Source organism: Sciurus vulgaris, assembly GCF_902686455.1.
Source record: "Sciurus vulgaris genome assembly, chromosome: 9".
Classification (NCBI taxonomy): domain Eukaryota; kingdom Metazoa; phylum Chordata; class Mammalia; order Rodentia; family Sciuridae; genus Sciurus; species Sciurus vulgaris.
The window spans coordinates 74,356,431-75,484,897 of record NC_136469.1 but is presented as its reverse complement, the minus strand read 5'-3'; the positions used below and the strand labels follow the sequence as shown (position 1 = coordinate 75,484,897).

Here is a 1,128,467-nt window from a genome sequence, read left to right as displayed (position 1 = left end):
TATTTATTTTGTCAATTTTTTGTGTTGATTCTTTTGTTTCAATTTCATTGATTTCAGCTCTGAGTTTAACTATTTCCTGTCTTCTCCTACTTTTGGTGCTGTTCTGTTCTTCTTTTTCTAGGGCTTTGAGCTGTAGTGTTAGGTCGTTTATTTGTTGAGTTTTACTTCTTTTATTAAATGCGCTCCATGAAATAAATTTCCCTCTAAGTACTGCTTTCATAGTGTCCCAGAGATTTTGATATGATGTTTCTTTGTTCTTATTTACCTCTAAGAATTTTTTAATTTCCTTCCTAATATCTTCTGTTATCCATTCATCATATAATAGCATATTGTTTAATCTCCAGATGTTGGAATAGTTTCTGTGTTTTACTCTTTCATTTATTTCTAACTTCAATCCATTATGATCTGATAGAATTCATGGTAGTGTCTCTATCTTCTTGTATTTGCTAACATTAGCTTTGTGGCATAATATATGGTCTATTTTAGAGAAGGATCCATGTGCTGCTGAGAAGAAAGTGTATTTGCTCTTGGTTGGATGGTATATTCTATAAATGTCCGTTAAGTCTAAATTATTGATTGTGTTATTGAGATCTATGGTTTCTTTGTTCAATTTTTGTCTGGAACATCTGTCCAGTGGTGAGAGAGGTGTGTTAAAATCACCTAGTATTATTGTGTTATGGTCTATTTGGTTTCTGAAATTGAGAAGGATTTGTTTGACATACATGGATGAGCCACTGTTTGGGGCATAGATGCTTATGATTGTTATATCTTGCTGATTTATGCTTCCCTTAAGCAGTATGAAATGACCTTCTTTATCCCTTCTGACTAACTTTGGCTTGAAGTCCACATTATCGGAAATGAGGATGGATACCCCAGCTTTTTTGCTGAGTCCATGTGCATGGTATGTTTTTCCCCATCCTTTCACCTTTAGTCTATGGGTATCTTTTTCTATGAGGTGAGTCTCTTGCAGGCAACATATTGTTGGATCTTTCTTTTTAATCCAATCTGCCAGTCTATGTCTTTTGATTGATGAATTCAGGCCATTAACATTCAGGGTTATTATAAAGATATGATTTGGTTTCCCGGTCATTTGGTTCATTTTTAAAATTTTGTTTATTTATTTGTTTGACACAACTTGTTTCCTCCTTTATTTGACAATTCCTTTAGGATAATTCCTCCCTTTGCTGATTTGCTTCTTTGTTTTTCATCTCTTCCTCATGGAATATTTTGTTGAGAATGTTCTGTAATGCTGGCTTTCTTTTTGTAAATTCTTTTAGCTTTTGTTTATCATGGAAGGATTTTATTTCATCGTCAAATTTGAAGGTAAGTTTTGCTGGGTATAAGATTCTTGGTTGGCATCCATTTTCTTTCAGGGCTTGAAAAATGTTGTTCCAGGACCTTCTAGCTTTTAGGGTCTGGATTGAAAAATCTGCTGATATGCGTATTGGTTTCCCCCTGAATGTAATTTGGTTCTTTTCTCTCACAGCCTTTAAAATTCTGTCTTTATTTTGTATGTTAGGTATTTTCATTATAATGTGCTTGGTGTGGGTCTGTTGTAATTTTGTGTATTTGGAGTCCTATAAGCCTCTTGAACTTGATTTTCCATTTCATTCTTCAGATTTGGGAAATTTTCTGATATTATTTCATTGAATAGATTGTTCATTCCTTTGGTTTGTTTCTCTAAGCCTTCCTCAATCCCAATAATTCTTAAATTTGGCCTTTTCATGATATCCCATAGTTCTTGTAGATTCTGTTCATGATTTCTTACCATCTTCTCTGTTTGTTCAACTTTGTTTTCAAGGTTAAATATTTTGTCTTCAATGTCTGAGGTTCTGTCTTCCAGGTGTTCTGTCCTACTGAATATGCTTTCTATGGAGTTCTTAATTTGGTTTATTGTTTCCTTCATGTCAAGGATTTCTGTTTGGTTTTTTTTCAATATCTCTAACTCTTTATTGAAATGATCTTTTGCTTCCTGTATTTGCTCTTTTAACTGTCGATTGGTGCGATCATTCAATGCTTGCATTTGCTCTCTCATCCCATCATTCAGTGCATGCATTTGCTCTTTCATCTCATCGTTTGCTTCTCTGATCATTTTAATTATGTACATTCTGAACTCCTTTTCTGTCATTTCTTCTGCCATGCTGTCATTGGGTTTTATTGATGTAACATCTAGATTTGTTTGCAGCATTTTCTTTCCTTGTTTTCTCATATTGTTCAGGTATGAGTGGACCGCTGAGATATTGCAGATTTCCTCTATTGACTTACAATGTCCCTGAAGATTTCTATATATATCCCCCCTTAGCCTTCAGTAGGCTGAAGTCTTGGAGGAAGTTGATAATGCGGTGCTCCACAAGGAAGCTGCCTCTCTAGGAGTGGTGGCCTTCAGGTGGGGTATAATCCCTGCTAGTGGGCAGAGGTGCCTCCACTTGTTGACCAATGGTCATCCAAAGGGGACCTAAGCTGCGGGCTGAGGCAAGGCCTGTTTGGGCCTGAGTCTCTGGTTTTACCGTCCTTGTGGGGAAACCTCACCCGGCAGGGAAGTCTCACCCGGTGGGGAGGTCTCGCTGGTCAGTTCCCTCCTAGAGGTTCCCCTCAATTTACAGCTACCGCCTGGGCTGGGCTACCTTCCTCTGCAAAGTTCCCAGGGGCCTGGCCCTACCTCCTGGGCCTGGGATCCTCACCCTTCGCAGATGAATCTCCTTAGGCTGCCCCTCCTCAGAGAATCTGCCCGCAGGCCTGGAACCTTCGCTCCGCCCTAAGCCTGTCTCTGTGCGGCTCTTCTACCAAAAAGCCTCCTAGATCCTGGGACCCTCCTCTGCACCTAATCGCCTGGCTATGCGGCCCCTCTTCTGAGCAGCCACCTGGGGCCCCGTACAATCTCTCTGAGTCCCAGAGACCCGCCACACGCCTCTTCCCTCAGACAGCCCCAGTATTCCGGTGCGATCACTAGGAGTCCAAGAAACTCACTGCGTGCCTCCTCCTCCCACCAACCACCCGTAGCCCTGGGCAATCAATCACTCCGAGTGGAAGTGACCCTCCCCGTTCATCTTCCTTCTCCAGATAACCCCCCGGGTGTTCAGGAGCAGTCGTTCTGAGTGGCTCTGAATCCACGTGACCCGCTGCACGGGTCCTCTGGGCAACCGCCCGGAGCTCTGGTGCGGCCACTCAAGACCAAGCGACCCACCACGCTTCTCCTCCAGGCAGCCCCCCTGTGTTCAAGCGCTGTCACTTTAAGTCCAAACAACTCACCACTCGGCTTCTCCTCTGAGCAGCTGCCTGGAGCGCTAATGCAGTCAGTGCAAGTCCAAAGGACTCGCCACGCTCCTCCTCCTCCTCCTCCTACTCCTCTGGGCAGGCCCCGGTGTTCCGAAGTGGTCTGAGTCCAAACAGCTCGCCACGCAGCCCCTCCTCTGGCAATCGCCTGTAGCTCTGGTGCAGTCACTCTGAATCCAAGCGGCCACGTTCCTCCTCCTCGTCCTCAGGGCAGGCCCCGGTGCTCTGAGTCCACACAGCTCTCCTCGCCACTCCTCTCCTGGGCAGCCGCCGGAGCCCCAGTGGTTGCTCCGAGTCCCAGCGCTGTGCCGAGGGGCCTCCTTTACGGCGCTCCCAGTTGTCCGAGTTCACTGCTCCAGCGGGGGGAGGGGTGTCTCGCCCGCAGCTCTACTTCACAAAGTTCCCTGTGTTCCGGGACCACCGTCCCATCCGGGACGCCTTCCCAACGGGTGAGAGTCACCCGGCTGCTTTGAGTTGATCCCAAGTGTCTCAATATCTCCTCTTTTGAATCCTGAGTCCTGGAGCAACATGAAATGCAGCCACCCTCTAGGCCGCCATCTTGAAACCGAAGGATGCTTTCTTTCACCACTTCTGTTCAACATAGTCCTTGGAACTCTAGTCAGAGCAAAGAGGTAGATGAAAAAAATTAAAGGGATACAAGTAGGAAAAGAAGAACTCTATCACTATTTCTGATGACATAATGCTATATTTAGAGAAGCAAAAAAATTCCACCAGAAAACTTCTAGAACTAATAAATGAATCAGCAAAGTAGCAGAATATAAAATCAATACCCATAAATCAAATGCATTTCTATACACCAGTGATGCATCCACTGCAAGAGAAATAAACTACTCCATTCACAATAGCCTCAGAGAAAAAGAAACCCTTGGGAATCAACCTAACAAAAGAGGTGAAAGACCTCTTCAATGAAAACTGCAAAACACTAAAGAAAGAAATTGAAGAAGATCTTAGAAGATGGAAAGATCTTCCATGCTCTTGGATAGGTAGAATTAATATTGTCAAAATGGCCTTACTACCAAACTATTGTTATTTATTTCCTATTAAAATCCCAATGATATTCTTCATAGAACTAGAAAAAGCAATCATGAAATTCATTTGGAAAAATATGAGACCCAGAATAGTCAAAGCAATCCTTAGCAAGAAGAGTGAAGCAGGAGGAACCACAATACTAGACCTTAAACTATACTACAGAGCAATAGCAACAAAACAGCATGGTATTTTTCACCAAAATAGACATGTAGACTGGTGGTACAGAATAGAAGACACAGAGACAAACCCACACAAATACAGTTATCATCATACTAGACAAAGTCACCAAAAACATATAATGGAGAAAACATAGCCTCTTCAACAAATGGTGCTGCAAAAACTGGAAATCCAAAATTAAATTAAATGAAATTAAACCTCTATCTCTCAGCCTGCACAAAAACCAACTGAATGTGGATCAAAGAGTTAGGCATGAGAACAGAGACCCTGTTCCTAACAGAAGAAAAAGTAGGACCAAATCTCTACCATCTCAGCTTAGTAACTGACTTCCTTAACCAGACTCCTAAAGCACAAGAAGTAAAATCAAGAATCAATAAATGGGATGGACTCTAACTTAAAAGTTTCTTCTCAGCAAAGGAAACAATCAATAACTTGAAGAGAGAGCCTACAGAATGGGAGAAAATCTTTACCACATGCACTTCAGTAAAGCTTTCATCTTCAGGATATATAAAGTACTAAAAAAATTTATAACACCAAAAAAACAAAGTCTCAATCAATAATTGGGCTAAGGAACTGAAAAGGCACTTCACGGAAGAAATACAATCAATCAACAAACATGGAAAAATGTTCATTATCTCTAGCAATTAGAGAAATGTAAATCAAAACTTCTCTAAGATTTCATCTCACTCTAGTCAGAATGGCAATTATCAAGAGCACAAGCAAATAGTAAGTGTTGGCGAGGATGTGGGGAAAAAGTTACACTCATACACTGCTGGTGGGACTGTAAATTGGTGCAAACACCTTGGAAAGTAGTATGGATATTCTTCAGAAAACTTGGAATGGACCTACCATTTGACCCAGTTATCCCACTCCTCAATTTATACCCAAGGGCCTTTAAGTGACACAGCCACATCAATGTTCATAGCAACTCAATTCACAACAGCTTAACCATGGAAACAACCTAGATGCCCTACAATAGATTAATGGATAAAGAAAATGTGGTATATATACATAATGAAATATTATTCAGACTTAAAGAAGGATGAAATAATGGCATTTGTGGGTAAATGAATGGAGTTGGAGAATATTATGGTAAGCAAAATAAGTCAAACCCCCAAAACAAAAGGCTGAATGTTTTCTCTGCTAATCCATAATGGGTAGGGGGTGAAGAATGAAGGAACTTTGGATTGTGCAGAGAAGTGTGAGGGGAGGGGAGGAGGTGTGAAATGGGAAGGATGGTGGAAAGAAAAAAAGAAGAAGAAAGAAACGTGAAGAACTGACCACTTAGTTTTAACATCATCAACACATGATCCATTTCATTTCAATTATGTTCAATTACACTCTTCTCTCCTTTTCCCCCATGGATGCTGAAGCAAATGTCAGATAGCATAGCATTTCATCTGGAAAATTAATTACATTTTGTAAAAAATAAGAACCATTTTAATGTCAGTGTGTCCCTTCAAATTAAAAATCATTTCTCAATCACTAAATATCAATTCATTACCCAAATTTCCCTGATTATCTCAAGAATGTCTGGAGTTGATATCATTTGAATCAGTTCCAAACAAGGTGTACATTGCTTAATATGACTCTTTATATACTTACAAGACACATTAAGACTTACAACAGGTAGTTCTTCCTTCCTGTTTATTTTTGTCCCCTTTTATCTACTTGTTGAAGAAAACAGGTCCTGTGTGTTTGGAATTTCCCGCATCCTTGTTTTAGCTGAATGGGCTCTAGGAGGTGTTATGTAGCTTGTTCCTCTTACCCTCTGGATTTCCCCTAGAAGAAGTTAGGCCTAAAGGCTCCATCAGATTCATGTTTGCTTTTTTGGCAAGAACACTGCATCTGTGGTGCTATGTATTTCCTTTTGAATTCCATCAAAAAGCTCACCACGTCTGGTGGTCTCTTTTCCATGGTGCTGTGATTCTCAGTGGGTTCATTGTAACTGCCTCATCACTCCGTCTTCACCTCATGGCTATAACAGCCATCGCCGATGATTATTGCCTGGACAAGTTAGTTCCTTAGGGTTGTATAAGGGTTATGCTCTAATTTTAGCATTCTGCCTGTACTTTCCAGCTAGAATTTACCAATAAAGGAGAACTTTCTTGAACATAGTATTAGGAAAGGTGGAAATATTTGGTATAGTAAAAGTAAGGCGATTATTTGATTTTTTTCACTTGACCTCATTATCATGTTGAAGAAGTTATTAAACCCTTATGGCTGACTAATGTATCACAAGAGGGTCCATACAAATCAAGGAAGTGACAGAAGACAGAAAATTGGGGATTGAGACACATGAAGATTTCAAGGAATCTCAACCTGTCATTGCACATGTGTTGCAGCTGGTTTGTATGAACGACTTGTTGATACGAGCAGTTTCTCTGCAGGCTAAAAAGACATCTTATTTATAATGGTATGTTTCTACAAAGAAATTTAGTTCTTATTTCTGTCATTTCTGACATTATCAGACCTTGCACGATTGCCTTTAGTCAGACATATGTTCTTAGCTCTAATAAACACACGTGTAATCTCACTCACTGCTCAATCTATTTAATGTCAGCTTTGGTTGTTCATCATGGAAAAAAATCCATTGAATATCTGGCTTCATTTTATATAAATATGTTTGCTGTTTTCGTGACCTATTTCTTGCACTTCAACAAAACCAACCCAATAGTACTGCTTTTAATGAATCATTAAGCACTTATCTCTGGTAGAATAAGTCATATATTTATCTACTGATCTTTTCACTTTGATTCTTATTAGTTATGAAACAGATAACTCATTTTACCCCTCTAGCTTTATCTTCCTTATTAGTTAAATTGGGATCTATAAACATAGTTCAGTGATGTTCTGAAGACTAGAAATGAGAATTTACATGAAATCATCAATCAGAGGGCCTTTCCTATTCATCCTGTTGATTTTTTACTGAGTTCTTTTTTGTTGTAGTGTCCGTGCTAAGTCCAGAGGAAACAGTCAAGGGCTTTGCCCTTAAGAGCTTCAGGTTGATGGAAAAACCAGCATATGATATATTGGCACTTAGTCTATAGGTGTTACACATGACTATGGAATTTGAATATTTATCAATTTGTTCTATGGTTGATTAATTTCTTATTTCTATCAACTTTTTTTAAAATTTATTTTTATTGTAAACAAATGGGATACATGTTGTTTCTGTACATGGAGTAACAGCATACCATTTGCATATTCATAAATTTACATAGAGTAATGATGTTTGATTCATTCCATTATTTTTTTCCTTCCCCCCACCCCTCCCACCTCTCTTTTCCCTCTATACAGTCCCTCCTTCCTCCATTCTTGTCCCACTCCCACCCCCAATTAAGTGTCATTATCCGCTTATCAGTGAGAACATTCCTCTTTTGGATTTTTGAGATTGGCTTATCTCACTTAACATGATATTCTCCAATTTCATCCATTTGCCTGCAAATGCCATGATTTTATTATTCTTTATAGCTGAGTAATATTCCATTGTATATATATATATATACCACAGTTTCTTTATCCATTCATCAATTGAAAGGCATCTAGGTTGGTTCCATAGTCTGGCTATTATGAATTGAGCCGCTATGAACATTGATGTGGCTGTATCTCTGTAGTGTGCTGATTTTAAGTCCTTTGGGTATAGGCCTAGGAGTGGGATAGCTGAGTCAAATGGTAGGTCCATTCCAAGTTTTCTAAGGAATCTCCACACTGCTTTCCAGAGTGGCTGCACTAATTTGCAGTCCCACCAGCAACGTATGAGTGTACCTTTTTCCCCACATCCTCGCCAACACCTATCGTTGCTTGTGTTCTTGATAATCGCCATTCTAATTGGGGTGAGATGGAATCTTAGTGTAGTTTTGATTTGCATTTCTCTTATTACTAAAGATGGTGAACATATTTTCATATATCTGTTGATTGCTTGTACATCTTCTTCTTTGAAGTGTCTGTTTATTTCCTTAGCCCATTTGTTGATTGGGTTATTTGTATTCTTGGTGTAGAGTTTTTTGAGTTCTTTATATATTCTGGAAATTAGTGCTCTATCTGAAGTATGAGAGGCAAAGATATTCTCCCACTCTGTAGGCTCTCTCTTCGCATTGCTGATAGTTTCCTTTGCTGAGAGAAAGCTTTTTAGTTTGAATCTATTCCAGTTGTTGATTCTTGCTTTTATTTCTTGTGCTATGGGAGTCCTGTTAAAGAAGTCTGATCCTAAGCCAACAAGGTGAAGATTTGGACCTACTTTTTCTTCTATAAGATGCAGGGTCTCTGGTCTGATTTCAAGGTCCTTGATCCATTGTGAGTTGAGTTTTGTGTGGGGTGAGAGATAGGGGTTTAGTTTCATTCTGTTGCATATGGATTTCCAGTTTTCCCAGCACCATTTGTTGAAGAGGCTATCTTTTCTCCATTGCATATTTTTGGCACCTTTGTCTAGTATTAGAAAATTGTATTTATTTGGGTTTGTGTCTGTGTCCTCTATTCTGTACCATTGATCTACCTGTCTGTTTTGGTGCCAATACCATGCTGTTTTTGTTACTATTGCTTTGTAGTATAGTTGAAGTTCTGATATTGTGATACCCCCTTGTTTCATTCTTCCTGCTAAGGATTGCTTTATCTATTCTGGGTTTCTTATTCTTCCAGATGAATTTCATGATTGCTTGCTCTATTTTTGTGAGGTACGTCAATTGGAATTGCATTGAATCTGTATAGCACTTTTGGTAGTATGGCCATTTTGACAATATTAATTTTGCCTGTCCAAGAACATGGGAGATCTTTCCATCTTCTAAGGTCTTCCTTAATTTCTTTCTTCAGTGTTTTGTAGTTTTCATTGTAGAGATCTTTTACCTCTTTGGTCAGATTGATACCCAAGTATTTTTTTTTTTTTTGAGGCTATTGCAAATGGAGTTGTTTTCCTCATTTCCCTTTCACCTGTTTCATCGCTCGGGTATAAAAATGCTGTAGATTAATGCGTGTTGATTTTATAGGCTGCTATTTTGCTGAATTCATTGATGAGGTCTAGAAGTTTTCTGGAGGAGGTTTTTGGATCCTCTAAATATAGAGTCATGTCATCTGCAAATAGTGACATCTTAAGTTCCTCTTTTCCTATTCGTATCCCTTTAATTTCTTTGTCTGCCTAATTGCTCTGGCTAGAGTTTTGAGGACAATGTTGAATAGAAGTGGTGAAAGAGACATCCCTGTCTTGTTCCCGTTTTTAAAGGGAATGGTTTCAGTTTTTCTCCATTAAGAATGATGTTGGCCATGGGCTTAGCATAAATAGCCTTTACAATGTTCAGGTATGTTCCAACTATCCCTATTTTTTCTAGTGTTTTCAGCATGAAGGGGTGTTGTATTTTGTCAAATGCTTTTTCTGCGTCAATTGAAATAACCATATGATTCTTATCCTTAAGTCTATTGATATGATGGATTACGTTTATTGATTTACGAATGTTGAACTTGCATTCCAGGAATGAACCCCACTTGATCGTGGTGCACAATTTTCTTAATATGTTTTTGGATACGGTTTGCCAATATTTTGTTAAGGATCTTAGCATCTATATTCATCAAGGATATTGGTCTAAAATTTTCTTTCCTTGATGTGTCTTTTCCTGGTTTGGGTATGAGGGTGATATTAGCTTCATAGGATGAGTTCGGTAGGGTACCCTCCTTTTCTCTTTCCTGGAATACTTTGAGAAGTATTGGAATGAATTCTTCTTTGAAGGTCTTGTAGATCTCGGCTGAGAATCCATCTGGTCCTGGGCTTTTCTTGGATGGTAGATTTTTAATGGCTTCTTCTATTCATTGCTTGATATTGATCTGTTTAAATTGTGTATGTCCTCCTGGTACAGTTTGGGAGGAGCATATGTCTCTAGAAATTTGTCAGTGTCTTCGGTACTTTCTATTTTGTTGGAATACAGATTTTCAAAATAGCTTCTGATTATGTTCTGTATCTCAGTGGTGTCTGTTGTGATATTTCCTTTTGCATCATGTATTTTAGGTATTTGAGTCTTCTCTCTCCTTCTCTTTGTTAGTGTGGCTAAGGGTTTATCTATTATGTTTACTTTCTCAAAGAACCAACTTTTTGTTACGTCAATTTTTTGAATAGTTTCTTTTGTTTCAGTTTCATTGACTTCAGCTCTGATTTTAATTATTTCCTGTCTTCTACTACTTTTGCTTTTATTCTGTTCTTCTTTTTCTAGGGCTTTGAGCTGTAATGTTAGGTCATTTAATTGTTGACTTTTCATTCTTTTCTGGAATGTGCTCCATGCAATGAATTTTCCTCTTAGTACTGCTTTCATAGTGTCCCAGAGATTTTGATATGTTGTATCATCATTCTCATTGACTTCTAAGAATTTTTTAATCTCCTCCCTGATGTTCTTTGTTATCCATGTTTCATTCAATAGCATAATATTTAGTCTCCAAGTGTTGGAGTAATTTCCTTTTTTTACTTTGTCATTGATTTCTACTCTCAGTTCATTATGATGTGATATAACACAAAGCAGTATCTCTATTTTTTTGCATTTCCTACGGGCTGCTTTGTGGCATAACATATGGTCTATTTTTGAGAAGGTTCCATGTGCTGCTGAGAAGAAAGTGTATCCACTCGTTGATGGATGGAATATTCTATATATGTCTATTAAGTCTAGGTTATTGATTGTGTTATTGTGTTCTATGGTTTCTTTGGTTGGATTTTGTTTGGAAGATCTATCTAGTGGCGACAGCAGTGCATTAAAGTCGCCCAGAATTATTGTGTTGTGGTCTATGTGATTCTTGAAATTGAGAAGGATTTGTTTGATGCACAGGGATGCACCATTGTTTGGGGCATAAATATTTACTATTGTTATGTCTTCCTGATTTATGGTACCCTTAAGCAGTATGAAATGTCCTTCTTTATCCCTTCTGACTGACTTTGGCTTGAAGTCCACTTTATCTGATATGAGGCTGGAAATCCCCGCTTTTTTACTGGGTCCATGACGGTGGTAGGTTTTTTCCTATCCTTTCACCTTTAGTCTGTGGATGTCTTTTTCTATGAGATGAGTCTCTTGCAGGCAGCATATTGTTGGGTTTTTCTTCTTAATCCATTCTGCCAGTCTATGTCTTTTGATTGATGAGTTTAGGCCATTAACGTTCAGGGTTATTATTGAGAAATGATTTGTATTCCCAGTCATTTGGCTGATTTTTGGTTTTTAACTTGGCTTGGTTTCTCCTTTGAGTGGTTTTTCTCTAAGGTAGTTCCTCCCTTTGCTGACCTCCATTGTTGTTTTTCATTTCCTCCTCATGGAATATTTTGTTGAGAACATTCTGTAGTGCAGGCTTTCTATTTGTAAATTCTTTTAACTTTCATTTATCATGGAAGGATTTTATTTCATCTTCAAATCTGAAGGTTAGTTTTGCTGGGTATAGGATTCTTGGTTGGCAACCATGTTCTTTCAGAGCTTGAAATATGTTGGTCCAGGCCCTTCTAGCTTTTAGAGTCTGGGTTGAGAAGTCTGCTGCTATCCGTATTGGTCTCCCCCTATATGTAATCTGATGCTTTTCTCTCGCGGCCTTCAAAATCCTATCTTTATTTTGAATGTTAGACATTTTCATTATAATGTGCCTTGGTGTGGATCTGTTGTGATTCTGTGCATTTGGTGTTCTGTAAGCCTCTTGTATTTGATTTTCCATTTCATTCTTCAGGTTTGGGAAATTTTCTGATATTATTTCATTGAATAGGTTGTTCATTCCTTTGGTTTGTATCTCTGTGCCTTCCTCAATCCCAATAATTCTTAAATTTGGTCTTTTCATGATGTCCCATAGTTCTTGGAGATTCTGTTCATGATTTCGTACCATCTTCCCTGTTTGGGCAACTTTATTTTCAAGATTAAATATTTTGTCTTCATTGTCTGAGGTTCTGTCTTCCAAGTGGTCTAGTCTGTTGGTGATGCTTTCCATTGAGTTTTTTATTTGGTTTATTGTCTCCTTCATTTCAAGGATTTCTGTTTGGTTTTTTTTGAGAATCTCTATCTCTTCGTTGAAATGATCTTTTGCTTCCTGCAGGTGCTCTTTCAGCTTATTGGTATTATCATTCTTTGCCTGCATTTGCTCTCTAATCTCATCTTTTGCTTCGCGAATCATCTTAATCATGTATAATCTGAAGTCATTTTCTGACATTTCTTCTACCATACTATTATTGGATTCTATTACTATAGAATCTAGATTTGTTTGGATCATTTTCTTCCCTTGTTTTTTCATGTTGTTCATGTATCTTCCCCTCTAGCGCTCCAGATCTGGGGTATTGCAGATTTCCCCCTATAGGCTTATAGTGGCCCTATAGGTTTCCAAAACCCTTTCTTTAAGGGGAGATCAATATTAGCAGTGCCCAAACCAGACACTATGCAATCCTAGACCAAATAGCCCCTATGGGGACAATAACATCATGTAAATAAGGGAGAAAGCAACTCTGAGGGAACAAGTAAACAGAAGGAAAAGAAAGCAAGAAACGTAAAGAAATAAAAACTGAAATATTTTTTTAAAAAAGAAGAAAAAAGAAAATCTACTGTATAATAGTCATATTGTAATGAAACCTCCCAGTGTTCAGTAGCCCGATGTATGAGAGGTACCTAAGAATGAGCTTCAAGCCTCCAGCAGGCGTTGCAGGATGGGATTTGCTCCACCCAAAGATCGGATCTACGGCTTCCAGGATTATCCAAGATGGCTTCTCTGGCTTCCAAATCTGTTGGCAAATGGGGAGCTGCAGCTCAGGGGTGGACGTGGCCAGCTGGAGGTCCTGGAGACAGGATGCAGTTGGTCCAGCAGGGGTTCTGGAGGTCCGGTGTGTTTGGTGTGGTTGTGAAATCCTGGAGGCCGGGTTCAATCAGTTGGTCTGGGGTCCCGGTGATAGGGTGCAGTCAGTTGGTCTGGGGGTCCTGGCGGCAGGGAGCAGTCAGTTGATGTGAGGGCCCCAGAGGCAGGGAGTGATTGGTCGGGCTGAGGGATCCTGGAGACGGGACTCGGTCAGTCCGGCCAGGGGTCCTACAGGACCTGGCTGTTGTCTCAAAATGGCGGCAGCCACGTGTAATCAAACCTGCAGGTACTGTGACAGTGAACTTCAGGTAGCAGCAGGCAGCTGGTTCTCCACTGGCGGTCTTTGGTCAATCTGCTGGCAGCTGTCGGACAATTGGGAGGTGAACCTCGAGCGTTGGGTGATGGATAGAGGTAAGGCAGGCGATGGACAGGCGAGAGGCAGGCAAATGGCGGATGATAGACGCCTGACAGTGAGCAATCTGCTCTCAAAAAAGGCGTCGATATGCTGGCAGACTGCAGGTCATCACAGGAGACAAATGGGGTAAAGAGCAGGGGATTGATAAGCAGCAAAAACTGCCTCACCGAGAAACAGATATCCTCTCTTCTATCAACTTTTTAGAAGTTATGTTCAGTTCTGTCTCACTGCTCTCTAATTTCACTACACCTGTGCCATTTTGGTCTTCTTTACCAGATTCCAAAGAATAACATAATGCTGAGTTTCACTGGATAACTTCCTAATACAAGTAAAATAATGAAAAATTAAAAAAAAATAATGAAAGAAGAGAATTTCTACTTCATTCATTCACTCATCTATTTATCAAATACTCAGTATGACTAAAATACACAAGATACTTTCTGAGAAGATAGAGATGCTCACACCAATTTGTTTTATAAAGCACCGAAGACAGGTTAATCAGAATTAGACAATGCCTCTTCTGAATTCGACTGCATATTATTGCCTATAAATTGGATCATATATTTGAGATGAAAGCTTTGGATCAATATGTCTGATTTAATAAAGGCTCTAACAACTTGAGAGTGATCATACTTTTAAAGAGTAATTTCCTTTAGAAAATTAGGTAGAACTATAAGAAGGAAATGAATAGGGAATGTGGTCTGCCATGTCTTCCTTGACTATAGTTTTATAAGCAAAGTTGTTTACTGCCCTTCCCACCCCCAGTTCTTGTCCCCATCCTTACCCCTATTTCTTAAATATTTAAGTGTGTGTGTGTGTGTGTGTGTGTGTGTGTGTGTGTGTGTGTGTGTGTGTTTCGGAGAACCGTTGAAGGGATTTGAAAATCTGATTTCTGTTCAAGTGAACAAGTTGAGTTCAGGTTCAGGTCATATCTTTTAATTTAAATTCTTAGCTTTCTTGTAGTTTTTCTTTGTTGATGATGTAGGAGTATGTATTCCTTTATGGACATTCTGGTCCTCTTAAGCTTTTCAATAATTTAGTTACAACTTATTTCCTTTTAACCTTGTCATAACTTTGTCGTAACATTTCTCTTAACTTTTAGGTCCCAAATGTTATGTTGGATCCCTAGTAGACAAAATTCTTTTTGATAGTAGGTAAGACAAAGGAACCTAGAGGAGGAAACAGGAAAGATGTCTGAAGCATTACTAGATTCTAGTTAGTAGTCTGTGTCCTCTATATATGACATCATGGCAGAGGCTGTTAACTGCACCAAATATGTTTCCTTTGCCTCTTAAGCACAGACTGCATCTCTGGCCTGTGTTGTATTTGTGTCTGCTCATGTGACTTGATTGTAAACTTCAGACTGTAATCAGAAGTGATGTGAGGGCGTGCTTGAATGTGTTTTTTTCCTTAATTGTTTTTTCCACTTTTATGTAAGAGGATTATACTTCCAAACCCCATTGATATCAGATCTGGTCAAATGATCTGCTGGACAAATGGAACATGAGTGGATGCAGACTACTTCCTGATGGAAGCTTTAAAAATCATCATGTTGTTCCACCATTATTCTTTCTCTGCCTTCAGATGGAAATAGGGCTACTTCTTCAGTTTGAACCCAGGATGAAGAAGACATTGAATGTGAAATGAGGTGGACACACATGTACATGAAAAGTAAATATCACCGTAAAAAGCTCAGATTTGGTGGTCATTTGTTACTACTGCATAACTAATTTGAATGGTACAAAGGAACAGGCTAGTTCCATCACTATTTACAGACAATTGATGAACTGTTACTATAAATCAGAGGAAAGAGCATGTGTTTTAGAGAGATCTGAGTTGGATTCAGTTTGAATTCTGCAGTTGTGCATAATTGGGCTAGTTATTTAACTATCTTAACCTTGGTTTTAAAAATATGTTAAATGAGGATAAACGTATTGTAAACTTATTTAATTTTCTGTGATGCATCAATGAGGTAACTGCATTAATAGAATTCTTGCTGCTCTAACCAAGAAATGCAAAACTGTATGATTCAAAATTTGTAGAAGTCAATTTCATACTTCACCTTAATGGCAAAATAGATGTTCCTAATCATCAGGTGCATTTCCTCAAAATTGTGACAGGGACCAGGCTCTATCCTTCTGTCTTGTAGTTCTGTTTTCTGTAATACATGGTTTCCCAGGTTAACTGTGGGCCATCTCCAATCCAGTCTCCCTGAGGGCAAAGGAACATGAAGGACCACAAAGGGAGGTTTTTCATGGGTAAGGCATGGAAATGGTACCCATGCTTCCACTCATATTCTTATGATCAGAATCCAGTCACATTATTTATACCCGAGTATAATGTAGGTTGAAAATGCAGTCTGAATACATGTAAAAACTACTGAAAATTTCTGCATGTCAAAATCAGGATTATGAGAGTTCTTGCAAATATATAAAGATAGATTGAGTCTCAGTTTTTCCTCATCTCATCTTAGGTAGTTAAACACTGACAACTTATATTACATATATAGGCCTCCACTAGTTTGTCCATAAAAGAGGATGAGGATCAAGCCTAGGTTATATATGCATAATGAGTTTTAAATGGAGTGAAACGGGCAGATCACAAACACAAAACTGGCATATAGTAAATGGTAACTTTTCTATTAACATTAATAGCAGTAATGATGCTAGAAACATATAATCATCATTGGAAAATAATAAAGCATTGCCAGGGAAAGGTATATTTTCCTCACAGGCACCTTATAGGTGTGAAATAGGAACTATTCTAAATAGCTTCTCTTTTGTAAACCATCGATCCCTAAAGAAACATAGAAAGAGGTTGAAATATGCTTTCTGAAAGACCCAGAGCGAGCTTTTGCTCTCATCTGAGTGTTTTGACACTGCGTAATTTGATAGTAAACAAATTATGTCACATACTTGGCGTGCATGCCTTAATAATTTCTGAAAAGCCACTAGAGGGTGCTACTTTGTAAGGAAAATAAAAGTGCCTCCCTACAGTAGCGATCAGTCTGCAGCCACGACGTCTGATGTCAGGGGCTAGAACCAAGATCTCCACTGTGAGTATCTGGGTGCAATTTATTCATTTATCGTTTGTGTTGGAAGTAAATAGCAATAGTTTAGGTAAGCCACAAAAGTTGATTTAAATAAAATCCTAGTCTTGTCTTTCAGTAAATATTTCTATCAATTCTTTATGGGAAAAGCTGAGACTATATCTTACCAAACAAAATTGTGAGGCTATATGACTTTCTTATGAGAGATAAGCTGGTTTCAGTATGTGTGCTGTGTTTTTACTAGATAGCTGTTGTTTTAAGTTTGGGATAATGATTTTATTCTCTCTTTTGTAGTCTTTATTATAAGGTTTAGTGTAAGGAATATCTTCTTGTATTATTTTTGTCCTCTGAAAAATAATATTTCAGTGATCCAAAGGTCACAAATATATTCAGGTGGGTAAGGTAGAGATAAATTAAGTAGGTGACCTTCATTTTTTGTCACTCTGGATTTAAAAAGAATTATGCCAATAAGAGGTTGTATTAAGTGTCGGCATTAATTATGAAAAACAGCCTGTAGTGTGAAGCTCATATTCAACGGCAAGTGCATCTTGGTGGAGCCAATTACCTAAGGATGAAACATAGATAGAATGGATTTTGTCAAAAGATTCCTGCAGATTAACTATTGTCTTTTCAGCTGACCTCTAGGTAATGATGAAGCTGGAAGAAGATTGTCAGTAGTTAGGTGAGAGAAAGAAATATTAGGGACATTTAAAAAAATCCTAGATCTCTAATAAAAGCACACTATACAAAAACTGGGGTTCTCATGTTTTGATCCTGAGAGACAAGTTAGCATCCAGGGAATTTTTTTTTCCTACTACATATTAGTTCCAAAATATTAGAGTTTGGGTAAAGTGTTTCCAGTTTGTTTTGCATTAAGAAAAGGAACAGCTAAAAAGTTTCAGACAGAATTTAGCTGAAAGAGCCCAAGAGTCAAGTCCTTTGAGTTCCCCAGAGCCAAGGGAAATAATCAATAGTCTGGGGGGAACAGGATGATTAAACCAGAATGCGTTCATGGCACCGCTCGTGTGTGTGTGTGTGTGTGTGTGTGTGTGTGTGTGTGTGTGTGTGTATCACAGGACACATGCTCAAATACGCTTGATTATAACTTTAAGAGGTCATGTCAGTCAGACAAAACCTTTTCATTCTCCTCTTAGCCTACTTTAATTTTTAGTGCTAATCCAGCTTCTTTGACTTGTTTGCATGTTTATCTTTTCAAACTGCTTTTTAGGTTAGAAAGCTATTTGGTGGGAGAGATTCAGGGGCCAGGATATTCTGATACTGTTCAACTCCATACTTCAGCTCCTGTACAGAGAATTTGAGTCTGGTTGTAGCTGAGTGGTACTAAAATTTAGAGAAATAAAATGGAATGGGACTTACTCCTTGTTAATATTAAGTCAAATTTATCTTTTTCTATTATAGAACAGTTGGATGAACTGGTCCACACAGGTGATAAGGAAGGGAGTTATTAAGTCTGGGCTGAGTTTTCACGAAGAAAATACCTGTTCTAATTTTCCCACTGTGTGAAACCATGGATTACAGAAAAGAACATTGAATTAGAAGGAAGGAAAATGTGGGACTCTGGTTCTTTCTTCCATTCCTAGTTGTGGCCAATGGTTTTACTTTGGATAAACCAAGGATATGATTAAGCTTTAGATTTTTTTTTTTTCAATAGGAAAGAATAGCATCTATTTGCTTGCATCAGAGAATTGCTAGGAGTGACATACAGAGATAGTGCCCTTACCTGTAAAAAGCCAATGAAAATTTTGTCATGGTCTCTGTCAATGTTGTCATCAAAATGGGCTTCACGAGATTAACTGGTTGCTACTGGAAAATTCCCTGCTTGATTTCCTATTCCTTGATTTTCTTCAGCCTTGTAATTTCTCATTCTGTCCATTGCTAGTTTGTAAGTGACCATATTGAATGTTTCAGCCTGAGAACACATGCTGAAGTTGTGGTGACGAGGGAGATAGGAAAAGGTAGTTCATTTTCCCAGCAGTGTACAGATCGCCACGGCCGACACCCTGCAACTGTGCTTCTGCTTTTGATTTTTAAGACACATTATATTGTTCATCTCTCAAGTTTAGATCCTTAAATAATTTCACAGAATCCCCCTTATAGACTTAAACCTGAGCGAATGTGAAATTGGAAACCCTGGTCTTAGAACTTTTATTTTCTGCTTATATTTTTTTACATTTGGAAACTTGGGAGAAGCAAAGTTTTTTCCAGGAGCTTCTATGACTCAAATCCTGGATCTACACTTCCCTTTATTACCTCACTGGACTATTATCATTAGGGGGTCCTTTTCTTTTGCCTTATATGTTCTTAAGCAAGACCAATAAATGACAATCTTGGTTTGCCTGCCTAGATTGATGTCTCTTTCTCTCTGTTTGTCTCTGTCTCTATTTCACACACACACTTCAATTTTATCTATCTACCATCTTTATGCAAGATAGATGGAGAACAAAGAGATCAAATATCACCTTTATCCTTTACGATTCATGAGACTAATATTGAAGAATGTACTTAAGGATGTGACAATAATGGGATCCTAATACCAAACAATAGGATCTTCCTGAGTCTACTTGGAACTTTCTTTGTAGGAGGCTGATCCTGTTAAACCTAAATCCATGCTGGAGCCTGTGTACCTTTTCAGGGCAGCTGGTTTCCTCAGGAATGTAGGGAGAAAGGGGTTGAGCTATACCTACCTAGTTCTTCTCCCAAACTCATCAATTCAGTAATAGACTCACTTTTCTAAGGTGAAAAATTTTGGCAAAACTCCATTAGAGAAAATTGAGGGGAGATAAAGAATTATTTCAACCCCCAGCCTCCAAAAATCTTGAGATTTTTACCTTATGGAGCCTAAGCATCAAGTCTGTGGGAAGCAGATTGATGATGTTGTCTTAGAGGTCAAATCTGCCGCCTTCTCTAGCATCCTGAAGCTAGTGTCCTACCACCAATGTCCGATTTTTGGTGGATCTGCCTTGTACCACTGGAAAGAAAAATTCCTTCCCCCTAGACATGTGTAAAAGTCAGTCTAAAATAAAGCTGAAAATTCTCTGCCCTTTCTATTCAAAACCAAAATTATATTGAACTCTTATATTGTCCAAACTTATTAGAGGTTTTGCAATGATATTAAATGATCACATAAAGCTATTCCAATAACATGCCAAAGACTGGAATTTCTGAATTTAAATATAAATCTCTGCCCATTACTAAATTCCTCCACAAAAATTAAAGTGCAAGTTTAAGTTCTTTTGAATGTTACAGTTCAAATGAATGAAAACCCAGACTCAAATTGTTTCACCTTTGTGATTTCAATAAAATTGGTGGAAAAAAAATTATTCTTTCCAATTGCTTATTCTGATCAGTGTCAGTAAGGAGTCGTCCATGGCTGGTGAAAATGGGTTTCCTTGGGCAGCTGCAGCCTAGAGTATTTCTCACAGAATGGGTGCAGTTCCTTCACAACTTCAGAAACTGCATTAAATCAATGCCAAGTTTATGATATGATTGGTTTTTAAAAAGGGGTTTACAGGATTATTATGACATGGGCCCTTCTTCCACCAAAGTTAGAAAACAACTAATCCCTAGCCCTGAGAACAGTTTTGCCAGGAGAAATTATGTTCTCTCACCTGGTATCAATGATGCCAGGAATTCTAGGAGAGATTCAATGACATCTGAGAACAGGGTGGAGAGTGTTGATTTTAAGTCTGATTGAGGTGCCACTCCATCCATGTCAATTTTTCAGAATGGACAATATAAGAACTTAAATTCAATTGGAAGAAACACCTTTAAAGATATTACCTTTGGCATTAGATAATTACCAGATCTTGAGGGAATATCTATTTATGCACATGGTCTCTTCTATATTAGGACAGCTGAGTAATGCTGGTCAAGCTTAGGAATTTGCAAGGGTTTCTACATTCTCATTTGGTAAACCACTCAGCCATGTGTTTTGGGCATCCTGGTGGTGATTTAATGTGGGTTCCGTAGTGACGTGTCTCCCACTGTCTCCCCTGCCATGGTGGTGGATCCATTGCTTTGGCTATAAGGCAACTTAGCTCTAAGAACTCTTACTCCTGGTTACATCCAGTACAGCTGGAAAAACACCCTCAGTGGATTTCTCAACTCAAGATATCTTTGATATTTCTTGAAACTTATTGTCATCGGGAAGTTCACTGAGAATAGGTTATTGTCCTGTGTTCTTCAAGACAGTGTAGCTGACACAAAACATTTATAGCTTGCAGAGACATGTTTGGGTAACCCTAAGATGGCAGCTGGTGTTGAGCCAAGAGGTGGCGCATAATTAGGTTAACATGGCGTGATCTACTTTTGCCTGATTAGTTAATGTCTCCTCTGCGCTAGTGGTCAACAGATATTCCTCATTCTTTCTTGATTGGTACTGAGGGGCATGCTTCAATTGTGCTAATCCTAAGCTGATTGGCTGCCTTAGGTATATAAGACACGCACCTATAGGAAGCCCCTCGAATAAACAGCGCCTCTGATAGATTGCAGAACGCGGAGATTGCAGTTTGTAGAACTTGGGACTAAGCACACACCTCTAGGTCGCAGGTTGTAGGACATAGGCCGCATGCCACAGGCCCCATGCCGCACCTCCAAGAAGCGACCCACCTTTAAGAAGCAGTAGACCTTTGATAAGCGTAGCCTCTCTGAAAGAGTAGCATTCTCTAAAATTAAGCAAAGTCTCTTTTCCTCTAAGCAAAGTCTCTTTTCCTGATAAGCAAAGTCTTTTTTCCTCTCAAAGCCTCTCTTCCTCTAAAACTAAAAGTAAGCAAAGCCTCTTCCTCTGTAAACTAGTGAACAAGCAAACAAGCAAGGAAGCAGCTCAGTAATAGAAGTAGTTCAGTTCCAGTCCACCTCCGATAAATTACTGCAAGATGGTTGCTGCGGGCGGCAACAATAGCATGTGTACTTTAAAGTATTCTTTGGGCTTGAATACCTATATACTTTAAATATAGTGCCTACATACATAGTTTAGAAACATAGCAAAAGCAATAAAAATTGTTTCACCTATTGTTTGCATATAGTGGGCTGTCTGTAGTTATTCTGTAGCTGCCTACTTCTGAGGGTCTCTGGAGCCCATGTGACTTTATTTAAGTCTTGTGAAGCCCAGCTTGTGGAAAATCAGCCTCTCACTGTGTACAAATAGTCACACACCTGTCCCCTAAACTGCAGCTCCCCACCAAATTCAAAACCCCCTACTGACCTATTCCTTTAAAGCCCAGGGTCTAAAGCCGCTGCTTAGGCTGCACTGGTTATAAGCACATCACACAACTGTGAAAGGCAGTTGCAGGGTGCCATATAAGCACCTACGAACCACCAAAGTCAACCCTCAGACCTCACCCATTCTTTTTTAGTATTCAGTGTTATTTTTGCCACCCAAATTGCACTCCATGTCTTTTTCTCAGTGTTCCTGGCTCAAGGCATCATGTTCTAATACTTCTCTGAATTGAACTTCAAGATTGTAGGCAGAAGTACTCTGTGTACTCAAAGAGCTTGTAATAACAGAACTAAGCATCTGCACTCTAGTTAGCTGGATCTTGAGAGCAGAGAGGGCAGAGGGACTGCTGTACTTATGTCCAGCTCTGAAACTCACCTACTTAATTCACTCCGTTTTTGTGCACAAGAAGCTGGAAGTATTTAGGACAGATCTCCTCTCATGGAAAGCAGAGGACTAAAGTTCTAGTCCCCCTTATTAAGACTTGATTATATTTCCCCCCTGTGGTATCCTTTGAACCAGTTTCACTCTCCAAAATGAAAAACACAAACCAAACTGAACAAACGAACACAAGAGACTTATATGTTCTAAGTAACTGAGAAGATTACCAGTGGAATAGCTCAACTCATGCATCAGCAATTTCAATACTGCTGCCAAATTTTTCCCAGGTGCTTTACATATGCTAACTGTGACTGATCTCTTCACACTCTCCACATAAAACCTGGAAATGTTTGGTTAAGTCTCACTTTGTAAAGGTAGCATCAGGAAGATTTTAAGTAATATGAATGATGGTGGGGTGCAACCCTGAATGAATAGGAAAATGATTTATAGCACTCAACGATAAGGGCCATGTAATTACATTAACTTAGGTAACTGAGTAAGCACTTAGTAAACTTGTAAAATACCATGTGAGGGTAAAGTTTTAGCTGTTACATTCTGTGCAAATGGACCACAATTTGAAGTCCACAATTTTCTATAATAGACCTTTGGTAGGAACTTCAAAGTTTTGTTCTCTCTCTGAATGCAGTCCAGACTGTGAAGTGGTGAATGATCTTTCTAAACCTCAGAGTCCAAGTTTACCAACTTAATGAATATTCAAGTGGTACCAGAAGTTGTTTTGGTTCTCTTAAGGTTTAGTGTTAGAAACCAGGAGCTACCTAGATTCTGCATATGAGATGTACACTGCTAGATGTGAGACCCTGACCAAGATGAAAACTTGGCCATAGAAAAAAATAATCTTACAATAGGAACTTTAGATATGAAAGAAAAGAAATATGCATGTTTTGGAACCAAAGAAAAGTTAATCCACTTGTTTGTTTGTTTTCCTTGACTATAATATTAAGAAATCATTTGATGAGTAATAATTAATTTTAAAAAGAAACATTAAATCACCATTTTAAAAAAAATCTCCATTTTTTTCTGTCCTTTTACTTCTACATAAATTTAGTGTACATACATTTTATCTAGAGAATCAACTTGTTATGTTGCCATTTTGTTGAATGTTTAGTTCAGTGATGCATTCTCTTAAGTCTTAATAAAGTACCTTCTCTCAATGAAAAAAAAATTCCTTATGGGACTTACAGTCACTGAATTCTGGTATAGTACAACATGAATTGTTTTAACACAAATGATATTTGAACATGACACAAATTGGAGAGAATCTGTAGGTAAATGCAATAAACTGCAGCCAGCTGAACCCAGCAGCATTGTAATTCACAAGCACACATACATCTCAAATATCTGCCTGTGTAGGCATTTCACTGTGTCCTGAGCCATGCCCACCTATGTCTGGCATTAGAACTTTCAGATAAACTGCTTTCCACCATTTCTTAACTCATAAGCTGCAAGCCTTCTGCAAACTTTGGTTCTTTTTCAAGAAGCAGTGCCATGTCCTTGCAGTGTTTATGTATTTCATAGCCATTTCATGTGTATAAACTGCACTACTATATCTTTTGGCTGTTTTTCTTTTTTAAATGAAATATCTTTAGACAAGGTGACTTGGCAAAATTTCCTGGTTATATTATTAAGTTACCAAAAAAGAAGTCATAGATAGCATAGTATAATCACTTCATGTTCACCTATGAAGAAATAAAATTTATATCTATATATTATCAAATGGATAAAAGGAACAGCTAGAACTGTTGAAATAGTTAACAGGAAAGGAATGTTACAAAGAGAGTTAAACAAGAGGATTTGTATTCAAATTTTATAGTCAGCATATAAACTCAATTTCTGGATCGGGGAGATTATAAATAGTTGTTGAATGATTTGATGGGTTACATAAAAATTAATGGGTTCTATAATTTTAAAACAAAAGTAAGAACTCACAAAGAGACTAAAAGAACTAGAACCCATCTGAAATCTGCCACCTGAAGAAGTGTTATATATACCTGGTGTGGATATGTATTTATAAATCTATATATCACTATTTTAAATTAACAATATGTACGTACATATTTACAGTACACAACATGTTTTGATATAGGTACACATAGTAGTATGGTTAAAATTAATAGAGCTTTTGAGCATTGTGACACTAACCCATTTTCTCCTAAGCCCCGTAATTTTTATTGTGTGATGTTATATAGCACAATAATTTTGAGGAATGCAAATACTGCATTGGAACATAACCGACTGAATTTTAAATTCAGTTTTTCATATTATAGTTTGGACCAATAAGTAATATGATGCTCTATTTCCCCTCTTCCTTGCCCACAAACTTTTTTGATAGTTCTGTTAGTTTATTTGCAAGATCCTGCCAATATGTGCTGGCAAGTTTCTGTGGACAGCAATTTTCTCTACTTTTGCATGAACTATGAAAGATTTCTTGAAGATACACACTTTTGAAATTGGGCAGAAACCTGCAGTAGTCTTTCTCTAGGTTCAGATATGTTAATTGATGCCAGTCATGCATGCCCTGAATTTGAAGGAAGTTTAGGATTTAAAAGGTACCACATATAGTATTCAACAAATATATGTATGTTCATGTATATGTCACATGACATATACATAAGCAAAATATATTTTCCCTAATAATTTTATTTTTGTTTTGTGCACCTGTCTTAGGCTAGGTGAATAATATCACATGTATGATAATATGCCTTTACTATTATCTTTATTGTTGCTTTTTGTCTTTAGAAACCCCTTACCCCACTCATCATGTGCCCTATTCTATGAACAACCACAATGCATAAAACCTAGTTATTGAAAAATATGCTCAATGATGCAGGGAAAATTTACTTGTTCAGAAAAGTTGAGAAGGGATATTGATGTCTATTAACTTCTTTCTATGTGATGGCAAGTGGGCTACTATGTTCACTGATAACTTACTCAATTCTCACAATATCTCCCATAAATTTTATTCCTTCCATTTTAGCAGATGAAGAAACTAAAGCTAATGGAAGGCCATCACCTGTTTCAATTTCAGATGGTGTTAAAGTCATCTGTCAATTTGGTTCCCCTGATAAGTGAACATGAGGATGAGATTAGATTCATGAGAGGCATATAGAGGGAAATGCCTGTGAAAATTAAAGGGGAGGAACGCTGGGCTGAAATCTGGGAAAGGAGATGGAAGGAGGGCTTTGTAGGAAGAACCTGAGACCACATGTAGTTCTTGAAAAGTCTCATTCAGGTTGGTGTCTTGGGAACTTCCAATCAAAAGAAACTTATCAGAGAAGTCCAACTGCACTAGTCATCTTTTTGTTATTACAATATAAAACATGAAGCAACTAACTTATAATTAGTTCACAGTTTAGGGGGTCAAAGTCTAGATTTCATGGCCCCCATTGGTTTGACCTCTGGTGAGGGCAGTAGATAGTAGCATATCAGAATGGGAATCTGTGTGTGGGGGAAAGGGAGAGAAAGAGAGAGAAAGAGAGAGAGAAATGAGGTCCCATAATTCCTTCTAAATGCATACCCCCAATCACCTAATCCCCTAAGGTCCTCTTCTTACACCCTATTTTTCAAAGGTTCTGCTACCTCCCAATAGTACTACTCTTGGGACCAAGCCTTTAATCACTTACAACGGACCCTTTCTCTGGGGGACACTCAGAACACGCTCAAACCATATCACTGACCCATTGCTAGTACCCCTCCATGCTGAGTCATTGGTTAGGTACAGCCCCTAGGAAAGCAGAGACTCTTTGAGCTTCAGGTTAGAGCCAAATGTGGAGCAGCAGGAGGATGCTGATCAACTATGATCTTATGAGCAGGTTTTTTGAAGGGCAATCCAGTCATACAACATGATTACAGTTATAATTCAAGCCAAAATCTGCCTGGGCCTAAATTTCTTTTCTACTTGTATAATATACAGGGTTGGTGGCAGGGGTGGTTTCCTATCAATCAAAATACCTCCTTTAATTACTTCTAAATACAACCTAAGTAAAATTTGTAGATTTGATATGGAACACTGACTTTGTTTTTGGTCTAAATCCCTCCAAAAGAGAAATTTTGTAGCCTCTAGCCTAAGAGTAAGGACAGAAATGGATCACTTTAGAGTCAGGGTGAGGAGAGAGTTAAAACTTTTCTATGGCCAATCTGTACCTTGGACCAATTAACCAGGACATCTCCAGGGAAAGCATTGGCATCAGTATTTTTTAAAGGTTCCCAGATGATTTCAATGCACATCCAAGTTGAGAGTTACTGTTGTAAATGGTATGCCTGAGATAAAAGTATAGATATATCTTTGAGCATTCTTCTAAACATCCAATCTCAGTACCAGTCCAACTCTTATCCACTCCAGGGAGTTAATTATTTCAGGAATGTTCCCAGAGGCCACCAAGCTTAGAAATAATTTTTTTTTTCGTGTGTGTGTGTGTGATAAGACTCCCATATGAGATGTTCCTATACCTAGTTTATATTCGCATTCACATTTCTGCTCTAAGGATATCTTAATTTGAACACATTTGCATGTCTATTAATAAGACAAAAATAAAGATGTAAATTATAACAAGGAAGGACTTCTGGTTCTCTGTCTACAGTGAGTAATGTGGCTTTTGTAAGTATCTAGGACCCTAGGAGCATTGACATATTCCTCCAAAATCTGAAAGGAGATTGGTTAGGAAGAGAGAATATGAATTGAACTAAATAGAGAGTTAAGATTGGGTGTATTTTATTTGTAACCATATTTTTATCTTCAAAAATATCCCTAAAAGTAAGACATTCATTGAAGGACTTTGAAGAAAAGATAAGGTTGACACATAAAAATAGTATATTTAATATTAATATGAGTACTTTGTTCAGAAATCCAAGCTGGTTCATATATTTGCCTTTAGTGTGACTTAAACTTATTAAGTTGGATACATCAAGGAATAGCCTTTGGTACCTGATCTCCGTTGCAGCATTAATTTTTTTGTTGTTGTTATCAAGTAAAAACAAAATAAAATTAAAAAAAACCCCATCAAGATATTTACTAACTTGAAATGGAGGTGGAACAGTGGAAACTACTGGAGACAGGCAATACTGGAGTGCACTATCTAAGAAAAGTGAAAAATGGTTACAAAATTAGCTGAAAATTATTATTAAAAATTGTCAACAAGTGTTGGCAACTCAAAACAAGTACTCCTCCCTGAACAAAGTCTGTTCTAGGTCTAAGTTCTGAACTTCAAATTATTACGCTTTTAAAACTTATTCTTTAATAAAGATCATATTCTGCATTGTATTCTACAAGGAATATTCCCATTTATACTACTGGCCTCTGATATGTGAAATCAGTGACATTTCTTGTTTCCCAAGTTTGCTTGTAAAGGGTCATTGTCCTTCTGTCTTGCACAGGGCACAGTTTGTCTCCAACCTCTGTAATAATGCGTACTCCTGCATTTAAACAACACATTCAAGAAGTGATGGCACAGCAAGTGTCAGGAAAATGCATTAGCAATTGATTGATCTCAATTTTGTAATCCTATCTGAAGACTGGGAGTTTTCACTTGGGTTTACAGTGCAGACAGTGAAATAGGGCAGACAATGATATGTATTATTTTTTGTTTCATGGTTCTTACATGATATTTTCTTGCATTCGAATAACATTTAAAAATTAAAAAGTAGTCTCTATTTTGTAATTTCTTTAGAACTAAAGAACAAATCAAGGAAATAAAACATTGCATCAGTATGATTTAGGAGATATAGATGTTTTGCATTTATTAAAATTCACATTTTTAAAGAAATTGGCTAGATTCTATAATACATGAAATTTAATGAAATAAGATATTCCCTGTCTTTATATCTTTTCTAGCTATTACTCTTTCCATTTCATGATTATTACTGGAGATAATTTTGTTGTGTTGAGTAGGAGACTATTGAAAAGCCACCTGCTCTGTGTGCTAAATATGCTAGGTGTGTCTCTGCTTTTGTAAAGAACTTGAAAGTTACTATAATGGGCCTTATCATTTTCCTTCATTGTACCTGTTTTCCCCTTTATTCATTCCTCTCTCTTCCTTTGCTTGCTTCTAGCATACAGTTCCCCAGGGCAGGAAATGTTTTGTAGAAATGTAGGAAGGAGTCACTAATTATATTTATAGTTCTGTTTCTTCTGTGTTGTCAAAGAGGCTTAAAAGTATTGCTACAGATCAGGTCAAGGATTAGTGGTGAAAGTCTGAAGAAATCAGGGAGATTGATTTGTCCTGCGCTCAAGAAAGTCTGATGAGTATTCTACTGAGAAAAGTAATCGGATTTGGGCTGTCAAAAGGAGATTGGGCAGATTAAACGGTCACCATGTGCAGTGAATTCTGTTCTGTAGAAATGTCCAGACATTTAATTGCTCTTTAGTTGGTAAGCAAAACTGAAAACCTCCTTTTGAGGTGCACAGTTGAGGGTGAAAGAGAAAATTGGGTCTCCATAGATTTAGAGTAGTAAAGCATGAAAATGGAAGAAGGTCAAGATTGGAAGAGCTACCTTACACCTCTATTCCTACTTCTCAAGAGAATGACTTCAGAACACCTTTGGAGAGATATGAAGGCAGAAAAGAATTGGAAATAGTGTTCTGAGTTCTCACGTTATTTCTGTACTAGACCATGGCACGAATAGAACAGACCACGGACCAGCTAGGTTAGAAGAGGGACTGGGTGATAGGGTCTATACAAGCCACTCTTTAAATTTCTTTAGTGATGTCTTAAAAATTTACTTGAGTTATAAATATTTCCAACAAAATATTCTGCTTTTGGTGTTTTTTTCAAACAACATGTAATTCCTGAAATCATATTGATTTTTCACAAAAATAAACTAAAGGAGAACTATCATGTGCTAAGACATAAGACAAGGATACACACATCTACAACACATTCTAAATGGAAATAATTAGTACTGTTAAAATGACCAGCACCATTTTAATATGCACCTATATTTTAATTTTGTGAATCTTATTTAGTAAGCTATTCTTTAGACATACAAAAAGTTAAATAGAATAATATAACAAATGCCCATAAACCCCACACTCAATATTACAAAATGGCAGTATTTCTTCATTTTTGCCTCAGCGGTCTTTTAAGAAATAAGGCACTGTTGTCACTGTTGTGTCCCTGTGTACTGCTTCCCCATCCTGTTTCCTTCTCTTCCTCTTTCCTTAGGATTAAACACCATCTTGCATTTTCTGATTGTCATTATCACATATTACAGAGGTCGCTGCTTCCAGATTCAAGCCCAGAAGGTAGTAGCTTTAGCTCTGCTCACTGCATTTTGCGTTCACAGAAATGATATCAGATGCCTCTTAGGCATTTCAGACGCTTTAGATCTTGTCATCACAACTGATTTGTGGGACCTTTGCCAACCCATTTTAGCCCCAGCCACTGTTTTGTTGACCAACTGTCTTGGGAGACATCAACAATCTTCACACAAGAGCAATCAGAGAGCAAGTCCAGGCACCCTCTCACCTCCTGTGTCACAGTTCCTTGTTGAAGACAGTCAGGTACTGATGTGGTCATAAGCAGGCACAACCTAGAAGTGTGTGTGAGTGGGTATGAGAGAAGTGAAAGATTGTGCAGTAAGGCTTTAGCATGGGAGATGAGAGCCTTCTTTCCTCCATTAAGTGGGGAGTCTTTCGTCTAACATCTCAGAAAATAGTCTTAGGAGATACGTATCAGTCATGCCTAATACCTCAAACTGGATTTTACCTTTATCTCTATCCTTCCTCTTTTTCTGTGTTTCTGCTCCATGGGATTTTATCACTTAATAAAGTACCTGTCTGGTCATAGTTGGGAGGCCAGGTTAAAACAGAGATATTTATCTTGCCACATAAAGCTATCATTGCTACATGTTTGGAGTAAAAGGGGTATACCTCATTGCTTCTCTTCTTGACCCGAAGTCGTTGATTCTATCTTTGCAATTGTTTTCTTGCTAAAAACATCAACATTACTTTTGTGTTCACCATGAATTTTGTAGCATTAGTTATTCATATATGTCCTGTTATATTTAAAAAATATGAGCATATTCTTTTCAGAGAGATATAGAACATAATAGTCAGGTATGGTGGTGGTACATGCCAGTAACCCAAGAAATTCAGGAGGCTGAGGCAGAAGGATGGTAATTTCAAGGTCCTCCTTGGTAATTCGATAAGACCCTGTATCAAAATTCAAATAAATTAAAAAGTGCCAGGGATATAGTGGTAGAACACTCCTGGATTCAGTCCCAAACACCAGGTTATCTATCTATCTGTCTGTCTATCTATCTATCTATCTATCTATCTATCTATCTATCTATCTATCTATCTATCTATCATCTATCTTTTTTATCTATCATCTATCTATCCCATAATTCTTTTTCTAAAATATTATTCCCAAATTCCCAGTACTTGGACAATGTTTCTTATGCTTTGAGTCTATTTCCATCCCTACATATAACTCATTTTGGATTTTTTTCCATATATCTCTCTTTCTTCTAAGATTCTGAATTTTAAGGCAGGAATTGTGTCTCATTCATATTTGCAAATAATACAGTGCCTGGCCCAATTGGCTCTCAGTTAATGAATGTGGAGTATATCTGACATTTGGTGTGTGCATAGATAAACAGACATAAACATTTTGGGTATTTACATACAATTCCCTTGATTTCCTCCCCGAATTCAGAACACTGTCAGAGGATTGTTGGCAGCTCATTGTTGTGTGGCATGTGTGATTCCTGCTGTTGAAAGCAGCTGTTATAGCCAATGTATTCACCAATGTGCTGGTTTGCCTGAAAAAGGGAATACTCTGCAAATAGCATACTTCCAGTAATTCAAGACATAATTCATAATGGGGACTCTGTAATATCATGAGAAAAGTGTCTCATTAGCAATAAAAGCTATTAATGTCAGTCTTCTTAATGAAGGATTGGAATAGCATCCCTAATTAGGCTGGAAAGGGCAAGAATGATGCAATCAACACTGTGGTTGGAAAGTTAGTAAATGACCGAGAAAAGCTGAAATCTAAAATGCCTCTAAAGCTGACAATTTGGGTAATATGAAGGGATAATTTGTATCATTTTATGAGATGGAGAAATAGAAAAAAGAAAGGAAGATGTGTAAGGAAAGTAGATGAGCTTGGATTATGACTGACTTTAATGTTAAATAATTTCCATTCTCTCAAGAATTATTTAATTTATATTGAACACCTATTATTACCAGGCATTGTGGTAAGCTCTGAGCAAGTTATCTCCTTAAAGAACTTGTGTCATCAAGTTTTCAGGTGACTCAAATTCAAGTGGAATAATAATTTTTTGTTATGTCAAATAATATAAAGACATTATCAAATAGGCAACACTGGCATCAAATTAAAGAGATGAAATGTGATAAAAATAAAATTTGTGTAAAAAATGCTTGGTTTCTATTGGTATGTCACCCCTTCTCCCCTCCTCTAAATAAAAAAAATATTCTTAAGCTACATTAATTCACATATACATAGAAACAAGTGTTGTAGAATGTGTCGATAAAATTAAAATCAATAACTGCATAAATTTTTCAATTCACATCTAGGGTACTGTGGCATCAATTCTAGATGCCACATTCTTAGCACTAGATAGTTAACCAGATGAGCTTGATTCTAAGTCACATAAAGAAGCATAAAAGGGTCTAGTCATATTTAGAAGAAACATTAAAGTGTTTGACTTCACTGCCCAATACTAATGTCAGAAGTGAGACCATTTTGATAGCAATACTAAGGAGGGAGATTTGACACATTTTAAGATACAATAATCTAAGAATTAAAATCATCTGTGTGATTGAGAGCTGTTCACACAAATCCGTATGAGAGAAGCAGCAGAAGATGCTCCTGGCAACAGTGGTGGACTTTATTGCTCGCATAAAGTATTAACATTCTAGCAGCCAACCACTTAATTATACTAAATCTGAAAGAAAAAGAAAAGCACAGAGGGTTCGATATATATATAAATATATTTTTACCAACTTGAAAACTAAAAAGAAAGAAGGAGATCCATAAAATGACTGTGTGCTCCAATTCTCTGGGCATTTTTTCTTTTGTTTTCAGTTGTGCTGTGGGATAACATTCTTATAGAGAAGAAAAACAGGAAAAAGATCAATTTATAAGATTGGTTAAAGAAAATGTTGTTATGGTTGCACACAGATAAAAAGGTCATGCTTGAAAATGATCTATCCTAGGATATTAAAAAAGAGCAGAATTCTTTTAATAAGGGTCTGATAGGTGTATACATTTTAACTCTTTGTAGCCCAGTTGAATTTGCAAAGCTAAATAAATATTTGTGAGGGGATACCACTGATGTTTGCAATTCTTCCTATTTAATTCATTTATCTATTCATCCACTTATTCATCAAACAATTAAGAGGCTACTAAGACTAGGAAACAGGGAATATATATAAAAGGTTATGTCTGTGAAATAACAAATTATAGCAAGGGAAACAGGAAGTAGTCAAATGATTGGGCTGCAATGTGATAAGTAATGTATCAGAGCAGGGGTGGCCCTAAGTAAGGATGGTCAACTCTGCGTGGGTTTGAGTGGGCCATACAGAATTGCTCTTGAAAAATAAAATTCAGATGAAGGAGGGCGGGAAGGCTATTTCAGCACGAGGAAGCCATGTGTACAAGTGCACAAAAGTACAGTACACTAAAACCTAAGTGTTTTCAGGATTCTATAAGTAGGTAATTCAATAAAATAAGAGCAGCAGCAACAAAAACGCTTAACAATTATTTTCTGCTGTCTATGAGCACCTACAATATACCTGTCTATGTATACTATACATATTAAGTAACCAAACTGTAACTTTCTGATGTGATTCTAAATGTATGTAGAGGAAATATCTAAGCTAATCCTATTATAAATAGGGATGATGGATGTGAAGATAAAGTTTCTATATCTTACTTGAACTGGTAAAATGATAATATTAGCAAACTGAGATGTTATACATAAATAATATAACACCTAGAACAACTACTAAAAAGGCTATAAGAAAGGTATACTCACAAACACTATGGATAAATCAAAATAGAATTCTAAAATAATGTTCACATAACCAACAGCAAGCTAGGAAAAAGACTACAGAGAAATGAAAAGCAGAGAGCAGTCAACAAGAAGTAAGATGATAGACTTAATTTCTAACATAGTAACAATTATGTTAATTGTAAATGACTTAAATATGCCAATTAGAAAAAAGATATTAGTATAATGGACTTCAAAAAGACTACATAATATATTTTTAATGAGGAACTCTCTTCAGATATTATGATATAGGAAGACTGTAAGAAAAAGGATGAAAAAAGATATATCATGAAAACTTTCAGAAAAATAGGAGTGACTGTACCAAAAGTAGACTTTAGAGGAAGGAAAATGAGAAATCTAGAGAGACATTCTAGTCATTCCTTGGTATTTGTGAGCTTACACTTCAAACACGTGCTCTGGATACCAAAACCCTCAGATGTTTTGATCCCTTATGGAAAATGGCCTAGTATTTGCAGATAACCTATTTTCCCATATCCTTTAAATTATCTTTAGATTACTTTTAATACCTACATTGTAAATGTCTTATTGCATTGCTTAGGGAATAATGAGAAGTTTGTACATATTTAGTAAAGACACTTTACAAAAATTATTTTCAGTCTCCTTTTAGTTGAATCCACAGATGTGGAACCTGCAGACATGAAGGATTGACTGAATATAATGAGAAGAAGGTCAATCCATTAAATCCTAATGGGAGTGTACCAAACAACAGGCATTAAACAAACAAACAAACAAACAAACAAAAAACAAAACAAAACAAAACAAAAAAACAAACGTGAAGCAACCACTGGTAGAACTGAAAGGAGACAGAAAGCTTGTTACTGTAGCTGGTGCCTTTAAGAGCCTTCTCTCAAAAATCGATGGAAAAGACTACAAAGGTCTAGAAGAATTCAACACCATCAACTAGCAGGGTCTAATCGACATGCATATGACACTCCACCCTACAATAGCAAATGTGCTTTCTTTTCAAGTGCCCATAGATCATGTGTTGACAGAGACCATATCCTGAGCTTTGAGACAAATCTCAACAAATTCAAAATTATCGACATCATGCCCAGCATGTTTTCTGACCACAATGGAACAAAATAGAAGTCAGTAACAGAAAGAGAAAAGGAAAATTTCCCAAATGCTCGGAAACTAAACAACATCTAAATAATCCATAGGTCAAAAATAGTCTCAGAGGAATTTAACCAGGCATTGGACGGAAGGAAAATAAAAATGCAGAATATCAACATTTGTGGGACACAGGTAATTTCTGGGGCCTTGCTGATCCTGAAGAGATTGTCCCTCCAAGGACTAGCCAATTCCTAAAATATTATTGGTAAACAACTTGCCTGGGAGTGTGCTTTTCACATGCAAACCAATTCATACCTCAACCACCCCTTCTTTCTCTCACACTCTGTCCACTTGCACTAGTCACCCCAGGGCCAGGGAATCTAGATGATGGCTAGAAAATAACTATGCCCCACAGCTGGCAAAAATCATTAAATCTAGCCACAATTAAGTCTGCTTATATTGACTGACTTGTTTTTTCCTGCCCCTGCTTTTTTTTTGGCGGTGCTGGGGATTGAACCCAGGGCCTTGTGCTTGCCCTCTTGATTACTCACTAACCGTGGTGCTCCCTATCCCTTTTCCCATAGGAAATTTAAGTAACAAACTCTCTTTTCAATGGTCATCTCTGATCTCTTGACCTCCTCATATCTAAACAATAATCAAACCCAAATTTTAAAAAAAGCATCCTAACAGGGTATCACAGAGTGGGCCATGGAACTTGAGATTATGATGTACATTTCATTTAGTTTTCTACATGGGGAGTTTTGTTTAATAAAAGATGGACAGAATGTTTGGGAAGTGTTAACCATGCTGGACTTATCAGAGCCAATCCTGAAGACCTTCATTTAAGGCTTATTGGCATGTACTGGTGACCATATAAAATATTACTGACATTATAAAGTTTCACAGTATATAAAACCTTAACTCATGTGAACCACACAATCTTATGATAATCCTGTTTTATAGTTAATGGAATTGAAGTTCAGGAAGCTTGTGAATTGCTCAAATTCATGCCATTTAAATTTCAGAAATGTGCCTATTCCTAATTTGGTGCTTTGTATACCTTGGTTTATGTTGTTATATTTATAAAAGTAATGATTCTCAAGAAGGAATAGCAAAACAAACAAGCAAACAAAGCCATGCAGGCTCAAAGTTCAAGAATAAATTTCACAAACATGATACTGTTATCAATTTTCATAGTCATTTACCAAAGGGATTCTTAGTATTTTTAATTAAAAAATTTTTGAGGTAATTGTAAATTCATATGGACTCATAATAAATAAAACAGAAATGATCCTAGGTATACCTTATCCACTGTACCCTAATGATGACAACATGCAAAACTGTACTGTAACAGTATTGACATTGAGGCAGGACATTTCATCTTACTTTTCTATTTAATTCTCTCCTTCACATGCTCTTTAACCACTGGCAGTCACTAATCACCTTTATTTCTGTATTTTTTCATTATTTTGAGATCATTTATACAAAGATGTACAGGATGTAATCTTTTGGATTTTTTTTTTCCCATTATGATGTTCTAGAGATTCAATCAGGTCACTGTGTTCATTAGTAGTTTGTTTCTTCTTATTGCTAAGTAGTATGTCATAGTATGGGTATATCACAAACTGTTTAACAATTCTTACCTTAAAGGACAGTTGAGTTGTCTCCAGGTTTTAACTATTACAAATAAAGCTGCTATAAACATTCATATACACTTTTTTTTTTTTTTTTTTTTTTTTGTAAATAGAAGCTTTCAATTTCCTAGGATAAATGCCTGGGAGTACAGTGGTTGAGTTGAATATTTGCTTGCTTAGTTAATATAAGATGGTGCCAAACTGTTTCCAGCGTGGCTATACCATTTTTCATATTTACCAGCAATACATGAGTGATTTGATTTCTCCACATTTTCACCAGTGTTTGACATTGTTACTACTTTTTATTTTAACCATTTTGATAGATACATATTGATGTTCACTGTAGTTTTAATTTGCATTTTCTTAGCGACTAATGATGTTGAACAGGCTTTCATATGCTTATTTGTCATTTGTATATACTCTTAATTGAAATGGACTCTTCAGGTCTTTTGTCTATTTTCTAACTGGATTTTTTTTCTGTTTGTTTTGTGAATCCCTTATATATTTTAGGCACCAGTCTTTTATCAAATATGTGGTTTACAAATGCTTTCTCTTATTCTCTAGTTTGCCTTTTCATTGTCTTCACAGAGATTGTTAGAGAGCGAAAGTTTCTGATTTTGCTGGCATCCAATTTATTGATTTTTCCTTTTATGGAACATGATTTGATGCTCAGAACTTTGCCTAGGAAAGACCCATAGATTTCTCCTATGGTTTTCCTTCAAGTTCTATAGTTTTACATTTCACATTTAAACCCATGATCCATTATGTGATAATTTTTGTACACAGTGTGACACTTAGCTCCAGGTTCATTTATTCACCTTTGTGTCAGGACAACCAACTGGTGGCACCATTTGCTACAATGTGATCTGTCCTCCATTGAATTGCCTTTAAAATTTTGTCAAAATCAATTGGGCATATTTGTATGCATCTATTTCTGGGTGTTGGCAATTTTGACCTTCAGTCTTTTTCTGTTTATTTCTTACACTTATATCCCTGGAATTAAATGAACCTTTCACAGAGAGTAGCAGTTATAAAGACGAACACAAATGAATGTAAATAAAAATATCTACCTTTGGAAAAGATGGATAATTTGTTTTCTATATACTCTTTACTGTTCCTTTTTCCAAATCTTATATAAAATACCTTATACAGACACAGGAGGCCTGTATTTCTTGTTTAATATAGAACATCAATTCTGTCATGAGCTCTGAGTGTTGATCATGAATATTAGACATTAAATTATTCACCACTCTTCCTAGAGAGGTTTCTCATGGGTTCGAGTAATTAATCCTAATGAGCCGCAAATCAGGTGACCTCTAAGGAAAAGAAGGCTTAGAGGTATTTCAGCTTCCCCTCATTGCTATCTAAAGTTACAAGGCCTGCAATGTGCCTTGTATTCTCAACATACATCTTCAAGTTGGAGCATTATCTGAAGAATTTTCATTGAATATGCAAAAATAATACTCTACATGTGCAGATATCTGAAAACCCCACATCAATCCAGATCTTCTTCCTCTCATTCCCAAAGAATGACATGTCTTTGAATTTAAAAATGTCAATATTTCTTAAACCAATTTTGTCGAAAGGTTATTTTCAAATGTTTTTTCCTTAGAGGAGCTAAGCTGTTTCATAAATAGGCAAGGTAGAAAACATGTTTGGACTGGATTGATAAATGACATCATAAACTTTCCTCAGGGACTAATTTTTATCTTTGGTATCTACCAATTAAGTGACCTGAACCTTTTAGCCAAGGAATTTCATGCTCTGACTTTTAATGTTTGCTTGTGCATTGCAGACCATGATCACAGATTTTCATGCTTTTTTCCCTTGTGGTAAATGCTGCACACAAGGAGCAGAAATGTGGATCAACTCCTGCGTGCACTTGCCCCTCCCTTTTAGATAGACAGATGGCACTGTCGGTTGTACATAAATTCCTTCTATTGATCAGTCTAACAAAAGGGTTAAATATGAATGCTGCTACATTTTAAAGACAAACAAATCTAGCAATACAATCTGTTTCCTACGTTTGAATAAAATGCAATACATCTGGGTTAAAAGGTGCCTTTCAAAACTAGCATTGGCTTTTAAGACAATCCTTAGTCTTGTTCATCTCTGATAGGTATCAGTGTTATTTGTTTCAGCTCTTGCATTTGAGAGAGTCACTCAAATAGTCACGGCTTCTCTGAGTCCTGACAGACACTAATAAATCAAATGGTATTGATTGTATGTCTTCAGGGTGCATAATCACAGATTGCTTCTCTTATCCTAAATCATGGGGCTGGTATTTTAAGTAGAGTATTGGATAAACAAGAGTCCAACTGTGAGTGTATGGACAACTTTGCACGTTTTCCCCCACTGCAAGAGAAAAATCCTGAATTTACTTATTTAATAGTCATTTGGGATGGCAGTTTTGCTTATCTCATTAAACAATGATTATCTCCTGTATTCTCCAAGTCAATATTTAGGTTTTTTTCCTGTTACATAGTAAGGAAGGAGAAATATGCTATTACATGATATGTTTGTATACTACTAAACTAGCATTTGAGAGTATAAGACCATTTCTAATTAGAAAAGTGAAAAATCTGAATTTATTAAAGTCTGAGTTCAATTTTAAATTTCTTATAGCAATGTGGCTTTTTTCTGCTTAGCTTGGATTTGAGGTTGTTTGGGTTTTAAGATGAATGCAAATGCAACCATAGTGAGTCAATATAGTTATTTTGTATTTCACATACAAAGCATTTAATTAGAGCAACAATATATTTTTATTGAGTTAAAAGCAGTGTTTATTGGTAGTGGGGAGAGCTATATGCATCAAAAATCATGACATTCTTAAGTGTTGTCTGTGGCTCCATGCTTCCAGTGTGGTCTTGTGGTTGCCTGGATTATTCATCACCTGCTGTGCCCTAGTTCTAGGTTGGTTCAATCCCTGCACCCATACCACCTTCATCAAAATGTCCTGGTTGCATCTTATTTCACCAGTAGGCGTTCCCTCTCCATTATTTCCCGTCTCCAAATTGGTAGCCAGCTCCTGTGATCAAAAGGACGCAAGTCTTTCTAACATTCTTCTGTACCATATATATATATATACATATATATATATATATATGTATATATATATATGTTTTAAGTCACCTTTTAAGAGAAAAACTAAGCCCAAGAGAATGAGACCACATAGGAATTTCAAGTTTGTGGAAGATTCTGTGCTGATGATTCCAGTGTGAATAGTTGTCTGAATAGATTTCATAGGGTTCAATCTACGTATGACTAATGACTGAGTTTATCCCACTTGGTTTTTATTGCAAAACTTAAGATTACAATCACAAAATTAAAAAAAAATAATAAAAATGTTAAATCTATGACACATTTATTTCATTCTGTTTTATAGTTTTAATATAAGTGGGGTAAATATTACAAGTAGAAATGTACATATGATAGATAATATTTTTAATTAGACCCTCTGTTTTGTGGAGTATCCATTAGGGCACTGGTAATTGTTTTTTTAACAAAATCATTTATAAATTCGGAATAGTTTAGTAATTACTTCTATACATTCCCCAATTTTTGAACACTCATTTATTTGTAAATTTAGACAAATTTCTTGAATTTCTATTTGTTGCAGTTTCTTAGTGTAGGAAGCATGGAAATTTTCATGAAGGGAAGAAACCTAGATATTTGATATTTATGAGTTTTTAAAAGGTCCTCAAACAAATGTTACCCAACTACATCTTGTTGAAATGAAAGATGGGCAAAAGCAAGTGTGAGTGCATGTACACGCACACACACACCAGCAACAAGAAAGCACACTCCACTTATGTAGGAACTATCAAAATATATAAATGCATTCTAGTCTCATGTACACCAAATTAGAACAAAGAAAAAAAAATTTAAAAAAAAAGCATCAGGAAAATTTTAGCCTAGACTAGACTACAAAGTCATCAGCTTTCCAAACTCCAATTCCCAAGCTAATCCTTTTGCAGATGCCCCACTTTGCTGCATTGTAGCCTTACTTACAACATCACCTTTAAACAAAAGTCTCTCAGTGTGCGCATCCATCACTCAGCAAGGCAGATGGCAAATTTGCATTTAGCTACACCCTGGAAACCCAAGTTTTGTTTTGGTATCAAGTCAATGATTTCCTATTATTACAGAGTGTGGAGTGCCTATTAACTACAGTGAAGTGTTAACCCGGTTTTAATCATGTTCCCTATTTAGAAAGTTGATTTTATTATCATTGTGTAACATTGTGAAGGATTTCAACTTGATGGATGCTTGTGATTATGATATATAAATTCATTGTTTTCTGATAATGTTATGTGTAATGCAAATCTCCAAGTCTTCAAATGTCATATTTGCTTTCTTCTTGGATTAAAATTCAGACTGAAGACCAAGAAAATATAAATGTCCAAATGCATTTATCATGTACTTTAGAATAAAATTTGGCTAAGAAATATAAAAATATTTCTTGTCTACAAAATTTTCATCTTCCTATAGTTACTGATTTTTTTTTAGTTTTTTTTTTTTTTTTTTTTTTGTGTGTGTGTCTGTGTGCTAATCATGGTTTTCTGGTGATGATTCTTCACTTATGGTAATTTTAGAACTTCCATAGATATCAACAAAGCTATGTTCCAGAGCAAATTGTTTTAGTTCTGCTCACTATTAACAAACAATATTAGTAGTCCTCTATAATAATTTTCTTTTCAGTCCTGGGCATTGAACCCAGGACTTCATGAATGCATGGCAAGCACTCTATTACTGAGCTATGTTCCAGCCCCTGTAGTAATTCCAGTGTTGCTTTGTGTATAGTTGGTTACTGTAAGGCATTAGTCATAAATTGGTGCCCCTTGAACTGCAGACTATTTTATTTTGCCAACTCGTTGTTCTTTATTTTTTTATTCAATTTGTGTGCTTCCATGTGAACATATACATTTCAGTTTTGCTGTAAACCCAAGCAACAAATTTTATATGTAACCTATTTATTTTAAATGCCTATACCTGGCTGACATTTAAATTTGTCACATTGGCTAAGTGATCATAAGAAGGATAAGTGAGAAAAATTGAAATTGGCAAAAAAAAAAAAGACAAACATTGCATGCAAATATGGCTTAGGGGTTGAATCGTTTCTCAGTAGAAATCATTGTGAAGAACAAAAACCATCTATTCTTTGTGAGACGTGCTGGATCTATTCAACTACTATTAGGAAAAGTGATGATGACCCTTAAAATCTTTAATTGTGAGGCTAGATATCAATCTCTCTTAGGGTTTGAATATGAGGTGTTCCCCAAAAGTTCATGTGTGAGACAATGCAATAGTGCTCAGAGGTGAAATGATTAGATTATGAGAGTTGTAAACTAAATGGTAGATTGAGCCACTGATATGGATTAACTGGGCTAACTGTGGACGGGTAGGGTGTGACTGCAGGAGGTAGATCACTGGGGGCATGCCTTTGGGGTTTGTCCCTGGTGAGCTGAGCTCTCTCTGCTTCCTGATTGCCATGTCCTAAGCTGGTTTCTTCCTCCACACCTTTCTGTCATGATGTTCTGCCTCACCTTAGACCCAGAGGAAAGGAGCTATGGCCTGAGACCTCTGAAACTCTAAGTGCCAAATAAAATTTTCTGCCTCAAAACTGTTCTTGTCAGGTCTTTGGTCACGGTGTCACAAATGTTGACTGAAACAACATCAAAGTCGAAAGCTTATCAGCTTCATGTACATTCCCCAAACAGCTAGGAATCTGTAGTAGGAATTAAAAGCAAGCATGACAAAAGTGAGGTGGATGAGATTATTGCTGTAAGTTACTGTCAGTTCTATAGGTTCCAGGCATAGTTGAATCTGTACAACATCAAAGCAGGGAGAGAGACTGCAAGTGTTGATAATGCACTTTCTTAGGAGAGTTCTTCACCCATAAAGATGAAATGGATCTCTTTTGGGGTAATGATGCTGCTAGAATGTATATAATGAGGTGGCAAACAGTATGCAAGATCAGATGTCAAAGCTTTGAAAGACCAGTTCAAACTTCCATCGGACAAATGCAAATTTGGATTGCAAATTTAAATCTCTTTAATTTCAAACAAATTTTCAGGTTAGGATGATTTTATAGTTTTCTGAGTTTGTGTGCAGTGGGATAGAAAAATACCTTCATTCATTGCCATAGCCCTACAAAACCACATATGAAGGCAAAAGTGAATATTCATGACTTAAATCCTAAGAACACTACAGTGATGTTTTGGTGTTAAGATTTGTGTTTAAGCTTCTTTTTCATTTGTAAAATTGTGGCTAAATATACATTTTAGCCATATTTAAATGTACAGTTCTGTAGCATTAAGTATATTTATATTATGGTGTGACCATAACTGCTATCCACCATCAGAACTGTTTCATCTTCCCCACAGAAACTCTGTGCCTCAATATATAATAATTGCTTATTCCTCCATTTCCCCAGCCTCTGGCAACTATTCTTGTACTTTCTGTCTCTATGAATGTGACTATGTCACATAAGTGTAATCATACAATGCTTCTATTATGAGTGGTTTATTTCAGTTAGCACAATATTTTCAAGGTTCAACTCACAGAGCATGTATCAGAATTTCCTTCCTTTTCAAGGCAGAATAATATACCATGGTATGGCTATGTCTTATTTTGCCTATCTATTCATGTGTTGATGAACACTGGGTTGTTTCTAGCTTTCAGTTATTGTGCCATGCTTCTATGAACATGGATGTACAAATATCTCTTTAAGACCCTGCTTCAATTCTTTTGAGTATATTTAATTCCAGAAGTAAAGTGTCCAGGTCATGTGGCAATTCCATTTTTAATTTTTGGAAGGGCAATCATACCATTTTACATAGTGGTATATCATCTCACATTTCTGTCATCAGTGCCCAAGGGTTCTAATTTCTGCACTTCCTTGCCAACACTTACTGTTTTCTGTTTTTTGACCAAAGTCATCCTAATGGGTGTTAGGTGGTGCCTCACTGTCATTTTGATTTGCATTTGCCAAATTATTATGTGATGAACACTTTTTAAGGTGTTTATTAGCTAAATATATATCTTCTTTGGAGAAATGTCTGCTCAAGTCCTTTGTCCATTTTTTGTGGTGGTTTTGTTTTTGAGCTGTAGGAGTTACATATTCTGCATATCAATCCTTTATTAGATACATGATATGCAAATGTTTTCTCCCATTTCATAGGCTGCCTTTTTAGACTGTTGATAATGATCTTTGATAAATAAAAGATTTTAGTTTTGATTAAGTTCACGTATTTTTCTTTTCTTAAATATATTTTTGATGTCTCTCAAGATATTATTGCCAAATATAATGACATAAAGATTCATCCTATGTTTTCTTCTAAGAGGTTTATAGTTATAGTTATCACTTTTAGGTCTTGATTTATTTTGAGTTAATTTTTGTATATAGTATAAGGAAAGTGTTCAATTTCATTTTTTATTTTTGTATGTGGATATTCAATTTCTGCAACATAACTTGCTGAATACTTTTCATTTCTAAAGGAAAATTTTAGTCTATATTATGCCCTGTTGTCAAGTTTAATGTGAAACTATCTTAGTGTACCTGCTACAGGAATTTCTGGATAAACACACAGACACAAACGTACATGTTAATAAACATATAAAACCCCAAGAACTGTGTTTGCATGGGGAAAACATGGCGAACAAGACATCACTGGATGTATAGGCATCACTAAACTTTAGAGAAGACTTTCTGAACATTATAAAGGTTCAGAAATTCATGTGGGGTTAGAGAAAGCAAAGGTAAGCACCTTGCTTTAGTATTATGGTTTACTCTCTATTGTACATTTTTGTAATCATGAGTGAAAACAATTATTTGAGGAATCACAGTATTTTAAAAGCACAATGACAGCAGACCACAGACTGCTATTATAAGATCCCATGTCTATTTACCACCAAGTCTGTAAATCACATTTTATGACTGAGTATGAAATTTACTTGAAATAAACTCATGATAATTTTTCCTTTGTCAGCTTTTATAATAATTTAAGAGTACTTTTATATACCTTTGATTAGAATTTTATTCTGATCATATAATTTAACTATGAATAAATATTTGATAGATTGAATATTGTACAAATATTGTATGAATTTAAACTCCTTCTAGTGAGGAAACTCAGGTGAAATCTAACCAAATTTACTGCTAGTCTGATTTTTTGGGACTAACTGACACTTCTAGACTTAGTCACTAACTTTTTACTCAATTTTATGTGGCTATGAATTTGTAGTTCATAATTAAATATACTCAAAAATGAAGATAATTTAACAGAAAAAATAGCACAGCCATGTGAAAGGGAAGTTTCTCTTCCAACTTTATTGAGTTATGAGCAATATGTTACTGTTTCAAGACATACATTTTGAATCTAATGGACTGAAAAAAATGTTACAAATAAGGAGTGTGATGTATATGTTGCCCTTTATTTAGAGTAAAAATTTGGGAAAAACAGAACAAGAACACATAATTCACAGGTTTGATTCAGGCTTTGTGTCATTTGATCTGTGAATAAAAAAATATCAGGAAAAATATTAATCCAGGGAATCAAACCATTTAATTACAATATTCATTTTAAATATTGTATGAAAAACTCAAACTAACCTAAGAATTCTAGAAATATAGAATAAAAATATTTTGAAGATTCTTCACTGTTGTCTGCTAGTTTCATAGGGTCCTTTTTATTTTCAACTACTTCATTTAAATAACATGTTGATTATTTCCAGCAGCATAGACTATTTAGTTGCTTTTAATAGAACTATTACTTGCCAAGTTTCAGTCACCTTTCTTCATTATTTCTCAACATATTAATGCATATCTGTTCAATAGTTGTTATTTTTGGTTGTTCTTACAAAGGTTTATTGCATTGTAATGGTTTCTCACCAAAATTATAAGTTCATAAACTAAATGTAGTAATAAATCTCCACCAAATTTTAAGCCACCATAAGAGTATGTCTAGCAGGTGGTGTTGATTGATTTATGTAACATCTCTATGCCAGACATTATGTTAACTTCTTGGAATATAAAGGTTGTATTAGTCAATGTGGAATGCTATGACAAAATACCATAGACTGGATGACTTACACAACAGATACTTATTTTCTTACAGTTCTGGGGGGCTGTAAATCTGAAATCAGGATTCCAGCACGGTGGAGTTCAGGAGCTGTTTTCCCACTGACTTGCAGACAGCTGTCTTCTGTTGTACTCGTGTGACTTCCTCAGGGTATGTGCCAGCAGGAAGAGAGGGAAGTCTTAACATTTCTCCATCTTCATACAAGGACACTTATCCCATCATGAAGACACCAGGCTCATGACCTCATCTAAGCCTAATTGCCTTGCAAAGGTCTTCCCTCCAAAAAGCATCGCATTTGGGGGTATGGCTTCAACATATAAATTTTTATTCAGAGAGCACAGATATTCAGTAAATAACATTGGTTAAGAAACTTTAACTTAAGAGATACAGATAAGAAAGCAAACAAAATAGTTTGTAATATGTTTTAGTATTTCTTTTAGAAACTTTAAAAAGAATATCATAAATTTCTTAATGTTTTGGCTGAACTTGTATTCATATTCACACATATTGAAAAGCAAAGAATAATTTTATTTTATTAATTTTATTTTAAAAATTTTGTTTAGTTATACACAAAAGTAGAAAGAATTTTTACATATCATGTATACATGAAGTATAACTTTCAATTTTTATGATTGTACATGATGTGGAGTTACACTAGTCCTTCATAGTATTCAGATATGAACTTAGGCAAGTTGTGTCTGATTCATTCTCTTTCCCATTCTCATTCCACTTCCCTTCTTCCAACTTTACCATGACCAATCTGATGAAACCATCCCCACTATGCCTACTGTGAGTCAGCATCTGCATATCAGAGAGAACATTTGGGCTTTGGGTTTTGGGGATGGGTTTATTTCACTTAGCATGATACTTTCCAGTTCCATCCATTTACTGGCATATGCCATAATTTCATTCTTCTTTATGGCTGAGTAATATTCCATTGTGTATATGTACCACATTTTCTTTATCCATTCATTTGTTGAAGGACACCTAGGTTGGTTCCATAGCTTAGATTTTGTGAATTGAGTTGCTATAAACACTGACATGACCAAGTCATTGTAGTATTCTGATTTTAAATCCTTTGGGTATATGCCAAGTAGTGGGATAACTGGTTCAAATGGTGATTCCATTCCAAGTTTTCTGTGGAATCTCCATACTGCTTTCCAGAGTGACAGCACCAATTTGCAGTCCCACCAGCAATGTATGATTGTACCACCATTTTCCCAACATCCTGACCAACATTTATTGTTACTTGTATTCTTGATAATTGCCATTCTAACTGGAGTGAGATGAAATCTCAGTATAGTTTCAATTTGCATTTCTCTCATTGCTAGTGATATTGAACATTTTTCCTATATTTATTGATTGATCATAATTCTGTAAAGTCCTTGTTCAGTTCCATAGCCTATTTATTGATTGGGTTATTATTATTATTATTATTAATATCTTGCTGTTAAATTGTTTTGTTCTTTGTATATCCTGGAAATTAATGCTGCATCTGATGTGCAGGTGGCCAAGATTTTCTTCCATTCTGTAGGCACTCTGTTCATGTTCTTGATTGTTTTCCTTTGCTGTGAAGATTTCTAGTTTGATACTACTATTGATTCTTGATTTTACTTCTTACACTTTGGAATCTTGTTGAGGAATTCGGTTCCTAAGCCAACATGATGGAGAGTTGGGCCTACTTTTTCTTCTAGTAGATATGGGGTCTCTGGTCTAATGCCTAAGTGCTTGATTCACTTTGAGTTGAGTTTTGTGCAGTGAGAGAGAGTGGAGTCTTATTTCATTTTGTTACATATGGATTTCCAATTTTCCCGGCACTATTTCCCCAGTGTGTGTGTGTTTTTTATTTATTTTTTATTTTTAATTATTTATTTATTTATTTATTTTTTACAGACTGCATTTTGATTCATTGTACACAAATGGGGTACATCTTTTCTATGGTTGTGCACCATGTAGATTCATACCATTTGTGTAATCATACATGTACATAGGGTAATGATGTCTGTCTCATTCCACCATTTTTCATACTGCCCCCCTCATTTCCTTTTGGCACCTTCATTTTATGAGATAACTATCTTTATGTGGGGTTGTCTCTGTGTCTTCTATTCTGTACCATTGGTCTACAAGTCTGTTTTGGTGTCCATACCATGCTGTTGTTATTACGATAGCTCTATAGTATAATTTAAGTTCTGGTATTATGATACCTCCTCCTTCACTCTTCTTGCTAAGGTTTGCTTTGCCTATTCTGGGTCTCTTATTTTTCCAAATTAATTTCATGACTGCTTTATCTATTTCTATGAAGAATGTCATTATAACCTTAAAAGGAATTGCATTAAATTTGTATAGCCCTTTTGACAATATTAATTCTGCCTATTTAAGAACATGGGAGATATTTCCATCTTCTAAGATCTTCTTCAACTTCATGAAGAACAATTTCTGACTTTAAAATATAAAAGTCAAATTTTGTAAGGGAGTTTTTTTTTTTTTTTTTTTTTTCCATTCTTTATGGGATTACACATCTATCACTGATGAAGTTAATTTCTCCCATAGAGCTGTGTTTGGCTACTCATGAAGAGGTCAGAATAAGGTAATTTATTTTATAATATAATACAAAGGTTTTTTTTTTTTTTTTTTAAGTTCTTTAGGACACTGGTTTTAGTTAGTATTGAACATCTTTCCTTTTGTACCTTTCAGGAGTGTAAAGAAAATTGAAATGGAGTATTTAATGCTTTTTATAATTCCCAATAATTGCGTAGTCAGTGCGGGTTCATAATTCACAGAACGAATTGAAGAATAAGTCGAGGGTCAGTTTAAAATTTGGTTTCCTGTAGAATATGTAAAGTTTTCCCTGGATTAACTCTAGGACCCCTCATATAAATGACTAAAGCCAGATAACGTAACAATGAAGGTAAGCATATAACACAACCTCGAGAATACCAGAAAGTAATTCATTACTTGAAGTAGAGGAAATGTTTGAATTCTAAAAATTCAGAGCAATGGAAGAATGAACTAAGTGAGTTTAAATCTTACAACTGAGGGTTTACAACCACATAGACTTCTGGATTATAGCTTTAGAGATTTCTAAGTATCTGGTTGTGCTTCAGAAAAAATTCTGTGATCTTGTCTTATCTCAGTTGCCATTTATGAAATAAAAAAATTACCTGCTGTGTTTACTAAAACACAAAATAAATAATTCAGTCAATTCTTGATCACTAATGTGCTGCTTCTGGGAATTTTCTGTTCTTCTCTTTCATTTTCATTTAATCTATACTTCCCATCTTTTAACAATTGGGCATTTGTTGCTTACTTTATTAGAGTGGTTACTAAAGAAGAAAAATAGATTCTAAACAAGATATCTTTATTTTATGTAGGTTTTTAAAAATTGTCGGTTAAGATTAGAGGTTGTTGGTTGAAGGAATAGTGTTGGGATGCTACCTGGGTTTGCCACAGGCAACATCAGAGGGAATGGACCCAAGTGAGTTGCAGCATGTATGTTAGACGCTGATACTGCATCTTCCAGGAATGATGGCTTTGGCCTCTGTTATTGGTTTAAAAAATTAGTATTCTTTATAACATACCTTTGGCAATAAAACATGACTCAAGAGCTCTACCTTCTTCCCAAACAATGCATTAAATGCCTTAACTCAGACCTTTATCCTTTTAACTTCAATGCTATCATTGTTCAGTGTTTTAATTGTACTGTTTTTTGACTTCCTATAAGTAGCGATTATTATTACTAATGTAGAAGCTAAAATGTATTTAGATTTCCATAGCAACTTCTTTAAGTTCTTGCATCTCAAGCCTTCATTATTTCTTTAGAACTCCTTTTTGCTGAGGTACATACATAGTAGCTATTTCATCAGAGATCTGTGAATGATAAGTACTTCAGACTTGCTATGCAGGAAAATAATTTGATTTTATTTTTCTCTATAAATGATAGTTTAACTGAATTTATAGTATAACACTCTTTTTTTGTCAGCATTTTGAATTGTCTTTTGGTAAGTATTACTTATTGATATTGCTATCAATCTAGTTGACATTCCTTTGTAGATAATTGGTATTTTCTCTCAGATATTTTGTAAGATACTCTGTCTTTGAGGTTCTCCAGCTCATTAGGTGCACATCACATTTGTTTATTCTACTTGGAATTTGGAGTCCTTTTTCAGTCAAAGAAAGACTTCTGTCTTTCTTAATTCAGGAAAATTTCAGTCATTTCTCTAAGTATGTATATATATATATATATATATTTTTTTTTTTTTTTTTTTGGTCATTCTTTATATTTTCTGCATTGGGAATGCCTATCCTACATTTCTTAGAGTAACTGATTCTATTACCCATGTCACTTAGTCTTTCAATATCTCCTATCCATTTTTCCCTCTGTGTGCATATAGATAATTATTTTAAATTCGTTTGAACTCACTAAGTTTTTCTTTAATGATATTTGGTCAACTCTTCTATCTATCCATTGAATTATTTATTTCCATGAACCTGATATCACTTTTAGCATGAAAAACATTTTTTAAAGTCTTTTTTTTTTTTTTTTTCATTTGCCACTCTTTACCTCCCTGGCTTCTATTCCTACCTTTTACAGATGACTAGTTTTTTCAATTTTGGGGTACATATTCCCCCATTGCTTTAGCTGACTTTTTCAAAGAGTTTTATTTTCTCATGATCTTTGTGAGTCAGCCTTCAGGAGAAGCGTCTTTCATGGGAGTCAATGGTATTCGCATTAAGGAAGTTTGCCATTGTTATTGAACTCAGGACAGGCAGATCTTCCCACAGAAAAACCAACATCTGAGAGATGAGTGCTGCAGAGAAACAAAGACTTTTTTTCAGCGACCAAATAATGTAGAAAAAAAAAACAAAAACAACTTTTCAACTCCAGGAGGTTGAGGGGCTACAGATGTAGGATAGGAATAATGAGGAGAAAGAGAGGCTAATAAAGGGGAGGAATATTCATGTCTTTTCTGGGAATAGGAAGAGATGTTCCACAAACTTGGTTGTTAACTTTTTTCATTTCTTACATGGTCTGGTGCTTCTAGTCTAGTCTGACATATATCTTTATCCTAAAAGGGGGGGGGGGGAGAAGTGGTGGGGGGAGTTAGAGAGAGGGGAGAAGTAAGTATGGGTCAAGTTAACTTTATATCAGTTTTTTAACAAAAATATTTCTCAAGTGATCAGCATGTCTACTTGCAGGGCTGAGTACCTCTCCAGTCACCCATCCAACATTGGCAGGCCCAAGTGAAGAAGCAGTGTTACCAGCAAAAGCAGCTTTCAGCGAGGTCCCTGAAGAGTAACCAAGTCAACCATTATCATCATAACCCTCGCCAAAGACACATTATCTACAGCAAAGCCAGTGGGGGAGACTGATAATGTGATGCCAGCCCTGTGACCTCTAAAGTTATTGAATTTTTCAGTCAATTAAGAGAAAGTGAGCAAGAGGGACTATTTAGCTGCGTCTTAGGTAATATTATCAGTTGTTTCAATTTTGCCTCTGCAGAGGCCTCAAATGCCATGTGGACAGGTTCACCCTGATGGCTCACAAACATTTAAAATTCAGTTTCTCAGAAAGACCATCATCTCCTCCACTCCAAACTTGATTGTCTAAGTAATAACAATAACCACCCTCCTGGCTTCTTTCCATTCAGTATTGCATTCCTCCATACTCCTTCTACATGACAATGAGATGAATTTTAAAGTCTTATATTCTTGTGTGTCCCTGTTGAAAACCTCTCAAAAGTCCAAAATCATTTCTATTGTTTATGAAGCTTTCATCTGAATGGATCCTGCTTTTTATCTTCAATTTCATTTTTTATCTTATGCTTTTGACTATGATGTTTTCAATTTTCTATGCAGGGCATATTCTCTGAAGCCTCTGGCCATTTGCATCTTATTCTTTATACTTGAAGCAGTCCTCGCTCACTTTTGATAACTATTCTTATCCTTTAGGTTTTGACTTGAAAGTTAAAGTTAAGTAAGTGGCCCCTTGGTGTCTTACCATCATATATTCTCTACAGCAATGCTGCTTACTGCCTGCCTACCCTCTCTCCTGTAGGCATCATCAGAGCGAAGACTATTCGAATATATTTCACAGTTGTGTCAGTAGATATTAACCCAATAAATACTGACACAACATAGTTCATTATCATTATCATGAAATAGTGGATCAAATGGTGCCTTATTTTCTTGACCATTCAATTTAACAGTTCAATCTTAATATCCCTCTCCCTTGCTTTACTTTTTTATAGAAGAATCATTTCCTAATTATATATATATATATATATATATATATATATATATGTATGTATGTATTTTACTTAATTCATTACCTTTCCCCCTCTACAAGTGTGGAGCTTATGCTGTAGATGATACATAGAAGAAAACCGACAGATCGATTTACAGTTTTACATATCAGTGATTAGAAGAATTCTGTATAACTCCTAGCTTTGCACATTGGTGCCTTCCAAAGAACATGTTCATATCTGGCCCTACATCTTTGTTTCGTGATGCTAGGTGAATTGGCACAGTGAGTGATGAGAACATTTCTGGAAGGCATTCCTGCAATGAGGTAGCTAGCAATAACTCACCCTTACACAGAAATGACTGTAAAGCTCACACGTCCTGCTAAATCTAAACAAAATCTACCCTCAAGTTTCTCCATTATTTTACTCCACTGCAATGCTACCTGACATCAGAGGGAAAATAGTAGAAGGTGTATCAGTCAACTTTGTGTTACTGTAGTGAAATATTTGAGGCAATGAGCTTTTAAAGAGAAAATGCTTATTTTGTTTCTGATTCTGGAGGTTCCAGTCCGAGATTGGGGGTTCCATCATTTTGGATCTCTGGCAAGATTAGGGTCCCCACCATTTTGGATCTCCTCACACATCAGCAGGAGAGTGTGGGGGAACAAAGTGCTTTCATCATGTGCCATGAAGCAGAAAAAGAGTAAGACTGGGATCCCACAATCCCCTTTGAGGGCATGTCCCTAATCACCCGAGGACCTCCCACAAGATTCTACCACCTACCAATAGCAACATCTTGGAGATGAAGACTTTAACACACAGACCTTTGGGGAGCGCTATACATATCCAAACCGTTGAAGAGGCTAAGTTAAGATGGAAAGAGGCAGCATTCTTGCCTAATAGTGGTCAACATTTTTTTTTACTTTGTAAATTTTACAAAATTTATGATCATGTGACTACATTGCTAAGGCCCTTGGTAAGATTTGCACAAGTAAGGGTCCTTAGGCTTAGGTGCATTCATTTCAAGGTAAACCACTGACTGTGAAACTATCCCAGTTGAAGTGGAAATGGCAGGGTTGAGGGCTAGAACTGGTCCAGAGAAATCCATCTATCCCTCCCTTCCATTCCTGAGAAGATGCTAAGAATCCCCTTTATCTCTGAGCACAGTCAAAAACAACTACTATACCATTTTACTTTCCGATATCCTTTCCTTTATACCTTAGGAACTAGATTGTCAGTGAGGCACATTCATTTTTCAAATATGGCCACAAAGCACAATTGCTTTCAGCATAAATGCTTGATTACATTTTTAAGACTAGTTCTGTCATTTATTATCAAAAGGATAATTCAAATCTCTACTCCTGATCTGGTGGAAAATAGCCAGACTTCCAAAATCATTTCAAAACAAAGCAGCAAAGACTCTCTCTTGAAAGAGAAATGCATCAGTGTGGAATGCTACTGTGAAGGCAGAGAAAGGCAGTGTTGTCGGGCTGCGATTATAGATGTATTACCTCCGGCTGCCGAGCCATCAAACCAGGAAGCAGCGATCGGGTTGCACAATTTAAATGCTTGCCCATATGAGCACAATTTGGTAAGCAATGTGGGAAAGTTTCCAGTCATAATCAAGTAATATTATTCTAGAAGAAATGATTTCAAGACTCTGTGTGCAAGCTTTAGGCCTCTTAACACAGAAACTGCGTTCAGATTTAGTGATATCCAGCCTCCTGCTGTAACCTTGTAGGCACACAGAGGAAGGATTCGAAAATCAGTCCTTATCCAAAAATGAAGGGGTTTTTGTAAGTGAATTGTGGTAGGTAGTATGTAGTTTAATTCCTATAAAGAGTATTGTTTCTTTTTTGTTGTTTTAATTTTGAATATAGTATGTAGTCTAATCTTTGTCAAGGTTCATAGAAAATAATGACAAAGCTCAAACACATGGTTAATGTATTTCTTCTTTTTGGTGGTCATCTGTTTATTTATAGGTTGTTTTTAAATCAGTTCTTTATAGTTATACATGAAGTTGAAATTCACAGTGGCATGTTTATATAGGCAGGACAGTTTGGTCAATTTCATTTCATCATTTTTCCCATCCTTTTCCCTCTCCCTTGATTCCTTTCCTCTACTTCACTAATCTCTCTTCATTTTAATGTGAATCTCCTCTCGGCCCCCCGCACACACACTTTTTTTACCCTTGTATAGGTTTAGCTTCAACTTATGAGAAAAAACATTGAACCTTTGACTTTTTGAGCCTGGGTTATATCATTTAGCACGGCATTCTACAGTTTCATCCATTTAGTAGCAAATGCCATAATTTCATTCTTCTTTATGGCTGACTAATACCCCATTGTGTGTATATACCACATTTTCTGTATCCATTCATTTGTTGATGGGTATCTGGGCTGGTTCCATAGTTTGGATATTGTGAATTGCTCTGCTATAAACCTTGATGTGGGTGCATCCCTCTGGTATACTGATTTTAGATCTTTTGGATATATATACTGAGGAATGGGATAACTGGATCATATGATGGCTCCATTTCTAGTTTTTTGAGGAATTTCCATACTGCTTTCCAAAGTGGTTGTACTAATTTGAAGTTCCAGCAAGAAAGTATGAGTATACCTTTTCCCTTACATTCTTGCTAGCATTTATTATTGTTTGTATTCTTGATCATTGCCATTCTGAGATGAAATCTCAATGTAGTTTAAATATGCATTTCCCTGATTGCTAGACATGTTGAATATTTTTTCATATATTTGTTGGCCATTGTATTTCTTCTTTCAAGAAGTGTCCCATTTATTAATTAGGTTATTTGGTGTTTTGTCTTAGGTTTTTTTGAATGTATTTTCTAGATATCAATCCCCTGTCTGAGGAGCAGGTGGAAAAGATCTTCTCCCATTCTGTGGGTTCTGTCTTCACACTCATAATTGTTTTCTTTGCTGTGCAGAAGTTTTTTAATTTGATGCCATCACACGTAATGATTCTTGGTTTTATTTCTTGTACTTTAGGGATCTTGTTAAGGAAGTTGGTGCCTGCACCAATATGTTGGAATATTGACTAAAAGTTGCAGAGTTTCTGGTCTAATTCCTAATTCTTTGATCCACTTTGAGTTGACTTTTGTACAGGGTGAGAGATAGGGATCTACTTTCATTCTTATAGACAATGCATGACTAATTTAAAGAGTATATAAAAGCAAATCTTGTTTTTCATGCCAGACTATGGGGGAAACTAATGAAGTATTTTAAAGAACTTAGAAATTTTAGATTGTTTTCTGAGTCTTAATGAAGTAAAATCCAGATATAATAGATGTAATTATCTGTGAAGAGTAAACCTGTGGCCAAAAGTAAGGGAACAACTAAACCACTGATAAAAGTGAACTGGAGAGAGTAATTTATGAGGAAAGGATGAGAATGGGATTTTACTTTGGGAAAGGAAAATTCAACAATGATTCCATGATCTGTATGGAGAATGTGGTACAGTGATGGACCTTAGACACAGATATAGCACTGTCAAAGGAACTGATGTTGACAGGGGTCATCTTTTACCTTTTAATTTTAACCTTTTCCAAATTAAATTTATGGCATGAGATTGAGTTTTAATTCTCAGTTCTAAAAATTGGTACTGTCAGTCTTCCCTATTTGTCCTTTTACAAAAATAGTTGACTCTCATCTTTTTAACTTTTACACACATTTTAGGATCAACTAATTTTTACAAGCAAATTCTTCTAGGATTTTGACTGGAATTATGTTGAATTTATATTTGAAAGAATCAACATTGTAACAATTTTTAGTTTCCTACTCCATGAACATAGCATATTTCTCTATGTATTTAGGTCTTTAATTTCTCTCAAGAATGTTTTGCAGCTTTCAACGTAGAAGTATACATTTATTAACCTAAGTAGTACATGTTTCAGGATGCTGTTGTAAATAATCTATTTAAATTTAATTTTCCAATATTGATAATTTGTAGAAGTACAATCAAGTTTCATATATCACTTTCTGTCCTGCATCATTGATGATCCATTATTTCTTTCTCTTTCTTTTATTGCGTTGATTAGGACATCCAATAAGTTATTTTGTGAGAATAAAGTGAATATCCTCACCTCATTCCTGAGGTTAGGGTGATGCATTCAGTTTTTAGCCATTAAAAATAATGTAAGTTACAGATTTTGTGTTAGATGTTCTTTATCAGTTGAGATAGTTTGCAACTTTTCCCAGTTCCTTGACAATTTTTTTTTTAATCATGAATGGTGGTTAAATGTGTCAAGAAATCCTTCTGCATTTATTGAGATGATCATAAACATCTTCTCACTTATTCTGTTTGATGAATGAATTTGATGGATTTTCAGGTTAAACCAATTCTTGCTCTATTGTGGTAAACCATACTTGGTCAAAATGCTTGTATATATTTCAGTATATATCTGCAAACATATGTAATTTTCTACTTATGTAAACATAATTATAGAAAATGTTTATATATCACATACATTTGTATATATTGCATATATACACATTTGTATATTTTGCATATACTTTTGTGTACTTTTGGTCTCAATTGCTGGTTTTTATTAAGGGTAGTTTGTGTATGTGTTCATGAGGCATATTAGCTTGTAGTTTTCTTATCCTGTCTTAGTATACCTTTAGTGTTGTTTTCTTCTGGTCTCACAGAATTAGTAAATTTCTCTCCTCTATTATCTTTCAAGAGTATAGGTAAGATTGGATTTTTTTCACCTTAAGTGTGTAATATAATCAGCAGTTGTGTCATCTGAACCTGGTGTGTGTGTGTGTGTGTGTGTGTGTGTGTGTGTGTGTGTGATTACAAATTTAATTACTCTAAAGACAAAAGGCATTTTTAATTTTCTTTTTCTCTTTGTTTTGATAATTTGTATCTTTCAAGGTATTTGTCTATTTCATTTACATAATTGAATTTATTGCTTTTCTTGATTCTTGATCAATCTATCTAGAACTTTATCAATTTAGTAGTCTTTTAAACTTAGCTTTTATTGATTTTCTGTATTGTTTAAAGTTTATCTCTTCAAGTTTTGCTCTTATCTTTGACTTCCTTTCTTTAACTTATTTGGTAATTCTTTTTCTAGCTTCTTAAGGTGGGTTGATAGAAATCAGCAATAATATAAGATCAACATGATATAAGACCTAAGCACATTTCACTCATACTTCATAAATATTTAAAATTGGTATTTTTGTGAAAAACATTTCTAAATCTTTTTTTAAAAAGTTTTCTTTGACATATTAATGATTAAGACGTATATTTCTGTCTTCAGTGAAATTTTTGTCACCAAATAGGATTACAATTTTTTGTAGCAGATTGAGTTGGTGTAGTATATTCTTGGTTATCAAAAACACTTGTATAACTTTGGGATTTTTAATAGGTGAATATTCGAGATGTGTGGAAAAGCATGATATATGCTATTATCTCAGTCACACAAAGTGGGATGTTGTGTCTGTGTAAGCATGGCCTGGAGGGACATGCCCAATTAAGATATTTGTGACTGGGTGACTTTGTTCTTTGCTTGCATTTTTGTCCTTACTGTAATGCATGTATTAACTTTTAAAAAATAAAAGCTATTTCAAAAACCTGAGAAAAAGAAGTATGTTGGTAATTTCCCAATATTTGGATACTTTCTATACATATTTATTTACTGTTTTCCAGCTTAATTTCATTTTCAATGGAGAACATTATTTACATAATTTTTAAACCTTCAAAATCAAATTTTGAGAGAGCAATATTAATATAAACTTAGATTTGCCTATTTCTACCTTTAATTTTATTAGTATAGAGAAATAGATGTATTATGTTTATTATATTTATATTTATTATATTTTTATATTATTTTATTTGTTCTATTATATTTTATATTATATTTATTATATTTTATATTTTATATTTACTTTATACTTGAAATTCTCTTTTTTCTCTTCTTTTTTTGGGTACTGGGGATTGAACTCAGGGGCACTCTACCACTGAGTCAAATCCCCAGCCATATTTTGTACTTTATTTAGAGTCAGGGAGTCAGGGTCTCACTGAGTTGCTTAGGGCCTCCCTGAGTTGCTGAGTCTGGTTTTGAGATCCTCCTGTCTCAGCCTCCTGAGCCACTGGGATTACAGGAATGTACCACCAACCCCAGCCTCTATGTCCTCGTAATTAATTCTTTCATTATCACAAAATATTCTTGTAAGTGGTAACATTTCTAATCTAAAAATATATTTTTACTGATATTAATATAACACTTAAGCTTTCTTAAGACTATTGTTCTGTATTTTACTATTATGTTATTTTAAATTTCCGTATTTTTATATTTCAAGTTTATCTCTTCCTAACAGCATATAAATTTTGTTTTTATCCAATTTAATTTTTAATTTTTTAGCTTATTTCACTTAATATAATCATTGATGTGGGTTTAATTACATTTTCTTGCTATTTCTTTTCCTTTTATTTCAAATGTTCCTTGCTTCTTTTCTTTTTATTCTTTTCCTGCTTTCTTTTGGACTAATAAAGTGTATTTTATTACTCCATTTCATCTCCTCTATATTTTTTAACTTGATCACTTTCCTATTTGTTAATTGGTTGCTTTAAAGATTACAGCATTGATTAAAATTTTTTTTATTTGTTCTAATTTGTTGTGCAGGACAGTAGAATGCATTTATACATTTTGATAGATAAAACATCTATCATTTTTGTAATCTCTCATTTTTCTTATTGTACATATAGCAGGATCACAATCGGTCATGCAGTCATACATGTACATGAGGTAATAATGTCTGTTTCACTCTGCTATCGTTCCTCCCCCAGACCTTTCCCCTCCCTTCACTCCCCTCTACCTAATGTAAAGTAACTCTCTTCTTCCCTAGCACCCCCCATTGTGAATTAGCTTCCACATACAGTGTTGATTTTTATTCAATTACAATCCTATATACCTGTTTTAGTGAAATATGGGAAGTCTTCAGGGGTCAATGTTCATTTACCCAGTCCCCTTTTGTGACTGTTCTCATGCATCTACTTCTAGATGTTACAAATCACTTAATACCTTGTTATTACTGTGATTAAATTGCTACTGACTCATCTTTTAGAGAAAGGAAGAAGTCTGAAGAAAGTCATTCATACCTGTTTTCGACTTTTAATTATAGTGTTCCTCATTCCCTGTGCATTTGTTTTCATCCATTGTCTTTTTTCCAGTCTGAAGAACTGTCTTTAATGCATTTTCTGTGAAGTTCTGCTAGTGATGAATTATTTTTTTTCCTTAAAATATCTTTATTTCATCTTCACTTGGGAAGGATATATTTGTTGAACATAGACTGCCTGGTTGCCATTTTTCTTCCAGTGTTCTGAAGAGATTATTCCATTGTCATCTGACTTGCCTTGCTCCTGATATATAGTCATTGATATGGGTATTATTGTCCCTGTGCGTGTAATGTGTCTTTTTTCTCTGTTGCTTTCAAAAGCTTTCTCTTGTCGTTGGTTTTCAGAAATTTGATTCTTGAATGGCTGGATGTGGTTTTCTTTGTATTTTGCATGAGGTATTTGAGATTTTTGAATCCTTCTATTTATACTTATGACAGATTTGAAAAATGTTTTCCCATTGCATTTTCAATTATTGGTCTTGTCTTAGTCCATTTTTGTGTAAGTAAAATTACATGTTTGTTATTGATATTGATATTTTCCCATAGATCATTGGGTATATTTTTAATTTTTAACATCCTTTTTCATGGTTTTCTAATATTTCTTATTTCTGTATGTAATCAAGAATATCAGTTGAGTCCAAAACATCTGTCTCTCTCTGCCAAAATTCACAGATATGTCTCCTGTTTGTTCAGAGATCAAAATAGAGTTAGACCCCAGAAGATTGTGCTTTTCTTCTCATCTACTTTCCTGGGCTGCAACCTCTTAACTGTTTTCTTTTAATATTCTTTTTAATATTATTAGTGTAAATAAGTGATGGAATAAGGAGTGTCTGAAGAATTTTACACATGCAGAGAGAAACAAAGAAGTGATTAGGACAGCTGCAGAAAACATTGCAGTGAAAAAGAACAATTTCATCCCGTGTTGTCATTGTTATAATTTAAAAAAAAAATCTGGACATAAATCTTTTGTAATCTGGACTCAGTTCTTACTAGTACCAAGTGTTGAAATTCAGCCAGCACATGCTGGGACAATTTCAGTTGCTGAAACCTTGGAAACTTAAATACATAATGGTGTACAGATGCTGCCTCCAAACCCTGTTGCACTTGGGGAACAGAAAGTTCTAGGATTTACCAGCCCTTCATGCTGAGACTCTGCAACTACATTAATCTAGCAATTTAAGAGTTAAAATTTGAGTTGGCAGGGGGACTGCAGGGACCTATTGGATAACACAGTTGGTGTCTTATGCCATACACTCAGATAAATTTTCATTGTTATCAGTGGCTAAATATTTCTAATAGTACCCTAATTGCACTCCCACTGTGATTAGATTTCTAGGTATTCACAGAGTGGTGATGAACTCATTATCTTTCAGTTGATTGAGCTCATTGGAAAACTAGAATAACTACATTTCAGGTGTTTGCAGGGAGAACTGCCTTATTTCTCTACCATTTAATATTCTTGATAGTTGAGAGTACCCATCATCTTAGCCTAGGATTATCTGTTATGAAATCCATCAACTTCTCACTTTAGACACAAAAGTTTATTCCCAAATAAAGCCAGAACATCAAAGAGATCTAGAATGAATTGTTTTGTCCCTTTCATGAATTACCTCTAAGTTGCAATTGGTAGTATACAATTAGTCTGCACTGAAAGATGTTTTGAGAAAAAACACTCAAATTTAACTTGCTATCTTCATCAGAATTTAGGGCAGAAATTCTTTCTAGGGTTTAGTAGAGAGGAGTAGTTTTCATTCTTGACTGTTACTGGTTCGTTTTCATGAAACAAAAACTGTATTGAATGACTAATTGTGTTTCTCTTATTGCTTTAATCTGTAACAATCTCAGAGCCAAAACTGTTTTCTACTTTTAACAAGTGTTCATTCTATCTTTATCTCATTTTGTATTTTAGAAATTCCATGACAAATATCTTTATGAAACTTCTCTTATCATTTTTAAACAAGGATGAGTACAAATGTGTAAATAAATATATAAATAAAACTCAATAAAATTTCCATTAATTTTTTATGTTCATAAAGCTAGAAACTAATAGCTACATTGAAAGAGTAGAAGTCTCATATTCTGTGAAGTTTCATTGTTAGCAGAGGTCTGCATATTGCCTGTTATTGATTCAAAGATGCACATTTATTGTTGATCCCTACATTTTCTACATTTTACAATAGCATCTTGTATTGAATACAGTATTCATATGTGACTGTGGATGATGAGGAAAAAGGAAGAAATCCTGTTTGTTTGTTTTGCAAACTAACTTCATTCTTGCCTGCTCTATTATTCTTCAGAATCTTCACTCCCAGTCCCCCTTCCTTTCTGTTTGGTAAATCTGATGTAATTTTCAAGGCTAAGCACAAGTATTGCTCCTTCCAATTGTTTTCATTGGAAGGGATTCAGTAATTTATTTAACAAATATTCACTCAGTGCTAATAACACATGAGATTTTATTCAAAATACTTGAGAATGCATAGATGAAAAACAACTGCGGCCTTCAAGGTATTAACCAATGTGAATAAGTCGTGTCATATTGAACATCTGATTTGATAACAAAACTCCCTTAAATCTAGAAGTTCATGATAGTATGTGAAGAAGTGAGAAAGCTTATTATTTCATGACTTCATTTTGTTTATCAGAGTTAGTAAGATGGTCCTTCATATGTAATTTCTTCCAAAAAACTTAGATAACATATTTCTTGACCTACTTTCTGATACATTAGAAGTGAAATTAAGTGACTAGCTGGAGATTGACATTTTCTTTAGAATGTATGTGAATTTTTACTTTTTTGTAACAGGGATTGAATCTAGGTATGCTTAACCACTGAGCAACATCCCCAGCCCTTGCCATATTTTATTTAGAGACGGTCTCCCTACGTTGCTTTAGAGTCTTGCTAAGTTGCTGAGACTGGCTTTAAACTCGAGATCCTCCTTCCTCAGCAGAGTCTCTGGGATTATAGGCATGTGCTGATGTACTGGCATCTGGATTCATGATGTTGAACACGATCTTTGGAAAACCTCTTGTACTGTGTAGGTTCTCTTACTAAATTTTATTTAATCTTACTTAGAAGGGCTACAAGTTGTTACACTGAAATTGGGCCCTTGGACTTAGCTTTCCACTGGTGTCTTTATTTAGCTTCTCAATACATGAAAGTAACCCATTAAAATAAACCTAGTTCTCTTGTTTGATAATTGTGTTGCTAAAACAGCAATAGTTATGTGTCTGTTTTTTTCTTGTTAGAAGAAAGTCCTTGAAAACATTTCATTTATGTGGCAGAAAAAGTTTTCTTGAAAGATATTCTTCTACAGTTTTCCTTTCATGAATATTTCCAAGTTTTAGTTATTCCACATACTTTAATGCTACTACCAAGTTTTAGATGATGCTATTTCTCCTCTACTACAGCTCTCAAAGGATAATTCTTCCAAAATGAGAGCTAAGAACCAATTCATAATCCTGGTGCAAGATTTCATCTCCTGGGATGTAGTAATCAAAGCTGTTATCATTTATGGTCTTGCCAGTTTTCCTTCTTTACACTTATTTGTCCATCTGGCATTATACTCCCAAGCTTTTACCATTTATGAATCATTGGCAATATTCTCAATCTTTATGACTCACTAGGAATCTTTGCCAGGGTTCTCAGCATTTAAAAGATATTTTCCTATTTTACCTTCTTTCATTTTAACATGGACAGTTGGCACATATGCCTATTCTCACAGTAATTTCAGAAATAGATGCCAGATTAGTGATTCTTATATTTAAATCATTTACACATGCATTCTTTTGCTCTAAAACCTCACAAATGAAAGTATATTTTATGTCTGTTTTTAACCAGTAAGGATGTGAAATTTAAACAGTGTGAACTTCTCTGGACAAGGCATTAGAATGAAAAAAAAATTTTTTTCTGGTTCTGTGGTAAGATTGTGAATGTTCTTTTCTTTTAGATAAATTGTATTTTCTTAGAATATCTTGAAAAGGATATTTAATAGCTTTAAATGTTATTTTCCTTGTTGCAAATATTTACACCTTGGAGACTTAGAATTCTTTTTAAATTTTATTTTATTGTGGTAAGAACACTTAACATGACCTACCTTCTTAAAATTTTAAGTGCACAATGCATTATTGTCTATAGGTACAATGTTGTACAGCAGATCTCTAGAGCGCATTCATATTACTTAACTGAAACTTTTTAGCTGCTGATTAGTAAATTCCCATTTCCCACTATCCCAGACACTGTCAACAACCATTTTACTCTTGCATTCTTGTATAATATTTAACTATTTTAAAAACTTCTTGTAAGTAGAATCAGGCAGAATTCATCTTTCTGTTATTGGTTTATTTTACTTAGCTTAATGTCCTTAAACTTCACCCATGTTGCAAAATTTCCTTCTTTTTAAAGGATGAATAGTCTTCTATTGTATCCATATACACTTTTTCTTTACCTGTTTATCTGTCATTGGGCATTTCGGCTCTGAACATCTTTGATATTGTGACTAGTATTGCAGTAAATGTAGCAATGCTAATACATCTTTGGGCCCCTAATTCCATTCTTTTGGATAAATATCCAGCAGTGAGATTGCTAGATCATGGGGGAAGTTCTGATAATTTTTTGAGGAACCTGCATTCTGTTTTTCAAAATTGCTGTGCCTTTTTGGGTTCCCACCAATAGCAATCTTCATCCTAACTAACATTTGCCTGCTTTTTTGTTGTTTTGATAATAGCTACTAAGAAGGGTACGGAGTGATATCTCATTGTAGTTTTTATTTGCATGTCCCTGAAGATTAGTGATCTTGAACATCTTTTCATTTATCTGTTTGACTACTTCTGTGTTTTCTTTGGGGAAATATCTATTCATACTAAAATGGCTACTACAGTGAAGTATACTAACACATCTATCATCTTAGTACAAGGTTATTTGATGTGCAAAAGTAATTTTGATAGCAACTAAAATCTACTGCTTACCAAATATTCCTAATACAATTTTATTAACTGCAGTTCTTTTGTTATTCATTCCATCTCTAGACTTGGTTATCCTGTGTATCTACTACTTGATATCTTTTGACCTACATCTTCCCATTTTCTCTCTCCCCACCAAAACCATTTTTGTATTCTCTATCTCTGCATATTTGACCATTTTAGTATTTTTAAAAATTACTTGTATATTGAGATTGTGTAATATTTTTTCTTTCTGGTCTGATTTATTTCACTGAGCACAATGTCCTCCAGATCTAATCCAGATATTGCCATTTTATTAATTGTTTTCTCTCCATTATAAAAAGACAATAAAGAGTGTTTAGGAGGGTGTAAAGTAAAGGGAACCTTAATCCACCATTGGGGAATAAATATTCCCTGTGGGATTTTCACAAATGGCACTATGTTTTGAGTTTATTTTTTTCTATTCCTAGTTTGTTGAGAATTTCATATGAAAACATGTTGAATTTCATCAATGCTTTTTCTTCATCTGTTGTGCTTTATGTTATTCTATATTCTGTTGATATGGTGAACCACATTAACTGGTCTTCACATGTTGAACTGTCCTCACATCCCAGGGATAAAATCCTCTTGTTCCTGATGTGCGATATTTTGAATGTGCTGTTCAATTTTGTTTTGCTAATGTTTTGTGGAGGAATTTTGCATGTATATTCACAAGAGATGTTGGTCTGCTGTTTTTTTGTGGTGCCTTTTTCTGGCTTTGGTGTCTGGTAATGTTGGTCTCAAATGAGTTTGGAAGTGTTTTGTCCTCTTTAATACTTTGGAAGAGCTTGAGCAGAATAGGACTTTATTCTTTAAATGTTTAATAGACTTCATTAGTGAAGGTATCTGGCTCTGGGCTTTTTGATAACTGGCAGATTTTTAATAGCTAATTCAGTCTTTCTGCTTGTATAGACTTCTACTTCTTTATGATTGAGTTTTGGTAGGTTGTATATTTCTAGGAACTTATCCATTCCTTTTAGTTTTTATTCAGTGAGTTGATGTATGTCCAGTGACTTCATAGTAGCCTCTTATGATCCTTTTATATGTATGATATCAGTTGTGATGTTTCCGTTTCATATTTATTAAGACTTTTCTACTTTTTAATAATGTAGTTAAGAGCATGTCAATTTTATTTATCTTCTAAAATTACCCAGTCTTAATTTAGTTAATTTTAAACATTTGTTTCCCTCTTTTCTATTATAGTTTATTTATCCTCTAATCTCTGTTATTATTTTCCTTTGTTAATCTAGGCCTCATTTTTTCTTTATATATGCTGCTTTCTTTTTTTGGCGGGGGTGGGAGGGACCAGGGATTGAACTCAGGGGCACTCAACCACTGAGCCATATCTCCAGCCCTATTTTGTATTTGATTTAGAGACAGGGTCTCACTGGGTCACCTCAGCACCTCACTTTTGCTGAGGCTGGCTTTGAACTTGTGATCCTACTGTGCCTCAGTCACTCGAGTTGCTGGGATTACAGGCCTGTGCCAATGCACCTGGCTCTTTTTTTTTAACATAAGATTTTATTGCAACAAACTTCCCTCTGGGCACTTTTGATCATCTGAATGTCTGTGTTCCCCTTTCACAAATTGATATGTTGAAACCTAATCCCAAGTATGATGGTATTGGGAGATTTGGCATTTGGGAGATAACTGTCATAAGGGTGGAGACCTTATGAATGGGATTAGTGAATCTAAAGTGAATATTTTTATACACAACATAGAGTTCGATCTTATGTTTTTATTCATTCAGCATTTTATATCTTTGGAAAGTTTAAGCCATTTATATTTAAAATTATTATTAATGGGGAAAGACTTGCTATAGCTATTATATTAATTGTTTTCTGTTAGTCTTGTAGCTCTTTTGTATTTTCCTCTCTTAATTTCTTTTTGCATTCTGTTTGTTGTATTGACATGCATTGATTTTTTTCTTTTATTTTGTGTAACTTCTATAGGTTTTCAATTTGTGTGTATCTTGGGGCTTATATAAAATGTCTCATAGTTGTAACTGTCTATTTTAAGGTAGTAACACCTTAAGTTCAATCCAATCGACTATATTTTGTCTCTCCCCCTCCATTTATGTTATGTTGTTGCAACGTATACAATATATTCATATTGTTATCTTTTAACATAATTTTTAGTTATAGCTATTTCTTAGTCTTTTCACTTTTTGTAATAGAATTGAGATAATTGAATTAACTGAATAATTGAAATAACTGAATAATTCAGAAATAGAACTGAATGTACTAACTAACACAGAATTCATTATGCTTACTAACAGAGAATTCTGTATCCTTTACATATTTACCTTAACCAGTGAGTTTCTTATTGTGTTATGCTATTTAGTGTCTTTCCTTTTAACTCAAAGAACTTCCTTTAGCATTTCTTGTAAGGCAGGTCTTACAATGATGACTTGCTCAGATTTTGTCTACGAGTCTTTATTACTCCTTAATTTTCGAAGGGCATTTTTTTCCAGATATACTATTCTTTTAAAAAAGTAAATTTGGCAGTCGTGGAGCGAGTTGGCGGATGAGCCAGGCCACCTACATCTCGGAGGTAGGTGGTCGGCAGCTATCCTGCCCAGCCAACAGGCCAAGGACAGACGTCATAACTGAGTGGCCCCGCCTGACCCCTGCACCTAGCTTGGTGCCATCACTGGTTGGTCGCAGTAGCAGAGCAAGCTGGCGGGCGGGTCAGGCTGCTTGCATCGCAGGGGTAGCAGGCGGGCACCCAACAAGCCTGCCTTGCAGAGCTGGGCGGCGTATAGCGAACCCCCCAACCACCAGGCCAAACACAGACGCCATCACTGAACAACCCCACCCGACCACCACTTCGAGGTTTGTCGCCATCACGGAGTTAGCCAGAGGCTTCTTTATAGGCTGGTGCAGGCAGTTTGAATTACTCCCAAGGGCGTGGCCATCATCACTGGAAGGGCAACTCCCTTCCTGAGACACCTACAGGAGGCTAGAGGACCTTTGACAAGACTCAGGAGCCAAGAAGAGGAAGTACTGAGAGACTCAGGACCAACTCAGAGCCACTGGGGAATATACCCCACCTGAAGGCCACCATCCATAGAAGGCCAGTTTCATAGTGGAGCACCGCATTATCAATTTCCTCCAAGACTTCAGGCTACTGAAGGCTAAGCGGTGAGTTATTGGAAATCTACAGAGACAATATTAGTCAATTGAGGAAATCTGCAATATCCCAGAGTTTCACTATTAGAGGGGTAGATACCTGAACAATATGAGAAAACAAGGGAAGAAATGTCCCAAACAAACCTAGATGGTATAGCAATAAAATCCAATGACAGCATGGCAGAAGAAATGTCAGAAAGGGAGTTCAGAATGTACATAATCAAAATGATCAGGGAAGCAAACGAGGAGATGAAAGAGCAAATGCAGGCAGTGAAGGATGAGATGAAAGGGCAAATGCAGGCATTGAATGATTGCACCAAAAACAGTTAAAAGAGCAAATACAGGAAGCAAAAGATCATTTCAATAAAGAGTTAGAGATATTAAAAAAAAAACAAAACAGAAATCCTTAAATGAAGGAAAAAATAAACCAAATTAAAAACTCCATAGAAAGCATGACCAATAGGATAGAACACCTGGAAGACAGAACCTCAGATATTGAAGACAAAATATTTAATCTTGAAAACAAGGTTGACCAAACAGAGAAGATGGTAAGAAATCATGAACAGAATCTACAAAAACTATGGGATATCATATTAAGAATTGGGATATCAAATGGGATATCAAATTTAAGAATTATTGGGATTGAGGAAGGCTTAGAGAAACAAAACAAAGGAATGAACAATCTATTCAATGAAATAATATCAGAAAATTTACTAAATCTGAAGAATAAAATGGAAAATCAAATACAAGAGGCTTATAGGACTCCAAATACACAAAATTACAATAGACCCACACCAAGGCACATTATAATGAAAATACCTAACATACAAAATAAAGACAGAATTTTAAAGGCTGCAAGAGAAAATAATCAAATTACATTCAGGGGGAAACCAATACGAATATCAGCAGATTTTTCAATCCAGACCCTAAAAGCTAGAAGGTCCTGGAACAACATTTTTCAAGCTCTGAAAGAAAATGGATGCCAACCAAGAATTTTATACCCAGCAAAACTTACCTTCAGATTTGACAATGAAATAAAATCCTTCCATGATAAACAAAAGCCAAAAGAATTTCGAAAAGAAAGCCAGCATTACAGAACATTCTCAGCAAAGTATTCCATGAGAACGAGATGAAAAACAATGATGTAAATCAGCAAAGGGAGGAACTACCTTAAAGGAACAACCAAATAAAGGAGAAATCAAGTGGTGTCAAAAAAATGAGCCAAATGACTGAGAATACAAATCATATCTGAATAATAACCCTGAATTTTAATGGCCTGAACTTATCAATCAAAAGATATAGACTGGCACATTGGATTAAAAAGAAAGATCCAACAAATTGCTGCCTGCAAGAGACGCATCTCATAGAAAGAGATATCCACAGACTAAAGGTGAAAGAATGGAGAAAAACATATCATGCACATGTACACATCAGAAAAGTATCCATCCTCATATCAGGTAATGTGGACTTCAAGCCAAAGTTAGTTAGAAGGGATAAAGAAGGACATTTCATATTGCTTAAGGGAAGTAGAAATCAGCAAAACCTAACAATCATAAATATCTATGACCCAAACATTGGCTCATCCATGTACATCAGACAAATCCTTCTTAATGCCAGAAATCACATAGACCACACACAATAATACTAGGTGATTTTAACACACCTCTCACCACTGGACAGATCCTCCAAACAAAAATTGAACAAAGAAACCATAGATCTAAAAACATAATCAATAATTTAGACTTAATGGACATTTGTGGAATATACCATCCAACAAAGAGCAAACACACTTTCTTCTCAGCAGCACAAGGATGCTTCTCTAAAATAGACCATATATTATGCCACAAAGCTACTGTTAGCAAATACAAGAAGATAGAGATAATACCTTCTATTCTATGAGATCATAATGGATTGAAATACCAGATCTTCAACTCTATTACAAAGCAATAGTAACAAAAACGGCGTGGTATTAGTACCAAAATAGACAGGTAGATCAATGGTACAGAATAGAGGACACGGACACAAACCCAAATAAATACAATTTTCTCATACTAGACAAAGGTGCCAAAAATATGCAATGGAGAAAAGAAAGCCTCTTCAACAAATGGTGCTGGGAAAACTGGAAAATCATATGCAACAGAATGAAATTAAACCCCTATCTCTCACCCTGCATAAAACTCAACTCACAATGGATCAAGGACCTCAGAATCAGACCAGAGACTCTGCATCTGATAGAAGAAAAAGTAGGTCCAAACCTTCAACTTGTTGGCTTAGGAGCAGACTTCCTCAACAGGATTCCCATAGCACAAGAAATAAAAGCAAGAATCAACAACTGGGATAGATTCAAACTAAATAGCTTTCTCTCAGCAAAGGAAACTATCAGTAATGTGAAGAGAGAGCCTACAGAGTGGGAGAATATCTTTGCCACTCATACTTCAGATAGAGCGCTAATATCCAGAATCTATAAGGAACTCAAAAAACTCTGCACCAAGAATACAAATAATCCAATCAACAAATGGGCTAAGGAAATGAACAGACACTTCACAGAAGAAGATGTACAAGCAATCAACAGATATATGAAAAAATGTTCAACATCTCTAGTAATAAGAGAAATGCAAATCAAAACTACCCTAAGATTTCATCTCACCCCAATTAGAATGGTGATTATCAAGAACATAAGCAACAATAGGTGTTGGCGAGGATGTGGGGAGCAAGGTACACTCATACATTGATGGTGGGGTTGAAAATTAGTGCAGCAACTCTGGAAAGCAGTATGGAGATTCCTCAGAAAGCTTGGAATGGAACCACCATTTGACCCAGTTATCCCACTCCTTGGCCGATATCCAAAGGACTTAAAATCAGCATACTACAGAGATACAGCCACATCAATGTTCATAGCTGCTTAATTCACCATAGCCAGGTTGTGGAACCAACCTAGATGCCCTTCAGTTGATGAATGGATAAAGAAACTGTGGCATATATATACAATGGAATATTACTCTGCCACAAAGAATGATTAAATTATGGCATTTGCAGGCAAATGGATGAAATTGGAGGCTATCATGCTAAGTGAGAAAAGCCAATCTCAAAAAACTAAAGGAAGAATGATCTCGCTGATAAGTGGATGAGGACATATAATGGGGGGTTGGAGGGGTGAGCGTTAGGGCTAGGGTTAGGTTTAGGATTAGGGATAAGGAGGGTGGTAAGAATGGAGGAAGGAAGGACTGTGGTAAGAATGGAGGAAGGAAGGACTGTATAGAGGGAAAAGAGGGGTGGAAGGGTAGGGGGAAGGGAAAAAATAACAGAATGAATGAAACAACATTGCCCTATGTAAATCTATGATTTTTAATAAAAAAATGGGAAAAAAAAGAAATAAATGACAGAGTAAAAAACAGAAACTACTCCAACACCTAGAGATTAAATAATATGCTATTGTATTATGAATGGATAACAGAAGATATCAGGAAGGAAATTAAAAAATTCTTAGAGGTAAATGATAACAAGGAAACAACATATCAAAATCTCTGGGACACTATGAAAGCAATTCTTAGAGGAAAATTTATTTCATGGACTGCATTCAATAAAAGAAGGAAAAAAATCACCAAATAAATGACCTAACACTACAGCTCAATGTCCTAGAAAAAGAAGACAGAGCAACACCAAAAGTAGTAGAAGACAGGAAATAGTTCATATCAGAGCTGAAATCAACGAAAGTGAAACAAAAGAAACAATTGAAAAAATTGACAAAATAAATAGTTGGTTCTTTGAAAAAATAAACAAAATTGATAAACCCTTAGCCACACTAACAAAGAGAAAAAGAGAGAAAACCCAAATTACTAAAATTCGGAATGAACAAGGAAATATCACAACAGACACCATTGAAATAAAAAACATAATTAGAAGCTATTTTGAAAATCTATACTCCAACAAAACAGAAAATTTTGAAGACATCAACAGGTTTCTAGAGACATATGAATTGCCTAAACTGAACGAGGAAGACATACACAATTTAAATAGACCAATTTCAAGCAATGAAATAGAAGAGGTCATCAAAAGCCTACCAACAAAGAAAAGTCAGGGACCAGATGGGTTCTCAGCCGAGTTCTACAAAACTTTTAAAGAAGAGCTCATTCCAATACTTCTCAAAGTATTTCATGAAATAGAAGAGGAGGGAACCCCCCCAAACTAATTCTATGAAGCCAATATCACCCTGATACCTAAACCAGACAGAGACACATCGAGGAAAGAAAATTTCAGACCAATATCCTTAATGAACATCAATGCAAAAATTCTCAACAAAATTTTAGCAAATCACATACAAAAATATATTAAAATGATAGTGCACCACAATCAAGTGGGTTTTATCCCAGGGATGCAAAGTTGGTTCAACATCCAGAAATCAATAAATGTCATTCATCATATCAACAGACTTAAAGTTAAGAATCATATGATTATTTCAATAGATGCAGAAAAAGCATTTGATAAAATACAGCATCCCTTCATGCTCAAAACACTAGAAAAAATTGGGGTAGTGGGAACATTCCTTAACATTGTAAAGGCCATCTACGCTAAGCCCATGGTCAATATCATTCTAAATGGTGAAAAACTGAAAGCATTCTTCCTAAAAACTGGAACAAGGCAGGGATGCTCTCTTTCACCACTTCTATTCAACATCGTTCTTGAAACTCTAGCCAGCGCAATTAGACAAACCAAAGAAATTAAAGGGATATGAATTGGAAAAGAAGAGCTCAAACTATCCCTGTTCACTGATGACATGATTATATATTTAGAGGAACCTGGAAATTCCACCAGAAAACTTTTAGAATTCATAAGTGAATTCAGTAAAGTAGCAGATTACAAGATCAATGCTCATAAATCCAATGCATTTTTATACGTGAGTGATGAATCTTCAGAAAGAGAAATTAGGAAAACTACCCCATTCACAATAGCTTCAAAAAAAATAAAATACTTGGAAATCAATCTCACAAAAGAAGTGAAAGACCTCTACAATGAGAACTACAGAACACTTAAGAAAGAAATTAAAGAAAATCTTAGAAGATGGAAAGATCTCCCGTGTTCTTGGATAGGAAGAATTAATATTGTCAAAATGGCCATACGACCTAAAGTGCTATACAGATTCAATGCAATTCCCGTTAAAATCCCAATAATGTATCTTAGAGAATAGAGCAAGCAATCATGAAATTCATCTGGAAGAATAAGAAACCCAGAATAGATAAAGCAATCCTTAGCAGGAAGAGCGAAGCAGGGGGTATCGCAATACTGGACCTTCAACAACTATACTACAAAGCAATAGTAACAAAAACGGCATGGTATTGGCACCAAAATAGACAGGTAGAACAATGGTACAGAATGGTACAGAGGACATGGACACAAACCCAAATAAATACAATTTTCTCATACTAGACAAAGTTGCCAAAAATATGCAATGGAGAAAAGATAGCCTCTTCAACAAATGGTGCTGAGAAAACTGGAAATCCATATGCAACAGAATGAAATTAAACCCCTATCTCTCATCCTGCACAAAACTCAACTCACAATGGATCAAGGACCTTGAAATCAGACCAGAGACCCTGCTTCTTACAGAAGAAAAAGTGGATCCAAATCTTCAACTTGTTGGCTTAGGATCAGACTTCCTTATCAGGACTCCCATAGCACAAGAAATAAAAGCAAGAATCAATAAGTGGGACAGATTCAAACTAAAAATCTTTCTCTCAGCAAAGGAAACTATCAGCAATGCGAAGAGAGAGCCTACAGAGTGGGAGAAAATCTTTACCATTCATACTTCAGATAGAGCACTAATTTCCAGAATCTATAAAGAACTCAAAAAACTCTACACCAAGAATACAAATAATCCAATCAACAAATGGGCTAAGGAAATGAACAGACACTTCACAGAAGAAGATGTACAAGCAATCAACAAACATATGAAAAACTGTTCACCATCTTTAGTGATAAGAGAAATGCAAATCAAAACTACCCTAAGATTCCATCTCACCCCAATTAGAATGGCGATTATCAAGAATACAAGCAACAATAGGTGTTGGCGAGGATGTGGGGAAAAAGGTACACTCATACATTGCTGGTGGGGTTGCAAATTAGTGCAGCCACTCTGGAAAGCAGTGTGGAGATTTCTTAGAAAACTTGGAATGGAATCACCATTTGACCCAGCTATCCGACTCCTTGGCCTACACCCAAAGGACTTAAAATCAGCATACTATAGAGATACAGCCACAACAATGTTCATAGCTGCTAAATTCACAATAGCCAGATTGTGGAACTAAACTAGATGCCCCTCAATTGATCAATGGATAAGGAAACTGTGATTGATATATATATATATATATATATATATATATATATATATATATATATATATATACACCATGGAATAGTACTCATCCATAAAGAATAATAAAATTATGGCATTCGCAGGCAAATGGATGCAGTTGGAGAATATCATGCTAAGTGAGACAAGCCAATCTTAAAAAACCAAAGGAGGAATGATCTCACTGATAAGTGGATGATGGCACATATAAGGGGTGGGAATAGGGCAAGAATGGAGGAAGTAGGGACTCTATAGAGGGATAAGAGGGGCGGGAAGGGTTGCGGGGGAGAAAAAAAAGTAACAGAATGAATCAAAAACTATTACCCTTGGTAAATTTATGTTTGCACAAATGGTATGCCTCTACTTCATATACAAACAGAGAAACAAGATGTATCCCATTTGTTTACAATAAAAATGAATTTAAAATAATAAATTTTATTTTTTAGGACATTTAAAAGTTAAAACAAATTTGAGCAAAAGGTGAAGAGGTTTTCCATGTACCCCCCACCACATGTGCATAGCCTTCCTCATTAGCAACATCCCCCACAGAGTGACACAATTGTCAAAGTTTGAACTTACATTGACACACCATTAGCACCCCAAGTCCCTAATTTACATGAACATTCACTCTTGGTGTTATATATGTATGTTTGTGTTGTGTTTGGATCTAGAAATGTTCCCTAGAAAATTTGTGTTTTTAAAGTCTGATTCCCAATACAGGAAGGTTCAGAAGTGGGGATTTTAGGTAATGATAAAAGCTGTAACCCCATAGGTGGATTAATCCATTTGAAGGATTAATAACTTGAATGGCCTACTAGGTGGTAACTGTAGGCAGGGATGTGTGGCTGGAGGAAGTAGGTCACTGGAAGCATGCCCTTGGGATTATATGTTGCCGGACTGCTCACGTGTGTGTGCTCTCTTTCTCTCTTTACTTCCTGCTTGCCATAAGTTTAGCAGTATTCCCCCACCATCCTCTTCTCCCATGAATTCTGCCTCATCTTGGGCCTAGAGCAAAGGAATCAGCTAACCATGGACTAATGCTCTGAAACCATGAACCCCAAATTAATTTTTCTCCCTCTAGTTTGGTCTTGTCAGATATTTTGGTTACAATGATGAAAAGACAAGAGAGCTATTGCCTAGCAGTTATTTTCTTCCAACACTTTGAATACATTGTTTCATTCCCTTCTGATGTGTAAGATTTCCTCTAAAAAATATGCTGAGAATCTTTGGAGTTTTCCTTGCATGGGACAACTCACTTTGGTTGCTTTCAGAATTCTCTTTTGGCTTTTGTCAGTTTGAATATAATGTGTCTCGTGTGTGGATTTCTTTGGGCACAACTTATTTGTTGAACTTTGGACTTCTTGGATTTGGATGTCTATTTTCTTTTCCAGATTTGGTTGGGAAGTTGTTAGTTTTTTTTTTTTTTTTTTTTTTTTTTTTTTTTTTTTTTTTGGTAATACCTTTCTGGTTTTCCTTCTCCTTCTTCATAATTCACATATTGATCCACTTGATGGTATCCTGTATGTCTCTTATACTTTCCTCATTAACTTTCATTTTTTTTTTTTTTTTTTGCTCCTTGGATGAATTATTTCCAGTGATCTCTCTTTAAGGTCTCTGATGCTTTCTTTGGCTCCTTCTAGTCTGTTGTTTAATCCCTGGTAGTGAATTATTCAGCTCAGTTATTATTTTCTTCAGTTCATGATTTCTGTGTGGTACTTTAAGATATTTTCTATTTCTGTTGAAATTCTCATTTTGTTCATGCATTATTCTCTTGGCTTTGGTGAACAACTTCTTGAGAGTTATTTTGAATTCTCTGTTAAGCAAGTAATATTGTTTTATTAGGATCAATTTAATTTCTGGAGATTTAGCTTGTTCCTTTGTTTGGAACATCTTTGCCTGATTCTTCATTTTTTCTTGATTCTCTGTGTTGGTTTCTGAATACTAGACAAAGTAGCACCTTCTCCCAGCTTCCACTAATTGGCCTCATAAAGGAAAAGATCCTCACCATTCAACCAGGCTAGAGATTCTGGGGACCTCTATGAATTCTTTGTCTCTCCAGGAGGAAGCAGGCGGGTATAGGTTTTGCCTGCTTACTATGTAATGATTCAGGGAAGGAGCTGTGGCATCCACTGTCCCAACTGCCATCTCTATTCTCCCCTTGGTGGAAAGATTCTTTCCTAGCCTCTGACCTGTCAGAGTCCTGAGAACTATGAGACATGCTGGTTATTTAGACTTCTTGACAAGTTGGGCTATCATATGTGCAGTTCAGTTCTTTCTCTCTCCAGTAGGTAGCTGATGCTAGATTTTTCATCTGTTCTCTCAATACTAAGCAGAGAGGAGCCTAAACATGATGTCTACCAGTTGAAGCCACTTTTCTCTATTCTGCCTCAAGCAGCTGGGCTATGCCAGTCCCTTCAGAGCTAGAGACTGGCAAGGCAAAATCCAGTCCTCTGAACACTTTCTCAGAAAAGTTGAGGGCCTACTCCCTTCCTTCCCCTTGGAGAAGATGGGAGGGGTGTGTGTGTGTGTGTGCTTGTTGGGGGGGGGGGTCTATTCTTGATCATATGACTCCAGGATTCTGGAGAGAATATGTCCCAAATATCCCTATTGGATCTGGGATGAGTCTGTTTTTACATTCATCCAGGGTGCATGAACATTTCAGTTAGTTTTTAGATTTCTCACCAAGGGAATTTTTCTGTGAATCGTTGCCTAATTGATGTGTTTGTTGGGGAGAAGAAGCATTTGGGACTTCTTACCTCTCTGTATTCTTTAAGGAATTCTACACATGGAATTTAGTCCCTGAAAAATATTGCTATTGATTAAAAATAATTAAAAGAAGGTTATCTAAGTGCAAGTAAGGATTATGACTAATATGTATTGTTTCAGACATAAGAATATAATATATAATTACTTCACATTGTTTTTGAAGAGAAGTATAAGTGGATAAGCAAAACATTATTACCTTAATTATATGACTAGAGCTCATAACTTCATAAGAAATAATATACTAGTTGCACAAAAATGCTAAAGTTATGAACAAAGAAGTCAGACACACAAAGACATTTAAATTATAATTTGATTAAAAATGTAAGTGTATAACTTGATAGTGATCAAACACCAAATTAAACAATAAAACTTCATATTGTATCAAAATTTGATTAAAAATTTTTAAAAATATGTGATTTTAGCATGATTTTAGAAAATAGTTATATTGAACACTGCTGGTAGAACTATAATTTTATTTTTTCTGGAGGTTAATTTGGCATGGCATCTCAAAAGTGTCACTCTATTTCTAATACTCTATAAATATTATTTCTCAAAATGTATTCTATGTAACCAACTCCTCCAAATTCTTATGTATATTTCTTATATAATAACATGTTAATTGCATGTTATAATTATCAGTGGACATTCAAAATAATAGAGATCTCCATAAATAACATGTAAAACATATTATGTTACAGTTAAGCTACTCCTCCCTTGGTGTTCTCCATTTCAGTTATGGGGGAGTTAACTTGCTTGGGTTAAGTCTTGGGATAATTCTTATATTGTCTCTTTCCTTACTCTCAACGTAGGGTCAATCTCCAAGTCCACTTCTTGATATCCGTAGCTGAGATCCTTTCTTTTGTAACATGGTTTAGGAAAATATCATAATTTAGTAACAAAAACTTCACTAAATTGTATGTGAGAACACCTGAATTCACTGATTACCAGCAATTGTATTTGAGTCAGCTCTTGGAGTATTCTAAATCTCATTTAGTTACAGACATCTTATTGATTTTGCAGAGTTGCTTTGATGGTGGAACAAGATAATAAATGAAAGAATGCTGTATAGCATTATATGTTTCACAAATTGTGTGTCCTGGTTTACACTCACCTGTGGCTACTCAGTGCAAGCTAGAGAGAGCAGTAGACAGAGAGCTAAGTGTTCCAGTGCAGCCATAAACTGCCTTGTGTCTCTGTCTGCAATCAGGAACTGAGATTCATTGCCTCAGTAGAAGAATTTACAGGGAAAAGAGGGAAAGATTCGATATAGAAAATGAATGAAGGGCACAATAGTAACCTCATATAAAACAATAAAGAAGCCATGGTCATTAAACTGGTGAACTGCATCAGAAAGTTAAAGAGAATACTTGTCTACACTACACGTGGTGCACAAATGGGAGTGTCAGATGTTGGCTCAGAGAGAAGAAATACAGGGCAGAAAGGCTGGATATAAACGTCTTTTTTGTTGCTCAACTGGTAAAAAGAATTATCTTCAGGGTTACAAGATTTGTTTTAATGTGAGTGTGGACAATGGGTGATAGCTATTTGTGGAAAATAGCATAGGAGAGACTTCTATATGGGATAAAAACAAGAAAGTGAAAGTTGTATCTAATTTACTTATTTAGTCTCTGAAATAGTTATAATAATGCCTCACAGTGTTTTGATTACTTTGTTATTGTTTAGAGTTGAGTCGTCCTATCAGACCAGTTCTTTAACAACAACCGAAAGATGTATAGCCTTCCTTCTTTTTGTTGGTATATGCTATTCTGATAAAGGTTATTAAAAGGCATTTTGGAATATTTGTTAATAGAGTTTTTGAATTCTGAATCACAGACTATCATTAATTATCTATATTTTTTAAACTGGAAAACTTTAGTCCTATATGGTTTAGTGGGTTCTTTGACTAAATTTATTTAGCAAAAATATATATACTTGGCATTAGTGAATACATATATTGTGATGTTTTCCAGAACTATTTTCACTAAGCTTAGATGAAATGGAGGCTCCAAGCAGAAACACAGTGCTGTTCTCTAAATGTAGTTGTCATATGGCCTAACAAGTTTGATTAGCTCCATTAGCAGGAATGCCCTGTAGGAAGCTTCAGATCAAAAACATTAAAAACCTGGATTGTCAACAAACTCTTAGTCCTCTCTGAGCCTGGTAGCCAATTTAGAAATTGATTGTCTCAAGTAATTGGATTTACTGGGGTTACTGTATCAGTATCATATCAGAACTACGCTTCTTTCTCTTTCGCTGCATGTAACAGAACTTCAGTGCTGACCTTACCATTCTGTTTTGATGGAATATTCTGGATTCCTATTGAAATCATTGCTTGGTAATGAGAAAAAACATTGTAAGGCACTGAATATAGCTAATGAGACTCTTTTACTTTTATTCTGAGCTGAATTAATAAAAAATTCAAGAGAAGGAATAAAACATCTCTGCTCATAGTACCATATTCTGATTCTTATATTGCTTGTATTCCTTAGAAGTCAATGTTTTATAGCTTAATACTCTTTACAGAAGTCAAAAAGAGCCAGATTGAGTTGGTTACATTGCTTTCTATATGCGATTCTTCGGTGAAACTTTCCAGATATTTAACAGATCATAATCTCAGAGTTACAAATGAATTTTAAAGATTACCTTCAAATAAAAGTTGTTTGATTTATAATGTGATCCTCCCCAGATTTAATTAGAGGTTTGCTCTTGGTCTTAATGACAAATCTGAACAAAAACACTTCCCATAATACTAGTGGGTAATAATAACGTTTCTGTGGAGATCCTGAATGCACTTAATTAAGTGAATGTATGTTAATCACCTCGATACTTATAAAAAAGATATACTCATTTATCACTGTCCCCTTTTCCCTAATATTGAGCCAGTTCTGCCTTCATGACAAAGAATCTTTTGTACCACAAATCCACATTCATTTAAATTCCCAAAGCAGTCTTCATTAAGTTATGCTGTCAAAAACCTCTAAATAATTCAAAAGAATTAAATCTATAGATTCCTTTCTTTTGCCTCCTTTATTCATGCTCCTTCCTTCCACTCTCACTTCCTTGAAAGACAGTGGCAGTTTAGTTAAGCATGAATATTCATTTGAAATTCTTATAGCCTTTCTCAATTAGTAGGTTGTGCTGATATAAGTGTTCCCTAATGTCCACAGTTGTAGTGGACGCCATCAATCTGCCACATTGGACAGACTTGACTTACATGAAAGAAAAAGTTGGGCAAAATGTAGTGTACTTGCTTCTCTATGTGCTGAATATCATAACCTAGAGGAGAGAGTTTGAGTTCTTTTTGCTTTCCCTCCAAGTTTTCTGTGTTTTGAATATGTCTGCCATTAAATTCAGGTCTTAGCTCATTTCCACCAGTTTGCTAAATGTCTGTCTCATGATCAATTTGTGTCTCATGTGAGTTGTTTGGCTTGGCATTTCTGCACCTTTTGCACCCACATCCTTTCTCACTATTGACCTCCTTCCTGACTTAGAGGTCCAAGGCAAGTGCCTCATTCTCCAGTGGACATTTCTGCCCACAGAAGACTCAGAGTCCTACCTTTTCTCTGAGTCCCTATAGTATTGAACTGTGCCACTTCTTTGTCATGTGTCATTACTACCTTATGATGTTAGTGCTCTTCTTATCATTTACATTAAGCATCTTCCATGCCAAATCTTCTTCCAGGGTTCCTGTCACAGTGAATTTTCCCACCATCCAAATAAGTGTTCAGGTATATACTTGTGACTCGCCCATCTTCCTCATCAGCTGCCCTCTCCACATGTCTCCTCTGCCATCTCAGTATCTCTATCTTCTATGATTTCTTGACATCTTCAATTCCTTTGCTAAAAGTGTGATCACCTTTAGACTGGATTACTATTAATGGCTTTTTATAACTGGTCAGATTCCAGGATTGCTCACATTTAATCCATTCTTCATCATGTTAACCAGAATATTTATGCCTCATGTGGCACAAATAAGACCATTTTACTTTCTTGCTCAGAACTTTTCAATGGTTCTTAAATGCCATTAAAATAAAGTCCAGATTTCCTAGCATGGCATACAAAATCTTTTATGAAGTAGGGCCCACCCAGCTTTATATCTAGGAATGCTCTAGCTTTCACTCAAAACTCTTGGTATACTGAGCCAAACACGGATATTAATGAAAGTGGAATGAGACTTTTCCTGTTGTTTTAGAATTTCAACTAAAGCCTCAAAGTTGAGTGGTATGTAGTAGATACCCATTACTTCTCAAAGGAGCCGATACATACTTCTAGAGGACTTTTATAGTAGCAAAATGAGCATGTGACTCATTTTCCACAGCTTACCTCTATACTCTACAAGAGAAAATTTCAAAAAATCCAAAGATAATATTTTAGAAAGTAGAATTTCTAGTGTTGGATGGTACTGCGGATGGGACCACATCCTGTTCCTCAAGCTACATGAAGAGTCTTGACAGCATCACTCATGGACATTGGTGGTGTCTGAAAGAGGAGAACCCCAAGCCCACAACCTTTTTGGATATTTACTGTAATAAAGAATTGATACTTGAGCCTGTGCGAAAACTGAAGCTGAGTGTTGAGAGAATTTCTGAGAAAGTTCTTCCCCAGGGATTGAAAACATATGTGAACATGGAGCCTGATAGTTTTTATCCCTCTGGTGAATCTGAAGGGCAATAGGCTGACTTAGGTACCAAGGTAAAAGAAATAAACAAGAGGTGGTAGAAAAAGCAGTTGACAGAACAAGGTCGTGGGAGTTTCCCAGCGGCCAACTGGATGCAATGTAGGGAATGCCCAACTCTGGCAGAGGTGAGAGGGGTCCAGGTACATGATCTGCATGAAGTAGACCCTCTGAGGAAATGAGCTTGGGGAATTTACTAAAGATCAGTTTGTATGGGGAGGTACTGTCTTTTGGAACAAATGTAGTAGAGAGATATCTGCAGAGATCTGTAAAAGTCTCTAAACTACATCCAAGCATTTCATGAAACAGCATTTGAACCTTCTCCATAATGGACAGCAAAATACCTAGCCAGTCAGCCAAGGGAGAATTAGGAGCACACCTGCCACACAGGAAGACCTCTGCCCTGACTTCTAATCTCTCCTCTTCTTATTCCTGACCTTGGAGAAGCCTGAAGGGACAGAGAAAAAAATGAGTAGTAAGAGTTAATAAAAAAACATAGGGACCAACTCCCTCCCTGAGAGGCTTGACCTGGGAAGAGAAGAAACTGGGAATGGGATATAATTAACTCATTTATTTGATGAACACATATCAATCATTTATTTTATACCTCATACTGTTCTAGATTCAGGGAACACAAGAATGAGCAAAACATATCTTTGGCATTTTTTGCCTTATTATCTATAGGTAGAGAGAAATGAATGAAATTTACAGGAAAAAATAAATATGTAGAAAGTGATATGTGCTAAGGAAAGAAAATGAAGTAGGAGAGAAGAAAGGACAAATGGGGAGGGGTAGGGATTACATGTATAAGAGGTGAAAAATGTTTCCCAACAAATAAAAACATCCAGGCTGATAGATCAAATGTAGGGTATGAGGGACAGGGAAGACTAGTGTGACTTTTAGCCTGAACAACTTGAAGGACAAAACTCCTATTAACTGAGAAATGTTCCACTGTAGAAGAAGCACGTTGAGTCAGGTTAATTTTGAGATATCTACTCGACAGCTGAGTGCAGATGTCATGAAGGTGATGAGTTCAAAGGGGAGGTTGGGTCTAGAGCCAGAAACAGGGATGTTTTGAGGCATTTAAAACTAGAAGACTGGATGAAATTCTATTTTTCATTTATATGACCTGGAATTTTTGATATCTGGAAGTAAAATTAATTTTGGATCTGTAAGTGACTGAACAAGGGTGGGATTGGCCCAGGATGACAATAAGAGGCTGGAACCAGAGAGGATCCAATGTAACTAGTTAAATTCAGCCATAGGAGAAAAATTGTATGCTTCCTGTTTGTGCCTCATCAAATGCAGTTCATTCAACAAACCACTTACACCCTAAGTACGCCTTGCTCTCTCTAATCTTCCCACATTTATACATGAATTTCCCCACCTAGATATTTCCCACACTACCTCTGCCTCTCTTTTTGCTTGGAGGGCTAATGTGACTTTTTCCAATGTTCATTTTGCGGGAACATTTCCTTATTCTTTTGTATCAGTTCCCTCCCCATGAGCTCTCCAGTCCTTCCCTCTCATGATAGTGTTTAATTGTTCCTTGTCCTTTTCTAACTAAGTTCTCTGAGAGCAGGGAATCTCTCTTATTAGCTTCTTTATCTATCTGCATAGCAGATACCCAATATTATGGATGTATAATGACTTGTAATTGTAAACAGATATTTCCCTAAGTTTACAATTAACCAAGTTAACAGACATCTTTCTGGTTTATATGCCTCTTTTCCTTCACTTTTCCCAATTATGCTGATGTTCACTTATGTGTCTTCTGACATTACTTTCCTAGGGGTTCTGTGCTGGGTGGTCATTGCATCATTTGGGATTCAATGTAGCTGAATATTATAGAGAACCTAAAATAACAGTTAAATAGTATAGATTTTTATTTTTTCCATTGCAAAATAAGTCCGGAGACAGAGTGCTGGGTAGATTTGGTGGCTATGTGGTCACTAGGGACTCAGACTTTTCTCAATTTTTATTCTTCCATCCTAGCATGGGTCTCTGTCTTCAAAGTCACTTTAGAGTCCTGAAAGCTTTTTGAAGTTTCAGCCATCATGCCCAAATTAGAGATCACAGGAAGAAGAAGAAAAGGAGAAACAATGGGGACTTTTTTTCCAATGGAAACAGCTATCTTTAATCCCTCCCACGAGTCTCTCCTAATGCTTCTGCTTATGTCTAACTGGCCAGAACTCAGTCATATGGCAGTTGCCTGCTCTATGGCAGCTAGGATAAGCTATCTTTCATCCAAAACTGGAGTTAATTATCTTCAGAAATCCTTTTGGCGGCACCTTTCTGGCTTTGCCAGGGGTGAAGTCTTACATCATTTACATTTTTGTCAGTTATTTTACCTCATGGTCTCCTTAAATATGAAATCTCTACCTATTGATTTCCACAAAATGCCACACTTCTCTCTAAACTGCCCTGAACATCCATGCTGACTGCTTTGTTTGTACACAGAGGATTCATTTCATTGTTGGCTTGGCCTCGCTGCTGTGTTCCCACGGCCAGTCTCATTTTCCTTGGAGAGTGAGACAAAGGACAGGCCTTTATTTTGCTTCGTTTCAGTTAAATTCGCCACTTCCTTGTCAGGTTATGAGTTGAAAAATCTAGACTGACTTTGAGACAGTTTGGTACTTCCTGGCTGAAGGATGGGTGGATCTGGGTGTTTCTCACTTGTGCCCCAATATGTGCAGCAGACTGGGACTCAGTGGTGTCAGGTGCTCTGCCTGCTGCTCTGTTTCCTGAGTGAGCCACTTCTTCCTCCCCTGCTGATCCTCTTCTGGCACATTTGACACAGTCCCTTCGGTACTCGCTGCTGGCTTCATGAAGGCATTCTTAACAGTGCAAGCTCCTGATGCTCCACACAGTGCCACATGCAGCCCTGAGTTTATAAAACTTTACTCCAAGACTTGGTAACTATGTTGAATTACCATGTAGACAGTATAAATGTAAACTACATGAAAAACAGGACTTTCCCATTGCCTAAAGAACACCTCTTAAGACACCCAATCTTCCAGAGCATGTCCTCTATTGTTGCTATATGTTAAGTTCTTTCTATATGAGAGTAGAACAAGCACCTTAGTAGAAACCTCTTCATTAAACCAACAGGGGCTAATTTTACTCCCATCAGATTCCAACAGTTTATTTCTCTTTGTTTGAGCTACTTGCAGTAGGGTAACACCCAAGAGAGTATAGAGTCATGTGTGACATTTCAAGTTTCACGGAAGGGTGCAGAGTAGACACTCCAACCTTCTTCACCAGTGTGAATTTATTCTACGGATTGTCATGTGGATAATGGTTCTCTCTCTTCCAGACATGCAACACACACACACACACACACACACACACACACACACACACACCCCTATCAAAGACAAATAGTAAGGTGGTAAACACATTACTGGAGACTTTTGGACTCTGACAAGCTTCACTGTAGGAGGCTGTGTGGAACTTTACCACTGAGGGGGCCAGGGATCATTTTCCATCTGATACAGGGCAGCTGTTTGTTTCAATAGTGAGCAGCATTGGAGGGAATCTAGCTTTGTGCTGCCTGTGCACAGCCATTTGTTTCTTTTGTTAGTTTAATGGAAAACTTATTTGGAAGTGAGGATCTAGGATATAATAAGAAAAATTGATGACTCTTGAAATATGTTGTTGGGGAAAATTTTGTTTTCTCTACAGCTTAGAAAATATCTAGACACTCCAAATGGTAGAGATAGAACTGAATTGATCTTCAGTAGTTTTTCCATCCTATGGATGGGCGTGTAGTGTAGGAGACTATTTTATCCACCCCATGAAACAACTTCCAGATTAAAAAATAAAACTTGATATGTGATTAACCTTTTTTTTTTAAATAGTGTTACTGAACCCAAGTCCACTTTTTTCACCACATAATAGGCCGATTAAGTCAAGAGACAAGGTGTTGAGATAAGAAAGGCAGCTTCATTAGAGTAGTCAGGTAGACAGGAAGATGCAGTCCTCTTGTCACAAAGTCCATCTTAGGTGATTTAAAACATGCAGGTGACTGATGGTTGCTCCCAGACGGGTGTGTGCTTTCTCCCAGTGTGTGGACCAGATCATGCAGATCTGATTCTAATCACCTAAATGTGCTTTTTAGTCCTACAAATCTCAAGAACAAAGTTCGTTATTTCCTCAGACTATTGTTGTCACCAATTAGCTTGCCCACATGTAGTTCCTGACACATTACACAATGTACAAGCTGGGGGCAGGGATAGATGCCCCAGGGTCCTCTCACTGATCATTGAACTCATGATAATGAAAGAAAAAGTTCTCTGCTCAATTTTCCTGGAAGACAAGAATCAGAAGAAGTTAAACAGGGACTCAGTCATGAGATCTGATCTCAATGCTTGACTCCAAAAGGACTTATTTTTAGAGTAGTTTTAGGTTCACAGTAAAATTACATGGAAAGTGCAGAGAATTTTTAAGCATGTCTGTATGACTTTTAAAGTGAAATGTTAATTCCTGCTCTTGCCACAAAATTATAATGGAATTCACTTTGCTATTAGAATTTAGTGCCCTTTAAGTTAACTTACTATTGACCTTTGGGGACAATCATTTTACTGGTACAGAATGACTTAAATGTAACAGTGTTCTCTTCCCCAAATATTGTATATTATTTGCTGACCCATCATGCTGTTTTTGGATTGAAACAATGCACCCATAATGTGAAAGGAGATGGCTTAATTCAAATAAAATCTATTTGATGAGTGAATCAAGTGAAAGTAATTTAGTTATCTGTAAATATCATGACTCAACTTAAATAATTGGGTATGCAATGAATGGGAATATAATGACTCTGCTATTGTGGAAGGCTTTTGTTGCCTGGGTTACTCCAGCAGTACTAACTATAATCTGGATACTCCTTTATTTACCTAAATAATGGTTACTAACTCTGGTATTATAAAATGTTCTTATGCTCATTGGTTTTGAGAAGCTGTCCTGGAGGTTCCATTTATTACTGGGCAGTAAATGTTAGTGCCAAGCTTCTTAGTGGGTTCCAAAGCTTACTCTAAGAGCTTGGAAATTTCCATTCCACCATTTCATTATGCATGGATTGAGAAGTACTCTTTAGGGAACTTTTTTTCATCTAATAGGATAGCAACTTGCATTTTTCAAAAATGCAAACTTGATAATTCTCTTGAGTGTTTGTATGTGTATTTGTGTGGCTGAAGGGAGAAATATTCATGAAAATTAGTTTGTAAAATGTTGAATGATAATTTTTTGTTTGTTTCCCCCTTTAAACTATTTTTTTTAGGTCTTCTTTGATTTTTTTAATTGGTATTTTATACTTTTTGGTATACAAATCTTTTCCATATTGCTTCAGCTTTGCATCATCAGTATTTCATGTGTTTAGTGCTACTACATATAGTTTAATTCACAAATGTGTTATTGCTACAATATAAAAATAAGATTTTTGAATGCTAACTTTGAAATAAGCAAACTTCCTAAACTCATCTATTACCTATGGTAGATTTTGGTAGACTGAGTTTTTTAGATAGACAGTCACAATCTGCATAAGCAGCAAATTTTATTCTTGCATTTCTTTTTTTTTAATTTTAATTAAAAATCATAAATTTACATAGGGTAATGTTGTTTGATTCATTTTGTTATTTTTTCCCTTCCCCCCTCCCCTCCCACCCCTCTTTTCCCTCTATACATTCCTTTCTTCCTCCATTCTTACCACCCTCCTTATCCCTAACCCTAAACCTAACCCTAACCCTAACACTAACCCCTCCTACCCCCCCCATATGTCCTCATCCGCTTATCAGCGAGATCATTCGTCCTTTAGTTTTTTGAGATTGGCTTTTCTCACTTAGCATGATATCCTCCAATTTCATCCATTTGCCTGCGAATGCCATAATTTTGTCATTCCTCATGGCGGAGTAATATTCCATTGTATATATATGCCACAGTTTCTTTATCCATTCATCAACTGAAGGGCATCTGGGTTGGTTCCACAATCTGGCTATAATGATTGAGCAGCTATAAACATTGATGTGGCTGTATCTCTGTAGTATGCTGATTTAAAGTCCTTTGGGTATAGGCCAAGGAGTCGGATAGCTGGGTCAAATGGTGGTTCCATTCCAAGCTTTCTGAGGAATCTCAGAATCTACTGCTTTCCAGAGTGGCTGCACTAGTTTGCAACCCCACCAGCAATGTATGAGTGCACCTTTTCCCCCACATCCTCGCCAACACCTATTGTTGCTTATGTTCTTGATAATCGCCATTCTAATTGGGGTGAGATGGAATCTTAGGGTAGTTTTGATTTGCATTTCTCTTATTACTAGAGATGTTGAACATTTTTTCATATATCTGTTGATTGCTTGTACATGTTCTTCTGTGAAGTCTCTGTTCATTTCCTTAGCCCATTTGTTGATTGGATTATTTGTATTCTTGGTGTAGAGTTTTTTGAGTTCTTTATAGATTCTGGATATTAGCGCTCTATCTGAAGTATGAGTGGAAAAGATATTCTCCTACTCTGTAGGCTCTCTCTTCACATTACTGATAGTTTCCTTTGCTGAGAGAAAGTTTTTTAGTTTGAATCTATCCCAGTGATTGATTCTTGCTTTTATTTCTTATGCTATGGGAGTCCTGTTAAGGAAGTCTGCTCCTGAGCCAACAAGTTGAAGGTTTGGACCTACTTTTTCTTCTGTAAGATGCAGGGTCTCTGGTCTGATTCCGAGGTCCTTGATCCATTGTGAGTTGAGTTTTGTGCAGGGTGAGAGATAGGGGTTTAATTTCATTCTGTTGCATATGGTTTTCCAGTTTTCCCAGCACCATTTGTTGAAGAGGCTATCTTTTCTCCATTGCATATTTTTGGCAACTTTGTCTAGTATGAGAAAATTGTATTTATTTGGGTTTGTGTCCGTGTCCTCTATTCTGTACCATTGATCAACCTGTCTACTTTTGTACCAATACCATGCCGTTTTTGTTACTATTGCTTTGTAATAGAGTTGAAGATCTGGTGTTGCGATACCCCGTGCTTCGCTCTTTCTACTGAGGATTACTTTAGCTATTCTGGGTTTCTTATTCTTCCAGATGAATTTCATAATTGCTTGCTCTATTTCTGTAAGGTACATCATTGGGATTTTAATTGGAATTGCATTGAATCTATATAGCACTTTTGGTAGTATGGCCATTTTGACAATATTAATTCTTCCTATCCATGAACATGGGAGATCTTTCCATCTTCTAAGGTTTTCTTTAATTTCATTCTTTAGTGTTCTGTAGTTCTCATTGTAGAGGTCTTTCACCTCTTTTGTGAGATTGATTCCAAAGTATTTTATTTTTTTCGAAGCTATTGTGAATGGGGTAGTTTTCCTAATTTCTCTTTCTGAAGATTCATCACTCACGTATAAAAATGCATTGGATTTATGAGCATTGATCTTGTAACCTGCTACTTTACTGAATTCACTTATGAGTTCTAAGAGTTTTCTGGTGGAATTTCCAGGTTCCTCTAAATATATAATCATGTCATCAGTGAACAGGGATAGTTTGAGTTCCTCTTTTCCAATTCGTATCCCTTTAATTTCTTTGGTTTATCTAATTGCTCTGGCTAGAGTCTCAAGAACAATGTTGAATAGAAGTGGTGAAAGAGGGCATCCCTGCCTTGTTCCAGTTTTTAGGGGGAATGCTTTCAGTTTTTCACCATTTAGAATGATATTGGCCATGGGCTTAGCGTAGATGGCCTTCACAATGTTAAGGAATGATCCGACTACCCCAATTTTTTCAAGTGTTTTGAGCATGAAGGGATGCTGTTTTTTATTGAATGCTTTTTCTGCATCTATTAAAATAATCATGTGATTCTTAACTTTTAGTCTGTTGATATGGTGAATGACATTTATTGATTTCCAGATGTTGAACCAACCTTGCATCCCTGGGATAAAACCCACTTGATCGTGGTGCACTATCTTTTTAATATATTTTTGTATGTGATTTACTAAAATTTTGTTGAGAATTTTTGAGTTGATGTTCATTAAGGATATTGGTCTGAAATTTTCTTTCCTCGATGTATCTCTGCTGGTTTAGGTATCAGGGTGATATTGGCTTCATAGAATGAGTTTGGGAGGGTTCCCTCCTCTTCTGTTTTATGGAATACTTTGAGAAGTATTGGAATGAGCTCTTCTTTAAAGGTTTTGTAGAACTCAGCTGAGAACCCATCTGGCCCCGGACTTTTCTTTGTTGGTAGGCTTTTGATGACCTCTTCTATTTCATTGCTTGAAATTGATTTATTTAAGTTGTGTATGTCTTCCTCGTTCAGTTTAGGTAATTCATATGTCTCTAGAAACTTGTTGATGTCTTTGAGGTTTTCTGTTTTGTTGGAGTATAGATTTCAAAATAGCTTCTAATTATGTTTTGTATTTCACTCGTGTCTGTTGTGATATTTCCTTGTTCATTCCGAATTTTAGTAATTTGAGTTTTCTCCCTCTTTCTCTTTGCTAGCGTGGCTAAGGGTTTATGAATTTTGTTTATTTTTTCAAAGAACCAACTATTTATTTTTTCAATTTTTTCAATTGTTTCTTTTGTTTCAATTTCGTTGATTTTGGCTCTGATTTTAACTATTTCCTGTCTTCTACTACTTTTGGTGTTGGTCTGCTCTTCTTTTTCTAGGGCTTTGAGCTGTAGTGTTAAGTTATTTATTTGTTGATTTCTACTTCTTTTGTTGAATGCGCCCCATGAAATAAATCTTCCTCTCAGTACTGCTTTCATAGTGTCCCAGAGATTTTGATATGATGTGTCTTTGTTCTCATTTACTTCTAAGAATTTTTTAATTTCCCTCCTGATGTCTTCTGTTATCCATTCATCGTATAATAGTGTATTATTTAATCTCCAAGTATTGGAGAAGTTTCTGTTTTTTATTCTGTCATTTATTTCTAATTTCAGTCCATTATGATCTGATAGAGTACAAGGTAGTATCTCTATCTTCTTGTATTTTCTAACAGTAGCCTTGTGGCATAAAACATGGTCTATTTTAGAGAAGGATCCATGTGCTGCTGAGAAGAAAGTGTATTCGTTCTTTGTTGGATGGTATATTCTATATAAGTCGGTTGAGTCTAAATTGTTGATTGTGTTATTGAGATCTATGGTGTCTTTATTCAATTTTTGTTTGGACGATCTATCCAGCAGTGAGAGAGGTGTGTTAAAATCACCAAGTTTTATTGTGTTGTGGTCTATTTGATTTCTGGAATTGAGAAGGATTTGTTTGACGTACATGGATGAGCCAATGTTCGGGGCATAGATATTCATGATTGTTATGTCTTGCTGATTTACGCTTCCCTTAAGCAATATGTAATGTCCTTCTTTGTCCCTTCTGACTAGTTTTGGCTTGAAGTCCACATTATCTGAAATGAGGATGAATACTCCAGCTTTTTTGCTGTGTCCATGTGCATGGTATGTTTTTTCCCATCCTTTCACCTTTAGTCTATGGGTATCTCTTTCTATGAGATGGGTCTCTTGCAGGCAGCATATTGTTGGATTTTTCTTTTTAATCCAATCTGCCAGTCTATTCTTTTGAGTGATGAGTTCAGGCCATTAACACTCACAGTTATTATTGTGATATGATTTGTATTCCTAGTCATTGGACTCATTTTTGTTTTCTGACATGATTTGGTTTCTCCTTTTTTTGGCTATTCCTTTAGGCTAGTTCCTCCCGTTGCTGATTTACATCATTGTTTTTCATCTCTTCCTCATGGAATATTTTGCTGAGAATGTTCTGTAATGCCGGCTTTCTTTTAGTAAATTCCTTTAGCTTTTGTTTATCATGGAAGGATTTTATCTCATCGTCAAATCTGAAAGTAAATTTTGCTGGGTATAAAATTCTTGGTTGGCATCCATTTTCTTTCAGGGCTTGGTAAATGTTGTTCCAGGCCCTTCTAGCTTTTAGGTTCTGGACTGAAAAATCTGCTGTTATTCTTATTGTTTTCCCCCTGAATGTAATCTGATTCTTTTCTCTCGTGGCCTTTAAAATTCTGTCTTTATTTTGAATGTTAGGTATTTTCATAATAATGTGCCTTGGTGTAGGTCTGTTGTAATTTTGCATATTTGGAGTCTTATAAGCCTCTTGTACTTGGATTTCCATTTCATTCTTCAGATCTGGAAAATTTTCTGATATTATTTCATTGAATAGATTGTTCATTCCTTTGGTTTCTTTCTGTAAGCCTTCCTCAATCCCAATAATTCTTAAATTTGGCCTTTTCATGACATCCCATAATTCTTGTAGATTCTGTTCATGATTTCTTACCATCTTCTCTGTTTGGTCAACCTTGTTTTCAAGATTAAATATTTTGTCTTCAATATCTGAGGTTCTGTCTTCCAGGTGATCTATCCTATTGTTTATGCTTTCTATGGAGTTTTTAACTTGGTTTATTGTTTCCTTCATTTCAAGGATTTCCGTTTGGTTTTTTTTTTCAGTATCTCTAACTCTTTATTGAAATGCTCTTTTGCTTCCCTTATTTGCTCTTTTAACTGTTGATTAGCATGTTCATTTAATGCCTGCATTTGTTCTTTCATCTCCTCATTTGCTTCCCTGATTGTTTTAATTATGTACATTCTGAACTCCCTTTCTGACATTTCTTCTGCTGTGCTGTCATTTGGTTTTATTGATATAGTATCTAGGTTTGTTTCGGACATTTTCTTCCCTTGTTTTCTCATATTGGTCAGATGTCAATGGGACTCTGTGATGTTGTAGATTTCCTCTATTGGCTTATAGTGACCCTGTAGATTTCCAGTGTATCACCTACCAGCCTTCAGTAGCCAGAAGTCTTGGATTAATTTGATAACGCAGTGCTTCCTAAGAACGCTGCCCCTAGCCCACTACTGGTTCCAGGGAGAGAGACCTGGAGAAGTCTCTTGTTGCCCAGCCCTGGTCCCAGAGGCTGGTTGTAGGTTGGAGGTCTCCACTGGCTTGGGGACTTGTGGCTGGCTCTGTGTAGACAGGCTCTCACTGGGCGGTTTGCCCCGAGAAGCTAGCCTAGAGAGGCGCTTCCTGCTGGAGGGGGGCTGGGCTGCTTGGGGAAGTCCCTGGCACCCTGTGCTGGTCACTGAAGCAACCTGCGGGCGGGCCGGAGCTGGCAGCGGGGTGGACTGGAGTTGGCCGGGACGGGCTGGAGCTGGCCGCGCTGCTTCTGTGCAGAAGGGCTCTCGCTGGGGGACCTGTTCCGAGAGGCTGGAGGATCTGTCCCTGTGGGAGGAGCCCACCGCCAGACTGCACAGAGCTGCCTGGGGGAGACGCTATGTGCCCCGTCCTACTCTAATAAGCCACTCGAATCCTGGCCTGCCACCCAGCTGAGCTTCGCTGGGTGGGGGAGACTCATCCCGTGGCTCTATCTTAGTCCGAGTCTCTCAATGCCTCCCCTTCTTGAATCCTGGGTTCTGGGGCGACTGGTGATGCAGTCACCCTCTAGTCCGCCATCTTGGATCACCCCATGGAAAAAGCCTGCAGCTGGAGGGGGACAATGCTGCCTAGAGAGGTCTCTGGCTGCCCAGCCCTGGTCCCAGAAGCTGCTTGCGTGTCGAATGTCTCCGCTGGCTTGGGGACTTGTGGCTGGCTCTGCATCGAGAGGCTCTCACTTGGTGGTCTGCCCTGGGAAGCTAGCCTAGAGAGGCGCTTCCCGCCGGAGGGGGCTTGGCTGCTTCGGGGAGTCCCTGGCGCCCTGTGCTGGTCTCTGAAGCAACCTGCGGGCGGGCCGGAGCTGGCTGTGCTGCTTCTGTGCAGAAGGGCTCTCACTGGGCGGCCTGCTCCGTGAGGCTGGAGGATCTGTTCCTGTGGGCGGAGCCCACTGCCAGACTTCACAGAGCTGCCTGGGGGAGACGCTATCTGCCCTGTCCCACTCTAATAAGCCACTTGAATCCAGGCCTGCCGCCCAGTTGAGCTTCGCTGGGTGGGGGAGACTCACCCCCTGGTTCTATTTTACTCCGAGTCTCTCAATGCCTCCCCTTCTTGAATCCTGGGTTCTGGGGTGACTGGAGATGCAGTCACCCTCTAGTCAGCCATCTTGGATCCCCTTTAAACTATTATGTTAAATTTTTTGTGCCTGATATATAGGTCTAGATATACATAATATGTATATATATATGGTATATATTACATATATATTTTTCTTTTTTCTCAATTTTTCTAAAATTTTATAAAGATTTTTCTTCTTACAGGAAATAAATCTGGACAAAACTGTCAGATAAATATTTTATAAATATTTACTTGGGGTGGAGAATGCTTTTCAAAGTCTAAAAGTTTTTCTGAACTAGGTAGACATGTGCTTTGTATTCCTTCTTCTTATGATTCATTGGCCAGCTCTGCACTGAAGGAGTTTGACCAATACTGTTTTAGGTATGGTTAGATGAAGTGAGGTGTATGTATGGTCAAGTCTCAAAGGTGCTTATAGTCTGATGGGTGGGTAGATTTTTAAATCAACTATCATAGTCCTGTGTAATACAATTTGTTAGAGGCATGATTAGTAAGAACACAGGTCAGATGGGTTCAAGAAGGATTCTAGGAATAGTAAAGAAGGCTGCCTTTGAGCTGAGTTTGGAAACAGTAAATGGGAATTAGCTTGAAATTGGGAAGGAAAAAATGCATTGAGGAGCATCTGAGATAGTGTGTATGTGTAAATAATTTTTACTCTGTTCATGTTGACTAGGGTTAAAAAGAATGTGGAGGAGTAAAGGGAGAAGTCAGAGCAGTGGGTCCCTGGGCATGAAGGGGTTCATGTGTGAGTGAGAGACTCTGAATGCTAAGGTGAAAGTCATAGGGATATACAGAAGGAGTTTTAAGCAGAGAAGAGAAATGATATTCACATTTTAGAACCATCATTTGGGCAATAATTAGTAAAAGAAGTTGGAAGCAGCCCAGACTGAGGGAAAGGCATCTAGTTATGATGGTACTGCAAAATCCGGAGGAAAAGAGATGAGGATTTTAACTTAGGGAAGAAATGGTAGGAGTAGCGGGGAAGAAACAGATTAAAAAGACTTGAAGTTCATGTCTCTAATACATCTCCTGCATTCCTGGTGAACAAGTAGGTCTGTGGTACTAGTATCTCAAATCAGAAATGCAGAGAAAAGATGAGATTTGGGGGGAAAGATTGTGTTTTGTTTTGAATGTGTTCAGATGACAATGGCATGACAATGGCATGTTCATCAAGGAGCATCCACTCCAAACTGAAGTCTGGAGATTCTGAGCCAAAGAAATGGATTTGGGAGTCATCAGTCGCTGTGTGGAAACCAAAGTTGTTGGTGTCAATAAGGAAATAAACCCTCTTGGAAATCTTGACATTTATGAGGTGTGTGCAAGATAGTGAATACTAATGGTCCTCAGCATGTAGTTTTGTCATCTGCATTATCTTTATATACTTATCTCCTAAATGGCTAAGTTCTATATAGTTTCTCCTCATTTTTTATTGTGGTAACACATACATAAGACAAAATTTATCATCCTCACAGGTATTTTTAAGTGTCCAGCTCAGTGATATTAAATGCATTTAAAAGGTGCAAGCATCACCAAAACGCAGATCCCAAACTCTTTTTGTCTTATAAACCTGAAACTATACCCATTAAACAGTGACTTCCCACTGTTTCCCCCACCCTAGCCCTTGGAAACCATTGTTATATCTTCTATTTCTATAATTTTGTCTACTCAAAGTATCTCAAATAAATGGTATCACATGCAATTTTTATATATGTGATTGACTTATTTTTCTCTGAGTGTAATGTTTCCAAGATTCATCTGTGCTGTGGCATGTGTCAGAATTTTTTTCTTTTTAAAAAGCCAATATTTCAGCATGTGTGTGTGTGTGTGTGTGTGTGTGTGTGAGAGAGAGAGAGAGAGAGTGTATGTGTGTGTGTGCTTATCCATTAGTGTACACTTTTAGTTTGTTTTCACTTTTTATTTATTGTGAATAATGTTGCTATGAACATGAAGCCACAAATATCTCTTTAAGGTCTTGCTTTCAGTTCTTTTGGGTATTTACCCAGAAGCTTAAATATTTCTGGGAATTTTATTTTAATTTTCTGAGAAACCACCATACTGTTTTTTACATAATTTTTCATTCCTATCAACATTGTATTAGGATTACAATTCTATAATCCTCACCAGCAATTTTTTTTCTTTTGTTTTTAAATACTAGCCATCCTAATGGTTGTAAGATGGTAGCTCATTATAGTGTTGATTTACCTTTCCTTAATTATTAGTAATGTTGATCATCTTTTCATTTGGTTATTAACTATGTAAAAATATTTTGGGAGAAAAGTTTATTGAAGTCCTCTGCTTGTTTTTGAATCACTTTTTGTTTTGAGTTTTAGGGGTTCCCTATATGTTTTAGAAATTAACCTCTTATCAGATACATGATTTGTAAAATATTTTCTCCCATTCAATGAATTGCTTTTTTACTCTGATAATAAATTTTGATGCCAAATTTTAAATATTTTCATGATGTCCAGTTTGTTTATATTTTTCTTTTTTCGCCTGTGCCTTTAGTGTTAGAGTCAAGAAACCCTAACCAAATACAAAATCATGATGTTTTCAACTTATGTTTTCTTCTGAGAGTTTTACTGCTTTTAGGTTTTACACTGAAGTCTTTAATCCATTTTCATTTAATTTTCGTGTATGGTAATAGGTAAGAGTTCAGCTCCAATCTTTTGCATATGGATGTATAGTTTTCTCAGCACCATTGTTGAAAAGACCATTTTTACCGTTAAAGGTTCTTGATGCCCTTATCAAATATCACTTTACCACACAAGGATGGGTTTATTTCTGGGTGCTTTGCTACTCCCTTGGACTTGATGTCTGTCTTTTTGGTGGTACCATTCTGTTTTGATTACTATAGCTTTGTGTTATGTTTTTAAATCAGAGCGTGTGAATTCTCCAGCTTTGTTCTTCATTTTCATGATTGTTTTGATGATTTCAAGTTTCTTGGCATTCCATATGAATTTTAGCATTCATTTTTCTATTTTTGCAAAGAGTCCCATTGGAGGCTGGGGTTGTAACTCAGTAGTAGAGCACTCAATGGTTGAGCATGTGTGAGCCTCTGGATTTGATTCTCAGCAAATAAAGGTATTGTGTCCAACTGAAAAATATTTTTTAAAAAAGTTCCATTGGAATTTTGATAGGGATTGTGTTGAGATTGCTTTGTGTATTCTGGACATTCGAACGTTAAAATATTAAGTCTTTAAAACCATGAACATAGGTGTGCTTCAATTTATTTAAGTCTTCTTTAACTTCTTTTGTCAATGTTTTTTGGTTTTCATTGTACATATCTTTTACCTCCTTGGTTAATTTAATTCTTAAGTTTTGTTTTTTTCTCCTCTTGCTGAGGATCAAACCCAGGGCCTCATGCAGGCTGAGGAAGTGCTGTGCCACTGACTACAACTACAGACCTATTTCATTCCTTTTGATATTATTATAAGTTGAATTATTTTAATTTACTTTTTAGATTGTTCTGTTAGAGTTTTACGTGTGTATATTTTTTATTTATTTTATTTATTTTTATTTCTACAGACTGCATTTTGATTCATTGTACTCAAATGGGGTACAACTTTTCATTTCAATGGTTGTACATAAGGTAGATTTACACCATTCATGTAATCATACATGTACATAGGGTAATACTGTCTGTCTCAGTCCACTATCTTTCCTTCTCCCATCTCCTCCCAACCCATTTTCTCTACACCATCCAAAATTCCTCCATTCTTCTCTTGACCCCTGTCAGCTCCTCTCATTATGCATCATCATCCACATATCAGAGAAAACATTTGGTCTTTTGTTTTTAGGGCTAAGCTAATTTCGCTTAGCCTGATATTCTCCAACTCCATCCATTTACCAGAAAATGCTATAATTTTATTCTTTATGGCTGTGTAATAGTCCATTGTGTATATATACCAGTTTCTTTATCCATTCATCAATTGAAGGGCATCTATGTTGTTTCCACAATCTAGCTATTGTTAATTGAGCAGCTATGAACACTGATGTTGCTGTTTCACTATCGTATGCTGATTTTAAGTACTTTGGGTATAAACTGAGGAGTGGGATAGCTGGGTCAAATGGTGGTTCCATTGCAAGTTTTCTGAGGAATCTCCATTCTGCTTTCCAGAGTGGCTGCACCAATTTTCAACTCTACCAGCAATGTAAAAGTGTGCCTTTTCCCCCACATCCATGCAGGCATTTATTATTGCTTGTGTTCTTGATAATAATCATTCTCATGTGAGTTAGATGAAATCTTAAGGTGGTTTTAATTTGCATTTCTCTAATTACTAGAAATGATAAGCACTTTCACATGTACTTGTTGATCATCTGTATATATTCTTCTGTAAAGTGTCTGCCCAGTTTCTTAGCCCATATATTGCTTGGGTTCTTTGTATTTTTGTTGTAAAGTTTTTTAAGTTCTTTATAAATTTTGAAGAGTAGTGCTCTGTCCCACTCTGTAGGCTCTCTTTTCACATTATTGATTGTTTCCTTTGCTGAGAAAAAGCTTTTTAGTTTGAATTCATCCCATTTATTGATTCTTGCTTTTATTACTTGTGCTCTGGGGGTCTTGTTAAGGAAGTCTGGTCCTAAGACCCCATGATGAAGATTTGGGCCTACTTTTTCTTCTTTTGGTTAAGGATCTAATTCCTAGATCCTTGATCCATTTTGAGTTGATTTTTGTACAAGGTGAGAGATAGGGGTTTAATTTCATTTTACTGCCTATGGATTTCCAGTTTGGCCAGCACCATTTGTTGAAGAGGCTATCTTTTCTCCATTGTATATTTTTGTCTCATTTGTCTAGTATGAGATAACTGTACCTATGTGGGTTTGTCTCTGTGTATTCTATTCTGTACCATTGGTCTACCTGTCTGTTTTGGTGCCAATACCATGCCGCTTTTGTTACTATTGCTCTATAGAAGAATTTAAGGTCTGGTATTGTGATACCTCTTGCATCACTCTTCCTGCCCAGGATTGCTTTGGCTATTCTGGGATTTTTGTTCTTCCAGATGAATTTCATGAATGCTTTCTCTATTTCATTGGGATGTTAATTGGAATTGCGTTAAATCTGTATAGTGCCTTTGGGAGTATGGTCATTTTGATAATATTAATTCTGCCTGTCCAAGAACACTGGAGATATTTCCATCTTCTAAGGTTTTCTTTAATTTCTTTCTTTAGTGTTCTGTAGTTCTCATTGTAGTCTTCAGTGTTCTGTAGTTTTCTTTCACCTCTTTTGTTTGATTGATTCCTAAGTATTTTATTTTTTTCTTGAGGCTATTGAGAATTGGGTAGTTTTCCTAATTTCTCTTTCAGGGGTTCATCACGGATGTGTACAAATGCATTAGATTTATGCATGTTGATTTTATATCCTGCTATTTTGCTCAATTCATTTACTAGTTCTAGAAGTTTTCTGGTGGAATTTTTTTGCATCCCCTAAAAATAGAATCATATTGTCAGCAAATAGTGATAGCTTGAGTTCTTCTTTTCCTATTCCTATCACTTTAATTTCTTTGGTCTGTCTAATTGCTCTGGCTAGTTTTTCAAGCACTATGTTGAGTAGAAGTGGTGAAGGAGGGCATCCCTGTCTTGTTCCAGTTTTTCTTCATTAAGAATGATGTTGCCCATGGGCTTAGCATAGATAGCCTTTACAATGTTGAAGTATGTTCCTACTATCCCTATTTTTTCTAGTGTTTTAAGCATGAAGGAGTGTTGTATTTTATCAAATCCTTTCTCTGCATCTATTGAAATAACAATATAATTCTTAACCTTACATCTATTGATGTAATGAATTATATTTATTGATTTCTGGATGTTGAACCAAACTTGCATCCCTGGGATGAACCACACTTAATTGCAGTGCACTGTCTTCCTAATAAATTTTTGTATGCAACTTGCCAGAATTTTCTTAAGGATTTTTGTGTCTATGTTCATTAGAGATTTTGGTCTAAAGTTTTCTTTCCTTGATGTGTCTTTGTCTGGTTTTGATATCATAGAGAAACGAGCTTCATAGAAAGAGTTTGGAAGGGTTCCCTCCTTTTCTACGTCATGGAATACTTTGAGGAGTATTGATATAAGTTCCTCTTTGAAGGTCTTGCAGAACTCAGCTGAGAATCTATCTGGTCCTGGGCTTTTCTTGGTTGGTAGGCTTTTGATGGCTTCTTCTATTTTAGTGCTTGAAATTGATCTGTTTAAGTTGTGTATGTCCTCCTAATTCAGTTTGGGAGGATCATATGTCTCTGGAAATTTGTTGACATCTTTGAGATTTTCTATTTTGTTGGAGTATAGATTTTAAAAGTACCTTCTAATTTTGTTATGTATTTCAATGGTGTCTATCGTGATATTTCATCACGAATTTTAGTAATTTGAGTTTTTTCTCTCCTCTGCATTAGAGTGGCTAAGGGTTTATCAATTTTGTTTACTTTTTCAAAGAACCAACTTTTTGTTTTTTCAATTTTTGGAATTGTTTCTTTTGTTTTGATTTCATTGATTTCAACTCTTGATTTTAATTATTTCCTGTCGTCTACTCCTTCTTCTGTTGTTCTGTTCTTCTTTTTCTAGGGTTTAATATATAATGTTAGGTGATTTAGTTGTTGACTTTTTATTCTTTTCTTGAATGTGCTCCATGCAATGGATTTTCCCCTTAGTACTGCTTTCATAGTGCACCAGAGATTTTGATATGTTATATCATTGTTCTCATTTACTGCTAAGAAGTTTTTTTATCTCCTCCCTGATGTTTTTGGTTATCCATGCTTCATTCAATAGCATATTACTTAGTCTCCAGGTTTTGGAGTAGTTTCTCTTTTTTATTTTATCATTGATTTCTAATACCATTCCATTATGATCTGATAGAATACAAGGTAGTATCTATTTTTTGTATTTACTAAGGGCTGCTTTGTGGCATAACATGTGGTCTGTTTTAGAGAAGGATCCACGTGGTGCTGAGAAGAAAGTGTATTTACTCATTGACGGATGGAATTTTCTATATGTCTGTTAAGGCTATGTTATTGAGTTCTATGGGTTCTTTGTTTAATTTTTGTTCGGAAGATCTATCCAGTGGTGACAGTGGTGTATTAAAATCACACACACAGAATTTTTGTGTTGTGGTCTATTTGTTTCCTGGAATTGAGAAGGATTTGTTTGACATACATGGATGTGCCATTGTTTGGAGCATAAATAATTATGATTGTTATGTCTTCCTGATTTATGGCTCCCTTAAGCAGTATAAAATGTCCTTCTTTATCCCTTTTGACTAACTTTGGCTTGAGGTCCACTTTAATTGATATAAGGATGAAAACCCCCACTTTTTTACTCAGTCCGTGTGTGATATTTTTTTCCCATTCTTTCACCTTCAGTCTGTTGACGTCTTTTTCAGTGAGATGAGTCTCTTTAAGGCAGCATATTATTGGGTCTTTCTTTTTAATCCAATCTGGCAGTCTATGTCTTTTGACTGATGAGTTTAGGCCTTTAATTTTCAGGGTTATTATTGAGATATGATTTGTATTCCCAGTCATTTTGGCTTATTTTTGGTTTTTAATTGACTTGTTTTCTCCTTTGATTGACTTTTCCTTTAGTGTAATTCCTTTGCTGACCTACATTGCTGTTTTTCATTTCCTCCTCATGGAATATTTTGCTGAGAATGTTCTGTAGTGCAGGCTTTCTATTTGTAAATTCTTTTAACTTTTGTTTATCATGGAAGGATTTTATTTCTTCTTGAAATCTGAATGTTAGTTTTGCTGGGTAAGATTCTTGGTTGGCACTATGTTCTGTTAGAGCTTGAAATATGTTGTTACAGGCCCTTCTGGCTTTTAGGGTCTGGGTTGAGAAAATCTGGTGATATTTGTATTAGTTTTCTCATATATGTAATCTGATGCTTTTATCTCGCAGCCTTTAAAATTATATCTTTATTTTGGATGTTAGGCATTTTCATTATAATGTGACTGGGTATGGATATGTCATAATTTTGTGCATTTGGATTCCTGTAAGCCTCTTGTAGTTCATTTTCCATTTCATTATTTAGGTCTGGGACATTTTCTGATATTATTTCATTGAATAGGTTGTTCATTCATTTGGTTCGTATCTCTGTGCCTTCCTCAATCTTGATAATTCTGAAGTTTGGTCTTTTCATGATATCCCATAGTTCTTGGAGGTTCCATCCATGATTTCTTACCATTTTCTCTGTGTAGCCATCTTTATTTTCAAGATTAACTATTTTGTTTTCATTGCCTGAGGTTCTGTCTTCCAAGTGATCTAGTCTGTTGGTGATGCTTTCCATTGAGTTTTCTATTTAGTTTATTGTTTCCTTCATTTTAAGGATTTCTGTTTGTTTTTCTTTTCAGAATCTCTGTCTCTTTGTTGAAATGATCTTTTGCTTCCTGAAGTTGCTCTGTTAATCAGTTATTGGAGTGATAGTTTATTGCCTGCATTTGCTCTCTTATCTCAGTCTTTGCTTCGTAAATCACTTTAATTATGTATATTCTGAACTCCTTTTCTGACATTTCTTCTACCACGCTGTCATTGGATTCTATTAATCTAGAACCTTTGTTTGTTTGGAACACTGATTCCTCCCCTGTTTTTTCATGTTGTTCATGTATCTTCCCCTCTAGCAGTGCAGAACTTGATTATTGTAGTTTCCCCCCTATAGCTTATAGTGACCCTGTAGATTTCCAAAACCTCTTCTTTAAGGAGGACATCAATATTAGCAGCACCCAGTACAGACAATGTGCAGTCCTAAACCAAGTGGCCCCCATGAAGGTATTAACAGTATTGTCATAATAAACAGAGAGAATGAGTTCCATTATTATCTACAGTATAACCAATAGATTTGCAATGAGGTCTACAGTTTCTAATTGTGGATAAAGAGAATGGAGAAAGGCATAAGATGTAACTGTTAATGGTATAAGAAAAGAGTGTATAGAAGTACTAGATCATAGGTAGAGCAAAAGCAGAATCTAAGAAAGTTGGTTGTTAGCGTGAGAAAAGGGAGAAAGAGATTCTGAGGCAACAGGTAAACAAAAGGACAATAGAGAGAGTGAGAACTAAAAGAAATAAAAACCTAACAATTTTCAAAACAGTGAAAATAAAATCTACACTATAATAGTCATATACTATTCAAACTCCGAGTCTTTAGTAGCTTGATGCATGAGAGATACCTGACAATGAACTTCCAGTCTCTAGCAGGCATCTCAGGATGGGATTTTCCCCCACCTAAAGATGGCAACTTTAATAATAATGATGGCTGCACTGGCTTCTAAATGTGTTGGCAAATGGGGAGCTGCAGTGCTGGGGCATGGTCGCTGAATCTGTGTGAGGCGTGGCTGGTCAGGCTGTGGGGGTCCTGGATGCAGGGTGCGGTTGGTTGGGCTGGGAGTCCTGCAGGTCCTGGTTATTGTCCCCAAATGGCGGCAGCCATGTGTGACCAAACCTGTGTGTACTGTGTCAATGGAATTCCAGGCAACAGCAGGCAGCAGGAGATACACTGTCAGTCTGTGGGTGGTCTGTAGGCTACCTGCAGAGGACCAGCAAGTGGATCTCGGGCAGTGGGTGAAACGCAGGTGAATGGCAGGTGATGGGCAGGCAAGAGGCAGGCAAATGGGCAAATGGAAGATGATAAGTGACAGTCAGTGAGTGATCTGCACTCAAAAAGTAGGCAATATGCTTGCATAGGGAAGGTGATTGCAGTGAACAAATGGGGGTAAACAGCAGGGGATTGATGAACAGTAAAGACTGCCTCACAGAGAAACAGATTTTCCTCTGCTTGAAACCTGAGTTATGGAGTGACAAGAAATGCAGCCTCCCTCTAGTCTGTCATCTTGGATCCATCTGTATTTTTCATATCTTGCTATTTGTTGAGTTTTTGTTTATATGTTTGAATAATTTTTTATGTAAAAATCTAGTTTTGAAGGAAAAGGTGGAAAGAGGTGGTAGTAAGGAAAGAGAAGAAAGACTGGATGAAAACTGATATTTTTAGAATTGAATATTTCTGAAGCTTTGACACAAAAGGGAATATAAAATAACATACTGGATCCTTTTCCCATAAATGTTGGGATCAAATCTGATTACTTTAGGACTACCCAAAAGTAGTCCAAATAACCTCCATAATCTATTTTGAGCATCATTGTTTCTGAGAGTTTCCATAAATACCCATTTCACAGTGGGCTTTCTGCCTATACTGGGACAATCCTGCATACTTAGGGTACACTTGTAAATGTCTAACTATTCAAAAGCCTTTAGGAATCACACTGAATTTTCAGACTTGCATAGTTATTCATCCAGAGCTTTGGTTATTAAGGAAAAATATATGGTAGAATTCATATGCAAGACATGTGAGAATGTTTACTTAAGAATTTTATACTACCAGGCACCATATATAAGAGTGGTCCTAGTGTACAAGAGAAACGCGTTGAAACAATAAAAACATTAATTTATGAGTCTATCTCAAATATCCCATATTTTCTGCCTTTCCTTAGTCTTTTTAATTTACATAAGTGTTCTTAGCTTTCAGTTAATTCTCTTTTACATTACTTATATATTGCTTTGATGACTCCATGTCCTTAAAGGTGTGCAATCTAACTTATTTCTTGTGAGATTTTTAATCATGTTTACAAGTTGATCCATATTATGCATAATTTAAACCCCTTCCAAAAACCATATTGAATTATTACTTTTCCTCTTCAAATTTTTTTGCTTTTACTAACACTTATAAATAAATTTATAAAACTTTTTTTAGTTCTTTATCTTAGCAAAACTACAAGAAGGAATGATTAGCCATGCTCTGCTAAAATAAGTCTCCTTAATAAGAAGAAATAGTTGAAAAAAAGAAGAGGGTGGCTAATTAAAGTAATGGTCATGTCTTTAAACAAGATAATTGAGAGAAAGCATGCAGAAGGTGGAAATGGTTCAGGGAAAGCATAATCTTGAGACTGGTGATTGGAAAGTGCAATTTACTTTTCCTTCTGAATTTAATTTCATCAGACAGTCTCCTGTGCAAAACCATCCACTGAATTGTCAGCCACCAACTTCATACTTCTCTCTTACTGCGGTGATTTGACTTCCTTTCTATGATTAGCAGATGGAATGCTCATTTAACTAATGAATTAGTATTATGGAAAAATATCATCTAAAGAGTAGAGAGAGGTTTTCAAGATGGCGGCCTAGAGGGTGGCTGCATTTCATGTTGCTCCAGGACTCAGGATTCAAAAGAGGAGATATTGAGACGCTTGGGACCAACTCAAAGCAGCCGGGTGACTCTCACCCCCTGGGGGGGCATCCCGGATGGGACGGGGGTCCCGGAACACAGGAAACTTTGTGAAGTAGAACTGCCGGCGAGACGCCCCTCCCCCCGCTGGAGCAGTGAACTCGGATAGCTGGGAGCGCCGTAAAGGAGGCCGCTTGGCACAGCGCTGGGACTCAGAGCAGCCACTGGGGCTCCGGCGGCTGCCCAGGGGAAGAGTGGCGAGGAGAACTGTGTGGACTCAGGACACCGGGGCCTGCCCTGAGGAGGAGGAGAGGAGCGTGGCCACTTGGATTCGGAGAGACTGCACCAGAGCTACAGGCGGTTGCCAGAGGAGAAGCTGCGCAGCGAGCTGTTTGGAATCAGAACGACACTTCTGAACACCGGGGCCTGCCCTGAGGACGAGGAGAAAGAAGAGGAGCGCGGCCGCTTGGATTCGGGTGACTACACCAGAGCTACAGGCGGTTGCCAGAGAAGGGGCTGCGTGGCGAGCTGTTTGGACTCTGACCACTTCTGAACCCCGGGGCCTGCCCGGAGGAGTAGGAGGAGGAGGAGGAGAAGGAGCGCGGCGGGTCCTTTGGACTCGTAGTGACTGCATTAGCGCTCCAGGCGGCTGCTCAGAGGAGAAGGCGAGTGGTGAGTTGTTTGGTCTTAAAGTGACAGCTCCTGAACACAGGGGGGCTGCCTGGAGAAGCATGGTGGGACGCTTGGTCTTGAGTGGCCGCACCTGAGCTCCGGGCGGTGCCCAGAGGACCCGTGCAGCGGGTCACGTGGATTCACAGCCACTCAGAGAGACTGCTCCTGAACACCCGGGGGGTTATCTGGAGAAGGAGGAGGAACGGGGAGGGTCACTTCGACTAGGAGTGATTGATTGCCCCGGGCTACGGGTGGTTGGTGGGAGGAGGAGGCACGAAGTGAGTTTCTTGGACTCCTAGTGACCGCACCGGCATACTGGGCGGCTGTCTGGAGGAAGAGGCCTGTGGCGGGTCTCTGGGACTCAGAGCGATTGTTCGGGGCCACAGGTGGCTGCTCAGAGGAGGGGCCACGCAGCCAGGCGATTAGGTGCAGAGCAGGGTCCCAGGATCTAGGAGGCTTCTGGGTGGAAGAGCCGCACAGAGATAGGCTTAGGGCGGAGCGAAGGTTCCAGGCCTGTGGGCAAATTCTCTGAGGAGGGGCAGCCTAAGGAGATTCATCTGCGAAGGGTGAGGCTCCCAGGCCCAGGAGGTAGGGCCGGGCCCCTGGAAACTTTGCAGAGGAAGGCAGCCCAGCCCAGGCAGTAGCTGTAAATTGAGGGGAACCTCTAGGAGGAAACTGACCAGCGAGACCTCCCCACTGGGTGAGTCTTCCCTGCCTGGTGAGGTTTCCCCACAAGGACGGTAAAACCAGAGACACAGGCCCAAACAGGCCTTGCCTCAGCCCACTGCGTAGGTCCCCTTTGGATGAGCATTGGTCAACAAGTGGAGGCACCTCTGCCCACTAGCAGGGATTATACCCCACCTGAAGGCCACCACTCCTAGAGAGGCAGCTTCCTTGTGGAGCACCGCATTATCAACTTCCTCCAAGACTTCAGCCTACTGAAGGCTAAGAGGGGATATATATAGAAATCTTCAGGGATATTGTAAATCAACAGATGAAATCTGCAATATCTCAGCGGTCCACTGATATCTGAACAATATGAGAAAACAAGGAAAGAAAATGCTGCAAACAAATCTAGATGTTACATCAATAAAACCCAATGACAGCATGGCAGAAGAAATGACAGAAAAGGAGTTCAGAATGTACATAATTAAAATGATCAGAGAAGCAAACGATGAGATGAAAGAGCAAATGCAAGCATTGAATGATTGCACCAATCGACAGTTAAAAGAGCAAATACAGGAAGCAAAAGATCATTTCAATAAAGAGTTAGAGATATTGAAAAAAAACCAAACAGAAATCCTTGACATGAAGGAAACAATAAACCAAATTAAGAACTCCATAGAAAGCATATCCAATAGGATAGAACACCTGGAAGACAGAACGCCAGACATTGAAGACAAAATATTTAACCTTGAAAACAAAGTTGAACAAACAGAGAAGATGGTAAGAAATCATGAACAGAATCTACAAGAACTATGGGATATCATGAAAAGGCCAAATTTAAGAATTATTGGGATTGAGGAAGGCCTAGAGAAACAAGCCAAAGGAATGAACACCCTATTCAACGAAATAATATCAGAAAATTTCCCAAATCTGAAGAATGAAATGGAAAATCAAGTTCAAGAGACTTACAGGACTCCAAATACACAAAATTACAACAGACCCACACCAAGGCACATTATAATGAAAATACCGAACATACAAAATAAAGACAGAATTTTAAAGGCTGTGAGAGAAAAGAACCAAATTACATTCAGGGGAAAACCAATACGCATATCAGCAGATTTTTCAATCCAGACCCTAAAAGCTAGAAGGGCCTGGAACAACATTTTTCAAGCCCTGAAAGAAAATGGATGCCAACCAAGAATCTTATACCCAGCAAAACTTACCTTCAAATTTGACGATGAAATAAAATCCTTCCATGATAAACAAAAGCTAAAAGAATTTACAAAAAGAAAGCCAGCATTACAGAACATTCTCAGCAAAATATTCCATGAGGAAGAGATGAAAAACAAAGAAGCAAATCAGCAAAGGGAGGAATTATCCTAAAGGAATTGTCAAATAAAGGAGGAAACAAGTTGTGTCAAACAAATAAATAAACAAAATTTTAAAAATGAACCAAATGACCGGGAAACCAAATCATTTCTCTATAATAACCCTGAATGTTAATGGCCTGAATTCATCAATCAAAAGACATAGACTGGCAGACTGGATTAAAAAGAAAGATCCAACAATATGTTGCCTGCAAGAGACTCACCTCATAGAAAAAGATACCCATAGATTAAAGGTGAAAGGATGGGGAAAAACATACCATGCACATGGACTCAGCAAAAAAGCTGGAGTATCCATCCTCATTTCCGATAATGTGGACTTCAAGCCAAAGTTAGTCAGAAGGGATAAAGAAGGTCATTTCATACTGCTTAAGGGAAGCATAAATCAGCAAGATATAACAATCATAAACATCTATGCCCCAAACAGTGGCTCATCTATGTATGTCAAACAAATCCTTCTCAATTTCAGAAACCAAATAGACCACAACACAATAATACTAGGTGATTTTAACACGCCTCTCTCACCACTGGACAGATCTTCCAGACAAAAATTGAACAAAGAAACCATAGATCTCAACAACACAATCAATAATTTAGACTTAACGGACATTTATAGAATATACCATCCAACCAAGAGGGAATACACTTTCTTCTCAGCAGCACATAGATCCTTCTCTAAAATAGACCATATATTATGCCACAAAGCTAATGTTAGCAAATACAAGAAGATAGAGACACTAGCATGTATTCTACCAGATCATAATGGATTGAAGTTAGAAATAAATGAAAGAGTAAAACACAGAAACTATTCCAACATCTGGAGATTAAACAATATGCTATTATATGATGAATGGATAACAGAAGATATTAGGAAGGAAATTAAAAAATTCTTAGAGGTAAATGAGAACAAAGAAACATCATATCAAAATCTGTGGGACACTATGAAAGCAGTACTTAGAGGGAAATTTATTTCATGGAGCGCATTTAATAAAAGAAGTAAAACTCAACAAATAAACAACCTAACACTACAGCTCAAAGCCCTAGAAAAAGAAGAACAGAACAGCACCAAAAGTAGTAGAAGACAGGAAATAGTTAAACTCAGAGCTGAAATCAATGAAATTGAAACAAAAGAAACAATCCAAAAAATTGACAAAATAAATAGTTGGTTCTTCGAAAAAATAAACAAAATTGATAAACCTTTAGCCACACTAACAAAGAGAAGACGAGAGAAAACCCAAATCACTAAAATTCGGAATGAACAAGGAAATATCACAACAGACAGGATTGAAATACAAAACATAATTAGAAGCTATTTTGAAAATCTATACTCCAACAAAATAGAAAATTTCGAAGACATCAACAGGTTTCTAGAGACATATGAATTGCCTAAGCTGAACGAGGAGGACATAAACAATTTAAATAGACCAATTTCAAGTACTGAAATAGAAGAAGTCATCAAAAGCCTACCAACAAAGAAAAGTCCGGGACCAGATGGGTTCTCAGCCGAGTTCTACAAAACCTTTAAAGAAGAGCTCATTCCAATACTTCTCAAAGTATTCCATAAAATAGAAGAGGAGGGAACCCTTCCAAACTCATTCTATGAAGCCAATATCACACTGATACCTAAACCAGACAGAGACTCATCAAGGAAAGAAAATTTCAGACCAATATCCTTAATGAACATCGACACAAAAATTCTCAACAAAATTTTAGCAAATCGCATACAAAAACATATTAAAAAGATAGTGCACCATGATCAAGTGGGTTTCATCCCAGGGATGCAAGGTTGGTTCAACATCAGGAAATCAATAAACGTAATTCACCATATTAATAGACTTAAAGTCAAGAATCACATGATTATTTCAATAGATGCAGAAAAAGCATTTGATAAAATACAGCACCCCTTCATGCTCAAAACACTAGAAAAAATAGGGATAGTGGGAACATTCCTTAACATTGTAAAGGCCATTTATGCTCAGCCCATGGCTAATATCATTCTAAATGGTGAAAAACTGAAAGCATTCCCCCTAAAAACTGGAACAAGGCAGGGATGCCCTCTTTCACCACTTCTATTCAACATCGTTCTTGAGACTCTGGCCAGAGCAATTAGACAAACCATAGAAATTAAAGGGATACGAATTGGAAAAGAAGAACTCAAACTATCCCTGTTCGCTGATGACATGATTATATATTTAGAGGAACCAGGAAATTCCACCAGAAAACTCTTAGAACTCATAAGTGATTTCAGTAAAGTAGCAGGTTACAAGATCAATGCCCATAAATCCAACGCATTTTTATACATAAGTGATGAATCTTCAGAAAGAGAAATTAGGAAAACTACCCCATTCACAATAGCCTCGAAAAAAATAAAATACTTGGGAATCAATCTCACAAAAGAGGTGAAAGACCTCTACAATGAGAACTATACAACACTAAAGAAAGAAATTAAAGAACACCTTAGAAGATGGAAAGATCTTCCATGTTCTTGGATAGGAAGAATTAATATTGTCAAAATGGCCATACTACCTAAAGTGCTATACAAATTCAATGCAATTCCAATTAAAATCCCAATTGTGTACCTTACAGAAATAGAGCAAGCAATTATGAAATTCATCTGGAAGAATAAGAAACTCAGAATAGCTAAAGCAATCCTTAGCAGGAAGAGTGAAACAGGGGGTATTGCAATACCAGATCTTCAACTCTACTACAAAGCAATAGTAACAAAAACGGCATGGTATTGGTACCAAAATAGAAAGGTAGATCAATGGTACAGAATAGAGGACACGGACACAAACCCAAATAAATACAATTTTCTCATACTAGACAAAGGGGCCAAAAATATGCAATGGAGAAAAGATAGCCTCTTCAACAAATGGTGCTGGGAGAATTGGAAATCCATATGCAACAGAATGAAACTAAACCCATATCTCTCACCATGCACGAAACTAAACTCAAAATGGATTAAGGACCTCGGAATCAGACCAGAGACCCTGCAGATTATAGAAGAAAAAGTAGGTCCAAATCTTCACCTTGTTGGTCTAGGACCAGACTTCCTTAACAGGACTCCCATAGCACAAGAAATAAAAGCTAGAATCAACCACTGGGATAGATTCAAACTAAAAAGCTTTCTCTCAGCAAAGGAAACTATCAGCAATGGGAAGAAAGAGCCTACAGAGTGGGAGAATATCTTTGCCAATCATACTTCAGATAGAGCACTAATTTCCAGAATCTATAAAGAACTCAAAAAACTCTACTCCAAGAATTCAAACAGTCCATTCAACAAATGGGCTAAGGAAATGAATAGACACTTCACAGAAGAAGATCTACAAGCAATCAACAAACATATGGAAAAATGTTCAACATCTCTAGTAATAAGAGAAATGCAAATCAAAACCACCCTAAGATTTCATCTCACCCCAATTAGAATGGCGATTATCAAGAATACGAGCAACAACAGGTGTTGGCGAGGATGTGGGGAGAAAGGTACACTCATACACTGCTGGTGGGGCTGCAAATTAGTGCAGCCACTATGGAAAGCAGTGTGGAGATTCTTTAGAAAACTTGGAATGGAACCACCATTTGACCCAGCTATCCCACTCCTTGGCCTATACCCAAAGGACTTAAAATCTGCATACTACAGAAATACAGCCACATCAATGTTCATAGCTGCTCAATTCACAATAGCCAGACTGTGGAACCAACCTAGATGCCCTTCAATTGATGAGTGGATAAAGAAACTGTGGTATATATATACAATGGAATATTACTCAGCCATAAAGAATGACAAAATTATGGCATTTGCAGGCAAATGGATGAAATTGGAGAATATCATGCTAAGTGAGATAAGCCAGTCTCAAAAAGCCAAAGGACGAATGATATCACTAATAAGTGGAGGATGACACACAATGGGGTGGAGGGAATGGTTAGAGTTAGGGTTAGGGAGGGGGGCAAGTATGGAGGAAGGAACTACTGTATAGAGGGTAAAGAGGGGTGGGAGGGGTGGGGGAAGGGAAAAAAATAACAGAATGAATCAAACAACATTGCTCTATGTAAATTTATGATTACACAAATGGTATGCCTTTACGCCATGTACAAACAGAGAAACAACGTGTATCCCATTTGTTTACAATAAAAAAAAAAAAAGAGTAGAGCTCTCCCTTGAGCCCTAATAAGAGATCAATGATGAATGACCATTCAGCACACATCCCAAGTTCTTTTGAATAATTTTTATTAATAGAAATTCAAAGATGTAGAAACAGTACCAAGACTAAGTCTCCCTGCTTCTCATGCATTTTAGAACAAAAAATAGAGATCTAGCAGCATGAAGTATCAGACTCCAAGAGAGGGACCCTGGCTGTGAAGTTAATAAACACCAATTTGGGGGAAAACCAGCCTCTGAGCTGGCCATAGAGGATCAGGGCACCATAGAGGATCAGGTTGTAGCTCTTTGGCCCTGGCCCTGTTTTTCCACATCAGCAGCAGGTTGGAGCACTAGACTGGACATAGATTCCAGCCTCTTGGTGGCAGTTCTGTGCATTGGTGACCCGGAGTCTGACTGATTGGCTCTAGCACTCAGCTTGAGGTGTTTCTTTGTTGTTGTAGATAACTTTCTCTCTGAGCAGTAAGCTTGTAGCAATCAGTCTTGGACAAATAACCCTTCCTCTCTGTCCCTTCCTATTATCTTCTGAAGTACCCAAATAATTATATAGCAGAGAGAAAAGAATTCTAGGAACATCACAGTCCCTTCCATATGGAACTGCGAGTCACAGAGGGACAGGTTTATAAGACAGATGAGACATTATTTTCAAAGAAATTTCATGTTGGTTTAAAGCATTCTTCTTTAAGAAAGTGTTCGTATTTTTTGCTTTGTAACACTAGCTCTTCTAGAGCCCTAGGTATAAGTAAACCCATTTTCTAAGCAATTTAAAGTTTATATATGTAAAGTTATTGGGTATTGATTAAGTGGTAGGCACACAATGGAGGCACTGTCATGCTTACGTTACAGATAATAAAATGGAGACTGAGAAATTAAGTAACTTACCCAAGGTAACATAGATAATAAGTGGTCAAACTAAACTTCAAGCACAAACTGGTATCTTGGATGCAAAGCTTTATAAAGTCATAGCTTGTGAAACTACAAAGCCCATACCTAGATTGTGTTGATTTCGGGGGTGTTACATGACAGTGACTTTTATCTCTTGATCTCTTCCTGAATTCCTATAATATGATATGTTGACCCAGACTTGAAATTCAAATCTATTTCATTTTACACAAAAATCATTACACAAAGAGTTGGTTAATAAATACTGAGGACTTCCTAGGGGAATTAAAGGAGGGGTTTACATAACTGCTACACAAACGACTTTGTTAACATAGCTGTGACCATTAAAAAACACTCACCCTTTATCACTGTGAAGAATTTCTGCCCATTCCAGCCTTACTGAATGTATTGACTTCTTTCTTCTATTTTGTTTTGCCTCTTCATTTTCTACAAATCTCTTGCAGGAGCAAGCAAGCAAGAAAAACTTTTTTCCTTCCTTTTTAATTTTTTTAAATAAAGCAACTTTCCTCTTTCTCTGAAGCTCTCATGGCAGTTAGTCAAGGACCTCATTATCTCTAGCAACCCTTTCCCTTCCACCTCAAAAAACACACTAAAGAGGAATACAAACTTTATTCCCTATATAATCAGTAGATAGAAAACTCAATTAACCATTTTTTGGGGGGCCTGATACCCTATGTCAATCCTCACTCTGCAAAGATATGTATGCTACTCTGCCTGCCAGATTAGAAAGTCCAGGAAGGAGAGGAAGAGACTGGAGAGGGAAGGAAGGGGACTGGGTGCAGAAGAGGCCTTTTTTCCTCTCTTTTAACCTTCATGTTCTGGGGGCTTGCTTTGCATGTGGACTTTTGAAAGGCAAATTGTGAGTTTCTTTTTAGAAATGCCTGTCTTCATTCTCTGTCTTTAAACTCCTTATCTCCACAAGCTTTCCTTCTGCTTTAACTCAGGTAATGACCTAAAAAAAATCAAAAAAATGTGTGGGAGGAGGTAACTCAGGGATCGGGGAACAATGTTAAATGCCTTCCTTTATCTCTCTTATGTGCTACAATTCAAAGAATCATCAAAGAAATGTTTTCTTAAACCAGTTTTGATAAAAGAGAAGGAAGACATAGTTGAAATGTCTATCACTTATATCTTGCCAGCTTCTTTTCCCGAAAAGATGCTTTTTTAAATACTAGGGGAAAAGTTCAGATTACTAATTTATAAAATAAGGACCTTGCTTTGGAGAGTTGTAGAATCCATTTCTTATTTATTATTGAGGATGATGGTCTTAGACTGAATGGTAATTGTTAAATTAGCTGTGCTCATCCTTCACATTCAATGTATTTGTCAGTTTATGGGTTAGTCAGCTGTGTGTTACTGTAACAAAATAACTGAGATAATCATCTTAAAAGAGGAAGAGTTTATTTTGGCTCATGGTTTCAGAGGGCTCTGTTCATGGTTGGTCATCTGCATTGCTTCTGGGCCTGTGGTGAGGCAGTACATCATGGCAGAGAACATGTGGTAGCATAAGCTGCTTACCTTATAGTAGCTGGGAAATAAAAGGGAGAGAAGAAGGGAATAGGACCCCAATAACCCCTTCAAAGGCTAGTGATATAACTTCCTCCCATTAGACCTCTTAAAGTTCCACAACTTCCCAATAGTGACACAGATCTGAGACTAAGCTTTGAGCACATGGGCCTTTGGTAACACTTATGCAAACTATTACAGGTTATAAAGAATTAATTTTGGTTTGGTTGGCTTATTTCCTTTAGAGTAGATTATTAGAGGATGTGCGAAACTTTTTCCTAAAATTTTTTATTCAGCATAATCAGATAATAAGGAATTTGTAGTTCATCATATATAAAATGTGAAATACTGATTGTTTCAGAAATATAACGAGGTTTTAAAAAAACAAATTTCAGTTAATTTCTATAATAAAAAAATCAATTGCTTATTATGCTAGCTCCTGTAGATTCTTAAATAAATAAAAAATGTATTAAACAGTCTTTGTTCACAGGGTATTCAGAACCTGAGGGAAATACACAACTGATCTCATCTGTGTGCACATTGGTACTCAAAAATGCTCAAAGAGCATGAGAACTAAGAGATTCATTTGCACAGTGTAGAGATGAGAAATTGGGGGGTACACTTAGAAAATGGCTAGTAGCTTAGTATGGCTGGAATCTAGTTTATGGTGCGGCTGGTGGTAGGAGATAAGACTGAAAAGGTAAAGCATGGCCTAATTGCTAGATAGGAGGCATAAAATACAATGCTAAACAGTAGGCACTTGAATCCAAAAGTCAGTGTTTCACTAAATACTATGTTTGATAGACTTTGAATTTTCCCCCAAAATATTATGTACAAATAAGTCTGCGAAATGTTGCGTATCTCCTCTCAGGCATTCACAAAACATACTTGTGCATTAAAGGGTGAGAACAATCTTAAAGACCATTTAATCTTGTTTGATCAAGTGTTTCCCAAATATTCTTAACCGCAGAGCCTTTTTTCTTAGGATCTTTATTAAGACGTTGAGAGAAACCTTTGTTTTGTGCAACACAGTTGGGAAAACTTCTTCTTTTGGAAATGGATGTTTAAGCTGCATGATTTTAGATTTACATTTTAGGAAAGAAAAAGAATATAATCTTTCTTTGATTCAGTTGATCCATGTAATTCAAGATCTTTTAGCATGTTGGGGCTGCCATTATTAAAAATAATTATTATTTTTTTGGGTATATTCAGAAGTGTGGATTAATAAATACTTCTGGTTGATAATGTTAAGGATAATAGATTTCAGTATCCCAATATATCAGATTTCTATGGAGTACTTGACCTTATTTATGACAAAATTAATTACCTATGTATCACTGACAAGCTGGTATTACCTAAATAAAAAATAAAAAGTTTCTAGTAATCAGTTTCTTTGATATATTTATTTATTGGAGAAAAAGGAAAAGAATGATTTGCTTAAAGAAATGCAAACAGATTCCATTGTCCTTAAAAGAGAAGACAACCTAGAATAAAGAGGACATTTTGGTAGTTTTTAAACAGATGTTCCTTTTATGTACAGGAAATTGTCTTTTTTGGTGATTTAAGTACTAAGTTTGTTTATTGCTTAAATTTTGTTTTAGTGACATATAAAATGGTTCAATTCTGAGCAAAATAGAAACAGTTCTTAAAATCTCACCTATAAGGTTGGGGGATATAGCTCAGTGGTAGGGTGCTTACTTAGCATGTGAGAGGCCCTGGGTTGCATCCCCAGCACCAAAAAACAAACAAACAACAACAACAAATGCAACCTTATTTGAAGCCTATAAAAAATCTCGCATTTTTAGAATGAACTCTTATACAAAGTCAGGTCAGTATATTATGACATCTAGTATTCTAGTATTCTAATCATTTCTATTTGAACAATAAAACACCAGCACTCCTGTTGAGTAACTATTATACTAGGCTTCATTAGAAGAATAGTATATGATATTGGTAAAAACTACCTAAAACATAGCAGCTACATATAAAAATATCTTCAGATAACATAGCTATAAGGTAATCAGGTCCTCAACCCTAATTTCTAGTACTTACATTTTGGGGAATCTATGGTGCCTTTGGGCATATTCTTATAGGATGGCTCTTTCAACCATTTGGCTGGCTTCTTCCCTTTTCTCAGCTCTTCAAAAGCAGATAATATACCTTGCTGGAATGAGGGTATTCATGAACTGATTCTTAAGGGTAAGTAGGAATGTGTCAAGGGCCCAACGGGGGTAGGTTTGACATATCCTTTGATTGGTGTGCAGGGTGTATATATGTGTATATGAGTTAAATATTGACCTATAAATGTAGGCAGGTCACAATCATGGAGGACTTTGTATATAGTTCTGCAGTGTTTGCCAAGGGCCAGTGGGTTGGGAAAAAAGTGATCTGAATTTTAGATAGATCATTCTGATAGCAGTGTGCAAGATTGATGGTATGGAAAAGTGGAATGAGACTGAAAGCAGGGAAAATTGTTAGTGGACTATAGCGATGTTATGAGCATATATGTTCATTTGTATTTCCCTATATATTGTATAATATTGTATATTTGAAATAAATGCTAACATTTGGAAGATCTATGTAACTTAATAAATCAATGTTTTTGAATGACTAATTTATAATTTTACACAGTCATATGTATTTTCATTTCACTGGTTATTTATGAGCTCCGTGAAGTTCACGTATGAACCTGTTAGTGAAATTCCCTATCTCTGATACTGTGTTTTTAAAAATAAATTTTAACATTTCCACTTGATTTTTTATTATTTCTTTGGTAAATTCCAGGTATTCCTGCATGTCTTCTACCTTTTCACTAGATCGTTTTGTACATTGATCATAGTTATTTTGAACTTCTTATCTGACAGTTCTGGACTTTATCTGGAATATCAAAGACTGGTTCTGTTGTTCAATTTCTATCTTTTTGTTTTAAGTTGTGGTTAAATAGATAACATAGAATTTATTCTCTTAATTCATTTTAAAGTATACAGTACAGTATTTTTAATTCTATGCATGTTATGGTTTGGATGTGAGGTGTTCCCCAAATTGAGACAATGCAAGAAAGTTTAGAAGAGAAATTATTGGGTTATGAGAGCTTTAACTCAATTGGAAAATGAATCATGATTGGAATGAGTGGTAATTGAAGGCAGGTGGGGTGTGGCTTTGGGGTATATGTTTTATATCTGGTGAGTGGAATCTCTGCTTCCTGATCATCATCTGAGCTGCTTCCCTTGTCACACTCTTCTGCCACAGTGTGGTGTTCTGCCTCAGTTAGAACCCTGAGGAATGGGGCCTGTTGTCCATGGACTGAGACTTCTGAAACTGTGAGCCCTCAAATAAACTTTTCCTCCCTTCACACTGTTCTTTGTCAGGTATTCTGGTCACACCAGTGAAAGCTGACTAAAACAAGGCACAATTTTGGACAGCAGTCCTCTAGAAAGTTTTTAACCTGCCTGATGAAAACATTATTGAATAGCAACTTCCCATTTCCTCCTCCCTCAGCCCCTGGCAACTGCTATTCTACTGTGCTTCTATATGTTTGAATACTACAGATGCCTCATGTAAGTGGAATCATACAGAATTTGTTCTTCTCATACTGCCTTATTTCACAGTTTCATTTTGTCCATGTTGTGACATATGATGAAATTTTCTTCTTTATGGTATACTATTACTTTTATTCTTTTCTTTCCTTTCTTTCTTTCTTTTTTTTTTTTTTTTTTGTGGTACTTTGTATATAGTTCTGCAGTGTTTGCCATGAACTTAGGGCTCATGCATGCTAGGCAAGCACTCTACCTCTGAGCTACATCCCCAGCAAAAATTTTCTTCTTTATGGCTGAATAAAATTTCATTATATGCATTATCTTATATTCTTTATTCTTTCATCTGGGATGTTTATACCTCTTGGCTATATTGAGTAATGCTGCAATAAAGATGGAAGTACACATATCTCTTCAACTGATTTTAGTTTCTCTGGGTAAATACACAGAAGTGGGATTGCTGAATCATATGATGAATGTATTTTTAAATTATTGAGGAATATTCATACTACTTTCCACAGAAGATTGCATAATTTTATATTCCCTTAAGAGTACATAAGGTCTTCAATTTTCCTGTAGACTTGCTAACACTCGTTATTTTTCATTTATAAATTTATTTTTATAGTGGTCATCCTAATAGGTGTGAGGTGATACTCATTGTGTTCATTCACATTTCCCTGATGAGCTCTTTTGTATAGAGCAGTTGACCATCTATAAGTCTTTTATTTATTTATTTTTTTTCTTTTAAGAAATGTCTATTCAAGCAGTTTGCATGTTTTTGAAATCTGGTTTCTTCTTCTTCTTCTTCTTCTTCTTCTTCTTCTTCTTCTTCTTCTTCTTCTTCTTCCTCCTCCTCCTCCTCTTCCTCCTCCTCCTCCTCCTCCTCCTCCTCCTCCTCCTCATCATCATCATCATCCTCTTATTGTAATTGAATTATGGGAGTTCCTCATATATTGTGAATATTAACTCATTGGAGGATATATGGTTTGTGTGTATTTTCTCTCAATCTGCAGTTTACCTTTTCACTGTTTTATTTATTTCTTTTGCTGTACAGAAGCTTTTCAGTTTGGCATTATCCCACTTCTCTATTTCTGCTTTAGAATATACTCAGAAGTCACTGACAAGACCAATGTCATGAGGCTTTTCCTGTTTTCTTCTAGGCATTTTATAATTTTGGTTCTTATGTTTATGTTTTTAAACCAGTTTGAGTTGGTGTGTGTGTGTGTGTGTGTGTGTGTGTGTGAGAGTGAGAGAGAGAGAGAGAGAGAGAGAGAGAGAGAGAGAGAGAGAGAGAGAGAGAGGTATAGGAATCTTTTTGTATGTGTATATATAGTATGTGTATATATAGTTTTCCCAGCACCATTCTTTAAAAGACTCTCCTTTTCCCATGGTGTGTTCTTGAAGATTTGTTGACAATATGTGCAAGGACTTATTTCTGGTCTATTCAGTTTACTTTATTAGTCTGTATGTCTGTATTAATGACAGTACCATACTGTATTTATTGCTGTAGACTATAATATGTTTTGAAATCAGAGATTGAATTACCTCTGATTTTGTTCTTTTTCAAGGTTGTTTTGGCTATAAGGGGTCCTTTGTGGTTTCAAAAGAACTTTAGGATTGAATTGTCAAAAATTTCTGTAAAGAAGACCATTGGAATTTTTATAGGGTTTGCATTGAATTTGTAGATTGCTTTGGGAATTTTAATGATATTAAGACTTCCACTTCATAACATGAGATCTCTTTCTGTTTGTGTTTTCTTTAATTTCTTTCAACAATATTTTGTAATTTTCAGTGTACAAGTCTTTTGTCTTTTTAGTTAAGTATATTCATATTTTTAGTTCTGATACTATTATAAATGGATTTTTAAAAATTTTTCAAATTGTTTAGTCTACAAAAACAAGTGATTCTTGTTGATTTTATATTTTGCAACTTCACTTAATTTGTTTATTACTTCCAACAGGTTTCTGGTTTCTGTAGGGTTTTATAACTATAATGGCATGCCATATATAAGCAGATTTAATTTAATTTCTTCTTTTCTGATTAGCTTACTTCTTTATTTTTTAAGTTATTTTATTTTATTTTATAGTAGTTGTATATGGACATAATACCTTAATTTTATTTATTTATTTTTATGTGGTGCTGAGGATTGAACCCAGTACCTCAAAGGTGTAAGGCAAGCATTCTACTACTGAGCTACAACCCCACTGTCCTTATTGCTTTTTCTTGTCTAATTGTTCTAATACTACCAGAACTATGTTGGATAGAAGTGTCAAGAGTGAGCATTTCTACCTTATTCTTGATCTTAGAACAAAACCTTTTAGAATTTCACCATTACATGAGGGAGGACAGCATTAACCACAGGCTTTTCCTATATGACCTTGATTATATTGAGGTAATTATCTTCTATTATTGGTTCATAGAAAGTTTATTCTAAAAAATATTGAATTTTGTTAAATGCTTTTTCTGTCTCTATTGAGATGATCATGTGGTTTTTATTCTTTGTTCTGCTAATATGGTATGTATTGGGGCAGTTTTGGTCACTCCTGCTTTCTTTTGGTAAACATTTGAGTGAAATTTCTTTCTTCTTCTTTTTTTTTTTTTTTTAAACTTTCACTTTCAGTCAATGTGTGCACTTAAACCTAAAGCATCTTGCAGAGAGCATAAAGTTTGGTCTGGTTTTGATTCTCTTTAAAATCCATTCAGTTACTTCATATTTTGAATGAGTTAATCCATTTACATTTAAATGAATTCTTGATAGCAAAGACTTACTCTTTCAGTTTTATAATTGTTTTCTATATGTCTTGTAGTCTTTGTCTGTTTTTCTCTTTTTTTGTATTTCTTTGATTTATTGTAATGACATTTTTATTCCTTTCTAATTGTCATAGTTCACCTAGTACATTCTCTTTGTAGTTACCCTGGGGCTTACATAAAATATACATACATTGATTGCCAGTTTTGGGTTTTCAACAATTTTCATATATCATTTTATCTTGCAAAGACTGCTGAGAAATCAACTGATAGTCTTATAGATATTCCTTGGTATGTCGTGAGTCGCTTTTCTGTTTTTGCTTTTAAAATTCTCTTTTGCTTTAATTTTATAAAATTTGATTATGATGATTTCAGTGTGTGCTTTCAAAGTTTTTATATTTGGGATTCATTTTGATTCTTGAACATGGAAGTCTGTTTCTTCCCTAGGGTTGAGAAGTTTTCATCATTATTTCTTTAAGATTTCTATCTCTTTTTTTCTCTGACATTCCCATAATGCAGATATTTCTCTGTTTGCAGCTATTCTGTAAATCTTTTAATTTTCTTTATACTTTTATTTTTTTCTTATTATTTCCTATTACTGGATAATTTCAAATGTCTAGTCTTCAATTTTGCTGGTTCTTCTATTTGATCAAGCCTGTTGTTAAACTTCTTTAGTAAAATTTTCAGTTCAGTTTTTGCATTATTCAGTTTCAAAATTTGTTTGTTTTTTTCAATATTTTATACCTCTTTGGTTATAATCTCATTTGTTTATGCATAGTTTTTCTTAACTCACTGAACATCTTCATGACAGTGCTTTTAAATATTTTGTCAGGGAATTCTTTTTTTAATTTTCTTTTTTTTTTTTTTAAGTTGTCAATGGATCTTTTCTTTTATTTATTTATATGTGGTGCTGAGTCTCACACCCAGAGCCTTGCACACGCCTTGCACTATTCCACTGAACCACAACTCCAGCCCCAGGGAATTCTTATACTTCATTTTCTTTAGGGTCAGTTTCTGGAGATTTATTTTTTTTCCTGTAATTGGATAATTCCCCCTATTTCATTCCCACTGCAGTATTTTGTTAATATTCATGCATTAAAAACAACAACAAAAACAACAAAAAAACAAGCAACAACAATAACAACAACAACAAAACACTAATCAACTCTCCCACATACAGGAAAATGCGATTTCCAATCAAGTTTGCTAGATATCCTGGATCTTCTGAAATGTTTTTTGTGACTCTTTCCCCTGGACTTGTGGGTGTAAATTTCTTATTAGAGAAATTTGCATTTCTCTTCTTTCTTTCTTCTTCCTCTCTCTCTTTCTTTTATGGGGAGCTCAAGCTCTTTTTCGCGCTGGTGTCTTTTGGTTGCACTGTGAGTCCTCTGAAAGAGCAATAAGTTACCATACTCTTTTTCGTTCTCAGTGACACAAGACATCTAGAATATACTAAATTTCATCTTTTGTTGAGTTAGGTATGACAAAAACCGGTTCCTTGGGCAGCCCATGAAAAATGGCAGTGTTGGATATGTGCTCTACTCTACTCTTGCCCTGCATAGGGAGAACCCACACTGACTTCTGTCTCCTGTACTACAGACCCTCTGGAGGAAGAGGAAAGGACTGTTGAGGGAATGTTATAAATGTTTCTATTGGCTTCATTTCATACTTACCTGGCTACACAAACCTCTTAATAGTTTTTTTTTTTTTAACCAAGAAAACAGAGATAATAACTCTTTGTACAATAAACTTGCAGATACTGTATCACACCTTTTGTGTGCAAACCTAGCATTTACAGGAAAGAGGAAGCTTCAAACCACAATGTCTTCTACAGAAATCCTGCCTGCTGGTACTGTTTGTAAAAATCTTTCTGACAAGAAGTGAATCTTAATTATAGCAAGCATTATGTTTTGGATGTGAGGTATCCTCTCAAAACTCACATGTGAGCAATGCAGGAAGGTTCAGAGGAGAAATGATTGGGTTGTAAGAATTTTAACCCAATTAGTGAATAATCTATGATGGGATTAATTAAAGTGGTAGGGTATGGCTGGAGGAGGTAGGAATTGGGGCATGACTATGGGATATATATTTTGTATCTGGCAAGTGAAGTCTCTTTCTGCTTCCTGATAATGCCAGCTGCTTCCCTCTGCCACACTCTTCCACCATGATGTTCTGCCTTACCTCGAGCCCTGAGGAATGGAGCCGGCCTTCAGTGGACTAAGACCTCTGAAACTGTAAGCCCTCAAATAAACTTTTCCTCCTTTAAAATTGTTCTGGTCAGATCTCTTAGTCACAGCAGTGAAGAAGCTGACTAAAACAGCAAGGGTCTGCTGGTTGCAGCGGGGCGGGGGAGCGGGTCTCTGGCGTGCTTCAAAGTGATCTTGTGATGTTCTTTTGCCCCAGACAACCTCAATCTTATGCAGGGCTTGTATACCTAGATCACAGAGGTGGGGCTTTCTAGCTTTCGTGTCCCTCCTTCCTGTGATAGATAACCACAGCATGGGACCTCCTTCCTGTGATAAGATACCACAGTGTTGGTATCTTATAGGAGTTAGCTTCCTAACCCCAGCAGTAGCAGGCCTCCACTCATTTTTGAGATAGATTCTGCGAAGCAGGATGGTTTCTTGCCTTCCTCAATGAATAGGTATTTTCTTTCTACCTTTTTTCCAATGCAAAGGGTCATTGACTAGGCTGTGAAAGCTATTGTAATTTTGCCTCATTTCCAGCTATTTCATGTTTTTGTTTCTTAGATAAGAAAGGTCCAGGGAAACAGGAAGGTATTTATATCTTTTTTCTCCATCAGCATTTGACCATGCTCTGAAGTCCTATGTCATTGAGGTTGGTTACTTCTGGTCTCCTGCATTGCACTAATCTTTCTGGAGAGTGCCCAGAGGAAGCAAGGAAAAGGTTCACAAGTCAGTGTAAACTGCCCAGCTATTTCAGTCTGACATGGTAGCTCACCCTTGCCCTTAAATCATTAAACATTTAAACCCATTTGATCAGTGACCAGCTCTTATTCCTACTTTCCTCCCACAGGTAAAAAAATACTTTGTGTGTGTGTGTTTTGGAGAGACTAATCTCCATTTAGAATTCAATTTGTCTGGTTGACTTGTGAGTTTAGTTATCTAAAAGGATAAAAGTATTATTTTGTATTTTATCTGAATTTTTATCATTGTTAAGTTGGGAGTAATTTTCTCTCCAGTTTTTTACATTTTGAGACCAGTGGATTTTAATGTAAGAGATCATGAAAAATTATTGATATGATTTCAAGTTGACATTGCAGCTTACTTTTAAGGCCTAGTGTTTGTTCAATATGGAGAATATTCCTTCTCTGTAAAGGCTCTTCAAATACTCTTTCCTTTTCAACTTACTTATCTGTGTGAGGCTGAATTTTCTTCCATGTGCTTCAACAACAACAACAAAACATATCACAACAAATTTAATTAAGCAAACATGAGAACCCAGATGTCTTCTATTAAGCTAGACATCAAAAACATTTGCAAAACAGTAAAACAATGCCCTTCTCATTATTTTTTATTTTGGAAACTGTAGTTTAAATAAATAACTATTTATGTTTGTATAAAATGGGTTCATTATTTTCTAGAAAATTAATATTTAATCAAATAATAAAATAACTGTATTTAAAAATATTTAATAGAATAACAATATTTCAAAATAGTAAAGATTTTGAAATTTTTCTTATTTGAATTTTTCTAATATGGTAAATATATAGATATAAACTACATTAATAATATCTCTTTAGGATTCTCAATATTTTTTAAGAATATTAAGGGTTCTGGGAATAGGAATATTTGAGGACCATTGAAACAGGTAAGTTCAATAGCAGCACACATATTTCCTGAGCTCCTGACTGGAGCTCAGGAAAGAGATATGAGTCAGTGACATCGCTCAGAAGTCAAATGTGCCATGGTTTATAGAGGTGATCATAGGTATGGATAGGGAAAGGGAAGAAACAATCAGGAGAATCCAGCGAGTAGAGTTTGAAGAGATAGGGATGGTCTAACTGCATCAGTAAATGCCTCTGGGAAGAAAATGTCCCTTGGGTCTTCACTGTGACATATTTTGGGTGTGATGAAGTCACAGTCAATAACTCCTCCAAATCCCACAAGCCATTCGATTCTTCCTATACACTATGAAGTTCTCACATCTTAATTTCATTTATCATCCCCCAATGTTAAGTCTACATTTAAGTGAACTAAGTGAACTGATTGAAACACTTCCTAGACATTCAAGCTAATATGTTAAATCAGATTTTTATTCAGGGAAACCAGATTAATACATCTGTTTTCCTAAAAACTCTGAATTTTTACGAACTAGATTTCAGGCAAGAAGAATTGGTATTTTAATTATACATTCCATGAACTATCATTATGCCATTTTTTCAGTGACAATGGAATTATTACTATCTTCAAATTCAATTAGTTTATGGAATCAGTTACCAATTCTGTCTTTTGAGTTTCTGTTTTCATGCCCCAAATGCAAAAAACACTTGCTATAGCCCAGGTGTGAGGGATCTTATATAAATTGGGATTTTTAGGATGAGGAAATTGAAGGTCATATAACTGTTGAAGGTGTTGAGGGAACAAAATCAAGGAAGCTCCTTCTGACAATGTTATGAAGCTTGGAAAGTAAGCATACCAGAATATTATCAGGTCCCTGCTTACAAATCTCAAGCCTCTCCTGCCTCTGGAGAATAATGGCCTCTCCTTTCTCAATTCTCAGTGATTGAAAGGTCTAATTGGAAACATGGAAGAGGATTCTGGCAACGGTGGTTTCCAGCTTTCTCTTTGTGATACAGAGAGAATGTTAGAAGATGGAAGTGGTAAGGCCTAGTTGATCATAAATAGTTTAGTACTGAGCCTGAAGTGCTGGGTCACAGCAGGAGACCTGGTACAGTTCAGAGCCTAAGAAGATATACTAGAGTCAACAGGCAGAGACAGAACATCAGGAAAAAGACCTGGAGAGCATTATGGTTTAAAGACATGACTTCATGTTGAGGTTCAAGCCAGGCAGAAGCAAAACGAGTAACTGAAGCCCTTCAAGATCTACCCCAGTCCCCTCTCTCCCTTCTTAGCTTTCTGGCCTAGTCCAAGCACTCTTGTATGTATGGCTTTTTTAGGTTCCTCCTAAGACTACAGTTTTGCTTCCTTCTGTCTGGGATGCTTTGCTGCCTCTTACCACAAGGCAACCTTCATCTTATTTTGTAGATCTTAGTTCAGAAGACTTGTCAGATATCCTGATACTGTTGTATTTAAAGTGTTCCAAACCCTCTCAACAGGGCTTTTACTTTCCATTGAGCTTCTAACACAATGAACAATTTCCTACTTTGAATTATTTGTTTGGATAAGTTTGCAATTAAATATAAATATAATTAAATATAAATAAATTTACAAAAAAAAAGTCCTCAAGGAAGAAGAGCTGGGAAAGCTACTTTGTTAGCAGACCAGTAGGGGAGATAGTTGAGTCATGTGACTTTCTGGGATCCAATAAATCAGACATTTTTGTACTGATAAAACACAGATGCCCATGTTCATAAGCATAATCTTCCCTTTGTTCATGTCTGTGTATTGGTACTGTATTATTAGTTGGGAGCTTCAGAAGTTTACTGCCATAGTGCCTGTTACACTTGGATACATCAATGACCATATGGTCAAAATTCTTAAATTGCCAATTTGTTTACTAGTTCATCTCACAAATGTTTACATATATCTACTAGCTCTCCAAATTTTCAAGTACTCCATTATCATTGTTGGCTTTGCAGGGTGATTAGATGTGACTACCATTCTGCTTTGATGCTCTTGTCTACCAGTCTATATCATCAAGACTATGGCTTGATATGATAGTTCATCTTATTTACATTCCCTTATGGACACAAACACAAATAAATGCTGTTAACTACTGTATAATTCTTTAAAAATATTCCCTATTTGTTGTCATATATTTATACCATTTAGATTGATGGGAATTTGGTTTATAATATTGCTGGTAGTGAGGGCAGAACTTCCATTTGTGTTACAAACCAAGTGTGTAATGGACTTTTATTATGTGTATTTATTTCTTGAGACATGGTTCCATACATGGTAGAGTCAATCCATTGAATAAAGATTATAATGATAAAGATTATCCTTCTATAGAGACTAGATTCCATTTTTCCTGATTAACTGGATCTCTTTATAGATTATGCTTATTCACAGAATCAGGTTTGTGTGTGTGTATACACACCTACTACTACACACACACACACGCAGTATGATCTAATAAGCTCAATCTTATTTGGTATTATTTCACCTTCATCTTCCTTTGTTTCTCTTCTTAATTCCCGAAGTCAGTGACCAAGTCCTATATATTCTATCTTCACTAAGTTTCCTAGAAAATCCTTTCACATTTGCAGCTCTGTAGTATTAATTAAAGTCCTCTAGATTGTAGAGAACATTCCTCAAGTGTATTTGATGGCAGTTGCTGATACCATGGTTTAAATAAACCTAACAGTCTGGATGGAGAAACTGAGGAAATGGTAGAGACTCACCATGGATTGCAGGCCTTTGCAGTTACTGAGGCTGAGCTATGAGCTGAGGGAAAGCCTAACAGGCATCACAACAAGCTATAGGGTGGTTCTGTTATGTTTTAACAAGTGACTTAACCTGATTGGAAATGTGCCTATATATGTCTTGTACAATCATAAGTAAAATTAGATCTGTGCCTTCCAAGCCTGGTTTCCGATGTCTGTGTTTACTGGGAGACATCACTGTCCTCACCCTCAGTGGGACCCCCGTCCCGAATACCTACGCCAGATGATGTTTTTCATGGATGGTTCCAACAGATTTTAAACTCTTTTCCTCAGTCTGTTTCTATTCTTCGATTTGTAACTGAGCTTCCTCCTCACTGGGTGGGTAATCTGGATGAGTTGCACAGTCTCTCTGAGATTCAGATTACACTTTTGGAAAACAGGCACAATCACATCAGTTTCTTATTGTTGTGAAGATTAAGCGAGTTAGTTTATATAAATGAATAACACCTAGTAACTTCAATAAGTGGAAAGAGAAAGAATTGTCTGTTATAATCTACCTTTCCAGCTGGGATCTTTTTTCATTTTCTCAAATAAAGTCCCTGTGGGAGTGGATCAGACTTTTCGTTATTCCCAAACATGCTCCGTGTTTACCTGCTGACATCCAACTCAGGGTTTAAAGTCCAGCTTAAATGCTACCTGAACCCACAGCCCTCACTAAGTCTAGTATTTGGAAATTTCTTTTTTCTCTGCCTCTCTTAGAGGCAGTCCTTGTCCTTGATATACTCTGTCTGCATTATAGCATTCCAAATGTCCCCTAAGTTGTCTGCAGTATCCTTCTATTACTCACAGAAAATGAGATGCTAGGAGACAAGTGCATTTAAATCCTTCATCCTAAGATCCAATGGATAAAAAGTAGATATCCCCCTTTGCTTTAGGATGGAGAGGTTATTCATTTCTAAGACACAATTCTATGATGACTACTCTTCACCCAACCCTCCCCACCTACCATCATTGCCAGAGGAAACAGCCAGCCTGTTGTCTAGAGCTTTATTTTTCTATATCCAATCTCACCTGTTGCCTCCTTGATATCTCCTAAGCTCTATCTTTCCCCTTACTCCCATTATTCCCACTCACCTGGGAAATCTCTACCAAATGGGGGAATAGCCAAACAATACATAGCACTTTTTATGTATCTGATATCCTCATATTAGGTCTTTCTTTATGGGCAGTACTATCTTTTATTTTATAATTCTTGTTTATTATCAACTTCTTGAGGATATGAACACAGTTACATTTCCCACAGTGCCTCCTTAGTATCTTGCAAATAAAACATGCTAAATAATAAATGCATAGAATCAATTAGGATTATAATTTATATTTTGAAGATATAAAATATTCATTGTGTATAGCATGGAATTGTTTCATTGTTGCTGTTCTATGATTTACATTTTTTTTCCAGTTAAACACTTGGTCTTGACCCAGAACTGTTTGATACAAATACACTTACTTTCTGAACTGTACTTCATATTATTAGCACCAGATAGAAAAAAAAATACCATACCTGATGTAGTCATTTCCTTTCTATTCCCTACTTATTCAGACTGAGATAGGTGGTGACAATCTCATCTGGGAAGGTCATGGGTTGAGGGGTGGAACTATAAGACAGTGGCATAAGGAAAATGTTAGGTGACTTAAAAAGTCCTCTTCATGGGAATCCTGCTGAAGTACCACAGGTAGTTCAAATACTGTCTTTGATTATCCTGTCACTTGTTTTTGCTGCTTTCCTAGTCAAGCTGTATGTACACACTTTTTAGTAACAGAGTAGTTCTCTGGAGGGGCTAACTATGTCAGGTTTCAAATAAGAATTCTTGAAACTTATGCTAATTTTAGCCAGCATTCTAGCTCAACTGTGGTATCTGCAATGACTAATAAGCTAAGTGAAAATCCATCATGAAAAATTAGCTAAGTGAAGTGGCAAGATGATGATAATAATAATAATGAAAACTAACATAGTGCCTAAACAACTTACTGTTTTCATGTTAGCAAGGAAGAAATTTGTTGATAGTTTTCTCAGTTTAAGACAAAATTATGGATTATATTGCATATTTATCTTTTTCTCACAACTGAATTTTGTGTTCTTTCTCAAGCTTCTTTTTTCCTCTGTGTGTGTGTGTGTGTGTGTGCATGCATATGTATGTACACATCCATGCATGTGTTCATTGCTTACCTTGCTAAGGATTTTTGAGAATTTAGGGATTGGGGTTCTTTCAAATAGTTGCATAGCATACAAGTTAAGACTTGCATTCTTGGCTGCATTCTTCACAGATGTAAAGCATTGGGAAATTAAACCATGTTTCTTTGAACTTATAAAGTCCTTTGTGTATTTGTATCTGCATGTACTAGTTAGAACTTGTGGATTTTGTATATATACCCAAGGAAGGGAAACCCTTTAAAAAAGAAAGAAAAGACATATTTGGACTCATTCTCACATAAATAAATTAATAAAAGAGTTTTAAATGTCAACGTTATACATTATGTCACGTATTTTAATTTAGTGTGAAGTTGAGGAGAATAGGCAAAGCATATCCAGTTAAAGGTTTCTGCTTTCAAAAGGGTTTGAGTAATTGGCCCGAGGAGGGCCATGGCTCCAAGTATTGGGAATGATGTCACTAGAGTAAAATCTTTGCTATTTTCATATTTTGGGGGAGTTATAGTCATTATCTCTTTTCCCGAATCTTGGATTCTAAGATGAATTCTTTAGTTGACATCTCAGCTCGCAAATTAAAAGAATGTGGTCAGTTTTCCATTAAGATAGTAGGTATGTTTGGAAAAATAAATGTACCTTAAAGCAGAAGAAACTTATGCTACTCTATATAGTAATCAATATGGTCTTTCACTTTAAAATATGAACCAATTTTGAGTATCACTTTAAAATGTCAATATAAGTATCACTTTATATTTAAGAAATGCAAATGGCACAAAAGGTAATGATCAAGTAAAAAAAAAAAAAAACAGAAGAATGAAACAGGAAGAAACAAAAGTAATCCAGGGAACTGAAAAACAAATAAGCAATAATAAATAAAAAAGTCATTTCTTGATTTATAATTTATATCCTTAGAGAATTTGTAAAGAAATATGTCATGAAGCAGAAACAATGTTTTTAAATATCAATTTTAAAGATTAACAAAATATTCTTGCAATTTAAAAATTATGATTGTCTCTCAAGAGTAACAAATGTCAGTAGACAGTTTTGGAAAATAAAATTAATGAATTATTCAGAATGTAAAAAAAGAGAATATTATGAGAAGTTTAAGAGACAGTAAGCATTAACATGGAAAGTCTTACACACATTCAAAGAGGAAAGAGCAGAGAAAAAGAAATAAGAAGAGAACATTTCTTAGCTCTGAAGAAAGGCCATCTATTTTCAGATTAAAATTATCTACTAAGGTCAATCCTATTGAATGTATTTTAGAAACATAATTCTGTGAAATTCATCAATGAGAAAGATAAAAATTTCTTTAAATTTCTAGACATAAAAAGAATACATACAAATGAATAATAATCAGATTAATATCAAACTATTTATTCATCAATAACATAATATGTTGAGTTCTTAGGGAATATGATTTTGTACCTGAAATTCCACACTAAATCAAACTATCAATCAGAGATAAGAGACAGTAAAGTACAAACATATAGAAAGTCTACTACTAACTTCTTCTGGGGCAGAAGAGGGGGAAATACTTGAGTATTATTCCGGGTGGGGGGGGGGGAGAGAGAGAGAGAGAGAGAGAGAGAGAGAGAGAGAGAGAGGGAGAGAGAGAAGAAGAAGAAGAAGAAGAAGAAGAAGAAGAAGAAGAGGAGGAGGAGGAGGAGGAGGAGGAGGAGGAGGAGGAGGAGGAGGAGGAGGAGGAGGAGGTGGAGGAGGAGGAGTTTGTAGTACAAGGGAGCAAAAGAACTATGGAAAAATATCCCAAGATGAAGGATGTACAGGAAAGTTTAGAATGAATCAACTCAAATTAAAACAGATTAATCAAATAACACTAAAACAGAAGTTTCCTTTAAGAGTAACTTTCAGAAAAACTGGATACAATATTCTCAGTGAATAATATGATTAAAATACCTAAAAGTTTTAAAATATAGTAAATTGAACCAACCTAGATGTCCTTCAACAGCTGAATGGATAAAGAAACTGTGGTATATGTATACAATGGGATATTATTCAGCCATAAAGAATAATATTATGGCATTTGCAAATAAATGGACGGAATTGGAAAATATCATACTAAGTGAAATAAGCCAATCCCCTCCAAGAAAACCAAAGGCTAAATATTTTCCCTGATAAGTGGATGATGATATATAATGGGGGTTGGGGGTTGGTGAGTGAGAGAAGAATGGAGGAATTTTAGATTATGTAGAAGGAAATGAGAGGGAGGGGGGGTATGAAAAATGGTGGAATGAGACAGACATCATTACCCTGTGTATATGAATGGTAAGAATCTACATCATGTACAACCATAGAAATGAAATGATGTACCCCACTTGTGTACAATGAATCAAAATGCAGTCTGTAAAAAATAAATAATTAAAAAAATCTTTGAAACATCAAAAAATATAGTGAATAGAAATATTGCTTGCATTAAGAGAAGAACAAATTGAAATTCAATTTAATAAATACAAGAAAATCGAATCCAAAATAGGAAACAAACAAAAATTGTAGATGATTTCAACATCTAAAAAGTGAAATGAAAGATTTACAGTTAATTACATTACAGTATAATTGTAATGGTGTAAAGTGCTATTTCTTGGTTTCTAACTTTACCATAAGCACTAAATGCAAAGTAGACTTCCAGAATGGGATGCAAGTGTTGTAAACCTTGACAATATTCAGGAGGTAGTGTAGCTGACAGGTGTCGGGAGGTGGAGAGAGGATTGGTGTAGTGGTGTGTATTATGATGTTAACACTAGCTAAAGGTGAAAGAGCAAGAAAGAAGTCAAAGTATGTCAGCTTCTAGGGTTAATCAATGCAAGGACTAAAATTAAAAATGCAGTCAGTACACCTCGTTAATGAAGGAAGGGAGAGGGATAATGGGAGCTGTACATGGGAACTGATCCTTTCTTAGCAAAGTCAGTTGATAACAACATATAGAATAAGTGCATAAATTGATTAACTATGATGGTTAATGTTATGATGGCTGCCCAGATATTTGGTCAAACATTATTCTGGGTGTTTCTGTGAAGGTATCTTTGAATGAGATTAACATTTAAATTAGTAGACTGGAGCAGGTTGCCTTCCCTAATAAGAGTGTACCTTGTCCAATCAATTGAAAGCCAGAAAAAACAAAGAAGGGTCAACCCTCCTCTGAGTAACAGGGAATTCTTATGAGTCATGATCTTTGACTGGGACATTGGCTCTTTCCTTCATTTGGGCTTAAACTGAAACACTGGTTTGTCCTGAGTCTCATGTCTGCTGGCCCTCAGAGTGGAAGTATAAAACATCAGCTCTCCTGGGCCTCCAGCTTCCCAACTCACCTGGCAGCTCTCAGGACTTGTCAGTCTTCACAACTGCATGAAACAACTTCGGACACTAAATCAGTCTGTGTGTATGTGTATGAGTATATATACGCGGTGTGTATGTGTTTGTGTGTGTATTTTTTTCTCCTATTGATTCTGTTTCCCTGGAGAACCCTGCATAATGTACCAAGAAATACGGCTATATGGATATAAACATATTCTTTAGAATCATGGTGATGTTTGAAGATTCAATAACCAAAATGGAAACTTTCTAAAGAATGGGACTCAGAGAAAAGATTTGGGTAGAGAAACTAGAAACTGCTATTATAATTTCTCATCATTATAAATAGCATTACTTTTATAAAAATACGAAAATGCCAAACCTCAAGAAATATATCATTTAAGATTATGAATCTTATTTCTAACTCTTTGAAAGATCTTTTGTTTTAAAAATAATAGCGTGAAATTCATCCTATTTGCATTCTGAATTTGTCATATCATAAAAATACATACACTGTGACTTTGAGAAAAATGCACAATTCAAAGCAGTGAGCTTAAATTTAAAAGACACATGTTTAATTAGATGCTTTAATAAACCTGGACAAATAAACATTTCTAAAGGTGTTAAGTATTCATTTCTCCTAAGTAAATTATCTATTCCATAGATATATAAAGTTTGAATACATTGCTTCTGTTATTGAATCATATTGTAGAGAAATACAATGAAGTAATTGTTATATGTAATTGGAGTGTGGCAAGAGAGTTGATCCCAAGGAAATGCAAATTTCAGGATGTTTTTGCTGTGCCATTAAGTATTATGCATCATAGTTAGCATAGTACTATGGAAAACTTGTACAAAAAGGTCAGTCTGAAACCAGCAGGGGAAACATGAATTAACAACATATAAGTAAGCATTAGACTAGGATGCATCAAAGGAGACTGAAAAATCATAAAAAGGGGCAGTGGACTGTCTATATACATATTTCTCATATGATACTTCTGTAAGGTAGCATTCTGTCCAGAATGACTGCGTTTGACCTTCTAGAGCTCATGAAGAAACTGGGAAAACTAATTCCTTTGTGAATATGGAAGTCTAGAATTGTTAGATTCCTTGTACTACATGTACTACATAATAGCTCATGTTTAGACTTGCCCATGAAAATTGCAAATAATCTGGACAGCTGTCACCCACTTTAGGCACTCCTGAGCCACACAGTGGAGTTCAGTTAAAATAAACAAATAAAACCTTAGAGAAATCTTGGTGTCACTCCAGCCCTTGGAACTTGAATTTATAATACATATAAATACAGGATCAGATCTTCTAAGGAGGAAACACCTCTGAAAGAGTTAATCGTTCATACCTTCTCACTAAATTGACTATTCTGTAGAGGGAGACTGATTTTGAATAAGTTGCTTCTCCTATTAAATTGCATTGTATCTAAGTGCTATAAAGATTCACTTCTATAAATTGATGGCTGTATGGGACCAGGGGAAGTGTAACAATTGTTGTCCCAAGGAGAGGATATCTGTTAAGAATGGTTTACTTTAAACCCAGGACTGACTGGTTAGGAACAAGCAAAATTGCAAATGAAAGGAATTTATTATGACATTGTCTTATACCCTTGACTCTGCCTGACTTAGGTTGCATAAATTCATCCAGTTCCAGCTTGCACACATAATTCTTTTGCTTGCTACATAGCTGATACTACTTAGTTTTCTTGCATCTATCCACAATGCCAATTAGCCATGATCCCAGAGAATCAGGCGTTAGCAAATCTGGCTGTATTCAAAACCATTCTAAAAGAAGCTATTGAATCTATTATAAGCAAAATGATATGATTTTGGGTGAAGAGATTTTTCTAAATATGGACAATAAAAGCAGAATTTTAACTACAAAAGTATGGCATTGAAGAGTCTTCCTAAACATAGCCAACAATTATGTGTGTGATAGATTACAGTCCACTTCACTCATTTATTCCCAAATTTCTTCTGTCAGTGCCTTCTACTTCCTTAACTAAAGTCTTATGCCCTTTCTGATTTTAAAGGATAAAGTGAAATTTGATATGAAAAGAAAACTGTTTGAATAGGCAAGCATGGCAACATTGATTTTGCTTCACTGTGATATATCTGTTCTGGGTAGAACAGTCACATGGTCTAATCAAAATTCATCTTCAAGGCAAGATCCATTGAGAATTTGACAACTATTGTAAAGAAAAATATTGCTTTGCAAATATCACTGTCTCCATCTCCTCTTGCTTTTGCATATTATTTCTTCAATATTCTTAAATCCATCTACATTTAAAATGGATATTTAAGAAGAAACAAAGAAGAAACTAAGAAATTTTAAGAAATGAAAAGAACATTAAACAATAGGTAAATTAGTGTGAAATTTTAGCCAGTGAATCTACGTGAACAAATAAGATTTTTGTCTTGGAACTGTGGTGGTTCCCTGACACCCTCTCCTCCACCTTCTCCTCCTCATTAGCATGACTTCTCATCCAGACAGAAGAATTGGTGACCATCCCTACTCTAGGAGACCAACTTCTTTGATATTCTCTGAATTTTTCTCTTGCCTATCAACCTTTCTTTTCTTTTCTCATTTTTTAAAGCTTATTTTCATGCCATTTATGGTGGAGATGCATAGACCTGAAAACTAAAAATATTTTATTGGCATCAACTAATTAACCATATTAATTAAGCAACTACTGGCAGTTTATTAGTGCCTTCCCCTAAGGCACAGATTCCCAAACTTGAGTTCTGGGTTCATAGTTAACTGTAAAAGTAATATTTTTCATTGAACAGCTTTCTATAATTCAAAGTTTTTAAAATCTGAAATAACCCATTTCTATTATAAAACTGTACAGGCTAACTAAAACATAATTTGTTTTTGGCTGGGGGTACATTAATTCATTGAGGTAAGACAAATTATCTCACATAGCTCAGAAGCTCAGATTATATGTATTTTGGGAATACAATTTTATTGCATATTTAGTCAATAATGTCTTTGCATAATAAAATTGAGAAAATGTATTAATTATTTCCTAGTATAACTTGCCTTGGTAATACCATGATTTAAAATATGAAGTCAGATGTAAAAGGGATAGTAAAAAATAAAAATGTGGATATATAAATATATATATGCTTTATATATAAATATATATAAGCATATATATAAGCTTATATATATATATATATATATATATGCTTTTCAAACACTATTGTATGGAGAGCAAAGTAGGGGATGCTGAACAGAAATCTTTGGATTTTCTCATTCATATTTCAATCAGAACTGCTCCAAATGCATCTGCATTTTCTTACATGCATAGGATATCCATAGTGTTTGGAAACATTTAGCATTTTACGTTTGTAGATTTAAGATGTCCTTGATGACATTGTATTCATTGATGTCTCCAAATTTTGTGAATAACTTGTAGCATTAGGTGTCTGTATAAGTACTGACTAAAGAGATTATTGAGAGGTATGAACACTGGAAACTAAAGTTCTTGTAGAAACTCCAATTTGTCTTTGATTCCCAGAAGCAAGAGCAAGGTTCTGGGTTCTGATTTTCTCTTTTTTAAAAATTTTTTGTTAATTTTAAAATTTTTTCTAATTAGTAGTACATGACAGTAGAATGTATTCATACATTTTGATAGATCTTACATAAATGGAGTGTAATTTCTCACTTTTCTGATTGTACATATTGTACGATCACATCAGTCACACAATCATATATGTACATGAGGTAATAGTGTCTGTTTCACTCTACTATCATGTCTGTTCCTTCTCAAATGTTCATTGGTAAATGGTTTTGCAAAAAGTATTTCTCAAAATCACTGTGGTCAATGAAGATAGAAGGGAGTCAGTGGAATAGAAGAAAGGGATAAAGGGGGAGAGAGGAGGAACTGGAAAAGGGAGGAACTGAGAAACTAAATTGACCAAATTGCTATGTATGTGAATATACTACAGTGAATCTCACCTTTCTGTATATCTATGAAGCAGAAATTTAATAAAACAATAAATAAATAGAAGGAAGACCAGTACAGGAGGGGGAGCAGGGGAGGGAGGAAGAGAAGGCAAGTAGAAGTACTGGGAAGGAAAGGGAGCAAATTATATTCTATGCATGTCTGCATTTGTCAGAATGGACCCCAGTATTAGGTATAACTAAAAAGCACTAATAAAAACTTTTTTAAAAAAGAGAAAAATACACATGTATTGCCAATGAAAATGTGACTTTCTCAACCAAAACTGAAAAAAAAAAAGTCACTATGATCAATTCCAAATGAAAAATATAGATGGAGCTATGGAAAATGTGTAATAATGCAAGTGATTTATTATTTTGAAAAAAGAGAGCTGTGTTTTCAAAGATGCCTACTTCAAATAAAGTATAATCATAGTTCATTAGATGTTGATTGAGAAAACCTGGTTGCTTGTTGAGAGCTGCAGAGTTATGGATGTAATTCCCTACTCCTGTTTTATTTTAGAATAAGAACTGAGACATGGAAATGTAAGCAGATTCCTTCTCTTCAGTAAACTTCTTGTATCTCTGTCTGGTCTTACACTGTTGCCAAGGTATTTCTGTGTGTATCCTTTTTCATTCATAAATAGGGATCGCCTATTAAGGTGATTTTTTAAAATCACATTTCTTTATATGATATGCAACATGGGTAAGAATGCCAAAGCTGAATCCCCTGCTATCTCCTTTTTTTCAGTGTTTTTGAAACAGTAGTTGTTTAATTCATTAAATTCTAAGGTTACTTTAAAAATTAGGAAATACTACTTAAAAGCAATAATGGAAACAAGTCAGTTTCAGAATAGCTGAACTGTCATTCCTAAGTACATGAACATCACCTAGACATCCCCTTTCTTATCTTTTCTGTTTTTTTTTTTTTTTTTTTTTCTCTCTCTCAGTACTGGGGATTGATTTCAGAAGCTCTCTACCACTGAGCTGCATCCCCAGACCTTTTCATAGTTTATTCTGAGACAGGGTTTCTTTAGTTGCCAAGGCTGGGCTCAAACTTGTAATCCTGCTGCCTCAGTCTCCTGAATAATTGAGATTACAATTGTACACCACCATACCTGACTACATCACCTAACTTAAGATTTGAAGTATCTTTAGTTTCCTGTGTGAAAATAAAAATGTTTTGTAGTCTTTCATTTTTGTTAACATTTTTAATTTGGGGAGGTAAATATATTTACAGAGAAGTTATAAAGACAGTTCAGGGTTCCTGTGTACCCATTTTCCTCCAATGTTAATATTTTTATATAATTATGGTATGTTTGTCAAGATTGAACTTAATATCATTACATTACTATAAATTAAACGGGATAATTTATTTAGATTTCCCTAACTGCCTTTAATGTTCTCTTTATTTTTGAGGATTCATCTAAAGATACCACATTGCAGTTATTTGTTGTTTCTTTAGTGTCCTCTCATCTATATGGGTTTGTAGTCTTGTTTCTTAAGACTAACAGTTTTACAGAATACTTGTTAACCTCATTTTAAAAAGCAAACAGAAATCACTGTATTTTTAAAGGTGTAGTACAAAAGTGGGTTTCAACATTCTTCAACAATCTCTAAACTGTAGTTATCAATGATTTCAGATAGAGATACTTCATGTCCAAACTTAATGGATGTTCTAAGCCAAGTACTAGATGATTAATAAATGCTGGGAAACAAGTTAGAAGATTTGAGTTCCATCACTAAAAGCAAGGTAATCTTGAGTATCCCCGAGATAAAATAAGATTCATTTCTTATTAAGCAAAACGTCACAAATTAACTAATTTAAAGATATAAGAACTGATGGGAAAATACTAAGATCTGTAAGGACCTCTAGTGAAATTTATCAAGAACAATATTTAGTTTGTCTATAAGCTTTTTTTTTAAACCAAATATTCAAAGAAGATTTCATTTATATAATTTTATGGATCCAAATTCTTTTGCACTAAGAGAAATGTGTTTTTTTAAAAATTTGTTTTGTGTGTGTGTGTGTTTTGGTGGGTTAATTACTTTATTCTCAGCTATGTTCATTTTTCTTCAGGAATGTTTAATCTTTTTTCACAAATACATAACAGAAGGCTGTTTTCTATTTAAAGTTGTAGAACCCAAGAAATTCTACTCAAATCAAAAAGGAAAAAAAAGTTGTCTCTTGAAAAATAATTATTTGATAATTGTTAAAGTCTATTCACAGAAAATAATGAATTAAAAAGTATCTTATAATACTAATAAAAAGAACTTGCATGTGGAGAGCATCCTGGCCCACACATAATATACTAGAAAGGGAGCTCCATCCGGTGGTCTCCTTCATTCATGGGATGTCTTTAATAAACCTGTTAGGATAGCCAAGTTTTTATTACTATCACTGCCACTCTCTTAAACTATAGTCTGTGAAGCTATGGCATTTTTCACAAAATTGTACACTTGGCAATGGCAGATGGGCAACATTTTTGTTAACATGAAAACCAGTCATTGATTAAGAAACACTCTGTTGGTGATAATGTGGGATTTTCCCTAAACAAAAGGAATGATTTCCTTAATGGGACCAAGGACTGGATAAAATACAGTCCTGGGTCAGTATCATTTAATAGGCCATGTTCACATATGATCCAGAGCAAGAATCAATTCATTTTAACATTAATTAAGATACCAGAGTAACACTGCCCCACATTCTAATAATAACTAAGTTCATATTTCATATTACTTTAATATTGTTCTATGATGGGTATACCTAAAGTTTATATTAGCACATGCAAATTGATAAAAAAGAAGCCTAGGAAATCATGTCTTCAAATATACCGTGTTTTAGGCCCTTAAATTATTTGCTTTCAATTCAGTGGAGTCTAGGTCTGATGACTTTGATTTCCCCCTGGCACAAGCTTTTCTATTAAGGATGGCTATTCACTTTATGTGATTCCTTGTTCATTCTTAGACAAGATAAGGGTTTTATATTCTGTCAATTAATACCCTGTGTAAGAATTTTAACTAAATATTTTCTATCATATCCTGGAATTCTGCAGGACATGTATAGAACAGGATTTACTCACTGAAGTTGGACAAGTACTGGGGCACTTGATAACCTATAGAGGTCACTGATAAGGAAATCCATCTGATACAAAGGTTTCAAGAATCTCTGGTCACAATTCAATTGGCAGTGGGGATTACATGAAGTAGTATATTTTAGCCAGAGGTTCCAGTTCAATCAATCACAGGAAATTTTGTGGACTGGGAGCTCACTTACATTGAAAATTAGTTTAGCAGACAGTTGTATGTAGAAAGTTTGTACTTGGACTTAAAGACCCCAGTTATTAATATATTGGGTAGTAGTTGTTAGCTGGGAACTGACAACAAAGGACTAAGGCAGAAGCAGCTCAGGTATAAGACCTGATTTGCATGGGACACAAATGACAAGAAGTTAGGAACTGACCCAAAAAACCAAAGGCTGAATGTTCTCTCTGGTATGTGGATGCTAACACACAATAAGGGGTGAGGTCAGGGAAGAACAGAAGTTTATTGGATTAGACAAAGGGGAATGAAGGGAAGGGAGAGGGAATGAGAATAGGAAAGATAGTGGAATGAATTGGACATAACTTTCCCATGTTTATATATGAATACACCACCAGTGAAATTCCACATCATGCACAACCACGAGAATGGGAAGTTATACTCCATGTATATCTACTATGTCAAAATGCACTCTACTATCATGTACATCTAAAATTAATAAATAAAAATTATTAAAAGATGAAGTTAGGGATTGAGAAGAAGGTAAGAATCCATTTTTTACATTTCTTGTACATGTATTGGCTCTGGACCTCTGAGAGACAGACATCAAAGTGGGGTTAAAAGTTCAAGGATATTATGAGAAGAAATGACTGAGAGAAAAATGAAGGGCGGGGTTGAGATGCAAAAGTCTGGAATCTGACCCCTGACTGAAGGGAATGGGAGTGAAGGTTGGGTAGAAGCCCCTTAGTTTGCCATACACCCTAGTAAAGATTCTGCAAAACTGTTGAGGAATTCTCAAGCCAGTACTATTACCAAAAGCCTCCTACTCCTCATAAGAGGGGACCTGCCCAGGTATGCGCATGGTATTATCATTGGTTTGGAGTAGGCTTGAAAAGCATGAACTTGGTGTCCATGTAACAATGGATTTCAGAGCAAAACAGGTGGGACTCTTAGTCAGTTAATCTCCCTTTAGGAGGAAAACTAAGAAATGCACTGACCACCCCATGTATTTCATGAAGAATGATTTGATATACAGCCCCAAATCGTAAAATGTTGACTCTGACCTGAATTAGCTTTAGACACTTTGGTTGGAATTGATTCTATAAAGGAGAATCAAGTAATACTGTGAAAAGAGAACGATGTAGAAGAAACAGTTTTTAAATCTGACTGTTATTTAGGGGTGTCAAGAATTTCTGAGTTTTCATTTTCTATATGTATTCAGACAGTTCACAGATTAAATGGGTTTTCTATTTTGAAATGTGTCATCAGTATTATTTAAGAATAAATAAGAGCAAGTTCTTTTCTACCAGTTTTCAACCCAATGGTAATATGTTCTGTTTAGTATTTTTGCATATAATCACTTTTTTCTTGTATCCCTTCATAAGATACTTTCTCTAGATTTGCATTTTTCCATGAAAGCAGACTCAGACTTTTTAAAGTATACAGTGATAGTGAAATACTCCTATTCTGTACAGCAGACTCTTATCAGAAATAGTTTCATGATCACTGTATAACTTAGCAGTGCCTATTAATTCTCACATATTCTGATGGCTACTATAATAAAATATTTGTTATTTAAATCTTAATAAAGACCAGTGTCGAGAGAGGTTTTAATATGATTTGTTTTTAAAAGATATCAACTTTCCTTGACTTGTCACATTTTATCATATTACATGGGAAGAATATTGAAAATGTGTGGTTTCCAAAAATGAAGAAGTGGTCATATTAGCATAATAATACCCAGAACTGGATTGAATAATAATGATAGCAAATGTCTTCTGTTGGCTTTTGATTTACACAGTTGCAGTGTGAAGTTATAAACTGTGTATGGGATGAAGCTTTTTAAAACCCAGGGTTAGGAAAATATGTCATTTTGCATTATGGTTCCCAGTGACACCTGTATTGCTAAATTTATCTTCTTACTTAGTATATTTTCCTGTTTAAAATTTTGTTTCTGCTCCTTTTCAATTTACATAACTTATTCCTTTTCTCTCTCTCTCTCTCTCTCCATTTATTTAAGTACATAATTAAATTCAATAAACCAGTAATGAAGTCTAAAAGTTACCTACCTAGTCCTCAGAAAGATTAATTTCAGGGTTTTGTTGATGAAGTAAGTATCTGCACCTTAGCAGACTGAAAAGAAGGATTGGTTAAGAAGGCACGAAAACCAGTTTTGGTAAGTTTAGTTGATACAGACACCTTACAGAATGTTGTTCTCAAATTGCCTTTATTTTCACATCTTCTCTGTCTCTTGACAATCTTCTCCAAGTCTGGGTAATAATGATTTTCTACCCACACACTTTTTTTTCCTTTTCCCTCAAAAGAGCTCTAAAGATTTATTTTACTTCTAGTCAATTTGGAGAAACAGACTAAGGAGACATATAATAATACAGAAATACATTTTAGAATTTTCCTGAATAGAACAGATACTCAATGAAGATGTTTTAATTTATGCTGTGGAAGCATGAACCCTGGCATGCTAGTCTGTACCTCAGTTTGAATGGTACAAAATTTCTAACAAACAGCTATTAAAATATGTATGAAGTATTGGAAAAGAAGGTGATTTTAACTGTCCATTGTTTGTAGTTTTGCCTGAATGCTACTTATCTCATTTGTGATGCAATTAACTCTGTCATGCGTTTTCCATTTTATCCTTGAATAAGAATAATATCTTTGTTTTCTGATTATAGACAGTGTTCATAAGAGACCCCAATGACAGCATCCTGTCCTGGTTTTGTTCAGTTCTTTACAGACATAAGGCTTTGTTTTTTGTTGAGAAAAATGTGACCTCTTCATTTTTGTTGTCTCTAGAAGGAAATTAGTGGTTGCTTGGCAACCGGTTGCCCATCAGCTTCCTAAAGCAGGAGAAGTTGCCAGGTAAATTAGCTGATATTTTGTTTCAGAAAAGATTGGTCCTATCAAAACATAGTCTTGGCTTGAAAAAAATTTCCCTAGAAGACAAAGAAAATAAGGAAATGACCCGATCTTTTCTCTTATTCTGCTACCAAAATATGGACACTTCTGTTTTTATTAATAAATAGGCCCTGCTCTAATCCACATGAGTGTTCCCTGACCTCCTTCAAGCCCTTGACCTCACTCATTCCTTCTACATTCACAGGATTAGGATATGGAATGATGAACTCTCCTCTAGGACTCAATTCCAGCAACTCTGGTTATTAAATATTTTTGATATGTTTCTGGAAATGACTATGCCATAGAGTTCAATTTTAGTTTTTATCAGAGTAATTGGTAGAACAGATGAAATATGAAACAATAGAAATGATATGAGCCTATGAATAAAGAAACTGTTCTAACTTCATGACTAACTAGCTCAGTGACATTGATATGGTCTATCATGTCAATATCTGGAACACAAAGGATTGAATTGTGTGATATATAGAGTTAAGGTCAGTACAAATATTTTAAATGATTTTAGGTAACAATCTCCATCTTTCAAGTTAAATTCCTTCTTAACTTAGAAAATATGAACTGTTTAGAAAAAATAAAGCTCAAATTGTAGTATGAGTGGGTAGCATAAGAAGCAACAAAATAAACAGACCCTGATAGCAGAGGTAGCATAAACGTTTGAGAGAAAACTTCTGTAGGCAGTAGAATAAAGAGAAAAAAATATGAGTGTTAGTTGTTGTAGACTGTTTTTACTTGGGGAATATGTCACTCTGAGGTGATTTTATTATTTGATTTATTAAGAACAAATTACAAAATTATAAACTTTGTGGATAAAAATTTAATCAAGTGATAGATAGTATAGTAAGTGACTTTCTTCCAGAAGTGTGAGATGCTGTATTTAATGGCTTCTATATCCTATCAAGAAACCTAGAAACAGAATAGTGTATCTTTTCATTATAAATGTTGGAAATTCCCTCTTGATTAATTTACTTAAAGTAGTAGTGATAATAAAGTTATATTTAAAAGACAGGAAGTTTGTAAATTAGCAAAATGAGGAGATGGAGAGCTTCAGGTCTTTGTTTCTCCACGAAAGTCCAGTAACTGGCTGAATCAGCCTTATGGGAGCTATGTCACAGTCAAAAGTCTAGAGCTGCCAAATACAGGTGCAATCAAAAAAAGGTCCTGGACTGGGGATATAGCTCAGTTGGTAGAGTGCTTGCCTTGCAAGCACAAGGCCCTGGGTTCAATCCCCACCACTGCAAAAAAAAAAAAAGGTCCCAACTTCAAAATGGCAGGAAATTCCATGGCATATTAAGTTACTCTTGCTCCACCTATTCCCCAGTGCAGCGTGGTCTTGGTCTGGAGGAGAGAGAAGCCTGGTTCCTAGATCCTTGCCTAAAACAGGAGGAAGCAAAGCAGATTTTATTTGGAAAGTTTTAACATGCCTGGGAATGCCTGAAGGACTGGTAGTTTTGTTGTTGCCAGAAGGAAATTGGCACTGTTTGACTAACTCAGATCTCAAGTGGGGAAGAGCAGCAGGGACACTACAGAACTGCAGACACCCTGAGGCAAAAAATTATAGGTAGACATACACCAAACCATCCAAGTCCCTAAAGAGAAGCTGGGATTATGCTCTTTGGGAAATTAAGACATTCCAGAGTGGTGATGTGCATAAGGAGTTGAGAAATTACATGTGGGTCCAGACAAGAATTCCTACTCAGAAAAAAACTGAGGAGACATCATTCCCTCACCTGGGACTGATCTCTAGGCTCATAGTCAGTCTAGCTAATCAGTGAAGGGTATTCGTCATACAGAATAAGTCTGCAAAGCCAGAGTGATGTGACTGTTTCTTCCAAATGCCCCATTTTCAGCAGCAATAACAACAACAAAAACAATATATCACAAGGTACATAAAGGATCAGAAAAAACACAATTTATTCAAAGAAAAACAAAATAAATTGGCAGAAACTTTCCCTAAGTGACATTGGACTTACTATGCAAAGAATTTAAAATAACCATATTAAATAAACTCAAAGACATTAAAGAAAACTTGGATAAAGAACTAAAAACTAGGAAATTGATATATCAACAAAATTAGAATATTAACAAAGAGAAAGAAACTATAAAAATAAAATTACTGAAAAATACTCTAAGTCAATTGAAAGTTTTACTAGAGGAGTTCAACAGCAGATTTGAGCAGAGAAAAGAAAAGATCTGCAACTCCAGGACAGAACAATTGAAATGCTTCAGTCTGAGGAGGGAGTAGAATGAAGGAAGACTGACGAAAGAAAACAGTCTAAGGAACTTATGTGGCACTATCGAAGTCAACCAAAGTGCACATTGTAGGAGTCAAAGAATGAGATGACAGGAAGAAAAGAGCAGAGATATGATTGAAAATATAATGGTCAAAAACTTGACAAATGCGATGAAGTACACAGAGGCATAAGTCCAAGAAGAAGCTCAAAGAACTCTTGGATGACTCCTAAGAGACCCATATCAAGACACATTATAAACCATTAAAACTTAAAGACAGAATACTAAAACAGCAAGAGAGAAGTAACCTACTAAGTGTAAAGAATCCTCAATAAGATTAACGGTGGATTTCTTATCAGAAAACTTGCATACTATAAGCAGATTTTATATATATATGTATATATATAAATGCTAAAAATGCTAAAAGAAAAAGCCATATCTATCATCTATTTAACATGCTAAAAATGCTAATATATAATTTATTATATATATATGATAAATGTATCCTTTAGAAATGAAGGAGAAATCAAGACATTTCAGGATAAATAAAAGCTTACATGAGAGAGTTCATTACTGCTAGATGTGCCCTATGCAAAATGCTAAAGAGAGTCCTTCAATTGCTGAGAAATCTTTGTTACTGATTCAAACTCATTATTAATCTATCTCTTCAGAATCTTTATATCTTAATGCTTTTGTTTCTTCATGCCTTAGTCTTGGTGGGTTGTACATTTTTAAGAATGTACTTCTTTTAAGTTATCCAATTTATTCGTATAAATTTTTTTATAGTCTCTTAGCATCCTTTGTATTTCTGTGGTATCTTTTGTAGTATCTCTTGCTTCATTTCTGATTTAATATATTTGCATCTATTTTCTTAAGTTTTGCCTATTTTGTTTGTCACTAAAATCACAACTCAATTTGGTTGAATGAATCATTCAGATTGAAATGAAAGGATGCTAGATAGTAACTTGAAGTCATATGAAGATATAAAGGTCTTCAGTAAAAGTAAATCTATGGAAAAATATAAAAACCAGTGTTATTACAATTTTGGTTTATAATAACACTTTTTTCTAACAGAATTTATAAGACAAATGCATAAAAATAATTGTAAATCTATGCTAATGAGCACACAATATGTGAGGATATAATTTCTGACATCAATAATCTGAAGAAAGACAGATGAAGTTTCATAGGAATGATATTTTTCTATTCAATCGAGCTTCAGTTGGTATCAACTAAATTCCGTCTTTTAAACTTTGGAATATTGTATATAATCCCCTTGGTAACCACCAAGAAAATAACTGTAGAATATACATAAAAGGAAATGATAAAGGAATCAAAACTGGTCATGATTCCACCCACATAAGGTAATTTGAATAATAAAATCCATAAGACAAAAGGTAGAATAGTGATTATGAGGGCTTTAGAGGACAGAGCACTATGGCGTTACTGTTTAATGAATGCAGAGCTTCATTTTGAAATGATGAAGTTCTGGAGTTGGTCAGTGGCAATGGTTGCCTACTAATGTGAATATAGTTTATTCAACTATTTTGTGTACTTAAAATGGTTAAAATAGTAAATTTTGTTACTTATGTTTCATTACAATTAAAACAGGAAAAAAGGATACAAAAGACATGAAATGATGAGGGACCTAATTTAAGAGAATTATTTCTTGAATATTTATTATGAGTGCCACTGGGCTGGCTACTTTACATATAAATAGCTCATTAACTCAATTCGATAACTCTATCCCAGTAAACTTATAACTAAATCAAGACACAAAAAGTTAAATATTTAGCTTAAAAATAATGCAGGATAGTGAAAAGCATGGAATTTATGGCTGCGTTGGCCTATGTAAGAACACATTCCCTCTGCAATTTCATAGAAAAGAGAAAGAAATTAAAAGGGAGTATTCAGGAATTTTATGATGAAATATGAGATTAATATACATTATTGGAGTATGTACAAAGTTATAGTATGTCACTAGAAATTCTATATGTATGTGGAATAGTAATTATAAAAATAATGTTCTATAAATAAGGGAAAATGACTTATTAATGGAATTGATTTTACTCAAGGCAACTCTAATTCATTATTTGAACTTAGGGAGTTCATTTCTTACTGTGGCAGAGGATCTCATATACTCACACAAATACATGCTGTCTTTTTCTTCCTGTGTATAGAGCTACATTATATTCCTAGCTTCTCTTTGCAACAAGGAGTTATTATGTGATCGAGTTTCTAACTGATGGACTGTAAAATGTATTGTGTATTTGTCTGACCTCGAAAATCTTTCCAGCAATGTTCTCCATTTCTCTAGCCCTTCAGTTGTTAAGAATAGAGATGATATCTGATGTACTCTTGGAAGTCATCAAAATGGCAGAAGGATAAGGATGTTCTATATGCTCATTTACTTTATATTTCCAATGACTGATATATACATTTCTGTTGTGTTTCTTCCTGTATAAACTTGTGGTCTTTTCTGAATAGGTGTCAGCCTATTCTAACTAACAGTTATTATAATAATATCAATAATAATTGCTAGTATTCTATTTGTTATTAGAGTATATTCTGTGTTCTGTTTATAATCAGAATTAAAAAAAAGGTTAAGATACTGGCAAGGTAGCATAATAGAAGTTTTTAGCAATTATCTCCCTATGGAAACATTCATTCGAATACCTATCAATGCATAAATGCATACATGCACTTGTGAGAGCTAAGGAATCAAAGTGAGAGATTAAAGCACCTGAATGAAGCACAGAAATAATAAAAGATGTATTGAAGAGAATGGGAGTTCCACATTAGCTGCACTATCCCTTCCCTGATCCTATGCAGCACATAGATGGAAATATCTTCTACATGGAATAAGAGAAAGAAGCGAGTACCCAACTTTCTTTGCCAAGAATCTTAGAACCAAGCTGGTCTGAGTGACTCTTGAGACAGACCTTCATGGTCCCAAGTTCCAGACTGAACCTATGGACTCAAAATCTAGGACAGTTCCTGTGAACTTAGACCTTGAGCCTGCTAAAGTGCTAGAGTAGGCCCAGGGACCCAGACTCTAGGCAAACCCCAGCAAACCAACACACCAGACTCACTTCAGTGCCAGGCAGCCCCTGTGGACTCAGGCTTTAGGTTATAATGAACTCCACCAATACTATAGACCACTATAGACCAAGTGGCCTAGTAGGCATATACAGAGCTTTCACTCAACAGCTTAATAGATATTCTTCTCAAGCACATAAGGAACATTCTCCAGGATTAATCACATGGTAGGTCACAAAAAATATTTTAACTTTAGGATGATAAAAATGATACCAATATTTTTTAACTACAATCGAATGAAACTGGAAATTAATAACAGAAAAACAAAAATACTCTCTACACATATAAAAAAATCCAGAAAATAAAATTTTAAAAATATTTGAAAACATATGAGAATAAAAACACAGCATACCAACACACATGGAATGGGGGCTGGGGAGTAGCTCATCGGTAGAGTATTTGTTCAGCATGCACAAAGCTCTGAATTCAATCCCCACACCTCCCTCACACACATACCCCAAGACCAAACACTTATGGAATACAGCAAAAGTATTACTAAAGGGTAAATTTATAGTGGTAAATATCAATATAGAAAAAGATAAAAGATCTCAAACAACTTAACATTGCATCTTAAGGAACTAGAAAAAGAATAGCAAAAGTCCAATGCTGGCAGAAGGAAAGAAAAAAAGAATAAATGGCAGAGCATAAATAAATGAAAAAGAGACTAGTAAAGTAACAGAAAAACAAAAATTGCAGGTTAGTTTTTAGGAAAGCCAAACAAAATGAAGAAATTCTTACTTGTATTAAAAAAAGAAACTTCTCAAATAAAATAAAAAATGAAAGATACTTCAGAAATAAACAAAATGATCTTAGGGCACTATTAGTCTCTTTAGTAAATGGTATTTAAAAACTGATCATTCACATGCAAAAAATGAAATTGGATCCTTATCTTATACCATACATAAGGAATAATTCAAATACATTAAAGACTTAAGCAGGAAACTGTATAACTCTTAGGGGAAAAAATAGATGAGAGGAGCTCCTTGAAACTCCTTGATAATGGCCTTGGCAATGATTTCTTTTATAAAAATCAGACCCAAATCTCATACAACAAAAGCAAAAACAAATAAGTGGTACTATATTTAAACAAAACAACTAAACTACAAAAGGAAATAGTCAATGACATGAAAATAGAATTAATTTCTTTTCTCAGATTGGAGGAAAATATTTGCAAAAATATATCTGATTAGAAGTTCATATCAAAATACAGACAGAAACCGCAAAACTCAATATAAAAGGAAAGAAATAACCTAATTAAATAATGGGCAAAAGACCTGAATATTCAATTTTCCAAAGAAGATACACAAATGGTCAAGAGAAATATAAAAAGATGCTCAACATCACTATTGATCAGGGAAATGCAAATCTACAATGAGATATCAGCTCATACCTATTCAGGTGGCTACTACCAAAAACAGAGAACAAGTATTGGTCAGTGCATGGAGGAAATGAAACCCTTGTGCGTGATTGGTGGGAATGTATGTTGTTTCAACTAGGAAACAATATGGAGATTCCTTTAAAAATTAAAAATAAGACTACCACATGACTCAGCAATTTCTCTGCTAGGTATACCCAAAGGGAGTGAAATAAGCCTCTTGTAGAAACATCTTGTTTATCATGTTCACTGCCACATTATTCACAGTAGCCAAGATATGGAAACAAGCTAAGTGTCCACTGATTGTTTAATTCATAAAGAAATTGTGGTATATATAAAATGAAATATTATTCATCCTTAAAAATGGAAATACTACATTTGTGATGAGTTGGATTAATTAAATAAGCTAGAGGTAGGAAGAAATATGCTGCATGATCTCATGTACATGTGGAATGTTTTAAAAAAAATTCAAGTACATAGGAACCTGGAGTAGAATTGTGGTTACCCACAGTGAGGAGAGGAAATGGGGGCAGTAAGTCAAAAGATATCATAGTTATATAAGATAAGCAAGTCTACAAACTATGTCAGGAGTTGGATATGTTAATTAGCTAGGCTGTAGTGATAATTTCACATATATGAAAATATCATGTCATACATCTTAAATATTGCTGTGTTCTAAATGTGTGTGTTCCTCCAAATTAATATGCTGAAATCTAATCACCAATGTGATCATATCAGGAGGCTGACTCTTTGGAAGGTGATTAACAATTGATTCCCTTATGAATGTGGCACCAAAGATGTGCCTTGTCCTTCCACAATGTGAGATCACAAGTGGAAGGCACCACATCTGAATCAGAAAATGGCCCCTCAGCAGTTTGTTGTGTCTTGATCTTGGATAAATCTGAGTCTCTAGAACTATGAGAAACTGATTGCTGTGTTTCTAAGCTACCCAGCATATTGTACTTTGTTATAGAAGCTAGAATGGAGTAAGGCAAATATGTAAAATTTTTGTTTGTCAATTATGACTCAATAAAACTGGGAAATAAAGAATATCTTTCATTAAAATACAGACATCAAAAACCAAAACTTTGGTTAAAACATTAAAAGTTTTAGCTATGATTATCAAATGGAGATAATAAAGTTCTGAGTTTTGTAAGATAATATAAAATAGGATGAAAATGAAAAAAAAAAAAAAAAACCTAACATGAAAGTCTGTGAGATTGAATTTATCTCTAATTTAATCACTGGGGGGTCAAATCCTTGAAGAGAGGGGCTGTGATTAATTCATTTGTTTTTTCTAGTTCTCAGCAAAGTTTCTTGCACCCAGTGGTCCTTAATAAATGTTTGAATGACTGAATGAAGGAAGGAACTAATGATCTCTTCATGTGACCTTGAACAAAATATTTATTGGTAAAATAAGATTTCTGTTTTTAAAAGTATCCAAATCACCTCAAAATTGTAGTGAGTGTACTGAAAAAATATTATTTTATTTTTAAAACATTTTGCTTAGAGTTAATAACATCTTAAATAAATTTAGAGGGAGTAAAGAAATTGTATGTAATTATATTCATGCTTCTAAATTATAGTGCTGTGTGGATCTGTCACCCCAAGTCTGGACAAATCAATATTTGATCAAAGAGAGTACTCTTTCCTTATGCCATCTTTGTTATAAGATTGAATATTTTTTGTCAAAAATTAGGCTAATTATGTTTTTCTTTACAATGACATTTAATATCTTTGCCTACCTAATAATTTTCAGCTGAGTAGTTTATGATTATGCACGTCAACATACTTTGCATAAAAATTACAAATCAAGATTGATAAACAATAAAATGACTAGTTTTATGCAATGTTTATGGATATAAAGGGACATTTGCTCACTTGTGTATATTCAGTTTGCAAAGCATCTGCCAAAATGTTGTACTAGTTGTACTTTGAATAGACATTAGGTTTTCTAGTTCCACTGAATTTTCTTGTTGAAAGTTTTCATAAGAAGCTAACAGATGCTTAATTTGCTAATCTGTCACAAAGAAAAACAAGCCAGAATTATGAGGGATGGATTCGCCTCTTTTGTTTCATTGCTTTTGAAGTACTGAAAATAAAAACAAACTTGCAGAAGTAAAAACCTACTATAATCATGCATCATGTGGGGATGCATCATTAGTCAATCTCATCTTTGTGGGACCATCATAGAGTGTACTTACATAAATCTAGACGGTGTAGAGCAATCACTCAATAGGGTATCTTGATACAATCATGAGACGTGGTAAGCATGAGATGTAGGAGGCTTTTGCTGGCGTGACAAGACATAGTTTTTTACAGTACACCTTCTTTTTACAGGTAGAAGGAGTACACTCCAAAATATTGATGAAGGTATAGGATAGTAAATATTTAAACCAGTAACATAGTAATTTATTATCATTATGAAGAATTATGAGTTGTACATAATTAAATGCCATATACTTTTGTATGACTGGAAGTCTAGAGGTGTGTTCATCGGTAGACCTACAAAAATGTGAGTGATGTTTTGTGCTGCAATATTACAACAGCTACAGTGTCACTAGGTGATAGGAATTTTTCAATTCCACTATGATCTTATGGGACCACCACTGTATATGTGGTCTTTGGTTGTCTGAAATATCATTAATTGGTACCTGACTGTAATTTGTGAAATTTTGAAGAGGTACTGTTATAGTTTGAATGTGAGGTATCGCCTAAAAGCTCACGAGACAATACAGGAAGGTTCAGAGGAGAAATGATTGGGTTGTAAGAGTCTTAACTGAATCAGTGAATTACTCCCTGATGGAATTAATTGAAGTGGTAGGGTGTGTCTGGAAGGAGTCGCTCATTGGAGGCATGGCTATGGGGTGTACACTTTGTATCTGGAGAGTGGAGTCTCTCCTCTCTTTCTTCTTCCTGATAACATGAGCCACTTCCTTCTGCCATGCTCTTCTGCCATGATGTTCTGCCTCACCTCCAGCCCAGAGGAATGGAGTTGGCCTTCTATGGACCAAGACCTCTGAAACTGAGAGCCCTCAAATAAATCTTTTCCTCCTCTATAATTGTGCTGGTCAGATCATTTAGTCACAGCAGCAAAATAACTGACTAAAACATATGCCCTTTTCAAGAAATTATTTCTTGATCAAGGCAAAAAAGTTAGTTAATAAATTAATGAACGCATTTCTTTTGAGATTACTGGTTTCTTTTAATATATTCAAGTTTTTATACTGATATTTCTGTTTTTCATCACAGTCATTTTCATCTCTAGAAGTTGGAATCAAGTGTCTCTTTATATCTTTCATGTCTCTGAGAGTCAGTTCTTTTTCTAACTTTTTGAACAGATACAATGCAGCAACTTTTATTGTCTTTGTCTACTAATTCTTTCAAATTGTGTAATTTCTAGGTCAGTTTCAATGACTGACTTTTCCCCTACTCATTAGGAATGAAATGTACTTGCTTCTTTACATGCTTCCTAATTTTTTATTGAATGTCATATGTTCTGAATTTTATCTTGTTGGGTGCCAGATATGTTAGTATTTCTAAAGTTGCTGTTGAGTCTTATTGTGGTACACCATGAAGTTTCTTGGAAACAGTATGATCTCGAGTCTTTCTCTTAAGCATTGTTAAGTAGAATTAGAGCTGTACTTGTTCCAGAGCTATTTCTGCCACCACTATTGAGGCAGAATCCTACAAGTACTAGTCTCAGTGTCCTGTGAATTCTAAAGTTTTCTACTTTGGTTGGTGGGACCAGAGTGAATTCAGGCATTTTATCCTCCTAATCTTTCTGGATGTTTCTTTTCCTGGCCTGGGGTAGTTTCATCACATTCTTGGTGAAGATCAGGGACTAAAAGAATTGGGGGGAACTTCCTCAAACTTTAGAATTTCCTATTTTGCAGTTCTCTTCTTCTTTCTTTCTATGTGACTCTGGCTGCCTTGGTCTCCTTGGCCTTACTTTGTCCTACCAGATGTAGGTTCTCCCTGACTGAATCATGACCTATAAAGTTCTTGTTAGACACTAAGATGGGCCATTGTAGGGTTTACTTTGTTTCCTATGTCTTAGGAATCATTGGTTTTCATATTCTGATGTCTAATATCTCAAGTACTACCATTTCATGTATTTTGTTTATTTAAAAAGTTTTCTTTTTCCAAAAAGAATAGTAAAGCTATACCTTGTCCCTCCATTTGTTCTGGAAGAGACAGTTTCTTCTGGTGTTAATGAAAATACTAGAATTAAATTATTTTGGAGAGCATCTTGGAGACACCAAGTAGTGAAAAAGAGCTCTAGACCTGAAGGTAGAAGATCCAGATTCTGAGGATCTGAATTTACTTGTTCCTGAAATCTTTGGCTCATGTGTCATGGGACAAGAGCACAGAAGAGAGGCATTTCATTAATTCTCGTTAGAACCAGCCCTTCAGTGTAACTTTTAAGAAACATAAATCTATTCATGATATTTCTCTGTTTAATTCTCTCAAATGATTCCCATCATAAAAGGGGGGAGGAATGAAGATCTCTAATTTATAACTTGTGACTGAGAGCAGGCTGTGGGTTTGCTGTGCAGGTAGTTGTAGGATTGGCTTGGAGGGGGGGGGGACAAGAAATGAGCAGGACAGTTCTGTGAGAGATGTATCCTAAGACTTGCCTAAAATTTCCCAATCACAAATACTTCCAAAGTAAGTCAAAATGGAAAAAAGTAAGACAAAATGGAAAAAAAAAAATAGCTGCAATTAAGAACTCAGCTGTCAGAAGATTTGCAATTTCAAAGAAATTAAAATTTAATTTTAGAACAATCTCAGATCAGTGTATCACAGACCTTCAGGGTTGCTCTCCAATAGTCCTGGGAAAGATAATTAAAACCACAAAATAATGTCTCCATTATGTTACTTATTTAACGGAGAGAGAGTGTCAAGATCAAGTTCTCCATGAGTGGCTAGGATAACTTCTGAAAAACTCTTCCTAGAGTACATTGGATTTCTGCCAACCAGTTGACACTTCCTAAGACTGATTATAGGTTCACTTTTAAATGAGAAAAGTTTAGCCAACAGACTATCAATGATTATAGATCATTTTCTAATTGCAGAATATTGTACCAGTTGGGGCATTACAAAGAAAAGAGAAATCACAGTCTTGTTTCAACATACATTTTTGGAGGCATAACATATTCATGTGACATATAATGTAGCAAAGTAAGTACTCATATAGCATAGATGGAAATATTTTGTCTGGCTCTAACATAATTAGAAACACGTCATTCCTTCTCACATAATGATTGTATCATTAACAGTTTTCTAGACACAGATGAAGCCAAAAATCTGACTTGTAGAAATCTCAGGTTAGTAAATTCTGAACCCCATAGAATATCAAGTGTAATGAACATGCTTTTTCTCTCTCTTAAAATTGTAGGCAGAATTTAGTCCAAGGGCTAATTTTTCACTATAGGCCTAACCTTCCCATAAAATTTTCATTTATAATATATTCTTCAACTCAGGCCAATATGAATGCAAATTATTTTTATAATGCTTTGGGCTATTGCTATGAAAACATATTTGGAGGATAAATTTAGAGCAATATTAGATTCTGTGGCATTTTTTGCCAATAATGTGACAAATAATAAATATTTGTATGTGGAAGACAAATGTACACATTTGACAATGGTAAAATGTGCTCAGAATATACATTGTAAAATGTGACACAATGAATACAGGGTCTGCTCATTGATCTGATTATGTAAGAGCACATTGCCATTTTAAGGAGCAAGATTTCTAGGTGAAAGGAGCTTCCAATATTCCTTGGTAGTTGGGAGTATCACATGTCCACATACATAATTTGATACTGAAATTTGCTAATAAGTACCAATGGTGATTTCTTAGAGATGCAAAAAAATCTTGCATTTTATTCTAATAATATGATTCTCCATCTAACAAAGAACTTGTCTATGCCTATGGAATGTTAAAACACCTGTATTGTTTTGGTCCTTTAGGAAGGCTGGTGACCTTAAGTCCAAATGTATCCAGTACATAAGACATATAAAGTGTACAGGCCCAAGTTACTGAATATAAAAGAAGTAAGTAAATCTGGATCTGTTTTAACATGAATCCCATATGAAGGGAAATAGTACTCTTTAAAATTAAGCAATGCAAAGTTATGTATTTTAAAAAAATATGGGGGGGATGTACTGGTTCTTTGTACCCTTATCCAATTCTCTTCTGTGGTTTATATTTCAATAGGCTCTTCCTTTCTTAGTAGTAATCTAGCAGCTGCTAGGTTCCTATTAATGAGTTCATTTGGATGCATGCTTTTTCTTCAGTGAACACATTCCAAGCTTATTCTTCATGAAATAAATCTTCTAATTTTACTAGCCTATATTGGTTGTGGTGGTTGCTGATACAACTTCTTGAAATATGCTACCTGACAATTTCAGATTAATACAGATTGAATTGCATGTGATGACATTTGCAGTCAGTTTTCCATTAGCTCATATTTATAATTTTACAATGGTAAGGGAATAGTCCAGCAGGCTCCAAAAAAAATTATGCTTCATTTTAAAACATCCTTGTTAATATTAACAAGACAGATTTTCAAATGGTTCATTAGTACTTCATCTAGAAGCCAGTTCTTTATTTAGGCAGAGTCCTGAAATTATCTGCCTACATAGGTCTTCCCTTGCACCCAGACTGGCTAACTCCTATACTCTTAAGGACTCAATTCAGGCAATCCTGTTCCTGAAGACTTCACTTCTGCTCATGTTCAGGTACAGCTTTTATGCCACTCTGTGGTGTCTTCCTCATAACATAATCTGCCCCCTACCATGATTACCTGTTTACATGTCTGAACAGCATTAGCCATTTAGGAAGCGGATTATTTGGGTACAATGACATGCCTTTCTAATGTAGGGTCCCCCAAATTTGGTTCTGGTAAGCAATTAATAAAAGGTTGCTTAATGAAAATGACAGAATTTTACAAAGTTGTAAGGCTGGTGAGTATCCATGTATTTTTCAATATCAATTAGTTATACTTTTGTTCATTGAATATATTTTAGCAGAATTGGTTGGCAGAAAACCTTTATTCTTAAAAGAGTATTTCTGGCTGGCTGTCATTTAATCACTTTGGATCTTTCTCTCTTTTTTTTTTTTTTTTTTTTTTTTTTACCAAGATAATAATCCCCAAATGATCAGAGTGCCACTTGTCAACACTAATTCTGTAAATTATTTTTGTGGTGTCTCAGTGTGCTCAAATGATCGTGAATGGTTTTCTGGGTCTTAGAAGATTTATAGTCTTGAAGTGATAACTTACAACTTAAAAGCTATGATTTGAAGTATACAAAATCATATTATGAGCTTATATAGAATAGCTACTCCTCAGGAAATCATATGTATATTTATGAGGTTGATATTCTGAAGCTCTGTGTTCCTAATAATAGAACATATAGGATTGAAAATGCTGAATGCAAAATTACAAGTGTGTTTCTATATACCGTTCTAGATGTAGTAATGACCCATTAAACCGAACTAATTTGGTAAGATTGAACCATTAACAGAAAGGGAAGTATCAAGTCTTTCATTTTAAAAAGTGCTGGCTGAGCGGATGTGCTACTTATAACTCTGAGGAATAAGGGAAGAACATTAAATACTTACCATATGCCAGTACTTTACATATATCATCCAATTTAAGCCTTACAATAAGGCTTTTTGCACAAATTGCTAGCCCCATTTTATAACTGAGAAAATTGAACATCAGAGAGATTATGTTTCTTGTTTAAAGTTGCAGTTAATCCCTGCTACTATAAATAAATAAATAAAAACAAAAAACGAGGAAAATGGCATGTTAAAGGCACTCAGCACTCTCTTACCTTATTCCATCCATGACATAGTCCTTTACGAACTTCGGTTAAAGTTTAAAATATAGAGAGGACAAATGCCAGTAGCTAATGACCCCAAGGAGATGCAGATGGGAGTTCCTGAGGATTCACTTGCTGGAAATTCACTCTCTTACCAATGACAGAGAGAAAGTTGCAACACACCTTTTATGGTCACTCCACCGACAAGGATCCCTAGCATAGGCCACTCCTACATTTTTTCAGATAGCACAGTATTGATAAGTCTGGAAAAGTAATCACAGATAGTACCCCTTGTATATTCTGTCTACATCGTATCTGCCTGAACTACCAGTTAGGTCAAGTTAGGTCTACAGAGAATACAGATGTCAACATAGTAAGCACTGAGTCAAAAATCCACCAATCACAGCCTAAGAAGCCATAGGAAAACTACATGAGGTCTATTTGGAATCAAACTTGACACTACCCACCAAATGAAGGTCTCAGGGTTAATGGTCAGGAGAAGGTTGCTCACTAAGAGAAACCTCACATGAAAGTGGGAGAGATATCCATCCTCTTAGGTGTATAAATCTCAACATGAAAAGACAAGATACATGAAAAAATAAGGCAACATAACTCCTCCCAAAGTTTATGACTATAGTAACTGAACCCAAAGATATCAAAATAGATGAAATGCTGGCCAAAGAATTCAAAGATGATACAAAACAAAAAACAAAACAAAAACAAAAACAAAACAAACGAACAAAAAAATCCTGCTGAATAAATTAAGAAAGACAATGCAGGCTATGAAAGAGAAATTCGATAAAGTGAGTTTCTGAAAAACAACCAAATGGAAATCTTGGAAATGAAAAGTCAAAAACTCAGTTGATAATCTTACTAATAGATGAGATCAAGAAGAAAAAAAGAATATTAGGGTTGGAAGACAGAGTAGATGAGCTAGCATATTCAGACAGTAATGATGAAAAAAATTTTAAACGCTCTGAACAGAACATACAAGATCTCTGGGACAACACTTGAAGACCAAACATTCAAATCAGGTTTAGAAGGAGTTGAACATAGACAACTGTAGAAAATCTTTTCCTATTGAACAATATACATTTGAAAAAACAGTGGGTCACTGAAGAAATCATGGGAAAATTTTTAAAAATTCTTAGAATCAAATGAAAATGGAAATAGAACCTAAAGGAATTTAGGAATTTAAGGGAAAGCAGTTATATGAGGGAAGTTTTATAGCTTTCAGTTTTTCAGAAAAACAGAGAGATATCAAATAAATAACCCAATAATGCTTTAAGCCTTTCTTTCTCAAGGTCTTAGCAAAACAAGAGCAAGCTGAACCCAAAATCAGTAGAATGGAAGAAGTAATAAAGATCACAGTAGAGAAAAATGAAATATAATTTTTAAAAATACAAAAGATAAATTAAACAAAAGGATTCTTTGAAAAAATAAACAAAATCAACAAACCATTAGCCAAACTAACCAAAAGAAATAGAGAAGAGGTCCAAGCAAATAAAATTAAAGTTGAAAAGGGGACGATTACAACAGGTACAACTGAAATCCAGAAGATTGCTAAGGAATGTTTTGAAAAATTATATGCCAATAAATTGGAAAATCTGTGGGAAATAAACATGATCTTAGATATATATGATCTACCAAAATTGAACTAAGAGGATATAAAAAAATCTAAAAAAATCAATCACAAGCATTCAGATTGAAGCAGTGATAAAAAATCTTTGAACAAAGAAAATCTCAGGACTGGACAGAGTCACAGCTAAATTTTAATACATTTTTAAAGAAGAACTAATACCAATGCTCCTCAAACTATTCCTTTAAGTAGAGAAGGAAGGAATTGTTCCAAATTCATTCTACAAAGCCAGTATTACCCCCATACCAAATCCTAATAAGGACACAACTGCAACAATAACAACAACAAAAGGAAACTGTGGACTATTATCACTGAAGAATGTGGTTGCAAGATCACTCAATAAAATATTTGCAAATCAAATTCAGCATCACATTAAACAAGTCCATATACCATGATCAAGTGAGTTTCATTCCAGGGATTCAAAGTTAGTTCAACATATGCAAATCAAGGCATGTAATTCAACACATAAGTAGAATCAAGGATACTATCACATGATCATCTCAATAGATGCAGGAAAAGGATCATACCACAACATATTAAAAGGCTATATATGGCAAACCCAGAGCCAAAATCATGCAAAATAGCAAAAAACTGAAAGCATCTACTCTAAAATCAGGAATGAGACAAGTTAGTCCACTCATCACTCTTAGTCAATATAGTACTGAACATTTTAGCCAGATAAATTAGGCAAAAGAAGGAAAGAAAGTGGATACAAATAGGAAAGCAGGAAGTAAAATTGTTCCTGTTGGCAGATAATATGGCAGATAATACCCTATAGAGTCCACCAAAAGTCTCAATATGATAAACAAATTCAGCAAGATAGCAGTATGTAGAATCAATATGCAAATATTGGTAGCTTTCCTGTACAGCAATAATGAAATGAATGAATGGGAAAATAATTATTCACAGTAGCATCAAAAATATACAGAGAAAGGGATTTTATTTTGCTACATGTGGATTTTCAACTTTCCCAGCACCATTTATTGAATAGGCTATCTTTTCTCCAGTGAATGCTTTTTGGCACGTTTGTCTAGTATGAGATAACTGTATTTATGTGGGTTTGCCTCTGTAACTTCTATTCTGTACCATTGGTCTATGTGTCTGTTTTGGTGCCAATACCATGCCATTTTTGTTACTATGGCTCTGTAGTATAGTTTAAGGTCTGATATTGTGACACCTCCTGCTTCACTCTTCAAGCTAAGGATCACTTTGGCTATTCTGGGCTTTATTTTTCCAAATGAATTTCATGACTGCTTTTTCTAGTTCTATGGAAAATGTCATTGAGATTTTAATTGGAATTGCATTAAATCTATAATACAGTTTTGGTAGTGGCCATTTTGACAATATTAATTCTGCGTACGCAGGAGCATGGGAGGTCTTTCCTTCTTCTGATTTTTTTCTGCATAAAACTCAGGTCAAAGTGGATTAAAAACTTAGGCACTAGACCAGAGACCCTGGGACTAACAGAAAAAAATGTAGGCCCAAACCTTCATCAGGCTGGCTTAGGACCTGACTTCCTTAACAAGATTTCTAAAACACAAGAAGTAAAATCAAGAATCAATGAATGGAATTTTATCAAACTAAAAAGCTTCTTCTCAGCAAAGGAAACAATCAATAAGGTGAAGAGAGAGCTTGCAGAATGGGAGAAAATCTTTACCACATGCACCTCAGAGAACATTAATCTCCAGGATATATAAAGAACTCCAAAAATTTAACACCAAAAACCAAATAAGCTTATCAATAAATGGACTTAGGAACTCAGCAGACACTTCACAGAAGAAGAAATACAATTGATCAGCAAATATATGAAAAAATGCTCAACATCTTTAGCAATTAGAGAAATGAAAATCAAGATTTCATCTCATCCCAGTCAGAATGGCAATTATCAAGAATACAAACAACAATAAAGGATGTGGGAAAAAGAGGTACACTCATATATTGCTGGTGGGACTGCTAATTGGTGCAACCACCCTGGAAAGCAGTATGGAGATTGCTCAGAAAACTTGGAATGGACCCACCATTTGACCCAGCTATCCCACTCCTCAGTTATACCCAAAGGACTTAAAATCAGCATATTAAAGTGATACAGCCACATCAATGTTTATAGCAGCTCAATTCACAATAGCTAAACTATGGAATCAACCTAGATGCCCTTCAACAGATGAATGGATAAAGAAACTGCGGTATATATACACAATGAAATATTACTCAGCCATAAAGAAGAATGAAATTATGGTATTTGCTGGTAAATGGATGGATCTGGAAGATATAATGCTAAGTGAAATAGTCAATCCCAAAAAACCAAAGGTCAAATGTTTTATCTGATATGCAGAAACTAATTGACAATGGTGAGGGCACTAGCAAAGAATAGAGTTACTTTAGATTAGGTAGAGGGGAGTGAAGGGAGGGGAGGGGTGTGGGGATAGGAAGGATAGTAGAATGAATCAGACAGTATTATCCCATGTACCCATGTACATATATAACTGTATGACCAGTGGGGTTCCACATAATGTGTAACCAGAAGAATGAAAAATTATAGTTCATTATATATGATGTATCAAAGTACATTCTACTGTCATATATAACTAATTAAAACAAATAAAAATTAAAAAATATACAGAGAAATAAACTAACAAAGGAAAGGAAGGACTCCTAAAATGAAAATTATAAAACACTGAGGAAAGAAATTAAAGACACTAGAAGATGGAAATACATTCCATTTTCATAGATTGGGAGGCTTAATATTGTTAAAAATGGCCACACTACCCAAAGGGTTCTATACATTTACTGCAATCTTCATCAAAGTATTAATGATATTTTTTTACCAGAACTAGCAAAAGAATTCCTAAAATTCACATGGAAGCACAAAATATCCTGAATTACCAATGCAATCCTGAGTAAAAGAGCAATTTTGGAGGCATCAAAATACCCAATTTAAAAATTTTCTACAGGGCTGTGGTTGTAGCTCAGTGGTAAAGTGCTTGCCTAGCATGTGTGAGACACTGGGTTCCAATCTCAGCACCACATATAAATAAATAAAATAAAGATCCATCAATGACCAAAAAAATTTTTAAAATGTACTACAGAAACATTGTAACAAAAAGTAAAATGGTATTGGTATAAAATTGATGCATAGATTAATGGAATAGACTAAAGGACTTAGATAAATAAATCTATGCATCTGTAGCCACTTGATTTTCGATACAGGTGCCCAAAACATACACTGGAGGAAAGATAGCCTCTTCGATAAATGGACTTTCACCTGTGGCAGATTGAAACTAGATCCTTATCTCTTACCCTGTACACAAACCAACTCAAAATGGATCAGAAACATTAATGAAATATCTGACATTTAGAAAGTAGTGGAAGAAAAGATAGGGGAAATATTTCAAGATACAGGTATATGCATTGATTTCCTAAACAGGATTTTAATAGCTTAGGAAATTAAAGCAAGAATCGACAAATGGGATTACATCAAATTAAAAAGCTTCTGTACAGCAAAGCAAACAACCAACACAGAGAAAAGACAACCTACAGAATTGAAGAAATTCTCTTCATCTGATAGAGGATGAACATTCAGAATACATAAAGAACTCAAAAAATTAACACCAAAGAACAAGTAACCCAACCAATACATGTGCAAATGAATTGAACAGACTTTTCTTATAAAAAGAACAAAGTTCAATAAATATATGAAAAAAATGCTCAACATATTTAACCATCAGGGAAATGCAAATCAAAACTACATTGAGATTCCATCTCACTCCAGTCAGAATGGCTATTGTAAGAAAACAAAAAATGATAAATGCTGGTGTGGCATAGCAAAAAAGAAAGCTTTATACGCTATTGTTGGGAATGTAAATTACTGCAGCTACTATGGAAAACAATATGGAAGGTTCACAAAAATCTGAAAATGAAACTGTCATCTTATTCAATTATACCACACCTGGGTTTATAACCGAAGGAAATGAAGGTGGCATCCAAAAAAGACATCTGCTTGCCTGTGTTTATTGTGGCAATATTCACAACAACCATTTTATGGAATCAGCCTAGATGTCCATCGATGGATGAATGGATGAAGAAAATATTTTATATATATATATATATATATATATATATATATATATACTCACACAATGGCCATAAAGAAGAACAAAATTATGCCATTTGCAGGAAAATGGAGGGAACTGGAGATCATCATGTTAAGTAAAGTAAGAGAGATCAGAAAGACAAATATTGCATCTCTTCTGTCATATGCAGAATCTAGAAAAAACATTTGACATGCAAATAGAAGGAAACTATTGAGGAAGAGGAAGGGACCCCAGAGAGGGGAAGAAAGTAAGAGAGTAGAAGGGAGGGTGGATATGATCAAAGTGCATGCATGAATTGTCACAAGGAGCCATGTGCAATGGTCCATGCCTGTAATCTCTGTAGCTCAGGAGGCTGAGGTGGGAGGGCTGCCAAGTTCAAAGCCAGTCTTAGTAACTTAGTGAAGCCTAAAAAACTTATTAAGACCCTGTCTCAAAATAAGAAATAAAAAAGGACTGGGACGTGGCTCAGTGGTTAAGCCATCTGGGTCCAACACCTGGTACCAAAAAAGAAAAAGAAAAAATGCCACAAGGAAATCCATTACACCTCATGATTATAATAAAAGATAAAAATAGAAAAAAAGTTGCAGAGTTAGTGATGAAGACTGGACTTAAAATGAGATATACCTGAGAAAAACTAAGTATGTCTGAAATTCGATATAGTAACCAGCAAGTTTAACCTGTGTACTGTTTTTGTGATTATCTTGTAAAGAAATATATTATTAATAAAAAGAGTTCATAGTTATTACAAAAGGGCTTATACTATTATTATGTTTAAACTTTGATATAGACAGGTTTCTAAAGAATAATTTGCCCACATTTCTTTTATATCCTTTTTTCTTCAATAAAATGACTAATTTAAGCACGGATACTGCTTTTCCTGTGGTGCTTCCACAAAGGTAAATTAATGAGTCTAATTAAGGTTTTCTTAAATATAAGCAGTTTTCTTCCTTCCAGTAGAATTTATCAGGAGATAAAAATCAGGTACAAAAAACATTTGTACCATTTTTCAGTTGGTGTAAATGAATAAAATCGAGAGCAGGAGGTATTTGATTTGAGAATGGACATCTGCTAAACTTTTGGAAGCTTTTTAAATAGGATGCAAAAATACAAAATGACAAAGGAAAATACCTTTCCATACAACATCTGAGGACCCCTGGCAGTGTACATTTTGTTTTTCTATGGAAAACAGTTAATATCTATGCTATGTGTAATGAATGTTTTCACAAGATGCCAAGTGAATATAGACACAACTAGTTCATGATAAAATATAGTTCTAAAGTTATAGATGAAAAAGACAATGTTTCAAATCAACTCATGTTTCCACAGAGCTATGTATGAGGTTGTCACATTAGCATTGATAATTTATACCTTACCACCATTTGTAATTACAATGTTGCTAGTCACCATTTCCTAATCATTTCTGCAAGTGATACATTGATTTATTATGTTAAATAGAATTTTTTAAAAACATTTTTATTAGTTATTGATGGACCTTTATTTTATTTACTTATTTATATGCGATGCTGAGAATCAAACCCAGTGCCTCACACACGCTATGCAAATGCTCTACCACTGAGCCACAACCCCAACCCTCAAACAGAAGCAGTGTTTTGATCTGAGGAAGGGAGCCTTAGTACTAGATCTATGTCTCAGGATTGACTTGAGAAAGGTGATCCCAATGGCTAGCTGCTCTACATTTATAAGCTTTTATTATTTAAAATTTAACTTGTGCATGTGACAACTCCCAAGAGTATGTGGAAAAACAATACCAAGGAGTAACCTTCTTCCTCCCATCATCCCCATCTCCTAGTTCTATTCCCAAGAGACAAACCATTACAATTGAGTCTCTTCCCAGATTTCCTATTTTAAACAAAGGAATTTCTGGAATATTCTGCAATGCATATTTCCCCAAAGGAAACATTTTGTGCACTTTCGTTTTCTATCTTGCACCTTTGGAGTACAGGAAGAATGAAAAATTAAAGTTACCTGGCAATTCTGTCATCACATACTTAATGTGATATGTAAGTTGTTGGCATCTTTGCCCTCTGTGTCCCTAGCTGCCCAAGAACTCCCATAATAGCAGCAGAATGAATGACAGGCCAGATCCTGTGGCATGTGCTTAATTATTAGGCAGCTAACACAAGAAAAGAGCATAAGTCTTTGTGCTTGATGAAGGTTCTGTATATGTATCATTATATTGCCGTTTTACCAGTGAGGTGATTCAAACAGAAAATTCTCTGTATTTGTGTATCTTTTTTACATAGTTTCCATGCCTGTAGAGTGATTGAGGTCCTCTATTACATGAATGGAGAAAATTCTTGTCCTTAGTTTCTCTGTGAAGCAGAGGTCTGCTTCTGCCTTGCCTTTTTAAGTCATGATGGGGCTATATAGTTTAAGGTATAATTCTTATTTTCAAAAATAAAGTTCTACTGTGGTATAATTGACATGCCACATTCTTAAAATTTTAGAGTCCACAGTTTGATAGGTTTTGACATAAGTATATACTGTGACATCATTACCACAATCAATATAACAGATGAACAAAGCTGTTACCTCAAAAGTGTTCCCATGCCCTTTGTCATCTCTTTCTTCATCCTTCCCCAGCTTTAAACAGTCATTCACTAATCCATTTTCTGCCACTATCAATTAGTTGGCTTGTATTTAAAATTTTATATTAATGGAATCACACAGTATATGTATTTTTTTCATCTGAATTCTTTCACTTGGCATAATTATTTCAAGATTCATCCACACATGTATTCATTGTTATATATACATATAATATATATTACATATATAATACATATATATTAATATATATAATATACACACATACATATACACCTATTTATTGTAAATTGTAATCCATTGCATAAATGTATTACAATTTGTTTATTCTCTCTTGGGACATCTGAATTAGTTCCAATTGGGGACTCCTGAAAATAAAGATTGAGTGAACGTCCCTGTTTGAGTCTGCATGGATGTGTGCTTTTCTTTTTTCTTGGTTAAATACTGAGCAGGAGGATAGGTAAGTCATATGGTAGGTGTATATTTAACTTTTTAAAGGAACCACCAAATTTTTTTTGAAGTGGTCATACCATTTTACTTTCCACCAACAATGTATGAGAGTTCTGGTTCTATAACACTATGCCAACCTTAGATGTGATCAGTGTTTTAAATTTTAACTATTTAAATAGGTGTATAGTGATAGTTCATTATTTTAAATTTGCTTTTCTCTAATGAGTCACTAAGTTGAATATCCTTTCTTGTGTTTTTCATTTGAAGCTTTTAGTAAAATGTCTGTTCAAACTATTGTTCTACTTTAAAATAGATTATTTTCTTATTATTGAGTTTTGAGAATTTTTTAATACATTCTAGATATAAGTCTTCAGTCAGGTATTTGATTGGATCATAGTTTTCCCAGTCTCTGACTATCTTTTAATTTTCTTTACAGTGTATTTTAAAGAACAGACATTCTTAATTTTGATGAAGTCCAATTTGTACATTCTAAGAGTTTTATAGATTATGCTACTTGTATCACAAACTACACATATTTAAAGTATATAGTTGAAGAAGTTTTGAAATAGGTATACACTGACACCATCACTACAATCAATATAATTAAGATATCTGTTAATTACCAGAATATACCATATCCATTACATCTAAAAGTGTTCCTATGCCTAACTCAAGGTCATAAATATATTATCTCTTATATTTTCTTTTCAAAGTTTTATAATTTCAGAGTTTATATACATAACACATTCTGAATTAATTTTGTACATTTATGTTTATGATACATTTTGATCAGTTTTCTGTTTTATTGGTAATGGTACCCTATTTTGATTACTTTGTCTTGACAATTATTACTGTAGGTCCTCCAGTTTAATTCTTCTTTTCTAAAGTTGCTTTGGCTATTTTAAATTCTTTGCATTTATATTTGAATTTAGAATCAGATTGTCAGTCTCTCCAGAAAGGTATCCCATAATTTTGATTGGGATTGCATGGAAACTACAGAAAAACTTGGAGAAATGTTACATTAATATTGAGTCATTTATTCCATGAATATGGCACCATTTCCCTCGTTTCTCTTAGCACATCTTTAATTTCAGCAATATTTTCTGATTTTCAGTGTACAAGTCTTGTATATCTTTTGTCAGATTTACCTCTAAGTATTTCTTATATTTAATTTGATTGTAAACAAAATTTAAAGAACTTCAATATCTTATTGTCCTTTGCTAGCACATAGATCAATATATTTGGAGAGTGGATTCTTCACCCTTGCTAAACTCATCAATTAGTTCCAGTAGTTTCTTTTAGAATATATAGTATTTTCTACAGGCTTCATATCATCTGCTAATAAGGATAGTGCACCTCTTCCTTTCTATTTTATTGTCTTTTCATTACTTTTCTTGCCTTACTGCACAGCCTAGAACTTTGAATACAAATTTTAGTATAAATGCCTCATTCCAGAACTAATTATGGCAAAATATACGTAGAATAAAATTGACCATTTAAAATGGTATAGTTCAGTGGCATTAAGTACATTCACATTGTTATGCAACTGCCATCATCCAGTTCCAGAATGTTTTGCCTTCCTCCACTGACATTCTGTACCCAGGACACTAACTACTTCACCCCCACTTCCTGACAGTCACAGTTCTACTTTCTATTTCTATACATCTGGTCAGTCTTGGTACCTCATGCAAATAGAGTCATATGATATCTGTCCTTTTGTAACAGGTTCATTCTTCTTGCACAATGTCCTCAAATAATATTCTATTATATGCACACACACACACACACACACACACACACACAGTAGTTCCACAGTACTAATATGGGACTAAATCCAGGACTCCCTGAGAATACCAGAATCCATGAATGCTCAAATTCCTTATATAAAATGGCAGAGTAGGGCTGGGGCTGTAGCTCAGCGGCAGAGTGCTCACCAAGCACGCGTGAGGCACTGATTTTGAACCTCAGCACCACATAAAAATAAATAAATAAGGGTATTGTGTCCATCTACAACTAAAAAGATATTTTTAAATAGTGGCACAGTACGTATTTACCTATGCACATCCTCTTGCTTTCTTTAAATCATCTGAAGGTTACTTATAATACCTGTTGCTACATAAATACCATGTAAATAATATCATATGGTATTGTTTATTGAAAAATGACAAGAAAAAAGTCATACATATTTGGTACAGATATAATTTCTTCCTGAATATATTAACGTGAGGTGGTTGAAAGCAAAGATGCAGAGCCTACAGATAAGAGGGCTGATGGTGCCACATTAGTTTATCTTTCTGTTTTCAGGGACACTTGGGTTGCTTCCACCTTCTGACTATTTGAATAATGTTGCTATGAACACAGATGTGCAAGTATCTCTTTGACACCTTGCTTTGAATTCTTTTGAATATCTACCAGAAATGGAATTGCTCAACTATATATTAATTTTATTTTAAAATTTTTGAGGAATGGCCATAATGACTAAATAATTTCACACTCCCATGGATAGTGTGTAAAGATTTCAATTTCTTTACATTCTCAGTAATACTTTCCTTTGTCTTTTTTAAAAAATAATTGGTGTGAAGTATTATCTCATTGTGATTTTGATTTGCACTTCCCTAATGAATATATGATATTGAGCATCTTTTCCTGAGCTTTTTGGCATTCAACAAAAGACTTTTTAAGGAAATGTCTACTTATTTCCTTTGCCCATTTTTAAAGTCAGGTTGTTTGTTGTTACTGCTGAGTTATAGGAGTTTTTAACATTCTGAATATAAACCTCTTATCAGATACATGACGTGAAACTATTTTGTACCATTTGGTAGGTTGCCTATTCACCTGATCTATTGTGTCCTTCAAAGCATACAAGTTTTTAGTTCTGATATTGTCCAATTTATTTGTTCTTGCTTTTGTTGCCTGTGCTTTTGGTGTAATATCCAAGAAATCATTCTCAAGTTTAATGCCATGAAGCTTTTTCTCTGTTTTCTTCTATGTGGTTATAGTTATGGTTCTTCCATATAAGTATTTGATCAATTTTGAGTTAAGTTCTTTGTACAATGTAAGGTAAGAGTCCAAATTCATTCTTGTGCAAGTGGAAATCCAATTTTCTAAGTACCATATGTCGAAAAAATCATTTGACCATATACACTCAAAGGTTCATTCCTGGTTTCTTTGTTTTATAAAACACTTTTATTTCACCTGTAATTTTAAAAATACATTATCATTCCAGTTTGATACTGCTTTAAAGATTAAAGATGTCATTCCACTCTTTTCTTGCTCACATTGCCTCTGATGAAAATTTTATAGCCATTCTCATTTTTTTATTCTGAACATATTGTATCTTTTTTTTTTTTTTTTGACTACTTTTAATAAGATCGCCTCTGACTTGGGATGATTCTATGCACTGTTTCTTTTTTTTTTTTTTTTTCCAATGGTGTGAAAGCAAAGCAATATACATTTGGTAGAAACTATATTTCAAATTTTGAATTTTAATCTTTTCCCTGGCTAGGCATATGAGATACTCTGTTGCAATTTTGGGCACTAGTGAGTCACACTTCTGTCAGCTGTGAGATCATAAGGGTACAACCAGTATTCTGTAGTGTAGTGTGTCACTACGGTCTGATATTCATTAAGTTAGGTGTATTAAATGCATTGTTCTATTTAATGGTATTTTGAACTTCAGATGAGTTTATTGCAATACAATCTCACAGAAAGTTCAGAAGTGGAAGCACCCGGAAACCACCCCGGACACAGGAACTCACAAAAGAAACTATTAGCAGACAAGCAGACTGCTCTTAAGGGCAAAAGAGAGAGAAAGGGCGAGAGAGTGAGAGAGTGAGAAAGAAAAGAGAGCAAATAGCAGGGGAATTACCCTTAAATAGTGAAAGCCCGCAGGCTAATTGGACCAATAATTGACAAGAAAGTAAATAATCTAGATTATAAAATGGTATGTGAGGAGGGGACAGAATTGGGAGAAATAGCTGCAGCCTTGTTCTTTACAAGAAGCATCTTGTTTTATTTTCTCTATCACTGTTTGATATGCCTCTATATTTGATATATAGCTTTCTTTTTCCCCACCCCTCTCTCTCTTTCTGTATAGTGCCAACAGTTGAAACCAGGCCTTAGGCATGCTAGGCGAGTGCTCTACCATTAAGTTATACCCCTTCTTTTCTTTTCTATTCTTTTTTCTTTTCATTTCTATTCTTTTTTCTTTTATTTTCCTTTTCTTTCTTTCTTTCTTTCTTTCTTTCTTTCTTTCTTTCTTTCTTTCTTTCTTTCTTTCTTTCTTTCTTTCTTTCTTTCTTTCTTCTTTCTTCTTTCGTGTGTGTGATTTGAATTAGTGGAGTTTCTTGAATCTATGGACTTATAAAATTTTCATCAGATTTGGAAATTTTTCATTTATAATTTCCTGAAGTATTTTTTTCTTTCAGCCTGACATTTTTCCTTCAAGTTCTCCAATTATATCTCTATTAGCCTGTTTGAAGTTTTCTCACAGCTTGCTGCTGCTTTGTCCATTTTTCTTTTCAGTCTTCCCCTCCCCCCAATTCTGATTTATTTTGATAGTTTTTTTTTATTGTAAACAAATAGGATACATGTTGTTTCTCTGTTTGTACATGGCGTAAAGGCATACCATTTGTGTAATCATAAATTTACATAGGATAATGTTGTTTGATTCATTCTGTTATTTTTTCCCTTCCCCCCCCACCCCTCCCACCCTTCTTTTCCCTCTATACAGTACTTCATTCCTCCATACTTGCCCCCCTCCCTAACCCTAACTCTAACCCTAATACTAACCCTTCCCTCCCCCCCATTATGTGTCAACCTCCACTTATTAGCGATATCATTCGTCCCTTGTCTTTTTGAGATTGGCTTATCTCACTTAGCATGGTATTCTCCAATTTCATCCATTTGCCTGCAAATGCCATAATTTTATCATTCTTTATGGCTGAGTAATATTCCATTGTGTGTATATATATATATATATATATATATATATATATATATATATATATATACCACAGTTTCTTTATCCACTCATCAATTGAAGGGCATCTAGGTTGGTTCCACAGTCTGGCTATTGTGAATTGAGCAGCTATGAACATTGATGTGGCTGTATCTCTGTAGTATGCTGATTTTAAGTCCTTTGGGTATAGGCCAAGGAGTGGGATAGCCTGGTCAAATGGAGGGTCCGTTCCAAGTTTTCTAAGGAATCTCCACACTGCTTTTCAGAGTGGCTGCACTAATTTGCAGCCCCACCAGCAATGTATGAGTGTACTTTTCTCCCCACATCCTCGCCAACACCTGTTGTTGCTCGTATTCTTGATAATTGCCATTCTAATTGGGGTGAGATGGAATCTTAGGGTGGTTTTGATTTGCATTTCTCTTATTACTAGAGATGTTGAACATTTTTCCATATGTTTGTTGATTGCTTGTACATCTTCTTCCGTGAAGTGTCTATTCATTTCCTTAGCCCATTTGTCGACTGGATTATTTGAATTCTTGGAGTAGAGTTTTTTGAGTTCTTTATAGATTCTGGAGATTAGTGCTCTATCTGAAGTATGATTGGCAAAGATATTCTCCCACTCTGTAGGCTCTTTCTTCACATTGCTGATAGTTTCCTTTGCTGAGAGAAAGCTTTTTAGTTTGAATCTATCCCAGTTATTGATTCTTGCTTTTATTTCTTGTGCTATGGGAGTCCTGTTGAGGAAGTCTGGTCCTAGGCCGACATATTGAAGATCTAGACCTACTTTTTCTTCTATAATCTGCAGGATCTCGGGTCTGATTCTGAGGTCCTTAATCCATTTTGAGTTTAGTTTCGTGCATGGTGAGAGATATGGGTTTAGTTTCATTCTGTTGCATATGGATTTCCAGTTCTCCCAGCACCATTTGTTGAAGAGGCTATCTTTTCTCCATTGCATATTTTTGGCACCTTTGTCTAGTATGAGAAAATTGTATTTATTTGGGTTTGTGTCCGTGTCCTCTATTCTGTACCATTGATCTACCTTTCTATTTTGGTACTAATACCATGCCGTTTTTGTCACTATGGCTTTGTAGTAGAGTTGAAGATCTGGTATTGCAATACCCCCTGTTTCACTCTTCCTGCTAAGGATTGCTTTAGCTATTCTGGGTTTCTTATTCTTCCAGATGAATTTCATAATTGCTTGCTCTATTTCTGCAAGGTACATCATTGGGATTTTAATTGGAATTGCATTGAATTTGTATAGCACTTTAGGTAGTATGGCCATTTTGACAACATTAATTCTTCCTATCCAAGAACATGGAAGATCTTTCCATCTTCTAAGGTGTTCTTTAATTTCTTTCTTTAGTGTTGTATAGTTCTTATTGTCGAGGTCTTTCACCTCTTTTGTGAGATTGATTCCCAAGTATTTTATTTTTTTCGAGGCTATTGTGAATGAGGTAGTTTTCCTGATTTCTCTTTCTGAAGATTCATCACTTATGTATAAAAATGCGTTGGATTTATGGACATTGATCTTGTAACCTGCTACTTTACTGAATTCACTTATGAGTTCTAAGAGTTTTCTGGTGGAATTTCCAGGTTCCTCTAAATATATAATCATGTCATCAGCGAACAGGGATAGTTTGAGTTCTTCTTTTCCAATTCGTATCCCTTTAATTTCTTTGGTTTGTCTAATTGCTCTGGCCAGAGTTTCAAGAACGATGTTGAATAGAAGTGGTGAAAGAGGGCATCCCTGCCTTGTTCCAGTTTTTAGGGGGAATGCTTTCAGTTTTTCACCATTTAGAATGATATTAGCCATGGGCTTAGCGTAAATGGCCTTTACAATGTTAAGGAATGTTCCCACTATCCCTATTTTTTCTAGTGTTTTGAGCATGAAGGGGTGCTGTATTTTATCAAATGCTTTTTCTGCATCTATTGAAATAATCATGTGATTCTTGACTTTAAGTCTATTAATATGGTGAATTACGTTTATTGATTTCCTGATGTTGAAACAACATTGCATCCCTGGGATGAAACCCACTTGATCATGGTGCACTATCTTTTTAATATGTTTTTGTATGCGATTTGCTAAAATTTTGTTGAGAATTTTTGTGTCGATGTTCATTAAGGATATTGGTCTGAAATTTTCTTTCCTTGATGAGTCTCTGTCTGGTTTAGGTATCAGTGTGATATTGGCTTCATCGAATGAATTTGGGAGGGTTCCCTCCTCTTCTATTTTATGGAATACTTTGAGAAGTATTGGAATGAGCTCTTCTTTAAAGGTTTTGTAGAACTCAGCTGAGAACCCTTCTGGCCCCGGACTTTTCTTTGTTGGTAGGCTTTTGATGACTTCTTCTATTTCAGTACTTGAAATTGGTCTATTTAAATTGTGTATGTCCTCCTCGTTCAGTTTAGGCAATTCATATGTCTCTAGAAACCTGTTGATGACTTCGAAATTTTCTATTTTGTTGGAGTACAGATTTTCAAAATAGCTTCTAATTATGTTTTGTCTTTCAATCCTGTCTGTTGTGATATTTCCTTGTTCATTCCGAATTTTAGTGATTTGGGTTTTCTCTCGTCTTCTCTTTGTTAGTGTGGCTAAAGGTTTATCAATTTTGTTTATTTTTTCGAAGAACCAACTATTTATTTTGTCAATTTTTTGTATTGTTTCTTTTGTTTCAGTTTCATTGATTTCAGCTCTGAGTTTAACTATTTCCTGTCTTCTACTACTTTTGGTGCTGGCCTGTTCTTCTTTTTCTAGGGCTTTGAGCTGAAGTGTTAGGTCGTTTATTTGTTGAGTTTTACTTCTTTTATTAAATGCACTCCATGAAATAAATTTCCCTCTAAGTACTGCTTTCATAGTGTCCCAGAGATTTTGATATGATGTTTCTTTGTTCTTATTTATCTCTAAGAATTTTTTAATTTCCTTCCTGATATCTTCTGTTATCCATTCATCATATAATAGCATATTGTTTAATCTCCAGATGTTGGAATAGTTTCTGTGTTTTACTCTTTCATTTATTTCTAACTTCAATCCATTATGATCTGATAGAATACATGGTACTGTCTCTATCTTCTTGTATTTGCTAACATTAGCTTTGTGGCATAATATATGGTCTATTTTAGAGAAGGATCCATGTGCTGCTGAGAAGAAAGTGTATTCACTCTTGGTTGGATTGTATATTCTATAAATGTCCGTTAAGTCTAAATTATTGATTGTGTTATTGAGATCTATGGTTTCTTTGTTCAATTTTTGTCTGGAAGATCTGTCCAGTGGTGAGAGAGGCGTGTTTAAATCACCTAGTATTATTGTGTTATGGTCTATTTGGTTTCTGAAATTGAGAAGGATTTGTTTGACATACATGGATGAGCCACTGTTTGGGGCATAGATGTTTATGATTGCTATATCTTGGTGATTTATGCTTCCCTTAAGCAGTATGAAATGTCCTTCTTTATCCCTTCTGACTAACTTTGGCTTGAAGTCCACATTATCTGAAATGAGGATGGATACTCCAGCGTTTTTGCTGAGTCCATGTGCATGGTATGTTTTTCCCCATCCTTTCACCTTTAGTCTATGGGTATCTTTTTCTATGAGGTGAGTCTCTTGCAGGCAACATATTGTTGGATCTTTCTTTTTAATCCAATCTGCCAGTCTATGTCTTTTGATTGATGAATTCAGGCCATTAACATTCAGGGTTATTATAGAGATGTGATTTGGTTTCCCGGTCATTTGGTTCATTTTTTAAATTTTATTTACTTATTTGTTTGACACAACTTGTTTCCTCCTTTAATTGACAATTCCTTTAGGATAATTCCTCCCTTTGCTGATTTGCTTCTTTGTTTTTCATCTCTTCCTCATGGAATATTTTGCTGAGAATGTTCTGTAATGCTGGCTTTCTTTTTGTAAATTCTTTTAGCTTTTGTTTATCATGGAAGGATTTTATTTCATCGTCAAATTTGAAGGTAAGTTTTGCTGGGTATAAGATTCTTGGTTGGCATCCATTTTCTTTCAGGGCTTGAAAAATGTTGTTCCAGGCCCTTCTAGCTTTTAGGGTCTGGATTGAAAAATCTGCTGATATGCGTATTGGTTTCCCCCTGAATGTAATTTGGTTCTTTTCTCTCACGCCCTTTAAAATTCTGTCTTTATTTTGTATGTTAGGTATTTTCATTATAATGTGCCTTGGTGTGTGGGTCTGTTGTAATTTTGTGTATTTGGAGTCCTATAAGCCTCTTGAACTTGATTTTCCATTTCATTCTTCAGATTTGGGAAATTTTCTGATATTATTTCATTGAATAAATTGTTCATTCCTTTGGTTTGTTTCTCTAGGCCTTCCTCAATCCCAATAATTCTTAAATTTGGCCTTTTCATGATATCCCATAGTTCTTGTAGATTCTGTTCATGATTTCTTACCATCTTCTCTGTTTGTTCAACTTCGTTTTCAAGGTTAAATATTTTGTCTTCAATGTCTGAGCTTCTATCTTCCAGGTGCTCTATCCTACTGGATATGCTTTCTATGGAGTTCTTAATTTGGTTTATTGTTTCCTTCATGTCAAGGACTTCTGTTTGGTTTTTTTTCAATATCTCTAACTCTTTATTGAAATGATCTTTTGCTTCCTATATTTGCTCTTTTAACTGTCGATTGGTGCGATCATTCAATGCCTGCATTTGCTCTTTCATCTAATCATTCAGTGCGTGCATTTGCTCTTTCATCTCATCGTTTGCTTCTCTGATCATTTTAATTATATACATTCTGAACTCCTTTTCTGTCATTTCTTCTGCCATGCTGTCATTGTGTTTTATTGATGTAACATCTAGATTTGTTTGCAGCATTTTCTTTCCTTGTTTAATCATATTGTTCAGGTATCAGTGGACCGCTGAGATATTGCAGATTTCCTCTATTGACTTACAATGTTCCTGAAGATTTCTATATATATCCTCCCTTAGCCTTCAGTAGGCTGAAGTCTTGGAGGAAGTTGATAATGCGGTGCTCCACAAGGAAGCTGCCTCTCTAGGAGTGGTGGCCTTCAGGTGGGGTATAATCCCTGCTCGTGGGCAGAGGTGGCTCCACTTGTTGACCAATGGTCATCTGCGGGCTGAGGCAAGGCCTGTTTGGGCCTGAGTCTCTGGTTTTACCGTCCTTGTGGGGAAACCTGACCCAGCAGGGAAGACTCACCCGGTGAGGAGGTCTCGCTGGTCAGTTCCCTCCTAGAGGTTCCCTTCAATTTACAGCTACTGCCTGGGCTGGACTGCCTTCCTCTGCAAAGTTCCCAGGGGCCCGGCCCAACCTCCTGGGCCTGGGAGCCTCACCCTTTGCAGATGAATCTCCTTAGGCTGCCCCTCCTCAGAGAATCTGCCCGCAGTCCTGGAACCTTCGCTCCGCCTCTAAGCCTGTCTCTGTGTGGCTCTTCCACCCAGAAGCCTCCTAGATCCTGGGACCCTGCTCTGCACCTAATCGCCTGGCTATGCGGCCCCTCCTCTGGGCAGCCACCTGGGGCCCTGAACAATCGCTCTGAGTCCCAGAGACCCGCCACACGCCTCTTCCTCCAGACAGCCACCCAGTATTCCGGTGCGGTCACTAGGAGTCCACGAAACTCACTGCGTGCCTCCTCCTCCCACCAACCACCCGTAGCCCTGGGCAATCAATCACTCCGAGTCGAAGTGACCCTCCCCGTTCCTCCTCCTTCTCCAGATAACCCCCCGGGGTGTTCAGGAGCGGTCGCTCTGAGTGGCTCTGAATCCACGTGACCCGCTGCACGCGTCCTCTGGGCAACCGCCCGTAGCTCTGGTGCGGCCACTTGAGACCAAGCGACCCACCGCGCACTTCCCCTCCAGGCAGCCCCCCTGTGTTCAGGAGCTGTCACTTTAAGTCCAAACAACTCACCACTCGCCTTCTCCTCTGAGCAGCCGCCTGGAGCGCTAATGCAGTCACTGCGAGTCCAAACTCCCTGCCGCGCTCCTCCTCCTCCTCCTCCTCCTCCGGGCAGGCCCCGGTGTTCAGAAGTGGTCTGAGTCCAAACAGCTCGCCACGCAGCCCCTCCTCTGGCAACCGCCTGTAGCTCTGGTATAGCCACTCTGAATCCAAGCGGCCGTGCTCCTCCTCTTCGTCCTCAGGGCAGGCCCCAGTGTTCAGAAGCGGTCGCTTAGAGTCCAAACAGCTCGCCGCAGAGCTTCTCCTCTGGCAACTGCCTGTAGCTCTGGTGCAGTCACTCCGAATCTAAGCGGCCACGCTCCTCCTCCTCCTCCTCAGGGCAGGCCCCGGTGTTCTGAGTCCACACAGCTCTCCTCGCCACTCCTTCCCTGGGCAGCCGCCAGAGCCCCAGTGGTTGCTCCGAGTCCCAGCGCTGTGCCGAGCGGCCTCTTTTACAGCGCTCCCAGTTGTCCGAGTTCACTGCTCCAGCGGGGGGAGGGGTGTCTCGCCGGCAGCTCTACTTCACAAAGTTCCCTGCATTCCGGGACCACCGTCCCATCTGGGACGCCTTCCCAACGGGTGAGAGTCACCCGGCTGCTTTGAGTTGGTCCCAAGTGTCTCAATATCTCCTCTTTTGAATCCTGAGTCCTGGAGCAACATGAAATGCAGCCACCCTCTAGGCCGCCATCTTGAAACCTCCATTTTGATAGTTTTTATTGCTATGTCTTCATAACAATCATTTCTTCACTAAATTCTTATTTTGAAATGTTCAGTTCATTGTTTATCCTACATCTATCTCAGATGTAGTTGTTTTCACCATTGGGAATTTGATTTGTTTCTTTTTTATATCTCTATGCCACTACATTTTTTAAATGAGAAGACTGATACAGAAAGATAAGAAACTTGCTTGAGATTTGGGAGTTATTAAGAAGTGTGGATGCAAATCCAGACATCCTGGATATAGTGACTTCACATTTAATTGTTAGTTTACTCTCATATTTAATAGGCATTATTTTGCCACATTAATCTTTTATTTAGAACCATTCTTGGCATATGGAAAGGACAGAACAATTGTTCATTGTTTTGGTATTGTTGACAACCTGCAGAACTTTCTCAAGATTGAAAATTCAATTCAGATCAGAATTCTTAAAAATTCCCTTGATCCCTCCACAATTTTTCTTAAAGCTTTCCCTAGTCCCCTAGCAACAGTACAGGAAAAAGTTTCCTCGTATGCATTTCCATTCATCTTGTTCCTATTTCTTTAAAAACATTACAAAATTATGCATATGTCTCTGAATGCTGAAAAGAAGGTAAGCTGCACAGTGGGTCAAGTAAAGTTTCAGGGCACAGACAGCTTGCTGATTAGTTCACGGATGGTGTTTAGTTGTTGCTAAAGAAGCACCTCACTAGTGGCCAGCTGGAAGAATAAGTAACCTGACTTCTTACCACAGGAAATGTACCACTGATAGAGGTTGGGAAGTCTTCAGGGGCTAGGTGTGTTTTCATGAGGTTTTTGGTTATGTTGCATAAAGTGGCACAACTCCAGGGGGTGCCCTTCATAGCAATTTTTTTGAACAACAACTCCTTAGAATTATGAAGTCCACAATTCTCACAATGGATATGGCCATCTTTCAGGTGGGTTGTAGATTCAGGTGATCTAAACTTCAGCTCATTTGGAGGTGTGGCCACTAATTCTCCAGCAGGATACATGGAGGTCTGGTGATTCCATGGTAGGCTCAACAGATCCTTCATCTCCTCCAAGCTCAACTGCTTTCTCCCTTCTTGTTTACTGAATCTCTCTTCCTTAGACCATTGGGAATTTTTATTCTGCCTCAAGGACAGGAAATTTAGTTAATTCATTGGTTTTCTTCTTTGCCTCGAGTTCCCTTAGAGGTTGGACTTTTGAAACTTGAAAACATTTACATTCACTACAGTAGTTAATCTTCCTTGAGGCTTGAATGTTAAAAGATCATATTATTCCATTAGTGGAAGGGAGAGTCTGAAATATTAGAAAAGAAAGAATTTACTACTATTTCAAATATATTCATCTCCTTAACTGGACTATGAATTCTGTAACGCTAAGGAGCATGCTTTTATAAACTAAAGGAATGAGTTTGAATACCATACAGGTTTGGTCAAGCTAAACTGTCAAAACTTTGCATTTCTCATTAGTGCCCTATGCCAGAGGAAATTCTGTTCTATTATTCCATGCATTCTGAACACTTTTATTTCTGAAAATGTGTTGTGTACTTGACTGATAATTCATTCCTGTGGCACAGAGGTCATTTATTTCATAAGATTAATATTAGCTTCCCTAATTTTAGAAATGGTTATATTGACTTACCCTTTAGCCTGATTATAACATAGCCATTTATACTGACTCTTATTCAAGCTGAGAATGTATGTCTGAATTCTAAGTACTAGGTAAAAGAATCTTATTCTTTACTGTTAAATTGTCACACTATTCCTGTGCTAAAATTACCTATTTTGTATTTTCAGAGGTGCCTAGGCAATGATATTTAAACACTATTAGAGGTGGTAAATGGAAGTATGAATTTGATATTATATGCTTGGATTTAGTGTTCATACCTAAAATGTGATTTAATGTAAGTAATGTGCAAATTAAGTATGTAAAACTATAATTAATAGCCATCACTTGCTGGCTATAGATAGAAAGCAACACATTAAAAACCTTATTTGCACATATTCTTTTCAATAGTTAAGAAGTTTAGATTCACACTCTGTAGATCTGCATTCTAGTTTTAGTTGTATTACTTCATTTTGTGGTTCTGAGAAAATATTTAAATCCTCCAGTTACCTGTCTTTTTTTTTTTTTTTTTTGTCTTTATAAAGAGTTGATTGAATTTGATCTGTTGTGAGCTTGCAATATTCTATCATTGTCAATTCGGGAAAAAAATCTCCTTCAAAACAAATAAAAATTATCAATTATGCATATAGTTTATCCAGAATGGCAATGTTTGAAAGTATATATAAGATTTATTTTGTTATTTCTGTAAATAGGAATTTCTGAATATACAATAAAGTGCCATCAGGAAGGAATGTTGAAACTGGCTATGTTCGTTTTTGAAATTCTTATATTTTTCTTCCCTATTCACCCTCTAAACCACTTAATTGAAAATGTGGTATGTCACATACTTTAGTATTTAAAATGTGACTTTTTCATTGCAAATGGAGGAAAGGACCGCAATGGTTTTAATGTAAAATCTACTTCCCAGTCTTTTTGTTTTGGAAAGGATGAATTTCATCAGCTACTTTTCTCCTCCTGATAGTGGCTATTGAAGTCCTTTACATTTTATTTAGAAAACAACCTGCCTCTCACACACTGCCACCTGCTGGACGTTTCCTCCTGTATCCCACACTGAATCAGTCTTTGTTCAAACTCCTGGCCTAGCAATTTTCATCAGTTCATTCCTTTCTACTATGGAGACTCACATCTTCAACAAGTGATTTCTGAGAGTTGGAAAACAGTAAGCAGAATTTAAGCCTTTATAGACCTTATTCTTGATAGTAGATTGTGAGTCACACCAAAGAGTCAGAGGGGCCAAATAAGGCCAGTAGATTCCAGAATGTACATCAATATACTCTATCATCTTTAGGATTCCTTCCAGCTCATAAATTTCTCATGTCACAGACATCACTACCCTATGTAAATTTATGATTACATGAATGGTATGAATCTACATTGTGTACAACCATAGAAACGAAATGATGTACCCCATTTGTGTACAATGAATCAAAATACAGTTTGTAAAAAATTAAAAAAAGAATAAGTAATTTAAAAAATTTCTCATTTCATGATGGATTATCAGACACATAATTTTTTATTATTGTTTCTGTTTCCTTGGGCATTAATTTCTGCTAGAATCCTGTGGAATAAATCCATGGGAATTATTTTAAATTGGAATAAACTCTTCTTGGATACCATCTTGGTATCCAAGATATATTGATTCCAATATCTTGGAATCTAATGAGAAAATAATAGAGCATTTGCTACAATATACCCAGAAATGTTCAAGGATTTATTGGACATTTCTTTGAAAACTTCTTGGTTGTCAAATTAAGACAGGCTGTTTTTAATTTCAGTGACTGTTATTTCTCTTGTATAAATGGTATATTATGAATTGTAATGCTTCTAATTGGGATTTTTATAGAACCCTATCTATCATGCCCAACATTGGAAAAATATCATCTTCCTAATCTCCCTGATATTTAGCAACGTATTGGCAGAAAATAAGTCTGAAACCCAGGGAATTTATTTAGGTCAATAATGGGAATGAAAAGAAATCTCAAGCTTTTCAGGCCAGTCTCAGAAATTCATTACACAGATGTGTTTCTTTCTGCACTTTATCATACATTGTTTTATGCAAATTTTGGTTCATACCACGTAAGTTTAAAATTTACACAACTATCATCAAATAGTATACACATTCGTTGAGAATAGCACTGATGCAAATGCCATGGATTTGCTTAGCTCAGGATGCAATATACTTGATGTCTGTCCAGTCATGTTGAAAGACTAATAGATCTGCCTTTGCCTGCCCTTGCCACTGCAGACTGGCCATCTGCTGAGATGGCTTAGGTAATGGGTTTGGTCGTGTTCAGAACTATTATTTCTGCTTGGCTTAGAAATACATTTATGCCAAAGCACAGTGTGTGTGTCTGTTTAAATAATAAGTTTAAATTTTATATTTAACTTCCCAGTAATTTGACTAAAGTCAAGAATGATGTATCTGATTACTTTTAGTAGATGCTAATTAATAAATTGTATTCTCACTAGGAGGGGTATTATTTCTTCTGGGAGAAATAAATGATCCCTTCAATCCCTGACTTGAAGGCTAACTTAATAGAAAGTTCCCAGTCCTTTGTGACGTTCCTGCCAGGCATTCTGCTTTCAGAAAGTGGTACTTTCAGATTAAGTTGAAATATTGGCATGCTGGCTGACAATTGCTACTAATTTCATTTTTAATGGAAAAAAATTAACTAAAACGGGATATTGATTCAATTTTGAAACTATATTTCCTTGGAAGAGGCTTGTCTCATTTATTACAAATTAGAAGCTATTTGGCTGACTGCTACACCTATCAATTTCCTCTCTAAATGTATTCAACAGAATTAATGAAATAAGAATGCTAAATTTCAAGTTTATAATACACTTTTGCCAAGTCATTCAATATAAGTCTTTTATTTGGGGTTTTTATTTTAGTAAGAAATAAAATTTTAAAAAATCTAATACATATCTGAAAATCTCTTAAACTATTATTATGATAACTTTCAATGCTTTCTTTAAAGATATACACATGTGGCTTTCCTCTTAATTTTTCTTTGCATATATGTAATTTATCTTAATACTCAATATTGCTTCAAAATGCAAGAGTTGTAGAAAATATGTAATTCTGTATTCTAACATAAGCTTATTTATTAATCTATAAATGTATTTGTTTTTATAGTAATGATTATGTTTTATCACGTCATAACAAAATACCTGAAATAAGCTAACAATATAAAGAAAAGAGATCTCTCTGGTTCAGTTTTGAAGGCTGACAGTCGAAATACTCTGGCATGGGCTCTTATGAGGGTCTCATGGTAAATGACAGCTCAGAACTAGAGGTAGTGCAGGAAGAAGAATCACGTCTCAAAACATCAAACCAGAGAGTGGCTTCTATTTCAGGTTCAGATTTTTATAACAAATTGATTTTATGAGAACTCACAGGAGACCAGTATACGTTTCTGAGGACAGTATCCCCAGGGACCTAAGGGCTTCCCACCAGGCCTCACCTCTTAAAGTTTCCACACTCTCTCCCACCACTGCATTGGGAACCAAGCTCCCACCAAATGCAAATGTGGAGGTTAAGGGTATCCAAACTATAGCAATAAATACAATGAGTGGAAATTTTTTTTCCCCAGAGATAGCAGCAAAATTCATTTTTGGGGTCTATATTCCTATATTAGAAATAGAACAGGAAACTAGGAATCCAAAAAGAAAGCAAATATGGTATATATGAAATTTGGAGAACTACTTTGGTCTAAAACTTTATTCATTGATCATGTAATGATGTAATGGCATTTTCTTTTCTGGGAACAAAGGGAAATAACAAGACAGGACAATTATTCTTAAGCAAGGTAGACCAATACACACTTACCTATCCTCTGATAGGTTTGCAAATATACATTGAGGAATGATAAATAAGTAAAACCTTTTACAAAGGTCCTTTTTCTAAGGAACCCTTGAAGATTTCTCTTTTGATAAGTATATTCCTCTAATTTGTTTATGAAGAGATTAGATCCTTTGTCTGCAAAAACAATTAAAAGGAAACATAGTGTTATTTCACCAGAGTTCAAGTTCTCATGGATTTTTACCATGATGGAGAATATAATTAATTTTCACTAAGGACCTAAAATCATATACTGGAAAAATAACAGAAAATTGGACATGCTCTTGTTGCCAAGAATGAACTAGATTAAACATGCCCCAATGTAGCTAAATTGTAGTCAGGAAATACACTTTCTGTCACCCAATCCTCAATCTCAAAGCTGGAAATATCAGCTTTAGGGCCCAGAACCACTTTAATGACTGACATTCCCCAAATTTGGGCAAAAAGTTCAAAAGAGCCTGTTTGGTAACTATATTTTTGAATTTACATTTTGTAGAAATTCAGCATATGTGTAATATTTTATCAGTTCTGTTTCTTGATTTGCCCTGGAATTTTCATCTCATTATTTTGCAAATTAAAATGTGGTATCTTCCCTTCCCCCATAGTTCAGAGAAAATAACCTGGAGGTTGAGGACATGAGCGGGTAACAGGAGTTGAGGAACATCTTAGAGGCAAGGGCTGAGGGAAGAGCTTGTCAAGAGGGGATGGACTGTCATGACTAAATGACATGTGAGCTTTTAATTTATTTTGTTTTTAAATAAATTGTGACTTTTTACTGAAGTTTTTGAGTAGGTCTACGATGAATAGCATCCTTCACTTATGTTCTAAAACAGTAGGTGATAATTAAAGTAGTAAAGAGGAGCAGAATATTTCTATTCACTGATAGAGGTCAGATTGAATATGTGGTTTTAGGATTGGGGGCCAAATAAACTTGATAATCCTGAAGTTCAAGAATGGATTAGATATCCTGGCTCAGTGAAAGGAGGAAAAGCCCAGGGTAGACAGAGACATAGGAGGGTCTGAAACCCTGTTCCTCATGAGCAGCCCATTCCCTTGAGAAAGATGGGCAGTGCTTGCCAGGGGTATTATAGTTCAGTCTTCCCTAATCTGCTTGCTTGGAGTAAAGGTTGGTGAGAGGCCAGCCTATGCTGAGGAATGACCTTTCCTTATGGCAACTTGGAGTGGGAAAATATTATCCCTCTCTCAAATCAATTTAGAAAGAAAAGCAGGGTCAGATCATAGGGAACCCCCTGTAAAATAATAAGACTTAAATTTTAAAGGAAAGGATATTTTTAAAGAATTTTGAGAACATAAGAGAAATAGATTGGGTATTGAGAAAGATTATTCTGGAATTATATACTGTAGAGGAAGATCCCTGGGGATGGGGGTTAGTGGAGAGAACAGACTGACTGAAGCAAGTGGGTTATTCAGAAGATTCTGTCCCCACTGTATCTTAGCTAGATTCATGAGTGTCTCAACTCAGATGACTGTGGAAAGATTAAGAAAAGTACCCTATTTGGGCATCCACAAGATAAATGTAGGATCATGGTAATCATAACTCAAGCACTTTTCTTGTTTTAACTTGTTCTCTAGGTCTTCCTACATGTACAGATTTATGTCAAAGTATGACTATTTCTAGGGCTGTTTCAATTCTCTGAATAAAAAATAGTTAAAGAAAGAAAATTATCCATGTACCTCAGAGTACTGTATAAAGGAGTAACTGAAAAGGATCATAATAAAACACATCATCATAACAAATATTTTTAATTCTTATGTTGACAATCATAGAGTGTTGACACTTGAGTTGTCTTGTCATCTGACATGACATTCTTTATATAGAATCCTCAGTTTAATTATTGCCTATTACTACGACACCTGTCAGCAGACATTGATGGGGTCCTCATACTGAAAACATTAAATACAGGCAAATATTTATTTTTTTCCCAGAGAAAGCATTTCAAATGCCATTTTAGTGATTAAAATAGAGAGCCAGGGATTAAGAGATGTGAACCTTAATTGGTTTGTTAATAAGTAGTTACTCTTTTCACAAAACTTTCCATATAAAATTTAAATGCAAACAATGTAGAAGAGGACCAAAGTATAAAGAAAAAAGTATTTAAAATTCACAGCCAAGAAATAACTAAATTTGATATCATTTCAAACATCTTTCTATATATATGCATAGATAGATTTTATAAAAAGTGCTTTTACAGCAGGCATGGTGGTACATGCCTATCATCCCAGGGATTTGGGAAGCTGAAGCAGGAAGATTCAAGGTTCAAGGCCAGCTTCAGCCATTTAGCAAGACTCTATCACAAAATAAAAAACATAAAGGGCTGGGGATGAGATTCAGTGCTTAAGCACCCATGGGTTCAGTTCCCAGTACAAAAAAAGTATGTTTAGAAAAATAAATGGATTATATACACTCACTTTTTAGCATTAAATTTAATATTAGGTACATTTAACAGAAGTAAGTGTCTATGAAACAGAAGAAATTGCTGAATTATCTGAAGCAAGACATCAGATAAATGTCTACCACAAGAGAGATTTAGTTTTTAAATATCTTCCTGAAGCTATAAAACTCCATAAAGTTTAGAGCACCCATTTATTTCTTTGTTCGTCTGTATTTAATAACACTTCCCCACTTTAGACAGTACCAGAAAGGTGAAGAAATCAGATGGCAGGTTCACATGTTGTCCTACTTTCCTGCTTGGGCATATGTGCACCTTGACATTTCTGCCTGAATCCCTCATGATTATTTTTAAACCTTTATATTTTGTTACTTTTCCTAAAGATATCTTTGAGTTACTTGTTTTGCATCAGATTTTTGTATCCTATTTCCTAGGGACTCTTTCTAATTCAGGTAATGGTCCACTTTTATTTCTTGGTACATAGTGAGCCATTTTTGACTCCAGGTTCAATTTTTGAGTTTGGTAATCTTTTCCTCTGTAGTTTGACCACCCACTCCATTACACTTCTTTTATTTTCCACATTGTGAACACCAGTTATCTATCAGAACACTTTATCTCTTTCATATCTATCATCCTCTTAGTAATTGCTATTTTATTTTGTATGTTATCTCTATACTTAGTTGTTTTTTTGTTTTTTCTTTTTGTCCCTCATTGTTGCCTTTCTGTTTCTTTTTGAGCTCCGGCAGCTCTTTTGTTCATCTTAAAAGACATAGACATAGCATACTGTTTGAATTACTTTTTTAATCATATTGAATGATCTGTCTAAATTTTTCATCTGTTTTCTCTGTGACATTTTTTTCAAAGCTTTTATGCATAAGTTCTAGAATAATTCCTTTCTGCTTGTTAACTCACTTCCAGTGAGACCAGTTATCTGCTGAAAAATAACGTGGGAAGGCGTGGCAGCAGGGGATGCTGAAGAGACACAGGCATTGAGGTTTTGTGCTGATCCTCTGACCAAAAGAGGAGCTTGGTTATCTCCCCCACTGTGCATGGAAAGCATGGCTAATATGTCTCTTTTCTGTCTCTTGGTTCCCCTTGTTTGCAGTGATGTCCACATGTTAGATCCTCGAATGTTTCCAAAATGAACTTCTTTTTTGAACTAGTAAAGCCAAAGAAGATGAGATTTTTACATAAATTATTCTTAACTCTCATTTCAAACACACACACACAAACACACATCTGTATCATGTATAGCTCACAAGAATGTAGGGCAGAAGAAATAGTGGCAGTTGAGAGAGAGCCCAACATATTTCCTAATTGCTTTAATATTTATGATTGTGCATTCATCCCAATTGTTGCACACAGGCTGACTGGAAAGTGATGATAATTTGGAAGCTTCTTTCTCCTTTCCAGAGCTTGATTTCTAGCTCTGTGTAACTTGCAGTTAATGAAGTCACACATCGAAGGCCAGCAGTGCCTAGCAACACATTACTCTTAATTCCCAGAGAGCCTCATATTCCCAGAGCAGCCAAGACAAACTAATAATGGTTTGCTTTAGGTTCAGTTTTAACAGGTTGATCTGGAACTTGATTGTTGTCTTAAAGGGAGGAGGAAAAGACAGATCCTAGGATGGCCTGTCACCGCTCTGGAGAGGAAGTTTCCCCTCCTGAATGATCAAGTGACCCTGAATTTTCATGTCAGTCAAAACTGCCTTTAAAAGGAATTTGTCTAGCTAGGTCACATCCCTCTGTTTAACTTTCCTTCCTCTCATTCCACAATTAGCAATTATATTTTGGGGAAATGTGATTAGAAGCAACATGCTATGAGATAAAAAGACTGGATAGAGAGTGGCTTCTCCAGGAAATTGTTACTGACAGCTTCATAAAGTAGAGAAATTTATTTTTGTTTCCTGCCAATCAAAGTAATATGTGCCAGTTGTGGAAAATCTCATCAATACCTGAATGAATCAGGGAGAAAATTGCATTCATCCACTTTCTCACTCTTTTTGGAAATAGCTGCTTTAACATTTTGTTATATTTCTGCTCAGTCTGTTCCTACATGCATGTCTTATACATTGAGATTATACTGTCTGTGCAACTCAATTCTTTTTCACTGAACACTACTTTATCAACATCTTTCCACATTGTATGCTCTTAGGAAACATAATTTGTAATCACTGAGTAACTATCTAAATAAATGAATATATCATAATTTATTCAGTTCCCCTATTGTTGGTATTTATGTTACATCTACTTTTTTTTGCTATTGTAAATAACATTGCAATGAAAAGTTGAGGGGGAGCATAAATATTTGCCTGAGTGTTAGTATTTTTTTTTTCTTAAGGCAGATTTCTGACTTACTGGCTCAAGGAGTATAAATATTTTAAGCATTATGCCAAATATTTATTATTCAGGTTTGACACACGTTTATTTTAACTTTCTAACTTGTCTTTATGATTTAGCATTTGTTATTAGAAGGATTTGTGTGTCTCTAAAATGTCATTAGACTCCCAAGTATAGGGCAGTTCATTAGTACTGTTTAGAGATGTGTGTATCTGCCTGTGTGTGCATGCATATGCATACCTGTGTACGTATGCATGTAATGAGTAAACTAGTGTTTGTATGTCTCTGTGAAGCATTAGTTCTGTGAGGTGTTAAAGCATGTACTGAGGGGCAAAAATGGTTTATGTTCAAATAAATACAGCAGTTACTGGCTTAACTGCTGCTACATTTGCCCTGTCTGCCTATTTATCCAAGGCTAACACCAGCCTGAAAAGAGCATCAGTGAATTGTATCAAACTGGAATAGACTCTCTGACTTAGTTCTTAGAAGCAAATATGCCACAGGACTGGCAACCCAAAATATAGCTCTTTCAAATGGTGAATGCTTTTGGTAGTCTATATGAAGTGCAAGCAAACAAATATTGAATGGCTCGTCTTGCATGGGAAGGCATAGGAGGGAGATAGTTATGTTTGAAGGCTGCTACATCTCTTTCAGGTCAGTGGCCCACTCAAATTAATTGTATCAAATCCCAAGAGCCTAGGAGACCAAACCGAGATCCACAAACTGTCTGTATATATTTTTCATATTCTTTTTCACATACTAGCTTGGAAAGAATCACAATTTCATCAAAAGAAAATTGGAGAAGTTCTTATGTTGAATATACTCTTATTCTTCCTGAAAAGGGAAGATAAATATTTGTTAAATAATTCAATGTAACACCCATTTGTAAAGGTCACCTGAAAATTAATCAGACCTCTGTTTTAATCAGAAACACTTCTTACGTATTTAGAAAACATTTGCATTAGCTACATAAACTAAAAAGTATTCTTCTTGTTTATATTGCTAAAGTAGTTTCTAGGGTTCAAGCATTGGGAAATAACAAGGTGGTTAATAAATGTTTCATAAATAAGGAAAACTATAGTGGAGATAATGGAAAGTTCTCAGATAAAAATTATAGGGAAGGGAATTATGCTCAATCTTTTTTCTTCATGGGATAAGATTTGTTTCTCTTTAATTTCCCCTTTTTATCCTAGTTTGGCATTTTGGAGATATACAGAATAGGTCTAATTCTTCTCCCAGTAATAGCCCTTTATCCATTTGAGAATAGCACCATTATTTCCCAAAGTGCATAGAATCGTCCATTTATATTTGTTCAAAATATTTCTTTAATACCACATACACATACATGTAACATTTGCCAAGTGTATTTGTCCTTACATGCATTTTTTGTAGTTCATAATAATAGACAAATGAGATTGTATTTTATTTTTTATTTTTATTTTGGCAATGCTAGGTATAGAACCCAGGGCCTTGTGTATTCTAGGCAAGCATGCTAACACTGAGCAACAAATGATATTATTGTAGATAATTACCTTGGAAATAATTTTTATGTCTTTTCAATAAATAGGACAACATACATGTATGAACAGATATTTCCACCCATTTTTGTGAGTCAAAAATCCAGGAGTCTGGAATAGATATTCTCCTAAAGGCCCTTCTTTTCTTGATGGCCCTTCCTGAAAACTAACTATTAACCTCCCCATTTCAGTCCTGAGAAATGCATTGACTCACTGAAATTTCTTTTGGAATTTGAAGTCTAGGAGTGCCCAACACTGCTTTTGCCTACGTCGAGTCTACCTGTCTTTATAAATGTCAGAATATGCAGTTTAGAGACATATTGTAAGGTATGCTTCTTCACAAATCATCCCACAGATGTGGACAGTAGTTTCCACAGACTCAGACAAAAACTGCTGCTTATTTTTGTGAAACCCAGTCCAACACTCCTTTCATCCATTCACTATCCTTATTTTATTATACTAAATTCATTAAAAATTCTTCAAACATTTCTGGACTTCATAAGGCTGCAACCAACGCCCAACATTTATTTTGAGGACAGGCAGTGTTTAAAAGAAATGTGATCTTTTAGCAGGTCTTTGAAGTTAAATAATACATGTAAGGCATTGAGTTGTTTTTAAATAATTTATGTTGTAATAATCAGAAGGAAGAAGGTCATCTGAAATCAGAAGTAGAGGTAAATGATAGCTCACACACCTGTGAATCAAAAAATGAGAGATTACTGAGAAAAGATACATTTACATTCTTAAAAATAGCACTTAGAGAATCAATTGTCTTTAGGTCAAATTTATATGATTGCAATTATCATTGTAATCTTACATATGACTCTTAAATGCCAAAAATTAGTTGGGCTAATTATTGATCTCAATTAAAAATTATTCAAGGAGGATTTAGCACTCTTGTATAACATCAATGTTGATTTCCTCACCAACTCTAGGACATATAGTCCTTGATGGTAAGTTAATCCTCCTCAGTCATGGAAACTGTGGAAAGTCCTTAAGATATAGCTTAGCCCCACTACTAGAACTCTGGGAAGTATGGGAAACACAGGGTTGAAAAGAGGTTAGGACTATAGGCCACAGAGCCAAATTGCTTAGTGTCAAAGCCTGGTTCAGTCACTTGATAGGTACCAGTCTTCAGGAAAATAACAGCTTCAATTCATCAATAAAAGAACTAATAATAGTTCCTGTCTTACTGCATTTTGGTATGAGAAATAGATGGATTGATATCTGTTAATCATACAGAGTGTTGCCTATAGTTAGTGTTAAATAGATATTTGTTAAAGAAAATCAAATGAGGGGACCAGGGGATTCTATTCTGTTTGAAAAAGGTTTGAATGTAAATGTGCTGACCTGGCAAAGTGAAAATTAGAAAACCCAGAGGAATTAATAGAATAGTGCTCTGGCCCATGAAGAAAGTTTCTTTTTAGTGCAGTTAGGGAGGCTGGCATATAAAATTAACAGTATCTTGCGATACATATATAAAAGAGCTATACACTTGGTACTGAGAGAAAAAAAAAATGACTAAGCAGAAGTGTTATTGAAGAGACATTTGGGCCTTATGGGATGGTATCTGTTATGAACAAAGAAATGAGGGAAGAATATGTACAAACGGCAGAGGTGCAAAGAACACTGACTGTGAAATGAGGTTTGGTTCAGATTTTAGGGCAGAAAGAGTGATGAAAAATACGGCTGGTAAGTAGAATGGGGTGAGGGTATAATTGTTCATATTTTGTCCTACCAAGGAATTTTGAATTTACCTTGCAGGTAATGGGAAGGTTGAAGGTGCTTTTCAAGAATTTATGTGGAAAGAAATTTCCAGATGTAGAGAATTAATTGATACCTTCCTGTAATTTTTCTCAGTCACTTCAGTTACCCATGCTTGTAATCCATGTTTCATATTTAAACTGCCAAAGAGAAGGATGGGGTGTTTTTTTTTTTGCAAATTGCATTTTATTTATTTATTTATTTATTTATTTATTTTTTCATGGAATGTAACTCTTTAATCTGAGTAACGAACATATGGGAGTTTAGTATATTACTTGCCAGACTTTTGTGTATATTTACAGTTTTGTCTTAATTTAAAATTTGATCACAAACTTTGCATTTTTTGTGGATTTTTTTTTTATTGTAAACAAATGGGATACATGTTTTTTCTCTGTTTGTACATGGTGTAAAGGCATAACATTTGTGTAATCATAAATTTACATAGGGTAATGTTGTTTGATTCATTGTTATTTTTTCCCTTCCCCCCACCCCTCCCAAATTGCATTTTAAAAATATCATTTAAGGTCATTTCACATATTTGCAAATATTGATTTTTTTCTGCCTAAAAATTAAAAAAAGTAATTTTGGCATTTTTTTCTACTTTGAAAAACTATGTTAATTAAATAAGTTCAGATACGTTCAAAGGAAATTATCTACTTTTTTTTCTTTAAAGCACTTACATTTTTTTCCCCAGAAGAAGAAAGCACTGTTTGTCAGATCTCTTACAATTGTCACACAAGAAACATGACTTGTTAGCTCCTTCCTGATGATTGTTATTGTTGTGCTATAACCTGACACTTCTAATTGTCTTTTTTGGTTCTAGTGAACCACGGTCAATAAGAATTCCACAAGTCTCTTGGCCAAGACAAAGTTACAAGTTTGGTTCAAGAGTAGTGAGTTAGACTTTGTTGTTTTTATCCTACCTCCTTTTTTCTAAGTTTTACTAACAGGCAAATTGCCATCTTTTTTGTATCCTAAGTAACTCCTCTTGGTTATGCATTAGAACACACAGCTGTATCTGAGTTCTTTTCTGATCTGTGTCTCTCAATTCACAATACCTATGTGTTCATTTTAAAGCAGTTCTCCAGTTATGCAGAAGTTATAGATCCTGTTAGAAGATGTCACCTATAGTTTATAGAGCAAAAGTTTAAAGGAACTACCTTTTTGAATAATAATGCCATGTATAGATTTCTGTTAATTATGAACTATCAGGGTATCATAATGAATATTGAGCAAATATCTCATGATTTGCATGCAGAATATAAGTTGAAAAATACAAAGGAAATAAAATTGGTGAATTATTCCCTTCCTCCCCCACATTTTTCATTAACTTTTTCAAGGTATAATTACATGCACAATAAAATCTTTTCATTTTAGATTCATAGTTTGGTGAGTTGAAAACGGAATTATTTCAAAATCAACCTACAAATATGTATATCATACTAAAGCATTCTGTTTCATTCCTTTTCAATCATATTCCTATCTTCAACTTTAGGTAATGACTTTCAATCATTACAGACTAAATTTGCCTTTTCCAGAATTTTCTTTTAATGGAAGCATAGGATGCACACTCTTTTGTGTTTATCTTTTTCACTCAGCACACTGGTTTTGCAATTCATCCATATTGTGGAAAATAATAGTTTAGCACAATTTCTTGTTGGGTGGTACATTATGGAAATGCTGAAATTTGTTTAGTGCTTTACCCATTTGTGGAATTTGTGTTATTTCAAATTTACTAGTACAAATAAAGCTGCTATAAGCATGCATACATAATTCTGTGTGTTCCACATGGTTTCATTTTTCTTGGGTGAAATCTAGTGATGCTACATTATCTGATAAGCATTTGTTTAATTTTTTTGTAAGAAACTGCCAAATCATTTTCTAAAGGAGCTATGCCACTTTACATTTCCAACAATGTGTGAGATTTCCTCTTCCATATTCTTCACAATATTTGCAATTATCAATATTTTTAATTTTTATTATGCTAATGTATAGTGATAAATTATAAGGTTTTTGATTTATTTATTTAATGGCAATAATATTGAGCATATTTTCAGATGCTTATTTGTCATTCATGTTTGCCTGTTTTTTAGTTAAGTTGATACACACACATTTATTTTCTGCTAATAATATCAATTATTTTACAATGGTAATCTTAAACTTCTAGGATTAATCCCATTTAGTCACGATTCTATCCTTTTTATTATTACATTTTTGCATATATTTTAAAATATATTTTCATCTGTTTATGATATATAATAATCTGAGGTTATACATTCTTATATCTTTTAGGTTTGTTGCTGTATTAACTCTGACTTTTGAGTTCAGAGTAGCCTATAATCAATGTCTAGTCTAACCTATTATTAAGGCAAAATCCTTCTGAAGTCTCTACTGAATGTCCAATGAGGAGTCTACTATTCGACTAGTCAAAACTCAGATGTCCCTTTGCTGTATGTGAACTCCTGCTCAAATTTTAGCTCCCAAGTTGTCTGCTCTACCCTTCATACCATGACTTTGTATTCAGCAAGAGTGAAGGTGGCTCTTGAGTATTTCTGCAGCTCTTTCTTTTGGAGTACCTTCTTCTCTGGAACTTCACCCTTCAACTTTCAGCTACCCAGCCTGTGGCACTCAGGTCTGTTTTCTAACTCAGTGAGACATCTGTGCTCTGCTTTGGATCCTCCTTCCTGCACCAGGGCTTGGATAATGCCTCCAATAGGACTTTAGGGAGACTGTAGGGATCATCTTATTTATTTCTGTTTTCAGGGACTAGCATCTATGCTTCCTGTGACTAATGTCTGATCATAGTTTTAAAATGTGATTGGTCCAATTTTCAAATTATTTACTGTGAGAGGGTAAACCCTTTCCCTTTCCGCTCTCCTGGTCAGAGGTGGAACTCCTGTGCCCTACTTCTTGTTGTTCAGCATCAATTGAGTTAAGCACAGTATCTGATCCTGTACCCTTTGAGTGGAGTGAATGAAACACTCCGTGAATGAATGAAGTGCTGTTATTCTTTTTTATTTGACTATGTAACATGTCATCTTATTTGAAAGAAGCCATAAGTATGCTTTCATTTATCAATTGGATAGTCACCAACAAGTTTGTCCAAAGATAAGATTTAAAAACATGGCAGGAATCTTCAAAGCAGACTATTTACTTAAAGGTTCACATATTGTTTACAAATGATGAAAGTGTTTCTGGCTCATATTTTTAAACAATTTTAAAAGTATAATACATGTATTTAACCACTGTTTTCTCCAACCTCAGTAACAGTACATGAATAAAAACAAAATAATTCCTAAGTTATTTGAATATATGCAGCATGCTTTTAATAATTTTAACAGTAGGCCTAACTTAGGAATGGAGAAAACCATGGCCAATATACCTTATAGGAAGAGCACAATTTTATTTTATGGGATCAGAATACCAAAGTTTAAACTGACCCAATCAAATGCTATAAAGGTGATATTGATGATAAACATCAGGAAATATATCAGGACATATATTTCACAAGTATGATTTTTGAATCATGATGTGAACTTGTACTCACCAATACTTATTTTGTCCATTACTTTCATGAATATAAAAAATAAATCAGTAATAGAATAATTGCTCAAAGTTAGAGTTTAACCTGTAAATGCCATTACTGAAGCAAGCTAGTTATTTAATTTAGGGAGTCAGACTGTTGACTTTGACCTCTAATCAACAAAGCATATCGAGCAGTCATTTTGTGTGTTCCTGACATTGAGGTATAGTGGGAATATAGTTTGAAAATTATTAATGTGCTTTTCTCTTTTGCCTTTTTGCATATAAGACCTTTGCCCTGGTTTCCCAAAGGTAGACATTGCCTGGGATATTAGGACACATAATGCAGAATACAAAGAGAAAGACTTAGTTAATATTCTGCTCTGACATGAAAAGAAAATTATACTATGTTAGCCTTACACATCTTCTTATAGCTTTGAAAGGGGGTTGTCCAAATTTCTTTATTTCTTCCCTTAGTTTGAAGAACTATTTTCATAGTTTTCTTTGACAATGGAAAAAGACACCCTTCTTCTATGGTAGACATTCTCTAATAGCAGAAGGTATAACATAAGGAATAAAAGAAAGCCCACTTCCTACCTAGTCTAGTCCAGGAATTTGCATGAAGAAGGTTGGAGAGAAAAGAAGTTACTAAAGTATTTAGATGCATGTATGCTAGTTTTGTTTTGGGGCCTTGGTCAGGTTTAAATCAGAGGTTTCATGAATTTAGGGGGCTCACTAAAGTTGGGGCTCTTGACTTAGTATTTATTTGGGTCTCTGGGAGGAGATTACCCACATTAAAGTGGATGGTATACCAGGGATCAGATGGATACATTGAAGTTTACATTCCTTGAGTAGAGAGAATGTATTGCAAAGACAAGGCAATTCCAATAGCACATGCTAGGGTGGACAGATCAATCAGGGTTTGGGTGGAACAAAGGTCTTAGGCTCAGCAAGAGCTGAAAGCAGGCTGAGAGAAACGTGATATGGCTGATGCTTCCTGTGAGGGATTCTAGAACCGAAGGTTGAGTCATTTATTATCAGCTCTATCTAACCTGCAGAAAAGGAGGAGAGCCCATGGTCAACAAAATCCATTGTCTTTAGAATGGAGGACCACAGAGGGCACATATCTGAAAATTCATGAGGAATCATTTCCACCAATGACATGAGGACAGTGATGCCCACTAGGGCATCTGTACTGTACACTCTGTCCCCTGCGCATGAAAATTTCTTAGAGAAGAGGCTCAGAAGGCTGAGACAGGAGGATCTCGAGTTCAAAGCCAACCTCAACAATGGCAAGATGCTAAGCAACTCAGTGAGACCTTGTCTCTAAATAAAATACAAAATAGGGCTGGGGATGTGGCTCAGTGGTCCAGTGCCCCTGAGTTCAATCCCCAGGACCCCCCCAAAAAAAAACCAAAAAAAAAAAAAATCCTTAAAGAAATTAGAGGCATAAAATATGAGACCATGAGAATTTTGCTCCAAAGAAACTGAACCATATTCACACTGGGTTAATCTTTAATCTGGATGGGATAATGAATTTTTTGATCCTCATTTACTGAGGCCCAAACACATGGCTTATCTGAGGTTAGGAGTTAATTAGAATAAAATAAAGAAGTTTCATTTTGTCTGCATGTTTCACTTGAATGAAAATAAATCATTTAAATTAATGATCTAAAAATTAATGTAAATTTTAGACAAATTATCGTGTTTATCTTTCTCTCATTGAAAACAAATTTAAAGTACACAAAATACTATCTTAAGCATGATTTAGTAAATTCATATGAGTGCTATCATTTTTTGCCATCTACCATCTGTTCTCATCTTCCATGCACACCCATGATACCATCACTAATCTTTCAAAGAACTGCTTTTTTTTTTTATTAAACTTACACAGGAAACAGGCTTTTCCAGTTTTTCAATGCATACTAAGCAACAATCAAGTTGGTAGGGGAGAATGAATTTATTCTGCCACCCCTCTACAAGGAGGAACCCAAATGTCTTTAAGATACAGTCTCTGCCCTCAAGTATATCACTTAATCAAGAATAAATTTTGCTATACATGTTGACTAGCATGCCAGGTGTCCTATGATGGGAGATATGTTATTTAGTGGTGGAGTAAATGAATGCCACAGAATTTAACAGGGAGAAGAGAAAAGTGGAACCTGGGAGCACTAAGAAAATGATCATCAAAGATAAAGTTCTGCAAACACCATAATATTATTCTTTATGACTGAATAGTATTCTATTGTGTATACATACCACAGTTCTTTATCCATTCATCTATTGAAGGGCATCTAGGTTGATTCCACAATGAATTTAGCTGCTATAAACATTGATGTGGCTGCATTACTGTAGTATGCTAATTTTAAATCCTTTGGGTATAAACTAAGGACTGGGATAGCTGGGTCAAATGGTGGGGTGGGTCCATTCCAAATTTTCTGAGGATTCTCCACACTGCTTTCCAGAGTGGCTATGCCAATTTGCAACTCCAGCAATGTAAAAGTGTGCCTTTTTTCCACACATCCTTGCCAACATCTATTATTGTTTTTGTTCTTGATAATAGCCATTCTAATTGGAGTAAGATGAAATCTTAGAGTTGTTTTAATTTGCATTTCTCTAATTGCTAGAGATGTTGAACACTTTTTCATATATTTATTAATTGCCTGTATATCTTCCTTTGTAAAGTGTCTGTCCAGTTCCTTGGCCCATTTATTGATTGAGTTCTTTGTATTGGAGAATATCATGCAAAGTAAAATAAGCCAATCCCAGAAAACCAAAGGCCGAATGTTTTCCCTGATAAGTGGGGTGAGGGATGAGAGAAGAATGCAGGAACTTTAGATTACATAGAGGGAAATGGGGGGGGGTATGAAAAATGGTGGAATAAGCAGGCATCATTACCCTATGTACATGTATGAATACAGGAATGATATGAATCTACATCATGTATAACCATAGAAATGAAAAGATGTACCCCATTTGTGTACAATGAATTAAAATGCAGTCTGTAAAAATAAAATAATCATAATCATAATAAAAATTACCCTAAAAAAGAATGAATGAAGAGGTATGATGGAGAAAATAAAAAAGATAAAGTTCTTGAGGTGCACCATGAAAGAAGTTTGGAAAGATGGAGAGGATAAAGGAGGTGATCTCATGAGTGGGCCTCACATTTCCTGGTACACCAGACCCAGTCAAGTACATGCTGTAGAAAATGTGGAGCCATCTATGGTCAAGACCTCAGTCTGACTTACTGTGTGTTCTTCCACGAGAAACTCTAGCTCTTTGAATCCACTTCTTCCCTTCTTTGAAAGTATGGACAATAATACCAAATCATAGCACTTTTGAGGGTTAAATGAAATAACTTAAAAAGGGCTGCATCCATATCAGTTGCACAGCTCAACTATGAAACCTAACTCTGTTTCCTTCCTTTTAATCATCGCCTTTCATCTGGACTCAGCATTTCTTTTACAGATGATTTTGTTCTGGATAGAGTCTTTTCTTTCTGTGATTACCTCATATCACATCTTTTCAATTTCTATTTAAAAATTTGGACAGTGTTATTTAAAACAAATGTTTCTTAAAGGAATCACTGAATCAAAAGTACTTAATTCAACTGCCTCAGATTTAAATAAAAGAAACATTTATCCTTTTTACAAGTTCTGCCTAAAACCCAAAATACCACATGCTATTTTTTGTGAGTGTAATAGTTAAAATTATTGCATATACTAGGGACTTTGCCTTACAGACATACCTTTATTATCATCTGTGAATATGGTTATTGTATAGTGCTGGCTATATTCTATTTTAATTGCATAGTGTATCAGGGAGTTAGACACACAGTAATTTGGTCCAGACTTCTGTCAGGTCAGAGAAACTTGAGCTCAGCTCTTCCAGGGTTTGCTTTACACCTCCCTAGTCCTCAGGTTAAGGTGGAAGTGAGGAGTTATGCACAGATGGAATTAAAAAATTTATTGAGTTCAGATTATAATTAATGAGATGAGGTAACCACTCATAATCAAGTTTTCTACTGGAAATAAAAATCCACCTGCTTTCTAAATACTTGTATGTTAATCCCCAAACTGTAAAAACTTATTTCTTAGGAATTTTGTAGATTTGACATAAAACATGGGAACTTGCCAACAAACACACAGCTAGTTTATAACTAAATATGCTATGTAGCAGGTGGGTTATGGCAAGGAGGGACCAAAACACACACGCGTGCGCGTGCACACGCACACACACACACACACACACACACATCTCACTCACACTTATTTACTTTCTCTCTCTCTCTCTAGAATCTATAGGAAGTGGGGTAGCTAGAAAGAGCAGAAACAGAGTATTGGAATAGTCTTTTCTCTTGTCCTGGTTTTTTAATGCTTGTATCATTCCTGAACAATTAGGGTCTTGCTGAGGTTAGGAAAGATGTTGACTTTTTGATACTTCCTTGCTCTTTTCTACTTATGCTCACAACTCATTATGAGCATAAATTGTGTGTGTACTTTTGTTTAAGGAATTGTTTAAGCATGTCAGGTTCTTCTGGTTCATAAACAAAACTCAGAATTAGCAATCTGAACTGGGTAGAAAGAGGAAGTCAGTGCTTGAATATCTCTGAAAAATATCTCTGCATGTGAATTCCGAATGTCCCAGAATATCTGTTTCTGTTACTAGATACTCACTAAAATCCTACTTTCCTTTTTTTATCGGTATGTCTCTGGGGTTTCCTAGGATAGAAGGGCTGGGAAGAAGGTATAATGCTTCAAGAACCACTAAGAATTTGTCATTTGCCAGTTAGTTAATGTTTTTTGCAATCAATGGCTCTGGGAGGTATAGTCAGACTTTTTGGTTTCTGGGCTTACATAAAGTTTTAGCATTTCACTCTTGGTTATCAGTAAGACTAAGGCCTTATTCCTGGAATGTTTTCAAATTTATCACATGCACGGGTTGGCTGTGTTTTGGTATCAACCCCTAGTTTCAAAGTGCTGGTCTAAAGACGGGGGCCTGTCAGTAACTAGGGTTCTAACAGTTTAAGATAAAATGAGAAAAAATTTGGTCTCCCACATTTATGAGAGCAAATATTTCAATGTCCTTGAAATCCCCAAGTCAGGAAATTATTACCTTATAATATACTAGGACAAATAAACAAAACAATAAAAAGATCCAGTGGTATTTTAACCCACAGTGGCCTAGAAACACCAACGAAAATTCTAATGTCAGCAGATGCTCTCTGTTCTTAGCACAGAGTAAATCTTTAAGTGTTAAATTTATTGACTAGCAACATTGGCCATTTGGAACTAAAAGAATGGTGCAATGTAAATTAGATAATATTTTAGATTATGCTTCTGTAAAAAATAAAGTTATGCTATTGCTAATTACATTTTCAGAAATTATTTAGAAGTTTACCTAGAGGAAGTGAAAGCTAAAACGGGTTTTATAACGAATTAATTGGGAGAGTCAGATAATGTCATCACTGGATGGATCATCAGTTAACAAGCATAACATTTATGCACAATTCTGTCAGCTTTTATATTATTGGTGATTCACTTACTCCATTACATATCAACCTGTGTTTGACTATTAGAGGATGACTGACAGACCTTGACATGCCACTAGACATGACTAATAGTCAGGGAATCTATGATTTTTTTTTTTTTTTTTTTATTTAGAAAAGGCCTGTGATTCTGAGCTTCAAGGATCCAAATGAAGTCCTTTTACTTACTTTGTCAAGACTGTCACACATGTCTAGGCAGCAACCACTGTCTTGTTTTAAAGCCTTTTCAAATAATGCAATTCACCATTAATATATCATTTATCAATGTATTACTCAGTTAAGGTTATTAAATTGGGTGACTTTAATAATGGTATCATAGACCAAGTGGCTTCCTGGGCAGGGAACACACCCTCCACCCCCAGATAACCCTTAGATAACTATTTGACTTGATATATTCTGTCCTTGTAATGACTAATACAAGGTGATACCTGTAGGTAACTGGAGGTTTATGAACAAAAGTTCCTAGGTCTCAAAAAATATAGCAATAAGGACAATAATTATGCCATGTTTACTATGAACTGTTGTATATGTTAGTAACTAAGGACATTGTATATTTCACTTCATAAACATTTTAAAGAGCACATGAGATAACTGCTATTATTTTTATCATCTCCATTTTTCAGATGTGCAAACTGAGGCATAAAAGAGATTAAATTTCCAAAGAGATACTGAGTGGAGGATTCAAGTTGTCTGGCTGTAGAGGACAAAGATTGAATCCTTTGATTGGTTGTGGATGGTAGAAGTGTAACCTTCACATAGAAAGGGTATCATTATATTTGTTTTCTTTTTTAATTTAATTTTATTATTATTTTTAATTTATCTTTTAATTTTTTACAGACTGCATTTTGATCCTTTGTACACAAATGGGGTACATCATTTTGTTTCTATGGTTGTACACAATGTAGATTTATACCATTCATGTAATCATACATGTACATAGGGTAATGATGTCTGTCTCATTCCACCATTTTGCATACCCCCCTCCATCTCATTTCCTTCTACATAATCGAAAGGTCCCCCATTCTTCTCTCACTCCCCACCCTTCCACCCCCATTATATATCATTCTCCACTTATCAAGGAAAACATTTGTTTTTTTTTGATTTTTGGGCTTGGCTTATTTCACTTAGCATGATATTCTTCAATTCCATCCACTTTTTTGCAAATGCTTAACATTATTCTTCTTTATGGTTAGATAGTATTCCATTGTGTATATATACCAGAGTTTCTTTATCCATTCATCTGTTGAAGGGCATCTAGGTTGGTTCCACAATCTAGCTATTGTGAACTGAGCTGCTATAAACATTGATATGGCTGTGTTACTGTAGTTTGCTGATTTTAGATCCTTTGGGTATAAACTGAGGAGTGGGATAACTGGGTCAAAAGGTGGGTCCATTCCAAGTTTTCTGAGGATTCTCCATACTGCTTTCCAGAGTGGCACCAATTTGCAACTCCACCAGCAATGTTTTTACATTACAAGAGTGTGCCTTTTTCCCCACATCCACACCAACATCTATTATTGTTTTTGTTCTTGATAATAGCCATTCTAATTGGAGTAAGATGAAATCTTAGAGTTGTTTTAATTTGCATTTCTCTAATTACTAGAGATGTTGAACACTTTTTTATATATTTGTTAATTTCCTGTGTGTCTTATTCTGTAAAGTGTCTGTCCAGTTCCTTGGCCCATTTATTGATTGGGTTCTTTGTATTTTTGGTGTAAAGTTTTGTAAGTTCTTTATAAATTTTGGAGATAAGTGCTCTATCTGAAGTCTGAAGTGCATGTGGAGAAGATTTTCTCCCACTCTGTAGGCTCTCTCTTCACATTCTTGATTGTATCCTTTGCTGAGAAAAAGCTTTTTAGTTTGAGTCCATCCCATTTATTGATTCTTGCTTTGATTTCCTGTGCCCTAGGAGTCTTGTTGAGGAAGTCTGATCCTAAGCCAACATGATGAAGATTCGGGCCTACTTTGTCTTCTATTAGGTGCAGGGTCTCTATTCTAATTCCTATGTCTTTGATGTTTTGTGCAGGGTGAGAGAGGGAGGTTTAATTTCATTTTACTGCATATGGATTTCCAGTTTTGCCAGCACCATTTGTTGAACAGACTATCTTTTCTCCATTGTATGTTTTTGGCTCCTTTGTCTAGTATGAGGTGACTGTATTTATGGGGTTTTGTCTCTGTGCCTTCTATTCTTGTACCATTGGTCTGTTTGTCAATTTTTCTTTTGTCTGTAGTCGAATCCCTGTATGATCTATTAAAGTACATTACATTCAATGTAGACTTTAGTTAAAGATTTTGGGAGGGACCTAGATTGATAAGAGAACAATGAAAGAGTTGAAAACACAAAGCTTCATTTCTATAAGAAATGAATTTATGAACAGGCATATATAATTATTCTGATACATAATAATTATCATTCCCTGTTTTCATGACTACATGGAGAATTTTCTCCTCACATCAACATCATATTATTCATTAAAGTCTACTTTGATCTTCTTGTATGTTAATTTCCATCAGATTTTATTTTAAATGCAAATTTGTTACTTGGCATTGGATGAAAAAAATCTAAATTAAATAAACTTTTCTAAATTTTTTAAACTTTTAAAATTTAATTTTTAATTTTAAAACAACATAAAAATTTCTGTTCTTGAAAATGTCATTGTGCTTTACTAAAATTACTTGCTAAATTTCATTTATATTATTTAATGTTGATGAAGGAAACCTCTTTATTATTAAAGTTTTTTGCTTCTCATTTTATTTTAAGATTTCAAATATCAATCTCCTGTGGTATTAAGTTGAAGACTAGTCTTTGGATCTCTCTTCATTTATTCCCTGTTTTATCTTTATTGGCTCCTAGAACACAGTGTCTATGGATTTTTCCCCCTATTTTGGGAAATTTATACACATGCATATACACATATATATGTATACAAATATGTTCATATATATAATTTATAAATTTATATTTTATCAATATATAAATATTAGATTTATTTTTAGAATGATCATCAACCTCTGATGAATGTTACAGCTAAATTTAATCCAAACAAAAAAAGTGTTATTTCCTTGTGTGAAATAAGCTTTGTTGTACTATTAGGTTTTTTTCAAAAGTTGTTCAGTGTTCCTTCTGTTCTAGTACTGTAGTTTTCACAACTGTGTTCTGCATGAAAACCAAAATGTTTAATTATAGACTGATAATTATTCCTCTTTCCCCAGGGTAAACATTCCTATCCAATTGCAAGAGAAGATAACCACTTTTAGCAGCTTCATAGCCCTAATGAACTGGAAGTGTTAATTCTACTTTAAAATTCAAGCAATTTATTTCATTTTTGTTAGTTGTATCATCATCAAGAAACTGAGAAATTTTTTTTCTACTAAGTACACAAAAGAAAACAAAGGAAATGTTTAATATTATACCATTTAAGTGGCATGCCTTGTCCCAGAATGTAATTCTCATTTTATTCTTCATTTGAATTTGTGTTATCTGTTCTTTCATTTCTTCTGACAACACTTCAAACCAATGTAATTATTTTAATCTTGGTACAAACAAAACAAAATAAAAATCCCAATTCATTTCAGAGATAATCATCCACCCAAGAAAGTTATGCTCTTCCTTAAACTGCAGTTCTCTGAGAGAAATACCCAGACATTGTCTCTATTTCCAGCTCCTCTTGCATTTACGTTTAAGACATTGGGTCTCACGGATAGCACATCAAGAAAAATAGTTCTGTATTTTCCCATTTTGGTAGTTTGATGCAAATGAGCACAAGCAGGTGTTCTACCATTTCGGAAGCCACGTCTCGGACGTCAGGACCATGAGATGAACCAAAAATTAGCAGAGAAAAATTGAGCAGATGCACATCTTGGATTTGACATGAGGAAGTAGTAAACATTTGTTGTGTTTGAATATTATACTTTTTAACTTAATTTTTGTTGTTAGTTCATACATTTGGAATGTGTTTCAGCTGAAATATGCTATTTAACATCTTGTTGCTCATTCAATTGTCAAATATTTACAGAGAACTTACACCACCCTCTTAACACACATGTGTAAATATATAATATTTACGGAGACTTTGTATGCCAGGCACTGAGGATGTGAGGAAAAGAATGGTCCCAATGACAGGGCACTGCCTCATTCTCCAACGTTCCTCCTTATGGTGAATTTCTGTTTTCCTAGATTTTCATTAAATTTTTATCCATCAACCGCTAATGTTTTTCAAGGGGTTGCTTTCTTATTCTCTGTAATCAATCCTTTTGTTCAATTATTACTGCTATGAATGACTTCCAAATCCATTTCTCTGGTCGTGACCTCTTAACTATGTTCTAAATTTTCAGGTTAAGTATTTACAGGACATCTTCATTTGAATGTCTATCATCATCTCAAGTTCAACTTGAAGGAAATAAAGAGTTATGAGTAATAGCATAACATACAGAAGTTTAATTTGTGATTAAAGTTAAATTTTCCATGGCAAGACAGCTATTGATGAAACAACCACTAAAGTAATTATCCTGTCACTAGACTATGTAGCTTCTATTATTTTTTCTAAAGGGAATTGCAGAATACATGTTGAGTTTAAGTCAAAATAAATTTGTGTGTCTGCTGCACATAAATAAGGTAACAACTGCTACATACTCTATGGAGAGTTGGAGCTACAGCGTTTTGAAGGCTTTTAACCTTTACCTTTATACTGACATGAATTTTTAAAGTACTTCTTCACTAAGGAGACCTTTGTAAAAGTGTTTGCTAACCTGAAACTCTTCCCAGGTTTTTAGTAGATCCAGGGCATGAGAGCACAGGACTTCCTTGAAAGCAATCATGTTCTAGTTTACTGGAAGAGCTGATGATGACCTAGTAATCAGAAGTTCTATCTGCAAGTGAATCTTTTAAGACTGTGTGAAAAGGAAAAACACACTGGAGTCTGAAAGTTGTTACCTCTACTGATGCTGTACTGACATCCTTAGTGATTAGATAGTAGGAGCTGTACTTTAATATCTCTAGCTGTGTTGAACCACATTGATAGAAAAGAGTTAAGTTAATCAAGTTTTGGAGGTTACTTTAGTTGGGGACAAATGTGGAGAGATTATTTTAGGTATAGCAATGAAATATCACCTGAATTAACCTCTGGCTCAGTCCCTGAGAATTAGTAACAGATTGGTAGAGACAAGCAGGATAAGACAAACTAAGAATCAAATGAAAATGGTGTAAGACTTTGTAGTCAGACACATGCCTGCTAGAAACAGAGATGATGCCTCTAGTTTTTATAATTTTGTATATTTAATCCACATAAACATTCTTGAGCATATAGCTCTTTGGAGAACATCAGGGAAGAATCTGGGACTATGGCAATGGTAATGTGACAGGAAGGGCATTTATGGAAAGGAGGACTGGCAGAAAATTGAGAGGCAGGGGATGGTGCTTGGGACAGGCCAAGAAAGGTATGCCCAAGTGTGTTGTTTGAGAAGTTTTCCAGCTGCCTTCATAATTTCTTATTTCTCTCCCTTCTTCCCTCCATCATTTGTTTCTTCCTTCCATTCTTTTATAATTTTTATTGAGTATATATGTGTCAGACATTGTGGCACATTACCAATACACAATCATTGCCTTTATGAGTTTTATACTCTATGATGGGAGTCAGAGATATAACTTATTAATCGATTACAGACCAGTAAAGACAGTGTTATGATAAATATACTCACAGTCATGTGAACACAGAGACAAGACACTAACCTGAATGGAGTATTGGGAGCAAAGCTTCTGATTGCTAAGGCCAAGAAGACCACATGAAGATTGGGGGCAAAAGCAATTCAGTCAATAGCATCAAGTAAATCTACTAGACTAGACTACTAGACTAGAGTGGAGTTGGAACTCAGTGAGTTAATAAAATACCTATTTTGCTGCCACTGGAGAATAATAACTGCTTTCAGAAGCTGAGATCATATATCACTTATTATCATAGAATCATGTCCTGACTAATGCTTATCTACATGGATAAGAAGTGAAGAAGTTAAACTCTTAAATTTGTCCAGACTAGGGGTTTTGTAAGGGAAAAAAGTGCTGAAAGGAGATCTGGTATTGAGAGACTCAGAAATGATAAAATCAGAGGGTTTAGGCTGGAAGGGAAGAAAGTCTGAATCCTGTGAAAGCATTAATTTTCTTTTTCACTACTTTCCCTCATCTAACAGAAAAAAAGAAAAAAACACAAGTAATCCTTCTGCTTTATTTTCACTAATCATCAATTAAATACTGATTATGGGTCAGAGTTAGGTCCTGGGCATGCTAACATGAACACCTAATTATCCTTTTATTAAAATGTTTACAATCTAGTGGAAAGAGACACATATTGAAGCAAATTGTCAAGGAGCTAGAGTCCATCTCTCTGGTTCTGGAGAAGAGGAAACAGATCTTGTGATCAGATCCCTGATCTTGTGATCAAGGAGACAGAGGACCATAGAGGAGGAGGCTATATAGGGAGAGTCTTCATTTTAACCCTTTAACTTTAGAACTAGGGCTGTTCACTTCTTATTTGCTTTCCTTCCCAACACTGTCATTATCTGTGTTTGAATGATTAATCTGCTCACTTGCATTTTATAATTGAGAGTTTGCTACAATTGTATATTTTTGAAGCCTTTTTAGTTTTGAATAATTTTAAATTCATGCAAAAGTTGCAAAGATAATAGAGAGATCCCACATACATTGCTCCTAACTTCTCCAGTGTTAGCATCTAATAACCAAAGTTCATTTCTCAAAACAAAGACATTAGTATTAGTATGATATATTAACTAAACTATAGTTTTTATTTGAATTTCACTAGTTTTGTTACAAATGTTCTTCTCTGTTCCAAGATCCAGTATGGATGTTACATTATATTAGCTGCCGTGTCTCCTTAGTCTTTTCAAAGTATGACAGTTTCATGGTGTTGATATTGCCAGTGGTTAGTGATGAGTTCTTCCTCAAATGTTTAAATTTAAACATGAGAGAAGCACACAGAGGCAAGCATATAGAACAGGTTTTATTTAAGGGTAGTAACACAGACTTCTCCTGGGAGGGAGAAGGGGGCCATGGCTGGTATTCTGGTATCCCAAGAAGTGACAGTGCCCTGCCCCTTTTATAGACTTTTACTTTCTTTTTTCTCCTGCTTGTTCCCTGCTTATCTCTTTCCTTCCTGCCTAAGGGACTAGGCCCAGAACATGCTGGTAGATGGCCAAAAGGACTGATCCAGGCAGGTAGCAGCCCAGGAGGCATTAATTAACAACGCCCTGTATGCAGCATTTTGAGAGGGGTATATAGACAGGTAATCTTGGTAATCAAAGTGCTCTGGGGACATTGACATTCCTATCTCCCAGGGGCAGTCTCCAACTTCCTGGATCCAAACTGGCCTCCATTTTCTCAATTCAACCTGATCATCTATCTACACTAACTCCTGTCTTCAATTCTGGCTTCATTCCCCCCTCTAATTTTAGGGACTCTTACAGCAATAAGAAGGGGCGATGACCGCCTTGCTGCTTTGAGTGAGAGGGGGTGATGTGGGGTGGAGCAAGCAGTTTGGAGTTCCCTTTTAGAAATTGAGTCAGTTGAAGGGTCCATAGTAAAAGTCTGGTTGAGGAAGAACAGGCTGTAAGTCATCTGGGTGTGAGTGCTTCCATGAGAGAGAGAAAAAAAAAGACGTAAGTACTGAAAGGAGTTTAATACAAAATAAATGTTGCACCATCTGGAACATGCCAATGAATACCATGAAGATGATAGAAGTCAATGATTTTTTTTACTTAGGGCTAAATAATCATACTAGCAAACATTGATTAAGCCTGTGTAGGAGGTTAGGAAGATCTGTAGGTCTTAAACTGACTTAAAAACTTCTGACTCTGGAAGTTTCTCTTGAGAGTTATCAGGCACTCCTGCCTAACAGTCTCTTTTGTAGCCTCCAGTATTACTTATTCTTGGGGCTAACACAAGTGTACATCTTAAGTTACATTTAACTATTGCTTCTTCTTTTAAATGCCCAGGAATGTGTTTTGATCTTAACTGTTTTGCTACGTGTTTAAGATCAAGTAGGCTGAATTGACCTTGTTCCTATCTGCTGTTAAGAGTCGGCTGAGTTCACATAGGGGTCATTTTTTTCCCCATTTTTTTATTAAAAATCATAAATTTACATAGGGCAATGTTATTTGATTCATTCTTTTATTTTTTCCCTTTCCCCCACCCATCCCACCCCTCTTTTCCCACTATACAGTCCTTCCTTCCTCCATTCTTACCACCCTCTTTATCCCTAACCCTAAACCTAACCCTAGCCTTAACTCTAACCCCGCCTACCCCCCATTATATGTCCTCATCTGCTTATCAGCGAGATCATTCGTCCTTTAGTTTTTTGAGATTGGCTTATCTCATTTAGCATGATATCCTCCAATTTCATCCATTTGCCTTCAAATGCCATAATTTAATCATTCTTCATGGCAGAGTAATATTCCATTGTGTATGTATATATATATATATATATATATATACACCACAGTTTCTTTATCCATTCATCAACTGAAGGGCATCTAGGATGGTTCCACACTCTGGCTATGGTGAATTGAGCAGCTATGAACATTGATGTGGCTGTATCTCTGTAGTATGCTGATTTTAAGTCCTTTGGGTATAGGCCAAGGAGTGGGATAGCTGGGTCAAATGGTGGTTCCATTCCAAGCTTTCTGAGGAATCTCCATACTGCTTTCCAGAGTGGCTGCACTAATTTGCAACCCCACCAGCAATGTATGAGTGTACCTTTCTCCCCCCATCCTCGCCAACACCTATTGTTGCTTGTGTTCTTGATAATCGCCATTCTAATTGGGGTGAGATGAAATCTTAGGGTAGTTTTGATTTGCATTTCTCTTATTACTAGAGATGTTGAACATTTTTTCATATATCTGTTGATTGCTTGTACATCTTCTTCTGTGAAGTGTCTGTTCATTTCCTTAGCCCATTTGTTGATTGGATTATTTGTATTCTTGGTGTAGAGTTTTTTGAGTTCTTTATAGATTCTGGATATTAGCGCTCTATCTGAAGTATGAGTGGCAAAGATATTTCCCACTCTGCAGGCTCTCTCTTCACATTACTGATAGTTTCCTTTGCTGAGAGAAAGCTATTTAGTTTGAATCTATCCCAGTTGTTGATTCTTGCTTTTATTTCTTGTGCTATGGGAGTCCGCTTAAGGAAGTCTGATCCTAAGCCAACAAGTTGAAGGTTTGGACCTACTTTTTCTTCTATAAGATGCAGGGTCTCTGGTCTGATTCCGAAGTCCTTGATCCATTTTGAGTTGAGTTTTGTACAGGGTGAGAGATAGGGGTTTAATTTCATTCTGTTGCATATGGTTTTCCAGTTTTCCCAGCACCATTTGTTGAAGAGGCTATCTTTTCTCCATTGCATATTTTTGGCACCTTTGTCTAGTATGAGAAAATTGTATTTATTTGGGATTGTGTCCTTGTCCTCTATTCTGTACCATTGATCTACCTTTCTATTTTGGTGCCAATACCATGCCGTTTTTGTTACTATTGCTTTGTAGTATAGTTGAAGATCTGGTATTGCAATACCCCCTGCTTTGCTCTTTCTACTGAGGATTGTTTTAGCTACTCTGGGTTTCTTATTCTTCCAGATGAATTTCATAATTGCTTGCTCTATTTCTGTAAGGTACATCATTGGGATTTTAATTGGAATTGCATTGAATCTATATAGCACTTTTGGTAGTATGGCCATTTTGACAATATTAATTCTTCCTATCCATGAACATGGGAGATCTTTCCATCTTCTAAGGTTTTCTTTAATTTCTTTCTTTAGTGTTTTGTAGTTCTCATTGTAGAGGTCTTTCACCTCTTTTGTGAGATTGATTCTCAAGTATTTAATTTTTTTCGAAGCTATTGTGAATGGGGTAGTTTTCCTAATTTCTCTTTCTGAAGATTCATCACTTATGTATAAAAATGCATTGGATTTATGAGCATTGATCTTGTAACCTGCTACTTTACTGAATTCACTTATGAGTTCTAAGAGTTTTCTGGTGGAATTTCCAGGTTCCTCTAAATATATAATCATGTCAGTGAACAGGGATAGTTTGAGTTCCTCTTTTCCAGTTCGTATCCCTTTAATTTCTTTGGTTTGTCTAATTGCTCTGGCTAGAGTCTCAAGAACAATGTTGAATAGAAGTGGTGAAAGAGGGCATCCCTGCCTTGTTCCAGTTTTTAGGGGGAATGCTTTCAGTTTTTCACCATTTAGAATGATATTGGCCATGGGCTTAGCGTAGATGGCCTTCACAATGTTAAGGAATGATCCCACTACCCCAATTTTTTCTAGTGTTTTGAGCATGAAGGGGTGCTGTATTTTATCGAATGCTTTTTCTGCATCTATTGAAATAATCATGTGATTCTTAACTATTAGTCTGTTGATATGGAGAATGACATTTATTGATTTCCGGTTGTTGAACCAACCTTGCATCCCTGGGATAAAACCCACTTGATCGTGGTGCACTATCTTTTTAATATATTTTTGTATGCAATTTGCTAAAATTTTGTTGAGAATTTTTGAGTTGATGTTCATTAAGGATATTGGTCTGAAATTTTCTTTCCTCGATGTGTCTCTGCTGATTTAGGTATGAGGGTGATATGAGCTTCATAGAATGAGTTTGGGAGGGTTCCCTCCTCTTCCGTTTTATGGAATACTTTGAGAAGTATTGATATGAGCTCTTCTTTAAAGGTTTTGTAGAACTCAGCTGAGAACCCATCTGGTCCCAGACTTTCCTTCGTTGGTAGGCTTTTGATGACTTCTTCTATTTCATTGCTTGAAATTGATTTATTTAAATTGTGTATGTCCTCCTCATTTAGTTTATGTAATTAATATGTCTCTAGAAACTTGTTGATGTCTTCAAGGTTTTCTGTTTTGTTGGAGTATAGATTTTCAAAATAGCTTCTAATTATGTTTTGTATTTCACTCGTGTCTGTTGTGATATTTCCTTGTTCATTCTGAATTTTAGTAATTTGAGTTTTCTCCCTCTCTTTATTAGTGTGGCTAAGGGTTTATCAATTTTGTTTATTTTTTCAAAGAACCAACTATTTATTTTGTTAATTTTTCCGATTGTTTCTTTTGTTTCAATTTCGTTGATTTTGCCTCTGATTTTAACTATTTCCTGTCTTCTACTACTTTTGGTGTTGGTCTGCTCTTCTTTTTCTAGGGCTTTGAGCTGTAATGTTAAGTCGTTTATTTGTTGATTTCTATTTCTTTTGTTGAATGCGCCCCATGAAATAAAATTTCCTCTAAGTACTGCTTTCATAGTGTCCCAGAGATTTTGATACGATGTGTCTTTGTTCTCATTTACTTCTAAGAATTTTTAAATTTCCCTCCTGATGTCTTCTGTTATCCATTCATCGTATAATAGTGCATTATTTAATCTCTAAGTATTGGAGAAGTTTCTGTTTTTTATTCTGTCATTTATTTCTAATTTCAGTCCATTATGATCTGATAGAGTACAAGGTAGTATCTCTACCTTCTTGTATTTGCTAACAGTAGCTTTGTGGCTTAAAACATGGTCTATTTTAGAGAAGGATCCATGTGCTGCTGAGAATAAAGTGTATTCGTTCTTTGTTGGATGGTATATTCTATATAAGTCAGTTAAGTCTAAATTGTTGATTGTGTTATTGAGATGTATGGTTTCTTTATTTAATTTTTTTTAGACGATCTATCCAGCAGTGAGAGAGGTGTGTTAAAATCGCCTAGTATTATTGTGTTGTGGTCTATTTGATTTCTGGAATTGAGAAGGATTTGTTTGACATACATGGATGAGCCAATGTTCAGGGCATAGATATTTATGATTGTTATGTCTTGATGGATTTATGCTTCCCTTAAGCAGTATGTAATGTCCTTCTTTATCCCTTCTGACTAGTTTTGGCTTGAAGTCCACATTATCTGAAATGAGGATGGATACTCCAGCTTTTTTGCTGGGTCCGTGTGCATGATATGTTTTTCCCCATCCTTTCACCTTTAGTCTATGGGTATCTCTTTCTATGAGATGAGTCTCTTGCAGGCAGCATATTGTTGGATTTTTCTTTTTAATCCAATCTGCCAGTCTACTTCTTTTGATTGATGAGTTCAGGCCATTAACATTCACGGTTACTATTGTGATAAGATTTGTATTCCTAGTCATTTGACTCATTTTTGTTTTTTGACATGATTTGGTTTTTCCTTTATTTGGCTATTCCTTTAGGCTAGTTCCTCCCGTTGCTGATTTACATCGTTGTTATTCATCTCTTCCTCATGGAATATTTTGCTGAGAATGTTCCGTAATGCTGGCTTTCTCTTTGTAAATTCCTTTAGCTTTTGTTTATCATGGAAGGATCTTATCTCCTCGTCAAATCTGAAAGTAAGTTTTGCTGGGTATAAAATTCTTGGTTGGCATCCATTTTCTTTCAGGGCTTGGTAAATGTTGCTCCAGGCCTTTCTAGCTTTTAGGGTCTGGATTGAAAAATCTTCTGATATTCTTATTGGTTTCCCCCTGAATGTAATCTGATTCTTTTCTCTCGCGGTCTTTAAAATTCTGTGTTTATTTTGTATGTTATGTATTTTCATAATAATGTGCCTTGGTGTAGGTCTGTTGTAATTTTGTATATTTGGAGTCCTATAAGCCTCTTGTACTTGGATTTCCATTTCATTCTTCAGATTTGGGAAATTTTCTGATATTATTTCATTGCATAGATTGTTCATTCCTTTGGTTTGTTTCTCTAAGCCTTCCTCAATCCCAATTATTCTTAAATTTGGCCTCTTCATGATATCCCATAGTTCTTGTAGATTCTGTTCATGATTTCTTACCATCTTCTCTGTTTGGTCATCTTTGTTTTCAAGATTAAATATTTTGTCTTCAATATCTGAAGTTCTGTCTTCCAGATGTTCTATCCTATTGGTTATGCTTTCTATGGAGTTTTTAACTTGGTTTATTGTTTCCTTCATTTCAAGAATATCTGTTTGGTTTTTTTTCAGTAACTCTAACTCTTTATTGAAATGCTCTTTTGCTTCCTGTATTTGCTCTTTTAACTGTTGATTGGTGCGTTCAGTTAATGCTTGCATTTGTTCTTTCATCTCCTCGTTTGCTTCCCTGATTGTTTTAATTATGTACATTCTGAACTCCCTTTCTGAAATTTCTTCTTCTGTGCTGTCATTGGGTTTTATTGATAGAGTACCTAGGTTTGTTTCACACATTTTCTTCCCTTGTTTTCTCATATTGGTCAGATGTCAATGGGACTCTGTGATATTGTAGATTTCCTCTATTTGCTGATAGTGTCCCTGTAGATTTTCAGTGTATCACCTACCAGCCTTCAGTAGCCTGAAGTCTTGGATTAACTTGATAATGTAGTGCTTCTGAAGAACGCTGCCCCTAGCCTGCTACTGGTTCCAGGGAGAGACCTGGAGAGGCTTCTTGCTGCCCAACCCTGGTCCCAGAAGCTGCTTGCAGTTCGGAGGTCTCCACTGGCTTGGGGACTTGTAGCTGGCTCTGTGTAAACAGGCTCTCACTGGGTGGTCTGCCCCAAGAAGCTAGCCTAAAGAGGTGCTTCCCACTGGAGGGGGCTGGGCTGCTTGGGGAAGTCCCTGGCGCCCTGTGCTGGTCTCTGAAGCAACCTGCAGGTGGGCTGGAGCTGGCAGTGGAGCGGTCCGGAGCTGGCCGCGCCGCTTCTGTGTAGAAAGGCTCTCACTGGGGGGGGCCTGCTTCGCGAGGCTGGAGAATCTGTCCCTGTGGGAGGAGCCCACCGCCAGAGTGCACAGAGCTGCCTGGGGGAGACTCTATCTGCCCTGTCCTACTCTAATAAGCCGCTCGAATCCGGGCCTGCTGCCCAGCTGAGCTTCACTGGGTGGGGGAGACTCACCCCATGGTTCTATTTTAGTCCGAGTCTCTCAATGCCTCCCCTTCTTGAATCCTGGGTTCTGGAGTGACTGGAGATGCAGTCACCCTCTAGTCCGCCATCTTGGATCGCCCCTTGGAAAAAGCCTGTGGCTGGAGGGGGGCAAGGCTGCCTGGAGAGGTCTCTGGCTGCCCAGCCCTGGTCCCAGAAGCTGCTTGCAGCTTGGAGGTCTCTGCTGGCTTGGGGATTTGTGGCTGGCTCTGTGTCGAAAGGCTCTCACTGGGCTGTCTGCCCCAAGAAGCTAGCCTAGAGAGGCACTTCCTGCAGGAGGGGGCTGGGCTGCTTCCACATAGGGGTCATTAGTGGAGAAATTGAGAGCAGCTTCTTAACTCCTTTAGTGCCATTTGCTAGGTAGGGTCTCCTTGAGGAGGTGGCTTCCCTTGGAAGCATCAGGGATGTCTCCCTTTCCCAGTGACCCACCTCTTAGCAGCAGGTTCACTGGTTGGCTTTCCATTCTCCAGTGGCCTCATTAATCTCCTTGATTGGGAGGTCATGTGGCCCAGAGTTGCAAAGCTCCTTAGAAAAGTTCTCTTGTTCCCTGGATTCAGGTTGACTCAGAGGGCAAAATCTGAATATTGGTTTTCTTGGCCCCTTTATTTTAATCTCAATCTTTAAGTCTTGATCTTAAACATTCAACAAGCCAGTCTCACCATTCTTAAAGTAAGAGTACTGGGATTTAACTTCAATGTCTATAACTTTATAGTCATTTACCCTTTTTATTTAATTGGGGTCTGTATTATCCTATCTGCCCTATAGGTAATGGCTTATTATCTCAAATTAATTTAGGTTGTATGCTCTTGAAGTAGTACCTCTGCAAAACATTAACAGTCAACAGTTATAAAGTTTATAAGGAAAATACAAAATGAAATTAATAAGAGTAAAAACACTTAGTTTGTGTAATAGCTATCTTGAATTGTGGCTGAGTTATGTCCCCTTTTTGAAATCATAGTAATCTTTACAACAAAAATCAATCTTTTGAACACAACTTTAAATGACCCAAAGTCTAGCCTACTTTGGAGCCATTCTTACATGTGGTAAGGTGGGACTCTTTACAATCCTAGGTAAAGTGTTCTAGTTCTGAAGCTGATCTTTGCCTCTTTATTAAATATCATTTTACAAAGTTTACATACATTGTATCCTGAGTCTATATGAATGTTAGCTAACACAATATGGCATTACATTTAAAATGTGAATCAAGGAAAGGGTAAGACAGCTTTTAATATTTTTGTGGGAAAAAGTGGCAAAATGCTTTTGTTTTACATTAACCCTTAAATATATCAGGCCCTCATTATCTTTTAAAAATACATTTAAATTTTTTACCTTAGCATAAAAAGTAGCATAAAATTTCATATGTATCTTATTGATAACAAGTCCAGTTATAAAACATTAAATATTATAAATAAATCCCCCAATAAAATTTGTTATCCTTATAAGCCTAAAATTACCATTACAACTTTAGGTTGGAGAATACCAGCTTGATAAAATGCTCTTTTAATCCTTCTACTTTAAAGACTTGAATACCTAGAAGATACGAACACTTTTAATATACAAAGAAGAGGAATAACATCACAATTTCCTTGATTTTTTTATATTAACTAAGTTTAGCTTTTAAAGAAAAATCTAGACTCTGTAGTATAGTACAATACTCTAACAGTTGTTCTTTAACCACAGTTGCACAAAACCTAATTCCTTAAAGACTAGTTGTTCTAAAGAATAAAACTTAACAGACACAATGTCAAGAGTAAATTAATGTTTTAAGAAATCCTTGTCATTTTAACATATAGATTAATATTTGATTTATATCAATATATTAATATTTGACCCTAGTAAAAATCCTTGAATAACTTTAACTGATTATGTTACTTATATACAACCAACTTAGTTGCACATAAATTTTTTAAAGTTTACCCTTTTATTTATTTAGACCTTCTTATCATTTAATTGGACCTTCCTGCTGTTTACTTAGATTCATTACAACTTTACCACATAAAGACTTTTTTTCAACCCAGAAACATTTTTTTTCTGCTGAATATATTTCCATACCTAGAAACTTCTCATTTTTTTAGCTGTTGACTCCTTTAATTTACATTCTGAAACAACCCTTATAAATTTTTTGAATTCAAATTACTCCATTTTAATAACATGAAATACTTTGTTATTTATAGCACTTTAATTGCAATGTAGTTAAAGCTTTTGGAACCTGTTGTATATAGAATTGTGCCTTTTGGGACTTAACTTTAGTAACCTTATTTTCAGTGATGACACGAAGCAATTTTAAAACCTTTTTTTATTTATCAATCTCTGAAAACACCAATAATGTTTAAGTATGTTATCCTATGGAATTCAAGGAGTTAAGAGTATTCGATGTGACATTTCACAGTTAGCATTTTAACTTTGTAAATTAATCAGATGTCTCTAATAAATATTTATGAGTAATCCTGTTGCAGAAGGCTCGGTCCTTGTCCCCAGTGCCAATTCAATTACAAGGCCACGGCTTTGAGAGAAAGGAAAAAGTTTTATTGCTTTGCTGGCAAAGGAGAAACATGCCTGGTCTGCGAAGAGTAGGTGATTGGGAACTGCCTAGGCCAGGAACACTTTCACCTGTGTCTTGCAGAATGGCAGCTGCACTAACTACATTTAAGTAGCCCACAGGTGTCCATTTTTTGCCCTCCAGAAAGAAAGAAAAATACACCTCCAACAGATGTGGGGTGCATGGAGAGAAGTTTACCTCGGTATAGATCTTGCTGGGGCCTCCAAATATGATACTGCCTGTTATTGGTGACAAGTTCTGCTTCCTCAAATGTTTAAGTTTGAAAATGAGAGAAGCACGCCAAGGCAAGCATATAGAGCAGACTTTATTTAAAGGTACTAACAAACTTCTGAGAGGAAGAGGGGGGCCATGTCTGATATTCTGATATCCCAAGAAGTGACAGTGCCCTGCCCCTTTTATAGACTTTTACTTTCTTTTTTCTCCTGCTCTCTCCCTCCTTATCTCTTTCCTTTCTGCATATGTGACTAGGCCCAGAAGATGCTGATAGGTGGCCAAAAGGACTGATCCAGGCAGGTAGCAGCCTAGGAGGCATTAATTAACAACGCCCTGTATGCAGCCTTTTGGGAGGGGTAGTATAGACAGGTAATCTTGGTAATCAAAGTGCTCTGGAGACATTGACATTCCAATTTCCCAGAGGCAGTCTCCAACTTCCCAGTTCCAAACTGGCCTCCATTTTCTCAATCCAACCTGATCATCCATCTATACTAATTGCCTGTCTTTAATTCTAGCTTCAGTCTCATCTTGTTGCCCTTGATACCTTTGAAAAATTGTAGTTATGTCTTAACTGTAAGTTGGAGTTATCCATGACTTTGTTTCCTGATGTTATTTTGCTATCAGTTATAATTAGCTTCAGTTGCATGTAACAGAAAACCGGGAATAAAGCTTGTTAGCAGTTGGGAACTGAAATAATCCTGCACTTTTCAGACCTGCAGGCTTTTACTCTGTGTCTGACTTTTTCACCCTTAACACCATCTTCTATCCTCAAGGTCACTGATATCCAGAATTGCTAGTGAAACTTTAAAGAACAGGAAGGAGGAAGTCGCTGCCTATCACCTTTTCAAGTTCTTTTTTCTGAAAGTCTTACCCAACAAATTATGATCTCATTGACCAGAACATTAGTCACATGGTTGTGCTGATCACAAGGGATTTTGGAAATGATAACCTTTAGCTAAGCTTCTAGTTAATCCAAACAAAATTGGAATTCTCTTTCTAAGGAAAAAGGAAAGAACATTGTATAAGCAATTAGCAGAATCTGCTTCTCCTAGATAAGAATAAATGAGCAGATAGGTTTGGTGAATGTCTGCCTGAAGAAACAGAAAAATGGCTTTTTGGGAGCTCTGGATGAGGAGGGAGACATTTACAGACCTGTGCTTCTGGAGGTGAAAAAGAAACTACTTTTTTGTTTATAATCTAAAGACTTTGACTGAATCTCTAAACTTGTCTTTTTTTTTTTTTTTTTTTTTTTTTTTTTCATTTAGAGTGCTGAATACTTTTGTCTCTGATCCTTTACACACAAATAAGTAGGCAGACTGAGAGGCCAAAGAAATACAGATATTCTTGATTTTAGTCTCCCTTAACATTTTTAAGATGATGCCAAGGCTTCTCCTGAAATTAGGGGTACTCTTGCTGTTGTTTGACTAGCACCTTTGATGGCGGGCAAGCAGGGAGAGCAGGGTGAAAAGAATGAGGATCCCTGTGTGCTGGTGGTTAGGGTTACCTCAGGGGCTAAAGGGTGGCTGGAGTTCTGTGGGAAACAAGATTCTCTGTCAGGTGGTTACCGAGGCCATGACTTATTAAGGAAAAGAAAATATGTGTCTAACGGGAGCTCATATTTTCTTGTGGATTATGAAAGAGTTCTCTGGAAAGACATTTTAAAATCTGGTTTGATTGACCATGAGGAATAATATCTGGGTTTCTACCTATAGCACTTAAGAAAATACATAGACCTACACATGAAGATGATTTTCAAGAAACTTGAAATTGTTGTAATCCCTAAATTACACTTGAATACAATTTTAATTTTCATAATTAGTTTTCAAAGAGTTGGTTAACTTATCCTAGTAATAAAATACTACCAGCCCTAACCTTCCAAATTCTCAAATAACAGTAAATACGGACAATTTTAAGTCTCTAGAGGGAACACATAATCCTATAAGGACAAATAAAAGTCCTGTATCTAATTTGGTAGTTTTGACCAATTGTCCTTGGGGATAAAAGTGAGAATAGAAAAGTCAATTACTTAGGAATAAATAAATGCATATGTGTTTAAGAATTAATTTGATGGTGTAACTAGTTAGTTTCAGTGACTTAACTCATTAGATGTAATTAGAAAATAGTTTTGCTGTCTCCAAAATGGTTAAGAAGTGTTCTGTCAAAATTGTGTTTTCCTCTGGGTTAGCAGGCTTTCCAATGGCATTCTATCTCACTACCACATTCAGTTAAATTTACCTACTAATACAGTCTTATCTTAATTTTGAAATATAGTCATTCATTAAAAAATTCCTATCATATTTAACTCAAAATGCTTCCTGACCTGAGCACAAATGGACATACAGTTCTAGTTCTTGGGATGGAAGAACCTTCCCATACTCACTGCTCTCTTTATTCCCTGTGCATATAAACTTTAGTGGTTTTTTTTTTTTTTTTTTTTTTTTTTGTACTGGGGATCGAACCCAGGGCCTTGTGCTTACAAGGCAAAGTGTTAGGGCAGAGAAGAGATAGAATAAGGTGTTTCCTTATGAGACTATGTATAGAGGGTTGACTGATGGTGAGTTTTCTATTCCATGTTTGTCTGGTAATGATACATTGATGCATCTTTGTCTAATTTTTGTTAGTTCTTCAAGTAGTTCCAGTGGGGGTGAAGCTGTTCTGGATCTGTGGAGTGGTGGCCCCCGTTGGGCTGGAGCATGGGCCATGGCCACCTGAGCCTGCCATGCCATGAGCTGCCTGAGGCAGTGTCAGCCAGGGACCAGGCAAGCTAGGGTATGCCAATATATCAACCTGTGTCTGCCCAGCCTAGCCTGGTGTGGATGCCCACTCTGTATAGCACCACAGCTGGAACCCCTGAGCGTCCACAATCCAGTGATTTCAAATTCCTGCTTCCCAACCACGAGCAAGAAAACTGAATTGGGACAGACCTAAATGGAAGTTCAGGCTCAAGGGTTAACCAATAGTGGTAGTGCTTTTCCAAACCCTGATTAGCATAAATTTGGACCAATAGGGTTGACCCAAGTGCTGTTTTAACCCTGAGACTAGTACACTCAGGGTAACCTGCAATAGGACTCCCTTTTGCCCCTGCAAGAGTTTCGTTTCTATTCTTCACACTTGAATAAATCTTACTCCTTTCACTGTTGTCTTCCATTTCCCTGTGAATCTCATTCTTTGCATTTGTGAGACAAGAATCCAAAAAGAAGTCGACTGTGAGTTGCTAAGGCCTGTTGCACCACAGAAGGGCATGGCCCGCCATTTAGAGCTGCCACACTGGGAGCTGCAACAGGCCACTCAAGGGTAGTGGAGAAGAGTCAGGTTTTGCTGATTGTGACCCTCAGAGCCGATGCCCAATCATCATTACTTGCTGTGATTAGCTGCTAATGCTAAAACAGGCCATGTCAGCTGCAGAGGGCTGTGGTTTACACAGACTCCATCTACCAACAGAAGCAGAAAATCAAATTTCATTTCAAAGTTCAATTTGGGGCAGGGTGTGCATCTCTCATAATTCTGTTTTACACCAGATCCCTTTCATCCAGCCTCCCTCGACCGCATCAATTCACCCAACAGCGTCTTGCTGCAGGAATCCTAATGTCCAGCAGGTGACCCATCCATAGGGTAACTGTACCTGAAGTTGTCTTTGACAAAGAACTCATTGGATGCATGGTGTTATTCATGCCAGAGTGCAGTAGTGTTGTCATCCCTGTGGAATTTGTATTTCTTACTCCCTCTTTCTCTTTTCTCATCCTTTGACCATGTCTCAGAAATTCTATTAGCCTAAATGGTGACTCTAATTGGAAACATTTTTCCTTCTTAAAGGGAAGTAGCAAGATCTCAGGTGCTGTGGTTTAGTTACTAGGTATACTTGAAAAGATCACTTGTGGGACGATGCAAGAAAGTTTAGAGTTGAAATAATTAGGTTATGAGGGCCTTAACCTATTAGGTGTATTAATCCTCTGACAGGGTTTAGCTTGGTGGTAACTGTAGGCAGGTAAGGTGTGGCTGGAGGTTCATCATTGAAGGCGTGTCTTTGGGGTACATATTTTGTTTTCTGTGAGTGAAGCTCTCTCTCTCTCTGCTTCCTGATTGATATCCTGAGCTGTTTCTCTCTGTCACACCCTTGTTCCATGATGTGCTGCATCTCCTGGAGCCCTAAGGAATGGAGCTGGCTCTCTGTAGACTGAGATCTCTGAAACTGTGAGTGTCAAAGAAACTTTTCCTCCCTGAAATTGTCTTTTGTGGGTCTTTTGATCACAGCAGTGAAGAAGCTGACTAAAATGCCAGGTCTCGCACCAGGTCTCTTGTCTTTGGAGCACGGGTCGTACTTCAATCCTCATTTGCAACCTCTGCCAGGAACCCTTGTGCAGGGTACAGTCTCTACGGTCAAACATAGCAGTCCTTAATTTTGGTTCTCTGCTTGCTAGACCAGAAGCTCAACATTCTCAGACAGAAGATGATCCCTCTCACCAATGTCATTGTTGTAAGGACTGTTGGGGTGCCAAAATCCTTACAGTAAGAGATGTTTAATTCCTTGTTCCTGGTACAAGAGAAAACAAGTGAAGGAAAGATGGATGCTCCAAAAACTTTGCATTATGTTTAAAGGCAATCTGCTGCAGATTCTGTCTAATATCACAGATGGCAAAAGTATCTCAACCAGTTAATTTCCCTGGCTACTGAGAGAAGAGGAGTCATGTGACTTCTTTGAAATTGTCCCTGGATCAGTAGTTCTCAACTGGGGGCAATGTTGTTCCTCAAAGGACATTTGACACATTTAGTGGTTACAACTGGGAAGAAGGGGTTATTCCCATTTTCCCTTATTCTAACAAAGACAGAGATGCCTCTAAACATCCTATAATGCAAAGGACAGTTCACAAAACAAAGAATCATATTGCCCCAAATGTCAGCAGTGCTGAGGTTGAGAGGTTGAGCAATTCTTCTCTAGAGTATTGAACACATTGCTTGTGACCTTGAAAGGGTCAGAAATTGACCTGACTCTAATCTCTCACATCAGAGCTATGACTCCAGACAAATCTTTTCCTGAATTTCTTCTATCAAGTGTGATAAAATACCTGTTGTGCTGAGTTTACTTGGTGATAGTGAAAATGAAATGAGATAATAGATACGAATATGCTTTGAAAAAATTTCAAAAGGCCACATTATTTCTGTGGCCTATTTTCTAGTGGGTTGACAATGGTTGGATTGTTCTCTCCTTTATTCCTTTGCCTAACTGTGATAGCAAGCAATCCATTTTAGTCTCTTGCTTAGATGTAGGGTAAATTATTTAAATGTGATGTGTGATTATCTTCACTACTTATTTTTTCTTTCATTCTATTACTTTTCTTATCATCACTTTTTTCTTTTTTTGGTCCATGTTGACATAGTATATTTCTCCATCCCTGAAACAAAGTTAAATTTGGGCTAGTTTGTGAATTAGCAACACCATCTAAAATGCCATCATTTAATCAGAGTCTGAACTAAATCTATATAATTTTGAACTTGATGTAAATTAAACACTCACATTGACTTTGGGAATGCACAATGAATAAGAGTCATTTGATCCAAACACACATTAAATGGTATTAAATATTGTGGAAAAAAATCTATTTATATATGGAAATGTTTCCATAGTCAGATCTGTACCAAAGAAATGCTTAAGATATGTTAATGGGTCTCAATGCAAACTGCTTTTAGTGGTTGGACCCTTATGAAAACACCATGTTACAGTCTTAGAGTGAATCTTTAGCCTGCAAATCTTCATCTTAAGAATTAAGAGATTGGAAGGTAATATTGGAATTATACATAAAAAATGAATATATTATGGATGGAGAAAAACACAATGGTTAAAAGGCTTCTAGTTTGCATTTCTTGAATCCCTGTTCAAAAGGGGCCTGTATGTCTAGATTGGGTCAGGGTGTCCTAAAGTTATATTGGTTGAAACATGTTAGTTCTGAGGAAGGAGGTAGCATAGGTGAAAGAAAACTCCCCATCTTCCACTTGATTCCATGATCACACAGAAATGGCACATTTGGAATTCTAGAAAGTAATCTTAAAGCACACTCTTTTTTCCCTCTTAAGATTGTGCATCCAAGTTATGGTTATGTGCTTCATGTGCTTTCCCTTATTTATAGTACTCCCTAATTTGATTGTCCTTGTAGTAAGCTTTCTAAATTATATATTACTATTCAAACATTTGCTAAATTTGGTGGCATAGATACTGGGAGCACACGTATCTTATACTACTCTTCTTGAATTTGCCAGAAAAAGAAGAGGCAAAATTGCAAGCCACATCTAGTGGGTATATGAGTGTGTAAGCAATTAGAATATAACAAGGGTAGACATCCTTAGTTTTCTTATGCATCCACAAACACTTATGTATCTTTTTTCTTCCACTTCTTTTGGTAAAAGTAATGCATTTTTAACACCCCTTCAAACTACTGCAATTTGAGCAGGGTGGGGTTGAAGAGAGGAGGCAGTAAACTGGCTGGCAAATTTGTAAATTATGACTGGAGCACTTCTTTTAGAACACAGAATGCTGGTATCATGAATCAAACTGAGATATTCTTAATAGGTACATAATCAATCAAGCAATTGCTGAGTTTGCTTTATGGCAGTAGAGGAATAGTTTAACAAAACATTTTCTCCCAAATCACCAGAATTTAAATTGCTATTTAATCCAGAATGACAGTCAGTATTACTGATGAAACATAAGAGCTCTTGCTCACCACAGTGGTGGACAGGACTTTGTAGAATATTATTGCATTGTTCTGGATGGTGCCCTGCCCATTTCTGATGGTCAGTGAGTGTTAAATAATACCAATACTGTCAAGTACTTCTTATTTTTCACCCAAGAACATTTACAATTCTCTGCTTCATGAGCTTTCCAATTCTTCATGCTCAATGATGAGAATGAAAACTAATTACTCTGGGAATGTGAATGTTGTCTTGACAAATCATCCCTCTTCTGTTAAATAATGTTTTACCAGTGAAAGCTGGAGGTCCCTGGACTCTCTTCTGTTGTCCTGGTCTCCTATTCCTCCTACTTTTGCCCAAAGATCTTTTTAGAAATGCCAAAACTGAACGAGGGTAATTGCTTTTAAATTTAGGCCTGGGATTTAGATGTGATTTACTTTAAACCCTTCTTAAGTATGGCATTCGAGTCTACTTGAAATTCCCAATTCTCTATCTCTGTAGTTCAGCCAAAGATGTCGCTTTGATTTCTGATCTGCACATTCCTGGGAGCATGGGGTCTCATTTGTCTGAAAGAGAGAGCTGTAAGCCTGTTTGAAGTTTCTGTTGACTTATGGTTCTTTTTTGACCTTTGCTACTAATAGCCAGCAAAGAATAAAAACAGACATGTCAATCACTGTCTAGGTTTTATAAATTATTGACTGTTTCTTGAAGGATTGTAATGCCTGTTTTATTGGTCTCTTGTACCAGAGAAGGGGATTTATAGAGTGTCGAAAAAAACAAAAATGAAAACCAGGGCTAGCTAGCATCATCCAGATTGGCTGGCAATAAAGTAATTGCAATTAATTACTATCCATTAAATATAAATGAGTAGCAATCACACCAAGGAGAGAATCAAAAGCATTTCAATCCCTAGAACTCTTTTGTCATTATCATATTTAATGCTCCGTAAAGAGTTGAATTGACTAGTTTTCATGCTTTTTATTAAGTTAAACATTTCTCAATGTTTTGGTTCAAATTTTGTAACTTCCAAAGGAGGATTTAATTTACTTACTATGCCTACCTGTTTTCATTCACTCCTCTTTGTGCCCTGAAGATTTTTGGCTCATGGCACACTGCCGTTCTCTCTAACATAATTTCTGCCAAAACCATTACTAAGTTACAACACTCTGGCCTCTCAGTTTCTTCAACTTCTCTCCTCCACTGATTTTCTCCTACGTTCTGGTTTAGACATTCATTCCACTGCCCATTCCACAACCAGAAGTTCTCCAAGTGTGGTCCAATGTATCCTGTTACCCAGGCACTTTCAGGTGGCCACTGGGGTAAAAAACATGGTCACAATACTACTGAGAGTTACTTACCTTTGTCATTCTCATTCTCTCACAAGTGCGCTATGTTTTACAGAAGTGACATACCATGTGATATCACAACAGATTGAGTATAAGAAGCAGATATTAGAAGCTAGCATGTCTTCAATAGACACGTGCAAAAATGTGAAAAATGGTAATCTTTCCACTAACATTATTCTCTTGGAAAACAGTTTTTAAAAATAAAAACTTGGTTATATTAACATTTAATGTATGTATTATTTTAATTGAATTAAACATTTTAAAAACAACTTCTAATACAATAAATAATCAAAAGATGTAATCTACATAAAAACATTTTTCTATCAATATGTTTTAAGAGTATAAAGGGATTCAGAAACTAAAAAGTTAGTAACTGCTGCGTTTGACTAAATTTTTAAAACTGTTATTGTCCCTGAAACACTTTTCTCAGTACTGCATTGCCAGTTTCCATTCTGTACTAGGTCCTTCTCATTGGTATGCAAATATGTTATTATCCAATATCATAAAATACCCAATAAACAAACAAACAAACAAAAAGCTTTCCTGATGACCTAATTCCCCCTCATGAAACTTCCTATTTATTGACATTTTTGGAAGTGTTATCTATGCATATTATCACTCTTTTCTCTTTTTCTGTTTTCTTCTGAACACACTGCCCTTATGAATGTCTCAATGATCTCTATGTTGTTAAAGCCAATAGTCCAACTCTCAGCTGTCATTTTCCTTGAACTGTTGGCAGCATGGAAAGAATTTCTCTATTCAAAATTAAGGGTACTGCACATATCTGGATTTTATCTAATATATCTGAACACCTCTTCTCAGTGGTTTTGTGGTTTCCTTTCCTTCTCTCCATGTTGGAGTACTGTAGGAAGCAGTGATGGGCTTTCTTTCCTGTCTGTGTTCTCTCTCTCTCTCAGTTAGTTCATTTGTTCTTCTGTTTGTTACTGTCAGTTTTATAAGTTAACCTTGGAGATCACATATGGACTCAATACTCATGTCTTCAATTCTTATTATTCATCATAACTTGTACTTATTTTAGGCATTGTTGATGTAGTATGTTGTAAACTCATCTCAAACTTTAGCCTTTGCCATCTCAGTAAGTGACAAATCTGTCTGTCCATATGTCCCAATCAAAACCATTATAACCAATCTTGATATTTTTTCTTTCTTTTCCTTTGAATATCTATCTGATCCGTCAGAATATTCTGGTAGCTCAACCTTATTTAACATGAACAAATAAATGACTACTTCCTACCAATTCCACTCTTACCATGAAAATCAAAACCAACAATGCCTCTCTTTTAAGGGTCATTGGTATAGCCTCCTATCCAGGCTTCCTGTGTCTGAACTTGTCCCTTTCTGTTTCAGTAGAGTAACAAAACCTCTTCTCATTTCAGAGTAAAAGTAGAGTCATTGCATTGACTATAGGTATACTGACCATAAGACCTCCATACTTGGGACACTTTTGAGAATGAAGAGGATCTAAAATAATTAAACAGAAATAACAGCCATAAATATGATTTTTCTTGGGAAAACTTGGATGTATAGTAACTCTTCCAATAGGTCTCTACAGTAACTTTTTCCTGTTTAATTTGTTTACTTTTGTATCACAATTTTTTCTTATAGTTCTTTTAAAATTATCTGTCTCTCCTACTGAATTCTAGTAAGATAAATTTCTTTTTTGCCTTATCCATAATGTTTAAAATGTGGTCAGTAAATAATTGAATGTAAGTTAATGAGATACAATCCCACTAATTCAATTCTACAAAATGTTTATTGAGTGTTTTTCAAAGTACCTATGTGATAAGGGCCTAAATTAAGATACGTATGAAAGTTCTTTAAGGAATTTATGAAATTATCAGGGGGATGCTTTCCATTATTCAATATAAAACTTTTACAAAGACCATTGTAAAAAAGAATTTATTATAGAGCAGACATTGGGATAGTTGCAAGATTCAAGAGACAATAAGGTACACATAATCTCAATCCTGTGGTTTCTGTCTTGTGGGAAAAGTAGACACATCAATACGATGCCGAGTGCAACACCTCTGGAGTAGAATTTATGAGGCTGGGGTACTTGGTATGCCCAGAGTAAGGTGGGGGGAATATCTGTGTAGCTAGTTAAGAGAATATATATTAAGTCTTCACTGGGACAGTCATTAGTCCATGTGCTCTATCTGCAGTAAGTCATAAAATCCTTGTAAAATAAATACAAGGTAGACACTATCATTATTCTCATTTTATAGGACTAAAGCATGGAAGAATGGGGCAAGGTTATGCAAATACTAAAGCATAGAATTTGAATTTGAATCCTGGCAGAGCTGGACTTGGAACTTTTCCATATGACTATGAAGCTTTATTAGCTCATAAAGAGGTTTATCTGAGACAATTCCACTTTATACCTGTAATCCAGACATAATTAATGTAATTCCCTTTTGCACTCCAAAATATGTTTGGTTGAAAACTCATGTGGCTCCTTTACTCATAAAATGTAGCTATTTATATTGTGTTCTCAAGAGAGGGGTTTTTGAGTGAATTTGACTTTCTATCTGTGATTTGCTATTTTTAGAATTGTCATTTTAGTTTGTATTAGGATATTGATAATTAAGACCAAATATGTAATCAGTGTGCAAAGAAAATTTCTGCCATTTGCGTGTATGTGCTGTTGAAGGAGCTCAAAGTGAACAGGGAGCCAGGTAAGGATGAGAGATGAACATCATCCCAGTGATGTAGATGCTAGTATCGGAAAGTGAGATGTCATCAACTAGCTGTCCACAAGATGGATCTGTGAACTCCAAATCTTGTGATTGCATACCGTGTATGTGAAATATTTTCAGCAAAAGCCACAAATAAATTCAAGTAATATATATCTATTCTAAAACATATTTACAGATAGAAATGAAGATGGGTGTGATAGAAAAGAAAATGGATGTGATGAAAATCAAACATAATTAAATTACTTTTTATTTGTGATTGATTGATGGAAAGATTATGGAGAACCCTTTCTTCTTACAGGTATAATAATAATTTAGCGTGAGTAATGCGACTGAGTATTTAAGTATTTTTAAACTATTAGCTTACAGTTTTTCATGCAGAGATTTGAAATCTGGTTCAGTTTATCTGGATACTTGCTTTTATTTTCTGTCATATGCTAAAGAGACACTTCACAAAGATAACCAGATACAAAAGCAAGGGGTGAAGTTTTGGCTGTACTTATCAAATTGTGACTATCATTTTTATCCCAGCTACAAATTGTGCAAATGATTTTCGTTCAAGTTTGGTTAGTAAGTTCCTTGATATTCATGGTTAGGTTTTCTTTCAAATTAACTTGGAATATGTTGCATTTTATATATATGTTTTGCAAACTTAAAACCCACTGCAACCCTCTGGAAAATTCATAAACAGGTTGGAAAATTCTTTGTATGAAGTTCTTTTTAAAATCTTTTTGTTTTAGATTAGATTAGATTTACAGAAATGTTGCGAAGAGAGTTCCCATTTAGCCCACACCCAAACTGTCCTATTGCTAACAACTTGTCCTAGCAAGGCACGTGTCACAACTAACAAACTACTGTCAATACATCTTTATTAACTGTAGCACAATCTTTTTCAGGTTTCCTTGTTTCTTTCCTAATGTCTCTTCTCTCTTACAGGCCAGGGAACTGAATCCTTGTATTTGTTTTAGACTTTCCAGACTAACTGTATGCAGACTTGTCTTGTTTTGATGTCCTTGGAGGAATGACCCAGAGGTTTTAAAGTGTGAAGACATGACAACTTTCACAGATGACTCATATCACATTAAGTTGCTTTTGTAACCTGTGTAGATATAGAAAAATCCAAACCCAGACAGTTTTAACAACTGTCTTCTTATCACTTAAAAATGTAGCTTCTTTAGTATCTGTTATTAAAACTTCATCTTTATGTAGAGTGGACAGATCTTTTTTTCACCATGTGAAACCATGTTTTAAAAATTAAGGCATGTTATTTATACATCTTTATGTAATTCAATATATGTATACAGTGTGTAATGATTGTATCCGAGTAAGAAGCACTTTCACCTCTTCAAACACTAGTCATTCCTTTGTGTTGGGAAACTTTATGTTCTCCTTTTTGAGTTAGTTCAAATAGCTCATAGATGTCAAAACCAATAGCTGATCGACTGTGCTATAGGGATCCAGAACTGATTTCTCCCATCTTACTGTGTCTCGGTGCCCCTTATATAATGTTTTTGCATCCCTCCTGCCCACTGCCATTGTCAGTCTCTAGTAACCATGATTCTACTCCATTCTTCTATGAGATCAATTTTTTTTTCATTTCCACAAATGAGTGAGAATATGTGGTATTTGTCTTTCCATGTCTGGCTTATTTCTCTTACTCTAATGACCTCCAGTTCCATCCATGTTAATACAAGTGACAGGATTTCATTCTTTTGGCACCTGAATAATATTCCACTGTGTGTATATACACCACATTTCCTTAACAAATTCATCAGTTGATGGACAACTTGGTTGATTCCATATCTTGGCTTTGTGGATAGTGATGTAATTAAAAGAGTACAGGTATCTATTTGATATAATATTATAATTTCCTTTAGATATATAAACCTGTAGCAGGATTCTGGGATAATATGGTAGCTCTGATTTTAGTTTTTTAGGCAATTTCCATCCCTTTTGCCGCAGTGTTTGTACTAATTACATTCTTACAACCATTATATAACAGCTCTTCTCTACATACCAGCATTTATTATTTTTCTTCTTTTTGATAATAGCATTGTAAGTGGAGTGAAATACTAACTCATTGAGGTTTTGATTTACATTTATCTTATGATTAGTGATATTGAGAATCTTTTCATGTACTTGTTGGTCATTTTGTCTAGAGAAATGTCTATTCATTTCTTTAGCCCATTTTTAATTAGATTATTGCTATTTGTACTTTTGGGGGTATTAACTCTTTTGAGTTCTTCATGTATTCTGGATATAAGTACTTCATTGAATGAACAGTTTTCAAATATATTTTCTGTAAGTTGTCTCTCTGTTTTTTTTTTTTTTTTTTTTTTTATTGTTTTCTTTGCTGGGAGAAGCTTCATAGTTTGATATAACTTATTTTGTCTATCTTTACTTTTGTGACCTTTGCTTTTGAGGTTCTATCCAAAAAAATCTTTACCTACATCAACAAATTGTCTTTAATGTTTTCTTGTAGCGATTTCATGGTTTCTGGTCTTACATTTAGATCATTGATCTATTTTGAGTTTGCTTTTGTGTGTAGTGACAGGTAGGAAACTAGTTTTATTATTCTGTATATGTATATCCAGTTTTGCCAGCAACATTTATTAAAGATGATGTCCTTACTCCAGTATATGTTCTTGGCACCTTTGTAAAAAGTTATTAGTGAGTTATTCATGCATGAATTTCTGGGTTTCCTAACCTGTTTCATTGGTGCATATGTTGGTGTTTATTCCAGGACCATGTTTTTGTTGTTGTTGTTACAATTTTGAAATATGTTTTGAAATCAGGTATTGTGATACTTCCAGAAATGTTTTTTGTTCAGATTGTTTAGGCTATTCTGGATCCATGTGGTTCCATATGTACGTTTTGATCATTTTTTCAATTGATATGAAGAACATCATTGTATTTTAGTGGAAATTTCATTGAATCTATGGCTGACTTCAGCTAATATGTTTATTTTAATAATATCAGTTCTTCTGTACCATGAACATGGGATAACTTTCCATTCTTTATATCCTGCTTAATTTCTTTCATCAATGTTTTATAATTTTCATTATAGAGACCTTTTACTTCCTTGTTTAAATTCATTTCTAAATAATTTATTTTTTGTGGTTATTGAGGATGAGATTATTTTTCTTGAATTTTTTTAGTAACTTCACTGCTATTATGAAAGAATGCTAGTTTTCTCATAAGTTGATTTTGTATCCTCCAAATTTACTCAATTTTTAAAATTAGCAACAATGTTTAGGTTTTTCTGTGTATTAAGTCATGTCATCTGAAAACATGGATAATTTGACTTCCACTTTTCCAATTTGGATGCCCTTTGTTTCTTTCTTTGCCCAATTGCTCTTGCTAAGACTTCCACTTTTATTCAATATACTACTGGAAGTCTTGGCAAGAGAAATTAGATATGAAAGGATGTGAACCTTATTGAATGCTTTTCCTGCATCTATTGAGATGACTATGTGGATTTTGGCCTTCATTATGTAGATGTGATATATTTATTGATTTTCAAGTGTTAACCTATCCTTACATCACTAGAATAAATCCCATTATATCATGGTGTATTATCTTTTTGATGGGCTTTTGAATTTGGTTTGTTAGTATTTTGTTGAAAATGTTTGTATTTAAGTTCACCAGGGATATTTATCTGATACTGTTTGCTGTTTTCTTGTGTCTTTTTATGGTGTTGCTATCAGGGTAATGTTGACCTCTTAAAAATTTGGAGAGAATTCCGTCTTTAAAAAAAATTTAGAATAGTTTAAGAAGAATCAGAATCAGTTCTTTTAAAAACGTTTGGTAGAACTCAATTGTGAATCTTCAGTTCCTGGACATTTAATTGATAGTAGATTTTCAGTTAGTACTTCATTATCATTACTCATAATTGATCTGTTTATATTTTCTGTTTCTTCTTATTTCAGTTTTGGTAGGTTGTATGTATCTAGGAATTTATCCATTTCTTTCAGGTTTTCTAATTTGGTATCATACAATTGTTCACAATAGTTTCCTATGATCCTTTGTATTTCTGGACTGTCAATTAAAATGTCTTCCTTTTCATCCCTGACTTGGAGTCTTCTCTAATTTTTCTTTAATTTAGCTAAAACTTTGTCAATTTTATTCATTTTTTTAAAAAAATCCTGGTTCTTTCATAAACCTTTTGTATTGATGTTTTAAATTCAATTTATTTATTTCTGCTCTGATTTTTATTGTTTCTTTCCTTCTACTAATTTTGGGTACAATTTTCTCCTATATTTTTAGATCCTGGGGGAAGTGTTAAGGTATATACTTTAAATCTTTCTATTTTTCAATTATGCATATATTGCTGTAACTTGCTTTTTAATACTGCTTTTGATATAAGTGTTGTGTTTTCATTTTCATTTGTTTTAAGATTTTTTAAAATTCTCTTAATTTCTTCAATTATTCATTATTTTTTTAGGAGCATATTGTTCAATTTCTGTGTATTTATATATTTTCAGTTCCTGTAGTTGGTTTTATTCCATTGTGGTCTGAGATAATAAATGATATGTTTCTTGTTTGAATGGGTTATTTGAAAATAACTGTCCTCAAGTTCAATAATTTTTTCTTCTGCTTGATCTAGTCTGTTGTGGAAGTACTTAATTGTATTTTTTGTTTCATTGATTCAAGTTTTCAGCTTCAAGATTTCTGATTGACTTTTTAATGATTTCTACCTCTGCTGACTTTCTTAGTCATATCATGAATTACTTTTTATCATTCTGTTGTATTACCCATTTTATTCTCTTATATCTTGTTGAGTGTTCTTATGATCATTATTTTGAAAAAATTCAGCACTGTATATATTTCCTTCAAGTTGGGATATGTTTCTGGAAAATTATTATGTTCCTTTGGAAGTGTTGTGCTTCCTTGCTTTTGCTTGTTGCTTTTCTCCCTACACTGACATATGCACATCTGGTATAGCAGTTGCTTCTTCTGATTTTATGGAGTGGGCTTTCATAGGCAAATAAATTCTTGTTTAGGTGAGATATAGGGTGTCATTTGGGTAAGTACTTTAGTTTGGGGTTATAGGTAAAGTTAAAACTGTTCCCTACATGTGATTTCTTCAGCTATAACTGATGTTCCAATACTTATGAGTGTCTTAATAGTCTAGTGTAGCAGTACATGAAGTTAGTTTCCAGAATTTATGGTAAACATTAACTTCCAAAGATGCATGTCCTCAGGCTCCACAGAGTCAAGCACCAATTACACTCAGGACTGAATGTGGCAGTCTTGCTCTCAGTGCTGTGGAATGCATAAGGGACTATCCCAATGTCCTGCAGGACAAGTACAGGTGATATTGATGGTTGTAGCAGCCATGGAACATGAAAGAAACTTTCTTAAGTTCCCTTGAGATGTCCATGGGTGATGCCTGGGTTTATGGTACCAGGAGTTCCAGTTTGCTGATCTTCTTCTGGCCCTGTGGGATGATCTTGGGGGATGGTGGGTCTGTGTCATTGGTAACTGTGATCCCAAGGTTGTAGGATGTCAACAGGACTTTCTCTGGATTCTTTTGAGTGAGCACAGGTGACATCAAGGTATTTAGCATCATTAGTCATAGATCATGGGCTACAAAGAATACTTTTCCTGTGTCTATATGGTGAGTGCAGGTAACTTCAGGAGTATGGCACTGGTAGTCACAGTGCCAGAGCTGCAGGAAACAGATTGGACTGAGTGGACAGAATGTGAGTAGTTATTGTTAGTTTTTGAAATGATCATCTGGGTTCCAAGGAACATGTCAGCACATTTGGAAAAATGTGTCTTCTTTTAAGATACATGTACCACTCATACTTAGTTCAACAATTCTTTTAAGATCCTGATTCAGAATGATGTTATTCATTCTGGGTTATGAAATGAATTCTCTTGCTCATTCCCCACATCATTACTAAGGTAAGGGTTATATTGTTTTTAAAGATCTTTTAAAAATGAATTGTATCAATGACCATGACTTCCAGAAACACTTTTTTTTTTGATAGCAGGATTGAACCCAGGGGTGCTTAATCACTGAGACACATCCCCAACTATCTTTTTTTTGTTTGTTTGTTTATTTTAGAGACAGGGTCTCACTAAATTACTTAGGTACCTGCTAAGTGGCTAAGGCTGGCTTTGAACTTGCAATCCTTCTACCTCAGCTTCCAGAGTCACGGGGATTATAGGCCTGTGTCACCGTGCCTGGCTTTCAGTAACATTTTGTATACTTCTAACTTTAATTTCACTGTAATAGCTTGTCCATGAAGTGAATGAATTACAAGTGTAGCACTGTGTATATATTTTTCCTCAAAATTCTTTTATAAGTCTAGTCAAAATAGTTCATTAAAGTCATTTAAAAATTATAAAACTTCCTTCTTAACAATGTATCTTTTATGATGCATTCTTAAATCTGTGGTGAACAAAAGTAGTTTTGTTACATTTTATTTTTAAAACATAATGTAGCAAGTACGTCTGTTAAATGATATCAGAAATATCTGTACTTTTGTTGGGGTCTTTAGCCCCCTTGGTCTTCTTGACTAGCGACAAGGGAAGGGAGCACTCCCCAACAAGGCCAGACCGGGAAAGGTAGAGCCGACTGACAGCCCACACCCAGCCCTCCAGATGGAGGACAATCAGTCAGGGAGACCAGTCACAGCAGGAACTAGTTTACTGAGGAAGTCACACAGCTTTTATGTAGGGTGAAGGCTAGGTGGGAACCCATCAGCTTAAAGGTTCGCAAGGCACGGGGGAGGAGGAAGGTGGTTCACGCAGGTGAGACTCCCGTAGGACTATATGGCAAGCACTAGCTGATCACATTTGCGAAACTATTGTTAACCAATCCCTGATGGAGGTCCGATTTATCATCATTAACTTTTGAAACCACTTTTGAAGCCTGATCTTGCTCACCCACCAGGAAGTAAGGAGTCAGCCTGAGTTAGTTAACGTGTCATGTGTCCCAACATACTTTCATCCAACTTTGTAGAAAAATATCTGACCATTTGTAGATTATTGTCCCAGTAATGGCTTCTTCCAATTTTCATCTACATGTACTGTACATCTTCTGCAAGTACTTCCTCTAGGTATATTTCATCTCCATATTGTGTGTGTTTCAACTGATTTTAACAAGGAAAAGAATAAGGAGGGTTTCCTAGGTTCCATGGAAATTTAATAGTTTTTATTTTATCTTCAAAAGGGAATTTTATGTCTGTCATGAAATTTAATTTTATAAAATTGGAGTAATTTTTAAATCTGACTGAAAAATTATAAATCTGGGTCTTCATGTTCTCAGACTTAGCTTTAATATGTCTTATTAATTATGATTTCATACTATAAAGAATATCTCAAGGCACACTATGTAAGATTTATTATTAATGGTCAATGTAAGGCTGCATTTCATATAAATTTCTTGATAATTTTAAAGATTTATTCTACTTGTTGGGTATGATTATGTCATTAGCACAATTTTTTGTAGTTGATAATGAGCTCACACTAAGGAATGAGAACTATCAGCCTTTCCATTTTCTTGTTTAACTCTTAGGCTTGCATGATTTTTATGTCCAACTTGTTGTGAATTTCACCTGAAAATTTTTGACCCATTTATCCATTTCGTGAAGATGAATTTGGTTAAAATTAGATTATATAATCTAATCAATAAATCCATTTAACTATGCATGTGCATACTGAAGCTTCCCATATTCTGAAAGCAAGACACTACTTTAAGGCTTTGTTGTGGGTTGAATAACAGTCTTCCAAAAGATATATATGTCTACCTCAAACCCCAGAATATGACCTTATTTGGAATATGGATCTTTGTAAATGTCAAGATAAGGATGTCAAGATGAAATAAGTTTGGATTAAGTGAGCCTAAATCTGATGATTTTCTTATAAGAGACAGGAAGGCAGGGAGAGAGAAACAGAGACAGAGACACAGGGAAGAAGGCCATGGAGAGATAGAGATTGAAGTAATGTGATTACAAGGAAAGAAATATACAGAATTGACGGTAGTCATCTAAAATCTGAGCAAGGCAAGAGAGTATTCTTCCTCTGAATTTTCAGAAGTAGTGTGTTCTTGCTGACACCCTAATTTGGGATTTATGGCCTCCAGAACTGTGAAAGAATCAATTTCTGTTGCTATAAGTTACCAATTTTGTAGTAATTTGTTATGACAGATCTGGGAAACTAATATAGGCCCCATTGTCCTCTTGTCTATCCTGTGACTTCCTCACTCTTTTCAGAGAATACTTAAATACTCATGTACACCTGATATATAATGTGAGTGAGGTTAAGGGTGCAAAACCATGCATTATCAGTTATTGAATTAAACTTATGAAAAATCTTCATATTGTGTTGCACGATACCTGGGGAATAGGCACCCACTTTGGAGACTACTAAGTAAAGGCTTTTTTTTAATTTCAAGTTATATCTGTTTGATTGTTTGAACCTCACCTCCAGAGTCTCATCGGGTAATACACTGAGGCCACATAGCAGCAAGTCACCATTTTTTGAAGGGCTCAGAGAATATGATGTGAAGAAGGACATGGGGCCCAACAAGGGGGCTGGGGGTTGCAGAGCAGGGAAAATAGACACTGAAGTTGAATCCTGACCCAGATAGTGGCTCTTTCCTATTCACATAAACCACTAATAGAGTTGTTCACGGCCACACAATATTAATAAGGTGAATAATTTGAAAAATGTTGCCACCTTAGGTACAATATGGCATTGTTGTATTTTAAATGATCATATGAATCAAGTGCTTACTGTAAAATATAAATGTTAATAAAGAAGAGTATAAGATTGTGGTGCCATTATTTGATAATTTCCCCCTACCTCCAAATGTTTGTTTTTAAACTTTGATCTCAGTATATATAGATTTTTGTTTCTTGATTCTATACCCTTACCATTTCATTTAATGAATATTAATATGCTTAGAAACTATTGTGTTGCAGGTTATTAGCATTGCACCAAAATTCATAACAAAGTCCTAACACCTAGTATCTCAGAACTTAAACAATAAATAAATAAAACAGAGATTAAAAAAGGAATCATTTGTACAAGCTCTTATTATCACAAAGTGCTCTTGAGACTTTCTTGGAGATACATCCTCTCAAAGCCCACAGTTGCATTCCTACGCTGTGGAGTGACATGAGTGATACCTGTTTTTCCTCCTTCAGTCAGTGTCTTAGCTCAGCCCTTTCTCAGTCCTTCGGTTTCCCAGAAATCCCTCCTCTGAAGAGTTTGGTTCACCCCTTTTGGGTTCAGACACTTTGAAGACATCTGGCCAGCTCCCTCTCATCTGGTCAATGTGTATATTCACTTTCATCTTCTTAAGTGAAAATGCAGGCCATTTTCAGGACATCCCACTCTTTCTCCCTCTCTCTCCCCCCTCATCTACTACCTCAGACTGATCTAACTTCATGTTAGTACTAATCATACTAAGCCTCAAACTCCAGGGACCGGTCAGGCTATCTAGTATTCATCAAAGTCCTCTCAATTGGCATGGGAGAGGAGGAAAGATGCCCCGGGAATGTGTGTGTGTGGCAGGGGGAGCTCAACTGTACTCTCCAAACTTCAGGTAAATTCTAGCATTTCTGTAACTGGAGGTGAGTTATTCTAATTCTTGAAAAATAGCTTTTCCCATTTCATAGCACTGTCTCATAAGCAATTTAGCAGATTTACTTTGTAGGGGTTTCCTTCTACATTCATTCTCAACCATTATCTTGATTTCAAGATAATCACATTTATCTTTCAGTTAACTTAAAGAATTAAGTTAGGATACAGAAATATTTAATGCATTGATGAAAATCCTAAACCTATTTACTTCTATAAAAACAACTATATATATTTGGGGTACTTCATCTAAAAAGAGCCTTGACAAAAATTGTCAACAGGGCCCTGGTGTGAAGAACACTTTGGATGTGAGGAGAAGATTATCTGGATAGGTAGAGCATATTGAAAACCTAAACCAAGGGAGAAAAATACCAGTGTTGAACTGATCAAAATCAACTTCAGTCACTTGCGATTCTTTGGTTAATGTTAACATTTTCCCCTATTCTAATTAATAAAATATCTGGATTTGTTTAGAGTTAAAGATAAATGCAACATGTAGAGGGTTGGTTGTGGGTTGTGGACTTTGATTTGTTTTTCAAAGTACTATCTCTGGTGTGTTTTCCCAATGAGGTACTTCAGATGTTACTGATTACTTGAGGGAATAAAATAAAACTAACTATATATCACACTGCTCATGCTAAAGGATTTCAAGATAAATGACAGATAATATCAAACTCTCTAAAATTCACTCACCCTTTTGTACAATGGAGTAATTTTACCAAGGTCATATGCACAAAGTAAGAACTAAACTTAATCATTTTTGTAAAGCCTTGATAACAATTTTGGACAGATAGCAGGAACTTAAAAGTAGTTAGTTATTTTTACTACAAGCTGATGTAAACTATGTAGCTCAACAAAAAAAAAAAAAATAGTCTCCATTTTGTTGTCAAACCAATTGATGCAGAGATTTGCTGGTGAGTATTAAGCATGTTGGTGCCCTGCAGATTGTATCAATTAGGTGGCCTGAAGGAAATGACACATGGCTCTGGTTTTGCCAGCTGCTAAGCCAGCAGCATGGATAGGCATTCATCACATACATTCTTTATTCTCGAGTTTTAAAATGTTTTCTTAATCAACTATTTGTCAAGATTTTGTTATACTTTGTCCTTTTGAATCCAGGGAAGCAATTTCCTTCCAACCTTTATCCATGTATGCTGAGAAGTATATATTTCTATCAAAAAGAGGGGGTGGCTGGAGCATACTTTTGTAGGTTATGAATTGTGAACATTGTGCACAGGAAAGTTTGTCACCTTTGTGCAGGAAAGTTGAGAGTTGTCAAGAGACCATTTGAGATTTGATACGGTCCTGTGGCCACTGGATCAAGAGATTCTAGACCAGAACATTAAATTCCGTTCCAGCCCCGTAGGCATATATGATTTAGGGTATTGTTTAAACTCCAAACATACCATTTCAATTTGTTAAATTGTCTCTCTTCCCCTTCATCATTACTATTTCTTGATGTCTTGCCATGTATAACTGGAAATAATGGGAGAAAATTCAGTGTAATGACTTAAAGAAAAACTGTGCCTATTATAAGATGTCGACTATTTAAATGTAAACTGAGAAAGCCAGAATGTGAACATTTGGGCTGTGTGATAATCTTCTCAATATTTGGAAACATTCTAAATGGACTAAGTTGAAAGAAGGAACCTATATTATTACAACTCAATTCACAAACAATGATTGATCTTTCTCTTTTCTAAAACCATAATTTGAGCAAGAAAACATGTTGCCTTAGCTCTTGCCATATCCTTCAAAAATAAGAACAGCTGTTTTGCCAGCAGTGTAGATTCCTTTTTCTATAGTGTTAGTAGCATCAGAAAAAAAATGTTCTTCTGATTTGGAAAGGACCAGCTGCTCTGATGTTTTGGGAATATTCCCATATGTTCTGAATGGGAAAAATGAAATGAAGCCAAACCAAAGATTTTTGACTTCATAAAAGAGACAAAGCTTTTCAAAACTTTCTCAACCAGAAAGTTTATAATTAGAGTATTAATTTCCTGGAGGGAATTTTTGCTTCTTTGTATAATTAAAGGACAAATTTTTTAACCATTCTCTCATAGGATTTTGTTTTGTAGTTGGAATTAATAGTCCAATGAGCCAAAAATAGTTCCCAATGGTTGACTGAAAAGCTAATTTGAGAGCCTCTAGAAATGTATTAAAACATGAATTAGTACTCAAAATCAGAGTCTTGCAGCTCGTCAGAGAAGTATGTGAATATGCTTTACAAATGACTAATTTCATATTTGTATTTAAGCTCACTGGCACTGCTTTGAAGACATCTGTTTTATGAATGTGAACAGTTAAACCATCTTAAAGAACAAACAAACTTCTCTCCCAAGAAACCCCTACTGGGACACTAAATGGCCTATAACTTGTGAATCAGCTGGAAGATGCTAGCTTAGAGCCATGGTTTCTCACATCTGTGGTGATGGTCTGACATTAACCTGTTTAGACTTATAGACTCTTAATTCTTTAAAAAAGAAAAATTACAGTCCTTTTGTTCAGATCTGGACAATTTATACAAAGTAGACTGAGATATGGATCCATATGGGTGGGCATATATGAGATGTTTCCAGAAGGCTAGGCCTGAATCTGACCTACCCACCTGAAAATTGTATATGGTTTTGGACATAAGAAATATGTATGTGCTTTTAAATTTGATGAGTGGTTAAACTGAACTAGTTTTTCTTTTTTTCTTTTTTTTTTTTTTTTGCATTGAAGGAAAAAAACAGCACAGATAATTAGGCTACTGTACATCTTTATTGAGAAAGTAGAAATGAAGGACTTCTGGTTTCTAAGACTCACACATGCTTTCTAAGCTTCGTTTTAAAGCCACAGTGCTCCTGCAGTCTCTTTATCTTCTATAGACTCTCAATTTCCAATTTTGTCATACTTTAATGTCAATTGTTTGTCAATTGTGTCATGAAATGATAGGTATATTAAATATACCTTTGTAAAAATACATACATTTGTGTTAATTAGCTTTTCATTACTGTGAACAGAATATCTGATAAGGGCAACTCAGAGTTGGCTCATGGCTTCATTTGAGGTGGGGGAAGGAAGGAACCAGGAAAAAGATAAAACTTTCCAGGGCATGTACTGAATGATCTATTTCCCCCAAATAGGTCCCACCATCCATAGTCCATTTGGCTATCAATATATTAATTCACTGATGAGATCAGAGTCCCATGAGCCAATCATTGTCTAACAGCCTCACCTCTGGACATTACTGCATTGCCTTCAGTACAGGAGTCTTCTGGGGGATATTCCAGATCCAATCCACAATGACATTCTTCCCCTTTTTTGGGTAATATAGCATAATGGTTAATGATAACAATAATAAGTAATAATGATGCTATCAACTGACACAGAATATTAACTATATTTCATAAACTGGTGGATTACATCATTTTATGTTTTCAGTCATATTTGTAACAGTTATTTTTAAGTACTATCTATTTTTTTAAATGGATCAAGAAAGTATCCCAGATAGATTATCTTGGTTGAGGTTGCATGACTAATAAATGTGAAATCATGATTGGGAACTTGCTTTGCCTAACTCCAAAAGCAAAACCTTTGTTGTTTTTGTTACATTATACTGGTTTCTAGATTAAGACCTCTGTAGGCAAATAGGGAGTAATGTGCCATTTTTATTTCAAAGAGAGTCAAATCTTGAGTATACAAGGTTCATTTTCTTCCTTTGTATACTCATATCTTCTAACTCTTGCCTTTGGTCACAGGAATATAGTTCTCTCATGCTACCACAATCCCTCCCATGCATAAAGTTACTAGGCTATTTATTCTTCAAAGATGGAATATTTTATGATAATTTTATTAAAAAGTATAGAGAAAGTGAGAAAAGCTACACAGAGAGTTAATTATAAATTTCTGAAACCCCATTGTTGTTTTAGGTTTTGGGAGAACTGGGGTTTGGCCTGAAACACTTAATCCTGTCTCTTGGCTGATGTCTTCACATGCGGGTGACACTGAGGAAATGGGTTTGTCTGCAAAACTGAAGCGAGGATGCCACTCCTTGTCACACTCACACAAACCATTGCCTCAACATCAAGCTGAATCTTTGCTGAATCTGATTGTTCAAAATTCAGAAAGCGCTATGTTTGTAAACATTTTCTTAGAGAACAGAGCATGGTTTTTTGTTTTGAGTGCTTCTAAAGCAGTGTGTCAGAAGAATCAAAGGGTGGTATCACTTTAAGAACTAAGTGTTCTGCATCAGGTAGGACCAATCTTTGCATGAATGACACTTGCAGCTTGTCTTTCTTATTAGGGCTTCTCATAGCTAAGAACATCTTGCTGAGAGAAATGTCACATCTGTTGCTACTCTTTGAGGCTACATTAAAAAAAAGATTTTTGTATTCTTGGATAATTAATCCCAAACCATAATCTGGTATGACATACCATGTATGCATGTGTCTGTGTAGCACATGTATATGCTCATATGTCTGTGTATACACATGGATGTGTATGTGTGTGTGTGTGTATGTGTGGATGAGGCTTCTCCTCAGTATACGGACTTTTAAGTCAGCTATATTTTGCAGGTGCAACCAAAGGATCTGACAAGAATCTTTCTAGAAAAGAAAGGGTTTATTTGGAACAAAAGTTCAGAGATCTCAATCCATGTATTTCGGAGATCTCAAAAGCAGGTTACATATATCCAATATATAAAGGCACAGAGTAAATATTTCCATTCCAAAATAAAAAAATAGGAGCATACAAAGAAGGTATGGGACCAAAGCAAGACCTAAATCCAGCTGGACAAACAAGTTTTGTAGCTCCACATCCAGCATCTGGGGTAAATGGCATCCTGATGTTCTCTCCAAGTGGTTTGTGTGGCTCTGCCCTATGGCTTGGTTGGTTGTGGCATATTTGGCCTCTCTGTTGCCTTGTTTATGCTTAATTCTTATATATTTCCTCAGCAGAGATTCCATAGCACTGATATTTCTTAATCTTAGAGGTCTCCACTGCAGCTTTGTCTTCCTTCCCATATCTCCATGCATTGCCCTTTCAGAGGCTGACTGCAGGGACTCCAAACCTGCTACATTTTACCTGGCCTTGGAGGCCTTTCTTTGAAATCTTGATGGACATCTCCATGACTCTGTAACTCAAGAATTCTTCATTCCTGCAGAACCAGCACCACATGGTTGACACCAAAGTCTGCCACCATCTTGAACAATAGCCAAGACTCCAGGGCCCAAGGCTGCAGTAGCTTCAGAGTACCCAAGTGGTGAAACAAGTTCCTTGGGCCCCCTGTGCAAATCTGTCTTCTCAAAAGAATTTTTACTTTATACCCTTGAGCCTAAGATGGGTGTAGTCTTGCCAATTCCTGAGATGCCCTCAAGACATCTTTCCTATTGTCTTTGGGTAAAGTATTTAGCATTTCATTAGTGACTGTAAGTTCTTTAACAACCATGACTTCCTTAGCCCCAGTTTTACTTACACTTTTCTGATCAAGCTGCAAGTTTTAAAAATCTTTCTGATTTACTTTCTACTGCTGATCATCATAAGCAACTTGGCTAAAAGCTGCCCGAAATATTCATGCTACTGCCTGAATATCATGTTGCCTAGAAATTTTTTCACCAGTTTTAAGAAGCTTATCACCTTTAAATTCAGCCTCACAGACAGTGAAAGCACCCAGAAAACCACTCCGGATATGCAGGAACTCATGCAAGAGAGTTTATTAAGAGGACAGGCAGAGTGTCTGCCCATGGTGTGTGTGTGGAATTTTGCAGGCTAATAACAATTTGACCAATGACTGACTAGGAAATTCACAGGCTAACAATCTAGGTTGTAAAATGGAGTGTGTGTGGGGGGGGGGGGGCGGGGGTTTGGGTTGACTCAGAGGACAAAAACCAAATATTGGTTTTCTTGGCCCCTATATTTTAAACTCAATCCCTCAGTTTGATCTTAAATATCCAAAAAGCCAGTCTCACCAGTCATAAAGTAAGAGTACTGGACTTTAACTTCAATGTTTATGACTTTACAGTCATTTACCCCCTTTTCTTTAATTGGGGTCTATATTATCTTATCTATCCTACAGATGATGGCTTATTATCGCTAATTGAGGTAGTTCTTGAAGCAGTACTTCTGTAAAACGTTAATCAGGCAACAATTATAGGGTTTACAAGGAAAATACAAAATGGAATTAACAACAGTAAAACCATATTTAGTTTGTGTAATAGCTATCTCGAATTTTGACTGAGCTATACATTATATCCCCTGTTTGAGATCATAGTAATTTTGCAACCAAAACCAATCCTTTGAATATAACCTTAAATTAGCTGAAGTCTGGCTTATTTTGGAGTCATTGTAATATGCAGTAAGGTGGAAGGCAACGTCTTAGCTCAGGTAAGTTGGGGCTCTTCATAAATCTTAAGTAAAATGTTCTAGTTCTGAAACTGATCTTTGCCTACTCTTTAAATATCATTTTTACAAAGTTTATATATATTGTTTCCTAAGTCTATATGAATGTTAGTTAACACAATATGACACTACATCTAAAACACGAATCAAAGAAAGGCTGAGAGAGTTAAGTTTTCTTTTGTGTGGCAAAGTGGTAAATGCTTTCATGTTTCATGATATTAACATTTAAATAAATCAAGCTCTCATTAACTTTTAGAAATACATTTACATTTTTATCCCAGTGTAGAAGGTATCATAAAATTTTATATATACCCTATTGATAACAGGTCCTGTTATAGAACATTAAATGGTGTAAATAAGTTTCCAGTAAAATTCACTATTCTTATAAGTTTAAAATTATCATTACAGACAATTTTAGTTTGGAGAATAGCAACTTGATAAAATTTCTGCTTTAAAGACTTGTATACCTGGAAGATATGAACATATTTAATATAGAAAGAAAAGTAATAGCACAATTATCTGGGTGGTTTTATATTAACAAAGTTTAGCTTTTAAAGAAAAACTTAGACTTTTCAACACAGTACAAAACTCTAACAGTTGTTGTTTAACCATAATTGTACAAACCCTAATTTTTAAGACTAATTGTTATAAAAATAAAACTTAACAATGTAATGTTAAGAGTAAATACGTGTTTTTAAGAAATCCTTGTCAATTTAATATATGGATTAAACTTTGGTTTCTATCAGTATATTAGTATTTGACCTTAGGGAAAAATCTTATATAACTTTAATTGATTGTCTCACAAATATATAACCAAGTTAGTTACAAACTTGTTGAAATTTGCCCTTTATTTATACATAGACTTTCCATGTATTTCATCACACAAGCACTTTCTTACCCAGAAATATTCTCTCCCTTCTACTAAATATATTTCTGTACCTAGAATGTACCTTGACCCCTTTTTGTTCATATTCTGAAACAATTCTTATGAAGTTTTGCATTTAGATAAACTATTCCATTTTAATAAGATTAAATATTTTGTTACTTATAGTCCTCTGATTGAAACATACTCGAAACTTTTAGATCCCCTTTATATATAGAATTGTACCTGTTAGGACCTAATTTTAATAACCTTGGTTTTTAGTGATGACACAAAGCAATTTTAAACCCTTTTTATTTACCAATCTATGAAAATACTAATAATGTTGAAGTATGTTACCCCACAGAATTTAAGGAGTTAAGAGTACTAGATGTTATTTAAGTTAGCATTTTAACTTTGAAAATTAATCAGATGTCTCTAACAAACACATTTGAGTAATTCCATACATGTCAAATCTACTTTACTTATTTTACTGTAAAAACCAAGATATCAGACAAGTGTATTGAACAGTATTTGCCATCTCTTTTCTGGTGAAGAAAATTCCTAGAAACAATGGATTAGACATTTTATAGACATCAACATTTTATTAGTCTGACCACTTAGAGAGACTTGTGAGTTAAGTAATTTTAAAGACATTTTGTCTTCATTTTTTAACCCAAAATTAAATTGAATCAAGTGAATTAAAGATATCTGGATCCATTTTTTAAATTTTGATTCATAAGCACTCCATATATATCAATTTTGATTTTATGTACATGATATATGGACACATGCACATATATAGACAGACAACATGATATACATATAACACAAAAGCAAAGGCCTTGTAGCTTTTTGCAGGTGAATCTCCATTGCAACATTATAGATGTTTAAAAAAAATGAAACAAACTCTAAAGTTGAATAAAAATAGAACTGATCAGAAAAAACATTAACCTAGGTATGTAGGGTCAAAATTGTGAACTTGGAAAATATAGCATTTAAGAAAAACAAAACAAAGAAAGAATCATAGAAGATAAAATGATAATGGCCATTAATTATTTTAGTAAAATAGCATGAGAGAGAAAGAGAAAGGCAGAGGGAGAGAAGGAGTGAGAGGAGAGAGAGAGAGAGAGAGAGAGAGAGAGATAGAGAGAGAGAGAGAGAGAGAGAGAGAGAGAGAGAGAGAGAGAGAGAAAGAAAGAAAGAGGGAAAGTCTTAAAACCATTTTTCTGTGTTGCAGCCCAGGAAAAGTTTAAAATGGACACTCTTTTTTCTTCAGTCTCAGGTTGGTTCCTCACTGAGCCTGCTGGCTTACATTCCAATGCAGGATTCAGCAAGGCTAGGCAAGGGAAGATACCGAAATTCCTTAATGAAGTTTTCAGGTTGGAGGTAAAGGAGCCTAGCCATTTCTCTATCTGGAAAAGACTGGAGAACGAGAAAGGAACATGGACTCTGATCACTCCCTCTGCACTGGCCACCTCCTGTAGAGGGGCTAGAACATGAGCGTGGGATCACATGGTGGGAGTTGGGTGAGCTGGACCGGGGGTGGTGGTGGTGCAGAAGAAGAAACAGAATGGAGTAAAGGAGATGGAGGATCAGGGGCCTGAGGGGCCTCTGCTGCAGGGGACCGGTATGGGGGTGGTTCATTGTCCAGGACAAAGTCAGAGAAGGAGGAGGGATTAGGAGCGGGAGAAGAAGCCAAAAGGAAGTATTCAGGTTTGCAGGAAGAGCAAAGATCAGGTTGTGCAAAAGAGAGAAAGTTGGAAGATAAGGAATCCCTTTCCATTTGCCTGCTTGCTCACAGAAGTTGTATGCAATTAGGTGGTCATTTTTATTGCTTATCTAAAGGATACTGTGGCCAAATATCATTACACAAGCAAATAAGTTTTGTTGGTTCCAGGCCAGGGGTCAGGTGAAGTGGTTTAAGATTGTCTAGTGGACACTACAGGGGTGAATCTGCCAGAATGGAGGACCAGATCCCATGGTGGAGACTGATAAACAGCAGAGTCAGTGTCCAATGTGTCCCGAGGCCATGGACTAAGTGCTGGAGATAAGGAGGCAGCACAATGGTGGTAGTCATCACCCCTGTCAGTGTGTGCCAGACAAAAGCCAAGAGGGTTGAGGACCTAAATTCAGGATGTTTGTGAGAGAAAGTGAAGAGGAGCCTCAACCCTGAGAGAGAATCTCCACCATAAAGATTTGGGACCCACCTGTCAGATAAGGTCAACTAAGGGGGCCAGCCATAACTGTAAAAGTCATGGTAGGGAGAACCCCCACTCCTCAACCACCTCCAGGGTACCATTTGATCCACAGTCACATCTCAGGTCAGCAGAGGAGTGTTTATGTCAACCTAGGGGAAAACTCACCAATCTGAAGCCAGTGGTGGATATGTAACTGAGCATCCGGGCAAATGGAATGTGAGACCAGTGTCTGGGGGTCTGAGATGTCAGATGGGATTCCACTTGTCTAAGTGACTGTAGAAGAGCCCATCTGAGTCATGGCACCAATGAAAGCACCCAGAAAACCATTCTGGATGTGGGAACTCACGCAGGAGATTTTATTAAGTGGACAGGCAGTGTGTCTGCCTGCAGGGTGAGAGAGACAGAGAATGGTGGGCGAGCTATTCTTAGGTAGTGGACAATCTGACCAATGACTGACAAGAAAGTTTGACAGCTAAGAATCTGGACCAATGGCTGATTAGGAAGTTTGTGGGCTAATAATCTAGGTTGTAAAATGGTGTGTGGGGGTACAGAATAATGGTGGCAACAAAATGACAGATCTGAGGCCAATAGAAAGTCTCAGGCCATGGGAAAGATATTGACAACTTCTTAGCCAGAACATAATATGAATGGTCTTTAATCCAATTTTCAATAGTGTCTGCCTTCTTCTCTGAAATCTCATTAATCTAGTCTTTACTGTTCACAGCCTTATGCCCTATAGGCATTCTGGTCTTCTGACCTCCTACCAGTATCACCCAATAAGCTCTACCTACAACAAGATAAAACTTTCCTTGCTTTCATTGCTACACTTTTTAAGATTCCTTCTACAAATTCCAGAAAGCTCCAAAAGCTTCTGAACCACATGGTCAGGTTACTCACAGCAATGACCTCACTCTCTGTTTTACTCAGGCGTTTATTTTTTTTTATTTTATTTTTTTATCTTTTTTGGTTACTGTGACCAAAAGATTGGACAAGGACATTTGTAGAGGTGGAAAAGTTTATTTGGCACTCACAGTTTCAGACCCAGTCCATAGACAGTCAGTTCCATTGCTCTGGGCTCCAGGTGAGGCAGAACACCATGGCAGAAGAGCATGGTGGAGGAAAACACCTCAGGACATGACACCAGGAAGCAGAGGAGGAAAGATACTACCCATATCATGGACAGAATATATACCCCAAAGGCACACCCTCAACAACCCACCTTCTCCAGCCATACCCAACCTGCCTAAAGTTACCACTCACTTAATCCCTATCAGAGGATTAGTTCACTGATTATATTAAGGTTTTCATAGCCAAATCCTTTCACATCTAAGTTTTCTTGCATTGTCTCACACATGAGCTTTTGGGGTATACCTCATCTAAACCATAACAACTGGAAATGGTACAATGTGTAAAGCTGATATTTTTATCTCAATAGTGAAATAATCTCCATATTTCACTTGAGCTTTTATGTCATTTAAATGCAAATATTTTATATTTTTAAAAATTTGAAATTGCCAGAGTAGGAACTGGTAAAAAGTTAGAAAGAACAAATAGACTCTCTTGCAAGACAGTATGACCCATTTGCATGGCTTCCGTATCAGTCATTATCTAAGGGAGTTTATAATATTAAACTAAGCAGAAGTAAGAGTTTAATATTTTACCTTCTGTGCAACCTAACAAGTTAGACTGCCACAGTTTCATTGATTCTGTGTCTTAGTCAATTCAGGATGCTCTAACAAAAATACTGTAGACTGAATAATTTAGACATCACAGTTCTAGAGGGTGGGAGTTCAAGATCAAGATGCCAGTTGGTTCAGTTTGTAGCAGGGACTCTCCTCTTGATCTGGATACCTTGCTGTATTTTCATATGACAGAAAGACAAAATATTTTTGTTTTCTTCATCCCCTTATAAAATCAATCTTAGTTCATTTGATTGCTGAAATTACAGCATACTACAGCCTGAGTAATTTATAAGAACATTTTATTGGCTTACAGTTCTGGAGGCTGGGAATTCCAAGATTAAGGAGTCAGCTTCTGATGAAGTTTGTCTTGGTGTGTCCTTCAAGGCAGGAAGGAAAAGTGGTGAGAAAAAGATAGAGATGGAGCTTAGCAGCCTCATGCCTTTTATGAGAATCTTTAATCCACTCAGGATAGCCCCTACTCCTAACCCTTTGCATTGGAGATTAAATTTCCACCACATGCTTTTTGGGGCCTTTCAAACAATAGAAGACACTAATTCTACTGGGGCTTAATGAGCATGATCTCATTTTAACTAAATTATCTACCAAGACCCCACCTCCAAATATCATCACATTGAGGATGAGGGTTTCAACATGTGAATTTTGGGAGAACAAACACATTCTTTTTAGAGTGGTGATGGAAGACAAGTGTCTCATGGGTTAGAGACAAAACTCAGCTTATTACTCACTTTATTATACCATCTACCCAGGCAACACATGTAATCAGATAATAAAATTTTCTGTACCATTCCCTGAGCCCCAGTGCCCACATATGACATACACACACAGTGGGTTTAGTAACAGGAGAGAAATCCTGAACTAAGGGATAGGAACCTTTTAAAATGGTCAGTAAGCAAAGCTACCCTCTACTTCAGGGAAAACACTATTTCTATCTTCCAAGACTCTGCAGATATTCTTGAAAATATTGTCTGGAACAAAGAGCAATCAGTGCCTTTGATTTTAAGACATGCAGAAATGCAAGTGACTTATGGCAAATTATTTCTCAAAAGTTTATTTTCCATTTCCTAGTATCTATTTTTTATTTCCTGTCCAATATCCTTGCCATCCTATCACTTGCACTTACTACCAAACATACACAGAGAAAAATGTCCAATATGTTATTTCTATGGTCAGTGTTACTTAGTGGTCAATTTGTATTAACTTTAAACCTAACTGATTATTTGTGCAGAAACTGGTTATTAAAGCTGCCAAAACCAACAATCATGTGAAAACAACCTATGGAAAACATTTTCCCTTAGAACCATGGTTTGAGGATCAAAGAGTAAAGGCTGACCCAGGTAAAAGCCTGCCCAGATGGTCAGGCTCTGGAGACCATAGGACTCAGTTCCAGAACAACAAACTGAGTCCAGAGAGGCAGCTGAGTAACCACAAGGGTGGCAGCTAAAACCATAATCTAAGGAGAAACAATAGCGAAAAAGCCCCTAAAGGACCGAATTCCTGGTTATTTTCTGCTTAGCCTGGCACCTATATTCATTTTCCATTCCTTTGGCTTCTCTCTTTTATGAGTGGTCTGCCTTAGGAACTCCGTTGCTCAGAATTCCTTGCTAGCTGACTACCATTGAGAGGCACCAATAGGATTGAAAGATTGAGGGGAGGGAAAGATAGGAAATTTCTTTCCCATATCCTTCTTGGATCATGCTTCTAACAGCAACTCCCTCCTTCTGTAAGAGCAGCTCCAACTCCTGCTAGCTAGCTCCTCCTCCATGGTTCCAGTTTCTGTTGGATTTCAGTTTTTCAAGGCTAGAGTGATAATGGCTGCCACTGTTGGTGTTGAGTGCCTCAACTTTCCTTAGTGATTCTCTTAACCCTCCTCATACTTCTATGAACTTCTTGTATCTTTCAAGTCCCTTGATATTTTGAGGTGTCCACCCTAGTGTTTTAGTCAGCTTTTTCATGGCTATGACCAAAGGACCTGACAAGAACAATTAGAGGAGGAAGAAAAGTTTATTTGGGTACTCATGGTTTCAGTCCATAGATGGCCAACTCCATTCTTAGGGGCTGGATGTAAGGAAGAACATCATGGCGGAAGCACTTGATGGAGGAAAGTGGCTCAGGACATCGTACCAGGGAGTATAGAGAGAGATCCACTAAACGAGGACAGAATGTACCCCAAAGGCATACCAACTCCCAAGGCCCCTCAGCGACAACTTACCAGCTTTTAGTCACCAGTAAATTCACTGATTGGGTTAAAGCTCTCATAACCCCAAAATTTTGCCTCTCACCCTTCTTGCATGGTCTCACATATGAACTTTTGGGGGATTGGCACATATCTAAGCCATAACACTGAGTCTCAAAGGATCTAGGATAATAATAAATATTATTTATTTTTATGTGTCATTTTAAGCCTGATGCAAACCTATGAAGTTGTAACTGTTACTACCTCTACTAGAGAAATGAGAAAACTATAACACAGGAACTGAGCAATGAGGAAGCAGACTTAAACCCAGATAGCTGGACTCTGAAAACTTCACTCTTATCACCACACTGTAAGACATCCCTTTAACATGGCGATCCACTTTACACTTCTTTGTAAGAAGTTTAGTCATTACAGTCAGAGGCAGAGGCAGGCAGTCTTTTAAGGGGAAGAAGGCAAGAGGAAAATTATAACTGGCAGTCAGGGTTAGTGTGAAATTCCACAAGGTTTTAATATAAGACTGGTCCTATACACAGGCCTAGATTGAATCAGTTTTTTGAGATTAAGTCTCTCTGTGAGAATTCAGGGGTATAGGGACAAAGAGTCAGGTTGTCATTATTATGATGTTGGGGTTTTAAGCTATAAAGTTGTATATCCTTTGTAAATGGATATATTAATCTGAGAAAGGAAAAATAAGCTATTACACACTGAGAGCATTTAGTGCTATTCAAAACTAATTAGAGTGTCAACATATTTTGAAAGAGAGTTGTATATAAGTAAAATGAACTAAATTGAGTCCAACAGAATGAACAAAATAAAAATAGCTTGTACAGCTGGGTGATGATCTGACTTTCAGATGTCTGGCACTATTAACTTTCCAAAACAACAATGAACATGAAAATAATCCAAAACAATAAAAATAGATCAAAACAGATTTGAGATCATTTAATTGTTAAAAGGAAAAGCATTGTCTTATTGACTTATGATTACATAAAACTCAGTTCTGGGTTTGACACCAAAGCCCAGAAGCCCTGGAGAAATCACAGGGTAAATAGTGAAAAGATTGATGAAAGAATATTTTGAAATATCTGTATACTAGTTCATCTCAGAAAGACAACTGGCTGGTCTCATTGCAAATGCCATGTGGCCAGAAGAGAGAGAAGAAAATTAATGAACAGTAGTGAGAGACTGTAATGAGAAGTGACAGCCAGTAACAGTAGGAAGGAGGTAGAAGAAATACCAATTAGATGAACCAAACACCCAGAGATCATTACCGTGCTGGCAAGCATAGCTCAACCTTCCCGACACCTTCCCAGTGTCCTGCTTGAAGTGTTCCAGCCAGCGCAGGGTTTACCTGTGTTTACCAGCAGATTTTACTCCCATCAAAGCCCTCGGCATCGCCACCTTCCTCACTCTGATAAAGCCCTACCTTCATTCTGTCCTGGTATTCTCAGCAGCTGTTCTGGAGAAAAGGTGAAATTTAGAAAATGCTGCTTACAACTTCCTCCTCTTGGAGGTTATCAGTGAACATGTACATCCCCAAAATGCACCAGATGTGAAAGTAAGCAACGCATTTGATTCTGCTTAACTTGGATGTGAAACTAGTTTGACACTGGAATCCTCTTACTTGTGTCTCAGGAATGTCCTCTGGGAAATGCTGTTGTAGTCTGTCTCTCCAGAGCAGACAGAGGTGTATTGTGGAGTTACCTTGCAAGGTCGGGGGGGAGGGGTGGGTTGAAAGAACCGTATAGAGACGGGACTCTAGGAGAAAGAGGAAGTCAACATAAGGTGACTCAGAAGGAAGGAGAGAAGGAAATAAGTGACTGACCTAACTCTCTTCCCTTCCTTTGGTCTTACTGTTGCCTCAACTCCTTGATAATGGCTGCATCACTGAGGGCTAGAGGACAAGTAGTGCCCAGTACAATTCCTGCAGGTCAGCATCCCAGGGTGGGTAAATGGTAGGAGTGACTGTGAGAGGCAAAGAGAAGATATCCAGCATATCACCCTAAATATTCACACTGAAATTTCCTAAAGGCAAAGAACCTGTGAAATTTGCATGAAATTTAAGTAGAGAAGCATAGGGATCTCACCTGGACTCTAAGAATAGAAACATTTTGATGTATACCCCATGATGTTGTTGACCCTTGCTGTGTAACACAACTGGGAAAGGAGAGCTCCTGGCAGACTTTGAATTAAATAAAGCTATCGCCTATCTTTGCTCATGCAAGTAGCTAAATGAGAATCTCAAGTTGTGTTTCATCTGAGTACTATTCAGCAAAAAGATCAGAAAATGAAGCTATATTTTGTTCACTGCCTGCCAAAAAGTACAGAAAGTCACCTGACTGGACTTGCAAAGTAAATAATGATGCTAGAAGATGAGAATACAATGAGTAACCTTCATGCCATAGGCAAATATTTTGGAAAAGAACAATTTGCCACTGTTTAGAAAAGTAGAGTATAACTATGGCTTATGTTTTGAGCGATAAAGTACATATTTTGTCATTCCAGAAAAGCAGTATTTTAGAGTAAACACAAGAGTCTAGAATCAGAAGGACTTGGGTTAATCTTAGTACCCACCTAGCACCCACCTAGATGAGTCTCTACAAACTGTGCTTTCTTTGTCTTTTAAAGAGGGTGTTGCTGTTTTGGTTAAATTATAACTTAATGGGATCTAATGTTTGCTGAACCCTTATTTAATGACAGGCACTGTGCTAAAGATTTTATATGCAGTGTCCCAATAAACCTAGTGAAGTTGTAGTTGTTATTCTAATCATCAAATGAAGATGCCAAGTCATCTGCCCTGGCCTCACACTCACATGTAAACTTTCAGCGTATGGCCTGGTAATGAGTACTTGATAAATGTTTAATGCTGAAGTTATTTATTATGATTATTATTATTATTCTCTACTCTAGAATTAATAGGCAAATTAAGTACCTCTGAAATTCAGCAAATGAGGCTAGCCTGATTTCATACAGGTGGTAATATTATAGGCCCCTGTTGAAATAAAATGTAATGATATTCCTTTAAAAATGCAATTGAAAAATTTTTAAAGGTGACACACTTGTACTTATTTATGGTGATTTAATATAGGAAGTTACAAGGTATGTGTGTGTGTGTGTGTGTGTGTTCTCATCTGTTCTCTAAGTTCTATATCCTTATAAGAGGAATGTTTCCAAAAAAAATAAATACTAGGTCAAATGTTTGACCTTGAAGATGCAGGGATCTTGTTTTGGTGTACTAGGGATTGAACCCAGGTCCTTACACATGCAAGGCAAGTACCACTGAGCTGCATACAAGATCTTTTATTTTATTCTGAGACAGGGTCTTGCTAAGTTAGTGAGGCTGGTCTTGTACCTGTGATCCTTACTGAGCCTTCTGAGTAACTGGGATAACAGAGAAGATGCAGGTTTTAGAGTTCAGGAAAACACTAAAGATCATTTGCTCATTTACTTAGCCATGTACAGTGTTTAAACTGTTATATTCCAGGAAGATCAGAGATTAGGAAAAAATATTACCAACAATTGATCATAGAACTCTTATGTAAACTGTATTCTAGACCAATTTTGCTGCTAAATTTTGTGCATGTAAGTACCCTTAAAAAGAAAAAGAGAACATATTGTTTATTTTACAAGTTCTAGAATGGGTGAAAGTCATCTATGAGGAAAAGACACGAAGAAGCTGTCTGGGTGAGTAACATGTTGTTTCTAGATAGAGGTGTGTGTTATACCTAGGATCTGCTACATAAATTGTAGGACCCGGTGTGAAACAAAAAGGTTGGTTTCTTGTTCAGGAACAAAGTCTTGTTATTAAGACTTTTAAAGTGGTAGTATCAAAGCATTAAACCAAGTGCAGACCCCTTCTAAATGTATCACTTTGTGCAGCTACCCAAGTCACATCTATAAAGCTGGTCCTGGTCACATAGTATGTGCACTTGCCAAGTATTACACTGAATCCTTAAGATCCAGATATAAATTATGTCTCAATTTAAAACTGTAAAATTATGAGTAAAAATTTAAAAAATCAAATATGATAAGAGTAGGATTTGAGGTCTGGGTCTTCAAGTAACCATGCTTTCAATCAGACATTAATTGAATGATGTGTGTGTGTATGTGTGTGTATGTGTGTGTGTGTGTGTGTGTGTGTGTGTGTGCGCACATACATGACCTGGGCTTAGTCCTCATACTCAAGTGGTTTACAGGTGGAGGAGTTTTCTCCTTATGTTAAACTTTTGTTAAAGCAAAGCTTTTATTTTGACTTCCATGCCCAGTTTGTGCTTTGATCTACTCCTTCTAGCTTTATGTTCTTCAGTTTGGCCTCAGCCATCTTGATTATTAGTTTGTTTTTCTACCAAGGCAGAAAGTCCTAAGCCAGAGTTTCCAGGTTCCAAACCTCTGACTACAGCCTCATGTCCCAAAGATAGATGCCCTTGGTCTACTCTAGCTCATCTGGTTGTGAGTCCAAAAGTGCACCTGCTGTCCCCCAGTATCACTTCAATCCTCAGACCCCTGTCCAAATCTAAAAATCAGGTGATAACTTTCAATATTATAGTAATCCTTAGTCTTCATTTTAAGTAATACCTGTTATGCCTAAAATTCTGTTAGAAGTCAAATATGTAAGATGACATAGGAGAAACTAGCCTGTCTCTGGTTGTGAGGAGTATTTCTAGCAGTGCTGTTGGAAGAAAAGGAAAGACAGCATATGAATTTCATGACAATGACATGGTCATAAATCAGATGTGGCTGAAATAATGGGTGTTACTTCTCAACTTCAGCCAGATAGAATAGTGAAATGAGGGTAATAAGATGTCTGCAAGTGGTATTTTTATTGCCAAGGGCCATTTCAATGAAGACTGACAATAAGAAGGGAGGAACAACTAGGAGTCAGTCTGCAACTGTGTCCTTGCAGCCAGTGAATTATCCATTATAATGAGATCCAAAACAGGAATTATGGTTTCTAATTGAATTTTCAAAGTAGGCAAATTAAAAAATTTCTCTTATACAGAAGTTCTATTGGTTTATGATTTCTTGAATTGCAAACTAATTATTTGAGGAAAGGTTTAATCTTTTAAATTCAACAGTTGATTGTAATTTATATTATCTTGCCTATAACTATTTATATAAGTGAAGTTATTCACCAGTTCTGAGTTACCTAAAAGTCAGCAGCCTTATTAGGACTTATTTTGGTAATATTATCTAAATTTTTACTTCCTCTTTGTTTTTTCCATGAAAACTTTTTACTGTCTTTATGACCTGTGGTCTTCAACATCATAGGCCCATCATTGAATCTGAACTACAAAAATCAGCAAATGTTTAAGTATTTGTATAAAAATTGTCTTCTACCAGAGACACTGTTTTTGATGATCATGAATTTATCTTTTTTATGTTCTTAGGTATATAAAATAATTGTTTCAAGAATGATCACTAGTGCGTTAGAATAAAGTATTTATGAAATTATATTATACTTCACAGAAATGGACAAACAAGATTCTGTAGATTGTAATCTTAACTTGTTTCAGTTTGTATAATTTACTTTCTTGGCTATACTTTAGATTCTCAAAGAAATAAGTAGTGTCTTTTTAGCCCTGTTTATCCACAGCACTGCTTAGTGCAATGCCCAAAGAGCCCAAGGCAGCCCTGGATTCAATACACTCATTAAATGAAGGACTAAGTCTTGGAATTGATATTTTATAAGACCTGGGAAATTAATTCATTTTGAGGTTCACAAGGTAAATGTGTTTCACAGTTAATCAATGCTAATTTTGCTTAAACTTTTTAAGAAAGCTCCTAGAAAAGCTGATTGAGATAATTGATTATTTCCACTGCTCTTAAGTACAGCATAGAGAAAATTCTAATTCTTACTGAATTTACTATAAATTGCTATGTTTTCTAGTCTAGAATTTGAGTCTGCTAGACCAGGATGTTTTAGCGAGCATTTAAAGTCTAGCTGGTGAATTTTTGCACTTCATGCAAACCTTCGTAGTGTGGTGTATTCTACAAATGAGGGACAAATATTACCTACTTGATGGGCCACCCTACTGTTATTATTCTTAATCATTGTTCCTGTGAATAAGGGTGTTTTTTTTTTGTTTTTTTGTTTTTTTTTTTTTTTGCAATTACTCTGTTGGCAAAGGCACACCATGAATTTGAATGGTCTTTTTTTTTTTTTTTTTTTCATCAAAAACAGCTCCAGTGATTTCTGTTTGGGATTGTTTCAAGTGGAATTACTCTCTTTGTACGCAAAATAATTATTTAGAGAATTTACTGGTTTGTGATAATGTCATGATAACAGTTGAATCAAAAATTTCACTGGCTAACAGTTTTCTGTGGGCCTACAAAGTTCTTCCCAAATATATCTGAGATTCTTCAAGGATATTTCCATGCACTCCCAAATTAGCTTTCCTTTTTTTTTTTTTTTTTCCATTTGCTGGTTTTGCTACTGCTGCTGCTGAAGACCTGCCATGGATAGTCTCTACACACAGAGACACACTGTCTATTGATTTAGGATTGAAAACACTACTGCCCTCGTTTTTACTACCAAGTCTAGGGATCTGCAGTCACAGGTGCCATCTAATCAGAGGAGCACTTGCATTGCTGTGGTTGTTAGGCAGGGCTATAACACTCCCCTGGGACTGAATAGGGTCTGCTGCCAAAGTGGATAGCCTGGCTGATGGCTCAGGTCACGAGGGTTTTCATTCCTCCTAGTTCTTCCAAAGTGGGCATGGGGTAGACATCTCTCTTTAGAATATGATCAGTTACAGAGATTTCTTAGCAAGGTAAATGAGACCTCAAGGTGTTAAGTAGTGAGATAGCGCCTTTAGTTAGTAACAATGTCCCTTTCCTCTTTAAAGTGTATATAAACCAACCCAGAGTCTAAGTGGAGAGAGATTGCAATTATTAGCTGTGTATCTGGAGTCACACCTCTTTTTGACATTCAAACTGTGTGCAAATTCTTCTCAAATTTGCCATATCCTTTCCTTGAGATTCTCTCTCAAGCCCGTACTTTATTTGAAATTCACTCTGTTAGTTGCTTTTTGCTGGTTCCTTAGTTTGCTAGATATGCTTATAAAATCAGCCCTCCTTATTCATGATTTCTGCAGCCATAGATTCAACCAACCATGGACCAGAAACCACCCATGGACACAGCATAACGACAACTTAAATAGCACTTGTATTAGATATTATAAGGAATTTAGAAATGTTTTAATGTATGTGGGAGGAAGCGCATAGGTTATATGCAAATAGTATACTACTTTATGTAAGGGACTTTGAGCATTTTCAGATTTTGGTATCCATGGGGATTCTGTAATCAATGCCCATGGATATCAAGGGATGAATGACTGTGTATGGTCATATCTAAGCTGTGCCTCAGCACCTGTATAAATCAATATTAAATGTGAAGCATATTTTGCAAAGTTTTCACATAACTCCAAATTCCAATTATAATGATATACTTCTTATCCAGATGGCCTTCAGATGTGATATTTGAGTGTATATACTTGTTGATTCTTAGAAGCTCTCAGTGGACAGATGTAACCAGGTTCCCTCACATAATTTGTATACACTCCTCTGTGAAGATAGAATGGAAGTGAAGGGCACCCTCCCACACACCCTATAGCTAAAAATCATTGTCACTCAAAGAATGTATTCTTAATCTCAAGTTATAAAATAATGTGCTTACCTTGATTTTTCTGAGATTAAAGTGGGTATTCTCAGAGTGAATGTGAGTGACATGAAGAAAAAGAGCCTGGGAAACTGCTGCTTATTGTCTCTGTAGGGTTTTAGTTTATCCTCATTTTATTGTGTTCTCCATTCTGGCTCCTTCAAACATCATGGTTTAATTATACACCCATCAGTTTTCTGAGATCATGTCTCAGGTGGGCTTGTATACTTATCTCATTCAGTTGGAGTGGTTGGCATGAGGCATTTTTGGCCTCTTTTTAAAAAAATCTTTTCTATCATTTTAGAGATTATTGCTATAGCTCTAATGTAGTCCAGTTTTATCTCAGCTTCACTGGTCAGTGCAAAATACCAGCATCTGCTCACAAGAGAAGAGGCCACAGGAGATTGGGCAGTGACCTTCTGAAAGCATAAATATTCTTCAGAATATGCTGATAATGGACACATCTGGTGTTTGAAGCTGTAGCAAAGCAAGAACAAATTTGGATTAGTTGGCATCATGTGGCAATTCCCAAGGTCAATAACAGGTGAGGTGAAATCACAGAATTAGAGAATGTTGGAAATGGAAGGGATCTTCTAAGTCAGTGGCTTTCCAACTTTGTTGACTAAGAAATTTCTTTTATATCCTGGTTCAGTATCCTTCAAGAGTCCTGCAAAGACATATTTGAAACAAAAACTTTGCAGACATACACATAAAACCAATAATATTTACAGTCATATAAGGGAAATACATTCTTTTTCTCCATTTTTTTTCTTGAATCACTGGATTAATTCTATATTCCATGCATGATTGTGACTGGAGGTAGTAAAGCACTGTTCTATATCACTTTGACCAGCATTTAATTCTATGAAGGAATTACATAGTCCTAGTAAGTAAATGAATTTCACAACCACTATGGTTAGCTAGGCCTAGAGTCCAGGAATTCTGATTCTTCCGACTGTGCTCTCTTCTTTGCACCAGTATATAATCAGTGGCCTAGGCCTTGTTTTTTAGTGTTTCTGTTGAATATTGTATATGTTGGGCTGCCTTAGGATTATAACTAATTATTTAGTAATTTTGAATATGAATGGACATTAAGATTCTATTGTCTAGAAAATGATGCACATAAAACCTCTCAGTATGCATGCAAATAGAATAGGCAGAAGCTCCATCATATGAAGAAGTAGTAGTTGGAAACTACTACTAGGAACTAGAATTTAGGATTTCTTGTTCCCTGTTAGAGACAGATTTCCTTGGTTCTTGGTCAGACCTCTCTCCACAATGAATCAAGGTCATGTGTGGCCTTGAGAGGAATGAACTAGGAGACTCTTCTTACATGAGTAACAAAAGGCTTCCTTTTGGACAGGTGCATGGAGTATTCTTGATTCCTAATTGGTATCTTTTAGGAGTTAGTGTCCATCAGGTAACTTCTCTTGGTTAAGTGCTATTCTGACTCTCTCCTTTCCTTCCAGGAGTCAACTGTCTAGCAAGTAGTTTATATTTTTAATTGCTTTCCTAGTGGGTGCCTTGAGTTATAATGAACTTCTGTGGGTACATTTCAACCCAGAGATACATTAAAAAAAAAGTGTTTGTTTAGTTCTGCAAAGTATCGTCATCAGACCATTAGTATGAGGTACTTGGTCTACATATTAGAAAAGCAAAGACCCAAGTCTTAACTACAGTTCAACCATTCTTTATTCAAGGATAAGCATGATTTTCACACCTTTTACAAGTCTTTCTTTTGTGCATACTGACTAAGGATGTAGATGGATACTATGTCTGTTTTGCTCATTGATGTGGTTTGAATATGTGTCCTCCAAAATTCAAATGTTGAAATTTAAAGGCCAATGTGATGCTATTAAGAAGTGTGGTTTTTAAAAGGTGATTAGGACTCCTTTCCTCATAAGTGGGAGTAAGGCTCTTATAAAAGAGGCTTTATGTAGTGTTGGACAGTTTGCCCTCTGTCTTCTGCCATGTGAGAATGGAGCATTCTCCGGAAGATGCAGCAATGAAGCAACATCTTGGAAGCCAAGAACAGCCCTCATCAGACAATTGAACCTGTCCTTGACTTCTCAGCCTCCAGAACTGTAAGGAAATAAATTTCTGATCTTTTTAAATTACTGTTTGGTATCTTGTTGTAGCAGCATAAATAGACTAAGATACTTATCACTCCATCTCTGGGGACGAGTACATAATAGACACCTAAGAATAATTTTCTGCATGAAGAACCTGCCCCCTTGTTATGGTTTAGATATGTGGTGACCCCCCAAAACTCATGTGTTTGACAATGCAGGAATCTTCAGAGGTGAAAAGATTAAGTTAAGAGAGAGATAACCTAATCAGTGGCTTAATCCACTGGTATGGATTAACTGAGTGGTAATTGCAGGCAGGTAGGGTGTGGTGGAGGAGGTAGGTCACTAGGAACATTTATGGAATATATTTTGTCCCTGTTGAGTTAAGCTCTCTCTCTCCCCATCTGCTTCCTTTTTGCCATGTCCTGAATTGCTTTCCTCTGCCATGCCCTTCTGCCTTGATATTCTGTTTCACCTCCAGCCCAGATCTATGGAGACCACTGGTAATTAATTGAGATCTTTGAAACTGTGAGCCCCAAATAAGCTTCCTCTCTTCTACATTGTTCTTGTCAGGTCTTTTGGTCACAGTGACAAATAAAGCTGACTAAAATACCCCTGCTTCATCACCTTCAGTGTCTGAGGCAACTGATAGCCAACTCCTCTCAGTAAAATTTACTGAGAGTGGCTGGACTGTGGAGCCAGGCTGCCTTCACTTTATACCAGTTGTTCAAACTAGAACAAACTGATTAACATCTCTTTGCCTAATCTTACTTGTCTGAATAAAGGGAGATGAAACTACTACCTACCCCTCTTTTGCTTAAGACTGAGTTAATATATAAAAAGTGATTAGGACATCAGAAAAGCAGGAAGAGCTCCCTACAATATGCCATAAAATTGTTGATATGTTCTAGATACATTCTTTTTTCCTTATAATTTAATTTTATTGGATTCATAGGTTAATATATAGCTTGATTTTAATTAGAAAACAATTTAAAAATTTTAACATTATTCAAATCAATGTTTTAAAAATGATCACTTCCTTTCCTCCCATTTCCTCATAAGATGAAAAAAAATGCATTAGAATCACTATTCACCACAATTATAATACTGCTCATAGGTATCCTCAGGCCTGGAGGATAACAGGGAGAAAAACAAAGGAGTTTATTCGTAAGTGAAATGAAAGTATCTGATATTCCCTTTTTATTATACAGTTGCATTAACATTATTACTTATGATTTCTCAGTATTTGAATGTAACCAAAACTGTGATTTTCTTGTAAGTAAGCCAGTATTTTTTTGTTTTGTATTTTATTGAACTAATCAGATATTCAAGAATATTATTTTAAAAAAGTGAAAACAGGCTAGACAAGTTCTTTCATGTTATCTTCTCTATTCCTTAACTACTTTTTCAGGTTATTTTCATAGATGAGGAAACTAAGTGAATGATATTTTAGTGACTTGCTCCAGTTGCAAAGTCTTATAAATGTAAACCTGAATTCAGGCCTGGGAATCTGAGGAACAAGCAGACCATTGCCCCCTCAAAAATACAGCTGCTCTCTTCCCACCTCTCCAGCACTAATGTCACCTCCTTTTTGTGGAGAGAATTGTACTGTTTAAAGAACATTGACAGAATGGTACCAGGACTTGGCTTCTTCTTTTTTTTTTTTTTAATTTTTAATTTTAATTAAAAATCATAAATTTACATAGGGCAATGTTGTTTGATTCATTTTGTTATTTTTTCCCCTTCCCCCTCCCCTTCCACCCCTCTTTTCCCTCTATACATTCCTTTCTTCCTCATTCTTACCACCCTCCTTATCCCTAACCCTAAACCTAACCATAACCCTAACACTAACCCCTCCTACCCCCCACCCCCGTATGTCCTCATCCGCTTATCAGCGAGATCATTCGTCCTTTAGTTTTTTGAGTATGGCTTATCTCACTTAGCATGATACCCTCCAATTTCATCCATTTGCCTGCGAATGCCATAATTTTGTCATTCCTCGTGGCGGAGTAATATTCCATTGTATATATATGCCACAGTTTCTTTATCCATTCATCAACTGAAGGGCATCTGGGTTGGTTCCACAATCTGGCTATAGTGAATTGAGCAGCTATGAACATTGATGTGGCTGTATCTCTGTAGTATGCTGCTTTTAAGTCCTTTGGGTATAGGCCAAGGAGTGGGATAGCTGGGTCAAATGGTGGGTCCATTCCAAGCTTTCTGAGGAATCTCCATACTGCTTTCCAGAGTGGCTGTACTAGTTTGCAACCCCACCAGCAATGTATGACTGTACCTTTTTCCCCACATCCTCGCCAACACCTATTGTTGCTTATGTTCTTGATAATCACCATTCTAATTGGAGTGAGATGAAATCTTAGGGTAGTTTTGATTTGCATTTCTCTTATTACTAGAGATGTTGAACATTTTTTCATATATCTGTTGATTGCTTGTACATCTTCTTCTGTGAAGTGTCTGTTCATTTCCTTTGCCCATTTGTTGAATGGATTATTTGTATTCTTGTTGTAGAGTTTTTTGAGTTCTTTATAGATTCGGGATATTAGCGCTCTATCTGAAGTATGATTGGCAAAGATATTCTCCCACTCTGTAGGCTCTCTCTTCACATTACTGATAGTTACCTTTGCTGAGAGAAAGTTTTTTAGTTTGAATCTATCCCAGTTGTTGATTCTTGCTTTTATTTCTTGGGCTATGGGAGTCCTGTTAAGGAAGTCTGCTCCTAAGCCAACAAGTTGAAGGTTTGGACCTACTTTTTCTTCTATAAGATGCAGGGTCTCTGGTCTGATTCCAAGGTCCTTGATCCATTGTGAGTTGAGTTTTGTGCAGGGTGAGAGATAAGGGTTTAATTTCATTCTGTTGCATATGGTTTTCCAGTTTTCCCAGCACCATTTGTTGAAGAGGCTATCTTTTCTCCATTGCATATTTTTAGCCCCTTTGTCTAGTATGAGAAAATTGTATTTATTTGGGTTTGTGTCCGTGTCCTCTATTCTGTACCATTGATCTACCAGTCTATTTTGGTACAAATACCATGCCATTTTTGTTACTATTGCTTTATAATAGAGTTGAAGATCTGGTATTGCGATACCCCCTGCTTCCCTCTTTCTACTGAGGATTGCTTTAGCTATTCTGGGTTTCTTATTCTTCCAGATGAATTTCATAATTGCTTGCTCTATTTCTGTAAGGTATATCATTGGGATTTTAATTGGAATTGCATTGAATCTATATAGCACTTTTGGTAGTATGGCCATTTTGACAATATTAATTCTTCCTATCCATGAACATGGGAGATCTTTCCATCTTCTAAGGTTTTCTTTAATTTCTTTCTTTAGTGTTCTGTAGTTCTTATTGTAGAGGTCTTTCACCTCTTTTGTGAGATTGATTCCCAAGTATTTTATTTTTTTTGATGCTATTGTGAATGGGGTAGTTTTCCTAATTTCTCTTTCTGAAGATTCATCACTTATGTATAAAAATGCATTGGATTTATGAGCATTGATCTTGTAACCTGCTACTTTACTGAATTCACTTATGAGTTCTAAGAGTTTTCTGGTGGAATTTCCTGGTTCCTCTAAATATATAATCATGTCATCAGCGAACAGGGATAGTTTGAGTTCCTCTTTTCCAATTTGTATCCCTTTAATTTCTTTGGTTTGTCTAATTGCTCTGGCTAGAGTCTCAAGAACAATGTTGAATAGAAGTGGTGAAAGAGGGCATCCCTGCCTTGTTCCAGTTTTTAGGGGGAATGCTTTCAGTTGTTCACCATTTAGAATGATATTGGCCATGGGCTTAGCATAGATGGCCTTCACAATGTTAAGGAATGATCCCACTACCCCAATTTTTTCTAGTGTTTTGAGCATGAAGGGATGCTGTATTTTATTGAATGCTTTTTCTGCATCTATTGAAATAATCATGTGATTCTTAACTTTTAGTCTGTTTATATGGTGAATGACATTTATTGATTTCCAGATGTTGAACCAACCTTGCATCCCTGGGATAAAACCCACTTGATCGTGGTGCACTATCTTTTTAATATATTTTTGTATGCAATTTGCTAAAATTTTGTTGAGAATTTTTGCGTCGATGTTCATTAAGGATATTGGTCTGAAATTTTCTTTTCTCGACGTTTCTCTGTCTGGTTTAGGTATCAGGGTGATATTGGCTTCATAGAATGAGTTTGGGAGGGTTCCCTCCTCTTCTATTTTATGGAATACTTTGAGAAGTATTGGAATGAGCTCTTCTTTAAAGGTTTTGTAGAACTTGGCTGAGAACCCATCTGGTCCCGGACTTTTCTTTGTTGGTAGGCTTTTGATGACCTCTTCTATTTCATTGCTTGAAATCGATTTATTTAAGTTGTGTATATCTTCCTCATTCAGTTTAGGCAATTCATATGTCTCTAGAAACTTGTTGATGTCTTCGAGGTTTTCTGTTTTGTTGGAGTATAGATTTTCAAAATAGCTTCTAATTATGTTTTGTATTTCACTCGTGTCTGTTGTGATATTTCCTTGTTCATTCCGAATTTTAGTAATTTGAGTTTTCTCCCTTTTTCTCTTTCTTAGCGTGGCTAAGGGTTTATCAATTTTGTTTATTTTTTCAAAGAACCAACTATTTATTTTGTTAATTTTTCCGATTGTTTCTTTTGTTTCAATTTCGTTGATTTCAGCTCTGATTTTAACATTTCCTGTCTTCTACTACTTTTGGTGTTGGTCTGCTCTTCTTTTTCTAGGGCTTTGAGCTGTAGTGTTAAGTTGTTTATTTGTTGATTTCTACTTCTTTTGTTGAATGTGCCCCATGAAATAAATCTTCCTCTCAGTACTGCTTTCATAGTGTCCCAGAGATTTTGATATGATGTGTCTTTGTTCTCATTTACTTCTAAGAATTTTTTAATTTCCCTCCTGATGTCTTCTGTTATGCATTCATCGTATAATAGTGTATTATTTAATCTCCAAGTATTGGAGAAGTTTCTGTTTTTTATTCTGTCATTTATTTCTAATTTCAGTCCATTATGATCTGATAGAGTACAAGGTAGTATCTCTATCTTCTTGTATTTGCTAACAGTAGCTTTGTGGCATAAAACATGGTCTATTTTAGAGAAGGATCCATGTGCTGCTGAGAAGAAAGTGTATTCGTTCTTTGTTGGATGGTATATTCTATATAAGTCGGTTAAGTCTAAATTGTTGATTGTGTTATTGAGATCTATGGTTTCTTTATTCAATTTTTGTTTGGACGATCTATCCAGCAGTGAGAGAGGTGTGTTAAAATCGCCTAGTATTATTGTGTTGTGGTCTATTTGATTTCTGGATTTGAGAAGGATTTGTTTGACGTACATGGATGAGCCAATGTTCGGGGCATAGATATTTATGATTGTTATGTCTTGCTGATTTATGCTTCCCTTCAGCAGTATGTAATGTCCTTCTTTATCCCTTCTTACTAGTTTTGGCTTAAAGTCCACATTATCTGAAATGAGGATGGATACTCCAGCTTTTTTGCTGTGTCCGTGTGCATGGTATGTTTTTTCCCATCCTTTCACCTTCAGTCTATGGGTATCTCTTTCTATGAGATGGGTCTCTTGCAGGCAGCATATTGTTGGATTTTTCTTTTTAATCCAATCTGCCAGTCTATGTCTTTTGATTGATGAGTTCAGGCCATTAACATTCACAGTTATTTTTGTGATATGATTTGTATTCCTAGTCATTGGACTCATTTTTGTTTTTTGACATGATTTGGTTTCTCCTTTATTTGGGTATTCCTTTAGGCTAGTTCCTCCCGTTGCTGATTTACATCGTTGTTTTTCATCTCTTCCTCATGGAATATTTTGCTGAGAATGTTCTGTAATGCCGGCCTTCTTTTAGTAAATTCCTTTAGCTTTTGTTTATCGTGGAAGGATTTTATCTCATCGTCAAATCTGAAAGTAAGTTTTGCTGGGTATAAAATTCTTGGTTGGCATCCATTTTCTTTCAGGGCTTGGTAAATGTTGTTCCAGGCCCTTCTAGCTTTTAGGGTCTAGACTGAAAAATCTGCTGATATTCTTATTGGTTTTCCCCTGAATGTAATCTGATTGTTTTCTCTCGCGGCCTTTAAAATTCTGTCTTTATTTTGAATGTTAGGTATTTTCATAATAATGTGCCTTGTTGTAGGTCTGTTGTAATTTTGCATATTTGGAGTCCTATAAGCCTCTTGTACTTGGTTTTCCATTTCATTCTTGAGATTTGGGAAATTTTCTGATATTATTTCATTGAATAGATTGTTCATTCCTTTCGTTTGTTTCTCTAAGCCTTCCTCAATCCCAATTATTCTTAAATTTGGCCTCTTCATGATATCCCATAATTCTTGGAGATTCTGTTCATGATTTCTTACCATCTTCTCTGTTTGGTCAACCTTGTTTTCAAGATTAAATATTTTGTCTTCAATATCTGAAGTTCTGTCTTCCATGTGATCTATCCTATTGTTTATGCTTTCTGTGGCGTTTTTAACTTGGTTTATTGTTTCCTTCATTTCAAGGATTTCCGTTTATTTTTTTTTTCAGTATCTCTAACTCTTTATTGAAATGCTCTTTTGCTTCTGTTATTTGCTCTTTTAACTGTTGATTAGTGCGTTCATTTAATGCCTGCATTTGTTCTTTCATCTCCTTGTTTGCTTCCCTGATTGTTTTAATTATGTACATTCTGAACTCCCTTTCAGACATTTCTTCTGCTGTGCTGTCATTGGGTTTTATTGATATAGTATCTAGGTTTGTTTCGGTCATTTTCTTCCCTTGTTTTCTCATATTGGTCAGATGTCAATGGGACTCTGTGATATTGTAGATTTCCTCTATTTGCTGATAGTGTCCCTGTAGATTTTCAGTGTATCACCTACCAGCCTTCAGTAGCCAGAAGTCTTGGATTAATTTGATAATGCAGTGCTTCCAAAGAATGCTGCCCCTAGCCCGCTACCGGTTCCAGGGAGAGAGACCTGGAGAGGTCTCTTGTTGCACAGCCCTGGTTCCAGAGGCTGGTTGTAGGTTGGAGGTCTCCACTGGCTTGGGGACTTGTAGCTGGCTCTGTGTAGACAGGCTCTCACTGGGTGATTTGCCCCGAGAAGCTAGCCTAGAGAGGCGCTTCCTACTGGAGAGGGGCTGGGCTGCTTGGGGAAGTCCCTGGCACCCTGTGCTGGTCACTGAAGCAACCTGCGGGTGGGCTGTAGCTGGCAGTGGGGTGGGCTGGAGCTGGCTGGGGCAGACCGGAGCTGTCCGTGCTTCTTCTGTGCAGAAGGGCTCTCACTGGGAGGCCTGTTCCTAGAGGCTGGAGGATCTGTCCCTGTGGGCGGAGGCTCTCACTGGGCGGTCTGCCCCGGGAAGCTAGCCTAGAGAGGCTCTTCCCGCCGTAGGGGGCTGGGCTGCTTGGGGGAGTCCCTGGCGCCCTGTGCTGGTCACTGAAGCAACCTGTGGGCTGGCCGGAGCTGGCAGCAGGGCGGCCGGAGCTGGCCGCGCTGCTTCTGTGCAGAAGGGCTCTCACTGGGGGGCCTGTTCCGAGAGGCTGGAGGATCTGTCCCTGTGGGCGGAGCCCACCGCCAGACTGCACCGAGCTGCCTGGGGAGACACTATCTGCCCTGTCCCACTCTACTAAGCCACTCAAATCCGGGCCTGCTGCCCAGCTGAGCTTCGCTGGGTGGGGGAGACTCACCCGTGGTTCTATCTTAGTCCAAGTCTCTCAATGCCTCCCCTTCTTGAATCCTGAGTTCTGGGGCAACTGGGGATGCAGTCACCCTCTAGTCTGCCATCTTGGATCCAGGACTTGGCTTCTTATACACTTTCATTGGCCCAATAGTTATGTACAAGTTGCTATCTGATCTTCCCTGCATGGTATATAAGGAAAATAAAAAAACTACCTATTCATTCCTCTAACCCAGTGTTCCTCAGTCTCAACATCATTGGCATTTGGAGCTAGATGAGTCCTTGTTTTGGGGCTATTCTGTGCATTGCAGGAAGAATGTTCAGTATCATTTCTTCCCTCTACCCAGTAGATGCCACTCACCCTGTGTCACAAACAGAAATGTCTCCAGACATCTCCAGACATGTCCTGGGGAACAAAGCACCGCTAGGTTAATCCTACTCTTGTCTGTTCTATCTTATTCTACCTCCCCACTTTCAACCACTTGTGTCTGACTTCCTGTGTACTGCTTAGCCTCTCCTCCAGCCTTCCATTTAGCTGCAGGGCAAACAAAAGCAGTAGTCCCTTTTAAATCATGTTCTTTTCTGATGCCTGAAATATCAATAGTAGAAGTTAAAGCATAGCCTCAGAGTCTTAAATCCTATGGAAAAAAATGATACAAACATTGAAAATTATAATGGTTTGGATTTGGGGGGGCATACCAGGGATTGAAGGGGGTCCTTGACCACTGAACTGCATTCCCAGCCCTATTTTTTGTATTTTATTTAGATACAGAGTCTCACTGAGTTTCCTAGTGCCTCGCTTTTGCTGAGGCTGGTTTTGAACTCATGATCTTCCTGCCTCAGTCTTCTGAGCTGTTGGGATAACAGGCATGTGCCACTGTACCTGGCATAATGGTTTAGTTTTATCAAATCACTTTTTTATGGCAAGTACCTGATAGAATAAACATGGGGCATGATCATTTATAAATATGATATATAATATATATTTCAACAGATTTTAATATAATGTTTTATATATAGGACATAATAAATATCTGTTGAATTAACAAGCAGACAGATGAAAGAATGAATGTATAATAGGTTACAGAATGAGTAGAAGTGGAGACCAATAATATTTTTCAAAAAATGTTATTGAAAAGCATTGTGGAAATAATTTTACTTTTTTAAACCAAAGAGGAGATCTGGATATATTCAAATTGGTTATGAAGGTAGGAACCAGTGGAGAGGGAGATTTTATTGATTCAGCATGAATTATAGTACTTGAAGGAGTTCAGACCAAACAAAACGGGTAGGAGTGAGATCAGTTTGCCAATTGGGAAGACAATCTTTGAAACAATATTATTTCTGTCCTTTGCTTTTTTCTTTTAGAATTATCTGTTTAGAAAGCAAAATATTTTGTAAATAAAGGCAGGAAAGCTGTAGTCCACAAATTCTTCTCCCTTACTCATGTTAAGCTTGGAATGGCTTGAGTTAAACGGATCTCTTCTCTGCACTTGCCACTTGCAATTAAGGACTATTCAACATCAGACATCAACACCTGCTATTTGTCTTAGTTTTTTTTTTTTTTTTTTTTAAACTTGGCACTATTTTCAAAGGTTCTATTTCTAAATTACAGATTTCCGCTTAGAAAGTACACCCCTAATTTGTAAATGGAAATGGTGTGTAATTGAATTTAAAATGTGAAAGTTGGCTTATGAGTTTGTGTTTAGTTTTCTAAAATTCTGTATATGAAAACAAAACATCTATGGAAAGACTCCCAGTTTCCATGTTCAATGAGGACATGTTGTACTGTTTGCTGAAATTTGGAGATTTGGAAAGCAGTTTATATATTTGTTGATGACCAGCTAAATTTAATCTGTTTGACAAGGATAAGTTAAAAATAACTTGTTTAATAGATCCACTCTGGGAGATAAAATACAAATTAGAAAATGATGAAAACAGGAATAAGTCCTCTCTTCTTTGCCAGTAGAAGAAATGGCTAAACAGATTTTGAATACATTTCCTGGGCCAACACAGTATCAGATTAATAATGCTAACAGCAAAAAGGATGGTCTTTTGTGTTGCTTATAATTGATAAAGCATTTCTAATATTCAAGTGTAGATTGAAAGCTGGGTGCCAGGATGGCAGAGAAAGCGGCCACTATTTTCCTGAAGCCACAGATTTCAAAGTGTTGCAAAATATGAGTTGCCAGTGCCAAGAGGTGAGCTGAATTGGAGATAGCTGCAGTGGCTGCATCCTCTCCCTTCTAGGAGCACCTCAAGAATGCCAGCTCTGAAGCCTGCAATGGCTAGTTGTTTGATACATAATGCATGATTTGCAATGGTTCCTAATTTATAGAATTTCTGTAAGGATGAAATAAGGTAATCCACATAAAGGCTTAGCACAAAGTTTCAGGAAAAGTCCTTGGAAAATGTTAACTATCATTTTTCCTTTTGATTGCTAGAAGCAGAAAATATAAAAAGTTCAAACCATGCAATGGAAGGAAACTTGGGAAAGATTTTTAGCTCTAATTTTTCTTTCAGAAAATCTGACTTAATCAATCTTTCAGATTAAAAAAAACAAGCAAGCAAATAAGCAAACAGTCCAGCAGTTATGATGTAAAATCTTCAAGGATAGACAGATACAGTCTGTCCAGTCATGATCTAAGCTAAGAGTGGGCGACTTTGCCAGCTGCAGGTCATTCTGTCCTCCTGAAATGTGTGGTTCAGGGCTTGTCACTATCTTTGCCCAATGGCTTTGCATCATGATGTCCCTCCTCATACTTCAAAGCACTCTGGGCAGGAGTGGGTCTAGTGCCTAGGAAAGAGAGTGGACAGTGTCTCTGCGACTAGACATAATAACTATGAGAGTGGTGAGAAAAGGACCATCAATAGGGATGAATATTTGGTAACATAATATTATTGGACCTTGATTTAGAGCTGGCAGAGTTCTCCTGGACTTGCATCATGTTCAAAGCTGAGCAGTATAACTTTCAGATGCCAATACATAGAAGAGAGCTGTCCCTCGGGGGCTGATAATTCTGTCAGTCCCTATGGGCAAAGAATGAACTGTGTTCTGCTTTCCTGTCCTGTGTCCAGACAATAGCCAAGTGATGTTGGGAGAGTCACAATCTCACTGGACCTCAGTGTTCTCACCTGTAAAATGAGTGCCTCTGGCTTGGCGGCATCTGAGATTCCATCACAACCATATTTAATGAAATAGGCAATACAGAGGGGAGATGGAGTGGAAATGAGAAAGAAGAAATCTAAAAGTAAAGAAGAATATGGCAACAAGAGAGAGGAAAAAAGCAAAGGCATTGCAGATTAGTAGGAAGAAAGAAAATGCAAGATGAAACAGGAAAATGAAAGTAGTGGTGAACAAGCACTAGACCTACTTCATTGGTCAGTGAAAAAACTGATTTAAGAAAACCAGAAAAGACAATTGTGTTGCAAGTTAGCTTTTCCTTCAAGGTTGTACAAATTTTAGATGTTTGCTGTTAAAGGAAAAGTGAAAGATATGAGACGATTTTAGTAGGAAAATTAAAGTGTGTATGAGGAAGGACATTGGGAGGTTGAGAGAGGAGAGAGTGATGCCAAAGAAGAGGGAATAACAACCCAAAAGTGAGGGGTGAGGCAACCCACCTCTCCTGCACAGCCTGGTTTACCAAGGGCCTTGGCTTCAGTGGCCCCTCTGTGCCAAGTGTTCCCCTCCTCTGCTTAGGCAGTTCCTGTTGTATTTATGCTTAGGAAAATCAAGGTTCTTTTCTCAGAGGATTCCTTAACTGAAGTAAATCTACAGAATTTTGTTCATCCCAATGCAGTCTGGGATTCCCCAGAGCCACTATTTTACATTCACATCTTAACTACAGTATGCCCGAGCCAGAATTCTCAGGAAGAATTAAATGCACATGATGATGGATAAATCTATTACTTAAGGGGGTTTCAATAAGAGATGATTTTATTGTTCCAAAATATCATTATGGAATATGTCAGCCAAAGTCTCTATCTTATCCAACAACAAGAACCACAAATAAATAAAGATAGGAATAGATGTTCAGAAGGAATACAACTGTTAATAGTGAGATGACCTTTACACTATCTCAGGAAGTGAGTTAACTGGAAAATGTCCATTCCTGTGCAGTGCAGGAATCTGTAATCCTGTGGTCACTGATGCTCATCATTCCAATGTACAAACTGCAAATTCCCTAACTTCTACAATCTCAAGCAGTTTTTAGTATGTTTACTTTTATTTTACTTTTTCTAATATTCTGAGACACTGATGGCTAAGGACATTAATCTGTCAATGAAATGCAGCCTTGTTGTAAGTGGCCTGGGTTAGGAAATTGGTCTGAGTGTGAAGATGAACAATGAGAATGACTATTCAGGCCTGGTTTGAAGTTGCTTTCACATTAGTTAACTACTAAAGCAGGTAACAAGTTAGGCAAAGTGTATATGTCAGAAAAGATCAAAAGTGAACAGTGTCCTGATGTCCTGTCCTTTCACAAAGGAGTAGTCAACTTCCAGTGGTCAGTGCTGCTTGACCTGCGCTGTGGGAAGCTCTCATGCTGAAGGAGCTCAGAGTCTGGTTTTTAATACAGCACTATATCCATACCAATGTTTTGTCTCTACTGCATTATTTTTTGTGCCATACTTCTGCACCTGTGATTTTTTTTTAACTTATCACTGGTTAAAGCAGATTTCATCATGATCCAAAATATGTAATGCCCCTAGTGAGAGTTTTCTTAATTTCTATACATATTACATTTTCTGGCAGGTTAATATCTTAAGTGTCCAGCTGACATATATGATTTATTAACTGAATAAAAATTCTTAATAAAAGTCAAAGGAATCATTTTACATTATAATTCAATCACCTAATAGACAAAAGACCTTAGACATATTCCCTTTGCTGAATTATATGCCCCATATAATCTGTGAACAGGTACAAATCTATGGTTGTAGAAGTCATGTATGACCAAAGTTTCTGGAGACCAGGGCAGTAGGGCAGGGCATTCCCTAACAACCCCCTGTACTCTTGTGAGATTCCCTAATCACAATTACTGGCAAAGTACTCTGATAGATTGTGTTGCTGTTCCCAACTTCACACACATGTTGTAATGGCACTATGTACATTTACAGCCTTTGTATTACCTCCCAGTAGAATAGGTGGGGTGTATGTTCCCACCCTGCTGACTTCAAACTTGGTGACGTTTCTTGACTTGGCTGACAAAATTTTAGCAGATGTTACATGAACTGAGGTTCCAAATGCGTTAGCACAGTTAGGTGCGGTTTCTTGTCCTTTTGCCATCTACAGGAGAAGCAAGCACTCTGGGAAGCCAGTGGTTCTGGAACGAGAGAGATGTGGAATCTATCTGAACCTGAACTTGACCCATGGCCTGCAGCAGACACATTCTGGCCAAATGCAAGAGAAATAAGTGTCTGTTTGGGGGAGCTGTTGAGATTTCAGGGTTATATGTTAGACAACATTATCATTACAGATCCCTGCCTAATCTATGAGAACAATATTTTCTTTTCTGAATTCAGTTTACAATGAAGTTTTAAAATTCTCCAGTCCTTTAAATAATAGACACATCTAAAGAGATGTGATAGGTTCTCTGCCTCATCTCAGTAAATATCAAGGTCTTTTTAAGGTAGGAATCTGGTTTTATTTGGAAGCAGTTCCTTGCTGAGTTGTATGGAAAATGCCAGAAAGCTTACTTGAATGGCTCCTCCTTTTCCCCTGCATATACAATTTTCAACGGCATTCTCAGTCCCAAGGTAATGCCTGACATATGGATTTGGAAATACAATATGGGTTCTACTGCTTTAGGTAGGACTATGAATGTAAAAATGTGAAATAACATTTAAAATCCTTTTTCAGCATGTTAAAAGGACAATTTGAAGAGTCTAATACAATTTCTCATTTTTGTGCCCTTTCAGCAGGCATTGTCACAATCTTTAGCCATGACATCAACATATCCTGCCCAACTCAGTACAGGTTCGGTGATAGCCCTGGCAAATGCAGATAGTGTGATAACCACCTCTCGCCTCTGCTAGCAGGTGGGGCTGTAGAGTTAGTTGTGCTTCCGCAGGGTCAATCAGCCATCACTTCATACCAAAGGCTGTCTTCTCACAATCACCTGTTAACTTTCTTGGCCCAGTGATTAAGCTATGTATGTGGAATATGACTACCTACCTGGCACTGGTCAACTTGTTGGACACTCTTTTACACTCCCTAGCTTTTCAAATTCTCTTCGTTCTGGGAATTGGACTCTTTTCTCTGTCTATAGGTGGATATGTCTCACTCTATAAATTTAGCATCTCCAAGCACCTGACCCTTAGCTTCACCCCATGATTGTGTCTGAGGTTCCCAGTGATTCACAAAAAGCTTCCTCACTCCTAACATCAATCTGTTGGCCATAAACTTGCATATCCTATCTTGGAGTACTGATGGCTCCAATCGAAAATTAGTCCTCTCTAGCTCAGTTATCTCCTTTAGGTCATGCCTTTCTTTGTTATTCACCAGTCCAAATTGCTGATATTCCTCCTGATGAATGTTCATAAGTTATGACTTTGTTTCCTGGATCTATTTCTAATCGGACATCTCCTGATGTGTTAGTCTGCAAGGCCTCCAAAACAAAATACCACAAACTTGGTGGTTTATGCATTAGGAATTTATTTACTCACAATCCTACAGACTGAAAGTCCAGGATAAAGGTGTTGCCAGGTTTCTTCTGAGGTCTCTCTGCTTGGCTTTGCATAGCGATGGCTGTCTTCTCTATGTCTGCCCATGGTCATCTGTCTGTGTTGTCTTTGTCTTAATCTCATCTTCTTATAAGGACACTGGTTGTAGTGGATCAGGGCCCAGTCTAATGACCCCATTGTAGTTTAATTACCTGCTTAGAGACTTAATCTCCAAATATAGTCATATTCTGAGATGGCTGGGCTTAAGGCTTCTACATATAAATAGGTAGGACACAGTTAAGTTCATAGCATCACATTTTTCCAAATGAAAATAATTTTCATTTTTCAGTATTTTATTCAATAGAATTTATGTGAAGAAATTTTCTTGAACTTCAAATAGTGGTCATGTGACGTGATTTAATCTTTCATTCATGATGCTGAACAAGGAGAGAATCCCTAATTATTTGGTTTTCTAAAGATGGACTTAGTCCCCTGATTACATATTTTGAAAAATTTTCAGGATTATTATAATTAGATTATCATCACATACCACTAACTAGGCAAAATTGCCCAATAAGTATAATTAAATTATCTAGAGTATTCATTGCTAGGTAATTCCAAAATGGGTAGAGGGGAAGAGTGGTAATAAATAAACTGTGACTAGACGCACAGTCCCTTAGCAACAGCATTATTTAAGAGGAAATCAATGAAAACTTTACCATTCATTTCAAGCTTCTGACATCTCCATGCTGAGTGTGAGTCTTTAGGCCATGAATTCTCTCCTCCCTCACCTGTAAATTTATTCTATCACACCTACTCTTTCATGTTTACTTGGAATCCCACTATTTTACATGCCCCTGTATATCATTCCCTCTATTCCAAATTCTCTGGTTCTTCTCTTCCCAGACTTTGCCCCATCCATTTTTCTTCCATGATCAAGTCTTGCTCATATATTGATTTTGCTACATAAATTATCCACCCAAAATCCAGTGACTTGAAACGATTTATTCAGTTCTTGAATTGGTGGGTGGGGTGGTTTAGGCTGGGTTCAGCTGAGATGCTCTAGTCTCAGATGGGCTTTCTTACAAATACCCAGGGATGGGCTGGGGAAACTACATCCTCATCCCCTTTGCCTTAGCTCATTACCATCTGGTTTCTAGGCTCCACTATAATTCCATAGAAACTGATCCCATTTTGAGCAGAGTTCCCTGCTTGTTAAAACCAGTGGTGGATTTTCATATCTAACCTCACTTGACTGTGCATAACATTTGGTGTTAATTATAGCCACCATTTTCTTGAAACATTTATCTTCTAATGGCTTCCAAGAATTCTTGGCTTCTCTACTTCTTTTTACTTTTCTTATCCCTTAAATACTCGTATTTACCAGGGCTCCATACTCAGAACTTATCCCACTCTGTCCCATTTCCCCAAACAGTTGTCTTCACTCCCATGGTGACAATTGCCAGTCCTACTGACTGAAGCAGAGAGCTGGAGAGTACCGGGCATAGTGTAAGTTCTGTAGTAAGGGCTGATGGAACAGTTATGCCTCATCCCAAATAGTGTACAGAACCATAATTTAGGGGGAAAGCAAGGAGGATAACCTGGGAGAGGAAATGGAAAGGGATCACCCAGAGATGAAGGAAAACCAAAGTATATCTTAAGTGAGAAAATCTGAAATTAGAGAGGAGGGGATGGAGAAGGAGAGAATAGGCAAACAGGGAAGTGGGATTGGGTGAAGGGTGAATGTATTTTCCTCTGATTTAGTTCTGGGCCATCTTTTAGGAAAACAGCTATAAACTCTAGCCCTGCCCAGTGGGGCTCCAGGGGAGGTGGCTATGGGTATTTATGGTGTTTCTTTCATGAGATACCTTGTTATTTTGGTGGATGGACCAAAGACCTGTATTGAACCCACAGTCAGGGGTTGCTCTCACAAAAAACTTGTTTCTACCAGCAGAAGTCCTCATGGCTCTTTCTGACCCAAGTATAGTTTATTCCTATCAAATTACCCACCCTCCAAGAGCACCCTGACCAGGAAGAGAGTTCTGTTTGAACATGTTGGTCAGGTGAGTACAGAGGAGGCACCCCAACAAAACACAGAAAATGACAGAAGCTGTTTGTATCACTAACAGATCCTAGAGAGAAGAGGGTAGCATGGTGCAAAGGGCCAATGGGGCAAAGGGGAGCTGTTTGCATCACACACGTTCAACCAGTGGGTGAAATGTGAGAGACGGATTAGAGAGAGGGAAAGAAAAAGACTGGTGAGCCAAAGCCTTTATGGGGTCCAGAATGTTACTGAAGCAGGTTTCCTCCAGGCAATTCCAATTAGTGAATTTAAAGAGACTTGCATGAGTTCCCTGGGAGGTCATTGTGCCTGAGTGGTGGTCACTGTGGCATATCTGTCTAGTCCATGTATGGTAGTGGGTCAAGGGAGCAAGTCAAGCAGGTTGCATAAAGCTGTCCCACAGGAAGGTGGTGACCAGGAGGCAAGTAGAATAAAGTAGATATTTAGATTGACCACGCTGAGAAACTGGGAAGAAATAGAGAACTAGAGGTTGGGTTAGTGGTGACCAAATACTGTTTCTGGCATGAGAAAGTTCAACTTATATTCAAAATTGATAGTGAAGCGTTTATAAAAACTCCCCACAATGATGTAATGATGTGGACTGCATGTGAATAATGGACAGACTTTGACAGGCTTGGTCTTCATTCTAAGAAGGGCCAGTTTTATTTAAAAGACCAGAGGTATGTTTCTTGAAAACATATTTAGGAAGTACTTAGTATATTCCAAACTCTGTTCAAGTCATTTGAGATAGAGCAGTAATAGAAAAAGGAAAAAAAAAATCTGCCAATGTGAAGTTTATGTTGGGGATGGGGATAGGAACAGAGCATACAAAAGTAGCATAATAAAAATGGGAAAATATCTTAAAGGTGATGACAACTATGGGACAAAAGTGGAAATATGGAAAAAATAGTAAGGGCCGCCAGAGCTCAGGAGTGAGTTAAAATAAGAAGGATGATCAGGATTAGCTTATTAATCAGGCAGCATTTTAACAAAAAAGCAAGATGAATGCCAGGAATATTTTGAAGAAGAGAACCCTAGAGAGAGAAAGGAGCTGATACAAATACCTTGGGCCTAAGACACAAAGGTTGGAAAATTAAACTGCATACAGTATCACTGAGTCAGAGTACCCAGTGGTAACATGCAAAAGGCACCTCAAGTTCCCACATGCCCCCCAAAGGCAAGAGATAAGCTGACAGTGGACTGGTAACCCAGAGAGAGCTCGAGGACAGAAACTGGAGGCCACACTGGTACTATCTTGTTAACCCCAGACCTGGGCCAGGCTGGGATGCAGAGGCAGAGAAGAGAGTCCAGAGTCTGGTGCCACGGCTGGAGGTGAGAGCAGCTATGCCCCAGTGTGATCCTGTCCCCAAATCAAACTTTCCTTCGTAGAGCCAGCATGTCAGGGAGGCTCCTGAGTAACTTAAGCTCCCATAAGAGAGAAGAAGTAAGAGGAGGGGGCTGAATTTAACTATTTTCCCCAGACACTGAATTTTAAACTATAAGGAAACAGTTACCACAAATTGGAAGCATTATGTTTACTTGCTTTTTTATTCTTCAACAAAAATTGCAGCTCATTTGCCAACTTAGATTGAGTTTTATTTTTAGTCACACAAGAAATATAATTGCCATGTGGAATGGTCTGTAGATGAAGAGAAAACAGCAGTTAGTTGAGAAAGTGTTATTTCAATTTTTAATCATTGAAGGTCACACATCAGCTTGTTGACAGGATAGTATTTGTTCATCCATATGCTATTTATCAAATATTTATTGGGTACCTCCCATACATAAACACTCTGTCTTATATTACAAGTGAATTACAAAGCTTTACAAGACGTTAACCTTGTCCTCAAGGGGCTGACACTGTAAAAATTAAAACAAAATTTTTTTTGTTATTGGCAATATGTTAAATAGTCTTTGAAAATTTGTTTCCAAAGGGGCAGAGACAGATTTGAAAGTGAAAGTTATTATTTTTTGAGCAGCTTTAGGCTTAAAGGAAAACTGAGTGAAAAGGAGAGAATTTCCATAATCTCTCTCACCCAAATACCAATTTCTCCTATTATTAACATCTTGCATTAGTGTGGTAGTTTTTTTTTATTTTTAAACAACTGATGAACCAATATCATTACATTATTAAGTCCACAGTTTTAATCAGGTTATTTTTGGCAAATGTATTACAGTTTAATACAGAGTATTTTCTCTGCCCTAAAAATCCCTATGTTCCACCTGTTCATTCCTCCCTTCTTCCAACCCCCTGGCAACCACTGAGCTTTCAAATGCTTCTATAGTTTTGTTTTTTTTAGAAAGTCATATAGTTGGAACCACAGTGTATGTGGTCTTTTCATATTAGCTTATTCCACTTATCAATAGATATTCGTTTCTTCCATGACTCTTTATGACTTTTTTTTATTGCTGAATAATATTCTATTATATGTATGTGCCAGTTTATTTATCCATTCACCTACTGAAGGATATCTTGGTTGCTTTAAATATTATTTAATTTAGTTTTTCTTATGTCCTGTGACTGAATCTTATTTTTTCTCATTTAATTTTGGTTATTTTAGTTGGAAAAGCATTAATGTAATGTTATACTAGAATTAATTTGATTGCAAGTGACAAAACCTCAAGTTGAACTAATTTAAGCAAAATGCTTAATTTACTCTCTAAAGACACAGTGATAATACATGGAGCCTGAAAGCAGTAGCAAAGCTGAGCCTTGGGAAAAAGTAGAACTTATCTCAGGATATCACATCTCAATTGCATGATTGTATACACACACACATACACACACATACACATAAATTTTATATTTTATATATATTATACCCATGCATATGTATCTACCAATCAACTCATCTTTCTTTATATATGTTTACATACGTATATAAATAAATATACTTATAAATGTAACTGCTTCTATTCCACATTGGTGGTTTTGTTTTGAAAGGAGTGGGATTTATTCAAGTGTGAAGAATAGAAACATAACTCTTGCAGAGGCAATAGGGGACCAGATAGGGGCTACTTCTTGAGCTAGTCTAAGGGTTTGTATAGCTCTTGGGTCAATGCTTCATGTAGGTTTTTAAAAAATTCTATGTCTTTAGCAAATGAAAAAAACTGCACTGATATTCTCTTTTGACATCAAATGCAGATTCCTATGAAGTTTTTTAAAAGAAAGAATCCATAGTTTAAATACTATGGATTATACTCTGAAGAGTGGAAAAAAGAACAAAGATAAAAGCAGCAAAATTTTAGTGATTATGTTTTACTTTACTTTTCTAGATTTTGCAAAATACTTCTGCTGTTTATGTTCATCATAAGTAATCTATTAAAATTTAGATCTACATCCAAGCATTACAACAGTTTCTACTGCAGAAAATAACTTTAGGTAGTGCATGTCAGGGATACTAATTCAGAGTACCATGCTTGTCCTTTCTTTAGTTTGCTGCTGAAAACAGATGGGTAAGAAAGACTGTTCACTATTCTTTGAATAATTTTATCTCACTTCAGTGTAAACATCTGCTTTGGTTTTCCTGTATTTTGGTTTATGAACTTGTCATTGGAGTCATTTTGGAATAAAAGAAACAACAATGACAACCGGTTCATATTGCATTTAAAAATATTAGTGTTGCTAATATTGGTTTTCCATTTACCATCATTCATCTATTAATTCAACCAGCATTTATGGAGTGTTAGCTATGAACAGTTGTCACTGTCTGTGAATCTTTTATCCATTTGAACTTCCTGAAGAATGGCCCTGCTTTTTTTTTATCATATCCGTCTTTGTATCCTCAATATATACCACAGCACTTGCTTCAGGGTAAGCACATAATCAATATATGTTGAGATGAACTGAATTGAGATGTCTAGTTCTGACAAATAAAGAGTGATTGAAAGGTCTTTGTGTTCAGGGACCTCTGCCTAGTGAGGCAGTAAGTATCTGCGGAATATAACCCTAATAATTTACTCCCTTTAATTGAGTAGCTACTATAGGCTAAGTACATTCAACTATGGTATGTTAAGACCTCAAAATAACTTCTGTGCATATTGGTGGAGGTGCCATGGAGGACTAAAGACTGAGAAAATTTTAAATAACTTGTCCAATAGTATCTAGCAAATGAGTGTCATAATTTGGATTCAAATTCATACTCTCTAAGAATTTTGTGTTTAAGTTCACTACTGACTTGGTGAGCTTGGTTGACTAATTTGTATTTTTTATATAAAGCAATTCTCCCCTTCCTTTGCTTACTATAACAATTATAATGACTTTAAATAACATATTTGAGTTGCTTTCCTAGTTAGAATATGGGACTCATTAAAATGTTCACTTGGTCTCAACTGCAACCAACAGCAGACATTTCAATGCCAGGACTAGGGCTTCCTTAATTAGCAATGTCTTCCTCTGAGTGACACTGAATAACTCTATGTGTGTAGGGCCAATGACCTTGCATTGTCAATGCCATGCATTAGTCAACTGAACTCTAGTATATTATAAACTCATTATTCTTTATGATACCTCTTTGATTTGTGTAACCTTCCATCAGACTTTACTAACCCTTCCTATTAAGACTTAGATTCTGAAAACTCAAATTTAAAAACACATATTTTAATATTATTATACATATTAAATTAAATATTAAAGACATAATTTAATGTCTTTATACATATACTCAGAAAAAACAATTTGGCAAAGCAATATCATTGTTAGAAATGTGATTTTACAGTTGAAAGAAGGGTTTCTTATACAAGAAGAGCTTTGGGTAAGTTCATTCTGCAGGTAGCAAGAACATGAGGCATCTGTGACTAGATTAGCAGGACCTTTCACATCTTTCTTTGTTGCATATCTCTTTATCACTCAGGGATTTGAGCATTTGCAGGATCTCCTGTAATGAGTAACCATTCCTTTTTTCCCTGCAGTCACCACTATTCTCTGCCACACTATTTAGCAATGACAGACTTTTCTTAGTAGAAGCCTAAAGCTAAATTTGTCCCCAAACTATTGCCCAAAGTCTGTTGAAAATCAAGAGCTTACATGGAATAAGAGGAGAGAATAGATATCCTTTTTATAGTTCACCATCCTAGAAAACAAATAGCTCTAGACTTCAGTATCTCTTCAATGGCATTGACTCAAAGTACTAGTAAGTCTACTATATAAAGGTCCTGCTTTTTGAATTCAGTATGTAAAACCTGATGTCAAGAAAATAAGAGTAAACTTCATTCTTGGAAAATTGAGTTTCCTTTGCATCTTAATTTGCTTTAGTTAAGAATTTTGAAGTGTTTTGTCTTTAACCTAACTAGGCACTGCAATCCTTGTGCAACTATCCAATTGTAATATGAAAATCAAGAGCTTGGTTAAGTGAGTTTAGAGAAAATTTTCAAACATAAGAATTTTTTTGTAATTAGTATACCCATGTTAATATTTGAGATGGGTTAAATGTTTCCTGAAAGAAAACAGAAAATGAATTATAAATTGAAGATTTTGTTTTGAACAAAAATGAATGGAGGGAGCCAGCACGGCGAGCTCTGGCCCGCAGGTTACTTCAGGGACCAGGACAGGGCAGCCAGGGACTTCCCCAAGCAGCCCGGGTCCTTCCAGCGGGAAGTGCCTTTCTAGGCTAGCTTCTCAGAGCAGACTGCCCAGTGAGAGCCTTTCTACACAGAGCCAGCCACAAGTCCCCAAGCCAGCGGAGAGCTCCGACCCACAAGCAGCCTCTGGGACCAGGGCAGGGCAGCCAGAGACCTCTCTAGGCGGCCCTGCCCCCTCCAGCCGTAGGCTCTTTCCACGGGGTGATCCAAGATGGCGAACTAGAGGGTGACTGCATCTCCAGTCGCTCCAGAACTCAGGATTCAAGAAGGGGAGGCATTGAGAGACTCAGACTAAAATGGAACCACGGGGTGAGTCTCCCCCACCTGGTGAAGCTTGGCCCGGGCAGCAGGCCCATATTCGGGTGGCTTCTTAGAGTAGGACAGCTAGAGTCTTCCCCAGGCAGCCCTGTGCACTCCAGCGGTGGATTCCTCCCACAGGGACAGATACTCCAGCTTCTTGGAGCAGGCCCCCCAGTGAGAGCCATTCTTCACAGAACCAGCTCCAAGTCCCTGAGCCAGTGTGGCCAGCTCAGGCCCGCAGGTAACTTCAGGGACCAGGACAGGGCAGCCAGGGACTTCCCCAAGTAGCCTGGCTCTTTCTGGCAGGAAGTGCCTTTCTAGGCTAGCTTCTCAGAGCAGACTGCCCACTGAGAGCCTTTCTACACAGAGCCAGCCACATGTCCCCAAGCCAGCGGAGAGCTCCGACCTGCAAGCAGCCTCTGGGACCAGGGCAGGGCAGCCAGAGACCTCTCCAGGAGGCCCTGCCCCCCTCTGGCTGCAGGCTTTTTCCACAGGGCAATCCAAGAGGGCAGACTAGAGGGTGACTGCATCTCCAGTCGCTCCAGAACCCAGGATTCAAGAAGGGGAGGCATTGAGGGACTCGGAATAAAATGGAACCACGGGGTGAGTCTCCACCACCTGGTGAAGCTTGGCCCGGGCAGCAGGCCCAGATTCGGGTGGCTTCTTAGAGTAGGACAGCTAGAGTCTTCCCCAGGCAGCCCTGCTCACTCCAGTGGTGGGCTCCTCCCACAGGGCCAGATACTCCAGCTTCTGGGAACAGGCCCCCCAGTGAGAGCCTTTCTGCACAGAACCAGCTCCAAGCCCTGGAACCAGCTGCGGGCTAGGGGCAGCTTTCATCGGAAGCACTGCATTATCAAGTTACTCCAAGACTTCAGGCTACTGAAGGCTGGGAGGTGATACACTGGAAATCTGCAGGGACATTATAAGCAAACAGAGGAAATCTGCAATATCACAGAGTCCCATTGACATCTGACCAATATGAGAAAACAAGGGAAGAAAATGTCCCAAACAAACCTAGATACTATATCAATAAAACCCAATGACAGCACAGCAGAAGAAATGTCAGAAAGGGAGTTCAGAATGTACATAATTAAAACAATCAGGGAAACAAACAAGGAGATGAAAGAGCAAATGCAGGCATTGAAGGAGGAGATGAAAGAGCAAATGCAGGCATTAAATGATCACACCAATCAACAGTTAAAAGAGCAAATACGGGAAGCAAGGGATCATTTCATAAAGAGTTAGAGATACTGAAGAAAAACCAAACAGAAATCCTTGAAATGAAGGAAACAATAAACCAAGTTAAAAACTCCATAGAAAGCATAACCAATAGGATAGAACATCTGGAAGACAGAACTTCAGATATTGAAGACAAAATATTTAACCTTGAAAATAAAGTTGACCAAACAGAGAAGATGGTAAGAAATCATGAACAGAATCTACAAGAATTATGGGATATCAAGAAAAGGCCAAATTTAAGAATTATTGGGATTGAGAAAGGCTTAGAGAAACAAACCAAAGGAATGAACAATTTATTCAATGAAATAATATCAGAAAATTTCCCAAATCTGAAGAATGAAATGGAAATCCAAGTACAAGAGGCTTATAGGATTCCAAATATACAAAAATACAACAGACCCACACCAAGGCACATTATTATGAAAATACCTAACATACAAAATAAAGACAGAATTTTAAAGGCCGCGAGAGAAAAGAATCAGATTATATTCAGGGGGAAACCAATAAGAATATCAGCAGATTTTTTAATCCAGACCCTAAAAGCTAGAAGGGCCTGGAACAACATTTACCAAGCCCTGAAAGAAAACGGATGCCGAGGGGGGATTCAAGATGGCGGACTAGAGGGTGGCTGCGTTTCGTGTTGCTCCAGGACTCAGGACTCAAGAAGAGGAGATATAGAGAGCCTTGGGACCAACTCAAAGTAGCCGGGCGAGAGTCTCCCACTGGGCAGGCGTCCCGGACGGGGCAGGAGTCCCGGACGGGGCGGTAGCCCCGAAAGCAGGGATCTTTGCAAAGTAGAACTGCCGGCGAGGCGCCCCTCCCCCTGCCGGAGCAGTGATCGCAGACAGCTGGGAGCATTGAAGAGGTGGCTGTTCACCACAGCGCTTGGACTCAGCGCAACCCACCCGGGCTCTGGGAGGCTGCCCAAAGGAGAAGGTGCTTGGTGAGCTGTTTGGACTGAAAGCGACCACCCCTGAACACAGGGGGCTGCCCAGAGGAGAAGGAGAAATACAGGCTCAGCACGTCGCTTGGAATTGGAGCAGCTGCGCCAGGGCTCCGGGCGGCTATCCGGAGGAGCAGCGTGGACTCAGGACTCAAGAAAAGGAAATATTGAGAGACTTGGGACCAACTCAAAGCAGCCGGGTGAGTGTTTCCCACTGGGCAGGCGTCCCGGACGGGGCGGTAGCCCCGAAAGCAGGGATCCTTGCAAAGTAGAACAGCCGGCGAGGCGCCCCTCCCCCCGCCGGAGCAGTGATCTCAGACAGTTGGGATCATTGGAGAGGTGGCTGTTCACCACAGCGCTTGGACTCGGCGCAACCCACCCGGGCTCTGGGAGGCTGCCCAAAGGAGAAGGTGCTTGGTGAGCTGTTTGGACTGAAAGCGACCACCCCTGAACACAGGGGGCTGCCCAGAGGAGAAGGAGAAATACGGGCTCGGCACGTCGCTTGGAATTGGAGCAGCTGCGCCAGGGCTCTGGGCGGCTATCTGGTGGAACAGCGTGGTGAGTGGTTTGGTCCCAGAGCATCCGCTCCTGAACACAGGGGGGTTGTCTGGAGAAGGAGGAGGAGCGCGGCGGGGTGCTTGGGCTCCAAGTGACTGCACCAGGGCTACGGGTGGCAGTCGGGACAAGAAGGTGCACAGTGAGTTCTTGGGACTCGTGACGCACCAGATCTCTGGGTGACTGCCTGGTGGAGAAAGTGGTGCGTGGTGGGTCACTTGGTCTTAGAGCGACCACACGGAACAACAGGTGGCTGCCGGAGGAAAAGGCGTGTGGCGGGTCACTGGGACTCGGAGCGATTGTAAGGGGCTCCAGGTGGCTGCTCAGAGGAGGGGCCGCATAGCCAGGCGAAAAGTGCAGAGCAGGGTCCTAGACGGCTTCTTGGTGGAAGGGCCCCACAGACAAACTGAGGGGTGGAGCGAAGACTCCAGGACTGCAGGCAGCTTCTCTGAGGAGAGGCAGCCTAAGGAGATTCGTTTGCGAAGGGTGAGGCTTCCAGGCCCAGGAGGTAGGTCCGGGTCCCTGGGAACATTGCAGAAGAAGGCTGCCCAGCCCAGGCGGTAGTTGTGAATTGAACGGAACCTCTGGGAGGAAAACCGACCAGTGAGACCTCCCCACCGGGTGAGTCCTCCCTGTTGGGTGAGGTTCTCCCAAAAGGACCATAAAATCAGAGACACAGGCCCAAACTGGTCTTGCATCAGCCCAGAACCTACTTCCCTTCTGAATGACCATTCATCAGCAAGTGAAGGTACCTCTGCCCACTAGCAGGGAATATACCCCACCAGAAGGCCACCACCCCTAGGGAGTCAGCTCCCTTGTGGAGCACTGCATTATCAACTTCCTCCAAGATTTCAGGCTACTGAAGACTAAGAGGGGATATAATAGAAATCTTCAGGGATAATATAAGACAATAGAGGAAATCTGCAATATCACAGCGGTCAACTGATACCTGAACAATATGAGAAAACAAGGAAAGAAAATGCTGCAAACAAATCTAGATGTTACATCAATGAAACCCAACGACAGCATGGCAGAAGAAATGACAGAAAGGGAGTTCAGAATATACATAATTAAAATGCTCAGGGAAGCAAATGACGAGATGCAAGAGCAAATGCAGGCACTGAATGATCGCACCAATCGACAGTTAAAAGAGCAAATACAGGAAGCAAAAGATCACTTCAATAAAGAGTTAGAGATATTGAAAAAAAAAACAAACAGAAATCCTTGAAATGAAGGAAACAATAAACCAAATTAAGAACTCCATAGAAAGCATAACCAATAGAATAGAACACCTGGAAGACAGAACATCAGACATTGAAGATAAAATATTTAACCTTGAAAACAAAGTTGAACAAACAGAGAAGATGGTAAGAAATCATGAACAGAATCTACAAGAACTATGGGATATCACGAAGAGGCCAAATTTAAGAATTATTGGAATTGAGGAAGGCTTAGAGAAACAGACCAAAGGAATGAACAATCTATTCAATGAAATACTATCAGAAAATTTCCCAAATCTGAAGAATGAAATGGAAGATCAAGTACAAGAGGCTTATAGGACTCCAAATATACAAAAATACAACAGACCCACACCAAGGCACATTATAATGAAAATGCCCAACATACAAAATAAAGACAGAATTTTAAAGGCCGCAAGAGAGAGGAATCAAATTACATTCAGGGGGAAACCAATAAGAATATCAGCAGATTTTTCAATCCAGACCCTAAAAGCTAGAAGGGCCTGGAACAACATTTTTCAAGCCCTGAAAGAAAATGGATGCCAACCAAGAATCTTATACCCAGCAAAACTTACCTTCAAATTTGATGATGAAATAAAATCCTTCCATGATAAACAAAAGCTAAAAGAATTTACAAAAAGAAAGCCAGCATTACAGAACATTCTCAGCAAAATATTCCACGAGGAAGAGATGAAAAACAAAGAAACAAATCAGCAATGGGAGGAACCATCCTAAAGGAATTGTCAAATAAAGGAAGAACCAAGTCGTCTCAAAATAAATAAATAAATAAATAAACAAATAAATAAATAAATAAAATGAACCAAATGACCGGGAATACTAATCATATCTCAATAATAACCCTGAATATTAATGGCCTGAACTCATCAATCAAAAGACATAGACTGGCAGATTGGATCAAAAAGAAAGATCCAACAATATGTTGCCTGCAAGAGACTCACCTCGTAGAAAGAGATACAAATAGACTAAAGGTGAAAGGATGGGGGAAAACATATCATGCACATGGACTCAGCAAAAAAGCTGGGGTATCCATCCTCATTTCAGATAAGGTGGACTTCAAGCCAAAGTTAGTCAGAAGGGATAAAGAAGGACATTACATACTGCTTAAGGGAACCATAAATCAGCAAGACATAACAATCATAAACATCTATGCCCCAAACAGTGGCTCATCCATGTATGTCAAACAAATCCTTCTCAATTTCAGAAACCAAATAGACCATAACACAATAATACTAGGTGATTTTAACACACCTTCTCACCACTGGACAGATCTTCCAAACAAAAATTGAACAAAGAAACCATAGATCTCAATAACACAATCAATAATTTAGACTTAACGGACATTTATAGAATATACCATCCAACCAAGAGCAAATACACTTTCTTCTCAGCAGCACATGGATCCTTCTGTAAAATAGACCATATATTATGCCACAAAGCTAATGTAAGCAAATACAAGAAGATAGAGACACTACCTTGTATTCTATCAGATCATAATGGTTTGAAGTTAGAAATAAATGAAAGAGTAAAAAACAGAAGCTACTCCAACACCTGGAGATTAAACAATATGCTATTACATGATGAATGGATAACAGAAGATATTAGGAAGGAAATTAAAAAATTCCTAGAGGTAAATGAGAACAAAGAAACATCATATCAAAATCTTTGGGACACTATGAAAGCAGTACTTAGAGGAAAATTTATTTCATGGAGCGCATTCAATAAAAGAAGTAAAAATCAACAAATAAACAACCTAACACTTCAGCTCAAAGCCCTAGAAAAAGAACAGACCAACACCTCAAAGCCCTAGAAAAAGAAGAACAGACCAACACCAAAAGTAATAGAAGACAGGAAATAGTTAAACTCAGAGCTGAAATCAACGAAATTGAAATAAAAGAAACTATACAAAAAATTGACAAAATAAATAGTTGGTTCTTTGAAAAAATAAACAAAATTGATAAACCCTTAGCCACTCTAACAAAGAGAAGACGAGAGAAAACCCAAATCACCAAAATTCGGAATGAACAAGGAAATATCACAACAGACACGATTGAAATACAAAACATAATTAGAAGCTATTTTGAAAATCTATATTCTAACCAAATAGAAAATTTCGAAGACATCAACAGGTTTCTAGAGACATATGAATTGCCTAAATTGAACGAGGAGGACATACACAATTTAAATAGAACAATTTCAAGTAAGGAAGTAGAAGAGGTCATCAAAAGCCTACCAACAAAGAAAAGTCCAGGACCAGATGGGTTCTCAGCCGAGTTCTACAAAATCTTTAAAGAAGAGCTCATTCCAATACTTCTCAAAGTATTCCATGAAATAGAAGAGGAGGGTACCCTCCCAAACTCATTCTATAAAACCAATATTACCCTGATACCCAAGTCAGACAGAGATAAATCGAGGAAAGAAAATTTCAGACCGATATCATTAATGAACATTGACGCAAAAATTCTCAATAAAATTTTAGCAAATCGCATACGAAAATATATTAAAAAGATAGAGCACCACGATCAAGTGGGTTTTATCCCAGGGATGCAAGGTTGGTTCAACATCCGGAAATCAATAAATGTAATTCACCATATCAATAGACTTAAAGTCAAGAATCACATGATTATTTCAATAGATGCAGAAAAAGCATTTGATAAAATACAACACCCCTTCATGCTCAAAACACTAGAAAAAATAGGGATAGTGGGAACATTCCTTAACATTGTAAAGGCCATCTATGCTAAGCCCATGGCTAATATCATTCTAAACGGTGAAAAACTGAAAGCATTCCCCCTAAAAACTCGAACAAGACAGGGATGCCCTCTTTCACCACTCCTATTCAATATCGTTCTTGAGACTCTAGCCAGAGCAATTAGACAGACCAAGGAAATTAAAGGAATACGAATAGGAAAAGAAGAACTCAAACTATCCCTATTTGCGGATGATATGATTATATACTTAGAGGAACCAGGAAATTCCACCAGAAAACTGTTAGAACTCATAAGTGAATTCAGTAAAGTGGCAGGTTACAAGATCAATGCTCATAAATCCAATGCATTTTTATACATAAGTGAGGAATCCTCAGAAAGAGAAATTATGAAAACTACCCCATTCACCATAGCATCGAAAAAAATAAAATACTTGGGAATCAATCTCACAAAGAGGTAAAAGACCTCTACAATGAGAACTACAGAACACTAAGGAAAGAAATTAAAGAAAACCTTAGAAGATAGAAAGATCTCCCATGTTCTTGGATAGGCAGAATTAATATTGTCAAAATGGCCATACTACCAAAAGGGCTATACAGATTCAATGCAATTCCAATTAAAATCTCAATGATGTACCTTACAGAAATAGAGCAAGCAATTATGAAATTCATCTGGAAGAATAAAAAACCCAGAATAGCTAAAGCAATCCTCAGTAGAAAGAGCGAAGCAGGGGGTATCGCAATACCGAATCTTCAACTCTACTACAAAGCAATAGTAACAAAAATGGCATGGTATTTGTACCAAAATAGACAGGTAGATCAATGGTACAGAATAGAGGACATGGACAGAAACCCAAATGAATACAATTTTCTCATACTAGACAAAGGGGCCAAAAATATGCAATGGAGAAAAGATAGCCTCTTCAACAAATGGTGCTGGGAAAACTGGAAAACCATATGCAACAGAATGAAATTAAACCCCTTTCTCTCACCCTGCACAAAACTCACCTCAAAATGGATCAAGGACCTCTGAATCATACCAGAGACCCTGCATCTTATAGTAGAAAAAGCAGGTACAAACCTTCATCTTGTTGGCTTAGGCTCAGACTTCCTTAACAGGACTCCCATAGCACAAGAAATAAAAGCTAGAATCAATCACTGGGATAGATTCAAACTAAAAAGCTTTCTCTCAGCAAAGGAAACTATCAGTAATGTGAAGAGAAAGCCTACAGAGTGGGAGAATATCTTTGCCACTCATACTTCAGATAGAGTGCTAATTTCCAGAATCTATAAAGAACTCAAAAAACTCTACACCAAGAATAAAATATTCCAATCAACAAATGGGCTAAGGAAATTGAACAGACACTTCACAGAAGAAGATGTACAAGCAATCAACAGATATATGAAAAAATGTTCAACATCTCTAGTAATAAGAGAAATGCAAATCAAAACTACCCTAAGATTTCATCTCACTCCAATTAGAATGGCGATTATCAAGAACACAAGCAACAATAGGTGTTGGAGAGGATGTGGGGAAAAAGGTACACTCATACATTGCTGGTGGGGTTGCAAACTAGTACAGCCACTCTGGAAAGCAGTATGGAGATTCCTCAGAAAACTTGGAATGGAATCATCATTTGACCCAGCTATCCCACTCCTTGGCCTATATCCAAAGGACTTAAAATCAGCATACTACAGAGATACAGCCACATCAATGTTCATAGCTGCTCAATTCACCATAGCCAGAGTGTGGAACCAACCCAGATGCCCTTCAGTTGATGAATTGATAAAGAAACTGTGGCTTAAATATACAATGGAATATTACTCAGCCATGAAGAATGATAAAATTATGCCATCTGCAGGCAAATGGATGAAATTGGAGAATATCATGCTGTTAGATAAGCCAATCTCAAAAAACTTAAGGATGAATGATCTCGCTGATAAGCGGATGAGGACATATGATGGGGTGTAGGAGGGGTTAGCGTTAGGGTTAGGGATAAGGAGGTTTGTAAGAATGGACGAAGGAAGGACTGTATAGAGGGAAAAGAGGGGTGGGAGGGGTGGGAGGGGTGGGGGAGAAAGGAAAAAAATAACAGAATGAATCAAACAACATTCCCCTATGTAAATTTATGATTACTCAAATGGTATGCCTTGACTCCATGTACAAAAAGAGAAACAACATGTATCCCACTTGTTTAAATAATAAAAAAATATTTAAAAAAGAATATTTAACTAAGTCAATGAGCTAATAAAATGTTTATTTCCTTAATATCTAAAAAAAATGAATGGAATTGAAGTTAAAGGAATAGAATTTTCAAGTAGACTAGGAATAAATAAACTGCGGAAATTTAATAAAGAGAAATGGTTTCCTACTAAATACTCTATTTCCTTTACATTATTTACATTATTTTAGTGTTTAAGACAAAAGTAAACATGTGGACGACTAGAAAAGACAAAAATACTTTCTTCTTGTGCAAAAACTACTGGTTTACATTTTATTTAATTTTATTTTTGGCATCAGGGGTTGAACCCAGAGGTGCTTAACCACTGAGCAACATCTCTATTCCCCTTTTTTAAATTTTAAGACAGGATCTTGCTAAGTTGCTTCGGACTTCACTAAGTTGCTGAGTCTGACTTTGAACTTGTGATCCTCCTGCCTCAGCCTCCGAAATTATTGGAAGTACAGGCATGTGCCACCAAGCCCAGTGGGTTTTCATTTTAAAGCAATCTTTCTTGAATATAGCCTCACATCACATATATGCATAATAAGGAGTCCACTTCTGAAAACTTTGGGCTGATTTAAACTAAGAGACATTAAAATTTTAGTCATATCTCTGTCTTTTGCTAATGCCTTTGACCAAAGTCCTTCACCAACCACCTCACATATGACTGTCCTTCAGTCTTCTTTTATATTTAAGTCTCCCTTGCACCAGGGATGAGCTATATACAGTCCATGCTGAAAATTTTCAAGGAAGCCAACTTAATAGATAGCATGTTTATAGTTGGCAGGATATTGACACCCTGAAAAGGGCTGGACATTAATTAATTGCTTAATAAATACTTGATTCAAATTTCATAAAAGAGAGAAATCATTCATTCACCAACCCTGACACCAATAGGCACAAATCCACTTAGTTTCTTGGATATTCCTGTTCAAATCAAGATGTTATACATCCTCTGAGTGGGGGAAACCAATGAGTTGTATATGAAGTTGTTAGAATATTTGTAACCTGAAGTATTTATAGATCCATTGTTCATTCCTCCATTTAAAATCAGACATTGAGTGATCCAGGCACAAGGCAAATGCTGGGCCTTAGAGACAATGAGGGAATATGACATGCTTTCTTTCCTCTAGGACGTACCATTTCAGGAAGATCAAACACGATCAAGGAAACAAACAACATATCCCACAGCCATTTGGGATTAAATGTACCGAACTGTTTATAGCTTTACTGCTAGGATTCTTTGGGGCCTTAGTTCCTTTACACATGTGGATTTGTGCTGTTTTGATTAATAAATGCGCAAGAACAAAGAGAACCAGAGAGAATAAATAGAAAAGGAATTTCTGAAGACTATAAAACATCACGAGACCCTTCATTGTCTGAGTCATTCACTTACTAATTCATTAAAAATTTATTGAGCAAATTATTTGGCAGATACTCTATTGGATTTACATATGAATAAACTAAATAGATATGGCATCTCTCATGGGGAAGTCAATCAAATTAACAGAAATAGACTCCCCAAACCAAAACCCAAATAATAAGCAAAATATTGCATTAAAAACCCCAAACTATGATGAAGAAACCAAATATAAGCCATATGTATTAGCTCGAAAGCAAAATGAGAGAGGGGTTTCTGTCTAAATAGATAGCAGATCAGATAGCAGGACTTGGTTCTGAGTCTGCTTTTAGCTTCTAGATTTCAAAGCAGATAAATGAGGGCTTGAGTCACTGAGTCTATCTATGAGCAAGAGCAGGATTTGATACTGGGAAGTTGCTCAAAAATAGGGGGAAATAATAGGAGGAGCTATACTAGAAGGCCTATGCATAGGAGAAGGTCTGTGTATCATTTTCCTGTTGCTGCTGTAATGAATCTGTTATGGTTTGGGTGTGAGATGTCCCCCAGAAGCTCACATATGGAAGGAAGTTTCAGAGGAGAAATGATTGGGTTGTTAAGAGTCTTAACCCAATCAGTGAATTAATCCCTAAATGGGACTAACTAAAGTGGTAGGGTGTGGTTGGAGGAGGTGGGAATTGGGGCATGGCTATGGGGTATTCATTTTGTATCTGTAGAGTGGACTCACTCTCTCTGTCTCTCTCTTCTTTGCTGATGATATGAGCCACTTCCCTCTGCCAGTCTGTCCTGCCATGATATTCTGCCTCACTTGGAGCCCTGAGGAATGGAGCTGACCTTCTGTGGACTAAGACCTCTGAAACCATGATCCTCAAATAAACCTTTCTCCTCTGTGCTGGTCAAATCCTTTTAGTCACAGCAGCAAAAAAAAAAAAAAAACAAAAAAACAAAAAAACAAAAAACTGACTAAAACAGAATCACTACAAAATTAGTGGCTTCGTTAAATCAACATGAACTTGTTATCTTACTTATCTATAGTTAGGAAGTACGAAGTGGGTCTCACTCAGCTAATATTGAGCTGTCAGCAGGGCTATACTCCTTCTGGAAGCTCTAGGGAAGAATCTGCTTCCTTACTCTATCCTCCCAGCAAATATTCCTTGGCTCCTGTTCCTTTTCCTCCATCTTCAAAGGTATTGAGTCCTATTCATGCTGCTGTCTCTTTGATTCTCTTTTCCATAGCCATATCTCCCTCTTTTGCTTTTAAGGACTCTCATGATTAGATTGGGAACACCAGGCTAATCTCCAACTTAGAGTCAGCAGATTAACAACTCAAATGTATCTGTAGCCATCAATAACCCTTTGCTGTGTAACCAAACATGCCTGCATGCTCCATACATTAGGATATATATATACATGTGCAAGAACAAAGTGAAACAGAGAGAATATATATATATAATGTGTGTATATATACATATATACACACATAAATGAGGGCTTGAATCATATATATATGTATATATGTATATTCTATACATCTTTGGGAAACCATTATTCTGCCTCTCAGTTTTCACTGAGTAGTGATGTTAAGAGGCTAAGACATGAAAGACAGAAGAAGCTGGTAATGAAGATGAAAGCATGTGTTTGCATGTGTGTGCTCAAGTACATGCTGTGAACATAAGCTAGTGCGAAGGCAGTGAGCAGTTGGAGCAACAGAAAGTAGAGGGAGCTTTTAATTAAGGGCCATGGAAAGGAATCTGGATTTTGTTCTAGATTCAATTGGAAGTGATTGGTTTTAAGCAAGAAAATGATCTGATTTATATTTTAAGATGGTCACCCTTATGAGAAGCTATAAGAAAAGGGGGATGGATCAAATACAACAGGCAGGGTTTTTGTGTTTTTGGTTTTTTGTTGGTTTTAACTACCAGAATCTAGAAATGGGACACTTAGGGTTTCAACTGATATTCCTGACTGACCAACTGATATTCCTCAGCACCCCAGCTCTAGACCTGAGAGGCTAAGGAATATCAAACAGTGAGTCTGATGTTCTTTCCCCTTGGTCAATTACACAACTGGTCAGGGGAGATGAAGGGTTGGAGAGAGGTAGGTAGGAGCAGGATGGAAGGGGCCTGAGCTGGGAGCCATCATTTCCTCTGTGAACACATTCTTCACAGATAAGTCTTTCCAGGTCTTCAGGCATACTAAGGAGGTCTTGAAAGCAGACTTGACTCAGAATCTGCTTTTGACTTCTAGATTGAAAAGTAGATAAATGAGGACTTGGGCCAGACAGTGAAGAAGATGTCAGGATCTGAGAAGCCAATAACATTGTGGCCTCCTAGAGGTAGCCAAATTTAGCAAGTCTGTTAAGTTTTGGAGTTTGTTACTCAAAGTCTTTATGAAGCAAAAATGTTCAAATGAGAAAATTCTCGCCATTTTAGGAACTATTTTTATCACAAAAAAGGAAACACGTTTTGTTTTACTTTATTAATAGCCATGAAACCCTGGACACATGGAAAAGGTAGAGAGGCACACACCATCATTTCTTCATTATAGGAAAAATTTTTGGAGCACTGAGTAGTATTTCCGGTGTGTGCTGAAATGCCTTGTGCAGCTCCAGGCCAGTGGCGATGCTCAGTAAGTTCTGGAACTCTGGATGGTGACAGTGTTTATTTAATAAATTTTGCTTATCATTTTCTTTAGCCGTATTACTCATTAAAATGCCTGTAGGTAAAGCTGCTTATGGGTGAGGGAGTACATATGGAACTTGGTCCTATATTGTGACATTAAGGAATTGAGACTGAAGAGAAAGTAATGCTGCCAATATCTTCCACCATTAAGATATCCATATCTATTTGCCATGCCAAGCATAACTTGGGACAAGTGACTCGGCAGAGTCTCAACTGCAAACAGATGCTCATTTGGATGCTGACTAAAATTCATAAACTATGTGCCTTTTTTCTTTTGGTTATATACTTTGATAAGTTATTTGTTAAGGATCTTCCAAGTACATCCATTAGTAACAGATTAAAACTCTTTAAAAAAGAACTTATTGCCTTAACAAAATTGTATTGTTTTGTATGTGTCTGAAAGGAGGTCACTGTCTAAGGAAGTCTCCTGAACCAAGATAATCAGCATGGGATTTTTAAAAACAAAATAAAATGTGCAATGTGGACATTTTCAGATATTTGGTGTCAGAAGATTAAACTGCCTGTCAGCCTAAGGACCTGAAGTCCTACCCTTTTTCTGAAAGTCTGTTTTCAAGTACCAGAAGTAGGATTCCACTGTGAGTGACAGAGGATTTACAGGGTTCAGTTTTCTCTTGTTTTCCCAGCTTCTCTCCAGTTGCTCAGCATTCTGGGAGGAAGTCATACTGTAGACAGAAGTGTCAGGACTGTCATGGGATGGGCACAAGCCACTGGCAACAACAGGAGACACAGCAGAGCGAGGGGGAAGTGCTCTGGGAGAACTGTTGAGGGTACTTATATAGCTCAGAGCCGGTCTGTGGGTGGAGGAAAGAGAACTTTGGAACTAATGACAGAAGCCTCTTTACACTGTCTCGGGCCAGGGAGATGATTCAAATGAGCCTGCAAGCAGAGCTGGAAGGACCAAAGGAGCCTCAGAATGTTTGGCTCAACTGACAGTAGACTGGAATTAGCCAGAAATAGGCATAGTTTCCTTCTTTACTTGATCCATTTTCCTTTCTTTCAATGTATTTCTGTAATCCTTATTTTAAAATATTTAGGAAATTATCATCTCAGTAGTACTTAGAGACATAGAGACAATTCACTGTGGTTAAAAAGAATGAACTTCAATGGGACTTTCCAATGAGAGAAAAACAGATGACAGAAGCAGAGCAGTGACTACCAAGGGGGAGATTCTGCTTAGAAAAATTTCTGGGGTTCCCAGAAGCAGTGACTTACTCCTGTAATCCCAGAGACTTGGGGACTGTGGCAGAAGGATTTGCAAGTTTGTGAGGCCATTCTCAGCACCTTAGCTGAGGCCTTAAGCAACTTAGCAAGACACTGTTTCAAAACAAAAAATAAAAAGGGCTTGAAATGTGGTTCAGTAGTAAAGTTCAATTAAAAAAAAGAAAAAAGAAAAGTTTCTGGGATGAGTATTAGTAAAAACCTAAAATCCATCATTTGACTTCTTATGCCCACTATGAATTTTAGCTCAGTAACATGCTTAGAACTCTTTTTCTCCAATCTAGCTTCAAGGCACATGATAGAATTTTTTCACTCATTAGAGCAACATGTATTTGGGGTTCAGGCACTTGTTTTGGCGCTATGCTTGTGGAGAACAAAGAACAAGGAATGTAGAGTCCAGCCTCCCAGGAATGGCACTTCTTAACCTAACTTTAAGAAGGAGTCTTAGCTCTGAAGCCTTCCCAGGCAGAAGGCTTTCACCATTTCAATTTTGTCAACAGTAAGGAATAATTTATGGTATCACCATTATCAGTAGAACTGGGAATGCCCTTTGTACACTACAACCTCCAAAGAGATATTAATCAATATCCAGGATTATAGAGTAAACCTTAAAAAACTTGCAGATCCCCACACTAAACGGGTATGTGTGTGTGTGTGTGTGTGTGTAAGAGGACTATGAAAACAATCACATGTTGCTTTGTTTTTCACTCGAGAGGACTTTTAATTAAACCTAAGGTACAAAGTACTTCAAGAATATATTTGTTTCCAAAAAGAGAGTTCACTCTTTTATTAGTATTTTTTTAATAATTGCTTTTAAATATATAAGAATACATTAAAGAAACACATTATAAGTAAGATTTTTGGCAAGATTTAAAATAACAAAATATATAGGAGTACTAACTGGAAAAAATACATCATGATTGTAAGAATATTAAATTATATACTTGTTAATTAATTCAATTGCTCTGATTGACTATATGCTATATTCTTGTCCTATGTCCTAATATTCTTGTAGGTGGTAGGAGCCTGCCAGTAAAGAGACATGACCCCCGCCTTTGGGAAGCTCACACACTAGTTGGAGGAAGATTCACAAGGGAACAATTACAATGTACAATAATAAAATGTCGCAAGAGAGGTTTTGTGGGATCTTCAAAGAAAGGATCTGGACCCTGATTGAGAAATTTAGGGAGGCCTTTGTAAAATAGAGATAGATCCCAAACTTTAAATAGATAGAGATATCTGCCTGCTGAATACTTAAGTGAAAAAAAAATCTTTGAGTAAGAAGTCACAAATTCTGGAAAGAATATAGGATGTTGGGGAATCAAAAACAGTGTAAATAAGGAGCAAATGCTCAGGGAGATTGGTGGCTGAGGCATGTGGATAAGTAGGTGGAGACTGAGAGTAAGAGACTTTATGTAATATGTCAGAGTTTTGATTTAATCCTGGAGCAGACATTTAAATAAGGAAATGAGAATGTCCAGTTTATGAGTTTAAGTGATCTTTCTGATGGCAGAGAGAGTGAATTGGAAGGGCTTATGGAGTGTGAATTAGTTTCCTATTACTACTATAAGGATTAGTACAAATTTACTGGTTAAATAAAGCTTGAATTTATTATCTTGTGGTTCTGGAGGCCAGGAACCCTAAACTCAGTGTTATCAGAACTGTGTTCCATCTGGTGGCTTTGTGGAGAAATTGATTCATGGCCTCTCTCAGTTGCTACAGCCTGCCTGGGGACCTTGGCTCATGACCTCTCTGCCCTCAAAGAGAGCAGGTACCAACTTCAAGTCTCTCTCCCTCTAACTCCCTTCTTCCCTCTTACAAAGACCCTTGTGATTTCTTTGGGTCTTTCTGAATTATCCAGGATAATCTTCCCTTCTCAAGATCCTTAATTTAATCCCTTTTGCTAGGTAATGTTAACACATTCATAGGTTTCAGGTATTAGGATATGGAATTCTTTAGGGGGACATTATTCTGTCCACCTTGGTGTAGAAGGAGAATGAAATAGGGATATGATTCAGGAGACTTTCTCTCACCCATGTTAGCAACAGTGAAGATTTAAAACAAGATTATGGCCAAGTAGTTCCTCTACCTGATGTTTATCAAGAAAAGTAAAAATCCACGTTCACAAAAAGACTTGCACAAAAATGCTCATAGCACAGGAAACTAAGGCAGGAGGATTACAAGTTCAAAGCCAGCCTCAGCAACTTAGCGAGGTCTTAAGTAACTTAGTGAGACCCTGTCACAAAATAAAAAAAACAATAAAAGTAAAAAGAGCTGGGGATGTGGCTCAGTGGTTAAGCATCCCTGGGCTCAATTGCTGGTGTCAGGAAAAAAAGAAGTTTGTAAGTTCATGGCAGCTTCATTAATCATAGCTCCAAACTAAAAAAAAAGTGTTCATCAATAGGAGAATGGATGAATAAAGTGCAGTATTTACACATAATGGGACATTATTTATTTGTGTAAAGGAACAAATTACTGACACTAGAACATAAATAAACCTCAAAACCTTTATGCTGAATGAAGAAACAAACCAGACAAAAAGAAATAAATGCCACAGGATTCCCTTTGTTGGAAGTTCTAGAAAGGTCAAGCTAATTATGGTGAGAAATATCTGAACAGTGGTTGGCCAAGAAGTTGGCTGAGTGTGAGATTATCTGAAAGGAGTGTGAAGGAAACTCAGGGGAGAAGGGGAGTGTCCTGGGTCTCCACTGGTTTAGACGTTACCCAGGGCTTCACATCTATCAAGATCCATTAAAGGCAGACTTAGCATCTGAGCAATTTATTGATTATGAATTAGAAATCAACTAAAGTGTATTGAAACCTAGATGCCCTTCCACAGATGAATGGATAAAGAAACTCTGGCATATATACACAATGGAATACTATTCAGCTATAAAGAAGAATAATATTATGGCATTTGCAAATAAATGGATGGAATTGAAGAATATCATGCTAAGTGAAATAAGCCAAGCCCAAAAAACCAAAGGCTGAATGTTTTCCCTGATAAGTGGAGGATGATATATAATGGGGGTGGGGGTGGGGAATGAGAGAATAATGGGGGACCTTTAGAATATGTAGAAGAAAATGAGAGGGAGGGGGGTATGAAAAACATGGAATGAGACAGACATCATTGCCTTATGTACGTGTATGATTACACGAATGGTATGAATCTACATCGTGCACAACCATAGAAACGAAATTATGTACCCCATTTGTGTACAATGAATCAAAATGCAGTCTGTAAAAAATTAAAAGCTAAATAAAAATAATTTTAAAAAATACAGTGGCATCAGTGGGGAATAAAAAGAGGCAATGAATCCAGAGATATTTGGAATCTACGATTGGCAATAACTTGTGAGTCATTAATACCAGGGAGAGAATAAAGAGAAAAGAAATGGACAGAGAAACAAATTTCCAAACTGCATTAAGAAAACAAAACCAACGACTATGGCTTTTAGACCCAGATTTCAATGTGGAGTGATGATTTACAAAATGATAAAAATTAACTAGTATTAAAAATTCGTTCATTTAATTTTCTCTTTGGGCTTTAATTCTAAAACTAAATGTTCGCTATTAATTTCAGACAGAAGCAGTGACTGAGTTTGGATCTCTGGTGTGGAAAATGGGGCTTATGGGATTCAAACTTATTTGTTAAATGGAAAAAAATACACATAATTAACGCTAACTCTGCTGTATTCTGGAACCAGTCTGAGAGGCAGATAAATTAAGCAATTAGTGTGTTTATTTAGAACAAAAACAGAAGATGTTTCTTGAACTTTCCAGGGCTTTTCCCTGCTGTGAGTAGCAGCAGGGTCATCAGTGCATTCCAACTGATTTCAAGAATAGTTGCTTTCAGTTAAACTTCCAATTAGTTTGAAGAGCTGCTGTTGTACTCAATGTCATCATTCTAAATATAAATAAATTGCTTTAGAGAATCCAAATAATTATTTTAGGAGTCTATTTAAAATAGCATCTGAATCTCAGTTACCGTAATTTCTTTGCCTAACTCTAAGGGTCTTTCCTTTGCCCTCCCTTCTCCCCGCTCCTGGGCTCTTTTCTCCCCTGTCTTTGTAGATGATCTCATCCAGTTTCACATACCATCTATATGCTGATAGCTCTCAAATTTCTATCTACAGTCCAGAACTAAATATATAAGTCTACGCCTTAGACTTATATATTACATATTTCCCAAAAGTTTTAGCAATCAGAGACTTGCAGGATCCAGCTCAAAGAAACTCTGCATCTATTGTTAACAAAGCCAAAGTTTGTCTACTGATTTCAGTATGGAAATGACTTGCACTTCTGATTTTATAATGTGCTCCCTTTCATACTTCCTCCATAAAGTTTTCTTTGGGAAACTAGAATGAAAGGTTTTAAAAAATGTTAATTTCCCTGCTGACCAATAGATCACGGCCAAGAGACTTTGTTTTCTTCTCTGCCTACACTTGAAAAAAAAAAAAAAAATCAGGGTAACTACCAGCTCTTTATTTATGACCTAAGTAGCATACTATTTTAATTAATGAAGTTTTATCTGTGCCCTGAGGAAACATAATGCAAAGGGCATAATTTCTGAGTCTTTGCAAAATAAATTCATAAACACAAAAGCCTTTTTCAGGTAGGCTAATAAAAACACACTGGCTTTCATTGACCATGAGCCACAGTTCAAGACTGAACACCTTCATATCAACCTTGTAGAGTCTCTGGGGAAACATTTTAAACTAAGAGTGAAACAAAGTCTTACATAATTTTGTTGAATTGAATGGAATGTGGAAGTTCAACCCCATTTTTAAAGCAAGCTGAAACATGAAAATGGATTTAATAGAAGGAGTGGAATCCTCGGTTTGTATTTCTGGAGAATTCTTCTGGTATTTCTATAAGAAACCGGAATTTCTACCTTAGTGTTTTCAAAAACCTATTTGTATCAGTAAGAGCCATGTTTTCTGTTAATTTTCTGTAGTGAACTAGAAGAAACTTTCTATTTTTGGTATCATCTGCAGATGAAATGACTTTGAGAAATCAAAAAGGAAAATTCCTTCATGTCATACTTTGATATTTTACTATAGGGTCAGTTTGAAATGGATGAAGCATTCAGTCTTTTTTTAATTTAAATTTCTCCTCATTTTGCTAGAATTTAATAGTCAATATTTTAAGAAAACAAAGAAGGTGACTGAAAATTAAAATTTATTGTTTTGATTATAATGTCAAACTACCTGAAGACCTTAATATGCTGAGGTTGCATTAAAGGTTGAGAAGTGAGCTGATCACTTGAAAATACACACTTCTTTGAACATGCAGAGAAATTCTATTGCTGGTCATTGATCCTTTTCAGGGTGTGTAACCGAGCAATTTTCTTTATCTCTCTGTTTTTTTCATTTGTAAAATGAGATAAATAATGATAGCAATAGTTTCTGCCTCTTGGATTTGTTGGGGAGGTTTAATGAGATAAAACCCATAAAATACTTGGAATCAAATGGAAATATAGTAGTTGTTCAGGAAGTGTTGTTTCCCTCTCTTCCTCTTCTACTCTGTGAATTTTCCCTTATGCTTGCATCTAGGTCTTTTTCATGGATTTTCCTTCCATTTTCCTCTATGCTAGAGGTTGCCTTAAATCTTCCTCTCTTTGATTACTTTTTATATGTGGCTTCCAGCCTACCATTCTTCATAACCTTATCAGCTCAGAGCCCCTCACCTGTCTACTGGACCCATAATCTCTTCACTCTTGTTCTTTTTAGGAATGTACTGTCTACTTCAGCATGTTTAAGACAATCACTGTCTAGCCATGAAAAGTCCCACTTTTCATCTGTTGTAGCATTAAAAATAATGAAACCCTGGGATAAAATCCACTTGATCATGGTGCACTATCTTTTTAATATATTTTTGTATGCGATTTGCTAGAATTTTGTTAAGAATTATTGCATTGATGTTCATTAAGGATATTGGTCTGAAATTTTCTTTCCTCGATGTGTCTCTGTCTGGTTTAGGTATCAGGGTGATATTAGCTTCATAGAATGAGTTTGGGAGGGTTCCCTCCTCTTCTATTTCATGGAATACTTTGAGGAGTATTGGAATGAGCTCTTCTTCAAAGGTTTTGTAGAACTCAGCTGAGAACCCATCTGGTCCTGGACTTTTCTTTGTTGGTAAGCTTTTGATGACTTCTTCTATTTCATTGCTTGAAATTGATCTATTTAAATTGTGTATGTCCTCCTGGTTCAGTTTAGGTAATTCATATGTCTCTAGAAACCTATTGATATCTTCGAGATTTTCTGTTTTGTTGGAGTATAGATTTTCAAAATAGCTTCTAATTATGTTTTGTATTTCACTCATGTCTGTTGTGATATTTCCTTGCTCATTCCGAATTTTAGTAATTTGAGTTTTCTCTCTCCTTCTCTTTGTTAGTGTGGCTAAGGGTTTATCAATTTTGTTTATTTTTTCAAAGAACCAACTATTTATTTTGTCAATTTTTTTTATTGTTTCTTTTGTTTCGATTTCATTGATTTCAGATCTGATTTTAACTATTTCTTGTCTTCTACTACTTTTGGTGTTGCTCTGTTCTTTTTCTAGGGCTTAGAGCTGTAGCATTAGGTCGTTTATTTGTTGATTTTTTCCTTCTTTTATTGAATGCGCTCCATGATATAAATTTTCCTCTAAGTACTGCTTTCATAGTGACCCAGAGATTTTGATATAATGTATCTTTGTTCTCGTTTACCTCTAAAAATTTTTTTATTTCCACCCCTGATGTCTTCTGTTATCCATTTATCCATTCATCATTCAATAGCATATCTGGAAATCAATAAATGTAATTCACCATATCAACAGACTTAAAGTCAAGAATCACATGATTATTTCGATACAGAAAAAGCATTTGATAAAATACAACATGACTTCATGCTCAAATCACTAGAAAAAATAGCATGCTCAAATCACTAGAAAAAATAGGGATAGTAGGAACATTCCTTAACATTGTAAAAGCTATCTACGCTAAGCCCATGGCCAATATCATTCTAAATGATGAAAAACTGAAAGCATTCCCCCTAAAAACTGGAACAGGGCAGGGATGCCCTCTTTCACCACTTCTATTCAACATTATCCTTGAAACTCTATCCAGAGAAATTAGACAGACCAAAAAAATTAAAGGGATGTGAATAGGAAAAGAAGAACTCAAACTATCCCCATTTGCTGATGGCATGATTATATTTTTAGAGGAACCGGGAAATTCCACCAGAAAACGTTTAGAACTCATAAGTGAATTCAGTAAATAAAAGAATACAATAACATGCAATGGAGAAAAGATAGCCTCTTCAACAAATGGTGCTGGGAAAACTGGAAATCCATATGCAACAGAATGAAACTAAACCCCTATCTCTCACCCTGCACAAAAATCAACTCAAAATGGGTCAAGGACCTTGGAATCAGACCAGAGACCCTGCATCTTATAGAAGAAAAAAGAGATCCAAATCTTCAACATGTCAGCTTAGGATCAGACTTCCTTAACAGGACTCCCATAGCATAAGAAATAAAAGCAAGAATCAATAACTGGGATAGATTCAAACTAAATAGCTTTCTCTCAGCAAAGGATACTATCAGCAATGTGAAGAGAGAGCCGACAGAGTGGAAGAAAATCTTTGTCACTCATACTTCAGATAGAGCACTAATTTCCAGAATCTATAAAGAACTCAAAAAACTCTACACCAAGAATACAAATAACCCAATCAACAAATGGGCTAAGGAAATGAACAGACACTTCACAGAAGACGTACAATCAACAGATATATGAAAATATGTTCAACATCTCTAGTAATAAGAGAAATGCAAATCAAAACTACCCTAAGATTTCATCTCACCCAAATTAGAATGGCGATTATCAAGAACACAAGCAACAATAGGTGTTGGAGAGGATGTGGGGCAAAAGGTACACTCATACATTGCTGGTGGGGTTGCAAATTAGTGCGGCCACTCTGGAAAGCAGTATGGAGATTCCTCAGAAAGCTTGGAATGGAACCACCATTTGACCCAGCTATCCCACTCCTCAGCCTATACCCAAAGGACTTAAAATCAGCATACTACAGAGATACAGCCACATCAATGTTCATAGCTGCTCAATTCACCATAGCCAGATTGTGGAACCAACCTAGATGCCCTTCAGTTGATGAATGGATAAAGAAACTGTGGCGTATATATACAATGGAATATTACTCCGCCATGAAGAATGATAAAATTATGGCATTTGCAGGCAAATGGATGAAATTGGAGAATATCATGCTAAGTTGGATAAGCCAATCTCAAAAAACCAAAGGACAAATGATCTCAATGATAAGCTGATGATGATACATAATGGGGGGTGGGAGGGAGGCAAGAATGGAGGAAGGAGGGACTGTATAGAGGGAAAAGAGGGGTGGGGTGGGGAGGAGGAAAATAATAACAATGAATCAAACACCATTACCCTATGTAAATGTATGATTACACAAATGGTATGCCTTTACTTCATGTACAAACGGAGAAACAAGTTGTACCCCATTTGTTTACAATAAAAAATAAATTAAAAAATAATTAAAACCAATGTATCCTTTAATTTTATTATAAATATTCCTTCCAATTATAAGAGAAAAATATTTTCTCTATGGGAAACTTGAAAAAAATAAAAGAAGTCAGAAAAGCTCAAAGTAGTGAAAACTCATATAGTCCTATGACTCAGAGCTACTGTTAACCTTCTTGGTGTATTTTTTCCCTCCCTGCCTCCTTGTTTCTCTTTCTCTCTTTTTTCCCTTCCTTCCTCCCTTATATCTCTGTGACTGATCTGGACCATCCTAATCTTTCTGACTTTTAGAAGTTGGTGTGTTCAGCTTAGTTGTCAAACATCTCATCTTCATCAGCATTGCTTCCCAGGTGAGTTCATTCAGTTCTCTGGATTTAAACTTGACCTTTATGAAGATAACTCTAGCTTACACTACTCATGAATTCCAGGCTCATGTGTCCAAATTCTTTCTGATGTTTTTTGCTTAGCTGTTTAGTGAATATGCCAAAAAGAAACTGTTATTTTTTTTATGCTTAAATTTGCTTTTCTTATGTCTTCCACAATCAAAGCAAATGGCAGCTCCATCCTTCCAGTTACTCTGGCCAAAATCTTTGGTGTTATCCTTTCTACAATTGTACACACCACACCTAAACCATCAGCAAAGTTTTCTCTACCCTCACAACACTTCCAGAGTCGAACTTTTTCTCACTGCTGCCTATGACTGCTCTAGTCAAAGCCTTTATTGCTTGCCTGGATTATTATAGGCACTCTGCTTTCTCTCTTGCAGCTCTTTGGCAGTCTGGGTAATTTTTTAAAATGCTGCTGAATCTTTTTAAATGTTACTCCTCCCCTTAAAATTCCACAGAGCTTTTCCATTCATGCAAAATTAAATCCTTAGCTCTCATTAAGACCTGAAAACCCCTGGCCCTGTGTGATCTGCAAGCCCTAGCATCAGCTTCTCTCTGATCTCATCTACAATTTTTCTATTTTTCTTACACTACACTGGTAGGAAACTCCTGCCTCCTCCTGGTGTTTCTGTGGTTTCTGAAACAGCAGCCACATTTTGCATTTGTTTGCCCTCTTGATTTTAAATGCATCAAGGTGTCATTAGGGAGCCCTGCTCTACCAGACTCTCAAAGCTGTGGCTTCATGGCGCCCATTTACTGCATGTTACCATCTTTCTTCTAACTTTTGTTGCCTTTATGCCTTTCTCCTCTTGCAATCACTCCTTGGCCCCGCTTGGACCTCTTTCCCCCAGAGCAATTTGTGCCTCCTCAGTCCTTTAATACATCTTAAATTCCTTCCAGATAGGTGAGGAGAAATCTACAAAGGATGAAGTGGAAAGTCTAGGATCAATGTCATTCATGTTGCCCTCACTTGTTCTGGCTCATCATAGAGATGACTGCTTACCCCTGATGCCAAAAGTGGCAGATACAGCATGGGTGCTTCTTGAAAGTGCTGCTACTCTTTTGGACCTGCCAATACATCAGGTCAAGGGAGACAATATTTTGTCCTAGATCCTTGGTGTTTAATGTCAAGGGTGCAGAAGGTGCTGCCAACATAACCAAAGCTATTTGCCCTTCACACTCTTGTCTCCATGGGCTTACCTTCTAGTAGGTGAGAAAAGAAATGTTATGACTGAACATAATCGACATAATCAGGGCTATGAAGAAAAGTAGGGCAAAAGTAAGAAAGTAGACATTGACATTGATATCCTAAAAGTTATTTCTATTCTATCTTTACTCTTAAACCAATATGCAAGCTGAACTTCGGAGTTTCCTTAATAAGGCTTCTCATGCACCTGAAATCAGTGAATGCATTGATTCTGACAAGGTATCGTCTTACTATACATGAGAAGTTTGAAATTTGCCTCAGACTGACATTTGCTACAGTTCTGCTGCCCTGAAGAAATGGAGGGTATGCAGTCATCTTTCTTGATACTATTTTCCAAGTCCATGTGATACAGATCAAAATGTGTTAGTGTGTAGTGAAGTTTTCGAGTCAATTTTTCTACTGTTCTTTCTAATAAAGATGAAAAATATTTTGAAGGAAATTCCTTGGGCAAAACTCAAAGCAGGGTTGTTTATGTGGATTTGGGAGGCCTTGGCTTACCAGAAAATGGCAATGACTAAATTGGCAATCTAGTAGAGAAAGGGACTTTCATTTCCACTCTGAGGACAAGTACCTTGGAAGACCATCTCAGTACTCCCTGTAGGATCCCACATCAGTCTTTTTTGGGAATGCAGTGCCCTGCCCAACTGAGAGAAGATGAAATGACTGTAAGCCATTAAAAAGCATGAGACAACTAATAAGCCAATTCTGAGATGATTTCTAGCTGTGTCTGTGATACAACAGGAGGTAGAACAAGGAAAACACTTTGAGTTGCAGTTTCTTTTTTTTTTTTTTTAACTCTCCAAACTTATGCATTATGAAAGTGAAATTATTCCATAGCAAATAACTTACAGGGAACTTCTTATGTAATTATTAACATTTACTTTCTAAAACTGTTAGAATTCATAGCCTCAGCATTGACAGGTCAGACCTAGTTATTATAACAAATGGGAGATGCCACCCTGATGTTTACAATTTGGTGACAGCAAAGGAAAATGAAGTTTAATTTTAACTGTATTGAGGCATAAAAGAGAGAGAGAGTTAAATGTGTACAGACTCAAATACATGTCAGATTTTTTTACATTTTTAAGAATTTTACAAATAAATCAATTTGTTTCTATAGTATAAGAACTAGAATAAAGAAGATAGCTATATCAATCCTCTGTTGGAAAGGAATGCTTTAAGAAGAGTCACTTGAACTTATTGAGGGCTTTTTCTAATAAGCAAGACGACTTCATCTCATGGAGAGGTGTTGTGGTTTCTAGGCTAGGTAGATGCTATTTTGCAGAGTATGAAACATCACTTTATTTCTTACCAATAGTCAAAATATGGACAAGTTTCTTAATGTATCTACATTTCATTTCTTCATCTGTCAATAGAGACAAGAATAGTATCTCCTAATAGATACTATAGTGAAGTTGTTTTAGACAAAATATACCTGGATTACAGTTAAATAAATAAGTCACTATTATGATTTATTTTATTTTAGTCAGCTTTGTTTTACTGTAATGAAATACCTGATGCAGAATACTTAGAAAGGGGTGTTTACTTTGGCTCAGCACAATGAAATTTTCAGAATAAGATTGGGTGACCTCATTGGTTTAGGGCTATGGTGAAAGTACAGATAACAATGATGGGAGGACAGGTTGGAGTGAGTGGTCACATCTCACACCAGAAAGCATAGAGAAAGACTAGAGGCTGGGGTTGGTGATGGTAAATACAGTGCAACTTTAATTCAACCACAGTTATATTAAAGATACTGGATTTTTAGAATCAGAAACTGTTAACTGTCAGATTATAACCTACCAATTGAGTTTCATTGGTAAATCACTTAAACTTTTTGATCTTTACTTTCATACTCTATTAAATGAGGCAGAGACCAGTTGTGCACTTTAAAGAAATTTTAAGAGGATTAAGTGAGAAGGTGAATAGAAAATGCTTCAGAATCATACAGATCTGGTTTCAAATTCCTACTTTACCACTCAGGAATTTGGCCAAGTTATCTAAATTCTCTGTACCTAAGTATTTTGGTCTGCAAAATTGGAGGAATTGTGCCTGTTTTTTAAGGTATAGAGACACAAGTGTATGTAACAAGCCTAAATCAAACACCAGGACAAAAATGATTCTGAGATGTTGGTGGTTAATTTAATACATGTACATATAATTCCAGGGGCCCAATTTACTATAACACTATATAATTTTTGAAAACATAAGCTTAAAAATAAGACATTTCTGAACACATGATTTAAATAAAAGTCTAAAATTCTCCCTATATTCTGCATATGAATTGTCATAACAGAAGAGTATTTAAAAATATAAACATTCAAAACATAATTTACACACAATATCCTCTCTACTTAAACCCCACAAACAGAAAGGTGATGACCTATTGCCAGAATGAGCTATTATATAGATGCTTCTCAATTTATGGTAGGTCACACCCCTATAAACATGTTGAAGGTGAAAATATCTTAAATTGAAATGCACTTACGATGCTTAACCTGTGGGACGTTGGAGCTTTGCAACACAGTACACTGTACAGAGTCAGTGTCTCCCCTTGTGATCCTGTGGCTGACTGGGAGCTGTGGTTTGCTGCAGCTACCCTGCATCATGAGAAAATATCTTACTGCATATCCCTAGCCTAGGAAAATATCAAAATTCAAAATTCCAAAAGTTTCTCCTGAATGCATATAGCTTTCACATCATTTCTAAGTTAAACCATCATAAGCAGGGGACCATCTGCATTTGATAAAGTTTCCTCATGCATCTTTCTGTAAATTGAAGACAGAATATATAAGAAGAAATGCAGATTCAGCTGGTGGTAGATGGATAGTTGTCCCTAAATCTATTCTCCTTGTTTTCCTTATTAACGTAGTCTTAGCTGGATACACAATTGCCCAACAAGAACTTATATTCTTCAGCCTCTCTGGTAGCTTGCCATGGCCATGTGACAGGGTGCCTGCCAAAGGGCTGTGAGCAGAAGAAAGCTGGGTACTTGCACTCCACCTGACTCTTCTCACCTTTCCCTCTGGATCCTGGTGATACACCAAACTTAGCCACTGTGTGTTTAAGGGTAGCAGAGCTGTCACTCCCTCCTGAATCCCTAGAGATTTTTTATGAGGAGGAGCTGTCCTACATTCTTGGATCAGATAGGCTATTCCATGTGAGAGACCTAAACTTCTCTGTTATTTAATCTGTGGCATTTGGAATCTCTTTGTTATAGCAGCTCAAACTTTATCCTAACTAATATGTACTTAAAGTCAAAATATAGTCAGTAAATTTGGCCAATGACTCCCTTTCCTTTCTCTGAGAAGCATGACTCCTATCAAAGAGAAACTTACAAAGCAGAAGAAATTATGGTAGAAATGAAGCATTGAATATAAATTTAATTGGACACAGGTTAAAATATTTATGTTGTATTCTTTATTCAATATCCCAAAATTTCATCATATATACAAGATCCAAAAATTGCTGTAAAAAGAAATGATTCCAAAAACACATGACTTTCCCATTATAGAAAATGTTATCTTATGTTACTCACTCTAAGGTGGGTTATAACAGGATTTTCCCGGTATTTTCAACCTCATATTGACTGGGGAGGACTTACAGGCAAATAATATAAAAATTAAAGGAGAATAATAGTTCCTTCCTTAAATGTTTCCCAGATTTGAAACTTATCTTCTAAACAATTAGCCTGGGAAAAAAGCATTGGCTAAGTAAATGTTTTGAGAAAGAGGAATTGAATAAATGATGCAGAAATGTTCTCAACACAATAGATGACTGTTACATGCTTAGTAAACTACAATTAGAAGATAAATTTATATTTTCTATCCCAAAAATTAAAAAGTTCTTCATTGCCACTCTTTCCTAAAATGATTCAAGAAATATTTCTCACTGTTTTTAAGACTTGTTGGAAATAATTTTGAAGTATACATAATAAATAGAAAATATATAACTTGATATAAACACATGATCCAAATAAGGGTCTAAATCATGGGGGCCTAGCAGTTTAATTAACAACCAGATTCTGTCTTCCTGCCTAAATCAGTTGTATGATGTCTTTGAAAATGATGGAAGTCACCAAACAATATCCATATCCACAAAGGAAAGGAAATATGAACTGTTAAGATTTGTCTTTAATGTTATTTATCAAAGCCTAGGTTGCTTCTTAAGAATCCATTATACAGCAGCACCTTTGAAGTAAATAAGTCTCTAATGTGATCAATTAATTGGAATACAAGTTGCAATATGACCCAGTCCTGACTCCATGTAGCTAGGTACATTATTGGGCATATGACCCCAACTTGGGGATAGATAGGCTTGAAATCTGCAGTTCTTGGGCACAGTAAGGGAACTGTTGCCAAAACCTGGAATTTGTAAACAGAAAATATCTAAGTTAACAAATGGTCTGCCTTCCCTCTTTGAGGCCATTAGCAGTTCAAATTATGGGTGTAGAGCATCATAAACCTAAGAAAGAACTTCTAAATTGCAGTAGACTCCAGTGCAGTGATGGTTACATTTCATGGATGATTTTTCATAGTGAGTACTTTGAGTTAGAACTTTTAAAAATATAATAGGCTTCCTGTATAATCCTATAATCCTGAAGGATCTGAGAAAGAATCTGCAGGGTTCACCACATTGCCAAGGATTCTACAGCACACACACACAAATAAAATTAAGAAAAACTCCTGTTTTTAAGTACTTGGGACTAGTCAGTTCTGATTGGGGTTCAGCACTGCATTCAGCCAAGTGTAATCCCGAGCCAAGTGAATACTGAGTTTAATTTAACACCCTCTCATCCTCTTTATCTATCAACCTGTAAATTTGCTGTGGCTGGGCGATCATACTCAACTCCAAACTTAACTTTAAAAACATCATTTTTACATTGAATTCAAAGCGATCTAGGGAAATGTCTCCATAACTAAATTTGATGTACAAATTAGTATATTAATATTAATTAATATAAATTAAGAAAATGAAATCATATATCTAAATGGTGATTACATATCTAAATGGTGATCCTCTAATGGAACCAAAATCTTTGTCAATTTCTAGACAGTCCCCATGGCCCTAATGTCTTGTGAGGACATTATGCTATTCTCATGGGGTATGTTGATAGGGACATTTTAGACCAAACACACTCATCTGCTCTGTTTGTGAACACTTGAAGAACAGTCAAGCTTTGTTTACCCTTTGTTAAGCAGTTTGTCACTTGTAAATTCACTTATGTTTGAAGAAATTTCATTTATACATCTTAGATGGTTTGCCTATCCATAAACTGCTATGAAAACTTATTCAAAGCTACTTGGATAAGTAAGTTAAAAAAAAAATATATATATATATATAGATAGATAGATAGATAGATAGATAGATATAGATATAGATATAGATATAGATATAGATATAGATATCATTTGCCTTCCAGAAGAGCATAAAGTGCAACTTCAAATTTTTCCCTTCTAAATTCCATTTGAAATTTAGAGCTTCTGGTGAAAGAGAAGAAAGCCTGATGGGGCTGAAGAAGACTGATTCAGATGTGGTTCTGGGACTTAGCAGCTGGAGGGATTTGGCCTGGTTCCTTAATCTGTTGTTTCTCAACCTGGTGACACATTAGAAGCATCCAGAAGTTTCAAAACAAGATTACGCAGGCACCTCCCACCCCCTGACTTGGGTTTAAATCATTCTGTATGGGATCTAGGCTCTCTTCTTTTAAAACCTTCCCTTAATGATTCTAATGGGCTACCAGAGAATTGATAGAATTTGGAGGGTTAAATATTCCACTTTGTGTGATAAAAGCACTCAAGTTTTCTGTGTCCTTGGTATATTGTGAAACTCAATGGAAATAATGCATTTAACATTTAAAACACTATTAAATTAACAAGGGTGAGAAAATATCACCAAAAAACCTACCTGTTGGTAAACATTACCATTACTTCAAGTTCAGTATCTAAAACGAGTAAAAGCATTTCAAAATATCTAAAGAGCAAATGTTTGTTTTTATCATTGTTATTGTTTTGTTATTTTATTGATTTGTCAGATAAGTCCAGGCTTATTTATTATTTCTCACAGAATAGATGATATGAACAACTTTTGTGATATTATGAAGGTAAGCAGTTCTTTATTCACAGAATGATCAGATAATGCTTTACCTTTTTTGTAAAATTGGCATGTTTGTCAGCATGTAAATATTTCTATAATGAATATCCTGGACTTGTTAAACAATTTGATAATATTACTCAAGACTTATGTGCTGTTATTTTGTTTTTATTATTCTTTAAGCAAGAAGAGCACGCATGCCTGTAGGATACTGGCTACATGTTTATTTGAGGAGGTATCTTAGGTCAGATACTTTAGAAACAGACCCTGGGACTGAAATGTATCAAAAGAGGATGGGAGCATGGGAATTCAGGTTGAGAAGGTGATGAAGCTCAGCAAGGACAGACTCATAGCAGGACATAGCTTCTGTCTGATTCCATAGGAGGCTCAGAAGCATGAACAACACCACAGAATTTGTGGCAATTTGAGGCAAGGGTCTAGGCTTTTACACCCCTGTGCCAGTCAGATTTCAGTTGCAGGCAATTCCCTGGAAAACAGGGGTAGCTGTGAGCTATAGCATGCCGACTCCCTACAGCTAAAGAAGGGCCAAGTGCTGGTAAAAGGGACCTGGGAAAAGCATGAATGGCTTTTGATTCAGAGGCTATTTCTCCTTCCCAAATTATTACCCTTACCATTACCATTTCATGTTAATAGTTTTATTCCTTTGGATGAGATAAAATAACTATTGACTAGGTTGTACCTTAGGTTTATGTCCTAGTCATCAAGGGAGGTGAGACAAATATTTACCGAGCACCTACTGCTGCTCAGTGCCATGCAGATTGTGATGTGATGATGTGCCATTATCATCCATCAATACCTCCTCGTGTAAAGAATGCTTTTATGTGAAAGATTTGGTAGTCTGAGAGCAAAATATATCTAAGATATATTTTGAATATATAAATATATTTGAAGAAGAAGAGTAATTTCAAAGGAGATAATACTATAATCTATTTGAGGACAAGCACCAAATGTTAATAGTTTTATGTATCCTCTGTGCAAAATAAAGGTTATTCAGGAAATCTGTACTAAACACAAGAATAAATAAATGGCACCCAGAAAATAAAATGATGACAAGAAAGAGCTCTAAAAAGGAATTTGGTCCATTTACAATTTCCCTAGAGTTAAACCTAACAAAAAAAAAAAAAAAAAAAAAGAACCAGAAGGGCAGGGATTAGATTTAGATTCAATGAAACATGAAACCCCATGTTAAAAAAACACTACTGTTTGGCAATACTAGTATCTCTCTTTCATAGTAACCATTTTTTTTAAAATTGAGTCTGATGTTATGCTGAGGCATTTATCTTGAAAGGTGATTGACTTAATGCAATATTCCTTCAAATTACCAATTCTAACAGTATTCAGTGGAGTCCTTCTCTGATAACCAAAGTTAGAGCTTTGTTGATTTGCTAATCATAGTGGAAAACATTTGTTCACTTTCTTACAATTTTCTCAGGCAGATTGCCCATCAAATTTTCATCTTCATTGCAACACATTCCTCTGGCATGGAACATGATTTCATTAAATTGTGCTGGAACATTCTTCCAGGGTCAGAGGAAACAAACTGCAGGTGTGAGTCAGGGTCCACACATTGCCCTCCTGAGCATGGTGCCCTCAGGATCAACTCTCCCCAACTGCTGCCTCACCAAAGCCTCCAGAAAGCTCACCTTTTTCATGCCATCAGCATGTCTCTCTACAAATAATGATTGCTGGTGTGCATCTGGGAATACTGGTATTTTGATCAGTATTTTCTCCTTGAACCTAAGTTCCAGAAAGATCACAAATTTGCAACAGTAATACACCCACTTATTTCACTTCCTCCTCCCCACCATCTTGCAGCTGTCTGAAAATCATGACCTTCTCTTATGGCTCACTCAACCGTTTGAGGTTTGTACACTTTTCCATTCAAAACATTTGCACATGTGCAAGTGTTTTATTAAAGTTTAGTAAGATGCCCAGCAGTATACACATCTTGAGTTCAAAATTATAGATATAAATATGTTGGCCTTCATCTAGAAACAAAGTTCTGTGATAAGACAGAGGTCCTGAGAATTTCTCCTTTATGGGTGACAGATTTATTGTCATCTGTATATGGTTTCAACACAGCTGCCTTGGGGCTCTCCTGAGAAAGCTAGAGCTGCTTGGATTGGTGAGGTCTTTAATTATGGAACAGAATAAAGCCATTTGGTATTAAACACATAATTTGCCTAAGTACTGTGCTCTCATTCAACTGTTTTTTATACCTTTTCTTTTTGCTGGCCCATGAGAGAGATGAATTTGATATGCCAAACAGTCCCACAGGAGAGATATACAGGGTGAAATCAAGTCCTAGTGTAGTGGCTATAACTCCAGTTATACTTGATTATATGGTTTAAGTCCATTCCTTTCTTTCTTTTGGAAGAAACATACCACAGTGAAAGAGAAGGACTTCAGAAATCTTACCTAGAGGTAAGATTCCATTCCTCTGTAATGCCGTTCATAAGTCATTTGAAATGTTTCTCCTTTAACTGCTATAAGTAACATATGGCCTGTGATAGGACCTCCAATGGAGCAGTGCCTTGCACACACAGACCAAGACAACAGGCCACTTACAAGAAGTGGTCAAGAGTTCATCGCTAATTCCTCAATACCACCTTGAGCAACAGTGGGGTATCAGTAGTCACGTGACTGGAGAGGGTGACAAGAACTGGTTCTACCTGTGGAGCCAAAAATAAATATTTCTAAGTTTCACTTCAACATAATGAGACTGAATTAAAAGACTTCCAATCTCTCTAAACATAATCTTAAAATCCATAGTCTCATACAATGATAAACTACTTGCACCTTGGTGATTAGCTAATGCAATCCTCTTCTTTTGCACACAGAAAGCCATAGGCCTAGAAAGGTGAGGTTAGTGGGAAAGTACCTGGTAGTCCTTGGTGGACACAGGCTCCCTGTCCAGCACCCAGGCAGAGGTTTTGCATGGATTCTCCTAATTCTTTCAATACTTGGGAAGGGTAAGTAATAATGTCATTTTACAGTTGAGGGAACAGATTTTAAAAGTTTAAGTGACTTGACTAGGGTCCCACACCAAAAGAGAGAACCCATTTGTCAAAGTCACACATTTTCAAATACTTCGCAGGTTTTGGGTTTTGGTGCATCAGAACTAGGATTCAGGCTCCTCCTCTTTTGGGATTTAACAATTCTAAGCATCCTGAATGTCCCAAATAGGCTATCTAAAATACATCAATGTGCAGTTGTAGAATGCAATATCAGTAATTAACAATGGTGTGAAGCATACATGGTTGTGTGAAAGGCAGATAGATAAGTTCACCCTATGAAGTTACACTTGTAAATATATTCAAATGCATCAAAGTATTGAGTTTCGGAGTTAAGTTATAGGGTAAAGTCTATTTTTCTTCATTTTCCCTTTGAGAATTTGAAATTTGAAATAACTTTGACCTTGGAAAAATTGCTTAATTATATTGAGCTTGTTTGTTCATCTTTAAAATGTGAATAAAAATGGATCCTACCTTATAGTGTAGTGAGGGTTATGTGACAAATCTTGTCAAATGTTCAACCTGGAGCCTGGCCTGTTTTATGCTTTAAATTAACGTCAATCACTGGAAGAAAAGAGAAGAAAAGGGAACGTCATATTAAAACAAGTTCTATTTTCTCTTTAGTTGCTCTACAATATATGTTTATTTAAAAGTCAATTAAATTAAAAGTAATGTCTTTGAGAGATTACTATCACCTTGAAAGATAATTATAGTCACTTGGAGGTCCACCTTCACCAAAGCTGGACTATAGCCTATTTTTATTGAAGCCAAGCTTTTGGGTAGTGTTGTTTTTGATGCTATATTACTAATATAAGGAAGTTCAGAAGCTCCAGCTAGAGATAAAAGTTTGTGGTCTACCCTGGGATGTAGGTTACGGTTTTAGTGAACTGTTTTGCTGCTGTGATTAAAAGACCTGACAAGAACAATTTTAGAGGAGGGAAGGTTTATTTGGGGGCTCATGGTTTCAGTCCATCTCAGTGCAAGGAAGGCTGGCTCCATTCTTTGGGGATTAGGTGAGGCAGAACATCATGGTGCAAGAGTGTGGTGGAGGAAAGCAGTTCAGAATCTTATCACAAAGGAGAGGGAGAGAGGGAGAGAAAGGAAGGAAGGAAGGAAAGCAGTGGGAGAGGGAGCGGAGAGGAGAGGGAAGAGAGGAGAGGGAGACTTCATTAGCCAGATACAAAATAGATACCCCAAAGGTGTGCCTCCAATGACACACCTCCAGCCACACCCTACCTGCCCTTAGTTACCACTCATTTAATGCCCACTAGGGGATTAATGCACTGATTGGGTTAAGGATCTCATAACCCAATCATTTCACCTCTAAGACTTCTTGTATTGTCTCTCACGTGGGGAGACACCTAATATCCAAACCGTAACAGTTACATTTCAGCATGTCTGGGAGACAAGTAAAAGCTACCTCTCATGCATCTATTTACCTAAGAGAGAGGATTCTTTTTGAGAAAAAAAAAAAAAAAAAAACAGAGAATACAGTGTAGACACCCAGGTTTGAATAAAAAGCCATATGCAGGTTTGTAGGAGAGGGCTGATGTTGAGGTGTGCTGACTGTATTTTGGTGAAGAAAATAGATTCAAGGGGTAAGGTTCACAGCTGACTTTAGAGCAGGTTGGGGAGACATATATGGGAAAGACAGTGTTTATGAATTAACAAGCCTATGGGCCTGCTGTTCTAAAGCACTTTTGAAAAGAATATTTACTTTCTTAATAGGTAAATTTCAAAACCAGCTAATGTAACCTTCTGGATCAAGGGGATAGTGTTAGCATTCTAGAGAACTTAAATCATCAACCCCTTTCCCTCACTAATCTGCCTAGAAAACAGAGTGCTGCACAAAATCCTCTGCTCATGTTTTCATTTTACCCCATGTTATTTCAGGATGAGCACTGACAGATAGTTGAATGACTGCCCTTTGGATGGTGAACGCAGACAGCTGAGCAAAAGGCCTGGGAATTCTGAAATACGAATCAGATGACATTCTTATAACTCAATTATCTTGAGTTCTCTAACTTTCTTTTATCTGTCAACATTACCATATTAAAATTTTATTATGCCTGAAATGTTTATTTCTGCAGTCAAAATCACTCCAGGTTGCAATTTTTCCTCCTCTCAAATATATTGCTATTTCACTAGACAGTTGTTTTTATTTTATCATCCATCATGATAAAAGCTGGCATAACCTCAAGCTGGAATGTTTACTGTCAATGCATTAGTGTTTCTTATAGTGACACAACCATTCCATCGTGTGCAATTCAGAGCCTCAGCAGGCTTGGACTGTGACTGCCAGCATACGGAAAGAGGGAATAAAATCACCCGGATGCTCCAACAGCTGTCAGGGTCTTCCTGGTTTCAGTAGGAAAAGACTTTTACCATCAACACCACCAGTCTCATCTTGCTTTTCTAAACAATTCACACTCCTCCAGGTGTGCTTCTGTTGTTAGGAGCGCTGACCAGCATCCTTAGAAGAGAGGTCCCAGTCTTCCTCTCTTCCTGAAGGACCTAATGCTTTGCACATCTGTGCTCTGTTTCATTTCTATTTCTAAAAAGAGGAGATGGGTTAATTGCTGTATGGAGAGAAAATTGTTTTCAGAAGGAGATGGGAACAGAGCTGTAAAACCCTAATGTCTTCCAGACCAACTTTTTGTCGTTCAGGCAATTATAGCAAACACTTGGGATTATTCAGACAGAGGGCTTCTCTCCCTCTTCTATTCTTCTATCTCCCTATTCCCCTATAAGAGAATGACTTCTGTTAAAAACATCTTTTCATAACTTGACTTCCCAAGCAAGAAATCCATCCTAATATTTTGAGAAGTAAGTTCTATCAGTTGTCTTGATTCAAGTTTTCCTCTCTGCCTTTTTTTTTCATCTATGATATTTGTTGATTCTTAGATCCAATTTTCTTCTCACATCTCAATTGTCTTCATATGACTATATTTAAAAAAGCATTGTTAATACCTGGTACCTACTCAACTCTCAGATGCTGTGCCAGGATTCTGACTGACCTTAATTCTATCTTCTTAATTTCTGTAGAATATAATTATTAAGCCTTTACTTTTTCAATTCCTGTGCTTTCTTTCAGTTCCTCTTATCAAGTAGAGTTCCTTTTAATGAACAGGTTTCAATTCTTCACTGAATTTTGAGAGAAAATATATGCCTGTCATTCATATCAACTTGTGTCATTCAAGTTTGCAAAGTGATTCTTATTTCACTGAATTAGACACAATCTTCTCGCCTTGTTATGTTCTCCACTAGTATTCTAAGCTGTACTTGGACACATTTTTTCCTTGGCTGCTTTAAAGTTTCAAGCTTTAGCCTTCTATATGGGCTCAGACCCTCATTTTCCAGATGAACCTTCTGTCATAATTTGGGGCACAGAAGCTCACAGGGGCAGTTTGTTCTGCAGCAGAACTTTATTATTGCTAAGAACTAAAAAGCTAACCACTTCCAGATTCTTTATTAGACAAATGGGGTCAATTCTTCCCCACGGAGGGAAACTCACCACCATGACTATCATAGATACCCTGGACATGCAATATCTTCACCTTTCCTTTGGTCTCCTGAAATAGCATTTGCCCTCTCTTCTCTCATTATTTTATACATTAAGCTTACATAAAGACTGTTTTTTACTTTTCATTCTCCTCGATAATGTTACATATGTCTTTGGGAGCTATTTTTAGACTACATATATTTGGTAGTAGAGAAAGGACTCTGAATAGAAATTTCAGTTGAAAGTCTTTTTTGATTCCTCCATAGAGATAAGTACTCAGATGTGCCTGATCTATTCAACTCAAAGCTATGGTATATTAAGAAATAACTTTATGGTGAAATTGGCCATCAGAAATAAAATCATTATGGCAATTATCAAGAATACAACCAACAATAAATGTTAGCGAGGATGTAGCGAGAAAGAGACACTCATACATTTCTGGTGGGATTGCAAATTGGTGCAACCATTATGGAAAGTAATATGGAGATTACTCAGAAAACTTGGAATGGAACCACTCTTTGACCCAGCTATTCCAAAGGAATTAAAATCAGCATACTACTGTGATGCAGTCACATCAATGTTTATAGCAACTCAACTCATAATAGCTAAACTATGGAACCAACCTAGGTACCCTTCAACAGATGAATGGATAAAGAAAATGTGGTATATATTCACAATAGAATATTACTCAGCCTTAAAGAAGAATGAAATTCTGGCATTTGCCTGTAAATGGATGGAGCTGCAGAATATCATGCTAAGTGTAATAAGTCAATCCCAAAAAATCAAAGACTAAATGTTTCCTCTGATATGCAGATGCTAATTCACAATGGGGGTTCTTGGGTAGAACAGAGTTACTTTGGATTAGGTTGAAAGGAGTGAAAGGAGGGAAGGGGCAGTAGGAAGGATAGTAAAATGAATCTGACATTATTACCCTCTGTGAATATGTGACTACATGACCAGTGTGATTCTACATCATGTACAACCAGAGGAATGAGAAATTATACTCCTCCATTTACATATGATGTATCAAAATGCATTCTACTGTCTTGTGTAACTATCTAGAATAAACGAAAAAAGGAAATAAAATCATGCCACAGAAAGGTTTTAGATCCACAAGATGTGTAAGTATTCTAAATTTTTAATTTGGGGATGAGGAAACCAGGTGCAGAGAGCTTTCATACAGCATCCAGGTGAATATTTCCCATTCAGGGTTATTGACATCTCATTTATTCAGTGTTCATTTGCTTACCATCAGATCATTTTCCAAATTCTTATGCATTCTCCACTCCCTGCCCATTTTATTCATTTTTGAGGAAACCTCACTAACTTCTTAAAGAAAAATACTAAATTTTTATTCCTTCAGTCCTGTCTATAACACTACAAACACAAATCACTATATGATGTAGTAATACTATTTAGTACATGTTTTCTTTTTTAGTCACAGCAGTTCGAAAAGGTCCTGGGCTGTTGTTTCTTTTGCTCTTTGTCTTCCTGAAATAGCTTTTCTCAAATTTCCATAATGGAACCCACTTATTATTCTTCCCTCCCTTTTGCTCATACCCTTTAACTTGCCTCTTCTAATTTCCTGTAGGTGGGGAAACACTCAAGCAAATAGTGTATGTTAAACAATATTTATAGGGTCTCAGTGTGTGATCAGGAATATAACACAAGCTTTCCTGCTGGAGTAGCTCTATTCTGTTGATTTTTGAAATCTGATAATGATCTCAAGCTTTCCAAGAAAGTGCAGCATAGGGCATGTTTCTCACCTGAGTAGGCAGTGGGTGGATGCTAGTGTTCTCCAGGAGCACTTGATGGAAGTGAGTCTCCTATTCATGAACTTTGAAAGAGTCCTCCCAACACTAGTATCCACCTCGCAGGCCCATCAGGAAACTGGCATGCCACTCACTCCCTAAAACATACTTTCACTTACAAATTTTGGACTACCTCCTAGTAGTCCAGTGACTGCACCATTTAGAATAGAATGAGCAAGGTATCCCTATTCGAGAGTCGTGGTGTGATGTGTGTTCACTGCCCTTGATTTGGCAGTTGAAAGAAGCATTTGTCAGGGCTGCCGGCTTCCCAGATCTTCCTTCTTTGGACAGGTAAATGGAAATATTAGAGAATGGCTGACAGAACAGAAGCACCCTTGGGCAGATCATTTATTGTGAGTAATAAAACACTATTCTTTCTAAATGTCAGGGTTCTTCAAATAGATTGAATCAGAGTAAATGCTTTTGATGATATTTTCCACCTACTAACTTCTCACCTTAGAAATAAATATTTATTAGATTTAGTTATCTATATTTTTAGCAGTGATTATTAAACAAAATAAAAAGGAAGATGTGAACCACAGTGAATCCAGGCATGACTATTAGTAGCAGAAATTTTCAAATGTTCAAAATAGCAACAGTATGATCAGAACCATCCTGTCTCTGAATTCCAACCACCACAGAGAGCTGATTCTAGGAAACACATTTCTTTTTCTTCTGACCTCTATGAATCCATATTCACTTTCTTTCTTCATGCAGATATTAAAATATAATTTCAAAATGGAATGTCACATTATTTTTGATAATTCTAAAAAAGAATCATTGTTTTTAATACTTTATCCTTTATATAATAATGTTTATATTGTTAACTGAAATTGTATACTGTGAGTGTCATTAAGTATTCAAAATCCCTCCTTTTTAAATTTCATCTGATATTTTTGTCTATTTATATTTCATCTGATATTTTTGTCTATTTGTATTTCATATGTCTGCTCTAACATTTTTGTTATGACTGTGCTTAGTCACCTGGTTGTTTTGTTTTAATGTCATTGATTGCATCTTTGATGTCTGAATAGAAGGTAGTCTAAGAAGATATAGCTTGGGGCTACCCTACCTGTTTATCAATATGATTGACAGTAATTAGAGTGCGTTAATGTCATAGTTTTTGATTTGTATCATTTATAAATAAGATCTGCTCCTTGATTAAATAAAACTGTTTAAACCATGATCCTTTACCATTCTTCCTTGTATATTACCATTCATATTCCCACAGATTTTGTTTTAGATGGGAGTGACCTTAAATTTTATACCATTTTGCTCTGCCTGCTCAGAACATAAATCATCCCTTTGTGCAGTGTATCCGTGCTGTATATGCTATCCACCTGTTAGTCATGAAGTAGTCCTCAGAAGTTATTTGATAATTGTCAAGGTATTAGAGTGCTTATGTTCAGATAACACTTGTTCTACTTAATAATGATCCCAAAATGCAAGAGTGGGTATGCTGGCTATTTTATTATAGTATTTTGCTAGTATTGTTCTATTTTGTCATTAGTTATCGTTGTTAATCTACTGTGCCTAATTTATGAATTAAACTCTATTATAGGTATGTATGTACAAGAAACAACATAGTAAATTAGGGTTCAGTACCATCTTCAGTTTCAGTCAAGCACTGGGTCTTGGAACATACCCCTACAGATAAGGAGGGACTACTGTATCAAGTGATGTTCACAGTGTTCAGACTGTCAGAATTCCCAGTCATGTCATTCTCAAACAACAGAGAATTCCAGTGCCCTCATTCTAGGAAAAAAACCAATAACCTTAGGAGTTTCAAGAAATTATGACTCTTTTTCTGACACAGACACACAGAAGCCAGAAGAATGATATATTATGCATACTTTCCCTGCTAGGTTGAGTTCACTGAGAGTCACGTCGGTGTCAAGAGTAAGAGCAGAGGCGTAGTGAGAATAAACACAAAGGAAGCGAGGAAGAGGACATATGCGAATGATTTTCTATCATTAACTAGAAAAATTCTTAGGCCACTGTCAAAAACTAACCTGGGGCTCATCTCTAGGAAATTATAAGCACCTTAGAAAATAGGAAAATGACTAGATTTTCCTTTCAAAACATATCAGTCATCGCCAAGTTTGTACTCAGTTAAGATCACACAAAAGGAATTACTTCACTCTACCATATGATGCTGTTTACTCCCCTGGCTTTTGACTCTCTCCTTGCTTCTCATTACTCAACTTTGGTGCTCTGGCTTTGCCAAATTCCAGCAGTTGACTTGCTCCAGTGTTACTCAAGCTCAGCCTTGGCTTTCCCGAGTGATTCTGTGCTGTTGGTTCACTCATCCCTGGCTTCCCCACCATTTGACCTCTTGGCTGAGGACTCCTGAACTCTGAACCTTATTCTCTTCCAAATGGTTTCTTTCTCAAAGAGGGAAGGAATTTTCTTAATTCCCTGAGAGAAAATAAATGTTTAACTCTGTCCCTTCTCTCCTGTTTTCTTTCCTTTGAAGGGTCGTGAGCAGTCAGTGACTTTCTCCTACCTGCATTTCTAAGCTTCCATTTTTTTGAGCACTCTGTCAAATATAGGATGCAGTAACTCTTTAGGTCTCACGTATTTCATGGCTTGTCATGAGAACTGCATACCCCCCTCTTCAAAGTCTCTAGTAGATGTATGCATGACATCGGTCATCCAACAAATTGATATTAGTCAATTCATGTATAACTATGTGTATGCATGATTGTGTGTTTATCAGACAAATATGTCAATGTTGCTGACTTTAAGAAGTTTACTGTAGTCTTGTTGAAACAAAAGTTCAATTCGTGGACATAGACTGACTTTCTTTTGAAAAAGAAAAAAAAGCCCTGTTCCACTCCAGTGCACAAGGAAGGAAAAGCTCCCAAGAGGAGGAGGTCTGATGGAGGGGATTATGATTCGATCAGACGCTGACATTTTCTAGTTGAAGTTGTCTTGTGCACTGTTTCTCCACTTTATTCTGTGTCATGTTCCCATTTTTTCCAGGGCAAACATAGAAGAAAAATCTATTTCTGTATTCATGTTAGCATAGTGGAGATAGATTTGATTTCTCAAAATTGTTATTAAATAGTAAGTGAAATAAAACACTAATAAAAAAATCACAACATCTTACTACCAGTGGTGGTGGTCCTAGAGAGGAGGAGTGAGCAAAGAGTTTTGCAGAATAGGTACAGGTAATAGGGCTTGTAAGTCATGAATGACATATCAGAGATCAAAGACAATTCTTACTCTGTTCTTATGGGCCCCAGGGAAAAAGTAAAAATTTCCAATTCAAACAATACTTGGAAAAGGAAAAGTTATATAATGTGCATTAAAATATCTACTTGCTGGAACAAACTTTCCCAGAGAGTCTTGTTTAGGCTGGGAAACTTTTGCATCTAGCTTTAGTTGTTGCTGTCTCTCATTCCCTGTCTTTGGCCAAGTCAAACCCATCAGTAGTGTGAACAACATTCTCCATTGAAGAAGAGAAGACAACAAATAAAATCAAGTCTTTTCTTCTTTTAACCCTTTTCCGCATGTCCCAGAAACAAATGAAAATTCATTTCCAATTTCTATTCAGAAGCTCTTGCCTACTTTCAAAACTGGTCTTTATACAGTGAATATTAAATAATACAGTATCACTTCCTGGAGTGAGTTCTCAGTCCTACCTCTTCAAATAATTTTTTAAAAAAGACTACCAAGTCTAGAATTCTCCACAAAATATGAATTATACAAGTTTTTTCAACAGTTTTTTAATTGGTTCTTTTTGGATATATATGACAGTAGAGAGTATTTTGACATATTATACATACATGTAGTATAACTTCCCTTCTTGTGATTGAACATGATGTCAGTTACATTGATCATATATTCATAGAGGAACATAGGAAAATAATGTCTGAGTCATTCTACTGTCTTTCCTATTCCCATCCCATGTCCATTCTCTTGATTCACCTTTGTATAATCCAATGAACTTCTATTCTTCCTTCCCCTGCCTTATTGTGCGTTAGCATCCACATATCAGAGAGAACATTTGGCCTTTGAATTTTTGGGATTGGCTTATTTCACTTAGTGTGATAGTCTCTAGTTTCATCCATTTTCCTGGCAAATGCCATAATTTCATTCTTTTTTATGGCTGAGTAATATTCCATTGTGTATATATGCCACATTTTCTTTCTTCATTCATCTGTTGAAAGGCACTTATGTTGGTTTCATAATTTAGCTATTGTCAACTGAGCTGCTAAAAACATTGATGTGGCTGCATCACTGTAGTATGCTGATTTTAAGTCCTTTAGGTATAAACCAAGGGGTGGGATAGCTGAGTCAAATGGTGATTCCATTCCAAGTTTTCTGAGGCATCTCCATCCTGCTTTCCAGAGTACTTGCACCAATTTGCAGTCCCACCAGCAATGTATGAGTGTACATTTTCCCCACATCTTTACCAACACTTATTGTTACTTGTATTCCTGATAATTGCCATTCTGAATGGAGTGAGATGAAATCTCAGTGTAGTTTTAATTTGCATTTTTCTATTTGCTAGAGATGTTGAACATTATTTCATGTATTTGTTGACCATTCATATTTCTTCTTCTGTGAAGTGCCTGTTCAGTTCCTTTATCCATTATTGATTGGGTTATTTGTTTTTTTGGTGTTAAATTTTTTGAATTCTTTATATATACTGGAGATTAATGCTGTATCTGAGGTGCAGATGGCAAAGATTTTCTACAGAATTCTGTAGGTTCTCTCTTTATATTCTTGACTTTTCTTTGGTGTGAAGAAGGTTTTTAGTTTGATACCATCCCATTTATTGATTCTTGATTTTACTTCTTATGCTTTCAGTCTTGTTGGGAAGTTGGTTCCTAAGCTGACATGATGGAGGGTTGGGCCAACTTTTTCTTCTAGTAGGAGCAGGGTCTCTGGTCTAATGCCTAGGTACTTGATCCACTTAGAGTTGAGTTTTTGTCCCAGTGAGAGATAGGGGTTTAATTTCATTTTGTTACACATGGATTTCCAGTTTCCCAGCACCTGCTGTTGAGGAGGCTTCTTTTTTGCCATGTATGTTTATGGAGTCTTTGTCTAATATGAGATAACTGTATTTACATGGGATTTTCTCTGTGTTTTCTAATCTGTACCATTGGTTTTCTTGTCTGTTTTGGTGACAATATTATGACATTTTTGTTACCGTAGCTCTGTAGTGTACTTTAAGATTTGGTACTGTGATATCTTCTGCTTCACTCTTCTTGCTAAGGATTTCCTTGGTTATCCGGGCCTCTTATTTTTCTAAATAAATTTAATGATTGCTTTTGCTACTTCTATGAATAATATCATTGGGATTTTAATAGGAATTGCATTCAATCTGTACAGTGTTTTTGGTGGTATGGTCATTTTGACAATGTTAATTCTGCCTATCCAAGATCATGGGATATTTTTATCTTCTAAGGTCTTCTTCAAGTTTATTCTTTCGGGTTCTGTAGTTTTCATTGTAGAGGGATTTTACCTTTTTCTAGATTAATTCCCAAATATTTTATTTTCTTTAAGGCTACTGTGAATGGGATAGCTTTTCTAATTTCTCTTTCAGTTGTTTCATCACTGATATAACAATGCAATTGATTTATGAATGTTAATTTTATATCTTGCTACTTTGCTGAATTCATTTCTGAGTTCTAGGAGCTTTCTGGTGGAGGGTTTTTGATCTTCTAAATATAGAATCATGTCATCAGCAAACAGGGATAGTTTGTTTTTCTTTTCCTGTTTGTGCCCCTTTAAATTCTTTCTTCTGTCTAATTGCTCTGCTAGATTTTTCAGGACTATGCTGAATAGAAGTGGTAAAGGCAGACATCCCTGTTTTGTTCCAGTTTTTAGAGGGAATTCTTTCAACTTTTTCTCCGTTTAGAACGATGTTGACCTTGGGGTTAGCACATATAGCTTTCACAAGGTTGAGGTATGTTCTTACTAGCCCTAGTTTTCCTAGTGTTTTGAACATGAATGGATGCTGTATTTTGTCAAATGCTTTTTCTTCATCTATTGATAGAATCATGTGATTCTTGTCTTTAAGTCTATCAATGTGATGAATTACATTTATTGATTTCCATATGTTTAACCAAACTCGTATCCCTGGGGTGAACTCCATTTGATCATGGTGTACTACCTTTTTAATATGTTTTTGTATGCAATTTTCCAGGATTTTATTAAAAATTTTTGTATCTATGTTCATCAGAGATGTTGGTCTGAAGTTTTCTTTCCTTAATGTGTCTTTGGATGGTTTTGGTATCAGGTTCATACTAGCTTCATAAAATGAGTTTGGAAAGGTTCCCTCCTTTTCTATTTCATGGAATAATTTGAGGAATATTGCTGTAAGTTCTTTGAGGGTCTTGTAGAACTGGGCTGAGAATTCATCTGGTTCTGGGTTTTTCTTTGTTGGTAGACTTTTATTTTATTTATTTATTTTTAGTTGTCGATTGGACCTTTATTTATATGTGGTACTGAGAACCAAACCCAGTGCTTTAAACATGCAGGGCAAGGACTCCACCACTGAGCTACAACCCCAGTCCCTATTAGTAGGTCATAGCTGCCTTGCTTCAGTTTTCTCTATGGCTCTTTATTAGATTCACCATGTAAATTTCAGTCTTCATATGCTTTTTTCAAAAATCTTGAAATAATCTTCTTTATTCTAGTGTGAAAAAAATGATGATTCAAGAAGTTAGTACTGCTTGGATCATTGCTGGTAATGAGGAGGAGCATTTAAGGGGTTTCTGAAGAAGCTGGAAACAATGCATAAAGTGGTTGGTATCCAAGACAACTGCACTTGAACTTGGGAAAAAGTTGTGATATTGATGCTCACTCATAAGTTAGAGTAAAAGAATTTGGAAAAGAACGTGGACCAGAGGAAAAAAGCATTGGGGTAGTCAAATTCTCCTACTAACATCTCTGAACTTTTTCTTCCAGACTTCATATTGTTGGTAAAAAGACCAAGTGAGACAATATATAGAAGAATCTGGCATAAGACTTAGACATAGTAAGTCCTCGGTAAATGTTAGCAGCCTTTGTCTTGTTAAATCAGACTCCAGATTCTAAGCTGCCACTGTTGAACTACAAACCTGATTACCTTAGTCTGTTCAACACTTCAGGGTTTTATAAAGAAGGAAAAAGTCTCAGAATGAAGATAAAACTCTCAGCTTGGCCACAGCATCTGGTTTTACTGACAAGGTATATAAAATATGGGGTATATATTCAGAAGGGCATTTCCTCTTATCCACTGTGCACCTGTAGTTTCCTAAGACAACACTTTTACATTTCAGTGTTGCCTCTATTGATTGTTTTTAAGATTAGAGTTGAAAGGAGATTTTCTGCGTGGAAGATAACAGAAGGTTGCATAAGAACTGGGCAAAGCATTGGACATTTTATCAGGTTTTCTGCTGGATGGGTAAGAATAAATGTCATCCAAAGAAGGTGGTCATGCCATCTCAAATAGAGGGAACCTCTCTGAGCCCACAGAATGCATTGCTTACTTGGATGCAGACTGGATTCTCCATGCTTCAGTTCTCCTGTGACTCATGGGTGAGAGTGGCAGATGCGCATAGAGCACAGGTTCGTGGATTTCAGGAGAATGACAACCCAAGTCTGTGTGTTGCTTTATTTATCACTCCTTTGTCTCCATCCTCTCTCACCAGATCTCCTTCATCTGCTCTATCTCTCCACATTGGAAAATTATCTCTGAATCACAATGATTCTTCCCAAGTCTCTTGTTATTTATATCATTTTTTCTATTATCCTGAGTCATAGACTTTTAAAGCTACTTTTTAGTAGGTATTTTGTGGGTTTCCCTGCAACATCCCTGGTCAGAGACCTAAGTTAAAGGTACAGGGGAGAGAGGAAATGACAGAAATGAGACATCATTTAGTATTTCAAGGACAGCATCTCATCACCTAAGTAAATTCCATCCCATAGAAGTATCCTGGGAACTATTCACCATGTGAACAACATTTATATGAGAAAAGTATTCATCCTTTCAATCAAGGTTACCAGGGGTGTATTTCTTGCTGCTGTAAGTGTGCTACCAAGGTAGATCAATTCCGTCATTCTACTCACATGACTACTAAGAAGTTGAACTGTGGCCTCCTCCAGCTCTGAGCTGGGAAGAGCAGGATGTGGAGCCACCTGGGGCAATGTAACCTGCAATGGTGCTGCTCCATTCTAGGCTGGCTGCCTACCTGTTTTCCTGCTCACTCTTGAGTTTCTCTTTTTTTCTTATAACCACTGAAAGTTTTTTCCTTTTAGCTGGGATTTGTCTTCTCCCCTGTTGACTGTGACAAAACAGTCTTTGCAACTTTGGCCTTTGTTCTCTGTCTTCAAAGTTAGTCTGTATGTGTATGTATATGTAATCTGTGATCTAGTCCAAAGTGAGTGACTCACCCCTGAAAATTACACAATTGGGTTAGGAGTTACTACATCCTCTCCCATTATTCCCACCAGGATTTAGGCACATAACCATCTATACTGAGACTCAACTCCATTCAGGGACAATAGTGTTAGTATTCATGAGGAAAGTCACTTTCCTAGGCATCCTGTGTCAGAATGCATTCCAGCCTAAAGGCAGAGAGACTCTGAGAGGAACACAAGAAGGAGAGGAGGAAATAGGACAGGTCTGGGTGAGAGACAACTGCCATTCCTTTCCCTCTGTATTGTCTGCAACCCTAACCTTTCTTTGTAAAACCAACCCTAGGTTGTTCCTGGACTGATGTGTAAAACAAGGATGAGTGGTGAAGAAAAGATAAAAAAGGAAAGTAAATGAATTCTAGGTATGGGATAGGAAATTCAATAGGTCATTTGTTTGGACAGTCATTTAAATGAAAAAGCTACCTGGAAGACAAGGGTGTATTTTGCTTTCTCAAATCAGATAGAACTGATACTTGCGTGTATTTGCAAGCTTCCCAAGGAATGTCTTCCTTATGTTTGTGACTACATTGCCCACCTTAGTCTTTATAACATCAGTGCTGTTTTGGTTATTAACTCATGAAGATTGACTTCTCAGAGAGCATTTAGAGAGCAAATGAGATGGATGCTTTCTCTGGGATGAGGTGGTGGGGACTTTATAGAAGATGTCCTAAGGCTGAATTGTATGAATAATATGAGCCCCATTTAAATTTATTCCATGTGTCAGGTACTGTGCTTTTAAATTTTTTTTATTTTTTATAGTCTGCATTTTGATTCATTATACACAAATGGGGTACATCATTTTGTTTCTATGAGGCACTGTGCTTTTGAGTTCACATACAGTCTTAAATTTTTTGTTCAAAAAAGTCCTATGAGATATCATCATGACACTAATGACTTCTAGCTGCAGAGGGCACGCTAGTGAAATAAATGGGAGACAGGGTCCTATACCTGACAAGAAAATCTTTGGTGGGGAGACTATTGATTAATAAAGAATAAGAAAGACTAAATCCATTATTAGAATATATATGAACCACACATAGAATAGAATGTATATGCAGATACATTTTTATGTGTATTTGTGTGTGTGTGTGTGTGTGTATGTGTGTGGTCATGCATCCTTTCACAATGGGGACACATTCTGACTTGGTCCTTGTGCAAACATCATAGAGTTTATTCATACAAACTTCAATGGATGAATTAGCTTACTACATAGCTAGCCTATGTGGTATATGTGATCCATGTGTGACTGTTTATGTGGTCTATCTTTGGCCAATAAATTGTTATATCACGTGATTGCGGGTATGTGTATCAGACAGCAAGTGAAGAATGAACTATTGAAGAAACTAGGGACAAAAACTAACAAAATTTAAGGACAAAAGACAAATTGCCAGGGCCAATTCATGTTTTTTTTTTTTTTTTTTTTTTTTTTTTAAGAATAGGAGGATAGGCTTGCTGTGAGGAGGTTCTAGAAAGTCAGTTTGCAATGACGACACTTATGCCATGATTTATGCAAGCCTCTTCTTTTCTTCACCCTTTACCCCACAGGGTGAAGCTCCTATGAAGATTCTGGTATGTGCATGTCCTAGGTCTCATAATGTTCATGGCAATATCTAGACTATGGAGTATGAGAGTTGAGCACTTTGGTTTTTAAACAATCTTTATTATATTCAAAGATCTCCAATGCCTGACAACCATGAATATAGTATACAATGTTTGAATCTCTGGGCTTAAAATATGTCAACATTACTGTATGCGTTGTTGAAGCTACAGCTCTTGGCTGCTGTGATATGAAGGCAAGAAGTCGAACTCCTCTGGGACAATATAAATACTGAAGGTTGTTAAGGAAAGACTAATTAATGAAAACAGGAATTACTCAATTTTAATAATGTAATTTGTTCAGTATCACTATGGAAATTTTAAAAATAGAAAAAGAAGGTTTAAATTTCTAAATTTTGTTAAATTCAAGCAAGGTTGGAATAAGGTTGCAGCATAGCTTGTTTATTAACATTGTTAAAATAATGATCAAGTTAATTAAAAATGAATTATAGTAGAGCCATCTAGATAGACTCATGACAGTCATGTTAATAAGTTCCATTAATGATAATAAAAACAATTAAGCTGTTTTGAAACAAGTCCAACCATTTTTGTAAGGAATCTTTTATGAAGATTTTTCTATTGTCCCTATTGGTAAAGTGCATAGCAGCAGATATTTAGACTGTAGGCTCTAGAAATTGCTGTGACCCTGTTGGCCTTGCAGTGAATTTTTCAAAAAACAGTGCTGCGTGTGCTTTTGGATCAGAGTAGTTGCAATCAGCATATGCTCTCCTGCGGCACTTGTTCATTTTCCAAGCACAATGGTAACTCTGAAGGAGAGAGGACAGTCTGAGACAGAGGTCCACAGTCTTTCCATAACCCTTTCCCAACTCTTGAGACCTCTATCAATGTCAAAATGTCTTAAAGTTTCCTTCACATATAAGTGGTTTTCAGTATTCTATTGACTAATAAAGTTATGATGTCATGAAATTTCTGTAGGAATTTGCATTGTATTAGACACCATTTCTACATATGCATGGGCAATGTTAGAAAAAAAAAATTTGGAGCCTTTGATGTTTTAATTCTCAGACGAAGCTGTGATGTCTTCTTCCCCAGGATAGTGCCAATGATGTCAGAATCTAAAGGAGAAAAGCCTAAGTTCCCATGCCAGCTCCTCCCTGAGAGGTCTCTCTGGGCAGGTAGTTGAGAGATACAAAAGTGGGTACTCTGTGTAGATTAACACATCCGGGTCTTCTTGGTCTTGCCATGCAAACGTTTCTTATAATTTATCACAAACTTCCATTTTATGTATTTGTCTTTTAAATGAAACACAGTAAAATTAAACAAAGAATGAAGCTGGATATATGTTATTTCCCTCCAATTTTGAATATTGAGCTTTGTATAATGAATAACTCACAGATTCCTCTTCTGGTAAACAAATCTTTATCGGACTCAGAAATGACCAATGGTGCTAGCAAACATCACTCAATGTGGATCATGTACTAATCTTTTTATTGCAGCCTTTAAAATAAATAATTTATTTTTTAATTTAAAATTTCATGACTGTTCAAAAAATACACAAAGTTCTGATGACTATTTATAAGTTTACTCCTAAACTCATTAGCAGCATAATGAGGAGTTGCTAAATAAACGTGTTCCAATGTCCTAGTTTGTTAGGAAGCTGTGCGTTCATTGACTATTAGTTTATACTGGAGCAAGTGTGCTTCACTCTGGAAAGGTCTATTTTCAGTGGCAGATTCTTGTAGTTATTAAATAAAAAATTCAACCATAGGCCACCAATTTTATCTTAAAAAAATACAAATGTAATGTTTTTACTACATTAATGACTTTGTCCATATAGATTATATACAGTGATGTATTTTAGAAATATAACCAGTAATTAAAAAGTCAACACGAATATAATATGGGTCAATTAATAATATATTCATATTCATAGTATTGAATTTTGGGACTATTGAACTTATTTTTTAAGCAAAATAGTATCTGAATATGATAACTTAAAATACAGAAGAAACTGTATTTAGGCAAGGATAAATTTAGACAACCATGTTGCTTTGGAATTGACATTTTCATGAATAAAACTAATTAACTTTCCATAATCTTTTCTTTGAATTTAAATATTAACACAAATCTATAGTCTCATGAATTCTAAATATAATTTTTGTGTAATATTTAGAATTTAAGTAATCTTTTGTTTCTAAATATATTTTAAAAAATCCAAAAGTTTATATCAGAAGGAGTTATTGCCATTTTTATACATGGTAAAGTGCTTAACCTTAAAATTTGTCTTATTAAATTAATTGTATAAATACCTAATGAAATTGATATTTTTACCGTGATTCACCCCAAAGCAAAAAGTAGGTCAGAAAACAACTATAATGACTGCTGAATAATTTTTAAGCCTACAAATTACATTTGCTTAAACTTTGTCACTTTTTGACTTTCATAGTATAGAAAACTTCAACTTGAATGTGTACAGTTTTAGAATTTCATAAGTAACAATAACTAGAAGTTAAAATAGAAAGTTTCCCTGCAAATACTAGAAGAAAATGTAGGCCCAACACTCCAACATATCAGCTCAGGAACTGACTTCCTTAACAAGACTCCTAAAGCACAAGAAGTAAAATCAATAATCAATAAATGGGATGGCATCAAACTGAAAAGCTTCTTCACAGCAAAGGAAACAATCAAAAGCATGAAGAGAAAACCTACAGAATAGGAGAATGTTTGCCACCTGCACCTCAGAGAGAGCATCAATTTCCAGGACATATAAAGGACTCTAAAAACCAAATAACCCAATCAATAAATGAACAAAAGAACTGAACAGACACTTCATAGAAGAAGAAATATGAATGTTCAACAAATATATGAAATGTCCAACAACTTTAGCAATTAGAGAAATGCATATTAAAACTACACAGAGATTTCACTTCCAGTCAGAATGGCAATTATCAAGAATACAAGTAACAATAAATATTGGTGAGGATGTAAGGAAAAAGATACATTCATACCTTGCTAGTAGTACTGCAAATAGGTGCAAGCACTCTGAAAAGCAATATGGAGTTTTCTTAGAAAACTTGGAATGAACCCACCATTTGACTCAGTTATCCCACTCCTCAGTATACATCCAAAGGATTTAAAATCAGCAAACTACACTGACAGCCACATCAATGTTTTTAGCAGCTCAATTCACAATAGCTAAGCTATGGAACCAACTTAGGTGCCCTTCAAAAGATGAATGGATAAAGAAAATGTGGTATGTATGCACAATGGACTATTAGTCAGCCATAAAGAAGAATGACTTTATATTTGCCAGCAAATGCATGGATCTGGAGACTATCATGCTAAGAGAAATAACCCAGTCCTAAAAAGCCAAAGGTCAAATGTTTTCTCAGATTTGTGGAAGCTAACCCACAATAAGGTGGACGGGTGAAGGGAAGAATATAAATTCAGCAGAATAGAGAGGAATGGATGGAAGGGAGGGAGGATAGGAAAAGGAAAGACAGTGGAATGATTCTGACATAATTTTCCCATGTACATATATGAAAACAACACAATGAATGGGATCCTAACTAGAATAAGATATATTCCATGCTTGTATAATCATATCAAAATGGATTCTGTTGTCAGGTACAATAAAAAGAACTGGGAAAAAATGATGTTGCTTTAGGAATATTTATATAATTTTCTAAATTTGCAGCTTATTTCAGTGGTTTTAATCATTGTTCCAATATATTTATGCAGATTAGGCAGAAAGGAGAAACATCTAACTTTTATACAGATTTAGAGATGATTTTTAAAAGTCCATGTCACAGTGGATTTTCTGACACATACCAGAGGTGCTAAATTCTCTTAAGCAAGAAGGTACCATCTTTCTGGCAGTGTATATTCCTGTTGACTAACAAATGATCTTCATTTAAACAGAAGATATGATTTCCATATGATTTAATAATTTTAAATGCAAATATTTTTATATAAAAATGCAACTGATTTTCGCATGTTGATTTTCTGTCCTGTAACTTTATTGAGATTGCTTATTAATTCTAAGAGTTTTTTGATGAAGTTTCTAGCTATTGGTATTTGTGTTTTGTTGAAAACTTAGAAATAATTATTGAACAAAAACAATTTTATGACAGGTAATAATTTGCTTTGGGAGCTCAGAAAATGATATGCCAGAGCATGGCACTTTGGCATGCAGAGTACTTTGAACTAAAGAACTATAGAAGGCCTCAGGAGCAAAATTTCTTTTTTTAAAAATTTGTTCTAATTAGTTATATATGACAATAGAGGGCATTTATGCATTTTGATAACCACGCACAAATGCAGTATGATTAATTTCTTAATTTTCTGATTATACATGTTGCAGGATCACATCTGTCATGTAGTCATACATGTACATGAGGTAATAATGTCTGTTTCACTTTACTATCCTTCCTACCCCTCTACCCCTTCCCCTCTCTTCATTCTCCTCTATCTAAGCTAAAGTAACTCTATTCTTCCCTGGTGCCCACCCCACCAATAATTCACTTATTGTGAATTAGCATCTGCATACTAGAGAAAACATTTAGAATTTGGTTTGGGGGATGAGAAAACTTTCTTTCTGACCTCCTCCTACCTTCCTGTCTCTTGTCCCCATTCTTCCCCAAAGGAAGTCATAGATAGTAGAATTATTCTACCAATGCAGGTATAGAAACTAGAATTCTTTTTCTTTAAGGACAGTCATAAAAACTGAACTATTACTCTAAATTACTTCACCTTTCTGTTTTGGAGATGGCCATGAAGTCTCTGATTTTTCCTTGTAAAATAGCAGGTCATAACTCATTCCAGAGGGATCCTACCCAATTTCTGGGATGAAGAAATGCTACAATGGAGAGGCCAAGAGGCCTTGCTAGGTGTTCTCACTCAGTCTATTTCCACTAATTTGTACCCTTTTATCTAGTCACAGTCCTACATGGCTGTCATTCTTCATCTAATCTAAGCATAAAAATAATTTTCTCAAGATATTTGGGTTGTCTTACTGCAGGGTTCTGGGTCATGTAAAACTATGATTAAATAATTTTGTTATGTTAAAAAAAGAGGTCTGTTGTTGTATTAGGCATTTTTTAGTGTAGTATTCCACCCAGAAAATAAATGAATGTTTGTAAACCAATTACCAAAGCTTTGATACTATCTTAAATTCCTATGCAATTATTTATAAGTCATGTTTTTTCTATTCACGGTTCAAAATGAGAAATTCTTGTGCAATGTATGCTAAGAAAACCCATATGGGAAATTTTCACATTAATTATGCCTATTGTTTTCAACAAATACAGCGTGTTGAGAATTTAAAAAAACAAATGAATACAAATGTAAAATATGTCAAAATAGCTTTATGTACTGGTTAAAGTCTAGAATTGTAATGTCTCAAATAACATTATCCAATGAAAAGTAAGTCTTTTGTGAGATGATGCTAGTAACTCTCAGAAACTAGATATTAGCCAAGAATAAATGTCCATGTTGTGCCATCCTGTCAGCATTTCCTTAGGGGAAGATGGAGACATTTAGATCACTTTAATTCACCCTTTCTTAGCAACTGATTGTCAGTTTCGTAAAAGTGCAGGTAATATCTGAATTGACTTCGCACAGAACCTGGGATTTAGCACTTTTAGCCTGTGTAAAGGAACTATCCAAGTACATGGCAACCAGCTACTTTCTGGATTTTCTCATTTTTCCCAATACTCTTCTTTTTCATAAAAGTGCATTTATAGGCTTAACTACTTCCCCTCTATACCCTCAATCCCTTGTGGTAGTACTTGAGTATCTACAATAATGTATAGGAACTTAAGCAAGGATTGGGCAAAATTTATCTTAACTATGAATGTTTATGTGCTGGTTAAGTCCAGTCTTTAGACCTCAGGCTCTGAGTCTCCAACCAGTAGGCTTGATGAAAATCCCCGTCCCACTAAGCCTCCCACTCAACCATCCCCATGTACTGAGAAGCTTATGTCCTCACCTTAAGAGTCACTGATATTTTTCTGCCACAGAGCTCAGTGGAGCTGTTCATTCTCTTGCCTGGTAACCTGATAGCCTTAAACTGTCCCAGGTTTGAGCCTGAAAGACACAGCTGGGCTTGATCTTGCTGTTGCTATTTGGCAGATGCTGAGCACCTGGGCAAGAGAGGCTTCCTCTAGACCAATCTCGAAATGATGTCATTGGGATTCCCAAAGAATCATCTTGCTTTCTGTCATTTGTTAAATTTTGCAATTTCCTTTCTTGATGAATTTGGAACCATTTTCTTCAAGTTTGAGTCAGAGGACATTTGGTGAAATCTTCTAATGTCCTATCCAAAAGCATCCTTCTTAAAGATGCATCAGTGCTTCAGTTTCCATTTCTTGGGATGATCCCTATTACTGTTATTTAGAAGCCTCTTCTATTGAACTCTCCTTGAATAAAGCACTCAGAGCAGGAAGTCATCTTTAGAAAACATCCAGGATAGATAACTCAGGTTTAGAATCTGAATCCCAGTGAATTTTCATCTTATTCTCCAGTCTAACTTAACCACTCTTGTGAAATAAGTCTTCTCAAAGTTTACTTGGTACCACTTTCAAACATAAACTTGAGAAAAGAAAATAACTTTGTAGTCCTATTTTGGGGATAAGGTGTTTCTGGTTAATAGCCCTCATCCTTCACTGCCCTTTGCTTATTGCCTTCTTGGAATATCTTCCTAGGTTATTTTGAAAATATTAAAAAATTTCTATCATCTCCATTGATATCCTAAAAACATTATTTTTGGTAATTTTTTAATATCGAGGAACTAGTTATGTGTAACATGTGCAATTCTATTCCTAATATAAAATCCTCTGTTTAACTTATCTTTTCTTTAAAAACAAGCTTATAGTTTTGATTTTTCTTTAGTTTCACTTTCAGATCTTAGTTTAAAGATCTTGATCATTTATTTGTCCAGGGACTAATTTTCAAGATAGTGGATTATCTAAACCTTTTACTGTCCTATTTATTGATATATTTTGCCTGCTTTTTGACCAATTCACCATTCATTAGCACGTCTAACAGATGGTAAGCATAGAGAAAAAGGAGAGCAGCTAATTTTGCCATTTGTGAGAAACTTGAATAAAAGATTCAGCAGGATAGGACATTAAAATTAATACCTAAATGGGATTTAAAATTGGTCTGTGGGAGGATGACAATCCCCTTCCTTGAAAACAAGCATAATAACAATTATTGTCAAACACCTGAACAGCATAAGTGATACAGGAAAAACAAATTGTGCTGTCTTTTGCATTGGGAGATGCCTTGCTGATACAATAGTGAAAAGAATCCAGAATTTGCACTGGAATAGCTTGAACTTAAGTTTTATCTCTAACCTATTTGAAGCTTATGTGATTGCTAATAAAAGGAGGAAATGGTGTTTCTTTTTGTACTCTGTGTTGTAAAATGTCATTAATGACAGGTTTTTTCATAGTTGTTGTATTCAAAAAACATTACGTATAGGAAGGCACTTTATAATGCATGCTCTTATCATTATATTACTAGCATTACTCATGTATTGGAATGAGTTATTAATTGATTTATATTTTCTTATATATTTTGCATTGAAAATAGTGTAGTATGTTGAATGCTATGTTTGTGCTACAACAAGAAGAAAGGGAGTCTCATTTATAATATGGTTAGATTTAGACAATTTAAGGCAATATCCTCAGCCCCTAGTCTCTAGTTAAGGACCCAAATGAAGAAAATTGCACTCAATCAAGCATGGAATCAGTTATGACTAGTACCTAGGCCCATTAACAGTCTTATCAGTTAGATTTGTGTCTTGACTCTATGTTGTCTATCACTGGGGTAAGAATCCACAATGAAGTGAAGATTCTTCCTTCTCAATAATTTTTAAATTATCTGCGAGTATAAAAGGCTGGCAATGCAGAGGGGAACAGAATTTAATTGAAGGGGAAAGTATATCTATTATTTAAAGAACTTGGAATATGAAAATAGGATAAAATAAAGATTGTGTAGATAGAGGATAAGGCTTGGAATATACATAACAGTGCAATTAGATACAATTTATAAATGTGATGAACTATAGATAATTTTCTTTTGATATGCTTACTAAGGTCATAGAAAACTTTCAAAAGATACATGCAATTTAGGTAGGCTACAAATAAACAATTATTGAGAAAAGAGTGGTATTATTTCCATGGAAGTACTTAATTTTTAACAAAACTTAATGAGAAGATTCCAATAATGAGAATAGCTTGAAATCTACAAAATGATATGCATATTGGATATAAGTCCATCTTGCTGTGGATCAAATATTCAAATGAAATGAGATTTCTTAAATATTATAACTTTCATGCCAGTTTTATATTCAGAACTGGGTATAAAAGTGGAAAATTGCACATTTGGAGAAATGTTTCACATTATGGGTGTGCATGTATGACATGAATTTGTGTGTGTGTGTGTGTGTGTGTGTGTGTTCTGTGCATGCATGCCTTTATTCATGGATGAGCAGAGAAAAGAGAGGGGATGTGATAAGCTGTGAATGATGGGAATATAAAAGCTCCCTTAGAGAATTTGTGAGTCAGCAAGCACAAAGAAACTTTAGAATAGTGAGATATTTAGAAATGGCATGCAGGTATAAAGTGGAAAATTTCTGGTGGGACCAGATTGGGGTAAATATGCTTATCTCAGTAGGGACAGTTTCATCCTTTAACAGAATCCAGCAAACTCCTGAATCTAGGTATAAAAAACCTCAAGGAAAATAATTTTGATTGGAAACTGAGGATTAAAGTTGGGGCCCAGGCTTATAGTATGATACAAACAATTATGCAGGACAGGGCAATGTATATGTACATATTTATGTATTCAAAATATTAACAATAGTGATGAAATCATAGACAATTTTTAACTTTTGTTTTTCTTTGCATCTTCCAAATTTCATGAGTTGGGCTAACTAATTTTGTAGTTAGACAAGTACTAGCAAACACTGTTTTAGAAATAAATTTAAACATGGATTTGTGCATTTGTGTGTGTATATGTGTGTGCACACACGAGCCATCTATACAGGGGTACTTGGACAATGATGGATGATAACTTGGTGTGTTACCAAAATATATCAATTCAATAAGAGAACAGTGATACCATGATCCTCTCAAGATCTAAACGGGTGCATAACATGACTGATTTTTAAAGCCTTTGAGTGACAGCATGTCTGAGATGGAATTAGAGAGCAGAAGGAATCCACAGGTATAGTAGATTCTTCTGTGCTCTCTCTCTTCTTTGTTATCTTTGTCCCAGGGATTTAGCAGATTTTGCCCCCTGGTTGTAACAATAGCAGAACACCCCCTTTCTTTGAATCATGTAATCCAAAGACACAGGGGAGGGTGGGTCTGAAACTCCCTCAATACTTTCCACTTTACTTAGCTAAGACAAAGCTGGACTTTGTCAAAAAAGGACTTCCAATGGGAAATGAAAAGAAAAAACAAAAACAGACGTTTAGAAACAGACATGCTGTAAGGCATAGCTTGCTATCTTAATCCTGAAATCAGATCTTGGCATACTACAGTACCCACATAATTCTGCATTGTTGGTGAAAGTCCTTAGGAAATGTTAGGATTTTGGCAATTCTTGACTATTCAGTTTTGTTACTGTGTTTTTTGCCCTCTTTGGAATTTATGCTTTCCTAAAAGAAAACATAATTAAAGAGCCCAGTATCTGATATTAATGAACAATTGCCTGATATGACAATGCGCGATTCTATGTTAAGGGCTTCAAAGAATCTGGCGAGAAGAATCTGATGGAAAACTAGCAATTTTTAAATTAGAAAAGTTTCCCTTAACTAAGATCCAATTAAAGAATGGCATTTCAGGAACAGTATCCAGGGGGCTTTTTCTTTATGGTTTTCTGTCCTTGATTCTGGCAATAGAGATGCTCAGACAACTTGTCTAAGTGTCTCTTCTTTCTTTTTCTCCTCCTGTTTTATTTCTAGGTCTCTGGAATTCCTCTAGTCCTGGAGGCATAATACAACCTATCCCCAAACACTGAGGCCCTTCAAATTCTGCTTTCCCTTACAGCTTTTATACCTTTGGTAGAACCTTCCTCTTAAGGGTTTAAGACTCTGGAATCTTAGAAAGTTAGTCCTCACCTTTGAATTATTTTTTTTGGTTTTGTAGAGTTTGTCAGAAACATGACTTCAACTCAGAATGATATTGACCAGTAAAAAATTATCTTTAAAGGATCCCTGGGCAATTCTCAGTACAGACCCTGGAAGCTGAGTAACAGCACTTCCCTGGAGCCTATATCAGTCATAGGATGCTTCTCAGGTGGGAATAAAAGTTAGAGTCTCTGGTTCAGCAGTTAATTTTCTCCTTTTAAGCTGTTATGATGCATAGGAGGACTGTCTCCCAGTCTCAACCCACAAAAAAGATCTGAGTAACATAGAGTTCAGTGAACAACCAATCATGTTCTAGTTCAGGTTATTCTTTCTTGTCACAGACTCTCTGCTAAATCCCACACAGACTTCTGGGAAGGGCAAGAAATGGCCCTTTTTGCAGAGAAGTAGGAGAAGAGGGGGCTTGTGTCCATGGATTTAACTCCTCCTCCACCTGCCTAATTATCAAGTGAGCTTACTTCTCTTGTACTTCCTAGCTTAAGAGAATAACCTTATCACACACACCAATGAAGTAATATCTAGTGGAAAGGGTGGAGATGGTGCCAGAAGATTGAAGACCTTGGCAACAAGGGTGTGCCTCAACCTTTCAGATTAGGCACTACCCAGTGGTTACTCTGAATTCAATTTTTGTATCACCTCCAATCTAAATAGCAGTGACAACATTCCTTAGATCCTGAAATACATGATAGGATTCTCATCTTTTTAAAATGTTACAATTTTGAATCATATCTTGCCTTCCTGAGGCTTTTCAGCCCATCAAGTGTGTGCAGACTTCATTTTGGTTAATTTCATTGTTTTCCAGTTTTCATCTAAAACTGCCCACCGGCTTTCACCTGCCAGGGAGCCGTTGGAACATGTAAAGCCATATGAGTTGATGAAGGTCATTTATTTCCACAAATTATAAAATAGGGTATATTGCTTCTGGCTAGAATTTCCACACATTTTTAAAAAGTAAATGCCAAAATAGGTTGTTTTCCCCCATAGAACTTAATTTGATTCATTTAAGGGCTGAGAAATCTCCTGCCAGAAAATCAATTTTTCTAGCAGGATCTCAGCCTGGGATATGGCAGATTGGTTTTTCCAAGAAATCAGAGACAGAAGATAAAGAGGAAAATGTATCAGTGTCCACTGAGATTTTTATTTGTGGTGTTTCTAAATCTGAGTGTGTGCTCTTCTTCCCAATGCCTGGACATCCTTAAAGAGGAGACTCTTGGGTCTTAAGTATTATGATTTTTAAATAGCCCCCAAACAGACCTTTATAAAACCTTTGAAAACTTTTGAAATAATTTGATTGGTATGCCAAATAATCAGAACTATAAGATCTCAGTTTGAAATAGACTCTCTGGTGATGGTGGGAAGAGGGGGAACATTGGGAAGGGTGTATTACTGTGTCCTCTTGTATGCGGTGTAATTCTGAGAACTCTAAAGCCACGATAAGAAAATCATATTTAAAATTTCTCTAAGGACCTAACTAGAGGACATTCATTTAAATACACAATTTTAAGAATAAGGGTTTAAATTGGAGAAATCGGTTTTACAGAGACAGTGTTGATGGAAGCAAATTAAACCGGTGTGTGGGGTTTGGCAAAGAAACACAAAGCGCCTGAGGACAGGAGACCGGCATCCACAGCCTCCTATCTGTGACCAACACGTATCCATGTTACACATGAAATAAAATGAGCAATGCCAGCTGCAGAGGGACCAAGGCAGGGCGGGTGCTGTCTGGTCGTGGTGAGAGCTGGGCGCCCGGCAGTGTCGCTCAGGCTCCGAGATAACCCAGGCGGTGGGAGGGAGGGGCTCCTGCCAGCCTCCCCAGTAGTAAGGCGGCGGCTCGAGTCTTCTGAAGCTGCCAGTTGCCAAATGAAATCTGAAACCCCGGGCTGCGTCTGAGGGCTGGCCCCACTCAGTTGTTCCAGCCTCTTGTACTGTATATTTACACATTCGCACACAATCACTCTTTCTAACTTCTGGGACGACTCTTTGCGCAACTGCTAGGATTTCTCAAGTGCATGTGGCAACTCAGCCCAGCTCCGGGTGAAAACCAACCAGGCTCAGGAGGGTCTGGGAGGCGAGGGGAGCTGTCAAGGCTGCGGCGGGGACCGGAGAGGAGCGAGTCACCGCCGGCTGGGGGAAACCCCTCCAACTTTCCACCGCAGCTGCAGCTCTTTCAGCCGCCGCGCATTTCCTACGAAACCAAGGCTGCGGAGCTACCGAGTGAATGGGGCTCCACACTTCCCCTTGTTGTGGGAAGTAAGGGAACCTCGCCACCCACTTCTTTCTTTTCCTTTTCTTTCGGCTAGTCCTGGGAGGCTTGTCCATCGGAGCAGCCATCGTCCCGAGTTTGTCTTGCGCTCCCAAGAGGGTAGGTGACGAGTTCGCGGGGGAGTGCGCCAAGCCCTGCGGGAGGGTGGGACGCAGCTGCAGGCGGCAGGGGAAGGGGCGGCTGGGAGCGGGGCGGGATCCCGGGGATTCAGTGCTGGTGCAGTGAGTGTGTGAGTGCGTGTGTGTGAGGCAGGCGGGGGAAGCGGCAAGCTGGCAATATGTGTTTCTGGCTTACAAAATAGATGGAGTTAATATAAACTCTGTGCAGTTCCGTTCCCTCTCTTACTACCCATCCTCCCCTTCCCCCTTGTCTATTTCTGCTAGCGTTTTATAAGTTTCTTAGATAACAGCTGTACAGAAGTAGGTTTCAATAAATATCTTTTTTTCAGCATAGAACCTTAGAGAATTTTTGGTGTATTTTAAGCCACTCAAACGACTTTTTGTTAGAATTTTTTTTTTTAAGAAATATTCCAAGGACGTATCCATCCACTCTCAAGGATAAACATGTAATATGTTCTCAGTTTTTAAAAAAATATTTTAGATTGAATTTCTTTTATAAGTTCCCAAATAGAAGGGGGATTATGTTACTCTGAATTCCTTAGAGATACTAGGTTTTCAGTATCAACTAGTACTAAGAATCCCAGGTTCCCTGGTGGTCTGTATCTATTTCAGTTCATTTGAATTAAATATCATCTCCAAGCAATTTGTTTCCATTGTATTTTATTTTGTTATTCTTTTTTAAATCTTCAAGACATCATTTCATCTCATTCTAAAAAAAGGAAATAAATAAAGCAAGACATTTGAAATATAGAAATTGTAAAGGGTTTGGCTCTCTAAGTAAAACAATATGTGTTGCTGTGTCTACTAGTAAAACAAATTAATTGAAATTCAGAGATGTTTGCAGTAGAGTTTAAGAGAGTTACTCAATTACTGAAAAGATGGACAGGCAGATTCAATACATTCTGTTCCCTGATTCTAATTAGAACTCAAAACTAGCCCTTAAGGGCACATTGATATTGAACTGGGCATCATAAAACATAGAACACACAGAATTAATGTAGTAGAAAAAGCCAGAAAACAAGTATAAAGCTGCATTATAAAACTTGTTAAGATCTTGTTCTCCCTCTTAAATTTCTTAATACTTCCTCTTCTCTAGGAATATTTCAACTCCTAAGAAAGCCTAATAATAAAACACCTCTTTTCATCTCCCCTGACTGCCTGACCTTCAGGTAGCAAGTCTGAAAGTCTGTTCTCTCTAGAGCCAATACTGAGTTGTCAGAGATTCACCTTAGACTTCTTAGAGGACTGAGATATTGACAAAACTCTAAAATAAATAACATCCTCCTCCCACACAGAGGAGGGATGTTCTTGCTGGAAGAACTTTCAGTGGGAATAAGGGATAAACTGTGAGTTTTTAGATCTGGGGTATATAACCAGTATGGTACTAGGAGGAGAATGTTTTCTAGTAAATCATTTTTTTTTTTTTTTTCTGCATGTGAAACTGACTGTCCTTGACCTTCAATCATATTACTATACCTGGTTTTATTACTTCATCTTAGGGGTTTGGATTTGAGATGAGTACGCTTTCTTTGTAATACTCTTGGGTTCTGCATACTGTGAGTCTGAACTATTTTGAAAATGCAAACCTAACAGTAAGTGGGACAAAATTAAGTTTCTAAGAAAAAGTAAAAATCCACTGTAGAATAAGTAGCAATGCATCTTTCTAAACTAGAACATAGATTTTGGTGTAAAAATTTTTGACTGAAAATTTGAACATAGATTTTGGTGTAAAGGATTTTGACTGAAATCCTCTGGGAAATCCCTTCATCTCTTGCTTGTGATAGTAATGGCAGCGCTCTGGGAGCTTTCATGGATCATGGTTTTACTTCTTGTATGATCATGGACTCTGCAGGGTGAAGGGTGGGGGTTGGGGCTGGCAGGGTGTGGAATGTGCAGCAGGTGGTAATGAGTAGTTGAGTAGTTTGAGTCTGATTACTTTGCTGCCCTAGCCAAGTAGTGTTTACCAACAGTGCCCTTAAGAGTCACACTGTGACCTACTGGCCCACTGAAGAGTGTTTTCTTTCTGGCTGTTCATGTCAGGCTGGTCTTTCTAGTGCTGAAAGCAGCAGCCTTGCTGTGAAGTTCAGGACATGCCTTTGCTTCCTGTTCTTGGTGTGAGCAGCGCTGCAACATCTTGTTTACCTGTGATTATTTTCATTTGTTATTTTCAGGACAGCAGTGAACAATGAATTTCCCAGGAGTTTAGCTTATGCCGATTCCTTCTTTCTGCCATGTTTTGATATCTGGTAAAGGTGAATGCTTTGGAAAAGTAAGATGGGGGAGATGAGTGGAGCCTGAGCCTGAAGCCCGGTAGAAAAGGACAGTTGCTCAGTTGGTCACACGTGGGTTTGGAGGAGGTTGATGATAATAACCAGAACCCCAGGCATCCATTCTACACAGATCACATTGCATGGAAGAAAAATACTGAAGAGATTGTCAATGAAGAGATGCCTGTTTACTCTTAAAGCCATGTCTAAAGGATTAAGATTTCTCCCAGATGGAGAAAGATATTTAAAAATAAAATTGTAAATGGTCAGCTCAGCCAGGAAGTTAATGCTCTTCATGTGAGGAGCCAGGGCCTCGCACTGAGTCTTACAATGGTAACCCATCTGTCTTTGCTCTATAAACTGAAAGTTTACAAGGCTTTGCTGGTTGCAGCAGCTAAGTACAAGCACATTTGGAAATGGAAGGATTACTGTGATGAAGAGTCAAAGAATATTCAGAGGCTATTGTCTATGTGTGTGTTTTTTAAGCAGCATCTATACTTTACTGCGGCACTGATGTAATGACTCTGTAAAGTTCAGATCTGATTGTGTAATCCTTTATTCAAAAACCTTTGTTGGATCCTAATGACTTAAAATATCAACTCTAAACCCTTTAGAATGTTCTATAAAGCTCTTCCAAGTCCTTCCTTTTTAGTTTTCTCTTCCTATATGGGGACTCCTCACTGTTCACATTTGTCTTTTTCATGGATTAATTCTTCTGAAATGCCATCTTGATTGGAAAGTCCCTTTTGATCCTTGGTGGCACACTTGGAATGGAACTTTCCTTGGGAAATTTTACCCAATCCAATGCAGGAAGAATTCATGATTTTGTCTTGTCTGCTTCCATATGTTTTGATCATACTTTGAATAATGACAGTCATGCATCACTAAAGGACGGGTACCTATTCTGAGAAACATTTCATTTTGTGATTTCACTGTTGTGTAAACATCGTAGAGTGTACATGAGTCTAGATGGTGAAACTTACAACACACACAGACTGTGTTAAAATCATAACTATCCTTTATGCCATCTGCCATAGACTGAATTGTTATGTGAAACATGACTGTATTTTAATAATTGTTAAGCATCCCTTCCCACTTCCCAACTAAGTTTGACCTCCTCAGAGGGTATATTGATGGAGAGGAAGTCACCTGTATTCAAGTGCCCAGACCAGTATTTGAAACCCAGTAGGTAATGTTTCCTTAACACATTTTTAAGCAAAGTCATGAATGAATGAAGCACTGGTGGATTCCAATTCATGCAGATATTATATCCCAGCAGACCATTTGAAAAATGTTTATTTGGACTCCAAATTCATTTTCCAAATGTAACAATGCTAGAAAATACAATTCACTTTCTAGACCAGCCCACACATCCCTATTTAATTTCTACAATAGATGAAATATTATGTGTTTTAATAGTCACGCAAAACAAAATAAAAACTACTGTGGAATCATCTTTTCCTCTTGGAAATCACAAAATGCACTTGAGTTGAAAGATAACAGAAACAGTTACAATAGATAAACATTTCCCACAATTTTTAATATTACACAAAAAAATCTGTGATCAAATCCTAGTGGGAGGTCCTGGATTTTGCTATGAATACTGTTGATAAGGATAAAATTAGTTATACTACTTATGGGATGGGCAATAGTCTTAATTAATCAAACATTGAAATGCTAGTTGTTGCTATTTAATAATTATCTTGAATACTAGTGTTTGAAAGACAGCAGGTCTAATTAAGGGACAATGTGGAGATGTATGTAGAGGAAGAAATTTAGAGAAACACCCTCTTTCTTGTTACTGATTCTTTGTTATATTAATTTTTTTCATTTCATTTGAGCACTGAAGGAAACAAAGTTCTTTCCTGAAAAAAAAATTCTTTGTGTACAATTATTTCTACTGCCTAATAGGTAGAAAGGGGATCACACTCCATTTGATCCAAAATACAAATGGGCTTATTGCATCGTCAGAGCATTGTTACCTTCGTTACTTGCACACTTGCAGTTTGGCACAAGGATAATATTTCAATCAAGAAGGCCTCATACTTGTGTGTCAGGTTCTGGTCAGGGATCTTAAGTACAAATTACTTCATCAAATCCTGTAACCAAAAATGTACCTCCTTTGCTGACATTATAATACCTTTGCATTAAAATGTCTTCATTGCACTATGCTTTAATATGACAGTCTCTTTTTCTTAATATAAAAAAAAAGGGCTGCATGGAACATATCTTTGCACTTATTATATATTTTAATATTCTTTATATGAGGATTTACATTATAATTTCATCTTGGTTTTTATGGTCAGAAATTTTAAACAGTCTCTTCTGATTAACTAGTATCTATTTCATTAAAAGAAGAGAGCTGAGAATTAGACCTGATACTCAACCTCACTCTGGTCAAGATTTTCTTAAGATATGGTTTGCATACTTTTATACTTACTTTAATGCACATATGATACATAGACCATTTAATTAAGCTAACTTTCCACTATGGAAATAGATTAAATGTCCTAAGTACTTTTTGACCGTGTGTCAATATTAGGTTAAATATTTATAAATTTCTATTGTGGTCTGGGGTTGTGACTCAGTGGTAGAGCGCTTGTGTAGCATGCGTGAGGCACTGGGTTTGATTCTCAGCACCACATATAAATAAATGAATAAAATAAAGGTGTAACAACATCTAAAAAACATTTTTAAAAAAAAATTCTATTGTGTAGTTTTACTTTAGTTTTCTAGAGCCAGTAATTTTTTCCAGGTCATTTATATGACACCTTGAAACATTCTCGGTACCATTTTTATTCTCCCTGTTTGACCTTATCACCAAATATTGCATAACTTTAAAACTATAGAAGAAAAACCATGTTTTATTAATTTTGAAAGTAGATACTTAAGGCCAAACATGGGAGTTTCTTTTCAACATGTGTATCACCAATGTATAGTAGAATTCTGTTGGGAATATCTCTGAGAAATGGAAGAGAAAATTTTTCTTTTTCTTAAAAATAAAGTATGTCAATAATTTAAGGCTTATAGAATTGCAATTGGGGCCATCTTCTGCTTGTCAAATTGAGACTTCAGAAAACAAAAATAATTTTTAAAGTTCTCCATAGATGGGGAAACAGCTTTTATTTTGCCTTGAATTCTTTGTCTTTCTTCAAGTCTCATAGACTCTCATAATGATGGTCATTCTATTGAATTAAGTACCCAATATGTATCAAGAACTCCGTGAAATGTCTTTGCATATATTATTTCTAATTATAGAAGAAATTAGAATTAATAATTCTAAAAGTAATCTTTATTATATCTAATTTAAGTATTATTATATTTACTCTACGGTGATGTATTAGGCTTACAGAGGTAAAGAGATAATACAGTTGAGTAAACGATATAGGCTTGGGAATCGAAGCTTAATCTATGTGAATTCCAAGTTCCTATCATTTGTACTAGCTCTCCTCCCTCTCAGTGTTTTACAATTATGAATTTCAGAATCATAGTCTGTGTGTTTCATGAGTTTGACATATAGTTAGGACCCTGGTCTCAAAATGAAATAGAGACCCAGCTTGGGAAAAATAAAGTAGCACCGGAAAGAATTTCTTTAGCAATAGCAACTGGAAAGGGAAGATAAAGGGGAAGGAGGCAACATATGAATTGGTGCTTAAGAATTCAATCTCTAATAATAGACAGTAGATAACAATTATTGAAACCCTACTTTGTGCTAGTTATGTCTAGCACTTGTCATGGGTTGTCCCATTTAATCCTCACAGATCCCAGATAGGCCTTAAGATTCAAGGGAGCAAAATTTCTATTACACTTCTTAATTAGATCCAAGTTCCAACCTGGCTCTGATGTGCTTCAGTTTTGAGACCTTGGGTAAGACACTCTAATAAATGTGAACCATAATTTTCCTCTCTGTAAATACCTACTCTATGCTATTGTTACGCATCTTTAATTTATGAAGTGAGCAGTGCATGGAAAAAAACTGGATGGGTGTCTGGTACCTGAAAAACAGAAATACAAGTCAACGATTAGTATCGTTAAGTTGAATGATGAACAGAGAGAATCCTAAGCAGTATTTTTCAAACTGTAGGTCTTGATCTGTCAATGATTATAAAATCAAATCAGTTGTTTGTGACCAATATTTCACTTTTTAACGTAAGGGAATAGAATAAGATGGAATAGAATAGAAAACAAATCAGGATTCATTATATGTAGAAGAAGAGTTTCGTTATTTTTAAATTTCCATTGTGTGTGTATCTTGAACACTGTAAAAATGAAAAATGTATTTATGATTATTGATACTAGTAAAAAATGCATTAAATAATTCTTTAAGATAGCAGATCTCAAGTGTGGCACCATGATTAGCAACACTGGTTTCACCCAAAAATGCAAATTGCTGAGCCCTACCTGGGACCAGCATTTTCACTTTAACAAAGCCTTCAGATGATTCTGATGTGCACTAGAGTCTAAGGACCATTTATTATTCAAAAGTGGCACTTGGAAATTATGAAGCAGTGTAAGGATACACCTAGTACTTCAGAGGGGTTTAAAGTACATGCTGACATTGTATTGACTAAAGATTTGAATTTCCTGCAGAAGGTTGGGCAGTGTTAGTGTGACTTTCATTCTGTGTAGCTGCTTCCCCTTATTTTTCTATGTTGCCTATTCACAGTATAGGTGGTTAAGTCCCACAAAAGTCAATTAGTTTATTTGTAGAAGGACATTGACTAGTTAGATTCTGCGCTTTATTCTAGAACTTCCAAATAAAAACATTCTTTATGTGTAACCCTGCGCCCTGAGTTTCTAAGTTGCATTAAATTAGCAACATTTTAATGACAATAGTCCAGATGCCTAAACATCTGTAAAATTAGGAATTAAGAAATTATATAAAACTATACTCAATATTTTATTAATCAAAATATTTATTTTGAAATGCACATGTAGATAGGAGACTGGTCATCCATTTCATTCAATAATAAAACTGATGATTAAAAAAATTTTTGGTAAAAATGGAAGTAATATACTAGAGACCCCTCTCCAGAGGATATAATAAATGTGTTTAAGATACATAACAATTGTATTTTATTATTTTAAATGCATAATCTTGCATTGACTAGCCTTTGTTCATTTTGTGTGGGATCTTTTACTGTAGTATTTGGTTTGTGGTTGGTAGATATATTTCCTTTAAGTATCCTGTTTGAAAACAAAGCATCCAGGTTCACTAGAAAAGACTTGAAACCTTTTTTTCCATTTAAAAAAACCTGAATTTTTTAAAAATTAGCTTCTTAATAGGTATGTATTAACTTTTCTAGAACTTAGTTCTTAGTGGTGCATGAAAATATTTTTAAAGTCAAAGGTGTCAGTAGAAATGCCTTTTGGGGCTAAGAATGTCTTCTACCTTCTGGTTCACCAGAGATAAAATTTTATATTTAAAATTTTGCTTGAGAAATATCTTAGAAACTTTTTCTTTACATTTTGTAGTTGGAGAGGAGTGAGCAGGGCGTAGGGAAAGAGCTAGGAGGATGTGGATTCTAATGTTACTTGTGATATCACTTGGCATCTATGAACTCAGCAAATCACTTAATTTTTCTGTGGAGTAGGAGCTGGAGTAGACACTGTTTCAGTCAGCTTTTGTTTTTTCTTGCTGTGACTAAAAGACCTGACAAGAACAATTAGAGGAGGAAAAGTATATTTGGGGGCTCACAATTCTGGAGTTCTCAGTTCGTATTGTGCCATCTCCATTCCTCAGGGCTGGAGGTGAGAAAGAATATCAGAACAGAAGTATGTGGCAGAGGAAAGTGACTCAAGATATTGCACCAGGAAGTGGGGGGTCAGGGGGAGCGTCCTCCACTCTTACTCCCCCCAGGATCCCACCTCCTCTAGCCACACCCCACCTGCCTACAGATACCACTCAGTTGATACCTATCAGGGGATTAATTCACAAAATAGGTTAAGAGTCTCATAATTCAATTATTTCACATCTCAACTTTCTTTCATTGCCTTCCACATGAGCTTTTTTGGGGATGCCTCACTTCTAGGTGTAGTTATGGTTTAACACTGTTCCAAAATTGACAGTCTGTGTTGCCAAATGGCATTGTGTTCCTTTCAAGCAATTTTGATATGAACATGACTATGTGAATGCCTTTGTCAGGGGTCTGAAAAATGGATGTTTGGATTTTATTGCATGAGGATCTAGGAGGTGTGTAGATAACAGTGTAAAATGTAGCAGGACCTTCCCTTCATAAATGTTATGTTCCAATGGGCTAGTTTTCATCAGCTTGTGGGTTTGGAGAGATCGGTGATTCAACTCACAAGAAAGGACCTGGAAGTGTCTAGGGCATTTAGGGTCATCACACTGAGTGTGCAAAGCTACTGGCATTTCATGTTCAGAAGTCAGAATACCCTCTGCCATGCAATGTGTGTGATGATCCCTCACTACCAAGAATTTTTCCTCCCCAAATGCCAAGAGCATCCCCATTGAGAAACTGAAAGACTATTTTATAAAATCATCTGGAAAATTGGAATGCTTTCTTCTGTTTCAGTAACAAATGCAAACAATATCTATTCTTAGATGACAACTGCTGTTTATGATTCATGGGAGAGAAGAGCCTCTAGCTTTCTGAACTATATATTGACTATGCAGTAAAAAAAAAGCAGTGAAAACCTTGGCTCTGTTAATACAGTGAGCAAATATAACTTGAAGACATACTAGGAATAGTTCCTTTGAGAAATTACTGGTTTTCTGATGACAGCCACATTTCTAATGAAATAGTTTACAGAGATTCCTATCCAATATAACTGACATTTCTTGTGTTCAATTAGATGCTATGATTAAAGCACTAAATGCATAGATTCTCTTCTCTGCAGTAAGAAATGCCACATGCTTAACTTCACTGTGCATAATGCTGAATGACATGAGTACTTCCTGCCCTTCCTTTGGCCCCCTGCACTTGCGTTGCCCTGGTACAGTCTGGGTCAGGCCAAAGACAGTGCCCCTTCAGCAGGAGTGAAGCTAGTCAGCCAGGGCCTTTTCAACAACCTTTATGATGTTTTCAGATTTGAGGTGAAATTGCTTTGGAATCACTTACATGATTTTTTCTTACATTCTTTTCTCCTTTCTCCTTCTTGAATTTGTGAGGTTCTTGTTTTTCTGGGGTATATATGTTTGAATTACTGCTACCATTCTGCTCTCATTCACCATGGGTACAAAAGGTGCTGTATGGATAAAACTGTTGCCTAGCAAACTGAAGCCAAGTTGATGTTTTCCATGAGTGAAAAGGAAGCCCTGTTTTCTCTTTTTTGATGAATTTTGGTCTTAATACCTTTGCAAGGGGGAGGGAAGGAGGCAGAATTCAAATATGTGACCTCTCTTTTTCTAATCACTTATTAAACATTGAGATTAAATGGAAGGTCAAAATTATAGGATTAAAAATTTTAAAAATCTTTTGGATAATCTTTCATGTCATTGTCTATGTTAGACCTACACAAGAACTGCACACCAAATTAAAAGTTGCGTGACACATTTCCCTTGGAGTTAACTTATGGATTTCAGGACAAAAGCTTACTTAGTAGATGGCTGTTACCATCTCACTTCAAGTCTTCCAACATGGAAGGTGAGTCCAAAGTGATTTAGGTGATCTACTCCAGGACACATAGTCAGAATCAAGCAGACCAGGTTCTTGGTTTTTGGTAACTGGCCATTTCCTTAAAGCCTTTCTCACCTGTGGTCCCTGAGACAGTTAAAGTTCAGTATTCTCTTAAGACATCCAGTACCTATAACAAATGGCTCATTCTGCCCTGCAACTGCAACTAGGGCAGTTAACTGGTTATGTACCACCTTTGGCAAGTAGAGCAAAGAGTCACTCATATGATTTTCTGTGCTCCTGAGAGTTCCCATACTCTATCCCAGAAGCCCAACTGAACAAATGAAATCTGGTTTTTACCTAAATCCTATGTCTAGATATCACCTTTTTTTTTCTTTTATTTTTCTCACTTTCTTCTTTCCTTTCTTTTCTCTTTTAACTAAATGAGTTCCCTAGTTTTCTAAACAAGGGAGCAGGAAAACTGCCTGTTTTCCAGGGCAGTTAGCTTAATGGTGACAAACTTTAAAGTTTTGTTTATTTGTTTGAAAAATATAGTTATTTCTTTAATTTTTATACCATTGTCCAGTACAATCTTACTAAATTTAAATTTTTGTTTTTGTTTTTTGGTTAAATCTATTATTGTTTGAGAGGAAATAAAATAATTGGGCATTATTCCACTAAGTAATACACATTACATATACCAATGTTAAATTTTATTATTATATTAGGATTAGTAAATCTATACATGTAGTAGATTAATATTTTTGCTATTAATTTTCAAATGTAATTTGACCATAAAATTGTGACTCTTGAGTATGTATTTAAATTAACTGTATTCATAGGATGGAATTCTTTTACTATAAGAAGGATTATTTTTGTATTTTTTTCATGAAAATATATTAGTTTAAATAAGTGCACACTGTGCATAATTTCTTACTCTCAATTCATAAAATTCATAGATGTAGAATTTATTCCTAAGAATGGAGCAGTTTTAAAGCAATTAACTTTCAGGAAAGATATATCTGATTATACACAATATAGTTAATAAACTAATAGCTTTATTTTGTATTTCTAAAGATGTATACTTTTTAATAATTATTTTTATTGGACACATAATTGTACATATTTACAAGATAAGATGTATAATATTTAAAAAGAGCAAGTAAACCTATAGCTAATTTCTTTATCTTTTTTTATAGAAAGCAGAGTATACAAAATTTATTGCATGCCTAAGTCATAGGCTCAAGTAATATCTTTAAAAGCATTTTTACTAAACTCAGCTGAAAAACATACTATTATGATATCAAGATGTAGCATAATATTTTCTGTTTGGGTTATATTGTTAAGTAATTCCTTGGACATTTAAAAAAATATTATTATTATATTGAATACCTTTAATATAAATATAAATATTCTCAATGGGCTGTAGATTTTCATTCAATTCAGTCAGTCTTCAAACCACTCAATAATCATATGTTGTTCTCTTATTTTATGTTTTTCATTGTGTGGAAAACAAAGAAATATGTAAACCTGAGGGTATTTAACTCTTAGGAGATTTCATGCAGAAAGCAAAAAAACAAAAAAACAAAAACAAAAAACAAAAAACAAAAACGTTCTTTAGACTTGACCAGTTAAATAATGGTTGAGGGGCGAGTGAGCCTGGAGGAGGAAGGACTCTGAGCTCATGGTGACTGCTGTGTCAATATGAGGGATAGCCAGGTTTCTTTCTGTGCAGTGGTTTTATTGTCTCTCTGTTTGCGGTCTTATCCTTGGTTGTTCAATTTGAGGAACATTCCAGCTAAGTATCCTTAGCTCCCTGATGTGAGCTGGGACTTCAGCTTGCAGATTTGGAAGGACTTTTTTTTCAAACAGGACAGATACAGCAAGTTGAGTGTGCAGCACATGGGTCAGCTGTGTGAGAAACACTGTTTATTGGGAGCAGGGTGAGCGTTTGTGCTTCTGAGCTGCCTCTGCAAGAGCATGCTGCTCCACATACCTTTGCAGGCAGTTTTCAAAAGTATAGGATGCTGTTGAAGAAACATGGGGTTACTCGTGTCTCTCAAAAGAGAGAATACTTAATGCTTAGACTTTCTCAGGCATTTGCTCATGGCTCAAAGGTATCATATCTGGGGCTTTGCTTCTGAGATGTACTTCCAAGTGAGATTAGGAATCTAGTGACTCCTGAGGGTTAGTATTTATGTGTTCAGTATATAACACTCTGACCACGCATATAGCATTAATACTAGTGGCATATTTCTTACTGCTGTTTTCTGGGGGTTTTTTGTTTGTTTGTTTTTTGATACTGTGAATTGAATTCAGGGGCACTCAACCAGTGACTACCTCCCCAACCTATTTTGTATTTTATTTAGAGACAGGGCCTCACTGAGTTGCTTAGTACCTTGCCATTGCTGAGACTGGCTTTGAACTCCTGTCTCAGCCTCCTGAGCCACTGGGATTACAGGCATGCACCACTGCACCTGGCCTGTTTAATTCAATGTGATAAAAAGATTTTTTCAATCTCTTAGAAATAGTCATTAAGTACAATAAAATTCTATTGAACTATTTTGTGGAAATGCCAAGCAATTAGTGTATGATATCATTTACGAACTGCATTATTAGTGTGAAATGCTAACATGATTCAGAAAGAGTATGTGATATGTAAAGGTCATAATACCATGGGCCTGAGGGGACAGGAGTGGAGGGGAACTGGACAGAGAGAGAACAAATAAATACATATGTCATCATGTTAGTATGGATGTGAATGGATGTGATGAAATGTCTGGTGATAGTTTATATTAGTCTAGGATGTGCTTGAATTACAGTTGGTGATGTAGTTTGTCAAGATTGTCAGTGTATGGATCTAGTGACTGCTTAAGAAATTGGAGATTGGTTCCTGATTCCAATATTGACCCATAAATTGTGACCAGACTGTCTTTATAGACTTGTGGGTAGGCAATGAAGGTTTTCAGTAGACTAATCCCAAGGATCATGTTAAATATTTTCCTTAAATCTGAGTGTTGGTTTGGAATAAAGATATTAAATGCTTTTTCTTCAGTCACTGGTTTCTTTATCTTGCAATTTTCTGGTATCCTCTGGTTAAATTTCCACAGACGTCTCTTTGGGATGTAGCCTACTTGCCCCCTTTCTGAGACACTGAATTTTGTGCTATAATTAATTTCAATTAGAGGCAGGAAAACACCACTGTATTTTGACCATTAAGAGCTGTAAGCAATCCAACCACAGAACATTTGTTTGGGGCTTTAGAGAAGTTATTGATCTGGCAGCCCTAGTTTCTTTAGAATGATGCTGTAAATTCTTGCTGGTCTATGAATGTAGCACTTTTAGTTTGTGGTAAATCACTATTAACTGTTTGACAGCTTATTTGAAAAAGTTTTCTTTCTTTTTTTCTTATGGTACTGAGGATTGAACCACTTAACCACTGAGCCATATCCCCAGCCCTTTTTATTTTTTATTTTGAGACAGGGTCTTACTAAATTGCTTAGGGCCTTGTTAAGTTGCAGAGGCTGACTTTGAACTTGAGATCCTCCTGCCTCAGCCTCCAAAACTGCTGGGCAAGGTGTGGGATCACAAGCATGTGCCACTGCACTTGTTTCTGTTTTGTTTTTCCTGAAACAGTTTGCAAGGCAAGACATTATAAAAGCCTCCTCCATAATTGTGTCAGTTATTAGTGAATTTTTCCCATAAAGACTACCAAATGTAATTTTAAGAATCTCAGATTTTTAAATATTTATTCAGGCCCATGCAAGTTCTTCTTTTTGCAAACTCCACTTCACCTTTTATTAATAGATTTGTTTAGTTTAATACTTTTCAGTTATGCAAGTGAGAGTGACTCTTGCTTTTCACCTGTGAAACATCTTTATAAGGGTTAAAGCAAAATTTAGTATTCTAGGTTGATCAATTATCTTATTATCTTACTTCTTCATCTCTAAAGTTTTTACCAAATTAGGTATGATATTAAATGTCTTGCAATTTATCACATAAAAATAAAGCTTTCTTAGACTAACTTTAGTTGATAATTTTTCATAATTAATGACTGGTTTTAGACTATAATTGTTTGTTAGTTCATTGATGGTGAGTATGGTAAATTCTTCCACTTAAAATGAGCCCTGCAAAAATAAGTTTTGTTCTCTCTCATTTCCTCTACTAATTTTTATTTGACTTTAAACATCAATTTCAGAAATTAGGATTACAAAAATAAGTAATGGAAACCAGTTTCTTTTGCTATTAATTGCCACTTACTATTCTGTGACTTGTTCACTTGTTTTTATTAATAAATCATCCTGGCTCTATTTTAGAACAAATGTTGTCGAGAAATCACCAGGACCTCTGGGACTGTTCACAACCACAAGGCTGTGTGGAAACCAAGCTGTGGGGAGGAGAATATTGAGCAGGGGTCCTAAAGTGGTTTGGTAAAAATTAGGCACCTGCTGGGGGTCTTAGAATTGGTGTTTTTCATCTAAGCTTTTGTCCTGAGTTGGACACTTGTTTCCCTGGACAGAGCACCCTGTGGACCAGGAGGCCAAGGCCTGTGATAAGAACCTCTGACTCCTCTGGGTATCTGTTGTGCCACCTCATCAAATTAGCTTCAAGTTCCTCTATGAGAGTTTCAGCTGCTTCATGTTCTGAATTCTAATGAATTTGAATCTGCACTGAGCAGGTGACAGCTGGGAGTTAGGGCCCACATCTACAGCTCATTTACTTTCATTCTAATTTAAAGTAATAGGCCCTTTCCTCTTTCAAGTTTAATGTCTTACTTCTACCCTTTCTCTAACCACTATTTTTCCTTTCTTTCTTTCTTTTTTTTTTTTTTTTTTGTTTCTTTGCTTTATTTCTTTATCACTTGGAAGGTTATCATATTAGTTTCTTTTAAAAACCAAACTTTCTTATGATCTTTTTCTTCCCATGTTCTTTCTCATTCTTGTTAGTCGTGGTGTTTACCTGGCTCACTTTCTTTATTCAGTTGCACGTTGAATGCCCATTGTACTGCTTTGGTCATTATGTTGGTCCCTTTGTGAACCTCCAGAACCATGACCTGAATATTCCATTTTAATTGCCCCAAATTGCTTGAACAAACCATGGCACCACCATTGTTAACTCCTCTTTTCCTATTGGCATAAAGTTCTTGTAGAAATATAAAACTAGGGAAACAGCTGATTTGTTAAATATTACTTTAGTTATGGATTCAAAAAATCTTGTATTTGAGAATCACTTCTGCTCTGACATTTTCTAACAGTGGCAACTCACTTAAAATATTTTGAAAATGGAAATAAAGGTCAAGTGAGATAATAGAGCTGAAATCATTTCTGATAGAAATATTAGTTGTTGTTCCTGAGATTTACTCTTGAGAAAGGTCACCACTCAATATCATAGGAGACTTTAAATTTTAAATTTTCTTTTTAAACTTTTTATTTTGAAATTAATTGAGTGAAAAATTTGGAAATTTAATTCTCATTTAAAATTTTCTGAATGTTAGCATTTTAAAGTTACCAAAAAAGGATATGATTGTGATATGATACTATTAACTAATTTATAGTTGTTATTCAAATTGCATCAATTTTTTTCATCCATGAACTTAATCTGGATCAGGATACAAACAAAAATCACATATTGCATTTATTCTCCTCTGATCTGAGGCAGTTTCACAGTTTTTCTTTGACTGCAATATCTTGACACTGTTGAAGAACAATAACCAGTTATTTTGGAGAATATTGCTCACTTTGGGTTTTCTGATAGTTCTCATGATTGAATTTGGGTTGTGCATTTTAACAATAGCTGTCCCTTTCTCAGAGCTTCATATCAGGAAGCACAGGGTGTCAGGTTGTCTAATTACTGATGAAGTTAACTTCAGATTTTCAGTTGAGGTCTGTCAGGTTTCTCTACCGTAAAGTTGCTCATTTCCTTCCTGTAATTAATAGAATCAGGTGGAGAAATACTTTGAGACTATGTAAATGACCAGGTTTTTTTTTAAAAATCATAATTTCAACAACAAAGTTTAGTCTCTGGTCATTTTTGCCTAACACGTGACAAATGACAATTTTTTATTCTCATCATCCCTTCTATATTTTTTAGTTGAAATTCTTCTATAAGGAAGAGCTTTCCATCTTTTCCACTTATTTATTTATTTAATTGTTAATTTTTATCAGATGGACCCAGAGATTTTGTTTCATGCTATAAGTTTATAATCCCTTACCCTGAGTATTTATTTTGATCTGCCTTTGACCTTTGGGAGACCCTCTACATTGGCCCCTGGGTCCTTATTCATGTCACTATGAATTTTAGAATATTCTTATTTTCTGGTACTCAAAGATGCTCTAGACTCCTGTTACATTTCTCTTAATCCAATCCTTGAATCAGTCATTTCTTCAGGAATCCAAATTCCTTCTTAAGAATGGTACTTAGAAAACAACATCTGGGTGTTAGATGTGCTTATTCACAAAATAATGTACTTCTTTTCTCCTACAATAGGTTTACTTAGTTGCTTAAATCTTCAAGATACATAAAGCACTTTTAAAATTACTAATTCATGTATTGGTGAAAAACATTCACTAAATGGAGTACAATATTTAGCCTTAGATGCCAGAGTCACAATACTTTATTTGCCTTTAGGCTTCTTCTTTCCTCTAGTTTATACTATACAATTAAAATACTCTATTTTCTTTTTTGGATACTGGGGTTTGAACCCAGGACACTTTACCACTGAGCTATGTCCCTAGCCCTCTTTTTTTGGCAGGGGGTGGGTAGCAGGGACTGAACTCAGGGGCACTCAACCACTGGCCACCTCCCCAGCCCTATTTTTTTTTTTTTTTTTTTGTATTTTACTTAGAGAGAGGGTCTCACTGAGTTGCTTAGCACCTTGCTTTTTTGCTGAAGCTAGCTTTGAATTCTCAATCCTGCTTCAGCCTCCCAAGCTTCTGGGATTACAGGCATGTGCCACAGCACTCAGCCCCAGCACTTTTTATTTTTATTTTGAGACAGGGTCTCACTAAGTTGCTCAGGGCTTCACTAAGCTGCCAAGGCTGGCCTTGAGCTTGCAATCCTCCTGCCTCAGTCTCCCTATCTGCTGGGATTATAGGTATGTAACAAGTGCCCAGCTAAAATACTTTATTTCCTAAGTACTACTTTTTTTCTCCCTATCATGGAAAAGTTCTATGCTTTAGCCTACAAAGAACACTATGAACATACCATCTTGACCTGTATATTTACATACTTCAGTGAAGCACCTGTAGATCAAGGCTCTATTTTTTAATAGACTGATTTTGACTTCGTTAGCAACATGAAAAGGAGGCCTCATATTTATAATACATTTTCAGGCTTTTATGGAATTTGGAAAATGTAAGATCCCATGAACTATACATGTCATTCACATAGAAAATTTTAACTAATTTTTTATATACCTTTACAAGAATTTGCTTAGAGACTAATAAAAACCAGCAGTTTATTTATTGGTAATTTCTTCAACCTCCACTTAACTCACTCTCATTGTCCTTGGTCTTTGTTAACTTCATATTCCTTTAAAGTCTACACTGAGGACTAAATCAGCCTCAGATTGTACAGGTAGGAATTATGCACCATTTTATACCCTCACTTTCCATTTCAGATATCACTAAAAATACTGTTTTTTTCCTAATTAATTCTGGATAAAAGATATTCCAAGAGACTAGGAGATCATTTTTCTATCATAATATCTTTTTGTCATTATAGGCATATTTCATAGCAATTTGATAGAAAAGTAAAAACAAAGCTCCAAACAAACAAGGGAAGTCCAGGCAGTAAGTCATTTACTAGCCTGGCCTTAATGACTGAGGTACCAGAGAATCCCAGTTAATACTTGATATTGATCTCCTTTCTTCTACTCTTTAAAACCATGCCATTTTAGGCACAATTGAGAACACAAAGAATGTTCTTTTTCTGGTACTTATGGAAATCTTTGCCCCATTTTCTTTGATAATGAGTTCTGTTCTACACTTACTCCATGTAGAACAGAACCTCAATTATCTCTTTAAATTCTGTCTTCTGGGAAGCTATATGTTAAAATTTCTCAGGGTACATAGGCTCTGGACCAGTCACTTAATTTATAATCCTTACTCTTTGTGGTTCTTTGTCAAATTAATCTCTCGTGGTCTCAGTTTCTCCTTTTGGAAATAAGAACAAAAAGTAGAACACCTTTGCATGGTTGCTAGAATTTAAATGAGAAGAGAAATGTACAGTGCCAAAATTTTGTTATAGTTATTACTTGTGGATCCTGCTTTATTTTGGATTTCATCATCATACCTGCATTTTTTTAGACTACTAGAATTCACAGAGTGAATTCTCTCTTTTCTTGAATGCATTTTCCACAGTTAGTCACACTTCTTGGTTACAAAGCTCTGTGTTCTTTCATATAAATGCCAACATTTCTTAAACTTCTTGGCTTATGAAGGGTGGGTATTTGGAGTTACTGGGAATTGGGAAGATATAGCAGATGTTCATTTACTAAGGTTCATTAGAGAGTCGTGTGTATGGTATTGTCATCCTTGGCCTATAGAAATCTGGAAAGCCTTCAGTTGCATGTGCCTTTCTGGTTCAGCAGTTGTATAACAGTGACAGCTTGTGCATATTACCATGTGACAGGACCATCAGCTGCAGAAATAGGTCCATGATGGTTACTGATGATTTGTGCACAGGAATCTTTGGTATGATGAGAATGTTTGTTTATTTTTCCTAACTAGGAACAGAGAGCTCCTTCCATGATGAAGTATATTTCTCCTCTGGCTTTAGAGACTTTTATCTTTTGCACAAGTCACTGATTGCCTTTGACCCCAAGTCTGTGTCATGTCATATTGGATAGGTTTTAATCACAAGAAAAATTTAGTAACTTTTTAATTAAAATGGCCATTCAACAATGCAAAGACTTGCAACAAGCTATAGGATGTATTTGAAATAATTTTAAAAAGCACAGCCTCAGGTTCTCTATAGTTCATGATTTGTAACACAATTTTAAGTGAGTTTTGCAGATTCCTAACTACAGACATTAGCACCTATACTTTGGTGACAGGTCAAAGATGTTTCAGGAAGTTAATATTAACCAAATATCTTTTGGTGAATGCTTGTCCTTCCTTCTACTAACAATATTGAGAAATGACTATGAAATTTATGGATGGACAAAGAAGGAAGTCATATTATGATGTTTGCAAATGAACAAGGAAGGAAGACATTTCAGGCAGAGGGTATCCATGTGTCAAGAAATAGTGCTATGATGAGAATATTAGATGTTTGTTAAATGTCCAAGAATTTATTGTAAATTTGGACACTGCTGATGTTGAAGGAATGGAGTCACAAAAGAAGAAAGGGTTACAATGACTAAACTTGGTGACTAATTAACAGAAGGAGGTAAGGGAGAAGAAGTTTGGAAAGACCCTAACCACTGAGCTCATTAGTTGCAGATGTTGGTGACTAAGTCCCCATAGGTCCCCTCCATGCCTGACTAGACCAGAGTATTAAATCACATGCTATGGTAAAGCCTAAAAATATGTTTTCATGTTTCAACTGTCAAAGTCATTTATGTACCTTTGGGAAAATAACATGTTTTCAATATCTGCAAAAGAATAATTATTTACCAGATTTTTAAAAAGCTAATTATAGAAGAGGAATCACTTGGAATTTAAAAAGCAAAATTTAATGCTATCTTGTCTACCACTACTAATCGTCAACATTGAGAACCTACAGAATCAGTTCCTCCATGCTAAATTAAGAAATGTGGCACTGTGTCTCTGACTTTTAGTTAAACTGTTTCAGCAGTCTCCAGACACACTACAGCTTTGCCAGTTTGGGGTCTGCTCCAGTGTTCAATTCCCTTCTGCAACTTTTAAATTTCTGATCTAAATGAAACAAGAGGTAGTTATGGTTGAGGTCCTTTTTCTCTTAAGTTGGTTAATGAAAAGTGTCCAGCCTTTTAACCATGTAAAATAAATGCACGGGCCATGAGGCATGCTGATGGTTTATTTTCTTTTCTTTGGGGACAGAAACAAGGAGATTTTTGTGGGGAAGATACTGGTTTGCAAAGAATTGGTGTTAATGTGTCAAAGGTGACTAATATCTTGAATCTCATCCAGACACTCACTATGGGAGAACTAAGGACACAGTCAAATAATGACCAACTTTATACCTGGATTGGTTTATTATTGCGAGATCACCACGTGGATTTGTACCCTACTGAGCCAGGCAAAACCACACTCATAGTTTGCAGATACCACACACTCATTTAAAACACAGTAGACAGACAGCAGCCCAGATGACTTGTGTTGTTACTTTCTCTGTGACCTGCTTTCTTTGGTATTCTAAATTTTTTAGTTATATCAACAGAAACTGGAAGAGAGCCCTAGAATAGAGTGACTCTGGACGATACATCTCTGACCCGCGAGGGGAAGTGCGAGGCCCATTGTATTCTTGGCCAAAAGACTACCATGAAAGAGGTTTTTTCCCCCTTAAGACTGGAGAAGAATTAAAATCTTTAGGTCCCTGAAATCTACATTCCAACCCATTTCTCAAGTTAGTCTTCTGTACACTGAAGTTGAATATGTACTAAAAATTCTACCACTTTCTTTCTATTGCCCTTTCATAAAAATATGAAATGCAGCTTTCAATAACCAATAAGTAACTACCCACATCTCTAAGAAAATGAAAGGTACTTATGAGAGCGAAGGAACAAATCATTAGAAACATTATTTTCACACATTTATTTTGTCTTCCATTTGTGTCAGAAAGCACCTAATTTTACTGCTTTGTGTCATTCATAATATCAGAGATCAAACTTCACAATTACGTGCCTCCTGATAACTGCACAGCTGGTTTTTCTTTGTAACTAGACTGTCTTTTGTTTTCTTGTTCTTACTAAGGTGCTCTTACTTATTAGACCTTACTCAGAATGACTTTTAACTTAAATGAGATCTGGAATATAGTAACCCATAACTCTTCTTCATTGCCTAAGTGGAAATTAGAATTCTAGTAAAGCAGTTAAGAACTACATTTAAAAATTGGCAATACAAACAGCATGTATGATAAGGTTCACATTTGGTAGAGTTTTGTTGTTCAAGAAATTAGGGGAAAGTCAAATACATGTGACGTGAGGTTCTATATAAGAGCTGTACAGTGGAGGTCGGATTTGAGGTTGAATGGCTGGATTTGCATGGACTGGGGAAAGACATTCCCAGAAATCTGCACCTGAACACACTGGGCCTTCTGTTAGATCACTTATCACTTTTCTCTGACTCTTTACTAGCTTTTTCACTCTCTTCCCATGCGGGTTCCTTGAGCACATTGATTCTGATTATTTTATCCTACCCATCCCAAAGCCTTTGGGCCTGACATGGAGTAGAAATTTAGTGTATATTTATGAATGTCATCAATATCTTAACAAGTAGCTAACAGCATTCTCATTGGAGAAAAGAGTCAGCAAGGAAATGGTGAAGCCTAGGCTTCATGAGATGCAGGTAAAGACAGATCTTCTAAGCTCTTTGGTTATTTTCTGATTTAATGTGAAAATGACTCCTAACTTCTTCACAGTGTTGTTGGAGCTATTCACATAAGTGAAAGGACTTGACAGATAAATAAGGGACTATGTAAATCCAGGAATTCACTCTCACATGGGATAGATTCTTATTCATCATTGTAATTGTCTCCTTTCTCAGAAATCAATATCAAGAAAGAGTTGTTTAGTAAGTGAATCAATAAATAGGGAGTTGTCTACCCTTGCCATTTGGTTGTATTTCTATTTGTTTTATCTGCCTAAAATTACATAAACATTCTTATTAGAAAAGTGTCTAAAATATGACTAACTGAACTTTGAGGAGAAGCTTGAAGTCTTTGCTTATGAATAAAGTAGATGTGTTCAAGTACATGGATATTTTAATGTTTCTTTTACATTTTCAGCAATATATATAATTTATGTATATATACTCATATATATGTGTGTTTTTTCTTTTCTTTTTTTATTTGTTCTTTTTACATATACATGACAATAGAGTATATTTTGACATTTTATACATGGAATATAACTTATTCTAATACATTTTTTCCTGCTTATTCTTAAACAACTAGAATTGATTCAGAGTTATGAAGTTTCTAGATAAAGGACCTCAAGATCAAGTTTTTCCACTGTCTAGAAAGCATACTTCAATTAAAATATGCCTCCACATTGCTCATGCAATTTCTCTAATTTAAAGCAGATGGGTGGGGAAAACGTGGACATATTTTCTGAAATCCTGATTCAAAAATACCCAAAGAAAATACTTTGGGGGTAATGAAGGCAAGCTTCTTATTAGAAGGTTACATTAAAATGCTAACTTTTAAAAAAGGACACAGTCATTGAAAGGAAAAACTTGCAGAATTGAGTGGTTTATTTTGAAGGCTATAGGAGAGATCTCCCAGTTCTAAATTACAGCCTTCAAAACAGTATTCCTCTACCTGATCCCTAAGCATTTGACCTAAGGCTAAAAGGCTTTGTCATCACCAGCCAAAAGAAAAACAATGCAGATCTTAAAGATAAAGCTCAGCATCCTGTCTCCAGGTTCCTGCACACCTTGTGTAATATTTCCTCCTTCCATACCCACTGCTGTGACCCCTTCCCAGTCCCTTGCCATTTGATGTCTGGTTTATTGCTCTTTTGTGCAACAGTTTAACCTATCTGCATTTGCGTTGCTGCAATCTGATCCCAGCTGGCATATTGGTGCCAGGTCAGTCTTAACAACACTGCTTTTCATCACATCTCTCCCTCTCCACGAATCTACATTGGCGTCTTCTTGCAGGGACCTGGCAGGCATACTGACCCTGGCAGCCTCAGGGAGGTTGGCCTTTCCATGGCCTCCTCCCACATTCCAAGGCTTCTTCCAGGCCCTTCTCTTCAGACCTATCCCTGCATGTCAGTGCCTCCTCTGCCCTTGTCTCAGTCTTGTCAGACCTGGCTCTGGTTCCACCTTCTCTGAAACCTTCCTGTAGTCTATGGTTGAGATTTCAGAGAACATTCTAGCTATACAATTGATTTGTCATTTATAAAATTCTACTTCCTGGAAAAGATGCTTCTTCACTTATGGTGGAGTGACCTCCTGACGAACCCACTGTAAGTTGACAATATTTTAAGTTAAGATTCAGTGAATCTACCAAACATTGCAGATTAACAACACAGAACACTGTGGAGTGTCAGTGGTTTTCTCTTGTGTAACTGGCAGGGAATAGGGACCTCTCTGTTTCTGCACAGCCTCGTAAGACCATAGCATATGACCTGGAAAAAGATCAAAATTTGAAGAAGTTTCAACCTAATATGTATTCCTTTTGCACCATCGTAACTTGAATAATCTCCAGTTGAACCACTGTTGAGTCAGAGACTCACAGTGTTTTCTTTCATCCATATGTCCTAACTGCAAATTTATTAATTGAATTTTTGAAGCCCTTTTTAAAAGGGATTTCTGGATTACAAAAAGACACACATATATTTAAAAAATATATGCAACATGTTGCAGGAACAATATTGTTAATATACTAACTATATAAACATTTCCTAGCACTGAAAGTTGAAGTGATACCTGAAGACCACTTTTTCTCTGAAGAACTTCTCTATTCATACATTTTGTATGCTTTGAAGTGCTCATTTGATCTCACCTGGGAGTGTGCTCATTCCTAAAGCACAACATGCATATGGTTTGGGGGCCATGTTTTTAATACTGCTGACTTTCATTTTGCTTTATTCATGGTGTTTTTCCTGGTTGATTATATTAAGGAATGATTCTACTTTGAACCCTGAAGCTTTTCATGGGATATTTTATTACTTATTTATATTTATAATAAATATCACAAGTGTAGATTATGACTATGGGGAGTACAACTCCAATATACTACACTTAAAAATATTACTTTTGAACTATGGACTGATGTCATTGTGTGCATCACTGGAAAGCCCTACTATAAATGACTATGATATTCCAACAGCACGAAGACAGAGTGTTAACAAGATACACCTCCATATTTATGGCCCTTGATCTTTATTATCCAGAAATACTTCTCAAAGATCAAACCACAGCACACTTGGCTCTTGGCACTAGAAAACTTGGGCTTTGATGGTGATCAAATAGTGCATGTGACGTGGCAGCTCCTAAAAGGAACTCTTCAAAACAAAGCGATAGGCACACAGATGCTCTTTTGTTTCGGAGACAAGAATGTGGTCAAGATGAAGGGAAAAAAATTTTTTTTAAGAATATTTTCTCCTTTTGCAGTTTTGACTGGAAACTTATCCTTATGGGACAGGGTCATGGACTGTATCTTCTTTCTTCATATTCAAGAAGAGACGGTGCTAAGACCCTGAAGAAAGTGCCTGCCTGCCTACCCATAAGCAGAAGCACAGAATTTCACACCTTCACACATATGCACCCCATTTCCCCACCTACTCTCCCTCTCTCTCTCTCCTTTTCACCTTTTCTTACTCTCTCTTTTTCTTCTCTCTCTCTTTCTCTCGCTTCCTCCTCTTTTCCTTTTTCACTTTCTCTTTCCCCCTCTCTCCCATCTCCTTCTCCCTCTATCTTCTGTCTTCCTCTCCTGCCCCCCTCAGTCTCCTCCCTGTTCTTGCTCTTTCTCCACACACCTCCACTCCTCTCTCCAGGTTCACTTTTCGGCCTCCTCTCCACACAGCCAGCTCAAAATGTGTTTTCAATCTATCTTTTCTCTCTCTTTCTTTCTCTCTTCTGAGTGCCTTATTCTCACTATCATTTTTTTTTTTTTCTATTGAAAGGAAATCCTGTCTCTGTTGTAGTAAATGCTGGCTGTGGAGGAATTGTGTATTGTGTAAACTTGTCTTATTTGCCCACCCTAGTATTAATGTATTTTTCCTAGATGAGTTCTTATAGTGTGGCAATTCAAGTAAAACAGTCTCACAGCCACCCACAAATACAAAGAGCTGCCTTTGAAGAAAAAAGTTGCCTTAGGATAAATGTTGCCTATTCCAGTAATTTAAAGAGTTTGGGTATTTCATGAAATGCTTTAAAATAATTACAAAAATTGTGGTTACCACAGCAGAGGCAGAAAATGAGAATTTTGATTGTATAAAAATTATCTTGTGTGAATCTTCGTGTAACTGGAATTTAATAAAATTAAAAACATGCTTTTTTTTAGCATGTAATCAGATGTTTCCTTAATCATCTGAAGGAGATGTCAGGCTCAGGTGATATGAAAACATTCCACTCTGGAAGCTATGGAACTAGCTACTGTTTGAGTTTGTTAGGGTTACTGTTGCAAAGTACCACAAACTGGGTGGTTTAAAGCAATAGAAATTTGTTGTCCTGGTTCCCATGCCTGAAGTCCCAAATCAAGGTGTTAGCAGGGCCATTCTTACTCTGAAGCCTCAGGGGACCTTTCCTGGCCTCTGTGGTTTGCTGTCCCTGATGGGCTTGCTGCTCCAGTCTCTGCCCTTGTCCATATTAGGCACCCTCCCTGTGTGTCTATCATCATGTGACCTTCTTCTAAGGAGAATGGCATCCTTTTGGATTAGAGACCATCCTATTCCAGTATGGCCTCATCTTAACTAATTAAAAGTGCAATAACTCTGTTTCCAAACATGGCCACATTCTGACATCATAGGGATTAACACTTGAAAATATCTATTTTGAAGGGACCTGATTGAACTCATAATAGGCAATCTTGTTTTAAATCTCCTCTCTTGTGATCTCATTTCCATGTAATCATGTGACCTTTGTCAAATTACTTTATCTCACTGAGCCTCAACTTAAATAGTTAGATAATTAATGTTCCTGCCTTCTAATGCTGTGAAGATTAAATGAGACAATGCCTTAGCAAAATGCCTGGCAAGTAATGGCACTTTTTACAATAAGTTGTTTTTTTCATTGCTGCTGTAGTTGTTAGAGATACCCAACTCAAGCCTGAGTCCTGGTCAAATGTCCTTAAAACAGTCACAAGAAGTTTTTTAAAAAGTTCATTTAGTTTACACGTAAAAATATAAAACTAAGAATATTAGACACTTGCATAAGAATAATGAACCATTCTTTGATACATAAGAAATGGAGGCAGAGTGGTTAAATTATTTCCCACTGTCACAAATAAGTTCAAGAAAACTTAGTATTCCCATCAATTGTTCACACTTTGGGGCATAGAAACTGAAAGGATTTGAATGTGTTCTCAAGTTTACGTGTGCAGTCTTTGTTTTGTACTGGGTATTGGACCCAGGGTGTTTTAATGATGAACTACACTCATAGTCCTTTTTATTATCAGTTTTCTAAATTTTTAAACAGGATCTCATTAAATTGCTGGAACTGGCCTTGAACTTGCAATTGTCCTGCCTCAGCCTCCCAAGTTGCTGTGATTATAGGAATGAACACTGAACCCAGCTTGTTTTGTCAACTTTGACAGATGTGCTTTGTTATGTGATACATGTCCTGCTGCTTAGATTAACTGGAACTTGTCTCTGCTTTCTGCATCTCAGGAGTTCCCTCCGAGGCGTGGCTGTCCTTGTCCTTATACACAGAAAGATGGCGATAATAGCTAGTAGACCTTCACTTGTCCATAGGAATATCTCAATCAAGGGGTGATTGATTCCACTGGGGATTTGCCATATAATTCCAAGAGAGTTGGGAAAGAAGTTCGTTTGGTATTGTCAGTTTAGAAGTGCCTGTCAAATCTTCAACAGACACCTTGAGTAAGGAGGAAACAGAATCCAGAATGCTGGGGCATGATTTCAGGCAATGGAGGAAGCATAAATCTTTTCCCTTTTGCTGCCATATTAAAACACATGGGGATTCCTATTTTTTGGCTCTCAGGAGCACTAATATTCCATTACCTGTCTGATCACCATAATTCTTATCCCACTTATTGAAAACAGAAGTCACTGCATACCACATTTAAAGAGAAATATTTTCTTTTGCTGTGATTTTCAGTTTTCCTGTGTCAAACTGCCTAATGTTCCCTATCTAGAATTATTTCCTTTTTTTTTATTTTTTAATGTTCCTTGTGATTTTTTTATGACTTGATTATACATGTGTATCTGGTCTCTTAGGATTCTAGGACTACTAAAGACAGAAAACAATTTTGAAATAGTCTTAACAAAGAGAAATTTATTGACTCATGAGAAACTATGGGGAGTATTGAAAGCATTATGTAACTGACTTTAGCAAAGTCTAGAATTGGGGAATGATCACTAATGAGATTCTCTGTAGTCATCTTTTTTTTTTCTCTTGATAGTGATTGTATTTTCCACTAGTCAGGGACCATTTCAGTAGAAAGAACTTGTTGAAATTTCTATGGCCCAATGAACTGAATATAAGATTTCTTTTCTCCTAGCATGAGTTTGATCAATTTCTTCAATAGAGTTTGAATAGCTCAGATCAGTACAACACCTACATTTTAGCCAGTGGGGTGGGACTCTATCATAATACCACCTAATACCAGAGTCATATATCCAAAGGAGGATGACTTAGAAAAATAGGTGATATTTGGGGTGCTAAAATAATAGATGCCCAATGTATCTGATAGTGGGAAAAAAATTTCATAACCACAGCTTTGTTTAGTTTTCTGCAACTTTTTCTCCCTTGTGATGAATTTTCTTCTCCATTCTTCAGACAACCTGATTCTGGTTTGTCTAAAACTTTTGTTATAGGCATACAACTTACAACTTCTATGTTACAGACATATCACTGTCTCCAAGGTTTGATCTAATTCACAGTTTCTGTGTCTCCACTTGCTCTCCATGAAACCTGCCATGACAGGGGTCATAAAGTGCATACGTTGCCTTTTCCCACCAACCGTTCTCTTACATTCCTATTTTCTGTTTCTGGAAATTATTTCCTCCATCCGTCTCATTGCAAGTCTTTGTGGAATGACCCATTTATATGTAATTCCTGAAGCTTCATCTTATGATGAAGCAACTTCCTCTGTTTTGGCATCATACTGTACAAATAGTGTACAACCTATTCTTTTTTGGGTTAACTTCTTGTTACATGCTCCCCTTTTCTACACTCAGTAAATAATTATACCCCAGCAGTTTTATTTAGGCAATTCATTCCCCACAGGAGAAAAGACTCTATGGGGTTTTTCTTCATGTCCCAGGACTTGCCCATCCAGTACCTGTTTGAATCTGGAGTAGCAGAGAGGAAAGGCTTGGTAGTGGAAGGAGAAGGAGCTGTATTTGTTCTCACTTCCTCAGAAAATCCTATATTAAACTTGTCCAAAGTTCTTGTCCAGTGATGTGGTCACCACGAACTCGCTGTAGTTCCACTAGCCCAACTGGATCGCCTATTGTTTTTGCACAAATAAAAACATAGACATTATTCCAAATTTGTAAAATCAAAATAATATCTTCTTTCTTGATTTTCATGCTCCCAGAAGCAGACCCTAAGACAAAGATCTGAATGAAGGCAATGGGGGGAAGTGATCCAAGGAAGCTTGCTGAGGAGTGGAGGAACCTGACTGGGAAAGATAAAAGACCAATTGAGAGTATTTATGGAGAGGTGACTGGTCAGGCAGCTGGGGCAGCCCCTGCAGAGAGAGAATAGGGAGCATTTTTCAGATTTGAAGCTGGAGTCTAGGCCTCCAGGACCTTCAGCCACCCTATCTGTATAGGCTAAGCCTGCACCTGTGATGTGAGGACACCCCAAAGCAGAGTAGTCCTTTTTATTTTCAGTTTTTTAGATTTATTTTCTAAATGATAAATATTTACATGGTTTTATATAAAAAGTCTACTCAGAGAAATCTTCTTTCTGTATGTAATACCCCCAACCTATACCTACTGCATACGGGTAAGTTTTTAATTTTTATTTATTTATTTTTTTTGGGTTTTGTGCGTGCGCACACACACACACACACACACACACACACACACACACACACACACACTATGTGATATAAGGTTATTCATGTTTATATATGTGTGTATATTTCATATATACACACATAGATGTTCTTATTACTCCTTTTTTTCATAAAAGTTAGGATGGTATATTCTCTCTCTCTCTTTTGCTTTTCACTCAAAGTTATCTCTCTAAATCATTTCATTAGCAGTTCCCCAAACTCCTTCTTGTTCTTCCTTTACAGATTCATATGATTTCATTGTGTGGTTTATTTCAGTTTTTCTGCCAGTCTCACATGGATTCATATTTACACTATATCCAAATTTTTCTTTCACAATAATGCCAAAGGTAATAATGAGCTTATTTTCTCATAATTTTAGGGAAAATATTTAAGGCAAAATCCATGAAGTGGCATTGCTCAGTCAAAAGGTAAATGCACAGTTGTTTCAGTATTGTATATTCTTACTTTTAGGATTGTATATTATAGCACTCCTACATCACTACTTGAGAGTATTCATCTCTGCTCTGTCAACAGAGAATGCTGTCAAACCTGATCCTTTTTGCCTATCTGATCTGTGTTGTACTTCTACTTTTTCTTATTTTGAGAATTTCATTTTCTCTATGTTTAAGGGCTTGGGAAGTTTGCATACTTTTTTTTCCTGTAAACATCATATATTTTTAATTTCTTTCTGTTGGAATTTTTTCTGTTCTTCAATTATAAGAGCTTTTATTTTTTCATTGAAGTGACAAAGATTTACATTTGCAATACACATTGTAAATATTTTCTCTATCATTATTCTTTTGACTAATTTATTTATTTATTTTTAAAATTTTTTTACAGACTGCATTTTGATTCATTGTACACAAATGGGGTACATCATTTCATTTCTATGGTTGTACACAATGTAGATTCATACCATTTGTGTAATCATACATGTACATAGGGTAATGATGTCTGTCTCATTCCACCATTTTTCATACCCCCCTCCCTCTCATTTCCTTCTACATCTTTAGGCATGCCAAAGTCTTTCCCACCCCCTTTGTATCACTACATTTTACTACATCAATTTCACTACCTCAATCTTTTATTATATTTGGATTATTAATAATAATTACAAGAACTTTACCGTTTTTTGTGGGTTTTTTGAGTACTTATATGATTTAATTTTTAAAAATTAGATATCTTATTCATTTGGAGCTTATTTCTGGATTGTTCCCTTCTAAACAGATTAGTTTATCTGCATGTGCCTGTACTAGCAGTTTGCTGTATTTTATTTTATTTTTCTTTCTCTTTTCTTCTTTTTGTTTTGTTCAGGGATTGAACCCAGGGGTGCTTTATCACTGATCTACATCTCCAGGCCTTTATACTTTTTATTTAGATATAGGGTCTCGCTAAGTTGCTTAAGGCATCTCTTAGTTGCTGAGGCTAGCTTTAAACTTGCAATCCTCCTGCCTCAGCCTCTCAAGCCACTGGGACTACAGGAGGCTAGCTCACTGTTTTAAACACATAAATTTCATAGTAAATTCCTGTATGTTTAGGAAGCTTAGTTCATTATGCCTACACAGCTATATATGAGTTAACAAAACATTACTTCCTTTACCTTATTTTTGACAATTAAGATTTCCTCATAATTCTAACAAAAAAATGTTTATCATGTTATCTTTGCCTATATATTTTTCCAAATATTATATAATTGTGCATATTTTTATGACTCATTGATAGCTAAATTGTTTTCAAAAATAAAACTGACATAATGGCTATCACAAAATTTTTAAAAATTAGTTTACATCACTACTATAAAAATTAAAACATAATTGATTTGGTTTTTAAAATGTTTAAAAGGTTAAACATTTTCTTCTTGTTTCACTGATTATCATTTCTCTTTTTGTGATTTTTTTGCCTTTTATTTTAGTATTTTTATTAATTCATATGAACTTGCACATAAGTCCTCCATCAATCATGCTTTCTGCAGTACTTACCCACTTTATTAATTTTTAATATTATTTGTATTTTGTCAGTTTGATATTTTAAGTGTTTAGGTTGAAAACTGTGACTCTACTTTTATTATTTCATTAGTTATTTCTAAAACAGTTTCACATTCATAGATTTGATATATATTTATAATTTTAAATGACTACATAATATTTATGCAAAACATAAGAACAATTCTAACTTGCCTAGTGATTTTCTTTCCTGGCCTAATGTGGGTTTGAAGCAATAAATTAGAAGGCAGAATGGTTGTTGCAGGCAGGCACTCTGACAGCTTTAAGAAGTGACATTTCATGAAAGGACAAGAGTCTTCCTAAAAATATCACACAGAAATCCTCAAAATTACAGCAATCAAATGCCATTGAAGGTAAGAGAAACAAACCTCAAAATTCCCTAAACAAATGTCCAGAAAGCAATTGTAGAGGTATCAGGGAAACACTAAATGATGTTCAGAATTCATAAGGAAGAAACAAAGAAATATAGAAAATGTGTTTAGAGACATTTCTAACTCAGGTAATTAAATGAAAAACAATTGGTGCTTAGTGGCATATAATTCTTAGCTAACCAGGAAAATTGACAGTGAAGAATGACTTGTTTCTAGGGTTTTTCAATTTAGATGGCATTTTATAAAAATTATTTGTTACCTGTTTTATATGGCTTCCTGGATGATAAAATTCTTGGGAATAATAACCATGATTTATTCCTCAACTCCTCTGTAGTGCCACATATTAATAGGCATTGAAGGCCCGCTGAGTGCCATCGCTCAGTACATTTACTTTGAACTCACTATCCCACTTTCCAGGGGGAGAAACAAAGGATCATAGAAGTGGAGCTCCTTTGTCAAGGCTGAATTGGAACCCAGGGCAGTCTGGCTCTCAGCTCACTAACCCCCTTCTCGTGCTACCTGAGATTGCTTAGCATACTGCCAGGTAAATCAGCAAATAAACAGCCTGGTGCTAATTCTTATCAGCAAGAGCTTGGGAGTGGATGAATAGGGTATGATGGTAAAAAGGTAGATTTTAAACACAAAAAACTGAGATTGCAATGAAATTATAAATTCCATTAACTTAACTGCTTTTCTTAGATCAACTGAGGCAGTCCAGAGCTTAAAAAGCAGCAACTTGATTCTTCTAGAATCTAATTGTATTCATTTCTGGAGGAAACAAAATCTGCATTAAAGCATGGTATCAGATGTTATGTGGTCCTTCACCTTTCCCTGCATGAATTTGTTACTGGAACTGAGTGCCTCTTAGCATTGCTGATTATAGAAAAGGAAGCAAGAGAAAGCCCTTTATCTGTCTTTGAAACCCTCCCTGTCTGTGGTTTTGTTGTCTTATATTCTACTACTTATCTTTCAAATTACATTTTTCAAAAATATTTTTGTGCACTTGATGGTTTCTGAAAGACACTTTTATAATTGTTGTATCCATTTAATTATTACTTCCTCCACCATTTTTTTATCCTCAATGAGAATTTACAAAACATACTTGCCTAGTGAAATGAAGCTGTTCACATACCTTTCCTTTGTTACTTGATAAATTGTTGCTTCAAAACATTTTTGGCTCTGTTCCTCACCATTAAATTGGCTATTTAAAACAAATAGTATGTATAAAATTGTTTTTAATTTACACATTTGGTGTAGGAAAACATATAAAATTTATGTGGTTTTGTGAAGCAAAAGATGAATAAGTCAATGGGGACTTCTCAAATGGTCCATAAATCTGAGTGCTCAAGTGATAGGGGAGAAATATAAGATATGAGAGACACTGGTAGACTTCTTAGATTACAATACCATTGTCTCAGGGAATATGGTAAATGCCAAAAGTGACCTAAATTGTCTATTTCTTTCTATCTCATATAAAGTAGAAGGCCCTTTAATGAAGGGGATGGGCATAGGAAATATTCCCTCTGAAAACCCTGATTATGTTGCTCATCCTTCAGGAATGCCTAATGTAGTGCCAAGAACTCAGCGGGAACTTGATCAATAATAAATATTTATAAATATGGACAATGATGAGGGGAAGAAATTTTCCTAAATATCTTTGCGTATTCTACCTTCCAGTTTATGCTGCCATCCAGCCAACCTGTAATGAATCAAACCTTTATCCAGCCACCATCATGCAGTGCTCAATTCAGAGTGTATTCAATTGAACATGTATAATACCTGATGCAGGAAATTTTGAGGAGACAGACATGAATTACCATTCATTGACCTTATTGGGTGAATGTATACAAAAGAAAATTTTTAGGGAAAGTGAATGATTTGGCCACCTTCTAGAGAGAATGTTGAGTGTATTTAGCAAACATTGAAATAGATGAGAGACATTCAAGTAGAGAGTGTGTTGGAAAAGTAGGAAAGAGATTACAGGGCATGTGAAGGCAGAGAAGTTGACTAAGAAAAATGGGGCCAATTTTCTAGCTTACATACTATTTTGTATGTATGGAGGAAGCAATTAAAGATTTGGGACAGGGCAGTGACATGACCAGACTTCGTTTCAATAAAGTAGCTAATGCTAAATCAGAGAAGGGTTAGAAGGCAGAGCCTCATTAGATAGTGGATAACATGCTCACTTAAATGGTCTTCTCTCCAAGTGCTTCAACAATGGCTTCAGTACAGTACTCTCAAAATGACATGGCGCTTCACTCAAAAGCAAAAATGCTATTAGCTCATTTTATTGGCTGATGCAGTGCTAATCAATACCCCTGTCCACCACTAACCTTTGAAGATTTCTCAAATTATTGGGACAAGGCATTAAAAGTCACTCAGTACCTGAGAGGTCAATCAGGTGAATGGATGTGACTTGGGGCTACCAGACAGTTCTGAGGATGACTTGAAATGAGATTACATGCATAACATTCCCTTCCTTTTCTACCAACTCCATCTACACATATCCGCATTCATATACAACCACCCTCTAGTTCACACCTTCCTATCTTCATTCCTGAGGCAGTACAGGCAACCCTCCACCTGCAGACCTTGTGACAACACCTAATATTGTCATCACATGTAATCCCCAGGCTGCATGTTCTTCTCTGTGACTCTTCCAACCTTAGAGTCACGTCTTGTCTCCTTCAGCATCTCTACCTGGTGCTGGTGCTAATGCCATATTCAGTTAATTAAAACTACTCTTGATGTTCATTTCAATTTAGTTTTGCCAGTTTAAAATTCTTATAGGAGGATGTCCATGTTCTTCCTGAGTCTCACAGCAAGCTTGACAGGATCTACCCCTGTACAGACAGTTCTATGCATTCAAGAGGCCAATATAGTTATCCTTTACTATTGACAACCAAAATCACTGTCAAAGTTAATGACAAGCTGTTATGTTAGAAAGAAATGGTTTATATCAGAATGTCAGTGGAAAAAGCTAAAGCTATCACGTTATTAAGATTTCATTCTTTAAATCATTGAAGTACTTGATGCCTGTCTTATAGAATTTCTGAGAAGTTTAAAGAAAACAGGAAATGGTATGTATCTCAGTGTATAACAGTGCTGGTTTTCAAGTGAGTTCCTTTTGGCCTCTAGAAAAGAAATATTTGTATTAACTGCTCTGGCAAATTTTCAATTAAAACGTTATAATATCAGTAGAAAATTGCTAGAGCATTTGTTTTACTAGCTCCTAAATACATTCTAAACCTGGGGAAGAAAACAATGGTACTTAATTGAATTTTAATTTATTCAAGACCATGGTGAAGATATATTTTAAATGAGCATGTTAATAAATAAACAAAACCCCCAAATTTATTACAGTCCAACCCACACATACTAGAGTTTTTTGTTTTGTTTTGTTTTCTGTTTTTAATTTTTGATTCAGGCAATAAACTCATTTGATTAGACATCAAAATAGCAGATACCTACCTTGCTACAACTCATTTTCACAACACATAGAGCAGTTTGAAGTGCTGATATCAGTGTTGGTGTTGGTGGCAGTTGCAGTCTTAACAGAAGTGACAGTAGTGGCCATCAGAGATAGGCGATGTGTTGCTGGTTCTTACCTTGCTCTTTCCACCACTGCCATTTACTAACAGCCTTGTTTGGTCAGGCACTCTCTTGGGTACAATATAAACATTATCTGTAAAGACCACAGCAGTCTAACTAGGTTGATGGTGTTACCTGAACTTTTCAAAATTGTAGACTGATACTAAAAGATCTCGAGTAATACACTTAATGTCTGAAAGTTCATAACTGGTACACTCAGAATTTGAACTCAGACCCCTGGTTCTAAAACTCCTGCTCATTTTGCTATAATGTGCAGCCATGTTATCCTGCTTTAATTTATCCACATGATGTAAAGTAACTGAACCATACAGTGACATGATGTTTTCCCTCCTTTGGGCCAGTTTAGAGATGTGTAGACCCATCTGTAATTTTTCACTTTGTTCTGTCTTGCTTTATTCCCTTGATCAATTAATGATTTTGATATTCTTTCTGCCAGATGTGAGTATGTAAATAGCCTTCTGGTCACATGACCTCATGCCAGAAGGACTAGTCATCTGGTCCTTTGGTGACTGATGCACTTCCAGGTGGCTCTGCCAGTCTTTGACGTGGTAGATTGGTATCTGATGCATTTAGATAATGTTAGCTATTCACTACTGAGAACAAAGCCCATATAGAAATGGAGACTGCATTCTTTTCTCAGATAGTAAGAAAGGTCTCTGCTATTTTTGGATGCTTACTGTGTGTCTAGCACTTTCTCCTGTCATTCAGTTTCACACTAACACTGAAACAAAAATAATATGTTGAGTAACTTAAATTTTCTTTTGAGGAGAACTGAACTGGGGACTGCATGTGACTCCCACTTTTCCATTTTAAAAGGTGACTTGCAGTTGTAGCTGCAAACATACATGCCCCAGAGCACCTCCTACCTGTCAGCCATGGTGAGTCTGTGTGAATTCAGTTTTATGTAGGATTAATTCAGAGTATGATTATGGTCACTCTTCTGGAGGAGAGAAACACAAACCTTTCTTAAAGAAATACAAATGTTTGTTATCATCACCTGCCCCTTTAACATAAATGAGACTTTTCTTAATGGTGCTAAACTTCAGTTGTTCTTTTCCTTTTCAGAATGCAACTCATAATGCAAATATGGCTAAGACCACCTGGTTGAGTCAATAATTGCTCTGTAGCTGTTGTATGAGGGCGTGGGGGTCTCTTTGGATCTAGTGAACTTTTGAAAGCCTGCAATTTCTTCATTCTGACTAGGTAGTGAGCTGCGTGTTTGAGTTCTCAGTAAATATCTTCCTGGGATCCGCTGAGCTCACTCATCATATGAGATGTTTCCCTCATTGTAATACAGTATAGTAAGAAAATGGACATTGGTAATACTGATTTTTCCAAAGGTCCATTAGCTGGGCCACTGTTCACAATAGAACTCGGATTTGGAACTTACGTGAGCACTGTGGGATAAATGCTACTGGCATGATTCACCTTTTGAAGTGGAGATATTTTCAAACCAAGCTGAAATTATCATTTGCTATCTATCTAGTCTAAGAAATTCTACTCGTTATATCTTTCCAGATTCCATAATGGCTTAAAAGAAACACAAAATACAAAACAACTCAACAACACTTTTTTCCCTCACCTTAAGGGTAAATGGTGGGAAAATGTCATAATTACCAAAATTTTACACTTAGTCAGCCAAAGATAATTGTGTAATTTGAAACAATTTGAGGGCATAAAATTGAAAATGTTATTTTGGGGGTTGTTAACATCTTTAAAGAAGCATGTTAAATTTCTGAGTGGAATTTTCACCTTTTATATGTAAAAGTAGTTAGCACAAAGGGTCCCTTAGCTTACAAATAAATCCTTTATAGATGAGTTGATAGGAAGAAAGGTTATTTTTCTCCCCTATGGAGAAAAATTACTTGATAGGGAAATGAGACAAAAAGTAAAAGAATTTGTTCTATTGTCTTATTTCAATATAATTAAAACTTTATAGCAAACAACCTTATTTATAAACACATTTCTTCCTGACTCTAGCACTTGTACTCTTGACTTGAATACATAGCAATAAGATGGATCCTACATAGGTCAGTCATTTTCTATAGGGGTGGTATCCATGGTTCACATTCAGTTCTGTGTCCATGATTCACATTCATATATCCAGCCAGTCTTGTGGAGATTTGATAATTAATCAGTAATTATAGGTCCATTTGAAGATATCAGTGTTTTCCACATTAGGCAAATCTTGTGCTGTTTGAATCTGCTATGTCAGAGTCATCTGGAGAACTTTAATACAGAATTTTGACCATCCCCATTCTGGACCATTGAATCAGAAACTTAATATAGGATTCCATGTTGGCCAAATTTCTCAGGTGCTCTTAAGCATTCGCTATTTAATAACCTTGTCCTTGGCATAGTTATTATTCTTTAATGTTGCTTCCACTTTCAGTCTACAAATAGTAAATGCTGAATATATTCTGTATAAAATTTTGACCATTTGATGGATAAGAATTTTGTTAAATTTTCTTTTTGTTTTTAGTACCAAGTATTGAACCCAAGGGCACTCTATCACTGAGACACATCCCCAGCACACACCCCCCCCCCCCCCCTTTTTGTATTTTGAGACAGGGTCTTGCCAAGTTGCTTAGGGTCTCGGTAGATTGCTGAGGCTGGCTTCAAACTTGCAATCCTCATACCTCAACCTCCAAAGCTGTTGGTATTATAGGTGTGCACCACTGTGCCCAGCTAAGAATTTAGTTAAGTTTTTAATTCCAGAACTATGAGTTTAATAATAGTAACAGCTATCACATATTGAACATCTGAATATAAAAGGATGAACCAGGACCATTGAAGATCTTTACTTGTCACAGCAGCCCTGTGGAGTGGGTGATATTATTTCCATTTTACATTTGGGGAGACAAGATAGAGGACAAATAACTTGGATAAGAGTATATTTACAGTAAGAGATGGAGTCAGGGTTTAATTTCAGATATAGTTTAGTCCAAAGCCTGTACTGAATTACTATAACAGAACAACCGCTAGTTAACTTATGAATCTGTAGACATGCACAGGTCTCCTCTAATTCACATGGCATCTTCATACAAAGTAGAACAAAGCTCATCATCCTTCAGAAATGAGACATGAGAGAGCTGGGGCATGAGAGAGCACTGAGTAGCTTTCTGCTCTTCCCTCTCTGTCCATCAGACACCACTGTACAGTGAAACCCATATTACCATAAGGGGTGGCCTTGTTGATGCTTTTTGTGTGCAGAGTCTAAGGTGCTACAATGTAGACCTAAATCTTATAAACATATAAAATGTGTTAAGGATCAGGCTAAAATCCAGTAAATGTGACAGGGATGGAGTGAGAGGAAAACTTGGAGATAACTTACTGATCACCCAAGTCTATGGATTTATATGTGCTGCCTTTGGGGATCTTGTGAGATGGGGTGTCTGTGCACTTTATTCTGTGATAGAGGATACCTATATAATCTCTCAGTCTTTAAACTAGAGTTCAGCATAGTTTACTTTGTTTCATCCACACGTACTTTTATTAATATCCAGACTGTGTCTTTGTTCCAATATGCATGAATGTTTAAAAAATATGCAAACTGGACTTTTTCCCTCTACCTCTATTTTTGTTAGTAGTTTCCCCTGCTCATGAGTGGTAAGTGCTGCATTTTTTTGTTGCTATAGTCCATGTTTATGGCAACCATTGTACATTTGTATTCTGTTCACTGTGGCTAGTTCACCTTTATAAATCTTACTGTATTTGATTCAAGCTTCCTTTATGTTTTCTTTTATTCACTACGATTCCTCTCCGTCAACCAAGAGTTATAATAATTCCATAAAAAAGGATGTTTATAAATAAGTAATGCCAATTACTGCATGTTTGCTGTGTCTGCATACTAGATAGCTGATTGGTACATGGGCTGTTGTCCTGTGGGGCTGTGGGCGTTGCCTGCACTATGAGCCATGCCTGGAGTTTTTAGAGAGTTGTAGTGGATGTTCCCTGTGTTGCTGTTGTTCTTAGAAGGTCACTCTTTTATTTTTCTCTCGTTAGTTATGTTAGAAAAACAGAATCAGGTTTTTGCAGGGACCTTTGTACACCCCCTGGCCCCCCAGAGGCCTGTTCTTGGGGGTATTTGCTTTTAAGCCTTTTGTTCCATTTCCCTCCTTTGAAGTAGATTATGGACTTAATGAATTCAGAGTTTGTTCACACACCTGTATTGATGAACACTAACTCGACTAGACAGAGCATGAAATATGTTTTAAAGATTTTTTTTCCACACCTCAACAAAGCTTTCTTCAATTTCTTAAACAAAACTTTCTTAAACTATGAGATAAGAAGTAGTTGTCTTAATGATTTTAAGTGCTAGATATTAATGGTATGGTGGCCGTTTTGTTGTAGTTGTTTGTTTGTTTTTTGTTTTGGTACCAGGGATTGAACCCAGCAGTGCTCAACCACTGAGCCACATTGCAGTCTTTTTTTTTTTTTCTTTCCTTTCTTTATTTCGAGACAGGATCTCTCTAAGTTACTTAGGGCCTCACTAAGTTGTAGAGGCTGACTTTGGATTTTTGCTCCTCCTGCCTCAGCCTCACAAAGCTATTGGAATTACAGACCTGCACCACCATGCCCAGCTGGTGTCTGTTTTGAAATCACTCTTGGAGACTACCGGGGTTCTGACTGTATTAAGAAAAAATAACAACATATAGGATCATTTCCTTAATTTATAAAGTCTGTGGAACTCACTGTTATCTCATTTCTTCTTGTGGGTAGGATTCTATTAGGAATTGCTTTGGATAAGTACTGAAATTGTGAAAGCAAATACCATTTCAGTTGTTGAACACCTTAATATTAACTATATTGGTTGTTTATGGAGAATATATACATGAGAAAAATATCATATCTTTTTAAAGATAAACAGTGTTCAGCTTTTTAAAAATAAGTTATAGAACTATTATATCAATATTTTACTCTTAGGAATATTATACCTGACCTGTACATTTGTTATGTAACTTATTTTTTAGCAGTTCAAACAGTAATTTTTTTTGGATTTTAATTAAACTTCACTTACTGCTTTTCTTATTAAGAGTTAGCAATATCTTGCATGCTTGGTTCTCTCAGGGAACATGGATAGATCACTGGAATGTTTATAGGCACTTAAAGCTCCAGAGAAAAATATAATAAAACTACTAAATTGCATTATTTTCAGGAAGACAACACCTGACTTCTAAGGCAGCTTCGAACTTGTGATCCTCCTGCCTCTGCCTCCAGAGTTGCTGGAATTACAGTGTGTGCCACCACACCTGACTCCAAAATCTAAAGTTTTGAGCCATAGAACGCCAATAAAAGAGCTATAGAAATTTAGGTCTAGTGAGGTCACTTCCAACTTTGGGAAATTGTTCTTCTCCTTAATCTATCCCTGTTGCCAGTCACCTTCAGAAATTTTATTTTACATATGGATTTTTTTTTTTTTTTTAGTGTGTTGAGCTCTTTCACTTACCTCTTCTGCTTTTAATACCTTAGTTTTCTAATACTTGTCCATGCGAGAACAACGTAATGCTTTCTTTTGCACATTCATTCTTATCCTGTTTCTCAGGCATTACTTTGAACATAGAAATACTCTCACTACTAAGTACTTGTTTCCTTCCACATCTTAAATGACTCTTAAAATTTCAACTCATGCAGAGTCTTCTGATATAATCATAAAAGTAGATATGGATTTTCTATTCAACATCGACAATGGACACCAATTTCTTCCCCTAATTTTCTAAGAAAAATGTTTGTGTAGTTACTTTTCATGTGCCAGCAACATAAGTAAATCTGGAATTTGTTTCTCAAACACTTGTAAAGGAGACAATCACATTATTACAGGGTCAGTTCTCTAACAGTACACTATGTTTAAGGTGCATTGTGAAGATAAGGAATAGAACACCCACCTCAGAGGGAGCTGATAGGAGGGACTACACCAGAAAGGAAGGAGAGAGAGTCATTAAAGATAGGGACTAGTGCATGCAAAGACAGGGAACTCTGGAAAGATGTTGACTTGGGTCAGATTGTGGAAGACCTAATATGCCACCCGTATGATGGCAGCTGGGTTTAAAAAGATGGTAAATATAAAATGCTAATACAGGGCTTTATACACAGAAAAAAAATATTAGTTACTATAATAGTCAGATTTTTGTCACTGTGACCAAAATATCTGACAAGTACAACTTAGGGAAGGAAAAAATCTATTTCATTTGTTTTAGAGGTTTGGTTCAAGGTTGGTCGACTCCATTGCTCTAGGCCGAAGGTGAGGCAGAACACAAGAAAGGAAGGGCATGGTGGAGGAAAGCTGCTCAGCTCATGGTGGCCAGGAAGCAGAGAGAGATGGAAGGGGCCACAGGGAAGGAAACCCTTCCAGGGCATGACTCTAGTGACCTACCTCCTTCAGCCCCTCCTCACCTGCCTTCAGTTACTACCCCGTTGGCCCATTCAAATTTGGATAGATGAATTAGGTTACAGCACTATAATCCAATCATTAACCTCTGAACATTCCTAAATTAGTACAGGAGCCTTTAGGGTGTACCTCTTATCCAAACCATAACAGTTACTATTGTTAAAAATATTTTTGCCCATTTTTAATCATAATAACCCAGTAAGAAATCAGGAGCCATATTTTAAGGAAATTAATGAGTAAATATGTTCAGAAAAAGAATATTCCAATATTAGTTTAGAATATGGATTTAAGGGGAAAAGATTAGGGATAGAAGATCAGTTGTTTTATTTAATAACAATGTAGGCAAGATGAAATTAGGCTTTGCTGGCATGGGCGTAAGGATTAATTTTCCTGTATCATTTTCCTAACCTGTAAGTATTAAGATTATAAAAGCATCAAATTCATCAAATTTACATGAAAATCAAGTGAGTCAACAGTTTCAGAGCTTTTTAATAGTTCCTTGCACTAGTGAATACTATATGTGTTAAGTAAAATTCAGTGTGAATATGGATTGTCTGACTTTTTTGCATATGCTTGAGTCTTGAATTGTTGCAATTAAATATGAGTCAGTAGCAAAGAACTGCACATTTTGGTTGATCATAATTATGTTATTGAGACTTTTCTACTTAATACTATCAAAGACAGAGCTAAATCTTGGTCTCTGAGTCAAATATATAATAATACTTTGACATAAATCAAGTTATGGCTTTTGGCAAGTACCTTGAGATGCACAATTTTGTGGCATGTTTCTCCTAAATCTGATTAAATAAAACACCTGTTCTGGTCTCAAAAGAGACTTGTATGACTTGGTCTAATATTCTGACATTCAATAAAAGATTATTGCTGGTACAGAATAAAATATTGATGAGTATCAGAGAACCTGTTGAAGTTCTGTTGGCCTAAAACTTATTGGGACAGTCTTTCTTTGACTTTTATCGCCATTTAGATATTCTAAATCAGGGATTCCGAATCTCATCATTATTGACATTTTGTCAGATTATTATTGACACATTGTCAGAATTTGTTTTTGAGGGGATGATCTGTGCGTCGCAGCATGTTTAGTAACACTTCTGGCCTGTACTCACTAATTGCCAGGATAACCTCCCTTTCCAGTGTGACAACCCAAAATATCTTTATACATTGCAAAGGGTTCCCTGTGAGTAGGAAAGGGAGGCAACGTCATCCCCAATTGATAACTACTGTTTTAAACTATGAACAACAGATACTAGAAAGATGTAATATCCCTGAACCATACATCCAAAATATTTATTTGCTTGTGGTCTAGCTCAGCTTTTTAAATTTTTTACTAACCTTCATCAGGAAACAGTTCCTCTCTTGGAGAGAATATGCCTAAGTATTTTCTTTGAAATTATTTTGCCAACTTGCCAATATTTTAGTTATCTCATTTGGAAGGTTTCTGCCCTCCAAAATGCCCTGATGTGCCACCTGGTTGACTACGAGACTCATTTCTTCCTTTCTGTATTCAATCATATGAATATTGTGCCCTCCTCCAAATCCTCTTGCTTTATATTTGAGAGGTGATTAGCATAAGTCCATTTATTCATAATGTCAGGTACTAGAGTGTCATTCAGTTTACATTTGTTGAATGTATGAATGCATGAAAAAAAATTGACCTCATTCTCAGGTAAATCCATTGTGAAAGAACTACCTTCTAATTCTTTTTCAAAAGGCATTTCCTTCCTAAATATTTATTTTAAATGGAAATGCTATATACTTCTCTAGGCCTGGTCATAGTGAACAATTTCTATCTTCTTTTCATTTTTATCAAAATATAGCAGTGAGGCTGGGGACTTGTGAGTCTTAAAGTAATAAAAGAGCATAAGATAGGAAACCTGTGAAGTCCACAAACGTATGCTTCGTTTTCCAGATGAATGAGAATCATGACAAACTGTTTATTCATCTTCATGGTGTGACACCACCTCATGATGAGACCTTTCTCTAGGTAGATGTTTGCCTGGAAGGTCACACTGCGACATCTAGCATTCACTTCTTTTACTAGATCAGATGGCATATCACTTTGGAGATCCCAGAGTACAGTGCATCAGTTTTCTCTGCTGTATATTTTATAAATAATCTCATTTTTTAGGACAAAGTTACTTAGAATATATTTCTGGACTTATTTTTCAATAAACACCCAAAAACGCTATTGAAAAAAGCAATGCTGATACATTTAATCATTGCTTTCCTAATTGTCTCCTAGGTAATATTTCAGTCCCCCAAAGAGTTTGTAAAATACTATAAAACTAGAAATTATGTTCTATATTTTTGGGAGATGCTGGGGATTGAACCCAGAGCCTCACACATTCTAGGCAAGTACTATGCTGCTGAACTACACCCCCAGCCCTGTTTCCATAGTTTGTTTCCAAAGACAGGAGTCACTTGGACAATCTAGATTCTCTTTGTGAATGTGTTGTTTTATGTATTTAATTATACAAGAATTCCTAAGAAGTATATTCTGAAAACTAAGATGAAGAGTAGATACTTAGCACAGTTTGTCCAAAGAAATAATGAGTGAGTAAATGAATGTTAAATGACATTTATTTATGAGCAAAATATTCAGGGTCTAGGCTATTTTCCATAATCAATAATCAAGGTCATATTGGGTATTAAGAGTTGTTCTTATGCTGTTTGGTATTATTCAGTAATTTTCTAGAAACACAAATTACATGGGCCAGATGATTGATAATCCTTACTGTATAAAATTCTGTCCTTCTGTCTTATGGCATGTGAGTTCAGCATATCTGTGAAGCTAAGGTCCATGATTTAGCAGCTAGAGGGTCAAGGGTATAGAACTATGAGAAAGATGCAATGATGATTTCAGCAACAGCTAGATGATTTACAGCAAATTGTGTGAGAGGACATCATTGTTGTTGAAAATGCACTCCTGGTGTGTTTTGCTCACAGCTCTGTCCACATGCTTACCACAGCATCTGGAGCATAGGAAACTATCAATGGATATTTGTTTAGTTAATATATAGATAATATAGAAGATGTGAATTCTCTCCACACATGACTTTGACTGACATGGGTGGGAGTGCTAGAGAGTTGAGGAGTGTATTACTACTCAAAAGTGACATTCCAGGGATGATAACCTTAATTTTCAGTTTCTCCAAACCATTTTGGCTTTAGGCTGATAGTTAAGGAAAACAGAAGCATTTCCAGACCTAGTGTTTTATGAATGGACTTGCAACTTATTTATGTTTTACTGAATACATAATATTAGTATCTCAGTGATCTTTGCTTTAAATACAAAATAGCAACAATGCTGAGTTATTTTTGCATTTTCATAAAACACTCATTTCATAACAATAATTTTTTGTTTTCATAACAATGATCTAAGATGAGTTTTTATTTCTTCACATTAGCAAGTGGTGAAAAACAAATTAAGTAAATGAAATTATAACAACATTGCTTATACATGCTAAAAGGTACCAGTCCTGGGACTTCTTCCCCAGGCTTCTTATTTCAAACTCCATTTGTCTTCCAACTATGTTATTTCAGCAATGAATTCCTATGGTTGTTTTTGTATTTAGCATCTATTAACAGTAGAGTCCAAGTATTGCAGGGCTCATCATATAGTTGATATAGTAAAATTGAAAAACAGAAAATGATAAAATATAAAACAAAACAAATTTTTATCAAGTTGTAGCAGCAACTAAGTCATTCATGGTGATTATAAAGATAATAAAGATTATAAAGATTATAAAGATTATAAAGATAATGGATGTCATTTTTCTCTGGAATTAATTTTTAAATCATAATGTGAAATAAACTATGATAAAAAATGTAGAAGTATGTAGTGGGACATTTCATTGGTTACTATTTTGTCTCTTTGTGAGTGATAGTGTTTCACTCAGGGTCCTGGTGTGAAAATAGAATTTACCCTACATGACTCAAAGGAAGAGAGTTAAGGAATAGATAACTTTTCAGGGTATCATATGAGAGTGATCCTATGAGAGTAAGAAATGTGAATGTAAAATGGAGAATAACACAAATAACTCATACTGAGGATTGTTTCATCAATTTCTGAACACGATCCCTATCTGTGTCTATAATTATGTTTCTGTGTATGCAGTTCTCTTCAGTGAAGGAAAATAAACTTTGTTTTATAATACCACTATTTTTTCCCACCATTTGACCTTGCAGAATTTAGCTCCACCATGTAAGACAATATAACATCTAATACCAACTATAATAGGCTTTGTGATATTTGAAAGAAGGAAATACAAGAGCTATGGTCATACCATGAACATTTGAGCATTGGTTAGCATTTGACAACAGTCATTCCTATCGGCTTCATGTTTTCCACACACATCCTGCAATTTCATGACCTTGCTGCATGAAAACTTTTCTGACTGTTCAAATCCCATTGCGCTAGGAAGCTGCAACAAATCCTTGGTGTAGAATGCTATTTTTACATTGTCTGCAGCTTTTTGTCAGTGATGGAAAGCTTCTGAGTGCCTGAGTTCACTGATCAGTGGCAGCTCTCAATAGGCAAAAGCCAATTCTGTTGACAAACTCTGCTGACTTGGGAGAGGAAACCTCTCTACTAAGACCATGTGGTAACACCAGAACAAAGTCACCTTCAAGACAGGTTGTGTGTTTTGCTTTCATGTATGAAAAGTTATCAAAGTCTAAATAAAATGTTCTTGAAGACACTCTGAGATAAAATACATATTGGACGTGTTTAGTGGAGAGTTTTTAAGGCAAGTGGCTTCTCTACATGTAAGTGTGAAGGCTTATAGTGTTAACCAAATACCTCCTTACAAATGTCAAGTACCATCTTGAACGAGAGGATGCTTTTATCCCTTTTTTATGTTTTTTTTTTAATTCCTAATTTTCAAGCTAGTAAAATGCTCCAGTGAAAACGCATCCAACGTTTTCCCTAAATGGTATTCTTTATTTTCACTTGTGACCTTAAATTTGCATTATTTTGTCAGTCAAGTTGTAATCTTAATAGTCTACTTGATATCCATTCAGCCATGGAAGTCAGAACAAAAATATTCTGTAAAATTAATGCTTTCATGTTGCACATCTTTAGAAATGGAGCTTTTAGTGCTTAATTAACTTTATAGGATAATAATTCTGCTTGATTTATGTTATAAAGAGAGAAATATCCTCCTTTACAACTTGGAATGTAACTGAATTCTTGGGTACTATTTATATCCTCTGAAGTACATCTCAGCCTCTGTCTTAGTTGTCAAATACACAAAGTTTTTAAAAGATGGCATTGGCAGTATTTGTGTTGCTGTGAACATGACTATAAATATAGTAAGTATCACATCAGCACTCATTCAAATGCAGTGAGACCCCACTAAACATACTAGAATACATCATGACAATAACTCATTGAAAACTCTTAGAAAAATTTTAACTGAATAGTTTATGTTGTTTTGTTCTAAGGGGATAGAGAACCATAGGAACATTATAACTTTGATTAAGACACTTGTCCCCAGTACAACACTGAACTTAACTGAATCTATCGATGAGTCTCATTGATGAAGGAATGGGAAATGTATAAATCCTGTATGAAGGAATGAGTGATTAGGTTGATTTTATGCAGATGGAACTATTCCAGGGAAGACTGTGAAGCAGTTAACTCTAGAATGGAGGTTAGAGCAGACAAGTTGCCTCTCTCTGTCTGTCTGTCTCTCTCTCTCTAAATATAAAATTGAAAAGCATTACCAGCAAAAAAGGTAAATTTTGGATAACTTGAAAAAGACACCAGAGAAAAGAAAAAAGGTAAGGATCTTTGAGTGCCTTCTATTAATTTGGCACTTGATACACCTGTTATATATAAGTTTTATGATAATGGGCAAGTTTAGTTTTGTTAACTGAAGGGTTGTAGTGACATCTTTAACAATGCAGAAGTTACGGTGTTGGAATTTTCACACAGGTCTGTTTGCTACATGACCCCTGATCGCCTCTGGTCACCTTCCCTAGCAGAAGGAATGTGGTTAGGATAACATGAGGAGCCCACGTGGTGACACATTTACCTGGTGACAGTAGAGGCTGTTGGCCTGCTGTTTGGCCAAGGAGGCAATTGGAGAACATTAAGCAGGGTGGAGATGTGTGTGGGTTAGAAGAAGGATGGTAAGGAAAAATGGTAAAAAATCTTAGAAGCTAGGATCTACTGAATGAAATAGAGTGTAGCAGCTAACCCGTATGTTGTCCTAATTCTTACTAATTTATAAGATTATTTGTAGAAAGCCTGTAGTTGCCAATTTCAGACACATGCTCCATCAGCAGGCTCATTACTTGTGCTTCTGTAACCTAATAAAAGTCAAGAGCAGTGGACTAAGAGCTGTAATTGTAAGTGACTACACAAGAGGAAGGTGTTCACTCACCCTCCAATCCAAAACACACCTGGCAGAGATCTGCTGGGTTCTATTGACCATATTTCTGAGTCAAAGAAAATAACCTCCCTAAAGCTGTGTATTTAATTAAATGGGTCTGAATGTCTCCCAAGGCAAAGAGTTAAAGCATGTGGAACACATAGAGCAACTCAAACTCCAAATATTTCATTTCCTTAAGTTCAGTTGCCAAATAGCTATAAAATAACTCAAGCTTAGATACTGATAGATTTTCTATTGCTGTTTGGAGACACAAAAATGCATTATCTGAATGCATCCATTTATTTACTTATAACTTTTAATAGATCGTAAATAAATTATACCTTTTTTTTGTCAAAGAGAAGGAAGTAAAAAGAAGCCAAAGTAAAAATGGTCATTGTACCCAAAATTATTCCAAGCCAGAAACAAAGTATACAAATACATTAAAAGTGCAGATTCAGTTCAATAAATATATCACTATTTAGTGATGCAAGAATCAAATATGTATGGTGTCAGCTTTTCATCACTGTGATCAAAATACCTGAGAAGATCCACTTAGAGGGGGAAAAGACTTATTTTGGCTCATGGTTTCTGAGATTTCAGTCCATGAACACCTGGCTTCATTGGTTTTGGGCTTATGGTGTGGCAACACATCAGGTGGGAGTGTGTAGCGGGGCAAAACTACTCACTTGGTAGAGGCCAGAAAGCAAAGAGAGAAGGGGGAGGAAAGGGCCATGATACAAATATCCTCTTCAAGAACATAGCTCCAGTGACCTTGTTTCTTTCCATTAGGCCCTACCTCCTAGAGGCTCCACCACCTCCAGATACTAAGTAAGACTAGTGACTAAGCTTTACCATATGAGCCTTTGGGATCATTTAATATCCACACTGTAACATATGGTAAATATTTAAGAATGTAGAAATTGACCATTGCCATGTTATTAGTAGTGCACGAATTGAATGTAAGTTAGGAAGGATTCAGATGAGAATTAGAGACAGAAATGAGTCTCCTCTCACCTAATTTGTTAATTCTAGTGATGGTTAAAACAAAGGGACCCATAAAAATCTCCAAAGAAGGGATGTAATTTGGTTTTGGTGAATCATCACTTGCAAAGCAAAAACATTGTCATATCTGAATTGTGCAGTCCCTGCTGCTGTCCAACAAATTCTACACAGCCTCTTTTCCCTGTATGACCTCAAAAAAGAGACTAGAGTTTACACAAAGTTTGTATAACACAGTTTTATTTTATATGTGTGTATATTTATGAATGTCTCCTTCTCCCTCATGCAGTTTTAGAAAAAAACCTAAATTCATAAGTTAATGCTTTATGTGTTTTCTTACTATCTATTTTCTAGTGCTGCTTCATGCTGCCTCCATTTTTTACATTTTCAGACTCTCCTCAGTTTCTAGCCTATATAACCTTGATGCTGGGTTTTGTACACTGCATACTTTTTCAGTCTCTGTCTTGCTGACAGATCCCAGCTTGTCCAAAACACTGATTGTTCCAACAGTTCCTTAGCCAACCCTTTCCTGCATGCTTCCTTTGCTTGCTTCTTGAATGTTGAAAACATGAGGGCTCTATTTTAGTCTTCCCAGTTGGTGATTGCCTGTGTCTCATGATACTTATGACAGGTGTGCCATACATCTCTAGTGGTCAGTTTTCACTCATGCTCCACTCATTCAATAAATTTGACAAGAGTCTTTGTGGGCTGTTTCTTACGTCTTAGGCATGGTTTCCTTGAAATGGTGCAACCACATCCCTTACTCAAACACACACAAAAAGACACAGTTATTACTTTCAGAGAGCTTAGAATCTACTCAGGTGACCAGAGACCACTGAAAGAATCGAATAAATATAAAATTCTATTTGTGGCAGGTGCCACAGAAGAGAGGTATGTGGAGCTGTGAACATACAAAAATTTATCAAAGAGATCAACAAATGCTTTCCTAAGAAAGTTAACTTTTTAGCTTTGTTTTCTTTGGAGTTATTTGGATCACTTTAAATGATTTTATTTCCAGATGGTATGTGCTTCATTTGGGGTGCAATTGCCATTTCCTGATGGCCCAAGGACCCAGGAGTCTTAGCTCTATATGGATGGGATTTCAATATTTCCATCCCGAGTACAGGACATCTTCATGTCCTGTACTCGGGATGGAAATCAGACAATGTAGTGCATTTTATTATTGCTTAACACTCCAGCAAGAGAATTAGAACATATATATTTATCAAGTATAGGTGGCATATGGTATTGATGGACATTTTTTCTTAGTGTTAGATATCACTGAAATATATTGGAATAGTGATTAAATCTGCTATTTTTACCCTCTTTACCACTTTTTTTTTTCAGTTCTGTTTCAAAGAGTTAATACTTCTTTATAACTCATTCAAATTCTAAGTGATACATCTACCTAATTATAATAAGTGACTATTTGAATGATTTAAATGGTAAACAAAAGATGTGGGGACTTTTGATCAGGCAGGAAATTACATGTTTAGATGCCCCAAATTATAGCCATTTTGCTAAATAAGTGCACTTATTCCTTGGTACTTTCTGCAACTACAAAAATCCATGGATGCTCAAGTTTCTTATATAAAAAGGTGTACTATTATCATATAATCCATGCATAACCTGCCATATACTTGAAATTATTTATAACATATAACGGCTAAAACAATGTAAATGTTGTATATATAATTGCTAATGCCATTTTTGTGTATAAAATAATGACAAGGAATGAAAAATCTGTGCATGTTCAAAACAGATACAATTACTTTCCAAATATTTTTTATGCAAAGTTGGTTGAATCCATGCATGCAGAACTTGCAGATACAGAGAGCCTCCTGTAACAGTGCCCATAAAACCAATATTTCTTTATACTACATACATTTTACAAAGTTAAATTAATTAAAGTTCTTAAAGAATGATGAAGAAGAATGAGGAAAGATTGCCTTTTAATAAAACTGTCAAATGACCATTATGCAACTTGGGTGATTTGAAGGATAGTGCCTTTTGGTAACATAAAAAGAGTGCATGTGCCTGCCCCCACACATACACACATCTATGTGTATATTAATACTTATAAATATGTAGTAATGAAAATGTATCTTAGCATTTTGGATTGTGGGTAATTGTGTATAATTATTCATCAAAAATCCATATTCAAAGTCACAAGAATTTCTTGCATCTCTGCTATGGACAAAATGGAGAACTTGGTATTCCAAGCAAGTTTTGGAAGAAAGTCTTCATTATTTTTCTCAATTTAATCAAGAGAAAATTAATCCAGACAAGGAAATACAGCACTGTATTAGATGCAATATATCCAACCAGTATTTTATTTTTTTCAGTCTCCTTATCATTCACAGTTCAATCAATGAACCTGCACATATTGAGCAACCACTTTATGTTCAGTTCTGGGCTATACATGACAGGATTATAAAACTCAATCCTTGACCTTGAAAAGTTTTTCAGCTGGTTGGTAAGATAAAGCTCAGACCCAAGACACAATTAGAAAAAACCACATCAATTATTGATGCAAGGTCTCCCTTCTGTTCTCAACCATTTAGACATCTACAATCTTTCTTTTCCCTTTTGTTTATTAGGTCTGGTCTCAGGTAGAAGTTCTCTATTTTAACACTAGAAAAACAGGTCTTCAGTCTGAAGAGATGTGAGAAAAAAAGCAATTCAACCAGAGACAAGAGAGTCCTACAGGGAAAAAATGATGTTCTTTCTGCTAAATTTTGGAATTATTTTCTGGGGAAAGCTGGAATACACACACACACACACACACACACACACACACACACACACACGTGTGTGTGTGTGTATATATATGTGTGTATATATATATATATATATATATATATATATATATATATACACACCACCATATCACTGAGGGAAAATATTTTAATTATTGAAGTTTTACCCCTATAGACTAACTTATACTTTGGAAATTGGGAAGCTTATACATAGTCATTAAAATGTATTCAAAGAATGCCCATTTTTCAGGGTGGATAAGTTACTTAATGATCTCCAAACCTTTCATTTGTGTTTTGGTATCTGATTTTCTCCCACTGACTTTTGATGGAAGGGTAGTTCTTTAAAGGTATACATATGCATACCAAGCTTGAGAAATAGTTTGATGATTTAGGGAAGATGCATATCTGGGAAAGTAAATTTATAAATCTAAGCAAAATCTGATCATTCATACCACCCCAGAAGAAAAGCAATTCATGTTTCACTTTGGTAATTTCTAATACTTAAAGGATATGTGGGACTAACTGTCATTCTCAGAGGTTTTTTTCTTCCAGGGACTTTGAGGTATAAAGAGCTAGGAAACAGGTAATTTAACACTCAGATCTGAGATATTTATTCAATAGTTTTATTTTCAGGGCTCAGGAAAAGAAGTAGAACATTTTTATCTTTTGTGTAAATAAACCTGTCTACGATAAGCAATTAAAGGAACAATGTACTTTGAGTGGACTGTAATTCCATGTTGATTACTTTTATTTTAATAGTGGATTAAAGTGGATTAAATCATATGATATTGTCCTTTTTGCAGTTCAAAAATCTATTTTATGACAGCAGTTTGGTAGGGTTCAGCCTAATCAGGAGGTTGTTTCAAGAAACAATTATACTTATGGTATGAGATGACCACTATATGACCATCTCTAAGACAGAATATGGTCAGTAAAGCCCTATCCATTGAGTCTGTCTCCCCTACTGATAGAATTGTGCCTTGATGCATTTATTGATTTGTAATTGTATTACTGGCCTAGAAATATTTTGAACTCTGTTACCATGACGCATTAACTTAGCAAACAATCCTACCAAAAACAGTAAACTAAGCGGAACTCTGTAGGTTTTCTTTTATTTTTTTTTTTTTTTAGTTTTTATTTTATTATTTTTTTTAATGGTGGTGCTAGGAATGGAACCCAGTGTACTGGGTACATGCTCTACCACTGAGCAATATCCCCAACCTCTTCACTGAACTCTGGAAATTTGTTATAGTTTTGTGATTTTTATATTTGAAAGTGTAGATATCATAAATTAAAGTCTTGTAGCAGAAAAATGCATATATAAGTGCATTTTCCAATTCAGTTATTAAAATACTTAAATTCCACAATTAATATTTTGTTTTGTTTGGAGGAGCAGGAATTAATCCCATGAGCACTTAACCACTGAGCCATATCTCCAGCCCTTTTTATATTTTATGTGAAAACAGTCCCACCAAGTTGCTTAGAGCCTCATTAAGTTGCTGAGTCAGGCTTTGAACTTGTGATCCTTCTGCCGCCTGAGCCTCTGGGATCACAGGATTGTGCTACCATGCCTGCCACAATTAATGTTTAATATGAGTTGTCAATAGTTTCTGGGCCTATAATAGAAACTTGATTTTCAATGATAACATACCAGTATTATACACATTGGCACTCTAGCGTACTTTACATCATTAATGACCTTTGGGTCTTGATGGCTTATGCCAAAATTTCTGCTTCCACTTTTCCCATATTACAGCTAATGAATGTTGAACCTACATGTTCATTGAATTTGTGAACAATATATCTCAATAATTATTGATAAATAAATGGTAAATATATCATAGAATATGACAGTTTACTTATAAAATGAGAACATATCTGTCCCTGAATATAGAACTTGGCACAATTGGAAAAATCTGAAGGAGAGAGATTTGTTTTATCTATACAGCAATGCTATATGCACACAACGGTATTATCATTAGGAATGAAAATAAAATGTTTTGCTGTTTGAAAGTGTAGATATCATAAATTAAAGTCTTTTGTAGCAGAAAAATACATATATAAATGCATTTTCCAATTCAGTTCCATTGTAAAAATGTGAGAATTATTTTTCTTTCTTCCATGTCTTCATTAGAAGCATAGCAGATAACATAATAAAATGTAAGAAAAAGACAAAATTTTTAACTCACAATTTTATTGTACTAGGCTACCAAACCATTTTATAGCCTTATTTAAATCTAGCATGGTACTTGTTTTAAACAATTCTAATGTGAATTAAGTAATTTCCTTAGCTCATATGAAAATATTGTTTGATAAAATAAAGAGCCATGATCTATAAAACACATCAGAAAAAATCATACTGAAGCATATGAGAAGAAAGTATTTGAAACTCTATTATTGTTAAATTATAACTTTTGCTCTTTAGCTTTGCTAGTTGATTTCTACCCAATAGACACTGACAGTTTCTAAATTTAAATTAATTCAGTAAAAGGAAAATATAAAAAAAAATCTTTACAACTTTTAAGTTTGAAATATTTATTTTTCTGCTCATTTCATTGTGAAGATTCAAAATGTACTATGTTTCTAAAGGAGTTATTTAATTAGGCTTATAATGGAAAATAATGTTATCTCAAATATCCTTATTGTGACTACCATGAATTTGCATGTGTTATTCAACTTACAACATTATTAAAATTAATATGCATCAAAACAATTTGGTGTTTAAGAGAATTTCTTAAAAAGCCTAAATTTGTTATAGTTCCTTGACATACATACAAACATCAATAAAAATTTAAAAATCTAATGTAATGGTTTTCAAATAACAGAAGACAAGGAAGAATACTCAGAGGCTGATTTAAATATCATTAATAATTTATTTTGACCAACATTTTTGAGCACCTACCAAGAATATTTAGTGGTTTATTTCTTCCCAGGAATCAGCAAGATAGTAGAGTAAGACAAAGCTCTTGCCTCTAAGGTGACAATCTAGATGCAATGATCAGCATGTTTAACTGCTTACTCTTGATGCTGACGCTGATGATGTGGATTGTGATTTTAGTTGTTATGAATTCCAAGAGGGATGAGGTGAGAATGAGCTCTGCATGTTCGAGTTGAATTGAGGGGATAAATTTGGATGACTGCTTCATGTGGCACTTATTGCAGAGTCATGGGTAAGAGATTGGGAAGGTAGATTGGCCACCTGGAAATGAGGCTGTTTGGACATGATGCAGTGTGCAGTGGGACTCTAAAAATTAATATTTGAGAATTATTAGTTTGGCAGTAGCACTGTGAAATGGATCTTTAGAAACTTTGAAACTGGGTGCAGGGAATGAAGTCATCATTTAGGTACAAGGAAAAGGGGTGGCAGTGAGAGGAGATCAAAGGTGGTCAGGATAGAGGGAATGGTGAGGACGGGATAAAGGCATGTGTTGGGTGTGGGAGCAGGAAGAGTACCATGAGCTGTTGGGATAGCTGGGAAATTGAATCTGGGTAATTAGCATCCTGTTAATGATGAAATGACTAAAAACTGATTTTATAATATTACAAGATTCTGAGAGTACCATGAGCTGTTGGGATAGCTGGGAAATTGAATCTGGGTAATTAGCATCCTGTTAATGATGAAACGACTAAAAACTGATTTTATAATATTACAAGATTCTGAGAGGTTTCTGACTTTCAAAGCACATCTCAATTGTGTTCATTCTAATTTTGATAGTATGATTATTTTTCAAACTTAGCAGAAGTTGCTGTTATGTGAGAAGACATTATCATACTTCATAGTTGATTCATCTGAGTGTTACATTCCTTAACCCCAGACTGGAAAGCAGAATTTTTTTCTTCATTCCTTAAAAAGTTTTATTTTTCTTTTCACTTAAGTTTGTAATTTAGGTGTGGCTGATAGTTGAACTTTTGCAAATGACCCTTCATTTAATACTTCCACTTTATATTACTGAAATCTAAAGCATCTCTATGGAAAGTAAGTACTATTAGAGTTTCCCTCAATGGTCTATTAATTTGAACTTACACATTTTGTAACAATTTAAATTTTGATATAATAAATTTTCAAGTGCCTACTCTGTTATTTATTTATTCATTTGTTTTTTTATTTTTTAGAAATCCTAGAAAGTATAAGGTAGTTGTATATATATAAGGCTTACATGTGAGACCGTGTAGTTCTATAGGGAAAAAAAAAAATCCCTTGAGAACCCAGAGTCAAAAGATGTGCATTTGCATCCCTTCTCCATACTTGCTAGGTTTATGCCTTCAGCAAGCCACTTTAGCCTCTTGGATCTTATGTTTGGTGGAATCGTCAGTCCTACTTTTTAAGGGGTTTTGTCAGGTGCATGTGGAATGTATGAGAAGCTATGTTTGTGCATGTGCCTGTGTGTGTGATTATTATTTATGCAAGGCAATGACTCAGACAAATTAAAACATGCTGAATTCTAATTCTTACTGTCATAGCTCCCTGTCTTTCATCTTTCTCAGATAATTCTATTGCCATTTGAAAGCACCTTTGCTTATGCTCAGAATTTTATTTTTCCTTAGTACAAAGAGTTGAGCTTGGGGTTTACATGAGTAAATTCCTAGCATTTGTGGAGGCCTAACTGAGCTTAACAGGTGACTACAATATTGACATCTAGAGTGAGTGAACACCCATTAGTCATGGTATAATGAAATTTGTAGGACTTATATTTTTGTACTTTTCCAACTAAAATGACCAGCATTCTATAGTTTCTTTTTTTTTTTTTTAAGGCAAAATGAATTTGTCACTTTCACTGAGTATTTTCTCTTCATAAAGGACCATGCACATGAGCCTCATTCTCCCCTTCGCCCACCAAACTGAACAAGAATATCAAGTGTGGGGCAGCTGGGCTTTTTTTTTTTTTTTTTTTTTTTTTTCTGGCTTCTGCAAAGAATGGGCAAAAGGCAATTCTGAATTCCTTCACCTATTTCCAATCTGCTGAAAGGACCAAAGCAAAGTTAATAAGGCAAAAGTTTCATGTGTAATGATCTTCCAAGTCTCAGAATTTTAAAACTAAAACTCAAAAGGAAATATATGAGAATAAATATGAAGATAAGCAAACATCAGTGATACATTGAGAACCTCCAACTAGGTATAACATCGGTATGTGTGTGTATATATGCATGTGTGTATCTATACCTATTTATCTATCTATGAGTGTGCATGTATATATGTATAGATAGATGAAAATCCTGGTATCAGATTTTTTCATAAAGAATAGTTGATAACTATGTTCAGCTTTTCTTATAGATCATTTGAATGCACTAGACTATCCTATATAAGAATTCATTTTTGTATAAAATTTGTTGCTTTGGAACAACCACTTACTAGTAGTAGGACTATAGATACTTTTCTGTACCTTACGTTCTCCATCTGTAAAGTGATAATAATAATGACACATACTTCATGGAGTTACTATGAGAACTAAATAAGTATACACACACAAGCATTTGTAGTCATGCCTCAGTATCCATGAGGTATTGATTCCAGGATCCCACATGTATAACAAAATTTGTGGATGCTCAAGTCCCTTGTGTAAGATGGCATTGTGTGTGTGTGTATGTGTGTGTGTGTGTTTGTGTGCAAACGTGTGTAGTGTTTTATTCTGTGGGTGAAATCCATTACTGACATTATCTTTTCAGGTATTCAAAATTGTCCCAGATTATCCCAGTGAAATCCACTTCACACTGTTCCTTGATCCTTCCTTTAGTCCCCATTATTCTTAAGTATTTCTTACTTTCTTGCACCTGTTGCTCCAGAACTATTTGTACTTCCACTGTCCAAACCCTGGAATCCGCTTTTAATCCAGGTAGTTCTGATTCTGCTTTGGCAGTGAATTGCATTTACAAGTCAAAACCTGGCCACTGGCCACTAGGTATACTATTGCTAGTGTACCTCATTATTCTAGGCCCTCTCAGTGAAAGGAACTGGTTAATAGTTGTCTGTTTTTATGTCTCTATCTATCTGTCTATTAAAACCTATGAGTTCATTTTGAAACCTGCAATTCCAATCTCAAATCATAAGATACCTTCTAATCTCCATGTTTCTGCACTTGTAACTCCCTTTTCCAATAGCAAAAACCCTACCTTCCCATTATGTTCAATATATATCTTTATTTATTCAATATGGACTACACAATATAATTTCAGAATTGCTAACCCATACCACAGCAACGAGTAAACCTACTTATTAAAGTCCAACATTTTAGATGGAGTTTTTGAAGTTTACTATAGAAATTTAATTTGTGTACAGATATCAAGTGTACAGTTCATGAGTTTAGGCAAATGTCTCTATAATATCTAACTCTTGTCTCATCAAGATAGAAGACTTTTCCATTATCAAAAGAAGTTTCCCTTGTTACCCTTTCCAGTCAATGTGCACCCTCAAAAGAAGACAATTCTTGATTTCTATCACTGTAGACTAGTTTTGCCTATTCTAGATTTCATATGAATAGAATCAGTTACTCATGGATCTTTTAAATCTGACTTCATTCACTCATTATATGAGATTCATCCATGTTTCTCTCCTCCTCTCTCTCTCTCTCTCTCTCTCTCTCTCTCTCTCTCTCTCTCTCGGAGAATATCATGCTAAGTGAAATAAGCCAGTCCTAAAAAATTGAAGGTTGAATGTTCTCTCTGATATGTGGATGCTAACACACAAGGGAGGACAGGGAGGGGAAGAAGAGAAGTCCACTGGATTAGACAAAGGGGAATGAAGGGAAGGGAGGGGAGAAAGGAAAAGGAAGGACAATAGAATTAATCAGATGTAACTTTCCTATCCTTATATTTGTATACAAAACCAGGGTAACTCTGCATCATGTACAACCACAAAAATAGGATCCTAATTAGAATGAATTATACTCCATGTGTGTATAATATGTCCAAATACATTCTACTGTCATGTATATCTAAAAAGAACAAATAAAAAATAATATATATAAACTATATATATACTAAAACATATAGACATATAGTTTCTTTTTAATTGCTGGAGAATAGTCCACTGATTATACCAGACTTATCTATTTAACTGCTGATAGGTGAATTAGATGAATTAGTCATCTTTCTTCACCAAATACCTGAAAACAACAACTTAGAAATGGAAACATTTATTTTGGCTCATTATTTCAAAGTTTTCAGACCATGGTTAGCTGGCTACATTGCTCTGGGCCTGAGGTGAAATAGAACATCATGACAGAAGGGCATGGTAGAGAAATGCTGTTCAGCTCATGGCAGACTGGAAGCAGAAAGAGAAAGAAGGGGCCAGAGAGAGAGAGAGAGGGGGGGGGAAAAAACCCTTCCAGAAGCATGCCTCCAGTGACCTACTTCCTACAACTAGGTCCCATGTCCATGTAGCCTTTCCAGCTATCAATCCACCAAATGGATTAGTCCACTTATGATGTCAAAGCTCTCATGATTCAATCATTGCTTAAATATCCCACCTCTGAATCTTGCTGCACTGGGGAATCATCCTTTCAATTCACATTACAGTGGGTTTCATTTGAGTTATTTTCTGTTTGGGGCTAATATAAATAAATAAAACCATATACTTGAGCATTTCTATACAAATCCTTTTGTGAACTTATGGATTCCATTTTCCTTAAGCATCTAATAATTGCTAAGTCATAAGTAGAAACATATTTAACTTTGTACAAAACTGCCAAAAATTTTATCAAAGTGATTGTACCATTTACACTTCTGCCAGAACATATACAAATCCATATCCTCACCAACATTTGGTGTTGTCTGTGTTGTGAAGTACCATATATTTAAATCTTCCTATTTTCCAAATATTTTCAAAAACAAAAATATTTTTGTCTTTCTATTGTTTAGTTATAGTAGTTCTTTATACATTATGCATATAAATCTTTTACAGATATGTTTGTAAGTATTTTCTGACAGTCTCTGACTTGCCTATGCATTTTCTTAATGATGTCTTTCAATGAGCACTTTTAACAAAGTCTGTATTATAATTTTCATGTGATTACTTCACTTATTCTTTCTAAAAACACTTACTTTCCCAGATTATGGATTTATTCTCCTGTGTTTTCTTCCAGGAGGTTTAATTCTCAAATTTAGGTTTTAGATCTCTCTTGAATTAATTTTTGTGTGTGATAAAAGGTAAGAGAAACTCTATGTCTTTTAAAGTTAGATTTTTTTATCATTCCAAAGAAAAAATTCCAGAAATGTTTTTTTGTTGGGGGGCGTTTGCCGGCACCCCCCCAACATCACTCTCTCCAAGATGGCGCCTGGCACGGTGCCACAATGAGTCTGCAGCACAATGCTAATAAACAGGAAGCGCGTCTGATTGAAAGGTTGATTCCTTTCCTGGTCGGTGCTGAGCTCGTGACCAGTGCATGCACCCATCTCCTTAGCCTGGAGCCCATGCATCTTTCACATAAACACTCACGTGCACTTACTCTGATTGGCTTATGCTTTGCTTCTACTTAACAGTTTGTTTTACTAAAAAGATATATATGAAAGCGAACAAAGAATAAAGAGAGAGACCCTTACTACGTGTGTGTTTATCGCCACTGGACGACGATATTTTTTGTGTTTTTTCACAATAAAAAGATATTTTGCATAGCATATTATTGAAACCACCTCAAATTTGGTTAAGCAAAGGAAAATATATGTATTCATTTTGCTGAGAAGAATAAGATGTATCTTAGAGGATCACAGAAAGTTACACAGGGACCAGGACTTCAGGGGCTAAAACTTGGATCTATCCTCCAAGGCTCTCTTTATTCTTCTCTCTTACCTGCTCTGTCTCTACTGCTTCAGTCTGTAGACAGCTTTGCTCTGTAGCGCAGGGAAGATTAATGCTGTCAACCTTGATGTACATCCTTCCTGTCTTTCTATAACATCATAAGGGATGGTTCACAGGGCACTGCTTATGGGGAATGACTGGCCTCATTCCCTGGGCCAGTCACTGATGCTATTGAACTCAGGTTATGTGAGTAATCAAGTCCAGTGGTAAAGTGGTACCATCTAGAGCAATAAGACATGAAGGAGAAGGGGTTCCCCAAAGCTCTGGACATCACAAATAATATATGTACCACCAAACAACCTACTTTTGAAAAAAATGTTGTTTTTTGCTCATTAAGTATATTCTTGTGTAAAGGCAATTTTTTTGTCACTGGCCTAAAGCTAAAGTGTTAACTAATTATTTTACAGGACTAAAACTATGTTCAAATTATGTGAGAAAAAGGGGACCTCAGCAAAGGCCACACGTTAACTCATCGAAATCTACTATAATGTGAATAAAGCTGAATAAACTACAACAGCAGCCAGGTTCTTTTTTTCCTCTTTGATATCATCTCCCTACTTTCTTCAAATTCTAATGAAAAAGTTGTATTGTCCATACCTCAATATAATAAACAACTGGGAGAGTAACTGTGGTTCAGTGATTAGGACAAGATTTATATACTTAGGGAGACTAGTAATTTTCTTGGGTTTACAGAGCAAGCCTGATGATGTTCAACCCACAGGATTAATTGACAAAGAAAAAGCAGTCCTTATTGGAAATCACTAAGAGCCTCAGGGCTTTCATTTGAAGGCGAAAACCTAAAAGTTCATTGTAGACAAATGACTATCTCAAAGTTACCCACTTGAATTTTCTTTTTTAACTGTGGCAGGTCCAATAAAACCTCATCCCACAGAGAGGCTTGAAATGATAATGTAATCGACAACATTTGATTTTCTTAGGTTGGACTCTCTGAGTGAAGCTGATATTGAAAGCAGTGCTTCACAAAATCCTTTTTCTAAGCTTAAAAATACGACCATCAGGGGACAGGGCTGGAGGGTTATATAAATGATAGGCACAAAGGCGGTTTCCCTGTTATGAGAAGAGGACCCAGCTGAGGTGGTTTTCCCCAGCTGGGTCTTTCTCAGCATTCCATGGACTCTGCCTTTCTTCTCTCCCCTCTCCCCACAATGTGCAAAGGCTCTTCTTTATTGCCATCCTGCTCTCCCTTTCTTTCCGTAGCATAATTTATTACTTTTCAGACTTGGAAGTAGAAACCCTCTTTTGTTTGCAGACAACTTTCAAAAATGTTTGCTCTAGGTGAGAGTGGGGAGGGCCATACAAAAGCTTAAAACATGAGATGTTTAGAAAATCAGGTTTCTGAGGCCATTTCGAAGGGTCCAATCCTAGGTTAAATGAAATAATATAGAATAAGGAATATTCAACTCCTATTCCATTTCTTTGCTTCCAGTTTTTCTTTGTTCTCCTGTGGCCCTAGCAGACAATAATATTTGCCATCTTCAAGCTTTCATAAAATGATTAGTTCTTTCCATTAACAGAAATTGACTTTCTCTTCTTTTATCAGTTCAAATGGCATTCCTTCTGAGGAATACCTAATTTCAATTTGATATTTAAGGGAGATCTTCAGTTCTTGGTTTACTTATAGAACTGAAATAACAAAGTCTTCCTGTCCTTTCCATGTGTGATTGATTGATTGATTCTACCTAGAGTATTGTAGTGAGAGGGCATCAGGGCTGTGAGTACCCAGGTGATTAACTAATGATATCTGCCATGACCCTGAAGAACAACAGTAAAATTGCCAAAAAATCTGTCAATTCTTTCTTAATCTCATCAATGGCTAAGTCTGTTTTGATTTTTATTCTATTCAGTTTATCAGCATTGGAAATTACAATGGTTGTCCTTTTCACTTATCACTCAGATAGTGATGTGGTGATGGGAAACACTTTGAGTGTATATTAAATTACCTTCTTCAAAACCTCCTTCATAGGAACAGATTCTCTCTACAAATGCAAGGCATTACATATACAGCAAAAGCAACACAAATACTTAAGATTGGTTTCTTTTTGTATGGTTGGTTCCATTAAGTCATTTTGATTTCTTACTAGATGAATATGAAAATATTGAATTCTAAAATATGAAATACAGATTGATTTTCCTGATTCATCCCAGCATACACATAATTTCTACTATTGTCTATTGTTTTAGCACTGTTTTCAGATGTTTTAAAAAATTTAATTTTAAATGAATCAAGTAACAGGATTTTTTTTTTTTTTTTTTTACTGTTTCCTCAGGAAGAGAGCTACATATTTACGTTACTAATGTTAAAGTTTCCCCAGGTGTGCCCTTTTAATACTTATTTTATACTTCTTATTCATTACTGTAGTACTTTATTTAATAATTGTTTCCTTTACACTTGCATTTATCCTTTTTAATGTGAAATGTTTTTCTATTTTTTACTTACATCATGATTAAGAATTGTATGCAGTAAGACAAATGGCAATTTGCTTTAATCATTTCTGAAATCAATTTAGCATTAAGCCACTAAATTTGAGTGAGGTTCAAATGGTAAGATTTGAAGTGATGTCATTAAATTGGTGTCTAGTAACTGCAAATGTTTTTGGATTTTTGCACAGTACTCTGGGGATCCCTACAGCCTCTGGGTTCAATTTCAGCCCTGAAGACTGACCAAAGCATCCATTAATTGGTTGAGTTTATTCAAAAAATCTTTGAGAATTTACCATATGTCAGTTAGTGGTGAGTTCCAGGGAGCCCATACCCTCAACTAATGATGCTATAGAAAACTGAAAAACAGGAAGCACATATGATAAAGGTCATGTCAGGATGATATGGGAGCATATGGTATGGGAACTCCCTGGGGGAAGCAGGGGCATCAGTAAAGACTTCATAAAAGATATGAAGTAAGAATGGAAATTAACCAGGAAATCAAGGTCTTGGGAAACCCACATGTGAAAGCCAAGGGTCCTTGCAAAGTACTATAAGAAATTCAATTACTTCTAAAAACAGATTTAGGCTCTCACAGTTTACCTCAGTGCTAAAACAATCTCCATTAGACCCTTCCCAATGTAGGACCTAGAGTGCTGATTCTCTTCTAGGCAACAAAGTTCGATTCATTCTTGAAGCAAAGAGGTGGTATGGTAGAGTCAGGGAAAGAAAAAACTATTTTCTTGTTTTTTTTCCCCTCCATATACAAGCTCCTAAGATCTAATTCTTAAATCCTTTCTTGTCAAGACCTTTTTTTAATATATATATGCATATTTACAAAGTCTTTATACATCCAAACTCTTATATGAATATTTGGCTTTGTGATACATTTTTGCCATTTTATAGTTTTAAACTCTTGGTTAGTTTTTCTGTCTGAGGAGATGTTCGTGCATTTAGCACATAACAGTATATCCAATAGCCACTCTATGCTGCCTTTTCTATGTAACACTGGGTAGAAGGCTGCAACATGCCAGGTGTTCATGTTCATGTGAACAGGTGTTCACATGCCAAAGGGAGACACAGACAAACAAATAAAACACAAAACAATAAAACACAAAAGAGAGCTGCTTGTATCCTGTGGAGAAGGTAAAATAATATGATAGAGTTTGGTGAGGGATGATTGTGGTACTATCAAGGGTGATCAAGGGGATCTGCTATGATAAGATAACCTTTGGATGGAGAATTGAATGATGAGGAGTTAGCCATTCAAAAATGCAGGGTAGTATTCTGGCAAATCAGGGATCATACTGGGTCTTCTAGACCATGATAAATAATTCATATTTAATTCTTATATAAAGGAGTAATTATTGGAGAGCTTTAAGCATTGTAGTAACATGACCTGATTTGCTTTATAAAATGAGTTCTGCTATAATATCACTGTGGTAAGAATGGATTCAGGGAGAAAGCAGAAGACTATTGTATTAATCAAGGAAACAGATGCAATGGGTGTGGATTTGTATGAATTTCTTCCTGAATATTCATTAAATTATAAAGTTATTATGGTTTTGTGTGTGCGTTTGTGTGTGTGTGTGTGTGTGTGCATGTGAGAGAGAGAGAGAGAGAGAGAGAAAGAGAGAGAGATACGTGATTTTACTCAGGTTTGAACCATATACCCACATTATATTAATTTTCCATTCTAATAACACAATTCCTGAGCTGGATATTGTAAAGAAAAGAGATTTATTTAGCTCATGGTGTTGTAGGCTGAAAGTCCAAGATCAGGGCCACATTGATTTGGCCTCAGGTGAGAACTTAGTAGTAAATGGCATCACATTGGTAGAAAAGATTACATGGCAATACAATCCAAAGAGATTCAGGAGCCAGGCTTGATATTTTTATAACCACTTGCTCTTACAGGAACTCCAAGGTCTCTGGAGAGCTACATGAATTCCTTCCACAGGTGACACTCTTAATGGTCTAGTCAACTCCCACTAGGACATATGTACCTCTCAAAGGTTCCACCACCTCCTAACATCACCACAATGAGGACCAAGTTTCTAGCACATGAAACATTGAGTGACACACTCAAACCAAACACAAATCATAGCATACATAATTTAATGTCGGACACAGGATAGAACATGGAGGTTTAGACTTTTGTGATGCAAATATGTTTCCCTCATTCTTACCCATTCTGTATCTCCACGTCCATCTTCCATTTGCATTTCTTCCATTCATACTTGTTCTGCCTTGTGGCATGTTCCTTGCTTCACTTTTGCTTTCAATCAACCTTCCATTAGCTAGGAGATGGTGATGATAAATTTACTCTCCTTGTTCGTGGCTTACCCACACCTGGGAAGCTGAGCATTAGCTTGACTTGATTGGGACTTGGAGAATGGGCAGAAACTTGAAGGTAACAGTAGGTCTTATCATAATTGGTAAGAACGAAATGACTTTAAGGTCAATGTTGAAGTATCACCATTAGGAAGGGAAGTGAGGGTAATAAAAGTGGAGGCACTTGTGACACGGACTCACCTAAGGCCAGAACCCCTAGAAGCTTGAGGGAGAATTGTTCAAGCAATTTACTTGGGAGCTCTCAGAAGAATGAGAATGAGGGCAGCAGCATAGGACAGGGAAATAACGTCTAGTGTAAGCTAGTTTTGGCCTAATCTAGTGGAAAAACTCCGGAGTACAAATTATAACACAGAGTTGGTATTTCATAATTCAAGGATCCTGGCTACATTTTGTACCCTTTTTCCTCCCCTTTAGTGAAGTCAGTGTCCAAGAAAGAGCATCTAGCTGTGAGTCCTGATCAGTTAACATACAAACCTTCTGACAGGATGGTTACAGTAACATAAGTCTTATTCTGCTCAGGAGTCTATAGACTGGGTGGCTTAAATAATAGAAACCAATTTTTTTAAATTTATTTTTTTTATTTTTCTTTTCTCCTTTTTTGTATTTTTTTTCTTTTTAGTTATACATTACAGTAGAATGTATTTTGACATACATACATGGAGTATAACTTCCCATTCTTGTGGTTGTACGTGATGTGGAGTTACACTGGTCCTACCTACATTTGTATATGAACATAGGAAAGTTATGTCTGATTCATTCTACTGTCTTTTCCATTTCCATCCCCCTTCCCTTCCCCACATTTCCCCTTGTCCAATCTGGTGAACCTCCTCTCCTCCCTCCTCCCTGCTTATTGTGTGTCACCATTCATATATCAGCGAACATTCAGCCTTTGGTTTTTTGGGATTGGCTTTTTTCACTTAGCATGATAGACTCCAGTTCCATCCATTTACCAGCAAATGCCATAATTTCATTCTTTTTGGCTGAGTAATATTGCATCATATATATGTACTACATTTTCTTTATCCATTTATCTACTGAAGGGCACCTAGGTTGGTTCCATAGCTTAGCTATTGTGAATTGAAATGCTATGAATATTGATGTGGCCGCATCACTACAATATGCTAATTTTAAGTCCTTTGGATATATGCTGAAGAGAGATAACTGGGTCAAATGGCGGTTCCATTCCCCGTTTTCTGAGGAATCTCCATACTTCCAGAAACCAGTTTTTAACAGTCCTGGAGGCTAAAGTCAAAAGTCAAAGTTCTGGCAGGAAACATTTCATTTGGAAGCCTCTTCTCTTGGTTGATAGGTGGTCACTATCTCATTGTGTGCTTGCAAGTCCTTTTATTTGCACAGGCACAGAGAGACAGAGTAAGCAAGTTCTGGTATCTCTTCTTTTAAGGACACTAATTTCATCAGATCAGGGCTCCACTCTCTTAACTTCTTCTAATGCTAATTACCTCCCCAAAGCCTCACTTTAAAATGCCATCACATTGAAGGTTAGGACTTCAACATATAAATTGAGGGTGGAGACAAAATCATCCAGTCCATAATAGCAGGAAAAAGAGTTCCATTTGGGGCACCAACTTCTGCTATATATAGTGAGGATTATTAGAGATGAACTTGGCATTGGGGGCATCCAGGGACAATTTAGATGGAGTTAGAAGATGGAGAGACGTTTGGTAGGATTCACCATTCACATTCAATATTCATTGCTGTGCTGATGTAGAAAAATGGCTGTTTTAATTCAAGTATGGTGTGACTGACTCAGATGAGAAAAATAACCAGTGTGTTACTTTATCCTGAAATTATTTCAATATTTAGAGTATTAAAAGAATTTGATGTTCTAAATTTGATGTACAATTATAGTTATTGGAGAAATGCTTTAGGAAAGAATAACAATAACCCTTAATTTCACAGATTGACTGTAATACTAGCACAAACAGCCTGCATAATGAACACTATGTGGTGAAGCTCTTTTATGTTCTTTGCTTCATGAAAGAATGTCAGAGCTGTAGACATATGCTTACATGGCTTCCCATACCATGATACTTAATATTTTAAAAATGAGAAAAAATATCAACAAATATTTTGCATTTAAGAAATTTAAAAAAAACATTTTTTAGTTGTCAAGGGACCTTTATATAATTTATTTTTATGTGGTGCTGAGAATTGAGCGCAGTGCCTCACACATGCTAGGCAAGCGCTCTACCACTGAGCTACAACCCTAGCCCACATTAAAGGATTTTTTTTCTCTAGGGAAAAGACACACAATACATGTAGATACACATCTACCATTTACCTTCATGTATGTACGCATATATGTGCATGCATGAGCTGACTTATTCTTTGTGTGTTTGTAATATGAATCCTTCCATATGGAAAAGCTATATACTAGCATTTAGAAATATAGCCAATAGAATTCCCTACTGTTTGACAAACCAGCATGTTAGCAACAGCTAGAAAACAAAGTGGTTTTTTGTTTAATAAGAAAGAGAATTCAGATGAATATTGAATATAGTTTAACAGTATGTACAGTGGAATCATATCTTACAAAGAAGTTTGATTCTAATGCTATCACAGAAAGTGATAGCATTGTATGTGATCCAAATTATTCCTGAAAGTCTCATAAATCTCTCATAAATCACAATGTTCTACCAATCTTGCTAGTTTTTGTTTTCTTCCCCAGCAATAAGACAGATTTTTGTTCTTAGATTGAACAATTGGAGTAATTGGTTTTGAGGGGCCATGAAGCATGGTATCATGTGCACCTAAACTCTGAGGTTATATTTGCACAGTGAGATGCTCATTCTTCCAGATACCAGGGAACTGACACTGATGGAGGTCTGCGGATGCATTTCTTCCATTTGGCACTACTGTGGGGAGCATAATTCATTGAGTGGCATGGAGTCATCCAAGTGTAATTTCTTTTTCTATTTCAGTTGCTCTCTCTTTTGCTCTAGTTCCCTCTTTCTTAATTGCTTGTTTGCTGAACACATGTGATTGAATCTATATAAGCTAAATTAAAATATATTGCAACTCTTTGGTGTCTGATGTACATATTCTTTGTTGAAATGAAGTCACAAATATAAATACCTATGTGTGTGCCTTTTGAGGTAAGAAGATTCTGTTAGGAGCATTAACATCATTCTGATTGCTTATGCAATACTGGTGATTTTCTAGTTCCTCTGGTTGCAAAAAAAGTACCATGAGTAGATGCAGGAGCAGTTTCCACCATTTAAAAACAACTCAAAGCTACAAGCCCATTAAATGATGGAAAGTTTATAAGCCATGGGATAGTACAGTAGCCCAAATTAAGGCTTTTTCTTGAGAGTGATATGACAACACAAGTTAATTCCTCAATTTCGTTTTTGTTTTATTTTGGAGTAGCCATTCATCTACATCCTTGTTATATTGTCATTGTTTGTTCATTTGTAATGAAGATGGCAATTTCATTTTGTAATCTCATCTACCACTCAACTGCCATGCCCTGAGAGGATCCTCAGTGAGAGGATTTTCCTAAGATAGATTCAGTGAAATCATTCTCTGAGAATTTAAGTGAATAAATTGTAATTGTTTTAGTGCCAAACCAAAATGATTTTGTGCATTTACAAGACTAAAAAGTCTACAAGTTTGAATATGTTTTTTCATAAAGGTCAATTTCATATTAATTCAAGTCTGATAATTTTGACATTGTATTTAAGAGCACTATATGCTAATTGAAATCTATGTCAAAGGGGAAAAATCCAAGTTCTTAAAGTACACATTTTTTAAGGCATTCAATACTATTAAAAAGAATCCTCAAAAAATATTCTTTTTAGGAATTCTGTTACAGTTGTTATCCAGCTTCATATGCTGATTGAGTAGAAGTGTACTGAGTACTAAATAAACACTGTTAAAGGCCCTGGTAATACTGTAAGTGTGGAAAACCATGTTCTTGACCTCGTGAAGCTTATGGCTTTCTGGTGGGGTGATAGACAAAAGATAAAAAAAAAAAATTAAAAATACAAAATAAAAAAAAAATTAAGAAGTGAAATGTAGGGAAGTGTGAGAAAAACAGAAGATACAGTTCAGGATAGAAAATAACAAGAAATGGACTAATTCACACAGTGATTAGTGAAGACCTGCTGAAGAGGGTAGATATTAGGCTGAGACTTAAAGGGAAAGGGGTAGACCATGCAAAGGGCCCAAGACAGTGTTTTCTGGCCAGAGATCAGCAAATATCAGACATCAAGGCATATAGAAGCTTGAGCTTCCCAGAACAGAAAGCAGTCTGGTGTGGTTAAGCATGTATGTGTGTGTGGAGTGGAGGGATGTGTTATTAAAATTAGATTAGAGAGGTAAACAGGCTCCAGATGATTCAGAGCCTGGATTTTGAAAAAAGTATAATGGGAAACCAATAAAAATTTTAAATGTAGAGAGTCATTATCTAATTTGAATTTTTAAAACCTTATTTTGGCTGCTCTTTGAAGAAGGAAATCTGTGTGAACATGTACCCGCATGTTTTTGTTTGTGGTTCAGTACAGAATAGAGAGACCAGTTGAAAGGATATTAGAATTGTCTCCTCAAAAAATTAGATGGTGCCATAGGGTGGCAGTGGAGATGAAGCCAAGTGAAGAGGTCTGTGATACATTGGAGTTACTATCTTTTGGATCTATAGATTGATGTGATATTCAAGGTAAGGGAGCGTCAAGATTCAACTTATCACTTTTTTTTTTTCTTTCAACTGACTGTATCATGGTGTCATTTACCAAGATCAAGATCAGGGAGAATCATGTTTCAGAGGGAGATCATGTTTGCTTTTAGATTGCCATGAAACCTGTTGTAAAATTGATTAGTTCATCAAACATTGATTGAAATTCACCATACACTAGACATTATATTAAGTATGGGGTATACTTGCTGTCCCTACAGATATGGAATTTCAGAGATGATAGACTTCAGAGTGCTGAAGAGACCATAGTTACAAGTAATTCAGACCATCATTCTTATTTTAAAGATGAGGGGTAGAATTTGAACCATTTAATATCTCCAGAAATATCATGACTCCTCTATAAAAACCATGGTTATTTTTATAAAAGTTAATTTATTCATCCAAAGCTAGTTGTGGCATTATTTCTCCTTAGGGATGTGATGAATCTATTTTCATTTGTTTTAATGAATCATTACAATCAGCATTATTAATATACTTTCTGATGTATTCTAAAGTCATGAAAATACAAATAGCTTAGCCACGATTTCAATGAGGAATGCTTTATCGGTTCCACCCAGATTTATAAATAACAGAAACATGCAAAATCATAAACCATATTCTAATGTACACACATTTTTTTTACTATGGCATTAATAGTAGGCAAAAGGGAAATTGGCCACTTGTGTTTCTGTATTATTGATGGTAGGTTGCTAATTACCTTAAATTATTTTTGAGTGCATTTTTTAAACCTAATAGCATGAATTTGAAAGGAAAGAAAAAAAGGCCCCTGAAAGTTTGTTTTTCTATAATGCATAGTAGATGTGTGTGTGTGTGTGTGTGTGTGTGTGTGTGTGTGTGTGTTAAAATATTTGTTTTATGGTCCTATTTAACTTTATAAGTTGTTTGGTCAAGATTAAATAGTGAGTATATGCATTGTGCAGATCTGAATAATTTAAATGCCAGAAGAGGAAAAAAGATTATTTAGGGTGGTCTAAATAAGCATGCTTATTATCTAAATTATATTACACCATTTATTGTTCCTTTAGAGCAGAGTTTTCTTGGCTCTTTATACTAGGTCAAGTACTGTGAAAGAAGAGATGAAAGTTCCTGCCCTAAGGGCATAACAAACTTAGAGCATCAGGCATGATCTGGTCTGCAGACACACAAGCACACACAGGAGAGGGTGTTTCTTGCAGTCAGTGATTACTGCCCTGGGAATGCCCCATACGGTAGAGAGTTTCAAGATATTTTGTAGAAATAGGAGTTGTTAACTAGAAAAAAAGCATTTCAGTATAAAAAATGATAAAAGTAGATACTGAACAAGATAGATAATAGTCCATTGGCCTGTTTGAAGTTTAAAAGTCCTTCAAAGAAAAGAAGATTTTTAAAGCAAGGAAGGAGATAGATTGGAATGTGTGTCAATGGAGAGGCAAAGCTACTGTGAAAATGGTTGACATTATCACAATAAAAAGTAATTAAACCAAAGTTCTGCCTCATTGCTGAAACTGGAACAGCAGGATTACATTCAAAAAACTCCGGGACTGATAGCAGAAGATTTAACTCCATCAAAAAGATAGCTTGTCTCCTGGAATCCATCAGAAATAACAAAATAGGGGCCTTCTTCATGAATATTGCCAAACAGTAATATTCTGTTTATTAGTTTACTGTGTCACATTCTCGTCAGAGACACAAAGGTGAGCTGGGCACAGCAGTGCACAACTGTAATCCCAGCATTTCAGGAGACTGAGTCAGGAGGATTGAAAGTTGGAGGCCAGTCTAGGCAACTTACTGAGAGTTTGCCTCAAAATAAAAAGGGCTGGGGGTAAAGTTCAGTGGTAGAGCATCTCTGGGTTAAATCCCCTGTACCAGGAAGAGGAAAAAAAAAAAAAAAAAAGACATAAGAGAGTACATGTCTCACTTCTTGAATAAATGCTTAGAAATAAACATCAGCAAGAATTTGGAAGAAGCCTTTGGGACAGGAAAATGTCTTAATTCCTAACCACACATCCCTGGGTCTCCCAGTCAGCCCACCTCCCCCAGTCCTCCTGTGGTAGTTCAGCTTTCTAACTGTGGATTAATATTTTCCCCATAATTAGCTCCTTCTCTTGCTATGCATATGGTATTCAGCCTTGTACTCCTTCACATGTCATGTTAGAATATTCTTCACTATGTCAGGGGCCAGGACACCCACTTGTTCCTGAAGGTTGAGGTTGAGCGTGGGGAAAGGAAGGGCGACTGCCCTGGCAGGGTTTTTGATGTTTATTTTCTCCCAAACTTTTTCAGCTGCACTAGTTTCCAACCATCAAGAGAAGCTCTCAAGAGGATACATCTTGAGAAATGTTCACATATGCAAACCAAATGTCTTCCAATGAGGTTTTTTTTAAAAAAGTCCCTTTAAACTTTAACACGTGTGGGGCTAGAGCTTGCTCAGGTAACCCCAGGCCTGCACAGGCAGGACCCCATCAGCACCCACCAGACACACAGGCCCTCATCTTGAGAATTATGTCTTGGTTGATCATTTTCATTTGTTTTCAAAAATTGTTTCTTTAAACATTACTTCTAGAACTTTCCCATTCTTTAATTCTACTCAGGAAAAAGAGGTTCTCATCATTCAGCTGCCAAACTCATTTAAGAAGGCAGGAAAGCACTGCAAGCTCTCTCCAAGGCTTCTTTGGGCATGTTGTCAGGTCTGTGGTTTGCTTCTAGAAATTTGGCCAATGAGTTGATCAGTATTCACCCCTCCTTTTCTTTAGGATAGGGTGTTTTAAGAGAGAACAGTATATAACACAGCACCTTATTCTTTCATTGTGTTTGCCAAACAGGAAAGTCCATCAGCTTGATCATGGAGGAGAACAATGACTCCGCAGAGAACCCCCAACAAGGCCAAGGGCGGCAAAATGCCAGGAAGTGTGGGTGGCTGAGGAAGCAAGGAGGTTTTGTCAAGACCTGGCATACCCGCTGGTTTGTGCTCAAGGGAGATCAGCTCTATTATTTCAAAGATGAAGATGAAACTAAGCCCCTGGTAAGTAGGAGAACATAAAAAGCATTGCAAGCCTAAAAGCCAAGTACTAGAGGGATTTGCTAGAAACGGATGGAGACTGAGGTCAACTCAGATTCCTTCATTTTCTAGGCATCCTTCACGCTTCTTCACCATTGTTTACTTTAATTTGGAACTAATGAACTTGCTAATTGAGGCCAACAGGCAGATTATACTTGCCTAATGTTAATTTTCTTTTTACTACACTGGAACAAAATGCCTGATTCTCTCAGGCACGCTAACTTCATGAGAAATACTTAGTGCACATCTACTAGAAGACATACATTATAGCCCAAACATCTTTCTTTTTCTTGGGAATAAGTTAAAAGCATGAACTTGAAGGAAAACCATATACATGACTTTCAGTAATTGCTGAGACATCTTTAATAGCAATTCTCTGAGGCTTCCCCTCCACCTTAACTCTTATGAAATATGGATACAGTGATAAACCAACACATACAATATACTCCCCTGGGAATCGTTTCTGTATTTCTTTGTGGTTCCTTAGCAGTCTTTTATTTCCTTATTTCCTTATTTTCTCAGTCACAAATCTCAACTCTCCAATGGCAGAAAATCTCCATCTGCATTTTGAGGCTGCAACAGGGGTTCTCAGCTGTGATCATTGCTCATTAATTGATGGATGTGAGCTGAGGCATCACCCTGTGATTTCCCTTCATCTACATCTGTGGGGTGTATTAATCAGAGAAGAGACATTGTAGATTAGTTTATGTAAACATCCCTGACAGTATGTTCTTGAGGCTATTTTCTCATGTGCTCAAGTTCAGGAACTTAATTAGGAATTTGGATCAAGACTCTTCTTTAGTATTTTAAATTCCTGAGGCATTATAATTTCACAAGGTTCTCATTCCTTTAATAATGCATTACATAAAAATAGGAAAGAAAGTATAACTATAAGCCCAAATCATTCTCTTTTTTTCTTTTTGTGATTTCTACTAATTTTTGAACATCTATAAAGGCTAAGAATTTACACACATTTTCTTATGAAATACTCAAAATAATTATCGGAGGTAGGCGTTATTAATTCCATTTTTGCATGAAGCAGTCAAGTTTTAGGTGTACTTCAGATAACCCAAAGTGTGACAGATGATGAGGCTGCAATTTCATTCTGGGTACATCTGAGTTCATATGGCCTTAGCTAGAGGAATGTAACTTAATAAGCTGATCCTGCATTGATATTGTGACAGTGAGAGCACATTTTCACATCTGTTATTTTACTTGTCATAGCAAACCTGTGAGGAATACAGGGATTATTTTAACAGATCAGCACGTTATGGCTTAGAGATATGAAGTGACATGGTCAAGATCATATAGAGGGGCTGGGGTTGTGGCTCAGTGGCAGAGCACTTGCCTAGCATGTGTGAGGCACTAGGCTCAATACTCAGCACCACATATAAATAAGTAAATAAAATGAAATTAAAATGTAAAAACAAACAAAAAACATCATACAGAGATCAGAGGCAAGGTAGTGCCTGTGATGTTACTTAAATCATTACCCATTCTGGTTAACAACTTAGTCCACCTTACGCCATGCCAGAATAAGAGTCCATGGGACCAGACACTGAATCATATTCATATTTCTATTTTATTCTGTATGCTTCTCCATATCAAAGTCTACACACTGAATCCCCCATGTTTTATGTTTTTAACATTAACTTGATCCATTTCACTGTTTGGTAAAAATGATTTTGGTAAAAATATTATCTAAATATCTTGTGTTCAAGATAATAATTCACAATCTTATTCTGAGTATTGTGTGATTAAAAAAAAAAAAAAACAAGGTATTCTCCTCTCACTATACCTTGTAATTAAACACCAAAATAAAGGCCTTCTTGAAAAATGTTACAGCTGGAAAAAGAAATGGTATCTATTTGTATGTATATGTGTAGTTGTTAAAGGGCTATTGCTAATGAATGGCAGATGAGGACTAGAAGCAGAGTTCCTTGCTCCTGATATAGTGCTCCTTCTGTTTTGCCTTTTGCCCTCCCAGTGAGATTCAACTTTTCTTTAGACTTGCTTTTAGTTAGAAGTACATCTTGGTTATGTTTGATTTCAGTGCTTCTAACATAAAGATGCCCTGGGCCATTGTATGTTTTGATGAAGAATACTTCAATAATACAATAATACTTACTGGAGCAGGCAAACATCACTAATTAAATTGAAAAAAAAAAAAAAAAAAAAAAAAAAAACCTCTTCTAAGCAATCCTAACCAACTAGAAATGTTCACTAAACATAACTTCCTTTTTTTTCTTCTCTCTTAGAAGGTACTTACTAAAATAGGAATATAAAACCCTTATAATTTGTGTCTCTCGTGTCCCAGAATAAGGATCTTAATTTACTTGAGTAAAACTGTAGGTGAGTTTCTCCTTAACTCAATACAGAAAATCAAACTGTATCATTACCTTCATTATGAAAAATTCCCACCTGCTGAGGAAAATATATAAGCAAAATTATAATTGGGAAAGATGACCATGGAAATGCTGAAAGCTCTGAAAACACAGATGTAATCATCTGGTTGGGTTGGAAAAAGATGCACAAGGCAACAGGTGACTCCTACCTGGGGTGTTGAAAATTGGTGGAAGTTTTCCAGGTAGATAAATTGGAGAAGATAAGGAGTTGCATAATAGACATCTATTGATAGAGTGCTCCATATTTATAGGGTGGCAAAGTGGCAAAAATGTCATTAGAGAGATCAGTGGGGCCACAATAGATAGGATCTGTATGCAGAAGCAGTGACTGGATTCCCTTGTAGGCAGTGGGAACTTATTTCCAGACAAGCTGCACAACTATGTTAACCTTGAAAAGATTTCCTAGTGTGAAACCTGAGTTAATGAATATAGTTTCTCAATTCGGTTTTTCTTCCATCCATTCCTTCAATTTTCATCTATCCAAGAAAAAAATATGTATATTAACTCATACTATATATTTGCATAAATATGTATATATTTGATTTAGTGCATTACACATTTAATCACTTGAACTTTATGTTGATGTTTTTATGTTCTCATTCACATTGTACCTTGCCTTCCAAATATTTAACAACCTGTGCAAGTGTGAGAACCTAGAAAGTTTCACCTCCACTTTTCTTATTTTCTTTTTTTGAGCCAAGTTAAAAGTGCCTCTGGGTTCTCTCTAAAGGACAGTGCCTGATTGTAAACAATGACTTTCCAGCACTTAACCAAGGTTCCTCTGGCAATGTATTAGGGGATTTTCTCAAAATGTGTCTATATCATATTTAAAATAAAACAATCAATATTCATAGTGCCCTGTAATTTTTTTTTAAATTGGAAAAAACCCATAATTAGTTTATCATGGATAAAACTTTCTCCAGAAATTATTGGCTACAAGTGTTTGCATTTATACAGAAAAGTATTTTATTCACAAAAAATTTAAAAACTAAAGTTGATTTTGGTTGTTTCTGAAAAACACAAGCACACACAGAAATGTGAGGTGAATAGCCAACTTTTGAAAATACATTAGTATATCCGTAATTTTGTAACTCACAGGGTACTACTGTAAATATTTTATGTGGTTGTATTTTTCCATTTTGAGGTAATATTTTTCTCTTTTGATGTTTTTAATCTTATAATAAAATCTTACTTACATTCAGAGAAAAATGTTAGAAATTATACCATATGGAAGACAATCAAAAAAAAAAAAAAAAAACTTCCCTATTACTGGATACCCCTAGGACTTTGCAATAGTGATTTTTAGAAAAGTTTTAAAACAAAATTAAACTAAATTCATCAACAATTTTGTGTGGCCATTTTTTATTAATAGTAATGACAATTGACTGAGGCCTTAATTATAGATATGATTACATGGAGGGAACAGATAAGTCATAGATAAAGCATGAATGTTAGTTATCCTAAAACTTAGGCAATTGGGCTGGTTTTGCTAAATGAATCCAGTGATAAATTTTAAGGTCTTATGGACTCATATATCTTACTTCTATCATGAAGGGTATTATTACTTAAATGAAAGCTAAATCTCAACTTGGGCTATGCTAGAAATATGATTGAAGTTGACAGTAGAAAGCATCAATTTTTAGAAGCCGTTTGAGACTCCTGATAAAATGGCTCAAATCTAATAGAGATCAACCCAATTAATTTATTCCAGACATTCTATAGCAGTTATCGATCCAATTGTGTGGGGAATGTTTTTTCTGGACGTGAAGAGAGTGACACTATATTAGATCATAATAGATTTTCTTAAATTAGGGGACAAAATGATTTTGAGTGAATTATAACCTGAGGGCTGACCGCTAAATGTGCAGGCATTGATTGCTGATTAAAGAGTAAGCTCTAATTTTAAATATTTAATGAAATTCATGAGTTCATGAAATCTAGAAATCTCTAAGCCATTGCGCTCTCCATTATAAAATATGACTCAGAAGAAGTTAAAGCCCCAACTAAGTGCTTAAAATAATACTGGAAACACTAAAACTTGGATTTTATCCTTAAATCTAACTTCTGAAGTCTGTAGAATCAGACTTCTACACAGCTTCCAAGTCTTTGGATATTTAAAAAGATACATAAAGTGGTTCTGTGTGTCTTTATGAAATTTAGGAACTCTTAGTGCTTTCCTAGAAATGATCAAAACATGGAAAGTATTAATATAAAATATTTTACTCCATGGTTAGTTGAATAATGTTGTATTGCTTATCTTTATACAGCAATATAGGCATAATTTGTATTCAGAGTAGTTGGGTTGAATTTGTATTCATTTCATTCATTTGGGTTGAATTTTGGCTTATCTACTTACTAATTGAGATACATTGGACAAATGCATTAGCTTTCTTAAGCTTAAGTGTACTCCTCTGTACAATGAGATCATAAAAATACACACCTCATAACATTGTTGTGAGGATTAAACAAGAATTTCATAGATGGTTTTATAGAAAACAATGGCTCCAATAAATGTTAGCTGTTTTCATAATGTTAGACTATTATATTTGAAGATATTTAAACTACTTATTCATTCATTTGATTATTTAAAATTTCAAAACATATTTGTAAATTTCTAATGTGCCTATGGATATTATGTTAGATTCAAGAAATATAAGGTGATATATATCACAGAGAAAAGTTATATGTGTAGCCAACTTTTGAAAATACATTAGTACATTCATATTTTGTCACTCAAAGGCCACTACTATAACTTTTTTATATGGTTGTACTTTTCCATTTTGAGGTGATAATTTTTTCAAGTTTGATTTTAATCATATAATAGGATTATATATATATATATATACACATACATATAACACACACAAACACACACACACATTCCCACAAATTAGTATTTTTTAAAAAAGCTTATTTGTTTCTCAAGTGAAAAATTCAAGTAAGCCAAGGAAGCCTGCTTCAAACAACTGTTTAGAAACCCAAGCTGCCACTGATTTTGCATTTTGTTCTGTCTTGCAAATTCACCATGGGGTCATTTCCTTCCTAGTCATCTAGGATGGGAACATAAAAATAATAGTGCATAGACAGTTAGGGAGACTAGGTGCATTGTGGCCTTTATCAGTCTGTTCACTTCCCACTAGCTAGATGGAATTGAATCACATCACCATACCTGATTGAAAAGGAATCTGTACATATAAGCTAAATTTATCCTGAGGAGTAGAGAACATGGGTGTTTCAAAGAGTGAGCGGTCTGCCACAGGTGATTAAAATAATCACAAGCATTCATGAAGAAGGGATTAAACTTCATTGATGCTATGGACACTCACAATTTCTGAACAGGTACTAAGAATTTTAATGAGGAAAATATGGGGGATTGTGGGACTCAGGAAAAGAACCTATCACCATTTCGAGGTTTGGGGGAGTTCCTCAGAGGAACTTGAGAACTGAAGGATGAAACCAGCAACTGTTGAGGTAGTATACATAGTGATCAGAGGATGTAGTACCAGAAAGACCTTTTGGTAGATCATTGGAAAATTGATAATGGTTAAGTATTTTGGTTCCTAAAAACAGAAGACAAGCAGTGACTTGAAATGGTTTTGGAGAAGTAAACACAGATGGACATTCTAGGAGTGCTTTAAGTGTTGTAAAGAACTTTAGATTTTATCCTGAGACCTTAAATTTCCTTTGTTTTTACATGCCTTTTTTCTTTATTTTATTGTACTTTTTTTTAAATGGGTTTTAAGCTAAATAGTCAAGTGTACAGAAAAACACTTGACCTTCCATCATCCATTTCTGAATAATCAGAAATTATGGAAATGTTCCTCAGGTAACCATTGGATATAGGAGGAAGACCTAAGAAGATCCATTGCTCTGGATAGGGCATCTAAAGAGGAAAAGTGACAGAGGGTGTCTTGGACAAAAATAAAGATTGATGGGAAGAGGGATGAGAAAAGTTCATCCTCATAATTTTCTGTAGGACTGGTTTTATCCAATATGGTCATCTCCTTGAGAAACAGTTGAGCCCAGTTTTGTGTACAGCTTTCAGAATAAGCTGCCTGGGTTCCATCTAGATTTTACCACTAGCTTCAGGTCTTGGCTGAGTTACTAAACTTCATACTACATCATTATCACCTTTAAAGTGTAAGTGATAATAGTACTCATCTCACAGATTAGTCATTAGCATTACATGAAGTGATGTTTCTAGAACACTTCCCAGTACCGATCCACGCAGTAAGCACTTAATATAATTTGGCTATTGTTATTGTCATCAACATTATTGTCATTATCATCATCATCACTCCTACTTTCTTCAACCATCAGGATACACTGACACAGCAGTCTAGAATTTAGAGTCTATAGCATATACTTTATTAATTACACAGTGAAGGAAGTAATGACCAGCCCATGTAATGTTTGCAAGGAGTTTCTTTTTGGGGGTCATACAAACTTCAGAGGAGAAGATAAATTGTTTTCACTTGGGACATGTGCTGTCCAACATTGAAATTACATGGGAAGATTCCCAAGAAAACAATGCTCACTTTTGTAGTATCTTTTTTCTATGTTTAAATTATTCTGAGGCTTCTTCAGAGCCAATCAAAATAATTTTAATGATAAACGAGGAACCTTTAAGGGAATCTCTTTGCAAAATCGAACACTCCAGAGAAGCTCTGTTTTCTTTTCTCTTTAAATTTTTTTTTTGTTGTTGTTGTTTTGTTTTTTGGCTCCTATACTGAACCCAGTCATTAACACTAATTTGTTTGTAAAACTGCTGGGCTTGAATTTCTCAAACTCTGCTTTTATCTGTTACCTAAAATGACTGATAACGTTTGTGTTTGGAATGCAATTCAACATACAAACCAGATAGTCTATATTTTTACTATCTCATTAACAGAAACAGGCAAATTTCCATTATGCCAACTAGTAGAGAAAAGAAGTTAGGGGCAAAACATGAGTAGGTAAAGATGTTAAGTTGAACATTTACATTTTTAGTGTTACAAAACTATTTTAAAAAATATACTTCCCCCACTAACAAATGAAATATTTCACAGCCATTTGTATTTATTCTCCTTTAAAATTTTTTGGGTAGTCAAGCTTCCAGTTTTTTCTTCTTTAGCTTTATCCTGCCAAAATCCAGCTATTCTCTATTTTTATAGAGTTACTATATTCTTTCATTCAGTAACTATTAATCAATGTGAACTACACAATTTACATTATAGCTTTATAAATAATTTGATCACTTTTTATATACAAAGAAGTAAACCCAGCTGTAAAAATTATTATTTTCACTATGAATTCTGGCCTCTTTCTCCTTTTATATTATTATGAAAGCTTTTTCACATTGTAGCAGGCATCAGTATTTCATTTCTTATTATTTCTTAATAATATGCTATTGTATTAATGTACCACATTTTGTTCATTCATTTATCAGTTGATAGTTATGTGGGTTGTTTTTACTTTGTGGCTATTAAGAATAAGGCTGCTATGCACATTCATGTATAAGTTTTCATATGGGATATAGGTATGCACCACCATACCCAGCTTCATAGTAATTAAAAAATATCCTTCCATTCAAAATTATGAAATGCAAAACTCTTGAGATAGGAACTGAGATGTAGTTCAGCAGTAGAGCACTTGCCTGGAATGTGCTAGGCCCTGAGTTTGATCTCCAGTACCTCAAAAAGACAAAAAAAAAAAAAAAAAATTAACAAACAAAAAACCAACAACAAAATGCATGAGGTAGAAAACTTGCCTGAATTTTTAAAACATGAAACTGTTATTTACTGCTCAAAATTCTATCAATTAATTTGTCTTCAAAGAATTATGGGTACAAAGGACTTCAATATTCCTTGTGTCACTATCCAAACAGCTTGCAGTAGTGTCAATTTAAATATTAGGTATTAACCTTTCAGCTCTTAGTATTGCATGTTCTATTATTCCTAGACAAAAAGACCTTCAAGTACTTAATTATGGATCTCAGCTAATAGTCTGAATTGAAAAGTCTCAACATATTTTAATTAAGATATTTTGGATCACATAAATTGACTTGATCTTGGAAATAATAATTTGCAGAAGCAATTTTTTTGTTTTCTTCAAGTTAAAATGTCTTAGATTAGCCTCTTCCGCTGATTCTTTCTTTGTAATGTAATGTAGTTTAGGACACAAAAGCTGCGTAGTGCTACCCCTGAGCATTCCACACAACTGATACTTTTCTAATTCCTATTTTGATGCCTATCTGAGGATTTCAGATTTTTCCCTTGTGAAATATATTAGCAATTTTACTGAAGTCCCAGAAACTAAAATAACAATAAACTTTCTTATTTCAGAGTATAATTGAAGTATTCTTCCATTTCTATTTTTTTTTTTACAATGACAATTAGAAAGAGTTCCAGCTAATAAAAATTGAAAAAACATTTTTAGAGGTGATCCCCTTGTTTACTATGATTTTCCAGGAAGATAAAAGGGAATTAGCATTCATTATGAGCTGTTATGTCTTAAGTTCTTGGCTCAGTACTTTACATTATTTCATTAATTCCCACAATAACATTTTATGCATTTTTTAATAGTTCAGAAAATTGAACTTCAAAGGCTTAAAAAAGAATGTTAACCCAAGGTGAGCCGGCAAAATGGGGCAGAATAGTGAAAAAAACATAAGGAGATGGTCAAGAAGGAAAAAAAAAAAGTTCTTTGGAAGTGGGCAGCGTTCATCTAGTGTCAAGAGGTTTCTGAGCAGATTTATTTATCAAATAAGACAAAGGAAGGAACTTGATACAACATTTAGTCAATAGGAGAAGAGCATGCATAAAGCCCTGTTGAAGAAACCTATATTCTTAAAATAATGATGAGAATTTAGAGGTGTCCTGAGGACTATAGAAATTATATTAATGACTCACTATTTTTTTCTCAGAAGTCTTAGGAGAGGAAATGTTGACTTTCTGTAGACCACACTTGACAATTTGGGAAGAATGTTCAGAGTGTATATCAAGATGAGATGTAGAACCTAATAAAACCTACAGAGATAGGTTTTACTTAGATACCTACAGCTAGTGCTCATTCCTTGCTGTTATTCATGAAATGAACCTCTGTAGGCATTGGAAGTATTTTGCACTTTTAACTGTTTCACATTACATGACACTGATCCATTCACACCCCTAATATAAACCTGAGTTTTGTTTCTGGCTCTCTTCACAATGCAGAGGACTCATGGACAAAAGCAGATGTGATAAATTCTGTTTCTGACACAAGACAAATTGGATATAGGGCAGTGGCTGATGATTATGACTGAATTTCTGGACATGAAATGGAAGTGGCTAATCAGGAAATGTGTCTTGGACTGTCTTCTTGGGCATGTGACAGAGAACTGAGAAGAGCATGCCTATCATACCTGCTTCTGCCACTCACTTTTGTGGATTCCTATAGAATGTACTTCTGGTTGCTGAAGTCCTAGAGAGGAACCTGAAATATTATAGAGAAGGCACTCTTTTTTTTTTTTAAACTGTATTGCCAATTTAATGTTATGACTAGAATACAAAGAGCAACTGATATAAAGACTTGAACAGCTGCTGACATGATGATGTTGAAAAATGAATTTGGACATTTATGGCAAGGAATAAATGTAACTTTTATAATTTCATAGAATTCAAATAAATGAGCAGTGTTCACCTTTTCTTCCATTTCCTGTATTCTACCCCAAGTAAAGGAGGTTCTGCTTTGGCAAGAACCTTACAGGCTTTGTCACTGGCACTGTCCAATGATGGTTCACAGTAATGGATTAAAATTCAATGCAGACACCTCCCTCCATCACACACACACTTTGATTCCCTAGTGACTTCTATCCAGAAGGAAGAATTGTCAGTTATCTCTTTTATCCTTTCCATCTAGTTTGTTCTTGGCCCAGAATACCAAAGATTTGGTCTTGATCCCTCATTGGAGAAACAATTTATGAATTCTGAATCCCTTTGTTTTTGAGTCTCTTTTTATAAATTTACATCTCTCTTGTTTTTACTCCTTTTCTTTACTCTATCTCTCAGCAAATGCTTTCAGAGGGGACAAGTAGAAGGTTCCTTTCACTGAGACATTTCCCTCTCTCTCTCTTTTTCTCTCTCATTCTTGCTGAAACTCTTTGAGCTCAGTTGCTTGGACCAAGTCTTACATCTCAGTGGAGTGGTAAGAACTAAAATTTGGATTCGGATTTTGGGTAAAAATAGAGGAAAGAAGACATCGTGGTGATTCAAGGTCACTTACAGTTACTTTGCATAGGGAAAAGGAGTCTTCCATTGTCAGTACAGTATACCAGGGATCTATGCAGAAGCTTTGAATCAAAGCCTAAACTAATAAGTATGTGAGGTCTTGTTTATTACTACTTTGTATATAGTCTCATGGTGAAAGGTGATTGGTTGACTTAAAGTCTCATATATCCCTGTAGTCTCTGCCAAATGCCACTGTTAAGACCGTCTCCATAGTATGTCAATCCCTATAGCTCAAAAAAGAAGCTTGGATAGCAATATTCCAAGCATATGATTTAACAGAAGAGTAAACTGAGAGACAGAGAAGATTATAGATTTGTATAGACGGTTCTCAGACTTAATAAAGTTGGGACTTGCTTGGATTTACATAATAGCTAAAAATAGCTCATGTATTTGATCAGAGTTTCAAATCTAGGTCTTCTATCAAAAGCACTGAAACTAGAGAATTAGACTGTAATCCTTGATGTTTCTATTTCTCAAAATGGGAGATTGATGAATTATCTATCAGAACTTTTAAATAGCTCCCATAGTAATTTTTTTTTCATGCTAGGATTGAGCCCAGGACCTGGTACATGATAGACAAACAAAACACTCTACCACTAAACTACAGCTCCAGCCCTTTAAAAATAATTTTTCTTTTGAGGCAGGTTCTTGCTAAATTACCTCAGCTGGTCTTGAACTTGCAATTCTCCTGCCTACTGAGTAACTGGGATGTAGGTATGTACCACCATACCCAGCTTCATAGTAATTTTTTAAAGATATCTTGAAACTATTACATAATCAAAGACTGCCTCATATTTTCAATAGTTATATTTCATTTGTTTTCATAATGACATTGGCCGTGTTATTCCTTAACTAACTTATCAGAAGAAGAGAAATATACTTAATAAAGAAAATGTTGCATTTCCTTAAGATGAAGGCCAAATGATTCACTGTACTGTCCGAACAAAGATTGCTCAGTATTGGAATAGATACAGCAATGGGCAAATTGTGGTACCAGGTACTCCTGTGCTATAGTAATCAAAACCTAATTTATACTGTCAGTTATAATAATTTTTAAAAAATAGTGCCATCTGACAGATCACAGCAATGTGGCTGGTCATTTAGTGCTAGGCATGCACATGCCCATGATCGAACCCTTAACAAGAGTCTCTAGTTGTTTTTTTATCCTAGTTGATGATGCTTCCTACTTACTAAATGCCTGGGGCTGCCTTTTCATCCAATAGCCTTTTTTTTTTTTTTTTTTTTTTTAAAGAGAAAGTAAAATCATGTTTGATGTCCTTCTGCCCTTACTGGATTCCTACTTGCATTTGTCTTCCCCCCGTGGAATATGGGGGTGGAAATAAAGAGGGTCCTAGGTCATTTTTCACTAAACCCTATAAATATCTGATAGCAGTTGCCATGTAGGATTGCTTCTCTTTCTTACCCGTGACCCTCCAGTTCAGGGATCCTCTCACATAGCACAGTGCATTCTCTCAGTATGTACTCAAATCATGTCCACTGACTGACGAAGTACCATAAATTCATATTCAACATGAACATGTGATTCTTAGAAGTGCAGTGAAGATAAGAAATTCATTATGAAGGTGTATGCAGTTTTCAAGATGGCTCCTGAGATTGTTTTAAACTAGAAATTGGGTAGTTAAAATTAACTCTATTTTATTTCTGAAGTTTCAAAATTTTAACCTTCTGTTATATTATCAATGCAAAGTTTATAAAATGCATGAGGAGGAGTTTAAAAGCAGGGATTCCTGAAAACTTTGTACCTGGAATACCTAATCATTCTGACCCATAAACCTTTGGCCAGAGACATATAAACCTTCCATTTCCTTTGATTCCCCATATCAAGTTGTTTTGTTTTTAAATTTTAGTTTTTTTGTCCTCTCTTTTAGATACTCTTCTCCTTGGAATACAGCTAGTGAGTTATCATTACCTGGAGCCTTGGGTTGGGGAGAGTGGTGACTGAATTTGCCTCAGAGAAGCCAACTCAATAGGTTCCATTTGTCAAATTTACCACAAGGGAACTTTACACTTATAACATAAGTGCAGGGATGAATTTTAAGATAAAATTTTGCATTTTGCATTTTGTGACTTTTTTCAGAGTGTTATTCTGTGATATCTATCATCAAAATATTTTAATAAGCATACCCAGCTAATACTAATCCTATATGTTAAAGAAGCCTTTTGAAGTAGATTCAAAAGTTTAAAAAGGAGAATGTGGGTTTTCATTTTACAAGTGTTTCTCTCTTAATTATAAGTCTGCAAATTAACTAGTATTTTTCAAAGGCATTGCCGCAAGTTACCATATCATGCCACATTTATTCTGGAAAATTACTAGAAGGTGCATTTCCTGTTAATTTAGATTATTCCTTTTTAAAGAAGGTAAAGAGAATTCACTTTAAAGGCTTAATGAGTTATTGTAAGACAGTGAATTGCTAACAAAAGGACGCTAATGTTTTAGAAAACAATTATTTAACATAAATGAATTTTAATTTGTTTAGAATAGGGAAACTTCCTTTATTCCCTCCTCTCTCCCTCCTTTCTCCTCATCCTCATCTTCCTTCCTTCCTTATCTCCTACTTTTTTAAAAATATTTTTTAGGTGTAGATGGACACAATATCTATTTATTTTTATGTGGTGCTGAGGATTGAACCCAGTGCCCTGCACATGCGAGTCAAGCGTTCTACCACTGAGCCCCAGCCCCAGCCCCAGCCCTCTCCTACCTTTATAATTAAAATAAAACTCATTGAGCTGGTGTCTTCCATGTTTGTTCTGCAAACACACAGTCAGCCCTTCACGTTCACAGATTTCTCATTCTCAGATTTAATAAACTTCAGATGGAAAATGTTATGTTGTTAATGTGGACTATGTAGTCTATTGTGTGTTTTTCTATACTGCATATACATAGACTCTTTTTCTTATAATTATTCCTTTAACAATGCAATATAACTATGGTTCATTTACATTATGTTAAGTATTATAAATAATCTAGAGATGACTTAAAGTATGTGAGAGGATGTACATATTTTGTAAATACAATGCCATTTTATGTAAAGGACTTGAACATCCTTGGATTGTGATATCTATGAGGCATCCTGAAGCCAATCCCTGCACCCCAGACACTGAGGGATTGTTGTATTGTATACCAGACATAATTTTACTGCTAGAAACACCCTACAACAGTTAGCAACATTTATTAAAATGATAGTGTAGTTTTCAGTAGACTTAGAGATATCTTTATTTAAAATTTAAAATAAACACCCTTACTTTTTTCAACAGTTTGTCACAGTTTCATAGATACATATATGGGGGAAAATCAAAGAGTAGTTAAAAAACAATGAAAACCATTGGTATAAGTTATCATTGGCTCAATTTTTTGTCCACTTAAGGAAGGACAAAAGTGGTTTTTAATACTCTTCTCATGCAACTAACCTGCCCATCCCATATGACACCAATATTATTTCTGCATTTTAAACTGATTTTCTAGCAGAGTTTGGTAATCACACTTTTACCAATTCTGATCTGCACTCTACTTTTATGAAAGCATACATGCCTGTGATATTTAGTCTGCAATTAGGAAGGAAATGAATCTGGGAATCAAGAATAGGCATGTGTACTATGAAGTGCTCCACTTGAGTGTCTACATGCTCATGTATCATAGTCATTCATTAAAAGCCACAAGTCATTAGTCACAAGTCACATAAAGTCACAAGTCATTAGTTCAAATATTAAAGCTTGAGAGAATTTTACTTTTATAAATTATAGTGGGTTTAAAAATTATCCCTATAAGACTCAGTTGTACTCTGACATTTTCTTTATCAGAAAAGAGAGGGAGGAAATTGCAGCTGGAGCTCTGAGAATTGACCACAAGTCTTAAAATAACTATGTAAAAGGATTTTTGTGAGTATTAGCTCTGTTGCTGCATATAAGACACATGGTATTTTGCACAAAGAAAATGCTCAGTTAATGTATATTAATATTGCATCCATATCACCACCAACCACCAAAAACAACTACAATGAACTATTTTTATTACTCTTACTACCAATTATGTGAAGCATGAAAGAATCAAAAACAGGGTTCAAAACCTCTAGCTTAATATATAATTAACTCTTGATCTCAGGTTGAGTTGTCAGCTGTGCCCCTGTTGTTCTTTCTTTCCAAGGCAGACTTGCCTCCTCCTTCTGTCCCACTAGTCTGGAAAAGATCTGTGAAATCCTCATAGGCATGACACATAGCCACAAAAAAAAAGTGGTCAGAATTAGTCTGGGAGGTCATCTCTGTCTTCCAGCCTAGTCTTAGATTCAATAGCCATTGAATTGACCCTATAATCAGAATATAAGGAAAGAAATCTCATTTAGCTTCTGGTTTTTTCCAAACCCAAGGATAAGAACACCAAGAGCTCATCAGTAAGCAGTAGTGGATTACTCCCTGTACAGTATGTGGCAAAAGGAGTCTTGTAGACCCAAAAGGCTGCCTTTATTCTGTTTGTCTTTTATTTACCAATACTCCTAAATTTAAAAATAACCAAACCAACCAAATCAAACTAAAAACTGTTTAAAATACATGAGAACTAAAAAAAGGGACAACCATAGAACCCAGAATTCATGTTTCAATTCATTTGCATGATGGAAAGTAATATCTGTTTTAAAAAGTGTCTTCAAGTAGAATAGACTTGGCACAGCCAACAAGCACTGCAGCCCTGTTTGCTTTCTTTTCGTCACAGTCTTGTTCTGCTTCTGTTCTTCCCTTCACCTCCATCTGCCACCTGCATCCGTGCTCACCACAATCCATCCTTCCTTTTCTCCCAGGCTTGGACAAATGTTGTACTTTGCAAATTGAACAGATTTTCTAGAACATGAAAACTTTCTTCTATTTGAATATCTCGAATATGCTTAACTAATAGTCCCCAGGTAACAAGAAATAATCCTGTTCCAAGGATGATGGAGCACAAGAGGCACTCGCAAGCTCCTTCTCATCTAGAGCCTCATAGATGATGGTCCTATTCTAAGCAAGTCTCTCTCTCTCTCTCTCTCTCTCTCTCTCTCTCTCTCGTACTTGGGATTGAACTCAGGGGCAGTTGACCACTGAGCCACATCCACGGCCCTATTTTGTATTTTCTATTTAGAGACAAGGTCTCACTGAGTTGCTTAGCACCTCACTTTCGCTGAGGCTGGCTTTGAACTCAAGATCCTCCTGTCTCCACCTCCCAAGCTGCTGGGGTTATAGGTGTGCACCACTGCGCCTGACTAAACAAGTGTCTCTTGGTAGACCAAGGGTACATTCTGTTTATTTTGTGCCCAGTTTATTTTGTGCTTACAAGGTGATAACATAAAGCACTCAACCATTAAAAAATCTGGTGGTATCAATAGTTATCTGGTAGACATGAGGCAAGATTGTGAATTTCCTTTAATGAACCAAGCCAAGCTTACCTAGGTTGGAATTCATGGTTTAATTTTCTTGCTGAGTTTCAGTGTACAACCTTTGCTCATAAATGTAAAATATCTCTGCTGAATTAGAAAATCAGTTCCTTCTTTTCCTCTGTGGATTAGGTAAAAAGACTATGGGGAGCATAATGGAAAGCTGCTATTAAATAACCAGGATGGATAGAAAGGCTGATGAAGGAAATATAAAAGAGGTGGGTGGAAATGAAATCAGGCCTCACCATATGGTTCCAGGGAGACTGAAGTATCAAAAAATAAACATTCCAAACACAAGTGTAAATTATGAAATTATATGAATTGTAGAAACTACATTCACTTTCCAAGGGTCTGATAACTAATACTAGATGTATGTGTCATACTGCAACTGGCTCAATTTAATTAGTAACACTACAGGCACTAGCAAAATTTTGGGGTTGACCTAGTGATGATGATATGAAAGATAGCATTGAAGGTGCCCTTTTCTGACTTATCACTAAGAATGAACAGCCCAGACCTCAGCTCCTGCCTCCATGCCAGTGCCTAGTCTACATGTAACTTCTCTCATTAGAGAGCTGGTAGCTCTTTCCTTTTAGTAAAAAGTCATTGTCATTTTGCACATGAAAACTTAGCTTTCCCTCTCTATTCGGGTGACCCTGAAAAGCTTTTTGGTATAAACAGAATGTGATATAACAAGTAGAAACCAAATACTGACTAGAAATATGCTTTGATTTTCTTGGGGAAAACTTTGGTGCACTTTTCTAAATCCAGTTTTAACTCAGGGATTCTAACTCATACATGTCTTGTGGTCTTTTGCACTTTGGGGACTAGAGCCAAGATTGTGACAGCACTGAAGGTCAAGCATCAAGTGAGAGTGGGCAGCCAGGGACATCAGCAGTCAAGGTCTCTGGCTGTATAATGTGGCTGTTGTTTGAAAACAGCTGATGTGTGGGCATTGCCCAGTTTTCACTTTGCCTTTCACAGAAAATATTATTGTCCCAACAATGTTGGGATAGTGTTGGATGAGGTAAGAGGAGAGGAAAGAGATGGGGCTTTTCAGGGGTTGAGGAATTCTCTGGAGATGTCTGTGGTTAGGAGGAAGGCAGTTACAATCCTTCATGCAAAATTTTCTTCCTGTAACCTTACTTGTCTCTCAATTTTAGGACCAGTTTTTCTAAACTAGAAAATGGCAGATCCAAAGGACTGAATCCTGAATATTCTATGACATACAAATGGAATGAAATTTTTACATAAAACAGTTAAACATAACATCAAAAACTTGCCATAGTTATTCTAAGGAAAAAAACAAAAGAGGTTCTATGACTTAATACCAAGTTTCTCTTTTAAAACTACACTCAGGAATATGGAATCAATTTTTAAGGTTACTATTAACTGTTTTACAAAAGGATTCAAAATGCCTAGATTTTGTTCTACTTTTTAGTATTTGAAGTCTAAGAATCTTTTGAAGTAAAATTACTTCTAAAATATATAAAATCATCATTTGAAAAAAAAAAGATGTTCACAATAACTAGCAGATTCACTCAGTACCCTGAACTCAGCCTGTAGTGGAAAATTGATGCTACTTTTCTTTTTTTAAAGCAAGGATTACATTTTTTTCCTCATCACTTTTGCTACTAGAACATATTTTCTAATTTGCTGTCATGAATAAACTACTTATTAGAAGTCATGGTTTATAAATCTTTCACCAATCTTATGATGTAAGATTTTGTTAGTATGAATCAATCATTAGAAACATAAGAGATAAATCTATTTTCCTTTCTTCGTTAAGGGAAAGTTAGACAAAGTAGAGTAGATAAGTTGACTGGGGAAGAGAGGAGGGGAGGGAAAAGGAAAGTACTGGGGAAGGGATTGAGCAAATTATGCTGTATACATGTGTGAATATCGCACAATAATTCCACTATTATGTAAAATTGTAATGAACCAGCAAGAAAAAATGTGAGACAATGTGTTAGCTTTTCATTGTGACCAAAATAACTAACAAGAACAATTTAGAGGAGGAAAAGTTTATTTTGGTTCACTGTTTCAGAGAGCTAATTCCTTTGCTTGGACCCAAGATGAGGTAGAACATCATGGCAGAAGAACATGGTATGGAAGAAATGCTCATCTCAAGGGAGTCTGGAGGAAGAGAAGGAGAGAGCCCACAGGGAAGATGCACCTTTCCAGGACATGCCCCCAGTGACCCTCTTTCTCTAGCCACACCACACCTTTCTACAGTTACTACTTAGTATGTTCATTCAAACTAGTATTGACTGATAACATTATATCTATCATAATACAAACATTTCAGCTTTGAATACTCTTGCATTAAGACAGGAGCTTTTGGGGGCCACCTCATATCCAAACCATAACAGATATACCCTCCTCCTTTCTACCAAATATCATTCAATACTTTTCCACTGTGCCTGAAGAGCTGCAACAAGTATTTGTTAGGGTTAAGGCCTACTAACTTTACTTGAGAACAGCAAACCATTATTGCAGGAGAGCTAATGGTGCCTAGAGGAAGCAAAGGGAGAGGAGTTGGGGTTTAGAGAAGAGACCAGAAGCAAATTGCAAAGGAAGCATTACCTTTTCCCAATCCTATCTAAGTTTCAGTCCTTTATCCTCTGTCATATAAGCCACCAGGAAGATCTTTAAAGCCATTTTACATGAACTGCCTTTGAAAATGTAACCTTTATGCTTTGTTAGGGCTATAACTGTCTTAGTCTGTATAGACAGTGGTGTTCGGGAGATACTAAATAAATGTCTGCTCAATGAGAGATTAATTTATATAAAGAAGTGGTATATTTTTAATAGCCAGTATCAGAGAAACCTTCATGATTTCTAGTTGCAGTGATGGCATTAACAGGTTGAAAAATGGTCTTTAAGAATATATGAAATTAGCTTTCAGAATGTTGTGAGTGGAGCCTATAGTAAGTTGGATATAACAGTGTTAAATGCCTAAGGATGAAGTTATTTTTACATTCTATAGTTATATCCCATTCTAATTAGTCATATTACATTTATAGATATCAGATTTATACTGACTTATGTTTCATTTCTCCTAACACTCTTTTATCACAAAATTTATACAGAAACTGAAGCTCAGAGGGTGAATTTCTTGTCCTGAATAACAAGGGTGTTCAGTGGCAGAGAAGAGAATATGTGTTTGTGTGTTTTCCTAATTCCTGTCCAAATTATAATTTAATCTTCATCAATTGATCATTGTTATGCTGACATATTATAATTTCTTGAGATTCATGATAATTGAAATTATTATTTATGAAGAATAGGCTGAATAGGATCAAGGGTTGACTAGTGGTTCTGGATCTCACACAGTATTATATCGACATTTAATAATAACCCATGTGGTTTGTTTATTTGATTCTATATTTATAGAAACATAAATTACAAAAACATAAAAACAAAAACATAAAAACAAAATTGAAGAAATTTTGGTATAGTTTTTTATAATATTTCCCAAGACAAATAAAATTTCAGATTGAACAAACTAAATCAAACTGCCCAATGGATATATAATGTTTGCCACAAATGCATGCCATGAGAATACTATAAAATTTTTCAGTTGCTTAATTAAAAATAATAGAATGAAAAGGTGAAATTAATTTTATTGATATATAGTCTGCATCACTTAAGAAATGGGAACATTCTGAGAAATATGTTGTAAGGTGATCTTGTCATGCAAACATCATAAAGAGTACTTAAACTAAGGACATCACTAAGCAATATAATCTGTGGAACTACCATGTGGTTCATTGTTGGCCAAAGCATCATAATGCAACACATGATTATATTTTATTTAAGTCAATATATCCAAGATATTATAATTTCAACATGTTACCCAAGTAAAATTTAAGATATTTTACATTTTTACTGTCTTCAAATGATATGCATTTTACATTAAAAAACACTTGAATTCAGTAATCCACATTTCAAGTGCTCAATAGGCACTGTGGCTAGTGGCCACCACACTGCAAAACACAAGTCTAAATGGTCTACATGCTTCCAGCATTGAGGGAGAAGAGGAAGCCTTATAGAGAGGAGGCCATTAGAAATCTTCCTGTGGAACAATATATAACAGGAGGATTTGCACAGGTTAGTTAACTAACTGAAAGGTCCACATCACATATCACAATGAGAATATTGGGGCCTAGCCATGCCGAGCAATCTACCTTATAGGTCAAAACTATACAAGTGACTGAGCTGGAAACATCTCAGTTATTCTTATACTTTTAGTCCTTTTTCCATGATCTGAATATTTTCTGTGGGACAAACCAAATCAGTAAATAAAACCAAGAGAAATATCCTTGTGCATAAAAGATTCATAGAGCAGAAAGGCCTTCTTACCTTATAAGAACATCCATGATTATTTGAAGGAAAACTTCTATTTGATTTGTTTGCTCAGGTGAACCCCTAGTAATGGATGTGTTATGTTAATGGCCACACTGTGGTGACATTGATGTCATAGCATAGCACGTCATGATTTTATTGAAAAAAAAATCTTACCTTGAGAGATATATGAATTATTAATTGACCTGTTAAATTTTAGCTTATTCAGTACATTTTTAGGAAATGGATCATAATTCCAAATAGAAGCTTCAAGTATGTCTGAAAATGATTCAACTGTTAACACTAGCATGTAGTATTTTATAATGTTACTTAAACCCTAGTATTATAGAAATTATAAATGTTTTTCATATGGCCATTTGATAACACTGTTTTCAAATAAATGAGTTCATTTTATTTATTCACTCAGTCTATCATCTATCTATCTATCATCTATTTTTTCTCTGCTGACAGTAGACCCAGGCCCTTGTGTATGCTATGCAAACATTTGACCACTGAGCTACAATTTCAGTCCCAATTTATCCCTATTAAATCATTACTATATGTAAAACTATATGTTTGGTACTGGGACTGCCATTGAGGAAAAAGTATCATGGTTTGAGCCTCAGCAGTAATATTTTATTTGTAATACAAGAAAATAAGTAGCTAAAAATACATATAAACCATGTTAAGCATTGTAAAGCATGAAAAAAAAGTGTGCTGAAATAGGGAATTAGAGGATGGGATGGTGGATTTCCTCTAGGTAGAGAGGTCCAGGATGGGAGAAGGGATAGTAGATGCAGAGGCCTGTGGTAGAAATGAGCATAGTATATTACAGACACAGAAAGGAGGTCAGTGTGGTTGAAGCATATTCACTGCATTCAGAAGAACAGAAGAACTTGAAGCTCTAGGCAGGGTCCAGATAATTCAGGCCCTTCTTGAGAATTGTTTTTCACTAACATGTAGTGTAAAAATATATTGAAGAGTTTTAAGAAAGGAAATGGTATGATGAAATTTATGTCTAGATAATTCACTGAAACTAGTATGTAGAAAATGGGTTTCAGGAGACCATGAAAGAAGAAGGAATACTGTTTAGGGAAGCCATAACATACTCCAGGTAAGGAGAAAGGACCTAGGGACTTTATCAAATAAAAAAAATATTTAGAAGTCACAGACTATTCAGATTTTGATATAGAATAAGCTTTGTATTAAGGTGCCATAGAGAAATCTCTTACCTTCACTTGGAAGGCTGAAAGCCCACACTTATTTTAGTTCACACATAATAAAGTATTTTCATAATTCCAGCATCTCTGTGCTAAGATGTTCATTTGAAGAACTTGTGCTGCTTCTCCTTCATGATGTGGTTTCTATAAAAATGCTTTGTATGCAGACACATGGAGTGTACTATACTTATTCAGCTCTGTAAGTAACTCCTGTGGAAATTTTTTAAAAACATTCCCCGGGCAATGTATTCAAATTGATGCATGCCTTGAGAAAGCTTTTTAGTTTTGCATTCTGGTCATCTTTTACTAAAAAAGCTGAAGAAATGGATGCTCAAGCCAGACTTTATTCTGCAGCAAGATCATTGGTAAGCGATGGGTATAATTTGAATATGCTCTTAGGGTAGCTTTTATAGCACAAAAGAATATACTCATTTTGACCAAACCCTGCAGTTATGTTGTGACATGTTGGGCATTTTTATTTTACTCATTTTTGATTAATTCTTCTCAACATTCTAAAGAGCTTTTTGTTTCTTCTTTATATCATTCACCAGACTATATTTTTAGTTTATTGTATCATTTAGTATATTTTAGTTTATTGTATCACTTCTGTTTTTCAAATGAAATGCAATGCTGTGGAAGTGAAATTATATCAAGGAACTTATTCTTGGTGCACAATAAGTATTCAATAGCTATTTGGTAAATAAATGAATGAATGGACACTTGAAAATAATCTTATATGTTAATAGTTTTTAGTAGAAAACTATTTGCCTGGAATTCCATGCAGCAACATCTTTTATTTATACTGCAACATCTTTTATTTATATATAAATATATAAATATATTTATATATTTTTACTTACTTTATTTAAACTCCACATTACTGACCTTACAGGCTGTGCAATTCTTTATTGTGTGTATATCCAACGTATCCTCGGCAGCATCCCTAACCTCTATTGTCTGGATGCTACAGTAAATCCCCTGTTGTAATAACCAAATATTCCTCAGATACTGTTAAATTCCTCCAGTTGGGAACTGCTATACTAAGAGATTATTTTCATAGTATTAAATAAGCAATGTTGAAATACCTAGCTTTTGTGCCATCGAATATTGAGTTCTGGCATTCTTTTGTGGGGTGTTCCACTTACACCATTTAATCAGCTAATTAAAATATTTAGAATAAAGTTAATCAAGAAGGTAAACAGGGAAATAATCTTTTCTTGCCAACATTTGTCTATTTGGAAAATCTATTTCAGAAGGGCTCACAGATCCTCTAAGCTGTTAATTCATAGAAAACAAAGGACACACACTTTCAATAAGACTCTTCTTTGCTGGCATCAAAATATTAACATATGAATCCAAAATCCCAAGAAGAGAACAGGGACAGATCCAAGGAGGAGAAATGGTTTCAAAGGGCAGTCTAATGAACTATTACTTTCATAGGAAGGAAAGAACAGCATTAAGTTAGCAACTCACCAAGACCTCTAAGAGTTTAGGAAGATAGCTAAATTCCTTTTGTGTGATAGAGCTTTTAGTGGGATATTTGCATTTCTATTTCCAGAATTTTGTTCTTTTCTATTGATCAAAGCAAACCGTGTTTCAGATAAAGCTCTGCACAGAACATGAAAAAGGAAGTAGATTGGAAGGGAAAAAAATTTTATCTCCTATAATTTCTCAGGTATGTTGCAATAATCAAAGCAAATGACCAAATAGACAATTTGTAATGATTCTCATCTTTTCTGAAGAAAATATGAAACTTTAGGGGAAGATTTGGGTGGCAGTAGAGAGAAGGTAACTTCAAAGCTCACAGAATGATTAATCACTCCTCTGCCAACTATTTTCTTTTCCTCAGACAAGGGTGATAATTGGATAAATCAATAAAGCATAATCCTATTTTAGGAAGAAGCAGTAGATAGGTCACTGGTGTGCAAATGACCTATTTTCACTAAAAAGTAATGATTTTCTATCCCTGCCTTCCACTCATCACAATTCCATCTTCATAAACTGGGACACTTCACATTTTACTCTGTATTAAAATTTATAAACTAATCTGATTCCAAATTAAGAGATGTAGAATGAAAGCAAGCAGAACAGAAATGCACTAATACATCCAATGTTATGTAATGTAGGGTCTCCTACCAAATTCTCCTTGGTTTAAATTCAGTTGTGCTGGGGAATCACATGGTGGCCTCTCTCTTCCAGCCAAGGCCATCTTTGAATGTTAGTCTCTTGATGTCCTGTTCTAAAGTCCTCCATCCTTGATGAAAGGGACTTTCATCTTAGGTCCCACACTTAGGTTTTGAAGGAAAATCTTAAAATATGCATTTTGAGATAATGTGGAGAAAATTACTTTAATTAATCATTATTACATCACTGCATCAACCTGCTCTATTTTAATGTCTAATAAGTTAGGGATTATATTTTGAGCTAATAAAAGCCCAGGTTCAGTGAAAATTATGAACAAAGATGCTGCCTTTTAAAATGTGCTGACCCATTTATTTTGTTCCATTTTTTGATGCTCTGTGGAAATAAACTGCTTAATCATTTCAAGCAAATGAATATTTTCCATTCTAAGATGAAGCCGAAGTTAAACATTTTTCTTCACGTAACAGCCTTTGGCCTTCTATTTATTTGGGAGATAAGAAAATCACATACTAAATTGTCTTTGATAAAGATCATTTATTTGAAACGCTGAATATTTAAGAGCATATGGAGATGGTTGACTACCTTGGAAACTCATCTGTGTAGGGACTGTTCACCTTTGGGCTCCCATCTGCTACTGACAGTTGCAGTCTAGGTGTGACTCACTTATCATCCTTGATATCTTCCCTTATATTAACTTTATCCTTTAATAATAGTTTAGACACAAAAAGTGTTCCCTATGTTTTCCAAAGCATCCCTTAAAAAGATAAGTACTGAATATCTTTATTTTTAAAACATAGATATTATGTGTGTTCCTGAGTAGGAAAAAGGAAATCAATTGAGACTTTAAATCATCAGAATCAATAAGATCATCATTATTAGTCTTTTCACATCTTAGTTGACACACTGAAACAAATTAGTCATCGAGGGCTGGGGTTGTAACTCAGTAGTAGAGCACTTGCCTAGCATGTGTGAGGCACTGGGTTCCATCCTCAGCACCACGTAAAAATAAAATAAAGGTCCCTCAACAACTAACAACCAAACCAACCAAAAAAAAAAAAACAAAAAACAACACACACACACACACACACAAACAAACAAAAAAACCAAAAAACGAAATAGTGAAATAGTCTTCAATAGTACAGAGTAGGTGTCATGAGTTAGAAAATTTGGTGAAAGTAAAGGGAAGAGAAAATCTATTTGTTCATTCTTATTTTCATTTTGTGTTCAAATATCAGTTTCTTCATATGTTTCTGGCACTATACAAGGCACTGGTGATACATTTGTGAGATTACACTAATGGTTCATTAAAATATATGCACTAATGGGGTATATAATTTGGTAGCAGAGATAGATATAAATGCATATAAATGTTAGTCATGTTAGGAAAGAGGATTTACAAGGCTATGAGAACTCTTTTTTTTTTTTTTTTAATTTTGTTCCAAGGTTTAATATTGCCTAGAGATTAGGTGATACCTTTTAACCAGTTTTTTGTTTTTTTTTTTATTCTAAGATCTTTAATTTCTTTCTTTTTTTAATTTTATTGTAAACAAATGGGATACATGTTGTTTCTCTGTTTGTACATGGTGTAAAGGCATACCATTTGTGTAATCATAAATTTACATAGAGCAATGTTGTTTGATTCATTCTGTTATTTTTTCCCTTCCGCCCACCCCTCCCACCCATCTTTTCCCTCTATACAGTGCTTCCTTCCTCCATACTTGCCCCCCTCCCTAACCCTAACTCTAACCCTAACACTAACCCTTCCCTCCCCCCCATTATATGTCATCATCCACTTATTAGCCATATCATTCGTCCTTTGGCTTTTTGAGATTGGCTTATCTCACTTAGCATGATATTCTCCAATTTCATCCATTTGCCTGCAAATGCCATAATTTTATCATTCTTTATGGCTGAGTAATATTCCATTGTATATATATACCACTGTTTCTTTATCCACTCATCAATTGAAGGGCATCTAGGTTGGTTCCACAGTCTGGCTATTATGAATTGAGCAGCTATGAACATTGATGTGGCTGTATCTCTGTAGTATGCTGATTTTAAGTCCTTTGGGTATAGGCCAAGGAGTGGGATAGCTGGGTCAAATGGAGGGTCCATTCCAAGTTTTCTAAGGAATCTCCACACTGCTTTCCAGAGTGGCTGCACTAATTTGCAGCCCCACCAGCAATGTATGAGTGTACCTTTCTCCCCACATCCTCGCCAACACCTGTTGTTGCTCGTATTCTTGATAATCACCATTCTAATTGGGGTGAGATGGAATCTTAGGGTAGTTTTGATTTGCATTTCTCTTATTACTAGAGATGTTGAACATTTTTCCATATGTTTGTTGATTGCTTGTAGATCTTCTTCTGTGAAGTGTCTATTCATTTCCTTAGCCCATTTGTCGAATGGATTATTTGACTTCTTGGAGTAGAGTTTTTTGAGTTCTTTATAGATTCTGGAGATTAGTGCTCTATCTGAAGTATGAGTGGCAAAGATATTCTCCCACTCTGTAGGCTCTTTCTTCGCATTGTTGATAGTTTCCTTTGCTGAGAGAAAGCTTTTTAGTTTGAATCTATCCCAGTTATTGATTCTTGCTTTTATTTCTTGTGCTATGGGAGTCCTGTTAAGGAAGTCTGGTCCTATGCCGACATGTTGAAGATCTTGAAAACCTTTTTTTTTTTTTTTTGACAGACTTTATTTCTTAGAGCAATTTTAGATTCACTGAAAAATTGAAAAAACAGATTTTCCTGTATACCTCCTAACCCCACCTGCCAAAGACAGCATTGCCCCTGCTATCAACACTCCACACTAGTGTGGAATATTTGCTGCACCCAATGAACCAATATTGGCATGTTATCAGCCAAAATCTACAGTTACATTAAGGTTTAATCTTTGTGTTATATATTCTATGGGTTTTGACAAATGTAGAAAGACATGTATCCACTATTATAGTATCATACAGAATATTTTCAGTGCTGTAAAATCACCCTGTGCTCTGCCTTTTTATTCCCCTCACTGATCTTTCTATTATCTCCATCATTTTGCATTTTCCACAATGCCACATAGTTTTTATTTATTTGTTCTAAATAGTTATACATGAAAGTAGAATGCATTTTGAAACATCATACATAAATGAAGTATGACTTATCATTCTTTTGGATGTACATGATGTAGAGTTACAATGATCCTGTAATCATATATGCACATGGGATAATAGTGTCCAATTAATTCTACTATCCTTCCTAACCCCATACCCTCTCCCCTCATTTTACTCCCCTCTGTCTAATTCATACTAACTCTTTTCTTTCCTAGCACCTATCCCCCACCTTATTGTGAATTATCATCCACATATCAGAGAAAACATTTGGCCTTTGAATTTGAGGATATTGGCTTGTTTCACATAGCATAATACTCTCCAGCTCCATCCATTTACCAGCAAATGCCATAATTGCATTCTTCTTTAAGGCTGAGTAATACTCCAGCTATTGTGAGTTTGTGAGTTAAACTGCAATATACATTGATGCGGCTGTGTTACTGTATTATGCTGATTTTATTTCCTTTGGGTATAAACCAAGGAGTGGGAGAGTTGGGTCAAATGGTGGTTCCATTCCAAGTTTTCTGAGGAATCTCCATATTGCTTTCCATAGCAGTTGCACCCATTTGAAGCTCCATCAGCAATGTACACATGTACCTTTTCCCCCACATCTTCTCCAACATTTATTGTTGCTTGTATTCTTGGTAATTGTCATTCTTATTGAAGTGAGATGAGATCTTGATGTAGTTTTGATTTGCCTTCTCTAATTGCTAAAGTTGTTGAAATTTTTTTCTATATATTTGTTGATCATTCATATTTCTTCTGTGAAGTGTCTGCTCAGCTCCTTAGCCCATTCATTGCTTGGGTTATTTTGTTTTTTGGTGGTATTTTTCACATTCTTTATATATTCTGGAGATTAATGCTCTGTCTGAGGTGCAAATGGTAAATATTTTCTCCCAATCTGTAGGTGCTCTCCTTCACATTACTGATTGTTTCCTTTGCTGTGAAGAAGCTTTTGAGTTTGAATCCATTCCATTTATTGATTCTTGATTTTACTTCTTGTGTTTTCAGAGTCTTATTAAGGAAATTGGTTTTTAAGCTGACTTGAAGATTTGGGCCTATGTTTTCTTCTATTAGGTGCAAGGTCTCTGTTATAGTGTCTAAGTCTTTGATCCACTTTGAGTTGTGCAAGGTGAGAGATAGGGGTTCAATTTCATTTTGCTGCATTTGGATTTCCAGTTTTCTCAGCACCATTTGTTGAAGAGGCTATCTTTTCTCCAGTGTGTGTTTTTGGCACCTTTGTCTAGTATGAGATAACTGTATTTATGGGGGTTTGTCTCTGTATCTTCTATTCTATATCATTTGTCTATGTGTCTGTTTTGGTGCCAAAACCATGCCATTTTTGTCACTATTGCTCTGTAGTATAATTTAAGTTCTGGTATCATGATGCCTGCTGCTTCACTCTTCTTGCTAAGGATTGCTTTGGCTATTCTAGGTCTCTTATTTTTTCAAATGAATTTCATGATTGCTTCTTCTATTTCTATGAAGAATGTCTTTGGAATTTTTATAGGAATTGCATTAAATCTGTATAATGCTTTTGGTAGTATGGCCATTTTGACAATGTTAATTCTGCCTATCCAAGAGCATGGGCAGTCTTTCCATCTTCCAAGTTTTCTATTTCTTTCTTCATTGTTCTGTAGTTTTCACTGTAGAGGTCTTTCACCTCTTTTGTTAGGCTGATTCCCAAGTATTTTATTTTTTGGGGGGGGCTATTGTGATCAGGCAGTTTTCCTAATTTCTCTTTCAGTGGATTCATCTCTCTAGAATCTTACCTAAACTCGGAAGTGTAGGCTGTGTTCATTAAAGAATGTTATTTGAGTTCAGGCATTTTTTAATAGGTTTCAAACTTGATAAAATGGGGTGGTAAAGAGTTGAGGTGCTATTGGTGCTGTAACATTCAAGCCAAGGGAACGATGAGAAAGCCTTATGTTTGGAGTTATTAAAAGCAGGCTGTATAACAAGCAGGGTGAGGGAGTGATTTGTGAGACCTATGTACAAATAGCCTATGTTAAAAAAACAAAAAGATCTGTCTTTGTTATGATCACAGTAGGAAACTATCACGATAAAGTAAAGAGTTTGCAGATTTGTAAATTCACACTATCTGCATAAGGAGAAGGGCCTACACAGAGGTAAAGAGAAGATTGGGGAAGATTTTAGAGGCCTTGACATGTGGAAGGTATGAAAAGAGGGAGTTTGACTTTAGATCAAGCAAAGGACAAAAGTCAACCATACTGATGAATGGATTCAATAGAGGATTACAAAAGGGAGTTGTATAGCCTGTGGGACCTGAGGACTTGTGGTTCTAAATTTTTAGAAATGGAACATTGCAGGAGAACCAGACTTTCTGTTTTGCAAAATCAGGAAATTAGTTAGCTCACTAGAGGATGATGGGCTTGGTTCTCTGTCTCAGATATGTATCCATGTGGTGTGGTGTTTACCAACCAACTCTTTTGTTTTCATTTTAATAATATGCAGAGCATATTATTGCCTAAGATGCTGCCTGTTAATATACTGAAAAAAAAAAGGATACTCATTCAACTTTCCCAGCATTTTTAGAACTGTTAAAAATGTAATTTGGCGTACATCTTTGCAAATCCTGGGAAGGCAGGTCAGTAAATATGACATTCATTGGGCAAAATGAAATCTGTAGAACAAGACATTACCCTATTCTACAATGAAGTCAAAACTGGACTGGAACTTGAGATTTCCTGTTTTCCAGTAACAGACTTAGATGACTCATTAGGCTTGAATGAGCTGCTTTGAACTGGAGCAACTAAGGTGATGTTCCCCTCTGCATGTCCCTGCAGGAAGTGCCTCCTGGCCTGTGGTTTATCCTTGCTAACATAGAAATCTCTAGGTGTCCATTATTTGGAAGAAAACTATGGCTGTGTCTTTTCAAAACAAGATCTAGACAAGACAAATCACCAAAGAATTTTTCATGGTCAGTGAACACATGAAAAACCTTTTTATTTAATTTAAAATAAACTTGATATGATTGGAATTAACCTTCAGAGCTAGCAATAGTGGACTGAGCCAGGTAAATTCTCTCTTTTTTTTAAATTTTTTTTATTGTAAACAAATGGGGTACAACTTGTTTCTCTATTTGTATGTGAAGTAGAGGCATACCATTTGTGTAATCATACATTTACATAGGGTAATGGTGTTTGATTCATCCTGTTATTTTTTTCCTTCCCCCCACCCCTCCCACTCCTCTTTTCCCTCTATACAATCCCTCCTTCCTCCATTCTTGCCCTGTCCCACCCCCCATTATGTGTCATTATCTGCTTATTAGTGAGATCATTCGTCCTTTGATTTTTGAGAGTAGCTTATCTCACTTAGCATGATATTCTCCAATTTCATCCAGGTAAATTCTCTTTGTATAGTGGAACACTAAGAATGCTTTAAGATGTTCTTGTGCATGAGTAACTAATAAAATGTCCATGATATTTTTAGTTAAGCTGTATGTATTAACTGACATTAAAATTTTGATTGTATTTAGATATATATGACTATGGGCGTTTATACATGCACATGAAGAACCAAAGTTAAAAGAGAGAGCCTACAGAGTGGGAGAATATCTTTGCCACTCATACTTCAGATAGAGCGCTAATTTCCAGAATCTATAAAGAACTCAAAAAACTCTACACCAAGAATACAAATAATCCAATCAACAAATGGGCTAAGGAAATGAACAGACACTTCACAGAAGATGTACAAGCAATCAGCAGATACATGAAAAAAATGTTCAACATCTCTGTAATAAGAGAAATGCTAATCAAAACTACCCTAAGATTTCATCTCACCCCAATTAGAATGGCGATTATAAAGAACACAAGCAACAATAGGTGTTGGTGAGGATGTGGGGAAAAGGGTACACTCATACATTGCTGGTGGGGTTGCAAATTAGTGCAGCCACTCTGGAAAGCAGTATGGAGATTCCTCAGAAAGCTTGGAATGGAACCACCATTTGACCCAGCTATCCCACTCCTTGGCCTATACCCAAAGGACTTAAAATCAGCATACTACAGAGATACAGCCACATCAATGTTCATAGCTGCTCAATTCACTATAGCCAGATTGTGGAACCAACCTAGATGCCCTTCAGTTGATGAATGGACAAAGAAACTGTGGCATATATATACAATGGAATATTACTCCGCCATGAAGAATGATAAAATCATGGCATTTGCAGGCAAATGGATGAAATTGGAGAATATCATGCTAAGTGAGATAAGCCAATCTCAAAAAACCAAAGGACAAATGATCTCGCTGATAAGCGGATGAGGACATATAATGGGGGGTAGGAGGGGTTAGCGTTAGGGTTAGGGTTAGGTTTAGGGTTAGGGATAAGGAGGGTGTTAAGAATGGAGGAAGGAAGGACTGTATAGAGGGGAAAGAGGGGTAAGAGTGGTGGGAGGGGGGGAAGGGAAAAAATAACAGAATGAATCAAACAATATTGCCCTATGTAAATTTATAATTTTTAATTAAAAAGAAAAGAAAAAAGAACCAAAGTTAAAAGTGTCCACTTTAAAGTGTTAACAGTGCTTGTTTCTATGTATTAGAATATGGGTGACTTTAGTTTATTCCTTTTAATCACTACGGTTTTCCACATTTTATGTAATGAACATGTTATTTTGTCAAAAATCTAGCTATGGAAAAGTTAGTGATGATTTTTTGCCTATCATGTGGGAAAATACATATTTTCATCATTATATTTGGCATAGAAGAATATATTTTTAAGGAGAGTTTACTCTACTAAAATTCTTCTAGATGAAAGGTTTACAATGTGCCCCAAAATCTTAGTGTCTGTTCTTTGAGCTAACAATTCCACAAAAGGAGATTTATTCTAAGAAATCAGAGAATTTTACAAACACATCCTTACATTATATGTGCATGGTCTTGTTTTCAAGTAAATAATTAAGGGCAATAAAGTATCTACAAATTTGGGAATGAGTAATCAAGTTGCTTTGCGTTCATACAAGAGCTATGTAATCTTTTAAATTCATCTTGTAAGAATGCTTGAGGTAATGGAACATGCTTAGGAGTTTTATAATTTTTTAAGCAGGTAAAGTACAGTGCAAAAATCTCAGTTTTTAAAATAATCATTCTTATGTATTAACCATATACACATGCATGAATATGGTGAAAATGAAATGACATACAGAGGGATGTTTATAGTTATATTTGTTTTTTGATCAGTGACATTACATACAGGAGATTTGAGTTTTCTTCAGTGGGTTTTTCTGTGATTTTCTGAATTTCTACAAATAATATGCACTAAGTTCAGCATCGACAAACAGGACACCTCACTCTGCAAAGGTTAGAGAGGAGGATAGGGTTGGAGGTGTGTACAATAATCAAAGTGTTCTTGGGGATTGCCATGGATTTCTTCAAGAATGATACTTATTTTCAGTCACTGACCTTTTGTAATTCTCTTTGGAATTTCCTCAGGAGCCATCTGTATCTCCCTTTCTCCTCCCCTCAAAGGATTTCAAGCAGGTAGAAAATCATAACATTGATGTAGTGGGTAGTTTTCTCAGTTACTCAGAGTCAGATGTAATATTTACTAAGTACCCCCTGTGTGCCAAACACTTGATGAAATATATCCACCCTGTGGGAAGTCAGACCTTGAAGGAGCCCTTAGGGTTTATATAGAACGATAAGATAAAGATTTCTAAGTTAGAAGTTGGAGTCTAGAATACCACCAAGAAGCTCTATAAGTTGAACAAGTCATATTCTTGTAAGCCCTTATATGTACTCACCCATTCATTATTCATTCATTCAACTTACTCCTAAGGACCTATCACCCAACAGTCACCATTGCAAGCCACAGGGATAGACTAATCCCTCTTCTGACATTACGTAAGCACATAAATGCACAATATGCCAGAGAAAGGTGGGTGCTGTGGCAAGAACATAAACCAGCAAGAGGATAGGAAGGTCTGGAGGGCAGCATGGAAGATAATTGCTATTTTATGAAGAACTTCCAGAAAAAGCTCAATATGGTGACAAAGAGAAAAGACTTGAAGAATGTGAGAGACAATGATAGTAACACCGTGCATCTTCCACAGGGTTGGTAGAGTCATTTGAAGAAAGGGCTTTGTAAATGTGAAAGCGTGTTTGTAGTTCTGTGAAGTTCTTTTTGCCTTCGGTAGGAAAGAGCAGAGTTCACTTCTCTTTATGGAAGGCATTCTCCCTTTGGAGTGGAGTAGACGTGATAAATAGATAAAGTGAGAATAATAGAGTCTCTCTCAAGACCAAAATGGTCAGAGGATTTTCATTCTACCTAAATGGAACAATGAAATATAGATTACAGCATTCCCCGTAGAGAGCTGTGCATTCTGCATTAAGGCCCCTTAAAGCCCCTTTTATTTTAGCTGTAAAGATTCTCCACAAAATAAATAATTGGCAAAACCAAAAGTAAACACCATCCAGCAGTTTACTGGTATCAGTTTATCAAAAATGTCACCAACAGTGTGTCACACGCAATTGTTACTGTTCCCTTCCCTAATATTGTTAATAAAATTCAGTTCATTTTCAATTCTTTCAGATATTTCTCTGTGGATTTTTTTAAGTATTCACATCTATCACAACCACTTCTGGATGAATTTTAAATCATAAGGAAGGAAAAGAAAAGCTTCTGAAAACTGTCGATCATTAATGTTGATACTTCCTCTTTTAGCCTGAGTGTGGGAGCCAGAGCCACCATGTGCCAGTTTTCTCAGGGGTCAGTGCTTGGGTCTGATGCTTTCCCTCGGGTGTTGCTGGGGCTCAGGAGAGGTGGAATACGAGAGTACATGATGGCTGGTGCTGGCTGCAGACCAACTAATACCTCTGAAACCTGGTGTTTGTACAGGTGTTCCTCTTACAGTCTGTGGATCTGCAGTTATAAAATAGAATCTCTACCTGCCCCCACCCACCCCGAAGTGTACCAGAGATGGAAGAAGCTTAGGCTGAAATGAACATTTCTAAACTCTTAAGATTTTCTTCCTATCTGTGAACATCTGCCTTCAACAAATATTGTAATTATATTGTTTAAAATCAATGAACAGAAAATACCTAGTGTATGCTCAAAATGTTAATTGAATAAAAGAAGGGAGGAAGGAGGAAAAGACAAAGGTAGTGAGAGAACAGAGAGGGAGGGAAGCAGACTCTTGTCATATGTAACACTTTAGGACATAAATACGACATGTTCCTATGGAATTTTTTTAAGAATATGAATTACCTGATGCTTTCCTTTTTGTCAATAGAACAAGTTGAGTGATACAGTTAGGGTTATTAGCCAAATTATTTCTATGCTGACCACTCTTTCCTATTGTCATGTACATAGCCTAGTCTCTGTGAAAACTGATTGTCTTTTTTTTTTAATATACATATTTTTAATTGTTGATGGACCTTTATTTTCTTTATTTATTTATATGTGGTGCTGAGAATCGAACCCAGTGCCTCACACGTGCTAGGCAAGTGCTCTTCCACTGCGTTACAACCCCAACCCAAATTATTCTTTTTTCTTTGTTTTTTTATTTTTTTGCAATGCTGGGGAATTGAACCTAAGGCCTTGTGTTTGCAAGGCAAGCACTCTACCAACTGAGCTATATCTCCAACACCTTGTTTGTCTTTTATTTGCATAGAAACATGTAAACAATAGTGTTCATCTCTCTAGCCTTATGGTTAGTATAGTACCTTGCTGATAGTCAGTACTCACTAAATGTTGATAAATATGAATCCATTAATATAATCAAATTGGTCTGGGGTTGTAGCTCACTGGTAGAGTGCTTACCAAGCATGTGTGAGGCACTGGGTTTGATCCTTAGCACCACATAAAAGTAAATAAATAAAATAAAGGTATGGTGTCCATCTATAACTAAAAAAAAAATTAAAAAAGAGGGGGAATTTTCTTAAAAAAAAAAAAATATATATATATATATATAATCAAACCAAGAATTTTCTTTGATTACAGAGTAAATAGCATTAAGAGATGGGCTCTGGCATTGTACTGCCTAAGTTTGAACCCTGATTCTCCACCTACCTGTGACCTTCAACTTATTACTTAACCTTCTCAAGGTTCAGATCCCCAATCTCTAAATAATTTTATCTATAGCAGAAAATTAATGTGATGGCTATCTTGATTATGTATGTAAAATGCTTAGCATGTAGTAAGTACTAGAATATTTTCTAGCATTTAATTAGAATTGGATAAGTTCATTCTCTGAAATAGAAACACTATAAAATTATCTACTTCGTTAAATGTAGACTAAAGGAACAATATAAATGATAAGTTGTGGATGCTGCCATCAAGTGAGTTCTCTCTTCACTGAGAAATTAGTGAACACCATAGCAAGGGAAAAATGGCATTATTTCTGCTCTAGTTGGATGGTCTGCCCCTGTTTCCATTGTCCTTCACCAGTTGATTCTCCTCAGCATGCTCTATCTGCACTGTTCTGGGATACTTTGTTGCAGGACTGAGTTTTCCTCACCATTTCTGAAAATGCTCCAAGATCTCTATTAATTGACTTTCTTTTTCTTTAGCATGTTCTGCAAAATAAATGCCCTTTTGTTGATGTTATTTTAATTAGCCTGGGGATGCTTTCTAATATTAATGCTCCTTTGATTTTTGTACATTCTTTGTTGGTCCCATTTCCACACTAGGGAAGGTGACCCAGTGTTTTTCTGGTATGGAGATGACTAAATGTTTGGTTGGGTTAAATTAGATAAGAATGTTTTCACTGCTTAGCAGTATGGAACTTTCAGTCTAAATGCCCATCAAACTGCACATCAGCAGTAGCTTACCTTATTTTGAACTGTAGCAAAACTATTTATTGAATGTGTAATATTGGGGCTCAAGAAAATTTAGTGAACAAGGTTTATCTGTGTGAGTATGGACTCAAAATAGACATGCTGTCTCACCTGAGAGCATGCACTCAGTCTGATTGATTTCTTATCTCTCAGGTTCAGTGAAGTGTTTGACTTTGGTATGTTGAATCAAACTGAAAGGGTAACTTCAAAACATGAAGCATGTATTGTTAGAAAGAATCCACATGTTACTGAGAATAACTTGTACACTTTAGTGCATTTGGCTCATTAACATCAACAGAAAAGGTTTGTGATGAGTGAAGCTGAGTTTGGAACCATGTCAGAAATCATTTTCTCAAGGTGGTGTCCAATCTCTTATTGAAAAGAATGATGAACTTCTTTCCCCCTTGCTTTGATTCTTGCTACTGTGGTGAACAGGTGTTCCCAGTTGAAAAGGTTTTATGTTTACCGATAGCTCCAAAGGTTTCCATTCACGTCCATCAAGAGTCTTTTTCTGTGTCTTACAGTTTTCCTGGACTCCCCACAGTGATGCTTTAATTTTAATAGCTATTATATTTTCTCTTGGAGAGTTAAGCTCATACTCGTTAAAGGCATGAATTTTAACCTGGAATTGTATGGGATCTTGGCAAAGTTTTCTGTAGGTATGAAAGAAAGAAAAAGAAAGACTGCTCTTTAGCATCAACGTATTCATCTAAAAAGCATGATAATAAAATAGGGTGTTCCATATTAAAGAAAATTGGAAATGAGGAAAGAAATAACTGTTGAAAAAGTACCTAATTTCATGTTAATAAAATTGTTTTATTAAGACTTCATCTTGAATGGCTGGGGATGTAGCTCAGTTGGTAGAGTGCTTGCCTTTTAAGCACAAGGTCCTGGGTTCAATCCCCAGCACCACAAAAAAAAAAAAAAAAAAAAAAAGACTTGATCTTGAAAATATAGTTATGCAAATAAGTGTACTTCATCTAATATAAAGCAAGTTAAAATTGCAACCAGGGGTTACCAGTATGTGTATTAAGGTGGGAAAAATATTTGAGAGTAGACCCATCTTACAGTTGAGTGCAAAGTGACTAGTTTGTATCATAAAAATCTTTGTTCCCCAGTGTGACCTCTTAAATGTTGGAACTTGGACAATCCATTTTCACATAGAAAAGACTCAAATGAAGTTACTGTATGAATAAACAAATATGTCTAGATCACATTCGAATGCTGTTAGGTAAATGATAGTCACTGCATAATACCAAAATATCCATCTCCACTGGACTCCCAGGCAGTTTTCCACCCAAGGAAAATGACTGCTCTAAATTGATCTGTACTTTCAGTATTTTAGAAATTGTGATCAGCTTCTTCACTTAATTTTTTTTCTGTTCATAAAAAAGTTAGAATTTATTACTCACTATTGCAAAAATCAATAACATATTCCCTGATCTGTTCAGCAGTAGTCCCCATCACCACCACCTCACCCTGAATTCATGCCCTGAACCCTTTCTGCCACAAAGCACTCTCCTAAAGATGGGTCAAGTATGTGAGCTTCTCTCAGAAAACAGAATACCATTGAAAATTAAGATGATCTTTTGAATTGATGGCAAACATCTGATGAAAATATGTACTGCCTACTTGTTGCAACTTGATGGGATAAGCAGGAAAAATGTGAATACAACTTGCTTGTTTTCCAACTCTTGCCTGGCTTTGTGTGGCAGACACATTTCGTTCTTCATTCAGATATTTAATACTAATCCTCTACTTGACCTGTACTTTTCTCCAGGTTTGGTTATAGCACCAGTGGGTGTGCTGTAACTGATTGCATGCACTGGAAAAGAGCCCTTTGAAAAACAACTTATGCAAATATTTAGTCTTGTATTTCTTCTCTGGTAGTCAGGGAAGTATATAGATAAATTGGGTTCTCTTTCATTATGACACATTCGATATATGTAGAAGAAGATGGTCTAAATAGAAAAATGCATAATTTAGTACTTAGGTATTACCTTGTGGACCTGAGGGTAGAGCTTGGTGGTAGAGTGCTTGTCCAGTGTGAGCAAGGCCCTGGGTTTAATCCCTAATATTACATAAATAAATAAATAAATAAATATTATTATTTTTACCTATGAATAAATAGTTTAATGTTGTATACTAAAATGAATTCTTTTTATTTCTTTCCACTTACTGTTAATTTTAGTTTTAATTATTAAATATTTCAAAAACTCAGAAAAATAAACTGAGTTTTTGAGGGTCAGATGCTTAAAGTAAATCTATTTAAGATATCCATGAATCTACTACCTACATTTAATGGAATTCATATTTTCCCATATTTTTCAGACAGTATTTTTATAAAGGAATAAAGTGTTAGAGATACAAGTAAAGTCCATCCATTCCCCTTGTTTTCATGTTAGCTTGAACTACTATCCTGAAGTTGATGTGTTTCATGTCCATGTATACCTTTATACATTTTTACATATATGTGTACCTATAAACAACATAACCATATGAAAAACTAACAACTTTTAAGGCTAAATAATATTGTAAAGTCAACTAGTGGTACCCATACTCCCTTACACCCTAGTTCATTGTCCACCAGTTTTATTTTGATCAATCCCAGGATGTTGTACTTTATTACTTCCATAATAGCCCAGATCTTCTCAGTGCCATCCAGTCTGGGTCAGTTAGGTGGCACAATGCATGTGAACCAATTCTGAGCTTGGGTACCAACCACTGAGTGAGTTATGAACATCTGGTCCATTGTTCTTCATTTTATAATATCCCAGGGTGAATGTAAATGCCTCAAAAGTTCTTAAATATCACATTAACTCCTTTTGATAACATCATATATTAGAAAATTAATCATCCTGAATAATCCTGCCATTATTAAAAATTGCTTATAGATCCTATGATTAAACTAAGCCATCAAAGTCACCAAGATACTTATTAATAGATACCCCTCCTCCCTCATTACTGTGTGGCTTTTGTTGAAATATAATTTGACTTTCTTTCATGTGTCTATATTCAGATACACTATGAGAAAAAAAAAAAAACCTTGTGAAAATTGACTTGTCACTCTATTTAATGTAAAGATGTTTTCTATCACATTATACTTTTTTAAGATAAGCCATGGAAGAAATTTCTCTTCAATTTTATTTTTAAAGGGTATTTTCCCTTTACATCAAATTTCTTATTGCTGTACATGTACTGTCAGTTTTATAAACATCCCTTAATTTAGATTGAGCATGCAAGATTTTAGGGCATGCAATATGGATCCTCACTCCTTCACATTTATTTTTTTTCCTACCTCTATTTTTCAGATCATCTCAGCCTTATTGCTTTTCTTTATTTTACTTTGCTGTATTTTTTATTATAAATCATATCTTAGTTTATATCCTTATTAAAATAAAGAAAGATGAAATTAATTTTAAGAGTGATTACTGGAAAAAATAATAGTCACTGAGAGACTTCCTTGATATTCAGCTATGATTAATGTAATTACAGTCAGCTTACCTGAGCATAAATAAATAAGCCTCACCAGGATATTCCATCTCATGAGGGTTGCTGCTTGCCTCGTCTGCACATCCTAGGTGCCTGGATCTTTTCCACAGTACTCAGTTGACTTGAGATGTGTTATAGTTCATATATACCTTTAAAATTACAGAATGTCAATTTGATAACAAAATATGAATTAGAATATATAAACCTCATGTTGTAGAATTAAATGTTGTAATAATAAAATTATTAAGCAAACGTAAACTCACAGCCGACCGGTGATTACACAGTGTCTCATATTAATTATTAATCCTTTCCACAAAGAATCAGTGAAAACCTTAGTTTAGGGAATGTATTTTAACAGTCAAGAAGTGTTTTTAACTCTTGCAAACATTTATTGGGGGGCAGAATTGAATTCCACAAAAGTGTGTGAAGAGTATTTTTTTATATTATTTTTCCTGGAAAAAATTATCATGTCTATTTCAAGACTGGATCTTTATCTAGTTTTGAATAAAGTCTAGCTTGTTTGTGTATTTGTATTTCTCTGATACTGGAAGGGTACATGTTTTAATTCTGCACCTCAAAGCAGATCAGGCTCATGAGAATTAAAGCTTTAATAATCGCAAACTGGTATCTTTATAGGAAGAGAAACTTTTATGCCTTTTCTGCATCATTAGGTTCTTCATTTCATTTTTCAGCCTGAAAACCAAAGGCATGAAACTATATTAACCCAGCTGAGGGACATATTTAAAATAAAGGATTTGAAATTATCCTAGCAATAACTTTCTGGAATTTTCAAGTAGCTAATATTGTGATCAAAATGGCTGGTCAGCTGTTAAGAAAAGCCTAGTCCATGAGTCACAGAGAAGTTTTCAACTCTACTACTGAAAGTTTTTGCTTTTGCAACATGTGACATTTTAAAGAAAACAATTTTAAAAGTTTATGATAACTTTTTATTATAACTCCTTTTTATAGTATCTTAATTTCTAATGTTGAAACCTATTAGTGTCATTGACTAATTTTTTTGTTGATCATGACTTTTGGTCCATTATAAGACCTAGAAAAATAGATATTACCAAAGATGTTAAGTTATTTGGATATTTATGTATATGTATTTTTATCTATTCCCAGTTTTGCAAAGGCTCTTCTCATTACCTATATTTTTGTTCCCTTTTAGAAATGGAGTCTTTCTCTCTAAATCTCATGTTATAAAAAATAAACCTTTGTATTTACTTATATAACCAATATAATGAATAGTAGGAAAGAGAAACAATTTTTCGAACACACTCACACACACACACACACGTATGTATTTTAAATATATCTGTAGGTTAAAAATATCTAGTTGTATTACTATATGTTAAATATATTTAACTGATAAATCTGTCTATATTTATCCACATAAGCATATAGGTAAACTTATAAATCCATATACATATTTACTGATATAGGGATACATTTCTTTTATCTATAATCCATGTGTGTTTACATATGGCTATATAGACATATTTAGAAGTTAGGTAGAATTTACAAGTTTTAAGAGTATATGGTAAAATACCTCCTTCCTACTTCTGTTCTTCAGCCACCAGTTGCCATCCCAAAGACAGTCCGTGTAACTGCTTCCGTATGTGCCTTCCAGAGATATTCAAAGCACATGCACATGCATTTTTATAAAAATGCAACTCACTACCCATTTTATCCTTTATATTATTTTTATTTACTCCAAAATGTATTCAAATTTGTACAAATAAATATACATACAGAAATTTGTATATATGTCTGCACAAAAAGACAACCACTTTCAAAGCTGCTACATAGTTTTCTAGAACATATCCTAATTTCTTTAACCAGCCTTCGATTAATGGGCATTTATATTTCCAATCATCTGTTTTGTACACATATAATGTAATAATAAGATGAATTCTTTAAAGTATAAAATAATTTTTCAATTATGATAGATACTGGAGAATTGCCCCTATATTAGCTTTCTGATACTCTTAAAAAATACCTGGATAATACATTTATAAAGAGAAAATGTTTATTTTGGCTCATGGTATTAGAGGTCCTGGCCCATGATAAGGTAGACCCATTGCTTCAGGCCAGTGTTGGAGAATCTGTATGGCAATGGTGGGGAGCAAAACTTCTCACCTCATGGCCATGAAGTGAAAAAGAGAAAGAAGAGAGGACTTGGGTCCACTATGCCCTTCAAGAACATACCTCCAGATCTTCCCATTTCTACAAGGCCCAGCCTATGGCCATCACCATTCTATGTTCTACTTCTGTAGAGAATATTCTTAATATTTTATATAAATGAGATCATGCAGTACATGTCTTACTGTGGCTTATTTTACTTAGAAGAATGATTTCTAGTTTCATCCATGTCTTCACAAGTGACAGGATGTCCTTATTTTAAAGGCAGAATAGTATTTCACTGTATATATTCACCACATTTTCCTCATCTATTCATCTGCTGATGGACTTTTAGATAAGTTCCATATCTTGGCTACTGTGAATAATGTTGCAGTGAACATGAAGTGTAGATAATTCTTCAAGGTACTAATTTCATTTTCTATAGATATGGATCCAGAATTAGGATTGCTAGATATTGGGTAGTACTATATTTTTGTTGTTGTTATTGTTTGTTTTTTGTTGTTGTTGTTGGGTTTTTTTGAGTAATGGGGATTGAACTCATTGGTACTCGATCACTGAGTCACATCCCCAGACCCATTTTATATTTTATTTAGTGACAGGGTCTCACTGAATTGCTTAGCACTTCACTGTTGCTGAGGCTGGCGTTGAACTTGTGATCCTCCTGCCTCAGCCCCCTGAGTCACTGGGATTATAGGTGTGTGCCACCATGCACCGCTCAGGTAGTTCTATTTTTAGTAATTTGAGAAACCTCTAAATTTTCCCATGATTGTACTAATTTTCATTCTCACTAACAGTGACCAAGGGATTCTTGTTCTGTACCTCCTTGCCAACACTTGGTATCTTTCATAACTTATTTTTTTGATAAAAGGTATAGGATGATATCTCATTGTGATTTTATTCTGCATTTCTCTGATGATCAACTCAAGTACCTATTTGACATAATATATTTTCTTTTGATAAATATCTATTCAGGTTCTTTGCCCAACTTTTCAATCAAATCATTTATTTTCACACTAATGAACTATTTGAATTCCTTATATATTTGAATAGGAACACTTTATAAAATATATCATTTACAAATGTTTTATCTCATTTTTCACCTTCACTCTTGATAATTTCTTTTGCTGCGCAGAAGTTTTTTAATTTGATGTAATTCAATTATCTATTTTTTGCTTTCATTGCCTATGCTTTTGAAGTCATATTCCAAGAATTCTATGTCTGGACCAATGTCATGGGAATTTTCCTCTCCTAATATTTTTTTTTCAGGTCTATGATCACTTAGTAATCTGCTTTGAGATGATTTTCATGTTTGGTGTGAGATAAGAGGATAATTTCATTATTTTGCATTTAGATGCCCAGTTTATTCAATGTCATTTCTTGAAATAACCATTTTCCTCCATTGTCTTACTGTCATTTTGTCAAGGAGTAACTGAATGTAGTTTTGTCCATTTATTTCTTTTTTTTTTATTGTAAACAAATGGGATACATGTTGTTTCTCTGTTTGTACATGGCGTAAAGGCATACCATTTGTGTAATCATAAATTTACATAGAGTAATGTTGTTTGATTCATTCTGTTATTTTTACCCTTCCCCCCACCCCTCCCACCCCTCTTTACCCTCTATACAGTGCTTCCTTCCTCCATACTTGCCCCCCTCCCTAACCCTAACACTAACCCTTCCCTCCCCCCGCCATTATGGGTCATCCTCCACTTATTAGAGATATCATTCATCCTTTGGCTTTTTGAGATTGGCTTATCTTACTTAGCATGATATTCTCCAATTTCATCCATTTGCCTGCAAATGCCATACTTTTGTCATTCTTTATGGCTGAGTAATATTCCATTGTATATATATACCACAGTTTCTTTATCCACTCATCAATTGAAGGGCATCTAGGTTGGCCCACAATCTGGCTATTGTGAATTGAGCAGCTATGAACATTGATGTGGCTGTATCTCTGTAGTATGCTGATTTTAAGTCCTTTGGGTATAGGCCAAGGAGTGGGATAGCTGGGTCAAATGGAGGGTCCATTCCAAGTTTTCTAAGGAATCTCCACGCTGCTTTCCAGAGTGGCTGCACTAATTTGCAGCCCCACCAGCAATGTATGAGTGTACCTTTCTCCCCACATCCTCGCCAACACCTGTTGTTCCTCGTATTCTTGATAATCACCATTCTAATTGGGGTAAGATGGAATCTTAGGGTGGTTTTGATTTGCATTTCTCTTATTACTAGAGATGTTGAACATTTTTCCATATGTTTGTTGATTGCTTGTAGATCTTCTTCTGTGAAGTGTCTATGCATTTCCTTAGCCCATTTGTCGACTGGATTATTTGAATTCTTGGAGTAGAGTTTTTTGAGTTCTTTATAGATTCTGGAGATTAGTGCTCTATCTGAAGTATGATTGGCAAAGATATTCTCCCACTCTGTAGGCTCTTTCTTCGCATTGCTGATAGTTTCCTTTGCTGAGAGAGAGCTTTTTAGTTTGAATCTATCCCAGTGGTTGATTCTAGCTTTTATTTCTTGTGCTATGGGAGTCCTGTTAAGGAAGTCTGATCCTAGACCAACAAGTTGAAGATTTGGACCTACTTTTTCTTGTATAATCTGCAGGGTCTCTGGTCTGATTCCGAGGTCCTTAATCCATTTTGAGTTTAGTTTCGTGCATGGTGAGAGATATGGGTTTATTTTCATTCTGTTGCATATGGATTTCCAATTCTCCCAGCACCATTTGTTGAAGAGGCTATCTTTTCTCCATTGCATATTTTTGGCCCCTTTGTCTAGTATGAGAAAATTGTATTTATTTGGGTTTGTGTCCGTGTCCTCTATTCTGTACCATTGATCTACCTTTCTATTTTGGTACCAATACCATGCCGTTTTTGTTACTATTGCTTTGTAGTAGGGTTGAAGATCTGGTATTGCAATACCCCCTGTTTCACTCTTCCTGCTAAGGATTGCTTTAGCTATTCTGGGTTTCTTATTCATCCAGATGAATTTCATAATTGCTTGCTCTATTTCTGTAAGGTACCTCATTGGGATTTTAATTGGAATTGCATTGAATTTGTATAGCACTTTAGGTAGTATGGCCATTTTGACAATATTAATTCTTCCTATCCAACAACATGGAAGATCTTTCATCTTCTAAGGTGTTCTTTAATTTCTTTCTTTAATGTTGTATAGTTCTCATTGTAGAGATCTTTCACCTCTTTTGTGAGATTGATTCCCAAGTATTTTATTTTTTTCAAGGCTATTGTGAATGGGGTAGTTTTCCTAATTTCTCTTTCTGAAGATTCATCACTTATGTATAAAAATGCATTGGATTTATGAGCATTGATCTTGTAACCTGCTACTTTACTGAATTCACTTATGAGTTCTAAGAGTTTTCTGGTGGAATTTCCAGGTTCCTCTAAATATATAATCATGTCATCAGCGAACAGGGATAGTTTGATTTCTTCTTTTCCAATTCATATCCCTTTAATTTCTTTGGTTTGTCTAATTGCTCTGGCTAGAGTCTCAAGAACGATGTTGAATACAAGTGGTGAAAGAGGGCATCCCTGCCTTGTTCCAGTTTTTAGGGGGAATGCTTTCAGTTTTTCACCATTTAGAATGATATTAGCCATGGGCTTAGCATAAATGGCCTTTACAATGTTAAGGAATGTTCCCACTATCCCTATTTTTTCTACTGTTTTGAGCATGAAGGGGTGCTGTATTTTATCAAATGCTTTTTTGCATCTATTGAAATAATCATGTGATTCTTAACTTTAAGTCTATTAATATGGTGAATTACGTTTATTGATTTCCTGATGTTGAACCAACCTTGGATCCCTGGGAGGAAACCCACTTGATCATGGTGCACTATCTTTTTAATATGTTTTTGTATGCGATTTGCTAAAATTTTGTTGAGAATTTTTGCGTCGATGTTCATTAAGGATATTGGTCTGAAATTTTCTTTCCTTGATGAGTCTCTGTCTGGTTTAGGCATCAGTGTGATATTGGCTTCATAGAATGAGTTTGGGAGGGTTCCCTCCTCTTCTATCTTATGGAATACTTTGAGAAGTATTGGAATGAGCTCTTCTTTAAAGGTTTTGTAGAACTCGGCTGAGAATCCATCTGGTCCCGGACTTTTCTTTGTTGGTAGGCTTTTGATGACTTCCTCTATTTCAGTACTTGAAATTGGTCTATTTAAATTGTTTATGTCCTCCTCATTCAGTTTAGGCAATTCATATGTCTCTAGAAACCTGTTGATGTCTTCGAAATTTTCTATTTTGTTGGAGTATAGATTTTCAAAATAGCTTCTAATTATGTTTTGTATGTCAACCCTGTCTGTTGTGATATTTCCTTGTTCATTCCGAATTTTAGTGATTTGGGTTTTCTCTCGTCTTCTCTTTGTTAGTGTGGCTAAAGGTTTATTAATTTTGTTTATTTTTTCGAAGAACCAACTATTTATTTTGTCAATTTTTTGTATTGTTTCTTTTGTTTCAATTTCATTGATTTCAGCTCTGAGTTTAACTATTTCCTGTCTTCTACTACTTTTGGTGCTGTTCTGTTCTTCTTTTTCTAGGGCTTTGAGCTGTAGTGTTAGGTTGTTTATTTGTCGCGTTTTACTTCTTTTATTAAATGCGCTCCATGAAATAAATTTCCCTCTAAGTACTGCTTTCATTGTGTCCCAGAGATTTTGATATGATGTTTCTTTGTTCTCATTTACCTCTAAGAATTTTTTAATTTCCTTCCTAATATCTTCTGTTATCCATTCATCATATAATAGCATATTGTTTAATCTCCAGATGTTGGAATAGTTTCTGTGTTTTACTCTTTCATTTATTTCTAACTTCAATCCATTATGATCTGATAGAATACATGGTAGTGTCTCTATCTTCTTGTATTTGCTAACATTAGCTTTGTGGCATAATATATGTTCTATTTTAGAGAAGGATCCATGTGCTGCTGAGAAGAAAGTGTATTCGCTCTTGGTTGGATGGTATATTCTATAAATGTCTGCTAAGTCTAAATTATTGATTGTGTTATTGAGATCTATGGTTTCTTTGTTCAATTTTTGTCTGGAAGATCTGTCCAGTGGTGAGAGAGGCGTGTTAAAAACACCTAGTATTATTGTGTTATGGTCTATGTGGTTTCTGAAATTGAGAAGGATTTGTTTAACATACGTGGATGAGCCACTGTTTGGGGCATAGATGTTTATGATTGTTATGTCTTGCTGATTTATGCTTCCCTTAAGCAGTATGAAATGACCTTCTTTATCCCTTCTGACTAACTTTGGCTTGAAGTCCACATTATCGGAAATGAGGATGGATACTCCAGCTTTTTTGCTGAGTCCATGTGCATGGTATATTTTTCCCCATCCTTTCACCTTTAGTCTATGGGTATCTTTTTCTATGAGGTGAGTCTCTTGCATGCAACATATTGTTGGATCTTTCTTTTTAATCCAATCTGCCAGTCTATGTCTTTTGATTGATGAATTCAGGTCATTAACATTCAGGGTTATTATAGAGATATGATTTGGTTTCCCTGTCATTTGGTTCATTTTTTAAATTTTATTTATTTATTTGTTTGACACAACTTGTTTCCTCCTTTATTTGACAATTCCTTTAGGATAATTCCTCCCTTTGCTGATTTGCTTCTTTGTTTTTCATCTCTTCCTCATGGAATATTTTGCTGAGAATGTTCTGTAATGCTGGCTTTCTTTTTGTAAATTCTTTTAGCTTTTGTTTATCATGGAAGGATTTTATTTCATCGTCAAATTTGAAGGTACGTTTTGCTGGGTATAAGATTCTTGGTTGGCATCCATTTTCTTTCAGGGCTTGAAAAATGTTGTTCCAGGCCCTTCTAGCTTTTAGGGTCTGGATTGAAAAATCTGCTGATATCCATATTGGTTTCCCCCTGAATGTAATTTGGTTCTTTTTTCTCACAGCCTTTAAAATTCTGTCTTTATTTTGTATGTTCGGTATTTTCATTATAATGTGCCTTGGTGTGGGTCTGTTGTAATTTTGTGTATTTGGAGTCCTATAAGCCTCTTGAACTTGATTTTCCATTTCATTCTTCAGATTTGGGAAATTTTCTGATATTATTTCATTGAATAGATAGTTCATTTTTTGGTTTGTTTCTCTAGGCCTTCCTCAATCCCAATAATTCTTAAATTTGGCCTTTTCATGATATCCCATAGTTCTTGTAGATTCTGTTCATGATTTCTTACCATCTTCTCTGTTTGTTCAACTTTGTTTTCAAGGTTAAATATTTTGTCTTCAATGTCTGAGGTTCTGTCTTCCAGGTGTTCTATTCTATTGGATATGCTTTCTATGGAGTTCTTAATTTGGTTTATTGTTTCCTTCATGTAAAGGATTTCTGTTTGGTTTTTTTTCAATATCTCTAACTCTTTATTGAAATGATCTTTTGCTTCCTCTATTTGCTCTTTTAATTGTCGATTGGTGCGATCATTCAATGCTTGCATTTGCTCTTTCATCTCATCATTCAGTGCATGCATTTGCTCTTTCATCTCATCGTTTGCTTCTCTGATCATTTTAATTATGTACATTCTGAACTCCTTTTCTGTCATTTCTTCTGCCATGCTGTCATTGGGTTTTATTGATGTAACATCTAGATTTGTTTGCAGCATTTTCTTTCCTTGTTTTCTCATATTGTTCAGGTATCAGTGGACCGCTGAGATATTGCAGATTTCCTCTATTGACTTACAATGTCCCTAAGATTTCTATATATATACCCCCTTAGCCTTCAGTAGGCTGAAGTCTTGGAGGAAGTTGATAATGCGGTGCTCCACAAGGAAGCTGCCTCTCTAGGAGTGGTGGCCTTCAGGTGGGGTATATTCCCTGCTAGTGGGCAGAGGTGCCTCCACTTGTTGACCAATGGTCATCCAAAGGGGACCTAGGCTGCGGGCTGAGGCAAGGCCTGTTTGGGCCTGAGTCTCTGGTTTTACTGTCCTTATGGGGAAATCTCACCCGGCAGGGAAGACTCACCCGGTGGGGAGGTCTCGCCGGTCAGTTCCCTCCTAGAGGTTCCCCTCAATTTACAGCTACCACCTGGGCTGGGCTTCCTTCCTCTGCAAAGTTCCCAGGGGCCCGGCCCTACCTCCTGGGCCGGGGAGCCTCACCCTTTGCAGATGAATCTCCTTAGGCTGCCCCTCCTCAGAGAATCTGCCCGCAGGCCTGGAACCTTCGCTCCACCCTAATCCTGTCTCTGTGCGGCTCTTCCACCAGGAAGCCTCCTAGATCCTGGTACCCTGCTCTGCACCTAATCGCCTGGCTATGTGGCCCCTCCTCTGAGCAGCCACCTGGGGCCCCGTACGATCGCTCTGAGTCCCAGAGACCCACCACATGCCTCTTCCTCCAGACAGCCGCCCAGTATTCCGGTGTGGTCACTAGGAGTCCAAGAAACTCACTGTGTGCCTCCACCTCCCACCAACCACCCGTAGCCCTGGGCAATCAATCACTCCGAGTCGAAGTGACCCTCCCCGTTCCTCCTCCTTCTCCAGATAACCCCCCGGGTGTTCAGGAGCGGTCGCTCTGAGTGGCTCTGAATCCACGTGACCCGCTGCACGGGTCCTCTGGGCAACTGCCCAGAGCTCTGGTGTGGCCACTCAAGACCAAGCGTCCCACCACGCTTCTCCTCCAGGCAGCCCCCCTGTGTTCAGGAGCTGTCACTTTAAGTCCAAACAACTCACCACTCGCCTTCTCCTCTGAGCAGCCGCCTGGAGCGCTAATGCAGTCACTGCGAGTCCAAACGACCCGCCACGCTCCTCCTCCTCCTCCTCCTACTCCTCCGGGCAGGCCCCGGTGTTCAGAAGTGGTCTGAGTCCAAACAGCTCGCCATGCAGCCCCTCCTCTGGCAACCGCCTGTAGCTCTGGTGCAGTCACTCCGAATCCAAGCGGCCGCGTTCCTCTTCCTCCTCCTCCTCCTCAGGGCAGGCCCCGGTGTTCTGAGTCCACACAGCTCTCCTCGCCCCTCCTCCCCTGGGCATCCGCCAGAGCCCCAGTGGTTGCTCCGATTCCCAGCGCTGTGCCGAGCGGCCTCCTTTACGGTGCTCCCAGTTGTCCACGTTCACTGCTCCAGCGGGGGAGGGGTGTCTCGCCGGCAGCTCTACTTCACAAAGTTTCCTGCATTCCAGGACCACCGTCCCATCCGGGACGCCTTCCCAACGGGTGAGAGTCACCCGACTGCTTTGAGTTGGTCCCAAGTGTCTCAATATCTCCTCTTTTGAATCCTGAGTCCTGGAGCAACATGAAATGCAGCCACCCTCTAGGCCGCCATCTTGAAACCTCCCTTGTCCATTTATTTCTATATTCTATTTCAATTAGTCTATGCATCTATTTTTATGCAGTAGTGTACTGTTTTGATTATTATGTATTTGTAGTATGTTTTTAAATCAGGTAGTGTGCTGCCTCCAGTTTTGTTCTCTGTGTACAACATTGCTTTGGCTTTTCAATATCTTTTGTGGTTGCACAGAATTTTAGGATTATTTTTTCTATTTCAGTGGAAAAAGTAGAATTGAAAATTTTTATAGATATTGGAATGTGTAGATTGGTTTGGGTAGTATAAATATTTTAATATTATTAGTTTTTCAAATCTGGTGAGCATGGGATATCTTTCTTTTAATTTGCATCTTTTTCAATTTATTTCATCAATGTGCTATAATTTTCAGTGTATATATCTTTCATATTCTTTTTTTGGTAAATGAATATATTTTTTAAAAATTTATTTTTATTGTAAACAAATGGGATACACGTTGTTTCTGTTTGTACATGGAGTAACAGCATACCATTTGCGTAATCATACATTTACATAGAGTAATGATGTTTGAATCATTCTGTTATTTTTTCCTTCCCCCCACCCCTCCCACCCCTCTTTTCCCACTATACAGTCCCTCCTTCCTCCATTCTTGCACCCCTCCCACCCCTCATTATGTGTCATCATTCGCTTATCAGCGAGATCATTCGTCCTTTGGTTTTTTGAGATTGGCTTATCTCACTTAGCATGATATTCTCCAGTTTCATCCATTTGCCTGCAAATGCCATAATTTTATCATTCTTCATGGCGGAGTAATATTCCATTGTATATATATGCCACGATTTCTTTATCCATTCATCAACTGAAGGGCATCTAGGTTGGTTCCACAGTCTGGCTATTATGAATTGAGCAGCTATGAACATTGATGTGGCTGTGTCTCTGAAGTACGCTGATTTTAAGTCCTTTGGGTATAGGCCAAGGAGTGGGATAGCTGGGTCAAATGGTGGTTCCATTCCAAGTTTTCTAAGGAATCTTCACACTGCTTTCCAGGGTGGCTGCACTAATTTGCAACCCCACCAGCAATGTATGAGTGTACCTTTCTCCCCACATCCTCTCTAATACCTATTGTTGCTTGTATTCTTGATAATCGCCATTCTAATTAGGGTGAGATGGAATCTTAGGGTAGTTTTGATTTGCATTTCTCTTATTACTAAAGATGGTGAACATTTTTTCATATGTTTGTTGATTGCTTGTAGATCTTCTTCTGTGAAGTGTCTGTTCATATCCTTAGCCCATTTGTTGATTGGGTTATTTGTATTCTTTATGTAGAGTTTTTCGAGTTCTTTATATATTCTGGAAATTAGTGCTCTATCTGAAGTATGAGTGGCAAAAATATTCTCCCACTCTGTAGGCTCTCTCTTCACATAACTGATAGTTTCCTCTGCTGAGAGAAAGCTATTTAGTTTGAATCTGTCCCAGTTATTGATTCTTGCTTTTATTTCTTGTGCTATGGGAGTCGTGTTAAGGAAGTCTGAGCCTAAGCCAACAAGTTGAAGATTTGGACCTACTTTTTCTTCTATAAGATGCAGGGTCTCTGGTCTGATTTCAAGGTCCTTGATCCATTTTGAGTTGAGTTTTTTGCAGGGTGAGAGATAGGGGTTTAGTTTCATTCTGTTGCATATGGATTTCCAGTTTTGCCAGCACCATTTGTTGAAGAGGCTATCGTTTCTCCATTGCATATTTTTGGCACCTTTGTTTATTATGAGAAAATTGTATTTATTTGGGTGTGTGTCTGTGTCCTCTATTCTGTACCATTGATCTACCTGTCTATTTTGGTGCCAATACCATGCTGTTTTTGTTACTATTGCTTTGTATTATAGTTAAAGTTCTTATCTTTCATATTCTTGGTTAAATATGTTTCAATGTAATTTTTGATGCTATTGTGAGATTATTTTCTTCATTTATTTTTCAAGTGTTTTTAGTGTATAGAAATACTACTGATTTTTGTATGTTGACCTTGTTTTCTAAAATTTTGCTAACGTTTTTATTGTAACAGTTCATCATTAGGATCTTTAGAGTTTTCTACATATAAAATCATGTCATCAGCAAATGCGATAATTTTATTTCTTTCTTTCCAATTTGGATATATTTTATTTTATTTTTCTTGCCTAATTGCTCTTTTAGGACTTCCAGTACTATTTTGAATAGAAGTGGCAAAAATTGGCAAAATTTTCTTTTTCCTAATTTTAAAAGACAGGACTTTTTTATTTTTTCACCAGTTAGGTGTTAACTGTGTGCTTGTCCTGTATGGCCTTTATGATGTAAAGGTCCATTCTTTCCATACCTCAGCTTTTGAGAATTGTTATGATGAAATGAAGCTGAATTTTTTTAAACATCTTTTCTGCACCTGTTGAAATGATTACATAATTTTTATCCTTCATATTAATTTTTGTGTTATGTTTATTGTTTTGCATATTTTGAATCATCTTTTCATCCCAGGTATAAATACAAACTGATCATGATGTATGATCCTTTTAATGTGTTTTGATTTTAATTTTCTAGAATTTTGTTGAGATTTTTGTAAGTGGATGTATAATTTTCTTTTCTTTCAGTGTTTTAATCTGGAATCAGGTCAATACTGTCCTTGCAAGAATTTGTATATCCTCTTCTTCAACTTTTCAAAAGAATTTAAGAAAGATCTTGTTTTTTCTTTAAATGTTTGGTGGAATTCAACATCGAAGTCATCAGGTCCTGGGCCTTTCTTTGACAGGAAACTTTTACTTACTGTTTTCAATCTCCCTATTGATCAGTTCAAATTTTTTATTTCTTCATGATTCAATCTTGAATTCTGTTTCTGGGAATTAACCTGCTTTTTCTGGAATATCCCTTTTGTTGGCACATAAATTTTCATTGTTTTCTCTTATGGTACTTGGTGTTTCTGTGGTAATAGTAATGCCTTTTCCTCAATTTATAATTTTGTTTGAATTTTTCTTCTACTTTTCTTAGTTTAATTAAAGGTTTGTTGATTCTTCTGATCCTTACAAAAAACAGCTCTTGGTTTTATTGATCTTTCTCTGTTGTTTTGCACTCTCTATTTTACTGATTTCTTCTCTGGTTATGTTATTCTTCCTTCTGCTAACTTTTTCCCCCTAGTTCTTTCAGTGATAACATTATGTTATTTATCTGGGATCTATCTTATTTTTGATGTAGGTACTCATTGTTTTAAATTTCCTCTTAAAGCTTCTTTTGTTCCATCCCATAAATTTTGATAGATGGTCCATTTTGTCTTAATATATTGTTTTATTTTCTCTTTTAATTTCCTCTTTAAAATATTGATTGTTCAGGAGCATATTTTATTTCCATGTATCTGTAAATTTTCTGAAATTCTCTGAATTATTGTTCTGCAGATTCATATCATTACAGTCAGGAGAGATACCTGATGTGATTTTGATCTTTTTAAATATTTTAAGAGTTTGTGGCCCAAAAGATGATCTATCCTAAAGAAGGTTCCATGCATATTTGAAAAGAATGTATCCTTTGCCACTGTTGGATGTAATATTCTGCATTTGTCTATTAGGTTCATTTAATCTATAGTGTTGTTCAAGCCTACTGTTTTCTTATTGATTTTTCTGCCTGGGTAATCTGCCCATTGTTGAAAGTGAAATACTAAAGGTCCATACTGTGTATTATATTGATGTTTAACTCTTCAATTATATTAATATTTACTTTATGTATTTAGGTGCTCTAATTTTGGCTATCTCTATATTTACAACTAGTAAATCCTGTTGATGATTAAACTCCTTAATCATTTTATAACTATCACCTTTTTCTCTTTTTCAGTTTTTGACTTAAAATTGAATTCATCTGATAGAAGTATAGTCCAATCTGCTCTTTGTTGGAGCATTTGCATGAATATCTCTTTATATCACTTTATTTTTAATCTTTGTGTAATTTTAAAGCCAATGTGAGTCTCTTTCAGGCAGCATGTTGTTGGATCTTATTTTTTAGCCATTCAGTCATTCAGTGCATTTTGATTGGAGAATTTAATTCAGAAAAAATTTTATTTACATTGATGTACTTACTGATAGGTAAGAACTAACTTCTACCATTTTGCTTATAGTATTCTGTTTTATAGTTCTTTTGTTCCTTTCTTTTTTATTGCTGTCTTTCATTTTAACATGACTTTTTTGGGTTTTTTTGCTATTTTTGTTTTGTTTTGTTTTGTAGTTATGTGCTTTGATTCATTTACTTTTATCTTTTGGACATATACCACAGTTTTTTCTTTGTGATTACCAAGGGTTGGTTACAGTTGATCAATTTTCTTCCTTTGATGGTGTCATGTTTTTCTTATTATTCATGATCTTTGTGGTCTTTCATGTGTGTGTGTGCTTATTTGAGGAAGTAGACCTCTCTTTCTTACAGTTTTTGGCAGGAAACCCTTTATCAACCAGTATCAGGGGACTCTGGGGCAGCCTCTATGGAGTCCTTCTGTGGGCTGTCATGGAGCCTAGGTCTGCAGAGGGGTGCCATGAGACTGGACCAGCTGGAAGCCTAGGTTTACAGGTGCCAAATATGTGTATATCTTTTTATTCATTCCCTGTCCACTATTGTGCATTATGCAACATTTTTATTTTTTGAAATTTAAAAATGAAAAAGTATTTTAAGATATTCTATTCACATTTTTCTCATTATAAATAAAAGTAAGCATCTATTTACATGTATGCACATTGAATTTTCTTTCTAAACAATATTAGTCATAACTTGTTGATTTCTAGGAGATTTTAATGTACTAAAAATTAGCCTTTGCCTGTAACACATGTTGCTAATATTTTCCCCAGTTTTTTGTTTATTTTTGACAGTGCTTATGCCACCTACTACACACTTGTATGTTTATATATATATATATAAAATATATTGTATGTATAAAGTAATATATATAGTATATATATAATGTAAGATATAATATTTTCTGGTGATAAATAAATACACACACATAGATCACTGCATGTATAAATGAGAAAAGCAGAGACAGATATTGGTGTCATTTATAGAGACAAAAATTTTAATCTCTTCTTTTAATGAATTCTATGTTTTACATCATATCTTGGGATGTCTTTCAGAATCTAGTTATTTTTTAAAATTGCTCTTGGTGTCTTTTAGTACCTGTTCACTTTAACTTCTGTTATCCATCTGGCATTTTATTTGGTTATAAAGAGGGAGGCATAGATGCTGATTAAATTCATATATTGATATTACTAAGTAAAGGTTAGAATTAGCTTATCTAGTTAGAAAAAGAATTCCAGTACTCTTTTTCTTGGAAAGAAATTAAAGTTCTAGATTAAATTAATAAAAGTTCATCTTCACAATGTAATTATTCTAGGCAAGATATGTTGTAGTACATTTGGCTATCTCCAAATGTTTTAAACTTTTTTTCTCAACAGGTATTCCTCACTTTATTTCACATTTATTGTAGATGTTTTTCAGTTTTTTTTTTTTTTAATTTCCAGGGGAGTATCTTTTTAAATTATTACTCATGATTTCTTTTATATGTAAATTCTATTGATTCTTATAATTAATTTTGTACCCAGATATCTTAATATATTCTATTGTTATTTTTCATAAAATTTCAGTTGATTTTCTTAAATATTATATTTAATCAATCACCTGATCATAATTTTACTTTGCTAATGAAGTTGGAACAAGCAAACTGTTGAAATAAACACCAATATAGTTTTATCTTAAAATACATTTCAATACGGTATTATGGCTTTGGGTACCTCTACTCAAGGAGTAATTCAGGGACAGGGTTCTTCTATCTTCTATTTAACATCTTCGTGGGACAAAGTTGGTCAAATTTTTTTCTGTCCTTGGCCAGACATTGAATACTTTTAAGTTTTGCCCACCATATAGTCTTTACTATTACTATTCAACTGTTGTAATTTTTTGAAAGCAATCAGAGACAATACATACATGAATAGGCAATAAAACCTAGTTTACAACAACAGATGATTGGCCAGTTTGGCCCATGAACCTAGTTCTCCATCTCTTGTTCCAGAACATCATAATTTTTCACTGAGGCTCTGTATCCAGGTGGAAGGTACAAGAAAAAGAGAGTAGGATCACTTGTAAAGTTTTTATTATATACAATTTGAATTAATGGTCTTCAATTTTGCCCATGTTTTACTTACAGAATTCAGTTAGAGAACCCTGCCTGTTGGGGAATTTAAAGTATGTATGTACACAAAAAAAGTAAAAAATGGCTGTGATAGTGATCTAGCTGGTTTCACTATATTTCTGCTTAGCCACTTTTAGGAGGATCATTTATTTCTTCAGTGTAATTATTTTAGCCATTATCACCAGGACATATAAGACAAGAGTGGCAATAGTAAACACCACTTTTTTTGTTCTCTATGTTAACAACCCACTAGAAATGGTCATTAATTTTGATGATTTATTTTAAGAGTATAAAATAATTTGTAATATTGTGAAGAATTTGTGCTGTTTGTATTTATATTTCACAGTAAATTTGTATTTCTTTTAATCAGTGCAAGATCTGTACTGGTAAAACCCATGAGCTAATAATGATTTGTGTATTTTTAGAGAGTTGCAAAAAAATGAACAAAGAAGAATGTGCAACAAGATTGCATCTGGCCCATGAACTCAAAATGTTATCTAATTCTTTAGGGACAAAATTTTCAACTTCTGCTCAGTGCTACTCAAATTTTAGTATAGAGACCATTAGAAGTTAAACATTAGAACTTTGACAATGTTCACATTTTGGGTTATATGATCCTTTGATGTTGGAAGACTGCTTGCATATTGAAGGATGTTTATTAACATCTCTAGCCTCTATTTATCAGATGCCATTTTCACTCTCCCACACACGTGCTACAATAAAGCAAAGTATTTCCAAACATTGACAAATTTCTCCTGGTGGCTGAACACCCACCTGTCAAGAACCACTTCTCCAGAAACATGTTTGAAATACAAATTATGTCCTCCTCCCAGATGTTCTAAATCAGAATCTCTGGGGTTCGAAACACTGGTCTGAGTTTTAACAAGCATTCCAGATGATTCTTATTTATACTAGAACTTGAAAAATCACTGATCCAGAATAGTTTAAAGAATATTGGAGCATCTGTTCTTTGAAGGTTTGGCAGAATTCTCTGTATAACCACAAGATACTGCTTTCAGGGTAGCACTGTGAGTGCAGTTTTGATATTTTTATTACATTGAATGGTTTGAGTTTCTATCTTTTCTGTGGATATTCAGTTATAGTATCTAAGATATTATTCATCTAATCTGGATTTTTAAATGTGTTTTCATACAATAATTTCTTATGAATCTTTTCCTTTTGATTTCAGCTACTGATTAATTATTTATTTTTGGCATTTCTAATAGTGATTTCTGGTAGTTTTATTTTTCCTATCTTTCTTACTTATTCATTCCTACTTACATTTTCATTAATCCCTCAGTTTAGCTTTCTTGGGGCTTTTGCTCAGAGAAAAAATTATTTATAATTTTAAGTTTAATTTTATTAGGTTAGTATGACTATTTAAAGTAGGTGTATCTTCTAGACTTATTCAGTATTTTCATGAGTTTTGCTGTGTAATGATTTTAATATTGATATTTTCCTACTATTGTAACATTTTAGTTTTGATTTAGTCTTTGACTCATAGATTTTTTTAAGAGAAAGTTAATTTGTCTGTTTTAAACTCCTAGTTGCTTTGCCTTTTTTCTTATTTCCTTATTAGTTTCTAGTTTGTTTGCCTATTTCTTTGTTGTTAGCAGGGATTGAACCCAGTGGGGCTTAACCATTGAGCCACATTCTGAGCCCCTTTTAAAATTTTTTATTTTGAAATAGGGTCTTACTACATTGCTTTGAGCCTTACTGAGTTGTTGAGGCTGACCTTGAACTTAAGATCCTCCTGTTTTAGCCTCTTGAACCAATTGGGATTACAGACCACTGTGCCTGGCTCTTATTAGTTTCTACTCTTATTCCATGGTTCTCAGAAAACACTGTCCAAACTGATGCTACTCTTAGAATATACTGAGGGATTTACGTAGTTGATTTTTATGGGTTTTAAGGTCTACATCTTTGTTTTATATCTAATTGAGTATAGCATACTGATAACACGTGATACAACTGAAGTGGTATTTTTCATGCTTTTACTTAAGTTTAAATAGAATATTTAAAAAATATTAACCTTTTTGCACTTGTGATTCCTTTGTTTTATGTGTTTCTTCCAATGGAAAATTTTGCTCAGGAAGATGCCTTTAAATTAGAAATTCATATACAATCTTTATTTATTTTTTTTACATAATATCTGTTCACACCCCGAAAGGGCAATGGTTATGTTAGCCTAATTTTCTTATTACTCATCTTCTATCACACCAAATTTAGTTGAGAATGTTGGATTTCTTAACATGTATTGTTAAACTGAAACTTCTCCAATTAATCAGCTTTAGGTGGTATAGTTTTTCAACCAGTTATAGGAAGTAACCTCACATTTAAAGATTCCTGCAGGCTTCTCTATCTCCTTGACTACTTTGCTAGATTGCTATACTGCCAGGATGTATAATGTCTACCAAAAGTTCCACACATATGTTCTAGTTAAATAGACTCAATGTTCACTTTGAATCATTTTGCTCTAATTTTCCTATTTTTTTTTATTTGGCAAGAATTTTGCCTCAAGATACTTCTTTAAGATGATCTCATAACAATATTCCTTAGTTATGCTTGTTCAAATGTACTGAGCAGCAGTTTGAGTGTACAGAAAATTTTTGGATCACATTTTTCTTTGAGATATCCATCATTATTTTCCAGACTGTCTACTAATGCCAAATATTATGATAGAGAAATTTGAAGTCAGACTGATTTTTAGCCCCTAAATGATTTGCTCTTTTTACCTGGCTGCCTATCAATATATTTATATTCATAGTTCCTAACTTCTTATGGTTTCACTTAAAATTTTCTAACTTTCAATGATGTGAAAACAAGGTGTGTTCAGTAGAAACCTCACTTTGAATTTTGGTCTTTCCCAAACTTGTGATATATAGATGTGATATTCTTGCAATGCTGGGCAGTGGCAGCAAACTGCAGCTCACAGTGGGTCACATGAAGCCATAGGATAACCAGCTGATATTCTGTGGTCTGCTGTACCATGTGGCTGAGTTATGATGTCCAATAGGTTAGGTATATAAAATGCATGTTCAACTTCCAGTATTTTCAACTTTTGATTGATTTCTTGGGACATAACCTCATTGTAAGTTGAGGAGCATCTATACTATAATATGACCAGAATGACTCATTGTGAAATGATCCTGGGATATGGTATATTTTTTTAACCATATATATGTCTTCTTTTATTTCTGGAAAATTTCCTTGAACTTTTATATTAATATTTTATGTTCCTTTTCTGATTTCCTTGCCTAGCATTTCATAGCCCATTAAAATCTTTTGAAAATAATTGTTCTGTATTTTGTAATATACCTTTATTTTATCTTCTTTATATTGTATTTATTTCTCTGGTGTTTTCAATTTTTTTTCTTCCATCTTTCCCTGAAGTCTGTCAGCTCAATGTTCCTCTATTTTTGCTTTCTTACCGTGTAATCTCTGATGTTTTATATATACTTATGTGCATATAAAATTTGGTTTATGATACTCCTTAAAAGAATGAGAAAATATATGTTGATAGCCAGCTAGCAGTTTCTACTGTGAATAAAGTCTGACCTCTTTTAGAGAAAAAAAATAAAGTTTGTGCTAAGATGTGTCACATAACTGGGGAACTGGAAACATGTGTTGCCCAAAGTTGGTAAAATAATAAAGAAGTTTGAGGCAAGAGACATTTTCTTGCATTTTCTTGGGGCAAGACCTCAGAACTTCATTTTGCTGAATTTTGCACAACAGAACTGGTGGAATATATACATTGTTAATAGAAATATAAAAGAAAAACGTGTTTGACATCTCACTGAATCTGTAGCCTTTTATATCCCATATATATGGTAGGGATTTAGGATTCGATTTTCTGTTAGCAGGTTGGCAGTTTAGCTGCCAAGTCTGCATTAATTAATAGCAAATTAATGTCTAATAGCAGTGTCCGATAAAATACTTGCCTCTCCAAGCTCCATTTAGCTTTGCAATTGCGATTACTTTGTGCTCTATGTTTCTTCACAGCATGAGGGTGTCATTTGCGGGTTTATAAATGTTTTAGAATATTAGGAGTTCAAATTAGATTTCGTTTTCCCTAGTGAGATAACAGATGTTCTAGGATGCTAATTACCCTAGGAATAGTATCATTTACTTAAAATATATTAGACTCATTAAAAATTTTTCCTTTTGGTTTAATTGCGAAGGACTTTTTTTTTTTTTTCTATTGTATGTACAAGGAAAAAACAATGAACACACTGTCATCTAGTGCCTACAGTTTTCAACTCTCAGTGATGCCTGGCTATTAAAATGCTTAGTACGTGTGTACATATAGTGTTATCAGGCAGCACATATGGAAATGTTGGCACCTCTGTGTTGGCACCTCAGAATGGCTACCTACATTTTCCCTTGGTTTTTTTTTTTTTTTTTTTTTTTTTTTTTTTTACCATTTCTTTTACTTCTTTTCTTACTCTCTTTTCCTCTTGGTATTTTTTGATTATCTGTCAATCCAGTTATACATTACACATAAGGAAGGTATATGCTTCATGTCTTGTTAGAATATATTGGAATATTTAGAAAGTTATCTAGTACAAATGGTTTTAGACAAATAAGCATGCAGTCTCCTCTTTTCTCATCAAATGTTTAGGTCATGTCTTCTTTGGGTATAAAACTGTGCTACATGTGCTTAAATTGGACACTGTCTTATAACTCTAGGACATGTGCTTAAATTGGACACTGTCTTATAACTCTAGAAATCTTCCAAATCATAAAATTTAATGATGATTACACCTTGAACTGACCTCTCAATTTATTCTTTTTGTTTTCAAAAAGCACTGTGTATTTATTTTATTATAAAGACTTTAAATAATAAAGTCCAAAGAAGGAAGTAAACCACAAGTTTTACTCATACCCCCACTACCCATATTTACATCTTCCAGTTTGATTATCTCTATATAATTATTGCTATTACAAAATGGGCATTATAGGCATAGTGACCTTTCAATTTATTTTGCTCTATGTAAAACATGTAATTTCTTGCCAAGAAGTTCTTCTAGCAGAGTGTTAGCAGCAATCATTGGATAATTTACCTTTATACCTTATATTCTTTCTCACCCACTAAGATCCAGAAAATTATAATATAATTTTAGATGAAGACTTTATATTTTTTCTCTTTTAATTGACAGTTTTAAATTAATAGGGTGTTTTATGAATGATGTTTTTCTTGTGTGCTTCCTAAGTAATTGTGGGAGCCTATTTTTCTCCTCTCTAAAGTTCAGTTGTAGATATTAGATTGGCTCAAAAACCGAGGTTTTCTGGTTGTGGATTTCTGTGCATCAATATGCTTTTCTTTTCTCAAGTAAATGTTCCTTTGATTTTTATCATAGATAAGTCCTTAATTCTCTCCCCAGCTACATTCTGCAGCAGCACTCTCCCTTCTGAAAATACTGATCACTGCTTTTGCAATTTCTTCCAAGTGACTTGACATTGCACTGGAATATAATTAATGTGACTGCTGTTCTGCATGTAGTAATTAGTAGTTCAATTTAACTATAAAGGATGAAAAATATCTTACAAATAGCCTGGTCTCTTTCAGTCAATGAGTATTATATAGTAATCTACATATTATGCAACAGAAAAATAAAAGATGCCTTCTCTTGGTAGTAACAGTTTTGCTTCAAGAATTTATAAACTTTATATGTGAACTACTCCATAGAGTTACTCAGTGTGATAAATTTGTCCCTCCTTTGATTATCACTAATATTCCTTATTCCATTTTTAATTTCAACCTGGAGGCAAATTAAGAGCATAATAATAACAAATATAGAATTTTTCTGGTTCAGTTTTCTCTCAATTTTCAGGAATTTCAGATTTTCAAATATATCCCAATACTGTTGGTAATTGTAAGAAAATGTCTACAGTCTGTTCAATTATTATTCCCTTTAACTTCCAAATAGAATTTGTCAATTTTTTCCTTTCATTCCTCTTTGCTTTATCTCATGTTTTATTTTTTTTCTGGGTACATACAAAAGGTCTATGATTTATTCTTGCTTACACAATAAATATTGTTACTAACATGTGAAGTATTGGATTTGACTCCTGTGTCTGAGACTTTCCTCTCCTCAACGAGACTATTACTCATGCCAGCTCCATTAAGTTTTACTCTTTCTCACTGCTACCTTTTACCATCTCAGGATTTAGTGCCTCAGCTGAAAGATTTTTTCAGTGACCATTGAGGGTCTCCAAATTATTATTACCTCTGACACTTGTTAATTCTCTTTGAAAGGGTATTCTTAGCTCCTCTGATTAGTTCTTGTTTCTCAGTTCTCATTCTTTCTTTATCCCTCAAATCAGTATAAGCCATACCTTATTCATTCTGACAGCCTACCCAATCATTCTGGAATCCCTGGATGAACATAACTTCAGATTGGTGGAGAACCCAATCTGTGCTGACTTTAAAAATAGTGCTTCAAGTCATTATTGGCTGTTAGCTATTTATTTCTGCTATCTAGACAGCATATGATGTTTCTTTCATGAAGTTTTTTTCATGATAGCTAATTTTAATTGTCAACTTGGTTAGATTGAGAGATGCTTAGGAAATTATTAAAACACATTTCTGGGGGTATATGTGAGGGTATTTACAGAAACATTTGGCATGTGGGACAGAAAACTATTAGGAAAGACTCATCCAAAATGTGGACAGCACCATCCAACAGGGTGGAGCTCCAAAAGGACAAAAGAAGAAGGAGGAAGACCACCAGTGGGTGCAAGCTTCACTCTTCTTGAGCAGATGCATCTATCGATGCTACCATGTCCTTGGACATTGAACTCGAACTTCCACTCTTCCAACATGGAAGCATGCCAGCTACTCTCCAAGGACTAGAGCTTGGACTGTACTGGGACTATACCATTGATGTCTCTTGTTCTGAATCTTCCAGTTTCTTAGACTGAGCAGCTTCTGGTGTATCACACTCTCCAGCATGCTGACAGAGATTGTGGGATTATTCAGCCTTTGATTGTGTAAAACAATCTAATAAATTCCACATATACACTATTGGTTTTCTTCCTCCAGACAACCCTGAGTAACACAGATTTCAGAAATTATTTTTTAACTGTCCTTCTAAGTCATCAATTTCTTCTTTCATTTCTGCCCCTCTGGGTTCAAACCTGTGTAAGGGAAAATTAAACTTTTTCCAATATTCAAAACTGATTTTATTTTTTTTATTATTGACTCTCTCTTCACTCTTTCAACCTTCATTCTCTTTACTTTTTCAAGGCCACTTATTGGGCCTTAACTCTGAGAAAATGTTTTTGCTAGTCTAAAAAGTACATTTTCTCCACAAATTACTTGGACTATCTTGATGTTAGTGATTTGGTTCCTCTACCACTAGCCACATTTTCATCTGTGCTTAAGAAGGAAGTAGCTTGGGAGAGCTTACTAATGTAGTCATCCTTAACTTCTCCACCATCTGGTGATCTCTTTTGTGAATGAAAACTTTAACAGGGGGATCAATATTTCTTTAGCTTTTGTTGTACTCCTCCCCTTTGTTGCACTGTACACAGATCAAAGCTTAGTCTCAGACCAAGAGCTCATTCTCATTGCCTCCTTTATTTACAACCTACTTACTCTGTTATCCTAAGAACTGTCTTCAAATACTTTGGGGGTTCTGTTTCCTTCTAAGTAGATTCCACAGATTCATGTTACCTTCTTCTCCTTAATCTTCATGCATCTTTTGATGTGACTATCCATCAATCTTCCTTACCTAGTTTGACCATTCTGCACTAACCTTTTCCTCATGCACTACCTCTATTTCCAACATGGAGTGCATGTTGGAACATGCACTTGGCCTTCACTATTCTTCTTTTTAGAAGCTTTTTGATAGTAAATTAATTATATAATCTGAAATTCCAATATTTCCAGTTACAGCCTTATGTGAATGTTTTAATCCCACAGTCCCTGGCTCTTAAATGTTCTACTATTACTCCAAACTCAAAATGTTCAATTCCAAATTATCATGTATCTTCCTGCTCTGTAGACTATAGTTATTCAGTCTTAGTCTGTTTTCATTTCTTCAACTGTAAAATGGAAATATTTGTAGTATCTACTTCATAGGCTCTTTGTGATTATCTCACACACACACACACACACACAGAGTCAAAGATAGCCATCATTATTACTCCTTGACATGAAAATGGTAATTGCATTAGTCTGTTCTTACCACTCGTCACTGAAAATTCAGAGAAAAAGTTAATTTCATTTTTCTATTGATGCTGTTTCTAGAATCTAGAATTGCCTTTCCAAACTCATTATCTTTTGTAACTCATTACAAGTTTTAATTTCTCAATGAAGTCTCTCTTGACAAATCCAAGGTCAATTAATTTGTCTCTCTTTTTAAATGCCATATTTTGTATTAATCATATACACTAATTTGATGTGTATCTTCCTCCAAACCAAACTGAAAGCTCTTGGTAGCATGAATTTATATTTCTATTGTTTTTCCCTTAGTGTTTTGCTATCTATGGACATTAAGTACTTCATAATGTTCTTATGACAGGAGGAACCAGCTATATTCATAAAAGGCCTCCAAAGTGTCACTTTTGTGGATACAAAATTATTTTAGACATAAAAAGAAATGGCATCTGGAGCTAGGGGAAATGGGAAAATATAAAAGCTAAATGAATTGAATAGTTGATCTGTATAGAGAGCCACTGCTATCTAGAAGTCCATGTATTTTGTGTTTAGTCCTAAGAGTATAATTGTGAAATGATGCATGCTTATAAGTCATTTGAACCTGGGATGAGTTTCTCTGGATCATCTCCCTAGATAGTGTAGAATTACTAAATCATAATTCAGATCCACTAAGGAAGATTATCTGAGCCAAGGCTATAGTCCAGAAATCTTTCACATTAACTTTTTGGTTTCTACAATCCCACATCTTATTATTCCTCAAAATAGATCCCAACATCTGGATATGTGTTGTCATTAGCTATACATTATTACCACTAACCACATGTGGCTACTTAGCATTTGAAATGTGACTTATCTGAATTGAGATATGCTCCAAATGTGAAATATACTTGATTTAAAAAACTTTTTACAAAAAATATTTCATTAGTATTTTCAACAGATAATCTTGAAATGAAGATGCCTTGAATCTATTTTATTAAATACAAATATATTATTAAAATTAATTTCACCTCTTTTTCTTCTTGACACAGGAACTAGATAATTTTTAATTAAATAGTTAGCTCACATCTCTTCTTCTATTAGAGCTTAACCAGAGATATCTGAGGTTGTTCTGAGAAAAAGGTCAGGTGACACTTATAGTAACATAGGAGACTACTACCAAGAACAAGAACTGTGGTTTGCATTTCTGTTCCTAGGCTTTATCCAAAATTGATGTTCTTTTTGCCTCATGTCCTGAACAGCAGCTTCTATACCACACACCATCTCAGTCACACTACATTCTCCTTCGAGTCTGTGTCTTTAATAAGCAGTACCACGGCAGACCAGGAATGTGACATAATTTTGTAATAACATCTCTCATCTGTACCCCTATCTCACCTTTCATGATGGTCTTGTATGTTCATGGCTATGGCTTAGTCCCTGATTTAAGAAGAATGTCTGTGATGATTTATCTGGAGAAATGATTTTATAATAGTCTTCTGGTAATCTATTTTAGAACAAAATACCTCATTCAATGATACTTATTCAACTTGTACATGTTATATGATCCGTCAGCTTCTGAGTAAGATTCTGCCTGATTTAGTGGTTTTAGTTCAGCTGTTCCAGTGAGTTTAGTGAAGAGCCTGTTGCAATTTAATACTCTTCTTTCTTAACACCTTTTGGCACCACTTGAAAAACTAAAGGGACACATTCTTCAACTAACATGTGACTTTTCCAAAACCTTCTAATGGTTATGGGAAGAGAAATGCTATAAGTGACAGCAGCTCATTTTACACCCAAAAAAAAAGCCTCGGGAGAGTTTAATAGAAGACAGTATGTTCTTGCTCTTCTTTCTTTCTACTGCAGTATTAACATCAACTTTAATTGTGTGTGTGTGCACACATGCATTTCCACAGCTTGATGGGCATCTTGTTGAGCTGAATCAATGAGAACAAAGAGTCATCAGAAGTATTTTAAGAAACGCTTAAGTTGCAGTTTACATTTAATTGCTGGAGTATACTATTATGGTCAGATATGGGATTCTTCAGCTCATTTAATAATATTTACTACCAAAAAGTTCTCTTCTTCAAATAAAATTTTGAAGATAAAAATACAATTCCTTCAAAGAGAGTCTAGTAATAAAAACACTGGTGAATTAAAGACAAGAACCAATGCTACTAATTCACCTCTTTTGGTACTAACTTCAGACACTGAAATAATCTCATAACTAGCTTGCTGTCTAACAGCTAGCAATTATCCAAGCCTTCTGTTATTCTATGTGAACATGGAATTGAAGAGCAGAGCTAAATACTTTTTAGATGCTTCTAAATATATATCTAATGAAATGAAAATCTGTTTTGTGATTCCATACCATGAATTTCAATTTTTGTTGGTTATTTCTCAAATTGTTCTAGGGTCACTGAGAAAAAGGATCAGTAGCCCATGGAATTGAGAATCAGATCTATAACCACTGTTATCTTAGGGCCTGACTTTGAACTTGCAATCCTCCTGCCTCAGCCTCCCAAACTCAGTGTGGTTTTTTGAGTCTCTGTTCATGTAGCAAGTGTTATTCTGATTGCTATGAAAAAAAAAAAAAAAAAAAAAGCATCCACGTATTATAGAAGCAAAGGCACCACATCTAAATGTTAGGCAAAGACAGGAAGAAGAATGTGATTTGAATTTCTTCAGACACTGTCTAGTAGTCAATAAGTCTAGAAAATGATTGCTGCTGTGTCCTTTAAGTCAATGAAGAATTGATATCTTTAAAAGATCTTTCTGTGATTTCTTTTTCTATTATATATTTTTTTCTAAATTGTAGTTTGTCATTTCTGAACAAACCCTATTAAATATCTGTGTTTCTTTATTGGAACAATTAATCTTTAAAAAGGAAAAATTTGGCTCTTGATTTCATTAAGTGGTCCTAAAATTCTGAAATGTTTGCTAAGATTCTTGCAGGTTACAGTGCCGATATATATCCCTATCAATACCAAAGATAAGAAAAAGCTAATGTTGCCATTTTAAGAGAATAAAGAGGTCTCAAATATGATTCAGTTTATTAACTAGTAAGAAAGTGCCAAATCACTAGAAATAAAGCAATTCCTATATATTAACCATGGCCTGTTTATTTTCTGTATTCTGATGTTTGACTTTCAGGATTAGCTAATTTCAGAAGACAAAAAAGGACTTGCCCTAGAGCAGCCCTTTCAAATGCAAACTAACCAATGCAGAGTCCAAGTCCCTAACCACCTACTTTATCAGGTGCTTACACTCCAGGCCATTAAGCACCAACCTTATCATTCCAGAGCCAGGTATCAGACAAATACTGACAACCCCAATTCCCTGAAACCCACGGAAATTATTCAAAGCAACTGGTTGTGAACTTGCTTTCTCTGCCCCTCCCTTTCCTTCCTGTGGAAATCACAATAAAGGCTTCTGTGCACATTTCCACCCCTATCCCCTTCCCTCCTCTGTCTGCTCATCAACCCTGGTGCTTCCTCACCTGGCCCCTTCTGGTGTGCCTTTCTCTTGGGATCTGTCTTTTCAATTGCAGTCATCTTTTGAATGAGAATACCTGCATTTTAAAACAACCAATCTTCAAGTTTTAATGTAGACTGTAATAATTTTATAATAAATTTTTATGTTTATTTCACAGACATTTGTTGAGACCCTACTAGGTCTACCCCCAATCTCAGTTTCGTATTGCTTTTTTTTTTTATTTTTTTTATTTTACCTATTTTTTTAATTTTAATTGAAAATCATAAATTTACATAGGGCAATATTGTTTGATTCATTCTGTTATTTTTTCCCTTCCTCCCCACCCCTCCTACCCCTCTTTTCCCTCTATACAGTCTTCCTTTCTCCTTTTTCAAGATCATAGTTTATAGTCTTTTCCCTCAGAGAATTTATAATCTAAGTGTGATTAGTGATCTCTTCAAATAAATAAGAGTAGTGATTTAAAATGTTATTGTTGTCTCCTTTTATTCTGCATCATTAAATGCATTTTCTATTTGTGTAAATATAGTTGGATTTGATTGGCACAAAGAAACTGCAGTAGAGTATCTTATAGCAATTGAAGGCAATTAGAAATTATTTATACTGATAAAATTATAGAAACAAGTTTTTTTTTTCCTATATGTGGATACAAAATAAATCAAGAATGTAGCAAATGAAGAGGTTATTTGATAAATCCCAACTCGGAAGAAACTTAATAATTTCCTAGTTTACCTTCATGCTCTTAGGGAAACTTTTTTTTTAATTGGTTCTGTATTTTTTTTTTTGCAAATGAATGCAAAATATGAGCCATTCATCTTTATATTCTCCCTCCCTCCCCCCCCCCCCCTCTCTCTCTCTCTCTCTCTCTTTCTCTCAGTAGTGGGGATTGAAGGCAGGGACGTTTTACCTCTGAGCTACACCCCTAGTCTTCTTTTTCTTTTTCAGACAGGGGCTCTGTAATTTGCCCAGGACTTCCCTAAGCTTCTGAGGCTGGCCCAACTTGATATTTCTGCCTCAGCCTCGAAAGTTCCTGGGATTATTGGCAGGCGCCACTACACCTGGCTTGATCTTTATGTTCTCTTTGTTTGCTAAGGCTGCCATAACAAAGTTCCACTAACTGGGTGGCTTCAACATTGGACATTAATTTTCTCACAGTTTATGGAGGTTAGAAGTTCAAGATCAAAGTATTGTCAGAACTGGGTCCTTCTTAAAGCTGTGAGGAAATTTTTGTCCCATGCACCTTTTCTTGGCTTATTGATGATCATCTTCCCCCTGGGTCTTTATAACATCTTCCCATCAGGAGCTATGTCTACGTGATTGTGTCCAAACTTCCTCTTCTTATGAGGATGGTAGTCATCCTGGATCAGGGCTCATCCTAATGACTTTGCTTTAAGTTAATCCCCTCTGAAGATTCCCCATAACATTTTGCACACCTGTCTGTTGAATTAAAACTAAGAGGTGAACCTCAGTCTTACTTATCTTTTTGTTTTCTGTTACATTATAGACCATATGCAATTGAGTTAAAAAAAAATCAAAATCTTGGCAAAATAAGCTGATCAATACCAACTCTTCTACTTCCTCTTTTTTGTCTTTAAGAAAGGTCTAATTGTCATCAAGGAAAGTGATAGTACAAATATTTTTTGAGAGTAAATAGAACTTTTGCGCACACTGATACATTTCTCTAAGGCCCAACTCAAGTCCTGCTACTTCTTTAGTTGGCCATCCAGCCCTCAATGATTCTTCCTTTGTCTGAGCAGTTATAACAGTTTTGTTCTTAAAAAACCTTTTGTTTCTTAAACTGTCATTAAGTTAGTTCCACCAAAGATGAAACAATGTGGGGCATATAACTATTTTTATTCATCCATTTAATAAGAGAAAATTATTAAACATTTTATGTTTATCAGCAACTTAGGCCTGAAGAATATCAAGATACATGAAGTATGAAAGGTCTGAACTTTTCTTCCTTGAGCCTCCAAACTGAGGATAAATGTAAGTGAAATTAATAATGAGAGTGTAAACATGAATACTAGAATTCAACTTTTCTCACCCCACTGTTGGAGTTCCACTGATGTCAAGACAGGTGCCTCCATAATGCTAAGTCCGATAATCAGTTTCCATTTCTCATCTTATTAAAACTATGAGCAGAATTCAATGAAACTCATGAATTTCTCTTCCTTGACAAATTTGATCCACTTAGTATGCAGGTCCCATAAATTCTTGATTTTCCTCTATCTCACTGTTTACTTTTCAATCTTCTTTGCTAAATCCCTTATATCCTCAACCTCTTGATCATCCTAGTTATATAATATTTGAGAGTCTTGCAAATCAGTCTTAGTGCTCTTTTATTCTTTATTTCCTCAGTTTACCATCTCAGTTATTCCATATATATGTCAGTGGCTCCCTAGCATGTATTTCCAGTCCATCTTTTATACCTGGACTTCCAAACTTATTCACTCAACTGCTTCAGTCTACCCAGTGACTGAAAAATGCCTCAAACCCAGCACACCCCAAACTGAACTCCTGTTCCTGCCTATAAATGTGCTTCAGCTACAGCCACCCCTCTATGTTAAGACAGTTCCATCCTCCTTAGATTATTCAAACCAAAAACACTGGAGTCATGCTTGAGAAGTCTCTTTCTTTTATGTATCACATTAATTTCATTAAATAAAATCTTGTAGGCTCCACTTGCAAAAGGTATCCAAAATATTATACTTTTTAGATTTCTATTACTATTACCTTCTTGGAGCCGCTCTGATTCCTTACAGATTACTCCAAAAGCCTCCTTGCTTCTGTTCTTGCTTTACAATAGTTCATTTTCGACATAATAGCCAGAGTGAGCCTTTAAAGCTTAAGTCAGATCAAGTCACTGCTTTGCTTAGAACCCTACAATATCCACCTGGTACTCAGTACAGCAGCCAGAGTCTTCACAGAGGCTTCCAAGGCCCTTCTCCACCTGGCTCTCTGGTGTCTCTCAACTGTCTCTCCTATTTCTCCCTCTCTCCATCACTATCCCCAACCTGGGATCAAAATCCCAGTCATAATCACACCCTGTGGCCTTCACAGTAGCTCTTCTCTTCCTCAGGTGCCCTTGCTCCCTATAGCTCCATGGTAACTCTCTTTCCTTCATTCAGGAGGAAATGTTCATCCTTCAATTGTCACTTTCCCTTCATTCATTATTCAAAAATCAGATTTCAAAAAGATTCATGTTTATCTGGAACACATCGATTTAAAATGCAAAAGGACCTCTGCCGCACACTTCAAATGCTTCTTAACCAAGTTCTCCTTTTTTCTGTTTCTTATTGTTTTTTTTTTTTTTTTCGTGCATAGCATTTTTTACTCTTTAACATATTATAAAATTTACTTTTAATATGCTTATTCTCTACTGGGTATTTTACCATAGAGTGAAAGTGTTAAGAGAGCAGACATCTCTGTCTTTTTCTGCAGAAGACAGTCTGATTGATAGTAGTCGCTCAGTAGACCTTTGTTGAGGGAAGGAACAAATGAATGAGTCAGTGTGAACTCACATTATTTGTGGGTGTATATGCAACGTACCACCCACAGCTATGGATTTGAATCTCCCAAATAAACCTAAGAAAGATTAGCTTGAAAGCTGTTCTATTTAGCTTTAATTACGTTATTATTAAATATTTCAGTAGTCTAGATCCAAGATGGTACCTGACACATGGCAGTTGAAGTGCTCATTCTTCTCTTGTCCTAGGAGGAGAAAGGAGCATATCTGTAAAGCATAATCAGTAGCACAGTAGGGTCTACAGCAAGTGCTCTGAGCCATTGTTACTGGGCTCAAAAGAGTTCAGTTTCTTACTAGGTATATGAAGGGCAAGTGACATGAACTTTTCTGCTTCAGTTTCCTCATCTATAAAATACAAAAGGGAGAAAAATTACCTGACATGTTATTGTGAAGATGAAATGAAGAGCTTAGAACAGGGCTTTTCACATAAGAACATCTTAATAATGATGAGATATTGATAGGATCATAACCTGGAGAGCTAGCTCTATTTAATCAAGAGAAAATCACAATAGGTTTAAGACTGGGATCTAAATCTGGCTTCATAGCTAATTAGTTACATGGATTAAGCAAGTCATTTAGTGACCCTTATTGTGTTTGAAAACAAGAGTAGTACCAGATTCTATCTAAGACCTCTTTCACTCTAAGAGCTTATAATTCCTTGATCATAATGATAATAACATATTTCCTTAAAGTATCACTTAGCAAATGCATATTTTGTTTCTGTGGAAAATTAGATTTTGTTTTATTTATTTTCTAGATAAATTAGAGGTGAATAAACTGATAGTATTTGTTCTTATGTTAATCTTTATTTATTAGATATAAAATAATTGTTAGTTTTGTGAAAATAAGATGGATCTACAAGAAATACTAATTAATGATAATGATACTAGGTATACAGTATTTTATAGATGTACACTTTAAATATCATGTGAAACTTCTGTTCTTAAATGAATAACTTTTCTTTGAAGAAATTTAGCAGGCCTGAGAATATTTTCCATTTTAGTCATATGGTGATTTTATATGTATGGTATAAGATCTGGCAAAATCTTTTTAAATTGTCATCATTCAGTTTGGTAAGTAGGAAATCATATGCTTAGAAACTGTGGATGATGTGAACAGGAAGGAGAAACTTATTTCCTACATGCTTTTGGAGAGATCAGGCTTCACGGATGTGAAAGAGTCTTGAATGTGCTTTAACTTTAATTAAAAGAATTGAATATTTGAAATAAAAGAACAGCTTTGTTAATAAAATTACATTTAAACAGATTTCTCTTAGATGAATTTTGGTTATAATCAGAAGACAACTGTTTATTTATGTACTTTCATGTTTATTTGCTTTTGACTTGAGCTTAAGATAAAAATCCCAGACAGTATAATAACAAAAAATAAGTTCATCACTTAAAACAAATGCCTTTGCCAAACTTTCCATATAACAAAGCTATTTTCATGCTCTGGTCACTGATGCATTTAATTCAAACACTATTTCATAGTGAAAATTTCCAGAATAAATAATGAATCATGGTGGTTTTGGAAATGGAACTTGGTCTTAGATCATTTTTCTGTTCTTCTTTCTGTTCTTCCCTTTCCTTTTGGATCTGATTTTTTAAGTCTTGATGAATGTAACACCTATATTATTGCTTTGTAAGTAAGAATGAGAGAATCTGTATGATGGTCAAAGGAACAATTTTGGACAGTTCTTGATTAAAATGAAACTGAACTGCAGATAGAAAAATTGGAAGAGTTATTAAAAAAATTTTTTTTTGTAAATTTACACAACGCCTTTATTTTATTTATTTATTTTTATGTGGTGCTGAGGATTGAACCCAGTGCCTTACACATGCTAGGCAAGTGCTATACCATTGAGCTACAGCCCTAACCTGGAAGATTTATCTTAATACTAGGAAATACTCTGAGTGTGAATGCAGTCTTTGTGTAAGGTGTGACAAACTATTTTTAAAAATTAGGTACAGTGCTAGGCACAGTGGCACATGCCTGTAATCCCAGTGACTTGGGAGGCTGAGACAGGAGGATGCAAGTTTGAGGCCAGCCTCTGCTGTGTAGTGAGCCCTGTCTCAAAAAATAAAAATGACTGGGAATATAGTTCAGTGGAGAGTGTTCTTGGGTTCATTCCCCAGTTCCGGTAAATAAATAAATGAATAAAAATAAAAAATAGACACACCTGCTGCTTGGTACTACGAAATAGACACTAAGCCTGTGTTCTCTGTATTGTGCTAGAAGTTTTTCTTCAAAAAAATAACCCTGAAAAACAAGCATATGTTGGAAAACAAAACTGATTTCCAATCAGCATTTCTCATCTAATTTAATACTCTTGATTTAGAAACTTAGAAGAAACTGATAATCTACTTGTGAGATTTCTGATGAAACTGTATATAGATTTTTAAATGACTTTGAAGTTAGCCTAATTCTATGAAGATTTCAAAAATAGTGTGTAATTACAGAAGAATGTGTCATGTGTGATTGTTTCTACCATACATCTCTGTATACAAATATTTTTTAAAGTTTTCATTTAATTTATGTAAAGTAATTCAAGTATGAAAAATGATTTAATACAAATGACTACCTCTTGCTCTGTTTTTCATTCTTTCTGATAATAAGAATCTGAAAGAAGTCTATACCATTCTTTCTTTTATTTCTTTTCTTTTTTTTTTTTTTTTTTTTAGTTCTCTACTGGGGTCTGAATTGATGGGTGCTGTACCAATGATTATATCTCCAGTCCTTTTTTATATTTTATTTTGAGAAGAGGCCTTTCTAAGTTGACAAGGCTGGCCTCAAACTTGTGATCCTCCTGCCTCAGCCCCTCAAGTTCCTGGGATTACAGATGTATACCCTTACACCTGGCTATGCCATTATTACTTACCCTGGTTGAACTCAGAGCCATAATCTACATTTTTCTTTAGTACCAAAGTCTTTTTCAAAGATGTACCATCCTAAGATTAAGTAATTCTATTTTATTCATAGACCTTCATTGTATAAATTATATCCAATTGCCACTATTTAACAGTTTATGATTTTAAATATCATGAATTTTTTGTAGTCTCTGGTTCATTTGTCTTGTATAGGCCCTAAGTTAGTTTCTGTAAAAATACAAGGAAAACAAGTACAGCAATCTGACCAGCATGTTTGGTTGGGGAAATCAGGGCTTTTGCTATATTTTTAAAAGAGTTTTCCTTAATGTGTGATTTTATTTCAAATCACCAGAATATATTAAGAATATGCCACTAGTAAAGCCTTGTATTCAGATATCTGTGGCATGAAAATATGAATTTATCATCTTCTCTTGTAGTATGCATTTGATAATTTATTTAATGTCTGTTTTCCCCAAGTAGAATGTAAATTTTACAAAGGAAAGGATTCTTTTTTCTACTTTTCTCATTGTTATGTCACCCGTCCTTGAAATAGTGACTGTCATTGCCTGAACATTTTTTGGTTGAAGGAGAGCATACATACCCTTAGGTAAGTCAGTTAACACAGTCAGCTAAATATGCTGCATGCAGACTTGTTCATACCTATTATAGGCAGTATACATGCATTTATAGATTATCTTCAGAAGAACCTTACCCCTGTTGTTCTAAACGTAGAAACTCCTATTCCCACATGTGGTGGAGGGGGCATAGGTAACTATCATCCATTATGTCTTACAAATATCCTGCCAAGAAGTCCTGAGATGAGGTATCTCTTTCTCTTTGCTACTCTGACATTTTACTGAACAATGCTTATTATTCTTAGAAACTCATTTAGAATTATAAAGTTAATTTAATATATTTTGCACCAAATTTGGGGTGCAAAGTTACATTATTTACTTAAAACCAGTTTGGAAACAAATGAAAAGTTTCACAAAGATAAAGAGAATTGTTGCATGTTCTTTGAGAATACATTCAACAGGAATATTTTATACCTTGGGGTTTTGAAAATTTATACATTATCTTCATCTCACCCAATACTGATGACAGAACAGACAGCTCTAAAGAAATCAAGGTCAAAGGTTTGATTAACACTTTGCATCATTATCACTACCTAATGCATCATTAGTGAAAACTAGTATTTCCTCTGAGATGTTAATAGGAAAATTTTTAGTCAAAAGATAGCTTGGGATTTTATGTAGAAGAAAATAAAAACTTACATCTCAGCTTGTGAAATTCCTGCTGGTCTATTATATTTTAATTGTTTAGAAAATAATAGCTTTAGTTTTCTTCCTGGAAATGTAGTCACCTGGGCCTCCTGCAAATTAATTATTATGTTCTTGGGAAGCTTCCCAATGTCTGCCTTTCAAGTACCTGCATAAAGCATAGTGCTTCTAGGTAAGTAGTCTAAAATAGAATGTGTGAAAATGTTTGCATCTCATAAAAATTGCCAATTAGAAACACACCTTCCTAAAAGCAGTTTAGAACTTTTTCATATATCTGCTTTCAGAAGTGTGTGTGTGTGTCTGTGTATGTGTGTGTGTGTGCGCGCGCGTGTATGTGAGAGAGAGAGAGAGAGAGAGAGAGAGAGAGAGAGAGAGAGCACATGTATGTGTGTTCTACTTCTGAAAGCAAAATGCAAAAGCATGGTTCTAAGTGAGCTAGCTAATTATTTGGCTGGAATTATAGAAATAATTCCATATGTGGTGCACTTTAGTTCTACAGTATTTATTGAATGCTTAACCCATGACTGGGCCTCTGTGTACAATGGGAAGGATTCTATTCTGCAGACATAGGACAGCCTCAGTTCAGGGACTGATCCCCTGTTCTTGCCTGTCTCTTCATCTCCCATGTCTTAATCAGCATGTTAACTTGGTGTTGTGTTTTTAAACACACTAGCACTTTCAATATTTATAATAGTCCTATGGGGAGTTATATATCCAATTTAACAATAAGAAAATAATTTATTATTTATTTGGATTAAATTTTCACAGCTATAAATAGCACAACCTGAACTCAAGTCCAAGCATGCTTATTTATTCCACTATGTCTCAGTTGCCTGCCTTTCTTTCTTTTTCTTTCTTTCTTTCTTTCTTTCTTTCTTTCTTTCTTTCTTTCTTTCTTTCTTTTTTCTTTCTTTCTTTTTCTTTCTTTCTTTCTTTCTCTTTTCTTTCCTTCTTTGTTTCTTTCTTTCTTTTTTTCTTTCTCTTTCTTCCTTACTTCCTTTTTTTCTTTCTTTCCTTCTTTCTTCCTTTTTCTTTCTATTTATTTTTTCAGGTACCAGGGATTGAACTCAGGGGCATTAATATCCCCAACCCCTTTTAATATTTTATTTAGAGACAAGGTCTCACTGAGTTGCTTAGGACCTCACTAAGTTGCTGAGGCTGGCTTTGAACTCATGGTCCTCCTGCCTCAGCCTCCAGAGCTGCTGGGATTACAGGTGTGTGCCACTGTACCTGACTCACAGCCACCTTTCTTGATGCTATGATAATCTTCCTGGTACTTGATATTTTATGTCATAAAATATTCATTTGCAACTGGGTTAAATAGAGTGCTTTAATTCAACATTAGGGAGTCATTGACTTATTCAGTGGTCTTTCAGCATGACTGAGCCATACAATTGGCAATTGAGACTTATTTTGAAATTTTGATATCCTATAATTGTGCAGCTTGCCCTGTCCAGTGAAACCAAAACAAATTTCACAGTGGGGTTTGTTCACCTTCCTTCCTTCATTGCGAAGCTGTAAAGTTAATTATGAAGGATGTTCTGGCACTCTGTGAAGTCCTGAATTTATTTAGTAGCTGCAGTATTGTGACTTAGTACTTTTCTTGTATTTCTTTGATATGCATTAGGTTTCCCAATGCTTTTGTTAGGCATTATTTTTCTGTCTTCATAGAGACAAAATTATTTGGGCTTAAAGGTAGAGATCAAGGTCATGTGAGATGCAATGGGGAAACAAGGACAAAATTCCAGACTTTCTGGCTACACGTCTTGAATTCTTCCAACTACACTAACTCGCATGTTTCTCACTTATACAAAGTGTGTTACACTTTTCAGATACACAGTGTAAATATAAGAAATACATGGTGTTTTCATAAACACTATCCAGCAGTGATTCAGGATGAAATAATCCATATTTTCCTCTCTGAGTTTGTGCCATGAGTGATGTTTTTATCAATGAAGCAAAAGTTATGATGGATTTTAGAAATGAAGCATTTAACATAACAATAAAGAATATTTTAGTGCCATTTAGTGTTATTCAAGGAAGCCAGATCTCAAGCAAAGCCTTAGAAAAATTGGTCCAACAATTTTTTTGAGAAAATCATGGGAAGATAGGATGATTGCTTCAAAGAAATTATCATCAATTATTTCATTCTTTCAATATTGCATGTATATTCAGCATTGTAAACAGCAGACTGCTTGGATTTGAATCATATCTTTATCAGTAGCTGAATGAACTTGGCCATCAATCTCTCTGAGCTTCCCATTTCTTCTTCTGTATAATGGGAAAATAACAATACCTATCTTATTGTACTGATGTAACCAATCATGAAGTGAATTAATTAATAGAAACTAATACTTAAAACAGGGCCTGGCTTCTGTAGTAAGCCCTATGTAGACACTTGCTATCATTTTGTTATGTAATGTAATTATTATTGCTAATGCTATACACATGCATTATGGAAAGACATCAAAGAAAATTAAGTCCTGCACTCTATATTGGTAAGCTAGCTAAGGAAGTGAGCCTTCTATCAGAGAAGACTGCTTGAAGGAGGTAGGATCCTGAGGTGAATACTGAGCACAATACTGGAACCTGTGAAAATGTTGATCATTAAAGAGATCACTTCTGCTAATAGGCACACATTCCTAGATCAGCTCCTTACTCAAATGCAATCGAGTATTAACAGCCTTAAAGCTATGAATTTCCTCCTGAGACTCTAAGTAGGAAGTATAAGGTAAAAGAATAACCTAGTTCCTTGAACTAACCTTAGGCAGGGTAGCTTATGACAAACAAAGGTTAAGCAGAATATAGGCTTGCAGGACAGTCTAGTGGAAGAATGTTCCAGCTGGAACAGTGCATGCAGAGGCCCTCAGGTGAAAAATACTTAGTGAAGTTGGAATTATTGAGCAAGAGAGAGAAAAGCAGGAGAGACAAAAAGAGAACAATGGGCTCATGACCATATAAAGACATGCATGTCTCTGGAAGAAGTTTGGATCATATCTGAAGGTAATGGAAATATAGTGAAGGGATTTTCTTTCTGTTTTAAAAATTTGGTTTTTTTTTTCTTTTTTTTTTTAGATATACATGACAGCAGAGTGTATTTTGAAATAGTACACTTACAAGGAATATAACTTCTCATTCTTGTGGTTGCATCTGATGTGGAGTTACACTGGTCGTGAATTCATAAATGAACAAAGGAAAGTTGTGTCCAATTCATTCTACTGTCTTTCCTATTCACATCCCCTGTCCCTCAGCACACCATAGTGATGCAGCCAGACCAATGTTTATAGCAGCTCAGTTCACAATAGACAAGCTATGGAGCCAACCTAGGTGCCCTTCAACAGATGAATGGATAAAGAAAATGTGGTTTATGTACAAGATGGAATATTACTCATCCAAAAAGAGGAATGAAGTTATGGTATTTGCCATTAAATGGATGTACCTGGAGACTATCATGCTAAGTGAAGTAAGTCAATCCAGGAAAAAACAAAGGTCAAATCAGGGGAAATAGAAGTTCATTGAATAGTGAAGGATTTTAAGCAAAGGAGTGCCCAGCTGTTGGAAGAGTAGCTTTGGGGGACAGGGAAAGATATAGGAAAAAAGATCAGTAAGGAAAGTAATGCATCAGTCCAGAGGTGAAAAACGTAGATGGAGCTGTGAATATTCTTTTGGTTGTAGAAATGGCAGAACCTGCTCATAGAGGTTGGATTAGATATGAGATGAGGAACACACAGAGTTCATGGAAACTTCCAGCTTTTCCTTTGCTTGTTGAAAGGTCATGCCATTTATCATTAGTTTACTTTTTAATAATCTTAAAAACAATATTTAGCAATTTATAAAGTAATTTTTTAAATTCCTCATGATTATCAGTGTTTCCTTTTATAACACCCAGTTCTAAATATCTATCCAAACCATGAACATAATAATATGTAGTTGAATTTTTCTATTTTTACTTAATAGATCTAAATAGTCTTACATTATTTTACAACCTTATAATTTGATGACTGCGAACATATCTGTTCCTTCAAGAACATATATTTTACTAAATTAATGATTTTCTATTATTAGAGATTATTTTTATTAAGATTAATAAAAATGGTCATTCACTGAAGGGGTTCTAATTTTTGAAATGTTATCTTTGATCTTTCAGACTTAGCCATAATATTATCAGGTTGGGCTTAGAGACATAAAAATCACTGAAAAATCTTGGATAGTGAACAATTTAAATTTAAGGCCTTTCTCAGAAAACTCATTTCTAAGCGAATCTTAGATTTTTGAGAATTTAAAAACATGGCTGAACCTGGGCTATCGTTTGGCTTGACCACTTCAAATAAAGGTATTTTTTTTAGTGTTAGAAAAAAACACAACTTTTTGCTGTGTGTAATACTACAAGGAAGAAAATTGATACAAATGTTTATGTTAGAGATTTTTAAAGATCTCTACATTTATTTCCTAATAAGTTAATGGTGGTTAGATGTCTTGATTTGTTTATTATGCCTTCAATGAAATGTCACTTCAGGAAAAGTGATAGTGGTAAAACTCCTTATAAGAAACACAGCGAGTTGATAGGAATATTTCTACTGCCTTATTGTCCCACAATATTATTTCACTGACTTGGTTTACGAAATGTGGTATGTCAGAATGTGAACTCTTGTTTGTTGAAGAAAATACACAAGAAGTCAATCTGTCATTAGAATACAAGTTAAAGTTTTCAAGATCATTGATATTAGCATTCCCAATTTATGTGTTACCTAGACCTAGAATCTGATCAAGACAAATCTTTTTAATTGGGTTGCAAAATTGACTTTCTCTCTGCAGAAGTGTTTAATATGATAAAAAATAAAGGAGAAATTTTAAACTTTGTACTAAAAACTGCCCAAGACATTCTAGACCTAGACCCAATTCTTGTTGACATGAGTGATAATTCTCCTTTCCCTCCAATCAATAATTTAAATTTGAAAGGGAAGAGTGGGAACTGGGAATATAATTCAGTAGAGGAGTGCTTTCCTACCCTCTGTGAGGTCCTGACTTTAATCCCCAGAATTGCAAAACGAACAGAAGAAGGTTGGGGATCAGGGAGAAGACAGGATATAAGACACTACTGTTTGCAGAGCACAGAGGCTGTAGATATTATGGGAGGGTGGAAAGGTGGCAAGTGAGTTTACAGTGTTTCCATCTCAGAAGGCAGTGGTCACAAAGTTGGTCTAGATGGGTGGGGTAAAGGAGGGACCTTTGAAGAATCCAAATACTGATTATTGTAATAAAAGTTCTCTTGGCTTTTTGTTTTAGGGTTTGACATAAGCATTTTTTCAATGTTACTTTTTGTTTTGTTGATTTGCCTTGAATTTTAATTTTGTTATTACATATTAAGAGCTCTTAAGACATTATAAATACATGATAATGAATTTTTTTTTACTATAAAAGATATTCATAATAGTGAACTTGAGACTTCAAAAAAAAGGCAAGGGATAGACTGATAAAATTCCCACATAAATGATAAAATTCAATGAAGGATTACTGTAATCTTCTTGATTTTGCTAACACAGAAATTGAATAAAATAAGAATGCATCTTTGTTCTAGATGGAGAGATTATTTCATATTTTCTAAATATGAATAATGCTAGTCACTGAAGGATTTTCTATATGTACTTCTGGTAATTTGGTAAAAGGACCTAGAGAGGGGCTTAATATCTAAATACATGCTGTGCACATCTTCTTGTTCTTTATTTTATTATTAATAATAATTTCATAATCATGCACCACATAATAATGTTTCAGTCCATGACTGACTGCGTATATCATGGTGGCCCTATAAGATTATAATGGAGCTGGGAGTTTCCTGTTGTCCAGTTGTGTTATAACTGTTATATCATCGAAGTGTAACACATTACTCCTGTGTTTGTGAGATAGTGATGTGAACACATCTATCATGCTGCCAATTGTATGGAAGTATATATAGCATACCTAAATGTGTGTATAACATAATACTTGATGATGATAATAAAACAGATTGTTGCTTACTTATGTACTTACCATGCCCTACTTTTAAGCATTATTTTGGAGTGAATTCCCTCTACTTAAACCACATACCGTATTACACCAGGGCAGCTTCATACATCTTGTGTTCACTGCATCTCTTGATTGCATGGAGGCCACATCACCTGACTAATGTATGCATCTAGGTTTGTATAATTACACTCTGTGATGTTCACACAATGATGAATTACTGAATGATCCATTTCTCAGAACTAATATCCCCATCATTAAGTACTGCATGAGTATAATTATAATAGGAGTAGAGCTAGCAATTTTGATATAAGCATATCAAACATACTATTTTAGTTTTCTAGGGTTCTTGTAACAAAATACCACAGACTGGGTGGTTTGACCATCAGAAATGTATTTCCCACAGTTCTGGAGGCTGGAAGTTCAAGATCAAGATGTGGGCAGGCTTGGGTTCACCTGAACCCTCTATTTTTGGTTTACAGATGTTGGCCTTTTTACCTGTCCTCACTGGCACCTCTCTATTCTAGAAGGACCCAGCCATATCTCCAAATACAGTCACGTGGGAGTAAACTTTCAGTGTATGAATTTTTGAGACAAAAAATCGGTCTATAGCAAATGTATTTTATGGATGATTAAAACAATCCTCCAGTGCATGTTTTCTTACCCCATTATACATATAAAGAAACTATGATCACAATGAAAAGATTAGTAGTTATTAGAGATGGAGTCCAAAACCAGGCCTCTTTCAAGCTACATACTGTGATCATTCTCATTCACGTGCTTTTACTACTAATGGACTCATTAATTAAAAAAAAAAAAAGACCAAATATTTTTCTGGATACAGTGGCATACACCTGTAATCCCAATAACCCAGGAGGCTAAGACAGGAAGATCACAAGTTCCAGGTCAGCCTTGGCAATTTAGTGAGACTCTGTCTCAAAATTTAAAAAGGACTGAGGATATAACTCAGTTGTAAAGTGTTCCTGGGTTCAATCCCTTATACCAAAGATAAATAAATTTGTATCACATATATAAATACATATATATAATTTTTTGAAATTAAAAATCTGATACAATTTATGTCATGAAAATCCATAACCTTTAGAATGAGAGTTGGAGCATTGGGAGGCATTTGGTTACAGATTCTTATCCTGAAGCTATTTTAATAATGTATATGATTGTATTTTCAGACACATGACAATGTAGGTATTATGTAACATCATATAATAGTGTGTATGTATATGTATGTACTTTTATGCTTCTAGGAATTAATAATAGAACTGGAGGAAATAGGATTTGTATGTTAGAAACATTTGCACATACTATAATTCACACAGTAAGTACTATATATTGAATATATGCAAATTTAAATATAGTCATATTTTTTTCTTTTATTAGCACAAAATATTTTATAATCAAAATTTATATGCTTAAAATATTTCTTACATTTTAGGTATTTTTCACTAATTAGTATAATATAACTCTTGGGCAGCTGTTTTTAGGGCTACCTGGGCATCTGAGCATTCTCTGCCATAGCACAGTATTCAAACTGAGTTACTTATAGTTGTATTTCAAAACTATCTCTGTTCAAGGGTATAGGGTGATAAATACCCTCACAATTAGGTAACTGTTTTCCATGTATCTGTTGAACATTTAACTGCATGTCTTATGAAATCATATCTTTTTAGTATTGTTACTGACTACTGTCATCTAGAAATTTGCTATGCCGAATAGTTTTTATATAAAATGAAATGAAAGAAAATTTTATTCTTATCCCTTTTAATAACTGCCAAAGGAAATTATTTTGATTAATTTTCAATCATAGACATCAAACTTTAAAATGGAAGGTTTATTGGATTGTGTCTTGAGAAAGTAAATGTACCATACACTTGAAGAAAATACTTGAATTTTTTAGTCAGAATAAAATAAAGCAGTTTTACTCAGTAGCTAAGTCACACTTCGTTTGATCCCTTCCCAATAGAATAAATATGCTGTTTTCTTTACCGTCAGATAAATTCCAGTTGCAAATTTCATTTTAAAATTTGCCTACAGCTATTGCAACCTTCATGACCACTTATAATCCTGTATTCTTGTGAATTATTAACTTCAGATGATAGCCATAAAATGCACTACTTAATATTCTTTAAAGGCACTTTTGAAATGTTTTCAAAAACAGTAAGACAAGAACAAGAAACAATTTGTGCCACCGCCAAATATTTGAAATTTAAATTTGACAACTTAAATGACATTTTTAAGAAAGTAAGGATTGCTGTTTTTGCCTGAAATGCTTAAACTTAAACAGAGCTTAATATATGAGAGGATAGAATGATAAGCAAAATATTTTTAAATCTAATATGATTGTGTTTAAAAATCAACTAGTTTATCTTACGTGAGTGATTCAATAAAGTCTATTTTTAAGAAATCAACGTTTTTAAAAAATGCAAGGTTGACAATAATGACTTGTGGACATATTTAATCACAGCTATCACCTAAATTTCACATAGCAGTGGCATCACTGATGGTCAAACCTTGCTCCTTTCAGAGCTCACTGAGACTTATTCTGGGCTGAAGTGCAGGTTGGTTAAAAAAAAAAAAAAAGTTTATGATGAATTATATAGAATAGTGCAAAATAGAGTCAAAATCAAAATATATGAATAATAAAGTGTAAGTTTACAATGGTGTTTTGGACCAAATTTTTATTAAAAGAAGGGAAGAACTTTGTTTTTTATTTTATTCTTGTCTTTAGAAGTGAAAATTGCTAGATTTTATTTTCTTCTTGGCCTTTTTTTGGCGGGGGATGGCTAAATTTCTTCATCTCTCTGTCTCAACGTGTGGTTATATGACAGGGAGAAGAATTTCTTGGCACCTGTTCACAGTTCTGTTTTAATCAAGTGCTATCCGTCATGAGCACTGAAACCTTTGGGTGACAGTGAAGTATTCCAAAGATCTGCTCTGTTCATCCTTTATAGTTTTATAAGGTCAGAAAGGGATTTTTCTCAAGCAAAGGAAAGAAAAAAACTTTTTAACCCTTCCAGAACTTTCATGATAATCTTTGCTACTTAGTTAACAATGAAACTTTCACTGTCTCAAAAGGAACATGGAGGGGAGAATGGTCCAAACAGAAAAGTCTTTAGAAAACTTCATGTCAGCCTGCTCTCAGGGACAGAGTATTTGGCAAATTAATGACTTTATCTTCCAGGAACTTTCACAAGGAAATAATATTCTCATTTGGTTGGCAAAGTACAAATACTTCAGGGCTAGAAGATAATGACAAAATAGAAATTTTACAAAATGTCACAGCTCAAATAACTACTCATTTACAAATTCATTCTTTTTGACCAATTTGCCAAACCCTTTTTTTTTTTTTTGAGTCTGTCAAAAGAAAAAAACAACTTCTTCTCCATTGCTCCTATGTAAAGTGCCTGTAAAACACATTTTCAATAATTGGAACAGCTGGAGTCATTATTATGGGAACTCTGAGATTCCTCTCTCCTCTTTTTTCTCAGTGAGTAAAAGAAAAATAATTAACTTTTAAGGGACATGAAGATGATATATCTTTGAAATTCACTACTTGAGACCCTGAGACAAAGTTTTGCTAAGTGTTTTTGGCAAAAAGTATTTTTGTTTAACTTTTGCTAGAGAATTGCTTGTGAACACTACTGTGATCAATCTGTTGTTTGTGGGACAAAATTATGTACGAATATGTTTATAAATGTTATTTGAACTCTACGTTGTTATGGTGAAATTCTATTCTAACTATAAAATTGAGTATACAATAAGCACTCAATAAGTACTTGCTTTGTATTAATCATCTGAGTGTAAAAGCATCTCATTATGTGACTCCAAATTAGGTCTAGCCCTGTGACATTGAGACTAGTTTTCCCAGGACCATCTTCTTAGTAAAATTAACATATTCTCTCACAGTGTAGTTTTCAAACTATGGGCTGTGAGGAATTGCTGAAGATAATTTCTCTCACGCCCGTAGCTGGGCAAGGCTCAGAACCCTTGCAGGATCTGTGGGTATGATGTTGGCAAGCACATGTGGAAAAGACAGATTCACCCTATCAATGAGGTGCAAAGAAATTTAAGCCTCCAGCTTCTCATATTCAACACTTAACAAAGGAAATGAAGAGCATAATTGATTAAAATGAATATATTTCCTCATGAATAAACTAAAGGAAAAATTAACCTATTATCAAGTGCTTTTAACATTAAGCTATTTTTATTTAGAAAAAGTACAGGGGTACAGGTACAGGTGCTGAAGATATATAAGTATAAATAGCACTGCCATCAGTGGAGGTTGTTCAAGACCAGACCAAAGGGGGACTTCTTAGAACAAAATAAAGTTGGATTTTCTCAAATTATATGATGGATTCTTTGAATCAAGCATTACGTTTGCACATAATTGAGGCTAAAAATTAATGTAGATTGTTGTCAGAAACTTCATAACTCTAGATTGTGTTAAAATCATGTAAGATTCAACTTCGATTAGATGGTTCTTATCCAATATTTAATTTTAACTAAAGTGATAAGAAAATATGAAAAATTTTCTTTGTATTTCTGTAAGTGTGAAGATAATAATTCTTATCCCTTTTTGGGAATAGCATAAGAAAAGTTGTTTTGAAACTTCAAAGTAGTTCTTAAAATTTTGAAATTATACTAATCACAATAAAATATTTACTTTTTAAATCCCAAATTAAATGGCTACACATAGATAAAACATTTTGAAATCCAAAAGTTTCTTCAAGAGTCTCTAATCATAACACTAGAGAGGACATTTATTGAATATGTGTTCATTGAGTGTGTCTCAATTGTGGGTCAGAAATTGTTCCTGGTGGTGAGGATAAGTTAGTGAAAAGCATAGACAGAAAGTGCTCCCTACAGGGACACACCTTAGTGGGAAGAACCAAACACTAAACACAATAAATAAGTAAGTGAAATGAAAAGTACTCTGGAGAAAAATAAACCAGAGAAGGGTATGAGGATGGGGCTGGGAGGAAGTGCCATTTAAATGCAATAGTCGGGGATGGCCTCACTTAAGGGATGGCCCTTGAGCAACACAAGGGAGGCTACCAGGAAGGGAAACGAGGTAAAGACCCTGAGGCGGGAACTTACCTGAAGTATACCAGAAAAAATGAGTCCAGTGTGACAGGAGTAGAATGAGATGTCACCAGAGACACCTTCCTAAGTCATTGTTAAGAACCTTGTCATTTGCTCTTGTGAGATAGGAGCCATTGGGAGATTTTGAAGACAGAACCTGTGACATTTTAATAGTATTTCTGGATGGTGTTTTGAATTGGATGAAGGTAGCCAAAGTAGAACCAAGAAGATGAGTTAGGGGTCCCTGGAGTGATCTCAGATTTGGATGATGGCAGCTTGAGACAAAACGGGAACAGTGCATGTCTGACAAGTGCTTGTAGTTTCAGTGTATTCGGAAGCAGAGCCGAGAGGATCTGCTGAGAGACTTATGTGTAATGTGAGGGGCAGCCACGTCAATCATGGCACTGAAGTAGTAATCCTTAATGAACCCTGATTTTTCTCCCCAGGGAATATTTGGTCATGCCTGGAGACAACATCTGGGTTGTCACAGCTGGAGAAGGCACCACAGATATAATGAGTAGGAGCCAGAGATGCTATTAACCTTCTTGATGCACAGGACAGTTCTCTGAAACAGAGAAGTAGCTCACCCAAAGGCCAACAGTGCTGATGTTAAGGAACTCAGGTGCTTGACTTGAGCAACTAGATAGATGGAGCTGACAGTAACAGAACGGGGAGACTGCCAGTGTGGTAGTTTGGTGAAGGGAAATCTGGAGTTCTGCCCTTTTGTCTACTAGATTTTCATGAGGCTGGTATCAAATACCACAGTATTAGGAATGAAGAATAAGGTTAAAGGTTGTCCATTCTTAGATTAATGTTTAAATGGTTCACTTGGAAATTGAATTCTGTAGAGCAGTGTTTCAAAATATTTTTGTCAAGTATGAGGCTTAACAGGAATTCCAGTATTTCAGATGCAATATGCAGGGGCCATATTAATTTCTCCCTCCTACTTCCAGGTCATTTGAAACAATACAGTTCTTATCTTAGAAAATTTTACTCCTCATTTGATAAACACATCCTATAACTAAAGTACAAAAAGCATTATAACTAAGGCTTCCTAGCATATTAGATCATCTCCTCACTCCATTTGAGTTTTATGAATAGGGACTCGTGACTTAACATGCTAGAAAAAGAGCTAAGTGATATGAAAAAGGAGAAACTATCCAGAAGTCTTTCTTGTTTATCTTTCCCTGTTTAGAATCCAGGTCTCATACACACATCTTCTCCAAGTATCATTTCTGATGAGTTAGAATACCCTCATGAGACCATTCCTAAAAAATAATAGATTTCTTTTCATCTATTAGTTTTTTGAAATAGCTTTCCGTAAGCCCAGCACCTATAAGGGCAGCATGACTTGTTGCTAGGGGAAGTCAGCGTTACTGACTACTTCTCAGACAAGCTTGATGGGTTATGTGAAGAAAATAGAATGTGTGTAACCTCAGATCTTAACTTCACAATTGAGATCCTTAAATGGAATTTCTTAATTAACTTATAAGTTGTGACTATCCCTCTCTTCCCTCCCAACATGTGTTTCCTCTTATAGGGGAAGAAGCCAATCCATAGAAACCTTAGTCCTGCCTGCCAGCCACGAAGTAAAAGTAAACCCACATGCAATGATTGATTGAGTTAATTCTCAGGTTTTATTTAACACTGCACAATATGTCTTGGTTTTTATTTTCAAAATGTCAAATAGTTTTTTTGAAATACTGTTTTAAAAGTAGATTTAAAATGCATCTTCTTTGTAAATATAGCAAAGCAGTCAGAATAATTAATTCACAGCTATTTGTTTCAATAACCAAGATGCTCAGGGCTGCAGTAGTCAAATGGTAAGACTCATGGAAGGGAGGGAACTTCACTGAACTAATTTAAGAGAAAATGTGTAGATGGGAATTCTTAAAAGAACTGCTGGCAGATATAAGGCTCTGTTATTTTAGAATTTTAATGTCTTGTCTATTTAATATTTTGAGGGTTTTCTTCACTTACAACACTTTTTATTAAAACTTTAAAATCGAAATAGTTCTATACAAGTACTATGAGACATTTGGCCTATATTTTATTTCTAAGGTGTTTAAATGTGGACATTTGATCATAAACATTGTATGTTACAATCCTAGGAAGTCTTTAGGAACATACTTGACTTCACTATAGACATGTTTTGTAATAAAATTGACTTGAGTCCTTTCTTTTGAAATTGTGTATAATGAGTGAATGCTGTCAGAAATACAAAACATAGATTGTGACTGGTTAATAGCATGAGCAAAAGTTGATCAGTCATGTAAGCAGGGGATTGGTCTGTCTAAAGAAGGTTGTAAAGAGCAGAGCAACACTGTTTCAAACATTCTTCTGATTCAGCTTTCCCTGGGTTAATGAATGGGAAATAGTCCCATAGTCACAAATCTATTACAGCTTCTTTATTTTTCAGATATCCTGTGGTCCTCCATTATTTTATTACATTCGAGTTACAAATTTTCAAAAACTATAAGGTGCATGAAAATTTGATTTAACTTATTAAATGTATGGGTTCTGCTTAATCATTTCTTTGGTTATTCTTAATCAGTCTGCTTTGTTTCTTCTCTATCTTTTCTGTAACATCCCTTGATTGCTTTAATGAATTCTATATCACTAAGCTAAATAAGTATTAGTGTTTTTCCGTATCCAGTGTCATAAAAAATCAACAGTTACAGTGAAAGTCAAATAAAGCTCTATTAGAACTGAAAATATTTTTTTACATTAATCATTAACTTGTGTAGTTTTCTTGAGGTTTTCTGTTGTTTAATTGCTATTTTTCTCATCTGTGTCAAGAAACAAAAGGAAATACACTCAAAGATGAAAGAGTGTGCTAACAGCTAAAAATGATCTGTTACAAGTAGAAGAATTCAGTTTTCCTTATGTGGTTGAGAAATATAAATCCTAAAAATCTTTTACATATGGAAAATTATACATCTCAAAGCTTATTTAAAAGCTGTCTGGGATTATCACTTGAGATCCTCTTTAATTTTGTGGATTCTTTGATAGTTATCCTGATGGCGAAAATAAACATAAGTCAGAGTACAGTAAGTTTCTTATTAAACTATACTTGACCCATCTTCTCTTTGGTATTTTATTTGGATTGCCCTAATACTGTGTTCATAGACCTCCACCAGATTTATAATTTGTAATTTCCTGTGTCAAAATATTAAGGATAATTAAAACAAGATAGAAAATAGTGAATGATCTTGCTACATAATATTCAACAACTACAAGTTGAGAACTTTCTGGTTGCAGGCACTGAATGAGCTACAGGAGCTACTTGGAAATTAAAGCAGACTGTACCCACAAGTCGCTAGTGGGGAACATGAAAGAGCAAGGAAGCTTACAGGCAATTGCTATGCATTTTTAAAGTGCTACATATAAATACAGACAAGTACAGCTTATTATAGTAGCACATAGAAAGCACTAGTGGTTATTTCATGGAAGAAATAACCTCTAATCTTCGATCAAAGGATGAGAGGCAGTTTGCTAAAAAAGAGAGAAGGGGTGACCTCCTTGCAAAGAGGCTGGGATGTCCAATATCTTGTTGTGCCTGAGTGGGAGGGGATGCTCCAGTGATAAAGCTTCAGGCGCAGGGTGGAGGTTCCTCATGGCCAGCCTTGTGATTCATCTTGCAAAGGACTGAACTTGATCCAGAAAGCCATGGGGGCTCAAGGAAGGGGTTAAACTGTAAGCCAAAATGTTGGATATGCATGTCAGAAAGATTGTTATGACTAGTTTTGGAGAACAGAAAAGAGGGGGAATATCAAAGTAAAGAAGATCAGTTATGAATTTGAACCAAGATGAAGGTTGAACATCAGTAGATTAAGATTCAAGGGTAAAGGGTAGAAATTCTAACTCCCCTACTTTGCACCTTTCTGGTAATTCTCATTGCTAAGTGGCAGGATTTTTCCTGCTATGCTTGGGGATCACAGTTTCTGGCTCAATGACCATGCTACCTGTACATGGTTGGTTGGACAGAATTCAGGAAAGCTTGAACTTTGAAAATCTACCTGCAATGTTGGTGCCCAGAGAGAAATCACCTCAAAATTCAATCTTCATTTCTGAGGCAAGTTGTCTAGAGAGCACTGTGATTTTATTTAATTGAGAAAATCTGACACTAATCTGTCTTTGTGCTACAGTAAGCCTGATTTAGATTTCAAGGCCACACTTTCACATATTGTAGCAGTGCATCTAGTTAAAAATTCATAGCACACATTATTTGGAGAAGAGATGATGACAGCAGGTAAACAGAGCCTTTCTAATCTCTCTGTTACATTTCGTCAGACATGATATGAGGAAGAGGAAGTTTGGAAGGGAAGTACAGAGACAAAGGTGGAAATACTATCGAAAAGAGAAAATGATTAGCCACATATAAACATATATTAAAAAATCTATATGAAAATGTACACATGTAGACTGCACTGACCTTGTACTGCAAACATATATAATAAAGTTTTCAATGTAAAGCATGAGAAAGTTTAATCCATTCACATATTTTAGTGGACTGAACTTCCCACAGAAGATAGTTAGGGAAAAATACTTCAATACATCTGTTCTCAATGCAGGAATCTTACAAATAAAACCACAGTAAAAGATGTAGTATTCACAGCAATTCAGGAAAAACAAAACTGGCATGTTGCTGAGCTTGTCAACATCTTCTTTGGGGTCTTCAGTACAGGTCACCAAAGCATTGACCCTCTGAAGGAAGCCAGGAAAAGTGGGAGAAAAAAAGGGGGATGTAAACTGTAGAAAGGAATTTGTGTAGGGGTTGGGATGGAGTCGCTGCAACCTTCAATTCTATCCTAAAACATTTTTCTTGCTTGAATGCAACCTTCAATTCTATCCTTAAAACATTTTTTCTTGCTTGAATGCAGCATTATATAACTCCACCATTTTCTATCCAGTGAATAGCCAGGTTTGTCTGGCTGTATGAAGAATGTGAACAGGGATCACAGTGCCTGGTGATACCAGCAAAGGAAGGGAGACTGAAATGTGGGAGAAATTCCCTGAGGTTGCTTTCTTTGTATCCTCCCGATATTTAGGGGAAGATAAAGAAAAGAAAAGAAAAGAAAAAGAAGAATGTGTGAATTAATTGAAGTAATTCATTCATTTTGGGTGCAGAAACTGGAGGTTAAATAAGCAATGACTTTTGCCAAGGCTTTTGTGTTGAACCTTTGAGTACAGGGCTATTTCTGTTAAGAATTCACTTCTTTTTTTTTTTTTTTTCTTGAGATTCCAGAAACATTTTTACACACCTAGTATACTTATATGACTGAGAGCAGAATTTTCTAAAAAGTATGTCTTTTATGTTGAAATCAGGTTAGATAGTTGGAGATGAAGGCTACGATTGCCTGTTATGATGGATACATACTGATGCTTCTACTCAAAGGGGAACGTGCTACAAATATCTCACTGAACAAATGCAGAAAAATCTAAGAACAGTCACTGAGACACATCACAGGGCCTAGGGTCTGAAATAAGTCTGCTCTTTCTCCCTAGTTGAGGAACTGAGTTAACCAGTTTTCAATGCATTCCATCCTTTTGGGCCTCAAGGTTTTGAGTGATACTTTAACCTATGAAAAGATGAATGGATTTAAATGGACACAGCACAGTTTTCTGTTCCAAAGGAAGAAATTGGGTCAAAAAGCTCTTTGCACATCAGCAGTCATTCTGCTATTATTCTGATGTGTTGTATGTGTCTAAATGAATCAGAAACCACGTGAATTAAATTTCTCTTAAAATCACTTAGCCTTGTACATATAATAGAAAGAGCATGTGGAGAAACTCTGAGTCGATTTGGCATAAACTAGGAGGAGAACATGTTTAATTAAGTCACATCGTGGCCAGATGAGACTTTTCAATTTCCGGAGACAAACCGCACTTGTTTGTGAATTTCTTTTTAGCCTTTACTTCCTTTTGATCCAGACTTGCTCTGGAAGTGTACAATGGTTTCTGGACTCTCTGACATTTCCTAACTTTGTTCCAGTCAAGGCAGGTGATCTATGTAGAAGTCACAATGGAGACACTGGAAGGATGACTGGAGTTGAGTGTCCTCTGTACAGTAGTCCCACTTCTGGAGTGCACAGACTGGCCTTGGCAGTTGAGTCAAGGCAGCATCTTTCCCATTGTCAGATTGATTATTGCTCTGTATCAGCAAGCAAGGCTTGGCACCCACCCCACATCTGTTGAGACAGTGGGTTCTGATGCCAAGCCAAACATAGGCAGACTCCTGGTTCCAGTTGGGCTCTGGCGGTCCAGGAAGGAGCTGGCTATGTGAATTTCTCCATGGTGAGGAACCATGTGATGCTGAGTGTTGTCAGGATGAAGACTGGAGACAAACTATATTTAAAAACATTTGGGAAAAGGAAGTGAAGAATGCTGAATCCTCACATTCTCAAAGTCTGGATACCCTTGTAGTAATTATCTCCCTAGTACTTCTTCAAGTCTGTTAGTGTTATGTTCTGCAATCACAATGGTATAATAATGCACTATTTTTAATAATACACAGGCTTGGTGCCATCCTTTCTCTGAGGATGTTGAATTTTCAATGGGTAGACAGACATTCAGCTTAATTCTCCCTTCTGGATTGAGGGAAGTGTGTTTCACCTCTACAGAGCTAGCCAGTGGTTGTATCACAATTTTGACACATCATTTTGGAGAATAGGTTTTATTTTTAACAGATGAATGAGCTTATGTGCAGAAGATACTCTGTCCGCAGCAGTTGTGTTATCTTCCACACTTCCCTTCATTCAAGCCATACTCCCTTTCATGACCTGGCCTTGGAGATTCCCTGCTACATCTGCACTTGTGGGGTCTTCACTAGGGACAACTCTTCATCTCCCCTTATAATGGTACAGGAAGCCCTCAAGATATCCCCAGTGACCTACAAGAAGATGACTTTGAAAAGACAATTGTATTTATTATCGTATTATCATATAGTTCTTCAAACTAGATACTCTTCTAGGCTCATTTTATAGTGGACCTTTACCTTTTGTGAACTTACTTCAACCACTTCGTGATGTGGAAAATATAACTCTCTGTGTACATTATTTTCTACCTCAGTTTCTCAGTCAGCATTTCTCATCCATTCTATGAACGCAGTTTTCAAGATGTGAGTTAAAGGGAAAGACAGAATAAAGGGAGTCAAATTCAGATGCAGAAAGTTGAAGAAGAACTTAGAGAGCATTCTAGGATGACTTCTTCACATCTCCAGCAGGGATATCTAAGCATGGAGTGGGTGACTTGCCTTCAGTGACTCTGAGAATTGATGGCTAAATTATGGCTGGTGCACTTAATTGATTATGTTTAGTTTTTCCCTTCTAGCTTCATGGGCCATGTTTTTAGAACTACCAGTTCTGGTTCCCAGGTCTGGCAAAGCACTTTTTCTGAAACATTTAAATTTAACTTTATAAAAGAACTACAAACCTTGCAAAAATCATACTTTGTGGTATAGCCCTTATTCAATAGAAATAATAACATCACAAGAAATCTGCACTGATGGAAAACCGGAGAATAATTGTTGATGATCCTAATATGCAGAATCTCATGATACCTTATCATAGCATCTTACTCAACAAGCTAGTAGCATCTGGTACTAAACCCCAATCTCCTGATCAGGACAAGAGTTCTCAATCTTAAGCATATGTGAGAATGAGTAGAGAACTATTTGGTAGATCATGGTGGGCTCTGATAATTTGCAGTTCTAACAACTTTCCTGGATATCTTTGATGCTGCAGGGTTAGCGATCACACTTTGAAAACTGCTGCCAGAGCAGAAGTAATATGTTTATTTCTCTTACTGCCAGCCTAATTAAAAGGAACTAAAGCAATAAAATACTACCAGACTTGCTCAACAGTTCTTCTTAGTATTAAACTCAGATTATTCATCTTTGCCAAAGATGTACTTAACTTTCTAAGGAGTTTATATGAATTGTGTTATTTTATCTTCTATCCTAGGTAATATAAAAATTGCTTTGACATACAGTGGCAAAAATAATATTAAATCACTCTTCATACTTTATACTTTCTAAATATAAATAAATATATATATATACATATATATGCATTATATATACATCATTTGAAAATAATTTGTCCCCAACAAAACTCATGTTGAGGCTTGGACCCGAGTTTAACAATATTGAGAAATATTGGAGCCTTTTAAGAGATGATTAAGTCATGGGATGCGAACCTGATAATGCGTGTCTCTTGGGAGTGGGTTTGATCTCTCAGAAATGTGTTAGTTACTGGGAGAGTGATTTATTGTAAAGCAGGCCTGGTACCTCCTTTTACCCTCACCCCTCCATGTAATGCCATTTGCCATGAGATCCTCACTAGAAATTGAACAGATGCTTCAATGGTGCTCTTAGACCTCTAGAACTATGAGCTAAATAGACCTCTTTTCCTTATAAATTACCCAGTCTGTGATATTATTTTATAGAATCAAAGGTAGACAAAGTTACACACCTTATCTAAATCAACCTCTTTCCAATTGTACAGCAGATGTTATTTTTGTACATTTTGTAGATAAAGAAGCAGAAACCCCTTTGAAAATCACAAGTGACTTATAATCACACAGATAGTAAGCAGAGAGACAAAAAGGATTAGAACTCAATCTTTCTGAATCCAATTCCCATGTTCTTCTGATCTAGGACTACTAGAGAAAGGCAATGAGTTAATGGTATCTTTCACTGTCATATGAGAATGTGACAGTCTGCATAATACTTCTCTGAAGAATGTACCAGGATTAGCACTATAAATTTGAACTAATTATTCACATTCCATGAGTTTTATAACCATAGAATTGACCTGAAGGATGTCTGGGGTAAGAATTTTGTTCCTGTTGTCTGAGAATTCCTCATGATGATGGGAACAAAAATAAAGCTAAAAATAACCACAAATAAATGTATATATAGCTATTTAGATTTGTATAAGCCTATTCACAGGTAGTAAGAGAGCAGCTGTAGCAATGTGTAATTAAAGATTTGGACTGAAAAAAATTCTTCCTGAAATCTTTAAGAATAATCTTGAGCAGTATTTTGAGGAAAAATCAGTGGTAATGTGATTTACCATAGAGGAGGAAAGAGAACGCTTAATGAGAAAAAAGGAAGCAAAAGTTGGTGAGCATTTTTCTTTGGTAGGAGCGAAAACAAAAAAGGCTGCATGTAACAGAAATATGAGGGCAATTATATAAGTGAGAAGCCAGTTGGAAAAAACATGACACATGTGTCCCTGAGATACTCAGCTAAGACAATAGTGAGTGTAATCAGAGTTTCCCTAATGGAGGTCAGGCAAGAGTCCAAACGAGAAATGCAAGATGTATCATCTGTCCTCTCTGAATGTTTCCTAGAGGAAAGGTTAAATATTCAGCATGTATTCTGCAGTTGTGGGAAGTGGCATTAGCAGGCCAGAATAACTAGAAAATAGCTGGCAGAATATTGCACTGACTAACGTGTGCAAAACCTTGGTGCCGCACTGGTTAGAAGAACGTGGAAAGTTCTGTGAGAAGCTGGATTGTGGGATAACTATTTCTGGATGTCTTCCTAGCAAAATATTTAAATTTTTAAAGATATTTTAAAATCTTTAATATTTAAAGATGATAAAACTTCATCCCCAAGATGGTGGGAGACACCAGTAGAAAGTTCCAGCTCCTGAAAAGGTGATGAAATTGAGCCTATGAAGTTATCACAATTATGCAAGGACTCTGTAGTAACTGAAATGTGTACTTTGCTTCACTTGACATTCTGCTGAACTTCAACTGACTTGCAGCTCACCTCATTTGAAAAAAGCAAAGCAGTCTCAATGTTTGAACATGCCTCAGATGTTTACCAGCTCCTGTACACTGGAAGTCATCATGCAGGATGGTTAGAGCCCAGGCTACTCACATGCAATTATGCTTGTTTTAAAATGCATATGTGACTCCTGCCCTGAACCTGAGCAACAGAGATGACATCCTACCTAAAGTCCCCATTTTGTGGCACTGTCTCCCACTGTTAAGTAAAAGATGCCTGGAAGACTTCAAAATTAAAATATGAAAGTAATGAAAAGAGTTTCCCGAGTTATAAATAAATGGTGATGATTATAAAATTGATGGTAAGTTTTCATTGCATAATTTGATTGATATGGCAGTTATCATAGCAGCCTTGAACAGAATGCTCTTGTGAACAAGATAATTTATCTCACTGAGTCTGTTTCTGCATAAATATTTTAAAATGAGAGGCATAATAAATCTGTCCATAGCGTACACACAGTGGGCTGCCAAACCTGCCACCTGTTTAAGGTTTTAATGAACCATTCTGCATTCAACAAAAAGCCACATCAAATTAAGGCTGACATTTTGCTTTGCTGCTGCTGTTCATGTTCCAGGAACTCTGAGAGATCATTTTGCAAAATCCTCTAAATGGGGCAACTCTGATCTTCTTATTGGAATTCAGCAAACTGTCAAGCAAGCACCCCCAGAATTTGTATTTATATCTTTAACTCACTTGGAAATTGGTGTTTGGGGCTTGGGGATGGGGTTAGAAAAGTTGGGGAAGCAGAGTGAGAACTGCAGTGGAGTGGGGAAAAAGTATGCTGGACAAAGGTCAAGATGCCTAAGTGTTTGTCCTGGATCTCCTGCTATTATCTGGTGGTCTTTTAGACTTCTGAGGCTCATTGTTGGAATGCACAGGGCACATCCTGGGTCTGGAGTTGGAGAAACTGAAGAGAGAAGTTAGGAAAAGATCAGTGTACTGCCAGAGGGGCCCAGGCAGTGCCTGGGCATTTTCTGAAAGTCTTTCCAAGGCAGAGCAATGTCAACTCATTTCCTAAATGTACTGCCCTTTAATTCTGTCAATAGAAGTAGTTGTTTTGAAGTACAACAGCATGTGCAGGAAAGGATTCCCATATTTTCTATTCCAGTGTCATTAAAAGACACAGGTGCCAGCAGGACTTGAAAAGTGGCAGCACATCAAAGAAGCAAACAGAACGGCTGCTTCCCTGAGGCTAGAAGAAGGGAGGCTTTAACCACACAGGGTGGAAGAGCCCTTCCTGTGGCGGAGCAGAGCATCCACATTGGGGAAAGTGGTGATTTTGCACAGGTGTTTTTTTGTTTTTCTTTTGTTTGGTTGGTTATTTTTTTACAATATGCAGCATCGCTCCTGAACAGCATGGATCTCCTCCGAATAGAGGGTCTTTCATCAAATAAAGGTCATAGGCGATGCACACACATGCAAGTCAGTGCTTTCCTTCTGCTTTGGCCACCTCTCTTTATCCTCTTCACATCTTAATGAGCTTTTATGTGTTAGCATGTTCGTACACAGAGATTTATCTTGTAGTCCTTGACCTTGTCAGACAGTGCACATTTTATATGCATGTTCAGGGGGGCGGGAAACTCTTGAGTTTGCCACCCAATCTAGTTAGTCAAACAGCCTGAACCTCCCTGCTGTCCCTTGGAGTGACACCTGGAGAACAGTGGGCTTAATGAGTCTATTTTGCATTCAGAATATATTTTCAGATAGCCTTTGGACCTGGCAGGCAGCTCAGGATGCAGTCATTCCTGCTGTTGCTGTTGCTGATGATGGGAAAGTGAGTTTTAAACCATGGACTATTAGGAATGCTCTGCTAGCCTTTCAATGGTAAAAAATGTCTTTGATCTTTTTATTTATTTAAATAGTTATCCTGTAAAAGACATAAAGTCCAGATTTGCTGGGCTATAGCAAATGATGCTGTGGGTATATGCAGTCTGTTTAAATCAGGGATACACTTACTACCAAATGTTAGAAAAATAAGCAGGAACTACCGATGTGTTGGTATTCTGTATTAGCTTTCAACTTTGTAGGTGATTTGTTGTTAAATTATTTTAAGAGAGCTATCTCCATGTGAAAAGTGATCACACAGTTCAATATCATCATCAAGAGTTCTGGGTTCAAATTCATTTTGCTTATAGTATTTTAAAAGTAATTTTAAAAGAGTATAAAATGAAAGACACAGATAAAACATTAAAACAAGAGACAATAAAGGCATTTGGAAAAGTACCATTAATATCAGGAAGCTCAGGCTTGTTCAGATCATCATTCTGGGTAGCCAGGATTATAATAAACTCTTAAGTTAGTATTTGTTTCTCAGAATATAACTCAGTGCAAACATGAATCTAACCATATTTTAATATAGTTCATATTGATCTGAGTTTCAATTTCCTGTTCTGATAATCAAAACATGATTTGCATAATTCTTACTCATTTTCATATGTATAGTCAATTGAGACAGGATCTTCCTCTTCCCCTCCTTGTTTCCAGAATGGGTCTTATCTTCTAGGATGTGCAGGGCACCTAAGCACCTGTAGAGGGGTTCAGTCCATCTTGACAGGTATTGTGATAGAAATCACTCCTCCAAAGACCTCACCTCTGAGTACTTCTGTCTGTTAAGATGATGTCCCTGGTCTTACTGGTCTCTAGTCCTTATTCTATTAATGTTCTGTTGTGTACACAGCATTTCACTCTACTCTCAGCTAACTCCAGTGCCCTCCTCTTGGAGTATACAGAGGTTTAACTGATCATTTATGTTCCCTGGCATCACATGCTCTACAGGAACTGCACCATACTGGGAAAGGCTAGGAAACTCTACCACTTGCTCTTCTGATGGACAAAGCTGAGGGGGCTAAATTCAAGGGTGGCTGGTCACAGAGCCTTTTTATGGGTCTCTGCAGTATATCTCTTTTTATTTGCTTCCCTTCAATTCTTTCCACATCAGATTTCAAATTTTATGCTGATTTTGAATCTAACTGAAAATGGAAATATGAGTGCATAAAAGGAAATGAATTGGCTTGGCTTGGCTTTTCTACCATATTCTTCGTCCTGAGCTTTTGAAATTTGGCATTTTTATTTCTGGTTCTACTCCCCTTCGAGGATATGAAAAAGTCCTTCTGGGGTCAAAATATGGCACAGTCAAGAAGCAACAGGGAAACTCAGGAAAGGTGCATTATCAACACCTGTAGCTTCCTGTCACAATCATCTCCAATACTGAAGATCTAGTTAGCATGGTCATCACCAGGAGATTTTTTGGCCTCTGTTTAAACTGGGTGCTCCTATGTATGGGGGTTGAGGTTTATTCATCTGAATATCTAGTTCCTTACTCCTACTGCATCCTTACAGAGCTTCCGAAGTTTTTGAGATAAATTGTGTTTACATTCATCAGAGTAAAATTGATAGAGTGGTTAAAGGATTAACCTACTGTTTCTCAGATAGCAGGTGGCAGAAGTAAAATAAAAACTGAAATGTCCTGAAGCTGAGCCAACATGTGCAAATGTCTTTCCATTATTCCCCATTTTCATGGACCCAGAACCATACCTACCATGAATTAAGAGCAATATTTTTAGTTTGACAAGCTTTTCAAAGCTAAACTGTTTCCTCTAATGAGACTTCAGTGATAAGATTTATATTTTCCCAATGATTTCCAATGCTATGGGGAGGATTTATAGAAGATCACATCTGTTTTAAAGGATGGTCCTAGAATCCAGGAGTACGTCTTGCATGAATAAACTAGAGGTTTTACACAAGAATTGTGATAGAATTTTGCCTACACCCAACAGTCATCTTTCAAATATGCAGAAAAACTCCTAGTATAATGGCAAGACTTGAAATTAAAAGTGTTTTAATTCTAACCAAATCTTACTTTCTGAGAATGTCTCCCCATTTTTTCATGAGATAGTAAGATTAAATAAGAATGCATGTATTGTGCTGTATGAAGCCAACCAGCTCAGCTGACTCCAGCGTGAGCAACTTGACAGTCCTATGACTCAAGTCTAATTTGAGATCCCAAATGAACAGACATTTCTGGTTTCATTTCAAATGCCAGTAATTTTTCTCCTTATTCCTTCTTCCAAGAAGCACCACAAATCTAACCACATAATGAACAGCATTTGATACAATTAAACATGATGTAAGTTCAAGAAAGCCTGTGCTAACTCATGTGACATTCAGCTCTCCACTTCCCTCCCAGGGCTCCTTCCTGTTTGGAATGCTGGAGCCAGGCCTGGCTGGTCAGTAGGCCATGACAGCCACATTGAGCTCTCTGAAAGCATCTGAAAATCACAGGCTCACCCAGGAGAGTGCCCAATTTTTCTAGGAAAGAGGCCAGATAATTTGTACGTATGGAACTTTGAATATAATGATTCAGAGAAATCTATGTATTGAGATCCTTATTGCAAAACAACAATAAGTAGCAGTCTTTCCAGATCTTCATGGAGAAAACTGAATTGTTCAAATTGGTAGAAATTATGGATCAATCCTGTAAATATGTGTCTATTATTCTTGCCTTGTATTTCTAAATTAATGGCACTTTCAATTAAATAACAAAATGATTTCTTGTAAAAGGTAGGTAAAAAATATAATGAAAATCACAGCTAAGATTTATTGAGCGTTGCCCATGTGCTGGGTTCTGTTCAAAATGGCTTATGTAGAATATATATTTTAATTCTTAAAATACTCCTAGAACATAGATACTACTATTATCCTCATTTTACAGATGAAAAAATTCATGCACAGTTAAAGAGACTTGCTCAAGGTCAAGAATTAGTACAGAGCCTAATTAAAGCCAGTCTGTCTGACTCAGTCTGGGCTTTTAAACACTATGTTTTACTCAGCCCTAAAAGACGAACTATCTCAGGAAGCATTGGCCAAGTCCAGTGAGACTGTGCCTTCTAAGTATCAGTACCAATAGTCCACTGCCATTAAATTACAAACAAAAGTATTCAGAAATCAAAATAAGCCACAGATAGACAAGTACCCTTGATTATTTATATCATGTGACCTTACAATTATCTCAGTGGAGTACTCTAATTTGAAATAGTATGCTCGCTTACTATATTACCAGAACAACTTCACATGTCTTACTTGAATGAGCATTGCCAGTGGTTTGGATTGTCTCAGACCTGTGCATTTTACAAAGGGGCAGCGAGCTTCATCATGAGGCCTTGTAGAATTACTAGAGGGAAATTAAAGGCAGCCATTCTGACTCTTCCAGCCTCAGTGTCCTTCTTACATGGCTGCAATGCAGACCAAGCAGCAGCATTAATGAAACCAGCAAAAAGAGAGGAAATGGAGAAATGTAGAATCATCAGTAGAGCCTTCAGAGTTGTCTCCAAGAAATGCAAAAGATCAGGGTTACAGTTGAATAATCAACTCCTCCCACTTTATGTGGTTCTCTGAAACTCGTTTGCAGAGCACATTTACTTACTCTTGATAGCCTTTCAGTAAACTACACTACATTAATTATCTTAAGAACTGTGGATTTAGGTAAAGGATACAGCATAGAGAAAGCCTTCTTGAAGGTGTAGCACTACTCCTGTCTCTCACTAAGGTAGCCAATGCTTGTACTTATCCGATATATTAAGTACTTTCCAAGACATGTAAAATGTATTCACCCATGACTCTCCCATTGCCAGAAATGATCCTTCTCTCTATGCTCCCTGGTACATCCCAAGAAACAATGAAAAATTATAGGTTTCCTTATCTATGCTGAACCTTAGGTTAGATTTCAGAGCTTAAAGTGAGTCCAATCCTTCACTCCCCACCTCCTCAACTCTTACCTGCTTCAGTGTGTGTGTGTGTGTGTGTGTGTGTGTGTGTGTGAGAGAGAGAGAGAGAGAGAGAGAGAGAGAGAGAGAGAGAGAGAGAGAGAGAGAGAGAGAGAGAGAGACAGAGAGAGAGAAACGGGGGGGGGGGCAAGAAAAGGAACATGTATTATTTCCAACAACAGTATTTCCATCTGTCTGTAGACTTCCACCAGTTCTCTTATGTGCTGTAATGGAGTGGAATGAAGAAATTCTCTCCCTGACCACAGCTATTGATATGGAGAAAACTACTCTTGAAAATACCACATTATAGATGAGTCCATACAAAGACTCATACCATGGTCTTAGTTGCTTGATTGCTCATTTGCTCTTACCTATTTATTTAAAAATGTATTTGAACTAATTTAATAAAAATATGACTTTTTGTTTAGATTATCTGCTTTGGAGTATTTTACAATATTTTGAAGTTGCCACACTTTGTGATTTTAAAACATAATACATTTTAAATTATTTTATTGTGATAAAAATAACAAGAACTCTACTCTTAACATTTTAAATGTACAGACAGTAATATTAATTGGATGCATGTAGTTGTACAGCAGATCTCTAGAACTTTCTCATCCTGCATGACTGAAACTCTATACCCAGTGAACAGAAACTCTCCAATTCTTAAACCTCCAACCCCTAAGCCTGGGAATCACCATTCTACTTTCTGCTTCTTTGAGTTTGACTACTTCAGATACTGCATGTAAGTAGAATCATGTAGATTCGTTCTCTGTGTCTAGTTTATTTCACTTAGCATAATGTCATCTAGGTTCATTCATGTTGATGCATAGGACAAAGTTTTCTTCTTTTATAAGGCTAAATAATATTCCATTGTATGTATGGGTCACATTTCCTTTATTTGTTCATCTGTTAATGGATATTTAGGTTGTTTTCCACTCTTGGCTATTGTGATAGCACTGTAATAAACATGGGAGTGCATGCATGTCATTGAGATTTTGCTTTCATTTGTTTTGGATAAATACCCAGAAGTGGGAAATCGGGATCATATGGTAATTCAAGGTGCCTCCAATTGTTTACATTTTCTTGATTAATACTGATAAAGCATCTGGCATCTTAATTTTTAAAACCTTGTGTTTTCACTCAAAGAACAAATGTCACATAGTATATATCTACGTGTTGCTGCTCCTAAGTAAGTCAAACTTTGAAATGAGAAATGGTCTATGCTTGAAATTTAATAGCTTCTTACCCTAGTCCTTATGGTGTAAAAGGTTGAGAATCACAGTTTCATTTCATGTGGTGCTGTCATTATTCCTTTCAGTGCTAACTGATTTAATTTCTTGTAAAACTGCATGGGTCTGCAGGGTGTTATAATGTACTCCCTTAAACAAGAGCTACACTCACATTTCTGGGAGAGGCCCTTCTGTAACCATGATTGAGAGTTCAGGTGCTAGGGACAATGCTCTTAAGTTATTTAAAAGTCTTTTTGCTTCGTTGATTGAGTTTGCAAGGAAAATTTTTTAAGGTTCATGGAATATCCTTAGCTAGAATAGAAGGTCCAAGAGTCATGTCTTTAAGATTCTCAGAAACTCTAAGTGGTATACCCGTAAAGTTTTCTAAGGTCTCCACAGTGTCTTACAACCACACTTAGGAGATATTTATTGCTAGATTCCTAGTGCTATTTGCCCTTAGACACTTTCTTATGTTGACATATTTTGTTGTCTGGAGGGACTGGGGATAAGAAAACATTTTTTTTTTTTAAATTAAACTCAGCAAGTCTTACTTCTTTGATATTTTCTCTAAATCTTTCTTTTTAGGTGTTCCTTTTTATGTTCCTTTTTTCCATCCATACATTATCATATGCAGGTAAAAGATACCAGTTTCTACTTACAACTTACCACCTGAAAATCTTAGCCAAACTCATCAGTTCCTTTGGTATATTTTTCTACCCATCAGTGCTGCAGTACTGCCAAACACTCTGCTACTACATAACTGGAGTTGCCTTTCTCTAGCCTTTAATTTCTTCACTATTCTTTATGTTCCCAATAAAAATCTCCTGGAGACCCATGTGACTTCTGTCATTACTACCTACTCCCCAAAGCAGTGCAACATATTTGGGGTTGTTGTTATAATAACAGGTACTGCCTTATGTTTCTTTTATATATCACTGCAGAGTAAATTATCCCAAAACTGAGAGGATTAAAACATCATTTTATGACATCTCCTGATTTCATAGATTGAAAATTTGGGCAGAGTTTGACAGTACAATTCTATTCCAATTGGTGGTGACAGAAGTTGCTTGGTAGATTGGTGGATCCATTTGTGGATGGACTTGTCTTGGAGGATACAAGACAACTTCACTCACATGTCCAGTACTTTGGAGCAGTGTCAACTATTAATGAGGGCACTGGTGTGTGAATTCTCCAGCATGGTTGTCTCAGTATGGTCAGGCTTCTTATAGGATCAGGCTTCCAGAGAGTGTCCCAAAAAGGTACACCTGGGCACAGAAATCTGTCAGATTCATAACAGTCACAGAGCTAATTTGTTCTTAAAAGCAAAGTCAAACCCCCCATCTCTTGGTGGGAAGCTTGTCAAAGAATTTGTACCCATATTTAAAATGCCACATGATACTTACTATAAGGAGTAATGATTGATAAAGGAAATAGAAGAAATGAAATAAAGATTTATTTGAGAAAATGACACCATGAGGTTATAATCTAAAAGATCATTATATTTGTTTGGGAAATGAAGATGCTCTATTACCAGACTTTATCAAGGTAACAAATACATATAAATTCAGGGGTTTTGTCATGTTAAAAAAGAGTTTATCTAGAAATTGAGCCCTGGTGACTGCTTGTCTTGATATGACTTTTAATGAAATTCTTCAAACTAACTTCTAGAGAAATTTAGTGTTAGATATTTATTCAGAATACCTTGCAACAACAATTCTTTTTGCTAGGACTGTGTGAACATCTCTCTTACTTCTCTTTGTGAAGAATGTCCTACATACATTAATTAAATAAATTCCTAAGCCTGGTTCTTTATTGCCCTTTTATCCATTTATAAATTTTACCTTCAGTGATGATATAGTTTCCTGAAAATCATTCACTCACATCCTATGTGCAAGCACTTTATTTTCCAAGCAAATTCTTTCAGTTTGATACACAACTACATTGTGTTCATTTGAATAAAGGTGCCCAAGGAATCATCCTTGGGGAATTTGAGCAGCACTTTCAGCTGAGTAGGAGGAATTTTCAGGGTACCTTGTTGACTTCTATGAAATGAAAGCAGGGAAAATAATGAGACAAATGGCACATTTATCAAGCTGTTCAAGATTGATAGCCCTGTGCTGCCAATGGATAAAGAGGCACTGAAAGTGATGGGTGACCCTGGAGAGTTTTCCTAGTAGAATGTATTTGATGCAATAATGAGATATAATTGAGGATGATAATATCAGAGCATAATAAATGTGCTATCAGTGAAAATATGGGGAAAAATTCCCCTGGAGTTGGAGAGGATCATGCAGTCAATGATCAGCTAATGAAGAAAGGGTCTCATGGTTTTATGTTGTTTCCAATTCATTTCTTCAATTGGTATGCATGTATGCTCTCAACAAACTTCTATTCAAATTACTATATGTAAAGAGAGCTACTTTCCCTTAGAAGTTAAGGAGAATAATACAATCCTGTTTTTGTATTCAAGAAGCTTAGGGCTGGGGTTGTGGCTCAGTGGCAGAGTGCTTGCCTAGCATAAGTAAGGCACTGGGTTCGATTCTCAGCACCACATATTAAAAAATAAATGACTAAAATAAAGATCTATAACATCTAAAAAATTTTTTTAAAAAAGAAGCTTGAATATGTTAGGACAGAAAATGCATGTGCATAAACTACTTAGAATACCAGTAAACTCACCAGTGAGCTCAGTTGTATGGTAGATCCTGAACAGGATAACATAAATATGTTCTCTGAGATAAGTTAGCAATGAAATAAAATGAAAATCAACTTGGCTGACTTTTACAAGAAAGCAATAGTGAAAAGGTAGAGTTCAAACTTTAAGCTTTAGTCCAATGTTGAAAACATAAGGCAATGGGAGGTACCTTCCAGGTTGAGGGAAAAGCTTGAGTGAAGCACAGGAGAAGGACATGACAATGCTCTGTGTAGGGATGGAGGAAGGTGGGCAGGCAGAATAAGAGAGGTGCCTTAACCAGAGTTGAAGGGTGATATAGAAAAGAATTGAAATTAAAGTTGGGGGAGATTTTTTGAAAAAGCTACAAAAACTTGATAGATACACTGTGTCATTTGCATTTTATTTCTAATTTTTTATTGTTAATTTATTTTCTTAGTCAAACACATACTGGTGTTTAAAAAGCAAGAGTAAGCAAGAGGTTTGTGTGTGTGGCAGGGCACTGTGGGAGAGACAGGAGAAGTGGGAAGAGGAACTGGGCTGCAGTAACTACTTCAGCAGGCATCCACTGAGGCTTGGTTATGGTTCCACTATTGTGAGAATTCAAAATGAAGTTGAATTAGTTCTCACATACAGATAGTTTGTTGCTAATAGTTTGGAACTTGGATTCTTACCAGGGAAACTTCATTTTTTGTTGATAAACTGATGGACAGTAGAAGGTTGGTTTGGTTATTGTGACTGGTTGCCTGAGAAACAGTGGGAAGAAATTGTAAGATCAAGTAGGAGGATATTATAGCAGTTTATCTGTAGTATACACAGATCAAGGTAGACTCCAGAAACCGGGAGAGAATTAATGAGATATTTTGGATGCATTGAATATTAAATGTCTCAGCAGTTGTGAGGCACTGTAAATTGTACTCACATATGATGATTCTCCCTGTAACATCCTTCCTGAATGCACAGGTTCACATTTTTAATGTTTCAACACTGATCATTGTAGCGATGTCTTAGTCTGTTCCTGCTGCTTTAACAAAAATCCCATAAACAGGATGGCTTAATCAACAGAGATTTATTTCTCATAGTTCTGGAGACTGAAATTCTAAGATCAGGGGGGCCAAAATGGTTAGGTTCTGGTGAGGGCTCTCATCCTGGTCTACAGAGGGCCATAGTCATGCTGGCTTCACAATGGCAGAGAAAGATCATGAGGATCCTGGCGTCTCTTCTTATAAGGGCACTGAGTCTATTTTGAGAACCCTACCCTCATCTATAACTACCTCCTGAGGACTCCATCTCCAAACACTGGTTACTAGGACTTCAACTTACAAATTAGAGGGACATGAATATTTGCTCCACAGCTAGTGGATATGTCTTGTTTGCCTCCTTATCACATTTATTTCTTGTTTTTTAACATGAGTCTTTGGTTGTTGTAGAGAAAAAATATGAATCAGAGACTAGAGTAAATATGTTATTTCATTCTGAGAAACTCCTTTTCCTTGTTAATCCTTTTACTATAATGTAGAAGAGAATAAAACTGACAAGTGTCTATTAAAAATTTTAGTTTTTAAAGAGGTATACCTTAACCATCCTATTTAATTATAGGCTCTTTACGCATGTATCGTTTCTGATCACTTAGTATATTCCAATTTTTCTAATCTTGATAATCGTTATCTCCTAAGATACTGAATTATATACTTACATTGTCTGTCTCCCATCAAGCTTAAGGTCCTTTATTTGGTTCACTGACACATCCAAATTACATAGAAACGTGTCTGACCAGAGTCGACATTTAATATATATTATTGAATGATTAAAATACAACTAACTTAGCTTGATGAAAAGGATGATCATTGATAATTAATAATTTTGAAGATATAATATGATTTACAAAATGAATTTAGCTTTTATAACTCAGATCTAGCAATGATTTGTACTTTCCTAAAGAGATCCCACAAAAGATATAATAAGTAGTTAATTGTGGATCTGTTTTGAAGATAGAGCCAGCAGGCATTGATAATGCACTGGGTGTGGGTGTAAAAAAGCAATGTCAAGGTTAATTTCAAGATATTTTTGGCAGAACACCCTGAAGGACAGAATTGACATCAACAGAAATGAGGCAGGATTATAGGGAGAACAGGAATTGGTGGTGATGGTGACTGGGGAGGTGAGATAAGGAGCTCGGTTCTGATCATGTTCAATTTACCAGGTCTACTAAACATGCAGGAGGAGAAGAGCAAGTACCTATGAATAACCAATCATGGATAGAAAGCTGAGTTGGGAATGTGAATTTATACTGATTCCATTAAAATAAACTTCTATTACTTAGAATTTGATGTGAAGTAGTCCTTGCACATGTGCTAATTTTACAATTCTACTTTGGAAAGTTAAAAATCAGTTCTAATTGTTTTTGAGATATGCCTGGTATGAGCATTTCCTTTTTATAATCTTTGTTCCAGTAGGCAAAACACACAAAAAATATTTTTGATGATTTTAAACTTTTATATTTTGGTGCAGATATAATTAATAATATTTATTTCTTGAGGGGTTTCCTTCTTGCAAATAATTAAGTTGGTCTTGAGTAGGAAGAAATATTTCATTGTAAGAAATAAACAGAATGAGCAACACTGGTTTGTTGTTCTTTCACTATATATAGGATATTTTAAAAAGCATTTTATGGAAAGAAGAGCTAAAAACATGTAACTACTTTCTCTTGTCTCTGCCTGAATCAGCTACTTATATTTCTTCTTGCTGTGGCCATGCTAGACTTAAAAAAAAATTTTACCTTCATAGCCACATTATCAAACCATTATATTTCATTCCCTAGTAGCCACTAGCAACTTTTTTTAAAAAAGTATTCTAATTAGTTATGCATGACAGTAGAATGCATTTTGACACATTGTACACAAATGGAGCACAATTTCTTCCTCTGACTGAACATGGTGCAGAATCATGCCAGTAGTGTAATCGTACATATATATATAGGGTAATAATGTCCATCTCATTCCACCATACTTTCCATCCCCACACCCCCTCCCCTCCTCTCATTCCCCTCTGCACAATCCAAAGTTCCTTCATTCTTCCGTACTCACCCACCCACTCCCATTATGGATTAGCTTCTGCTTAGCAGAGAAAACATTTGGCCTTTGTTTTTTTTGTCTCATTAAAAAACCATTCTTTGCATGGTTGCATCCTAAGGTAAAGTAAATAACATAGATAAATTAAGAATTTGGAACAACTCAAAAAATTAAGTCTGTCCATATATTTCAAAGCTTGTCTGTTCAGAATTTGGTTGGTTGCAATTTGCTCTTTTTAAGATTGAGAATTTCTCCAGTGGTCCTGACAGATATTAAGGAACCCAGTCAACTCTCACATTACAGTGACATTGAGATGCATATACAGATGTGTATGTGTTTGTATAATATAATGGAAGCTCCAGTTGACCAAAAACATATGGGAAATTGAGTTAATAAAATTCTTTTTTGAATACTGAACATCCAAACCATCTGCAGTGTGGTCAGATCACACTTCCTTCATGTCTTGCCTGAATGGACAAAATAGCAGAGATTTGAATCCAGTTTCTCAGTCTGAAGAAGATTGTCCAAAAGCCCATTAGTCCCATGGAATGTATTTCTCCTCCTCCTCATCAACCTGCAAATGTGTTTTTCCTCTGATCTCTCTCTGGTTATAACAGATATGTCCATAAAATAATGCACTAATACATAGTAAAGTTTTCTCCATCTGACTCTAGCATATCTGAATGCACAGGATAAAGGGTGAGGAGGAACTTAAAAAGAGAAGTATAGTCTGCTATGTTTTGGTTAAAAAGGCAGAAGGAAATGGAGAAGTGAAACAAGGTTTTAAAAATTTTTTCTCTCCCTTTCTTCACTAAAAGAAACAAATGTACATTATATTTACACAGATACAATTTCTTAAAGTTAGAATAGTGTATACCTTCAAATGATTATTTCAACTTTTTCTATTACCACAGCAAATGAACATCAACCTAATTATTTATCAATATTTATTTTATGAAATGATTTTCCAAAATGTGTTTTAACAGAACTCTGTCAATATAATTTAGTGTATATTAATATTATGTAGAATTTAAATTATATATTAAAGTACATTTTCAAAACAATAAAAACTTAGTCTCTATTCCATTGTTTTTCACAAATTGTCAAGGAGTTACAGTGCAATATAAAAAAATAAATATTTTGTTTGCCCTAGGGGTTTGTAAATTTTGATACATTGTAATTGAGGTTGTTTACACAACATACAACTAGATTGTGAAGATTAAATACATATTTAATTTACGGCATTGGTGGTGCTGAGTTTTGAAAAACTGACCTCAGTTGTCATGATTGTGAACATGCCGACAGCTGCTTATTTTGATGCGATTTGGCCTTTGTATTTGTCTGTTGAAGTTCTAGGGTCTGTAATGCCATCCCTCCTGCTTCATTACCAGCCCGTGAAAAGATAAACTGAAATTTTAACTTGTAAGTGATCTTTTGGGGTCACTTTTAGTACTAAAAAGTGCATAAAATGTTCCAAACAATGGTGGAGAAGGCTGTGTGAAGTTGGATGTGGGTGGGCAGAGGTTAGCAGAAGTTTAGATCAAAAGGAAGCTGCCAGTGAGGCCAGCACTGAGATCCATGTGAAAGCTGAGGTTGCATGTGGGCAAGAATAGAGAAGAGAAGCCAGCATGAGAGAAGGTAGAGGAGGAAAAGGAAACAAGTACGTAACAATCAACAACAACAACAACAACAACAACAAAATTCCAGGGAACCATGGACCCTAACAAGGTTAAGAAAATTGAGTCGTTGTTCATACAAATGAAGCTGGCAAGAAGGAAATTTTATCTTTCATGTAGGTTAAAAACAGATCCCATCAAGGCAGTGGATAAAACAAAGGGAATGGAATACTGGTGTGGGCATGGTAGCTCTCCACAGAGATGTGAAAAGACAGAGGATGATCTCAGCCAATGACTGTGGGGGAAAGGCACAAAGATTCCCAAAAGCCAGATGTCAACTGGGTTTGAGTAGGACTTGGAAAGGATCAGAGGCTACCATTTTGGAAGGAACTTCCTCAAGAGGTAGTAAATTCCTTTTTACTGGCATGTCAGACAGAAGCAGGATGAAGACAGAATTGACACATTTTGTAAGAGGATGAAATGACAAAATTTAAAGTATCTTCAGTTTCACGTTATATGATGTGTAGATAGAAAATCAACTGAGGTGTGTGGGGCTATTGGTCTCAAAATTCCATTAGAGAAGTTCTTTCCCAGATGGTCCTCAAATATGTCAAATAATGCAAGCATTGAATTACTGGATATATTTAAAAGATAATTTGATAAAATACATTTTGTTGGCTTACTAAATAAAATTGTTGAACATACATAGGCAATTTTTGGTTAAGAATAGTTTCTAACATAAAATTTCATCTTGCACACTAAAATTCACCTGTCATAATAAAGAACTTTAATATAGAGTCCATTTGTAAATCAGTATTTTTCTATGACTAACAATCACTACTATAGCTAAAAAATATATTGAAGATTAATCATAAAACATGTTTCACTGAAACACATATGCTCTTTAAACATATGTGTTTTTGAAATATTGCATGAGCATCTTATTTTAAATTTATAGTATTTTGTTTATTCCTTTACTAACATCGTTGCTATGTACCTCTGCAAAGGAATAGTTTTATCAGTGTTTTCTGGGTAAAGAGAATGCAAAAATATATTGTTTTTGTTTTCTCTATTTTTATTATCAGAGAAATTTGGAACTCTTCTTTATGATTCCTAATTAATATTTTGACTAAGAGGATAATAGCTATTACCTATTCTATTCTCATTTCCACCACATCTAACAAAAATTTCCAAATAGATGATTTTTAATACTTTAATGATTATAATAATTATAAACTATAGCTTGATATTAAATTCAGATTTTGTATCTTTAGAAAGTACTGTATGAACCCAGAGATAATAATAAACAGTGTACTTTTCTCAAGAATAGAAATTATTGAAAATAGTTTCTGCCCCTTGGACATATGTATAAACACCAGCTATTTCCTTGAAAAACAACAACAAGAAATAAAACCTCTAATGAGCATTACTGAAGTTGGACAATTTATTGTCCCATCCAAAAATTAGGTCACTGACAATTTTGGCACAAGAATAAAAGTTGATTATCTCAACCTGGAATGAAAAGGAGACCAGCGTGACTATTGCACCCTGTGCTCTGAGTACTCACAAAGCATCTGATTTATGTCATAAATTGCATGTTAATTTTATATTGCTTTTGTAGAAAGGAAAGGAAATAATAGGCTTTTTTTTTTTTTATTCTCCACCTGCCTGTTATTAGTAGGTAGCATACAGGATGTGAGTGAGCTGAGGAAATTGTTAAGAACTCTAATGACTTTAGGTCAGAGTCTTGCTGGTTTTCATTTTCTAATTTGCTAAAAAAAAAAAAAAAAAAAAAAAAAACCTCCCTGGAAGAAGACCCTGAAAACTCACAGGTTTATCCAACAATAAACAATATCATGTTCAGACATAAATCGTTCTTTGGCATTTGTTACTTTGAGTAACATTATATATGTTTGTCATCACTTTCAACATAGCTAGTAATATTAGACTTTAAATAGAAATAATGATGCATAATGTTCATGCAGTGCTAAAACTAGGATCCATACTCAATAAACTCCCTAACTAGACTTAGAAAAAAACTATATTAATAATGACTGCTATTTATTAATCCCTAACTATGTATCAGGTACTTATAATAAATGTTTAACATACATTATTCTTTAAATGTCAAAATCACCTTCTGTGAAAGATTTCATATTTTTGGAGGTCTACTTTACTTGTGGCAAATATGGGTGCAGGTATTTGTACTAACTTTCCTAAAGTCATATATCTAGCATGTAGAAGTTAGAATTTAAGACCTGTTTGTCTGTCTATGCTCCTACCCACTCTTCAGTCTTCCTTTATGAAAAATAATCCTAATGAGGACACATTTTGCTTACTTTCCTGCTTTTGAACGTTATTTTGCCTTTAAGTTGGAAAGGAGGCAAAAGGTTAGGAAGTTGAAGGACAAGCTGTTAGAATTTCCTTCCTAACAACCCAACAAGTGGTTTTTCAGGTCATGTTTGAATTCCTCTGAAAAAAGGGAACTCCTAAGAAAACCAGTTTTAACTTTCAATATCTATTATTAATAGACGAAACGAGTTTTCTTGAGAGATTAAAAGAACAAAATTAGATTATCTTTGCTATGGTATTTTGTGGTTTTACAAATTCTACACACTTAAATAACTTTTATCTCCAAATCATCTTCTGCCTTAGTTCAAGTATATACTGTCTTATAATTATAATTATCCTTATTTTACAGATAATAAAACTTACCAAAAGATTAAGTGGCTTCATTCATTCCATTCAATAAACTCTTATCTGTGCCTCTATATTCCTGGTGCCTTCTTAGCTATTGGGGATAGAAAAACAACATATGACTCTATTCTTGCATTTTTTAGAGACCATGACATTTTAGGGGCTCAAATTCCCTCAGTGACACACTCTCCTTTCTTAGTAATAAACTTAAAATCATTAAAAATTTCAAGTTATATGCATTATGATATGGTTTCCCAAAAGTTTCAAAATAGCCCACATGAATTTATAATGTTCTTTAGGCATGTGTAGGAGAAATATTTCTGGAGAATGAAATATATATACACACAGATGTATATACACAATCCAAGTATACCATCAATCAACCCAACAGATGGGAAGAAATGGGGACAATGCATGGGGTGTTCTATGTCTAAGTTTGGAAGCACACCATTTTTCTGCATTCTGCTGATCAGAACTCGGGCATGTAATTTCACCTAGTCACAAGAGTGTCTGGGAAATGAACTGGTTCTGCTTCAGTTAAGATTTAAGAATCATTAATATGATAACAGGTTACATGAAAAAATATCATACAATTATCTTAATGATACAAAAAGGAGATTTCAAATGAAGGAAATGTGCCTTCATGATGTTAAAATCAAAGCCAAAGAATTCTGAGCAAGCTAAGAATCGAAGGAAACCCCTGAAAATAATAGAGAATGTTAAGCCTCTAGCCATTGTCATAATTAACTGCTGCACTTTGAAAGCATTCTCTTTAATCTGGGGCTGACTTGAGAATATTTGCTATCATCCCTTTAACTTACCATTTTATGAATCAGTCTTTGTCAGCACACAACAGATACATATAAGAGAGAAGATTTTTAAATATTGGAAGGGAATATACACAAACTGCTGTTATGTACAAACAATGTGTATCTACAAAATGCTTTACAAATAAAAGATTTTAAAAATGGTTGTTGTATATGAAATCAATATACGTTGCCATATACTAGCAGTAACAGTTCAAACCATATTTTAAAATGTCTTTTAGAGGATCAAAAGATATAAAGTCTATCAAAACATATACTAATACAGATATTATATATATATACCATGTATATGAATACAAACTTGTATATATGCATATGTAGTTACAAAAAATACTACTTGTAATTATTTATTGAAAGACATTTAAAAAGGATAAATTAGTAGAGAGAGATATAGCATACTTATGTGTTGGAATTCAATCCTATAAAGATCCTATTAATATTGTAGGAGGTTAAACATTATAGTAAGAAAAATTGATCTATGGATTTAGTGCAATGCCAGTAAATATCCCAACAAGGTATTTTGGAGAGAGGAATCAACAAGCATGTTCTAACTTTATATGGAACTGAAAAGTTGCCAAATTGATAGGATATTTCTGAGGAGTAACATAACAAGAAAATTTCCTTCACCAAATAAGAAGATGTGCTAACTAATAAATTGTATTGGTACAGGAATTGACAAATTGACCAATAGAAGAGAAAAATAGTTCAGAAATAGAACTTCATGAGCATGGAAAATGAATAGCCGAGTGGCACTGAAAGCTTGGCTGGGAAGGACTTCTCAGTAAATAATTCTGGCATTACTGTTCCTCCCTTCTACTAAGCTGGTCTCAGCAGCACGTATATATCCTTTATCATTATCTGTCCTAAAATCAAATAAAAGGAAACACCAACTCCTTGGTCCTTGCTTCCTTCTTTAGTTTTCAACTCATTTGTCATATCTCTATTGTGTCACAACTTCTGAAGTGTTATCTACAGTGTCTGTTTCCACTTTCCCAGCATAGAAGATTCTTGCTTCGATTCACTGGAATTGGGCTTGCTCTTCTACCACTACACTGAGACTGCTCTTGCCAAGTTCAGCAGTGGCTTTCTGTTGACCCATGCACTGGTCAGGGCTCAGGTTGCCTGACCATGCAGCAACACTGACACAGACTACCATTTCTTGTAACTTTCCCATCATGGCTGTCACAGTACTGTGCCTCTCCCTTCTACTTCTCCAACCCCCCTTGAGACCTTCTTTCTGGCTCCCTCTCTGCTGTAGTTAACGAGATGTAAGTATGCCCTTGAGATGACCTTGGCATCTCCTACCTTATTCAGGCTACACATTCTCCCTTGATTACCCAAATTAATTTCACGGTTTTATGTACAATTCATAGTCTGATGACACTGCAACTAGAGTTTCAGGCTGACTCTGTCTCTGGAACTTGACTTTCACTCTTCAGCTTCCACTTGCCATTTTCTGGTATGTAGAGTGGGCATTTCTACTGAAAATGGCCTCTGCTGACTCCTTAATTTCACCTCAAATTGTTTCTTCTGCTCCTCTAACTTTTCCTTCATATTACGTGGTACCACCAGTGCTCTAGGGTTCAGACATTCTAAGCGTTATTCTTACTTCCTGTCTTTCCTGAAGCCCCACACCTAGCACTCTGTCAACTGTTTACCTCCAAACCATGTTATAATTCACTTATCTTCATCTCCAGGGCTACTGATCCCTACTGAGTTCCTGCTTCCGCTTTCATCCCTCCTACAGATTATGTCCATTTTCTATTCAATAACCAGAGTAGTATTTTAAAAATGCAAATTATGTGACACTATGTTCAAATCCTTTCAATAGCTTCTCAATGTATTTAGAATAAAATCCAAACACCCTTCCAAAACTGAAGCTGATCAACATGGCTTTTCTCCCAGACACGGCTATTATCTTCATCTTCATGTGCATGGAATTTTCTCTGCAATTAGATCTCAACTAAACCATCCTTCGCTCAAAGAGGACTTTCTTGACCAGAGGTTCTAAAGTAGTCTGTGAGGCACTTTCAAATGTACCAACCTATTTTAACTAATTGCATGGAAATTTACATTGTCTAATAATTCCTTTTTTTCAAATTTATTGACATATGACTGGATCTATGCATTTCTTCCTTCATTAACATGTGCATTATGATTGCAACATTAATTTAGGAAGTCAGTAAATGCTAAAGCAGCTCAAAACACTGAGTTCCTACTCAGTGTATTGAGAAGTGGAGAGACTGTAATATTAATTTTAACTCTAGTTGAATTAAGGCAGATTTGAATTTGATTATCTCATTGTCTCTGGTTGATCTGCAAGGGGACCTGGTGGAAATGAATATTTGGAACTGAAGCACTTCACATCTTAGACATAACAGCCACAATGTTTTTAAAGTGGGAAAGAAATCAATGACATTTGACTAGCTTGGAGCAGGAGCCAGAAACAAATATATTGAATAACATTGTGTGAAAGAAACTATAAAATCAATACAACTTCCAAGATTAAAAATATTCAACTATTGAATCCAAGACTTAGTCACTGATATTTTCCCTTGACATAATTTTGCTAAGCAAAAAGAGTAGTTATTTGCCAAGAAGGCCAAACTTAATGAAAAACAAGTAATATTCTCATGTGCACATACACAATTTCCTTTCCCAGAGAGACCTGAACATGAAACAATTTTGTTTTAAAAATTGTGCTTGTGCTCTTATACCGTAAAGGTTTTCTATTCCCAAGTTCATGCCTCCATATATCTAGAATAATATAGAGACCACTAGTTGTATCATTAAAACTGCTAGTAAATTAACTCTGAGCAATGTGTACCAAAAAAAGGATTTCATTTTATATTTTTAAAAAAGTAATATTCTTGCCAAGTCAGAATTCTGGAGAAAAAAAAAGTATTTTAAAATAAATCATCTGCATAAAAAAAGTATCAACAATTTTTGAAATGCTTTTTTCTACATATTGTTTTCATTTTTAGTTTTATCTATAAATAGATAAAATATTGGTAAAGTTTCAGGATGAAAACTCTATTATGAGTTTACAAGGATCTGATTAAAGGACGTTCAGTGTCAAAAGCAGCAGTTTAATTCAGTCCTAAGTTGCTTTCTTCTTGCTGAGGTGTTTTTTTTTTTTTTCTCCTAGTTTAAATTTCCAAATTAAGTTTCAAACATATGGAAAGTTATTAAATTAACTATAAAATAATTTTACTTGGTTGTAAAAAAAATTGCAAGATCGTTACACTCAACACTTCTGGTTATTTTGGTACTCTAGAATTTGCTATTATACTGTTTCTTCCAAGATTAATTCTAGGTTCTTTCCAGTTAAATTTTTAAACACAGCAAAGGTTTATTTGTTAATTAAAATAAGGGTTTAAATGGGGCTGTTTTATCATCAATTTTCTGGTCCAATGATAATGACTTCTTAGACCCTTTAATTTTAGGGTCTTGGATTTTCCCCTAATACATTTTTTATAGTTCTGACTCTTTGTTTTTCACAATTTTATTTCACAGTGAGACACCAACTCCAAAAACCTATTTTTTTTTCTTTTTATTTTTCTCCTACTGCCATACTTTGTTTCAGACTTTTGGCATTTACCACCCTATGCGCCACTGACATTTCTTTTCCTGGCTGGGAAATAATAAAAATTGTAAAATGGCATAGATTGTTGTACACTAGACATAAGTTCCAGTAATAGGTCAAGAAGGGTTAGCAACAGATGCTCAAAGCTCTCCAAATAAAGACTCCTGTCCTTGCCACAGATATCCTACCCTGGGGTCCTAAGAACAAGTATGTACCACTGACTGGACATTTTCCTTCTGTTGAGAGTAGAGGGCTAGGTGAGGAGGGATTTTTCTTGGCTGCACCCACCTGAATGCTTTACATGTTGTAGGTTCTTACCAAATACAATGGGCTGATTAAAAGTTAGGTGCCACTTACTAGCACTTTATGGGGGACTCCTTTTAAACCTGTTATAGGCTCCTCTCGAGGGGGTCATTGAAAGGTTCCTTTCAAAATCTTTTGGGGTTGTATTAGTTTTTCTTGGCTGCTGTAACAAATTGAAAACTTGTGGTTTAAAATAAAAGAAATTTACAGTCTTGGAGGCAAAGTGTCTGAAATCAAGGGGTAAGCAGAGCCAGACTCTCATCAGACTCTAGGGAGAATATCCAGTCCTCACCTCTTCCAGCTTCTGGTGACTGCCAGCAGTTGTTGGCTTGTGGCTCCATTGACCTTTCTCTGCCTCTGCAACCATATTGTGTTCTCTTCTATGGGCATACCAAATGGCATGGTTCTCTAAGGACACTTATGATTAGATTTAGGGCCACTCAGATAAGCCAGGATAATCTCCCTATCTGTTGCCTTCACTTATCACATCTATATAAACTCTTTTCCTGAGGAAGTAATTTTTCCAGGGATTATGACCTCCTATCTTCCTGTGGTCACAATTTAGCAAACTGAACCTACTAAGATATTTTCTAGTATGGTCTTTGCTCATCCTTTTCACAAGGCAGAAACCTAAGACATAAGTTCCAGTATGTGCCCATCTAGCCCTGCCTTCTGCTGTTGCCTTTTCCTTTGTATAGCAGCAATATGTGTGACTATTTAAAGAAATTAGAGAAACTAAGCAAAATCAAAGTCATCTATAATCTGACTATCCAAAGATAACCTGTTTTAACATTTCATTCTTTCCTAAGGATTTTGGCATTCTCAACACATAATAACAAAGTAGGAATTGTTTGGTGAATAAATGAATAAGTAAATGAACCAATAAACCTCAGTGTAGCCTTCTATTATCTGTTAAGGAAGTGTAACTTCGACTCCCAGGTCAAATTGCATCTCCTCACTTTTCCTGCTCCATGCTGCTCAATTTATTTATGCTTCAGCTTTCCTTTGGTTATGTAGTTGTTAGGATTCAACATGGAAAAGGGATATCACTCCAAGTGGAAATTGTTGGGGCATGGCTTTTGTGTCAACATTTGGACTTTATTCCCCTCCCAGTTATAATCTTTGAACAATGACCTAGGGCATATTAAGAATGTTCTCTCTCATCTATGCAGATGCTTACTCACAATAGGGGGCATCAAGTGGAGGTTCACTGGATTGGGGTGGAAGGGTAAGGGGAAGTGAATGGGAAAGACAGTAGAATGAATCAGACATAACTTTTCTATGTTCATATATAACTACACAGCCAGTGTAACTCCATGTCATGTACAACCACAAGAATAGGAAGTTACACTCCATGCATGTATGAATTGTCAAAATATATTCTACTGTCATGCGTAGCTAAAAAGAAAAATTAAAAAAAGTAAGTTGAACAACGTTGTGGACACATGCTGAATTGAAGAAGGATTCATGTATTAGATAAATTCTAAGAAAGGGTCTCTACCAATTTGAGAGTGTGATTCTAGAATTTTGGTTTTACGAACATAATATCTTCCTTTTCCTTCCCTTCTAATCTTCCCCCTCCCACCACTGTAATCAAGGAAATTCTCCATTCTCCAGTGAATCAAAACATGTTGACAAATAGAAGTGACCCCAGAGTAGCTAGAATGATAATATACAAGCTCCCAGGGAGAATGTTCCTATAGAAGAACTTGCGTTGGAGAGAAATTCATATTCTTTAGTCTTGTCCAGACAGGAATTTTACACAGGGGTAAGGTAGCCTTTTATCTTAAAAGAAATGATCAAATCTTTTAAATGAATTATATTGAAACACTACATACATTTTTCTCCATCACAATTAATGCTGTCATGTATGCCTCCCAGGGTGTGAATATTTGCAATATTATGTAAATGCTACTTTAAAATTAAAATGAGCCCAGAATGACAGAACTTCTCAAGTTCTCAAGTGCTGTATCTGCAGTTTAATAATGAAACAGCTAGATGAGACATCTCTATAAAGGATTTGTTTCCATTGGTACTTATAAAATAGTGTCATGCTACCACGTTTGTCACTTCTAATTCAAAATACTTCATGTATTACTTGCCTTTGTGTGTTTTATTATCTGAGGAAAACTGTATTTCATACAGTGTGTATAACATTATTATGCTAATTTTTTTCTATAAGGCAATTTGCAACAATATTTTTAGGTTAGTGCTTCTCAAAGAGTTTGCACAGAATCACTTGGGTAGATAACTACGAGAGCACCAGTTTTCAAGTCTTGCCTTTCTCTTTCCTATCCTGCCTGCACCCCGGAAACTAGTTTCTGAAGGTGAGAAGATGCTTGATGATTATTTATAAAACCTCAAACTGCTTTAATAGCAACTAATTATTTAAAATTGTAACCTAAGTTTAATTACGAAGGTAAAATCCTTTAAACTGCTTGAATTAATTCCTTTTTTTTTTTCCAAACAAATATGCATTAAGAATCTCCTATGCCAGCATCTCTACCTGGTATTTCTAGAGCTTTATTTTTCTTATCTATTAAATGAGAAATACCTGTGTCAGCATCATGGGCATATGCATGATACAAGTAGCATGCAATGTGTTTAGCAAAGTAATAGTCAAGACATATTAGCAATCATCATTGTCAACATCAAGTGCTATGCTATTTATCATCATGATGTTATTTAGAGGTCTATGTGTTTGGGGTAGTATAGCCTGCAAACATGATAGTAAAAACTAACTTCAAATTTTCTAGTTAGTTTAACTAGCTGTTTATTCAACTGGATAATAATGTTGTCAGATTTAAACTGAATCCCTTTCTCTAATCATTTAATTATCTGATGATTAGCAAAAGATGGGCCCAAAATATCTTTGAGACTTCTGGGAGGGGATGATTTTTAAATATTAAAAACAGCTAATAGATGCTACAGGCCAGGCATTTTCTTCAAAATTCTCACATATTAGCTCACAATGATGTTATGAAGTAGGCTCTATTTTAATGCCAGTTTTAAGGATGAAGAAACTGAGGAATAGGGAGGAGTATTTTGTGTGCTGTCACCTTAATAAAAAGTGGGAGAGTGAGACTTTGAACCTGGGCACTCTGACTCCAGAATAGATTTGCTAAGCCACCAACTTCATTGTTATGGGAAGATTACTACATGGCCAGAGCACCTGTGGATGATTTCCTCCCAGAAGCCTACAGTATCCGGTTTCCTGTTCATAACAAGACCTTATGTGCAATGCCTTTTCGATTTTCTGCCTTCCCTGAATAATTCTTAGAAATGAAAACCTCGTTGACTTTCCTCACCATTATATTTCCTGTGCCTAGGACAAGGCCCAGATATGCTAAGTATTATTTAATAAATATTTATTGAATAAAAGAGTAAAATTCCTTGATTTTAAGAAAAAAAAATCTGATTTATGTTATTCTAATAAAACCTACTGAGTCATATTTGTTTCACTTTGATCTCATTTTCAAGCCTCTGCCTAATTTCATTTTTAATGGGACGCATATATTGTCAAGGTGAGACTGCCGATTTCCTTATGATGTTCATGGTCATCGTTCATTCTGGAAAAAAATTCACCATTGTGTTTGAGAAACTAACAAAGCATGTGTGTATTTACTGTAAAGGCAAGCATTTTTCCATCCAAATACTAAGGAAAAAGAGCCTCATGTTTATTTTCAATAGCATCAAGCCTTGCCCTAATAAGCTCTCGTATTTTGGGTCCAGTTATCTGATATTAACTAGAAATGAGCTTTCTCAATAATAGCAATTAAAGCTCAAAACAAATTACCAATTGGTTCTTAAATATGTTACCTTAGCCAACTTTTAGCTGTCAAACTATACAAGATTCACTTGTCATATTATCCCATTTCAAAGTTTTGTTGAAGATTCTTTTTGACAGAAATGTTATTTATCAAGGATAAAAATATTTCAACTCTGAATATGCTGATTAATTACTATCATGTAACTGTTGCCACATGTGCTAAACTATCAAAAAGGTTACATTCCCTTCTTATAAATGAGACTCTTCTCTCTGATTACCAAAAATTTGCAGTGAGGTATATTAAACATCATGGGTAATATGCCCTGATTTAGAAAATTCATGGCACTTATACTCTGGCTATTTTATAACTCAGGATCTATATTAGTCAGCTTTTCATGATCTCTTACCTGAGCAAAACAACATAAAGGAAGGAAGATTTATTTTGGCTTATGGCTAAGAGGTTTCAGCCCATGATCAACTGGCTCCATTGTTTCTGGGCCTATGGTGAAGCAGAACACCATGGTAGAGGGATGTAGCAGAGTACCTCATACCCACTTCATGGAGACCAGAAGAAGGCAGGGTGAGGAGAAGGAGCCTAAACCAAGATCTACTCTAGAAGGGAACACCCCTAATGACCTACTTTGTCCAACTAGGTCCTATCTCCTTCCGTTTCTACCACCTTCCAAGAATGCCATCAAAGAATTAATTCATTAATGCAATGAGCCCCAGTGATCCATCCCCTGCCCAAAAACCTCCCCTCTGAACACTACTGCTTTGGGGACTAAGCCTTCCACATATGAACATCTGAGGGATATCCCAGATCCAGACTACAGCATGGGGTAAAATATTGAGAGACCTATGATAAAAAAATAATGTTCAGTGTAGCACCTGACTGAAAATTAAAAATATCACATCATTTTGGTACAAGTTCCCAGAGGAGCCTTTTAAAGTTTGAATCTTCCTAACTCCTGATTTCTATCAATAATGTATCACCTTTCTTCTAAAGACACAGAAGAGAAAAATTGAAGTCATCTCTGAAACCTCTTTCTTTTTTGTTCCCTGTTAAGCTATGGTCAGTTTTTTTTAACATGTCTTGAAAATATATCTCTCATAATACATCTCTAACATAAATGTATGCTATTCCTATTACAGACTCATTTGTGAAGGTCTGGACTTTGCCATCTTATATCAAATTAATTGCTTTGTGATTACAAACTCTTAAGAACCCAGTGTTCTTAAGTCTCCTGCTTCAGAACTTGCACGGGTTCTCCGTTGCCATGGATATCAAGTGCAACATCCTCAGCTAGGTTAGACTTTCTACAGGACATCTTCAGCATACATAACCAATCCTCTTTCTTCCTAATTACTTTTCTACATGGATATTTTGCCTATTCAAATGTGCTCTGCACTATGTCTCTAATCCCTGCTTTTGTTGATGTTAGTTCCTCCACTTTGGAAGTTTATCCTTAGCTCACTAAATCTTAAAACTCCATAGTTCTTTGAAAACTGTTTTTTTCATATTATCTTTCCTAACTAATCAGTTTTCTGGTACTCTTTAAAATTTTCTTATGTTTGCTGGTTTTTCTGCCTTCTTTATCATGCACTGATTCTACAGTTATGTACTGTTATTCTTATATTGAGAATAGATTTTATTATTTGCTTCTTTTACAATCTCACATTGCCTTAGATAATTATAGGTGTAATATCTAACATATGGTAGTCTCTCAATAAATAAATTACTTTTGAGTTGTTCAGGCACTGGCATAATTTTTGCTTGTTAGTTGGTTGCTTCTTTGGTTGGTGAATTAAGGTGAATTAAGAGCAACTCTAGAAATTATCCAAGGCCATGCAAATAAACAGTGTATGCAGTTTTACTAATTCCTCTTTTAGGTATTTGCATTAAGGAAATAAGTTAGGAAGGAACTCAGATATTTAACTTCATAGATGTTCATTAGTTTTTCTTTTATAATAACACAAAAACACCATGAACACTTTATAGTAATGAAGAATTCAAGCAACATCTCTCCAATTCACCTTATTAAAAATGATACTAGTTGTTACATTGACATAAAAATGTATGACTTTTAATTTTGAAGCAGATAATCAATAAATCTTTTTCAATAAAATTTTTATTTTTTTTGCAAAACTTTTATGCATATATATATGTATATGCACAAATAAAATATAGGAAAATGTATTTGGTGTTAATATTAGTTATGTATCATAGTTAAATTAGAGATTATTGTTTTATTATGTGCATTTTCTGACATGGTTAAATGCTTTGAAAATAACTGTAATAAGTCAGACACTTTCTTTTAGAGATGGATTTTAATCACATGGTTTCTAAACAAGGCGATCAAGTTAGCTCTTTTAACCAAATTATTTTACTTATTGAATGACATAAGGAATTAACGATAGTAAATATTTGTAAATTACAGTGTTCTGCTTTAAATACATATAATCAATATTTCAACTATTATTTTTATATCACAAATTTTCTGTAGAAATTTCAAAATATAAAACTTAAATGATGTCAAATTTAAATTCAGAAACTAAAATTTCATTCAGAAGTGACTACTTGCAATATATAAAAAGGATAGCATTACTTGGAATCTTCTAATTGCCAAGTGAGGTTGGGGATTTTGTGGAGTTGTTGTGTATGCAGGAGAATAGTTTACATGTGACTTCTGTGGCATGTGTACATTGTAATGTCCTAAGAAGAGCCTGAAGGCATAGAATTAATAGCAGGGATACACGTACACACAGGTATGCATAAAATGAATGCTCTATGTGTCTGGAAGTTCCAATGCTGTGTTCTAAAACTAGCACAAGTTGCAGATAGAATTACTTCACAAAATCATTTCAGGAAGTAGAATAAACTCATCAATATTACCACCTTATTTAGAAATCATATAGATTAAACCTACATAATGAAAGTTCATTCTTAATCATGATGATTATCTTCAAATAATTTAATAGTTTATAAAGGTTACTAATAAGATACCAATAAGAGGGAGGTAGGGAGGGGGGGAGAGAGAGAGAGAGAGAGAGAGAGAGAGAGAGAGAGAGAGAGAGAGAGAGAGAGAGTTGATCCATAAGCCAAAGGAAACTAAATAAAAAGAGAAATAGGAAAATTTTCTTCCTGGAGGAAGAAAACAAAGGAAAAGAGATGCTGGTAACCTACTGGTAACCTACACTTACTTTGATTTTAGTTAATCCTATGCTTTATCACTCAAAGCTCAGAAATAGGGAAATAGTTGATGACTATAATTTTCTATGTCAAACCATGTATGATGAGAGTTGAATAAAATACTAGTTGAGCTATCAAACTGGAAAAAACTGACAATATAACATAGTGAACGAGAGCATGGATGTCTTGAGTCCAGCATGTGTGATTTTGGATACTGGCTCTCTTTAACTGAAAGTATCATTCTCTCAACCATACACTTCTTTAGTGTCAACAAACTGCATGCCAGGTAAAATGTTAGCCATTGAGGATAAATTAGGAATCAATGCAAGTGTATTTTAGATTTCGTTAATTTGAAAAGTGAATATCAAATAACCAGAGAAAGAATGTTGTCCTAATATAAATGGGAGCATGATACCATTCATATAAAATCAGTTAGCTGGATCATGGAAAAACCAGAGAAAGCAACAAAAGTTTAAGAGCAAAAAAATTATCTCAAAAACATGAGTGGAGTCAGACCATTCAGCCCTTTGTTCTAGAACAAATTAAAGCCACTAAATTTTTTTTAGTGGGAAAGTTGCTATATAACAAATTTGTTAGTAAAGATTACTTTGACTGCATTTTTAATAAAAAAGGGTTGAAAGATGCTAAGAGTATTGTGTAGAATCCAGTGAAGGGGTGTTTGAAACATGTTTCATGAGGGATGATTGTCACAAAGGAGTGGTGGTAGTAAAGCTACAGTAGAATAGAGATGAGTTCTACATTTCCAGATTTTGCAACTGACTGAAAGATGGTTTGTCACTGGGCTAGGGAATACATAAGGAAAACTAGACTTAGTTGCATTTTAATTTGAGTAAGTTGAGCTTAAAATATCTTTGATATAAATGTCAAATAAGCTCTTGGATATGAAGTTCTGAAGCTTAGCAAGTCCTGGGTGGGAAACATTAATCTGATATTTGTTGAATGGTAGTTGTCATTTGAAGTTATAGGCATGGTTGTGATGATAGAATGGAGAAAGAAAAAAACAGAAGAGAAGGAATTGTTGGAATAAATCTTTGAATAACTCTAATATAAGGTGAATTAAAGTCGTCAGAAGAGATCTGCCAACACAAAAGTAATGGAAAAACCTGGGGAAAAACCAAACAACCAAGAGTAGAAGGTGGTCAGTAGCTGAATGCTCCTAGGACATCATGATCACAGAGGATTGAACATTGTCAAGCATGCAGCATGTGAGAGTCCTGTAAATGGAATTTATGGGTGTACAGACTAGGTTTCAGTGAATACTATGAGGAAATAGATTCTGTATAGAAAGTCTTTGGTAGACAGTGAAAGAAATAGGATGATGCCTGAAGGAGCAAGTGGAGTCAGTATTTATTTTTAATAGGAGAGACTTTTATATATGTCTTGGTATTGATGGGAATGATACACTAAATAAATCTAACAGAAAAGATAAAGGGTGTTCAAAATGTATTACTCCATTCTCTAACACAATACCTGAGACTGGGTAATTTATAATCAACAGAAATATATTTGCTCTCAGTTCTCAAGGCAGAGAAATTCAAAATCAAGGGGTCAGGACCCATTTGCTATGTCGTCCTCTAGCAGAAGGGCAAAGAAGAGGTTAGAGAAGGCAGGACATCAAGCTTGCAGCTTCAATTCCTTTTATAATGAACATTAATGTATTCATGAGGGTGGAGTCCTCGTAACCTAAATACCTCCCTTCCATTAGCTTCCACATCCTAACATTATTGCATTGGGATTAAATTTCTAATTTTGAGGAGATGCTAACTAACTACAGCACAACAGAATACTAATTGTAACTTTGCCTAAGTTATCTAATGTCCCCATCTTGTTTTTCACAACTGTAAAATGAGAAAAACAATACCTGGTTCATAAGATTATTATTCAATTAAATAAAGTGATGTTGGCAGAATGCTCAGTAAAATTTCTGGCACACAGGATTCATTTAATACTTTAATGAATTAAATGAATTCAACAGTGTCTTATACACATTAGATGCTGTACAAATATTTGTTAAATGTTGAATGCATATCATTCTCACACATGACATTTGATTACCAGGAACATAAACAGTCTATGCATGTTATTGTGTACTGGTTTATCAAGGCACCTTAGCTGTTCATTGACAACGATGATGAGAATGAGATGACAGGCGGTGCTTGCAATTGTGTTGATGTGTGGGCAATTTGTGTTCACAGGGTACTATTTTTCTGCCTGGAAATAAAGTCCTTGAACATCCCTGCAATGAGGAAAATCCAGGAAAATTCCTTTTTGAAGTAGTTCCAGGTAAGGTATTTTTTCTGGTTTGATTAAATCTTTGCCATTCCATGTTGGTAAAGATAAAGATACATTGGACAGGTTTTAGTCTTCTTGAGTTACCAGTGAGAACATTAAGGTGAATATCAAATCGGGTTAGTGTTTACAGAGATAATGACTTCTGGTCTGTGCATTGATACATGTATATGTGCACGATGCACATACTCATGGCCATGTGACAAATGAATTTCCATTCATCCACAAGACTCCACAGTAGACCAGAAGTCATGACCCAGTACTTGTAAGGGATTGTTGGATCTAAGCTTGATCTTACAGTGATCTCAGGATAGGATGTTACGGGTAGAATACTTTGCCTTGCTTATTCACTGACCTATTTCCTTACACAAAACTGCATCTTATTTAAATGAGTTTTTGCTAAAAAAAAAAAAAAAAAAACAACCAACCAAAAAACCCTTTTTCAATGACTGACCAAGTATTACAGTTCTGTACCTCAACTTTGCTCCAAACCAACCATTTCCACGTGTTTGGCTTGCTGGTAGAGTTGGGGAGGTCTCTGACAATTCATCAGATTCTGCAGTTAAATTTTTGTAACATCTGTTCATTTTCCCTAGCTATCTGCAGCAGTCCCTCTTAGTGTACTCGATCCACACTTACATTGTTGAATAACCCAGTAACAATTTCTCCAAGGCCATGATCTCCTTCTTTGATCAGTTCTTCACTCTTTCCTTATCCCTTAACATAAGAAGAAACGAGTTAAAAATGTGATTTTTATAGTGTTGGCTCTGGCTGATCCAGTTTACATGATATTGATATCAACAGAATCACAGCCTAGGGTGGGTATGAATTTATTTGGATAATGTGTAATTCATATCCATAATGCTGGGACAAAGGCAGTCAATAAAACATATTTTTCCAGATTTTGAAGTGCTGGGAATCTAAAATGTGAAGGCATATTTTTCCCTTCAATGAAAACAGCTGTAACATTGAGTTCATCTGGCTCACAATGGAATCCATGACTAAATGTTAATTAATGCAGCTGAAGTGCAGAAAGGTTAGTCAGATGCATCGTGTTATTTGTTTCACCCCAGGGAGAACATATTGTAGGAAACCTGAATCTTGTTTGCCCTATTAAAATCCTTTTATCCTGACTTCTTTGTGGAATATCCGTATGGAACCAGATTCCAGATGTTGCTAAGTCTTTGAAGTATCAGTAGAGGAAATTTCTTTCCCTACTTATTCTCAAACATCAGTGCCTGTCAGCTTTTAAACCATCGTGGTATTAAACTGATGGCTTTGACTTTTCATCTCCTATAATACTAGAAGTCTGCTTTCCCATTTGATCTGCTAGCTGCATAGAGATTTCAGCTTTTGGTGAAGAAGTTCTAATGTAACATAGATGAACATTCTCAACAGAGTTTCAAAGAGAGCTATGTCTTCAAGCCCAGGAAATTAAGGATAAAACTTCTCCAATACTGCTATTCCAGGGCATATGTTTCACAGGCAATGCAAATATATGATGGCTTTTGATAGGCAAAATTTAAGACTGTGTAATATAAAATATGAAGGTTATGGTTTCAAAAACATTTCAGGTGAAAATTCAAATTTGCTGTGATTCTGGAGGTAAATATTGTATGGCCATAGTTCATTGAAAAGATGTTTTCTGAATTATTAATGCAATGTGTTAAAGTAGTAGCTTCTAAATTAGGTTTTATAATTTTGAAACATTTTATTAACTGTGAAGAGAACTGTGCCAAATAAGTCTTTGAAGAAGAGCTGAAAACATGCACTGCCATACTGAGAACATAGTGTGTGTTATTAATCTTGGTCACCGGGGCTTTACTGATATAACTGAATCAGGAAGGCATATCCAGCAAATACTTGTGTACTTGTATATGAATGTAGGGATCTGTTTCAGTTTTCATCAGATTTTGCAAACACAAAATTATCTAGGGATAGCAAGACATTTGGTTTATCTTTGCAAAAAGGAATGATTAGACAATATTTTCCAATCATGTGGAAGTCTAACATGGAAACTGGGGCAGTGACAACAGAGTGTTTTCATATGTCAGAACTTGTATAAGGTAGGAAGTTACAGAAATGTGGTTTGGTACTTTGCACAGACCCCTCTGTATTCCTACCTACATAATACATACTTATCCTACCTTGACTTTCTTGGTAGAATTCTCTCAAATGCCACTTCTGAAAACCTGTCCTCAAAATCATACTTACAGACATAACACACCTCTGTTTTTATGGACAAACACCTTAAGTCTAATTCCCAATATACATGAATGAATAGGAGGATATTAAATTCTTTAATCTCATCAGCCCATAATGATTTCCTACCAAAGTGACAAAAACCAACAGCAAGCTTTTTGCTATACAACCTAGCATTATATGCTTGCAGACTATTTATGTAAGCATATAACTTATCAACATGTGCACTGTATTGCTTTATAATTATTCATCTATAGTAGGAATTCTTTGTTTTTTATTTTGTTTTATTCTGAAATGTACTATGAAACTAAAGGATAACCATGTGCAAATAATACAAATGAAGAATTTTCAACAGAATTGAAGATCTCAGCTTTTTGTATACCACTTTTTATATTTGTTCATATATTATATTTCTATTCAGGTTTTAGACTTTTGTAAAAATCTATCAGCAAAAACAATCTACCATAATTTAGGGTTAATTTGTATAGGTTCATTATCCCCTATAAAGAATTTTCTCTCTGAATATTGCCATGATTTATAGCATTTCACTCCAATTTTTTCCAATTTCCCTACTTTTTATTCAAAAAGATATCAGCCAAATTGGCAATTTTGAAGACTTTACTGTCAGACATCCCAAATTTTAGAATGGAGGGAACTTTTACAGCCAAGTACTAAGCTTTTGGGAAATGTGGTTGAGAAAGAAATGTTGGCAGATCTTTAATGTATAGTCCTTGAAGAAAGAAAATGCAGTCTCTTTTGCTTCTTAAAATGTGTTCCGGTAGAGATTTTCTTCTGGTGATCTAAAAACATAATAAAAAATAATGAAGTAATGATGCCTTAACTTTGTCAGAAAGGAAAAAAGAAAATGATTCAGACTGAAAAAGGCAAAAAGAGAAAAAGGACTGTACCTGACTCCATCTAGGTAGGATGTATCTTTCTTGCTTGTTTCTGTATCCCTAGCAACTAGGACAATGTAATTCGAGATGCTGAACAGATTTTTATTGAAGTGTATTTATCATGTTTACGGAGGAATCTCAGTCATATGACATCCACTTTGCTATGTTGAACTTCTATTTCCTGCTGTGTAGGATCATTTCTTTCCCTGGTACAGCAAAGACCTCTTTGTGGCTCTGGTGGCTGAAGTGGTAAGAGATTCCTCACACACTTCCCTTTCCTACTTCTCTGCTTTCCTCTCTGATGATGAGACGGAGAGAAGGATGGAAGAAGACAGAACTCTTCCTACACAGATGCTATTGTTGGGTGCAGCCCCTTCACACTGACTGCTCATCGCATTCCTTTCCAAATGTTAACACTTCCATGGGGTTTATTTGTGGCTTTTACCATGACCTTGCAATTGGTAATCTACTTCACATAGTAAGTTACTCCCACATTGGAGATGGTCCTTGAGTGGAATGTAACATGAGACCTTCAAGACCAGCTGCTTTGTTGTGCTTATTTATTTACCAGAACACTCATGCTCCCTGGCCTGCCAAGTAATGGAAAAGCAGCCTGTTCCCCTGTTGCTGCTTCTCTCAACTTGTCCTTCTGTTCATGGTGATCAGCTACAGCATCCAGCAAGGTCAATGGCCTGCCAAACTTCAGAGAACATAGGATTCCTCAACTTAGTGAAGGAGTGAGTGACTCTTCCGACACAGTTCAAAATTTACAAGCAATGCTCTTGTGCTTTCCTGACTTTTTTCTAGTAGATGGGAGAAATCCCTGCCCTCCCCCTCAAAAAATATTTATCTTGAAAACTGATTTCTCCAAGTAGCAGTTCCTGTTTTCTAGATCTCACTTTATAATGAGATCTAGAGGTGGGTTTCCTTCTCTGTATACTCTGTAGGGAAGTGGCTAAGCACACCACCACTGGTGTTTTCAACTTAGCATATCGGGATTACTTTTTTCTTCAGGATTGTGTCTTGGCAGCAATTGCAGGAAAATGCAGAGGAAACTTTCTATTTATATCTATCTATAATTTTTAACTGAGTTCCCAGGAAGCACATTCTGGTGAAGATTGTGCTGGAATAATTAGTGGGGCATGCTATCTGGAGATAGTTCATGTGTGAGAGAGTGAGGAAGGCAGGATGGAGCAGGAGAAGCTAGCTCATGATGATATCTAACTGAAGTCATATCTGATCCTATTAGGAGCTCTGAGACTTGAATGCCCTTTAGGGCTACTCCAAACTGCAGGGTTGGGCCTTTGTTTCCTGATGTCAGTCAGTTCTTGGTTGGGACCAAAGACGACAGATAAATTCAGGTAAAGCAATTCTCTTCCTTACAGGAAAACAATTCCCATGAGGACTCTGTGAGCCTTTAGCAGGTAACACATCAGTCTGGGGATCTAGATAGAGTCACACAGTGGGCATTATGGTATCTATAACTGCATCTGTACCTAGATTTTTGTATCCCAGACAACATTCCAGGTTTCTTAGAAGTACAGTTTTATTTAATCCTGTCTTCAACTCCATGAGGCAATCAATATTATTATCTCCATTCTACAGAAGAAGAAATTAGTACACAGAGAAGTAGTTTGATTAAAGTCAAAAAGCTAACATGAATTAGTGCACCTATATGTAGGTATGTATTCTGGGGATGATTTGTTTGAGTATGTATAATTCTTTTTTTTTTTTTTTTTTTTTTCTGGCTACAAGTTTATTCAAAACGAAATAATCCTGCCCAACTTCACTGAGGTGGCTGACCATGTCCACAACCAAATCCTCCTCTAAACTGGAATTCGGTTGCTGACCCAGCCCCAGCCTCAGCTTTCTTGTCAGCACCAGGGGGCACAGCCCTCCATCTGTAGGTGTCTCTGTCAGCTTCCCCTCTTGTGAGCCTTGCAGGTCGCTCCACCTCCAGACCTTTGGGCCGAGACCTGCCAATTTCTGGTCGGCTATGGCGTGAAGTGGCAGGCACAATCTCAGGTGGCAGGTGGAGGTAATCTTGGAGATACTGGATGCCCTCGTTGGTCAGGTACCAATAGAAATGTCTCCATGCAAACTGTTCCTTCAAACTGTTCCTTCACATAGCCTCTAGACTTGAGAGACTGCATGACCTTTATGACGTGAAGATTGGGTACATTCTTATCTGCCAGCTCTGGGTGCTTGGGCATGTGGACATCCTTCTTGGCTACCATTACTCCCTCCTTAAAAAGGAGTTCATGAATGGCAATCTGATTCATCTTGGGCATCAACATCATGGAGGCTTTAGGGTCCAAGGTCGAGGCTGGAAAAAGGAGTATGTATAATTCTATATCACTGATTTATAGGTAACATTTTAGGAGATCAGAGTAAAATTATATATATAATACATATCATTTGGAGGGTTTAAATGAGTTAAATGAGGCATTAGTACATTATAACCTGAAGCATATTTTCTGAAATATGGTTGTGTGGTTGTGTGAAATTGTTTTTTTGAACTGAAATAAATACACTGGAATCTTATCTCAGCTCATCCATTAAGGATGAGAATTTTGGTACTTGAGGTGACCATAGGCATTTTCCTTATTTGCAAATATTTTGTTTAAGCTCATCATAAAAACAGACACTGGATAAAGATGCACACCTATAGTTCTTTTGAAAGGCCTTTTCTAAGGTCACAACTATGTAATGATGAAAAGTTGGGGAGAAACAACTTGCCAATGGTGGCCTTAATTACACGTTAATAACTATAGCAAAAGAAGATGCCATGTGGAATGTTTTTCCCACTGAAAACAATTACACTCTAGAGTCCAGTTCTCATTATGGAGTAAATATTGCTGAAATTGTTCTCAGCTTCTTCACAAGCTCCTTCCACATGCTGGCCACTCAGTGTCTAGTCACCAATGAACACACCTGATGCTAATCATGTTAGAAACCAGTCTACCAAACAAGCCAAGATCCAATTGCAAGGGCAATTGCAAGTATTACCCTCAAAGCCCATCTCAGCCCAGTGCCCCAAATCAGTAATAATTAGATTGGGTAAGTTTTGTTACCCTTTTCCTTCTCCCAGGGAAAGAAGAGAAGAGGTGAATGTAGAAGAAAAGGGAACAAAAATTGTAGAAGTAGCTATGGAAACAGAAAGAAAAGAGATTTTTGAAGGATAAACATGTGATTTTTTTATCTGCCTGAGAACAAATTTAAACCTTTCATAAAAGGACAAGGTGTTATTCATCCCACTTTTGCCATGACTATGGTAATTGTTTCCACTAACCTCAGACAATTACATATTACTTCTGTAAATTTCAATAAAAATATTTTTATTCTAATTATTTTCCAAAGGATTTCATAAGGACTAAATGACATGGGTGTCTAGAGAATCTAATAAATGCACTATAGATCCTTTTTCCAGAAATGTAAATATACCTAGCAAAATGTACACATTTATGAGTGCTTGGAATCTTCCCAAATTCAATAATAATAAGAGTAATAATATATATCTGGGACCAGATACTATATTAATCTCTGTCTTGTGATCTTAATCTCTATTTCTATATTTCACTCTTTATTTCCTATATATGCATTGGATTTATGTTTATGCATACATAAACATTACACATTTTTCACAATTATTTTTAATTGCCTTATATACTATTCATAGTTAAATTTTTATCTCTGATTCAATTGTTCTTTTCCTGGTCCTTATGAGTACGTAAGCCCACAAACCTATTTCATGCATTTACAACATAGTGTTTCCTGGATAGAGCATTTAATTTGCCTGGAGGCTATAAAATTTTTAATTTACCAAAACTTGAACCCACTTTGATGGTCAGTGCAGCTGTGTTATGCAATAAGCCAACTGAGAAATAAATAGTTCTGACAGATATTCATGGGTGTCTCTGGGAAAGAAAAATGCTTGGCCAATTTTTGAGTTTTTGAAATAATTATGGAACATCAGCAATGGAAGTTTACCATCAATCTCAGTATTTGCAACTTCTTCTGGGTTTAACAAATAAAGTCATTGAATACATTAACTTGTGTCATTTAAAAATGTCAGTCAGTATTTGGCTTCTATTTATATGAAAATGCAGGGATATTTCAATTGTGTTTTAGCATAAAAGTTGATAATTTTCTTGATCACTATTTAAATATGCTGTTAAGGCATTTTAATTTTACAACAGTCCCTTTATCTTAACTTTTTTTCTCTTTTGTGCTAGTACTTTAAGCTAAAATCCATGCAATTATATTTGTTATCCAGAAGCAACTGTGACAATCTCTTTTTTTGTCTGCCTAAGTCTGTAGGCAGCCTTTTTCTTTCTTTTTTGGCTCACTTTTGTTTTGTTTTTGCTCAGTTTTAATGTGTGCAGATCATTTAGAGAATGTGAGTAGGAGTTGTTTATGGTATGAAAATGTAATTCTATATACACAAGTGGTCCTGAACATGAATTAAATAAATGCATTGGCAAAAATCAGTATGTTTTTAGCTACTATGTATTCTTTTATTTTTTAAAGAAAAAAAGTTTGGGGGATTTTTGTTTCCAAATTCCCTTCCTACTTAAAAATACCTTTAAACATACATTTGAAAGAAGCTATTAACATGATACAATGAACATTTTTTAAATGTTTTTAATCCTTTGAAATTCTGGCTAATGTCATTTTGACCAATGGGCATTTAGGGCATTTATGAAGAAATTGAAGTTGTGATCATATGATCACATATGAGAAGTGGCCCTATGAGAATTCTTATAGACAAGCTGATCCATGCACCATTATTATGTGCTACATCAGGGACAAGAACATTTTCTAGAAAAGACCAGAGAGTAAATATTTTAGACTTCAGGTCATAAGGTCTCTTACAGTTGCTCAACTCTGCTGTGTTAAACTAAACAAATGTGTATAGCTGTGTTCCAATAAAACTTTATTCATGGACACTGAAATGTGAATTTCATATAATTTTCAAATATCAAGAAATATTATTCCTGTTCCAATTTTTTTCCCAGTTAAAAATGTAAAATAGAGGCAGTGGACCAGATTTGGTCCATGGGCCATAGCTAGATTAAAAAAAGCAAACCTATGAAAAGAGGACTGAAGATATGAATATAAATCACTAATCCCCACTGGTGCCACCAGAGCCAGAATTAGAACTCTGAGACAGCCTGTCTCTCCAGGCCATGGCATCACCCACTGCCTCAAAATCATGATTCAGAAATTGTGTGCCAACATTTTTATTTGGAAAAAAAAAATCTCTGAATATTTTTATGAGGAAAAAATCATCATAAACCTAAAAAGTGTTAGTGACCAAGCTGAAAGTCTCTTTTTAGTTTTGTCTTAGCTTATTAGACTCTAGATTCTGACAAGAGCTGAAATCTCTTATGTGGCTTTTAAAATAATGAATACCATTAATAGGAGCCTGGGTGTGCTTAGCATGAAAACCATTTCCCATACTTAGTTCAGTCCACACAAATTCAGGGAGCTATTTATAAGTATTCTGAGATGAAAACATCCCTTTAAAGTTTAAATATCCTTCAAGCATCTTCCAAACTCTTATTTTTACAATATTCATTAGCATCTTACAATGCTAAGTATCTCACAGAAAATGAAAATACTTTGTTTTCAGGCAAAAAAAAAAAAAATGAAATGAACAAACATTTACTCGGAGAGGGATAGATTATTTCACCTACCACTCATTTATTCTAAATATCGCCCTGCCCCACTTTTCTGTAGCCTCAGTATGAGAAACACTTCCATGATATTCTTATTTAATGTTTACTAAAACATATTTCAGGCCTTGTACTGATATGTGCCAGGCTGTACATATAACAGCTTGTTTAATATGACTTGTGATGGATAGATAGAATGTTTTCTCCTGTCAACCAGTGGTACAAATTTATATTTGCAATCCTAATAAATACTATAACTAGACTCATATCCATCTGAGCCCACAAAACCACCACACACTGCAACCTTCATATTCCAGAAAGAATATGAGTCGGTTTATTATCTTGATCCCACAGAAGCCAAATATTCAAGAGTTAAGAGAAATAAGGATGACAAGTAGAAATAAGGTTATGGGTTTAAAAATCAGTGTACTCTGCATTTCCTTCCTCTCTTCTTGGTACTAACATTTCATGTATTATTTGTATTCTCTTTCTTCTCTTTCTTGGAAGTTCTTAAGACTAGAGATGACATCTTTTTTACCAGTGCCTCATGGAATACAGTCATATAGTACATGCCCAAAGCATGCTTATTGAATTAATACATAAACTGAACCTCACTTTTTTATCTCTATGGAATGATTGCATTGGATTTTAGAAGAACCTTCCAACTCTGAATTATTTATCAGAATCATAACTTTTTTCCCCAGGGCCTTAGGAGCTTGGAGACTAGAGAAGTTCATTAACTTCACACACTCTTTACTCTTCAAAAAGAGTCCTCATTGCCTCATTCCTTAGTCCTTCATTAACAGTAAAACAAACAGTATTTCTTATTACTTCATTGACAGAGGCTATATAGTAACAACTTATTTGCCAGAAAAATAAATGTGTTTTTTCCTCTTATTCTTTGTGGCATGGTTTTAATTATGCATTCTCAAGCTGTTTGTGTTTACCTGCCTCTTTCATACAATAATTGAAAAGGGCCTCGCAGTCAAATCCAGAAAATAGATGGAGAAGTCCTAAACAAATGTCAGCTGCTATTATTATGAAAGTGAGTCCCCAGGTGGTTCTTCTTCCATGGAGGGTCTTTGAGCTTATCATAGCTAGAGAAAGAGTGTGTGGGAGCAAGCTGATGGCCAGTGAACAACCAATAGGTTACAAATGATGTGGGATTGAAAAGGGGAAATCAAATTCCATGAGAAAAGGCATATATCAGAAGAAACAAAATGATGTCCAGTAAGATGACTGTTGATAAGTAAGGGTGACAAAAGTTTGCAGCAGGGCTGGAGTGTAGTTCTGCAGTAGAGGGCTTGCCTGTCATGTGTGAGGCTCTGGGCTCCATACCCAGCACTAAAAAAAGCCTAAAGCTGGCATATCACTGAGTCCTGTGCTAACAGTCAGAGGACCTGTGACAAGAAGGGGGAATGGGCAGAGAGTGTTTGGAGTGGCTATTAATTTTCTAAAACTGCCATAATAAAGTATCTAAAAATGGGTTGCTTCAATTTTTTTCTCAGAATTCATCTACTAGAAGTCCAAGATGAAGGTAGTGTCAGAGTGAGTTTCTTCAGAAGGACCCCTCCTTAGCTCCTATCCTCACCTCTTCCTTGTGCCTTCACATGATCTTACCTTAGTCACTGCTGTGTCCTAATTTCTTCTTCCTCGAAGGACAATAATTATATTGAATTAGTGACTTCATTTCAGCTTACTTACCTCTTTGGGCCTATTTCCACATTTAGGAATTTAGAATTTTAAATTCTGAGGTACTGGGGGTTAAAACTTCAAAATTTATTTTCTGGAGAAACAGAACTCAGCTCACAATTGAATTCAAAGAGGAAATGAGACCTACCTGCTCTTCTAGAGGTTTCTTGTGTTAGGGCAAACTCCCCATCAGGTTGTCACTGACTGCTTGGGTTTCATCCTAGTCCTCAAGGGAAGAAGCAGAAATTTACACCTTGGGACATGTGTATCACTTTGCAATCCAAAATTCCATTTCCAACTTTCTTAAAGATCAAAGAGGTTGAATGATTTAGCCACCAAAGCATTCACTAAGAAGATGTGAAACAGAAAGGGGTGCTGTCCAAAAATCTAGCTACTTTCTCCTGAAAACTGACCTTGGATTTAATTTTATTCATAGGTTTTTGTTTTGCTGTTAACATTTTGCCTAAAGGAAATAGACCAGACATCTAGCCCTAGTGTTACTTTCTTTTTACTCTTTCTTTTAAATCAAGGCTAACTTTATTTGGCTCTGACAAACTCTTTGTTAAAGTGGTATGCTAATGAATTACACACTGCTGTGCCATGTCTAGTCTGGGGCAGAAAGCCAAAGGGAGCTCTGGATACATCTTTTCCAGTGGCCCAAGCTTTCTGTGGTGAATTACCAACTTGTCTTTCAGGATACTGAGGAGCAAGTAGTATCAAGACAGGCAATTAAGGCTTCTGGAAAACGATTAGCACAGGGGCGTGACATGATGCGGGGTTCATCTCTTCAGCACCAGTCACGTTGCCTTTCTCATGACTCATTATTCCTGATGTGTCACTTGCTCACAGGAAACACAGAGGAGATAATGACAAAACTGTTTGTGGGCTATTTGGCTCCAATCTATGGGCTATGATTTCTCATAATAGGTTCTTTGATTGAAAGATAAATAACTCATTTCACGTGGACATAACTGATGAAAATTGATTATCATTCAAATAGTTGATTCATTTTGATTTTGATTTTTGATCTCCCTCTCTCCCATAGATAACCTCCCTGCCAACTCAATTTTGTGGCTATTTCTTCAATTTCCTGATATCAAATATATGGAACTTGTTTTATCTTCCATTAGTTCCTCTTTTCCTCTATTACAACAGAGAAACTGCCCCTCTCCTTCAAAAATCCAGTCCTTTGCCAGGTTTTCAACTCCATCCTCTTCCATGTTTTCCAGAACCACAATCTACTGACTATACCCTTTCCCTCTTGTTATGTAGCTTTCACTTCCATATTGTGTTATTCCCACAGGTTTCCAAAGTGTAGCCTGGGAACTGGCATTTTTACTGAAAAGAGCAAATTAATCCTATGCATGCTCCATTTAAAAAAGAATACCCAATCATGCTATTATTCCTCTGATTTATAAAATGATCTCTTTACCACACTTTTCACATTCCCCATCAACTCAGAAACTCCTCTAGATTTTGTTCTACACCCTTTCTGATTCCTGTCTTCACCCAATCTCTTTTTACCCTTCAGAAGACTTTTTCTTACTAGTGTCATAAATAAGATCTAATTTTTCTGAATCCAGTGCTTATATTTCAATACTCATAATAATTGCCCTATTGAAGTCATTTGACACAGTTGGTCTCTTTATGATACACATTTTTTCTTTGGCCCTGATGACACTACACTTTGCTGGTGTTCAGCCTCCTTCACTGTCCATGCCTCTCAGTCACCATTTCTTGTCTCTTCTCCCTGACTTTTTTTGTAGTGGAGGGTCCTTCAGCTCAGTGTCTGTCCCTGTGTCCTGAAGAACTGCAATGTTTTCCTAGTTTGTCTTCAAACTGTATGCTCCTCCCACTCTGCTCCATCCTGTACACCACAGCCAGAGTGTACAGGAGAGTTTATTGTTTAGAGCGGTTTTAGTTTTATAAAAAAGTTGCTCAAAACATACAGAAAGTTCCTATACACAGAATGACATTTTGATACTCGAATCTGATCAAGTTACTGTCTATTTTTAAAATATGTTATCAAAATATTGGTTTTTATATAAACTACCCCCAAAGTATTTCATTCTTCTCTTTTGATCTTGGAGTTCTAACTACACTGGCCTTTCAGTATTTCAACTGTGCCATGTTTTGCTCTAGCCACAGACCTTTGCATGCTATTTCCTCTTTTTAAAGTAGTTCCTTCCCCTAATTTTCAAATTCATAAAAGAACTCTAACTCATCCCTCAGATGATTCTTTAGTTATTTCTTCTTTAAGGAAGCTTATACTTGATCATCCCTCCCATTGAGTTTTTTTTTTTTTTAATATCGGTGTGAATTTATTTTTATTTTATTTGTTGTTTTAGATATAGTGACATAGCCTTCCTTGAGTTTTGATCCACCATGAAGATTCCTGACCTATACTGCTTACCTTTTGTCTTATATATAAAACATCTGTCTCTTCATAAGAATGCAAGTTCCATGAGAGCTAGAACTCTGCTTTCTCATCATCTGATTCTAACATAGAAAACTGCCTGGCATGTCATAGTTATTGAATAAATATTTGTCAAGAATAAAAGGAAGACACAGGAAGTCAGTGTGATATGGAAATGGATGGATTCTGGGATTGATCATCTGGAACTTTCAGGGCTATGCTAATTCTGTAATTTAGTTCAAACTCAAGACTTAGTGTAGTTCATTAAACATTTACTAAGAATCAGCTCTAAGCCAGACATTATATGCTAAGTTCTTATCCTTGAGGAGCTATGTTTTTTATAACCACAAACAACATCCCTTAGGTGTAGAGTTCCACTGAGCTGAGCATTCTGGAAAACTCATATCAAGTCCATCCACAATGTAACCTAGGGCCTGCAGAATTGATAGGGAGCAAAGACAAGACCCTTCCCTCTGCTATATCTCTTAGGCAAGTCCTCTCCTTGCTGTGCATCTATTTTCTCATCAGAAAAATGAACAGCATGATATGGAATTACCAAATGAGATAGTGCACATGGCTGTCTGTAGACCAGTATCACCCAAATGAGGACGGTGATTCGAATAAATTAGTTCCACTAGTCTACCATCACGTGTTTCACACTTGTCCTCACCTCACCTCCCTTTAAAGGGAACCTCATTATTTCTAAAGTGGTGAGATCCAATGATAAGTCTTAGTAACCTTATTCTCCATCACGGCTCCCCTGTTGATGTGTGAAAATCAATTGGTAGGAAAGCAGTCAATGGAAAGTAATGGGATGATCTGTGTGCCAGTGTAAAAAAAAAAAAGAAAGAAAGAAAGAAGGAAAAAACGGATTCCTTTTGTGTGACTGTGTTCAACTTTCTTTTATAAATGCTGAAAGTCTAGACCTGAGCCATAAATGACCTCTCTCCTTAGTCAATATGACCTGGCACCTCAATGTTAAATCCACCTAGTCTGCATGACCCATTGTTAACCTGCAGGCCCTAGTAGATGTGCTGGCTGCTTTCTTGAGATGAACAGCTCCTTCTGTACTGCCTGGCAGCCAGCAGTGCCATTTCATTAGCTGTCTGGAACACAAAGCCTCAAGGGTATCACTGATGCTACTGATGAAACCACTACTGATGGAACTAATTATGCATGGGAATGGCAGGCAGCAAACAGGTTGTATGTTCAGCTTAATGGTCGGTGACTTAATTACACAGAAAGAACCAGGCACAATGACTCAGTATGTTGACTGTGGTTGAAAATACTACCCCCCTAGAAATAATCAGGAGCAGCAAGGAGATGATAATATTACAGTTTTGCAATTATTTGAACATTGGAACTGTTTTCCATGGCATTTGCAAATTCATACTCACCTTCAGGTTGCTTATTTGAAAATAGGAAAGAGCATAGAATTTGGCACCCACTGATGATATAATGAAATTGAACTGAAAGGGTCAGTGGAAAGTATCCACGGTGAAAGGAAGAAAGATGGCTCACACTCAGCAGCTAGGCTTCCACTGTGTAAGAGACTGAACCCCCATGTGAATAACCTGTCTGCCAAGCAGGGTTGCACCTCCAACAAGCACAATATATCTCTGAGGCAATTAACAATTAGAGTCACACTCTTTCAGCAAAATAAATCTCAAGGACTCCTTGGCCAAATAAATATTGAAGATTACTTTTAAATGAGATCCTAAGATTCCACGTAATAAAATCAGATTTCACCTTTAACTGCAAATAACAAGATCAAATGGGGGAATATAATTTTTTCTGAGCACCTCAACAAGAGATGTTTCCTTTATAATACTTTCTAGTGGACTATTTGAACTCAAAATGTGTTCCAAAGTAGAGTTAATATTTCTGTTTTATTTTAAAAAAATACAATAAAAAGTTGCTCCTTGGAATTTCCTGATATCTGTCACATACACTATCTAGAACCAAAACACATAGCAAAGTTATATGATCCAACTCTTCATTGTAGATGGATATCTATATCCTATATTAAATTTGACGATAGCTGCAGTAGAAGGATTTGCATTTTGTTTCCATTTTTGAGAAACCTAGAAACCGGATCAGATAAGATCACTTGGTTTGCAAAGTTTTGTTCATTCATGCAAGCTTCATACTGTATTTGTCTTTTTTTATAATCAAAGGAGGAATGGTTGCTTGTTTCTCACACATTCTCTTTGTTAAAAATGTAAATCTATTAAAATATTATGTTCACTAACATTTGTGTGATTTACATTATTTTTTTCATCACTATATTCCAAACATAAATGACCTTGGAAGAAACAGTTTGAATCTGAAATTAAGGTGAAAAAACTTGAAAGATTACAAAAATGTAAATCAACAGATCTCCCTTTTTTATTTTGTAGAAGTGTTAAGAAACTCCAAAAACAATTTTGTTAATTTTACAGATGAGGAATATAGGTACCAGGGGTTATCATGGTCAATATGTAAATTCTTAAATCACCACTTGAACAGTCTTTTCACTTTTCCATTTTCTCTTTGATTTTATTGGTATTGCCAGGTTTAAGAGTGAGACCACAGCAACCCTAGTTCATTTTATTTTAGTAGTATAGTAATGACAATGTAATAAGCATAATAGTAGCTACTATTTGATATGTTCTGTGTTAAATATAGATCAGGTCCTTTATGTGCATTTTTTAAATTTATTTTTCACCATCCTTGTTGTCTTTCACATGATGAATTTAGGTTCAAAAAGTTTAAGGACTGTTTTGATTTCATGAAACTAGTAAGAGGGTGACGTGGGGTTCATATTCAAGTTATCTTTTCTAATTTATTTTATTAGGATGATAGTCAGAAAATGATCAGAGACATAAAAATTTTGTCCACTGACAAAAATATTGGTGAGATTGTATTATACTTGTGGAATATGGTATGTGTAGGTTGCTAGCAATAACATTTATGGGTGAAAATTTCCTGTTATATTTACATATTGTGTTAATAGGGAACTGTTTTCATATTTGACATGAGGAATTTTTCCTTCATAAACTCCAACATTTGTATAAATGGTTCCCAATTTGCAATGGTCCAACTCACAATTTTTCTAATTTTGCTGTGATGTGAAAGCCACGTGCCTTTGGTAGAAACTGTGCTTGGAATTCTGAGTTTTGATCCTTTCCTAGGCTAGTGATATGCAGTGGGACCATCTCTTGGGATGCTGGGCAGCAGCAGGAGCTGCCCCTCCCAGTCAGTCACATGACAGAAGACCAGTGTTTCGCAGTGTACTGCCTTCTTAAACTATGGTGCTCAGTAACTTAGGTGTATTAAATGCATTTTTGACTTATGATATTGTGAACTTATCAGCATATGAAACCATTATAAGTCAAGGAGCCTCTGAAGTAGATTTTGAACAGACACTTACTCCAAACAGCAGTGTTTAAGTTGGTTTGTCTGTTGTTCTTATCTCTTATCCACGTGCTATGGTGATGTAGGCAGACGCACACTTGTTGAGACTGGCCCAAACTATAATGGTTCTAGCTGTGTTCCAAGGCAGCTAGAGGTTTAGGTAGCCTTTTCTGCCTAATCTGTCCCATAAATATTGCCACAGTGTGGTTCAGTGTCAGTGTGGAAGCAGGGTGTGGTGACAGGCAAAACTTGAAAGTATTTTCAGTAGTTTGTTAAGGCTACCTAACTAAATGTATTTAAAAATAAAGTGGTAAAAATTTAATGAAATTTTACTTCAAGAAACTAACCAAAGGAAGTTAAGGTATCACACAAAAGGAGAGGAGAAGAGTCTGGGGTTACCCAATAGCATGATGCTCAGCCAGGTCACTCTGGCAGCATTATTATAGAGGATGATGATCCTTGGATATTTACCTTGAAGGTGAATGAGTTAATGTATGGTGACAAAGTAGAGGGTTTGTTTAAAAGGTAGTATATTATTTTATATAAACCTCAGTGAGGGGAAGCAAAGCACTAACTTCTGTTTTCTTATTATATTGGAAAAAGTTTTATTTTAATTTTTAACTTCATCAAGAAATGTAATATTCAGTTCACCAATTTAAAGTGTAAAATTAAATGGTATTTTGTATATTCACACAGTCGTGTAGCATCAATACCTCAATTTTAGGATTTGCTCATCAACCCAAAAAAGAAGCCTCATAACCAGTGGCAATCACTCACCATTTTACCCAAGTCTCAAGAAAGAAATAACTAATAATCTTCCTGTTTGTATAGATTTGCCTATATTGGACATTTTGTATACATGGAATTCTATAATATAAAGTTTTTATGATTGGTTTCATTCACTTAATACACTGTTTTCAAGGTTTACCCATATTATAGCATAATTTTATTGACAAATAGTATTCCATTATATTGACATACCATATTTTATTGGTTTATTCATTCATTGGTGGATATTTTTCCATTTCCACTTTTTGGATATTTTGAATAAAACTGTGAACTGTGGTGGACATTCTTGTTTAAGATTTTGTGTGGACATATGTTTGCAATTCTTTTGGGTATAAACTCTAAGAGTGAAATTTGTAGGTCATATTGTAATTCTATGTTTAACACTTTGAGAGATGGCTATAATGTTGTCCAAACTGGCTGAATTAATTTACATCCCCAATAGCAATATCTGAGAGTTTCAATTCCTTCATCATCTTATCTAATTTATTTTCTATAGTTTTATTATAGAGACCCTTGTGAATATAAAGTGGCATTTTATTGTAGTGTCTATGAATTTACTCAGTGTTAACTGATATTGAATATCTTTCCTTGTACTATTGGCCATTTGTATATCTTCTTTTCCCAAATACCTTTTCACATCTTTGGTCTATTTTTCAACTGGATTATTTGGGATTTTTATTATTGAATTATAAGATTTCTTTACATGTTCTGAATATAAAATACTCTATCAAATGTGTAATTTGCAAATATATTTCCCCATGCCATAGGTTGTCTTTTTACTTTATTGATGGTACCTTGAAGTGTGAAAATTTAAATTCAATCTTTTTTTTCCTTTGGTCATTTGTGTAACGTCTAAGGTCATAAAGGTTTATTTCCATGTTTCCTCCTAAGTATTTTATAGCTTCACTTTTACATTTATGTCTATGATTTATTTCAAATTAACTGTTTGTATATGGTATAAGGAAGGGGTCCACCTTCATTCTTTTGCATGTAGATATATAGCTATTCCAACACCATGTGTTGAACACAGTATTTGTTCCTATTGGATTATCTTGGTACTATTTTTATTTTTTGTTAGGAGGATTTCTTCCTCTGGAGAGTTAGCTATAAATACTATAAGACCAGGATGTTTTTTAAAAAAATCCTCACTCCTTAATTTTCAATAATTCCCTTGTCAGCTACTTGCTGTCTACTTTAACCCCAGGGAGGATGCCCCAGATCTGTTGGGAACACCGTGGATTGCCTTTTGATGTTCTTAAAGCCTTGAAAATAAAATGATCATTTATAAGCCATGTTGCACCTAATTTGCTCTGTTTATGGATTTTCTTAATGTGGTTCCTGCACTTTTCCAGCTTTGGGACAGAAGAACTGCTTATTTCCCTACCGTTCTTCTTCTCTTCCCTGGCACCATGGGCCTTGATAATTTGAGTCTTCTGAACCCTCTTCTTTGCATTTACTTCTCCAAGTGGTCAGTGTGCTTCTAACTGAATGGAAACCCCAGGACTTGACAGAATTCAGGTCACCATCCTTGACTCCTTTCTCTTCCTCCTACTTGACATCCAGTCCATCAGCCAGGGATGTGGATTCTGCATTCTTTTGGCCATTCTTTCAGAAAGAACTGAAAAACCAAGATAACAGGAGATTTTTCCTCCCTTTAGCACCAAAGGGGTGGAATTTGTGTCTCACTAGGCATAAAATAAAGAAAAAGGCCATAAAAAACAGAATAGGGTCATACCAAAGATGGTGCTAGAGTGGGTTTCACTGTTACAAAAAAGAGAAGAAACACTTAGAGAAAATATATGGTGATATTAAGTGACTCAGAAGTAAAAAAAAGAGCTGTGGTTTTTGTAATGCACAGTACTTTTGTTTTCATTTTCAGAAATATCTGAATGCAAAGTTGGTGAGTGATATCATTATGTATGTGAAACTTCTTGCTCTCTGTGAACTACTTTTACTCTTTAGATTCAGTTTGGCTCAATGGTCATGTCTATAGCTTGGACACAGGCAAGCCCACCAAATAGATGATAGATGGCTGCAAGCCTGATGGGAAGAAGAGATGCCTCAGTTACCCAGATGGGGCCCATTTTCTTTCCTTGGAACTGGAGGGAGGGCAACAATGGTGAAACTGGCTGAGACGAGAAAGAAATCGAATTTATTTCAGTGTCAAGTGATATTTTGGTACATAGTTGGACAAAACCACAGCTCCATTCCATAAACATAGGAGGGGAAAGAAGATTCTTAAAGAACTCTTTCCTTTGCAGGCACTGGTGCTTTCCCCTCTGGTTTTATGTGGTGGTTGCATATTCCCAAGGCAGCTGCACCTCCTCATGTGGTCTGATTATGCAGTTCAAAGACCAAAACCAGATAAAAGATCTACTCTTTAAATTTTTTTTTTTTTTCCAATAGGGGGATTATGGAAAAAGTGACAGTGATTAAGTCTATGTTCTGTTTGCCAAAGTAGAGGAGGGAGTGGAAAAGTCGGGTAGGCTGGGATAGACAAGCCCCAGAGGAGCCAGTGGAACGTTCACCCAGGCCAATTGCCATGTGACTCTTAGATCTGCAGGGAAGGCACCATCTGCCACCATTTGGCAGGACTCGGTCACCAGGGTACAGAGTAACAATTGTCCTCAACCTTGGAGGCAGAAGCTGGCTGCTGACCCAAAAGTCTACTTTCTTCTAGAAGAGATAGGAAGTCATTGAACTGAGATATTGGTGATGTCTCTCCTGTCACGCAACACGGAAACTAGGAGAAAATGTGGGAGGACAGAAGACAGTGCAAGGAAGAGAAAAATAAAGAAAAGGAATCCTGGTTAACCCAGCCTGTCTATTTAACTAAGCTTCAGATTGATTTTGCTCACTAGCCAATGGAACAGGCAACCTGAATTTCTGAGTTGAATAAATATTGGAATTGCCAAATTACTGTAAAGACAGAAGAGAATGAAGTATATTTGTGTGTATGTATAAATAGATAGATACAGATAGAATAATGGTTATTTTTGCATATTGAATTAATTTATTGACTATACTAGGCAAAGAGGTATCTTTGATTAGGTTCAATTTTCAGATTTGGAAACAGACATTGGTAACAAGTTTCTGATTTGTGACTCCAGATTATGGACTATTACCTAATGTTTCTATATACTCTATTGTAATTATTTTCATGTTATTTTTATATCACTCATACATTTCTTTCTTAAAATTTTTTTATTTGTTCTAATTTGTACATGATAGTAGAATGCATTTATACATTTTGGTAGATTATACATTAATGGAGTGTAATCTCTCATTTTTCTGATTATACAAATTGTAGGATCACATTGGTCATGCTGTCATATATGTACATAAGGTAGTAATGTCTGCTTCACTCTTCTATCATTCCTACTCCCATACCTTGACCCAGTTATCCCACTCCTCGGTTTATACCCAAAGGACTTAAAATCAATATACTAATATGACTCAGCCACATCAATGTTTATAGCAGCTCAATTCACCATCACTAAAATATGGAACCAACCTAGATACCCTTCAACAGATGAATGGATAAAGAAAATGTGATATATATATATATGATGGATATATGATGGAATATTATTCAGCTTTCAAGAAGAATGAAATTATGACATTTGTTCGTAAATGGATGGAATTAGAGAATATCATGCTAAGTGAAATAAGCGAAACCCAAAAAACCAAAGGCCGAATGTTTTCTCTGATATGTGAATACTAATTCACAATGGGGTGGGAAATGGGGAAGAATAGAGTTACTTTAAGTTAGGTAGAGGGGAATAAATTTCTTATACATTTGTACATTTCTTAGAAAGTATAAAACAATGTTTTAACTTATGCATCATTTATAAAGAACAAATTATCACCTTGGTGATCTTTAGAATATTGTTTTAAGCTTGTTAAAATGTAAATATTCTGTGGTTTAATATGCTTGAAATTTCACATGGAATGTCTAAATCATTTAAAATGTTCTAAACTCCATGGTTTATGTGAGGCCTGGAGACCAAAGTCCTGAATAAGTGCTACTTATATAAAATTCAATTCCATGACCAAGGACTCCAGATCTCAGAAAAATAAGAAAAATCTGAATCTCTAAGCAATAATAGATATTTTCTGAATTAGTTTCATTGAGAAACAGAAACAATAGGAAGACAGCGTTGTGAATAACCACATGTGGCTACCTAGCTGGGAGAAGATGCATCATGACATTTAAATGGACATCAGAACACATAGCTGCTGTTAAGAAGTGTTTAGGAGAATAAAAGGTGTCGGGGACCTTAGAGGTAAGATTGAGAGGCAGACTAAAAGACTTCACACTGAGTGTTTGGAAGGGTCAAAGAAACAAGACACATATAGAAGGGGAGACTTACTGTTGCTGTCACTGTAGCAATTAATCTTTTCTTCTCTGACCACAAAGATACACAGACTGACAAGTCAGACTGACTGCAAGTCAGCCTAAGAGTACAGTGACCTTAATTCTACCCCTTATTCCCCCATTTACCCCTTATCTCAAAATTTAAATGAAAATAGCCTTAAATTAACTTTAGATATAAGTAAACAAATCTCTTAAAAATGTCACTACTTTATCATTAATTAGCAATTACTAGGTTGCAACATAGCTTATAACATAGCAGTATGCCATTAAGGATGAAAGCTAATCTATTATTTAACTTCTGGGGTCTTTTCTAAGGGTCTATAGTTTTAATATTGGCCTATTGTTAGTCCTAAGGACTATTAAATCATTGTTCTATAGATGTTTTCATCCTTGATATTAAAAAAAGTATTTTCTCTGAAAGAGTGCATTCATTTGTAAATGCAATTTTTCTAGTGGTGCTGTTGTATTTGTTTTGATGATCACAGATGAATTCAGCATTGTCCAAATATTCATAGAAAAAAAATGGAAGCCAGTTTTCACTTGAAAAATGCTTTTCATTTTGTGAGACCCCAGAGTCCTTTGCTTGTAATGCCACAATTCAAACATATTTGGCATTAAGCTTCAATCCTGGAAAGGCAGGGAGCCTGGCTTATGTTCCTTGGAATGGTTATTTGTTTGACTTTGAATCCCATAGCCTCTGAATTATGAATTTTTAGAATTCTGTTTTTAATTTTAGTCATGTCCTTACTCTTTCTGTGTGAGTGCTACAAGGGCCAAATTACATAACGAGTGCACAGAATTTCCCAAATGGTGTTAGAAAACAACAATAGGACTCTCTGAACAAAGTTTCAATGAGAAGTTGTTGTAGCACATTGGTTTTTGAATGCTACTCTTCTAATGATATTCTCTAATGACGTTTTCCATTATGTAGAGCTGTTTTCTTTTCAGTGGTTCTTGAGTCTTTTAAAAATAGATTTTTCCTCATGCATGCCATTTGAAGGCTTTTATTTTAGAGAATTCCTAGTAGGTATTCCAGTCATTAGAGGAAATTAGCCACTAATTAATTAGAATACTATTTGCAAGTCTTAAACTCCTAGAAAAGTCAAAATATGTCCTCCATTTTCAGAAGCCTTCTTGTCCTTTTCCATCTCAATACTTTCCATGATTAATTCTAAACAATCTTTAAATATGTATGTGAGGTCCAAGTAACGGTGCTTCTATTTTTCAAAAGCTGGACCTCAAATAGGAAAAGGAGAGAAGGGGAAGTTTATAAATGCAACAAGTACTTCTCATGTACCTGCTTGCATAGCACGCAGTTTGGAAGACATAAGTGAATAAATCAGTCCTTGCACTCCAGAGTAACCTAAAAATGATCTAACTGGCCTCAGAGTACCAAATTAAGTGTAAAACATAGAAGAAGGTTCTCTGTGCAAAACAAAGTCCTGGAGGAGTCTGTTGCAAGCAGAGTTCCCACCAACTGAAATGGATTGGAGGCTAGAATTTGTATATTTTCTTGTGCCACTGGTTAATCTAATGTCTACTTGGTCCCCCAGTGCAATGCTAGGAACTACCATTGCCAAAACCAGGTCCTTCCTTGAGATTGATGGTCCAGTAGACTAAGAAAATAGGCATGTCGGAAAATGAGTGCAGTTATTTGTTAAAAGTATGTTGATGTGAGTTAAAAATCAAGGGTAGTTTTTAATTTATATGTCATTTTTCACTTCTATAGTTTTGAAAATTTCCTAGGGGTGCTTACAAGGAGGTAGTGAAAGCAATAAATGTTAGTACCTGGTTTTTTCTTTGCTTTTTTAAAAATTTTTATTTATTTATTTTTTCAAATGGGAAAGAGGGTAAGCTAGGGAATCTGGCTAAGAGCCTCCCTGTGACATGGTATACAATTTCTAGTAATGGACAAGTTGGTCTGAAAATCTACTATTTTCTTAAGAATTGTCATTTAGTGATGTATGTATTTAATTGTGCTATTCAGTCCTCTGTGTTTGAGTACAGGATCAACTCTCTAAGAATTGTTATTCCTCATTTTCCTCTCTCCACCCTTACCCATCCTATAGCCCAACTCCTCCTCCAGGAAATCACACAGTAACCAACTCCTCAACCACCCACTTTTAGCAGATGCATTTTTTTTTTCTTGTGAGAGCGCTTGTATTTGTTGCTATTCCTCTATAATTTCTTCATTTTTTTTTTAATCACCCATCTCCCACCTGAACTTCTCAAATAGACTGCAAGTTCCTTGGGAACAGGGCTGTATTTTATATCTGTGTGTGCCCCTTACTAACAAACCTGGATAGGAGAAGCATTCAGGTTGTTGCTTATTTTAGAGAGAAACCAGGAAGACAGGACTTCAGGGTCCTTATTTGTGTATGGCTAACACCACATTCATGCCAGTACAATGGCATGTTAGAGCGGCTGCCCCTTTATTTAAAACCATTATCTTTCCACTTTTAAGGAAATGCCTAGAGCAACAGGAGTGAATTTCTTTTTAAATGTAAGTACTTTCATTTTTTTGCTTTTCTTGTCTCAGCATTAGTTTGGGTTTTAGTTACATTTTAAGATGTGACAATATTAACACATTTCCATAGGATAAAGGATCTAGCACAGCTTTTAAACAAAATCTTATTTGTGAGGTAATCTTGGGAGATGATTTTTGTGCCTGCATGGAACAAAATCCACCAAAAAAAGAAAAGAAAGAAAAAAAGCACCATGTGAAAAACAAAACCACTACAACCTGGCATTAAAAACCAAAAAATTGAACATCTATCATTTAAATTTGGAATTTAAAGAATAATTTTTTTAAATTTTTTAAAAATAGAATTATTAGAATGGAGTAGTCTATAACCCATGCTGTGGATAGATGAAAATTTACTTGTGGATGTTGTAAAATATCCAGTGACTTTAAAATAAGAGCACTAACCAGGTATCTTTTTAAAAAGACAAAAACAATTAAACTTTTAACCTAGAAGACCTATTTATTTTCATGCCTGGTTTGTCTGGGTGTGCGGAATGTTTTAGTGTTTATGTACAGAATGCACAGCAATACTGCCCTCTAGGGGTTCCCTGGAAGGCAGTCACTTGTCTTCAAGTTTTAAATGAACCCAACCTAGAGGGAAGACTTGAAGTGCATTGGACTTTGCTGACATATTTTTAGACAACCTTTGCCATCCCCTGCCTCTGTGGGATATGGCCATCTATAGATGTCAAACCAAAAACAAGTTACGCGATCATTTTTTCTTTGAATAAATGATGTTAACAGTTCTTAAAAGATTTTTATTCCATGGTATGATAAAAATCCATAACTCCTCTTCTCATACATGCCATGCTGAAATTAAGAAAGCATTCTGATATGCCACAGAAGCTGGCGAATATATGAAGACTGGGAATTGCTTTAAGATTGAAAGCAGTGATTTAGCTTTCAAGTTGTATCCTTTATTTATAGTGGAGAAAACATTAAATTCCATTGTCCCTGATAATGAAAACTAACAAGTAGGAAGAATGTATGATCCAGACTAGATTAATAGTCAAATATTTGAATGTATAAATGAAATGTGGGTATCTTTTAAATTTTAGATGCATTTGAGGAACAGTAAGAAACTAATAGTCATATGATGTGATATATGAAAGCTTTGCAAAAAAATAGACTCACATGAAAATAAAAATGTCTAGAGAAAGAAATGTTTTATATCCCAAGTGTGATGCAGAAGTCTGTATATTCCCCAATATCCAGAACATGATCAGAGAGAGTTTAAATGTCAGTGTTGTCACACAGTGAGGTTTGGCAGGTACTAAAACGCTCTGTGCCTCCTCAGATGTGAAAATTAAGTGGTAACAATATTTACAAATATTGTGCGATATTTGCTGATATTATATTACTATTTTAAGAGTTGGGTATTTGCATAAATTTACCTATATGCATATGTGGTTTGTGGGGATATGGTTATAAGTAGCAGAATGCAACTCAAATTAGCTTAAATATGGAATCTTATTCAGCCCTAAAGAAGAATGAAATTTTGTCAATTGAAGGAAATTTGTTGAACTTTGAGAGCATTATTTTAAGTGAAATAAACAAACCTCAGAAAGTCAAGGACTTTTTGTGACATGTGGATGTTAGAAAGAAAAAAAAAAGTGAGGTGGGGGAATCTCAAGAAAATAGCAGGGAAACCAGTGGAGTTGAGGAAGGGGATGAGGGAAGAGAGAAAGAGAGGAAAAGTGTAGTACTAGGAAAGAAAACTGACCAGATGATATCATTCTATTATATGCCTGTGTGAATGTGTAACAACCAATCCCACTATGATGTATAATTATAATACACCAACAGAGGTTTTTAAAAGAAAGGAGAATATTATATGAATTCAGTTGTCATTTCCCAGACCTCAAGGAATTGCCATCAAATATTAGGATAAACAAGAACACTTAACTTGACAGTCTCTCTAGAGGCAAGAATATTTTTTCCAGCTCTTGTCCTTACATATTCTGGCACATCTGGCACATCTACATCATTCCTTTCCCTTGTCAGACTAATTGCCCTTCTCTCTCCTTCAGCGCGGCAGAGTATGGCCACACGCAATTCAGAGATGTTGTTACACCTCCACGTACACAGAGGTATCGAAGGTCTTTTTCTTAGCTCCTTGCAAAATTTCCATGAAAAAGACTCTAGCCCATATTGAATGACATGCTCAGTTATGGGCAACCAGCCCTGGCATCAGAACAAGGTCTTGCAGCAGAAAAATAGACCAAATATATTATTTTTAGGTCAATTTCTAAATGTGAATTTTAAGGATTCCTTTAATTCTTGTCTATAAGCACCCTCAGTTCAACAAGCTTTACATTCAAAATTTGCTTCTTAGTTATTGTTTAGAATTCAGAAAATAGTTCCTGGGTCAGCTACATAAATATACCACAATGTTCTGTTTAGAAGAGTCCCACTTTATCCCACTCCCAAAAGGAAAGAAGTTGCAAACAAAAACTAGTTAATGTGGGTATGAGAAAAAAATATTACTAATTGCTATGAAAGTCTGGTAACCACACATCAGAGAATTTTCAGAACTGGTGTAATTTCAGATAATCTCAAATTGTCAAAATATGCATTCTATTTTATTGTTAGTTGAAAACTATGGCTCCCACAAATACAGTTTTAACTATGGTGTATGGTATTAGTTTTAAAGAAAAGCTCATTTAGAGCATTCTCTCTGTGGTCTCAACAGTAGCAGCAGCAAGAACCCCCTCTCTTATCTATACACCCATCCACGCCTGTGTCCAGACATGCATCCATCCTTCAGAGACGGTGCAGGCACTGTTCCAGATTTAGGGAGATAGTATGAAACAAGATGAAATGTCAACACCTCTGGAATTTTCTTTTGGTAGAAGAAATTTTTTAAATAAGCAAATATGGTCAATGCACCCTGTGATCATGCACATGTCTGTCATATAAGGTGGTGGTCTCATCAGATTATCATGGATCTAGAAAATTCCTACCACCTAGTGATGTGATAGCTATGGAAATGTTGTAGTGTAACCTATTATTCTCATGCTTGTGGTGATGCTCGTATAAACAGACCTCCTACTGCTCTTTCATATAAAACTATAGCACATACAGTTATGTGCAGTGTATGATACTTGATAATGATAATAAATGACTATGTTACTGACTTATCCACTTACAATACTATGGTTTTTATCGTTACCTTATAGTATACTTCTACTTACTAAAAAAAAAAAAAAAAAAAAAGTTAGCTGAAAGTTAGCTGTAAAACAATATGTCATCCTGCGCTGGCCTTGAGAGGTAATTGGCCTTTCCCGTCTAGGTCTGGGTAAGTACACTCTCTGATGATTGCACAAAGGCAGAATCACCTAAGGACAGGATTCTCAGAAATACCAGGTAGTGATCAGTGTTTTGTTTTGTTTTGTTTTGTTTTAAGGTAAAATAAATCAGGGGACTGTGATATAGAGTGTTTGGGTCATCTCTTTAGTTAGGTAGTGAAGTCAGAGATTCCTAAATTTTAATTCAGCAGCTGTGGTTCTATAGGCAGGACAAGGGTTCTGGCAGGGAACACTGGGGACAGGAAAATGAGTGGGTCAACGTGGCTTTCTACATTGTCCCATCATGGATACTGGCTCCTACACACCCTTTTTCCAGAGCCAGGGGATTGACTTGGCCCTCGTCATTTCTTTGTATCTCTAGTCCTTGTTTCTTGTACTCAAAAATGTTCTGCTTCCCTGATCCACTGCAGGACATAAATCTGAGAATGACTACTTCCTTCTACACAGTTTTGTTATGGCTTTCAAAGGGCATTTTGTTTGTCCTTTACAATCATTTTTAAAGTACTACACCAAGAAAATTCAAGATTCTTTAAATTCAATTTAAAGGAAATTTAAATGCTTCAAAAGAACACTCATGAAAGGTATTTTACTGAGTTACTAACTTCAAATCACTAGTCTCCCTGCTTAAATCTGTATACACATATGTATGTACTCAAATAATATGTTTATTTGTAAATAAATAAGATTTATATATACACATTACTTAGAATTTATTGAGTGTATTGTTCTTTTTTGTATCTTGCTTTTCATCTAACTTATTTTAGATACCTTTTTATATCAGTATTTTATTCTTTTTAATGGTTGCATAGTATTTTGCTGTATGAGTACAAATTAACATTAACTGTTTATCCAGTTCTTAACAGATATTTGGGTTATTTTAGTCTTTGATATTACAAACAAAACTATAATGACATAAATATATCTTGGCCCACTAGCTGGCACAAATACCATGTCCACATCCATGTTAAAATTTACATATTAGAATGATTATAAGAAACATTGAGGTCTATAGGCTAAAGGTGGTCAAATATTGGCAGATTTACATGGTTTAACTAAGAGATACAGTCAAATTGCTCTTGAAGCCTCTCAGTCCAGGTTTCTTTGTTTGTTTTAAATTTCTAACAGCTGATAAAACAGGAAACTGTGCTGGATAAAACAAGAGAACTTTGGATTATTATCACTACCAAATTATGATTTCCTATTAACTACCCCCACATTTCTGTATAGGAATGCTTCCAGGACACCCCCTTTCCATATCTTCTAGTACCAAAACCCATTATAGGAATTAGATAGTCAAACAGGGAAGAAGAGGAAATATGGGACTGGACTCTTGGTTGTCTCTAGAATAATGTTGAGTAGATTATTTAACCTCTCTAGTTTGATTGAAATCATGAATATAGATAATAACTACCTTTAAAAATAAATGAGATAATGCCTATGGCCCAATATTTGACACTCTATTCTTTCATGAATAAATTAAACCAATATCCCTCCTCCTCTCATCCCTTTCTACACTCCTTTTGGTGCTCAGAATCTCCAAATTACAAGGATATGGCAAGGAGACTGGCTTTCTAGGGCCACAGTCATACAAATGTTAACAAGCATTTCTGCCCCAAAGATAAGCTCTGAGATGCTTCTGATTTAAACAACTGCTTCCTGCTACCCTATAAGCCAATGGTAGAGGGCACGCCCTCAAGTCTTGGGCCCTCACTCAGGTCCCGTCAGTCTAGGCAGTTACTGGGAACCAAGTGGATAAATACGACTCAGCTCATCCCAGCATTACTAACCATCACCTGCAAAACATCTTGTGTCATCAGGAAGCATCACTTCCCCTTTTCAAAATCATCATTCAGAGCCCATCATCATAGAGAACCCCAACTCCACAAAGCACATATTCAAACACCTTTGTGGTTACTCCCTTGTTAAATTGCAAAAATTCAAATGCTATTCCAGATTTTGACTTAGCATTCATTAAATTTTCATCAATTGGTGTTAAATATTGAAAGACATCATTTTGTTACAGATGAGAAAAGAGACCCTGTGGAAAGTGGAGGGAACACCATAGGAGATGGGAAGAGACAGGCCTGAGTTTAAAACCTGACACTGGTGCTCAGCACCTTCTTTTCTGTGAGCAATTTGAGGCAATGAGCATCAGTTATCTTCTCTGTAAGGCATGGTTAATAATGCTCATTAAAACTGCTTGGTTCATTTCTTGTGTGTTACAGGAGAAACGTGTAATATGCCTGACACTTTTCCTGGAACAAAGAAGGTCCTAAAGAAATGTAAACTTGATTTATGATTTTCTGTTTTGATCTAGCACTAGAGATACTTGCTCCTGAATACTACCAGAATCTGAGGATTGCAGAGGATTTGTATGGCCAGGGATAGGCAGTGCAAATTTTCACAGCATTGTTGAATAGGATATTCTTCTCAGGAACAGGAATTGAGCATTCTTCACTTATCTGACTGATGTTTAATTTGGGAAAGGTTTACAAATGGATGCAGGAGGATGAGAGAGTGAAAAGATAAGGTACCCTTCAACACCTCCTTGTCACTGGTGTGCAAGAAGAAAATGAATGTGCTTTTTTAAAACTATTGTTAGACTGATTAGAAATCTCATTATAGAATAAAACCACAAATGTAAGCTGTATAGAGATGTCCCAGTTGTAGGAACCTGTTCTAATAATTGTAGGTTTTCTTTTTTCTATTTCATCTAGTTTGGGGTCATAGGCATGTTGCATTTGGTATTATTAGAAATGTCACAACTATCCATACAACTGAGAAGGGGAGGGGATTCATATATATTTATAGTCCTCAGATAGTAAGGTGGTTATTTTGGGGGGGCCTTCATTTCAAAACCTCATGCACATACCAAATGATACTAAGGCCTGCCTTTGATTTCATTGCTAAGAAATATTTCTCTTAATAATGCCAGTGTATCATCCTGGCATTTGAATTGGTACATTGTTCAGAATAAGGTTTGGAAGCCAAAATTTCAGTTGAGCAATTTGTGAGCCTCACACATAAGCTTTTATGCACTGATGATAGTTTCTCAAATACTTGTCCGTTAAATTGGTTTTGAAAAGAGGAATATTCCCTTTCCTGGCTTATTTTAGGTCAGCAATCATTCCTCTATAAAGACAATAGTTTTTCTAGAAATGTGCTTATTAAGCAATATCTTTCTTCTTAAGTCATACTTTCACTTATTTTTAACTTTCAAATTATAACTTCCATTGACAGCACATAGCAGATTTTTCTCATGCATTATCCCTATAGAATAACTGCAGTGATATTTAGATTCTTGGCATCTTTCCCAAAAAGGGAAAAATTATTCCTCAAAGTAGAGAAAACAATTTTAATTTTGAAGGTCCCATTTAAAATTATGTGAATTCATGAACAATTCAATATCATAGTTGGATAGATATGGAATTTTTAGTTGTAATAAGCAGGGAATATTTAGGTTTAATTCTTGATAATTTATAAATATGAGGATGGGCAATTGGTAAAAGCCTTCAAAGTCTGTCAGATACTGTGAACGGAAATACTTGAAAGGGCATAAACTTAGATAAGAATGAACTTGGTCCTGGCCAAAAAACATTTGCTAGACATGTGACAATGAGTGAGTTGTTTAATTTTTTTTTTTTTTTTTTTTGGTTCCTCAGTCTATAAAACTGAGATGATTATTGTCTACCTGACATGGTTATTAGAGAATTAAATTAGATGGTGTATATGAAAAGCTTTGTAACTATAGAGTGCTATTCAGCTATAAGGTCTTCATATGAATTGCTTCTATTTGAGTTCTGCAGATTTTTTGCCTTAAGAGAAGACAAAAATTGTCTTTCAGTCACAAACATTCTTTAGGTCCTGAGCAAATGAAGGAAGGAACAATTTGCATACATTTGACAGAGACATAAGGAAGTACTTGTCCAGCTGCAATTTTCTGTAAGGTTGTTTATGTTGCATTTTTTCTAGAATAATAAAATACAATTCTTTTTTTTTTCTTCTTGTTAACCATTTCAACATACTTATGGAGACAATTCTCTCCTTATGCTAACTTGATTACCCAGTAAGAACCTTTAAACTTAGCAGGTGAAGGCCGGTGGTGAAGAAGTCCATTGATTATCTCAGCCATTAAATTTCTAAATGCTTTCGATGCCAGACATCAGAACTTATATGGTATTGATTGTCACAAAACACAAAATAATGGCAACACATTTATCTCACAAACTGAACTTGATGTTGAACTGCATGTTTTCTTTCTTAATTTTACTAAAAATCAAATATACTTTTTCATGAATCAACACTACTGACCTACAGGGGAAAATGCTGTTCTATAGGCAACCATCATTATTTTATTTGAGCTGGGATTTTAACACTAGGTTGAGTATTTTTCCCAGATCCTTCTGGCAGAAGATGACTCCAGAAATAATACTGTTTGAGATTATGGTAGCCAACAGATAATAGTATACTTATATCCACCAAGTTGTTTCTTACTAGTTAGATTGAAATGTCTCATATGCACACAGAATAATCAAAAAGTAAGCAAGCTGTTCTGTACATTTAATAGAGAGAGATACATTTTTTAAAACTGGATATTATGATTTATACCTAAATACCTTCTAAAAATTAGACCTTTAACATTTTATAACTGACTTCAAACTTGAAATCACTAATTTCAAAACTTTGTCATTATAATATAATTTTAGGGGATAAGTAACTAATTCTCATTTATAGTCATGGGAAAAGAATCAGACCCTACTTCCTCATTTCCAAAAATTTTAAAAATCAGAGTTGCATGGTCAAAAAGTAATATCAGAAGGATCTAATAAATATTTCTTGGGAACTGAATAAGCTTTCTTTTCAGTTTGTGTGTGTGTGTGTGTTTTAAAAGTGGTTGAAACTTTTCAGTGACTTCAATACTTTTCAAGTTCCGAAAGTTTTCATACTGTTTAGAGAGAAAAGTTCTCATAAATGGCAGGGAAGGCAGGGCCAGACCTTTTCCACCTTTCATTCATTTATTGGCTTACACTGGCCATGAGTTTTGGCTCACTCTGGCCATGAGTTTTGGCTCCTGCCTTTGGGTACATTGAGTTGAATCTTATGCTTGGGAGCTGTTTTCTGAACTGCAATATAATTCCAAAGCCCCTCATTGACCACAGGTGTAAATTAAGACAGGATTGGAGGGAAGGAAGGAACTGGATCTAATCTATAGAAATGATGAAAGAATAAAGTCATTTTGGTGTATTCCTGGGACCTTAGATAACTCTAACTATGCTTCCAAATTTATTGTTATTCAAAGTTATTTTTTCATTGTCCTATTTATGGGGTATAGTGTGATTAGATTCAATACAGCTATATGATGCACAGTAATCAAATCAAGGTAATTAACATTTTCATCTTCTTAAACAGTTACCATTTCTTTGTGTCGGAATCCTTCAAACTATTCTCTTCTAGTTCATTATAATATAAATAATAAAGTGCTATAAAATATAGTTATCCCACCGTGCTGTGAAGGAGAACTCATTCCTCCCATCTGACTGTGTTTTGGATACCCTCATTCAACCTCCCTCTATACCCCCACCCCCAAATTCTAATGACCGCCATTCTATCTGTGAAATCAACCTTTTTAGCTTCCACATATGAGTAAGAATATGCCATATTTGATCTTCAGAGTTGTTCTGGTTTTATTTTTATCTGATCAGTAGAGCACAGTTGTCTGAAGGGTTTCTGGAGCCCAGCATATCTCAAGAGGCCAGATGAATTTTCTGAACCCCTATGAACTGATTTTAGCTCTCTTGGTGCCCTCTACCTGCCTCTTCTTTCCAGGTCTACTCATGCCGATAGCAATGCTGGGGGATATGCCAGACACTCACTAGAGGGCAGCAGGGGGTCAGTGAAACCAGTTCTTCAGGAATTCACTGGACTATATTATTTGCATTGGGGGAAAAAAAGAAAACAACATCAACAAAACAACTTGATAGTCTTTTAAAAAATCACCTGTTAAAATATTATATTAACAGTAATCTATGCATGTATATTCATGTCGCAAAAAGTTGAATAAAATGTCAAGTGTAACCTCACTACTATAACTAAAGAAGCCTGTGAATGCCAAGGAATTCACCAATTAAACTTCTATTGACAGCTTTGTCCTTATGAAAGTGAGGGTCCTCAAAGGGTCCTGTTCTATGTTTCCTGGCTAGGAGTCAAGTCACCTCAGGATGCTAGAAGAAGAAGACTAAGGGATAAAGGTGAAAATGAAAGACAAAACCTAGGTCCATCTGATAATCAGGGTCAATCGCCACTAGGCAAAGTGCTGCAGTCCCCCAACTGTGTGCAGGGAGGAATATTCACACTGTCTTCAGACTCAACCCTCTACAGAAATTTGGATAGGGGGTTTGTAAGCTCCTTGATTTGCAGGTTTATACAGTGAGAGAGGGCCCAGCACTGGATTGCACAGAACACACTGGATGAAGAAAAACAAGCAAGTTGACAGGGAAATAACTTTCTGAGACATTCTGAGGAGGAATGACTTTGTGGAAGGTGCAAGGACAAGGTGAAGACAAAGAGAAGGTGGTTTGAATCATCATGCACATCATGCACAGCGAACATCAAAGACCCAGAGATCAGAAAAGGAGGAAAAGAACAGTGGGGGATATCACGGAAATGATGCCAGAGTCCCTCAAGGAGTCTTCTGAGGAAAAGAGAGGTTTAGGATACAGGAGTGGCTGTGGGTTTTGCTGGTGAGGCTTGAATATGAAAATTATTTTATTAGCCTGTTTATTGTTATCATATCTCTCCAAGTATACCCCACAGGAAAGCATGAATTGTACAATCTAGCTTATAGCTCACAGAAAAATATTGCACCTTAACCCCCAAACTTCACTGTCAAATTTTCAATGAGGATAAATATAACGTACTGTTGTTAGACTTTTGCTTTTAGCCCAAACTTCTGGAAGATCATCAATGGCAATCTCAGCTTTTCCCTATGCATCATCTGTAGATACCCTGCGTTAGAATCACACAGTGGAAAATTATACTCCAACAACTTTAGGAAGAAGAGTCCAATAAGACCTGTAAGAGAAAGATTTTGCCAAAAGTTAGGGGCAAATAAAGAAAAGTAAGATTATTTTCTGCCAAGGGAGACAGGGAAGATTTAATGGAGAAAATGACATGTGAACAAGTCTCAAAATACATGTAGGATTTTTATAAATAGAGTTATAGGAGTGCCATTTTCACAAGATGGAACAGAATAATGAAAACCACCTTGGCTCATGTAGAGGAACTGATGGCTCTAATACTGGCAAAAGTTTGCTGTGGTTGGATAAGTGTTTCTTGAAGGCCCAAGTGTCAAAGGCTTGGTCTCCAGCCCATGGTGCTATTAGAAGGTGTTAGAACTTTTAAAAGACTGGGTCCAGTGGGAGGTCTTAGGTCCTTGGTGGCATGCTCTCAAAAGGGATAGTAGGCATTCACTTCTCCTGTCTCTCTTTGCTTCATTCCACCCTGTGGTTAGCAGCTTCCTCCATCCACCACATGTACCTCCATAGTGTGCTGCCTTGCCACAGGCCCAGAAATAGTGGCACCAACTGATCCATGGACTGATATCTCCCATAGGATGAGCCAAAATAAACCTTTCTTCTTTTTCCGTTAATTATCTCCAGTATTTTGTTATAGTAACAGAAAAATAACTAACAGAGGTAGAACTGACGTTGTAAAAGATTTTATGGAGAATGTTGAGGAATTTGAAATTTGTGGCCATTTTGGCAGGTTTCTGCATAGAGCTACATGAACAGAATCACACTCGAGAAGGGTTTTTCTGTCTGCAAGGCTGGAGTTGATACAGAAGGTAAAATGTTAGGAAGCAGGTGAAATTGCCCAGGCCTCAGAGTATTAGTCTGTGAAATGGGGCAAGGGGAATATGTGAAACAGACATTAAAGAAGAAAGTTGATTGTTAACTCAAAACTCATCAAATATGGTTTATCAATCCTTGGAATGAGAAAAAAATTTTGTTTTCAAAAACTTTCTTTGTTACAAACATGGATCACAGGATATGGTCAACTGACAATCCATTTCCATTTTCAAGTTTCAGTTATGATTCAAAGATGGAGACAAGAAGAGTTAAAGGCAAGTTAAAAATGTGTTTTGCTATTTGAGAGCTCTAGGGGTTACAGTTATCCATGGGTTTGAGACTTCATCTGTTAAAACTAAAATAAACTTTCCCTTATTTCTTCTGAAAAAATTTATATTTACTGAATTACATGTTGACATGCATAATTCAATATAATTTTTAAATTAAATACCACAGCATTATTTCAATTAGGAAACACCTGATTCCAATTGCAAATAATAAAAAACAAAACTTAAACCTTGGATGAACTAAAGTCAAATCATATTTAACTGGTTCAGGATTGCCTTGTTTTAATATTCTGTAATGTTGCTAAAATTCTATTTAAGATCCCTAATTGTTGCTCAACCTGAGACTTGGGGTATTATTATACATCAAAGTTCAGAAAATATTTTATGATTGACCAACTTATGGATTTTGCTTTCGTACTGCTTGTTGGTAAATGTTTCAGCTGTATGAAATACCATTCTTTTTATATTGCAATGGAATTTTACATTGCAGGTTTAAGAAGCTAAGAATTTGTACATAAGTTTCTCTTTAACTGTGGTAATAAGCTTCCCATATGGCAACAGAAATGACACTCTCTTTCTGCTATTTGAATAATCTGCTTCCAAATAGGAAAAGTGGGGAACAGGACCAACAGGACCAAAAAATGTCTGTGACACTTACCTTTGGAGCAAGACTTAAGCCAATTAAATTATTGCCATATGATGTTATTTGGACTGTAATTGCTATCATAATGAGATGCAGAAAGAATGGAAGGCCCCAGAGCCAATGACATAGCTTGGAAGAGATCAAGTCCTATCACATTAGCCCCATTCCTACAAATTGGATTCAAAAGAGAGCTGACATGCCCCAAGTAGTTCACAAATTGAGCAGCACCAACTATGTCTCGTGCACATTTTCTGCTTTCCAATTTTGATAGATGAGTACCTGCTCTGTTCCAGTTGCTCTTTGGAAAATATTTCTAAGCTGCCTACTTCCACCTATTTTCAGTCATGGATCTGTCTTAGTACAGCTTATCAATAATTTAAAATAAAAATATGGAAAGCAACTGTAATGAGATCTCTGCAGGCAATACCCTGTCAACAGGAAAAATGAGGATATGGTAATGAGGAAAACATTAGTCTGATTATCATGAGAAATACCAGTTCTTATTCCTTTGTGGTGGTATATAAGCCACAGGTACTCCCCAAATAGTGTTTCAGATCACAAACATCTTGGAGATAACTGGAGTTCTTCCTAGTGCTATTATCTCTTGTTATTCCAGGTTACATCTAAGTTAGAGAAATATACTCCCAAATCTTATCAATGCCCTCAAGATATTCCTAGAAATATTTCTTCAAGCCTTGTAATGACTCCTAAATATGTGCTGACACCTCAGAATAACTGACAATTCTCTCCTCTCTCATTCTCTCCTCTCAATAATCACTGGCATTCACCTAAAAGATCCCCATTAGGAGCATATGGGTCTTTATTGGCCCCTTATGTGAGCAAATTTCCTGTTGTTCCTTCAAGCTGGCCTTTGCAGTCAAAAGGAAAAGGATAAAACTGAGAGAAAGGGGTTAAAGGGAAACCGGTGGAGAAACACTTAGAAGACTGAGAGAAGATTTTGTTTTGTCCATTTTGTTTTCAATTAACACATAATGATTGTACATATTTATGGGATATGGTATATTATTTCAAGACAAGGATTCATTGTGCAATGCATAGCATATCTATCACCTGAAGCATTTATCATTTCTTTGTGGTGAGAACATTCAAAATCCTCCCTCGAGATATTTTAAAATATATGATATATTATTGTTAATTATAGTTTACCTCAGCATTGCAGAGGTTTTAACCTTCTGGAGCTGGCTGCTGTTCTTTTCCTGGGGAGGACATACTTTCTTTAAGCCAACAATTGGTTTTAAGTGTGTCTTCAGAGAATGAAGACTGAGTCCATAGTAACGCCTGTATTATGATCAACAAGTGCTATTTTGTTTCTTCCCCAAAGTTCCTGTTTATGTCTCAAGCCTTTATATTGTCTTTTCAAAACTAAACCAGTTGGCCAGGGGCCATGGTAAAATTGCACCACTAGTAAGTATAAATACATCCCATCAGTAGACACCTCTTTTTGTATTCTGCTTAAGCTCAGTTTTCTATTTGAAGTGTCATATAGCTATGGGTGAACACAGAACATTATTTAAGCAAGGATGATTTTCTCAAAATGGGTTCCAAATCCTGAGCTACAATACAGAATAATTACAGTATCATTAAGAAATTTTATTCTTTTATGAATAAAATTTCATTTTCACATTAATATTTGGCATTGTGTTTGAGTATTTGTCTCATGTCTAGAAAATTATACGGTATTTTATTTTTAAGAATGAGAAACAAGGAAAGAAGATAGCCAAAAGAAGGATCTGTGAGTAAGAAAATATATGCCTATGTCAGCTAGCATTTCATTGCTGTGACCAAAATACCTGACAAGAACAACTTGGAGGAGGAAAAGTTTTATTTAGGCTCAAGGTTTCAGAGGTCTCAGAGTCCATGGTCAGCCAAATCCATTGTTCTTTCCCAGAGCTTAAGCAGAAGAACATCATGGCCAAAGGGCATGGTGGAGGAAAGCTACTCATCTCCTGGCATCCTGGAAACAGAGAGACCAGAATGACCAGGGCTACATATAGTCCCCAAGGCCACGCCCTCAGTGGCTACTTCTTCCACCTATGTCCCACCTGCCTATAGTTTTCACCACCTCCCTATTGAATTTTCATTCCATCAAATGGATTAACACACTGAAGAGGTCAGAATCCTCATGATCCAATCACTTGACCTCTGAAAATTGCTGCATTGCCTAGCGCATGAACTTTTGGAGAACATTCTAGTTCCAAACCATAACAAAGACCCTCTACCAACCTTCCAAATTTCGTAGTCTATCCTGTGCCAAATCAAATTAACATAAATTAATGAACACTAGTATTAATGAAACTATGGCTTCTTGAAAGTGACTGTGATAAGCAATTTGCATATTTTATCCAACTTATTCTTTAAAACAAATAGGAGAGATAGTATCTCCATTTTTTAAAATTCAGGGAATGAGGGAAACCAAAAGACTAAAGACATTTCCCCTGAGATCATGTATTCCGTGGTTAAAGATCTGGATTCTTCTTGGTTTGTCCCAACTAAAGCCCAAACCATAACATCTAGGCACTACTGCCTAGCTTCCTAGTCAGAGCTCCTCAACGGTAAGTCCACCGAAAAAGAGGAAAGCAACTTCCTGTCATTTCTGCAAAAAAGTCTTATGTGACTAAAGAGATTTACTCAATACTATTGGTTTAGTCAGTATAACTGTGAAGACAAATCAACCTCAGAAATGCTTTTTTTTTTTTTTTTAGGATTATCCAGTTGGATTGAGTTGCAAAATTTGGAGTATCTCCATTTTTTTTTTTAAAGTACACATAAATGATGTAATTGCTTAAGTCTTCTTTTGGAGTTATGATTTCTGTATTAATATCCAAAATAAAACATTTTTAATAGCACCATTTTTGCATTTCACAAACGTATATCAGTGTTTTAAGTGTGTATTCATCGTCAGCTTCTTGTGTTTTATAGTTGCAGGGAGGCAGGCTTATAAGTGGAATGATTTGGTGTTGTCATTTAACTCTGAAAAAGCATTCAATACAGCATACATTTGTGATAAACCACTAACAATTTGCTATGGTACCCTGGCCATTATTTTCTTATATTAAGCAAAAAAAGCAAAACAAAGCAAAACAAAAGAACTGAATTCAGCAAGCCAGTATTGTATCCCAATTTAATATTATTTGCAACAATGATTAACCAGAGTGCCTTGGGCACTTACGTAAACAGCTGTTTCTTGTATTTTCCAGGTGATAAAACCTGTTAATTTGGCAACTTATAGAGGAGACATTAGATCCACTCCAGTGCTACTGGAGTAATGGCAGCCCCTTAGGCAGGGTATAGCTTCTAGTGACAAGAAATCAGGGAGGGAGTGGTTGAAGGAAGAGGCCTAGAAAAGAGGCTCAGCATCTAACCACCAGCCAGGAAGAACATAGAGGTGTCCAGAGCCTTCAAGGGGCAAAGGAGGTGTCCAGAAATGCTATTCATTTATCTTGTGGTAGTTTTGTCTGTTTATTCAACTACTTCCTCACTTTGGAGAGTGAACATATTTAAATATTTCTCTTTTACACTCCTGAAATATTACTAGTGATAGAAGGTAGTCTTTACATTTTCAAAATTCTATGCTATATTTAATAAAGTGCCATCTAAACAATCACAGAGTAATGCCTTTTTTAGCAAATATAAGAGAGCTATGGTCTTCCACACTAAACACTTATGAAATGCAAAAGCAGCAATAAATATGATTGATATTTGTATTAACATTGCACTTAAAATCCAAAAGTCAACATTCTATATTTTCCATATCCTGTGTATATATCACTATATTTTTTAATGTTATCTTTGTGTGTTTCCTAATAAAATTTAAGCCTTGTGAGGAATTTTAATTTGCAAGTTAAAATGATATAGAATTCAACTTTTTATCAGGCACAATGTCAAGGAGTTTATTTCCAGCACTGAGATTTTCTTAAAGAATTATTCACAGTTTCTGTTTACCAGGAAGAGATCTCTAAGTAAACTTTTTATTTCTTCAGTTTTCTTTTAATTTTTATCTCTCCTCACTTTATTTTGAGTTGTCATAAAGAGATACTGAAGGCATCCACTTGGCTCCTGGGGAGGAGGGGCAACATTTTATTATTGTTCTCCCCTGCATTACATGCATTAAAGGGGAGATTCCACACAAGAATAGCTGAACAATCAATAAAATGCATTCCCAAGCAATAATAATGTGAGGGAGTCATTGCAATTTGATTAGTGACCTTTTCATTCTTTGTAGAGATAACCTTTATTGATATCATTAACCAGATGAAACACTGGTTTGATGCAGCTCTTTTAGCCATAGAGCTCAGTATTGATTGAGAAGCAAGATCTGAGATTTTGTTAGTGTCGAGCTGTTTACAGAAATAGGTGATAGATCCCTCTCTTTTTCTCCAGTCTCTTTTTTTTTTTAAACCAGCAGTGAATAGAGGAGAAACCAAGGACACTTTCTTACCTTTGTTCTGTTTCTATAAATAAAAGCTTTTTGGGTAAGAAAGTACTTTCTGAATGCTCACAAAAATGGAGGCCTTTATCTTAGCAATTCTGGTATGGCATAAGTAGATATCCTGTTCAGTTATTATAATTGTCAGAAAGCTTATACTACTTCTATATGTGTTTATGTTTAAATGAACCAAAACTTATCTTTTGCCCTATAAAATCCTATTTTATCAGAGAGAAGATCCAGAGATTTTTGCCTCTTGGCCCAAGTAGCTGATCATCTCTGAAAAGGTTTATCTGTATTAGGTACCATACAATGAAAATAGAACTTCTGTTTAGCTTTTTAAATGGATTACTTCACACAGGAATCAAACCTTAAATTTCAATTCCTGAAAGTTGATATTTAAATGAAGGTCAACTTTTAAGTTGAATATACTATACTGTGTAGAAAAAAAGAGGAGTTCGGAGAAAGGGAGCTATTGCTTAAAACTGTGCTTTGTAGTTGAACTTGGTGAGTCTGACTTGAGAATAGTTCAGTTCATGGTACATAAATTGGTTTATGTGACTGGAATTATAACATCTTCATTTTGATTGATTTGTGGACTAAGTTTAGAGTATATAAGTGGTATCTATGGATTCAGGATGAATAATTAATGTTTAGCAAATAAGCACTAGGAAAGATTTACTAAGGTACATATATAAAAGATTTTGGGAGGAGAGACGGAAGAATTCTTAAGCCTAGTAACTGATTATGTATTCTCTTAGGTCTCCAAGCACAAGAGTAGTTTAAATAAAGAGCTAGGGATAGATACTACTTTTTATTTAGCATGCTTCTACATATTAAGAAAGAACAACTCAATTTAAGAAAGCACTATTTTAGAGATAGATAGTAAGAATGAATGTGGGTTTAAACTCTTAATTCTAGGCTTTAAAGACAGAGATCAGCTTTCAGATTGAAAGTACATTTAAAGTCTGATAGCAACTTTCTTTTACTTTTTACTTTTTAAAATTGTAATTATTAATATATACTAGTTATACAAATTAGTGGGGCTTACTGTGAAATGTCCATATATATCACCTTTCTTTCTTTTTTCCCACTGGGATCCCACACTTGCCTTGCACTGAGCTACAACTAAGCTGTTCTTTGAATTTTATTTTCAAACAGGGTCTCACTCTGTTGCCCAGGCTGGTCTCAAACTTGAGATCCTGCTGCTTCAGCCTCCTGAGTAGTTGGGGTCACAGGCAAGCACCTCCACGCAGGGCACACTTTCTTTTAAAATATGAAATCTTACACATAGCTCTTATAGCATAGTTCCTTGATAATGAAAAGCTGAGAGCAAAACAGAAATAGGTTTACACTCAATCACTTGAACTTGTGGGGGGTTTGTGTCGGCATGAATTTATTTTATTTCCACCTTTAAGGATTACAGTGTGCAAACATTAAACATGTTTATTTGCTGCATTTTACCATTGAGTCAGATATTTTTGTACTTGTAATCTGTTTTCAGCCTGAAGTTACATCAACAAGGTAATGCAAAATCAAAATTCTTAAAGCCCTGGGGAGAACAGTCATCAAAATAATGTCCCCATTTCCGAATCCTGAATATTATGATTCACTATCCTTTCATATATTAGAAAAAGGAAATGGAGAAGGGGAAGTGTGTCCAAGTGGACACAAAAGCAAAAATAAGGATGGATGGAGAGAATAATAAAAATATTTTAAGATGACTTTGGAATTTTCTGTACTTGCATGAAAATCTGTGGTGCAATTCAACCACCTTGCACTTCTAGATCCTTAAAACTGAATTGTTAATTTAATTCAGTAGTGTCTGCATTTTTGTCACTCAAAATTGTAGCCCTCTGAGTAGTAGCAGCACCCAGGAATTTGTGAGAAATTCAAATTCTCAGATTTCCATTTCCACCTGGGGGCCACAAACAATTTGAATTCTTAGGTAGATCCCCAGGCACTTATGCATGTGACTGTCATGTGACCCCAGAAAGTGCACATATTCCTTGGAGACCAATGACAGTGAACAATGAAATGTAGCATGTGAAAAACAACTAAATTCTTCTGGAGTCAAAGCAAAAATAAGAAAAAATATAAAATTCCCCGTATGCCAGGTGCTTCCCTCTAGAAAATAGATCACTAAAGTCATTTGTTAGCTCTAACTTGAGAACAGCAAACAACACTGTGTCCATCTGCCTTCTCTGCTTCTAAAAGTTAAACAAAAACTCTCACGATTTTAAAGTTTAACAACTTTAAACTATTTTTCTTTACTGGCCTATTTTTCTTTACTAGCTCCAGTCTTCAGGTAATGGAATTATTCCCAAATCCTCATTTTTATATGAGTGCATCTTTCTTAGATGCAATTTGCTATGCATGTGCTATGTGATCTTTACATGCACACACACACACACACACACACACACACATTCACAGGTGAATGTTTCATCTCCCTTGCTGCACACCCCAAGACTGCAGCATGGTTTATGGAATTCCTGGGGCGGGAGAGGGAAGAAGCAAATCTGTACACCCAAGAGCACTGGACATTTGAACAGTGTTTGCAGCAACAAAACCTGGGCACCTGGGGCAAGAAAGAAGGAAAATGACACCTGTTCTTCGCCACATAGATTACCAGAGAAAGGCAAGTTATTAAAGAGAACATGCTTTAAAATTTCAGTAGTATGTTTTAGTTGGGGTGGTAGTGAATCTTTCCCAGTTGATATTAACAAGTGTCATGGTCTGAATTAGACTGTTATTTTTGTTTTTCTCTGACAAATGATCCTCCGATGTGTGAACCTGGAGAAACAGCTCATGTTTATGAGACTATCATGCTTACATGATTAACTTTTGTTTTCAACTTAGCTTTTAGAAATGGCTGTTGAGGATAAGGAGACATTCTGAGTGTATAGCCAAAGAAATGTACCAACACCTGCAGAATCATCTTTGATCTGAAGAAAACATAAATAGTGTTCTTACAAGGTGGGAAGAATGTCAAAGAGATTTGCCCTCACCATTTCAGAGAAACACTGTTTAGATGTGGCTGCTGTGTTAACCATGAGCAAAGCAAAATGAATTGACATGACAACTTGCGAACATTCTATAGCAAAATAGTACCAATAAAAGTAAAGTACTTAAAAGCAAGGAAAGAAAGATGACAACAAAGGAGAATGGCCTGGAGAATACAGATGAAAACATGTGGAAGTATAAAGTCCTCCACAAGTACCTAAAGAAGGTACCTTAAAATAACTTTTTAAGAAGACCCTGAAGTTGGTATACCTGAACTCCAAGGCAGAGTAATAAAACAGCAGGAAAAAAAGGGGAGGGGGTGATTTCTAAGTTGAGGAGGCAAATTGAAAACTGAAAGACCTTTAAAATCTAACAAATTAGAATCAAGATAGACACAACTGAAAATGAGACCACAAGTGTAAGAGACGAAAAATTTCTATCTTAGAGTATCCTACTGAACCTAAGAATTAACTGACATAAATCAACATCTCTGAATTCTTGGATACTGTGACTTCAACAAAGATACTGATATGAACAGATCCTTTTAATTGATTAATAAACAAAATAATGATTAAAATGGTGAATGACATACAGGAGAGACCAATTTATGATAAAGGGCCTGATTATCACAGTGGTAATGAAATAGACATCATCAAAAAAAAAAAAAATCAATGATTAAAAGACATTCAAAGAACCAGCCTCAGAAATTTAGTGAGGTTCTAAGCAACTCAGTGAGACCCTGTCTAAATAAAATATAAAAAAGGGATGGGGTTGTGGTTCAGTGGTTACATGCCCACGAGTTCAATCCCTGGCATGCACAGGCGTGAGTGCGTGCGCACACACACACACACACACACACAAAGAATCCATTAACGCTTGATATAAAGAGGGTTGGATATGAAGGGAGTCAATTCTCGTATGATTATTTCTTGGCAACTTTTCCCACATGGATGGGATTGGGGTCATCGATGTGATTCATACATCCATTCAAATCAGTAAGCATGTATTAGGTGCTCATCTTGCTATGCATCTAGAATTCCATTGAGTTCTTTTTCTTAGCCATCTGATAAGTTGTATGTATAAGTTCCATGGGTTAGGGACAGAGGAGAAGAGATTTTATAGTGTTGATTCTTAAGAATAGTATTTGTGAATGTTGAAGGGGTAGGAACTTTAATTTTTATACTCTATTCTTAACATACTTTTGTATATTAATTCTGTATTAAATAACAATAAAAATAGTATGAAGAAAAAGTTTGGCTTCTTATACTTGGTTGCTCTGGAACTTGGGGCTGCCTAGCAGTGATGGACAATTTGTTTTCATTATTTTCTAAAATACACTTGTGTCTAGGAACATGTCAAAGATAACAGACCAGAGAGATGCCTCCTTTTATTCCTTTCCAACATTCTGTGTTGCAAAGGTGGATTCAGTCTTTCATTATGAAAAATGACAGTGTAGGGAAAGAAGCAACTTTACACTTCTGAGGAAAAAATTTTTTCTGCATAAACTCATGAAACCTTGATCCCCAATGTCTAGGGAACTGAAATAGCTTAATACTTAAGAATGATTAAGCACAATGTGACTTGGCATTTCATATTGATGCTTTTCCCATAAGAAAATTCTAATAGTCCTATTTTATACTAAAAAAAATTAAATATCTCCCATTCCCTATGTTTGTATTCTTGGGAGTCTTAAAAGTCATTATTATTATTGCCTTTAGAGTTGTTTTGTCAATAACTGGCAGTTTTAATTTCTTTATGACACAACAGATTTCCTCTCAATCTTCAAAGATAAATAAACCTCAAGCAAATTTAAAACATATGGGAGATAATTATCTCAGCAAATAGCTAACTTTCACATCTGAAAAAAACTTCAGAATAATCTTACTAAATCCCTTTATTTTATATAAGAGAAAACTAAGCCCCAGTGAAGTGAAATGTTTTGTCCAAGGTCACACAGCTAGTTGCAGACTAAATCAAGGTTGGAAATGTAATTAGTTTTGGCTACAATCTCCTGTCTATACCTGGGAATGTTAGTTTTTTCCTTGCTTGCCCATCTTCTTCTTTGTCTATCCTGGGAAGGAAACTTGCATGTAAGAAAAAAATATGCTCATCTCAGAAAAAAACTCAGGAGTCAGGGAAAAGAATGGATCCAGGTTTGATTCAGTTGGGTGTATGTAAATTGACTCACTGATGGTTAATACATTGAAGAAATAAAGTCTGTGCATATTTTTAAATAATTAAGGTAGTTTGAGGGTAACCATCTACTATAAATATCTTTCTATCTTATAGCCAACTTGTTTATACAAATACACTATACAAACACATAATATTATACAGGAAACAAGACAGTGTATATCTGTGTATTAGTTCTTCAGAGAAACAACCAACAGGAGATACCTTGATATATAGGAGCAGATTGACTACAAGGAATTGGTTCACAAGATAATAGAGGTTGAGAAGTTCTGTGATTGGCTGTCTGCAAGTGGAAGGCCCAGGAAAAACAGTGGTGTGATTCCAGTCTGTTATGGTTTAGATATGAGCTATCACTCAAAGCTCCTGTATGAGATAATGCAAGAAAGTTTAGCAGTGAAATAATTGGTTTATGAGAGTTTTTACCTAATCGGAGCATTAATCCCCAATAGGGATTACATGAGTGCTAACTGTAGACAAGTAGGGTGTGACTGGAGGAGGGAGGTTCCTGGGGGTGTGCTTTTGGGGCATATACTTTATCTTTGTTAAGTGAAGCTTTCTCTCTGCTTCCTGGTGTGATGTCTTGAGCTACTTTCCTCTGCCACACCCTTCTGCTATAATGGTCTGCCTCACCTTTGTCCCAGAACAATGGAGGCAGTGGTCCATGAACTGGCACCTCTGCAACAGTGTGACCCCGAATAAACTTGTCCTATTCTAAATTTGTTCCTGCTGGGTCTTTTGGTCACAGCTGCAAAAATATGTTGACTAAAGCACAGTCCAAACCCAAAGGCCTTAGAACCTGGGGAGATAAGAGAGTGAGTCACAATCTGAGTCCCAGAGCTCAAGAACAAGAAGCACTGATGTCTGAGAGCAGGACAAGGTAGATGTTCCAGGTGAAACAGGGAGAGAAAATTCACCCATCTTTCCCCTTTTGATCTATTCATGTCCTCAGTGGATTGGATGATGCCCACTACACTGGGGAGGGCGTCTTCCTCACTGATGCAAATCTAATCTCTTCTGCAAACACTGTCATAGACACACCCAGAAATAACTTTTTGCCAGCTACCTGAGCATCCCTTAGCCCACTCACGTTGACACGTAAAATTAACCATCAAAACTTATTATCTGTCACTCTCATAATGAAAAACCATCACCATATTTTAATAAAAAAAAATATGGGTCTAAAATTATTAATGTAATTTCATTTGCTATGGATTTCATTACTGAATTTTGAGTATCATGTTAAATTGTGCAAGAATTCTTGAATTTGTTGTCTTGCTTCACTTTAGGAGCTAGCTATTCTGTGTCTTATGCCCTTTTCTTGACAACTATCATCATCTGAAGGTCAGCATTAATGCCTACTTCCTGAATTGGGTGATATACGTCCAACTTTGCAGTAAGAGTCCTGGTTTTTAACTGGAGTCCCATCGTAATTAACAACAATGCCTCCTTTTATTCTCAAGGAGTTAAGGTTTGGTCAATCATGTTATTCTACCCATAGTGAGTACAAAATATGCTAGAGAAGGAATTTTTCTATATTTTCCTTTAAGGCAGATCTCAGCATTTTCTTCCATTTGAGCTAGGTCTGTCCCTTTCTGTTTCCAGTGTCTTAAAGTTTTACCTCTTGCCTTCCTAGATTCGTTGAAACTGAGTTATCCTTCTTACTCCATGTAACTCAAAACTTGATATTTGATTTGATTGAACTAGGCTATCTGCCAAGTCCACTTTCATTCTGGTTTCCACTGCCTGTCCTACTACAGTGTGTGAATAAGTCTCTCAAGCTTAAAAATAATTAGATTACCAAGAGGAATTTGATGAAGGATTTGTGCTTTGCAGGATAGCTAAACATGGAGTTTCATAGAAGCTATGCAAATACAACTATTTGTATGTTGAACTCAATTTTGAATGTGCTGATAACTGTTTAGGAAACCTAAACAGTTCTGCTCCCAGAATCTATGAACACTGCCAAATTATACTCCAAACAGTACTTTCAAGCCTTATCACCCAATGTCCAAGTTTTAAAGTGTCCAGAATTTACATTGCCCTCAAAAAGACAGGTAACTTTGTGTAAAGAATATGAGCTTTGTAGTCAGGTAAACATAAGTCCAAATCGTATTATTCTATTATTACCCTATTAAGCTGTGTGCCTCAGTTTTCTTCTCTGTAAATAGAATTTATGAAAAAATCATTTTTTGTAATGAATATATACTATATACTACTTATATACTAGAATATATACTAGAACTAGTTATATACTAGTTATATACTAGAATATATACTAGTTTCATCCAATTATACTAGATATACATTTAGTAATGAATTTATAGAAATTTTGGAAAGAAGTTTATCTTTGTCACATATTCCGACCAGTGGAAATTTTAAAAATATCTTTTGAAACCATCTCTGTCACTCTGTCCCTCCTGCCTAATTTCAGACTATCACAATGTCTCACATGGATATAGAAACAATGCCTTTAGTAGTCTTTCAGACCACCTGTCCTTGACTAGTTTCAGCACTTAGAATTCTAAAAATAAAATATTCTGATTAAAATCCTTAATTGACTACCCATTGCCTTCAGTATAAAAACCAAACTGCTGCACATGACTTTTGCCCATCTTTCCTTTTGCATATTTTATCCATTGCTTTTTGTCCTTCATTCTACATTCTAGCTCTGTGGAGCTACTTGAAGTGAACCAAGTGTTTCCTGTCCCCTGCCTCGAGTGTTAGTACATTTCTCCTACATTCAAAAGGCATTTTGGTTTCACCTCCTCGAAGAAGAGTTCTTTGGTTATTTCTGATCTTGACTAGATGTAACTTTGATGCTCCCCTGCAACCCCATGATTAACTCTCTAGTGGCAGTAAGATTTTTCCACCTTCAAATGCTAAGTGTTTTGAGGCAGTGTTTCTCTCTCTCTTTCTCAGCCCTCAATCACTGGGCACATTTTATGGGCTACATAAATATGGGTTTCATTAAATTCAAAGGTAGAAGTTTTATCTTATTCTGGATAAAGAAATATTATCAAGGAATGATAAGGAGTAATTATAGAAACTTCATAACCTAGCACAAGCTGTTTGGTTTTTTGTTTGTTTGCTCGTTTCATTTTATTTGGTACTGAGGATTTACCCAGGGATCCTTAATCACTGAGCCACATCTCCAGTTCTTTTTATTTATTTTTCATTTTGAGACAGGGTCTCAGTAAATTGCTGAGCCTGGCTTTGAACTTGCGATCCTACTGCCTCAGCCTTTGAGCTGCTGAGATTACAGGCATGCACCACCGTGCCTGGCTAGCACAAACCTTTAAGCATCAGAGCCTATCAATAAATGTCTGTAGCTTTGATTTATTGATAAAACAAATGCCATTAATATACTGAGATTCATATATAGTCAACACTATAGGAAAGAAGACGACATTTTTCTTTTACTTTAAATGAAATTATCTTCCTGGGTGGCATCAGGGCTCAGGTAAAAAATTCCCTCTCCTTGGGTTCCCTGATAGGAGGTCCATTGTGATACTTGGGGAAAGTCATTTTTCCCCCTAATAACAACAACAACAACAACAACAACAACAACAACAAAAATCACAAAATCAGTCTTTCTGTCTTACCTTCACACAGTCACCTTTCTGAGTGACTAGATCCTGAATGTTTTGAACCAGTCACAGTATCCCACAAGGTATCTGGACCCCAGGACTCAGAGAAGCTGACTCACTAGAACAGGTAATTATGAATCAGTAGGACATGAGACAGGAGAGGAAATCTAATTTACAGCTGACTGGAGAGCTCTGAATCAGTGTAGAGCAGAGCTGAGATGGGAAATTAAATTATCTGTAAGCTCACCTCTCCAAAATTATTTGGTATCCACAATTTTCATTTAGAAAACATGTGTTGCAAGTATAAGGATTTACCTTTTGCTCCTGAAGAGCTGGCAGGTGAGGGCAGCAACTTGAGACCACCTGGACAGGATAGAATTAACTCTAGCATATCTGCTGTTTCAATAAGAGAAACTTTCTATAGAGTTCAGGGAATGAAGGACATGTCTGGAAGCTGGTAAGAACTTCTAGCAAATGCAATCATATACCTAGTTAGGTGAATCTGTGTGTGCAAAGAGCATATTCTAGCTACTAAAGAATATTATCTGGGCTTTATGTTAATAAAATTTAAGGCTCTTTCCTTACATCCTGTGAGTCTTAGCTACAGAGTCACTGGGAGATCTGCAGTGTTAAATTGTTTGCAGAAGAGTAGCCTTAGTTTCATGCTACTGGATTTATGCTAAATATTTGTTGACTGAAGAGTAGTAGTCTATTTGGGAAATATAATTAACTCATTAAAGAAATATTTGTCAAATGCTTATTTTATATGGCATACTGTACTGGTCATTGCAAATAATGTGATTTTAAAACCAAAATCTCATGTTTCTGATCTTATTTATATCTTCTGGCAGATTTCCGAATTTATTCCAGAGGAAAGAGAGTAAACATATTTCAATAAGCTACTTGAATAAATAAGTAAAAAGCACAAAAATAAATTCCAGATAGTGGTTATGCTATGAAGAAAAATCAAGGAAACAAAATGGGATAAAGAGTATATATGGGCAGGAGGATGGTTAGCTAGAGTGGTCGGTCAGGAGTCTTTTTTCTGAGGAGGCAGCATTGGAGATGAGTCTTAAATGAGGAGAAGGAGCTATTTCTGTGAAAATAGGATGGAGGAACATTCTAGACAAATGGAGCGGCTGGTTGAGAAATTCAGTAGGAAAGATAAACAGGTGCTAAATCATGTATACCTAGAAGAGCATGCTTCAGCATTTGAATTTATACTGAGGGAAGTTGGAAATTGTTGTAGAGATGAAACAGGGGAATGATGCAAAATCATTGGACAACATGAAACAAGAGAACAACGAGAAACACTTGGAATGAAGGAGAGTAATAATGGGAAACCGCTGGATGGTATGAAGCAGGGGAAATATGGACAAGAGGAGAAATTATTAGTGGGTGTGGAGTGGGGAATGATTACTCTGGCTGCTCCAAGGAGAACAGACTGAGAGGAGGTGGGCAGCAAAGGAAGAGTGTGCTTGAATTGGCTTAAGAGAGTTGATGCTTGAGATTTGTTAGTCTATGACCGTTGGAATGGTATGTATTACTTGGAACTGTTAAAAACTCACAGGCATGAAATCTTCTACCATAGAATATTGTAATCTAGTAGCTATTCATGCAGTCACTAACCTCGCTGCTATCACCAAAGAGCTTGGGAATGCTTCAGTACATGCCCTCTTCTAGTGTTACTGTAAACCTGAAAACCGAGAGGAGGAGATCAAGAGTTAGAGAATTCCCACTGCTTGCCTCTATTAATACAGCCTGCCCTAGAGTTCACCTCTGCTCTAAGTACTTTACCCATCAGTGAAAGTCAGCACTGCATGTTCAGGCTTCAAACCGTTAGCTCTTCCCTTCTAAACTCCTCTAGGATTCTGAAATTGAGAACATTGCCAGAGCAGGGCAACCTGGAGAATATCCAAAGGACCTAAATATAGAGGAACAAAAATTTTTTAAATGGTTGTGAAACATTGTGCTATTTTAGATTGTATTGAGCTCGCATATTGACAGCACATGCTCCCCTTCCATGCTTCAGAGATGAACCATGCCATGGATTACAAAGTAGGTTTGAGGGCCAATTTCCTGTTGCTTGCACTGGTCACCAAAATTGCTAGTTGCCTCCTTGTTTAGCCTATTTTGAGAAACTTTGGTTCTTGAATTCAATACCTATAATCTATTGTCTGTGGTTCAGCCCACTTCTGTTCCAGAGGATCTGCCTATAACTTCTTTTCACACCTTCCTTCCTTCCTGAGGCTACTCAGCACCCTGAGTCACCTTGACTCATTCCATCTAAATCTCTGGGTCTCTCATGGCCTGCTTATCTTTCAAGGTTTTTACTCATGTTTCCTTCCTGTTTCTTTTAACTGATAAAAACTAAAATGTTCTACAGCAAGAAAAAATTTTAAGAAATGGAAAGAAAATATGTAATAGTTTTAGTAAATCAAAGTAATATGTATCAGTATGTCAAACTCATTATATTTGACATATGAATGTAATCTGTAAACTTGTGTGTTAATGTCATTGGATTTACCTTTGCAGAGAGCTTAATTAGATGTCACTAATTGAGAATGAAAGGAGAATAGGATCCTGCCATTATGTCAAAGAACATGAAGTATGGTTTTCCAAGAGTTCTGTCTCAAAATTTATGCTTCGAATCTCAGTTGTTCATTTGTCAGTGTTGAAAAATTGATATCACATTCATTAATTCCTCATCAATTTGGAAAATATGTTTTAATAAATTAAATTGTCTTTTTAAGTATTACACTTTTATAATTATCTGGTCCTAAGTACCTTACTTTCAGCCAAAGACCTGGATAAGACTGGATACGTTAAAGCAAATGAGAAATTTCAAAAACAATGAGCTGCAAGTTTAAGAATGAGTAACAGTTTGAAAATGGGTCTCAAATATTTAAGCTTTTGTTCATTAGATCTTTGAATTACAGGATGTAAAGTAGATTTCACTTTAATATTTAATGAGCAAGATCAAATAGAAAGATTGATGGTGACCAGAGTGAATGCAATCTGGGCCACTTCATATTTTGGCTTATCTGATTTGGGCACGGGGTTGTTGGGATTTGGACAACTCAGTGGTTAGGTTGTAAAAAAAATATAGGGTACATGTTTAAAGTGAGAGAGTGAATACAAATTTAGTTATGGAAAATTGGTCTTACTTCTCATTTAAACCCTTTGATTTTGTTTGAAAATTACCCACTTTTCTAAAGTTGCTATTGCTTGCCAGTTATTCTAATATTCAGAGCAAGAAGTATGGCTTATAAATGCTTAACAAATATCTGTTAAATAAATTAATGAAGGAATACATTTCACAAAGGGGTTCTTTTTCGAATTATTATAATAAGAACACCACACCTTCAGTTAGAGGAAAACAATTTCTTCATATATAAGTAGGAAAAGTTATATGAAAACACCAAATAAAAATTATTATAGTGCTTCTCTTTTTTATGATCAAAATATTTAATTGATAATAATAAAAAAGTAGGGATTGGGGATGTAGCTCAGTGGTAGAGCTTACCTCACACAAACAAGGCCCTAGGTTCAATCACAAGGACTGCAAAATTAATTAATTAACAAATTAATAATAAATAAACTTGTGTGTGGTGGTTAAAAAAACTTGTCTTGAGAAGTTGAAAATGGGTATCCGAGGCAAGAGTCAATGTGTTTTTAGTTCAAGAGCCATGTAACAGCATCACTGATGCTGGGTGGAAATATCAAAGACTTAATCTTACACTGTCACATCAGCATCCCCTAAAGTCATTCTCTGCAAGGACGGTTGGATGTTAACATCCCCTGAAAAATGCCAAGTCCTGAATCATAAAAGTATTCTGGAAAAATAGCAAAGGAAAAGATTATTTCCTAAGTATGCAAAGAAATTGAGCATCACAGGGGAACTGTCAATATAGAGGATTTTAAAGCTGAGGGAGGTGTTTTCATTGAGACATCCTAATTGTATTCCTGCTCCCAGTCAACTCCTTTCAATATACAAGGATACAGAGGAAAAAGATAAAGCATTTCCTCTCGGGCACATCAGTACAGTGGAAAGAACATTGAACTGGGAGTTGTGAAACTTGTTATCTATTAACTGTGGCACCAACTACTATGGGAGTGACCCCATATAAATCATATTTTCTCTGGGCTTCAGTTTTCTCATCTATAAGGAGAAAACATTGGGCTAAATTATATTTAAGATCTTGATGAGTTTTCTGTGGTTTTTACTTCTTCTTTGTGTTTTTCTTTTTTTTTTTTTTCTAAATGCTCAAATACTAGATTATTTAAGGTATATTTCCTTGTCGTTTCCCCCACCCTTCTTTCTTCAATATATGGGATAGCAGGATACTGACTAAGTCTGAAGGGAAGGAGGAGGAAGAAAATTAGCTACAGGAAGAGTTCATATCCCTGTCTACAAGAAAACTTAAATATAGCTACCACTGCTTTGAAAGGAATGGTTTATATCCAAACATTATTTTCCAGACAAGCTCTGTACTTTTTTGCCAACAGAATTAACTTTAAACTGAAGGCAGTAGACAGTTAAACAAGAGTCGGCACTGGGAACAGCTGTGAGTAGACAAGACCAGTTACTTATAAGGTACTGTTTTTTACTCATTGAAATCTTCAGGGTTCCTTTGTGTTGGGGACAAGGATTCTGTGGTCATTTGTCCTTCTTTTTCTCCCACCTCGCCTCTATGCTGAGAGTGAAGACGCTTTTGAAAATATTTGAGCTTTTTAGCTGGATTGTTTTGTGACTGTTGACAACTGAAGCCACAGGGTGACTTTGTTTTGCTTTGTTTTCAGAGATGAGATAATCGTTATTTGATTTTAAAGCTTAGTTTAGCTTTGTTCCTTTGTGTGTGCATCTTGTGTGTATGGTTTTGATGTGGTTTTATTGTTCATGTTGGATAAGGAGGAATGTGTTTAAACTTTACAGGATGGATAGAACGTTCTTAACTGAGGGGGAGGGGGCTAATGCACCTTCAACTTGAAGTATGGAATCAATATTGAGCCAATCAGATAAAGGGACCAGGAAAGGGCAAGTCCAGGCACTTGAATTGATTCAGTCTAGGCTCTGTAGCTCTTCACAGCTCGGTAGACCTGACCTGGGAAACATACTTTCCTGAACTGGGGTTTTATTTGTAACTTGCTTCTATATCAAATTTAATTTTAATCCTTCTTTCTTGTCACTTCATTTGTCTTTTAAGAAATTCTAGTAAACCTCCCTTTTTTCTTTTAAAATAAAATTTATTTTCCCTAAGTTCATCTACCTTAAAGGAGTAACACTCCTAAGAGTGACATTTGCAATCAGATTCCAAGGTCCCTGAGCTAAAGAGGAGCTTCCAAAGCAGAAGAGAAATAGTCCACAGTAGCATGAAGTGGACAGAAAGGACCCTGTGGACCCCAGTCATTCCAGGTGTCACTCTTTTTCTGGAGGGCCTGGCTAAGGAATATATCATATTTGCTACTGGTCCCTAAATAAGCAATGGAGACAATTAAGGACTTTGTATTGTGGAATTTCTAAAAAGTGAAGTTTACAAAGTTCACTACTGAAAACTCCAAAAGTGTCTAAAAGAATTCAGTTACTTCTAGATAATCTTTTGAAATCCACTATGTGGTTTGTTCTTACTCTGGGGGGGACTAAATACAATTTTATGTTTTTGGAAGTGCTCTGCGTTATCATCATGAAAATACATTTGATAAAATAGTGATACCTCTGGGGTCCTTCCTGTGGTGTGTGAGGCTATTGCCTCTTATGTCAAAGGTCATAGAATCACTATGCTTTTTGAATTCTTGTATTATTTTTATAGGCCATGCTTTGTCCACTTAGGTCCTCTTTCCACATAAAATTTTAAAAAGAGTGAATTCTTTACTCACTGGTGTAGCTAGTTGGTGTACCTCTAACAACTCCCTTTACCATAAGCCACTGCTCACAACTACTGTTTTATTTTGTGATATGAGCATTTAAAAAAAAAGCAGGAAAAAATTTTGTAAAGAATTATGGATGGATGGAATAAGAGCCAATCACTTCATCTGAGGTTGGTCTAAGAAGTAATTCTTTCAGGAGAAAGGGCATGGGCACAGTGACATCTATTTTGGGTGCTCAGGAGCCGCTGGGCTCCTGCCGAGTTCTCAGTTGTGCTGTGTAGTAGAGGTTGCCATGGAAGTGGTGCTGGAACACGTAACACGTTCCTGCATCCAAAACAGAGAGTGTTCTTTGTTCTCCTTTCTAAAAAGTTACTGGAGGTATGTGTCAAGGAATCAGAGACTAACTGGATCCCCAGGGGCAGACTAATATTAATCAAGCACTGAATGTTTTACTTGGGTCCCATTCATGCACACACTGTTTACATGCATGCATAGTTGGGAAAGAGCATGACAATGCTTTGTAGGAAAGAGAAAAAAAGGAAAAAGTACTCCTGGTTTGCATAGTACTTCTATACTTTAGGGGGAGAAATGAATAAGGCAAGGCTAATTTTCTGAATGATTTTTTTGATTTATTGAGCTATGTTCTAACTGAATTTATAAGTTCTTTTAACCTGAAATATACTATAAAGCCATTTTCCAAACCATATATGTTCAATGTAATAGTGCAATATATGAGAGTATGTGTTTTCTTATCTTCAAAACTTTGATGTGCTTCTCAGAGTAAAAATGAGTTACTGATTTTTCAATGATCTTGATAACCATGGTAACAATTTTTATTAATCTCACTCAGTGCAAGGAAAAAATCCCAACTGACTATAGTAGGTAGATTCATAAATTTATAAATTGAATCCAGGACAATTCTATAATCCAAATTTACTTAGAATTCTTCGCTAATTAATGGATCATGCATATGAGAATTGTGAGGCCTTTTTAATTTTTTAATTAAAAAATTAATTGAGCATCTTAATTTTTTAATACAGGTTTTTACACAGTCACCATAGAAAATTTTTCTGATTGTTAAGGCCTCTTGTGGCATAAATGACAAACTCTTCTGCTTGAAACAATGGCTTGGGGACTACCTTTTATTGCAGCAGGGAATTTGAGAGCTGCATGTAGTTGGAAGCTTTTTCTCAGAAATTGTCTAGAAATTTTGCATATTTCTGCTTCTCGTGTCTTTCAGTTAAATTGCATGGCTTCTTTTAAAATAAAATGTTATCCTAATTGAAACACGGCTCTTTTAAATTGAAACTATACTACCTTAAGTCAGTGCAATAAAGCTGTTCTTCACTTGACTGAGTCTTTCATTTTCATCAAAATTTAATTTTCATATTCATACCTAAATAGGAAATTTAACATATCAAAGGATGTGCATTTTACAATGAGAACTGTAATGCTGCACAACCTAAATTTAAAATTCCTAAAAAGTCCAAGTCTTTTTGAATACACACTTAGGAAGACTCCAATTTAGCAAGATACATTGTTTTAAAAAACTGGAAAGGGAAGAAGTCACTTAAATAAATTAAAGCATGTTGCCACTCACTGATGGCACCTTATAAGGGTTCTTTATAGCACAACCTCATGGAAAGTCCCCAGAACCCTCAGAATCCAGCCCTTCTAAACTGGATTTAGGGAGCAAGATTTGTATTTTCCAAGAAGCCATGAAGCTTATTGCAGTTGGTTATGAGCAGGAAAGAGGAACTACTGAGATTTCTGAAGTTGTTAAACAGAGAAAGAGATCACTGCTTTGTTTTAATAAAAATCTATATTCAGTTCATTTGCAACAGTAGTCTCTCAGCAAAGAAAAGATATTCAAAACGACTCACATATGTTCTTTATATTGTCCTTTGTGTAATGTACTAAATTGGTACTTCAGGACAATTTAAAAGGTGATGTACCCAAGATCAAAGTTGTTAGGTTTTTTTTTTTTTTTTTTTTTTTTTGTAGTCATGCAATAAACATTTGTTGAATGAATACTGGTTTTAAACCTTAAATTAAAACAGCATTGACAACTGAAATGAAGCTGAAACTGCTATGTTTCATTTTGTGTTTTATTGTGGGAGTTAATTTACTGTTGGCTCATGCTAAATGTGAACACTTCATCAAGCAATGCCATTTAATAAATTATGAAATTGCCACTAGCAAACAGTAATTTGGAATTCTGAGTTGCTATGAAGAAAAAGCATGGAGTATCTATAGTAAATAATTCCAAAAGTAGAGCTCAAGGACAGGGAAGTATACCTTTCCAATGCACTTTTCTCGTTTTGTTTATTTTCCTGTAGACATGATGGGAACATTTTCTGTATCAGCCAGAATGCTTTGGAGGAAAAAAAAAAAAAATGAAAAACAAAAAAAACAAAACAAAACGGTATACAGCTGTGTCGTATTCCATTCTATGCCTATACTGTATATAACAGAACATAACAGAACTTGCCTCCCAGTATCAGGACCTGCGTTGTGTTTTAGTGTGTTTTGGTGTGAATAAAATTAGGATAAGCATTCTTTTACATACAGGTTTTGCTTGTTTGTTTTTTGTTTTTCTGTTTTTGTTTTGTTTTGTTTTACAGAGTAAGCAAACTAAGCACAGAAATATTAACTCATCTAGAACCTAGACTTTCAAGTTTCAGTCTGATTTCTATATTCAGACAAAAGAGGTAGTGACTAGGGTGATAGATTCACTCAGGGGCAGGAAGTGAAAGCATAGTTTCCTTCTGTCTGAGTAAGAGGTCAACCATGTCCCCTATTCTCTGAAAATCCCCAGGGAACTGAAGAGTTCTCATGCTGAGAAAGAGGTCAAGATTCCACGCCAGAAGTTTTTATTACACAAGGAGTGATACACATGTAATAGCTATGGGAACATTTTAAAAGAGCTGTCATTTTGTTAATGAATATCTGCTAAAGCATTTCCTGGGCCACTGGTGTTTATGGAATTTTTAAACAAAATGTTTATAAAGATGGAAGCAGGACTTGCTTCATAAATCATGTCCTTTTACTGGCACCTCTGCTTTTCCTCAGGGTACAACCACCGTTCAGGCCTCTGCTACACTAAACAAACAAACAAACACTCGACTTTCTCAACCTTGTGCTCTCTGCTCTCTCTCTGGTGCCAAGAAAAATTTCGGTGCTCTGTCTCTGCTTCCTCACCTCCCTCTGACTCCATAACCCTTTGCAGTTTGGTGTTTATCTCTACCACAACACTGAAATCGCCTCTTGGAGGGGCCTGATCATGGCTGAATGGATCGTTAAATCCAGCAGCCTGCTAATCCTGTCCTTTACCTTCTGTTCTGGCATTTCTGTTTACTCTCACGCATCTCAACATGATTCTGCCTTGGATGTTGAGGGTCCTGTGTTAGTACAGAGTTCCTCTCCTCTCTGGGCTTTTCCCTGTCCTCTTTTTTAGAGGGCTCCTGACTTCTTCCCATCTCCTTGACTTGAGAGTCTTCCTTTGTCTTTCTTCCTCTGAAAATTTCATCTAGTCCCATGGCTTCAACTTAAAGCCCAACATAGAGATTTGGTCAACAAAGCCTTTTCTAAACTGGTGTGAATTGTAACAGAGATCTGTTTTCACCAAAAGCACACACCTTCCTGGTGGCAGGAGCTCCAGGAACAGGAACAGGGCTGAGCTCAGGTCCCCCGCAACCTGCACACTGCTCAGGCAGTTAGTTGCCTTGCTGGTCAGGGGCCCGTGTCTCAGGCACTCCAGTGCTTTGACCTCCATATCTTTCCCTCTCTTTAACCAATATTCTATCGTTTATCTCCTCCCTTGCTGCCTATATAACCAGGTGCCAATTATTATAGAATTCTAAAAACTGTATTCTTGGCATTTTTCCTCTTTATTCCCATGGTCATCATCTTGTTCAGAATTTAATTATCACTTGTTAGCTTCCTGTATCCTCACTGTCTCCTCTCCAGTGCTCTGCCTCAACAATCCATCTGCTACACATCTGGCCATGTAAAGGTGAAGATTAGACAGATCAGATGGATAGATGATACCCCAAATTGTTCAACAGGTCCTTAGTAGATGGATAAGAACAAAGGCTGCTGAGTCGAACTTCAGGATTTGGGACACAACTTCAGAACATTTACAACTGTGAGCCTATCTGAGATACTTTGTCTTTCTGAGTTTTAGCTTTCTCACACAAAATAAAAGGAAGTAATGGTGACCATGCATCTAAACTTCTAGGGCCAGTGATCTGTGCACATCCCATCATTTGCTCATTTCACACTGAGAAACGCACACGTCATCTTGAGACAAAACCTCTCCTCCCTCTCTCTCTTTCTAAGAAGGAGGAATAATAAAAGTGAAATTGAGCATTTCTTCCCTTTAGCAATTACAAACTACATGATGCAAATAGTTTAATGTTTTTATGTGGTTTTCTTTCTTTATTCTTTATGTCTCAATCTTAGAGTCAGAAAACAAACAGATAGAGTAACCAGAATCCTATCCTAGAGTTTTTGACCCCAGTCTGTCTCATTTGCAGTCTCTTTGTTTCCCTTTCTTTGAATTCAAGAGTCTATGCAGTGGCAGAGTCTAATTTCCAAGGAAAGTCAAATTCAAAGTAGTGACTAAAGGTCTGAAGACTGACCAGGAGTGTTAACTTCACTACAATTATATTCTGGAGTCATAGGTTAATTTAATTTTTCTCAAGTGACATGTCTGTTCACTTTGGGTAGATAAGCTGTTTGTCCTTGCAATCAGTATTTTTTTAAGGTTGTTAGGATCCTGTCAAGTGCTTTTTCCCCGAGACCACTATAATTATTTGCTGTCAGAGGACTTGGTGATTCACAACATCAAAGGATTCTGTGGTTTTTTCCCATTTCCTTAATCAACTTGTTAATTACTTATAAATATAAGTTGCATAATCATACAGTAGGGAATTTGGATGGGATCTTAAAGATCTTGTAATTAAGCCCCACTTATTGCAGCTGACCCAGCTATCCTAAATAGGTTAAGAAACTTATCAGCAATCATGTAACAAGCCCAGAATGTGTTTCTCCTATAAGAGCCTTGCACTCAGACTGGCAACTCCATGGACTATCTAATTGCGTAGTCCTAAATTCATGATATTAGTAAACCTGAACCTTCTCTTTCCTTCTCCAGCCATCTTTCAGTATCACAAGGAAGTGTTTTAAGAATCCAGTGTATATCTTAGAGGTCCATCCTTTTTTTTTCATTCATAGAAACTATTTTTGGTGGAGGAAACCTTCAAAACACTGCTTGACTTTGAACTTCTTTGGTTTCTAAAATGGGAATTAGTGGAATACCTAACACATAAAATAATGGAACATTTATGAATCACCCCCAAAGTACATCTTCTCTTGTTCCATAATGTCCTCTGAAGTAAATTGGGTCTGAGACTTGTACATTTTTTAAAAATACCACTATATTATGGAAGTTTTATAATATGAAATTATATACACACACACATATTCAAAGATGAAGTGGGAGCAGGTTTGTGATAACTCACCTGATAAGAGTCAAAGTTTTATGTTTTCCTCCTTCTCCTCTGTTTCCTCACCCCTCTGCTTTCCTGTGTAAACATCTGGCTTCAGCATTCTGCTCTCTCCCTTGGTATGCTTTGCCACATGCTTGTGTTTCGTCTGCCTGGAGGACTGTTCCTTGGTTTTGTCTTCCTGAAAATTGTTCCTTCCTCTGAGATGCTCTCCCTGATGTCATCTGTATCCTGACTACCCACAGAACTTTGCTATAACTTTCATCCCTTTGCTTTTTAACTTCTTACTTGCTGTTGATCCATTGTCCTAGCTCAGCAGTACTGGAAGCTCTTTGTGGACAAGGCCTTTGCCTCACATCTTTGTATGACCAGTACCTGACCTGGTCCACAAATCCCCAATTTTGAAGTCCAGTATTGCTGTTACAAATGGGCATTTATCCTGTGTAAGGCAGCTTCACACAAAGATATGTTACAGGATGGACTTCATGCCAGAAGTCTTGATTTAGTCATTTGGAAGTAAAAAGATGCAAGCAAGAGACCATAGACTGCTTCTCTTCCATTTGGTAAAATACCACAGAGTTTTTCTCTCTATATTTTTTATTTCTTATTTGTTCAGATTTCATAATTAAGTAGGATGACCCTTCAGGCATTTCATTAAATGTTGCTTATCTTAGAATCCTTCCCATTTGTTAAAGTTTCAGCTATTCCTTCACATGATGGAGACTTAGACTCATGGTTGACATTCAAGAACTATTTTGCCATGTTAACTCATGGTCTAGCCCATTGCGTTTTGTTTTGTTCAAATCTCATTCATTTTGTGAAAAATATTGCCTAAGAAAACAGATGATTCAGCAAATAGTTTCAGGTAATTTTATTTGCTATAGCTTTTGACTGTGAACTATTTGGGGATATTTTTGTTTACAACAGCTTTCGAGTTTCCTAAAGCTAACCTCAGAAGACTGGTGGAGTTCAAAGTTTAAATTATAACAGTAACAACAAAACAAAACAGATCTTTATTTTATTCCTAAGGGCTGATAATAATTCTCATAGGATTGGGAACAAAGGGGAAAATCAAAGGGAAGGCAAAGAGAAGGCAGATGTGTGGGGGTTGTGGGATGCTGACTAGGTGCTCCATGCTCTGCCACCCCTGCTCCACATCCTGAGCCGGGGACATGGTGGACAGAAATGGAAACCCAGAACACGGTAGACAGATCTAGGAGCAAAGGGCCTGTGGAGCACTTCCTGTGCAGAGTGCATGGAGGCTGCCAAATTCAAATCCCTTCTAAATATTTTGCATGGTGCCAGATTATTAGAAATGGATACCTAAGAAGACATGCCAAGAACAGCCTCCCCGGTTATCCCACTTCTTAAGGGCAGCCTCCAGACTAATTATTCAACAGGAACATTGAGAGAATTAAGTCTGGAGAAGCCCAGGCATCAGCTCGAGGTGAACCTAGCTACAGTATCTGTGGACTTGAGTCCAGATCAGACAGGGATGTGAAAATCAGCAGCTCAAAGACACCCATATGTTCAAAGGATGATGATCACAAACCTAATTCCCACTCTTCCTCACTCAGGTCATGGAAACCAGTATGTCCCTGATATCAGATAATATCCTGGAAAGTGGGAATCCTAGATTAACCAAGTTCCAACTACCTGGCAGTATAAAAGAAAATTACATAATTAGAAAATTACATTTTACATAGTTTTGCAGACAAACATCCGTCTTCAACATAAACATTTTTTTAACTTAACCAGTTAATTTTAGCCATCTATTTTACTTAGAAAATTCTGGTGTTAAAATAAGGATTTGTAATATTATTGAAAGTCTGAATTGTACTTATAAAGCCTATAAGAAGAAAATCAGAGAATGAAAAACTAATCTTAAAGGAGAATCTTCACTTTAGACATCTTAGTAGAACTTCACATTTTAGTTTCTGTCTGATTTTACAGAACTACAAGCACCTATTATTGTTCTACTCCTTGCCAGCAAATGCTAAATTTTGTAATTTCTCGAAAGGTTTATCATTTAAAAGTACCTTATAAAATGAGCCTCTACTAGTAATGAGTGATCTTTACCCAAGTTCTTAAAGCACAGCTAAGTTGCCCAAAAAATAATATCTACTGCAAGTTATGGGCTCCATAGAGATACAGAATGGAAAGGAAAAATTGCTTTTGATTTCCTGAGGTTGTGGCATAAAAAGACATATATATTTGGTTTCTTCTTCTGGGGGTCCTGGCATATAGCTTTTAAAACCCTGGAAATCTGTGGAATGCTGAAAGTGTCTTTTATGTGCTAATAAGATACCTGATGACTAGAACCCCTAGGTAGTTTCTGAATGGAGGCTGGTCTCCAGAAGAATCAAGGCATTATGGCAGGATTGGGACTTTCAACCCCTTCCCACACCCTCCTGGGAGGGAAGAGGAGCTGAAGATTGAGTTGATCACTTATGGTGAATGATCTAATCAATCATGCCTGTGTAATGAAGCTTCTGTAAAACTCTCAAAAACATGGGATTTGGAGAGCTTCTTGGTTGTTGAACATATCTAGGTGCTATGAAGTACATGCCCAGAGATGCCTTAGAAACTTCACAGGGATCCAAGAACAGGTGGTACTAATTAGATTGAACCCCCCAGTGAAATCAGTCAGCAGATTGACTGGATGACTGGAGTTCAAGGATAGGATAAAAGAGTGAGATGGTAAACAGGAAGCAAACTCATCAACTGGGCATTGGATACTAGATAGAAACCAAGGCAGCAAAAATGTAAAAATCAGCTTACAATAAGGGAATGCAAAATCTCATCCTAGAGTCATGGGGTTAATGCTGAATTACCAGTCAAAGTCAAATTATATTACTAAGAAAGGGGTTCTAGGTATTGGTAATCAGAGAAAGCCAGGTGTGTGGCAGGTGATGCCTGTTCTGGACCTCTGATATTCATGATAGACTACCAGAAGGTCTATGGGAAATGTGGAAATTGGTTTCAACTATTCCAATACCTTCCCTGTAGAAAGGAACTGCTGGAGGTATGATTGCCCCCTTCTCTGGGAATCAGTGTTAGGGATACATCAGAATTCCCTTGAGAAATCTGAGTCAACCATGGGAATGGTATTTTTTCTTCTAACACTATTAGACTCTTATATCTCCTTGCTTTGAGATCTAAGAAGAAGTGTTCTATTACTCATTGCCTGAATTTCTGGCCTGTTTTCCAATCCCTTGAATTACCTGTCCTTTTCTCATATTCTCGCCAATAAACATGGACTCCTTCCCAGAGCATCTGATTCAGTTAGTCTGAAATAGGGCCCCCAAATATGCATTTCAACAAAAACTCCAGGTGATTATGATGCAGGGGGTCTGTGGACCACACTTTGAGAAGTACTGCTTTAAGTCATGCACATGCCTTGGGAAATTTGACAATATACTGACCATATTCATGTCTAAGACCACCTCTTACTCCTCAGCAGCACAAATCATTCTTTGTTCACACCATACATCTTGATTTGGGGCATTGAAAATGGTCTCCATAACTATATCCTGGGCCAGAAACTTGAGAATTTTAGAATAAATTCAGAATTCAAGATTGATTATGTTTTGGCTGTATTTAGTTTTATCATATCTATAATTTTAAGGACAATTTACTTTTATTGACATTTAGACCTATTCTAAGATATGAAAATGGTTTCAATTTATACCTGAACTGCAAAATTTTATCTTTTCACTCTGCCCAGAATGAAATATCTCCTCTTCTTTTATTAGGGAACTGCTCTTTCCACTCCAAGTATAAAGACAGCTGCAGACTCTTGGTAGAAGTTAAAAAGGAGAATTTGGGATATTTAGAGTGTCTCTTGGAATTGGAAGCTGGGCAGCAAGCAGTAATCACATATGGGAAAGATTTACATTGGGCTCAAGTTTGATGTAGTATAAATGGTATTTTCAAGCACTACAGTTCTCCAGATTTTCCACAGCTACAGTGTATGCTCTTGTCTTTACTGAGAAATATGCGTGTCTAGGGAATACTGAATAAGCATTCTTCCAAGCACTGTAGTCATAGCCTTTTGTTTTCAGCCAAGTCCAGTGTGACGGTTTCACATATGATTTTGCTCTTCATGAACTACACTGGAAAAAATGAGAACCTAAAAATAAATGTAGAAGGCATTTACCCATTCATCAGTCAACATTTGTTATTACTAAAGGCTGTAAAAAACCAACAGGCTTAGGCAGTATACAGAGAATCCAATGCTGGTCAAAACTGTTGTAATCCAAAGGCAGGATAAGGAGTCACAGAAAGGAAAGAATTCCAATAAATAAAGTATAAAACCAATTGTCTGAAAATCGAGGTAGGTTTTGCACTAAATGTCCATATTTGGGCCTTTAGTTTTTTGTTTTTGTTTTTGTTTTTGTTTTTTTCTTTTTTCCACAATGGACTTACAATCAGTATGTTCAATGTTATAAATTCTATTGCTGTAACATATTCAGATAGAGCAGAAACACATATTTAAGGGTATAAGTTAGGAGGCACTAATGTAAAATATTGATCTCTGCTACTGATTAGAATTTGAGAAATAAACCCAGAAAATAATCAGTATTATTTGCGTTAAAATACTGGTATAGTCATGAATCGTCTTCACAAAATACTTTGAACTCTTTGCTTTCCAGGCCTGTAAGAGGATTATAGTTCTCTGCTTTGAATTTACTCATGGCCATATAACTTATTTGGCAAATGAAAAATGAACAGAAGTGATGTGTTTGACTTCTAGGTAGAAGTTTTAAGTGTCCCTGTTTGGGTTATCATACACCCTTTCCCCTGTTCTGGGATTATAGAAGCACATATTGGGGTCCTTGAGTGATTTCAATGAGCTAAGGCCCTTGTTGACCCACGTAAGAAAAGTAATACAAATCAGAAATAATCTTTGTCATAGAATTGTATGTTAATGCAACATAATTTAGCTTAACCTGATGAGTATAAATGCAGACACAGAGCCAAAAACCATTTCAAGAGTTTTTAAAGAAAGTGAGGGTTTCTAAAAGAAAGGTAGAGATTGTCAATTATATAAAATTGTGCATTACATATCTCTTAATGGAGTTCAAGAGCTACACTAATGAAGATAATTGCTAATGGTAGTTCATTTATGGGGTCAAGCTTGAGTTATAAGGAGCTGAAAAGATATTGAAAAGTTCATGTTCACATATATGTAAAAATAGAAATATACTACTTCAAAACTGCTAATAATGATGACATTTTTAAAATCAAGAATGGGACTGGAAAAAAAATGTGAATGAATGACATGGAGATTCTACGTTTCCTTTTAAGAACTCAAACTTTTTTTTTTACCAAACTTGAAATGATCGTGAATAGAAACACAAATATGGGAAAATTTAATATCATACTCCAATAAAAAAATCTAATGTTCTGACAGTTTTAGAAACTAGATTTCAGATAAAACATGGAAACATGGTTATCAGGTTTAAGAGAATTCTGACTATGTTGGTCTTCAAGAAACATCCTAAAATTAAGTGCACCGAAAGAAAATGGAGCAACATATGTTACCTGTGTAGAAGTCCAGCCACACATGGTTGACTGACAATGTAGAATACTTCAAAGAAACTGACTCTTTAAAAAATCCAGTGAAGCCTCTTGAAAGTTGTAATAGTATATTTCAATTCTTAATTTATTGCAATATCTTTAAGAATTTTCTTTCTTTGTCCCAAATTCCAAATATCTCTCAATTGTCCTTAAAGCTTATCTGAACCTTCACAGAATTTTTTTTCCTGTTTTTCTGAAACCCAGACAATGGCCCCACTTTTTCTTTCCCTACTAGATTCCCTCAGCTCTTTCCAACCATTATCCAGATTCTGTAATCAAAACCAGGAATGGAGCAGGCTTTTTCTGAATATTCTTTCAAGTGAAAGAATTCAAGGGTCAAAGACAATGTCCTATAGCAGTCAAGAAGAGGGAATAAGGTGTACAAAAACCAACAACATGATTTTCTTATTTATTTTTGTCACAGTTAAGAGACTGTCTCTTGCTTATCTGTAGTAGCACCCCATTATACCTTCAGTATAGAGAAGCCTCTTAAGTTTTATTTGATTTTCAATTTAGATATAATTGTAATATTTATGGAGTACATCATGGTATTTCAATGCTTGTATCCATTGTGTAATGATCAAGTCAGGGTATTACACATATCTATTGCTTCAAATATTTATCATTTCTTGCCAAGCATGGTGGTACCTGCCTATAATCTCAACTACTTGGGAGGCTGAGAAAATATGATCACAAAGTTGAAACCAGCCTGGACAACATAATGAGACCCTGCCTCCAAATTTAAAAAAATAAATAAATAAGAAGTTCTGGGCATGTAGCTCAGTGGTAAACACCACTGGGTTCCATTCCTAGTACTGGAGGGATATATATATGACATATGTTATATATATATAATTTCTTTGTGCTGATAACATTCAAAAATCTTCTCTTTGATTATTTTGAAATACACAATACTGTTGATTATAGTCACCCTGCTCTGCAATAGAAGCCTCTATAAAGAATAAACAACATGATTTCCCCATGAAAGTATCTAGAACCAATTAAAGAATGAGCCATACACTCTGACATAGCACTCTGGACATGTACCTTAATGATATTTTCAGGGATTTTGTGACAATATATGGATAATGCTATTCACTCAGGAAATGCTTCTGTCTTTCCTCTCCAGACTGTTCCTGATTAGTTTTATTTTCTTAGGAAATGTCTGCCCCACATAGCTGGTATGGTTCCTATTTTAGAAACCCAAGTTCATGAGATTGACTTATGATAGTATAACTCCATGCTCTGTCAGAACTTATTGTCCTACAACACTGAAGTCCATCAACAAGTTGCACTTATCAACTAATAGTTGGACTTATTTAATTGGGATCATTATTTAATTAGGCTCAAATATGTCACTGTCTTTAGGAAAACCACTGTTTTTCAGCATTGAAGAAATTCTTGTTGAAATGGAGGAGTATTCTTCCTAGCATCATAAATTAAAAATAATAAGATAAATAATTGACAGAGAAAAGAAGCAAAGTTAGCTTCCAGTTACAGAATACTAATAAATTTTTAAAGAATGAAATTTTGTGTTAGCAGGAGATCATAAATGTTATAGCATACACCATATACTTCCCTCTACTTGTAGGAACATGAAGTACTAGAGAATTTATTTCCTTTAAATTTGCTTAAATAGTAAGTAACACATATTTGACTCTAAAATATCTCTAATATGTATACTAAAGAAGCTACCAGCAATAATTCAAATTGTTCATTTCCAACAAGTTTCTGTGATTAGAAACCATTAAGAAAACAAAGTTGAGCGTGTCTTATGACTCTAGATCTTAAAAGATACTTTCTTAGAGATGTATGCTTAAATTTATGGCCATGGTTTTAAAATACTGAGACTACCATGTTACTAAGCTCCCATAACATAGCCCAGAAAAATAAAAATGAGTTTGCTAGAAATTTTAACCTTATTTCCCACAGAATATTCAAAGGATTTGATAATTCCTCTTCTTTCAGTTCTATTTATGGTAACTGGCAAACTCTTCTGTCACATTTTATTTTTCAACATGCCTTAAAAGTTTTTAAAGATGCCCTGCAGTTTATATATATATTCCTTTTTATCTCAAATAAAATATGTGAGGAATGTAGGTAGGGTATTTCCTGTGACAAAAATAGAATGTTCTTATGTACATTGAGAAGAAAAATGAATAGTCCCTAAATGTATTTTCTTCAATATTAATCCACACTTATGGTTCATTTGGTGTTGCCCAGAATACACACACAAGAAGCAGTGTCCCTTTTATTTATTTATTTTTTGAGAATTTGATTCATCATTAGCATGAATAATGATAGGGGTATAAATAAAATGATTTTCAAAGAGAATTGGTTATGTCTCACCTGAGATGATGATTTCCTGATTTAATACTGTGAAGTGGTGACTAAGAAAAGTTATTATACGTCTTTTGCCACTTCCTTTAGGGAATGTATTCTTCATGCTCAGGGAGAAAAGGCATGTCCAATAATGTAATCAGAGAATCCAAATATGTATCATAGAGAGGGGGAAATACATATATTCTGAACTTTGAGGAAAAATCCTTCTTATTTTTATTTTCAATGGAAGTGTCTCTTTTCTGTTACCACTTCCACTGAGGTATGAATCCTTTAGAGCTGACAATAGCTGATTTTCATTGAAATAACAAAGTGGGGGAATGGGGAAGTACCATACACTACTGATGTTTTATTTTGCTGATGTTTTCAATACCCTTTTTGCAACATTATAAAGTCAGTGGTATAAGCAATAAAATACAAAGAAAGAATAACCCCAAATATAATTGCAATATGGATGCATTTAAAATGTTTCCATCTTCAAAATAGTAATTCAGATTCTTTAGAAATTTCCAACTATGTGATCTTTTGAATGAATGACATTGAGACTGTGTCCATGTGAAGGCTCTGTTTCATCTCAGTGGCTTAATGTGGTGTTTCTCTGATGGTGTTAAATAAAGGTCCACTCTCATGCATCTTTTTGGTGATCTACAAGATATCTCCCTCAATCAGCAGCCTGAGGTATATTATAAGAGAGGGGGACAATGCTTAATCAGCCAAAGACCCTTTTCAGAGATAGTAGATTACATTCAGTTACAGGAAAGCCCCAGCATGTAATAGAGGATATTACTCCTCACCACCACATATTCTTTATTCCACATTACAAATGTTCATTCTTCAACATTTTAAAATTAGGGTCTGTTTTAGAATTGATGTGTATATTGATACAGAAATTCATGTGAAGTTTATGCAAAGGAATCAGTGTTACCACAGTACCAAGAAAATATAGTAGTAACTTGACATTTTCTTCATTATTCTCTTTGTTGTAGCTTTGTTTTCTGTTCTCTTCCTTTTTCTCTCACTGAAAGACTGGCATCGTGATTTATCATAAAGGTTATGCGTTGTAGATTCCAACACATTTAGGATTAGAACTAGAGTCCTGGTTCTTTTTTCATCAATTTATTTATTTATTTATTTATTTATTTATTTATTTATTTATTTATTTATTTTATGGTGCATTATAATTATACATAGTAATGGGATCCATCAGTACATAGTTTTACATGCACAAAATATAAAAATAATTTCATTATAACTAGGTTTCTAATTGTGGAATGTTCTAGCCTTCCATTTTTTTTTCTTCATAGAAGAGCAATAATGTACTGTTATAAGGCTGTTGTGTGACCTAATGAAGTAGCATGTGTAGTGTTTCTAGTAAAAAGGACAAGTGTAGTATATTGTAATTGGTTCCTTTTACCATTGGTTGGAGTGACCACAAGGCTCAGATGTGTTAGTTTTTTGTGAAAGATCAAAATACCAGGCAAGAACAACTTATCGGAGAAAAAAGTTTATCTTGCCTCACAGTGTTAGAGGTCTTAGTACATAGTTGGCAGATTCTATTGCTCTGGGCCAGAGGTGAGGCAGAATATTATGGCAGAAGGCCATGGTGGAAGAATGCTTCCCAACTCATTTCAGCTAGGAAATGGGGCAGAAGGGACTGGGAACTGATATAATCTAATTCCACTCCCCCAGTGACCTACTTCCTCTAGCCAGGCCTCACCTACCTACAATTACTACTCAGTAGTCTATTCAGCTACCAGTGGATTAACTCAGCCTGTGGATTAATTCACTAATAAAGTCAGAGCTTTAATCATTGTCTAAAAACCCCAACTCTTAACCTTGCTACATTGGGGATGATACTTTAAACACAAGAGTTTTCTGGGGAACATTCCAAACCCAAATCTAAACAACCCTCCTTATTTTATCATTCCACCTCTCCTCATATAGTTGTTGTTATAGTAAGCTGACTTCAACAGAAAATAAAACAATACAATGACAGAAGTAAAAACAAAAAAATCCTTCTATATTAAGTTATATGAGACTAGATTAATATATTCTCATTTGAAAAAAGGTAACTGTACCCAATTCCTCTTTTACTGATAAATAAAGATCAAATTTTAACACTCAAAATTTAATTTAAATGTCAATTTAACCTCCACCTTGCACATAATTTGTAAGGTACAAATGCATTGATTTCTTCTAAATAGCTATGAAACTTAGAGATCTAATGCAAAACTCATTCATGTCACTTTAAAAATGCCACTTTAGTCAGGAAACTCATCAAATCTCTGTCACATTACAATCCCCTACATTACCCCAAACTTCAGTGGCAAGACCTACTACTTCAAATGATTTGGAATCCCTTGGACCCTTATTAAGGAGAGAATAGGTTGAGAATAGGATGTGGAGTGTTATTAACTCCTGAACACAAAACAGTCTTTGTCCCTTTTGTAGCAATTATAGAAATATAATTGGATTGAGACTTTTAAGGTCTGGTGACTCCCCTCTTCATGCCTTGTTGACAGCAGAAACTGTAAACTGTGTACAAGATTTCCTTTTCCTGCCACTGATAGGTATTTTATTAGAAATTCCATAGATTGTAGATTCCAACAAATTGACATACTGGTTGAGTTTTAGTCAATAGCTCTATATATTTTGAAATATGTATAGATCAACAATATTGCCAGATTCTACCTAGAATATTTCTGCTTGTTGTCATCTTAGTTAAATGGAAGTTTATAGACCAAAAAAAAAATGTTAAATACTCATATGAAAATTACAGTACCTGTTCCTGTTTTCTTTCTTTTTCTTTTTCTTTTTTTAAATTTATTTTTATTGTAAACAAATGGGATACATGTAGTTTCTGTTTGATCATGGAGTAACGGCATACCATTTGCATAACCATACATTTACATAGGATAATGGTGTTTGATTCATTCTGTTATTTTTTTCTTCCCCCCACCCCTCCCACCCCTCTTTTCCCTCTATACAGTCCCTCCTTCCTCCAGTCTTGCCCCCCTCCCACCCCCCATTATGGGTCATCATCCGCTTATCAGTGAGATCATTTGTCTTTTGGATTTTTGAGATTGGCTTATCTCACTTAGCATGATACTCTCCAATTTCATCCATTTGCCTGCAAATGCCATAATTTTATTATTCTTTATAGCTGAGTAGTATTCCATTGTGTATATATATATATATATATATATATATATATATATATATATATATATATATATACCACAGTTTCTTTAGCCATTCATCAATTGAAAGACAGCTAGGTGGTTCCACAATCTGGCTATTGTGAATTGGGCAGCTATAAACATTGATGTGGCTGTATCTCTGTAGTATGCTGATTTTAAGTCCTTTGGGTATAGGCCAAGGAGTGGGATAGCTGGGTCAAATAGTGGTTCCATTCCAGGTTTTCTAAGGAATCTCCACACTGCTTTCCACCAGCAATGTATGAGTGTACCTTTTTCCCCACATCCTCTCCAACACCTATTGTTGCTTGTATTCTTGATAATCACCATTCTAATTGGGGTGAGATGGAATCATAGGGTAGTTTTGATTTGCATTTATCTTATTACTAAAGATGGTGAACATTTTTTCGTATGTTTGTTGATTGCTTATAGATCTTCTTCTGTGAAGTGTCTGTTCATATCCTTAGCCCATTTGTTGATTAGGTTATCTATATTCTTGGTGTAGAGTTTTTTGAGTTCTTTATATATTCTGGAAATTAGTGCTCTATCTGAAGTATGAGTGGCAAAGATTTTCTCCCACTCTGTAGGCTCCCTGATAGTTTTCATTGCTGAGAGACTCTGTAGGCATTGCTTATAGTTTCCTTTGCTGAGAAAAAGCTATTTAATTTGAATCTGTCCCAGTTATTGATTCTTGCTTTTATTTTCTTGTGCTATGGGAGTCCTGTTAAGGAAGTCTGAGCTTAAGCCAACAAGTTGAAGATTTGGACCTACTTTTTCTTCTATAAGATGCAGGTCTCTGGTCTGATTTCAAGGTCCTTGATCCATTGTGAGTTGATTTTTGTGCTGGGTGAGAGACAGGGGTTTAGTTTCATTCTGTTGCATATGGATTTCCAGTTTTCCCAGCACCATTTTTTGAAGAGGCTATCATTTCTCCATTGCATATTTTTGGCACCTTTGTCTACAATGAGAAAATGGTGTTTTTTTCGGTTTGTGTCTGTGTCCTCTATTTTGTACCATTGGTCTACCTGTCTAATTTGGTGCCAATCCCATGCTGTCTTTGTTACTATTGCTTTGTAGTATAGTTGAAGTTCTGGTATTGCGATACCCCTTGTTTCATTTTTCCTGCTAAGGATTGCTTTAGCTATTCTGGGTTTCTTATTCTTCCAGATGAATTTCATGATTGCTTGCTCTATTTATGTAAGGTATATCATTGGGATTTTAATTGGAATTGCATTGAATCTATATAGCACTTTTGGTAGTATGGCCATTTTGACAATATTAATTCTGCCTATCCAAGAACATGGGAAATCTTTCCATCTTCTAAGGTCTCCCTCAATTTCTTTTTTCAATGTTTTGTAGTTTTCATTGTAGTGATCTTTTACCTCTTTGGTTAGATTGATTCCCAAGTATTTTATTTTTTTGAGGCTATTGCAAATGGAGTTGTTTTCCTCATGTCCCTTTCATTAGGTCATGTCCCTTTCATTAGGTCATTTAGTTGTCGCTCGTGTATAAAAATGCTTTAGATTTATGCGTGTTGATTTTATAGCCTGCTATTTTGCTGAATTCATTGATGAGGTTGAGAAGTTTTCTGGAGGATTTTTTTGGATCCTCTAAATAGTGAATCATGTCATCAGCAAACAGTGACAGCTTAAGTTCCTCTTTTCCTATTCATAACCCTTTAATTTCTTTAGTCTCTCTAATTGCTCTGGCTAGAGTTTCGAGGACAATGTTGAATAGAAGTGGTGAAAGAGGACATCCCTGTCTTGTTCCCATTTTTAAAGGGAATGCTTTCAGTTTTTCTCCAGTAAGAATGTTGGCCTTGGGCTTAGCATAAATAGCCTTTATAATGTTCAGGTATGTTCCTACTATCCCTATTTTTTCTAGTATTTTGACCATGAAGGGGTGTTGTATTTTGTCAAACACTTTTTCTGTGTCAATGGAAACAATGATATACTTAAGTCTTATATTTGTAAGTCTGTTGACATGATGGATTATGTTTATTGATTTACAGATGTTAAACCATCCTTGCATTCCAGGGATGAACCCTACTTCATCGTGGTGCCCAATTTTCTTAATATGCTTTTGGATATGGTTTGCCAATATTTTGTTAAGGATCTTTGCATCTATATTCATCAAGGATGCTGGTCTAAAATTTTCCTCCCTTGATGTGTCTTTTTCTGGTTTGGGTATGAGGGTGATATTAGCTTCATTGAATGAGTTTGGTAGGGTACCCTCCTTTTCTATTTCCTGGAATACTTTGAGAAGTATTGGAATGAGTTCTTCTTTGAAGGTCTTATAGAACTCAGCTGAGAATCCGTCTGGTCCTGGGCTTTTCTTGGATGGTAGGTTTTTAATGGCTTCTTCTATTTCATTGCTTGATATTGATCTGTTTAAATTGTGTATGTCCTCCTGGTTCAGTTCGGGAGGAGCATATGTCTCTAGAAATTTGTCAATATCTTTGGTAGATTCTATTTTGTTGGAACACAGATTTTCGAAGTAGCTTCTCATTATGGTATGTATCTCAGTGGTGTCTGTTGTGATATTTCCTTTTTCATCACGAATTTTAGTAATTTGATTTTTCTCTCTCCTTCTCTTTGTTAGTGTGGCTAAGGGTTTGTATATTTTGTTTACGTTTTCAAAGAACCAACTTTTTGTTTTGTCAATTTTTTGAATTGTTTTGTTTCAAGTTCAATGATTTCAGCTCTGATTTTAATTATTTCCTGTCTTCTACTATTTTACTGTTATTCTGTCCTTCTTTTTCTAGGGCTTTGAGCTGAAATGTTAGGTCATTTAGTTGTTGACTTTTCATTCTTTTCTGGAATGTGCTCCATGCAATGAATTTTCCTCTTATTACCGCTTTCATAGTGTCTCAGAGATTTTGATATGTTGTATCGTCATTCTCATTGACCTCTAAGAATTTTTTTATCTCCTCCCTGATGTTTTCTGTTATCCATGTTTCATTCAATAGCATATTATTTAGTCTCCAGGTGTTGGAGTAGTTCTTGTTTTTTATTTTGTCATTGCTTTCTACTCTCAGTCCATTATGATCTGATAGAACACAAGGCAGTATCTCTATTTTTTTGCATTTCCTAAGGGCTGCTTTGTGGCATAACATATGGTCTATTTTCGAGAAGGTTCCATGTGCTGCTGAGAAGAAGTGAATCTGCTCATTGATAGATGGAATATTCTATATATGTCTATTAAGTCTAGGTTATTGATTGTGTTATTGAGTTCTATGGTTTCTTTGGTTGGATTTTGTTTGGAAGATCTATCTAGTGGTGACAGCATTGTGTTAAAGTCACCCAGAATTATTGTGTTGTAGTCTATTTGATTCCTGAAATTGAGAAGGATTTGTTTGATGTACAGGGATACACCATTGTTTGGGGCATAAATATTTACTATCGTTATGTCTTCCTGATTTATGTTTCCCTTAAGCAGTATGAAATGTCCTTCTTTATCCCTTCTGACTAACTTTGGCTTGAAGTCCACTTTATCTGATATAAGGATGGAAACCCCCACTTTTTTCCTGAGTCCATGTGCGTGGTAGGTTTTATCCCATCCTTTCACCTTTAGTCTGTGGATGTCTTTTTCTATGAGATGAGTCTCTTGCAGGCAGCCTATTGTTGGGTCTTTCTTTTTAATCCATTCTGCCAGTCTATGTCTTTGGATTGATGAGTTTAGGCCATTAACGTTCAAGGTTATTATTGAGATATGATTTGTATTCTCAGTCATTTGGGCTTATTTTTGGTTTTTTAACTTGGCTGGATTTCTCCTTTGAGTGGTTTTTCTCTAAGGTAGTTCCTCCCTTTGCTGACCTACATTGTTTTCATTTCCTCCTCATGGAATATTTTGTTGAGAACATTCTATAGCACAGGCTTTCTATTGTAAATTCTTTTAACTTTTGTTTGTCATGGAAGGATTTTATTTCATCTTCAAATCTGAAGGTTAGTTTTGCTGTGTATAGGATTCTTGGTTGGCAACCATGTTCTTTCAGAGCTTGAAATATGTTGGTCCAGGCCCTTCTAGCTTTTAGAGTCTGGGTTGAGAAGTCGGCTGCTATCTGTATTGGTTTCCCCCTATATGTAATCTGATGCTTTTCTCTCGTGGCCTTCAAAATCCTATCTTTATTTTGAATGTTAGGCATTTTCATTATAATGTGCCTTGGTGTGGATCTGTTGTGATTTTGTGCATTTGGTGTTCTGTAAGCCTCTTGTATTTGATTTTCCATTTCATTCTTCAGGTTTGGGAAATTTTCTGATATTTTTTCATTGAATAGGTTGTTTATTCCTTTGGTTTGTATCTCTGTGCCTTCCTCAATCCCAATAATTCTTAAATTTGGTCTTTTCATGATGTCCCATAGTTCTTGGAGATTCTGTTCATGATTTCTTACCATCTTCTCTGTTTGGACAACTTTATTTTCAAGATTAAATATTTTATCTTCATTGTCTGAGGTTCTGTCTTCCAAGTGATCTAGTCTTTTGGTGATGCTTTCCATTGAGTTTTTTATTTGGTTTATTGTTTTCTTCATTTCAAGGATTTCTGCTTGGATTTTTTTGAGAATCTCTATCTCTTTGTTGAAATGATCTTTTGCTTCCTGCAGTTGCTCTTTCAACTGCTTATTGGTATTATCATTCATTGCCTGCATTTGCTCTCTTAACTCATCCTTTGCTTTGCGAATCATCTTAATCATGTGTAATCTGAAATCCTTTTCTGACATTTCTTCTCACATACTGTCATTGGATTCTATTAATATAGAATCTAGATTTGTTTGGATCATTTTCTTCCCTTGTGGTTCATTTTCAGATCATTTTCTTTCATGTGGTTCATGTATCTTCCCCTTTAGCAGTGCAGATCTGGGGTATTGCAGATTTCCCCCTATAGGCTTGCAGTGATGCTATAGGTTTCCAAAACCTTTTCTTTAAGGGGAGATCAATATTAGCAGTGCCCAATTCAGACACTATGCAATCCTAGACCAAATAGCCCCTATGAGGACAATAACAAAATTGTCTTAATAAATAGAATGAGTTCAAATATTATCTTCAGTATAACAAACAGATTTGCAATAAGGTCTGCAGTTTCTAATGGAGGACAAAGAGGATGCAGAGGGATGTAGGATGTAGCTGTTAATGGGATAAGAAAAGTATATACAGAATTTCTAGATAATAGAAAGGGTGAGAGTGTACTCAAAAGAAATCAGATGTTAGCATGCAAAAAAGGGAAAAATAGACTCTGAGGGAACAGGTAAACAAAAGGAAAAGAGAGCCAAATGAAGTAAAGAAATAAAAACTTAAAATTGTTCAATAAGGAGAAGAAAGAAAATCTACACTATAACAATCATGTAGTATTCAAACCTCCCAGTCTTCAGTAGTCTGATGCATGAGAGGTACCTGACAATGAGCTTCAAGCCTCCAGCAGGCATCTCAGGATGGGATTTGCCCCACCTAAAGATGGGAGCTACAGCTTCCAGGATTATCCAAGATGGCTGCTCTGGCTTCGAAATGTGTTGGCAAATGGAGAGCTGCAGCTCAGGGTATGGACGTGGTCAGCTGGAGGTCCTGGAGGCAGGGTGCTGTCAGTCGGTCTGGGGGTCTTGGCAGCAAGGAGCAGTCAGTGAATGTGAAGGCCTCGGAGGAAGGGTGTGATCTGTCGGGATGAGGTATCCTGGAGATGGGGCTCGGTCAGTCTGGACAAGGGTCCTACAGGACCTGGCTGTTGTCTCAAAATGGTAGCAGCCATGTGTAACCAAACCTGCAGGTACTATAACAGTGAACTTCCAGCCAACAGCAGGCAGCTGGTGCTCCACTGGCGGTCTGCGGTCAGTCTGCTGGCAGCTGTCGGAGGATCAGGAGGTGAACCTCGGGTGTTGGGTGATGGTAGGAGAAAGGCAGGCGATGGACAGGCAAGAGGCAGGCAAATGGCTGATGATAGGTGCCTGACAGTGAGCAATCTGCACTCAAAAAAGGCGTCGATATGCTGGCAGACTGCAGGTGATTACAGTAGAAAAATGGGGTAAATAGCAGGGGATCGATAAGCAGCAAAAACTGCCTTACCAAGAAACATATCCTCTGATTGAAACTGAAGTTTCACAGCGACAAAGAATGCAGCCTCCTTGTAGTCTGCCATCTTGGATCTCGGTAATATTCCCTGTTCCTGTTTTTTGGCAGTCAAAATATGTTATTTTCTTAACCAGTGAATATCTATTAGGGGCCTTCCAGATCCTGTTATTTTGGATTTTTAATGTAACTATACAATGTATCTACTTTGTTAAAACAGCAGAGATATTTTTAGATAATGTAGCATGGTGGGGAAAAAGGAACTGAGAACCAACTCCTATACTCATATAAAGTAATAATAAAACATAAAACCCAAACTAAAAAATAACTGTGGTATTTCTTTGCTTAAGAGGTCTCAGATTGCTATGTTTTATATTAAATCTGCCTTCACCTATTCCCACATGTTCATCTTGGATAGTATATGGATCGATATAAATGCATTCGCTGCTTAATGTTGATCACATTGGTTCACCATCAGAGAGTGATTAGTGTCAATTTCCAGGGGGAAAAGGATTTTCTCTGCATGTGGTGAAGTATGCTGCATGAATCATGCTCCTTAAGGTACAGGCGTGAATCAGGGTTGTGAAATTTAGCCAGAGCTTATGTGTGTGTGTGTTTGTGTATGTATGTGTATACGTGTGTGTGTGTGTATGTGTGTATTATATGTATATAATAGATATACAATTTAGAGCAATTTCCTAGTTATCACTATAATATCATTCCTGTGTAGGTGAGAAAAAGTTTGCTACAATTTGAATTTAATAGATTTTGAATATTAATACTATTTTTAAAAACAATTTATGTGGCATTTTATGAAATTTTCCATATAATAGCTTTCCTATTAATTTTATGAATCTTAGTTGTACCTGAACTTTACAGTCACCAGTTATAAAAACCTGACTCTAGCCAACATCAGCAAAAAAGAGTGAAATTTATTAGCTTATAAAATTAGGAATTCCAGGGGAAGTTCATAGCCCAGGCATGGTGTGTCATCAATTTGGATCCAATCAGAAGAAAGAAACCACATAGTAATTTGAACAGGGAAAGTTTAATATAAGAAATTATTAACTGTAGCAAAGAATTAGAGTATCAAAGGATTGACTAGTAAGAAGTGAAAAGAATATAGGAATAGCAGATGTAAAGAGCAGTGAAGTAAGAGCTCATCCCCCAGATTGAGGCCTAGACCTTATTATGATTTTACATTTTTAATTAACTATAGATTTAACTCTTTTCCTAAAATAGGAGAGAGATTTTCAGTTAATGGAGCATGGTGGAAAACAAAGCAGCTGTGGCCTTGTCTTACTGGATAACCCAGAAGTCACTTGGTGCTGCAGCCATAGACCATGTTGGAAGCCCTCCCTCTGGAACTTGCTTGAAATGAGCCCTCTGGGGTGCTGTAAATACTCCTGGGGAGGTGTCTCACTAAGCGCTCTGCTACAAAACTGCCTGATAGGGGCAGAGTAGGAGGGAGATGTGGAGGGAGATGTGGAGGGAGATGTGGATCCCAGGGAATATTTTGGCCACTGTGAGTGGCAGATGCTTACTGTTGAAAAATCAGTGATTGCTTCAGGAGCTGGGCTCTGAAGAAGCCATGGGTATGCAGAAGGGGCTGGGAGCAGAAGAAGCTGCACTTGCTGCGGGAGCCTACAGAGAGGTCAGCACATACAGCATGCAGGATCCAAGCAGCAAAATCCAGTTTTCTTCTGCAGTGACTCTCTTGCTCCCTCTACTGATAGTGGTTAGCATGTGTGCCACTTAGCAAATGAAAAGAATTTAAAGGGACCATATCCATTTTCACAGGGCAAACAAAAAGGATTAATTTAGAGCAAGGATGACCAGATCCAAAAATTCAAATGATGTTAGCAGGGTTTGGTTTTTCTCGGTATTGTTTTCCTCTGGGGTGGCTTCATTCTAGGCTAGTTGTCTCCATATTTTATTAGAATGAATTCAGTTGCAGAAGAGACATTCTCTTTTTGGCAATTGTAACAAAAATCCAAGAATTGAGTCTTGTTGACTCTAATTAGCCTGGCTTGTACCAGAGGTCACCCCCAAATCCGTATGGCTGGGGAACATGATATTGTTTTTGATGTTCTGCACCCCATCCTCACCCTACTCAGAGTGCTATTACCGAGTAAGGAGGTTGTTCCTGGGGAGTCAAAGCAATGTCCAGTAAGCAAAACTATAGAACTTATTACATACTTTAAAAATGTGCCTTACATCCATTTGACTTTATTTCTTTAACTCATTTTTAATGGTCCTAGCTCTTGAAGTAGGATTAAAGTCTATGTAATTTAGTCAAATGCCTTAAGTTTACTACAAGAGAGAGAGAGAGAGAGAGAGAGAGAGAGAGAGAGAGAAAGGGAGAGAGAACTACTGTTAGCATTTGTTTTTGTTCTATTAAAACAAAATTTAAAAGTTAAAGTTACGAAATGTAAATTTTTTAATGAAAAGGGTCCTTTTTACTTAACTAACCATTTTCTTTTAGCAATAAAATGCATCTGTCATCTAATACAATTCAGCAATAAAAAGGAACAATAATATAAAAATTTGGATGGAGGCCAAAGGCATTATGCTGAGTGAAAAGTATATCTCAAATTGCAACCTCCAGCATGATTTCATTTTTTGTAACAGTCTTGAAATGGCAGAATCATAGCAATGCAGAATGGAACAGTGATTGCCAAGAGCTGATACAGAAGAAAGAGTAAAGCAATAAACGAATAGCACGAGGGGGTTTTGGAGGGTGATGGAATAATTCTGCTTATTGTAGTTTTACACAAATCAATAAATGTGATAAAATTTCATAGAATGGTACACCTTCTCTCCTCTACTCCCCAAAAAAGAGTGCATGTAAAAACTGGAGAGACCCCAACTGGCATGTAGTTTAGTTAATGGTGTTGTACAAATGTTAATTTCCTGATTTTGATCATTTTACTATGGTTTTCAAAGGTGTTAACTTTAGGGGAATCTTGGTAACCGGTACAGAGGAAATCTCTGAACTATTTTTTTCAACTTCTATGCAGGGGTAAAATTATTTCAGAGTAAAGTTGACAAAAATAATAGTTAAAAAAGGAAATTTAGGGGAATTTCTGACAAGGAATCAGAAAACCAAAAGTCAGTTCTTAACCAATTTTTTAATCTTTACAGTTAACAAAGGAAATTATCAATAGTTAGTCTAAATATAATGAAAATAGGTTAGAAATGCTTATACTTAATTCTAAAAGTCAATGACATTTTAACATTAAATTCAGAAAAGCAAAAAAATTAATTACTAAAAACATATAAAAACAAGAAAATTGAAATGATCCCTCTGATACTACTTTAGTCAGATATTAATTTGAAAAATTTTAACAATACATATACTAAGAACAGTGGTTTTGTGTGTGTATTCATGATTAGTATATACACTTCTATTCCCCAACTGTACACACTGAGAGGGTCTACAGAGCATAATGCCCAACAGCAATGAGTAAACTTAATGTGTAGATCTTGGTTTCTGAATGTCGTGTTACAACAAACATAACTATGGCTCCTTGGAGAGCTTGTTGGTTCTAGGATTGGGCAGGGAGTCTGGAACATCTTATGTGCCAGATTTAAAGAATTTGCTTTAAAACAAACAAACAAACATGACAGTGACGTATTGAAAGAGCATACAAACCAACCTGAAAGAGTTCCCATGGCCAAAGTAGGAATAACTTGAGAAATAAAATAAATATAGATGGCATTGGATTATAACCCAAAAGAGTGAAATTGAATTTCATTAGTACATACTAACATAAATAAGTAATTGCAAATAAAAAAGTCAAGAAGTGACAATTCTTCCTTACAGAAAATTCTATTTAACAAACATCTGTAGAAGGTGGAATATAGCATTCACCCTTAGAACCCGACAGTAAGATTCATGGCAGGAAAATATGACCGTGATTGCTAAAATTGGTGGATATACTTTGAAGCAGAATTAGTTTACTTCCATACTTCAAGTACCTCCTTTCAAATATCCAGTAACTATAAAAGGAAAAATAATGGCTTTAGAATGGAGAATCACCTTGTAAACAAGTGACTGAATTTAATATTAACAATAATACATATTGAAATCATGCAGCTCTCGAATGAACCATTGAGAGGGTCACATCCCTTCTGTTGTCATTTCTGATAATGCATAACCTCAGCTAATCATGAGAAAACATCAGACAAACCCAAATTCAGGGATATTTTATGACCTCATGGGCTACTATTCTTCTAACATATCAAAATCAGGAAAGTTAAGGGAGGACAGTAATTGTCAGATTGGAGAAAGCTGAAGAGACATATAGGCTAAATACAACATAGGATCTTGATTGGACCCTGAACCATAAAAAGTTAAAAAAAAAAATGACAAAAGCTGAGTAATTCCTGTTGTGTAATTTGTAATATTGTACCAAGATGAATCCCTCAGTTTAGATAACTGTAACAAGGCTATGTGAAATATTCATACTGTGGAATATGGTGAAGAGTAAACAGTTACTCTGTTGTACTTCTTTTACTACTCTCCCATGAGTTTAAAATTAGAAGGGGGATAATATTGGAAAGACAGTAGAATGAATCGGACATAACTTCCCCATTTTCACATGAGAATACACCACCAGTAAAACTCCACATCATGTACAACTGCAAGAACAGGATCCTAATTAGAATGTTATATTCCATGTATGTATACTATGTCAAAATACACTCTTACTGTCAAGTGTATCTAAAAAGAACAAATAAGAAAACTTTTTTTAAAAATAAATAAAATCTCAAAATTTAAAATACTTGAAAAGGAAAAAAAGCTCCCATGATATTGTGATATTGAATTTACTTTGAGAATCAAAATGGTGGTTTTTGGTGACTCAGTTCCCACCAGAACTTGACTTTGGTAGAAGAGTAGAATTTCTCAGATAGAGTCAAGAGAAGATTGGTGCTAGGTTGAATGAAATAGAACACAAAATATAAAGTAATTACACCTCAAACCATTGCAAGACAGAATAGAAAAGTAAGAAGAGGAGGATGGGGATGGGAATGAAGAAAGAGGAAAGGGAGAAGAAACTCAAATTGTTTCGAATGGTTAAACTATTAGAATATGAATCTCATTTATTTCATAAACATCAAAGGAGTGGAACAATTGTTTCTACATAGTAACTGAAACAGGTCACATTGAAATAATACTTAAAACTATGTGGTCCTTTTAATGTTAGGAATCAAAAGAAGTTTAATATTTGCTTACACATCATTTAGGGACATCATAGCACAGGTGGATTATTTCCTAGTTATTCACAGGATGAATGTATACTGTTTGCATTGTATTTCCAGTTGAAAATTCTCAGTAAGGCAAAACAAAAACTCATTTTAAGAAATTATTCAAATTAAAGCATTATTTAATTTTTTCCTTGTTAAATACATGTGTAACACAGAACTTCCAAAGAACATACAGCTCTAAGATGAAAATACATACAGCATCAACTATGAACTGTGACTGATATGACTCAGTCATTGGTGGCCAGTCATTTTAATCTATAGTTTTATAGATTCTTGGGTTTTTTTTTTCTTCTTTTGTTGTTATTCAAGTGCAAGCAATTTTAACACATGTTAAATGACAAGTCTAATTGGGTGATGAATTTGCTAAGCCCATATCTACTCTCTATTCATATCTTCCTGTTCTGATTAGTAGGAGATTCTATTGCCCACATATATTTTCTTGTTTCTGGTGATTAGGAAATATTAAACAAAACATATTAACAATTATGTCTTGAATGTGGTCTAATTTTACATTAAGTAAAATCTGGGAAAAGTTATGGAGTTTAGCTGTAATTAATTAAACATTATCAAGACAGACAAGTTTCTCTGCTGTGGGAATTTCCTTTCCAAGTAAAAACTGAAATATATTTCCAGTGTCTTCCCTGGAGTGGGGCTTTGGAGGTGGGAAAAAGACACCACCACAGTTTGCCTTGTTTTTGTGTTAATCAATGGTTTCTCGCCATTTCTCTAATCTCCAGTTTTAATAGGCCACTGTGTTAGTTGTGGATACATGCTGACAAAACAAGAACAAAGGTATGAGATAAAAGTTTATTTGCACGGCAAGTTTATAGCAAACATGGATGCAAGTTGATTAGCAAGCCCACAGTGAGATTTCTAGGGAGAGTCTCATAAAAATATATCATCTTGATACTTTTGAAACTGTTTGCTGGAAAACCTTCCTTACTGATCATTCTTTTCTAAGAAAATGACTTTGAAGGAGAACCTTGCCTCTTTTCCTTTCCTCTTCCAACCCCCTACTCCCCACTCCTTTTTAAAAGAGGGGAAGACAAAGGTGATATTCAGGTCATATAAGGGTTCACGTGAGTGAAAACGAGAGTCATTCAGAGCACAGTCAGGATTATTATCCAGCCGCTTTGACAAATTTACCGACATCTGTTCCAGAGTCATTTTTGCTGCACAAATCTGCCATTAACAAACAGTAAGGACTTTAATTAACTGAATGTACCAAGAAGTGAAACTCTGATGAAATGGCACCATCTGGCATAGGAAGATGTAAAACTTTCTCCTCAGAGCTGTTGCTTGGGGATTTGATGAAAATTTGTCTTGATCACAAATGGTTCCCCGCTGTCAGAGGATTCTTTATTAGTGGTAAACGCTTTATGATTTGAAATACTTTGCTCAGGTGTGCCACAGCATTAAAATGTAAATTTCCTGAGCTCTGGATTTTTTCCTTTGGCCTTCTGTTAATGTCCCATTAGTGCTCATTAACTTTTCGTGCTCTATGAAGAATTATGTTGATCAATTTTGAGCTTCAAGAAGAAGAGGTCAGCCAGAACCTAACAGTGTCTAATCCCTTGATATTTTTTCTTAATAAACCTGTTTAGAAAAGTTAAAGAAAGTCAGAGTGGTATCCCTGGAAAAATCCACTTGTCTATGTAATCAGAGAATTGTAGATATGATTTCCAAGCTCCCTAGACTCTCAGAAGGTCACCCATGTTAAGGCATAGATCAGAGGCAGAGCCAGTATCTCTTCTTCAGACAAAATCTATTTGTCTCTTCTACTTGTGCCCCTTGCATTCCATCAGTCACCCATTCAAATGCTTCATTTGACCAGAATTAGAAAGTTCCTCAGTAAACATGAACCTCAGATTTAGAAAATAAACATGTTTCACTCTGGTTCAATCTAATGGTTTCCAATTGAACATTTTCACTCCTGACCCAAAGAAATGATCAATAAAATCAGTTGCAAGTCACCTATCTTGGCTCCCATTCATCTAATGAGGTGGAGGTGTAGGGTGATAGAGGTAGATCAAGGGAAGGAGCATCTAGAAGACTGGATTGCATGCTTCTTAGCAAGGCAGCAGTTTGCTCTACCAATGAAGTCAAAGTTAACTGCAGTTGAATTTTCAGAGCAGAGTCTTGTTAAAAATAGGCTGTTTGGCAACAGTGTTTGGCAATCGTCAATTACATCGTCTAAGATTACACAATCTACTTCTAAGGCATATGAGAGAAGGCAGTAGGAACCAATCCTAATGTGCCAGAGGGATGTGGCATGCACACCTGTGTAACGATTGTTCCCTGTGATGGTGACTTTTTTTTTTTTAAACTTAGGGTCTGTTTTAGGAATTCGAGTAAAAATGTTGTTACATAATCCCTGTGATCTGATAAAACTAGCACCAAAATTGGAGTTAAGAAATAAACATTATTTACCACATCTTTCATTAAATTCTTATTATTTTCATAAATTCACTTGGGTAGTCTCTAGTTTTAATTTTCCATTTGTAAATTGAGACTACTAATACAATTCAGGAATTAGGTAATTAGGAGAAAGCTCATGACTGTCCCCAAATGATTTTTTCTAATGTAATCATATTTACTTCAATCTCAATAAAGTTTTGCATTGTTCAGGTGGTAGAGAAAAATACATGAGGTACACTTTTCAATTTTACAGACAACTTATACTATGTTGCTCTAAAATATCTATATTTACCTTTATAGCCAAATCAAAGACCCACAGTATCAAAATTATATTTTCGATGGTAAATGGATGGAACTGGAGACTACCATGCTAAATGAAATAAGAAAATTCCAAACACCAAAGACCGAATGTTCTCTCTGATGTGCAGACGAAAACATACAATAAGGCAGGGGATAGAAGTCCACTGTATTAGACAAAGGGGAATGAAGGGAAGGGAGAAGGAATGGAAATAAGAAAGACCATAGAATCGGACATAACTTTCCTATGTTCATATATGAATACACAACCAGTGTAACTTGTCATCATGTACAACCACAAGAATGGGAAGTTATACATCATGTATGTATAATACGTCAACATCCATTCTACTGTCATGTACAATTAAAAAGAACAAATTAAAAAATTTTAAAAAATGGTTCTTTTCAACTAGTAGTGTTGTCCTTTGGTATTTGTAAACTTGTGATTTATAAAGGCAACTCTTACTCCTGTACTGATTCAATATGAAACAGTACCATTGTGTTTCTAATTATCTTCAATCAAACCCTGAAATTCAAGTCACCAGGAATTTGAGTAAACAAAAATTCAGTCTTAGCTTTAATTATTTAATCTTAGCTTCACCTCATTTTTGCACCCTTAGAACTTAGGTTGTATTCAAATTTCACAGAGAGGATTCTCAAGTCTTCCTACACCAGTCTGATAAAATCCATGCCTAAGCCTAGTCCTGAGATGGGTGGTTCTGCTGCCTCTGTGCCAAGATGTCTGGGGATTTGGGTGTTTGTCTGGCCTTGGAGCCCTGTCCCCTGGGCATACTGATGGGCATTTTCACACTTTGTCCTTCTACTTCAGTTTCTAGATGGATGTTCACCTTCAACTCCCAGCAGTATTTTGTTAATTATTTTCCTTTCAACTGCTCTGACCACCCTGCACTTTAACCTGTTTTTCCTCAGTGCTAATCCTTTGGTCATTCACCTCTCATTCTCTCCAGGGCGGAGGGCTGGCCCCAGTGACCACCCTGCACTGCCATCATTGTTCAACAGGTCCTGTAACCTCCCTGGGGCATTTCAACCACTAGGATGCCAGGGATCTGTCGTGGCTTTCATGATGTCCCAGTCATGGAGAATTTTTTCTTATCCAAGGAATCAACATCGTCTCTATCCCTCTGAACACTACTTTTTAACTCTATTCCTTCCCTTTCCCCAAACCATCCCTCCCCATGAACCTTTATAAAAAAATGTGGATCTGTCTTTCTGGGGTTTAGGAGTTTATCCCTACCAACTCACCCTGATAAGTATTTTTATTTACTTGTTTCAGCAGTTTTACATGGTTGTTTGTTGCTTCCTACAATGAAAGAAACCAGATGTCCCAGCATTCTTTTTGCATTTTTGTCCCAATTCCAAAAAGGCTTTTTAATTCATGGTGATTCTTTTGAGGCATCAGTATAGAGCCAGCAAGATCCTCAAAGTGAAGTCGAGGGGTTCTGAACAGGCATTCTCACACTGTCTTCCCCCCTCAGTACCTAGGCAGGTGCTAGTTTTCTGACTCACTGCTTTGTAAAGTTCTTCCTTTCAACTCCTCCAACCACTGCCCTACTTTTTGGTTCAGTGTGAACCTTTGGTCATTTACATGTTATTCTCTCCAATGCTCCTTCAGTTGTTTAAGAAATAAGTGGGTTTGGGTTTTTTCTGTTTGTTTTTGTAGTTGTTGCTTTGTTATTGTTTGTTTGTTTGGTTGGTTTTTGTTGCTGTTGTTTTAACTTTCATCAAGTACAAAGAACGGTTGTTCCTCAGCCTTTCCCAGGGAGTGATGATGTTCTGAGATTTGGGTTTCCAGACAGTGGAAGATATACCTCCACTCCATCTCTGCTCTGTCTTTGTTCATATTCTTATACTTCTAAAAAGCTCCCCGAGAGAAGGAATGTCAAGATAATTCATCAACAGGATATCATCAACAGGTATTTGTCTAGAGTGAAAGTTGTTCCTGGTATATTTGTTCCTGTCTTAAGATTTTGAATGATCGTTTTCATTCCTGCTCTGCAATCTAAATAACCGCATGGTGGTAATTATCTGCTTTAATTAGGAAAGTAAAATCCCCCCAAAGGAATAATAACTAAGTAAAAAAAACAAAAAGTTTTCCTTAGTGAGAGAAGGTAGGTGATTTAGAACAATCCATGAGTAGAAACAAGCCCTTTGGTGCTTGTCTTCCCAGTAATCATACGAGGGGCCACTGCAGAATCACCCGTCTCCTCCAGCCTTCCATCATATTGCAAAAAAGTCGCTGACGTAAGCTTTAGGTAGAAAGTCATCACCCACACATCACTAAAATGTTTGATACAGAGAGATGCTAGCTTTCGAGTCAACAGCTTTAGGACAGAACATTCTAATGATACAAATACAAGCTGAATCAGTTTCTCTAGTCATCACTACAAATGTTTGTTGATATTGATATTGATATATATATAGATAGATTGATAAAATGCCACCATTGTCAATATTTTTTTATATCTATTTAGGTACAGAAAAGATCTTAAATTAAAAAAAAATGAGTCCTACTTTTAAAGAGTGGTGAAAATAACGCTATTATTGTAGGCAAAAACATCCATTTGTTATATAGACATCCATATATCAAAGTATTAAGAGCAGAGTCAATAAAATGAAGTATTCATGTGATTAATCAAATCAGAATTCTAAGATAGGGAATTATTCCATCCAAGGCACGGTCACTTCCAAAACTTCCAAAACATAACAATGCAACTACATACAGCACCCACCTGTATTTTTCAGATATAGAATCCGATTCAGGGATATAACTGGGTAGGGACCTGAGGAGGTCCCCAGGAGGGAGAAGGGACCTCAACTCAGCCCTGGAAGGTTCTCGAGTTCCACCACAAGAAGGAATTCAGGATGTATCAAAAGAGGCACAAACAAATATTTATTTAAGAAAGCAAGGGGAATTATTTTGGAAGGCAAGCAATAGGATGAAATGTACTCTCAAAGGGAAAAGGAGCAGGGGTGCTCCAGTGAGATGTGCTTTTGGGGTCTTGGACTCTTCTTTTTAAAGGAATCTTTGTAAATAGTGAACATGAGGCATGCATCAGGGTGACATCAACCTGGTGAGCTCACTTCCCTTAATTATGTAGCACAGGGAAGGTCATGGTGGTCTGCTTTTTTTCAGGGTCTCTAGGTTGATGTCATGCACTCAATAGACAATGTTTAGAATATACCCATATCATAAGTCTCTGACAGTATTTTTCCTTTGGCTGTATTTAGTATAAAGAAAACACGTTGTATAAGCTAACAATGTGTGTAGACATTAATCACCTAGATTCACACTATTGTATGATTCAAGGGCTTTTTAAGAATTTGTGCTGGGAAAAAACAGGCTTAGAGAGTAAAGGTGAGGTGTTCATGAAGTTTCTCAGATTGAAATTTATAGTTTATTTTCCCTTCCCTGTTAGTCTCCTTTCTACTTATCCTATGTCTTCTGACCTACCTCAAGGACCTTCAGTGCTTAGTTTTAAGCTCCCTTATTGTTTTGTAGAGTTTCTTGGGAGGCAATGATACAAGATAAAGGGAGGTTCGTGGAGTGGACTGGGCAGGGTTTTCCAGGTCAGAGCCGTGACGAGGTGAGTGGTGGAAAGCATCAGCCCTTCTGAGTTCGTTCAGGGGATTGATGGGGTGTCAATGTCAAAGACACACACTGCAAGGAACAGGGACATATATGTCTAATTTCTCTGTCATTTCCATATACTCTAGGATGAGAATATTAACTGCCCCACCTCTAGGTATATTTGAAAGCACACGGTCTTTAGACTCAAATCCTGATTCACCACTGCCTGATCTGTAATTTGGAGAAACCACTTAAAATTTTGAAACTTAATTTTCTCATCTATAACATTATAAAATCATAAAATGAGATGAAATAAGAGTCTTTCTGGCACATTGAGAGGATAATAAAAATCTATTCAAAGTCTTCAGAACATAACCAGTGCTCAATAACTGGTAGATATTACTAAAGCTTGCTTTGTAAAACTTTCAGCCTTGCCCTTCATATAAATGAAGTACCAACTTTGTTAAACAATATCTTCTCCATCTTTAATTTTCAGACCAAAATAGCTGTGTGGCTTTGAGACATGTCTTCTACTTTATACAATTCAATTTTTTCACATGCAAAATAACAGGGATAATATCCTGAGTAAGAGTAGAGCTCTGCAAGTCCATGATTCTAGTAATGCGTTATCCATCTCTTCCTTGATCCTAATTAAAGCGGAGTACAGTATACATATCAATAGGCTTCAGAATACAGCACAGCACCAATCAGAACCGTGGACTCTGGAGTCAGACGACCTACGTCATTACTTAGAGGTTCTCCACTTAACATGGCTGAGTCTGGACAAATAGAGGCAAGTCCGTTAGCTTCATTCCTCAGTTTCTTCTTTTTCTGGACTTCCATTGCACCATTTAATTTTCCAAAGGTTGTACAGGGAAAATCTTTTATACTAAACTTTTATTCCTTCATCTATTGTAGTGGTATTCTGCTTTCCAAATGCAGCTAATAGTTTTAAAGAAAATATTAAATTGTTTTTACTGCAGGCTGGCCAAACACAAGTTCACTTTTTGACCCAAGGGTCCTTTTTGTCTATAAATTTATTCTAAAGGAAATTTTGAAAAGAAAGCTATAGGAAAATAGAAATAGTCTGTAAATCTTTTTTTAAATTTTTTATTTTATTTAACCCAGGGGTGCTTCCCAGCCCTTTTTATTTTTTTCTTTGTTATGAGACAGGGTCTCACTAATTTGTTAAAGCTGGCCTTGAACTTTAGATCCTCCTGTCTCAGCCTCTTAAGCTGCTGGAATTACAGGTGTATGCCACCATGCCTATCGTATGCCACCATGCCTATCTCCAGAAGTGTTCTTAGTAGTATAATAGTATACAATTTTACCAAAAAAGCTGTAAAAAATTAAAGTTGTGGTCCCAAGTAGGGAAAAAAAAAAAAACTGTACCATATTAATTTTAAAAATTTATGCAGGAATTGAAAATCACAACCATAATAACTATTTTATTCACCTATTTTATTATATCATATTTGAAGATTGTGAATAAAAGAAAAATGCTTATAAAGTGTTATAAGGGAAAGGGTAAATAAAACCTCCATATCCAAAGTATGACTACAACCCCATATAACTCTACATATGGAAAAATATTCAAGTATATATATATATATATACATTTATACATATTTATGTATGTATTTAGAAAGAAAGATGCACACATTGTACAGGTAATGAGGTTATACATCTAATTTTTTTTACTATTAAGGTCTTTAAATTTAAATAGAAACATGTCCCCATGATAAACTGCTAGTTTTCAACAGGAAGCAATTACACTAACAAATGGGATTATCTTTCTTTTTTTTTTTTTTTTTGCGGTGCTGGGGATCGAACCCAGGGCCCTGTGCTTGTAAGGCAAGCACTTTACCAACTGAGCCATCTCCCCAGCCCTATCTTTCTTCTTGATGGAATATAATCCATAATACAAATTTTGGCTATTAATTTGTTATGAATGCATAAGTTACCACTTTTCCATTATCTTTTATAAACCAAGATGAAATTTCTTAGAATGATATTAGGCCATTCCATAAAAATAAAATTTGAGTATATTCAAATTTTGTGCAGCTTCTAAAAATAGCTGGAATTGCAATAGTGCCCAAATTAAAGACTTGGAATAATGCAAACATACATTTGTTCAGCTACAAGCCAAACAGAAGATATAAGTAATAGAATCTTCTGTTTTCCTTGAGAGAGTTCTTCAGAGATTTTCATTTTATCATTGAGCCTCCAGCTTAATAACATTTGAAGAGCACAGTGAACTCCCAATGTCCTCTGTGTTGATTCTGTTTAAAAGACAAATCTTGTTCTTTTGAAATATAGCCTCGGTCAAGTGATGAAGCTTTCTCTCCATATAAGCATTTTAGAAAACTTTATTCCCATTTAAAAAGGCAACCCATGGCTATGACTTAACTACTGAAAAGTAAAATGCTCAATTTATGTAGATTTGTTCTGGTTGTTTCCAGTCTTTCAAATATTTAACCAATTAGTGGCAGGCAAATAAATTTTAGGCTAAGTCTAAATAATTTGACTCGTTTTAGACTTTAATTGGTTCTCAAGAAAATATACATGAAGGATCTGAATCTATTATTTAATTATCAGGCTGATGTTTGCTTATTTTGGGTAATCCTAAATCCTCTGACCCTGGCTCCTGGTTATACCAGAAAGATACATGGAACACAGTCTGAAATAGGTAAGGCTCAAGTAGCATCAGGGAGGTAATCTCTCCTGTGTGCCCCGCTCACCCCAAGCCAATTGTGTTTCCATTACAAAGGCGATGTCTCTGAAATATGTGATAAAACAACATAATTTCTTAGAAAACAATAGATTTTCTTGGTTCATATAGATACCGGTAATTCAACATTCCCTTTATAGAAATGAACAAGTTATCCTAAGATGGTGGTTATGTACTCATGAATGTGTGGCCTGTTGTTCTCTCTAAATTGGAGTCTACATATAAAAACACACACATGTACACCCATCATTTTCTCTAAAATATATCTTAAAATCCAATGGGGCCAAAACTATTCTAGATTTTCTTCATTCCGTTATACCACAGCACCTAGAATTTTGTTCTTTGTATTCAAGGATATTTTTAACGCAGATAATAAGAGTAATGATAATAACGTGTCTGAAGGTAGAACTTTCTACCTGAAGAGATTATAAACATGACAAAGCAGCTATGTCAAGAAGTATGTTTTCAAAAATGATCCTCACATCATGAATAGAAATTACTGTTTTGCTTTCCTTCCTTTCTCTTTCTTTCTTCCTTTCCCATTTTCTTTCATTACATTAAAGTAACAGTCATTGTAAAGCATTTAAAAATGCAAAATGAGCAAAACAAAAAGACAATTACTATCATCTCATTACTTAGAGATAAAAACATTATAAAGCATATTTTGTATATTTTTCTGTGCTATTAAATATTGGTTACAAAATTGTGACCATTGCACCACCTATTTTCTCATTTGCTTTACTGAATAATGTATTTTTACATTCTCTAATATATAACACACATAAGATACATAAGAACTACATATAATATAATTAAAGTATCTTTCAAAAACCCTAACATAGTCCTCTAATTACAATCATGATTGTAACAAGGCATTTGGGCGTATGTTGAGTTCTTTAAAAATTAGGGCATCAACACTGATGTTTTTGAAAATTTTATCCCAAGATTCTACTTGATGGTAAACAGGAATACCCATATTCCTGGGTATCTCAGGTTTCCTGAGGGAGACACTCTAGTAGAACTGCAGCTGATTCTGTAATCACTAAGCTCAGGCTACCTGATATCTGCTGAGAGCCACCTGAGGACTATATCTCATGCTGTTGGGTGTGAGGTACAATTATACTACATGGGTATATTTTTATAAAGACTTCAAGTATGCCCGAGGATCTCAATCAGACATTTATAAATAACTTTAAATGCTGCTGTATTCCTTTCCCTTAGTTCACAAAGGAATATTCTTTAGTTTTTAGTTTGTTTGTTTTTCTTTTTCTTCATACCTCTGTTTCCAAATTCACTTGAATGTGTCTTGGAAAATACTGGGTAAAACCAGGAGTGATTCTTCACATTTTAGGGTAGAAAAAGTCATTAATAGATGCATCTTTTGTACCTAGAAATAAAATTACCATTCAATAAAAAATACTTTTTAAAATGCAGAAAATTAGAACTGTTGAGGAAATGTTCAGTTTCAATGGTTTTAATTACAGATGGTTTTGTGTTTATAATGACTTCAATTACAACTTTTTGATTTTACAATGGTGCAAAGACTGCATTCAGCAGAAAGTATAATATGAGTTTTGAATTTTGGTCTTCCTGGGCTAATGGTACGTGGTATGATTTTCTCTTGCCATGTTGAGCAACTGTTAGTCACAGATCACAGTCAACCACATGATCATGAGGGTCAACAAAGATACTCTACAGTGTTCTCTGTGACTAAGTGATGATGTTCAGTTTGTTAGATGTATTAAATCCATTTTGGATTTATGGTATTTTCAAATTATGATAGGTGTATTAGAATGTAACCCCATCTTAAGGCAAAGAGCATTTTTATTTCCATATATTTTTAATAATAGGTTAATAGACCTCACAGTTTGTCTTTAAACATCCATGTAAAATGGTTAAAATTCTAAAGGCTTATATATTTCTGGTCACTCTTGATTTTTGTCTAATTGACTTTCAGTGAGTCAATAGTATTTTTTTCTCCACAGCAGATAGATACAATCAAGTGAGGCTGTTCCTAAGTTCTGAAAAAAGGAGTCAAATTGAAGGGAGCAGCAGAAAAAAAAAACAAAAAACAAAAAACATGTTCAGAAAATGCATTTATAGTTCTCAAACTAGAAAAAAATCAATTCTGCTCATCCATGAATCCAGTTGTATCCTAAGTGGACAGCCTCTAAGGACTGAGAACATCACCATGAGGAGAGTCCCAGAGGGCTTCATCAAGAACAACCAAAAAAACAAAACATCTTATTTACTCTGGTCACTATGGAAATGTCACCCATGCTTCTGAATGTTTTCTTCCTTATACTTTTAAACCTCAATATAATTTTCTTTTCATATTATAATTCTGAAATCAAAATTCAAGAGACAAAAATAAAGTTTCTGAGACAAAAGAAAAGGAGGAAGCACCATGAAATCATTATATGCTCTGGTAAGTGACACTTAGGCAATCACCAATTATAATATATAAAAAAGAAAATATTTTAGTATGACAGTAAAATAATTAAGTGCCCCAAACTGTTTCCATTTCTATTATTTCTGATTTACAAAATACTTGAAAACTTTTTCATTCATCTTATTTTGTTGAAAAATACTGCAATGGCCTTTAATTCTTCTTCTTTTTTTTTTTTTTCAATAATTCAAACTGTGACTGTTTCCTCATCCTTCATTGAAAAATAAAATGGGTTTGGTAATGAGAAAATAGCCTTTTCACTTTGCCATGTTTTACATATGTCCCCAGAGGTTTCACGACATAGTAACTCATTTAAAAACTGTTCTTTAGTTAAATATGATGCCATCAGAATAAGTGGGTTGCAGTGAACCTCAAAATGTATATTCTAAGCAAATAGGAATGCAATAAACTCCATTCCTCACTTCCTTTTATATGCATTGATTGCTTACTTAGGAATGCAGCATGCTGCTAGGATTTTGTATTGTTTTTATTCGCAATTTAGCAGAAAATTGAGATAAAATACATGTATATATTCTTTTTTTTATTACTCATTTAAACTTACTACTACCTTAGTGACTTCAGTACTATCATGTATTATCTCTCTTTTTAACGAATGTATCTAAAAAGAGCAAATCATTTCTGTTTGCAAGACTTTCAGATTTATAGTTTCCTATGGCTAAATTTGGGGAAAATGAAGAACCTGGTTTCATGAAAGATTTTAGATTGTACATTTTGTAGACAGAATTTTCAAAAGCAAAGGCAAGGCATAATCAGACAGTGGCATTCTCAAAGAAGATTGAAAAAAACTGGAAAAAGGGGGATTGAAGGCAGAAACAATCTGCTCTCCATTGCGAAGCTGGTATGAATTGGATTACTGGCCTGCAGATACAATTTAAATATTTCTCTTACAGCCCGGAATGACACTTAAAGGGTAGAACAAAACGTATCCTATATAGGATTGCAATTCAGATTCTTCCTCCAGCTTTACAATAAAATTGATAGAAAGAACCTGCAATTTATTAATGTTCTTAGACTCAAGAGACTGAAAATTAGAATTCCCAAACTATACTCCAAACTGTAGTTCAAAAAAAAAAAAAATTCTACTTACCTTTAAGATTAAGAGATTGCCTTGCTTCATTTTAGAGCATTCCTCAGGGCCTGGTAATTTATGCACATTAACATAAATTAGTGCATGAATTATATTTATAAAAACAGAGTAGCTTTCTGCCACAGAGAAGAACCTCTGAACTTGAGTCTTCAACTTGAAGACAGATAGGACCCAATTTTTAAAAAATAGTCTTGGCTCTTATTGACAAAAATTGCCTGCATCTTGCCACAAGTTTATTGTTAAAAAACCAAAGTATATTTTTCCCAAAAAAGTCTGAACTCCCTATAAAAGTTAACTTACCTGGTTAATACACTCAAGAAGTTTTTTTTGGTAATTTGCATTCTTGCCTTTCCTATTGCACTATGTAAAAAACAAACTTTATTTCTTTTCTCTCTCTAAGAAAGTTATAATTTAATTTACTCAGAATATGGGACTCTAACATATGAAGACTTCAACTGTAATTCAAGTTTACAGTATGCAGATTCATTATTCTCATCTCTAAAATAAGAATAATAACAACTACCTCATAAGACTCTTATGAGAATTAACTGAGATAATATTTCTAAAGTTCCCAGTCGTGTGTCTCACAAGACACAAAAGTGTGGTCACATTATTAGTTCCTTGCCTGTTCTCCACCTGTCTTCCTGCCCTGGTTCTCACTTTCCCACAACCTAACCTCTAAATAATGCATAAGTAATTGTAGGAACATTAGCATGAGTGCCTAGATGCATTTGTTGTTGAATTAATTCAGTAGTGAACTTGGCATTCCATCCCCAACCTTTCCCCACCATTAATTCTCTTTCCCAATGCCCTGGAACACAGGAGTACACAGGACACCAAGCTAACTGTGAAAACAGTCATGCATGTGAGCATTTTCTATCAGTTTCAATTGGTCTGATTCTGCCTCCAAGCCTCGACAGAGCTCCTGTTGCTCACAATTAACTGACTCTGGCCATGTGGTGGCTGCCATCAAGACCTGCTACAAACAGAACAGCAGTTCAATAAAATCCTAAACTCTATTTATAGCCCACTTGAAACAAGCACTTTCCTATGAAGCCTAAGGAGCCCTCCCTGAGAATACAGAAAGCAATTCACCAGTCCCAGTACTAACTAGGGCAATTGGAGGGAGATAAGTGCATTTTCCCAGCAAGCACATTTTCCCCAGCACTCTGCAATATACAGAGCATTTTTTTCCCACACATTGTTCCATTTCAACTTCATCCCACCCAACCCAGGAAGTAGACAAAGCAAATGCTGGCAACAAGTCCCTGTTTTATAGATTGCAAGACTGATGCCTAGGAGGTTAAATAAATTGCTTGTTAACTGATGGTTGGAGGAGGGGAAAGGAAAGTGGCTAAAGCGTGAGCACAATTTCTTGTTCAAACTGTCACTCTACAATTCAATAAATAATTATTTGACTACATGAAAAATATACAACGGAAAAGAAATACTGTTTCATAGAGTATCTATAAGTATTTTTCCTACTGCACTTCTGAGAATATCAAAACCTGAGAAATGAAAACTTAGAGATACTCTACAGAGAAACACTTATAAACATGTTAGTATCTGTACAGTGTATATGCACAAAAGACTGCATTTTGTGCAAGAAATACTTTCTGGTAGAACCCTGAGCTAAAATGTGCATAAGTTAAGACTAATCTTGAGAAAGATGGTAGGAATTTTTATGAGAAATTTTAATTGATTCTGTCAGTCAACTCTGAAATAACAACATCTTTTACTTTTTTTTTTTTTAAATATGGGAGTTGTTTGTGTAATTCCAGTATGTAAGCAAAACACTAGACTTAATTAATATGAGTGAGTTTATGGGTCTAAAATTGTTTTGCTCTTAGAATAATTATTTTGATTTTGGCAAGTGCTTTAATTTTATAAGACCCTCCTTCTTTAAGCCTCGTTACCTGGAAAATGTAAGCAAAAACTGTTTGACTTGAGAAAGATATCTGGTTGATTAGTATAGCTACAATAAAGTCTGCCAGCGTGTGTGTGTGTGTGTGTGTGTGTGTGTGTGTGCCTGCGCATGTGTGTGAAGGAGAGAGAAAGAGAGAGAGGAGAAGAGAGAGAGATTATTGCTTAACGAATGCCCCCGGGTTAGCTTGTTGGCTCAATGCCATACGAGATTCTCAAATTTACTGCTTCTGTGACCTCCTATTGTCCCAGCTCTGATTTATGGAATTCGAAATCTCTTGAAAGGCAAGGTGTACAGAGTTTAGGGTCTTTCCTTGGCAGCTTTTCCTCTCCCCCATACTGTCTTTCTGTTTTTATTCACCTTGTGGTGACCTTGCAGGACTCAGCATTTTTACCTGAGCTCAGTAGCTGAGGAGCCCACTAGTGCTGGCCGGGAGAGAGCTGGTGGTTTCCATTCCTGGGTGATGGAGTCATGGGAGAAACTGCAGTGATCAAACACAGAGTAGGACCTGAGCCGGGCTTGAATGTGCTTTAAGCAGCTCAGGACAGAGCAGCTGCTCTGTCTCCCAGCCTGCATTTGTCACTGACCACTGAAGTGTGTGTTTGTGCAAGGTGAGAGCCGGGGGCTTGTTCCTTAATTTGGAGACAAATTGCCAGGTATTGCTATTAATTGTGTTTGATAATTTGGGGATATGTATATCACCACAAATTCAGGACCTGGACTGTGCTTGGTTATATTTTTGCCCTTGTTTTCTGTCACGATCCATTCAGCGTCCAAATTGTGGCAACAGATTGAGCATGGAGCTGTTCTTCTGTGCTGAAATGTGATCATTATAGTGCCATTTTCTTGGATTCTTTCATTAATTGCTGCTGCCAAATCACATAACTGTTCATATGCAGAATTCCAGTGGTGTTTGGAAGGCGTATGAAAACTGCTTCTGATGTTAACCTGAATTGCTATTTTTTTGAGTACTTGCTGTGGTATATTCTTTGCGTCACCCACATGTCAGTGGTTGAAACTTTCCAGAGTAGAGTGCCGTGGAGTCTGATCTAGTGATAAAAATAATGTGGGGCTTTCTGTGTGTTTTCTTGTGGAAATGCAAACTTCTCCTTGGCCTTTTGTATGCATGTGTGTGTGTACATGTGTGTGTGTATGTTGGGGGCATGATTTTGAAACAACTGAGAACCAAAAGAAAACCAGATAATGATTGCTATCTTTTTGAGGTACTTATAATTAACATAATGAACCTAATGGAGCTTTTGTTCTCAGCATATTTGAATTGTGTAACTTCACATTCTGTGTGTACAAGACAATACAACTATTGTGCAAGTTTGTGAAAGTATGTAGGAGCCTAGATTATGTCCTCACTGGGAGTACACACAATAGGAGTCAAAAACCACACTCTTGGGTAAACAGATGGGCCTTAATCCTGAGCCAGTTTTGTATGTTAGCTATTCAAGTAAACCTATAAAATAGATATAGGGAGTGTGTTGTTTTCTGGTAACTAAGTAAATATACGGAAGATTTGTATACATGAAATACATATTCTAGAGGAATGAAAAGTACAGAAATTTGGTATTGTATAGGTAGAATAAGGAAAAGTTAGAAGTTATTAAATTTAGAAATGAAAAAAAAAGGAAGTACATTAAAATGAAGAACAATTATGAGGGAGTACAGAAAAGTTCTCTGACTTCAAATTTTTATGTCTAATGAAAGAATAATAACATATTTAAGGAAGTTCAGTGTCAGCAGAAGCAAAGCCAAGAGCAAAAATTCTTAATAAAACACATTGTCAACTGTGGAATGAACTTGTCTGTCTTAATTAAGTTGAATTCTGTTGCTGAGATACGTAAAATTAATTGAAAAAATTACATATTTAAATTTCATTTAAAACTGGTCTCCAGTAAATTTTGAATACTAATAAATACAACTAACAATATTTTAAACAATTAACAAATAACATATAATAACAAAATTATCTATCCTACTTCTGAATTAAGTTGGTTTAGAAAACACTCTAATATTCTAAATTATAATGTTACTTATTTCTACCTACAGACAGACTGCTAAGTTTCTTGGACACTCTCTTCTTGGTCTCTTTGCTTTCAGACTCTGTAAAAACACTACAGACTGATAAGCAGAAAATACCTGACTCCAACATTGTCATGCTTCCTTTGCAAGAAAGTTTCATTTCACTGATGTGGAAGTTGAGGTATACAAAGGATTGATGATTGGCATTTCCATATTGGAGCGAGCCTGTACTGCATTGACTTTTCTGCTGCCATGATCTAAAATGTGGTCATTTCTTTAAAAAATGTTTAACATGCTTTATTACCCTGACTGAACAGATGCATAGGAGGATCTGTAATCACTGATTAACATATGAATACCCACATCTGTCTGATAATTAGAGTTCAGTATGTTAAAATATGATCCATGGATACCCATGGTCATCTTCCATGCAAAAAGACTAGAAAGTTAGTCATCTGTTAAATGAATCACAATCAATGTAAACAACCAGGTAAAGCCTTGAATGGTGCCTGTGTTTATTCTTTAGATAACTAGCTTACTTCAAAATGCAAAGAGGTTTAGAAGGTTTAGAGATTATCAGTACTGACCTAAAAGTACACAACAGTCTGTTCAAACACATTTACTTCTATGTAATTAAACTCTCCCAGTTAAAGGAAAACATTAACCTTTATGTATTTATTTGATAAGCATCTCTAATTTTCTAAAATGCTAAAACTGCTTAATATATTGTACTTTTATTTCCTTCTTTCTCTAAACTTGATGCTTTTATTCTGGACTTTCAACTTAACTAAATCCTTAATTTACTGAACCTTGTTTCTTTGATCTACCCTGAATTTCTACACTTTGGACAGGTAAGCAGCTATGATTTATCCCCTGGGACTAGGGAAAGACCCATCTCCCATGAGATCAAGTGATCACTGGATGGATAGTGGAAAAGGGAGATAAATGGCCACCATACAGGAAGTAACTGTGCCTACTGTGCCTAACATCTCTGTTATTCATGCTGGTTCATCCATTCAACCTAGTTAGGCTTAGAAACCTACATACTGACATGCTTTTACTTTCCTAGACTTTTGGTAAACTGAGATGAAATATGATTTGTAGTACATGGGATGGCTTCATGGATTATCAGTAGTTTTTATCTCTTTACTTTAGTCAATAAGTTCTATTCTGCCCACTAACTCTTTAGAAAGAAGTGGAGATTCAGATAAAATAACAAACACTCAAATAACTTTTAATGACTCCTTTTAAATTCCTGAAGTAGACCTAAGTTATTTGCAGAGAAGAGACATGGAAGGCAAGCTTGTAATACAACTATTTATCTGAAAATGTCCCTCTGAGGTCACAGGGTTCCTTAGTAGAACCCTGATCTGAAAGGACCCAGTAGCTGGAATAGTAGCAGGTGGTGACAGTTGATTTGTTATTGTAGTCAAGGACTATAGACATTTCCTGCAAGTCTCCATAAGAGGTCTGCCTCTTTTATCTTGGTATTTTTTCCCCCACTGTGAAGGATGGAACCCAGGCATGCTAGGCAAGTGACACAAAGCCACATCCCCAGCCTCTGGCTCATTTATCTTGAATCTAATGTTTCCTAAGGAAATAGAAAAGATAGAGTCTGGTTGATAGAAGATGTACCTAGATCATGACTGCTGTCATCCTTGGCCACCACAGGAGGTATCTATCCACCAAAGTAATTATCTCAAATTATATTACAGATCAAATATCCTTTACCCAAAATTCTTGGGACCTGAAGAGCTGCAGATTTTTGCTTTATTGGGATTTTGGAATATTTGCATATACCTAATAAAGTATCTTAGAAATGGAACTCAGATATAAACATGTAATTCATTTATGTCCACATACACTTAATACATATAATCTGAAAATAATTTTATAAACTATTTTTAGTGCACCTGCGTTTTGACTGCAACCTGTCATATGAGGTCAGGTATGGAATTTTCCTCTTCTAGTGTCATGTTTGCACTCAAAAAGTTTCAGATTTTGGAGTGTCTTGGATTTTGGGATTAGGGATATTCTTCCTGTTTTATAATCAATACAATTACTGGCTTTTTGACATTTAAGTTGTTTCTACTAGGGCAGTCTTCAAAAATAACTACCTCTTGCCATATAGAACATTTAAAAATAGTAATAATAAATTAAGTATAAGTGCTCTACATTTTAATAGCCAAAAAATTCTTATCAGTGTATAATTCAAATAACCATCAGGCCCCCCAAATTTACAGCTTCCAAATGTATCTAAGGGGCCAGAACCCATCAGTAGGAAATTATTGCAAACTTTCCTACTATAGGTATGTTGGACCTTAAGGTAATTTCCAAGAATTCAACTGCAATATATTAAAATTGATAAAAGAGGCTTCTTAATGCTCTCTTCTGACTGAATATTGTAAAGATCAGTATACTCTGAGCATTTCGATGATAAAGTATACAACAAACAGGACGCTGTCCGTTCCTCAACTTTTATTCTCTTGTAGAATGGGGTTTCTTAGGACCTAATTCAAAGAACATGATAATGTGGAAAGGGATTATTTTGTAGTTATAAAGAAGTATCTCCTTTTCTTTCTAAATTCATGTAAGAACTATGTTTTAAAATGGTAAGTTTTCTTTATTCCCTGTGGTGAGATCAACAGATCAGGAGATGATTACTCTTGAAAAGACAGTTTGTCACTCGTAAATTCCCAAGAGGAAAAGATATGTCACACCACACAAGGACCACACAGAAACACCAGGGTTAGTCAGGAGGTAGGGAGTCAGTGGAAAACAAGGACAAGAACCTTTTGTGATTTCCACATGAAGGAACAAACAAGGCAAGGTAAGTAGCAGGATTGGGCAGTTTGGATAAGTCCAGTGGGCTCAGGAGTTAGACTGTAATTGTCTGATATTTGGTCCTGGAGATGGGGCAAATGAATATCGCCTAGTGTGGGAGCATTATGGTTGGATTATGTGTTCTGGATTGGTTGATTTGCATGTGAAAGTCAGGTGCCCAGGTGAGTTTACTACCTCCAGGTATGGATTCACACTGGGAAGGCCAATCTCTCTAATGTCCCGGAGGACCATGATGTCAACGCATCAGAGATAAGAAGATTAAAAGACATGATTAATACAGACTAACACACCAATACAGAAATAGACTGCTAAATACCATTTTGCCAATTGTGATATTCTCTTGATTAGTCTTTCATGGACAACAAATTCCTAGGAATAAATGTACCCCACCACACAGCTAACTCTTAGTGAATTCCAAGCAAATTTTTTTCCTTATTTTTATTTTTTAAATCCAATACTTTAAACCAACAAAAAGGTTCAAAAGAAATGAATCCTCTTTATTGAATGAGTTTGGTACATTTACTTGCCCTGTATAATAACATTATTTGTTTTAGAGCCTAACAATAAATGCTTCCACATTTGAGTTCTAACAAACACACTAATTAGGTTGGAATCATTAAAGAAATTATCTTTTTGCAGATTTATCATTTACCTTTGGTTGGAATCATCTTTTGGCACATAATAGTTAATCAACAATTAATTGTTAGGTTGAACAAATAAATTAGTAAGTCAATCAAACATTAGCAGATTTTCTACAGATTCCCTAAGAGCCTCTTACATTGCTTTCAGTCAGATTTTCATAATAAATTCATAGAAGAAGAGTAAAATTATGTTGATTATTTTGCTCCAACAAAGCTGAATCTCTGTCACTTAAAAGTATTCGTGTCCAGCCCATCCATGCCTTTATTAGCAAACATAAAATGTGTCAAGGGAAATACATAAATTGAGTAGCAATTCAGTTTTCTGCTGAACCAGCAGAACTATGTTTTGTAAGGTCCTTCTCAACTAAGCAACAATGCACACAGGTATTAAAGAGTTTTTAAACAGTAGAAGAGATTAATTCTAGAATGATTAATATCTGTTCTCTCTCCTGAAAGAGAAAGCATGATACCCCCATGCCCCCATATATTTCTTCTATTTATTTGTTGAGCATTTAAGAAAGGAGAAAGCATGCATATGGTGTTTCAGGGGAAATAAAATTGTCTTACTCTTCCTAGTTTTTCCATTCCCATTATTGGAATGCCCCACTGGGATGTAGTGTGAAAAAATTTGTAACTTCAAAACTGTGGGGGAAGGACTAATGGGTCAATAAGCAGTATTGGGTATTGGTACAACTAAATAGTCATTTATAAAGGAGTTAAAAAGATTTATTCCTTACACCAAAACAAAAGGGGCCAAAGGTATAGAATATGAAATTAAAAGCATGTCAGAAGGCTTTGGTGTACTTACTATGCCAAACACACCAAACCACCAAGCAGCTGTGAGCAAGGGCAGAAAGGCTCCCTGCTGCTTGAGAGGGACCTCTGCTTGGTGACAATCGTGGCTGTCACCATAACAGAAGGAAAAGGTCCAAAGCGGAACTCTCTCTCTACTATCAACCCCAGTATCCCCTATATTTTCCAGACTCACAAGCTCCAAACAAAAATGATACATATGCAAATCACACATTTTCTATTTAATTTCAAAGCTGTTGCCTGCCTGTGTACTATGCTGGGACTACCTAAGCGTTAGGAAAAAAATATAGACTTTTCTTGCTCTTAGCTTTCCTGATTCCTCAATCTGACATTTGGCTGAAGCGGTGAAGTGGCATCACTCCCTGTGGTATTTGAAGGTATCTGGGCTGTGATTCCCAATGGTGAGACAATGGAATGAGAAGCCCTCAGCTGTGTATGGGCCCTTCAGAGTTATCAAACTAGACTGAACTGATCCCCAAAGCTATCAAGGGTGCATGCTTGGTGAGGAGCAGGAGGGCTCCATTTGGAAAGGTTGTTTGTATTTTGTTTGGTTTTGAGGTCTGTAGATTCTTACTCCCCGTCGACTTCCTATTCCTCTAGTTATTTCTTTGTCCTGGAATTCCCTCCCTTTCCCTTCCCTGACCTCCCATACCATCTCGCACCATCTTCTGACCTGGATAAAAGAAACACTTATGTCATTCACGCTAAATTTCTCAGACTGGCAGTCTGTTTAGAGCAATGTGCAATGTTCCTAGCAACAGATTAAAGCAAATCCACAGAACTACAAAAGCCCGCAGGCATTGAAAAATCACAGAGGACTACTTAGTTATATTCGGAATTTCTGTATTGTGGATCTGTATTAGCTAAGAAACTCAGAAAAGTTGTTTAACATTTTAAACTGTATTTTTAAATAGAAACTTGGAAGGTACAACCAACTTCTAAAACAGTCGTGATTAATTTAGTCAAAGTGCTGCACATGAAGGCCAAATGTGTTTATGCTAAAATTTTTAAGTAGAGCATTTAAAGTGCACTGGAAGTCATAGAAGCATGATTGCAATTATCAGAAATATTTTATATTCGTTAAGAACACAGGTACCAGGATCAGTTAGACCTGTTTTGAAATCCTTGAATGAGTTGTTTGATAATGGGAAAGTTATTTAACCTTTCTATGCCTCCGTTTCACATCTGTAATATTACCATAAATCGTGTGTTGTGAAGTTTAAATACTAAAATATGTATGCAAATTTGTCTATAGTAGAAGAAATAATAAAAAATAATTCATGAATGGTAGTATTTTAAATAATAGGATTGCCATAATTTTGTGGAGAAATGAGTTTTTCTAGATTGAATGAAAGAATAAAGTTGGGGGAAAGTTACCAGGGAGAATAAGAAAATAATGGGAAATAAAACAGAAGATCTGATTATCACAGAACAGAGATCTTATTAGCATGATATGCAGCCTCCTTCTAGGGGGCCTAACCAGTACTCATAACAGGTACTTATTTGTGTTTGATGATTGAAGAGATAAGGGGAAAGAATGAGATAGGAACTATACTAACACGGGAAAACTGAAGGTTTCGTAAGAGAATATTTAAAAATACCTCAAGAAGTCCAGTCCAAAGTGTACTGTGTGGGTCAGATTTATGTGTGACACTTAATCCCTTCTCTTTCCTTCCAAAAAAATACAAAAAAACCCAGAAGAATGCATATGTGGATGACACAGTGTCTTCTTTATCAGAGTTCATAAAAAGAAGAGAGGGAGAATCCAGTGCTCTTTGAACAAACAAAGGAATGGCACACCTGTCAAACCAGAGGGAGGAAGAACCACAAAGTCAGCATGGTTTCTGGTAGAAGTCAAAGGGTGAACAGAGCCCAAACTGAAAAGACCATTAATCTTAAGGAAATGTCAGAATGCCATGAGGGCATCGAGAAGGATGAGCTTTTGGTATTTGGTGAGGGACAAATATATTTATCATCCTTTGCTTCACAGGATATTTGTTTCCCCAGTCTTTGCTCGCTAAATGCCAGTAACACCTCCATTTCTGTGAAGTCCCAAACTCTCACACTTTCTAAACACCTTCAAGAGAGTGGTGCCAGCCCCCAGTCAGGAACCACCAAGGGAATAAAAAATGGGTGAACTACGTTCAGAAATATCATGGCCAAATATCAGAATCAAGAACTTCACATTTTGACTTTCATGAGTATCATGAATGAAAACAAAGTTTGGTAACACCCTGTAAGTAATTCGTCATTATATTTTCAGTAGTGTTTGAATCATGTTTGCTGTGAAAATGATTTGTAGGGACCCATCACTTGGTGAGGTTAGCCAATTTTATTCATGCATATATCCTCACAAATAAGTCTATTTGTATCTATTGTGAACATAATAACTCTTGCAATGTAATTACTTTAAAAATGTTTTGTTTCATTGTATAGCATAACTGAAAAGAAAAGCCATTGATAGAGCTGCTAATAATGTATAGGCCTAAAAAGGATGTAACCAGAGTTTAATGGTGATTTTCAGACAAGAATAATTTGAATAAATAATAGAATTTGAATTTGACAGTGTTGGCAATTTATGACAAAATGTCATTATCTGACACCTGCAATGACAGCAGGGCCATCTCAAGCTTTATTCCTGGACAAACCTGAGAAACCTGGTTGACGCCTTTGTGTTATCTTATCTGTGTATGGGATGTTGTCTTCACATTCTTCACATTGCACTCAGATTAGCAATGCACCCTTGTGTCAGAGGTTACAAGAAGGAAAACAAATGTCAAGGCTGAGTCCTTAGCACAGTAGTCATTTATTTTCCTGATGCTACTGTAACAAAGCTCCACACCTGGATGAACAAACTGCTTAAACGGCAGAAGTTCACTGCCTCACACTTCTGGAAGCCAGAAGTCTAAACTCAAGCTTTTGGCAGGTTGATGCTCCCTCCGATATCACAAAGGGAGGGTCTGTTCCAGTTTCTCCTCTAACTTCTGGAAAACTCCAGAGTTTCTCAGTTTTTAGATGACATCTTCTGACATCTCTTAACATCATATTTTCATGCATGTCTGTCTCTGTCCAAATTTCCCCTTTTAATAATGACATCAATCTAATTAGGTCATGGACCATTGGCCTCATTTTTACTTAATTACCTATGGAAAGTCTCTATTTTCAAACAAGGTCACTTTCCGAGGTAGTATTAGGATTTCAACTTATGTTATTCAATCTATAACATTGTCTTACAAGGAGAGAACCTAGCTAAATTTGGAAAGTAGGACCACCATGCTATTCAAAATATGGCCCATGAATTGCAGCATTGATTTATACTTTAGTCTGCAGTTTTTACTGCTGTGAACAAAAGACTTGACAGGAACAATTATAGAAGAGGACAACTTTATTTGGTGGCTCATGGTCCATAAATGACCAACTCCACTGAGACAGAACATGGTGGCAAAAGAATAACATGGCAGAAAAAAGTAGCCCAGATCCTCACATCAGGAAGTACAGAGAAAGTTCCACTCACCAAAATATAAAACCCAAAGGCATGCTGCCCCTAAATGGCCCACCTCCTCTAGCTGCATCCACCTGCCCACAGTTTCCACCCAGTTAATCCCTATTAAGGGATTAATGCACTGATTAATTGAAACTCTCCTAACCCAGTCATTTTACCTCTATACTTTCTGGCACATGAGCTTTTGGGGGACACCTTATATCTAAAACATAACATTAACCATTTCAGACTGGTTGGAAGGCCAAATCTCAGGTCTCTATCTAGAGAATCAGAATCTGCATTGTCACTTAGATGCCCAGGTGTTTCATTTGTACACTAAAGTTTGAGAAGAGCTATTCTATCTCATTGAAAAAACAAACAAAAAAAAAAACAAAAAACTGTCTCCACTGCCAATAAGGGGAACAAAAAGAAATCATATTTATGTTCAGGGACCCTGTAAATATGTGGAAGTATCAAGTATGGGCCATTATTCTAGCACAGTAATATTGCTCTCTTGAGGTAGTTTTAGGAGTTAAGTTTTAATACTGTTTATTCCCCTTACTGTAGATTATCCCTCAGAAGTGATCCCAGAAAATCATCATATGCAGAGATAGCTCAAATTCTTATCCCCTAAACCAGGCTTTGCTTGTATAAGTTATTTGATTTTGGCCAAACTGGCCTATATTTGAATTAACCCAGCAAGCTGAGTCATATAATTTAATCCTGAAATAAGGCTCATCAAAGAAGTAAACTTCCCCAACAATGGGGAAACAGTATTTGAGTTTATAATACTGTCTCCTAAGTGATTGAAAGCATGTGGTGAACTCTTGCTTTGCTTCTGCCTCCCTTCCCTGGGATCTTGTACTTCTCGAAAAATGTAATTCAGCCAGAAGTTGTGGTTGTTAGAGTCACTGTTACATGAAGACAAATGGAAAGAGAAAAGTTTAAAATAAAAGAGACTGAATTAAACTTTGTGCTGGAGTCATCTTGGGCAAATGCTTATAATAGCAGAGGAACAAATGCAGTTTCCAAGAGGACCTCTGAGGTCACAGTCCTCATGGGAGTAGGGACTTGAAGTGTCACATAATTTTCCACCAAAGTAAACTAAGTTCAGGGGTCTGTTTCCTTAGAATCCAGAATATTAGCAAGTATACAACACGGACAATGTTCTGATCCCATTAAACCTGTTGATAATATTGTATCTAAATTTGTGTACATGGGAATGAAGTTTTGTCACTGAAAATTAGAAAATCCTTGATAAGTTTCATCTTTTCTCAAGATTATACTTGGTTTAGGTTCCTAAATAAGCATTGTATTTTTGATCTGTTGTCTTTGTCTGCTATTAAGTAGTTAAAACATACTTTGCAAATCTGGATTAGTCTTCTTCTAACATTCTTCTGTTGGGTTCAGATAACATATAGAAAGAAGAGTGAGCATGTGTTGTGACCCTGTGCCAGCCACTCTCCCAAGTGCTTTACATACTTGAACGCTTTTAATTCTCACAGCAGTGCTATGAATGACAGATGAGGAAATTGTGAAGTTGAGGAAGTTGAGAGATGGAGGCTAAATAACTTCCAACATTAACTAGTGGCAGGGTCAGAATTCAAATCTCATTCCATAGCTTTTGTGCTTAACCACTGTGGATGCTGGCTCCCAAGAGAGACATGTTATCATTCTGAATATATCTTTAAAAGGCCAAAGTAACTACTTTAAAATCTGTTTTAAAAATATCTTTTATTGCAAAACTGTTACCTCAGATGTGCCATCTACCTCTCTTTTTTTATTTTCTGGAACCATGTGCTTTCTTCAGTGATAAGATTTAGGCACATTTCTTTTTAGATATAACCCAATAAACTTCTTTCTACTCCCTCCCTCCCACCGACTCCATATCCTCACCTTTTAACTTTGCTTTCTTCTCATTTATTTATTTTGTACAGGGGTTTGAACTCAGGATTCCTTAACCACTGAGTCACATACCCAGCCCTTTTTATCTTTTATTTAGAGTCAAGTTCTCACTAAGTTGCCTAGGGCCTCTCAAAGTTGCTGAGGCTGCTTTAAACTGCAGATCCTCCTGTCTCAGCCTCCTGAACTGCGCCTGACTCTTGTTCTCTTCTTCATTCCCTTGGAAAACTCACCTGGGATGCTTCCTATTCTTCCTCACCCTGCTTCTGTCCAGGTGCACAGTCCCTCACCTTTAATGGTTGTTTCGATCCTGGTCTACAGGCAGTTCTCATAAATATCACAAGTCAGTTGTCACAACCTAAACATTGTCTGTGGCATTTTCATGAGCAACCAGATTCCTTAGATGGCATCTAATGAACATTTTTCACCTGCTCAACTTCAGAGAGGAGAAACAACTGTGTCAATGAACTAAAAGTGATAGCTATCCCCATTGCTTTGGAAGTTATAAAAAAAAAAAAAAAAAAAAGACTCAATAAAAATAATTAAACAAATTATCTTAAGCTTAAAAATAGCAATTTTAAATTTTGTATTTCATAACATAGTCCTTGCTTCAAAGTACCTTTCTCAAAGAGAAATGTATACATGTTGATTTGAATTTCGATTTCAGAGGATAAGAATTTTGAGTATTCCATATATTTATCTTTTATCAATACTCTATCCAAAATTGAATCCTTAATAATAGTGTTTATATTCACATAGAGCTTCTTTATCACTACAGATAAAGCATTAAACCTACATGTGTGTGGTCATAATTCTGTCATTTTTGAGATTAAATTTTTTTTCTGTTGATCAAACAGATGCCACAAAAATGCTTTTAACTGGACTTAATTTAAAATCTACAAAGTGTCCTCTGAAGAAACTCAGTGGCCTTTGGAGAGATCAGAATAAAACAGCACATGATAGAATTAAGTGAAATTGGATGAAAAAATTACTTCAGACAGGGGCCAAGTTCATAATCAGCCAGAGGACATAAGGAATCATTTTTTTTTTTTTTTCCTGAGCTACATTTTAAATCTGGTCTTAAATTTTCAAACTTGTGTAAGTAAAAGCTATGGAGAAGAGGTGAGCTGCAGAGAGCATCCTGGGCCCTGAAGCATTGCAGCTGGCCTGTTCACCCACAGGTGCCAGGTCCCCTGTGATTTCTCACTCAAAACTGCTGTGTATCCAAGGTTTGGAATATTTCACAGGATTGATTTTGATGGCTTTGGCTCTGTATTAAAAAGAAACTTATGAAATATGAATACTTACAAATAAAGACTATTTGTGATGAACAAACTGCTGAAATACAGCTTTCATAAATCAAAATCCAATGAATTTTATTTAATATGTGACACGACTTATTTGTAATAGTCCTTAAATTATCTTAAAACCATCAATCACATCACCTGATCAATAGATCATCCATATTTCAAATCCCATGGATGAAGGATACAAACAGATGGAGATATACATCAATGATGCAATTAGCATTTATCAATTTATCAAACATAAAACTGATGATCATTTTAGGTGTATCATTTAATTTTGATCTCTTCTTTATGGCTTTGGTTACTAAAGAGTGAGAATTACCTTCTGAATGGAGACATTTAAATAGCTATTGTAATACCTCATAAAGAAACCACAGAGGATACTGGTTTGTTTTATTCACTCCGCTCCATGTTAGAACCACCTATTTTTGGTTCTAAAACGGGATCCAGAATAATTGTTAAGGAGACTTTCTCCATTCAGTAGGACCAAGTTCTATAAATTCAGAAGAGTCCATCTGTTAATAATATATAGTATCTCATATTGTAAAACATCCTCATGAAGCTGGGGTTTTAGAAGAATAGAAATAAGAATGGCAAGGTGCTGTCATTGATTTGAAAGTCTATGTATTTTAACATTTTTTTGATGCATAGTGTTTATCAAAGATTAAATAAAAAAAGAAATGAGCATTTTTCCCACAATGTAATTTGCTAAAGAGAAACCAAGTATGTGGCAGCCTCTTGCACCCTTAATTCTTACTCTCAGTCAGGTGAGGTTGAATCCCTCATAACAGAGCTTCTATGAGAGCCAGTGAATCCTTTGCCAGTTTTTTAAAGTGTGGGAGAAATTGCTGCACTGAATTAGGATTGAGCACATAATGAGGGACAATACTTTATGTTCATTAGTCACATTTATAATTTTTCTGAGTTCTTTTTTATATTTGTTTTCAGTTGTTTATGTAAACATAAAATTTTACCTAGCTTTCAGGTACAATTCAATTTTGCCTGGCTGAAAGAGTAGTGAGAATTCCTTCCTCCTGGCTCACTTGAGTGTATCTGTGTATAAAACACATCCAGGGGACACATCTCATTCAGCAGTTATACAGGCCCAGGAATCAGCAGGGTGCTTGTTGGTAGTCTATAAAATTCATAAAGCAAGTAGTTTTGAAAATTAAAGTAGCAAAAAAATTAAACAATAAAGTTCTTGCTATGTGTCGGGCACTATCTAATTATTCATAAGCAAGCCTGCTTACTTAGACATTTCCCATTAGATGGAAAAAAAAAAAAAAGGTGGGGGCAGGATTGTCTCTCTCCAACAGTTGAATATTTTAGTATAAAAAAAGTATTATCTGTTGAACTTGTATTTTATTCATAGTGTACAAAAGCAATATAAAAAGGAATGTATATGGGCCTCTCAAGAGAAACTTAGTTTCTTTTAAATATAGTAAACCAATATTCAGTGATATGTTCTGTCCCCTACCCTGACCCCTCAGTTGAATTTGGTGTAAAACAGAGTTTAAGATCTGAGTCCACATGGGGTGAGAAGCCAGCTCTCTGAAGTCAGAACATCTGAATTCATTCTGCCACTTTCTGTCCAGGTGACACCAGGCAAGTTACTTAGCCTGCTTTTCTGAGTGGCTTCATCTGCAGATTGGAGGGAGTGACATTATACACATCACATTTCTGTAGTGAGGCCTAAACAATGTAAAACATTTTTATTATTGTTATTACAAGACAATAAATGAAGTCCTCTAGGTCCATGAAATGTATAAAACATTACAAAATTGCCACTTTACCTCAATCTGGCCTCATAAAATGAGGGGCAATAAAGAAAACAACTCAATTATTCCACAGTCATGAATTTGGCCCGTTGGGAGAACTGGCAGGGCACACTGTACACATGTCAGCTGTGGCAAAAATGAGTCAACATTGTTGGTACAGCGCCTGTGATGTCTGGATCACCAGCTGTCTGGAAAAAGAAGAACACAGCTTCCTTTTCTTGTTTAATGTAGTCTGCCAGCCAGCTGCCAGCAGGGGAAGAGGAAGGAAGCTCATGTTGATTGAATGTAGCCTACACCACGCATGTTGTGAAGGCTGTCTCAGTAGATCATCCCAACTCGATGGTGGGCAGTCTCATACCCTTGCTGGACTCATGGGGAACTGAGGCTTAGCAAGGTCACACAACCTGACTGAGTATCATACCAAGAAATAATTTCATTTTGCATTAAGATATTTAAAAATTGTAATAACAACTACTCTTTGTTATAAATGACCTCAGTCTCTTCTCCATCAATAATTTACCCCAAAGCTTTTTGTGTCTCTCATTTCCATTTTTGTTCTGTCCCTTCATAATTTTTCATAGATCTTCCTTGTTACTAAGGTAATGATGGAGATGAAAATTGTGGAAGGGAAGAAAATTACATAAATAAGAAATTTTATATATATGAAAAATATTAGGTGTATAGGATTAGACATATACTAGATTGGTTTTTGTATCTGTAAGAATTGAACTGATGGAAAGTGATAAAATCATCATGATTTGCACACTATTTGTAGAATATGCAAGTTATCATTTGGATTTTTATGGCTGCCTTTAAGGTTTTAAAAGATGAGATTGATGGTGCAGTAATATTTTCTATTTAGGTTAATACTGCCATTAAAATGCTACACTATTAGTCAGATAGATTTTTATTGTCTCTATGTGTCTAATAATATAAAAATGGATTAACAGAATTAAAAATTAGATCACAAGTTGAGAGACCTGAATTCTGGTTCCAGGTTCTTTGCCTGTGATTTACACGTAAAGAAAAGCTAAGCTCCTCTTAAGTGGCAGAGCTAATATCCAAACTTAAGCTGCAAATAATCGGAGAAGTAAAGGGATGTCATGATAAGGAAAATTTGGTAATAAAGTCCTAGTTTTGCACTTTAAGTCTTTCATCACATTTACTGCAAATCCAAAGACAGATTTGGGATTGTAGTCACTCACGTGAACAGGGCCTCGCATCTAAGTAGTGTCTGTGAAAGTACATTGTTATTTAAAGTTGTGAGGATCATATCTTATTTTATATTTTACCATAGGGCAAATAATTCCACCAAAGTAGAGAGTGCTGTGAAATATCTGAGGCATACATTTATTTACGGAAAAATAAACAAAAATTTAACAACTTGGAACTTTATATAATTTCCATTTATGAAGTCCTATCACAGAAAAATTTTCATTATGTACAGACTTATCAAATAAAAAGATGATATAGAAAGTCCTAAAACATGATAACTTGATTATATGTTTTTAAATTTAAATTACTTCTGAAATATCACAACTGATCCTAATTGCCTATAACTTTGTGGTAAGCCTTTACTTAAAGGTTGTTATTCAGACCAATCCTATAGGTAGTTGCTATTGTTCTATTTTAAAGATTAAAAAATAGGCCAATGGAGATCTTTCTGTCTCAGCATCCCCAGTGGCTGGGTTTACAGTTGTGCACCATCACACCTGGCTTCTCTCTCTCTCTCTCTCTCTCTCTCTCTCTCTCTCTCTCCCTCCCTCTCTCTCTCTCTCCTTTTAATTTTTTTAAAAAAATGTATTTGTTCTCTTAGCTATACATGGCAATAGAGTGTATTTGACATATTATACATACATGGAGTATAACTTATTCTAATTAGGGTCCCATTCTTGCAATTGTACATGATATGGAGTTTCATTTGTGGTGTATTCATATATGAATTACTATGGTTTGGATATGAGGTGTTCCCCAAAAGCTCATGTGTGAGACAATGCAAGAAGATTTGGAGGAGAAATTATTGGGTTAGACCCTTAACCTAATCAGTGAACTGATCACTGATGGGATTAACTGAGTGATGAAGGGAGGTAGGTGGGGTGTGGCTAGAGGAAATGGTTCTTTGGGAGTGTGGCTATGGGGTACGTATTTTCTCTCTGGAGAGTGGAGTCTCTCCCTCTCTTTGCTCCCTGATTATCATGTGAGCTGGTTCCCTCTGCCACACTCTTCTGCCATGATGTTCTACCTCACCCCTGAGTCCAGAGGAATGGAGCCAGCCTTCAAGTAAACATTTCCTCTACAATTGTTCTAATCAGATCTTTTAGTCACAGCAATGAAAAAACTGAATAAAACTTGAACATAGAAAAGTTATGTCCAATTCTTTCTACTCTCTTTCCTGTTTCCATTCCACCTCCCTTCCCTTCAACCCCCTTTGTCTAATCCAATGAACTTCTATTTTTCCCCCTCCCTTATTATGTGTTAGCATTCACATATCAGAGAAAACATTCAACCTTTGGTGTTTTGGGATTGACTTCATTCACTTAGCATGATATTCTCCAGTTCTATCCATTTACCAGCAAATGCCATAATTTCATTCTTCTTTGTGACTGAGTCATATTCCATTGTTTATAACACAGTATTTTCTTTATCCATTGATCTGTTGAAGGGCACCTAGGTTAGTTCCATAGCTTAACTATTGTGAATTTAGCTGCTATAAACATTGATGTGGCTGCATCACTGTAGTATGCTGACTTAAAGTCCATTAGTTATACGGTCTTCAGTATATACCATAACTAATGGACTTAACATCAGCATACTACAGTGATACAGCCACATCCTTCTCCTTTCAATATGAATTTTGACTGCACTGTCTAAGAAAGCAGTGTTCCCAGTCATTATCTCCCTCACTCAGGAAGAAGTAATTGACACAATTGTGTAAGTTAAATTAATAATAAATTCTGAAATATGAATTAGATCTATGTTAATACAGTTAAGGAAAATTAAGTAAGATAATAATTTCTACTGGTAGATATTTGCAGCATTACTCTAGGACTCATTTTTTCTTAATTGGAAAACTTTTAGTCAACAGGAAGTCTAGAGAAAAAGCTTATTCAACTACTACCAAGCTACATCTCCAATTCTTTTTATTTATTTACGTTTTTAAGACAGGATCTTACTAAATTGTCAAGGCTAGCCTCGAATTTTGATTCTCCCACCTCAGCTTCCCAAGTAGCTGAGATTACAAGTATATGCCACCACACCCAACCATATTAAGTAAATTAAAAATATGATATTTTTGTCTTTCTATTTAGTAGTTTATTTTTATGGAGTTGTTGTTTATGGATGTGGCTGGACAACAAAGTGAAGCAAAACAAGCTGACTTGCCACAAGTACCTTGCTTTTACCCTCTGCTCTGCTTTCCTTTAGTTGGGAGACATGGAAACTCAGTGCTTCTCCTTCCTGAGTCAGGATTATCAGTGATGCTTTGTGTCAAAAGATACTAAGTTAATATCTTTCCTATTGCTCCTGCTGCAAAATAAGTCAAACAACACAACAGAAATCACCTTCTGTAGATTCTTAGGGTTATGGAAGTGTTTTTCTGAATTCCACACTTCAAATTTCCTATTGGAACACCTATAAACAATCAATTAACTCCCTCTAATGATACTGAGGTTATTCACAGACTTCTTATTGGAGTTAACCAACTTTACTTTACCTCGTTTGTCTTGGGTAAAGATAATTTGTCAGGATTCCAGTATTATTCTCATCACCATACTATGGTTATCTGAGAAAAAGTGATTTTTAGCCTTTTAATTAGGAAAAGCAAATGGAAATGTATTTGCATAGTTTGTTTTCTGAAACATGGTTGAATAGCATGCAACTCTTCAGCATTGGGACCACCTTTAAAACTATTTATTATTTATGTTCAAGAATGAGATCTCAGAGCAAGATTTACAATAATTTTTCTGCCAGTTTATAGTTCAATATAGGCTAGAATACAATCCAACCAAAGTAACTGAAATTTATACTTTCTTCTGAGAGACCTGGTGTGCCAGCCTGTTCTAAAACAGAAGGGAGAAGTCTAGAGGGTCCAGAACTGTGAATTTCTGGACATCAGATTTCTACTAAAATCATCTTGAATATTTGTAAAAAAATCTAAATTAGTAAATATTTACAACGACAGTTCAGTATCTTAACAATACTATTCATTTGATAATCTGCAATGAATTTCTACAAAGAAAATTTAAAGTGTCACTTAATTTTTTTAAACACTAGGAAATTTCTTTGAGTCTTCTTTACAATTCATTTAACAAATACTCATTGATTATTTTTAAATTAGTTTAACAAATCCTCATTGATATTATTATGTGATAGGAGGACTATTATGAGTGCTGTCAGTATAACAGTAAAATAAACTAGTGAAAGTCTTGGTCCTCAATAATCCTACATGCTAGACATCAGATATTTAGTGGCAATGCGTAAAGGACAGTAAAAGAGACAGAAGAAAATAGGTGGAGCAAGGTACTGTGTTACGAAGGATGATCAAGAAAGATTGCTCTCAAGTGAATCAGGAACCTAAGGGTTCCTGATGTGTGATGAGTTTTCCAAGCAGAGGAAACTGCAAATATGAAGGTTCAGATGCTGGAATATACCTAGCTTGTTTGAGGAATTGCAAAGAAACCAGTTTGACTCCACCCAGGGATGGAGACGGCAGGCCTGGTCAAAGATTAAGGCGCATGTATAGTCCTTATGCCAAATATGGGATTGTCCATCCCATATTTGTCATCCATAGAGACTAGGGAGTAGGGTGTGGTGGTGTTTGGGAGGCAATTGCCAAGGACACAGTCACATGTCCCTCAAGTTTAGCAAGCAGTTTAATATGTCCTGATTTTGCAAAATAATAAAGTATATTTTCCAGATGAGGAAACTCACACTGAGGGAGTCTAGGCATGTGATTTTCAGGGTTACACAAAATGCTTGTGGTCTAATCTGTTCTGAAACCCTTCTCTCCATCTCACCACACTGTTGCCTGCAGGGTGAGGCAAATCTGCTGTATCCTCCTGTAGCCAAATTAGGACAAATGGGCTATCAAAAGAAATCTCCAAATTGTAGATGTATATGCATGTTTTAATTATCTGAAAAAATAATTACATAACATAATGAGCGCTACAGAAATCCTATTCATATGAACAGGAATCTCAGAAGTAATGCATAGTAGTCAGTATTTATATTCCTGACTAATGAAAATTTGAACTTATAGAATTTAAAAACTAGAAAATTAATTTCTCAGTGGACTAGAGTTAGCTGCAAGGGCATTTTTAGGTATTAGTGACATTTTATCACTACATACTGTAAATTAACAGAAAGAAAACAGTAAGTAGCAAAGTTCTAAGACTAGCAAATTGCCAGCTTGCTTTGTAAAAATTGTCATTTCCTCTATTGTCCCTATTTTCCCTTTCCTTTTCCTTCCCACCTATTTACAAGTTGAAAGTGTTATCAAACATTATCTTTAAACCTTAAAGCTCCTTCTGAAAAGTCCCAGAATGTCACAGATTTACCTTTCTTGCTCCTTTTATTTCTTTTCCTTTAGCCTAGAAAACCAAGAAACCTCATAGCTTAGTGACTGTATATCTCACATTAGCCTGAAGTGGAATTGGTGTTCATTCTGGGCCCATGAGTGAACTCAGACATATTTTATGCTCTTCATTCCTGGAGTTCTGCCACTTGGAATGATATTTTCAGGGATGACTTCACAGTATAGGAAATAGATACTCAACCACACTTATTAGTTCCAGCACCTAACAGGCAGCATTTCCAAGAGAAAACAACAACACTTGGTACCTTTAAATTTCTAAAGTTGTCCTAATAACAAATGTCTATTTATAGGAATTTTATGCTGTCCAAGTTCCTCATTGTGTGTTAACTTTGTTCTGTTCTTGCATTAGTAGTACTATGTGGTCAGGCTACTATGTACCTATAGTCAAGACTACCCCAGTACTCCTGAAGATTGCAGCTAACACTTTGTATTAATGCAGAACTTTGCACTTTCAAAAATAATTTTCTGTACAATGTTATTTAAAAGTCATAATAACTCTGTGTGTTTGTCAGTATTTAATAACTAGCCCAATGTTTTCATCATTTGTTTGGATATGTGTATATAAGAAAATGAGAGACCCTGAGCCAGAAGAAAATCTTAATTCTCCATATTCAAAACTCAAGGTTTTCTTCCCTAAATCTGAAATGTTAGGACTGAATAGAAGTGGAATACACAGGAAAATGAGAGAAAGTGATCAAATATAGGACCAGCATGTCTAAGTTTAACCTCACAAAGATTCTAATAGTCTATAAATGGAGAATCTGAGGCTCCCATGATGTTTGCATACTGTTTAGAAAAGCAGTGTTCAAATGGGCGAATAGCTCACCCTGTAGAGCACTTGCCCAGTGTGTGCACGGGCCTGGGTTCGAATCCCCAGCACCTCGGAAGAAAGCAAGAAGTGAGAAGCTGGGTTCTGAGGGGTTCCTTGTTCCCTCAACCTGACTTTGAAGCTAGACTCTGGATATGTCATACTACCCAATCCTCACCCCATAAAATCAGAATTTCAGTTGACTTTTAACAATATTTAATTGATAAGACTTCAGGTTATTATGACTAAAGCCACTGTGAAAATTCATGCATAGGCTGAATAGTTTGCTAAGTGTATGTCTAACTTTATGAGAAACTCGTCAACTATTTTTCAAGAAATTTGTAATTGTTTTAAATTCCCACAAGCAAGTGTAAGATTTCCAGTTTTGTCACATTCTTGCCACCTCTGTCGGTTTTAATCAATTTTAGCTATTCTACATGGGTGCGTAATGATATTACATTGTGGTTTTAATTTGTATTTCTCTCATGACTAATAATATTGAATATCTGTTTATGCAGTTTTTGGCCATTCATATATCCTCCTTTGTCAAGTGTTTAAATAGTTTATTCATTTATTTAAGGGGCAGGTCACCCTATGATTGAACTGTACAAGCGCTTTATATGTTATGAGTGGAAGTACTTTGTCAGACAGATGTACTGTGAATATTTCCCCAAATTTAGAACTTGCTTATTGTTTACTTTCTAAGAATAAAAGTTTCATTTTGGCAAGTTCTAATTTATCAATATGTGTTTGCATTTGATTAAATAAATATTTACTGTAATGAAACTACAGGTGTCATTAACTAGCATATATGAATATAGAATGATATCTTTGTGGTCAAAAGTATCTTTATGTATAGATATAGAGAGATAAAGAACAAACATTAAAGATATTTTAAATTTTTAAATTTTGTCACCACTTTTTATTGTTTACAATGCATAAGTTATGCTACTATAATAATTCTAAAAAGCTTTTTAAAGAAAATTATTTAAAGAAGTTAAAAGTCTGTTTAAGTCTTTCCTTCCAAACCTATATACAGCATTGGTGATAATCTCTCTCAACATTTTAGTATATTTTTCTCTGACTACTTTTAGGTATGTATATGTTTCCATAAAAATATGATTATACTATTTTTGTTACACATTGTTCTCACTTAACATATCATACACATATCATCAAGGTAGATACATCAAAATTTGTTTATTATTTCCCCATTGATGGATACATAGACTGTGCTAGAATGTACACCTTTGGAAAACCAACATTCAGCAAGGGTTTATTGAGCATTTGTACTTGGCTCTGTTCTAGATATTGAGGACATGGATGTCAACAAAGCCAGGTCTATGCTTTCTAGGAACTTAAGAGTACAGGGTAATGAGTCAAACTATTAGCAAGAACAAAATTCCTTGTTGTTTCAAGACCATGAGGAAAGAAGAACTAAGGTGTTTTCATAAATATTCATTTCCACTTTACAAACCACAAGACAAAAAAACTGACATGAATAGAAAAGAAAACACATATTGTAGAAAGTACCCTCCTCCTTCATAGGCGATCAGCCTATTTCATAGAAGAGAGTATCCAAAAAGACTGCTGCCTGAGCACACATTAATGTCTCATCTATGCATCATTTCTCACTGTGAGTTGATTTAAGAATGAGGAAGTATGGGTTACCAATTCAAATTAATCATCAAGATCAATTTTCATCTACTTTTTATGTATCCAAAATCTATTTACTTTAACTTATAATGCTTTGATTTTGCATTTAGAAATGACCTCTGTACAGTTTTGGTGGTAGAAATATTACTACAATTTGATGGTTAGAAAATCCTAGGTTATGATCTTTGTTAAAGAAGCAAAAAGACTTTAGGTCTTTGCTCCCACATCCCAGCAGAGACAGAAAACAGATTTGCTTGGTTCCTTTGGTGTTCTCTCCCAGTTGTAAAATGCACAGGGAATAGGAGGAGTGGTTAGGAGTGGCACAATGCCACAGAGATTCAGAGATTGCGGAAGAGCCTATAGATGCAGGCTCATTATTGTGGTATGCTGGTGACCATGTGTCTACATTTCTGTTGTTTATATTTATTTAATTATTTTTCTGGCAATCTGAATCTCTGAAGCCTAATGTGTAAAAACTGTTGATTCTGAGCACATCATATATTCTAACAATTATCCTTTTGCATAAATTGGTCATTTTTTTGTCTCTTGCTTATAATTAAGAACTTTAAGCGAGGGAAATATTACTTTTAAACTTCTTTAGCACTTACTAAAAAATAAGTTCTTTAGGAGTTGTAAGAAAGATAGAATAAATGGAAGAGATATATGCCTCTCTTCAATTGGTTGTTCATTCACAAGAAATTCAAGAAATATTTATTAAAGCCCTCCATATAGGAAATGCTCATTCCAATAATGTTCAGAGAGCAAGAAAAACAGCATTGACTTCTGTGAAACAAAAGCAAACGAAGCAACAGGACTCACTAACGTGAGGTGGCCAATGTAGACAGAGGTGTTTTACTTGACTGCCCCCCGTCACTATTCATTAAACCATTTTGTCATACATAGTCTTGCTTTCCATCATTCCATTTTGGAATTTCTTACTTTTTTGTATCTGATGTCATTAAATGGTGCACAATGAAAATACGATGTTTTTTTTTTTTTTCTTCTCCCATTTCACAGCAGTGACATTTGCCTGAAAATAAATACTTTGTGCAACTAAGCAGTATTCATGAACAGGGTCTTCAGTAAAGAAAAACATAGTGTTTTGTGTAAATGTTAAAATAAAATGATATCTAGCATGCTGTGGTTCCATAAATCATCTTTGCTTTTGTGGTCAGGATGATTCTAAAAAGTAGTGTCATGGAAGAGAAGAAATTAATCAGGCTGAGAGAAAAGGAAAAGGGAAGCATGGTATTCCAGGAAAAAAGGAAACAAATGTGTACACATAGAAGCAGTGCCCTGGAGGAGCTGGGAAGACCTGTAAGATTTGCAAGATTTTAATTTACCTAGAGAGAGGAAAAGAATGAATCTGGTGAAGACAAAAACACATGAGTCTAGAGAGGTGTGCAGATACCAGATATTGAAAACCTTTCACATCAAGCCAAGCAGTTTAGTACTTGGGGAAGATGCCTGAACCTCCTGCCATTACCTGCTTTTGGGTCTTAGACAAAGTTCTCCCACTTTCACATATTGCTGCAAGCCTTTGATGGTCTCTGAAACATGTTTCAACCTACTATAATGGGAGTGAAAAAAGGCAAGGGGAGCAGGTCTGACATCTTTGCACACATAGTTGCATAGGCATACACACACACACACACACACACATATGTAGTGTAAATGTATGCATGCACCTATACATATACACACACATGATCCACATGTGTTCATGGACACATACAAATGGATGTATATAAACATACATGCACACATATATATACATGCATATGCAAGCACACGTACACACACCCAAGATGTGCCTGGAATTATGCCCTTTGTAAGAATAGCTTGGTTTTTAGGCACTACAGAATCTGATCCTCAGCCACAAGCTAATGAGGATTAGACATTCCTTTGGACATCCTTTAAGAGTTATTTCATTAGCTTTTGACATCAGAAACTTAAAGAGATATATTTAAATAATATTCATGTATGGCTTAAAAATAGAAAATGGTGATAGAGTAATCCTGGCAGATAAAAGTAAAGTCCTCATGAGAATCAACATTTTGAGTAATAAACCGTAATTGTTTAAATACAAATGAACTTTGCAGTCAAATACTGAAATACTCTCTTACAACTAAGCCATGTGATTTTTCCCTTTAGATTTTTAATGTGAGATGTGATTTTTTTCATGTGAAATGTCTAATACTAGTAGCCAGGCTTGTGATATTGAAGGACGTTCCAGGACCGTTGCCATCGATATGTATTTAGAAGCTTGGACTGTTATTACTCTGATTCTTCCAGCTTCCTGTAGCCTAGAGTTTTAGTTTTCAGTTTCTTTCAAGGGCCTAAGCCTACTTACTAATGAGGCCATTTTTACAGCAGGCAAGAGGAGAGAGAACAGGCTGTTACCTTTCCTTTTGAACTTCCCTGGTCATTTTTAGTTTCCCATATAGTCCTATTCTTTACCACCATTTCAAAGTGGCATGCCCAAGTTTTAGAGCTACAATTTTAATAAATTCAAGCTCTCTCCCAGGAGGGAAGATATTATTCTCCCTGATATTAGCAGGGCAGAGCTTTCTGATAAGGATTGTGCCCTCAGCGGCCTTTAATATTTCATACTGGTATCATAGAGGTATTGACCTGAAAGTGAACGATAAATTATAAAAACACCCAGAAGCTCATGTCAAATGAATCAGAACAATTGATTTTCTTTTTAAACATGAGCTTGCCATGGGAAATGTTCTAATATGGCAGAAACAGAGCCAAGAAGCTTAGATTTAGAATGAATGAGGCATGAAAGATGAATTACATGACAAGGTACTATTTATGGAGAATATAAAAGGCAAGTGTGTAGAGAGGTGGGGAAATAGGGTGACTTGTGAAATATGGTGCTCCATGAGGGCACTTTGACATATATTCCAGAAAAAAAAAAAAGAAGATGCCAAGAAGGAACAGTTTACAAATTTACAGGGATAGGCTCTCCAAAGACCAAGTATTAAGTACTCATGATATTTTTATAACATCTCTTCACTGCGGTTTAATATTAATCCTGTCAGCTCTCTTAACCAGGAACTCACTTCAACGGCTTATTGTGATATCCATTATGGGAGAATCACCAGCCTAATAATCTGTAATGACTAGGTGCTCTTACTGCTTGTGTCTCTGTGAAACCCGAGGGTAGCTTAGAATAGACAACTTCACTTTGAAAGGAGCACCAATTACTGAAGGGAAGTAGCCATTAAAAGTAACTGAAGTTCCTGAGAACAGGACAACCATGAAGTGATGGATGGACAGGAATGGATTTAATATTGTACCCTAGGTGCGACGCAAAATCATTTGTCAGTCACTAGTAGGATGAAGGTGGGCATTATGGAGAACAAGTGCTGACATTCATCTTATCATTTCATTAGTTATTGAAATGAATCATGACAGTCACTTTACCTATTCATCATATTTTGTGAGCAGATTGTTTATTAACATTGTAAATCTTTTCTTACTGATATTTTGAATAAAATGCTTTGAGATGAATGCATGATGTTGAAGATGGTTTTCCTCAGATTCATTTTATCAGTGTTTAGTATCTCTGTGATCCCTCTATATTTTCTTAGTCCTTTAAAAGAATATATATCATCACTCTGTGTGTGTGCACATACACACACACAAGCACACCACTCTCCTACTTCATTACATTAGGTGATTTCTTTTTATAGATGATAAAACCAAGACATAAAAAGGGAAAGTATTGCCTAAGGTCAGATACTATTTTAACAACACAACAAGAACAAAAATGCTAAAACTAAATATAAAACATTTACTGCCTTGTTTTTCAGTTAGTTCTTGCTGGGGATTATATGCTCTCATTTCTTGTTTATTTAGTAAACTTTTGTAAAGTTTACTTGTTAGTGATCATCCTCTTCTAAGAGAAGGTCTAACATGAGGCTCAGACAGTAAAAACTTAAATGCTATGCTGTGCAAACTGCCCTGTGCACTTTTCCTTAGTCAAAGCATAAACTTTGAAGATATGAATCTTATCTTTCAACATTCCTTATTTCTATGCTGGAATGTCTAGTCTGGAAATCACCAGTTTTGCCCTGATGTCTACCAGGATTGCTTTTTCGATTCCTGCCTACCATTCCGAGGAAACAAAGCATGAAGCGAGACAGGCATGGTGAGTTAGGTACACTGTCCTTGTATATACTTGAGAAAGAAAAGAAGTATCAATGGAGTTTTCAAAACATTTCCTCTTTTTTCCAAAATATTTCCTCTTATTTCCACCCTCGTCATCTCAGTAACCAAATAATTTTCACAGTTTGTCTTTATGTTATTTTATTCTTCTTTTCCTATTTCTCTGACCATCATCTTAGTGCAAACATTTATCCATTCATATCACAATTCCTGAAGTGATGTCCTGAAAGATTTCCACATCATCCTAGGGTTTTTCCACCTGCCAACACTATGCATGTACAGTCACAGTTGTTTTAAAAACATGGTTCTTTTCAATAATACCTACCAGTTATTTTACCCAGTTATTTTTGATGGCTCCCTAATATGAAACACACCCCAAATCACAAGATTCAATTTAAAACTTTTTTCATTTTAGTCCTTACTTATTTCTCAAGCATTTTTTCTTTCATTCATATCTATAAGAAATCTGCTTTATGGCTCAGCTTATCATTTATTGGTCCACGAAGACGACAACTTCTAAGTACTTGGTGCCTTCCTCCTCTTCTCTAATTCTCTACATCCTAATCTTCCTAGTACTTAACTTCATGTCGGTCAATAATAGCTACTTAGTGGGAATTAAACAAATGAAAAATATTTTGAGGCACAGATTATCCATTCTTCAGAACTATGAATAGTCATTGTTGTGAGTTTGTTTATGCTTTTTCCTATTCCTATTACCTATTCCTAAAAAAAGTACCCTACATATACTTGAATTTTAATTCTTAGCATTAGTGAAATAAGAAACTTGAACTGTCAAATTGAGTATAGGAGATGAGCTTGGGGTGAAAGGAGCATATTTATTAGGAAACAGCTTATTACTCCTTAAATACAAACCTGAATGGTGGTCAGGAAAGTTGGACAAGACTTTAGTAAAGCCCTGCCAAAGAAAACAGTACAGTCATGTAAGAAGATTAAATTAACCATGTAAGATTTGGTACAGATTTATCTTGAATTTGATATATTCTAGGAAACTCAGAATTACTCTCCTCTGACTTGGCAGAGATACCTGTACAAAGACCTTCAGGCAAGACTTATGATGGACAGGCAATTATCTGACTCTGAAGGAAAAGAAAATCTCTTTGTTAACAGATATAGAATGTATCCTTGGGGAAGGAACTAAGGTAGGAAAAGTAAAGGAGAGGATGAGGAGGAAACAATCCTTCAGAGGTATCTTCCTGAGCTGGCCTCATCTGCAATAAATAAGAGCAGCAGGAAGGATCCAGAAATGCAGACCCCCTAGGGAAAGGGAATATATGTAATTTTTTTTGATTTGTTGTGTTATGTGTCAGAGGCATAGAGAAGTTCTGACCCAGGGTTTCCACTAAAATGTTTTAAAAATAAGTACTTTATAGTAACATCTTGAGAAGTTAATACATTTGAAATGAGAAAACTCTGCTGCTCTGAGAGAATAAGTTTCATGTATCGTGTCCTCTCCCTTCAAGTGGTGCTATGGCCCTGTGAGCAAAGGGGCCTAATCACCAACAAGCATTCATTAAGAGGCCCTTGCCAGGGTTCCCGTGACTTGGATATATAAATGACTTGGTGGAGTTTGCTAGCCCTTCCCATTTTTTCTTGTTGCTTTTCTTATTGGAATACATTTCAGAAAAATGCTTATTTACTGTATCTGTTTGCAATATTATTCCACTTCATTTTATGAATAAAAGCTTTTAAAGCTAATCCTTGATTTTCTAGGTTAATGGTTATTACAGCCAAATTAATTCCCAAGTTAGGAAATGAGGCTAAATCAATTGTTCACTTTTAATAAATCACAAATTATGATAAGGGAACATTATATTTTATTTATTTTTTGGAATTAATTATGCAACTTCTTTTGAAAATAAACCTGGGATGTGAAATCAAGGTGTGTAAAGTAAGAGGCATTATTCTATTAAATTAAAGATTATTTATATCCAAAAAGATTTCCATTTAAATTCTTTTGTAGAAGGCATCTGTAATATATTCAAACTATAACTGAATTCTAAAAATTTAGCTAAAATATTTACACTTATGTTAACCCATGATATTTTAATCTATATATTTGTAAAGATTTCAGACAATTTATACTAGGTCATAAAACCATGAAAAGAAAAATGAAACAAACATCAATTAAAGTGAGAGACGAAATGAATTTATTTTCTGGAATCATCTATTTTGCAAAATGTGCTCACTGTTTTCTAAGTATAATACCTTTTCTCATTCATTGTGTCTGTGATCTTCACAATGCTTTATTGGCCTTATTTACAGTTCATTTTACATTAATCATATGCAATATTAATACATACAAGACATTAAATATAAGGCAGACAGAAAACGTAACAGGCACAAAGTTGTTAATCATTTGTTTAAACTCCTTCTCCCCAATGACAGAACCAGACTTAAATTGTGGGAAACCTTCTCATGATTCAGAAGTTCTTTACTAAACAATAGCAAGTTATGCCTGGAGACTTCCGACATTATTATTATTATTATTATTATTATTATTAGGCTTAAAGGCTATGGCACTGCTTTGCCTTACTCTGTCAACAAGCAAAAGTTCTTTTACTTATCTTGTTGTTTTCCACAAGAAAAGACTCACCTTTGATTCTTACACATTTTGAAAGATTCAGTGCGAAGGCTTTTGCCACTGATTTTCAAGTCTGTCTTCAAGAGAATAAGTGATTCCCATATTTCTGTTGCTACTATGCTCAGAGAACATTTGATGTTTGCTGAACTTCTCTGTTTGCCTTTCCTGATGGGCTGCCCACCAATCCCATTCTGCCCTTTGCTCCAGGGGACAGATCCATGAGGCCCATTCCCACACCCCCCTGACTACATGCCTGTTGGTGGAATTGACCATGGGGAACCTAATCCAGGTATTGGATGGAAGGAAGAGTAAAATGGTCTCATGCTTTTCCCCCTGATTCCCTTTTTTGTAGGTGGAGGGAAGAGTTGATCACCGCTGGCTGCATCCTGCAGCCCTGCAGTGTGGAGACTTCAGTAGTGCATTTGTGATTTCCTTACCACCTGCCCATGCCTTTATGAATAGTCTTTTTATTAAACCTTCCAGGGATTATCATGGATTACTTGGCATGGGCTATTTCCAGCTGGCACCCTGATAAACACAGTGACTGAGTAGTCTATATATAAATTTTAGTAGGAGAAATGCCTTCAAAGCACTTGACTCGGGAGGACTAATCAGGAGGATTAAATGAAATACTTTATGTTTATGTAATGCACCTGACACTTAGTAATAGTTTTCATTTTTTTAAGTTAATGCTAATGGAAAAGCACTATATTCTTCTAAAATTCCATTTCTATTTAAATGCTATGCAATCCAGTGTTGAGTGGGGTCATATTGTCATGAATTCTTATGCTTGATATCAGAATTAAGAGAATGTCAGACTTATGTTCATTGTTCATTACCCAAATACCTCATGTTAAAAATATTCTGTCTTCTAGCTAGCTAGAAAGAGTTATAGGTGATCTGGAAACAAGCAATAATAAACATAGGATTTTTCTTTTTCCTCTTTATTTATCTGGGAAATCCTCTTTTCCTGAAAGTAGAACAGATCATTTTAGCTTGCTCAATAAATTAGTCACATTATTTTTTGAAGGAAAAAAAAAAATAGAAATATAAGCATGCCTAGAAATTTCATCTTTCCTTATTTAGAATCCTATTTTTATACTCAATTCTTAATCCTCAGTGCTATTATGAGGCAGTAATGATCTAGATGATTTAAAAGTCCTCTATTTAGTTCCTTTAGAGAGACAGAGAGTTGTTTGAGTGTGTCTGATAGTATGATATATAGCAGAGAAAGATGACCTCTCCTCAGAGGTCATTTTTGACATGGAAGTATACAGTCTGGCAGGCATGGCGATGGTAATAAAATTCCAAATGATGAGAAGAAGTTGTTCTTTTCTGTTATGAATTTTTTAAAAATCATGCTGTCCTTATAATTGGAAAACCTGAATGTAGGGCATCTATATTTCCTCCATTGACTGAGGAAAAAGAAAACAGTGATTAATTAATCTTATTATGCAATTGGGTTATTAAAAAGAAGGAAATGCAGTGAGTTCTGGGAGAAAGATGTGAGTTGTGCAAAGGTGAAGTAGCACTCAGACCTAGAGAAAGACAGTGGAAATTTCTAAAGACCTTTTGTTGTAGAGTCTTCCCATGCACCAAGCTCCCAGATTTTTGTTTCCAATAGCATTCTCCAATAAAAGGTACCAGAGTTCCTTGGAGAAATGTCTGATTCTAGGATTAGGGCAGGAAACACAAAATGATGAACCTGGAGCACTTTCTAGTGCCAGTAGTTAAGAAAGTGTTATTAACCCTCAAGCACACCACACACCATGAAAAGTCAATTGAAAGAGCTCACAACAGATGAAAATAGAACTATCAGAACAACAACAATAAAAGGGTTGTGATATAATCTAATTTATAAAATATCTGTAGGTTATTACTGATATAAATGATTAAATATATAAGGAGAATAGACAAATCTGTGTAAAATTCCAAATGATTCATGTAGATACTCTGCCACAAGTAAGTGCAGCACAACTCCCCACTCTTAATTGTGGGCAGGGATTAGTTAGTTCTTTACCAGAAGTATTGAAGGAAAGGCAGAAAAATAAATTTAGAAGGGAGAAACCTGATAAATACTACCTCAATCAAGTGATCAGATTTGACATCAGCAGTGACAGGTCTTGTTAGAGTATACTTTTGGTATAATCTGATGTGGAGGGCATTTCGTCTCTGTGTTCTTCCTCCCTAGACCCTAATTCCAGTCTTATCATTAGATAAGTATCAGACAAATTATAATTGAGGGACATATACCTCAAAACCAAAGGAAGTGAGAAAAACTGTCACACTTGGAAGGAGCCAAAGCAGACACAATGACTAAATGAAATGTGGCATGCTTGGTTGGAGCCTGGAACAGAAAAGGATTTGATAAAAACTAAGGAAGTCTGAATAATATATGGACTCCAATTAATAATAATGTACTAATGTTGATTCATTAGTTATGACAAATGTACCATATTGCCATAATATATTTTAAAATATTTTTAGCGGTAGATGGACACAATATCTTTATTTATTTTTTTATGTGGTGCTGAGAATCAAACCCAGTGCCTCACACATGCTCGGCAAGCACCCTACCACTGAGCCAGAACATCAGCCCCATAATATTCTTGTCAGATATTAATAATGGGGGAATGAATTATAATATAGGATTCTATAACTCTGCACTATCTTTGCAATTTTTCTGTAAATCTAAAATAAGTTATATTTTTCAAAACATCAACCACATTTTCTTCACTTTATGATAGATGACAATTTCTCATTCTGCTCATCTTCTGAATGCTGCCAGGATACCTTTTCTAAATATAAGTAAGACAAAAAACAAAACAAAACAAAACAAAAACAAAAAGCCTCTTGTTTCACTACTAGTATCTACTACCTATGGATGATTTTTTGTCATTCTAATTGGCCCCTCCGGATGTCTTCCTTCCCCTTAAGTCAGTCAGTACTGCACTTGTCAACAAATAAGTAAGCACTTGACCACACTGCTCAAGATATAGGAATTTCAATTTCTAACCTAACAAGAAGCCCAGAGGTAGATTCATCAGGTGCCTTAGTGGCTCCTGATGTTCAGGCTGTTACCTCTGAGATGCTCCAAGTTTTTCTTTGAAAATAAAACACAAAAACTGCTGCAGCTTCAAAGCCACAGAAGAGGACAAAAGGGAGTAGCAGCTACATCTTTCCTCTCTTTACTACACCGCCTTCCCTCATGTAGCTGTCTGCCTGTGTCTGCTCAGAGCTCTATCACTTGGCAGTAAAGAGAGTCTACTTCTCCAGTCTTCAAAAAAGCTCCACAAGGAGGTGAGGTTGAGTATGATGGTTTATACATCCAGCCCTCGGTGTTTGTCACTCAGAATGCTGAGAATGTCTTGTGACTATGCTATTTCTATCATTCTCTGTAAGCATTCTGATTTTTCAGGACTTGGATTAGCTCTGACTCCCGAGCATTGTTACCAGATGATGCTTACAGCTGCATTTGACTGGCATCTTCTATAATTATCTAAATCTCTCTAAATTACTACAGTCCTGTTCTAAGGATGCAGAGGTTTAGAGAACCATAAAACTGAGAGGCTTTCACTGAAACTTTCAGTAAAAAGCTCACTGATTTGGCACCAACCTGATGAACAGAAAAAGGGAGCACATTTTTTTTTTAGACTAACTTGGAGAAAAGGAAAACCTTTTATTATCCCATGAATTTCCATAATCATTTTATATCTCTTTTATAGATTAGTAGAAGCATCTTGTTAAAGGTGCCATTTATAATGGATTTGTGAGAAATCTGTTTTCTAAAGGTGAAATTAAGGCATATACAAAACAGAAAAATTTTACTAAGAATTCAGAGTAGAATATTTGTGATTGGAATTCTTTAGAACAGGCCTGTAAGTCAGATCATTGCATATGGCTTAAGAGGAAGAGCTTGTGCCATAGTGTTCATCCTGCTGGATTTGGATCCTTTTTCAACTAATACTGTGGCTCTTTGTCATTGACCAGTGTCTTAACATTTCTATGCCTTAAGTTCATCTTCTGTGAAATGGAGTTGATAATAATAGTGACCTAAGATGTATTTGGTTAGTGCATATAAGCCTGTTATGAAAGTGTCCAATGCACAGAAAACAGTTCATAAATATTGGCTATGATTATCATTATCAGTAATTTCAGTAGTACTGGAGAGCAACAGAATTTCTCTTGCCACTTATCAGTATCATTCATATATATATATATATATATGAATATATATATATATATATATTTCTCTTTCTCTAGCCTTTAATGTTGCCAACCAATTTTGTCTAGAAATAAGAAATCACTTCCTGCCTGTGGTGTTTATGCTTTGCATATGGTATCTCTATATTCTTTCAAGATGAAATTTAAGTTGTGGAACTCATGCATTAGGAATTGACCTCCATCGCTGATTTTGTTTTCCAGGAAGAAGTGCAAGTTTGGTATACTCTGCTGATCTTTCATAATGTGTCCATGAAAGACCTGAATAGTGTACCTGGCCGTGCATGACAGCTTATTTTTCATATTTCCTGAACACTTCTGGGTTAACTTTTTTAGAATTTAATTCCACTGATTAGTGGAGGCTTTGTTTACTCACCTGTTTTGGGATGCTATGAACATGTGAGTTCTTGGAGACTGTGGATGTTTTGTTCATGCGGACCCATGTCTCTGTCTTACCTAGTGTTCTGAGCACATTAAAAACCTACTTATGCTGTATAATAATATTTAATAATGATATAATAATATGTAATCATTTAATTTGGTATTAAGTGTAAACAGAGGGAAAATGTTTCAGACACATCAGGAGGGTAATTTGGTGTAAGCAAGGAAGGAATAGGAGTCCTTTGTTTTAAAGGTGGCAGTGTTCTCTCCTTTATTCTTTACTGTTTCATGAATTTACTTCAAGTTTCCTTGTACTGAATAGTGCCTTCTAAATGGCACGATTGTATTTCTGTTTGCTGACCAGGGTAATATTGAAATAAGAGGAGGAATTATCAAGAATTATCAAATAAATGTGAGATTAGAATTATTCCCATTTATTTGCTCCTTTGAATAATAATTTCTTAGATAACTCCTGGTGGGAAGAAAGGGCATTGATTTTCTCATCTACTCTAAAGAATGTGTGTAAATCTGTTACATATTCTTAGGGTTTTCATTCCTATAAATGTTTCACATTACTTTCTTGGGGTACAGGTTTTGGGGTACCTAAAGCATACATAATCTAGGAGATTTATTCTGAAGAAAGAACAAAATCATGAATAAAATATTGACTACTACTTTGGAATTAAAAAGGATTTCATAAGAAATTAAAATGCATGAAAGAGCAAATACCCACAAATATCAAACATTTGGAAATATAATAATTTGTTGTTTATAAAATGCCCAATATACATTTTCTCTGATCTTAATGGACTCTTTGATCACTTCTTTGATGACTATTTTGTGATACCACTTTCCACAAAAGGAATAAAAAGATCATTCAGCCTTTACTCAAATCATACACATATATTTCATTCAATGTAAGTTGAATGTATCCGCCATACAAATTCCTTTTAGCTGAAAAACAAAATGCCAATGCCCACTCCAGTTTTACCAAGGGAAAGCAAGATGGTTAGTAAAATGGAATGGAATGAGAACATTCAACAGACTGTGGCTAAAATATGTGACCCTGTGAGCACACTGATAGAGCCCCTTCATGTCCTTGGAAGAGGCAGAGGCAATTGAAGGGCCTTGAAGCGTAAGTGTCATTAGTTTCATAGTTAACTCCCCTTTGAGGAAGAAAAATGGACCATCAACCTTTCCTCTCATCAACAAGGAGAAACATTGTAGTACCCCTGGGTTTTCTTCTCCTGAAGACTCTTAGTTATTTGATAATAGTAATATGCTAAGGATAAGAGGATGTTGTTTTCATTTAAAAAGAATGCCTACAGCCAATATTTAAAAAGTTTATTTGCTCTTTAAGTCTACTGTGCACTGCATACTGTCTGTTACTAATATGCCCACATGAAAAACTGTGAAAAAATTTATGAATTATTTACTCACATACCTCAAATAGGCTGAATGAGTATTTGTTTTTATCTAACAAGTTATATTTTGATTATAGACTAGTGACCTCATACTGAACAAAACTTTTTATCTTTCACAAGTGCACTTTAACTTGAGGTTTCAGATTCTACATTAGAGACAGAATCAATCAGCACATTAATACATAATTCATTCTAAGTATTAACAATATTGTAAACAAACTAAAATGAATCCACTGGAATTCAACTATAAAGAAAGGAGCATATTACTAATGACTGATTTGTCTTCCCTTGATTGAGAAGTCATAGTTATATTATTGACACGCTGAACTTCGGAGAATCCTGTGACAGACATCTGTGTTATGCAAAAAATAGGTCTATGGTCGTAGTTGCTCTCAAAAGAGAACCTATTCCTTACTGGCAGCATGAATCAGCCCACAATATAGACTCTGAAATCAGAATAGATTTCAAATTCTGACCCAGCTAATTGACCTGTCAATTTTGGGCCAAGAACTTCATCTGAACTTCAATTTCCTCTCTGTAAGTGGGAACAAGTAAGAATAATTGAGACTAGTAATGTACCTGGCTCTCCTTCTGACACATTATGGTCACCTGAAAAATATTAATTTCTTCTTTTTTTTTTCCTTGCTTTTCTCCCTATTTCCTTTCCAAGTGACCAGGCACCTTCAATCATAATCTCTTAATTCATTCAGCAAATACCTGAGGATCATTTACTCTGTACTAGAACTTTTGCCCAGTGGGAGGACCAACAAAACTGAATAAGCCATGGTGCTCTAGCCCAGCAGCTCCTACAGGTGTGGAGGTCAGAAAAAAAGCAAAAAGCTAACTAGAGTGTAACATGATCAATGCTGCCACAGAGTGTTCAGAATGTTCAGCATGAGCGGCCCCATTCTTGTCTACTGCGTGACCGAGGTCTGTCTTGCTTTTATTTCCAAGTGTCTCGTTTCAGGAGACATCATTTCATGCTTTTCTATTTCTGTATAATCATCTCGTGTTCCCTTACCTGACCTAGTGCAATTGCCCCACTTCAATTCTCCACACTGAAGTGCTGTCTGCCTCTACTTGCTTCTCTCCAAGCAGGATAAAACAGATCAGACCAGTGGCCTCACAGCATATTTTAGTTTTCTCCCTTTTGATGAATTAACAGGTTAAATTTATGGACTAATGTAAATATCATTATTTACTTGTATGTTTTATTAATGTATTTTTGTCATAAAACGCATAAAATTAACTTTTAGGATTGGGTGATTAAATTAGAAACTTTTACTACTCCATTATATATAAGATTCCTGAAAAAATACTGTATTTGGAAAATTGCTTAATAAAAATATTAGGACTTAAGTTTTCCATAGAATTAAGAAGAAAGCTGGAGCAATTTGAAATTAGAAAACAAATAACAATAAAAATAATCCATACAAGTATTAGCATAGTTAAATCTCATCCCCTGATGAGATTCGCAACCCCTGATGGACTCAGTCCTCTGTAAAGACCATCTAAATGTGATGGAGCACATATCAACACTCATGTAGGGTCTCCTGGTTAGTACCCTGACCACTTCATACTAAACTTGGTTTATGGAAATTCTGGTACTATTTAAGAAAATAGCTATGTATTTATAGGTGATATAACATTGCTCATTGGACCTTTCTTTTTATTTTTTTTAAAGAAAACCGACTGAGATGGACCTGTTTTTGAAACTGAGTACTTTGTAGTACTCAGTGCTCTGTCAATTACTACATTATTATTAGATTCAATTTTCCTCAATTGTAGATGTTATTTTTCTCTTCTAGCTTTATCTCTTTGTGTATCTATCTATATGGCTAGCCATCAACCATTTCTTTATTTACTTTAGATTGCGCTGCAAAATGGGTTAACTCTTTTATTTTTTCATATTTTGTAGTCTTTTATCTTAACGGTAGTTTTTACTGTTGTTTTTATTTAGATACAACATCAGCTTTGGGTCTGGGAATATAGCTCAGTGGTGGAGTCCTTACATAGCATGTGTGAGGCCCTGGGGTAAATCCTTAGTCACACACACACACACACACACACACACACACACACACACACACACATATCAACTTTCATTCCCATTTTGTATTTGATAGTGCAGGGTAATACAGAAAAAATAAAAATTAAGTAATGAGTATGTTATTCATTTTGAAGCATGACTTAAAAATAAAAAATTTAAAAATAAAATGATACATTTCAGCCTATCTAAAATATAATGAAATCAAGTAAGGATGAATTATTTTAAAAGTTTTGTGTTTAATAAAAGATCTAGTCTAAACCATATGGGTGGTACATAACTGTAATTAACAGTGATTCAGGAGGCTGAGGCAGGAGGAATGAAAGTTCAAGAATAGCCTTGACAACTTAGCAAGACCCTGTTTCAAACTGAAATAAAAAAAAAAAGTGCTGGGGATGTAGCTTAGTGGCAGAGTGCCCAAGGTTTAAACCCCAAAACCTAAAATGAGTAAATAAAACAAAATAAAGTCCTGTAGTAGTATAAATGTTAAAGAAAACTTATTAAACCTGCCTAATTGATATGGAATTTAAATTCATGATTGAGAGTTTGAATCATGATTGTGAAAAGAAGATAACATATAGAATATACCCTCCCAGGAATTGAAAACTACTTTGTTAAATATCAACTTAGTGCACACTTCAAGGTTTTATATCAATATTTGTAGTTAAAAGGGATTTAAGGGATAATCCTATTTCTTGTAGCTATTTAAAATGGAAAATGGAACACTTTCATAATGAAAGAAAAATATCTGTGTATCCATACTCTCTACCAGAATTATCACTTAACAAGTTTGATAGTTCAAGTAATTTTAATACTCAAAGAAGATCATTTTATTCCCTTTCATTTGCAATTATGCATTAGAGAGAGAGATACTTTTGTATGTATATTTTTTATGCCTTTAAGACACAAACTTAAGTCATTCTTAGTTGAGAGTAGAGTATAATTTGCAATAGAATGGGGTGCATATTCTTTAAAAAATAGATTTCAGAAAGACTATTCAATTATTTCTTAAAATATGATCACAAAAGTTGTATTTCCCATGTTTATATACAGTGTAGAAGATGCAGTCAACCAATTTTTCAAAATTATGATTCATATCAATTGTTATTATTTCCATCATCTTTGAGATGGAGAAGAAAAATTCCATATGACCCTCTCTCATAAATCATGGTAATTAGTACTCATTAGTACTTGAAAGTCAGTTTAGGCTTGAATAACCTTTTCAACCAATCTTGAAATGGCATTGCCCTCTCTCTAAATTAAAAAGTCTCTATATTCATGTTTTTTGCATCTATCTTGAAATAAGATAAGCAGGCCTTGCCATGGTATCATATAATTCATTTGTTTAATTGTAAATGTCCAAAGTATTTGTTATCACAAAGTATCTTCCTATTCTTGAAGTTCTTCCAGTTATGTCACTTAAAAGGTTAACAAAAATAGCCATTTTAAAGTGCTGTCCCCTATCTCCAATATAACATTTCTCACACATTATGGCCATTTTCTCTATAACCTTGAATTTTTCTCCTTTGGCCAAGCTGTATGATTTAAGATATCACAATTGTGAAAGCATTGAAGGAGCTGTGTAAAAATGTGGAATGAAAAATTGACATGGCAGTCAATCTCCACTGAGAAATTCAGCCACACACATTCCCAACCCTTCAGTGCCTGTTGGACTCCGCCACAGAGGATGGCTTCTGAGACTGGAGCTGGAATTTTATTTGTAGAAAGAATATTAAGAAATAAAGGGATTGTATATATTTTATAAAATCAAGTCTGTAAATGAGAAAAATACTTTATTTGGCTTTTTTTAGTATAAAATTTTAACATTATGATCTTGTTCTAAGCATTTTTTCCAAGACAACAAAATTAGTAAAATGATGTTCCATGGATGTATAAGTTATATTATGTGAGTTTTGAAAATTATTCTTTGGAACTTTTTGGACTATATACAATGAGATATGATTTTTTTCTATAGAACATGTTGCCTTCCTTCATATATTCTAGAGATTTTCCATGATCAACATCTAGCTATTGTTTATTTTTGTAAATAATAACAAGTGATATCAACCTGGAAAAAATGTTATTTTTTATATCAAATTATGGAAAATAACAATTAGTTCCAATATTAAAAATAAAATGAAAATGTTCAATAGAACAATATTTTGGCTCCATTCTATTTTCTTAAAGTTGTTGGTGTCATTCCTTAAATGAAATTATCCTTTCTATCTTGTGTAACTATGAATCATGCAAAATAAATAATATAATATAAATAACAAATACAAATAATTATAATTGAATAACAACTTAGGAATGACATGAAATAGAATTTGTGCTAATTTGTTAACCAAAATCACCAAAAAAAAAAAAAAAAGAATAATAAAATGATGTGTTGGGGCAGCGGGGTTTGATATTTTATGTGCATTTTATATCAGTTAACTTTGCAATGATGTTTATGTATTAAGAAAAAGAAATAGAGTAAGAATAGATTATCCAGAGGTTTTTTTTAATATGATTTAAGTTAAGGTTTGGGAAAACCTTTTCTTTCATCTCCTCAAATGTGCATTATTTCACAAAGAGATGTTGATTTCAAAGAATTGTCAATTTGATCAGATCTAAGTGTGCAAGTCAGGATTGTTTATCATACCTTCAAATCACATGGCAAGTATTTGCTATCTGGGAAAAGAAATCCACAGATCTGGATGTCCTAAGCTCCCTGGGGTTCTCTGCCTTCTGATTCCAGTTCTCTGCTGGAAGCTCTAGCTTCTGGTTTGTGATGTAGATATTACAAATAGGAATGAAAACTTGGCAGCGGCCTCTTTGTTCCCTTTGATATCTGCTGTAGTGAATTTTACATTCTAGTGAGGCAAAGAGAAAATTAATTAATTAATGCTTGAAAAACAAATTAGTGACAGTGCTATAAATAAAATAAAGTGGATGCTATTTGCAGGGTATAATAAACACAGGCAATGGCTGATCCAATGAGGTGACCTCCCTTTCTTGTATATATTCCTTGGCATATTGATCCCTTATTTAAAGAAAATGCCCTAAGAAATATGTTTTATTGGAATTTGATAGGGAAATTAAAACTCAGAGAAACCTATTTCAGGAATTGTATTCATGAAGTTCTTAACTGAAGAAATCTGAATGGACTGTCCTTCCAGTGCTGTGATTGGGTTAGCAGTGGAAAAGTGGTAGGCTCTGAAGCTAGGCAGATTTCAGTTCCAAATCTGTGTCTGTTACTTGTTAGGTGTGTGAGTGGGAAAAAAATTTAAGTTTGTCAATTCTCAGTTTCCTCTTCTTTAAAATATTCAGGGGCTAGAGCTGTAGCTTAGTGCAAAAGGGCTTGCCAACACACATAGGCTGTGGGTTTGATCCCCAGCACAGCAAAATATTAATAATGATAATAATAGTGATAATAATTATGTACAATGAAAGATTATCATTTTATAAGGTTATTGTAAGAATAAAAATATATATGTACCTTTTTAATCTCTATTAGATACATAATAAATAGAAGTTTTCTCCCTTTTTTTCACTCTACATCTCTCTGTCCATTCCTAGACTCTCCTGAGAGTTAAGATGATATTTTTAGAAGTTAGGAGATCCTACAGCTCTGCTACTAACCTGTTGTGGGAACTTGGTCAGTTCATTGGGCTTTTTGTTCTTTCATTCTGATCTGTGAAATAGGAATATGAACACAATAATCTTTGCAGTTCCTCTGTTATTTATTTATTTATTTATTTATTTATTTATTTCAGTACTGAGGATTAAACCCAGGGCCTTTTGCATGCTACGCCAAGTACTCTACAACTGAGTTTCATCCCCAGACTATTTAAGTTGCCAAAAACTTGAATTTGAGATCCTCCTATCTCAGCCTTCTAAGTAGCTGGAATTACTGTGTGAGCCACTATACCTGGCTATTTATATTCTTAATTTTGAAAGATTTGAGTGAAATAAACCAGAGGAAGGAAGGAAAGAAATCTTAAATAATGGAAATTCAAGATTTTAATTGAACCAAAAAAATTAAACTTGTATATTTTATTCAATTTTTAGAGAGGGTGGTTATCAGGGATTGAACTCAGGGGCACTCAAGCACTGAGCCACGTCCCAGCCCTACTTTATGTTTTATTTAGAAATAGGGTCTCATGGAGTTTCTTAGTGCCTTGTCATTGCTGACGCTGGCTTTGAACTTGCAATCCTCCTGAGTTGCTGGGATTATAGGTGTGTGCCACTGCACCTGGTCTATTTTATGCATTTAAAAAAAAAAAGAATTCACAACAACGTTTGAGCACCAGCTGACTGCCAGTTTAGTGAATCCATCATAGTGCAGCATCCATGTGGCCAATAAACTCAGTGAGATTTAGGTTTTCAAAGAGTTCTTCATACATGTCTAGAATGTAGTAACAGAGAGTACAAAGAGACAATGTCAATGTCAATGTCAATGTCAATGTTTGCCTCCCCAAATCACTGTGATTGGACTGAGGTCCAATAATACAACTAGTTTTTAAAAAGATCCAGAGAGTGAAGCAGGGTTTGCCCAAACAGATTGGATGTGAGTATTGGGCAAGACACACTCAGGACTGCCCATTACACAATTTACTACACTAGAGCTACCATCTGAAAAGTAAGAAAGAACTTACTGGATCAACACAGACTAGTAAGGAAAGACATTGAGGAATTTAAATACTCCAAGCTCTGTCAAGAAAATCAGCAGGAATAATTCCAGGAAACAAAGACAGGACAGGGAAGGGGATAGTCACCTGTCCTCTTCCAAGCTTATCATTGAGTAGGAGGGCTAGAAAGAGTCTGCATACAAAGAATTTGGTAAAACTCATTAGAAATTTGCAAGAAGAATTTCAAAAGTTAGAAAGGACAGAACTGGCAGAAAGGGCCTATGAACAGGGATAGGATATTTTGGTTTTAAACTCTGGCTGCAAATTGGAACCAGTTGGATCACCTGGATTGCAGTAAAACAAATTATGGCACTGTGAGAGGAGCCTGCTCTAAGGAGTGGGGATGCCAGGACAAAGACCCAAAGACAAAGAAGAGACTTATTCAGGGACCAGAGAGTCATCTGGTTTTGCTGCTGCTAGAGTACCTGTGCTCAGGTGTTGAACTGGGGGAGGGGAAATATCTCGTTAGGCAGAGAGGACCTACTAAACAAAGAGAAGTGGAGAACTCAAGACAGTATAAGACCCAGTACCAAGGGGTAGGGGCAGTTTCTGGAGAAATGGTAAGATTACTTAGTGAAAAATTTAAACACAATAGAAGATAACAAAATGTAACACAACTGAGAAGTCATACAATCTTTATTTTTACCTGGTATTTTGATTTTACATGATTAATTTAGTGTAGGTTGCTGGTTCTATTTTTCGTGGATTTCGACTTCGACCTTCTATTTTTCATTCATGTTTAGCAAAAAGCACCCTATATCTCACTTTCTTCATTTATGAAGTAGCAACTCAACCAAAAAAAAAAAGCAGTTTTGATGACAAGTGTGTGAAAACTCTATTCATAAGCATCCATTCTCAGAAAAAGTAGCAAGTACCTAAATTTTGTTTGTGAACATGTAGTTAAATTGTAATCGATCATAAACACAAAGTTTAGTGTCATTTCACTAATACTCACAACTTGCCCCAGTCATTAGAGAAATGACAATTCAAATTTCATGTTATTTTTCAAAGAAGTTTTTGCTCCTACTTTTTCAAACACATTCCATTTGTTCTTAGAAGATTCCAGTCTGTTTAAACAAGAAGATGCTGGAAAGTTCATGAGAAAAAAAAATAAATAAATAAAATAAAATAAATAAAAAAAACTTGTTGCCTACTTTGACTTTAAAGACCACTGGGACAGTAAAGCACTTCAAAGCCTGTCTTTTAATCTTCTCATTGTTGAGCCTTTTGTTGTAGGGGAGAAGGGGGTGTGATTTTTACCCCAGTAATCAGTTTCTGTCAAGACTAGCTTTCTAAACATTTGTTAAGGGGGAGTTACAGAGGTATTATGTGGTCACTGGTCTCTCACCCTCTGCTGATAAAAGGAGATGAGTGTGAAGGCAGAAAGCCCCAGTCTGGGTTTGCTTTCCTCAGGACATCTATAAACTGACCTCCACACAGGCAGGCCTTTCCTACTTTCAATAAACACCTGTGATAAAGGAAGATTGAATCTGATGGTGGAATGTTTGACTTTCTTCTAGAAAATATGGAAGGTAAAAATCATCAATATTTTTCCTTATTTCTAGAAATATTTAGGAGCTTTGAAGAAATATTGGGGTAAGAGCTGGGCATTTTGAGTATACAGAGAAATTGTTGCATCAAGTAAACATATTATTATGAAGTCTTCTTATTGCAATCTGTTATCCGCCGCGTCAACAAATTATGTCTCTAATCTCTAGAATTTACTGCTTTCTATACAGCTGTATGTGGTGAAAATGGGTTTGGAAGTATTTTAATTGTGCAGGCTCTGTATGTCTGTCAGAAAACAGAAAATCAAGAGTGACCTGAAGTCATCATGTTGAAGCAAATAAGGGGGAAAAATAGTCTTGAGAGTATCTCTTCAGTGTTCAGATTTATTTGTTATTGGACAACACATTTTAGGAAGACGTTTTATGTTTCAGTTTCTTTGTAGCACATGTTACATTCATTATGATCCCTTTTTGGAGAGTTTAATGTTGTTCTGTGTGATCACGATTATAGTGTTTTAAAGTTAAGTGCTGCACTTAAGAAGAGTGCAGCTGAATGCTGGTGTGTCTCTATTGAGTTTGAGTTTCATAATCTACACAGACTGCTTAACTTAGGTTTATATTTGCTTCAGGAATCTTGGTGTCTATTTACAGGTTTTTAAATACAGCTGTTTATTTATATACTCTTTTTAAATAAGGACCATTTTTATAAATTCCAATTTATAGTACATTTTCTAAATCTGTAAATATCTATTAGCTCTTACATAGTTTAGAAATTTTATTAATTTTCTTAAAGAACATTTTGATATATATTTTAGAATTCTCAAGGTCATCTTTTTAGACTATTATTCAGTGTCTCTGAAATTTAAGAATTTGAAATATAGCAAGTGTTGTTTAATCATATGCTATATGACTTAGATTATAAATATCATGAATTTTTTTACCTATTTATGTATTTTTGAGTTATCTTCAGTAACTCAAAGAAACGGTAGCTCTTCTTGAGGTTCCCTATGCTTCCAAATATTGATAATGTCTCATGTGTGAAGCCATGATAACACAGTTTGGGGTTATGGCTAGGAGGGTGGTCACTTCCCATAACAGCTGAGCTTTTAAATTTAATTATTTAAAGCTAGTGGGAAAGGGAATAGATTGTGTTGGTTGTTACTTTATTAACCATTTTCTTCCATAAGAGAGCAAAATTCTGGATTAGCTATTTGCTGCCCAGTATAAGAATCCCATATAGAGAAATTTAAAATGTAGTATATCATCAATGTCTTTATTGCACTTGTCCAATAAATTAAAGATAAATATTAACAAAAGTCACATCACCATTCTAGTACTGTGGAAAATTTTGAATCATCTCATGCTATTTCAAAACACCTTTAAAGTCTTATGGTTACCTTTAATTTAGCAGTGGCTAATTTAGAATTAATTTGCTATCCAAGGGTCCAAGATAGCAAAAGTTTAGTGATTGTCCATGTCCATTATGTGATAATATAATTTGTTTACTGTAATATACTAAACTTCACAGGATAGTCATAAAACCTTTTTAACAAAACAGTAATTGTAGCTTGGGTTGGTGAACTGATTCAGGTATAACAGTGAACTGTCCCATGGGTAGAGTTTACTTTTCATTTTCAGTTTTTACTCTAAACCAGATAACATTGTCTTGGCCCAAAGAGGTAATTACTTTATAAATGAACTATCAGTCAATCTTCATAGACCAAGAATCTGTGTTGACTTCTGGAATCACTGCTAAAACAGTCTTGAATTTGTGCTACCCACACTGATTTAGAAAGGGAATGATGGTCATTTGATGTTTGTTTTCTAAGTGGAACTGCAAAGTTAAAATATGTTATGAAAAAAATATTACTTGAGCTTTGAAACTGCTAATTAAAGAGCTTCCTTGCTGTCAAATAAGCAGATACTTTATACTTTGAAATCATGTCAAATAAAAAGTCAAAATATGGAGACCACATCCATTTTCCCCCCATGACATAATCAAAACAGTTTACATGAAGCCCTACAATCACAGATAGGAAGGCCATAGCCTATATATATATTTTATATGAGAAAATGTTTTAAAAATGGTGACTCACATGACTGTTGTATTTATGCTTTCATAAAGTTTATTGATGGTCATTACAAAGACAATAACTGGTTTCATGGCATATAAGCTGTTAAAATTTTTTTCTTGCCTTGATCTCAACGTCAACTAGACAAGTATCAGACTGATTAGATTTGGTATTATTGCTAATAATAGATTTATCTAAATAATTGTATGTGATATAGCATGGGCAGTTTTTGAAGTAGCATGAGCAAATCAATTACCAACACTCAAGAAATCTTTTAAACAATCCATTTATACATAAAGAACTAGAAGAGGGCAAAACAGTGAAAACTGATTTATTTGCTATGGTGGTGATATTTGGATTTTTAAAATTAATATTATCAAATGTTAATGTAACACTCCACAATTCAAAAAGGAAGCCTTTAGTATCTAGCTAAAGGATTCTTTGCTGATTAAAATGTTGAGAATCTTTAATTCAAAATCTGCAAAAATCTCCCCTGATTCATGGTTCATTAATTTTAAGTATCTATTAAGAATAATTAGCTAAAAGATAAGTATGCCCCAATTTTAAGAAACTTTAATAACACCAAATAAAAAACTATCCTTAAAACAACAGCAGGATAAAAAGTGGGAAATTGAGAAAGATGTGAAATAAATACCTTCATATGGTTCAGATTTGGAGTATGTCTCCATCCACACCTGGACATAGAAACATGACCTGTGCCAAGATGCTTCCAGGTGTAAATATCCCATTTTTTTGAGAGTCCTATGGGGACTCTAAATTTCCATAACATAAAGATGCTTCTTGAATGAAGTTAGTCCCTTGGTTGTCCACTCATGCGCCATCTCTAACTTCCAAATCTGATGCTTAGGTGATTTTGATCTAAAATACTAGAAAAAGGATCTGAAGATGATCTATTCCTTCAAAAGTGAGGTCATGTGTTAAGATTCCTTTTTTCAAAATATTTTGTAATTATTTACTTTTTTTGTTTTTGCTAATTTGCTACATTTTAACAAAAAAGTGATAGAAAATGAACTAATGCATCCTATGCAATGAGATGCATAGTAGCATCATTTTTTTCTTGGATCACATAATGCATGTTGACAATCTGAATGTGCTTTATTTATAGAGAAATAGTTCCATCTTTCTACAGTCTCTCAGCATTCAATTTTATCTAGGGGGCAGAAAAAACACCATTATTTTTCTACCCCAAAACTTTTCTTCATGTAAACCAACTGTTCTTTCTCAGTTATTTACTATTTTCACCTTTATCTTTTATCCCTCTTCTTTATATAGGCACAAGATAGGCTATATTTTATAATTTTATGCATTTTTGAGAAATTATGCATCTTATTTTCTAAATTATTATATAGAATATTTTTAAGTTATTCTAAGTAAGATAAATTTACTTTTTGTAGCTTTTTACTTCTGAGACCCTCATTTGAATTTCTTTGTGTCTTAGTGAGAGATGAGTTAAGAAAGTTCTAGCTGCATAAGAGTAATGTTTATAGATTCAGATATATTTTTATTGCATTGAGTTAATTTTTCAGCACTAATTGTTACATCATCAAAATTTTTTTTTAAATCTCTGCCTTTTAAACTTACTAATTGCTTCAAGAAGAGAGATATCCCATACCATTCATCCAGGAAATTACTAGAAATTTTAATTAAACAGTAAAAATTCTGTATGGACATAGAATAATACTGTAATAAAGGTTTAGCTTCCCATTTCCACTGAGAAAGTGTTTATATTGGTAGTGACCTGCAAGACGGGGAGAGAGGCAGAATTTTCTTATTTATGGAATGCATTACCTGATCATTAAACACAAAAAAACTATAGCTTTATAAGCCTATCTAATTAACAAAATGGTAATTAAAATTGCTTCCTATAGAAGAAATAATGTGCTTAGATAAATTTTTCAATAAATATGATATGTCATCACTTCTTTTAATATAAGACATGAAATTAAAGTTAAAATGCAACACTTTTATCCCATAATCTGTGAGGCTTAGCTGCATATGGTAGTATACTGGTGTTCTGTGCTTGAAATGCCAGAAAGCCCTGATAACCACACATCTTCCCATGGCTATTTAGCTGCCGTCTACTGGTGTTTACGGAGAAAAATGAATGGAATGCCAAGAGAAAACTCATAGTATCTCATTAGTTAAAGTACTGCACGTTAAGTCTCCTGAAGTTTACACAGCAATTGAAATGGCCTTTTCTATAAATAATGCCATGCTTCCTGGTACTTCTATCATTCACAGCTGATAGTAGCTAAAATAGCCACAGCACAATCTCTCTTCACCCCCTACCTAAATGCCTTACCTATACATAAATCATCTAAGCCTGGGAAGAATCTCCTATTGACCCTCCAAGACTTTTATTGCCACTTTGTTCCTTTTTTTATTGCCTCTTCTTTCTTCTTCTTCTTTTTTATTCCTAAATCTATGAGCTGAAAAAGGGGTTACGATTTTCATTTTCTAGTGAGTGATGTGTATATAGCTTCTTCCCCATCACACTGTCAGGGTAGTAGGAAAGCAGAGACACCCTGTAATGGAAAGCCAGCCTAAGCCAATGAATCACCGGACGATAGAACTCTGTTAGGGACGGTGCCTTTCCTCTTTGCTGTCAGTTAACAATGATGCCTAAATTTTAGCATTAACTAAACATAGAATAAAGACCATTGTAACTATTTTATTACCAATAAGACTTCCTTGCCCCTGACTTTCTGTTCATTCTCTTTTTGTCTCCTCCCTTCTTTTTTTCTTGTTCATTACCCACATCCCTAATTGGTCTTATTGTGGTGAAATTTTTACTAGGGGCCCAAGATACCAAGATTACTGCATCATTTTTCCTACAATTAAGAACTGAGAGCCTGCTAGGGGTGACAGATATCCAAGCAAAGAATTATATTATGTTAATATGATAGGGGCATGAACAAGCACAGACCAAAGGAAGATCAATTAAGTCATGCTGGATAGCAAAGCAAACTTCCTAGGAGGTGAGAATTTCAATCTAGGTCTTTTACGAGAAAATTAGAAGGTGCCAGAGAGAGCATGTAAATTAAAGCTTATTTAGGAAAAAGCAATTAGAATAGTCAGTCTAGAAAATTGGAGTGAAAAGGTGAGATTTAATAAGAGAACTAGAAATGTATTTGCAGTTAGATTATTAAGAGCTGTGTGTCTCTAGAACTGGGAACTTATCCTTCAATGATGAATTTCTAACCAAGAATTTTCAAGAGGAATTACCAAATTTAACCTATGGCAACAACACATAACATTCATTAGTGCAGGAGCTTTGTTTTATTCACATCTTTTTGTTTGTTTGTTTATTGTATTCTTTCATTTGTTTCTAAATCCTCAGAACAGAGTAAGCATCAATAAATATTCATGTAAGAGTTGTGAGTTCTTAAGATTGCACGGGATCAATGTAGCAATAGTGGAATTGCTGGTGGAAGACACCAGAGATAGGGACTCTAAGACAGTTGTAGTCATCTGAGTAAAAGATAATGATAACTTGAACTAAGTCAGTGAATGTGAGTTTGGTAAGAGGTATAAACTGGAGAGACATTTTGAATGAAATATTGATGGGGCTAAGTGACAAATTAGGTCTGGGACCTAAGAGATATTAAAAGAGTTGTACAATGGGACTTGGGCAACTTTCAAACAAGATAGACCAAGCAAGAGGAAATGCAGGTGGCAGCAGGAAGTAGGGAATAATAATCCTTATTTATAAGGAATATTATATGTTTAAGCCAATATAGTGTAGCTGGATGGCAAGAGATGAGAGATGGAGATTTCAAAGTGGGAACCAAGACATGGACTAGTAGCCAGGCTTAGAGGAGAGAATGAGATTACTTAGATAAAGTACATAAGAGATCACTATTTGGGAAGATACAGGAATATGTGCCAAAAACAAAGGATGAGGGACACACAGTCAGAGAATTAAGGAGGGGTCCAGGAAAAGAATCTCTTTCTCTCTCTTTTCCTCTATTATTTGCATTCTTCTGTTGGTCCTTGAAGGAACAACAGGCTTATCCAGATCAGCTATGACTGACAGTGAAAATTTGTTTTTCATTGTCAAGTCTAGGTCTAGTTGAATCACTTAGGAATTCAATTAACACTGACAACCAAACTCCACATTATTTATTAAAATATTTAGCCAACAGAAAATAAAACAGAATTGGTAAAAGAATGAAAACAGGACATAATTTACTTTTTGTTTCACGCTAGCTTCTATTGCTTGCCAAGGGGAATTTTACACTGAGGAGTCTATAACCAGAACTGGCACAGCCCATGGAAATTTATCTGTGCCATGACCACTTTCTCATGTTAAAGGCTTTTATCCCTAAGTAGATCATAAGTGTCCAACCGGCATGACACTCATGAAAGACACTCATGAAGACACACATGTAAATGACCAGGAAATTCATCCAATTGCTCTGAGCAGCTGGATATTCCATCTTTTGTATTTGCTTGTTTCTCTGAAAGAAAAACTTCATTTGAGGGAGTTTGTTTTGGTTTGGTTTTGTTTATTGTTTGTTTGCAATTATTGATGTAGTATTATGTACTGTAAGGCAGTATTCATATTTCTCATTTCAAACACTTGGACATATGTCCTGTCTAATCAGGGGTGATTCTAGACACAAAGAGTATAGTATATGGAAAACGTGTATTTTATAGCAATTTTACCTAACTGAGGTATTCAGGGAAGACTAATGAGCAACAAAGTAACTTCAATAAGACTAGTGCTACATTATTTTTATTTCTTAACATTTCAGTATTGGTTCTAGGCCTTCTACATGATCATATAGAAATTTAATGCCAGTTCCCAAAACCTGACTGAGAAATTTGTAGGTCATTTCTTTCATTCAGAGGTTGTTGAACAATCTCACAATCTGTAGTGATCTGTTGTACTAGTTGAATTGTAGACATCACTTAAATGTAATTTTAATGGCTTCTGGGAATAAATACATAAGAATAATTACTTTTGGAAACAAAAAATGCAAGAACAGAAATAGTTGCTGCTGCTCAGTGAACACTTACTTCTCAATATCAGGAATAGCTAAAGAAAGTGAATTTGTGGTAGGATATTTAAAACACTATGAGCTCTGATCAGAGATTAAGCAGAAGCACTTCTAATCTAAAAGGCAAATGTGAGGGAAAATTATTCCTTATAGTATGAACAAGTAGAGTTCATTTTGTTTATTTAAAAAGAATATGCTGGGGCTGGAGTTGTAGCTCAGTGGTAGAGCACTTGCCTAGCATGTGTGATACACTGGGCTCAATTCTCGGCACCACATAAAAAATAAATAAATAAAGGTACTGTGTCAATCTACAACTAAAATATATATATTTCAAATAACAAGAATATGCTCTTTAAATGCATATTCTTTTAAAGAAGCTTTAAAATTTACTTCACACGGATTGATATACTTTACACAGATTGTTAATCATAGTAATAAGTGTGACTCCAAGCAATTATGTAGTTCAGTCATCTGTTGACAGGCCAATGTTAAGGAATTGTTTATTACTTTAATTATTATTATTATTATCATTATTACTAGTTTAGAAGTCTAACTGATATTCTCAAATGAGTTAGATTATTACACATATGCAAATATCTAAAGAAATGGAGAAAAAAATTCATATAGAAAGGGCTACTGATCCATTTTAACAGTGAGATCAGCAGCTGTCCACCTTAAACTCCCTGTGAATTTCATACTCTATTATTTCTTCTCTTACCCTATTTTTATATTTTTTTCATTTATCTTTCTTACTCTTTCTTTATGACATTTCCTCATTGCTTATTGATTTTTTCTATTTTTCCAATTTTGCAATTTGATGAGTAGTCAAACTGAGATCAGAGGCAAGTGATGGAAGGAAAATAGTACTCAAGAAAGGAAGGTAAAGTTGTGCATGTATGTGTGTGTCTGTGTGTGTGTGTGTGTGTGTACCTGCACTCATTGTCGGAAGAGTGGGAAGTAAGGATGGAGCAGGGGCACACATTTTTCTTTTTTTTTTTTTTTTTCTGTAACTTTATTTTTTTTTTATTGTAAACAAATGGGATACATGTTGTTTCTCTGTTTGTACATGGCGTAAAGGCATACCATTTGTGTAATCATAAATTTACATAGAGTAATGTTGTTTGATCCATTCTGTTATTTTTTCCCTTCCCACCACCCCTCCCACCCCTCTTTACCCTCTCTACAGTACTTCCTTCCTCCATACTTGCCCCCCTCCCTAACCCTAACTCTAACCCTAACACTAACCCTTCCCTCCCCCCGATTATGTGTCATCCTCCACTTATTAGCGATATCGTTCATCCTTTGGCTTTTTGAGATTGGCTTATCTCACTTAGCATGATATTCTCCAATTTCATCCATTTGCCTGCAAATGCCATAATTTTATCATTCTTTATGGCTGAGTAATATTCCATTGTATATATCTACCACAGTTCTTTATCCACTCATCAATTGAAGGGCATCTAGGTTGGTTCCACAGTCTGGCTATTGTGAATTGAGCAGCTATGAACATTGATGTGGCTGTGTCTCTGTAGTATGCTGATTTTAAGTCCTTTGGGTATAGGCCAAGGAGTGGGATAGCTGGGTCAAATGGCGGGTCCATTCCAAGTTTTCTAAGGAATCTCCACACTGCTTTCCAGAGTGGCTGCACTAATTTGCAGCCCCACCAGCAATGTATGAGTGTACCTTTCTCCCCACATCCTCGCCAACACCTGTTGTTGCTCATATTCTTGATAATCGCCATTCTAATTGGGGTGAGATGGAATCTTAGGGTGGTTTTGATTTGCATTTCTCTTATTACTAGAGATGTTGAACATTTTTCCATATGTTTGTTGATTGCTTGTAGATCTTCTTCTGTGAAGTGTCTATTCATTTCCTTAGCCCATTTGTCGACTGGATTATTTGAATTCTTGGAGTAGAGTTTTTTGAGTTCTTTATAGATTCTGGAGATTAGTGCTCTATCTGAAGTATGATTGGCAAAGATATTCTCCCATTCTGTAGGCTCTTTCTTCGCATTGCTGATAGTTTCCTTTGCTGAGAGAAAGCTTTTTAGTTTGAATCTATACCAGTGGTTGATTCTAGCTTTTATTTCTTGTGCTATGGGAGTCCTGTTAAGGAAGTCTGATCCTAAGCCAACAGGGTGAAGATTTGGACCTACTTTTTCTTCTATAATCTGCAGGGTCTCTGGTTTGATTCCGAGGTCCTTAATCCATTTTGAGTTTAGTTTCGTGCATGGTGAGAGATATGGGTTTAGTTTCATTCTGTTGCATATGGATTTCCAATTCTCCCAGCACCATTTGTTGAAGAGGCTATCTTTTCTCCATTGCATATTTTTGGCACCTTTGTCTAGTATGAGAAAATTGTATTTATTTGGGTTTGTGTCCGTGTCCTCTATTCTATACCATTGATCTACCTTTCTATTTTGGTACCAATACCATGCCATTTTTGTTGCTATTGCTTTGTAGTAGAGTTGAAGATCTGGTATTGCAATACCCCCTGTTTCACTCTTCCTGCTAAGTATTGTTTTAGCTATTCTGGGTTTCTTATTCTTCCAGATGAATTTCATAATTGCTTGCTCTATTTCTGTAAGGTACATCATTGGGATTTTAATTGGAATTGCATTGAATTTGTATAGCACTTTAGGTAGTATGGCCATTTTGACAATATTAATTCTTCCTATCCAAGAACATGGAAGATCTTTCCATCTTCTAAGGTGTTCTTTAATTTCTTTCTTTAGTGTTGTATAGTTCTCATCGTAGAGGTCTTTCACCTCTTTTGTGAGATTGATTCCCAAGTATTTTATTTTTTTCGAGGCTATTGGGAATGGGGTAGTTTTCCTAATTTCTCTTTCTGAAGATTCATCACTTATGTATAAAAATGCGTTGGATTTATGGGCATTGATCTTGTAACCTGCTACTTTACTGAATTCACTTATGAGTTCTAAGAGTTTTCTGGTGGAATTTCCAGGTTCCTCTAAATATATAATCATGTCATCAGCGAACAGGGATAGTTTGAGTTCTTCTTTCCCAATTCGTATCCCTTTAATCTCTTTGGTTTGTCTAATTGCTCTGGTTAGAGTCTCAAGGACGATGTTGAATAGAAGTGGTGAAAGAGGGCATCCCTGCCTTGTTCCAGTTTTTAGGGGGAATGCTTTCAGTTTTTCACCATTTAGAATGATATTAGCCATGGGCTTAGCATAAATGGCCTTTACAATGTTAAGGAATGTTCCCACTATCCCTATTTTTTCTAGTGTTTTGAGCATGAAGGGGTGCTGTATTTTATCAAATGCTTTTTCTGCATCTATTGAAATAATCATGTGATTCTTGACTTTAAGTTTATTAATGTGGTGAATTACGTTTATTGATTTCCTGATGTTGAACCAACCTTGCATCCCTGGGATGAAACCCACTTGATCATGGTGCACTATCTTTTTAATATGTTTTTGTATGCGATTTGCTAAAATTTTGTTGAGAATTTTTGCATCGATGTTCATTAAGGATATTGGTCTGAAATTTTCTTTCCTTGATGAGTCTCTGTCTTGTTTAGGTATCAGGGTGATATTGGCTTCATAGAATGAGTTTGGGAGGGTTCTCTCCTCTTCTATTTTATGGGATACTTTGAGAAGTGTGGGAATGAGCTCTTCTTTAAAGGTTTTGTAGAACTCGGCTGAGAACCCATCTGGTCCCGGACTTTTCTTTGTTGGTAGGCTTTTGATGACTTCTTCTATTTCAGTACTTGAAATTGGTCTATTTAAATTGTTTATGTCCACCTCGTTCAGTTTAGGCAATTCATATGTCTCTAGAAACCTGTTGATGCCTTCAAAATTTTCTATTTTGTTGGAGTATAGATTTTCAAAATAGCTTCTAATTATGTTTTGTATTTTAATCCTGTCTGTTGTGATATTTCCTTGTTCATTCTGAATTTTAGTGATTTGGGTTTTCTCTCGTCTTCTCTTTGTTAGTATGGCTAAAGGTTTATCAATTTTGCTTATTTTTTCGAAGAACCAACTATTTATTTTGTCAATTTTTTGTATTGTTTCTTTTGTTTCAATTTCATTGATTTCAGCTCTGAGTTTAACTATTTCCTGTCTTCTACTACTTTTGGTGCTGTTCTGTTCTTCTTTTTCTAGGGCTTTGAGCTGTAGTGTTAGGTCGTTTATTTGTTGAGTTTTACTTCTTTTATTAAATGCGCTCCATGAAATAAATTTCCCTCTAAGTACTGCTTTCATAGTGTCCCAGAGATTTTGATATGATGTTTCTTGTTCTCATTTACCTCTAAGAATTTTTTAATTTCCTTCCTAATATCTTCTGTTATCCATTCATCATATAATAGCATATTGTTTAATCTCCAGATGTTGGAATAGTTTCTGTGTTTTACTCTTTCATTTATTTCTAACTTCAATCCATTATGATCTGATAGAATACATGCTAGTGTCTCTATCTTCTTGTATTTGCTAACATTAGCTTTGTGGCATAATATATGGTCTATTTTAGAGAAGGATCCATGTGCTGCTGAGAAGAAAGTGTATTCGCTCTTGGTTGGATGGTATATTCTATAAATGTCTGTTAAGTCTAAATTATTGATTGTGTTATTGAGATCTATGGTTTCTTTGTTCAATTTTTGTCTGGAAGATCTGTCCAGTGGTGAGAGAGGCGTGTTAAAATCACCTAGTATTATTGTGTTATGGTCTATTTGGTTTCTGAAATTGAGAAGGATTTGTTTGACATACATGGATGAGCCACTGTTTGGGGCATAGATGTTTATGATTGTTATATCTTGCTGATTTATGCTTCCCTTAAGCAGTATGAAATGACCTTCTTTATCCCTTCTGACTAAAGGAGTTCAGAATGTACATAATTAAAATGATCAGAGAAGCAAACGATGAGATGAAAGAGCAAATGCATGCACTGAATGATGAGATGAAAGAGCAAGTGCAAGCATTGATTGATCGCACCAATCGACAGTTAAAAGAGCAAATACAGGAAGTAAAAGATCATTTCAATAAAGAGTTAGAGATATTGAAAAAAAACCAAACAGAAATCCTTGACATGAAGGAAACAATAAACCAAATTAAGAACTCCATAGAAAGCATATCCAATAGGATAGAACACCTGGAAGACAGAACCTCAGACATTGAAGACAAAATATTTAACCTTGAAAACAAAGTTGAACAAACAGAGAAGATGGTAAGAAATCATGAACAGAATCTACAAGAACTATGGGATATCATGAAAAGGCCAAATTTAAGAATTATTGGGATTGAGGAAGGCCTAGAGAAACAAGCCAAAGGAATGAACAATTTATTCAATGAAATAATATCAGAAAATTTCCCAAATCTGAAGAATGAAATGGAAAATCAAGTTCAAGAGGCTTATAGGACTCCAAATACACAAAATTACAACAGACCCACACCAAGGCACATTATAATGAAAATACCGAACATACAAAATAAAGACAGAATTTTAAAGGCTGTGAGAGAAAAGAACCAAATTACATTCAGGGCGAAACCAATACGGATATCAGCAGATTTTTCAATCCAGACCCTAAAAGCTAGAAGGGCCTGGAACAACATTTTTCAAGCCCTGAAAGAAAATGGATGCCAACCAAGAATCTTATACCCAGCAAAACTTACCTTCAAATTTGACGATGAAATAAAATCCTTCCATGATAAACAAAAGCTAAAAGAATTTACAAAAAGAAAGCCAGCATTACAGAACATTCTCAGCAAAATATTCCATGAGGAAGAGATGAAAAACAAAGAAGCAAATCAGCAAAGGGAGGAATTATCCTAAAGGAATTGTCAAATAAAGGAGGAAACAAGTTGTGTCAAACAAATAAATAAATAAAAGTTAAAAAATGAACCAAATGACAGGGAAACCAAATCATATCTCTATAATAACCCTGAATGTTAATGGTCTGAATTCATCAATCAAAAGACATAGACTGGCAGATTGGATTAAAAAGAAAGATCCAACAATATGTTGCCTGCAAGAGACTCACCTCATAGAAAAAGATACCCATAGACTAAAGGTGAAAGGATGGGGAAAAACATACCATGCACATGGACTCAGCAAAAAAGCTGGAGTATCCATCCTCATTTCCGATAATGTGGACTTCAACCCAAAGTTAGGCACACATTTTTCTATGTTTCCAAATATATATATATTCTTTTTTCAATTGCATGAAAAATATGTAAATAAAATTGAGTCTAAAATATTAAATTACTGCTACTTCCATTGAAATACATTTTTATTACCTATTATTGCTATTATTAAGCCATTTTTTTTACTCTTGCTTGAAGAATAAATGGTAGAATGAAAAGCCTGACTTTCATTTCCTATGTGGAGTATGTAGGCTCAAGGGAGTTTCATCTACTTTTCTCTGGTACATGACTGCTACAAACAGTACTATCTGGGAAAACTCCAGCATGATTTGCTTGACTTGACAACAGTATTTCATCCTCTTCTCTTTGCCCAGATCACTAGCAGCTCCACAGATAAATATGGGTGCACACACTCTCCTAGGTTTTATACCCAAGTGGCCAAACACTCTTCGTTGAATGCCTCCGGCTAGAACTGATAAGACACACATTCTAAATAGAGTTAGTCTTGGATACATTTCTTTAAAGAGCAAACTGTGGTTTTGGTAAATTATTTAAAAAGAAGAATGTCAGGCTGTGAACATGAATAAAGGCTGACATGTTAAAACAAAACCATGGAGCCAGGAGAAACAGGACAGCTGAACAGCTGGAAGAGCAGGAATCTCGTTGGTTCACCTCTTCTCTTAGGAAAACACAAACATTCAGAAATAAATTAAGAAGCTATTCTAAATTAAAGTTAGAGAGATTTGCTATGTGTATACGCTTTTTAATAACTAAGGATATAATTGTGTTGAATCCTGCATTTAGTATAATTAGCCAATAGCTTTTCTTTGGGGGAATTTTAAAGCACAAGCTTATTAGTAACATGTTTAAGGGTCAAACTTTTCTTTGCTTACTTTTGGAAATCCTTATTTTATGAAGGAAAAGTCTTGTGGGGAATAAAATCCCTACACTAGACAAGTAGGTTGAAATGCATTCATAAATGCAATTAGATAGAAAACAAAACCATACTAATAACTACATAGCAATGACCTCCCTTGCATTTAGGACAAGGTCAGTTAATGAGTAAGTGACTTCAGTTGTACTACAAGCAGAATTGAGGAGTCCCTTTCAGCTCCTGTTTTGATTCATCCACATACTTCCTGATGTCACCATTGCTTTTCATGTGATTTTTCCATTATGTGGAAAGAGAATCACCACAGAAAAAGAAAAACAGGTAAATTATTTTAATAGGTGAAGGGTATGAATATAATATCCAGTGATAAAGAAATAAAATTTATTATATAACAAAAGCAATAAGCTATGAAGAAAAGAATATACTTTGAAATATCTGATTAAGTCTTGGGTAAAATGAAATCTCAACCAAACAGTGAATTTATAAGCTTACCTTCTTTCCAGTGATATTGAAAGATCCCCAAACAAACTTGAATGTCTACATTTTTATTTGCAATATATAATACTGTTTAGAAGTAGTCCATATCCATCAAGATAATAAAAAAGTAATGAACCTCAGATAATAAAGATATTCACAGAATAATTTAGATCATAAAATTCTTAGTGGAAAAATATCTAGTAAGCTCTACAACATTAAAATGCTAACATAACAAACCAACAAAAAGAACAAAAATAATATGTATATTAAAACACATATACTTCCCACCTGTGGTTCGAAGTAAGATTGGAGTAATCACAAAAATTATTGACTAGAAAATTTAATATAGTGGTCTATGAGGTCTGACAATGTCTACTTTTAGCTGCGTATTTATATATTTTACAGTTTAGATACTCCAAATATCAAATATTTTCTTCTTATTTTTGTTGTTGTTGTTGTTGGTACTGAGCATTGAACCCAGGGCCACTGAGCTACATCCCCAACCCTTTTTAGTTTTTATTTTAAGACAGGCTCTGGCTATGTTGCAGAGACTGGTGTCAAACACCATCCTTCTGCCTCAGCCTCCCAGGTAGATGAAACAACAGTGTGAACCTCTGCATCCAACTACTTCCTTCCTTCTTTCAGTGTATTTACTCCTCTTAACTATTCATAAAGGATCTGGCAACACTGGCTGATCATTTCATCTGATGCTTGGGAAGGAAATGACAGCTATCACAAATGGCATACATTTACATGAAAAATTAAGTAATGTGCAGAATTTAATGTTCCCTTATGCTACAGATTGCTTTTAGTATCGAGTTTCTCCAGACAGAGGAGTATTCCTAGCACCATAAAGTTATTAAGATCAGAAACGCTGCCATTGGCTGGGGTGTTGACACAAACCTATAATCCCAGTGTCTCTGGAGGTTCAGGCAGAGGGATTGCAAGTTCAAAGTCAGCCTCAGCAAATTAGTGAGGCCTTAAGCAACTTGGTGAGACCCTGTTTCAAAATAGAAAATGAAAAATGAAAGGACTGGGGGTATGACTCAGTGGTTAAGTACTCCTGGGTTCAATCTCTGCAATCTCTGGTACTATCAAAAAAAAAAAAAAAAAAAAAAAAAAGAAAAAGAAAAAGAAAAAGAAAGAAAGAAATGCTGACACTAGGCTTGTAGGGTCAATATCCTTGTGTTAAACAAAGTCACTCAGGGTTTGAATTCCACACTATTAATTTTTCTCTTGCAATAGCAGAAAAAGCCAGTTTCCTTTAGAAGGATAAGTTCATGTAACTTTAACTCCATAGCCATATAATTCAAGCCATCTTAATCCCCACATCTGGACTAGTAGATATTCACTTAATTGGTCCACTTAAAAAAAAAAAAAAAAACTGGTTAAATTTGGGGAACCAGAATTGATGTGTACAAAATGTCGATTGTTTTATATAAGTTAAAAATGTTTAAGGGTATAAGCATTAGTCAATGTGAAACGAAATCCTTTTCTTTGAGAAGTGGTCAAATAACTGATTTTATCCTCATTTTTGTGCATAAGTTACTTCCATAATTTATTACCTGGAATTTCCAGATTTAGTGTATTTACTGAGTATATAAAGAAATGTGGTCTCAGAACCCCCTTTTTTTTTTGCTATAATTTATTTTTAAAGTCAAGTTCATTGAGGTATGGATTTTTAAAAAAATCAATAATTGCTATTGCCCTGCCATACCTTATTTCTTTATTTCTTTATTTTTTGGTGCTGAGAATTTAACCCAGGGGCACTTTACCACTGAGCTCCATCCCTAGCTCTTATTTATTTATTTATTTATTTATTTATTTATTTATTTATCTTTACTTTGAGACAGGGTCTCACTAAGTTGCTGAAGGCATCACGAAGTTGCTGAGGCTGATCTTGAACTTGAGATCCTGCTGTCTCAATCTCCTGAATCTCTGGGATTGTAGGCATGTGCCACCACATTGAACTTCACACCTTATTTAATAGTACTTTAATTTATGTCAGTCCTAGCTAACAAAGCATTAAACGGACTTTCATAGAAACCTCTTTTTGTTTTTGTGCCCATATTTGAACCCTTTGTATTGTATATACTGCAATATTACAAAATGTTATTTGTAATATTTGAATTTTTGAGATCATTTGTCTATAGGTGAGTACGGTCAGGTCAAATAAGTTGCAGAAATGCCACTGTGTACCAAATTAGTCACAGTTTTGACTGAATAACTTTTTCAGCATTTTAAATATGCTGATGTGTTTTGTATGTCTCTCAAGGGGAATATATTGTTATATATTTCCCAGATTACCTAATTTTCTACCTCTTTTTCCCCCATATTACCTATTCACATGTTCAGAAACAATAAAAACTCTAGGCATACAAACAATTGTCTAAGGAGAGAGAAGTGATGAATGGAAGCTGGTTTTACTTTTGTGGTTGAGAAGGAGGAAGGGAAGTTCAAGATTTGCAAGGGAGATTTCTGGTACTCAGAAAAGTTGAATTAGAGAATCCAAAATAAAATTGGATCTGAGAAAAATTAAGTAATTGCAACCTTCCTTGAAATACACTGTCATTAATTATTGCTTTCACCATGAAGAGACCTCTGACTATCAGGACCTCTTCATGGAAATTGCTACTTGTTGAAAGTTGAAAACAATGCAAGTATCAAAGAGATTCATCTAATCCTCAGTCATGGAGAAAATGGAACACTGTGAGCCAAGGAGTTACTCAACATTTCTATACCTCAGTTATCTCCTCTGTAGAATGGAGATTGCAAAACCCACCATGCAGGATTAAATAAAATAAAATTTGTGAAATAGCAATCATAATGTTTTTCATATGGTGAACAGACAATTAGTATTACCTTTCTCTCTTGCTTACACTCTCAGTCTGCCTTCTCAATTGCCAATGTGACCAACTTTCTTAAACACAAGTTTAACCCATTACTCTCTGTGTGCCTTAACTTTCCAGGTGTTCTCTCTGGGTAAAAGAAATCTCTTCAGAGCCAATTATCTCACTTTCCTTCTTCCAGTGAGATCATATTTCCTAATCTGTTTTTAGCTCTAGAAATATACAATAAAAAATTTAAGAAAAATAAATGTCTTGCCAGTCTGAGCTGTAGACTAATCAAAAGCAGTTATTTATATCACAGAGACCTGACTTCAAATTAACTGCTATTCCCTTATTATAGAGGAGAAGAAGTAGTAAGAAAGTACTGGTGATTTCTTTCATGTCAGAATCCATTATGAGTGCCCAAGGAACAAAAAATATTTGACAGGAATCTTAAAATCATAAGAAATTTCTTTCTTCACTTTCTAATCACCTGTCACATAATAGACTAGTAGAACATTTGATGGATGGCCAGATTTTTACATAGTATTTTCAAATCTTTAATTTAACAACCTATCAGAGATTTGAGAAGGATCAGTAACATTTGTTAAGCTGTCATTTGCCTTTTGAGAGATACATTTTATTAACTCAGCAAGAAACTTGAGATCACATATGGTAAAGTCATTAAGCCAAATAATTTGCAATTGTTTTAACCATTTTATTGAACATTCTCCTCCAGGAATGTTCAGCTTGCGGCCAAGGAGTAATTCATTTGCCCAAAAGAAAGTACATATTTATTATATCTTTACTAATCCAGAAGAAATGCTTCATTCTGCTGGTAATCTGTATATAGAACTGTCAATGAGGCATTTGGGTTATATTGACAGAAGGCTGTCCTTCAGGGCACGTTTGTGACACTTGCATTGTGGGAGACACCCCTGTAAAGCTCAGACGGCAAATGAACAGGGTTAATAACTGTAGCCTACTGGTCTGTGTAATTTAGAGGTTATGATTATTTTTTCCCCAGGAAGTTTTTTTTCCAAATGGTCACACTGAGCAGATCCAGGGCCTGCACTCTTCCACATTCCAATGTAGGTTGATACAACACCATAGTTCCCTGTCTCCAATAACCTTTCCAGCTTTTAGCCAGCCACTCATTTTTAAGGTTGGCTGAGAGAAGAAAATAAAACCTACACAGTCTGGTAATCATGGTCTAGTGGTCATGGCTTGTCCCTATTTGCAACGTGTTCCCCTTGGGCTAGGTTGTGAATATTTAGACCATCCATATTATCTAAAACAGAATCATGCAAACTCAGTCAGATGTAACTAGAATTTTGAAATTAGATGAAAACTTTCAACTTTCTGGTTGAAACTGATCTGGGGTTTGGTGAAAGATTTAAATATTCTTCTTTATATCTCAGTTTTCTTTTTGTATTTTTCCTCCCATAAACAGGTTATTTTCATGTATGCTTTAACGATAATGAACAGAGGATAGCACGCAAGATTTTTTGTTTGTTTGTTTGTTTAATATTTTTCCTTCTGAGTTATTGACAAGATCAGAAACACTGTAACATTTTTCTTCAATGAGAAACTTTGTACACTTCATCTCCATATTGGGGGGAAACCTAGGTCAAAGAATTTTTCTACTTAACTGAACACTTTGATCTTTGGTTAAAAGAATCTAAACTCTAAGAGTCTTCTGATATGTGCTAGACATGTGGCAATATTAAGAGCTGTAATTTGTATTAAGTTTGATTTTATTGGAGCTTAACTATTACAATCTAAAACTGAGCTCTTAATTTTTTTGTATTTATTAAAAATCTTATTATTTTTTCACTTCAGGACTCATATTGGGTAGCAGTTACCTTTTGATGAGTTCTTTCCAGAATATAGTAACATGGATAAGTTAATAGATATAAAAGTAATACTGAATTAACCATAGAAAGTGATATGTTTTAAAAGTCCCAGTGTTAGGTATAAGAAGCTGCTGCAATGTGTCTTAAAATTTACAGTTTGAAGAGTTCTTAAAAAAAAATAAAAAATAAATTAAAAAAACATGAGAATGAGATGTTTAAGACACCCAAATTCCTTTAACAACTTTTTAAAAAACTACAGATCTCTCTGTCATTTGAGCTTCTGATCCACTGAATCTGATTTGGATTCAGGTGCACAATTTGTTTAAAACCCTCCTGTAGATGATTTTTATGTGTACTTTAGACATCAGCATATTATCCTTTCTTGGAGTTTTAATAATATATCTGAATTTGAAAAATCCAATGAGTTCTACAGAAAAACAAAACAAAACCTATTAACTTGTTACCTATACTTTCCCTTGTATTGGATTATGAACATCTTTATCATATGACATCTGTATCTGTACCACGAATCCTATTTTTCCCAGAATGTCCTTTGAGAAATGATAGCAAATGTAATTTGACAAGATGTAAATTGTTATTTCCAACAGTACTGATTTTTAATGCAATATAATGACTTCCATGGTGTGCAATTTCAAAACTGAGGAGTTTTAGACTGATCAATTAAATATTTCTATCAGTTAATATGGCAGCTAAATTTTAAGATACACACTATTTTGTATGGTTTGTTTTCTCATTACATGAAGTAATCAAGAAGAAGGAAAAAATACTCAATAAGTGCCTTGTTTCAGTGATGTAGGTGGTAATTCCCTGACAGGAATAATGGTCCTGTGAAACTAAACTACTAAAAGTACTGTTGTCACAGTATTATTAAATATTTGCTGAATTGAAGTTTGCAAGTAATTGCATTTTGTGGTGAGTGATCTTCTTTCATATCACAAGACTCAAAAACAGACTGATGGGGGAAAAAAAAAACCCCATAAAATTACAAATGCCTAACTGTTGTCTTTAATTGCAGAACCAAATCTAAAAGTATGTGAGGAGATAAAAGACTTTCCAGAATTACTTGATTTTTAAATTTAATTTATTATGCTCAAAGCAGTTTGAATGGCAGTTAATTTGTTTTTTCTTCCATTAGGAAAAATATTAGAGAAATTCTGAGTGAGGAGGTCGAGATAGGGCCACAATATTGAGGAAACATCTTCATAGCACTGAGAAATATCAGCAAAGGAGGGAAAAGAATCTAGTTTTACATTATGAAAAAGAGTAAAGAGGATGTGTGGGTGATCTGAATTTTTATCTGGTCATGTAAGGCAGTCAGGAGGCTAGGCACATTGTGTATATTATGTCATTTGAGTAGAAGCGATTTTCTTCAAATCTTCATATACCTATAGAAAAAAATATCTGTTGGAGAGATTTAAAAAAGAAGTTGTGATAATCAACATTTACATAGTATATCTATATTTATATCCCTATACTCCCTTTTCTCATTTCTTCCTTTCTCTGAACCTTCATTTCTTGTTCCTTTTTTAATTTCCCTCTTAGAAAATGCCACTGTGCAACTCACTTGGTAAATCTGGTTGTAAATATAAAGAAGTCATACTTGCATGTGGGTTGTGTGTGTTTGGTTTCCATTCAATATCATGCTATACATAAGTTTATTGTTGTACCTTACTCTTAAATACACATGAAGAGCATTTTACTTTAAAATATAACAAATAACATCAGGACCATCAGGATCAATTTCTCCCCATGTGTACTAAAATAAAAGAGAAACATCATATGCCTGGTGTTGAGTGTGTTGATTATATGAGATTTTACACATATGCAGGATGCTTTGCACATTTCAGTGACCTTAGTTGGTTTCATGGCACTGTCATCTGGGTGCCAATTAGTACTCTGGACTTCTGCCAGAAGGAGCTGAAATAAGGTCATCAGCTCATTTTGTCTTGGTGTGAAGGTGACGGTTAAGCTGTATTTAACCTGGTACTGGAGGCCAAAGACATTGTATAGTAGTATAGTTCATTATACACGAGAACCTTGTGATAAAGAGAGGATGTACATCTCCCTTTCATATTTCCCACTCTTCTCACACACAAAAAAAGATAGCAAAACCCAAACACAAATATTTCAAAATTATAGCAACCACTATAGCATACAAAGTACACGTTATAGATTTTTCCAGCATTATAAAACCCATCACTCTTAAGGAAGCTGCCTAGAGTACTCTTTGGTGTTTCTTATAGTCATATAAATGGTGATAGCCACCACATCATCTGGCTGGCTGATGTGCTCCTTGGCAGAAATGGGGTTTACCAAAAAGGTACTAGGGTTAGGTTGATAATATTCAAACTGACAGGATCCTTGTAGTGATAGAATATTAGAAAAGGAAAATAAAAAATACTGATCCTGACTTATTTTGTTCATTGTGGATTTTCTATGTTAACCTTTTAAAATGTGCTATTGAAATATTATTTATCTTCCAAACTGGGTATTTTAGTGTTCCTTAAATTTGGTATCACACTAACTTAGCTTTACAAACTGACATAGGTGAAAACTCAAAAGATCTATAAAAATTATAGTGAAATAAAAATCATGGTTATTACTAGCTTTGAATTTTTTAGTTTTATTATAAGATTGGGTCCTATAGTCATTGGCATCATTGGATGTGAGTGATAGCATTGATTCATGGATTCATAACAATAGGAATGAGGGCTCCAAAATTGTGATCTTGTACACTTAAGCAGAAGTCCATATCCAAAGAAAATACCTTCATCCATTAATTGATTCCATTCCTCATGAATCAGAAAGATATATTCATTGTTTCTATTTTAAACAAGGCAGAACTTCAAGGTTTGGCAGGAAAAGCACGTATTAGTAAAAACAGACACTGACTACACAAGGAACTGACTGATTCTGTGTTCATTAGGAGCAAAATGAATAGAAAATTACATCTGATAGCATGAAATCTTGCTTGCTCAGACATCTAGCTATAAAATTAGGATGCAGCCTTGATTGACCTCCAAGCTCCTACCCTGAATTTTCAAATGCTGCTATCCCCTTTGTAGTTGTTAACATATTCCTAGTGTTGATATGTTTCTACATTCCAAGAAAAGGAAAGCCCTCCTGTGGTCAACTTATCATTTGGTATTCCTGTAGTTGCCAATGAAAAATGGATAGCCCAACAAATCTAGTTCATTTTATTTAAAGTTTTACATTTATTTAAACTTTCAGCATATTTTTCTTACTTTTGAATTATTATGTGAAACAAAAATAGACATATTCAGATAAAACAAGTACTGTCTTGATATCTATCACGCTTCATGCACTTTATCTTGTTTTGGGAAATGGTTTCTTGAATAACTTCAACATTATACATTTTCTCTTTTCCAACTGGCTCATTTATAAAATAATCCTTGTCCGACACATAGTTCCTGGCAAAGATGTGTGTGTGTGTGTTGTGTGTGTGTGTATATATTTATATATGTTTATATATATATATATATATTTGCAGGTATGAGTGCGTATATAAACATTGTATTTACCAAGAATTTCCATTTTTATTTGGAATAGAAATTAAAGGACTCATTTATGTATTTTCTCTAGTAGACAGCAGACTGGTTACTTATGAACAACATATTTCTTAGTCTCCCCGTGCCCTTTGGTAGCAGGACTTGAATCCAGGGACACTTAACCACTGAGCCACATCCCCAGTCTTTTTTTTAATTTTTTATTTTGAGACAGGGTCTTGCTAAATTACTTAGAACCTCACTAAGTTACTGAGACTGGCTTTGAACTTGTGATCCTCCTGCCTCAGCCTCTCAAATTGCTGGGATTACAGTTGTATGCCATCATGCCTGGCTCTTGGTCATCTTTGTATGCCTGGTTTGCTTAATTTAGTGCCTGCTTATCTGCAGTTTCACCTTCTAAGTTTCTATTACCTGTGGCCAACATCCGTATAAAAATATTAAATGGAAAATTTCAGAAATAATTCATAAGTTTTAAGTTGCATGCCATTCTAAGTAAAGTGATAAAAATCTCACAGTCCCACTCCATCCCACCCAGGAGCCCTATAGCTGCCTGCCCATTAGTTGCCTAATAGTTACATCAGTTATCAGATCAAATGTTCTGATATCACAATACTTTTGTTCAAGTAACCCTTATTTGACTCAATAATTGGTACCCACAATGCAAGAGTAGTGATGCTGGCTCTTGAGATATGCTAAAGACTGTAAAGTGATTCCTCTAAGCAAAAAAGTTAAGTTCATCCTAAGTGTTTATATATAGGAAAAATCAGTGTATGGAGGGTTCGGAACTATCCATGGTTTCAGAGGTCCACCAGGGTTTCTGAAAGCTATCCACTGTGGACAGGGGACTGCTGTAGCATGGCTCAAGATGAATTCATCTCAGAAGTGCTGCCTGCTGCGGGTTTGCTGCTGTATCCCAGGATCCTCTAATAACAGAGCAGTTCTATGCAAAGAGTGAGTCTGGGAAAAGATGGCAATACACAGGAAGAGTAATGAAAAACTCGGGAACTGGGACAAAAGAGAATACTTTGGGGTTGGGGAAGCACAGTGAAGGGAACCTCTTAGAATTTGAACTTGAGCTGGAGAAAGTCCAGAGCAGGTGAGAGCCGACTTGACCTGAGACGCCTACATTAAAAGAGACATCTGAGTCAGGTGGTCAGGTACACAAAGCTCCATGTGCATTTTTATACCTTTTCCCATCTGCCTTGACTTTGGGATTATTTATCAAAACGCTTTTCAATTTCCCTGTCTTTCAGAACATTCTCCCTGAGAATACACCATATTTATTCATTTTAAAATTAATTTGAATGTATACATAAAAACATAAAAATTGTATATATTTGTGGGATACTATGTGATGTTCTTTCCTTCTTAACAAGTGATACCTCTTACTTTTTGTATCAGAAACATCGGCACCTGACTGTTCAGTTCATGCTTTCTGTATCATTTTCCCCATTACATGCTTTGCCTCTTTAGTAAGATCCTGGTGCATAGAGAATGTCACCAATTATTTTGAACTCATCACCATCCTTAAAGTATATAAATATCAGTGGGTATAGTGTTAAACTAATAGTAAGTTTATTTGCAGCGAAATTTCTAGATTCTTTGACTTTTAGGATAGAAAAGAATGTTGTGATTTTTTAAAGGGTGCAAAATGTATCACTTACCAAACTTAAATATATCAGAGTCTTAACTAAAAAAAAAAAAAATGCCAAATTTGAAGTAGGATAATTTGAGGAAGGTTTCTATACAAAGGAATTACTTACAAAAGGGTGAGTGGGGCTTAAGGGAATTTTAAGGGAATTACAACCAATAGCAAAATAATACTGCCTCTAACAATAAAAAACACTGTAAAAGGGTGTGTCCGGTCCAAGAGACAATGGCTGGGAGTTCTTGGTAGAAATTTAAATAAGAACCATGTAGAAAAGTCTTCTGAAGAGAGGTAGGGAGATTTGATTGAGATACACAGCCCACCATAGACAACATGTTGAGGGAGCCAGGAAAACAGAGTACTGAGGAGAATTTGACCTACAAAATACTCCAGTTAATTAAAAAAATAAAAAACAATGAACATACATTAGTTTTAAAGTTAACTATGTCACAATATTTGAAGAGGTCTTACCCACATGAGTTTTGATATATTTTTAGTTCCAGTTTGCAGACATGTTAAAGAACAATAAGTAATATCTTTAATGCATGGAGCTATATAATTTAATTCTCTATTCATTGATATAATAAATACCCGAAACAAGGAGCTGGGATTGTAGCTTAGTAGTAGAGTACTCACCTAGCACATGTTGAGGCACTGGGTTTGATTCTCAGCACTGCATATAAATAAATAAAATAAAGGTATCGGGTCTATCTACAGCAAAAAAAAAAAAAAAAGAAAAAAGAAAAATTAATAAAAAAAGAAATACCTCTAACAAATATCAGCACAAATGACTGTGATTCCAGATCTGGTTTTAAAGTTAAAGGTTTAAATATTGCTTGCTTCAGATCTTCTGAATAGGCTTCTTTTTTTTTTTTTTTTTCTATTATCTAAATTATTGGGTTTTCTAACTTAGAGGTGTTTGTGGAATCTACCAAAGAGAAATCCAGTGATCTTGATTCAATCTTGCTTTCAACTACAAGATGTTCTTCATCAGTAAATAGTTGGCTCTATGTGACCTTTCTTTTTCTTCCTTGGGATATGTGAATGTACATGTATGTGCATGTTCTTCCCCCCAGATAAGAGAGGGAAAGATAGCACAAATCTATTACCTCTTTGGAGGTTTTCTTCAATTGTATTAGGAAAAATACTCTTGATAGGTATCATTGGATATGTTTAAGAAATCTTGCCCTTAGTTTGACAATTTGCCTGTCAATCTGCCAGTCTGTATTCCAAATTTATCCTGACTTAGTATGATAATTACCTATTAATTGAATGTGATGCCCCTAATCAGCAACTGGTTTACTGACTTCCAATATTACTGCACATACCTATAAATGTTCATTAAATGCTAATTTATTATATGCTGGGCTGAATTGTTGTCAATTCTGGCTGATTACTCAAAATTATGAGGGGTATAGCATAAATCTATCAGCAGGAAGAATCAAATTTTTAATTTATTGCAGGTGTCTTGAAAATTATAGCACTTTAGGAATTCAAAGAAGTATTAACTAGATATGAAGGATAATGCATAACAGAAAATGAATGCAATATTACAGGTCTGGAGGAATTTTCTTGGAGCCTTGTTTCTTTTTAATTTTGAGACAGTTGTATTTGGATTCAGTTATTCCAAATAACATAAAAAACTAGATGACTTAAAATTTCTAGCACATTTATTGATCAGTGGATTATTATGAGAACTTAGAAGACCTTGTTTTTGGTAAATGTTATACTTCACTTTGCTAATGACAGCCACCAATTTTTAAGGTTTAGGAAGTAGTGGCATATTATTTGAGAGGTATAAAGTAGTTCCTAAAATATGTTAAAATGTTTCAACTTACAATGGTTCTCTTTAAATGATCATTTGTTGTAATTTTTAAACATAAGACTGTAAACTTTCCACCTACCTGCAAATGGTTATTGAGAATAACAGTTTCAAAAATTTTTCAGATTTTCATCCATTTCCTTGCTTAATTTTATATTATTAATATACAGCATTTGGATTAAAAAGCAGATACAGAGAAATATTCTTTAAAGGAACGCTATGTCTCTAGTCAATTTGAGCAATAAATGACCTTCCACCCCCACTCCTTTTGGAAAGATTTGTAATTAGAATGGGATAATTAGGTGAGACCCATAACTCCAGACATAAGTTGAAGAATTGGGTAAATGGAGTTTGTTTTTAACATTGCTCATTGGGAAAATAGCTTACATTTTGTGAAGTCACACAGTTGGTTAGTTCTGAATCACCAATGTTCATGTCTATGTTAGATTGTGATGTGTTATGCAGATGCTCGGTGCCCTGTGAAGCAGTATGCCTTTACCTAGAGGGCTGAGAAAAATCCCAGAACTCAGACATATTTTACATCCTGCCTTCTCAAACACACACATACATAGAACTTATGTAATCCAGAAGAGACAGATGTAACTGTGGGAGACAAAGCATACTGCACAGTTGTCCTGTTCTGATTGTAAAAAGAATTTTAGTTGCATAAAAGAACAAAATTCAAACTGAAGTCAAAGGTTTATTTTAATTTTAAAAGATTATAATGATCACTAGTTGTCATTTGTTGGTTAATTAAATTTTATAGTATTTATTATAGTATTTTATTTTAAAATAGGAGTTCTTTTTTGTATGACCAAATACACTCTGTAAAACTGCCATGTAAAATTGGATAATTAGCATCTGTGGCAATGAAACCTAGAGAGAGATGTTGCATGAAGAAAATTGTTCCAATTAATCTAACTTGCCAAAACTCTCTCATTGAATAAATACTAAAAATTGTGTTTAAATAAAAATAATAAAATTAACTTAAAAATTATTTATAAGTTTAACCCCTTTCCATTTTTATTCTGCCATCCTGACAGAGGTATAAAGAAATTGCTCTCCAATGCTATTTAGTTTTCTTTCAAAGAGTAATTTCCATAGGCACACAAACATTCTTTAATATTTCTAATTTTTTACTTTGTACCACAGTTCACTCACCCACTGACTGCTGCCTCCATTCATCTGCTCTGCCATACATGGAAATGTCTAGAAGAATCAGTTTTACTGACTGTTTCTGCTATTTTGTCCTCCATAAGCTTATGAATGTTCAGAATTTTATTCATGCTGGCCTGGTAGATTGAAGCAGTTCTTTCAAAGTTGTCAGTTTCCACTTTATGTCATCTGACCATTCACATGTTGAACTATGCAGTGACTTTATTTTTCCTAATTTAGTGGTCTATACTCACTAAGTCCCCTTCCCAACAGCATTGGTCTCACTTGCTCACTTTCTTAACTCAGTCTTTCCTAAGTCTCTTCTGACCTCACTATATTTTCTCCATTCTTGCTACAGTACTCCCTGGGGACATCCTTCAGGTCACTGTCTTCAAGTAGCATCAAACTGGTATTTTCCAAATCAGTGTCTTTGGTCCAGACCCTACTCTGAGCTCCAACCTTTTCTCTGTTCTCTGCTGCAGCCTTGGAACCTAGAATAGTGACTGGAACAATAGCAGGTGCTCCACAGATACGTTCCCTAGAAGAATACATTCTCTGCTTCACCTCCCAGGGTTATTGTAAAAACCCAATAGATCAAGGGAAATAAAGATAATTTGTAAACTAATTTGCCCTGCAATTGCCAACTGGCAATATTATTAGCCTTGCAGATTTTTAATATTCAAAAACAATAAAAGGAGTGGGATATGAGGGAATTTTTTAAATGGATTTTAGCATTTTAATCTAGATCTTCAAATGTGGCCTGTCTCTCCAAATTCAATGTTCTGTTTAACTCATCAAATTTTGTGCACCAGGGAAAGAGGAATAATGAATTTATATTCAAATGCAAAAAGAAATGCCTTAATGTTTGACTTGATAAAAGTAAGGTATCTTTAATGCATGAGGCTCACAAATTTGCCAGACTGCTAATATCAACTTGAATGGCATGTCCTTGCAGAACTAGTTTCAGAATGTTAATCATTTACAATGCAAATAGGCAATTAGATAAGTTATGTGATCCATAGCTTTAAATCTTAGTACTTTCTGACTGAATGGCTGTCACTGAAAGAATAAGACATGGATACAAGCTAACAGGATGAGTGTGGTTGAAATACATGAATTCTAAAATTTATAGCCTCAATCTGCTACAACAAATTCTCTTACAAGACCAGCTATTCTCAAAATTCATGATGTATCATATTCACCTGGCAGGAATCTTGAAGTACAGACTGCTGGGTTCCTACTGCCAGTTTCTGAATAAATTGAGCTGGGGTGGGGACCCAAGAATTCTCATTTTTATCAAGTTCCCAAGTCCCGCTAAGGCTGTTTCCTATCTGTAGTTTTCATCACACTTTGAGAAATACTGCTGTGGAGGGTTTATTACCAGGTTTATGGGGAGAAAAAAGTTTAGTAGAACTCCAAAGGATTTCTCCCCGCTTCCTGAGGAAACTTTTGCCCCTTTGTCAGGTTCCTCAGTGGTTTCTGTTTTGAACTTCCTGGCTCATTAAGAAATGCCTAAATCCCTCACCATTTTTTTTTTTTTTCATATTTCAAGTCACCACTTGTACTCTTGAGAAATCCTGTTAGGGAAAAAAAAAAAAAAAAGTTTACTGGTTTTTTTTTTTTTGATTCATGCAATCATCAAACTCCCTGCCTTGAGGCTGTGACACTGAGTGGTATTCCATTTATGTCCTGATTTCTGTCAGTCCTTACATTCTCTTGTGACTCCATCCCATAATATTTGGAGAAACACTGATCTGACTGTAAATGCCATTTCGTCTACCTGTCTTTCTATACCAATCAGGGTGTTTAATTAATTGGGCTCTGAACTTAAGTTAAATTAGAAGGTGGCATAAATTCTAGATACTTCAACTCTGTCAAGGAAATGTTCTACTGTACTTCTCAGAAATTTCAATCAAAGGAATTTATTTAGATACTGAGAAGAAAGTCACTAGATTCTAAACCTTTGACAAGAATGAGAATATATTGTTGAACTTAAATTGAAATCCTGTTGACTTCCAAATACAACTTGAAATATAATTTATTATCCAAAGCATAATAAATTCCATATTTCTTATCAATAATGTGCTAGGCACAAATACTATGCTTTTTAAAAAAATGAGTTCTTTTAATTAGTTAAATAAAAACTTAAGTCTATTGGAAATTTTAGAGGTTTTATTAGCCATGTAAAAGTAAACATATCAAAAATAATAAAAGTGAATGTATCACAATTGTGCTGTTGACAACATGATCAATATGAAAATCCACATTTACTTGAAAACTAAATCAATAGCTGCTTTCTTAGATTCCTTTAAAAACATATTCAGAATAGTATTTCTCCAAAAATAAGCTGCCTTCCTATAATTTTAAAAGATCTCAGTTTAAAAATATTTAGTTTATGGAAAAAATAGGATTAAAATTAAATAAAGCAATAAAAAAAAAAAAACCAGAACAAACTACATCCCAAACACTACTTGAAGTGTTTAATAGTATAATTCATTCCATTAATACACAACACTCTGAGGAAGGAGCTATCACACCCTCAGTTGAAGATAATGGATCTTGCAGCTGATAAATGTCTTTTCTGAATTCAGGAGTTGGACTTTCTTGTCACAACTCTTAATCATTTTGCAATTCTTCTTTTTCAGCAAATATTTATATTTGCAGTTTGATCAAGGCAGTCCTGTTAATCCAATTATAACATTTAAAAAATATTTTTATAGTGCAATTTGAGGAAAAGAAAGCCAAAATCAACTTGGACAGTATAGAATTTGAAGGCCAATTCTTCATATATATGTAGTGAGGAGACACATTACTCACAAATCATTTTGAAATTGAATTCTTAGAAACCTACCATGATTAATATATACCTATCAATCTATAATAGTCAAGTAAGTATTCATTTATAGCTACTTTGAGCTATGTACTACAGATGTTTCCTTATTATGAAAATGCTATGACCTAGTCGAAGATTTAAATAATATGTCAAGTGATATGATAGATTACTCATGAAATTTAAAGGTGCCACTAATTTTATTATAATACAACACACCATTTAGTAATATGTTTTTTATGCACATGTTTTTTAGACTGCTAACATAATACTGCCACTGGGTCCTTAGTTAATTCTCATGATTTTGGTTTAGAGGTTTAAAATATTTAAGAAATCTTACTGTAGAGTTATATAACTTTACTATTTACAAGGCTGTTAATTAATCCTCATTTATAGCTTATAAATTTTAAAATTTTAAAATTTTAAAATTCCTAGCTTATAGGAATTTTAAAATATTCTTATTGCAGAGTTATACAATTTTTTAATTGACAATGAGTTGAAATTTTGCCCTTCTGCTATTTTGTTAAACAAAAGCTTAATTAGAAAGACCAAAAATTTTAATTGTCAGGTGACAAAATGTCTGTAATAAACACAATTTAATTATGAAAAAAAGTATTGAATTTGAATTAAATTGTTCTCTGGTCTATTTTGTGAATTGTGAATTATTACTTTTGTTGTTTTTATTTATTTAGAGGTGATAGTATCCAGAGAAGCCCTTAATTTGCTGTTTGTATTTCATGTTATTTCTGGTTGTTTTCCAAATATCAGTCTCCATAAGAGGAATAAATGATTTCCATTTCAGTAACTTTCCACTGATAATGCTCCAGAAATACTTTATTTCTTGCAGATCATCATTAGAGTTCCACCAAAAATAAAGACCCAAACTAAGTTTTGACAAAAGTAATTCTTAAAAATTTAAATGCTTGAGTGAAAATTAATAACTCTACTAGAACTTTAAAATATCTCTCTGAACTCTATAAGAAAATGGATAGTATAACAGCCTAGCTCTGACCTAATTTGCAATTAGGAATGAGGAAACATTTTATCCTTGAAATTATTAACAGCATTAGAGGTGTTTACAAAAATGCCCTCAGATCTGTACTGTGATCATGTTTTGGAAACTAACTCAAATGTCTGAAACTGCAGTTTTCTTTGAGCAACTTTTTAAAAAATTTAAATGTAAACAATGGATTCACTGCATGTTTTTAAAAGTTTGTTTACTGAAGAAGATACACTTATAAACATGTCACTTCTGAGAAATTGTTTTACTTCTTACCTCACAATTTTAGTGACAACTTACAATTATGTTCCTTTAAAGAAAAGTAGCAAAAATCCACTTTAAGACTGTTTTAGTCAGCTTTCTATCACTGTGACAAAATACCTGAGACTGATAACTTATAAGGCTCAAAGATTTATTGGTTCATAGTTTCAGAGGTTTCAGTCCATTGTAGTTGGGCCCATTGCCATGTACATCATAGTGGGTAGCACATGACAGAGGAAACTTCTCACTTTTGGCAGCCAAGACATGAATGAGAGAGACAGGAAGAGCCTGAGGTTCCACTTTCCCCTTCAGAGTCACACCATCAGTGACCGAACTTCCTACCACTGGGCACCTTTTCTGAAATTTCCATTACCTTCCAATAGCAACACAAGTTGGTGACCAAGCCTTTAGCACTTGGGCTATAGGAGGATACTAAAGATATATACCATAACAGTGATTGGTTTTTGGACTTTTCTACCTAATACATTCAGTGCCTATTTATTCAGGTATAAGTTTTAGAAGGGTCTGTACATAATAGTTATGGATCCCTTTGTCATGCAGAAAGTCCTAGTTACATGATACAGTCTGGACTTTGAGCAATGCTGTTCTCTTGTCCCAAAACTCCCATTGAAAATGCACTCAGGAATTGTATCTGGGAGAAGAAAGAAGTTCTATAAATAAATGAGAATTCACATTAAATGCTGTTTTAACTTTTTTAAAATTTATTTTTAAATTTTGTGCTTCCAGGGATTGAACCCATAGCCTTGTGCTTGCTAGGCAAGTACTCTACCACTGTTGTATATCTGCTGCAATCCCCCCTTTTAATGTGTTTTGTTTGTTTGCTTGTTTACTTTGGGATAGGGTCTTACTAAATTGCCTAGGCTACCTTCAAACTAACAATCCTTCTGCCCCAGCCTGCCAAATAGCTAGATCTGGCTTACATTGAACAACGTTAAACTGCAATGGTTAGTGATATTTACATTCCAGCTCACCTTGGATTTTTATTTTTTAGAGACTTCATGACTTTAGAGGTTCTATCATCTGTTCCTTTCAATAATTCTTTTTTTCTCTGATAAGAATTAATGTATGGTAGAACCATAATTACATAATCTGGTGATGAAAATATACACAATATACACAACCAGGTGATAAAAGAGAGAAGAAAAGTTTTCTGTTATTTGCAGAAAGTAAGGAGAGCACTGGACAGAAATAATACTCAGGGTGTCTCTCTGAGCAAAGAAAATATTATAGTTTGGATTTATAATTTGATGGACTATTGGGAGGTTGCGGAAAATGTAAGAGGTGGACCTAGTATACAGTTGTGGTTCCTTAGGTGTAAGCCCTTGGGAACTGTAGCTTGTCCTAGTTCCTTCCTCCCTCCCTCCCTCCCCCCTCCCCCCCCCTCCCTCCCTCCCTTCCTCCCTTCCTTCCTTCCTTCCTTCCTTCCTTCCTTCCTTCCTTCTTCCTTCCTTCCTTCCTCCCCTTGTCCTTTCTTTCTTTTTTTTTCACTCTCTCTTTCTCCCTCTTTCCCTCTGTCTTTCTCTCTCCTTCCTTTCTGCCATGAGCAGAGCTGCTTTTCTCTATCAAGGCCTTCTGCCATGATGTTTTTCCTCACCTAAGACCCAAAACAATGGAGCCTGCCATCATGACTAAAACCTCTGAAACTTTGAACCTAAATAAACCTTTCCTCATCCAAGTTGTTCATGTCAGGTTATTTAGTCACAGTGTTGAAAAACTAACAGAAACAAGGTCTTTTACTAGGGATAATCATACATATTCATAAAGGAAGCAATCATCATCTCATATGGGGGTGGGTGCCTTTCTTACTATGGTCAGTTGGAAGCTATGCTTCTTCATACATCACATGTTCAGAAAAAAGGCAATGGGAACACCTCTGAGTAGAGAATTTAATATTCTAACAGGTTTAGTCCAGGTTACCTAAAAGAGGTAGGTTGGAATGACTCCAGTGATTTTGGCTGGTTCTTTGTAAGTTTCCCTAAAAAGTCTTATATCAAACAAACAAACAAATAAACAAACAAGCAAAAAACAACATGATAGGCACATTAACTGTCATTTAAGCATAGGTTATTATCCCAAATATAACATGACTAGGGGTTAATGGAACATCTAGAATAATGCATGGATGATAAAATAATGCAAGTTTGAACATCTCCACAAATGTAGAAAGGGAAACAAAAAGTGAACTCTCAATCCTAGCATTCACAGGTAACCATTAAAATTATTATGTATTTCAATTAAGTATCCTGTTTTTCTTTTTACTTATATGAAAATTGAAATGTCATATAAAATTTGCATATTTACTTTTGTGTAATAAAAACATATTAATAAGTTTTAAAATCCTATTTTAGCAATTGTATCATGAGAATATTATCAATAATCCTGTAAGCAATGGTCATATATATCTTGGCATACCACTTCCAAGTGGTAGAAATTCTTTGCAAATTTGTTCAATATCTTCTAAACCTATTTTTGTAGCTACTAAAGAAATTTTTTTCATATAGTTATTGGATATTTAAGCTTCTTTTTTGAATAATTTATTTTCTTTTATAGTTTTCTTTAAACTACCTCTTAACTTTAGATAAAAAGACTTTTCTATTAAATTCATTAGGCTTTTTTTAATCTGTGCTTAGTTTTTACTGAAGTTCATCATGTTTTCATTTTTTTCGGAGAATCTATTTTATTTTCTAGAAACAAAAAATGCATATCAAACAAAAACAGAAAATTTCAATGAAATGTGCAAATGCTTTCTATTAAATATAAACAAGTAAAATGGAATGATGGAACTTAGTTTACTTAAAATCGTAAATTCTTGTAGTGTTAACAATAACACTAAAGCATTGCTACCAACATTAGTTACCATCTAAAAGGTAATAATGTATCCTTTAAAATGTATGTAAATCACCGTCATTCAAAGTAGTTTTACAAAAATTAAAACTGCATAGGTATTTATGTTAAAGCAAAACTGAAGAATGAAGAATGTGTGCTGGCTTATATAACATGATATAATCCATACCTGCCTATATTTATTTATAGATACTGTATGGATTGAAGACGACTGAAACTCCAATTATAGAGTTTGATGGGGTTTTTTGTTTTGTTTTGTTTTTCACCTTTTACAATGTTTTGAATTCTAAGATGGCTAAATGGAACATTGAGTCCCATAAAGAGCCAACTTGATCTGCATTGTTCAAAGTTAAAATTCTGAGTTTATTCATTTATCAAATCATGTATTTGATAAGTTGTTTTGAGCCCTTTTAATTATAAGTCACAGTACCAGGCTTTAGAACAGAGGTAAATGCAGCAGATGCCATCTTCGGTTAGAAATCACCTATTTTTAGTACAGATTTTCTGGTTTATATCTGTCCAGTAATTACACTTTATTCCTGGTGGTTATGTTGCAGTACCCCTAGTGGAATACCTGTATTCTATATAGTGTTTTTTCCTATACATCCGTACGTAAGATAAAGTTTAATATATGTTAGGTACAGTAAGAAATTAATAGCAAAACCAGAAAATTTATAACCATATATTATAGTAACAGTTATTTAAAATCTATATTGTTCTCTTCTGGAATTTTCCATTTACTATTTTAAGACCTCATTAAACCATAAGTAACTAAAACCTCAGAAAGTGAAAGTGTGAGTATTGAGGTACTACTGTATAAATCTAGATAATCATTTTGATCGCCTTCTTAGTAACAAATCTGTATTTCCACCAAGACTTGTAGAAAATATTTTTCTAAATCTTTTTTCTTGTAATACACTGAGAAATCGAGATTTATATCCATGGGTGAAATTCACAGATGGAATTTTATATCTGTGATTGGCAGTCTAAATGAGATTCGGGGTCAGACACGCAACACCACTGGCAGAGATAAAGAATCAAATAAAAAGTCAGGGAATAATGGCCAGTTGTGCTTATCATCCTCTTTTTCCTCTACTTTCAGGCAGAAACACCAGCTCTAAGGGCTGTCACTCATTCTCATTACTAGGGTTGTTTCTGCCTGGGCTGGGAGTGACACAGCAGGATATTGCTGTCTGAATTGCTAATCATCCTCCAGGCAAAGACAATAATTAAAATATTCTGATTTCAAAATGGTAATTGTTTTTGCTCAGAACTGTGGTGTAAGTAAATGAGAACACAGAATAGATTCTTAGTACTTACTGTGCCATGCCAAATAAAGCATCATTTTATGTCGCCATTTAGTTATCTCTGCCACTTACATGTCAGACAACCATGCCTATACATATTAATATGTGGTATATTTACATATATGGGCAGTATATAATTTTAATATGTATTTTATGTGTATGTGTATAATAATTTTTTAAAAAACATCCTTGTTATTATTGACTAATTGTTTCCAAGCATTTATTAGATGTAATGGCTTTCTGAGATCATTTTAATGTAATATGTCTCTTTTGCAGTGGGATGGTGGGAGAAAGAGAAGGAAGATGCAATTAATATTTACAGAATTTCTAGTTTACACTAACACAGTGCTAGTATTTTTATGTACTTTATTCTGTCAAATTCTCCCAAAAATTGACTATGTGAGGATTATTACTTCTAAAGTATGATTAAAGACATTGAGTTTCCAGAATTTATGTAATACCCCAGAGGTCAAACATCTAATACAAGATAGAACTGCAGATGCTGGGATTTTCTGACTCCTCTCTATGGTTTTTCAGATTCAAGTTGCTTAAAATGATGATTGAGGTATAAGAGGATCATTGTTTCCCTAATAGATTTTCTCTCTGATGTGAGAAGGCTAGTCTTGTTTATTCAAGAGATTTGTCAACATTAGGAAACCTATTTAATGTGGTCCCTTTTGGAACCTCTCCCTGCTCCCATCTATTTGTATTAAAATGTAAAATATCAACTCTAGTGTACAACCGGTTGGCTGCAACTGACTGCTTTTCCTCGACTTTATGCCTCTTTTACCCATTTATATCAGTGCTAGAATAGCTGTACTTCTCAACCCAGGAAAACCTACAGAGTTCAGGTTACAGACTCTTTTTATATACTTATTACTTCCAGAGGTATGTGGGAATTAGGTTACGTGTGAAGGGGAGAGAACAGGGGTGTCTATTATCAATTTATGCCTGTAAACTCCTCCCCCAGTGGTATTTAGATCCACCTACAAACAAACAATATTTTAACCAAACACTTGAATATTTATTAATTCAACCCAAGGCAAGTTTAAAATACTTAGTGAAAATTAAATGTCAATAACTATTTGAGGATCCAAGAACTCAAAATAATATTAACATTATGAGAATTCGGCTAGTTACTATTCCATTTCTTTAATCATTCCTTTTGTGGAACAACACTATTTTCAGAGCATGAAGACATTTTTCTTCGGCAACAACCCTTTCACATAAAACAAGTTTGCAAGGACAACCATGCCTCAAGACCAGTTTCAAGATGGTATGTGGTTGTCCTTGTTTTATGAAGGTGAAGATTAAGTCACCATTCAATGCACAATAAAAAAAATTTCTAAGAAATTAAATTCCATGCTTTGGTAGTCTAGCATTTCAAAGTTGATATTAGATATTATATAGGATTTTAAATAAATGGATTGTTTGGGGGGAAAAAATAAAAGAAACCATGGACTTGTGCAGGGAGGCACTGTGAGGAGTTTCCAAAAGATCACTCTCAGGTGTCAGGGTCATCAGAGTGTTGAGTTGGCCTTCATGGCTATGTGTCTTCTTTCTCTTCATTCTTGCTTTGCCCTCCTGAAGTTGTGACCTGAGAGAATGAGGTACCTCATATAGAAGGGAGTTGGGGGAAGACTCTTGGTCAAATGTCACCTATAGATATTGACTCTCTCTTTCACACTCAAACGTGACATCCTGTAGCCTGGCCTTGTGTGCACTTAAGTGTGTAACCCCTGCTGCAAATGAAAATCCAAGCTCTGTGGACCACTATCCTACCTTCTCCCTCTTTCACTATGTCTGTGCAGTTCCACCCTATTCAGCAGCTGTGTGAATAGATTGGATTATGAGTTAATGCAGGCCTATGGGTTGTTGCTAGGACAAAAAAATCCAGGCTTTGTTTGGGAAATGACATTAGTTGTCTAGCTTTCTCTTGGAAACATTAAAGTCTTTCCTTTTTAAGCAGTTTTCTTCCCTCGTTTGGAAACTATGGTAAATATTTCCAAGTCACTAGGTAGGACCTAGGGCTGACTGCATTAGACACAGTCTGTGTTTCAGGGACTCCCTAGGAGGCTAATGATGAGGAATCTTTGGATGAATCTTCAAACTGAATGTGCTCATGTGTTTTTACAGGAGGCGATCGAGATCGGATGACAGCAAATCATGAGAGCTACCTCCTCATGGCGAGCACCCAGAATGATATGGAAGACTGGGTGAAGTCCATTCGCCGAGTCATATGGGGACCTTTTGGAGGAGGTGAGCATATTTTAAAGTCATAGAAAATCAGAAAGTTAGACCAAACCTATTCTTTCCTTTCCTCTGGTTGATGTTACAATCGGCTCCTATATTCAAATGGGTGACTGTTAAAATATGTAGAAAATTATTCAACCTTATTGTCAGATACATGTTTGTGTAACTCTTTCAGTTTTAATTCAGATCACATATCATTAATAACTAACTTCTTCCCTAAATTTGTTGAATTTTAAAAATGAATGATGGGTCTTTTTTTCTTTTTTGGATTTGAATTTTTCCATTTTGCTAATGGTAAACAGTAATAGGAAGCATACCATAAACATAGATTAGTTGAGAACATCTAGATATAAAGCAAAATTTTACTGATAGCTTTAGAAGATATCCCAAATCCCAGATGCTCAATGGCATCAAAACAGAATGCCAAATCTTTTGATGAAAATCTGATGAGTGTTGGAGTTTTTAAAAAATGCTTTGAATTGGGTAAATATGTGTAGATTTGATAGTGAGTTTAAAAAACATCTTAATACACTGTTGAGAATGCATCATGTGAAGAATAAGCTAAAAGGTGCTATGAATAGAACAAAAAGGATGAAGAAAAGATAAAGGATATGATTTTGGTCAGGTGAGAATGATATAAATAAACTAGAATGATATAAACAAAAATTATTTAAATAAAAATTTCTATAAGTGGAACCCCAAAAAAGGATACAAATATATTTATCTATAATGACATGTATTTCCAAGAATATAAAGCCTAATTCTTTTGTTGATATTGTTAAAAATAATTTTAAGTGAAATTCACATTTAATACACCAATTATAATTCCCCCCTTTATATATATATATATATTCTCTTGTGTACCATCAGCACCTAAATTCACAAAGTGAATCTTTCCTCTGAACATATAGTTGATGCATCTTAAGCTGACTCAGCATTTTATATTTTAGGATAATTTTAAAACTCAGTTGAAGAAATTGTAAAGTTAGGTTGAGTTAAAATAATAAGCACTGGGCTATGGGTATAGCTCAGTGGTAGAGTGCATTCTTAGTATATGCTAGGCACTGGATTTGATCCCAGCTCCACTAAGAAAGCAAACAAAACAGGAAGACTAAAATAGAAAGATTCAACAAAGACATGTTGATCTCTTACTAGATTAATGATACATGTCCTTAATTTGTCTAGTTTTTAATAGTATCTTCTCTTAGGAAAGAGGGAGTTTCCTAAGCAGGGTGATCATTATATTCCTGCTTGCTGGCTGACAGTCTGTTTACAACTATCAGACCAGGATGATTATGCACAGTGTTAGCTTTCACTTGCACAGTGTCTTAACTTGTATGACAATTTATGTGGCCACCCTATTCATAACCTAAAATGACAAGTGACTATGGAAAACATTCAAAAAGACCCACAGGCTGAGATCCCAGCCCAATGTTCTAGCAGAGAATTCCTCACAGCATAAGAGGCATTTATGCAACTGGTACAAATTTGCTGTCACCTCTAGGGTTAGAGATTTGTGGGGGCCATGACAATGTATCTTTTCAAAGTTCTCATTATTTCTAAGGAACCCCTTGTACCTGTCTGTCATCAGATTTCTGGGGCTCTTAAGTTTTAGGAGGTACCTTAATATCTACTGAAGGAAGATTTATATTGAGGGATTATTTCCATCAAGTGTTGTATTTTCAAGAGGAACGAGTGAGATCCAGTTAGCCTCTCCAAAATCAGTGGCCACAGGTGGTGCCACCAGCCCAGAATTCTCAGAAATAATCCCAGTAGGACTAAGACAAGAACTATCTAGGAATCTTTAATTCTTTGAACCTGGAAGGGATTCTCTAGTAGTCAATGAGTTTATATATTTTATCCCGTGGAATAAAGTGTTTCCGGGGTTTCACAAATAGATTTGGGTTTATTTTTAAAGAGATATATTTTAGTATAGAGCACTCATGATAGAAACAGTGCTCCAAAGAAAATCTTCCCTGGCCCTCTTTATTTAATTGGAGAGTGTTAGGAGATTGCAAGGCAAACTTTTAAGGTACTTGTTTAATTTGCAAGGACTCTTTTGTGATTTCTCTGAGTATCAGATTTTTTAAAAAATTAATACATAACATAACACCAACAGAATTTTGACTTTGATAGATTGCGCACCATCACCATTGTCTTGGTTTTAAATTTCATATTAATTTCTATGCTCGTTGATTAAATTTTAAAGATATATTTGATTTTTAAACAATAAATTTTTGTGACTAATATTTTTTATCTTATATAAGATTGTACTTATTGTTTCATTAATCATATTCTCTAGTGATTTAGAATATTTTAAAACCAATGTTTTCATTTTATTTTTTGTCCCACATTTTGTGGATTAGGTCCTTAAGACCTAGGGAAGGTGAATAATTTGCCAAGGGTCACACTATAACAGTACTAATAAGAAAACCCATATCTTTCCCTGCTTTAAAACCTACTAGTGTGATCTATTACTTGTACTGTGGTAACAAAAAGCCCACAATTACAGGTCCATGGTTTACTGGTAGTATATTCTTTAGTATATAAAAATTGAAGTTTTTAAAAGTATGTTCATTAAAATTAATATATTTTTGAGTCTTTCAAGTATACATGAATTGAGAGCAACAAGAAAATAAAAAGAAAAAAATGAAAAAGAGAAACCACCCAAATGTTCATGCATGGATGAATAGATAAACAGAATGTGGTACAGTCATGCTCTACATAATAGATGCTTTGGTCAGAGATGTGCCACACATACAATGGTGGTCCCATAAAAGGATATCACTTAATGACATCATAGCCATCTTAGTTTAAGTGCACTCTGTGATGATTGCATAACAAAATTGCCTAGCAATACACTTCTCAGAACACATCTCCATGTGATGCAATGCAAGACTGCAGATCCAGAGAATGGATTATTACTCATCATAAAAAGAAGTGAATCACAAATACATGCTACCACATGAATGAGTCTTGAAAACATTATGCTAAGTTAAAGAAGTCAGTCACAAATGATGATTTATTATATGATTCCATTCATGTGAAAGTATAGAACAGAAAATAGATTCATGTTGCTTAGGGCTCAGATAGTGGGCTAGGTTGGAGGGCAGTGATAGCCAAAAGGTATGCAGTTTCTTTTTGAAAAGGTAAAAATGTTCTAGAATTGACTGTGGTTGCACATATCTGTGAATATACCAAAAAATGTTGAATTGCTACTTTAAATGGGTGGATTCTGTGATATATGAACTGTACCTTAACAAAACTGTTAAAAGTGTCTGAATTGCCATACTTGCCTTTCAAAAGGGAATACATATTGCTCCCTGTCTTAATTAGTGACCCAGACTTTGTTATCATAAATAAAGATTTTTTGGCTTCCACTCTCCTTCCAGCCACTCAGACTATGGTGGTGGTTGTTCTGATGGCATCTGTAAAGACATTTGGAAGAGAAGGTGACACATCACCCTGGTTTATATGGTGCACTACACTTAGGTACATTTTAAATGTATCTGTTATAGCACTGGCATTTCACTGTGGCCATTTCATAATTTATGTATTTGAAAAGTTATTTCCTGAGGTGCTTAGGCTTATCTTTGTCTAGCTTGCAAATATATGCAAAATATTCCCTAACATTACAGTAATGGATATCTGATTAAAATATAGGAAACTTCTGTTGAAGGGAACCTTAGTTGGTTCCATAGGTTAGCTTTGTGAATTGAGCTGCTATAAACATTGATGTGATCACATCACTACAGTATGCTGATTTTAAGTCCTGTGGGTATATGCTGAGTAGTGGGATAGCTGGGTCAAATGGTAGTTCCATTCCAAATTTTCTGAGGAATCTCCACACTGTTTTCCACAGTGGTTGTACCAATTTGCAGTTCCACCAGCAATGTATGAGTGTGCCTTTTTCTCTACATCCTTAACAACATTTATTGCTACTTGTATTCTTGATAATTGCCATTCTGACTGGAGTGAGCTGAAATCTCAGTATAGTTTCCTGAGGAGCTTGCCTAGTACTTCAGTCTTGTAGAAATTAAAAATGGTATAGTAAAATTCACAAAACATAGGATTTCATAATGATAGTCCTCTTTTTTCTTCAAATAAGACAAATGTATAATAAACATTCAAACATGGGAGAAAAACTAATGACAGTGTGGAAAGGAGATTTTCCCTTTTAATTCCTTAGCCTAATATCTGAATCTGGATACTTCGACTTTGTGCCATTTGCTGAAAACCACCCATAAACAGTTGTTTCCCTGTTAACAATGCTAAGAGGCCTGTGGTGTCTGCTCAAAAGTAAGTCCAAAAATTGGGATGCCAAAACACTTCTTTAGCTTTGGAAATGTTTGTTTAGTGTTTTTTCTTCCCCCTTCCCTTATGTTGATATTGTTGTTTGTTTTTTGTTCGTTTTTTATACTGGGTTTATTTCCAATTGTTTTTGAGGCATTGTTCTTGGATGTGCTTAGTCCAAGATCAGAGAAGTGTGAAAATCCACTAATTTGCTCATTAGATCTAAATGTTTAGCCTTACTTTAGCTAGTCACAAAATTAGTTTTCTTTTGTGTATTTCTGTCTCCTTATGAGAAGAATTGGGTTCAAGTTCTGACTATAAAATAAAAGTATTATTTTTTAATAACTTCCATGATGCATAATCAGCATATGGAAAAGCAAGGTTTAGTTTAGTGATGGTGTGACCTTGCTCAGACAAGGCCAGCTGTGTGATCTTGGAAATCTGGTTTTACTTCCCTTGCCTTTAGTTTGCTCACTAATAACATAAGTAAACTAGACAGAACTGTATTACCTTCCCAGTTCCAAAATCTTGTGATGACAAGTTTTCGCTTCATATCCATGCACAGGTGCCTGAGTTTTTCTTCTGGTTCAGGTACTTTCAGGTGAGCACTGCATCTGCCTTTGTGGTACCAAGTTATACTTACTGGACCCACTAAATGACATAGTCTCACCTACCTGGGTTGCTGGTAAGAGCAGTGATGTGGTTAATGAGAGTGACTTGTTAGCACTCCTCAGTTTTGTGAAGCTCTGATTGAATAGCTGCACTGGAGAAATAGGCGTTGGGGGTCATTTGGGGTTAAAGCACTAGCATTCCAAATCTGCTTATGGAACAGCCAGGTAGATGAATGATTAACCCAACAAGTAAATTATTCAGTGAGTAGGACTGAAAGGATTGGTGGATGTGGGGGCTGGGTAGAAAAGCTGTGTGCAGGGTCATGGGGGAAGGTTGAAATTCGAATTGATTTTCAAACCATAACCAGAGGAATCCATATTGCTGTATTAGTATACACGGATACATAAGTCAATTTGCTTTGTGGTTATACCTATAGATTCTTTGCTAGGATTTACTTTTATTTTACAGACACTGATGTATGTGTGTGCATGTGTGTGTGCGTGTGTGTGTAATATGTGTGTTTTAAGGATATCCACATTAAATTTGCACACACACTCACAAAGTGATTCAACTGCACAAGATCTGAGAAGATGTCAATCTTGTGCAGGAAGAGAATAAATGTAGAACAGAGAGAGCAAAAGGTTTACCCCCAGGAAGATTTTGGTGCTCTGTGATTTCTGGAGGGGCAGGACCAGCCAGCTGTAGAGCTACTGCACAAGAGTCCAGCTAAGAGATCAATGCAAAGTCAAAAGGAGAGGAAAGGGGTGGCATGGCAGTGTGGCAGTCTCCCTCCTCCCCTCATGTTGTGACTGCACCTGCTGCATGTGACCAGCGGGCACTGAAGGCAGCAGCAGCCACAGCTGTGACGAGGCAGCCGCAGCCCTGCCAGTGCCCGCCCAGCTCTCATTGAGAAAAGGGGAGACGGAGCAGGAGGAGGGGGAGGAGAAGCTCCCTGCAAAGCCTCCGCCTCCCTGCACAGCCAGGAGCCTCCTGGAATGGGCACTGGACTATTCTGACATGGTGATTCCCTGGGGAGCTGGAAGACAGAAGGGAAAAGGGAGCAGCCTGCAGACAGCATCAAAGGATGAGGGGTGCTATAAAAGGAACAGGGGAGTCCTTTGCGAGGGATCTATCATGCACTGAAATGCTTTCTGGAGAAGGTGCCATGATTTTCCTTCCCTTGTGCTCAGATGAAAGGAGCCAGCAAGGACAGTCCTGAAGTATTCCTGAGGGGCCTTTTTTGTCATTGTTCCTCTTTCCCCTTGCATAGGGCTATTTGCTGATCTTTCCAGAGGAATCTCAGTCCAGCTGAGAAGATAGTTCTTAATAAAACAAAACACAACACAACACTCCCTGCTGTTTGGATGGGGGTATACTTTGCTGCAGTTCTTTGCCTGTGACATTTTGGAATGTCTGCAGATACTGAAAAAAACTATCTTTAAAACTCCCTGGATTAGGAAAAAGAAAAGGAAGTGTTTTTTTTTTTGTTTGTTTGTTTTTTTTTTTGCCAAAAAGGAGTAAGGGAGAGTTGGTAACTTATTCTTAACCCAGGACCTGGATGATCAAAACCTTGGAGTTCTAGGAATCAGCACTTCAAACCTAACAAACAAACATGAGAAGGAGTGGCTGTGAGTTTCCACACAAAGGCAGGTTTTAAAGAAGCCTGATCGGGTCTCAGAACTTGGGGTTCGTATGATGCCTGAAGACCGAAATTCTGGGGGTCGCCCCTCAGGTGCCTTAGCTTCAACTCCGTTCATCCCTAAAGCCACATACAGAAGAATCAAACGGTGTTTTAGTTTTCGGAAAGGTAGGTAGATGATATGCTAATGTTCTTTTCATAAATAAACATATATTCTCTCATGCTTTAAATCTGTTTATGTTCAGATAAAGGGGAACTTGGGAAACCAAGAGTTTAGAACTGTGTGAGAGTGATTTGGGTGTTTCCTTGCCTGTCTATACTAATTTTTCAAGTTTCATATTGATCTGTCTGTTACTGTCTGTGAGTGGGCAGGGTAGGTGTGGCTTAAAGAACGGTGGTCCTATAAGGATCACATTGAATGACAGGGAGCTAAGCGAGCAGGACTGACTGTCCTGAAAGGAGGGGCCAAAGATCTCTTGGGGGCCCTTCTCAGACCCAAATCAAGCAGCCATTCTGACCCCTTGAGACAGGTCCCTCGTAAATCCCAGTTCTGTGTCCCAACGCTTTGGATTTGGTTCTGGCTGCCCGTGCTTACTTCGCCTCTCCTGCGGAGACAATTTTGATAATCAGATTATCTGTGGTGACCCCTTTTCAGGAGGCTTCCAACTATATCAATTAATATTGGCTAGAGAAAAGAATAACCTTGCCTCATAAGATGACATTGGGAAAGTGCAAAGATAAGAACTGTCAAGAGCAAGGTGGGCAATTATAACAATTTATGATCAATAAAAGAAACTAAGATATTTCTGAATTGACTTATTTTGGGAGGGTTAAAGGGTACAGCAAAAGTAAAATGAAATGTTTTCAGGAAACGTTTTTGTGTAGAAATATTTAAAAATTTTCTTTTGCCTTAAAATGAGAACAATTAAAGAGAATGACTGTTTAAATAGCAACTAAGTAATTAGAATCTTAATGTGAAATTTAGTGAGCCAATAATTTAGTCAGGAGCTGAGTTGAATGAAGGGTTATTCCTTTCTCCTTTATTCTTTGATCTATCACCTTTTAATTAATCTTCCTTATTTAGTAACCGATAATAACAACAACAAAAAGATAAAGCAGCAAAGTAAGAAAAATCAAACACACAAAATACAGTGGAAACTTTTATTAACAAGACCCTGATACCCTCTGAGTCTTTCTCAGATCTGCTATGACCACTGTCATATGTTAGCAGTAAGGAATTGTATTATTTCTCTGTCATCCACGAAGAAAATTAAACACATTTTTTTTTTATCTTTTATTTTATCAGTCTTTGGCAAGTTCATGAATACTGTTAGATTGTATCATGGACAGAGACCTTGACAATGACAGATGGAAAAGACTCAAGGACTAATTGCTTAAAGGACATTTCTCTTTTCATTTCTTTTCCATATATGTTAGCAGTAGCGTGAGAAATTTGGGTATTCTGAATGTAACTGAAGGACAAAGCAAGGCATTTTTTACCTTTTCCACCTTCCCTCCTCCAATGGTACAGCAGATCTGCAGGAATCCCTGGAAACAGGTTCCTGTTCCCTTCTCTTCTTCCTTTTTTCCTTAAATACCAATGCCTGCATCCCCAAGGGCTGGCACAGGGCAATAGGCATAGGAAAGAGCTGCCATCTATCATCTCCTCAGGGCTATTTTTAAAGTTTTTCCTTTCTCAGTAGTTTGGGGAATGTTCAGCATTCAAGTCAGTGATTAAGAGGTGCTTCCTTTACCAAGCTGTACTCTGCTTTCTGTCAGAACCAGAAAAAAAGAGGAGATGCAGGGAGCGTTCAGCCTCTGTCTGATGCCTTGGCTGCAGCTGTGACCGCAGTTCTGCAATGGGGCTCAGGGATAAAAGTGCCCAGCTTCTGCACCCCACGTGTGGCTGCCATGTGGTTTCTGTGCTGCACTCGTACGTCATGGTTGCAGAGCTTGAAATGCAGGCAGTTGGAATTTCATCTTTATTGAAGGCTTGCTGCTAGAAAGAATGGACTTCCCTCTTGGTCCTGGGTTCCCATACCATGCTACCTTAAGAAAAGTATGTCTTTTGTGCCATATTAAATCTCTTGGGTACTCAAGTGTTTTTGAGAAACCCACCTGAGTTTCTGCACTCTTTTTGCATCTGCTTAAGTCATTTCAAGCAAAGCAGGAAACAGAGTGTGTGAAGCTAGGAAAAGTGCCCAGAGGGAAAAATTGTTGACATAGTTGTTAGCTGCTATTTTTCCTGATCCACATTTTATATATATATACACACACATATATATATATAAATTATATACATACATATATATGTGTGTGTGTATGTATATATATTTTTAATTTTATTTATTTATTTTTGTCAAGGGTGGACCAACAGAAGAAGAGGATTCTGCATTTCCACTAGCTTTAGAAATTCCATCAGAATGGTGGATGGAGTTGGGTGAAGTTTTCAGAGCCCTCCCTGGTCATAGCCCAGCTTGCATGCTGTGCAAGCTGAAACCCACTTCGCAGAGTGCCTTTCTCCTCCAGACCTTTGCTGTTCTTTACTGCCCTTTTCATCTCTCTTTCTTTGTTCTGATACTAATTAAGGTCACTAAAAATGCTTTCCCAGTGGTTTTCAAAACCTAGTAGCCAAAAAACATCTTTTAGTCAGGAAGCTGGGGATTGTGGTACTTTGAATTTACGTTCTGTGGAGAGAAAGATTGTGATGTGTTTTTAACCCTGTCAGACTTGAAATTCTAAATTTATATTACCTCTACAAAACTCATCAGGAGAAAATCCTATGCTCTGGTTACCTGGAAATGCATAACACTGTGGGTCTTGAACAATTATGTTCAACCATAATAGGCTAGAATGCTTGATTGTTATCATCCTGGAAAATGAGAGTCAGTTTTTATACTGACTTCATTTCATTGTTTTCCCTGGAGTTGCCCCTTTCTTGGAAGGGGCTTTTTATTCATCATGGCCACCAAGTGCTCATGCCCTGCTGCTTTGTCCTTCCTTGCATTCTTGGAGTCTCATTTCTATTTCCTTTGCCTTGGTTCTCTGTACCTTGTTTCCTGCATGCAACTTTAACCAAAGCAGTAACTATTTAAGATAGCATTCATCCTCACTTCTATTCTACCACCAGTGTTCTTGGCAAATTCCATCAATGCACAGTCCATTTTATAAAGCATTGCTCAACTTGTATTCTTAAAACATGTTGTCAAGCAACATTCCACAGCTCAAAAAGTTTTTATGAATCCATATTGCCCCAAGGAGGAAATTCTATTTTGCCTAACAATCAATACCTGCTAACCAATTCCAACTGTTACCTGGAGTATAAATCCACTATTTCCCTAGACTGACTTACTCTTTCTCCCTTTTGCAACACTTTGTCTGTTCACTGACCTCTCTGCTTTCTCCTCCTTTGTGCATCCAATTTTTGCCCTTTGTTTAACATTGTTCGCTTCCACTTCTTTATCAAGCCTTTTCTGTTTACCAATAATGTTCCTTACGCTGTAACCCTTATGTGTCATATATGCTGACTTTTTGCCATTGTATCCTTATAGCCACCTCACGTGGCTGTACACACACACACACACACACACACATACACACACACACACACACACAATTGTTTCCTCCCAAAGTGAAGTATAACAATAGTTCTATTCAATCAGGGATTCAAGATTGATTGCAAACACATGATGTACGATATTACTCTTTTCCTGCTAGACCGTAGTTACTAATGAATTAAAATAGAAACTTTATGGTGGTTTCCATAAAGCCAACATTAATATTTATTATAGGTTGTTTGTGCTGTAATCATATTTATGGAAATTGATTTGTCCAACAAAATGCTACTATCCAAATTCATATATTTTTAAACCATGTTGTTAATGAGTACCTCATTAGTTTATATATCAAAGTTTTGTTGAACCTCTACCAAATGATGCTGGAGATGAGAAGATAAACAAAACAGCTTGCCACGAGTCTATGAATTTGGACTCACTGAGGATAAAGAAACATAAGCAAGTAATTACTTAACTTGTGAAAAACACTATACCAAATTTTGTATCATGTGCTAGGTGTCTATGAACAAAAGACTGATCATAGTCTTGTCAGTGATTCACCTGAAGAATATGAAATCAGATATTCTCCTATATGATCCTGAAAGCACATACAGCATGCCTATGAGAACATGTCTGAATTGAACCAACATAGCAGAGTGGAATGAAGAAGACTTTAGAATTATATGTACCTGGGTTCCTAACTCATACCTACTTCTTTGTAGACCTGTGGCGGGTCACCTAGCATCCTTGAATCTGTTTTTCTGGTTGTGGAAGAGAGGCCCCTTTAAAGGAGGTCTGTGAGTGTCAAATAGGAAAACACATGCAAATTGTATGGCTGGTACCTGGGTTAAATGTTGTCTCTAATTGCTCCACTGGCCTCAAACTAGGCCACTATGTCACTATGTTCATCTGAAAACACTTTCTTCACTTTTCTAGGTATTTACTTTTCTTCTTTTTTCCCCATTCCATTTATGAAAAGAAGCCAAGTTCTACCAACCATTTCTTGTTATTATGACTCTTTCCTCCTTGGAGTAAATGTTTTCTACTTACAAAGGATTTTTTTGGCCACATAGAAAGCTGTTAACAGACTAAAGTGAGGTTTAACTTTTTAGTTTTGTACTAAAAAGGATGTCTTAGTTTAATTTGCACATTTTCCAAGGGAGAAAGTCCTCTGAAAATTCTTACAGTCCTGGTGAAACCATATTTATCCTGTTAGCAGAGCTGTGGTCAGTAGAAGGGAAAATCAAAGTGAATTCCTGCTATGGCCAACCTTGTGATCTGTAGACAAGAAAGGACAGAAAAATCCATAATTACCAATAGCAGGTAATTTGAGCAACAACCAAGAAGTTTTTAATTTCTGACTTTTCCTCGGTAAACCAAGGATTCTTTTATTTTTAGGTTTCTACAGAAATTAATATCAGAACCTAAATACTATTTCTAAAGAGTTTCATTTTACAGTGGAATTATTCATTTTTTTCTATAATTAGGGAGGTGAAGTGTTTTGTTTTCATGCTTTCATTATTCCACAAATATTTGCAGAACACCTGTGCCTCATCCATCTTTATATTAATTCCAGGGATATAAACCAGAGGCCTTTCCTATGGTAAACAGAGTATAGGGTGATTATCCATAACATGAGAACCACAAATCCAATTCTACATCATGAAAACTTTGTTTCATGCACAAAACTATTGAAAATATTGCATAACATTAATCTCAGGCTATGACTATAAAATGTATATTGAACACGAGTGAATTTGGTGTTTAGACTTGGGTCCCATTACCAAGATATCTCATTACGTGTCTGTAGATCTTTCAAAATCTTCCAAAATCTGAAATCTAAAACACTTTGGGTCCCAAGAATTTCAGATAAGGGATCCTCCACCAGTACAAGCCCTAGAGTCCTTTAGACCTGGAGCAACCCCAGTTTAATCCTGTGTCTGTGGTACTCAGGGAAATTTATTGAAACCTCCCTGGAGTTTATAGGATAGACTTATTTTCCTATAGCCTATAGGATAGGCTATTTTCCAATATTATTTGTAATAACCATGATAAGTATAATTATTTTTATTATAACAATTATAGAAGAGTAATCTTCTTTTGATGATTAAGGGACTAGTCCAGTACAGATGGGCATCTAAATAAATAATTACAAAACAATGCGTTAAGGAATCAGAGAAGAAACATGTGAAGCTGAGCTGGGGGTTGAGGGAATGTCAATAAGGACTTGACGCAGGAGATAATTCACGTTGAACCTAGCAGGATAAGCTTTCCTAGTCTGATTCACAAAGACAGGAGCTACTTACACAAAGAGAATATTAAGACATGATATGCTCTATTTAGGAAACAACCAGTAGTTCAGTATAGTTTGAGAGCCTTTTTTTTGTGAGAACACAGCAAAAACAAGAGCGGATATGGCACAGTGCTAGGCACACAACAGGTGCTACATAAATATTTCTTGATTGAATGGCCAAAATCAACTTATGGCAACTTTATTTCATGAAAGAGAATTTGGTTGCAAAGATAGGCAAATGGGCACCATTGGGAATTATGAACAGAAGAGTGGAATAATCAAATTGAAATATTACAGAGATCACTGTGGCAGCATTTTTCTGGGCTGAGATATCTTCTCTTCAAAAATTCATATAAGAAATATCTAATCTTATGCAGGAGCAAGGAGTTCATAGATATCTGTTACGATTTAGATTTGGTGTCTCCCAAAACTCACAGGTGAGACAATGCAAGGAGGTTTGGAGGAGAGATGATGGGACTATAGCCTTAATTTAATCAGTGAATTGATCCCTGATGGGATTAACTGAGTGGTAACTGGAGGCAGGCGGGGTGTGGCTGGGCTATGAACCGCTGGGCTATAGCGTGGCTATGGAGTATATATTTTGTATCTGGAGAATGGAGACGCTCTCTGCTTTCTGATCACCATGTGAGCTGTTTCCCTCTGCCACACTCTTCTGACATGATATTCTGTCTCACTTTGAGCCCTAAGGAAAGGAGCCGGCCTTCTATGGACTGAGAACACTGAAACCATAAGCCCTCAGATAAACTTTTCCTCTCCTAAAATTGTGTGGGTCAGGTCTTTTAGCCACAGTGGTGAAAAAGCTGACTAAATCAGTAAACAACATGGGGGTTATGTAAGTGGCATGAAAGGAAGAAGAATCTAGGTTGAATCTCAGATGGCAATGCAATAATGTGTGTGGACAGTTGGCACCAATAAGCAACATTAAGACTGCAGGAAGTAGAAAAGATTTTAAAGAAAATATGACATAGCTTGTTTTAAAACCTTGGCGCATGAGAATGCTTTAAGATGTCCATGTTGAAATGTTTAATGTACTTTTAAAAATCTAATGTTAGAAATCATAACAACAGCCCAAATTAAGATACAAATTTGGGAACAATTTATATGAGGTGAGATTAAATGGAGTTCAGGAGAGATATTGGATGAAGTAAAGTGAAAATAGGGATAGGGAGAGAGTTTAGACAACGCTAGACTCTGAAAGGGTGTGTTAGGTCTCCTCATGAAGCAAGAGACTGGGGCCTTCTGAGAAGCAAGAATTATGTCAAGGGGGAGTGTCAGGAACAAGAGCGAGACAGAATTTTAGGGGGAGTGAGGCAGAAAGTAATACAAAACACAAACATGGCTGTCAATGATATGGTCACTAGGAATTTGTTGGTGACTGTCAGAAAATGCCACTTAGTGGAATGACAGAGTCAGCCAAATTGCAATAGATTACAAATGGATAGAAAATGATGAAATGGAACTAGAGTTATAACTTAACCAGGAACCAACAGAAGAGTTGTTAAGTAGCTACAGGGCATGGAGTGTCCAAGTAGGCTTGGCTTTGTATTTGTTTATTTATTTTTAGAAAGGATGGAATTTGGATGTATTTATCTGATCACACTCTAACTTGACAGACTGCTTTGAACTATTGGGTACATGAATCATGTGTTAAGGAGAAGTCGCACAAACCCTGAAGGTGTTAGGAATTCTGTCTTGTACACTACAACTGAAAGAGCTTCCCACATGTATAATAAATTCAGCTGTGTGACTTACTTTCTCAATCCAGCAAAAAAATCACTTTCTGGTTGATGCTTTATGGCACCATCAATGTGCTTTCAGGGGAAGTAAGCATAACATACTTTTGTCACCCAGAAATTCCAGGGACAATACTGTCAGGGAGTGTGAAACTTCACCAGGAATATAGATGGGCATAACTGGATTGTTTGCATGACCAACACCACAGGGAATATTTTTGTTAATAATCTACTAATCAATGTGTCCTTTCCCCATGCTGCTAGTTAGGGGAAGCTCATGACCTTTGTGCTTTTGTGTTCATTTTAAAATTCGAAATTTCATTGCTACTTCAAGGAAAATTTTAAAGCAGATTTTTAAAAATTAATTATTTTTTTTTCCATTAGTAACTTTCCTCACAAAAGAAATTTTTATGGAGGCTGACCTACACCTACCACTGTCAGTCAGACACTCTTGCCACATTCTATTTCCAAGGCTTCAGAATTGGGAGTACACACCTATTAGAAGTCCTTACTCGTTCTTTGCAAAACCAATTGTACAGCAGAAAGCTATAATTTTCAATGGGAATTTCTATCATCTGTGCAAAATTTCTATGTTTTACCTTTTTTATATAATATTGCTAAACAGGAATCAGCTTTACATAACGAAATTGTTTCCTTGGGCAGCATGCTTGCTGAAATGCCACGGATTTTTCCTTCTCCTTCTTTTTATTCTCACCTTTACCACAATTCACATTTTCTTAGCATAGTGAGGAGAGGGACTGAGATCAGAAAGTCAGGAAGAGGCAGATTTCTTCTCCATCACTGTCTTCAGTCATTATGCACACTATGTAACTACAGAGTGACTCTGAAATTCTCCTCCTATGAGCAAACTTAGCCCCTCCAGTTACTAGCTGTGTGACCTTTGGCAAGTCACTTCCTACTTCTTAGTTCAAGCTCCTTGGCTATATTAGAGTAGAGGTGGAGCCTATATCATGGGGTGCTATGAACTTTACCTGAGAGAATATGCAGGTAAACTACTGGTAGCATTCCTGGCATACCTAAGTATAGCTTAGCAATCATCACTTTTAAAAGAATAATAAAGATAACTATTTTACTCATTTTAAGAATTTACCAATATTATAAATTACTAGAAAATGACAGTAATAATTGAAAGAAGGAGGCATTATACTACTTGACTTCAAAATATACTACAAAGCTATAATAATCAATAAAGCATGGTATTGAACCCAGACACCAAAGATCAATAGAGAGCCTAGGCATAAATCCTCACGTCTACAACCAACTGATTTTTGATGAAGGGGCTAAGAACATGCATTGGAGAAAAGATAGTCTTTTAAATAAAGAGGACTGGGAAAATTGGATATCCATATGCAAAAGAATGAAACTAGACCCCTATCTCTTATCAGTTACAAAAATCAAATTAAATTAGATTGAAGATTTAAACATGAGACACAAAATTATCAAACTACGAGAAGAAAACATAGGGAAACATTTTAGGGCAGTGAAATGGGCAAGGACTTTTTTGGATAAGACCTCAAAAGCACAAGGTCCACAATGCAAAAAATAGATAAATGGGATTACATCAAAGTAAAATGCTTCTGCACAGCAAATGGGATTACAGAGTGAAGAGACAGCCTACAGAATAGAAGACAATACTTGCAAATTTGCAAACTTGACTACATATCTGAAAAGGGATTAATATCCAGAATAAATAAGGAACCCAGAAAACTCAATAGAAAAAAAAAAAAACCTGATTAAAAATTGGGCAATAGACATAAATAGACATTTCTCAAGAGAAGACATACAAATAACAAACAGCAATGTGAAAAAATGCTCTACATCACTAGTAATCTGGGAAGTGCAAATTAAAACCACAATGAGATATTACTACACTTCAGTAAGAATGGCGATCATTAAAAAGACAAACAACAACAATTGCTGGTGAGGACTTGGAGAAAAGAGAACCTTGTACACTTGGTGGTGAGAATGTAAATTAGTGCAGCCTTTATGGAAAACAATAAGGAGTTACCTTGAAACATTAAAAATTGAACTACCACATAATCCACTGTTCCCTCAGCTGTTATGTATATATACTCAGAGGAAATGAAATCAATATGCTGTGGAGAATCTGTACTTCCAAGTTTATTGTAGCATTGTAAACAATAGCCAAGAAATGGAAACAACCTAAGCATCCATGGACTGATGAATGGATGAAGAAAATGTAGTAAATATATACCACGGAATGCTTTTTTTTTTTTTTTTTAATTTTCTCCTGATTATAAGAGTAACATTTATTGAAGAGGATTCAGAAATAACAAAGGAACTGTTACAAGACATAAGGAAAGAAATAAAACTCACCCATTATTATACTCATAATCCCAGCAATATAAAGAATGAAGTTCTGTCCTTTACAGCATGGATGGAAGTGGAGATTGTTATGATAAGTGAAAGAAGCAGGACACAGATAAACAAGTAGCGCAATGATCTCACAAGAAGAATATAAGGGAGCTGGTCTCATAGAAGTTGAGAATAGAATGGTTTATACCAGGGGCAGAAGAGGAATGAAGAGAGAGATTCATCAATGGCTGCTATGTTACAGTTAGCTAGGAGCAAGAAATTCTTGTGTGCTGTTGAACAGTAGGATGACTATAGTAATAGTAATGTACATTTCAAAAATCTAAAATAAAGGACTTTTAATGTTTTCACTATAAAGAAATGATAAATGTTTAAGGAAATAGATACATTTAATCTTGTTTAACCTTAATACAGTGTGTACATGGATTGAGTCCTCACAAGGTACCCCATAAATGTGTACAGTTTTTGTGTTATCAGTTAAAGAAGGTTTAAAAAAATATCCAAGTGATAACTCCAAGCCCTAGAGAGGAAGCATGATCTAATGCCTGCACTTCCTGAAGTTCATGTTGCTACCTCTTGGTCTCATACCTGCTGTGCCTTTTGTGGTAATTGTCTGTTGTTATTGCCACCGAGAATGTGTTTCCTTTCTTTTGATAACTACACCTTGATTTCTCTTCAAGTTATTGTAATTTTCCCATTCTTAGTTCATTAAGAACAAAAAACAGGGTTGAGTGCCAGGGCACATGCCTATAATCCCAGCAGCTCTAGACAATGAGGAAGGAGGACCACAGGTTCAAAGTCAGCCTCATCAACTTAGTGAGACCCTGTCTCAAAATAAAAAATAAAAAGAGTTGGGAATGTGACTCCATGGTTAAGAACCCCTGGGTTCAATTTCCATACCAAAAAAAGAAAGAAAAAAGGAAAAAAAAAAAAAACAGGAGCAATTCTGATTTCCTTTCACCAAGTAAAATAAGCTTCCTGAGGGCACCATGAGATTTCTTGGCAGCACTATCGCTACCATAAGGTCACCTCACTGCACAAGAAGTGGGAGAAGTTATTTATCTATCTTCTAGAGTAGAGATGCCAAGAGAAAATAGGCATGTGATTGGCTTTGAGTTACTGAATAATGTTTGATACACCATTATCAAGGAACTGTTTGTTCTAAAGTCTACACATTAAACTAAACCTTTTACCTTGTCTAATCTTTGCTGCCCTTAGAAAATGCCCTTTTCTAATTGTTTTGTATGTGCTTGAGTAATGATATTAGGTCACTCAACTTTACTTCCTAAAATCTAGTACTAAGGGGTACTAGATTTAACCAGAGGTAGAATCATTTTGTTTGTTGTTATTGTATTTATCTAGGCTAAGAACATTTCCTTTGGTTGCAAGTCTTTATTGCTTAGACTGTGATGGTTTTGCATTACTGAATCCATAAATAATTTTTTTTATATGTGGGAAGGCAAAGTATCTCTAGTTATTATCAAATCCTTAACCTAAAGACTGTTAAGATTCCCCAAACATTTTGGAGACTTCCAAATTTCAACACAGTATTTATATTTCTCCCCTTTTCCTGAAACTCATTAGAGCAATAAAACCATTTAATGATATTCATTTCACCTGAAAAAATTGAAGTAACACGTTTGCCCCCTTCTCACCTTTTCTCACAAGTTGAAAACTTTTGCAAAGTTACTAACTAATTTTAATATATTTTAGAAGCATTGTCTCTATCAGTGAATGCCAAGGGTGGAATACTCTGGTTGTTCAGTCCCAGAGACATTCAGAAAGGAATGCATGGTTTGGAGATATTTTAAAGTCAGCAGTGAAACTAAAAGTCTGCCTGCTCTTTATTACCACAGTGTGCTGGCAATTCCAGACAATGTGAGTGATGAAATACCCTCGGCCAGGGCAAGCTGCCATGACTCCACCTCACCACTTTTAGTATTCAGTGCTTCATAATTTTAATTCTCATCTTTCAAATACATTAATAGTTTAAGGTCACCAGGAGCAAATGCTTTCTGAAATATTTCATATGGCAGAACAGTCAGTTTTTATTTTCCTAGTGTTATTACTTTAATGACAATCATGGCATCACAACTTGATTAAAAACAAAAAGAGAAAAGAGAAATGAACAGCATTTGGACTACAAATTCAAATCGGACATAAAGACAAAACTGTAACCAAAGTAAAATTTGATTATTTTCAGAAAATTTCTACATTTGGCTTTTAATTCCTTACTCAAAGAAAAAGAAAACCCAAAATTTAAATTACATGTATTTTTTTTAATTCAAAGGGAATATCTTGAACTATTTCTATCTTGGTTTTGAGCTACACATGGAGCACAGGAGAAAGGAGCAGCGTTAGGAAAAGCCTTTCCATCCAAAGGAATAAATACCATGAATTTGATGGTATAATAATGTGAAATAACAAATGTCCAGTGCTCATGGGCATTCTAGTCTTTGTTTTTCCATTATATTGGGTTTAAAACAAAAAAATAAGAGAAAACAAATTGCTTAAAATCACTGTGATTCTTATTTTCTTAGGTATTTTTGGACAGAAACTAGAAGACACTGTCCGTTATGAGAAGAGATATGGGAACCGTCTGGCTCCAATGCTGGTGGAACAGTGCGTGGACTTTATCCGACAAAGAGGGCTGAAAGAAGAGGGTCTCTTTCGTCTACCAGGCCAGGCTAATCTTGTCAAGGAGCTCCAGGACGCCTTCGACTGTGGGGAGAAGCCATCGTTTGACAGGTACATCAAGGTTGTACTAACCATCCTTCACTGAGAAATTGGGCTGACCCGAAAGAATGCCTTAAGCTATAGCATAACTTTAATTGGTGTGTGAAATACCTCCTTATCTTCCCTTTTAAAATTTTATTAGAAAAAAGATATTTTAACTAACATTATTAAACATTGTATAGGAGAATTTTTCCATATTAAATGTTTTAAATGCCCTTTAATTCCAATATATTTTTACTTAACATTTTATCAGTAGCCACTTCTATAAGCATCTTTTCTAACATCTAATATTTTACTCTATGGGTGTATTATTTATAACCATTTCAATATTAATAGACACTTATTTTTGTCTTTTTCATTATTGTAAATATTGTTTTAGGAGATATATATTTACATAAGTATTTTCAATTTTTAGAGTATTTACTTAGTAGAGATTCTCAGTTTAGCACTTTGTGGACAGGAACAATCTTTACACTTGGAAACTGGAAATTTCCTATTGTCATAATTCATTCAGACTGCTAGAATAATATGTCATAAACTGGGTGACTTATAAATACTATAAATTTATTTCTCACAGTTCTGGAGGCTAAAATGTCCAAGATATACCAGCAAATGATGTGTCTGCTGAGGTTTCCTGTCTGGCCCACAGATGATACCTTTTCTCTGAATCTTTAGATGGTGGAAGGGATAAGGTAGCATTGTGTGTCTCCTGAATAATAGCACTAGTCCCATTGGTGAAGACTCCACCATGTAGAATGAATCACCTCCAAAATGCCCAACTCCTAATATGATCAGGGTGATGATTACATTCCAACACATGCATTTATAGAGAAGAAATATTCAGACCACAGCACCACACTTAATATTACTTATTTTCAAAAGTGTAGAATTAGAACATGGATAGACACAGCTCGAAAGGATAAATAGGCAAGAAGACGTTTGAAAACATGAGATGAATGAAGCATCACCGAGAGGGCAGAGTCTTCCTAATAAGCCAAGAAATGTTCATTAAACATTTAATACCCTTTTACTAGTCCCATCAACAAACTTCTGAATAATGACAACATTTGGTGCTGACAAGGTATACACCTGAGGTAGACACCCTGAAGGTGAGAATCCAAATTTGTATTATCTTTCTAATATAATTTGATAATTTAAGACCTTTTAGGCAGGAGATTCTATTCCTAGAAAAAATAAGATAGGGGAAGAAGATTTTAAGTGCAAAATTGTTCATGACAATTTTGATAGTAGCAAATCTTGACCACCCACTCTTTGAAAGTGAGTATGATTAAACCATTAGTGGTGCATTCATATAATAAAATATTATACACTTAAAAGTTTTAGAAAAATGCCAATTAAATGATGGGTTAGGTGTTCATTACTGTGAAAAAATTCTGGAGAAAACCAACTTAAAAAGAGGAAAAGTTTATTTTGGTTCACAGTTTTGCAGGTTTCAGTCCATCTTAGTTGGTCTATTGTTTTATGACTTGTGAGGCAGCAACACATGATGGTGAGGAATGTGTAGCAGAGCAAAGTTGCATACTTCCTGAAGGGCCTCAAAAGAGGAGAAAGAGGAGGGGACTGTAGTCCCACTATCTCCATCAGAGATATGCCCCTATGACTGGAAGACCTCCCAATAAGGCCCCACCTTTTGAAGCTTCCAAACCTCCCAGCCATGCTAAGCTGAGAGCTAAGGCTTTAACACATGTGCCTTTGGGAAAGATTTGAAATCCAAATTATAGCCCACAGTGATAAATTGAAAAATAAGACAAGATCAATTCATTGGTTAAAATACCTTACCCTTTTAGGAAGACATGAGAGACTGGTTATTAAAATTCACAAATTTCCTCTGAGAGAAAAAAAAAACTAAATGTGAAGATTTTTAAAAATGAATTCAAAACTAACATCAGAGAACAAATTTTGAGACTGCAGATCTTGTTCATGCAGAGGAGCCATGTGTTTTACTCTATACTTTGAAGAAGAAAGCCAGATCAGTACTACTTATGTGAGACCTGTCCACACACACACACAAAATGAAGTATCTAGAGTAAATAAAAATTTAGTATGAAAGTTAGAAAGAAATCTGTCACTAGCATCCTCAGAATAGAATAGCGAATAGAATAGAATAGAATAGAACAGAACAGAATAGGATAAGTAGCATCCTCTACAATGAACTTTATGAAGTAATCAGTTTCAGTGTACTTTTAAAATGTTTATCTGTGGTCTACATTCATGCAGGTAAACTTATAGGAAAGCACATTTACCAAAAACTTATTTTGTCATAGGATTTTATTATTTGTTTCTTAAAACAATTTTTTTCTAATATGTGAGAATGGAGGGATGTTTTAGGTGTTTTAGGAATTCTATAAGAACAGATGTACCCTATAAAAAATTACCTCCAAAATCAAGTTCTTGGTAACTAATGCCTGACAATGAAATATTGTGATCTTTATATAAAATGTGATCTTGATTATGTAGATATGTATTTTTGTGTCAAATGCCTGATGTACTAACAGACTGAAGAAGTATAACAGGTTTGTATCACCAAGAGAATCTGTGAGGTGCTTGAGTCTTTCCAAGTTTTAATGAGGAGTTGTACAGTCAATGCATCATTAGGTGCTTACCATAAGTCAGGTGTCACTGATAGCACCACTTTTTTTCTGTGGATGTACCTTACTTTGAGAATATTTTACAATCTGGAGATACTATCCTAGGGCCACTATAGTTTTAATAAATTCTTCAAACTTCAGTTCATTCTTCAGCTCATCTCTCTTGCACTACTCTGTCATATGCAAGTAAAAGAAGCCAATTAGTGCATTTGGCATTTGGCCTGAAAACCCCCTCTGCCAAAGTCACAAGTTCATCAGGAATGTATTCTGTGTTCCAAGTTACAGTATCATTAATCTCACTGATGTTTTAGTACTTTTGAGAAAGCATGTATGCTTCTCTAGCTTCTAGTGTCAATTTCTTCATTGCTCTTTCAATTCTTATTAAGTCTCTTTACCAACTGTCTCTACTCTGTGTGGTTCCAAAGCCAATGCCTGTATTTTTAGATTTTTATTGCAACAACATTCAGTTTCTGGTAGGAATGACTGCTTCAGGTTATTTCTTGCTGCATACAAATCACTTGAAGCTCTTTTGGTTTAACACACCACCAACCCTTTTGGATTCTGCTTTGGGGCAATGCAAGGCAGAGATTCCCCATCTCTTTTCCATGTGATATTGTTTGCAGAGGTTTTGTGCAGCTGCAGTGTCCTAGAGAGCTTTGCACACAAGTCTGGTGCTATGGTAGACTGGCCAGAATGGTTGCTGGCTGGTAAGTCTCTACTTTCTCTTTGCAGTCTTTTATATTTGGATTCTTTACCTGTTATCCAAGTGTTTTTGTGACAGCTCAGGACCCAAAGACACAATAATTAAAGTACAAGATCTATTAGGGACTAGGCCTAGAACTGGCAAAGTGTCACATCTACTGAGTACTCTTGATCAAAGGCAAATCACAAGACCAGCTTAGATTAAAAGGGTAGAAAGTTAACTTTACTTCTCAGGAGAATTAGCATGATGGATATACAGAGATGGTACAAGTCCACAGTCATCTTTGGAGACAGTCTATTTCATTCATTCCTTTATTCAACAAATAACCCCAGAGCGTTCTGTATCTTAGACCCTGTGCCTTGTGAAAAGGACAGACAAGGTCCATTCTGTTCTGGGGTTTGTATTATTAGTGGTGGACAGGTAGCCAACAAATAGTGATTACACAAATAATTTTACAGTATGATGAGGGTGACATGCTTATGCATTAGTGAGAGATGCAGTAAAGAGACTCATGTTCCTCCTGAGGCTGTAACATGTTTAAGTTTTGACTTGAGTGACGAGCAGCCAGCCATACCTTAGATATAATATAGTAGAGGCACTTTCTGGGTAGAAGAGTAGCAAGTGCAAAGGCCTAAAGACAGGCACAGCCTCACTCGTTCCCAGGTCATAAAGAAAACCCTCACGACAAGAGCACAGTTCATGACCAGTGCAACAGGTGAGCTGGAAATGTTTGATTTTGTGCAGCACAGTACCTATGGCAAGAATTTTAGGTTTTCTTCTAAGTGAAATGGAAATCCATTGAAAGATGTTTAGCAAGTAAATGAAAATAATTTTATTTACATGTTTACAAAATGTCACTTTGGGGGCCAAAAATATGCAATGGAGAAAAGATAGCCTCTTCAACAAATGGTGCTGGGAGAATTGGAAATCCGTATGCAACAGAATGAAACTAAACCCATATCTCTCACCATGCATGAAACTAAACTCAAAATGGATTAAGGACCTCAGAATCAGACCAGAGATCCTGCAGATTATAGAAGAAAAAGTAGGTAAAAATCTTCCCCTTGTTGGCTTAGGATCAGACTTCCTTAACAGGACTCCCATAGCACAAGAAATAAAAGCAAGAATCAATAACTGGGATAGATTCAAACTAAATAGCTTTCTCTCAGCAAAGGAAACTATCAGCAATGTGAAGAGAGAGCCTACAGAGTGGGAGAATATCTTTGCCACTCATACTTCAGATAGAGCACTAATTTCCAGAATATATAAAGAACTCAAAAAGCTCTACACCAAGAATACAAATAACCCAATCAACAAATGGGCTAAGGAAATGAACAGACACTTCACCGAAGAAGATCTACAAGCAATCATATGAAACAACATATGAAAAAATGTTCACCATCTTTAGTAATAAGAGAAATGCAAATCAAAACTACACTAAGATTCCCTCTCACCCCAATTATAATGGCGATTATCAAGAATACAAGCAACAACAGGTGTGGGCGAGGATGTGGGGAAAAAGGTACACTCATACATTGCTGGTGGGGCTGCAAATTAGTGCAGCCACTCTGGAAAGCAGTGTGGAGATTCCTTAGAAAACTTGGAATGGACCTACCATTTGACCCAGCTATCCCATCCTCGGCCTATACCCAAAGGACTTAAAATCAGCATACTACAGAGATACAGCCACATCAATGTTCATAGCTGCTCAATTCACAATAGCCAAATTGTGGAACCAACCTAGATGTCCTTCAATTGATAAATGGATAAGAAACTGTGGTATATATATATACAATGGAATATTACTCAGCCATGAAGAATGATAAAATTATGGCATTTGCAGGCAAATGGATGAAATTGGAGAATATCATGCTAAGTGAGATAAGCCAATCTCAAAAAACCAAAGGACAAATGATATCGCTAATAAGTGGATGAGGACACATAATGGGGGGAGGGAGGGGTTAGTGTTAGGGTTAGAGTTAGGGTTAGGAAGGTGGGGCAAGAATGGAGGAAGGAAGGACTGTATAAAGGGAAAAGAGGGGTGGGAGGGGTTGGGGGAAGGGAAAAAATAACAGAATGAATCAAACAACATTACCCTATGTAAATCTATGATTACACAAATGGTATGCCTTTACACCATGTACAAACAGAGAAACAACATGTATCCCATTTGTTTACAATAAAAAAAATGTCACTTTGGCAGCTTCATTATCCTTCTTTTGATAAGTAATTGTCATGCTTTCATTCTCTCAGTCAAGCAGTCAGATAAGCATATTCCTGGATTTTGTTATTTAAAAAAGAAGGGGGATTCCCAGATCCAAAAGCAGTGACCTAAAAAGAAAAGAATAACATATTTGTGGCAAAATGTAATTATAAGCTAAATAGATAGGAGTAAGAAAAATCCATAATTTCCCAAGGGATGATGAAGTTATTTTCAGGACCTTGTTTATATATAGTTTTTGCCCAATCCCCTTTTTTGGTTAATTGACCAAGTTTGGTATTTCATATGGTAAAGCCGTAATCATGTTTCAGTCTTCAGCAAATGGAGACAAACTGCCAGGGAACATTCATTAGTTCAAGTTAATGTCACCAATATTCACCAGAAAAATGATTATTCATATATACGTATATATATATATAGATAGATAGATAGATACTTATTTATTCACATACATATATGTGAATTTAATGTACATATGTGTATGTATATATGTATGTACACACAGCACATGTGTGTTACAGATTATACATAATGCTTTGAATTAATATTAGAATGTAAGAAAAACTACAGAAATTTTCCATTGCGAAACATAATTGAAAATGGGATTGAATAGATACTTTCCCATTTATTGCAGCAAATGCTTGTTTCCCACAAAGTGACAATATTCATCTTTCATCTTTGTTAAAAGATATTTACTAAAATCTGGAAAGAAGTTCCCACAACTCTTCTCCAAAACTATCCTTACCCATTGATGTAGTAGCTCTAAAGCCCTGATATTTGATTTATAAAGTGAACTTTTTCTAATAACATTTTAAAATATTTAAAATTCTAACAGTATAAAGTGTTGATTTTTTAAAATATTATTAAAATTATATTTGGATTTGCACACAATTTAGAATACAGATGAACATAAGAAGGAAGGATTAGTATTTCAAAATTCAGCAACCCTGAGAGCTCTTGCTATAGACAGCATATAAACAAGTGCAGTAAATATGTAGGCTTAGATATATCAATACATAAAAATACAGATATATTCGTGTATGCAAAGTATAGGAATCATGCAGTTTTTGCATCTTACCTTCTCTACATTTTAGCATGAGCACATTCTCAGATCACTAAGTAGTTTTCACAAAACATGATTTCAAAGACCACATAATAATTCATCATAGTGGTGATTTGGTTCCTTTAATTCTGCTTCTGTTGTTCTCAATGATTTTCACATATTGATTCTCTACTGAAGTGCATCTGTGTTCATAAATCCACCAGTGCTTTTGAAGCTATGAATCCATTTGTGCTTTAGAAGATAATATTTCACATTTTAGTGAGAGGAAATATTTTGTCCTGCAGGAGAAAAAAAAAAGGTGGTTTGTAAAAAAGGCATTTGGGCATACACTATTTGAATTTGGAGGGGTTTCAAGTACATGCACAAGCTTTGATTAAACCAGGCATTTTCTGCTCTTTTTTAATTATATCAAATGTTCTTTTCCGATTCCAAAGTTCAAGTTTGAGACTTGAACTATATATGCATGACTTATCATTTCCACAGCTGTGACATATTCCCACAGACTCCCTGACCAAAAATGAATTTTGTAAGAGAGGACATTCTCACTGACCTGAAAGAATTTTAATTTTATCAGTTCCTGTCAATTGTTAAGACCAAAACAAACAAAAACCAGGTACCATAGTTTTTGGTCATTCTTGTCTTCATTCTTTGTATTTAGGAATGGAAACAAGTTAGAATACCATGTATTATATTAAACTCCTTCACTTTAAGGGCAAAAAATAAATAAAATCTAGGAGTTGTAAAATCAAATTAGAAACTGAGTGCTCTTTTGTTTCCCAACTCTCCAGATGGTGTCAGCTGTTAAGAAGATACATTTTGGAAAAGCTGGGGAGGCAGGGTCAAGAGTGGAGTGTGGGTGTTACCCTCACAGCATTAACTGCTGGGCAGCCAAATCCTGTGCACTTACAACACAGCCCAGGAGCAAGGACAGAGGCTGTATAAAGTCAAAGATTTTATATACTCTGTCCAGAAATCCCACAAAACAGCTGCTGTATTAGGTATCCCAGTTGCCCACCCAGTTCATAATTCCCGTGTCCCTCTTTCTCCTCTTCTTACCTTTATTTTTTTAAAACGTTGTTTTGGTGGCTAAACAAGCAGCAAGTCAACAGAGATATGATGAGGAAAATAAAACTAGAAATTTGAAGGCATGCATAATTTAATCATCTGAAAAGCAATAGAACTCTAGACTTTACTGTCCCAAGTTATAAAAGGACACCTTGAGAGTTGGGTGCACAAGAGACATAGTAGAGGTTCTCAAATGCTAACTTGTGTAAGAATAATTTAGAGGGCTATCTTTAAATTCAGTTGCCCAGACCCCATTCACTCTCATTCAAGTTATAAAGATTGGAACTTCTCCAACCTGAGAATCTTAATTTTAAACAAATCCCCAGGCAATTCTTATATGCCTAGTCCTAAAACCATATCTTGGGAAATACTATCTAGGCTCTGTACACTGCAAGAGTGTGGGGTACACTGCAAGAAGTGATGTGCCTCTGATTTCTCCTTAGAATTGGGGCTAGGGTGTAAATCAACCTCTCAGCTTTATGAAAAACATCACTTCTGACTCATCTAGGTGACCTTATGATACTGTGAGAGATGAGAGATAAATTATTTTCTGGAGTGTAAAGTTGATGTGTACATTGCATCATTTCCTATCTGCTGAAAAGGACCTAGATTTTAGGACAGTCTGAAAAGTACGTCTTGTACCTGTATGTCTTGATTTGTGTAAAAACTCTAAAGTTGAAGGGTTCAGAAGGAAACTCTACAGGTAGGAAACCTTTGTATCATAATGTGAATGAAGATTTAAGGATAGGGTTTGATGCAGGCAAGGGAAAGCAGGTGGTTCCTTGAGGGTAATATGCATGACTTTACCTACCTCCCCAAGGGTTAGCAAAGTAAAACAGAGTCCTAGTGGTTTGCCTAAGGCAAGCCCCGAGTTTGTGAATGCCTATTTTCAGCACCCTAAATAAATTCTCTGCAATCAAGAGAAGGGCCAGCCCTCTGAAGTCCAGAACAGCAATTTAGTTATGGCAGCTCTTAACTTTCTTATTTTCTGATGCAGATTTGATACATATGATGGTGTGACAGGATTTGATAACTATTGTCTTTAAGTATCTCAAACTTCTGTCATTTAGATACTACCATAGTGACTTCCACCATATCCATGTAATACCTGTACTGTTTATTGACATTTTTCCTTAAACATATTGACCATTGTTATTTCATCAAGTTTTTTTTTTGCACAGGAAACTTTTTATTTTCTAGTTGAAAAACTTGTGTTAATATAAGGTCAGTGCCGCATAAATGCAGTGACAACAAAAGTATGTTATTAAATGACCCTTGATACAGCTGCCTCCCAAAACTCTCACCCTAAGGTTATCTGGTTTTTTGACGAAAATGGAGATTGGCAAGTGCTGTTACCCCTTTAACATGTCTTTCATTACCAATTGGTACTTCCTATTTGATGTAATCAGCAGAGTTGAAAGAGAATAAAAAAATGGACTAATGTCCCTGTTTGTAATTTGATGTCACTGCCCTCTTTTTGTGGTACATTAAATTACTTAGGAATAGCCCACACTTTGCAAACTACAGTCAGGTCACTGTTACCACTGGCAAGTCTAATTCTCTTGAATGCTTGGCTTTTTATCAAATCTGAGCAATGGTTATATATCACCGTGAAATCCTCTTATAAATAAATATACCACTGTCTGAAAAATTAATGAGCTTTAAGCAGTATTATTTTATATGTGGAAAATACTCACATGAATGGGTATTTACTAAATATTAGACATGACTCAGGTTGTCAAATAGGTATCTGTCATGTTTCCTGGTGTTTTATTCTCCTTGCCATTTACCTGAAAGTCCTGTGCATCTGAAGTCAGGAAAGGGCTTTGTTTTCCTTCCAGTTCATCTTTGCAGAATTCAGGCTCATTTCCACTGACACCCAGCAGGGTTATGAGCAAAAACACCTAGTTTGTCATGAATTTTCTCAGTATTTGGTGTGCCTATCCGTTGGTGTTTGTCTACTTATTCAAAAGGACATGATGTAAAAATTATGCTCAGGCTTTGTTGATTGGTGGGTTTGGGATTAATTTCTTATGTCCACTATTTACCATCCATGTTGATGGCCTGGGACTAATTACTTACATCTCAAAACTCCTAGTTTGTTCATACAAAATGCAAGTAACCGCCACAGGGTTGTTGTATTTGTTCACTTAAATATAAAACAAAATGGAACAAAAAACCTGTGGCAAATGGTACAATGTGAATAACCAGTACAGGCCTTGGTACACAGCAAAGGCTCTTTTATTGCCATATGATAAGCACCTATTTATCACTATTATAAGTACGATCATGATGATGGCAATGGTAATTTAGTTTGACATTTTATATGATAAAGACCCCATCCTCAAATCTATAGGAGATGGAAACTAGTGCTTAACCGTTACTCTTCAATATTTTTAATCCAGGAATTCTTCATTCTGTTTTGAAATCTCCATGGCAATTTCTACTGAAGGAAATAGGATACCTATAAAGTTTTATCTTCTGAAAGTGTGTGTTTTTATGTTTTATAATTCAAGTTGTAAATTTTTGCAAGAAAGTGCATTCCTTAAAGTGGTATGTTTTTTGAAATAGATTTATTGAGTCATAGTTTATATTTCATGTAATTCACCCATCTCAAGGGTAAAATTCAAAGATTTTTTAGAAATTTACCAAGTGAGGCCACCGTTATCATATATCAGTTTCAGAACATTTTTATCACCTCAGTAAGATCCCCTATGCACATTTAGTGTTTCCTCCTGCCCCTCTTTCTCCTCAGGCAATAATTAACCTAATTTATGTATCTGTAGATTTGCTTTTTACTGGACTTTTCATTTAACTGTAATTATTCAATATTCTGTTGCATCCAGCTCCTTTCACTTAGCATAATGTTTTTGGGATTTGTCCATGTCATAGCATACAGCATAGTAATTTGTTTCTTTTTATTGATGAATAGAGTTTCCTTTAATGGGTATACTTTATTTTGTTCATTAATGCATCAGTTGGTAGACATTTCTGTTGTGTCCAGTTTGAGTCATTATACATAATACTTCTGTGAACATCCACTTACACTGGTTGTTTTGTTAGCTAGAATAATTATTAGTGACATTTGACTCTATTTTCATTTTTAAATAGAAATATTAAAGTATTTAACTTTTTAAAATATTGTTAAGAAAATTTTTTAAAATATTGACAAAAACATAAACATACTCCTTGAGCATCAGACATCAACAAAGCTTCTCTGGGAAGTGCTTGGTTACATAATCTGAAATTTCTCAGAGAAAAGATAGATTGCTGAATATATTATCAGAGTTGCATTTCCTTTGCTGTTCCTGAAATATCTTAAGCAGAGCTTAGTGAAGGAAAAACATGAAGGCAGACAAAATAAAATTGTAAAGTAGTTAAATATAGTTGCAATTTCTCTCTTTTTGCTAAGCCAAGTTCATTAACTTTTGCCAACATTTTGAAGACTGTATGAATTACAACTCATAAAGCACCTCATCCCCTATGCTATTGAAACAAGAAAGGAAGATATGATGAAGTCTTCAGCACATACACTTAATAGTGTGAGACATGAAAACTGGAAGAGTCGTGTAGACTGTCTATGAAAGAATATTCTCATTGTCTGCATATCAGGAGTCAAATGTTAGGAAAAGCAACATGCTCCAATTAACCAAAGTATGAAAGCTCATCATTTATTTAATCTAATTATATAATTGTATAATTATAGTGTGCTTAGAGATTATTTGTTATTTCTCCCAATTTTCTTGATTTCAGAGACATTCCCAGGGGGAGATAGAAAGTAAGCAAGAAGTGTATCAGTCTCTCTCAAGTTATAGTCATGTAATCCATTGCATAGTAGGAGCTATTTTTAAGTATAATTTTAAAATTTCTGTAAATGAGTTTTCTTGTTGTCTTTTATATTCTCAGTAGTTTCTTTATTTCCACCTGAAAATAGGTAATCTGAATTGAGAATAAGTTATCAATCTTTTTAAATGAATACTACATTTCTTGGCATATATGTTTCACTTTGAAGGTAGAAAGTAGAGCAGTACAAGGAAGACTTCACGTGTGGATATTACTCCACTCTGATTCCCACCCTAGATCCAGAATGCCTTTGTTTATTAAAGCTCTTGAGCAAACTACTTTGTCCATTGTTAACTATTGATAATCTAAGGGTAATCAAAGGTTTTGGTCCTCTCCTGGGACAGTTATATATCAAGGCATTGAAGGTCTGCTGGCACTGAGAAGAGAAGAAATTCCAGATATGTAGTCTGGAAATGATCTTATGAGAGACTCTGTTGATTTTCTTACCATAAAACTGAATGGATTTGTTTATATTTATTCTAAAAAGAACAAACATATGAATACATATGCACACACACATATACATATATGTTTCAAATAATTCCTTATATTAATACTTATTCTAAAAGATTATATACATTATTGATATGAATAGAAAAAAATTGTGCCTTCATTGATGTCAAATTTAATTTTTGTGGGAGAAATTTTGAGTTTTTTAAAGAATAGTTTCTTAAGAGTTTGAAAATATTAATCTTTTATAATACACAATGATTATATGCTTATTAATATTATTTCTAAGTTAAATTTGGATATGACATGGAACTTCAGGTCCAAAATTGCTATATTTGGCAAGACTCACTGACTCCTTTTAATAGCTGTGTTGACTGATTTTATAGTGGACAGCACTTTAAAAGCACTTAAGGTGCTATTGTATTTTATTTTAAAAATTATTTTATTTCATTTTCATTAACATATATTGTCTATATTAATTGGCTTCAGTATGATAGTAGTATGATATTTCAATACATGCATACAACAAATATGGATCAAATCCATCCTCCCTTTATCTAACTTTCCTGAACCACACACACCCTGCCCAACATCTGATTGTTACTATTATACATTTGGGTTGACGTCTTTTAACTTCAACATATGAGAAAGAACATATGGCACTTGTCTTTGTATTTCTGGCCTATTTTTTTACCTAATGTCCTCCAGAGTCATCCATTTTGTTACAAATTATGGAATTTCATTCTTTATGGCTGCATGATATTCCATTGTGTATATATACCACATTTTCTTTATTTACTCAAGAGTTGATGGACATATAGGCTGATCACTTATATTAGCTATCATGGACACTGCCTTGATAAACATGCACATGCATGTATCTCTTTGGTATACTGATCTCATTCACTTTCAGAAATGGGATAGGTGAGTTGTATGGAAGATCTATTTTTAGTTTTGTAAAGGACCTCCATAATGTTCTCTGTAATGATTGTATTAATTTTCATCCCCACCAAGGTGCATTAGAGTTCTTTTTTCTTCACATTCTCACCAGCATTTGTTGTTCTTTTTGGTTTTTAAATAACCATTCTAGCAGGGATGAGATCATGTCTCATTGTAGTTTGATTTGCATTTCCCTGATAGTGATATTGAGCATTATTTCACATAATTGATGGACATCAGTATTTCTTCTTTTGAGAAGTGTCCATTCATTTGCCGGTTTTTAATTGAGTTACTTGGTTTTTTTGTTGTTATTGTAAAGTTTTTTGAGTTTTTATAATTAACCCTCTGTCATATGAGTATCATATAGTTTCTCTCATTCTATGGTGAAGGTTGTCTCTTCACCATATTGATTGTTTCCTTTGCTTTCGGGTTCCTATCCAGAACATTGTTTCTTGTCCAATGTCTTGAAGTATCTCCCTTTGTTTTCTTCTAGTAAGTTCAGAGTTTTTGGTCTTACCTTTGGAATGTTTAACATTTAAATTAGGTTTTGTTGTTGTTGTAACTGAGTGTACATGTATGTACAAGGTAGCCTGTTCTTTATAGAGTTATCCTGGTGTAATATTGCTTTAAGGAAACTTCTGAATATTCCATTTCAGACTTTATAAGTGCCTCAATTTTGCTAGCCTTTTCTCTCCCATGGAAATGCCTAGGTAGATAGTGAAAAATGCCAGAGTTCATTTTTGTTCTTCAGAATGAATTTTAATTTACTTAGACAAATTAGGATGTAACTACTTATAAAATGAATGGATGCCTTTAAACATACTAACACAAACTGAGAGCTCTGATGACTGCTCCACAAAATAAGTGTTTATTTTTGTGTGATTTAGACGTATCTGTTTTGCTTAAGTAATTTCCAATTGTATTCAGATGTGGTATTCATAAGCTCTTCAGGAAGGCATTTTACCTGTTATTTGTCATTTACTTGCTACTGATGATTACTTCCCATGTGTGTATGCTAGGAAGGTTAAGGGTGGGAGGGTAGGCTTGTGGCACTTAGTGGAGTGAGTGATATCAAGTTGAACCTAAGCAGTGTTGGTAAGCCTGCTGAAGAGTTTATGGATTCATAGGATACTGTGTCAGAATACATGTTCTCTATTCATCAGTATTTAAAAAAAAAATTCCTAAGTAATTCCAATGTACACCTTAGGCTGAGAACCACTAATCACAGAGTAAGGGTCTCAGCAAGAAGAAAATTTAGTTTGACTTCTAGGTACCTTGCTTGTTTATAGGAGGATTAATGTTAAAGAAGGAAACATTTTATTTCAAGTGGAACCTGTTAGTCAGTTTGGCATCACTGTGACCAGAATACCTGTGAAGAACAACTCAGAGGAGGAAAGGTAGATTTTCACTCACAGTATCAGAGGTCTCAGTCCATAGATGACTGACTCCATTGCATTGGGTCCACTGGGCAGCTCATCATGATGGAAAGGGTGTGGCAGAGGGAAGCCACTCTTCTCATGGCAGCTTCGAAGCAGAGGGAGAGTTGAGGGAAGGGGCCTCAGGGGAATATGCACCTTTCTATAGCAAGCCTTCAGTGACCCACTCCTTCAGCCATGATCCATCTGCCTACAGTTGCCACTCAATCAGTCCATTCAAGCTAGGATAGACTAATTAAAATATAGCTCTCACAATTCATTTTACCTCAGAACATTCCTGCATTAGCACGGGAGCTTTGCGAGGGATACATCATATCCAAACCAAAACAGAGAGATGTTGTTCCTGATCAGCTTTGTTTATATGAAGTTCAATGATTACAACATCTGAAAATGTAGTCAAAAGGTCTGGTATAGAGATGCACACTATAATCATTGTAGATAATTGTACTTATGGACTTGTCCTAGGAGAGTCCATGAAAACAGTAACACCTAGAGGCCAGCAGAAGAAGAGGAGCTTGGGAAATATGGGTACAAAAATGGTGGCCACCAAAGGAGAAGCCAAGGAGGTGGAGGGTAAAGGCCAGAGAGGCAGCAAAGAGGCATGAAACAGATTTGCCCATGAGAAGTATTAGAAGTCAAGTAGACTAAAATCTATGATTTATTACCAATTTGGGGATGAAGCTACTTTTGATTTGAGGAGTCTCTTGTTTAGAAGCACCTCAAAATAATTCCTTTCTATGAGTCTATTACCAGATATTTTGTTACTTTGATTATCTAGGTTTTTTTTTTTTTTTAAAGGGAGCTCTGTGTGTGCATTCACATGTTCACGCTCACAGTGTCGTGTGTTTGTTTTACATGATTAGCATTGTAAGGGAGAAGTTTCTACATACATATTCTATATACATAAATAATTCTAGAAGTAGGAAGGAAAAGAGCAATGTGACTATTGTTAAGCATGAACAACTTTTCCCCAACATTGTTACTTCCACCTCCTCTAGCATTAGGGAGTACTGGGAAGACAAGTATGTGACAAACAGGCTCCTGTGGATGGATCCTGGGACCAAATTTAAACTTCTATCCATTGCACACTGAACCTCTTTTCCTTCGAAATTTTCTACTCCAAATGCTTGTTCTGTGTCAGTGTTTCTTAACTCTGGTTGTACATAAGAGTAAAATCTCAATGATCAGGTTGTATCAGTCAGATATGCTCCAGTTTTATCAGTCACCAATATTTTGAAACACTTTCCAGATGATACCAGTGTGCAACCAAGGTTGACACTCTCTATATCACCTTCATTGTTTCTATTAATCTGTATTTAACTGAAAGCATATTTTTGGTTTTCTGCTAATAATTCATCATCTAATACTATAACAGCACTATGAACAGTTTTCTAGGCAAGCTCACGAAATGCAGATTCAGGAATTGTATCAGTCAGTCCTGACTATCATAACAAAATACCATAGACTGGGTGGCTTAAATAACAAAAACTTATTTTTTCACACTTATGGAAGTTAAGCACAAGATCAGGGTTGCAACATGGTTAGGTGTTGGTGAGGGCTTTCTTCTTGACTTGCCGGTGGCTGCTTTCTTGTGTGTCCTCATGTGATTTTTCCACAGTGTGAGCGTGAAGGGATGGAGAGAAAGCAAACTTCCTTGTGTCTCTTTTTATAAGGACACTAATTCTGTCAGTCAAGGGCCACACTCTCATGACCTCTTCTAACCTTAATTGCCTCCCAAAGGCCCCATGTTTAAATACCTTCACACTAAGGGTTAGGTCTTCCACGTTTGGATGTGGAGGGAACATGATTCAGTCTACAAAAGAATAGCTGTATAGTTCTCTGTCATCAATTCTTTTAAACTAGGACAATTGAATTGGAATGAGCACTAACTCAGTGTATTCCAGGACTTTGCCTGGAGGTGAAACAATCCTTTGATTTTGTATATAATTCAGTGGTGACACTTATGTAAGTGTACAATGAATTGAGACAGTTTAACCAGATTCAAGTTTCACTGCCAAAAAAATGCATCAGTTTTGAAAAATAAGTAAGAAATAAGTTTGAACAGAGGGAGACTCTCAAAAATAGATGTTTAGTCTGGTTTAGAACTGCTTAAACCTTTAGGTTAGCCTTTCTGTGTTTTGGTGAACTCAGTGGCAGAGCAGTGTTGCTAAAAGCAAGACAGTTGGGGCAGAGTTCATCCTGGCAGTGCTGTTGCAAGTCTTCATTCTCATTTATGTTCTCCTCTGAGCCTGATAAAGATGACATTATTATTTTCTTAATTTGAAGGTAATTCTAGGTCCTCTTATTGTGCTTATTGCAGATAAGTCCACAATGTCTTTAATAACTTCCTGTGTGAATGCATTGGAAATTCATTCTATTCAGTTAAATCAAGGGATTGATTATATTGTATTCTATGCCTGGTAACCAGAATGAAAAATTCCCTTTTCTAATTATGAAGCTTAAGTGTTACAAAGTTTTGTCTATGTGGTTTTATACTTGTAATTATGGTGGCATTTGGATTTATCAGTGTGTATAAGTATATTTATTAGGGAAGGAAGAATGGGGTTTCAGGATGAGCAAAGGGAGATTCTTTTCAGATTTTTTTATTCCCATTCAGAATAATAAAAGCCTATTTTGCATAGATTATAAACAGTGCAAGGACTTCCCAGGAAATATAAGGAATATTCTTAAGATCACATACCTGGCAGGGAATTAGTAGTCAGACTGCACAGAGTGTGTTATGAAGGAGAAAAATTGATCATGGTATGGAAATGTGTTGGCAGGGACCAGTTCTCCATTGTACATAGACTTTTGTCACTATGAGTCACTTCACTTAACTTTGAATGTAAACTCAAGGGAGGAAAAAAGGGTTTCTGTTGTTCATGTCTGTTTCACCTCCATGCATCATGAAGCAGTGCTCACCAAGGGTGTTCAGGAACTATTTAGTGAATGAATGACAGATTCCAGAAGGATGAGAGGATGACCTATGAAAAAATAAAATTAGGTCAATCATAGGAAGCCTCATAAAGCTTCTTCCAGGTTGAAAACAGTAGTGAACACAAGGAAACAGGATTCAGAAGTGAAGTACAAGTGCAGTATAAGGTGTAAATAATACCAATGTGTTGATCAAGTAGGCATATGTTACAGAGCTCCTCCTGGTCTGCTAGCTTCTTTAACCAGCATCTTAGAGCCTCTCTCTCTCTCTCTCTCTCTCTCTCTCTCTCTCTCTCTCTCTCTCTCTCTCTCTCTTCTCTCTCTTTCTCTTTCTCTCTTTCTCTTTTCTGTCACAGGATATGAAAAGGATGATTATTTATCCTAAATTCTGATAAATTCTGTCACCAGCTGAGTGAAAGAGACGAATCAATAAAGCAATTTCATGTTATAAAATAGTTTTGTAGTCCTACCAAAGGAACATGTTAACATACCACATATCTGTGCATTGTCCTGTTCAAGTGCCTCAAGTGGGATTAATTACAGAGCCTAGTCGCTGGATCACAGTGATGGCCTGGAGTGTGTAGAAGTGTTGTTGTTGTTGTTGTTGTTGTTAACCAGGTGAGGATTTTTATTTTCCATTGTACATAGACTTCTGTCACGATGAGTTACTTCTCTTAACTTTGGCAAAGACTGAGATAAATCTCTCTGAAGCAAAATAGCACGTTATGGTAGGTGCTGTTAACACAAAATGTTGGTATCTAATTAATTGGTTGTACATATAAAAGTAAATATTAATGAGTCATAGTAGTGGATTTTTAGTCAGAGATATCAGGCTGGAGAGTTAGATGTGGAAGATTGTCATTTCATAGAGTGAAGCTATTTTTTCAGAGAACCCCAGAGTCTCCCATTGCTCTAGGTAGCCTATTAGCAACCAGGGCAGACTGACCCAACGTGAGCCTCAGGACATGAATGAGAAGAGACAAAGCATGTTGGAGTCTATCCAGAAATGATTGTTTCCTTCCTTTCAGTGGGAACGTACAAAGCCAAAATGAGAAAGTTGGAAAATGTAGAAGTCTCTATTTCTACAAAGTATTAGGCTTAATTAAGTCCCAAAAAAGTCATAAAATTTTAAGTTTTAGTCCTTAAACAAACTTGAATAGCCTTTGTTAATTGAAAAAAGAAAAAGAAAAAACATACATGTGATCATTCTTTATTCTGTGTCATTTTCCTTTCCGTGTAATTACCTATGGACACATATACTGTAATACTAAAAAGCTAAGGCAACATATTATTTCAGGGAAGGAATGAAATAATCATCCCACTCCATCTCTCTTACCTTGATTCATAGCTCAAGTATTTTAATTCTTGGAAGATCACTGCAGCTTTGGTGTTAAGAAACTTGTTGGTAGAGGAAGAATGGTTCTGCTGCTTTCTGTCCTTCACAATTTTCTCACCATCTCACTGTCTAACTTTGCAAGCTTGCCATCTAGTGTTCGAACATTCTCAATACCGAAATGTTTCCCCTCTTTAGAAGCAAAATAATAGAGGAAGGAATTCAGTAAGTTAACTTAAAAACAATGTGTTGCAGGAGAAGGAATGGAATGAATAAATCATCAAAGAAATTCTAAAACAGACTTCTTGTTAAATATGTTTCCTGTTTCATTATTAACTCCTTTCTTTATTGCAATTACCTACAAATATTTAACATAGTATTTATATAGTAATATGAATTATATATAACATACTTTGTACATTGAAATGTATACTTACTTATTTTGTATGCATTTGTATATGTTTCTTCATACCTACTTATAACTTTAACAACATTGTCATTGACTCTGAAGGCAAAACAGATCCCACCCAGTCATGGCAGTAGGTTGGATTAGAGTGGAGTCAAAAAGTGAAAGTAGTTTATTGGAATATTTGACTGCACTGCCTGTTCTGTCTCAGGTTTTGTTACTCTTGGTGGCTGCTCTTTCAAGTCAGGCACTTCACTATGTAGGGACAGAGACACAGAGAGTTTGGATACTGGTGAAATGGACAGCTTTACCAGTAAACAACAACAAATATAATTTTTTTTCTGTCTTACTCCTGCAACTCTTATAGGTCCATCCTTTTTAAAAATTTGGAAATTGTTTTTAAAAATTGATAAGCCTGGACATAGATTTCAAGAGGTCCTTGAGATATGATTTTTATCTACAAGTCTTTAAGAGGACCTCTTTATTGATATTGCCTATCCATTGAGAATTTTTTAAAAATGTATTTATTTGATAGAAAAATAAAATTAATGAAATATGCCCCGTTACGTCAAGTCATCATTTTAACATCTACACAATCACTCACAGTATGCCTGTTCTGATAGACTCTGATGTCCACACAGAAAGCCTCAGTGCTCAGTGTTTGCCCAGGGGGGTGAAGCTCTGTGGCTCATGAGACCGCTGCCTGCCACTCTAACTGTATCCACCCCCATTGGAGCCTCTGAGCTCCCCACCCTTTTACCAGCTCTTCAAGGCACAGGCTGCCTCCCACTTCAAACTGTTTCCCTTCCTTGCTTTAATCAGGGGTGCACTTCTCCATCCTTCTGCTCTCAGTTCATTCTCATACACCCTTCCCATCTTGGCCCAAGCCTCATTTCCTCACAGAAGCCCCAGTCCCAGGTTAGTCCTTTCTTGTTATTAAACAGCATTCCATAGCCTCATCACACATCACACTCCATAATTACATAATGCATTATAATTGACTTAGTATTCGTTGACCCCACTAAATTACAAATCATGAGCAGACTTGAATAGTACCTTTATTTGTTAATTCCTGAGGTCCCAACCACTGTTTTCTACAGTGCCCAACACAGAGTAGGCGTGCAGTGAATACTTGATGAAATCAACCCACGAGTCTAAAATTGAGAACTGAGAGGCATATTGTCCTAGCTCACATACATACATGCCACCACTGGAACAAGGGAGTACTCACTAGTGCCTACATCCCAGCTTCTAAAGCCGTAGCCTTCCAGGAACTTGTCCACTCCTAAAGCACAGCCTTGGAGTGGGGTGCAAGTTTTTACTTCTTATAGAATCCATGATCTACTCAATACTGTGCTTCTGACCTCACTTAAGTATTCAACCTGCTTCTTGAAATAAATAACTCCCACACCCAAAATTTTGGCTCCTGTCTTTCCTGTTATCCATCTTCATGGATTAACATGGAACAGGGATATAGAGAACAAAATATACATGCACATGCAGTAAATTATCCTGCCACTCTGGTATTCTGCAGAGGACAAAAATAAATTATGCAGGTTATTTAAAGGATATGTTAAAACTTTCATTGTTTAATTTCAGAAAATTTCCTTTCTCTTTCTGGAGGGATCTAAGAATTCCAAACTCCTTTAGAATAGTAGGCAAGCAATTATCTTGAGAGTCAATCATCTTCATCATGAGCTGTGCCTTAAAAGAATGTCATAATAAGCTTCAAGTGTCTGTAACCAATCACCAATGTCTCCCCAAAATGAGTTCAATATTTTGAGAGAGGAAGTCAGGATTCAGAAATAATAAATTCTGACAGTGAATACAAACATACACAAACATAGATTTGGTATTTGTAATACATTGTATTATATTTTGAGACCTATTGTATTCTCATCAGAGACACTTTGCTTACTATCACACATCCCATATGAATCAGATATAACTTTCCTCTTCATATATGAATACACAATGAGTGAAAATCCACATCATGTACAATTGCAAGAATGGGATCCTAATTCGAATGTTATAGTCTATGTATGCATAATACATCAAAATACACTCTGCTGTCATGTGTATCTAAAAAAAAAAATACACATAGGAAAAAATGCTTGAACTTTCAACTGTTTTCAGACCACGTGAGGAGTTTAAGTGTCTTTCAATCTCTTTTCCTCCTGTGGTGGCATCTAACCGGCATTACAAAAGTGTGTGCTCCCTGGAAACTGGATTGAGTGATTCAGTTGCAAACTTGGACAAAATTCTGACTCCTGAGCATAAATTTCACAAAACAAATAATAAACTAAATGGTATAAAGTTACCCCAAACAATGCCTTTCAACTTCTATCTCCACAGCAACACCGATGTGCACACGGTGGCATCGCTCCTTAAACTCTATCTCCGAGAACTTCCAGAACCAGTTATTCCATATGCTAAGTATGAGGATTTCTTGTCATGTGCCAAGCTGCTCAGCAAGGAAGAGGAAGCAGTAAGTTGATGCTTTTGTTTCCAAATAAGCTTTTGTTTGCAGGTTTTGTCGTTGTGTTTACTATTGAATTTGCAAGTTTCCTCTTGCCCTATTCTTGGACATATCCCCCATCTGTATATTGACATCACACACGTTTGGACCCTCAACACACAACTCAAGTCCTATTTGGGATCCCTTTCTGATCAGAAAGAAGAATGTGGCTGAATGAATGAAATCAGCTCTCGTTGGTACTTGTCTCCCCTCAATGGTTGATTTGTGGTGCTATCTTAGGTCACATCTTCCAAGAAAAACACGGGTACCTTGTTTCATAGACCCCTTTTTTGCGTACCACCAAAGAACCTCAAATAATGGCCTGTGAACTAAGTCCTAACTCCTGCCTATTTTTGTTAAAAATGGCTTTATTATTGATATGTAATTACAGTACTATATAATCGCCTATTTAAAGTTTATAATTCAGTACTGTTTTTATATATTCTCAGAGTTGTGCAACTGGTACCAAAATCTAATTTTAGAATATTTACAAAATTTCTATCACCCTGAAACAAACCCAGAGCCTCTGTGCGTTCCCCTTTCTCAGCTCTTGGCAACTACTAATCTAATTTCTTCCCCTATGGATTTGCCTGTGCTGGACATTTTATATAAATATTATATTTGTTGTTTTCTGTGACTAAGCTTTTTCATCTTTTTCAAAGTCCATTCACACTGTAACATCTATCAGTATTTCATTTTTTAAATTTCCAAATAATATTCCATTTTCATCCATTCATCAGTTGAAGGACCTATTTTTATTTCCATTACTTAGCTAATAGGAATAATGCTGCTGTGACCATCTATGTACCAAGTTTTGCATGGACATACATTTTCATTTCACTTGGGTATACACCTTAAAGGTAGAATTGCTGGTCCATATGTAACTCTGGTTTTTATTGTTGTTGTTGTTGTTGTTGTTGTCATTTGTTTTTTTCCCAAAAGGGTCTGCCATTTTTAATTCCCATCAGCAAAATGTGCAGATTCCAGTCTCTCCACATCTCCATTATCATTTACTATTATCTACCTTTTGACCATAGACATTTTAATATGTGGGAGGTGGTATATCAGTAAGGTTTGAATGGCATTTTCTGGTGACTAATGATGCTGAATGTATTTTCATGTGCTTATTGGCTATTTGTGTACTTTCTTTGGAAAAATAGCTATTCAGATTAGTTTCTCCTTTTTAATTGTGTTACAATCATCCCAGTCCCTCAGGTAATTGATTCCAGGTCTCCCTGTGGATACCTAAATTCATGAATATTCAAGTCCTTTATATAAAATGGTATAGTGTTTGCATATAACCTATGGATAGCTTCCTGTATACTTTAAATCATCTCTAAATTATTTGTAGTTTCTAGTACAATGTAAACGCTGTGTTTATAGTTGTTATTCTGTGTTGTTTAGGGAACAGTGACAAGAAAAATGATTTCACTCTTCAGTACAAATGCAGTTTTTTCCTAACATTTTCAATCTGAAGTTGGTTGAATTCATGGATATGAAGAGCCAACTTAATATGCTTTATTACTATTAATATACTTTATAGAATTTACGTAATTTAGATCAAGTTCCTTATCAGATATATGATTTGAAAATATTTTCTCACATTCAATGTATTTTTCTTAATTTTTCTGATAATGTTCTGTTTAAAAATTTTTCTTATAGTTGTAGATGGACAGCATGCCTGTATTTTATTTGTTTATTTTTATGCTGTGCTAAGGATTGAACCCAGCGCCTCACATATGCTAGGCCAAGCGTTCTGCCACTGAGCTACAGTGCCAGCCCACCTGATGATGTTCTTTAAAGCACAAAACCATTTTTATTTTGATCAAGTGTTTTATCTATTTTATTTTCCTTTGGTCATCTGTGTTTTTGTGTCATATCTAAGAAGCCTGTGTTTAAGAAAAGGTCATATATATTTACTCCTCTGTGTTCTTCTAAGAATTTTGTGACTTCAACTTTTACTCTGAGATCTGTGGTCCATTCTGAGCTCATGTTTATGATGTGAGGAAAGAAGCCAGCTTCATTCTTCTGCATGTGGATACCCAGTAGTCTCAGCACCATTTGTTGAAGACTCTTCTTTCTCCTTTTGAAATCTCTTAGCATAATTGTCAAAAACTTCTGCTTATTTTTACAAATGCACCTTTATTTTTGTTGTTGCTGTTGTTGTTGCATAATATCGCCTGTGGCTGCTTTCATACAACAACAGAAGAGTCACATAGTTGCAACAGAGTCCTTCTGTCCCATAAAGCCTAAAATACTAACTGGCCCTTTACAGGCAGAAGAAATCAGATTGCCTATTAATTGACTTTTCTAGGGCCAATTACATTTTAGAGGAAGTTCTACAATGAGAAGAACCAAAGAAATTAATCCCTTGTGAACTTTCCGAGAAGATCAGGCTTTCCAACCCTCTTTCTATCCCAACTGATACCCTAGGCATGACCAACCAGAGAGATTGAATTGTCAGTAGGCATGTATTTATCTAACTTCTAGGCATGCTGAAAATTGGAAGGACCTTCACTACATCCATCAAGGTTATTTTTTTTCAACTAATGAGGCTATCTTCCCTTTTCAGTCATTGTGAACAACTGTTAAAAATGTTAAAAGAGCTTTGCTTTAGTCTGTTCCTCTACAAATAATACATAACAGTGGGGATATGTTCTTTGAAATGTATCTTTAAGATGTTTCATCATTGCGCAAATATCTTCATGTGTACTTACGCAAACTAAGATGGCTGTGGCATCACTAGACAGATGGTCTTTTGGACCACTGTCCTATATGTGGTCTGTGATTGGTTGGTGCATTATTGTACTGTGTTGACTGCTCTTATGGAGATATTTTAAATACTTATACATCTCTGAAAATATTTCTGAAATATTTACCATGATGATGGAACATCTTCAGGGCAGACTTTTTCACTGATAATATGTGAAGTTGATAAAAGAACTTTATGGCTGTTTTCTGCTTACTTTGATAACAAGGTCAATACATAGACGACATTAATTCTCTTCTTCTTTGCACTCAGGGTGTTAAGGAATTAGCGAAGCAGGTGAAGAGTTTGCCAGTGGTGAATTACAACCTTCTCAAGTATATTTGCAGGTAAGAACCTTTATAAAGACAAAACTAAACAAAATAAGACTATATTTAGCCTGACCATAACTATACTTGAAAATAAATAAAATCCCTTAACTGTTCTAAGCTCCTTTGTTAATCTCTGGAGGATTAAGAGGATTGACAAGGTGATCTCAAAAGTTTCTCTGAGCCCTGCAGTTGCCTACTTTGGTAATTTAATGCTTTTAGAGATCTCACTTGCCTCTATGTATTAAAGATAACATTGATTTGAATTTCCATCAAAGTTGTCTGTGCCATGTAGGGGGTGGTATTGTAGGAAAAGGAGCACATATGTTGGTCCCATCATTGACTCCCCATATGTCTTTATGCAATTTTCTTATCTTTCCTGAGCTTTGGGGTCTTTCTAGAGATGGTCGTGAAAAGCACACCTCACACCGTTGACTAGGAGTAATGTAGTTTAAGCTCAATGCCAGAAACTGTGCAGTTCATTGTCAGTGTAACTGAGTAGGAATTGCAAAACTTCCCATTATACCTTTTTCTGGTGATTTTTATGTTTAGAAGAAAATACGAAAAAGAACATGAAAAAGCAAGATGTAATTTCACTGACAGCATATGCTTATTAACATATAAGGTTTCCATCCTAAGATTTCGAACTGATTCAGGTTATTTTTGTAGGTGAGAAAGAGGTTACATTCTCTTTAAGTAAGAGGGGATAAAAAAGCAAGTCTTTTATCACCACAACAGAAGCACTTGATTTTTTCTTGAAGCATTTAAACAGACTTTTAAGATTTCATTTCAAATAAGAAATGATGGCTTGACTTTTTGCCTCGGTTTTACTGTGGTTTAGGCTGTATATCAGTAAGAAACATGTGGAAATAGGCACCTTTAAAAAGTCCATCTAGTAGTTAAGAGCACAGACTTTTGGGTCACAGCTTGGCCACTGATTGACTCTGAGTCCCTGAAAAAGATCCTTAACCTCTCTGGTACCTGAAGTCTCTCATCTATAAAATGGAGATAAAATAGTACCCATGCCATGGAGACACTTTAAGAACTTGATAAGCTAGCATCATGACTGACATATAATTGTGCTAGATAAGAATGCTGTTTTTATTTTTCATCATTTCCTTTTTATCTCATCAAGACAATTAGCAAGTCGTGTAATAAAAGCACTGGTAGAAATAAAGAGGTAAGGAATGGAAAAAGGTTTAAAGATTACAAAAGCAATCTATTAAAACCATCTGGGAAAAGGGCTATTTCATGCCTTTTCTTCATGAGCACCTAATAAATTGAAACAATTTGTTCTTGCAGTTTTTGTCTCAGTTGAATTGATGTTTTAGTTTCTACATATTTGATCTTATTTTTTCAACAGACTATAAATTTGAACCTCACCACTTCCTCCACAAGAAAGGCAGATTCCTCCTCTTAAAAATCAGGAATTTTACCAGATGATCTTATATATAATTCTCTTAGTGAATACATATATTGAATACTTCATTGAGAAATTAGAAGGGATGTTGGTCAGTTTTCCATTTTTGTAACGAAATACCTGAGATAATGAACTTAAAAAGAAGAAAGGTTTATTTTGGCTCATGGTTTCAGAGGTTTTAGTCCATAATTGATTGACCCTGTTGATTTGAGCCTGTGGCAAGCTGTTATATCAAGGAAGTTTAGGGCAACACCATTCACTTCAGGACAGAGATGTGAAAGAGAGACAGGAAAAGGGTAGGGATGCAGTATCTTCTTCAATTGCATGCTCCCAATTATGGAAAATCCTCTCACTAGGCTCCTAAATGTTCCACTACATCCCAAGAATGCCACAGGCTGGAACCAAGCCTTTAACACACAAACCTTTGAGGGACACTTATCCAAACCATGGCAGAAAGAAACACATGTCCTTGACTCTCAAGGGCATATTAGCATTGTCCAAACACATTTGTTCCTTTAATTGACAGAGGAAACCAATCCAGGATATGATCCTTACTGTTAGAGCTGTCACAATTTGCAATACAATTTTTCTACATTTAAGTGAAAGATGTTTGAATTTCCAAATGGTTTTGTTTTAATAATCATCTTTGAGCACATTTCAATTCCTGTGTTTCCCAATGATCCAGTTTCTTCCACTGAGAAATTTAATACTGTTGTTTTTCAATCATATTCTTGCAACCACTAGGTTCTTAGACGAAGTGCAGTCCTATTCAGGAGTTAACAAAATGAGTGTGCAGAACTTGGCAACTGTCTTTGGTCCTAATATCCTGCGCCCCAAGGTGGAAGATCCTTTGACCATCATGGAGGGTAAGCAAATGATTATCTTACACCCTTGCCAAAAGAAGAATCAACCCCTTTTGTTTGGCTAGAGTCTATTCTTGTCTGAGCAAACTAAGGGAATAAGTAATCCATGATGACTCCATTTATTGACCCCATTTATTATTTAAATGTAAAATCTTCTTGAGATTTGCCATTTTTTGCAAGTTACCAAGTACAAAATCATAAAATGATTCCCCAGTAGCCATCAAAGAACAAATGGAACTTTTGTGAAATAATAATCCTCTGTAAAGTATGAGATAAAAGAACTGCAAAGCTTTAGTTCACTTTGTGAGTTCAAGGCAATTTAGAGAAAATTCAAAAAGTTATTTTTAGTTAATATATATTTATTAATTTTGACTTTTGGGAACAGATTTCAAGAGGTGAAGAAACTTGATCCTTTGTAAGACAATGCTATTTATTTAATTGAGTTGAAGCTTGAAGGAACTTCTGTTATCCAAATTATAAAATGCTTCAAATTATCTTCCACAATGAACAGCTATTTATGTTTTATGTCATTAGTCCTCAGTACTTTGGTTTCTTTTTGACTTGTAGCCATGGCTAACATCATTGTTTCCTGCAAATTGGAGTAATTGAGCACTTCAGAATTCAAAAGGAAGGGGGAAGGACAAAGAAAAATTATTTTAAGTTTTAGTCTGAGTTTATTTAGACTAGAACAAAAATATCACCCTCAGTGGTGTGACTGTTATTCCCTGATACCATTCCCTTCCTGAAAATTCTAATACTTCATTCCTCTCTATCTTCTATTTGAGAAAAAAAGCTGTTGAGTATCTGCCTGTATTCCCACAACTTAATTCCCTTTGTGTAATACTGAGGGCAATATAAGTTGAACATCAGATATTTGGCAATAGACTGTCCAGACAACTTAATTTGCATCTGAAGAGTCATGCAGATATTAGAAAATGTTAAATTTGCAACTACAGGAAGCATAAAGGTACCTTAGTTCATTGTTTTTAAAAAACCATCATTATTATTAATCAAAATATATAGAAAACAACCCCCCCCCCACACACACACACCATAATGAGTTATACAAGACAAGCTCTTCAGAAATTACCACGTAGGTCACGAAGCAGAATGCTTCTGGGCATCCCCAAAGCCCTCCTTGTGCCCTGACCAGTCATAATGCCTATTATCTAAACATGAAGGCATTTACACAAAAATCTCCCCCTGATACTTTGCAGTCTCATCACCCATACAGACTTCCCCATACATTATATTAATATTCCCTCTTCCCTTACTGGATACATTCCCTTACTTAATACATTTAAGAATCTTTAGTTTTTAAATATGTGAGTTTGGCACCTGGCGCTGTGCTGCACACCTATCATCCTGTAAATTGGGAGGCTGAGGCAAGAGGACGGCAGTTTCAAGACTGACATCAGTGACTTAGGGAGATTTTGTCTCAAAACAAAAGAATAAAAATATATAAAAGGACTGAAGTGGTAACTCAGTAATAAAGTGCCCCTGGTTTCAATCTCTACACCAAAAAACAAACAAACAAAAACTATGAACTCATATACTCAAATTTATTTGAAGGGTCAATGGATTGTAATTATTATCCTTCATTAAAGCTCACTTTTTCCCATTTTTGGCCAGTGGAAGCCTCTTCAGGTTACCTTCTTAGAGCATTTGACATAATCTTAGTATTTTAGATACCATCCTTTCTTTTTAGTAATGACAAGCTTTCATAGGCTCATAATATCTTCTGCTCCAAATCTGGAATTGATCTATTTATAAAATGTCCTGTTTTCCATTAGTAGGTAAATGATATTTTAAGGTCCAAATCTAAGTACTGATAATAATCATTCCTACTGACTTTGTCATCATTTCTAGGTCTCTCAGTGGACAGAGCTAGGAGATACAAATGCACATATGCACATGAATTTTTTGCATTGTATGTATGTATATATATATATATATATATATATATGCTCTTACTGATTAAGGAAATTTGTATCAAAAATTCACATTATGCTTCCAATTCAAAATCAAGACTACAGGGTTTTTATTTATTTTCTTCTCTATTAGTTTTATCACCTTCCAAAGATTCCTGGTTCTCAAAGACATTGAAGATCACAGAATTAGAATATGTCATAGTTAATCATTTGCTCTAAGACTCATCACATGGATAATAGTTTTAGAATAATAATAATAGTAGTACTATCAACATTATTATGATTAGCTGCAAACATTTAAAAACTTTTTACTTACCTTCTTCTGACTCTCTTTTCATTCTTTTAATATGTGCATTATATCTGCATTATCAGAGTGTATACCCATTGTACACTATACTCTCTCCCTTTAGTCTTCATTTAGTTTTATATATATAATATATATATATATTTTACAGACTCCATTTTGATTCATTGTAAACAAATGGGGAACAACTTTCCATTTCTATGGTTGTACACAATGTAGATTCACATCATCCATGTAATCACACATGTACGTAGGGTAATAATGTCTGTCTCAGTCTACTATCTTTTCTTCCCCCCACCCCCTCCTGCCCCATTTCCCTCTACACAATCCAAAGTTCCTCTATTATTCTCTTACCACTTCCTTCAAGAGATGAATGGATAAATAAACTGTGGTATATATGAACAATGGAATACTACTCAGCCATAAAGCAGAATAAAATTATGGCATTTGCTGGTAAATGGATGAAGTCGGAGAATATCATGCTAAGTGCAATAAGCCAAGCCCAAAAAACTAAAGACCAAATGTTTCCTCTGTTAAGTGGTATCTAGGTTGGTTCCACAATCTAGCTATTTAAGAATGTCTTTGTTGAACAGTAAAAATTATTAGTTGTATTACATCTTGTCCCTGAGAACACATACTGTTAATAATGGAGAAAAGTACCAAGCTCTATGTATAAAGCATTTGTGCATACTGTCTAAGTATTGGCTTAAGGAAAAGTGTTTGTGTGATTATCAGAGTTGCAAGCCTTTCTAGTTGCTTTTTCAGAAAATTCGGGTTTTATTTGAAAAACCAAGAAGCACATTCTGGTTATTCATACTTGAGCATTTTACAAACATGTTCTCAAAAAGGAGTTCAGTTAGCCTCTCACTTCAAGAATTATACAACTGGGCAGAATTTTGTCATTGATAGAATTTGAACTTTCTTGTAAAAACTTTTACCTAACACCTTGAGCTCAACTGGTTCCTAATCCTTAGCTACTTCTGAGGTGAGATCCACCTGGAACCAGCCCTCTGCTCTGTCCAGGAGATGCCAGTGGGGCACCCTGAGTTTTTCTGTTTCCGGGTCCATCACTGACCCCTTGGTTTCCTTCTCCTTCCTTCAGTGACACTGTGGAGGCCTTTACCTTCACCAATGTGTGTTTGGGGTTTGGGGGATTCCATGTCATCTAGTTTTACTATAAATGTTACCTGTGAGTTTTGGATTTTGCTTTCTGGTTGTTCTGTTTCTGTTTTAATGTGAGAATTTCAGGAAATTCATTACAGTCTTCCTAAAAGTCAGTGTTTTTATTGTTGTTCTTTAAACTCTATGGCAACTCTTGTTGCTGTTTTAGAAGAAATTCTTATAAACTTACATAGTGTCCCAATGTTACCTTTTGACAATAAGAAACTTGATACCCACAAAAAAATAATTTTCTCTAAATATACTGATAATGTGAAAGAAACAGGTGCACAAGTAAACAAATAGGTTTTTAAAGACTATGGAAAATGAAGCAGCGAATAATCCCATCTGTGTCATAATTTGGGGGTTCCATACATGCTGTCAATCTCATGGGAGTTCAGTCATTTCCCCCAGGAGTGATCAGGCCTATGGGGGGAAGCTCTTTCACAGCAACCAAACCTGGAGACTTCTCAGATCACAGAACCAACTCAGTTACTTCCTCTCCCCATCTCAGCGTGAGCCAGTATTTCAAGGAACAATATTCTTGCATCCAAACACAATTGAAAACAAGTTGGATGTTTATTGAGGTCTCTAGAGAAAAGACAAAATCTGACTGAGGTCTTAATGTATAGAAAGTTGGTTGAGAGTATTCTATAATTCTTCATGGGTTACTGTTATCAGCTGTAATGGCCAGTCATAAATATCTTCCATGGAGATGCTTAAAGGGGTAAGTTTGTTTGTTGAGTTGTTAGGTTGTTGGTTTGGTAGGTTTTAGATGAAGGATGACTCATCAGTTCCATTTTTCAAATGATCTATTCTAATTGTTAGTCCACATATCTTGATTTTTGACAGAGACTGTAGTGCCATTTTTCTCCTGGTTAATTGAGAAAACAATTATAAAATTATTTTGAGCCAATTTCCATTTTACCAGTCACAAATGGCATCATTTACTGTATTAGGATAAGGGACTGTATTATGTTTTCAGTATTTGATTTTATTTGTGCTTTGAGGCTATATTTAATTTTTCTAATTAAAACATTGTTAATTCCCTATTAGATAAGAATAGTCATATCTAATAGCAGAATTTACTCTTCAACATAATAATCTTTTAAAATGTCTTCATTTATTTGTTTATTCAATAAACATTCATTAAGCAACTACTTTATGCCATATTCTTCTGTAAGCCTGCAAAGATGAAAAAGGAAAAGTTCTGTCTTCAAAAAATTATATTTAGAGTATTTAACATGTAATCATTTAGTTATAATATAGTATGAAAATATTATATACATGATATGTCAAAGGTTAGGATAGCAAAAATAAGGGAATGATTGGTCTTTGTCTTAGAGGTCAGTCATTCTACCAGAGAAAGAAACAAAGCCATAGGTAAGGAGATGTGTGCTTTAAGTCTGTTTTGTCACTATAACACAATACCATGAGCTGAGTAGCTTATAAACAATAGAAATTTATTTCTCACACTTTAGAAAGCTGGGAAGTCTAAGATCAAGGAACTATCAGATTTAGTGTATGTCAAGGACCCATTTTCTGTTTAACTGATAGCTATCTTCTCACAGTGTCCCCCTCAAAGGAAGAGAGGGTGAGAGAGCTCTCTGATGTCCCAAATATTTTATTTAATTTAAATTTTTTTTTTGTTCTAATCAGTTGTATGTGACAGTAGAATGCATTCATACATTTTGATAGATGATACATAAATGAAGTGTAATCTCTCATTTTTCTGATCATACAAATTGTAGGATCCCCTTCCAAGGCTGCTAATCTCATTTATGAGGGCTCTACCCTCATGACCTTATCATCTCCCTAGTTTCTATTACCATGACATTGGGGATTAAGGTTTCAGCACAAGAATTTGAAGTGGACACTAACATTCTGTCTTGAACAGTAGGAAAGATCATAGTTGTCTGAGTGAAAATTTTGGTAAGGACAATGTTATCAGAGGGTGGGTGAAAGGCATCCTAGGAAGACCTCACAACATTCTCAAAGTCATATTAACCATTCTTCATTCAGAAATATTTGATACTTATTGAGCCAAGAGGGTGTTGAGAAGATTTTTGTTTCATAAAAATAACTCTGGCACCTCTGGGGATTAGCTATGGGAAGATGTCGCCGCCCTGGGCAGCAATCCCGCGGTAATTTGTTACTGCCTGCAGCAACAATTGCTTGGGTATTTATCGGAGGTGGACTGGAAACTGAGCTACTTCTATTATCTTTCTCTTTAGTGCGCTGCTTTCTTGCTTGTTCGTTAGTTTATAGCGGAAGAGAGGCTTACTTGCTTTTAGAGGACGTTTTAGAGGAAGACAGGCCTGGCTTAGAGCTTAGAGGAAGAGAGACTTTGCTTATCAGGAAGAGACTTGCTACACTTTCAGAGAGACTACTATTATCAGAGGAGCTATTTCTTAAAGGTCTGCTGTTTCTTCTTAGAGGTGCATCCTGCATCCTGCGATCTTCATTCTGCGAGCTGCAACCTGCATTCTGCAATCTGCCATCATCAACCCACAACCTAGAGGTGTCTGCTTAGTCCTCCACCCAGCGATCTATCAGAAGTGCTGCTTATCCTTTGCTTATCCTAGGTGCTTCCTATAGGTGCGTGTCTTATATACCTAAGGCAGCCAATCAGTTTAGGATTAGCAAAATTGAAGCACGCCCCTTGGTACCAATCAAGAAAGAATGAGGAATATCTGTTGACCACTAGCGCAGAGGAGACATTAACTAATCAGGCAAAAGTAGATCACGCGGTGTTAACACTAACTATGTACCACCTCTTGGCTCAATGCCAGCCGCCATCTTAGGGTTACCCAAACATGTCTTCTGCAGGAAGATGGGGTAGAACTCAGACTGAAGGTAGACCCTGGTTCTCACTGGCCAAGTTCCAAGGTTGACTTTGCATTAGTGTTCTTGCCTCCTAGTCATTTTCTACATCCACATTTGATGTAGGAAACATTGCAATTCAAGCAAATACACTCTGAGGCTGATATTACGCCAGAGACATAACAAGTGTAGGCAACTTTAGATCTAAGAGTAAGTTTAATCTATGAGTAAAAAGCTGTGAACACCACCATATGTTTTCACTATGATTTTAACAACAGACCTAAATATAAGCTGCTTGGGTTGGAAAGTAAACTTTATGTTCAAGCCCATGCCATTTATCTTTACCTTTTTTTTCTCATTTTGACAGATGTTTGAAATGAAATAACTAATTATTATTGGCTACTATCTGTTATTTATAGTCAACTGATATGAATTTCATTGAAAAACATGGAGACTTTGCTTTATTTTTTAGAATCTTCTTTCTTTTGAAATTCTCTTGTATTTTAAAGGGTCTTAATCATGAAAAATTTTGATAGTTTAGACTTTATCAAAATTAAAACTTATGTTTCAAGATCTAAAAATAACAAAGGGACAAGCCACAGGCATATAGATATATATCTATATCTGATTAAAGACTTGTTTTAAAAATATATGAAGAACATATGTAACCTAAGGCAGTAAAACTAACAAGAATATGGGCAAAAGTTTTTAAATAAACACATAATCAAAGAAGACAGGCAAATAACAAAAAAAAAATGTGGGAAGATGTGCAAAACTTTTAGTCAGTACAAAAATGAAAATTTAAACTATAATGAGACACCTCTATACATCCCCTACTAAGTAAAAAATTAATACTGAAAATACCAAGCATGCATGGTAGAAATATAAAATTATAGAGCCATTTTGAAAAAAAAAAAAAACAGGCAAGTTCTTATAAACTTAAATATATGGTAACCATGAGATCCAGTAGAACAATATGTTAAATATTTACCCAAGGAAAAAGAAACATTTATTTATTCAAGACTTGTGGTCAGAAGTTTATTTCAATTTTATTCATAATAGCCCCCAAACTAAAAACAGAACAATTCCCCAAAAACTAGTGGATAGATAAACAAATCGTGATGTGTTTATAGAATGGAATAATACTCAGCAATAAAGAGAAGGAAGTACTGACACATACGACAACATAGATAAATGTCAAAAGTATTGTGCTAAGTGAAAAATACCTAGACACAAAGATTGCATACTCTATAATTCCATTGTTGTGAAAGTCTAGAAAAGGTAAAACTATAGTCACAGAAAGCTCAACAATGGGCAGGAAGTAGGTGAAAGAGATTGACTACAGAAGGATACAAGGGAAATTTTCTGAGTCATAATGAGAAGGATTTTCCAGGGCTGTATAATATGTGAAAGCTCATCATATATCTTAAAGAAATCTCTTCTGACATGCCAAATGACACATGTATGGGTTATTTCTTGCAAAAATAAAAAATAAAGCTATCCTGCATGGAATGCTGCCCACTTATACACACATGCATGTGGATGCACACCCACAGACACAGAGTATAGCACCCAAAGTCTTTATTTTTTTTCTTTCAACAATCCTTCACCAATGCTTATGAAGAAAAGGGCCTATAGTATGGTATTTAAATTCAACCTGTATAAAATGATATGAACCTGAGGGAATTGCTGGATTGTGTAGCACAGTGAAATTCCAGAATCTGCTTGGACTCTGCAGAATGGGCTGGTGATTATGATCATTCTGACATCATTATTTGGTCTTATTGTTCCCCACTAGCATACTAAGGAAGAAAAAGACTGAGGAAGAGATAAAAAGGGAAAAGAAGTTAGTGCATGTAGTGACATACACACACAATTACTACCAAGCCTGTTGGTTCTAAATGGCTATAAAAATTCAAAGAAAGTCCCGTAGCGGATGACTATTACCATTTATTATCCGAGAGACTAGATGAAAACAAAACCTCCCAACATATAAGAAAGACAGTCTAAATTTGTGGGCTCCTGACGCTCGTTCTACAGTTGGGAGCTGATGTGCTTTGTCATGGCTGTTCACAATCATGGAAACTTTGGGAACAACAGTTCTTTTCTTTAATGAACAGAGTGCCTCATAGAGTCCACAGCTATGATGGAACGTAGTGACACTTCAAATGTTAATATTCCAGTGATTGGAAAAGGTTTATTTCTTCAAAATACTAGGTAGTCATATGTCATGGGGTCTGCAAACCCTTAAAAGTGCATCTTCCTATGGGCAAACAGTAAAATAACATCCAGAATACAATTCTTCAGTGACAACAGTGTTGACAGCCGTTTCAAATGCTCTAAGACCTTTTCAACAGACTCACTCCATTGAAAACATGAAAAATTAAGAAGTTACTTAAGGAAGAAAAATGTATCTATGACACAATTAAATTCATTCACTCTTTTTCTCTTAAAACTGTAATAATAAAATTTTAGTCTTTTATTTAATTTTCTACTTAAAACTACCCCGTTTACTGATTGCTATTAAGAGTTTGAAATTCTAACAACTGGAATGTAGGAGGACAAATGCATAATTTGGAATAAAAAGTCTGAGTAATACATTTCACCTTGGTCACTTACCTATCTGTACCTTGAGTAAACAGCTTAACCTTTCTGAATTTTGATTTTCTGATCTAAAAACAAAAATGTTAAGTCCTATGTCATAAACTTTTGAGAAAGTTAAATTAAAAGTTATGTGTGAACCCTTCCCACCTACCACAGTTTCTCTATAACTCTAACAGAGAGAGGAATCATCTAGGGATATTGTTAAAATGCCAGTTCTTAATCACAGGTCTACAGGGGGGTCCTGAAATTGCCAAGTTCCCAGGTGATACTAGTTTAAGTGGTCCCTTATTGCTGCTGTCATCTGGAAGCTTATTAGAAAGACAATATCTCATGTCCCGTCCAGTGGCTCCTAAACTAGAATCTGCATTTTAACAAGATTTCCAGGTTTGGATGAACATTAAAATTCAAGCCACACTGGTCTAGCAGTAGGTGTGACACATGGCAAATACTCTTTGTAAATATATTAGGTTTTGAATCATCACAGAAGGAGTGTGCAGGATAGAGAGAGCTGTAACATATTTTCTTCTAATCAAAATTTGAGTTGGAATTATCTTGTTATTTTGCTGAGGTGTTGCTTTAAATTAAAGAACAGCCTTGCTCCAGGCCAGGTGACTGCTCTGACAGCCTCAGTTAGCAGCTGGAAAACTACATTGTCAAAAGCCCTTTTCATCATGTTCTTCACTAAACCTCACATTGCAAGTCTCTTATGTAAAAACTACACTTACTAACTCAAGCTCAAGTTGCTCCTCTGTATTGATTTATCAGAGAGTACTCTTAGGAGCTATTATCAACATTATATGAACACACACAATTGATAGAGTTCAAGCCACAGGGTGAGTGATGTGTGTGTTAGTTCACACTGCTTTACTGTCCTAAAATTACCCTTAGAGGATTGGGGAACCTAACTTGGGAAACAAGTCTAGAAGCCTAATTATTACAGCCAGGTTTAGTGAGCAAAACCCAGCTTACAAATTAAAGAGGACTCTGCGAATATATATTTTGAGATTATAGATGGTATGCCATAGAATCTGATAAATCAATTAATTTTTTTAATTAATGCTTTTAATAAAAGATCAACTTTTCTATCCACCATTCTCTTAATTATGACTTTTCTCTATAACTGAAACATGTTTTAGTCAGCTTTTTTGTCACTGTGACGGAAAGACCCAACAAGAACAATTTTAGAGGATAAAAAGACTATGTCCACAGACAGTTAACTCCATTTTGCACTGGGCCCAAAGTGTAGCAGAACATCATGGTGGAGAAGTGTGCTGGAGGGAAGTGGTTTAGGACATGGCCAGCAGTAAGCAGGGAAGGAGGAACTATTCTGCACACAGGGACAAAATATATACCCCAAAGGCACAACCCACCTCCTCCAGCCATACCCTACCTGCCTTCAGTTACCACCCACTTAGTCCCTATCAGAGAATTAATGCACCAGATTAGGTGAAGGCTCTCATAACCCAATCATTTCACCTCTAAAATGATTTCAATCATTTTCTTGCATAGTCTCACACATAAGCTTTTCTACGACACCTAGTATCTAAACCATAACAACATCAATTTTTAATCCATATTCTACAGTAAAGAGCAAAACTATGAGGATTAAATGAAATCATAGACTTTTCATCTAAGAGAAGTTTTCTTTTTTTTAATCGAAGGTTTTTAATTAAAATTTTCTGGCACTTTTATAGTTCTCATAGAAAAAGATTGCTAATGGCAGAGTCTCTGTTTTTGTTACTGTTATGGTTTGGATGTGAGGCATCCCCCAAAAGCTCACGTGTGAGACAATGCAAGAAGGTTTGGAGGAAAAATGATTGAGTTATAGCTTTAACCTAATAAGTGAATTAATCCCTGATGGAATTAACTGAGTGGTGATGGGAGACAAGCGGGGTGTGGCTGGAGGAAGTGGCTCATTGCGGATGTGGCTATGGAGTATATATTTTGTATCTGGAGAGTAGAGTCTCTTTCTGCCTCTGATCATCATGTGAGCCACTTCCCTGTGCCCCACTCTTCCACCATGATGTTCAGCCTCACCTGGAGCCCCTGGGGAATGGAGCTGACTGTGTGTGGATGGAGACCTCTGAAATCATGAACCCATAAATAAAATTTCCCTCTTCTACCATTGTTCTGATCAGGTCTTTTAGTCACAGCAGTGAAAAAGCTGACTAAAATGGATATCTTAGAATTTTTTTCACTTCTCTTTCATATTTGATTTTTGAAAATTCATTTACATTGCCTTCTAGTTGCCATGGTTCCTTTGTTTTTGACCTAAAGCAATTTAACTGTGATGTATAAAGGTATGAATGAATCTCTTTGTATTACCTTTCTCGGAATTTTATGGTCTCCTTACATGTGTATATTCATGTTTTTCATCAAATTGGAAAGTTTCCAGTCACTAGTTATTGAAATAGTCTTTCAGTTCCTTTCTCTCACCTCTCCTTCTGAGACGTCATGCTGGTTGGTATGTTTGATGGTGTCCCATGGATTTCTGAAGTTCCTTTCATATTTCTTCATTTTTCTATCATTTCTCAGGCTACATAACCTCAATTGGCCCATTTTCAGGAATGCTGATTCTTCTACATTCTGGATTGTGCTATTGATCCCATCTACTCACTTTTTCATTAAAGTTATTGTACTTTTTAACTCCAGAATATCTAATTCTTTGTTTTCATGCTTTCTCTTTTGTTGATATTCTTTACTTGATAACATGTTAATTTTACTCTTTTTTGTTTCTTTCCCATGGTTTCCTTCAGTTTTTGGATACATTTTGAGTAGCTGATTTAAAGCATTGGCTTTGTGAATACAACAGCTGGATTTCCTCAGACTTTTTTCCATCCTGTATTTGAGCCATACTTACCTAAATCTTTCATGTCTCATGTTTCATTGAAAATTGGGAAATGTTAATATGTGCAAAGACCGGATATTGGATTCTCTTCCTTGTTAGGGTGTGTTGATGTTGCTATGTATTACCATTTGTTTAGTGTCTTTTCTGAAGTAATTCTGTAAAGTCTGCGTTATTAATTTTGTGTGGCCTTTGAAGTCTCTGCTTGGTTTATTAGCTAATGATTACATAGACCTTTCCTGAATGCCTAGAGCTAATAAGTTTCCCTGCCTCTACCAGAGGGTTCTGTGTATATGTTGGAACAAATCAACACTCAGCTAGGCAATTAACAACACTTTCTTAGCCTTCAGTTCTTCCTTGTGCAGAACCTCAGGTTCAGGCAGAGATGAGAGCTTAGGGACTTCTCAGTTGTTTCCTAAGTATGCACGTAATCTGAACTGTGCATGTGTTTTTTCTAGATTCCCAAAAATACATCAAAAACTCCTATGGGACTCTCCTTCCCAAGGTTTTCCTTTTAAGTTTAGTTAGCTTATTTTTTGTCTTTACTTTTATCCATTGCCTCAGACAGCCACAGTGTTAAAGATAAATGTCTGTCATTGGGTTTTACACAATGTCCCTGGAAAAAAATGCTGTTCACCCTGGGTAGGCTCCTAGTCACATCAAATAAAGACAAGCCTTGTGAGTGGGATCTTCCAGAGAATTAACAGAGCCATCAAAGAATGACAATTCTCTGGGAATGGAGTTTTGAAGGAGTTGCAGTCCACCTCTGCCCATTGCAGTGGCTGCTAGATTGCTAGACTTTTGGTCCTTGCAGTGTCTATGGGATATTGGTTTTCAAGGTTTTTGTAAAACTGGGGAGAAAAGGATGGGCATAGCACCAGTTTAAACACCACCACAGAACTTGCTTCTTTTATAGAGTTTCAGCACATTTTCTTGAATCAACACTCTCCAGAATTCTGACTAAGTTGATCCTGGAATTTTTTTTGCTAGTGCTTTGTAGAGAAGAAGATTTTGTAGTTCCTCACTGCACCATTCTGGCTCTGTCACTTAAAGTATCCCAAAGCTTTAAATGGTGACCGAAAGTCATATGGAACTTTATCATCTTGCTATTTTAGAGAGAGAGATCATATATCTACCATAGATCATTTAGGGTTATATATAAAGATTGCTTTGTCACCTTTTTCAGTGCCATGATCAAAGACCTGATGAAAACAATTAGAGGAGGATAAGTTTATTTGGGGGCTCATGGTTTCAGAGATCTCAATCCATAAATGGCCAATTCCACTTCTCTGGGCCCAAGGGTGAAGTAGAACATCATGGCAGAAGAGTATGGTGGAGGAAAGTGACTCAGACATCACACCAAGAAGCAGAGAGAGAAAGCTCTATTCAATAAGGATAAAATATAAACCCCAAACATATGCCCCCAATGACCCACCTCCTCCCGGTACCACCTAGTTAGCCCCTATCCGTGGATTAATACACGGATTAGGTTAAGGCTCTCATAACACAATTATTTCACCTTTAAATTTGTTTGCATTGACTCACACATGACCTTTTGGGGGACAGCTCACATCTAAACCATAACTAAGGTATGTCTAAAGTACAGTAATAATTTGAGGTGATTGTCAGATGAGAGATCAAAGTGACCTCCTCTTAAGAAAGAGTTATTATAACTACATGTCAGACTTGTAATGCATGCTGTATAATGATTAAGAGTTCAGTCTTTGGAACAATATAACTATGAGTTCAAACCCAGTGTCTGGTCCTTAGTAGCTTTATGACCTTGGGCACATGACTTAACTTTTAAAATGCAGTGACAATAACAGTATATATCCATATGTTTGTTTTAAAATCCAACTAAACTACAAAAATAAAGTGTTTGGCACAGCATATGATGCAGAATAAACACTCGAGATTTTATCTTTTATTGCTATTATAATAATTATGAATATAGTTTAGCAATACTAATAATAATTCTGAATTTTACCTAAATATGTTTCTTTAAGAGTCACATTCAAAATAGAAAATAAATCAAAAGTGTTTCTCTCACACTACTTTACTTTTCTCTGCCATTCCAGGCACTGTGGTGGTCCAGCAGCTGATGTCAATGATGATTAGTAAGCACGATCGTCTGTTCCCTAAAGATGCAGAACTGCAAAGCAAGCCCCAAGATGGAGTGAGCAACAATAACAACGACCCTCAGAAGAAAGCCACTATGGGTCAGTTACAGAACAAGGAAAACAATAACACCAAGGACAGCCCTGGCAGGCAGTGCTCTTGGGACAAGTCTGAGTCTCCCCAGAGAAGCAGCATGGACAATGGATCCCCTCCAGCTCTATCAGGCAGCAAAAACAACAGCCCAAGAAACAGCATCCACAAGCTGGATGTCTCCAGGAGTCCTCCTCTCATGGTCAAAAAGAACCCAGCCTTCAATAAGGGTAGTGGGATAGTCACCAATGGATCCTTTAGCAGCAGCAATGCAGAAGGTCTCGAGAAAACTCAGACCACCCCCAATGGGAGCTTACAAGCGAGAAGGACCTCTTCGCTGAAGGGATCTGGAACCAAAATGGGTACCCACAGCGTGCAGAACGGGACGGTGCGCATGGGCATTTTGAACACCGACACACTGGGGAACCCTGTGAATGGCCGAAGCATGAGCTGGCTGCCCAACGGCTATGTGACCCTGAGGGATAATAAGCCGAAGGAGCAAGCCGGAGAGTCAGGCCAACACAACAGGCTCTCCACCTATGACAATGTCCACCAGCAGTTCTCCATGATGAACCTCGATGACAAACAGAGTGTGGACAGTGCCACCTGGTCCACGTCCTCCTGTGAAATCTCCCTTCCCGAGAACTCTAACTCCTGCCGCTCCTCCACCACCACCTGCCCAGAGCAAGACTTTTATGGTGGAAATTTTGAGGATCCTGTTTTGGATGGTCCCCCACAGGACGACCTTTCCCACCCTGGGGACTATGAAAACAAAAGTGACCGGAGGAGCATGGGAGGTCGAAGTAGTCGTGCCACCAGCAGCAGTGACAACAGTGAGACATTTGTTGGTAACAACACCAGCAGCCACAGTGCACTGCACAGTTTAGTTTCCAGTCTGAAACAGGAAATGACCAAACAGAAGATAGAGTATGAGTCCAGGATAAAGAGGTGAGGAAAATCTGCAGATCTTAACTGCCACAGCTTCCCGCTGAGGGACAGATTCTCAAAGGGCCGAAAAAACTGGCTCTAAGGTCAAGAGCTAATCCTCACTTTACCATTGCCAGCTGAGGGACTTTAAGGAAGTTAGTTGAAGCTCTGTGAGCCTGTTTCCCAGTGGAAGAACTTTGAATCTGGTAGTATCTATCTCAGAAGCACATAAGTCACTGAGCCTTATCCCTTGCAAAGAACTGGTGCTCAAGAATGTTATGATTAAATATGTGGAGATGTATTGGAGGATTGGAAGGGGGGGACAATATCTTCATGAACCAAGAATAAGGAACATGCTTTTAGAGGAAAAGGATGAAATTAAGGTTAAAAATAAGATAGGTAAATATTAGGGTTAAAAATAACTAAACAGAGATTTATTTTTCACTCTTTTAATCATTGAATTCTGAGAAAAAGTCTTCTATCTGCCAAGCTTAGTTTCAGACCCTGAGGATTGACATGAGCTCAGACAGGTGACAGGTGTAAAGTGTCCTAGGGCTTTGTGGGGTCATTTTCAGTCCATTTACTCTGAGATTGGAATCCTCGGTGGGTGTTTAGAAGAGGTGACAAGAAATGTGCTCACGCCAACAAAGGACACTGTAGTCTACGTGGGGTTCAAGCTAGATGATTAAGGAAGCAGTTATGTAAACACTGCTCTATACCCATTTCCATCTTCTCATAAGGTGGCCAAGGTTGAAGTTTACTTAGTGACTTCCTCAGGGCCGAAGTGTGGGCCAGCTGAGGAGCACTGGCTGACTGTGCTATGTTCACAGTGCTCCTGAGTGTCAGGTCCCCCACTGAGAAGAGAGCCCAAGACTCACAAATAAATAAAACCTGTGCCGGAGACATGAAAATCACCATACCCGACGTTTTCACCAGTCACAGAAATGATAAGCTGATTGCTTTGATGTTTTTTTCAGTGTGATGTAGGGGAAAGAATGCTGAATTACCATGTCAGGAAAAGAAGGGATGAGGCCCAGGTTAGCCCATTTAGTGTTCCCAGGTTCAACCTGTGTGATCTGGGGGATCTCCTGCGTGGTGTGCTAGGATCCTCAAAAATGTGTACTTCTTCAGTTGCTTTCCTGGTTCCAAACTCCTTGGGGTTGTATGCAACTGTGGAGTTTGGAGCCACAGAAGCAGGACAAATTTATACATATGGTTTTGATTTATCTTAATGTGTTTCTCATTCATTTACCAGTCATCAGACCAAAAGACAGCATATTTTCAGGAGTTACAGCAAAGTAAATAGACAAAAATACTACTTAGGAGACTGAAAAATTATATCATTGGACAGAGTATTATTTTTTTGGAAGCTGCACTAAATGGAAATGTGATTTGAATTTTTCTGTATAATTCAGGGTGAAAGGAGGTTTAAATTAAAAAAAAAAAAAGGATCATCATCATATAAGGTCACTCTTCCTTCTGAATATAGATTGTAGAATCACTGATTCCAGAATTCTGAAATGCAGCCAATGCTTAATGATAAGATAGAACTGGCACTAGGAAGCTTATCTTCCAAGGCAAAGGATAACACTTTAAACTTGTAATGGGTGCAGGAAACAATGGTATCAATCTAAAGCTTGAGATGTTTACATTCATTTCAAAAGCTGTTGATCATAAATGTACATTCTGAGATCAGAAAATAGTAGAACTTTTCAATAGAGTGGCATTTCAATGGACCATTTCACAGCAGCACTGGTACCCCATGACAGGCCACGGAAAAGTCTGCATGCAGGAAGTAGGGGATGCTGCATACCCAAGCCAAGCCAAAGGAGAGGTTCACTGCTCTAGGCACTTATTCTTGTTTAGAGCTACACATTTTTCTTTAAATTTCTTTTTACCTCCACCCCACAAGTATTGAGAATAGATGTAGTGATAGAGGCAGAGAAATGATAGAATATGTAACTTTGTTTAGTTATCAATGAGATAATAAGGTTTTTAGTTTTTAAATATGTGCATTTGGTGTTCCTTCTCCACCTCCTCCAGTTGGTTTCTAACTTTATTTTCTGAAAAAATATTGTATTGTAGTAAGAAACATGAAATTTTGCAATATCAACTATTTGGTCTAGTAAATACTATTCTCTTACTATTGGGTTGAAATACTATGTATTAACAAATAGATAAAGTATATTAACCAAAGCATTGAAATTGTTTATATTTCCCCTAATTCTTATCAGATAAATCTATAATTTGTGAGGAAGGTATCATAAGTTCTCCAAACATTAATCTGGGTTTATCAATCTCTTTATAATTCTGTGATATTTTATATAGAATAATTTGAGTCTCTATTACTAAGCAAATAAAAGTTGGGAATCATTTATTTTTCCCTGTTGAATAGATCCTTTTACCATTAAATAATGTTCATCTTTTATTATAATAATGCTTTTTGTCTGAAAACCTGTTTTTCTGATATTAATATTGCTATACCATTTTCCCAATATCTTTTCCATTTTTTAACTCTCAAAATATGTTGTATTATTTGATCTGTGGACTTTGTGTCCCCTTCAATTCTGAAATGTTTTTATTCACCTTTTTGTCTATTCCAGCTCCCCCATTTTCTCAGTTTTCTCTCTCTAGAACCTTATTAAGGAAGGTATGTGGGTTTTCTTAATCTATTTTCCATCTCTATTAACTTCTGTTTCATACATTAAATTGTTCTATTAATCAGTCCTCGGAAATTCTGGATTTCTCAGATCTCTTTTCTGATTTACTAATTTTTTCCTCTGCTGATTCAATTCTGCCACTTCTACAGGTCTCTGAGCAGAGTTTGTGCAGTCCCTTTTTTGCAAGAAAATCTGTATTCCAGACTCTCATGAATAACTCACACTTTTCTGCCTCTCTGAGACCTCATCTCCTGTTCCTATGCAAAAATGAAAAACAGCCCTGGCCTCTATACAGGGTCGTGACCCCTGTGTACTTCTACTTGTGTTCAGTATTTGAGTTTCTTCCATGGTTCTGATGATTGAAGACTTTCTCTTATTTATTTTAACATTGACTATGCATTTTAAAAATCTTAGTTTTGCAGCGTTTTTATGTATATGTGTTGGGAGGGATTCCTTCTGTATTCAACTCAATCCATTGGAATCCTGGAAGTTTCTTGTAAGTGCCTGATACATACAAATGTGTCAATATATTGTTTTGTAAGGGTTTGCTTTCTTAATATTTTTTAGCTTCTTCCAACATTTTTAGATCTAAAATAGCTTTAGAAAGCAAAGAGAATATGTTTTATGATAATTCTGGGTGGTAACCAGCGCAGTACCAGATTCTTATATAAAAATGTGATCATGTGCTTAAAATAGCCTTCTCAAATATGATAGAGTATAAATTATTACTATTTTTAAATTCCAGTTGCTTACAAAGGGAGAATAGATTTATTGTGAGTGTTTTCATTATCTGGATGAAATACCCAGAGAACATATTAGGTTCATTTTTATTTGTTTCAAAACAAAAAATTAATTGAGATTTTAGTTTGAAAATTGTTGTTAAAAATAATCAGATTTTGAGAGCTGCACGCATACTAGCCTTTTCAGTTTCAGTGGTCTGGTAAACTTGAGTGATCCCCACGTGACTTTAGGGAAAATGGAAGAGTCAACCATTACCAAAGTACATTTTAAAATAAATGAGTTTTTAATACTCCTCTTTTGAACTTGTGTGTGTGAGTGCATGTATATTTACATATACAAGGGAGCCTTGAATCTTACTAGTTATGGATAAAAATAAAGTCTTTGTTTTTAAAGAAGTTACCTTAAATTCTACAGTTCTCCAAAAGGATACAGCTATCAATTTATAAGATCTAATGTAGCTGTACCCTAGAATGCACTCACAGTTTGGAAAGCAATGGAAACTCGTGATGGCAGGCTAGCGGCTTGGATGGGATGCATGTTTGCAAAGATTCCAGTGTTTATTTAAGTGATAGCAATAATGTCATGGTTAGATTTAAGTCCACTTCTAAGAATGAACTTTTCTGGAGCAATTTAAGTTCCATGTAACAAAAGAGTAATGAAGTGAAACTTTTACCTCACTTGGCAGGGTCAACTGCCTACTTTGGGACTCCGTATGCTGCAGGAAAGTCCATTCTTAGAAGCGGATTTAAATCTAACAAGGACATTATTGCTATCAGAATTTTTCCTTTCATAGAAGCAAATGTATTTTTCCTCCTTTGAGTCCAACTTTATTAGACTCTTTCCCCTTCCATTCAGTGAACCAAGTCCACATTTAGTGTCTAGGAAGCTTCCTTCCTTGACTATCTCCTGCTTCTTCCCTCTGAGTGCTACATGACCTGCACCTCTGGTTTCTCTGGGCCAAGAGTTTGTTCATGTACTACTAAATGACAACTAAATACTTCCAAGAGATGCCTTGAGACCTTGTTACTAAAGTAATAGTAAATCATGTTAGCAAATAGAAAAATGAAACCACAAATAAAAGCTTTTTGATGGTTTGATCTTGCTTCACTGATTTGAAAGACCTCATTCTAATTCCCTAAGCACTGGAGACATAGAGGTAAGAACGTATATGAATCCTTCTTGCATTTCAAGTGAATAAAATTGCTTTATTCTTTTCCCCTCCTTCTGTCCTCTGTAGTTTGGAACAAAGAAATTTGACCTTGGAAACCGAAATGATGAGTCTCCACGATGAACTGGATCAAGAAAGGAAAAAGTTCACAATGATAGAAATCAAAATGCGAAATGCTGAGCGTGCAAAAGAAGATGCTGAGAAAAGAAATGACATGCTACAGAAGGAAATGGAGCAGTTTTTTTCCACATTTGGAGAGCTGACAGTGGAACCCAGGAGAACCGAGAGAGGAAACACGATATGGATCCAGTGAGCCTGCTTTCTCCGCTGTCTCTGATGGCTCTGCAAAGGACTCTGGGGATTCTGGTGGGAAACAATATGGGATCAGGTGACTGGTCACCTGGCTGTACAGAGGTTTAACTGGTGAAGGAATGTCATTTACAATCATTAACTATCCATATCTGCAATGTGTACCAAAGTTATATCATGCCCCATAATGCTACTGTCAAGTGTTCAACTGGATATGTGTATATAGAGTAGTTTTTAAAAACTAAACTAAAAATAAGAAGCATATCTCAAGAATTATTTTATTGCAAGTCTCCTATGTAAATGTTAAATCGATATGTTGTTGCAATTTAGCTTGCTTTCAAGCTTCACCCTTGCACTTAACATAAGCTATTTTTGGCATTGTGTTATCATCTGCTTATTTTATAGATCAATATTTTTATTTCCCCTTTTGTTGAGGAAATGAAGATAAGAAGAAATATAAATATATAAAAAATATATGAGATGAGTTATTAAAAGCAAAAGAATACTTTGTGGCTGTGCTGTTTGTGCCAATAGACCTTGCCATGACCAAAACTAGAGATGTAAATTGTTTTATAAAATACTGTAGAATCACCAGATACCTTTGAACTGCTCTTTAAATCCTTCTCTTGGCCCAGCTCAGACTTCTTTGCAAGATAATCTGACACAGAAACTTTGAGGTTATGTAAGAAAGTCCCTTTCTCAATACCCCTGTCTACCTTGCCAGACTCAGATGCAATGTCTCCCATGTATGATGCATCTTAAGGGGGAAACCTTGGTGAAGAATGGCGTTTAACCATTCATGCCTCAAGTTGCTTTGTCCTTCTGAGCTGAGTCTCTGTAACTGCTGGATGGCTATTGGAGGCATTCTTCCTGCTATTTGAAAGTTAGGAAATGATGCTTCTAACCCATGCCCCGCTTGAGCACCTGTATCCTCTCCTGGACTGTGTTCTCCTGCTCCCCAGAGATTGCACTTTGAAATGGAAGAAATGAAGTGATATCACTGTGACCTCAGTGAAATCACTGCAACATGCATCACATAGTGACATATTTCTCTCTCTCAGGCTCTTGTCATCTGGGAGTCTCTCTTTACCACAGATGGTGAGGGCAGTTTGCAGCAAGATGGTGGGAGAAGAGGACCAAGAGGAGTTGGGGGGAAGTTTGGAAGGAGCAAACTATTTTGCTTCTAATTTTGACAATATCATTTTTCTATATTAAAAACATATTTACTCATAATAATTTTAAAACATGAATGCTTAAAGTCCAATTTGGACAAATATGTGTACATCAGAAATCAAGGATCTCTGAAGTTATTCTTTTGGGAAGACAATTCTTCACACACCAGCCAGTCAATGATTTAGGGAAGCCAGGCAAATAAATCTCACACTAGAGAACAAAGTCACAAAGGCATAATCAGAAATAAAGACTACTTGAGTTTATGGAATTTGTGGTTTTGGAGATTGAATGTGTGTTTATTTGTTTTCAAGGAGTGTGGTCTTTATAGAATTCATTCTTCTCAATGTTCTGCTTTTATTTATCTCTCCCCACTGAGAAAAATTATGTGGTCTTTCAGTATCAAGCAGCAACTATATAGCAATATATACTTCTTTACCTTGACTTAACTTGTCTCTGTCTTTTCAATTATGAAAACACATACAACAGTTACAGGGCTGGGGCAACTGAGGACACAAAGGCTCCCCTTCAAACCCTGATTCTTGAGATTAAGTCAGTAAGATTTCAGACATGTCATTCAGAGTAACAAGCATGAGTTTATTAGAGAGGATAGGAAAAGGTAAAGGAGAAACTCTCCACGGACAGAGAGGGTCCTCAGAGAGGAGAGTGCCAGGGTGCCTTTTTTTCTTCAGTTTTATTGAGGGTCTCAGGAAAGTTTCAGAGAGTCTTGCCCAGATTCACCTCTTGACTTTTGACTGATGCCAGAATGACATCAGATTTTCAAGTCCCTATTGCCATGACAACTCTAGGTCACATAGGTCCGTGCTGACTGGTTCTAATTGGGCCCTGTTCTTATAGATTTTATAGATAGGGGTAATTATCCTTATCTCTCTGAGTTCCAGGATCTGGACTATGTAAGGGTCACAAAACTCCCCCGCCCCAACAGCCCTCCTACCACTTCAATATTCTTAACATTGGTGTTTGGGCATTTGGGGCCTGCATTTCTCCTGTAGATAACTGGTTGGTTGCTGAGGAATGTAACATATCCTGTGAACTTAAGCCAGGCAGGGCCACAGGCAAATTGCTTTATTAAAGTGAAAGCATGTGGGGGTTAGTGCAGTGAGCCCCCACTGTATAATTTTATAAAATTATTCCTTTAACCTTATGTTCCCACCACTCACACGTGTCTATTCCCAATCACTACCTGGATGTCCTATAAGAAATTCAGATTCAAAGTGGGCAAAATCAATCATAGTAATTCCCCCCCTTTTTTTTTTTTTTTTGCATCTTTCTCCAGTTCCTATCTTATTTAATGAAAACCAAAAAAGTTACATAATAGTTAAAAGTAAAGGTTTTTGCAATCAAACTGCCTGGATTCAAGTAGTCTACAATTTCCCCATTGTCACTGAACCTTCCATGCAAATTGTTTTCCCTCTGTGCAATTGGAATAATAAAAATATCACTCCCTGATATCTGCTCTGATATTAATGTGATAGCTTGTGTCAGGCTGATCACAGAAGATAGCATACAGAAGGATTCCATCAGCATTAATGTGTTCTTCCTTCATCACTTCGCAATTCACTTACCAAGTTGGCTATTCTGCCCATCTTTGCCTTTACATCTGTTCTTTTTGATCAGATTCCCTTCATCCTTTGATGAAAGCTTCTTAGACTCTTATCTAGCATCTTCCCTTTATTATCAGGTTGCCCTTGTAACTCACTCATCTGAACATAGCTTGGCTCTTCTAATGACCTTTGATGACTTTCCCTAGACCAGGACAAAGTTCTTCACAAAGAATTGCTCTGACCCCCAGTTTCATTTAATTTCCTAACACTTTCTGTGACACCTGTCATACCAGTGGACACCTCTGGAACTTCCCAACTGCTTTTTCTGTGTCCTTGTCTATCTCCCTTCTCTCTCCCTGCAGAGTTCAGTCATCTTTTAAGAGCCAAATCATTGTTAGTTCACCATGAAGTTTCCTAGAATCTCAAAGCAGAGTAAGTTGCCTTTTGTGCTCCCAAATTGTAGATATTTATTTTAGCCTCTCCCATATCTTGTGTTTTTGTTGCCAAATCAGAAACATTTCAGGAGACAGCAAGGTAGAGTGGAAATAACAACTAGAGCCATTCAGACCTAGATAAGCATCTCAACAGCCTTAGGCAGGAAGCACAGTTAAGGACAAGTCACTGAACTTCTTTGAGTCTGTTTTCTGGCCTGTGAAGTGAAAGTCACTTCCACAAAGTAGTCGCATTGTTATTCTTAAGGGGAGTAGGTAATAAGCCTATTCTAGTACCTGCTGCTTCGCTCCATTGATAGCTCCTTCAATAACTGAAGCTTCTTAAGAGACCAGGATTCATCTTCTTGATCTTTAATCCCTCCCCTCCCCTCTTTTTGGCAAATGCAGTGCCAGTGCAGAGCATTCGAAATGATTTTGGGAAATGGAACATAATAATCTTCCTGTTTCTTAACCTTTGATTTATGAGGGATGCTTAGTTTAATTTTATTCATCTCCATGACCATGGTCCCCAATTGATGGATACCATGAGCAGCATGTCCATCTGGGTTCTATTAATTCAGCTAAAAGCCTTGAAATTATCAACTGCAAAATGACATAAGAGTAATTTGGAAGTGAGTTAAGGACACACACACAATAGTAGGTAATATTAAGAGTTTATTTGCTATATCCTGTTTATAGTTCTTTGAAACTATGTAACTAAAATGATTCTAGATGACAAGTTCAACAGAAAGGCTTTGCTTCTGTGTTGGTCCTACTATGTTAGCTTCATAAATGGCTGGGTATTCTTTGTAGAATATTGAAAATAGAATTGTCTACGTAATATCAGACCAACTAGAACATGGATTTTGTATGTTACATATTATGAAATTATAAAAAATTCTGACTAGAATTTAAATAAAATCAGTCTTATTTATTCACTAGCTGGGACTTCCTTTATAAAAACTAGATCATTCCCAGTAGGACATTATACACCACAGATATAATTATGTGGCCTTTGAAATTCAGGATACTATTATAGAATGCAATGCCAGTCACAAACTCTAGTGTTTTCTACTTGGCATAGTTGCACCCAGGTTCAAGTAGCTTCATAGAGAAGGATATGCATGAGCTTTTGGAATTAGAGACCTAGGTTCAAGTCCCAGCTCTTCACTTGACAGCTGCAGAAACTTTACACAAATTATATAATGTTCATCTACCTGAATTTGTGTTTTTTTTTTTAATGTAGATATAACACTAGTGCCTCCCTTAACAAATTTCTGTGAGAAAGAAGTGTGCTCTGTGAAGTTTTTATCACAGTGCCTTGTACATAGTAAGTGCTCAATAAATAGTAGTTATTGGCCCTCAAATTATTACCAGTGCAAAAGTGTTCCAGTTCCTAAAGAACAGAGCAGGGTTCTGGCCTCAGTAATTTGAAATACTCAGCAGCAGCAAGAATATTGTGTTCACCAGCAGAGGATATAATTATATCCTGTTCCCAGGGACGGACTATCTATCATCTATCTATCTATCTATCTACCTACCTATCTATCTACCTATCTATCTGTCTATCTTATATATGCCCAAATAAGCTTCCTCAGGTTGATGGCAAGGAAGGGGCAACCAAAGCACTCTTTCAGCCCTGAGATGAAATAATCACATCATACTCTGAGGATAATGTCTGAGGAATTATCTGCAACTGTCCTTCATCGACCATCCATGTTCATGCTGAAGATGGTGTTCATTGTTAAAGGTGATGAGTAAAATAGAATGGAAGTGTCTAGGGATATGGATTGGTGAACTAAAGGGTAGGAACTAGGTGCCCTGGGATACCTGGTCTCCAATGAATACACTATATGATGTACTATAAAGGTAAGTAAGGTCATAGAGGTCAAATTATGAAACACATTGCAGAGCCAACATTTTGACATATGACCTGAAGTATGAGTCTGAAGTCATCAACCAGGGTGGTGGTTTTGGTGAGGGGCTTTCCTAGCCTGTGCAACATCAGATGCAAAGGTTCTGTCAGGGCAGACCCCGGGGAGCCTTTGCAACAAAATAAAACAGGCCTGCGCTGTCAGGATGGCAGCAAGCATCTCATTTATGAGCAGCACACCCTGAGATCCAGAAACAGCCCTAAGACCAGGGCAGCTTCTACACTTCTATGCTCTGATTAAAGGAAGCAGCAGAGCAGGAAATGTTTTGCCTTATTTGAACTCACAAACCACAGGAAAATAGGGCTGGAAGAGTGGCTCCCACAGGTCTATTTCATTATTCTCTTTATAGTCCTCTTAATTGTACAAGTGGGGAATGAGCTGAAATTTAGAGCTGCCCAGCTTAAAGACCTCTTGCCAAGAAGTGGCTTGGAAAACTAACAGCTCCCTAGGCAGCTGACATCTAGGGAACCTTCTGTAGATCTTAAGTAGAAAGTGTGACTAGTGTGTTTTTTAAAGCTCTATTTGTAGCTCAGGTTCAGGACTGAAAGATACAATTTTTTGCAGTACTGAGGATTGTACCTATGGCCTCACACACGCTAGGCAAATGCTCTACCACTGAATACATCTTCAGCTCTTTTTTTTTTTTTTAATTTTGAGACAGGCTCTCGCTAAGTTGCTGAGGCTGGCCTCCAAGTTGTGATCCTTCTATCTCAGTCTCCTGAGTGGCTGGGATTATAGGTTGGGATTATAGGCATAATATAATCCATTAAACCCAGCATACTCTGTATTTTAAACCATGTCTAGCTACTAGCCCTGTAGCCCCTTGAGAGCTAAGCCCAGGTGAGTTCAGTTTATACAACAAAGTTTACCTTTCATAGGAAGTGTACCAGGAGAATATGGGCTTGTTTGAATGGGAAACCAAATGGATACCATTTTCTTTGAGTGATTTTGGCTCTGACCTCTAAGGAAAGCTCTGAACACCCACCTATACTTGTGAAGGTGTCATGTCCATCTCATCCCTTTCTTCTCAAAATACCCACTTCCTGCCTCCTCATAATTGACTAATTATGAATCACAATAAAGTGTTCTCCAGGTACCATGGTTTTTCTCTTCCCTCCAAAACTCATGTTGAAATTTAATTACCACTGTGGTGATGCTGGATCCTTGATGTGATAATTAGGCCATGAAAAAAGTTTAACTCCTGGGCTGGGTTGATTCTCAGGCCAGTAAGTTCTGTTCAGGTGGCACTGGATTAGTTACTCTGAGAGCAGATTGGTATAAAGTTGAGGCTATCCCTGTGTTTTCTCTCTTCCACACACACCTATTTGCAAGCTCTTCCAATGTCCACCATATTTACAAAGCAGCACCTGGCCCTCACCAGATAAGCTGCCTGATTGTGGACTTACTAGCCTCCAGAACCATGAGTCTAAATAAACTTTTATTTTATTTTTTAAATTACCAAGTGTTAGGTATTCTATTGTAGCAACAAAAAAGGAACTAAGACATCAGAGTAATACCATCAAGTCCTCACCCTGATGCCTGTTGCTACACAGCCAAGTCATTCTCCTTCATCTGTATGCTTAGCTCCCTATTGCTCAGTCTCTTTTCTCACTTACCCCAAATTCTAATCCCCTCTCCACTCCTCGGGCCTTTCCATTTTACCCTCTAGATCTGGACCGTACACCTGTCATCATCCTTCCCTAAATCCTTTTTTCTGAGACATGGTCACCCCCTGAAGACACCGTTTCCCTTACAGCCCTCTCCAGTGGTTTCCTTACTCACAACCTGCATATCATTCCCTGAAGGAAGGGAAGACCTTACTTTGTTCTTTGCTGCTACTTCCATACCTTGTTAACTTCTTCTCTAATCTCCTTAGAGATTTCTTCTTATCATTTACTCAATATCTTAGCACCTAACCAATTGTTTCTCCCTCTCTCCTCCTACTTCATCCAGCAACTTGGCCACTCAGCTCCTTGACAACTTCTGAGAATCTCATTCCCCTCTGCCTGAACATCAGAGACCCACACCCATGGCTGCACTTCATACCCTGTGCTACCCATGCCTGCACCATCCTAAGACTTCCATTGCAAGCATCCCACTCTGATAAACACTGCTCTTTCCAGGCCACTCCCTTCCCCACTGACCCTTCAACCTTTCCCAGACACTTCCCCTAGTGTGTCTAAGGCATTGACTGTCTAAGCTCTCACTAACTTTCATCTCCTGCTACCATCTCTTCCTCCTTGACCAGCTTAGCTCCTTATATCACTTGTCCCACTCTCAAGTCCCATTGTCATTTCCCCAGTACTTCCTACTCATTTGAGGGAAAAAAAAAAATACAACTCAAGCTACATCTGATTTCTGCTTACTCCTAAACTGCACTCAGGGAATTAAACAATTAAAAGTGGAACAAAACGAGTACCGTGTTGACAGTCTCACATTGCAATTATATAACCATGACTGACATGGCTCACCGCTGTCCAGCAACCTGTCTTCACAGCTTCCAAGGTCAATTTCACATTTCTTCAACTTCTAAAACCCTTCCCTCCTCACTCACAACTGGTGACTTTACTCCTGCCTTCCCTGCATCTGTCCTGTGCATGCCACCTTTCCTACTGCCACAGTGACTTTCTGCCTGTTGTAAGCCACCCAACTGCTCTGCTCATATTCCAGAGTCCAACTCTTGAGCCCATTGCTCCATCAAATAAGAACCCTTTTCTCTTTTACATTGTCAAATTTGTTCTTTTTCTGTTTCATCAACATATTCCCATGCTATAATAAATTTATGAAAACCCTTTTATTATCCCATATTTATATCAAACTTCAACACCTTTCTTTCCTTTTTAGAAAAAAAAATTGAATTTCCTCTATTTGTTTCTATTTCCTCACTTCCCACATTCTCTCAAACTCATTTGAGTTACTCTTTCTCAGTTCTGCATAGAATCTGCTCTCATAAATGTCACAATAACCTTCACAAAATCAAGTTCAATGGTCCTCTTCAGTCTCTATTTTAGCCTCTCACTAGCACTATGCCAGTTGCCCATTCCCTTGTTTTTCACATGCTTACTTCTAGGACAGCACACTTTCCTGGTTTTCCCATACTTCATGGACATCCCCTTTCTGATGTCTCTTTTCTTGATGTGGGAGGGGTCGTTCATCTTCTATCTCTTCCTTAGCTGCCCTTGATGTCCTAGTGGTTTCATACAGAATGGTTTTTAATACCATTTATAAGCTGATTACTCTCAGATTCATGTTTCAATCCAACTTCTTCAACTCCAGCCTGATAGAAACCCCTGCTATTCACTTGGATATCTAATAAACAACTAAAATGCCAAAAGTAAACATGATTTTCACCCCATATATGCCATTAACCCACTGTTCTACAACTCAGTCATTTACATACCATCATTTATCTTATGGCCCAGGTAAAAATAATCTGGACTTTCTCTGATCTCTCTTTTTTTTTCATATCACAATATCAATCCATCAGCAAATCTTGTCAGCTCTACCTTTACTTACTTACATCTTGACTTAATCCTTCTCAGATCATCTACTTCCTAGTCCAGACTCATTCAGGTCTTTCTGAATTTCTGTTATATCTTATGATAACTGGATTGTTTTTCTTCTTTTTTCTTCCTAAACTTCTGTCTATGCAGGATCTAAAGGGATAGTTATAATAAGAAAATTTAGATGTATCATTTTCTTGTTCGAATCTAACCATTTTTCCATAATAGAAAATTCCCAAGATCTGGTTATGCTCTGCGTCTTGCTTACTGCTCCAATTTCATTTGTTGTTCCACTTTTTCTTGTTCCTTCTGCTTGATCTGCAAGACTTTCTGCTATTCTCTTTATGCTCTTACTCCAGGATCCTTGTCCTTTGAAATGTTCTTCCTGGGATACTGATATGCTGCTGTTCCCTCACTTTATTCAGGTCTCTGAGTAAATGTCACCTCCTCTGAAAGACTTGCCCCCACCACCTTGTCTACAATAGCATCCCTTCTTCATACCTTATTCTTTTAACCTACTTCCATTTCTTAGCACTTACTTCTATCTTGCTCCTCCAGTAGAATGTAGACTGCAGAAGGCAGAGGGTGCTGAACTCATCGCTATGATGTGTACCTAGAATGGTTCTTGGAAGATTGAAAAGTTCAATAAACATCTGTGGAATGAAGTGAGTGTTTAAGAGTCAATGTCGAATTTTGGGTTCAGATGTTCAGGGATGTTCTGAGTTGAATCTTTTACAGAAAACAATAGACAATGCAGGACGCCAACGGTCAACCATAAGCTAAACAAATTTCAGAGATTTGGCTTCAGTGTGTCTATTCTCTGCAGAGGCTGCAGTACCCCTTGTGATTTTGTTTGTTGATTTGGAGATTGTGATGCCAGCAGTATATAAGCCTCAAGCTCAGCATCCAAATCCCATAGGGAACATGTGTTAAAACAAATCTTTTGTATTGCAGTCACATACACATGCTGTTTTTTATATAAGTTGTAAAAAATGATTTCATCTCTCAAAATGTAATGGAAAATATCCAAAATTCTCTTAAGTTGATTCATTAAGTGTACTTAGATACAATTAGATAAAATGAGAACATTGAAAGAAGATTTCCTGTTTCATTTCTTAAAGCAAACAGTAAAAATGGATTCATTCAAGTTATACCACTAATTTAAGTACATTACTATTTAAGAAGAAAGCAAATGAGATAAAGATATTTTACTTTATCACTTTTTTAAAGTACAAATTTCTTAACTATGAATTTTTGAAGATAACGACACTTTTATGTCTCCTACACAGAGGCATTCAGTAAATGTTTCTGGAGTGAAATAATAAATGCTTTAAAATGTAGCTCAAAAATCAGACTAGAAATTTAGAAGTCTTCCTAGAGCTTACTTAGTGTTAATTTTGCAAAAACACTAAGGAAGAGGTGATTGCATTTTGAAATTCTTTCTTTTATAAAAGAAATACTTATTATTGGTTTTTTTTGCCTGTGTAAAATACTATTCGTATTATAAATATTTACTTTGTGTAATTTTGTGTAATATTTTCACCAACACTGATTTAAAAGTATAAATGGAAGACGGATTATGTGTGAGACAGTCTTGTAGGCAGCATGGAGGATTTTTCATAAGGATAGTGTTTTGTGCTACTTTTGAATTATAAAACACTATGAGCTATTGGTTAAACCAAGAGTCCAGACAAGGTAAAATGAAGGACAATACCAGAAATTCAACGATGAGGAAGTAAAAACTACCCACTCCGTGGAGTGAAACTTGAATCCCCTAAGTTGCATTTTAGACTTCTTTTATGTTGGTTTTATTGAACAGGAAAAATGTGTCTTTAAAGAAATATTTGACATACAGGGAATAGAAAATTTTAAAGGGGTGTGTGACTCTTTTCCACATATGTCATCACATCTCATGTGTCTCAGAAATGTAAACTTTTGGAGCATGTTTTGACAATTTAAATTGAACTAAATTGTCAAGCACGAGGAATTCAGGCTGGTACAAAGGCTGAAGACTTGCAAGGTAGAATGGCTCTAGACAGGAAATGACCAGAGGCCGAGGGCCCTTTGTGTGCTTGATTGTTCGCAAATGCCTTCCAGGCATGCCTTTCAAAAGTCTTGCAGAAAAGGAAGATTACATATATGGCGAAACACCATCTTGGTGAATCTGTAATATGAGAAATCTCTACCTTGGCTAACCAGTGCTGCTAATGAAACAAGAAAATTCACCCTTTTAGGCTCATTGTTCCATACACTGATTCAAAAAAGTAACACCCAACAGCCCTACTTCTCCTAGTTGCAAACCTGGTCAAAATTATCAAATATTTGATAACCTTTTATGGTACCTGGAATGTACCAATAACTCCTTCTGATGCCATGAGCAATCACCCTGTGGAATACAATTTCCCTTCTTATTCTTGTGATACCTATGCTTCATCACTTTTAATCTCATTTTTTGAGAGAGCAAAGATCTGTGATGGCAAGTAGAATAGGAGCTGTCCCAGAGGTACTAAAAGGCTGTTGGTTTCTATCTTTTCTTAAATAAATAAAAGAATAAGCACAATAATCCAAAAAATAGGCACATTATTCTTCCAGGCTTTGTCATAATTGATTTGCTAATAAAATATATTACTTACAGAAATAGAAGGGCTGTTCCTTGAAATTAAGACACTGCCTGGCAACTTTAGTTAAGCAAGGTCAGTGGCCTCCTTCCTCATCCAGCCACAAAATCATATTTTTTAATTCACCAAAGAGTTTGAGAAATGAAAGTTGGCAACCATGTAGATAGAGAGAAATCTCTTGGATAATAATTTAAATGATTAGAATTTCTGATAATTTAAGGAAATTTAATCCTGCTCTTCTTACTCCATGCTCACAGAAAATGATTTGTTTTTCTTTTGCTGATTTTATACTCTAAAGAAAATATACTGAATTGTAGATATACAACTAGTATTTGATGACAGAAATGAAGTTATTTTTAAAAGACACCAATCTTAAATGAAAACTCAGCATTCTGTGGTTGTATTCATAGTGCACACTCTTGATCCAAGGTGAGAAAGTAGTCCACTGCTTATTTCTTATTTATTCCCTGGTGCAATCACATACTACAATTTCCTTCACCAGGGGTCAAAAATGAATGATGAGTGACCCATCAGTTACCGTGTGTACATGAAACCCACGGCAACAATCATGATAACCATTGTTAACAGGCAAACTCCAACAAAGTCTGGGTTTGGATTTGGTTTTATGTTAAGAGAAGCAGATTTCCTTCAGTTTTAATAATCCATAAGAAACAGAAATCACAATATATTGACTCAGTAATCCCTATGAAGAGTCAAAAGAAGTCAAAGTTCTCCTCTGGTTCATCCTCTGTTCCAAAGACATTTTGAATATAAAGAAAAAACTTAGAAATGAAAAAAATATGAGAAAGAACACAGAAATTACTTGAATGGTTTCAAATCCTTATTAAACATCACTGAGATTGCATTTTATCCATGAGGCTGCTTGACTTCAGTTCTCACCTCTAAGACCTTGCAAAGAAACTGGACCTATATGGTTTTGACTTTCAGAGTCAACCTAAAATTGTAAGAGTGTGTGTGTGAACATGTGTGTACATGTGTGTGCTTTAAGTACATTTTATAAACACGGACACAGGACAATTCTCATCATTGGTAATCATCTTTGGAGTCCAATCATGCAGAATAACAGGCAGGTGCAAGTTAAATCTCATTGCAAGATGGACATGGCAAGGTGAACAGATAATGCTAGATAAGGGCTGGGAGATTCGTTTCTATTAGGATGTACTGGCCATCAGTCCCATATAATCAAAAGTTAGATATACAGGAGTCCATATATAAACAGAGGGCTTCCAGTTCAGTTTGACTGACCAAAGAAATAGGTCAAAGTGAACAGACAGTTAAAGAACTAAGTGCCAAAAATGGGTGGGGAGAGAAAAAGAGGGAGAGAGAGAGAGAGAGAGAGAGAGAGAGAGAGAAATCTTATATTGTAATCACAAGGAAAATAACTAATTTAACTATTTACATTGTAACATTGCAACATTTTTGTTGTTTTTACATAAAGGAGTATCCTTCTTTGTTTAATGATATCTCTACAAAATGTTGGACTCTTAACAATTAAAATGTGTGTGGAGGACTGAGTGGAGAGGGGAATTACTCTTCAGACCCAAAGAGATTGGGATCAAAATTCCTCAAGCAATTTTACTCCTCTGAACTGTAGAAACTAGTGGACAACACTCTTACATAACATAAGGCTTTTAAGATGTAGATTGTCATATGTTAAGAGAATTGAAAAGAAATATATTTTTGTGTATGGTAGGTTCTACAATGAATATTTAAATTTTTAAACATCAATTTTATTGTTCTATCCCCTGACAGGTCGCAAAATGATTTATGTATTCTCATCTGTTCCACTGTGCCCTTTGCCAAGACTAATTTTCTAAATTGCCAGTCAGCTGTTATCAGTATCTTTAGATACTATTTTTTCTGACAATGATAACAGATTGAGAAAAAGTGTCCAGCTTCTTGGCCATCAATTAAAATAGCCTCTTCCAACTGGTGGAAATTGACTTGGCCCACCACAAAGTTCAAACATTAGATTCTTGAAGGTGAAATCTTAGTTTCAGTTTTTATTCCACAATAAGAAATTTTCTTTTAAGGTCAATGTATCCCTTTGTGAAAATGAGCATACTGAGCCCCAAAACACATATAAAAATAGCAAAGACATTGCTAAATTGGTGGTGGTTTAAACTCTCACGATTTAATTCTTCCTACATAGGGGTACCAGCCATCCCTTCCACAGAACACTACATAATATTTTATTAAGAATCACTGTGAAACCAATTGCCTAGAGAAGAGACAGAAGGTTGGGTGCCTCAGAGCACCAACTTCATGTTCCAAAGTGAGCCCGCACCAGAAGCAGGAGCTCCATTTTTTTATTTTTATTTTTTCAAAAATATAATCCAGGTGACTTGACACTTTCCTGCCCAAAAGGTAAGACCATCCATCTTTTGGGAATAACAAGTGACTACATAGAAAATATTTGGTGCTTTTTCTGCCTTTTTCTCCTGTGAAAAAAAGAAAACTCAGTGCAGAATATAATCTGTGAGTTTGATCATAACCTAACCACCTTTTAAAGATATTATAAGGGGACCTAAGATTATCAAGGACTGGGGTCTTTTAAAGTGGTGATTCTCTTTGTTGTCCCTTCTCCCTTCATCTTCCTTGCTTTGGTCACCTAATAAAATCAATCCAACAAGAAGTCCAGAGGCCAAACCCTTACCTCTATTTGTAAATGCTCCTTAAATTCAAGTTTTCTAGGCAATAACAGACCTCTGGCTACAGGTAACTAGTGCAAAGACCCACTGAAGGAACAGGAGATAAAAGATTAGTGGAGCTTAGGGAAGGCTGCAATAGTAGGGGTGGGAAACTGTCTAGCTCTCTCCTAATTTGGTCTGCATGAGTAAAACAAATTAAATCCCATCATTTGTGCAGAATGAGAGAGAACTTTTCTGACAAGCACTTCTAAGATGGTGCTGGAGACTTCCTTGTGTCTCTGTTGTCATCTGTGACTGATGAAATTCCCCTCCAGACTTGTGTCTTTCAAGCAGCTGTCTGCTCTCTGCACTTAATCCCATGTGGTATAAAGTGTGTGTGTATGGGTGGGTGTGAGGCCACATACATATCAAGGACAAAACCCAGAGGAAGAAGAGAAGTGAAGAGTATGGATACAAAGAAAAGAAGTTTAAAAGAAAAGAGTGTGACAGAAAGAAAAGCAAGAGAGGTTATATGAATGAGGCGGCATTTAAAAAAAAATAACAGGTCATCTGAAATATTAACCAAAAAGAATGGTAGCAAATTAGAGAGAGTGGGACATTCTTATTTCAGGGGATAAGCTGCACAATCTAACGATGTTCTTTCCATTTTAAACAAATTGCTCCTTGCAATGAATCCTAGTGTGTGAAGCAATCCTACAAAAGGCAGCATAGCTCATGTGGTGGTGGTGGTGATGGTGGTGGTGGTGGTGGAGGAGGAGGAGGAGGGTGCAGGTCCCTAGGGACTATTGCTTGAAAAGAGACAGCTTCTCTGTTATTGTATTAAGGCAGTTTTCAGAGTAATGGCATTCTCCTTTGCTCTGTTTCTGTGGGGCTTCCATGGCCACTCATATCACACTTACCAACCATCCATTTCATGTGTTTCACTTCTTTTTCAGGTGAAATATCACCACATTGGTGAGCACCAAAATGGCCAGAGTGCAAATAACTGTGATGGTACTTCACCAAAGTGAATAAGAAGGGAAGCCTGTGCCTCGTTCCTATTATTGCTGAGAAGTCACACTGGTATTGCCGAGTATATAACCAAGAAGTTTCACAGTGCCTCCGTCAGTGCTCGGAAAAGCACTTTCACTTAATTGAAACTAAATTCAGGTAATTTTGCTAAACACTGACACTAATGCTTCATGGCTTGGAGACAAACTCATATTGCTAACACCATTTAGCAGCAGTAACTTATGGGCAGTTATTGCTCTCACATCTACTGCAGTACAAATTTCAGATTATCAGCCCTTCTTGGATTGTTCAAACTTATGAAAATAAATACATAAACATGAAAACAGTCATATAAAGGAGTCAGGGAAACTCCTGAGAAATAACAATGTTTGTGGAGATGTTTTCAAATGCTAATCTAAGGATCACCCTGGGCTTTGGAGATTTTATTTTAACTAGTTAATTGTATTTTTTTTTCCAGAAGAGGAAAGCAATATTTCTTCTCAAAAATAAAACCTTGGCAGGCTATGAATCTGGGAAGCAGTCCACAAATAGAAAATGCAACCTACCATCTGAAAAGAGTCTAGGTGGGCTCGTATTCTGCTAAGCAAGTCATATGGAGGCAATTCCACTCTGTTTCTGGGAAGGATTCTTACCATCAGAAGTGTACAACATGACCCTGGCTCACCACCTGCCACCCTCCTACAGCCTCCTGTCATGACATGTAATTTAGAAATGACAAATGGAGTCTACTCTTTAAAATATGGACAACGGTGTCCCCTAGCACCTAGGCAATAACCTCCTCTCAGTTTTAGTCCACACCACAGCCCTACTCGCTATTTCCTGCAACCTGTTCACTGTCTGAGAAAAGATCCTCAGCTTTTATCCACACATTCTTTCTAAAGGTCAGACCAGTCAGAACCTGAAAACTGTTACCCCTCCCCCACCACACTGTACATAAGCATCACATATGTTCTTTCTATAAATTGGTATACAGGTGTCATTTAATCAGTTCAAATTTGGAAGCTACATCTTCGAGGGTCTGAGAGCTCACTCCCCTCTTACATCCCCCCTTTACATGTTTTCTTATAAGACATACAGATTAATCAATTAACAAACTAAACAGCTTATATACTGGCAATATATTACAGATGGGTTTATGTCAGAGTAATAGATCACATGAAATGGACCATGTGGTGCCCCAGTGCGTGATGTCTTGGGAGAGCCCTGAGGACACTGACAGTAGCATCTCTACGTAGTGCTGCATGAGTACAGACACATGCGGATCTGTATCTACATCCATCTGACTAGGCCAAAAGGAGCAGGTAGATGCAAGATAGAGACACACACATGCTAGATGGGGCCACTGCACACCTTGTCATGCCATTTGAAAGGGCAGTTACGGGTTGTTGGTTTTTTGCAGCCATTTGAATTACACTTTATGTAAAAGGCTTCTCTAATTGTGTTTGATTTGCTTCCTGTAATAAGCATCGTTGGAAGGAGACCAAAGCAAGAGCAACTAGAAGTTAAATATACATTTGAGCTTAGCTGCATTACAGAACTTTGGAGAAGAAGCAGGCTGAAAGATTTGTTTCAATTTTAGGCTTGGATTCTCTCCCTTTCTGATTTCTTGACATTTTGTGTCTGCATTTGTGTGTGTGCATGAGTGTGTGTGTGTGTGTGTGTGCGTGTGTGTGTGTTCCATCACATCATCTCCTGAAGAACGCTGGGTTTCGCAGGCAGGCGGCTAGTCACCTGCAACAACCCAGGGGTCCCGCCGAGGCTTCCAGGCTGCTGTCAGTGTCAGATGCCAGGGTCTGGTCGGTGGACATGGAGGAGATGTCATTGACAGACGAGGATGGAGGGAGACTCTCACTGCTGTTCACTGCTGCACCTGTGCTAAGAAAATGAAGACCAACATGACTAAATCTGGAACCAGACCCATCTGAATTCCATTCACGATGCTCAGATGGCCTAATACAAGACAGATATCTAGTCCATCGTTCTTTCCATGAACCTTCATAGAAAAACGGATGCAGGGGAAATCAAGACAAAACAGTGCAGAGTCCCTGGGTAAAAGTTATTTACAGGCTAGTGCAGTGATTATCACATCTCATTCTATATTACGAATCACCTGTGATGCTTTTCAAAAAAAAACTACACATGCTGCCCTCCAATACCCTGCAACCCCAGTACCTCTAATACTGCAATGAAATTGACTTTGGGTGAAGCCAAGGCATTTCCATTTTTAAATAGCTCCCTAGAGACAGTAAAGCCTATCAGGGATTTAAAAACACTGGCTTATAAAGAAGATAGATGAGCTCAATTGTTTTTTGTTTATTTGTTTTTTTGGATTGACCTCAGGGGTTTTTAACCACTGAGACACAACCCCAGCCTTTCTTATTTTTTATTTTGAGACAGGGTCTTGCTAAGGTGCTTAGAACTTAGCTAAACTGCTGAGACTAGCCTTGAACTTGTGATCTTCCTGCCTCAGGTTCCCAAGCCATTGGCATTATAGGTATGCACCACTGCATCAGGCCTGATTGCTTTTAATGCAGGAAACTTATAAAAACAAAAACACGCAAGGGGCCTGTCCCAGAAATAGGGACAGAGGTGAATTTGGAGATTACAACACTAGCAACAGGAATATATAGAGAATAACAATAACACATCATCATTAATATGACATCTATCATCGTTTGTATCTGAAATGTCCCCTAAAATTCTATGTGTTAATGACCAATGACTTAATGACCAATACAGCAATATTCAGAGGTAAGGCTTCTAAAAAGTGATTGGATCTTGAGAGCTCTGACCTCATCAGTGAATTCATACTCTGCTGGCATTATTGGGAGGGGTAGAAACTGTAGGAGGTGGGACCTCACTGAAGGAATGGGTCTCTGGGGCACGCCCTTGAGCACTTTATCTTTATCCAGTCCTTCCCCTCCCACTCTCCCGCTCTGCTTCACAGCTGCCTGTGCCACCATGCCCTTCCAACCTGCAGTTCTGACTCACCTCAGGCCCATGCTGACCTTGGAGTGAAAACAATGAAACCATGAGCCAAATAAACCTTTCCTCCTTTAAGTTGTTTATGTCAGGTAATTTGGTCACAGCAACCAAAGCTGACTAACACAAAATGAAATTTAAAACCCATGTAGAAAAACCAAGTAAGACTTTTGATGAAAGTTACCAAAAAGAAAAAAATAATAAGAAGAAGAAAGTGGAGAGCACACATCTTGATTATGTGTATACTTTGCCACAGGCTTGCTTACCTAAGATCTGCAAAAAGAGAGTCTGCAAATAACTCTGAATTATTGACTTAGATTAATTTGGAAAATTCTTTTAGTTATCTAACACATAGTAATATAAAGATTTTGAAATTCTGAGAAAAAAAAAAAACTTGTTCAGTAAAAACTTGCTGAGTGGCAATAGCTTTGAGAACAACAAAGGAAAATAAGCCAAAGGCACTATAAAACATAATTAAATTTCATAGCATACTGGAAACAGTTAATTTACCTTTTCCTTTTTTATATTCTTTTTATCTAAATAATATTAGTGGTAAAATGCATGCTTTGTGAAATAGTTTGCTATTAAAAGTATCTTTCACATAATCACCTAATAAAACTTGAGGTAAGGCATTCTCACTAAAATTGTATATGAGAAAATATAGTATGCAAGATCTGTTTGGTGAAAAATAATAAGTTCAAAATAAGTTAACAATAGCATTATCACATTGACCTAATGAATCAGAAAAAAACAAAACTAAGGAATTGAAGCATACACAGAATCTTTTCTCCTGAAGTAAACATTTTTTGCCTATGGAAAAAAAATGTGATGAAATGTTACAGTACCTAGGAAGGACCCAAATGCCTAATCTAAGGCATGTTGCACATACCCTATATGTATTTCAAATCTTTATTTGTTAGTTATAAATGTATTCATGTAAATATAGGAAATATGGAAAATAAGCCAAAATGCAGTGATTCTCAAACTGAGGCTAAGAACTAGTAATATCTTTTGGTATATTTCCTTTTAGTCCTTTTCCTAGGAAGTTTCCCTAGTTGTAATTATTTTATAGGTATTCCTTTGAATCCTAATTATTTTCATATACAGAAAAACAAATATTTTTCATGATCTTTAAACTCCTAGAATGAGCAATATCTCCTAGTCTTAAATGTTTCTAGAACAGATTTTTAATGTCTTATTATCATCTTTCCATATCTAAGCACCCTCATTATCAAATTAATGTGTAATGTAAACTTATCTGGTTTCAATTTATTCTAAGTTTACTTAATTAAATCCCTTATATAAATGTGTGGAGCACGTTCATTTCTTCTTATAATAAGATTCCATATACTAGCATACAATCCTTCCATAGCTCAAATGGCTAACTCAGTTCTCCCCCTATTCTGGATTAAATTAGACCATCATCTCTTTATGGTTTTTCGTATGGATCTAGTCTCTAATAATTTAATGTCACTATGAAGGACTTCACAGAATTCTCTTCATTTTTTTCACATCCTTATTAAACACAAGACTCTTATAAATGCCTGATCAATTGTGGAACTGACAGAGCCAGATTGCCTTTTTCTTACATCCATTTGTCTCCTGAATGATATTCCCACATTATAGATGGTTTTCAAATCATGCTACTACAGTTTAGATTTAGTTTTGATTTGTGATGTAAAATGATGCCTATATATCTTTTTGTAACAGTTTTATTAAGATATAAATCAAGTATTGTATGAATTATAAATTTAATTTGCACAATCCAATGTTTTTGGTACAGAGATACACAGACATGACCACAATCTATTTTGTAGCACTTTCATCACCCCAATAGGAAACCCTGAAACCCATTTCTCACCCACCCTCCAGCCCAAGGCAATAACTAATCAATTTTTTACCTTTATAAAATTGCTTATTCTGGACTTTTCATATAAACTGAAGGATACAATATGAGACGGGTGGTGACTGATTTTTTTTTTTTCACAAAAGCATGTCTTTAAGGTTCATACATGCTGTTACATGTGTCAATATTTCATTACTTTTTTTATTATCTGAATAATAGCTCATTGTATGGATGCATTATATTTTGCTTATGTATTTTTAATTGATGGACATTTGATGAACATTTACGCCGTATTCATTTTTTGGCTATTGTGAATAATGCTGTTGTAAATGTTTGTGTACAAGTTTTGTATGGACATGGTTTCATTTCTTATAGGTATATACCAAGGAATGGAATTGTTACACCACAGAGTAATTCTACATTTAATCCTATTTGAGTTTATCCTACACGGAGAATAAACTGTTTTCTAAAGTGGGTGCACCAGTTTACGTTCCCACCAGCAGTTTTAGAGATTCCGTTTTCTCCACAACCTCACTATCACTTCTTTCTGTCTACATTTTGATTATAGCCATTCCAGAGTATGTGTAAAAAGTGTCTCACTGTGGTTTTGTTCATAATCATGGTGAGTGTCTTTTCATGTCATTGTTGGTTACTTGACATCTCCTTTGGAGAGAGTTTATTCACATCATTCTGCCATTGTTTAATTAGGTCACTTTCTTTGTATTATTGAGTGGTAAAAGTTCTTTATATAATCTGGATAAAGGTCCCCTGTCAGAAGTGATTTGCAAATTTTTTGTCTTTTAATTTTCTTGAAAAAATGAATTTTGAATAACAAAATGTTTTTAATTTTGATGAATCAGATTTATCTATATTTTTCTTTAGCTGCTTGTGCTTTTGGTTTTATATCTATCTTTTCCTAATCCAAGATCATGAAGATTCATTCTTGTTTTCATCTCATGCTCTTATGATTTTAATTCTTATGCTTAATAATAATTATAATTTTAGTCTATGATCCATTTTGAGTTCATTCTTATATATGTTATAAGGTAAGGGTCCACTTTAATTCTTTTCCAAGTGAATATTCAGCTGTCCTAGCACCATTTACTGAAAAAACTAATCTTGGCTCATAAAATTGTCTTGGCATCCTTGTCAAAATCAATTGATCATAAATGTGAGATTTCTGGAATCCAATTTTATTCCATTGATCTTCATGCAAGTAGCATACTGTCTTGAATACTGTGGTTTTATTATAAATTTTAAAATCAAGAAGTGTGAAACCTGAATCTTCCAACTGTACTGTCTTTCAGGATTATGTTGGTTGTTCTATGTCCCTTGCATTTCCATCTGAGTTTTAAGATCAGATTTCTTAAAAAAAAAAAAAAAAAAAAAAAGACAGCCGTGAGTTTTTTTCATTGTGTTTAATCAACCTCTAAATTAGTTTAGGAAATACTGTCACCTTAAAATATTAAATAGGTGAATTCATAAACAATGGAATATCTTTCCATTTATTTAAGTCTTCTGTAATTTCATTAAATTTATTTCAACACTTTTATAATATTCAGAGTACAAAGTTTGTACTTTTTAAACTTATTTCTAAGGTTTTTATTTCTTTTTGATGGAATCATAAATGGAGTTGTTTACTATTCATTGTTAGTATGTATAAATACAACTGATTTATTTGGAAAAAAAGTTTTGATATCAATAGATTAAAAACTAAACATATCAAATAAGTATATATAAATATATCTCATGATATATATATACATATATATATATACACACACACATACATACAATGAATTTTAGAATTGATCAAAATGTCAACAGAATCAGGAAGATTTTCACTACCATACTTCATTTGAATTATAACCAAATAACCAGTTTGAAAGCTTTCTCTTAAGATAGGCTTTTTCTTTTTTCCTAGCTGGGGTTGATTTGTAGATATGTTATTGTCACAAGTTAGTTATGAAATTACTCAAACAAGGGTGAGATAAGGCTTAGCTAAGTCTCCCTTATAGGAATACAATTTGATGTTTAAAAGTAAACATGAGCCCATAGCAAGGACAGCTAAAGAAATCACACAAATAAGACTGAGGAAATTTCCCTAGCAAACCACAAATTTATATCTATTAATAATACTGACTGAAGACAGCAAAGTCAGAGTACCTTTCAAGAAACTCATCATAAATAGGGGATCATGCTGTAGATTGTGCTTATAAAATACACCCTCTTAATTATTTTAATAATCAGCATATTTTCAGCACACTTTTGGAATACTCTAAGTTAACATTATGCCATAACACATAAATATTCAGTAGTATTTTGTTGCCAGGCACGGTGGCACACACCTGAAATCCTAGCCTCAGGAGGCTGAGGCAGGAGGATCAAGAGTTCAAAGTCAGCCTCAGCAAAAGCGAAGTGCTACCCATCTCTAAATAAAATACAAAATAGGGTTGGGGATGTGGTTCAGTGGTCAAGTGTCCCTGAGTTCAGTCCCCAGTAAACCTCCCTCCACCCCAACAAAATAGTATTTGTTAAACTAAGTATAAAATATTCTTGAATGTTTTATGTGTGCTGGCTCAGTAGGTTCTCTGTGGGAAAACCAGTTCCTCTTTGTGTAGTGTCATGGTAACCTTGTGGTACACTGTGTGCTGTGTGCTGGAGCTGGCTTTAAGTGTCTTCTAGAGTCAATCATTAGCATTTCTTCCCAACTCTGCATTTATGGACCTCAGGTTGGGAGCCTAAAATTGTTCAGGGAGAGAATATTTACACCACAGAAATTGGTAAATGTTTCTAATCAGTTCTTTCATAGGTCTTTGTTTGTTTTTTAAAGAGATAATTGTTAAATATTAACCAGCCCACACTGTTAGATGAAAAATTTTGCTTTGGCATGACTTTCTGTATTATTGCACTATAATAAATGCCTACTTGCAGGAAGTCACTTCTGGCTTTAAGATGACCCATTCAAGTTTATTTTCCTGTAGGCAATAAACAAGCTTCATAAACCATAAAACCAAACACAAATAAAAAGGATGCAATGTGAATCTTGGCTTCAAATTAATTTACTGCCAGCAGTTTGTTAAAATCTCCTAAACAGAGTTGAACTGAATTGAATCTGATTATAATACACATTTGACTCAGACACCCCAGCAATGGATAAATATCCTTCTCTGTGCTACTCAGGAGGAACCAGTAGAGAGACACATTTTAAAAGATGTTTTGCCATAAATAAATCATGACACATTTTCATCAATAAAATGGTATCGAAAGGAACTAAAACTACTAATTGGTTTGCAAATGAGTAATATTAACTACTTTCAACTTCAAAAAAATTAGGTTTTATGGAACAAAGTAACACTAATGAAAATTTCTCAGGTAGAAGTTATCTAACCTAAACATTCCTTATTTCAACGTTATTTTGCTTTTTAAGGAAATTATTTTCCTGACAACACCTCACACCCAACCCCCCAAAAAATGTAGATACAAAGAATGAGAAGAAAAAATGGAGGGAAAAGATCATGGAAGGGGAGAGGAATTCTCTTTTTACATGATTGTGAACCTCCCAACTTGTTTGAGCTTAAAGCTCAATAACATGTATTGGACTAGCAACTCAAGATGATCAAGATGAACTCCGTGGTGGAGAATACTGTAAACCCTGGGAAGGAGGGGTGAATATTAAAAACACCTGGGGAACTTTATTTTTGATTTGGACAGTTTGAAATATCTCTACCCACCCTGATGCTAAGTGCCCTTGTCTTAGTGAGTCATTGTTACTTGAGGAACTTTCCTTCCTGGGCAAAACAGAGGGAGGGAACATAATGCAATGTAGAATCCGATGGGCACCTGCACTTATTCTACTCAAATATTCCATGACAACCACTTTTAGAGGAAAATTAATTTCTATTCATAGACTACTATTCCCTGAGCAGTCTTTACAAATCAATTCAGCAAGCAAGCAGCTATGCTGGTCTTGAAAATAAATCACTCTGCAAGTGAAATCAGATAGCAGAAATGAGTATAATTATTTATTAAGGAATGCATCTGAAGTTTAGATATATTTCTTATTGATATACAGCAATTCCATCAATAAATTTTAAACCTGTAAATTCTTCTGCAGATGCAATTGAACTTCCTATTTACATTTTTAAAGCATCACTACAACATGGGTTTGGGTATTAAAACCATTTTTTCCCTGAGGAACTGCATTAACTTATTCTTTTGTGACAGGATTCCCAGTATTACAATAGTGAATATTTAGAGAGTGTATATTGTAAGATTACTTTATCCTAGCTATTCACAAAATTAAACATGCTATGCAAATGTTAATAAGTAAAGGTGTCTATAATGAAGTATGCAAAAAAGGTGACTTTTCAAAAGTTTTTGTAATAATTACCTTTTTTCTCCAGAATAGTTTAGTGCATTCACACACACTGGTATGCCAATAAATATTTAAAAATTGGCTCTCCAGAAGAAAAAATATGCCCTGATTTGCAGGACAAATCCATGTTTTAAATCTTTCCTGACTGGTTTCCAATACCAACATAAGGTTAATAAACTCAACTTGAGAAGGGATGTACACAATTGGTTCTCATGGGCTGATAGAGAACTCTAGCATAAGGCTAACCTACAATGTCTATATGATGCAAATATACACAAACACATATAAATATGTTATATAAGATACAGTACCCATGTGATTTATCAAAATTGTTATGCATATTTTCCCTTTAAAATCATTTAGTGAAAGATGATTGTAGATTCAATCATTTGAACTATAAATTGATTAAGTCAGTCAATTATAGCTTAGGGCACATGTGTGAAGTAGATAACCTCTGATTGTTAACAGGTAGTTGGAATGGTTAAAAAATAGCTTAGTCTTCTCAGGTAGAAATTAAGTGGCATATTTTAGAATTAATCATAAACATACTGAAGTAAATGTAACTGCAAAAAATCATGAATATACATTTCCCAAAATGAATGAATCAAATAACCACCTCAAAGCAGCAAACCTTTATCTGAAGCATGAACAAATATCAATAGCAGCAATTCATACCCTTGATGTTTGATCCATTTATCTGCATGGAGACTAACAGGTGAGTTAATATTTATAATCACGATATAAAAACATACTGACTTGCATACTGCATTAAAGGTACCATACTATCTTGAATTCTGTCTTTGGAATAGCACCAAGGAACATTCTGAGAGAGGAACTGAGTGGCAATTTCAAAGTAATAAACATTTACTGAGATGCTATTATTGCATGGCACAATACTAGGCACTATCCAGTACACAAAAGTGAATGTATTCCACCTTCTCAATAAATGCCTGCTTAACATAGGGTAATAAGATGAGAGGTCCAATATTTAAAAGACAAGGACTAGTAGGACACATAGGATGGAAGGATTCTATTCTTTTGGAAGATGTAAAGTCATCTGGGGTAAGGTATTTACGGAAAGGAAATGAAGTAATGATAACTTGAACTAAACATGAACAGAACAGGTTCTACCAAAATTTGTTCAGTTCCAGTCTGAGACTCTAAGTGAATCCTGGTATTTCAGCTTCTTAATAACTATTGGGAAATATGTTTTAGTCATTACAGGAATTCTTAAGAAGGAGTTTTTTGTCTCAGAAAGTGGCATCATAAGGCTGTTGGATTCTTTGAGTTCTTTAATCAGAAGCAAACAGAACATGCCAGAAAGTTAAAAACAGTTTTTGCAGAGTTATATCAATCAAGATGCTAGACTGAATGAGTAGGTAGGGCAGGGTGGGAGACAACTCAATGACTCCCTTTGCCCTCTTCGAGGAAAGGAGACAAGGTAGAATTGGGTATTGCCTAAAGGCTACTGGTGAGACACTAAAGGCTACTGGTGAGAACAGCATGAAATAAGTGCAAATTAGTTATTTTAAAAGGTGTGTCATGTGAGTAATTTATTAATCTATCCTACCTTTGTTTTTTACACCTCTTTGTTAAAGGTAGGACACCAAATCAGTTTTCCTCTAAATTAGTCATTTGCAGCCTACATCCTTGCTTAAATGAGCTGAGTGTAGTTTAAAGCTAAAATCAAACCATCGCATTTTCTAAAACTTTTTATATTCAGAACACAGGCCTTAGGGAGAAAGTAGATTTGCATTAAAAGGGCAAGTAAGTTATTTCAAGTGCAATGCAAGGACCAGTTATATATATACATACATATGTGTGTGTGTGTTACCTCTATCTATAGAGAGATATGCTATATTTATATCTCTCTAAAAATAACATACATTTGGATATATATTTATATATATATATATATAAAACCTTTAGTTTACTATATATCAAATATATATTAGATTATATAGATAGCAAACTAAAGGTTTTCCAAGCTGACTTTAATTATAGTCCATGTTGGAAGATGCTTCAATTATTGTCATACCAAGCTTGGGGAGTGTCCAAACATTGAAAATGAATGAGGGAAGAGGTCTTGACTGGAGGGATTCCTGACTTCTGTACAGACTTAGTTATAAAAAGAGCTTTCTGGCTCTGTTTCCATGGAAGCTTTTACCCTTGAACCAGTCCAAGTCAACATTTCTTCAGGATTCATTACTATCTTAAAGTCAAAATAATCAGAATGAATACCACACCAAATATCAAAAGAATTTAAATTAAAATCTTAGAGAAAGAGCCCTGCAATATTTGCTCATATATTCTGTAAACAATGCTCTTGGTTGCGACCCCTCCTTAAAACCAAAGAAAATACACAAGTACCGGTTAATTGGTTATTCACTAAGAGCAAGTACCTGAAGGAGAAGGTTGTCCTTTTACTACACCGTTTTTAGTCTTTTCTTCTGAATTCATTACTTCCTTGTAAATAAGTTCTGTAAGAGACATTTATTCATATTATTACCATATAAAAACCAAAATTTTCCTTAAACCACAGAGAAATTTATCAGTTAATGAAAAATTAGTTAGTTAATGAAAAATAACATTTTTCATGGGGTTAAAAAAATTAAAAAATCATTAGGGATTCCTTTACTCTTCTATTTCTTTGTTTTGGTGGGGGAGGGTAGGCAATAGTTTTTGTTTTGTTTTTTAGTTATACGTGACCATAGAATATATTTTGGCAGATTATACATACATAGAGTATAACTTATTCTATTTAGTTTCCCATTCTTGTGGTTGTACATGATGTGAAGTTACCCTGGTTATATATACAAATACAAGACTAGGAAAGTTATGACTGATTAATTCTACTGCCTTTCCTAGTCTCCTCCCTACTCTCTTCCCTTTGTTTCTCTTCGTCTAATCCAATGTATTTCTATTTATTCCCTTCCCAAACTCCCTTGTTTTGGGTTAGCATCCACAAATCAGAGAGAACATTTGGCCTTTGGATTTTGGGGATTGGTTTATTTCACTTAGCATGGTATTCTCCAGTAAATTCATCCATTTACCAACAAATGCCATAATTTCATTCTTCTTTTTGGCTGTTACTCCTCTATTTCTCTATTTCCTTGCAAATGGATTAAAGCCTGGCAGAAGTATGTACTCAACAAGTCAGTTGACTCAATAAATGTATGTAAAATACACATGTTCTTATTTTCTGAAGTCTGAAGTTTGGGCAGGTTGGGAGGTTACTCCTGACACATTCTAGTGTTATCTATTAAGCATTTTAGTGGCTTTGTGTTTGAACATCTACTTTTCTTTTATACTTACTCCCTAAGAGATGCACAAATTCTCAGAACTTTAAGTTATTACAACTTAATAACTTAATCCTTACAACTTCTATCTTGTACTTCATCTTTCTTCCAGGCTTATATCTTAGATTTGTAAATCTAAACACACCTAAAACCCAAAACCCAATATAAAAAAAAAATTTATTTTGTTTGTTTCCAAACTGGCATCCTTTTTTTACTTTCTCATTGTTATATTTAGCTTTGGATATCTTTTTTTCTTTCTTTTTTTTTTTTTTTTTTTTAACCAGAGATTGAACCCAGAGGGGTCTGACCACTGAACCATATCCCAGAATGTTTTATTTTTCTTTTGAGACACTACATTGCTTAGGGCCTCATGAAGTCAGTGAGGCCTCAAACCTTTGATCCTCCTGTCTCAGCCTCCTGAGTCACTGGCATTACAGGCATGTACCACCACACCTGGGTTCATTTCTTTTTATTTTGTCTCCTTTTCATTCAGCCCTACTCATTCTTGGTTTTTAATGCCATAAAATTTAAACAATCATCATCCTTTATTTCTTCCTCTAATTTAGTCTATGTCCTTCTCAAATAATGTCTATAACCTATCATTCACCTATTCATGAACCCTCAAGAATGTCTTCCTGTTCTTATTCAGATCAAAGCAAGACTTTCCCGTCGACCATCTGGCATCATGTTTACTTGATTCATATTATGTATATGTTTATTTTTCCATATTCATCAACATGAACCTTTGACTAGTTGAATTTCTTAACTCTAAAACATTTTTTGTTTATTCCTAAAGATTATTTTCCTCTTATATCCCCTATTTAGTATTTTTGTTTTCCCTTAAGTTTATTAATTCCTCCAAAGTAGCTCAAAATTTCCTTCCTTCAGATACCCCTTTATGTTCCTCCAATTTTATCTGATCTTTTGAGATCATCTGCATTTGGTTTTCTCATTATTCTACTTTATAGTAATTCATATTTATTTAACAATTATTTACGTTTGCCTTGTTTTTCTGCTTTGTTTCAACCTTAGTATAATCTTGAAAATTCAGTATGTTATGAGAAGTTTTGCTTAAAAAAGATCAATATATTCATTAATGCATTTATTAATAAATATAATTTATTAATAAATATAAATAAATATAAATAAGTCAGTAGGTACACATATTTTCTATTTAAACTCTCTAGTTTCATAAATCAAGTGAATTATCTCAAATGTTAACTATGTTTACATTCTACAGTCTAAAAAACATCTCAAACTTAATTGTATACATCTTTTATGATTACTGTTTATGGAAATATGGAAAGTCTAATTTTGAAATTTTGAATTATTCCATGATAAACTCTTCAATAATCAACACTACTTCAAAAGTTGTCAAAATTAATTCCTTTCATTCTTGAGCAAATGTGATTGATATTGCTATTAGTATGAAAAGACAGGTGAAGTTTTAGGAGCTCTGAATATGGTCTAAGATAGCAATGTAAAAATCCTTTTTTACTAAACTGCTTTACAAGAAAAATCTTGAGGATACATTCTCTGTATCCTCAGTATAGAATTTAGAAAGGATCAGATGCTTTCTTTATTTTGTCTTGATAAAATTTTTTAAAATCCATTCATCAGTACTAGATTCACCTTTCCATTCTTCAATGGTGTGCTCTCTTTCATCCAGCTGTTTGTCATATATCTGAGGTGGAGGCTGCAGAATAAAAACAAAGAACAAGTTTTGAAAAATAATGTAAATATATCCAAAGTCTTAAATGTAGGGCAATATCCTAAATATATATTTAGGATATATATTTATTAGGATATATACTTATATATAAGTATAAATATATATTTAGGATTTGGTGGTGATCACAATATCACTTAAACTATGGGATATGTACCATAGTTCAGAAGTTAAAATCTCCCATAAATTTAGGGAAGATTTGCTTTTCTTGCAATATTTGCTACTGATTAAATAAGGCAGTGGAACACAAATCCTGAAAACTCACTTCCCAACACTTTATGATTCAGAATCCATATCTAAGCAACTAAGGGATGGATGTTTATAAAGCAAACAAAACTTTTAATTTCAAGGACCCAATAGCTGCTATTTCCCCTCCTATAACAGACCTCTGCTAAAACCCTCCCAGACTGAAAAGATCTTATTTCATGTTTTAGATTTTCTCTGAAGAAGGGTCTATAATATCTCTAAATAGGCCATGGTACTAGTCCCCAATATAAAGAAATATCTAGATTAAATTAGCTTGTTGTTCTTGAAACATAAAGTACCTTTATATGTAGCCATGTGTCCCATTTTTACGTGGTTCTAACACCTCCCTATCTGAGGCAAAAAAAGCTACAAGTTGGTTCTAGAGGTAGGTAGCCTTGAACTCCTGAGTGGTCCCAGAGTTAGTCATCTCTGGGAGGAATAATGTGACAGAGCCTTCAGTCTAACTAAAGCAGTCAGCTCCTCTTCTCATGTGGATTCAGATATGAAGAAGGAGAGACTTTCACAAACTTACGTGCCTTTAAAGAAGGAGGGTATCAAACTCCCCAATCTCTTTTTCCTAATATTTTTGACTTAGAAAGATCTATCATGGTAACTGGATATCTCCAAACTAGACTAAAAGACATAGAAAGAAAATCTCTTAGAAAAGCCACCACCATGAGGTAGAGAAAGATGGGACAGAAGATCTGTACCAGCTGGCACTGGATTGAATGCAGTGAAGAGTTATAAAATTCCTGGCACCAGAGACAGGGGAGCCTAGAATTCATCCTTGTTCAACATTCTGAAAGCAACAGGTTTTATGAGAAACTAAGAGTTACTTAATAAAAGTGACTCCCACCTGTTAGAAAATGGATCCTTCAAAGATGGTTACTGTGTAAATGACTTTGGATAAGATTTTCAGAGACACCCTCTAGCTTCTGTGAAAGGTTCTTTAGTTCATGAGCAGCACCCAGTGCCATACTGGCCTTTCTTTACTGCATTCAGAATCTCAGGTAGCCTGACTGATGATAGAACCCAAATGTTTTCATCATAGCTCTGGCAAGCTGGGGAAGCTGACATCCTGAAGAAGTAGCTGGATATGAAAACAGAAGATTCTGTCCAGTTGTTGGTGAGTCAAATTGCATAACTGAGGTATTGAGAAAGAACTACTGATGGAGCCAGATATTTCTTTAGCACCTGTTGTAGCTACTGGGGCAGAAGACTTTAAATGCTACTGCAGTTGAGATGTGATCAGCTGAACAATAATACTCGGCAGTGGTCAGCACGCTGACAAAGAAGCAAACGGAGACCTCTGTCCTATTCCATGGCACTAATGAGTACACATAAACTGACAATACAAAAGTGAGGGATCTCAAGTATTCAGGTGCTGCCCCTGGGACTTCACTGAGGTCGGTCCTTGTACCTCAAACTATAAAGGACTCCCAAATTATAGGAACAGTGTGACTTAATGAGTAAATAAGTAAAATGAAGATATTTTGAAATTTTGTGAAACTGTTTTCTAAGTCAGCTGATGCAAAGCCAAACTCTGGTCTTGGAGAAATGCTTTGCCAAGTGGTAGGTTTCCTGCTGAACCTCTTCCTAAGAATATGTAATACTGTGGTTAGGTCCCCATCTAAGCGGCTTTGTCCAGGATCCCTGTGGGACAGTTTGTACAAGCTTTCAGACCCACAGAGCTCTGTGCTTTGTTGGCACCTCTCTTTTAACAATAGACTAGATTCAGGATCTTGTATAACTGGCTTCCTCATGCAATATATTTTTCCATTCAAGTTTCAAAATTGAACATGGCTCAAGAAGTTCCTGCCAAAGTTCATTAATGTCATTTTCTGCTTACAAAAAAAAATAAATAAATAAAAAGCTATTCTGAGTAGGCTTTTCTTGGAGCATCAGCATACAGCTGTTGCTGATGTATAAAGTATGAAATACATAGACTTTAATCCAAACTACAAAGAGAGAAAGCAAACCACTGAGTCCAAGATTTTTCCTTTCAATAAATCAAGAGAAATGTTTTAAATACACTTTAACTATAGTTATCATTCAGGGGACTCTATACATGAGAGATAAGTTCAGATTTGGGTTTTTAATTGTTCTTTTTATTTGTTCTGTTACCAAGAAAGGAGGTAAATGTCATCTACAGTGGAAGGTTATTTTCATGATATTTCCTATATGACAATATAAAAATATATTTGACAGATAATTCAGAGAGAACAATACCATCACACACACACACACACACACACACACACACACACGTACATGCCCACACATATTTATGTGTTTGGGTAGCAATCATTAGCATGTGATGGTTCATAACACTCTGACTCCATCTAGTAAAGAAAATCTGGCATTTGGTTACTCAGCTGTTTTCTTTCTCTACTCTATTACATAGAATAGAATTCTTTTGCTTGATAAACAACCTAATAAAAAAGAAATAAGAAGCAGAAATGAAGAGAGATGGATACTGTCTCGAGAGTTATTAAGGTTTGTGATCTTTATCCCTTTCAGCATTATTTAAGAGACTGAAGGCAATTTTTGTGATATTTTGAAAATTTGGATTTTATTTTCTTGGTTGAAATTCTTGGAGAAATTGAACGTTGGCTCATATGGATGGCACAAATGATAATTTAATACAGTTTATATATATTTATGTTGACAAAATTATATGTGTTCAATTGTTTCAATTAAAGGAACAAATACATAGTCACTGCGAGTTAGTAAATTTTAGGATTAATTTATTCATATATTAAATTCATTCATTCAGTAGGTCTTGAGAACCTGACATATGCCAGACTACATTAGAAATTGATATTTCAAAGTTGAATACTTTGACTACTTAACTCAAGGAGTTCACAATTTATGGCAATAAAGATCCCAAATAAACAACTTAACATTGTAACTTTAAAAATTAGAGCAAGAAGAACAAACTAGATCCAAAGTTTGTAGAAGAAAGGAACTAATAAAGGCCAGAGTAGAAATAAATGCAAAAAAGATGAAAAAGAAAAAAAATGAAACTAAGAATTTATTTTAAAAAGATACACAAAATTGATCAAAGTGTAGCTAAATAAAGGAAGAAAGACTGATTAATTTGAATACATGAAGTATCAGAAATGCAGAGGACGGTAAGAGACTTCTATTAACAATTACATCACAACAGATCAGGTAACCTAGAAGAAATGAATAAGGCCAAGACACATATAACCTATTAAGACTAAATCACAAAGAAATGGAAAACCTATCCAAATCAATAACAAGAAAAGAGATTGAACCAATAATGTAAAAGTCTTCTATCAAAGAAAAGCCTAGCATTAGATGGCTTCACAGTTCAATTCTACCAAATATTTCAAGAATTAGTATGGATTTCTTAAATGCTTCTAAAAACTTGAATAAGATACAATATGTTCAAACCATTTTATGAGGTCAGCATTACTCTAATACCAAAGCAAGACAAGGACAGTACAAAAAAAAAAAAAAAAAAATCAGGCCAATATTCCTTATGTATACAGATGCTATAGTTCTCAATGAAATTCTGGCATACCAAATTCAACAGCACCTCTCAAAGGAATTATTCACCCAAATCAAGAAGGGTTTATCTTAGGGAATGAAAGGATAGTTCTGCATATGCAAATCTATAAATGTAACATATCACATGAAGAGAATGAAGGGCAAAAATTACATAAATATCTAAATAGATGCAGAGAAAATATTCAACAAAATCCTGCAATTTTCATGACAAAAATGCTCAACAAATATTCCTCAAAACAATAAAAGAACTCATATGACAAACTCACACTAAAACCATACTCAATGGTAAACAGTGAAAAGTTTTTCCTCTGAAATCAGGAACAAAACAAGGATGCCTACTCTATGAACTTCTCTTCAGCATTGTACTAGAGCAATCAGGGTCATATAAAGAAATGAAAGGTACACAAATTGGAAAGGAAGAAGTTATATTGACCCCTGTGGGGACAACACAATACTATATGTTGAAAACTCTAAATAATCCACCAAACACTGGTAGAACTGAAACAAAACTCAGTATAGTGGCAGGATATAAGATCAACACATAAAACTAGTAGTACTTCTGCACATTAACAATGATCTATCCTAAAACAGAAAAGAGATTAAGAAAGCAATCCCACTCACAATAGTTACAAAAAATAATACAATATTTGATACTACATTTAACCAAGGCAGTGAAAGACCTATCCACTGCAACTATAAATCATTGATGAAATCAGTTGAAGAAGACACAAATACAGTCATACATTGCATAGGATGACTTGGTCAATCACAGACCACATAAATAACAATGGTCCTATAAGATTATAATGGAGCTGAAAAATTCCTATCACTTAGGACACTGTAGTCCTTATAACATTATAGTGAAACATATTGCTTACATGTTTGCAGTAAAAACCCACTGCACTGCAGTCATATGAACATACAACACATAATCATATGCAGTACACAGTACTTGAAAATAAATGACTATTACTAGTTTATGTATTCATGTTACTATACCTTCATCCTTATTTTGGAATTTATGCTCACAAAAAGTTTTATTGTAAAACAGCACATTAAGTTAAGCCATCACCACTTTATACATCTCATGTTTACTTTGTCTCTCAATTGTATGGCCATGTTGAATGTTTGATCTGAACCGTCTAGGTTCACATAAGTGCACTCCGAGGTGTTCGTAAAGTGGTGAAATTGCCTAAATGCACTTCTCAGAATAAATCTCTATTGTTGCGTGACACATGACTATAAAGAGAAGGATGTCCCATGTTTATGGACTAGAAGAATTAATAGTTAAATGTCCATGCTATCTGAAGCAATCTACATATTCAGTGCAATTCCTATCAAAATCCAATGTCATTTTTCACAGAAATAGAAAAATCAATCCTAAAATTCATATGGAACCACAAAAAATCATAACTGGCTAAAAATAATATTGAACAAAATGAAAAAAATTTGTAGGCATCACACTCCCTGACTTCATATATTGCAAAGCAATAATAACCAAAACATCATGGTACCAGCATAAAAACAGACACACTGACTGATGGAACAGCATAGGGATCCCAGAAATTATTCTACACATTTACAGTAAAGTGATTTTTTGTGGGGAATTGGGTACCAGGGATTGAACTCAGGGGCGCTTGACCACTGAGCCACATCCCCAGCCCTATTTTGTATTTTATTTAGAGACAGGGTCTCACTGGGTTGCTTAGCATCTTGCTGTTACTGAGGTTGGCTTTGAACTCAAGATCCTCCTGCCTCAGCCTTCCTAGTCACTGGGATTACAGGTGTGTGCAACCTGGCCCAGCTGCAGTTAAGTGAAGTTTTGACAAAGATGCCAAGAACACCCAATCAGAAAAGGACAATCTCTTCAATAAATGGTGTAGCAACAATTGGGATTCCATATGGAAAAGAATGAAATTAGACCTTTATCACATATCCTATGTGATATGTCAACTTATGATAGATGTAGAAGTCAGCTCAAAAGTCAACTCAAAATAGATTTAAAACTTAAGTTTAAGACCTGAAACATAAAAATTAGTAAAAGAAAACACAGGGGTAAATCTTCATGTCTGAGCAATGAGTTTTGGGGATAGGAACCCAAAAGCCCAGACAACAAAAGCAAAAATAGACAATCAAATAGTCATCTTCACAAAAACAAAACAAACATAACAAAACAAAACAAGAGTGAAGGGACAACCTAATGGGATCAGAGAAAACATTCTCAAACCATGCATTTGGCAAGGGGATAGTATTGAATAATAACGAACTCAAGCAACTTGAGAGAAAGAAATCAAATAATCTGATTAAAAATGTGTAGAAGATCTGAACAGACAATTCGCAAAAGAAAATATAAAAAATAAGTGTGAAGTTAGAAATGAAGACCATGAGAATTCTATTTCCTCTGAGAAGTGTTGTTTTGTTTTGTCATGTTTTTCTGGTGCTGCTGCTGCAGCTGTGGAACTCACAAGCTTTGACAGCTCGGAGATGAAGGGGCTGAGGGAGCAGCATGGGGTGCCTCCAGAGGATCTGCTTAAGTCATCTGGGCAAAGCAGGACCACAGACTGAAAGGAGGAGGAGCAGTTTTGTGTGGTCGGGAGACAGGCACAGTCCAATATTCAACATATTAATTTTGAGATCTCAGTTTAAATTCCAGTGACTATTAGATTTATAGAACTGGAATCAGGAAAGTTATATGGGACAATATGTAGATTTGAGTCATGTGTGGTACTTAAATTTCAGGCTGTGGTGGAAGATACAATTCCCAAGGACAAAAGAAATTAAGGATGAAAGGAAAGAACTCCTTGAAAACACAATTCTACAGGAAGAAGAAATAATTCAGACTCTGCAGTGGAAGCTGAAGGAGAATAGGAGTGCTGTCCCCATGGAAGAGAGAGGGAGGAGGTGTCATGAAGGAGGGCAGTCAGCCCATCCAAAAGGACAGACATGTGAGAAGCTATTTTCCTTTGAATGTGACACCCAGGAGACAACTGGCAATTTTAGAGGAAACAGTTTTGAGATTTGAGAAGTAAAACAGAGTAATTATGATTAAATAAGAACTACTTTTTTACAGGGACTTGGGTACAAAAGTAAAAGCCATTTCTGTTAATAGAAAAAATGAAATAAAACAAAATGTTGGCCTCACTTCTTTGTTCTTTGAAATGAAAGAGGCAAAAGTATTTTTATTTATAAACATACTGAATATACCAACAGGAACTGAAAAATAGAATGCACGCAGGAAAGGAAGAGAACCAAGTGCAGAAAAGAAAGGCTACCAACAAGAGTACTGTGCCTTTTGTGTTTTCTGGACTTTATGTAACCAACTGTATCATAGTATTGTCATCTTTCTCCTCAACGTTTTTAATTTTAGTAACATATTTTTACAAAGCTGATTTTCATCTATTATCTCATTTGGTATGTATGACTATCCTCCTCTTTTAAGAGGAGCACAAATGTAACTGAAACACAAAAGATTAAGCAGTCTATAAGTAAGTGGTCGAGATAATATGTAAGCCCTCATTTACCTGAATACAAAATCCATGGATTTTCTCATTTTCCAATTAACGATGGCTTATAAGAGAGTTCTTTCTAATTTAATCTACTGAAATAAACACATTTAAAAGTTTTGCAGCCATGATAATCAACATAGAATAGCAGAAGAAGAAAGTTAATGCTAACTCTGGCTGGAAGGATCCTCAAAATGCTATTAACTAGTGTACAGACAAAATTTCCAGGTCTACTTAACATGAGGGATGGGATGTGCATTGTATTGTGATGCTGCCACCTTGTGGTTGTGTTTGGAAAAAAAGAGGAAGAATTAAGTAAACGGTACTAAATGGGGGAGTTCATCATTCATCAAATTGCTCTAACAAGAGTTCTCAACTATGACTGCACACTGAAATCATCTGGGAACTTTAAAAATATTTATGCCTGAATGCCACCTCCAGTTCTTTTCTGATTTGTTTTTGACTGAGGCCTGGGCATTAGAATATTTAAAAATTCACACGGGGATCATAATGCACAGCCAATATTCAGACTTTTATTCTAAGCACTTATACAGTAATAAACACAAGCATTGTTATTTTCCTAAGTGTACTTCATTTCTACTGAAGAAGGATAAAAGTCGAGAGAAAAGTTTTCTGTCTTCAATGATATATATTTTTGGTAGAATAAAGTGAGTCTATATTTTAAAGAACAGAACAAAGAGATTTTTGAATCGTAAGCAAAGCAAACATGATATTTATATCTTATAATCAAGTGAATTCTATAGGCAAAGTGAGCAATGAGAATTTCTAAGTCTCTTAAATAAGTCACATATCTCCTGAAAGGACTAACAGATTACTTTGTCCAGTAATCACCACTGAACTCAGAGCTGTGTGGACCCTGGTACTAGAAAATGAGTAACCTTGAGAAATTCATTCAGTTTGCAATGAAATCACTTCATGTACTTCTTTATTCAATAGAAAACTAATTCTAAACGAAGAACAAATATCATATAAGATAATTCAATGAAGCTCTCTTAAGAACTTGCAACATTGAAAGCACTGCTTTATAATGCATTATATACAGAAAGTACTCATGTTGCTTAGAGACGTCATGGCACTGAGTGACCAGGGACACTTTTGAAAGCTACTACTGCAAATTTTAATTATAATGTGAACTGAGTGTAATTAGAAATCTTAATTAAATAATGCTTCAGTGGTTTGACAAGAAAGTTAAATTCAGTTTTCCTCATTTTTCATTCTGTTCTGTAGTTTGCTCAGGTATTAGGTTGCAAATTTGTTAGTTTTACACTATTAAAAAATTTAGTCATGTCTTCAAAATGGAAATTCTCTTTACTGCTCCATGGAAATTAAATTTTTCTATGGTTCTTTAACTGAAAAGTCTCAGGACTTATGCCACAAATCTCAGTATCCAAGTCACAAATCTTTTTTTTTTCATTAATTCATTTAACATATTTATTAACTAACTACTATATGTTATCAGTCATTCTCAAATTCTACCTCCTTTAAACCTCAGGTCTAATTATTTTCAATGCACATAGATTATTAGCTTCTAAAAATCTCTTGAATCTTCCTTCCACGTCTATTCTCTGACCATTGACAGCTGTAGTATATGTTACTACAGTTCTTTCCCCTTGCCTTTCACCTGCTTTATCTCTGCTCCAGTTCCACTTCACAGAAAGAATGAATTTTTGGAAGCTGAAATCTGATAATGCTATTCTGCTTGCTAGTAAATGGCTTCCATTCACTCTAGGATAGAGTGTGCAGTCTATAACAATTCTTAGAAATACCTTCCTTACCTTGGTCTTTGCTTACTAGCCCAAAATAATTTTTACCCTTCTTCATTGAGTTAGCCCCAAAGATTTGAAATTCTCCCAACCTTCTCTTGACCTTGGGATTTGTATATATACATTTTATTCTGCCTGTCTTTCTTCACTTGGACAGCTCCTGTTTATCCTTCATTCCATTTAGATACTAGGTCCTCCAAGGAGCCTCTTTTAACTCACATTACTGAATTGTGTTCTCTATGTCATTCTTTTATATAGTAAGCATAAAATCTGGACTATTTATCATTCAATATTTTCTTGTCTTCTCACTAGATTTGGGACAAACAATCAAGAACAAATATTAAATTTTTGTTCACCAGTGTCTAGTACTCTATGTAATATATAACAGACAGTCAATAAGTAAAAACAAATGAAGAGCAATTACTGTGCTCAGGTATGCACAATATATGAATTTGGATATATTTGTCAGTTAAACAGATGAAATAAGTGATGATGTATTTGAAATTATTTAATTTTAAAAACAAACAGATTCCAGCTTTATAGGTATACATATTAGCCACACAATCTTGGTCCAGGGGCTAAACACTATCAATATCCATGAGCCTTAGTGTCTTCAACTATAAATATAGGTTAAATATTCAAAAAATAGCTCTCTCTGTGCTTCCTAAGCACCATGTAAGCTGCCTCCCTAAGCCACACTCTTCCACCATGTTGTTTCAGCCTCATCTGGAGTCCTGAGGAATGGAGCTAGTGTAAAGAGACAAGGAAATAATAGGAATTCCTATAGTTGTGTGTTATGTGTTAATAATAAGCTGTATTTTGGTATTTGCCTGGACTTGTAAAACTAAAATCATAAAAGGCACCTGGTGACAAACTTGCTGTGTGGCAGGATGACACTCCTGAACAATGCCGATATGAACCTTTTTCTATGATTTGAGTGGTGGCTCCTAGTCTCGTCGTGTTCTGGTTTTTAATCAATGAAGACCAGAGCATGACTGGGCTAAAAATCACTACTTAAACCCCTGGACTTTTGGAGCAAACTGTCAGCAGCACCATGACCAGAGGACTCCACGTGACTCTGCCTCTTGACTGCCCCTGCTGCTGTCCACACTATCTCTGATTGCTGATTGACCATTGTCACTGAGGCCAGATGACTGACCACCTCCCTGGCAATGATGATTGCCATCCAGCCTCCAGCTTATTGGGCACCCGAGGACATTCAAAGACATCGAGGAGCTGAGAGATGCTACAGCTTCGAAGAATTCCCTCGCTCTTGTTGACTGACTTCTTGGCTAAGAGACATTGCATTGAGTAAGTCCATGGGGATTGGACTCTAGGTGAATAAGGGAGTGAATCTTCAATGTATTTGTGACTTGCTGTTATTAGGAATGTTGAGTGTGCATTGTATGAATAAAATCCACTTGTTGGAACCAAACTTGATTCCTCTCTTACTCACTGCTTGTGATAGCTAGCTATCTATGGATTGAGAACTCTGACACCATGAACCCTTAAATAAGCTTTTCCTCCTCTATAATTATTCTAGTCCAGTCCTTTAGTCACAGCAGTAAAAGAGTTGACCAAAACAGAAATTAGTACCGAGAATGGAGTTATTGCTATAACTAAACTGACCGTGTGGTTCAGAAGCTTTTCAAGCTTCTTGAAATTGATGGGAAGAATTTTGAGATGCTTAGAAGTACAAGCTGGAAATGCTTAATGACAAATTCTGGTGGGAGCTCAGAAGACCAGAATGCCAATAAGACCATGGACAGAAGACAGGGCTAAAGAGGGTTTAGAGGAAAAGGAGGACACTATTGGAGATTGAACTAGAGGCGGTTCACAATATGTTATGACTGAGAAGTTCTGCCCATGTCCTGAGACCTTCTGTGAGACTGATTTTAAAAGTGATGGACTTCTTAATCTAGCAGAAGAAATTTCTAGGCCGTATAGCTTTCAGGAAGTGGCATGGATATTGCTGGCAGCTTTTAGCCAAATTTATTGTGATAATCAGGAGCAGAAAGCAGAGCAAAAAGATTTGGCAAGCATGAACCTGAAAGGCTGGAGTAAAACTAGGGCTAAGGAAGTTGCAGTTGTTAAAGACATTACTGCCACTAAAGAAATGCTAAAGACTTCACCCAGAGACAGTAAGAAAGATTGCTTGAGGGCATCTCAGTAGCTGGCAAGACCACACCCATTTCAAACTCAAGGAATAAAGGTGAAAATTCTCTTGAGAAGAGACCAGTGGGGAACCCTTCTTGCAAAAGGGGTCCTAGAAAGTTTTTTGAATGTGCTCAGCTACCCAGAGGCTGCTGCAGCCAGGGTTCCCAGGAATCTTGGCTGCTGGTTGAGATGGCAGCAGATCTTGGCATCACTCATTTGGTGCTGGTTCTGTCAGAATGCCGGATGCTTGAGTTAGGGAGCTGTGAAAGCTTCCACTAAGATTTCAAAGGAAGGCCTTTGATTTCCTGTAGGCACTCCCTGAGAAGGCAAGGTGTGGAGATTTGAGGGGGAAACTGAAGCTGCAGTAGAGACCCTGAGATTAAGAAATGCCAGTAACATGGGACATAATCCTAGGAATGCTGCAGGAATTGAACAGAGACAAGTCAACAGAGGCCACTTGGGCTGCAACAAACAAGGCCACAGGGGCGGAGCTACACAAACTGAAGAGGACATCATGCCATGTGTTCCAGATGATTCTGGACACAGAACTATTAGGACCTGTTTGCCCAGGTAGAGTTCAGTCTTGTTTTGATCCCATCCCCTTCTTTCTATGCCCCTATATTTGTAAATGGAAATGTTTACTCAGTACCTTTATATTGTAGATATTTGTAAATTGCTTTTAATTTTATAGGAGCTCACAATGCAAGATTGCCTTGAGCCTTAGAGAAGATTTTGGACTTGAACTGTGAGCAATCTCTTAACTGTTGAGATCATAGGGACTCTTGGAAATGGACAAAATGTATTTTGCATTGTGAGATGGCTGTGAGTTTTTGGGTCCAGGGGGTGGAATGTTATGGTTTGGATGTGAGGTGTCTTCCGAAAGCTCACATGTGAGACAATGCAGGAAGGTTCAGAGGAGACATGATTGGGTTGTGAAAGTCTTAACTCAATCAGTGATTTAATCCCCTGATAGGGATTAACTGAGTGGTAACTGAAGTGGTAAGGTGTGGCTGGAGGAGGTGGGAATTTGGGGGCGTGGCTTTGGAGTATGTATTTTTATCTGGAAAGTGGAGACCTTTCTCTCTCTGTTTTCTGATTACCATGTGAACTGCCACACTCTTCCAACATGCTGTTCCTGCCTCACCAGGAGCCCTGAGGAATGGAGCTGACTATCTATGGATTGATACATCTGAAACTGTGAGCCCTTGAATAAACTTTTCCAGAAAGAAAGAAAAGAAAGAAAGAAAGAAAGAAAGAAAGAAAGAAAGAAAGAAAGAAAGAAAGAAAGAAAGAAAGAAAGAAGGAAGGAAGGAAGGAAGGAAGGAAGGAAGGAAGGAAGGAAGGAAGGAAGGAAGGAAGGAAGGAAGGAAGGAAAGAAAAGAAATAAAAAATATATTGATTATATTACTACTAAGGATCAAGGAGTGTTTTAAGTACTTCAGATAGAGCAACGTCCCAAAAAGTCAATGTCTCTCTCTTCCTGGATCTTTAATTCTAGTAAATGAGTTTGACAATAAAGAGAGATGAACTGTCAAACTAATAATATATAGAGAAAAGATTAAGAGGCTACAGTATAACTGAGTGCTATTCTAGATAGGATAGTCATGGAAGATTTCTTTGATAAGGTAAGATTTGAGCAGAAGTTTTATTGAAATAATGAAGAGAGCCAGGTAACTGTCTAAGGGAAGAATGTTCCAGACAGTAGAATTGTTAGTGCAAAGACATCAGTGGAGAAGCTTGCTTATCATTGTTAGGAAAAATAAGGAGGCCAATAGGCTGGAGGAGAGCAAAAAAGTGGAGAACACAAAAAATAAAATCAGAAAAATAAGGAGGGGCAAAATGAAATATAGAAATATTTTCTACACTGCCCTCATGAAAAAAAAGATTGATTCATTATTATCAGCACCTATTATTGTAACCAAAAAGTGCAGAATGTGATAAAAATATCAAACTATGAAGGTTTTGCTGTGTGTGTGTGTGTGTGTGTGTGTGTGTGTGTGTGCGCGCGCGCATACATGCTGAATTGCAATATCAAACACCTTTCTTACTATGGGTTGTACCAAAATTTGGAATGGCAGTGAAGAAGAGCCTTGATAGCCACGAAGAATCCTTGGAGATTTATTATAATAAGACAAGAAGTCATTGGAGAGTATTAGCTGAGAAATTATGTGACCTTTCACACTTTAGAAGGAAAACTTGAGGCATTTTGGAGCACAGCCCATAAAGGACAATAGTGGAGTTGAGAGTCAAGAGATTATTACATGATCTGGGCAAAGATGATGTTTGTGGGGACTGAGTGATGCTGAGTACTTATTTAGAAGTTCAGCTCAGTAAGATTTGTTGAGAATAATCATCATTTTCTAGAGTTTTTATGAGGCTTTAATAAGATTGGGTATAAAAAAGGGTTTTATAAACATTAGAGAGGTGCTCAGCACCACACAGGGGAATATAATTCAAGTGATATTTATTGATCATACACTATGCATCTACCCTTACTCATTGTTCTCTGCACTCAGTAGATAAAACTGTATTTCTGCTGCTGAGGCTCGTTCTCTGCACTCAGTAGATAAAACTGTATTTCTGCTGCTGAGGAACTTTAGAGTAGCAGAGTTGAGAGAGAGAGAGACTCAAAAATTGTTCACTTGGGTATAATGTGTGCTTTGATAATGGCATGTGGATAGTTCCCAAGGAAAAGAACTAATTTAAAATTTTGAGAAGCAACAGTTCTTATTTTAAGACCTTCTTTCCACAGGACAAAGAACATGTAAGCCTCATCAAGATGTCATAGAACAAAAAGGGCTGAAAAGGAACTAGAAAAGTTTCTAAGTTAAATATCAACACAACACAGTATCACAGAAATTACTGATTCAGTCCATCAATGCCACATGTCATTTGCACCACTGCCCTATAGCCACAAAACAGACAAAATAAGCAAGAGTTTAGGAATTTGGGCACTCCTATATGCATAACATGAATCAATAATGAATCATCCTAGAGACATTAGCCACTGAAATCACACTCCACCAGTTAGGATCAATGAGTAGCCCTGGGATATGAATCCACAGTATCACAGAAACATAGGTATAGAATCAGTAACTTTCTTAAGTAAACTGATTTAAATAAACTTTACTACCTTTAGAGGAGTACAATCATATTTAAGCTTAGATGTTAATAAGTTTTTCAAATCCATAATATTTACTAATTTTAAAATACATAATTTTTTCATTTCAAATTTTTCTATTTTTACCTCCCATCACTGATCTCTCTGAAAAAGTTTAAAACAGGACATTAATATTCTGGATGAATAAAATATTTTAATCAGGTATAAAGACTTCTGCTAATCTAAAAATAACTGCCTCTTATAGTGACATGGACTCAATACATTTGGCACATTATACAGGTAAGCATCTATATACTAATATACAAAATGATTTTATTATTACAAAGTGGCAATATTTTTGTAAATTTATTGCTATTTTAAATTTATTCAGTATACAAATTATTAAAATACTTCCTTCATATAGAAAAATTGATTTTTTAAAGGATTTGTGACATAATGAAATGAGCACTGGCTTGGAACCTTAGTTTTTAGCTGTGAGTCTAGATAAAATCATTTTAAAATTCTGCAAAATGGCATCAACAATACCCAGGTTGGTATTATCCAAGTAATAAGGTCGTTTTTGCTGTGGTAATAAAGAATGGAGAATTGTGGGGAAAGCTTAAATAAAACATGAGTCAACATGAGAACAATTCAGAAGTGTCATTAATTCAACTAATATTTCTGAGATCTTTAATTTGAGGAACACAGATAAAAGGTAATAGAAATGAATGTGGCAAAACACTCATCCTCAAGTTGCTTCCAGAGTGAAAATTTCTAAGGCATATGAGGTGGGCAAGGATGCTCTGGGGCTGGGAGGTTGAGGTGGAGCACAATCACTGAAGGTGAGAGATTCCTTCCAATTAATAGTGGGCCCATAGGCATCTGACAAACCCCACACCTCCCAACATGAGTCTTTCCTAACATGGATGAGTTGGTAATTGTGCCCTTCAGGTATGTCAGGGAAGAAAAGAGTTGGAGACACAAGCATATTCACAGAGAACAATACACAAATGTAAGGCATTACCATTGTTCTACTTTTATTTTAATAAACACGTTTTATTCTAGTGAATTTTCTTAAAACACAGCATGCCATTTCATTTACTAGTGAACCAATTCGAAGACTAATTTGGAAAGAAAACAAGTTTACTTGAGCTTTTCAGTGAAGAGATAGAAATAAATGAGATTTTCATTTTTGATGTCATATAAAACTGTGGGATTTTAAATATTTCAATGATATACATGAAAGCCTCTCTTTAATAACATTATATGCTTTCAAAGTTAATTGAGAATTTTCATATGTATTTTCCCTTAAAATTTTATTACAAAGGATATAGGTGAAAATATAAAGGCCAATAGCATCTTTGAACCTGTCATTCTTTCTTCTTCCTCACTGCTACTGAGGTCCATTTTATCATCATTTCTCATCTCAATTACTTCGCTCGCCTCCTTACTGGTCTTTATACTAACATTCATCATCCTGTCAATCATAAAAAATGATCTGCCTAAAACACAAATACCATTATGTCACTCCCTGATTAAAATCCCTTTGGTTGCTGCCCCAACCTTCAGCATGGGTTCTCCCTGGAAATGACTTAAGGGTGATTCTTGACCTCCTTGCTTTATTCTCCAGCTGCATTTCCCACCAATCCCTCCCCTGGCCACACTGAATCAAATCACAGATCCTCAGGTTTGCCCAGACTTTTCTTCTCTCCTGGTCTTTGAGCTGGCTGCTTCCTTTGCCTAAAAAGATCCTGCCCATCATTTTAGTCCCAGCTGAGACTTTTCTTCCTCCTGAAAACCTCCATCTCTATCTACTAAAGAACGGATTATGCATTATTTGTTTGTGTTTCTGCAGCACCAGTAATTCCCTTTTCATAGAATTTATCATATTTATAATTTTTTTACATAACTATCAACTATACTATGAGTAACAAGAACTACATCTTTTTGCTATTTGAAAGAATGAAGCCTTAGTGATGGTATATATTGGCATCAGATCTGCTATTATTCTTTGTCCCCCACACCATTTTACAACCCAGATTGTCAGTCTGTGAACATCCCAGCCAGCTATTGGTCCACTCATCAGCCTGTGAACATTCTTGTCAGTCATTGGTCCAGTTTGTCAGCCTGCGAACATCCTAGCCAGGCATTGGTCCACTCATCAGTCTGTAAACATTCTCGCAATCATTGGTCCAGATTGTCAGCCTGTGAACATTCTCATCAGTCATTGGTCTGTTATCAGCCTGCCAACTACTTAAGAATAGCTCCCCCACCTTTCTCTCTCTCTCTCTCTCTCCCTCGCTTTCATGCTCTCTTCTCCTGGCTTTCACTCTCTCTGTCTTGCACATGCACATGCTCTCTCTCTTTTCCTCTCATTTTCTCTCTCGCCCTGCAGGGAGACACTGCCTTTTTGCTTAATAAAATCTTTTATGTGAGTTCCCATGTCTAAAGTGGTTTCTGGGAGCTTTCAGTATATAATTGAAGTACCATATAAATTTGGGTGAATGGAATCAAATGAATCTGTCCAAGATATAATGAGACCTCGAGTTCAGATTGTTGACTTTGAGGAATTTCCATGTGCCCTGCTGTCTTCCTGTGTCATGACCTTGGTCTACACACTCTGTAGCTCTTGGCCCTCTCCCATTGCTTGAAAACCTTTGGTTTGGAAAAGCTGGAATATATGTAACTATATTTTAAATTAACTCATTACAAGTCTAATTTTTTGCTTAGATTATAGGTAAACCTTTCATTTGCAGGGAAGTTACTAATTATTGAAGAACTCTGAGTGTGTGTGTAAGGATTCTAAATAGGAATAAACCTTTCTTTGTTATTAATCAGGAATCACAAGGAAATAGAGCAAGGAAGATGAACAAGTCTGCCTCAGAAAAAGAAGAGATAGCAGATTGCTCTACTATGAAAACAGCACTCTGGCACATTTGTCATGAAACAAAGTCACCAACATTGCTTTCTGCTGAACAAAGTCCAAAACAACTCACATCTTAGACACAAATTTTCAGAAAAAGAACCTGAGGCATAGTATTATCCATTGCTTCTTTCACAGAAACATGAAAGAAGTTCAGTTTTTCAAATGCACGTAAAGATAGAAATCAGATTCTCCCTGGAATTAGAAACTATGGGGAGTTCCTTTTGGTTGTCAACTAAAAGTATTTTTCATAGATAGTAAATCCATTCCCTTTCACAAGATATTGTGGTTCACTCTTTCTCACAAATGACCCTGTGAGTCTTATATTAAACCTGTGGCAGGTTTTAGAAAAGGTTTTTATCATTCTTACAACCGCCTTGTCATTAGGAAGGGACATAATAATTTTATTATAGCACATACTCTGTGAAAGACCATAAACTTTTAATAGACTTATAAAAAGGAGTGTAACCTTTTCAATATTCTGCCTCATCGTTGGATGAATTCATTCTACCTTCTTCTCACATATAACCAATGCCCGAGGGCCTAAGCAATAGTTCTGCACTTGGGAAGAATTTTCAGATCCAGCCTCTTCCCTGACTCTGAAGGTTATCATGATTTAGCACCCAAGACTCCTTCAGACTGTTCTCATTCTGATTCTTTCTACAGCTGTTCAAACTTCCAGAGCAAATAGACTTTTGGTCTTACTACAGTTCTCATGACCATTCTGACTTCATCTCTATAATTTTTATTTGGGTCTAAAAAATAAAAGTAAATATAAACATTCTACAGTGTTAAATAGCTGTGTATCTGTTTTCACACATTCACTTTCAGTCTTATTAAGGATTATCCTTTCTAATTGTTTTTCCTTTCTCTTCTGGAATGCAAAACTTCTTAATTTACTTTCAACCTTGATAACATAACCTACTGTAAGCAGAACTTCTAAAACAAGATGGTTGGTTAATTTAGTCCTAAGATCTCTTCTGCATAGTGAAAAACTTAGGCCCTTTTGTGTGTTTTTGTTATTTCATTTAGTCATTTTACTTTTTTGTGCAATGTTCAATATAATCAACTTTTTTTTAGTAGGGGGGTACTGGGGATTGAACCCAGGGGTGCTTAACTACTGAGTTACATCCTCAGCCTATTTTAAAAATATTTTATCTAGAGATAGTGTCTCACTGAGTTGCTTGGTGCTTCACTGAGTTAAATTGCTGAGGCTGGCTTTGAACTTCCAATCCTCAGCCTCCTGAGCTGCTAGGAATACCGGCATGCAACACTGCACCTGGCATTAACCAACTTCTTAGAAAAAAGAGAAGCAAAATCTTTGCAGACAAACATGGCAAAGAAAAATGGAATTTGCAAAGGAAGTAAGTATTTTATTACAAGAAATAAATTAGAAGTCAGATATGAGGAAAGTTGGATCTACCATTCTCTTAATACCTGTATCATTCATTGAAGAATAATGTAACCATAGTACTATAAACCAACTGCCATCTTAATCCTTAAAAGCCTCCCTGCATAAGAAAAAAAAAAAACTAGCTATTTAAACAGTACACAGTAGCTGTTCATTTCTGTTTCTTGAATAAATGCCATTTAAAATTGTCCAGGACATCAGGAAACTATTTCTATAATGCCAAATTTTTCCAAAACTCGTAATAGTGCAAATAGAAGACATAGTGTTTTAAATTTTCAGTTGCTTTCCCCTCTCCATTATGTTGTTAAAAACAAAAAGTAAGATCTTTGCAATGAAAGGGACTTTTAATACAAATACAAAATTGTTTCAAGGGAATGAACTACAATTTTCTACAAAGTGTACTTAATCTCTTGGTTATATATATAATCAATAGTCAACATTAAAACATCATAAAATAACTTTATGAGTCCATTGCTTTTCATATTTTTAAGAATTAAATTTGGAGTAAAAGAGCTCAAAAAAATATGATAAAACCTATGAGTTGGATTGCCAGAAAGTTACATATATATACATACATATATATATATATAGATATATATATGTAATGTAATTATATAATTTGAGAATCTTTTTCAAAAGTTCTCAGATTTCCTGCAACAAACATAATGAAGTCATAAGAAAGCTCAGTACTAGAATGTGAGCTTCTAAGGGCAGGGAAATAATTTCCTCATTTGTGAGTCTTAAGTTCTCCTACAGGGTCAGCATCACATAGGGGTTCAATAAGCACTTATTGTGTTGAATAGTGCAGGATGTATTTTTTAAAAAAGAAAAATCATTAAAATTTAATTGTACAATTAATATGCATTGAATCTGTGAGTAAAGGAGCAAAGAAAACTGTTCTAAGTGGCAAAACTATGTAGGAACTTAAGCAGGGTTACCTACAAAATAAGCGTTCTACTTGGAGTAGAATAAATAAGACCTCTAAATCACAGCTTTTATAAATAATAAATATGCGGCCTGCAGAAAATCAGAGCATAGACTTCACTAGTAAAGAAAAAGGTATCTCTTGCAAATGAACCAATCATTCCAGTTTTTTATGCTTTCTGATATGTTCAGCAGATTCTGAATATCCCAGTGAATAGAAATAAAGATGAATTTTTCTTTTCAGTAGAAAAATTTGTTAAAATTAGGGACAAGGCACTTCATTCTGTGTGAAGTACATATTCCTGCTATAAGTCATGTAGGGAAAGGAGCCTCTAAGAGCAGGTGGCTAAATCTATCTACAACAAACATTTTGACAAGCTCCCACCAACAAAATACATGGCATCAAAACAATCCAAATGTGATTCAGAAGATATCTTCACTTTCACAAATGAGACATTGGGCATGCAAAATGTAATGAAGTTATATTTTCTCTCGAAGGCAATTAGTAAATTGCTCACATTTTGCTGCTGAAAGAATACATCAGCAATGAACAGATGGAAATTTAAAACTCTGCAAATGGCAGATATTAGGAATTATAGACATTCATTTAACTCACCAAGCAAATGAGAACCACAAAATATGAGTTGCTCTTTCTATAATTAAGCACATAATTAGAATGCATCAAATTCATATCCATTGTAGCTCATTTCTTCCCACTTATTTATAAAAAAAAAAATATATATATATATATATATATATATATATATATTCTGAGCCTAACAAACCTACTTAGAGTTCATCTCCACACTAAAAGGGTCTTCCATGACAGATAGATGGCACTGAACTATTCCTCAAATTAAGCCTGCCAAGGTGTCTCACTAGCTTTTTCACAGTATGACGCATGCTGCAATAATAAGAAATCACAAGACTCAAAGAGGTAGTCCTTGTGTTAGAACAGATGGAGAGAACAGCTGAGAGAGGGATTCAGCCAGTTTATTAACTCCATGTGAGTAGAAGAAATTTTATTTAAAACAACTCATAGGAACATTAGTTTGAAAAACAGAATTTAAATGATGGAAAGTGGACAGAAGAAAATAATGATGTTCCACATTACAGCATCCCTCAGTGACTTCTTTGTCTCTCTACCTCCTAAAACCAAAAGGTCATCCATGACCTACATGCAAATTACAGACCAAACCAGTAATGAGCACTTGGGAAATATTTAGGCTGACTGTCGAATTTAAAATGCATAAAAAATTTCATAGCATAGAATGGAAATAAAATCACCAATATGCTAAATTTTTGAAGCAATTAGGCTTCTTCTCAATCTGAAATGGGGTAGCTTGTCCTACTTATGAAAATACTGAAGAGAATAGAGATTTTATCTTTGCTTGATATTCATAAAATTCCAGAAACAATCTTAGAAATCTTTTGAAAGTAATTATCTTTATAAAAGCTCCAAATGGGACTTTACTGAAAAAAAAAAATTGATGTGCTTTACCAAACAGTGATATGTCTAGGTGCAAATATAAAAGAAAAACTCTAGATAAGTTTTCTAAATTGAAATCCAAGGTAATACACATGCTTCAAAGTTTCTTGAGAAAAATAAAAGGAATTTTTTTCTTAATAAGAATGGGTGCACATACACAGCTTCAAGAAGCAAGTAATTAAATCCAAGGTTGTAATTAGAGAGGGGCAGGCACTGGGCAGTCTTATTTTCTTTTAATGAAAAGGAACAAAGGCTTTTTCTACCCATGAAATGTTAAGAGAAACCAGTGCTTTGTTTTAGTAAAATAAAATTTTTATTCTTTCATAATAGTTTTCAAATTTCTCCAAAAATCTCTTAAAGAAATCAAATTTTACATTTCTGATTTATTTAAACATTTGACAGATGTTTCAGAGTTGCTATTAAATTTTATATAATAAATTTCATATGCAAACTGACTTCATCTTCAGGCATAATAATGGCAAATACAAATAATATCTATTGACTGTTTTAAGCATGTATCTGTATTCTGTGGCAGAAATCATGAAACAAAAACAGTACTCTCAGAATTTCAGATGGATCAATTATTCAGAAACTGTCTTGAGGACATGCCCTAACCTTCTGATATTACTCACCAAAGGAAAATGCCAATTACAAAGACTTTAATCCCTTCCTCCCAAAGGGAGAGAGACAGTCTGTGCAAAGGGCTGTTTTCATTTATAACTGATTTAAATTATCTTTTCTAGATATTTCATGTTTAATACATGGTTCTAAACTAAGATTCAATGATTTAATAAAAAGATTTGCACGCTATTCAAAGCAAGCTTATGTATGTTTCAATCAGTGGTTTATCCCCAAAAAGGGGTCAACTACAATAAATTGAATATAGGTACATTAAATTCATCATCATTGTAACTCATTTTTTCCTTATCATTCCTAAATGCATAGTTGTTGAGTATAACAGAATATATTAAACATATTTATAATCATGTATACACATGGAGTCTATAAGAATATATAAGAAGTACATTTATAATTGTATATATTTATAAGCCTATTCTTTATCGTGTTGTTGTTTTGGGAATTTATATAGGATTCAAGAGAATTCAGTAGTTAAAGAAGTCATAGTGAGAGTAGAAACAAAACAAAAAATATTCATAAAGTAGATGTAATAGTGCCAGTAAAGTGATAGTCATAATCAAATGATGTTAGCTTTCATTGTAAAAATACATCCAAAAGAATTAAAAACAAATGGTAACGGTAAGTGACAATAATTGCCTACTGCTACCTGCAAGTACTTGAATTTTGTTTGAAGGATCCAGATAGCCAATGCATTTATAGATGAGTATTTCGACTATAAATTTAGTCTTTCCATTAGTTAACATAACAACTTTATGATTTTTGATTATTTAGTAATAATCTGCATTTCCATTACCAAAACCTGGTCAGATCATTTTTTTATATTCAGAACCAAATAGTTGTTTAATTATTATAGATAGAGATAGATGTGCATAATGTGTTAATTATAATTCAAAACAGTTGATGCACATCTGGTTGAAGATTAGTGGATTCTCATTACAATTTAGTTATAGCTAATTAATACTGAGAGGAACATGTGATTACAGATCCTTCCTCCATTCAGGAAATCAGGAAATCAAACACTAAATATGTTAAGTAATCAAATAAAATACATAATTCACATTTGGGGAAGTTTCTTCAGGAAACAATAAGTTATTAAAAGTTTCTATTCTATAAAAACTTCATTATATATAATAACTGAATATAAACCTACCAAGAGCAATGAAAACAGAAAACTTTTTTGTTTTTTATTTTTAAATTTACTGCAAATCACCATCATCTATGTCAGTGTAGGACATAAAGAATAGGTTCAATTAATATTTATAGAACCAAGGAATAAATACCACACTGTTAAAAAATAAAGCCTGTCTGAATAGCTTTGTAGTTACTGGATAAAAAAAAAAGAGAAAAGAATAAGAAATGAAGGAACGACACAGTAGGAAGTAGTAAAAAAGAGGTGAGTGAGAAGAAAGAATGACAGAAGTTTTTCTAGTGTACTTTGCCTACTTGTTGGCAGACGAGTAGAATTAATGGAAGACTAAACTACAGGAAGAGATAGCTGAATACTCTCCCTTCCCCAAGCATCTGTTAGACAACATTAGCTCAACAATCCTCTTAGGCTCCCCTTCAGCCCTATTACAAACTGAAAAAGAGACATCAACATATAAAAGGGGGAAGCACACAAATATTCTTCTGCCAGGACTATGAAGTTAGTATTTCTTAGCAAGAAACCATGATACTTGAACAAATTAGTTATTGAGGGTAACATGACTATGTTTACATGAGATCTCCAAACACCCTCTAACCTCCTAAGTCTTCTCTCCAGTTTAAGTGCTCAGTTCTTTGATTACTTCTCTCTTATTATAGAGATTTAGAAGTCGTGAATAAGGCAATGATGACTAGGTAAGTGACATCCCTGGGTACATGTACCCACAGATGCTGCCCTCACTCTTCCTTTATCTGCTCTGTATCTCAAGGGGCTGACTCCTTAGAGCTGCATTTCCCCTGGGCTTATCTGTCAGTCTCAGGGCTGATCTCAGCCAACAGAAGGCAGACACTACCAGGAGATGGGAAGAGACTCCACAACTTTTCTCCCCTCCCTGTGTTCAGAAGAAATGAATCTCCTCTGTGTCTTTGAGTCTAGTTCCCCCTGGGCAGGCCTATCACTACTCACCCCTGGATCCAGTAAACTATCTCTTCATTCTTGGGCTGGTAGTTGCTACCTATTTCTGCTAATCTCCAAGAACATTTGCTCTGGTGTTTGCACTACAACAAGAACATCCTTAGCTTTGTCACTGTTTAAATGACCTTTAGGTTTGCGTCTGATCTGCAATGCGTGTACATCTTTCCTGACTGCCCAGCTGATCTTAACTGCCTGCCCTACTTGTCTGCATCAGTTCCTACTCTAATTGACTCAGAGCAAATTCTGGAGCTTGCTATACTCCAACCATAGGCTTCTGATTTATTTTCTGTTCTTTCTGATCCCATGCCTAGCTCTATTCTATTTTTCTCATCATGGTGTCTGGTTGTATGTTCATGTAGCTGCTCATAATTGTGGAGTAGATGTTCTAAATGTTGATAATTGCTGAACTGCAGCACAAAACTACTCAATAATGATCTCTAAACTCTTAAGATTCACCTTGAATGGATTTTCAGAGATAGGCAACATTAAAATTTACATTTGTCTGTTACAAGAAGATTGAAAATAATGCATATTTCCTACATGGTTGGCATCCCTTCCATGCCTTCTCTGTGGCAATATCTAGTAATATACCATAAGATGACAGGCAAGAAGATGATAAGACACCATCAGATAGTAAATCTGCTCAAAGGGCATGAAATTTGTAATGTAATAAAATAGCTTAATACTGTCAGGTTAACTTTTTCCTATAAATTATTTCATTATAGACAAAAATTATGATCCCTAAAGTAATTAAATAGTAAACAGTAATATAAAAAGAAAATTTTAAGGCCCTATTAATTACCTTATGTTATGAACAAACAGTAAAATATGTAATGCTGCTGACTATTCTGGGCTTACATTTTCTTAGTGTTTATTGTAATTGAACTTCAACATCATTACATGTGTTACCTTGCTTCCCAGGTTATGCTCTCACTGGAAATCTGAAGATCAGATTGTTTAAGTCAGGATAGTCGGTATAGGTAGATTAAATTTTCACTCAGCCTGGCCCCAATTCCCAAATCAATATTTAATTAGGTAAGAAATATTAGGCAAGCTCAGCTCTGACCCTGCTCCCTAATTACTTTCCACCCAGACTGGTTAGATTAGTCACACTTTTCCTTTAGTCTATTCAAGTCAGTCCAAACAGGGCCGCCACCCTTTTGATCTTCAAGGACCTGAGCTTCATGCACTGTTGAACAGAATTCTCAGATGCTAGATGCCTGACTGACTTAACCTGCTCCTCTGTTCAGATTCCCAGAGCACTGTGTCAGCCATTAGAGATTGTACCTGGGCCTCTCTGAGATAAAACTTTCAACTCAGTGGTCTGTTAGGCTCATCACTGCTGACGATAAAGCCTGGCCCCCACCACCAGTCTACCTTAGGGGATGGTTTTAGTGTCAGAGGTCCATACTTTCTTTTTGTCAAGAATTGAGGAATCAAGAAGTGTCCTCTCATCCCACACATTTTTAATTGGCTTCCTTATGATGATTAATTTGAGTTTTGATGTCTTTGGTAAGGTGATGGAATGCACTTCTCCCTCTCCAGCCCCTATTCCCTGCTCTCCATCTCCCACCTGGTTATGCACAAATCTGTAGAAACCTTTAATAAAGCTTCTTACACTCAAGAGTTTTTTCATGGTGCTCTGAGGTTAAAAAAAAAAAAAAAAGAAATGGTTACATTTTTCAGATGCGGGGTGGGGGGAAGACATGCTTGTAATATCAGCAGTTTAGGAAGCTGAGGAAGGAGGGCTGCAAATTCAAGGCCAGCCTCATTGAGGCCCTAAGCAATTTAGTGAAACCTTCTCTTAAAATAAAAATAAAAAGGACTGTGGTGTGGCTCATTGGTTTAGTGCCCCTGGGTATCAAAAAAAAAAAAAAAAAAAAAGTTACATTTTATGTTCCTCTTAAATTCTCTTCTTACTTGCCTTGAGAGGTAATTAACTTTGCCTTAGTTTAGAGTTCACCAAAGAGATCAAAAGTATTCTGTAGCCCTGTCCTCAGGGAGTTAGGTAAATGCCCCATTCTACCCTGCCAGGGTCTCTAAGCTTAAGTCTGTTAAGAAAGAAGGCAACAAAATGAGCCTTGTTCCCATAGTTTCCTCCAATGGTGTACACAGAAGATAGCAAATTGAGTCCCTTTAAGAGTCCTGAATATCCCTTAGTTTCTGAAAATAAAGAAGTTATAATGAAGATTTTTGGGCTGTATAATTTGTTTTCCTTTGGTTTAAACTAATAGACCTGGATTGCCTTAACGTTTGGCAAAATAGATGTGTATACATCATCAACCACAACCAAGGACCAACGTGTTAAAAACATGCAGGAACTACGCAATTTTTGATAGGTAACAGGCATGAGCAGTGGGAACATGAGGTTAAGGGGATAATTCTATCAACGGAGCCCACTGTGCAGACCCCGCATGCTTCCTTTAAACAAGAGTTTACCTGCAGTCCTACTGGCTTAAGTCAGTAGGATATGTTACATTCCTGAATGAACAGCTTGTTATCTATAGGAGAAATGCAGGCCTGTTTTGCCAATAAGAAAAACACAAGTAACCTTGAAGCAGGTAAGGGCCCAGGGGAGGGGAGTACAACTTTTGTGACCCTCACACACACCAGATCCCAGAACTCAGGAAGATAAGGATGATTCACCCTACCCATTAAATCTGTAAAAACAAGTTCCAGTTACAACTTGTCAGCATGGACCTAAGTGATCCAGAGTTGCTTCAGACATTTACCACATGCAGTGCAGACAAAAAAGTCTGATACAGTACTGCTACGGGTCAAAAGTCAAGAGGTAGACCTGGGTGGGACTCTATGAAAAGTTCCTAGGGACTCCCAATAAAACTGGAATGGGGAGGGGGGTGCTATCCTCTTCTCTGAGAGGACCAACTCTCTTCCTTGAGAGTGTCCCCTTTTCCTATCCCTTCTAATAAACTTTGCTATTATTTTACTAAGTCTCCTGCCTTGCCTGGAATCATCTCAAACAAGAACACGAGAACCAGAGGCAGAGGACCTCTGCGGCTCCCTGGTTTTGTCTCCGTGGGCAGGTCTCCTCTGCAACAATTTTCAGTAATTAATCAAAAAATTGTTGGAGAACATTTCTGTAGTTTCTCAGCAAGCTGGTTCTTTTCATCAGATGCAAATACCTTTTCCTAATACCAAAAGGTAGTAAAACTTTGTATGTAAGTCATAATAGCAATAGTAATAACAGTGACAACACTGATGATTTATATGCTCTTTACTGGCTGCCAGTGCTATACTAAGCCTATTATGAGTATTTATTGTTTAAATTGTTAGGACACTACACTGTAAGTATAAGACAGGGAAACTTGCTTAGTTAAGAAGACAAGAGTTGCAAAAAGTTTTAAAAACTTGATCAAGGTCAACTAGCAATGGGCAGAATAAAAATTTAAGCCTAACTCATCTTTTCATACCTATGAAGATGCAAACAACTCAATAAACTGTGGTTGAATGTCATATCTTTGCCCTCTTGAATAATGAGCCAGAGTTAGAATACCAACCAACTGTTTCACAAAAAAAGGACTGATATTTAGTGTGGCCTTTGTGCTCTGTTTTGGACATGAAATTTTGTTACTCTGAACATTCTTTGACTAAGAACTTGCTAATAATTTGGGCAGTCATAACTTCAAAGCCTTTATGCACTACATGTACTGCACAAAGAGGCCATTATTAAGCTTGATATCCAGATTTTAAATTTTTAACTTATGCAAACATAATTAATTTTCCCTATTAGAGTTTTAAAAATATTCATAGACCCTTCTCTCTTGATATTGGAATTTTGGTAGTTTGGGAAATATGTGTAAGATAATGTGCAGTATAATTAATAGCTAAGTACATAGAATATTTTTCTACTTTTTTCAACATCTCCTGCAGGTATCACATTCTCCCACATCTTCTCCCTTAGACTCTGTCCACTTGTATCTATTTTCCTTTAACAAAACTAATTTTTATTCCCTCTCTGAATTTCCTGCCCTCCCAAGCATCCTGTGAGTTACTTGACAGCTGCTTTAGCATGGATCTCCTTGATGACTTCTAATCATAGGAATTCTAATTAATTTTTGTTTCCGTTTATTTGGTTTATAAAGACACACCAAAGTTTATTACGCAAAACAATCTTGTCAGCCTGGCAGACATATAACTCTACTATAGCTTTGCCACAAGTCCGTAAATGTTCTTTTATTTTTAAATACATATTCACATGCAATTACAAAGACACTAATTCTACTGGTACTACAGAAAGCATAACAGACTTTTGCTTCTAGCACTTTCCAGATGTCACTTCCAATTTGTGATTTCTGTAATATAGTTTGTAGAATAATAAACTATTCTTGCTCTATGATCAGAATTCACTGTAATATTTGTAGATATATGACAATTTTACTCTTATATAATCAATGATGCCAAATATTTGATACCAAATATTTGCTTGTTTTCTTGTGCACTGATTCCTTTTCCTAGATCTTCAGATTGTATAAGATTCTTCCTCTAAAATTTAATGTCTTGTCTTATTTTTATTCCTGCCTCAGTGTAACAATACTGAAATAGTTCAAAAATACACTCATCACTTTAGTATCCTAACTTTTATCTTTCTATCTGCAAAGAATTTTTTCATAAAAAGTTAAAATAATATAAAACTCACTGGCATTATTCTAATGTTATTACAGAATCTAAGCAACTGTCTCTTTTATAGGTAACATAATTACAAGTGAATTACAAATGCAGACTTTATGACTCCAATTAAACTCCAGGCCACAATCCATTAAAAACAGATTACATCCATTAAATTAGATTTAAGCAAAAAATAAATATTCCATATAAGTCAAACTATCAAAATAAATGAGGAGCAACAATTTCAGCTAATTTGTTTATCTAAATTTTTATCAATACAACCCAAAATATCTTCCTGAATTTTATTAGAGAAAAATTTCACAATTCCTTTTCATACACATACGTATATTTACATATGTATGTAACATATATGTGTGTACATATTAGGGATATATTCATATTTATATACACATATGTATATATATATGTATTTATTTTGCAAAATATATATATATGTCTTTCTCTTATTGTCTCACTTCATACTACTGCAAGAACACTGGAAAATATTTCCCAAGCATGAGAGACTGTGAAAGGTTCTATACTTTAGTTATAAGAATATATATTCATTTTAAGAAAATCATGAACTCAGAACTATTAAACTGAGGGAATTTTATTTTGTAAGACTCAAATCAAGTGCCTAAAATAAGAAGCAAAATAAAATGTCAACATCATTGTAAAACTGCTTAAGTAAGCAAATCTTAAGAAAAAGTCGTGCATACTGGTTATCCCTCAGTTTCCAAGCAGGAAGTGCATCCCTACAATGTTCTCTCTGAACTTTTTGAATGTTCAATGATTGCATTACCTTATGAAAGGAGCTTTCTGCTTGTGTCTGTAAAGATCAATTCTACCTGGTCCTCACTATCATCTCTGAGTCCCAGCTTCTCTAATGAAGGAATGAGGATTATGTAAATTTAAATTTAGCATCCATCACATATGCAAGTACATGATGAGGCAGAGGAAAAGAGACTGAAACAAAGCAAAAAATACCTTCAAGCAAGAATACTCTGGGGTATGGAGAATGGCAAAAAAGCAAACAGTATTTCAAATAGAAGATTAGAGCAGATTGAAACACATGCATTTGAAAGTATTATGTTAGAAAAAAATGAGATACATTAGCACAGATAGTTTAAGAATTTGAAGAGATTCTGACATTTGTGGAAGAAGGTAACATTGCTGATAGCAACATTTAAAGGAAGTTTAGAAAGGAATCTCATCACAGGACATTGTACAACACAGTTGGAAAATGGCAATATCCTTTGCTCTGCTAATCTGTGGCCCAGCACAGAGAAAAATGAGACAGGTAAAGATGTAAGAAAGAAATTGGAGAGACGATTTTTCGATGGCTGACAAATATTTTGAAAATAAAATTATGTTTCTGAGAAAATTCTTAAGACAGGCAGATATTATCATACTGTGATATTGACTTTAGAATCAACCTAAAAAGTAATGTCCATATTGAAATGCCCACTTTTTCTTGTCTAACTTGTACAGTTTCACAAAGTCACCATTAGCTTGATAAAAAAAAAGCCTTTTATTTGAAATATTCTTAAATATCAAATGATACTAATAGCAGATGTCTTACTATGGAAATGGAAGCAAAATAGCTTATCCTCCAATGTGTTTTAAACCATGAAGTTTGCATTGGAAGAGGCTGATAAACACACTGGATAACACATACATGTTAAAAATTTAATGAATGCAAATGCTAAATGTGCCATGTATATCTAAAGTTGGACCAAATCACCCCCTTTCACAGGAAGTCCTAAAATAGGAATTCATTGAAAACATAAGTCAAGGAAAATGTCTTTTAGAGGGACAGATAATGGTTTTTCAACTTAGGAATTTTATCAAAGTCCTTCGTGTGCCCTTCTGGGGTCCAGTCCTACTAACAAGTTTACCACAAACTATGGTTTGCTTTTGGAAGGAAAATAAAATATGCTCTGTCTTACCGCCTCCACTTCAGCAGGGTCATACCAGACATTGATGTAAGGGTGCTGTAAGGCGTCATCTACTGATATCCTCTTGGCTGGGTCAATCACTAGCATCTTTGACAACAAGTCCCTGGCTTGGCTGGCTGAAACAATCAATGAGAAAAACAATCAACAAGATTTTTATTTGTTGGATGAAGTGGAAACTAAGAACACAAAACAAAACAAAACAAAAAAATCAACAAATATCTTCCTTCTAAATATCAGGTACATTTCTGGATGTGCTGGAAAAGGAAATGCATTTGCATCTCTTTCTATAGGTCTCAAGGCCTAAGGCATCATCTGAGCTCATTAAGGGTCATAATACAAATACATACTTATTCATTCAGACATCTAAGTAACATTTACCAGAAAGTTAAAATAAGCAAAATAATTTTCTTAGGTAATCTGCGTCACCCTAGGCTGAAGGGATAACAAGCATGAAAATGCAAATACATGATGTTTGGTAAGTGTAGTGATGGTTCTTTGAAGATGAGCAATGTGTGTGTTTTCATGTTCCTGTTCATATACTGGAATTATCAAAATGTGAACTGAATTCAAACTGATGCAAGATCATGTAGTCCAAATTTTTTGTGTTTATGAAAATAACCCGAAAAGTAGTTGTGGTAGATATGCTATTATTCAACTGCTGAATTTCATTTTAACATTTTGTGATCATCGGGCATTTTAAGTCAATAGAATCACAATTTGATGAAATCAAGTAGTTAGTGGCTGAAGTCAGTTCAATGTTATACCTGACAGCAATAAAAAACTACATTATGCACATGTTATCAGGATTAATTTTATGATTATGGGTGGTATTAATTGTAAAGTTATTTGGTGATAATCAACCAGTGAGTATATTTGTTAATGAACACTATTAAAGACTTAAGGTTTGATTTCTAAAAAGTATAAAATAGAGTTTGAACAGAAATAAATATCTTAAACCAATATTGTTATCCAACTGATGGAAAAGTTTAATAGTGACAATATTCAGCTGGTTCCAAATATATAGTAAAACTTCAAATTAAAGGGAAGAGAGCCTCAATTGATTTAAGAATAAGTCATGAATAAATGGACATGTATCAATTTTTATTTCAATAATTTTTCAGATTAAGACAACTAGGTAAATTGTGCAACACTGAAAATAATGTAACATGAAAATCAGGAAATATTAATTGTCCCCATAAGCTAGAGTCAACCACTGTGTTTATTGGCATATTTTTTTCTATGCTGTTTATTTTTTCCACATAATTCAGATATGTGTTGGTCAAATATTTTTCACATAATATTAACAAAACTGCAGTTAAAATATAACAAACCATTTTCACCTATTCTGTAAGTATTTTCTTCTGTCTTCACATTTCAATAAATAAACCTCCTGCTATTTTGTTCTAATATGAAAAATCACTAGTTTACTCATTCTTTACGACATTTTATATCTATTAACCATTTTCCTGGTAAATTCAATCATAGAAAATCATCGGCATTATTTTCAAACAAAAGTTTGAAGCTTATAAGAATAATAAAAATGTAAAAAGACTCATATGAAATTCAAAATTTAATCTTTCTCATTACCAATGGCCTCTTAATGACCTAATAGGGCTGTTTATTTCATTAATTAAAAGATTTGTTTGATTTATAAATTATCTTTTACCAAGTTTCCCTTTTATTTTCCCATCAAACCCATCATATTTCTCTTCTTAGGGCAGGGGCTGGAATAGGGGCATGAACTATGCTAATACCAAATCATCTTAGTAAGAAATAATAGTCAATATCTTATGTCTGAAAAAAAGTGAGAAAAATGTTGCAAAAAAGAAATCTGTTATGGTCTTTTCCAAATACAGTGGAACATATTGTTTCTTTTGGTTATTTGTGTATTATGACTCTTCATAATGTGCCAATTTGCCATTAAAATTAAAAATCATAACTATATAAACTGTAGTTTATCCTTTACAAAGAATATAATTGTAGAAGTTCCACTTAAAAAGTAAACTTAAGAAAGCTGGGATTACATTATGAAGCATGATATTTTAAGAATTTTTCTACAAGTGCTGTCATTATCATTCAGTAGTTTAATTAGAGCTTTGCTGTCTTCATTTGTTATACTACAAGTATCTTCATTAGAAGGAATTATTTTACCTAACATCTCAATTAGCATCCCAAAGGCATGAAAGCTAAAATATCCCTACTTGGAATATTAGCTCTTTCCCAATTTGCATAAAGATAATGTTGATCTTAAAAATGATGGAGTTGGTAATAATTTAGTCCACAACATACATAAAGTCCATAGAGAGAGCTAAAGGAAGAAATCCAACTGTGAAGCATAAGTATCTAGAACACAAAAGCAATATGGAATATTTAAAATCCACTAGGTAAAAGTATGAAGGCAATGAAAAGATTGTAGAAAATAGTAGCACTACATTATAGTTTCTCTCTCATTGAAGTCTACCATAGATATTAAAATTTTGTTATTTTTGTCTATAGATAAGAATTGTCCAATGAACACTTAGGTTACATTTCAAAAGCATGTGTCCTTTTTATTTTTTGATCATATATAAGTATTTTTAAATATAAATTTTTTAAAAAATGTTAACACTACTTAGTATTTGTTATGTGGTCTGAAGACCTGTTTTAAGTGCTTGACAAAATATTAAATCAATTAATCCTCTCAACAAATCCCTGCCTTCATGTGTGAAAAGAGGTAACTTGTCCAGAGTCACACAGATTTTAAGGTACAGAGAGGCAGAATTTAAACCTTGAGTCAGGTTGGGACTATCAGATGTCCTTCACAACCAGGAAAACAGTTAAGGCATTGCCAAATTTGTGCCTAGTTTCCAAACGAATCTGAAGCATTTTTATCTCAATATTTTGGGAAAAAGATACTGAGATTTGTTACTCAAGTAGTAACTGCAGACATCATGGTAGAAAAGAATCACTTGTTAATAAGTGCTTATACTGAATACAAATGTATAGGTAAAATCTCATTTACTACTGTCAATTTGAAAAGCACTATAAATACAAATACAATACTAAAATACAAATAAAAGAAACTCAAACACCTGTACCTCCAAGATTTTACAACTGAAAACATGCATTGAAAATATTTTGCAGGCAATAAAAAGGATTGAAATCATGATTTCAATGTATATTACATTGGTCTCTGAGAGTTACACTTCAAAAAACAATTTTAAGTTTCTAAATAAACCCTATGAAATAGTTAACCTACATCGTGTTAACATACTTTGTTCTTACCCTTCCTTCTGAATATCCAATTATAAAATCCTTAGCCATTTCCCTTGGTAAAAAAGATCTTTTAAAAAATACCTCTCTTTAACCTGAGGTAGTTGAAGTTAAGATAGGTCTCTATACCACATGCTATTTAGCCTCTCTCCTGCACAGAGGTTCTCAAGTTGTCTCTGGTGGGCCTACCTTTAAGTTTATTGTGCTCTGAGTCCGCTGGGAAGAGGGAATCTGGAAAGAGCTTGGGGAAGGTGAGTCCTGCATACTTGGGCCGATTCTCCACATAGTTTCTTACTGTGGGTTGCAATTTCTTCATGAATTCCGGGCAAGGTGTTCCTAGTTGCTCAATTACCTTATTCCACTGGTCAATATCTGAGAATTCAATAGTTAAGGGAAAAAAAGAAGTGCAGACCACTAACTCTTGCCTCTTGATCATTAAGAAGCTAACATCTCAGAATCCTGAACCATCATCCATAAAATTGGAATTTTAATAATCAACATAGGACAAACACATACACTAAGAATAGTCAAGCAATGAGTCCTCTCAGAATTTTAAATATTCTTTTGGAACTTACACACTTTTGTAAGACAGTATCTTTTTAACAAAAATAGGATCATGAAATCGTCTTTGGTTTATAAAGATAAAAAGTTATCCAAATAACACAAGAAGAATTTCTCATATCAAGAATGCTTCTATATAATCATGTGGTTTACAATTAAAAAGTATGATACTTCACAGTAATATTTTTATCCTTAATCTACCTCAATCATTTATAGTTTTGAATAACAAGTACTATAAATATTTTGAATATTTATTTACTTTTTTCCTAAATTACTTACACAAATTTTTTTTCTTCTTTAAAAATTACGCATGGTAAATACTATGCTATTAGCAAATAAACCTATGTGAACAACACAAATTCAACAATTAATGTTTTCTACTTACACATCTTATACATGGGATCAATATATTTTTGTTTGTTTTTTAATTAACATACATAAATGCACATATTTATGGGGTATCAGGAGATGTTTTGAGATATATATATTATATATATATATATATATATGGTGTAATGTTCAAATGATGGCAACTCTATCTCTCAAACATTTATCATTTACTTGTGGCAAAATCATTCAAAATTCTTTCTTCTGACTTTTCTGAAATATACAATACATTATCTTTATCTATAGTCACCCATAAGTAAGAGAGCACCACAACTTAATTTTTTTATCTAACTGTAACATAGTATCCATTGAATCCAAATCTCCAAATCTCAGTTTCCCTTCTCTCTCCTCTCTCCAGCATCAGTTGGTTGAGAATCTCTTTTTTGTCATTAATATTTCATATATCAGAATTTTGAGGATAATAAACACCACCCACGAAAAATAAAGAACCAGCTAGAAGGAGCTGATTTCAGATTTCCTTGCCATGTGACAGTGAATGGTAGAGAAACTGGAAATATGTCTTAAATCCAACACCTCCTCTCCTTTATTGTTTATTCTCACACCTCTATCCTTTAGCTTTACTCACTCCTATCAAATTAATATATAACTGTTCAGAGACCCTCACCATAAAAATTCAGGGGTGAGAAACCTTCATTCGTAGTTATTCAAAAGGGTTGGGCAAAAAAGATTGGCAGTCTTGATAAAAGACAATTAAATATACTTAACATAAATAACTACAAAAACAGTAGATAAGAGGTTGAATGAAGATAAAATCAAATTATTTTGCAAATCTTTTATCTCCCTTATAACCTAAAAAGACCTAAATTATTGCATATACTCTTAGTTTTTGTAATGAAATATGTATATAACTATGGACTATCAACAATGAAATGCAGGTAGGAAAAACTGAAGACTATTCCCTTATAAGATCTCAGCAATAACTAAACAAGAACATGCTTCAGTGAAAGTTCATTGAAGTTCTTGTGTGCATGATATTATAGTAGTAAGTCAGAATCATTAGAAATAAAGAAATTAAAACATTGTATTAGGTAAGAGTTACAAGTTACTTTTAGACAAAAACTAATTTTACATCTATGGCTATAGGTAAGCTACAATTACTTGGATACACGTAAATACAAAAACATTCATGATGTTAAGATTCAGTGCTTGTCATTGTAAATTATGAAAGAGGCCTTTCAAATACAGTTAGGCTACCATGCCCTACCAAGGCATCATTTTGTCATTGGTCAAACTTACTTAGAATGCTAAAGACTTGACGTCAAACTTAAAATAGAGCAAAGAAATTATTGGATTTTCAATAAAGAATTCATAAAGAAGTTGGCAAAATATTACCTACACATAATTCTAACTCCATTAAGTTAGAATTATGAAGTTATTTACTAAAGTGTTTTGAAAGTAAGAATCCCAAAACAATTCTATGGTATTTTATAGTAAAACTTAAGTAGAGTCAGATATTCTAGAATTTGTTAAACAAGAAGTTTTATAGGTCATAATTAAGAGTTAATTAATAACTAAGAGTATAGAAGCACTTACATTTTATTTAGATTCTTTTAAATGAAACATTATTGTACACCTTGATGTAATGGTCTATGAAAAAAAGTGGGGCCAGCGTCTTTATTATCTCCAATGAAATAGTTTAATGTTAGGTTCAGCTGTCTTTGAAAGTCTGTGCCTTTATTCTAACCTATCCAATTCAAGTTCCTTTATTCCTTAAACGTTTATGTTCAAGTAGAAGTTCCTATTTCCAGATTCTTATAGGATAATTACTTGAACAACTATGCACAGCTTAGTTGAGCACATTAATGATTTTTTATAATCATGAATAACCAAGACAAGACTGGAAGTCATGTCTCCTGATTCCAGGTCCAGTGCTTATTTCAAATATTCCAGTAAAGAAAAGAGCAAATTTCGAATAGGTGTGTTTAAAAAAAAAAAAATTGCTTTATTTGGCCATAAAGTTGATGGTATGCTTTGTCATGGGCAATCCTCAGAATGAACATCTCTGAAAGTCAATGGAATTATTTACTCTGTGCCTTTATATTTTAGATGTATGTAACTTATTTTTGATTTTTACAGGTGTTCACACTGAGAATTTCTGCTGAGTCTCAGAGGAAACTTTGAACATGGACTTTCGGAAAATTCTGGAACTGTTAAGTCTATGGAATCTCTTGAAAATGGACTAAATATATTTTATGCTGTGAAATGGGCATGCAATTTTGAGGGTCAGGAATAGAATGCTATACTTTACATATGGGGTATCCTCCAAAAGTACATGTGAGAGACAATGCAAAAAAGTTTAGAGATAATATGATTAGGTTATGGAATCCTTAAGCTAATCAGTGTATTTGTCCACTTGAATGGATTAACTGGGTGGTAACTATAAGCAAATAGGGTATAGTAGGAAGAGATAGGTCACTGGAGGCATGCCTTTGGGGTATATATTTTATCCCTGTTGAGTGGAGCTTAGTCTCCTCTATCTGCTTTCAGATTGTCATATCCTAAGCTGTTTTCCTCTTCCACACAGTTCCATGTTAATCTTCTGCCTCTCCTCGGTCCCAGAGCAATGGAGTTGACAATCTATGGACTGAGATCTCTGAAAGAACACCAAATAAATTTTTCCCTCCCCTAAAATTGTTCTTCTCCCATCTTTTGGTCACAGCTGTGAAAAAAGCTGATTAAAACACACAGTAAGAATCATGTTATAAAATCATGTTTCCCAAACTTGAATATTCATAACATAGGAATCTGGAATCTTTCAAAAATATAACTTCTTCCCCATTCTCCATTGATCTATAAGATTCTGATTTCCTAGGTCTTAACTGACATCATAAAAATCATCAATGGCAATTGTGATCTAGATGACCCTTGGACTAACAAAAATTAATGTAGAATATATTAATAGTCTCTTGTGAGATACTAAGTTCAAATACAAGAATAAAGTACTAACATGTTTCAGTTTTATGACATAAATTAGAATAGTTTCAAGTTCACTAGAAGATTATTCCATATCTATTTGCAATAAGAAACTTTGAGGTCATTCATTTATGTAGAAAATCTTAGGGAAAGGAAAACCCTAATCTCTTTTTCCCCATGTCATTTTCTTTTAAAGGCCACAGGAAATTATAGTAAGGGGCACACTTGGGCTCCCAGTAGAGGGAGAGGGATTCAGCTTATCATCACCCAGGGGAGAATTGACATATGTTGATATCACCTGCAGAGTACTATCCATGGAAAGTACAGAAGCTACTCAACAGGAAGTTGAAAATATCAGTTTATTTTGGTAATCATAGTTCCGCATAAAATTTGCTCTTAAAAGAACTTATACTTTCATGGTTATGTCTTGATTGGTTTTATTCCTTTAAAAATATTTTCAGTTTGGGGCTGGCTATGTAACTCAGTGATATAGCACCTGCCTAGCATGTATAAAGTCCAGGTTGCTTCCCCAACAGTGAAAAGCAAACAAAAAGAGAGAAAGGAAGGAAGGAAGGAAGGAAGGGAGGGAAAGAGAGATAAAGTGTTTGACTGTTTTTTTTTTTTTTTTTTCATTTGAAAATGTTCCTTTCCTCTCAAAAATCTTCAAAATCTGGTAACTTAAAATATAAATAAGTGACTTAATGCAGAAGGAACTAACATCTGTTTTCATTATAAATGAGCACAGGAAGAAGAAACATTATAAGCCAGAACACATAAAAAGTTCAAAGCTGACTAATTGAATGAAAAGTCTATTTATTTACTGGCAGCAGAATTCTACTGGGATTCTACAGCACATGGATATCCAATGGCTAATATTTGAAGCTTGATATATATATATATATATTATATATATATAATATATATGTTTTACTATGGTCTACTTATATATTCTATTTACTTATTAAAATCTATAGATAGAAAAATAAAGAGACATTTTACATATTGCTATATGTGTGCTATAGAGACAAAATTTTCTTTAAGCTATTGAAGGTTCATCTTTGGGGTCTCTCATTTTACAAATCCTTTATGAGACTTTATTTAGTTTTATATTTCCACTATTAAATCCTTGTTGTAAATATGACCTTCCTCTAATTGTATGATATTCTGACCTCACAAATGCTTTTCTCATGCTAACTGCATGTGATTCCATTTTACAGTTAAAAAAATATCAAAGCTCTTTTTAAATTGGTAAATAACATTGCATTAAATAAAGGAGCTACTACAAATAATTTATACTAACAGAAATATACAGTCTATTTAAGACAATTTATAGGGGACAGTATTTTATCCTATAGGAACATCTCTGGATGGTCAACATTTCTGGGTATAAGCTCATATACAACAAAGATTATAAGGAGACAATCAGACTTACATGAGGTCAAGAAAACCTGCTTTCTCTCTCTCTCTCTCTCTCTCTCTCTCTCTCTCTCTCTCTCTCTCTCTCTCTATATATATATATATATGCCACATGAGGCTTGGTGACTAGACTTTTGGTGTTTGAAGAGGAAGGAGGTAATTCCTGACCTCCATCCTAACACCTGGATCTAGTCATCCTATAGTTGTTATCACCTCCTAATATCCTGTGCCTTTATTATACCTTTCACGATGATAAGGATATTTGTTGAATAAATGAATGGCTATTTTATTTTTGGTAAGAGTTTTGTTATTGAGTAAAGAATAGGGTAGATAAAATATTCAAAGATGCAAAGTCTGAAATAATCCAGTCTTTTGAATTGATAAAAGGTTAGAAACCAGAAAGTGTGAATATCAAGGGAGATAAATAAAAATAAATCCACAAGTAGTTGCCTGGTAGGAAAACAGCTAATAAACAGACACCAAGAAAAAAATTCTTAAATGAAAGAACAGGACAGTCTATTTCCCATGATAACTATTACAGCTGATTATTCACCAGCAACTAGAAACAAAAAGCAAATAGAGTTATCTTTAAAATGATAAAAGAAAATAAAATTAAATTAAAATTCTAGATCTAATTAAACTATTTTTGAAATAAGAGAGTCCAATAAAAAAAAGTTTCATTAACAAAGATATCACTAAAGGAATTTCTAAAAGTTGAAATTCAAGGAAAAAAAATCTCAAAATAAAGGGCTAAATCACAAGAAGCAGTGGCAAGCCAAGAAAATGGTAATCATAGGGTGAATTTCAACAAACTCAACCTGAATGCAACAAAATTATAATTGTATACATTTATGAGCCTAAAAAATAAAACTAAAAATAACATTAATAACACATTCAAATTGGGAGAGCAATGATCTAAATTAATGTGTGCTAATTTGCTTGTATGTTCAGGAGAATGACTGGTCTTAATCAAAACTGCATATTTTTATAAACTGAACTTTAGGATTCAATATAATTACAATATAAATACCAGTAAATGATCTTTTTATAGAAATTGGTAAACAAATTGAAATATGTTTATGGAAGATCTATGGTGTATTAATAGTCAAGATACTTTTGAAGAAGACAAAAATAAGGTGTTATTTACCCTACCTGATAAAATTGAAGAGTATACATATTATTGAAGAGTATACATTTTTATTCATTAAAAGAGGATAGTAGTAGTAGAGATAGACATATCTCTACTACTCAGACATATCTCAGACTAGTGAGACAGAATATAGAGCCCAGAACCTAACACTCCTCCCCACAATGTGTGGAAATACATAACTGAGACATCATTATAGGTCAGTAAAGAAAGAAAAAGTTAGTCAATAAAAAGAACTGGGAAAAAAATAAAGTGGATCCTTCCTTTGCACATATACAAAAAAAAAAAAATCTCAAATGGACTAAAAACTTAAATGTAGATGGTTACATTTTAAAATACTCAGCTTAATTACCAGAGAACATAAAGATCAAAGAATTCTTAAGCCATAAAAATATAGGAACAATAAAAAAAACAGATTACCAAATTCCATAATCACTATAAAATAAAATGGGAAAATAATACAAATAAAGACATTTGCAACACGTGAAACTGACAAAGATAAAATGTCAGTTCATATAAATACTTTCTAATAATTAATAGGAAAAATAACACAATAGAACAGAGTTCCAAAAAACAAAAAAGCACAGCAGAAATTACTAATGGCCAATAATCTTAGGAAAAGATGCTTAGCCTCTCTTGTAGTCAATGACATGTTCCAGTGAGCAGTATTTTTTTTAATTCAAGATATTGGTAATACATTTAAAAATAGATCAGAAGCCAGGGCACGGTGGCCATGCCTATAAATATAGCAACTTGAGAGGCTAAGGCAGGTGGATCTCAAGTTCAAGGCCAACCTGGGCAACTTAAAAAGACCCTGTCTCAAAATAAAAAATAAAGAGGGATGGGGATGTATCTCAATAATAAAGTCCCCTGGATTTAAGTCCCAGTACCAAAAACATTTCTTCAAATAAAAATACCAAAAGCTGGTGAGGATGTGGAGCAAATAGCAAACAGATACAAGTTGTTAGTTGGAAAATCATTTTGAGGTTACACAGTAAAGTTAGAAATGTGTCTGTTATGACTACAGCCATTTATTATTATGGAAATCCAATATACAAAATATCAATAGATAGTCTTGTTGTTTACAAAAGCAAAAAAAAAATACCTTTAATATATTCTGAAGAATATATTAAATATGTTAAAAGGACAAATGGATTAGTTGTAGGATGTTCATAAACTGGAATTTTCTAGAGCAGCAAAAAGGGTTAACTATTTCTAATACATCAACCTGCATAAATATAAAAAGTACAATGTTAAGTTTTTCTAAAAAAGGTGTCAAAAGATAACAATGATAATACAATATGTAAAACACATACAACTAAACCATACATTGTTTAAAGACAAATATGGATGTGGTAAAAAATATAAGGACAGTCAAGGAGATAGTAAAAATAAATATTTAGGATTATGGTCACCTCTAAGACAAGAGAAGCTGTGGCTAGAATATAGTACGCAAAGAGAGTCAAAAGTATTAATAGTGTTATATTTTTTAAACTCAGTCATAGTATATGTGTTCATTTTATTAATTTTCCAGTTATATATTTAATAACTTACTTGAATAATAGAAAATATTTTTATAATTTTAAAGTAAAAATGTTAGCTATGATCAAATTTGTTAACTCTACTCCTCAAAATTACCTCATTTATTGAATCCTGATTATCTGGAAGAGAGTTAAAAATAGTTGACTGAATAAAATTCAATTAATATGTACTTCAAAAATTCTAATAAAATAGGATAAAAATATAGAGCATTTTAAGAACCACTTGGCTACCTAAATTTCTAACTGAAAATAACATGTTGAATTCTTTTAGGTCTAAAAGGTAAAGAATATATTACTAATATTTTAAGTTTTTGTTGGATTATATGTTAAAACAATATACATAACTCATATTTTAAGAGATTTTAAAAATCACCTATTTCAAGAATGTCTTCAAATAAATGAGGATATCTTAATTAAAAATATGATTTCTCATAATATATAAATATGTATTATCCATATTGTCTATCTCCAGCTCCATCTGAAGTTTCTATTTAAATAATAGATTTAGATATAATTTCAATGTCTTTTTATATAAACCATTTCTGATAACAAAGAATTTTTTGAATAAGTAATCTGTCTTGCATTTTTAGAGATTAACTTTATTATATTCAGAGGTCATAATTTACATCTAAAAGAGACTGATTGAAACCTTTAATCAGTGTGCTTGAAATTATTAAAAGACTACAGTCCATTTGACCTCCAAGATATTTACAAATTTCTTGTACTCATATGAGACCTCAGGAAAGAGCTCAATATCAAAATACCAAGGGCATCTAACTTGACCTTGTAATATTACCAGCAGTCTTAAGCATTACTGCATTACTTATAAGAGATTTTGATATCCAAGTAATAAATGAAAGCCAAGAAATTCTCCCAAAAAATGATTCTGATGTTAGGCTGTGTTTAATAACTCAGTTGTGAAAATCAGTTTCATTTTTAAACAGAAAATGTAAAGTAAATAATGAAAACAATAATTTTAACCTGCAGGTTGCAAATATTTGTTTCAGTTATCAATTACTCACCACAATGAATCTCTGGAAAAGCAAAGTCTATAGATTGGGTCTTTTTTCATAAAATTCTCTAAAGTTTGCCAAAGTTTAAGAGCTATTTCATGTTTAGAACCAAATGCCAAACACAAGTTCATAAGTCATTAGGTATAAAATAAGTCATGTCATTTTTAAGAATCTGGAGAAATTTTGTTTTTATCAAGCCAATATACCTTTAAAATAGCATTAACATGAATATGGTAAATTTATAGATGCTATTTTAATAGAAGACATGTAGAAGAGAAAACAGCAACATAGAAAGCAAAAACAGTATAGCTTTGTTTGACTGATTGAAATATATCAAGGGAAGTTCTTTCATTCAACAAAAATTGTGTGCCTTATTCAGTCATTTCTCAAACTCTTCCTTTTAAAATGTGAAGCAAATATGTGTATGAAATTATATATGTGAGTCTATATATATGTGTAAAACCACACATATATATAATATATGTCATTGTCATGTTTACACATCATATTATAGACACTTGATAAGAACTGTAACATGTATCATAAACTTAAAGTAAATGGTTAATCATTATGTGGTATGGACATACTATATTAGTAATTACATTGACTCTAATTAGATATTGAAACCCCATTATTTTAGGCTCAATTTTACTTTTGACTTATGATCATTTAATTAAAGGTTTTATCTTTAGTATGATGAAGGCATACATTTTCATAAGTGAGTTAATATAGAGGGGTACTGGGCTAACTTAAGGGAGTAATTTATTTTTAAGCATTATGGAAGGACCCATCACACATTCACTTATTAATGTCATAATATTCATATCTACCTAATGCTGCAGAGCATCCAGAACCTTTATTTATTATTTACTGCTTAAGAAAGAAATACTTTTACTTATCCAAGTGATTAAAATGATTTCTTCAGATATTTTCTTTAATCATTGTTAATTAATGAGGTTTTAATTATTTTACTTGTTAATAATATGAAGAATATAAGAGGAGAATTTGAGATATTATTTCTGTAAATTGAGTGAAGGAGAAAAAGAATTTTAGAAGAGATTGGTCAACTCAAAAATGTAATGTATTACATGTTTTCTGCATATGTGTTAAAATGATTGTATTTGTAGGTGAATGTAAATCTAGTCTATTAAAGATTTCCATGCCAAATGAACATTCTTATGATGTGAGATCTTCATAGCGTATACATCTTCAGCCTTACAACTGACTTTATCATTTATTTTCTAACTATGAATATATTTTTTTTAATTTTCGAACATCTAAAATAACAAAAAATAATAAAAAATATATCTCTGGTACTAGTTTGGCAGAACTGAGTTAGGGTAGACCTTCTGATAACATGTTGAATCTTTCATATTTGCTACTGTATTATCCATATATGGTCATGCTAGGAGACAAGGTTACTCTACCAGGATGCCAGCTTGTGGATATCTGACATTTGAGTCTCACAGAAACCCCCTAAGGGCAGCGAATGTATATCATTGACACTACTGTATTTGAAACAAAAGGGAAATAATTAAGAATGACACCCATAGAGACCACTGGCTGCTAAGAAGGATACGATCAGTGCCAGGAAACAGCACTGCACCTTTTATCATTTCTCCCATGATGCACCCTACTGACCACATGTCAACTGAAAACAAAAATGAAATGAAGATAAACAAGAACACAGGAATAGCAACAAATAAATGAAAACAATGGACCACTTGGGCCATAGAGCAATAGACGAACCTTTCACTGACTGGAAGAGAAGCCAGACTCATGATCATTAGTGTTTTAAAATAGTGAAAAGAGTTGCACAGAGTGTCAGGGCCCTTTCTGCTGTGTAACTGAACTGACAATGCTCCTGGAACCCACCTAATGTATGATAACATTACTTTGCAATTAAATTTCAATAACTTCTTTAGTTTTTGATTTAAAAGATCTAATTTGCATTTATCCACTGGAATCCTACTGATTTGTATTGTAAATTATTCTTGATTGTGTTAATATGGGAAGCATGCAAATTGATTACTATTGTTTTGTATACCATATTTGGAAAAGGAAAAAAGAAAAGCTGAGCTGCCAGCAACCTTAAAAGAGTTTCTTTTATAACACAAGTACTCTTATTTATAAATATGAATAAGTTTTCAGAAATGAAATGCCAGTTCAAGAATGAATGTTTTGGAATATGCCGGCTTCGTTTCATTGAGAACCATCCAAGGAGCATACTTCTGAACAGGAAGCCTTGTCTTCTTATCCACATGGTTGCTTTACAATGGTAAGAATGACTGCCTTGAAAACAGGATGATTCCACATGAAATAAACAAGACTAGAAAGCTGACACTTCTTCTGAGACAATACAGTAAAAGAAACCTGGAATTTAAATGACAATGGTCTCTCTGCTGTTGTAGTTATCATCCAGAACTTAAAATCAGGAAGCCAGAGCAGAGGGCACACAGGAAAGGGCAAAATGTGGAAGGGTGAAGCAAGAGAGTGAAACTTCTCTCTTATACTATACTTAATTACTCACTTGCTCTTAATGGAAAGTCAGAAAGAGAGGTCATTCTCATAGGGAAAAAAAAAACTAGAATAAGGGATGTTCAGGGAGGGCAGGTAGAAAAGGCTTTAAGACAGCAGCACAATATAATTTTGCTCCACTTACATTTCAAATTACTTCTTGTAATTTGGCAGTGACCCTAAAGAATTCCTTATGAGATTTTTTTCAATGTGAAAAATCTCACTGGGGTTAAACCCAAGTTTCCATTGTTTAACACCTAGACAGAGTGATCACTGCAAAGAAAGGGTTGCAGCTTTGAAGGTGATAAGCATACCCAGAGAAGCAAATTTGTTTTGCTTCCATTTCAGGAAAGCAAGTGACATGCAAAAATATCAGGGAAAGATAGAGCAAACAGTTGTGCATCCCTTTATGATTAATGTATTTGTAACTTCATGTAATAGCTCTCTCATAGAACTTGATATTGTGAGAATCTTTGATTAAAGAAAAAAAGAAAAAAGTATTCCAAAATATATTTATTTTTAAATTGCAAGTATTCTTATCATACTGTCCAAAGTGACCAGTGTGACTAGGTTGCTATTTGTACTATATTTTTGTTTTTGTAAATATTGTGGAAAAGATAAACAAAAATATAGAAAGCTAAAAACTAAATAAGCAATGTTTTCTTCTGCTTGTCTCCATTCTAACATTTAAAAAATATTTTTTTTTTTTGCCATGAAAGTGCCTGAGACTTAGGAAACATCTATTTCTTTTTCTTCCAATACAAAAATGCTTTCTACAGTATCTTCAACAGATAACTCATTTATTTTTTCCTGATGCAGAACCAACTCCCTTGCTTTCTAAAATTGTGCATATTTGATCAAGATATTTCACCTCTTTAAACCTCAATTTTTATCCTCTGAAATGTTAATGATGAAAAGTGTTTTTGTGTAGAATTATTTTTAAAGACTTGAAAAGACTTGGCCTGGTAAGGCTCCTTTTATCTTGCCTGGTATATAATACCTTAATAAATATTAGTTATATATCATCACATTCATTAGAATTATATATAGGTATTAAATATACAGGAAAACTTTTTATTTATTTCCCATTTATATAATAACCATATATTATATGTTTACATTTATAATAAGGAAAATTTCCCAGTGAGGGATTCTCACCATTTACTAAGCAAGCCATTTCATAGTTGAAATCACTTAGAAAGGCATCCTACATATTACACTAACATTGACTCTGTGGAACTTCTCTCCACAATCTGAACAGAAATTACCCTATTTCCTCATCCAAATAACTTTCAAATATTGTATATATAACTTGTAATGCCTAACCACTCCTCTCCTAAAACTGACTCATTTATTATTAACTGTCATTCACATATTCCTTAAATGATAGCAGCATCAACATAACAACAGATGGTCTAAATGGAATCCTAGTCCCTACATTACTATTGTCTTTGGTTCTAGACAGTTCTTGGTTTAATAACTGATATTAATAACTTCATTCTCTTTTTTGTTTCTGTGGGATTCAAACATTCCAAAATAAAAGGCAAACTTTTTTTGAAATTTATTTTCATGTTTGGAATGTAAAGTAAATGTTATAGATCACAGAGCCTTTCTATAAACCTAATAAGGCAGCAAAATAAGTTTTAGATTTGAACTTTTCGTGTCCATATTGAATTTCATTTTTCTTTATTTTAATATTTATTTCTGGATGGTTATACCCTAGAGACCTTTTAAATTCCTTTTTTAACTTTATTCCTGCATTCAATATTCCTAGTGCCCAACCATGCGTATACCACCGAAATGCTAAGACTTGTGCCTAGAAATGATAAATTCTGTTATTATGAATTACAAGAGTGGGATTTAGCACATGAATTTGTATGGAATTTTTTTTTTTTTTGTACTTGAGATAGGATTATTGCTCAAGACCTGTATCAAATTTTATGAATCAGTCATTCCAAATAATAGGAAATAAAACTTAATACTGGTCTTAATGGCAGGGAGACGGGGCAGTGGTAAACGTTATATATATAGTAGTAATTGATAAGATTTTCAAGGTAAGACCAGATTTTAAGAAATTTTTGAGATATTGAATAATGACTATACTAGATTTTAGAATTAGAAAATTCCATCACTGTTGCAAACTGGAACTTTATACTTTCTGTGACAATATGATATAGAATTTGAACTTTTTATAAATCTTCTGAACACAAAGCTGCCCAGATAAAATTCTGACTACTCTAACATTCTGATTCATCACATTGTTGCTCTATCATCAGTATTCCCATAGGCAGAGAGCAGAGATTCATTTGCAATTTTAACACTCAGATACAGTGACACCTTCCTTGGAAGAAATGTCAAATGAGTTTTGGTTTTACTAAAATACGGTTATTAACTTTCTAAGAACCTCTGAAAATCTGTGTCATATTATTTGTCAGAAATAAGCTTATTCTAAATTATCTTTTTTAACTTCTATCTTAGAAATAGAACTGATATACTGTAGGTTCTTACAGTTAAATCTCAATAAAGAAAGTCCTATATTACTATTTCCACACTAAATAACTTGGATCATAATCCATGTTTAAATAATTTTTGGACTATGTGAGTATTACAGTTTGAATCTTAAATGTTCCTCAAAAGCCCATATGCTAAAGTCTTGGTCACCAATCTGTAGTGTTGCTGGGAGGTAATGAAACCTTTAGAAAGTGGGGTCTAGTGGAAGGAAGTTAGAGCATTGGATGCATGCCCTCAAAAGGGGTATTAGAACTCCAGCTCTTTACCCTCTCTTTCTTTGCTTCCTAGTAACCATGAGGTAGGTGAGTGACTTTGCTTCATCATGCACTCCCTGCCATGATGTTCTGCCTTACCACAGGCCCCAAAACAATGGAGCAGACCATGGACTGAGACTTCTGAAACTGTGAGCCAACATGAATCTTTCTTTCTTTTAAGTTGATTGTTTCAAATATTTCTGTAATAGCAGCAGATAGCTGACTGACAGTGAGTTTTTAATCCAATAACCTGGAAAAACGACTCCTATCTAGAAGAATATGTGCCTCTTGTACCACAATTTCTGAGACCTTAATACTCTTCTCTTTAACACAATTATATTTTCATTTATCATAGGATTTAGACAATATGCTTTCTTAAATTTTCTTTCAATAAATACCTCAAAGTACAGTATTGAGAATATTGGATAGTTTTCTAAAATTAGAACATTTCTTTGTAAATTTGATATTTCAAAAGTTAATCATTGAATTAGTTACTTAACAAAGCACACTGTTTTAAACTTCAGTTAAAAGGTCTAATTATAAACGGCTACCATTGTGAAAAATAAACTGAGAACATACGTATTTTGTATATCTAAATAATACACATGAACAGCAATTCAAGGAACAGTGTGAAATATTACATTGCTAGGAAATCAGGGAAAGATTTTTCCCTTAAATTTACTTACTAAAATTGCTTTACTTTCTTTATAATAAACTCAGAATATCCAGTTCTCATTTAGCCAATCCTGTCTTACTCATATTTTCACATAATAATGAAAGAGTTTTCACTAGTGGTGAAAACAAATCCTTTTAAACAAATTCAAATAATTAATTCATAATCTCATTTTAAAAATATGTTCATGTTTGCCTATAATGTATTTATGGAGTGAAAGAATGACCACTGAAATTTTACATACTAATTTTTTGAGATAATTTGGTATTATCTTAATATTAAAGAAGAGACTTAGACTATGTAGCATGTATTAGTTGAAAAGTTTATTAGGAAATAAGCACTGCTATTTCAAAGACTTTAAAAGGAGTAAGAAATATCAATGCACTAGATATAATAATCCTCAACTTTTAATTTTTGTTAATTTAAATGTAATCATTTTTAATTCTCATATTCAAAAAATTTTAAAGATATGACATCCAGTGTCTTCTTTATGTCTTCAAATGTGTTTTTGGCAAGTCATTTTCCCATTCTATAGTACCTTGGCTCTCTGGCAATGTTGTGTGTTTAACTTTTTCACTCTAATTGAAAATTTTTGTGTATGTGGAGGGAAAGGCCAGAGGGGGTGTTTTAGCAGTCCAACTGTCAGCTTTAATTGGAGAGAATACACTGGAGGTCTGGAATTTTCAAATGAGTACCATGTGCCTGTCTTGAACATCACCCAGATCCAGAGAACTCTAGCCAAGAACTCTAGATAAAGGAACACCCACAGGGCTTGCTCAAAGAAGTCCTGCCATTTGAAATAGAATGGATAAAATAAGATGGAAAGACTGTGTCCAAAAGAAGCAGGTTAAAGGAAAGAGTTCATGAAAAGTAAACTGGTGCTAAGGGAGTCTTTGGTAATCGGGAAAACAGCATGGGGTCTAGGGTGGGTGGAGGGAGGGAATGGATCACAACAGTCTTTAGAAAAAAACTTGTAAGAAAACATCATGAAGCTGCTATACTACAAATTATTATTGGAAGGAACAAAATCTGAGTGAAAAAATGGAGCTGGCATATTTATTGCTATTTGAAATTCAGCATGGATCTAAGAATTTTTAGTTGTACTACATACCATATTATGCCAACACATATGCTATGAAATGTGTTTTCACCATATAATTATAGGGAAAATTGAGTGTATAAGTGTGTGTGTACAATTATACAACTTATTACACAACAAAAATATTTTAGAAATGTTCCTTTGAATTTTAAAAGAATTAGTAAACTAAAGGTTGGAAAAGAAAATATATATTGTTATTTTTAAATTCTGTTTGCCAACTCTATGATTTAGTAATCAATAAACCACCCTGTGGTATCAGCTAGATCATATCAATCACCAAGAAACCCCCACAATGTTTCTCATGTTGCAAACATAGTTTTAAGTTAAAATTTCAGTCACAGATGACAATTTAATAAGATTTCCTGAAATTGTCAGTGTTTTACTCTTTTTGCTTATAGTTAAGATAAAAAATTAATGTGAAGGGAGAGGAATAAAGTTGACTATGATAATAGAGAATTATCACATAATTTTTCAGTCTCGGACTAATTTAATTTACTATCAATAATAAAGATTAATAATTTATAAGTATTTCAATAATTCTAAGTGAAAGTCAAGAGAACCTAAGATTAAGTCTACAGAATTTTGGAAGTAGTCAAGGTATCAATTAACACATACTAAACATTGATATGACTGCCAATAAATGCTGGGATTATTTCAAGATAATAAATTGGTGGTATAGTTCTTCTCTCCCTAATAAAAATAACCCTGTCCTTGTGTCCTATTGTCATGGTTTGGTGAGGTTAGTCCAATCATCTGCTCTCTGTACAGTTAGTAGGAAGTCCTACAAATAAAATATAATTCCTTTTAAAAAGATTAATGAAACAATTCTACTCAAAATGCACAAAGCATATTAGTTCATTGTTTAATAGGGATTTCCATGTTTTTAAATGTCATCATGACTTAAAACTTTAAATTATAACTTTAATTATAGGTAAAATGAACTAAGAGCATAAATCCAAAGGGAAACATTTCAAACTGATAGTATGTCTTCTAACTCATTTTATTGAAGATTAATTATCCATATTTAAGTAAAATTTAAATTAAGTGAAAAGTTTTCTACTGTCAATGTCTTCCTGTAACTTCCCCCCTTTAATTTAGGTCTGTTTGAAGGCTCATCATTCCATATGGCACTAGGCAATCAAAGACCAATATTCTATGTAACCATCACTTCACATTAAGGAATACATAATGCAAACCCTTGTCACAATCTACATTTTTTGGATTAGAGATTAAATTTTAGGATCATGCCTAACCAGGATATAAATTTTATATATTGGGTTTTGCATAGTTTCATTTTAGTTCAAACATTTTTCTAAAACAAACTAGAATAAAAGGAAAGAAACGAAACCCCAAAAGAATAATATTTGAAGAATAAAGTATTATTAATCATGTTATTATCTTTCTTGGTTTGTTTTTTGAAAGGGTTATTTTGTGTTAAAAACTATTTTCCTTTTTCCTAATTTTATTGTTTTCAGATTTAAACTGTTGAAATAGGAAAAAGCAACCTTGATAAATGCCTGGGGAACTAAACTAAATCTCAGAGAACAACCTTGCTGTCTGGAAATCAAGTGATCTGTAACAGCAATGTCACATGGAAATGAGAAATCTTGTGGCTTTTTATCTCCCACTAACAAATGCACTAGAGGTGGGGGGGCTGCGTGACTTCACTGAGTGTTGATGGAGAGGTTCCTTTCTATTTAGCTTTTTGGAATATATTATATTTCAAAGGCAAAAGCACAAAGAAAATAATTTCCAATTTTGAATAAGTCTGGTTCATATAAATGTGAATGTAGATTATAATATTATTCACATCAACTACATTGGTTATGTAATTGATCTCCTAAATATTAATAAAGTAAAATGAATTTTTCAAAGAAGTCATGTGAAATTTGCATTTGATGTGCATGAAAATGATACTTTATGCTATAAAAAACATGAAGGAAATGATGATTTAAGAATGAGATTGACTATAAATAAAAGGATGCCAGGTAGTTATCTCATGTTCTAGACCACCACTATCTAATAGGGAAAAAAAAAGTCACAAATGCAAGCCATGTGGGTACTTTTAAGTTTACTAATATTCACATTTAAAATATTAGGGAGAAATGAAGTTAATTTTAACAATGTATGTTATTTAGCCTAATACTGTCAAAATATTATTTTTTAATACAATCAGTACAATATTATTAATGATATATTTTATATGCTTTTTATATCTTCAAAAAGTGGTGTACTTTTTATACATACAACATGTGTCAATTCAGACTATAATTTCAAGTGCTGTATTGACAATACATAGTGGCCCTCTGTTGGACAGTAAAGAACTAGAAGATCATTATACTTACTAGTAAAATTTAGAGAATATCTCACCAATGTCCAGCAGAATTAATAAATAATAATAAATTCATTGATGTATATTAATTCATGCTCATTGTGATATCAACTTCTTACTGAGTCAGTTTTTTTGTACTATTAGTCTTTTTTTCTACTAAAATAATGATCTTTTTATGTAAAATAATTCCTTTATATAACTTTATTAATCAAAAGAATGGTTGATTGAGGTATATGGACCACCTTTCTTATCACCAATTTCCACAAAAATACATATGTAGCAAATATATTGAATTTGCCCTACATTAGCATTGTTAAAGTCTGTTTTCATTGCCTTAAATTTGCACTAGTGTTCTTTAGCAAAATATTTTTGCATTTATGAAAGTATGTTCTCCAGCTAACATGTAAACTTTATTATTCATATATTGCAAACACAATATATACCATGTTTAGAGAGTTAATATCTGGTAATTTAAGATATATGCCTGCTGATTTATTATTTCAACTCACAGAAACCTCTCTAAGAAATTTCTGATGGAAAGTATTGCAAGACTCAGTGATAGAATTCAAATTCACCCTTCTTCATTAAATTCTAAATTTGGTGGATAGTGGTTATCTACTTTTATGTCACATCTTCAAGTTAAGTGAGAGAAGCTTATTTTACACACACCTGACCTCTGGCGATCTGAATAATAATTATGATTTTTAAGTATAGAAGCTCGTGTTTTAAGGCAGATATGCTATATTGACCTATTTTAAGACTGGATAGAGTGTCAAGAATAATTCAAATCAGTGAAGCCACAGACAGAAGCTCAGGATGTCAGCAAGGAGAGAAATCATTATGCCTAAGTACAGAAGCATAAAATAATTTTAGAAGGGAGATGAAAATTACTTGCAAATAGTGACTTCTTTTGCTAATAATAAGTAGCTATATTTTAATCATTTGGATTTGGTGGCCTCTGTTATTCATGAAAAAAATAGCATTGCTATTTTGAGTTGCAGACAAGAAAGTAATTTAAGAAGAAAAAAGCCTATTGAAAATTTAATGAAAAGAAATCATTGTGGTAGGTAGTTTACAGGACTGGTCAGATTATAGAAATTATCACTTTTTTGAAAATTACAATTATACCACTTACCCAACTTTTTGCTTCTATCTTTACTCGCCTGGTAAAATCATTACGTGTTTAAAGGGAGAGAAAACAAAACAGGTAAAGCTGCAGCAAAAGGTACAAGGATACAGTCCCTTCCTGGAAAGAGGATTTTGTGGCGAACCATTTCTCCCATAATGCATCCCACAGACCATATATCCACTAGAACAGGAGAGAGAGGGAAGTGAAGAAAAGGGAGGAAAGTAAAGTTAACTAAGATAATTGACCTCTGAAGAAAGAGGAAAAAGAACAGTTTGATTAGAAGGTACAAATTTCACCTCCCACCAAATGCTGGCCAAAAGGTGAATTAAAACCAGCACTATATTATTATATAAACAGTGTCTAATACAAGAACGCAAATTAGTGTTTAAAAAATTACTTCATGAATGCCTAAGTATGCCTTTTACTGCCACAAAGCTAAACCAAAAGATCTCCCTGGTCAATGACAGCTAAAAGTCAGCAAGAGGTTTTTGATATCATTTGTTGGATGAAGAAAAAATAAATTGACCTGTAGGGATGGCTGTTTCCCTTTTCTATTCTATTTGGTTATATGGATTTGGTTCAAAATAAGGGTACATTCAACCAAACCCAAGAAACTAGGAAATGATTGGAACCATACTTTACAGGTAGTAGGATTGGAATTTCTGGCAGTTTAGATTTAGTTTTTCCTTCAGAAATTATCATTCTCAATAAATATCAGTTTTAATATCTATTTGAAATGTTTTAAGAAAAGTAATATCTGATAAATTAGAACTTGTATGAAGGAGTCATTTAGAAGTAAAGTGAAAATAAAGGTATTAATGGTGTTAAAACTTGCTAAGAGCATATAATTTCTCAATTGTCATATTTGTCAGCCAAACATACTTCACCTTTTCTTACCGACCTTAACACTCTTCCAACTCGCCTTTTATTAAGGATGAAGGGAATCTGGGGGCAAAAACATTAAGCTGAATTGCTCAGTGGGGAAGGAAGGTAGGGTGAGGTGCACAGGACAGCTGGGCATGCCTTATGCGGGAGCAAGCAGGTTTTTCTGCATGATAAACTTTCTCTGCTCAGAGGGTGGACAGCCCAAAGGTGCAAGGAACACCTTCTCCATGCTCCTAAGGAAGCCAAAAAACAAAGGCGGCAATTTTCAGCCCTTTCTAGTGAGCAAAGGAAAAGGGGTGGAACACCTACTGTCTGCATGACAAAGATCTGAAAAACCAGAACAGGCAATCCCCCTATACATCCTTAATTCTTTTTCTTTTATTGACACATTAATTGCACATATTTACGGGTCATGGTATGATATGGTGTAATATTTGATACATGTGTATAATGTATAATGATAAAATCAGGGTAATTAGCATATCCATCACCTCAAACACATCAAATTTTGTGTTAGAAATACTCAAAATCCTCTCTTTTAGCTATCTTGACATATATGAATGATTGTTAATGATAGCCGTTGGTTCTTAACTTTCCTTTAATTGGTTCCCCTTTGATTTTTAAAAAATAACTCGTGATCATCATATGTGATAGAGTTCCTTGGGAGGAGACTCCATTCTGGTCAAAAGGTTCCAGAACTCTGTCACTGGCCACCATGATGAGCCTGACCTTCTTAAGAGCTGACATTTCCCCTTCTTCTGTAAAAATGCATAAAAGCATTCTTCTAATCTAAAGCTACACAAGTTTTTTTTTTTTAACTTCCATGTTCAGAGAGTTTCCTAAAAGTGCCCTGTATTACCTATACATAAAAATACAGTAATTATTCATATAAAATTTATAAAAATAGACTGCTGAGAAAATAGAATAGAATACAAAACAGATATAAAAGGTACATTGAGTACATATATGCAATCCTACATTTAAACTATTTTAATTTTTATATATATTGAATATGTTCTAATAGGGTATTACTTGTAAAAGATATTCTGGTCAAAATAATATATCACAAGGTTTTATAACAGGTATTTTATACATCCTCAATTTTAGTCAATGAAAATTCAATTTTATTCCCTTCATTTAAAGTGTTCATACATACCATATTTTCTTTATGAAAACAGTAATTTATTTTGTGTATGTGTGTGTGGTACTAGAGATTAAACCCAGGGACACTCTACCACTGAGCTACACTCACAGTCATTTACATTTTTTATTTTGTGACAAGGTCTCACTAAATTGCTGAGGTTGGCCTCAAATTTGCAGTCCTTCTGACTTGGCCTCCATAGTAGCTGTGACTAGGGGCTTATGCTCCTGCACCTGGCTAGTAATGTAAAATTTAATGTTTTCATTTCTATGATCTCTGGGATTTATAAAAATTTACTAGGCACTTGCTACCTTACAAATTAATTACAAAGCATTTTAAAGTATTTAAGAAATTGTTGTCCAACTTGAATAATGTGGATTATACCAACTTGACTATTTAGTGCTTGTGAAGAATCTGACTCTAAGGATCTTTTTGTTGATCTTTGCCTACGACTGGAATCACCCATTTAAAATATGACACAAAAGCCAAATAGTAAAATGGAATAGAGTTCTTCCTATTTTCACTTCAGTCTGAACAAACACAAATAGCAATTTTTCTCATTATCTATGGCATGTGTGCTAATCAGTATTCATTTGCTTGTTTAATCAGACTCCATTTATAATTCTTCTTAGCTATAACACTTCAGTGATCTTCTATCAAAGCATTTTCTTAGAACAACCTTCACATTTTTAATGAGTAATTCTTCCTAGTAGTAATTTTTTTTAACAATAAACTGAATATGAAATCTGGCAGCTCTATTTTTGAAAAATTCATATTCCTGGCTCTCCAAAGCATGCACCCATTTCCTTCACAGTTGCAGAAGCATCCCTACCGTTCTCCTTGTAGCCCATTCCCAGGATGACCTCAGGGGCTCTGTAATAACGTGTCACCACATATGGGGTCATCATAAAGCTCGTGCCTGCTGTCCTGGCCAGTCCAAAGTCAAGGATTTTCAATGTGCAATCAGACTTTACTACAATGTTACTTGGTTTTAAATCCTGACAATAGGAACAGAAGAAGAAATTAAAAGCCAGCCTCCAATGGAATGTGCAATTTTCATCTCCTCAATCAACAAAGCAGTCTTGCAACTGCACTGATGGGGGTCCTCCTTGACTGCAGAGCCCTTTATAAGCATATGGTTACTGCTACAAATAAGTTTACAATTGGTTCTGGATTTTTAAAAAAAATCCTTATATATTCTTTAACATTGTTTAAATCCAAAACAGAACTGTATTATTATTTTTATAATTTAGACTTATCTTGGGAAGAAGTTTTAGGGGAAAAAATATCATTTATTGTTATCTCTTAGGTTTCTGCTCAAGGTAACATAAACCTTTTGGCATATTTCATTTCTAGGCCCAACAGCAACAAATCAAGGTAGCTGATTTTATGCTTCCAAAAATGAACTCTGGAAATGAACTGTCTTTATTTCAGCTGCACATATGAACTCTGTCAATCAAGGAGCTAGAAAGTATGAGGCTTCTCAGAAGTTGACTCTCAATGAGCTGAAATAGTGTCAACCAAAATTTGACCTCAGTAGAAGTGTCTTTTACACTTTAGTGAACTATGTGCTAATTCCACTAGCAAAGAAATGAACAAAAACATTATATTTGACCAAGTCCAACATAAAGAAAATGATCTACAGTTTTATTTTGCTTCTCCAAAAGTCTCTTAATTATGGTTTTAGAGAAGGTGTTCTTACCCTGTGAATTATTCCAGCAGAGTGGAGATGCTTGATGCCACACAACATTTGGTATAGCAGGTAAGACATTCGCTCATGGTCTAATTCCATCTGAATCACCTGACACAAGTTGGCATCCATCAGTTCCATTACTAAGTAACTAGAAGGTAAATCCACAATGTTGGTTCCTATCACAAGCTCTACAAAGTCCTTTAATCGTGTTAGAATCCTGTACTAAATCTGTAAGTTTTCTGAACTTCCTAGTTCTTCCTTTGACTGAATCAAGAATATGAAAAAGTTCTAAGTATTGCATGTGTCTTACCTGTAGTAACTCTAATAGAAGGTTACTAATAGAAGCACCATTTATTAGTGTGTGGTCAATGCCCACATATTTTCTATCTATATCTTGCTCTTTCTTTTCCCTGTATTCCTTCAACTCTTTCCTAAATATTATGATTATAAATAAGAAAAATAATTCAGGACAGGTACTTTCCCTTAAATGCACGTAGGAGTGTTGAAGAAGGCAATGTGTAGAGAATCACTTCCTCTTTATGGTTGCTGTATTTCCAAATGGATTATTTTTTCACAAACTCAAAGGTACCACAAGAACAGAAATAAAGAATAAGGATAATTTTATCATGTCCCTTTTATTAATATTTCCCAGAATTAACTAATAATAAATAAATGTTCCTCATTGAACCAAGAACATAGAACCACAAAGCACAAAGTGCACAGAGCCATAGGCTAGAAAGGTTCAGGAAGTAACACCACAAACAGAATCTTCTTTTCTTTTCACTGGGAACTTTCATTTGATCCCAGTTCTCACCTCCCTTTGATCTCCACAAGAGAGTTCATCTCTCTCTCTCTATTTTCTCTTGAATTATTTTAGTGCTTTCCTTGCCCTTCCTTCATAAGTTTTGTTACTTACACATCTTGGAACTCCTCCAGCGTTTTCTGGGGTGTGAAGACATTTAATAAACTAATAATCTAGAAAAGGAAGCACGGAAGGGACAGAAGAAAGAGAGAAAGGAAACAGTGAATTATTTTAAAAGTAAATTTAACTCATGTATTTATTCTACTGAAAGTTACTTATTAGAACTTTGATGGAAATAGAAAAGCTAGGGAATTTCTAGACTTTCTAATAAAATATAGAATGTATATTTATAAAGGACATATGATCTGTCTTTAGGTTAATGATGCACTTAAAAAACTCAGGTTCTGAGGCAGCAGGGAAAGTCAGAAAAGACATAAAATGGTTATACTGCTTTAGTATGCTCCTCCATGGTAGGACACAGACTATAAGATAACTAAACAAAAAGGAGGTAAAATCATACGAGAGGAGAAAGACAATAGTGAAACACTCAACAAGATTTATCAAGGTGATATTTTTACTCCACATGTACAAAGTGGTACCCTAATTCAAGATATTTTTATTGCTACCATAGTATCTTGTACTTCTGTCTCACACTCAAATATAACTTAAACTAATGCTCTAATATTATGTGGGGAGAGATACATCTTAGATAATATCAGTTATAAATTTAGTGGGAAATATATTTTAAAGTTCCTTAAATTAGTTCTAAACTTTTTTGTTTCTTGCTTTAATTCCTTTGTCTATTAGGTAATTAAAATTACCTTTTAGAAAAAATAAATTAAAAACCCCTTTATCATAGTTCTACACAATTATGTGCATAAATATCTCAAAATGTTCTTCTATCTAAATATTCTATATCAAGGTGCCAGAGGAAAATGAAAACAAAAATATGTAAATAAAAATCTTCTACTCATAAGGTAATTAAAAACATTTTATAAAAACTGGATAGGTACAAGTTCATGACTTAAACAACTTGAAAACATGAATCAATGAATTTTAGTAAACTTCATAAGTGGTACAGAAATATATGAAACATACCAAGTAATTAAAAACAAAAACAAATGATTTTAAACACCTGAGAAATGCAGTCACTTCTATGTATTTTTTTTTTTTATTTGTTGGGAAATTCATGAGAAGAAAATCACAGTACCATCCAATGTTTTCTAAAATACATACATATGACAATGGTATAACACACCAAAAAAAAACTAAGATTATTCTTTCTAAAGCAACTTTACAGTACTAAATACACACTTAGAATAAAAATTTTTTCAAAATATCTTTAACACTTAAAATTAAATTGCCCACTAATTTTGCATACTTAGTTGTAATGTGTTAAAAAATGTTTATGTAATACATCTTTCATTTGAAAATCTATAGTGGGACTGTTTCTCTAGTACTTTACCAATCTCATAAAGTAACATTTCATTTTGATATTTGTTTAGACAAAAATGTTAGAGATGGTAATGTAGGGTACACATTCATACAAAATCCCCTTACACATGGAAAAATGTTAACCCCCATCATCTGGTGAACAAATAATCTACATAATTTAAATTAGTCTAATAAATAACTTTATAATTTTACATAAATAAGTATTTATTATTTTATAAGTTAATTTCTGAAATCATTATTTCTTATATAGTCTTATTATCCCATTCCAGATGCCCTTGTTTTATAATCTTTACCTACTTTGACTTCCCTGTTAGATGTTCTCACCTGTTATTTTTCTTCTTTATAAATTTTAATACCTTCTAATAACCAATTTAAAAAATTGTCCTTAAAAAGTGATCATCATAGGTATTCTGTTTTAGTTCAACAATTTCCAACAGATTTCTGACTTGGTTCTTTCATTTCAGCATCTTGGGAAGCACAGATATGAATCAATGTTTGCCATGGTTCCACAATCACAAGAATTCACTTCTAGAATTGAATATTCATTTTCTAAATGAATTTTATTCTCTATTATTAGAGAATGAATGGGATTTCTTCATGGCTTTTCCTTTCATTTTAAAATCATTAACAGAGCTCCGTATTCTTCCTTTCCACTAGTATTTTAAGTGCTAATTGAAAATTTACAGTTGGATATGAGTGAACTTCCTCTCTATTAATGAAATTTGATATATATGCATATATATGACTTCCTCAAATTGCCAAGTAGTTGGGCATTTCTCCACAATGCATTGCATTATAGCATCTGGATGGAAGATTAGGGAAAGAGAAATATGTACATGCAAAGTGTTTTGCAGGGTTTCTTCATTGCTTATACCCCTCCATTTTCCATTGCCATCTTCTATTTCATATTATTTACTACAATATATTTATTGCCCTGTCACGCAGTGAAGTTTGTCTCTATTTTAACATGTTAAAAGAAAAAAAATCACTTTAGTATAGTGACTTTTCTTAGAAATTCTTTTTTTCTTTCACTTACATATTCCTTCTAGAAGTCTCACATTCCTTGAATGGCCATATCAGTGATGAGTACCTAATTAATAAAATTTTTCATTCTTAGTGAGGACTTCCCTGTTCAACCTATTGACCCTGCACTGATAAACATTTCTATTTTTCTTCTTTATTTTACTTAAATAAAGTGATGTCACTCTCTGACATTCAGAGGTTTACCATTTTGTGGACTGCCTTTCTCTGGTTGGTAGAATCTAAGCCCACATGGGAGAAATTTATCTGCATTTTCTTCCTGACATATTCTTAGCAGCTTTAGCATCCAGATTTGTGTCTGGCACATTTTGTTCATTCCACAAATACATGGGAAATGACTGAATTAAAATGTCATTGGTCTCAAGCAACTCAACAGCATGGAAACAAATAGCCTGATTTAATAGTCACTGCAGTAGAGTAATAGAGGGAAAGAGAGATACCGTCATTCAGTCTAGATCCACATAATTGCATTTTAAACATCTTTAAGCAAACATTCACACATTTGCTTCTTCTTAGGGCCACTAGTAGATGGTTAGCCACAGGACAAGATCCCTTGTTTACAAACTACACTGATAATTTTATATGTTCTATGTGATTTTTATATTTTAAGAAATTTGTGGGGAGTTTTGATAGGTATTATCATTTAATTTTACTCATAATAATTTATAATTCATTTTATCATATAATTAACATAATAAGCTTAATAAATTTATTATAATTTAATTATTAAGAATACTGTACAAAAATAATGAAGAAATGGAACAGGAAAAGTTCTATAGGTATTTGCCTGGGATTGAAGAAGCTTAGACACTGCTGAGTTCCAATGAGAACATATTCTTGATAATCCCATTCTGAAGTGCTTTGGAAATATCTACAAGCCTATTTGCCCAACCCTAATAAAACAAGATGCCAACACACAGTGTGTACACTGAACTGCTAGAGGCCACTGCAAGGCTATAACTAAAACACAAAGGAAATAACGATGAGTAAAACTTCAACTGTTAATAATTAAATTTAAATATAAAGAAATATAGTTTATCCTTCTACAGGCTTTGAGGTTTGTTTTTATTTTTGTTTGTTTTGACATTTTGCTTTATTTTTTGGGAAACAGGAAGCTTTCTGGCGAATTAGAAGCAAGATAGCCAGATAAGGTTAATTTTATAACAGGGACATATCTATCAAATTCATCTCCTCCTTGCCATATGGCTTTTAGATGATTTTTAAGCAGGAAGCTACCATGAGAACAACAAAATCAAATGTAGCATATGAGCGAGATAAACAATCTTAAGAGGCAGAAAATGAAAAGAAAAAAAGCCTTCCCTACTCGAGTTGGCTCTTATTTTCCTCTCCAATATTGCAACTTCTCATTGCTGATAGTTTGAAAATAACAAGGAAACTCACGTTTTTATGGTTCACACACTTCATGAGGACCAGCTCCCGGTAAGCTCTCTTGGCATGTGTTTGGTTCTGAAATGGTCTGCTGAGCTTCTTAATGGCCACATTTCTGTCAAGGACAGCATCATATGCAGCACTGCAGAGATTCAAGGGCAATCCAGAATTAGAAACAAAAGAGCCTTAGAATTTCTACCTATCTAAGGCTATGGGTTAAAAAAAAAAAAAAATTCCACCTTGGAATTCTACTCAGATACTATCTTCTCAGGTCACATGGCAATCAGACTCATAAAGATATGATGGACTATTAGAAGAATGAGGAGGAGGAAGAAGAGAAAACGAAGAGGAGGAGGAGGGAGGAAAGCATAGTATCTTGCAAGAATATGGCATAAAATTGCATCAATGAGTTAGGGATGAGAGGAAAAGAAAGAAAATTGTTTGAATTTCCCATAGGCCATGTGACCACAGCAAGTTATTTCATCTTTTTGAGCTTAAATTTCTCATCCATGAACATTTCTCATCCATTAACATATTACATTTAGGTATAGCCTAGCTATAAAGTCCCACAGGTTCTTTGGTTACTTTAAATGAACATTAATTCTTTTCCTAGTCACAGGAATGAGTTTTAAAGGTGTAACACTATCATGAAAGCACAGGTTAGTTAATGATCAAATGTACTCATTAACAATAACAAAGTTCAAACTAAGATAGGCAATAAGAGGAAATTTCGGAACCACAAGTAAAACACTCAAAATATAAGTGCTACTAATATTAGAAACTTTCTGAAAATGATAATTTACCATATTTGAAAAAGCAATATAAACAAATGATACTGCTTCTCTCATACAAAGAATACATAAGTCTGGAGATCAAATGAGAAAGTGAGAGAGGCTATTCTTGCAACTATACCTAAAAACACACCTCAAACTGTTTGTTTTCCAAGTTTTGTTGAGTTTGTTTTGGTTTTGAGGAGGAATGAAGAAATCAGGATTTCCTACAATTGATCTATTGACTTGGAAATAACATTATCATTTAGAGCTCATGCTACTGAACTAAAAGACAAAAGTGGAAGGATTACTGTACTGTGAGATAATGACAGACTCACAGGATAAGGTTGGACAAAAATCTTAGAGTTCATCTGGTCCTTGCATCCATTTAATATTCATTTCTCTATAAAGTATCTCCAACAAAAGTTTGATCTATCTCTGCTTGCTTACCTTCAAAAACAAAACTCATTAATACCAACCCAGCTCATTTTGTTGTGGGCAGCTTTGAAACTAGGAATGTCATCACTCTAATAAGCAGAGGTGTCTCTGATTTCCTTTGCATTCCAGTAAAACTCAAAATGAAGCATTCCCTTTTCAGTGTGACAGACCATAATGTTTGAAATCCATTAAAGAACTGAGCACAATGCCTATCATGGACTAAGCACTTAATAGTTCTTAGTTTTATTATTTTCCCCCACCTTTTCCTTATGAATCTAAATATCACCAATTTCCTATCACTTCCTTATGAATCTAAATATCACCAATTTCCTATCACTATTTGTTAGAATGTGGTTTCCAGTTCCATTCCTACTTGGTCAGTTTCTTTTGAATATACCCCAGTTTGTAAATATTATCTGAAAACATGAACCCCAGACTGAATAAAGCACGGTTACTCTAGCTATGCAGTGTCACTGAAGATTAGGATAGGGCAATCAAATTCTTCATATTTTCATATGCTCATTCATTCAACAATTCTGTTCTGACAGTTCATATACCTGTCTGTCCTGGCTTCCTTGAAAATAATATCACAAATTATTGACTCACAGTGAGTCTATGTTCACTAAAAATACATCTTTTTAAAAACATGCTGCTACTGAATATGTCATCACTGGTCCTTCAGTCCTAATGCTTGTTCTTTTTAACCTGCCAATTTCAGTACAGGTAGAGGAAAGAGTCATGAGAACCTGCATCTTATACATAATGCTTGATAACAGTGGATTTGGAAGTATATTTACTTCACAAAGTTAAATAATTGCTATCAGCAGAAAATTGATCAGTCATATTAAAAAGAGTGAATCTTACGCCAAAGCAACTTAGCTAAAATCATTAAGATATCTTAATTAAAAAAAAAAAGAGAGAGAATAGCAGCTATGAAGACATGTAAAGGAGTCAGAAGTCAGACAACTACAACAATATTTAAACAAAAGAGTATCCTCCCAGGTAGATCCAGAGATCCAAGAGGATGGATACATTCTTATTGCGATTGTCAGAGACAACAGTCAGCATTCTGATCAGAGTCTCCTTGGGCTGATTCTTTCCTCACCATCCAACATTCTATTCAACAGATTCTTCTTAAGAGGAATGCATGCAAAAAATATTGCCCATATTTGGTCAGCTTGGCTGTCATATTTCTTATAATTTAATAAATCAATATCTGGTTTTTATATGTGAGGCTTATCAATGTGGGTTCAAGTCCCTACAATATTGATCTGGTCCTACAAGACAGTGTGCCAACCAACTCCCTACCTCCTGGGGAATAATTAAGGGAATGGCACCCTCCCAGGTTTCCTGGCTGGCCGTTTCCTAGTTTCTCCTAGAAATGTTCTGACATTCTCCCTTCCTCTGCTACCTCTACCTTGCAGCAATTTTAGGTATGAATCTCAGTTCTGCTGCTTTCTAGATATAGTTATGCCGAGTTATTTATGTTTTTTGACATCAGTTTCCTCATATTTAAAATGGAAATAACAGCAATCTGACAAGATTGTTGCCAGGTAATTGAGTTAGTTATATATTTATAGTGCTCAACCTAGTGTGAGCACTCAGTAAATGACTAATGATATTTTTAAAATCATTGTTCCTATTGGATTTATTATGTAATACAGAGCAGAAATAAAGTATACATTCCTACAGCAAATGTAACAATCAGACACACATCTACTAATTAGCAATTTCTGGTCTTTCTACTAATTACAAATCCATTTGAACTGCTCCACCATCTTGGCCACATTTGTCAAGCTTGTCTTATAATATCATAAATGATTGGGTGGAAAGCCTTGTTAAAATCTAGACTCATGAGAACCATACAGTTCTCTGACTTCCCATTTCAATAAGCAATCTGGTATCATTTGTTTTTAATGGAATCTTTATTCCCACTGATTACTGCCTACTTTCTTAAAGGGTAAGAGGCTATCTTTACTCATCAATGTCAAGCTCAGTCGATATCTTTTACAACCTCTTTCTTCCCTCTGAAGTGTTAAAGAGACTTCAGGGCCAGGGTTGTGGTTCAGTGGTAGAGTGCTTGCCTGGCATGTATGAGGCACTGGGTTCGGTTTTCAGCACCACATAAAAATAAATAAATAAAATAAAGGTATTAAAAAAGAGAGACTTCAGAGTTAAGTGTAAAATATCCAGACTGTACAATGCAGCTAGCACTCTGGATTCCAACAAGATCCTGAAGGTGCTCCATAAGAGTTTTATAAGGCAGAGGTGAGAGTGGTGGCCATCTTCTGACAACTCCTGGCTGGCAGGCTGACTCTGGAGGAGACGTGAGGTTTTCTTCTGAAGTAGTAATTTGTGTCATTCTCCAGATTTATGGCTAAGACAAGAAGCTGAAGCAGAGGCAACATTGGAGGGACAAGTTTGCAGTCCCCAGACCCCAACATTATGGTTTAGTGACAGAAGCAATTATAGGTGAACAGTTCCAGGTTAAAGATTCTCTAAAGTCAGTTTTGATTATGTGTACTGGAAACTTAGTGGTTCTAGGATATTCAGAGGTGGGGACTTCCCTGATGATTTTTAGCTCTCCAGTGCCTGGGAGTCCTTTGGGGAAGACCAGACCAGAGCCCACTTCTCCAGGACTTCCAATGATTTTACAGGCACCAATTTACTGTATTAAACCTCTGCCTGCTGAAAAATGTTTCCGTCTCCCACTGTGAACCACGGATGAGACTACCATATCCCATTTTCTGTAATTCCTCAGTGATTACTGGCAGCAGTTTGGCAAATCCGTCTGCAAATTGGCATCATTGATGCTAAACAGTCACAAATTGATGTCTGAAAGGTTTTTGTCATTCTTAAATCATTTTAAGCCTTGTTGCATAGAATCATAGTTTTTCTCTTTAAGCAGTTTTCCCTTTTTTGTTCATGCAAGTAAAAATGGTAGCGAATCTTTATGAAGATTTTCCAGCAAATTTCCAGCAATTTAGCTGAAGATTTTCAAGCAATTTCTAAACTATAATTCTAACCCACTTCCATTACTACCAGGTCTATTCATAAAAGAAAGATACAGCTTTCTGTTATTCCACGGCTGTCATTTAATCCAGTTGTATGGTGCTATAAAGCTATGTTTCTCTCCTTGTATAGATTATACAAACATTCACACACACATACCTGCAGGCACTCTTAGTCTCAACATGTTCATCAGAAATTTTTTTTTTCTTCTGGCAACTGCAGATCACCTTTTACTCAGATATTTTTCCTGAGGCATAATGGTTTATTTGATAATGTTTTCTTGTTCTCCTTCCCTTTCATATTTAAACTTTTCTTAGTAATATTAGCATATTGTGGGGTGGGTGGGGCAATTGCTACAAAACATGAGCAGAACTTCATCTTCTAAACAACAATAATCCAACAATCAAAACATCATTGGAGCATCTTCAACCAAGTCCTGGCAAGTCAAATTCTGTGCTGTGATACATACTGTACCCTGCACATTCCTACATTCGTACTTGAAACTTTTCAAAAATTTTCTACCCAATGCCTGCAAATATCTGATTTCATGACCAAAGATTACATTCCCCTATCGTGGACTGTGTTGTTGGACACACTACTGCTTCAGGGACTTTGCAATTGTTTCTCTTCTGCCATGAGGGGTCTTACATCTTCACTTGGTTGGCTTTATCCTGTAGTTCAGGTTTGTTAAAATCTCTTCTCAGAAAAGCCTTCCTTAATCACCCCATTCATAGTCAAGAGTTGATTTTTTAATGTGTTATTTTTGTCATAGAATTGTTTGGGTATGTCAGTTCAGTTATTTTTGTTAGGAATTCTTTTAATAACAAGTAGAATTCTTCCTATTAATGACAAATAATGAAGGGACTCATCATAGTACAGAACAGAAAGTCCAGAAGCAGGCTTGTCCAGGTTTTAGAGAAGTATCATACTTTTGTGAGCCCTAGGCACTTCTGCCTTCTTATTTTTAAATTGGTTCTCAGCATGTTGGTTTTTTAAAAAGTAAATAACTGGAGAGCATCATTAGAGTGTTCAAAGGGCAGTATTATCAGTGCTGAGGTGCACTAAGATTCCCATCGAAATAAGTACTTATTGCCCCAGATATTGGAAGTGCTATCAGCAGATAGCCCCTCAACTCTTGGCCCCCTTTGTTATGACGTCTAATGAAAAAGCTGCCTAACCCAAGGTTACACTCTCATCATTCAATGATTGACAGACCAGGATTATAGAATCCTGGGCAACTCATTCCAACTTGGGACATCTGGTAAGACTGATTCTATCTCAGAACTCCCAATAAAGTCAACAGAGGCTTCCATTGAGACTGCAGTGCTGCTGAACTTCTCCCTCTGGTTTGTTCCTTTCTTTTCCTTATGTGTTAGCCCCAAAATACTCCCTGATAAATCTTCTACATACAATCACCATCTCAAAGTGTACTTTCCAGGTAATGCAATGTTCATTTAGCAGTAACTCATGGTCTACATGTAAAATGCTTTGAAGTATGCCTTAACTTTCTCTGAGCAAAAGGCAGGGTCCAATTGTAGGAGAAGATGATCAGACTCAAAGTTCAACATCAAGAAAAACCATTTCATCTATGTAGCCTACTTACCTAGATGACCAAACCTAATTATATAGACTCCAATCAAAACCACTTTGCATTTGATGGGCAACTGAACTGAAGCAGTAGAAGCAAGTAAGGGTCAGCAGTCAAGCCCTCAAAGACAGCATCCAAAGCAACAACTCTTCCAAACCCTAGAATTCAACCAGAACTTTATAGCACTTCAGCAAACAAGACTATCACAAAGACTATCCACCCTGATGAGAAATTTGTGACTGGCTAAACACACTCATCACTATGGAACACTGAAAAATGAAAGAAAGATGGCTGCCTTAGGCACAAGGTAACCATATTCCCAGAAGTCAGGATGATGACACTGAAGAAGAAATAGAAGACTCCTTCAATTAGAGTTTTCACTTCATCTCAGTAAAATGGTGGGCGATACTTGCATGCAGATTGCCTCTCTTGCTCTTCTTTTCTTTGTGACAAATTTTCTTGTTCCCACTCCCCTTACCAAGCACTCAGCAGATCTCATCTTATGATCTGCCCTTGTTTCAACCAACAATACTCACAAAGCTGCCAGTCTTCCATTTGGTAGATTAAGTTGGAAACTTTGGAAATAACAGTCTGACTTGATATAACATGTGTGAGAGGTAACAGACTGGTCAATGAAGTATGAAGGGAGTAGTCAGAATATCTTTGCCACAGAGATTTTGCTATTTATTGTGTGGCATAAATTTAATTATTTACTTTTTTAATGTTCAGTTAAACTTCTAAAACTTTGCAATAAGACTCTTCTAATAAAATAGATTAACAAAATTGAAACCATATATTAATTTTATACAGAATTTCATGTCATTTTTCTTTGCCATAAGCACATGAAAAACAGAAAAAAAATTTTAAAGGAATGTCAGTAACTAATAAATACAAAGTTTGTAAATATTTTAAGACTGAGCCCCAGGACAATGATTTAGCCCATGTAGTTGTATGTATTGGTCCACTCAGGCTGCTATTACATTAGATTTTGCAATTTATAAACAAAAGAAATTGAGTTCTTACAATGTTGGAGCCTGGGAACTGAAAGATCAAGGCACCAATAGAGTTACCATCTGGTAAGGATTCATTCCTCACAGATGGCACCAGTTTGCTCTGCCTTCCCATAATAGAAGGGGCTAGCTAGTTCTCTGGGGTTTCTTTCATAAGGGTATTTACCCATTTATAAGGACAGAGCCTCATGACCTAATTACCTCTAAAAAGTTCTACCTTCTAATACTATAATATTTTGTATTAGGCTTTATTTAACATACGAATTTGGGGTTACAGACACAAGCATTCAGATGATAGTATTTCAAAAGATGCAATTTGTCTCTTGAATGGAGACTTTCATAAAGATCGAGTGACTAGTCTTCTAAATTAATGTTGCTCATTTCAATTCCAAGAATTTTGGAATATGTACAAAGAGTTAAGAAATAGCTGTTAATGTGTTGACTCCATTAGCAGAAAAATACTTTCATAAGCATCTTATATTTGAAGCATTTAATAGAATGATATAAAGCAGGAATAATGGATATAAAAGTAATACATTTCAGTATTAGTTTGGTTTTTATCAAATTTAATGAAAGCTTGCGAAAATTCATTCTACCAAAGGTGAAAAATATGACAAGTGTGAAAACTATCATAATTTTCATCAAAATGTCAGCAACAAAGATAGATGATTATTATTTTTCAGTGTTACTTCAAATCCAAATTTTTGGAGAACATAATCATACAAAGAACAATGTTCTTAACCAAATTAGTAAATCCATGGAATGAAAATGAACTTTGAATTGAGGGTGGTGCAAATATAATTCACATTGTGTCCAAATATATTGTAATCCTCTACAAACTAAAATAGAAGTCTTAGGTATAGAAATTTACAAATATTTTTAAATAAACATGCTTAAAATAACTTCATTACAAGATTTTGGATAGAAAGTTGACATTGAATCAAAAAATAATATAAAGATACTTCAACGTGACCATTGCTATTTTCTCAGTACTTCTCTTAATTTTGATTATAAACTTTAAGTATATATATATATATATATATATATATATATATATATATATCCTCCAAACTATGGATGTGGATTTTTTGAAAATCACTTGGTAATTATTAATTATGTATTTAATAAATAGAGCACTCCAATATTTCAATTTTCAAAATGGCTATCATTATAAACAAAACTTGCAAATAGAATATTGGAATGTGCTGGAAGGAACTGAAACTGAAACAATGAGTAGCTAAACCAATCAATTCAAAAGAGTTTTCAAACAGAGGACAAAATTTAATTTTTAAATTCTATAATTGTGCTTTAGAATATCTTGTTAGAGTAATAGCTTGACAGGATTGTTAGTTTTAAAATATGTTCATATTCTACATAAGACTTGATGGTTTTTTGATTTTTGAATATTTATATTCTATTCAGGATTGAAATGTGAGTGTAAAGACCTATCATTTTTTAGCATCTGAATTGGACACACCATTCAAAAGACCATGAATATAGGCGACTTATTTAACAAGTTCTGTCTTATAGATTACTTCTTGGATAAAGAAACATGAATAAAAAGAAATCAGTATTTGAACTCAAATTATTTTGTATTTCATTATAAAAATAAGTTAAAATTGAGAATATTTTCAATTAAACAGAATTTGTTCTACAAAGTTCCTGAGACCCTGTAGAGAGTATTTTTCAAATAAAAATGTTATACTTTATATTGAATCTATCAATATTTTAAATTTAGTAGACATAAAATATGACTTTGATGAATCCATCAAAAAATTTTAAAAGTTAAAAATAAGATCATATTGAAAGAATGACTTCTTTAGAAAAATACCAGTAAAACCATATTATAGGCAGAGAGAGCTAAGAAGGTTCAAGTGATTAAAATACATGAAAATATATCAAGAATAATAATTTTTCACCATATTTTTTAATATTTGGGTAATCAATATATATTTTTCATTTTTGTACTTTTATCTTTTAAGAATAAATTTGTTTTGAAAAATTTCAATAGCAATATTTTTCATTCACTAATACACTTCAGTATGCCCTTGCACTGTCAAATTTTTCTCAATTTAGAGATAAATGCAATGACACCTACTGCTCATGGATATCGTTTTTTGTGGTTGAAGATGCTTTTGCACATTATCACACCATGAAAGAGGCATAACCAAGAAGATGTTCTTCCAGGGTTATGGCTACATTCTCACATTTGACCATTCCTGACAACACTATTCAAAATATCATCTATATTTAATCATTCCATTTCAACAAGATTCTTCTTATAAATAACAGCGATACCTAGATGATGTCATAATTAATTAAGTAGAGTTAATTAAGTAGAGTTTATTGAGTGTGTCATCTTTATTTGTGCAAGTAACTCAATGGTGAAACAGTGACTCTCAAAGTAAATTTGCAGTAAGATTATGCTATATTTAAAATTAATGACACAAGATGGTAGGATGTTCCTTTGACTCACAGGTTGGAACTAGTTCTTGATACCTATAAAATGGATGTGATGCATTAAGGAAGCCACAGGAATCACAAATGGTTTCTGCACAGAGAACATATAATTATGATAAGAATAAACTTCATTGCCCAGCTGTCTCTTTCTCTATGCCTGTTTTAGTAGTGTTTCTAGTTTTATGATTACCCTCCACTGATGCATCACTGCTAAAAGTGACTCCCCAAATCTCTTGCTTCTGAAAAATGTATATTAGTTATTTTCTATGACCTGGACTTTTTTCCTTTGTGTTGTTCTGTCCCTCTGTCTACTGATTTACTTTTTCTTTATTCAATCTTCTTACTCAAACATTATTTAGGCCAATATTTATAAAATTGATATGCATGAAATTCTATGTATCATTTTATTTGCACTATAATTATGATATACTTATCATATATTGCCTTTTATTGCTCTTTTTCTATCCTCACATTTGTTGTGCTCATTTCCATTGACCCAAATCCTAAAGGACTTACATGTTTATCCCCTATATGTTTATTGCATGAAATTATATTGGCTATTTCTAAGTGTTTATTTTCAGAGCTTTAAATATGCTAGGAAAAGGGCATTGTATAAAATAAATAATAAAAGGTACATCATCTAAGCAACATATATTAACTTAATGCTATATTACTTGAGAGTATATTATTAATGTGAATATTATATTAATCTATATTACTAAGACTTTATGTCTAGCTGAGATCTTTTTCTCAAAGGTCCTGACTCACATATACAACTATCTACTACCCTCTAATTGGATGTCTTAGAAATGTCTCAAAATTAATATGCCCCAAGCTGGACAACATTCGATTTTTCTCTTTAGTTGCAAGTTGTTCTCCAATCTTTCCTGTAGGTACCATTTCTTCAAATGTAGGGATCATATTTACTTTTATCACCTCCTACCCATAGCCAATCCATGAAGGAGACCATTTTTACTTCCAGTGTATATTTTGTAATTGATCCACTTCCTTCTAACTCCACTTCCAATACCACGATCACTACATGTGCTTCTAAATGATCTTACATTTACTCTTGCATCTCTAATCCATACCTCCTATTCTTGTGGTCTCTATCCCGACACATTATTCTGTGAGAATCCTTTTATTTATTTATTTTTTTTATACATAGCACTTGTTAAGAAAATGTCTTGAGTAAACAGCATGGACAAAATAACTAATAGAATGAACTTCCTAAGACTGTTAGGAGAATTAAATTGGTTTAACTTTTTACAAACTCTATTCCACTATGTGATAGTTAAGTCCCTGGAAGAAAGGGGCCACTTTTAGTGTTTATCACTTGCATTGAGATTATAGACAGTGTCTAGAATATAGTTGACCCTAAATAAATGCTAACATAGCAAACTAATTGATTATTGGATTTTTCCAAATGGTAGAGGAGAGTAAATTTAGAGTTCTCAGTTTCTATGGACATGACTCAAATTGTATTTAATAGTTTAAGTCATACAATTCATCTTGAAAATTTACATAAAGTTTGCATTTTAATCCCAAATGTATCCATGTTTGTTTTAATATAAAATCTCATTTCCCTATCACACTTCACCTTCTCATGAAACTTGGGCTCCGAAAAGATACCCTGTGTTTGTCATGTGCTTTGAGTATTCCTGCTCCACTACAACTGCAGCTCCCTGGCTGGCTCCCACTCTGAGGCACAGACTCCAACTTAAAAGTAGATTAACCAATTGAATGTTTCTTTTTACCAAATTTTTTCTGCCCCCACCCACCCTGTCCCGCCCCCCACCCAGTTCTGTTAATATGCCATTCTACATAAATTGATTTTTATATGTTGCACCAACCTTACATTTGTGGATTAGATGGTACTTGGCCATGATGTATAATAGTCAATGAACATTTTGTTGAAAGAATAGGAGTGAATCGGATAAGCTACTTGGAAACAATTTTCATATTCTATACAACACTAGTTCAAATGAACTTTCTTCCATCAATTAGTTTTCCAAATCTCAGACTGATTTTATCAAAGATAAACTAAATTCATCCTTATATTACTAGCTATTGATGTGAAACACAGGTAAATGCCAATTGTGAAGAGTTAGCATTAATTGCTAATTCTAGCTAAAATAAATGAATAAGCAGATAAATAAATTATAGTAGGCAATTTTTATGTTTGTGTAAAGTTACTCAGCTCAAGTAATCCTAGAAACAGGAATTTGGTTTCTTCAAGAAAGATTTATCATTTATACAGCACATGCTTACACCTTACATTACTAAAATCATGGGTTTCTAAGTTTTATGCATGCAATATTCCTATAAAATAGGCACTCTTATTGTTTAAGTAACAAAATTGAGCCTTAATAATACCAATATTTATTGATTCTAAGCCCCTTTTTCTCCCAACTCATTTGTTTCTAAATTTCTTAATACTTTACTTGTACTAATTCATTTTAAGTATTATGATAATCTTGTTCTTTTATTATACTTGCAACTATTCTGTAAATTTGAAGTTGTTTCAAAATAAAAGATTAAATGTCTGTTATAAAAATAAAGGAATATAACATACACTTGAAAAACTAACATAACATATCATATGACTGGTGTTAGAAGACCTCCTAATTTTCCTTCAGTTTTTCTAAGACTTATTAGAATTTTCCACATCTTTTTGTCTCTATTAGTAAAGCAAAAGCAAAAACAATAACTATCTAAGCCATGCCACTAATATGACAGCATTATTCTCATTACAATGAACTCTGAAAAGAAACTGTAACTGCTGGAGGAAAACATAGGTTCAACACTCCAACATATTGGGATAGACACCAAATACTTTAATTGGCATTTCGAGAGTACACGGTGGAATTTCTTTGCACAGTTACCTAAAAAGTACTGTACCAATCAAATGAGAGTATTGATTTTCCTCCTAAATGCATGCCCTCCTCTTGTACTCTCCACTTTCTTCCTGTTGACTAGTGTCATTAACAACAAGTTTACTGACACCAAATGGATTTCCTGACTGGTTTTAGCAGTCCTCCTCACTGCATCCTGCTATTGTGGTTTTGTGTGTGCTCAGTTTAGGAACATAAGGCAACAAACACTAATAAGCACCACAATGGAGAAGTGATTTATTTATGTACTCTGTTGTGATGCAGCTTGAATCTAAAGAAAGGTCAGGATGTGCAATATTCATTTTAACCTTAACAAAGATTACTTTCTCATCAAAGTCCTTTCTGTGTCATTGTTAAAAATGAAAAGGTTTTGTACTTATAAGTGTGTGTGTGTGTGTGTGTTGCATGCTTATGCATATTTTTATTAATCGTCTTGTTCTGAGACATATAACCACTACATAGGAGAAACCATCTGAACACTTACATTATATTTCCTCCAGGATTATGAAGGTAAAACCTCTCTTTGTCTTTTGGCTAAGCACTATAAGGAGATGGAATTCTCCTGTAACCTTTCTTTTTTTTCTAGGGCAGAGTGGTTTGGATCTAACCAAGGGCCTGCCACATGCTTAGAAAACACTGCAGCTGCGTCTCCAGCTGTACTGGTAACATTTCTTTTTAAATAACGCAGTTTTGAAAAATCAAGTTCATTTAAGTTTTTTTTGTTGTTATCTCTTCATTCAACAAAAATTTATTTACCTTCTACTCTTTCTTGTTTTTGTTTTACTTACTGAATGTTTTTATTTTAATAAAATAAAATAACTTCACAGAGGTTATATTTAATGTTAATGAATCAGTCATATGGAATCAGGCAAAAATTCACACTTTGGAAGATACAAAAAAAGTACAAGTTAATTTCTTATACTCAAAGAACCGTAACATATTGAGGAGTACAAGATAGATGAATTGATATAAACTTGAAGTATTAGTTCAAAAAGGAGGAGATAAAATACTAAACAATGATGGAAAGTTTTGGTTTTAAGGTAAAAAAGGAGGATGGAAAAATGCTGGAGAAATGTTTCTTAAATGATGAAATGCAGTGGGATATACTCACAAATATAAATTGGCTTATATAGCTAAAACTGTGCACAGCATTAATGGGACAGGAAGATCAAATGGGCTCACGTAACAGTCCACAGATAAAGGAGTATTGGAGGTGGGGAGCTTGCTGATGTTCATGAAAGATGGCTGTAGTTTTGCAGTGAAATTGAAGAAAATTCATCAGGTAAGAGAGAAGAGGAGGGAAAAAGTATTGAGGTTTTGAGGGAAGAGTTGGAGCGATAAAATTGTGCAATAGGATAGTAGGAATGTGATAGTCTCACTCTGTCTTGCTAGATCTTGAATTTAGGAGACAGTAGTCAACATGAATATTTTCTCCAGCCTTCAACTATCCTAGTGCTGAGGAGTTGGGGTTCTGTTTGTTTGTTTGCTTTGTTTCCCCAAGGACACAAGGTCTTGCATTGTACCTAAGCTGGCCTTGAACTCTTGTCCTCATGCAATACTCCAGTCTAAGCCTTCCAATTAGCTGGGATTACAGGTGCGTACTACCACACCCCACTCAATGAGTTGGATTGAGCCAGCATTTGAGTTTTTCCAGGAAGGAAGAGGTGGAAATCATGAAAGTTTACATATGAGGGAGATTATAGTACAAGGAACAAGCTAAGATGTGTAAAAGAGGAAAATAAGTACATGAGAATTGTCAGGAACAGAATAGCTATGGGAAATTGTAGATTCTAGTGAAGTTGAAGTATTATTGAAAATAAAATACTAATACAAAAACAAAAATTTTGAGCTTTTCAGATAGTTTATTTAGCTTCATATTATAGTTAAAAAACATATATACATGTGATAGGCTCTGTGTGTCTTGTTTGTTTTGTTTTTATTATCTAGCTAGCAGGAATACAGAAAGTTTAAGCCAAAGAGAAAGATAGGAAATAATAAACATGAATTATCACTGCAGAATGTGGGATTCAATTTGAAGACTTAATAGAACCCAAACAATATCTCAAAACTAATATATCAGTTTTGAAAAGCTCAGCTCAGAAGGCCTACTTAGCTAGGGATTTATCTTAGCATCCATAGGAGTTTTTGTATTTTTTAAAACAAGAACTATAATTCTCCTCCAGTTTCTACCATAAACTACAGTTTTATTGCAGTTTCAAGGTAGGGGGAAAAAAGGGTCCACAAGTTTATGATCAAATTACTGAGAACATGTTGTGCCAAAAATGCAATTAGTCAACTGTTCCAATATAAATCCCATTTATAAATCAGTAAGTAATGTAAAATGGTAATGTTAAAAAGTGTTCTGCTTGACACTAACTGTTTTTAAATCATGTTATTTATGAGACAATGCAAATAGCATTTTACATGAATGCTGACATGGACTATCAAAATACACATTTAAATTATGAAATAGGACTTTGAAATACTGACTTGGAAAACACAGCCAATTAAGATTTGTAAGAGCAATGAATACATTGAAATGTGTGAGATCAGAAAGCCAATATCAAATATTAACTCAAAAGAATACCAACTTCAGATTTAACTCCAAATTCATCTCATCTCCAATCTGCCTCTAGTCAGCAGATGAGAGACTGCCCTGGTCCATGAAGTTCCTAAATGAGTTATTAACCAATTTATTTAATTCTTGCTACATATATAAAACTTGGATATAATTCTTCTGTAACTATATTACTGAATCATGTTGAGTTCAAGCATTGAGTAATACAGTAGCTATTCTTCTAAATGTATATTACCCTTCCTTGAATGTTGAAAAGAAAACCCAAACAGAACACATTGTTTCTACTGGGAAATATATCTAACCAAATATATTTATGAAAAACAATTAATATAACTTTTGAAACTACAGATTGACTATGATAGTCGCCAGTAACACATTTTCAAGACCCATATTTAAGTCAAACTGATTCATTTTGTTACACAGTTCAACAAAGGTTTACTTCTAATATTTTCTGATCTTAATCTCACCTCTATTCCTTTAATTTATAAATGATATAAGATTTAAAGCAGCATGCTATATACAGTTTAGATTTAAATTTTTTTAAGCTCAGACCAGTCTCTTTTATACTCCAGATCTCCAGATTCCCTTTTTATCACCTTCTCCTTGTTTCAGGAAGAATCAGAGTGAATGCAGATGTTTTGAGAAATGACTAAGGGGAAATTAAGTTGCAAATACATTAATTGTGTTTCACAGAGTTATTTTATGTTTCACAGTCATTTATTTATTTAAATTATTGCAACTTTTCCCAGTGTAGATATGATTTATAAGAATACTGATACCATGAGGTCCAGTCACATGGTGCCTAAACTTATGAGAGGAAGGAGCAGGGACTTAAATTATATCACTATATGAACAGTGTTTGACAATGTAAGTATGTTAGTAGTGATGGAGAAAGTTTAAAAATGTATGAAGTCAGAAGGTATTCTCTGGATAATGTTTTCCAATATAAAAACCCATATATAAAATAAACTAGATTTTCCTGAATTCTATAAAAGTTCTGAATATGTATGTGACATTACCAGTAATAAAAATATCTTCTAAGCTATAAATAAGACAAATTTTGACCAACCACAATAGAGAAGAGACTGAATTGTTTTTCTCTTTTCTCTATGTAGAAAAGGTAATGATATTATAAAATCAGTTGCATATGGAAACATGTTCAAAGAGATATGTACTACAAAAAATATAGTAAAAGGGGTATTTTATCAGATGACTAATAAAAATATCATTTTGCTGGATTTTATAATTCTATGGTATTTATTAGCTTTTTAAATTTGTGATTTTTATAATTTATTTTTAATTCTAAATAAATAATTCACTTTCATTCTTTATATTTGCCATTTTTCTTACAGAGGTTCCTGCAATTTTTATAAGCTATGGTTCAGTCATCATATAAATTTTCCTGTCTGTAATATAAATTTTTACATATTCACAGCTAACACAGTTTTTTAGAGTACATAATAGGTAGAACAAAACTGTTTCATTCTTAGAGAAATATGCCTATAGTTACATATTTGAAGGACATTTTGAACTATGAGGAACTTGTTTTGTAGGCACTAATATATTATATGAATCCTGGAGACCTACCCAGAATCTTGTTTTCAGATTTTGGGAGTGAAGCCAGATATCTTGCTTGAGCTTTCTTCAAGATTCAGTCCTTCTTGACAGCATGAGAATTAAGTTGTGGAAATATCTCATTTCAAATCTAAACATGAGACTACCTAAGACATGTTCTACTTGTAGATTCTCTGTTTAAATGTGTTGATTACTTATAAATAATGACTCTGAGGTTAACAAAATACTACATAATCTTAGAATGGGAAGAAAACTTAAGAAGTCATTTAATCTAACATTATATTAATGAAGAAATCCTATGTCGAACATAGGATTCCTATGTCAAACATAGGATTCAACAAAAAAAGACAGTTCATTGAGGAATTGCTCTCACTGACAGAAGTTCTTCTTGACTGAATCAAAATTCAACTCCTATTAATCCTATGTAAATTCTCTGGAGTCAAACTAAGTGTGCTCATTTATTGACACTGTGACTTCAAATATTTGAAGCTATCTTTCATCTCCCCAAAGAGTCAAACTCTGTTCAAATTAAGTATCATCGACTCTAGTTTCATTAAACCTTACTTTATTCTGCATACTCCTCAAGGAGTATGGTAACGTGATAATTAAATTACAAATTTATAGAGCATAAACTTTACCAGTCAGAAACATATATTCAAATAACTGAATGGGAAAGGTCCTTTATCAGATAAATTTTTAATTTTACATTGAAATATCTAAGTTAAACCTCAGTTCATAGCAATTAATAACCAGATTTTGCAAAACTGCATTAAAGTCTACACCTCTTCCCTCTACTCCACTGCAAATATTGCCATACCACACATACACACAAACTTTTTTCCCATTTGATACTTCTGCTTTACCTGTAAGCTGATAATAACATTTCAGTGTTTCAGATTTTCCAAAGAGAAGTCAGGAAAATGGAAAAATATTACCTACATTGGCAGTAATCCTATATTCTCATCATTTAAAATAAAGGAAATCAATGTACACATTCCAGTTCCAACTGGCTGCAATTTACATGCATGTAAATGCATGAACATACAGACATGTACACATACATATATGTGCAGGCACACACACTTATACACACAAAGACACACATATGGATGCAACAGTTGGCTGCTACAGACATGGTAATTACTTACTGGACTCCCAGGTTCTGTTTCCTACCATGATGCATACTAAATATTTTGCAAAGTACTAAAAGATCTGTGCTTGTCAGCAGCAATTTTCAAAAATGAAGAAAAACATGTTATGCATTTCTGTAAAGAGAAAATGCTCTGCATTTCAGGAGTAAATTTTTAGGTAGAAAGATCTTTAATCTTTGAACCAATACCCTCATTTTTTTAGTTATAAGAAAACTGAGGCCTAAGGAATACAGTTACTTGTCAAAGTCACATAGCTTCTTTGTGATTAGGTTCTAAAAGACCCTGTCCCATATTCGAAGCAATTCAACTACACCAAAACATATAAGACTCTCTCAACATGGTTAGTCACTAAAATTCACTTGATGGAATCATGAAATCATCCTCCCAAATGATATTATTTATCATCAATTTCTAAATAATGATATTAGTATCTTATAAAAATTATGAAAATGATGATCCCACAATGAATATAGGATACCTAACCACCGGACAAGATCCTAAGATACACAGTGCATGCTCAGATGTAGTGACACCAGATAATCCCCTGAGCTTTTGTAAAGTGAGGAAATTGCATCCACATCTTTGCCCACAGTGGGGACAAGATTCTATCATCAGCTTCTTTTTCACTCACAACTACTCTTTCTGGCCAAAAGTTTACAACAACATTTTCGTCTTGTTATAGAAAGAGTATCAGTCATAGCATTCAATAAAGAGAAATTAACTCACAAGCTTAAAAAGAAACCATTCTTAGGCAACATGGAATTAGACTCAGATATTTATAGAGTTCATAGAAGAAGAAAACTTGTAGAATTTACTGATAGAGATTATAATTTTTTTATTATTTTTGATTCATTGTACACAAATGGGATACGACTTTCATTGCTCTGGTTGTATTTCAAGTAGAGTCACACAAGTTGTGTAATCATACATATACATAGGGTAATGATGTTTGTCTCATTCTATTATCTTTCCTACCCCCACCCCGGCCCCACCCCTCATTTCCCTCTATGCAATCCATCCTTCCTCCATTTTTGTCTTACCCCTCCTTCCCATTTTGTATCATCATCCACTTATCAGAGAAATCATCCAGCCTTTGGTTTTTGGGGATTGGCTTATTTCACTTAGCATAATATTCTCCAACTCCACCCATTTACCTGCAAATGCCATAATTTATTTCTTCTTTATAGCTGAATGATATTCCTTTTTGTATATATGCCACAACTTCTTATCTATTCATCTGTAGGAGGGCACCTAGGTTGGTTCCACAATCTAGCTATTGTGAATTGAGCTGCTATAAATATTGATGTGACAGCATCACTGTAATACGCTGATTTTAAATCCTTTTGGTGTAGGCCAAGAAGTGGGATAGCTGGGTTAAATGGTGGTTCCATTCCAAGTTTTCTATGGAATCTCCAAACTGCTTTCCATGAGTGTACCTTTTTCCTCACATCCTCACCAACATCTATTGTTGCTTGTATTCTTGATAATAGCCATTCTAATTGGGATGAGATGAAATCATAGGGTAGTTTCTCTTATTACTAGAGATGTTGAACATCTTTGCATATATCTCTTGATTGCTTGTACATCTTCTTCTGGGACATGTCTGCACAGTTCCTTAGCCCATTTATTGATTGGGTTATTTGTATTCTTGGTGTAAAGTTTTTTTGAGTTCTTTATAAATTCTGGAGATTAGTACTCTATCTGAAGTGTGTGTGGCAAAGATTTTCTCCCACTCTGTAGATTCTCTCTTCACATTGTTGATAGTTTGCTGAGAAAAAGGTTTTTAGTTTGAATCAATACTAGGTGACTTTAACACACCTCTCTCACCACTGGGTAGATCTTCCAAACAAAAGCTGAACAAAGAAACCATAGAACTCAATAACACAATCGATAATTTAGACTCCACAGACCTATATAGAATATTCCATCAATGAGCAAATACACTTTCTTCTCAGTAGCACATGGATCCTTCTTTAAAACAGACTATGTAATGCCGCAAAGCTACTCTCAGCAAATACAAAAAAATAGAGATACTACCTTTAATTCTATCTGATCATAATTAGAAATCAATGATAACAATAAAAAACAGAAACTACTCTAACACCTGGAGACCAAATAATATGCTATTGAATGATGCATGGATATCAGAAGACATCAGGAAGAAGATAAAAAATTCTTGGAGGTTAACAAGAATGATGATAAAGCATATCAAAATCTCTGGGATGCTACGAAAACACTACTAAGAGGAAAATTCATTGCATGGAGAGCATTCAATAAAAGAAGAAAAAGTCAACAAATAAATGACCTAACATTACAGCTCAAAGTCCTAGAAAAAGAAAAACAGATCAAGCCCAAAAGTAGCAAAAGACAGGAAATAATTAAAATCAGAGCTGAAATCAATGAAATTGAAATGAAAGAAACAAGTGAAAAATTGACAAAACAAAAAGTTGGTTCTTTGAAAAAATAAACAAAATCGATAAACTCTTAGCCACACTAACAAAGGAGAGAGAAAACTCAAATTACTAAAATTCATGATGAAAAATGAAAGATCACGACAGACACAATTGAAATACATAACATAATTAAAAGCTACTTTAAAAATATATACTCCAACAAAATAGAAAATATAGAAGACATCGACAGTTTCTAGAGACATATGATCCTCCTAAACTGAATCTGTAGGACATACACAATTTAAACAGATCAATTTCAAGCACTGAAATAGAAAAAGTCACCAAAAGCCTGCCAATCAAGAAAAGTTGGGGACCAGATGAATTCTCAGCCGAGTTCTACAAGACCTTTAAAGAAGAACTAATACCAATACTCCTCAAAGTATCCCATGAAATAGAAAAGGGGGGAACCCTTCCAAACTCATTCTATGAAGCTAGTATTACCCTGATACCAAAACCAGACAAAGACACATCAAGGAAATCCCTGATGAACATAGATGCAAAAATTCTTAACAAAACTTTAGCAAATCGCATAAAAAATCATATTAAAAAGATAGTTGACCCAGCTATCCCACTCCTTGGCCTATACCCAAAGGACTTAAAATCAGCATACTACAGAGATACAGCCACATCAATGTTCATAGCTGCTCAATTCACAATAGCCAGACTGTGGAACCAACCTAGATGCCCTTCAATTGATGAGTGGATAAAGAAACTGTGATATATATATATATATATATATATATATATATATATATATATATATATATACAATGGAATATTACTCAGCCATAAAGAATGATAAAATTATGGCATTTGCAGGCAAATGGATGAAATTGGAGAATATCATGCTAAGTGAGATAAGCCAATCTCAAAAAGCCAAAGGACGAATGATATCGCTAATAAGTGGAGGATGACACATAATGGGGGGGGAGGGAAGGGTTAGTGTTAGGGTTAGAGTTAGGGTTAGGGAGGGGGGCAAGTATGGAGGAAGGAAGTACTGTATAGAGGGTAAAGAGGGGAGGGAGGAGTGGGGGGAAGGGAAAAAATAACAGAATGAATCAAACAACATTACTCTATGTAAATTCATGATTACACAAATGGTATGCCTTTACGCCATGTACAAACAGAGAAACAACATGTGTCCCATTTGTTTACAATAAAAAAAATTAAAAAAAAAAAAAAAGATAGTTCACCATGATCAAGTGTGTGTCATCTTAGGGATGCAAGTTTGGTTCAACATCCAGAGATTATAATTTTAAAATACATGTTAAACAATTTTATAAGCCAACTATAAAAAGAAAAAAATCATTTGATATAATACTAATGTCATGAAAAAACAGAGAAGCATAATTCACATTTGGAAATAAAAAGAAATGTCAGGACTAAACCAGAACAGAGAATAACCTTTTGTCTATATCAGTGTTTCCATTAGTTCCTTTGTGTGTCTGTGTATGGGCACGCATGTGTGTGTGCTGAAGAGAAAGAGAAACCCAGCATTTATTGAGTATCTAATATGTCACATAATGTATTTTGCTTTACACTTGAATTATAAAATTTAAGCCACATAACCTCACATATCCTTCAATGTTTGTACTATTAAACATTTATTTGTACTTATACAAATAAGTAAAGTGAAGCACAGGGGACTTCAGATCACACCTGTAATGGGTGGCAGAGTCTAGGTTGAAACCTACAAATATTAAATGTTTAGAGACCACAGTCATTCAATTGCTGAGGAGAAACAATGTTTGTATACAAAAGTCTTTACTCATTCCTTAGGATTTTGTATCTATATTTATTAAATACTATAGTATTTATCTTTTTGTTTATCTTTTCACAGTATGGATACGGTCATTCTTATTTAATCATTTATCAGGACCAGAGAGCCCCACATCAAACCATCCTGATAACATTACTTCAAAATACCTCCAGTGAGTAGCACCTCTTTAACTGTTAGAGGAATGTGATACCTTTTGGAAAACTCTGAACAAGGCTGACTTCTGTCTCAGCATGCTCTATGACAAAAAGTGAACTTTCCCAACTATATACTACATATTTGAATAAAGTGGGCATTAAATTTCTTTCTTGCAGCAAAGATTAACAATGCAAAATATCCTTCTACTACTATCCAGTTAATTCCTTGACAGTCATTAGATACATATTTGTCTAAAATCCTGCAGACCTGGAAATACAGGCTTGCTGGACACACATCCCAGATAGCATTCTTCTAAGAATGTCCTGAATTTATAAGGAAAACCTGAGGTCTAGTAAAGGTAAATGAGATAGCCATGCTGTATAATAAATTCCCACAGATTTAATGGCTTCAACTAGCAATCACTTATTGTCAGAGACTTTTAGGGTTAGAAATCTATGCACCTCCTAACTGGATCCTAGGCTCAGAATCACGCAATCAAGGTGTTAGCAAGTTGAAGGAAATTGGTGAAGCTCAAGTTTTTCTCCCAAGTTCAAATGGTTGTTGGTAGAATTCAATTTCTTGAGGTTGTAAAGCTAAGGTCCCTGCTTCCTTGCTGGCTATCAACCAGAGGCTACTGTCATCTTCCAGGGCCCACCCCAAAATACCCTCACACAAGAGGAAGGCCTACTTCTTCAAAGACAGCAAGAGTAACTCTCAATCTGATAGGTTGAAGCCTAATGTAATATAGTCAAAGAAGGAACAATCCCACTATTTTAGTCATATTTTATTGACTAGAAGCAAGTCAGTTTCCCTCTGGTTATACAAAGGTTTTACTCACTGAGGTCACCTTAAGTTGTGCTGACTACTGACCTCAAGTCAGAGAGATTTCACAGTGGATTTAGTTATCCACGTCTTTTTTCTCCTCGATAAGTTCTCACCTTATTCAAAACCAATTGCAATTTCTGACATGAACAAGAACAAAGGGAAGCTACCCACCTGGTTTTTAATTACTCAAGACAAAAGATATAAATGGTATAGTTATTATGTTCAAACCACCAATGTAGTTATAAATTTCATCATTTCAATGATCTAGATAATCCAAGAAGATTAGCTACTTTGCTCCCTTCTTTTAGGATTCCAAATCAAGTCACTGTTTTCATTATTATGAAATTTCATATTCATGAATATATATGCTTATATATATATATACACATATATAAATATATATCTCTATGTATAGCCTGCATGTGTGAGTTTGTAGCAGATACACACACATATTGTTTCTCTAGAAAAATTTGAAGATCTAATGACACAGGATCTAGAGTTTCCTCTTAGTAATAATGAGATCTATCTACTTTAGACAAATTGTTAAGGGACAAAGTTAATTCAGATCCACTCTCATCACAGGTAAAAATCAAAGCTCAATTAAGAATGTATTAGTAAGTGTTCACTGTCTATATTCAACACACCCAGACTTCCTGCTGCTTCAAAGGCTGGTTGAGAATGGAAGACAGGCAACTGGCCCCAAAGACACTGGGAATGATGAACTCCTAGGTGGAATATTTAATTTATCTCAAGGTCAAGTCCCTTCATTTAGTACTATCAGAATATTTCTGGCTATTTAGACTATCTGAGATATTCAAGAGAGGACTATGTGACAATTCTCAAACATAGTCATTGAGGAGAAATGTCAACTGTGAAGATTATGTACTTGTCTCTATTTAGACCAATTACAAAGTGCCATGAACAGCAAAAACAGAAGACAAATTAAAAAAGAAAAATATTGACATTTTATTTTTTTGACAGAGTACTATTTTGCATTTACCAGCAATACCAAAAGAAGACTGGCAAAATTTAGGCAGCACTTTAATGAACATATTACAATTAGAGGAAATTTGGTAGCAATTCATGGTACCTAAACACTTTGCAATTCAAATATTAAATATACTTGTTTTCCATACTTCTCTGAATAGATTTTAACACAGTGCATTTTTTATTAGAGCTTTATAGTAGTCAAGTTCATCCAGACAAAATTATGCATGCATGGAATTCAATTTCAGTTCACAATCCCCCCTTTTTTCTCTCCCTTTCTCCTTCCTTCCTCCCTCTCTCCTACCCAGTTCTTTTCCCTCTACTTTGCTAGACTTCCTTTTGCACATCTATTTATTTACATTTGCTTGGTTATTTTTACTTATACAGACAGGTTAAATTCCCTGTGATATATTTATATATGCACATAACATTTTTTCAGAATTCACTCACATTGCCTCCCTTTCCCATCCCTCCACTCTGCCTCTCAATCTCCTTCTTCACTATTGATCTTCCCTGCGTTTTCAAGATATAAGCTTCCAGCTGCCTTTCCTCTATTTTACTCAAGCTTCCACATATAAGAGAAAACATTTGACCTTTAAATTTCTGTGTCAGCCTTATTTCACTTAGTATGGTGTCCTCCATTTCCATCCATTTACCTGCAAATGTCAAAATTTCATTCTTCTTTATGGCTGAGTAGAATGCCATTGTGTATATATACCACAATTTTTTAATCCATTCATCTCTGAATGGGCATCTGGGTTGATTACATAGTTTAACTGTTGTGAATTGTGCTACTACAAAAAAAAAAATTGAGGTGGTTATATTGCTAGAGTATGCTGATTTTAGTTCTTTGGGGAAAATACCAAGGAGTGGCCTAGCAGGGTCATATGGTGGTTCCATCCCTAGATTTTTGAGGAATCTCCATACTGCTTTCCAGAGTGGTTGTACTAGTTTGCAGTCCTACCAATAATGCCTTAGTGTACCTTTTACCCCACATACTTGTCTGCTTTTATTATTGTCTGTATTCTTGAACATTGCCATTCTAAACACAGAGCATTTTTTAAGCACAGTATTCTAGAAAGCACATGGACATTGGCATAAGGTAATGTGTTAAATATCTCATCCCAGCCATAGTCACATTACATGATCTTGGTTGGAATCTGGTTAAAGTACAGGTCTTGGAAGTCAACGACTGACTAAAAAGAGATCTCCAGAAAGAAAAATGTTTATATTGCAAAGCAAGCAAACCCCACATGTTCACATTTCAAGGAATTCATTTATCATTCACTGGTTCAGTGAAAGGTATTTTAGTGTGTGTTGCTGGAGGAGGTGGCAACTTAGCCTCTTGAAAACTTTGCTCATTTATAAAATATAGATAATGATGATTGTGACATCAGTGATACTAGATAATACAGTTTTCTAGCACAGGGAATGGCACATGGTAGGCACTCAATAAGTAGAAACTCTAGTTATGGATGTCTACACATGTAAGTTAATGTCATAACATGTTGTGTACGGTCCCATGAGGGCAGCAGAGTGGATCGAAACTTGAGTAAGCAACAGAATCACTGAAAGGGCTTGTTTTTTAAATTATGTATTGCTAAGCCCCAGAATTTCTGAGTTTCTGAGACTGAGATGAGATCCTAAAATTTGCATTTCATACAAGTTTCTTGTGAGGTTGATGCTGATACAGGTCAAGGAACCACACTAAGAAATAAAATGTGCATTTATTTATAGGTATCCAATCTGAGTATGAGCCTCAAATCTACCAGTTTTAAGGCACCTAAGAGTTCAGAATTAATGAATCAGTGCTATATTTAAAAAAAAAAAATGTAGTAAGGCACAGTGGTGAATGCCTATAATCCCAGAAACTCGGAAAACTGAGGCAGGAAAATTGCATGTTCAAAGTCAGTCTCAGCAGCTTAGCAAGGCCTAAGCAACTTAGAAAGACTCTGCCTCAAATAAAGAATAAAAAGGGCTGAGGATGTTTCTCAGTGGTTAAGTGCCCCTGGCTTCAGTCCCTGGGAGGGAGTGAGGGAGTGAGGGAGGGAGGGAGGGAAGGAAGGAAGGAAGGAAGGAAGGAAGGAAGGAAGGAAGGAAGGAAGGAAGGAAGGAAAGAAGAAGAATTGAAAGTCAAAAATTCTAATAACTTATATGATACCTGGCATTTACTTCTCTGTTATTAAATTTTCTTATCTATAAAACAAGTACTTTAATGATTTTGTGTTCTTTTCTACAATTTTATGTATTTCTAACTATATTATTTGTCTTAGTAATTATTATAAGACAGAAAATAAGAGAAATACAAACAATAATGCTTATCCTGAAAACATTCAAAGTAAAAACTCTATGCCTGGTATTTTTTCTGTCCTCAAAAATTAATTTACAGAGACTAACACAAGTAAATTAAGAAAAATAAGTCAAAGGCACAATCACAACATGTTTCAGAACAAAACGAAGGCTATTTTTTCTTTATCAGGCAGAATTTTGCATTATTATGTACATAATATCTACTTCATACAGGTATTTTAAAGTTTTTGTATTGTTAGGGTTCTCTGAACAAGGAAAACTGGAACCTGGGTTGGTTAAAGAACAGGTCTTGGGTCAAAAAGTTAAAAAAAAAAAAAAAAGAGAACTACAAAAATGAAATATGTTTATATTTCAAAGCAGTTGAGACACAGTCATCTGTTTACATTCCCAAAGATTTGATCATCATTCATTCATTCAAGGAAGGCTTTTTCAGTACCATGATTAAGTCTTGGGAAAACAGGGTGAAGGAGAAAGATAAGGTGATTGCATCAGTCTAAAATGTTAATCCATTCATCTGTCATATAACTTATGTTTTATTGTGTCATTCTTGAGAATCAATTGGTCCTAATCCACATAATACAGCTGGTCAGGACACAATTTAAAGGGATCAAGAACTAAAATCCACACTGATTTGAAGCAGGGCCCACAAGTCAAATTTAGATGTGCAAGATGGCAGATTGGATATCAGTTAGATCCAGAAACTGAAGACTTAAATATTTCACAGATAATAGTTTTCCATTATTTATCCCCACCCTCCTCATAGTTAAAAGAAACTCCCTAGTTTTATATAGACACAGATAATTCAGCAGATAATATATTTTCCAGCTCACCTTGTAGATAGATTAGGCTCAGGACAATAGATGAGGGTAGAAGGGAAATATTCAACTTTTAGGTAATGTCCTTACAGAAAGACCACTTGTTCTCCACTAGATTTTTCTTCTTTCCACAAACTGGAGTGTACTCCTGCAGCTTTGGGACATATAGACAAGAATAATGCTGAAGATTCCTGTCTCTGTGGTAACAGAGCTGCCTTATTGCCTGGAATTATGCAGCAGACTTTAATGGCACAGAGAGAAAAGTTCAAGTTCCTGTTTTTTTTGTCATAAAAAGTTTAGAGTATATCTTGCTTGTCCAACACAAACATCCATAATTAGATCCTATCTACTAGGCCCAAATTTTGAAAGAAAGTGAGGACTTTTTCTCCTGACTATAGCTCCAGTGTCCAACAAAGAACCTGAAACATATTAGGTACTAAATAAAGATTTAAATTACATGGAATAGAATAAAATAGATGTGATTTCTGACTTCAAGGGAAATCAGGGCAGAAAGAGAAAATAGACATGAAGCAAAAGTAAAGAATGGTTTTCTTTTACAATATTTTATTAATGCATATTATTCCAAGGGTATGTTATGTTTCACATGGATAAAATTTCCCCTGATGTACTTTTGGATAACCAAGGAAAATAGTTTTGTCAGAAGCTAAGTTTGTTATAGAATATGGGTGAAAATACAGAATCGCAATTGTATCATTTGTGATATTACTGTGTTCCATACTAACTTACTAATTTTTATGATTGAATACAATAGAAATTAACAATATTCCTATGAAAAAGTACCAAACAGAAAAGAGACCAGTAGTTTGGTTTGGATAAATGACTCCTACACACACCGTCCATGCGTTTGTTAAAGGCCTGAATCCAGCCTATTGCACTGTTGGGAGGCAACAGAATATTTAAAAGGTGGGGCCTCATGGGAGGTCTTTAAAGTCATTGGGGCTGTGACCTTTAGGGGATAATGGGACCTTAGTCTTTTTATTTTCCTCTTTCTTTCGCTTCCTGGCCAATAGGTAAAATATTTGTTCCATCATATTTTCCTGCTATGATATAACATTTTCCTACTTTTATTTTCAATTTCTTTTTCTTATTTAGCTACATGATCAAAAGACTTGTTGGTCCATTCAAATTTCTACCCCTATTTGACAACAAAGTAACATCAGTGAATACATTTCACACAGCATATCAAACATGATTTATTGCAAGTAAAAATAGGTGTTTTTCTCAATTTTGCTCTTTCACAAAGAATTATTGCTTCTTTTTAAAGTTGATCCCATTAGTACCTTCCTGCTTCCCCAGAAATTATTCTCCAATGATTATGATTTCTCTTTCTGGCCTCCAGTCTCTATTTTTTTCTGAGAGCGTCTCAGTTGCTTCCTTTCTTTCCTCGTATCTGTTTCTATTATTGCTCATCTTCTTGGGAATTTATCATTTCTCTTTCTTGTTATTTCTGTGTACCTACCTGTTTCTGTTTTTCTGCCCCCCTTCCCACTTTCTATCTTTTTCTTCATACATACAACTTCCAACATTCGGCATCTCCTTTCTGATGTAGCAACCAGACCTTTCTTCTATTAAAATATGTAGAGCTCCCTTTATATTTAAGGTTGCAAGTTCTAAACACATGAGAAACTCTTCTTTGCCCTGCAAACTATACAGAAAAAGGGTCCACATAAGAACTGGAAAGATAAAGTTGAAAAACTCAGATGTAAACCTTGAAGAGGAAAGCATCTAAATGGAGTGACAGAGACCAATTTGCCAAATCAAATTATGTAAAAAACCAAAGAGTACTTGCTGTATTTAGCATTTGGTGTGTTGGTAACTAAGCAAGAACAAGTTAAGCAGAGTGGTATGCATGGAAATAGATTCAAGCAAGTTGAGAATGAAAAAGAGATGAAGAGAAAAGGAAGAGTTTAACAGCAATGTCAAGCACAAGCCTATGCTGTGTTAGGAACTGTGGTAAACCCAACAAGCAAGAAATAATTTCTGTTGTGTCTTAGCTCCTATCATTTTCTTTTGGTCGTTTGTTAACAGCAGCTGAAATTATTCTGACTTACCATGTAAGAACTGAAAGATGTAAAGTAGTTAGTCTGAGAAAAGTAATAGTATGTGTTAATATGTTCATCTCTTGACTAGATGGCAGGATCTTTGCCCCTGTCTATTCAACTTTATATTCCTATGACATATCATATTTTCTAACATGAATCAGTAACTCAAAAAATATTCATTAAGTGAAAATGAATGAATGAATTGCCTCAGAAATGAACTTTAATTTTATTTGGCTTTGTATTTCTTTCTTTAATTCAGGTATATAGTGAATAGAAACACCAACAGTTACATTTTGTTTATTTTGTTAATCCTACTATCTTCTAAATATAGTAATTTTTGTCACACACACAGTACTGACAAATTAACCCCAACACTGACTTCAGCTGTGTCAATGCCATTTATGTCTGATTTCCAACCTTTTACACTAATGGTATACATTCTGTACAATGCGTAAATATTAATTTATAATGGGTATGCTATCCCTCTTACATTAAGACATCAAAATGTGAAAGGATCTTTTTTTTTCTAGTAAATTTGTGTAAAAATCTTGGATTGTATTTTTTATGGTTCTTTCAGAACTTGCCATATATCTGTGCTATTTAATATTATCAAATCATTTAAGTTGGTATAGTATTTAATAAAAGATTTGGAAAATCAATTATGGTATTATTAGTTCATTTTTTTCAATTGGACAAAGGCATCATTATTAGAGAAAGTTAGAATGATTCTAATTATTGCATTAATATTTGCATAGAATCGTATTTATTTTATATATCTAATGTATTTCATTATTCACTGTCACTGAATTACTCCTGAATTTGAGGAGTCAGACCCATAAAGATATACAAATTATACTATTGAAAGATTTCATGGGAAAAAATTCAACTGTAGGGGTATTTCCATTATGGACAGGCACTTCTGAAATTGTGTGACCATAAAGATGAATAAATAAGGATCCCTGTCGCAAAGATCATCATCTAGTAGCTGACACAGATTTAAATAGCAATAAAAAATACGAAAGTGCCAAAAGAGATGTCATGTCAATGAAGATGAAAGAGCAATTACTTTTGCTGAGCAATAATTAAGGTGAGATAAGGCTAACAGAAGAGGTAACCTTACAGTTGAAACAAGAAGATGAGGAGAAATTTCCCAGGAGAAACGGCATGCATATCAAGTCTATTCAAGTATGTAGGAGGTGGCTTCATGTAAATACCAGAGGAAGATTTCAAGATGACTGAAGAGAGGCTCCCAGCACTCACCTCTTCCTCCAAAAAAGTGTATAGCTGCATTTCCAGGTGAGTGACTGTGGGACAACACTGGCAAGCAGCAAGAGAGAGACTAGAACCTCGTGAAATTCTGAGACCTGACACGACAGCATAAGAGAAACAAAAGACCCAGGCTTTTGCCACCCCAGCTCTGCAAGTAGGAAAAGTAAAGTTTCTCCTTTTCAGAGGTGTGAAAGAGACAGTGCCAGCAAAATCTGTCAGAGCAGATGCTGACAATCCTAACTATTGGGATATTTCATAATTCTCACAGATTTGCAGCCCACTTAAATAAGTAAATCCACACAACATCCTTGCTTTGGAAAAATATCTCATCTCCCAGCAAACAACCAGGGTGCTGTAACCAGGAGACATCTGAAACAGACCTATTGTCTGAATGTGTAGTGCTCTAAGGGTTAAAATCCCTGTGTACTACTTTTGGGGCCGCAATGACATTATACTATGATGGCTTAGCAGGTAACTCCTTCACAAACTCAACTTGGCCCACCAGAGTGACTGACTTAAACCCCCTCAGTGTCTTACACTGCAAGGAATGGAGATTTCAAAATGGAGGCAGTTCTCACCACTGGTAGCCCCTGTACTTTGTCTGACCACACATTGCTATCAAGATGTGAGCACCACAGAGGGGGCTCTGTGATTTCTACCAATGCTTCCCTATAGGAGGAAGTACTTCACCTGACACCACTGTCTGATTGAAGGACAATTGTTTCATGTCTTACAACACTACTTTTGCAGCCAGTACCAGAGACCCTCAGAAGTAACAAAGCCAATCTCAACAGTGCCCAAGGAGATCCCCATCACCAAATAGATAGCATCATTCCCATTATAGGAGTAGCCAGTGTGTATCCTGTGTGTACCAGTGGTATAGCTGTCCACACCACAGTTATGTGAACTGTTAGAGTGTTTCCATTCTTGCATGGCCCACAGAGACACTGGGTCTCTCCAACTCCAACATAGAATGCATGGTACTCAAACTCAATAATCAGGACCAAAGAAGTTACAAGGTGATTACAATACAGTGCCAAGCTGAAAACAAAACCAACATTGTATAACAAACCAACAACCCAAGACACATATTTAGGAGAAATATATTTACTAAGAAGGCCCCCCCTTAAAGTGGTAGAGAGTCTTAATCCAACAGATGCTCAAATTTCTGGAAACTTGAAAAAGCAAAGTAATGGGACACTTCTAAAAGATCCTCACTCTCTAGCAATAGACTCTGAAGAAATTTAAATGGATAAATGCCTGATAATAAGTTCAAAACATTGATTATAAAAAAGCTCAATGTAGTCTAAGAGAATACAAATAAACATATATAAAATTAAGAAGATATAGTAAGATATTAATAAGAAATTCAGCAATGAGAGGAAATCTGAAAAATAACCAAAGATCTTGGAAATGAAATCTTAATAAGTCAAATTAAAAAATTAGCTGAAGTCCTCAACAACATCCTCAACAACACACTAGATCAAGTGGAAGAATGAATATCTGAACTTGAAGCAAGTCTTTTGAAATATCTCATTGAGGAAGAAAGGAAGGAAGGAAGGAAGGAAGGAAGGAAGGAAGGAAGGAAGGAAGGAAGGAAGGAAGGAAGGAAGGAAGGAAGGGAGGGAAGAAAGACAGGGATAAAGTGATAAAGAGAGCATTCGATCTCTGGTACCATTAAATTAACAAACATTCATATCTTTGAAATACTCAAAAGTGAAAATATAAAGTTTAAGGGAATACAAAAACTATTCAATGAAATAACAGCAGAAAACTCCCCTAATTTGGGGAAATACATGGACATCCATTTATAGGGGCATAGGGAACCTCAAATAGACATGACTAGGAAAGATCTTCACCATAATTTATTATGGTCACACTGTCAAGGTACATGACAAAGAAAGAAATTTAAATCTACAATAAAAAAGCACCAAGTCACTAATCATAAATTTCTCAGCATAAACACCATAAGTAAGGAAGGTATTAAATAATGTAAGTCAAATTTGAGAGAAAAAATTTGCTAACCAGTCAGGCTATCCTTTAGAAATGAAAATGAAATAAAAACTTTTAAAGATAAGCAAGAATTGAAGAAATTTGGCCACCAGACCAGCCCTACAAAACATGCTTTAAGGAATCCTACATCCAGAAGTGAAAGAAAGGTAACCATCAAGATATCACATGAAAGTATAAACCTGCAAGAAGAATAGTTACACAAAGAGAAACAGATGATAATCAAACATTATCAATAAAGTAAACCATCAAACTACAAAGATGAAAAAGTGAGTAAGGAAAGACCAAAGATTATTAAAAATTAGACAAAATCAACAAAATGACAATATATTTTAAAATTATTTTGTTTATTTAATATCCCACTCTAATCAATAGATCATCCAGACTCCCCCAAAAAATCAACAGAGAAGTATCAGCATTAAAACAAACTATAGATAAAATGGACATAACAGACATTTACAGAAAATTCTATCCCATAGTTACAGAATACACATTCTTTTCAGCATTTCATGGAACTTTATCTAGAATAAATTATATATTATGCAACAAGTCTTAACAAATTCATAAAAATTGAAATCACATCCTATATCTTTTCTAATCACAGTGAATTGAAACTAGAAGCTAAAAACAAAAGAAGCTTTAGAAATTTATATACAAATGCATATAGACTTAACTATACAATTTTAAATGAAAAGTGGGTCATTGAGGAAGTCAGAAGGTAAATTTAAAAATTTCTTGAAATAAATGAAAACAGACCCACAACATGCCAAAACCTGTGGGAGGTGTCAGAGGAGAACTAAGAGGGAATTTTATAGCAATAAGTTCCCACATTAAAAAATTCAAATAAACACTCTAATGATGCATCTCAAGGACTTAGAAAAGTGAGACCAAATCAAATCCAAAATTAGCAGAAGGAATACTAAACCTCTGAGCAGAAGTGAAGGGAATGAAATAGAGACGAAAAGTGCAAAAGATCAACAAACCAGAGTTGGTTCTTTGAAAAGATAAACAAAATTGACAAACCTTTAGCTAGACTAATGAGAGAGAAAAAGAAATTAAAATCAGAGAGGTAAAGGAGACATTACAACTGGTACCACATAAATACAAAGGATCATTAAGGATTATTATTAAAAACTATATGCCATCAAACTAGAAAATCTAGAAGAAACAAACAAATATGACTTATCAAATTTGAACCAAATTGAACCAAGAGGACATAAAAACCAGAATAGATCAGTAATGAATAATAAGATTAAATCAGCAATGAAAAGTAGCCTTAAAAATAAAAATCCACAATCAATAGTTTTACTGCCAAACTTTAGCAAACTAAAAAAGAAAGAAAGAAAGAAAAATGGATTATAATTATTCTCAAACTATCCCATAAAACTTCCAAACTCTATGAGGCAGACATTGACCTGTTACCAAAACCTGACAGGGACACAACAATGAAAGAAAGGCATAAACCAATATTCCTGATGAACACACATGTAAAAATTCTCAATAAAATATTTACAAATCCAATTCAAGACACATCAGAAAGATGCACACTGATGGAGTTGATTTTTTTCAGGGATGCAAGATTAGTTCAACATGTGCAAATCAATAAACATAATATACATCAACAAAATGAAGGATAAATATCATATGATCATCTCAGTAGACACAGAAAAAGCACTTGATAAAATTTAATATCCCTTCATGAGAAAAGCCCTGATCAAATTAGGTTTTGTGGGCTCATACCTCAATATAATAAAGGCTATGTAATGACAAATCCATAGCCATTATCATATTGAAGAGGGAAAAACTGAAAGCATTTCCTCTAAGATTAGGAACACAATAAGTGTGTCCACTCTCACCACTTTAATTCAATATAGTACTAGAATAATTAGGCAACAGAAATAAATAAAAGGCATATAAACAGAGAGGAAACAAATTACCCTGTTTGAAGATTGTTATTCTATTCATAGAAAAACCTAAAGACTTCACCCAGAGATTATTTGGCTGATAAATGAATTCATTAACGTAGTGGAATACAAGTCAACATATAAAAAATCAGTAGCTTTGCCAGGCATGGTGGCACTCACCTGTAATTCCAGTGGCTGTGAAGGCTGAGGCTGGAAGATGGTAGTTCAAAGCCAGCCTCAGCAACAGTGAGGCACTAAGCAACACAGTGAGGCCCTATCTCTAAATAGAAAATACAAAATAGGGCTGGAGATATGGCTCAGTAATCAAGTGCCCCTGAGTTCAATCCCTGGTACCAAAGTTAAAAAAAAAAAAGAAAAAGAAAAAGAAAAGAAAGAAACAGGCCATATGATCAAAAGCATTATACAGATTTAGTGCAATTCCTATTAAAATCCCAATGACATTCTTCATAGAAATAGAAAAAGCAATCATGAAATTCATCTGGAAAAATAGACCCAAAATAGCCAAAGCAATCCTTAGCAAGAAAAATGAAGCAGGAGGTATCACAATACCAGACCTTAAGTTATACTACAGAGCCATAGTAACAAAAACAGCATGGTATTGGCACCAAAACAGATAAGTAGACCAAGGGCACAGAATAGAAGACATAGAGATAAACCCACATAAATATAATTATCTCATACTAGACAAAGGTGCCAAAAACATACATTTTAGAAAAGATCATCTCTTCAACAAATGATGCTGGAAAAACTGAAAATTCATACATAGCAAAATGAAATTAAACCACTCTCTCTCTCACCTGCACAAAAATCAACTCAAAGTAGATCAAAGATGTAGGCACTAGATCAGAGACCTTGAACCTAATAGAAGAAAAAGTAGGCCCAAATTTCTACCATATCGGCTTAGGAACTGACTTCCTTAACAAGACTCCTAAAATGCAAGAAGTAAAATAAAGAATCAATAAATAGGATGGAATGAAACTAAAAACTTCTAAGCAAAGGAAACAATCAATAATGTGAAGAGAGAGCCTACAGAATTGGAAAAAAAATCTTTACTACATGCACCTCAGAGCACTAATCTCCAGAATTTATAAAGAACTCAAAAAACTTAACACCAAAAAATCCCAAAAAACACAATTAATAAATGAGCAAAGCAAATGAACAAACAGAAGAAGAAATACAATCATCCACAAATAAGTGAAAAAATGTTTAACATCTCTAACAGAGAAATGCAAATAAAAACTATACTGAGATTCCATCTCACTCCAATCAGAATGACAATCATTAAGAATAAAAATAACATTTTGGGGGATTATTTCACTTAGCATGATATATGATTCCACAAATGGTATGAATCTACATCTTGTACAACAAAATGATGTACCACATTTGTGTACAATGAATCAAAATGCAGTCTGTAAAAAATTTAAAAATAAATAATTAAATTTTTAAAAAAGAATACAAGTAACATGAGAGAAGAATGGAGGAACTTTAGATTATGTAGAAGGAAATGAGGGAGTGGGATATGAAAAATGTTGAAATGAGACAGACATCATTACCCTATGTACATGTGTGATTACATGAATGGTATGAATCTACATCAGGTACAACCATAGAAATGAAAAGATGTACCCCAGTTGTGTACAATGAATCAAAATTCAGTCTGTAAAAAATAAAAAATAAATAATTTTAACAATAAATAAATGCTGGTGAGGATGTAGGGGAAAAGTCATACTTATATATTGCCAGTGGGAATGCAATTGCTATAACCACTATGGAAAGCAGTATGGACATTCCTTAGAAAACTTGGAATGGACCTACCATTTGACCCAGCTGTCCCACTTCTCAGTTTATACCCAAAGGACTTAAAATCAGCATACTACAGTGATGCAGTCACATCAATGTTTATACAGCTCAATTTACAATAGCTAAACTATGGAACTAACCTAGGTATCTTTCAACAGATAAAATGGATAAAGAATATATGGTATATATACACAATGTAATATTACTCAGCCCTAAAGAAGAATGAAATAGCATTTGCTGGTAAGCAGATAGAACTGGAGAATATTATGCTAAGTGAAATAACCCAATCCCAAAGAACCAAAGGTTGAATGTTTTCTCTGATATGAGGATACTAATTAACAATATGGGAGGAGGTTAAGAATAGAAGTATTTTGGACTAGACAGAGGAGAGTGAAGGGAGGGAAGAGGCATGAGAGTAGGTATGATAGTAGAATGAATCAGACATTATTACCCTATATACTTATATAATTACATGACTTGTATAACTCTACATCATGTACAACCAGACGAATGAGAAGTTATACTCCCATTTATGCATGATGTGTCAAAATGCATTCTACAGTCATGTATAACTAATTAGAACAAATGAAAAATATTTTTTAAAAACATAAAATAAATAAAAGTAAAGAAAGTGTGCAATGGAGGGGAGGGGTGAGGGTGAAGGAAGGGTGATAAGATTGATACACACTGAATGAGTGCATGGAAATGTCACACTGAATTCCATTAATATGTATACTCAATATGTGTTATTTAAAAATACCAAAAGTATGAAAGTGGCCAGCACATTTGGAAACAATGACTAGTATGCCATTATAAGATATTTGAATTTTATTCTGTAAGCCTTTATCTTCTGTAAACAGTGGATCAAGGGACAAAGAGATGGGAGGAGCATCAGTTAACCATTCAGGAAGGTAGTCCAGATGAGTAAAATGAAGACCGGCCTGGAAATTAGTATGTAGGGATAGAAACAAAAACAATTAGACTCAAACCTAAAAAGAAAGGAGGTAACAATGACTTCTTTATGCTTAATTGTGGCAATAGTGATAATCATGATCTCAAAATAAGAAATATGTAACAAAGAGGAAGTTTGGGTAGAAGATCACACAATCATATTGGGTGTGTTTAATCTGAGGTATCTGTGAAAGTTTCTGAAGGAAATAAGAATACATAAGTGAATAAGAAATGAATATAGGGACTAAGAGAAGTAAATTTTAACCAGAATGATATAAATGTTGTAGGCACCAGATATTGAACTGTGAAAGATAAAAAAAGGGCAAAGAATATTTTTTAAATGCAAATATTTAAAGGGTAGAGAATGATGACTAATTGAAGAGATACAAAATGCTTGGTCACACAGGTAGGAGGAAATCAGCGAACAGCAGGTTTCTACCCAGTCTGACATCACTTATTCTAGATTCCTTCCATTGTCCCAAATCTCTTTCACTTTGATCCAGCTCTGGCCTAGTCTTGGTATTTGCCTCCATGTCTTGTTTAGATTTAGAATTAGGATTTAGGATTAGCATAGGTCTCTCTGGCTCCAGATTCAAGAATTGCCTTTCACAACTTTGGGTGCTTTTATCCCAAAAGACATACTATAAAGGCTAGTACCTACGAACCAATCCTTTGGGACTTGGACATGACCTGGGCCCAGCTAAAAACAATGATACGTAATTTGCACTGACTACTAATCACAGCCAGGCACTGTATTAACTAATATATCTAACTTTAACAACTCTACATACAGGTTTCTTCTAGCCCCATCTTTAGATGAGGTAACTGAGATCATACGTAGACAACTTCCTATATGCTGCCTCTCAACATGCTGATGAGTTCATCCAATTCCAAACAAAAGGCAGAGGTTAAAAATCATTGGTCTGAAATTTAAAGATAGGCAAAATTCAAGAAAAATTAAATAGTTAACATTTAAAAGCATTACCTAGAAATGGGAAAAGAAGGCAATGGATTAGCCACCCAGGAGGTCGATGATACAACATCTAACTGCAACAGTGGTGATGGTAATAAAATTGGGACAGTTTGTGAAATGAAAACTGAATATATGGAGGTGCTAAATTCAGATTATTCTATCAATTAGTTTGATAACAAAGGAAGAAGATGAAGAGAGGTTGTTCAGGGGCAGACACATTATAAATACATTTTCTTTTTTAGAAATTGTGAATTTGTCCAGTGGTATTCTACAGTCAGAAGAGAAAAAGCTACAACTGATAGATTACAAGAACAACTAAGAGGCCCCCACCACCCCATAGGGAAGAGATTGAATCACAAACACAGGTGGGCAACCAGCCTGAGGTTTTCTTCTCATAAATGAACTCACCAAGCAGGGAAGACTGCAGATGTCAAAAAGGAAGAGGAAGGGTAAATTGAGAGTTCACTTACTTAAGACCATTTGTTTGCTCTGGAAAGTAGGAGCAAGCCCTGTGGCAAAGAATGGGCTGGTGAAATGGAATTGGGAGTTTGCACTTAATTTGTAGAAGGGTTTAAGAGCCACCCTGGGGAATGAAATAGGAAGCTAAGGAGACAAACACGGAAAATGGTTGCTGAGCAGGATAAAGAGCCCAGCTGAGGATGAAACTCAGAATCCTATAATGTAGAAAATCAGTGTGATTATAATTCCTCCAGCTGGGTTCAGCCTTCCAGCAGGAGCATAGAAAGCAGCCAATTGAGCTGATCTGGATGAGGGTTTGAAAAACAGCTACAGAGGACAAGGAGATGAGAAAATAGAAAGCATTTGACAATCTCTCTAATCATTCCTCATAGTTCCAAGTTCAGGTAAGAAAAAAAATAATCCAGCAGGGAAGCGACAGGCTCAGACAAGGGGGAAATCTTGAAAGACTAATATACATAGCGAGAGGAAGCAGGTGGGAGACAAGGGATGATGTTAATGTGAAAATAATTTAGCTTCTTATTTTTCTCTGCTCTTTAATTCTTTCCATCTCCTTATGTGTCTTAAGTGAAAGTTTAACATACTAGATCTATTGGGTAATCTCTACACTAATTATTTTTCATCATATTTTTTGCTAGGTATTGAGTTTTCCTCATTAGTCACTTCGGTATCAGCCACCACCCATGAGGTCTGGGTGTGTGAATTAGGTACAGCACTAGCATGTGTGAGGCACTGGGTTCTATTCTCAGCACCACATATAAGAAAATAAATAAAATAAAGGTCCATAAACAACTAAAAAACAATTTTTTAAAAGAAAATAAAAGGCATCTTTTCTGGTGAAGGAGGCTATGCACCAAAGGTACATTTCTGGGAAGGTGGGGAGAAGGCTAGAGTCTAGTACCCCTAACCTCTCTCATCTCTCTACTCTTTCGCAGGAGACACATTTCCCGACCACAGTCTGCTGTCTTGGATGAAATAAATAAAATAAATAAAATGTTTTTAAAATATGCTTGGAGTGATATCTCCCTGGACTGGGAGTTATCACATATTAAAATCTTCTGTGGCAACAGTTTTAAAGATAAGAAGGGTATAAACAAGGAAGAGCATCGCTAAGAGAACCCTGAGGTGCATGCCTTTAACAAAAGAAACCCATGTCAAAGGAAAAATTCCCTTTCTGAGGGTGATTTAAAATGCTCCCATGGAATACGGAAGCCTAAAATGCAGTGGTTCAATGCTGGATTCAAGCTTTTGACACATAAAGTGAAAATCACTTGACAGGGTCAAATATTTTACATAAATTTAAATCCCACTGCAGGAAGGAATATGAATCCAGGAGTAGAAAACAGACAAAGAGAATGATAGGGCTGTCACTCCATCTTCCAAACTAAAAGATATCCTCCTTTGTCCTTGGCTCCCACATTCAAATCTGTGCTAAGCAAGACAGCTCAGACTCTATAAACAGAATGTGATGCTGTAATAGACCTGAGGCATGACTTGGTACCTTCCCTCTGAGATTTATAAAAAGCTCCTCTAAGTGCTGGTATCTTTAGTTACAATATTTATAACACATATGCTCCTTTCTTAAAAAACAATCCGCCTCATCTACAGATGGGGTGAACAGGTCTCTTAGAGACTAATTCCTGGAATCTAAGGAAAACCAATTGTCATCTGTTATTTAGTATAATTACATTTAACTGATGAAACTGCCACCTTTCTGGGAGGAATTTTGGCTCTTCCAAAATGCATTGGATAGTGCAGATTAAGCCTTTACATATCTCAATTCAGGGTTTTTTTTGTTTTTTGTTTTTTTTTTTTTACTATAACCCTGGATATACTTTAATCCTAACAATTAGTTGGGATTTATGTATCAAGCAGAATAGTAAAGGAACTATTAACTGATGCTATTTTGGAAATGAAAATATCAATGTTGTAGAAGATAGGTCATAAAAGAAGTAAGCATCAGTATCACTGAAACATTTCATCTTTGAGACTTAAATAGAAACTGAAAAAAATAGATGAAAATGTTTACTAATTATTTCTTCTGATAGAAACCTTAGTAGTTATACCAATAAATGATTTAGAGGGAAGCCAGTTATCTGTAAATGAATACTTATTTATGGAAATTTAAATGACTATTTTTCACCTCTGCCAGAAAAAATGGGCTACAAATTCTTGTTGTCAGTTTTTACTAAAGGAATTTAAATTAATTACAAATTCACTGAAGAATGACAGAACTCAGAATAAATGTCCATTCCAAAGCCAATATAATTTTTAACATTATGTACTATCAACCCACCAGCATCAGTTATCACACTGACATTTATTTACACATATGAACTCATATACCTTCTGGTTAGCACACAAAATATTAATTTTAAGCATGTGTGTATGTGAATGCTTTTCTTCCTGAGAGCACATTGCCATCGACTTCTACCCATTATTTTTCAAAGCACTGCATTGCTTTGTAAAGAAAAAAAAATGAGAAATGATATTTGCATGTCTTACTCATCAATTGAGAAATATGAAAATATTTGAAACCTGTGCTAAACAAAGGGGCCGAGAAGAACAGAAAATGTGGAAGAATACAGTGTCTTACTCTGTCCTATTCTACTGGTCCACCAATATCTCTTATAAGTATAAAATCTGTATTTGAAACCCAATGTTCCTTTTTTCAAGAGGGTTGTAATTGAGGATCTAAATTGCAAAATAAATGGGAAATAACAGTGATGCTGAATGTGCTGATATTCCAGATGTAGATAAGAGGGTAATCATTTCCACTGGTCAAGGGCTAAATGGAAATGTATGATTAAAGCTGCATCATTTAGGGTAATGGCTCATTAGAAACTCTTAAGAAAAGAAATGTGCCACAGGAGTTTGAGTGATGTTTCCAGAAACAAAATTAAAAAAAAAAAAAAATCATTTGGGGCCCATTGATCAAGTCTCTTTTATTTTATTCAGGAAGTCTGATGCTTTGGAAAACATTCTACATGATTTTACCCATATCTGTTATTATACATCAACCTCTTAATCATGAAATACTTCCTTCCAAATTCTGTGCTTAAAGATGGGTCCATGTAGTCATATTATAGTTTTAAAAACTAATATTTAAAATATGTATTATAAATAACATTGGAAGCTCAAGGTGAAAATAGAGAAAAAACAGTTTAAATACTTCTTTGCCAGACTAAGTATTAACAAAATTATTTTATTAAATTCCAAGGTGATAATCTAATGATTAAGTAACAGTTACAAATCAGGCATCTTCCCAGGTCACATATGCTGTCTTGTGCAATTTTCCATTGTTAGAAAAGTGTAACTTAAGGCCACCTTCCTTGAATCTACTAAAAGTCAGGCATTTTATATGTGTAGCTTGTTTTGTCCTCTCTGGAAGGGGGTGTTCTATGAGATAATGTTGTCTCCATTTTATTGATGAATAACCCATGGTTCTGAGCACTGAAAGTTAGTGCTATCATTGATAAAGCATAATGGAAAACTCAATTGTAGGTTTGTAACTAAAATGACCAAAGATGATAATATAAGGTATCTTGAAGTACTATTTTCTATAATATTTAAGTGAGCAAATAATTTTCCAATTCTGAGAACTTACTCAATTTTTATTCTACTATTCATCAGAAAGAAATATATATTGAATATATTTCTGTCATATACCCTAACATGATAAAGTTTCAGTCTCCGTTGTTCTGGTATATATATAATATATAGCCATTTTGTAAATGTATGTAATTAGTTCAAGGGTGATTAAATCTGAGTGCAGATAAAGTAGCTCAAATTCATCATCAAGATGGGAAAAGTTGCTGAAAGCATTAGTGAGTCAATAATGACTTTTTAAATAAAAATGATCAGATTAAAATGAAAGGAGTTTCAATAAAACACATTTTTCAAAGCATATGGAGGCTATCACTGCTTGATTCCACAGTGATTGTTCTACAAATGTAATTGAAGCATATTTGAGCATTTGAATGAACTCACAGATTTTTTTGTTTGTGTTTGGACAAGTGTTCAATCCTACCCATAATAATTCTGCCTACTAGTATTAGTACTGCACAGAAGTATGAAGGTAAAGGAGAAAACTGCTCCACAATTGAAAAACGTAAAATAAAACAAACTACAAAGCACCTCTCCTTTCTACATCCTTAGCAGAAGAGCATCTGGAAGACGTTTTGATTCTGACATCACATTACTAATAGCCTTAAAGAAACTTGCTGCTGAGGGATGTGTTAACCATTTCTCCCCCAAGTCTCTTACATATTAGATGTATGGTAACCAATTTGGAATTGTAAGAGATGCAGCAAAGAAATTAGCAGACTGTGCCTACTGATTCCAACAATAATTGTCACAGTTATGAAGATCATAGTCAGAAATTTGTAATCAGATGTCTTGGTTGCTACCTTTGGTAGGACACCTTTTAATGCTCCTCCTGACTTTGTTTTTTGGATCTTACCTATTAAAATTACTAACAATGTCAACAGCATCATTAAGAGAGTCCACTGTCAAGTGATGGTCCATATGGGATATAAACCTCTGGAACAACAGACAGATCCCTTCTCCAATAGACTGGATCAGCTAGGAGAGAATTTCTTGAATCCCAACAAGTCAGTAATAACGACCTACTGTCAACTTCGAAGCAGATATGGAAGAAGAGACCTCCAGCTGCTTCTCTAAAAGGAATTTTGGGATCATGTCTCTTAGGGAAAATATTAGGTAGGAAACGGGATCAGGGGAAGGGCTAGAACCCCTCAGCCCCACCTAACATCTTCCTATGGGGGGACACTGGGTCATCTTGAAGTTAAAGGGAAGAAGCCAGACAACTGCAAGAGAATTCAAGAACCTAAAGGGAAAGTCTCTGAAATTGGGCATGCACAATGGCTTGAGGGACTAACCTCAAGTTAAATTGTTGCTAGTTAACATATCATTAGCATTGCAGTTTGCTAACCCTCTCTGCATTTTTTGGCAGTGAGGGGACTTAGGCTTGGGCAGTAGAGAAGAAATTAGGTCAAATTGAACTGTCAGTCAAGAGGCCGATCAATCCCAGATCCACCCAGAGGCTAAGAGGGAGAACTAGCACAGCCCAATAAAAGCAAGTTACTTCACAACTTGGCCCACTCTGTTCTACCTGAACTTGCACTTTCAATAAAGCTTTACTTTGCTTGCCAACCTCTTGTGTCTCACTCAGTTCTTTGTTGGGGATGCCAAGAACCCAGACCCAGGACCCCTTAGGGACCCTTGCCAATAACATCATCACATCTATCACATCTGGTTTTTTTTTTTTTTTTTTTTTTTTTTTTTTCATCACTTTATATCCTATTTTGGGAGTAAGTAAGATTTAACCACTTATATTTTTGTAAACACATGTACCAAGATAATATAGATATAGTATCAGACTCTGGGCCAATGAAGGATCCACTAGATAAAATGCTGTAAAATAAAAAAGTGATAGTGTGATTTCCTGAATGTTTTTGAGTCTTTTCTCTCTAAGGCAAGGGCCATAAAGAGACAGACACATTTTAAGCCAAAAGAACAGGAATTTGAAATTCTCTTCTGTCTCTCTCACCCATAGGTTGCGTAAGCTGCTAGAATATGCTACCAAGTCACTAAAGCCACTGGCATCCACTTATCAAAAGGTAGCGATGAGATAAGCCATAAGCTCTTTTTCAAATATGAATATGCAAACAGCTTAGGTTTTGCTGAACATGCCTAGCAATTTAAATCTTAGATTGCTTATCTGCCTAGGGTTTCATTACTGCAGACCACTAATTGAAGGACATCTACTAGAAAAGGTTTTTCAGATTTTTGTGGAAAATCAAAAAAGTATATATGAAAATATTACTTTATATATATTTAAAATAATATATATCATGTCTATCCAATTAAACTAACTCTTTGGTTTGGTGTATATATATATATATATATATATATATACAAAAAATGATAACCATATATTGGCTATTTATGCATGCACATGGAATATATTTCATTGATGGCAAACTAAATCATTAGATTATTTCCACAGCATTTTATAACTATAGTTCTTTCAACTTTGGTTAAATATCATCTGCTTAATAATTGTATTTTAGAAAAATTTAGTTAAAATAACATGATCATCTTATTTCTAAATATCTAATTTTCAAGGTATGTTTTTTTTATAATAAGCTACCATAATTCTGTATTTTTGTCTATATTAAACTTACATCCTTGCTAAAAATATCCTGCTAAACACCATCTCACAAAATTGGATTAGGACCACTTTTAAGCTGATTTTCCACCAAGAAGGAAAAAATGTGATTTTTTTACATCCTGTCATTTAAAACTATACAATTAGCTTTTTCAGATAAAGAGTGGACCAGACTTGAAGAGTCTTCTCAACTAAACTTAGCTGTTGATTTTTGTCATCACTTTTGCTGTCAGTTTGAATCATTTTTGGAGAAAGAAATTTAAAAACAGAAAGTTCCTTGGCTTGGCAGAAAACAGCAGGATGGAAGTGCAAGCAGACAATGAAATCCTCGCTGTTGATTTCTTCCTATGATTTTTTTTTGTTTTGTTTTGTTTTTGTTTTTAGTGTAGGGCTGGAAGTAGGGAAAAACACTAAATGTGACACTCTCCTGATGATTGGAAAAGTGTCTGAAATGATTTGTTCAACTGGCTCTTGAACGGTTATTAAAAACTCATCTTACATACAATTCCCTACTTATGAAGTTGCAGTTCTCACACAGTGAAGCAGAATAATTCTCTTTGTTCTATTCCAATAGATAATCTTTCTTTTCCTCAGAGATACAAACAAAAATTTCATTTATTCCAAAAGATTTCATTTTAGCTTATGGTTAATGGTTCCCAATAATGACATCTTTGCACTATCATTCATGGCAAATAAAAAAATAGTAGTAGTCAATTTCATTTGAAGACATTATAGTATTGCCCTTTCCCCTTAGTTAAGTAAGTAATAAAACAGTTAAAAAAGGGAAAAGAAATAAAAAGACCCAGTTACAAGCTAATGATAACTGGAATGGTGGAAATAAGACTCCACTTTAAGCAAGATCAGAAGTGAGTGATTCTGTGACAGAAGTACGAATATGCCAACATTTATACTTGAGAATCCGTTGAGAATGGTAACAGAGGATGGGAAGCAGTGACTGAGACTGGGGGGTCTCTGATGACCCCATGGCTGTGACATGCCTGATGCCTGGGAATGTTTTTGTACAAGGAAGGGCACAGGATTGCTTAGCTGCTGTGGCAATGTCCTGCATGAGGAGGCTCTGTGCAAGAGTCCTATCAGTTCTGACCTGGATCTCAGGCACACAGCTCCTGGGAAGGAAGGAATTCTTATGCTAAACAACCACAATGTTTCACCAGCTATGCTTCTCTGGTTCCTGCCCACTTTACAGTAACTTTAAACAATGGACTTTCTTGAAAGCTACACAAAGCTCCTAACATTGCACTTTGCAACTGTGGATCGCAACAGTGGAAAAGCTACATAGATGTCCTAGTTTCTGTAACTTTCCTGAATACAAAGAATATGGTTGCATAGTCCTTTCACCTAATAATGAGTTATATATAAATAAATATTGCTGACATAACTCTTTAGACCTGCATTTCCATCAGAGAGCAGAGCTCCACCTGATCCCAGTTTAATCTTCAAGATCTGTGTCTGTGAATCTTTATTTTCCAATCCCCCTTCGCCCCTTGCCAAAGCTGGGAGTTTGGTCCCACTGGTTGCAACAAGAATCAGAATCTTTCTTGCATGGGTGCATGCACACACACACACAATTTTATAGTAACACTTGCAAAAACAATTTTTTGATGACATCTCTTTTGCAACTGGTTGCTCCATGTTTTATCTTGGTTCAAATAAATTCAATTAAAAATCAAATAAAATTAATGAATAGTTAGCTTCAGTTTGTCCCCTAAAGAATCCAATCATTTCCCAGCTTCCAATTTCAACCACATTCGAGATTGGCTGGTGGTGGCAGTGGGTACAGCTTCTGAGTTGTGCACAGACAGAGAAAAATGCCATGAAAATAATTGCTTAGGGAACCTGTGGAATATAGAGAGATCGATCTTAACAGGAGATGGTAGGGGAAGTTGTTGAGTAAAGCATGCCCCAAATTGCTGGGCTCACAGAGGTGGAAATTTAGGTTATGAGGTGAACCAGGGTCAACACAGCAGGAATCATTTTTAAGTAACTATGGGGAAGCAAGCAAAGAAGGTAGATCAGGAACTCATAAAGGAAGTTGCCAACCTGACTCAGTAGTCATGTACTGTGGGTCCAGAGCATGCTGGACCAGTATGACTGAAACAGAATTGTGCCCAGGTGAACCAGACTTGGGACACCAAGGAAGCAGAGATACCCTTGCTGCTCAAATCCTTGTGAGCTATTGGGACAATGTCAGTAAGCAGCCAGATAGGTTCATCTCATGTCAGGTTGATCCTGGGTAATTCACATTCATTGGTGGTGAAGTGAGACCTGTGGAGGTTTTTTTTTTTTTTTTGTGGAGGTTTAAGCTTCTCACTCTAAAATTTGAATTTATAGGAGACGCCTGAGACCCAGACATCCAGCAGAGATCAGCATCTCCCCAACAACAGGGTGTGGATCAAATCTGATACCCACCAACAGATTTCCAAGGTCAGCCAAGACTAAATCCCAACTACTGGAACCTCCACTTTAGAACTCTATACCAGCCCCACTACAGTAGTATACACCACTTATTAGCATTCACCAGTCTACCCCACCCTATACGATAAGGCAGAAGCTAAGAATTACTACAACCAGCTTTGGCTCCTAGCAACAATGACTGGCAGCTTGGTGAGAAACACAAAGACATTGAAATTAATTATCCTTGACCCCAAGGTTATAGAGTCCATAAATAAATACAAAGGATGAAAATCAATCCTTGCCAAAAGTTTTGACCACCTCAAAGTATGCAAGCCCTTTATTTCTCATTAAGAATTTTTAGGGCTAGGAATGTAGTTCAGGTGGTAGAGTGCTTGCCTCACAAGCACAAGGCCCTGGGTTCAATTCCCAGCACCGCAAAAAAAAAAAAAAAAAAAAAAAATTATTAAAAAAAAGAATTTTTTATATTTCGTAAAAAATTTAAATTAGAATTTTTAAATCAAATTAAAATTTTACTTCTTTCTGTGTGACTATGGGGGAGATATAAATATATATATATATATTTCATATAATTTTACCTCACTTTAATTGCTTCTTCTTCACCTATTTATATATAGCCTCGGTTTAACTTCAGAGGGGTACAATTTTGCGTGAATTTAGTTTGTTTTGATCTTACATTTTTTTGTTTGTTCATACCTTGATTTTTACCCTCTTATTGCCCCTCTTCATTCTCTCCTGCCATTAATAGCTGAATTTTCTTGTTCCCTTTTTCTCTCTTTCATTATTTTATTACCTTAGTTATTTTTTATTCCTCCTTCTTATAGTCATCATTGGCTACCTATCTCCTGCTTCTCCTCTGTTTACTTTTTAAATATTTCAAACTTTCTCTTGCTTTCCTACCCTATTTTCTCTTCACTTAAGAAAATACAATTCCACTATGTGATAGAATAATGTAGTCTGTGTAATTCCTATCTCATTCATGTTGTTGTTATTATTAATAGTATAAAATATAATAGACACCTGCTGTTTAATGTCTGTTCTTGTTCATGGTTTTTGTCTTTTCGTTTTTGGGTGCTGAGGTTAATTGCTAACCTATCATTCTTATACAGGTGGTAATTAATGCTATACATGTCAAAGTAGATACTAAATAATTATTTTAAGGCTGTACATCTGTTGCTAACATCATTATTATTCCTGGTTTGACCCATCTCTACTAAGGGCTGGAAATTAATTGGGATACTTCAATTTCTGAGAGTAGAGAGTATTGCTGGTAAGCAATATTCACAACTCACCAGAGTAACAGCAAACCTCCCTCCACACAAAAGCTAGCACCACTTGATCCTCAAAAATGCTTCAACATAAAACCTAAGGAAAGACCAAACCAACAACTGGGACACAAGTAGGAACAAATAGAAGAGGACCTCATGTCCTTCTTCTGGACATCTTTTCATACATCAGAAACAGAGAAGTCCCTAGAATAAAAATATAACTACACTCAAATGAATAGTCATATAAAAGAAGAAAGGTAATTAATCTCAACTGATGCACCAAGTCAAGACCCCTGAAAATGTAAGGAAACAGGCAAACAAATCTCTCCTCAAAATTTATAATCCCCCACCAAAGAAATCCACAGATACAGAACTGGATGAAATTCCAGAGATGAACTATGAAAAACTGATCATCAATGAAATAAACAAGATCTTAGGAAAAAGAAGAACTAGAAAGTTAAAAAAAAATCCCAAATATATGAAACTCATTAGAAGGCTAACTAAGTAAATGCAAGTCCAGACAGAATTAAATAGAGCAAACAAACCAAACTGTCAGGAAATAACAAACATCTCTCCATAATAACCCTGAATATAAATGGTCTCAGCTACCCAACTAAAAGACATAGATTGGCTGAATGGGTTAATAAACAAGATCCAACTATATGCTGCTTGCAAGAGACTCATCTCATAGGCAAAGACATCCACAGGGTGAAAATAAAAGGGTAGAAAAACAGTCAATATAAATGGAGTCCAAAAACAAGCAGGACGAGCTATTCACATATTTGAAAAAGCATACCTCAAACAAAAATTAATCAGAAGCAACAAAGAAAATCATTATATACTGGTAAAGGAAATTATCCAACAACAAAAAAAAATGATAGTAAATATATGCCTTAAATGTCTGTGCACCTAATTACATAAAAAAGAAACTACATCTTTGACATTAAATCCCAGATAGATTGAACAACACTTAAATTAATAATGTATCATAGGAGAAATCAAGAAATTCTTAGGAACAATGAGAACAGAGATCACATACCAGAGTATCTGGAACAATATGAAAACAGTTCTAACAGGAAAATTTATAACATCGAGTTTCTACATTTAAAAAAAAATAGCAAGATCTCAAATAAATAAGCTTATGCGCTACCTCAAGACCTAGAAAAGTAATTAATTATGCCAAAATCAGTAGAAGACAGGAAATAATTTAATTCAGAGCCAAAATTAATGACATTGAGAATAAAAGACAGCAGAAAGCATCAATAAACAAAGAAATGATCCTCTAAAAAGAATAAAATTGAGTGGCTGGGGCTGTAACTCAGTGGCAGAGTGCTTGCCTATCATATGTGAGGCACTGGTTTGATCCTCAGCAGCACCACATAAAATAAATAAAAACAAAGTAAAAGTTAAAAGAAAGAAATAAAATTGAATAAATCCTTAACCAAATTAAGCAAAAGAAAGACAGAGAAGATCCAAATAACACAGAGGTAAAAAGAGAGATATCATCATAGATACTTCTGAAATTGGAGGATCATTAGAAACTATTTTGAAAATTTATATTATGAAAAAATGTAATACCTAGAAGACATTAAAATTTTCTAGATGAATTTCTATGACCTGCACAAACTGATCCAGGAAGATAAAGAAAACCTAAAAGGCCAATATCAAGCAGTGAAATCAAAACAGCAATTAAAAGCCATCCAACAAAGAAAATTTCAGGACCAGATGAATTCTCAACTGAGTTCTACCAGATTTTAAAGAAGAACTAACATCAGTCTTTCTCAAATCTTTACATGAAACTGAAAGGGAGGAACTACTCCCTCCCAAATCATATTCTATGATAGTAAAACCAGACAAGATACACCAAGGAAAGAAAACTACAGACCAATATTCCTGATAAACATAGATGCAATATCTTCAAAAAAATTTAGCAAATCACTTTCAAAAACAAATCAAGAAGATAGTACTCTATGGTCAAGGGGTGTCAGTCTGGGGATGCAAGGTTTGTTCAACATATGCAAGTCAATAAGTATAATTCATCACATAAGCAGAATTAAAGACAAGAATTATACGATCATCTTAATAGATGTAGAAAAGGCCTTGGTAAATAATTCATGTTAAAAACACTGGAGAAACTAGGAATAGAAGGAACAGCCTCAACATTGTAAAGGCTACATATAACAAAGCCAACATCATACTGACAGAGAAAACCAAACACATTTCCTCTAAAATCAGGAACAAGACCAGGATGTCCATTCTCACCATTTCTATTCAATTTAATTGTAACTCTAGCCAGAGCAATCAGGCAAGAGAAAGAAATTAAAGGGATATGGACAGGAAAAGAAGAAATCAAATTATATCTGTTTGCTGATGACATGATCCTATATCTAGAAGACCCAAAAAACTCCACCAGAAGACTTCTAGAACTGATACATGAATTCAGCAAACTAGCAGGACACAAGGCCAACATTCATAAGTCAATAGCTTCCCTATACACCAGTAGTGGTTTTTCAGAGAAATAAATCTAGAAAACTGTTCCATTACAATATTCTCAATAAAATAAAATAAATATTGGAAATTAATCTAACAAGAGTGGTAAAAAAAAAAAAAAAACTCTGCAATGAAAATTATAAAACACTGAACTTAGAAGTTGGAGAACTTAGAAAATGAAAAAACCTCCCATGTTCCTAGATAGGAAGAAATAATATTGTCAAAACAGTCATACTACCAAAAGCACTATGCAGATTCAAAGCAATCCCCATCAACATACCAAGACATTCATCAGAGAGCTAGAAAAAAAGTCCTAAAATTCATTTGGAATAATAAGAAACCCAGAATAGCCATAGCGATACTGAGCAAGAACAGTGATGCGGTAGGCATCACAATACCTGATTTGAAATTATTCTACAGAACTTAGTTTAAACAAACAGCATAGTATTGGTACCAAAACAGACATAAAAAACAATGGAGTAAAATAAAAGACGCAGATACAAGCCCACATACTTGCAGTCATTTAATACTTGACAAAGATGCCATAAATTCATGTTGAAGAAAAGACAGTGTTTTAAATAAATGGAGCTGAGAAAAAAATGGATATTCATATGTAGAAGAATGAAACTAGATCCTTATCTCTCACCCTACACAAAAAAATCAAATCAAGGTAGATTAAAGACATAGGAATTAGATCAGAAACTTTGCAACATGCTTGAAGAAAACATAGGTTCAACACTTCAACATATTGAGACAGGCACCAACTTCCTTAACGAGACCCCTGAAGCTCAAGTAACAGACCAAGAACCAATAAATGGGATCAAACATAAATCTTCACAACAGAAAAGAAAATGATTAAGAGCATGAGGAAAGACCCTGTAGAATAGGAGAAAATATTTGGCAGCTACTCCTCTGATAGGGAATTAGAATCCAGAATATATATATATAAAGAACTAAATAAGGCCTTTCCAGGCTAGCTTCTCAGAGCACACCGCCCAGTGAGAACCTTTCTACACAGAGCCAGCCACAAGTCCCCAAGCCAGCGGTGACCTCCGGCCCCAAGCAGCCTCTGGGACCAGAGCAAGGCAGCCAGAGACCTCTCCAGACGACCTGCCACACACCCCCCCAGCCGCAGGCTTTTTCCACAGGGCAATCCAAGATGGTGGACTAGGGGGTGACTGCATCTCCAGTCACTCTAGAATCCAGGATTTAAGAAGGGGAGGCATTGAGAGACTCGGACTAAAATAGAGCTTGGGGTGAGTCTCTCCCACCTGGTGAAGCGCTGCCCAGGTGGCAGGCCCGGATTCAAGTGGCTTATTAGAGTAAGGCAGGGCAGCTAGAGTCTTCCCCAGGCAGCTCTGCGCACTCTGGCGGTGGGCTCCTGCCACAGGGCCAGATTCTCCAGCATCTCGGAGCAGGCCCCCCCAGTGAGAGCCTTTCTGCACAGAACCAAGCTTCAAGTCCCTGAACCAGGGCAGTGATTTCCTGCCTGCAGGTTGCTTCAGAGACAAGGACAGGGCAGCCAGGGACTTCCCCCAAGCAGCCCGCAGCCTGGCCCCCTCCGGCGGGAAGCGCCTTTCCAGGCTAACTTCACAGAGCAGGCCTCCCAGTGAGAGCCTTTCCACACAGAGCCAGTTTCAAGTCCTGGGAACCAGTAGCGGCTAGGGGCAGCTTTCCTTGGAAGCACTGCATATCAAGTTACTCCAAGTCTTCAGGCTACTGAAGGCAGGAAGGTGATACACTGGAAATCTACAGGGACACTATAAGTCAATAGAAGAATTCTGCAATATCACAAAGTCCACTGACATCTGAACAATATGAGAAAACAAAAGGAAGAAAATGTCCCAACAAACCTAGATACTATATCAATAAAACCCAATGACAGCATAGCAGAAGAAATGTCAGAAAGGGAGTTCAGAATGTACATAATTAAAACAATCAGGGAAGCAAACGAGGAGATGAAGAGCAAATGCAGGCATTGAAGGAGGGATGAAAGAGCAAATGCAGGCATTAAATGATGGCACCAATCAACAGTTAAAGGAGCAAATACTGGAAACGAGATCATTTTCAATAAAGAGTTAGAGATACTGAAAAAAAAAACAAACAGAAATCCTTCAAATGAAGGAAACATAAACCAAGTTAAAAACTCCATAGAAAGCATAACCAATAGGATAGAAACACCTGGAAGACAGAACCTCAGATACTGAAGAAAAAATATTTACTCTTGAAAACAAAGTTGACCAAACAGAAAAGATGGTAAGAAATCATGAACAGAATCTACAAGAATTATGGGATATCATGAAAAGGCCAATTTAAGAATTATTGGGATTGAGGAAGGCTGAGAGAAACAAACCAAGGAATGAACAATCTATTCAATGAAATAATATCAGAAAATTTCCCAAATCTGAAGAATGAAATGGAAAACCAAGTACAAGAGGCTTATAGGACTGCAAATATACAAAATTATAACAGACCCACACCAAGGCACATTATTATGAAAATACCTAACATACAAAATAAAGACAGACTTTTAATGGCCACAAGAGAAAAGAATCAAATTACATTCAGGGGGAAACCAATAAGATATCAGCAGATTTTTTTAGTCCAGACCCTAAAAGCTAGAAGGGCCTAGAACAAACATTTACCAAGCCTGAAAGAAATGGATGCCAACCAAGAATCTTACACCCAGCAAAACTTATTTTCAGATTTGATGATGAAATAAGATCCTTCCATGATAAACAAAAGCTAAAGAATTTACAAAAAGAAAGCCAGCATTGCAGAACATTCTCAGCAAAATATTCCCTGAGGAAGAGATGAAAAACAACGATGCAAATCAGCAACGGGAGGAACTAACCTAAAGGAATAGCCAAATAAAGGGGAAACCAAATCATGTCAAAAAACAAAAATGAGTCAAATGACTAAGAATACAAATCATATCACAATAATAACCCTCAATGTTAATGACCTGAACTCATCAATCAAAAGGTATAGACTGGCAGAATGGATTAAAAGAAAAATCGAACAATTTGCTGCCTTCAAGGGACTCATCTTATAGAAAGAGATACCCACAGACTAAAGGTGAAAGGTGGGAAAAAACATACCATGCACACGGACACAGCAAAAAAGCTGGAGTATCCATCCACATTTCACATAACGTGGACTTCAAGCCAAAACTAGTCAGAAGGGATAAAGAAGGACATTACATACTGCTTAAGGGAATCATAAATCAGCAAGACATAACAATCATAAACATCTATGCCCCAAACATTGGCTCATCCATGTACGCCAAACAAATCCTTCTCAATTCAGAAATCAAATAGACCACAACATAATATACTAGGTGATTTTAACACACCTCTCTCACCACTGGATAGAACTTCCAAAAAAAAATTGAATAAAGAAACCATAGATCTCAATAACACAATCAACAATTTAGACTTAACCGACTTATATAGAATATACCATCCAACAAAGAACGAATACACGTTCTTCTGAGCAGCACATGGATCGTTCTCTAAAATAGACCATGTCTTATGCCACAAAGCTAATGTTAGCAAATACAAGAAGATAGAGGTTACTACCTTGTATTCTATCGGATTCATAAGGGATTGAAATTAGAAATAAATGGACAGAATAACAAACAGAAACGTCTCCAATACCTGGAGATTAAATAATACACTATTATATGATGAATGGATAAAAGAAGACATTAGGAGGGAAATTTAAAAAATTTTAGAAGTAAACGAGAACAAAGACACATCATATCAAAATCTCTGGGACACTATGAAAGCAGTACTTAGAGGAAGATTTATTTCATGGGGCACATTCAACAAAAGAAGAAAAGTCAACAAATAAATGACTTAACACTGCAGCTCAAAGCCTAGAAAAAGGAGAGCAGACCAACACCAAAAGTAGTAGAAGACAGGAAATAATTAAAATCAGAGCCAAAATCAATGAAATTGAAACAAAAGAAACAATCGGAAAAAATTAACAAATAAAGAGTTGGTTCTTTGAAAATATAAACAAAATTCATAAACCCTTAGCCACAGTAACAAAGAGAAAGAGGGAGAAAAACTCAAATTACTAAAATTCGGAATGAACAAGGAATATCACAACAGACACGAGTGAAATACAAACATAATTAGAAGCTATTTTGAAAATCTATACTCCAACAAAAGAGAAAACCTCGAAGACATCAACAAGTTTCTAGAGACATATGAATTACCTAAACTGAACGAGGAGGACATACACAACTTAAATAAATCAATTTCAAGCAATGAAATAGAAGAGGTCATCAAAGCCTACCAATAAAGAAAAGTCCGGGACCTGACTGGGTTCTCAGCCCAGTTCTACAAAACCTTTAAAGAAGAGCTCATTCCAATACTTTCAAAGTATTCCATAAAATAGAAGAGGAGGGAACCCTCCCAAACTCATTCTATGAAGCCAATATCACCCTGATACGTAAACCAGACAGAGACACATCAAGGAAAGAAGATTTCGGACCATATCCTTATGAACATCGATGCAAAAATTCTCAACAAATTTTAGCAAATCGCATACAAAAATATATTAAAAAGATAGTGCACCACGATCAAGTGGTTTTATCCCAGGGATGCAAGGTTGGTTCAACATCCGGAAATCAATACATGTCATTCACCATATCAACAGACGAAAAGTTAAGAATCACATGATTATTTCAATAGATGCAGAAAAAGCATTTGATAAAATACAGCATCCCTTCATGCTCAAAACACTAGAAAAAATTGGGGTAGTGAGAACCATTCCTTAACATTGTAAAGGCCATCTACGCTAAGCCCATGGCCAATATCATTCTAAATGGTGAAAAACTGAAAGCATTCCCCCTAAAAACTGGAACAAGGCAGGGATGGCCCTCTTTCACCACTTCTATTCAATATCGTTCTTGAGTCTCTAGCCAGAGCAATTAGAAAAACCAAAGAAATTAAAGGGATACGAATTGGAAAAGAGGAACTCAAACTATTCCTGTTCGCTGATGACATGATTATATATTTAGAGGAACCTGGAAATTCCACCAGAAAACTCTTAGAATCATAAGTGAATTCAGGTAAAGTAGCAGGTTACAAGATCAATGCTCATCGATCCAATGCATTTTTATACATAAGTGATGAATCTTCAGAAAGAGAAATTAGGAAAACTACCCCATTCACAATAGCATTGAAAAAAAATAAAATATTTGGAATCAATCTCACAAAAGAGGTGAAAAACCCTCTACAATGAGAACTACAGAACACTAAAGAAGAAATTAAAGAAAACCTTAGAAGATGGAAAGAATCTCCCATGTTCTTAGATAGGCAGAATTAATATTGTCAAAAAGGCCAGACTACCAAAAGTGCTGTACAGATTCAGTGCAATTCCAATAGAATCCAATGGTGTACCTTACAGAAATAGAGCAAGCCATTATGAAATTCATCTGGAAGAATAAGAAACCCAGAATAGCTAAAGCAATCCTCAGTAGAAAGAGTGAAGCAGGGGGTATCACAATACCAGAGCTTCAACTCTATTACAAAGCAATAGTAACAAAAACGGCATGGTATTGGTACCAAAATAGACAGGTAGATCAATGGTACAGAATAGAGGACATAGACACAAACCCAAATAAATACAATTTTCTCATACTAAACAAAGGTGCCAAAAATATGCAATGGGAGAAAAGATAGCCTCTTCAACAAATGGTGCTGGGAAAACTGGAAATCCATATCAACACAATGAAACTAAATCCTTATCTCTACCCTGCACGAAACTCAACAAATGGATCAAGGACCTCGGAATCAGACCAGAGACCCTGCATCTTATAGAAGAAAAAGTAGGTTCCAAACCTTCAACTTGTTGGCTTAGGATCAGACTTCCTTAACAGGACTCCCATAGCACAAGAAATAAAAGCTAGAATCAACCACTGGGTTAGATTCAAACTAAAAGGCTTTCTCTCAGCAAAGGAAACTATCAGTAATGTGAAGAGAGTGCCTACAGAGTGGGAGAATATCTTTGCCACTCATACTTCAGATAGAGCGCTAATTTCCAGAATCTATAAAGAACTCAAAAACCTCTGCACCAGAATACAAATAATCCAATCAACAAATGGGCTAAGGAAACGAACAAACACTTCACAGAAGAGATGTACAAGCAATCAACAGATATATTGAAAAAATGTTCAACATCTCTAGTAATAAGAGAAATGCAAATCAAAACTACCCTAAGATTTCATCTCACCCCAATTAGAATGGCGATTATCAAGAACACAAGCAACAATAGGTGTTGGCGAGGATGTGGGGAAAAAGGTACACTCATACATTGCTTGTGGGGTTGCAAAGTATGGAGATTCCTCAGAAAGCTTGGAAAGGAACCACCATTTGACCCAGCTATGCCACTCCTTGGCCTATACCCAAAGGACTTAAAATCAGCATACTACAGAGATACAGCCACATCAATATTCATAGCTGCTCGATTCACTATAGCCAGATTGTGGAACCAACCTAGATGCCCTTCAGTTGATGAATGGATAAAGAAACTGTGGCATATATATACAATGGAATATTACTCAGCCATGAAGAATGATAAAATTATGGCATTTGCAGGCAAATGGATGAAATTGGAGAGAATATCATGCTACGTGAGATAAGCCAATCTCAAAAACTAAAGGACGAATGATCTCGCTGATAAGTGGATGAGGACATATAAGGGGGGTATGAGGTGTTAGCGTTAGGGTTAGGGTTAGGTTTAGGGTTAGGGATAAGGTGTGGTGGTAAGGAATTGGAGGAAGGAAGGACTCTATAGAGGGGAAAGAGGGGTGGGGGGAAGGGAAAAAAATAACAGAAATGAATCAAACAATATTGCCCTATGTAAATTTATGATTTTTAATTAAAATAAATTAATAATAAAAAGGAAACCAATATAGCCAAAAAAAAAGAACTAAATAAGTATCTCTATCTCTCTATCTCTTCTGTAACACACACAAACACACACACACACACACACACACACACACAATATCAATGAATAGTCAAAAGAATGAAACAGATATTTCTAAAGAAGAAACACAAATCACCAACAAATACATAAAAAACATAATCAGGGAAATTTAAATCAAAACTACATTTAATTTCATCTCTCTGCAGTCAGAAGGGCAATTAACAAGAATGAAAATAATAATAAATGCTGGCAAGGGATGGGGGGGAAAAGATGCACTCATACATTGTTGATGAGACTGCAATTTAGTACAACCACTCTGGAAATCAGTATGGATATTCCTCAAAAAGTAGAAATGGCACCCCTTGTTATTTATCCAAAGAAGTAAAATCAGCATACTATAGTGATATAGCTACATCAATGTTTATAGTACAATTCAAAATAGCCAAGTTATGGACCCAGCCAAGATGCCCATCATAGATGAAAGCATTAATAAAATGTGATACATAGATAGATAGAGATAGAGACAGAGATACACACACACACATAAAAAAAAATGGAATTTTACTCAGCCATAGAGTGAAATTATGACATTTATCAGTAAATGGATGGAAATAGAGAACATCATTTTTAAGGGAAATGTGCCAGACTAAGAAAATCAAGGTTCAAATGTTTGCTCTTGTATGCAGAAGCTAGGGCAAAATAAGGGTGGGGGGAGGAAGAGGGACGATCAGATATTATAAAGATATAGGGAAGATCAGTGGAGTTTAAGAGGATTGAGAGGGAGGGAGAAGGAGGATTGGAAAAGGAAATTTGAAATGATTTTGAAAACATTACACTTTGTGCATATACAAATATACCACAGTGAATTCCACCATTATGTATGTGTACGTGCGTGTGTAGGGACCAGGGAGAGGGAGAAGAGGAGGGAAAGGGGAATGATGACCAAATCATATTATTCTTTATATGCATGTACAAATTTGTAACAACAAATCCTAGCATTGTGTATAATTATAATGTACCAATAAAAATATGGGAACAAAAGATCTACAGGAGAAAAAAATACCTTGTCAGGGAGAAGGGTCCTCTTATTTTGGTGTCTATATACATGATAGAGTTTTTGGAAAGTCAAAGATTCCTTTCTGCCTTTCATCTTGCTCTTTGTCAGCCTGAATATGATTTTTTTCCCCCTGGGACAGAAGAACTAATAATCTCAAGAAACTTAAAGGTAAATATTTTGGAATTCAGGCATTTTTTTTACTGACAAATTTGTCCTGAAACTGGCTTAAAAATTCAGGGATATTTTAATTATTAACACATGTCTTCAGTTATTATACCAAAGACCAAGGACTGTTTTCATCCCATAAGAAACAAGAAAGAAAAGCCCCAAATATCCTATAAAACATCCTATAAAATTCTTAGTATACAGTTTTCAAATTTTTCTGTGCCATTTTGTTAAATTCTTGAGCAAAATGATGTTTTGGATCTACTTTTGAGTTTTTAAGCATTCTACTAGTTTCACTTCACTGGCAGTCCTTATTTTCCATGGAGGCTGTTTTTGAAGGAAAAAGAAAACTATCCCAAGAATTATTTGGACATCTGCACTAAGAATGTTATTCAGGAAAATTTTCTCATGTTTATATTCTGCAGTTTTCCATCAAAGAAAGGTAGCTAACAATCATTCTGTTTTCTCCATTCCCTAGTAAATCTAGGAATTTTGCGTCAATTATTTTAATATTAGAATCTTTATAATGTCATGTGTATTAGTGTCACTGCCACAACAAATCTTTACAAACATAAATGATTAAACAACACAAAATTATTGCCCTACATTTCTGAAAGTCAGAAGCCCTATATGGGTTTCACTGGCCTAAAATCAAGATGCTGGCAAGCTGAATTACTTTCTGCAGGTGATAGAGGAGAAATGGTTTCCTTTAATTTGGGTTAATGGCAGATTTCAATGTCTTGTGGTTGTAGGACTAAGTTCTTTATTTTCTTGCTGATAATCACCTGACAACCATTCCCAGCTTCTATTAGTCAACCATCTTTTTCGGCTCATGTTCCCATTTCCTCCATCCTCAATGCCAGAAACAAGGCAAGTGTCTCTTATGTTCCAAACCTCTTCTCCATCTGTTCCTATTGCATCTCTTTGATCCATTCTTCTGCTTTCAGGGATTCATGTGATTATATTGTCCAACCTGGATATTCCAGAATCATCTCCCAATTTTAAGGTCCTTAATCTTAATCACATCTGTAACGCACCTTTTATCATACCAGGTAACATAATCAAGGATTCTGGAGATTAGAGCCTATGCTCTTTGAGGTAATCATTATTTTGCCTATCATGCCATGAAAATATTTTGAACCACAAAGAGGTTGCCTTATACCTGAACCATAAGAATTAATAAATAATTCACAAAAATTAAAATGTATTTACTTGTTTATCTATTTTAATGTCCTTGGCATGAAAGATTTGATCCACTGTTAAAAACACTAAAATGTTCTACCTTTCATATTGCAAGATTAACTACTGTTTGATATTGGGAAGACAGGAATTTACTAAGTAAATTTCAACAATAGCCTTGATATATTTGTTAAATAAGGTTGAAATTTTAGTGGTCAGATTTAGTAAGTACACTAGCAGAAGTGCATTCATGTCAACCAAGCATCAACACTGAACATAAACCAGTTGTCAAAATGAAGCAAATCAAATTCAAATAGTTTCATGAAACTTAAAATGAAGTTTTGAAAAATATTGAAAATTATCCATTGTTATCACTAAAATAACATTGCTAATATTTTAAATGAATGAAATGAAAGCTTAAAATAAAAGTATTTTTAAATGTTTATTTCATCATCATCCTCATCACCCCATCAAACTTTTATGCTTTTAAATAGAATTAATAATTAACATAGAAGTAATTAATATAACAAATAAATATATTGCATAAGTAAACATTATAAATATATAAATATGTAGGGCATATTTTTCAATTTTTATGTATTGGTAGGAACCTTCAAAATGCTTAAAAATTATTATGCTAAAAAACATTCATACTAAATACATTTTGTTACCACATGATATATGTAAACTATCTAAAAGAAAAACATATCGATTAACCTGATATCATTACTTTTACAGGCATTTTGTAATGGCTTAATCAGATCTAGATTTGTCATTACTTCAAGTAGCCCCTCAAAAATGTCATAAAATTAGTAAGGAGCCTAGAATCTTTCCATTTGGAAACGCTAGGCAAATGTTTTTAAAATGCAACTTCTTTTTAGATAGGTTACTAAATTTTAAACATTGAACTTTAAAAGTCACAGGAACATTTGAGGTATCATTTATCCCTCTCATATATATAGGGGGATTTATTTACTGTTATCTTGAGACAGCTCTTCATCTCTTCCTGTGAAACATACAAATAAAAGTTCCTAAATGCATTAGCAACAAGTAGAAATCTCTGGTTCTCTTGATTTCTTTGTGGTGTTACATAATGGATTTTTTTTTTTTTTTCCTGGTGATCAGAAAAACATGTCACAATTCAAGTTGTCCAAATTGTTAGCATGTGGGAAATAAATGACAGATAATACTCTATTATAATAGAAATAATTTTATTTCTATTCAGTGGAATGTATTTTCCCTGTAAAGTCATGTTATTTATTTATTCATGTTTTATTTGTGTGTTGGCATCCAGTAGATGCACACAGTATGTTCCCTTGAAAGGCATAACTTAAATTCATTCCACTTACCAAACTATTCCCTGAGCCCCAGAGCCAATAGGCTTTAAATTCTGGTAGCGCTTGAGAACTGTGAAGGTTGAGTCTCCCACTTCCACACTGTAGAACTGGTTGTCCACTTTGCTTTTGCTCATGTTGTAATGTTTGGCAATATATGACACATCCACTTGTTTATCAAATCCCTGTTTAAAAGAACAACAAACACATAAGAGTAGTGATTGAGTAGAGTCATAAAAGATGCAAAAAAAAAGCCTGTTTAGGTTTTTTGTTTTTGTTTTTGTTTTAATGATTACTAATACTTAGCCACCTGTCATCTAGTTCAGGTAGTTCATATAGAAATAGAAAAAAAAAATGTGTATTATCTCATGCAAGACTACCTGGTATAAAAGTGTTTTAAAAACACAAATAACTTTTCAATATCAGAACTGTTTAGGGCTGGAGTTGTAACTCAGTGGTAGAATGCTGGCCTGGCATGAGTGAGGCACTGCATTCAGTCCTCAGCACCACATAAAAATAAAGACATTGTGTCCACATACAACTAAAAAATTCTTTTAACTATTTAAAGTAGAATATACTGATATTTAATTCACACATTCTTTTCTAAAGTCTTTCATTGAAACTATTTATGAGGCAAACACGTATTGAACATATGTTGATCTCTGAGACTATTCGAGATGCTTGAGGATTCAAGTTAATAAGATGGTGATCACTAATTGTCTATTATAATAGTCATAAGAGGAAGGATAAAAGAATATATCCACAAAACTTTCTCAGGAAGAACTGAGACACAAACTGATGTGTCCCTCTAATTAATTAAGTAAATTTGAATTAAACTGTCTTGACTTCATTTGTTCTCTTTAATACCAGGAATACCATTGTCCTTCATTAGTCACTGAAAAAGTTTAGTTCAAATTAACCTTATTCTAAAATACCATATAACACTTTATTTTTTGGAAGACTATATTTTAAATATCTCAGTTGTTGCATTTTCTGTTTATTTTTAAGAGCTCATGTGTAAATTATATTCAGTCATTGAAGAATTTGTCCTTGAAATCTTGAATTACTATATAGATAATGATTCCTCCTTAAATATATAATGTAAAAGGCCATCACCCATGACTATTAACTACTCATACATGTGCTTATATTTTACTTTATGACATAAATAGTAAGAAACCTCACAGGTTATCAACCAGCCCATCTCTTGTGGCACATACCGCTGAATTCTTACACAACAGTTACTCCAGAAATTGAAAACTCAAATAAGTCCTTGATTCTCATTAGAGTTGGCATTAACACATTGGGGGCATTTGAGAGGTTTGTGGCTTGTTTTAGAACCCAACAATGAGAGCAAATATGGCTTGTATTTATTTGCTTTGTCAAAGAATGCTCTTTGCCTTTAATGAGTGGGACATTCCCACACAGTGACTAACTTCACGTACACCTCACAACTTTTGAAGGTACTGCCAAATCTTTAATGAAAAACCTACCTGTAATATTTTGAGTCCAAAATTTAAACCAAAGAATTTTGTATGATTTTAATATACACTAGCTTTTCTGATAATCTAATTTTTATATAATTCAAAGAAGATTTTTAACTCTCCTGACACATGAATTTCTGGGTTAGTTATGATACTATTTTCCTTGGAAAGTTTTATCATTCCATCTCTAAATAAAAATCTTAAATGGAAGTACCATCTAATTTTCACCTAACTCCTTGGAAAAGGACCCATACAGCATTGGTAAGTAAATGAAGAGAATCCAGCAGGGACCATTCAAACATTGTAATAAAATTTACTATTTCAGTATGAGAATCTTGAAACTTCATATAAGTGAGGCAGAGGTGAACATATAATACACATGATAGACACCAGTTATGGTTGGGTCAGCCAAGATAACAACATTCAGTACAAATGCACACAGGCCTCAAAGAATAAAGTGGACTACAGATTAGAATTCGATGTTGTTTGTACAGGAAGTTGAAAATTTGGGTAATTCACATATGCAACAACAAAAGACCTGAGATCAGGAAAGCAGTCTGTGAAGCATGGAACAGGAAATTTAAAAGGAATATTAAAAATCAGGGCCAAGCAAGCCTCTTCAAGAAGACAACAACAGGGGTTAGAATGTAGACAATTGGTGTGGACAACAGCAGAAACAAGAGCATTAGTATTTAAACAATCCTCAATTTCAACCCCAGTGCCAGGAACGGCTCTCCACAACATGGTCCATTTCTACTCTAGGCTTGTTGGCGGTGTGAGTAGACTAGACTGATCAAAATCCTACTTTATTCCTAAGATAAAAAGCAACTGGACCTAGAATATCAAATGCTGTCATCTGCCTGCCTAACAGTGTGGGATACATGAAACCTTGCCATTTGTCATATTCTGAGGTGTCTTTACAGTCCTTAATTTTGTGGTCATCCACAAAATCCTTAGCACAAATCAGGCTCATCAAACATAGAGAATCCCTTTTCTTTTTCCCCACATATTTCCTTCTCTGTTGAAAAGTGGCTTTTCTGAATGTGCTGCATGTGTGTGCTAATTACATGCCATGACCTTTGTGTTCCACACTCCTGCCTTAATGCTATATTCTGGCACCACCCTCCACTTTTGGACTTGGTTTCCTCCTTTCTAGCTATGGTCTCAGTCATCAGTTTGCATTTGAACCAACCTACTGGTGCTCTTCTAACACTTCAATACTTATGCAAAGAAACCAAGGAAGTTCAATGTCACTTGAAGTGCTCTAACAGACATTCTATTTAACATTTACAACTGTTTAACCCAACAAATTCTAATGATATGCATATCGTGTGCCAGTTACTGGATTTGGCACTGAAGATAAATGAAAACAAGATAAGATCCCTGTCAAGCATGGAGACAGACAAGTAAGTAACTAGTGAAAATATGGATGATATATTCTGTAATAAAATAAAGGTGCTGTGTACAAACAGAAAGTAGCAGCTCACTGCTTACATTCATTCATTATCAATAATTAAATTACTTTGTATAAAACAACTTATATATGCCAAATCACTAGTATAAAATTGGTAATATTTGAGAGGAAATTTGATTTATGTTTTCTCAGACTAACAATAACCCTGGACCACCATTCTCACTGGTTCTTAGATGAGTGGGCATCTGTACCACTACAAATCATGGACACAACACCCTGGATATCCAGATTCTCTAGCTATAGGTTCTGAGGATCTGCAGATTATTAGCTAGGCAGTCCAGATGATTCTGATTCAAGGATATGAGTCTCTGACTTTGAGAAAAACTGTATTGTCACAATAATTCTCAGAGTGGGTTCTCCCTAGAATATCAGTATGAGTATTCCCTGCACCTATGGAATCAGTAGTTCTGGGGATAGAGTCAAATAATTAGTTCTAATAAATGCTCCAAATATTCTGATACATTTTAGAGCCACACATTGGAGAGGAGGTAGAGTCTGAAAACTGTGAAACACATGATACTGGAAATATTTCTACTGGAAATATGTAGAGAATGAAACACAACAGAATTAATATTTCGGTACCTGCATCTACATCAGGGTACATATGTAGAAGCTCTCAATACTACTAAATTTCATTGCTCATGCATAAAAACTGAAAACCAGAATCCAAGAAAGAACCACATGATAATAGAGTAAATCATTTCATCTCAGCAATTGTTCGTACACCAGTGTTCAGTAATTTTTTCTAATGAATACCTAAAACAGGATTTTTCATTTAATGGAGATGCTATGTATGGACTTGGTTATCCTTTGGGTCAGTGATTAAAGAAATTGCATAACTGATGCTATAAATCAGTGGTAGATCACTTGCCTACCATGCAAGACCCTGGGTTCAATCCCCAGATCCCCAGAACCAGCAAAAAATGTATTGCAGAACTTATCCACAAATTTCAACAATAAAAAAGTTTCTACTCAAAAGAGAAACAACAAAAGTTATTTAAATGAAATGTCCAAATCCCTGACTCATTTTCTAAAACAAAATAAAAATAAAAAGTTTAGTTATCATTTATCTTGATCCCAGAGCATATAATTTCTCACAATGCTATTGTACTTATTATTATATTTTATAAATTCATACACACACATACACACACACATTATCTATACCTAGTTTTGATTAAACTTAGGTAAAATCTAGAAGTTAGAGAATACATTCTTGAAAAGTATCTCAATGCATTAGTAAAGTCTATCTTAATTATAAAATGGTAAGACTGGAGATAACAGCACTGGAAATTTTCTTGGATTAATGTCATAGTCAAACTTTAATGACAAGGATGTTGTGTCAAAGAGCTTCCCCCAGATCCCATCTGTGCCCCAAGCTCATATATCCATATTGAGTTTTGAAAAGTTTGGAACATATTTAATAGCATATACTTTATTCTTTGGCTTCCATGCAGTCTTCCTTGTCATAACTATAATGTTCGAATACAAATTTTTATCTACAAAATGTGCCTATGAAAAATGCTCTAGGAACATGCTGGAAAAATATTATCAATACTGAAAATAACATCTCTCCAGTTATGATTTAGTTTTTCCTGAGTTCAGACCATAGGACTCAAGATAGTTGGGGTGATTTAGGCTAATAACCAAAACTTCCTGCTGAGAAGACATGATTAGCCAACAGTTTAGGGCAGAGATAATGAAGTTTTAACATGGAATAGAACTAGCTTGGGAGGGAGAAAGCTTATCAAACACAGATTTCTGAGTCTTTCTCCAAAGTTTCTGATTCAATAGGACTAACATAAGGGCCAAGGATTCAGGCAACATCTTGAGAACCACCATTTTAGAAAAAAGTATGTAGGAGATGTTATCATTCAAAGAGAAGCAATGGGAGAGGCAAAACCTAGAAGCAATGTAGATCAGTAAGCACGCAATGGATGTGGAAGTTAAAAACAATGAATGACTCCCCTTGACGTCATTCTCCTTAGCAGCCACGTTCTCAGTGATGTGTTTTTCCATCCTGTGCATATAAATCAGTGCCTGACCAATGTTTTTTTGGTGAGCTCATGAAAATAAGCATTTCCTTATCCATTTGTATTAAATTCACACAAAAAATTTGAGAAAATTACAAAACCTATGGGTATTTATAAATGTTCACTAAAATGGAAAATATCTTTCTGGAAAATAAAATTAATATGTTGAGAGTTAATTATAAGGAAGATATTATATTTTAGAAAATTATAAACCACTACAGTGGTAACTTTTAGAGATCAGTATTTCATTGATTTAAATTATTTTAAATTTATTCTTCTATTTAATATTAACCTTATATTTAAATATTTAAATGACTTTACAGTTATTTCTATTTTGGATGTAATCAAATTTTCTTCGCAAAAATTCAAAGCAAACTCATTTCCTCCCCATCCTCCATCTGCCAAAAAAAAAAAAATAATTTTCAAACTAAATTTAAAAAAGACTTTATTGCTGCTGGCATCTTGGTAGACAGAAAGGAAATTCGAATGCAATTTGTTCTGTGAAAAGGCTTCATTTGTACAGATCTATAAGAGAGAGCATTATGCAATAAGTCCCTATCATCAATTCAGTTGCTAGCCTATGGCTAAGGAATTTTGCAAAGAAAAATGCCCCACATTACTGATCTTATCCTGCAGGTATCCAAAGTCTTGGCTGCACTTTTCTCAAATATAATAACCTATATTCCAGAAGCACTCCCTCCTTATTTTCATCTGGGGAGGACATCCTCTGCTAGTCAGTTCCTTAGTAGAAAACATTGAGATTTAAGAATCTTTAGAGGTTAAGCTTTCTTAGTTTATTTTGAATGATATAGCTGAAAATAGTATTGACCCTGGATATCAGATCTATGCTTAGTGGCTATGAAACCTTGAGCAAGCCACTTTATTCTTTCATTCATTTGATAAATAAATATATATATATATATATATATATATATATATGTACACTCCCTGTATGGTTCCATAAAGGATTTGTGCAACTCCCCATAAAAATATAGGAACAATAAACCATTAAATCCAGTTTTGAGAACATATGTCAAATAAAGCAGGCTGAAAGATGGCAGTTTTACCAGAAGACTTGAGTTATGAATATCTACTGCTTTGAGCACAAAAAGTTATATACTTCCAGAAAGTCAAAGAAAAAAAAATAATGACAACCACCACAAAACCACAGTGAGTGGCAAGGTTTGGTTCATCAGTATACTAAAATGTATCATATTAATTCATAGGAAAGATAAATTTCACTAGCACTTAACTTTTGGAAGAATATTTTTAATCATTTCTTATGTAACAAGTCTGGAATCAAACAAAAGTCAGTAGATTTAATACTAATACAGTAGATTAATAGATTTAAATCAAAGACACAGAAATATGTTTTATGACTTCTATGATGTTAACTCTCAGTAAGGCAAGGGGAGAAATAAAAGTGAACCATTATTATTAGTTAACTTCTACAGGTGTACTCTGTATTCTATTAAACACTAAAACATTTCATTCTCAAAACAGATGAGAAAAATAGAATGCAGAACTGTTGCTTAATTGGACCAAAATCTTAGAACTATTAGTCAATGGTACTAATTAAAATGAATTAAACTTTGTCCATCTCTGTTCCTTTTTACTAAACTCTGTACTAGGTTCAGCTAACATCATTTACAACAGTGAAGAGTTTTTCTAATGATGAGGTGAGTGAGCTACAGAAATAGAATTTAGAAAATTAAGAGAGATTAATGAAGCACATCTTTCTCTATCAACTCCTATATTTATCAATTATCTGAACCTAGAATTTGAATTTAACTATACATTAAACAAATTTCAGGTTGAAATAAATAATCTTGAGTTGGTGATAGAAAGTTGGATTTTCAGAGCTGCCACAAAATGTAGAGTCTCATTCCATTCATTTGTTCAATATGTATTGATCACTTACTGTGTGTTATGCAATATGGAGGGTGCTATGTATAAAAAATTGATCTCTCTCAATAAAATCTTCAAGATGAATTACCAAAAAAATACATGTTCTGAGAATTAGCCAGCCAATCTGGATATTCTTTTGGTGTTGCCATTTGCATACTAAGATCTTTCTGCACAAAGTCATGGTTCTACTTTTGATGCAAATGATATTCTACTCTTTATTCTAAAAAATTATGACCATTAGATTGAGTTGCTTCAAGATGCCACTTGAAGATTAGAAGTCAGCAGAAACAATACTTGCTATTCTATTTGTTGTGTCAGAAAGGCATGCCTTCAATCCACTTTAAATCTGGATCAAATTATTTACAAATTATGAGTTTTAAAGGGAGCCATTTGAGACAACGATACTTAATGACATTTAGGATTAGATTTTGTCTGGTCAAGAGCACATTTTCCTCCTCTGTTTCTTAAAGCGTGACTCTCTAAGGAGGATTACATCCTGAAATCTATTTCACTTTCATATTCATTATCCCAGAGATGGTTACACTGTAGAATCAAAGGGTTATAAAAAAATCAATCATGCAACAATTTTGAAACTCAATTTAGGTTTAATTATTATTTGTAACTATGTGGAGAAACATTTAAGAGTAGCCAATAGTTGAGCAGGCAAGGTTTCTTCATGTATTAAGAAAGAAAACTAGGACTTCTTGAATCCTCCCGGGTGCCAAGCTCATACTAACATTAGGTACGGTTCTGGCTGTCGAAAAATCATTTCATGTAAGAATGATCATTCTTATTTTACAAGCGAGAAATTCTAGATGGAGAATTTCAGGAATTGGTAAAACTTCAGCTTTTCATCTATCTGCACAGCTTAGAATCTTGACTGTGGGCCCTTGGGCAAGTTCTATTTTATAAGCTCTACATAAAGCTCTCTTGGAAAAAGGTTATAGGAAACTCTCAAAGATTATTGTTGCTATAGTTTTTATAACTATTATTGAGAGAAGTTATACAACATATAACTAATTAGTAGTTTTAGAATATTTTTGATAAAAATTGGACTAACTCATAAGCCATAGTGCTAGTCTAAGACACTGTACTGCTGCTATGAAATCTACATATAATTAACAGGGTGGAGAATGATCCAGTAAGAAAATTTTTTTTTCTTTTCTGTTTCCCTTTGTGGTAGAGACAGTGTTCTATGGATATCTATGTTCCACTGCATTTCCCAGCCTCCCTTTCAGTGATGTTGAGGTCATGTGATCAATAGTAGCCCATGAACTACTTGCAGAGACACCAGAAGACAGTTAAATGCAGAGAAAGTTTAAAAGTGATGCACCCCCACTACTCATCCCTTTCCACATCGGATGTCTCAACCAGCACATTACCAGAGAGCAGGAACTTACATAAATTCCTGAGACACAGGAAGGTCGAAACCCAAGTTCTTGAGTCATCAGATAGATGAGAGCCCTTGTTAACCTGAACTGGATTTTTATTACAGGAAATAAATTTTTGTTTTAAAAAGTCATTGAGATTTGGACCCTATCCAATATTACCCCAGAATGCTTTATTCAACAAATATTTACTTTGATCTTACAATGTACTGAGCATTGTTCTAGGCACTAAGAGTGCAAAGCTTAATATTAAAAGTCCCTTAGAGGATCAAACATGGAATGTTGGCTTCAATATCACAATTATCTAGCCTATAAATTAATCACACTAAATTCTACACTGTTTGGTCTTCACATTCCCAGCCTATCTCTAATAGAGATAAAAGCAATGTAAAATAGGTAATAAAAGCTGGTGTTATACAATAAAGATAGGGTAAAAATGACCAGACCAATAAACAGTATTTAATTTTTATAAACTTTCTTAGATTAGAAGAGTAGAAAGTCATTTAGGAGTCAAAATGCTTAAAGTAAGTACCTGTGTTTTACAGACTTCACTCTAAAATATGTCTGTGTGTTTTAAAAAAGAAAATTAGAGTTTATTAAATGCTTAACTTAAGAATTTGGAACTCTAGTGCTCTGGGTTTTTTGTACACAATAAAGAACATTATTTTTAAACCTTATATGATCTATTTATCATTTTCATTCCATTATCTGCAAAATTACTTTAAAAAAACTAATTGATACCTAAGTTTAGCAGTTCCACATGCAAAAATCTTTGTTTTTTATCTCCTTAAATATGTACTTTGAGCTGGGGGGTATAACTCAGTGGTAGAGCAGTGTCTGGCATGTGCAAGTCCCCGAATTTAATCCCCAGCACCACAAAAAGAAGAAAGAAAAAAATGTCCTATAGCACTTTAACTTTTCTTGGAATGTGCTAGAGATGTATAACCAAATAAACATTCACTTTTAGAAAAGATGAACAAAAGAAGCGTTGAATGACACCTTTCAGATTAGAATGATTTTAAGACTCAAAACCAAAGTGGACCTTGTTAACCTGTTGAAAACATGCAGCCTTTGCCGATCATGCCCCACCACCCATCCCCAGCCTCAGGTAATCCTTGTGCAGAAAAGCAGAAATTATCACTTAATATATATTTTCAAAGCCTTCTATCAGAAGAATAATACAATTAAAACAGTTTTTAAAGAATTAATTGATTACTTAAGAACATAATGTAGACTAAAGTGGAATTCATAAGTTAGTGCTTCTCTTGTAGAGCATGACTGTAGATTAACCATGGACTAAACACCACAGATAATTCTAGTATGCAGTACAACCCAACCATTTAGAAAACATCAGCAATAACTTCAGTTAATCTGATTCATTCCTCAACCATAGCAACTTGTAACATCAAACTACATTTATATTCAGGTAAAGCCCATTCAACTAGAAGTAAATGTCTGACCCTTTGGTGTTTCAGTAAAAACCTAGCACATCAATGAACCAATACAGAAAGCCTCATCATTACATAAATGAACATTTAAGAACTTCAGATTTTCTTAGTTAATTATGAGCCACATAACTAAATCTATTCATTAGCCAAGATAGCTATTTAATGAATATTTAGAAAAAAACTTCCTGGAGTATAAAACAGAAATGTAGCACTAAATTTACTCTCAAAATTTTGTTACAGCCATCTTTCCATGTGGCACCAAAAAAAAAAAAAAAAAAATGTCAAGCAACACAAAATATTCATCCATGAAAAGAGGTGGACTATTACCATAATAGTACAGAAATCTCAGTGATATTTTTTTCAATATAAAAAATGTACCATAGGGGCTGGGGTTGTGACTCAGTGGCAGAGCACTTGCCTAGCATGTGCAAGGCACTGGGTTTGAATCTCAGCACCACATACAAATAAATAAATAAATAAAGGCTCATCAACAATGAATAATTTTTTTTAAATGTGCCATGTTTTTATGATAATGTTTACACTGTCTTTGTTTAATAAGTTATTTCTGGTCATGCAAATAATAGCATAAATATTTATTTTAAAAAATCAGTGCAAAGTTTACATACTATGTATCAAAGCCAATACAGAAGTGAGCCAGTCAAGTTTCCTTAAATAATACATGGGAGAAGAAAAATCATTAAAACAAAAAGTGATAGTAAAAATGTGCCTTTCCACATTATGTGAAATACTAAAATTGAAAGGGAAAGGATTATAGTATTATATCTCAAAATTATAACCATTCATTTACAAAACACCAATGCCTTTAAATATATCCACTGCCAACCTACTGCTACTCTTAAATTGTATTTATATCAAGTCAAGAGTCTATGTGAGTTTTTGGAGAGTGGCAGACAATTCCTCCAAAAATATAAATTGCACAAACCATGCCCTTTGTTTCACAAATCATCAAAAATGATTTATCCATCAGATTATTCAGGTTTTTCCTTTGCCTTGTTCTACCCAAACACATTTTCCTTTGATGCTGTATTCCCCTTGTTGATATAAAAGTCTTTATTCCACCTAGGGTGGCCATCCAATGAAGCATAAAAATTTTAATTGGATATTTTCAAAGCTTTTGAACTAGAAACATCACACGCTCATCAAATGAAATAAGTTGAGCAAATCAAGTTACTTTAAATTCAAAATGCCTCTACAGCAAAAGAAGTGCTTTTTAAAACCCATATAATCCTGGAATCAGGTTTAGTGGCATTTTAAAAATGCCCTAGATGCTAATAATCAGAACATATCACTTAAAATGAAACTATTCCATGGACATTCCAGACATCTTTTTTTAATGAATTCCCTGGTTTGCTAGTTTCCAGCTTTATAAAAGGCTCTTAAAAGCTAAAACAGCCTATAAAATATTTGCAAATTATTTTGAAATTTCCAAAAATTGAAGGAGGAAAATACTATCAAAAACAGAACGGAATCAAAAGTGATCAGCAATTTTGTTCAAAAGTAAATTTGCATTTATTTAGAAAACCTATCATTTGTAGCCAGGAAAATTAATATGTATGTACACCCACACATAGTGTTTTTATTATCCAGACATTAAAATAATAAAATAAAATGTAATTACCTAGTCATCCAGTAAGGCTTTACATTAATTAAGAAAAATATTGCTTTCAGTAGAAAAATTCAACATCCTTAATGTTGGCTATCATATCTTATAAGGCATCATGCCAAAAAAAGTAGGTAGAATTTTTTTAAAAATTGAAGAATGTTGACTATAATAACTCCACAATGAAGACTGTTGTAGGTTCATATTTTTTGTCATGTCCTCAGTAATATTTCGAACCTTACATACCACAGCAACTTTTAGAATTTATGTAAAAGTCTTTTTTTGCCCTTACTGACAATCAGTAGCATCTTAGACTTATTTCTATTTAATCATATTTTTGGATTCTGAGTTAAATTTAGTTGTTATTTCAATCAAAACACCACACACTAACAGAAGATATTAAAAAGTTCATAAAGGATGTTTCACCATAAAGCAATGATAAATGTTTGAGGTGAAAGATATGGTAATTATCATAGAATATTATCATCACATAATGTATACATGTATCAAAACATCATACCTGTATCACATAAATTTGTAAAATTATTGTTGATAAAAATTGTTAGGAGGATCCAAGATGGTGAACTAGAGGATGACTGCATCTCCCGTTGCTCCAGAACTCAGCATTCAAGAAGGGGAGGTATTGAGAAACTTGGACCAACATAGAGCTGTGGGGTGAGACTCTCCCACTGGGTGAAGCTCAGCCCAGGTGGCAGGCCTAGACAGGGGCAGCTTCTCTGAGCAGGGCAGGGCAGCTAGAGTCTTCCCCAAGCAGCCCTGCTCCCTCCGGCGGCAGGCGCAATCCACAGCCAGTTTCTTGGAGCAGGCCCGCCCAGTGAGAGCTTTTCCACACAGGCAAACCCCATCCCCGGATCCAGCGGGGTCCCCGAACTCCCAGGTGGCCTCTGGGACCAAGGCAGGACAGCGAGAGGCTTTCTCGAGCAGCCCGGCTACCTTCAGTGGCAGCAGGCCCTGTCTATAGCCAGCTTCTCCAAGCAGGCTCACCCAGTGAGAGGATTTCCATGCAAAACCACCCCCAGCCCTGGACCCAGTAGCGGGCTAAGGGCAGCTTTCTTCGGAAACACTGCATTATCAAGTTCCTCCAAGACTTCAGGCTACTGAAGGCTGGAAGGTGATATACTGGAAATCTAAAGGGACACTAAGCCAATAGAGGAAATCTGCACTATCTCAGAGTCCCACTGATATCTGACCAACATGAGAAAACAAGGGAAGAAAATGTCCCACAAAAACCTAGATACTATATCAATAAAACCCAATGACAGCACAGCAGAAGAAATGTCAGAAAGGGAGTTCAGAATGTACATAATTAAAATAATCAGGAAGCAAACGAGGAGATGAAAGAGCAAATGCAGGCATTGAAGGAGGAGATGAAAGAGCAAATGCAGGCATTAAATGATCACACCAATCAACAGTTAAAAGAGCAAATACAGGAAGCAAAAGATCATTTCAATAAACAGTTAGAGATACCGGAAAAAAAAAAAAAAAAAAAAAAAAAAGAAAACCTTCAAAAGAAGGAAAGAATGAACCAAGTTAAAAACTCCATAGAAAGCATAACCAATAGGATAGAACACCTGGAAAACAGAACCACAGACATTGAAGACAAAATATTTAATCTTGAAAACAAAGTTGACCAAACAGAAAAGATGGTAAGAAATCATGAACAGAATCTACAAGAATTATGGGATATCAAGAAAAGGCCAAATTTAAGAGTTATTGAGATTGAGGAAGGCTTAGAGAAACAAACCAAAGGAATGAACAATCTATTCAATGAAATAATATCAGAAAATTTCCCAAATCTGAAGAATGAAATGGAAAACCAGGTACGAGAGACTTATAGGACTCCAAATATACAAAATTACAACAGACCCACACCAAGGCACATTATTATGAAAATACCTAACATACAAAATAAAGACAGAATTTTTAAAGGCTGCAAGAGTAAATGAATCAAATTGCATTCAGGGAGAAACCAATAAGAATATCAGCAGATTTTTCAATCCAGACCCTAAAAGCTAGAAGGGCCTGGAACAACATTTACCAAGCCCTGAAAGAAAACAGATGCCAACCAAGAATCTTATACCCAGGAAAAATTACTTTCAGATTTGACGATGAAATAAAATCCTTCCATGATAAACAAAAGCTAAAAGAATTTACAAAAAGAAAGCCAGCACTACAGAACATTCTCAGCAAAATATTCCATGAGGAAGAGATGAAAAACAATGATGCAAATCAGCAACAGGAGGAACTAGCCTAAAGGAATAGCCAAACAAAGGAGAAAGCAAATCATGTCAAAAAAAAACAAATATGAGTCAAATGACTGGGAATACAAATCATAACACAATAATAACAGGGAATGTTAATGGCCTCAATTCATCAATCAAAAGGTATAGACTGGCAGTTTGGAATAAATCAAAAAATCCAACAATATGCTGCCTGCAAGAACTAATCTCATAGAAAGAGATACCCATAGACTAAAGGTGAAAGGATGGGAAAAAACATACCATGCACACGGACACAGCAAAAAAGCTGGAGTATCCATCCTCATTTCACATAATGTGGACTTCAAGCCAAAACTAGTCAGAAGGGATAAAGAAGGACATTACATACTGCTTAAGGGAAGCATAAATCAGCAAGACATAACAATCATAAATATCTATGCCCCGAATATTGGCTCATCCATGTACATCAAACAAATCCTTCTCAATTCCAGAAATCAAATAGACCACAACACAATAATACTAGGCGATTTTTAACACACCTCTCTCACTACTGGATAAATCTTCCAAACAAAAATTGAATAAAGAAACCAAAGATCTCAATAACACAATCAACAATTTAGACTTAACAGACATATATAGAATATACCATCCAACAAAGAACGAATACACTTTCTTCTCAGCAGCACATGGATCCTTCTCTAAAATAGACCATATTTTATGCCACACAGCAACTGTTAGCAAATATAAGCAGATAGAGATACTACCTTGTATTCTATTAGATCATAATGGATTGAAATTAGAAATAAATGACAGAATAAAAAACAGAAAATTCTCCAATACCTGGAGATTACATAATACACTATTATATGATGAATGGATAACAGAAGACATCAGGAAGGAAATAAAAAAATTCTTAGAAGCAAAAGAGAACAAAGACACATCAAAATATGTGGGACACTATGAAAGCAGTACTTAGAGGAAGATTTATTTCATGGGGTACATTCAACAAAAGAAGAAAAAGTCAACAAATAAATGACTTAACACTACAGCTCAAAGCCCTAGAAAAAGGAGAGCAGACCAACACCAAAAGTAGTAGAAGACAGGAAATAGTTAAAATCAGGTCTGAAATCAACGAAATTGAAACAAAAGGAACAATTAGAAAAAAAATAACAAAATAAATATTTGGTTCTTTGAAAAAAATAAACAAAATTGATAAACCCTTAGCCACAGTAACAAAGAGAAAGAGAGAGAAAACTCAAATTACTAAAATTCAGAAGGAACAAGGAAATGTCACAACAGACACGAGTGAAATACAAAACATAATTAGAAGCTATTTTGAAAATCTATACTCCAACAAAACAGAAAACCTCGAAGACATCAACAAGTTTCTAGAGACATATGAATTACCTAATCTGAACCAGGAGGACATACACAACTTAAATAAATCAATTTCAAGCAATGAAATAGAAGAAGTCATCATAAGCCTACCAACAAAGAAAAGTCCGGGACCAGATGGGTTCTCAGCCCAGTTCTACAAAACCTTTAAAGAAGAGCTCATCCAATACTCCTCAAAGTATTCCATGAAATAGAAGAGGAGGGAACCCTCCCAAACTCATTCTATGAAGCCAATATCACCCTGATACCTAAACTAGACAGAGACCCATCAAGGAAAGAAAATTTCAGACCAATATCCTTAATGAACATCGACGCAAAAATTCTCAACAAAATTTTAGCAAATCGCATACAAAAATATATTAGAAAGATAGTGCACCACGATCAAGTGGGCTTTATCCCAGGGATGCAAGGTTGGTTCAACATCCAGAAATCAATAAATGTCATTCACCATATCAACAGACTAAAAGTTAAGAATCACATGATTATTTCAATAGATGCAGAAAAAGCATTTGATAAAATACAGCATCCCTTCATGCTCAAAACACTAGAAAAAATAGGGATAGTGGGAACATTCCTTAACATTGTAAAGGCCATTTATGCTAAGCCCATGGCTAATATCATTCTAAATGGTGAAAAACTGAAAGCATTCCCCCTAAAAACTGGAACAAGGCAGGGATGCCCTCTTTCACCACTTCTATTCAACATCATCCTTGAAACTCTAGCCAGAGCAATTAGAAAAACTAAGAATATAAAGGGATACCAATAGGAAAAGAAGAACTCAAACTATCCCTGTTTCCTGATGACATGATTATATATTTAGAGGAACCTGGAAATTCCACCAGAAAACTCTTAGAACTCACAAGTGAATTCAGTAAAGTAGCAGGTTACAAGATCAATGCTCATAAAGCCAATGCATTTTTATACATAAGTGATGAATCTTCAGAAAGAGAAATTAGGAAAACTACCCCATTCACAATAGCCTCGAAAAAAATAAAATACTTGGGAATCAATCTCACAAAAGAGGTGAAAGATCTCTACAATGAGAACCACAGAACACTAAGGAAAGAAATTAAAGAAAACCTTAGAAGATGGAAAGATCTCCCATGTTCTTGGATAGGCAGAATAATATTGTCAAAATGGCCATACTACCAAAAGTGCGATACAGATTCAATGCAATTCCAATTAAAATCCCAATGATGCACCTTACAGAAATAGAGCAAGCCATTATGAAATTCATCTGGAAGAATAAGAAACCCAGAATAGCTAAAGCAATCCTCAGTAGAAAGAGCGAAGCAGGGGGTATCGCAATACCAGATCTTCAACTCTGTTACAAAGCAATAGTAACAAAAACAGCATGGTATTGGTACCAAAATAGACAGGTAGATCATTGGTACAGAATAGAGGACATGGACACAAACCCAAATAAATACAATTGTCTCATACTAGACAAAGGGGCCAAAAATATGCAATGGAGAAAAGATAGCCTCTTCAACAAATGTGCTGGGAAAACTGGAAATCCATATGCAACACAATGAAACTAAATCCCTATCTCTCACCCTGCACAAAACTCAACTCAAAATGGATCAAGGACCTCGGAATCAAACCAGAGACCCTGCATCTTATAGATGAAAAAGTAGGTCCAAACCTTCAACTTGTTGGCTTAGGATCAGACTTCCTTAACAGGACTCCCTTAGCACAAGAAATAAAAGCTAAAATCAACCACTGGGATAGATTCAAACTAAATAACTTTCTCTCAGCAAAGGAAACTATCAGTAATATGAAGAGAGTGCCTACAGTGTGGGAGAAAATCTTTGCCACTCATACTTCAGATAGAGCGCTAATTTCCAGAATCTGTAAAGAACTCAAAAAACTCTACACCAAGAATACAAATAATCCAAACAGCAATTGGGCTAAGGAAATGAATAGACACTTCACAGAAGAAGATGTACAAGCAATCAACAGATATATGAAAAAATGTTCAACATCTCTAGTAACAAGAGAAATGCAAATCAAAACTACCCTAAGATTTCATCTCACCCCAATTAGAATGGCGATTATCAAGAACACAAGCAACAATAGGTGTTGGCGAGCATGTGGGAAAAAAGGTACACTCATACATTGCTGGTGGGGTTGCAAATTAGTGCAACCACTCTGGAAAGCAGTATGGAGATTCCTCAGAAAGCTTGGAATGGAACCACAATTTGACCCAGCTATCCTACTCCTCGGCTATACCCAAAGGACTTAAAATCAGCATACTACAGAGATACAGCTACATCAATGTTCATAGCTGCTCAATTCACTATAGCCAGATTGTGGAACCAACCTAGATGCCCTTCAGTTGATGAATGGATAAAGAAACTGTGGCATATATATACAATGGAATATTACTCAGCTATGAAGAATGATAAAATTATGGCATTTGCAGGCAAATGGATGAAGTTGGAGAATATCATGCTAAGTGAGATAAGCCATCTCAAAAAACCAAAGGATGAATGATCTCACTGGTAAGGGGATGATAATGCATGATAGGGGTTGGGAGGGGGGCAAGACTGGAGGAAGGAGGGACTGTATAGAGGGGAAAGTGGGGTGGGAGTGGTGGTGGGGGGAGAGGAGAAAATAACAGAATGAATCAAACAAATTTACCCTATGTAAATTTATGACTACACAAATGGTATGCCTTTACTCCATGTACAGAGAAACAACATGTATCCCATTTGTTTACAATAAAAAAATAAAGAAACATCCCCATGCTGAGATTTAATACTTGGGGGGTCAGTGCAGTTATATAGTTTGAAAAAATAAACATATCAACTAAACAACCTTCAACAAAAAATTTTTTAAATATGTAATAGAAAAAGTATAATTGTTGAAGACCATTAGCTCCATAATAAAACATAATAAGAATCTCCTTTCTTATAATAAATTGTAAAGGGTAAATGAAATAAAACCACAGTATTTTTTTTATTTTGCATAAGACATTGATAAATTTTAATTGTGTTCATTTATGGGGTACAATATGATGTTACATGTATACAATGTAGAATGATTTAATCAAGATAATTTGCATGTCCATAACACAAAAGATATGGTTTGAATACATGAATGGTGAAGTAAATAATCAATCAGCCAATGCTTAGACATCTCCCAATATTCAAGACATAAGGACCCATAAGGAGTGTCTGTGCAATAGTCAAAAGGAAGGCCAGTCTTAACTTAGACCCTTTTATTTCTAGTCCTACTTTAACATTTGATTTGTTGATTTATTAATTTGAATCTTCTTTTTCTCAGACTTTCTCAAAAGCAGGAAAATCACTTTACCTTATTCATAACTAATCCAAGCAGCAGTAAACATTGAGACAATAACTGTTAGATAAATATTAGGTTAATACTGATTTATGCTTAGCACAATAACCGGTACATAATTAAATCTATGAAAATACACTTGTAAGATGTAAAGATTTTGAGAAATTGATTCAATTTTGAAAAGCAAGCAAACAAATTGCTAGTTGGGAAGTGATTTTCTACTGTTTTATTTCTACTCTTTTATTTGAAAGTATTTATTGGATTAAGGTAGACTTGTGGACTTGAAAGCCAAAGATGAGCATGCCCTGGTCCTACCAGAAAGACAGTAGCATTAAGGGGGCAAATACAAGACTGCAAACCTAATCCTAAGAGACACAGGATGTGATAAATGCTGCAGACGCCAGTGGGTGTGTATGCAGTCTCCAATGCATATTATCTTTCTGTAAATATATTCCCTGATTAAAACCCTGACTCATCTGTTCATTACAGCAGTTTCCAAAAATAATCCTGTTCACAGATTTTTTTTTTTTTAAATTCAGAGTGCAATGTGTATCTCTATTTCTGTTCAATGGAGAAAAGAAGGCTAAGGCAGTCTACCTATTTCTCAAGAAGATCAAGAGATATGATGGGCTGACAGATCTGGCTCCATGAGAATGTTATAGGCCAGACAGACTCCATTTTGCTCTGAGACTCCATGTTATGTAGGAAATAAGCTTCTCCCATGGGAGCACCCTACCTCTGTCTCCATCATCAGTTACTTAGCGTGACATGTTTAGCAATACAAAAATGACAATTCTTATGTAATGAAAAATTGTTCTCTTTTGATTCCTATTGCTCCTAAACAATGTACCATGTGAACAGTGATTGTGTGGATGTTAGCAACCATTCTTTAGTTTGTACCTAGGTGAGGGTCATTTTGACCCACTTTCCCATCTGTTGATGATCTCATTATGTTAGTTTGTAATTTTGAATCATAGCAACAGACACTTATGATTGATGTGATTTTTTGGTATAAGAACCCCTACAACCCTATGGTCAGGGCTAATAGCCATTTGGGGGGACATTGTGTGAGAGACACAGCTTAATAAAGACTCTCAGATTTGGACTTCTCAGTGATGATCAGTCATTTCTTAAGTTGCACCCCATAACACTTAAAATTAGGTTGTCTTTTGGGAAAGAATTCATACATTTACCAAAGATTATTCCTTTATTGTCTAAAATTACAATGAAAAATTTCTTCCTGGACTATAATGAGAAATCAGATTCTGCAAAACCTTCTCCTTAGGGTTTTTAAAACAATAACAAAACTAATAAAAGTAAATAAAAAAGTTGATAAATCCCGTGTACTTCAAATAGTTCAATTAAAAAAGATTAAAGCTAAAGAGAAAATTTTTAAAAAGAGGATCTAATGAAAATAGAAGAGAGATCAGTGGAGTGGAGGTAGGGGATCAAGGGGGAGAGAAAGGAGAAAAATGGGGAATGAAGTCAACCAGATTATGCTGTGTGCACACATAAGTATATCACAATGCACTCCAACTTTACTTAAGACCAATAGAGTAGAGGAAAGAGGTGCAGGGAGGAGAAGAGGGGGAACAGGGAAGTATTAGGATTGAAATGAAGCTATGTTCTATGCATTTATGAATATGTCAAAATAAAGCCCACTGTATGTATAATGCACTAAAAAAACATTTTTGAAAAATGGTTTTAAAAATTCAGATGAAAGCTATTATAGATACTGTATATACTTTCCTTTTTTTTTTTTAAAGTGGGGAGTACTTTTATTAAAGGGAAACTCAGATTCTAGTATGCAAGTAGCAATTTGTCCTACAAACACTAAGCAATTTTTCTTTTTTTCTTATTTTTAATATATTTATTTTAATTAAAAATCATAAATTTACATAGGGCAATGTTGTTTGATTCATTCTGTTATTTTTTCCCTTCCCCCTACCCCTCCCACCCCTCTTTTCCTTGTATACAGTCCTTCCTTTCTCCATTCTTACCACCCTCCTTATCCCTAACCCTAACCCTAACGCTAAACCCTCCTACCCCGCCTTATAAGTCCTCATCCGCTTATCAGAGAGATCATTCGTCCTTTAGTTTTTTGAGATTGGCTTATCTCACGTAGCATGATATTCTCCAATTTCATCCATTTGCCTGCAAATGCCATAATTTTATCATTCTTCATGGCTGAGTAATATTCCATTGTATATATATACCACAGTTTCTTTATCCATTCATCAACTGAAGGGCATCTAGGTTGGTTCCACAATCTGGCTATAGTGAATTGAGCAGCTATGAACATTGATGTAGCTGTATCTCTGTAGTATGCTGATTTTAAGTCCTTTGGGTATAGACCGAGGAGTGGGATAGCTGGGTCAAATTGTGGTTCCATTCCAAGCTTTCTGAGGAATCTCCATACTGCTTTCCAGAGTGGCTGCACTAATTTGCAACCCCACCAGCAATGTATAAGTGTACCTTTTTTCCCACATGCTCACCAACACCTATTGTTGCTTGTGTTCTTTATAATCGCCATTCTAATTGGGGTGAGATGAAATCTTAGGGTAGTTTTGATTTGCATTTCTCTTGTTACTAGAGATGTTGAACATTTTTTCATAAATCTGTTGATTGCTTGTACATCTTCTTCTGTGAAGTGTCTGTTCATTTCCTTAGCCCATTTGTTGATTGGATTATTTGTATTCTTGGTGTAGAGTTTTTTGAGTTCTTTATAGATTCTGGAAATTAGCGCTCTATCTGAAGTATGAGTGGCAAAGATTTTCTCCCACTCTGTAGGCTCTCTCTTCACATTACTGATAGTTTCCTTTGCTGAGAGAAAGTTTTTTTAGTTTGAATCTATCCCAGTGGTTGATTCTAGCTTTTATTTCTTGTGCTAAGGGAGTCCTGTTAAGGAAGTCTGATCCTAAGCCAACAAGTTGAAGGTTTGGACCTACTTTTTCTTCTATACGATGCAGGGTCTCTGGTCTGATTCCAAGGTCCTTGATCCATTTTGAGTTGAGTTTTGTGCAGGGTGAGAGATAGGGATTTAATTTCATTGTGTTGCATATGGATTTCCAGTTTTCCCAGCACCATTTGTTGAAGAGGCTATCTTTTCTCCATTGCATATTTTTGGCCCCTTTGTCTAGTATGAGAAAATTATATTTATTTGGGTTTGTGTCCATGTCCTCTATTCTGTACCAATGATCTACCTGTCTATTTTGGTACCAATACCATGCTGTTTTTGTTACTATTGCTTTGTAGTAGAGTTGAACATCTGGTATTGCGATACCCCCTGCTTCACTCTTTCTGCTAAGGATTGCTTTAACTATTCTGGGTTTCTTATTCTTCCAGATGAATTTCATAATGGCTTGCTCTATTTCTGTAAGGTGCATCATTGGGATTTTAATTGGAATTGCATTGAATCTGTATCGCACTTTTGGTAGTATGGCCATTTTGACAATATTAATTCTGCCTATCCAAGAACATGGGAGATCTTTCCATCTTCTAAGGTTTTCTTTAATTTCTTTCTTTAGTGTTCTGTGGTTCTCATTGTAGAGGTCTTTCACCTCTTTTGTGAGATTGATTCCCAAGTATTTTATTTTTTTCGAGGCTATTGTGAATGGGGTAGTTTTCCTAATTTCTCTTTCTGAAGATTCATCACTTATGTATAAAAATGCATTGGCTTTATGAGCATTGATCTTGTAACCTGCTACTTTACTGAATTCACTTATGAGTTCTAAGAATTTCCTGGTGGAATATCCAGGTTCCTCTAAATATATAATCATGTCATCAGGGAACAGGGATAGTTTGAGTTCTTCTTTTCCTATTCGTATCCCTTTATATTCTTTGGTTTGTCTAATTGCTCTGGTTAGAGACTCAAGAATGATATTGAATAGAAGTGGTGAAAGAGGACATCCCTGCTTTGTTCCAGTTTTTAGGGGGAATGCTTTCAGTTTTTCACCATTTAGAATAATATTGGCCCTGGGCTTAGGGTAGATGGCCTTTACATTGTTAAGGAATGTTCCCACTACCTCAATTTTCTCTAGTGTTTTGAGCATGAAGGGATGCTGTATTTTATCAAATGCTTTTTCTGCATCTATTGAAATAATCATGTGATTCTTAACTTTTAGTCTGTTAATATGGTGAATGACATTTATTGATTTCTTGATGTTGAACCAAATTTGCATCCCTGGGATAAAGCCCACTTGATCGTGGTGCACTAACTTTTTAATATATTTTTGTATGTGATTTGCTAAACATCTGTTGAGAATTTTTCCATTGATGTTCATTAAGGATATTGGTCTGAAATTTTCTTCCCTCGATGTGTCTCTGTATGGTTTAGGTATCAGGGTGATATTGGCTTCATAGAATGAGTTTGGGAGGGTTCCCTCCTCTTCTATTTCTTGGAATACTTTGAGAAGTATTGGATTGAGCTCTTCTTTAAAGGTTTTGTAGAATTCGGCTGAGAACCCATCTGGTCCCGGACTTTTCTTGGTTGGTAGGCTTTTGATGTCCTCTTCTATTTCATTGCTTGAAATTGATTTATTTAAGTTGTGTATATCCTCCTTGTTCAGTTTAGGTAATTCATATGTCTCTAGAAACTTGTTGATGTCTTCGAGGTTTTCTCTTTTGTTGTTTATAGATTTTCAAAATAGTTTCTAATTATGTTTTGTATTTCACTCGTGTCTGTTGTGATATTTCCTTGTTCATTCCGAATTTTAGTAATATGAGTTTTCTCCCTCTTTCTCTTTGTTACTGTGGCTAAGGGTTTATGAATTTTGTTTATTTTTTCAAAGAACCAACTATTTATTTGTTAATTTTTCCAATTGTTTCTTTTGTTTCAATTTCATTGATTTTGGCTCTGATTTTAACTATTTCCTGTCTTCTACTACTTTTGGTGCTGGTCTGCTCTTCTTTTCTAGGGCTTTGTGCTGTAGTGTTAAGTCATTTATTTGTTGATTTCTACTTTTTTTGTTGAATGCGCCCCATGAAATAAATCTTCCTCTAAGTACTGCTTTCATAGTGTCCCAAAGATTTTGATATGATGTGTCTTTGTTCTCGTTTACTTCTAAAATTTTTTTAATTTCCCTCCTGATATCTTCTGTTATCCATTCATCATATAAGAGTGTATTATTTAATCTCCAGGTATTGGAGAAGTTTCTGTTTTTTATTCTGTCATTTATTTCTAATTTCAATCCAAAAATGTCTGATAGAATACAAGGTAGCATCTATATCTTCTTGTATTTGCTAACAGTAACTTTGTGGCATACGACATGGTCTATTTTAGAGAAGGATCCATGTGCTGCTGAGAAGAATGTGTATTCGTTCTTTGTTGGATGGTATATTCTATATAAGTCGGTTAAGTCTAAATTGTTGATTGTGTTATTGAGATCTATGGTTTCTTTATTTAATTTTTGTTTGGAAGATCTATCCAGTAGTGAGAGAGTGTGTTAAAATCGCCTAGAATTATTGTGTTTTGGTCTATTTGATTTCTGGAATTGAGAAGGATTTGTTTGATGTACATGGATGAGCCAATATTCGGGGCATAGATGTTTATGATTGTTATGACTAGTTTTGGCTTGAAGTCCACATTATGTGAAATGACAGCTTTTTTGCTGTGTCCGTGTGCATGGTATGTTTTTTCCCATCCTTTCACCTTTTGTCTATGGGTATCTCTTTCTATGAGATGAGTCTCTTGCAGGCAGCAAATTGTTGGATTTTTCTTTTTAATCCATTCTGCCAGTCTATGTCTTTTGATTGATGAGTTCAGGCCATTAACATTCAGGGTTATTATTGTGATATGATTTGTATTCCCAGTCATTTGACTCATTTTTGTTTTTTGACATGATTTGGTTTCCCCTTTATTTGGCTATTCCTTTAGGCTCGTTCTTCCTGTTGCTGATTTGCATCGTTGTTTTTCATCTCTTCCTCATGGAATATTTTGCTGAGAGTGTTCTGCAATGCTGGCTTTCTTTTTGTAAATTCCTTTAGCTTTTGTTTATCATGGAAAAATTTTATTTCATCATCAAAATGGTTGGCATCCATTTTCTTTCAGGGCTTGGTAAATGTTGTTCCAGGCCCTTCTAGCTTTTAGGGTCTGGACTAAAAAATCTGCTGATATTCTTATTGGTTTCCCCCTGAATGTAATTTGATTCTTTTCTCTCGCGGCCATTAAAAGTCTGTCTTCATTTTGTATGTTAGGTATTTTTATAATATGTGCCTTGGTGTGGGTCTGTTGTAATTTTGTATATTTGGAGTCCTATAAGCCTCGTGTACTTGGTTTTCCATTTCATTCTTCAGATTTGGGAAATTTTCTGATATTATTTCATTGAATAGATTATCTATTCCTTTGGTTTGTTTCTCTAAGCCTTCCTCAATCTCAATAATTCTTAAATTTGGCCTTTTCATGATATCCCATAATTCTTGGAGATTCTGTACATGATTTCTTACCATCTTTTCTGTTTGGTCAACTTTGTTTTCAAGATTAAATATTTTGTCTTCAATATCTGAGGTTCTGTCTTCCAGGTGTTCTATCCTATTGGTTATGCTTTCTATGGAGTTTTTAACTTGGTTTATTGTTTCCTTCATTTCAAGGATTTCTGTTTGTTTTTTTTTTCAATATCTCTAACTCTTTATTGAAATGATCTCTTGCTTCCCGTATTTGCTCCTTTAACTGTTGATTGGTGCGATCATTTAATGCCTGCATTTGCTCTTTCATCTCCTCATTTGCTTCCCTGATTGTTTTAATTATGTACATCCTGAACTCCCTTTCTGACATTTCTTTTGCTGTGCTGTCATTGGGTTTTATTGATATAGTATCTAGGTTTGTTTGGGACATCTTCTTCCCTTGTTTTCTCATATTGGTCAGATGTCAGTGGGACTTTGTGATATTGCAGAATTCTTTTATTGACTTAGAGTGTCCGTGTAGATTTCCAGTGTATCACCTTCCTGCCTTCAGTACCCTGAAGTCTTGGAGTAACTTGATAATGCCATGCTTCCAAGGAAAGCTGCCCCTAGTCCTCTACTGGTTCCAGGACTTGGAGCTGGCTCTGTGTGGAAAGGCCCTCACTGGGTGGTCTGCTCTGAGAAGCTAGCCTGGAAAGGTGCTTCCCACCGGAGGGGGCCGGGCTGCGGGCTGCTTGGGGAAGTCCCTGGCTGCCCTGTCCTGGTCCCTGAAGCAACCTGCAGGCAGGAACTCACCACCCTGGTTCAGGGACTTGAATCTTGGTTCTGTTGAGAAAGGCTCTCACTGGGGGGCCTGCTCCGAGACGCTGGAGAATCTGGCCCTGTGGGAGGAACCCACCGCCAGAGTGCGCAGGGCCGCCTGGGGAGGACTCTAGCTGCTCTGCCTTACTCTAATAAGCCGCCCGAATCCGGGCCTGCCGCCGGGCAGCACTTCACCACGTCGGGGAGACTCACCCGTGGCTCTATTTTAGTCCAAGTCTCTCAATGCCTCCCCTTCTTGAATCCTGGGTTCTGGAGCGACTGGAGATTCAGTCACCCTCTAGTCTGCCATCTTGGATCGCCTGTATATACTTTCTGTTGATATATGCTATATAGTAATTTTTATTTTCTTTCTTTCTTATTGTATGGTTTAGATGTGGTATCTTCCAAAAGCTCATGTGTGAGACAATGTAAGACGCTTTAGAGGAGAAATGATTGGATCACAGCCTTAACCTAATCAGTTGATTGATCCCTGATGGGATTAACTGAGTGGTGACTGGAGGCAGGTGGGGTGTGGCTGGAGGAAGTGTTCATTGGGGGCGTGTCTGTGAGGTATATATTTTGTATCTGGAGAGTGGAGTCTCTGTCTCTGCTCGCTGATCATCATGTGAGCTGGTTCCCTTTGCCACACTCTTCTGCCATGATGTTCAGCCTCACCTTGAGCCCAGAGGAATGGAACCTGCTGTCAATGGATTGAGACCTCTATCATCATGAGTCTCCAAATAAACTTTTCCTCCTCTAAATTGTTCTTCTCAGATCCTTTAGTTACAACAGCAAAAAAGCTGAAACACTTATTGTTTCTTAAGGAAAAAAAGTAGAAATAAAATAATGAAAAAAGCCGCACTCTGAGTCAAGAGTCCTTGATTCTGAACACAGTTGATCACTAACTAACTTTTAACAAGTTACTGAAAGTCTGTGAATGCTTTCTGTGGAGCAAAAGTTAAAGAGCAACCTAGCCTGACTGGTGATCAATTTAAACACCCTAGCATATAGAGGACCTGTGGAATACCCTATGAAATAAGAAGTTTCAAAAAAGAATTTGAAAGGGCATTAAACCCAATAATTTTGCCTTTGAAAATGAATACACTATTTTATTTAGATTTCTAAAGCAGTGAATGAGACATTGGGCTACAGGAAAAATAAAGAAAACTACTATCAAAATTAAAATTCTACATGGAAAGAAAATAAGATGCTCTGGATTCACAACTGGAAACATCTTACTTGCTATGATAGTTCTAATTTTTAAATGTTACGTAATATGAATGTATTTTTTTCTATATATCAAAAGCTCTTAGTAATCAAAGGCACTAAAAAAGTTTATGTTTCACTTCTCTGTTTCCTTTTCTTTAAAAGGATTCTTACTTGAAATACACATTCTGTATCTATACTCGAATGCTAGGTGTTCGTTTGAAAAATAACTTCCACCCACACAAAGCCATTTTAGATTTTTTTAAATGGCTGAAATTTTAACTGATAATTTTGAGGTTTTAAAATATGTAAAAATTAGTTAAAATGAATTTAGGTTTTTGTTGGTTGGTTGTTTTTTAAAGTATTAATGCCCATAGTAAATGGTGAGGATCATAAAGGCTAAGGAAATAGCTCACACTCATATAGCTTGCAAATGGTAAGGCCCAGACATGCAACCCAGAAATTCAGACCTGATCATTTTCCATCATAGCAGATCATAGTTGTAATTGTTGACATAAAGAAAACACATATGGTTCATTCTTTCATTAAGTATATAACTGGTTAGAGCCTAGCCTATGGGTGCTGCAGTACAGCAGTGAACGATGGACAAAATTCTGATGATGTCCTGGTAAATGTTGACAACTGGCTAGGGAGAGGAGAGGGTAAGAAGGACACTCAGGTCTATTTGCTCATTCCTGTAATGTAAAACCTATTATGACAGCTTTTGAGCTACCATACCAATTCCGCATTGGGAGGAGATATGCACATTTATTTCTTGTGAGCCTGTGTATGTCGGTTCCAGCAAAGCACTGAAGAAAACTCCCTCCCAAGTGCAAAATGCATTCTGGCAGAAAGAGAGAAGCAATGCTCCATACCAGCAACATGTGTGTCAGATGCTGGTAGTTGTTATGGAGGGGTAAAAGAAAGGCAGGAAAGTTGCATAATCAGTGTGGGATAGGAAAGGACAATTTTAAATAGGATAATCAAAAAAGACTCCCTTGAAAAATGACATTTGAGCAAAGTCCTGAAGGTGGTAAGGGAGGAGGGTCAAGTTGATAATAGAGGAGAATAATTTAAAGGTTTGGGTGTTTGTTATAAGAATTTGTGGTCTTTCCTAGTGAGATGGGAAGACATCGAAAGGTTTTTCTGTTTCGTTTTGTTTCTTGTCAAGGAGTGACATGATCTCACATTTTTGAAAGACCACATTTGATGATGTTTTGAGAAAAAACATATTTCAGGGTGGAAGCTCTCAGAATAACCCATGCAAGAAATAGAGGTAGCTTGGATCAGGTTAGCAATGTTGAGAATGGTGAGGAGTAGCGAGATTCCAGATACAGTTTGAAGGTAGAGACAACAGAATTTACTGAGGGGTAGCCCATAAGATATTTTCAAGAACTGTATTCTAACTGAAAAGATGGAGTTAGTATTTGCCGAATGGGAGAAGACACTGACAACAGCAATTTTGGAAGAAATATCAGAGATTCTTTGAAATGGAGATCGTTCGATACGCCTATTTGACTTCTGTTTGGAAACACAGAACCAGGCTTATATGAGTCTGGTTTCAGGAAGAAGTTTGGTTTGGAGATAAAATTGTGTGAGAATTCAAATAGCGATAATATATAAAGTACTGGGACTCAATGGAAACACCAGGAGAGTGAATGAAATTCCATTTAAAAATTAATTATCTGTTTAACAAACACTTTCCTGCACTGTTATCAGTGCTTTGCTGGTATAAACTCTTCGAAATTATCATAACAACCCTGGAAAGGGGGTAGTGTTATTTTTCTCTTATTCTAACTACTGTTAAGAGTTAGGCATCAGAAAACGAACTGAGCACTACCTTGTTATATAGGTGGGTATTGGAGATACTGCATTTGGGACTCATCAACCTGTAGGATAAGACATAATGTGTGCTTCAGCTATTTAACATCAAAGCACAGAGAGGTTAAGTAATTCATCTACATTCGCAAGTAAATTGCTACTAATTAGTAGATCTAAAATGTCCAACTTAAACTCTCTGGATCCAGAATTCTGTTTGAGAAGAGAAATTGTCTAAAGGTCTGAGGCTTCAGGCATTGTAACATTTAGAAGTAGAGGAATGAGACAGATCATTGAGTCTGATTTATAGCAAGTAACACATTTTATTTTTTTCCTACTAATTCTGACTATGCTCAGGGAGAATAGAAAAAATAGAAAAACAATGTTTTGTTTGTCTTTATGCTTTTCTATACTATACTTTCTGTAATAAGCCCATAATGATTCTAGAATCAGGAAAGGTTTTATTAAAATAATAGAAATAGCAGTTACCTTTTAAACCTCAATTCAATGGAGGCATGTCATTCTCTACAACACAGTTCAATGAGAAGGAACAATGATAATGGTCAGAGACAGACTGAAGTGAAATCTCTGCTTGAAGTGTGAATGGGTTTAGCATGTAATTTGTTATCTGAACTAGAATAATTGAGAGTAAAAGGGAGAACTATCAATTACACCATGATAGCAGGTTTAAGTAAGACTACTGCAAACATACCTACTGCAAACATACCAGCACTCTGGGTAGTCTCTTAAGAAATGAGTTTGTAGGAGCAGGAGGGTACAGATTCACGTAGTTCATGCAAATTATCAACCATTGTTACTGTCTTCTTGCTGTTCCTTGTTGATTATATAGGCCTTTATTGATCACTGTTTAGATTTTTTCCTAGCTATTGATGAGAGGTAGGTATTAGAAAACAAACTGAGCACCACCTTAGTCTTGGTGGGTATGGAAAATACTGCATTTGGGATGCATCAGTCCTTAGGTTGAGAAGGAATAATATAAGCCTCAGCTATTTTGATTATAAAGTCTTATTTCAAGGATTTGGAAAGAAATACTAAATATTTTAAGCATTAAAGAAATCACATAAAATCACTTTACATGAGGATTAAATACATTTTTCCAATTGCTTAGAAAGAATTCTCTTCATTCCTTTTCTAACTTAAATGAACTGGAAAAGGATAAACATCAGAGTATCCACTTATACTTCCTAAGCTACTTTTAATATTATATAAGCATAACTTTGATGTGGAACACATATAAACAGAAAGGAAAAATGGAAATACAAGGGAATATACTGTACCTTGTTTTACCTGTAAGGAACACACACCTGACAAAAGGCAATTTTCACATCCAAGGTTGGTTCACTGCAGTAGTATAAGAAATGGAGGCTCATAAATACCTGGAGGGAAAAAAATTAGGCATGATTTTCCAAATCAGTGATTTTTAAATAAATTTAATAGTATAGATTAATATTATCTAAATTATACACAAGGTATCATGCACAACATATATTCACCCTAATCCCCATTCAGACAGGACCTGGTACTTTTCATGATTTATAAATTGTAAACAATAAAATGTGGTAAAAATATTCCATATTCTATGATGATCAATGTCATTATAATTACAAAGATAAAATATGAGACCATATATCTCTAATAAGCTAAAGCAATGTATATCCTTTTATATAGCACTTTTAGTTCTAGGCATCTGCTTAAAAAACAACTCGAACATGCTCAACAGAATATATATGGAAGTTTATTATAGAACAAAGGTACTGGTAGTAAAAATGCAATTTATAATAGAATTCTATGAAAGACTTGAGATAATTGAATTAGATCTTACAGTATAATTACAGATAAATTTTTCAAACTTGAGGTTGAGTGGGGAAAAAACAAGTTTGTAGAAGGTGTGAAGTGATATCACTATATTTGTATAAGCTTCAAAAATATATAAAATTATACTATCTATTTTTTAAGTACATAAAACCACAGAGTAAAAAAAGGGTCAGTCTGTCAGTATCTGTGTAATCTCAATCAAAGTATGAAGAAATCATTATATTATTTTCTGTATGTTTGAAATATACCATAATCTTGCAAAGTTTAAAGTTAGAGGAAAGAGTCAACTAATGAATGATGACAATACCAGATTAAATACTGGGTCATTTGGGAATAATGCAGCTGCAGCAGAGAAACCCACCTGAAAATTTTATTCAGTTTCATTAAACATTTATTTTGAGAAAGACACAATTTTATGAGACTAAAGCATTTTAAAACTAGTATTGAGGCAAGACTTTTGTTTCTGGCAATATGATTAACTAGATGTGTTGAAAATCACTCTCAGCACAAAATTTCTAAAAATGTTAGGTGAATATACAAAATATTTAAAATGCATATTTAAGCTACCCAAAAAGGCAAGAAAATTTCTTAGAAGCTGAAAGCAATGTAGAAGAATACATGCAGAGAAGTAAATGAGCTGAGGCTGCTGCATCTTCCAGGCCATCTGCTGATGTCTGATGACTAAAACTTTAATTTTTTTAAGGAAAACATGCAGAGTACAAGAAACAAAGCTTCCATGTACCTATGGTGGGAAATTCGCTTTGGAGATACTTGAATAAACCTTACTAGAGGCAGTTTAAAACAATCTTTAGAAAAAAGCAAAATAATACTTAAAGGAAGACCTGAATTGTAAGAAAAGTGTTTTGCATTGGAAGTTGATGTGTATGTGTTTTCAATTGAAGGAAGGGTGAAAGGATTCAAATATATAAGACATGCCTGAAAAAAAGAACAACGTGGTGTTTTGGGTGTGGAGGAAAGAAATTCTGTATCAGAATTCAAGATGTATTGTAAAACTGTAGTAAGTATAGATATTATTACCAGTAAGTATGTGGGATTGATACAGAGATAGACTATCAATGAATAGAACAGAGTCCAGAAACAGATAAATGTTCGCAAGGAAACCTGATTGCATTAAGGTCTGTATTGCAGACATCTGAAGAAAGAAGAAACTGTACATTAAATCATGCTAAGACAACTGGTCATTCATACACAGGGACAAGGGAGTGGGTCCCTATTGAAGGACAATTCAAGGGCCTCTTGCATTTTTGCATGACTTATAAACAGAAGCCTTGGATGCTATTTGTTCTAGTCTCCCTTCTCATGGATGGTTACAGAGTAGACATCCCTGAAATATATAGATAGTATATTCCTCTGGTACAAAATACAGGTTTGGATTTTTAAAGGAAAACGTGCAGAGTAAAAGAAACAAAGCGTCCATGTACGTGTGGGGTGAAGTTCACTTTGAAAGAAGTACAATAATAAAGGAAGATCTGAACTGTAAGGAAAAAAAATATCTTGCATTGGATGCTGATGTGTATGTGTATATACGTCTCTAAAATAAATAAAGATAAAATGTTTCCCCGAGACAAAAGATAGGCATACTTACTGTCCATCGTAGAAGACTTATATTATCTAATTTCAAGATTCCTCTTCTATAATGCAACCCATTTTGTGTGTAGAAGTCACCTGACCTTTCTTGCATCACCCTGTCTGTGGCTTATGGAACTGGTATGAATGCTGACATTCTAACTGCCACTATTGCTCTAAGTAACAAAGATCCTTGTTATGATCCAAGAATCTTGAGAATTTAAAAGTACCATAACATCTCAGATTCTTCAGTTCTTGATAATCTCTACCTCACATTATACAGACAAAATAATTCTAGATGTATTGAAAACTTCAGGAAAGGTCAAACTTCATGTATTAATAGAAGGAATATAAATGGATATCTGAGAAATATATCATAAATAGCATAAAACATGCTAAACTGTAAATAAAATTATTCATAAAATAAACTATATTAAATTTAATGTGAGAAGATATAATAATGAAAGTCTAAAAACTGGGCCACAGTTTGGAAAATACATTTGAAATATACAACCAGTGAAAAATTTATTCAGAATATATAGTTCTTTAAAAATCAAGAAGAAAATTAATCAAAACACCCAACAGAAAAATGAGCATACATATATATGACAGTTACATAAAATAAATGAAATTTTAAAAAGACTTATAAACATATATGTAAATTAAAATCAAATTGAGGTACCATTTTATGAAAACAAAAGAGGTAAAAACTGAAAAGCATGATAATATTATTTTCAAGTTTGTTGATCAGGTGGGAATATTAATACACTGCTGATATTCATGAAATTGGAACTAAGTTTAGGGGGAAAATAGTTATTTAGTACAGTTTCACATAGTATATTATCCAATAATTTTGCATTTATATACATATTCCCAGAGAAATTCTTGTTTTACTACCAGATTACATGTATAAGAAAGTTCATTAGGACATTTCTGCAATAATAAATTTTAAAAATAAAATATAATAACAAACACCAGAAGTAAAACCAGATATTCATTCATGGAACAATTAATAAATAAATTTTGGTATATTCCTTTAGTAGATGTTATGGCTTGAATGTGAGATGAAGTCCCAAAAGCTCACATGTGAGACAATGTAAGAAGGTTCAGAGGAGAAATGATTGGGTTGTGAGAGTATTGACCTAATCAGTGGGTTAATCCCTGATGGAATTAACTGAGTGGTAACTGGAGGCAGGTGGGTTGTGGCTCGAGGGAGTGGTTTTTGGGGGTGTGGCTATGAGGTATATATTTTATATCTGGAGAATGGAGTCTCTCTCAGCTTCCTGATCACTATGATGTGAGCTGCTTCCCTCTGACACCCTCTCCTGCCATGATGTTCAGCCTCACCTGAGCCCCAGGGAATGGAACTGGCCTTCTATGGATTAAAATCTCTCAAACCATGAGCCCTCAAATAAACCTTTCTTCCTCTATAACTGCGCTAGTCAGATCATTTAGTCACAGCAACAAAAAAGCTGACTAAAACAGAATACCATATAACACAAAATTGTCGAGTAGAGTAACAAATATCAGCATGACAAAATCTCATAAACATGGCCAATGAACCAAAAGAAGTTATGATGAATTCCACTTATGAAAGTTTGAAAATACACACAATAATATATTACTTAAGACTTAAGTTTTATGATCATAAAACCACAAAGAAAATAAAGCAAATTTCAAGAGCCTGGGTAACTCTGCTTGGGAGATGAGAAACACCACTGGGCAGGGACATATAGGGATTTCCAAAGGAGTTAGTTATGTTCATTAAGCTGGATGGATAGGGCTGTCCACATTCGTCACATTACATAAACCCTACACATATGAATATATACTATTTGATATAGCTAAAATATTTCGTATAAAATGTCTAGATAATGAAAGGAACCAATGATCTTCCAGGCGTCCCTTGACGTTGTGTATGCGTGGATGACTAGAACCAGAACACTGGCAATGGCTTCTACTAGGGGAATGCTCTGGAGGAGAAATGCTGAGGAGTGTGACAGAAGGACAGGAGGAACCAGGAGCTTTATGATGACATTAGAGTACTGAACTGCAAAATTCCAGAACTTTTCTCCTTTTCAGTTTTGTTATATGAGAAAATAAAACCTCTACATGGGGAAAAAAAAGGGACAACAATATGATCAGTAAATAAAAAGCAAAACAACAAAAGAAGCAATTTATTTCTCAAAATTTAATCAGATTATTTTATTGCTTTTACAGGAGATTCTACGTACAATCTTTGCCAGATATTAATTTTTAACTTTTTTTAAAAAATTAACTTAGTTTTGATTCCTGTATAATTTAAATACAGCACAATGTTAATTCTTAAGTGTCAAGGTTGATGAGTTTAGATAAATGAATATGTCTGTGTTGCCAACATTCCAATGGAGATAAAGAGCAGTCTGGAAACTCTGTGTGACTTTATCCCAACAGTCCTCCCTATCCTCCATACAAAAAGTTGTTTTAACTTCTTTCACTATAGATGGATTCTGTCCTAAAACACAAAAAGAATCACACAGTATGTGCTCTTGCTGGGTTCTTTTGCTCAGCAAAATGTTTTTAGTATTCATCCATGTTGGTGTATGAATCAGCAATTGTCCCTTTTAATCACTAAGACACACTACCCTCTTTATATGCACTCTGATTTGGATAATTGAGGTATTCCTATTTTTTGGATATTATTAATAATGCTGTAATTATCATTTATGTGTCTGTCTTTTCAATAATTTGTTTTCATTTCTCTTGGGAAAAAAACAGAGAAGGAATTGATGAATCTTAAGATAGGAATATGTTTAACTTATGAAAAACTGCCAGACCCATTTTCAACTATATGGTTTGGATATGGTTTGAGCTTATTCCTCAAAAAGTTCATGAGTTGAAAGACTGGTCCCCAGTGTAGCCCTGTTAAGAGGTGATGGAATCTTTAAGAGGTGGGGCCAATGGGCGATAATCAGGTCATTGAAGGCACAAACCCTAAAAAAAAAAAGATTAGTCTTGTAGAATCCCAGTTAGTTCTCATGACAGTGAATTGTTATGAAAAGAACAGGACTAGCTCATTCCCATGCTCCATCTTCCTGCCTAGCCTTGTGGTCTACCCTTCTTCCAAGTGCTTCATTGTGATGCCACCTGCCAAGAGTTCCTCCCCAGAGTCAAGGCAATGCCAGTGACATGAAATTGAACCTACAGAACTATGAGCTAAATAAACCTCTTTACTTTATAAAGTACCTAGCCTAAGATATTTCATGATAGTAATAGAAAATGAACTAATACAAACCCCTGCAGCAGTGTAAGAAAATTCAGCTGCTTGACAATACTGCCATTTGATATTATTGATTTTCTAAATTTTCATGATTCTAGTGTATGCTTAACAGTATGTATTTTTTGTTTTGTTTTTATTACTCTGATGACAAATGATATTCAAAGAATGTTTGCATGTGCTTATTGGCCATTTATTTATTTTCCTTGATCAAGTAGCTTTTTTCAAATCTTTTGTTTATTGAATGATGGACGATGAGGGTGAGATGTTGTTTATCTTTTTGTTATAAATGGATCTTTTTATATATTCCAAGCGAAAGTCCTCTGTCAAAGTTATGTATTAAGAATATTTTCTCTCACTCTATGGCTTTCATATTCACCTTATTAATGTTGTCTTCACATGAGCAATATTTTTAAAATTTTTATGAAATTTGTTTTATCATTTATTTTCCTTTTATGATTAGTTCTTTACTGGTTTTCTCAAGGTATCTTGGTGTACTTCCAGGTTCCTGAAGCTATTCTTCCACTTTTTTTTTTTTTTTTTTTGAAGATTTATATTGTTGATTTTACTCTTAGGTTTATGATTCATCTCCAATTAATTTTAATATATGATTTAATGTACATATTGAGATTTTCTTGTTTCTTTATGGTTAACTAGTTTATTCAAGCATCTTGGTGAAAAGACTTTTCTTTCCATATTCAGTGGCCTTGCTGCCTTTGTCAGTAAGGCGATGAACTGTACATGTGAATCTCTCACTGGACTCTATTCCATTGATCTGTTTTCTATTTTTTCTCCACTGTCATGATTACTGAACTTTACAATAAGTCTTAAAATTCAGTAAGTCTTCCAAATTTGTTTTCCTTTTTTTATTTGAGGGACTATTCTAGGTCTTTGTATTTTCATGAGTTTTAAAATCAGCCTGACATAAGAAAGCTTCTGGAATTTTAATTAGGACTGCTTTAGAGTTATAGCTCACATTTAGAAGAACAAATGTCTTAGCAGTATTTAGCACCTTTATCCATAACTCTTGTTATATTTGTATTTATTTTTGTACTATTTCATTTCTCTCAGGAAGGTTTTGTAGTTTACATATATGGACCTTACTCATTTTATCTCAATTCATTCTTAAACATTTATTTCCCAAATGCTTAGTGTTAAAAATAAAGTGGATTTTTTTCCAAGGGAGGGTATAAATTTTACATTACCACTGCATTACATCCACGGTCCTTTCTATTTTTATTTTGAGACGAGGTCTCACTGAATGGCTGAGGCTGGTCTGAAACTTGTAGATTGTCTTGCCTCAGCCTCCTGAGTTGTAAGGATTTGGGGCATGTGTCACCACACCCAGCCAAAGCTTATTTTTGTAAGTGAGCTTGTACTCTACAACATTATTGAATTTACTTACTAAATCTAGTAGATTTTGTGAATTTTTAAGGGCTCTATTTATACAAAGAAAGCTTGTTACGAAGACAGTTATTACTTTTCCCTTTTCATTATGCCTTTTCTTACCTAATTGCCTTATCCAGGCTCTCAAGTACAATGGTGAATAGAAATGACAAGAAGCTCCTCTTCTCTGCCTTTTAACAGATGCACTAAGTCCATTTGCTTTTAAAGTAATTACAGATGTTGAGTTTGTGTTCTTTCATACTATTTGTTTTCCATTTTTTTCAGGTATTTCATATTCTATTTTTGCTCCTTCCCAGCGTTTTTGGAAGAACTGAATATCTTTCTGCTTTCCATTTTATTTTATTTAATAACTTGCCACCTTTTTATGTAGTTACAGACTTTAAATGTGCATTTTTAATTTCTAATAATTTAGCTTCAAATATTGCCATTATTTTTGCTTCCAATAGGAAATTGCATTTTTAAGAATTACAAATAAGAGTATTTTATATTTACTCACATATTTTATGTCTAGTCTTCAGACATCTTAACATTTCATTTTTAAGCATTTGTGGGTTTTGGTGTTATTATAAATGATATTTTTATTTGTTTTCCATTTTCAAAATGCTCATTTCCAGCATTCAAAATGTGTTATTTATTTGTTTTATCACTGTCAAGCATTATGGATTAAATGGGTGTTATGGTTTCTCAAGTGTGAGACAATGCAAGAAGGTCTAGAGTTGAAATGATAGGATTATTAGAGTCTTGACCCAATCAATGAATTAATTCCCTGACAGTATTAACTGAGTGGTAACTGAAGGTGGGCAGGGTATGGCTAGAGGGGGTGGGCCCTTAGGGCATGCCTCGGGGTATCTGGTGAGTGGAGTTTCTTCTCTGCTCTCTGATAATCATGTGTGCCGCTTCCCTCCGCCACACTCTTCAGCTATGATGTTCTGCCTCACTTTGGCCCCCAGGAATGGTGCCTACTACCTATGCACTGAGATCTCTGAAACCAAGTCCTCAAATAAACTTTTCCTCCTCTATAGTTGTTATTGTCAGGTCTTTTAGTCACAGCAGTGAAACAGACAACTAAAACAATAGGAAAGTTTTCTCCAAGTCATTCCTGAATCTTTCCCTTAGTCTTCTCATAGCATTTTGTCATATTTCAACTGTGAATATTGTATAATACTGTAGGCTGTTCATACATCTGTTCCATAGAACATTCTGACTTTCTCAAGGAAAATAACTGTTTTATTTATATTCACAATCCCAGGACCCAGCACTATTCTTGGAATATAGTTGATGTCAAGCAAAATGTTTATTGAATGAAAGGAGATCTAAACGAAAAAAGTTTCTTTCCTTCTCTAGCACAAACCTAAGTATTTCATTATCTCTCAAATTGAGAACTGTGAATTTTTAATAAATTTGATGCTAACAAATCAGGACAAAGAATTTATAATAGTGGATGAATGAGAGTCCAACCACAACTGACCTCAGAAATGCTACCCAGCAGGGCTGTTTTAGTTCTGTACTGCTAAGTGGGCATTCAGGAAATAATAACATCCAGCCCACTACCTGAAATGAGCAATGTGTTTTAATTTTTAATAATGAATGATCTTGCCGTGAAAAGCAAGCATTATGACCTCTCCTGGGTTGTCTTACAATGACTCCAACTGTAGCACCTTGGCATAATAAGTCTCGAAGTCACAGCAGAAATTTCTTGCTCCACAAGGAGACTTTAAAAGATAAAGAACATTAAGTGTGATAATTACAGTGAATAATAAGTAACTCATTCAGTAACTGTATTTCTTCATAGCATGACAGACAGGATTTGGCATGACTGCATAGAAACAGCAGAAATGGCTACATCATTACCTTCATAATGTTCTAAAGTAGAATTAGTAATAATATCTTGGTGCAGTATAGGACCTGTGAGTAGCTTGAAAAGGAAGGAGATGATAATTTGTGGAGTCTAGTGCTTTCAGTTACTAGTCATCTTTCGAGAAAAGTACCATATGTACATTCCTTGATGTGTGATATGCTGAATTTCTCCTTATTATGTACACACATGAATTAGTGGTTACTCTGAACAAAGCAATAGGTCAAGTTGTACAAATAAGATACATATAGAATTTATTAGGTTGGCTTGATGCACAGCAGCTGCCATTAAAGAAATGTAACTATGATGTATTATAATAACTTAGATCAATACTTAAACTCTTTGTATGTAAAATGCACCAAGTAAACAAGAAGAGGCTTAAGAAGCTTCGTAAATGCAAAACAATCAAATTGTGTGGGGCAGCTCTAGTGCTCATAGTTTGTCACTAAAATATAATATAAGCAAGGGAAAAAAACAACTAGTAGTTATTTTGAAAGTTTAGATTCTGGCAGTTTTCAAGTTAAATTGGTATACAACAAACTCATTATTTATAAATAAATTTTGTATTTCTTACATAACAGACTTATAAATAACTATTAGAAATGACTCTGTAAGCATATGTGTGGTATAAGAATACAAATCACTGTCAATTACAAAAAACAATATGCTCAAAAGGATTCTCCCTATTGTATAAAAAAGACAAAATGAAAAATCAGTATTCTTTGAAACTAGTACTTCTCTTTTCCAGGGTTAATATAGGAAATGAAATTTAAACTTAATTAAATTCTCTATTAAGAACTATGTATATGCTCACTTTATTTAAATCCTTAGGTAGATGTGTTGTCATTTAGAGCAGGGGTCAGCAAACTATAGTACATCAGCCCAATTCAGCTGACTATCTGTTTCTGTAATAAAATTTTATTGAAACACAGTTACATATTAGTCTTTATATTGTATATGACTGCTTTCACAGTAAATGGTGAAGATGAGGAATCATAACAGGGATTGCATGGCAGGTAGAGCCCAAGATATTTATTACCTGGCCCTTTATAGAAAAAGTTTGCCAACTTCTGATTTAAAGCATTTTAACCCAAGAAGATTCAGAAGAACATTATTAATCTCAACATAAAAGCCAAAAAAAATGAAAATACCTCTAACCAAAATATATAAATATACAAAATAGTTTCTAATAAGTAATATCTCCTTCAAAGTTTTACATCTACAACTTAAATATTTCTTAAAATATTGTTCATGTAACAAGTTGGAGAATTTATTAAATTTGATTAAAAGAAACTGATTTGATAACTAAATAATAGTATAGTTTTCAATTAGTTGGAAGAAAATTACCTAACGTTAGGATTGCCATCTAGGAGAGATACAAGCACAAAATAAGGTAGGTAATAGAAAAGAATATTCCTAATGCTATAAAATTTCAACAGTATAAGCAACACACAAATATTGGAGGTGTAAAGTATGGAAATCTGAACAGAGACAGAGAGGAACCTTGGAAAGGAGGAAGCTTCAGTCTGCAAATCCAGGCACATTTGGGAACTTCTGAGGCACTATACATAAGTTGTTGGTATTTTCTTTTTCCCAGCATTGATGAGATTACTGTAACCAAGAAATTACATTGCAGTAATTTCTCAGTTCTTCAACTCTCTACTAAATATTAGATATTATGAAAGGAGTAGAAAAAGGTACTGGGTCATACGACATGTAGTCTGTTTGTGATGACCTGAAATTGCAATCTCCTCAGTTTTTTTTTTTCTGTTCTTGCTATCACAGGATGATCAGGAGTGCAACAGGAAATCAACACAAACTTCAACAAAGGTAAAATATAAAAGATAGTGAAAAGTAATAGAATTCAAAAGTCAGTGAATACCACATTAAGGAAAAGAAAGTAAAAACATCCAGTAATTAGCAGTCACAACTAAACTACAGCACAGAAAAACTGAGAAGTATTTTCAAGTAGTGGGCATATATATATATATATATATATATATATATATATATATATATATATATCAAGTAAATTTAAGCAGAGAGAGCTGGTATCCTATATTAATAGTGACCAAAAAGCCTATAAGGCAAAAAGCATTACTACAAATAACAAGAATCATATATAATGATAAAAAGGGAAATTTACCAGGAAAACAAAATAGTTCTAACTTATATATACCTAATTGCATTTGACTCAACATATATGAAGCAAATGTTAATAGTGTTATAAGAAATTAGAAAGGAAATTGAAAATCTAACATCACAGTGGGATTTTTAACATACCTTTATTAGTAATTGATAAATTAAGCATAAAAATTTAAATATGCAGAAGCATAACAGCCTTTTCTTTTTATATAAGCTATTACAAAATTACAAAAAGGTGAGAAATTCTTCTATTCATTTTTGAAGGTTGGTAAAGTATTTATATAAAGAGTATGAAATGAGATAATTGTAGTAGTCTCTCTTATGAATATACAGGTAAATTTTTTTTAAATTATCAACCAAAATTATATGTCAAGAAATTTAATGCACAAAAACCAAATAGGTTTTATCCCATGTATGCAAGAATGTTATAAATTAAGAAATAGCTAGAAAAGTAATTTAATACATACATTTATTGAAAGAGGAAAATTATTATGGTAATTCAACAGATACATATAGAAAATAATTTGATAACATTACAAATCTATTAATGAGGAAAACTCACAAGCATATATAGCCAACTAGATAAAAAGGGAATTTTAATAATTATGTAAGAGTTAACTATCAAAAATTTATAGCAAGCATCTTAATTACAGTTGAAAAAACAAAAAGGAAGAGGGTGACAACTAGATGATGGAAATAGAGGAGTTTTCCAGCTCCACTCCCAACCCTCCACAGAAATCCAACTAACAACCACAGGTGAGAATAACTTTCTGAAAATTCCAGAGCTCAGCTATAAGGCTGTGCCCCTCCAAAGGGCAGAATTACAAAAACATGTGATCTAACCATAAGAGGAATGATTCTCTGATTGCATTGTCCCTCTCCCAAGACAGCACAAGGCTGCATACAGAAGATTCTCCTGGACACCCAGTTTCTGCAATTGGAAAATTGTGTTCTTTGTAATAATGATAAAATTAGCAAGTTCTTAGGAGACTAAATAGTGGGGGGGGGGGCTCAAACAAGTATGATCAAAGAGGAAATTGCAGAAATACAAAGGATTATAACAACCTACTATGAGCAGTTATGCACCAATACATTGGATAATATAAAAGAAATGGATAAATTCCTAGGCACATACAACCTACCAAGACAGAAACATGAAGAGGTGCAAAATCTAAACAAACCAATAAGAAGTATGAAGTTTATCTAAGTAGCAAAACATCTCTCATCAAAGAAAAGTCCAGGACCAGAAGCTTCACTCCTGAACATTTGAAAAGCTACTAATACCAATTTTCTCAACCTCTTCCAAAAGAATCAAAGTCAAGGGAATATTTCCAAAATAATTTTATTAACTTTATGAGGTCAATGTTAACATAACTGCAAAACCAGATAAGTATAACACAAGAAAAGAAAATCACAGGCCAATATCCCTGATGAGCATAAATGGAAATATCTTCAACTAATATTATCAAAGTTAATTCAATAATGCGTTAAAATTATCATTCATCAAAACCATGTTACACTTATCACAGGGATGCAAGAATTGTTCTACATGTGGAAATCTATAGATGAGATACACATCACTAAAAAAATGAAGAATAAAAATTATATTATCATTTCAATTAATGCTAAAAAAGCATCTGACAAAATCCAACATCTTTTTGTGATAAGAAAACTCTCAACAAATTAGATATCAATAGACTATTCTTCAACACTGTAAAGCCTTCATGTGACAAACTTGGAGTTAACATTATTCTCAATGGTGAAAATCTTTTTCTCTAAGATTTGGAACAAGATAAAAGTACTCACTCTCACCACTTCTTTTCTACATAGTCCTGAAATTACTAACCAGAAAAATTAGGCAAGTAAAAGAAATAATAGACACCTTAATAGGAAAAGAAAATTGTTTCTGCTTGCTAATGACAATAGCTTATATTTGTAAAATTCTAAAAACTACACCAGGAACACCATTAGAAATAATAAATTGAGTTAAGTGCCAGGATACAAAATCAACATACAAAAATGAGTGATGTTTGTAGATATGTGCTATCTGAAAGGAAATTAAGAAAACGATCCTATCTGCAGTATCAACTGAACATTACATAGTTAAGTATAAATTTAGCCAAGAAAGTAGAAGAATTGTAAACTAAAATCTGTAAAACATTGAAGAAAACACAAGTAAATGGAAAGAAATCCCATGTTCATGGATTAGAAGAATTAATCATTTAAATATCTGTGTTACTCAGACTTGAGTTGCTGTGACCAAATAACCTGACAAGAAACTTAGAGGAGGTAAATTTTACTTTAGCTTACAGTTTCAGAGATGTTCGTTCATGGCGGACCAACTCCATTGCTGGGGACCCAAGATGAAGTAGAACATCATGGTAAATGGATATGGCAGAGGGAAGCTGCTTAGGACATGGTGGTTCAGAAGCAAAGAAAGGGAAGTGGGATGGGACCATAGGGAAGAGGAATCCTTTCATGCTATACCCGCAGTGACCCACTTTCTCCAGTCATCCCCCGCCTGCCTACAGTTAACACCCAGTCCATCCAAACTAGAATGGACTGATTAGGTTAGAGTCTCATAGTCCAATCAAATTATTCCTGCAGAAGCTTTTAGGGGATACCACATATCCAAATCATAACAATGTCCAAACTATTCAAAGAAATCTACAGCTTCAATGAAATACCTACAAAAATGCCAATGTCTTTCTTCATAGAAATAGAAAAAGCAATCCTTAAACATATATGAAACTATAGACTTTTAAAAATCTCAAACAATTAAAGCAATCTTTTTATCTCTTCTTATTATTCTCTATTTCATTATTTATTTATTTATTTAGCATTCTGCGGATTGATTCTAAAGGTGTTCTATCACTGAGTACATCCTTAGCCCTTTTTATTTTGAGACAGAGACTTGCTAAGTTGTCTAGGCAGGCCTTGAACTTGGGATCCTCCTACCTCTGCCTCCTGAATCACTGGAATTATAGGGATGCACCACCATCCTGGCCCAAAACAGTCTTGAGTTAAAAAAAATAAATAAATAAATCTAGAGGCATCACACTCCCTGATTCCAAAACATATTATAAAGTGATTATAATCAAAACAGTAATACTGGCACAAAACAGACACTTCAACGAAATAGAATACAACGCTCCAGAACAAAGGCATACATTTATAGTCAAATTTTTGACAAAGGTGCCAATACAAGGCAATGGAGAAAATATCGTCACTTCAAAAAAAAAAAAAAAAGTAATGAGAGAACTGGATAAGTTGCAGGAGAACATAATTGGGCTCTGGTCTCATGCCATATACAAAAATTCAACACAAAATGCATGAAAGTCATACTTAATAGACTTGAAACTTGAAAACTGCTGAAAGAAATCAGAGGGGGAAGGTCCCCAACATTGGTCTAGGCAACATGTTTCTGTATATGATCCCCAAAGCACAAACAACAGAAGCAAAAAATAACAACTGGGATTACATTAAACTGAAAAGCATCTGCAGAGCAAAAGGAAGTGTTAACAAAATAGTCAATCCACAGAATGAGAAAATATCTTGTAAACCGCATATATTGTAAAGGGTTAATATCTATATCTATATAACTCAAACAACTCAATAGGAAGAGAACAAATAACCCAATAGAAAAATGGGTAAAGGACTTGAATAGACATTTCTTGAAAGAAGCCTGTTTTAGTCAGATTTTTTGGTACTGTGACTAAAACACCTAGCAAGAACACTTTTAGAGGATGAAAAGTTTATTTGGGGGCACTCGGTTTCAGAGGTATCAATCCACAAACAGTAGGCTCTGTTCCTCAGGACTTGAGGTAAGGCAGAACATAATGGCAGAACAGTGTGGTGGAGGGAAGTGAGTGGCTCACATGATGATCAGACAGCAGAGAGAGACTCCTCACGTGGTACAAAATGTATACACCAAAGGCACACCCCCAATGACCCACCTCTTCCACCATACCCTACCTGCCTTCAGTTACCACTCAGTTAATCCCATCAGGGGATTAATTCACTGATTGGGTTAAGATTCTTGTAACCCAATTATGTCCCCCTATAAACCTTCCTGCATTGTCTCACACATGAGCTTTTGGGGGACACCTCACAACAAAACCATAACAAAGGCATATATAATGGTCATCAGGTATTTGAAAAAATTCTCAGCATCACTAATCATTAGGGAAATGCAAATTAAAACCACAATGAAATGTTGACAATTATGTGGAGAAAAGGAAATGCTTGCACATTATTGTTGGGAATGTGAATTAGTTTAGCCTCTTTAGAAATTTGTAGGCTCCTCAAAAAACTGAAAATAGAACTGCTACATGATTGATCCAGCAATTCCACTCATGGGTATATAGTCAAAAGAACTGAAATCGATCTCTCAAAGTATCCATTAGTAGATGAATGGATGAAGAAAATGTGGCATGCATACATAATGGAATAATATTCATCCTTGAAACGGGGAGAAATCCTCTCATCTGTCACAACCTGGATGGATGTGGAGGATATTATGTTAAGTAAGAAAAGCCAAGCACAAAAAGGCAAATACCATATGATGTTACCCACGTGTGGAATCTAAAAACCGTTCTACGTATGGAACTCATAGAAATAGAGGCAAAAGAATGGGTAGCAGAGGCTGGGGAAGGATGATGGGGAGGGAAATATTGGAGAGTTGTTTCTCAAAGGTTACAAAGTTTTAGATAGACAAGAGGAATATGTCTTGTGATCTATTGTACAGTAGAATGACTATAGTCAACAATAGAGTGATGTGTACTTCAGAATAATTAAGAGTAAATTTCAAATGTCTCACCATAAAAAATGTAAATGAAGTGAAATATGTTATTTATCTTTAATCATTCTGCATTGTGTACATATATCAAAGCATCACACTATACCTCTTTAATGTACCCAATTATGTCAATCAAAATTCTATTAATAAAATAAATAAAGTGGAGGCATTCCTTTCCAATATTTGAAAGACATAAAGATATCTGCTATCACAGTTTCTATTTCATAGTACTTTATAAATGAAATAAGGGAAAATGGCATAAGAATTAAAAAAAAAAGAAGAAAGCAAATTATTCCCCACTAAAGACAATGTAAAAGGCTTTATAACAGCAAACTCTTTCAGTCAAAAAAATAATTAAACAAGTTTCTAGGATACAAGTCAGTAGTTTCTAATAACACCTACTGTGGGCAAGCATGTGAGGAAATGGGGACTCTAATACATTTTTTTCCCTCATCTTTATGATTTGTGAAGTTAATAAAATATTTATTGGGTTAATGTTAATGGTTCAACAGATACTACCCATTCAAGTCTCACTATCAATCACAAAATTAATTGTTCAGATAAAGCATCCAATTACTCTTTGCCCAGTTAGAGCTTTTTCTTCATTTCTCAATACATTTTGTCATCATACCTATCAACTCACCATATCAATTACTGCAACAATCTCTACATACCACCACCACAGCCAGCATCCTACACACAGAACAAACCCTCAGCATGGACATCCTGACGGTCTGCACATCTGTTCTCATTTCTAGGTTTCAGTTGTGTATGTATGTAAGTTATACCTGGTCTTGTTTCCTAAATAACTACCAGAAAGAAATGGTGGTACTTTCTTCCTCTTTAAAAGGTCAGATTTGTAAAGCTTGGAGTATAGTGCCCATTCATAGTAAGTGCTATGTATGTCTTTATATATACAATTTAATAGGTAAGTAAATTACATTTGACATCACAGACAATGACTTAATGTGGACTGCAAAACCAAAGACTAAAAATAACAATGAAATGATGTTTGCAAAGTTATTTTGATTTTTACTCAAAATTATTTATAATATGAATAGTCATTTTTAACATTGACCTCATTTTAAAAAGAAAATTCATTCAAATTCCCATCACATTAATTCAATGAAGAATATATATTCATTCTATAAACATTTATTGGTATCCATTCTGTGTCAAGCATTATACTGGGGGATTTATGAATAAAAATGAATAACTCAAAGATATAAACCAAAATCAATGCCTTTAAGGAATTTCCATTAAATTAAAATATTGTACATATATAAAGGTTTATCTTTTAAATCCCAAAAGTTCAAATTTTTCTATTAAATGGCTTTGTGATTTGTCTAAGAATGGACTTTAAAAAATGTTTATTGTAATAGAAAGGTCTAATAATAAGCTGTAAGCTAGAAAAGGAAATAAAACTTTAAGAAACTAATTTAAAAGGCAAAATGAAATCTTAATTCCATTGAATGAGTAGTATTATTGCTTTAATTATGCATCCTCAGAATAACTAGGCCGATAGGGGCTATTAATTAGGTGAAATGTCAACTTGTATCCTAGAGAGGTTCTGAACTTGCATGAACAAATCCATCCTGAAAATGATGTGGAAAATCTAACAATATAATGAGAAGAATATATTCAGAGGTCACTCTATCTTCCAGTCACTTAGCAACGGAATTGAAGTGAAGAGGGCAAGAGGGAAATGATTTGTAAAAATAATTAAACATTAACTCTGTAGTAGAGATAAGTGAAAAGGAGGCTGGAAATGGAAGCAGCTTTATCCCCAGGCTCCAGGCCAACCCTTCTTGTAGAGAAGAATTTATCACTGCACAAGGCCCAACTTCTTAAGTCTTGCCTATCTTCTTTATCCTTATATCTCTCTGCTCCCTCCCTATTCTTTTGACCAATAAACTTCACAAACAAACACACAAACCTACAGCCTCTCTTATTGCCTCCTTCATGCTTAGAACTTCTGGTTTTGAGGGCAGATTTTTGTGACCAGTCCCTTTCTGCAGGCATAATCAGCACACATCATCTTTTTCACAACCAAATCTTTTTAAATTCTAGAGTAAATCATGATATTAAAAACATGAATCACAAGTACGGTCAGACACTGATTTCACTTAGTAGCAAAAAGGCTTTATTTTAAATTATTGTTATTAGAAAGTACTATATAGAATGAAGGGGGAAAAGAAAGATTTGGGGAATATTTCCCATTAAAACTAGTATCATGGGGCTGGGGCTGGGGCTGGGGCTCAGTGGTAGAGCACTTGCCTGGTACATGTGAGGCACTGGGTTCAGTCCCCAGCACCACATAAAAATAAAAATAAATAAATAAATAAATTTTTAAAAACCTAATATCATAATCCAATGTTTCAAGGCAATGTCATAAATTTTCATGAGGTCAATTTTTTCTTAAGTTATTCTTTTAGTCTTCTTGCAGTAGGTATCTTTAAAAGAATATTTCTTAGAAAAATGTTTCTTAGCCAAGAGTGGTGGTGTACATCTGTAATCCCAGCACCTGGGCAACTGAGACAGGAGGACTGCAAGTCCAAGGCCAGCCTCAACAACTAAGTGAGATCCTAACCAACTTAGTGAGACCCTGTCTCAAAAATATTTTTTTTAAAGTGCTGGAGATATTACTCAGTGTTAAAGTGCCCCTGTGTTCAATCTCCAGTACCAAAAAGAAAAAAAAAATGTTTATTAGGCAATAATGTATATAGGTACTATGATCATTTTGAAGTAACTAGAAAAGCTATAGAAAATTGAATTAATAACCTTCAATCTTTTAAAGCAAGGTGTTTTATCTAATGATAACATAAATTAGTAGGCAATTTTGAAGATTTTCTAAAGTAATTGTTTTAATGGAAGACAAATTCTTCTAGAATCTTTAGGTAGAATAGCAATAGTCTTATATCGAAACGGCTACTTGAATAAACCAAAAGAAGTTATACTTTATGGGCTGATGATTTCTATTGAAATCATCTTCAGATAAGACTCTTAAATAATCTGTGTCATAAATTAATTGTTTTGATATTTTACTTTCCAAAGATGTGCATATGACTTGAAATATATTTACTATCTTATAACACAAAACTGCATATATTTTGCAATGCTTATGTTTGGAAATTTTATCCACAACTAATCTATGATATATTGAGTTGCATTAGAGAACTCATTTTAAAATGTATTCTACATAAATGTCACCTATGAAACTGCTTGTAAAAAACTATGTAAACAAATAAAAAGCATTTTAACATGGCTCAAGACAAAATAAAATGTTATGCGACATAAACTACTTTAGTTTACTTTCATCTGTGCTATTTCATGATTAGTTGAAATGTCACAACAAAAATAAATTTCAAACAAAGCACTGAATAGCTGGCTTATATTTAGCCATCACTTATTAGAGTTACTTGTGCCAAATGCTTCATCCATAGTATAAAAAAAGGTTAAAAAGATGCTAAAGTTTTAATATCTGCAATCAGTGAATTGAATAATCTGTAATGTTAAAAAATAGAAAACCATTATTGGAATAATGTGACTTCAAAAGAATATAATAATCAGATCAGATCCATCTCTTTTTGAGAATAATAAGACAGACTTTACATTCTGTTAAGTAGATTGGATGGCAGCAAGAAAGAAGTGGTATTGATGTGCTGACCAGTTCCTCCTTATTTAGTATTGATATATGAAAAGAGAGGAATATTTTCTGAAGTCCACTTGTTTAGAAATAGAAAAGTATGTTCAAAATTTTACAAATACTGCATTTTTTTCTTTTTTAATAATTATTTCTAATTAGTTATACATGATAATAGAATGCATTTTGGCACAGTGTACACAAATGGAGCATAACTTCTAATTCCTCTGGCTATACATGGTGCAGAGTCACACCAGTAGTGTAATTATACATGTATATAGGGCAATAATGTCTGTCTCATTCTACTGTCCTTTCCATATCCACCACCCCACCCCTCTCCTCACTGCCCTCTATACAATTTAAAGTTCTTTCATTCTTCCCTACCCTCCCCAATTATGGATCAGCATCCACGTATTGGCGAAAACATTCAACCTTTGGTTTTTTGGGATTGACTTATTTCACTTAGCATGATATTTTCCATCCATTTACCTGCAAATACCATAACTTCATGGCATAACTTTATGCCATAACTTCTTCCTTAAGGCTGAGTAATATTCCATTGTGTGTATGCACCACATTTTCTTTATCCATTCATCTGTCAAAGGACATCTAGGTTGGTTCCATAGTTTAACCATTGTGAATTGAGCTGCTATAAACATTGATGTGGCTGCATCACTGTATTATGCTGATTTTAAGTTCTTTGGGTATAAACTGATGAGTCATATTAAGATAGTCAGGTCCTAAGCCAACATAATGAAGATTTGGGCCTACTTTTTCTTCTATTAGTCACAGGGTCTCTGTTCTAGTGTCTAAGTCTTTGAACTACTTTGAATTGATTTTTGTTTAGGGTGAAAGACAGAGGTTTAATTTCATTTCGTACATATGGATTTCCAGTTTTCCCAGCACCATTTGTTGAATAGGCTATCGTTTCTCCAATGTATGTTTTTGGTGCCTTTGCCTACTATGAAATAACTGTACTTATTTGGGTTTATCTCTGTGTTTTCTATTTTGTACCATTAATCTACATGTCTATTTTGGTGCCGATACCATGCCATTTTTGTTACTATTGCTCTGTAGTATAGTTTAAAGTCTGGTTTTGTGATACCTGCTTCACTCTTCTTGTTAAGGATTGCTTTGGCTATTCTGGGTCTCTTGCTTTTCCAAATGAATCTCATGATTGCTTTTTCTATTTCTATGAAGAATGTCATTGGGATTTTAATAGGAATTGCATTAAGCCTATATAACATTTTTGGTAGTATGACCATTTTGACAATATTAATTCTGCCTATCCAAGAACAAGGGAGATCTTTTCATCTTCCAAGATCTTCTTCAATTTTTTTTTTTAGTGGTCTGTAGTTTTTATTGTAGAGGTCTTTCACCTCTTTCATTAGATTGATTCCCAAGTTTTTTTTTTTTTTTTGAAGCTATCATAAATGGAATAGTTTCCTAATTTCTTTTGCAATGGATTCATCACTTATGTGTAGAAATGCATTTGATTTATTTGTATTGATTTTATATCCTGCTACTTTGCTGAATTCATTTATTACTTCTAGAAGTTTTCTGGTGAAATTTTTTAGATCTTCTAAATATAGAACCATGTCCTTGGCAAACAGTGATAATTTGAGTTCTTCTGTCCTATTCACATTCCATTAATTTCTTTCATCTGTCTCATTGCTCTGACTAGAGTTTCAGGGACAATGTTGAATAGAAGTGGCAAAAGAGGGCATCCCTGTCTTGTTCCAGTTTTTAGAGGGAATGCTTTCAATTTTTCTCCATTTAGAATGATGTTGGCCTTGGGCTCATTATAGATAGCTTTTACAATAATAAGGTATGTTCCTACTATACCTAACTTTTCTATTGTTTTGAACATGAAGGGGTACTGTATTTTGTCAAATGCTTTCTCTGCATCTTTTGAGATAATCATATGATTCTTGTCTTTAAGTCTATTAATATGTCATATTACATTTATTGATTTCCATATGTTGAACCAACCTTGTATCCCTAGGATGAACCCCACTTGACTTGATGTGGTGTGTGTCTTTTTAATATGTTTTTGTATGCAATTTGCCATAATTTTATTAAAAATTTTTGCATATATGTTCATCAGGGATATTGGTCTGAAGTTTTCTTTCCTTGATGTGTCTTTGGTTTGGGTATCAGGGTAATATTAACCTCATAAAATGAACTTGGAAGGATTGTCTCCTTTTCTATTTCATGGAATAATTTGAGGAGTATTAGTGTTAATTATTCTTTGAAGGTCTTGTACAATCCAGCTGACAATCTGTCTGGTCCTGGGCTTTTTTGGTTGGTAGGTTTTTGATGCCTTCTATTTCATTGCTTGAAATTCATCTGTTTATATTGTGTATGTCCTCCTGCTTCAATCTGGGTAGAGAATATGTCTCTAGGAATTTCTTGATGTCTTTGAGATTTTCTATTTTATTGGAGGATAAATTTTCAAAACATTTTCTAATTATCTTTTGTATTTCATATTGTCCATAGTGATAGTTCCTTTTTTGTCACCAATTTTGGCAATTTGAGTTTTCTGTCTCTTCTCTTTGTTAGTTTAGCTAAAGGTTTATCAATTTTATTTATTTTTTTCAAAGAACAAACTTTGTTTTTTCAATTTCTTCAACTCCTTCTTTGGTTTAAATTTCACTGATTTCAGCTCTGATTTTAATTATTTCCTGTCTTCTGCTTTTGGTGTTTATTCATTCTTCTTTTTCTGGGGCTTTGAGATATAATGTTAGGTCATTTATTTGTTGACTTTTTATTCTTTCAATGAATGAGCTCAGTGCAATGAACTTTCCTCTTAGCACTGCCTTCATTGTGTCTCAGAGATTTTAATATGTTGTATCAAAAATACTGCAATTTTTAACAATAAGCACAATAATACTTTAGGGCTTTTGCTAAAGATATACTCCAATATCATTGTTATGACATTGTTGTCTAACATTTTAGCATTTGTATAAAGGCAAAAATCTCACTATTTTTCTTTTTGTTAAATTTATTTCTGTACCAATTACTAGGTTCTCTATAACTTTTAAATACATTCAGTAGATTCGGTTTTATCTTAACAACCTCACAATATTAGGAGTTTTTAAAGAAATGGTTTGAGTATACCATAAGATTATAATTTTTATTTTCCATATCATTTTCCTCTACAATGTATGTGTTTGGTAAATTCTGTCTTTCCCCATCTTGAAAACTGACTCAGGCTAATCCAGGGAGCTCGCCCACCAAGTCTACTGGATAGAAAGGGAGTGGGAAATACAAGCAGCTGGGACAGTCAGGGTCTAAGTGCCTGGGGGGGAAATTTAGAAATGTAGAAACTGCAGTTTGCGTCCAGAAAGGCAAAACTGAGAAGTGAAGGTTGGGATCAAATTAAACAGAAAGAATATGGAGATGTAAATCCAAACAATTGCCTAAAGAAACTACTGGCTAGCATGTCACTAGCTTTTATGGGTCAGTGACTTGACAGATATATTCAAAATGTGGGTGGAAAAAGCCATATTGGATAGCTACTCTCCTTATTTATCTTAAGCAGCAAATGAGGTAGTGTAAAACTTGCAATAATCAAGCATATTTTAAAATAACAAAACAGGCACATTCCTCACTTATAAAGGATGCTATGGTACGACACCTAGAACATTCCTTCAGGACTAAGGCACTCGTTTCTCCAGCTGTTGGCCCTTCATCAGAAATAGCCCTTTGCTAAAAGGACCTTCCCTACCCAAGGTGACACCCCTTCCCCAGTGAACGTGCAATGTAAGGTACGAAGCCCAAACTCCCACAAATATCCTTCTCCATATCTAAAGACGTTTTTGTAGGATCATTCCAATTTCATAGACACCAATGGGGTCAGCTGAGGTTGAAGTTGCGAATGGATTGCAATTTGGCTTCACCTACTACCCATGCTGTTTCTTACACTTTTGTAGGTCTTCTTCCTAACATCATTCTCCACCAAATCACTCTCTGCCTTAGAATATATTTCCCAGGGGATCCAATCTAGAAAAGTTAATACCCAGAAGCAGTAACAGAGACACCAACTTTAAGATGGGATTTTGAAGATGGAAAATCTGTCTGATAATGAAGAATATCATCTCCGATAATTGGTAGAAAAGGCATAAAATGCATCATGTATCAGTGGAACACATAATTTCACAGATGCTGAACTAAGATGGAAATGTAGTGACAAGTGTATATCTCAGGCACCTTAGAGGTTCAAGGGAAGCCCTAATTAAAGTACTATGAATAAAGGATTGTCAAAGAGATGCAAAAGCCAATCTGAAAGAACCTCCAATAGCCAAATAATTAATGAATCAACATAATTAATATACTCTTAGATTACAGCCCAACATACAAAACAAATGACCGTGAGTCCACATTGACATAGATGAATTATTAAAGCAATGAGAAAGAAATGACAGATTTCCTAAAGAACAATTTCAAATAATGCATTTCTGTCTCCCCTCTAGGATGGAGGACATTTGCTGCAAATGCAGACTGATATTTTAGCAAAAGCTGCAACTTAGTAACAGTTGATGATATAAAACTTAGGTGAAATCCATTGCCCCTAATTTTATTTATATATTTATAATATCCTGAGTAAACATATAGCAAGACAACATTGTTCCTCACAGAAATGTTTACATTCATTTCACATAAATTTAAGGAATTTGCAGATAGTAACTTTATCTGGACTATCACATTGAGTTGAAAAGAAAGAGCAGAAAAATATTAATAAATTGATTTAGCCAAAATAATTTGCCAAGTGCCTTACTGCTTAATATTTCACTCCATGTTCAACAACAGAAGTCAGTCCTTGTGAGTAACTGAATGGATGATGTTTCAAGTCTTGCTTTAACCATCTCCATTCAAATAAATTGGTATTACAAATAGGAATCTCATGGGGATATTTCTTTGTACCCTTAGGCTTGCCTATCCAATCTAGTATAAGAATTAGACTATTAGAACTAATAAACCTGGTATTATCTGCTGAGACAAAGTTCCTGCCCCAAAATTTCCAGATAAGAATGAAGCAGTTATAAGAAATTTCTTTCAAAAGTGGCCTTATGAGAACTGAACCATTAGAAGAGTACTTAGTATTTATTATTATGTATTTGATCATTTTTAATTATCAATGAAAGTCTTTATGAAAAGCCTGATAATTTTTCTGCTGGCTTTACTGACATCTTGGCATAATGCAAGAATATGTTAAAGAATGAAAGGATGTATGACATTATGAAGAAACTCTCATAAGGAAACCATAACTTTTGTTTTACAGAAAGGGAATTTGCAGATTATGCAAATATGCATAATACATATACAGCTTTCTCCATTCCATTCTTATTTGTGTTTGTTTGAGAAAGGATTCTAAATTCTGCTTTGCAAAATGCAAGTGGAGTCAATTAGCTCTGTATTTCTCAAACTGGTATCTTGGAACATCTGGAAGTTTTTTATACATATGCATGTGTAAATATATAGACATACATACATGTATTTGAACACTGTACATACAATGGAATAGAGAACAGTAAATTTTAATAGATCAATTCAGTGTTAATATAGCAATTTAATAATTTTTTAAATTCACTATTTAATCAGCAAATATTTACTGTATACCATCTATGTGCCAATTCTTGTGCTGGGCAGTAAAGATTAGCAGTTATTCAAGACTAATACAATTGTGGCCTTCTTGAATTTAACATAAGTCAATCTCTAAGGAGCTACACGATTAGTGAAACCATATTTAGAGAAACCTAAGAAGTTTTGTGTACCTATATTAACCTCAGAAACAATCTTTTAGAAAACAATGCATACAATTTACCAGGGAGATAAAATTAAATTTGTATACATTCATTAAAATGGCCTTGATATGTATAAAACAAAAATTGAATTAAGTATAAGGAGAAAGTGATAAATCATAAAAACTGCAAAATGATTTGACATTCCTCCAATAATTAATAGATCAAGGAAATAAAAATGTTAAGTGTTTAAAAAATTAGATCAAAGTGATTTTCTGATTGAAAGACACTCTAAAAAGAATGTTAACTCAACTTCTTACCAGTTCTTAGTTGAAGAGTAAGACTAACAAGAGTTAATTTTTCTGATTCCATGATTCTTCATGCTAAGAAATACAGGCAATTAACATATAAACACATGACTGAGTGCATTTTTATTCTATTTAAAGTCATTTTGTGTGTTTTTTAAAATATCATTCCAAAGAAAATGTATTTCCTTCAAAGATATCTGCCACTGTTCTTCAAAGTCTGCCATCAAATTCATAATATCCTGAGTAAAAGAAGTCACATAGGTATTTTTTTCACTCAGGATATCTGGAGTAGGTATTTAAATGAATATTTTATTATCCAGATGGATAAATCTAAAAAAAACACAAGAGAGGATGTTCTTTGTCTGCTCTGAGAAGATTTTAAATTCAAAATACTATAGATAGTCCTAGACTAAAGGGTGTTAGACTAAAGCTCCCAACATATGGTGAAGGTTCAGCTGCAAAATGCAGAGTAAATTTGTTGTATAAATGCATTTCATCATTCATGTGACAGGGACATTAGCCTGATTTGCTAAAGCATATCCTACATTTTTCCCAGCCTCCTCATCCCAACCAAAATCAATGTCTTATTCAAATTTACTTTTTGTTTGTTAAAATCTATATGTACATGAATTATTTTGTAAAGTAAAATGTCTCTAACTATAAAATAATTCAATTAACAGTCTAAGTATTATTTCAATTGTGAAATATTTATAAAAAATCAAATGGTTGAATATTGTCAAATGCAGAGACAAACATATTAGCAAACAATATTTCTTAATTAAACCAATTACATAAACATATTTCATCAGTGATCATAAAAATAATTTCCACTAATAAAATCATTAACTGATATTACATGTAATATTATACAATTATGTAAAATTATAGATTCATGCAATTTTGTTAAAAAAGTACTGTATGCACATTGATTGTAGATATATATAATTGCATATGTAATGTTAACAAACTACAGATGTTGGTCTTGAGACTGCAATCCCTACTGTCTAAGAAAACTTATTTTGCATCTTTTGAGCTATTCTCCAACCCAACAAGGCTGATTGGGCTATGTTGATCCAAGACAGACAGCTATAATCTCTGTTGTATGGTTCAATACTGTGATCTGGGTTAACTATCATCCCTTTTTGAATATTTGGAATCAGAAAGTTAATAGATCACATAAATTAGATGAAGGAATAAGCTGTGTTTTAAAAAGAAGCTGTAGATGTGCAAGAGGAAAGCCATGATTCTTAGATGCAAACAGAATAGTGAGAGTCACCATTAAAATCTATCAAATATTTACTTAATCATCAAAATAACATTATGAAACACAAATTCCTATTTGTCACATTTTACTTATAAGAAAACTGAGTCACAGAGAGAATAAGTAACTTATCCCTGCAGGGAACATTCCTCAAGCTTATTTGGCAGCAGTCGCTGACACCATGGTTTAAATAAACCTACCAGTCTGGATGGAGAAACTGAGTAAATGGTAGAAACTCGCCATGGATTGTAGGCCTTTGCAGTTACTGAGGCTGAGCTACGAGCTGAGGGAAAGCCTCACTCAACAAGCATCACCGCAAGCTGTGATATGAATTCACCCGTGCTGCCTCGCCTCATGCTGTGTGCTGGAGCTTGCCCTTCCCCCAGTCCTTTGTCTCAGACTTGTTGCCCTACAGAATCACTTAGGGATACTTGGTTTGTTCACATTAGCACGACATATAGCTTACCTATAGGTTGGTTCTGTTGTGTTTTAATAAGTGTCTTAACCTGATTGGGTAATGTGCCTATATATGTCTTGTATGATCATAAGTAAAATTAGATCTGTGCTTTCCGAGCCTGGTCTCCAATGTCTGTGTTTATTGGGAGACATTGCTATCCTCACCCTCAGCGGGACCTCCATCCAAGATAACTACAGATCCCAAGTACCATATTTATGAAAAACCAGGATTCAACACATGGCAATCTGACTCTATAGTTTTTTTGTTTTTTTTTTTTTAAGAAAACTGGATTACAAATTTATGCATTTCCTGTTTTGTTACTTGAAAAACATTATGTGGGTCAAGGAGGCCTACAATGTTTTTTATTTGTTCTAATTAGTTATACATGACAGTAGAATGCATTTTGATATATTACATAAATGGAGAGTATAACTTCTCATTCTTCTGGTTGTACATGATGTAGAATTATACTGGTGGTGTAAACATATATACATATAGGGGAATAACGTCTGATTCATTCCACTATCCTTCTCACCCCCATACACCCTCCCATCTTTTCACTCCCCTCTATCTAACCCAAAGTACTCCATTCTTCCCTAGCCTCCACCAACCATATTATGGATTAGCATCCTCATATCAGAGAGAACATTCAGGTTTTGGTTATTTGGGATTGACTTATTTCACTTAGCATGATATTCTCAACTCCATCCATTTATCAGCAAATATCATAATTTCATTCTCTCTATGACAGAGTAATATTCCATCATGTATTTTTACCTCAGTGCTAGCAGTTATTAGGGAAGATGGAAACTAAGAAAAATCATAAAAAAGATCATGCAATTTCCAGAAAAAAGGGTAATGCTGAAATAAGAATTTTATATATCCAATTATTCCCTTGACAACCAACTACAATATCCATCCTGTCCTTGGCCCCATATGAGATTTCAAAATCCTGAAAACCAAATATGCCAAATAAACATAATTAATATATGTATTTTGAAAGGGTTAAAAACTATTTTACCTATAATTCCTTCTAAAATTTCTAGTAACTCACAAATTCTAATTACTTATTCTAGTATACTTAAACTTCAATAAGTACCATTATACTCTCTGAGGGACATCAAGAATCTAATGTTGAAATCAGGGTTATAATTATCAAAATTATAATTAACTATTATTAATTATCAAAGAGGCAAAAAGTTCCTCTTGTGTAGGAACTTGATTATAAATATTTATTTTATAATGTAGCTATTGTCACATTGTTTAGGCTTTGAGGATATAGAAAATAAAACAAAACAAAAACTACTGCATTTTTGAATTTATATTCTGTTGGGAGCAGGCAAGTTAAAAAAATAAATTAAAAGCAGTATAGTAGAAAGTCAATTTCAATAGGCAACTTCCTGAAGCATAATGGTTCCATACCATAACAACACACTGCAAGGCCAGAGCTGAATTTACTCATCCATATGACCAAAAAGAACACTCCTGTGAGAACTACCATGAAATGCGCCACTGGCTGAGTTTTACATTTGACATTTTAAAGAACTACTACACTACAAACTGTGGTCATAGATACACTATGACTTGTAATGACTGTCCAAACAAGAAACTTATGTATTCACTACCATTCTGTCTGTCTAACTTCCTAGACAAATTCTGCATGAGAACACTGTAAATTTAGACAAAATTCATTATTTTGAACTAGATTCATAATATAGTAATTAAGATCTATAATGTTCCTAAATGACATAGTAAATCAGTATTATACTACACCTTTAGATCAGAAAATACAAAAATTGAGGATTGAATAGAGCAAGGAGGTTATCTCAAGCATGGTTTTCCACACAAGTGAAAGGATCACTTACATACCATTGACACATCCAACATTTTGTATAAACAGACACATCTAAAACCAAACAGGTCACTCAGAAATCCATAGACAGCTCTTTTCCATCCCCTATGACAGAGTCTGATTCCAGTTTTGAGGTTTGATTGCTGGCAGCTTTCAATCCCTGACCTCCCCGGCTTCTGCCCCACAATTAGGCAAGTTGATTATAAACCCCGGACACTGATGGCAGGAAGCTCAGAACACAGAAGCCCTGACCCATACACAGAAATCATTACTCAGCCCCACCACCAAACACAATATAACCCCAAGCCATCTCTTTGCCCTGTCCTCTCAAGTCATTTTTGGACCTGCTTAGGAACCTGCTCTACTCTCTCCAAGAAAGATTCATTATCTGAGTAATAAAGCCATTTCATACCCTCTTGGTGTATGTATAGCATCACCAGTCTTGACGTATAAAGCTAATTTTTGGTGTTGGTAGTAGGGGATCCATCTCCCTCTGCAAGGTAACCATAATTGGTACAGTGGAAAGAGTGTCCAGATGATGACCACACACAGGAGTCTTTCTTCTTTTGTTTTGGCTTGCTAACTGACCCTGCTCCTGTTGGAGAACATGCACACAGCCACTGCCTGCTGGTGAACTTGTGCTTGAGCTATGCAACTTTGTGTTACATTTGCTGACTCCTCCCAATCTTCTGTTATGGATTTAACTGACCTGTATCAAAAGTTTCACTCTTCCACACTGAATATTTTGGTCCTGGATTGTGAATTTTGGCCCAGACCTATCTTTGCATCTCAGATTGAATCCTGTTTTTTGATTCCTTTTTAAGCTGCCACTGACTCTAGGTTCAGGAAAAGGATTTCCTGTGACAGTTGGGTTTTTGTTTCAATCAGGCATTGCTCTTTTTCTACAAAGAGATCAAGAGAAAGACTTACATCCTGTGCAACATACGGGCCCTCTGGGTGGTATTTTGTGTGGGGAAAGAGCAGTCAGTTCATGGCATGCTGGGATCACATTCATAAAAACAGATGGCTCACTAAGACATCACAAAATGTTTATGCTGCTGTTGTTGCCTATACCTTAGTCACCAACAAATAGCCTGACTCTCAGGATTCTAAGGAAAATCACCCATGAACCTACTATGACACTTCCAATGGGTTTTAATTCAAACCCAACATGAGCGTAGGATCCTTACACCCAATGGAGCAACAATTGACATGGGGGAGGCACCTAACTCCGAATATATTGATTTGAAGTTCTCTGAAATAAGACAAAATTTATAAACTGAAGTATATCCAGTTACAAACAGTTTTCTAAAAATTGATACAAGGAATGGAAACTAAGAAACTGAATCAGAGGTAGGTCCACACTTTGACCCAATGGGAAATCTAATTTTACTAAAAGACTTTATATAACAAAAGATAAAAGAGAAATATTAGCTTTTGGGCTAACTACAAGTTAAGTTCTAAATTAACTCTAACATCTGTTGAATTTCCCCCATTGCCAAACTATAATCACTTCAATCAATACTGGGGTTTAAATTAAAGTTGTTCTTGGGGACCCCACTAAATATACATAAACTTTCTATATTCTCAGGGAAGTTACAAAATATAAAATAGAGGCTAATGGGCAGGCCTCAACCTTACTAAACCCATTGCTTTATATAAATTACTCATAGTTCTAACACCCATCACCCTAAAATATCCCAGAACAGTCATGAGGCTCTCTGCCCAAATATATTAAATTAAAATTAAATGAGGTCTTTGGCACTTGCAATTAGCTTGATAAAAAGGGACCATGTAGGCTTTCCCCATCAAGGATTGCTGTAAGTATTACTTAGGGAAGGAGTTACCATCACTGGTGTTCCTCCAGTAACAGCCTGTAATGGTGTGGATATGAGGTGTCCCCCAAAGACTCCTGTGTTAATGCAGGAATATAATCTAATCAGTCCATCCCAATTTGAAAGGGCTGACCAAGTGGTGTGACTGGAGGAGGTGGGATACTGTGAGTATGCCCCAGAAGGGTTCAGTTCATCTCACCTGTGCCCCCTTTACCCTTATCTCTCTACTTACTGCCCTCCAGGAGGTGAGCTATGCTTCTTTGCCACATCCTTCTGCCATGATGTTCTGGCTTATTTTGAGTCCAGAGCAATGGACTCAGCCAACAATGGACTAAAACCATGAGCCCAAATAAACTTTACTACTGTAAGTTGTTCATATCAGGTATTTTGATCACAGCAATATAAAGCTAACAAAGAGCCCAATATGGTCTTTTTTAAACTTAGGAGAATTAATGATTCTTCACAGTCGACTACTGCAACCTTAACATCACATTTCCATCCACTTGGGTCATCTCACCTGATATTGAAAGTATTGACTCCAACCATTCAGCAATTGGTAGATATTTTGCTATTATATAATTGGTTAATATGTTCTCTTCAATGTCTATTTCAATAACCTCTCAACCAAAAATTGCATTTTCCTTTGAAGAAGCATGATACCCCTTTATCTCGCTACCCATTGGTTACTTCAATAGCCCAGCCATAATGCACAATCTTTGAAGGCAAGTTCTAAACTTCAGCTTTTTACAGGAGCACACATTTTACATCATACCATCTTCTCCTAAGGAGATTCAGTTGACATATTTATTCAGGACACACAAACAGTCACAGATGAGCTCATGTAAAGGGGACAGGCTAGTGCCTCCTTCATAATAAAAGGCTGCAACACCTTGGTTAAATTTCTGAAAATTCCCTAGTAAGCCAAAGGTCACCTCATCCCTGACAATGCCAAGAAATAGCTGTTGTACCTTAGCACCCACAATGTTAAAACAGGTTAACAACTTCAAGAACTTTTTGGAATCTGGAGGTAGTATAGTCCTCATTTATAAATGGATTTAAGCTCTTACTCACAAATAAGCCCACCTTAAATGAAGCCCTCTGCAACAGATAGCTTTAGAATCTGTCCAAATTATAATACAACAGGCACTCCCACTGGCCCCCCCTGACCCCCAAGACTTCTTCATTGTAAAAGTTTTAGACACCTCCTCTCTGGCTCTTAGAATATCTAAATCACCTGTAGTGTCCATAAATTTCCCATTAACTGTGATTGAAGAAACTCTCCTCTTTGGCACCATATTATACACCATTAGAACAGCATTTTGTGTCTTCCTGAGCCCTGATCCTTCATATCCAGCTACATATTATGCTTTGGGTTGTGGGAAACACACCCCAAAAGCTCAGCACAGTCACTGAGGCCTCCTTGCTACAAGATAGAGCCTGAAACCTCTGGTAACTCCCACCTGCAGAAAGCAGTAGCTTCTCCTATCCCTAACACTTATCTGTCCCTCTTCTTCTGTACTGCATCTGGGCAAGATGATAAGAAAATCCTTCCACTAGGATGCATTCTTCTTCGGTACCAGCAGAAACTTCAAATCACACAAGTTCTGGCCTATGCATAATGGGATACTCACATTGACTTCACCCACTAACCACAATAAAATCCCAAGGAAGTCTCTTTTTCCTGTTTTCTCATGCCACTTTCAGACCTTCCTTGGTACATGCCCTTCCCTCCCCAGAAAGCCACATTATGTAAGTGATTCACAACTCTCTTGGGGCAGGTAGCATCACCATCTTAACATTCAAATGATATTTGTGAGGGCGTGGGTCCATCCTTTCTCTGCAGAAACACAACTCTGTTCCCCATTAATGACTTAAACATGCCCCAGTTTTTATTATAGACTGTTTGACTTATAGCTTTGTTGTCATTCTTTAAGAACAAAAATACCATTTGTAAACGTTAGATCCCTACTTTGATTCTAGTGATCTGAATGCACTGAACGATGAAACATTCCAAATGTTTTCTTGTGACAAATAATTACTGAATGCATACTACAGCCCTAGAATTCTGCTATACACTAAGGATATCATGGAACTTTCATTCTAATAGAAAACACAATCAATGCCATTTTAATAAATATCAATTTCCATAATATATTCTACATCATAGAAAAATAAAGACAAGCTAGGTGTGGTGGCACACACCTGTAATTCCATCTATTTAAAAGGCTGAGGTAGAAGGACCACAAGTTGAAGGCCAACCTTGACAATATGGTGAGAACCTGTCTCGGAAAAAGAAAATAAAAATAGGGTTGGGGTGAATTTCCTAGTGGAGCACTCTCCCAGCATCCGCGAGGCCCTGGGTTCAACCCCCAGGCCCTCTACACACAAGAAATAAATTAAATATATATATAAATATATTAAACTAATTTATAATATTTTTGGCAAAAGTAAAAAAGAAATGTCAATTTCCAATTTTGACAAATGCCACAGTTACATTATGTTATGCTACAGGGATCAATCTTAGATGCTCAGGAATAATATAAAAGTGATATCTGGCCTGAAAACTGAAGAATGAATAGAAGTGAACTATGTTAAAAAGGGAAGAGGCGAATTCCAGGCAAAGGGATGACCACAAGCAAAGTCACAGAGGTAGAAACTGCAAGTGACTGCAAGTCAGAGCAACCTGTACTACTGATGGGCTTCAGGGTAAGCTTGGCAGTATCAGATTCATGTTGCCAAATGATCACTTTGAGTCCATATAAAGAATTAACTGAAGAAGGTAGTTGAAGATACATACTAATAAAAAATAACTAATAATCATAACAGATAATCAATATCAGTATCATTAATTTAAATCATGAACTTATAATTTCTTCTCTCTTTGGATCCCCAAATTTAGAACATAAAGACTGCATAAGGTTGTACATATCTCAGCTTACAGTCTCTTTCAAATTTTGGAAATAAGATCAGAGAACATCATCTTCTAAAATGGAAATTTTTAAATTTTTAAAAATTACTCAAAATAAGTTCTGGTGTGCTATTACCCAGTAGGGTAATGTTAATGTATGTAGCTTTCAAAAAGCTAGAAGAAATGATTTTGAATATTTTCACCATAAAGAAATGATGTTTGAGGAGATATGCTTAAAGTACTGTACAATGTATACATGTATTGAAACTGTACATTGTATCCTATAAAAGTATGCACTTTTTGTGTTTGTGTCAATTTAAAAATAAGTTTAATTTTTAGTAATGTTAATTAATTTTAGACACAAAAATACAAAAACAAATGATATTAGTTTTATCCATCCTTTATAGAAATAACATGTTAAATATAATTCCCTAGTATATGAAAATAAAATCTCACCTAATTGTAGTAATCTAAAATTTATAGACAACAAATATTTAGTTTTCTTAAAGAAACCTTGATATTAACTGCTCCCAATTAGTGTGTAAATTCAACTGCTACAGTACAAAAACACTCCTAGGGGAAAATAATAATTTTAATACCCATGCAAGAATCTAAATCATTTGATACATTTGCTTCCAATGCAGAAGAGAGTTGACAGCAAGCCTGACATTGCTATCCCTAGCAAGGTTGACTTGAAATTTGGGTGCTTGGCCTTAATGTTGGGATGTGGATTTGGGGAGAGTTCCCACTATTTCTAAAAGTGGTAAGAGTGCCAAAAACATATGCATAAACAATATGGTTTGTGATGAATGCTTGCTTCTTCTGAGTCTCCAACATGACAGGCAGAGGGCTGGAAGGGATTATCTTCCAATAACTACCTTGGGTGCTGTGTCTCTGGTGGGCTTCCCTAGGACACATGCCACCACTGCTTGTAGAGGAAGTGGGAAAGTCCTGTGGCTCTACTGAGGAGGATTCTTGGAATTTTATATCTGGTTTCCTTCAGATTTCACTCCTTAAGTCTCCCTCTTGTGCTAATTTGCTTTGTATTCTTTCATTGTAATACATCATAGCCGTGAGTATGACCATATTGTCAGTCCTATGGGTCCTCCTCACGAATTGCCGAACCTAATGGTAGTCTTGAGAACCACCACACATTTTCCATGTTATTAGTAAATAGAGAGCAAATATATCATTCACTTTTGCTGTAAGTTTTTGATATTTAAGAATTATTAATAAAACAACACATTTCTTACCTAGTCATATTTAAAAGTTACAGAGGAAAAACTAAAATAGGAGTTAGTAAAAAAAAAAAAAAAATAGGAAGAATTTCCAAGAGGTAATGTATTCTCGGCACCCACTGATAAAAGATTCATTGTTAAGTTTTTCTCCTATACATTCTTTGTAAATGTTTCTCAGGGTATATTCCCTGATACATAAACACAAATGTGTATATAAATATAGATACAGACATGGTCATACCTGTGTGTGTGTGTGTGTGTGTGTGTGTGTGTATAAAGAGTAGAGAGAGATACCTAATAAATTTCTCTAAGAACAGATTAAGAGAAACCTTTAAATTATGACAGCATTTAGGTTAATGCAAGTGGTTCTTGTATCACACTAATTCAATATGGAATATTTTTAATTAAAAAATATTTTCATTACATAGAAATAATAGGTGCTCAGGATGTGCTTGGTCATTATTGAACTAGCCTAGCAGGCATGATTACACAAAAAAATAAATCTAAGTCTGCAAGGTGTTCACATAAAAACTAAAAGACAAAATTCTTTTTTTGTTTTTGTTGTTTTTGTTTTTGTTTTTGGTACTGGGGATGGATTGAACACAGAGGGGCTTAGCCACTGAGCTTCTTCCCCCAGCTCTTTTTCTTTTCTTTTCTTTTCTTTTCTTTTTTTTTTTTTTTTTTTTTTTTTTTTTACTTTTTTTATTTAAATACAGGCTCTCACTAAGTTGCTTAGGTCCTCACTAAGTTGCTGAGGCTGATTTTGAACTCGAGATCCTCCCACCTCAGCCCCCTGAGTCTCTGGGATTATAGGCATACACCACCAGTAAAGACACCATAGCTAAAGACAAGATTCTTAACTATCACTTGGGTGTCTAAATATCCTCTGCCTATTCTCCATTTAAAGCCAGACTACCAGTGGAAAATTGTACTTCAAAATCCTAGTGTATTTTAACATCCTTAGATGATGGCAAATATAATGGGGCACATAAAAATAGAAGAAAAATATAGCATGTTATTACTTAAGGGTTGAAAAATTATCAGGTTCAGTGACCAATATCATAGTACATTATGCCCAGAGTTTTAAGATATTTCGAAACTCCTTTATAGGACACAAGCTTGTACGGTAAAGAGCATCAAGCATTGAATATATTTTACCTCTGGAGATTTTAATTCAACACTTTGAACTACATATTATTTTAATCAGTTTCTGAATGAACTACCCACCCAATAATGTAAGATTCCAGGAGAGTATCATCACCTTAATTTCTTCTCAAGAATTTCAAAGAGAGTTTCAGGAAATAAGAAATGACAGATGTGCCTGGAACTTAATTTCTATTCCATGTTAGGACAATATGCTGAAGAGTTCTACATTCTATATATCAAGTAGGTCTGCAGACCATTTCCAGAATGAGAATGAATTCCTGAAAAGTCTAATTTAACTGTCCATGAACATTTACCAATATAATTTCCAAATGATTATAGGTCCTGTATGTGAGAAATGTATACTCCTAAAGCACTACAAATCCCATTTACCTGACTTCACTTGCTAGCTTCTTTTCATTGGATTTGATGAATTGTGTTCCCTGATTTTTGAAAAAACATGGTTTTCTGTCCAGTGAGAATGCTTTGTGAATGTCACAATTTGTCTTGTCAGTCATGGTAACGGAGAACCCTCAATGAACCAGAAATAAGAAGGGATTTTCTCACAGTGTTACCCACATATTTGTTCTCCTGGGGGTGACCAAAGTATAAATATGTCCTTTTCAGAATTTTAGAACACTTTGACAAAAGACACATAGAAGGTATTATTGTCCAGTCTCTCTAATTTCCCATCTGTCGGGAACATCAAGTACGGTTAGTACCTGTACTAAAGTACCTTTAGACCAGTTGTGGTGATTATGTATGGCCAAAGCAAAAACCTTCAGAGATTCTCAGAATGGCATTACTCATTCAGGTATAAAAACAAAACGTAAAACAGTATCTATATGAATCTGCTGCCCTTACATAAGATCAAGTTCTCTGCCATGCATAATTTGAGCCCTGCCTGACTCTCTAACCTTCTCTCTTGCTTTTCCTCATACTATACTTTGATTTCATAACTCTAATTTGTCTACGTAAAGCACCTGAAGTTTATTTTAAACAGGTGTGATAGGACACACAGACAAGTAACTGATCATCACAAAGAAAGAAGTACCTATTCCCAAATCCCTGGAAACAGGAAGCAGTATGCCATGCAGAGTCATGTAGGGAAGAACCAGGGCTAACCGTGAGCTGAGAAGAGAAAGTGTGGGCCAAAGCCTTTACTGGCATTTTTCTGAGAAGAAATAAGCAAGGCAGGGTAGATATGCTGAGTAAATTTGGATTTCATAGTTTAAATATTTTTGTAGGGCACTGACTACTTGAACTACCTCTACATGACTATTACCTTGTCCTGGGTTAATTTAGACCAGGGAGAATACTGGCTTAGTGTTTGAAGAGTTTTGATAAAGGAGATGGTTGGGGCATGGGCTGTTCTTCCGTTGGATTGTATGTGAAAAATTCTCTTGAGCGGGAATCATTTGCTATCTCTGGAAATTAGCTAGCAGTGGGAGGGACAGCTCTCTAATATCAAGGTCCCAAATGTCAGAGAATTGAGAACATAGAAAATAGAGTAAATACAGTGACCCACAATACCATGTTCTTTCTTCCCTGCATGTTTCTCACCAAATTTTCTCAAAAATCCTCCTCCCATATACTTCTACTTTTTAACTTATTTTTATATTCTAAGATTCAGTTAAGATATAAATTTATCCTAGAAGCTTTGTCAGATGACTCTTGCTAGATTCAGACTGGGAAACTGTCACTTCAGGGTGTTCCCAAAATATCATAGACATATTGCTGCCATGATTTTTACCTTACATTATAAATGTCTTATATCTACTGTAATGAACTTCTTGAGGAAGGGAATATCTCTTTTTCATGTTTATATCCTCAGTACCTCACACAGTATTGAGTACATAGTAGGCACTATATGCGTATTTGTTGAATTAATTTAGACAGATTCCCAGGTAAGATATATCATTTCTATCAACCTCACTTTGTTCTAGTTTGAGTCCTTTATGAGCAACAATGACTAGAGTATAGTAAAAGTCATACTTAATTTATCTTATTTTATTAAGTAACAAGACTATGCATATTTCAAAACATAGTATCATTCACTTACAATTCTATAAATTCCCTAAATTTACTCTTTTTCAAACACAAATATATAACTTTTACTCTATTCATAAATTAAATTTTTCAACCTCCCATTTTCCAGTTAAAGGTTGACCATCAATGTCCCTTTGAAAAGACTCTAATTTAGTCCCAATGGGAAAATCAAAGTCACATTTCAGGACCCATGTGATGTTTCATTTCTTCACATTTTCACATTCCCAAAATACATTCATGCACCATTGAAATACTACCTGCCCACCTACCCAAATACATCTTAAACACCATTAAAATATATTCAATTAGCTAAAATTTAGTTATAATAGATATTAAAGTGAAAATATCACAGCAATACAAGTGTGAGGTTAATAAAATGCATCTATCTTGTGCCAATACTTGAAAAAGGAAGCACTATTACATTACTTAATGATTTTCAAACAAACCCCTTCAAGAATCCAGAATTTCTTTTCATTAGTACCTGTCTCTACCTAAAAGCTATACATTTTATAGTGCAATAAATTGATATATTATCTGTTGAGAAGGAAATTAATGTTCTTAACATTATGCTAAAAACCCAAGAAAACAGTTGACTTTTAATTGTGAGCATGGTTTAAAATATTAAATATATACTCTGTAAGATGAGAAATACAATTATTAGGAATTGATTTTATGAAAAAGTTCATGCATAATATATTTTTCAAGTTCAAATTAAAATTACAAATCCAAAGTATGCTTCTGAATTGCCAGAACAGAAAATAATCAGTCTTGGTTCAGATAAAAGCATGCCTCACTTTTTAACTTTAAATGATTATAGAATAGCCAAATTCATAGTTTTGTTGATTATAAAATAATTTTCCATTGAGTACTGTGTTTCTATTTGGAGTTTATTAACTTCATTTTTAAATGGAAGTTTCAGTATAAGAACTGTCGAATTATGAATTACCATATGACTTTAAATGGTACCAATTAAAGAAAATAACATGTAACACATATGGAGTTTTGGTATATGCCTCTCTAAGAGAATCTTCAAAAGAATGTGAGGTGCTTATACATATCCTGATAACTTTTATTGGTATTAATTTTAAAAACAGACTACTAATTTTTATCTCAGAAATGTTTTGTGAATATTCTGCTTGCACATAATGGAGAAGCAATGAGAATAATTTATTGCTCTATATCATTACTCAACCTAATACCTAAATGCATCAAAATTAATGTTAGCTTTTATTCTAAGGAAGTTGTACAAGTTCAACTTACTAATTTCCTTAGTATGAAACAAATTTATAAATTATTTCTTTAAAATTATTCAATTTATTAACCTTTATTTTTACACAATTTAAGTTGCAGCAAAATATTACCACTTCAATGCTTTTAATCCTAAAATATCATATACAACATCAAGTCAACATTTTTATCACCTACTTTTATTGGCAATTATAAAGTCTCTGCACTTTTAAATACTTCCTCTGCCTGCTTTCTGTTTTATTAACGGTCTTTTTATCTACTTGGATAGGAATGGCATTTCAGCTCTGGGAAAAGAGTTCTACAACTGTAGAGCTGAGAAAACTAGAAAAACCCTGCTGAGAGAATGTCACAATTTTATTTCCATTTGAAGATTTCATCAGAAAATATGAACTGATAAACATCAGAATTTTCAACCAAAACCAATGCTAACCAGAAAGTCAAAACTTTAGGAGGGAATTTTTATGAATGTTAATGAATTTGCCTGATTGATTACATGATTTCTACAGTATGTCCTGTAATTTCACTGTAGATATTTAAGATGCAGATATTATTGTAATTTTTAAAGAGCTTTTACAAGTTATGTAGAAATAAGTTGCCAGACAAAATACACAATATTTGGAACATATATAAAAAATAGAACTTTTCATGATCTGTTCTCTCTAGAGTGAAGGCTAACTGACAGATCATGTGGTTAAATATCTTGTCCAGGTTCATTTGACAGTCATAGAAAGGTCAGGTCTATTTGTAATTTTCTGAACTCTTGATACCAAAGAAAAGTACAGGAAGTAGAGCCATGGCCCTTGACTTTGTAGTTCAATGTGGACAAGGAACGAAACAAAAGGACCCAAGAAACAAAAGCACACATTTATGTAGTTGGGATTATGCAAAATTGTATATACATAATTTAGGTGATCAGTGAAATTAGAATAAATGGCAGTTGTAAAAGGCCTTCTTACAATAATAATCAAAAGCTATATAGTAGTCATTGTTACCCACAGTTTTTACTTTCCTTGATTTCAGTTATCCACATATGAAAATATTAAATGGAAAAATCCATAAAATAACAATTTATAAGTCTTAAGTTGCCTGCCTTTCTTAGTAGCATAATGAAATCACTCACCATTTTGCTCCATTCTGCATAAACCAACCCTCCATCCTGCATCACTATACTGTGAAAAGATTCTGGAATTAATCTAGGTTCTCCAAGTTTCCAGTAGTATAGAAATACCATCTCATAAATTCAGGAGAATTTTACAATATTAGACCTAAATCAACAATTTATAAGAACTTTGCAAGATACATTTCCTTATCAGGAAAGTTTTTGACTTTTTATTTACTTGATAAAGTAGGCAGTTGTTCTCATGAATTTTCTGAAAGCCATGTAGTAACAGTTTAGGGGGAAAGAAAAGAGTCAAGAAAAAAAATCATAATGATCTCCTCTCCTCTACTGGTGCAATGTGCATTTTCCAAACTTTTAGGATGATCATATTGTCCTTATAATATAATTAATAATATAGAAGCTTCAAAAGAGCCTACAGAGTGGGAGAATATCTTTGCCAATCATACTTCAGATAGAGCACTAATCTCCAGAATCTATAAAGAACTCAAAAAACTCTACTCCAAGAATTCAAATAATCCAGTCAACAAATGGGCTAAGGAAATGAATAGACACCTCACAGAAGAAGATCGACAAGCAATCAACAAACATATGGAAAAATGTTCAACATCTCTAGTAATAAGAGAAATGCAAATCAAAACCACCCTAAGATTCCATCTCACCCCAATTAGAATGGCGATTATCAAGAATACGAGCAACAACAGGTGTTGGCGAGGATGTGGGGAGAAAGGTACACTCATACACTGCTGGTGGGGCTGCAAATTAGTGCAGCCACTCTGGAAAGCAGTGTGGAGATTCCTTAGAAAACTTGGAATGGACCCTCCATTTGACCCAGCTATCCCACTCCTTGGCCTATACCCAAAGGACTTAAAATCAGCATACTACAGAGATACAGCCACATCAATGTTCATAGCTGCTCAATTCACAATAGCCAGACTGTGGAACCAACCTAGATGTCCTTCAATTGATGAGTGGATAAAGAAACTATGGTATATATATACAATGGAATATTACTCAGCCATAAAGAATGATAAAATTATGGCATTTGCAGGCAAATGGATGAAATTGGAGAATATCATGCTAAGTGAGATAAGCCAATCTCAAAAAGCGAAAGGACGAATGATATCACTAATAAGTGGAGGATGACTCATAATGGGGGGGAGGGAAGGGTTAGTGTTAGGGTTAGAGTTAGGGTTAGGGAGGGGGGCAAGTATGGAGGAAGGAACTACTGTATAGAGGGTAAAGAGGGGTGGGAGAGGTGGGGGGAAGGGAAAAAATAACAGAATGAATCAAACAACATTACTCTATGTAAATTTATGATTGCACAAATGGTATGCCTTTACACCATGTACAAACAGAGAAACAACATGTATCCCATTTGTTTACAATAAAAAAAAAAAGAAAAGAAAAAAAAAAAAACATCATTACTCTATGTAAATGTATGATTACACAAATGGTATGCCTCTATTTCGTGTACAATCAGAGAAACAAGTTGTACCCCATTTGTTTATAATAAAAAAAACTAACACTGAAAAAAAAAATAATAATATAGAAGCTTCAGTCATCATGTCTGTTTCCCTCATGATTTAACCTGTATATCACAGAACCATACTCTCATACTGAGGTGAATGAGTCACTGAGCATCTCATCATTTTCCAGATGAAGAAACAGGCTCTCATGTTCTTACTTATCATTCTTATCCGATCAAAAGTAAGAGGCATTTTGAACTTCAGAATTCCTAATTCATCCCAAGAAGTGTGCCTTGTTTGTATATACTTCCTGGTATCAAAAGTGAAGACTTCTTTAGAAGAGACAGCACAGAAATAGCCTATGGGGGACCCATAATGCTCTGTTTCCTGATTCAGGTGCTAGCTACAGAAGTGAGTTCACCTTGGAAAATCAACCAAGCTACGTGCTCATACTTTGTGCACTTTTCTGTATATATATTATACTTCAGTAAAATGTAATAAGATGCCTTCCTACTTTCTTTCTATTGTTAATTGACAGATACCACATAATAGAGGAAAAGTCACTTGTCTTGTACTACTTGCCAAGTGTCATGATTTGTATTGATAATATTAAGAGAAACGAGATAAAGATTTGTACCCTCAGCATCTCACAGACAAGTAAATAGTTAGAATGCCGTGAACACAGTGGTGACAGTTGAAGAAAAAAGGGTTGTGGAGATCTAGCCCCTAAGGCAGCTGGAGTGGAGGTGAAGAGTAAGCTGAAGAAAAGCCTCAAACAAAGAAGACACTTGATTCCTGTCCTGTATTAGTCTGGTGCTACTGCTGCAAGAAAAAATATCACAAGCTGAGTTGTTTAAACAAGACAATACAAAAATAAATAAAACAATATAAATTTATTACTTTATAGTTCCTGAGGTCAGAAGTCCAAAATTAGAGTCAATGGGCTAAAGTCAAGGTGTTAGCACTGACAGTTCTTGCTTGGAGCTCTAAAGCAGAACCCATTCCCTTGCCTCTAGATTTCTCCTGTAGTCCTTGAATCATGGCCCCTTCTATCTACAAAGCTAACAGCACAGTATTTTCAAATATATCTTTCTTTCTCTGACCTCCACTTCAGTTGTTACATCTCTTTGTTAATTCTGGCCTTCCTGTCTCCCTCTTATAAGAAAGCTTTGATTACAGGGTAGTCCAAGAAAATTGTCCCATTTCAAGATCCTCACTTTAATCACATCTGCAAAGTCTCTTTAACCATGAAAGGTGACCTATTCATAAACTATGAAAGTTAAGATGTGGACATTTGTGGGATGGTGATGGGGAGACATTATTTATTCTACCATGTGTCCTGAAAAATGTGTCCTGAAAAATGAGCAGACGTTAGCTACCTGGACAAGACAGAAAAGGATAAGTCTGACTTCTGTACTTTAATAAGGCTGCAGAGAAATGTAGGTCAGATAATAAAGTCATTAATAATATCAAGTTAAGAAGTCTGTGTTCCAATCGGGCACGGTAGCACACACCTGTAATCCCCAGTGGCTGGGGAGGCTGCAGCAGGAGGATCGAGAGTTTAAAGCCAGCCTCAGCAACTTAGCAAGGCCCTAAGCAAATCAGTGAGATAATGTCTCTAAATAAAATACAAAATGGGGCTGAGTGAGGCTCAGTAGTTAAGTGCTCCTGGATTCAACCCCAGGTATCTCCACAAAAAAAGAAGTTATGTTCCAGAAAGATTTCAAGCAGAAGATTGGCATGATCTGATGTCTATTTTCAAAATTGTATTTTGACAATAATTTTTAATCTAGAATTAGATTCAGAGAAAGAATGTAAAAGAGAAGAAGTTAAAGAGTGGTTACTATGGTTCAAGGAGAGAATCTGAACTAAACAAACTTCACTCAACACAGGGATACTTGCTGAGATATGCATTGTTAGGTGATTTTGTTGTGCAAACATGACAGAGTGTACTTGCACAAAAGTAGATGGTATAGGTCAGTCACTCAAAGTGACCTATTGATGTAATCACAAAGCTAGTGCATAGCATATTATTTACAGGACACTTGTTTTTTAGAAAGAGGAGGAGCACAATCTAAAATAATGATGATAAATATAGTATAGTATATACAAATTAACAACATAATCATTTATTATTATTGTCAAGTATTATGGACTGTACATAATATTTGCATGTTCAAAAATCATATGTGCTTTCTTAAGACTGACAGTGTGGGAGGTTTATTTACACCAGCATGACCACAAGCACATTAGTCATGCATTGGGCTTCAACATTATGATGTCCACGACATCACTGGACAATGGGAATTTTTCGGGGCCATTTTAATCTTATGTAGCCACATCATACATGTGGTCCATTGTTGACCAAAATGTCATTGTATAGTGCATGACTATAGTGGGGAGATAGAAAGGTAAGCCCAGGTTGAAGAGATACATAGGAAGTAAAATTAATAGAACTTAGTGAGATAAGGATGTGAGAGAAAGTAGGGAAGAAGGTGAATGGTAAATGTGAATCATAACTAAAATTGGAAAAGAAGGAAGCTAGAAGATGAAGATAACTGGTTCAAATTTGACATGCTGAGTTTGGGGTGCCTTCCCTTGGCCTAAAACTATTTTCCCAGATACCCTACCCATGTACCTCCTGCCCTGTCTTGCTGCAGATCTCAACTCAAACACCATGCTCTCAGTGAGGGGTCCCTTATTTAAAATTGCTATCTTCTCCCCACCCCTTCCCCAATCCTAGCTCTCTAAATCTTTGTCTTGTTTTACTTTATCCATAGCACAAACTCTGTAAATTTTCAATTTATTTTATTTATGTCCTTATTTATTGCCTGTGCTCCCCTACCTTTCCAGCCTAGAACATAAATTCCCCAGAGGCAAGAAATGGTGACTTTCGATTCACTCCTACATGTGGAACATATAGAACACTGCCCAGGACATAGCAGCAACTCAATAAATATTCATTTCATGAATATTGCTAGAGTTCAGGAAAGACGTCCAGATAGAAGCAATGATCCATGAGTTAACTAGTAGCGACTGCATTAGCATGTCCACAGTGCTACACAACTGTACACTTTTCTAGATGTGTTTGTAGTCCCTAGCTTGCAACTACAGAAGTATAACAAGCATAACACTTGGGGAAGAAGAAAGTCTGTGTGAAAAAGAAAAAAAAAAAAAAAAAAAGCATAGAGGTCCTTTAAAAAAACTCATAGAAAATCACCACTTTGTGCTTCTTAATACATGAGCCAGACATAGATAATGTTTCAGTCCGATATACTCCAAGTGTACATCAGTCCACATACGTGACAGTCCACAAATATAATAGTGGTCTCACAAGATTATATTGACCCAGTGACAGCATAGCCATCTATAATGACAAAATCATCCAACAAATCTGAGAACTTATCCCCAATTAAGTGATATGTGACTATAATCTGTGAAAGTTCAGCACATTCACACAAAATGAGTTTTTCTGAATAACAGAACCAGAAAATACACCAAATTGTGCAAAATCTGTGCAATGAAAAGTATATGAAAGCTAAAGCGGCTTTCATTTAAGAAGCTTGCCATTTCTAAAATGGATTTTGAAATATATCACTGCTCATTAACACTTACTTGATCTAATGTCTCTATGCATCACATGAAGAGCCAGTTTTGGCATTTCCATTCACAGATTGTTAACAGCATCCTTCAGCATGAATTAGTGAACTTCCAGCTGAAAAGTCACTCTAATAAAGGCAGTCCCTTAGGAATTATAAAGTGGCTTATAATGCTTCTGGCGAACATCAAGGGGGACTATAAAGCATTGCATAAAGTCCATATGTAAGTTTTGTGATTCTCAAAAGACATGTTGGTAAAGCAGTAAAATGTTCACAACTAGTTTAAAGGCAGGTTTAGGAAGGATATCAAAGGGCTGAGCTTCTTATTGAATGTCCTTGAATTCTCTGTTTTAAATTGTATCATGTGATCTCTTTCAGTCTGAGAATTTTTGTTTTTAAAACTCAACTGTGGAGGCTGGGGTTGTGGATCAGTGGTAGAGCACTTGCCTAGCATGTGTGAGGCACTGGGTTGGATCCTCAGCACCACATAAAATAAATAAATAAAATGAAGGTATTGTGTCCATCTACAACCTAAAAAAAAAAAAACATTAAAAAACCTCAACTCTGAAGTTTGGAAGCTCTAGATTATTCCCCCATCCTTCAGCAATGACAAAATATTTTCTGCTTGTCACTTTGCAATAACTAATATTTAGGAATTTTATGCACTATGTGGCTCTATATGTGTATTTTTCCTCCTGTTTATAAACATTAACAGCTCCAGGAAGTCTAGAACTATGTTAATACCATGTACATGCCATGATGCTAACTGTAAGAGCCCCTTATACAGCTTATGTTCAAGTGCTTGGAAGACATGATTTGCTGTGTCCAACTACATTTATACTTTTATATATTGCAAATTATGGACTAACACACACTAGCACAAGTGTTAATTTCTAATAAGGACAGAATAATTTGTATTTGAAATTTAGCTACATGAGCCTAGCACTCAAGAGGGATGTTATATAGATTTAGTAAAATAATATGTGAGTGAAGTTTAAAATCGTTGCCTCTAAAACCAGTTCTGCCACCATCTGTATAATCTTGGGCAAGTTCACTTAATTATCTGTGGCCTAAATTTTATTTGCAAAATGAAAGGGAAAGTAAGTAATGTCTAAGAATCTAACTAAACCCTAAAAAATATTAGTCTGAATTATTTTCTAGGTATTTGTCTGCAACTGGGTTGCATATCTACCAGGTTGACTGAATATTCACTCTTAGAAGAAACAGGCAGATATTCTTTATTATTCTCCAGACATATTAAATAGATAATCGCATTTTCCATTCTACTATCCCTCCATTAAAATTTTAAACTCATTTTATACAATGATAAACATTCAAAAGCAAACTGTTAATTCTAAGTTGTTATTAAAGAAAATAAAAATGTACATAATGAAAGTTGTGTTTGCCTATGTAAAATCTATCTCCTGCTTTTGTCTTTTTCACACACCACCAATTTTGATTAAATAAAGAGTTAACACTTTAGTAGTACTCACAATGTGTCCTTAGTAGTTGCTATAGTTTGGATCTGCAATGTCCTCCAAAAGCCCTTGTATTAAAGGCTTGTTTCCCAAGCATGGCACTATTGGTAGACAGTGGAAACTTTGAGATGGGGCCTAGTGGGAAATTAGGTCATCCATAGCAGGACACCACTCCCCTCCTCTTTTACTTCCTGGTCATCATAGGTGAGCAACTTTCTGTACCATACGTTCCCCATTAGGATGTACCTCCTCACCACAGGTCCAAAAGCAACGATGCTAACCAACCACAAACTGAAACCTCCAAAACTGGAAATCGAAGTAAACCTTCCCTTTTTTAAAGTTTGTTATACAATGATAAACAGGTACTTTGTTAGGCCAATAGAAAGCCGACTAATACAGTAGTTTGCATGTAGTGATTCATGAAAACCTCACAGTAACCTCATGAAATATTGTTACCATACTCACTAAAATAAGAAAACTGAAAGTTTGCCTACATTTACAGAGTAGGTAAACAGAAATAGGATTTGAAAGCAGGCAGTGGGGCACCAGAATCTGTTATCTTATCCATATCACCCCACACTGAGCCTATTTAAGAGAGAAGTTAATTCCTTATATCCTCTAGAGGATCTCCTTACTAGCATACACTATTCAAGTTCATCCTGACCACTTTACCAATCATTAAAAGATGTTCCTTGACAACCATGATTGTCCAGGGTGGTATACAACCTAATGTGACCAATCAAACTAAAGAAAAGGTTTACCGAATGAAAAGAAGGGAAGTTTTCTCCAACTTCAGCTGGGTGGAACAAATACATATTACTGCCAATTCTACTTGCAGCCATCTGACAATCATGTGGGAAGCCAGTCTGTGGTCAAAGTCCACATAAAGGAAGAGGAGTGTCCAAAGAATCATTAAGATGAAAAGTTGGAAGCCCCATTTTACTACATTAAGACTTTTGTTTCTCCATATTTTCTTTTGGCTAGGATAACAAATTTGCTGTTACTTAAGCCAACTTGAAACAAGGAGTCTCTCTTACACCAAAATCATCCTGCTAAATATTGGTATAGATAAGCACCATATTTACTAATCCTGAAGCATTAGCAATCACTGTTTAATCAAACTCAAGTTTTCTCTCAGCCCTGACTCCAAAAACTATTGTAATACAACATTTATATTAACTCTCATTGAATTATACCACTAAATATTTCCCTTCTAGGACATTCATTCATGTTAAAGATTTGATAAAGATTTATTGAGCACTTATTCTGTCTCAGGCATTGTTCAGAACCTAGTTTGGTGAGATAAATATGTCATGGCCCTTACTCACAGAATTAAAAGTCTGGGAAGAGAGAAAGGCACATAAATCAATTCATTGCCATAATATATGATGGCACTATAAGTCTTAAACTCTACGTGTGTGTATACGTGAGAGTACAGAAAATGGAATCTATTAGATGTTTCGGAGGACTTTATCAACACTTCACAGGCGATTTGGGTCTTAAAAGATGACTAGAGTTATAAGAAAAGGCCTTTTAGGCAGTGGGGAAAACATGGGAAGCAGCATAAAACTGTGAACATTCTGGAATTGTTTAAGAATGGCAGAAAGTTCCAAGTGATGACATGCTTCAAAAAACTGAAGAAAAGTGATAAAGACACCAGGAGTGGGCAACCTCACAGGTCCTTCTAGTTTATTGTTATCATGTATCAAGTAGCTAACACTCATTCACCACAACCACCATTATCCTCTCTTGGGTTAACAGAGAAAAAAAAAAAAAAGTCAAAGTTGTATTTCTTTGGTCTGTCTGTTTCTCCATTTAAGGACAAAAGTGTAAAGTTTAAGAGGTATACTTTATTATCACAGGGTGTTTATGAGATCCTGATACTCAGGCAACACTGTGGTTACTTTCTTGACATTCATATAATTTCTTTGAGCTTCATTTAATTAATTTTAATTAAATTTTAATGTCATTTAATTAATTTTTCTAAGGTTGACTTTCACTCTCAGTTTTGAGGTATTATTTGAAAATTATTTGTCATTTAAATTAAAATGTTGATTTAACACCTTCCTATAAAGCCATCTTTAATCTTGCAACACAGATAGTTCAGGAAACTTAACCAAAAAACACAGTATAGGCTTTATAAAAATCTCAACTCTTTATTCCATATTTAAACAATATACTTTTAGAATGAAATTATGACATTTGCTGGTAAATGGATGGAAATGTAGAATACCAAGCTAAGTGAAAGCAGCCAAATTCAGAAACTTAAAGTTTGAATGTTTTCTCTCATATGCTGAAGCTAGCATAAAAGAAAAGAAAAGGGGGAGGGAAGAATAAGATAACCCAAAGAACCAATCACTGGGTGTGGTGGCACAAGATCCTAACAACTTACTTAGCAAGACCTGTGTCAAAATAAAAAATAAAAAAAGGGCTGGGGATGTGGCTTGTGCTTAAGCAGCCCTGGATTCAATACCTGGCACACACAAAAAAAATCAAATACAAATTAGTAATAAGCAAAAGGCAATCCAGTAGAGTAGAGGAAGGAGAATGGGAGATGGGGAGATGAGAAAGAAAAAGGGAGATCATGAACTAAAATTGCTTTCCGTGTACGTATGATTTGTCAGGATGAACCCAACTACTATGTATAACCATAATGCTCTAATAATAATTTAAAACATTTAAAAATACTTTTACTATGCACCTACTATCTGCTTCTTTTAAGCCCTGGGAATTTTATGATAATGCAACATAAACTAAGTAAACATGAAATGATTTTAAAAAGTTTCAAATGACTAGAGTCAGGAAAATTTTTTTATAATATCATAAAGGAAATTTCATGGAAATAATGACTATCAAAGAAGAATATTCCTCAGGTGAGATTCACAAACAACTCTTCCTACACATTTGAACTAGGAATTGGGGCATAAGATCTTCTGTTGGATACAGGACCAACCAGAGACAACCCTGTAGAGACAGAGGTTTAGAGAAACAAATTACACACACCAAAGAGCAGGGATGCCATTACGTCTAGAATAAAGAGCAGTTGAGAACAAAATTGACCAAATTATAGTTATATTTTGCATGCACAAATATGTAACAAATCCCACTACAATGTATAATTATAATGCACCAATATTTTTTAATTTAAAAAGTAAAACAATCACTATTAGCTTAAAAAGAGCAGCTGAATCATAATTTCATTAAATATTTCAAAAAGAGAATAAATCATAGATTTCAATTTTGAAATGGTGAGAACATGAAATTGCTATTAATAATGAATGACATTACAGGAAATCTAGATTTTGAATAAATTTAGAAAGACCTAGGAGGATCTGAAATAATTTCAAAACAAAATTTAGCACAGCAAAATATGAAATTAACCTGAATCAACAAAATGAAATCACAAAGGAAAAGAAATATTAATAGAGCAAAGAAAATTCTCTTTAAATCTTTGGCCTCTATTACTTCCCTAGTGAGGAGAAATTGATGACTAAGACTGAAATATATACATATATATATGTATATATATACATATATTACATAATCATGTGTGTATACACACATATATGTGCATCCCATATGCATAACAGTGGTTAAAATAAATAGTTTATTTTTATCATTTCAGATGACATCTGGAGGTGGGTGCTGCAGGCATTGGTTTAGTAACTCAGTTATGTAAAGCCAGTCTCATGATTCTTCTGTGCAGGTTCCTGCATCTTCAGAGGATCCTTTAACTCTGAGCATAATGTCCTCATTATCTGCTAAAACAAGTAGACGTGGGCCAGTACCCACCAAATAGTCCCTGTTAGTTTAGAAAATGAAATTTTTTCTCAACTGACCTCCATTTAAGCAGGACAATATAACACTGAGTAAAGAAGGCTGGGAAGAGATTTGGAAAAAAGACATTTCCCAGCCTCTATAGTGGAAGAATCCAGGAAAGAATTGGGTTTGGAAATTACCTGAGTCAGTCTGGGTATGCAGGTTGCAGTAACTTATTAGTATATGAGATATAGTTCCCTTTGCCCATATATTTGGCTACCAACAAACAGTAAATGGATTTTTATTGTATCAAATCCCATAATAAAGAGTCTTTTAGCCAGCTGCAGTGGTGCATGCCTGCAATCCCAGCAACTTGGTAGGCTGAGGCAGGAGGATCCCAAATTTAAGATCAGCTTTGGCAACTTAGCAAGATTTTCTCAAAATAAAATAGACTGGGAGTATGACTCCCTGGTAAATGGCCTCTGGATTGAACCCCCAGTACCATACACATGCCAAAAAAAAAAAAAAATGTCTTTTCAAATATTTTGAAGAAAGATTTCTAGGCCAGGTGGACACTTTAATGGCATCTGTAGTCAACAACATCCTGATACCTGAGGGAACAAGTCAGAAAAACCACACAATTGTACAGTGATACCTACACAAACCTCATTCTTGACTATATGTCCAGCAATTGGGATAGAACCACAATGAGAATGTTAAATAAAAATGCCACATGATTGATCTACAAAAAGCCTCACAGCTAAAAGTGGGGGAGATCACATGAACTTGGGATGGACACAAGTGCACAGAAATAGGGCATCTAGAAATAGAATCTGATGCCTGGGTCTCACAATTTTCCTTTGTCCGAAAATCAGGAAGATGGACTAAATTCTTTTTTAAGGTCTTTTCACAGTAAGTAGTCCAGCTAGAAATGCTGATCTTTAGAAACTTTTGCAGGGACTTTAACACATCCAAGGAACTACCATCTCTTGTTAGATAAATCTTTCTTGGGCTATAAAGGTTTTTAAATAAACACTTCTCTCCAAAAATCACAGAGTCCAGTGGCTGATTTCAAAGGTACCCTTTACTGTATTTATGATCAACTTAAGTACCCATTCAAAGGCCTTAAAACCATCCCAGATATATAAGCTCTACTGCATTTTAAACACCCACCACTAACAGAAGGACATTCTACATCTTTAAGTTATAAAAATAGTTCTTATTCCCGTTGAACTATACTTCTGCTATTAATATTGCCTGAGTCTAGATAATTCTGGAGTGAAAAAAAAAAAAAACACATTAGAAAGAGGCAATACCTATCCCATCTTTGAAATGAGAAATCAAGTTATTTCTGAAAATTTTATTAAATTATGTATGAATTTTGTAGAGGAATCATCTAACATTCTTTGTCTAATTTTTTTTTTATTATGAAACAGAGAAGGTGGAAAAGAAGAAAACATTAAATCACACAGTTTTTGAAAACTTAGTTGTGCTATAAACAAGCCATGGACAATGCCTCCTGGGGCCTTAACAATGTACTAATGTCAAGAAAACATGTTCCCAAGGAGCCAGACAGATTAATTTTACCAATGGTCATGAGCCACAACACAGCCAGAAGACATGACAGATTGACTGTGGGAGAAAACTATTATTTTTCCTTTGTGGCCAATGTTGTAACTACTGAAATCATAGCTGGGAAGAAGTAAGCTCAATCATGCAGTTTAAGTACTGTTTTGAACCAATTGGCCAATAATTTTCTCACTGAAATAAAACTTCAGGGAGCAACCCATAGAAGTAAAGGAATTGCCCATCACAAAAGATAGTGGTTCCCAGATTAGACATCTAAAAATGCTTCTGATTTTTTAAAGTCATTGAGTTAAGATTGCACCTTAAATTCTCAATGTTAAACAAAACCCCTTTGTGAAAAGCTTAAAATAAAGTCTCTTCCTGTAAATATTCTCCAAAAGTACCAAAATACTTGCTGTGATTGGATTTATTCTTCAACAAAAGATAAACTAACATCCAAATGCAGCTCCTCTGCAAAGATGTGATGTGTAAGTGACATCACCAAGGTAACCAATGTGCTTTATCAGAATAACATATTTTTGGACTTCTATTTTCTAGAGAAAAACAATGATATATTCTCATTTAAAATACAGTAACCTTATACTGGACAAAGGAGTCAAAAACATACAATGGAGAAAAGATAGCCTGTTCAACAAATGGTGCTGGCAAAACTGGAAATGCATATGCAGTAAAACGAAATTAAACCTCTCTCTCTCACCCTGCACAAAACTCAACTCAAAATGAATCAAGGACTTAGGAATTAGACCAGAGACCCTGCACCTAATAGAAGAAAAAGTAGGCCTGGATCTTCATCATGTTGACCTAGGATCAGACTTCCTCAACAAGACTCCCAAAGCACAAAAAAATCAAAACAAGAATCAATAAATGGAATGGACTTAAACTAAAAATTTTTTTCTCAGCAAAGGATACAATCAATAATGTGAAAAGAGAGCCTACAGAGTGGGAGAAAATCTTTTCCACATGCACTTCAGATAGAGCACTTATCTCCAAAGTTTGTAAAGAACTTACAAAACTTTACACCAAAATTACAAAGAAACCAATCAATAAATGGGCCAAGGAACTGGATAGACACTTTACAGAAGAAGACATACAGGCAATTAATAAATATATGAAAAGGTGTTCAATATCTCTAGTAATTATAGAAATGCAAATTAAAACAACTCTAAGATTTCATCTTATTCCAATTAGAATGACTATTATCAAGAACACAAACAGTAATAGATGTTGGCATGGATATAAGGAAAAAGGCACACTTTGACATTGCTGGTGGAGTTGCAAATTGGTGCAGCCACTCTGGAAAGTAGTGTGGAGAATCCTCAGAAAACTTGGAATGGACCCACCTTTTGACCCAGTTATCCCACTTCTTGGTTTATACCCAAAGGACTTAAAATTAGCATACTACAGTCACACAGTCACATCAATGTTTACAGCAGCTCAGTTCACAATAGGTAGATTGTGAAACCAACCTAGATGCCCTTTAACAGATGAATGGATAAAGAAACTGTGGTATGTATACACAATGGAATATTATTCAGGCATAAATAAGAATAATATTATGTCATTTGCTGGTAAATGGATGGAATTGGAGAATATCATGCTAAGTGAAAAAAGCCAGTCCCAAAAAACCAAAGGCCAAATGTTTTCCCTAAAAAGGAAGCATGATATATAATGGGGGGGGGGGTGTTAAAGTGAGGGAAGAATGGAGGAACTTTAGATTATGTAGAAGGAAATGAGAGGGAGGAGGGAGTTGGGTATGAAAAGTCATGGAATGAGACAGACATCATTACCCTATATACATGTATGATTACACGAATGGTGTGAATCTACATCATGTACAACTATAGAAACAAAATGATGTACCCCATTTGTGTACAATAAATCAAAATGCAACCTATAAAAAATAAATAAATAAATAAATAAAAATAAAAATAAAAGATTAAAATGGGGGCCTGGGCAAAGAGTAAAGAAGGAGAAATCACTTCCTGCCCATTTTGCCTTCAGTTACTGCTACTCTTCCAGTTCACTGATTGCAATACACTATGGGTTATAAAATAAACTCACCTAGTTTTTTTAATGTATAGAATTTGAAAAATTTTAGCTTCTGATATCAGTGAATGGAGATTTTTATGAATGAAATTCAGTATAAGGTTATCTGTCTGTGACATCCCTCCTTCTTTCTGACTTCTTCAATTCACCATGATCTTTTAAGATAGGGTACTAAGACTGGGGAAGACACTGCCATATGGAAAAGCTTTCTTTCTCAGGGTGTGCATTTTCTATTAAGTCTGCCCTTATGCAATTCTAGGACTTTGGAGATCTCCAAATATATCTAATTCAAACTACAATCTTATTTTGGATGTCAAATTTCACATCTATATGAATTTTTTTTTTAAATTCAAAACTCTTAATTTTTTTTCTGATTGCAAAAATTCTAGAAACATTTATCAAAACTGAATTTCCTCGTTTTGGGGAGGGAAGTGGGGCAGATGTAAGTGTTCCCCCTGCTTCACTAAGTCCCCAAATATAAATTAAAATCAGTCTCCTGGGTAACTCAGTACTGACGAGATTTAGAAATTATGTTTGTCTCATCTTAAATATCTCTTTGTATAAATTTTCTCCCCAATAGAATGTAGGTTCTTTAAGGTTTGAAATTACATTTCACATATTTATTCATAGTATCAAACAGTCCCTAAAAGTTACTTAGTACTTAATATATAATTTTCTAATGAAAAGAAAAAGTGTAAGCTTGCAAAAAAGAGGGGAATGGAGAAGGCAAATGGGGGAGGGGGAGACCAAGTATTAAACAGGTATAGTATTACTGAATAAAGCATTTATAGGCACCAAATAAAATTTTCTATGTTTAGGAATCTCATCCATAATTAAAACACTAAAGTCAAGACATTTCTTCCATTCTCCCCTACAAGTCATCTTTATTATATTTGTATACAACAACTTGCCAATGGCTTTTGTCTCTACAATCAACTAATTTCATTTTGACTGAACCAGGGCCTTCCCCACAGTGTTTGGATGTGTTAGTAGCTTGTTCCATGCTCTAGAAAAGAGTGGAAATATACCTATAACTAAAAATTGGCTTATTTATTTTAGTTGCTCACAGTGAAAACCTATAGAGTTATGGCTATAATGAGAAAATTACAACTAAAAGTTGCTTTATAAAAGTTCCCATTCTTTAAATGCACCTGTTTTGAAATTGACCAAAATTGTCAGCACTGCATTTGTTTTGCTTATTCTGAGAATTAAGAGTTCTATTAAAGTTAGAGAAAAAAAATTATTTCCCAGACCATCATATAAAATTAAGACACAGATTTCAAAAAGAAGAAATATTTCAACTTATTTAGTAAGTATCTTAATATTTTTCTGAGCAAATAACCACAGCATAGGCAAATTAAAATTACATTTCTATTCAGGCATACATCATTAGATATTTGAACTTAACATTACTTTCCAGTTTCAATGATTGTACCACATCTTTTAGAACAAGTCACTGATCATGCTACCTCAGTTCCCTACCTGCCATTTCTCACTGTATAGTCTCAGAGAAGAAAACGTAAAGACATAGAATACTAGCATGAATATATTATCAACCATTCATGACTAGGTAGTTGAAATTTTACTAATCTGTAATATAAATTATTTTATTCTGATTTGATCTTTTCTGAAAAGTAGAGTTGAATGAAGAAAAAGCCCAATTTGTTAAGATTTCCTTTTAGGTTGGTTAGGTTATAATAAATTGGTAAATATGACAAATTAAGAATTAATATTGTATTAAAAAGAACAAATTCTGAATCTATATATCATGTGCACTGAGAACCAACTTTCTGGCAGTCCTCTTGAGTCTGAGAATGTCTTAAACATTATGAAATCTTCCATTAGGGCTCATGTGACCTCACTGCCTCCCTCTTTTCCTCCTCAGTGCTCTCTTTCACTGATTCAGCAAAACCTTGTACTTCATTTGTACTTAGCTCCCTCTTAATCTCTGCCATCAGTGAACTCAATCGCCATGTGATTGACCAGTCCAGGACTCTGGCCTCATGGTTCTTGTCCTTCTCAGTGCCCACTTACTACTCTCCTTCACTCTATTTCGCCTGAAATCCACATCTTGGGTTTTATTATATCACCCAGAACTGTCCAATTTTGGGAATATTAAAACTTCAATGTCAAATTCATGAAACCACATTCTTTCTACCCCCAGTTCCCTCACACCCACTCCATCTCTTCTCCTGCTATTTAACCTCTCCATTCGGTTCCAATTCAGTAGCTCACTCTATTTAGTCTTTCATTTTCTGTGATTGATGTAAGTGTAATTTTGAATACATACTTCCTAAATCCCTTTGCTCCCATTTTCCCTGTCTATTCATCACACACACCCAGGCAAAAGATCAGGCCTGGATTAATTTAACTATCTATTCATTCTTCTATGCCTAGGCCGATAAAGTATACTAGAGAAAATACACAATACACTATCTTGAAGATGAATGACATGAATAATTCATGAAAAAGAATTCAAGCTTCTGGAATGAGGGTAAAGATAAGCCTCTACCCTTATTGGCTGCTTTATCATTTTTAACAAATAGCATCTATTCCTTTTTATAGACAAAAGACATCATTTGCCACTTCCCAATGCCAAATTACTGACAAACAAGTCAATCTTTCCTTATTCACTTTTTGCCCCCTTCTATGGTGCTCTTTCTCCATTTTTATCACATGCCCTCTCTCCTGTGTCCCATATCCTCAGGTGCCTGCTCCTATAAATTGTTAACTCCTGTTTCTCTAACTTCTCTCTTGGCTTTTCTCTTGTCTCTAATTATATTCAAGTCTCTCCCATCTAATAATAAAGTGAGGCAAAGTCTTTATTAATTCACATCTGCCTCTGGATACCACACTGTTTTGTTGTTCTGTTTCTTCCTTTCAAGTTGTATCAGTAGAGAGAGTAATCTGTGCTTGCTCTCTTTGTCCCTCATCTTACATTTACTCTGCAACCCAATGTAATTTGCCTTTTATTTCCAAGTCTGCTTTTGTCTAGATTAATGTTGACACCAATATTTTAAAAAATCAAATGGAATCTTCCAATCAGTATTTTACCTAACCTTTCTGAAACACATGGATTATTATATCCTTTCTGAAATTATTTATATAACTCTCCTTTTACCTCCTTTAAATCTTTGCTAAAAGTAAGACTTACCTACCCATACTACCTGATGTAAAATTGCAACACTGACCTCTGCACTCTCGGCATTTCTTACACTGTTTTTTATATTTTATTGTATTACCACCTTCCTTTTAACAAAATGTAAGATTTCTTTAAGTATTATATTTTTGTCTGCCTCCCTCCCATAGCACATAAGCTTATCTGCTGTTTTTTCTTATGTATTTCAATGTCTTACATAAAGTAATCACTCAAAACCCATTTGTCAAAAGCAGAGATCTTTTGGTTTCTAGGACAACAGTCTCTCTTGGCCTTCCTCCTAACTCTTGAACATTTATTTCTCGTGTACTTTGTAGCCTTGTCAAACATCCCTTAACTTTTAGAATCCCCCAAGTTTCCCTCCACAGACTCTTTATATTCACCCTGAGAGATCTCAGCCACTGTGACAGTTTGAATCATCTCCTTCATGTTAGCTACTAAAATCTCTGTTACTCCAGTCCAAACCTTTCACCATTTTTAATTAACTTTCCTCCTAAACTTCTACATTTGGAGGACCCACAGAGAACACAAAAACAACGTATCCAAACTCTCCTCCAATGATGCTGTCCTCCAACCTACCATAGGCATTCACTCATATGGTCTCAATCTAGATCCATGTTTCTGTATCTTCTGCAAAATACTGTTTCTACATTAAGTATAATATTTTCTCTAACATTTACTAGAGGAATTGAAAATGATATGGTGGATGTGAAAATGAATCGTGGCTTATATAACCAAATTTTCAAACTACATCGTTCTACACCTTTACTAGTGTGAAAGTGAGATGTTTATGAGTAGATCAAGGAGGACTTTGAGTCCTCAGTGATACTTCTACTATAATTTCTGATATTCAGTAGGAATTAAATTACCTGGTCTACTTTCAGTAATAAATACATAGAGAATTAAAAACCACCATCTTCTCAGTCATTTGCATCAACAAATGAAAATCATTAACTAGCATTCATAACTTAATAAATGTAACCAAGCTAATCATGTTTCAGAGAAAACTCATGCAATTGTAACTATGCAGGTTTATCCTGAAATGACAGAGAAAATATCACATGGATAAAATATGCACCATTCTAAATCAATTTTAAACAAATATGACACATATATTGTAGCATGGTAAGAAGAATGCTGATATTAAAAACCAATAACCAGGGTAAAAATTTTATTTCTACTACTTATTGTTTGGTCTCAGACAAGTTAACAACAGCAAACATATATTAAGCACTTATCACCACACACTCACTCTTTTAAAAGTTTTACATTTGACAATTCTCTTTATAATTCTTATAAAGCAAGCACTATTTGTTGTGTTCCATGGTTTCCAAATGAACACACTGAGGAGCAGAGATGTAAAGTCATATACTCAGGGTCACAGTTTGTTGCTCGCACCATCATGTCTCAAAACCAGGCTGTCTGTCACTTTGTGTTTTGAGACTTTGCCATTTGTATAAAAGTAGGAGCTTTGTCTTTAAAAGAAGGGGATTAATTAAAATAACACATGAAAATATTATTAGATAAATTTTAGATCACCAACAAATGTAAGACATAGAACCATTAGTCTAGTAAATTGATGAATTCTAAAAGTGAGGTTTTTTTCTTTATTTAGAATTTGAACTGCATCACTTCCTAAATGGATTTGAGAAGATACTTCCTAGTTTTAGTAAATGATTTGAATTGAATTTCACCTTTGAGTCTTAAGAACTGCTCTATAGGAACCTTGAAGATAATATTAAATATCCAGTGAAATTCAGGAGAGAACTTTTAGGCATCCTGTCACATATTTTCCATGGTAGTTCACCGTAGGAAAATACACTACAACACAAAAGTCGTCTGTATCCTTTATCAATTAATGGTCAGTCTTTAATATATCATCCTTAAAAGGAAACATGATTGACATTCTAATCACTTGATTTTTCTATTTAAAAATGGAAGTCAGATTTTAACACCATTTAACAAAGACATTTTAGTCTCATGAAGTCTGAATCCATAATCATATGTATGTATTTTCATTTATTCATTCATCCATTCAACAAACTCCACTGAGTATTTACTATGCAAAACACTGCATAATGTGCCAGACGTACAAACACAAATCAGTCATGATTATTGCCCTCACAGGGCTTACTGTCCAATGGCAAGCATTTTGGGTGAAAAAATTAAAATACAACATGAAAAGATAAATTTTGTGTTCTACTGGAAAACATAAGAAAGTCAGTCTCCTATGAGATATATCTCAAATAACACATATTTTCATGGCCATGATAATACATATATTACGACACAGAAACACAACCTTTTAATGATGTGACTTGCAAACTAGATCACAGATATGAGCTAATTTCAAGGGCTACCAAAATACAAAACTAGACCTAGCTCGTTGTTCTTCACTTTAATAGTTTTCAACCTCAATTCATTGCATTATCACAGACAGCTCTTTGGAAGAGATTGCTGGGTCATTCTAACAATTTATAATCACCTGCTGATGCAAAACAAAATGGAAATTTTCTTTTTTGAAACAGGAACTGAATTTGTTCCTAGCTTCACTAGGAACTTTAACTGTCCCATACCCTTTGTGTATCTATTTCACATTCTATATGATCTAACAAATACTCATTAGAAGCATAATATGTGTGAGTAAATGGTTAATAGAATCCTTTCCCTTTCTCCTTCAGAATCTGACATGTAATTCATTTTCTAGATCTATTCTCTCAGCAATCTCTCAAAGGATGTATGTCAACTATGTTACCAGGCAGTATTCTTATAGTAAAAATAACCTTTGATTGGTTAATTTCATCTACAGTTATATAAATTATAAATAAATTATGAATACCTGATAGGGATACTATAGCTTTAGACTCTTGTCATGAGGCCTCCCTTTGTAGAAGCAGTAGAAGTCCTGCCCATGGAGGTGTACAACAGATAGTTTCTCCTGTTGGTTCCCTTCCAAGCCAAGGGAAATTTCATACCTGCTCCATTCTTTCACAATTGAGATATCACCCAGGGAACCAAAGAGTAGAGCTCTTGGACTTCCTACTGCCTCTAGTCCCATGTGAGCTACTGTAAAGGCTAGCCCAATGGAAGAGCAATACTTGACACTGTTCTGCTAGACAACTGAGGTTCTTATCTCATGCCCTTCTAAGTAAATTTGATGTTATGTGTGTGACTTACAGTAACCTGTGAGTCTCATTATTTAAAAGAAACTAAAAGACCCTCTGGCCCTACCATTAGGATTTAAAGTAGAGGAACAGTAAATAATAGAATAACATAAATAATTCATAAATTACCAGAAAGATATTTCTGGTTACATTTTTAAACACTTCTCATGTGTTGGTACAATAAACACATGCCTGGTATATAACAGAAATTGAAGGATGCTTTGTTGAATAAATGGATTAGTTAATTAGTGAGTGAATGAATGAATGATTCTCACCAATCCAAAGGATAAAGAAAGCTTAAGTTTCTGTTCTCATGTTCCATTTGATTCTAACTTAGCTTTTCAGTTGCCCCAGCTCTTCTCTTTTCTTGATTTTGAGTCGAGTTGTTGATTTTCTGCCTCACATCTTATGCTAACTTCCACTTGCACCTCCAGATTGCCTCTCCAACTTTCCTCAATCAGCTCTGTGTTCAGAAAATTGACCAGCATGGAATCATCCACAGATTGTCTTGCTCTCCAGCTTCGGGTTGAGCATATGAGGGGCACCATAAAAGGCTGGTGAGCAGAGGATTGGGATTTTTATTCTTCTAATTTCTTCCCTATGGGGTGCACCAGGGTCACAGCTACTTAACATGGCCCTCTCCACCATATCTATCACTTCCAGGTCTCAGGAAACACCCTCCCCTCTCCCCTTAGGCTAACTAGTGGTAATAACTTCCTACTGTAACTTGCTCCATGGAGATCACACCATCCTTTGTTATTTCCCTATATTCCTATCCTCTTGTTTAAGTCAGTCCCTTTATTGAATATTCCTTAAATTACCAAATTTGAATACACTGCTTCTTGCAAAGCACTAACTGAAACATCTTTGTTTCTGCTATCTTTAGAGTCTCTTGTAACATGTTTTCTTGCCTAACGACTGCGCTTGCTTCAGCCACCAGTCATATGCCACCCTCAGTGCTCCAAGTTTTCTAAGGTTGATCCAGTCAAGGTGCAATCACCTCTAACTCTGGGGGTTTCCTTACCTCTTCCTCCAAGACCTTGCCATATTAATTGTTTATCCTAATTGTTCAATCTAATTGTCCAATCTAATTGTTCATCCTCGTATAACTACTGCCACTTATATACTGGCAGGACAAATAGGGATTAATTTTTGTTTTGAGGACATAGTAAAACATAGTTGAAGAGCAAAGACTATGTGTGGTTAGAGAATGGTTTGAGTTTTAATGCCCACACTTCACTGATGCCTGAGCAATTCAACATAGATCTGAGCTACTTTTCTGCAAATGAAGAACAGACCTAATCTGAAGATTAAAAAAAAAAACTAAAGATGATATGTATTGATGTTTCACATATAATATGCACTGAAAAAAATATTAATCAGAGTATATCATTACTGACACTACGGTTGTAACCCAAGAGATATTACATAGCACATTATAGCAGTTCATTTCCTAAGTTCTGCTCAGTTGAAGAGGTATTAAAATTCTGCTTACTTGCAGAAAGTTTCCACTGCTTATTTCCCTAATAGGAAGTCACAATATCAAATGATTACAGCTATTGATTATGATTGTTGCTTAAAGAGGAAAGCAAATATTTTATTATTTCTGCTTATTACTGATATAAACAAGAAAGTTATATGTTCAGACTTTCATTTCTTGCTTGGAATAAAATTTTTTTTTAAAATTTTGAAATTTGAAGTTAACAAGAAAATGCCATACTAATTCCACTCTGTCCCCTACCAGTGCAGCACATTATGACAGTCCTCATCATGTGTAATTTTCTTTTAACATTCGTTATTTTTTAAAAAGTTGCAGAGATATTTGCCACAGTTGCCAGTCCAAATTGAGAATATGTCTTTCAAAGCACATTCACAGAGTGAAAAAAAAAAAAAAAAAAAAAGAAAAGAAATACAGAATTTTTTCCAAGGCAAATGAGTTTCACACCATAAAGAACAAGAGACATGATATTTCTGTTTAACTTATCCACATGCATTTTGAAATCTTTAAATAGCCCTACCAACTGAATCAGCCTTATATTCTGAATAGCTGGCATGTTGTGAGTTATGATTTTAAGGACTTTAAAATCTCATCAGAAAGGACTATAAAATCTCATCCTTTCTTTCTACCCAATTCAATGATGTCTAAATCTCCTCTGAAAAGAAAGATGCCTGTTACCTCATAATTACAAATAAGTTTAAAATAAACTTGTTTATGTATTTATTAAACTTAAATTTATAATTAGATATTCTTTTTTCCAGTTATAGATAAGTATTACACCAAAGAAGGAACTGACGGGTTGAAATGGAGACTGTTAGTTTTGAAGAGAGATATCATCTAATTCACATTGGTGCTAAAGAATATAAGAATGTAATTCATCAATATGCTTCTTTCTATGAAAATGTTTCCATTCTCTTGGGTTTTGATGGATTTGGAGTATATAAGAAGATACAAAGCATGTTCAGAAGCATTCCTTTGCCCAGTAGGCATTTAAAAAAATGCTGTTATAAAATATATGGATTCAATGTCACTACTTAGCACCAAGGTTTCCTTCCATGCCATGCAACAGGTAAGTGACCTTTCAGGTATGCATCTATATGACTTGAAATCCATTGACTTCATGAACAGAGAAAGGAAAAGATTTTTCAGTTCATTTTGTTTTGTTTCTGGTACATGCACACCAAAGGAGAAGAGATGAAGAATACATACTTAAAAATAAGAGAATGCTGAAGGTCCTAATTAACCCCTTAGGATATATGGAGAACATACCAAGAAATGAATTAAGGCTTGAAGGTACAATAATATTTTCAAGAATTTTTTTTTTTAAATACTATTCACAAGCAGTTCTGCTTCAGTGTCAAGGGATCAACATGCCACCCAGAGTTGGAGCAAGAGTCATAACTCATTTCCCACTTCTGCTGGATCCCAGGTATGCTATGCTATGACCTTGAGGACTAACAACTTTTGTTATTTTTGCTGGTTTAATTTTTTGTGTTTGTTTGGTATTGGGGATTGAACACCGAAGACACTTCCCTTTACCACTAAGCAACATACCCAGCCCTTTTTAATCTTTTATTTTGAGATAGGATATCGCTAAGTTGTTTAGGGCCTCTGCTAAATTGCTAAGACTGGTTTTGAACTCATGATCTTCCTACCTCAGCCTCTCCAATTGATAGAATTACAGTGTGTGCCACAACTCCTGGCTAGAACTAATGACTTTCTGAACCTCAAGGAAAGCACCTTTTACCTATACATCAGCATTTTTACATCTGACAACATGCTACTTTATAAGCAGAGATATAGAATAGCAAGAAGATTTTTTTAAAAAGTAAGATAGCAGAAATACAGTAATCTGGTTTGGCAGCTTCATTGAAAAGAACATATGACAACGTTTTGGAATTTCCCTGAATTGCCCATAAGGTATAAGAAACACCCAGGAAAGAGATGAGGGATATCTCATAAATGAAAAAAGATAAGACCCAGTTTCAGTAGGTAAATTGCTGAAAATTCCCATGATTCCTAAAATAACCCAGAACAATCAATAAGATCTTAACCTCTGAAGTCAAGACCCTGGTTTCACAAACACTGGCTGATCCTGATCACTTAAATTTAAATGATATGCAATCACTTGGAAATGAACTAATGACTATAAAATAAATAGTCTTGAACAGAGAAACTCATATCAGATGTTATTTCAGTGTAGATTATCCATAAATGTTTCAATTTTCTTTTGGAAAATGAAATTTCACACTTTTAATTTTTAGATAGACAGCTAAAATAAAATTCCAACAAGCCCCTGAATCAAAAGCCACATCAATGGAGCTACTCCAATTTTACCCATTTCCTCTTAACCGGTTATCTCCAACTATTCCAAGGCTTTCATTCTCTTTATACTCCTGTGAGCTAGTTCTTCCCCTGGAGAAAGCGATCAACCACTTAAAGGCCTTAAAATACTATCGGATTTGAGAGTTGCAGGACCATCATGCCAATACCTTCACATTTCCCTCAATCAGTGTCAGAAGCCCTAACCTCTCAAGTCATCTATTCTGTCAGGGAGTTCCCCATACCACTTTGGATATTCCCTAATCTGTACCCATCTGCTAAATTATCTTTCACCTTGCCCTCTGAAATTCAAAGTCTTTCATTACAAAACTTTTCCTGTATTCTCAAATTATTCTTCCCTTTCTTGCTCCAAATGAAATTTGATTTGTCATCACTGTACTTTTAAATGGTAGGGTTGTCCTGTTTTGTTTTTTGGTTTTTATTTTCTGGTTTTTGCCTTACACTCTACGTATAGCATTTCTAAGAATAAAGTGTGCTTCCTTTTTTCCAATACCATTTCCAAGTAGTTTCTCTGCTTTTGTCTTTCCAAAACTCAAATCATTTGAAGTCTGTTTCATTAGACTTTACGATTCATCCCTTTTCATGTCATGAAGTAATTTTCTCAGTCACTCTCCTTCATTTATTGGTGACTTTAGTACCAACTTATCTTCCTTCCACTGTCCCATTACCATTCTCAATGACTTCAGCATCCACCACAAAATATGCTTTCTTCTCACTTCCATGCCTCCCTTAATTTCAATGACTTTTTCATCAGCCTGACATTGTTTCGTCACCAAGAGCTAACCATCATTACAAATGATGATTCTGGCACTTTCAAAATCTCAAATTCAAAACATCTTTTTTGCATGTAAAATTACTCATCTAGAAATCTATATGCTTTCCATCCTCATAAAGGACTTCCAATTCCCATACCTTTGTTCTCTATGAAAACCCCACATCCTACCCCATGAAAACATTCCTCTTTATTGAGCATCTAACCCATGACCTAGAACTATAACCACTCTCTGATAGGATATACTGACAGATTGAGCATAAGGTGGAAATAAAAGAAAATAAAAGATGGATACAAAGTTTTGGAAGGACAGAGTTGTTGTTTACTGAAATGAGGATGTTATGAGGTATCCCTCAAAATCTCATTTGTGAGACAGAGTATGAATGTTAAAAGGTGCTGGGTGCAGCACATTCCTGCAATCCCAGAGACTTAGGATGCTGAGGCAGGAGGTTTGCGAGTTCAAAGACAGCCTCAGCAACAGTGAGGCACTAAGCAACTTAGTGAGACCCTGTCTCTAAATAAAATACAAAATAGTACTAGGAATGTGGCTCAGTCATTGAGTACCCCTGAGTTCAATCCCCAGTACTTCCCCCCAAAAGAATGTTCAGAGGTGAAATGATTAGACTATGAGAGTTGTGACTGATAAGTGGATTTATCCACTGGTATGGATTAACTGGGTGGTAACTATAGGCAGGTAGGGTATGGCTGGAGGAAGTACAACACTGGGGACATGACTTTGGTGTTTATATTTTGTCCATGGTGAATGGAGCTAGCTCTCTCTCTCTCTCTCTCTCTCTCTCTCTCTCTCTCATTTTCTCTCTCTCTCTCTCTCAACCTCTCTCCCTCTCTCTTTCTCTTTGCATCCTGGTTTTCATGTCCTGAGCTGTTTCCTCCATCATACCATTCCACTACGATGTTCTGCCTTACCTTGGCCCAGAGCTATGGAGTTAGCCAACAGTGAACGGAACTTGTGAAACCATGAGCCACAAACAAGTTTTTCATCCTCTAAGTTATTCTTACTGGTATGTTGGTCACCGTGACAATATAGCTAAGTAAAACAGAAATTGTTAACAGGAGTGGGGCCATTGCTGTGTCTAACTTGACCATGGGGTTCAGAAATATTTGTTGCTGGTTTGTGGGGAAAATTTTGTAAAGTTTGGAGATGCAACCTGGAAACTCTTTAGAATGTTGCAAATGCAGCTTAATGGACTGTTCTTACAGGAACTTGAAAGACCAGAATGCTTATAGGACTGTAGATAGTAATGACTGGGCTCATGAGGTTTTAGACAAGGAGAACACTATTGCAAAATGGACTAGAGGCCATTCATGTTACATTCTGGAAAAGAAATTGTCTATGCTTTGCCTATGTCCTGACATTTCTGTGAGAGTTTATTTCTGAAAGAAAGAAAAATCTTAATCTGGCAGAAGAAATTTCTAGACAGCATGGCATTCAGGCAGTGACATGGGTATTGCTGGTGGCTTTTAGCCAAATTTACTGTGATACTCAGGAGCAGAAATCAGAACTGAAAGATTTAAAAAACTTGATCTTGAAAGGTGGTAGTAAAACTGGGACTATGGAAGTTGCAGTTTTTAAAGACATTTCTAGCACTAAAGAAATGCTAAAGATTTTCCCAGAGACAATTAGAAAGATGGCTTGAGGGCATCTTGGGAATTGGCAAGATCATATCCATCTCAGACTCAAGAAAGTAAAACTAAAAGTTTTCTTGAGAAGAGACCAGTGGGGTACCCTTCTTGCACTAGGGGGCCTAGGAAGTTTTTTCAACATGCTCTGTCACCCAGGCACTCAGAAGCTGCAGCCTGGGTCCCTAAGAAGCTTGGCTACTCCTCAAGATGGCAGTATACCTTGACATCAACCATGCAGTGCTGGTTCTGCAAGATTACAGAATGCTGGAATTAGGGGATCCTGGAGGCTTCCACCAAGATTTCAAAGGAAGGCCTGGAAGGCCAGGCAAAGACAGCAGGGTCAGAATCCCTGCAGGCAGCCCCTGAGAGAGTGAATCATGGAGATGTGAGGAGGACACTAAAATTGTAGTGGAGACCCCAAGAATAACAAATGCCTGAAACATGGGACATGATCCTAGGAAAGCTGCAGGAACTGAGTAGAGACAAGCTAACAGAAAGGCCACTTGGGCTACAACCAACAAGGCCAAGTGGTGGAACTACACAGGCCTTTGAGCAGAATATCACCATGCCATGTGCCCCAGATGCCAGATGTGAAGCTACAGAACTTGTTTGCCCAGCTGGATTTCAGTCTTGCTTTGGTCCTATCCCTTCTTTCTATGCCCTTATTTTTGTGAATGGAAATGTTTAATCTGTACATTTATATATTGGATACTTGTAAATTGAGTTTTACAGGAGCTCATGATACAATATTGCCCTGAGTTTCACGGAGATTTTGGATTTGAACCTTCGGGCATTTTTGGAACTGTTGAGACTATGGGGATTCTTGGAAATGGACTAAATGTATTTTGCCTTGTGAAAGGGTCATGAGTTTTTAGGGGCCAGAGGTGGAATGTTATAGTTTGGATGTGAGGTGTCCCTCATGTGTAAGATAACGCAAGAAGGTTTACAGGAGAAATTGTGTTATGAGACTCTTAATCCAATCAGTGAATCAAGGAACTGAGCGGAAACTAAAGCAGGTAAGATGTGACTGGAGGAGGTGGATCTTTGGGACCATGGCTTTGTGGTATATATTTTGTATTTGGTGAATAAAATCTTTCTCTCTGCTTCCTGATCATCACATGAGAGACTTCCCTCTTCCACAGTCTTCCACCATGATGTCCTACCCTACTCCAAGCCCTGAGGAATGGAACTATCTATGGACGGACCTAAACCTCTGAAACTATGAGCCCTGAATACACTTTTCCTCCTCTACAACTTTTCTGATTGGGTCTTTTAGTCACAGAAGTGAAATGCTGAATAAAACACAGCTCCTTTCAAATTTTAGTAATTTCCATGTTGGAATCCAATGATAAATTTTAAGTCGCAAAAAAGACTTGACAGTTTTTGACATGGCTACCCACTCCCTCCTTCTTGAAAGTATTTTTTCACTTGGTTTTTGGGTTCTTTGCCTAAAGAATCTGTCCTTCTCAGCCTCCTCATTCCTTTCCCTCCAGTGCTGAATAGGACTTATATCAGACTTCAGACCGTTAACTGTGAGACACCTATTAGGCATATAAGTGGCAATGTGGAGTGGAAAAAAGTTATAGATTATTTATATTTAATTAGGTGTATAATAGCATTTTTTGGATAATTTCTGGCTGAACACACACACATACACATGTGCACACACAAGCACACACAAATTTCTCTCTTGTTCTCTATCCCAGTTTTAATGTCCATAAAGCAATTAAAATGACAATGCTGAAGCATAAATCAAATTATAGCATTTTTGTTATGGTTTAGATATTAGGTGTTCATCAAATGTCCACCACTGTCTCATGTGTGAGACAATGAGAGGTTTAGAGTTGAAATGATTAGATTATGGGAGCCTTAACTCAGTGCCATGATGTTCTGCCTTACTCTGGGCCCTGAGGAATGGAGTTGGCCATCTATGGACTGAGACCTCTGAAACCAGGAGCCCTGAAATAAACTTTTTCTCCTCTAATTGTTCTTGATAGGTTTTTTGGTCACAACAGAGAAAAGACTGACTAAAACAACTTCTCTACCTCCCTAATTTCCCTTTACAACTGAAATAAAATCCAAAGTCTTTAGCACAGCCCCCAGGCTCTGTATGAATGGTCCCTCAGTGCTTCTCAGGACTCCCGTCCCTCCATCCTCTACTATTCACTGTAAACTCCAGGCACAGGTTCCTTCCTTCTCCCTCCAGAATATGCAAAGTTCATCTTCACCCGTTTATTTGAATTTGATGCTATTTCATCTTGACATACTTTCCCCAGATCTTCATATGGTCATCTTCTCATCGTTCAAATCTTACTTAACTAAAGTCACTAGCCAAAAACCTGTCACTTTCTAACATATTACTCCATTTTTTAAATGCTTCATAGCATATACCAATCAGAATGTGTGAAGGAATTAATAAATAAGTGAAGGAATGAATTGTACTTAATTTGTCTTCTCTATTCTCTCATTAGCAGTAAAATATGCACTTCTTGGGAAAAAATGACTACTTCTGGGTTGTTCTGCATTATGTTCCCAGGGTCAAAGACAATGCCAAGTCCATGGTCTATAGATACAGTGCTGATTTGTTGGCTGACTTCATAATGTCTACTGGCATTTTTGCACCTTTCCGTGTTCCAAATTTTGGTGATATATGAAAATTAAAGTAATAAATACTTATACTATAAGGTTAAAACATAAATAAGAAAATTACTACATGCAATATAATGTTTTTTGTGCTCCTGTCGACACTTCATAATCACAAACTATATAAATTATGAGAGCCTACTTGTCTATTAGAGCGAGCTATTAGGCTGTCATTATGACATATGTCTAAATTCCTTAATGTTTTTCGTTCTTGTCATTTTGATAAATTCAGGTTTCTCTTTCTAGCTTCACTGCTTCAAATCTCTTCTTGCAGTTAATTTAAATTGCTTCCTCTAAAATCTTCCTTTTTATCACCACAACTATCTCACCACACTCCTCAAATTCTTTCTCCGCCTGACTCCGTCTTAAAAATTCAATTTAGAAAGTGCTTGATACTTACAAGCCCACAGAGCTTGTATATCTTGTCTTAGTATTCAAGACCCACATCTTTATGCCTACTCTCTCGCCTCTGTCCAGCCCCATTCATTTATTAATTCATGCTGTTCTCGCCTCACATTTTCTGTCCAGTATAAAAAGCAAAATTTACCTTTTTAAGAAAAATAAATAAATATGAGAAAATACGTTAAAATAATTTTTCCAAAAAATTCAAAATATTTTTAAAATATTATGTGGTATAACATTGTAAAAGCCATTGAGGCACAAAAATTGAATGAAAAATTCTAATAAATTCTAATTCAAACTAAAAATTTGTGATCTTACTTTTCAAAAGTTGTTCAGCAATTGGACACATGAAATAAAGAAATTAATTCAATTTATGATACTTGAGATTTTATTGTATTTCTTAGGAGATAATTCTTAGTTACTCTTTACCTAATATAGGAAATAGTAAAAGAAAGAAAGAAATGAACAAAAATCAGTAATATTGGTATGGAGAATACTATTGTAAATTTTGGCACCTCCACCCAAGCTTCATGAAGGCAAAGTATTATTTTGTATACTATAACTAGAATTTTATGCCTAGAAGAATTTGAAAAACTTAATAAAAGAAATTAATTGATATTAATATATTATGTATAATATTCAGGTAGTTGTAAAACATAAAATTAAGGAGGAAAAGCTAAGTCTTAAGAAATATCAAAGGTATGTATAATTAACTGCTCATAATAAAACAGCAAAAGATAGATCAAACATCTTTTGCATAACTCTGTCTGTAAGATGAAGACATTATTAAAACTTCTATTTTCTGGCACCACTCATGATACACTATAATAATTAAAAGTTAATAACTTTAACTCAGGTTAAATCAAAATAAAGTGAATACACATGATTTCTGACACATACACTTTGTAACTATCACCCTAATAAAAATATGGAACATCTACATCATCCCAGAAAGTTCCCTTTGATCCCTTCTAGGCATCCTCATACCTCACAAGCAATCACCATTCGGAATTGTAGCACCATAGGTTAGTTTTACATATTAATGTTCTTCACAAAATGAAATCACACCATGAACACTCTTGCACCAGGTTGATTTTTCTCAGAATATTTTTTGAGATTCATGAATGCTGTGGATTGTATCAATAATTGGTTCTTTTTATTAATGGGTAGTATTCCTCTGAATGACTGTAAGACAATTTGTTTATCCACTCATCTGTTGTTGAAATTTGGAGTTGTTTTCAATTAGTGGCAATTATGAATAAAGCTGCTATAACCATTCATCTACATCTTTGTTCTATGGAAATATCCTTTCATTTCTCCTGGATAATATCTATGAGTGGAATTACTGGGGCAGAGGTAGGTTTATGTTCACTTAATAATAAAATGTAAAATTATTTTCCAAAGTAGTTGTATGACTTTAATCCTCCCACTGGCAACATATGAGAGCTCCAATTGCTTAACATCCTCACCAACATTTGGTGTGGCCAGTTTTCTCATTTTAGACAATCTAGTGCGTACAGTGAGTATGGCGTTGCATTCATCAGGGTTTTTGTTTGTTTGTTGACACTAGGGATTTAACACAGGGGCTCTTAATCACTGAGCCACATACCCAGTCCTTTTTATATTTTATTTTGAGACAGGGCCTCACTAAACTGCTGAGGCTGGCTTTGAACTTGTGATTCTCCTGTCTCAGTCTCCTGAGCAGCTGGGATTATAGGCATGTGTCATTGTGCCCACCTTCATCAGGTTTTAATTTGCATTTCTTTGATGACTAATAATGTTAATCCCTTTTCAAGGGTTTATTGGTCATTTCTGTATCTTCTTTTATGAAGTATCTGTTTAAGTCTTTTGCCCAGTTTCTTCAACTGGTTTGTTTGTGGTTAAATTATACTGAAAACAAATCCTTTGTCAGTTTTGGTGTTGCATGTGTCTTCCCCTGCATGTGCCTTACCTTTGCATTTTCCCAGCACTGTTTTTTCACATCTTGAAATTGTGATGAAGATTATTTTACCATATTTTCCCTTTATAATTATTTCCTTAGAAGTTTATGCCTGTCACAGGTAAAAATGACATTCTTCGATTTTCCCAAATGTTTCACGGCTTTAGCTTATATGCATACAATTATAATCCATCTCAAATTAATTTTATAGAGTACAAAATTTTATGGGAAACATGAAAACAGAACATACCTAAAATCAGCACTTGAAAAATAATTCTTTTATATTTTGTCAGGTTTTTTATTGTTGTAGTTGTGGTGGATGTTATTGTTGATAATGTCTACATAAAAATAGTCCAAATAGACATGAGCTAAAAATAGTTCATAGGTCTAGTGAGGACAAACATATACTGACTTTTACCTCTAACCAAATTTTACCTCTTCTGGGGATATTTGCTGAGTAGCCCAAGTCATAGGAGATCTCATAGGAGGTCTTGCATATTCTGGGGTCCATATTCATGATGACTTATTACATCATTCACTGCTCTTAGGAATTCTAGGCTTGACAAAAGATGTGATCTTCCACCCAGACATCCACATTAGCAGCCATCTGCAATATGCAGGGCTACCCATCCTGGATAGCAAGTCTATGGCACCAAGGCCAGCCTTCTTTTTAATAAATACACCCTAATGCTCTTTTGTAGGGTTTTTTAAAGTACTACATAATGAAAAAAGAAAAACTAATATCTTAACATATTTAATAATGAATCATTCTTTTACTAAAGTTCTTCTAAATCTGCAATTTCTTTTTAATATAGGGCACACACCAACATTTCTGCTTTAGAGACACCACAAACCCCAATGCAATAAAAAGGAAACAAAAGCTGTGTGAATGAAGAATTGTATCTTGCCCAAGGCACAACAAAAAAAGACAATTGTTTTGAACAATTGTCAAACAAAGCTAAGACAAAACCTGTACTTATTAAAAAAATCCAAAATTTCTCAAAATAATAGTTGACAGGTCATCATTTTCTAAAATCCTATAAATAAAATTGACCAGGGAAAAATAGTAAACAGATTTATTCTTACTTTTATAGCATAAATATTAACTGGTTCATGACCCCGCAAATGTCAATGAAATATTTTGGAAAATACAAAATTTCATAAGGCCAGGTGCAGTGGTGCACCTGTGCACCACTTCCAGTGGCTCGGGAAGCTGAGGCAGAAGGATCGCGAGTTCAAAGCCGGGCTCAGAAAAAAATGAGGTGCTAAGCAACTCAGTGAGACCCTGTCTCTAAATAAAATACAAAATAGGGCTGGGGATGTGATTCAGTAGTCGAATACCCCTGAGTTCAATCCCTGCCCCCCCCTCAATATTTCAGAGGGATATGTTATCACCAGAGAATTTACTTACCACCAAAAGTCACCAAGTCTGATTTACCACAGTACAGAAAAACTGCCTGAAAGCATTTAAATCTGCTTTCAGAATCAGCTTCACTAATTATCAAACAACCCTATTGGTTTAATTCAATCACATGTACCATTCTTGGTTTGTTTATTGTACCACTGTCCTCAAGTTACACCTACTCCACACTCCCTTCCATTAAGTAACTTAGAGGATAAAATCTTGATTTTTTTCCTTATTATGTGTGTTGTTGTTTTATGTTCAAGGGCTTTTTTTCTTATATTTTGAAAAGAATATTAAAAAACTTCAGTATTCTAAGCATGGTGAGTCTATGAGTTTCAATCAGAAAGGCACTAATACTTATCAAAATATAATGTTCCAATTCTGAGTCAATGTTTGAATGTTGGCAAACATATTTCTTAAAGTAAAATTTATTAGTTTATTAATTAAATGTAAAGATGTATTTCACAAGAATTACTTATGTTGCAAAACTAAAGAGAAAACACTAGTGTTTTTAAAATTGATTTTATCTTGCTAAAAAATGTTTAAGTTATAGTAATCTTGGTTTTAACTGGAGAAATATAGATTAATACCTTTTGAGATTTTCATGCAAATTGGAAACTCTTTGAATAATTAGATATCAACATTGCATGAAAATATTTGCCTTTGCCATATTTGATTTTGATATAAGACTGATCTAAAGTATTTCAAAACAGGGAACAAATTGGTAATTTTTGTGATTTTTCCATAAAGTCCAAATAACTGGTGCAAAGTGTTATAGTCAAAGAAACAAAATACAACAACCAGAACTAAGAAGAACCAATGTCTAACCAACTATGTTAAAAATATTTTTTCTCTCATTCCTATCAGTTGCCAACTTTGCCCACCCCTCAGCTTTCTCACCTCTCACATTCAATTCTTTCCTCTAAACCTCTTTCCCCACCTTTCTTTCTCTTTATGGAGCATTTCCTTTCCTTTCCCTCATTCCTTTTTATTCCTCCTTTTCTTTTTTTCCTTTAAGACAGTATCTTCATGCAAGTAGCCATCCTTGATTCTAATGTTCAGCCTCTAAAGATCATGCCAGTCTGCACTGTAAATTGATTAGGCAAATGAACAGAGAAAACCGTGTCTCCTCACACATTAGGAATTTCTGCCCTGTTACATATACATCACCTCTCCTCACGAAGTCTCAAGATACTTTAAGGTTCTCATTACTCGAGTTTCTTGCACAGCTAGTAGTTGTCTGTCAATCAAACTTGACAGAAAGACTGAGGTTAAGCAATTTTTTCAATTAAATTGAGGATAATCAGGAATTTGACTTAAGGCTGTAACCCAAATTAAAACATTTTCCCAGTGAACACAAAGCCTCTCTAAGGTTTTTTATGTACAAATATGCCTTAGTCATCTTCAAAACTGCTCTCTTTGGCATTAACAGACAAACCTTCAGTTTACCAAAAACAAAGAATCTTGATTAAAGCAGAAAATTAAACCTTGCTAATAATCCTGTGAAGTAACTGTATGAGCATGCACCAGTTATTTTAAAGGATAAATGTGATGTTTCCATCATGATAGAGTCTTAAAGAGTCACTTCCAATTATACTAATAAATAAGCAAAAACATAAAAATCACTATCTAAGTATCTACTCAGAAATAATATTTTAGCTAATTTTATGTAAAACATGGGGCCAGGTGTTTCCTTATTAGAATATAAAGGTCACAACTCAGAATAATCTATGCAATTTTTCAGGTAAGATACAAGTAGAATCTATGACAAGGATATTATATAGCTTACTTCCAGTGAGTAGCCTCAGAATCTTAATGCTGTATGTCCATGCCAGGAAAATCTCATGTAAAATTATATTTTATCAATGTGGAAGAACTGAAGAACAGCAAATACCAAAAAAAAGTTTCACCACCCTAGAAAAGATCATATAATGTTCTACCTATCCTGGTGTGTATGCTTATTTCTGAAGTTTACACAAAGATATCACCAAGGTATATGAATTTTGATTTTTAATTGAAAAACCATTTCTTTCAAGGAGCCTCCCATTGAAGAGGTTAGAGTAATGTTCAATAAATCTCTATTGTTCTTAGCACTTGATTCACTTTTGATTTGGTAATTTAACTATTGCTGGAGGTCTGTTTGACTTTTTTCAATAGAGGACAAGTCAAGCTGCACATGAATAGCAGCCATGCCTGGCCAAACTTTGTACATTCTTCTAGTATGGGTTGTTCAATAAATATAGTAATATTAACAATGTACTTTTGATATTTACTATCATAAAATGTTTTTTACTCTAAATTTGAAAAATAACTATTTCTGACATGAACTTCATAACCTATAATGAAACTGCTAGGATTTTTTCCTATTTTGTTCAGTTTGTTTAGTTAATTCTTAGGTATATTGTTTCCTTTCTCCACAAAGCAACCATCTTTTAATTTCTCAAAATTGCCATACAGTGTTCTTATATTTCCCAAGTATCTATCTTTATTCTCCTGTTCCCCACCCACCAGCTGTTGCAAACTAATTTCACTTATATGCTTTATCACCAACTGTCAATTCTCAGAAAATAATTCCATCTCATTCTTCACAGAATCTGTACTAATCAAGGTACAGTCTAAGCCCCTATAACAAAAAGACCCTAAAATCCAGTGTTTAAAAAGACACATGTTTATTTGTTTCTGAAAGAACAGTTCAAAGTCACCATGAAGATTGTTTAAGTGACATCTCTAGCTACCTGGTGGACAGTACAGAAAACCACAGGACAGCGTTGACTGCTTTTTGTCCTTCCTTGCCCACTGACCAAGATACTAGTCACTAATTTCCGTCACCTCTTCTGCATTGCTAATGATACCATTTATTGTTTTTTTTACTAGTTGAAGTGCTTCCAACTGAATTGGATTATTTCTTTTATTCCTCATAACAACACTGAATGTTTGATACAATCATTATTGCCAACTTATAAATGAACCCCAGAAAAGGCCAGAAGTTCAGTCCAGCACCACAGTGTTAGTAAGTGGCAGCATCAGAATCTGGGTTCAATGTCTGGCTCTGAGTCTGTGGTCTTAAGTTAACCACTAGCATAAAACTGCTTCTTTCTCCCTTTAATATCTCTGCAAATTGCTCAAACATCAAAGACATGCTGGAACCTGTTTGTAATTAGCTCATCAGAGCCAGTTACGTACATCTTCTCTTGTCTTCATACTCAGTGACATCATGGTGGTAGCTTTAAATCAGCATGGTGGAGATATTTACAAAACGGGCAAACACTACAGATCAGGATAATTTCATCTTCCCTGAAGAGTCAATATTTAAACATTTGTCAGCACACTACTCTTTAAACCATTCTTCACAAACTTGTCAGAGACTACAGGCACAGTGATGCACATCTGTAATCTCAGCTATTCAAGAGGCTAAGGCTGAAGGATCACAAGTTTGAGGCCAGCCTTAGCCTAAGCAAGACCTTTTTTCCAAATAAAAATAAATAAATAAAAAGGTCTGGGGATACAGCTCAGGGTAGAGGACCTCTCAGTTCAATTCTCGGTAGTGTGCATGCATATATACACACACATGCACACACACACACACACACACACACACACACACACACACACACATGCACACATAAATAGTTGTTAAATAAATAAATGATATAACAAATAAAAACACATTTGCCAATCCTTGCACTACTCCTCATAAACAATATCCTCTTTCCTCTTTATTCCTCTATTTATGAACCATACATTTCATAATAAATCATATATTTCATACATAATTAGACTCCCCAGATCACACTTTTTAAAAGTCAGCAATAAAGTTGAGTAGGCTTCTAAATATTAGAAATAGCTATCTTTATCAAAGTTACTGAAAATGCTCTTTTGCATTTTATTTGCTCATTGTACAAAGTTTGGCTTGGAATAGAATTGCAGCCTCAGCTTTCACCACACAAAAGTCTTCTGGGAAAGAAAGACGTTTTTGACAGCTAGCTTCTGAAGCTGGAGAAATGCCACACACACACACACACACACACACACACACAAATTATGAATATGCTTCTGTTTCTTAAAATAAAACCCTCTTCCTCATTTATATAATTAGTGTTGCTTTAGAAGAATTATTAGAAGATGAGCATGGCATAAGTAATGTAATGTACAAATTCTAAATCTAAAATTTTAACAAAATATTTCCAAATTTCATCCACCGAAAAAGTTAATAAAATTTAGTATCTTTTTATTTATATAAATTGCCCAAGAATCAACTGTGTTTTATAAAGAAGAGCTTATCTCAGCCTCTCAGAGCCTCTTTTTTCCAATGGTGGTACTTTGACTCACTTCATTTTATCTCATGTTCAAATATTTATTTCTCAGCCTCCATTTTAACTTAGACGACTTTCACTTTTACAGTGCATTCAATTATTAAATCGTTTTTAAAACAAAAGTGCACTGGTCATGTACTATGTGCCTGGCCCAGATTTAAGCACTGAAAAATCAGAAATGAAAAAGTCATGGAAGATTCCCCACACATGGGGAGCTTACAGCCTAATGGAAGAGAAAGACAACAAACCTATGAGCAAAATAAACTACATCCTTTTGGATAGGAGTAAGTACTGTAACAAAAGTAAAGATTGGGAATGGAATGGCAAAATTTGCCAGATCAGGGAGTGGGCAGGACCAGATGAACTATTTTCAAAAGGATAATCGGAAAAAGCTGACCTGAAGGAGTATCATATAAATTCTAGGGGGGAAAAAGAGAACCAAGTATGTATGAAAGGGAAAAGTTTTCTAGGCAGAAGGAACAAACTCAAATACCCTGAGAGAAATAGGAGTTTAGTAATTTTGACTGACAGAAACAAAATTAGTACTGAAAGAGAATAATGAATTTAAATCACATGGTCTCCTATAATATTTAATTTTATTTACTTTAAGAAAAGACACTTATTTTGTCAAAATGAACTCAACTACTATGTATAACTATAATGCTCTAATAAAAAATCATCTTAAAAAAGACATTCATAATTTTAATCATAAGCTGATCGAGCTACTGAAGTGAGCTTCCTGTATGCAGATCTGGGTAAACATACAGTACAACACCCTTGTACAGTATTTCAATGACACATGTACACAAAGGTAAATAACCTTGAGCGTAAATAAAATAATAATAATAAAATGGAATAAAAACTTACGGAGTTATAAGCCTGTAGTTTTTCCTATCTTTGTTTTTAATATTCATTTAATAGTGAGTTTATATAATTTGATGCTTAATAATGACTATATTTAATAACTGGCTGAAAAAAATGCCTTACACTTTAACCATTCATTCTTACAAGCTGATACAAGTTAGCTCCAACACACACTACTGTTTGCTTTCTCTGAGTGAGGGCTCTGTGATTTATCCAGGAGCCAGAAAGTACTATAAATATATTACTTTTGCATCCTACTCCCTACTCCCTGCTGCCCAATGGCTTCTCCTATTTTCCCAGCACCCACCTATTCCCCCCCAAAAAAAGGAGGGGGAAGGAAGGAAAGAAAGAAGAGAGGGAGGAAGGCAGGCAAGAAAGAAAGGGGAAATAATGCTTTCAGACATATCATTTGTGGCATACACTGTGACTAATCTTTTTAATTTGTATGATTTCTTATATATTGTTATGATTAAAATCCTTCGCAGTGACTAATAAAACTACTTAAAGCAGTTATATAATAAACCTATGGAGACAGGAAAAAAACAATGATTATGTGACTAGATTCTTAGGCAGATGGTAACTTTTAAAAATGTTAAGTTCTCTTTGCAAAAGTAAAATACACATGAATGAATGATGAATACCCAGTAGTACCATTTTCCAAGTTACATCTAAGAGCGTTGCCATGACTGTCGCCATCAAACGTAGCTTATTATGAATACGTAATTTTATTATTTCTTTCCCTTAGCCACACCTCCACTCTCACCCATCTAAATTTAATTTTTCTAACAAATAGTTTACCAAACATTAACAATTTTCACTGTTCTATGGAGGCCTGTAGCAGATGTTACCATTTATTTTGAAGAAAACACACACACACACACACACACACACACACACACACACACAGACATGGAAAACTACCCAAAAAATTGAGACTATATCATAAAAGCATCAAATCATTTTGATTTTAAAAATGTACTTGAGTTATAAGCAAAACAAACTAAAAATAAACTTAGGAACAATCATAAAATGTTTTTCTATCACAATAGTTTGTCTACATCACTATTTTGGCATGTTTTATTCATACAAGAAGACAGCTGTGCAATTTTACATATTGAAGAACATTTCAAATGAGCAATATCATCAAACCCAGGCTAATAGCCAAATTGGCCTGAAGGCCTTACTAACAAATGTGGCTTTCAAAAACAATAGAAGAAATGGCCTGGATACCCATTAAGTAGACAGAATTGTCTATAATTCACTAACTCCCTGGAGTGGTAGTACATTTTGTATCACAATAAGATTGCCTTTGGCTATAGAGTCTACTCCAATATACAGATATAGTAGACTGCTCATCTTTCACTTAGTTTATTACACATTAGATGGAACATTCCTTTCAGTGTGGTTCTAAACCACAGAAGCATAGTGCTGAAAGGAAAGAGGAGTTATGTGTCTAGTACAGGAATCCATATAGGTTGAAGGTTTTGCAATATAGCAAAACCTGAGAGTAAAAAACTGAGTGAAATTTCATAAATACTGGAAATGTTAATTCAACTAAAGTTTCAAACAAAAAGTATTATTTTAGTAATTTTTAAAAGTAACAGCAAAAGATCAAAAAATGAACATTTTAATCAAGTGATCAACGTCAACATCAGCAGTAATGACATATCGGTTATGTACTCCCTGATAGAATGTACTGAAAAAGACATTCTTCCCCTGAATTAATAACCTCAATCTAATCATCGAAAAACAGTAGACAAGTACAAATTGAGGGATGATTTATAAAATACCTGATCATTAATCTTCCATAGTATCAAAGTCACAGGAGAAAAACAAAGACAAAGGAGCTGACAGGGAGGGGAGGTGATTAAGGACATGTTGAATAATGCGAGGGGAGATCCTGGATGAAATCTGGAAACACAGAAAGGACATTAGTGGAAAAATTGGATAAATTTAATTAAAGTCCATAGTTTGCTAATGATAATGTACCAATGTTAATTTCTTAGTTTTGCTCATTATACCATGGTTATGTGAAGTGTCAACCTTAGGGGAAACTAGGTGGAAAGTATACATGGAAATATTATCTTTGTAAATCTTCAACAAGTCTAATACCATAATCAAAATTGCAAGTTTAAAACATGCATAAATTGTAATATGAAATACAGGAAATACAACTTTTCATATTTGGTCATTTCACAAAAACAAATATTTATTGATTTGTTGGGTTTTATTTCTTTTCCTTTCTCCCTCTCCCTCTCCCTCTCCTTCTCCCTCTCCCTTTCCCTCTCCCCTTTTTTTTTCCCCCTAAACGTCTGAATATTTTTCTTTGGGACAAGCAGATACAGTGAAGCACCCATTCTGCAGCCTGAGTGCCCAACTTCAGATTCTATTTCTGCTGTTTATTGTGTGATTAGAGGCAATTAGATTAATTAATTAACTTAATTAATTAATTAATTTCCTGTGCCCAACTCTGTTATGGTAAAAATGGAAAGAATAAAAATAATGTCTACCATATAGTGGTGTTGTAAGAATAAATGGTTAATACATGCAAAGCATTTGCAGGAGTTTATAACCAGAGAAAGCACCCTTTGACTGAAATACCAAAACAGTTGAAGCAGAGTAACATCTCCAATTGCAGGGAGAGAAAAAAAAAAAAAAAAAAAAAAACGAAAACAACAACCCTGGACCCTGGGACAACTGTTCCTTTACTCCATTGCTGCAATGAGGCTGACATTACTGGAGGGTGGCTTGGCTAATCTGATGCTTCTAATTGGAATTTTGATTCCAGAAAGGAATCAAAGAATCCAGAAAGGGCAGCATCAGCAGAATCAAAAGACCAAAAGTTTCTAGTTACAACATTCTACCAAATTCTCCCCAAATGGAAATCAGCCTGTGCTCTTTTTTGTTTCCTGTCCATCTTCCAAGCCTGGGTCTCTAGTGCTCCTGCAGTTCTGTCAGCCATCATAAGCCTTTCCAATTAATCCTCTTGCTGCACAAGTTAATAAATATTGGTTTTCGTTATTTGCTATCATCCACAAACATGCTGTATTTGCCCTGACATCACTATCCAATGACCTGGTTCTAAAGTCTGAGAGGAATAGTGTCCCTGAGACTTGATTCCGAAAATACAGTCTGCAGATCACATTTTAATTGATGTTTGTTGTGTTGATGTTCCAGAAAATAAGCTAAAGTGAAATGAAATTCCATTGGAATGTAAGCCCTTTAAAGAAAGAAATACATTCTTTTCACTAAGTCCCAATTGCCCATAATGTATGTTCTCACTAGTTCCAAAATAGCATATCAGGGTGGCTGCCTATTATTCATGGAGATTTCTTTGCATGTTACATTAATATGATTACTGATACCAAAAACAAAACAAAACCAAAAAAAAAAAAAAAAAAGTCCATAGTTTTTGAGTTATCCTAAAGACAATCCATAAAACACTAGAAGTTCAACCTGTACCCTTAATTTAATGGAAATTAAGGCTTTTTAATGCCATGAAATAGTTTTGGGTACCTTTGTATTTTGAATCGTGGAAAATTTTGGGAAAATGAAATAGATACTTACATGATAAAAACAGGAAAAATTGATTGGGCCTTAGAAGAAAAACTTTCAATTGGAAACTTATGTGCACGAATTACAGATTTAAATTACTCCTTAGGCTTGAATTTGGTAAGATTTTATAAGAAACTACAAAGTAATACTCAAACAGCTAAGTATTTGAAAGCACACATTAGTCTCCACAAAGGTTTTTGAATTTAATGTGCGATGGAGGATGTTTACATATTGCTAATCAAGAAACATATCACTGATGATAGGAAAGGTTATTCTCCCAAGACAAATATTGTATTGAACATTTAAATTTTATTATAATTCTGAAAATTTCTTGGCTTTGTGTTTAATGTGGGCCTACTGTACAGACTACTATAAAATGCCCACGAAAATAGTAGAAACTGCAATGGAGATAATTTAAAAATTATACTATGAGCATAAAACAGTAACAAAAATAGAAATTTGTAAGGATTAAAACAGGTCTTTAGAAAAAGAAAAAGCTGCTTATTTTAAAAATTTTTCTGCTGCCCAAGGGGAAAAGAGTACTACCTCCACGCTTTAGCATTTGCCATAGAAAATTTGAAAATTTAAATGCTGTCTCTGTCTCTTTGAGAAGTGTATAAATCTTTTTAAAAGCTTAATAAGCCTCTTGCTAGTTCTATATCACAGGAATGTATTGCTTGGAGGCCTCAGAGCCATTTCTTTGAAGTGTGAATATCTAGGATGGAGGTTACCTTGTCTCCCTATCTCTAGGGATTTAAGCTTAGGCGCATGGCTCCTAATTTCCCACTTGTCATAAAGACACAAGAAGCTTTAATTTTTTCTTTGTTCAAGGCAATTAACATGTATGTAATGAATTATGCCAGCTTGGCTATATAAAAGGTAAGGTATCTTTCTCCCTTTGCAGCCTCCTTAACAGATTACCTCTGATACACATCATGGTAGGAGTTATTGCTAATTCAATAATAAAACTATTTTGTTCTTTCCTACTTTTTTTGTAGAGAAGATTCACTAAATTGGCATAATATTTTATTTCTAATTATATTTTTTTAACACAGTTTAGTAGTAATGGGTCTAATTCCCACAGAAGCTGGTTAACCTTAATAAAGCCATGCCCGATTCTGGAAAGCCATGTAGTACATGTCCTCAGACAAAAGAAATAATAAATAAAACAAAAATCAATCAATATAGAGTACTGCTAGTGTTATGTTAATGCACAATCATTCCAATACCAAAATAGAACACACTAGAGAAATATATGACACATAAGCATAGGGTTGTATGACATGATAATAGACAATAAACCACAAACACTGTGAAGGATTCATAACTTCCCAAAGGCTGGAGCCATGCCAATTTTAAATCATTTTTTACAGCACTATGGAAAAGTGCTGAGAAAATTTTCGAAGTGAAAAGTGATGACAGTGAAAAGAGTGAATGATTATAAGATTTGAGTACTCAGATGCTTGGTTTTGTACAATGAAGGAAAAACATGTAGTCATGATGCTTTGTAAATTCAAAAGCAGTTCAGTGACTAGTTACTTGCTGTGCAGGTTCCCAATGAAAGGCATTCCACATCTGCTTTTTTTTTTTTTTTTTTAAATTTTAAGTGTTTTCTCATGCAAAGCAAAACTTGATAATTTGAATTGGTGGTGATATCCAATAGAATTTCCTGTAGTGTGAAAAATGTACTGGATTTGTGTTGTTCAATATGGCCACTGGACACGTCTACTGAACAATCAAAATGTGATTACTGTAACTGAATTTTTAACCTTACTTGATTTTAAATATTTCCAACTTAAATATAAATACATATAGCTAATGTTTACTATATTACATAGCACACATTGATGTCTATATATTTCTTGGTATACAGCAATCATTCATTTAAGTAAGGATATTAAGCCAATATCCAATAAAGATTTAGTAAAAACAAGTTTTAGTAAAGAAAAATAATAAAGTTTTTATCAATTAACTTGCAAAATACGATACCTAATTCCTTGATCCAAAGATCAAACCTATATAGAAGGAAATCTTTTAAAATGTACTCTTTCATCTAAATTAAGGAGTTACTATTTGGACTACAATATTGTGTTCTTTACCCATGAGTCCCTAATGACTTTGTGCATTTCTCTGAAAGTTATTTAGGCAAAGAAAGCAAAATTTCTAATATCCATTTAAGGGCCAGGCAATAACCCACAATAGTTAAATAAATCAAGTTCAGCTGTATCTATCCCATTGACACCATGAACAGGAATCCAAGCATAGGAGAGGGAAAGTAGAGAAAGGAAAGGAAAGGAAAGGAAAGGAAGGAAGGAAGGAAGGAAGGAAGGAAGGAAGGAAGGAAGGAAGGAAGGAAGGAAGGAAGGGAGGGAGGGAGGGAGGGAGGGAGGAAGGAAGGGAGGAAGGAAGGAAGGAAGGAGGTTAAGCAAGATTCATGGTCCTTGAAGTTAGAAGACTTTGGAAGTCATCTGGCTGTGAATTGTAATATACATAGCAAAGATCAGACTGTCCAGGTATGAATAATAGCTGTAGCACTTGTTACTTATGTCAATTTGCTTCATGAGCATAGTGCCCAGTCTTAGGACATGCTCAATAAAAGGTAGTGATAATTCATTGATGTTATGACCTCAATCCCTCTTCCACTGACTCTACATTGAGACCTCTATCAGCACAGATCTGCATAAGGGGCTATTTCCATCTCCTTGATCTCAGGTTTCCAAGTGGGGACACTCCTGGCTCTTGGTGAAACATACCTGCTTTTCTTTTCTGTGCAGAAAGTATGTGAAATAAAGAGATTTCCTAGAGTGTGATCTGTAGAACACCAGTGTCCCATGAGACATTATTCATCCTCCATGGGGGAAAAAAGGTGTTCAATGGTCAAATAAATGTGGAAATTTCTCAAAGTTCCACAGTGTGGATAACCATATTAAATGCTATGAGGAGACCCATAATAAACAAACTTCCCAACTTGTTTGGTCATGCATCCTCCTCCTCTTTGTTTTCACCCATTCAAGAGTAATAATAATAGCTATTGCGTATTGGGCACTTACTCTGTGTCAGACACAGTTTTATGTATTCATTTACACATGACATTTAATCCTCTCAAAAATCAAATTAGGAAAAAATTCTTAACACTCATCTCCATTTTAAAAATGAAGAAACAGTCTTAGATTACAGAACTTGCTTAAGGACATACAGCTGAGGTTGAAGAAGAACATAAGTGGAAAGTTTGACCAGAAGGGGCTCCAACATCTCTCCTTGCTTAGTAGAGAGCTGTGCATCCTCAGTCCAGTCCTCACCCAGAAAGGTTATTGCTTGTGCTTCTGTAGTTCTCATTGACTCCCCTGAATAACCTACAATGCATGGTTGGTTGGAATAGTGGTCCTTGATTTTCATGCCCATACACTTTGCTGTCATTATGTCATTATTCTCTCTCTGTTTTGGCACTGCTTCTCTAGTTGTCTTCCTCTGAACTCTGTGCCTTATTTTCCTCATTTGTATCAGCCTCAAAGGTTATTGTGAGGCATAAGTTAACTGAGATCTAAAGTGAAAAGTACTTTGAACAAATAGTTTGCATAAGATATTGTTGGAGGCCGCTGCCCTATAGGGCCTGCAGTGGTGGCTGGCCTCGCCCTATGGCGCCGAGAAGCCCAGCTGCAAGTGCTTTCTATTGGCTGACTGATCTCTTCCGCGTCCGTGCTTAGCTCGTGATCAGTGCATGTCCTCATTACCCACCATTAAGTCTCCACGAGCCAAACGCCTGACCCATTAAGGTGATTGGCTGTTATATCCCATAAAGCTGCGTATTTTGGGCAGCGGCGGGAGCAAGCAAGGTGGAGCAAGCAAGGCAAGGAGGGCAGGCAGCAGCTGTGGGACGAGAAAAGAGGAGAGGCGGCCGCTGTGCGACAAGAGAGGAAGAAGAGAGAAGTGACAGCTGCACGAGAGAAAAGAAGGAGAGAGAAAGCTGCACGACAAGAGAAGAAGGAGAGAGAGAGCTGCGCAACAAGAGAAGAAAAAGAAGACGGCTGCGGTGGAGGAGGAGGAAGAACCAGGCACTCGGCTCAGAAGCTCTCCCATAAAAATAAAGACCTTAAAACTTCATTTGAGAGCCGAGTCTTCATTGTACTCGCTGGGCGAGGCAAGATATTGCATAAATATTAATGATGATGCTGATGATCATTATTGTTACTGTTTTCTTCACTGATTTTGTCTCTGCACTAGATTCTGCCTTTTCATGGATATAGTTAACAATGTGCTGGTAAGGAGTGGATAATAGCATTTCTCTGCCTGAAATGTAGATATCTCCAGTAGGGTAGGAGGATTATGACCCACTTTTCAAGTAGGTATATAGATATTTATCTCTGGCAATGGCAGAGAGAACAAAAGTTCTTCATACCTACTCTCTGAAAGGTATGTTGTTTTCATTTTTTGCTATGTGGACTATACACTGCTTTTCTTAGTCTTATTTCCATGACCTTATAACTAGTGGAGTCCTTGGAATCTAGCACAAGTAAATAATCAATCCTTGATTTTGTTCCCGTTATGACTTTTCATGTTTTCCTCAGTTTTTATAGCATTTGAGTTGGAAGATAGCAATGAATGGATTAGGTTAAGCCAGTGAAGTGCTATTTTTAACCAAAATCATGGATTCCTTTTAAAAGTAGTTCCTCAACAAAATTTGCATATTCTAAAGCATATCTAAGATTTCTTTCCAGTTTTTTACTTAAAAATCGGGAAGATTTACTTATTTGGACAGAGCAATTATATGAGTCTGGTATCATTTTCATTCATGGATTTTAAAGAAGCCTAACATTTACATAGTTACTACATTAGTTGAATTCTCCAGAGAAACAGAACCAATGAATAGAGATGGAGATGGAGATGTGGAAGTAAACACAGATATAGATATCTGAGGCAATGTAGGAGTTGACTCACATAATTATGAGGCCAAAAATGTCCCACAAAATCATCTGCAAGTTGAAGAACCACTAAAGCCAGGGGTGCAATTTAATCAGGACCCAAAGACCTGAGAAGCAAGGGAGCCAATGGTTTGAGTCTCATTTCAAGTCTGAAGGCCAGAGAACCAGGAGTGATGATGTCTGAGGGCAGGAAAAGACAGATGTCCCAGTTCAAGCACTAAAGAATTCACCTTTTCTCTGCCTTTTTGTTCTATTCAGGCTCTGGATGGATTGGATGATTCCCACCCACATTAATGAGGAGGTCATCTCTACTCAGTCTATCAATTCAAATGGTGATTTCTTTCGGATACACCCTCACAGATACGCACAGAATTCATGTTTTGCCAGCTATCTGGGCATCCCTCATTCAAGTTAACACATAAAATAAACCATCACAGTTAAATCTACTTTTACAAAACCATATGGACCAATGAATTACTAGTTTGTACCCCTTGATTTGTACAGTAGTACATTTTCACTGATTGCTTCCCACTCGGTCTCTGAAGCTGACTTGTCTAGTGCCTGGAACAGCTTTAGATGTCTAGCCTAGAGAAGTCTCTTCACAAGGGCATTAGGGAAGCAGTTTTTTAGACACCACCAATTTATTGCATAGAATTTCTGTGACTTCTATCAATTCCTAGAAAACAAGTGTTATTGAATAGTGATGACAATGATAAATATAACTAAAGTGTAGCACTTGTCAGGTACTTTATATTATTGATCCCTTAATTATTAATTATTATTTATCATATCACTATATGAGATTATTATTATCCCCATTTTATAGATGAGGAAACTGAGGCAGAGACAAGTAAAGGTCACACAGCCAACAAGTGACGGGGCTACTAAAATGGTACAGCCAAGATCCAAATCCAAGCAGCCTGGCTCCAGAGTCCTTGCCGTTAATCACAAGGCTGTGCTAAATGAGGGCAACGTGCCTACTTCATGTACACTTGGAATGGGGAGAAGGTTGCCATCATCTCTAGAGCCTGAAAACGTTTGGTTCTCCAAAAGTAGCTTTAGGCAGAGAAACCCGTTTGGTGTGTTTGTGATACTTCTCAGGGTGACTTAATCTAATGGGAGAGAAATATAAAGGCTGAACCAACAGGACTTGGAAACAGATGGATGGAGAACATGTTGGAGCCTGTTTGGGAGAAGGCTGGCACTATTAACAGGAATAGAGAATCAGATTTCTGCCTTCAGGGACTTTAAGTTGCATTTAGGAAAAGTGAAAACACACCATTTCAATCCAAAAAGGAAAATAGTATGATACACCAGGTGTTTTAAGAGGACAAGGGAAAAACATTTACCCCAATTAGTGAGGAAAAAGGACCATCAGGGAAGTCTTGGAATAAAACAAAAACCCTTTTTCTAAGGTTTCTAAGGTTTCAAAGTCCAGCATTTTACCATTAAAATCAGTCAGTGCAAACTTTTTAAAGTTGTTGTCCCTGCTCACCATACTTAAATGGAAATTATAATCACTTCCAATAGGAGGTGATTCTACATTTCAGTTTTCTAAGTACATATTAACTACTAACTCTTTCAATCCAAATATGTATTCTCAAAGTTTTTGTTCTTTTTTATTTCCCCAAAATTAGCCATACAAACTCTACATGTGATGTCAATTATTTCCTGTTCTTTATTCTACAGCATTCTCAAAAATAAGGAAACACAAAATAGGAAACAGGTGACACCTTTTAGGAGGAAAAGTCACAAGTAATGATTTATACTGTTTCTTTTCTTTTTAAGTGTTAAATATTCTTTATTTAGTACAATACATAAACCACACTAAAATGCCTTTCCATAAGGAAAAGACAGCATTTGAGATAGAGGGAATTCTAATTAAATTGGCATGGTCAACAAAAATATAAAGTAGATACTGCTTCCTTATCTTCAACCGTGGCCTTTAATAGGCTAACAAACACAAATTAAAACACATGGGAATCATGCTTGGTTCTGAGAGAGTGAAGGGATTTTCCCCATATTGAAACAGTTCACATAGTTATGTAAACTTAAATATAAAACCAGTTTTGAGATGTCTTTCACCATTTTTGTGAAATACTGAACATTACTAATTAAGTCCAACCATACCTTTAAAAGGGGGAAACAGTGAGAGAATTTACTGAAATGGGAGTATAACCAAAATATTATTTTAGCTACAAAGTCAACTTTACTTAAATCAGGAAGGTCCAACAAAAATAATTTTGTCAGTCATTGGTGATCTGAATTCTGGTGAATCACGTCAATTAAATTATGGTGCACATAAAAAAGCCATGAGACATTTCTGTTTGGTAATAAATTGGGAAGTGGCTATCACTCATTAATAGCTTTGTTGAGGTATGCTACTAAGTCTTCCCTCTTTCCCTTCTTCTTAATGCCAGTGAGGATCATTTTTGTTTCAGGGATGTTTTGTTTTAGGAATTCTCCAAATACTCCATCAGTGTATCCTCTTCCCAGGTGATGCCTTTGTTCTTGTTGGCATCTGTATAAGAGAATCCAGTATCCTGACCTGTCTTCCACCCAAATAATCCATGGAGATTTGATCCAGCCTTGTGTTTGCCTCCCTTTTCCATGGTGTGGCACTGGGCACACTTCTGAAGAAAAATCTTCTTGCCCTTATCAACATCACCCATTTTTAAATTGTTCTTGCACCCCTAACACAAAGAAGGTTCCCGCTCAGAAGCCAGACATTAAATACTCACTATACTATATTTCTTAAGAGAAAGTATTCTACACAGCCCAAGACATTTTTATTGTCCCTATATGCTCTAGGTATAATGCAATTCTCATTGTTAGAATGCTCACCTTGCTCCCAAAAAACCATAAATTACCCACTACTCCACAAATCCACCTAAATAACTACCAGAAACCCTAACCACTACCAGAAATAATTCAAGTTAAACATAGCTTTTAATAATGCTGATGATATCTAGAGTCGGGATACAGCTTAGAATTCATGTAAATACATGATCTAAGAAGTCTGTTTTGCTCATATTTGTGTAATAAGAGTATGACACACTGAATTGGATCACTGAGGCTTCTAAATATATGGAAAAGAAAATCTGGTATGAGAAAATAAAACAGAGTGAAGAGGTTTGACATATACAGTGTTTCTGTGGTTCCCCTGGAGAGGTGGTGAACAAGGCCAAGGAAAGTGAGTAGTGCGTGGAAGAACAGGGACACAGGGAAGGCCACCAAATGGGAAAGCAGCAACAGTTGTCTGGCCTCCCTTTCATCATGTGTAAAATAATGCAATAGAGTAGATGATCACCAATGCCAAACTCTATGAAATATAAGACACTCTAATGTTGTCCTAAACTTTATATTTTTGCCAGGTGCAAAATTGCACACTTTTTAGCTATAAAAAGTCATAGTCCTATATTTTACATGGTTCCTGAATATTATTCAACTATTTTCTAAACCAAAAATGGCTGTGTTGTACCCAATGCAAGATAGTTGATCATAACAATCCTTGGTATGTCTACCAGCCTAATGCTTTAGGGAATGAGACCAAGTAAGCATGAAATCATTAAGTGCATTTTTATTAAGCACCCCTATGAGCCCAACCCTTTTCTAGCACCAGAATATCAAAGATGAATATTACAGTCTTTTCCCTCCAGGGGTTCACTGTCTAATAAGTAAGAAAAATAACTTCCAATCATGATACAGTTTTCTTTTTCATGTACTATGACAGGGCTATAAACAGGGTCCTATGGAAGCTCAAAAGAAAGATTGAAACAGATTGAATTTGGGGAATCCCCCAACCCCCACAGCCACATCTGAAATTGGAAATATCTTCCTCCTGCTGAGAAAGAAATCTGAAGTGCTGTGAAACACCTACCCCACCCAACCACCCCAACTCTGTTCCTCCATCTCTAAAATCCTTCATTTTGATATTCTACAGTCTAAACAAAGACCTCTATATACATTTCCTTTCCTCAGTTTAAATGAAACACATTATGTAAAAGGAAGATTATAGACAGAGGCCCCAGGAAGTTCCAACTCCTTTTGATTGATAAGGAGACTTCAGGACTCCATCTGTGAAACTCCTATCTTTTGTCCCAGTATATCCCTTCTACCCTTAAAAATTTTAGTCATCCTATAGATTTTTGGAAATAGAACTTTTGAAACAACTAAGTTTCTTCTATCTTCCTTCAAAACTGACTTTGAATAAAACCTATTTTTCTACTAATTTGAATCTAGGTATTTCTGAAGTAACAAGAGTTATGGCCTAGCCTCTTCATGCATCAGGAATCATTCTAAGAAGCACTGCAAACCTAGCAAAGAAAAATGAGATAAAAGTAAAAACAAAAACACTGTGTGCTAAGTGAGTTACAGAAAACATGCAAAGAATAAAATAAATACACATAAAAACTTTAGATAGTGATGAAGGCTGTTAAGAAAGATCAACTAAGACAAGAGAATATAGCCTGGTGAAAGATTCTGTTTTAGGTAGAGAGGTCAGGAATAGCCTCTTGTGCTGGAGTGACATTTGGGCAGAGACATGAGTTAAGTGAAGGAACAGTGGGGATATCCAACAGGACTTGCTAAAGAATTTTCTGTGAGATGTGAGACCAAAGAGTGCTCATGGAGGAATACCAAAATGTAGATTGAGAAATTTGGGAGTGATTGTGCCATTTACTGAGATGGGGACGAATAAGGAAAGCAGGTGTTAAGAAAGGGAGTGCAGCAGAAATATAGTTTTCTTGTCCTAGACAAAGGCACCATAAATATACATTGGAGAAAAGATAGCCTCTTCAACAAATGGTGCTGGGAAAACTGGAAATCAGTATGCAGCAAAATAAAATTAAAGCCCTATATCTCACCCTCCCTGCACCCTCCCTCAACTCAAAGTGGATCAAGGACCCAGGAATTAGACAAGAGACCCCGCACTTACTAGAAGAAAAAGTAGGCCCAACTCTCCAAGATGTCAGCTTGGGAACAGAATTCCTCAACAAGACTCCTAAAGCACAAGAAGTAAAATCAAGAATCAATAAATGGGATGGTATCAAACTGAAAATCTTCACAGCAAAGGAAGCATTCAAGAACGAGTACAGAGATCCTACAGATGGGGAGAAAAATCTTCACACCTGCTTAGTACCTCAGATGAGGCATTAATTTCCAGGATACACGAAGGACTCAAAAAACTTAACCCCCAAAAAATAAATAAGCCAATCAATAAATGGGCAAAGGACCTGAACAAACATGTAACAGAAGAAAAATTACAAATGGTCAAAAAATATATGAAAAATGTTCAACATCTCCAGCAGTTAGAGAAATGCAAATTAAAACTACATTGAGAGTTCATCTCACTCCAGTTAGAATGGCAATTATCAAGAATACAGTAACAATAAGTGTTGACAAGGATGTGGGGGAAAAGGTACTCTCATACCTTGTTGGTGGGACTGAAAATTGGTGCAACCGCTATGGAAAGCAGTAACAAGATTCCTTAGAAAACTTGAAATGGAACCACCATTTGACCCAGTTATCCCACTCCTCAGTGGACTTAAAATCAGTATACTACAGTGATGCAGCCACATCTGTGTTTATAGCAGCTCAACTCACAATAGCCAAGCTATGGAAACAAACTTGGTGTCCTTCAATGGATTAATGGATAAAGAAAATATGGTATATATACACAATGGAATATTACTCAGAATAAAGAAGAATGAAATTATGGCATTTTCCAGTAAATGGATGGAACTGAGACTATCATGCTAAGTGAAATAAGCCAGTCCCAAAAAACTGAATGTCAAATGTTCTCTCTGATTTGTAAATGCTAGCTTAAAATGGGGGAGATTGGGGAGGGAATAATAGAAATAGATTGAACTGGACAGAGGATAACAGAGGAAGGGGAGAGAAGAGGGGAATAGGAAAGACAGTAGAATTAATTGGTCATAACTTTCCTAGCCTTGTCATTGAAAACATGACCAGGGTAACTCCATATCACATACAACCACAAAAGTGGGAACCTAGTAGAATAAGTTATACTTTATGTATGTATATTCTTCCAAAATACATTCTAACACCATATATAACTAAAAGTAATATTTTTTAAAAAGGAGAAAAAAGAAAGGGAGTGCAGGGGGAAAAAAGAAAGGGACTACAAATCAAAAGTTTTAATGTCAGGCATATCAAATTTCAGGTGAGTATTGGACAGTGTAGATGAGATCTTAAGTATACACTTGGAGATACAGGTCCAGTTTTCAGAGAAGTCAGGGTTAGAATTATAAACTTGAGTGTATTTAGCCACAGGATATAATGAGAAAAATAGACAGTAGAGAGAGAAGGAAAGAATCATATGGTTGGAAATCAAGAAGAGGAAAATTGAGCATAGGGCTTTCAGCAGGTTGAGAGGACACTTGAGAGAGTGGCACTGACACAGCGGAGTGATCAGCTACACTGAGAGCTGCCAAGAAGAGTAAGTGATATGAGCACTAACAATGGGCCACTGGTTTTTTAAATGCTTGTTCCTCTTCCTTCAATGTATTACAGGTAGTCACTCTGTATCTTCAGGTCTTTACTCAAAAATCACCTTGTTGATGCTGGAAATGGCCACTCTATCAAATGGTCAATCCACACTTCCAATTACTTGTATCCCCTTTCCTTCCTTAGCACTAGATTACTATGCAATCCACTTGATATTTTACTTATCTTACTTATGTATTTTCCTTATTAGAATATAAAATCCAAGAAGGCAGGCATTTGAGTCTGTGTCAGGCACAGTCAGCATGTGACAATAAATACTAAAAGCATGAATGAGACCATCAATCTCTATATTAAAGATCGGGACCTTGCACAGTTGACATTTTATATTTCTTTTTATTTTTAATCAAAATTTACCTTTGGGCATAGACTCATCTTGCTCTAGTGGAAAGCTAATGTATTAAAGGAAGCAGATACTTGCATATGTCTTGAAAATGTTGACAAGACTTGCTTGTTAAGAATCTACTGAACATTATGTAAACCATTGTGTTAGATTTTGATGGTGAAAGGATATATAAGGCAGGATCACCACTGTGAAGGGACATTCAGCCCAATGGTGAATGAAGACTTGTAAATAGGAAAACTATCATGTACTATGATAAGTGCAATCATTGGTAACACCACTAGAAGCCCAATCTAAGTGAGTGGGCACCCAGACAGGTAGAGAATTGGGTCAGATATGAATGACCTATGAATGATAAGGAAAACAATATTAGAAAACATCTGGAACTAGACCAAGTCATTTGTTCACTGAATATTTTTTGATGTCTAAACACCATTATAGGTACTGGTGATGTAAGCAAAAGAAAAACAATCTTTGTCCTTCCAGACTTCCTGGCAGAAATTATAACCCATCTTGCATGATATCAGCAGAAGAGCAGCTGTTGATATACTTTACACGTCCTGAGTCAGCCGATTTAGGTGACTATGCTACATATCACACTGCCTACCCTGAGGCAGCAATAGGATGTTCTAGTGAATGGTTCCTGGCGAGAAGATCTAAGCATGCCACATCTTTGGCCCTCTGATTACAGAAAAGGTACAGTTTTATTTGAGTAAAGCAGCCAACTGAGCTATAGACACTTTTTTAAAAAAAGGAAATGCATTTAGCTTTGGCATTTCACACTGAGACATGGCACTAGAAGGCTAGATGCTGTTCATGAAAAAAAATTATAAATCATAACATTTCAGCATAAATTTTTTAGTTTTCAGATAATACACTTCTAAGTACTGTCTATATCCCAGCTGATTTTTTATTGCAAAGTCATTTGCCAACTTGCACACTGAAGGGATTCTAAGTAACTAAATGTCTTTAGATTAAAGCAAGATAAGGAAAAATGCATCCTTAGAATGCTAAAATCCTATAAAATAAAATATTTTGAAGTCAAGTGTAAATCCATAAAAGAATAGTCACCTGTTTTGAATAATTTTATAAATATTTGTATTTAGAGAAGATGACATTTTCAGGCAATCATAATGCTCCTTTCAAGATAAAAGACCTTTACTTGGACCTTTTCTCACATCTTCCTGAGTTCCAGTGTTGTTTTACTAATTGAGCCAAGGAGACATATATTTACTTTCAGATTTTACTGTGTTGTTGATTTGGAAGAGTATTCACAAAGAATCAGACCAATTAATCATAATACTTGGAAGGTTTTCAACATTGACATGATTATTAAAGTTATAATACATAAAAAAGTAATTCCAATAGTCTATTTCTAATAGAAAGCTACAAGGAACATGAAGAAATGTATGAAATGGAGTGACATTCCGAAAAATGTATTATGACATTGACCTCAATGATTATTAAGAAAACATAATCCTTCCATATCTCTAGCACAAATCCTTAACAAGTCGAAGCATGATCCTCACTTCATTCTCTCAACAATATGTCAGAGGAGAAAGTGTTTGAGTAAGTGAATATGGAGACTCCTGGGATCCTGTGTTCATGGTGTAGAAACAGTAGATATGCTCCAAAAAGACAAAGGTGGGGATGGCTTCCATGAAGGAGATGCCTTTGGGGTTAAAAAAAAAAGGCAATGAAATCACATCCACGGCGTTGGCAAACACTATAGTGATCTCATGACTATTTTTGTGTAACTCCCTATGGATCCTGCCCAGCTATCATGTTTCACCCCTCCCTTCAGGAGAAAGACACAAATGCATACAATCAAACTGGTCTGAGATGTTTTTTCAAAAAAGGCATTACCCACATGCCCATCTATTCTAATTTTTTTTTTCTTTTCACATCTATGAATGCAACTACATTGACAGCTTTAATACAACACATTAAATACAATCAAATCTGTCTTCAACAAAAATCTCCTATTTCACATCCTCATTTAAGAAGACAATATAAACTGTGTTATATTTTTCTTAAAAAATTAAATAAGCCAAAATGTCACTACTTTCAGGTACACAAAAGGGTGAATGTTCAAGTACATATAATATGAAATGTATGGAATTATTGATTCTTTGTGAGTTCCAGATAACGTAAGTGTTCACTGTACCTAAGAAATAAAAGTATATTCTCTATTATGAAAGGAAATGATTGACATAATCCTGTATCTATTCTGTCAGGTCTATTTAGTCTGCTGGTTTGAAATCAGCATTTCTTTAGAATGAGTCTAATCAGCATCTGACATCTTAGTGTAGGAATGCTACTGGTATACCTTAACCTTTCTCTTGGCTTTTGCCTCTACACCTTGACAGCCGCTTACTGTGAACATCTGAGACTCCACCTGCCAGCCTTTACCTGAATACAAGGACATTCACAAGCAGCATGTGGGTGAAACCAAAGTTCAGAATCAACACAGAGGAACTGCTCTTGACAAGTGCCACATCAAGTGTCCCTGGGTATGTACCCAGCTTTCCTCTTCCTCAACTGTAATAACTCTGAGTTGTGCTCTAGGAGCTCACAGAGATCCTGGGCAGGATTGGGACCTGATGTACCCAGTCATTTAGTGTCCTCTGTGGACCTCACCTTCTCTCACTTCCCTACTCTTCCACCTGTGTTTGGTGGAATCTGCTCTAAAATTAAATCCTTGCCTGCAGACTGACTTTGAGATAACCCCATCCAAAACACGTTGGCAGAACTTATGCTTCATTTGTATACAGTCCAGGTTTATAAGTATGGGCCAGAGTTCACACATAAATATAAACAGCTTAGGTTAGGCAAGGCTTTTATTTAGTCTACCATTTAGCTATCAAAAGTTACACTAGGACTTCTATTCCTAGCCATGAAGGATTATCAGCCTAGAGAATTGTCTTCCTGTTATGAAAAAGAAAAATCATAAACATATAAAAATAAGTATTTTCTGACATTGCATAACAGCCAGAACATGATTGTGACCCTTGAAAGAATGAAAACAAAAGAAGTGATCTTTACGCTCTCTCTAAACTGTTGCCACTTGCCACTGTAATGCCCAGGGAAGGAGAAACCTGAGGAAGTCCAGTGGTCACAAGGCTGGAGGTGAGAAGCCAAGAGTTCAGGGAGGTGGAGGCAGCTAGAACTCCCACTGCAGAAAAAGAGCTCCTGAAACAGGGCAGAAACTGCTTGGCAGCTTTGCAGAGTACCCATCAGCACAGGGTTGGGTGCAAACCCCAGGAGGCCTCAGGAAAAACCTCCTGAAGCAATTCTCAGAGCACCAACCAGCCTGGGAATACTGTCTTCTCATCAGCCAGAGCAGAAAAACTAGGAGCCCTGAAACTTTGGTGGAATCCTCAGAGAACATCAGGTGCGTAGCACAGCCAAATTAGTCCTCAATAAAAGGCTGCTCTGGATCCGTCAAAATAAAACATAAAAGCAAGATTTGAAAAGGTCAGCCTGATCCTAAGTCATTTAATTATGTGCTAGAACAAAGATCTACACTCAATTTCCCTTGGCTTTCACTCCTACATTATGAAGGAATAAAACAACACAAGGTTCGAAATATCTGATACCCAATAAAAAATAATTACCAACTATGCACAGCAGGGGGAAAAAAAAAGCTTTATGTGGGACAGGGTAATCAATAGAACAGAACCAAGAACAGCAGAGAGAATTAGCTGACAAAGACCTTAAAGCAGATTTTATAATTTTATAAATATTCTCAATTATGAGAAAACACATACATAATGAGAGGATAAATAGACATTTTTAAGGAACCCAAATATGTTGCAAACCTAAAGTTGCTCTAAAACTAGTTTGTTAGCCCCCCCATGCATCAGGAGTCAGTTAGGACTTAAAATAGTCATAGTAATAAATTTTGTAAACACTATATATCATCAATATGCAAAAAAGACCCAAATAAACAATATCTGAATGAAAAAATCAAAAGAATAAAAGCCTTAACTGATCCATAAGTCTCATTGGATTTCACCTACCACCCTCCCCTTGTTCCTCAGGCCTCGGGACTTTGTATCACCTGTTCCTTCTGCTTGACACACTCTCCAGACACATTGAACTTGCTGACTCACCTCCTCAGGTTTGTACTTAAATACCCCATTCTCAGTGAGGCCCTCTCTCACTAACCCCATTTAAAACTTTGTCTATGTACTTCTTAACCTCCTTCCGTGCTTTGTTTTTCTCCTTAGAAATGATCACCATCTAAGATGCTGTACATTTTTTGTCTCTTCACTACTCTATAACCTTCATGAGAAGCCGAGGTTTTTGTTCTGAATTTGTTACTATCTCCCCAAAATCTAGAATAGTTCCTAGTACATAATAAATGCTCAAAGAATATCTGTCAAATAAATATTTTAGAAAAATAACTCTGACTCCAATGTGTACTGATTGTCCAGTATGATACAAAAGAATCAAAAAACACAGTTTGAAAAAATGTGATAGATTTTAGTATTAGTTTTCATTTATCTTTAAGTATATCTCTACATCCTCTCTCTCTCTCTCTCTCTCTCTCTCTCTCTCTCTCTCTCTCTCTCTCTCTCTCTCTCTCTCTCTCTCTCTCTCTCTCTCTCTCTCTCTCTCTCTCTCTCTCTCTCTCTCTCTCTCTCTCTCTCTCTCTCTCTCTCTCTCTCTCTCTCTCTCTCTCTCTCTCTCTCTCTCTCTCTCTCTCTCTCTCTCTCTCTCTCTCCAGGGATTGAACCACCAAGGGGCACTTAATCACTGAGCCACATCCCCAGCCCTTTTTTATTTTTTATTTTGAGACTGAGTTTTGCTAAGTCACTTAAGGCATCCTTAAGTTGCGGAGGCTGGTTTTTAATTTGTGATCCTCCTGCTTCAGCTTTCTGAGCAGCTGGGATTACTGTCCTGTGCCACCATGCCTGGCTTCCTTTACTCTAATAGTACACCAAAGGCTATTTTTTCCCCTCCCTTACTCCACCTAGACACTAAAACAAAGACTCAAAGAATCTAGCATAAACAGAAAGATTTGGTCAGGATGTGAAGACCTAAAGCATGGTTTTTAACTTTGAATGTGTTATAAATATCTCCCATTACATGCTTTGTTTTTCTTATACCAGTTATATCCCCAGTCCCTGGCACTGGATGGGATCTCAATATTCGTGTAATATACAAATTAGGTATGCTTCTAAAGTCAAACTACAGCAATTGTATACCATCATCATCTATATTGATATTTTACCACTTATAAAAACAAAATTTTACTGGGCACAGTGGTACAGGCCTGTAATTCCAGCAGCTTAGCAGAACCAGGAGGATCACAAGTTCAAAGCCAGCCTCAGCAACAGCAAGAAGCTAAGCAACACAGTGAGACCCTGTCTCTAAATAAAATACAAAAAAATGCTGGGGTTGTGGTTCAGTGGTCAAGTGCCCCTGAGTTCAATCCCTGGTTGCCCCCACAAAAAGAAATTGTTGTGAAAATGCTTTGTAAATGAAAGACACTTATAGGTTTAGTTTTTTTGTAGTATTTAATAAGTTGAGGTTTTATTTTAAATCACAAAATCAATAGCTATCAATATTATTCCTTTTAATTATGCAAAGTACATGGAAAAGTTAAATTTAATACATAAATGATTAATTCAAACCAACAAAAGACTAAATGACATAATAGCTTAAGGTATGAGGTACCAACCCAAATTGTAGAGTAGTTCAAAAACAACAAAACTGAATATTGGAGTTATCACATCACATATAATGATACAGTAAATACTGAACATATATGAACCTGGGCTGGGACATCACCACAGATTTGTTGTAAGCTAGTATTTTGCACAGATGCCTTACATGTCAACTTTCAATAGCTTGTTAACATAAATGCTGTGGAGGATATAGTATTAAATACAATTAGTAAACAGTAAAAATTTTTTAACATTTTAGCATTATATTTTGTGATGCATTATTACATTTTTTGGGCTCCATTTTGAAAATGAAGCTCAGTGGTACAATGTTTGCCTAGCATGTGTGAAGCCCTGGATTCAATCCCCAGCATTGCCAAAAAAAAATTTTTTTAATTGTTTCTAAAAAAGAAAAAGAAGTAAGCAACCCTAATGATGACACCAATAATGGTCCTGTGAGAGTACTGCTCCTCTGGGGGTTGTCCTTGGCAGTGTTCCTTTCATTTCTCCCTCCCTTTGCCCAGCATTCCAAATTCTAAAGAAAACTTGAACATAAATGCTTAAAATGCTACCTGCTATGTATCTCTTTAGATTTACAGACCCAGAACATCTGGGTGATCTTCATACATCATAATGTATAATACCCTTCCTCATCTATTAACTCTGTGTATCAACTAACACAACGTTAAATCCCATAATGAGAAAGTATGAGGAACTGTCTCATGGAAACTAAACTGCCCCCTTCCAGGATCACAGGTCTGATAGATAAACATCCTGAGCAACAAGGGGACATTACACCCCACCAAGTGTAAGGACTTCTCCATAGCTACCTCAAAGAACCAGAACTAGAAACCTGATCAACTAGATCAAACCATAGTTTAACCAACACTGCTCAATTATGCATACTCCCACCCACTGCCCTGTGAAGATAGAGATGAGGCGCTGGATCTCACTCTGCCTCCCCAATGTGGTCATATTGATTCAAGTTCTTTTCTTGTTTTTTTTACTATTACTTTTACTTTTGGTTTTTGGGGTGAGTGATGGACCTAGTTGGGATCCCCAAAGTCAGGCCTCTGGCTTAGGATTCCACTAACACTAATGGTGACAATTTATTTCCTATAATTGGCTCCACATATGTTAGTTAATTTTAACATTATATTAACCATTTTTCTATCTCAAATCTTGTTTGTACTTTAATCCTTCCCACATATTGCAGCCAGAATGATACATGTAAAATACAGATTTCGTCCTCCCCCTTTCCTCTTGTAAAGTTTTCAGTGGCTCCTTTCTCCCTGAATAAATTCTAAGTTCCCTCAGATGACATAGAAGGGCCTTCATGATCTGGGCCTTTCTTATTTCTTCAGATTTAAGATAGCTCTTCCACCCTCCTATTCCATGTTCACTTGGACCATCGTGGTTCTCTATGTTCTCACTTGTATCAAAGACTATTTGTGTCATTCCTTTGGCCTGAAATTCTATTCTCTTTTCTCATTCGATCTGCTAATTCCATCTTTTTTCTAAGACTCAACTTGGATATTCCCCTCTAAATCCATGCCAACTCCCCACCAGCAGTCCAGATTACCCATCATGGTATTTATCACACTCCATTATAATTTCCATTTTTTCTGTGCCTGTGTTCCCTGGTAGTGGCAATTTCTAGAACACAGGCTGCATAAGTGTTAATTGCTGAAATTCTAAAATCCTGGCAAACAAAGTCACTAAACAAGCTTTTTCTTTTTGTTGTTTTTTGGTGGTACTGGGGATGACTCCAGGGTGGGCTGGGGTGCTTGCCAAGTGAACTACATCCTCAGGACTTTTTATTTTTTATTTTGAGACAGGGTCTTGCTAATTTGCCGAAATTGGCCTCAAACATGATTCTTCTGGCTCAGTCTCCCAAGAAGCTGGAATTACAGGCATGAGCCACCATGCCCTACATAAACAAACTTTCTAAAATACAAGATAATACTCAATAACAGAATAAATCAGTCTGAATTTTCTGATTTTTTAAATAAACCAAGATGCTATCAGATTAATCACCTTCATGACCCTCCTCTAACTATCAGGAAGACTGGAGTGCTGAGCTGCAGAAATCACTGAATCCAATCCCTGAAGATGCCTTCACTCTTTGCAGAAAATGCCACAACCATTAAACCAAGAACTACTCCATTTGTGTACTACCTGGAAGATCTATGTTTGCAGGAACTCTATCTCACTCTATTCCAGTACCAGGCTCATAACGGATACATAATAAATGTTGGCTGTCTATTACAACCTAGTCATGGTCATTGACTTGCCATTAGTATATGATCAGAGCTAATTCGTTCAGTCAAATGGATAGCTATTCCTGAATTTTCAGTGACAGGTTCATATATAACTGTCCCCATTCCATTGCCTTCCTCTTTTATTTTTGTTCTCCTTCTTCTTTGTATTCAAATTCCCAAAGCTTAAGGCAGATGATAGGCAGAGTGGTTTTGATTTAGTTCCTTGATTTAGTGGTGAACTAGATAGGAATGATGGGAAATGTGTTACAATAGAAAAAGTGGAGAGTATCCCTTACTGCTTCTTTTTTCTCACATGAAGACAACATTAGTAGTTGATGTTAATGAATCTTCTAAGTTTTTATAAGGAAATAAACCTGAAAGGACTGCCAATTATTTGAATACTGGCAAGTTACAACCTTCTTGATAAGTTTCTAAAATTTGAATCAATTTAGTGGTACAATAGTAATTACACTAAAACAAGTAAATTTGCTTTTCAGAATGAAAGTAGTAACAATAATACTTTGTTTTGCAAGTTCAGTGTGCAGATATTCATGAAAGAGAACATTTTTTAAAACCTTTAAATAAAAATAAAGAGATTAAGTGGAGAGCTGAGGCTAGAGCCATCTTGGAACAATCATGTCCCCGCAGCAAATGCAGAACACAGGAGATCGGGGAAAAAAAAACCTGCACACACACACACACACAACCACAATATCCTGGAAGGAGCCTATCAAGTGACCTAGGCTGGGCCTGATGGAACATGAGTGAAACAGCATAGAGTAGAATATACACAGAGGGATTTGAGTTGGAAAGATGAAGGGGAGTTCAACTCCCAACTCACTTTTCCTTTGTATCCAGTAGCTCACATGACCAACTAAAGGCAGCAGTGAGTGGATGCCCCATGATTGGATTTCTTGGGAGACTCCTGAGAACCAGACCCACAGAAGAGATTGGCTACTGTCTAGCCCCAAGGGCAAGTCAATCTAGCCTCTCCAAAGAAAGCCTCACCCAACAAAGCCCCTGAGGTGAGGCCTGATTAGACCTAAGCCCCACCTACTTGAACTTCCCTCACAGAATATTGCAGAAATGGTAACTTGGAAGGGCACCAAAGTGGTCCAAATGGAAAAACACAGTTCTTTAACTCATCCCACCTCATACGGCTGAGGAATGAAGCTGAATCTTATATCAAACAGTTTCAATCCAAGGAAATACAAAAACAGGAAGGTTTAACAATCCCCATCATTTGCTCTAATAGTACATAACTCATGAAGTAGAAAGAAAGACTGTTGGACATAAACAGTGATCCCACAATCCATTCAACTATTTTTACCACCTCAGTGGAGAAGTTTCCTTCATCCTTCACTAAGATTTTGGATATTTTAATTTTTTTTAATTTTTAATTTTTTTAAATTTGATTTTTAAATTCTTTCCCTGCATTCATGTGTGTATATGTGCATGTGTGTGAATTCTGGCTCTACTGACTGGTTCAGAGAAATATATGCATAAACTTCTTTGTTTCTTTTTCTCTCATTTTTAGCATTTTTAATGTACTTATTTTTTCCTAGCATTGTCTTTTGAGGGTTTGGACTTTTGAATTGTATATTTTAGTTAACTTTTGTGTTATTTTCATATATTTGTTTGTCTTTCTCTTTTATCTTCTCCTCCCAATGGCCAAATTCTCGCTCCCTCTTTTCCAATACCTTCTTTTTCTATTTTCCCCACTCCTTCCATAAAAACATTACTTGGTACAACTCTTCTGCATTCTCTCTGTTCACTTTTTCAAATTGTAAAGTTTTTTCCAACTTCCTAGGACATTTCCTTTTTCTCTAAATAACTGTATTTTTACCATCTTTCAGAAATTATTGATTTATATAACTCCTCCTGCCACCATTAATACTAATACAATCATCACTGCTATGGATTATAGAGTTGACACCTGCTGTTTGCTTTACTGTTGACAATTGCTGTCCTCACCACTCCTCTTTTCTGGTGGCAGTTACTGTTGAAGAAATTAGTAGTAACTGGGTGTTTACTTTAACCTGTATTGTTTATTGTTTGCAATGGTTGTTATCATTGTTGATTTCACCCCATTCTGTGAGATGTGGGGAATCTACAAGGATACTAACAGGTCACAGATCAGAGACTCTTCTGTTGAACTAAACAATCCCTGACATTACTCCAACTCAAAAAAATGAAGAGACAAAAGTCCCAAATCATCAAAACAAGGACCCAATGAGGAACAACCAGAGAGGGAACTCATGTCCCACCCTTTTATATCTATGCATATATCAAAAGCAGAAAGAAGTCCCAGTATAGGTAAAATAATTGTCCACAAAAGGACATGCACAAAAATAGAGGTTAGGAGAATCCACCTCAATTGATGCACAAGTTCAAGATCTCTGAAAACATAACAGGCAAACAATCCCTCCCTAAAATTCACAATTCCCAAATAAAAAATCCCACTGATAGAAAAATGATGAAAGCCCAGAGAAAGATTATAAAAAACTGATTATTAAAATGTTCATTGAACTAAAAGAATATCTAAGGAAGGAATTAAGACTGCAATTACAGGAGATGAAAGAATACTTTAATATAAAGAAATAGAAATAGTGAAAAGAAACTAAGTAGAACTCCTAGAAATGAAAGTCAATCAATAAAATTAAAAACTCAGTTGAAGGCAGCACTAACAGATTAGAATGTGTAGAAAATAGAAACTCAGTCCTTGAAGACAAAACTTCAGGTCTTAAAGACAGGCTATATGATCTTGAGTTGACAGAAGGCAATAAATGGGAAAAAATTACAGAATATGACCAGAATATACAAGAACTTTTGGAAAACTTTAAAACACCAAACCTGAGAATAATTGGGATACAAGAGAACATGGAGACACAAAATAAAGTCACAAAGAACATTTTCTTTTTAAAACATTTTTTATTTGTTCTTTTTATTTATACCTGACAGTAGAATGTATTTTGACTTATCATACATTCATGGAGTATAACTCCCCTTTTTTGTGGTTGCAAATGATGTGGAGTTACACTGGTTGTGCACTCATATATGAACATAGGAAAGTTATGCCCAATTCATTCTACAGTCTTTCCCATTCCCATTCCCCTCCCTTCCCTCCAGGCCCCCCCATTCAATCTAGTGAGGCTCCCCTCTTTCTCCACCCCCTACCCCTGCCTATCATGTGTCAGCATCCACATATCAGAGAGAACATTATACCTTTGGTTCTATGGGATTGGCTTCTTTTACTTAGCAGTAGAGTCTCCAGTTCCATCCATTTATTGGAAAATGCCATAATTTCAGTCTTCTTTATGGCCGATATACCATTGTGAATAGATACTACATTTTCTTTATCCATTTATCTGTCAAAGAGCACGAAGGTTGGTTCCATAGCTTAGCTATTATGAATTGAGCCACTATAAACATCGATGTGACCACATCACTACAGTATGCTGATTTTAAGTCCTTAAGTATATGCTGAGGAATGGGATTACTAGGTCATATGGTGGTTCCATTCCAAGTTTTCTGAAAAAAATCTCCATACTGCTTTCTATAGTAGTTGCAGTCCCACCAGCTATGTGTGAGTGAACCTTTTTCCCCACATCTTTGCCAACATTTATTGTTACTTGTATTCTTGATAATTGCCATTCTGACTGAAGTGAGATAAAATCTCATTTGTAGTTTTGATTTGCATTTATAAAGAACATTTTCAATGAGAGAGTTACAGAAAACTTTTCCCATATTGGAAACAAGACAGACATCCACATACAGGAGGCTTACAGGACTCTAAATAGACCCAGTTAAATAAGAGCCTTGCCAAGGCATATCATAATCGAAATACCTAACATGGAAAATAAGGCAATATTAAAAGTCTCAAGAGAAAAACACCAGTTCACATTTAGAAACAAACCAATCAGGCTCACTTCTGATTTCTCAGCTTACACCCTGAAATCAAGGAGGTCCTGGAATGAGATATTATAAGTCCTAAAAGAAAACAACTGCCAACCAAGTTCACTATACCTGGCAAAGCTCATTCAAGAGGGAAATAAAACTTTTCACAATAAAGGTAAACTAAAAGAATTCATGAGTACCAAGCCAGCACTACAAAGAATACTCAAAGATAAACTGTACACAGAGGAACTAAAAAATAATTCTGAAAACTTCTAAACACAGGAAGATCAATAGAATAGTAATCCAACAAATGAGAATCAAAACAGAATAAAACATAGCAAAAAAACAAAACGGCAGGAAACCACAAACACATACCCATACTAATGCTGAGTGTTAACAGCCCCAACACTCCAATTAAAAACACAGATTAGTAGAATGGATCCAAAAAACAAGATCCAACAATATGCTGTTTACAAGAGACTCATAGGCAAAGACATCCAAAGGCTGAATGTAAAAGGATGGCAAAAAATATTTAAGGCATATAGTCCAAGAATATAAGCAGTTATAAGAATATAACTATTCTCACTGCTGACAGAGCATATTTCAAGAAAAAATTAATAAGAAGAGATAAAGAAGGCCACTACATCCTAGTAAAGGTAACAATACAACCAGAAGTCTTAGCAATAATAAACATATATGCCCCAAATGTCAACAGACTAAATTACATTGAAAGAATACTCTGTGACATTAAATCCCACATAGACCCCAACACAATAATTCTGTGTGATTTAAATAACCCTTATTACCAAAAGGTAGATCATCAAAACAAAATCAATAAAGATATCCCCCACCCAAACACAATAAATCAATGGACCCAATAGACAGCTACAGAATATTCCACTCCAAAACAGCTGAACTTACCTTCTTCTCAGCTGTACATGGAATTTTTCCAAAATATATCATATTCTAGGCCACAAAGTTATAGCAATAGTAAACAGCAAGAAAAATAATGGAAATTACACAAACACAAAGATATTGAACAATACTCTCTTAAATAAAGAATGGATCAAAGAAGAAATGAGAATAGAAATAAAAAATTCTTAGAAACAAATGAGGATGGAGATACAACATATCAAAATCTCTAGGACAGTATGAAAGCAGTTCTGAGCAGAAACTTTATAACACTGAGTGCCTACATTACAAAATTAGAGAGATCCTAATTAAATAAGCTTATATCTCACCTGAAGATCTTAGAAAAAGAAGAACAAACTAACCCCAAAATCAGCAGAGGACAAAAAATAATTAACATCAGAGCCCAAATCAATGAAATTGAGGATAAGAAAATAATACACAGGATCAATGCAATAAAAAGTTGGTTTTTTTTTTTTTTGAAAAGATAAATAAGGTTAACAAACCCTTAGCCAAATGAATCAAAACAAAAAATGAGAAGATGTAAAATAAGATCAGAAATGAAAAAAGAGATATCATCACAGAATCCTTAAGAAATTCAGAGGATTATGAGAATCTATTTTGTATACTTATACTCCAATATACTGGAAAATCTGGAAGACATTGACAAATTTCTAGACACATATGATCTGCTCAAATTGAATTAGGAAGATATAGAAAACCTAAACAAACCAATATTAGGTAATGAAATTGAAACAGCAGTTAAAAGCCTTCTAAATTAGAAAACCAAGGACCCAATAGATAAAAAGCAAAAAATCAACACTCTGGAAAACACTATGGAGACTCCTCAGAAAACAAGGGATGGAATCACCATTTGTTCCAGCAATACCACTTCTTGATATTTTCCCAAAAGAACTAAAATCAGCTTACTACAGTGATACAGCCACCTCAATGTTTATAGCAGCACAAATCACAATAGCTAAGTTATGGAATGAACCCTGATGCCCAACCACAGATGATTGGATTAAGAAACTGTGATATATATACAATGGAATTCTACTCAGACATTTAAAAAAAAGTGAAATTATGACATTTGCCTGTAAATAGATGAAAATGGAGAATATTATGCTAAGTAAAATAAACCAAACTCAAAAATTCAAGGGTCAAAATATTTTCTCTCATATGTGGAAACTAGAGTAAAATAAAGAAAAGGGGGAGGAAAGAATAGGATAATATAAAAAACCAAAACAATATAAATTAATAGACAAGCAAAAGTTGTCAAGTAGTGAAGACAAAGGAGAATGGGAGAGGATTAGTGAGGACCAGAGGGAAAAGGGGAAGGGAAAAGGGGGATCATGACCTGCAATCAATTTCCATGCATGTGTGAGTTTGTAGTGTTATAGGCTTTAATACCAGAAACTCCTTCAAGGGGATTCATTGAGTTTCACTGAATTCATTAAATATTTATTGAGCACTCAATATGTATCAGTCCCTGAGCTGGTAATAAGGAATACAATAATGAAAACTTTATAGTCTATGTGTAACTATAAAGCTCTAATTCTAAAAATGCTAAAAAATTGAGATTACAGACTTAATTTGGACAACACATATTTAATTCAACCCATTATTTTGTGCTGTATCCTGAATAGTTGTACCCCCACACCACCAGCCCTGCATTGCCAAATTTCATATGCTGAAATTCTAACTCCCAAGGTGATAGTGTTTGGAGGAGAAGCCTTTAGGAGGTAATTGGGTCATGAGGACAGAGCCCTCATGAATAGTATTAATCCCCTCATAAAAGAGACTGGAGAGGAATTCCTCATTCCATCATGTGAGTTTCCAACAAAAAGACAGCTATTTAGGAAGGAGGCCTTCAGCAGTAATTGAAATTGCTGGTACCATGATCTTGGACATCCCAGCCTCCAAAAGCTGTAAGAAATACATTTCAGTTATTTATAAACTACTCAGTCTACGAAGGTTTGTCATAATAGCCCAGATTATCCAGACTTCCTTTCTCTTAAATGATCAAGACTAGTCCCTTGAAGGAAAAGGCTAGAAATTACTATGTTGTGCTATTTACAAAGGAAGCATCTTGGAAGGAGATTTAATTATAGTATTTGAGTGCAGAATCACTACCCTTAATCACTATTCATGAATGTGCTAAATTGGAGTATTATATGGTAAACCACATTCACAGCTTTCAAGAGAGATAATAATATATTTCTTATTATAAGAGTTTATGAGGAGTAATTAGTTAATATTTGTGAAGAGTTTTAAAGGTGAAATGTTTCCTTTCCTTCGAGTGTTACTAAAATCCTTAAGCAAGTGACAATCAATATTACCTTATTAATGTCTTGAAAAGACCTAACTATGCAGTGCCATGAAATTAACTTTTTCATGTTAGAATTCAAAATTTGAGCACTGTACTAATGCATGAAAATGCTTAGGTTTTGTATTTAAGTAAATATAATGGCATTGAGATCAATTTAGGATTTTCAAAGAAAAATAATACCCATCCTAGAAATATTAAGATTGTTGAGGCACATTTGCTTTCCAGAATCTGATGTGATGCATAAATACCCAACTTAAAATTTCTGTACAATGAAAAAAGGTTTAAACCAATACTCTATTATTTATAGAGCAGCTTCCACACTCAGTGTGGTATATCTGTGGAGCTTTCTTTACATGTGTCCCTTTAAAGGGATATCCAGCATTGATTATCGCAAAACCTTGATTTTCATATTTGCCTATCTGCCAGAATTTGGGGCTACTGGCACAATAACTACATGACTATGACTTCAGACACTGGTCACAAAAAATGAGAGTCTCTCTCCATGGCAACATCTTGACATTGTAAAGAAGAGAACCAATATTTTAAAGTACAAGAAAACAGGTTAAGCCTGTTAAAGTACAAGAAAACAGGTTAAGTGGGAAACAATTCCAAAAAGGAGATGAGGAGGGCACAGAGAGTAATTTTGAAGTGTTTGGAACAAATTCCATAGAAGACCTTGGAGCAACAGAAACAGGGTTTCTCAACCTCAGACACATTGTGACAAAGACATCTGTCATATGGGGTCTATCATGTGCATTGAAACATGTTTAGTGGCATCCCTGGCCAACCTACTAGGTGTTAGTAGCAACCCTGCCCATTGTCCACCAACCAACACTGACTCTAGATATCCCAGCGAAGGGGAGTATTTTAGTCAGCTTTTCACTACTATGTTTAAAGAACCTGACCAGAACAATAGTAGAGGAGGAAAAGTTTATCTGAGGGCTCACAATTTCAGAGGTCTCAATTCAGAGACAGCAGGATCCATTCCTTGGGGCTTATGGTGGCTCACATCATGATCAGAAAGCAGAGAGGGAGAGAGTGAGTCCACTCCCCAGATACAAATATATACCCAAAGCCACACCCCAATCTCCACCTCCTCCAGCCACACCTTACCACTTCAGTTACCACTCAATTAATCCCTATCAGGGGATTAAATCACTGATTGGGTTAAGACTTTTACAACCCAATCATTTCTCTTTTGAAAGGTCTTGCATTGTCTCACACGTGAGCTTTTGGGGGACACCTCACATCCCAACCATAACAGCAGGCAGGGGGAGACAATGTATTTACGGGGGAGACAATGTATTTACGAGTTAAGACCAGGAACAGAATTTGGCACAAGAGGAACAACACTAGAAATATCTGCCTAAAAGGACCACTGGAACTTTCACCATGAAGAGGTGAGGGAATGACCAACCTAAGAGTTAGAAATAGCCAAGGATACTACCAAAAATTTTGATTTGCTGAATTCCCTAGCTGAGGAAGGTGGGAAGTAGTATGAAGAAGAGCTACCTTTGAGTGGTATCTGCTAGAAACAGATACTTGGAGAAGAGACAGCCATAAGTACCAGTAGAATCTCCATATCATATACTTAGCAGGGAAGGCCATGATAATAGTCTAGTATGCTCTTTAATGAAAGGAAAAACCTAAAAACTTCTTTCAGGTAGTGTTATAGGCTTTAATACCAGAAACTCCTTCAAGGGGATTCATTGAGTTTCACTGAATTCATTAAATATTTATTGAGCACTCAATACGTATCAGTCCCTGAGCTGGCAATAAGGAATACAATAATGAAAACTGTCTGCCCTCAAGGAACTTATGCTCCAGAGAGAAACATAATTACAAGAAGTCTGGTCCTCAGGTTTCTGGTATTGGGCATGAGTTAGCTTTTCACAGCTGCGATTGAAATACCTCACAAGAGAAGGAAAAGTTTACTTTGGGCTTGCAGTTTTAAGGGTTCAGTCCATGATTGGCTGACTTCATTGCTCTGGGCAGAACATTATGGCAGAAGATGGTGGAAGAAGAAAGCTGCTTCTCATGGCATACAGGCAGAAGAAAGAGAGCATGCAAGAAGTCAGGGACAAATATAGTCCCCAAGGAAATGTCCCCAACCACCTACTTCCTCCAGTCATGGTCCCACCTGCCTATAGTTACCACCCAGTAGTCCATTCAGATTAATCCACCAAATGGATTAAGGCACTGATGATATTATAGCTCTTGAAATCCAATATTTTCATCTCTAAACACTGCCTAACAGAGCTCTTCAGGGAACATTTTTAGGTACAAACCATAACAAGGTACATCCTAAGCAACTGATCCACATTGATTACAACTACACAACAAGAATTTTAAAATCATAATTCTATTGATTTTTTTTATTTCTACAGACTGTTTTTGATTCATTGTACACAAATGGGGTACAACTTTTCGTTTCTATGGGTGTGCACCATGTAGATTCACACCATTCATGTAATCTGTTTACTTTTTTTTCTGTTCAAATGCTTTTTTTTTTTCTCCCATTTTAAATGTCTCAGCCATTTTACTGGCATTTCAGGCAGCTGCTTTTTCTCTGTGTCAGAGTAATCAATATATGAGCATTTTGAAAAGCAAAAGCTTTTCAGTTGCAATTTTATTTTTTCTTCTGGCATGCATGTGCACAATCATTTGGATTTACATGATGGTGCTAACCAGCCAAAGTCAGCAAGCCTTTCAGTAAAAGCAATTGACTCAGTGATGATGGATGTGCTGTCATTTTTCATTTATGCCCAGCTGTCTAATAATAGCAAGGTAACATTATTAATAAATTACTGGCATAGCTAGTTAGGGAATATACAATCCAATTACATAGGCTTTAAATTCACTACAGGCAAAATGCTCCCTACTTTTCCACATATGATTCACAGTCCTGTTTTCAATGGCATTGAACCATGGCCTTTGTAGACTAGTCATTAGTATTCAGAATAAGAAACAATTGCTTGGAACAGGAAACACAGAAGCCAGACATTTGGCAACATCACACAGAGTTCACTGCTGAAGTCAACTGGCAAAGCCACTCTCCACTGACAGTAAAGGCCTCTGTTGCCATAGAAACGGCAGTGAACTGTGGTAGTGAGTGGTTCTCTCACCTGCCAGGACATAAATTTAGCATTTACTGTTGATTTTTAAGTCCTTTGTGGAGTAAATACTAGAAATCACTCTGCGTCAGGAAAAATATCTATTCAAGCATTTGTAAAAAATCTGAATTTCAGTATCCAATTATATTTAATTGTGTACAATACCTAATAAAAGCTCATCTATCTCTTCATTCTAACAATTGTTTATTTTGCTAAAAACTAGTTTCTAAAAGTAGCTAAATAAAAAATTTAAGTGGAAAGGACATAAAAGTAATGCTAATCACCAAGATATTCTTTCAAAATCCACAAGGATGATTCAAGCTACTTTTTGTTTATTTATTTTATCGATTTATTTATTTTTTTTATTTTTTTGGTACCAGGGGTTGAACCCAGGGGTACTTACCCACCAAGCTATGTTTCCAGGCCTTTTTATTTTGAGACAGGGCTTCACTAAGTTGCTTAGGGCCTCGCTAAGCTGCTGAGACTGATTTTGAACTTGTGATTCTCCTGCATCTGCCTCCCAGGACACTGGGATTATAGGCATGTGCCACTGCACTTTTTAGTTGTATTTTAAACCCAATATATTTTAAATTTCTCACATCCTCGCTCACAGACAAATGAGCCAACTAAGGCTACCTACTGCTCGCTTTAACCCAATTATTATTATGGTAATGTGTCTGTCTTGATAATTACAATAATTATCATAATTATCACCCTAGTTTATGAATGCATAAACTATGACAGAAGAAAAATGTCTTAACTGTAGCAATTCAGAGAAAAGTCACAATACAAACCTCTAAGTCTCACCTCATTCTTGTCTAGGTCATTCCGGCTTCATTAAGCTTTTCTTTCAACTCTTCAATCTCATGCCAAATTGTATTTTTCCATAAAGATGACAAGTGAAAATTTTTGTTTTGTGCTCTGAGCAACCAATTCCTCCTTATCAACAGTGGCTAAAATCCTGCCCATCATCTTTTTTTGTGGCTTTGACTTTCATTCATAAATATTTACCAAGCAAATATCTGTATGTCATGTGTTAAATACTTGGCATAGAGGGAAGTGATACGAAGATAAATAAAACATGTTTTTCTTTTCTTTTTGAAGAGTGTAATGGAAAAATAGTGCAAACAGATAAATATATAAACATTAATATATGTTTGTAGAAAAACATTTATTAAAAGTACAATAGAAACATTATGAAGTTTTAAAAGCTGATTTTACTTAGGGAAATAGAGAATTTCACACTGAGGTAGTATTTTCACTGAATTTTAAGAACTAAACAGGAGTTTTATATGTGATATATGGGAAAGCCAGGTGCTAACATGTAATTTTTATAAAGTTAAAAACATTTACTCTCATTCATATGTAAAATGAACATGCATCAGTTTTTTTTTTTTTTTTTTTTTTTTGGGAGGATTTATATGTTCCTATTGGACAAAGTCTATTTTATTGCTACAGACAAAAATCATTTGCATTGCTATCAGGTAATTACAATTTACCTTACACCACTACAAAGTTGTAAAACAGTCTAATCAATAGAAAGTCAGTCAACTCTGTACACACCTGGGGAATGAAAAATTCCCACAGGATCCTCTAGACAAGTATTCAGTAATCTCTTCAGTTCGTTTTCAAATTGAACAACTTTCCCTGACAGAAGAAAGGGAAGTACATAAAAACAGAGATATGGAAAAGTAAATACTTGAATATCCCTAAAATTGAGTCAGTGAGAAGAAAGGGAAGTAAATGAAGGCATGGAAAGAAGTTCAGATCACACTGGGATGGGGGCATTGGGGTCAAACTGTGAAAGATCTCATCTGCCATGCAAAAGAGTTTAGACTTTGTCCAAAAACAGTAGGAAGTCATTGAGGAATTTTAAACCTTTAAGTGTCAAGCTAAGAGATACTTTCTATGTAGAAGATTAAAAAAGTTAATTTCAGAAGAATAGAATAGTGCTATTAGAGGTTAGGAAGAGGGGAGGGGTGGATAACTGGTACCAAAATACAGTTAGTTAGGAATAAATTCTAATATTCTACAAAACAGTAAGGTGAGTACAGTTATAACAATTCATTATGCATTTTATCAAGTGCAAGTAAGAAGAGGACTTCGAAGGCTCCCAACACAAAGAAGTGATCAATGTTTAAGGAGATGGAAATGCTAACTTCCTACGTCAGTCCCCCAAAACCAAAGGTCCAATGTTCTGTATGATATTTGAACGTTAACACACAAGGTGGAGGAGGCGAAGAAGACAAGCTTAGTGGAACAAAGGGGAATAGAGGGAAGGGAGGGGGAATGAAGGGAATGGAGGGGGAATGGGAACAGGAAAGACAGTGGAATGAATCTGACATGACTTCCTATGTTCATATATAAATACATCACAGTGAATTTCAACATCATATGCCTCCACAAGACTGGGACCCTAATTAGAATAATATATACTCCATGTTTACATAAATGTATCAGAATAGACTCTACTGTCATGAAAACTAAAAAGAACCAAAAAATTTGTTTTGAAGAAAGGCTAATTTCCCCATATGATCATCATACATCATATAAATATATCAAATTATCACACTCTACCCCATAGGTACAGTTACTGTGTCAACTAAAAATTTAAAAATAACAAAAAGGTGCTTTTTGTTTCCTCAACCTGAATACTCAATTTATTCCAAACTGTATTTTCTACATTTATGGCTCTTTTCTGTTTGATCTCTAAACTTTAAAAATGTCTTTATATACGCATTTTGTTTACTGAACCCTTGATTGCTCTCTAGTCCTCTTCATTCTCTCGAAGTATTTAACTTGTGGCTATTCTTTATTTGAGTGTAAGTTATATACTTAGTTCTTGGAAATCTGATGACCCTATTTTTAACTCAAGTGTATATTGGAGAAAATATCATTTTTAGGATCAGAGTTATCTAAATAAAAAATATACAGCATTTGGTTATTTAGCATTATTGTACCTACTCATATTTTAAAAAAAGATGTTGCTATTACTGAGTTTTTTAAAAAATATTTTTATTTAACCCATTGTTAATGCATATTTTATTTATAATCATGTGATGTATAACAAATGTTACTTCTATTATAACCTTGTTTGTTTATATCAAGGAAAAAAATCCATAAACGCTAACCTAGGGAAAAGTCACATAAACTTTGGGAAATTCAAGCAATTGTCACTGTATCATTTTAAGCTTAATCCCCTGAGAGAGCTTATGTTTCCATTATATAAGAATATTAGAATCATTTCCAACAGCTAAACAATAGTCATATAATGAAATTCAAATTATTAAACTCAAAGAAAAGTAATTCTGAAGTATGATGGTAAAGCAGAACGACTATTTCATTGTATTGTTGTTTCAGTTTTAATAAAAATAAGTAAGGTCAAACAATCGTTTTCTTTTCTTTACCATTAAATAGGCATTCTTTTAATGTTGTATATGACAATCTTAAACTTTAGTACATATAATAACATATAAAGCAAAAAACTCATAAAAATACTAGAATTGAGAAGCCACTTTCATAATATGGTATTTTTATACACCTCTTTCTGTAATTGACATATATATATAAAGTAAGTAACAATAGAAGATACTTCAACAACAAAAATAACAAGTTTAATCTACTAGATGGATAAATACACACATATGCACATACATCCATATGATATAAATATATATAGGATTATGCATATAGGTAGACATAGATCAGTCTAATAGATTATACTAATTTCTTTTAAAATATTTTTATTTGTTCTCTTTAGATATACAGGACATTTGAGTATAACAATCACTTTCATTTTAAGACAAACAGGAGGCTTTTCTAAGACGCATGATTATTTTAAAATCATGGAAACTGAATCAATTGTTGTGCCTAATACCACATTTTAAATAATATAATTGTCACACACAAAAATATAGAATTTGATAACACCAGATTTTAACTGAGGATTCCAAAGAGTTCTGTTTATATCATGGTATCTATTAGGTTTAGCACATCAAAAATTAAGCTAAAATTTTTTAATACTTATAATTTAAATAACCATAACAAAACCATAAAATATTAAGAAAATTAATGTATTTTTATTTTAGAACTATATTTTCAAAAAGTAGAATCATGTCACTGTTTTGTATGTTTACAAATCTATTTAATATCTGATTTAATAGAGGATAGCTGGATTCTCATATTTGTTTTTGCATTTGATCCATTGTGATATCAGATATCATGTAATGTCCACAAAATTTTATTGCATATTCCAGAAATATGAGCATGAAAAAGGTAAATAATGTCTCTGTATTAGTACAAAAATCCTTTGACCTACCAGCTTTCTTTTAAGGATCTCAGGATCAGGATCTCAAGCCACACTTTGACAACTGTGCTAAGGTATTCTCTCAAAACTGCTTTGTAATCTGACCATAAGCAAATTAATTGTATCAATTTAAGAATTCCAAAAATATTATGTATTAACATTAAAATCATAAATATGATTCAGTGTGCTCAAAATCATCATGGAAAGCAAAATATGAACTATCATGGATTGGAATTTCCTCCTTCAGTATTTCAAAATGAATAAATTTTCATAGGGGAAGAAACAAAGAAAAGTTGTGACAAGTATTTGTTGTTTATTGTTGGAAATATCTTAGCAGTGGAATGGAGATTTAACTCTAACATTTTCTGGGATAACCTTTTCCCACTGGGTGAATATTTTGTGATGTAAGCCCTGAGCAGTAATGTTGTGTACTAATTATGCTCTATGTGTGCTTACACTTACATATAGGTTTTGTGGTGAATTGGGAATCAAAAATAAAGACTTGTTTTGAATTCTAGTTATTTCTAAATGGCTGAGGTAAGTTTTTCAAGTCTATAGTTCAAGCATGGGTCTGATGACATTGTAAGTCTTTACAGTCAGTCATTCATATTGTAAACCATGTATCACAAGAAGAACCAGAAGTAAAAATGAAGCATAACTAATACCATACACCTGCAGGGGAAAAAATCTTCAGCTGATTTACTTTGGCTTAAATTGGGATTGCAGTTCTCTGAACTAAATTTCAGAAGAGAACTTTTCAGGTATAATAATTAGAAAATCAATATGTCCTTACATAGTCCGCCCTGTGACAGACCCAGAGTCACATGGCACAAAACTTGAGATGCATTTAAAGGAATATCTTTGAGCCTTTATGATGATAGGTAGATTATAAATAGATAGATAGATAGATAGATAGATAGATAGATAGATAGATAGATAGATAGATAGATAAATAGATAGAAGATAGTAGATAGATACACACACATACAGCTCAGGTATACATTTATATATTCAACTTTTTATAAGGAATTCATACATGTATGCATAAGGGTAAGGACAGGGAATTTGATGAGTGTCATAAAATGTAACACTGATTTTAATAGAAGGAACTTTGAAGGGAGTGCAAGAGTTTATGGAGTAAGAAGGAAGTCCTTTAGGTTGGGATAAGGAGTTGTTAGTAATAGGTAGATAAACACAGGTAAATAGAATTTTAAAAAGGAGAGGTGGGAATCAAGGTTATTCCAAGGTTAAGAAATTGCTTTAAAAGAGAAATTGCTTTAAAAGACGGAAAACAGAAACATATGATCCACCTTCAGAAAATAATGTAGTTTGGTTGGGGCATAGACTTGTTTTGCAAATAGGGGGCACTAAACGGGAACAGTTTAGTGATGCCATACCATAAGGGGTCCTGAAATCCCAACTGAGAAGTTTATGGTTAATTCTGAGTCAGGAGAAAATCATCAAAGATTTTTAAGTCTGAGAGTCTTACATGAGATGTATTAGAGAAAAAGAGAGAGAACATTATCTCAGTCAAGACAAGAAGCAATGAATGAGTCCTGAAGTGGAGCTCTAACCCTGGAATTACAGAGTCTAGAAGAATATTCCAGGAAGAAACTATAAAATTTTGTAACAGGTGAATGTACAACCTTAAAAAATGACAGGTTCTACCACTAGTCTATGAGGGAAATTATGCCATTAATATTAATATGGAAGTTTTAAAGAAGAAAATAATTGATTTGTGAAAAATAAGTGGTTGGTGAACATGTTAAATTTTGTATTGGATGCTAAGTAGATATTTGAAAATAGGAAATAGGGTCTGAGGCTCGCCATTTCTGATCTTTGAACGTCTTCTTAATACCTTTTAAACCTCCAGTGTGGGGAAGGGGTTAAGAATGAGTTTCTCATGTTATTCAACATAAATAGATTTTATCATTGCATTTTCTTCCAAAAACAAGGCATCTAACATTATCCTATATTTCTGCATAGAGTCTAAAATGAGTAGAGTCTTCCACAAAAGCTGCTACTTTCTTTGTTGAATTGCTATCTTGGTTTGAAAATTATAGACAGAAAAGAAGTAAAATGGAAATGAAATATACTTGTGAGAGGATGTGATGATATAATACTTCTATGTCTCTATTTTTACATGAGTTCCTGCATGCTATCTCCCCTTCACAAGTGAGGATGTCTCACAGAAAGATTTAGCTAAATTAGAAATAGCCTATTTAGGTGCATTTATCCAAGAATAATACCCACGAGCTACATACTGATGAATTGTTGGGCTTTTAGCTTAGTATAGAATAGACTAGGAAAATAATGCATCAGTTCTGCTGATCAAGGAGAAAGAAGATATTCAAAGTTATCTGGGATTAGGGGAAAAAACTTCATTTAAAAAATAAAATAAAAAGATCTACTTTTTCCTAATTTTTTAGCTAGTTTTGCTAATATGAACTAACATTCGATTAAAGGAATTATTAAAACTATCTCTTCCAATGCTTAAGTTGAACCCAGTGAATTTCATTTGATAATACAAAAAACAATATGGTGATAAATAAAATAGCATATATAAAGTATTTAGAGCAGTGCCTGACACATAGGTACTATTTAAGTAAGGTTATCATGGTCATCATCACACTCACCAATAACTGAAAACGCAGACACTGAATTTTTTTTTTCATTCATAAAATTGCAATATATATACATATAGATGAAGTTTGCTTTTTTTTTTTTTTTTTTTTTTTTTTTGCGGTACTGGGGATCGAACTCAGGGCTTGTGCTTGTGAGGCAAGCACTCTACCAGCTGAGCTATCTCCCCAGCCCCATACATATAGATGTAGATCCTATAATTCCCACATTAATGTGAAAAAAAGAAAAAGAGGTCCTTCCTACTTCAAAGTCTTATGGGAAAGTATGTTTTGAAAGCACTAGTATATAGTCTTTTAGTTTTATTATTCATTTTGTTACTCAACTTTTTATTTAAAAACTCTTCTGCATACTCTATAACTAAAATGAAAACTAGTTGAGGCCCAAATTCCCCACAGAGGCTGTTTGACAAATACATCTCCACCTCCTCACTGTTACATAGGCAGAACGAGGGCAGGTACACAGGAACAGATATTCTCTGGCATGTAGAGCTCCTTGACCACTCTGTTCAACACAAGTATTGAATGAATTTAATAAGTGAAGAGGCATATGCTCAGGAAGTAAAGACCAAGGCCTATATTGCCTTCAGCCACCTGCCTCCCTGCATTCACCTATCTATAAGGTAAGTAACTACATAAAGGTATTAGTATTCTAGAAATACTAATGTAAACATCAAATCAATAACTGACACTTTTCTCTTCCTGGCCATGACATAGAAATCATTTGTGGTGGTTAAAATATGCCTCCAGAGCCAGTTGGTGTCAATTCAATCCCAACACTGTTACATTTCAGGTGTGTGATCTTGACCAAGTTACTAACCCCCCTCTTCCTCAGTGACATCATAAAATGAGGTCACTTATAGAATATTCTTCATTGAACTATTAGGAAGAATCAAGAATTTAAGGGATTACAGGAAGTTAAGGCAGTGCCTGGCATATACAACGTGCTGAAAAAATATAACTTAGTCTTACAATAAGGAATGCCAGGCCATATGCAATCCTAAAAATTAGGTATTGCACTACTTTCCTTTGAATTGTTAGAATCATATGTAAGTAACATTCTTAGCAGATTTGTAATGCCCTCTATTTGAGGAGTACAGAGAATATATTTTTTAAACATGGGCCATCCATTTATATACCAAGTAGTATTTGACTACCTGACTTGTGAGGTATGAAAGTTTCTGATCAATGTGTATAAGACATTGGCTTCATCGTTAGTATCTTTTTTATGAGCAACATAAATAGGATACCAAAATTGGTCAAAATATCATTATATAGAGTTGAGGAAGAATTCGATTCTAAAATTACTTACAGCCTGCAAATTCACTGAAATATTTCCACCTTTCTAAGTCTGAATCTTGTTTTTAACATATTTTTCACTTCCTTCAGGCACTATTTATGATGGCTTGCTCTCCATTATTAACTTTTCCCCTAATTTTTCACTGTGAGATTTAGTGGTTTCTCTTCTCAAGAAATTTTTTTTTATTCTTCTCCTGCTGTGGAGTGCTTTTGATGAAGGCAATTTTAATTATTTACTCCACATCTCATACTGTGGCACAGGTTGGAATGTAACTTTTAAGATGGGTTGTTATATTTCCTGTAAGAGCTTAAGGTCACAGACACAATATAAAGAAACCAGGTTCCAAGCACTATATAAATACACCATTTTGAGTTACACACACACACACACACACACACACACACACACACAGAGTCAACCATGTAAACAAACATAGCACATTTATACTGATTGAGTAATATAAATGTTTTAAAAGCAACAAAAATGGCTCAGCATTAAGGATTAAGCCTTTAAGAATCTTAAATGTTAAAATTTTAGGAGGAGAAAGTTATTAATCAGAAATCCTATGCTCTCTTTTTATTTTCATTAGTATTAAAGATAATCCAAGGTGATTCTACTTTTTCATGGATTCTCAGTGTTTCTACCATGACTGCATGACATTTTTTTTAATCGGAGATGAACACAATACCTTTATTTCATTTATTTTTAGGTAGTGCTGAAGATTGAACCCAGCACCTCATACTTGCTAGGTAAGCACTCTACCACTGAGCCACAACCACAACCCACTGCATAACATTTTTAAATGTCACTAATCTTGCCTTCAGGACACCTTCAGGGTAACTTCTGCTTGGAATTTGAGGATCTCTATCCTCAACTGTGCCCTTAAAAAAATAATTTTTTAGACTCATGAAGAGTAAATGAGACTTCAAAAGACTGTAACTATATTTCATTAGACATTATGCAGACTTCTCTATCTCCCATTGCAGAAATAGTCTATATATTTTATAGTTTCTACCCCAAGAAGTATGATAGTAGAAAAGATGAGACTCTAATTCCTAGATGGGTTGTATGTCTACTTACAGAGTTTTGGCTAAATCAAAGGCGAGCCCTGTGTCACATGCTTCTGAAAAAAGAAAGTCACACCAGCCCTAAGATACAGGACCACTGAGACTATTGAAGAATTCTACTTTCAAACAAAAGGCAATACTAATAAAGAAACTACCTGAATATTAAGACCATTGCATTTCATAGGAAATAAAGGGAATTTTCAATCTCTTGAGCAGACCCTATCTTTTGTTTGTTATTCAATAAATTCCATTTCATTATGTTCCAGAAAATTAAAATACAAACCAACTAATATAGGAGAGTCATCTCTTAGATATAGAAGACACAAAAAAACACATTATTTTGTATAAATTCTTATTCTATTTGGGCATAAGTTCTTCTGAAATCACAATGACATAATAAACTCACAAGTCATTACTATAGTCCATTCTGCACTAAGATTATTTTTGGTCTTATTGAATGAGAAGAAAAGTATAAGACCATTTTTCAATCCAAATGAGAAGTACTTTTTCATCCTTTCTGACACTAAATTTCCAGTTTAAACAATTCACTTCTAGAGGCAGGGAGTTCATAGCCAATTAAAATAATTTCTTCTTTTTTGGAACAGAAATAATGTTTATAGATGCTGTTCTTCATATTGAACTAAGATGGACATCACTATTAATTCTATTCAGTTGTAATAGTTATGCACTAATGGGCTTTAGGTATCATATTTTAACTTCATTAAATTTAACAAGTGTTCACATCTGACTACATCTATTACCTTTCCAAGTGTTTCTTATCTACCATATATACAAGGCAACTTTTCAGAACTGTTTTTGGAATTTGTGGGACTGCTGTCTTAAAGGTAAATAATAAGTTATTACATTGTATCTGAAATAATGTTCTAAAATTAAAATAATTAAAACATTTCACAATAATTTCACAATATGTCTTCTTCATAATTTAATTTGCTATTGGTCCATCACAGTGAATGATACAGGTGAAAAAGCAAAGAGTGATTTCATGATACTAAGTGGACTTAAACAGAGATCATTTCCCCAATCAATATTATAGTGAGTTGTGGTATAGCAGGTCCATGGAATGTCACTATAAGTGTTTTTTAATCAGAATAATCTGGAATCAGTCCAAACAGACAGAAAATTGATTTGTCTTTCTCACTCCTAAAGATTTTACGGTAAAGAAAAATATTCAATTGTCTATTTCAATGTCATAACAATTTCCCAGCACTAGTGTTGAGCACTCAAAGCTAAAAGTACTTTGACTTTCATATTATTTAAGCTGATTATTCTAAATGTGGGCTATGAATATAAATTATTTTTCTAAAATAAATATAAGCATGTATATATGTTTGCATGTACATATGAACACGTACATTCATATATATATGCATACACATACATTTAATTCATTACAATGATTATGGGCCAACTGGAAATGCTTTTAATAAACAAAATAAAATGAATCTTAATCTCTATCTTGATACCATACCTAATAGGTCTAAATCTAAATGTAAATGGTTAATAAAGCATCTAGAAAATTAATAAGGGCAATAATGTCCTTGGGATAGGCAAATTCTTCTTTAAAAGAATACCAAAAGTGAGTAATTATAAAAATAAAATGTTAATATATTGAACTTTATAAAAACAAAAGTTATTTTGCTAATCAAAAGCTGCCTCTAAAAGAGTATAATGGCCAAAGATGAAAAATATTACAATCTATCTATCCAGAAAAAGACTCATATAAAGAATTCCTACAAGATCAGGAAGAAAAAAAAGAAAAAGAACTTGAATAAGCACTCCACAAAAGAAGATATCCAAGTGACCAAATATCAGATCAAAATATGCTCAACGTCATTTGGTATCAGGGAATTCAGGTTAACGATACAATGAAATATCTACACAACCAGAAAAGAAAAAATGAGTTATTCAAAAGATTAACCATGGGTTGGGGATGTAGCTCAGTTGGTAGAGAGCTTGCCTCGCCAACACTAAGGCCCTGGGTTCAATTCCCAGCACCGCAAAAAAAAAAAAAAAAAGGTAACCACAATAACTAATAACAATTTCATCAACTAAACTCAGAAACATTCCTGACAGGTACTCAAATTGTCACAATAACAAGCAGTTTCTACTAAATTTGAACATGTGTGGATCCAATAAACTAGCACTGCCACCATTGATGTGTCCATAACCAAAGCAAGTATACGTGTCTACCAGAGTCGAGTACAACGATGTTCTCAAAGGATCAAAACCAGAAGCCACACATAAGTTCATCTACGGTAGAAATGATAAATGCTGGGTATATTCATACAAGGAATACTATAAGCAACAGAAATGATTGGGCTGCAGCCAAAAGTAGCAGCATGGAGGGAACTTAAAATGTTAAAAGTAGAAGCGAAAACAGTATTCAGTGTAGAACGCATTGATAGCATGTCAGAACAGGCTAACCAGCTTAAAAATGATAGAAATTGTTAGAGCCATTTCCTTTGGAGAGTACTGACTGGAATGAGGCCCAAAAGAGCCTCCAGGATCCCGGGAATGGTCTAGCTCTTGGCCTGTGCAGTAGTTACATAGGTATATATGCCTGTGAAAATTCACCAAGCTGAACACTTAAAATATGTGCATTTACTCCATATAACTCTCTATTTCTGATTTTAAAGTGAAATATACTGGAATAATATTTAGTAGATAAAATAAAGATCAAGCATAAGACCAACTATAGTGTATATGTAAGTGAGAGAGATATTGTATAATATGATGGGATCATATTACATAGTCTCCTGTTTTTTTCCTCTTGAAGTTGTGTCATGGAGTTTTATTCAACCATAAATAAGAATGAAATTATGTCATTTACAGGAAAATAGATGCAACTTGAAAGTTTTATGTTTTAGTGTCTACAAAGTATTTCAAAATATAGAATTTTTTTTAATATTTTTTTATATTTTTACAGACTGCATTTTGATTTATTGTACACAACGGGGTATATCTTTTCCTTTCTTTGGTTGTGCACGATGTAGATTCACACCATTCGTGTAATCATACATGTACACAGAGTGATGATGTCTGTCTTGTTCCACCATTTTTCATACCCGCCTCCCTCTCATTTCCCTCTATGTAATCTAAAGTTCCTCCGTTCTTCTCTCACCCCCTACTCCCCAACCCTATTATATACCATCGTCCACATATAAGGAAAACATTTGGCCTTTGGTTTGGGGGATTTGCTTATTTCACTTAGCATGATATTCTCCATTTATCTGAAAATGCCATAATATTATTCTTCTTTATGGCTGAATGATATTCCATATACCATAGTTTCTTTATCCATTCATCTGTTGAAGGGCATCTAGGTTGAATTATTTTTAACTACCCCCTATTAATAAACATTTTAAATGCTTAAAGGTTTTGAAAACTTTAAATGCTTGTGATTTTTACTACTATAAATTATGCTACACTAAGTCTTGAATAAAACATAAAATGCATTCTAGAAATGGTATTACTATATGTAAATATTTATAGGGTGATTGTTATACACCATACTCTCAAACTGCCCTCTAAGAATATTGTACCAAAATAGTTTTTACCTGTTAATTTTACTTATATATTCCTACAGGGTTGCTTTCTAAGGCAAATAAGAGAAATTGTATAACCTTGGTAAAGTTCTGTGATGCTGAGACAGACATATCAAGCAAGAAAAATTAGAGTACAAGATTAATTCAACTTCAAATACAGATTTTTATTAACTTTTTCTTTTACCTAGACCTTTTGAAAGTTTTCATACTTGCAAGATATATAAATACAAAATAAAATATCAGTCTATTCCCAAAAGCAATAAAAAGTTTTCATACTTAATATTCTTTTATTCTGTGCAAGTAAATCTCTACGCCTATTCCTAAATGAGATTTGTCTACATATTTTCATAAGAAGGACTCCACTGATAGAATGATATCTTCTTAAGATTGCCTCTATAATCAAACACTCATGCTACCCCATCTAACACTGAATTTACACTGAGGTTTTCACGTTGGAACCAACACAAATTGTAATAACACACACCATCCCATACAACAGAGGAAAAAAAGGAGATAATAAGAGGAAGCATATTGCCATACATGATCCTTGGTAACACATTCTGTACACAAATTCACATCTTTCCATATCATTTTAAAAAATCATATATGAAAAATGTTTGTGATGAAACCTAACATATATATTTTTCTTATGGTTTGGCCATGCAGTGTCCCCCAAAAGCTTCTGTGTTAGTACAGGAATGTTCAGAAAAAAAGGGATTGAATTATGAGAGCTGTAATCCTAATTTGAATGGACTAACTGGGTGTTAACTGTATGTAGGTTGGCATAGCTAAAGGAAGTGGGTCACTGGGGACCTACCGCAAAGGGTTCGTCTTCCCTGTGACTCATTGCCCCTTCCTCTCTCTCTGCTTTCCTGCCACCATGAGGTAAGGAGCGCTTCTCCACTATGCCCATCTGCCATGATTATCTTCCTCACCTTGGGCCCAGAGCAATGAACTCTGCCGACCATGAACTAAACCTCTGAAGTAGTGAGCCAAAAGAAACTTCTCTTCCTCTAAGTTGTTCTGTTGGATATTTTGGTCAAGGCAATGAAAAGCTAACATGACATTTTGTCTCTTTGATGCCTTTTTTTTCTTTTTTAGTGGGGGATTGCTGGGGATTGAACTCAAGGGCACTCGACCATTGAGCCACATCCCCAGCCGTTTTTTTTTTCCTAGTTATTATTATTTTTTTATTGTAAAAAAATGGGACACATGTTGTTTCTCTGTTTGCACATGGAGCAAAGGCACACCATTTGTGTAATCATAAATCTACACAGGGCAATGCTGTTTGATTCATTCTGTTATCTTTCCCTTCCCCCCCACCCCTCCCACCCCTCCTTTCCCTCTATACAGTCCTTCCTTCCATTCTTGCCCCCCTCCCTAACCCTAACCCTAACCCTAACACTAACCCCTCCCACCCCCCATTATGTGTCATCATCTGCTTATCAGTGAGATCATTCGTCCTTTGGTTTTTTGAGATCGACTTATCTCACTTAGCATGATATTCTCCAATTTCATCCATTTGCCTGCAAATGCCATAATTTTATCATTATTTGTGGCTGAGTAATATTCCATTGTATATATATACCACAGTTTCTTTTTCCATTCATCAATTGAAGGACATCTAGGTTGGTTCCACAATCTGGCTATTGTGAACTGGGCAGCTATGAACATTGATGTGGCTGTATCTTTGTAGTATGCTGATTTTAAGTCCTTTGGGTATAGGCTGAGGAGTGGGATAGCTGGGTCAAATGGTGGTTCCATTCCAAGTTTTCTAAGGAATCTCCACACTGCTTTCCAGAGTGGCTGCACTAATTTGCAGCCCCACCAGCAATGTATGAGTGTACCTTTTTCCCCACATCCTCTCCAACACCTATTGTTTCTTGTATTCTTGATAATCGACATTCTAATTGTGGTGAGATGGAATCTTAGGGTGGTTTTGATTTGCATTTCTCTTATTACTAAAGATGGTGAACATTTCTTCGTATGTTTGTTGATTGATTATAGATCTTCTTCTGTGAAGCGTCTGTTCATGTCCTTAGCCCATTTGTTGATTGGGTTATCTGAATTCTTGGTGTAGAGTTTTTTGAGTTCTTTATATATTCTGGAAATTAGTGCTCTATCTGAAGTATGAGTGGCAAAGATTTTTTCCCACTCTGTAGGCTCTTTCTTCATATTGCTGATAGTTTCCTTTGCTGAGAGAAAGCTTTTTAGTTTGAATCTATCCCAGTTGTTGATTCTTGCTTTTATTTCTTGTGCTATGGGAGTCCTGTTAAGGAAGTCTGATCCTAAGCCTACATGTTGAAGATTTGGACCTACTTTTTCTTCTATAAGATGAAGGGTCTTTGGTCTGATTCTGAGGTCCTTGATCCATTTTGAGTTGAGTTTTGTGCAGGGTGAGAGATAGGAGTTTAATTTCATTCTGTTTCATATGGATTTCCAGTTTTCCCAGCACCATTTGTTGAAAAGGCTATCTTTTCTCCATTGCATATTTTTGGCACCTTTGGCGAGTATGAGAAAATTGTATTTATTTGGGTTTGTGTCCATGTCCTCTATTCTGTACCATTGATCTACCTGTCTATTTTGGTACCAATACCATGCCGTTTTTGTTACTATTGCTTTGTAGTAGAGTTGAAGATCTGGTATTGTGATACCCCCTGCTTAGCTCTTTCTGCTAAGGATTGCTTTAGCTATTCTGTGTTTATTATTCTTCCAGATGAATTTCATAATTGCTTGCTCTATTTCTGTAAGGCACATCACTGGGATTTTAATTCCCAGCCCTGTTTTGTATTTTATTTAGAGACAGGGTCTCAGTGAGTTCCTTAGCACTTCATTTTTGCTCAGGCTCGCTTTGGACTCTGGATCCTCCTGCCTCAGCCTCCAGAGCTGCTGGGATCACAGTCACGTGCCACCTGAGCTTTTTCTCTTTCAAAGTAAACTGACAAAACAACCTAAAACAAACTTTTTCTTAAGAGAGATCATTGACATGTAAATATGAATTGGTGATATAACTAACAATAATCTATACAAGAATTGTCTTTTCCAGTGAAATTGTACAGTAAATTCAATAAAATGCATTCTCTATGTGTATCTCTCTCTGTCTCTGTTTTTCTGTCACTGTCTCCATATCTCCCTTCCCCCCACCCTCTCTTTCTGTCCCCCTCTGTTGTGCACATGAGACACACACACACATACACACACAAACACAGAAACATACTATACTACAATTTTAAAGTACAGATGAATTTTCTTTGGTCACAACGAACTAGAAAAGTAAAGCATTTTACTTCTATTAAGATGAACAAAATCCTGGAAGGCAATGTGATTTTCATCATAGTTAAGAAAGTGGCCTTGAACTCAAAAAGCAGTAGCAGCCAGCAGAGACCGAGCAGTCTAGGGCTTGCTAAGTCAAATGCCCAGAGGAGCTAAACAGACATTGTAGATGCATGAGGAAGCTGAGTCGGGTCTGACAACTAGGACAGCACACAAGTCATCCAAATGGCATTAGCTACAACAGTTGTTTCCATGGTATAAATGTCCACTGGTTGCTTTGCAGTTTATCATTTTCACAAAGGACTTTTGAAAGTTTTGGATTTGAAAAGCTTCTAATTAATACTCAAAAAAATTCTTAAAATAATGTGCCAGCCTTACCAAACATGGACTCAGTCCAAAGTAAATCTGTTTACAATCTCTAATTTTGTGAGACCCATAAAGAGCTATAACCTGCCTAGAGTCACACAGTGACTTTTTCTCCCTCCCAGAGCAGGACCTGCCACCACCACACCATGCTACATTCTCTGGTAATTATGTCTTCTGAAGTCAGGTTTTGACACATGTTTTGGAGGGCACCACTCTGAGTCTAGGCTGTCCCACTTTCCTTCTTCCATCAGTCTCAGCCCAGTCCCAATTGCTTAACCTGCACTCCAATTAGGTCAGCTCCTACACACAGGGAGGTCCTTCCCACCTTTGTGCTTTTGTTCATGCTCATCCCTTCCCAGAGGATGCCCAGTACGGGATCTCCTTTGTAAGTCCTGCCCCCCACTCAGGGCCAAACTCAAAAGCCCGTGATGGAGTCTTCTCTCTTTGAAGCCATACTGCACTTGTTGTCAGTACCATATTACCCATTAATTAAGCTTTCTGTTTTGTAGTGCTTATTTTATCTACCCAAATCAAATCAAATTCCTATAAAATTAAAGTTCTGTCTTCTTCTTTTGCAACACTTGCATCCTAATATATTATTAATTCTAATTCTAAGATATTACTGAGCAGGACTGAGTACTCAAGAAATACTGCTGATGTAGCCGGGTACAGTGGCACGTGTCTTTAACCCTAGAGACTTAGGAGGCTGAGGCAGGAGGATCACAAGTTTGAGACTTGCCTCAGCAACTTAGTGAGACCCTGTCTCTAAATAAAAAATTTTAAAATGGTGAGGGATGTGTCTCAGTGGACGAGAGTCCTTGAGTTCATTCCCTGGTTAAAAAAGAAAAAGAAAAGAAAGAAAGGAAAGAAGGAAGGAAGAAAAGAAAGGAAAAGAAAAGAAAAGAAAAAAAAGAAAAGAAAAGAAAAGAAGAGAAAAACTGACCGGTGACCTCATAGCTTTTCCAGGAGGGATGACGATATTTAAATAATCCTGGAAATTATTTGCCACACAATGTTAGCATCTCTATTAGTTTCCTAGGTCTGCCATAACAAAGTATCATGGACACTTACTCTCTCACAGTTCTAGAGGCTTTAAGTCAAAAATGAGGATGTTGGCAGGACATGCTTCCTCTCTAAAGGCTCGAGGAGCTGATCCTTCTCGGCTTCTTCTAGCTTCTAGTTACCCCTGGCATTCCTTGGCTTGTAGCTGCATTCCTCCCATCACTGCCTTTGTCTTCCATGGCCTTTTCCCTTAAGTCTGCATCCAAATTTCTCCCTTCTTATAAGGACAGTAAGTCACATGGACTTAAGGTCACCCAAATACAGTAGGCCCTTATCTTAACTCGATTTTATCTATGAAAACCATAATTCTAAACAAAGTCACATGGGCAAGTTCTGGGTAGACATGAATTTTGAGGGGACACGATTCAATTCTAAGTTGTAACTAATTTCCTCAAGGTTGATTTTTATGAAGAATCTGAAATATCAGTAATCACTGAAGAGTAAACAAGATTCTAAAATAAAATAAGCTTACATATTATCTACATTTTTAAGGAGTATTATAATCTGGGGAAAATCCATTAATATAAAGCAAAAATTCAGAGATAATTTATAAATATAAAAATTTGGCTGATTCTAGGCTGTCTTGCTTCATCTATCTCAACGTACTTATAGATTTAAATACTTCAGTAATTCATACAAAACACTATTGAGAAAGCTAAATAATCAGATGATATTAATAGAAAGAAGAAATGGCAGAAAGGCATCCTCTCCCATTCCCATGCATTATTTGAAGGACTCCATCTTATCCCATCTGTTATTGAGTTATCTATTATTATGATTCTTTATAGAAGTTATAGAAATCATATAAATAGATCTAGTCCCCAGTTTCCAGAAGTTTTCTCTGCCTAGACATTCACACAAATTAGTACTTCATATTAGGCCAATAGATGATACATAGGAAAGATCCCTGCCTTTACTAGACATGGAACCTGAGCAGGTGGTATAAGCTCTCTGCATAGTGCTGCTCCTTCACTGGAAAATTAAAATAGGACAACCTAGATCATTTGATGTTCCCTCCAACTCTTGTAAAAGGAAAATGTCTGCATTTATTGGAACTCTGAATTAGAGTGTGTCTCTGAAGTTAAATAGCAGATTGGCTCTTCAGTTCCAAGTTTTAAAAGTATAGAACTATATTTCAATACATCACTTCCACTGAAACAGTAAAATGGAAAATTCATGGACAGAGGAAAACAGTGAGAACTATGGAATCCAAAGTCAGATATAGAACATGAAGGGTGGGGTAAGTGAGAAGTAGCCAAAGTAAAATAACTGAAAAAGAATAAAAGGGAGAAACAGGACAGGGGCCAGAAGAGAGACAAAGAGGAGAGAAGAGGAACTATCGACAGAATCTGTGTAAAGTAGTTTTGGGGTTTAGAGACTTGAAGCACTTCACCTGGCCAGAATAGAGACAAGGATGACAGTTTTCCATTTAGGAACTATATGCAAAATAATTATAAGAAATACTCTTTGTTAAGGGATGGCAAGTCCTGAGTCATCCCGTGGTAAAAATTTGAAGCAGTGCAATCATATACTACTACAGGATACTCAGATCCAGTTATACAGGCTCAATGAAGCCCTTCACCACAGCACAGATTCAACTTATTTGGAAGTATCCTAACTCAAACAACACATATTTTTCTTCTTTGTGGCCAGGGCCTTCTAAAACTTCCAGAAATCCTGCTCAGTCCTTGAAAAAGCTCAGTCTGAAAGTGCTGCAAGAGTTAATACCTCATAGGCAACCTCCAACCGGTGAATCCAGGCAGGTACCATTCCCAAGCGCTTCTACCTCACATCTATACACAGACATCCTGGGATGCCTAGGAAAATCTCACCCACATGAAACCCCAGCTGCCCAGAAGAGACTGCTTCCCTTTCTCACTCTCCCGTCTCCCCCACTCTTACTCTATGGGATGACCTCTGATCTACTGCCTGCACCTAAGTCCTTCTTAGTCTCTGCTGCAGATTCAGATGTTTTAAAATTTTGTGGTCTTAGAGAAAGTTCTTGAAAGTAATGGGAAGTTTTCAAATACAAAGAGCAACAATGGTGTTGGGAGGCATGATACCTGGAATCTAGCTCTGTTAGCAAATGGTCATGTGTATGATCTTGGACAAGTCAATTGCCCTGTCCAATCTAATATATTCACATTTATGAATTGCAAATATAAGACTAGCTGTCTTAGGTTATTCAGTCAACATAGCTTTTAATTTGAAAATAAATCACCCAATCCATGGTTAATGATGAACCCAAATAGATCAGGTTCCACTCTCCCTTGATTGTTGGAATGGAATTCCAATTGTGGTATATTATGTTACAAATATCATATATTTCAATTCTATTATATTTCAAAAACATCAGTGGAAACCTGCAGTGATATAACTTGCTTCACATTTTCATAATTTTTTTTCTATCCATGTTTTCAATTACTGTAAAAATCAAATCAAGAATAATGTACATTTATTGACAGAATAGCAACAATGACATGAGTTTTAGATAATAAATAACATACGAAAAGGTTTACTAAATATTCTAAATTAATTACAAACCTGTTTTACAATTCTAAGAGAGATACACACTACTCTCATTTGAAATACATTTCATTTATAAATGAATAATCAGATTAATTGTAAATACCTCTCTAAATCAAATGTGCATAATTCCATAAAATCATCTGTCTTGAACTAGATAACTAAAATATAGCCCCAAATTAATGCACATGTTTAAATTGCACTATAGCATGTTTTGAATCATGAGAAACTATTTAAGGAACTGCTCTGACAATTTTGTTTACAGATCAGAAAAACAGAAGAAAAATTTGCATTTGTTTGTCCTTGGAAATTTTTCTGCATCAGCTTCTCACTTCTCAGGAGAATGCACTCCTTATATGTGAAATATTTTAGAACATAATCTAGTCAGCTAGCATACATTCTCCAGAGAGTCTATTTTTAGAAGTCAGAGGAAAAGGATACACACAAAAAGAATGCATGAAGTTATGAATGTCTATCATAAATTAGGGAGGAGGCAAGTCTACCAGAATGATGCCTATAGCATTCTACTCAAATCTGACCTCCTTAAAGAACTTAAAAGGGAAAAAGAGACAGTAACTACGACATCCCTGTGACTGGATTCTACTTTAATTCTACACTTGTTCATATGACCAAGTCCCCTGTTCTGAGACCTCAGCAGCAATAACAGAGATTGGTTGGTTGGTTCAGAGGGTTTATGTGAGGTGAGGATTATCCTTTGAACTACTATAGCATTTTATTACTGACCTGCCTTTGGGCCCACGGAAGCCCTATTTTTTTTCCTGAAGAATTCAAAGTCAATAATGATGGGTTATGCTCAACAAAGTCATTCTAAATTCAAAATACTCAGACCAGGTAAAAGAAAAAAAAAAGTTACTTTTTAGATCTCAGAGAAGGAGTTCATTTAGAGAAATAGCATTTTTCTTAGCAGGAGATATAGAAGTCCATTGCACTTGCTGGAGAGAAAATGTTGGGAATGATAAGTAAACTTTCTTTTTTCTCTCTTCTTTATAGACCATCAGGAGCAAGAGCTGTAAAATCTCTAAATCTCTAAATGTGGTTTTTACATTTCATTCCATTATAAATCAAAGCAGGCAAGGCAAGTGAATTAGTCAACTTTTTGTTGCTGTGACCAAAATAACTGACAGTAACAACTCAATGTAGAAAAAGTTTATTTTGGCTCATGGTTTCAGAGGTTTTAGTCCAAGGTCAGCACGTTCCATTGCTTTGGGCCTGAGATGAGGTCCAGTGTCAAAGCAGACAGATATGGCAAAGGAAAGCTGCTCAGCTCATGGAAGGCAAGAGGAGAAGAGTGGAGCTGGAAGTGTAAGGGAAAGGACCAGGGAAAAGATAAACCTTTCCAGGCATGACTCCAGTGACCTACTTCTAGGTACCACCTGCCTACAGTGTCTACCACCTTCCAGTCCATTCAAATTATTAATCCTTCAAATGGATTAATCCACTGAAGAGGTTACAGTCCTCATGATCCAGTCACTTCCCAGAAGTCCCACCTCTGGACATTGCTGCATTGGAGACCAAGCCTTCAATACATGAGATATGTGGGGACATTCCAGATCCAAACTATAGCACTCAAGTACAAATCTGAAATAAATAATAAATAGTGTTCGCCAGCTCTGCCAGACATTGAGCTAAGAGTTTAATGTGTGTAATCACATTTAAACCTCACTAATTTCATGTTGTCTTAGAGAATTAACCTGACCAAGATCATACAACAGGTAAGGATCATAATCAATGTTTAAACCATGCCTACCATTTTTAAAAATTATAACTCTTCTATCACAGTCTAAACAAAAACTAAATCTTCCAGAGAGAAGATTATCATAATCAGGAAAGAATTCAATTAATGATATATAATGTCCTCTGTCACAGTCTCTGTGATTTTAGTTCCTGGTGACAAGATTCAATACAATAAAAGAATCATCAAAATTATGATGTAGAACTCACAAGCAGATTAAAGGAAAATGCAAGAGTTGAACCACTAAAGAAAATATTGAGAAAATCTGTGTAAAAATAATGCCTAAGTCCAAAGAGAAATAATCTGACTTTACAAAATTTGAATTTTATTACAAGAGTATTTCTTTGCTATCACTGGAATGCAGGAGTGAACAAATACTTAGACTGTGACTGATCAATTATAAGTGGTAAAATTGAAAATATCATATAACTTTGCTCTGAGATAAAAAAATTTCCTGCCGAGTTTTTAGAAAAGCAATGCCAATTTTAATGTTTAAGAGGACTGTGTTTTACATTATAGTCATTATTTTAATGTCAGAAGTAGTAAGATATAATAACCAATGATTATTGATTACTTATTTTGTTCTGGGTATGAAAACCATGTGTTTATTATCCCAGCCCACACAGCAACATTATCTGTTATGTACTATTACTGTCCCCATTTCATAGAGGAATTTAGTATGGTTTAAAAATGCCCAAATCATAACCCTTTACAAACAGCAGTATCAAGACTTGAAACCAAGTAGTAATATGTTTTCAGTTCCCTTATACTCTATTACCCTCATAATACTTAGTATATGACTTAAATTTTTATAGTTACTATAAGGAGGTACCCAGTAAAGAAGGCAACAGATAAATGTATGTTTAATGAAAAATATTAATACTATCATGCATTCAGTCTCATCTTTTTCCTCTAAGAAATTAGTCTTTTCCTTTTTCTATGTAATAATCAAATATATTATTACATGTAGAAAAATATATTTCATCTCTACAAACATAAGAAGCTCATGCTATCCATAAAATATGTTGCTTGAATAAATTCTATCATTAAAAAAAACTATTAATGACCCTGGTTTTCTCCCTTTTTTTTGGGGGGGGGGGTTTGGTCCCTTTTTCAGAAATTCTTTGCTATGAATTCCTTGAACATAATTACAATATAGGCACCTTTTAAAACATAAATCTTTAGGCACATATACACGCATGCACACGTATATTCAGTCTATACAAAATTTATTTTTCATAACAAAATTTATCCATTATAAGACTGTTTTCTTAGTTTATAGTCTGAACAAGTTCTTATACATTAGCCATTTCACTCTGTGCACATTGATTCTAAATTTCACATTGTTTTGGGCAAGGGCTTTTACACAAAGAAAATGTGGAGTTCAATTTAGTTTCTAATTTCCAACTCTCCCTCCATTGTAATTTTTTGTTAAATCTTCTTCTATACCTCTGCTCTTTCAACTAAACTTACAACTTAAAGTGGTAAATATTCTCAGAAAGGAAAAAGCACTCTATATCAATGATGGAGTAAGCAAAGAGTTTCACAGAGCAAAGAAGAAAACCAAGTGCAGTAATTTAGAAGTAAGAATAATAATTGCTAACACTTATTGACTTACTGGGTGACCAGGCACTTTTACATGAAATAGCTCATTTCATTTACCAAACAGCCTAATGATTGTTACCATATTATCGTCACTTAAAAGAAAAAGAAATAGAGGCACAGTAACTTTACAAAGTCATTCAACTAGTAATTAGTGAAGATAATATGTTATAGTGTAAATGTGAAGTGTTCCCTGAAAGCTCATGTGTGAGACAATAACAACAGGATTTGGTGGTGAAATGATTGGGTTATGAGAGCCTTAACCCAATCAAGGTGCTAATCCCCTGATAGGAATTAACTGGGTGGTAACTGTTGGCAGGTTGGGGTGTGGCTGGAAGAGGTGAGTCATTGGTGGCATGCCTTTGGGGTATATATTTTGTCTGAGGTGAAGGGACGGTTCTCTCTCTGCTCCCTGGCGCTAGGTCCTGAGCTTCTTTTCTCTGCCACACTCTACTGCACAGATGTTCTGCCTAACCTCAGGCCCCTAAGAATGGAGTTGACCGTGTATAGACTAAGACCTCTGAAACCATAAGCCTCCAAATAAACTTTTCCTCTTCCAATTGTTCTTGTCAGATCTTTTGGTCACAGAAATGAAAAAGCTGACTAAAACATAATATTTAAGCCCAGATGGTTTGGTTCTAAAATCAGCATTGCTTAACCACTATACCGTGCTGCCTCTCAAACTTCATAAATTGAATTAACATCATCAACAAATAATATTACTAAGCGCAGTCCTATTTATGATGAAAAATGTATGTGCTTAGATCTAGAAATATAAGATTTCAAAAGCTGGACTATATCTGAATTTTAAAATAAAAATGCTAGAACACTGTTATTGTTTATGTAGTTTCAACATGAGTTTCTAAATAAAAACAATTTGTTATAGAATGTTGTATTTCTAATTCATTTCACCTCAATTAATTAAATCATGATATGAGGATTTAGTTACTAATGTATTTTTGTTAGTCAGAATCAAACAGTATATACAAAGAAAAGAATATTTAAATTTTCATAAAGCAAAAAACTTAAGCAGAATTTATTCATTTGTTGACCAATATTAATTGAGCACCTACTGTTTATGAAGCATGCCAGAGGACTGGTAAGAAAATAGCTCTATCCTTGAAGATTTCTCAAAGGAAAATAGACATTTCAAATTACAACATTAAGAGTTATAACAGAGATATATTGTAGACCTATGGGAACCAAGAAAGTAAAGCAATACTTTTGCTAGGTGTGGGAAAGTACAGAAAGGCCTTCACAGAGACATTATAAAATGGATGGGACTTACCCCATTGAAGACTGAAATTAGCACATAAGAATATTCCATTCAGATGGAAACAGGTGAGAAGACATGGTTTATTCAAGGATTAACCAAGATCTTGGATTTGTAGGGGTAGAAAATGATGCTGGAAAGACTACATTGTTAAGAAATTTGGACTTTATGGAGAAACCTACCAGATGTATGTAAGCAAGGAAAGGACATGGGCCAATCTATTTTGGAAAATTCATTGTCATATCTGTGTATGTGATTCATTCACAGACAGGGAATTGAGGCAGAGAGACCGATAGGGAAGCATTGAAGTGGTTTAAGCTAAAAGATAGTGTTAAGATTTGAATCTTAAATGAACCCCAAAAGCAATATGTTAAAGGCTTGGTTGCAAACCTGTGGAACTACTGGGAGATAATGGAAAATTCAGGAGATGGGGCCTTATGGAAGTTATATCATTGGCAGTGTGCCTTTGAAAGGAAAGTAAGAGCCCTGGCCCCTTTCTCTCTTTCTTCCTCTCTCTCTTTGCTTTCTTGTCACCAGGAGGTGAGCAGCTTTGTCCAGTCACATTCTCCCAACTGTGATGTTCTGCCTTGCCACAGCCTCAAAAGCATTGGATTCAGCAGACCACAGGATGAAAGTTCTGAATATGTAAACCAAAATACTTATTTACTCCTTTTTAGCTAAATATCTGTTTTGTCACAGTGATAGAAAGTTAATTAACACAGAGGGTAAGAATCTGAGCCCAGACAGTAGACAGAGGAAATTAAATGGCAACATGGCTTTCCACATCTTCTCCCTTCTTCTCCCAAGTTCTCATAAATGTAGGAAAAAGAGGTTGTCTCACAGAAAGCTGGGTAATGGCAAAAATTCCCTTTAGAGTAATATACTCCTAGAGGCCTCTATAGTCAGGTTATACTAGATTTTTAAGATGAAATTGTTGAAAATCTACCAAATACCAGACTATATCTCTTTTCACAACTGGGAAGCAATTTAAGCAATAACAAATAATAGGACTAAAAGATTACCATACTTGGTAGAGAGAGAAAGCTCCTATTGAAAACTGGAGTAAATTATTCACGCCAAGAATTGTATAAATATGTCCAGTAGTACAGGAAATATACATACTTACTTGATTCTAAATCTACTCTTTGTAAATATTTAACTCTTTTGTTATATTACTTTCAGCATTCTTAAATCACTTTAAGAACCTTTTTATTACTGTGTAGCCAGAATACATGTGTTGCACAAGGACTCAAAATCTTTTTATTTCATATAGCATCTAGTTTAAAGTCAAATTCTTCACTAAATTACACAAATTTGGGCAACCTTGACTACTATAAGTGAAGTTTACCAAATACAGAATTCTTTCAGGGTTTTTGTTGTTGTTGTTATTTTTGTTTTTGTTTTTAGCAGATTATCTCACTATGAACTTTAAAAAATTACTTCACCCCAAATTTAAAAAATACAATTTTATCTTTCTTCAGTCAGAGACAACATGCTACAATAAAATCTCATGGAATTTTATTTTCAACTATTGGACATTTCCCCCTTAATTACAAAACTACTTTCTTTTAGAAATACTTACAAGTTTCACTTTTACATTGATACAGTTCTTTGAAGGAAAAGATGATTTCAATATTTTACATAACAATTTACTAGCATACTGCTATACATTTTTAAATCCTACTTTTTCTAAAATCTTGCTATGGTCTGAATGTAGCCCCTCCAACACTCATAGTATCAATAGGATAATGGTAAGTGTCAGGAACTTTAAGAAGTGATTAGCCATGTACATATGATATGTCAAAATATACCTTACTGTCCTGTATAATAAAAAGAACAAATAAAAAAAAAGAAGCAATTAGGTCTGAGGGCTTCTCCTTTGTGAATGGGATATAAGCCCTTATGTAAGTGGCTTCACACTGCATTCAGTTAACTTGTCCTTCTGCCTTCTGTCATGCAAGGACACAGCAAGAATTCCCTTATCAGACACCAAATGTTGACACCTTAATTTTAGATGTCCCATTTTCCAGAACTGGGAGAAAATAAAACTTCTGTTTTTTATAATTTAGCCAGTCTGGTATTCCATTATAGCAGCCCTAAATGGAATAAGATAAATCTCAATATTTGGTTCAATTTTCTGAAAAGTTATAAACTCTGGTGGGAATGAAACCTGCTCCACAAATGTTAATCTACTTAAAACATATCTGAAGCAGCTGCTTAATTGGTTTTGTTCATAGATCTCTTAGTTCTACTTTTTTTTCATATTGTTATTGCTATGATTAAGATTAAAAATCACATTTAATCTACAGACAGTAAATTGTATTGTTGTATTACAATTTCACTTAAGTAGGTAACTATCATTTGTGTTATGAAAAAAGAAAATGCCCTTTACTCTCTGCACTCTGGGCAGGGGTGAGGTCCTGAGCTTGATCCACTCCAGCAGCAAAATTTCCTTTTTTAGGGCTTAGGATAATGTGACTTGTCTCTGCCTGTTTTTATCATCTTGTTCTACACTGTGCCATCTGCCATGCCTCTACATAGAGATCCATCGCCACAGGTCTGCCCTCCCCCCAAATTTTCCCAGTAATCTGGTCCTCTAGTCTTTACAAGTAACTTCCCTTCTACCTTCCCAAAATGAAATGTCAATAAATAATATACACTTTTGGGAAAGCTAATCATGTTATAAGATAATCTATTATTTTAAAATGCAGTTGTGCCCAGAGTTATAAAATTCAGAAGAAATGGAGTCAGTGAAGCAATTAAATATTATTAGAAGAAAGATAGGCAAGAGCTTCTATTTTCTAGACTTTTAAGTTAGAATACTATACCCCTAATTCAAGAAAGTTCAGTTTAGTGGACCACCAAAGAGAACACATAGGAATGTATATGTGTGTATATATGTGTTCATACTCTTTAAATGAGCACGTGCAAGTGTGAAAAGTCATATATGGTATATTGTTTTGTGTCTGTTCAGAATTACAAGTCTTTCTATTAGAATTAATACAATAATAATATGTGTTTATTTTCAGTTTCTTTGTGTTCAAGTAGAAATTCATGAATAGTTCAGGAACCTGCTACCTTTGTGAACTCCTTATCCTAATAGGATTTGTCAAGTGAAGCAAAACCAGATGAAAATAGTAAGCTTTCAAAATAAATTCCATTTTTTGCCATTACTTTTACTTTTTTGCTCTTCCACTCCTGAGGGAAGCCCTGATACAGACTAAGATAAGCTATTGGAACCACACTAAGGAGTTTGCTTTCATTCTGTAGGCTAATTTGACATAGTCATAATGATGGGTTAGTATTTTTAACTTATTTTGGAAATCTTAAACTAATTAAAATATGTTCAGTAGATCCACTGGTGTTCTTTCTAGGTACTAAGATGTTCCAAATAGACACTATATCCTAATAATCTTTTTCCTATAATTATAGAAAAATGACTAGTTTGTAATAAATCTTCAATAAATATTTGTTGAATGAATGATAGTTTGGAAAAATATCAAGGAGAAACAAATATTGCCAAGCAACTTATCAATATTATGAATTATGTATAATAAGTCAACAAGCACAGAAAAAGAGAAGGTCACTACATGTCCCCTAACATCTGTGATAATTACCCATCTTTCTAGGGAAGCTAGAAAGCAAGGAATAAAGACAGTAACGAACGTCTTTCTCTCTCAAACCTGTCTTTAACTACCAGAAATATTCCTAAAATCAAAGACTTTCTCAAACTCTCACCAAAGCATGAGCCAGAAAAACAGTCATTTCCAAAGGGGTAGGAAATTCTAAACCAAGTAGATAACAGCCTAAGCGGGGAAGGAACACATGTTCTGTCACTTAGAGGCACAAAAGCAAGACACTGAACACAGGGCAGGTTATTTTGTTTGAATATAAAAACATTTCTCAAACATGATGTACAGTCATGTTAAAGTATGAGCAGAGTCCATTCTGCACTTTTTCATCAGTCCCTTAAGTCAGGAGTAGAGACCCATCAGAGTAAGCCCAGAATGGGGAAAACCCATCTCTGTTTATCTCTCTCAGAAAAGGATACTAAGCTTAGGGTGTGTGTGGTGCCCTGGAAAGGCACAAGGTGCTCTTTCACTCTGAGTCAGTTAACTAAACTGAGAAGAAAAATGTCCTCAGTTGGCTTCCCTATCCCATTTTTCATTCAACAAAGAATATGTACTATGGGTTTCCTCGAGCACATAGTCCCTGAATTCTTCTAACAGGGAAGGCACATGCACCTTTAACTAAGAGCAATCAATCATGAAATGAGCATCATGAAATATGTTTTGTAGCTAATGTGAGGAAAGGTACAAAGTGACAAATGATTCAGCAACTATAATTATCAACAAGGCCTGTTTAGAAGAGGAAAAAAAAAGTTGCACCTAACTGATTCTTTAACTGGTTTTACTTGCGCTTTGGTAGGGCTTGAAACTAAAATGCACTTAATCATTAACAGTTTCTTTCTATCATTAATTTTGTTTCCACATCCCTTTTCCTTTATTAATAACTAAATGGGTCTCTGAATTGACTAATCGATAACCTTAAGGTTTCCCTAAAAACGTTAAAGAGTAAAGAAGAGTAAAGCCCTATTTATGGAACTTTTTCTTTAAATAATGTGCAAAACACAAACTAGAGGTACAACAAATTAAAGTATAAAAAACATTAAATGCATTCAAAACATGCATTTTATTTAATAAATTTTAAAAAAATAAACTGTTTACTTGAAATAACACAACATTAAATGTAACCTTGCATTTAAATACATCATTTTATAAATCCTTCTCCTTCATTAGGAAGGTTTTAAAAATTATAGAAAGTTCCACAGATGGAGAAGAAAGAAAACTGTGGAATACAATTCAGTAAAGACCCTAATTTTTAAAAATCAAAAAGTTCAATAAGAAAGTATTCTCAGCAATTTCAGCCCTCTACAGCAGGAAAACACACACACACACACACACATATAGTAAATTATATCAAATTTTAGAGGGCACATTTCCATCCACCTTTGTAGGAAAGTACTGCTTGTGGCTTGACATAGCATGTTTCCAAAGTGACACTGGTGACATTTTCCCATGCCCTACCTTCTCACAGAGAAATAGGCCAGTCTTTGCTGTAACTTTCCACAAAACCTCTCAGAAGTACTTCTTAATAATTTGGAGGTTGCAGAAAGGCTGGTGATCCAACTGACCAGACAAAAGACTAGAGTCAAAATTAAAACCTGATATGAGATTACAAGAAAGAAATCTTTAAGGATTCCTCAAGGCAATCTTTGCCATCTATATTTTTGAAGTAATAAATGGAAAGAAGTGAGCAAACAAAGGAAAATACACTAAAATATGATTGTCATTTGCACTGGATAAAAGTAAATAATTTAATTATTACTCTATTTATGTATGGTTAAAGTTTATAAAGTATTTTTTCCCAAGATTCTTAAGAAAGAAGTCATAAACTGGTGTTTTTATTCTAGCTATAGATTTTTGTATCTACTGACTGATTGGTAATGGTAGTTGAGATTTTAAGAAAACAACAATTTCTTTAATTTATAATCAAGTATTGTTTTATGATTACTTTAGACCACACCTGCCTTCTTCTAGGGAAAAAAAAAATCCACTTCTTACAATCATTTCTCTCATAAAGAATCCTTTTCTGACTAGGCATGGTGGTACACACCTGTAATCCCAGGTACTCAGGAGGAGGATCACAAGTTCCAGGCCAGCCTCAACAACTTAGCAAGTCCCTATCTCAAAATAAGAATATGAAAAGGGCTGGGGATGCAGCTCAGTTGTGGAGCACTCCTGGGTTCAAACCTCAGTATGAAAACAAAAAAAAAAAAATCCCTCTATTCTACCACCATATCAAATAATACCAAGTACTTTCCATGAATTATTTCCTATCCCAAAGAACGAGATAATTCCCCAAGTCCTCTTTTCTTACCTTCCCAGTCAAACTCCTGAAAGCATCATCTATGCTTGCTGTGTTCACTTCCTCATCTCCAGGTGTGTACCTACTGCAGTCTGTCTTCTCAGACTCCCACAACTGCAAATGTGTTCCCAAGAAAGGCAAAGGTCACAACTAAATCTGACTGACAACTTCCTGCCTTGATTGCCCTTGATCTCCAAGCAGCAACAATGGTGATGACTCATTCGCTCCCTAGAGCTTCTAGACAGTTCTATGGTTTTCAGTAAAGTGTAAAGAAAGAGCACATAGACTCTAAAGCCAGAACAGATTGACTTTAATCAATTCCACTATGTACTGTTTGTGTGAGTCTGTAATTTACTTAAACTTTCTGGGGCTTACGTATTTTTCATCTGTAAAATCAGGATCACAGTAGCACCAACCTCTCAAGAAGATTAAGTTTATCTAATATATGCACCTAGTACATAGTAGTATACATGTTTTAGCTTTTATAATTTTAATTGTTATTTTCTCCCTACCTCTATGGCCAGCCCTTGTTAGTGCTCACCAAGGTTTGTTCCTAGAATCTCACTTTCCCCAAGCTCTGCTCCCAGCCTCTATGCTTCTGCTTAGTGATGGATGGGACCTAAGAATAATGTTGAGTCCACACTTATTTCCTAAACTTTAAAAATACATGTGCAACTGCTTGCTGCAAATCTCAAATTCAAGATGTCCAAGCTGAATTTGTCTTTTTCTTCCAAGCCTGTTCCTCCTCCAGTGTTCCCTTTCTCTAAAATTCTAACCACCACCCACACAATCATTCAAGCCAGAAGCCAGAAATCAAGTCTGTCACTCCCCTTATCTTCCAAATGCAAACAAGTCCTACAGATTCTCTTGACTGTCCTCTGAGCATGTCCCCTTCTCTTCTCACTGATCAGCCTGGTCCAGGCCACCACTATGTCTCTCCCAGATCACATTGTCTTTTCACTACCCTTTCCACAGGGCAAAGGGAGCACACCTCAAAAGCTCAAATTCGGTCAAGCTGTAGCCCTTGTCTTAAAACTCTTCCGTGTCATAGGGAATATGACTCACAAAACTCTTCATAATGAAATCTGACTCTGCACTTCTTCTTAAACCTCATTGGTATTCCTCTTCCTCTTACACAGCTTGCAGCTCTTCAAGTCTCTGACACCTCTGGATCTTCACATATGCTATTTCCTCAGCCTGAAAATTTCTCCCTCTCCGCCAACCTTCTTCCTTCATCGGGCTAATCTTACCCAGTCATCTTTTCTCAAGGAGATTTTCTCAAACTGTATTCAGTACCCTTGCAATATGCTCATAGAAAAAAATACTGTGTTCCCCCAATAAGGCTCTTTCTTGTACTTTCTTCAAATATTAAAAACAAATGTAGAAATAAACTACATAATTACAAACTGTGATACATACTTTGAAGGAAATTATCTGTTTCCCTCACCAGACTATAATCCTATATATGATAACAAGACTGATTCTAAGGCTTGTTAGAAGACTATATTTATTCAGTATGAACTCTATATATAGAGAGAGAGAGACTGAATTCTATTCAAACTAAAAGATCACAAAGGTCTTAGAAGCTACAGGAAAATGTCACTGATGTGAAACATGTACAAGACATTGATATACAAGCATTATGTGAGAAGTTACTTTTAAAATCTAATATAATGTCAGAGATATGTCCCTGTATTGGAAATTAGTCAAAGGAACTCAAACTAGAGTCAAAATATTTTCTAATCTAAAAAGAAAAGTGCAATTTGTGTTGAAATTGGTATAAGATCAAATAAATTTATGAACAAGAAAATGTTATACAATAACCTTTAGAAAACAACTAGAACATGAAATTGCTTCTATAAATTAATGTCAGATAATTTCTAAGCAAGGGCAGAATCAATTTTATGTAAGAAAAATAATTTAAAAATTTAAACTGTTTTTTTAAATTAATGGTGAGAATTTGGGGAAAGTTAAACCATTATGACTAACTCTAGAAGTTGGTCTTGGTTGTTTGAGTCCTAGTCTCTGGCGGAATTAAACATTTTAACCTTAAGCTCGACAATTCCATTTTCTCCAACAAGCAAGTTTTGAGAATTTATTTGGGGATTCTATCAAGAAATCACAGTTCCAACAAACCCATGAAGAGAGTACAAGTTTATCCAGTGTTTCCACTTTTATTAAGTATACATCTTTAGGAGAGATGGAATCATTCAGAAAGGGGGAACATGAGAGTATGAATTCATATCAAATAAGGCCTTTGCTCAGTGATGCCACAGGAAGATCTTCCCAGGTCACCCAATGTAAAACTTTAACCCTCCACCATACTCCCTACTCCACTTTCCTGCTTTAATATTCTCCTTGACCATTTCTACCATCTTCTATACAACATATTTTATTTAGCCATCCAGCTTATTATCCATCTGTTTCCACCAAAACTTAAACCCCATGAAGTCAGGAGTACTTTTTTTAATCTGTTATGCTCATTACTGAATCCCCACATCTAGAACATGACCTGACGCATAGTAGAACTTAATAAATATTTACTGAACTAATAAAGGGAAGTCAAATCTGTGCTTGGAATCAATATGGTAACTGATGATATACCCATATTACCTTTATTCCCAACTGGTTCATTTTAACACAAGTAGAAATGTCACCATAGATTAAATTTAGAAATGATCTTCTGCACTAGGGATAGGAGGATGATAATCAACTTGATCACCCAGGAAGTGCTACTCACATCTGAGTCACTCCAGATGAACTCAGAAATTGCCCAAGTTCTCTCTCCACATTTATATGAGTGGATATTTGGAAGAAGGTGTATAACTTTAAGTTCTTTTGTATTTGAGAGTCACAAAGAAGGAACTGTCTCTCACATCAGAGAGAAAATGGGGAAATGGAAAGTGGTAACAATTCTGGGCCCTCAATGGAAGACATCTGCACCTGACATGACCAGATAATCCCTTAAAACCTAGGAGGAGGACCTGTGGTAAACACTTACTATATCAGTGCCCTAATAAAGGACTGACACAGAGAAGATTTAACTAGTCTGCCACTATCGTTCCACAAATAGTGAAAGAAAATGTTGCTTTCTGATTCCCTAGGGAATCAGAAGCACTGAGTTGAGGTTGACTGAATATCACTCAGAATCCTCTACCTGGCACTCAAGACTCCACTGATTTGTCCAGAAAGATATCATATTCCAATACTATCAGACTGATCATTTTATTCTTATTTGTATATGTTTTTCTGTGTATTTTTTTTCCTATTTCCCTTTTCCTAGTTGTCTACTTGCTCAAATGCTACTTTCTTTCAATCCAATCCAGACACTTTTCTTAAGATATAATGCAAGAACTCCTCTTCTCCCTGTTTTTCCTGACTAAACTGACACTATTTTGCTCTTTTTTTTTCAGATTTCCTATGAAATTTTTAAAAAGACTGGACTTGTAGAGAAGCACAAATTATGAAGTACATTCACATACATGGTCTTACTTATATAAAGAAACAACAGACAACTAATTTATAGACCCATTTCTTTCTTGAACTTCCCAGCCCTATCTGCTATTTTCATAGCTTGCTTTCTCCAATCCTAGTAGGGGTCATACAGGAGTATACATGCTAATGAAGATGAAAATAAAATCAGTTTATTTTATCATATTGAAAAATACTCCCAGAGCATTTGCGATGATATCAGCTGAATTTCTTTTGTTGTTTCAATAATGAAACTGCTTGGTAATGATCCAAAGCAAACCAATCTTTTTCAGTTTTTAGTGTTCTAATAACAAAAAAAAAAAATAATAATCCCCTGCTCTAGCAAGAACTATGTTAAAATGTACATTCAATTATCAAAAAAATGCTGAGATATGTGTTACATGCCCATTTTATACATAAAGAAACTAAGTCTTAAAAGTGTTGACTAATTTATGGCTGGGAACTTGAATTTGACCTGTAGGACTTGAAAACCAAAGCCCTTGAGCACCACACTCTGCAGTCAGGTGGGACAGCAGGGCTGCAGCGCAACACTGACATCATCTAAAATAACACCAGGGACATCAAGGGCATACAGCAAAGTGCACAATTGTCTACGCTCTCAGATAGAATCCTGCAGTGTCCAAGACTCATGTAAACCCTGTTCTCACTTCAGCCCCAAGACAGTAAGATTTTGTCTTGGACAAAAAGAATTGGAGGCTTCATTTCCACACACTGCTTGAGGCTCCTAGTGTGCCTTTTAAGACATTGCCTTACTGTCTCTTCTTCAGTGCTACCCACTAATCTTTATATGTTCAGGTTTCTCTGAACTTCTGAATAGTCAGGGACTGAAAGAGGGCAGGACACAAGTGACTGCCTCAGTCATTAGCGTGACGGTCAAATTTCATTCTCCAGATAGTACAGCAATTTTTTTTTTTTTTTTTATTTCCCTAAGTAAGAGGCAGTAGAGCAGAGTGCAGGACCTCAGAAATGTTGCTTAGCCTCTCTACGCCTCTATTTATTCATCTTTAAAACAGTGATAATGATGGCACTGACCTCATTAGGAACTATTATGAGAAATGAATGAAAAAACTTATGTAATATACTTCAGATATTTCCCGACCCTAACTTCTCTATAAGTATTTTCTATTACAACAATTATATGACACACAGTCAGGATTACAAAAAATAGTAGTTGATAATTCCATGCTAAGTGCTTTCCATTTCTTGCCTATATAAACTTTGTGAAGTAGATACTGTTACTGTCCCAATTTTACTGAAACAAAGGCTCAGAGAGATCACAAGTATCCAAAACTACCCAAGCAATAAATGACTCAAACTCAGCAGTTTGACTCCAGAACCAAAATCTAATGGCACTACCATGTTAATTTCAAGGGCATAATAGTATTTAGTAACAGGTATTAAAATTTTTTTCTGTGCCAGGCATTGACCTAATCAATTTACATCTCTTTCTTCAATTCATTCTCACAACCACCTTATAAAATTGATACTCTATTGTTCCTGTTTCACAAATGAAATAAAATAGAAAGATAGAAAAAGAAAAAAAAAAAAAAAAAAAAAAAAGGACCAGGCATTAGGTAACTTGGCCAAGACATATATTTAGCATGTACTACGTGAACTTCATACTAAAAGGTAAATGAGGCAGAAGTGCTAAATTTCTATCTCTGTGAACTAATATCAGATAAAAGATCACAATTTTCAAAAAGGAAACTCCCTCTTGGTATGCTCATCTAAACAATTTCTAAGTCAGCATGATTAAGAGAATCCTCAACATTGCAATCATAAAAGAAGGAACTGATTAAATGCTAATGTATGCTGATTTGCCTTACTACTCAATCATTTTCCCACCTCTACTAGCAGCTATTCTCAAGTCATTTTCAGTCTTTCCTATACAATTTGAATATAATTCAATATTAACAGATATGCAACAATTTTTCATAGGAAACAAGTTCATTACCTTCATTTGCCTTCATCTGACCCAAAGAAGTTAGAAACAATAGAGAGAAAGATGGTGATTGAATACTTATTCTATGCAACTATTATAAAGAGAAGAATCTATCGATGGTATATTTAGCCAAAATCTATTGGTATTTGCAAGTATTGTTTATCAATATAAATAAATAGCAAATGATAGGGTGCTCAGTGGAACCAACAAACCCTTGAAGATATTGTGCAAATTAGAAAATTGAGCCCTGATTTGGTGAGCCAAGTACATGCTTGATTTTAGTCCCAACCACACACTGATCCTCAGTGCTATAAACCCAAGACTTGGGGAGTTTTCCAAACAGATGATGATGGATCTAAGATGATGTGGGAATGTATCTTTAGAATTCTAGAGAGACTCGATCAATAGCAAGAAACATACTGTTACAGACCTGGAGAAAATATTAAATACAGGGATCAAAAGAAAGCAAGCAAATTTTCTTTGCAGCATGATTGTGGGAGAAGACAGCAATGTATCAAGGGAAGTAAAATTTGCTAATGGTTAGGAGGGCAATGTTATCCCTTACGTTCACAGCAGAATTAAGTACTTGACTTACTGAGGCAAAAGAAAGTCCTATGAGAATACATAAAAAGGAAATGAATAAAATTTAATATTTTTGTGGACTCTTTAGAATATTATTCTAGCTAAACAAAAGACTGATGATCAATTGTGAGGTCACAAATCATTGATAAATGATATTGAATGAACAAGGAAGAACAAAAGACTCTAAGAAAGAGGAGAAACATGTTGGTGATAATGGTAACAAAAACTGAACAAAAATGCACAAAATAAAACAAAAAACAAGACTGGAAGTTACTGAAACCTAATACTGTGTACTTTATATTCATTATCCTCACAATGACCCATTATTAATGCCATTTGCAGATGAGGAAACTGAAGTTTAAGAAGTTGTGTGACTTAACCAGTAAAGTAAGAGAACTTGGATTTCAACCTAAGCAGTCTAACCCCCACAGTTACACACTTCACCACCATACTATATGGCCAAGGGTTAAATTAATGGAACTAGATGAAGTTGACAAGAACAGAAATGTAAGTACCAGGCACAGCAAATGTTGTCCCACTTCCATTTCCACCTCCATTTGCATGAGAAAGTCAAAATGGTGATGCCCCTGATAGTGAAGAACACCTTGCCAGAATAGAATGAAAGAAATAGTGAGATACAATGAAATCCAAACACTCTTAAAATGACTTCTCCACTAACCCAGGAAAATTTACAACAGAGCAGATTCATAATAAGCAAAATGGAATGGACTTCCATGCCTGGCTTCATCTTCCCGCTTTGGAGAACAAGTTTGCTGTGTAGGCATTCTGTGGTGATGACTTTACTATCATTGACAATGACAACTGTTCCAGGCAGTATTTCATATTCACACAGCAGCCTTTGACACAGGAGCAAAAGCACCTGGCAAACATTCTCATTTTTATTATTGATGGTTTAGATTAATAAAGCGCCTTTCTGTCAAAGAGCTTATTAATCCTTACAGAGACTCCTGTGACACACATAGGCAAGTGATCCATGTCTACATTTTACATAGGAAGAAACCAAACCCAAGGACCTTTCATAATTTCTTAGCAAGACTATGGTTGGGACTAGAATTAAATCAAAAAGAATCCAGTGTTTACCTTCCCTTGAGTGAAACCCTGGCTCTGTCACAGATTTCTACTCCAAATTATCTAAAACCTGGAAGCCTTCCCTTCCTAGTGGATCCCTCTGCATAGATTTTTAATGACTTTTCTTTAAGCTGGGTTCTCAGTCCCACCTCTTTCTCACTGCTTACCCTGCGTGTATTGAGTCCTCTCCACCCTCAACATTACCACCAGAATCATTTTCTTAAACCTGATCAGAAAACAACTGAAGCTCTTCATTGTCTATACAGACAGACTCCAGTTCTTTCATGGTCACTCAAAGACTCCCTCAGTCTGGCCCTGCTCAGTTTTCCCAGCCACATGGAGACTGCCTTCTCCTCCATGCACAGTCACACAGCCTAAACTCTGAGCTCCAAACCCACTCTGCTCATTGTAATTCTGTTCCCTCTTCCAGAAATTTTGTTTGCATCTGCAACACTAAAATATGTTCATGGTTCCATAATCCTCTCTCCTTATCAGATCCCTTCAGGTAACTCATCTAGAAAGAACTGCTCCCCAGCCTCTGTCCCATCCACCAAATCTTTATTCATAGCACTCCCCACAGTCTAACCAGGACTAGAGTGACTTATCAAAGTACAACTGTCTTGTTAGAATGCTCTATTGTTAAGATTCACAGTGTGTCTGATTCATTCTTCAGAGATTTTACTAAAGTAATCTGTTTACTGAAAATGTCTGCTAATCTTCATGCAAATGTGTTGTATCAATATCATTCCTAAAGTGATTGAGATGTCAATAGTTTCACCTGGCATGTTGACAAACCCTGGTATAGCTTAGGAATCACGTTTTCTAAAGGGAAATGTTTAAAAACCCCCTCACAGAAGTAAACCAGTGAGTAAACATTTGTGTATACTAGTTGTGTGCAGAGAGTAATTTAGTGATTAACATTATAAATATATATAACTCTAAAGCAGAATTATGTTGATTTTTAAGATTTAAAAGTGATTTTCTAAAAGCAATATTGTCAAAGTTGTCCACATTCCACATTCAGATAAAAAGGAGAGCTTAAATGTAGGTCTTAGAAAGCAAAGTGCTGACAAACCTCCTAGGTCCCCCAAAAGTTAAATAGAAAACTTTAAAACATCTGGCATATGTAACTTCTAGTAGAAACATTAAAAATAAAAAAATTACATGGAATAAATGACGTTACTCTATAGATTAAATTTTCCAACAAGTCCTAACCTGAAAAGTTGTCTTATGGTAACCAAATTTTATTTTAAATCTCATAGTTTGATTTTAATAGCAGTTCCTCTTATACTGCTTTCCAAAACACAAATAATTCTTCATGAAGAACCTGATAGATACTAAAAGATTTGCAGATGCTGAATAACTCTTGGAATAAGCTCCAGGAAACCACAAAGTTCTACAAGAAAGCACTCAATGTATTTTACTGATCTAGCATCAAATTACTTAGGAACTCTCAAATAGCAACAGCTCTGAATCTACCATACTAAGAGAAATAGCCTGCAGTTCTACCAATAAGTGAAGAAAAAAAAATCTTAAAAGAATTTACTAATACTATTAAGGCTATTTGGGCTTCCATTAAAAAAAAAAAAAAAATAGTGTAAGCTAGGCAGTTTAAAAACAACAAAAACTATTTCTCACAGTTCTGGAAGCCCAAGTGGTCCAAGATTAAAGCAGATCTGATGACTAGTGACAATGCACTCTCTGCCTCCTCCATGGCACCTCTCACTGTGTTTTCACGTGATGGAAGAGACAAGTTAGTCATCTCTTTCGGGTCTCTTTTATAAGGACATATATTCCAATTACAATGGCTCCACCATTATGACCTAATCACTTCCCAAAGTCCTGGACTCCTAATCCCATCACTTTCAGGCTAGAATTCAACATATGAATTTGGAAGGAATACAAATATTCAGAAATATTTGAATAGTTTAAGGCTACTTGTGTCAGTTTTCTTAGGGTTAAGTAGTCCAAAGAATTTAATTTCCCATTTTGGCAACTGTTACAGCCTTTGAACAGCAAGACTGAATAGCATCCTAGAATGACAAATTTCAGAATATTCTTATTTATCTCATTTTTACAGTATTTAGTTGCATGAACTTGTCATGCTAATTTCTAGCTCATATTACTTTATGTTGTTACTGTTCCTTTGAATTCTTGTCCTCATATTTACCTGGATTTCAAAACATACCAATGTTTCAAGGTTTGATTTTGGTCCAACTTTCACCTTTAATGCTGAGAATGATAGAGCATAGGAATAAAAAATAAATAAATAAATACAAATAAAAATTAAAAAGCTCCAAAGTAGACTCCCTGGGCTCTACTACCACTGCTACATGACCTAAAGCAAGGTACTAAATCTTCTGTGCCTTATTTTCACCATTTATAAAGAACGAATGTTCAGTAGGATAGGTGGGAGGATTAAATGAATTAGCACATGCAAAGCATTTTGGATAGTGCCTGGCATGAGGTAGTCCCTCAATAAAGGTTAGCTGCTAACTTTCTTCTCTATTATAGTTCTCATTCTTCCTGTGTTTCTTTGAGTAACTATGGATTCATAAGCTGTAAAATCCCTAAACCCTAAAGGTCATTTAGTTCAATCTCCCACACAAAGCACTGTCATCTCTAACAAACTTCAAATTTGGTTAACCATGAACATGATTAAATACTTCCAGGCTTAACAGTTTTAATAATCCAGAAGTTGTCCAATGCATGATACTATCTTCTCACTGTACTCTTAATTCTGTCCTCTTTGCAACTTAAAAATAATCACTCATCCTCTAACCTCGTTCACATGAAAGTCCTTAACGTACGTATTTTAAGGCAGCTCCTTGCTCATTCTCCCTCCCTATTCCCCATTTCTATGCTCTAGGCAATACACTCTAATTTCTTTTGACTATCCATCACAAGATGTCTCCTGTGCCCTCACCGCCCTTGCCACCATCATTAGAACTCACTTCATTTTGCAAATGTCCCTTGTAATTGAAGGCACTTAAAGCTACACACGATATACCAAATAGTCTCCAAATAGTAAAAAGAGTAGTAGGATACTTCGTTTAAGAAAGTAAAATGAATGTCGGCAAAACTACTTAACAATGACAACCATGGCGCAAAGCTTTTAAGTTAGAAATTAAGGCAATGTTTTCTTTTGAAAAATTTGTCATACAATATAGTTTTAACCTAACATGTTTAAAAGGTTTCCAGACTACATCCAGAGGTACGATTTTTGGTGTCCTTGTATAATCTAGTTATTTCTCTATGGAAGCCTCTTGTGCTTTTTTTCTCCTGTGTTTACCTTTGTCCTGCCTCTGCTTCTGTCATTCTGCATATCTATCTCTTTCTCATTCTCCCTTCTTTCATTAAGCTGTCATTCAGCAAATATTTATGCAGTGTCTAGTAAGTAGAGTATGAGGCATTGTGCTATGTGGAGAGAAAATCAAAAGATAAATCAATCTGGCTAAATTACTCCCTGGCTAAGGTGGAGTGGCAACGCAGATGCATAAGCAGATAGATAATAGGCCATTGTGGTAACTCAGTGAGTAGATATGCACAGGTTACTGAGAGCCCTGAGAAGAGATGCTAAATGGAAGGGGAAATTTTCAGGAGAAGCCATCTGATGCAAATCAGGAAAGATTTTCAGGAGAAGCCATCTGATGAAATCTAAAGCAAATTTACACAGTACCTCTCAAACCATAATGTGCACAAAAACCTAAGGGTCCTGTTAAAATGCATATTCTGAATCAGTGAGTCTCCTAAGAACCTGAGATGCTGCATTTCTATCAAGTTCAGAAGAGGCCCCTGCTGCTGGGCCTTAGATCATCTTAGAGTAGCAAATGTCTCAAAGGATAACAAGGTCTAAGTACAGATGCTTCTCAATTTACTATGGAGTTATGTCCCCAATGAACCTATTGGAAATTGAAAATATCCTAAACAGATAATGCACTTAATATACCTAAACTACCAAACATCGTAGCTTACTAGAACACTTATGCTCAGAACACTTATACTAGCTTACAGTGAGGAAAAATCATCCACCACAAATCCTATTTTACAATGAAGTGTTGTATGTCTCATTTGACTGACAACTTGCTGCTGCTACCTAACGTCACAAAAGAGCACCCATACAGCATATCTCACTAGGGAAAAGAAAATCAAAATTCAAAATTTGAAATATAGTTACAACTGAATGCATATCACTTTTGAACCATTGTGCAATCAAAAGTCATTAGTCAAAGCATGATAAGTTGGGCGTATCTGTAAGGGATGGATGCAGTGAAGACAGTCAGAATAGACACTATGAAGCAAATAACAGAGCTAAGAAATACCTGAGTGTGCATGTGATGAAACTAAAGCATGTTGATGTCCCCAGGCAATTTAAGAGGGCATTTGTCTCTAAAATGGGGGTGGACAGGAGTATGCTGTATTTTAGAGAGAAGGGAAATTATTACTTAGAGGGATGAAGCATATCAAAGAAACTTGAAGCTGGGCAATTGTATGGTAACTGCAAATCAAATTTTAAAAATCTGTGATTTCATTAGTAGAACCAGAGAAGAAGAAATCATGTCAGGTCCCTGACATAAACCTGCTGAAGATGATGATCAGGGCCTAAATCATGGCAGTGATGATACACTAGGATCAAAGGGGACTGACCTAAGAAACATTTTGGAAATAAAATAGGCTGACTATATTTTCACTCATTAATTTAAAAGTCAGGTGGTGTTACTTCTTCACATTTTTTTTTTTTTTTTTTTTTTTTTGTCCTGGTGTCTATTCTTAGCCTGACACTTAGTAACATGCGATCCTGAACAAGTCACTTACCCTTGTTTAGCAATTCATACCACATCTTTAAAAGGCAGAGTTGACCCAAATAAACACTGTGGTCTCTTTAAACCCTAAAATTGATGAACCTGTAAACTAAACTCATCTCTCACTTAATCATAATTCTTAAAATCTACCATAATGCCAAGACTATAAGTATATATTATATGACTAATATTGAATCTACCACACGGAAGGTATCAAAACTTGAGACTTTTAAAATCCTCCCTCTTATTCACCCACCACATTCATTACCAATTCTAGCTGTGTGGTACATATGCCCTACTGACAATTCTTTGCTTCAGACCCTTATTATTTTTCTAACAATTCTTGCAATAGCAACTATAGTGTCTCTCTGGTTCCAATCTAATCTCTTTCCAAGCACTCCACAAAACTAAAGAACCCTGGCATCAGAAAGACCTAGTGCTGGATGCTAAGTCCACTGTTTCTTAACTGTGTAGCAAGTTTTTTAGCCTCTCAAAACCTGAATTCCTTCATCTGTAAAGCAAGAGCTGATGGAAGATTAAATGCTTATAAAGTGCTTAGCAGAGTGCCTATTACACAGTAAGAACACCAAAAATGTTACTTATTATTTTGAAAAACAAATCTCAGAAAAGATTTCAGCAGGCACTTCACAAAAGAAGAAGATCAAATGGCCAATAAAAAATGAAAAGATGCTCTTCATTAGCAATCAGAAAAATGCAAATGAATACTTCAATGAGTGTAATTATGTATCCACCTGATTAGAAAAGCTTAAAACTTGTAAATCAAGTGTTGGCAGGAATGTAGAGTTTCTCCTATACCACTTCTGGGAGTGAAAATGGATGTAACCAACTGGAAAAAAATATTTTGGAATTATTTAGTAAAATTAATGGTGTACATACCCCAAAACTTAGTAATTCCTTCTTTTGGTATTTAGCCTAGAGAAGCTCTTACCTGTGTGTGAGAGAATCTATAAGCAACAATATGTATGTAAACATAAAAAGTGACATTATATATTTTATTTTTTCCCTTGAAACAAAAGATTTAATGTTGTTAAGGCAGAACTACTTTCAAATAATCTACATATTCAAAGCAGTTTCCAGCAAAACCCTCATCAGCCTCTCTGCAGAAATTGACAAAGTAATCCTAAAATTCATATAAATGCCTGGGACTCCAAACATCTGAGACAATGAACAAAATTTGAACACATTTTATAATTACTGCTTTGTGAAGTTATTTTTCAAATCGTTCTGGAGAAGAAAAGGGTTACAAAGTTAGTGTATGCTGTCTTTTACATTTACTAATCTTTTTTTTATTTTTACAGACCACATTTTGATTCATTGTACACAAATGCAGTACAACTTTTCATTTTTATGGTTGTACATGATGAATCAGGAGGACATACACAATTTAAGCAGATCAATTTCAAGCAATGAAATAGAAGAAACCATCAAAAGCCTACCAACCAAGGAAAAGCCCAGGACCAGATGAATTCTCAGCCTAATTCTACAAGACCCTCAAAGAAGAATACCAATACTCCTCAAAGCACTCCATGAAATAGTGAAGGAGGGAACCCTTCCAAACTCATTCTATGAACTAGCATCACCCTGATACCAAAACCAGACAAAGACATATCAAGGAAAGAAAACTTTAGACCAATATCCCTGATGAACATAGATGCACAAAAATCCTTAACAAAACACTGGCAAATTGCATACAAAAATATATTAAAAAGATAGTGCACTATGATCAAGTGGGGTTTATTCCAGGGATGCAAGGTTGGTTCAACATCTGGAAATCAATAAATGTAATTCATCACATCAATAGATCTAAAAAACTCCACCAGAAAACTTCTAGAACTAATAAATGAATTCAGCAAAGTAGCAAGAAGTAAAATCAACACACATAAGTCTAATGCATTTCTTTTCATAAGGGATGAATCCTCTAAAAGAGAAATTAGGAAAACTACTCCATTCACAATAGCCACAAAGATATTATATATTTTATACTAACATGAATAATACAGAAATAGTCAAATGTCCATAACAGTAATAACAGTAGAACAGATAAGTTAACTCTTGGCATATTCTTAAAGTAGACTACTAAGCAACAGTTTGGATGAATAAGCTTCATGAATGAACATGGAAGAATTTCATAATGTTTAGCACAATTATCAAGAGATTGATAATACATATTAATGTATTTATATATATACTGCATATATTAATGTATTAATATATTTCAATACACTGCATTAATAATATTTTACACACATACACACACACTGATTATAAATATTATATGGAGTTGAAGCATAAGGAAACTATGATGAATAGTGTACACCTTCACACATTGTAGATAGGAAGCCTACAAAGAAAAACAGGAAATGAACATAACAAAAGGTAGTATAGTCATGGGTAGTTTTCTTTGATGGGGAGAGGTATGTGATCTGAAAGGGACACCCAGGGGCTTACTGGGAATTTATCTCATAGTATGAGTAGTACATAAAGTGTAGGTTGTAATTATTCTTTAACATATTTGTTTAATGTACTCTTCTGTGTGTATATTTCACAATTAAAAATAAACTGATCATATCATTTTTCTACTTAAAATTTTTAAAAAGATCTTCATTAGCGATAAAATCCAAACTCCTTACCTTTGTCTAAAAGATCTTTCATGATGTCTCCCACATCCCTCTTCATTTACTTCTCTGTCACTACCATTTACCACTGGCATGGTAAGTGGTATCTAGTGCCTCCAAACAAGTATGCTCACTCAAGTTCCGTCTTTTGAAAAATGTTCCCACCATGCAATGATCCCTTTTTTCCTTCAGCTAGCTAACCTCTTACTGCACTTAACATTCAACTAAAATATCACTTCCTCTGGGAAGCCTTCTTTGACTAATTCTCACCACACCCATGCTAGATTTTCCTCTACTGTACTTCCTGTGTTTACCTATGTAACAATCCTGGGTAAGTACTGTAGACTTTGTATCTACCTCACTAATAGCACATTTTATTATATGCATGACATTCTTTAGACTGAAAACTCTATTAAAGCAGAGACTTTCATCTATTCCCAAAGCTAAGCATGACAAATAAATCACAAATTAAATAAATATTTGTTCAATGAATAAAAGTTTAGCATGGAGGCAACATATGTTTTCTGCATCACTGGGAATTACATATAACTCAACATTTTAAGTTTAATCATATAATGCTGCCCTTACTTTGGGTCAAAAAAAAGTTGATTATTATATGATTTCTTCTTCCAGCAAGTACTCATTGAATATATTTTGATCAAGCATAACAATATGACTATTAAACTTTCTCACAAAATATATAGGCATACTATAAAAAATTATGTGAGATAATGTGACACAACGATACGATTGATTTCATCAGATTTCTGAAGTTAAATATTATGTATTAATTCATAGAACAGTCTGCCTATGTAAAGTTATATAAGCCACTAGGCAAATGAAAGAGAGAGAGATTGACCCAATAGTTCAAAACAGCTTCTATTGGAGTCTTACAAGCACCACTGTCATAGTCTATTTCTCAAAGATGTTATTTGACAGATTATAACTCATTCATCTCTGCTTGAGTGTATTGATTATTGACTTTGGTGACTAGGAAGCATCAAGAATTTGATTTAAAAAGGTATCCTGCCTGTGTGTGCTAATATTTTTTATAAAATAATAAGCTTTTTAAAAATTATTCCAAGTAGGCAGAGCAACCAAATCTATTTTTTATATTCTTTTTCTTAGGCAAGAGGATTTGTAATCTAAAATGTTCATAAATTGTACCTTATAAAACGGTGATGTGATTTCTTTTCCTTTTTTTCTGAAGATTTAAATGGTGAGGGATGTTTCTGAATGGAATTGAGCATTACAATTTATCTCAGAACCAACTTTTCTACAAAAGGGGTTTGTTTAATTGTTAAAAAATACTATTATGCTGCAAATAAGATAAGCCAATTTAAAATAATGTTCTTCAACTGTTACCCTGTCATATGAAATTGTAAATTGTGGACCTCTTACATAAGCTGGTATGGTCCATGGTGGTAGTGTCATGGGGTCAAGATTTTGTACTACTGTATGTGGTATTAGTAGTACCACACCATCAATTCAACATTCTGTCCTGTTGATTATTTTTTTATGGTGCACAATCTTGATTCAAATTTTCACCTGTTTCTACATACTCATTTGTATGTTTCTGTGTTTTTGTATATATAGTTCTATGCAATTTTATCTCATATGTAAATTTATATATCATCAAACTTTATATTTCATGACTATTACAATTTATTTCTTTAAGACTCCATGTTGTTGGTAATACATTGAATTAGAATTGTAGTGAAGTTCAACTTCACTATCAAAGAAATCCTATTTAAAATTTAAAAATATTCTTTTTGCCTTTTAAATCAGCAAAGATTTCCAAATGATAACACCCAACTTTAGTGTACACTAAGTCTTTCCTTCATACACTGCTTCATTCCTTTTTTTTTAATTATTATTTTTTGAGACAATTTTTCTGTTTCCCAGGCTAGCCCCAAACTTGCAATCCTCCTGCCTCAGCTTATGATGGATGCTTTCAAGAATTTGTCAAATATGTCATCACTGGAATTACAAGCTTGCACCACAGCACCCAAGTCATGCACTGCCTTTAAGAGTCAAAATCAATACCACTTTTCTGAAAACACAAATATTTATCATGGATCTTTCAATGTTTTCATAATAGATCATCTAGTAACTCTCCTTCTAGAAATACAGTCTATGAACATAATCATATAATTAGACAAAAATTATGAATAAATATAATTCCTTAGTGTTATGTAC

General features: G+C 35.5%; 2 protein-coding genes, 2 long non-coding RNA genes and 2 pseudogenes across 18 annotated transcripts; 1 reads left to right on the top strand and 5 right to left on the bottom strand.

Moving 5' to 3' along the window:
* Positions 1 to 342,072: 342,072 nt before the first annotated feature.
* ARHGAP24 (Rho GTPase activating protein 24) lies at positions 342,073 to 791,313 on the top strand. 5 transcript variants are annotated; one of them, XM_079153263.1, is made up of 10 exons: positions 342,073 to 342,426; positions 414,758 to 414,957; positions 541,870 to 541,957; positions 721,301 to 721,423; positions 740,458 to 740,665; positions 762,011 to 762,143; positions 765,196 to 765,269; positions 767,413 to 767,534; positions 781,275 to 782,352; positions 786,970 to 791,313. In XM_079153263.1, exons 2-10 carry the CDS (start codon positions 414,778 to 414,780, stop codon positions 787,211 to 787,213), a joined length of 2,250 nt encoding a protein of 749 aa, XP_079009389.1. In that variant the 5' UTR covers positions 342,073 to 342,426; positions 414,758 to 414,777; the 3' UTR covers positions 787,214 to 791,313. The 5 variants fall into 5 exon arrangements, with proteins under 5 accessions (XP_079009389.1, XP_079009391.1, XP_079009392.1 ...); XM_079153265.1 differs by lacking the exons at positions 342,073 to 342,426; positions 414,758 to 414,957; positions 541,870 to 541,957 and adding an exon at positions 594,790 to 595,849; XM_079153266.1 differs by lacking the exons at positions 342,073 to 342,426; positions 414,758 to 414,957; positions 541,870 to 541,957 and adding an exon at positions 640,058 to 640,201.
* Positions 541,969 to 554,844, bottom strand: LOC306669376 (small ribosomal subunit protein eS10-like; annotated as a pseudogene). The gene has a single exon. The product of its transcript is annotated as a small ribosomal subunit protein eS10-like (transcript).
* On the bottom strand, positions 706,238 to 726,609 carry LOC306669397. 3 transcript variants are annotated; one of them, XR_013766096.1, is made up of 4 exons: positions 726,221 to 726,609; positions 716,820 to 716,930; positions 708,561 to 710,253; positions 706,238 to 707,233 (listed from the first exon to the last, which is right to left on the bottom strand). It is a non-coding gene; the product is annotated as an uncharacterized lncRNA (long non-coding RNA). The 3 variants fall into 3 exon arrangements; XR_013766097.1 differs by lacking the exon at positions 706,238 to 707,233 and having other exon boundaries at positions 708,097 to 710,253; XR_013766098.1 differs by lacking the exon at positions 706,238 to 707,233 and having other exon boundaries at positions 708,097 to 710,253; positions 726,385 to 726,609.
* Positions 746,155 to 762,002, bottom strand: LOC306669390. Of its 2 annotated transcripts, XR_013766082.1 has the most exons (4): positions 759,239 to 762,002; positions 754,960 to 758,187; positions 747,265 to 747,480; positions 746,155 to 746,296 (listed from the first exon to the last, which is right to left on the bottom strand). It is a non-coding gene; the product is annotated as an uncharacterized lncRNA (long non-coding RNA). The 2 variants fall into 2 exon arrangements; XR_013766081.1 differs by having other exon boundaries at positions 746,155 to 747,480.
* A 9,111-nt stretch (positions 791,314 to 800,424) lies between the features above and the next one.
* Positions 800,425 to 1,111,009, bottom strand: MAPK10 (mitogen-activated protein kinase 10). Of its 6 annotated transcripts, none has more exons than XM_079153291.1 (13): positions 1,110,885 to 1,111,009; positions 969,095 to 969,166; positions 939,267 to 939,436; positions 877,948 to 878,077; positions 874,165 to 874,223; positions 873,258 to 873,396; positions 872,388 to 872,553; positions 869,638 to 869,709; positions 850,205 to 850,387; positions 846,755 to 846,879; positions 816,251 to 816,314; positions 813,722 to 813,799; positions 800,425 to 803,983 (listed from the first exon to the last, which is right to left on the bottom strand). In XM_079153291.1, exons 2-13 carry the CDS (start codon positions 969,158 to 969,160, stop codon positions 803,841 to 803,843), a joined length of 1,395 nt encoding a protein of 464 aa, XP_079009417.1. In that variant the 5' UTR covers positions 969,161 to 969,166; positions 1,110,885 to 1,111,009; the 3' UTR covers positions 800,425 to 803,840. The 6 variants fall into 6 exon arrangements, with proteins under 6 accessions (XP_079009417.1, XP_079009416.1, XP_079009419.1 ...); XM_079153290.1 differs by lacking the exon at positions 1,110,885 to 1,111,009 and adding an exon at positions 1,060,949 to 1,061,080; XM_079153293.1 differs by lacking the exon at positions 1,110,885 to 1,111,009 and adding an exon at positions 1,060,949 to 1,061,077 and having other exon boundaries at positions 969,068 to 969,166.
* Positions 1,057,712 to 1,058,946, bottom strand: LOC306669463 (cytochrome c-like; annotated as a pseudogene). Its single transcript has one exon. The product of its transcript is annotated as a cytochrome c-like (transcript).
* Positions 1,111,010 to 1,128,467: the final 17,458 nt, after the last annotated feature.

Bases quoted from the DNA above. Each gene is read 5' to 3' on its own strand.
- ARHGAP24 (XM_079153263.1), top strand. From the start codon at position 414,778: ATGGAGGAGAACAATGACTCCGCAGAGAACCCCCAACAAGGCCAAGGG. The intron at 762,144-765,195 runs GTAAGTTGATGC...CTTTGCACTCAG, and splicing joins TCAGCAAGGAAGAGGAAGCA to GGTGTTAAGGAATTAGCGAA. The intron at 765,270-767,412 runs GTAAGAACCTTT...TGCAACCACTAG, and splicing joins CTTCTCAAGTATATTTGCAG to GTTCTTAGACGAAGTGCAGT.
- MAPK10 (XM_079153291.1), bottom strand. From the start codon at position 969,160: ATGAGCCTCCATTTCTTATACTACTGCAGTGAACCAACCTTGGATGTG. The intron at 878,078-939,266 runs GTAAGTGGAATG...GAATCTCTGCAG, and splicing joins GGGGCTCAGGGAATAGTTTG to TGCTGCATATGATGCTGTCC. The intron at 872,554-873,257 runs GTAAGAACACCT...TCCTATTGTCAG, and splicing joins CTGCTGGAATAATTCACAGG to GATTTAAAACCAAGTAACAT.